The sequence below is a fragment of the Phyllopteryx taeniolatus genome, chromosome 4 (genome assembly GCF_024500385.1).
Source record: "Phyllopteryx taeniolatus isolate TA_2022b chromosome 4, UOR_Ptae_1.2, whole genome shotgun sequence".
Lineage (NCBI taxonomy): Eukaryota > Metazoa > Chordata > Actinopteri > Syngnathiformes > Syngnathidae > Phyllopteryx > Phyllopteryx taeniolatus.
The window spans coordinates 22,216,644-23,324,221 of record NC_084505.1 but is presented as its reverse complement, the minus strand read 5'-3'; the positions used below and the strand labels follow the sequence as shown (position 1 = coordinate 23,324,221).

Sequence of the window (1,107,578 nt, the reverse complement as noted above, 5' to 3'; positions counted from 1 at the left end):
TCCACTGCAGATTCGCTTCACCTCGGTGTTGATTTTGTTAACAGAAATACAGCATTTAAATATATACTACTGTATTTTCTTAATTGTATAAATCATTTTGGCGATGGGTGCCCTTTTATTTGGCTTGAGCACCTGCCCCAGAAATGTCTGCGCACGTGCCTGTGTCTCTATGCATCTAACAATTGATTATTTCTCCCGCCTCTAATAAAAACAATAATAATACATAGTTCTAGGAATAAATAATGGCTGAAACCCAAAAGTCCAAATACAAATAATCATCTGAGTAGCCCAAAAATAGACAAACAGCAGGCAGGAGAAGGTGCGACAGCCACAATTTCCTCTTTTCCGAAAAGGGAGGAAAAAGCTCCGAATTGTGGCTGGTATGTCCGGATTGTTGCATACGTGATAAATAATCGCAAGAGGTCGGCAGACTATTGGCAAACACGACCCGGCACCCCCGGCCCCTGAGCTAATGTGTGTCGTGCATATACACGATGTGTTTGTGTTTACGCCTGTTGAAAGCCATTGTCTTGTGTCTCGTTATCGTTATGCGGCAGTTTCCTCTGGCTGGGCACACAGCAGCAGGACTCCGCTCGGCCATCGGCTTCTCGACCAACAAAAGGCCTGCGCGCTCGACAGGCTCATCATCGCTCCTGCGGGGTTCCACTTGTATGCACTCTTTCATTCCGTTTCATTCTCTCTTTTTTTTTTGCTCGTACGATGCTGGGCAACACCCCAAGAGCGCACGTAACCTCTTTCACCCTGCATGCTTACTGTATCTGCCAGGCGGGCTGGCCCAGACGCAACCGCCGTGCGCAATTAAACACGCGCACACCCTCATACTGTCCCATTTCGGACCTGATGTCATTGAGTGGGAATGTGATCAAAATAGTGCGTCCGTGTGTGTGTGTGTGTGTGTGTGTGTGTTTGCTGCACAATCGTAAAGGAGTTGAGGTTCAAAAGACAGACAGAGACACAATGAAAACGAAAGAGGAAACAATGTTTATTGTTTTTTTTTTTTTATGTTTTAAGCTCCACACTCACACATTCACACACAAGCACGCACAGAGTTATCTCTTATCAGCCCTGCAGGTGTTTATATGTATTTTACAATACAATTACCATACAGGTTATGGCACTTGGTTTTTCAAGTCTGTGCCTATGCAGCATTTCTTTTCAATTAAGGATGGTGTCTATCCAGACTTTAAGGTGTGACATCATAGGAGATGAGTAACAATGAGGAAAATCTCAGATTTTTAGACCGCTCAAGACATTAACACATTCACTGCCATTGACGGCTCCAGAAGTCAAATATCCATGTTAACTGGGAAGGCTGGCAGTGAATGAGTTAAACTCTGGTTTTGCATTGTTGGGATTCTTTCGTCAAAACGTTGCATGCTACATTAACATTGTGGCCATTCTCTGTTGACCAATCAGCGGACTGCAGTGTTTCTAGCGTCACCTCTTAGGTACTTTCCCACTAAGGTTGGTATCCCAGCGGAGGGGTGCCAAAAAGTGTATTTTTCATGACTTTTCACAATGAAGTTCATCAGAAATATAATGCAATTTTAGCAGGATTTCACACAAAATATAATAAAGATTTAATAGCATTTCAGGTTAAATATAGTTCTGTTTTAGTAGCATGTCATACAGAAAAATATGCCGTTTTAGTAGGATTCCACACAAAGTATCATTCTGTTTTTGTAGGATTCTATCTAAAATACAGAGCAGCTTTTGTAGGATTTGGTGCACAATATACTGTACACAGTAACAAAGTTATAGCATGATTTGATGCAAAATATGAGGATTGGTAGGATTTCATGCAAAAGATATTTGATTAGGATTTTACACAGTATCATTCTATTTCAGTAACATTTCATATACAGTATAAAAAATAACTAATTGGAACCACACTGGCATAGGATTTTCATCTTCATGATATCTCTATTTGTATATTGAAGTCACAGTTAGGAAAATAAAGTACTTTAATCCAAATAGAGCATGATACTGATAATATCATGTATTATTAAATTTGCGCTAATCATTTGCTTACAAGGTTGCAATTGTCCTCAAAGTTGACTTTTTTAATTTTGTTTGTTTTTTGAGAATTCCATCAGTTTGAACTTCGCCAAGACGGATTTGTAAGGTTCCAAAATGTATCCAAACGGGACTATTGTTTGTCATTCACGCTACGTTGCAGTGAAGCACTCAAGCTGCAGTGATCCGACATGTTTGCTTTCTTCCACTTGTTCTTCTAGGTCACATTGACTGAATATTTCATGGCGTATGTCCGGTGAGAAGCTTAAATTTAGACGCCGGAACCTTTTATGCCGTCCGCGCACGGACAAGCGTGTGACTGCTCCCACTTTGAACCCTTTTTGTACAGGTGATTTGAACAAGAATAACAGTTTGGGAACTGTAGATGTTCATCATATACCAAATATGTCACATTTTATTGTCGCTGACATCTCACCTTCTCTCACCTCTCAGGGCTTTCCCCATAAAGGATACTCTCAGTCAATTGTTGCTAGGGTTGCTATGGTAGCAGATGCACTCCCCCCCCACCTACACACAAAGAAAGTGCAGTAACTGGAAAAAAAAAAAAGCCACAGGCGTGCATTTCCAGCCTTGAGTTTTTTTTTTTTTCCTCTGTGGAAGATGACTAAGTATGACCTCTATTAAGTTGTGGAATGTGCGTAAACAGGATCCCCGTCACGACGGCTGCCAAAAATCGGAAAAGCAAAACAAAACAAATAAAAAACAAAAACAAAGGTATATATAACATGTACCATGTTGAAATGTGGACTATTTATTATTTGTAATTTCTTCTTAATTTCAAAAATATTATTCATTTAGATTTAATAATACATACATGATATTTCATCAGATAAATGAAAATCAATAATTGAATAATAATTTAATAATAATTTAAATTATTCAATTTTATATAACAGCTTAAAAACAGTTATGTATTCATCATATAGAAATATAGACTGTACATTTTATAACATAAATTAAAATTAAAAGTCATTTTATTAGTTAAATTAAAATAGAACACATGTTTATAGTAGTCTTTATTACTATTATTTTTTATGAATTCTTTTTTATTTTATAGCTTATTTATAAATCATAATTAATATATTTAAAATACATTTGATAATGTATTGTATTATTTAATATACATTTGTCCTTTTTCAATTTTCATCTTAAAAGGGAGATTGTCTTTTCACTCAACTCTATACGCTATCAAACAGATGAGGGAAGTTCTTGGAATTTTCTGAAGTGTAACCCGAGACGTAATGTCCACTATAATAATCATTAATATCCATCCATCCCCCAGAACTGTGGGGCAGATGTGCTAGCCAGTCGACCACCGTGGCATGAATATATTTAATGAATTCTTATATTTTCTCATGGGGTTCTACTGCCCATAGTGAGAAAGGCTGCTATGCCTGATAAACTGCTAATCCATTGTTTTCAATTCCTTTCAATGAATTCATATAAGACCGATAAATCATATGGAGAAATTGCTTTGTCGACTGACTGACGCACACAATCTGGGTCACGAGCAGAGTTCAATTGACTGGCAGCAACAGCATGACCCGCGTCTTAATCTGTTGAGCCCCTCGTGGTCAATCCTAAACTCTCTGCTGACCCATGTGACAGCAGCAGCAGCAGCAGCACATTTAATCCCGTCTCCATCCAGCGAGACTGTGAGCTCACTACGATGATGTCATGGCGGTGAGTCACTGTCGGTCGAAGCAACGGTGGGAGTGTTACGGGACGAGACGTGTGCCGGGTCACAATCGGCACAAAGAGCTCGCCTGAGTGTTATCGTGCTTGCGGCACATCTTAAAAACAACACTCTGTAATCATTTAAGTTGACCAAAACAGCTTCATAATGCTGCTGATGACACGCTGGCTTGTTACAAGCAGCATCTGTCGTTGTCGTGGTGACCCTGAATCTCTAACATCAGCGGTCTGTTATATTAGTGGGCCAGCCGGGACGCCTCTCATGTTATGTTAGAGCTAACATCAGTACTGATGTTTCTTTTCAGAGTTGTGTCCACTTTGTGTACAAATGGACAAAGACTAATGGACTATTTAAATAACTAAAAAAATCTAATTACCAGATAAATGATTGAACAAACAAACAAACTAACTAACTAACTAACTAACTAACTAACTAACTAACTAACTAACTAACTAACTAACTATCAAGAGTCCAACAAATTACCCAAAGTCATTAACCAGCAAAGTAACTAACAAATCAATTAACACATTAATACAATTACCCAACAGACGGACAGATGGACGGACAGACAGCCTAACTAACTAACTAACTAACTAACTAACTGACTAACTAACTAACTAACTAACTAACCAAGCTACTGAATGAGCTTACAAACTAACTAAACAACCAACCAGATAACAGACTAACAAATTAACAAACAAACAAACAAATAACTAAGAATATAACTAACTCATGAATGAACCAAAACAACCTAAGCGACCAACTGACAAACAAACTAATCAAACTAATGGACTAACCTGCTAACAAACTAATGAATGAACAACTGCTTGAACAACTAAATGAACAACCGAAGCAACTGACTAACTGACAAACTCACAAACAGACTGAGTAACCAACAAACTTAATTAACTAACAAAAGTAGCCAACAAATCAACTAATGAACACACTACCGAACAACCATTGAATGCATAAAAAAAAGAAAACGTGCAATTTGATGATGTCAAAGAGATCGATCATTTTTGCTTAATCCAGGAAACGACTAACTCACTCGCTTACCGACTAAAGGTAATCATTCCGTATAAACACGACGTTCCATCCGTGTGACTAAGAGTCACTGAAAGTAAATCCAGACATTGTAAATGACATGATTTCTGCATGAGGACTTGGACTGTGAGTTACAAATTCTCGGTTGCAGTTTGTCAATAATTAACAAAAACTTCCCCGCAGTCCCGCCGAGTGGGGAATTCTTTGTCGGTGACGTCACAGGTGCGAGAAGCACTCAAAGTTTCAGGCAGTCGGCTCGAAAGAGTCCTTAAAAGGAGAGCGCCGTTTTCCTGCGGGTCGGCTTCCTGAGATTGTCTCGGGGATGAGTCGGCCGGTAGGTGAGAGCCGTCACCTCGCCCATACTGTAGACACATTCTTGCAAGTTTATACCATTGCAAATCCACTAATAACTTGAAGGTGATGATGACGTTTGGCCATCAGTTTTCACGTAAGTTCAAAACTGCTGTGCTGTGTAAATTACAGCTACACAATTACATTTAAACCATTTCCAATGCGATGTTTTCCTTTTTCTGTCAAATTACAGTAATTGGAGGGGCTACGCACTGAACCATGCCGCTAATAGCGAAAAAAAGCAAATCATTGACAACATCCCAAAATGTTAAACATGCCTATGTTCATAATAGTAAATATGCCATAAAATATGACACCAAAACTTGGACAAACAGTACTATTTTCCAATTAAGACAGGAATTTGCCGCCGCCTTGTGGCTTCTCAGCGCATTTCCGAAACTAGTTTAGTTTTTCAGTGAATCACGGAGGCTAGGTTCCCCCACAAAAATGCAGATAAGTGAACTTGTGAAAAGTGAACCGCAAATATACGGGAGGAGTCGTGTCTTTTTTTTTTTTTTTCCCACGTTACCATATGTTTGCAGTTGTTTTGCCTCCGTCTGCAGCCACGTGAGTCAGAGCATCATAATGAGACAACTTTCCTGTTGGAGAGTATGGCAGCTGTCCGTGTCGTGATGGACACGCCCACATCCGCAGAGTAAACACAATGAGTTGTTCATATCAGTGGAACACAAACTTGAAAATGAGTTGCTCATGATGTTGTTTGCTTCTGGTGGGAAAAAAAACGGGTGAACTGCACACTACAGTAGACAGACACTCAGGTGCACGTTTCTAAGCGCGTTCATTTAATTCTGCTGGTATTCACACCCTCACCTGACATTTGCAGACACTGCACTTTTTTTGGGGTGTTTTTTAAAAAAAATTTTAAGCCCATCGAACTGATGCCGTTTCCCCGTGAGCTCATGTCTGGAGCACCGACCACACGTCCTGTCTGGAAATACAGCTACAAAATGATTATGGCAATATGGTAGACATGCTAATGACTGATTTGTAATAAATAACATTCAGATTAATAGTTTTTTTTTCAGAATAAGTTAACCACTGTTAATATTAAAATGTAAAAATAACAATACACTGTATCTCAACTTCAATAACTAATTTATTTTAGTGGGGGGGGGCGAACATCAGCTTTAGGCCTAGCGACGCCACTGCTTGCGACCCTAATGAGGACAAGCGCTAGAGAAAATGGATGGACAAATAATTCCGTTCTGTCAAAAAGCATTCTGCTTGTAAGGAAGCAAGTGGCGTGCCACAATTCACATGTACAGTAGGTGTACAGTCTACAGTATATAAGTCACATGTTTCACTTATTGTCTGTGCCTGTTTGTCCATCGTGAAGTCAGTGTGGGTGTGCACAACCAGCTGCCTGTGTTTTGATTTTCACTTGTTACGTCGTATTTGACTGTGAGGCTAACAACAGCCTTTAATACACGTAGACACACACACACGCGCGCACACGATGACACATCAAAACAAGTGAATTAGACTGTTGAGTGATGTGTTGAGAAACATCCGATGCTCACTTCACATTCAACATATAGAGTTGTGATTGGTGTTTAGGGGATAGGGGATTAATAATCCCTAAAATAATGGAAATGGAAATAATCAGTTCATCATAAAACCTTAATTCACTGTACAGGCATTTTCACATTTTTTGAACTTATACAATCCACATATAGTTTTGCATATTTTTGATGATGTCAACATATAAAAAGGTTTTTGTGATATAAAAATGAGACCAAGAAAAAATATAATCATATTTTTCCACCATTAATGTGACCTATAACCTGTACATCTCAATTGAAAAAAGAAACACATGTTGGAACAATTTAGATAATGTGGTTGCAAAAGTGTACACACCCTCTTATAACTGGGGATGTGGCTGTGTTCAGTATTAACCAATCACAATCAAATTAATGTTAAATGAGAGTTAACACATACTGTACCTGCCATCACTTAAATGACCTCTGATTAACCCAAAAATAAAGTTCAGAAGTTTTAGTAGGCTTTTCCCAACACGTTTCCGCTTTTTAGCACAAACCTAAAGGTGTACAGCTAACACCGACTGGTATTTGAAACTGTTCTTAATTCCCTCCACCTTCACTAAGGCCCCAGTTCCAGCTGAAGAAAAACAGCCCCAACACATGATGATTAAGACTCTCAATCGCTTCGTCTTACTTTTAATTATGCGTCCCACGCAATTTTTCCACCTCAAATTTGATGATTCTGACCTTATTGTCACTTTAGCTATCTCTGTACTGAGTAGCCAGGACGGACACACGTCGCAATAAGTTCCATTTCCGGATGTATTGTAATGATCAGATTTTTACGAGATGCCATCATTGCTACCCTTCTGTGGCAGCATCACACACACACACACACACACACAAAAGCAAAAGTAAAAAAAACAAGCTTGTGGAATGAATCCTTTAGTAGCTCACTGAGCTGAATTGTCCGTGGATATGCTGAAGTAACGGGGGCACAGGGGGAGCTCGCCTGACATAGAAGGTTAACATATATTTAGATGTCTCGTCGAGGTTCGATGCCATAAATAGTTGGGTCACGTAGGACACATTTTTATTTTTATTTTTTTACATCAGCTAAGGTATGATGATCCAAATGGGAATTTTCCAAGATGTGTCGGATTCTGATTTTTATTCTGTGCTGAGTGAACATGGGAAAATGTAGAGATGAACGCGTGGATGGAGTAAGTAGAGGTTGAGGGTAAGGTAAGTGAAGGGTTTGCAGACGGGAACGTAATCTAGACGTGTCGATATTTGGGAGAAAAAAGATAAAAAAAAGAAAAACATACACGGCCAAGGAGATTATCTTGATAGGGATTGCGTAATCTCAGTGTGAGTGAGTGAGCGAGTGTTATGGTGAACAGACGGCACAATTAGTCACCCACTCTGATGCCTCGTCACATCAGACGTGTCACACGCACGTACACACGCACACACCAAAGTACTGTAATGCCCTCGCATGTGGTTAGGGACACGCTCACTGATATGCTCACTTTAACAAACACCAAACACATTCATACAGGAGTTACTATTGGTTAAAACTCACTCCCAGTCACACCACACGCAGACTAACCTAAATTGACATCCCCAATTTAGGCTGATGTCGCACACGCCACTCACCAGGGACACAGTCCAAGTCACAGATATTACAGTACAATGATGAAGTCCGAAATCCAGAGGAACCTCGAAAATCGAACATGTTCTAGAATTGCGGCCGACCTCCGATTTGTTTGCATTTTGAAGCAATTTCACTCGTAGAAAATAGTTTTGGAAAAAGAAATAAATCGGTTCTAGTATAAAATAGTAGTAGTAGTAGTAGTAGTCATCAAATAGTACGCAGATTGTTCTTCTCTTAAGCAAGGATTTTCCATTCGGTCTTCATTGACTTTCTTGAAAATGCGAGAGACCCCACACCTGGAAAGTGTGCTGACTGCTCTCGTACTGTGTGATGCACTTGACATGAGCGACTTATCCAGACTGCCGTAAAATATAAAGAAGATATAACAGAAAGATGTTCGGCTTATCTAGTAACTACATTGCGGTTGCAAACGCGTCTGTCATTTTTTGTTTTTTGTGGTACTGCGGCTTCCTCCCATATAACGATAACCTGCATGTTGGGTTAATTGAAGACTGTAAATTGTCCAAAGGTGAAAATGTGTCACGGGCAGGACACTCTCCCACCACTTCCACACATATTATATCACTTGTGTAGACACACATTGTGTGTACAGCTGCTGTGTTGAAGATCACGATTGCCATCATTATCGGATTGAGGAGATTAACACACACCTGTGTGGCGGGATATTAAAAGAGGTGTTAGCGTCTGGTCGGTGTACTTAAAAGCGCGTCGACGAGAGATGAAAGAAAAAGGCGGACATCCGAGTCGGGCATTTTTAAGCTTCCGACTTTCCTTCGTCATTGATCACTTACTTCAGAGGAACCAAAAGAGACGTTCGGTTATTTATCGACTGTATGCTTGTTATTGTCGGCGGGACTCCTCTGGACGGTCTGTCGCTGCGATTTCGAGAGGAAGTGATCTCGCGTAAACAGGAAGCCGTGGGGACAGTTGATGTGACAGCTACGGGAGGAATGGAAGTCCGTTCGACATCAAACACACACACACACACACACACGTAAATGAATGCATGAGTTGGTTTTAGGTGTTTTTTATTGGCCTGCTCGTGACGTATTTCGACATCCTTGTATAGACTTTTCCTAAACCGCAACTGTGCATATATGCACAAAAAAAGAAGCAAAAACTTCCCCAGATGGCCAGATCGGGCAAGTGTATTTCCTCTCAGCCCGTGTGTGATCTCTATTTGCATTGGCTTGAGTGTGTGTGTGTGTGTGTGTGTGTACACGGTGAGTGTACAAGTGTGTTCATCATTGACACCGACGTGAACTGGAGGGCTTTTTCATTTTTAGCCCGTTTGCCATTTTTTCTTGGTCAGGGTAAAACAAGCTTGTCTGGAAAAATCTGGGGTTCTTAAACAATTCGTCTCTTCTCAGTTGCCTGTGATCCTCAATCTTTTGAGCTAACCTTTGAACCCCATAAGAAGTGACTTTAGGGACAGCTCGTTGGGATTTCCTTTATTTATGTCTTGTTCAGGAGAAATCACACATCAGCGAAGGCGTCATAGCTCGGTCAGTGAGCAATTGAGAGACCCCCGTCTTGAATCTCGGGCCGAGACTCCCTTTGTCGATATCGGCGGTTCTACCGACGCAGCCCTCGACTCGCTCATCCGATTACAAATTTAACAGAAGCCATGTTAGATTTGTAATTGCCAGTCACCATGAGAGACTGACAGTGAACTCTACAGTATGACAACAGTTCAGCAGAACATCGCTAAACCTATCTACGACCGCTCGTTGGTGTCGTAACTCCGTGGATGCAGCGGTAACCACTGTAGCGTGAATGTGCAAATCCACCATCAACAAGTAAAATGTCTTCTTTTTTTTTAAAACTGTAACAGGAAAAGTGTGCTCTGTCAAATGGGGGAATCGCTCGGTGTCAGACTATTTGACTGCAGATCAAGCAGTTAGTTCCTAGTTCAAATTTCCCAGATGTTTCTACTGGTCTAGTTCCAAAGCTTTTGCAGGAATATTCAACTTCGCCGACGGATTCAGACTGCAAACCAGTGGGGACTTTCTTTATCCATAACAGCGACAGGAAGAGAGAGAGAAAAAAACGGGATGGCTGTTGTGTGTTGCTGTGGGCACATCCACCACCTCCGCCAACAGCAAACTCCGACGTCACTTGCGTATCAATCTCACAATCTTTGAGCGGGTCACACTTGCGCTGACATCCATGTTCCACAGCTGTCGCATCTTTGCTACCTAATTGTGCCCTTTGTATATTTAGCTACAGCGTTCCACTTCCTCTGCTGTTGATGCTGGGAAAACCCACAACAATACGTCGTGATTCAGACCTTCCTCTCGTTCCCTCTGCCCAGCGCATCGTCTCTGCCCGCTTCCAGCTTCTTCCCGTACGCCTCAGATGAACCCTCACTCACTCTGCTGTCATTATTTGACACAATTCCCACGCGGCGAGAATACTGTACGTTGATTCTAGCCTGTAGTGTCTGAATGACGGCGTGGTAGTACTGTACAGTGTCAAACGTTTAGTCTTTGACAATTCTTTGTTATCATTGCTTTGCTAAATCGACCGGTACCGATCACTTTCCAATTACAACGGGTCATCGGAAGCGGCGGATAGCTGATGACTCTTTACAGCGGTTCAAATCTTGCTTTGGAAATTTGGTTTAATCAGCATTTAGTCAATGTGGAATGTTAAAATGAGGTTAATGTTGAAGTACTGCTGCTGCAAAAAAAAAAAAAAAAAAAATAATCCTATGATAGAAATAAAATGAATTCACTTCACAGTTTGAGTAACAAAGACATCAGATTGTGAAATCTGAAAATCATGACAAGTAGATGCAAACTTTCAAAAGTGTCACTTTTACTTTTTGCAAAATTTCCCAGTTTTGCCTATCTTTTTAAAAAAAAAATTTTATAGATTAAAGTAGTAAATACTTATTAAAAATATTAGAATAAAATTAAAACCTTTTAAAATATATTTTTCTTGATGGAACATCTATTTGAAAATTCTACAAAATTAGTATTTAATATTTTTTTATTAAATATATAGAAATATATTACTGTTGATGGAACATCTACTTCTTGTTTCTTATTTTGATAAACTATCATTTAAAATAGAAATATGAAAATGTACTTAAATTTAATGTTTTAATGTATTTATTATTATTGATCAATATACATATATTAATACACAAATATTATGCATATTATTATATATGTTATTGTATATATATTAAAAATTTCTTTTAAAAAGGATTGTTGATGGAACAACTTTCTTGATACACTAAATAAATATTTTAAATATTTACACACTCCATACAGTATATTAAATACACGATTAGAACATGTACACAACAATACACAACAACATAAAAACATTTATTTATTTTGCGGATGGGAAAAATCGATTCTTATTTCTTAATTTTCGAGACTATTATAATTCAAAATATAAATTACAATCTTCCTCTTTTTTGAGAATGTACATTTTTGTCTTTTTCTTAAATCTATAACACTCTTCCATTTATTTTCGAAATGTATCTGTAATGTTGTGGTTGTAAAGAATACAGTGTAACTTTGCACACACTCAAAAGAAATCCCTGACTTCATCGCTATTTGCCTATACATTTCCCCCCGTTATACCGTTACCGTTACTTCGACAAGAAATATGAATTCAAGTCAATTTCATTGTTTGGAGTGCTTGCCAACTAAGGGGTCAACCATTTTCCATTTGTCGACATCAAAAGCAAACTTTTGCCGTCGAATGTGTACCTGCGCTTGTTCGTGTTGAAGTGCTGAGCGACGTTTCCCGATATAGTGCGGGAGAAGCGGCGGAGGCGTGTTAAGTCTGTGACCCGAGTTTGAACTCGGCCTGGACTTTTCAGCGCCTGACGAGCAGACGAGACGACGACGACGAGGCCGGGAGGAAAGACATGCGCTCTAATTGCTAATTAGATCAGGCTAACGGAAGGGAAGTTAATTAACACTCGCTGGTCGAAAGAAAGAACAGGAAAGATGGTGACGGCGAGATGAGGAGATATGAAAGGGAAGGGAGAGAGAAAGAGAGAGAGGGAACAGGTAAAAGCAGTTCATCAAATAAAGGAAAACGAGTGGCGTGGATGACTGATAAGCAAACCCAATATGAGCCTCTTGAAAGTAAATGGGACTCGTCTGAGACCTTTCATGACTTCACAATTGACTGTCTGGACCTACTTGAACTTCACTCAAGTCACACGCGCAAACACTTTGCCTGCGGTCTCGTGAAAAAAACCGGTTTTAGCCTGCTGGCGTTCGAGACCGATTGGTTTGTCAGGATTTGAATGTGGGCGGAGCGTGGCGTGAGAGTGGGGATCGTTTGCAAGAGTTCGCCGTGAAAACGGCGCATTCACGGACGCTGGCAGCTTGAATTCTTCTTGCGTCTGGAATTCCGTAATTTGCGGAAATGAAAAACTGCATTGCGTCATACTTGAGAGGGTGTGTAGATATGCGTTAAAACCGTCACTCTCGTGCGCGTTTGCATCATCCGGAAATATAGGTCCTAGAATCCACCTGGAACCTTGACCTCAACGGTGACCCGCGCTGCCGTGACCCCGAAGCGAGACAGTCGGCATCCTGGAAAACAGTCTCAAGTCACTTTGGTAAACAGCGTCGCCGCACGACAACGCTTTCGACTCGTCGCTTTCTCGTGGGGAAACGAACGGCCAACGAACAAACAACAAATGAAGAGAAATAAGTCATAAGATTGTGGGAAAGAACGCGTAGAATTACAAGAAAAAAAATGACTTTTTTACCTAAAAGGCAACTTTCTTGGTAAAATTGCGCCTTTTTCTCGTGAAACATGTTTTTATTATGATTTGATATCAAAATATAGTCCTTGAAATGAAGTAGAAAAAGTAGCTAAAAAAAGTAAGACATTTTTCTCATAAAATCACAACTTTTTATCATTAAATTATTACTTTTGTCATAACATTACAACCATAGTCTTGGAAATAATATTTTACTCAAACAAATAAGCCTTTTTCTTATTACATTGCAGGTTTTCTCGTAAATGTAACACTTTTTCTCTTTCTCTCTCTCTCTCTCTCTCTCTCTCACAATTTTACAATTTTTTGGCCCATAAAAATTATGACCATTTCTCGTGGTATTATGACTTCTTTCCATATATTACAAATGAATCCACATAAATTACTTTTTTTAAATACTATTACCAGTTTTTGCCATGAAACTTGAACAATGCTGTCAGAAATGTTTCCTTGTTCTATTGTGACTTTACTGTTGTCCCAAAAAAAAAAGTCATACAATTATCTCTTTTCCCGCCTAATATTATGACACTAGTGTCATAAAATTACTATTTTTTCCCTTGTAGTAGTACTACTTGACTATCATAAAATTATGACTTTACTCCCATTATTGCTCACAATATTGACTGTAAAATTAGGACTTACTCTTATGATAAAATGTTGTCATAATACTACAAATTATGCCTTTTTCAGTAAGGGCCTATTAACTCATTCGTACTATTTATATTCAAACCTACGTAAGCAGCTTATTTTGAAAGGTGTGTGATTTTAATGTTAAATATAAATATGAGCCCTCCTTGGTCCTAACAACAGGCGATAAGCCCTGCCCTCAAAAAGACCCTTGACGAAAATGCAAGTGGTGTGAAGCTAGAAATGTGGGAAAACACGCTTCCGGTACGTAACCTTCAAAATAAAATATACTATTGCCAATGCCGTCACCGAATACATAACCCGGACAGTTGTGTGTTTACTCTGGAAGCAGAACCGCTCTATTTCCTGTGTACGTTTGCCTATCTTGATGCAGTCAACTTGAACAGTTAAAAGACGCTCTGAGCTTTTTAAGACGCAGTCAGCGAGGAGACGCGCGCAGGGGCGAGATCGCGACGTGACCGTGACGTGGGGGCAGAGAAAACACGTCTACGCACTTACTACACACACACGCGCACGCACTCAAGCTCGTGGGGTTATTTTTATTTTTTAATTTTTTTGTGTGTCGATGAGCTGCTTCAAGGAGAGGAGCAGGAGGAAGGAGACCGCTGCCTTTCCGCCGATTTACGCACGACGCGCGCAACTTTTACGCACGGGATATTTGGACACGCTGCACTTGATTCAAGAGGACCCTCGCGCCTTTTGACTGCAGCTTCAAACAGGAAGCTCAGATTTATTTTTATTTTTTTGTGGCATTGAACGTGGAATTGACTCAATTGGACACGTTTGGATTCGCGTTTTGGGGAAACTTCTTGCTGAGCAATCATCATCATCATCATCATCATCATCATCATCAACCTCATCCGTGCACCAGGAACCTCCAGGCACCTGTTCGAGCCACGCGTCTAGTCTGTGTGTGAGTCATCGTTATCGCAGTGAGGTCATCACAGGTTGCAAACTCACATTCGGGATCCCTTCACGTCAACCCGACCGAGGCTCGGCGGTGAGAGTGGACGCCGAGGTGCTCAATGCCCAGCCGGTCGCTGGCGGCTCTTCTGGCTGGGCGGCAACATGAGGTCGTGGCTCCTGCTGCTGCTGCTGCTGCTCCTGAGGCTCGGCGGCGCTGAGGTCAGAGCAGATGAGGTGAGAAAAGTACCAAAAAAAAAAAAAAAAAAAGTGGTAAAAGTACTGATTCTACTGCTTTACTTGAGGTTAAAAAAAAAAAAAAAGTCGCCATAGTCACTCTTGCCAACAACATTTAAAAAAAAAAAAAATCTCTTCAAAAAGGCCATGGATGGGGAATATCTTGCTTCTCTTTTCTTGTTAATGCCCCCTTGTTCAATTTTGCCTTATAAATCCCTGAGATTACAATCAAGATCCCAGTTGTGGTATTTGCGCGCGCGCACACACACACACACACGTGGTATATGTAGTATGTAGTATATATATATATATTATTTTTTTATGTCGTGTCATCCATCTGCGGAAGTTGAGAAAAAAAAAAAAAAAAAAAGGCTGAGATTCAAACCCAAAAGCTCAGGACTGCGAGGCCGACGTGCTAACCACGTGTGACGCCCTGAGGCAATACAGCGGTGCCTTGAGATACGAGTGAGCCAGTTTTTCCAGATACACGATGTCGTTCGGCCAATTTATTATGATGATGAATTTTTTTTTAGGAATGTTTTTGTTCTTCTCAACAAGCGCTGTATGGTGGCAGCAAACTCAACTCACCTCACAATAAGAAACAGCTTGGCAGATAATGAACAATTCTTCAAAAAAGAGCCTTCGTGCTGTTTAATGCCACTCCGTGTTCAATTTTCAAGTCAAACTAAACGTAAAACAAACAGAATGACTTGTTGCATATCTCAAACAACCAAACAAATTTGCCTTAGAAAGGCCTCCGCTAGTTTAATGCTAACACTTAATGCAATACACCATCGGCGTGCTAATGATTAGCATCGATAGTCGCGGCGTTACGACCCTTTAGCCAACAGATATGGTTACACGAACGGGGAAGCAACACAACTCGACAGACAACACCACAATACTCACAGGCTTATATTCTTTATCCTCTGAGAAATGAGATAAGATCGCAGTTTATCGAGTCACTTTTATCGACCCCCAGCAAATTCACAATAAGGATGTGTAAATGAAAATCAGGAATGTGACGTATCTATCTATCTATCTATCTATCTATCTATCTATCTATCTATCTATCTATCTACCTATCTATCTTAGCAGTAATTTAAGCTAATAGCATGCACTACATGAGTTTGATATTTACATCTCACACACACACACACACGCGCACACACACGCACACACTTTTGAACAGGTTGCCCTCTCTGACTATTGTCCCCTGAGGTTGCGCTCGGGTGATTGGCGGCCGCTGATCCATTTTACATAAGAACAACAAGTAATCTGCCTGGGATTTCACAGACTTTTTGTGTGTGTGTGCGCATCTGTGCACTTGCCCGCCCAGCTGCGCGCGTGTCACTGGACATATGCGTTCGCGGATGCGGTGCGTGTCAGAAAAAGCGCAAAGGCTCGTAAGAGTATTTGGTTTGTAAGCCCACTTTGGTGCAAGGACACTGGAGAACAAAACTGTGGCAGGTTGCAGCTGTTGCTTGGTAACCATATGATGCCAGCAAACTTAAAATGTGCATTTTATATTGAACACAGAGCAGCAAATGGAACATCCGGTAATGTGTGTAATAGTGCCGTTTTCTGGAGTCATTTCTATCAGTTGGTCATTCAAACAGTGCGATGGATGTGGCTGCCACATGCTAATTTTGAAGTATTCGTGCCTAATTAAGTGGTTTTATCATATAAAAACACCACATATTGCAGATGCAAACCAAACAAAATGTATGAGGAAAAATAAATACTTGGTCACTCGGTTTTATGGACATTGGAGGCTTAGCCCGCTTGAGATGCACAGTATATGAACGAATGTTGCATGCCAGTCCAAAATGTCACAAAACAGCTAGCAAAGACAGAAAAATTGCATTTCTTTTTTTTTTTTTTTAATGTTTTTTTTTTTGCGGGTGGGGGTTCGGGATGAAATACAGATGCCAGTTAGCCTGAGTAAACCTAACTAACGTCTTAAGAGCAGCGCTTATCATAGGTTGGCAGCCAGGGCCTTTAGCCTACTAGTAGTACGCGAAAATATTAGACATGGTGGTCCGCATGAGTTTATAAAAAGAAAATATCACTTTTTTTTTTGGGGGGGGGTCTTAAAGTTCCTGTAAAGTGAAAATAAATACCATACATTGGCTGGCATATATCCCATCAGGTTCCACGCCACGACGGGAGGCGCTAACCATCAGCTAGCTTGAGAGCTAACAGGCTTCCAGGGCTCCCCTTGGCCGGCGGACGGGTGGCGGGCTTGTCCGCGGCATCATCTCTTCGCTTGGTTCTGTAAATTGTGGTACTCAGGGAAGATGCATTTTTAGTTAACTAACTCACTGCACGCTGTAGTTGTAGAATTTATATGGTGGGGAAAAGACGGCCTCATGCTTGGCGCTCAACTACGTCACTAGGCAGCTCAAGTTCTTATATAATGGGGGAGGGGCTATTCATGCCAGACGGCCAAGTGTGTCACTGGTCGCTGTTTAAGCCACGCCCCCCCCCTAAAAAAATAAAATAAAATCAGGAAAACTGAAATGGTGAAAAACAGTTGAACGCTATAGCTCCATAGTTTAGTACTGCGTAGTTCTCAGTCTTTTCTCGTTTTCAGCAATAATCTTTGAATGTGTATAGAAAGAAACAAATCTCAGAAATCATTTTACACGTCGTGGAAACAGGAGTTCAGAACATTCAGAGTGAGAGGTTCCTCTATCCCCGTTCAAACTAATACTGTACATGGATTCTGCCCGCAATAGTAAATCAATGATATTTAGTCATGATGTCTCCGTTGAGGAAGCGTGCGTGTGCACGTGTGTGTGTGTGTGTGTGTGTGTGTGTGTAAGCGCCGCCAACTGGCCCCATAATTACATTCCATTACACCTCACCTTTCTCCACAAACATTCCATGAGATCTCTCTGTGCCTTCCAGGCTTCCTGTACCGCGAGGCCCACTGCACAGTGTGTGTGAAGTGATTTCAGTAGGCGACACTGTGTAACGCTGAAATAGTCAAAACAACACAGAGGAAAGGCTCCCAGAAAGGATAAACACAATATTTGAGTTGTAGCAAGCAAATAAGTAACTTAGCCCGGCATCCAAACAGGCTCATTAGGCTGGGCCCGAAGTGTATTATTAGCAACGTGTCCACTTAATTGCGGCCTCCCTTCATTTCGGAGGAACTATTTCATGTCTACGTAACGCCTGTTTCGGCATGGTGTGGGTGCATGCGACTTGAATGTTATGTTGGTGAGCGGATTGCTGGACAAATTGAGCAGAAAGCAAAGTAGTTTGCATGTGTGTGCGTGCGTGTTTTTTGTTTGTTGCTTAACTCGGTCAGCCAGTGGCTTGTGAAAGTCATCCAGGTGTCCTAGGCTGCTGCCCACCCTGCAGCAGACAGACACCAGGACGAGAAGGACAAAACTTAGCTGGAGCAGAAAGAAGAAAAAAAAAGAGGCAGAAACATTACTGAAAGCATGCAAAAAGAAATAGAATTTAAATCACAAAATGTTTCCCCGATGGAAATCATTGAAATTGAATTGACTTAATTGTCTCACAATTGTACATTTTTCATGTACCATTCTGGAATAGCTTTACAAAAACAGTTTTACGCAAATCTTGAGACAATTCACCCCCCCCCCCCCCCCCCCCCCCCCCCCCCCCAAAAAAAAGGGGACTTCAAGCTGTTTATTGCCACTTCCGGTTGACGTTTGTCAAATTAAACATAAAACAAAGAAAAGGTAAGTGCATTGTGTAAATCCAAATCCACTAGCTTAATGCTAACGTACAATGCAAAACTCCATAGACAGGCTAACAAATAGCATCAACCTTACAGTGTTATAATCCTATACGCAACGTATATTTCAACACCAAAAGGTGCAGCCACACACACAAAATATAACAGGGCTCACAGGCATAAAGTTTAAAGTACGCCATAAAGAACGCGAGAGTACTGTAATGTAATGTTCTTGTTATGTAGCCGAGGTACTGTAAGTCCGCAGGGCCAGACTCCGGCTTCCCCTCAGCCCTGAACAGGAAGAGCCGCATAGAAAACGGATGGCTGGATGTACGGACAGCGTCAATGTGTAACAATGGAGGCTTGTGTCCGCTAATGCGAAAGAAGTTGGCGACGGGGTGGCCAGTCGGACCGACAAGACAACAACTTCCTTCCACGGCGCGGCGGTACCGAAGGGCTTTGAGACGCACAATGTGGACTTTTGTTTTGTGTGCGTCGCATCTTAAACATGTGAAGAAGCTGCAGGATCAGACCACCGGGTAGGCTCGGTTCTGATTGGCTTACGGCTCTGAGCTGATCATCGCGGCGGAAGCAAAGCAAAGCAAATCCTTTTATATAGCGAATTTCATACACGAGGTAACGCAATGTGCTTTACACGATTAAAAGCGTTTAAAAACAAAGGGAAAAAAACAGCTTATTAACATTTAAAACAAAGAGAAAAATAAAAGTACAATTTAAAACAGCGTACGGTGCAATAAATATAATTTAAATGTGGAAATGCAAAGAAGAGTTTTTAAGCTGGACTTCAAAACATTCACACTTGGGGCTGACGTCACTTCTGTTGGCAACTTCTTCCATTTGTGTGCAGCAGAATAGCGCAATGCTGCTTCACCATGTTTGCTTTGGACTCTGTGCTCCACTATTTGACCTGAGTCTGTCGATCTCAGAGCCCTGCTGGGTTTACATCCCATGAGCATTTCTTTCATGTATTCAGGACCTAAACTGTTTAGTGATTTATAGACCACTAGCAGAACTTTAAAATCTATTCTAAAGCTGACTGGGAGCCAGTGTAAAGACTTTAGAATTGGAGTAATATGCTCTGACCTCTTTGTTCTGGTCAGAACCCGAGCTGCAGCATTCTGAATGAGCTGGAGCTGTTTAATGCTCTTTCTAGGGAGTCCAGTCAGAAGACTATTACAACAGTCAAGTCTACTAGAGATAAAAGCATGGATGAGCTTCTCCTGGTCTGCCTGGCACATGGAAGCCTTCAGTCTGTATATGTTCTTCACAGGAAGAAGACTGGAGAATATTGTTCATGTCGTTAGGATGCGTTTTTACCTGCGTTGCGCGGCACTTTATAGCAAGGGTGGGCAGACGTTTGTGTTCAAGGGCCACGTTTGATTTTGAAAACGGACAGCTGGGCCGGGTCATTCATATATGAGCAAAAAAAAGAAAAGAAAAAGGAAGTTAAAATCTGTGTATAAAATAGTTTAATGTAACAATTAAAAAATGATTCCTTCCCCTTTAATAATGTTATTATTCATTATTCATCTTAGTATAATAAATTAACCAATTATTTAATGAATAAATAAGTAAATCAAATTTTTAAATTGATTTACTTATTTATTTAAATTGTTTATTTGATTAATATTTTTCTTATTATTTATAATTGATTGCAATTAATAAACATATTTAACAAAGTAAATAAATAAAATGTATATGTACAATTGTTTATTTCACACATATCTATTATATCTATTATCTATTATATGTAGATGAGGTAATAATAAAAAAAGTGTAAATGTAAAATAGTTTGTTGTAACAATACAATCCATTATGATTCATTTTCCTTTAGTAATTCTATTATTTAAAATTAATTTAAATATAATTAACAAACCCATTTTTTAATTAAATATTTTAAGTGAGCATGGGAAATTGTTTATTTTATTAGTTATATTTTAATATAATTCATGATGGTTTACTAAAATGTTTATGTACATTTTTTATTTGACTCCTAATTGTATTGTATTATTCATAATAATCAACTAACAAATTATTTAATGAGATAATTGGATAATAATGACAAACTTAAATACTTAATACTTAAATATGTAAAACAGTATGTTGTAACAATAACATCCATAACGATTCATTCACATTTTAAAATTTTATGATTTATCATTAATATAGATATAATTAACTAACCAACTATTTACTAAAATAAATGAAATGTTAAGTGTACGTGTCAAATTGTTTATTTAAAAAATATTTTCATATTTATTGTACAATTATAATTAATTAGCCAATTCTTTAATAAAATAAATACAATGTTAAATGTATGCATCAAATTGTTTTTTTAAGTTGTTTTATTAATGAACAATTATTTAATAAAATAAATGAAATGTTAAATTTATACATACAATTGTTATTTTACTCATATTTGTTTCCATTTTATTATTGACAATAAATCATCGAATCAATTATTTAATGAGATAAAGGGATAACAAATAATGAAACACATACATTTGAATGATCAATTTGACAGCGGCACATAAACAAAGAGTTTAAGTGCGGTTCGTATAAACCTCATTTGGATTTGCCTCCGAAAGTTTCCTTTTATGCATTCAAAATGTCACTTTAGCCGAAGTTGAGTAACAATATAATCAGCCGACTCTGTCCGAGCTTCCGAAAAGGCCGGTAAGCCCCGCTCAATACGGCTCTTATCATGTTTCCACAAAAGCACGACAAACAAGACACTTATCCATTTGGAATTGAAGAATTCCTCCCGGGCAGCTGTGCAAACATTTCTTTACTCGCATGTACGCGGTAGGCGGGTTACGTCACGGCGGGAGGCCTTTCGTCAAGTTCGTAAACGCAGTGTGCCAATTCGTCACAAATTAAAATCTCCCTTTTCCCATCGGTAGTAAAAATGAGTTTCGGACTGTATTCGTCTCAGCTCACACACGCTATTGTTCAGACACGGACATTAGAGAGTTAACTGCTCAACCCCTTTGAACTCTGTTGCTTGCCAAAACAGCAGCACCAACTGTGAATATTATTGTAAAACACTGTAACACTATGCACAGTTTGAGCGATAATGCTGCGCTAACCGCATTGCAGTGATTTTCAGTGTGGTACTAGTACCACTGGCAGGATGTGGGCTCCCTCTAGTGGTATGCAAGAGAATTACTGCTTAAGTACAGTTCAACTGTATTTCACTTTTTTTTCTTCCCCCCCAATCCAACATTTATTGGTGTTTTTTGTTTTCACCCAATCCTCCATTTATTCATGTTTTTTTTTCGGGAGAAAAAACTAATTACATTTTATATTTCATGGCAATTATAATGAGCGTCAATTCTATTCACGGCCAGGCTCGGTTTTTATCCCTATAACACGGGGTCCACTTTAAATACATTTAAATATAAAATTTAAGAACAATTTGTTTTAAAACTTTTAGTTGCGTAAAAATGTTATTTAACTTTAGGTCCAGTACATTTATAATTTTTTTTGGCTATATTTAAGTGCTCTTTTAACGTTGAAAACATTTGTTGAGCACACCACAACTTTATTTCTAGAGCACTTTAACGACAACCGCAGCTGTAACCAAGCGCTGTCCATAAAACAATAAAAGACAATAATTAAAATAATAATAACACAATCATAAATAACAAAATAAAATATTATTTTCTAATTAAAATGTGCAAGAGCCTGCTTTACATTGGCATTTAGCATCCAGAAGGTGCAGACTTTAATTTCCCTGGTGTTGCACATGTTGTGTGAAGCTGTTAGTAGATGAGAGAGAGAGGAGCAAGATTGAAGTCTTCAGTGACCAGTATGAAGGCGCCGGGGATGCTGAAATTTGAATCTGGTGATGGCGGCGCGTGTGACGTCACCGGCGTTTGCTACAAGCTGAGTTTGAATGTAAACAAACAACTGCACTTTTCTAACACACCGATAGTTTGTCCGTCGGCGAGTAGCACACGTACAGAAGGATTGCCGAATGGAAGTTGCTCAATATTATTGCAAAAATATAAGTATACGGTATAAGGGTGTGCTGACACGCCGAGTACGCTGGAAGTAACGAGTGCGCGCGTTTGCGGCCAAACAGACGAGGAGAGAGTGACAGCGGCGTCAGCGCACATCAGTCACCCCCACTGTTTCCTGTGCTGGAGGAAGGGAAAGTAGAGCATGTGTCAACACGGTGACACCAAGAACATATACATGCACAATCAGTATACTTGACTCGTTGCCGCTTTCCCTTCATTTTCGCTCCATTGTGGCAGTCTTGAACCACCACCATTTTTTCAATTTGAACTAACCTTCTTATTGGAACTTCATAACTCCTTTTATGATTCTTAATTGTACACGTACAGTATGTGTGGGATATGTTGTTTGAGGTTATTATTGGGGGTAAGGCCATTTCGTTCATTTACAAGCATTTAGTGGAGGTTAGTTGTGTCACGAAAAAAAAGTTCTGCAATATACTGAATTAGATTCGAAGGGACTACTTCCCAGCAACATGGCAAATATGCTCCATTGTTTATGAGACAGAAATAAAACAAAACGATACAATAAATAAATATATATACAAACATAATATAAATACAAAAATAAAGAAATTAACTGAATCAAATATATGGACATTTTTCAATTTAAAAAAATCTATTAATTAATTACATAGATAAATACAAAATAATCCAATTCAATATATATACATAAATATATTTGATATAAGTGAATAATAAAACAAATACAAAGAGTAGAAAATAAAAATGTGGACATAAAAGAATAACAAATAAAAATACAATAACTGAATAAAATATGGACCGTTTAAGATTTGAAAACAAATATCAAGTAAAAGAATGAATAAAAACAAAACAAAATTAAAAAAAGTGTGTAAAAAATCTAAACAAATAAAAATAATAAAACTAAATTAAAAGAATAAGATATACTAATTTTAAATAAGGATAAGAGCAGTCAAATTCTTTTAACAAGGAAAAATCTTTGTCAGGTAGTTAAAAAATCAATTGAATTACAGCACTAGTACGAGATTCTCACCAGGACAGGCTGTATTTTTCAAAGCTTAATTATGATGTGCTGCACTCCTTCCGGAGGTGAGATGCTCGCTCCAATGGTGCGCCCGAGGGCGGCCAGTTAAGCTCACTTGGACAAATTCAGACAACTTGCACTACTTTTACTAATATCCCCCTTCCTGTCTTTGCAAGCAATCATTATTAAGGCCTGAGCCGCTTGACATAATTGTAAAAAAAAAAAACAGATTCATGAAACTCTTTGTGTCTTTGCAGGGCGATCCGCTCCCTGCGTCGCTGGTCGACCTGGTGAGGAACTCCCCCGTCTCCTCCGTGGACGACCTGAAGCTGCTGCTGCAGCACGAGGCAGACGCAATAGGTAATAATGACAAAGCACGCTTACTGGTAGAAACGAAGTCACACATGCATTTATTTAAAAAGTTGATCCTTCGATGGTGGCGTGATGCATAAATAAAGCGCTGCCGTAACGGCGAGCGCGGAGACGAACGTACGCTCAGAAACGGGGCACGATGAGTCACTTCACGTTGTTCCTATTTGCCTTCAATTCAAAACGTATCTGGAAATGAACCATCTCCAGAATTATTTGTCATTATTCCTTTTTTTCCCTCCCCTCTAACTTGCGTCACTCTTTATTTCGTCATATTTGTTGTCTTCTGCAGCCCATCTAGGCAGCCAAATAGTTGTTCCGTAATCGTTTGGCCCCTCTGTTGCTTACTGCCAAGCGGCGAAACGCATCCCTTTCACTTGAGTTTCTAAGAATATTCTTGACTGTTTCCTTTTTTCCTGCTGCCCGTTGAGGCGGCCAAATGAACGGGCCTGAACAACAACCCGTTTGTTTTCCCCTCCCAAAAAAGCAAAGTCTTTATTTAGGCATGTGTGTTGCGTTTCTTCTGCAAGCCGTTTAGTCTGCCAAATAGCCGCGCATGAATTACTAAGTACGTAAATCCACTTAGACCTCCACCTCTTAATAACGTAGATACAAAATATACATTTGTAAATCTGAAAGTTAGATGGACTGGGTTCAAAGAAAATTCTTCATCTTTTTCTTTTCTCTCTTTTTTTTCTAAAATCTCCTCTGCTGCCTGTTTAGGCCGCCCTTTTTGAATTGCATCACTTTTTTTTTTTTGGTCTTCTTACATACATAAGCAGAAGTTAGCCAGGTGCGTTGTTTCAACTTGCACTCGCCGTTTCATCTCTTGCGCAGCCCGTTCAGGCGGAAGATTAGTTACTTGTGTATGTAATTACATGCAAACCTTTAATTGATCAATACAAATATTGCATCGGTGAAGTTCCGCATGATCAACAACAAAAAAAAACCTCATAAATTCACCTAGTTTTTCTTTCTAGTCTTAAAGAGTCTTTATTGCAGTATTTAGCAGCTATTGTATGACTAAACTCTAAACACCAACTTGAAGGTGCTTTCTTCGAGAATATAATAATAATAATAATAATAATATATCAGCCAGTTTCACATCCGTGTCAAGTCTCCCGAAAAGTCTAGTTTCCCCTCATGCATCATAAAAAAAAAGGGAAAAAAATTCAAAGCTTTTTGTTCCCACTCCGTCACGTCTGATGAGCTACAAAGTAGCCGAACCCGCGCTAGCATGCGAGGATGCCGACAAGCCTCTAACTTTAACGCAATTAAGCAAATGAAATGAAAAGAGGAAGAAAAGAATCAGTCATGTAAAACTTGGATAATGGCGCCGCAGATGAAAACAACTTCTGAGAATAATTGGAAGCCGCTCTCTTTTAGAGCGCATCAGGTTGTTCATTAAGAAGAACCCCCCCCCCCCCCCCCCCCAAAAAAAAATCCCGAAATAACCTCGGTCTTATGCGCACTCAGGGTTATAATTAAAGCCGAGGGGCAAAAATATGAAATGGAGACATATTGTGTGGGCGCGCACACACAGACGTGCGCTATATTTAACTCCTCATATCCCCCCCCTCAACAGTTTCTTGACAGCTCTGAGACGAATTGCAGCAGAAAATACCCTAATTGCCGAAATGGGAAGAGAGAGAACAAAAAAAAAAAAAATGGCTTCCTTTGTGCCGCGAACAATGACTTCTGTGAAAAACATGCTTGTAAAAGTTGTGTGTCCCACTTGTAAGCTGCTTTCACACAGAGAACCTGCAAAATAGCCGCGTCAGAGGTATTTATTCACGTTGGCGTTTTACTCAGAACGCAGCGCATGCGGCACGTTCCACACAACGGTGTCGCCAAATTAGATGGCGTCAGTAGTGCCGTGCGTATAAAATAACTCGGGGAAGAAGCGACTGTCGCATCTTTCCTGCCTCCATTAGGGCTCTGGAACTACTTCTGAAGCTGATCACTGTCCTGTCCTGCCTTTGTTACGGATCTCTACAAGCGGGAAAAAATGTCGGGTATAGCCGCTAAGGTCTTTAGAGCCATAACAGAAGAACCGTCATTTACGCACGACCCGGCGAAAGCGGGATATTGCCGCAATTGTGTGACGCAGAATCCTACAATTTGAGAATTAGGTGCCACGCAATTGCTTTCAACACAACAGGCCAGGAGAAGCATAGTGCTCTTATTTTGAAAGCCTGATTTTTACACCGATGTTTCCCCGAGTGTTGCCGAAGGGAGCGGAGGTTGAATCTTGTAGAATGGCGACGTCGTCCCAAAAAAAAGACTTCTTGCTGTCTGGCGAACCCTCTTATACAAAAATACGACATCGGGTAGAACGTTTGATTTCAATTGGGGTCGTTTCTGTGTTCGTCAGGCAGGTCCCCTTTTTTGATTGGCTACATTCCGTTCCAGGTCACAAATCACGGCGTCGTAACCCGGGAGGAGGCGGCTTTCCCCACGTGCACGAAGCTATTTGGTTGTAAATATCGAACACGTTTAATATTTAAGATCGTCGGCCCCGACCCATTTTGGAACTTCTTATCGGGACAAATTCATTCCTTACGCAGCTACGGATGATGGTATTGGAGAATCTTATAAGACATAAGATAGTCTGGCGTTTGTCTTCTTTGGTCGGGAAGGGGCAAAAAAATTAAATACAAATCCTTACGCGTGTACCGGACCTTTTACACAGGTGCCATACTGCCTCGTCCAACAAAAAGGGGCCACGTTTCAGACAAAGGTTAAAAAATGTTCCCCCCTCTTTCTCTATCTTAGAAGAAGACGATGATCACGGCATTCTCACAAACCAAACACACGGACGACACATCAGAAGCATCGGTAGGCTCCACTTGTCTCATTGTACTGCGGCGAATTCTATGATCACGTCTTGACACAAAAGCGTGTCTCCGTCCTCAGCGGAGGCTGAGATAGCCCAGCAGGCGGCGTGCAGAGTTCGGACCGAGGTGATGGAGGTGACCAGGGCCATGCTGGACCGTCGCAACGCTAACTTCATGCTGTGGCCGCCCTGCGTGGAGGTGCAGCGATGTTCGGGCTGCTGCAACACCCGGCTGCTGCAGTGCGTACCTGCCGTCACCTCCAGCAGATACCTGCAGGTAAACCCCCGTTCACCCGCCGCCGGATGACTGCGACTCGTAGACTAGAAGGCTTGGAAGGTGTTTTTTCTTTGACTTTTTTTTTGTTTTGTGTATGTGGATTGCCTATCTATCACATTGGCTACCAAAACTGTACAGTGTGTCAGGTATCCAAAATAAGGTTGCCTAATGATTCGGGTTTGCTAGTAAACACTTACTTAATTATTATAATAATAATAATAATAATAATAATGTGTGACGTTATAAAGCTGACATGACAATCAACTGGCGACACGGTCCAATGAGAAGCAGGGACTGTACAATAGCTCCAATAGTTGTCACTGAGTTACTCAAACACAAAAAGAAGTCACTTTTGCTGTTTTTCTGACCCCCCTCCCCTTCCCATTTTTTTAATAATTCACAAGCAATCTTTGATACTGAAAAGTTTATTCTCCAAGGTGAAGACATTCTACAACTTACAGTAGTGTGGAGACAGGGGGTCTAGATTCAAGAGTGAAATAATTGCACTTTAACCTCTCGTCAAGGGCGCTGTAAGATGGACAAAAGTGACGAGGCTTTGCAAAAGAAGAAAAAGAAGTAGCGGAACCCAAAGTGAGATTTTTTAAAATTTTTTATGTGAACGACTGCAGAAAAAGACAAACAAATTGGGCATTATGCATTGTTGTGTGAACCTTTGACTTCTTCAGATTTCTTGTTGGCCAAAATGGCTTTTTTGTTGTCAGACTTTAGAACGGGGAATATTTTGTTCAAAAAAAGAAAAATACTGTGGATGTTGGCTCAGCGTGAACGCAAACAGGTGCAATCAACTCACCCACTTGACACTTGACATTTGGACACTCTCATCTTTGCTCAGATTATACAAACAAGATAGGGCAAGAGAACAGATGACGCGGGAACATTTTGTTAGCTACAGGCTGGCAGTTTTTCAGATGCTAAGCTTCATATTAGGCGTGACCGTAGACAACCGGTATCGGGTAGACGTACGCTCAAGACAATTAGTCCGGTCGCGTGTGGCACACCGATAAAAGTGACCGCATCCGCCGGCGTGGATGCATAAAACGTGTCCGCATGCATGCTGTCACTTTCAAAACATGTTGGGAAATGACACCTGAAAAAAAATCAACTCTGGCAGGAAGCCAGCATATTTCCCAAGCGTTATTAGCTTGTCTGGAAACGTCTTCATGGCAATGTGAGCTGACTTGCACAACACATTCTCACCAGTGTGTTTTTGTGTGTGCCTGCAGGTGATAAAGATCCAGTACATCAACAGGAAGGCCCACTACGAGAAAGCCATCATCTCGGTGGAAGACCACTTGGCGTGCAGGTGTCAGCCGTCCTCGCCCAACCCGGCGCCGCTTACCCCGCCGTCCCACCCTCACCCGCCTCTCCCCCGGGCGGCCCACCCGGCTCCGCCGATGCCCCGCGGCTCCAAGGCCGACCTCCACCGCAACGACGACCTGAAGCGCAACCAGCGGTTCTACAACAGCGAGGAGCAGGAGCCGGCGGCGAGGCGGTGGCCGCAGGGGGGATACACGCAGCTGGTGCGCTGGACGCAGCCCAGGCCGCAGCAGTCGGCCGACGGCTGGCCGTCGGACGCGCGGGCCGATCGCGGCGTAACGGGAAACCCGCCGCAGGTCGGCCCGGGGAGCGGACACGAGGGCAGTCGCGAGGAAGGCGGCCAAGTGCGTCGTCGGCAGTTCCCATCCCGTAGCTACGAGCGCGGAGAGTCCGAGGATCGCAATCTCAGGACGCAATATCGACTCAACGCCCCCCAGTCGGACGGCGCCTCCCTTCCCGAGCCGACCCCGTCGCCCCAATCGCAACAAAGCCCCACCCCTGTTTTGCGCATTTCCACCAACCACAAAGACTCGGTGAGCGGCCGGCCCAACATTGAGGCGACGCCGACGCACCCGAGGACGCAAGCGGAACGTCAAACGGGGAGCGGGAGGCGGCACAGTGAGTCGGCCGATCAGGGCGTGGCTAAGGACTTGACGCCGGCCAATAGTGGAGGTCAGCTCACAGAAGAGGAGAGGAGGCAGAAGGTTCTGGAAGTGGTTCAGGGGGAGCTAGACCGACCCACTCATCTTCATCCTCAGCAAAGACCTGAGCTGGGTAATTTTTTTTTTGTCGAGCCGTGTCAAGCCATATCGCTAGCATGCAGTGGAAAAGGGACATAGGTTCCAGGAGCAAGTCCCTCAAATAAGGAACTTTCTTCAGTTGAGTAAACAAATATTCGTGGCCACACATTCATGAAATATTAGATGTACTAGATCACGTGGCCACGGGTCCAGATCTGGACCGCCACGTCATTTTATGTGGCCCGCGAAAGCAAATCATGTACGTCGACTCATAATAAAATAAATATAAATAATATATCAGAATTGCAAATTGTCTTCACTTGTAATAACACCGAGATATTGCAAGCTTTTTGTCTGATACCAATCGCACTTTTAAAAGAAATTTTAGCATAGTTCAAAAACTAGTTTCCGTCAATTTTTTGTGTATATGTAATTATACAAAGGCATTCATTTTTATGGATTCACAGTCATAACAGACCTCCCGGGGACGTCATATCCACAATGAGGCCGGTGACAAAAGTTCGCACAGGATAGGGACCGAGCCCTGCTGCATATAGTGAAAATCTGTAATTATTTTATGCTTACCCTAAAAGGTTTGTGATTGCCTATAGATGCCACAAGATGGTGGAAAATCCCTTTTTAATAGAAAATGGCTATGGCCTGAGCCTTATGACCTCAACAGGATAAGCGATTAAGAAAAATGCATGTATTTTCTGACATGCTGCATTTCCACCGGTGTAAAATGTACGGAACTCGTCCTTCCGCAGGGCTCGCAACGGCGGCGCCGCCACCCTCCAGCCGCCAGACCCCTTTCAGGCCGGCGTCCCCCCGTCGTAGGAGGAAACACCGCAAGCGCATCAGCAAGGAGGCCATGAGAGCCATGATCATGTAGAGCTGAGGAGCAGGTGAGCAGTGCAAGTCTTGTTTTCGCTAAGGAACTTTTCCTTTACTTTCCTATCCGAGTTGACCCGGAATTACTTGAATTCTAAAAAAGGTTGAGGAAAGGTGCCTCAATACAACTTTTAACGCACCTTAAGCATCGGTTCGTCCTGACCGGTTTTGGGGAGCAACGAATTACACACATCAAAAAATTCACATCATTTACGTAATTGTTATCCATTACATTACTGGAGAAAAATGTGATTAAATTATCGTTGTTTTGGGAAATTTCCATGATTTAAATTTGAGCTACATTTGAAAAACAGCAAAAAATGTGGATTTAGCAAATATTGTTTTGTCTTTTGCTTGTGATTGGTTCTCTCCGGTCATGTGCCTGCCGCAGTCTCAAACATCACAAGTTTTTCCACATATGACTGCGAAGTGCCACCTTGTGGTGAACTCTTATTAGTTTGTCTCAGATTTTTGAGAAGGGTTAGACCAGGTTAGAGTCGAAATGTATCGTTAAACTTTTGAACAAACAAAAGAACGTTTACTTTTGAACAGTTTCATCTTTATAATTTTGGATGTTTTTTTTAATGGAACATTCACTCATCTGGGTTGTCATATGAAGTCATATTGTCTAAATTGTGTCGATTTGTCATTAGGTCAACATGGTATCACGTTTACTACATGCTGTACACATATAATGCAACAAACACATTTTTCTCATTTACTTATGTTTCATCATGTTGTCTTATCAATGTATTAAAGAGTAAAGAACAAATATGTGATTAATTCCTAAATAATAATTTGCGATCTTTTTATCCACTTTTTTCGTGGAAACATTCAAAGGCCCCGATGATGATGCGTTCATTTCAAATTGAGAAAAGTAATCAAAATGTGATCAAATGTAATTGGTTATATTACTTTGAGAAAACGATTCCAATAGTGAACACTGCATTACGTAATTCTTTAGGGCAGCAATATTTAAAGCAACAGGACACCAACGAAGTTTACCGAAAAGAAAAAAACACCTATGGAGAAGAAGCGACAAATCTTGACTAAGTTACTGTTATGCTACCAAACAATAACAACTCACGTTGTTAATATTAGACAACATCATAATAGCGCACCACCAAGCAAAGAATAGGAATACCAAAATAATCATGATCTCATTTCAATGTACTCACGCTTTGACTTTAGTCAGGGTGAAATCTGCTCCTGTTGAATTGAATACAAAGCTATTATTCTGTTTTATAAATGGTAACAGGTGGCTACAAAGTTGTCATTTTTCTGCACTATGTCACTATATGTCGTTGACATAGATAGATGAAGAACAAAGATATAGTTGGGATGAATGGAAACTTTTCAGACAAATGAGTTGAAATTGGATAATTTTGTTCTCTCACGGCACCCGGGTCGGAAATCAGGGTTCTGATTGACCCGATCAGTCTGCAGGCAAAGTCATCCCAAAAAAAAAAGCACGCTGTGAAATATGTGAAATTTCAACATTTTGACACCAGAAAATTATTTAAATGTTAAAATGTTTTTAGTGTACTTAACTGATTTATTTTTACAAATTGTTTTACGTTTTCGACATTATGAATCAATCACATTGCATAGACTGTACATTGATGTAAATGTTATATCTTATCTATTAATATAATTCACTTCAAAATTATATTGAACCATCATTTTTCAATTATTATCATTGCCTTTTGTTTTCAAATGATATTGGACAGAAATATGTTTTTTAATTTGATCATTTTTATGTCATCAAAATATAAAGAGCAACATCATTTTAAGAATATGTACCACCATGGACCCAAAAAAGATTTGGATGAAATTTTGAAAAGGACCGGAAAACAAAACAAACAAAAAAAACTTCACTTGAAGGAGGTTTTAAAAGACTCTTTTCTTCTCCTAAAAGGGATCTGTGAAGCAAACCAAAGGCTGCGGGGCCCAGAAAAGCAGCGCCAAAGGGTGCATGGACGCACCGGACGCTACCAGTGCGGGACCAGATACACACTGGATGAACATTGGATTCACACTGGACACACGCTGGACATTGACGACAGATGCGGGTGGATGTCAGCGGACGAAATGTTTAAAAAAAAACAAAAAAAGTGCAATCTTAAAAACTCGGAGCAGAGGAAGTGTGTCGCACTAAACACTGGATGGACTCGGGCTACGTTGTCCTGCACCTCATGGGATGTTCACTGGACACCGAAGGGCGCTTTTCTGCTTCTTTTTGGCCACGTCTAACCCGCTCACGTTGTACTACTGCCACCTAACATGGAGCTCCAAATACTACTGTACAAGGACAAACATACTGTACATGATCATATTAAAAGCAGTCTTAAAAGACGTGGCTTTTTAGAGGGACGCTGTGAGACAGTTAATAGCCCGACACCGTATATGTATAAACGCGTCTAGCAACTTTTTATTTCTTAACTTATTTAAAAAACACAAAACAAAACAAAAAAGGATGTTGAAGTCCTTCGGTTCTCAAGTGTAATTATTATGATGATGGTATTATTATTATACTGATAATAACGATAACAATTATTATTATTGTTGCTGTTTCAAGTCAAAGGAACTGTTGGTTGTACACACTGTAACTGTAATGAATGTTATTTTTCATAGAAAATAAAAAAGCTCAAGAGATACATATGCTATGCTGTGTGTGTGCGTGCGTGTGCGCGCGCTCGCGTGTGTGTGCAACTTATGAATGAGGAAGAGGAGGCCAAAGCTATGTGATGAAGCATCAAATACGAGATAAATGGCCTGAAAATACGCAATGTTTGCGCAAAGCAATTCGAGGAAGACGGGGGGCCCTCAGTCGGAAAACTGCACGGTCAGCAGATTCTCTCGCAGGAATCACGACACAGCACGTACTTTCCCAGACATACACACACACACACACACACAAACACACACTTAAGGTCAACTTAATGCAAGTCACTTCAATCTTAATTACGCCGAACAAGCGGTAATCAACGCTGTAATTACTGTGTCATTACACTGTTATAAACCAAACAATGCACTTTCCACGAGGAGGAAACACAAGTGCTGCTGCTGCTGCTGCAAAAAAAGAAATAACAACAGAGAAATAATATTCTAGATTGTGAATGGGAATCGATTCCACGCCAGCTGCAAGGCAGCTATGTGAACCCCAAGATCACAGGTGTCAAACTCAAAGCCCGAGCGCTAGATCTGGCCAGCCACATCATTTGATGTGGCCCACTAAAGCAAATCATGTGGATCTTCTTCGTGTATATTGCTAAAATCTTTACCAAAATGACAAATTGTCTTCACATTTAATTGTGTTGATGTATTGCACACATTTTTTTTGCTGTTACCAAAACCCTTTCTTAAGTAGATTGAACAATAGTTGAGCAAACAATTTTCTTTTGACTTCTGATTTCAAAACTAGTTATCCATCAATTTCAAGTGTAAAATAAGGCGATATATATATAAGGACTCCAGCTATCGAATATATTACAATGGATGATATCATCGGTGAATCGGATAAAAATTGATTTTGCATTATTAAACACAATAACATTGGCATGCATGGTGCAGCTATTTTTTTTGTCCACTACGGCTCACCACCCTCACGTTCAACTTTAGTATCTGTGACTTTGAGCGTGACTGGCTTTAATAGGCCTGGCCCTGTGAGTGACATGGGTGTCAGCGAATGAGAGCGTATCGATGACTGGCTGTTAACAAGCTAACCGATTTACCAGTCTGCATGTTGAAGTGACTCGGCGTGAGTTGAGGCCATCGGCGGCTCGTGAGTGAATGTGCTCATCACGTGATTCTTTATTTACCGTTTGTTCAATAAAGCGATTAAAGTGCACCATTTTTTTGTGTCATTGAATTATTGGAGGTATGGTTTCGCAGACCACTGGGGTAAACCCGAATTACAATGTGGTCTGCGGCACTACATGAATAAGCCAAGTTTGCTGAAGCAGCATTGACCAACAACAATAAGCAAGAAAGAGGAAGCAGGGGAAGATGATTCAAATGTGACCCTGGATTTTTTTTTTTTTTTTTTTTTTTTAAAGTAAATAATACCCAGCTGGTACATTTTGTTCCTTGGCCACAAACAAGTAAGAAGAAAGACAAGGAGATACATTTTTATCAGCTGCTTGTTTTGAAACCACAGCTGCGATCCTTTTTTTCATAACGTCACCCTTACTTCTTCTTTGTGCTTCAGGTGGAAGACATTACATTTGCGTCTTATCTGTATTTTAAACATTCTATTTAAACATTTTCACGATGTAGAACAGTTTCTACGTGTCTTAAGAGTATTTTTCAATTCCTAAAAGACAAAAACCTAACCCAAATCCTCAGTGCCAATCCACTTATTGAATTGGTCATCCATTTTGGGTAGAGGCTGTTCACACTGGAGGCCATGATGCCCAATTTGGATTTTATTTTTTAAGTTAAATACGATCTTTTTATTTAGTAATTTGCATTAGAAAAACAAATCCTACTTCTACTGTGGACAGAACGCGTCCGTGAAGTCACACGTGTGAGCGTCACATTACGCCTGCGCACAAACTTGAGACGCCGCGTTTATGGAAGTAAATATTACGCCTTGGGTAGGTCTCGTCATGATGCATTTGTGGAAGTTTCAAGGATTTTGTGCAACCGGGGCTGCCATTTTCTTATATTTATCAGTTGTCAAGCATTTTCTTTTTGACACCGACTGTGTCCTGCTCCTTTGTCCGCCATTGCTTTTGTGCCGTGTCTGTTTTGGTGAACTATTGTCGACCTTTGATGACGTACACGTCGGATGTGTAGGATAATGAATATATGCCTGTGAGTATTGCTATATTATCTGTGTGCTTGTCTCACGCCACCATTTGTGTTCAAATATACATTAAACAGCAACCGGCGATGTTAACCGTTAGCATGATTTTTAGCATTAAGCTAAATGGACCTTTTTAAAGGCAAATCTATGTGGTTGGTTGAAAAGAACCCAACGTAATTTTCTTTCTTCTATGTTTAGTTGGTAAACTTCAACTGGGAGTGACATTAAACAGCTTGAAGCCTCTTTTTTGATGAATTGTTCAAAGTTTGCCAAAACGTAATGTGAACTGAGTTGAACTGAGTTTACTGCCACCATACAGCGCTCCTATTTTTAAGTCTTCACTAGAAAGTCAAAGCAAAAAAATAAATAAAACTCAGCCGAATGACGGCTCGTATCTTGAAAAACTAATAATGGGGGTCACTTGTATCTCAAGGCACCACTGTACTGCAATTTCTAACACATTATGAATGATTTGAACACAACCAAATAGTTTTACGACAAATTGTCCCAAATGTTTTATTGCCCTAACAATTCTGCACCCCCCAGCAACTCTGCGCTGTCACAGCAAAAGCACAGTCATCAAAAAAAAAAAAATGCAACCTAGCATGCATTTACTTCTTCTTCTCCCCCCCCCCCCCCCCCACCCCCTAAAGTTCACATTCAGTCGTCCTGTACATCCCCTTCTTCTGCTGAAGGTCACAACCCTGCCACATGCTGCTGCAGCCAAGAGGCATTCAGGTGTGATGTTGTCTGATGGGATGAAGAGCTGAAGGTGAGCCAAAGTTCACACAGGCCAAAGAGGCCAGGCACAGGCTTGGGCTACCAGTGTGTGCGTTTGTGTGTGCGTGCGGTCGGCTGCCAATGACAAGAGTGTGCGACTGTCCGTGTGTTGTGAAACAAATGGGAGTGTGTGTCTGCTGGCACGGCGGCCGCTCAATGTCACCGGCGAGCACCGAGGCTGCACCGCGGCGTCATGTGTAAACGCCGCGGGCGGCCCACCTACGTGTGACACGCAACTGACAAGACACACACACACACACAGGATAAATCATTTTAGCAGCGAAACACTCGAAAGCGTGATGCACGTAGAGTTGACAACTTCCATGAACCTGTGTGAACTTTCACCCCCGTTACCTCGCGTGCACTGGTGGGAAAAATATGGCCGGCTCCGTTCAGAGATGCCACAACATTGCCGTGCCACAGCAGGTAACAGAAGGTCCGGCATTGCATCCCTCAATCAGATAATTACATGCATGACAACCGTCAGCGTCCCGTAGAGCGTCCCAGGGCTGGAGAACTGTCAGGCGGAAAATACCGACTTTTAAGGAAAACACGAGTTTCGGTAAACCCCGCCCACCTGTCCCGTCGGGTCAGACATTTCGGTCTTTTTATTGTGATGACAGACTGTGTCAGTATTATCCATCTATCTCAATAAGGAAGTGGAGCTTGCCTCTTTGCCTTCATTTCACATGCTTGAAGGAAACTGACCACCCCGCCCACAGACACACACACACACACACACACACACACAGTGCCACAATGGTGTTGTCATGCGGCGAGGGTGTGTTTGTATGGGCCTGCCCTGGTAGTTTGGTCTGTATTTGTTTGCAGAGGGGGAGTTGTGTCTCCATACGGAGCCTCATCTAACCCCTGACTTGACGCTTTGTCCTCTGCCCGCCTTCTGTCTCCAGACACACACATGCAAACCCGCCTCAACCCGGTCCCAAACCGTGGGCGAGTCACGGCCTCAAAGTCGATCACCAATGCAAAAAAAAAAACTAAACAAAATAAAACAAAAAAAGCCTATGATTCTGCTGGACTGGCTAGAAATCAAGTGGTATCTTGATGGTAAATCCGAGACCCACCCACCCATATGTCCTTACAACGACTAGCACCCAAAGGTCACACAAAAGACACACCAAAAACAATGCACATTTTTTCATGAGTTCATGCTCCATATTTGTCACAATAGTTTAGTCCTCGGTCTTCCTGCAAATGGTGCTGCACAATATCCTGTTATTATCTTACAAGAGGGCTGAAGTCATAATTACTGAACACTATGTGTGTAAGCTTGTGTCAAAGGAAAGAGAATCTTTTCATCACAAACCGTCACACTTGGGTCCCTCTCACGCCCAGTCCACTTTTCTGCTCTTATTAGAAGTATTTCCTAGGCCCTCTCAATGATTGAGTTTGAAGCTCAATTACCAAACAACCGAAACATGCCATCTGTTGGCTAGAACAATATACAAATCCAAAACTGTCCAACAGGAGAAACTAAATCAGGGTACAACCATATCGATAATCAGCTGTCTAGAAAATGTTATCTTGCAGTGTGGGGTGTGTCCTTTTCCCAGAAGGAGAAGAATTTACAACCACAATGGAGTCACCAGATAAGCTAACAGTTAGCCTAGCTTTGTCCATTGCTCCCCGACTACTACTCTCTCATCTTCTTTGTAGTTTTCCAGCACCTTGGATGCCCTGTGGCACCACGCTGCCTCCCACTGGTCAATATTGGCACTACGGCAGACAGCTGGTTTGAAGGAGGAGGTTCGGGATTGTCGGTGGCGATGAGGTCACGTGCACGGTGTGCTGTGTTGGTCATCTCGCGTACGCCACACACTACAAAACCATTATTTTTCTTCATCACATCTAAATATTATTTGTAGTTGTGCTGTTTGTTTTTGTGCAAGTTGGCAGATACCATGATACCCCGTGTGCATGCTTGTGTGGAATTTGTTTTTTTACTTTGTGAATTATAAATTGCTGTTTTGTATATCTTGTTGTTGGCTCCACCACCCTACGGAGTTCCACAGGGTTCAACTTTGGAGTCACTTCTCTTCTCCTCATTTTTGGCTGCCCCTTGGTTATATCCCAAGAAAGCATGGGGTTTTCCTTTCACTGCTATGCTGATGACATTGTTATCATAAATAATCAATCGATCATTTTAAACTGTAAATAACTGCACCGTGCACGCGGAGTTCTATTTATGTATGCAAGGTGACAAGTTATAACGGATAATTGGCAAGGAAACACGACCGACGATTGTTTGCATCCGCTGTGGTAACCAGGAATGAGCTCATTTCCACATTGACATTTACAGAAGCGAAACAAGAAGTGCATCCTTTTCTATTCCCTCTTCTCTCGTCCTGTTATTCATGAAAAGCTGCAGATACGTTCCTTGCAGCCTTCCCGTATTCCCTCTACAGTCACGCTCTTCTCGTTATGCTGTGCCGCAGAAAAGGGAACTCGCTTTGTTTGTTTTTGTTTCCCTAATAGCTATACTTGTCTATGTCAATGTGGCGTAATGTGGTCGCCGTGTCGCAACACGCCGCGCCTGTGCACACATCCTCAAAACACACTTTTCCCTGTGCCTGCTGGGTCTGAAAGTATTGCGCTTGCTCAACGTCGCGGTTGCAAGTGTTGTGTTTTGTTAATTGGGACACAATCATCGGAATAATGCCTATGTCATGTTTAAGTGTTTGCCATGAGCTCATCACACTGCAATGACCCTGTTCTGTCACTCTAATCCTTATTGCACTCGACTCAAATCACACACTTCTTCCCGTGAGAGTGTGTTATGTCCCGTTTTATCCATGTGTACGTGTGTGAGTGTGTGTGTGTGTGTGTGTTCTTTTGGATTAAAGTGTACACAAGCGCAGTTGATTAAAAGGACTAAAGCGACAAATTAAAACTGCACTGAAGACCATTGAAATATTCAAAAGTATTTGACAGAATTGACCTTACTTACACAAACAGCGGGCGTTAATTTACTCCACTGCAGATGAGAAAGGCAATTTTGTATATTATATTCATATTATCGGTATATTGCAATTTATGTCAAGTGAAATTGGCGTTTCAAATTAAATAAGCAGTGCAACAAGTGAGTAAGTCTGTGACTCCACTGTAACGGTCCGAGCTGAATATAGTGAGCAAACTGCGTGGTCATTTTTGCCATTTGGCCCAAATGAGCTTACGTTTGTTTATAAGTTATGTTGACCAACGAGATAAAGTTGCTGGAAGCGACACGGGGGGGGGGGGGGGGGGGGGGGGGGGGGGGAGGAGGATTAAGCGATGATTGTTGAGACCGTATTCGCTGGAGGACTTATTCCTTTTACTAAATAACATTTGCAAAGAAAAGTATGACCTGTCGAAGTCGTCCGAGTTTGTGAAGTGTTTCATTGCTTCACTATTTAAACATCATATAGTATTACCAGGATAAGTTGCAAAACTTTGTCACCAAAAAGAAAAAAAAGGTTATTTCAGAGGTTGACATCGCATTAGCCTAGCATCATTATGATATCATAACCACAGGGGTGGGCGGAGGTGCGTTAGGGGGAGGGATAGCTCCTAACTTTATCGGAATACATTTTTGAAATAACCCTCCCAACCCTGGTGAACAATAGCGTCTACGAACTCAAATAATAACAGCGATTGTTCGATGATTATTATGCGAAAAGGGAGGAGACTATTGAGGTTGCCGTTTCATAAAATCATAAAATCACACGCTGCATGGAATGTCAGGCATCCATGTGTGTGTGTGTGTGTGTGTGTGTGTGAGGTCACTGCAGCGGAAAGTCTGATAGCGGACGTGTGTCGCAGCCTCGGAGGCGTGAGCTTATGTAAGGAGCCAGGTGTACTTGTTAATTACCACGCACGCACGCACGCACGCACGCACGCACACGCTCTCTCTCTCTCTCACACACACGGTCAGATAACGATGATGCTGCAGCCTGCCAAAAGCATCTCGATTAGATTTAATAACTTTTTCCTTCGTCACCTCTGACAATCAGATGTTTACATCTACACTAGCTCCAATCTATTTGTACTACATTTACTGTATGCGACCCCATATCCACGTGTACTACATCTTTCCTACCTCGCCTCATATCTTTGCACACTACCAATCCACCTATGTGCACTGCAACTATTTTGCCCCCTATCTACCTGTAAGGAAGAAAGGAAGGAAGGTAGGAAGGATGCGAAGACCAACATAGCTAGATAGATAAAACGTCAACACTTTTTTCCCTTCTTCTTTCCCTCCTCCTCAACTCCTCCCATATCGACAAAGGCGTCTGCTGTGACCAAGTGACTAACGTTCCAAGAATGTCACTGTGTGTGTGTGTGTGTGTGTATGTGTGTGCGTGCGTGCGTGTGTCCCTCCGTACTGTCACGGGCCGCACAGATGACAGCTCCACTGTATTTCACTCGGCCCTTTGTGGGGCCACATGGATGTCACGACCTTGGCATGACTGTCAAGAAGAAGAAGAAGAAAAAGGGGAGATCAGAGGAGGAGATGCAAATGGTAGCGCGGGGTGACAGAAAGCAAGACGTGCATTGAAATCATAATTCGCGATGCAGGTTTGTGCGCTAGACGTCATGAAAGTCCAAACGGTTTAGTGTATGTGTGTGTGTATTTTCCAGCCTCTCAGACAGGAAGTGCTACCTTTGCGACGTGACCCAAACACAGGAAGTGCCTCAAATTCCAACTTTTACACAAGTGACGGAGGGAGAGCCCGCGAGTGGGAACAATGGGGGCACGCACACACACAAAAAAAGGCCACACGGGTTCAGATCGATCAATCTATCTATCTATCTATCTATCATCCTATTCCTCCTCCTTCTCCGACTATTTCTTTCACTGAATCTAACCCTCCATCTCTCATCCTCCCCTCCTCCCGCCATCCATCAGTACCCTCCTCCTCGGTGGATTACCTCCTTCTGCAATCTTCCGCCATCATTTACCTCCCTCCTCTACCTCCCCCTATCCTTATTCATCTCTCCTCCTCCTCCTCCTCCTCCATCTATCCTGCATTGTCAATCTTTCTCATCCTGCACCTTGCATTCCTTTGGTCTTCCACAAGCTTCCACCTCTCTCTCTCTCTCTCTCTCTCTCTCTCTCTCTCTCGCTCTCTCTCAGCATTGAGGTCATCACACTAAAGCTGGATTTAAGTCTTTCACTTGTTAACTTCTCTATCCTTTCCTTACAACTTGCACACCGTTGCAGCTAAATCAATTATAATAGCGTTTATGAGCACGTTAACGTATACCCCCCTCGTCAAGAGAACATTATTAATGCGCAGTTAACGCCACAGTCCATTAAAACGCGTCTCCTCGGGGGCCCTGCCGAGCACCTGCGTCCCTCCCTCGGCCTCATCCTCTCCTTCCCCCGCTACGGCTCTGTTCTGTTCTTTTTTTTGCCTGACAGCGTGATCCATGCGGGCATTATCTTCCCATTATCTGTCCATCCCATAATCTTTTTCTCTCACCTCACCCCGCCGCGCGTCTCTGGAGAATATTAATCAGCTCACAGACATGTCTAATCACCGCTGCCCTGCTGAATGCTATAACAGACACTGCAGTCCATTAGGCAGAATTTTTGCACCAAGGAGTTACAAATCGGTTATTACACTTTAATATGGAAAAGGACTTGCATATTGAGGTTCAAAATATAGGAGGGAACTTCAATTTTTGGTATGTTACAGCACACACTTCCCTGTAAGGTCGTTTTCCACACAACACGCAAGCTGTTGACGGTAGAGTCATACGCCTACAGTTGACCAAGTAAACATATAATCCCATAAAAAAGTGTGACCCAAAAGTCACACTTTTCGATTTCTTTTCAGACATCATGCAGAGAAGACGTGAGGCCATCAGCATTTGACAGCTGAGGCTTTGCAGTTTTTTTGTAAGCTATCATTCCTTCGCCCATGACATTACGCTATCCGTGTTCTCGACAAGGCCTCATAGAACCAGCAGCGATAAAAACACCTGAACTCAATACGGGTAACCCCTTCCCCAAATTGTTCCCACAAAGTTGGGAGCATACACAAATGTCTTGATAAGAAGGAATTGAAGATTGAAGGGAAACTGACTAGTATAAGAACATCATTTTGCCCAGTGCATTGAGCTAACGTCAACGTCAGCGTCAACATTAAAAACAAGGCTTGTGATTTAAGCATCCCGAGAGTTCTTCAAGAGGATTTCTGACTGGCTTTCCAGAGGAGGGGTTAACGCAGGTGGCAGTCGCATTGCATCACCCCGCAATGCAGCTGGAAGGAAGGAAGGACAGCGAGATGAAAGAATATGAGCCCCCACCCAAACCCATCCCACCCCGAACAGACCTCTTTTCTTCCCAAAATGATCTTGATTATGAATGGCTGCCCAGAGGACGAGAGAGAGGAAGATCGGAGGCTGAGGAATGTTCCAAACTCGCATACTGTAACTGTGGACAAAAACAGACTGCTGTGTATATACGCTGTATATAACGTAATAACATCTTTTCATTCTCCGTGCGCAAGCTGCAGGCTGGAGGACAGCTTGGGATGATGTAGCAAGATAAGGGATGAGGGTTAGGTGAGTCCATATGTGTGTATGCAAATTCCGAGGGGCACTGCAGCACACGCAGCTGTTTCCCACCCGTCCAGATGTCAAAAAAGTGAAGGAGAAAGAGGGCGCCTGAGAGAGCTGGGGTAGAGACACGCGCGGGCCTACGCTGTGCGACGTCAAAGGCGACACACGCACATGCACGTGTATTCTGGAACGTGCACACGCGGCAGACGGGAGGTATTCCGGAAAAGCTTTGAACGCAGCGGGCAACTTCGCCACGCGCGCTGGGCCGACGATGTCGGACGACTGACTGACCGGCGAAGGTCACTTGCGATACAGTGGAACGTCTAAAGTCAATTTGGAAGGAAAATACACCTCAATAGTAGCACAAAAACCCATGCGAGATTTTGAGCTCGTGAGCATCTAAAGTCAGGGTGCGCAAACTAAAGCCCGTAAACCTAACCCTTCTCCAAAAATAGATCTATTTTTTAAATTCAATTTAGTTTAGTACAGGCTATAGACCACCTCAACGGTGTACAAACGTTTTGAAATGATCTATCTTGAGCTCATTGTTTTCTATAGCAAAAACCTGCCGTTTGAATAGTTTGAACGACTTATTATATCTACTGTATGTCTCCTTTAACCTTGGAGTGGTGCTACCTTGGCTAGCTCATGCTCGTTGGAATCCAAAATGAGTAGGATTCTTGCTTTGGGTCCCTTCATCTTTGAAACGCTCAAAGTCATCCGTCATCTTTCTGCCAATGTGTTGATGGGGGCGGCGTGAACTTTGGCTCGCTTTTCGTTACAGTTACGTCACACACGAGAGGTGAGGGCATAGCTCCGGGCGACAACTGTATCTATTTCCCTCCTCGGGATGTTTTGAAAGTGAAAGCCTTCCTCGTGTTTACACCAACACGCCTGCCGGCATCTCAACGTGCGCCTGTCGCCTCTTTAAAGAGGAAGTCGCAGTGCAGGTGCAGCTGCATGCTGAAGGACGTACGTTAAGAAACACTCACGGCTCCCTCTTTAGAATTTTAGAAGGATACAGGATGTTCACAATCAACCAATCTCGTTCAAACTAACACTACTACAACAACAGAAATTTATTTGGGGTTATTGAGACCAATGGTGACAGGTGTGTAACTCCCATTTCACATGAGTTAGAATGTGACTGGTTAATTCTGAACACAGCCACATCCCCAGTTAATAGGGTGTGCAGACTTGTGCAACCACATTATCTCAGTTTTTTTTTTTTTTACTTCCCCTCTCGAAAAGATTTTTTTTCCCCAATTGAGTTGTACAGGTTCTCGGTCACGTTAATAATTTGAAATGATTTATCTTGGTCTCATTTTTTATATCACAGAACCTGGCATTTGAACACGGGTGTGTAGACTTTTTATACCCTCTGTAGTCTCACTGTAATGTACTATGGACATGCACATTTCTTCATTTCCGCACGAATACACGCCACGCACAAATTAACTGGAGCACAGACATGGCATCTGTAAAGCTGTTGATAGTGGTGTTTAAAGTCAATTAAGGAGTTTAGATTATTATATTTTTATTTCATTTTTTTTATATAAGAATATGCATTATCTACTTTGTATATGCTTTTCATTTTTTTTTATTCAAAATGGAAATATTTTTGTTGACACTTTAGTTCGTTTGACAGTCTCTTTATTTGTAGAAAAATTCATTCATAGAAATTTTATAATAAAGATGTCCACCCTTATAAAGAATACTTACACAGCAGTACCTATTGGTAGATGTTTTATTTTTTTTGGTCATATAAAAACACTGCCGAGTCCACTTCAACACTCATCGTGATTAATCTTATTCAGGTCTTTAATCTCTCGTCACCTTACTGGCTTCTGACATGTTTCTACAGCTGCTGCTCACTTGACCAAATGTTGTTGGACTGAACCCAAACACATCAACGGAATACACACACGCGCGCGCGCACACACACACACACACACACACACACGAACTGTATAGCTGCCTGATGTCAGTATTGCTGGCACGTGAGCCAAATTCACATAACTTGATATTGCTTGTGTGAATTGTTTTGTAGTAACAGTAGCTGTGCAGGTGCTACTAGAGGATCTTCTCGGTGGGATCACTATGCTGAGAGCATGATGGGATGTCAATGAAATGCAGTGTAGAATGTCCATTAGAGCATCATTAGATGACACTGTATGCTGACTGTGACAATGTTTTCATTGCCAAAGCTGACTTGGATTTGACCTCAGCTAGCACCTTTACCTTTAATGCACCTGCCTACTCTATGCTTACAATAAAAAAAACAGTCTAATAATATTCAGTTAAAGAAAAATAATACAGTATACACAGGTGCATCTGAAGATATCAGAATATTGTATGAATGTATTTCAGTGATTCAACTCAAAAAGTGAAACTCATTTGGCAAAATATATTTCCTACTTAATTTGTCTATTAAAAATAATTTGGATTGTTCCTTATGTATTTTTTGTCCTTTCTTTGAGGTTTTTGTTAGCAGTAAGATATAAGGTGTCCATTAATTTTCACTATTCACGGTGGGTCTTGGCTCAAAACCCTATCACTCACACAGACAAATTTACTAGTCCATGTTTACCTCCTGTATGGAACACTCATTGGCAAGACCCCACCCTATCTTCGCTCTCTGCTCACCATGCATGCCACCACCCGCACTCTCTGTTCCAGCAGTTTTGTTAACCTCTTCGTTCCCTAAATCCATACTACTTTTGGTCCATTTTCTTTTCAATTTTATGCCCCAAACAACTGGAACACGCTACAAAAACAATAATAAAATTCATCTCATTCATTCCAATATCATTAGTGAGGGCTATTGGACATGATCGCTGCATCTGTTTTTTGTAGCCTGTTATGAACCTTTTATTCATCATATGCCATGCTGTAATGCAATGTATTATGTAAACATGTAACTATATCACGTTGTACAGTTTGTTGTATCCATCCATCCATCCATTTTCTGAGCCGCTTCTCCTCACTAGGGTCGCGGGCGTGCCGGAGCCTATCCCAGCTGTCATCGGGCAGGAGGCGGGGTACACCCTGAAGTGGTTGCCAGCCAATCGCAGGGCACATACAAAGTTTGTTGTATATGTACCGTAATTTCTCGTGTATAATGCGCACCCATTTATAATACGCACCCCCAAAGTTGACCTCAAAATTCTTGAAAACCCTTCTACCTATGTATAATGCATTTTTACAATGCATGATTTTGCTTCAACCCATATGATCAAAACATGATTATCTGTATTTTGTTGAATTATTCTGAAGTTAAGCACTTTATTTGAACGCATCATATTTTTCTTGAATTTACTTGCTCTTATTTTAAAGTTCACAGCCCTATTTTTAGTTTGTAAATGAGAAAACACACAGTTGTGCTCACATGTTTGATTAGCCAAGGAGAATTTGGAAGATGTATACAATTATTGAAAGAAAACATGAAGGACCAGTCGAAACACATTTACCGGTAATTTTATTTTAATGGGATTCAAATTCAAACTGTCAAGCATTTCAGAAAAGCATTATCATTCAACAAAACATAACCATAAAGAAATTAATGATGGTTGTTGTTCAGTCATCAGTAGTATTAAAAATTCAAATTCTGCCTGGGTATGTAAACGTATGAGCACAACTGTACATATATGCAGTCATATGTACCCCTGTCATATTGAAATGAAAGTGTAGGCTACACCTTTTTCATCAACTCTAGATAGCGGCATACATTTTTAAAATGTGAAAAAAAAATTCATTTCCTCCTATACTTGTGTTATGCGCACTAATGGCTTCCGACAGTTTTTTCAGGGAAAAAAAGGGCATTATACACGAGAACTTATGATATTTATTTGCTTTTATTCATTCATACAACAGAAGATAGGTTCCAAAAAAACTGTACGACTCAACACCAAATGAAGTCAGTACTACAGAACTGCGCACAGTCAAAGCCCTGATTACGCTCCACCAAGAAACAAAGTGTCTGAGGTTCAAAGGCGTTCATTCCTTCCCCATGCCAACGCAGCACAAGGCCTTCGAGGAGGAAGCGGCGACCGAGATAACATTCACTACGGCGCGTTCCGAGCAAAAGAATGCTGTGGCGGGGACCGAGAACGGGTGCCGGGAGACAAAGACAGACAAAGATGGAACAAAAAACGGAAGAGCGATAAGAGAAAATGATGGATGCGGAACGCGAACGGGAGGGGACGCGGCGCACGCTCGCGGATCGGACGGGCGTCAAGGTCGCACGAGGGTGGAGACCGAAGACGCTGGGCAGATGGGAACAATGACGGGGAGATAATTTCAACATCTCATGAGTGCCTTGTCCCACTTTCTACTTTTGGATGTTTTATCAATACCAAGCGTGTGCGTGTGTGTGTGTGTGTGTGTTCTAAGGGACTTTTCCTAACAGTTTTCCTTTCTTCTGTCACCTCTGGATAACAATAGTCTATTCTTTGCTCCAACACACACACACACCACGCCCACGTCCGAACACTAACCACTACTCCAGTCAATCCCAACCTTTATTGCGCAAAGGCACATACGTGTATACAAAAATTATACACAGTACAGCCTCGGTTTACGAGTTTAACTCTTTCCGTGAGCAAGCTCATAATAAATGTACTTCTATATTAAATCAATTAACTGAAATTAATTGTAATTGTCATTGAATGCATTCCAAAAAAACATTGCCTTTTGTTTGTTACGTGCTTTTAATAACACACAATTGTATAAAAACAATAAAACAATAAAAAGAGGTGGAAAGAATTAAACTAGTTTTCTAAAGTGCAATTACAATTACTGTACATGCTGTTGTATTCATGTGTTGGATAGGTGCTTTTAAGGGTTGTGGCCTAGTGAGTGACATCAAGAGTTGGAGTTGTTTAGTCTGCATGTGAGTTTCTGGCGGTGAGCAGTGGATGACAGCAGCTCCTTATAAGTGTTCTCATTTTCTATTTTGTATTTGACGGCATTACAGTACCTTATTTAACTCTGTGAGTACTGGTCATGGTTAAATCAAGCAGTGGTGACTTTCCACACGTGTCAATCATTTGCAGTCTGGACAGTGAAAGCACCATCTCCTGCTCGGGAGGGAGTCTCAAAGTTTCCGGAAGTTTCCAATAAGACCACAGAAAGCTTCTTTTTGCAAACAGTTGCTAGTGGGATTAAAAAAAGTTGTTATCTCAAGCCACAAAGTTGCTAACTTGGCAAATCTAAGTCGCCCTTGCTTTGTCGCAACTCCCTTGCTCCGCCCCCGGTCGTCATGGTACCAAAAGGCATCCTCGATAACCACCCCAAACCGGTTGATTTAAACCAGACTGTAACAAGTGCATAAGTGGATTGTAAGTGTGCGGAAATTCTTTATCCTTTGTGCATTTTGACTAAGAATATTAGAGACCTTGTATTGGGATTTATTTAAATGGCTGTTTTCAAAAAAAAAAAAGGGGGAGGGGGGAAAAAAAAAAGAAAATGCACATTACCTTTAGTAATAGATTTTCTCGATTTGCCAGTGTTCCATATCATTGTTAGTCTCTTTCTCTTCTATCTATTTATGTTAATGAGGTCAAAGCCACATTCGAGTGTGTTCCACAGATTGTTGGCCTATATTGGAGTGAGAACCCGACTGATTTGGACTAGTATGGGACTAAGGATTTCCGCTGAAGAGCAGTAGCAGAATTGTAATTTTTGTACTTTATAACTGACTTTCGAAAAAGAAGACCCTTATATATATATATATATATATATATATATTTTTTTTTAAACTCACAAAGTCCAGGCAGCCTTTCAAGTTGGCACAGCAGATCACATCAATCACTACGTGTCTTTCATCTCTAAGCTCTTCTTTTCATGTAAAGCCTCAATCCATACTACACTCCAACACAATGAAGTCACTCTAATCTCAGCGTACACACACAAAAAACATAAGTATTTGTCCACTTTACAGTAATCCCCACAAACTGATTTTTAGGATTTTGAATCTCCTTTAGTTCAAGGGATCCACTGCTGATTTGGACCCAGAGTCAAAGAACAAGTCGCACACACAGACACAGACTCAGACACACACACACACACACACACTCCTGAGTATCCTCACACGGACATCTCAGGCCAAGATGGAGACGACAGACTGCCGGCTGTCTGTTCCTCCTCCACATCTTCAGAACTGACCATCTTTGTGTATGCATGTGCGTTGTTGACATCTCAGCAAGAACCCTCACGGTTCTGTTGTTTATCCAACCGAAGCGGGTCGTCCATTTTGTTCTTGACTTGCAACCCGACTCAATCCACCTCTCAATGCCACCACTACAACCTTGCAATTATAGAAACCGTCAATGCTACAAAAACGCAATATGATAGCACGCAACTGTGCCGTGTGCATCATCTGAAGCAGGTCACGATCAATATTTAGCGAATAACACAACCCAAAAATAAAACATTTGATTAAAATACATATTTTTTTTAACCAGAGGTGCTGATTAATGCTTCAGACATGGTTACATAGTTGAAGTTAATTTGCTGTAACAAGTTTATATGTATATATATATATATATATGCTTAGTCAATAATTAAACGTAAAAATAATAAGGTTCTTCAATGATCGAAGACTCTAAATTGCCCTTAGGTGTGAATGTGTGCGCGAATGGTTGTTTGTTTCTATGTGACCTGCGATTGGGTGGCGACCAGTTCAGGGTGTACCCCACCGCTCCCCCAAAGATTGCTGGGATAAGATGGGCGCACGCCCGCGACCCTGGTGAGGATAAGCAGACCGGAAGATGAATGAATGAACATGTAAACTGTACAGTCAAACTAATGAGGTCATTTGAAAAGTGGTTCAACAGCTCCCCCCTTTGTTCATTACGAAAAAGTACACAGCAAGCCGGGAATGGGATTTCTTCATAGAAAAATATTCATATTTAAAATGAGTACTTAACTTTTGACGCTATGTATTTTATTCATGTAATTTAATTTAACTTACAAATTTTATTTTTTAATATTTTTTTGATTTCCTATGCAAGCCTAACATACATTTGCAGAAAAATAGGCATATCTAAAATTTTACTTCTTTAAAATAAAAATGGTAGTATTTCTGATGCTGTAACACTATTTTATTTTTACTTTTTTTTTTTTTTAAAGTTAGATTTTATTTCCTAGTTTATAATGCTATTTATTATTTTATCATTATTTTATGCAAGTCTACTACAGGAATATACATTGAAAAAAATGCATATTTAAAATGTGCATTTGATTTCATTACTGACTAGACTGTATGACTATTTAAAAAATGTTTTACTTTTAAATGTTTGCATTCTACTTTACATAAAATTTTGTATTATATGTTTTGTATTTTTAATTTCATTTAAATTCTACTTTGATCATAATTCTCCTATGCAAGCCTAAAATGGGCATTTGTGTTTAAAAAAATATGCAAAGTAAAAATTGGTGTTTGACTTAATTAAAATAATTTCTGACAGTATGAGTCGAGCATTAAAACTATGCTTTCACTTCATATATTTCATGGTTTTCAATGTATTCATTTTCATTTATAATTTGAGCATAACTTACCTAACGTATTTTTGCGGAAACCTGCTGAAGTAAACTAAATTCTTCATGAAAATTATGTAAATAATACACAAGAAATATTTCTCGTAGGCTAATATTGCTTTCGTAGGCTGCAAATGTTTATTGTGCTTCTCCTGAAAAAGGCTGAACGTTATCGTCTTAAACTGCATCATTTGAATTTACGGTTGGCTTGACCTTTCTCACTGTAATCTCTTCTGCATCCAGAAGCCATTTTGAATGAGGCCATAACGCGATTTGAGGAGAGAATGCAATCTGCAGTGGCGCCACTTAAAGGCGTGCTGTTAGCACACGTTTAGGCTGCTTCTCGGCGAGCGAGGGCGGAATTTTATTTGGCGAGCACTGCCAAAAGAGCGAAAGAAAAGTGGGAGGGAGAAGGCGGTGAGGTTAAAGAAGGGTCGGGGTGGAAAAGAGGAGGATGTGAAGACAGGAGAAATCCATCCAGGCATGGGTTGAGTAGAGTTTATCCAGTTTCTGTGTTTAAGAGGGGGGATTTAACTCAACAGCGCCCCCGCCGGTGTCCTGGCAAAACTACACCATACATTACAGTGAACCCGAAATTCATGAGTAATGGACTTTCCTATTTAGACAGACGACATATTGTGGCATCTTAGAAGAGCACAAAAAAACTGTAAACCGTAGATAGGTTTTAATAGCGAGGGGATAGGATATCCTAATTATTGTGCCACTAAACTACTTGTGCATTGGAGACACGTTTTTCTGGTGCATGATGGTAAATAGCTACACTGCAGGTCACAAGCCCCCATGACTTTGGCCCTAATGACATTCATTAGCAGCTTCATTAGACCAACAAGCAGGCAGCGAAGGGCAAAGTCAGTCAGGAGGAGAGATGACGGACACAGGCATGAAAGTGACAATGTGTGACAAAACGCTGATGTGCAGTTGATGCAGTTCCCGCTGAAAATGCCTATCACTACTAATAAAATGGCGAATAGGAAAATGGTAACTGATATTTATCACGGGTTGTGGGTGGCAAGCCGTAGGCCAATTATTTTCAAGTCATGTTGTAAAATGAGTAGTAAATGCTTTTGAAGTGTTTTGGGATTACAGTTTGGGGTATCTTTAGGGTTGAAAACTATTAATATGGGCACGTCTAAACATTTTGCTGGGGTATCCATTACTTGTCAAGTTTCGCTATTCAAGTCAATTTCAATCGAACCCGATCATGTACTTGGTGATGAATTTTCCATAATGCCCTCTGGTCATGGGTATTATGTGCAAGTGCTGAAAACAAACCGCTATGCAAAGTTGTTGTTTTTCCATCCCTTCTGCCATAAGGTTGCTAAACGCACTAAATAGAAAAAGAATTGAAAAGCAATCGTTGATCCTGCGTGCCATTCAGCTGGTGGTGGTTGTCGTGATGTCATGAGCTATTATTTAGGCCACAATTACAAACCGTTTCAACCGCTTCATGGTATCTTTTTCTTACGCCAACTTTTTTAATGATTTTAATGTTTTGATTTCCTGGTCCGATGTTAGGCAGACACATGATAGTTAAATAAACTAATAGCTTACATCGCTAGCTGACCTAGCAGCGCAATTATCCAGCTCTAATTTCGTCAGTGGATATTTTTGTGTTTGTATCAAATCTTTGCTAGTCTACCATTTCTATCAGTTTAATTTTGTGGGTGGAATTCTCACCTCTCCAAAACCGTGACTTTTCAGGGAACCAAAATAAACAGCATGTTTGTTGAGCCATTAACATTGCACCGTCAAAGACAGCAAGCCATTTTCAGCACTTTACATCTGTCAATCACTTGTAATGATAGCAGACCCATGTGGACTGACCAATAGTATATATATTTGTGAAACAAATATGAAATTTGGACATCAAAGTTTTCCGCCTGAAAGTGAGGCTCTGATACATTTATCATTTAATACACAACAGTAGCTACGGTACATTAACCAAAATATTACATCGCTAGCTGACTTAATAATAATACATTTTATTTATACAGCACTTTTTAGTGTTCTCAGTCACTTTACGAGGCATAAGAAAGAACAGCAAACAATACAGTACTGTAAAGATAGATATTTAAAATGTTATAGCAGTTTGAAGCATTTTATCTTATTTCAGTGAGGCACTTTTTTGGTGTGTAGCATTTTTCTGTGGTGATAGATTTGGTGGCTGTGTAAATCTGGATGTCGTCAGATTAACTGTGAAAATTCAGACCGCGTCAGCAGATGTTACCGAGTGGGAGGATGTAGAGGGTGAAAAAGAGAGGCCCGAGCACTGAACCCTGGGGGATACCATGGCAAAGAGGGGAGATGGTGAACAGAGTGCAGTTGTACACCACTGCAAACTACAAGCACAATTAAAAAAAATACAGGTAATAAATTTAAATGCCTCTCTAAAAAATGCATTATTATCTTTGAAGAGGCTGAATTCTGATCTTATAATGACAAACATACATAAGCTACACGCCACCATGGTGTTTATAGCTGCTTTCATCTACGTCCCCCTCCATGGAGTTCAAATTTGTGAACACAAGGCAGAGTCGTGGAAACTACTCCTTCTCGTTGCTGCGTGGCTTGGCAGCGTGTTCACGCTTCTTAAATGTGGATGCAATTTTCGCTCCTTTTCACACTAATCTTAGCGATGGTAAACAAGGGCAAATCCATGTGTACTGCACACACACACACACATCGCATAATCGTGGCTGCAAAGATGAAAACCATTAACACGTGACAAATGATCTATTTACGCCTCCATGCACCTGGGCGCCTTGTTTCGGAATATCAACTGTTTTGGTGCTTGAAATAATTATTTTGGAATCCACTTTTGAATATTAGCAATAAATGTATCAGAGTAAAATTAGCGCTGAATAGGAAAGAATAGGAAGGACATTTTCATAATCAATCATTTGGAGACATAATGATAGGTCATTTTGTTTTGTAAAATGTATATCATGATCATTTTGCCCACTTTTTTCACATTCTACTACCACATTTCCCAACAGATTCAAACAAAAACAAAAAATCATGCTCAAAATTAAAACTATTTTGCCCGTTCTGAATATCTTTATCCGAATTCCCAAATGCCACACTTTTCACAGTACAATTCCCAAATTTAAGAAATATTTTACATATTCAAGTCCTCCTTCCACATTTCTCAACCGATTCAAACCATTCCAGATTCAAAATATTCCCAAGTTCCCAAATTTTCACAATAACATTCCCAAGTCAAGAGATAATACGTATTTACAGCCTCCTTCCACGTTTTTCAAACAATTGAAATATTTTGCAATGAGAAAATATTGAGCTCGTTCAGGACACGTTGGGAACCAACAATCACATTACTAAAATTCCCAAAATTTTATAATACAATTCCTAAATTATTTTATTTCCATATTTACCATCTCCTTCCAAATTTCTTGAACAATTTAAAATATTTCAACTTAAAAAATAGCCAACTTACTGACTTACATTTCAACAATCAAACACATTCCACAGCATTTTGTTCGTTCAGGGTGGCCGTTTTATATAAATATCGCGGAGGCCGAATAAAGAAATATAGCAGATCATTTTGTGCACTATGACTATGACTAAACCCTTTCACACTGTCTCAAAAAGACGGAATTTTTCGGACATTTTTTGCTGTTCCGTATACACTAAACGGACACAAAACAGGGAGCTGTGGGCGGCAGCATTCTGCTTCCCTGACTTCTGTGTGCAAGGCGATGTCCTGACAAATGTGGCGCCTCTGTTATTGCTCAGATGAGGGAATGTTGTGGGATCCCTGCGTGAAAGAGGTTCGTACATTTCTTTCGCGTCAATCGGGAATTTGTGATACAGTTAGACGTTGCTTCAATGACTTTGGTCAACAGGCGGGATACCGTCAAAATAAAGGCACCATCCCCAAAATCTAGAAAATGTACTTTTTTCTCTTACATTTTTTTTCTTAAAGTGACTCTGAGATTAATGATCATAACGACTAATATTTCTGGTAGATGAATCTACTGCCGACAATCAAAATTGAATCTTTATTGTGAGAATGTCATCAAGCTAACAAAAATTAGCACAGCCCGAGGCTCAGAAGTACACCCCGTTACATTCAAATGCACAAATCAACTAATAAAAACTTCAGTCTTTTTTTCCACCCTTTTCTAACATTGGATTGAAGCAATGCAAAATGGATTTCGCCTCGGGCGCCAACTTTGAAATATTAATGCGTGTGTGGGAATATTAAGGTAACACAAAACTGTAATAATGCAATGCAACACCAGCCAAGATTATTCATTCTTTCGTTCATAAAATACAACCTCCCACGTAATTATATATATTTTTTAATTACTCTAAGAATGAAAAAAAAACACAACAACTCGGAAACATGCATCCGTTTTTAAACAAAACAATTAATAAAATAAGATCATGTGAAAACTATAATGTTTTCAATATTTTTAAACAAACGTGTTCATATATTTCAACATTCCAATAACGACATTATAGTAGACAGCTATTCAAAAGCTGCTTTATTCGACATGCAGAAGTCTGGATATTAAAGTTGTGCATCAGTCACCACAGTCAACTATTATTCAAAACCTGTTTTTGTCTGTATTTATTTCCGAACGATTTTAATAGTTTGAAAAACATTCACTAGCTCTTAAATAAAATGTTTGGTCTGCAGATTGGAACTGTCAGCTTCCGCTTTGCAGTAGGACCAAAAAGTACTTTCATTGCGTGTGTCTCGTATGGTTCTGTTCACATATACAGTGGCTGAAAAACGTATTTAACATGTCACCATTTTTCTCACTACATATATTTCCAAAGGTGCTATTGACATGACAATTTCACCAGATGTTGGGAACAACCCAAGTACCCATACATACAAAGAAAGTAGAACAAATAAGATCAGAAATTAAGTTGTGTGTAATAATGTGAAATGATACAGGGGGGAAAGTATTGAACACGCCAACTGGTATTTATTTAATACTTTGTACAAACGCCTTTGTTTGACAGCTTCAAGACGTCTCCTGTATGGAGAAACTAGTCGCATGCATTGCTCTGGTGTGATTTTGGCCCATTCCTCCACCCAAGCAGTCTTCAATCTTGAGGGTTCGGTGGGCTTCTTTTATGGATCTTGACTTTCAGTTCTTTCCATAGATTTTCAATTGGATTCAAGTCAGGTGACTGGCTGGGCCATTCTAGCAGATGAATTTTTTTCTTTGAAACCAATTGAGAGTTTCCTTGGCAGTATGTTTTGGATCATTATCCTGATGAAATGTCCACCCTCGCTTCATTTTCATCATCCTCATAGATGGCAGCAGACTTTTGTCAAGAATGTCTCCTTACATTTGCCCATTAGTCCTTCCTTCAATAATGTGAAGTTTACCAGTACCATTTACTGAAAAGCAGCCCGACACCATCATGTTCCCACCGCCGAACTTCACTGTTGGTATGGTGTTTTTAGGTTGATGTGCACTGCGACTTCTCCTCCAAACTGGGTGTGCACTACGGCATCCAAACAGTTCCATTTTGTGTCTTGACTAACACCTTGGCAATGAGACCTTTTGTAGGCCATCAATTAGGATTGAACCAGCTGATATTCATTTTTACTGATAAGGGGCTGGATTGCTGTTTGATAATTGATAGATTTTAGGTGTTGTCTTGGCTTTCCATGCTTCTTTGCACCTCCCTTTCTTCATGTGTTCAATACTTTTTCCCTGTGTCATTTCACATTATTACACACAACTTAATTTCTGATCTTATTTGTTCTACTTTCTTTGTATGTATGGATTACTTGGGTTGTTCACAACATCTGGTGAAATTTCCATGTCAATAGCACCTTTGGAAATATATTTGGTGAGAAAAATGGTGACTTGTTAAATACTTATTTCAGCCGCTGTATGGGAATAGTCAAAAATATCATTAATCAATAGTTTTATGTAAAACAGCATACAAATTTTCCATGGGGGTGCCCAGTATGATTTGTTTTCATAGGGGTCCAAAATCCCTGGCACCGCCCTTGTTTCTGCATGTAGAAGAAAATAGCCTTAGAACAACTGTCCACTGTTGTGACCACTATGCATGAAAGGGGTGAGCAATCAAAAATATGAGTGAAATGAATCGAAGTGAAATGATCGGACTTTAGGCTTTAGTTTACCGTCCTGACTTAAGAATTGTAATTAAAAAACAACAACGCAAAACCTGCCGTGTCATCCTTCCACATTGTAAACGGAGAGGTCCGAGGCCATGGTCACGAGCAGTTCCCACGGAAACTGATTGACAGGCCTCTGGACCGCCCCCCCTGCCTGACCTCGGCTCTCCTTGATCATCAGCAGCACGTCCTTGTCATCCAGCACACGGATGAGGTCACCCTCGTAATCGCGGTAGTTCAGCGCGATGTCATCCACCTTGAACACATCCCTGATAAGAAAGACACACACACACTTCAATGCAGCGGTTGCCATGGAGATGAAAACAATGAACTGTTCTCACATTGGATTAATGATGCTTGGTAACGCATTACTTTCCTCGTTCTTTTTATTTTTAGTCTGGAGATACATTTTTTATGAGGGGGAAAAAGTTTTTTTTTTTTTTTTTTTTAAATATTCTTTTCCTTAACACAAAATTGCAACTGTATCAGAAATATATTAAACATCTGTCACATTTGAGTGGCGATAATAGTGATCATTTTAGTTTTGGCTGTAGCTCTGATATAGGAATTATATTTCTGAAATTAAAGTAAATAAAAAAACAATTAAAAACAATACATTTACTTCATGGAAGTAGTTTTGATTGAGCAACCACATTTTGTAATTTAAATTCACTAAAAGCATGAGATAAATCCCAGCCAATCAATATAATTAAAAAGTTAAAATTAGTAAATAAAAAAGTTACATACAATATAATTTTAAAATAATGAAGGAATAAAATTAATTGATATAATTAATTTTTAATATATTTTTTTTAAATATTAAAATATTTATTGTAACTCTCAAGGCAAGTGGAGGAAGCAGGAAAACGAGCTTCACCAAGTCAAGAAGACGAAGCTGAGTTTCCGCGGAAAAAAAAAAAAGAAAAACAAAACGCGGAAACAAGGCGAGGTGGCCCGAGTTGGAAGACCAACTCGAGCAATGGATTAATGAGCAAAGAACAGCTGGAAGAAGCGTCTCTACAGTCACCAATTGACTGAGTGCAATAACTCGGGGCTTGCCATCATTCCGGGAAGCTTGACGAACCGCTGGACATCCGTATAAACAGGGCGTTCAAAGTGAAGTGAGCGGCGTGGGAGCCATGGACGACAGATGGCGAACACAGCTTTACTAAGACGAGGAGGCAGCGAGTTACGCCACAATTTGTGAATGGATTGTGGTTGCTGGGGCTAACGTGTCTGCTTGCATGGTTCGAGCTTTCGCACGGCAAAGAGACTGACTCGAACCTGGGGTGTTTGATTGAGAACTTGCCCGGCTGTTCATTTCGGATACGGAAGATAAGGACTTTGATGGATTTGTGGATGAGGATTGATCAAAAAATAACGTGAGTACATTGTTAAATACTTCAATAAAGTACAACCGAACTCAGTTTTGCTCCCGCTGCCTTTTTAAAAACATTGTTTTAGCGTGCTTGCATACTACCGTATGTTTTAAGCTAGCGTATGTTTTACCATGCCTGCGCCCAATAATACGGTGGGCCTTATGTATGTGTTAAATACAGAAATAGACCCCGTAACTGAGACTGCGCCTTTTAATACGGTGCGCCCTATGGTCGTGAAAATGCGGATGTTTAAAAATATGTTATACATTTTTCAAAGTCCATTTTGGACAACACAATACATTCATTTTCTTTATTGTTCTCAACTTAAATAAAAAAGGCAGGACTGCTTCCAGAACACAAACACACACACACACACACACACACACACACACACACACACAATAGAGGAGAGTAGAAATTAAATGATTACAGAACAGCCCAGGCTAATCACTTTAGTGGGGACGAGTGGCTAACGAGGAGATACACTGCTCTAATAAGCATATTGCGTGTGGGCATGTTGGTGCGCTGCGAGATGATGAGGGCACGGAGGGGGTTGAGGGTGTAGAAGGTCCCTCGGGAGCTCATTTGATGAGCGCTGGTGATTGGCAGGCACCAATTTACAAGCTCAAGGTTGTTTTTTGTTTTTTTTGTGGGCACTGTAGAGAATGAAGGCGCTTCTATAATTCCCCCCCCCCCCCCAGCCTCTTGCAACTGTTGTAATGTACATGTTCATTAAAATTATGTACATACCGTATTTTCACGACCATATGGCACACTTAAAAGTCGTACATTTTCCCCAAAATGGACGGGGCGCCTTATAATGCGGTGCGCCTTATGTGTGCACCGATTTCCAACATCTATAAATGTTGTTGTGTGATGAGCACTCCGCTTGACTGACTGGGAGCATTTCCTGCCGACACGCTGCTTATACAGAGGAAAAGCGGACGTGGCTGAGGACATCATGCGTACGTAAAAGGGGGAAGGGTGCGCGTGAAGGAGGACGCTGAAGGCACGCCCCCAGTAGGTATATAGCGCCGGTCAAGCCAGCCTCCAATGTATCTCAAGATTCAAATTAACTTTTCTGGTTGCATTCCTTAACGGTAGAGCACTGACGTCCGTATTATTGGGAAGCTTTTATTTTGAAGGTGGCTTTCGCCGCGAGTTGGCGACCTATTACCGTAATGCCTAGTATGAACAAAATTAGGGGCGGCTGGCTTGACTGCTACTTTACGAGTGGAGGCTGGCTTGACCGCAGTCGAAAACTGCACCTACGAAGAGACACGATTACGAAGCACAGTTTAAACTGCAAGCTATCAAGTTACGCGGAGGAACATGGGAATCGAGCGGCCGCGAGAGAATTCAAGATCAACGAATCCGTGGTTCGCAAGTGGAGGAAGCAGGAAAACGAGCTTTGCCATGTCGAGAAGGCGAAGCTGAGTTTCCGCGGGAAAAAAAGAAAAACAAATAATACGGTGGGCCTTATGTGTGTGTTAAATACAGAAATAGACCCCGTAACTGAGACTGCGCCTTTTAATACGCTCCGCCTTATGGTCGTGAAAATACGTTACTTAAAAATATTTTATTTCATGAAAGTAGCTTTGATATTGGAATCATATTTGGTCATTTGAAATGTATTATTTAAATCAAAATTTTCTGTATGACAGCAGCTTATTTGGTACCATAAGTCATTTAAAAATGTATTTCAATGGTTATTTTGCCTTATGAAAGTAGCTTTGATACTGGAACATATGGAACTCATCAAAAAGTCATGCAAATTATTACTGTATGATCATCGGTTTGATATAGCAACATTTGGGAACTTATTTAAAGATGATTATTTTACCTTCTGAAAGTACAGCAGATTTGATATGGGAAGAATCTTTGGTATCTTAAAGTCATTTAAATGATTATTTGACATTATGAATATAAGTTTTATACATGAACCATATTTGGTAACAAATTTAAAAAGTAAAAAATGATTATTGTATCTTATTAAAGTTCAGGGTCAGACAATTGAAGTAATAAAGGGATTAAAATAATAGTTTTACCGCATGAATGTAGCACGATCTGGGAACCATATTTTGGAACGTATCTCATTTAAAAAAATGTATTAAAATGATTATTTTACCTTATGAAGGTACAGTCGTGTTGATATGGAAACCATATTTAATAGCTTGAAGTCAACAAAAAAAGTGATGCAAAAGATTTGACTTTATGAAAGCAGCCTGTAGTAACCATATTTGGCAACTTAAACTCACTATAATGGGAGTCATGTGATTAATCCCAACCAATCAGTGAACAAAGGTACAATTAAAAAGCTGCAAATAAATACAGTAAAAACGAACGAACACAGTAACTTTATATACCGGGTAAATGTTTTAGTAATTTATTATCATTAAGTATTATTATTATGTATTTACTTACATGCACCTATTTGATATGGAATATGAGGAATAAATGACAAATAATTGAATACAATTTTATTAAATGAAAATACTGTAAATAAAGCAAAGCAAAGAAAAAGTCTTCCAATGTACTAAAATCTTTTTTTATTTTAATGAGTAACCTGTGTAAAGAACAATATATGTTAAAGGCAACAAATAAAATAAAAATTGCACGTCGTGCACGAATTTATGCGCGTGCTGTATTTTGTCGAAACAGGCAAACTATTTAGTCAGATAGTGATTAGCAGTGAAAGGAATAATTACAAATTACAAATAATAACATTTCCAACCTTGAAACCGCAACAGTAAAACACATCCATCCATCCATTGTCTTTTACCGCTTATCCTCACTTGGGTCGCGGGCTGCTGGAGCCTATCCCAGCTATCGCTGAGCGGGAGGCGGGTACACTCTAAACTGGTCGCCAGCCAATCGCAGGGCACATAGAAACAAACAACCATTCGCACACACATTCACACCTACGGACAATTTAGAGTCTTCAATCAACCCACCACGCATGTTTTTGGGATGTGTGAGGAAACCGGAGTGGCCGGAGAAAACCCACCCAGGCACGGGGAGAACATGCAAACTCCACACAGGCGGGGCCGGAATTTGAACCCCGGTCCCCAGAACTGTGAGACAGATGTGCTAACCAGTCGGCCACCGTGCCGGCCAGTAAAGTGAAATATAATATTTCTGTATTAAGTTGCACATAGGCTAATACTCTCCCATTGGTGCGTAAGTCAGTATTTTACGCGCCTGGCTTGGACGTTTTCAAGATCCGCCCATTCTCCCGTAATGACTTCTGACACAACCCTCGCACGTCCCCGTCCAGTTTGTGCGGAAGAGTTTAAAAGGCGTGACTCACTGAATTCTGTAGGCGGGTAGAATTCCCGGAATATGGCGTTTTCCTGAGACATGTGAATGCCATTGAAATCCATTTGGGAAGTATGTCAAACTTGAATTATGAAATTCTAGACTTAAGTGGACGGCAGAATGGGCACAGATGGAAAAACGCGGAGCTGTGCGCCTTTTCTGATTTAAGCATACGGGAGAATATAGCCCGTAGTGTACATGTCAATGTCCTTTAAACCCTCACCACACGTATCGTCCATTTGCCGCCATTTTGCTCTTCACAGCCTGCCCAAAAATTCAATCATCACATTTCTGTTAATTTTCCCTGTGATGGCACAGCTAATGGAACTCATACTTTATTTTTTTAAATGTCCTTCTAAAAGAAAGATGAATGCGGAGAGTGACAACTACCTCATGCGAGACATCAGTTCCTTGTGTGTTGGCTGGATGTTGAGGTCCTCTTGAACGCACACGTCTCTGCAAGCATGCGCGCGCACACACGCGCACGCACACACACACACACACACACACTACATTTACAGTCCATCCTGAGGACATAATAGGTACACCTCCACAGTATAAGAGCCAATGTAGGAGTTCAGCTTTTACACAGATAATACAGTATATACTGAACAAAAATATAAATGCCAAACCTTTGCTTTTACTCTAATTTTTCATGAACCGAACTCAAATATTTAAGACTTGTTCTATCCATCCATTTTCTGAGCCGCTTCTCCTCACGAGGGTCGCGGGCGTGCTGGAGCCTATCCCAGCTGTCATCGGGCAGGAGGCGGGGTACACCCTGAACTGGTTGCCAGCCAATCGCAGGGCACATACAAACAAACAACCAATTGCACTCACATTCACACTTACGGGCAATTTAGAGTTGTCCATTAACCTACAATGCATGTTTTTGGGATGTGGGAGGAAAGCGTAGCCCGCGGAGAAAACCCACGCAGGCACGGGGAGAACATGCAAACTCCAGACAGGTAGGGTCGGGGATTGAACCCCGGTCCTCAGAACTGTGAGGCAGACGCTCTATCCAGTCACCCACCGTGCTGCCAAGACTTTTTCTATGAACACAAAAGGCCTATTTTGTGAGCACTTCTCATCAGATATTCCACTGACAAAGCCTGCTCAGATGAGAGGTGAAAGGTCTTCTAAGCCCTGCCGCACACTGCGCGATGCGGTCGGACCTGACTGGACCAGATCATTGCAAAAAAAAAAGGAGAGTTACCGACTCACCCCAGCACATTGAGGGACCGGATATATGGACGGCCTGGACAGCGAGCCTGTATATGCGTTTAATGCTGTACATACAGTATATTTTATACCAGTAGCAGACTGATGGGCCACTCATGAAAGGTGTTGACAAACCATGCACACTGCGAGACGGTTCAGTTGGGATTAGTCATGTCACTTGCTGTGCGGCAGCTTAATACTAATAAAAATAATAATAATAAGTAAGGGACCAAAGGATTATTTTATAAATGTACCTGGTTTGGATTCCAGAGGGAGTGAGCAGGCAGCATCGCAGGCAGCTGTAGGTGTGGCCTTCTCCTTCGCCCTCCGACTCACTCTCCGGGAGGGGCTTGATGATCTTCACAAAGGATTCTGGAAAAATGCCAGTCTGGTCGTTGACCGTGCCCTGTGGGAAATAATAACAATAATAATAATAAAAGAAAAGTGCGAGGAATTCGCACCCAGAGACGTGTTAGTCTGACTAATTAGCTTGTGCACAATAAGCATGTAAGACTTGTTACTGCACCCAAGTGTTTGTGTATGTGTGACTTGACTGGAAAACAAAGTAGTGGTAAATAATTAAAAAAAAGTAAATGAACTAATTATCACTTTTAAAGATACTGGTTGACCTCCAAATTGAACGGAAATGAAAACAAATTTCCCTTCGGAAATAATGGAAATAGAAGAAAATACTTCCATCATAAAACCTCTCCGAGCTGTATTGGCACTGTTTTAAGTAATATTGAAACATTCTTATAATGTGTCAAAAGGAGTAAACCACTGTTAATAATAAAAGGTAAAAACAACCAAGCGCACAGTTTATATGAAAAAGGCAGGAAGAGCTGAGCCAAGATTCGAACTGAGAGGCAGACATGCTACCCACTAGGCCACACAAATAGTACAGGTAATTCTCGTCTCAGACAGTGTCACATACGTAAAGCCCCTTCTGTTAATTGTTTCCTGTATTAACAGTTCTGTTTTAAAAAGGAAAAGAAAAAGTGAAAGTTAATCCTATGATGCTCGCTCAATCGAGTGATTTGGGGGATACGCAGACATCATGCACAATGTCGTTTAGAATTCTTCTCCCCAAACAGTTAGGTCAAATTCCAAATGCCGTTAAGAATCTACGGGACTAACCCTAACCCAAAGATCAAGAATGATAGAACACTTTTCACCCTCTTTTTTAGACCCTCGCTTGATTTAAAAAAAATTAAATAAAAATACAGTTACTCCGTACTTGAGTAGGGTTTTCACGGAAAACATACTTATTCTTACTCAAGAAATAATTGGCGGACTACTTTTTACTTTTACGCGAGTAATTTTTTTCTAAACTAGCAACACTCTTGAGTACATTGTTTGGCTTTACTACCAACCTCTGCCATTTAATATTTAAGCCCGCCTCACGCTTGTCTGCACACAACAGCTGCATGCGGTTTTTTTTTCTTTTTTTTTTAGGTATTTTTAGATTACATTTTAGCAGCACTGCATGACAAGAAACAGATTATTGCACTTCTCCATTAGCATTATTGGATCTGTGCACAGAGCAACCAGAAGGTAAAAATAAGACGAATATAAAAGCATCCCCCTCACTGCGGTCTCTCCATCGCACCCACCTCCTGTTACTTCATCTTTTTTATCCACTTTTACTGGTATGTACACACTATGCACTACTTATATGATTCACTTGTAACACTGACATAATAACAGATTATAGTTGATCTTGTCAACTAAATATTTTCCATAGGTTACCAGTGACTAATTTGTGACTACATACAAATGATATCGAACATCGCCAACACCAGTATTTGTTACCTGCGCTATGGTTTCATTGAGCGTAAGATTGTCGAATTCTGTACAACTTCCTGTTCACGTAAATCTAAGTTATATTCACATTCACGCCTATGAGCAATTTAGAATCCATTCGACATACCAGCCTGGATATTTTTATTTGCTATTGTTCCTATTGTATTTTCCCCAAAACCATTTACAGTCTTCAATTGATCAAAGGCCTGGTACACACATAAAGATTTTTCAAATCAAAACTCCACACATGAATATAAAAAAAATCCGGCATATTTTAGTTTTAGCTGAAATTTACTTTTGGGAATGGTTGTTTTAAAACATTTATTTAGGGAAAAAAAATAATTTCACTTTTATGCAATTTTTTTTCTTTTCCTATATTCAAGCACAATGTTAATGTTCAAACGGTGCATAATGTTACGGTAACTTACAACCTTAAATGTACTTTTTTTGCCTCGTTTTTGATGAAGCTTACATGCAACTCTAATGCAGTTTAATGTTGGTGGTAAAGGACAGCTAGGTATTTTTTTTTTAGGTGGTACTTGGTACAAAAAGTATGAGAACCGCTGATTTAGGGGCCAGTCACACAAGGAGAAGTTATGGCATATCACCGATGACAAAACTATTTTCAACTCTGCATTTCCTTGTGTCTGGGTCATTTCAGACCATGGTGACAATTGGTGGAGTCCTCTCCCAGGCATGGGCGGATGCATCCAATTGCCACACACATGGGGCAAGTTAAATCAAACAAAACATGGCTTTTATGCAGTTGGTGGAATCCCCAAAATTATGGGAGTCATAGTTTTTTTTTATGTAACTCAGTAATATGTTTTGGTTGTCTTCCACTTCCAATTCCATCACTTACAACCCAAATGTTCCAAGGTGAAAAACCATTCGCGCTACCAAAAGCATAAAACCTTCTTTGAAAAACAGCGTTCTCCACCACTTTTACACCTGTTACCACGAGCGTGTGCAGTTAGAGTGAGTGAACACACAATTTAGTGCCCGCTATTTAGGATCTTGCAGGAGTAAATGAGGCCCTAAGAGCTTTGATTGAAGCTACTGTACAGACAAATGTTTGATCCTTTGTGGAAGTCTGTATTTGTGTTGATTTTGCTGTCATGAAAGCGCACCTTCCTTTAAAGCAGCACTGATGGGTTGGAACGACCCCGCTACCTTCAGTCCACTTAATTCCACCACCTCCTCTGGTCCTCATAAACAGTCTTACCTCCAGCCAGTCGGTATTGACTCGATGCAGCAGGAAGATCAAGTCTCCTCTCTTCAGGTTCAACTCCGCCTTGCTGCTGCTACAAAAGTCAAACATGGCCTGGCGCAACAGAAAAAACAGTTTTAGTTGAATTTTGTCTTGTAATTAGTACATTTTAGTGTTGCTTTATCTCCCAATTTCAAGGATACGAGTGAGTCAAAGAGAAAAAGTGTCACGATAACAACAGCTGGGTCGACGCCGTACCGTGTAAACTAGTACTTTGCGCACCTTTGTAACCTGGAGATTGCGGTACCGTCAAAAACCGTAAACCCCTTTCTACAAAGGAAGTAAACTCACGTTCAAAGCAGTAGGACACTTTGGACTGGTCGTCAGCCAATCCGGGGGCACTAAGGTCGACTGGAAGACATGCAGCGTAGCAGAAGAAGAGCAAGAAGAAGAGGCAGAGAAGGACTCTAATTAAACTCTAGTATCAGAGAAAATATGTGTGTATTGTTGTATGCTCTGTTTGTATGTGTTGCTGCTCCATGTGTTAAAGTAGCAGGTGTTGGAAGGTTTATAATACATTAGTATGAGCTAACATACCGTCATTAGATGCAATTATATGGTTTGGTTGAACATTTTGGTGTTTATATACACAATATTTCATTATATTTTGTTTTACTGTATGTGTCAGTTTTACAGTAAATTTCAACTAGGAGTGACAAATAAACAGCTGGAAGCAAGCACGCTTTACTTCTTGTTTGGAGAACTGCGTGCGCACGGGTCTTCTTTTCGTTTTCTCAAAATAAGTTATATGATAGTCTCGCATTTCTTGAGCATGAGAGCGGGCATAAGCACTAAGGAATACTTTAAAAAGGGTGTTCTAATAGGTTTTAAGTGTGTTTGAATAAGTTTAAATGGGTTTAAAGCGTGTAGGTGGGGTAAAATTATATTTAAAAAATTATGTGAGCTCTCTATATCGCAGATTTTCATTTCATTTTATGTGTTCCCCGTGATTTACAATGAGAAAATTAGTTCCCAGAATCTTGGAACGACAATGTCGCCTACTTTCCAACTTTTTAGCGATTCAACGAGCACGTTGAGTGCACGTGAACACCTTCTCCCACCATCGGGCCACCCATTAAAAGATGAGCGGCGAGCACAGAAGGAGCCGCGACGAGATGAGGCGCGCATCAGGGCGCGTGAGACAATGAGCTGGGCGGCGAGGCAGCGGCATCAGCATCATCATCAACAGCAGCATCAGCATCAGCATCAGCAGCGGCAACAGAACTCGGCTGGCCAAAAAAAGAACGCGGAGTGGCAAGAGCAGTAGGAGGGAGGTGAAGAAGAAGAAGAGGAGGAGGAAGAGGAGGAGGAGGGAATAGTGAAATTTAAACAGAGGTGCGTGGCTGACAGATCACTGCTGCTTTGGTGTCCGCTTGGCTCGCAGCGAGTGAGGAAGATCGGGATCAACTTCACGGGACGATGTGTGGTGAGCAACTTTGTCTTAATTAATCCAAACTATATAATTATTAAGTGTTATTGAGTGTGTGTGTGTGTGTGTGTCAGAATCTGTTACTGGCACACACTTATTATTTGGTTTATGTTCCATCTCTCTCTCTCTCTCTCTCTCTCTCTCTCTCTCTCTCAATGCGCAGTGAAATTCCGATAAAACGCAGCATAATAGTGTCAGAAGTGGTGCATTGTGGGGGAAAATAAATAAATTAAAAAAAAAAAAAAGAGCTAAAAAATGTTTTTTATTCAACAGCTGGTAACTCATACTTCATGTTGATCTGTACCTGCTGAGGGAGAAAGTAGGCAAGATTTTGACGAATATATCAGAGATATCAAGTTGTAAAGTTGACATAATAACAGGGATTTTGTTGCAAACGAGTTGTTGGGGAAAACGCATGTAATCGTTTGCCTTGAGGGGTCAGGCTTTTGATACCTAAACACCTTAATAAATTGTAAATTTTATTCAATGAAAGGACAGCAATATTCTCAGTATTTGAAAAGGTAAAAGATACTGTAGTGTTCATTCTGTAGCCTTTACATTGTCATCTAATATAGTTTTATGTGGCATAAGAAAATGGTCTAGGATGGGTCAATAACATGAGTGGGTGCGTGCGTGCTTCTCTTTAATCCAAGTGTGGACAGAATGACAACTCGAGATTAATTTTCCGTTCACAGATGAACTTGACCATGTTGACACCAACACTCCCAGGGTACACAAAATAAGTAAAAGACATTCCAACTCTTTGAATTGGTGATGTACGACTTTACACAGAACGTTTTGGTGTGGTGTCGATTTGTTTCTGGCTGTAAAAAAACTACCATGGACAACGCAAACGAATTTAATTGCCATTTCTACTCTGAGTCTATAGTTTGATTTGCTTTGTATGGTAGTGTACGACTTCAGTCCAATAAAAAGTATATTTTGGGGGGAAACAATTCAGTCATTTTATTTTTTTTATGTTAATGGTGGTACTTAAGCAAATACAAAATGTATACTGTATGATATTCAAATTGTATTACCATTAGTCTAATTTTACCATGGAAATACTGCTACACAAGCATATAAAAAGAATTTAAAAGACATTATATTAATAAAAATTTTTTTAATATATGTATTTTTGGCGAACATGTTTTTGCATTCATTTTCCGTACCGCTTGTCCTCAACTAGTGTCTCCGGCGTGCTGGTGCCTATCCCAGCGGACTCTGGGTGAGAGGCAGGGTACACACTGAACTGGTCACCAGCCAATCGCATGGCACATATGTCTAGTTTTTGTGTAAAAATATTCATACACAAGGACAAAAGTGCACATTTTTAAAATGTATTTTTGTTTGAACTATATAAAAAAAATAATCATCAAACTGAACGATTTCGATAAAGGTTTTGGTCTGAAAAAGTTCCGAAATGTTGGATTTTCGACAGATTATAGGACCGAGAGAAACCACTACAATAGCCACTAGAGTGCAGCGAGAAGCATGGTATGGCGGGATTGCTATGATCAGCTTGGATTTCATTTATGGATGTGTGAACAAAAACTAGCCAGGGACCGTTAAACAAGATGTTTAAATAGAATGGAGCAGTTGGTGTTTGCTATATGGCTCGTTTGCACAGGGAACAATTCGAAATGACGCCTGGGATGAGATGGCACTGGAGCAATCATCCTGCGCAATTAAGACACGCGCCCACCCGCCTTAACAAGCTTGTAAAAAGCCTTCCCTCCTTGATTAGTGGCAGCTAGGAGCTGGCGTTCCCTGGCTGAAAAGCCATAGGAGGAATACTTTATGAAGCCTGTGCTGTAGGTCTCTACTGGAGGGAGATTTGACTCGCAGGATTGTCGGGCCTAACTACCTGCAGGCCAATTCGGAACTGCCAGCCATGTTTCCATGGTTACAGCTGCACCGTGTCAAGTGAAAAGAATCCTCACCATTTCTGGCATTCTAAAAGAGATGTGAAGAATGAGGACGCTTAAAGTTTTGAGAGAAGCATGGAGATGCTGACAATAAACAGCCAAGAAGATCCAATCAAAGAAGCCAATCACTAATCAGGCAGGACAAAGTACTACTAGTATTGAGCTCTAGACCATATTATCAGAGACCAAAACTTGCCTGACACCAGAAGTCACCGAAACCAAGACGTTTGAGAGTCAATCAATAATAAAAAACATGATATGGGTTGAACAGATTAGCATTCTCTCTTTAATTTTCTAAATACATTTGACAGCCAACTGCAACTCTATGAAAGCGCAACATGCAAAAATCTCAAATCTTGACAATTTGTTTCAACTAAATTATTGCAAAATAAATCCTTATTATTTAAAAATGAAATGAAAGTGTAAAGTATACGAGTGCTGCTAATGGTACAAAGAGTGATTTTTGGTTTTTATTTGGCATAAACTATGGAAATAAATTAATTAATAATTACATACCATTAATAGATTTAAAAAGAATGAAACTTTTTGTCATACTTCGTATCAACTGACTGGCCATTGTGCTGCTGTCCGCCTTGGCCACCACCGTCGTATAAGACAGACAGACTGTACATGGATGTCTGTACAGTATAGACAGCTTTGATCCTCACAGTGGATACAGAATACATGACTTTGAATACGGTTAAAGTGAATGTCTAAATGTGTTTGTGTTCAAACATCATGTGCTTAAAGGGTTATAGATGCATTTCCCATTATGTGTTAGCATTAGCGTTAAGCTAGCGGCCTAAAGGCTTGTTTTAAATACCAGAATTGTATTGTACAGCTTGAAGCATCTTTTTGGTTGCTGGTCCAGCACCTCCGCCCAACCCTAAGACCTGTTCAAGATCCAGGGTCCATAACCGCCCACCCCACAGGCTGCCAAGGGTCAGATTTTTTTTTTTCTTTTTTTTTTTTTAGCGGTGTGGGATTACGATTTAAAAGCAGGTGAATAATGAACTTGGTATATTTTGTTCCTTACACTTTCACCTGAACCTTTGTTGGTTCCTACAGACCAGGGTTACATTTCAAGAGGTGCTTACGCTTTCATTTTGGGGCATTTCTATAGGGTCCCATAAGGTTCATTCGGAGGACCGGTTGCAGTATAGGTATATTGTATTGGAGTAGGGTGGAACTAAACACCCAGTTCTCCGAGGAGAATTGTCACTTAGTGACTGTTTTCCATAATTGAGAGAACACGACGCAGGACGAGCGCGAGCACCGAGAAGCACACCAAGGGGCACTCAGTTCTCCGAGCGAGAACGTGCTAAAATAAAATGTTGAGTAGGCTGGCAGCATTGTGGGTAGATTACACCAGTCTTTCACTGCTGTGTGGGAGAGATAGTGAGGGAGAGAGGGAGAGGCAAGTAAACTAGAGAGGCTGAACTCAGTTTCCTAATAAAACATTGTTGGAGTGTGCAGACAGTGTGTAGTGCTCATGTTTTTTTGTTTTATTTGTATTAAATGCATTCATTTCTGCGTGGCAGCAGTTTCAGAGAAGTGTTTCTGCAAGGGCACAAAGCTGCACAAAGAACAAAAGCTGCAGCAACACGTGAAGTCAGAATTTGCAGTGTGTCACACTTTTGTACAATAAAATAATAAAAACCTCATAGCTCATGGCATTAGGTACACTTTCACAAGCTAATGTGATCAAATTATAGAGGTCCTGAAAATTCTGCCTTTACAAACATAATGCAACATTTTGAGCGACACCAATTCATTAAAAATATGTTGCAGTTTGCAGCGGTTGTCAACTGCCCTGCATCTTACCGAGAGCTGTTTTTAATACCTCAACACTCATGTACAGAGCATGCAGAAAGTACTCATACTCTAAATCAGTGATTCACAACGACTGTGCTTCAGGAGATTATACAATGTTGTACATGTGCAGCGGGAAATTATCCAATTTCATCTAATTGTTACAAATGATTGATGACAAATAACTTATCTTTCTTCAACTATCTATGCCAACCATGTATAGTGCCAGGCAGAACAATGAAATGCTTTTCCGCTAGATTGCAGAAGGTACACTTAACCTGGGCATCCATCAGCTGCCATTTATACAACAGAATAGCTGTGTTTAACTAAACAGACCCAGATTTCACACTAAGGTCAAGTCGTGAGTAAATTGAGACATTGTTATTTCAGTGACATTTTTGTTCAGTGGACTACCATGAGATTTTTGTAATTGAAAATATGTGCCTTGGGTCAATACAATTTTTATAAACATTAGAGCCTCTGCCTCACAGTTCTGAGGACCGGGGTTCAATCCCCGGCCCCGCCTGTGTGGAGTTTGCATGTTCTCCCCGTGCCTGCGTGGGTTTTCTCCGGGCTCTCCGGTTTCCTCCCACATCCCACAAACATGCATGGTAGGTTAATTGAAGACTCTAAATTGCCCGTAGGTGTCAATGTGAGTGCGAATGGTTGTTTGTTTGTATGTGCCCTGCGATTGGCTGGCAACCAGTTCAGGGTGTACCCCGCCTCCTGCCCAATGATAGCTGGGATAGGCTCCAGCACTCCCGCGACCCTAGTGAGGATAAGCGGCTCAGAAAATGGAAGGATGGATCTTCAGTATGATTAGTGGAAATAGGATGCACTTGATTGCAATTGAAATTGTTCTGGGGTTGAATGCATCGGATTCTTATGTCTTTTTTATTTTTAATACATTTGCATAATTTTTTTAACATTTAATTTTCAGTTTGACATAATGGCATATTGTGTGTTGAATTTTCAGGCAAAAAATTAATGTATTCCACTTTGGAATATGGTTGTAATGGAACAAAATGTGGAATAATTGAAGCGGTTTGAATGATTTCCGGAATTCAGTGTAGCTAAATTAGGTAGCTAATAATAAACAGTGTTAAATTAATACCTGTATGTGTTTTGTAAACTTTGTAATTACACCCTGTGCCAATGCAGTACAAAACATTTCACCGCAAATGGCAACCCTTTTCCTTCCAAGTTGACGAGTTAGATGTTGATGCATTCAATCAAATAGTGGAGCCAATTGTGTAGCATGTAAAAAACTCTTCAACTTCACAAACAAACTCAGTATTGATTCTTTACATATGTTTGTACATATTGATTTTCAGTTTGAATGCGTGCGTCTGCGCCCCCGCATGGTCTCGTGTGATGTGGTGGACCTGGCTGTCATGGGTTGTTTTAGCACATTTTTGCTCATATGGATTTAGTGTGGTTGTTACTCTGTGGGTGGCCATTGAGATGGTAACCACAGCAGCAAAAATAAATACAGACAATTAAAATAAGCACACATTTACCTCAGCCCTGGGTGAGGAGAAGAGGTCCGTCTTGGGTTTGACTGTCTTCCTAAAAGATAAAGAAAAAGATGCAAATATTCTTACAATGAACTCAAGAACACATTAAACATTTTGTCTAGTATGGAGTGCGATTTCAAAAGTGGAACAAACACTGTTTCTATTGATATGAACACTAGAATGTCCATGTGGGGGTGGGAGGCATGCATGAGAAGGGGAAGTAATGAGAGTCAAATTTTGCATAATTTCCTCTTGAAAGAGTCCCCCCTTACCACATGTTCTCCTGGCGAAACACGGCATGTGCTAATCATTAGACGGCTGAATGGTCATCGCAAATAAGGAAGTAAGCACAAATCCTGACACCTCTGTGGCTTATAAATGAACGATTGTTGACCTGAGTCATGACTCCCACGTTAGATTCATAACTTTTCAGTAGTGAACTTGGTGATAGGAAACAGGTCATTTGATACCATCACATTGTCTATTAAGTTGCGGTCGACAAATGTACATTGACTGAAACTGCAAAATGTATGTTAATGACAGAAGTCAAATACCTTGAATCTTCTGCCATTTTTAAAACAAATTGTCAAAATTACATATTACAATTTTTTTTGTTTTATTACAATTTCCAAGAGGAAATAAACATTCAAGTTTAAATGCACTTTACCTTTACAGGGTTTATACATAAATGTCATGTTTTTACTTTTGTACTTCATATGCACAAATAATTTATGTGCAAATCTTCAGGTGTTTTATTGCTTTAAAAATGTGACGTGATATACGACATTTTTTTTTTTTTTACATGGCATGAAAATAAATTATTTGTCTATTTCTATTTCTTATTGAATCGATATTAAAGCATTTAAATCAATATCGAATCGAATCGCAACCTGAAGAATCGAAATCGAAATAAAGGTTCTTAACAATGCCCTGCCCGAGAGGGCATACAGATCAATGAGGTCCGTGGACATATTTAAGTCAGCAGTGGTTTTTACCAGTTCATTCATTATTTAATAAGGATATAGGCTCCAGCACACCCGCGACCCTAGTGAGGATAAAGCGGTACAGAAAATGAATGGATGGATACCATTAACATTCAATGCTCCAGTCAAGCACGGATCACTGAGTCCTCTTCCGCATATAGACATCGCTATGGGAAACTGTGCACCGCTTTCAAAGGGGATGAAAGAAGCGGCTTTGATTGGTCAGAATTGAAGTCAGGCGTGGTGACACCCACATCAGTGCAGACGTCCCATTTTAAATGCGCTGGGTGTACACCGGTCCAAAAAATGACCAAAAACCATGTCAAGCCCGCCTCCTCACAGAGTTACGCCAAGCCCACCGCTGGATTTGCGCTAGTCACAAAAGAGCCCATAGTGTTTAATTGTTTTTCAAGGAGATACTGTGAACATGAATTCCTATAGGAACATTTTTTGGGAAATGCAAATAAAAATGGAGGTTGATGAGTTTAGAGGTTCCACTGTGAGCTAGATTCACAAAGGCTTTGGCCAATGTGATGATTTATAATAATAATAATAATAATAATGCATTCAATAAATTTTCTACAATTACTCAGAGGGTTAAATGCCTACTGTTCACATTTTTATGAATGGATTACATCTGACATCCACCACACATGTCCACGAAGCTCAGAATCTGTCTTCCTGTAACCCGATCAAATTCACCAAAATTGTGTTAGACCAGCGGTCTATCGACTGCGTGGACTAGGACGTGGTGCCAGCAGGCAGAAGTTTAGACTGACTTTCTGTTATCAGGTTATCACTGCGCCGGCCGCATGCCAAAGGGCATACCATTGCTGCACCGGTAAGACAAGTTTAGGACAGACAGGTCTGCCAAATTGGCAAACATACGCAGCAAGCTTTGGGCTTGCACAAAAATAAAAAAATATGCCAGTTTTCACGCTCCAATTCTAAAAGTGGTGCTTAACGAGATACATGGACAGAAGGGCTTACACTCTCCGGGTAGGGGGTCGCAGACGTCTGAGAGCTCGAGGCTGGTGGTGGCTGTCCTCCTCAGTCTGGTAGAAGAACATCCTGAGAACCTCGTCTAGCAGCAACCACGTCGGCAGACTCAAAAGCCTCTGCAGAAGAGAGATGAGGAATCTGATGGGAATGGGGGGAAAAGGAGGGTTGGGGGAGTCAAACGAGGTGGAAGGCGTGAAGCAGGAAAAGATGGAGGGCAAGAAAACATGGGTTGCGGCTAAACAAGCAAGGCGAGTAGGAGAAGACGACGTGGTGTGTGTTTTGGTTTTGTTTTTTTCTGGGCTGCACGCAACGTGTCAAAAGTCCCACAACTGCTGTCAGTCAGGCATGATGTGGGCACGGGGCAGGAGGAGAGAGAAGAGAAAGAGAGAGAAAAACAGGCGACGCCTACGTGCGCAGCTTCATCTGCAAACTGATGCTCCAGTAAACGTCCAAAGTCAGTGCGGCAACCACCTACAGCATCACTCAGCCCACTTATAGTGAAGGCGCACAAGTTAGGGCGAGCACAACAAGACTTCGCTTTGACTCAAACGCCATGATTACCTTCATGTACGCATTGAGCTCGGGAATTCGGCTTTCCGCGATCTCCCGCTTGTTGCCGATGAACACTTTACCTGGAGACACATGACCAGCACTTTAGACGAGAAAACTTAATTAATAAACATGCATTGTACATAAAAAACATACAGTAAAAAAAATTATTAAATAGAATGTAAAGGAAGTGAACAGTTTGTGCATCATGATTACATGCTTTTAATAAACTGTGTGGCTCCTTCTGGTATGCAAGGGGCAATATATGTGACATACATAATATAGGTTATATTATATATATATATATATATATATATATATATATATATATATATATATATATACAATATATATATATATATATATACACAATATATATATACACAATATATATATATACACAATATATATATATATATATATATACACAATATATATATACACACAATATATATATATATATATTGTATATATATATATATATTGTGTATATATATATATATATATATATATATTGTATATATATATATATATATATATATATTGTGTATATATATATGCATATATATATATACACAAATATATACATATATATATATATATATACACATATATATATACACATTATGTGTGTCACATATACTGCCCCTTGCATACCAGAAGGAGCCACACAGTTTATTAAAAGCATGTAATCATGAAACATTGCTTTTGTATAATTTTTTAAATCGTAAACATACTTTGTGGACACCCTATAGAGTGGACCCCCGCATACTCACAGTTCAGCACCCAAGAATTCACCCATTCGTGGATTTATTTCCAATTTTTTTTTTTTTTTTCCCCCAAAAATGTTTCTGTTATCATTTTTGTTTTTTCTTTTACGGGCAGGAACCAAACCCCTACACTCCGCTTGTTCGTGATTTATCCCTGCTTAATCAATATTTTTTTTGGGGGGGTGGGTTTAAAGTTTTTTTCAATGCAATTATAATGGCCGTCAATTAGCGATGAATTTTCGGTATTCGCGGTCCTTATCCCCCACGAATAGTGGGGTTGACTATATATTAAGTCCACATAATTGACAGAATTATAAACAACTAACAAGCTAATATGTTACCATGCCAAACAATGTATTTAACAGTTTCTCATATGAGGCCCAGAATAAGTTAAAGACAGTAATTTAAAGACTATACAACCCTTCTAAATTCAGAAAAGATGAGGCGGCACCGACTAAATCACTCCCAAGGCCATCTAATGCTGTTATTAAATCACATTAAGCCCACTCCTAATGACCCTCGGCCTTAATGTTCAGCTCACACTCAATCAATTCCTCCTCCTCCTCTCATTCCCGCCAAAGCAATAAATGACTCAGTCACTCTGTGACACGAGCTCGTTTCAATCGTATCAAATTGTCTTTTCTAACCTTGATCTTTGTAATGGCAGTCACTGGAAAACTTTGGATTCCATCAAAATGACTACACAAAAGAGAGTCTATGACTCGTTTGAAGTCATAGGAGAACATTTGTCTTTTATGCTGCCGCCTGACATCCCATCCACCCATGTCTCTCCCTCGGCTTCCCTTTCCATCTTGATGAGCTACGCAATTAAACCCATCCAGCAGATTCCTCCACGACAGATGCTAAAGTTTGGAGAAAAGTTGAACCCCCTGCTTCCCCCATTCAGTGAGTGAGACTGATTGAAATCATAATGTATTCCGTTTCTGCGAAAGATAAATGGTGATTGGGTAGAATACATTCAAAGAAGCACACTTTTAAAGGTTTTGCTACTTTTGAATTCCCAAAAAAGGTGCAATCATATCCCGAATGTAAAAATCAATAATGGGCTGAAATGATGAATATGAGTCATGTTCGATTCAAACCAACGCTGGTGAATAAACCGGCAAAATTGAAATTAGCGTTTGAATCCATTTCTAAGCACGAAAACTCATCAAAAATCATTTAGGGTGAAAGAAATAAGACTTATAGCTCAGATTAGTTAACAGCACAACTGTTTTTTAACATTAAACTTGCTGTCCAATGAATAGGACATACTGTCAAAATTTTTATCTGAAATCTTTTTTTAGCCATCCATCCATTTTCTGAGCCGCTTATCCTCACAAGGGTTGCGGGAGTGAGTGTTGGAGCCTATCCCAGCTATCTTCGGGCAGGAGGCGGGGGTACACCCTGAACTGGTTGCCAGCCAATCGCAGGGCACACACATACAAACAACCATTCGCACACACATTCATACTTACGGGCAGTTTAGAGTCTTCAATTAACCTACCATGCATGGTTTTTTTTGGGATGTGGGAGGAAACCGGAGTGCCCGGGAAAACCCACCCAGGCACGGGGAGAACATGCAAACTCCACACAGGTGGTGCTGGGGATTGAACCCCGGTCCTCAGAACTGTGAGGCAGACGCTCTCACCAGTAGTCCACTGTGCCACCCCATTTTTAAAAATGTCTTTGTATTTTGGATCAAATTAAAATGCTAAATTTGGAGATTTTTCACTGGACAGCAACGCTATCACAATAGTCATGCTAATGCTAATTAGCGATGTTAAACCCGCCTAAGGCTAAAAATAGTCAGGCACTCTGCAAAGGGAGACATTTTTCTGGATGCATTGTCGACATTTTAGTTTAGAACAAAAAACATCAGTATAATGATGCGAGTTAAACTTTTCTAGACCACAGTAGCTTCCTCAAGCTAGCAGGCTAACCAAAATGTGATGGCTAGTAATTGCAAGCTCAAAGTTATTCAACCTTTTATGCTAAGTAGCAGGCCCAAAATTGACTCATGTCACACGTGGATGGATGGATGGATGCAGCATTTCAGCACCAAGCCACAGAATTACAATTGTCAATTAAATGTACTGGTGTGGGGCATGATAAAAATTCAATTACCCTAAGAACCGTGTTTTAGGGATGTGGGAGGAAGCCGGACTACTCGCCCACATCTACGGTTTGCGAATTACACGTGCTGAACACTAAACCACAGTACTGCCAACCACTTGCTTTTAGTGACCAAAAAAAAAAAAACAAGTATTTCCTTTTAACACCAGCAACAGCTATAAACTAACCTGACTTGTTAATGTACAGACATTGTCTCGTTCTGACTGTGATCACAGTGTCTCCATTGCACTTAATCTAGTTTAACAACAGGCCAATAGCTTGCTCGCGGGATTATTATTTTTGGTGTTTCATATTTAGTTGCAACACGTTGAACCACTGTTCTATACATTGGGGTTTTGTCAATCAGTTCAAGGACAGGAAGTCAGCTATGGGCAGCTGAGCGACTCTGTGGTAGTGCCATGGCGTGGGCGTGTATAGCTGCCAATGAAACTGGTTCCCTTATATTTGTTGTTGCTGTGACTGCTGACAGAAGCAGCAGGATGCATTCTGGAGTGTTTCAGGAAATATTAGCTGCTCATGTTCGGCCATGTTGGACAACGCTTCACAGTGCAGATGGACAATTACCCGAAGAATACTGCAAAAGCAACCAAAGAGTTTTATAAGGCAAAGAAGTGGGATGTTTTGCAATGGCCAAGTCAATTACCTGCCTGGCCTGGTAGAGCATCACTAGGGATGAAATCCAGCGTCTGGTGATGTTTATGCGTTTCAGACTTCAGGCTGTAACTGACCGCAAAGGATTTGCAACCAAGTATTAAAAAGGGAAAGTTTGATTTATGATTGCTAATTTGTCCCATTACTTTTGGTCCTTTAAAAGTAGGAGCCACATACAGTATACGCAAATTGTTGCAATTCCACCATGCACCTGATTTGGATGTACACTAAACACCCTTAAATTAAAGCTTAAAGCCCGCAGTTAGAGCACATCCTGTTCATTGCATTTCAAGTCCACTGTGGTCGTGTTCAGAGCCAAAAAGATGAGAATTGCGTCACCGTCCCAATATTTATGGACCTGACTGTACATTTATGCAAAATCCTTCTGACAGAAAGCCGTATGTATGTCTGAATAAAATAAGTAAACTGCACTTCTGGACTGCAACCAGAGGTGGCAAAACCACTCAAACGCTGTACTTATGTAGAAGTACAGATACTGGTAAAAGTAGAAGTACTGATTCAACTCTTGTACCTAAACTAAAAAAAGTACAGACTGAAATGTACTTAAGTGCAAAAGTAAAAATCAGTCAAATTTATACAACACCAGCTTGGATAACTTGGCACAGCAACAAAAAACTTCTCTGCCCACAAAAAAGTTTCCCTCTTTTATTCACTTACATAGTGCTCTTACTGAGAAGGAAAACACATTAAATATTTGACAGGAAGCTTGCATTGGCTTGACTTTTATGCTATCACAACATGTGTCCATAGTTTTGCTGATAATTAAAAAAAAAAAAAATCACCACACTTATTTTTTAATGCTAGAAGCGAGCAAAGTAAGAGGTAGGAAGTACTGATGGCTGTTTTCAAATGAAGGGAGTAAAAGTAAGAAGTCATCAAAAAAATAATGTATCAAGTAGAGACAATTGATAGATCTCCTTAAGTACAGTAGCTCATGTAGTTCTTGTCGTTGCTTCCCACCACTGACTGTGTCTACTATACAATAAGACTTCACAACACAGTCAGGTTATGAGCTAACGAGTCAGTTATGGCAAAAGCAGAACAGTGATTTACTTTAGTAACCACAATTGCTGATGAAATACAAATGTCTGAAACGCCAACACTCATGTTTGTCTCCATTCCAAGCGCGTTTATTGCTGTCGTTCTACTCTTGGTGCGAACCGTTTAACGGCATCCCGTGGAGCAATCAAGCGCCACATAGATACTCGCAAGCAGGTGAGCTCCATCTCCAGCAGCCCGCAATCAAAGGCCAAATTGTTTCATAAGCTACTTTGTGTACACAGCAGGCACAAAAACAAAAAAAAACTTTCTAACTCCTAGAATGAATAAGTCATTTAGCGCTAGATCTAGCTACAACCGGGACTGAGAGAGACTCTCAAAAGGTACCTGGAAGTGAGGGCAACCTGCAGGTGTTGGGACCAGGTTTGTCTGGGTCCTCCGGAGAATATCTGGACTCCAGGATCTGGTGCAGGCTGAAAAACTCACGGTAGCGCCTGTAGATCAGATACTTGCTCCATCCTTTGGTTTTCACCTCAATGACAAATCTCTGCCAGAGTGGGTGGAAACCAAAAAAAAGTCTTGGTCATAGTGAAATGTTCACAACCTGCTTATTATTGTGTTTTTTTTTTTAAACTTACAAAATAGTCAATGAAGCCTTTCTTTTCCTCAATATCCGCAATGGTGGCACTGATGGGGACATTATTAGGCAGCTGGTCAAAGTCACTAGGTAACAGGAAACACTTCATGTTAGAATCAATGAAAGTACAGTATACCATTCCATGTAACACTATGAAAATATGAAACACGCATAACATGCACATAAAGTATATTTTTCTTTTTTGTATTTATTATATTTTATCATTGTACTAATTTGTATACTTTAGGGGAAATTCAATTAAATGAAATAGAAATGTAACAAGAAATAAAATTCAATAAAAAAAAATTGACATCCAATGCACAATATAACAACGCTCTCAGGCAGAAACATCTTACTATGTCCAAATTTGGTCAATGAAATATTTTTTCACAATTCAATGCGATTAGTCATTCCCAATGTGGGTGTCATAAATTATTAATCAGTCTTAAGTGATCAAATAGCTTTGTCTCTTTAACGATTCAGTGTTTAATAACTCAAAAAACATGCCTTTTTCTTTTTTAAATAACGGTTGAGGAGATGCAAAGATTTTGTCTCACAATAACTCTAATATGAATTCAATAAAATAATCAAAATTGTATAAAATTATTAATTACAATGTATGCATATGCATTTAAGCGTTTTATATGTATTTTGTATGTTCTATTAAGGAAAAAAATAAAAATGTCAACAATTTAACGTAACTTTAAATTCAATTTAACAATTATTTGAGACGTTATAGCTAAAACAAAACCCATAACAGCTAATAAAAACTAAAAATGGATACAAAAGACAAAAACACATCAATACTGTTAATATTTAAATAAATTACCAAAGACATGACGTGTGTTTATGCGTTTTTAGTAACTCAGCTATTTTACTGCCAACTTCTATTTCGTTACATAGAACTATCGTTAGTTACGGTTTGCCTATTCTAATATAAATTAAAGTCAGTTCTTTCATTATTTGAAGTAATATTTGGTTATAATTATGTATATTTTAATTAGGTGTGGTTTCCCCTTTCTATGTAAAAAAAAAAAAAACACCCCAAAAAAATCTAGAACACAAGTGTGCTCCTGTACCCCAACCAGTGAAAGTAACACATTTGTAAACTCACTCACCTCTCCGAACGTAGCTGCTGTGGTAGCGCCATGGCCGAAGGCGTCAGACGGAGTAGAAAGCAAACAAAATAGTTTCAAAAAATAGTGTGAATAACTGTGCAATGGAAAGAACCATCAGGAAGTAGGAGTTCCCGCTAATGATCTTCCGCATGCATGACTAGGGGCAGAAGAGAGAGAGGATGGCAACCAGGAAGTGTTAGGTGGTACTACTCCTTCCATATAAAGAAGAAGGGAAAAAAGGAACTTTTAGTAAACTAATACGACAACTAGGCGGCACGGTGGCCGACTGGTTAGAGCGTCAGCCTCACAGTTCTGAGGTGCGGGGTTCAATCCCCGTCCCCGCCTGTGTGGAGTTTGCATGTTCTCCCCGTGCCTGCGTGGGTTTTCTCCGGGCACTCCGGTTTCCTCCCACATCCCAAAAACATGCATGAATTGGAGACTCTAAATTGCCCGTAGGCATGACTGTGAGTGCGAATGGTTGTTTGTTCCTATGTGCCCTGCGATTGGCTGGCAACCAGTTCAGGGTGTACCCCGCCTCCTGCCCGATGACAGCTGGGATAGGCTCCAGCACCCCCGCGACCCTAGTGAGGAGAACCGGCTTAGAAAATGGATGGATGGATGGAATACGACAACTAATAAAACATGAATGTGCTTTGAGTTAAATGTTTATACGCTGATTAGAAACATACTAAATTCAACTACGCTTATCAGGCTTATACTGTCGAAAGAAAAAAAACTAGGCCTGTATACACACTAAACATTTGCAATAATTTGATGGAGATGTGCATACATGTAGTTTAAGTAGCCTATTTTAAGTAGAGTGGTAATATGTAACATCATTATCCAAACAAAATTCAATCGTTTTTGTATTTAATGTTTACTATAATTTTTACTATTATAAAGGGAAAAGTGAGCAAATCAATCCTCAAAAAGCTCATAAAAATAGTTTATGTACAGAGTACCTTAAGTCAGTGGTTCTCAAACCTTTTACTCATGTACCACTTTAAAAAAAATAAAATTAATTCTCCAAGTACCACCACAATCACAAACATTAAAATGCAGCAGCGTAGTCAGCCCAAGTGTTCATAACGAGGCAGAGGATTATTCCACAAAAACACATTGAATTGAAAACGAATGCTTTCAATAATTCAATGAAAATGTAGACCACATAAGTTAGATAAAAATCCTACCTAAATTAATGTTTTTAAACAAACAGTTATAAAAGATTAAATGCAAATGTATTGTCCTTAAAAGTTAAAAACAACTGAACTGTACTTGAAGATTCTGCTGTACTGGATCAAATTAAAAAGTGTAAGCCAAAGAACAAATAACACTATGCACAGTTTGAACATTTAATTCAGAGATTTTTGCGCACCAATGGAGCACAGGTGTCAAGGCACTAGGGCGAGATCCGGCACACAATATCATTTTATGTGGCCTGCTAAAACATATCATGTGTGTCTACTTCATGTTTCTTTCAGAAATCTGTATGCGAATTGCAAATTCTCTTCACTTTTACTAAATTGTTTAAAAGTTAAACATACTATTTTTCTTGATGCCTCATTTCAAAACTAGTTATTCATAAATTTGCAGCGTACAGTTAACCCCTGCTATTCTTCTTAATATTATTATTCTTATATTATTCTGAGTATAGGGATGGAGCCCTGCTGTGAGTAGTGAAAACCTGCAAATAATTGACGCACCCGCTAAAGGTTTGTAATCGCGTATAGGTGATACAAGATGGCAGCAAAGCACTTAAAACAGAGAGGATCATAAAGCATCAACACCATTCGTGTAGCATGTACACGATCATGAACTTCTTTTACATTAACAACTGTATTCAGTACGTACTGTAAATAATTCAAAACAAACAAGCCAGCTTCGCATGAGGCTCATCAATGGTATTAGCTAGAATACTAGCCTAAATAACCATCTAGCACAAACTGCTATGAAAAACTGAATATCGGTGTGTGTGCACCCCGTTTAAAATGTGAGAGAAATGCTACGTTGTTGTGAATTACAAACACATTTTTGGCATTGAATCAGAAGAAGAGAAGTGAACACGTCCAACAAATTCATTTTCTAAAGGCTGGCAGACGCTGGTAGCTGTGGATAACTAATGAGTTTTCAAGTCTATTCATTGTCAAGGACAGATGGGCCTCTGCAGCTTATTTGTCCAAGTGAAATAAAAATAAGTGAAACACAATGAGCACATTCACGCGGGAGCTGTTGACGACGTCACACACATCACCAGGCCCCGCCTCTTAAAGTTACATGCATGTATCTAACACGTAGACACTACAATACATACTGATGCTTTTTTTGTGAGTCTTCAAATAAGTATATAATCAGAGGTGGTTTCTGGAACGTGCGTTATGTGCTTCCGCACAGGTCGGCAACGTGCTCCACAATGAAAGAAACGTGACTGGATTTCTACTAATCATGTGGCGTATGGCTGGAGAATTTGCGCCCCCTTGTGGAGCCCCACTTTTTTAGAAGAACTGCATGGTAGGGAGCAGAAATAGATTATGCAATAGGGGCACGAAAGGAGGGTTTTCACACAGGGTGCCATTCAAGCGAGGACCGTCACTGTTTACTATGTGTTTAAAATTTTTATTTTAATAAGTTTAAATGTGTTTAAAGTGTGTCAGATGGGCAAAATTATTTCTTAAATGTTATTTATTTATTTATTTTTTTAAATGGTCTTTCAATATCACAGATTTATTTATTTTAATTTATTTATCCAATGCGATGAAGGGGGATTGTGTATCTTTAGTTATTATTTGGAAGTTTGTCACTTATCATTGAATAAAACTTGTATGTCCGATTTGCTGTATCATTACATAATAAAAGGCTGGCTGCGTAACAGGCCAAACAGCGAACAACTTGGTGGATTCCTTTTTAACACGCGCCCACGTCCGCCCTCACATGCAAAAGCCTTAGCGTGCACGCTAAATATACCGACGTTAGCGCTCGTGCATATTTGGCAAACAGTGGGGGCCTTCCGTCTCCCACTCAAGCTGCTTAGTTAGCGTCAGCTGCTAATGAGTCAATTACAGTAAAGGCTTTTGTTTGTTTGCTTCTGCTGCAATAACAGCATTGACATAAAAAAACGATGGAAAATGGATTTGCCTGATGGATTGGTTTTGTGGTATAGTTGTGTTATTTAAAAAAATAAGATAAAATTTAATTTGAATAATTCCTTGTTTTTAATTCCATTTTTAAATACTACAATCTATTATACGGGGTGTCCATAAAGTCTGGAAACATTGGCAAAAATCAAGAAATGACATTTTGAAAAACATTTTATTTATCTGGAAAATTAACAAATAACATCAATATAATTTCCAACATTTGTGATGCAAATCTTGGCGCACTTTGATTCATGTGAGTTGTGAACTTGATGCAATAATTCCAAATTGCTGTTAATGTGTCCAGCTAAGGAATAAAATGTTGATTTAAAGACTTTGTTATTTCTAAAATAAATCTAGAGGATTGCCTTCAGGATCTACCTAATTAAACTTTACATTATTATTATTATTTTTTTTAATGTTATTATCATTTGTTACTTGTTTGCCTAGCTTGTTTTTGGTATTGTTTGGTTCTTTTGTCTACACCAATTTATAATTAGGATGTACAGGTATATGTCTCTTATTATTATAATGTCGCTGTCCATTATTATTATAAGTAGTAGTATCATTAGTATTATTATCATAGATGCAGAAAAGATATATAGCTTAACTGTTTAAAGCTGCCAACCGATCGACGGACAGCGGCGTGTCAAGCGCCACCCTTCGCAGGCAGCTTGACACGCTCAATAAAGGAAAAGTGGGACAGTTCGGACCGGACATTTTGGGACTATTTACAATCAAAACATTCAAATTCATACTGCACCAAACTGAACCGGACCACATGGTGAAAACAAGGTTTACAATGGCACCTTAATCTGGATTTGAAAATTGAATGGCACAGTTGTAAAATTGTAATTATTAGGTACAAACTAATTCACTAAGCAACTAACAAATGGTGATCAAAACATAAGACGGAGTTAACCTTGTACCTTGTATTTGTTGCCATGGAATTCTGTGCCGTTCTCACAACTGACCTTGTACCTTATGTTTTTCCTCTGGGTGTCCATTCCTCCAGCTGACAGGATGGTGATGACGGACCTGTTGAAAGCAGAGGAGATCAAGAAAGCTCTTGATGCCTTTGCAGGTTGGACTGGTGTACAATACTGTACTTCTCAGTAGCAAGATACCTACAGTGCTGTCAAAAAGTATTTGCCCTCTTCCTTATTTCAGATTTGTATTTTGTTTTATTCATCACACTTAATGTTTCAGGTCATGAAGCCAATTTCAACGTCTCCCAAAGACAATCAAAGTAAATGAGGATTTATATTGATTTATTGAGATATTTATTAAGGTGGGGGAATCTGGCCCTCTGTGAAAAAGTAATTGGCCCCTTAACCTAATAACTGGTTGTTCCCCCCTTGGCAGCAATAACTGATATCAAGCATTTGTGATAATTGATCACAAGTTTTTTGCATCCCTTTGGAGGAATTTTGTCCCATTCTTCTTTTCAAATTTGCTTTAACGGTGTCATATTAGAGGGTTTTCAAGATTTAACTCATACAACAGCATCTTAATTAGATTTAAGTCCGGACTGTTCCCCCCTACCTGATAAATCATCATTTAGAAACTGCATTTTGTGTTTACTTGGGTTGTTTTGGTGAAATATTTAAAATTGGTTTGATGATATAAATCAGTGATTCTAAAAGTGTGATACATACACCACTTGTGGTATTCAGGATCCCTCTAGTGGTACATGAAAGAATCACTTCCTATGTACAATTCTGTTGTGTTTTAACAATTCAAGTCAATACGTTTGCATTTAACTTTAAAGAACATTTTAAACATTTCTTTAGGTACAATTTATATTTAACTTAAATGTGCAATATATTTTAATTGAATCATTATTTAAGTACAGTTTTTTTTATTGTCCTATATTTAACCACAGTGTTAATGGTCAAATTGTGCAATAATATAAAATACACTGTTTAGGAATAAAACTGTCTCATTTTTGATGGCCTACAAAGCTACTGTATTTTAATACTGGTCATCATGGCGGTACTTCGAGAAGCAAATATTTTTTTTAGGCGGTACTACTTGGTGTAAAAACTTTTGAGAACCACTGATCTAAAACATTCAAATGTCATATATATGCAAAAAAAAAAAAAGTGAAATTCAGACGGGGGAAAATACTTTTTTACGGCCCTGATTGGTGTTTGTTGGGCTGGAGCTTACAGAAAGTGTTTGGGAAAAGCCGGTATCAAAGCGGGGTAACACACATACTGATTTTATACATCTTGAATTATTAAAATTTTAAGGACCCCACTTATGACGAATGAAGTGTATTCTTCCTGCTCTTGTAATGTATAGCGTAACCGAGATAGTTGTGGATCGCTTGATAACGAATTTGCAAGTCTCCTCCCCCAAACCAGATTTGTGTCATAGTACTAAGATTAACCTGTGAGAGGCAGCATGGTGCCACAGTGCATCCAGATTGCCGGAAAAAAATACAAAGAACAAAGAGTGGTACAGTGGGGAACAAGCCCTGCGAATAGCAACAATCTGAGAGTAAATGATGCATCGCCATAGCTTTATAACAGTTTATTACACGTCTTTTGTCTAAATGAAGCTCCTCAACTCACTTCAACATAGTCTCTTGGCACCAAGATCCCACAAGACGGCAACAAAGCATTACTTTTGTCCTAATAAAGCAAATAAATTGAGTTTTTCAGCAAATAATGACGGCTAGGTTCAAAGAAAAATAGGTCACGAATCGCGAATATGCAAAAGAACTTTGTAGTAGAATAGAAGAAACTACTCCGTGTTGACCAAACACAGGGCTTTGCGATCGTAAATATTGAACAGGTTTAACATTCACGATTGTTAGCCCGACCGTTTTACAAATCAGCTAGGATAATCTTTTAGAGACATCCAGTAATTGGGCCTTTGCTGTTTTTTTTATCAGAAGAGAGGAAAATGTTAAAATCTGGGCCAATTATCAGTATGTGTGTAACCCGCTTAATGCTGAAAGGTCCCTGAATGAATATTGATGGCTTGGGTTCTTTGGCCTACTTCTTTGTTTTGTGGAGTAGCAGAGACGTTCGACCCTAAAAAGTTCTTCGACCTGGTGGGAATGACGGCCATGTCGGCCGAGAGTGTCAAGCAGGTCTTCCGGGTTCTGGATGTGGACGGAAGCGGCTTCATAGAAGAAGATGAACTAAAGTGAGGCGAAAACAAGAACATTTCTGCCAAGTCTTTTTACATAAGCTGCAGAAAAAACATTTAATCTTCCGTAGGTTTGTACTGAAGGGCTTTTCCAAGGACGGCAGAGACTTGACAGATGATGAGACAAGAGTTTTCCTCAAAGCCGCGGACAAAGACGGTGACGGCAAGATCGGCATTGACGGTGAAAGAAGAGCAGAAGCTTTTTCTGACACTTATACTGTCAGAATGAGAATGTAGAGAGGGAGAGGCATCCTAGTTAACTGGCAAAGGCTTTTTTCTTTTTTAATTGTTCGCAGTTTATTTTCAAGATAGCTGTTAGAAGTGTAGGTGCATAGGCCGACCTATTGCGCACATCTGGCCGTTCCTCAATGTTAGGTTAACTGAAGACTCTTAACCAAGCTTTTGTGATTGTTTTTAAACAGACAGATGGGAGAGGTTGTTTGCTGAATGATAATAAATAATAAAATAATAACAACTGGACAGGTTAACATCTAATATACTGTATGTAAAATATTTTAATGATAAAATAATTCATTTTAATGTATCCATTTTATAATATATTAAATAAATATTTTACATAAAAATACATGTAAAATTAGTTGATTATTTTTATTACAATAAACCAATTAACCAATTGTTGAATGAGACAAATGAAAAAAGAAATTTTAATTAAGCAATTTTAAAGAAAACAACAACCAGTTCAGGGTGTACCCCACCTCCTGCCCGATGATAGCTGGGATAGGCTCCAGCACGACCCTAGGTGAGGAGATGCGGCTCAGAAAATGGATGGATGGATGCTTGAAAACATAGCTTGTACAGCTGGTAAAGGTGACCGTTTGAATGGATTCACTTTACATGATCATGATTTTGCGTCATTCATTTTCTTCCTCACCAGAGTTCGAAGCGATGGTGCATGAGTAGGAGACAGCGGGATGTCCTCCTCCTCCTCCTCCCTGCATTCATAGTTTAAACTTGCCACCATCAAACTCCTCTCACCTCCCTGGGGAAACCCACGCATGGAGTCAGACCAGCCTGACCGCTCACCCACGACAACAGGCAGCATCCTACGGGAGGTGTTACCAGATTTGGGTTTAATGTTCTTGTTCGGTATCAAATTTACTTCTGTATCAGGTCACAATCATTCTTGATGAGCTCATAAAGATAGCTTGGTGCTAGTGCTGTTGTATTCCAAATTATTATTTTTCATGTCTGTTAATTTTTTGGTTTGTTCACATGCCAGTGCACCTCCATCCTCCTCTTCACCACGCACCCCCTCTCATCCACCTCTAGATGACACAATAAAGAAGAGAGAAGACAGTAAGAAATGATAATAAAAGAGTATTGAGTAATGGATATTTCTTTTACTTGTTGTTACACTCAAAACAAACCTGTTGAATATTAAAACACATGATCAACATTGAAATAAGTAAGAAGTATAAACACTACCCAAGGTGTAAAGACTCCAAATCAGCATTGAATGAATCAGATTTCATGTCCTACAGAATAGAAAATAAATGTAGACAACATGTTTACAAAATAGAAATACAGTGAGAAAGTATTTAAGACAATTGGAGTCTTAATAATAAAACATGACATCAAAAATGCATTTTTGCGCCTATGCATGTGTTTTTATACTCTTCTGGAATGCTCTAAATTCCAGTAAAGGTCAGAAAAGCAAACAAGGCTACATGTGGGTTTGATGGTGGAGAAAGCAGGGTGGTAAACTTCAAGATAATGCAGAGAAAGGTCAAGACCACTACTGGCAGTGGGTAGAAGTTAACAGCTGATCAGTTGGTAATGGCTAGCTGTTCAGCTTAAGGTACAGAAAGTGCTCAACTAAAGATAAAGAGTCCTTTGCGAGATATTATATATTTTTTTAAATAAGAGCATCTATGTATCACTGAGAAAAAAACTTCATAAAATGACTAATAGTAAAGTAGTAATTGGTACTTTTATGGGTTGCAAAACGCTTTTCCAGGAAAGGTATTGTAAGATGCATTTGAAATTATATATGTGTTTTGGGAATATAGTTTGAAATATATTTAGGGTTAAATATAGATAGCTTTCAATCACGTTATAGGTATTTGTTTGTCGGCCATATTGTAGGTTGAGATCGGGAGGATAAGCTAGGCTTCACAAGGAAAGACTAGAAGACCAGAGTAAGCTATAGGGAAACTTTCAACGCAGTGGCAAGACACAAAAGGTTGACAAAGTGGCCGTCATAAACATCTCTCACCGCCAAACTGTGTGCGCAGATAACCGGAAATAAAACCAAGACTTTTTCACTTAATGACTCGGAACAGTTGAGAGCTTGGCTTACTTTAGCTCAAACAGCTTTGACTTTGCCTAACATTAGCATCAGGGCTAGCTAGCGGTTAGCAATGTGGGAGTCAGCTGCCGGTCATCAATGACTCCTACATTTCTGACGTGTATGTATGTTTAATATAATACCACGGCAACAATCGACTAATATTCAATGTAAGATATATATTGTATAAATCTGTGTTATTTAAGCGCACTGAACTAAAATGTAAACTGAAAATGGAGATCGGTACGTAAAGTAAGTAACTTGCATTTTCTAACAGTGGTAAGCATTACAGCTTACCTTTTAGGAAGTGTTCCGAACAAACAAGGATATATGGAGTCAGTATCTGGCCGGAATGCCACCATCTCCATCTTTTCCCCTCCCATATGTATTGTTGCAGCCAAACATCGCACAGTAATTCACAATTTTTTGACATTGACTATCAAATTTATCTATTCAAACACTCACTGAGCACTGAAACAAAACATCGACTGCCAACATGGTGGCCGCGGGCATGTCCAGAGGTGCGTGATGTCACAGGAAAACTATCTATAGGCAATCATAAAAACCTTTGCCATAATTGATCAAAATGTGCTATTCGCGTCAGGGTCTAACACCTGAGAATAGCGAGGGGTTCATTGTGAAAGTACCCTAAGGTTGTTAGAAATTCAATTATGTTGGTGAGATCTGTAAATATTCAACTAAATGTGCCATAGTCTTGTCTCATCACTGCCACCTCACGTACAAACCCCGAGCCTGTCCTAGTGCAATCAATGGATGTGAGGGGCGGATCGGTCATCGGTCTTGGTGGGGCGAAGCTTCACGGTTGCGAATGGGTTTGTGCCTCTGAAATGAGAGGATGGAAAATGTCACACAATCCCTTGCAGCATTTGGCGTTGTCTATGTACATACATACATACACTAACACCTGGCTATAATATGCGAATATATGGTGTAACTGAGCAAGATTATATGTATTGAGTTGGGTTGCTTGAAATCTAGCGAGGACTTGACTTGCTTGATTTTTGTCACAGTAACTTGGAACTTGCTTAAAACTTGAAGATTAATATTCTATGTGACTTTCTCCCACCTCGGCATCTGCCACATTTTCAGTTGAGATATTCAAAATCGTTGTGTGTCCCGCTTAAAATGATAGAAACCTCGTAGGAGTCAAATGAAGCAATCCATTGTCAGGGAATACCTTGGAAAAAGAGGGTTCTCAGGTGGGCCGTTGGGTGATAAAGCCTAGAAAAATAATGTATTTTTATTGGAAGATGATATTCAGCAATGATGATTTTACTGTCCTCTAGTACCTGTGCGTCAGGGGCGGGAGAAACTGGTCTCAGATCCACAGAGCCCTGCTGAAGATTCAGGCTCTTTGGGGGAGGGGGCGGAGGAGGAGGTACTTCAGACAGGGTCTTTGTTTGAATGGGTTTCGTCTCCATCACCTGGTCCACCGTCTTCTCAGGGAGCGGAGAGATGGGCCGGAGGTCTACTGACGATCTGCGGTTAGGTGTGGCTGGCGGAGGGACATCGCCGCAGCTCCTGCTCTCTGATTGGTCGTTTTGGGTCTCACCGGGGTCTAGCAGGTTGTTCATATTGCTACGTTGGAGAGAATGGCCATGGAGAAGTTATAAAAATATCAGATGTGTGGACTGTAGAAATTGAACGAAAGGTGCACAAATGATGTCACCTGTCGAAATCATCAATGGGGCCCACATAAGCAGCAGGGAACCAACCCTGCCTGGAAAGGGTAAAACAAATGAAACATCAGACAAACCATGACAATTGTTTCAAAACTGTTACATTCCAGCCAGGGAACGTACCTCAAACTGCTGTCGGTGCGACCGTACAACCAGCCGTTGCGCGGTTCCAGGACCAGTACGGTGACCATCTCCCCTCTGTTGAAAGGCAGCAGCTTGGGGTTGGATGAGGCGGGATGAGACACCAGGGCCTTCATGGGACGCTCTCCACCCAGACCCAGAGATTCTCCCACCGAGCTGGAACGAGAGCGGCTGGGGATGGGTGATGGGGCTGAGTTTTAGGGAGAGGACAGAGAGGTTAATTATTATTACACAGGACCAGTAACATTTTCCCATGGCAGTTCCAACGTTTGCAACCAGCAGGAGAAAGCAACACACTTGCTGTGTCTCTATGCCAAATAGTCAAGTTCAGTGGCTCTCAAACTTTGTACACCAAATACCACCTCAACAAATACTTTGCTTTCCAAGTACTACCATAAAGACAAAAATCTAAAACACATTAGCGTAGTAGGCCCGTAGTAAGTAGTGTTCATCAAAAACAAAGCAGAGGTTTTATTCCTAAAATGTACATCTAATGTTATTCTAAGCCACTGTAACATTATGCAGTTTGGACAAATGGTGTGCTTAGATATAGGAAAATAAAAGAATGTACTTGAATAATGATTCAATTAAAATGTATTGCACATGTTGAATGAAAATTATACCTAAATAAATGTTTGAGAACAGTTCTAAAAGATTAAAATGCAAATTTATTGTACTTAAAAGGTAAAGGGAACTGAACTCTACTCTAAGAAATGCACTGTTTTAGATTAAAAAAAAAAAAAAAAAAAGTTTAAGCCACTGTGACATTCACTGCCAGCCTTCCCAGTTAACATGGATATTTTACTTTTAAAGCCGTCAATGGCAGTGAATGTTTGAATGTTTAATTCAGTCATTCTTTTGCATGCCAATAGAGGGAGCCAGTTTACCACACTTTTGAGAATAACTTTGAGAATAATACCAGGAAACCAATACTGCTGAAAATGGTTCAATGCCAGGGTGGTGGGGCTGAGGGTTAGGAGGCTTGGCTATACTGTAATATAGCAGAAGTAATTAAAATGAAATTCAAGGTTTTTGAACCAATCTTTTATGTATTCTGTGGTGTACTCTCTATGCACTGTAAAACAATAATTAATTGATTGATGGTTGTTACTTTTCACCATAGTCAATCAAGGAAATGTCTATTGCAAAGCCAAAAATAATAGAATGGTTGCCCCAGGAAGCTACAATTTCACAGACTAGGGAATCCAAATACTTGGGGCACTAGTAACCCACATTATTAATATATTACAATATGACAATATTGAACACAATCCCAGTGTGTGTCATTGGCTACAATAAGAGCTGGACGCCCACCTCGTGACGGCACCTTGCCCAGCGCCTGTTGCTCTCGCCTGGCCCAGGACATGTCATCATCTCTAGCTACCGTTTGCAGCAGGGAGCTCACAGAGCCTCGCAACTGCAGAAACGTGACAAGTTCACAGCTCAATAGTTAAGTAATGATTTTACCTTCAACATGACCTATATCGGCCACCTTGTGTGTGTTTTTATGATCAGGTAGTGCACCCTTTAGAGAACAATTGAGGACTACATTGGGAAATTATCCAACTTCACTTAAAGCCTGAAAATAATATATTTACTAATGTTCATCTATGCCAGCAACATTATCAGAACAATTAAATGCTCTTCCCATAGAAGGCAAAATATACAATTAGCCTGTACATCCAGCTATTACCATTCATAACACAGAATAATAGCTTTGGGTTCAACTAAGCAGACCCAGATTTCATGTCGAGTCAGTAAATTTGTGAATAAATTGCAATAAGATTATCCTTATTTCTGTTTTCATATATATTTATATATATATCGCTGTTTGGGTGTGCTGTGTAGTTTGTCTAATAATAGGTTTGGAAACACTGGTCTAAGGGAATAAGTAAGAGTAAGGTTTGTAGCTCAGTTTTTCTTACATGCAGTTCTTCCCTAGTTGCTAATTTACAGAACAGTATGTCCAACAAGACCGTTAGCTCAATAATCAACTAAAACAGGCATCTACAATTGTCACTTGACTGGAATGAGAATAACTAGTACCTGTGCTTCTTGGTCCAAATTAGTGGGAGTTCGAGATCGAGAACCTCTGGTCTCATTGACTTTCTCCTTCCATCCCTCTGCTTTATGCTGGAGAGACATGCCTGTCTGAATACAGATGAGAAAGGTGATCACCTCATTAAATCCTGGTCTGATCAAACAGCAATAAGCAGAAGAAAGGCCTGAAGCAGTTTGCTTATTTATGCCATGACCTTGCTTGTTTGTGACTTTGACAAATAGTTCCTTGAGATGCATTAGATTAGCTTTGCATCGGTTCCAAGAACATTCCAACTTGCAGCTTGTGTGTGTATGTGTGATACCTTGTTAACCAGGAAGAGAAGGGACTGGGTCAGACTGCAGTGTTTCTCTGCCAAGAAACGATATCTCCTCTCCTCCTCCTTCAGGATCTCCTGTTGGCTCTGCTTCAAGTACTGCATGTAGTCGGTGCTCTCCTAGTTACACATACACACAACTCGTGTTTCGGCTCATGAATATGGATTTCACCTCGTACACAAACTGGCCCAAAAATATGTGCATAGATGTTACCAGAGAATCCCTGAAGGCTCCCCGTCTTAGCTGTTTCTCCAAAGCCTCCGCCTGGTTCCTCACCTCCAGTTCATACACTCGCCGGCTACCCTGCAGCAACACAAAATACCATGTGGCCCTCAGTGAAACGCATTTTCAATTTTACACAAAGCTATTTTCAAGCCTCACGTCAATGTACTCTTCATCCAACTTGACATTCTTCTCCATAGTTTGCAATACCTCCACCTGGAACCATCGAAACTACAGCAGGGAGAATGATTCCGTCAGTGTAGCCCATTTTTTCCATCATCAGGTTTAATGGGAATACATCAATGTAGTGCCGTGAAAAAGTATTTGCCTACTTCTCATATTCTTATTTTTTTGGATTAGTTTCGCCTCTTGAATGTATGAGATCATCAAATGAAAGCAAATAGCATACTAAGATAAGCCAAGTAAACCTAAAATGCAGTTTTTAAATGGTGACTTTATTAATTAAGGGGGGGGAAAAAATCTATTCAAAGATGCCTGCCCCAGTGTGAAAAAGTAATGAATTGTTCACATCTCTCTGGAGATATTTTGGCGCACTCTTCTTTGCAGAATTGTCTTAATTCAGCAACACGGGAGGGTTTTTGAGCATGAACGGCATTTTTAAGGTCATGCCACAGCATTTAAATCCGATTCAATTCCGAACTTTGACTAGGCCACTCAAAAACATTTTTTCAAGCCATTCAAAAGTTGACTAGCTGTTGTGTTTTCGATCTGCTGCAGAACCTAAGTGCGCTTCAGCTTGAGGTCACGAACTGATGGCCAAACATTCTCCTTTAGGATTTTCGAGTAAAGAGCATAATTCATGATTTCATCAATCACAGAAAGTCGTTCAGGTTCTCAAGTAGCAAGCAGCTCTAGACCATCACCCTACCACCTAGATGTTTTGACTGTTGGTATGATTTTCTTTTTCTGAAAAGTCACATTTACGCCAGATGTAGTTACACAACTTGCAAAAAGTTTCCTAAGTTCATAGAATATTTTCCCAAAAGTCTTGTGAATGTTTCAGATGCTTTTTTTCCCCCTTGGAACTCTGCCATGGATGCCCAGTGTCTTCCTTATTGTTGAGTCGTGGACACTGACCTTAACTGAGGCAAGGGAGAGCCTACAGTTATTCAGATGTTGTCCTGGGTTCCTTTGTGATCTCCTGGATGAGTAATTGCTGTGCTCTTGGAAAAAAAATTGTAGGCTGGACACTCCTAGGAAGGTTCACCACTGTTCCATGTTTCTTCCATTTGTGGATAGTGGCTCTCACCCTGGTTCGCTGGAGTCCTAAACTTTAGAAATGGCTTTGGGTGTGGACAGTGAAAAGAAACTCAGCTTTCCAAAAATGTGACTAGCCACAGATAATTGATGATTTAATAAGGGGCAGTTACTTTTTTATCCAGGGCGAGGTATGTTTGAATAGTTAATATTTTTATTTTTTAAACTTATTCAATAAAATCAGCATTTAAAAGCTGCACTTTATGTTAACTTGGGTTAGCTTTGTCTGATATTTACATTTATTTGATGTTCTTAAAAATTGAACTATGCAAAAAAATATGAATTTGAGAAGGGGGCAGGGAATCTATTTCACGGCACTGTACTCACGTCTTTATGACCAAAGTGTAGATTTAAGAATGTGAACATGTATAATCTTTAACTAACCACTCCCTCCATCTCAGCAGTGAGTCTCCGTTGTGTCTCAGATATCTGGATCAGGACATCACCTGAAACAGGACCACTGTTAATTGCAGTTACTATTAAGACATCAAATTTTCTGTCGCGCTTGCCCTCATTATAGTCACAGGTGAGCTGGAGTCTATCCCAGCTAACTTGGGGCGAGAGGTGGGGTACAGTCTGGACTGCTCGCCAGCCCATCGCAGGACATGACTAGACAAACAACCTTCCACCCTCACGTTCACATCTACGGACAAGTCTCTTCAATGAACCTAACTAACATATGGAGAGAACACTGAACAACAACAAGCCGTGGTTCACTGCTAAACTTAAGCAGCTTCGCCAAGCTAAGGAGGACGCATATCAGAGCGGGGACAGGGCCCTGTATAATCGAGCTAGAAACCAGCTGACTAAAGAAATTAACATTGCAAAAAGAAACTATGCAGCAAAGTTGGAAAAACAGTTTAGCGCAAACGACTCTAAATCAGTCTGGCATGCATTCCAATCGCTGACTAATTACAAGCGGCGATCCCCCCAAGCTGAGAACAATAGCACACTAGCCAACGACTTGAATACCTTCTACTGCAGATTTGAAAAGGACACTTTCACACCACACACCCACCCGGCCGCACCCGCGACCACAATCACACCTCTGACTTCTGCGTTAACCATTCATGAACAGGATGTGAGACGCATCTTCAAACAACAAAAGATTAACAAAGCGGCAGGCCCGGACCGTGTGTCCCCATCCTGCCTCAAAGTCTGCGCGGACCAGCTCGCTCCAATCTTCACTCAGATCTTCAATAGATCTCTGGAACTGTGCGAAGTTCCATCCTGTTTCAAACGCTCCACCATCATTCCAGTCCCCAAGAAACCTGCAATCTCGGGTCTGAATGACTACAGGCCTGTCGCTTTGACATCTGTGGTCATGAAGTCCTTTGAACGTTGTGGTCATGAAGTCCTTTGAACGTCTCGTGCTGGACCACCTCAAGAGTATCACAGGTCCCCTGCTGGACCCCCTGCAGTTTGCCTACCAAGCGAACAGGTCTGCGGATGATGCAGTCAACATGGGACTCTCTCCGCTGCTCTTCTCTCTCTACACGAATGACTGCACCTCAGCGAACCCGAATGTCAAACTCCTGAAGTTTGCAGATGACACCACTGTCATCGGCCTCATCAAGGACGGTGACGAGTCTGCATATCGACAGGAAGCGGAGCGGCTGCAGCTGTGATGCGGCCGACACAACCTGGAGCTGAACACGCTCAAGACTGTAGAGATGATCGTGGACTTCAGGAGGCATCCTTCGCCACAGCTGCCCCTCACGTTGTCCAGCCGCCTTGTGTAAACCGTCGAGACCTTCAAGTTCCTGGGAATTACAATCTCTCAGGACCTGAAGTGGGCGACTAACATCAACTCCGTCCTCAAAAAAGCCCAGCAGAGGATGTACTTCCTGCGGCTTCTGAGAAAGCACGGCCTGCCACCGGAGCTGCTGAGACACTTCTACACAGCGGTAGTCGAATCAGTCCTATGTTCTTCCATCACAGTCTGGTTTGGTGCTGCTACAAAAAAGGACAAACTCCGACTGCAACGGACAATCATAACTGCTGAAAGGATTGTCGGTACCCCCCTACCCACCCTTGAGGACTTCCACGCTGCCAGAACTAAGACAAGGGCGTGCAAAATCCACTCGGACCCTCCGCACCCCGGTCACCAGCTCTTCCAGCTCCTTCCCTCAGGTAGGCGCTACCGATCAATGCAAACTAGAACTAGTAGACATTCCAACAGCTTCTTCCCTCTTGCGATCAACTTCTTAAACAGCTAACCTATAATTCCATTACAACAAGCTGGCAATTTTTTTGACTTGAGTTCGTTGTCACATTTCTGTGGGGCCAATTATGTATTACTCGTGCACTCACTGTAGTTGTCTCGCCATGCTGCACTATTTGCATATACTGGCCACTCATGCCAGAGTAGCATCTGCTCCATTGCACACTGTTTGAGGAGTATCTGTAACATTTGCACAACCAACATTGTCCCAGATTATCGCACTACTCGTCACTTTAAACCGCATACACTCCTTGAAGTCTCAGCGCCCCTTGCACAATGGTCATTGCACCGGTCTATTGCAATATTAGTCATTCGAACTGCTCTAAGTGCTAGAGGACTCTGCATCTTTTTGCACAATTGTTTTTTGTCAATGTCTTTATGTCTTCAAAGTGTTCTGTAAATTGACTGTCTGTTGTACTAGAGCGGCTCCAACTACCGGAGACAAATTCCTTGTGTGTTTTGGACATACTTGGCAAATAAAGATGATTCTGATTCTGAAAAACTATTACTATGGTACTCTCATACAGTAGTAACAATAATAAAAAAAAAAATAAAAATTAAATGATAGTTAAAACCCACACACGCACAGGGTGAAACATGCAACTCACACACAACGCCTTCAGGAAGGCTGAAGATAAGAATTGAACCCTGAACCTCAGAACTGTGAGGCAGACACGCTAAACACTGGTCAACCGTTCATTTTAACGCAAGTATAAAATAAATAAACTCTTCCTTAACTGTTAACAAGTAACCTGGAGAAAGAAGTATGACATGCTTTGCAAAGAAAAAAAAAATATTTTAAAATTCATTCAATCAGAAAAATGCCTGCTAACAAAATGGTAAGATGAACGAAAACAATGTGCTGCTGGTGAGGACACGGGTAGACTGGAACTGACAGAGTGAGCATGTCTGAAATAAGGCTGCCCCCATCAATAATTTAGCATGTGTCACCCCATAGGACCGCTTGTCAAGCTGCGGTGCTCTGACCTTCTCAAGTTATCTAAAGTAGCACAAGCACGTGCGCTCTAATGAACGAAACCAACGACGTGGGACTGACTAAAACGACAGGTCCCAGCAGTCATGATGTAAGTGACACTAGTGGAAAATACTGTAGGCACACATCCACTCAAAAAGTGCATAGTTCAGACAGGATAAAGTGGGTAAACAAACTGTTACCATTCTGACAATGAATTTTTGTTGATAACTACTATCCTAATCACTTACCAAGAGAGTGAGAAGATAGTGTGTGAATCGCCTGGTCTCCCATTTTGGCTACAGCACTGAAGTAGGCCTCACTACAAACAGCTAATGCTGTAAAAACACAGAAAACAAATATAACTCCATGTTGTAAACTCTCAGAACATTACTACAAACTTATAACTTGAGTAGTAAGAATAAAATAGTATTCATTTGCTTTTTTATAGCACTTGTCCTCATTAGGGTCGTGGGTAAGCAATTTCAATGAACCTAACATGCATGTTTTTGAAATGTGGGAGGATGCTGTTGTATCCGGATAACACCAGAAAATACCATCTTGCATACAGGAAGGCCAGAGCTGCAGAATTGTGAGGCAGATGTGCTAACCACTACCACAGCATCATACACATTAAGCAGACACCTGGGAACCGTTTTAAACTGTGGCCTAAATACATATGTATTCAATAGAATATTTTTTTTAAATGTCTTCTGTGTTGCACTCATTCATACACTCGCACACAATTACCTTGAAAAGCTTTGACATAGCTGTTACCCAAAGCAACAAGCTTCTGAAGGCCTGGGTTGAAATGATCCATCAGGTTCTGGAGTAACACACACAAGCATGAACAGATGCGAGTTCTGCTCTCAAGTCGAAGCCAAAATGTGTTACAGAGACAGAATCCAAGGTTGGTACTCACGGAATAGACAGATAAGGTGGATCTGTGCAGCTGGTCACTGCTGGTTCCTGACATGGTGCCCGACGGGAGAGCAAATATGAAAGTCAAATATGTAAGAGCTGCAAGAGAGGACAGCGGGGGACAGAACAAGTATAAGGAGTCTGTATGCCCATTCAAACTTGCGCAGTTCCTCTGGGGTGCCAGCGTCCTCAAGCGCCAAAAGTCACCTTTACCTCAAATCTACTTGCTTCTGAATGGTCCAAAGACTGAACACCTGTCTTATACACTCAAGCTTTAAAAATAAATAAATAAATACAAAATAAGAATTTTTCTGCCCTTGCGATGAAAATTCAGCTAAGCCTTTGGATTAGAGTGGGCAAGCAGTCGAGGGCTAGAGAAGAGGGAGCAGGTGCCATCGATATGAGCTGCCAGGTGAATTATTGATTTGTATTCCTGAAAGAAAAGGAGGCAGAGGACAGCCAGCGGGCCAACGAGCTGCAACGCAGACTCATTAAGTATTGTTATGAAAAGTACTGACTTTAATATACGCTTGTACACATACAAATCGCAGTAACAGTGCTTAAAGAGCAACTATTTCAAATTTGTAGCTTTCAAACCACATTTTAAGCCTTTATAAAGGAACGTAAAATACTTAACCACAGAAAACGCTTGCTGTATTTTAATTTGTTCCATGACCACAATCATAAGTGAAAACACTCATATCTCAAAACATATTACAAGACTGAAAGGAATAGAAAAGGCAATCCATTCCAGCCCCACACTGTGCTCATGTTGGTGTCTGCACCTTGGCTACCAGGTGGCGGTATTCTACAACCATACAGACTTTTAACAAAGAGTCTGCTTAGTAAGCTGCAGTAATATTAAGTTGGGTTTTTTTTGTGTGTGTGTGTGTAGAGGATAAAGAATGAGTATCATTATATTATCTGTCTACATGTGTGGCTGCACCATTTGTGTTCAAATATCTGTTGCTTACAGAATTATAACATCAATGCTAGTTTTGTTAGCCCGTCTATGGTGTTTTGCATTGTGTGTTAGCAGTAAGCTGGTGACGTTCCTAGGGCTAAGTGATATGGTTGTTGTAAATACATATATAATTTTCTTTGTATTATGTTCTGTATGACAGTAAACCTCAACTGAGAGGGTCAATAAACAGCTTGAAATCTCTTTTTTAAAGAGTTGTTCACTTTCTGCCAAACTGCTTCAAGTTGTGAAATGAGTTGAGTTGGCTGTCACGATCTAATGTCCATATCAAAAATGTTTGCTCACAAGTCAAAGCAAAAAAATCGGCAGAGCAACAGCTTCGTTTCTAGAAAACTTGTGAAGAGAAAGCAGTGAAGTGAAAAAGTTGTGTCACTCGTAAGTCAGAACACCACTGTATCAGATCATCAGGGGCAGGACGGCTCGACACGTCTACATGTCCTTCTGTTGGCCGATGTCGTCGTATATGACCTTTTCACCGCCGCCCTCACGCTGCTTCTCCACGCAACGACTCACGGCATTCAGCACGGTTTTCAGGCGCCGATCGAGGGCAGCAAGTTGGGGCTCAGTCAGCAGCGGGGCTACGGCGTGTAGGGGGTCATGGGAAAGCGAGGCCCGCATGACGTCGCTGAGGCGATACTGAGGCAGGGAAAGCAGGCGCAGGCGTAGCCAGGTGGAACGACGGATTCTAGAAAAAGGGCAAGGGAAAGAGAGGAAAGCAGAAACTGGTGTCACACTTTGTTGTGGAACTTCTAAAGCACTGATTCCCAACCCCAAGAGATCATCAAGTGTACTGCGGGAAATTATCTTTCAATTGTAATTTTCACCAAAAACTATCAATTGTTTACTACAAGTAATATATCTTTAATCATCTATCTATGCCAGCATCGTATACTTACAGGCAGAAGAATTAACTTCTCTTCCCACGCAAAACCTGCACGCAAGCATGTAGCAATGGAGATTCAAACCCAGATCATCTGACTTTAAGGCAGACATGAAAATGACTATCCCTTCGCTTGTCCTTGAGGGTCATGGGTGAGCTGGAACCTACCCAAGTTGACTTGTGCAGTCAATCAAACAACCATTGACAATCACATTTACGCCCATGGACGAGTTAAAGACTTCAATAAACCTAACAAGCAAGTTATGTGGGAGGAAGCCGGAGCACTCCGGAAAACCAAGCATGCATGCAAGGGAGAACATGCAAACTCCACACAGGAAGGCCTGAACTAAGATTTGAAGCTAGAACCTCAGAACTGGGAGGCAGAAGTGCTAACTGTAAATCATCTGTGCTGCACCTGGAACAGATTACTTGGAAATCTGAACAAATGAAGGTCTATCCAGCACCCCTCAATGGATTATGATTAACATTCACGGATTCCATTGGAATTTAAAAAGGTCTGTTTCAAAGCAGAGGTAAAAGGGGACAATTACAGCACAAAAGAAATAATAAATTGCATATTTGTACCTGCAACATTGCTCTAATGGCACCAAGATGGACGGCTCGTCTTTGGAGTGACGCCCGAATCTGCATCGACAGGACAGCGACAACATGAAGTCGCTTGGACAAACAGTGCAGGCATGTTTGAAATACTGTACTCACGCCCGGCCGTTGTCAAGGTGCAGCAGGAAAGTGTTGTTGCCGAACTTCTCAAACGTTTCGTAGTGGTGTCTGTCCATGTTGCCTAGAGGATGTGTCAGAAGGGCAGGAAGTCATCATACTGAACAATGTATCATAATTCTGCCACGTGACTAACGAACCGCAGACTTTTGAAAAGACAAATTTATGGTTAGTGAACCCGAGAGAAGTGAAATATGGAAGAGGAATAGGTGGTAGTAGATGGTCCAAACACAGCTAACAGAAGGTTCCAAGTTTATCAGCAACCTGTGAAGTTACAAAGGTCTATTACACCAGACTTAGATGATGAATCAGACAAACGGAGCAAGATTTTATTAATCATTATTTGAATGAGTTATAGGATGACATTTCAGATTTAAATCCGTGACAGTCCAGTTAGAGGTTCGGTGTTGTCTCTACTTGTGATAAATCAAACAAAATGGTCATCAGTTATGACTATGACAAGACAAGCTTTTTAATGAAAACGCAACATGGACACGTTTTCTTAAGAGCTAGTATGCCAACACCACATTCATACATTTGTGTTTGAATACATAATATTGTACAAAAATAATCAGAATACCAATTAAACAATTCAATGAACAATTCTGTAAAAGCCTGTAGGTTTCCACCTTGTTCTGTGTAAATCGCGGCAACAAGGAATGAGAGTTGACTATTCAGTTTTCCTTTGGTGGTACTATGGGAGGCGCTACGTTTACCATGCTCTTTCTACTGTTACTCCTCAGATGCAGCGATTTTGCGGGATCTCTGTGTAAAAAGCTGGTAATAACCCTATGGGTCAAAAAGTCTACTCACTAGCCGAACCTTCCGCAAACTACACAAAGAAGGCTCTAACGCAGTAGGAAGCGGAACCGTTGTGACTACGTTAAAGCCATCTCGCCCCTCCGCTCCAGTGTCCAAGTCCTCCAGATAAATCGGACAATGATAGACTTGATCGAAGTTGTGTGAACGAGGGACGTGTGTGTCTTTCACTTGTGCCCTGATGCAAATGAGAGGCATGGAGCAGGGCTGAGGGGAGAGTGTGTTTTCTAAGGCAGCCCTCTGCACATCCCACGATGCTCCTCTTAGCTCCAGGTCACACAAATACACTATATCCTTTGGAAGTGGGGTGAATAATGGATCGTCACGAACCTGGAAGGATGAAAAGACTTTTGGTTATCCATTCAATTGTGAAAAGTGATAGCGATGCGAAATTTAAGCAAGAATCCTAAATGATTTTGAAGGAAATCAGAGGTAAGATGGTCAGGCTAAACTGAGTTTGTTATCACTTTTTAACTCCTCTTATAACATATTCCTTTTTCTTCTACTGAAAGAAAATAAAGGTGCATCTCAGTAATTCTGAATATCATACAAAAGTACATTTATATTAGTGGATCAATTTAAAAAGTGAAACTTATACATGCCACAGTTTCATGAAACATCAGAAAATACATACTTTTCTACCTAATTTTTGCATTAACAATATTTTTAAAATAAAATTTCAATTTTTTTAGGTGAATTTGGGGTTTTCGTCAGCTGTAAGCTATAGTCATCAAAATTATTAAAAAAATAAAATCATGAAATCTTTTCTCTCTTGGGTGGGCATCCAACCACAACGACCATCTATGCACTGAGGACAGCAAGAAGAGTGAGTGTGTGTTTTGGAGCTTGTGTTTTTTTTTTATTTATTTTTTTCACACTGGCGCCCACAAACGTCCTCGATTAAGTCGATCTCGGCGATCATCACCTTAGCGCCGACTATAAAAAGTCGTTCAACCCCTAATTAGGTGTTGTCTTGGTCTCACGATGTCAAAATGTGAACAGCAAGATAAAGAGGACTAATAAAATATCAATTCTAATTGAATCAAGAAATGACTTGACTGAGTCACGATCAAACACCAGTTGTGAAATTTGCTGTTCAGCGTCTTATTAGAGAACAGCAAGTTGTGCAAAGAGTACTGAAACATTGAATCGTTAGATGTACATTCAAAAGTTTAGAAACTGTCAAATTGAGTTGACCTGTAAAGATCACAGTGCATTTTTGGTTAATCCAGAAATTTCATCCAACAGCCGAATATCTCTAACTTTTTATAAGCACTGCAGTGCATTATTGTTTGTGTGCTATTAGTTTTAAGAAAACTGTGTTTGTCCGTTGTTGTGACTTAGAGGATCAGATCAAATTTTTTTCAGAAATCCAGGAAATTCAATTGGGTTCACATATTTTTTCTTGCAACGTTAAAATCTGCTTCAGTATCATTTCACCGTCAATTAGCATTACCTCAAGGCGCAGATTGATATCACTGATGTACTTGTGATGCGCTTGAGCGGCCTTTCTCATTAGCGCCACCAGAAAGCCCTTGGCATTGGAGAAAGCAGACAGTCGGTAGGCGGCGCGAGGTGCTGAAGTGTTGTCGCGCCACAGGTAAGAGCTGAGCAGCTCTGCCCGTCTCTGCAAACGCGACAATGTGGTGAGCGTGGGGAGGGACAGGAAGGTCGCCGTTACGTAACGAAGTGGCTGTCGGAGCCGAGAGAGCAGCAAGGACACAGAGACGCTCAGCTCATGCCACTCGGCCAGGAGGAAGTCATACAGGGGACTTTGGAAAACAGCTCCGGCATTTCTTAATCGGGTTTCGTTTTGATGTGTGAGGTAATCCTGCAGCGCATGCAGTTTCTCACTAGCCTGGCTAAATTCTGGCAGCGTCGCCAACATACTGCTGCAAGCTGCAGCTAATCCTGGGGGAGTCTGGGAGGCCTGGAGCATATGGTTCAGATTGTGACTGTTGATTTTCACTATTTCAGCTTCCACGTCAGCACTGAAACCCAAGAGAAGTGGCTCGCTGACATCCACAGAGTGCAGCAGCTGTCGATCCAACATTCGTAGGAGTTTGGCAAAATCTAGGGGCATGAAAAAAAACATACTTAATTCAAAATTAAAACTTCTTTTGTCATTTTCTTTTTTCTATGGGCAAATGGGGGGGGGGGGGGGGGGAAGATTGATTCAAATTAGAAAATGGAATATTGTGGGGAAAAAATGTAATATTTTATCTTCAGGCCCTAGTTGACTGACACAGACACGCTGTGGATGCTAGCGCAGTTGCTAATGCTGTCATGCAACATATTCTTCTACTTCACAGAATAATTGCAAACTGGGTTGCATTACCGCAGTGCTCAGTGCTGCTGATGACGTTGGCGAGGATGTGCGGTCCGCTGGCCAGAGGTGGTGCTTTGCTGAAGCAGGTTTCTGCAGTGTTCCGCACCACCTCTGAATCCGCAGACTCCAGAACATGACCGCCATGCACAAGGTTGACTAGAAATTTAAAAAAATAGTAATCTTCTTAAACCATCACAGTGAGTCAACTTGATCAAAGCTTGGAACAAGGGCCGTCAGGGATATAATTCAAGACAACCTCTTACACACTACTGAAATGCTTTCCCACTCACTAAATGTTATTTTCGCCCACACACTTTACTAAAATGCTCTCTCAATCACATACATTATTTTCACTCACATACACTACTGACCTGCTCTCACACAACTCTCATCCAAATTATATTTTCTTCCCCCATACACACAAAACGCTGTCACACACAGACATTTTTTTAACTACTACTATCTACTAAAACACTTGCACACATACCGCTATTTTTTTTCGCTCAATTTCACAACTTATATACTTTAATGTATACATTTGACTGCGAGACAGAAAGGAATTTCAGTAGTGTGTGAGAGAGGTAATACCAAATCCCTCCCATCATACAGTAGCTTGGGCTGCTCATGTCGCATTACCTGCTATGTATTGTAAAGCTTTAGTCTTGTCCTGGCACAGACTAGCAGAAGAAAAGAGTGCATTCACCAAAGCTAGAAGGTCTGACTGGCTCCTTAAAGTAGAAATAAGTGAGGGGAAAAAAATCAAATCCTTGAAGATGCCTATATTTTCAAATTCATATAATCGTCAGCCTACTTAGTCACACCAAGTTTGGAGTTCTCACCAGCTGTAGATTCTGGCCTGGCCCAAGTATTTGTAGGCCTCTCTTTGTAGCAACACGGAGTGAAACGCTGCACAGCGCAGAAGCAGCTCCGTGTTGTCGGCCACGCTCCCCGACTGACGTTGAGCGACGGACGATAAATATTGCAAAGAGCAGCTCAGCTCTTCCTTCACATTCCAGGAGGAGTCACAAACCAGAGGCAGGCCACACATTCGCACTGACGCTGGATTAAATTGATATAGCCTCATCGTTATTACATGCAACATGAGCAAGCATAATTTTAAATGTGCCAATAGAATAAACTGGGGAAAAAATTATACACAAAGGAACAACAATCTACAGAATACACAGCCCTAAAATTTATGTTAAGAGGGGGACGCACATACAGTAAGTAAAACGGCGCAATATTCAGATGTCTCTGCAAGTTTATCCTGAGTGATTATTCTGTGGTGCTGGGTGTGTTAAGAATTATTTTTCCTCCCTGATCTGCTGGAAAAATGGTCGGGCCCGACGATCATAATGTTAAACCACAATGTTAGGCCACGAATCCTGTGATTGTGATGTGAAACGGAATGATCGCCAATTAGGAAGCAACTTGAAGCTTGCGCGATTGCTCCACATAAGTTGAGGAGCAACTAGGACGTGTTTATTTTATTGATTATTTTCAATTATCACACAAACAAAAAATTGAAGAGCTTATAACCGCCAAGTAGTTACCAGATAACAGTTACTGTAGCTTAGCCGCTTGTATTTCTTCTACTATTATTCTAGGCGCCGTGTGGCACCATGGCCTGTCACAGGTCAGTCTTGGTACGATGACAGATATCAGGTTCAGGGGAGGAGAGTGATGATTTTTGGCGCGATACTGGATCATTGTGTGTGGTGTGCTGTGTTGGTCACCTCGAGTACACCGCACGACAAGGGGAGTAAGCCTGATACATCTGTGGATTTTGTCCTTGTCATGTGTGGGGGGGTTTTCTCACATTTAAAAAAAGTTGAATAGGTCACCACAAGGGGGAGAAGCGATAAATTGAAAAACCTACCAGGTAGGAAGGACTGAGCGGATTCTTCAGTTAGAAACCACAGTCGGAAGTCTGGGTGAGGACTTTTCATGTCGGTTGCTGCTGAGGGGCGGTTAAGAGGCACCGTTAATTTGAATATATAGGGTGTCCAAAAAATTCACTATACAGTTCTTTTTTTCTATTTTGTTTTAGGTATAATTCGGACAGATGCTAGGCCGTCAGCATTTAACAGCTTAGTCATTGCAGATTTTGTAAGCATATCATTCCCTTGTCCACGGCTCACATATTGAAATGTGCAGCGTTGCAAAATTGCTGCCTGGCAAGTGGTTTTTCTGTCCCCGACTGCAGTTCAGCTATATGGCCGTCACACTGATCTAATGCGTTTCAATTTACGTTATCCATGACAAGTTTCTCAATCTGTTCTGTTGACAAACCACACAGCAGAAGGTCTGCTACTACCACAATTGATGAAAACCCCAAACTCTTAGAGCAGGTGTTCACGCAAAGCCAGGGAAAGTCTATCTGGAGGGCTGGACTAGAACTCAAGCAACAACAAAAGCTTGATTCAGCGGATGCTTTGGAGAGTGATGTGTTACCTGTACTGACATTCAGTTGTTCATACGCTTCAAGCGGAAGCTTATGATGACAAACAAGCTGAAGCATATTGTACTACATGTCTGGAAATTGTGACTCCGATAAAGCTTCTCAAAATGGCGCTGAACTGCAGTTGGGGACAGAAAAACATCTTGCACTGCGGAATTTTTCAGTGCTGCTCCAATGTCAATTGCCGGGCCATGGGCAAGACAATGAGATGCTTACGAAAACTGCAAAGCCTTAGCTGTCAAATGCTGACCACCCCACATCTGTCGGAATGGTACCTAAAAAAACAATTTTTTTTTAAATAGAAAAAAGGAAGTGTAAAAATGTCCTCTTAAACTTTTTGTTTAAACTTTCCAACTTCTTTGAATGTCTGCCACACAAGACACCCCTTACCTCCGAAAGGGGAAAACAGCTGATTGAAACAGGCCACTAGTTTAGCATTCCAATGCTCCAACAGGTGACAGTTATTAAAAACCAACCAGTGACCGTCTCTGAGTGCTTTTTCCAGAGTGAAGATGATGAAGTTACTATCACAAAGTCCTCCAACGGAAATGACTTTCACCTGCACCATAAATATACATTCTTTAGAAAAAGAAAAAAAAAATCAAATGTATATATTTCATGAAACCAGTTATCCTTACCTCCTTTATATCAGTAGCCTTGGAGGCCAAGAGCTTCACTAAGTGGAGAGGCTGAATACTTGTCCACTTGTCTTTTGATGGACAAGGCCATGTGAGGATGATAGGTCCCTCGTGTGCCACAAGAAATGTGTAAAGACCCCCCGGGTTCCCACAGTGAGGAACTGACGTGTGGCGTGGTAGGCGAAACTGGCAGGCCGCCATGGCCTCAGCTAGCTCCCCTGTGGAGTGCGGGCGCAGGGTCTTCGAGAGGAGAGCCCGCTGCATCAAGGACAGATGGGAGTGAGATCCGCAGGGAACCGGTCCTGCTACGACTGAGGAAGGCACGTCCAGGAACTCTTGCCACTCCTTGTGTGAGGAGGTCAGTGAGTCAGTCAGCCCTTTAAAGGCTGGAATTTTCTCTAAACAGAGGAGGTCAAAGTCAACCTGAGGGTATGTCCAATTATCTTTTGAGGAATGTGGATCTCGAGGAGCAAAAATATCTTTTAATCCCACAAGGAAAGATGTCCTCTCCGGTGGAGAGCAGATTTGGTTGGTCTGCATCTCAGCCAAAGTTACCAACAGCTTGAAAACCATACTGTGGCTTCTAAAGAGACATGGCCTATAGTAGAACATCAATTTTGCCACCATCTTGTTCCTTATCGCTGGTATTACTCCCCCTATCACCTTCCCGGTGGCATATGATACAAGTCTGCTAACCTTCTCTGCGAAGGCCTCCTGCATCACTGCAATGAAGCCAGATAATGAAAAGTAATAGGCAGGGGAAAGGCGGGAGACCTCCTGCAAAGCCTGGTAGAAGAGCCAAGCCAAATATATAAGCTGCTGGGGAGCAGCCAGCAGGGGCTCATGGTACTCCTGCCTCTCATTGACCAGCTGCAACTCAGTCTGCGCAAAAGTCATTGATTCTTGGACCTCAGCCACTTGGGTGAGGAACTCAGGTGCTTGCATTCGTGTGGTGTCGGACTGCAGGATGGAGTCCATCACAGAGTCCTACAAAAAGATTTAGTACAGTCAGTTAAACACGTGGATTTTTTTTTTCTGTTTGGGATAGATGTTTTTGCAATGACGTGTGTGGAGCTGTGTATATATAACTGTCGCGGGAGACAGTTCGAATACAACAAGGCTGGTGGATGCTAGCAAGTACCTAACTATTTCTCTTAAGGGCATTCATATATACAAACATGAACAGGCAGTTATGTTCCGCATTGACACAAATGGTGTTCACCAAACATATCATTATAACACTGACCGTTAGGCAACTCCACGATCACTTTATAACTGAATGGAATATTAATGAGGGTGTTTCAACCCGACGACTCTGGTGGACTGACAAGCTTAAGGGCTCTCTTCTTTTTTGCATTCCAAAAGATATCATTCTTTTGGAATGCGAAAAAAATATGTGGTTTTAGGGCATGCTTCTAAGTTGGAGCATAAATTGTTGAGTTTTCCACACAGACATACACACGCGCACACACACACACACACACACACACACAAACACTGGCTAGTGCACCCTAACTAAGCCTTGTTGCATGAACTGATGAAGCCTGCTAGGACGAGAGGCAAAAATAAAATAAATAGTTCGGGCTATATGAATTTTTAAAAACTGCATATATATTAATTATCCAATTATAGGGGGTGGCACGCTGGCCGACTGGTTAGGACATCTGCCTCCTGGTTCTGAGGACCCGGGTTCAAATCGGGCCTTTCCTGTGTGGAGTTTGCATGTTCTCCCCATGCCTGTGTGGGTTTTCTCTGCGTACGCCGGTTTCCTCCCACATGCCAAAAACATGCATTGTAGGTTAGTTGAAGACTCCAAATTGCCCGTAGGTGTGATTGGCTGGGCGACCAGTTCAGGGTGTGCCCTGCCTCTCGCCCAAAGGTAGCTGGGATAAGCTCCAGCCCGCCCGCGACTCTAGTGAGGATAAGCAGTATGGAAAATGGATGGATGAATTATAGGGGGGGAAAACGGTCCTCTGTCCCTCAAAGTGGAATAATTGATTTGTTTGTTTTTGAGTAGCTGCCAGTCTGAACTAGAAAATTGGGAATACTGCAAATTTCATTGTGCTTTTATCTGAGTCTGAGTGTACATGAATGGATTATATTAGGTCCAATCGAGCAAGAATTGATTCAGCTAAAAGCTGCCAAATGACTGAAAGCTATAAAGGGTACAAACGCGAGTGATGCCAACATCTAACAATTGACAATGATTTCAAATTGTGACAGAATACTGTTGTACGGTAAATGCCTCTGACTCACCTCCTCTGTGATCAGTTTCCTCTGCAGTAGCTGCTTGTCATTCTGCATCTGGAGGTGTTGAATCAGCAGCACTTTGCACTCCGACTGCAGTAGCTGTGTCAGCATGAGCTCCTGGATCTGATCCGAGCTTGGTGACAGGTCAACCACATCCACCTGAGCCAATATGGATGGATGGATGTCTGAGCAGGAGGAAAGCACAATTAGGCATAGTGTAAAAATCCAAGCATTCTTGTCAGGAATTAAATTTGAGCTGTTGTTTCCTACCGGTGCTGAGGAGTCTGATAGGATAGTGGGTGCTAAGCAAGAGGCAGAAATCAGGGTGCGTCTGGTGGGCAGTCTGTTTTGACCCTGGGGGGCAACTCGCAGCGGGACGGGCCAAAGCAGCGAGAAACTTTGGACTGACTGTTACCCGTTCGATATGAGTAACCAGGACTTTCAAGCCTGCAATAAAAACAGGATATATAGGTGCCACACAAGAAATTAAAGAATCGAGCTATTAACCTTTTAAATTAAAACACTGCGAAAAAAATAGGTTTTCTCTGATATTCAAATTAATTGAGATGCACTTGTTGTGTATGTCCACTCCAAATCACTTGAGATAGTCACCTTAAATACAGTGGAACCTCTGAGGTCGAACACATTCCGTTCCAGAATGCTCGTCAACCTCCAATGTTTGTTTTATATATGTTTTATATAAACATTGTTATACACTTGCCCTGCCTATGGTCGATCTAGCCAAATTTTACACAGCAGCCGGGACAGAGATGTGTGTGGCACTTTTATACATCGCAAGTCCCATTTCTGATGTCATGCATGACGGCGGTTCGACTTCTGACGTTGTGACTTTCAGAAATCAGGTCGAATTTCCAATTACGAAAAAAAATACGACTTCATGGGCTTTCAAATTTAGAGGTTGTACTGTATGATGATTCCAGTTATCAGTTGCAGTTACCTTTCTCAGCAGCCAGGTCCAACTGGCAGATTAGCTTTGGATCATCAGCACAAACCACTATGTCACACTCAAACTCTTTCCCAAGACTGACATCGTCTCCTATTTCGCCTGTAGAACAGACATAGATATGCTTTTTCTTCTGTAGTATTTCATATTGTGATCCCATCCCGACCCGCAATGGTGTCGAATGGGCATAAACTAGCAGCGCAAGCACGGTACCACCTTGTTCCCAACACTCACCTGTAATGACCCAATTCTTAGAGTCGATCTCCAGATGATGCTGGGTGTCAGCCAGTAGAGGCCAGTATTTAACCCAACTCCTCCTGCAGCCCCACAGCAGCAGTTTCAGGACTAATCTAGTGAGTGCCGTCTCGTGCGATGGCCACTGTGTCACACCCAACACCCGAGACAGAAGAGGCTGCAGTGTCTCGGACAGAGGGACCAGAAAATCCGAGGTTGGCTGGGGAGGTGCCGTGTCAGTGGAGGTGAACATGGAACTTCTGTGGTCTTTGGGGTTCGTGTCGATATTTCCTGTCTGACACAACACCCTCCACTTGCTCAGCAATTCGGTGCGTATTTCAGCTGGAAAGGGGCCAAAATATGAGATGATGGCAGCCAGGACCATGGCGTCTCCTGGTAAGCATTTTGTCTGCAACTGTGCAACCTGAAGGAAGGAAAGAAAAAAATATTACCACACGCATACAAATACCCAATGCATTGATTATTGAGCAAACGGTTGGGCACTGACATTTCCTTCATCAATTATCAGAAAAATTAACACACTCAACTAATCAATGATGAATAAGAAGTTCTCTATCTATATCTACCGTCCCACAGATTACTGTAATTATTATGCCAAATACACAGCCAATGTGGCGCCCTTGATGAGTTTTTAAATGGAGCACCCCTCATCGGTGATTTACATGCGCTTAAAAAAAAACATTTTTTTAATTTTAATTTTAATTTTTTTGAATGCATGCCCTTAGCATTTGCCTGTATTGCCTAATGGGCGAGCCCGCTCTGCCAACAAAAGATGTTTGTGGATGTTTGTTATTACCTGAGCTTCAGCCCTCCATACTCTTGTGTGTTTCAACAACAGTGCCACAGCATTAGCAGCATTTCTCTCCAGGCACTCAGCTTTGTGTAGTAGTTGCAGTTGCTCATCCAGCAACTTCTGCACAGGTAGTAGCTGAACATCGAGCTCTGCGAGGCAACGGTTTATTTCCTCCATGTAATCTTCGATCTGCTCAAGTTGATCTTGAGCCCTTATAAGCATTAAGTCCAGCTGTTTCCTGACCATCAGCTGGTATCGCCTAGAGCCGCAATTGTTGACAGCCAGGACCCAGCGGCAGAGTGTCTCGCAGGCCTTGCTTACCTCGCGGACACACTCCGGCACAAACATGGGGTTTTGAATTAACTCACCAAGTTGCAGCATTTGTATATCCGTAAGGCTGTAGAAGTCAAATACTTCCAGGCACTGGGATGAACAAAACAAATAAATAAATAATAATAATAAAGGCAGTGGCAAGTGTTGAGCAAAAGAAAGAGCACTTGTAATTGAAATTCAGTGGCACCTCTCAAGTCAAATGTTTGTAAATTTGTAAAATTGAGACTTAAGACCACAAGTTTGGGGCTTCAAAAGTCTTCTTCAGAGTCCCAAATGCTGTGAATGCATGGATGATGTCAACATTTCACACTAGAGCTGCTCAGTTTAACAAGCGTCAAAGGATTGACTTAGCATGTGTTTCGCTTTTTCTTTGTTTTCTTGTAGATGTTTGGTGACACTTATGAAAAGGTACTAAGAATATACTGTATACACCAGAGGTTACATGAAATCACATCCAGAGCAGCAAGCAGTATTATTGGCTATGTCATGTGTCATGCAAGCCAAAGATATTACCTGCTAGCCACTAGCGGACTTTCAACTGGCTAGCTGCTATTGGAGATGTCAGTTGTTATTAAATATTAACAGCTTGCTTAAATGTACAACAATCAAAGCTATTATAATTATTTTGTATTATTGCCATTAAAGTTAAGAGTGAATTTGGTGGTGTATTGTTTAGTACGTCCGCCTCATAGTTTTGAGGTAGGGGTTGGAATCTAGCCTCCGGCCTTCCTGTGTGGAATTCCAAAAACATGCATGGCAGGTTCATTGAAGACTCTAAATTGCCCATAGGTGTGAATATGACTGTGAAAGCTTATTTTCTATGTGTGCCTTGTGATTGACTGGTGATCAGTCCAAGGTGTACCCTGCCTCTTGTACCCTCCTCCAAAGTCAGCTGGGATAGGCTCCAGCTCACCTGCGACCATAATGAGAACAAGCACTATATAGACCAGTTGAGAAAACCTAACTTTATTTATACACTTGCATGTCAAAATAGTAATTAAAATATTGTCACGTTTTATGATGGGATCATTCTGACCCTGAAACTGATTCATTGAATTTACATTATATTCAATGGGAAAATGTCCATATCCATGTGTTCAACTTATGAGGTACCACTGTAGTATCATGTTAAAATGTAATGTATTTGTCATGTGTCAAATCTGGTAAACACATAGAATCTATCAGTTCTGAATGCTTTTAAAAGATACCTTATACATGTTACATTGTCCGAATAGTCTTTTTGCATTGTCCCAGCCAGGAGGCCGGTCAAAGAGCAAAAGAACGGCGTCCATGACAAGCACCACCCCATCAGGTGGATCTCTGTAGTGGCGAACCTCTTCAAGGTCTAATGGGTCCAGACTATGGAGCACATCGAGTGCTGCTTGAAAAAAGGGTCTAAGCTAAGAAGAAAAAGTGAAAATTAACACTATTTCCAAATCAGTTTATGAACTGGCATTGTGTCATCAGCGAGTGCTCATAAACAGATATTTTATGTGTTCACCTCATCCTCAGATTCAGCGATCCGGTCCACCAGGATTTGTATCTTTCTCTTCTGTTTAGCACATTTCTTTTCAGCTTTCTGAAGCAAACTCTTCTGGTCATCTATGGCTCCGAGGAGCTCATCTACACGCTGAAAAAAGGAAGCGGGGGGAGGTGAGCAGAAGGTGAATAGTGAATATCAATTCAGTATTTATAATATGCTATGAAACAAGTATTACAGAGTTAAGGTACCGGTAATATATAAAAATAAATAAATAAAAAAAATAAGATGATGCATTGGTTGAAACAACAGGCAATATATTTAACCTTTGCACTGGAGTTTATAAATTGTAACCAGTTATGGTTAGACTGTGTATACTTCACCTGCTGTATCTCGGCAACTATTCCTTGCATTCTAATTAAATCATGTTTGTACTTCATGGCCGCGCTGTCCAGGGCATCCAATTGAGACAGACAAGTGTTAAGTCTATACAAATAAAATATTTATCATAGATCAGCACTTATTCTAGAGAGCAGAAAAGACACACAAATTCTGGGTAAACCACACTAAGGACACAAAGTTCATTGTTGAGATCTTATAGAATCAATATTAGATTAACACGTCTCAACACAAATGCTGCATACTGTATTTGCAAAGGTAAAATGAGGAAAACAAATACCTGTTGGATCGGCACTCCAGTTCTTTGAGCATAACTTTGCAGAGGTAACTAAAGTGAGAAATGAATGCCATATATGTGTAAGGGCTGAAAGGCTGTGCCATTAGAAGGACAGAAGCGTACTGATATGCAGACTGGTGGATTCCTGCCATTGCTACAGCCAGGCCAACTTGTGAGCCTTGCATTGTCACTGAATTAAAGGGGGAAACCTACAGTTATCTTACCGTCATTGGCAGTTAATAGAAATAAAAGGATTTTTGCAGTGTGACTTACAATTTTGAAAAATGTTTTTCAGGTAGTGAGCAGCAACTTCTGTCAAAGACTGATTGAACCAAGGTTGGTACATCTCCACACAGCAGAGGCCAAGAGCCTTAGTTATTTGTTCCTAGGTGACAAAGTGATGTATATACCATTAGGCATACCCATAACTACTATGTTAGTAGTTCAAGCAAAACACAGCACAGCACAGCGAATTGTACACGTATGTGACTATAATATGCATTTTACATAAAACAGGTTTTTTACATGAAATGATACAATGACAAGTTTAAGCAACCCAAAAACCTTGCAATCATAGTTTCCACTGCTGCTTGACACAACGGCAGGCATCAACATGAATACGTGCACGTCTCTGAGGTTTTGGCACAAGTACCTATGTTAAAAAGAACATTCATTGTCACAGTGCCTACAATACAACCATTTTTAGGTTAGAAGTAAATATCATCTAACAGGGTGATGCAATACTTTGTCCTTACTTGTCAAAAATCCAGCTGTCCAAGAGGAATCTTTTTGTTTTATACACAGCAGTCACCCTAGAAACAAGTTTGGCCAGCTCCTGGTCTGTGTATAGCCCTGGGTAGGACCTGAGGGCCACTAATAGCTCTTCTCTGACAGAGGCGCTTATATTATCATGAACCAGTATGATGGTATTAGCTTCATAAACTCGAGTTTGATTCCCAGCTTCTTTTAAAATTTTATGCAACTCACATTCGTTACCGGAGTGCACCTCAATCAGGTGGGAGCCTGAGACATGGGCTGCTAAACGTACAGTGGTTTTACGTCCTGTGCCACTACCTGAGGCCATTAGCAATCCATGACCTCCGGGTATTAACAGAGCCCTGAAAATATGCAACATCTGGCACATCCTTTGTCTGTGCAAAGTGTATTTGAATGCGAAGTGGCCATCGATATCTTGTTTTTCATTGTCTTTCATATCAATGTGTGCAAACAGGTGCTGTATCAATAAACTGAGATCTTGTGGCTGATAAGAGCTACATTTTAATATGGGAGAATGATTCCCAACGAACTGAGGACCATATGTAAGCTTAGTCATGATTTCTAGCAAGTGCTGAAGAAACGTTTCTTGTACATGTAGTCTTGGGACATTGGATTGCTCTGTGGATGCAGCGGATTCAGGTTCTTGTACTTGACTTCTAGATGGACAGGTGTCTGGTGGGCCTAATTGTGCAATGAGACTGTTGAAGCTCGGAGCGAAGAGGGCCTCAAGGTTGGATTCGTCTCGCAACTGCAATGTAAAGTGTACTGTTGCTGCCTTGGCAATGAGCGACTGCAGTTTAGTAATCTCGTCCTCTGAGCTTATCCGATCAACAAAGGTACGCATGCACTCGTGTATCCAGAGATGCACAATGTTGAGCTCCATGGCTAAAGGCTCTTGCGGGAGCTGGGAACATTTCGATTTTAACTTCGGGTCTCGCGTCTCTGTTTTTGGAAGGACAGGCTGCCATAAGCACATCCCCTGAAACACCTTCTTCAGGTCATGATGAGAGAATAGAAAACGGGGCCTTTGTTTAGTAGGCTGGAAATTATTGCAAACATCTTCATACAAATTCTCTGTTGCGTTGATAATACAATGTACCATGTCCACCACATTAGGGATAAATGGCACATCCCTGAGCCAGAGTTTAAGCTGAGGCGAATGAATAGAAAATATTAATTCTGTGGTTAAGCTTGGGAGTGCAAAAATGGAGAACAGTCGGGATAGCCTGGAAGATATTACGCCAACGTGGGGATTGTCCAGTTCAAAGACACAACAGGTAGCGAGGTAGGTGACGATTCCGGGACTGAGCACCTTGAAGTGATTAGAATCAAATGCAAGAACCCCTCCTTTTGAAATACTTTGTCGTAGAGTCTCTAAGATTTTTGAAGTCTTCCCAGTCACATCTATTAAAATGAAAATTAGAAAATGAGGATTACAATTAGTATTGTCCCGTTATCCAATTTTGTACACCTATTTTGTACTGTACTGTTTCTTACTCACCGCAAGGTGTCTCATGCAAGTCATCCACATAAAGCATTAGGCCTGGCTGTTTCGCCATGACACCCTTGTTTTTTTGACAGCTCTTCTGGTAGCTAATTCCACACAGTAAATGGCGCAGGTCTGTGGGACCCCGTATAGAACTAGCTGGTATTTTAATGTGTGGCTTATCAAAACACAGCAGGGTGTTACATACAGTAGATTTTCCTGAACCTGGCTCTCCTGCAAGCAACACAGGCTGGATCGCCTCCAACATGACGGTGAGCAGACAAGTATACTTCCAATGCTGTGTAAAAACGATGTTATTTTAGTTCAAATGTTTTATTTGATTATTTGTCTTTCCTATAAAAAATGATAACCAACCTTTGGTGTGATGGACTTTGTCAACAATGTGTTCTTAGAGTATATCTTGTTGTCAATATTAAAGAAGAACTCAAACACTGTCCCTTCATGTGGAACCACAATTTTAGATCGACTATCAAACAGTACTTGGCGGGCAACAATGTCAAACTGTGGCCAGAGTCTGTTGAAACAAGAGGAACTTAATATGTACCGTAAAAGAAAATCAGTTACTTGTATTCATTGGCAAATATTCAGATCTATGTCAAGAACCTTCACATAGTTTACAAATGTGAGGCAATAAAGAACATAAAATCGTTATCTACCGAGGATGGAGATGCCCACCAAATCCCCAAACATAAGCCAACAGAAAAATATCTTCTCTTATATTGGAATCTCTGCCTGGAGGCATATCTGCGGGAATAAAGAGTGACAATGGTAGAATACATGTCTAATTAACAATTTTTCATATTTATAAGCTTGCAAGTAATTGTACCTCTTTTGTCTTTTTGTCCTGTGGCGTCGTTGTATTTGACAGTCCTGGCAAAATGCTGCAGGAGGGCACGCAGAATTCGAATGAATGACATGATTTCTGTTAGGCCGTACGTTGAGGGTTGACCTTTATTAGAAATGCCATTCTTCTTCAGCAAACTGAGAGTGCTGGAGAAAAGATCTTCTGACAGCTGAGTCCACATTTCCAGGGTCCCTTTATCCAGAGTGAAACCGCGATGGAGAGAATCCATTTCACTCTTCCACACGGAGTTCCAAACATCAGTACCATTAAAATAAATAAGACTGCAGCGAGTCACTGCAGAGGGGCTTGCTTCACTTAAGTCGGTGGTCTCCACAAGTAACTTGAAGTGTGATTGGTGTGGCATGAGCATTTCACCAGATGGTATGCTTAAAAATGGGTCCTCAAGATCACTCAGTGTGCTTAAGTGATCTAGCCAGCCAGGTTTTCTCAGTGGCTCTCCATCCATTACTAGCCATTTCACTGCATTGGTCTCATGACAAGGCTTCTTTGTTTTGCACATTTCTAATTTTCCAGTCTTGTGTCTTTCTGAATCTCTCAAGGCCTTGGTCACAGCTCCATCTTGCCACCCAATTTCATCACAAAATCCACCAAATAACTCCTCATGGGACATGGCGTTTGGAAATATGACCACAGTGTTGACAGAGCTCCAATTTGAAGCAGAGGTCTGTAGTTTTGCCTGAGGAGTATGCACTTCAAACATTTTTTCATCAGATATATTTTCACCTGTTTTGTTTGCAAGTCTACTGAGGGCTCCTGCCAGAGCATTGTAACAAGTTGTCTTTCCACTCCCGGTGGGTCCAAGAAGTATAACTGCATGAGAGAAACTCAAGGTCTGGTACAGTGTAAGAGCTTGGCAATTAATTTCTGTGTTAGAGTGCAACAGGAGCTGATCTAATTCTTCTGACACTGCTTCTTGAAGTTCGAAGTTTGGCTCATCCTGAGTATATTGTTGAATAAAGGGAAGCTGACAAGCTATAGGAAACATGTCTTTGAAAATGGAGTTGAACAGTGAGACCTTCTGAGGCACATAAATCATTTGTGATAATACTGAATGAGTTGCTTTGACAACAGCTATTTCCTCCAATAATCCAGGGAAAATTGCTTGTTCTTGATCCTCATTAATATCTTCTGCATTTTCATTTTCTGGAGATTTAAGAATAGCTTGTATTACAAAAGATTGTCTAGCCTTACCAATAAATTTCTCATGCCGAACACTTTGTTTTAATAGTTTTTTAGACGCAGATGTGATTTTTTGCAAAATGTCAAGGTAGCTACTCTGGTTTTGTGCAGTGAAGACTGGCAGACAGAGGGAGTCCTTGCTGAGACTGATGAGGGATACAAGACGTTGACTGAAACACTTTGCCTCTTTAAAACCAAAGGAAGTCAGCATTATCTCCACAATGATCATGTAATCTGGATGAGTTAATGCCACAGGTCTGGTTGAAAATCGCAGACTTTGAGAAATCTCGGCGGTGCATCCCTTTGATGATATGAGAACACATCCATAGCTGGGGCTAGCAGAAATGGTTACCCCTGAAAATACCATAAAGTATTCTGGATCAAACATGCTTTTGCAACCTGAGGCAGTTTTTTCCTGGTCTTCCTTCTTTCTTGACAACCCAGAGAAAGATTGGTAAATGTCCTCAAGATGTTGTGCCAGTGATGTCTGGACACCTCGAGGCAGCAAGTCCACAGAGTCCAGCACAAACCATGCTCCTGTCAAAAGAGCCCCAAGTAGCATCTTTTGAAAAATATCAGACGACATGTTTGGACAGCAGTGTAGCATCACAACATGTCTCCCCAATGCTTTCCCCAAACAGACCACAGTATTTGTCTTTCCTGAAGAGCAAGGTCCATTCACAAATCCACATCTAAAACTTGTCACAGCAAGAAGAATTCCCATTATAGTTCGATCTGTGCAGGGAGAATGCACCATTCCCCAATCTTCTGGACCAAAATACTCATAACCGTATGGGAGTCTATGGCCTAATATGTCCACATAACATTTACGACCATCAATTTCTTTTAGACTCTGACCTTCTGAGGCTATACAATACTTGAGAGAACTCAGCCACTCAAAAGATAATGCTGGCTGACATTGGACCTGCATGAGTTTAGTTAGTTGCTCTGCCTGTTTCATTCTAAGGAGCACAAAAGTACGTAAACATGTCATTGTGTATTTTGAGAGTTGTGCATCACCTTTAGACCTTACAAATGCATCCCTTAAGGACTGGCAAAGATTTTCCAGTTGTGCACTGTTTAATGCGTTAATCCTACTCATCCTAACTGTGCTTGCGTCCTGGAAAGCTTGATGAAGGACACTGCACCAGATTGTTTCCTCTGCTACAAGAAGACACTGAAGAGGATACTTAGATGTCATATCTAGCACAGTTAATACTTGTCCATGAGTGTCATAATGTGCAGAGTCTTGATTTGATGGTTCCAGTTGTTTTCTTTCATCAGCACATTGCGTCATGAGATGTATCATGGTTGACTTGAGTTGTTCCTGAAACCTACTCAGCCAAATCAAAGGATTGTGATTCGGTTCCAATGGAGAAAGAAAGGTAATGTGCTCTTGGAGGTTGCCAAAAACCCCAAGTACCCTATTGTGTGTGTCACATGAATTCTGTAGATCCTCTGTTACAGATATGTCTTCCACTTCCAGTAACTGCACCCCTTTAAAGAATTTCCGTACAAAGGGTAACAGAGAGGTAGGCGTTGGTTGTAATGAGAGTAGTTCCACTATTTCCCTGTCACTTAAGAAGTAGAGTCTTGGAAACGATTTGCAGAAAGAATGAAGACGATTTGACATCTGGTTAGCAATAGTGTTCAATGTTGATAGATTGTTAAGGAGAGTTTGGCAAAGGTTTGCCCCAGGAAAATTGTCGTTCCCTGTTTTGGGACGAACAAGATCCAACACACTGGCATGAGTCGAGTTATAATGCATCATGGTCTTGAAACTCTCATCAACTGATTGAAATTGTGGCAGCTATGAGAAAACAGAGAAATGTTAATATTGAACTGAAAATACTTGGGATCAGACAGTAACATGGAGAAAAGTTTATCTCGTAATCATGCTGGCACATACCAAATCCCATCTTTGAACACTCAAGATTGTTTCTTGAAACATGTTGTTTAGGAAGATCCATTTTTGCTGATAGATTTCAAACAAATGCAACAACTTATCTATATGGACAGAATGGAAAGCATTTTTTTTTTATATGTTCATCCGCAAATGTTATTACAATATGTTGTTATAACTAGCGCTACAGAGTGACATGTTTACCAAGCTCCTGTAGTAGGTGCATCCATTCTTCTACTTGCAACCTAAAGTCTACACTGTGCCGTGACCTATGCATGTTTGTCATAGTCATCAAATCATTTTCTATCTCAGAGAAGAGGAATTCTAGGCCTGATTGTGGGAAAGAAAAATAAACAATCCAAACACATGAAGACGTAAGCCTGTTTTGTTGATTATGCTACATGCTGCATTATTACATGTATAGTCTTACCAATGATAATTTTGGCATCACTTGAGGCGTCAGAAGTGGAATCGTTTGTCAATACGTGTGGTTCAGCACGATGACAACAAGGACCTGTATAGGTATGCAGCTGAAAAATATGGTTCGTCCATGCCTGTTGAATTTTTTTGAATGTCTGTTCCATTAAATTCTCTTTTTGCGCATCGCTACATATCTGAAAGACAGAATTGACCGAGGGTAAGTTTGAGAACAGTCGACAATTTAAGGTCAGATCAAATGTCAGATTATTAAATAGCAAGGTTGGTGTTTACTTTTATGTGCTTTCACTTGTAATTTATTTATTTCTGCACTGTATCTTCAACAACATCTCTCCCACCTTGTTGATGAATTCCTGGTGAAGGTCAAACGGCTGAGAAATAAGTTGCGCAAGAGTTGCATTCGTATCAGAGGCATGCCGTAATCCAATACCTGTCACACGGAATATATATATTTTAGCTTTTTACAGTACAGTATATACAACATGCATCACAGAGCAATCAAAAATGCAATTCAGGTACTGGCCTTTGAAAAAAAGGCTTCTGTGTTTCGGTTTGATTGTGGGGCTCCGAAACCTGGCCAAGATTTTAAGCCGATAGCTTAAATCATTAATGGTTTCCGAAGTCTCCTGCAGCACTGCGTCATCAGCAGGGATGATGCTTGATAGGTTTGCAACTTGTAGCTGCCAGTGGGCGATTTGCTCTTGAGCTTGTGAAAATGCAAGCTGCCAGAAGGATAATATTTCAAGTTGTGTTTTACCAGTCAGGCTCAATTACAACTTCTACAAAATGAGTGTTGGTTTCAAAATTTACCTCAATCAACAGGAACTTGTTCCATTCATGTAAACATTGTCTGTAAAACGCTAAGAGCTCCCAAAGCTCCCTACGGGCAGTGAGTTTAGGAATGTCAGTCAGATCGGTCAAGTCCACTGGATTTTCTAATGGAAAGTGATGCAATTTTTAGCATGCAATTAGTTCTATTTTACAGTTACAATTTTAGAATCTTAGGCAAATACATTGAAAATAAAAAATTCCTTTGATCTGACCTCGGAATATTTCACCAGTCCTGGAAAGATGTTCCAGATTGGACGTGGCGGTATCCACACGTAGATGCATATAATTTAGTTTGGAGGCCAACTGTTCAGCATTTTGCCTTGGATCAAGGAATGGCCCAGAGGTAGCATTAGAGACTATATTTCTTAAGTCAGAAGCCATCAAAGGTGACATTGTGTGCAGAGCAGTAGCCACTGTGGGAAGACGGTAACGCAAGGTGCTATCTGCTTGTTTCAAGTGGGAATAATAGCAAGCCCACATGTCCAACATCTAAATGTAAGATAACACACATATTATTAACAAAGCACAAGGTGTGGACAAATTAGATGATAAACATATACAAAGATTATTATTAATTGTGTTTGGTTTTTTGGACCTTTTTCTCCAAACTCAGCTCCTGGATGGTCATCTCTCTATAATAAGTGCAAATGCTGTCCTGGAGTGTGTGAACGTATTCCAAACGTTTCTGCATATCCGCCAACATGTTCACAGACTTCCATACCTGAGGACACATTTGACTATTAAACAACTTTCGTTTTTAAATAAAACATTAAATATTAAACAGAACTACCGTATGTTTACTTTATTTTGGTGAGCCTGACAGGGTGAATTACGGAATTGCTATCACCCCAGGAATGAAAGGTGATGCAGGTATAAGAAAAAAATACGGTGTCCGTACCACATCAACGTATTTTGGCAAGTCATGCAAGTCTTTGGGTTCAGTCCGGAGAGCAGAATGAGCTTCCTCCAAATCATGCAAAAAGCTTTCTGAGAGTGCTTTCATTTGCTTCATTAACTCTTCCTGTACTTCATTTTCAATCAAACTTAACTGCTGCCCTGGAGAACAGACAGTAAAGAATGGAATAAAAGTATAAGTAATCACATTTCCTCAAATAGTGACTTCTGCTTTAATAGCTGCTGTGCCTCAACAAAAGCGCCAGATACGCACGTGGCGATTAACTGAGGCACGGCATCTGTTAAAGTATGTTGACTTGAACAAATACATACTTCAATTAAAATAGATGCCTAGAGTAACGGATTAATTACTGTAGGTTGCTGTAACTTCCTTTGGCATTACTGGTACAACTACTGTAAGTATTACAGTAGATGTCTTAACCACAACACACACACAACCTTCACATCAAATGTAGTAACTTATTCCCCCTTGAAAAACAATCTGTAACGGAGGTGGAGTGGTGAATGGAATTGTACAGGTTATTTCTTGGTGTCTCGTGGCTCTTTCGGAACGAAAAGAAAATTTGTGACAAAAACACACGGGATTGGGGGTTGCCAACAGGGTGGTCGACTTTGAGTCTAGAAAAGCATTTTACCGTTAGCCTAATAGCATAATTCCCCAGGTCATTTTTAACTTACTATTACTAAATAAATAAAAAATACCAATGTACTTGTGAAAAATTTTGTTTTTTCTTGTTTTCCGAAAACATTCAAATATGACCTAGGCACGATACCACTTGGTTCACGACATAATGTAAATCCAAGTGATCATTATGTTTTGGTACATGTACTACATTTGGACCACATGTTTATACCAATGGAACTGAATTTATGTCTGTCATTTTGCATACCTAGATACTCCTTCATGTGGGTGCAGTGGACAATAAATAGCTGGTTGGAGGTAGAGATGAATGACGGGGTGGCGTGGATTTGTTCAATCCACCGGCGCAGCTTCTTAATTAGTTCCTGATATAGTAAAGCAGGTTGACCCTTCATGCTTTCCAAAGAGGCTGGACTCCATTGGCTGATGAACACACGGATGTCCAGCAACCACACGTAACTCTCCAGCAGCTGCTGGATCTCGGACTCTGCTGCCTGTCCGAACAGTAGAGACAAAAAAAATGTAATACATTTTGTGTTCATATTGGAGATAGAGCCGGTATTTTTTCGGAATAGAATGCTTGCCTGCATCAGCTCAGACTGCTCTTTGTTTATGCTTATTGACACATCATTGATGGTAATATACCACACAAGTTGTTCTTTGGATAGAGGATAGTATGAGCCAGGCATTCTGTGGCCCTGCACAGTCATCATCAACTTCCAACCAGGGCGCTGTTCTCTGATCCACTGACAGCAGCTATAATGTGTGAGACCAGGCATTCCATCGTTGTCCTTTATCTCACCTTGGAGGGTGAGATACAAAAGGAAACTGAAGAAACTCAGGTTTTCCAAGCATTCAATACTTAAAACAATACCTTGACACAAGTGCAGACAGAATTTTATTTAATGTCCCTACACCAAGGGCTGAAATTGGACATTGTGCTTTTAAATATAAAGTTGTGTCTGATTGGAACAGTTTGCCTGACTCCATTATGTCTATCACTTCATTTCAATTGTTCATGTGATTGATCCATCCATCCATCCATCCATCCATCCATTTTCTGTACCACTTATCCTCACTAGGGTCACGGGCGTGCTGGAGCCCTTGCCAGCTATCTTCGGGAGAGAGGCAGGGTACACCCTGAACTGGTCGCCAGTTCAGGGTACATTTGAAAAATCTCACGGCACACCAACAAACAAAAATGTCACAAAAAGTGGATACATCAATTACTGTATGTACTTCCTGCCATCTAATAGAAGACCGTTTATTTGTCTGTCGCTATGCCTTACTTGCATAAATAGATGAACAAAGATACATTATTTCTTGTAAATAAATCATTTTTTGAGCAATTAAGCAAAATGTTATCATTTCCCACAGCACACCTGAAGAGCGCTGCACGGCAGACTAATGTCCCCCGGCACACTTGTTGGGAACCACTGCTGTAGTGGTACGTGAAAGAATCATTGAATAAAATAAGAATAAAATGTAAAACATGAAATACAATCAAATATATTAGAATTAAGCTTGTAGCAATGCATACAGCCTGTTTAATTTTTTCTTTTCATCCAAACCAGTAAATCTTTTTTTTTGCTTTTCATATACAGTACATTTTTTGCTTTTCAAGTACAGTAAATTTTTTAAGAATGGTTCAGTTATATTTAACTTTTAAGTACGGTACAATAGGGTAGCCATTTCGCAGGATCTAAATCAACTGAGAAATGTGCTGTTAATCCAAATACTTCTCTTGCATAATGATAGTTGTATGCGCGACTCTTAGCACACAGGCAGCATGTTATGTAGGATAGAAATTGAATTTTAAAAAACTACCATCAGAGTCTGCGACAACAGAAGAACAGCTGACGTCAGATGTTTCGTCCTGACGATCAAGGGCGCTGCTGACCTCCAGGAAAAGTCCAGAAGTTTCACACATCTACCAGAGAGAGTTCACAAAGATGATTTTTATCTTGAGGGTCATAAAGTTTTACATTTTTGGAAACAGAAGTCACCTGGCTTATGGAATCACCGGCAGTCAGAAGTGCCTGAGTGAGTGTTTCTCGTAAGAGATGTAAAGGTGGTTCAAGAGTCAGCTGATCAGCACCAAGACACAGGTCGGTTTGGAAAAGGCAGCTGCTGTGAGAATTCTTTCTCTGACAAAGAAAAAAAACTTATTTAGGACTGTGATTCCAATCCAGTGTGAGAAATCATCAAGTGTGCTGCAAGAAATTATACAATTACACTTGACTGGTTTGAGTTTTTTTCTAATGTAAAATACCTGTTTTGGCTCAATAATAAACGTTGGAAAACACTGGTTTTAGGAGACTTTAATTTAGATTTAAAAAATTCTTGTCACCTTCAAAATGTTGCTGAGGACCAACGTGACATTTTTCTGGACAACGGTGACAAGAGTCTGCATGATGATCTGATTGACGAGGGCAGCGAAGTTGCCCAGCTTCTGCAGGACACTCTTCCCGTGCGCAAAATCTCTCTGCAGATTGTTCAGGTGGGCCTGGTGCAGGTGAATGGGCTTGCAACAATGCTGTGGCATGTCGGCATAGTCGAGGTGCTCCTGAAGCTCCTTGAGGACCTTGTAACTCTCTTCTTTGGCCTGGAGGGAACATTTACATACACTTGATTTTACATTTCCTATACACTTTACACAGGCTTAAAAGTAGCTTTTAAAATAAAGAAAGAAAAAGAATACATACATACATACAAACTACCTTACTAAGGATGCAGATGCGAAATTGTGAGAGCTGGCTTAGACTGTTCAGAACCTTTTGCCTACTGGTCACCAGAACATTCTGAAATTCCAACAACGTGTATGTTTTTGTCTCATCTAGAGGCAGCAAGTGTGTCACTTTCAGGTCTTCTATGAGTCTGTAGAAAAGTACATCATCATCATGAGTAATATTGGTAGTTCATGTGATTTCAAGTGCATTCGAGAACCAGCACCAAAGCCAAAGACGTGCCATTCAGTGATGTTGGTTGACTTGGATTTCCAAACCCACAACCCTAATGAGGAGAAGCGCAATAGAAAATGGATAGGTGGATAGTTATCAGCACATTTTTCCATCACTTGTACTCACTGTGGTGACCTCACAAACACACACAAAATAAGAAAAAACACTTGTGGAGTAACTCAAGTTCAGATGCTCACGTAGCTGAAGTCTCATGGGATTTGCTGACATCTCGCATGACGTTACATGGCAATGATTTCAGCTACATGACATTTGAGACTTATTTTTTCTCCAGAGCATTTTGGTTAATCTTCAAATTGTATGAATTTGAAGTGTTAAGTGTTAAGGCTTTAAGCGACCTGGAAAAAAGACTGAGACTGACCTGGATAAAAGAAGGAGGCCATTTCTGTACTGGGGGATGTTCGTAAGCAGGAGGGCCTGAACTTCTTCAAACCTTCGCTTGTAAACGGTCGCACGTACATTTCTATACCACCTAGTGCAAAAAGGAAAAACAAAGGGGGTTGGCTTTGTATACCTACACCGGCGAAAATATTAAGTACACCTACATAGCACACATCGCAGTTCAAATCTCAGGCTTTTTTTTGCATGTTCTCGTTTCATGTATTTTTTCCCCAGGTACTCGAGATTCCTCCCACATTTCAAAAAATGCATGTTAGTTTAATTGAAGACCGCATTGCCCACCAATGTAAATGTGAGTGTAAATGCTTGTTGTCGGTAAAACATTCCATACTAACTGTGCCCTGTGATTGATTGGGGACCAATCAAGGTTGTATCCCACTTCTCGCCAAAGGTCAACTGGAAGAGAGTCCAGCTCACCCGTGATCCAAATTAGGACAAGGCTATTAAATGGACGGATATACAGTGCACGTGGACCTAATAAAGTGTCTCGTGTTGTTTTAAAGTATATCTGTGCACTTACAGGGTGACAGCGTTTCGCAGAATGAATTCCCTAAAAAAGGGGATCGCCTGCAAAGCTGTCCAGAGCACAGTCTCCCTGTACCACTCTTCCAAAGTGACAAGCCCTCCGTAACCCCTCCGTGTGACGTGCAGCACTGTATTGGCAGTGAAGACGTAGTGCTCGGAACCAGCCTCACTGTCTGGGACCACTCGCAAGTCGTAGGGTCTTGAGTGGAAGAGACAACAAGCACATTTAATGCTGCATGTTTATACACTACCAGTTTGTACGGCAAAGCAAAGCTGTACCTGTACAAGTCACTCTCTTGTTCCTTCAAGTAAAACACCTTTAGTTCTCCCACATCTCTGTTCTTGAGGAACAACTGAACTATCTCCATGCCAGTGACGGGAACCTTTTCAACCAGGTTCGGCCTTTTCATCCTGCATGTGGTTATTGATTCATCTGTCTCTGTAAAACTGAAACAATTATTCTTAGGATCATAAAGTGTGAATAAGAATTGACTGTGAATGTTACATACAGTATACTGTATCTTTATTCAAGGTAACAAAAGGAGACACATAATTGAAAAATGACTTTTTAATTACTTTTATACAAATACAGTGGTGCCTTAAGATAAAAGTTCAAATCTCAAATTATGTTTCCCCATTGAAATGAATGGCAATGCCATTAATCCGTTCCAGCCTCCAACCAAAAACAAAGTTAGTTTTTTTAATAAAGACAAATAGCACTATAATAATGTACTTTATAAAAACATGGATTAATAACAATTAAATAGAATTTGGCCACCGGGAGGCAGTTTAATACAGTCATGCAAACAAATAAAGAAGAATAGTACTTCTTCTAATGCTACTGTAAGTGACTCAGTAAGGTCCTGTAACATTGGTCATTTTTCATAGAGGATAAAGAATATATACCTGTGAGTACAGTTATATTATCTGTCTACATGTGTTGCTCCATGCAATCTGTTATCGAATGCTTGAACGTTTATGCAAGCCACAGCAGGACAGCGATGGGGTGTCTAGACTAATGACTGCCACAAGATAATATCGCAATCAATGCGGCGTCTGTATACTGTATGTCTATTATAGGAACGCTCGGACTGGTCAACCTGGTCAAACTCCTGTTCAACATGGTAACAAAAACAGGATTCGCCACTAGCCCAGCTATATATGGGGAAGGATAAGCCATGGCTCGCTTGCATGAGACGGAGATAATTTCAGCTACACGAAAATCACGGTGTTGTAAAGTTTAATGTAATTATTGATCCTTGGGCGTATTTCGACAAAACATGTTACAGACATGTTAGTAAGACATCTTGGAACTGTTTCAAAGTGTGAGAAAAAATGCAAAATTTGCCTGCAAGAAATTGAAAAGAATATCAAGGAACAAATACAGTAGTAGTCTAATCAAATCACATGTGTAACGTACCTCTCTGCTGCTGCTTCATCATTCTTGGTGGCAGGGATGTCAGTGCATGATACCACGGCCTTCTGTCTTGGTTTTTCTGTCCATTTTATCTCTGCTGTGGCTTTCCGTGATCCTGCAAGATGGGGAGTTCTGGGGGAAACGATCGGACCAATGGCGGGAAGATTGAACAAGTCCCTCCTTGTGACTTTTGATGACTCTTTCTCTGTAAAACTGAAACAATAACAATTAATTATTATGACACTAGAGTGTAAAGCAATGTTTCCCAACATTTATCGAGCCAAAGCACGTGCGTTAGAAAAATCTTACAGCACACCACCTAACAAAAATGTCACAAAATGTATAATAATGATGATCTCATCTTCATTCCTTCACAAAGTTAGTTACCCAGTGTTAAATCTGAGCCTGTTTAGTTTAACACAAAACTATTTTAATGTTGTATGAATGGCAACAGGTGGATACATAGGTTAATTGCACCTTCTCCCATCGAGTGCAAGAGCATTTAATTATACTGCCTTTCATTATATATATTGCTAGCATACATACAGTGCCGTGAAAAAGTATTGGCCTCCTTCTCAAATTATTATATTTTTGCATAGTTTCCCCACTTGGTTTAAGATCATATAAATATCAGACAAATATAACTCAAGTGAACTTAAAATGTTCTTTTTAAATGCTTTTTAATTCAAGATTTAACAAGGGGGTAATTACTTTTTCACACAGGGCCAGGTAACTTTGAATAGGTTGTTTTTTTTTCCTTAACAAATGAAATCACCATTTAAAACAGCATTTTAAGTTCACTTGGGTTTATTTTCCTTTACTTTTTCAGAGCACTGTAGATGAACAAAGAAATTATTTGTAGTAAACAAGTGAAATTGGATAATTTTCCGCAGCTTACCTCATGATCTCTCACGACGTACAAATGCACAGTATTTGGTAATCACTGATATAAAGAATATGAATGCATATTAGTTACTATAACACTAATACCTCTGTGCTGCTTCATCAGCAGTCTTGACAGGGATGTCAGTAAATGATGCAGAGGCCTTCATTGGAGTTTTTTCTGTCCATTTTGGCTCTGGTGATTGGAGTTGAACCACAGAACGAGGACTTTCAGGGGGCACGCTCGGAACGATGGCGGGAAGACTGAATAAGTCCCTAATGGTGACTCTGGATTCATCTTTATCTGTCAAACTGAATAAATGATTAAAATTACTTGTGAATTGATATTATTTAAATTGCCACATGCTATAATACCTCTTTGATGCTTCACCAGAAGTGTCCGTGCATAATACCGATGCCCCTGATAGCAGTCTTTCTGTCCATTTTGACTCTGTGAGGATTTTTACTGATCCGGCTTGAGCCACAGGACTGGGAGTGACAGAGGAGACTGTAACAGCAACAATGGCGGAGGGATCAAAAAGATTCCTACGCAGCGAGGACGCTGAGGGAGAATACGGCACAGGCCATAATGACGGCAAAGTGGCTTGACTGTTGCCGACTTCAGAGGGATCCTTTTTCTTTGGCTTTGAGCTCATGTTTCCGCAGTCTGCAGACCGCATCAGAGGTTCCATGGTGGGACCCTTCCCTATGAGGTAGCAGCTAACATGCTGCGCCAATATCGTCGCCAAAGCTCACAAACTGTCTTTACACATTTTTTCCAGATCTTGTGAAGGAAAGACATAGTGATTAATGAGTAGCACAAGTCCAATTCTGCATCATTGTAAACATAAACAATATACCAAAGATTGTTAGCAATAATTTAGAAAGTGCCAACCACAAAATCAATTTTAATCATGATAATATCTTTACCACTTTAGCAGCCACTTAATACAATTACAACAAAGACATAACAAAAAACAATTATAATATTCAACTACATGATTATTTCCGTTATAATGAACTCCAATATTAAAATGATGGCTATTTATAACATTTAAGTTGTACCATTCTAAGTAGTGAGCTGCCAAATACTGTACTGAAAACACTTTCAAATAAATTGGTAACCGGAATCCTGAAAAAACATTACATTTTGAATGAATGCGGCAAGTAACTCGCGAGATGAACTCTGTTACATTTACTTATTTCGCTTTTTGGATCAATTTTACTTGTCGTAGTTTTAATGCAAAATACTTTTTACTTTTGATTGTATTTCTGTGTTTCAGAAGGTACACTGCGTTTACTTCCTTAAATAGAGCCAAATTTCACTCACTACTTGTATTTTGAGTTCTATATAATGATATAACAATCTCTGTCTGGTGAGCCACTGTACTTTTACACATGTAAACAAAGAAAGTTCAATCATTTAACACCATTTCTTGTGGCTGAAATTGTAATGTTACTCTATATTTATAATTGTTTTAAGTGGCAATAGCTGCACTAGTCTTTTTGGCATTCATGCTCATTTTAAAAAAAATAAAATAAATGAGACGTTGCTCACCAGTGATAAGTACTTGAGTAGTGTTTTCACTAAATACTAAACTCAGGTAATTATTTGGAGGGCTACTTTTTACTTAAAATCACTATTACACTAAAGTAACGGTAGCATACTCTTAGTTGAGTACAATTTTTGGACACTGGTACCTACCTTTGTGGGATTGTAGGACAGAATTCACCGAATAATTGTTGTAAAATGTTCCAAACTGTGTACAATTTTAATCTACAGTCGAAGGCAATAATTCACTCGCAGTGATTTATGAGTTGTATGAGTGACAAACGAAGTGAACGGTGTGAAATTAATTTAATTTAACAACCAAGTGTCGAGAAAACATCACTTTTAAAGACCTAAAGTTAAATAAAGTAAACCTAGCTGAAATTTGTTCGCTAGCTCGGGAAGCTAGCGAACCCTCGTGACGTAATTACCTGGTGAAACTTGTTATTGTCGTGAGTTAAAAGCAGAACTTACACTTTCGGCACCCTTTAATATAATAGCCGTTCTTTTATGCCGGTGACAATCACGTAGGAAAGCGAATGGAACAAATTCGTCCTTTCTGTGTTTTACAACGTCATGAATGTGATCCCCAGCACAGCGCAATGAGACGCTTTCTTTGCACCTGCATAGGGGTTACCGCGGCAACACGCACAACTCCGAATTCCGGAACTTTTCTTGCAACCTTGAACGTCACCGCATCGTGATTCGTGACGACATTAGCTTTGCCAATGAACTTGTTAACTTGAATTTCTTCTTTGTTTTGATGAAAAAGAGGACATAATACACCAGAAAGACCGTCACCGAGACATAAGTAAAAGTAATTATGTGAATTAGGTATATTTCCCTAAAGGAAGTTATTTACTCTGTAAAGGGCTCACTGTGGGTGAAAAGTGGGAAATTTCGACAACAATGCCTTTATCTAAGTTCACTAATGGGAAAATGCTTTAATAAAATGTGCTTTCGTCGGTTGTCTTTTTGTTTTTACGGAAGATAGATAGTTAAGAAGTATTTTCCCTCTATAAAGATAGTCAATTCTTCTCAGTCATTTTTTTCTTCAGCTGGAACTGGGCCTTTAGACAAGATAGACAGATTTATGAACAGTTCCAAATACCAGTCAGTGTTACCACAAAAACTTCAGGCTTCAACTAGAAAGCAAAAAAAAAAAAAAAAAAAGTCAGGAAAAGCCTACTAGAACATAATTTTTATTTGGGTTTAATTAGAGGCATTTTAAATGGTGGCAGTTGTGTGTTGACTACCAATTTAACATAAGTTTGAATGTGGCTGGTTGATTCAGAACACAACCACTTCCCACTTATAAGAGGGCGTGCTTATTTGTGCAACATTATTTCAGTTGTTGATTTTTACGTCCCCTCTCAAGAAGATATATATTTTTAAAAAATGTAAAAATCAATTGAGTTGTACAGGTTTTGTTCACATTAATGCTGGTAAAAGGTTTTGAAATGACTTAATCTGGGTCTCACTTATTTATATCACAAAAACACGGTACCACCATATGTAACGTCATAAACACAAAAATGTGAACCTGTTAAAAATAAAACTAACAGCCGTTCTCCACACAAATATTTTTCTGTCGCCGCAGTAGATGATGAAATCTGACGTACTGTTATCAAAATGTTAAAAATATTTGCCATATTAATTATTGAACAGGTTTAAGAGTTGCAATCGTCAGCCCGGCCATTTTTTTCCAGCATGTCAGGGAGGAAAAATAAATAAATAAACAAAAAATCAACACACCCCAAAGCAGAGGATAATCGCTCCAGATAATTTTTTAGAGACATCTGTCAATCGGGCTTTTGCTGACTTTAATCACATGGGGGTAACGTACAATAATCAAAATTGTCCCCACTGTTGGTATGTGTGTTCCCTGCTTTACATGTCTATGTTTATAAATGTATATATGTGTATGAACCTACTCATCAGGAAGTCCAGTATGACCATGTCAATGAAGTCCACCAGCCTGGTGCCTTTGTCGTAGGGTGCCGTCTTCTTGATGGTCTCGCAGTAGTCTGGTTCTGTCTCCCATCTGAAACACACTTCCACTTGCGGTGACCTGACACCCCTTTTGTCACAAATCACAACCTTGTTTACCAACTATCCGCTCTATCCGCTCACCTTGCCAGCTTGCTGCGGCTGTAGGAGCGTCTCCATGGTGATCGCCAGCTCCGCCGGGTGGCCAGGGATTGGTCGGGCAGCATGAGGGCCAAGGAGGCCTCCAGGTCGGTGGGCCGGCCGCACACTGCGTGCTCTGTGGAGCAGTAGTAGGAGCACCGGCCGTAGAAGCACACATTGCCCACTAGGGGGTGCCGCAAGAGCATGGAGAGTGGAGAGGATTTAGAAGTAATGGCTGGAAGAACATGTAAAACTACCCAATCACATACATGTAGTGTTAAAGTGAAAATTGACTACCGGGGGAGTTAAAAAATGTCCGGGCCAGCTTGTGATCTGTCGTGATATCTTTAATCTCTTTGACCACATCCACTTGCCTCCCAACCACTGGGGGTACCCTCCTGTAGCCCAAAATCCTGCAGAGTGAAGGAATACAAAGGATGAGAAGTGACAGAATGAGCACACCAGAGAAGGGAAGAGACACATGAAGAAATTGCAGTGGGGTATTATGTAAAATGTAAACTTGACTGCTCAATTGTACGCTTGTCATTTTAGATACTGATTTTCGGGCCAAATCTAAGTATTTCTCCCAACCTCCTGTCAAAGTCAGCAAGGGCACGATTGTTTGATGTCTTTAAAAGAGTATCCAGTGGTGTGGGTGTGTTAAGGTTTGATTTTATTTTTTTTTGCTCCCTGATATGATCGAAAAAAAGTCAGGCCAAAAAATGTTAAACCTGTTCAATGTTTACGATCACCAATCCTTGTGTGTGTGTGTGTGTGTGGTCAACACCGAGTTGGGTGATTGTGACGTGAAACGCAATGAGAGCCAATTAGGAATGACCTGAAGTTCGCACTGTTGCCGGACACAAAGAGAGCAGCAACTGCTTGTGTTTTAAAAACTGGTAGCCTATGTTTGTACCCCTCTTTACACGCGAGTTACGTCGTACCTGTCTAGGTGAAAGGCGCCAATTTCTGCATTGTGACGTTCAAAGTCAGAGAAATAGTAGAGGTTGTAGTTGGTTTCATCATCCCTCTCCTGCCTGCAAACACAGAACGGAGACATCCTGTCAATCACGAGTGACTGTGAAGAGCAAGCTAAGTTTAAATTGATTGTGGAAAAGATCATTTCATTAAAGTTATTTCCAGAGTCTCAGAATCGCTTGTGTTCGACCTTACAGGTTCCACTGTAGCAGCACTTAGTTGGAATTGATCTTCTTTAGAGTTAGTAACGACCTGTGCGACTGGCAGGTTTCCTTGAGCAAGGCATCAACCCCTGAGGGATTCACACTATTTGTATGAATTTACGTATGTATTTTTTCGTAAGGTCTCTTCTCTCAAATGCAAGATTTTGCCATTATCAACTCACTTCATGGGTTTGAACATGGCCTGCCCATAGTTTTGAAATGACATCACCAGCTTCAGCTGCGTACCAGCGGTTTTCTGCACTGGAAAAACAAAGATCACAGTGTTATTTAGAGCTGCAACAATTCATCGATTAATCTATAACTAATCGATTATCAAATTAATCATAACTATTTTGATGATCGATTTTTGTTTAACCCGCAACCCAGAACAGGATAACTGGTGGAGAGAAAGGATGGACGAAGTGATCGCTTAGACACCTTGTTTAACTTAAAATTTCAGCCTCTCAACAGTAAATATTCTCAGATGTTTGCAAATGTTTGTTTAATCAAAATAAGTTCATTTGCAAACTTCTGCTTTGCCTATTTTCTGAACTGCTACACACCAAACCAGTAACTGAATCGTAATTCGTTTATGTTAGGTTTAAGTACACTTAATCCATCCGCGATCTTGTGTTGAAAGCATTTGTCACTGTGTCAGCGTTTTATACGTACGTCACACTAGCAGCTACTGCTGATCTGTCATGTTTCTAATTATGTGAATGAGAGGATTACATGTCAGCTATGTGAAAGTGAGAGTTCTGTGTAGAAGGCACAGGCTGGTAAATTCAGGATCTATGTATAGCCAATTTTGCGGGATCCAGATAAGAAAGACGCCACATCACAACTGACTAGACGAAGGGCAGTTTACAACCTGGATCGGTCGCCTGTCAGGCACAGGGCGATTGTGGGTGGCTCATTGAGTGGTACTCTTGGCTCAGTGTCCGACTATACTACCAATGACCAGCCGTTTGCATGCCACTGTAAATTTTACATTTTAAAAGTCCAGTTTTTGTCAGACAAACCGATTAATTAAAATTTCTCTAGCGCCATGTAACTGTGCTAACAAGTGAAAGTGTGAACCTAATGAATGTAAAGGCCTTTACCATCCTTCAAGGTTCTTAAAAGCCTCCTCGAAGCCTCTTGATGCTCACTGCGTCAAACAGCGTGGAATCTGCATTTGAAAGTGTCACTCCTAAACCACTTGTGTCAGCTATTCTACACAACCCTTCCTTTCAATCTGTCCTTGCCTTCCTTGACACCCACCACCCCTTGACCTCCACAATGTTGACCGTGGCACCTGATTTCAATAAAAGCTTTTTGTTAGTAACCCTCCTCAAATGGACTCCTCGTGGAGCCCCTTCACATGAGAGCACCTCGCCTTTAGTGGTCGCAACATCAAGCGGTCACAAGTGGGGCCGTGTATCATACCTACGCTAACGATGCGGTGAGTGGCGAGCTGTTGGATCACAGAGTCCATGTTGGGGTCCGGATGGGGGTAGAGCTGCCAGCGGGAGATGGCCAGGTGAAAGCGCAGCCAGGGGGGGTGGCTGCCGTTGCTGCGATTCCAGTGAACACTGTCGTAACCTTCCTGGCTCTCACTCACCCTGCAGACACAGTCATGGTCATGAGGAGTGCTGCCTGACAGATTCAATGTTTGACCTTTTATATATTCAAAGATCTTGTGGATCTTTGATGGCTAGTAGCAAGCCCATCTAGCCAAATGCTGTCCCATCAGTGGTGGCTTGATCGTGATCTGATTTTTGGGCAGCTCAGGTGGGACAGTTGGGATTCCATTTTAAACAGAATAAAAACACGTGTAATCTGATATCCTCAGATAAGTATAAGGCCTCTTCCAAATATGGATACAAATCAGATAAGTTTCAGGACATAACCGTCATTGCGATCCTGATGTCTTTGGAATACAGCAACTGGTTACGCAAAAATAACCAAGTGTACAGCGGGTGTAAGGTTGTGTTAGCTGGGCCAGCAGATTTGTTTTAGACACGTCTCTCGACAGCCCTTGTGGATCTTGTTGTTTCTGCAAGAGACTACTTACCCGACGTTAGCATAAGACAGACAGAAAGATACAATGTACTGTTCATGCATGTTCAGCTCCTTGCAGAGGATAAAGAATATACGACTGCTTACTGTTATATTGTCTTATGTGTTGCTGCACTTTTTGTGTTCAAATAGCCATTGTTTAAAGGGTTATATACTGTATGTAGATAGAGGCCGTATTGAAAACGGTTGGATGGATATATGGTGTTTCTCATTATGTGTTAGCATTAGCATTAAGCTAGTTAGGTGTGTGTGTTTATTTTAAATACACATGTAATTATCCTAGTTTTAGGTGTAGTTCAAGAGTAGACTTCAACTGAGAGTAAGCATGAACATACGCATTTAACAGCTTGAAGGCTCTTTTTAAAGAATGTTTCACAATTTGCCAAAGTGCTGCTTATTGTGAAGTGAGTCTCGAAACACTCGTAAGTTGAGTCACTCGTGTCTCAAGGCACATTGTGTGTTGTCACTGCCTGTTATGACTGTTTCTGGAGTTATTAAACGGAGTTTGGGTATCCGCGGGTTCTTTCATGTGTTCCATGAGTGTAAACAGTTATATCGGATGTGTGTCACTTGAAGTGTACATGGAAATAGAAAAATTGGATAAAGGCATTCAATCGGAATTGGGCACTTGAACCTGTAGTGTGAACCCAGCTTCTGACTACTGACCACATCTGTGAGCTCCTTTCAGACCCCAGATTTGGTTTGACCGTCAGCAACAAATCGTCGTCGTGAATGGACGACATGGGCGCATTGTAAAGGGGATGGTCAAACAGCGCCTCTAGCTTCGCCAGGCTGGGCGCAAGAGGCTCAACAAGGGCCGCTTTGACCGGTGCAATCCTTCCACCTTGGAATTTGTCTGGAGGCGCTCCAAAATAATCCTTGGCACCGGGAGAATCTCTTTGTGGTCCGTTGGCTGGTGACATGGTTGAACCAGCGATGGCGGTGAAGTCGTAGCTTTTATTTGCCAGGTGTTTTGGGAATGGCGTCCTGGTGGCTGGCGGGGGGGCACAGGATTGGGGGTACAAGGAAAGCGAGACAAACGCCAGAAGGAGTTGCAGGAAAATGGAGATGAGTGCCAAGGACAGACAGATTGTCTTGGAGCGACGGCGCATTCGCCACATCATTCTCCTGGGAGGAGGAAGAAGAGTGAGGAAGGTGAGAAAGGGAGTACATGTCCAGTCAAGTAAATAAAGAGAACCTGTAGCTCCTACATGAGCTACCACTGCATTCACTCTGGTCATAGAATATTTCAAAATGCATTGAGGAAAAAGGCAACTTACTTCTTCATTAGAGCTCTCTGCCACACTGGTGCAGTTGAAAAACAATCTTCAGTATCAGCAGTTAGTGTTTACCCTGTTGTTTGTATTGTGCTAGACCGCACACCGTGACAGGTTAAAGCGATCCGAATACCACTCAGTACACTTGTTTGAATTGGCAGAGACTCACTCAAAGTTAACTCCTATGTTAGATTACAATTTTGTTGTACTTACGTAGCTTAGTTAAGGGTAGGGCCAGGTTTGTCATGAATCACATCACATCACTATATTCCGATAATAGACTGAATAGATTTCCCTTATTGCACTGCAGTAAACGCATGGTTTGGGGCTTCTGTACTGTACATGTCAGCAGATACTGTATGATACCATGAAAAAAGGTCTGAATACGAAACCGATTTCCACCAAACTTTGTCAAGAGGTGGCCCAAGATGAAGGGCACATTGATTCTCACCGTTTCATTCACGATGACACCAATGAAATGTCAATTTTTTTTTTTAGCACTTTTAGCCTTGGCAGGGGACGGCACTGAGTGGCATTCAAGTTGTAGACAGCCATTATAGCATTGCTAAAGTAAGAAATCTAATGGCGGCCAGTGAGTAGCTTTACTTGACTTACTGTTAACACCTTGCTTAGCACAAGTTTGAAGCCAAGTTCTAACAATATTTTCATCTCAGTGCTTAAAACTTTTTGACACATTTAATTACAGTAGTATTTTGGTAAACTGTGTGGTTCTTTGCGTGGTCTCCAATTAAAGTGCACATATTATATGAAGATCCCCATGAGTCACCACCAAGATCCAGTTTGTGCATTCCTGGCTTTCATGCTTTGGATGTCACATTTTACACGAGGAGGAATGAGTTCACATTTCCTGGTCTTCGGAATCATAGCAGGAAGCTGTTGTTTTCATGTGTCTCCCTTGTGTTAATGATTTGTTTTTCTCTTCACATCCTCCTTTTATTGTTGTCCTTTTTTGGGAACATCTTATGTCCCATGCTGATGTATTGTAAACAAGCTGGTTAAAGCCTTGATGCGCACATCATCATCTGCAGAGCAGCTTTCATCCCTTTCCACTCGCATCCCCCAAAATCCGCTGCGCTCTTTAAATTTCACTATGGAAGACGCAGCCTCTAATGGTCAGAATTGAAGCTCCATACAAAACATTTGCCCACATACATACTTGTATGAATATTAAATTGTGTTTTCCATATAAGCCAACGAGCAACGTTCAGATGAAAAATTCATATCTGTTCTGGCCTGATGCTCGTTTCTGGTGCAATTTCTTTCTTATCCTGAGGTGACTTTTGAGATTATCGCTCTTTTTCTTTGTTCTACCTGTGTCTTTTCACCCACACCACACACACTCGTGCAAACACTCAGAAGCTACCGCAACCTTCTTTCTCAGGTGCTGAGGAGGTTGCTAAGATACAGCGCTCAGGTTTCTAACTCGAGAGAAACATGGAATCAGGACACAGTATGTGGCAACACAGAACTGATATAGCCCAAAATCCAGTGGAAAATTGTGGTTCGGGTGTCAGTTGTAGACGAATACGTTTCTAAGGACGTCTTCTTCTACGCCTATTTGTGAGTCTTCCAGTCTCTGTCTCCTTCGCAACCTGCTGATGACACTTCGTGAAACTCTTAAGCTCAGTGGCTGTTGCAATGGTGAGCTATTGTTGTTGATCAATGGTTACGTGTCGTCTGGCCACAAGCCCAATATCGCTAATGCCCAAATGAGACTAGAAGACAAATTTGGTCTGTCACGATGGCACTCCATAAGACTACTGCCATAAAATCCTGCTGTGTTGCGCTCGGAACACTGGAAACACTACATGACATATACAGTATTACAATGTCATTGTATCCCGTTTTTTTACGATCATTGGGCTAGTCTTGTAAAATCAAGCTGTCAGGGGAGAAAACGTGTCAGCGCTACCAGATATGACCGTTACCATAGCGGCAACATAACAATGAAGGAAGAGGCGATCGTTTTGATTGTGACAATCTCTTGTGTTGGTGAAAAAAAGAACAAAAAGAAGAAAAAACACCTGTGGTGTTGTCCCTGGGTCGCCCGGAGAGGAGGGTTTGAGCTGTGTGGTGGAAGAAAATAACCTCACAATTACCTCATAAAAATGTGATTTTCACATACAGATTAAAACTATCTATGATCACCTGCAGATGCAAAATTAACTGAAAACTACTGAGGTTTGCAAAAACTTTCAGACTAACAGACGTTCATCAGGGACTTTCCAGCAACAAAAATTTTAAAATAGCCATTTTCATAATTTCCATGAACCCCCTGTTGACACTGCTAAGTTTGCATGCAGGTAAAGTGTGCTTGGCATGTAACACCATCCACTTATGTGCCAATATGTCCCGAGCTGTAAGCTTTTGTGCAAGATGAAGCCTTTCAGTACGCCTGGAGTGCGACTCCCGAGTATGAATATTTCACAGTGAAGCAAAAAGGCGGTGGGAGGAGATATTTAAAGAGGGGGCTGGTATGAATAATGAATGAGATGCGTCAAATTGGCAGTGGGTTAGGTGGGGTGTGCTATGTTTACAGGACCCACTGGAATCATCAGAGAGTCGATATCGTCCATGTAGTGTGAGCTAGCTCCGGTGTATTTCCAGTGTGTATTTATTCAGACCACTACAATAATCACTTTTTAGGTGTTTTGGGGATGCAAACATTTATGATGTCAAAAGATAGTGGACTTTGACATGAGGATTATATTAGCGTGAATGCTGAAATAGAAGAATCATCATCATTTGGAATATTTGAAATTGTCGTCCACCCTGTCATTATGGGGTAACTGCCCCTTTAAGAAAGCCACTGTGTTTTTACTGACATTATTACCAGCATTTTGTCTTTCTTCAATGGCGGCTGAAACATTGGATAGTTGCAGAAAATGTTTACACTTGTTTCTTTATTTTCATCAAATTATGTACATCATTGAATGTTATCGGGGTTAACATGTCTAATGTCTAGGGGTAATAACATTTGAAATGTGAAATATATTTGTCAAACAGCGCAGTCGGCTTGCTAAATGAACTGTCCACAATGTGCTTGTTAAATGAACCAAGAATGTCAGGATCTACACCGTGTAAGCAAGCTGACAGATTTTACAGTTTGAATGGACATTGTTTGCTTGCAGTTAATTTCTAAGAAAGATGCATTTCTTAGGGCATAACATCTAATCAACATGAAGTTCAATGAAAAATCTCAACTTTTGGGGGTGAAATGGGGATGTGTCAGAGACGGAGAGATTTGTTGCTTTGTGCAAATTTTGCACATTTTCCTCTGTGTGAGTAGAGTGCATAATATGACCTGATTGTGGATGCATCATACTCACTCTTTCAACATCAGTGGGTCACAGTAACCTTGCAACTGGCATGATGCAAGGAAGGGGCAATGATGTCACTTTATACAAGCCTGGGGAAAACATTACCGTTTAGAAAACACCTGCAGACTAAGACTTAATTGATGATGTTCTAAATGCAAGACACAATCAATGCCGAATAGTCATTTTAAACTGTCGGTCTGAAACGGCACTGCTTTTGCACCTTTGACACGTCAACCTACCTACAGTCCTGAATTTCTTTTTTTTTAGTTCGGGAAAAGGTCATTGCACTCCTCACTACACTGCACCGCATAAATAAACAACATTGCTGAGTTTGCTTCCACAGATTTTGTACTTGGGGTGAAGCAGCTTTTGTCTGAGGGTGTTAGTGGGTTTGAAATGTTGTTTGGAGAAATTCCATCGGAGTTTTTCTGACAAACCAACTACGTAGAGGAACCACCACATTCCGCCTTCAGTTTCTACATACTGATGATGTATTAACCCTTACAGAAACAAAACATTTTGGTAATTTCTAGGGCTGTTAAATTTTGGGCAGTTGTGACATAAACTTTAAAATGTGTAGTGCTCTAATAATAATAATAATAATAATAATTTGTTAAGCACTGTAATAACAATGTCTCTGACTTGAAATTTAACTTCTTAACTTAACTTCTTGTTACTGACATAGTTTCCGAGTACTTCGCTTCTCTCAGGGGCTTTCTTTGGTTGCCACAAATCTCAACTGTGGGAACGACAGTAACAGTAACAGTAGCTTTCTATGTTTGTTTTCTCGTTGGCTCCTGATTAAAAGCATACACAGTCGTCTTGTTCCTCTTTGTTGAGTTACTTCGGGAGGGATCTTTTCGAGTTTCTATTTGTTTGAAGATTCGCACAGTTTGTTAGCCGGCAACTCTGTATTCCTTGGTGACTAATTGTTCAAATCCAGCCACAACACAACAGAACGTGAGCTTGATGCGGTCGCTAATGACCGTTGTGTCTCTAGTGTTACCTCCCAGCTGTGCTAGACCAAAACCATTCAAAGGGCTATTGTGTCCTGTCAACAAATTCAAAGAGCATAGACTGCGTTTTCACATTTCGGAGTTTATTATCCATCACTGTGTATTATATCACTATCATCTCTTTCACGCACTTTAGCCTCTTGCACAGAAATTCCTTCAAAATTGCAGCAACAAAAAATCCATAATTTATTCACTTCTGTTACAGACCTCACCTAAAGGCAGGATAGACAATCAATACGCAACCAAACTGGCGATGTCAGTAAGTCAGAAAGTGACTGTTGGGTATTGAATTTCAAACTGCTGTCCAAGTGTTGTGGAATGCTGTTAGACACAGGCGATCCGTCCTCTGTTATGGCTCTGCTGGTACCTTAGAAGTCAAAATTTCACACCTCCGGCCTTACAGATTGCCGTTTCACACAGCCAGTTCCACCTCTGTCTGTTATGGCCGGAATATGATATCAGAAGGTGCAAAACTGTCGGGGTCCACTTCATCCCCCCGTTCTGTGTCATTAGCATTCATACAGACCAAAGGCCGTAAAACATGCCAGGTTATTATAAAAACATCTAGAGCAGGGGGGGGGGGGGGAAGGTAGATCAGGTCGTTTGTAAGAAGATAACACTTGTTAAAAGTCGCATCAAACTATATACACGGTAAAAAAAAAATATAAAAACATTGTATTGAAAGACAAGTGTGTCAAATTGTAAGAAAGGTTGAGAGATGATGTGGACATTGTCGTGCTGCACAAAGGTGGTGATGTTCGGTGTAGGCTTTTAAAAAAAAAAAAAAAAAAGAAAAGTGCGTGTGTGTGTGTCCAGCACACACAAACACCTACACACCAGACGCTCCCTGCAGAGGAAAGAGGACAAAGGTCTTTGGAGACCCTAGCCGGCTGTGTTATATTGTCAAAGTGAGTGTGACACTATGAAAACTGCTTGAAAAGAAAGAGAAATGTGAGATAAGGCAGGAAGCTGTTCAGGCGTCTGCGAGTCAAGACTGAATGTCAGAGTTCTTCTCCACAAGTCCGAGTAGTTGTCAACCTCAGCGACTTTTTGTAGCCAGAGGGGGCTGGTTTTGTTTCACCGAATTGGCGAGCGGAGTGGGACCAGCAAAAAAAAAAAAGCAATTGTGTGTCTGCGTGTGTGTGCTACGAGCACTTCCACACACACACGGCCAGACTCCCGCCAAAGAACATGTACAGCAGGTTCTTCACTTCGTGCGTGACCTCAAAGCCGAAGCCCTCACCGATCACGACGTGCCACGAGCTGCCAAACTTCTTGTCCATGGACTCCTTGATCATCTTGGCGGCGCTCTGGAGACCAGCGGCGAGAAGGCCACACAAAGAAAAATACTTCAGAACAACTCCGAACTCCCACCAAGAACAAATAATCCTTGTTTGGATCAGGACTAAATAGTACACAGTCATATACAGGAGGGTGCTCAATAAATTGACGTAGCAGCATAAGAATAAGTGGTCACACAACTCAAGAAGGGACACTCTGTTATTGACGTAGTGTTTCTCCATTTGACTGTTTTATATTTATGGCCAAGAAGTGCTTTTCATACAAATACTGTAATTATGACTTAGCATAGATTCGTGATCGATGAAGGAGAGTTTCGACTTCTTTACGAATTTGGGTTACCGGCGTAGGAACAGAACTCCCAGAACCCCACTGTACTGTGGCATTTGTGTGAGCTCAGTTCAATCAGCATCTTTGGCTTTTTTACATATTACACATTACATATTACAGCTTTAAGAGTAGAACTGTAGCTTCTGAATGTTTACGGAATCAAGTATTCTACCACTTATCCCACTACTTATTTGAGTAATTTGGATAAAAAAATGCTTTTGCATTATTAAACAATATGTGCGTGTGAGGTGCAGGTATTATTTTTGTCCACTTGTCGTTGTCATTGTGTTTTACTGTAGTCTCTGTAACTTTGGCTGTGTATGGGTTTAAATGGCAGGGCCTGGCCAGCATCAACGAATGTGAGTGTAGAGTTGGCTGGCTTTTAAGTCTGCGTGTTGAGTGACTGAGCGTGAGTTGTGACTATCGGAATCTCATTTATGAATGCGCTTATTACGGCGGCTGTGTCGATCCTTGACCACTTGCAGGGGCATTAAAAAGACATTCTACCTAGTGATGGCAGGCTATAATTAATTTAGCCAACAATGATAAATTACCTTGTGTTGGCGATCGTAGATCACTGTTGTGGTACACATTGCACTTTATCCTCCTTGGTAAGTGTGAAATGATCCCAAAGTTTAGACAGTTTGTCTTTTACTAACTTTTTCCTCCTGGCTCGTCGTCATCCTGCCATCTTATTTCCACACGGAGTGGTGCGTGCGACTGCAGTAACATTAGTCCGTGTGGAAAAACTGTCCCAGCTAAGCCTTGAGGCAGAGATTTTGCTTTGCTTTTCAAGTTATACGCTTAATCGTTTATACACGTTAAATAATTTAAGCGTCACCATTAGTGTGAAAAAGAGTTTGAAAGAGGGTTAACTTATTTTTACACTTGTGTGACAAGTAACATGTTAACATGTTATTACGTGTCAGGAAAAATCAACTTTGCATGATCATTATAATAAGTGAAACTCGTTTATTCGCTATTCATGATATCACCCTTTTGTGCTTTTCTGTGGAACCTATCCTAATGTTTTTTTTTGTGCTCCATCTGCCACACCCTAAAATGCCACAAGAGGGCACCAATGTCCAAAGCTAATAGAATAGTAAGTGGTGTCAAGGAAGTAGTATCTCAGGTGTTTATTTAAAAAAAAAAATTTCCCAATTAATTGAACATTAATGTTGGGGGGAAAAAAAGTTTTGAAATGATTTGTCTTGGTCTCATTTTTATATTACAAAAACCTGGGTGTGTCGACTTTTTACATGAACTGTAAAAATGATATTTAATCTAACTTGTATGAGAAATGAAATGCTATATAAAACTTCCCTGTTCAGTTAATAAAAGTTGTATCATGGTGACAGTTACATCCTGGAAGGGATAATTTCTATTTACATTATTTACTTTGGGATCTTCTTTGTGATATTGGAGATTGACCCACATCATTGAATAGATTGTATTTAACATCAGAGGGGCCGCTATATAATGTCATAGATTGTATTTAACATCAGAGGGGCCGCTGTATAATGTCAAAAACAAACATTTATACACTGGAACCACTGTTTGAGACTCGGGGGGGGGGGGAATAAAAACAAACAAACAAATGCTACTTTGTGCTGCCATTCAATCACTGACAGACCACACGTACCTCATTGTTGGTGGCAAACTTTTCACAGGCGGTCACACACAGCTCCATCGTCTCCACTCTCATTTCCTCGGGCATGTCCGTGTGCTGAGGACAAATTGATATATTATCTTCTGATACCCGAACAATCGGGTTACATTTTTCGGTTTACATGATGGAAAGCAGGACAGCGCTCTCATATGATCCATCTATTTGGTTTGCTGCCTATCCTGTTCAGGTTCACGAGGGTAGCTGAAGCATGTCCCAGCTTACTTTGGGTGATACATTCACACCTATAGATGATTTAGAGCATGGGTGGCCAAACTTTACATTTAAAAAAAACAAAAAAAAATTCAAATCTATATGTAAAATAGATTACCATTCATGTTCATTTTTAAATTGTATTATTTACAATTTAATGCAACAAATATTACACAACTCTGATGGTGGACCAGACTTGATAGATCACATAGGCCTGTTCTAAAAATATCTTGCCAGTGATGGAACATTGTGATTTCCTTGGAATGTTGAAGAAGTGATCATTTGAAAATCTAACTGGAGGAGATTTATTGAAATGAAGTGTTGCATACTGACAACTATCTGTTTTCTACCTTAAAAATCATGGTTGATAATTATTGTGCGAAATCATGGACAAATATCATACAGTGGTGCCTTGAGATATGAGTTCAATTTGAATTTGATGAAGGAAAATCACTCACATCTCAAATCATCTTTTCCAATTTAAATGAATGGCAAACTGTTCCAGCCTACCCCCAAAAAAATGTTGGAATGTTTTTTTTAATGAGAATAGCACTCAACACTATAATATTGTACTTTATCGAAACATACAGGAATTACATAAATAAATACAATTACAAATAATGTAAGTTTTTGTCACACATTACATGAAATGAATGCCCACCTACACAGTAAACTATGTATTATGATTAGCTGCTACTTGTAATCAGAAGAATAAGGATATTCTCTAAATATGTAAATGTATGAATTGTGGCTTAGATTAAAGAGGAAAATAATACATTATAAGTAATATGCAAACCATGCTCAAAAGTTTTCACAAATGGCATTCATTCACTTTTATGTACCTTACATTGTGGTGAAGTGTAGCTTTACTGTCTACCATATGGTTCGTAAGTTTTGTCATTCTCGAAGCAGTGCTTCTCCTGTTGCACGCTCCGAACTAGACTCAAGATGCAGTGCGCAGATCACAATGAAGGATGAGATCACCACACTCCTACCCTGATGAGAGGGAAGCTGTGTAGTCTCTTGTAGTCGGCCTCTTCCTTCTTTCCCTCGCCGGTTCCTGCCATTCCAACTCCTGTTAACAGATAGCACAAGAAAACTGTACCTAAAATAATGTACATTTCATGTGTTTAGTAACGAGCAACACTTATCAACAACACACAAGGAGAAGAAACCTACCAAACTAGCTAGCGAGGGACATAACGAAGCACACATTTGCGAGAACTAAATGTCACTTGCCACACAAAGGTTTAAAAACGGAGGACACCTGTGGCCAGTTTGTAAACACCAAGCTGGCAGATGAGCTGGAACCAAAGACGCAGCGTTTACGAGCTACTCGGCTAGCTTAGCTTGTAGCTCCGTGGCCAACACATTACGTTTGACAAATTCTCTTTGACCAGACGCTCGTTGACGAGTCACGGTTTGTTAATGGCGAGGGGGGGGAAATGTTGGGGTGACTTACTCAGGAGGCGTTTGGACCGCTGCAAAAGTTCCACTGTTTGAGTCCCAGGGTCGGTTGTTAGGGAGACATTTTAAACAAGAACTACACGGACAGAGGAAGCCCCGCCTACTAATGACACACCACGTCTCTATTGGCTCTTTGGCTTGTCAATCAACTCTGAAAGTTCTTAAATTCCAATCACTGTATAGGTTTATTTATACTCTCTCTCTCTTTCTCCCTCTCTCTCTCTCTCTCTCTCTTTCTCTCTCTCTCTCTCTCTCTCTCTCTCTCTCTCTCTATATATTTATATATATGTTCATTTCTATCAAGGCCTTAAAAATAAATGTCATTTTTCTTTGTCAAATCTCACAAAATGTCACAAAAAGCATACAATACTGAAAAGAATAATGAGCTAGTCTCAGTTTCAAATCAAATGGATTTATTCGGAATATTTTTTGTATTTATTTATTGTTACTCCCTAATCTAAAATCGTTTTCACTCCCAACAAAACTGTCAAGTTTTTTTTATGTATATATCTTCATTATATCATTTAACTATTATTGTTTTCACGTGATTTTTTCATTTGTATATCTGATTTTTTAAATTATTATATTATAATTTTATGCTTCAATTAGTACACTGCTCATGGTTGTAAAAAAAAAAAAAAAAAAATTCGATCCTACTTAGAAAGCCCTCATGCTGAATTTGACCGACATAGAGCATGAAACATCTGGATGGAGTCCCCCAGGTGGCTCTTCCTGACCCAAAAGAGCTGTGGAAAATTCCCACTCTTTCTTGTGCTTGAGGATTCATTTTAATATGAAACAAGTACTCCCTTCTCCCTGGATTAGAGTGGATTATGAATCTGTGGACAGGCAAACAGATCGCATATTAATGATATTCCTCATCTCTTGTTTGGGCTCGTCTAGTCTCTCTGTCTGCGGCCGCAATGATGCAACCTGCTGTTGTCAACAGGTCACTTCTAGTATAGAGTATATGAATCTCTTACAGTGTGTGGGGCTATGAGCAAGTAGATCAGTGCAATGTATGAACTAATTGCGTGGTACCAGATTGCGTCATTACACAGTTTAATGGCATAAATCCAAATGACCTAGTTTAATTGTGACAGCAGTCAACAAGAAACGTAGACTATGCATAATCTCAATTATGTATTATAAAACAATTGAAACTCATTAATGGTAATTGCGGTTATAATCATCGTTATATAACATAAACATTGTGCGTAAAGGTGAGAAACCCACCCGGAAAAGTACAGGCAGGTAGGTATCTAAGGACATCCATTACAAGAGATGTATCAAAAATAAGATATACAGTGGTGCCTTGAGATGATTCGACTTGCAAGTTTTTCAAGATGTGAGCTTTCATTTGGATGACTTTTTTGCTTTGACTTGCGAGCGCAAACTTGAGATGCAAGCACTGTTTGGTAGCACTGAGCAAAATTTGCAGCAGGGAGCAGTTTGGCAAATATTGAACATTTCATCAAAAAAAAATAAAACAGGCTTCAAGCTATTTAATGCCACTCCCAGTTGAAGTTTACTGTCACACTAAACATAAAACAAAGATAATTACCTGTTGTATATTTAAAACAACATAGCTTTGCCTTGTGAAAACGTCCGCTTAGCCTAATGCTAAGAAACAATGCAAAAAGCCATTGACATGCTAACGGTTAACATCGATAGTTGTCGTTTATAGAAGCAACGGCTATTTGAACACACTATTTACACTCTCATTCACACGTATGGACAATTTAGAGTCTTTAATTAACTTAAGATGCATATTGTTGGAATGTAGAAGGAAGCAGGAGTACCCGGTGAAAACCCACGCAAGCACGCGGGTAGAACATGCGACCTCCACACAGGGGTTGAGAGTCAACCCCAGAACCTTTAACTGTGAGGCAGACGTGCTAACCACTACTCTGACAATCTTGCAGTATAATGTTGGTTAAAACGATCAGATGTCTTATGTAAAAGCTCACTTTGATCAAACTTGTACATCACAACTCAGGACGAGTGAGTGTAGGCTTGCCGTATGTAATCTCTATGAAGTCCATCCATCCATCCATTTTCTTTACCGCTTATCCTCACTAGGGTCGCGGGCTGCTGGAGCCTATCCCAGCTATCTTCGGGCGGGAGGCGGGGTACAGCCTGAACTGATCGCCAGCCAATCGCAGGACCTCTATGAAGTATTTTTAGATAATGTCATACATAAAATGAATAACTCAAACTGCATGCAAAACGTGTGTTTTGGTATTTTTCTAATGATGCGCAAGCCTGACGCAGACCTCCTGTAAAAATGTAGACTATAGAGACTGCATGAAGGTTTAAGAACTAACTAAGAATGTGGACTGAATAACCAAAAGGGGGATAATGTAGATTTGGGATGAAAACGCCTGAGGGAGAATGTGAGCTTCTCTTCAACATTTTTGCGATGACAGAGGAAAACTAATCTTTCACCGATGACTTATGTAGAATATAGAATAACCCGAGTGCGCCGATGCCAGAGTGAGGCAAAACGAGGATGTAGAAACGCTTCTTTTTCTGTACAAAATGTGTGTTTGTGAAGGCAGTGCAAAGATGGAAAGGTCAAACGAAGGTTTGTGTAAAGTATGCCTGCCTGCGGGAAAACCAATTAGTGAGCATCTATAATTCATCAGTAGCGGATGCAGATTGTTAAGGGAATGAGGGGAGCAGAGGGGGGAGTGACGACCCCATGTGCCAATTACTGACTGGATGACTCAAACATTTGAGACAGACTGACTGATTGCTTGATAATTGTGCTGGGAATCACACAGGAATCCATGATACGATATTGTGCTAATGATAAAAATCACGAGGCAGCATGGTGGAATAATGGTCAGCACGGGTTCCTCAGAGTGGAGTTTCTTCCTGTGCCTGTGTTCACACAGCCGTTGCAGCTTTACGCATTCAAATAGATGCGAGACGACGTCAGCGTCAAAAGTCTGGGACAAGGACAACGGCTTTGGACGCAGGTGTGGCCAGTGAGTCTCGTGTGTTCAACTTCACACTTGGAGCGTCCCTTACACACTAGCAAGTTTTTTGTCTCTGATTCTACGCAGGTTGCATTAAGGGTTTTATAAAGCTGAAGAATCACGGCTACGTAACCTGAATTTGTAAGTCGGAACGCGCCGATGTATTAATAACCTGCGCTAACGCAGTAATAAACTTATAAAAAGACTTTTAGGCCATAAATATTAAGCAGTCAAATGACAAACACGAAATAACTTGAGCGGTCTTTTTGTAATGACATATTCTTATGCTGCCGCGCAAAGAAGTTAATTGTGCGCCGTTCTGAACCTCGAAACATAGTATGTATGTCGGTATCGTTTGATTCCATTTCTGAATAAAGTTCCCTTTAGCTGATGGAAAAAGCAAATGACAATGACATTATTCAAAACAAGTTATGCTTTTGTTTCCCCCCTTTCTGGGATTAGCTTTAAAAACGTAAAACACTCTTCTTTCAAATTAGGTAAATCCAGGGACAGGGTTGGACGAAATTCAACTACCTTAATTACTCGTGCACTCTCGAGTGTAAGATGCAACCCCAAAATTACACTTTCTGAGCTGCATTCTTTTTCTACCTTTGTATTATACGCAGCTCAAAATTGCTGTTATCCATGCCAAAAAAACTCAAGTACTATCTTCATAGTAATTTGTATTTTATTAAATTTTCTCTGAAGTAAACAGGAAATGAGGTACCACTGTGTTGAGCTTCACATCATATTCAAACTTTTAATTAAGCAACACCATTGACATTGAACAGTACTCTTAACTGTTTTTGTATGGTTGATTAAACATTGGACTGATTGAAATTCACGATGGAGTAATAGTTAGCACAGCTGCTTCTCAGTCAGGAGATGAAGGTCCAAATCCCTATTGGAAAATGGAGTTTGCTTGTTCTCTCCATGCTTGCTTCTACTCCGGCTTCTCTCTAAAGCCCCAAAACATGCATTTTAGCTTAATTCAAGATTTTAAATTGTCCATACTTGTCAATGTTTTTTTTTTATTATTACATGTGCCCTGTGATTGACTGATGACTGGTTGTACCCCGCCCTCTTGCTCAAAGGTAGCTAAATAATCTCCATGAGAACAAGCAGCATAGAAAACGAATGAATGGAATGCAGTTGACTCCTAGTACATGCAGTATCTGACGTTGTCATGGCAGTCAGTGTTGCTGCATCTCTGAATTTCTATAATGAGCGAGGCTGCAATTCTTGAGCGAGTATAAGCACAGTGTTGTCACTAAGATATTTCATTACTAGTAAATTACCAGACAGCCTGTCAGAGCCTAATTTTGAAACTGCCATGCGGTGATGTCATTTATTGGACGTTTATCAATGAACTGAGAACAGCCTTGACTTGCCATGTGAACAGAAATTGAATTGACACTCCTTGTGACATTCACGACTAACGTTGTACGCTCCTAAGGTCTTCCGATTCGCAAATCCATTTCAGAGAAAAAACTCAAATCACACAAAACCTGAAACCTGTGAAAAAGCCGGATGATTATTCAAAGGGCTTGTTTTTTTGGTTTGTTTTGGGGGTGTGGTGGCTACCTACTAACACTGATCTAATTTGTTTTTCTGCAAATGCAAATAAAAGTGTTGTTTCAATTAAGTTCCACTCTGTATTTTCCACAAGGCTCTTTAAGCTGTTTTATCCCAGAGACGAATCTAGCTGAATTTGCAATGCAGAATACCTTTTGTACAAATTGAATTCATGAAATAAGGATGGGGTTATTGCTCTCCTCCAACACTAATGACTAAAGAATCTCCATCCTCCCTCGTGCATCTGTATTTATGGGAATCATTATCTGAGGTTGTGTTTATGCTTTGATTGTCCATCTGTCAGAGCCATTCCGTGACAGCTAAACTGGGAGTAAAATGGGGGGGAGTGTGTTTTTGGGGGTAATCATTGGCAGAGTTTGGCATCCATCTGATTATTTGAAATACATCCTAACGAGGCCAAGGCGAGTGTACCAGTACACATCAGCTCAGTCTACGCCAAGAAATGTCATACGTGGGCAGATGAGTGAATCATACCCGTCTATGCATCAGCGAACCTGTTGCAGTGACACACCAACACACAATGTACCTCAGATGACGCCATCAAAATCTGTTTATTAAGTTTCATCCACCGAGTTCACAATATCAAATGCATGAGGTGCCAAGGAGGGCAAACACCGTCATGGACTTCAATGACGTAAAGCAAGAGAGAAGACACAAGAGGAAAATATTTGACTACCATTTTGGGCGTTTCAGGCCCAAACAGGCACTTTTAAAAGAACAGAAATATGGGGGTCATGTTATGAGGCGTGTGAGGGTCACACTGAAAAGAGAAAAAAAAAAAACAATTGTCAGATTATGGGGAAATCGAGTTGTGAAGTCAGAATATTACAAGAACAAAATTCGGATTAGATTTGAATTATACCAGAGTGAATGTCGTAATATGATGACAAAGCATTAAACTGCGCTTATACGTTTATGCTCCTAATGCTACCTTATTATTGAAATTTTTGTTCTTTTGTTAGAGCCACTTCTATTTCTGTGCAATTTAATTATTGTAAAATTCCACATTATTATTGTAAGAGTACAACTGTACTCATAAAATTATGACTTTACTCACATAACAATACAACTTAATTCTCATGATACTTGAATTTTTGTAAAATTCCACATTTTTACTGGTAGTCTCACAGCTTTATCTGTTAAAATTGTTTGCTAATTCTTTTTTAATATTACGACGTTGCTCTCACAATATTATATCTTAATTCTTCTTCTTCTTAATTCTCTAAAATAAAAAATAATTTCTGGTAATATGACTTTATAGCCTTTTAAAATTAGATGTTTTTTCTACTAGTATGTTGAGATGTTTTTGCATATTATGATTGTATTTAGTAAAAAAAAAAAAAAAAGTTCTTATATTATTATGACTATTCACATACATGTACAACTTTATTCTCATATTTTAATTCCCGTAAAATTACAACTTTTTTGTTGTAAAATCATTTTTTCCTCATAACATGACTTTATTTGGTCTTGCGATATTAAAACTTCAATCTTATAAAATGTCAATTTATGCCTTTAGTATTCCCACACTTCACGTAAACGTATTCAAGTAATAGTTCAACTTTATCCTCATGATATTTGAATTCAATTAGTTACTTCTGGTAATGTAGACTTAATTATTTTGAAGTTTTTTTTGACCTGTAATATTACAACTTCATTCAAATAAAATTACACCTTTTTTTCTTGTAACATGATTTTATTTGGTCATTTTTGTCATGTAAAATTCTGACATTTCTTGAATAGAATGAGAACTTTTTTTTGTCTTTTCATTGTGGCCTTAATACTCTTTCATACTCATGCACTGAGGCAAGAAAGAGTTTGAGGAAAAGTACAATGAACTGCACAGTGTTCAATTTTTCTTGTATAGTTGGAAGTCAACCCCCCCCCCCATAATAAAACAGTTGAGTTCCTTGTGTCACTCCTTTGACAGTTGCCATTGACCTAAAGGCAACTGTCAAAAATGTCCATTAGAGCAACAAAATGGTATTGTTAGAATCAATAATGACCGCTTGATGTTTATTGAACAAAATCTGAAATGAATTACACCAGCTATAATCCCTCCAAAAGAAGGGAATCGATACATTAGCTGTTTTTGACAGTTTATTACTGGATAGTAATATAACAGAAATGCATCATGCAACTGAATCATAGAAATGTCAAGCCATTATTACTTGTGGGAAATCGATTAAAAGTGCATCTAGGTATGAAGGTAGAGTGTGAAGTACAAAATCATTTTCATTGAATTACCTTACGTCTTTTGATACTTTTCTTTGAACGCTATTTTGTAGAAGTCAAATTACCCAAACAAGACGACTGTGAGAGGCACAAAAGGGACTGGCACTGAACTGCTGTTGACGCAGTGTTTGCTCAAAATTCCATGCAAATACAAAAACATTCTATGTGGTTTAGCCAAGGTACAATTGAATCTTCTGGAGCTCACAGTTTGACATCAAGTGTTTACTTCAGGATTGGTTGAGAGCGCTGCTTTTCCTAGTTATGACTGTCTGCAGATTGTGTCAAGCTACAGTGGGGCGTTGGGGGCGAGCAACAATAGCAAGGCTACATTTACACACAATAATTACACGCTTACGGTATAAGATCACTGTTGTAGTGAAGGTTAAGAGGAGCGATACCTTATAAAATCTACAAGTATGCAGAACCGTATACAATTGAACATGAAGTCATTGTGTTTCTCATTGAAAATGTTAACACACGTCTCAGTTTCAGCATTAAACACAAGCAACGACATGAGGTGACACAAAGGTTTTTCATCATCAGTGACTACACCTGCATCAAAACCCTAAGACCCGGGTATGGTTTTTCACTTCACAGAGATGATTGACCCAGACTAGCACTGATAGTCCATCTACAAGATTGTGATTTGATTTCCCCACTTAGGTAATCCTGACACTAACCTCACTCTCACTTTAGAACTAAACACCGAAGACACCGACATGAAAAACAGACGAGCTCTAAATGTCCGATTAGCTCTGTCCCATTAGCTCCCTAGCTCCAAACAAACGCTGTACCTTCCAAAGTAATCGCTGTACCTTACAAAGTCATTAATTTTACCCCTCGACTACGTAGACAGTACACGTGAGCTCTCGCACTATCCCGCCCCTCATTGTTTGGGGCTGAAAGGGTTGGATCTTTCAGCAGCGTGGCATGGGTCTAAGGACTCTTTGGTGGCTCCACCATAGACGTCCACGTCCAGATCGGTCCAGGGGGCGATGTTGCCGAGTACTGAGGAGCTGCATTCTGCCAGGGCGGCAACTTCAATGGGCTTCAATACCCGGTCCCACAAGTTGAACTGGGAGAGTTCACCAACCAGTGCCTGGGAGGCGTCGAAACGTCCGCCAAGGGTGTCCTTTGGTTGGGGAACAGAGGTGTGGTTTAGGATCATTAGCAGAAACAGGTTACGCTAACATAAGAATGAGCAGGTTAGGGATGGACGAGTCGAAAGAAGCAATTGGGTGGACGCGATACAGGACGCAAGCAAAAGTCAAGAGGGCTCGCGCATGAAATTGAGAAACTAAGTTTTCCTTTTGAAAACTTCATGAATTCCAGGCCTTGTACTTTGACTAACTTCTAGGTCATTTGCCCAATTGAGCCCCAATCGGAACCAGGTGTCCGAGACAGATGGGCGACGTTAAATTGCAAAGCTTTTTATGTCTATGTGATCTGTGGGCATAAAACAATTGGCTGATCCTATTCAAGGATTTTCCATGAAAAAAAAGGGGTGTATGGGACCATTTATCGATGCTTGCAGCTGTAATTGTTTTTGTTGTGACTTGTACATGCCCAGACTAAACACTTAACACGTGCGGTTTGTCCTTCATTTTCAGCATTTATAATCGTGTCGTATTCTTTTCCAGGCCTGCTGTCAAAGGTTTACATGTTCAGGCTCCAAAAATGATGTAATACCACATTTCTGGTCCATTTCCATTCTGCTACTCACTACGTTGTGCTAGTCAATTTTCCACTTCAAAACACTTCTTCCGTAAACTGCAACATTCGCTAAATCGAATGCATCAGTTGTAACGAAACTCGCAAACACAAGACAACAATGGTGGCGAACGGGGGTCTCCTGTATTTGGTAAGGAGACATTATATCCGTGAGGAGACGGAAGACAGCAAGAAAACGGAATGCTGCTGCAAAATTGAGACTGTGGAATATAATAATGCGATGAGAAAGTAAGATAATGTTAGTGTGTCCTCAAATGTCACAATGACAACTCCCCTTGACCAATGAGCGACCAGCAGCAGTTTAGATCGCACATACGGTATCGGCTCGGCACGCTTGGAAACCTGGGTGACCTGGTATTAGAAATATGAACGATTGACACTGTTGCTATGTTTTTAGGTGTTTGGCCTTACAATCATTAATTCAAGCAAAAATAATAACTCTTTTGAACATCACTAGAACCAAACTGGATCTGGCTTATTTCCCCTTGTTCAACACTCGAAAATGTAGCTGCGAGTTTCCATGAATAACACTAGGATGTCTTTGGCTTGCTTCCATTTCATTCACAGTTCCCCGCCTGCGAGATGTCCTTTATAACAACCACCCAGAAGAATGTGCTAGGTGCGAAACTGGCGGCCTTTTTTCACTCATCTTTGAGGGAACGTATGCAGCTACAGACAGTGCAGATGACTTGAATGTAACAAGGACAGATTAGAAATGTATAAATGCAGCGAAAGACGAGATGTTCAGAGAGGTTTCTTCACTGTGCACGGTGTGCACAGCGTAATAACCACACGTCATTCCAGCTCAGCTGAGATTGATGCTTGAAAACTGATATGCTTTTGAATTAAAAATGGAACACGCAGTTTCAACAGCTACTTAGCCCGAATGCAAACTAAAATACACTAGACTTCAGAAGCAATCTATCGCTATTAAATATTCCAAACAATCTCTCTGCCCGCATTTTATTACCTGCTCCTGGCCCAGGATGAGCACCCCACCAGGTTTTATGGGGTGCCAGGCAGCCAGTCCTTCCCCCCGCCCCTTCATCTTGCCGCCCTGGTAGGCCTTCCACACGCCGTCCCTCAGGGTCCAGCTGACGCAGATGTGCTGCCATTCATCCAGAGGGAGAGACAGCGGCAACTGTGCCACCTGAGAGTAAGGTTGAAGATGCGTTAGCGTTACGAAATTTCCATCCACAGTGGTACATTGAAGCCCTTCGAGGTTTGTCAGAATGGTTCCAGAACTTGTGTCACAAAAGATACATTTGAAACGACACAATACAAATGTTTCCCTTCAATGTGGGCCAGACAATCAACCGCCACATCAATAAAGGGATCCTGTGGCATTTGCTTCTTTGCGCCTGCTCACAATGCCCTGAGGGTCTGACACTCTTGGCCGAGAAGAACATTAACGTGCTGGAGCAACCTCCCTACTGATCTGACTTGACTGTGTTTTTTTTTTTCTTTCTTCCTCTTTCCCAATCTTCAAGAGGACTCATTTTGAAGACGTGGATGACATCAAGATGCTCGTGATGACAGACGAACTAGCAGAATCCTAGCAGTGCGTGAATGTGTGGCAAATAAGTTCTGGGAAATAGCGCTAGACTCCATGATTACTTTGAAATGAGTACAATTTATTGTAGTTTGGATTTGAAAAATATGATTTGTGACTCTAGTAATGTTACTTTTCAGATACATCTCTTACATGAAGCGGGGTTTTCACAAATCTCACAAGACTTGAGCACGATAGCAAACTGGAGCCAGTATCAAGCAATTTTGGGTGAACAAAATAATTTGATTGAAATCTGTGACTGGTGTCATTCATATGAGTCCATCTATTTGTACAGCACTGAGTCCAAATGTAGACTACGAGCTGAGCTTCTCTTGCTGGCGAGCTCTCTTGGTTGACTTGTGTTTGTCATTGGTGATCAAAAGGTAAAGTGTGAATGTGTTTAGTGCTGTTACCGTATTTTAAAAACAAATATTATTTCGGTAGGTTCCTCCCTGTTGTTTTGTTCCTATTCCTGTTGCCTTGATAGGATTATAAAGCATAGACTTTTTTTTGTCAACAAATCACTTATTTTGGATGGGTTATTTTTTGACAGGTGTTGCAGTGCACTGAGTGAAGATGTAGACTGCGATGTTAGCGTCTCACAATAGCCATCTTTCTGGCTGCCATGTGTTTGTCATTTGTCATCAAAAGGTAGAGTGATATATTGGTGTTTTTAGGGCTGTTGATAGATTGGATTTGGGTATGTTCATATGTCGCGTTTGGCTTGATAAAGCTCTCAGCTGGAGACAGTATTCACGACTTTTTGTGAACAAAGTACTTTTCATTTGGATGTTCTGTGACTGGCTTTGGCCATTTGAGTCCATATGTTTGTGTGCTGTTTGCCAAGAGGGAGCAGTTAGTAAATATGAAGACTGCTATATTAGCTTCTCACGTAGTCAACTGACTAGCTGCCATGCGTTTGCCACTTCCATTCAAAAAGGTCGAACTCTCAGCCGAAGCCTGTATTGACGAGATTTTTGTGACCAAAGCTTGCTGCAGGATCTGGCTTAGTACCTTATCATTGATGAGCAGCTCCACAGGGTTGTGCACACCCTGCAGCAACACCAGCTCATTAGGCTGTCCGGGCACAGAGTAGGAGAAGGGCGTGCCGATCCCGCCTTCCTTAGCCTTCAGCCACACACAGGCGGTGAAGGCATACATCTCGGTTATCTCCTTCCGGACCAGGCCATACATGTAGTTGGTACGCATGGGGAAGGACAGGACGAAGCCGTCGGGGAAGGACGGCTCTGTTAGGACTTTCAAAGACAAGAACATGGACAAAAGAGCAGCAGAGTTAAAGAGCGGAAAATGGGGGCACGAATGGGGACACTTGTGAATGGTTACACAGGGATGCTGTTGTTTCTCCAAGCAAGAGCTCCACTCATGATAGTTACAGTAGTGCCTCTGAGAGAACTGAGAGAATATAAATGCAGCATGAGACGGCTCAAGGATGATGTGCTGCTGCTTAACACACACTAAAAATAATCCTTAACAAGCAACCATTCAATAAAACATTCTTTTTGGTCCATCGTGAATAATGCGTACACAGCCAAACTCTGTATTTTTGAGTCTCGTAACCACTAAATAACATAACAAAATTTGCCCTTGACTGCTTTCACTACAGGAAGCTTGCTCAATAAACGGATGATTTAAGACTGAAGGTGAGAATTCAAACTAGTGCCAGGAAGTGAGTCTAGGTTTTGTGTGAATGGTCGTTATTTGTCGATCGGTACCCTGCTGTGACTGCCGATCAGTCCAGGGTGTACCCTGCCTCTCACCCAAATCCACTGCGATACGCTCCATTTCAAGTTACCAAATATGGTCCCTTGTCCTAAATAAAATTTGAGGGGTGCGATGCATAGTTACAACACTATAGGCTACTTGGCTTGTTTGACATTTAATAACCTTTGGGGTCATCAGTGTCCAAACTATGGCCCCCGTGTTCATTTGCGGCCAGCCGTGCAATTTCTTTGCTAAATCAACATTTGACGTGGCCTGGGTTGTTTCCCTGCATTGTACTATTTACTTTCTCCACCAAGTGACAATGCAGACAATAAGAAATTCCTTGTGTCCCACCAATCAAACATCATTCAGTAAGATGCGCCTCAGAATCGTAACTGTTGGCTCCATTTCATGCTCCATGTCAAGGTCAGTTTAGTAAAAAATTATTCTTGTTTTGGTTATGACTGTGGAGATGTGATTCTGCTGCTGCTCAGTACAGTGGCGGACCAATTCCACCCAGTAATCCTGAAAAATCCTTGACTTTTTGCTTCATCACCTAAAATTGGCCCTCGCATCCTTCGATTTTTCTGTATGTGGCCCTTGGAAGAAGACGTTTGGACAACCCTGTTCTAGGCTTTCTAATTAAATTGACTCAATAGCTACCCAATTACAAGCTCTCCTTTCTACACTGAACAAAAATATCAGCAATACAGTAAAACAACTTCGACATGTTTGACAGAAATGAGCCTTTTGTGTACACAGAAAAACGTTTGAGTTCAGCTCATGAAAAATGAAAGCTGAAACAAATGTATTTATATTTTTGTTCAGTGTATATTCAGCCACCACCTTGTACAGCTGACTCACTGTGCTCCAGTTCGCTGACGCGGTGGTTGGCGGTGTCCAAACCCTGGTTGAGCTTCTCGTACTGGCCCTGTGTCTCCTTCCTCATGGCCTGCCGCTCCTTCTCCAGCATCTTTATTTTCCTCTCCAGCTCGCCCTCCAGGTCCTCCACCCTCCAGGGAGCCTTCCCACGACCGGGGGGGCCCTTGGGCGAGGGCTTGGAGACGGGGGAGCCGGGACGACGGGCCCCGGGGCCTCCCGCCACCGGACCCAGGGGCGCGGGGTTGACGTTGCCGGTGGGCGGGGTGGGTGGCTTGGTGGACACCGCCGGGCTGCTGCTGCTGCTTGCTCCTGTAGATGTGTCAGTGAGGTTCAAGGCAGCTGGGCCGATCTCTGCCTGGAGGATGGCAGATAAATGCGTTTCAGTAACAAGCTCCATAAATACACCACAAAGTCAAACCCAGTTCACTTCCAAGTTGTTCTGACTTCAAAACAAAATGCTCCCATAAGAAATAAAGTGCATACATTTGTTGCAGGCTTAAATGCTAAACCAGGGGTGCCAAACTCATTTTTATCGTGGGCCACATCGTAGTTATGGTTTCCCTCAGAGGGCCATTATGACTGTGAAACCATATACAAATGTATACATAATCGCCTCATATTATTACAAATACACAACAAATGGATGGCTAACTAGTTTTGAAATCAGAAGCTAATGTAACTTGTTTGTTGAAGAACTATTCCATTTCTTTTAAAAAGGGGATTTGGTAGCAAAAAATATCTCTTCTCAACATTATCGACAGAGATGATTTGCTTTCGCGGGCCACATAAAATGATGTGCCGGGTCAAATCTGGCCAGCGAGCCAGAACATTTAGGTTGAACTCCAAATCGTGCCACTTCGGAGGTTTCACCCTACGTGGTCAAAAATATTGGGACATTTTCCCGGAATTACTAAAACTAATTTAACTTTATTACATGACATTTTTTTTTTCATTCATCAGAATAGAAAAGACACTTGCCTAGATTGATTGTCATATTGATTCTCCAAGCTTTTTGAAACATAACAGGGACGTCATATCCCTGAATGCTGACTTAGAAAGAAAGAACTACAGTGGAATGTTATACAGAGGGCGACCAATAAATAGCAACAGAGTTGCTGAGGCAAGGACTGTGTGTCCAGGATGTAAATTGACAGTGAGAAGGATAACCTTGGAACTGTTTATTTATTTCTAAGCCTGACTCTGTCTCCATCTCAGCCCACAGGCACACGCATACAGTACACACGCGCACACACACACACGGGCTGTTAAGAAACTGACCTCTTCTCTGCTCAACCTGGCCAGCTTCATGTTTTATTTATGTGTCTATATCCTGCATGCAGAGAGAGGGGAGGGAGGAATGCTGCTATCACAGTGTTGGGGCGTATTGGGGTGAAGGGTGTGGGTGGCGGACACTTCCTCGAAAGGCTATTTGTCACGATTTGGTCAAAACGGAGGGTTTGGGTTTTATGCATTTACTTGAAATAACATTGGGTACATTAGCACAGTCGAATACAAATATCTTACCTTTGCAAATTAATGAATGCTCATTTTTGATTGGTACAATATTGTTGTATTGTTGTAGTTTGCAGTGGTTTTAGAACCACACTACAACACATTATTTGGGTTTTGGTCCCATGTCTAATTTTACAGGGCTTCAAAATATTGAAAAAAATATATATAGTAAGTATATTTTTTAAAAAATGCTTTTTTTTAACCAATGAATGACCATCATCTTCGTAGATTACCCACTTCCTGCGTTCTTTAATTTTGTTACAAGCACTTGTGTATTATTCCTTGAGAGTTTAAGGAAGGCGTATTAATAAAAAATTAAAATCAAAAATCAATAATCACTGGATTGCACTTTTATGTAGGCAAAATTAAATTATTCATGCTTTACCTTTACAAAATGTTCTAAAAACTAGAGGCTTTATACACGCACTGACCATATATAACATTACGTCTACAAAGCTAATTGGATGAGATTTTTTTATGTCTATTAATGAATGTTTTTTTTTATTGACAGTCATTCATCAATATGTAATGTAATAATTGTGGTAGTAGTTTCCAGTGGTGTACGACTACTTAGTGTTCTATATCAGACTACAATAAACTCAATTAAATATCTCTCAAAATTGAACATTAGTATGTGTAAATGCAAGTTTTTTTTTTTTAAAGATAACCTTTTCTTTCAATCTAATGTTTACTTTAATTTATTATACTCATTACTATCTCTCAAGGGAAACAAAGAATTTATTGTATGGTAAAAAAATTTAAAAAAAAAAAAAAATTGGACAATTCAGCAAATTGTTAACCTAACAAATTGCCTAAGTAAGGGTTAAGTAGGTAAGGGTTTGGAGAGTTTTCAGAAAACAAGAAAAAACAAATTGAACAAACAAGAAGACCATGACCTGGATGACTGAGAATCTACACAGACACCATTTTTAGCAAGCACATTGGTATTTGGTTTTTATTAATTTTGTGACAGTATGTTAAAAATGACTGAATTGTGCTATTAGGCGAACAAAATGTTTCTTATTTTAAACATAATGTCGATGTGTTTTTCAAAACTGGATAATAGAACAACAATCTCCACTGACCTCCAGCTTCTCTATTCGATCCTTCAGGTCCATAATGGCCCGGGCCAGCTCCTCCACGGCCCGGGCCGTCTGCAGCTGCGATGCCGCTGAGGAGCTCACGTCGTCCCCGGCCATGACCCGCCGGTTGCCGCTCCAGACACCGATGCTCCGCTCGGGTCCGGGCCTCTCGCCGTCCTCCTCCTCCATGCCGCTCTCGCACTCGCTCAGCTTGCCCGTCAGCTCCCGAATGGTCCTCTGGTCCATGAGGATCTGGTCGTTCTGCTGCATGACCATCTGTCGGAGCTCCTCCGCAGTGGTACGGAGGAACGTCCACTCCTCATCTGCGAGAGGGTCGTCCGCCTGCGGCTGCTGCCCCGCGTCTTTCCCCTTACAGTCTCCAAGCGGAACCGGCGTGCAGATGAGTCGGCTGTAGCCGAACACCTTGGACGAGCCTCGGCCGGTCTCCTCCCCGAGGTCGAGCTCGTTCAGCGTGGGGAGCCCTAAACCGCCGAGTCCGTTCCCTCCGCTGTAGGAGTCGGCGCCGTGCAGAGCACCGAGCGGACCGGCGTGAGCCACCGCGGCGGGCCGCTCCAGAGGCTGGAGGAGCGTCTCTGACGTCAGGGTGCTGTTGTCGCCCAGATTCGCGGCGCGTTTACGGGGGTAAACGCTGGCGAAGATGCAGATGACCGCGCCGAGGAAGGCCAGCGTGCCGGCCCCCACCAGAACCACCATGAACTTCATCGTACTAAAAATTCAAAAGTAAGCCTCTTAATATCACATGGACGAAAAGCAGAAACGTGACGGAGAAGATTCTCTTTGAGGATGTCTCCTGCTCTGTGGTACCGAGCAGTCTGGATGCTCGCTGTGTTGTTGCTAAGCTGCTCTCTCCTCTGTGCATTGCCATGGAAACCACACCGTGCAGGAGGAGGAAGAGGAGGAGCCAAGCCGTGTGTCTCTGCGTCAGTCGCAGCAGCCTGGCCGGGGTGAACTCGCAGCAGGAGTGTGTGAGCAAACAAGGCTGTGATGGATCAATGTGTGTGCGCGCGCACGCGAGAATCAGGATATAATGTGTCACAAAGAAAGAAAAAAACAAAAAACAAAGGTGAAGATGAACTGTCAGAATTGTATATTTGTTGAGTCAATGCGAGGCAGCACAGGATCCTAGTGGTTGGCGCATCTGCCTTACAGTCTGGAGGTCCCAGTTCGGATCTCTGGTACTCTGGCTTCTTCTTACTCCATTCCAAAAACATGCATTTAAGACTAAATCAGGGGTCTCAAAGTCATTTTTGCCACGGGCCACGTGGAAGTTATGATTTCCCTCAGAAGGTCGTGACTGTAAAAAACAAACGTATAATAGACTCATAATATTACACTACCCTTCAAAGGTTTGGATGGTTTCTCATTCAATAGCACTCGAAAGCTGTGTCCAAACTTTTGACTGTGTACACAAAATGGCCCCGTATTTGTTATTTTTGACAACAAATGGGATTTGAAATGACAAGTTATGAAAAACAGTAAATATTTTAGAATACATCTAGTCCAATTTATGTCAAGAAGAGGATTAGTGAAAATAAATGCTTGTAAAACCAGATAAAGAATAAAAAAATAGAGGCTAAGATAAGATGAAGAATATATGTTAAGTCTACATGTGTTGCTGCACCCTTTGTGTTCAGATATCTGCTGCTTGGTGAGTAACAACGCTGCATAGATGCTAATCATTAGCCCATGTTAGAGCTTGACAGTAACCTTCAGCTGAGAATGAGCGCAATAAACGGCTTCAAGGTCCTTTTTTCTAATTCTTATCTGCCAAATCATGCTTGTTGAGTCAGCTGCCACCATACAAGTTGACGCTCGCAAGTCAAAAAATAAATCAAAATAAATAAAAAATTTTTAAAAAGTACGATCGACGGCTCGTCTCTCGAGAAACTTGCAAGTCAGATCACTCGTATCTCAAGGCACCACTGTATTTGTAAAGGCAGAATGTTTGCTTCAGCTCTTGTATTAGATTGTGTACCTAATCAACAACATCGGCATTGTTTCTTTGCCTCCACACAGTCGTGACATTAGAGAAAACTGAGCGCGAGGCAACATTAAACATTAACGGGCCACATTCACGGTTCACAAAAAAAATGAAAGGGAATAAATCAATCGCTTTGCTTTGTTGAACGCCAGTAGGGGGGGGAAAAAAAAACCACTTAGCGTATAGATGAGTAACTATAGGAGAAAAGTTGGACAAAGTGAACTAAAATGAAAGCAAACCTAATCACGCTGCTGAATATGCACGCTAACGTGTTAGCCACATTACACGAACGAACCTCAAGCCAAGCTCGGTTGTGTGATTGGGTGGCAGGAGTCCTTGTGAGGTTGTTAACAGCGGATGAGACGCCGACCCACATTCTGTATTCTATAAGGCTGGTTTAAGTGGTCTCAAGTCTGCTGTAAGTGGTGCGGATAGCGGAGAGCAGGTACCCCAACCAAAGGGTGCTGAAATTGTCAGAACCTATACAAAAGAAATGCGTACTGGACAGAAGCGGGGCTGTTATTATAACTAACTTAAAAAAAAAAAAGGCATATCAGACAAAACAAAGCCACATTTCTAGCAAACAGAACAACAGTTTACTTCTTTCGACCAGCCGCCCTCACTTCAGTATTATGGAGTGCTATTTGTCCATATTAAATAAACACCAATACAACTTTTTTTTGTTTTTTTTCTTCCATTGTCGGGGGAGGAGAGGCTGGGACAGAGTCATGGTATTCCCATTCATCTCAATTGGGAATGCTCACAGAACAAATTCAACTCTTATCTCAATGCACCACTGCAGTGGGCGGAAGCAAGCTTCAAGACATCAACTCATGTTTCGCTCCTGATTTAACTCTTAAACTGCTCGAGACGAGGCTTTATGGTGCTGTACGCCCCCAGAGCGACGCACGAACGTTGATAAGTGCTGCGACCTGCAGCCTCGATTGCAGCTTAATCCCCAGAGGTGGCCGACATTACGCACGCACTTGAACAGAAATGGGCCACTGATGTCACCAACTTTAAATCCGTGTGACCTCTCAATAGAGGGCACACGCTGCAGCCATGGCGACAGAGTGCCTCTGGTGTCATGCGAAATGATTTTAGAGCAGTAGTAACGATAAAGAAAAGAATACCTGGTTTTCCATGGAACCAGCTTTTATGATGCCGCTCCAGTTTCAACCGAGGCCTGCCGCAGCACTCTTGTGGAGCCCAACAGCGCCACACTGTGGAATATTGAAAGATTACTGGAGCTTAATGTGCTTTTTATGCGTTGTCAGCAGAGCAACTCTCATCCCAAATCAGCAGGACTGGTGCTTTTGACAAAGTGCAATTGGAAGAAGCGGTGCGAATGAACTTACCATCGTTTGATGTCCCCAGTTTCTTCGTTCGAAACCTTTAGGATTCTTGCTCAGGATTTCAGGAAGCTTAACGAGCGAACACCGCTGCGAGTGTACTATTTGTAATGTGACTGTAAACTCGCATAGAGTTGCAAACAGGATGTGAACCCTTTGCAATTAGCTGAATTCAGCATAAATTGGTCATAAAATCTGGTCTGATCTTCTAAATCATACCAATTGACACAGTTATTAAACTAATAACCACTTAAAGTAAATCCGCGCCGATTCCTAAATTGTTTTTCTCTGTGGAACCCTCAGCTTGTCACTGAAAAACTCACCTATTTGCGTTCTTTGTGCTCTGATGATATTCTCTGAGATGCCACAAGATGGACACCTGAGATGTTTTTTTTGGTTTTTTTTAGATACGAGCTATATGATATTTTTTTGCGATGACTTGCAAGCGTAAACTTTCTTTAAAAGAGGCTCTGAACTTTTTCTTGCAACTCTACTGAAGGTTACTCATAACAAGAGAATTGTGTCTTAAAACAACTACATAGCCTCCGCTAGCTTAATGCTAACATACAATGGGAAACCCTATAGGCACACGACCCTAACAATGTTACACTTTGCGCAATAGATGTCTGAACACAAACACTGCAGCAGCACATGTAGACAGATCATATAAAATACTCACAAGCATACATTCTTCATCCTCTGCGGACAATTAATATTACTGCCGTACTGAGAAGCCGAATTATTAACATGAAAAGCGTCACAAAACTCTGAAACCCTTAATGTTCATCAGTCCACAATAAGATGGACTGTCTACGAAGGGAATAAGTTGAGCACTGGTACTTCTCTCTCTAGGAGTGGCCGACCTGTAAAGATGACTGCAAGAGCCCAGCGCAGAATGCCCGAAGAGCTGAAGGAGAATCCTAGTTTCAGATAAATTCTTACAAATATGTTGGCAGAGGTAGGAAAATCAGCAACAGGTAAAAACTGCTGTCCAAAAGGATTGCCACACATTTTAAATCTGCAAAAGAGTACCTGGATTTTCTATGTTGGCTATGGTGGGACTTTGATGATTAGATCACATTTTATGACCAATTTGTACATTGTGGTTAACGACATATTAAATAGTACCCGGGCTTTCAGTTGTATAGCGCTTCGACCCTGTCTCCTCATTCACCAACTGATGACGCCGTATCAGGAGCAACTTGGGAGCTCAGTATCTTGCTCAAGGTCACTTGCACATCACAACTGCTATTAGACATGTTTTTTTTTATAAATACATAAATAAAAAGAGGCAGACTGCTTCTTGACAGCTTTTTAATTTAAAGTCTCATAAAAGGAAAAACACAAAGCAACAAGATTTAACAGGTAACATGACAAGCGAATATATCTATCATTTGTACAATTGAAAACATGCGTCAGAAAGATACATTACAATGTCACCCGTATACACAATTCATATACGAGCAAAGAAAGACAGCCTTCTGGTTCAAACCCACATTGAATTGCATCACATTGAACATAATTATGCATATTTCGAGAATGTCGTAATACAGTACAAAGAAAACGAGGCTTAAAAAGCAGTTTTTTTTTTTTTTTTAAATCAATAAACAAGGATCCTTCCTTTAAAAAATATTGCTAAATATAGCACTGGACAATATATAAGAAGCAAACCATTTAAAAAAAAAAAAAATAGGGGATGTGGTGAACACGGCTAAAAAAAAAACAAAAAAAAACATAAAAATCACAAGCCCTATTTGGTAGAAAAATAGGCCACTAAGTCAAGTTGTGCTACCCCTTATGACAACAAAAAAGGACGAGAACACCTAGTAGCCTAACACCTTGGTACACTTCTACTGAACTTCGACCCACAACTTAAACATACTCCTCGGAAGACCCCATACCAAACATCAACTTCAAAAGACGCGTTTGTTTCTTCATGTGGCCCATTTTTGGAATGAGTCCTCCCGAGCGAAACCATGAGTACTGACAACAATGAGAACCATCAAGTATGCAGAAAAACAAGAGGAGAGGTCCTGTTTCTATTTTTTACAGCTTGCGTATTCATATTCATGCTTAAGTTGTGGCAGGCTAACGGTGCAAGTGTTTGTTTTTTCGGAGCCGAGTGCAACTAGGGGTGAACGGAGCAGCTATAAGGCAACGTATTAAGGGAAGTCTGTAATACTGTGTAACAGGAGGGCGCAACAGCGTGTCAAGGTCTGAGGAGGTTTTGACTCAGCATAATAATTAGGCAAATAATTGTTAAGGATTCAAGTAAAACCCGAGGAGTTGTATTCTGTAGACAAACCAACCCATAAGAACTGGGTTGAAAAGAAAACAAACGGCCAAGTGCAAACGTGCACTTTGTACTTCTCAGGCATGAACGTCTACTACAGCCCCATTTACAAAGCTCGTTCAAGTCAGGATTTATCGGAACAAGTCGTCCCGCCGATATTCCGCTTTGGAGGTAGCTTCAGTGCCGTAACATAGGCGGGACAACGCCTGTGTAGATTATGAATGCCGGGACGGCGGATATGGGGTGCGAAGTTTCACTCTTGCCGTTCACTTGGCCCGCTGCTATACTATTTCAGCATAGTCACGTAACCAATTGTCTTGGTTCCAGGTTGCAAAACGGGTGGGTCGCTGTGTAAAAAGCATGCCGGATTTCCCATTACGGCTGTGATGCAGCGATTTTGCTGGATTACCATGTATACAAGAGGCTTGTCGTAGGTCCCGTGATGGAATAGAAGAAGTGAAAAAACATTGTCCCGCTTCTAACTTCACAGCATTATAATGGATAGGATTAAAAAGGACACATGAACAGAATCAATAATTCAAGGGGAACTAAACCCAAGATGTCAAAAGTTTGCTATATGTTAAATGTGCATATCTTATTTATCAGCTGCTGTTTATTTAAATTACAAAGTCGCTATTTTGAAAAAATACATTTAAAAACATTGCATCTACTCGCTTATGGGGGCCACCATTTTTAAGTCTTTCCACCCTTGAGAGAGTTCGAAAGGTACCTTACGTTGAATAATTATCCCGTTTAATACTTATTCAAAAAACACATTGTTAATCAGAGTACCGTGTTTTGACTAGTGCTGCCACGTACAATGTATTGTTGCTTTAAAATTCTTTGTGTTTAGTTCCCCTTTGATAGTTCTGCATCAACCAATCAATGATTACCATTGATTTACGTGCCTATGCTGCTTTTAAAACGGTTGTCATGGACCTTCCAGACCTTGACACATGGCAAAGTTACTAAACAAGAGTCACGGATAGCGTCAAGGCAAGCGGGGGGTTGAGGGGAAGGCGACAAGGACGGCCATAACTTATAAAGTCTACCGATGCGGCTTACCACGAGTGTGCGTGCATACAAATACTCGTACTTTGTGTGTATACTGTATATGCGTTCAAGGTGAAAGGCATTAATGAATTACATAGACTAGAGATGCAGTCAAGCGCATTTCATTCATTATTCACCTCGCTGTGCTGCTGTATGTTCAGTGCACAATCACGTCAAAATCGTAAGGATGTGTGTCGTTGGAGTGGGCAGGGGCTTAAAAAGCTCTTTCGCATGAGACTTCTTTCACACGCTTCACAAATTGGCGGTTGTCCAAGAGCGCATGAACGCATCGCAGCTGTGCAGGTGGACGAAGTGTAGCCAAGTGGCAGGCAGGACCTAGTAGCTGCCAACTAATTCTAAGTATACAATTTAATATAGTTAAATACATTACAGTTCAACACCTGGGCGGAGTTCAGTTGTATTCAGTTAGATAATTCTTCACTTCTTTTAATAGGATAGAAGAAACACTTCCATAGAGGTATTAATTTAGCAATGTGTGTATTATTGCAGATATCATGCTGCATTGTTGACTGCTTCTAATTTCGTATAGAATTTGTGTCAAAATATTCGAATATCAGGTGTACACCACTGCGAGCTTTTGGTGGCGAATCTTCAAATGATCATCAACCTTTGATGGCTACTTTAGATGGCGCATGCAAATCAGCTTTGCAACTTGGGTGTCACGCACCCGTCTCAAATACCTGCTTCTGATTGGGGCTCAACTGGACAAATTCTAAAGTCAGAGTCCAAAACGGCTGCCTCAGACCAAAATGGCTGTCTTTTGCTTCAATTTGACCGCTTCGGTTTCTCCAATCTCCTTACCTTTATGACACCTTTCCTTAAGCTTTGTGGGAATAGGTCACAGGTTCAAGAAGACATGAAAAGGTGCCTCCTTTGGACCAAAGGAAAGGACAGCACTGTTTCAAGTGGATTCGGCTCCACTTTTCCGAACTGAGGTAACAGCGAGCATTGCTGACATAAAATCTCGAGCTTGCAGGTTTACCTGCACACTATGTAAAATGAAAGAGGTGTCTTTTAAAATAATCCACAGATTGTACCCATGTAAAATAGTTCTACAACAATTGAAAACAAATATGTATTTTTGTAATACGATCATCTGCCTTTTCGCCAGTGATTGTATGTCACCCCCTCGCGATTGAGTTTCACCCCTCGTCAATGTTCTGTTTTATATGTTTACAGCATTGTTTTTCATATGGATATAATATTAGTCTTGCATTACTGAGGCAAATTTTATGTTCACTTTATGTTCTATTGTTCGCGAGGACTGTATTCGTGTCTTCGTGTAGTCTGTAAACCTCGTCGGTGGTCTGTTGCTTTAAATATTGCTGCTGTGCTAAAGGATTGTGGGTAAGAAAATTCCTTTCCTCTCGTCCAGGTTGCTCAGGAGAAACCTATGCTTACAGGTGGCTTAAAGCTGGCATCGAGGCACCTTTCCTAAGCATTTTTAGAACTCAAAACAACCTGACCTCCAAGTACTTCCAGTTCAACTCGCTGAGCTAGGATAGGAAAGTTCCTAAGCAAAAACGAGAATCCGAAGAGGGCCCGTGAGTCCTTGAAACTTTTTCCTGCGTCCGGTCATGATAAAAATGTTTGCCCAGTTTTGCTTCAATCTGTGAAATTGGTGACGCGAGTTTAAATCGTTCCAACTTTTTAAAGGGGCACTACTGGGTGTGTATGCTAAACTGTTGTTTACGAGATTGTTGAGGCCCTAAAAAAGGCAAGTCATTTGTCAAAATAAGTATAATTCAAGCGATTTCAAGATCCCCTGCTGATTTGCAATTCGCTCTTCACAAATGTAGCCATAATTTATTTTCCGTTGAACCTACCACCACCTATTCGCAATGTTTGTGTTGAAGTGACATATATTGACTGAGAGACAAACCTTGTATGGCGGGGAGGAGCCCAGATTAACCTCGTTTGTAAAGTTACGGAGAATCTTCACCGCATGAGCAGGTGCACGCACTTTTTTTCCCCCGCAATCCAATCTATGTATAAGCCTTTTTTTTTTTCTTTTAAAGTAAATTAAGGTGAGTTTGAAATGGGAACACAGTTTGTGGTCTGTTTACGGTTGAAACTAGTAATACAGGCAGTTATAAAGTAATTAGTCTCATTACTAATCAATTAACTCACGCATTTTACCAGTTGACGGCAGGGCTTGGTCCCAATCTCCCGTAAATAGCGGGGAATTACTTTATGGTTAAATTAATACCTCGCAAAAGTGAGCCTTTGTAAAAGCTGAATTTTCAACTGGACAGGGGGAAGTAATATTCAGTGGTGGTACCACATGACTTGTTAAGGCTTGGGCGGGGTGGTCTCTGGGGTATCAGGGGTGGCGCACGGCGGTGGGGACAAGCCGCCCTCAGCGGAGACTGGCGAGGCGGGGCCCGAAGCGGGGGAGGGGAACTCCTTGATGGTGACGGTGACCAGATTGGTGGTGACGTCGGTGACCACCACGTCTTTGCAGCTGGGTCCCATTTGCGGGTGCCAGTCGGGGTCACCCTCGGCGGGCACCCTGGCTTGTTCTGGCGGGCCGCCGCCACCTTGGGGCAGGGAGGCGCCCGGGGCGTCGCCAGCGTCCTCGCCGGTCGGCAGGATGGGCGACGCGGCGGGGTTGGCAGGAGCGGATGGGGGGATATTTGGAGATTCTGTGGGACTTTTGCTGGAGTGCGGCGGCTCACTGGATGGTGGAACAGACTGGGAGGGTTTAGGGTTCCCACTGGAGGGGGAAGGAGGTGCGCAAGCCTGGAAGTGGGACGGGACCGGGCGGGTGTTCCTGGCGTTGCAGGACCCCGGTTGAGTGTGAAAGGACAGGGGGCCCCCGCACTGCAACCCGAATGGCTTCCCGTACATGGGGAAGCCGAGCATCTTCAGCGGGGGTTGGAAAGGTCTGTACGGAGCTTCTCCCTTCTTCCCGATGATGCGATTGCGGGAGGGGATGTTCTGGCGCCCACCCGGGAGACTCCGAGAGCCCCCACCTGTCGAACCGCCCCGACCCGGCTTGTCGATTACCTTCAGGTTGAGGATGATGCGGCCGCGCTTGACCTCGCGGGGCTTCACGCGGCGGTTGAGGATGCGCACCGTCTCAGAGAAAGGCGAAGCGTGAGGGCGGGACGGGAAGCTGCCGGGCCCGGAGAAGGAGGACGCCATGGGGTCGCAGCGGGGCAGGGGGCGGCGGGACATGCGATGGCAGCGGTGAATGTCTTTCTTCAGCTTGTGGGTTGCGGCCAGGGAGCTGAGCTTCGGGGATGTGGGGGGTAAAGGGTGAGGCGAGGAGGAGGACGAGGAGGAAGGAGTCGCTCGGCTGGAAGCGGAGCGCGCTGTCGCCTGGCGGGATTTTGTGCATCGATTGCTTGTTTCTCCTTTTTGAGCCTGCGGGAAAAAAAATATATATTTTACTGGCCATTTTCCCAATATTTGAAAGCAAAAAGTGCCAGGATACTTCCGGGTAACAGAAACGTGATTGAATCATGCGGACCTGAATTGAAACGATGACAAAAGCTTTGTTTGGGGTTAATATACCGCAAAGGGTTTAGGGTTTCAATAAAATAAAAATAATCCAGTGAAGTTGTGGGTAAGGAGGATAAATCGAGTAGCTGTCGTAAATAACTTAGTTAAGAAAATCGCAAGACTGTCAAGAGGCAGAGTCGCGACTTCTAAAAGGGACAGACTAGGAACCAAACATACATCATTAGGTTGTGGAAAGCATTTCCAGAGAGTACAAAGTGTTGGGTTGGCTTCTCTTTCAGTAAGTTAGCAAAACAATGGCCAGTTACCACAGCGCGCTCTCCATTTCTGCATATATATAAAAAAAAAAACAGAAACAGAAAAGTCAACTAATTAGCCAGTTCCTTCCTTATTGATCATGTTAACTATGTCTGAATTTCCAACACATCTATTTTTCAATCAACTTACCTGTGGCAATGTAAATGAAAGCTAGCGTTCCGTATCCCGCCCTCGCAATTTACAGCACTTCACGTAACATCTTTTCAACACTTCCCACATTCAAATTACGCCGGGAGAGACAGCTAAAATCATCAGTCAAGTCATTTACCTTGCCCTTGTCAAATGACACGGACAAGTTTTGTTTGCTCATGGTGCCACCAGAACAAGCTCCAGCCTTCACCACCCGGACGTACATATGACATCATGTTGAAATGTCCAATTCGCACTCGAAATGGCTGAATACGTAACCAATTTGGTGGTAATTGGACTTACAGGTGCCCCGACTTCCACGTTTTTCGAGTTACGAGGCATCCATTTGAGGTCTGCTGCTTATTTATTTAAATTGACACAATTAATTCATGCTCCTCTCATTGTGTTGTGCCATGTATGGATTATTTGGCCTTTTAGATTTGTGGTGTGTGTGTGCCTCGTCTTCATTTACCTTTATCACGGGGTTCTTGGGTTTCGGCCCCCGCTTTTTTGGCCCGCTGCGTTCCCTGAAGAAAAAAAAAAAAAAAAAGAAAAAAAGCTTTAGTTTGAAAACCACAAATATAAAACATTGCACATGTACTGTATTTCCTCAAATAGTTGTTCGTCCAGAAGACAAATACTGTGGGAATACAGTGGTACCTCAATTTACCAGCGACCCGACCTTTTGCCTTGAGTTGCGAGCGCTAGCTATGGTGGCAGCGAACTTGACAACAAGCAGCAATTTGGCAGATAGTGAACAATTCTTTAAAATAAAGAGGCCAAGCGCTTGCTTCAAGCCATTTATACCCACTCCCAGTTGAAGTTTACCGTTGCGGACAGGCAGTGGGTTCTTCCAATATGTCACCACCTCTATTGGTGTTGTGCCAGTGTGTGGGTCTACATGAGAGAGACTTCAGGGAAAGTTAACCGTTTCTTTAGCACACGTCATCCAGGCTGTGGCTCACACTACATGACTAACATTTGCGCATATACAGTACTTCCCTGCTAGTTAAAAACCCACAATGCTTTACGTTTCAATATATTACAGTAGCCTGAACGACCCAGACTACATAACACTTTGGAATTTAAATAATGACGCTGAACTGTTCTGTAAATTATGGCATCCATGGAAAATGTTGGGGTGTAGGCTAAGCTAGCTAGCTAACCACACGCTGTAGTGGTAGAAATGTGCCAATTAATTATAACCAAGTAAATCTCAATTGTGCCCGGTAGACACTCATGCGAACCAAGGCACGGGGGTCTTCTGTGTTTCATCATCAAATCTAAGTGCAGTTTTTGTATGTATTATACTGCCCCTTGTGGCCAAGGCAAGTACACTAAAAAGAGCACAATACCCATTGAATTATCATGATGCACACACACATCATCATAAGTCTCTTTAATTATGTTATTACTGTAGGTCACTATAAAGTCCAATACTTTAAAGTGCTATTTTTTCTTATTATAAAAATATATCTATTAAGCGTGTAAAAATTTGTCTTTTTGGTTTTTATTTAGACTACTGAAACGGACTATTGGCATTTCCATTCATTTCAATAATCATTCCCAGCCACTATTGATTACGTAATAAAGGCAATACACAAGGCTTCCTGCTTAATAGATACCTACCCCAGCTGCAGTTGAGTAAATAAACATCCCGGGCCACTGTTTCTTGTAAAAATACAGTAATTGCTCCCACTCCATATGCATTTGAGTAAATAAACGCCCAGGACATTAATATAGTAATTATTCATGCATGAAAAGGGATACAAATAATTATAAGATGATGTCATCCACCCACTTTTGCTCAAAGCCTAGTATCAGCCTGTCATCCAGAATATTCTCCTCTGGCTCCCAGGTGCTGTCCCTGAATGAGCACAAATAACATGAAATGAGGTCACATCTCACAAAATTTATATTTATAGTCTCATATATATATATATATAGACATTTAAAAAATAATAATAACAACAAGGCCTCACGGTGCACGTGACCATTCGAAGCAGCACTTACTTCATTGCCCATCCCTTCCATTTCACCAGGTATTCAAGTCTCCCCTGCAAAGAAAACACACATGTTCTACTGGGGCTGGCTGATTAATCGATATCGATTAATTTAAATGCATTTGTCAATGTGCTGCTTTTTGCAAAACATTCCGTCCTGTGATTTTTTTTTTGTGGTTTTAATTCCAATTCATAGTAGGGATTCACCAATACCACTTTTTTCAGACAAAGTATGAATACAAGTAGTGCCTTGCATTTGAGTACTTACAGATAACAAGTATGATACTTTATAATGCCATTCAATCTTGTGATTTTAATGGAAAAAGTGTTTTATTTGAATCTAATATTGTTCAGAAATACTAACTTTGATTGAAAATGGCCACCCAGTAAGTTTCGCACAACTATAAAACTGCTTAAAGACACAATAAACCTATTCCACTTTCCCAAGTGCTGTTTCTGTTGTACACGCCTTGGTATGTGAGCAGATAAAAACACAGATTTGATGAAAAGACACAAAGAAGAATGTCACGGAAAAGCTCCAGAAATATAACATGTTTTTCGCAGAGTGGAAAGAATAAACACCTACCCATAGCATCTTTCTGTTTATGTTGCTGCACTGTTTGTTTTATACTGCGACATCCATGCTATTATCGATGCTTAGCAATAAGGTAGCAGACTTTTGCAAGATGAAGCTATGTGTTTGCTTGACTATACAATGTGTAAGTAGTAGTAGTTTATTTTATATTAGTTATACTGTAAACTTCAAATGTCAATAAAAATCTTAAAGCGAGCAAATGTTGAATATTGGAAGATCTGCTCACCATCTGCCAAACTGCAAACCATACACGCTCAGGGAGGACAGAAGTATGACACTCTGGTGGTATCAGGTCTAGTAGTATCGGAGCATTTTTACGAGGACAGACGTAAAGTATGAGCCCCGATACTAATATTGGTGATGCTTAGTTTATAGTACTGTACTGCAAAAATATCAATGACATCCTCAGCGACTATGTGAGTTTTATCACATTGTCAACTTTAAAAAATGTGAAGCTGTGCAAACCCGAACGCATGCAGGGACGTCAGATTCATGTGATATGTCGCAGTAATATCAGAGCTTTTAATTGGCCCAAAGCTAAGGTAGGGAGTAGGATAGTGTCGTCATGATAACAAAATTCTGACTTCAATACAATACCAACGATACCATGGCAAAAACCTCAAATGAGTCAAATCAGTCAAATAATAGATGACAAAACAACTTCACATTCTTTGTGTTAACATTAATTCAAAATAATATTAGTATACTAATTAGTATTACAAATTATTGATAAAACATAGTGAAGAAATTATATTTTGACACATTAAACATTTTAACCGTTACTTAAAGAATGTATTGTTTTTGAGGCATGGTAATGCAGTACTTTTTAGTACCGGTGCAGCATGCACATATGTCCCCATGTGCACTTTTTTTTTTTTTTTGCGATACAGCATAACGTATTGCAAATCGTTTCATGGACCACATTGAACCCAATTTGAGAAGCACTGATCTAGGCAACACATGTGGCGAGAGGCTCAGTGAAAGTTTGGAGTGAAGGCCATTCAGGGGTCACCCGATACCTTTTGGGGGGGGGGGGGGGGGCTGCTTACTGGTTCATAGCATCAACCTGACACTTGACCTGAGCCTGCCCCTAGTATTGTTTACAGGCTTTTCACTGATACTACTGACCTTATGGACACTGACCAAGTTGAAGGGACTACTGGAAGTGCTCATAATGGAAAATAGTCAATTGTCACACAAAACAAAGAATAGCCATGGCTAGAGTGGTGGATCTTGCAGGAGAAAAAGTCTAAAGTCAGATTAAACAATGGTATGTACGCTCACTGTGGCCGTGTAGCTTTAGCTACCATTAGCTAACGCATAAATCAGGCTCCATTTTAAACACTCCTCCCGTCGGCCTCACTCTTTCACTGGCAAGGCTCTTTAGTGTCTTTTTTTTAATATATAGAAACTGCTGGGCAAAGGCCTCAAAAGAGCAGCAGTGTCGACTGTCGCGGGCTAGCTTAGCATGTAGCTTATCAAGTCGGAGGCCTCCGACGCCACAGAGAGAGAGAGAGAGAGAGAGAGAGAGAGAGAGAGAGAGAGACACCACAGGGACGGACGACTTTCCCGCGGATAACATCTGTCAAAACACTCGGTGGTGGTGGAGGCGGAGGCTCACCTTTCGGACGCGGCGCTTCAGTATGGCTTCCGCAGCGAAGACGCGGTCGCCCATCGCCGAGAGCTCCATCCTAGCTATGCTCTTCTTTCCCGTCTGGATCGGGGTTCCAGGCGACAGGGAGAATCGGCTCTGCTGCTCGGTTCGACCACGGCCGCCGAACTGTCCGCGACACGCACGAACGCACGCACGCTGGGTTCTGCCTGCCGCTGTGGGTCACGTGGTCGAGGCCAGCCCTCCTGGTTGTCATGGCAACGAGGAAGACACGCACCACAATTTAATGGAGCGCGCTTCTTTTCTTCTTCTTCTTCTAACGTCATCACCGTTTAAAAGGTCCAGAAATGACAACAAAAGTTTGAAACTATAATGTGAATATTTTTAGAAATAAAAGAAAACTACTATTTATACTAGATTATAACGTGCCGATCGTTAAAATGTTTTTATTGCACTTTTTTTTATGACGATACAGCTTTGCTTTGGAATGTGTGTGTGTGGGGGAGGGAGGACACTATTGTCCATCTTGCCCGGGACGGCCGAGGGGGGTGGAGGGTCTTGAAACGCCCCTGCCTAACCCTTACTTGCAATAACTGCTTCAAGCCTGCGGTCCATTGGCTTCACCAGACTGTTGCATTCTTCATTTGAAATGCTTTTGCAGGCCTTTACTGGAGCCTCTTTCAGTTCTTGTTTGTTTCTGGGGGTTTCTCCCTTCAGTCTCCTCTTCAGGAGGTAAAATCCATGCTCTATTGGGTTAAGGTCCGGTGATTGACTTGGCCAGTCGAATACCTTCCACTTTTTCCCCCTGATGAAGTCATTTGTTGTGTTGCCACTGTGTTTTGGGTCATTGCCTTGTTGCATGAGGAAGCTTCTCCTGATAAGTTTGGATGCATTTTTCTGTAATGCATTTTTGGGTGTTTCTTCACAGCTCACCAATGTTTCTGTCATCAATTGCTGTTGATACCCTTGGCCGACCTGTTTGATGTCTGTTGCTCAGTACACCAGTAGTATTTTTTTCTTTTTCAGGACATTCCAAATTGTTGTATTGTCTATGCCCAATGTTTGTGCAATAGCTCTGATTGATTTTCCTTCTTCTCTCAGTTTCAAAATGGTTTGCTTTTCTCCCATAGACAGTTCTCTGGTCTTCATGTTTGCTTACCAGCAAATGCAGTTTTCACAGGTGAAACCCAAAGGCAAAAACAAGCACTATCTAATGTTTAAGGAATTCATCTAAAAGGCAACACCTGAGCAACTAGAAACACCCATCAGTCACATGCTCACTTGAAAAGTAGGTGGCTTCAAACAAAAGGCGCTCTGTCCTGAGTTGTCTAACACATCTAGATGTAAATACCATGAAATAAAAGCTGCAATTCTGAACATTTGTCTCATATTCGTCTTTTGATCTGAAACCTAAATGTCTTCAGTAAACAACAAGAACAAAGAAATTGACGTTGGCGTTCCAATACCTTTGGAGGGGACTGCATTTGTGTAGAGTACATTTAATTGTCTTTTCCAATTATTCACACGGTGCCAAGCATATTAGTGTGTCTCGAGAGATTATCAGGTGTTATTACAGTTACAGAAAATTATAATTTAATTACTAAAAATAATAAATAAATATTATTGATCACTTTGTCACATTTTTGCGTCCTTCAGATTGTGAATGAACTCAAATTCGACTGTGTCGGTTTTCCAGGTTTAGGTCCCGCCTAATTCCTGCCAAGGTGATCTGTGATTGGTTTCCTTGACGTCACTCATCAGGCTTGGTTGTAGCGTCGTGGTTGTTGGCGTTGCTGTCATAAGTCAGACATCAACACAGGAGGGGAGAGAGAGCTCGTCGTAAGTAGACGCTTCTACGATACTTAATGCGATTATCCGCTTGATTGTGTGTGTGTGTGTGGGGGGGGGTTCATTTATGAATTTCATTTATGAATGGTTTTAACAATAGCCGGGTTTTTAAACGCCGTTAAATGACTGTTCGCGCCGCCTCTCGGCTGTGACGTCGTGTTTTCAGGCGAAAATGTCACTGGACGACCAGAAACATGCGAGCACAATGAATGAACTCACTTGTTCAGCAGTCATGCTGGAGTTTCGCTTTCTCATAGGAAACGCACTTCAACTGAGCCAAATGACAGCCAAGCTAGCAGCAGCGTTGATTGTATCGTTACCACACAAGAAATAGTCCTTCCCCCTCCAATAACAGTACTGGTACTGTATACAGCAAAGTAGCCCTTGTTATTATAACTCTTGAAGGTTCTGATTGTAGTATGAATAAATGTATTCTTGTTTACACCAGTCCCATAGGCAAGGTTACACAAACAAGGTTAAATAATTTAGTACAGTGTCCTTTTTATATAATAAAAAAACAAAACAATGGGATAAATTCCATTAAATTAATTAAAGGTTGCTGAAGTTATGCTGTGTTAAACAGGAGTGAGAATTTGGTGCTCCCCTCGCATCTTTGCTATTCACACATTCACCTATTGGTATATTTTTTTGGGGACGCTATCCTTAATTATTTGCTGAAGAACTCACCTATTCACCGTTTTTGTGATCAGGCCAAGCACCATCTAGTGCACTGGTGTCAAACTGGTGGCCCGGGGGCCAGGTCTGGCCCGCCACATCATTTTATGTGGCCCGCAAAAGCAAATCAAAATTGCTAATTGTGTTCTATTGTAATAACGTTGAGATATCGCAATAATTTTTTGTTACCAACCCTCTTTGAAAAGAAATGTACTAGTTGAAAAATGTTTTATAGGATTCTGATTTTAAAAGTAGTTATTCATCAATTTGTCGTGTAATTATATGAGGGGATAATTCCTTTAAATGGGTTCCTCCGAGGGAAGCCATAACTACAATGTGGCCTGTGACAAAAATGAGTTTGACACCCCCGATCTAGTGGCATCTTAGTGCCAAAGAACTGTTGAAGTGCATTGAGGAGCTTCATGGAGACGAAAGTAGGCTTTTGCCGCCATCATGTGGGAACTGCAGTCATTTACAGTACAAAAAAGAAAAAACAAACAGTGCACAATGGCTAAGAAGTGTAATATTATAAAGTGCTATTTTCATCATTGAAAAACACATTACAAAATGTTTTTTTGTTTATTGGGGGTGAGGCTCAAACAGATTAAGAATCAGAATCATCTTTATTTTGCCAAGTATGTCCAAAAACCCCACAAGGAATTTGCCTCCGGTAGTTGGAGCCGCTCTAGTACGACAACAGACAGTCAATTGACAGAGAATACTTTTGAGACATAAAAACATTGAGAAAAACACGGAGCAATAAAAGGTTGCTAGTAATCTGGTAATGCCGGTACATTTTTTGTTTTGACAATTATGCAAAAAGATGCATAGTCCTCTAGCAATTAGTGCGGTTTGAATGACTAATATAGCAATAGTCCGGTGCAATGACCATTGTGCAAAGGGCGCCGAGACTTCAAGGAATGTATGCAGTTTAAAGTAACTAGTAGTGCGATAATCTGGGACAATGTCAATTGTGCAAATGTTGCAGATACTCCTCAGTCAGTGTGCAAGATGCTACTAATTGTAATGCATGCCAGACTGATTTAGAGCCATGAGCGCTAAACTGTTTTTCCAACATTGCCGCATAGTTTCTCTTTGCAATGTTAATTTCTTTAGTCAGCTGGTTTCTAGCTCGATTATACAGGGCCCTGTCCCCGCTTCGATATGCGTCCTCCTTAGCTTGGCGAAGTTGCTTAAGTTTGGCAGTGAACCACGGTTTGTTGTTATTGAATGTGCGAAATTACTTTGTTGGTACACACACATCTTCACAGAAACTAATATAGGATGTGGCAGTGTCCGTATATTCACCCTGACTGCCAGCTGAATTTTCAAAGACACTCCAGTCTGTGCAGTCTAAACAGCATTGAAGTTCCATCTTTGGTTCATTTGTCCACTTTTTTAAAATTAAACTTGTATTTCAAGGCACCACTGTATAGTTTACTTGTAATAAATCTTTTACGAATTACTTAATTAAATGAATAATAGAAAAATAAAATAAAATTTGATTAACCAATTAAAAAGCAAAACAGCTAAAGTAATGCAACAAATATTATAGCACATGTGATAAAATGCTTCAATAACGGGGGCCATATTTTTTTCATGAGCAAAGGAAGTGACTCCAAAAACAGCAATATACTCCATATGATACATTTATTTTTACACATTAATCCAGGAATTGAATCTGTACTGTACTCTGTTTTAAATGTAAAATATCAAATCCCGAGCTGCCACCGTATTCAGCCCACACGCTCGCGTTCAAATTGTGATTTCCTTCCAGGTCACGATGCAGTTCCTGGGGCGTCTTTTGGACACGGTGTCGTCCGTATCCACCCTGTTCACCAACCCTTACCGGGTGAGGGATGTGCAGCTGTCCGACTACGGTGGGGGAGAGAAGATCAAAGTGAGGCAGGAAGGACGTCTGGTTCTCTATAAGAATGCCCAGTGCCAGTCGTGGGATTGTGTGCTAATGTGCCCAGACACACCTGCGGCGGCCCTGAGGTCAGTTGCAATGTTTGTGAAATGTACATTTTGTTAACCTGATTTCAAACGTCACAGATGGATTTCCTCTTTCAACGAACAACACTAACAACAACTTGCCTAAACAGAATCATTAGTGGATGTCTACTGAGTTGACCTATTGATCTCAACAATCTCTTTTATGTGGTTTTTGTTAACTGTACATTATGACTTTTGGAGATTACACAAATTGATGCGCACAGATTCAGATGTTGACGAAGATGTGCTATGAGTTTATTGGGTTTTTAAAAATCAGTTTTGCAGTTTTTGAGGAAAGAACATAAAAGGTGTGATTAGTTTCTAAATATGCATCATTTTCGGAATAAGGCTTTTCCAGGTGGGAGCAGAAGAGGATGCCATGAACTGGTTCCCGCAGTATGCACTTAAGCTTCCGCCCTTTTATGACATACTCCCGCCAATGAAGGCTGAGACCGCCCAGATGATCGTGGACTGCCTGCGTAACCACCCGGATTGGAGCGCCGCTCACATCGCTGTGGACACAGGCCTCAGGGAGTGTCTGAAACACAACTACGTCCAGAGGTGAGAAAGGATTCTCTGGAATTTGTTGTCAATCGGCATTTGGTTCTGTATAAATCAATGCAAACCTTATGATGATCTGAGGCATTGGTGCTACAGTGTTCTCCCACTATTGCGCAGATTTTTCAAATGATTGTTTTTTTATGGGTTAGCCCAAATACTCAACAACAGGCTTGCCAAAGTCAATTGCAATCCCACCAGGCCCTGGCTCTTAAAGGAACAACTCTAACACACAGACTACAATACACATAGTATTTTCTATACATTTTACGCTTTAATTTTTTTGTTTAAATGTGTGTGGAGAAAACATTTATTATTATTTTTTTTTATATGATCTCTCTATGTCATAGATTGCAGGTGGGGCTAGATCACAGGTGTCAAACCGGTGGCCTGGGAGCTAGATCTAGCCCGCCATATCATTTTATGTGGCCCACGATAGCAAATCATGTGCGTCGACCTGTTTTTTGCTAAAATACCAAAATCACAAATTGTCTTCTCTTTCAATAATATTGAGATATTACAAGCATTTTTTGTAGCCCCCTTTTTTTTACAGGCTTTTAATTTCAAAACTAGTTATCCAGGAATTTGTAGTGTATATGAGACGATAATACATTTATATGGGTTTGCAGTCATAACGGCCCTCCGAGGGCAACCATAATTACAATGTGGCCCGAGACAAAAATTAGTTTGACACTCCTGGTCTAGAACGTATTTCCCAACGTAAATGGGGGTTTACTGGAATAGGTTTTATGTTTGCAGTCAGATCAACGCTCGGGACGCGCTCGGTCAGACGCCGCTGCACCTGGCATGCGAGCGAAGCGACGCGGCTTGCGTGAAGGAGCTCCTCGATGAGAGCCAGGCTCGCACGGACTTCAGAGACCAGCAGGGAGAGACGCCCATGCACATTGCCGCCAAGCACGACTCACCCGCCGTCATCCAGGTGAGCGGGTCCCGACCCTCGCGTTACATATTATCTTCTAAGAGCTTACGAAGGAGGACGCTCATGATCAGGGAATTAAACAATGAAACATTAACTGGCCTTGTAATAAATGAAAAGTAGATCAGCGGAAATGAAACGCAGAAGAGAGTTGGCGGCAAACCTATTTACATTCAATTCGAACTACAGCCAGCAAATTATTGTGGGGAAATTAATCCGTGTCACCGCAGCTTGAGAAAAAGAAAAACACTTTTTTAAAAAGCTAATGCTGCATACCAGACTCCTTGGAAGTAGTACCAGTCGAAAGTAAACTCAAAAACATTGCCGACAACCTTAATAAATCTTTCATTCTACCGAAGTAATGTCGATAATTGTTTAGGAAAATTACCAAATTCTCAAATATTGGCTTCTGCTTTTATAGTAATACTATCATTATTCGTTGGACAAACCAAGCCACGAGAACTGGCTTGAAAAGAAACAAATCACTATATTAAACAAAATGCACTTCAGCGTGGTCTTGCACTAATTAGAGAAATGCAGCAAGTGCAAACTTGATTACTCGCAACTTCTAGGAAGGAATGAACTGAGCACTGCATTATCATTGGGAACCTAGAATGAAACTTGCATCTTCCGTCTCAAGAAAAATACCAGAATGGCGGAATGGAAAAGCAGAAATGACAGCCAACAAAGCCTGAATGCGCATGCACAATAAGCCATTTTGAAAACCTCTCCGAGAGCTCTTGACTTCATCTGTAATGGGAACCTCACTGTCTAAATTTCACCCAGATGTTGATAGTCTTTCGATATTACAAAGTTATTGTTTTTCTTCTTGTTTTAGTTTCTGCAGCAGCCTTTTAGTAGTGCCTTAATTAGACAGATGTATAAGTACTTTATTCATCCACAGGGGAAATTCACCATTTATTAACAGAGTTAATTGAGTTTTAAGCAGGTTGCTGCCAAGTAATGAAAGCCATTATGACCCCATTGCTTTTAAGACATATCAGCCGCTACACAATACAACCTCATTGATCGCACTCAATCTAATTCAACATGATCAATATAATACTTCTCCTTAGTTGTAATTTTGCTCCTCATTCGTTGTTCTGTCGCCACACAGGTGTTGTGCTCGCGCTTGTGCTCGGGAGTGAACGAGCTGAACAACAGCGGGGAGACGCCGCTCCACGTTTCCTGCCGCCTAGGGCCGAGTGGAGGCCGTCAAAGCCCTCTTGGGAGGCGGGGCCAAGTGCAACGTCCCCGGCGGCGGCGGCTACCCGATCCACTCTGCCATGAAGTACAGTGAGAAGAGGTAATAAACAACTAAATCGCTAGTAAACTACCTCTTAGGTTTAATCAAATCTGTTCAATCTTTTTGTATTTTTTTTTTTTTTTTTGCCTAATTAATTATTAATAATAGGTTGGGTACAGTAATTGACCTTTCTAGAGCCATTACTAATCGATTATTTCATATATTTTGAATACCGTAAATATTATTTTCTACAAGGTTATTACTGTATAATAGTCTTTCTTACACATTCTTGTAGTACTAGTTAACTTTGTCATAATTATTTAATTTCTTTTCTGTTTCTTTAGTTTTATGTTTTATAAATTCCGTGCATTGTGTATTTTTCTTTTTGCAGGCCTATATTAGACCTTTTGCAATACATTGGTTTTCACTTTGTTTTGATTTTATTTTTTACTATTCGATCGGACCGTTTTTAATCATATACTGGTTTGAATATTCTTAGAAATTCATCATGAGCTTTATTAATCTTTTTATTTACAAAATTACAGTTCTGAGTCAGTAAATTATATTTTAACTCATTCACTGCCAGCCTTCCCAGTTAACATGGCTATTTGACTTCTATAGCCGTCAATGGCAGTGAATGTGTTAATAGATATATCATTTAGATTCCCGAGACAGTTTTCACTATGTTTGATGAGATGCATATCATAAGAATTGTTGTTTGTCAGCTGTACAGAGGAGATCCTGAAAGCAGACCCTGACCAGCTGCATGCAGAAGACTCTTTGTATGGAGGCACGCCCCTCCACTGGGCTAAAACAGCCGAGGTAAGGCATTACAGCGGTTGTAAACTGAGTAACAAAAAAATAGGTATGAGAACTGAACATTTTTGAACGAAGGCTGATTGTTTTTAAGCTGGCACAAGACAACACATTCGCCATGCATCATTCTTGTAGCTGACAACATCAAACAATTCTTTTAAATAAGGCTGTGGATGGGGAATAGCTTGCATCTCTGAATCAGTCGCCGTTGACGTTAATACTCCCTGGTTCACGCTCCTCCATGTTGTTGCCGTCTCTGTTATTTAAGTCAAGTCATTCGTAAGTCGAAGTACCGCTGTGTTCTCAAGCAAAGTATAGATAACTGAAAATCTACTTAAATACAGTAATAAAGTATTTCATCTTCGTTACTTCCCACCACTGACAGCTTGACTTTCAACATGATCTGGATTCTAGATGTGTCGCATGCTGCTGGAGAGGGGCAGCGCCATCAACTACCTCAGTAAGACAGGCGAGAGTGCCCTCCACATTTGCACCAAGAAGGGTCGCTTCGAGGCAGCCATGGTCTTGCTCACGCACGGCGCCAACGCCAACCTGAAGGGGCAGGACGGCAACACGGCGTTGCACCTCGCCATGAAAGTGCGTGGCCTAGGTTTGTGGCCCGTAATCCCGGCCAAATGAAAGAAGGACTGTTTGTGTCCGTAACAGATGGATCGCATGGAGCTAATCAAAGCTCTGATCGTGTTCGGGGCCGACGTGGAGATCCACAACGACTTGGGAGAGACGCCGGGGCTGATCGCTGCTCGTACCAGCAAAGGTACTGCGACTGAGTTAAAAGTCAAATCCATGTATGATTCAAAGGCATACATTTGTAGTACTTGACATACTATGCACTAACAAACTTTTTTTTTTTTTAATCATATGGTCACATTTGGGCAGAGGTGTGTAGAGTAGCCAAAAATCAGACCCAAGTAACAGTACTGTTACTTTAGAATAATATGACTCGACTAAAAGTAAAAAGTAGTCCTCCAAACAGTTGCTAGTTACCTAAGTACTTCTGCTTTATTTATTTATTTTTAATTAGAGCATGAACATCAAATAGGCAACAATATGAAATAGGAATGTGAAACTTTAGATATTGCCCAACAATAACTTAAACTAAAAGAATAATACATTCATTAATGACAATAATTGAGGGCAAATTCAGCCGAAAGAAATTGAAACCCAAATTAACTTTATTTACCCCCACCAGGGAGAGATTACACACACACACACACACACAAAAAACGGCAAATATTTTCTAAAGTTCCAAGTGGAGTTTTTGTAGACTAAAATGCTGACGTTTTGAAGCAGACACAGATTTCTCATTGTCCAGGCATCGATTTTCTCTACTGCTTATCCTCACTCGGGTCGCGGGTGAGCTGGAGCCTATCTGTACGATAAATACAGATTTCTGTCATGGTTCACGTAAATGAGTCACTCGGAAAACTTTGCGTCTTTGTGGGGCTGCGGTGCAGTAGAATGTGTACAGTCCTGCGATTGCCTTGCTCCGTTTGCTCGGTCAAATGGAGTGAAACGTCACTAGTAGTTACGTTGGATTGGTGAAACAGTCATGTGACTCAAGTCTCCCTGACAAACCAAAATAGATCGCGCTAGCAAGCTGGATCTTGGCCCTGAGGCAAATGACTGAATACGACCCATTAAAAATCATCTTTAGTCACTCCCAAATTTCCTCGTTGTGGGCCCAATGAAGTTTATTCTATATAAACTTGTGAAATAGTAAGTCCTTTAAACCCATTTATTAATCCTTTTATAGTGTCATTATTGTCTTACTAATAAACATTTTGTAACCCCTTTCATTGTGTGTGCATGTCTAACTGAGATTGCCTTGCTTGTTGTTTTTAAAAAAAAAATAAAAATAAAAAAACAAGGTCCCAATAGAAAAATACTACTGGACATGCTGTGTAGTGTGGGTGTGCAACGCTGCCTGCCCCCCTCCCCTAGCAGCCATCCGCCCATCACCAACAACGCCGCGGCGCCAGGCATAGGTAACGCCGTCGTCCCCCTCGCCATCTACCAGTCCTTCCTTAAAACGTATTCACTGCCATTGACGGCTGGCATTGAATGTTAAAACTATTTGATGCATTTCCTTAACATTTTATTGTACTTGGGTACATTGGTGCCTTGAGATACGAGTGACCTGACATATGAATTTTTCAGGATATGAGCAACGGTGCAGCAACACATTTAGACATTCAGTCAAACAGTACTTAGTCATATATTCTTTATCCTCTGTGAGGAGCTGAGACATCTATACTGTATGGTCATCCATGTACAGTACTGTCTGTTTTATACTGCCCCAGGTGACCAAAGCAGGCAGCAGCATAGTGGCTATTCAATTGATGCAAAGTGTGACAAAACTTTAATTCTTTTAAATTTACTTTAATTATGTATCTTAATGCACCACTGCACTTGGGTACTTTAGTATAACTTAGTGATAGGATCAGCAACTTAAAGGGGACATATTATGTCAAGTTTTCAATTGCTTGTAGTTATGCGTTAAACACCAAGTAAATATTTTGCCTATTTCTGAAAACATCTGTGACACACACACACACACACACACACACACGGTGTGGTGTATGACGTGCTGCCGCCACGACTGAAAATGCTGTTATTGTCTTTTTGGGCATGCATATTTTTTTCCGCACTTCTAAAAATAAGGAGCGGCTCTTGTTGCAAAGCCCAGGCTCTCCACCCAGTTGTCATGGCATCGAAAGCCGGACTCATCACTGGTCCATGAGTGTATGGGATGGGGTATACAGTAAACTTGCTGACTTGCATTTCAGTAAGAGAAGAGGGTGCGTATATTGCGCTATAATTCTGGGAACTGTATTAAATTGTGGGAGAAAAAATGCATAATATGTCTCATTTAATGTAATGAAATCAGTTAAAGCAAATGCAACTCAAAAAACGATGTTTTAGTATTGTACTCCCTTTCTCATTTCCCTCCTTTGTGCTTGATCATGTTTCGGCACTCCACAAATCGCTGCCCTCCAATTGGCGCTCAGGGTTTGAGGACATTGTGCACCTGGGGGCTGTGATCGCCGCAATGAGCAGAGGCAAGTCGGAAGTGGACGGTTCCAAGATGGACAACAGGAGGTGCGTACGTGTAGCTATTTTAATAACGAAAGCGGAACAATTTATTACGGTGTTCCTTCTGCTGCTTTGAAGGATGGACACTCTGCTGTGTCTGGACGGGGGAGGAATCAGGGGATTGGTCCTGATCCAGATGCTAATCGCTCTGGAGAAAGAGGCCGGCCGTCCCACCAGGGAGCTCTTTGACTGGGTGGCTGGCACCAGCACAGGCGGCATCCTGGCACTCGCTATCGTCCACGGTTTGTACATTGTTTTTTTGTTTTGTTTTTTCATTTCAGACCTATCTTCACCCGTCACATCCCAGCATGAAGATGATGATGATGATGATGATGATGATGATGATGCTTCAATTTGCAGGGAAGTCCATGGAGTACCTCCGCTGTTTGTACTTTCGAATGAAGGAGCAGGTGTTCAGAGGCTCGCGACCTTACGAGTCGGCCCCGCTGGAGGACTTTCTGAAGAAAGAGTTTGGAGAGAACACCAAAATGACAGACGTTCAGTATCCCAGGTAATACTTCACCCCGCCCGATTACAGCACATATAAACCATCTCAGACAGATTCCTTTTTTTTTTTGCCTCGGAAAAAAAAAAAAGGAAGAATTTTGCTTTAAAGTTTAGATGGACACACTGAAATCCTTTTTTAAAAATATATATTTATTTATGTTTACATTATTTTTTACAATTAATTACAATGTGGAAATTATATAGAATAAACTTAATTGGTCCCACAACGAGGAACAACAATACAATAAAAAAAAGTAATAAAAATATAGCAAAATTCTATAAAATGTACACAGTGGATATAAAGTCTACACACCTCTTTTCAAATGCCACCATACGCCATTAATGTGACATAACCAGTACAACTCAATTGGAAAAAAAAAATCTTTTAGATTAACTGGGGATGTGGCAGTGTTCAGAATACCATTAACAATCAATCATATTCAAGCTCATTTTAAATGGGAGTCAGCACATACCTGCAACCATTTAAAGTGCCTCTGATTAACCCCAAATAAAGTTCAGATGTTCTAGTAGGCCTTTCCTGACATTTTGTTTTCTTTTCGCAGATGCCTGACGGTTTTGTACTAACATTGACTGCTATTTGAACTGTTTATAATCATAAATTACATACGCACAAAATGTATGCATAATATACAAAATGGGCTTTCACTTATATAGCGCTTTTTTACCTTCAAGGTGCTCAGAGCGCTTTAACACTGTCCTCACCTACTTATGACGCAGCCTCAAGAGCAACTGAGTGTTCAGTATCTTGCGCAACAAAATAATGAAGTAAAAAATAAATAAATAAAATAAAAACAAAGCATAGACTATAAAATAAAATTCTAATAATTGTGTGCTTGTGAGAACCCCATGAAGCAATTTTTTTGCAGTAGCATATTTATATTTTATCTCAGGAGTCTTATCAATATAACACATAACTTATCAGTAACACAAAACTCTTGTGCACAGCCCCTTTCAAGTCATCTGACAAAGTTGGATTTCAGTCTGCAATCTAACTAGCCCATTCCAGACCTGTATTTGCCTCTCATGTGAAGCCATTCTTTTTAGTAATTCCGTTGTAACCTTAAAGTTGAAATTCTCCTGGGCCAGAAGGTTTTGCGCAAGAACTTACTGAAATGTACCGGAATTTAGACAAAAGCCCTAGTTGTCTTTGAATGTTCACAAAATTTAGTGGTCCTTATTATTATTTTTTTTTAATTTGTATTTATTCTCTCTTCAATCCCGTATCGCACACAGGGTGATGGTGACCAGTGTTCTGGCAGACAGACACCCAGGAGAGCTTCACATTTTCAGGAACTACGACCCCCCCGTCCGCAGAGAGACCCCGTACGCCACCACCGCCACCTTCAAAGCCCTCACCATCCCGCGAGGTAGGAAGTAAGCTAGCATGTGTGAGTCCCTGTGCTGCGTTGTCGCCGTGTGCCAGCCGTGTCGTTGTTGCAGGATGGGAGGATGAGGATGTGTTGCTAGTAGGATACACAGTGGAACCAGCCAATAAGCATAGGAAGGTGACAGACGAAGGTGTGTGTCTGCTTGACTGAAAGACACTTGGTAGCTTTATCAGAACAGAGGAATGTTCGGGCTTGCTCATTTGATGCCCCAGTCACATTTAAAGGGTAATCCAATGTGTTCTGCCTTTTCATAAGAGCAACTTGTGTGGCGAGCTGCCCGCTCCAGTGGCGCTGCCCCCACCTACTTCCGGCCAATGGGACGCTTCCTGGATGGAGGGCTGCTGGCCAACAACCCTACGCTCGACGCCATGTCAGAGGTCCATCAGTACTACAAAGTGCTAAAAGCAGAGGTGACTCAACTTTCTTGAATTTGAGTGTTCAATAAAAACAAGAAGTCTGACGTCCAATAACGTTTTCTTTTGCTTCCTAGGGTCACGGGGTGGAAATCAAGAAGTTGGGTCTAGTTGTTTCTCTTGGGACTGGTAAGCCCCTGTGCGTGCCCATGAATAAGAATGTCAAATACAGTGGTGCCTTGACTTCCGAGTTGAATTCGTTCCGTGACCACGCATTGGAAATGTCGTTGTTCTGTTCCAACCCTACGCTGTGGTCCTTCTGGTTTGTGTGCATGCGGCACCTGGGGCAATATTATGCAGCTATACAGAAAAAAAGTTTCAAAACTGAGTGACTCAGTAAACTCCAGTAATAGTAGTCGTTTTTCAATCACATAGGTGTGGTTGTTTGTCTATATGTGCTCACCATCTAGGGTGAACCCCGCTGGGATAGGCTCCAGCTCACTCATGACGAATAAGGATAAGCGGTATAGAAAATGCATGATAGGTTCATGTTGTGCATGTGGAGTGCTTTTCTCACACTGTACATCGTCACCCTGTGTCTTTAGGAAAGCCTCCCCAGGTGGCGGTGAGTTCTGTGGACGTTTTCCGACCCTCCAATCCTCTGGAGTTGGCCAAGAGCATTGTAGGAGCCAAGGAGCTGGGCAAGATGCTGGTGGACTGCGTGAGTATCAGTTCACTCGCCGAATCGCTGGAAATGAAATTAACGCTGTGTATGACGTCATCGCTGTGCTACCGGACAGTGTACGGACTCTGATGGCTGCGCCGTGGACCGAGCCACTGCCTGGTGTGAAATGATCGGCACCATCTACCATAGGTATGCATCTGAAGATGAGCAGAAACCCCCTTTTTTTGGTGGTAGTCGCAGTCTAGTCACAGTCTTCAACTAATATTCTTCTAACGTTTATACAATGCCTCTGGAAAATATTTACGACGTCAGAATTCTAACCACAAAAATCTCATAAAGAAAATGGGAAAATGCTGTTTATTTTTGTAGATTTTTGTAAATACTTATTGTATGTACATGTGATTGTCCAAAAATATTATTTTATTCCATTATGGAATAAGGCTGTAACCAAGGGGTGACGCGCTTGTGAAGACTCTGTGGATCCATTGGAGCAAGTGTAAAAGTTTATTTTCTCAAGATGACATACAAATCTTGATCACAGTTTCATCCCTGCCGTAATTCTAACTGTTAATAGTTATAATAATAATATGACAGCAGATGTCTTTTATGTCACTGCTGTGATTGGCCTCACCTCTCCTGCAGACTGAGCCCGCAGCTTTCCCAGGAGGTGATGCTGGACGAAGTGAGCGACACCATTCTGGTGGACATGCTGTGGGAAACGCAGATGTACCTGTACGACAAGAGGGTGGTGCTGCAGTCCCTGGCCAAAGCGCTAGTGGACAACTAAAAAGTCTTTCCATTTACACTGTTTAAGTTAGCATCTGCAAATATGTGACTGACATTTGACCCCTCATCACAAACGTCTCAAGCCGAACAACAGGGAGCATGCTCCACTCGTGATAGTTTTGTGTGTGTCTTTTACATTTACCTCTAACATATGTGTGTGTGTGTGTGTGTGTGTATGTGTATATATATATATATATCTTATATCTTATATTCCACATGTTGGTCATCTCACCCTTTGTTGCACTTTGGACTCAACCACCTCTGATAACATATTTTCAACAGTATTTTACACACATGTACTATACATTCACTGGACACAAGCAAGTGACTTCCAAATTCAAGAACTGTGAAAGCTCTGTTGTCAATTCAAAGTGTTATCTTTGTCGAAGCAGAATTTTTGATGCAGCTCTTGTATTAGATGTCATGAGATAGTGCCGTTGTACCTAATAAAGTGGCAGGACGTTGCTTGATACTACTTGAAAGACCAACTGGAATGGGACACTCAACTTGTACTATTCTGTTTTGTATACTTTAAATAGCAATTAATGTTGAATGTCAAATAAAAACGGTTTACATAAACTGCAAATGAAGCTTTTCTTTGCTGTCTGGCATCACATCATACTTGGAGCAGAGGTTGGTCTTCGTGTCTCCACTGCAGGTGGTGGCAGCACTCAATGTAAGCAGCAACCTATCTGTCAAGCATTGCATTGTGGGAAAGGTGGGCTGGAGACGCCTGTGAAGCTCACCAGATGTCAGAAAGCTTGGAGGATAACAGGTGCTGTGTACTGTATGAGTAACTGTGTACTTGCTATATTTATGTTCACATGCAAAAAAAGCCGACAATGCAGTGGCTTCAGTGTTGATGTGCAGCAGCCAGCCAAAATCTGATAGAAAAATAAGCTCACAGTGTCTTCATGGATGTTAAAACTCACTTCCCCTGCTCTTGTTGTTTCTGGTCAGTTTTATTATGGGCAAGATAATTATTAAGGGGGCACCCAGATTTGAACTGGGGACCTCTTGATCTGCAGTCAAATGCTCTACCGCTGAGCTATACCCCCTTCTGACACAACACTACATACACTTTTGTTTGATACATCCCATTACAGATACCCATTCTCATAAACCTATAATTGCATGACACTTAGTCGCACCAACACAACAAACGCACAACATATCAACATAGAGTGCGTTCACTCCGGACGCGCTCTCTGCACCCCGGAACCTTCAAATTCTTTGGGCTGCTCCACCCACCTATTGACTATAGGTCCCCTTTCATTGCCATTCTCATTTTTCAGCAGCATGCTATAATAAATAGGTTTTACCCCTCACGAAAAAGTTTTTTCTGTCCGATAGTATCACGGTATTTAAACTATACTTTTAGAGTCATCCCTCCAAATTATTTAAAAAAAAATACAGCAGTGCTGTAATTATTTCATCCGCCACAAGATGACGGCAGAATGTAAAAAAAAGAGAACTCTACACTTCAGGTATGCATGAAGGCACAAAAGGGAGTAATAATGTTATATTTATAGTATTTAAGATCATTTAAGATCACGGCATCTTTTACAGTCTTCTAGCTTGTAAATTTTACAGGAAAATAAAATGATACTAACACAGTAGTAAAACCTGTACCTGCTCAGAGACCGCCGTATTATTGTTGTTTACTATTTTGCTCACTTTATTTGGCTACACGTGAGGGTTTAAAATATTAGAAACAGCTCTCAGTATGATTTAGTGTACACATAACAAGCATGTTAATAATACTACGAATATAAACATTTGTGAACAAGGGCCACATTTGCTTTTTAAAATTGGACAGATTGGCCAGGTAATTAGTAGATCAAGTTGAAAGAAAAAGGTGTATGCAAAATATGTAAAATTGTTAATTTTAATAATAAACTCCGAATTAATTCTAATTGTTTAATTTTACTATTTATGCAAGTTTAAATTTAACATTATACATTTTAATAGGTGTAATTAGTTTAAGTATAATTAACTGATCACTTAATAAAAAATATGTATGAGTAAAATGTTAATTTGACAAATATATTTTCATTTTATTTTTGTACAATGAATCAATTACTCAATTATTGAATGAGATGAGTAATTACAAAATAAAATATTAATAAATGCATTTTAAATGACTAATTTCAGAGGGAACATGGCTAAATTAATAGAGAAAATATGACAGGATTTTGACAATATAAATGTGCGATAGATAACCAATACAAAAAAATTGCATTTTATATTTCCTTCGGGCAGTTCTAACAAACATTCAATAGTTTTTCAAATATCAGCATGATGGTTGAGATGTAAAAAAGAAAAAGGAGCATAATAATGGAAGAAGAAGAAGGAAAAGCTACTTTAAAAAATAAATATACAGCTAAAAGTTTAGAGATATGGAATTCAGTGTATTTTTTTATTCTTTAGTACTATTTAATTATAGTTTTTTAATTTCCAGCGCATGGAAATATTGCAAAAAACAATTAGAAGTATCACCATTGTGACCATTTCTGTCTTTAACTCATTTCTGTGGGGTGCAACAGCACACCTTTATTTGAGTTCGACAAAAACCAAAAGTGTTATACAGTAAAGGATAAATCATTCCTTGAAACACATTGAGCTGGCTAAGGTAAAGGCATCTGAGGTCCTTGAAAGTGATTATTCGCTGTCTTAATGTGATTGGTGGAGCGGGTAGTAAAAGGGTTAATAAATTGAGCAGGTGCTGTAAAGGCAGAATCTTTGCTCAAGTTCTTGCATTGAATCTCATTTTGTTGTGTACCTAATGATGTGTCCAGTCGCGAATATACACAAAAGTGGTTTGTTAGTTTGGCCTTCTAAACATGACGAGAGTAAACATCCTTTAATTGACTCGGGTTGGGGATAGATAGGAGCGACTATCTCATTATTCCCTCGGACGCGTGGCCAGTATTTATTCAAGAGCATGTCATTACCCTCCTCTACTCGCCCATAGCCCAGACATAATAACCGCAGGCATTCCTTTAATTTGGTGGCGTTGTCCTCTGCTGCCAAACAGCAAATTAAAGAGGCATTGCGTGAATGCAATCGGGGAGCCCAACTATTAGCATCCAAGACCAAGATGAGGTTCTGCAAGCAGGCAATTGTACTTGATTTAGCACCTTAAAGAGTTCAAAAACACAGACGTTAGCTTGGCTGAAGGCTTGAGTGTCTTTGATGTTGACGAAAACGCGCACGTTAGGTTCTTGTTTACATAAACATGCGAGCTAGATGCATTAAAGACCGCAAATTGTCTTTTGTGTTTACAAATCAACAAAGTTGCAGTAGGCGCACTGAAGACCTTCAATTGTTTTTTGTGTTTACAAAAACACATAGGTTAGGTCCAATGAAGATTTTAAAATAACTCGGAAATGTACAAAATTGTGCAATGGATACGCGGAAGACAGAAACATTTTGGTGCTTGCAAAATTTTCAACATTAGGAAAATTTGCATTAGGTTTATTGAGGACAGAATCGTGATGCCTATAAAAAACTGTATGCTAAGTTTATTGAAGCTTCTAAATTGTGTTTGAAAGATATTCAGTTCATTTTATTAAAGACAATAATTGTCTGTTGATATTTACAAAAACACAGATGTAAGACAATAAATTGTATTCGATAGTTACAAAAACATACTGTATGATAGGTTTCTCAAACTTTCAGATTTGTGATGTCTAGAAAAGTCTATATGCTCGGTTCAATGAAGCTTCTAAATCGTCTTTGATGTTTACAAAAACACAGATGTTCGATTTGTTGAAGAAACTGTATTATAATTGATAGTTACAAAAACCTTAAGTTTGTCGAAGATCCAGAATTGTGATTGATGTCTTGAAAAAAAACTGTTTGCCAGGTTCTTTGAAAGTTACAAAATGCCGTGCGTTGGATTCATTGAAGACCCTAAATAGTCTTTGATAATTACAAAAACACGTAAGTCAGGTTCACTGAAAACTCTAATTTGCCTTTGATAGTTCTGAACACATGTAAGTTGGGTTTGCTGAACACGAGTTTGCCTTCTATATTTATGAAAACAGTTTCCCTGTGAGCTTGAACAAAATAAGTGCTATTTAAAAAAATGATGGCTGGATTTACTGTATTTCAAATTCGTACCTTTCACACTGTCAGTATTGATTGTGTATTGATTGCGAACCAATGGCAAACTTTTTTGTGTGTGTGTGCGTGTGTGTTTTGTATCTCTCAAAGCTCGGTTTAAAATGGGTGGAAACGCCTCAGCTAACATTCTCCACAAAGGTGTCATTCAATGTTAACGGGTCCGTTAACTTGGATCTGAGTGCGTGACTGTGTGTGTGTGTGTGTGTGTGTGTGTGTGTGTGTGTGTGTGTGTGTGTGTGTGTGTGTGTGTGTGTGTGTGTGTGTGTGTGTGTGCCATCTTGGCATCTTTGTGGCTCCAAGAGGCTTCAAAGTGTCTCTTGAGATGGTAGGGACAAAAAAAGAAGAGAGAAAATGTAGGATGAGTATTCTGTGGGCAGAGTGTTTACTTCACTGGTCTGAGAAGTCTTCTAAGCATCAATTCCAACGCAATCTTTTTATTTTATTGGTGAAGGGAAGCGTTAGTGCAGTTTGTAAAATGCACTCGCAGCAGTAAACGTCCATCGTTGGTCAACTACTGTGAAATGAAATGGCGAAACAATGCCGTAAAAATATTAAATAGATCCTTAAACATTATAAAAGTGCCATAAAAACAATGACTAGAATGACGAGAATGAAGTGAATGCAATTCATTGGAGATCGGCTTTGCTTCAGGTTGAGTTGTTCATTTGTCCTCCTTGTTATGTCGCATGAGATCCACATGAAAGGATGCGATGCTACCATTTATCATTTTTACATGGGGGGCCAAACAGCAAAAAGAGGGAAAATGAAACCTAATTTGGAATTCTAACTCAGGTTTTAAACCGTACTTTGGAACCATCATTTAAAACCTTAACTCTGATTTAACCCTGGCTTGAAACCTGAACCAAGGCTTGCAACTGTGATTTGAACCCAAACCATTCCTTGAGAACCTAATTTAAAACCATACCCCTAGATTGAAACCTTACTTTGAAACCATGGCTTGAAATCCTAATTTGAAACCCTAACCTTTATTTGAAACTAACCGTGGCTTTGAATACCAATCCTTGTTTGAAAGTGTAACCCTGCCTTTAAAACCCTTGCTTGAAACCCTAACACTGTCTTGAAATCCAAATTTAAAACCCCATATCTTCCTTTAAACCCTTAACCAAGGCTTGAAACCCTAATTTGAATTGCAAACTCTGTCTTAAATTCCTAACCTGTGTTTGAACCCCTAATTTTAAAATCCCAACCCTTGCATAAGATCCTAATTTAAAAGCCTTGACCATATCTTGAAACACTACTTTGAAACCCTAACTCTCATTTGAAACCCTAATCTTCATTTGAAATACTAACGCTGGTTTGAGACCCTAATTTAAAACCCTGTCTTAAAACTCTAAACCAGGCTTGAAACCCTAATTTTAAACCCCAATCCTTACTTGAGACCCTAATTTAAAACCCTAACTGTAGCTTGAAACCCCATTTTGAAACCCAAACCTTGACTTTGAAACCCTATGGAACCCTTGTTTGAAAATGTAACCCAGGTTTGAAACCCTAATTTGAGACCCTAACCCTGGATTGAAATCTACATATGAAAAGTGAACCCTAGTTTGACACTGTTACAAAAACGTCCTCTTTTCCCATAGTAGGATTCCTGAAATGGAATGGAATATCCCACTTTCCTCGCGGCAGGTGTTAAATATCCAACCCCTCTTTCCGTTTATTCCTATGGTCATGTTTCTTTCCATCCGAAGCTCACGTTTGCCTTCAGCCAATGGCGTGTTAGCTGTCATTGCCGTGGAAACCCCCCCCCCCCCCCCCCGCCCCCCCAATTCACCGAGGTCCCTCTGAGTGATTATTCTGAAACCCGCTCAATCTTGGCCTTGACGTGACTCGGTCTAAGCCAATCATTAAGGGGTCATGTGTTTGCACCATACCTCTGACCTGAAGATGGATACGGCGCAGTCCCTCTTTGGACACTCTCCCTCTACTCACTCATCTATCAGAGCATGGCGACCATCCATCATTTATCTCGTCCGTCACGAGGCCCAGCTGAGCCTGAGATCAATGGGAGGCTGAGATTAGAGCAGGGAGTCCATTAAGGAAATGTGGAGCCTCCCGAGTGAGGTTAGCCATTGCCGGAGGTACGTGTGTATGATCTGCCGCTGACTGGCTGTCGGAAGTGGTCACTCAACGAGCAGCGCTCTTGATCACGTATTCTGAGCGGCGATGGAACCACTGTTTTCCGTGATTCACTGCGTTGGGATTATTCACCTAACCAGTATACACCAGTACTGATGACGTAGAACACGTCCTAGTTTTAATCACGACTTTTCTCGAAAGAGCATGTACATGCGTTACTTACTAATACTTGAACAGCTATTTCTTGAATTGACATCCACCCCTCCACCCATTCAAAAAACCTGTAGCTCAGTAAAGTCATTCTTCAAATTCCAAGCACATCTTTAGTATATATTTGTATATACTTCTGCCTAATTTTGCCTTTTATGTTACTCTGACCAGGCATGACGGCTCATATTTTCCATCGTTCTGGCGTTGTCGTCAACTAAAAGTTGAGTTTCCACGACAAAAACCCAGGCTAGCTCTGTCCTAACTAAGCCTTGTTGCATGAATTGATGAAGCCTGCTCAGATGGGTGGCGAAACTACAATACAGTGGATATTCATTATGGATAAAGACCAGGTCAAACTGGGCAAACGATAGAAATAGTGGACACACACACACACACACACACACACACACACCAAGATGGACGGTTGAATAATTCAGCAGGGCAGAGGTGATTTTGAGGCTGTGTACGCGTGTGTGCGTGTGTGCGTGTGTGTGTGTGTAACTCATTTGATACATTAGCTCATGTGTTGATATCATTAGTTAGCTGTCATGGCTAAATATAGGAATGCATACATATTCAGATTGTTAATATGAATTGTCTTGCACGAACGGGGAGAAATTGCATGAATTGGTGCACACAATGCAGTAGACAAGGTCTGCAGATTGATACAATATGACTTTTATTTTTTTTGTATTCATTATACCTATGTATATAATGTACAACTTTAATGAAATCTTTTGGACCAAAATGCATGTTATACACGAGAAATTACAGTAAATAATCATAACGAAGTAAAACCATTATGTTAAAACGGCTAACGGCTAGCAGTTAATGTGAGTTCTGTCATCAAAATTCACATCTCTGCCATCGGCTTCGCTGCTACGGGAGAAGAATTTCCCCAAATTTGGTGGCTGTTTACAGGTTTCAAAACTACCTATGTCTGGGATTCATTCATCCACATAACACGGTATACGTTATTCAGTTCAGGACCACTGAGTATTCGTTTGAATGTGTGTGTTTGTGTTAAAATGAAGCAGGTAATTGTTTCCCCTCCACTGAGTTTTTCTGCGGTTGCGGCACCACTTTAACTGGCAACAGCCCGCGGTTCTGCCAATTTGCTCTGGGTTAGGAAATGAGATGAAGATAAAACATTTTTGCCCAGAACAAAAAAAATTCCCAACCAGCCACTGAACACCATTTGAACTCAAATATGTCCTTCATTAATTACCGTCATTGCAACAACAATGTTGTGGACCATGTCCAACACAGTCCAGGTCATACGGTTGCCTATAGTTGCCAGGGAAACCAGATGGTGGAGCCGTCCCACCCGCCGGCCTCCATCCCCCAACCACCAACCCTGTTTCACCAGGATCTTGTTATTTTAGCCTGAGCTACTGAATGTTAACAATGTCAAAAATGAATCATAACTTACTTACCCACCGACTAGCCTACCTGCAGACCTATCGAAAGTATCTACCTACCCGGCTACCATCTACCGACGTACTTACCTTCCTGTTCTTAACTGACACACTTGGACGCGCAACTACCTGCTTACTACAACCCAATACATTCTGAGCTAAGCACCCACCTTCCCACCTCTTTATCTACCTACCTACCTACCTACCTACCTACTTACCTTTTTTTAAATGAGTACCTCAACAAGTAGGTAACTAGGGTGGGTAACTAGGTAGGATGAAACGTGGTTGGGTAGGGAGGAAGAAAGGAAAGGAAAAGAAATAGGTAGGTAGATTGCTAGGTAGGGAAATATGAGTAGGTAGGTCGGCAGGATGGAAAAACAAGCAGGTAGGTTAGTATGATGGGAAATAGGTAGGTACAATAGTTAATTAAGTAGGTAGGCAGGCATGATTGAAAAACAGGTAGGTTGTAGGTAGGTCTTCACAGCGGTTCCCTGGAGCTCCTAGATGATGAGGCAGTGCCCTCCGTCATGGGTGCCCAGTAGGGAGCCTCTAATCTGGCCTCAACAGCCAAGAAACGAGCCTTGGCGTGAGACCAGCTGCTCCGCGGAGGACAAAGAAGAGCATTACGCATGCATACCTAAACAGCCATCACAGCCATAACAAGGCCCCTTATGCTGTACATGTGGAGCCATGAATAATGTATGTGACCACAGCCATATAATGGCAGTATGACAGATGCACACCTGCACGCACACACAATGCTAAGCTATTGGCCACAAGTCAGTAAAATGCAATGTCACAACACATTTTACAACACTTGGTGTAAAATCTTGGCTGCAAATCTCCATTTAACCTTGTGTGTGTGTGTGTGCCATGTACTGTATGCCTAGTATGTAGGTGTTAATGAGCCAGCACTCGCCAGTAGTTTCATTTTTCCGTGGGTCCTTCGTACATGCACGATTCTACCAACCGATAGTAGCTACCGACTTACTGTATCCACCTATTTGTCAAGCAAATTACATTACTCATTGATCGACCGACCGACCATCCGGCCTACAGTCGAACCGGACCGACCGACCTACGTACTTTGTTTGTTCATCCAACCTACTTACCAACTGTCGAAATAGCTACCTCCCAGTCGACCTGTCTTCAGTCGCTCCTGCCTACCTTACAGTACCTACTGATACGATTGATCACAGCTACCCCTAGCATGCAGAGCAATCCAAGCCACCGGGGCTCTTGCTCTGATGCAGCGTAATCATCCAAGACAGTTTGAAGATCACTTGCTGGTAGAGAGCTGACAGGTAAATCCCGATGGACATGGTGGTAAATCCTCTTCAGTACTGTAGGCTTGTGAATATGTAGGACGCAGAACAACAGGATAGCACCCGTCTGCAGCAAAATGGCAAAGGGTCGCCTTTAAAGGGGCGCCCAGACCAGACAGGTGCGTGGCAGATGGCGAAACGGGGCGAGCGATGGTGACACACGCAGACAAGGAGAGAATGGCACATTTAATTAGCATCACATTGCTCACTGTCGAGGCATTAAGATCACAGGACAGACCTGGATGCCGGACAATAGAGAACCAAACCTGCAAATAGCACTCACTGATTTGCTATGAATGGAGAAATATGAAATGAAATGAGGGTTGAATGCGACAACATCTGATTTAAATTGTGAGAGAAAAGCAAATAATTACACGAGTATGCGTAGCATAGTAGTTTCATTGCTGGGTTAGGCTTTTAATCAAGGGTTTAAAACAGAGTTTAAGCTTTCAAGTCTGGGTTAGGGTTTCAATGTAGGGTTTTAAACCAGGTTTAAGATTTCAAATTAGGGTTTTAAGTCTGGGTGAGGGTTTCAAATAAGGGTTTGGCTTGATATATCTGGTCATTTGGTTCCAGGAAATGAAATGACCAAAAACTAAAAATTCCTGAAACTTTAGTTAGTAGAAAGGCAGCAGATAGTCCTTGAACACGACATTATGATCAGCTCATGTTGTTTTTTCCCTGTAACAGACACTCCTAATCTCAAAAACATTAGGAACAAATAGACTACTGTTCAGCAAGGGCATAATAGAAAATAAGATTGTTATGAAATAAGTGTAAGCACACAGAGAATCAATATGCTAATTTGAATATGATGAGATTACATCAGCAGGGATTAGCCCAATTGACACTGAAACCAATTCTGTATTGCACCTATCCACAACTTTCATTACACACTTTGTACAAGTTGTGTGTGTGTGTGTGTGTGTGTGTGTGTGTGTGTGTGGCGGCACGGTGGTATATATATATATATATATATATATATATATATATATACACATATATATATGTATGTATATATATATTATTATATGCGCGCACTCAAGAACATGCTTCATCTTCAGGTGATTTTATACAGATATGCCTTTCTTCGTTGAAACATCTTGCATACACTTTTTGGAGACTACTGTTGTTTTCAAGTCATAGCCCTTGCCCTTTTTTAGGACTATTTCTTGCTCGCTCGTCGCTCGCATGTCCTCCATGTTGTCTCTGCGCAACAACAGCTGCTGGAGGTCAACGAAATTCTGTGGACTAACAAAAAAGGAAATTCATGAAATTAATTTTATAATCTTAATTTAATTTTAATATCGAGCATTAATAAAATATCGATTGACTCGTGCTTCTTGATATATCACCCAGCACTACTCTCAAGCTGTCACCAGACCAGAAAAAACAGCCTTTGCTCTAATACTTTACAACTGCAAACGACTGTGGTTACATCATTTTCAAAGGTCTTCAAGCCATGAGTAATGCAGTAAATAAAACAATGAGCTGATTAAGCAGCGCCATCGGCGGAATTGAATCTTTACACGCTTTACCTTTTGCACCGAAGCATTCCAAGTGATCCATTTTTAACAATTTTTGAAAAATCAAATATTGTTCAGAAACACAAAACAAAAACTTGTCTTGAACATGGCAACAAGTTTCACGCAAATATAACATTTTGTCAAGTAACTTCTCATTACTGCAATTTTGACTTCCAACTGCGTGTTTTTCTAACAGTCTTACCACACGTTTCACTTAGCCTGTAACACAAGGCATTTCAGTAATGTAGTGTCTCATTCCTAACACTAGGGGCATGATGCAAAAAGAGTACATACAGTGTTTTATTATTGATGTCAAAATCAGGCATCCATAGCTGCCAATTGTTTTAATTTATTCACGGTGTTTTCTGCTGGTCTACAGCATCGTGATAAACTGTTGATTTCTTTATTTTTTTTTAAATCTAACTTGCGTGCGCATACATGCACGTGGATGTTGTGTGTAGGAGGAGGAGGAGGAGGTTCAGTCAGTTCACGCACATCACTTGAGGAATTCCTAGAGTTTGGAAGAGAGAAGGAGGAGGAAGACTGGCGGACGGAGGCATCTGCGGCGGACTCGAACCTGCGGCTCCTCTGATGACGCCGTTGAGCGCACAATCGCGGGAAGAGATAGGGGGTCGAGGAGGAAGAAGAGGAGGAGGTGGAGGAAGAGGAGGAGGAGGAGGAGGAGAAGGAGACACTCCCTGCTCCCGCTCAGGTTGTCCGCGGCCACGGTGACATCGCATCGACTCTCCGCTAATGAAGAAGAACCGCGTGGCGTGTGCGCAAAATTCGCGCACACGCTTGCTCCCCAAAAAGTGTGTGACACGTGCAACAGGATTGCAACCAGCGGGAACGTTTTGAGCAGGGGACACCCGTGCATTTGGAATACCTGACAGGAGAACCGTTTTGGAATTCCACCAGAACTGATCCGGACTTCAACAGTGGATTATTCTTCTTCCTATTGTTGTATTTTTTTACAGCACGATTGTGGCGGTTTCATGTCGGAGGAGAGGGTAAGCAACATAAATGTCATTTTCAACATTTTGTATTTTTGCATATGCAACATTCATGTGTTCTTTTTTGGTTTTTGGTCACGTGGTCTGGATCAAGATCAGTTTGGATGTGTGCCTCTAAATTAAATCACGCCTTGCGCGTAGAAGTGATTGATTTGGTTTTAATGATGTTGTTGCAACAGGGGGCGCGCTCCCAGCTCAAGCTGCGCTCGCTCGTGGCCACTTTATTAGGTACACCTGGACGCGCATCCACCATTATCAAAAAATACCAGCCTGGAGTTTCTAAATGAGAAAGTAGGAAGGTGAGGTAGTTTTTTGGGGTTCAAAGGTTGTCAAATGCCAAAACATTAAGAAATAGTTCAACGTTCAAGGTCACAGCAATGTAAAAAAATTGTCAAATGTAAAAATCCTCAATATTTCTGTAATTTTCCTCTGATTGGCTCCAAACACGTATTTATCAGGTATTTCGTACATGTACGTAGCAATAAAATTGGTTGTTATTGTTGTGGTGATTGGCTTTTATTTTAATGGGTCCTTCTAAGTTCGAGGTTCACCGATCACAAGGTCAGAAATCATGTAGTGGCGAACCACATAAAGTCACATGTCCAATTAAAGAGCTTGGCGGAGGCTTTCCAGATCACTGATTAGTTTGTCAATATGATTTCATATGATCATGTAAAGACTGGAAAATTTGTTTTTTTGCATGGAATTGAGAACCGATATTCACTCAAGGTCACATGATCAGATCCTTTCAGGCTCTGACCAAAGTGGTGGAGGTGGGATGGAGACCACCAATGTTCGGGAGCTGAGATTGTGTGTGTGTGTGTTTGTGTGTTTGTGTGTGTGTGTGTGTGTGCGTATGCGTGAGGAGGAAGGATACTGTATGTTTGAATGTACATTAAAAAGTGACCATTTGATAGGTGGTCCCAACCGTATTCCAGGATGAAACTGTGAAAGAATTTGACTTTTTAATCTAAAAAAAAAAAAAAAAGCTTTATCTCAAAATACAGCTGACCTTTTTTTCATTATGTTCCGATCTCAAATTCTGCGACTTGATTTTGAAAACTCTGACTGTATTCTCGTAGTTTGACTTTTTTAGAGAAGAATTGACTATTTTCTATAACTTATCTTGAAAAAAAATTACTTTATTCTGATAAGATGTGACTTTTACAATTTTTTTTTAAGAAAAATGTAGTTTTTGAGAAAATACAAATTCTCATCTAGTAAAACAATAAGACTGTTGACAGAAAATACATTTTGGCTCTAAAAAAAACTAACTTTTTTTCTCAGAAAATACAAGTGATCTAAACAAAAAACAATACTTTACTTTGGTGAGACTGCATATTTTTGTTTTGTTTTAAAAGTAGGACTAACAGAAAACGAATTTCTTGAAAAATTATGACTCTGGTTAATTAAAAAAAAAAAAAAACAACAGCTTTCTCTCGAACGCTTAAAGGTTTTAAAGTCTGACTTTTTATCCCTTTTTATGTATTCTTGCAAGGTTATGACTATTTCTATTTCTCTTCCTGGAAAAATAAGACTTAAAAAATACAAATTGTTATCATTCATTTTAAATTTGTACCTAAAACCAAAATCCTTTAAAAAATAACTCTTTCTAAATGTCAAACTCGTCCATTTATGTACAAAAATTAGACCCAAAAATTGATTTATAGAAAAATATTTCATAAGATTGTGACACTTTTGAAGGAAAAATCCAGATTTAGTTTAAAAAAAAAAAATGTATATATATATATATATATATATATATATATATATATATATGTGTGTGTGTGTGTGTATACAGACCCTTTCCAAAAAATGTGAATATCATGGAAAGGTTTTTCCATAATTCCATTCCAAAAAATAAATAAATAAATAAATGAATAAACTTTCATAGATTATAGATTCAGGGCCCACAATTTAAACAATGTTAAGTACTTATTTGTTTATTTTTACATAATTTGGGCTTCCAGCTCATAAAACCCACGAAATAAGGAATTCAAATAATTACAGTGCTGTGAAGAAATCAGCCCAAATTTTGCAGGCCATAAATGTTTTCAACTGAGTGTCACACACTAATCATCCACTTAACTCAAAGCATGTGCACAGGTTTCCCCAGGTGTCATTAAATTGCTTCAGTTTGGTTCAATTGCCTCAATTGGGTTCCATATGGGGAAGACTGCAGACTTGACAACTTGCCAGAAGACCATCATTGATGATGGGTAAGCCACAAAAGTTCATAGCTAAGGAGGCTGGCTGTTCACAGAGTGCTTTGTCCAAGCATATCAATGGAAAGTCTAGTGGAAGGACAAAATGTCGCAGGGGAAGATGCACCAGCAAAAGAGATGACCGTGGGCTTCAGCGGATTATCAAACAGAGAAGATTCAAGAATCAAGCAGAGATCCAGAAAGAGTGGAATGAGGCAGGAGTCACAGGTTCAAAAACCACAACATTAAGATTCATCCAGGAGAGATGGGCTACAACTGTCGCGTTCCTCGGGTCAAGCCGCTTCTGAACCTGAGCCAACATAGGAAGCGTCTCAACTGGGCCAAGGAGAAGGACTGGGCTGTTGGCCAGTGGTCCAAAGTCCTCTTTTTCAATGAAGGTAAAGTGTGCCTTTCATTCGGGAATCAAGGTCCAAGGGTTTGGAGGAAGACGGGTGAAGAAAAAAAAAAAAACAAGTTGCTTGAGGTCCGGTGTGCAATATGCACAGGCAGTCATGATTTGGGGTGCAATGTCCAGTGCAGGTGTTGGTCAACTCTGCTTTCTTAAATCCAAGGTCACCCCAATGTTGAATGTTTTAGAGGACTTCATGATTCCTTCTGCTGAGGATCTGTATGGAGATGTACATTTCATCTTCCAGAAAGACCTGGCCCCCGTCCATACCAGCAGAAGCACCAAAACCTGGTTTGATGCCCATGCCAGCACAGTGCCACAACAACTCGCCGGCCAAACAACTCTGATCTAAACGCAACTGAGAATCTATGGGGTATTATCAAAAGGAAAATGAGGGCCACCAGACCCAAAAACAAAGAAGAAATAACAGCAAGCATCAAGGAAATCTGGGCTTCCAGGCAATACCACAGACTGATTGCCGCAATGCCAGGGCGCATCAAGGCAGTGATTAAAGCAAAGGGATTCCCGACCAAGTATTGAAGATTAACATATCGTTTTGAAAGTACCATATTTTGTTTGATTTAATGTGACTCTAATTTCTTTCTTTTTCTCTACAAGTAAACGGTGAATTCTTCACGGTGTTCACATTTTTTGTATTCCCAATTTCATAGGCTTTATGAGCTGGAAGGCCAAATTATGTAAAAATAAACAAATAAATACTTGAAATTGTTTAAATTGAGGGTCCTGAATCTATAGTCTATGAAAGTTGAAGTTTTTTGAATGGAATTATGGAAATAAATACACTTTTCCATGATATTCAAAGTTTTTTGGAAAGGGTTTGTATATATACATGCCAACAGGTGGCACCAGATGAAACTTGTACTGAACATCAATGGCCGACCATAACAAAGTGTCCATGTTCTAGTTGGTCCTCACGGGCCGCTGGAAGATATCGAATATACGTAAAAGAATAAAAGGGCAAGTCGATGGAAAGCGCTCAGCTACGCTCCACATGTTACGCACTACATGCTTTACATACCTTCAGGGAGCATGGTTCCACGCCACAGCAAGAGCACTATTGATCTTCAGAGGATAGATGTTACAGGGCGCTCATGCAGGTCAATGCTTAGATTCACTCTACATTGATACATTTTAGTACTGAAGGTAGGTGCATCCAAACAATAAAGATGAATGGAGTTCTACAGTATAGAGTTCACTATAACCTATGCTGTACATAGTGATGATGTAGTATGTATAGTCTGTATGGTGACGCTGGAGTCTTACTGCATACTGTAATAATAAAGCGAGACGGAGTCGTTGAGAAGTGCGCTAAAGTCTTGTGGTGTGGCTTCATGCATGATGACAGTTTAGCAATCCCGTAACACGAACCCTAACCAATTTATAATCTTAAACCCACATTTTTAACCTCTAATCTCTAAACCCTCACCTAACTACTCAATTTTAATAGTAGTCCATACTCCTTCATCCTAATTCCTAACCGCTAATCCCCAATTGATAATCCCTAAACCCTCATTTTTAGCCCCATACCCTATTCCCTAATTCCTAGCTCCTAACTTCTTTTTCCTAACTACCAAATCATAACAATTGTCCTAATCCCTACACCCTAACTCCAATCCCCAGTTGCTAATCCCTAAACTACAACCCCTATTCCCTAGTCCCTAACGCCTAACTCCTTATTCCATTCCTTAACCTCAACACCTACACTGCAATCTTAGAGTGAATTAATCTTATTTCTAGTGGAAACATTTTACTGTACTTATTTTCAGACAGTTTTGATGTTTTGAAGATAAAACATCCACATTTTCAGCAAGACAAAAAGACTTGTTTTAAAATACTTATTTTAAGAATCTTATCAAATCAATTAATAGTAATTCCATCATCAGATTTTTTTCATTTATATTATGGACAAAATGTCCAATTTAAAATTTAAGTTGTTTTGAGGTCTTTTTTTCTTACCTTAACTCTAACGCTTAACTCCTAATCTTTAACCCATTATGGGATGGCCTTTGGCTGTAGAATGATGAAATTAAATAAAAACAAGCGGCGAGATGTCTAAAGTTGAACGCCTGCATTCCGTCTGCATTCCCTGCCACGTTCCCTCTTTCCTGGCGCGACCGATCGAACCACCCGTCGTCCTCCCGCTGCTGCCAGCAAGCAACCCTCAATCACCGCGCACCTCGCCTCGATCGATACGGACTCATAACTCAGGGCGGCCCCCCTCCCCGACCCTGACCACCGGTCATTACTGCCCCCTGGGGATGACACACACCCACGCGCACATACACAGAGACACACACACGCACACACGCGCGCATGCCATATATTTCTATAAATGTTTATGCAAAGAGCATCCTGGGGGAGTTTATTTACTTAACTGCAGATGGGGGAAGTGTCTCCTAGCAGTGGATGGCATGTTCTAGAGGGGCAGGCCTTAATTTGTTCAGGTGACAGTAGACCTGGTTCAGTAGGTGCTGCTGTTTTGGTTAGCAACAGAGCTCTGTTGTTGAAACCTTTGTGTGAACGATAGTCTGTGTTTTTTTCCTAGAAAAGAGAGGCATTTATTTGCAGCAGGTATTTAATACAGCTGATGATTCAAATGACTAACTTTACAGGCCTCAAAGGACCAAAGGTTTAACATCTTTCTCAACTTCTCAGTTATAACCAGCACTAGAGGCTTTTTTTCTTTTTGACGGAGGCATTTAATTTACCTGGGGCCTCATGTACAAAGACTTGCGTGGATTTCCTACTAAAACATGGCGTACGCTCAAATCCAGAAAACGTCGTACGCACAAAAATATCCAGATGTATGAAAGCACATTTCCTTCGGACATTCGAATCAACGTGGAAATGAGCGCACGTTGGAGTAGCCGACTCTTCCCTGTGCACACGCACGTTCGAATATGCAAATCACATTTAAATGAACCCTCCACCTGAGATGCCGATCTCTGCGTGATCAGAAAAAAAGGTAAAATGTGAAGTTGCTCAATGAAGAAAATCCTGTTTGGCACGCTGTCGTCCGGCGTTAACAACACGCGAAAGAGGAGTGAATGGGACAGCGCGTGAAATAGCGCGCACACGCTGAACTAAAAAAGAAGTGGTCAGACGTTAAGGTGGATGTGAAGCGGAGGAAAGCTGCCCACCGCCAGTGTGGCCAAAAAAAGGCGGAAGAACCGGCGCGGAGGGCCTCACCCCATTCGAGGAGAGAATCGCCGCGATCATGGGTGACGCTGCTCTCTCAGCGGTGTTGGGAGGACGTTTAGAACTCATAACAAATGTGTTCATACAGTAACCTACACTCAGCCCTGTGAGATAGAGGTTCATGCGTAAATATTTGTAATAAATCTATTTGAGTTCAAGTAAAAGCACATCACCATATCAAAGAGGATATCAAAAACTTTGACTCCTTTTTGATTACTCAATTTATTACTTTAATACACAGGAGTGGACACGCACGCTGAAAAAAATTCATTTTTTTTTTTTTTTTAGGAGGGGTAACTTATGACAATTTAAACACATTTTAATCATATGCAACCGATGTACATGTTCAAATGAAGTAAATTCAAAGGACTCTGTTTTTTTTTTTTTTTTGTACTGGAGTCACGAAGCGATTGTGAGGGCAATAGGCGGCATAAATGATCCCCTTGATCAATGAATAGGTGTCCTCAGAAATATCAGTAGTTCATTAAAAACACTGGTTAACAAATGAATTCTGAGTCCTTGCCTCAATTGCATTGTTGAAATCAAATATTGCCGGGCATGAATTGTTCATCAGTGCTAATTGTTCATGTCTCTCTGATGTGCAGATTTATGAGAACAGTTTCCCAGCATCACTTCTAAGTGTCGCCAAAGCACCAAAAGCTGCAGAAACGTGCGTCCGCCAGCCATGCAGTCGGCGTGAGGCACCGCACATTTCCAGGGTCATGTCACTCTTGATACATCTGAACTTTGCCGTGAAAAAGAACAGACGCCACGTTTTTGTGCATGAGGCCACTGGTGTCTTTCCATTATTCAATATTTTCAGCCTGCATAATGGTCACAAATGACATTTTCTCTGTAATTTTAATTTCAGTGAAAAACAGCACCCTATTAACGCCTCCTGTGTAGGTGTTGCTGTTTTGCTAAGCAACACAGATCAAATGGACTTAAAGTGAACTCTTTAATGTCTACAAACTGAGGCACATTAAGCAATCTTAAGTTTTTTTTTTCACCTAGTAAAGGGAGGCGGTTATTGTAGGGAGGCGTTTAATTTGTGGACGATGAACTCAGTGACTCAAATTCCTCTTTTCAAATGTTTTCAGGAACCGCAAATGACATTTCAAAAGTTTTCAATTATTATTCAATTATGCATTTGACAGCTTTTCAATTAAAACAGTGCTATGGAACTGTTAGTTTGAGGGAGGAATTTAATTTGTGGATGATACCCTTAGGTAGATGCTTCTGTTGTTGTTAGCAACAAAGTCCAAAGAGGCTCAGTGATTGATGTATGTCTTTTAATGACCAACTTTGTTTTTTTTTCCCTGTAAAAGAGAGTCGTTCACTTGAGGGAGGCATTTAATTATGGATGACGCACCGTCTGACTCAATCTCATGCTTTTAAACATTTTCAGGTTCAAAAATGGCCACAACGAACTTTTCTGGGGGTAATTTTTCAGATTTTCAGTTAAGAACTGGGGAGGGGTTTATTTGAGGAAGGCATTTAATTTGTGGATGATACATCCTGTGAGTCAATTATTCATTTTCAAACATTTTCAGAGTCCAAACAACATTGTTTCTCCCATATTTTGCAGTGATTGATGTCTGTGTCTGAATGATGTCTGTGTAAAAAAGAGGCTTTTACTGTTTTTGAGAGAGGCTTCAATTTGTGAAAACCACACCCGGTGACTCAATTTGCCATATTCAAATTATATTGTTCTTGACGCCACGCTGAGCGTCATATCAAAATGTGCTGGCGCCGCCTCAGCACACACAATGAAAGGGAAAGTCGAGGCTGTCAGACGCTTTGCCAAGCGCAGTGTGAAAAGCCCTTAAAGCTTCACAGCATTGCGTAACGCGACACTTTGACTTCTGCCTATAGATCAAAGAACCCCCGAGTCTCCTCTCCCATCCCTTAACTCCTAACCCCAAACACCAAATTTGTAACCTCTATATTCCTCGTTTCATTACTTTTTTTGAAATCCCAGTTTTTGCCGTGAAATAATTCCTCGCATCAGAGTGTTAGAGAAGCGAGCGAGGCATCTTGTAATTGTTGACATGCGTGGCATCGCCTTCCGACGTTTTAGCATGCGTGTTTGTCGCACAGCTTGAGCAAACGGCTAAATGAGAATCTGTGCTGATAGATGGCGGCGAGCAGACGGAAGCCAAGACGACACCATGCTTGCTGGCAAACAGACGACGCAATCGACTCCCTCCGAGATGGATCGCTCGCACCTCACGGATTCATTCATCCCATTTTGTTGTCCAATCCCTCAGTTCAATGAACATCAAAGCACTGACTCTGCATTTTTTCCCCCCCTAGTTTTTCTCTTTAAGACTTTTTTGGCTTTGGAAAAGTGCTAAAATGATGTTACTGTACTAAAGAATATTTCAGGAAAAATATGCCCTGCGAATTTGCAAACGCCGTACTGCGAATATGCCAGGCTACGCTGTATAAAATGATGCTAGATTTGTGCTAATCTCATGCACTGGTGGCAGATGCTAATCCTGTTGTAACGCTTCAGGTGGCATTTCATGCTTTGTCAAAACATTAGACTTTGAAATATATTAGAATGGTACAGGGCGTATGAGAGCAGCAGAACTGTGGTGAGGTGTGCTGCAGGTGTGACAGAGGAGTTTAAGTCGGAGGTGGGACTGCATCAGGGCTCAGCTCTGAGCACCTTCCTCTTTGCAATAGTGATGAATAGGCTGACAGATGACAAAAGAAAGGGGCTTCTTTCTTTGTGTTTCACGGTATTTGTTCATTTGCTCTTTCCATGCATACAGTCACGAATTCCTCTGCCGGATTTCATGCCAATCAGGGCGAATATTTAACTTTCCCAATATTTACTTCCTGTTGAGGGTTAGGCAGCAAATAAACCCGTGAATATCAATCACTACCATGCTATAGATTGTCGTAAAGCCCGATGTTTCACCTTTACGATGAGGTACAACTCATAAGGATCGTGCTTGAGCAACGTGGTTAAATGACCAGGTAGCCAAAATCCCCCTAGAATATTCTCCCACATCAAGCACAGGGTTAGTGAATGCGTTTGCATTGCGATGCTGAAACGTCATTAAAGAAGTCGTCACACAAACACACCTGCTCCCTTTTCACCAGCCTCATTCCACTTCCCTTCCAATTTGCCGTCTGATTGGTTCCCGCTCACCTCCGCCGCTCACCTGCTGCTGCAGCGTAATTGCGCCACCATCTGCGACCACGCTGTTATTTTCCATGTTAAATGCTTTATTTTAGCTTTTATGTTTTAAATTACTGAAGAGAATTTATGCTATCTTAGCCTGAGGATCGCTAATGCTTCGTGTACCGCATCATTCTTTTTAAAGAATCAATAAACAATTGTTTGTTTGGTTTTTTTTTTCTTGCTCCGGGGCTCCCCCAAGAGGTGCAGAGTGTTTTTTATTTATTTTTTAATTTTATTTTTTTAATTTAACTTGTCCTGTTCAGCTGCATGGTCATGCAGAATGCTGGAACGGTTTTGCTGTGTCACGGGGGAATTTGAAATATTATTATTTTTATTATTTTTGAATTATTATTATGATGTTTATTTAAAATACAGCTGGACAGAAAAGGGTTTTACGGGACATACAGAAGGACAGAACCGACAAGGGGAATAGAGGTGCGAACCACAGCAGAACAAAAGTTAAACAGTCTAGATATTTGACTACAAGTAACGTAAAATAAAGTAAAGTTTATTTCTCATTTGTGGATGGGGAGACACCTGGTGAGGACATGCAACAACTAACCAGTAGGACAAGATGAGAGCGGACAAAAAAGGACAGGGTAGGACAGGATGTGGGAAATGAGCAAGGCAGTGCTTCTGATTAGTGGTGTGGTGGAATGCTTTTATAGTGTCTTAACACCTGTAAGAATCTGGGAGTTGATATCTTAATACAACCTGTGTCATTGTTAGTCGTCCCAGCACAAGGAATTCTGTCTATGGAACTTATTAGTGAATAAGTAAGTCATGTAAATATTTGCCTTGTGAAGACAAAGATACAATTATTTACAGTTATAGGATAAAGGCACCTCATGATTTAAATGAGAATAACGTGAGGTGATGAGGCATGTGCTGCTTCACCAAGACATTATTGGCTGGTAGGATGCAGCCTGTTGTGCTAAATTCCAATGGCGTTCGGGACCTTTGTGTCTACGTCATCCTTATTTGTCTCAAGCGCAACTTGATTTTATTCGGTGCTCGAGCAGTAGCACTCAAAGACTAATGGCTTCAATATCCACCGCTCTCACTTCAACGGTTTACCCGCCGGTGGACATTTTGCATTGTGCGTTTCAACGACTGCTCGATTGCGGTCGTTCAATCCCCATTCCGAGAATGAGATCAGTCGGGGGGCGTTTGTGGAAATAAGATGACGGCAAACCTTTGACGAATTGCTCCCGAGTGCAATAAGGTGTGCAAGTTCATTGTGCTGACAGGATCCTGTGAGGCTCAAGTACATTCACCACAGCGGGGATGCCCAAACTGTGGTGTGCGCACCGCTGAGGGAAAATTACAGTACCCAAACTATCTAGCTACAATCTAGCTATGCATGCCTGGGTTGTTGTAGTAATTTTATTTGATGTTATTTAGGCTGTATTTGGAGGTTTTTAGGGTTTGTGTGCTGGGGACAGGCGGGCATATTATTGCTTGTCAGCATTCTGCTGGGCCGAAGTATCCACTGATCTCGTTCAAGGTTTCACGGATTGTCGTTCTGTGTCACAGCAAGAATGTTGTGATGTGTGTGTGTTTCTGAATACATTATACGCTTGAACGTGAAAAGACTAAGAATTATGCAGTACTGAATTGTGGAGATATAGCGTTAAAACTGGAAGCTGTCAGCTTGTGAACTAGCTGGTGGCTAGCGCCTCTTGTCAGGCCATGGAAAGCCCTGCAACAACCTGGTGGGATATATTCCAGCCACCAGAGGCTTTAAGCGGCTGTATTTTCACAGTTCAGTCATGTAATGATGTGTATCGGCATAAAAAAAGATGCCAGACAAAGTAGCATCCATTTTCCAGGTCGTAGTAGAGATATTTGACTGACAGTTGATTGTTGAACGAGGCGCGGTTTCAGCGCATTTGGCGGACACGCCCACTATATTTGAGAGCGGAGACAATGGCTAGATTTTTCGTCATTTTGAAGCCATTTCTGTAATCATTCAAATTTGATGACATGTTAACAACACTTCTCTGTGGTGTGTCAACTTTATAAGATACACATCCGGATTTTTAAATTGTACAATGTAATTTTATGCCAGGGATTTTTGACTATGTCGCAGGATTTTGCAATGAGCATTTTACTACATGAACTAATGGTAGGCTACGGCAGTCTTCTGGATCACTAAGTGTGAGCCAGGAAGGAAAGGTTCATAAAAGACAGAGAATATCCAAAGTCTGAGATCATTTCACACTTAAAAAAATGAAGATAAAGTGCAATATAATACTGCAAAGCACAACTGGCTGACACAACTGCACGTCTATGGTAGAGTATACATCATTTGCAAATTTAACATTGACTACGACCACTTTTTAGAATGAATTGTAAACACACCACAGGTGGTTAAGGATAGACACAGCCATTAGTGCACTTTCAATAACTTTATTGAACAAACTGTAAGAAAGAAAACGTAATAAGCACATTCATTCACGAGCTGCCGATAGCTCCAACTTACGCCGAGTCACTCAACACGCAGACTGGCTAATGGTTAGCTAGTTAGCAGACAGCCGCTAACCTGAGCTCATAACAGCCAATTCTACACTCGACTTCCACGTCACTCATGAGGCCAGGTGCCGCCTTTTAAAGCCACACACATTCGAAATCACAGATACTACAGTGTACAACGTGAGGATGGCGACCCCAAGTGGACGAAATAATACATGTACCTTATGAATATTTGGTATTGGTGTTCTGCATAAAGCTTTAAAATGTATATAAATAATGAAAAACAATTAAGGGTTACTACTTTGCAAATTTTCATCTATCGCGGTGGCTCCTGGAAAATAACACCCGCAATAAACGAGGGACAGATCAGGTGTTGTTCCTTTTTGTTACTCTGCTAGGCACCAACAAATCTTCTTCCAACTTTCCCAGATTAATGTCAAAACAAGCACTCTATTGATTTTGTACATTATCAGTCACTAAAGGCAGAGTCAATTGCGCTGAGTTGTTAAAGTAACGCAGTTAAGTAAGACACAAACGCGAGGGAGAAAATAGCCTCCACGCTCTCTTCCAGCAGAGGTGGGCGGATTCGCTTTTGGCTACGGTGGCGGCAAGACTTTTCACCAGCAGGGAAGGGGGGGAAAAAAAAGCGAAAAAATGCAGCGGAATAACAATTTTTTGGAGTCAGGAATAAAAGTGATGCTCAACTTCACGGCTCCTCGCTTCCACCGCCGTCCATCTTTTTTTTACACGCTTCAACTTTAATTATCAGCTGGCGACCACCGTCAGCTCGTAAACACTTCTGACACCAAGGTGCACACGCATAAACACACGTTTATACACGAACACACACAGACACACTGACTGGATCACACATTCATATTTTAACGGTGCGCAATCACACACCTCCACAAATATAAACAATGGGAAACACCAGGCGAAATGAACAATAGGACTCATATACCAAGTATAAACACACACACATATATATGCATACAAACAATGGCGGCATTGCCAGGCGGCTTGGAAATGAGAAGCCAGGCGAGCGAGGATTAATTAAGAAGGAAATGGAAGGAGAGTGAGAGGGAAGCGTGCCAGTGTGGTGGGAAATAAAGATGGGGACAAGTTGATTTGAAGATGACGACAGGACTAGGACTTACGAAATCGCCCATCACGACTCCATCAAAAGAAATGGTAGTGCTATTAGAATGGTTGGAATGCGGCCAGAAGAGCGGGATAAAGCGATGAGAAATTAGCTGTCAAATTACAAGGGGGTAAAAAAAAAGTTGGAATGCTATGAGCATTCCCCAACGCTTTCCAAAGAGGTTCCGATGTTACGAGGAAAGAAATCGAAAATGACTGGGAGACAAAATTTAATGGTACAAGACAAAAAAAAAAGCAGTAAAATTACAAGGAGCATTGTCATCTTTCAAGAAAAGTGAAAAAGTTGTAATGATATGAGAATCAAGATGGCAAAAACCACCAAATTAAGAATTCAATCTTGGATGGGAAAACTGAAACGCTTGGTTGTTGTGATAGTACAAAAATGTAATAATGTTACAAGAGGAAATTACCTCAGTATAACATTGTAATGTTACAAAAACAACAATACCATTATGAAAAGGTTTTACAAAAATTATTAGGTAAAAAGTCAAATTGTAAAAGAAAAAAGTCAGGAGGGAGGAAAAAGTAAAAAATTAAGCGCAAAGTAGTTTTAATTCGTAAAAAGGTTTGTTAAAAGGTTATGAGGAAATTAGGTGTGATGCTCCAAGAAAACCAGTCACAAAATTACGAGAAGTATTCATGATAGTAGTTGTAAAAGTCGTAATGTAACAAGAAAAAAATAATACATTTACAATGCTGCCTTGATTTAGGAGTTTATTTCATTCCGTAACCATGTTCGTAATTTAAATCATCTTACCCCATTGAAATGAATGGAAATGCCATTAATCCGTTTTCAGTCCACCAATAAACACCAACCAAATATTTTTTAACGTGATTTTTTTTTTTTTTTTTTTTAGAAAAAAATAGCAGTTGGGTATTGTACCAAAGATACTGTACCAAATATCCATTGCTTCAAGGGTTGTCAGCAACATTGATTCAAGTTTTGTTTGCCTGTCTATGGTGTATTACATTGTGTGTTAGCATTAAGCTAGCAGACCTTTGTGAGGCAAAGTTATGTGGCATGAATAAATACTCAATGTGTGATTCTCTATGTTATATGTTTAGTTTTATAGTAAACTTCAACTCGTAATGGTAGTGAACAGCTTGAACCAAAAGCACACAATTGTTGACTATCTGTTGTTTCCTGTCTGGTTCGCTGCCACCATCTAGCACCCGTTACTCAAGCTTTTGCTCACAACTCAAGACAAAAAACTGTCAAAGGATAGCTCGTATCTCGAAAATCTCATTAGCCTGGTCAATCCTAAATGAAGGTACCACTATATGAGGAAAAATAGACATATAACGAGAAAAGGGTGAAAGGAAAAACGTTGCAATGTACAAGAATTTAGTCATAATGTTGCGAAATCTTACAAGACAGTCATAAAAGTTACCTAAATTAAAGATAAAATCACAACAGTTGGAAAATAACATTATAATGTTACTAGGTAAGAGTCATACAAATATGAAAAAAAAGAATCTTACGAGAAAAAAAATGCAAAATTATGAGGAAAATATTTTCAATCGTACATGAATAACATCGTTACGAGCAAAAGTCATTATATTTTGAGGAAAATGTGCTAATCTGAGCGAAGAATAAATAAAATGTGTAAAAATATGAGGAGAAAGGTTGTAATGGTACAAGAAAAATTTTATAAAAAAAACTCAAGAAAATCTAAAGAAAAGCAAAAAAATTATGAGGGGAAAAAATACAGTACTAGAAAAGTTGCAATGATTGGATGATTGTCATATTGTAAAGAGAAAAAAGTACTAAAGCTACAAGGAAAGAGAATAATGTCACAATGTTAATGAAAGGCATTAAACTATGATTAAAGTCATAATACTCAATGACGGTAGCTCACATATTTACACCACTCGAACATTGATGTGGAGGCATGCTTGTTGCAGTGTATTACATAGTGTCACTTTGTTCCTCTGCTGTGTTACGTTGTCTTCTCGTGGCGTTGCATCAGAAGGAAGCGCTAAAATGTCAAAGATCATTTTGGGTCAATGTGTCGGGCCACTAACGAGCATTAGATTGTTTGGTTTGGGCGGGGAGTCGCCATAGCCGCTGTGTTCGATGACCAGCTCAAATAAAATACCTGTAATAAATGATGAAGTTGCACCGTGTTTATGCTGGGCCACAGTAATCAAAGCAGCACTTAGTCTCATTTAGAAAGCACAAGGCAATACAAATATTAGTGATGATGACAGATGGTTAAATGTGCGAGGGCGTGACAAATGTACATTTACAAAACACTCTATATTTGTGTGTGTGTGCGTGTGTGTGTGAGAGTTACACGAACGGATTCTCCAGGAAATGGATGCAAGTCAAGGACACGCCCTCTGATTCCATTGGCAAAATGAACAGATGTGGACAGTGTATTCACTATACATGTGTGTATATTTTGATTATTGACACAACACACACAAACACACACACGTAAAGCAGTTCATAGTAGGAAATACACTTAGTATACACTTCCTGAGACTTATGAACATCATTTAAATCCAGGAAAAAGATCAGAAAGATCAAACTTCAAATTTGAAAATAGCTTACAGTTTGTACCGGATGTACAGTCGTGACGTGGGGACCGCTCCAGCTGCCCACACTTTGAAGGTGAGCACTTTTTTATTATTATTCTATAAGGAATAAATTCATCCACCCATCCATCCATTTTCTGTACCGCTTTATCCTCACAAGGGTCGCGGGCGTGCTGGAGCCTATCCTAGCTATCTTCGGGGGAGAGGTGGGGTATATGAGGGGCCGTGAGGGACATTATTCAGGAGTAGTGCCAATGAGAGTTATTGAGTAGTGTAAATAATAGAATTTGAGTAGTGTTAATGAGAGCAAGACTCGAGTGTATGAGAGCATTTGAGTAGTGCCAATGAGAGCATTTGAGCAGTCAATGAGAGCATTTGAGTAGTGTTAATGAGAGCAAGACTCGTGCGTATGAGAGTATTTGAGTAGTCCTTATGAGAGCCTTTCAGTAGTTTGTGTGTGTGTGTGTGTGTGTGTGTGAAAGTGTGTGAGAGCTAATCCTGAATAATGTCCCTAACAACCCCTCACAGGGGTACACCCTGAACTGGTCGCCAGCCAATCGCAGGGCACATATAAACAGACAACCATTTGTGCGCACATTCACACCTACGGGGAATTTAGAGTCTCCAATCAACCTACCATGCATGTTTTTGGGATGTGGGAGGAAACCGGAGTGCCCGGAGAAAACCCACGCAGGCAGGGGGAGAACATGCAAACTCCACACAGGCGGGGCCGGGTTTTGAACCCCGGTCCTCAGAAATGTGAGGCAGATGTGCTAACCATTCGCCCACCGTGCCGGGAATAAATTCAATACATTTTTCTTTAATTTAATCATAATACTGTGCTTATGTATGAACGTTTGGAGTTCCATCAATAAAAGGCCGGGTGGCTTGTGTTCTGTTGATCAGCAGTCCTCAAGCTTTTTAACATAGACATATTTTGACTGACCGGCATTAAAACAAATCAAAACAAATGATTAAATCTACAACTCACTCTTGTCCCATTATGATGACTATAGTGGGAGCCTAGCGCTTTTAAAAACTCCAGAGGCTTGCCTCAATGCCGGCCACCGGCAATGTTTCAGGCCACTACTTGCAGTTCTAGGTGAAAAAGATTCCGTTAGCATGGATAGTCTCTGCCAATAAATATCACTGCTACAATGCGGTAAAAGCCAACTCACAGCCCCTGAGCTCAATGAAATATTTTCAGTCACTTTACATACATTTGCTAGCTTTATGGAAGTGTTGTACAACATGATGCAGCATAAAATTGGAAAACCTTAAGTGCAATATGATAGTTCACCTTCCCGGGGTGCTAGACTTATTACAGCTGTAAGAGGAAATGTGCGTAAGTCGACGAGAGAATGCACGGATGACCAAATTTGACAGGGAACACCCACATTTTAGGGTTGCTCCACCCAGAGTGCGCATCTGGCAAGAAGGTGCCTAAATGACAGACTTCAGTGGACGGGAGCATCCCGCATAGCTACGTGGCTTTTTGGACTTAAGCAAATGGAAGCATATCGTCCGAACTAACTAACTAACTAACTAACTAAGGCTACATTAACACTGCAGGTTTTTTCAAATTCAACCCAGGCCTCTTTCATTTGTGGATACAAAATCAGATAAATATCCGATGGGACTGCAGTTTAGATGCTTAGGATGTGATCGAAAGGCTACAAATGTCACAGTTGTTCGACAAAGCAGACAAGTGCGAAAGAAATGGCGGACAAAGGAGAAGAAAACAGTCAGTGACGAAAGAAGATGCTTTAGAACTGATAGCACAAAATCTTTGAACTTGCCACAAATGTGTTAAGACTGAGACCAACACCAGTGGCCAAATTTACTTCGGTGCAACACTGCGCCACGTGACCTTGTGTTTTGTGCGCATGCGTGTCACTTCACGGATGCATTCCGTTCACATTAGAAGTCGCGTTTGCTTTTTTAATGTGAACAACTACATAAAAAGATCGGATTTAACAAAAAATCTGAATTGGGTAACATACCCTGCAGTGTGAACATTGACTGACTAACTAACTAGCTGAATAAAAGGGTTGGTTAAGTTTACGGTTAGAGTTAGCAGTTGGTGGTCAGTGGTTAGTGTTATGGGGTATGGTAGGTTTAGGGTTTGTGTTCAGGTATATTCAGTGTGTTTCTGTCCAAGAATACAACTAGAAAAAGAATACAACTAGAAAAAGCAACTTTTGTAAGTGTCACGAATTTAGCATGGCAGCCATAGCACACTCTCTTAAAGCTAAATGGAACGGAACCCTAATTAAACGTCCTGTGTCCTTCTAGTTACAGTGTTACTGTGTCAAAATAACTGCCGTGAAAAAAGTCACTGAAACAACAACTCTAACGAATGATAATATTTGCATGCTGGCAGCACATGACCACAAGCTCTGGAAGGGTCGATTGGTCTTGAGCCACCAGCGAGGAGTTTAAATTTAGACGCGTCAATGGAGTGAGGCCAACAATACGGCGTGGAAATAGACGTTGACGCACACTCGTGAACAACACACACTCACACACACACACACACGATACCCTCACTGCAAATAGATACCATCCCTCTATTTGTGTTAAAATAAATAAACGCCTCCATCAAATAGATGTTGTTAAACACCCCTTTTTATAATCACAACTAACACAGCTTATTTGTATTCAGTTTCAGTTTACATAAATTGTAACATACTCATATAATATTGTTTAATGGTATACATACAATAGAAATAAATGTCTCCCTCAATTAGACACCTTCCCTGTTAATGTTCCAGGGAGCGACGTGACTTTTAAGTCTCCATTTTCACTTGATCTCCATTGTAACATACCGGCATAAATAATGATTGATAGTATTTAAAAAATGTGTAGAAATAAACGCCTCACTCAAATTGACACCTCCGTCAAATACAAAGTATAGGCAATCCCTGTTTATGTTCTGGGAAGCTACACAACATATTAATCTGTAATTTCACTCATTCACTACATTTACTTATTCGTCTCCAGTTTCACTTATCATTTTGTAACATATCGGTTTTAATATTGTTCAACATTATTCCCAAAAAATTGTACCAATAAGTGCCTCCCTCAGTAAGATGCCTTCTCTGTTTATGTTCCATGGAGCTACATGGCTTACACAGTAAGACTCCATTTTCACTTGGCATCAGTTGTAACATACTAGAATCAATATTGTTGAATAGTAAAACCAGAAAAAGCATTCCAAAAATATACCAAAAAAAAATGCCTCTCTCAATATTTTTTCTGTTTACATAATTTATTAGTCTACAATTGACATCAAATGCAATATATCCCACTGATGTTGGTTAATATTTCAAAACTGGCTAAGAAATAAATGTCTCACTTAAATATACGCCTCCCTCAAATAATGTAGATGTCCTCTCTGTTTATGGTTAGCAACACAATTTAATAGTCTCCAAATTTGCTTGAGACCATTTCAATATACTGCTCATATTTTTTTATTATTATTCCAAAAATGCAAAATAAATGAACGCCTCACTCAAATAGACATAATCATTGTTTCTTTTCCTGGAAGCTACGTCAGTCATTAGTCTCCAGTTTCACCTGACATCAGTTATGATATACCGGTATTAGTAATGTTTAATAGTACAATATTCAAAAAGTGCATAAAAATAAACGCCCCCCTCAAATAGATGCCTTCCCCGTTTGTGTTTTCGTGAGCTCCCCTAATTATTAATCTCCACTCTTGTCTCTTTGTGTGACTTTACATGGTCAAAGGGAAGATTTGATTAAATAGTTATATATTTATATTGTATAATTTATACTAAAAAAGACATGAGGTGCATTTCATTGTAGCCAGTGTTTATGACTCTGATGATGATGTACAGTACATTCCTCCCTCACTCGTGGACAAGACCCCAAGATACTTGAACTCCTCCACTTGGAGCAGGATCTCATCCCTGACCCGGAGAGGGCACGCCACCCTTTTCCAACTGAGGACCATGGTCTCAGATTTGGAGGTGCTGATTCTCATCCCAACCGCTTCACACTCAGCTACGAACTGCTCCAGTGAGAGTTGGAGGTCACGGCTTGATGAAGCCAACAGAACCACATCATCTGCAAAAAGCAGAGATGCAATACTGAGGCCACCAAACCGGACACCCTCTACGCCTTCCGCTCACCGGAAACGAGTCCGACTTACTGCCGGATATGTGGACCAAGCTCTGACTCTGGTTGTACAGGGACCGAACAGCCCGTATCAGGGGGTTTGGTACCCCATACTCCCGCAGCACCCCCCACAGGACCCCCCGAGGAACACGGTTGAACGCCTTCTCCAAGTCCACAAAACACATGTAGACTGGTTGGGCGAACTCCCATGCACCCTCGAGGACCCTGCCAACAGTGTAGAGCTGGTCCATTGTTCCGCGGCCAGGACGAAAACCACACTGCTCCTCCTGAATCTAAGATTCAACTTCCAGACGGACCCTCCTCTCCAGCACCCCTGAATAGACCTTACCAGGGAGGCTGAGGCTTTGAAACCCTGTATTGAAACCCTTTTAATTAGCTGCCCACTGTACTGATGGATTCGCAACGTTAATGTCAAGACGTCTTTATATACAGAAGAAGAAAACATTTTTTAAATAGCTGTCCGCTGCAGTGACTGATGCTCAAGACTCACGCATGGAGAAGAAAATATCTCTAGAAAAGCTGTCAATTGTAGTGCACGATTCGCAACATTGATGTCAAGACTTCTACATACGGAGGAAAAAAAAGGTTTTGAGTCGCCGTCCCCTGTAGTAACTGATGCACAACTTTGACTGGACATATGGAAGATTTTGGATTTCACTTTAGTGACTGATGCACAACCTTTGACATTAAAGGCTTGCACATATAAAAGAACACACATTTTTAATAGCTGTCCACTGTAGTAGCTGAGGCACAACAGTGACAAATATTCATGTCTAAGGAAAAAAACTGCTTTTGAATAGCTGTCCTCAGTAGTGACTGATGCACAACTTCAACATCAAAACACATGCATATAAAAAAATTCACTTTGCATTCAAGACTTGCACGTATAAAATAGATGTCCACCGTAGTGACTGATGTGCAACCTTGACATTAAGACTAATGCATATACAACAAAACCATTTGTTGTTGTTGTTTTTTTTAAACTTCACAGTAGTGACTGATGCACACCTTGCACTGGGGTTAATATTGTCTGAAGTTCTGTGTTTCTTTAGTGTACAATTGGACTTGCTGTACACATCACACATGAATGATGATGGTGGTGGTGGTGCAAAAGAAGAAGAAGAAGAAGAAGAGCATTGATTGGAGAGGAGGCATCAAGGAAAGCCTTTCCATTGACAAACGACTTGATCTCCACCAGGCCGTCACGTCCGCTGTGCCCTTTCACAATCACAGCAGGGCCGCACTTACTGTCCATTCATGACCACGGGCAACTTCCTGCCAAGCCCCCCCCCCCCAATCATGCGGCTGTATATGCAGTTCTCTGCAGGCTGATTTTTATTTATTTTTTAATTTTAAAATCTGCTCTACTCCAATATCCGGCATGTAGTCCGTTTTGGGATTAATTCAACAACAATTCCAGGCTGCATCGTAGGACTGTTTATCAGACACAAATCATCTCAAAAGGCGGCCTGGTCGCCGTGCGCGGATTCTGCTGTTAATCCGCCAGGCGTTCAAGTTGCAGCTCTATTTTTATCCCATCTACCACGTCCACCCACTGCTGCTGTCCACAGCGGCCAAGAAATACTTCTGCTTCTTAGACCTTTTGTTGGGCTAAATGTCACCCTGCTAACTTCTAAAAAAACAGCACTTTGTCACACACTAAGAGTAAAAATACATCTGAAAAAAAAACAAAAGAAGACAGGACTTACGTCTTTGTCTCTATTTGATATATATATATATACTGTATACATGTTACAGTGTCTGGCCAAAAGTATTGGGACACCTTTAGTAAGTGAAAAATGAAGTAAATGCAGAGTTGAATATGTTTAATGTAATAATTCACTGTAGTGACTGATGCGCAACTTTGACTTGTGCATCTGAAGGAAAACTGCTTTTAGAAAGCCTTCCACTGTCGTGACTGATGGGTAACTTTGACATTATGAATTAATAAAAAATCTTTTGAGTATCAATCCACTGTAGTGCCTGAGGGACAATAGTGGCATCAAATATTAATGCCTATAGAAGAAAATAGCTTTTGCAAAACTGTCCACGAGAGTGCCAGATTTGCAATATTGATGTCAAGGGCAAGATAAGACAGTCGAAGAAAGTTGGAAATCAAAGACTTATGCACGTAGACGAAACAGGTTTTGAATAGCTGTCCACTGTAGTGACAGATGCACAACTTTAACATCAAACATCAAGAAAAAACATCTTTTGAGTAGCAATCAACTGAAGCAACTGATGCTTAACTTCGGCAGCTTTTGAAAAGCTGTTCACTGTTGTGACTGATGTGCAGGCGTTTAATAGTTTCGTAGAAATTTCTGAGTTTGCAGTTTTCTTCCATGCAGCAGCACACTAATAGACGTTAGCGTAGCATACAGTGCGCTAATGCATTAGCACATTAGCTCAAATACATCATATGGTTAGCGTGCCTCTCAGCATGACACTAGCAGAGCACGAGGATCTATGGCTGATAAAAATAGACGGCCAGGGCAGCTGTAGCGTCTGCTGTGAGCAGTATTAGCATTAGCGCCATTTGTCTACGTAGCCTTGCTCCAGCTGTGCACGGCGACAAAATCACTTAATTGCTTTCCTGGGTTAAAACATCCAAAGGCATATATAAATATACCATACTCAGCCAAGATAAGACATGCATATCCAAAATATTTCTTTGTCATATGCTTAAAAAACTGTGTTTTTTTTTAGGCCATTTGAGGACGGTCGAGTCCCCTATTAGTTAGAGTATGTGGAGTTACTACTGTGCGGCACGGCGGCCGACTGGTTAGAGCGTCTGCCTCACTGTTCTGAGGACCGGGGTTCAATCTCCGGCCCCGCCTGTGTGGAGTTTGCATGTTCTCCCCGTGCCTGCGTGGGTTTTCTCCGGGCACTCCGCTTTCCTCCCACATCCCAAAAACATGCATGGTAGGTTGATTGACAACTCTAAATTGCCCGCAGGTCTGAATGTGAGTGCGAATGGTTGTTTGTTTGTATGTGCCCTGCAATTGGCTGGCAACCAGTTCAGGGTGTGCCCCGCCTCCTGCCCGATGATAGCTGGGATAGGTTCCAGTCGTAATTACTCCTGTTGTAATAGAGGGCACCTAAGAGTCGTCTAGACAAGCACTAACTTGATTTTTTTTCCGAGCTAATGTGTTTGGCAAGTCATCAAACTTTGCTGCCTTGTTACAAAAGCTCAAATGTTTTGCCATTCATTGTTACCCAGTTGTCTCGTGTACGCAGTTGCAATTTGGTAGCATTCATTCGTTCCTTCATTTTCCGTACCGCTTATCCTCACGAGGGTCGCGGGTGTGCTGGAGCCTATCCCAGCTGACTTTGGGCGAGAGGCGGGGTACACCCTGAACTGGTGGTCAGCCACTCACAGGGTGCATAGAAAAACAACAACCATTTGCACTCATATTCACACCTATGGGCAATTTAGAGTCTTCAATTAACCTACCGCGCATGTTTTTGGGATGTGGGAGGAAAGCGGAGTACCCGGCAGAAAACCCACCCAGGCACGGGGAGAACATGCAAACTCCACATACGCGAGGCCGGATTTGAACCCGGGTCCTCAGAACTGTAAGGCAGATGTGATAGCAATCGGACAAAATCTCTAAGATGAGTCCACATAAAAAGGACCAACTTGAAGCAAAATGACAGACTTTCCATCACATTTTTTTAGTATAGGTTTTGAGACTTTTTTTGTGGGTCTACTCATGAAGGCATGTCTGCCAAATTTCATTTAAACAAATTCAGAGGTTACATTTTTTTTTAGGGTTGTGACCACTACTGGCTGCTGCAAAAATGGCACACTTCCTGTTTCTTTTTGTACGTTTTTATGAGACTATTTATGGTAGACATGCCTACCAAATTTCACGTTGCCAAATGAAACTGGCTTGGGGGGCTTAATTTTCACATTTAAATTTTCAAACCTTTTTTCTGTGCCTTATGTAGAATCATCAAACTTTGCTGCCATGCTGTCCCCACACACGGTGACATTAAGCCCAACAATGTGAAATTAAGCATCACCGATATATTTAGCTTCCTCGGTTCAAATTTTGGAGCATCCATCCATCCATCCATCCATTTTCTGTACTGCTTATCCTCACAAGGGCAATCAGACAAAATCTTTAGGAAAAGTTTAACTTTGGAGCACCCCTGGAAATTTGGTCAAAACAACCCAAAAATTGCCACTTCAAACTAAAATGGTAGACTTCATGTCTTTTCAGGCATGACCTCTAGATACTTTTTTTGTGGGTCAGCTCATGATAGAAATGCTTCCCAAATTTCATGTTACTCAGTGGAACTAGCTTCAAGAGCTGAATTTTCAAAAAGTGCAACAGACCTGATTTTGTGTGGTTAAAGCCCTCAAAATGGCTCAGATTATATTTTAACTATGTATAATAATCTTTCATACCACGGCTCAAATATTTAGATTTGATTGAGAGTTGTTAGTCAAACACAAATAGACCAGACAGGCAACAATTAGTGGAAAAACAAACACCATAACGCTGGACTAGACTGTGTGTGCTTCTTCACCAATACGAAAACAAAGTCCAATTGGAATTTAAATCGTTTATGCTAATGCGCTCAAATGATATGAAATCAAATATCGTTTGTGTAACCAAACACTTTTAAAGTGGAAACACTATATGAGTGTTTATTCAGCACTGCAATAACACAAATATAAATGGACAAAGAGCAGAATAACAACTATGCATATTTAAACACTACATTACGAGAGTGTTTAAACCAAGTACACAGAGAGAGTCACAAAGCGAATGCAGTGATTCATGTGGAAATAGTATAATGTCCATCCACACTTACGGTGTTTACAATAATCCACATGAAAACACATTTACAGGCTGCTCAGCACTTGCCAGAACAACAGTTGGCGCTGTAACTAACGTATAAATGGTCAATCTGAAGCCTAAAAGAGGCTTTTTTTTTTTTTAAATGGCAAAATAATAACAATGGCGGTTCAAATTAGAGTTCAAGACAGTGATGGCGTTTCAAGTCAAAGGTAGAGTTGAAAATGAACCCTTCAAGGCTGGTTTAGGGTTTGAAAGCCCAGGTTAAGGTTTTAAATTAAAATGTAAACTAAAGTTAGTGTATAAGGCATTGGTTATGGTTTTAAATTCGAGTTGCAAGCCAAGGTTAGGTTTTCAAGTTATGTTTTCAAATTAGGGTTTCAAATCAGGGTTTGGGTTTCAAGTTATGGTTTCAAGCAGAGATTAGAGTTTTAAACATTTATTGGATTCAAATTAGGGTTTCAAGCCATGTTTAGGGTTTCACATTAAAATTTAAAAGCGATGTTAGTGTTTCAAGAGAGGGTTAGGGTTCCAAACAAGGGTTCCGGTTTTAACTTGGGGATTTAATGTGTAAGGTTTCAAAATTTAAATTAAAATTCGAAATCATAGTTAAGGTTCCATGCGAGAATTGGTGTTTCCAGCACGGATTAGCGTTTCAAATTAAGGCCCCCGACACCAGTTTCACCGATGCATCATTAACATCGTTAGCGTCGTTAGCATCATAAGTAAAGTTGTGGCCAAAGTTGCCCACACATAATGATCTCCATCACACCCGCAGCATGCTGACTCATACAACTAGTGCTCATAAATGTCCACTAATGTTTATTCAAAAGTGTGAAATCATCATTTATGTTTTGAATTAAAGGTACAAACTGTATTTACATTTTTAGAGATTTTTTAAAATTAATTAATTAATTAATTTATTTATTTATGTTTTTATCTGGAGTAAAAACTATCTGGTTTCTTTGTTGTTTTTCAGTTTGTGTTTGTTTTTAGTTATTTTCTTTTACAGTTTTTAGACTTAATTGTACATATTCTTTTTTTTCACATTGTAATTAATTAAGTTTTCATTTATTTTTTTATTTCTTATTTTTGTTTCATTTTGTATTGTTTTATGTTTTCATTATTTAAATTGTTTTTATTTTTAATTTTCAATCTTTAGTTTGTTTATTTATGAATTCATTTTTTTTATTTTCTGTTTTTTATCTGCAGTTTGTTTTTACATTTGTATCGATTTGGAATTATTTTTAAACCTTTTGTTTTTACATGTTTAATTATTTAAGTTATAATTTTGTATTTGTAAAATAATGTCTGTGTTTTTATTTTTAGTTTCATCTTTACTATTTAATTTATGTTTATTTCCTTTTTATTTCAAATGTTTTATTTCTTATTTGATATTTTAGTTATTTTTTAAAAACTTGTATCTGTAGTTTAATTTTTATTTTGTATTCAGTTTTTTATTTTTTAAACCTTTTTTAAATGCATTTTTATTTTATTTATAATATGTATTTTTTTATGTTTTATTTTTGCTTGGAGCTTCTTTATATTTTAAATTTGTTTCATTATTTCCTCTCTCCTCTCCCGTCATGTGTAGTCACGTGTAAAATAAGTGAATTTATAAAAAGACCTAAAGCACACTAAGTTAATTAACTTATTAGGCGCAAATGCGTGCACTTGCTTTCCTCCGACTACAATTCATCACTAATGTGTGAAGGGAAGTCCCATACCTGCACATTTCCAGTGACGACGTGAGTGTGAGTGTTGCAGTGCGTTGCCTCGTGTTTATTAGGCCTGGCCAGGTGAGCGACACACTGCCCGCACGCTCGTCATCAGCAAAGGTTAAAGTGCACCTGGTGCGTCGTCAAATGTGTTCTCTTGATGGTTTTATGGGCTCCTGTAGAGACACACACACACACACACACAAGCACAAGCAGAAAAAGAGGCTGCATCCACCGAGTGCTGATACATTGCATTACATTACAGTACTTGCAGCTATCAACTTAATAAAATGGATTCAGTTCAATTCACGGGTGTTGTAATCTTTATTTTCCTTTTCATGACTTTTTCCGAATGAACTGCATGACTCAAGATTACGACTTGTAGTTTAGAGCTGCTCGCCAAAATAAAAGTTAATCAAAACAGAATATTTAATGCTAATGTAAAGCTACTTTGTAGCTTTGTACCTTTTTTTTTGTCGTGTCACTATTTTAAAATTAGCTTTGTGCCTTTTTTTGTCGTCTCACTATTTTAAAATTAATTGATTAAATAATTTTTCTTTTCAGTTTTCCCATTTATTTGTGATGTTTTTATTTCTAATCAGTTTTAATTTAAGGTTTTTACATTGTATTTTTATTATAGTTGTTAAGTTTTTATATGTATTCAATTGTATGTTGTTTATTGTTGTATTATTTCTTATTTTAATTAAAAATTTTATGAATTAATTTAGGTTTTGTTATTCTTTATTAAAATGTTTTTAATATTTTATTTTCAGTTTCCTCTATTTGTTATTATTTTTACTTTCATTTATAGTTATATATTTATTTTTAATAAATTTATTCATCTGTTAGTTTCCTGACTGAAAACAAATATTTTTATTGATTTGTTAGATTTTTACTTTCTTTGAATTATAGTTTTTCATTTTTATTTTTATTTCTACCTTCCATTATGCATAAATTTTTCCAAAATTTTAATAATCAATTTACAATTTGTTAATTTAAAAAAAATATTTTTGTATTTGCATTTATTTTTCAGTTTCCCATGTATTTCTGTTCATCCATCCATCCATCCATCCATTTTCTGAGCCACTTATCCCCACAAGGGTCGCAGGAGTGCTATCTTCGGGCAGGAGGCGGCGTACACCCTGAACTGGTTGCCAGCCAATCGCAGGGCACATATAAACAAACAATCATTCGCACTCACATTCACACCTACGGGCAATTTAGAGTCTTCATTGAACCTACCATGAATGTTTTTGGGATGCGGGAGGAAACCGGAGTGCCCGGAGAAAACCCACGCAGGCACGTGGAGAACATGCACACAGGCGGGGCATTGAACACCGGTCCTCAGTACTGTGAGGCAGACGCTCTAACCAGTTGTCACCGCGCAGCCTATTTCTGTTCATTTTTACTTTAATTTACAGTTTTATCTTTTTATTTAGTAATTTATTTGCCATTGTTGACAATTAATTTTCAGCTTTTTATTTAATATACATGTTTAATTTAGAAGTATTTTTCAATTTGGGGATTTTCAGTTTTTCATTCTTTTTGTAAAATGTTCAGATTCTTACATTTTTAAATTGATTTTATTTAAATTACATTTTAGTGTATGTTTAGAATTGTAGTTGTATTTTCCATTTGTATTTTCACCATCATTTGTTTAATGTTTTTTAAATTACATTTTGGGCTCCAATTTATTCCTTTATAATTTCATTTTCAATTTTACATGTTGCCTTCTAGATGTATTTACTTTTAATTATTTTAATTTTCCTTTTTTTCTACATTTAAAAAATATTTTATTTTTATTACATTTGTATCACCTTTGCCTTCCAAAAAAACGAGTGTGTCCGTTTTAAATAAAATGGTCACATTTGGCATTCCTCCACAAAATGTCATGACATTTGTAAAGTTGTTAGTAGCGTAATGCTGCTGGCTAAGAGCGCAAGCAACCTTGTGCGGCAGTCATGATTATTTCCTAGAGTGCAGGAAGTAATTTGCATTAAGACAAGTGTGAAGTCCCAAACTGTAGGATTTCACCCCCACAAATCACATAGCAGTGATACTAATGAGGAAAAAAAAAGTAAAGCTCAAATGTCATCTGGTGCAATAAGTACATAAAAGTGGACAACTTCTCAGGGAGAAAGTAAGCGCGCGGTGTGGGTGTCGTGTGTGTGTGTGTACACAGGTTGCATTGTCATATTTCTACAGGTCCTTTGGCCACCAGCAGCAGCCAAATTGCAAAGAAAACAACTTTTTTTTGGTGTCCTTTGGCTCTTTACACAGAGTCCAGCTGCAATGAATAATTCAAAGGCGGGCGCATTACTTCTGCATCTTCTGCATCATCTTCTTGCTTCGCACTGCGGCCACACCGAAGACACGAAGGGCCAATTAAATCTTTGCCAAAGTCCCCCCAAAACAAGCCCGAAAGAACGAGGATGTTGTAACGATGATGAGCAGGGACTCAACAAGGCAACTTGCATTCTCAGCAGAAAAGATAGCTTTAAGATTTTGAGTCAAACCTAAATTTGAAACTTTTATTGTGGTAGACACGTTAATGAGCATTGTGGAAATGGTATCATGGTAAAGCTAATTATAATAGTCATTGCTTTTTTTATTTAACTTTTTTTTTAAAAGTGTGGTGTCTACTACTAGGAAAACATTTTATTGTAATTATATTATTTTGTATTTACAATTTTTATTTTACATTTGTACATGTATTGTCTATTAATATTTTTTATATATATTTATTGTCTTTTTTAAATGTTCGTTTTGTTTGTTTAATTTTCAGTTTTCCATTTATTTTCCATTTTTTGTAATTAAATTTATTGTAATTTAATATTTTTTCATTTTCAGTGTTTTTTTTTACCCAGCATTTTTTAAAATTTAAATTCTTATATTTGTACAATTTCTTTAGGAACGTAATACATATTTTAATCTTTATTTTAAATTTCAGTTTTCGTTTAGATTTTTAGACTTATTATTTCTACTCTCCATAAGAAGTAATGCAGTGTTACTACAAGTGCAATATTTTTACATGTACAGTCAATAAATATATCTCTTTTACTGTGTCAATCAAAAATCAGCATTATTTGTTTCTTGTATCGGACTCAATGTTACTCAGTCATTTATGTTAAACACATTTGGAACATCTTTGCTTGTGCGAAGTGCATATGTTGGTGACATCTGTGCACTCACCAGAAGGAATAACAGGATGTTTGTTTTTCATGAACGTTTTATTTGTCAGCAACATATGGTCACATGATATCAGAACACTTTGTTTTCTTTTACTCTTATGTGTTGAGAGCCTATCCCAACTGACCTAAGGCGATTGTGTGAGATTTTTAGTGCGTATAAGAGATGAGTGTGAGTGCCACGCCTGAGTGACGAGTCGTCATCCCACACTCAGTCATCTCGTCACTGAGTCTTGTCACAATCCGTCATCGCACCACTCAGTCACCTGACCAGTCAGTCTTCTCGCACTGTGTCATCTCGACCACTCAGACATCTCATCAGTTGGTCTACCCGCAGTCTGTAATCTTGCAACCCATTAGCTTGACATTCATCACACAATTAGGTCATCTCATCTGACCAATCAGTCATCACGCACTTAGTGGTCTGACCACTCAGTCAACTTTCACTCTGTCATCTCTTCATTCAGACATCTTAACACTCGGCCTATTCGCGCTGTTTTATCTCTCAAGCCATCATCTCGCTACTCAGTTATCTTGTCACTCATTATTCTCACGCTGACTTGAGTGACTACTCAGTCATCTCTTACTTTCACTGCATCGTCTCTACACTCAGACGTCTCGGTCATCGTTTTGACACTTAGTCATTTCGGAACTTAGTCATCTCACCACTGAGTCACCTCGCCAGTCTGTCATCTCACACCATTTCACATTCACCCATCGCGCCACTCAGGCCTCTCTGACTCAGTCGTCCCTGGTAACAAGTCAGCAGATCTTCCTCCTTTCCTTCATTCATCCTCTAATTTATCTCACGTCACTTTAGCACTCGAAAGCACTCTAAAAATCTCACACAAAAGCCTCCGCATGTATTTTTAGCCTTTTGCCCTTTACGTCCTATTAATGCGCTCGTCGGACCCCGCAGCTCGCTGCATCGATTTCCGCGCCAAGGTCAATAGTTGTGCAATTTTGAAAAAAAAAAAAAAAAAAACACAAAACAAAAAGTATTTCTTCTTTTCTTTCTTTTTTGAACAGACCCCGGCGTTGCCATGACGAGCGAGGAGGAGGAGGAGGCCCCCTCGATGGTGGCGACCATCGACGTTGTCATCGACGCCTCCTCCCCCCACCCGTACCAACTGAATGAGGAAGAAGAAGAAGAGGAGGAGAGGGAGGATATCGAGGAAGAGGAAGTGGACCGCGACGATGACGACGACGATGGCAGCAGTGCCACGAGTGTACTGGTGGTTCCCAATCCCGAACTGGTACCTGTGGTGTTCTTCTGTCTCAAGCAGACCACCTGCCCTCGCAGCTGGTGCATTCGCATGGTCTCCAGTCCATATCCTTTTTTTAAGCCACCTGAAGGGGGTCACAGGACACGAGGTACACACACTGCTGGGTGGTGGTCCAGTTTTTTGTTTCCTGTAAGTCAAATGGTCGCCTGTCACAAAACATTTGTCCATGTACTATTTGAGGAAATACTGCACGGTAATAGATATCACATCAGATTAGCTGGGACACACCTCTTAGAGTTTTTCCCTGGTAGCTTTTGGCTCACTTATTGAAACTTAGATCAGCTTGATCTTGATCATCACATTCATAACACAACAGAAGCCATTGTTTTTTTCACACATTTCCCAGACCTTTTTCAAGACCATTAAATCAGCTTTTTTTTTGCCATAACATTGAACACAGCTCTCATTCGAGGATATAAGCTTTAACACAGTTCTCATCCAAAGTTACATTTAGTTTTTGCAAACTTTACACGTGTCAATGAAAGACACATTTTGTTCATACAAAAATGAATACCGTTCACATCCCAAAGAAACGATACTACATTGGCAAACAGAGCCAATTGGACCCTCTTTGCATAACGATGATTCTTCATAGCGACTGAGTGAGACTCAGACTCGGAATGATGCAATCAGTAATCATTCCTCACCCAGCAATAAAAGGTGTTCACCTCTGCAATCATGGAAGAAGGAGCTGAGAGACAACTTTTGAGAGGAAGAGGCCATGGCAGAGAATAATGGCACTGGAATAATGGAAGTAAATCTTTGTGGACAAGGCTAGCTTCAATCAAACAAAGGTCGGGAGATGAGGAAGGAGCCTCACTGGGCGGAGGGCCACCATTACAGTGCTGGGCCAGAGGGGAGCCAATATCACCATGTACTATATGCTGCCATCTCAACTGTACTCAACCTAATATATAGAGCCCTTTAAAAAACAACAGCAGTGGAAACAAATTGCCGTACATAAAATTTGACAATAATATCTCAAACACATTAAGTAAATAATAACAATATCCATCCGTACATTTTCTCCCGCAATCAGAGAAGCAGCAAAGCCCAGAGTTCCCTCTCCCTAGCCACACTCTTCTGGGTGAATCCCGAGGTGTTCCCAGAACAGCCGGAACACAATGTCTCTCGTCTTCTTCCCCGGGGCCTCCATCCAGTGGAACATGGGCATGCCTGGAACACCTCAGCAGCGAGGCATCCAGAAGGCATTCGAACAAGATGCCACCTCATTTGGCTCCTCCCATGCAGCTGTACTCTGTGCCCCTCCTGGATGACTGAGCCTCTCACCCTACCTCTAAAGGACCCTGTGAAGGAAACACGTTTTGAAGGGTTGGATCCGCGATCGTGTTCTTTTGGTCATGACCCGGAGTTCGTGACCATAGGTGACGGCGGGAATGTAGATCGACCGGTAAATCGAGAGCTTTTCCTGCAGGAACACTCCTGCAGCGTCTCCTCCAACGGTGCCACAAACCTACATCATGGAATGCCCCATCAGCTTCCTCAAGTCTGATTCCACTTGGAGAGAGGGAGCTGTTGACGTCTGATGTCATCATTTCATACAGTGTTGCTTTCCACTACTCCTGGCTTGTGAACAAATAGTGTGCAGCACAGCCCTGTATGACAATACAGTTCCTGCCTGCAGAATCCATTCCTCCATCCAATTGAGGAGTTCTCATCAGCATGGAGATGCAAGGTGTTGCATCACCAGACCGGATGCAATAATGGCAGGTTGTCTGGCAATAGATGCGGGTGCCTGCGAGAAGATCCTTCCCAAGGTGCAGAGCAAGAGTGGACATCCAATGCAATGATTTGTATTGGATATTTCCAACTCTAGTTTATGATTTCTATTGACAGTATTCTCCATTTCTGAGTTTGATTTTGTCAAAAGGGTGCAATCAACTTTTTTTCTTTAGGAAATATGCTACAAGCTAATAATGCTCAAACGAATGATGACAAAAACCTTTATGTATCGGTAATTGCATAATTTCTAGACTGCTCAGTGTTACAGTTGCGGATTTTTTGTGTGGAGTTGCAGAGCAAATATGTCCATCTTTCGACTGCTTTTAGGCCGTTATTTCTCTTTCTGCTGACTTTTAGTGCATAGTATGTTGCTTGTTTCTGCCAAGCGTAGCTAATCAATGCCTGGCTGCCAGCGTCTTACTTCTGCTGCTTGATGGACACGTGTCGGGATGAGACCTTGCCTTGCTGTGGCGGAAATGTTTTGTGTAGTTTTGTGTAGTCTTAGCTACACACTATTTGGGATTGGAGAAACTTTCCCCATACCTAATTGGGGTTTTCAGTACATGATAGTCATGGACCAACCACGTACGCATAGTTGCCTTTTTTGTATGTTTCTGCGATTTGTTAATTTATGACACTGATGAGTTGTAATATTCAAGCTATATACATTTGGCGGACACGCCCTTAGGTAGACATCAAATGAGATGCAGATTGTAGCTTGATGAAATATTTCTAATAAACTAAAATAATAAAAAAAAGAAAGAAAGAAAATCATCCGTCCATTTTCTCCACCGCTTATCCTCACTAGGGTTCGCGGGTATGCTGGAGGCGATCCCAGCTGACTGCGGGCCAGAGGCTGGGTACACCCTGAACTGGTTGCCAGCCAATCGGAGGGCACATATAAAAAAACAACCGCTCACACTCACATTCACACCTACGCGCAATTTAGTCTTCAATTAACTTACCATGCATGTTTTTGCGATGTGGGAGGAAACCGGGGTACCTGGAGAAAAACCACGCAGGCACGGGGAGAACATGCAAACTCCACACAGGCGGGGCCGGACTTGAATATATATATATATATATATATATATATATATATTTCTTTTTTTTTTTTTTTCCATATTTATAGCTTTCCAATCTAGTGAAATCATCTTTACCCAATATTTTATGTATATAGTACATCTGAAAATATAAAATACCATTTAAAAAAATGTTTTAAAAGTATTTTTTAAAGAAATTCTGCGTAATCTGAGATCCAAGTTTCACATTTATCAAATATTTTATACTTGAAATGAAAATGTAAAAATATTTGATTTGCATTTGTTTTCGTTTTGTTTTAGCTTAATCGAAATTCCTTTTTGATATATTGATTTGCTGTTTCCTATGTTTTGGGGGCCCTGTTTAGCTGCATTAGAGTTTCCATACAGTAGAGTGTATACAGCCTCTACTGTGTACTGTAAATCTACAGAGCAGGGAAAGACCGAGTAAAATGTGTTCAGGGAGGAGAAGCAGAAACGTTGCGAGAGATGATGATGCAGCTGTTTTCATGCATGCACGAGCGCACCTTTTTCATTGTTTGCCCATAGATGGCGGCTTTGCGTTTGATTGTCAGGCAGAAAAGAACGAAAGAGAGGCAGAAATGTTCTTTGTTGTGGCAAATTGTGCATCTTCCGACCTTCAATCACGCCTCCCGTCATCGCTGTCACACTGTAAATGAATGAATGTGGACACAACAGTGCGAGAGAAGGGGACATTTACTCCATAGCTTACAAATGAAAGCAAGCTAAATTCATCTTTTATTTGTCTGTAAAAAGAGACTTGTAGAATTCATTTCATATCTACTGAATTGACTTTTATTTATTTCAAAACAGGGTCCATCCATCATCTAAATACATCTGAAATCAAACATACAGTACACTGAAATTACATACATGATCACTACATTAAAACAAATGTTACATCATACACACATATTGTACTGTATACTGTGTACACTATACATAGTAGATAGCGTACACAGTAAAAAGTACATTAGTTCATGCATCATATATACATACAGTATGTAAACCTAAATATTGATACATGAAACATACATACGCTGGAATATACCTCAGTATTACCACACATTAAACATTCTTACATTCAAATGTACACAATACATACATTCAAACTTACACATTAAACCATTCATACATGAAACAATTTGAAATTGAATTATTTCCACTAAATGAATAATCTGAGTCTTTGAGTGAAAGCTGGAGCTGCACCAGGGGTGTGTTCCTATTGGCCCGCAGTCCCTCAAATATAAATCTCTTGGACATCTGTAAAGCTCACAGTGCCCCCTGTGCTCCCTCGTCGTCGCAAATGGTCTGTTCCATCTTCATGCGCGTGCTGTCCCTGAGCTCAAATTCACAACATCCATGTCATCACTGCGAGGCGATGACAGCACGCGCCCGTAAAACTCCTCAACCGCCAGCTCTTCATCAAAATTAAGCGTATTCCTCAATGGACTCTCTACGGCTTTTTTGTTTTTGGGGTTTGAACTTGACAAAAGTCAGACCTCCACCAGGTTTGCTTTCTTTGGATTTGTGCTACCACATTGTGCCCCAGGGGCATTTTCTAAGAATGGCAAGATTAACTAAGAAACAAGAGTAACTAACAAACAAGACTCAATATCAGGCTAACTAACAAACGATCAAGACCAATTAACGAGAACAAATGACCAAACAAACAAAAACTAACGAAAGATAAACAAAAGAGGCAATCTAAAAATTGACAAGATTATCTCACGAAGAAATAAGAGTAACTAACAGACAAGACGAACTAAAAAAGGAACCAACAAGGCCAATTCATGAGAATAAATGACCAAACAAAACAAACTAACAGACCGAACAAACGGACAAGACTAATGACAATAAATGACCAGACAAATGAGACAAACTAACAATCGAACACGACTAAGAAACAAGAGTAACTAACAAATGCGACTAACTAATGAGAATAACTAACAGACAAGACTAGTGAGACACACTAAGAAACAAATGAGACAAACAATTGGACAAGATTAATTTACCTAGAAACAAGAGTAACTAACAAACAAGACAAACTAACGAAGGAACCAAAAAGAGCAATTAATGACAATAAATGACCAAACAACTAAAACTACTTAATGGAACAAACAAGCAGACAAAACTAGTGAGACTAACTACAAAATAAACGGGACAGACTAACAATCGAACAAGACTAATGAAGAAGCAAGAGTAACTAACAAAAAAACAAGACTAATTGACGTGAATAAATGACCCAAATAAAGATAATAACAGAACAAACGAATTGACAAGACTACATGTCCAAACAAATAAGACGACCTAACAATCAAACAGGACTAACTGAGAAACAAGAGTAACTAACAAATAAGAGCAACTAATGAGCATAATTTACGAAGAAGACCAATTAACATGAATCAATGACCAAACAAACGAGACTAACTAACAGAATGAACAGACGGACAAGACTAAATTACCAAACAAACAAGATCAACTAACAATTGAACACGACTAAGAAACAAGAGTAAATAACAAACAAAACAGGCTAACTAATGAGAATAATTAACAATCAAGACTAACTAATGAAACACAAACAGACAAGATTAATGAGACTCTCTATGAAACAAATGAGACAAGATGAGACAACAATTAGACAAGATTTACTAAAAAGAAAACAAGCGTAACGAACAACTGATTGCAACTAACTAACGAACACGACTAATTAACAAGAATTAATGAGGCACACACTAGATTACCACGCTCATTTGCCTTCGCCAACTAAAGTGGACAAGCATGCCGCCGAAGTTTGATGATTATTTCGAGGAAGTCAACCACTTCCTTTAAAAAAAAAAAAAAATCTGTGTTTTTGTCCAAAGTCCTTTTTTTTAGATCTTAGTAGAACTTTTGACTCCTGTCTGAGCTCCTCCAGCTATATGCTAATGCTGTTATCAGTCCCTATGCTAATGCTGCGATTAATCAGCAGGCCCGTGTCAGGGTGTAGACCTCTTAGATCCACTTTAAAAGGCCATCTTTAGCTAAATCCATCTTGATTTAGACTGAATCTGACAGCAAGCCAGCTGATCTCTTTTCGATGACTCTTTAGTACGAAATTTCTTTAATGAGGCATTTAGAAAACGGATTTTGTTGTGGCGGAGGATCATGCAACAGGCTGAAATATCATCAAGCTGCTTTAATTGCTGATTTTCTGTCATAAACTTTTCATGTTTTTATTTTTTTATTAATTTTTTTTACAGCGGGGAAAGCGTAAGGCTAATTTGTTCTCTTATATATATATATATATATATATATATATCCCAGCCATCTTCGGGCGAGAGGCGGGGTAGACCCTGAACTGGTCGCCAGCCAATCGTGGGGCACATATAAACAAACAACCATTCACACCTACGGGCAATTTATAGTCTTCACCGTGCCGCCTATATATGTGTGTGTGTGTGTTTAAGAAAATAGTTAAATATTTGTTTGCATAAACTTTTTTTTTCATTTGTAAACTTTAGAACAGGACAATTTTACCTGTAACGTAACAGAGGGGCTCGACAATAAGTCCTCTTGTGTTTGACTGCGACATCTATTGTAGTGCACTTTAATTATCATAAACTTTTAATATTGGATTTATGGTGGGAACGCTTCAGACCTCATACTGAATAAAAGCCGCAAGTCGAGTTTATTCTTCATCCTCGTCAAAGTTCATCTTCATCCTTGCTGCTTTCACTAACACATTGTGGTGACATACAATTGTTTTGTGTTACTTGGAACAAAACAAAGTGTGTAAGCCTCATGCTGCTTCACCCAAGAGCTGATCATTAGAAGATAAAAAGAATGTTTCAGCGGATTCAAATTGTTGTCAAAGTTTCTAAGTGACAACTAAGTAATTAGCTAGTCATTAGCGTGATTGCGGTGGGACTGGCGTGGGGATGTTAACGTGTTTGTTTGCCACCTCCACATGAATCCCAAATTAGCATAATTATTTTAGGAATCCCCTTGTTTCCTCTTGTTAGCAGGATGAATATTTACTATGTGTCACCTCCGGAGCATAACAGACAGATGCACCCTCATTGACCTCAGCAGCCCTGTTAAAACACCAGCTTTTTCTCAAAGTTAGATGATGAATCATTTCTAAGCATTTGTTTTAAAACTAATACATGACTGCATATGTACCAATGCACACCAGTGGTGGGCTTTCCACTCATGTAAACCCATTGAAATTGATACTGTATGAGTAAGACTAATGCATGCTCGTGGGTGGGAGTGCAGGCCAAACGAGCAGTGGACTGGATCTGACGCGTCACATACTGTAGCACAAAAGGTCAGGCAGAGGCAGCAGGAAAAAGATGACACATTTTGGTGGACTCTTGGAACATTTAATAATTTTCTTGAGTGAACTTAAAACTTCCACAGAATTGTTACATTTCCCACCCTCTTGTTAGTCATAGTCACACAAAGCCCATTCAATTATTTGTGATTACATTCCAACCACAGCAGCCGAGTTGGGCGGGGTCCGTGGGGGGGAAAAGCGGGGGGGCGTGTCCATAACTATCCATCAATTTTCTGAACCGCTTCTCCTCACTAGGGTCACGGGCATGCTGGAGCCGATCTCCGCTGCCTTTGGGTGACAACGTACACGACTAATTACTCATCCAGCGATCCCAATACTTCCAGGTTGGGACTCAGGAGACGACCACACCACGACTACATGCGCTCATAAGCCGATGACACGTCAGCTAATCAGTGCGCCATGCACACGTCACGTGATGCATATTGTACTGCCGATGGCTTTTAGGTAGATGTTACTAAACTTTTCTTGGTAACACTTTTGGCTGTGTCAAATAGGTAGTGTAGGTATAATTTACCCAATATTTTCGGGTACCTTTACCTACCTAAAATAATAATCGTTTTTTTTTGCAGTGTTGGAACTCAAATAAGGGTCAAAGACTGACGAGACAATGAGGAAGACTTGGATGTTACACGAGTGGCTGGAGGGATCTTAGAAGAGATTAGAGGGGCTGACAAGACCAAGTGGACACGAAAACCTAAACGAGCAGACAAGATACGAAGGTGACGGGAAAACTTGACGAAGAGACAAACTAAATATAATCAAAACCAGATCAACAAAAACACAGATCATGACACACATTTGCATGGCCACTTGCTGCTAGGCAGAATTGGTGTGACACACAAGCTCACCGAGATGTTTCTTTGGTAGCTGGGGCAAATGTTGCCGCTGTACGGCACAGCAGAAAAAGCTCAGGGAACTCAAAATGTTGAAAGATGAACAAGTCACGTTTTGGCGTAAAATTTCAACCATGTTTGTTTTAAAAAAAGAAATCGTTTAAATTAGATTTTTCGCTATCTAGCAGAGGCAGCTACCTAGAAATTACTGTGACCTATCAGAACTTTGGCAGACAGACAGCTCAAGATTTGGCTTTAAATTATAAGTATTTTTATAATTGTTGCTTGGCAAAATAATAATCACTATACAGTAATAATCACTTACTACACTAAGACAGAATTAAAAAAAAAAAAAAAAACGGGTCGAGGCGAAAAAGGTTAGGGAGAGGAAAAACAATCGCATTTATGGGAAATACAGTGGACATTTGGAATTCGAAAAGAGTTTGTCAGACACACAACCCAGGATTAGACGTTATATATATATATATTTTTTTTTTAAAGTACCTGAAATAAATTATAGAGAGCATATCTAGCAACTTACAAATAATGGTGGACTTCTGAAATTCAAGATTTTGGCAGACACACAACTCAGGACTTCACCAAAATCTTGACTAGTTTTACAAACAACGACAGAAAAGGAAGTTTATAGGAGCTCGCAGATGCAGCGAGTTCCACATTTTCATGTTCCCTTTTTGCCAGGCAGAATTCGTAGAGCACAGAAAGTTGTTACCCCCATATTCCGAATGGAACTAAAACATTTCAATAGAAATAGAATTGCACATTTTTAAAGGTCCCATGCCTTCAAATTTATTCATCATCTTCGATGTCCTTTTATTAGGTTTGCAAGATAATTTGGGTTGGAAATGCCCAAGATGCCCTTTTTCAAGCGATTCTTGGTGTTAAACGGCTGGCAGATGACAGTTGGATTTCTCATTTGACATGTAAATAAGCTTTGATCTGGCTGGATCGCTGTTCTCCTTAATTTAGATATGGAAAACGGCTCTCTCTGATCAGTCATTGCGACCGTCTCGTGGCGGCCACGCATCCATAGTGACGCTTGCGTTTGGATCACTCGATCTTAGCTCTTCTTATCATTGTGAAGCAGAATTCACTTCACGTATGATGTTTCGCCCACTAGTGGGGAAGGCGAACTGAAATGACAGTTGGTGAATCACATCCGCACATTGAGCGATTTGATCTCGGATGCCCTGAATGGCGATCCTTTTAGGCAGCACATAAAGGACATAGTCCTTTATCACTTTTATTAAACTATAAAGATAGAGTAGCCAGGATCACAGGATCACAACCTTTACATGCATGAGAGGAATTAGTTCTGCAGTATTTTCATAGTCAAGGACCTTTTATATACTTCTTTTCTCAGTTTCTTGATGTATCATTGACGCTTTTCTTACATTATGTGATGCAATTGCTATACAGTCATGCGACTGGTATCGTTGAAAAAATATTGCAATGGTTTAAACTCCCTATAGTTCTTTTTTTTTTGGGACTGTTTTTTAGTTTTGAGGTTTTATTAGTTTGTCATGTATCTCAGATGAGAGCAATAGATGTCTTTGATCCTTCCAAATAAACTGATCGATCGGATTTACTTCCAACTGGTTGGAATTTCCCAGGTGGAAAAAAATCCCATCTCCGACCTCCGAGCCTTCCAGCGACGTGAAAACGTTGTTTCTGACGATGACAAAGAGGTCATTTTATGGAGCATGTGCAGGCTATTAAAAAGTCAGTTCTGCAGCCTTGTGGCCTATTTGTCATTTTTAATGTTTTCCTTAAAACATTTGTGCTGAGGAGATAATTGCTTCTCCGCCACGTCTGCTTCTGTGGAACCTGCAGGGATGCCGGGAAAAGGTGGAAGGAACGATACGCTGTAAAGTCGATGTTAACGTGGAATGATAGCAGAGGTACCGATAAGCTCGCTAGCAGATTTTCACGGTCATGTTACTTCCCCTTACAACAAATTTTGATTTGAGTGTCCCAGGTTGGGAAATGAACCAAAAAGGTACTAAAGATTTGAACAAATGCGGTCCAACTGTTTCCTTGGAGGAAGTTGAGGGAATAAAATTCACCCCAACAACAGAGTAATTCTATCAAAATGACAGATTAACAATAGAAGGGGCCCTTAAACCAAATGAAAACTAAATTTGGGAGTGACTATAGAAGAGGGTGAGACAAATTTAGAGAGCCAACTGATGGTGTTGACTCTGAAGACATACAGTACAGCACAGCGACATCAAAAGCTCATCCCATCATCATGATTTGAGACTGCTTTGGTCCCTCAGAGCCTGGACACATTGTTATCACGGTAGGAAATGTAATTTTATCAAGACATATTTCAGGAGAATTTAAGACCATCTGTCCCTCCAGTTGCAGTTTAACAGAGGGATTCAATAGCTCCTGATTAGTTGTGCGAAGCAAGCCAGGGTTTACAATTCTTCAATACCGTAGGATTTCAAAAAATGCTTTGTGTTTCAAATTACGGGTTGGGTTTCAAATTAGGGTTTCGAGCCAGGGTTAGGATTGCAAGTTAGGGTTTAATGACAGGGTTAGGGTTTCTAAGGTTTCAAGACACAGTTAGATCTTCAAATTAGGTTTTCAAAATGGGATTAGGGTAAAAAAAAAAAATTTTTTTAAATGGTCTCACATCAGAGTTGGGATTTCAGGTTTTGGTTACAAACTTGAATTAGGGTTTCAAAAAAGATTTATGGTTTTGGTTTCAAGCACTCAGAGTTCCAAGTTAAGATTTCAAGACAGGGATACAGTTTGAACTTAGGGGTTTCTGCTATAGTTAGGGTTTCAAATTAAGGTTTCAAGTGGAGTCTTGTTCTTGTTGTTGTTCCTGTGTGTTCAAATCTACAATGGCTCAGAGTGATGAAAATAGTTTTAGTTTATTTTTTCTCTGCTGCTGGTGGGCCCAACAAGTAAACCTACACACCGAAAGTTGGCATGATGCTACATCACGCACACAAGAGGGAAACCAGCCCAGCAGATGGTCCAATTAGAAGCATGTGTGCTCATTTCATTATTTTTTTAAAGGTTATTATATTATATAACAATAATAATAATAAAAAAAACAATTCTGATTAAAATAATCGAAATATATTTCCTGGATTTCTTTCCCATCCAAAAATTTTTTGGTTAAAAATATATCTTTTTTTCTAAATTAAAAATCAACAGCCTATTTGTATAATCACTCAACTTTCAAATTAAAAAAAAAGAAAACAAATATAACTTTGTTCTTGTAACATTGCATTTTTTTCTTGAAAAGGATGATAATTAAATATTTCTAATAAGAAAATTCTAAATTTATTTCTCATAAAAAACTTCATTCCCATTAAAAATATAACTTTTTTTTCTTGAAATAAAAAAAAACACGTTTTTTCCCTTATACATTCAACTTTCAAATTTCAAAAAGGAAGAAATACTACTTTATTTATAACATTGATTTTTTTCTTGAAAGATTAATGAAATATTTGTTAAATGTTTTCTCAAAACAAATATAATTCTAAAAAAAGATGATAAAAATAATGAAAAAACATTACTCTTATTTTTTAACTTAATCTTTTATTGAAAAAAAATCCTTAAAAATATATTCATATCCATACTATATTCCTGTAAAATTACAAGCATTTTGCTGAAAAAAAGACGTTAAATTTTTTTTTTAAACGACATCTTTTTTCCCTCAAAACCAAAACTATATTCCTTTGAGATTATGATTTACGCCAACAATATTTCTGCATGTTTACAACCCCCCCCCCAAAAAAGTTTTTGTTTGTAGTTAAACATTCCCTGTAGTCGTAGCAACATGTCACACACAGGGTTTGTCATTTTGTCAGTTTGCTGAGTTTTGACTTTACTTCCCTCAGGCAATTTTTGGAGGTGATGGACTGCTCATTCGGTGCCCATAATCTCACTGACAACAACCTCAGTTTGTTAGTGTGTGTGTGTGTGTGTGTTTTTATATGTAAGTTGAAAGTCATAAAATGTTCTGCTTGTGCTTTAATAGATTTGGAAATGATAACGCGCTGATTTCATCTGCCAACTCGTGATTTGTTAAAACGTACACACGCACACACACACACACACACAAAACAAACACACACACACACACACACACACACACCTCAGTGGGCTTCTAATATATTGAATTTTTTTGTGTGCTGGTTACCATGGCAGCACATGTCTCAAGTAATCCCGTGGCAGCTGTGCAGAGACAAAGAGTGGGAGACACACCACAAAGTCAGATGGAATGCAGAAAATATGGTTTTACTACAATGAGGCAGAAAAAACACGTTGAAAATAGGCCTTCGAGCTCTGGTTCAAATGAAAAGGGATTTTTGTGTTGTTGTTCTGCTTTTAACTCAAAATTAGGATGGTTTTTAATACAGGTATATTTTAGTCATCTGGGAAGGCCAAAAGATGTAATTTTTATATTAATTTGATGTTTTATTGTCTCCGTTTTCAAATTTCGTATTGTATTTTTATCAATCATTTTCAATTTACATTTTTAAAATATATATTTTTTTTACTTTTCTTTTTTATTTTAAAATGCTTTCTTTTTTATTTTAATGTACTGAAGTCATGCAAATTAAGAGGCTGTTCTGACAAAAGGCATCGTTATACTCTTTTGTGGTGGGGGGGTGCCAATAGTTATTTCGTGGCACATTTTATAATTCTTTTTTAGATATATATATAAATAAAGTGTGGCCTTGAGGTGTGAATTTGTTCCCTGACCACGCTCGTGTCTCAAAATATTATTATTTCAAATTAGTTTTCCCTATTGGAATGAATGGAAATTTCATTAATCTGTTCCAGCCTCACCCCTAAGAAACAAAAACATTTTGTGAAATGTTTTTTTTAAATCAGGAAAATAGCACTCTATGGTATTCATACTTCATATATACAGTACACATGAATAGAATATAAAGAATTAACCAATTTGTATATCAGTATTAATCCACTTGGTCATCGGGAGCAGTTCTACACAGTCATGTAGAAACAAACGAAGAGGAGTTTCACAACTACTGTGACTTGGTGAACTGAAGTAGTTTATAGTCATTATTCGCTGAGGATAAAGAATATATGCCTCTATGGCATAGCCGTTGCTTAAAGTGTTGTAACACCATCGCAGATATGCCATTGGTTAGCCTGTCTATGGCGTTTCCCATTATGTGTTAGCATTAAACCAGCGGACTTTAATGCAAAGTTATGGTTGTTTTAAATTCACGTTTATTTTTCGTTTGAGAATAAGGTTCATCTGGAAAGAGCAATAAATAGCTTGACGCCTCTTTTTTGAAGCATTGTTGGAAATCTGCCAAGCTGCTGCTTTCTGTGAAGTGAGTTGGGTTGTGTTCACTGCCATCATACAGTGCTTGTATCTCAAACTTTTGCTTGCGAGTCAAAGCAAAAAAAAAGCCTACTGACTGCTCATATCTTGATAAACTCCAAAGTTGGGTCACTTGTATCACAAGGCATCACTATACTCTTTAACACTAATACTCTGTCATGAAATTCGTATAAAAGTGAAGAAAAAAAATAAAAACCAAGTTTCATTTTATTACATCTTTAAATAATCACTTTCAATCAATAGTATAAAAATGTGTTTGCCAATAGCACTAATGTCATTTGACAATACTAACTATTCTTAAACACTGTGTTCATCATTAAAAATTTAAAGCTTGATAGGACACTGAATGCGCTCCCATTAGGAGTGAGTGCAAAACTCCCACAATGCATCACTCTGATGAAGTCATGCTGACAATTAGCGAGCGAGCGGCTTCTCCATCCGAGTGTGAGGAGCTGACATGAAGCGTCGCTGTGTGATGCCCCGTGACATTCAGAGCTGTCCCATGCGCGGGCGCGCGCGCGCACACACACACACACACACACACCGCCGTCGTCTTGTGTTCGATCGAAGACATTCCAGGAAACAAAGCATGTCAAAATTGTCATTTCAGAATAACAGATGGAGAAAAATATGACTATTTTTGAGATTATGACTTTTCTTCAATCAAAAATATTCTTTTATTCTTGTGGTATGACAGCTCTTTACTTAAAAACATACTACTTTATTCTCGTGAAATTATGATTTTTTAAATGTATTAAAACATTTTCACTTTTTACCCTAGGACTATGAATTTACTCTTGAATTGTTTTTTTTTCCACAAACAGTAAAAGTAAAATAACATCTGCTTTCTCCACAAAGCCCCCCCTTTTTTTTTGTAGGGGAAAAAAAATGACTAAATACAACTTAGCACTTTTTTTCCTTAAAGATAAAACTTAATTCTTGTAATATTACAACTGTTCTAAGTCCAAAAATGCAACTTTTTTTTACTCATTAAAAAAACATTTATTCTTGAAAGAAAAAAAATCCCTGAGATTTTAACTTTTATTTTTTTAAATATGACCAAAAAAAATCACCCTCCAAAAGATTACTTATCTAAAAATATGTTTTCTCCTAAAAATACATTCTTTCTTTAAGAATGTTTTCTTGAAAAAGGTGTTTCCCCTTAAAAACAGGATTATAAAATAAAAATTGTCTATTAAATAATCGTCATCATCATCATGGTATTGGTACTCGCCCATCCCTAAATGTAAATGTAAGCTTTTGAATTTTTACTATTAAAAAATGTACTATTTTAACCCCCCAAATTTTGTTTTTCACTCAAAAAATACTTGATACTACTTACAGAATATTGCCATTACTTTCTTGAATTCTTTTAAAAAATCATGGCTACATTTTTTCAAGATTAAAATATTTTCTTGAAAAGAATTTTAAAAACATGCATTCCACCCCCCCCCCCCCCCCCCCCTCCTAAACAATATGGATTTAATCTCATAAAAGTAATTATTTCCTGAAAAATCTCACTTTTTTCCCCCTCAATAAATTGGACTTTATGCTCTAATAGGATTACAATGTTATTTTTGAAATATAGTTCTTATTATTGTCTTTCCATTGTGGTCCTTGATAACTGTGACCTTGTGAACATTTGTCAGTCCTTAATGAAGTTTGCAGCTGAGTTGATGATTTTTTTTGACTTGCATTTGCACCCGACACACAGTATGTCTTCCTGCAATAAGTGCTCATAAGCACACATTTGACATACATTAAAAAAAAACATCTGTGAGACTGCCATCATCAGTTAAACCTGTGTCGAGATTTAGGAAAAAAAGCGCTGATCTGCCTTTTATATCACATTGTGCTCTTTACATGGATGATGATGAGGGTGAGGACGGAGGAGGACGAGGAGGAGGAGGAGGGGGAGGAGGAGGATGAAGATGCACTGGAGAAGTTTTATATCTTTGGGCTCATTAGGTGCAGCTTGCTGTGTGGGGTGAAAATGCTGACACGGCGAAAAACGTGATAGCTGGTTTAAAGGTCAATTTAAACAGCAGACGACAGTTTATTACTTTACACACCTCGTTATTGAGACAAACACACCTAACGATGACACTTAGCAGTGCCACTTCATTAGGTACACCCACACAATCTAACGAGAGCCAAGGCAACAACGCGCAAATTATTTTAAATAATAATAATAATAATTTTAAAATGGGCACATTATACTGTTTTACCTGAAAAACTAAAAGAACGAGAAAAAAACACTTGAAAAAAAGCAAATCATTTAGGTAAAAATACACAAGCTATTAAGGGAATAAAAATCACAAATGTTAGACAAAAATATTACAAAATAATAGAAAAAAATACTAGACAAAAATGTGAAGCAAAAATATAGAGGAAAGAATACAAAAATTATAAGGAAATAATCTTGCACAAAATATAGAAATATTCAACTAAATACAAGACTATAAAATGAAAAATATAAAATGATTAGGAACTAGAGCGGGCTAACTCATTTTATGTTATTTTGCAGGAGAGTGATTAAAGGTTTTATGGCTGACATTTGAGTTATATGTCAATGATTACTTCTTTGTTCTTACAGAAATTGCCATTTCACCGATTTTGGCATTTTGCAAAATGTAAGGATTTGGGACTTGGATTACTCTGCATTTCCTGTATTATTTGCACGTTGTCCACAACCGTGTTATTGTCATCGTCTTCATTTTGATGGGTTTGATCCCGGTCATTATCATCTAGGTGTTCAGAATTTAGGTTAAAAGTGAGTTTAGTGCAAAAGTGGTCTAAATCCTAACATCAGTCAAATCTATCAATATGTGATTTAAGATGAAAAATAACATTGGCTTATACTAACATGCAGTTCCACCAAAGCTAAAGCGCCACTTATTTTCTGAGTGTCATGGTTGGTTACAGCCACGCCCACATCTGCCATCAGCCAATCACAGCCTGTCATACAGTGAAAGGCTCTGCTGACGACTCACTCACTGCCAGACTTTAATTTTTTTTTTATTTGTGTCCAAGCAAGACTCTCCAACACTTCTGTGTGAATTGATGTTTCGTTGCCGACCCAGTCAGCCTCTGAATTTCTTGCCTCGTCGTTCTAACGGGATTGGTCTCAGCCTTCTGCCAACGACCACGAGTTCTGCATTAGCACCTCTGCATGACCCTGTGGATATTTGTGCTTCTGCTATCATGACAGCAAAGTAGCTTTTTCATGAATTGTCCCCGAAACGAATTATCAATCTTCAAAGCCTCTCTGTCTGGACTGAGAAGATCGTCTTGATCCGGTGATCCTGCCTCTTTGTGTTTTTTCCAGTGGCTGCCCTGGATGGGCGGAGCCTCCTGAGCGCACCTGGTCCATATTAGCATGGCAGCATGGCTTTTCAGCGCAGGGCAAACTGCAGGCAGATGCCGGACTATTGTTTACTATCTGCCAGTTGCTTCGTGCTTGTGTATCCTCGCTGTATAAGATTCAGTATTCCTGTTTTTCCTCTTGTAAGTAATGTCTGTTCTCATGTTTTTATTTGCTAAGCTTGTGTAGCTTAGTTTTTGTTTTCTATTTGTTAGTCTCTTGTCTTAGTCGCTCTATACTTGTGTCGTGTAGCTCGAGTAGTAAGTGTTCTTGGTTGTTTTGCTCAATTTTTGTTTGTTGTTTCTTCGCATCCTGTGCGCTCTTTGAGTTAGTCCCTTGCAGTGTTTATCTCCTTTTTAGCTGAGTACCTAAGTTAGTTTTGTTGTTGCATTTTTGGTCTGTACTATTCCTTGTTCTATTAGCATCTGCCTCCGGATGCGCTCCGCTCATCTAAATCGTCTTGTTTGTTCACGTGTCAACATTTTTGTTGTTTTGGTTTTACACTTGATTATGCTCACGGTTCAGTGCTGTTTTGGCTAAATGGAAGTCTTGTTTTATCACCAGTTCTTGGTTGTATGTTTTGAGGTCCTAATATTGCAAATGTACTGTAACAAGTTAACTACTTCTGTAGTATATGCTACTATATAAATATACTCTACTGTATTGAGACTTGCGAATTAGGAGTTTGAAGTTAAAGGTCCCATATATTTTTTTCCATTCAAACATTTTCTGAGCCGGTTATCCTCACAAGGGTCGTGGGGAGTGCTGGAGCATATCCTAGCTATCATCGGGCAGGAGGCGGGGTACACCCTGAACTGGTTGCCAGCCAATCGCAGGGCACATACAAACAAACAAGCATTCGCACTCACATTCAACCCTACGGGCAATTTAGAGTTGTCAATTAATGCATGTTTTTGGGATGTGGGAGGAAACCGGAGTGCCCGGAGAAACCCACGCAGGCACACGGAGAACATGCAAACTCCACACAAGCGAGGCCGGGGATTGAACCCGGTCCTCAGAACTGTGAGGTAGATGCTCTAACCAGTTTTCCACCACGCTGCCTCATTAAACATATGAACTCAAATCGTCTATGCATTCCTGCGTGCCAGATGTTTTTCTGCCAAAAGGCCTGAAATCGTCATTCAGATTGACACTTTTATACGAAGTCCATGTTGGAGTCACTCTATGGAGGTCTAAATGGCCAAAATACAGGACCTTTAACTGTGTTGCTACTTACCTGTTAGTTTCTTCCCCCCCCCCCCCCCCCCCCCCCCCCCCAAGTCTGGTGGTTCAGTGTACTGTACTTGTTTACCACACCCACCAGCACTGATGAGTGCTGAGTGCAATAAAAGATGGCCCCCTAAAGCCAGGATTTGAATTAAACATTGATTCAGAGCAGCATTTGTCTGAAAACTTCCCCCTGAAAACTACATTATGAAGTAACTTCCTGTTTTTAAATTATCTTAAAAATGCACCTTTTACATCTGTTTGAGATGTTTGTTTGTTTTAAAATTATCCCTGGTAATATAAGTACATATTTTGTTCCTTGCTGTTTTCATTTTTTTGCTGAGTAAAGGACTGACAAACTTTCATGTGTTGTGTAAATAAAGCTGGATTGAGTGAACACAATCTAGTTCTTGGTGGGGGTCACTGGTGTAGTGGTATACACACCTGACTTTGGTGTGTTCAGTTCCCACTCAGTCACTGTGTGAATGGTTGTCTGTGTCTATATGTGCCCTGCGACTGACTGGCAACCAGTTTAGGGTGTAGTCCGGCTTTTGCCCGAAGTCAGCTGGGATAGACTCTAGTGCTCCGTGACCCTAACCAGAACAAATGATGAGAATGGATGGATGATTCTTGGAGGCTCAAATGAAGAATCTTAAAAAAGAAATGAAATCATCCATCTTTTCTCTTTCGACTACCAACTAAATATTGTAACACTAATTGCCTGTTGTAGAAAGGAAGCTTGTTCCTGGGAAAACTGAAAGCTTCAGAGCACTATGTTGAGGATTTTAATATTAAAAAAATAAATAAAAAAGACTAGTCTTTCTTTCTGGCTTGCTGGGGTATGTGTTTTCAAGTCCACTGGGCTTTGGAGATCTCCGGCATCCTTTTCACCGGAAAAGCCTGAGGGATGACTCGGACCTCTTCCCTAAAAGTGTCTAGTTAGCCAAGCGTTGCACCGGCTCCCTCTCCGAACACACAGAATGGTTCGGTCACAGTCGACTGACTCCTTTTTTATTTTGGGAAACTCTTTGCTCCCAAGTATTCAGTATAGTGTTGTGCATTATACCCTGTGGGAAAACTACATTATACACATGGATTTTCAGTTTGGGGGGGAAAAGGGGGTTTACCTGTTTTATGGGCATACGCACTTTTGTACACTGCTTTAAAGATTTACAAGGTCTGAGTACCTCAAGAGGAATAAATCTGTGCTTAAAACCTCTTAAGAACCTGATCTCTTCTTATTAGAGCTCATTTTGAAACATGGTATGTTATTGAAAGAAGTGTCGAACCACAAAAAATGACTGCGTAAGAAAAAATTTTACTTTTTCTTTCCGGTAGGACTGATTTATTTCAATTGCTGCTTTATTTTATTTTTTAATCCTGGGGGGAACTTTTTCCTTAAAATGCATTTTTTTTCTTCTAGGAAAAAATAAAAATTTTATCTTAAATTTAAAAAAATATATTTTTTTCTTTTTAAGACTACATTAGATTTTGAAAATCGTCATTGGTTTTGCACAAATACTACTCCCCCCCCCCCCTCCCAAATGTAACTTCCTACTTTTGGGGGAAAATAATGACTCTCAAGTATCCTTCCTCCCCTGCCCCTCAAAATACAGCCTTTTTATTGGTACTTTTTTCAGCAGTTTTTAGAAAAGTTTTTTAATGGAAAATTCCAATTCCTGAATTCCAATTCCAGATAATTTTTTTTTTTCCCCCAAGAGTCCTGAAATCAGGTCATTGGAATTTCTCAAGATTATCTGTCACTAGCGAAGATCTCTGCCTACCTCTCTGCTCTGAGACAGCACTGTCGAACGCATGTGCTCTCACAAGTGGGTCTTCGACACAAAGGAATCCAAACCAATGGATTTAATACTTTAATACCAAGTCCATGTTAAAAGAATCAAGTCATGAAGGTCTGAATAGCCTAAAGATGGGACCTTTTTAAAAAAACAAAACAAAAACAAAGCCATTTTTACCTTGCTCAAAATATTACTATTGCCAAGACAATTTTTCTAAGGGAATTCAACAGTTCCTCTCGTAATACTGCTTTTTACACACAGAAAATCAAACTATATTTGTCAAAATACATTGTGTTTTTCCAAAATGTATAACATATGCCCGGGGCAAGAGGCCCTTCCTGAGCCGCACCACGGCTGGAACCTTCTTCCTGACTGCAGCAGAGGGAAGCTGAGCCCATTAAGCAGTGTGAATGGAGGTGTTACTGATGAGCATAATTTATTTTATATATTTTTTTCAATTTAAACTACCTTTTAAGTCAGAAAGCATCACTATCTTCCCCAAATTATGGTGCCGTTTTTGTATAAATTAGTTTTCAGGACGGCCAGATTTAAAAAAACAAAACAAAAAAAACAATTATTCTGGCAACTGAATTGCCTTTTACAGGGATTTTAATAACTTGCCAACGTGTATGCTGTCAAAAAAATGTACATGCAGTATATTAGGTGTCCTGTTGGCCATCTGGCACCTAAGGACTTTAAAAGACAAAAACCTAAGTCTCTGGAAGATGAGGGTCCAAAAAGAGGGAGGTTCTGGCAGATGAGGACGCGAAAAGACAAAACAGGACAGAAACCAAAGCCACTGGAAGGTTACGCAGACAAGGACCATAAAATTAAACTCCAAAAGACGATAAAGTCTGGCAAATGAGGACCCTAAAAGACAGAGGATAAAGTCCCTGAAAAGTCTGGCTGATGAGAACCCTAAAACAGAGAAAACAAAGTCACAGTAATGTCTGGCTGACAGAACCCTAAAACACAGAACACAATGTCATAGGGATGGATGTCTGACAGAGAAGGACCTTTTAAAAAGACAGAAAGCAAAGTTTAACCCTAGAAGACAGAAAACAAAGTCTAGCAGACAAGGACCATTATAGACAAAAAAAACTGGGCAACAAGAACATCTGTCAGATGAAGGTCCAAAAAGACAGAAAACAAATTCACCACAAGGTCTGGCAGACAATTTCCCTAAAAGACGGAAAACAAAGTTAAAACATCTGGCAGATAAGGACCCAAAAAGACAGAAAACAAAGTCACCAGATCACCTGAGGGAGTGATGATAATAATAACAACAATAATTAAAGCTGTAGACAGCTGGTCGAGCAGTAACATCCAGTTTGGGGAGCACAGCAGGAGTCTTGGTACATAGCCCTGGGGAACTCCAATTGTGTTTGTTGCAATGTTGTCATTGGTGCATGAGCTGTTTGTAGTTGTCCTTAACCAGCTCTTCGTCTTCACGTGGTTCGAGCGAGTGAGCATGATGATCATCCTGCTGAACTGCGTCACGCTGGGAATGTACCAACCCTGCCAGAACATCGACTGCTCCTCCGACAGATGCCAGATACTGTCTGTAAGCGCAACCTTCTTTATTCAATCATTTTTTACTCATCTCAAAGATCAAGTAGTAGCTTTTTATTTCCACTCACACTTTTTTGCAGATAATGTAACCCCAGGGCCCTGTTTTTTTTATGGTGAACTCTCGAAATGATCAACTTTTGACATCATGAATCCATTTTCTGAACTGCTTATCCTCTCTAGGGTAAATGATTTGTCTTTGATGTTGTTTTTGATGTTTACAGAAACATACAATCTGAAGACACAAAATTGTCTTTGACGTTTCTGATAAAAAGCCTCCAATTTCTTGACTTTTGAGTTCATTGACTCAAAATTTCCTCTTGATGTTTTTGAAAACGTGTTGGCTTAAGACCAGAAATGGAGAGGGGCTTATTTTTAACAAAGATTCCAGGAGGTGCTACTCAGTGAGTCTTCAGGTGCACAAAAAGGGGCCCAAAAGCCAATAGAACATCCATTAAGCCACCAACAAGCAGCTTGGCCTCGTCCGTGTTTCTCTTGTGCAAGTATGGCTCGTATCGACGCCCACTAGAAGTTCCTGGTCGTGACTCACCAGCTTAGCATGAGGTCTTCATGCTGTTGTGAGCATCTCACTTATCAGAATCCCCCCGTACTCCCCACCCTCGCACCCATGTCAAAGGTGGATGAGTGGGTGCTGCGTGCAGGCATAAGTCTCAAGCCTGTTAGCGCACACACACTTGCACGCACATGCAAGCGATTGATTGGTCTCTCTAGGGGAGGGAGGCTGCAGAGTCGGCGCTAATAGAATTCCTCCCGTATCCATAGAGGAGAGGTCCCCCCCGCCCACATTCGATATCAGTGTGGCTTTAGTGGGCAGCGGAGACCGCGATCGATGGGCTACTCTCGAAAAACTCGACGATGAATAGTGCCGGCTCAATGGCCGGTGGAGCCGCGTGTGCGAGTGCAGACGGGCGCCGTTGGAAATTTCACAAAAGTGACGTTCACACAGATGTAAAAACATCTGTGTTCGACAGATATGTAGGGTTTGAATGGTTATTGTGTGCTTTTGTCTTTGATGTTAAAACCACGTTGTTGAGATGAGAAATTGTCTTGGGTGTTTACACAAATGCAAAATTATATTGCTAAATGTTTTAATATTCTAAATTGTGTTTTTTGTTTAGAAATAAACAAAAATATGGCTGGATTATAAGCATGAACACCATTTTGTTTTAAAAAGAGGTTTTCAATACTCCAAAATGTCATTTTGGCTTGACGTGTATGGAAACGTACGTTAAGAACAAAAATTGTCATCTATGTTGACGTAAATGCATTTTTGAACATAAATTGTCTTTGCTGTTTACAAAGCTGTTTGTAAGGTTTATGAAAAACTCATGTCTTTATTTTATAAAAACGGCTCTAATTTTTTTTATCAGTATGAACAAGTTCTTGTAAAACAATAAATTGTCCTTGTTTACCAATGAATGTACTACTTTCATTTTCTAAATTGTCTGTGATGTTTATGAAATCTCAATTTTTAAATCTAAATAGGCTTTTTTCTTTGTTTATGCAAAAGTGACTAATTTTAATCAGTGTGACAAAAAAAAAACGCAGTTGTATTCAAATGATGACTAAATTGTTTTGTTTACGAAAAACTAAAGCTGCTTTGAATTGTACCATAAAGTTTACTCAAGTCCAATTTGTGTTGTTTCAACAAAAATGAGGACATTCTTATCAGTGTGAACAATATTTTTTTTCAAGTTGTCTTTGACATTTATGAAAACATACTTTTTAACATTTCTTGTCTTTAAATTGTCTTTGTTTACACAAATCCAACTCAAAACTGCATCAGTGTTAAGAGAATCAAGTTTTTTTTGCTTGCTTTTTTTTTGGGTATGTTTAGAAAACTCATACTTTTTTCTTTAATACTCTAAATTGTGTTTGTGCCTTTAATTTGTTTTCTAAAAAAGGAGCAGCATTCAGCGCACATTTCACAAAATTTTCATCACTGTTAAAACGTGTACAATGCTCTAAATTGCATTTGTCTGTACAAAAATCAATACCAGGTTCATTCAAGACTGTTCTGGCTGATTATGAAAACAAGACCAAATTCTCTTTGTACTGTTGGTGTTCACAAAAACATTTCGATAACTCTAAATCGCCTTTGTTTACAAAAACACGTTACGACTAGAAATTGTCTTTGAAGTTGACCAAAATGTACGTTAGGTTCTATGATGACCATAAAATATATTTGGTTTAAGAAATTGTGCATGTTAGGTTCTTTAAAGACAATGAAAATGTCTTTGTTTATGGAAACCTGTTATGTTAAGACTGCTAATTGCCTTTGATGCTTACCCAAAACGTACATAAAGTTAACTGAAGACTATTCATCTTTGAGTGTCACAAAAACACCTAAACTGTTATTTGTTAACAAAAACATGTAGGCTACATTCTGTTCATTGATTATCCTAAATTGCCTTTGATGTATATGAAAAGCCGTTGCCACAAATAAGAGAAAATAGCAGCAAAGGTAGTAAAATAAGTCAAGACTTAAACAAAAAAAATGCTTTCACAAACATTACCATAGGAATTATTCGACGTTTGATATGCTCTCTGTATTACATATAAAACGTGAGTAAAAATGGAGCCACAGTAACCACTTGGATCTCACAGGGCCGTGCTTTAATTGTCCTTAATGCAAAACTCACAAACGCTCACACATTACACACGCGAAATGGTCTTTGAGTGTGAGCATGAGCGTCAAGCGCCTGACATCTCCAGAAGGCAAGCGCTGAGTCGAACATTTATTTTTTTTTTTTTCTTTCTCTTCTTCGCCGCGCAAACAAAAGATGGGATAGCTTTGCGAGAATCTGAAAGCTGTAGCGAAGCTGTAATCCAACAACAACAACGGCAACAACAGTAGCAGCTAATCTTCAGTTTTGTGCTGACAGCGGCAATAACACGTATTAGCCGGAGTGTGTCTTTTGATTTATTTGGATTTGTTCTTCTTTTAATTAGATGCTTGATTAAAGCTGTGACTGTAGGGAGTGCCGGCTGGGTGCATGCGGGGGGCTTATCTGATTACCGCGCAAGCAAATGATTTTCTGCTACATTTCGAGGCCGGGTGGGGGGTCTGGGGGAGGGGTACGCAACTGATTTGATTGACACGAGGCAACAGAGATGGAGCTACAAATCAAATCAAAGCTAAAAATAAAGCACAAGTAAAACCGAAACCTGACTACATTCATTAGCCTCGTATGCTACTTGACTGTTGATTATGAAAATGCATGTTTGTTTGCGTTTTTTTCAAGACTCAAATGTTTGTTTACAAAACCACATGCGTTTTCGTAATACTCTGAAGTATACGAAGCAACCCGAAACATTAAAAAGCCTACTGTACTTTGTTCTGACTTTAATGATGAGCTCCAGATGTTTGTTCTCGTGACCCGGCAGGCCTTCGACGCCTTCATCTACATCTTCTTCGCCCTGGAGATGGTGATCAAGATGGTGGCGCTGGGAATCTTCGGCCCACGCTGTTACCTTGGCGACACCTGGAACCGCCTGGACTTCTTTATCGTCATGGCAGGGTGAGGAATACAAAATGTGTTTTAAAAAAAAAAAAATGTAACTCTGCCCCCGAAGCCAATTTCAATTAGCAACGTGAAATTTGGTAAATTTATGTCCATCAAGGTCTCAAGAAACCATGCCATTATGCTTCAAAGTGGCCATGATAGGGTCAATTCGATCATTTTGCAGGGGGCTTTCAAAGACAAACTTTGTTCTGTTGGCGCCAAATTTGAACTACATTTTTGTCATTTTGTGTGGGCAGGAACATGTGAGCGAAGTTTCATTATTTGTTGCTTTATTTGAATTTGTCTTTTCATTTTCAGTTAAATAGATATTAAATATTAGCACAATATTACCGTGATTGGCTGGCACCTGCAGCGTGGCCGGCTATGACACCCTAAAAATAGAGTTCAGATCGGTTTATAGGGATTATATGAGTTTATAATTTACCCAGCATACTTTGCACCGCTGATTTAATTAATCCTTTGCCAGGTGCGGTGGAACGACTTGTACTGGCTGCTCCGTGACAATGAAGCGTAACAATGAAACATCTGTGTAGCTCTCTTTCAAATTAATGTTCATGTTTTATTCAGCAACGCCGTAAAATGAAAAGAATGTGGGTTAAAGAAATGTCAAAATGGTTTTAGGAGTCCCTATATTAAAACCACCCTCCCCCTCTGCAGGCTTGTTTAATGACAAACCACCATGATAAAATATATTAGCACATTAGCATAATTTCTCTTTTGACTTTGACCTTTGAGAGGCTGCAGGAAGTCAGCGACATCACCGTCAAGAGCATCGCGACCTACATGTACACATACACCCACTTTATTAGGTGCACAATCTAATGAGAGCCAGTGCACGAGAATCATGATACCCAGAAATAAAAATATTTTCCCCCGAAGCCAGTTTTACTTGGGAACATGAAATTTGGTGGACATGACTATCACGACTATAGCCACAAAAAAGACTCAAGAAGGTATGTCTAAAAAAGATAGAAGCCTACCATTTTGGCCAAAAGTGACCATTTTAGGTAATTTTGCCCATTTCCAAGTTTCCTTCAAAGAGGAACTTATCCTAGAAATTTGGTCTGATTGCAACCAAATTTGAAGCGTGTATACTTCAAAAATGACTGATGCTAAATTGTGAAAAATCATAGTTTTCATCGTCGCGTGCGAGTCGAACATGTCAGCAAAATTCAATGGGTCGAAACATAAATACAAAATCAGCAACGGAAACCAGTTTCAGTCAGCAACATTGGGTAAACAGAAAAGTATATCATTTTGACACAAAGCTACCATTTTAGGATGATTTTGGCCATTTCCAAGTGTCCTTTACATAGGACACTGTCCAAAAGATTTTATTTCTGCTTGCAGCTGAATGTGAACAGTGTGTAAAAGACAGATAGGCGACACTAAATTGTGAATAATTTGAGTTCTTGTTATTGTCTATGGGCGGAGCATGGCAGTAAAGATAGACTCTCTATGAAACATGCTCTAACAAACTCCAAACTCTTAAGGGGTTCCCACCCAGAATATCTGGAGACCCATCAAAAAAAATTTGAAAGAAGCCATGCCCGAAAAGTCAAAGTCTGTCATTGTATTGAAATGGCCATTTATGGCTTGGTGTAGACTTCTACAGAAATTTCAGCCCACAAAGCTGGTTACACTTAGCAGCATGAAATTTGGAGGACATGTCTAGCATGAGTAGATCCAGACAAAAAAGGCTCAAGAAACCATGCCTGAAAAGACAAAGGAAGTCTGCCATTTCAGCTCGAAAAAAGCAATTCTAGAGTAATTTTTGCTTTTTCGAGGTGTACTTCACAAAGGAACTTTGTTGTAGAGATTTTTTTACGGTTGCTAGCAAATTTGAAACACATTGTTGGTCGTGTGTATATGTAGCATGGCTGCTAAGTGTGCCCCCTTGTCAGCAGCACAATGTTGTAGGCCTCAGGCTAGAAAATGTCCTCCAGCTAAAATCTTTCTTCTTCTTCATCCGGTCTGATCCCACAGTTTCCCCCCTTCCCACTTGACCTCATCTTCCATATCCTCTTCCGAGCAGGCACAGTAGAGGTGGTACCGCCAATTACACGCTAGTCCACTGCATGCAGCCTGTTCATCAGAATGGCGAGGAGGGGTGGCGTAATTAAAAGAACGCCGGAACTTGGCGAGCTTGCGGGAAAGGGATTAGCAGAAGCAGCAAGTGTGTACACGTGAAAATAGAGTGTGCGCTTGTGTGATTTTTTTTTTTTTTTTTTCCCCCCCCTGAAAACACAACAGAATTTTTAATCATGCCAAGCGTGACTCTCCAGCCAAGCACGATTGTGTTCCCTAGACTCAAACAAATACTGTAAGTGTGCGTTTAATTGCGGTGTGTGTGGTTTTGTCACGATCGCAACATTTTTATGTCATGTATTATTCCCTTTATTATGAATCTCTTTCATGCTCCATTAGCCCATTAGGTACACGTCCAAATATATTTAACCAATAGAAAACCGTCTTGGCTTTTGCTTCATGGTTTTGTCTTTTGAACCGCAAGAGTTACAAGGCTGTCATCGCAAAGTACACAGCATCGTTTGTTCAGAAATAAGGTTCAGTTAAATTGAGTTTGAAATACAACTTTAAAACGGTTCAGTGCAATAAATTCAGTCATTCATACTTGACTTGACTTGACTTGCGAATTGCTTAAACTAAGTAATGACTTGACTAGCATGATTTTTTTTTTATTTTATTTTTTTTCTCTTCCCCCCCACAGTGCCTTGACACTTGCTTGGGACTTGAAGGTTATGACTTGAGACTTGCTTGTGACTTGCACATATGTGACTTACTCCCACCTCTGCTACAGTGTAATGCAGTATAATGGAGTGTTGTCCAGTGTGGTTTGGTCTTTGGACGTGAAACTGACCAATGTTCTTGAATGCAATATCAACACCCTGAATGTGTGTGTGTGTGTATGTGTGTGCGTGCGCACGCGTTTGCGCTTTTGAGCGTATGCATACTAAATTAGTTTAATGGTGGGATTGAGGCGTGAGATCACAGAGTTAATTGCGAGTGTCTGGAGAGATGCTGCCAGTGATTAAATGCTGCTTAGCCAGCGTTGCATCTGCGTGCCAGTCGTTTCATGTCAAGCGTCTTGACCCTCATTAGTTCCGCTATTGATGTTTTACCTTGTCAGGTATATGCCTGAGAGCAGAACGAATGGAAATAATCCGCAAAAAAAAACGTCTGTGGCACGGCCACGGTCACATGCAAGCGCATAACTGGATATGTCCTATAATTAATGTGATCGCTCCTATCGCCAATTATTCATGATAACCAGCACCATGCACAATAGAAATAAACAGAACAGCAAATAACCCAGAAAGTTTTGGGGGAAAAAATAAATAAATAAAAAATCACAGCACACTCAGCCAAGCACAGGCACAATGAAGACATATCAGAAAATTAATGTAATATGATCATTCCATGCCATTTAGTCACAATAACCACCACCTTGCACAATAGAAATAAATTCATCTGATAAGAAATAATCCATATAGTACAAGAAAAGCCCATGGCACTGGGTCACACCTGGGTTATGTATTTGTTGAATAATTAATGCAATAGCTTCTCTCGCCAGTTGTTCATGATAATTGCTACCTTGTACAATAGAAATCAATAGAACGACTAGAAATAATGCATAGAGTATAAAGACAATCCATGCATAAATTGGGATGTGTGATGGTCTGCACATGTGCATGCATGCCGTTGACTTTATTTAGAATTATTTCTAGTCATTGTAGTTTATTTCTATTTTGCATAGTGTCTGTTTTCATAACTGGTGAGAGGAGCCATCACGTTATTGATATAACATGTATATGATGCGACAGCACGGTGGGCGACAGGTTGGAGCGTCTGCCTCACAGTTCTGAGGACCGCCTGTGTGGAGTTTGCATGGGCACTCCGGTTTCCTCCCACATCCCAAAAACATGCATGGTAGGTTAATTGACAACTGTACATTGAATATTCGGTGGTTCTTGAAACATCAGTCAAAATGCTGTTTAAAAAAAAAAAAAAAAAAAAGGCTGGCAATATGAGGAACTCTGCTTTGAAAACAACTGGCAGTGAATGCGTTAAATGAGAAAGGTCTCTGCCTGAACCTGTCATGCATGCACACACGGGAGCGTCGCCCAAAACGGGAGCGATGGTCAAAGACAAAATACAACCCCAATTCCAATGAAGTTGGAACGTTGTGTTAAACATAAATTAAAACAGAATAGTACTAGACATGATTTGCAAATCATGTTCAACCTATATTGAATTGAATACACTACAAATGCAAGATATTTAATGTTCAAACTGATAAACTTTGTTTTTAGCAAATAATAATGAACCTAGAATTTTATGGCTGCAACACGTTACAAAAAACCTGAGACTGGTGGCAGAAAAGACTGAGAAAGTTGAGGAATGCTCATCAAACACCTGTTTGGAACATCCCACAGGTGAACAGGCTAATTGGGAACAGGTGGGTGCCATGATTGGGTATAAAAGGAGCTTCCCTGAATTGTTCAGTCATTCACAGGCAAAGATGGGGCGAGGGTCACCTCTTTGTGAACAAGTGCGTGAGAAAATAGTGAAACGCTTAAGGACAATGTTCCTCAACGTACAATTGCAAGGAATTTAGGGATTTCATCATCTACGATCCATAATATCATCAAAAGGTTCAGAGAATCTGGAGAAATCACTGCATGCAAGCGGCAAGCCCGAAAACCAACATTGAATGCCCGTGACCTTCGATCCCTCAGGCGGCACTGCATCAAAAACCGACATCAATGTGTAAAGGATATCACCACGTGGGCTCAGGAACACTTCAGAAAACCAATGTCAGTAAATACAGTTTGGCACTACATCCGTAAGTGGAACTTGAAACTTTACTATGCAAAGCAAAAGCCATTTTATCAACAACACCCAGAAACGCGGCCAGCTTCTCTGGGCCCGAGCTCATCTAAGATGGACTGATGAAAAGTGTTCTGTGGTCCCACGAGTCCACATTTCGAATTGTTTTTGGAAATTTTGGACGTTCTGTCCTCCGGGCCAAAGAGGAAAAGAACCATCCGGACTGTTATGGATGCAAAGTTCAAAAGCCAGCATCTGTGATGGTATGGGACTGTGTTAGTGCCAATGGCATGGGTCATTTACACATCTTTTTTTCACCATTAACGCTGAAAGGTACATGCAGGTTTTGGAGAAACATGCTGCCATCCAAGCAACGTCTTTTTCATGGACGCCCCTGCTTATTTCAGCAAGACAATGCCAAACCACATTCTGCACGTGTTACAACAGTGTGGCTTCGTAGTAAAAGAGTGCGGGTACTAGACTGGCCTGCCTGCAGTCCAGACCTGTCTCCCATTGAAAATGTGTGGCGTAAAATACGACAACGGAGACCCCAGACTGTTGAACAGCTGCAGCTGTACATCAAGCAAGAATGGGAAAGAATTCCACCTACAACGCTTCAACAATTAGTGTCCTCTGTTCCCAAACGTTTATTGAATGTTGTTAAAAGAAAAGGTGATGTAACACAGTGGTAAACATGACCCTGTCCCAGCTTTTTTTGGAACATGTTGCAGCCATAAAATTCAGAGTTAATGATTATTTGCTAAAAACAATAATGTTTATTAGTTTGAACAATAAATGTCTTTGTAATGTATTCAATTAAATATAGGTTGAACATGATTTGCAAATCATTGTATTCTGTTTTTATTTCTGTTTAACAAAACGCCCCAACTTCATTGGAATTGGGGTTGTACATGTAAAGTTAGGCGCTAAAAAAGGTGAAAAGTTACCAAAGACTGAAAGGCAGATAAGAGCTAATTCTGACTTAATGCTCGTGGGACAGCGAAGATGGCATCCATTCGTCTCATTTGAATAATTAATGCAATGGTCTCCATTAGCAGGCTGCGTTGGCACAAAATGAGGCCGTTTGGTAGTAGCTGCTAATTGACGTTTCAGTTTATTTGCCTTAATTAGACTGCCACAATAGCCGAAATGATAAGTACTGTATCTATTTGCATAGCTGGCTGCATGGGCCCCCTGTAGCCTGACTCACCATCTTAACAAATTTTTCTGTAGTCATAAATCATGCTGTCGTTGACAAAAATTGCATCAACATTTGATGCTAATGATAAAATGAATGTTTACGTTTGTCTATGTGCGGAATACATATTATAAAAAGACCAAATGGATGCAAATTTGTCAGGATGCCACCTACTTGTACTTTCTAACCTGGCTGAATAATTCAACAGAAACGGACCAAGCAGTTAAATTTGACTTATACAGCATGCGATGAAACTGCAGTGACGGTTTAACTCGAACCTGCGGTAAAATTGACGTTGCAGATATAGCCTACTACAGTAACACGTAGTGAGTTATAAATCATTCTCTCGGTTTGTTTTTTACTATTAACGTGAAATGAGTCATGCTATAACTGCATGCAGTGAAATGGGGTTTTCTCTCTAGTCTTATAGCACGTATTGGAATTCGTTCGAGTTTAACTCCATTCAACTAGCAGTGTCTATTTGTATTCGCACAGTGCAGTGAAGTTGTACTGTTAGTTTTACTCTAGCCTGCAGTGGAGTTCTCCTCTAACAACTATGTATATTTTTATTTTCACTTCCTGATGTTTCCCCATAACGACTTCCCGTTACGCGAACACAAACCGGCGGCGAGTCCCCCAGGCCCCGGAGTTCCGCTCGAGAAGCCCCCAGGAGAATTTTCCGCGGGGCCAACTTGCGACGAGGAGAAAGTAAACAAGGGGGGTGAGAAACCCCCTCGAGAGGCCAACCCGATGTGTTTTTCTAATTGCTTAAGGGGGGAAAAAAATGTCTCCTTTTCAAAATTCACCAGGCTGTATGTGTGATACTGAACTTTTCATGATGTGAAAAAAGCCATCTGGACTTTATTTCTATTGACTCTCATGTCAGTTTTTTTTTTTTTTTTTTACATTTGGACATGTTGGAAAGAAGGAGGCACGGTGGACGACTGGTTAGAGCGTCAGCCTCACAGTTCTGAGGACCCGGGTTCAATCCCCGGCCCCGCCTGTGTGGAGTTTGCATGTTCTCCCCGTGCCTGCGTGGGTTTTCTCCGGGCACTCCGGTTTCCTCCCACATCCCAAAAACATGCATTAATTGGAGACTCTAAATTGCCCGTAGGCGTCACTGTGAGTGCGAATGGTTGTTTGTTTCTATGTGCCCTGCGATTGGCTGGCAACCAGTTCAGGGTGTACCCCGCCTCCTGCCCGATGACAGCTGGGATAGGCTCCAGCACGCCCGCTACCCTAGTGACGAGAAGCGGCTCAGAAAATGGATGGATGGATGGATGGATGTTGAAAAGAGCTTTTTGATATTTGAACATACATTTTGGCTTGAGGCTCTCACTTGAAAGCAGATTGGCTTTCAATTTTATGGCTGCAACACGTTTTTTTCTTTTCTTTTAACAACATTCAATAAACGTTTGGGAACTGAGGACACTAATTGTTGAAGCTTTGTAGGTGGAATTCTTTCCCATTCTTGTTGTACATTGGCAAGAACACAGCCCCATACCATCACAGATGCTGGCTTTTGAACTTTGCGTCCATAACAGTCCGGATGGTTCTTTTCCTCTTTGGCCCGGAGGACACGACTTCCACAATTTCCAAAAACAATTTGAAATGTGGACTCGTCGGAGCACAGAACTCTTTTCCACTTTGCATCAGTCCATCTTAGATGCGCTCGGGCCCAGAGAAGCCGGCGGCGTTTGATAAAATGGCTTTTGCTTTGCATAGTAAAGTTTCAAGTTGCACTTACGGATGTAGCGCCAAACTGTATTTACTGACATTGGTTTTCTGAAGTGTTCCTGAGCCCATGTGGTGATATCCTTTACACATTGTCGGTTTTTGATGCAGTGCCGCATGAGGGATCGAAGGTCACGGGCATTCAATGTTGGTTTTCGGGCTTGCCGCTTGCATGCAGTGATTTCTCCAGATTCTCTGAACCTTTTGATGATATTATGGACTGTAGATGATGAAATCCCTCAATTCCTTGCAATTGTACGTTGAGGGAACATTGTCCTTCAACTGTTTGACTATTTTCCCACGCACTTGTTCACAAAGAGGTGAACCTCGCCCCATCTTTGCTTGTGAATGACTGAGCAATTCAGGGAAGCTCCTTTTCTACCCAATCATGGCACCCACCTGTTCCCAATTAGCCTGTTCACCTGTGGGATGTTCCAAACAGGTGTTTGATGAGCATTCCTCAACTTTCTCAGTCTTTTTTGCCACCTCTCCCACCTTTTTTGGAACGTGTTGCAGCCATAAAATACTAAGTTAATGATTATTTTCTAATAACATTAAAGTTTATCAGTGTGAACATTAAATATCTTGTCTTTGTAGTGTATTCAATTAAATATCGGTTGAACATGATTTGCAAATCATTGTATTCTGTTTTAATTTATGTTTAACACAACGTCCCAACTTCATTGGAATTGGGGTTGTAGTTCTAGTCTTGGAATTATTGGCTTTAACTTGAGCCCTGCGACATTTAGACTTCCATTTTGGCTCCCGAAATAGAGTTAACAACAAAATGTATTTAAAAGTAGCAAAACACAGCCTGTCAACGCCGTGAACTGCTCATTAGAGGAGAATAGAAGCTGGGCGAGAGCTGAGGTGGCTGTACAACTCTTTCTGTCCTAGCTGTATGTTAACAAAATGTCTTATTAGCTAACGACTTGGAGTAAAATTTAAGTTATGGTCACATGTAAATTGCAGTGGAATTAAAGTTACATCGTCATACAGGATGCAGTGTAATTGTTCTTCGATAGTCAAAACAACTTTCAGTGAAACTGAAGTATTTGCAGTGAAATTATGTTACGTTCTCGACAACTTGCAGTGAAAATTACACATATACAGGTTGAGATGAAATTGTAGCTAAGCTCTTAAGTGAAATTTAAGTTGAACTGTAAGTGAAATGATACATATAATATTACAGGATGCAGTGAAATTGCAGTTGTACTCCAACAATGTGCACTGAAATTATAGTTATACTTTCTAAATACATGCAGTGAAATGATGTCCTGTACAATCCAACAGGATGCAGTGAAATTGCAGTTGTACTCCAACAATGTGCACTGAAATTATAGTTATACTTTCTAAATACATGCAGTGAAATGATGTCCTGTACAATCCAACAGGATGCAGTGAAATTGCAGTTATGCTCCAACAATGCGCAGTGAATTATCCATCCATCCATTTCCCGAGCCGCTGCTCCTTACTCGGGTCGCGGGCGTGCTGGAGCCTATCCCAGCTATCATCGGGAAGGAGGCGGGGTACACCCTGAACCATGCCGCTGCAGTGAATTATATTCACTTATATTCTTAATCTGCAGTGTCGTGAAGTTAAACTCGAAGTACCTGCAGTGAAATGGTATGTCTAATGGTACAGAATGCAGCCAAATTGTCGTTATACCCATTGCAATTTGCAATGCGATTAAAGCTGTCGTAATAATATCAACAATTTGGAGTGGTTGCAGTGAATTTTGTTATAATCTTAACAATTTGCCTCATATTTGTATGTCTAATTGTACAAGATGCAGTGAAATTGTAGTCATATTTTTAACAACTCGCAGTGAAATCATTACACTCTAACAACTTGCAGTGAAATTATAGACCTCATTAAACTGTAAAATTTGCAGTGCATAATTGTACAGCACGGCGTAAAATTGCATGCACAATTGTACAGAATGCAGTGAAACTGATGAAACTCGATTGCAGTGAAATTATAGTCTTATTTTTGCAGTGAAATTGAAGTTAAAGTACTTGCAGTGAAATTATTTTCTTATTATTTTCTATTTTCTTAACAACTTGCGGTGAAATTGTATATTTAATCTTACAGGACTAAACTAAAACGGACAGGCCATCCTAAATTCTGGCAATGAAATTGTTTAATCTTACATGATTCAGTGAACTTGTAGCTGCAGTATACTGTATGCAGTGAAATGAAATCGTGCAGGAGGCAGTCAATTTGCATGTGTAAGGGTACGTGATCTAATCAAATTGTAATTAGTGTGATATTATGGTTGTGGTTATGTTCTATTAGTGGAATTCAAGTTTTACTCTTGAAATTCTACATATAATCATACAGAATACAGTGAAAGTCGCCCTTCCTTGCATAGTGCGCTTTTTGGTGTAAGATGATGATGCTGTGGCTTCTTTTTGCTACTCTCCGGTTCGATTACAGCTAAAGTGTCGCTTCTACATACTCCAACCTCGTGTTTTACGCTCTGGGAATTTTGCTTTGTCGTAATCGGGAGGGCGTCACCTCGGAAGCTGCGATCGCCGAAGCGCATCTGACCGCGAGCTTCAACTCTGGCCCGTCAAAACATTCTTCGTGAATACGAGCACTCCAAAAGTTCAAGCTGAAAGAATGTTTCGACGTTTTTTTCCCCCATTGCTGTTCTTAGAGATGTCTCCTTTCTCTTTCCACCTCATTTGGATTTTCCTCGCTTTTTAATTTCAGTAATGCGATTTTCTGACACCCAACCTCCTCGTGAGCTCAGCATTTTTCATCATCATCATGTCTGCAGCCCCGTAATTATCTCCAAAGCTCGCTCCATCTTGCTTTATTGCCGTGCTTTTATTGAACCCAGTCATCTCACGGGGTTCTTTCCCTCTCATCTGAAATTTCTCGTCTTGAGGGGTCACTTAAAGCAGTAATGCACGTTCACCTCCTCTATTTCCTTACGTGGTCGCAAACTAATAGATACAGCGCGTCAGTCTAATGGAGCATGGGGACGTGAATCAGGAAGATTTAAGGAGGAAAAAAAATATTTCTTCTAAATTTGAAACACAGTGCTCAGCCCGCCCCTCGCTCTTTTGGCTTTCTCTCGAACAACGCCAACGAGGCACTCTCAAGTGGCCACGCCAGCGGACTATTTGAAGGGAAGATGCATTTTCAGTCTGTAGGCATAGCTTGCTAGAAAACTGCATGTCGCAATTGCAACAGATTACCATTGATGCGATTGAAGGTGTTCAGTTCTTATATAGTGAGGGAGGGGTAAATCATGCCAGACTTCAAAGTGCGTCACACGGCGCCGCTTTAGCCTCGCCCCAAAAAGCTGAAAAACTGAAATGGTGACAAAATGTTGAATGCAATATCTCCTCAACTGAGTACTACATAGTTCTTTTATACGTGTATATATATGTGTTTATATAAATACTATGTTTATCTCTGCCTACATATTCTTTGTTCATCTACTACACATTTTCTGCATCAATTTTGCATATTTCTACCTGCCTGATAATTGGTTTGTAACCACGGGCCAAGAAGTGACACTAACAAAGTTGATGGAAATCGTGTGTACGTGTGTGTTTGTGTCTTTCAGCATGGTGGAGTACTCGCTGGACCTGCAGAACCTCAACTTCACGGCCATCAGGACGGTGCGAGTCCTGCGACCGCTCAAAGCCATCAACAGAGTGCCTAGTGAGTTGGAAGTCCATCAACCCATCCATCCATTTTCTGAGCCGCTTCTCCTCACTTGGATCGCGAGCGTGCTAGAGCATATCCCAGCTATCAGCGGGCAGGAGGCGGGGTACACCCTGAACTGGTTGCCAGCCAATCGCAGGGCACATACAAACAAACAACCATTCGCACTCACATTCACACCTACGGGCAATTTAGAGTTGTCAATTCACCTACCACGCAAGGTTTTGGGATGTGGGAGGAAACCGGAGTGCCCGGAGAAAACCCACGCAGGCACGGGGAGAACATGCAAACTCCACACAGGCGGGGCCGGGGATTGAACTCTGGTCCTCAGAACGGTGAGGCAGATGCTATAACCAGTCGTGCCGCCGAGTTGGAAGTCATCATTGCAAATGGTTTTTTCAGGACCAAGGACAGCGTCACAAGCCCGCTTGTTTGCTATCCATGGTTCTGTACCCCATCCCACTCTGTGACAGGGAAATGACCATATTAAAACATTCTCCTTACCATATTTCTCTTAGCAACACTCACACCCTCGGCAAATTGTATATACACAGAAAATGGGAAAAACAATACACTTGAGGAAGATTACTAGATTTTCCTTGACAATGTGACTTAGACCTGAATTTCCATGAAATGTTCACTTTTAGATCTTTTAGCTTGATATTTTCTCTGTCGGACCAGATTTTCCTTGGAATTCCTAATTTTGACATGATTTTCCGTGACATTTTCATATTGCGATCTGATTTTCCTTAATGTTCTGATGGATGTTGGACATCCAAATGGTTCTAAGGTTCCGCTCTACTAACCTGTTGCACATGACGGTGTAACTCAACACACGCCGGTGGACTCTTCTCAGCCGCAGAGCATTTTAGTGTGTCAACAATGATGATTTTGCATCGAGAATTGTTTAACGCCTCATTTGTTCCTTGTTGTTCTTAATTATTCTGCCATCGCGTCAAGCTACAGCAAACCTGTCTTTGACTGAATCGACATCCAGCGACGCCTCGAAGGCAAACGTGCCTCTAGTTGTGCATACAAATTGGAGACGATATTGACAACTTATTGTCTCGGTGCAGCTCACAGTGGAAATGAGTTTAGTGGAACACTAATGTGCATCAATCATTTTGAAGGCTATCATTTGGGAGTCAAGGCGAGGGAATCAAATGTTGCGTTGATGCACTCTGTTGACGTCCACTTCCACGTGTCTCATACAAATGGTGTTTGGAAAATTCAGCTCCCGTTGATAGTTTTGCTTAAAAGCACGACACTTGGTACTCGTATATCATTAGTAGACCCACAAAAAAGTCTCAAGAAGATATGCGTTGAAACACACAGGAAGTCTGCCAAATTTGAACAATGTTTACAAGATAGCTAGCCAGTGTTTTTGTCGTTGTCATGGCAATTTTATCACAGATGTTTGGCCACGCTCTAACCTTGTGGAGCTGACTGAATAGATTGTCACGTTTTAGGGTGAGTCATCAATTTTTTCTGCCATGATGCATCCACACACAATGATGAAAGCTAATTTGTTCCACAACTAATCGGTGTCATTTTGACTAGTTAATGTGGTTCAAATGTGACGGTAATCAGACAAGGCCAAATTATCCCCTCAAATGGCTGCTTCGAAGCAAAATGGACATCTTCCTGTGTCTTTTCAGGCATGGCTTCTGCAGAATATTTTGTGGGTGTAATAATGATAGATATGCTTTCCAAATGTCATACTTCTGAGTGAAACTGGCTTTGGGGGCTGATTTTTTTTTTTTTTTATATATATATATAAAAACAACAAAAACCAAAAATGTAATAAATAATAAAAAAAATTGGGGCCGCTATAGACATTTTTTTTGTCAGTGGAAAGTCATCACAATAGCTGCTATGTGACCCATCCATACGCAATAATACGCAAAAATAAAATGTTTCACAATGGAGGGTTGTCCATCTGTCTTGTTTAGGTAGTTCAAATGTAGTAGCCATCAAACTAAATCTGTAGGAAGAGTTTGTCTTTGAAGGACACCACCAAAATGAGCCAACGTGAATGGCTGCTTCAAGCCAAAATGAGACTTCCCGTGTCTTTTCCAGGATGGGCTCTCGAGACATTTTTGTGGGTGTACTCGTGATAGACATGCCGAAGTGAAACTGGCTTCGAAGGTTGAATTTCCAAATCAAAGCGTGTGTGTGGAGTTTGTCTAATCCACACTAAATCTTCTCATCATTCCAAACTCATCTGAAGGGTTTTCATCGGCCTTACGGTGACACTCAAAGCTCCCAATCAGATTGCTTTTATTCTTTATGCTTCTCATTTACCATCAGACAGTGGTGAGCTTCAGTGGGATGTACTGCCGCTGGGATTTTTAGCGCTGTTTTGATTCTTTTCTGATTAATACAGTTGGCTCAAACTGGTCCAAAATGGCATTCTTTATCTCATGCTCGGAGCAGAAAAAAGACAGGGAGAGTGGGCATGAACACAACAACCTTGGCTTCAATAGCAATAAAGTACTCACTGTGATGTAGAGTTGTCTCAAAAGTATACTGTAGCTTGACCATTATGAAGAAACGTGCGTATTGATTAGTCATCCTTGTTTTAGTGTTGACATGTTATTGACATGTTGACATTTTAGGCAATTCAGACAAATCAAAAATTCAGGTCAAGAAGTAAATGAAAAATTCAAGGAAAATGTTGTCGGAAAATGCAAATTACAAGGAAGATCAGGTCCAAAAGTAAACACGTAAAGGAGAATCAGGTCCAAAAGTAAGAGAAATCACATATGAAAATGAAAACTTTAACAAAAATCAGGTCCTTAAGTGAAGTGCCAAGGAAAGTATGGTCTAAAAAGGAAAATTTCCCCTAAGATTTTCACTTTTAGACCTAATTCAATGAAATGTATCTAGTTTAATTTTGGACATGATGTCATGAGCAATTTTATCACGTTTTTAAAATACAACTATGCACTCAGCTGCCCTATTTGACTGCTCTTTATGTGTCAATTAAATAAAGCCATCGTCGCATTTATTCTGGGCGATTTAGCACAGATCTCTCATTTTGGGGAGGATTCAAGCTCAGTGGTTTTCACTGATACGAGCGCACGGTGGCAGGTGCGGCTGGGCCATCACTGACGGATTAAAAATAATGTCCGCTCGCTCAGCCAGTCGCTTAATGGGGACGCTAATGGAAGCCGGCCAATACCAGTTCCCAGCGGCTGCGGTTTAAACGCACTTGGACCTGTTGACTACATTACCCATAATCCCCCTCGGGAGAAGGGATATTAGCGGCCCTCGGCCCATTGTTGTTTTCCTGCTTCTGAGCGACTTGTTTGGTTTTGTCGAATGAGCTCATTTAAATAACACTGAGGTTTGTAATAGTTTTAATCTCATTTCACATTAGGGTTTAAACAGTTGCTTATTTAATTTGATTCATTCCAAATTTGATTTAATTTGCTTTGGGCATTTACAGTCAAAAAAACAACATGCGTGTTTTATTTTTTTTAGTAGGATTTGATTAATCAGAAATGTATTTTTTTCTAATTCATCAAATTCCAATTTTAATTATATTCCTGTTCATTTTTGTTTTTAAATGAATCTGATTTAGTTTATTGTATCTAGTTTGGCGGGAAGATGATGCTCAACACACAATATCTAGTAGCTTACTTTATGCAATTATTTAATTTGGTTAATTCCAATTTTATATAATTGCATTTAATGGAATTTTATGTAATTTATTTGTTTTTTACTTGGTTGGGGTTATGTTCAAAACAACTTATGGTCGCTTGTTTTTATTATTTTATATTTAGTTAATTGCAATAAAATAACAGCTTTTTAATTTTACATCTACTAATTCAATGAATTATATTAAAATGCATTTTATTTTATTTGGGGTCCTCTGTTTAAAATGCATGTGGCATCTTCATGTTAATTCATTTTACTTTATGTATGAATACGATCGTTGTATGGTGACTCTCATCAGCGAGTGCATTCATGAATCATATCACTCATTGCTTATTGAAAAGAAACTTTCACGAGACGAAGGTCACGTCCCTCACCCATTTTTCAAACATAAATCCCTCAAATATTAAATTCAGGCTCAGGTCCAAAAGATCTTTCGTCACTTGGCCCCTAGTGGCCTGTGTGTGCCCATTAGCGCTGATTAGTCAGTTAAATGCCTAATTTATCCGATTATCATGCATATGGAAGCTGGTTTGGTTTCTCTGGAGGATCTCAGAAGCAAAGTAACGGACCGTCAAATCACAGTTAACGAGGAGATTGGAGATTGATCAGATAATTGTGATAATATAGGACATGTATGGAAATGGCAGACGACTACATTAATTAAAAATCTTCCGTTTTGGGCCGCCCACCTACAATGATGAAAACTGAAATGTTTTGCAATTGAGGCTCTTCCATCTGTCAAGTACAACCCCAATTCCAATGAAACTGGGACGTTGTGTTAAACATAAATTAAAACAGAATACAATGATTTGAAAATCATGTTCAGCCTATATTTAATTGGATACACTACAAAGACAAGATATTTAATGTTCAAACTGATAAATTTTGTTTTTAGCAAATAATCATTAACTTAGAATTTTATGGCTGCAACACGTTCCAAAAAAGCTGGGACAGGTGGTGAAAAAGACTGAAAAAGTTGAGGAATGCGCATCAAACACCTGTTTGGAACAACCTACAGGTGAACAGGCTAATTGGGAACAGGTGGGTGCCATGATTGGGTAGAAAAGGAGCTTCCCTGAATTGCTCAGTCATTCACAAGCAAAGATGGGGCGAGGTTCACCTCTTTGTGAACAAGTGCGTGAGAAAATAGTCGAACAGTTTAAGGACAATGTTCCTCAACGTACAATTGCAAGGAATTGAGGGATTTCATCATCTACGGTCCATAATATCATCAAAAGGTTCAGAGAATCTGGAGAAATCACTGCAAGTAAGCGGCAAGGCCGAAAACCAACATTGAATGCCCGTGACCTTCGATCACTCAGGCGGCACTGCATCAAAAACCGACATCAATGTGTAAAGGATATCATCACATGGGCTCAGGAACACTTCAGAAAACCAATGTCAGTAAAAACAGCTCGGCGCTCCAGCCGTAAGTGCAACTTGAAACTCTACTATGCAAAGCAAAAGCCATTTATCAACAACGCCCAGAAATGCCGCCGGCTTCTCTGGGCCCGAGCTCATCTACGATGGACTGATGCAAAGTGGAAAAGTGTTCTGTGCTCCGACGAGTCCACATTTCAAATTGTTTTTGGAAATTGTGGCCGTCGTGTCCTCCGGGCCGAAGGGGAAAAGAACCATCTGGACTGTTATGGACGCAAAGTTCAAAAGCCAGCATCTGTGATGGTATGGGGCTGTGTTAGTGCCAATGGCATGGGTAACTTACACATCTGTGAAGGCACCATTAATGCTGAAAGGTACATACAGGTTTTGGAGAAACATGTGCTGCCATCCAAGCAACGTCTTTTTCATGGACGCCCCTGCTTATTTCAGCAAGACAATGCCAAACCACATTCTGCACGTGTTACAACAGTGTGGTTTTGTAGTAAAAGAGTGCGGGTATTAGACAGGCCTGCCTGTCTCCCATTGAAAATGTGTGGTGCATTATAAGGCGTAAAATACGACAACGGAGACCCCGGACTGTTGAACAGTTGACGCTGTACATCAAGCAAGAATGGGAAAGAATTCCACCTAGAAAGCTTCAACAATTCGTGTCCTCAGTTCCCAAACGTTTATTGAATTATGTTAAAAGAAAAGGTGATGTAACACAGTGGTAAACATGACCCTGTCCCAGCTTTTTTTGGAACATGTTGCAGCCATAGAATTCTAAGTTAATGATTATTTGCTAGAAACAATCAAGTTTATCAATTTGAAAATTAAATATCTTGTCTTTGTAGTGCATTCAATTAAATATAGGTCGAACAGGATTTGCAAATCATTGTATTCTGTTTTTATTGATGTTTAACACAACATCCCAACTTCATTGGAATTGGGGTTCTATATGTGGTTCAAAGGGGTTCATCTTTAAGTGATATGTAAAAATAACCAAAATGAAATTCGTTTTGGACAAAAAATGGAACAATTTCTGTCTTCTCGGCCATGGCTTTTTGAGAGTTTTTTTGTGGTTCTACTCATGATAGACATGTCTACCAAATTTTATTTTGCTGGGAAAAACTGCCCTCTGGGGCTGAATTTTCTAAACTTTTAGAAAATTCAGCCCCAGAGGGCAGGGTGCTTCCAAGACAATTTTTGACGGTTACGCTGGCAAGAAAGCCAAAATGACCTTAAAATGTTTGCTTTGAACAAAAATGGCAGACTTCTCTTGTTTTTTTCTTGTTGAGAATTTTTTTTCGGTGGTGGCTCTGGTCGAAACACTGACAAAAAAAAAAAGAAAATCCACTTTTTTTTTTTCCAATTTAGTGGTGTCCATCCATCTAGTATAAGAGCACTGGTCACGAATGGATTCCATTTCGAGGAGGCGTTTAATTTTGAAGTTCACTTGGAAATGACCCTAAAATGGTTGCTTCATAGCAAAATGGCAGAATTCCTGTGTCACAGACGAGGCTTATTGACCCTTTTTTTTGTGGGTCGACTCATGAAGATGTGCGAATGTGTTGTGTTACGTAGGCATGCGCATCCTCGTCAACCTGCTGCTGGACACGCTGCCCATGTTGGGTAACGTGCTGTTGCTGTGCTTCTTCGTCTTCTTCATCTTCGGCATCATCGGCGTGCAGTTGTGGGCGGGGCTGCTGAGAAACCGCTGCTACCCGGAGGAGAATTTCACGCTGTGAGTGTGTGTGTGTGTGTGTGTGTTTTTGTGTGTTGCCATGGCAACCAAATTTGGAGATTTTCGAGCAATAATGTGCCACCCTGACCCACATGACTTCATTTAGTGTACACACACACGTGCACCGATGCGCACACTCACACGCACGGTGTCCAGCGTCTTGTCAATGGTTTTATGGAAATGCCAGACCAGTGAAGAAAACACAAATGGTTTGCATTTTACTGTTGTATGTCAGTTTAGTACCTATACATAATTTGAATTTAGTAGAACTCGGACAAATGACCAGACTGATGTTAAAATGGTCGCTCCAATCCAAAATGGCCATCTTCCTGTTACTGTTTAGGCAAGACTTTTGACACTTTTTTGTGAGTGTACTCATGATAGCCATATCTACCAAAATGTATGTTGCTGGGAAAAATTGCCTACTTGGGCTAAATTTTCTACAAGTCTGCAGGGGTGCTACTCTAAGCCAATTTATCTACCAAATTTCATGTTGCCAAGTGAAACAGTCTTGTGTCTTTTTGAAGAACACCCTTGAAAAATGACGAGACTAAGGTTAAAATGGTCGCTTCAATCCAAAAACGTCTCTTTTCAGTCATGGCTTCTTAAGACTTATTCATGTCACCTGACTTAGGCACAAGGAAGGAGCCACCAACAAAAAAAAAAATGTCCTGCCAAATGTCGTTTTTTTTTTTGTATAAAAGTGGGTTCACCAGACAGTAACAAGTCTTCATTGACAACATCGCCATACATTGGCGTAAATCATCCAGTAGTGTTTCTTCTTCTTCGTTTTTAGTTAGCTCACGTGCGGTCACGTGAGATTTGTGCCTTGGAGCACTTGTTTCTAGATTCGTCGTGGAACAGATTATTTCTGTGTGGTGTTTTGTGTTGAGATTATCGGAGCACACCACACACAGTACGACCAAAACTGTTAAATGCCAGATTTTTTTTTAAATCTGCATTTGTGGATAACAGATACAGTAATCTTCAAGATTTGAGAAATCCTTGTGTCTGTACCAGGCATAAATCATGTTTGTGTGGGTGCCCGCTCTCTCTCAGGACGACAGGCATCCGCCTTCCGCGTCCGTACTACATGGCGGACGAGGACGACGAGCGTCCGTTCATCTGTTCCCTGCCGGTGGACAACGGCATTATGTCGTGCCGGGACATGCCGGCGCGGCGCGAGGGTGGTCGCACGTGCTGCCTGGACAAAGACGACGTGCTCTACCGCCGCTCGCTGGGCCTGGACGTGGAGCCGCGGCAAAACGGCAGCGCCGGGGCATCGGGCCTGTGCGTCAACTGGAACCAGTACTACACCAGGTGTCACACCGGATTCAGCAACCCGCACAAAGGAGCCATCAATTTCGACAACATTGCTTACGCCTGGATCGTCATCTTCCAGGTACCAACACGCTTGTCGGTGATTGTTTCGTGAATGGAAGTGTTAATGCGCGCTGATGTATGTGTGCAGGTGATCACGCTGGAGGGCTGGGTCGAGATCATGTACTATGTGATGGATGCGCATTCCTTCTACAACTTCATCTACTTTATCCTACTAATAATTGTGAGTCCAGACAACAACTAACTACCTGCTCTCATGTGTCATCGGCTTTATTATGCTAGCTGTCTGCAATCGAAGCCTTAAAAGTAACTCGTGTTAGGACAATACTATACGTGTGTGAAATATGGTCAAAGGGTTCGGTTCTGTTAAAAGTTTGAAGTCCAGTTTGCTCCTAATCCTCTTCTGTCCGGCACTTCTCACTGCCACTCTGTTAATTTCTTTAAGTTTCTAACTTCAGAAACATCTGGTTCGGCTAACTCTTTTAATGAATGTAAGTTCTTAAAATCATCTAACGCATATCACCTCCAACTGTGCTATCTCTGTCGAGTCCTCTAACCGTTGTAACTCATCTAACTGTTCTCACTCTACTTATACTTTTAACTCTTAAGCCTTATCTCATTTCACTGTTTTAACATTAGTACGTTAACTCCTGCAACCCCTCTAACTCTACTAATTTCTCTCTCATCGAACATCTTTACCTCTTCAAACTCATCTAGCTCTTCCAACTTTACTATTCCATCTATACCTGCTTTTCTGACGCACACAAATCTACTCTTTCAATATTAATAACTCCTATAACTCTGCTAACTCATTTGATTCCACAAACTACCAACTCCTTCAACGCAGCGAACACCATTAACTTCACTAAATATTCTAACTCAAGTAACTCTCCTACTTTCTAACTCCACTAACTCTATTAGCTTCTCTAACATGGCGAACTCATCTATATCCAATAACTATACTAACTCTGCTAACACCACAAACCTCTCTTAGTTCACTAACTCCTCTGTCTCCACTAACTCATGTTCATCTATGAAATATACTTGCCTTTAATGTGGATAAATGCAGTCTTTTGAGATAATTAACTCCGATAACTAATCTAAGTCATCTAACCCTACTATTCTATAGGACTGTGTTCAATCTGCTAAATGCTATGACTCCACCAACACCTCTCTCTCTCTCTCTCTAAATCTACTCTACCGACTCCTCTATTTTGACGAACACCACTAACTCTTCAAATTCCTCTAACTCCTAAATCAGCTCACACTCCTAACACCACTGACCATCTCCAGTAACTCTGCAAACTCGAAGTCTGCTAACTCCTCTAACTCAGTAAATATGACTAACTCTGTTAACTATTCTAGCACAACTATATCACGAACTCTACAAAGTCCTCGAACTCATTTAACACATTCTCTTCAGCTAATAACACTAGCTATTCTAACTCAACTAACTACTGACTTTGCGAACTCTGTTAAATACACTTTCTGCTCTAACTCAGCTAACAAAACTAATGATTCTAACTCCAATCACGCATTCAACTCTAACTCTCCTCATCGGATTAAGACTCTGACCGACCGACTGACTGACTCACTCACTCACATAAATGTATGGCCACATCCACCACAGATCCTCTGCAATCCTCACTATAATGACTTGTAATATATATGCATAGGTTGTACATAATCTATAGGCGTCTTCCTGATGAGTAGGGAGGAGCAGGCCAACGTAGGAAGCATGGAAATTAAACTGGTGGCTTTACGGCTTGTTGGGAATGCTGGGAAAAAAAGATGAAATGGCCTGGAAAATGGAAGGAAGGTGGTGGTGGTGGGAGATGAAAGCACAGAGATGATGAAGACGTGTGATGAAGGAAGCATGGAGCGAAGGAGATGAACCAATGGGATTCATTCACGTGTTTGATCATACAGCGGATGTGTTAATATGAAAGAATGCCACAGGACGACCAGCCGGCTAATCACCTTTAATCGCGAGTTGATCCCTTTGATTAATGTCCCGTATACGCTGCTTTACGCCACTATTAAGTGGAAACAAGGAGGCTCGTATTCACCGTGCAACTGTGGGAATAGTTAGAAAGCCCTTATCCGATTAGGCCGCTAAAAGCAATTAAAGAGTTCGGCAGGCGTTTGGTCTCTGGGCAAATGTAAAGGGTGCTCACTCAACATAATCACACTGGAAAATACGCAAAGTGGATAAAATAATCGAGAGACCCACAGCAGGTGGAAAGTGAAAAAGAACAACACTAAACTACATGTAAGGTCCAGCCAAATTTGTACAATTCCAAGTTGTGAATGTTTGTTTCATTTTTTTGTATTTAACACGTCACCATTTTTCTCACTAAATATATTTCCAAAGGTGCTACTGACATGAAAATTTCACCAAATGTTGGGAACAACTCCAACTAATCCATACATACAAACAAAGTAGAAAAATGAGCTCAGAAATGAAGTTACAATGTGTAATAATAATAAGTACTGAACACAGCAACTGGTATTTATTTAATACTTTGTTCAAAAGCCTCCTGTATGGAGAAACTAGTCACATGCATTGCTCGGGTGTGATTTTGGCCCTTTCCTCCGCGAAAGCAGTCTTCAAATCTTGAAGGTTCCGTGGGCTTCTTTTATGGACCTTGAGTTTCAGTTCTTTCCATAGATTTTCGATTGGATTCAAGTCAGGTAATTGGCTGGGCCCTTGTAGCAGCTTTATTTCCCCCCCCCTTTGAAACCAATTGGGAGTTTCCTGGGCAGTATGTTTTGGATCATTATCCTGCTGAAATGTCCACCCTCGTTTCATTTTCATCATCCTCGTAGATGGCAGTAAGTTTTTGTCAAGAATGTCTCAGTACATTTGTCCATTCATCCTTCCTTCAATAATGTAAAGTTTACCAGTACCATTTGCTGAAAAGCAGCTCCACACCATCGTGTCCCCAGCTCCGAACTTCATTGTTGGTACGGTGTTTTTAGGGTGATGTGCAGGGCCATTTCTCTCAAATGCGGTGTGCGTTATGGCATCCAAAGAGTTCAATTTTGCGCTCATACAACCAGACTATATTCTCCCAGTATTTAACCCACTTGTCCAAATGTTGTTAAGCAAACTTTAAATGAGCTTTGACATGTTTTTTTTTTTTTTCAGCTCACCACGCATACAGGCTATGGCGACAGAGTACATTACTGTTTTCCTTGTGACAACAGTACCTGCTAATTCCAGGTCTTTTTGAAGCTCTCCACAGGTGGTCCTTGGCTCTTGGACAACTCTTGTGATTATTCTTTGCACTCCTCTATAAGAAATCTTGCGAGCAGCACCTGATCGAGGCAAATTTATGGTGGCATGATTGGCTTTCCACTTACGTATTATGGCCCCAGCCGTGCTCACTGGAAGGTTCAGAAGCTTAGATATGTGCCTGTAACCAATGCCACCGTTATGTTTTGCAATAATTACTTTGCGATGGTCTTGAGACAGCTCTTTGCTCTTATCCATCATGAGATGTGTCTCGACTCACACTTTGGCAATGAGACCTTTTTGTAGGCCATCAATTGGGACTGAACAAGCTGATATTCATTTGCACTGATGAGGGGCTGGATTGCTGTTTGATTATTGATAGATTTTAGCTGTTGTCTTGGCTTTACATACCTTTTTGCGCCTTCCTTTCTCCATGTGTTCAATACTTTTTCCCTGTGTCATTTCACATTATTACACACAACTTAATTTCTGATCTTATTTGTTCTACTTTCTTTGTATGTATGGATTACTTTGGTTGTTCCCAGCATGTGATGAAAAGTTCATGTCAATGGCACCTTTGGAAATCGATTTAGTGAGAAAAATGGTGACGTGTTAAATACTTATTTCAGCCGGTGTAATTTCAATCCTTGTAATTGTTTTCAATGTTAGTTTTTTTTGGTATTTTATTTTATCCATCGGTCCACTTTCAACTGGCCACCCTGTTTGGGGTCAGAGGTTATTTAATTTAATGTTATGAAATAATACTTAATTGTATTTAATTTAGTAATAATATTAATTTAATTATGTTGATGTTTTATTTTTTCCATTTATTTTTTGATCAGGGTCATAGGTGAGAATTTTGGTTTAATTTAATTTTGTTCTTAATTTTATTTTAATTGAGTCCCTGATGGTGTAGTGGTACACTCGCCTGACTTTGTTGCGGGCAGTGTGGGTTCAGTTCCCACTCGGTGACGGTGTGAATGTGTTTTCAGAGGCCTTTTATTTTTATCCAGCTATCATTTTTCTGTTTAGGGTAATTAGTGATTTTATTTTGTTCAGCCTCAGGGGCTAATTCATCGATTTAATTTCATTAATTGCATGTTCTCCCCGTGCCTGCGTGGGTTTTCTCCGGGCACTCCGGTTTCCTCCCACATCCCAAAAACATGCATGGTAGGTTAAATGAAGACTCTAAATTGCCCGTAGGTGTGAATGTGAGTGCGAATGGTTGTTTGTTTATATGTGCCCTGCGATTGGCTGGCAACCAGTTCAGGGTGTACCCCGCCTCCTGCTCGATGATAGCTGGGATAGGCTCCAGCGCTCCCACGACCCGTGTGTGGATAAGCGGCTCAGATCATGGATGGATGGATAGATTTTTAAACATTCCACTGTCAGGTTGTAAAGAGAAATATCAATCACGATGTAAAAACACTGCACATTGGTTGTAGTGTGCTGGCATTTAGTCAACAGGCAGCGTGTATAATCAAAAGCTTTGCATGAGAAGCATGTGGAATGAATGTTTAACAAGCAGAAAATGATTCCCTCAACATGTTCTACCACAAGAAATTATGGAATTGCTAAACCCACTTGATTTGACGCACTTGAAACGAACCAACAGACAGCATGCTAATATGACAACCGCTTGGCTACTGTTCATTATTTACTGTCGTCTTTAGGTTTGCCTTTCTGATTGGGGTTAGAGGTTATTTTATTTCATGTGTTTTCATAATTTAATTTAGTTTGTTTTTTGCATATTTTGTATTTTCTCATTCATATTTGTATTTTTTTTATATTTATTAATTGTACAGTATTTTTAATTTTATTTAAGTTGCTCTTTAATATGATCCATCCATGCATTTTCTACCACTTACTGTATTCTAATCAGTCTTGGTTGAGAATTAAATTAAGTTTCAATGAATTAAATTCAGTCATTATATTACAAAAAATGTAATAATTGTATGGCAATAAAGTCATAATTTTAACAAATAATGTTTTCAATTTACAAGATTAAATTGTAATATTAGGGCAAATCACAATGATATGACAAACTTGCAATATCAAAAAAAAAGTTCATAATTTTTCAGGATGTTTGTTCACGTTACATTCAGTCATAATGTTACCAAAAAAAGGCCATAATTGTATGGGAATAAAGTCCTAATTTTAAGGTGAAATAATTAGTTAAAAAAAAAACCTACTTGTAATAGTATGAAAAAAGAATTTTGTGTGATTAAATTTTAATCTTTGAGCAAAATATTGTCATTTTACAAGAATAAATATTTGTAATATCACCAGATAATTTCATTATTTTAGATTACCAGATTAAATGTTTGTAAAATTCAGTAGGATAAAAAGCGCATGTGAGTGTGTTTTGAAAGCAGATTGGCGGCAACACTTTTTTTTTTTTTTTTATTTCATTTGATCTCGCTGTGCTTTTTCTTCCTTTTTCTCACTTTCTCTTGATTGACTCGCTGAAAGCAGTCAGCAGGTCCCAGAAGCCTTCGCTATGACACACCATATTTATCGTAACACTGCTGAGGCCAAGCAAACACCAGTAGATTCCTCCGTGTGTGTTTGTGTGTGTGTGTGTATTCATTAGGTTTTGGGGACACGCACACCACAGTAATTACATTTTTACAGTCACCCTGCTAAGTATCCCCGTTTAATAAACTTTAAAATACAATTTTGGCATTCGGATTGATTTCTCAGTTAAACGTTTGAAGTGTTGCTTTGTTAGTTTAGTTCTTATCATAATTAGCATGTGTTTTATTTATTGCCAAAATCATGGTTGAACTGTTTGGTGACAACTGCAAAAGGTATGTTTAGGGGAAACACAGCACTGCTCATCACCAAAATTGAAGCGTGGTGATGGCAGCATCATGGGGCTGTTTTTCTTCAGCTGAAACTGGGACCTTAGACAAGTTGGAGGGAATTATGAACAGTTCCAAATAGCCGTCGCTGTTAGCACAAAACTTTCAGGCTTCTAAAAGGTGGGGGGGAAGTCAAGAAAAGCATACAGTACTGCTGTTGTTTCTGAGTCCTGTAAGGGAAGGCCTATGTTCACACTTGTTTTGTCTCCGGATCTGTCCAAATCCTTCTTTTGTTGCATCTTTGCTCTGCTTCAGTTTTGCTCATCTTGTGCCCAGTTCTTGGCAAACAAGGAATGGGATTTAAAACTTCTGACATAGTTTCACCAAAGCTCCTGAAGCCCAAGGTAACAGGTCAGCGCGAGGCTGCGGTGGCATGCCCACAAACTGTGAGTGTGTGGAAAATGTCAGTCAAACCTTCTGTCTCTGATTGGCTGTTTTTCCTCGGGCGTGGTGATTTTCTAGGAATCAAATTAGAGATACAAAATGGAACCAGAGAGGTCTGATTTATTTTTTTTTGTATTTTTTTTTAAAAAGCATACATTCCCTTCAGCATAAATTTGAATGTGATTGATTTGTTCTGAACACAGTAATTTCCCAGTTCTAAGTGGGTGAGCACACTTGTGCAAACAAATTATGTCAGTTGTTTACTTTCCCTCTCTAAAATATATTTTTTTAAATCAACTGAGTTGGGTGCGTAATAGGCCACAGTAATGGTGGAAATTATTTATGTTGGCCTCATTTTTTTTGTTTATATAATGCAAACCTGGCATTTGAATAGGGCTTTAAATAATACAAACTTTTTATATCTTCTGTATATTCACAAACGGTGTGGTTGACTCTTCAAGGTGGGCTCATTCTTCATGATCAACCTGTGCCTGGTGGTGATCGCCACGCAGTTCTCGGAGACCAAGCAGCGCGAGCACCAGCTGATGCAGGAGCAGCGAGCCCGATGCTCGTCCTCGTCCACGCTGGCCAGCGAGCCCGGCGACTGCTATGAGGCACTCTTCCAGCTCCTCTGCCACGTCATCCGCAAGGCCCGCAGGCAGGCCCTCGCCCTCTTCAACGCCCTGCGCGGCAAACCCCGAGGGTTCCGCGGCGTCGGTAGGGGCCGGCGGGGGGGCGACGCCAGGGAGCGCAGGGCCAACGGGAGGGGAGGGCGGGCGAGCCGCACCGTTTTACGACCTGGTAAGTACAAGAACATATTGGACTTGATATGTGATCTTTAATGAAGTTGTACATAACAGGTATTTTCGATAAAAAAAAAATGCAGATTTTCGAGAATTTTTAAAATCCATCCATCCATCCATCCATTTTCTTTACCGCTTTTTCTCACAAGGGTCACGGGAGTGCTGGAGCCTTTCCCAGCAATCATCGGGCAGGAGGCAGGGTACACCCTGAACTGGTTGTCAGCCAATCGCAGAGCACATAAAAACAAACAACCATTCGCACACACATTCACACCTACAGGCAATTCAGAGTCCTCAATTAACCTACCTTGCATGTTTTTGGGATGTAGGAGGAAACCGGAGTGCCCGGAGAAAACCCACACAGGCAAATCCTTTTAAAAAATGTTCTAGAAAAAAGAAATTGAGAAAACATTTTATATTTTCAAAAATATGGTTTTCAGTAAGAGCTATATAATTGTATTGTTTTATTGTCATTATTTGTATATCATTGTATATTTTCCAAGATTTTCTTTTGTAAATATTTGAGAATTTCTTTTATGAATAGTTACATATATATATGTTTAAGTATACAGCCTATTTATATACATATATATATATATATATATATATATATTTTTTTTTTCAAAGTAGTATGAATGTGAGTGCGAATGGTTGTCCGTGTCTATATATGCCCTGCGACTGACTGGCGACCAGTTCAGGGTGTAGTTCGCCCGAAGTCAGCTGGGATAGGCTCCAGCGTCCCGAGACCCTAACCAGGATAAGCGGTGTTGAAAATGGATGGATGGATGTCCTAAAAAAATCTTTAAAAAATCTTAAACAAGAAAAATTTACATTTTGAGGGGTAATGAAGGAAAGAGGAAGGAAAAACTGAAAAAATGTGTTTCTTGGAAGAAAAAGGCTTTTTTATGGTGAAGAAAATGTTGTTTTTTGCAATAAAGCCCCCTTTTTTTTTTTTTTTTTTTTATAAACAGCAAGCTAAACTTGATACAATGACAGTGTTTGCAAATAGTCAGCGGCGTTACTTGGTTGTAATAATGAGTCATGTTGCCACCTTTTTTTTGTTGTTTAACATTTTGTCCACCCTCAGGCCCACCTTGCCACCACCATGACAAACCCAACCACGCCCGCTCTGGAGAGCCCCCGCCCATCACTGACGGGGTTACGCCCGTCACGGGTGATGGGGAGGCGGCGGAGGGCGTCGTCATCAAGGACTTCCGCGAGGGCGCCGGCGAGCGCTGCGGGAGGCTGTGGTACGACACCAGGATGAAGCTGTGGGGCATCGTGGAGAGCAAGTACTTCAACAGGGGCATCATGATCGCCATCCTCATCAATACCATCAGTATGGGCATTGAGCATCACCAGCAGGTATGCGCATGTACGCACACACACGCACATTTACTCTTCCTTGGCTTCCTAAGATGCTCACTCACATCCATTTTCGATTCGGTTTCATTTCCAAATGTGAGCCATGACACCAAATTGACACTTTTTTCCATTAAAATAGATGACTTGGTTTGATAGATAACTCTTTTGTCGAAACCTTTTTTCTTGAAATAGACACACCTATTTTCTCAAGAATATACTGTTTTTGTTGAAAATATTTTACTTTTTCTCAATTAGTTTTTTTTGAAAATATACTCTACATCTCTTTTGCCAATATTTTCTTCAAAACATACATTTTTTTATCAAAAGATATAGGTTTGCTACTGAAAAATATTTTCTGTTTCTTCAAAACCTTATTTTTAGAAAATATACTTCTTATTTCTTTGAAAATATGCAACTTATTTTTAAATATAAACATTTTCTCAATCAAACCTTTTTCTTGAAAATGTACGACTTTTTCTTGACAATATACGATGTCTTTTCGTGAAATCATACTACTTTTGTCTTATTAAATTATGATTACAAATAATATAAAAAAATTTATTTACCTATTTAAATATTCACATTTTTTACAAATATTCAGCTATTTTTCTCAAAATATACTTTTTTTGTTTGAAAATGTAACTTTTTTTAAAAATACACTACTTTTTCCCTCAAAAATATACTTTTTCTTTAAAATATATAACTTTTATTGAAAAAAAAAAATAATTCTTGTTACTTTTGTATGTGGCCACAAAATGATGATTACAATGCTGATCAGCACCTTCGGTTTGGGCTGCAAGCGACCGTGTAAGCGCACACACACACACACACACACACACACACTCTCACTCATCCTCGGCTTCCATTTTCCATTCACGAATTCTGTTTCATTTCTAAATGTGTGCCACACTTTCTTATTCACTACCACGCGTCTTACATCGTCCTGTCCTACTAGCACACTTAAAGGTGCTCGCTTGAGTTTGTTTTGGTGCTTGTTGAACTCCCCAGATCCTACTGCTTTTACAGGACACTTCATTAGGGACAATGTTTTGCTGTTACCAAAATAACCATGTTTACTTTTGATTGACACTTTGCAATGGTGACTTAGAGTTAGGGCTACGGTGGGTGTAGGGGAGGGTATCAGACTGCCTCTCACGGCATCGTTCATTCAAGAGAACTGTAGTTCTAGTGCACTCAGCTGTTACCAAGTGTAATACTTGTATACGTTTCAGTGTAATTTCACAGTTACGTGAAAATTTTGGACTTGTCCATTTTCAAGAGTTATTTTCTTGGAGTTGTCGGGTTTTGCGATGAAAGAACATAATAGACCTTTTTATATAAGGTGTGGCAATGAATCGATGAATTGATTATCAAATGAATCGACAGCTATTCTGATAATGGATTGTTTTAGAGACATAATTGAAATAAACTTGTCCCAATTTTCAGAATTTCAGCCTCTCAACAGTAAATATTCTCATATTTCTGTAGTCCTCCACGAAAGAAGACTGATTATCTTTGTGTTTAGCCAAAATAAGACATTTGCAAACATCTGATTTTACCTTGGAAAAGAACGATCAACATTTTTGCTTATTTCCTTATGGATGTTTCCCACCAAACCAGTAACTGAAGTAATCAATTGACCTGTTTTTTAATAAAGGCATGGAAATTTTAAAATTATTATTTTTTTAAATCTGACACATTCATTGATTATTAAAATAATCGTTGGAGCCCTAAAAGACTCTTTCAATAAAGGTTTGTTTCTCTTCTTAATTGCTTAATTTATATGAATTTCAAATACCCAAAATGAAAATTATCATTGACCTGAAAACCAGAAATACTAATTTGATTTTATTTTTATTTTTGACGACATTCACCAAAAATGGAAATGTCTCCTTTTGCGTTGTATCCTGGGGTACATTGCAGTCATCTATAATTATTCATTTCTCGATCTAATTGACGTTTGCTATATTACAAAGGAGCGTGGTTCACAGAAAGTAGAAAGCAAGGATTTTGGGAACTCCAATGTGCTTTTGCACTCTGTGGAGTATTTGCAACTTCTTAACCAATATTGATGAATGAATGAAAGTGTGAATACTGATTCAAATTAACATCAGATGGCAGACACTTCCAACTTGTTTTCCTCACGACCTGAATGTTATCTGTTCCGCTGCTGCTCGGCACATTAGTTTATTTCTGGCCCATTGTAATCATTCCTTGATAGTTACTCAGGATAACTGGCACATTGCACAATAGAAATCAACACAACAACTAGAAATAATCCACAATAAGATGTCTGGGTTTCAATGTCCTAGTGTGCGTTTACCCTTAAATTGCTTCTTTAGGCCGCGGTGATGTGGCTCTTGGCCCATTGTTTTCTTTTTACCTCCAGTTTCCCGTCCCCGCTTTGTCTTTCTATCGACGTTTCCCGCGCTCGATACACGCCGGCGCCCCCTCACTCTCGTCTCACATCTCGGAGGCGGCTAAAAATATTCTGACGATGGCGGAACGCGACTCAGTTTAAAAGGGTAGAGATCTTGTAGGCCTGCTCGCTTGCTCCCAAACTTGTCGTTTGCTTGGTTGCGTTTGAACTGGAGAATCAGAGGCTCATTGTGACTGCACCTGTGTCGCCTTGGAGAGCAACCACAGTCGCAAGCTTGTCTTTCAACCAGACTCATGTGGAAGACAAACACACTTTCTACAATACGATTCATTCCGATAACGATACGGCGCACTCCAATCATGATCAAATACAATATAATACGATATGATTCACTCCAAAAACCAATGCCATTCACTCCAGTTGCAATATGATTCACTCCAATATGATATGATACACTTCATTTACGATATGAGAGGTTTTACTCAAGTTACGTCAAGATTCACTTCAATTTCAATAAAAATCTCAAATCAATAATTCCCTCCATCTAGGATATGATAAAATCCACTTCCCTCCAATTACGATACAATAAGATACACTTCAATTTTGATACTGGAATGAATCATACCAATTTTGGTACGGTTCTGTCCAATTATGATACATTTCACTCTACTTAGGATGTGAGTGATTATGACGATTCATTTGATTTACAATATGATTCACTCTCATTCTGATAAAAGACAATACAATTTCAACAGGATTTGAAAGATTCCAAATACATTATGATTCACGTCTATTATGGTGTGATATAATTCATTCAATTATGCGACAATGTGACTTTAATTACAATACGATACAAATCACATCAATTACGATACCATTCGCTCAAATTCCAATACAATGTGATTCATTCCATTTATGATAGATACGATTACAATGCCATCCATTTCAGTTACAGTAAGATTCACTCCAATTACGGTACGATTCACTCCAATTACTGTATGATTCACATCAATTACGATATGTTTCATGTCAACGACAAAACGATTCACAGCAATTACAATATGATTCATTTCAATTGCAACATGATTCATTCCAATTAGACCAGCAATAAAGCAAGACACACAAGACAAATTCCTCTCTCTTTCAATATACTTGGCCAAGAAAGCTGATTCTGATTCTGAATTACAGTATGATGTGATTCACCTTCAATTATTATACCATACGATACGATTTACACCAATTACGATACGATTAAATATAATTTGGTACTATTTACACTGATTCTGATACAATTGGCTCCAATCATAATATATTGTGATTCCCTTGAAATATGATACAATACAATTCACAGCAATTTCAATGCGTTATGTTTCAGCTCAATTAAAATACGATGTGATTCACACCTAGTAAAATAGAATTTACTTCAGTTACAATACAATTACTTAACTTCGTTTATGATGGAATATGATTCACTTACAATTCACCCCAGTTACACTATGATTCACTCTAATTTCGATACGTTACGATTAACATCAATTCCTATATGATTCACTAAAATTAAAATAGTATTCACTCCAATTATGATGTGCTACTTTTAACATCGTTCATACAACACGCTACTACATGATGCTATGCAAGAATACTATTCCTTTTAATGTTATGTTATCACTGACTTACATCTCCAGCCTGAGCCACTAATTTCCTTTAAAAAAAAAAAAATAATAATAATAATTTTACCCCCAAGTTAAAATATGCAATGTCTTTTTTGGATCGATGTTAAAAGCAGTGGTGACATTCTGGAAGAAGACAGTGTAAATGTCACGCTTCCGAGAGCCTAGCACTCCCGGGATCGCTCCTGCCGTCACAATTATGAGCTAAAAAAAAAATGGGATTGGTCACCTGTCCTAACTGCTGCATCCTATAAGTCACGTTAGTCTTCCTTGTAGAAGCCAAGGAATTATTAATACGGCGTGAAGAGCTCGTTGCACGGATGAAGGCAGGATGGAGAGCCAGCGTGATGACATCAGACGGGATTTGTGGGAATGTTGATCGTAATGGTTTGCGCTTAAACTAATTTTGTCAATAATAGCCAACGGACTACGCTGGTTTTAAATTACAGTGTCTTAGGGTTATTAGTATATGAAGTCATGGTTAGTGTTATAAATTTGGGTTTCAAGCTTGGGTTATGGTTTTAAATTAGGGTTTGAAGCCCAAATTAGGATCTGTAATTATGTTTTGAGGCCAGGGTTAGGGCTACAAATTAGGCTTTCAAGGCTGTCAGTCAAAGCTTAAAATCAAGGGTTAGGGTTTTAAATTAGGGTAACCCAAAATTTGAGTTTTTAATTAGAATTTGAAGCAAAAGGTTGGGTTGAGTTTCTCATTTGGGTTTCAAGCCAAGGTTAAGGATTCAGTTATGGGTTCTGCATTTCATATTAAAAATCCAAAGTCTGGCTTTGGGTTTCAGGCAAGAGTTAGTTTAAATTTGGGTTTCAAGCTAGGATTATGGTTTCAAATAGGATTTCAATTTCTTTTTCAATTTCAACCACTCGCACGTTTTGGTTATTCGTGGCGAGCCTCATTCCTGTACTGCCTTCCTTGCTTTTGCCGTGTACAGCCCCTCCTGTGGTTCGCTTACACCAGTGTGCTTGTTATAGTTCAGTATTAGTCAGGTCTTCAGATTTGATCCCAGGTCTGCCCCTAATGAGAGCGCAACACAGGTCGTTAGCCAAACTGGTGGGCAAGCATCATTAGCCCGCCACTAAGATCTTATTAGTGTTGTCACAACACACACATACATGTAAAGGCAAGAACACAGAGCATCGATTTTGCGGTGGTCATGTTGAAAGGTCAAAAACGTCACTGGTGGCTGTGCGTGTGTGTGTGGGCGTGTGTGTGTGTGGACAAATATAGTGGTTATTGCTGTACAAATGTCAGCAAACACACATTGATGCACATCACTAGAAAGCCAGATACAAAAATGATCTGCAGCAGGACGACTTGTTGTCAGACAGTCAGACTGTTTCCAAGGACGCAGTTTTTTCACCCTCTCTCTTCAAGTTAGGGTTTCAAGCCAGGGTTATTGTTGCAAATTACAGTTTGAAGCTCAAGTTAGTGTTTCAAATTTGGGTTTTCATTTCAAGATTAATTGGGGGTTTTCAACAAGGGTGAGGTTTGAAGACAGGTTTAGAGAATCCATCCCTTTTCTGTACCGCTTTATCCTCACAAGGGTCACGGGCGTGCAGGAGCCTATCCCAGCTAAGTTCGGGCGAGAGGCAGGGTACACCCTGAACCGGTCGCCAGCCAATCGCAGGGCACATACAAACAAACAACCATTCTCGCACACATTCACACCTAAGGGCAAATTTAGAGTCCTCAATCAACCTACCGCGCATGTTTTTGGGATGCGGGAGGAAACCGGAGTGCCCGGAGAAAACCCACGCAGGCACGGGGAGAACATGTAAACTCCGCACAGGAGGGGCCAGGATTTGAACCCCAGTCCTCAGAACTGGGAGGCATATGTGCTAGCCAGTTGTCCACCGTGCCGCCGGTTTAGAGAATCAAATTACGATTTCAAGTCAAGATTACAGTTTCAAGCAAGGTTTATGGTTTTAAATTTGGGTTTCAAGACAAGACTAGGTTTTCAAATTAGGGTTTCAGTCAAGGGCTAGGGTTTCAAGTTTGGGCTTGAAGCAAAGGTTAGGGTTCCAAAAGAAGGTGCGAACCATGGGTTAAGGTTTCAAATTGGGCTCTCAACTGTGTGGGCTAGGGATTTAAACTGTTCGATGAAAAGATTAGGGTTTAATATTGGGGTTTCAAGGCTAGGTTAGGGTTACAAATTCGAAGTTTTGAAGTTTTCTTGAATCAGGGTTTCAAGCGGCAAGCCTGGGTTAAGGTTTCAGATTAGTTTTTCAAGATGGCGTTAGGGTTTCAAATCATGGTTAGTGTTTCAAATTAGGGTTTGAAGCCAGTGTTAGTTTCAAATTAGGGTTTGAAATTTGTTGTTTCAAATAGTGGGTTCAAGATAAAACTCGGGTTTCAAATTACGGTTCCAAGTCACAGTTATTGTTTGAAATTCATAAACTCCATACAGAAACATCAGTGCCGAGATTTGAAAGCAGAACGTTTTACTGCGAGGCAGATGTCCCCAACACTGGCACCAACGTGCTGCCTCATGACAAATCAATTATATTAGGGCTGTTCGATACCACTTTTTTCTCCAGACGAAAACCAGTACGATTATTCACTCACCAATACCGATACCAAGTACTCAAGCCACAAAGCACACAATTTCCAACAACACAATGACAAATACATAGACTGTGTGAGTCCCAGGATGCACATGTCATGGAAACGATGAGTCCAAGCCTTGGAACAATGAGTCCCGGCAATTTATAATCACGGAATATAGGTACAGTAATCCTCCGCTACATCACATTTCTTGCTTCACATTTCCGCTATAGTGCAGATTTGTATTACCGTTGTTACTCTTTAATCTTTAATCTTTCATACTGTTTGTACAATATTTTTTGTTATCCATTGCTCTTCCTCTCTCTCAATATTGTATGTTTAAGCCTGCCACGATAGGACACATTTTTTAAAACAATGCATCTTCCCAAAAACTTTCAAGATAAACGATAGTATCGTTGATGTTGTTTTTATGCCACTGATAAAATGATATTAGAACATCATAAAGACTTGTACAGATCTTACAAAGTCTGCCCTGCTAACTGTGCAATGTTCTTCCATTTACTAAATACAAGTAGGGCTGCATTTCACAACAAGGGCGAGTAAATAAGAAAAAGTTTATACGTGTTCAAATAAAGTGCTCAACTTGAGAAAAATAAAGTTTGAGTTTTCTGTTTCTGTTTGGCATCTTGACACAAGAGTGAAGTGTCAAACAATTTTACATAGTTTAATTAAACCTTAACTGAACCGTTTTAGAGGTTATGTTTGTTCAAATCCTTTGTTTTGATTCATAATGGCATTTCACATATTATATGCAGTTTTAATAAGAGCCCCCAGTGGGAAATATCCACTTAACAGCCTTTGTGCATCTTCACTTAACATTTTGTGACATATCAATACATTAGGTTCATGGCTGTGCATTTATGATCTTACACCAGCTGACTAAGAATAAGACAAATATTCTTTGTACGACTAAAAGTGTTGAAAGTGTTCAATTTCTTCAAGTGAAAATGAAGAAACCTCAAGAGAGAAAAATATTTCCTTCATCTCCCTTCACCAAAACCGTCCTATGTTTGGGTACATGATGATGATCCATTTCCCTCTTATTCCTCATTTTTTACCTGCTTGACTCAACTCATCTGACTCATCAGATTGGCCATATGACACACTGTGACTACGTTGAACAAAAAGCACACTGTATGTACCGTTATGGTTGCATTATACTGTCCTTGTCACAGTAAAAAGAAGAAAAAAAAAAGCCACCTATTCAACGGTGCTCATAATTAAAAGAGACCTAACGCAGCGCTTAAGTTATCGGAGTAAAGTAGACTAACGTTAAGCTTCCCTTCGTCTCTCGGGTCCCGCGACGCGGCGTCGTACTCAGCGAAGAGGAAGGTTCGCGTTACAACAAATGTGTGCTCGCCTTGCATTTCACTATGAAATGCGACCACACTTTCGCCATGTCTTTTTTTCCTCCCTCTTCTCAATTCGGCTTTGCATTTTCCAACCGCTGTCTTGGCACTTCTGAGTCGAACGCTTCATTTCCGCGTCCACGCATCGGTGACGTAAGCGCGTTGTGCAAACGAGATCCCTGCAGATACTGTCGGTGAAACACAGAGTTATGGTTCGGGTTAGTAAATCAGTAAATCCAGTTGAAGCCGGAACTGATACCGTAACACAAAATATACAAGTACATTCAAGCTGGCAACAGGTGAGTAGTGCACTCTGTATAACACCCACAGGTCAGTAGGTCAGCAACTAGCGATATTGCCTGTACTGCACTCAACAAAAAAAGTTATACCTTATTAATGCACTGAATAATAACATTAGCTTATTTTCAGCGCATGAAAGCAGGTACAGTATATATACAATAACGCAGCATTAAAGCATGCTGCGAATGGACGAATTAATCCCTTTGTTTATTCCCCTTCAGCCAGAGGAGCTGACCAACGTTCTGGAGATCTGCAACATTGTCTTCACCAGCATGTTCTCCCTGGAGATGATCCTCAAACTCACCGCCTTCGGCTCCTTCCACTACCTGAGGAACCCCTACAACGTCTTTGACGGCATCATCGTCATCATCAGGTAAGGTCTCTACACCGATGAGTCGTCACTAATGGAATGGGCATTTTCCGGAAAAGTATGAGAAATTGCTGACTTGGTGTAGCAGCATGTAGTTAATTCACCAAGGTTGTGCTTCAAACTAGGGATCGGCTTACACATTATAGCATTAAGCCGATGTTAGGGTTTTAAATGTGGGTTTTAAGACAAGGTTAGGGTTTTATATTTTCAAATGAGGGTTTGAAAGTAGTGTTAGGGTGTCAAATTAGTGTTTCAAGCCAGTGTAGGCGTTGCAATTTCGGGTTTTGAATCCGGTTTAGCGTTTCAAATTAGGGTTTGTACCCAAGGTTGGGATTTCCATTTAGGGTTTCAACTTAGACAGGGTTATGGTTTAACACGAGGGTTAGTCTTTCAAATTAGGGCTTCCAACCTTGGTTACGGCTTCTAATTTGGGGTTATAGCCCAGGCTCAGGTTTCAAACCAGGGTCTGAGTTTCATGTTTGGTTTGAAACTGGGGTAATAATGTCAATTTAGGGTTTCAAGCCAGTATTGGGGTTGCAGTTTACTGTTTCAAGTCAGGGTTCGTGTTTCAGCTTCAGGTTTATATCCAAGGTTAGGATTTCCCTCCAGCTCGGGTGGCAAATGAGGCTTGGAAGCAAAGGTTAAGAATTTCAAACAAGGGATAGGCTTTTAAATTAGGGTTTTGATCCTAAGTTATGACTTCAAATAAAGTTTGGAAGCAAAGGTAAAGGGTTTCAAAACTACAGATAGGGTTACAATTTAGTGTTTCAAAACTAGGTTATGGCTTCAAATGAAGGTTGGAATCCAATGTGAGGGCATCGAACGAGGCTTATGATTTCAAATTAGGGTTTCAAACCAGTGTTATGGTTCCAAAAAAGGCTTGGAAGCAAAGGTTAGGGTTTCAAACAAAGGATGGGGTTTGAAATAGGGTTTCAAGCCTGGGTTATAGCTTTAAATTAGGGTTTGAAGCCAATCATACGGATTCAAATTATGATTGGATTATGAAACCATATCCTTTACTTGAAACTCCTTTTTGAAACCACACCAGGACAAACCCAGTGAAGTGGCGATGCATGAACCGCAGAAAGCACCCTGGTACTTGAACGCTTCTCTATGCTTTGTAACGCTGCCTGCGCTCCACCTGCTTGAATGCCACAGCGTCAAAACACCCTTTCGCTTTTTTTTTTTTTTCGTGCGTTTCCAGTTTGCCGCCATTCATTTGATGGGCGTCCCCATCAAAGACATGAAAGCCGCCCGAAAGCTTTGCAAGATCAAATGAGGCCGTCACGCCACACCGCACCATTCAACATATCTGTATCAGTGTCTTATCTCCAATTTCCCGCTCTTCATCCGCCTCAATGTGCTCGCTAAAGCGTACGGAGCTCCATTGAGGCCACGCTATTCTCTTGTCATCAAGCAGGCGGAGTCTTTGATGCGCACGCGATAAAGCAGGAAGAAGAGGAGCAACCGGGCTTTCATGTTCTTTACCGAACACATTTCGTTTGTACATTTTAAAGGTTCAGGGTAGATGTGCAACAAGGAATCGATCAATCAACAACTAATCGACTATCAAATTAAGTGACAACTATATTGCTAATCGATTAATCGTTTAGAGACATTATTTAACTTAAAATAAACCAAATCCTCAAAGAGTAAATATTCTCAGATCTTTGTCGTCCTTTGTGAAAGCAGAGTGATTATCTTCGTGTTTAAGCAAAATAAGACATTTGCAAACATCATTTGCAAGAATCATTAACATCTGTGCCCATTTTCTAAAGGACGCAACCAGTAACTGAATCATAATCATTTTTTTTGTCCATCTTCTGCACTGTCAATTTGAAATAATGTCCTGTTTTTGATCAAAGGATGGAAATGATTCATTTTTTTAAAAAAAATTATCCAATTCATCAATTAATCAACACAGATGAATCAATTATTAAATGAATCATAAATTTCAGCCCTAGTTCAGGGTATCCCCGAGTTTCCATTGACACAAAAAGAGTGGTACGTGAAGTGTGGTACGAGTACCACTAGTGTAAAAGAATCACTGAATTGACCAGACCACCAACCCCCACGCCCAATTTCTCCGTCCTCTGTTGTTGTTGTGTCCAGCGTGTGTGAGATCGTGGGCCAGTCTGACGGCGGACTGTCGGTGCTGAGGACCTTCCGGCTCCTGCGGGTCCTCAAACTCGTCAGGTTCATGCCGGCTCTGAGGAGGCAGCTGGTGGTTCTCATGAAGACCATGGACAATGTGGCCACTTTCTGCATGCTGCTCATGCTCTTCATTTTCATCTTCAGGTAAGCCTAAGCAATCAATTAATCAATCGATCATCAATCAATGTTACCCATTTTTCAGAGGTTGGACTAGACACCTGGACACGGAGCACTTGTTGCTAGGCACAATTATAGGACTCCACCGTAACTTCGTCATAGACGAGGGAACAAAAATGTCACCCCGACAAGGCTTTTTGCATGACAAACTATGTTAGCTACGTTGGATATTATATCAAACTTGATCAATAGAGATCCGTTTAATTCCACCAATTTTTTTTGCAACTGAATCACAAAATTCGAATTAGTTAGCCGAGGGTGTAGAGCTGGTCCACTGTTTCACAGCCAAGGTCCTAGAGGGTGCATGGGAGTTCGCCAAATCAGTCTACTTGGGGACTTGGAGAAGGCGTTCGACCGTGTCCCTCGCGGAGTCCTGTGGGGGGTGCTTCGGGAGTATGGGGTACCGAAACACCTGATACAGGCTGTTCAGCCCCTGTACGACCGGTGTCAGAGTTTGGTCCGTTGAGGGTTGGAATTTGGAATTTCTCAGCGCAGCAGAGGCGTAGGCGGGGTCCGGTTTGGTGGCCTCAGTATTGCATCTCTGCTTTTTGCAGATGATGTGGTTCTGTTGGCTTCATCAAGCCGTGACCTCCAACTCTCACTGGAGCGGTTCGCAGCTGAGTGTGAAGCGGCTGGGATGCGAATCAGCACCTCCAAATCAGAGACCATGGTCCTCAGTCAGAAAAGGGTGCAGTGCCCTCTCCAGGTCGGGAATTAGATCCTTCCCCAAGTGGAGGAGTTCAAATATCTTGGGGTCTTGTTCACGAGTGAGGGAAGAATGGAACGGGAGATCGACAGGCAGATCGGTGCAGCGTCTGCAGTGATGCGGACTTTGTATCGGTTCGTTGTGGTAAAGAAGGAGCTAAGCCGAAAGGCGAAGCTCTGAATTTACCGGTCGATCTGTGTTCCTACCCCACCTATGGTCACGAGCTGCGGGTCGTGACCAAAAGAACAAGATCCCGGATACAAGCGGCCGAAATTAGTTTCCTCCCCAGATAGGGTGAGAAGCTCGGTCATCCGGGAGGGGCTCAGAGTAGACCCGCTGCTCCTCCACATTGAGAGGAGCCAGATGAGGTGGCTGGGGCATCTGATTCGGATGCCTCCCGGACGCCTCCCCGGTGAGGTGTTCCGGGCACGTCCCACCGGAAGGAGATCCCGGGGACGACCCAGGACACGCTGGAGAGACTACGTCTTTCGGCTGGCCTGGGAAAGCCTCGGGATCCCCCCGGAAGAGCCGGATGAAATGGCTGGGGAGAGGGAAGTCTGGGCGTCCCTGCTAAAGCTACTGCCCCCGCGACCCGACCTCGGATAAGCGGGAGAAAATGGATGGATGGATGGATGGATGAATTAGTTAGCCATTAAGTTTGTTAGGTAGGTAGGTAGGTATTTAGTTACGTATGTAATTACGATCATTACAGGAAAAAAATGGCATGAGTGAGTAAGCGAGTGGATTGGTAAGTTAATTAGTGAGTGAGTGAGTCAGTCAGTCAATCAGTCCATTAGTGAGAAGTTGCCTACCAACCTACTTCCTTCCTTCCTTACTCACTTAGTTGGTTGGATGGTCAGTCAGTCAGTCGGTGGGTCGGTCAGTTAGTTAACCAGCGAGTTATTCATATTGATTATGCAAAAACAGTAAATCAGTTAGCAAATTACCATTTTACCATTTTTTTTTTTTTGTGTATGTTGCCTCAATGGGAAAAGTTTGGACGCTCCTGCTATTGTTGGAATGACCTCTTGTCCCAATAATTTAGTCATTCAAGTGCATGTTAGTCTTTCTTTCTCACACACACACCCACACACACCCACACACACACACGCGCACACACACGTCTTTATTTTCCAATTTCAAGTGTTTTCTGCCAGCCGCTTTTATTCGTGAAGTGTTTTGTGCAACGTGCCGACTTGGCTGCCTTGGAGGATCACAGTGGATGACTATTAGCATCGGATGCAATGAAACAAGCAGATACTTGAGCCTGTGCGCCACGCTTTTACAAGCAGACGCTTGAAGAGCGACAAATGGAGCGCACACGCTCAGACGGCAACAGTGGCCTGAGGGCCAACAAACTGCTCCACTGGGCAATATTCATGGACACAGAGAGCACCACAAGTGGTTGTCTGTAGATGTAAACAACAATAAGATTACGTATACACTGAATGTGTGTATTGTGTGTTCATGAGTGGCGTTCTCTCTGCAATAGTATTTTGGGGATGCACATCTTTGGCTGCAAGTTCAGCCTGAAGACGGAGATGGGAGACACGGTGCCCGACAGGAAGAACTTTGACTCGCTGCTGTGGGCCATCGTCACGGTCTTCCAGGTACTCCGCTGCCTGTGTACGCCCACGGGCCACTTCATTAGGGACACTATCATGTCACATCCAATCCAAAAGATGTGCTAAACAAATCTGCTTTCACTAAAACAATAATGGAGGTTTGGTGAGTGAGTGAGGGACTTAGTCAGCCAGTTAGTCTTCTAGTCAGTCATTGAGTGAGTGAATAAGTGACCCAGTTAGTCACTTGGTGAGTGACTTGATTTGTTGGTGACTGAGTGATTATATTATTGATTGATTGTGTGACTTTGTTAGTGGATGACTGTGTGACTGTTGTTCATTATTGAGTGAGTTTGTTAGCAAGTTAGCTAGTGAACATGATTATGGAAAATGCCCTGAGTGAGTGACTTTGTGTTAATGAGGGAGTGCAAGTTAGCGTGATTACGCAAAATCTTTATGCGTGAGCAAGCAAGCGAGTTGGTAAACACTGACAAAGGGACATTTAATAATATTATAATCAATAAGATGTTTTCCTCACTGTTGTTGTAGATCCTGACTCAGGAGGACTGGAACGTGGTCTTGTACAACGGCATGGCGGCCACGTCACCACTGGCGGCGCTCTACTTTGTGGCCCTCATGACCTTTGGGAACTACGTCCTTTTCAACCTGCTGGTGGCCATCTTGGTCGAGGGTTTTCAGGCAGAGGTAAGGCATCAACACATCAAACTGTGTCTGGCTCCAACCGTGGCATGTTTGTCACCATGAAGCGGATCCATGTTTACTACATCATGTTGGTCAGAAGCCCCTGTGTACAAACTCCTCTCTTCACTTCCTCATGTGACCACCAGGGTGACGCCAATCGTTCCTATTCTGACGACGACCGATCCTCCTCCAACTTTGATGAGAGCGAGAAGCGCGATTCCATAAAACTGTCCGGTGAGATTTTTATTATAAGGTGAATGCTGCAGAGTGTTCATACATAATGCTATGCTGGACCAAAATAATTTATAATCATTATCCTTCGCCGTGCTTTTTTGTCATTGGAAAACCTCAGCATTTCTCAGCCAATCAAAATGTTCAGCTCATTCAGGATATCTGGGGAACTATTTGTCACGTTCCAAAAATTCTCACTGCCTCATTTCCAAATTTTACATGAAAAAAATCGTACTTTCATGAATGGAGACATTTTCCAAATATTAAGTTATCCTTCCATATTCCGCTACTTATTCAACTGATTCAAACCATTATAACTTCAGAAGTTTCAACTCATTTGTGGCATATTGGAAAGTATTTTTCCCACTCCGGAAATTTGCACATTTTTCAGTGTTCCGCATTTCCAAATCAATGTAGACATTTTACATGTTGACCTCCTCCTTCCACATTTCTCAACCAATTCTAACCATGGAAACTATTCTCTCATTTCAGTCCACTATCAGCTTTTCAGCATTCACATGCAATTCCTACAGAAATAGCATTATCTAGTTTTTGTGTATTTTTACTAGAAAGTGGCGATGTTATTTCCCACCAAATTCCTTCCACTTTCTGTGATTGATGGTCATACTGGCAAGGAGTCACCACTAGCTGTCTCGAAATATGACAGTAATATTAAAAGGCGTTCACAAAGTTCTCTCTTTTCGGATTTCATTTTCCAGACCCCAGGATCTACACCTTAATGCCCAACGGCCACCTAGAGCTGGGCGCCCTCGCAGGGTCCCGTGGGGGCTCGCACTCCTCCGAGAGGCAGAGCTTCACTGGCGAGTCACGGAACAGCAGCGTGATTAGTGGGGGAAAGGGGAGCCTGGAGAGACGGTCCCTCTCGCTGGTATGTTCAAAATCCATTCGGTGAAGGTGGTCGAACACAAAATGTAGGCAGCTAGCCGCTAGCGCATTAAGATAACTCAACAGTCTACATCCTCACTCAGAGCTCCTCCTTGTCAGCCCAAATGAGTTCTTTGTGGAGCTCGTTAATTAAGTCCTTTTCAAGCCAAGGATACAAAAACAGGAAGTACTTTGTAGAAACTTGCCAAAAGACGACCGGTAACAGCACTAAACATTTATTCACTAAATATCACTGAGTGTTGAGGTAGAAGTATATTCATCCCTGTATGACCTTTGTTCAAAAGTTATTTATAATGGTAACGATCCGTGGACCACCGAAAGAGCGAAAATCCCATCTCAAATACTGTCAGAAGTCATAGCAAGGATGCTAGTGGTACTGTTGGAAGCTTACCCCACAATAGGGGCGGAAGTAAAATTGATCTCTGTATCACCTTTCCTTCAAAAGTTATTTCCAATGTTAAACAATCTGCTGACCCCAGAAAGAGCGTAAAGTCCGGCTGGGGTACATTCCGATGTCATAGAAGGTGAAGGTGGAACTGTGGAAAGCTCAAACCTGACCACTAAGGTAAATTCATCCCTGCATGACATTCCATTTAACAGTTATTTCCAGCAGTAGCAGTCCTTGGGTGACCAAGACACAGCCAGAATGAATGAAAAGTGCTATATAAATGAATTTGATTTGATTTGAAAAGTTATTTCCATTAGTAAATATCCATGGAGCACTGAAACAGCTCGGAGAGATCTCGACCTAGCAGCAGGACCGATCGACTGAGACCGCTGGAAATGTTATCCTTAAAATGCTGGGGTGGAAATGAAATTAAATTCGGATAAAAATGTTTCCATCTGATTTTAAATGGAATGTCATTGATCTGTGGACTGCAGAAACACCCCCAAATCCCTGCTTGGATACTTCCTAATATCGTAGAAGAATGCTGTTGGTACCATTTGAAAATATATAGCGGTACATGTTACATTTATCTCTGTATTACCTTTTGAGTTATTACCAATGCAAATAATCCACGGACAACCGAAACAACCAAAATCTCGACTGGGAATCTTTCCGAACTTAAACTTACTAGTGAATTATGAATGATTAAATGTGAGTGTCATTTGGGAGAGCAGCTGCTCGTTGTAATTGGACCTCATCTGACACTCGGTGAATTGATTGAAATGAGGCTGCATTGACACGCGAAACATCCTTGGTTTTTAATCACCACGTCGGTTATTTGTCCATGTGTCTGACACGCTGAAGGTCACACACTGATGGATGATGTCTGCATGAAGATGCATCAGAAGACGCACGTCATCCAATGAAGTCGAATAAGAAAATATGCAGCTCTTTTGCCAGATGGCACGTAGCATTGTTGCTCTAATTGGGATTTGGGATTTGGGATTTGTTTTATTTATTTAACCTTTATTTATCCAGGTAAAGCAGTTGAGAACAGATTCTCATTTGTTTGCAATGCCGACCTGGCTGCAGGCAGCCTGAGTAAAACAAAGCAATTGAATGCTACGGTCATTCAAAGTATGTGAATGGAATTTAACACAATTATTATGAAAACTATTCTCTATAAAATACATAGAGTCCATTATTGGACTTTTTCTGCAAGAAGTTCCAAAGTGAGCTTGTGGACCGAGAAACAACAATTTAATGGCATCGCGAGAAGATCAAAGCGCCCAATTAGATTGCTCTTATGTCATCACTATGTTACTCACAGCCACTAGGGGACATATCGGTCATTAATTAAGTACTGTTTCAGGCGTCTCTAACGCACAGTTCTTGTTATTCTACTTAACATTTAACAACGTTGCCATTTCTCAACGGATGTGATTTGCTTTTCAAAAGACAAAATGTGAATCTCATTGAGGAAAAGTGTGCCATTACTTATCTTAGTTCAAATTTAAAAAAAATATTGGACTTTTTCAGCAAAAAGTTGAAAAGCGAAAACATGTCCCGGCATTGAGTTTCTGTTGTCGTATTCGTTGTCGCTTGTGGTTGGAAGAAATTATTCTGACGGCAATTTGCCTGACTTCAACACACACACGGGATTTAACTTCCTGTGTTGCACACTTCATTACTGTTTCCATAGTGACGGTGACACGGAATTATTTTCTGTTTCCGCCGTACGGTAGCGGCTCGGGCTTGCGTCTTGGCGAAGGGTAAAACATATAATTAGGTCCATCCTGCTGAGAGGTTTAGACACGCTGAGAAAAACATGGCTGCCTTCTCTTCCTCAAAAAAAAAAAGGGCTGCCACACGCCGGGGTTTTGTATTTTAAACGGCACAGCGTTGAGGGTGGCCTTATTTACAATGGCAAGTTTGTATTTTCCTTGTTTATTCATAAATGATTGACCCACTACAGCAAACCTAATTTCCTTATGAATTATCCTTCTGAGTATCGGCAGTCTTCTATGATCACCACTGACTGACATACTTAATCCGAAAAAGAAAAAAAAAGAACCAGGGTTTGATGGGGCCTTTGTCAGTGTAAGTGTTCGATCTGAGGTCCCTCTCAGCGGACAACAGTCTAAGCAGTTCTGGGCACTTGGCTCTGGAGCGTCCCCAGGAAAGTGTGGTCATTTTACATAGAGTGAACATAGAATATAGCATGCTTATAGTACATAGCATGATCAATTTATTGTAAGAGCCCTTGAAGAAGAAAAAGCAAAACGTACAAAGTTCCTTATGTTGATGCTCAATGGAAATCAAATTTAATCCAATTTCGATTGCTTGCTACGCGTATGCAGCGTCAGTAGCCATTCACCGATCTGATCCGGATCTGATCCAGATTATGCCTTTGGTGGCAGTGTAAACACACTGGGGGAAAAAAATCCTGTTTAACAAATCCAGATCAGCGTGAAATTTTGTCACCATTTTGTTTCCGTTTTTTTTAGCGGCTCGGTCGCAGTTCCAACTACCACAACTGGGGACGCCCTTTTCATCCTCAATCTGCGTGGAGCCGCAGGTAAGAACGACAATTAGAGAACCATTTTCCTTCATGAATTTTTAAAACCGTCATAACTGCTTCATGATTGGAAAACGTTGGCGCTGCTCATTAGCCTGCAAATGAAAAGCTTAATAAAACAAAACTGTGTCAATGGTTCCCGTGTTGATTCTCACATTATCTCAAGGTCCAGCTCCAATAGCCTGGGCCGCAGGAACTACGGCTTCGGAGGGGCTCCTCTGGTGGGGGGGAGCCTCCGCGTACACAGCACACGCACCCCTTACTCGTACCCCCACCCTGCCGAGCAGGAGTCCCTCCTCTCCAGGCCCCCACACCCCCACCATGCTCCACCCCTTCACGGTCCTCCCCCAGCCGGACTCCTGCTGTCCAGAAGGGACCGCCGGGCTCTGTCCCTGGAACTACCGGAGCTACTCCGGGCCGGGGGACAGGGGGGCTGCCCGCCTCCCGCAAACACCAGCTCCGGGAAGAGAAGCAGGGGGTCTGTCACAGGGGGTTCCGGGACGGGGAGCGGCGTCGGGACGGACCACCGGGACTGTAACGGCAAGACCCCCGGACCCCACAGCCTACTGATGGTTAATGTTTTCCCGCAAGTCAATGCACGCAAGGAGAGAGCAAATCTAGATGAAGAGACTGACTATGTAAGTGGTGAACCTACTTTGAAAACATAAACTAAGCTTGAAACCCTAACTTCAAACCCAAATGCTGGCTTCAGACACTAATTTGAAACCTTAACTCTGGTTTGAAACCCTAACCCAGGCTGGAAATGCTAATTTAAAACCCTAAATTGAACTCTTCAGCCAAGCAGGAATAGTAATTTGAAACCCTAACCAATGCTTGAAACCGTAATTAAAAACCCAAACTTGAAACATTATCTCAGACTTGAAACTCTAAATTCAAAACCTAAGACTTGTTTAAGACTTGAAACCTTAACCCTTGTTTGAAACCCTTACCCAGGCTTAAAACCCTAATTTCAAACCCTAACATAAAACCTCTGTTTTTAAACATTATTAAACGTTATGGGTACATTGTTTGTACCCATAACTTGAAACCCTAATTTGAAACCCTAACCTTTCTTTGAAACCCTAGTCTTTCTTTGACACCTTAAACCTGGGTTGAAACCCGAATTTGAAACCCTAAACCTTAATCAAAACCATAACCAGGTCTAGAAACCTTCATTTGAAACCTAAACTCTGGCTATAAAATCCAGATTTGACACCTTAATTGAACCCACTGCAAAGTCTTTAAACCCTGACCCGGGTTTGAAACCCAACTTGAACCCAGTAAAAAAAAAATATATATATATATATATGTTGTTGTTTTAATCATAATGACCTGACTAAAATGTGGCACTAAAGTACAGCACAACAAAGTCAGTCTTGCCATGGTGAAAGCTGGGAGTTTCCTCAGGCCACTTCCACTTTATTAGATCATTAATCCACCCCAAAACTCTTTTTACACCGTAGTTGTAACTGGAAGCAAAAGAACTTTCTTCTTCTTCCATACAGGGTGTTTGTTTTCGCGTGCAGAAGATGTTTGAGGTGTACAAGCCGGATTGGTGTGAGAGTCGAGAGCACTGGTCCGTCTACTTCTTCTCCCCACAGAACAAGTGAGTGTGCTTTTCGCTGTTACTTTCTATTAACTTGGTTGGTCTGTTTGTTTGTCCCTTACACGTACAAATCCACACCAAAACACTTGATATTTCCCATGTAGGTTCTTTAATCTCAGTGCTTTGGATATGCCAAAGTAACAAGGACTCTGTTAAATGTCAGGGTCACAGCAAGGGCAAACTCAGAAAACACACGCACACAAAATTTGCCATTATTCATCTAATTGTCTTCAAACTGGATGGACCCATAGCAGTTAAATAGCCACTTAAATGATTTGTTTTTGGTGGCAATGGAATTAAAACTCAAGTCCTAATCAGGACTTTAAAGATCACTCATTGGTTGTCAATATGGTATGGATGTCATAATGACTGAAAACCTTATTGACTTAAAAGGTAAAATCAATTTGAAGCCCAAAACTGAAACATTCACCCTTGTTTGAAACCCTACCCCTGGCTTGAAATCTTAATTTTAGACACTAACCCTAGACTGAAACGTAAAACCTGTCTTGAAACTCCATTTTGAAACCCAAACCTTGGCTGCGAATGAGAAAGCCCACCATTATTTGAAACCCTAATGCTTCATTTAATTCCAATTATTATGTGATGCACTTCACTAAAATCTTGATTTGGTTCACTCCAATTATAATATGGTACGATTTACTCTGTTTACGATGCAATACTGTATGATACGTTTCACTTCAATTATGATGCAATAGCATGTGATTCACTTACCCTTGTAGCTTTACCTAACCAAACCCTAATGAAGTTTTGAAAGGCGAATTAGAAAGGGTCATTTGAAACCTTGACTCTTGTTTGAAACTGTAACCTCATCCAAAAGAGCATCAACGATCTGGTGTGCACTGAACAGGACAAGCTCTGTATTGGATGGATGTGAGCATGGCCTCGGAAACAAACATTATCCTGTCAATAAGGAATGATTTGCTTTTCTCCCGCACGCCCAAATGGCTGGATAAAAACCCGCCACTGTGCCGTCTGAATAATTTGTTGCCGCCCACAGACCGCTATTGACTCCCAAGATTGTCTGCACTTTTTCTTTCCCCTGCCGCTGGCAACATCCCCGAAGTCACTGTGCAGTGGCCACTTAAGGAAGCCAGGGGGGAGCTGAGCTATGTTTTGGCTTGCTGGCTGGTGCCATCTGTCAAGCAGTGTGTGTGCGTGTGTGTAATATTTGCACAGTTTTACAGCATGTTTGTCATTTCCTGTTTTATATTGTATGTTTAGCCGTTGAGAAGTGTGCCTAAACGGGACGAAACGATAGCAAGGAAATCCGATGTCAGAGGAAATGTCAGCTCAGGCTCGATACCCAGGGACAAATGAGTGGCAGGTCCATGAGGAAAGCATTGCAGTAAGCTCAGTGATTCACTCTCCATCACTGAGAATGATACAATACGTTCAGGATGTGTATTAAGGCACCACCGTCACGGTACGGTATAATTCACTTCATTTCTGATATGATACGGTATGATACATTCCAATTACAAAGCGTTATGACATGATCCATTTAGCTCCAGTTACGATGCAATATGATGCGATTCACTACGGGGTGATTGAAAAGTAACTCCCTTTTTTTCAGTACTTGAACTGTAATTCTTACAAGAAATGAGCATGAGAAGAAAGTGTTTTATTAAAATGGAGTTTGATTTAAAATTCGATATGGGCGCCAGCATTAGCCTCCAGTTTCTCAAGCCGGGTGGGAACCGCATTAACTGATTTCACAAGGAACTCTTGTGGGATGGAAGACATAACTTCTCGTATTCGCCCTTCAAGTTCTTCCAAAGATGGTTTGGTAGAATAGACTTGCTCCTTTAATCATGGAACATACACAAAAAAATGAGAAAAATATTACAACATATGAATAAATTATAATTATTTTAAAATAGGGGGTTACTTTTCAATCACCCTGCATGGTTACAATGCGATACGGCACAATTCACTAACAATGCGATATGGTACGAGTCACTCCAATTAGGATGCTATAAAATGCTCTCAAGTACATTACAATTAGCGCTGTCAAAATTAAAGTGTTAACTCATGATTAATCACAAAAAATATCGCATTAATCGTGCGTTCACTCAGATTAATCAGACAATTTATTTTGATTTGATTGAATTTATTTTACCTTAACTGCGGATGGATATCTGAAATGTGGCACAGGTCGCGAAAAGGTCCGTGATAAGGTCAATGCTGACGCCAGTTCAAAGGTGAGTGAGGAGTCTCCGACTGGTGTGCTCATCTTAAAATGTTGCTGCAAAAGTCACCCTGATGGACCTTTCAATAAAACAAAGGTAATTTGCATATAGTGCAGTGCTTAACGCTTTTCATCGAAACACAAGTTTAAATTACCATTTGAAAACAAAATATGCTACTGTGTGTGGTGTATTTGGCGCCTGTGATTAATCGTGATTAATCAAAATTCAAAAGGTGGGATTAATCTGATTAGAAAAAAAATGATCGATTGACGGTCCAAATTCCAATATGATACAATTCACTCCAATTATGCTGCAGTTGTGTTAAACAAAGTACCAACATTTTTGGAAAAATTGAAAGATAGACTTAAGATTCTAGGAAATTTTACAAAAAGACAATTAAAGCACCCCATGACGCTCATAAATTGACTCCACATGATGAAATATGCATATGCTCTACTGTAACCAAACACAAATGCATAAGCAATTAGTGTACACTGTTGGAATTGATGTTCATCATAACCCAAAAAAAACTGTCAGTTTTGTACAACTGAATTTTGTGCATAGTACATAACACAATCCAGGAGACTTGGGGGTCGGTGAGGGGAGCTGCTTAACATGCATAGACGCATATAAATTGTCACTGGGGGCAGTGCGAAGGTGGGCTTGGCCTTATTGAAAGTGTTTGAAAGTGTCACCTCGGCCTGGCCTGACAGGCGTAGGCGCTCTCTCGCTCTCTCGCTATCTCGCTACACACCTGCACTGTGTCTGGCTTTCAGGGAGGAATCCAGTACGAGGCTGGAGGTGCTGTTCGTTTTTGTTGACTCTGTCGACGAGGTGATTGTTTGGAATGGGGACTGCATTGTATCATATCAAAAGTGGAGTTCAACCTATCATATCGCATCATAATTGTAGTGAATCGCATCCTATTGCATATTTACTCCAATTACAATGCAGTGTGATGTGATTGACTCGAATTATGGTACGGTTTGATCCATTCTAATTAAAATGCGATGTGATACGTTATGATCCGTCTAACTCCAACTACAGTATATGATAGAGCACGTTTCACTCCCATGACGATATGACATGTTGAACTCCAGTAATGATGCAATATGATATGATTCGTTGCAATTACGACACAATGCAATGTGATTCATTAATACTACAATGCAATACAATACGATATAATAAACTTAATAACAAGACAATATGCTACAACACCAGCGGCCAATTCTAGAACTAACACACTTTGTCAACGGCAGTTTAAGTGACAAATGGAGACCATTTTTTGGGCACATTGTTCAGTAGTGACGGTCCGTTTTATCGATGTTACACTGTAATAGGATTCACTCCAATTAAATAGTGACGCTACATGATACATTCAATTCCAATTATGATGCAATATGATTTGATTCACTCTTAATTGTAATAGAATATGATTCACTCCCATAACGATGTGATACGACGCAGCTCATTTGACACCACTTATGATGGGATGGAGCATGATTCACTCCGATTGGAGTTAAATATCGAATATTGTAAGGCATTGTGATTGTACCGAACGGTATAGGATTGCATCATACTTGGAGTGAATCGTATCACATCGTAATCGTAGTGAATCCTGTCCCATTTTAATACCGCTGACTCGTATCAAATCACCCTTAGATCGTATCGCATCGTAATTGGAGTTAAATGTATAACCATTAAAAAAAATGGTTTTGTGTTTGTTGGCGGTTCGACTCATTCTGAGCCCCAATATGCTAAAATGCAAAACACTATTTGCAAATTTGTCAACTACGATACGATTAAACTCCGACTTCAATGTGGTACAATACAATAGTTCACTACGATACTGCAATAAGATTTGATGCATTTAACTCAAATTATGATACATTGCATTTAACTTCAACTACAATATGATGACTGAAATTTTATGATCTGAAGAAAATTGTGCAATGTTGTTTTTTGGCCGTGGCCCTTTTCAGACGGTTGATTGTTGGATTTAAGGATTGAAATGTCTTTTTTTTTTACTCTTTTGCTTTTAACATTAAATGTAAGACTTCCCGCGGACAGACTTTAAAGCAAATCAAATGAACTTTTGAGACTGCTGGTGAAGCGAGGTGCAGAAATATGCAGAATGTACTGCCCCAGTCTACACATTCCTGTAAATAATAGCATGATTGAGTAATGCTGGAGTTCCCCATGATCCCGTCTTTGAGGTTATTAAAGGAACAAATCTTACATGGTCTCTTGTGGTTTTCCTCTGCCAGGTTCAGGGCAGTCTGCCAGTCAATCATTGCTCACAAGCTCTTTGACTACGTGGTGCTGGTCTTCATCTTTCTCAATTGCATCACGGTGGCTCTTGAGAGGCCCAGGATCCTCCAAGGCAGTCTGGTAACATGATTTACTAATATCACCAATTAGTTTATGACTTTAGATACCTGGAGCATACCAGGAGGGAAGACAGTTTATGTTTGTGCTTACCAGCTGGAGCGCCACCTATTGTTATCTACCTACCTACCTACCAATCTATTTTTTACCTACCTACCTTACAACCAATCGACTGTACCTACCCATTTCCAGACTTACCTATTTTTCCATACTATTTATCCTACTTACCATTCTACTTATTTTTTGTACCTAACTTACCTATTTTTCCATCTTGTGTCCCAGGAAAGGCTTCTCCTCACCATTTCCAACTATGTCTTCACTGCCATCTTTGTGGCCGAGATGACCCTCAAGGTAAGAAACGTCCCTCCTCATCCCCTCCCGACCAACCTTAACTCCCTATCCCACCGGTCGTTGTGTGTGCCTGTGTGTGCTCTTTGAGATGGTGTTTCCTGACTTGGATGCTTTGTGCCCAGCTTCAGGTTTCTTAGGTCATCTCAGTATTATGTTTTAAAGTAGTATGTGTGTGAGCGGGTATGTCTTGGGGCATTACGAGTTCTTTTCTTAACTGTATGTGTGTGCGTGTCTCTGTCCTTGTGGACAAGTGGTGGGTGTGTTGATTTTAATCCATGTAAAGCACGTGGGGTTGCATTGTATGTTTGAAAAGTTCCATACAATTAAAGTTTGATTGATGGATTAATAATCTTTTCTACCAGCCTGTTTTCCCTCTTACCTACTTATTTTTGCTAACTACCTATCTATTTTCACTTCCTTCCTACTATACCTACGAGTTGGTCTAATCTATCCATCTATGTTACTTACCTGCCTACCTTTCTATTTACCTAGCTTAAAACCCTACTTGGAAACCTACCTACCTACCTACCTACCTATTTCCATCCTACCAATCTAGCCTTCCTACCTACCTATTTTTCCATCCTACCTATCAGTTTCTCCTATCTACCTACCTATAAACCTACCTACCTACCTTCCATCTCACCTATCCATTTTCCTACATACCTAGCTACCGACCGGCCAACCGACCGACCTGCCCACCCCACCTACCCAGTACCAATCTATCTTTCCTACCTACCTCTTTTTCCGTTCTGTCTCTCCGATCTACCTACAATCCTATATATCTATTTTCCATCCCACCTATCCATTTCCCCACCTATCCGACCTTCCTACCTAACTACCTACGTTTTCCCATCCTGCCAATTTCATACCTACATATCCATTTATTCCTGCCCATTTAATCGAGCTTATGTCCATTGGCTTCAATATCTGGACATACTAAGCAAAGCTAATATTCCTATAAACACACAGATAGACAGATACACACACACGAAGGCAGGCACGCACACATTGCAAACTGATCTTTCCAACCTTGAACACAGGCCTCTAATTAGAAACAGTGGGACCACATTTAACTCCCTTTGAAGGCAAAACTTCTCCAGAATTTTTCTTTGGTTTTTGCTTTCTTTAAAGTTACAAGAAAAGAAAAAAGCAAAGAAAACTGCTTGAGGAAGTGTTAAAAGTTTTAACACACCCACAAGCCAAAGTAAAATGTGTTAATTGTTGGTGTACTGTGCTCATGTAATAATAAACATTCTGTATTTGAGAGCATGTAGTTGTGGCGCTAGATTTCCAACATGTACGTCACAAAAAAGAAAATTCCACTGTTGTTTCCTGACAAAACTCATGACAGAATTACCCATTCTTTTCCGCAATTCTCTTTCTTTTCCTTCGAGAAAGCAGGAAGCTTTGTGTTGCCTTGTGACAGTTTTTTAGCAAGCGAGTGCCGGCAAGTGACAAAATGACGCCCCTCCAAAACATCTCACACACGCCTTCATCTTCCAACCTTGTCTTTTTTCTCCCAACGTTTTTTTCCTGTCACAGTCTTCATCCTGCCCACCGTGATACCCGCATGCCTCCCCAGGATATTCTTATTCCTCGCCTTTGTCATCTGAGCTAAATGTTGATGTATTTGTAGCATGGCCTGGAAGTCTGCATGAGCTTGGGGAGAAAAATGGAACACAACGAACACTGTGAAACATGAACGTTTTGCCGCATCCACCACAGCGTGTCATGAATCTGTGCTCGCTACAATGAAATTTGGTTAGACAAACATTGGATCAAAATTTTCCTGTAAAAGTTTAATCCTGTCCAAAGAAAAAACAACTGTTTCTACTGTGAAGCATGGCATGTATTGCTTCCAGCACGAGGTTTCTTGAATTGGTGCAGGGTACAATAAAACCTGGTTGACTTTACCCAACCTAACATCCAACCAAAATTTGCCCTGTAAAAGTTAAAGGTATTACAGTACCTACTGTGCTGCATCCGGTGCAGGGCATCTTGAATCTGTGCAGGGAATAATGAAATTTGGTTCACTTGATGAATCTGGCCCACTTAACATCAAACCAAAAGTTGCTCTGTAAAACTAATAGTGTCACTCGACAAAGAAAATAATAATAATTTTTCGTGGCAAAAACCAATGAAGAAGAATGCCCACGAACACGTGGTTGTGCCCAATGGCGGCGAACAAAAGTGTGTCTTCACTTTGTTAAAAATAATGACCAGTCACCTCAATGCAACACTTGGAATAAGATTATATTGTGCGAAGGCGGGCGGCATGGTGGACGACTAGTTAGCACATCTGCCTCACAGTTCTGAGGACTGGGGTTCAAATCCAGGCCCTGCCAGTGTGGAGTTTGCATCTTCTCAAGATAATGTCACTGTCCAAAGAAAAAGCATGGCATTTTTTGCTGCCTCCGGTAAAGGGTGCCTTGAATCTGGGCAGGGAACAATTAAATATGGTTCATTTGCTGCAACTGGTGTCTGTGAAACAGAGCGATATTGCTGCATCTCGCATGTCTTGAAACCTTGCAGTGTACAGTGAAATCTGGCTCACTTGACATGGCCGATGTCTTTAACGTCTCACCAAAAGTTGCCCTGTATAGAGCTCATATACTATGCTGCCTAAGTTATCGAAAATACAAATAATTGACACTCATTAAAACTGTTGACAAAAAAAGATATATATATTTTCACCCAAAAAATGTGAAAGGCCAAGGGACCATTCCAAAAAATGTGAATAAACAGGTACGCTGGAAGAAAATACCACAAATAATTCTGTGAATGCCAGGGATAGGTTCCCCATAAAAAATCTGCAAATAGGTGAATCTGCAAATCCCAAACCAGGAATATGCGGGGGTACATTCTATCTGCAGTGATTGACCATGAAGCACAAAATGAACTTGTTGCCCATTTTGACCAAAAGTGAGTCCAATTAACACGAAATCCGACACACATGACCATCATGACAAGTCAGTCACACGAAAATCCCCAGGAACCTATGCAGTGAAACGCACAGGTATTTGACCATTTTGGCTTGAATGTGCCTTTTTTGCCACTTCCAGTACAGAGCATGTTCGCAGGTTGGCATTTGTAAATTCGACTATTGGCAGATTTCTTTTTGGAACCGATCCCTATTTGGACAAGGAAAGAGTCAAAGGAAAGTATTGCTTTGGTGCCATCTGGTGGCATCTTGGTGTCATCTTGGTGCTAATGCTAGTTAAGGAGTTATTTGGACAAAAGTAGTCATTTGCCGCCATCTTTTGGCATCCATAGCAATTATATTACAGCATAGAGCTTTTTAAGAGGGGCATCAATTCACAGATTTTCCACTGTTTGCTCCAGGGAGCCGTCCCTGAACACTGGAGTTGTACCGGAACATACTTCTGTAGTAGTAAATTCAACTGTTTGCCACTAAATCGAACCAGGGTATACTAGACAGATGGGCAACAATGGATTGCAAAGATTTGGGGGTTTCTTCATAGGTTTGGAGCACAGCCTGACAGCAAAGTTTCGGTGATTTGCCCACATTGTCAAAACTCGTCTCCACAAGCACCCTAACCCAAAAGTTCTGCGAATAAAGAAAGTAAGGTAAGGTAAACTGTGGTTTCATGTGTCTTTTAAAATCCCACAATGTGAGATTATCTGCATCCATTATCAAGGGAGCATTAAACAAAAACAAACAAATCTGAGCGACTACATTGGAAGAAAAATGAACCTAATATTAAAGGATGTCAACACGAGGGGCCCCTGCTGTGTTTTCTGCATGGTCTTCATCGTCTCCTCATCATCTTCGCACCCTTCATCTCCACAGGTGGTGTCCATGGGTCTGTACCTGGGTGAGACGGCCTACCTGCGGAGCAGCTGGAACATTCTGGACGGCTTCCTGGTCTTCGTGTCGCTCATCGACATCGTGGTGTCCATGGCGGGCGGCGCTAAAATCCTCGGTGTCCTCCGCGTCCTCAGGCTACTGCGGACGTTGCGACCCCTCAGGTGGGCTGGGGGGAATTTGATCTGGAGCTGTAGCAAAGGTTATATATTTTTCCCTCTGTCCTCTGGCAGGGTCATCAGCAGAGCTCCGGGTCTGAAGCTGGTGGTGGAGACCCTCATTACCTCTCTCAAGCCCATCGGCAACATCGTCCTCATATGCTGTGCCTTTTTCATCATCTTTGGAATTCTTGGCGTTCAGGTAAAGAAAATGCTACAAAGGGTTGCTTTTAGGATAAGTGTTGGGTTAATGAGTTAGGGGATAGTGTTAGGGTTATGGGTTGGAGTAACTGTCATGGGTGAAGATTCGTGGTAGGGTTAGGGTTAGTGTGAATGGTTGTCCATGTCTATATGTGCCCTGCAACTGACTGGCGACCAGTTCAGGGTGTAGTCCAAAATCAGCTGGGATAGGCTCCAGCACCCCGCGATCCTGAACAGGATAAGCGGTATTGAGAATAGATGGACGGATGGGTTAAGGTTGGGGTTGGTGTCATTGTAAAGGCTTGGTCTGTGAATTAGGCTTTGAGGTTGGAGTAGAGGTGGATGTTCAGTTAGCACCAATGTCAGGGGTTAGGGTTAGTGATGGGGTTGGTGTTGTGGTTAGTGTTATCAGTTCGTTTTAGGATAAGGCAGAGCTCAGACTACACAAATGTAGCCAGATTTTGATCTGACAGACACATCTCGCAAACAATTATTGTCGTGGCCGTTCATTTCGGTTATGATTCCCTGATCAAGCGTCGTCAACCCGTGTAGTGTGACATATTCAACAACGCCTCGCAACGCAGAAAGTCTGCCGTGTCGGAATTCTTTTGTTTTCCCGCATAGTGTGACATGTCCTAGATGCTTCTACAATTGTTCCTAGACATTGATCAATAGTGTGACCCGTGACTTCCTGACCCGCGCGCTCTCTCTCTCACTTTTCTGCTGGGAGCACGCGCTATGTGCTGGTTGTTCCTGCGGAGCCAAGCTCCGGTCAAACCTGCACTTCTCGCACTTGCGTCCTGTGGTCCTGCATCCCCACAAACTGTTTCCCTGCTGCCTGGGCTCTTTCTTCTTGCCCCGCCTGCCCGAAGACCTGTGCTGTTGGCCCCTGCTCTTGGCGAGAGCATGTGATGACCAGGGTCTGGTTAGTGTCATACTTGTAGTGTGGCCACTCGTCTGGTAAACAAATTTGTGACACCATGTCTTGACGTAGTGGCCATTGTGAACGACAAGAAAGGCCTGTAGGCTGAGTTCGGCATAAGTGTAAGGGGTTTGGTTTAGTTCCAAGGTCAAGGCATTGGGTTAGTGTTAGTTTTAGGGGTTGTAGGGGTAATTTTAGGGGTTAGCGTTAGAGAGAGTGTTAGTGCTAGGATTAGAGTTCAGTGTTAGGGTTAACTGTTTTGGTAAGGGTTAGGATATGTGTTAATAATTGGATTAGGGTACGTGTAAAGGGTTATGAGTAGGGGTAGTGGGGTTTGGGTTAGGGTTCCGTGTTAAGAGTAGGGTTGTAGGTACCCTTAGGTAGTTTTATTTATGTTTCGTGCTATATGAACCCCTTAATAAACAGTTGCTTTTCCTCTGCATAATCCTTCTAAACCCTCATATTGTTCTTAGCCTTCCCATCATGCAACACTTCTGAATGAAATTGTTCCTCATGAGGGAAAATCAGGCTGTCAACAACTCACGCTGTCAAGTCTTTCATGTGCGCACTGGAGCTGCATCGGGTGCTAATTATGGAAGCACTTCAGAAATGCATATCACAACAAGGTATTTCTCTGCATGTGTGTGAGGCAGCTGTTCAAAGGCAAATTCTACTACTGCGTGAGTCTCAACGTGAAGAACATCACCAACAAGTCTGACTGCCTGGCCGCCAACTACCGATGGGTGCACCACAAATACAACTTTGACAATCTTGGTCAGGTACAAAGCACCCTTAATTGATTACTTTTTAATAAAGAACTGTGTCCCAAGTTCTTTATTAAAGAACTGTGTCCCAAGTCTTATTGTGTTCCCAGATTAAAAATTGTTCATCAGTTTTATTTTGTTTGTTTTTTTGTTTTTTTTTGTAACTTCCCAAAGGCTCTGATGTCCTTGTTTGTGCTGGCCTCCAAAGATGGCTGGGTGAATATCATGTACCACGGACTGGATGCAGTGGGCATTGACCAGCAGGTAACCCACTTCCTGCAAAGAATAATCTACAAAGACAATAATATTGACCATTTTGGCAAAATATTTGGTGTCAGAAGTAGGATCCGAAGATTCACCAGCCATGTATTAGTGGCAATTGGGAGCAATCAATTTGTTCTTATTTATAGACCTTGTCGACTATGCAACCATTTTGCCATGACATTTGGAGAAAGAAGTGGGATCCAGAGGATTTAAAATGACCTTTGTTACCTTATTTAGAGTTTTAGACAATCTAATGGGATGCTGTCAGAAGAGGGACATGGACGCTGTATTTTGTTTTTGACATTCCTGTTTGTAACAACAGCAACAGCACAACAGGCCGGCACGGTGGGCGACTGTTGAGCACATCTGCCTCACAGTTCTGGGGACCGGAGTTCAAATCCCAGCCCCGCCTGTGTGGCGTTTGCATGTTCTCCCCGTGCCTGGGTGGGTTTTCTCCGGGTACTCCGGTTTCCTCCCACATCCCAAAAACATGCGTGGTAGGTTGATTGAGGACTCTAAATTGCCCGTAGGTGTGAATGTAAGTGCGAATGGTTGTTTGTTTCTATGTGCCCTGCGATTGGCTGGCGACTGGTTCAGGGTGTACTCCGACTCCTGCCCAAAGATAGCTGGGATAGGCTCCAACAGCCCGCGACAGTACTGAGGATAAGCGGTAAAGAAATGTTTGTAGCAGTACTTAGCACCTTAGTCAGAAAACCTGTCTACTCCATTTGAGAAGAAGAAGAAGAAGAAGAAGAAGAAGTGGGCTCCAAGAGCAATGTATAATTTAATACTAACTGGACAAACATAAAAGATGAGATGACATTGGTATATGCCCCAACATTTGGTGCCAGAGGTGGGATCAAGAGGATGCTGATAACAAATGTATATCATCATCACGGGACTGCTCATCTTTATGTAGAACCTAGCATGCTACGAGGACCTTGCATCGTAGGATGCAACCATACTGTCACAACATTTGGTGTCAGAAGTGGTATCCAGAGGAGTGACCAACTGGACATGTTGGTTACCTTACGTAGCTACGCAGCGGTGTCAAACAGTCTGAGAAATTGCACAAGGTTTGGTGCCAGAAGTCGAAACTTGCATTTGAGTCAGAAGTATGTGACCATATTGCCATGTCAGAAGTGAGGTCCAGAGGACTGATCTACCGAATGTTGGGTAACAATGTTGGTTACCTTATGTAGCTACATTTGAGGGTCAGACAGTTTAAGGGGTAAGCCAGAAGTGGAATCTTGAGGACACTGTATAGAGTTTTACTTGATTATCACTAGGCTCCTCATGTCTGTAGCAGCTAGTGTGAAGAACTTGTCTACCTTACATTTTTATTGCCACAATATTTGGTGTCATAGAAGTGGGATCCAATAAATTAACAATCTGAATGTCCTCTTCGTGGGACTTCGATACTAATATTTTTATTACCATATTTAGCTGCACGGGACGGTCAGACAGATTCACCACAACAGTTGGGTCAGAAGTGGGATCCAGTGGACACTGTAAACAGCTGTATGCTATGTTCACAAGGCTCCTCGTGTTTGTAGAAGCTACATGCTATAACATGCAACCATTTTGCCACCCCGTTTGGTGTCAGAGATGGGATCCAAATGAACTCCTTTCCTTCCAATGTGCCAAAGCGTGAACTTCATAGACTTCTAGATATTTGCCAAGAGGTTAAACGCATTTGTTCACCACATCAGCATTTTTGTCCTCAACTCAAGTGTCGACCTTTTTTGCGTGGCACATTGTTGCCCGCAGGCGCACATACGCCACGCGTACGCGACAGCTGATGTGAACAGATTCTCCCTCGCAGCTGCTTTCATTTCAAAGCCATTAAGTAATCTACTACAGGGAGACTTTCTCCTTTTTTTCCGGAAGATTCTGTCAGGCTGCTGCAGGGAGGAGGGCAAAAAAAAAAAGACTAATCCAATTTTAGCTTTCAGCTCTCTTTCTCACACAATTGAACGTCTGCTGCTTTTTGGTGACACTTGAACCATGATTGTTGCTTGGTAATGATGTCGTGTAATAACTTTTACCTGCTCCTTCTCCAATCCTCTGGATGTATTATACTTATAACTTTATATTTATACAGGACCGGAATGTGTTTTTTTTTTTGTAGAGCTGGCTGCTTGGCTTTAGATAATTGGCTGACACTTCTATAGAAACTAGACAGTGATTTGACTTTTAAAAAGATGAAATGTGGGATAAAATATTATACAGTATATTTTTAAAAGTAGTCTTCCAGTACCCTCCACACTGGACACTCTATTAGGAACACCTCGGTAGTCTGATATGGTGGAAACTTTATACTTTAACTATATAAATCAAAGATAAGGGATTATGTTTAGTGATTGGCACACTAACATTGTTCCCCCCCCCCCCTCCCCGTCGTTGCCGTCCCCCCTTACAGCCGGTGATCAACAACAACCCGTGGATGCTGCTTTACTTCATCTCTTTCCTGCTCATCGTCAGCTTCTTTGTGCTCAACATGTTTGTGGGCGTGGTGGTGGAGAACTTCCACAAGTGTCGCCAACACCAGGAGGTGGAGGAGGCCAGGCGGCGCGAGGAGAAGCGCCAGCGACGCATGGAGAAGAAGAGGCGCAGTAAGTAATATTGACCACAAAAAAAAGAAAAGCAAAATGTTTTGCTAACGCTCATAGCGTCCCCATTTTCTAATGGATTTAAAGTTGTCACACAAAAAAATATGAGACTTTTTGTTGGCTGATTCCAAAATATTAGAGCTATTCCCCAAAATGAGCCTAAAGATAACATCATAGACAAAAAAATTAAAATGGCAACCAGTTCAGGGTGTGCCCCGCTTCCTTGCCCGGTGATAGTTGGGATAGGCTCCAGCACTCCCGCGACCCTTGTGAGGATAAGCGGCTCGGAAAATGGAAGGATGGATGGCATTGCTAAACGCTGCTTTGATGACAAGTTGGAAATGCTTTGGCGTCAGACCTTGTTTCAAATTTTCCAGCCGCCTCAAATGCAGCATCACAGTCACTAGGCATCATTTACATATATCTAGAATGCTTTGAAGTTAGCTGTTCCTGATTTCTTAACAGCCTCGAGCACACGCCAATTGTCCAATTAGCTCATCCGTCATCCCTATACTGCTCACTGCCACTTGGTAGCAAATTCTTGCTTACATTTGATTAGAATGTGTTGACGTCACACTTTGTTTCCAATTTTCCAGCCGCCTCAAATGCTCTGACGAATATTGGGCCTCGTTCACTAACAGAGGGTATGCACAAATTTGTGCCTAAATTGTGCATACGCACGTTTGACGAACTGTGATCATCAATATGGCCGTACATGAATGTGTGTCTACTCTGCGAACAAATCTTCTCAGACCATGCGTGCGCACAAATAATAAAGGATCAGCTTCTGAAAGAACGTTAAACACGTTTTACCGAAGATGCACAATGTGTTGAAACGACAGTATTTTATGAAAACTGTAACTACAAGAACTGAAAGCGGGAATTTGCTGAGTTAACTAAATGTTCTAAATAACCGTGAAATGGACACTTCGTCACTTTCACCCCCTTTCCGTTCAAGTGCTTGTACAGTTTGTGCTGTATGTACAGTATGTGTGTATCCTGCTCGCATTTTCTTGTTTATCCGAGGCTTCAAAGTTTTTGTATCGACCAAGTACACATGCTGCAAATCTCAAACAACATTTGACAAAATTTACATCTATAACTTACTCACTTCGGCATCAAATGGATGCCCTTTTATAGGGAAATGAGGGCGTGGTTTATGCAGATTGCACCTCAGCGGGAAAGACCCTGTCTTTTAGAATAAATTCTGATTCACTAACATGTACGATGGTAAGTAGAAAATTGACCGGTACACGTCATGAATCCGACTGTGATTTTGCAGAGTTAGGAACATTTCTACACATCGTGAATGATGCCCAGTGTGAGCGGTATGTTTCTAATTTCCCTGCTGCCTCATACCCAGCATTCTTAACCCAATGTGCTCACGTGCAGAGGCCCAGAAGCTTCCTTACTTCGCCTCCTATGGCCCGGCACGACTGGCCATCCACACACTGTGCACCAGCCACTACCTGGACCTGGTCATCACCTTCATCATCTGCATCAATGTCATCACCATGTCACTTGAGCACTACAGCCAGCCTCAGGTAAGATACAGTATAACATATATATGTAACGTACAGTATTTGGACGTAAACAACATGGCAGACTGCTCATGCGTGTCATGTAAAATGCCAACTTGGTGATGATAATATATAATCACGGAATACAGAGCCAATCGAGCAGATGATTAATGTGTGAAATATATGTTCATTTCCATCCATTCTCCGTACCGCTTATCCTCACTAGGGTCGCGGGCATGCTGGAGACTATCCCAGCTATCTTCGGGCGAGAGGCGGGTTACACCCTGAACTGGTCGCCAGCCAATCGCAGGGCACATATAAACAAACAACCATTCACATTCACACCTATGGGCAATTTTGAGTCTTCAATTAACCTACCAGGCATGTTTTGGGAATGTGGAAGAAAACCGGAGTACCCGGGGAAAACCCACACAGGCACGGGGAGAACATGCAAACGCCACACAGTCGAGGCCAGATTTGAACCCTGGTCCTCAGAGCTGTGAGGCAGATGTGCTAACCAGTCAGTCACCGTGCCTCCAAAAAAATAACTATTTAATAATAATTATACAGATATTGTCAATGATTATTTATTTCATGACTGCTTTTAAATCTAAATAAAAAATAAATAATAAATACATAATACATTTTTAATAAAGTCATCAAATTAATTAAATGTAATTAACTATTAAAAAGCCATAAAATAAATAAAATGCCACAAACCATTAAAATGTTGTTAAATCTATTTTTAAAAGCTATAAGGTGAATTTGGGCTCGAAGGCGAGCGCCTGGTGGCCGAGCCTGCACCCATGGGGCCCGGCCGGGCACAGCCCAAAAGGGTAACGTGCGTCCCCCTTCCCATGGGCTCACCACCTGTGGAAGGGGCCATAGGGGTCGGGTGGATTGTGAGCTGGGCGGTGGCCGAAGGAGGGACCTTGGCGATCCGATCCCCGGCTACAGAAGCTGGCTCTAGGTACGTAGAATGTCACCTCTCTGGCAGGGAAGGAGCCCGAGCTGGTGAGTGAGGTCGAGAAGTTCCGACGAGATATAGTCGAACTCGCCTCCACATACAGCTTGGGCTCTGGTACCAGTCCTCTCGAGAGGGGTTGGACTCTCTTCCACTCTGGAGTTGCCCACGGTGAGAGGTGCCGAGCAGGTTTGGGTATACTTTTTGCCCCTTGACTCGGCGCCTGTACGTTGGGGTTCACCCCAGTGGACGAGAGGGTAGCCTCCCTCCGCCTTCGGGTGGGGGGACGGGTCCTGACTGTTGTCTGTGCCTATGAACCAAACAGCAGTTCAGAGTACCCACCCTTGGAGTCCTTCGAAGGAGAGCTCCCGCTGGGGACTCCATCGTTCTGCTGGGGGACTTCAATGCTCACGTGGGCAAGAACCTGGAAGGGCGTGATTGGGAGGAATGCCCCCCCGATCAGAACCCGAGCGGTGTTCTGTTATTGGACTTCTATGCTCATCACGGATTGTCCATCACGAACACCATGTTCAAGCATAAGGGTGTCCACACGTGCACTAGGTCGCAGTTTGATGATCGACTTTGTGGTCGCGTCATTGGGTGAAGAGCGGGGCGTAGCTGTCAACTGATCACCACCTGGTGGTGAGTTGACTCCGATGGTGGGGTGAAGATGCCGGTCCGCCCTGGCAGGCCCAAACTTATTGTGAGGGTCTGCTGGGAACGTCTGGCAGAATCCCGTCAGAAGGATTTTCAACTCCCACCTCCGGCAGAACTTCACCCGCGTCTCGGGGGAGGCGGGGGACATTGAGTCCGAGTGGACCATGTTCCACGCCTCCATTGCTGAGGCGGCCGACCGGAGCTGTGGCCGGAAGGTTGTCGGTGCCTGTCGTGGCGGCAATCCCCGAACCCATTGGTGGACACCAGCGGTGAGGGATGCCGTCAAGCTGAAGAAGGAGTCCTATCGGGCCCTGAGGCTGCTGATGGATACCGGCTGGCCAAGCGGATTGCAGCTTTGGTGGTCGCTGAGGCAAAAACTCAGGCATGGGAGGAGTTCGGTGAGGCCATGGAAAAAGACTTGCGGACGGCTTCAAGGAAATTCTTGTCCACCATCCGGCATCTCAGGAGGGAAAGCAGTGCGCCACCAACACTGTGTATAGTGGGGATGGGGCACTGCTCACCTCCACTCGGGATGTTGTGAGTCGGTGGGGAGAATACTTCGAAGACCTCCTCAACTCCACCGACACGCCTTCCCATGAAGAAGTAGAATCTGGGTTCTCTGAGGTGGGCTCTCCTATCTATGGGGTTGAGGTCACCGAGGTGGTTAAAAAGCTCCTTGGTGGAAAGGCCCCGGGGGTGGATGAGATTCCCCGGAGTTCCTAAAGGCTCTGGATGTTGTGGGGCTGTCCTTGTTGACACGCCTCTGCAACATCGCGTGGACATCGGGGACAGTGCCTCTGGGTTGGCAGATTGGAGTGGTTTATAAGAAGGGGGACCATAGGGTGTATTCCAACTACAGGGGGATCACATTCCTCAGCCTCCCTGGTAAGTTCTATTCAGGGGTGCTGGAGAGGAGGGTTCATCGGGAAGTCGAATCTCAGATTCAGGAGGAGCAGTGTGGTTTTCGTCCTGGCCGTGGAACAGTGGACCAGCTCTACACCCCCGACAGGGTCCACGAGGGTGCATGGGATTTCGCCCAACCAGTCTACATGTGTTTTGTGGTCTTGGAGAAGGCGTTTGACCGTGTCCCACGTGGAGTCCTATGGGGGGTGCTTCGGGAGTATGGGGTACCGAACCTCCTGATACGGGCTGTTCGGTCCCTGTACGACCGGAGTCAGAGTTTGGTCCGCATATCCGGCAGTAAGTCGTACCCGGTGAGGGTTGGACTCCACCAAGGCTGCCCTTTGTCACCGATTCTGTTCATAACTTTTATGGACAGAATTTCTAGGCGCATCCGAGGCGTAGAGGGGGTCCGGTTTGGTGGCCTCAGAATTGCATCTCTGCTTTTTGCAGATGATGTGGTTCTGTTCGCTTCATCAAGCCGTGATCTCCAATTCTCACTGGAGCGGTTCGCAGCCGAGTGTGAAGTGGCTGGGATGAGAATCAGCACCTCCAAATATGAGACCGTGGTCCCTCAGTTGGAAAAGGGTGGAGTGCCCTCTCCGGGTCGGCGATGAGATCCTGCCTCAAGTGGAAGACTTCAAATATCTTGGGGTCTTGGTCACGAGTGAGGGAAGAATGGAAGATTGACAGGCGGATCAGTGCAGCGTCTGCAGTAATGCGGACATTGTAACGGTCTGTTGTGGTAAAGAAAGAGCTAAACCGAAAGGCGAAGCTCTCGATTTACCGGTCGATCTACAGTCCTACCCTCACCTATGGTCACGAGCTGTGGGTGGTGACTGAAAGAACAAGATCCAGGATACAAGTGGCTGAAATGAGTTTCCTCCGCAGGGTGTCCGGGCTCTCCCTTAGAGATAGGGTGAGAAGCTCGGTCATCCGGGAGGATCTCAGAGTAGAGCCGCTGCTCCTCCACATCGAGAGGAGCCAGATGAGGTGGCTGGGGTATCTGATTCGGATGCCTCCCGGACGCCTCCCTGGTGAGGTGTTCTGGGCACGTCCCACCGGGAGGAGTCCTCGGGGATGACCCAGGACACGCTGGAGAGACTAAGTCTCTCGGCTGGCCTGGGAACGCCTCGGGATCCCCTCGAAAGAGCTGAAGGAAGTGGCTGGGGAAGTCTGGGCGTCCCTGCTAAAGCTACTGCCCCCATGACCCGACCTCGGCTAAGCGGTAGAAAATAGATGGATGGATGGATGAAATCTAATTTTTAAAAATCCATTGATTAAATATATATTTAAATGTATTAAATATGTGTCATTAAATAATTTAAAATGTCATGGAATATATCCATACATCATGAAATAAATGACGATTTGGTATGTTCATCTTAATTGATAATAAATACAATATTTAGCATTTTAATTAATGGGCGCTTTAATGAAATATGTCACATTTTACTTAATAAAGGGGATTATCCTGGCATTTATTTATTTTCTAGCATCTTTATTATTTTCAGGACTTTTGTATTTACTATTTAATGGCCTTTTTAATTTAAATAATGAGTGTTCAATATATTCACAATTGAAATAACAATTATTATTTTAGATTTTGACTGGTTAATTAATTGGATCTATTTATTTAGTTATGGCAAAAATAAGCATTCATTAAAAAAGAAAAAAATAGTATCGCATCAATGACGTTCGTTTTTAAGGCCCACCGAACCGCATGGTGTGACTGTACTGTGATTGGCCAGCATTTCCTGACCTGCTGGAGCTTTCATTGGACGGTCCTGCGTGTCAATCATTATAGCAGCACTCTGATTTCAAAAGGTGTATTGTCTTTTTTGTCTTAGTCTCTGGAGACTGCACTGAAGTACTGCAACTACTTCTTCACGTCCACATTTGTCATTGAAGCAACTCTAAAGCTTGTGGCCTTCGGATTTCGACGTTTTTTCAAGGACAGGTACGAAAAGGATGGTGAATGTTTGGAAAATTCAGCCCCCGAAGCCAGTTTCACCAAGCAACATGAAATTTGGTAGCTATGTCAATCATGAGTAGGCCCTCAAAAACATCTTGAGAAGCCATGCCTGAAAACAGGAAGTCTGCCATTTTGGTTTGAAGCTACCATTTTACAATCATTTTGGCCATTTTCAGGGGTCTTTCAAATACAAATTTGTCCAGAATTGGCAAAATCCAAGCCCTGAAGCCAGTTTCAATTTTAGGAGGATTTTCAATCATGAGTAGGCTCACAAAAATGTCTCAAGAAGCCATGCTTAGAAAGACAAAAGAAGTCTGCCATTTTGGTTTGAATCAGCCATTTAAGGGCCATTTTGCCCATTTTTCCAGGCATCCTTAAAAGAGTGACTCGTCCAAGAGATTTTGTCCAATGGCTTTAAAACTTTAACAACATATACTAGACGGTTTGGTGATGGTAAATTGGGAAGACTTTTAGATTAAGTCATTGTGTGTGGGTGCAGTATGGCAGCAAAGTTTGATGATTTGCCATAAAAGATTCAATTTTGATCTTGGAAAAATCAGACCCCGAACAGCATGAAATTTGGTAGGCATGTCTATCATGAGTAGACTCACAAAAAGTCAAAGTTACAAAAAACACAATGTTATTCCAGTGGGATTTGAACTCAGTTGTACAAGATGATCCACCATTGATGCCAGTGGCCTTCCCACTCATAGCCGCGGTTGTCAACATGCAGCCAAACACCATTCTTAAGCCAGCCGAAAAGCGAGGGCTGCCTTAACAGCACAGGCAACAATTTAATAAAACGTGTCTTCCCTTAAAAAATTACTTTGAAATCAACAAATAGTTAATCTACTCTCTAAATCCAATGTTTCCGACATCTGTCATCTGCAGAATGGCGCAAGAAGGGGACGTCGGCAGAAACGGCTGATGCCACCGGGGGGGTGGGAGGGTAACTCGTAACCGGTAACTTTAACGTTATTGGCTGCAGGTTCTGGAATTCGACCCCCTATCGCAGCAATATCTTCTGCTTTGTACATGACTCCGCCCCCGCCTCCGTGTCACAATTTAACGATACATTAATGGTAAACGACTGAGCACAAAGACTGAATGCCCCAACTGGAAGTGTCGTCATGAAATGGGACACCGACAATAAACAAATTCATTTTACTCATCATTAACAGTATACTATTTATGCTACTCTTCTACTCTTCATCATCACTAGGGTCACGGGTGTGCTGGCGCATATCTCAGCTGATCTCGGGCGAGAGGCGGGGTTACACCCTGAACTGGTTGCCAGCCAATCATAGGGCACATACAGTATAAACAAATAACCATTCACATTCACACCTATTATAAGAAACCCCTTGATCTCCTGCACGCACTTTGTCTCTTCCTCGTTGAGCGAAGCAAAGCTAATTGCTAATAGCGGGCCTTGTGTCGATGACACAGCACTATTAACAGACCTTAATTCCACACAAATAACTCCTTACGTTAGCCAGGTAGATCCATCCACTCTTAAAATCACTGTTAGTTAACTTGGCTGAACTGTAGAATTTAATTCTTGAACAAATAATGTCTTAACTCTCCATTTCTCTCACCTTTCCTTACCTTTTGGCCCCTCAAATTTTTTTTTCTCAGCACTTTTGACCCCACTCCATTAGGAATCTGATCATTGTATATCACTCCACTTGGCTCTGATTGGCTCTTAATACAATATAGACACCTGTCTAAAAAAATGGACAAATAAAATACGTCACTGAGACGTTCAAGGGTCTACTTTAATATGGGAAATTTCTGTACCATTAATATTTATGTTTACTTATCTTTTAATGCAATGAAACAATTTTGTGGTAATTGATTAACATTACAATACACACAAAACAATCCAAATTAGTAACAGGGTGCTACTTTAAGAGCTCTGGTCAACTGTTTGCATGTAACGTGAACTATTATGAACGAGCGTTTACACAGGCCACTACATTTAATCAGAACAGATGTTTGACAGGCATGTGACACGCGCATGAAATGGTGTGACTGAAAATTCAGCTCCCTAGCCAGTTTCACTTAGCAACATGGAATTTGGCATAGATGGTTATCATCAGCAACCAGTTCAGGGTGTACCCCGCCTCCTACCCGATGATAACTGGGATAGGCTCCAGCACGCCCCCGCGACCCTCGTGAGGAGAAGCGGCTCAGAAAATAGATGGATGGATGGTTATCATCAGTAAACCCACAAAAAAAATTCTCTGAAACAAATGCCTGAAAATACAGAAAGGCTGCCATTTTGGGCATTCCATTGAGGGCACATTTGGAGCATTTTTAGGTGTCCTTCAAACCAGACTCATCCTAGAGATTGTCTGATAGCGACCAAATTTTAACCTAGAAAGATGGGCAACCCAAAATGCCGAAGAAATTGAGTGTGTGTCATTGTGTGTGGGCAGAGCATGGCAACAAAATTTGATGACTCGCCATAAAACACGAACCTCTAATAACTCAGATCCCCTGACTTTTGCGGGGGTGCTCGTTGCTTTCATTTTGCATTTGTATATCATATTCATGGATTGATGGTTGAAAGTCATGTTTGTTCATGCGTGACTAATCCATTTGGAGAAAAAAAGCCTTCAGTCGGGAAACAAACTGGTTGTGAAATTTTTTGGGGAGGAATAATATATTTTTATACCCACGCTAAAGCTGTGCAGGTGCAAAAAATAGAATTTTAATGGATATCAATATCAGTGGAGTCCTCTACCGCCAAGCATGGCTACCGCATGGAGCAGCTGTTGCTGCATATTACTTCAGCAGTTCCCACCGTGGAAATATTCATTATTACATCTGCTGCTCCATTTTTAGAAACGTGCTGAAGGAAGCTTTTGACTTCCTGTCTACTCCCCTTTGCATCCATCTATGACAATACCCATTATTTCTATTTCATAATGCATTTGCGTCGAGTCTTCTACTCTTCTGTGTTTTGGATTTCCCTGGCCACCCGGTTTTGAGGGTGTTTACATTATTTACATTATTCCATGTACTATTTCCTCTATCTCCTTACTAGCGATAACATCTGGTCCGAGGAAACATTTATTTCATTCCGCAATTTGGCAGGGAATTGACTTCCCCAAAAGAAAGTTGTATTTGTGATTGTTTTTCACTTATTTACTAGATGCTGCACCTCATATTTGGTTGGTTGTACTATTTTTTTGCTCACTCATTGTAGCCAATTTTGCACTGTTAAAGCTGGCTTTTTCGCCGCTTTGAAAAGTACCGACACATTTGCATATTATTAATTGTCATACAGGTGTAAAAAGAAGTATTTTTCTTTGATTTATTGCATGAAAACCAACAGTGGCTCAAATTGAATCCCCTTTTGGAAGAGGTAGTCAATTATAACGAGGTAGGAGGGCCTAGGGCCTTGGCGGGATTGATGCCGATCTTCTCATACTGAAGTAGATATTCATGAGTCGGCCCTCAGGTGCGATGCTACTGGTGGGAGAATCATGCAAATGATGCGTGAAGTAAGTATTAATATTCATTGGAGAATTAACATAACAGAGCAGTCGGTCCTTTGCCCTGAACATTGATGACACTCTCAATTCACTTGCTCCTACTTCTGCAGACGATGACAGACATGTGTGTGTGTGTGTGTGTGTGTGCGTGTGTGCGTGTGTGTGTGCGTGTGTGCGTGCGTGCGTGCGTGCGTGCGTGCACAGGTGGAACCAGTTGGACCTGGCCATCGTGTTGCTGTCGGTGATGGGCATTACGCTGGAGGAGATTGAGATCAACGCCTCCCTACCCATCAATCCAACCATCATCAGGATTATGAGGGTGCTCAGGATAGCGAGAGGTATACACACACGCACTCACACACACTTTTGCCCTTTTGAGAAGAATGGAAATCCTAACCACTAGCCCTAACACTAAACCTAACCAAAACGTAACCCGCAACGCCCCCTAAACCTCAATCCTAACCACTAACCATAAAACTAACACCATTGCCTAACCCACCCAATAATCTGAAACCTAACCTAACTTTAACCTTACCCTTTCCCTTAAACATAAGAACCGTAACCCACACACCTTAAATCATAAGACTAACACCAACCGTTAACCATAAAAAACAAACTATAATACTAACCCTAACTTCTCAATTTATCCCTAACCCCCCCTAACTGTAATCCAAAAAACTAACCCTTAATCTCTACCATAAAATTTGGCCTAAACCTTAATCAGGACTCAAAAGCACACAAAACACGTCCGCCACCGACGTTGTCAACCTGCAGGGCGCCGTTGGAAACCAGCTACTGTGGGTCGAAGTCGAAGAAGAAGAAGAGGTGTAAACCGGGTTCTTCGGCAGAAAGAGAAGAGGAAAGCACACAGCCTAGAACTGAATGTGGGGACTTTGAATGTTGGGACTATGACAGGAAAATCTCAGGAGTTGGTTGACATGATGATTAGGAGAAATGTTGATATATTGTGTGTCCAGGAGACCAGGTGGAAAGGCAGTAAGGCTAGAAGTTTAGCAGGGTTTAAATTATTTTACCACGGTGTAGCTGGGAAGAGAAATGGAGTCGGGGTTATTTTAAAACAAGAGTTGGCTAAGAATGTCTTGGCGGAATGTCAGATCGAGTGATGAGGCTGAAACTTGAAATTGAGGGTGTTATGTACAATGTGATTAGTGGCTATGCCCCACAGGTAGGATGTGACCTAGAGGTGAAAGAGAAATTCTGGAAGGAGCACGAAGGACGAAGTAGTTCTGAGCATCCCAGACAGAGAGAGTCGTGATTGGTGCAGATTGTAATGGACATGTTGGTGAAGGAAATAGGGGTGGTGAAGAAGTGTTGGGTAAGTAGGACATCCAGGAAAGGAATTTGGAGGGACAGATGGTGGTAGACTTTGCAAAAAGGATGCAAATGGCTGTAGTGAACACTTTTTTCCAGAAGAGGCAGGAACATAGGGTGACGTACAAGAGCGGAGGTAGAAGCACGCAGATGGATTAAATCTTGTGCAGACGATGTAATCTGAAGGAGGTTACCGACTGTAAGGTTGTGGTAGGGGAGAGTGTGCCTAGACAGCATAGGATGGTGGTGTGTAAGATGACTCTGGTGGTGGGGAGGAAGATTAGGATGACAAAGGCAGAGCAGAGAACCATGTGGTGGCAGCTGAGACAGGACGAATCTTATGTATCTTATCGGGATGAGGTGAGACAGGCTCTCGGTGGACAGGAGGAGCTTCCAGAAGACTGGACTACTGCACCCAAGATGATCAGAGAGGCAGGCAGGAGAATACTTGGTGTATCTTCTGACAGGAAAGGAGAGAAGGAGACTTGGTGGTGGAACCTCTCAGTACAGGAAATCATACAAGAAAAAAGGTTAGCCAAGAAGAAGTGGGATACTGAGAGGAGAGGCGAAAGGAATACATTGAGATGCGACACAGGGCAAAGGTAGAGGTGGCAAAGGCCAAACAAGAGGCATATGATGACATGTATGGCAGGTTGGACACTAAAGAAGGAGAAAAGGATCTATACAGGCTGGCCAGACAGAGGGATAGAGATAGGAAGGATGTGCAGCAGGTTAGGGTGATTAAGGATAGAGATGGAAATATGTTGACTGGTGCCAGCAGTGTGCTAGCAAGATGGAAAGAATACTTCGAGGAGTTGATGAATGAGTAAAATGAGAGAGAAGGGAGAGTAGAAGAGGCAAGTGTGGTGGACCAGGAAGTGGCAATGATTAGTAAGGGGGAAGTTAGAAAGGCATTAAAGAGGATGAAAAATGGAAAGGCAGTTGGTCCTGATGACATTCCTGTGGAGGTATAGAAGCATCTAGGAGAGGTGGCTGTGGAGTTTTTTACCAGCTTGTTCAATAGAATTCTAGCAGAACAGTGGTGAGGTGTGCTGTAGGTGTGACAGACAAATTTAAGATGGAGGTGGGACTGCATCAGGGATCAGCCCTGAGCTCTTTCCTGTTTGCAGTGGTGATGGATAGGCTGACAGATGAGGTTAGACTGGAATCCCCGTGGACCATGATGTTTGCAGATGACATTGTGATCTGCAGTGAAAGCAGGGAGCAGGTGGAGGAACAGTTAGAAAGATGGAGGCATGTACTGGAAAGCAGAGGAATGAACATTAGCTGAAGTAAAACAGAATATATGTGCATGAATGAGAGGGGTGGTGGGGGAAGAGTGAGGCTACAGGGAGAAGCGATAGCGAGGCCGAAAGACTTTAAATACTTGGGGTCAACCATCCAGACCAATGGTGAGTGTCGTCAGGGAGTGAAGAAACGGGTCCAAGCAGGTTGGAACGGGTGGAGGAAGGTGTCAGGTGTGTTATGTGACAGAAGAGTTTCTGCTAGGATGAAGGGCAAAGTTTATAAAACAGTGGTGAGGGCAGCCATTATGTACGGATGGGAGACAGTGGCACTGAAGAGACAACAGGAAGCAGAGCTGGAGGTGGCGGAAATGAAGATGTTGAGGTTCGCTCTCAGAGTGACCACGTTGGATAAAATTAGAAATGAGCTCATCAGAGGGACGGCCAAGGTTCGATGTTTTGGAGACAAAGTTAGAGAGAGCATACTTCGATGGTTTGGACACGTCCAGAGGAGAAATAGTGAGTATATTGGTAGAAGGATGATGAGTATGGAGCTGCCAGGCAAGAGAGCTAGAGGAAGACCAAATAGAAGGTTGATGGATGTCATGAGGGCAGTTGGTGTTCGAGACGAGGATGCAGGAGATAGGCTCTCATGGAAAAGGATGACGCGCTGTGGCGACCCCTAAAGGGAGAAGCCGAGAGGAAAAAAGAAGATTGAGGTTTATTAATTACATTTGTTTATTTAAAAAATGGATTTTCCACCATTTCTTATTTTATTCAAAGGGAAGGTATTTATTGTCTTAATAAAACCTCACTGGGAATGGAAAAATTACTGTACCTCAAGTTATATAATGTTGCTCTTGAACAAAAATGGTGATAAACTGTTATTTCTAAATAAGCAATTTCAAAGTCCTCTGTCCGCTTAATTTTCCAAATGTGACAGAAAAAACGTTATACAACCTGCCATACCAGTGATGAGCATTTACACGCAGAGTACGTTCAAAAATAATATATTTTACACTTTATGTTGGGAAATTACTTGGTCAAACATTTTCTTCTACATTGTCATTCACGTGAGCCAAAAAGACACAAGAATGCAACTCATCACAAATGTGGTTAAGATACAGCTGCTTGTGATTATGCACCTGGCGAGCAGGTGGTTTTGCGTGCACATCAAACTTCTAGAAAGGAACCATTACTCGACCCAATGGCGGAAGTCTTACGATGCTTCATGAAGCTTCATCTCGCCATCACTAGGAGCAACCAAGTTAGGACAAAGTAGTCAATCTGGAAGCGATCACTGGAAAGTCCGGCACAATGCGAGGACGATCCGACAAAGCTGAAGTGGAGTGAGGCTGCTTATAAGATGGCTGGATAACAAGCCTCAGCTGGGCGCTGCAGGTATGGGTGGGCTAACAAGCTGAAGTGAGACCAGGAGCAGAGTGGAAAATCCCAACACAGCAGGCTGGAAGGATTGTGACAAACCCAAACCCCTTGTACCTAATCCTAACCCTTTTCCAGAAACTGTACAGATGTTTAAACAATTTTTATAGTTGTTAACTCATTCACCTCTGTGGACGTATATATTGTATTTGTCAACTGGAATCCAGCCCTTTACTGCCACCAACATATAGATTTGTCAAATCTGTTTTTCAATGGGTAGGCATGGAAGTTTATAAACCATTGTAATGACAAACAAACAGATCCCTGAAGAGGTTTGAGCTCAGCACAGCTTTTGAGTAGAGGAAAAAGATTAGGCAGTGAATCTCGGCTTGTCAGGTCGACTATGAGAAGAGAAATGCCATCACGTTGATGTCCTGTAAGTTTACGTACCTCACAATCGAACACAGTATGTTTTTGTATGGTACATACGGAGTATGTGTCGCGGTCGTAGAAATTGTGTCGCGATGATGAGAAAAGATGAAACAGATCTACCCTTTTTCAGTCTTGTTTTTGTTGTTTTACAGTTTGAGGTGTCACAAAAGCAAAAAAAAAAAAAAAAAAAGTCAGTTACTGTTCTTTTGACATTTCTTTTCACAAAAAGCTTGTTTTTGCTGTTTGGTTTTGTTTTCGGGGGGGGGGGTCATAAACTGTTGATTACTAAAGAACGGAAAAAGCTAGAAACAAACTTTTTTCTGGTCAGAAGAGATTCTACTACTATATGCTGTGGGTCGTAAAAGATCTGTCGAAATGCTCTAAGATGGCAGGCAATATGCCATCTGCGCACTCCATTGGAATAGGTGTCACAAAGAAAACTCTATTTGTATGCTGAATGATCCCAAGGATGCTTGCTGAACTGAGGTCTCGTGGGATAAACTGACATTGTGCTTTCCTTTAATTTCCTGCAGTGAAGCGTTACTTTGCCATTTCCAAATTCTCCCCCGCATGAATCCACGTTGACTATCTTAGCTCTCTGGGCTCCACCGCTTCAACTTTGAATGGAGTTGGATAAAAGCTAATTACGGCAATTGCACTTTATCCCATCTCTCCCAAGCGATCCCGCCGCGACCTTTCGCGATGAGCGCTTAGCCCGGCCCGCATCCGTGATGTGCTAATCAAACAGCAGCTGTCAGTAATTAACGAGCGAGCGGAGTGGTGCTTTTATGGCTAGTTGGTGACCGATCTTGTGGTTTTATCACCCAAGCTAATGTTTAGCGTCTGTCTGGGTCCGCGGGAGAATGTGTTACTATGCTCACCTGATAGCTCCTTCTCTGAAGACGTTGTATGTTCGTTGGGAAAAAGTCCAAAGATGAAGGTTCGAATTTAACGAAAATAAAAGTCATGTTATAAAAAGAAAATTTCAAAATTCCCACAAATGTCCTTTTCCACCTTTGTATTTAAAAAAGTATGACTTTCTCAAATATATATATATATATATAGAGAGAGAGAGAGAGAGAGAGAGAGAGAGAGAGAGAGAGAGAGAGAGAGAGAGGCAGTTTTCTTAACAAAAATATGACACAGTTTTTGTGTCTCTAACATGTCTCTGCATGTGACCTCAAAGCATTCCAGTCAAACGGAAACAACAACAATAAAATACATGGCTGATGAGCACACGGATGGATGTGAGGCACACACATCCCATTTATGGAGTTGTACAAAGAACACTGCACAATATCTTCCCACTCACTCTACTGTACTCTTTAACTCTGGCCCGTCTCTCAGAAGTCATTATTGTGTCTCTTCCTGCTTACTGTTGGTAGCATTTGTAAATTAGGCCTGCGGTAATTGGAGCGTCTCCATCTATTGATCACGCGTAATCAATTTTTTCCTAGTTTTTCTTAGCCAGTTTTATCTACCCTGTTTGTCATCGTTCACTTGTTTTCTCAATGTGTGTGTGTGTTCTCTCTTTGTAGTGTTGAAGTTGCTTAAGATGGCAACCGGGATGAGAGCTTTGCTGGATACTGTCGTCCAAGCTCTGCCTCAAGTGAGCAAACACACACGCACACGCATACAAGAACTCCCAGGAGTTGATTAAAATTTGCGGAATGATCAATGCCCACTGTCCGAGGAGGTTCCCCCAATGAGAATTGCGAGCTTGAGGGCGACATCTTTGATGAAAATGTTTTTACTTTTCTCAGTGAACTTCATTTGCTTTGGAAAAGGCACGGCAAAAGCATGATGTTTTACTAAATATTGCTTATTTCGCCTGATTATAATGTGCCTTTTTTCCCCCAAAATAAAATTTTTCGAAAAATATTTTAAGAATATTTTATAGATTTTTTTATTTTAAAATATTACTTTTATTTTTGCTATTATGACACATTTTCTCTCGAAACTCAGACTTTGTTTTCATGATATGACATTTTTCTAAAATCTTTTTTTCTTGAAAAAAATAAACATTTTCTTGAAACAATTATGACTTTATTCTCATAATACAAAGTCAGAAAAGAAAGTAAAATTTCCCTTATTTGTCATAATGTTGTGACTTTTTTTCTGAACAAAATGGCTTTTAAAAAAAACTTTTTTTTCTTGGAAAATTATGACTTTATTCTCATACGAAATCCCGAAAGAACTAAGTTTTTGGTGAAAAAAACGTTTTGTTTTTTTCTCATATGACTTTTTCCCCTGAATGTTTTTTTCCTTGGAAAATATGAAAACCTGTGATTTCTGACTGTCGCTGAGAGCATCGACTGACTTAAAGACCCTGTAAAATTAATTGAGAGATTTGCTTCTAAATACATAACACGTTTAAAGTTACTATGATTGCTGAAAACATGAGCATATACTGAGAACTATGTATTATTGAATTGTGTAGAAAAAGCAGCAAACAGTTTTTACCTTTTAAGTTTTCAGGATTTCTTCCCTTCTCATAGTCTGCAGGCGTGGCCATTTTACAGCGTCTTGTTGTCAGCTGTGAACGCAGAGAGAAAACGACAGCAAAAAGTCTGACCTGCCAGCCAGCATATGGACCGGGGCTTCACCCTGGCATGGCCACTTTAGAGCGCCTCGTTGTTGCAGAGTGGAAAAGCCCTGTAACGACCTGCTGGGCTATATTCCAGCCACTGTAAATCACTATTAAGTTCTGGGGCTGCATTTGCTGCAGCTTGCATTAGGTGACTAGAATTTTTGAAGGGTTCAAAGAACTCTTGAGACTAATATGCATCAAAATGTTATTCTTCGGGATTTTTTTATTTAAAATTTTTTTTTTTTTTTACAAAGCTCTGTGAGATCACAACATTTTCATGAGTTCATTTTCTGCATTTTAAAACTATTTATTATTTGTATCAGATGAAAGAAATGTTTTGATTGCAGTAATTGTGCAAGAAAATATTCAGTGCACCGTCATTTTTGTGTGTCAGGTGGGAAATCTCGGCCTGCTGTTCATGCTGCTCTTCTTCATCTACGCTGCACTCGGTGTGGAGCTCTTTGGAGAGCTGGGTAAGAAGTTACACGCCCCCTACTGGGGGTGTAAATACTTTAATTACTAATCGAGCCACTGAGTACTAGAATGGGCTAACCCAATTTTTGCCATAGAGCATGAGTGAGTGAAACTTTGATGGCTGCAATAAAATCTGGGGGATTTATATCTTGGTGGTTTATATGGCAATGATTACTTCTGCATATGAGTTTTTACAGAAATTCTGGTTGCCTCAAATTTTGATGTTTTGCCAAATATAATGACTTTGATGGGTACCACATTTTTATCCACAACTGAGTTCCTGTCATCATCTTCAGTTTCATAGGTTGGATCATGGTCAGGATCATCTAGGTTGCCTGAAAGAAAAACAAACTGGGATTAGAAAAAAAAATGTCGAATGCAATAGTGTTCTAAGGTATATAAAGTCTATCAATATTTTATGAAAGATGATAAATATCATTCAGTTATACTAACTAACATGCAGATGCACTGGCACCAAAGCTAAAGCGCTACTTGCGTTTGTACTTTTTGTCTTTTACCAATTTCTGAAGCTCAGTTTCTGGGTTGTTGGACTGATCAGGAACAGTGCTGAGTGCAATAATGGACTTCCTCCTATACTGTATGTTAAATTAGGAACTAAACCTTGATTTGGACAGGTATTCATCAGAAAGATATTCCTTTTCTGTTTACATTCATACACCTAACTCAAAAATGACAAAAATTACGTTAACCCACCCTCGTTTTCAGCGGCTCAAATTGCAGCCAAAGAATTACTTTATTTATTTATTTTTTTGTCCAAAATCCGTCAGTGTGCAACATTGACTATCCATGCGAGGGCATGAGCCGTCATGCGACCTTCGAGAACTTCGGAATGGCGTTCCTCACACTCTTCCAGGTCTCCACGGGCGACAACTGGAACGGCATCATGAAGGTTTGTTACTTCTTTTAACGACACGTGTACTAAAGCCTCCATAGTAACAATTAAGAGTTCAAATACATTCTGGTGAAGTAAATTAAAAAATACAGCTTTTTCCTTGAAAGATCACAATGTACTGTAAATATATAATTTTATTCTCATTATATTTTAACTTTTATCTTTAAAATTATAACTTTCTTTCAAAAATATATGTACTTTTTTATATCAGGACATTTTCTCTGAAAAACATTTTTATCTGGTAACTTTTTTCTTCTCCAAAAATTACCTTTTTTATAATACTAGGATATTTTTTTTTTCCTCAAATAAATATTACTTTTTTCCTTGAAATACAACTCTAATCTTGAAACCCAGAAATGTGCATTTTTTTCTGGGAAAACAGATATTTTTGTAGAGAAAATATGATTCTTTTTTGCTTGGAAAAAACTATTCTCAAATAATTAGAATTTTTTTTTCTACCAAGTAAAACATCCATCCATCCATTGTCTGTACCGCTTTATCCTCACAAGGGTCACGGGCGTGCTGGAGCCTATCCCAGCTATCTTCGGGCGAGAGGCAGGGTACACCCCGAACTGGTTGCCAGCCAATCGCAGGGCACATATAAACAAACAACCATTTGCGCACACATTCACACTTACGGGCAGTTTAGAGTCTTCAATCAACCTACCACGCAAGGTTTTGGGATGTGGGAGGAAACCGGAGTGCCCGGAGAAAACCACGCAGGCACGGGGAGAACATGCAAACACCACACAGGCGGGGCCGGGATTTGAACCCCAGTCCGCAGAACTGTGAGGCAGATGTGATAACCAGTCAGTCACCGTGCCGCCCAAAGTAAAACAATAAATGAAAAACTTTATTCTCCTAAAATTATGTTTTTTGAAAAGGAAAATCGACTTTATTTTCATACCAGGTCTTTTTTTCTCCAAAACCACAACTTTAATCATCTTATTACTTTTTTCATGAAAATTAGAAACAATCGTAACGCTAAGAGGATTTTTTTCCTTGAACAATACTACTTTTTCCTCCCAAAAAACATGTTTTCCCCTCAGAAATAATATTTATATATTTAAAGAAAATACAACCTTTTTTTCTTCCTAATACTGTGACTTTTATTTGTAAAAACACAATTTAAATCCTGAAAACAAATCTCTCTTTTAAATATGAAAACACATCTTGAATTTTATACTGTAACATAAGACCATTTTTTTTTTCAAATCCCTTTCTTCAGGTCCTACAGTAAATACATTATGCTCACCTTTGATTGACACTATCACTCGTATTTAATTGTTTGTATTATTATGGTTGTAGCATGCAGTGATGTAGAACGGCATTGCATCACACGGAGAGCCTGAATGCGTTTTGTTATAATTCTACACAATGTGACTGAAAGGGGAAAAGGTCACACATTGGCTCCCCCACAGCAAGCAGGTATCCGTGCCTGATGGAGGGAATAATGAAAGCAAAGACGCAGTCAAAAGGCTAAACAGTCTCTCTAGCACACAACAGAATGAAGATTACTAATCAATGGCAGCCTAGTACTCCTCCTTTGAAAACATTCTGCTCATGTTCTGTTATGTGAGATTGGATGCAGCCAATCATTTTACAGCAGGCCATGTCCTGCCGAGAAGTTAAGAGGGATTCATAATAACGCCTCAATTCGTCTCTCAGCTCCTCAGTTTGGCAGTAATATTAGTCATTCTCCACAGAGGATAAAGGATATAGGAATGTGAGTCCTGTTATATTGTGAGTGTGCATGTTGCTGCACCATTTGTTTTCAGTGAGTTGTTTAAAGGGTTAGAGTACCGCAACATACATGGTAATTAGCATTAGCATCAAGCTAGCGGCCTGAAAGGCTAAGCTATGGTTGTTTTAAATACACATGTAATTCATTATGTTTTATGTTTAATTTGACAGTAAACTTCAAATGGGTGTTAAACAGCTTGAAGCCTCTTTTAAAAAAAAGAATTGTTCACTATTTGCCAAAGGGCTGCTTATTGTGAAGTGAGTTGAGTTGAGTTCACTGCCACCACACAGCGTTCTTATCGCAAGGTTGAACTCCATCCATTATCTGAGCCGCTTATCCTCACAAGGAGCGCTGGTGCCTGTCGCAGCGATCATCGGGCAGGAGGCGGGGTACACCCTAAACTGCTTGCCAGCCAATCGCAGGGCACATATAAACAAACAACCATTCACATTCACACCTACGGGCAATTTAGAGTTATCTACCATGCATGCTTTTGGGATGTGGGAGGAAACCGGAGCGCCCGGAGAAAACCCACACAGGCATGGGGAGAACATGCAAACTCCACACAGGCGGGGCCGGGGATTGAACCCCCGTCCTCAGAACTGTGAAGCAGACGCTCTAAAGGTTGAACTCGCCAAAGAAAAAAAAAAGAAACATTGTCTGAATGATGAGTCTCAAAAAACCTGTACGTCGAGTCACTTGTATCTCAAGGGACCACTGTAACACGCTAATGTTAGCAGAAAAGCAGAATTAGCAGACATGATGATAATGTTGTCTTTGTTAATGTTGGCTTTTTCACCTTCTGCACCACCAGGACACCCTCCGCGAGTGCCCTCCGGGGCGTCCGGGCGGCGACTACGGCTGCCACGCGGGCCTCCAGTTCATCTCTCCTTTGTACTTCGTGTCATTCGTTTTGACGGCTCAGTTCGTCCTCATCAACGTGGTGGTGGCCGTACTCATGAAGCACCTGGACGACTCCAACAAGGAGGCACAGGAGGACGCCGAGATGGACGCAGAGATCGAGCTGGAGCTGGCCCAGGGCGGCCTGTGCTGCATAATGGGTGGCATCGGGGCCATCGCGGGGGCCACGGGTGGGGCTGTCGGCGGAGTGGGCGACGGCGCGGTCGGAGGGCAGAGCGGAGCTTTGATGGCGCTGCCAAAAAACGGAGGAGGTGGTGGAGTAGGGGCTCCTGAGGAAGGACACACGAATCCCAGATGTCGACTTTATTCTCCTGCTCAGGTAAATATATTCTATTTGATGATTGTGATGATTATTTTTATTTGAAGCGGTTTGTGGTTTGTACATATGACGCCCACGTTCGAAATCCAGGGTTTCAGGTTTGGAGATCAGGATAGGGTTTTGAGCCTGGCGTGGGGTTTCAAATTATTGTTTCATGCCAGCATTAGGGTTTCAAACTAGGGTTACGACTTCAAATTAGGGTTTTAAAATAGTGTTTAAAGTCAGGGTTAGTTAGGGTCTCAAGACAAGGTTAGGTTTTCCAGTTAGGGTTTTAAGATTTGGATAGGCTTTAAAATGTATGGTTTCAAATAAGGGTGAAGGTGTCAAGATTGGGTTTCAATTTAGAGTTTCAAGTTTGGATTTCAAGGTGTGGTTAAGATTTCAAGCCATGTTTAGGTTTTTTAAATTTAGGGTTTCAAGACATGATTAGGATATGAAACTGGGTTTAAGGTTTCATGATCCGGAGAGCGTTTTATCTTAGGGTTTGGCTTTCAATTTAGGGTTAGTGTTTCACGCTATAGGGTAAGGGTTTCAAAGTTGAGTTAGGGTTTTGAATTAGGTAAGAGTAAGCATTTTAATTTAGGGTTAGCGTTTCAAATTAGGGTGTCAAGACTGCGAAATTCAAGATTGCGAAAGGGTTTTAAATGTATAGTTTCTCAAGACGTTTTGGGGGTTTTATTTTAGGGTTAAGGTTTGAAAACAGGGTTAGGATTTCAAATTAGGGTTTCAAGTTAGTGTTTCAAACCAGCATTTGTCATGAACGGAAGAAAGGACAAAATGCACGACTCCAATTCAGATGGACAGTTTCAAAAAGAGAGGTTTAATAAACGGGCAGAGATCGGTACACCGGCAGGCAATCCGTAAAGGCAACAATATCCCAAAAAAACGTGAGGCAAAAAGGCAAGGTCAATAATCAGAACAGGGTCTAGGCTTACTATGAGTCGGTGACGTGGAAACAAGGAATGCGGGAATGTGACAATAAGGTACAACGAACTGGCGACCAGAAAGAAGGAGGAGGTAAAATGCATGGGGTAATGAGGGTAAACGAGGCACATGTGGGGAAGATGCTCTCAGGAGCAGCTGTGTACGAGACAGGGGGAAGACAACAACCAGAACACACACCCATGACAGCATTAGTGTTTCAAACTGAGGTTACAATTCAGTTATTAAAGCTAGGGTTAGGGCTTCAAGATCAGAATAGATCAGGTAAAGTTTTTAAATTAGGGTTTGAAGACAGGGTGAAAGTTTCAATTCAGGGTTGTGATTTCAAGATCCGGTTACAGTTTCAAACGAGGGTTTAAAGACAGGGTTAGGATTTCAAAGTAGGATTTCGAGATCAAGTTACAGTTTCAAATTCGGGTTTCAAAACAGGCGTTAGGATTTCAAGTTAGGTTTAGCTACTGGAGCTCCAGAACAATCTGCCCATGCGGGCCGGCTCAGATTTTTCTCCGTCGAGATCGGCCTCAGGTGAGACACACATGCTCACCCTAACACCCCAACCTCCAACGAAAAATCTATTTCTCACTACCTGTCCATTATTTGTATTTGTGTGTGTGTGTGTGTTACAGGAGAGCCAGTGGCTGGACAGTGTGTCTCTGCTCATCAAAGACTCTATGGAAGGCGATATGATTGACAACCTCTCCGGCTCCGTCTTCCATCATTACTCCCACATTTGCAAGGACTGTGACGGACACACACAAGAGGTGCGCACACATATACACGCACACAAACACACGTATTTGGTGGCTGACTATGTTGGGGGTCACAGGTCTGTCTGGCGGAGGTGGAGAGAATGTCACTGATGTCAGAGCAGCTGTCTGACAAATCATCATCACCGGCACTGCCCGATGATCTCAGCCTGGACGAACACGCCAGCTACCAGATGCTGATAGGAGGAAGCCAGGTACAAACACTCACACATGTGCACACACACACACACACACACACGCACAGGCAAACACACAGGAACAAGAACACAGACATACACACTTCCGTCTTCACAGTCTTTCTTCTCCTTCAGGAGGGCAGCAGTGGTGACTCCCACAGTTTGGGTGAGTCGCACACTGAGAGACTCTACAAGGGGCTCCCTTGTACAGCCCCTTCCAGAGGAGAGGAAGAAGATGAAGAGAAGGAAGTTCACCAGCTTATTGAGGCGAGCGTCCATCCTTACTTGTGTCCGCCATGGGTGGAACGACAAAGCCCAACGCATTGCACAGGTACCAGGACACATGACCTTTTTCTAGCTAGAACAGAAGATTGAAAACAGAATAAACAAAATAATTACTACTTTTTTTTAAAGGTGGTTTAAACGAGAAAAACAATCAAATTTGAAACTTGGCATGGCAAGAAATTCTGTTTAGCAAAATGTAAACGACAAAAGCTGAAATGGTATACAGTGATCCCTCGGTTTTCGCAGTTAATGGGGACCAGAACCCCCCTGCGAAAGGTGAAAACCCGCAAAGTAGGATTTGCCCCCCCACCCTAGTAATTTTCGTGTATGTGGGTACCATGTGGGTATGTTTTTTTCTTTTGCTTCAAAATTCCCCTGTACAAGGACGTAACCCCATCTCTTATTACGCGGAGTTACCACATGTTTCGCTTCCTTATTGAAGCAGTTTTGTGGATGTTTGCTTCCTCTTTCTTGATGTACCGCACTGTAGATTCATTCACGCCATAATGGCGTGCCACAGATGCATAACTTCTGCCCTCTTTGATCATATCTAAAAGTTTAACTTTTTCGCTGATTTTCTTCTTCTTCCTCTTAACTAATCAAAAAATGCTATCGCTTAAAAAAAAAAAGTTATCACAAACACAACACTAAGATACAGTATGCAAGACAGTCAACAGCGTGGACGAGACTGGCGAGACACAACAAGAGAAGATGCTGGGTGAGCCTGCGATGATCCGCAGCCAATCAGCTCACGGAATAAATCCAATCGTGCTCTTATCGGTCGATGACGTGCCGGGAACCAATCACGCGCCTTGTATGAGTGCCCGTGGCATGTATAGGCATGTACAAAGCTGAGTCAACTAATTTCTTTGTTTGGCATGCAGGGAAACCTCTTTCGTGCATAAACATGAAACAACGCGTCTTTCCGCAATATGGCTGCTGATATGGCTGTATTTTTTCATTTTTATTTTTTTTATGAATTTTTTTTTTTTGATGAATATTTTGGAAAAACCCGCGAAGCACTGAAGCCGCAAAACGTGAAGCACGAAGTTGCGAGGGAACACTGTAACATGAAGCTGCAAAATTGAAACAGCGAAACATAAAATGGCAAAACGTTGATATGTAAAGTGGCGAAAGGTGAAATGTAGAAAAGTGAAACGGCAAGAAAGCAAAACAGCGAAAAGTTAAACAGCAAAGCGTGAAACAGCAAACCGTTAAAGAGCAAATCCTGAAACAAGTGAAAAATTGACATGAAAAAACTAAGTATAAAGGACTGAAATGGGAAAAATGTGACGCTGCAAAACGTGGAATAGCAAAACTTTGTTTGACAAAATGTGAAGCACCAGAACGTGGAATGGCAAACCACGAAACTGCCAATCGTTAAATAACGAAACGTAAAACAGCGAAACATTAAATATTTAAATGTCACTTAACAAAAGGCTAAAACATGAATTGATAAAACATTAAGCAGCTCGTTGTGAAACAACAAAATGTAAGACAGCGGCGTCTAAAACGGTGAAACCTGAAATGGCAAAATGTATCGGCGGACTATCAACTGGCAAATGGCAAAACGTGAAACCTAAAACTGCAAAATGACAAAATGTAAAACAAGAAAATGTGAAATAGAAAAATGTGACACAACAAAACTGCAAAATGGAACAGCAAATATTGAAACAGCGAAGAATCAAATAGCCACTCATGAATCAGTAAAACCTCTAACAGCAGAATGTGAAACAGCGAATCATGAAACCGTGAAACGTGAAAAAACAAAATGCGGAACGGCAAAACGTGGTGCAGCAGTGAAGTGTAAAATGTCGAAACCTGACATGGCTAATGAAACGTGAAACAACAAAACTTCGTGTTTGCAGATGAGTGCATAAGCTGCATCGATGGAGGCCTCAGGTCTTCGCCGCTCTTCCACCTCCCGGCTGACTTCTTTCACCCCAACCCTCGAGACAGGCCTTCGTCCCGGCTGGCCTCCCCGGCCTCCTGGGCGTCCCTCCGCTCACCCAGAGCCAACAGTGGGACGGTGCGCTCACGGGTATTAAGACCGGATGAATAGATTGAAGAGTGTGTGCATGGATGGATGGGCGAGGAGCTGACATCTATTAGAGACAAGATGGATCCTTTTTAGGGCTCTTCTAGAGTCAAAAATTCACAAAATTGTACAGGCATGTTCATGAGGGTGAGGATTTCTATTTGGTAGGAGTCCTGGACATCCCTCTCAAAATTGGCCCATCAGCACCCCTTGGGATTTTTTTACATTAATTTTTTTAATTTAGCCCATTTCAGTTAGCAAGAAAGAAAAAAGTTGGGCATGTCCATCGTTAGGAGACCCACAAAAAGTCTCAAGAAGCCATGCCTTAAATGACACAGGAAGTCTGCCATTTTGGTTTGAAGCGGGCATTTTAGGTCCATTTTGTCGTCAAAGTGTTTAAAAAAATTCCGCCTCTAAAGCCAGTTTCACTTCGCAATGTAATTTGGTGGGCATGTCTATCAGGAGTAGATGCACAAATAAGTCTCAAAAAGCTGTGTACAAAGAGACACAGGAAGTCTGCCATTTTGGTTTGAAATGGCCATTTTAGGGTACCGGTAATTTTGTCATTATTTTCAAGGGTCCTTCAAAGACGAACTCCTAATAGTTGTTTTGTCCGATTGCTACCAAATTAGAACTATGTATACACTAAATTGTCAGCCATTTGAGTTTTCGTTATTGCATGTGGTTGTGGCATGGTGGCAAAGTTTGATGAGGCGTGATCACCCTGGTGAAAATTCAGCCCCTGAAGCTCGTTTCTCTTCGCAACATGAAATTTGGTAGGCATGTCTATCATCAGTAGACCCACAAAAATGTCTCAAGAAGCCATTCCTGAAAAGATATAGGAAGTCTGCCATCTTGTTTTGAAGCAGCCATTTTAGCCTCACTTTGCACATGTTCAGGTTTCCTTCAATGCTAAATTTGTCCGAGAGATTGTCCCTATACTATTTGCGTTTTTTGTGTACTCACATCGAGCCTCCATCTAGCGCACCTCCCAATTTAGCTTTAATTATTATTATCACACCCTCACTTAATCCAAGCTGAATCCACATTGACTCGCTTCCCTCAATTGGCATGAGCATGAAACAAAAATAAAGAGCTCCCGGTCTTTTTTAGTTCTTGTGTATCCATGGTGACCCATCCCTCTCTCTCTACCTGGAGGCTTTGTAAAGCTCAATGCCTCTGTGATCCGTTGGCGCTCAGTGGCGCTGAGCTAATTAGCATGGCTGCCGCTCAGCTTTGTTGGCTGTCATTGTTCTTGGCTCGCACTTGCGTTCAGGTTCTTCTTTCTGGTTATCATGTTTTTCCTTAATCTCATTAAATCTCTCGCAAGGTTTATTCTTTGTTGTCCTAAAGCTCTTTTCTCCCTTCCCCTGGCCGTTTGCTTTTAATTGTTTTTGCGCCAATCCCCCAATGTCTGCCTTTTTAAGACCCCACTGGCCGTCATGCTACTAGTCAACAAGAGCACAGAGGATGCGGTAGGCTTTTCACAATCCTGCAGTACCAATATTTTCAATTAAAAGTATTTGCGACCAACAAGATCTTTTTTTCAGATTGTAGTCTAAAGCTAAAAGTAAGATACCATACAAAATAAAATCAGATTAAAAAAATACGATGAAAATACATTTCCCTATCAATAATTTTGTCATTCGTCCATGATATTCAGTAGATAGGATGATTTAAAGCTCTAGTCAGTCACTGGTCGCTCAGTCATTTTTTTGTTTGTCTCGTTCGTACATTACGTTGCTTGATTAGTTTTTTTTTTTGCTTGTTAGAGTACTTTTCGTATGTTCACTCGGTCTGCTTTGCACACTACTTTGTTTGTTAGTTCGTTAGCTGGTTGGCTAGCTTGGTCGCTCACTTGTTCGATGCTTGGTTAGTTTGGTTATTTGTTAATTGGTTAGCCTGTAAGTTTGTTTGCTCATTCCTTCCTTCATTTTTATGGTTAGTGATTTAGTTACTTAGCTAGTTTGTTGGCTTGCTTACACGCTCATTTGTTTGCTTTCTATTCTTGTTCTCACTTTTGTTGATTGGTTGTTTGGTTGGCTAGTGTTTCTTTGCTAGTTACTTAGCTTATAGTTAGTTTCCTTGTTCACTCGTTAGCTCATTCGTTGGTTGATTTTGTTTGTTTGTTCGTTGAAGACCAGTTGGTCTCATTCGTTTGCTCTTTTATTAGTTAGGTCATTTGTTTGTTTGCTCCTTTTTTCACTTATTTGTTAGTTAGTTGTTTTTTGTTCTTTTGTTTTCTGACTTACTCGTTTCTTCAATTCATATTTTCCTAGTTGGTTTCTGTGTTCATTTGTTCCTTATTTGGGTTAATTGGTTTGTCTGTCTACTTGTTACTTAGTTCATTTGTCTGTTCACTCACTTGCTCATCCATTTATGTGTTCGTTCATTTGTTTGTTACTTTCTTAATTTGCTCGTTACTTCATTTGCTATAATATGTCAGAACTACAGAACCAATTCCCTCAAAACATGGGTTAAGGAAGAAGATAATCAATGTTGACCTGATGCAGATAAAGGTGTGGCTCGAGCAATTTTCGTTTTTGGTCATTAAGATATGCTTGCATGGACGCCAAGTGGAACAGTGACCCACCATGTGGAAAAAAATCTTGCTGTGTGTGGCTTTGTATTGGCTATTACCGCTATGTACATGACTAGAATAGAGCAGTATAGGCCAGCTGAAGTCATACGGGCAAATTTTGGATTTTTCGTCCTTGGCAGAGTTCTTGACACTAAAGTAAACTCTTGCTTCTCTGTGTGTAGCACCTGTCCCAGAGCGGCTCGTCGTCAGCCGCTGGTAGTCCTGAGGGCAGCCAACAGGTGGCGCTGGAGGAAGGCCTCACCTTCAGTGTCTCACCACCTCGGCATCTTGATCCCCCGTATCACCCATCAGAGCCCACTCCAGTCCAGCATGATCACCCTACAGTGAAGAACCACAGCCCCACTTCCCACCACCAGGCCACCGAGGGGCACCAGAGGAGCCCCAGCCCCCCGCACCAGGACTCTGTGGAGCCCCCTGACGAAGACATGGGGGAGGATCTGTCTAACACCAACAACAGCCTCTCACTGACCCGTCAGCAAACAGACAGAAAGAGCAGCCGGGAACGGGACATAAACTCCCGGAAGAACAGATGAAACTTTTTGTCATCCCACCATGCTCAGAACTCTTCCAACTCGTTCTTGATGACACAACTCTCTCGTCTTTGAACCATCTGTTCTCTGTTGCTCAACTGCTCGGGATTGGTCGTCTGAAGAGCAACCTCGCTTTCCAGACTCTGGGATGACGGGCAAGAGTTTAGAACCCGGGGATTTAGGCTCTGGATGTTAATGGGAAATATTCTTGGAGCTTTGAAATGTGTCTGTGGAATCTGTCAGTGATTCAGGACTTTGGTTTTTCGAACCAGAACCCCCTTGGTCACATTACAGCCGGTGTCCACGTTTATATCGTACCGTCAATAACAATGGCATTGACAGACAGGTGGATTCTGTCGGGTACACAACATTGCCAGGTTATTTTCTGTGATCTTGTGCGTGAATGTCCATGTATCTGTCCTCCAAAGATGCGTTTCCACAAAGCGACCGGGTCCAGTTGGCGGTCTAGAAGGGTTAAATCGACACCGTGACCATGCACTATAGACAAGTATTGACAATAGACGGTATGCTTGAATTTCTTCAGTTAGTTAGAGACAAAAGGACAAAGGGAACTGCTGCTTGGTGGCTTGGTGGAAACAGGTCCTTAGATTTCGCCAGGTCTGAAAGTGAACCCCTTCAGAGCAGTAATATGTCCGTATGTTTGACAATCTTCAAGGTTAGGTAGAGAGTGGACAAAATAAAGACTTTGGAAAATGGAAACCCAATTGAACGCGTACCGTACTGAGCTGTAGTGCTGCTTAGTAAAAACAGTAATTTGGAGCTCGTCTGGTCTGAAAGTGAACCATCAAATGTGATGCGTATCAATTATGTCAGTACAGTTGCCTTCCTTTACGGTTAGGTAGAGACTTGGAGAAAATGGATACCCAAATGAATGTGGACCAAATTTAACCAAAACCATATTGCTGCTTGGTGGAAACAGGTTTTGAGTATCTTTGTTGCGTCTGAAAGTGGACTCCTAAAAGTGGTTCGAATCTTTTTTTTTTTTTTTTTTTTTTTTCCCTAGTACTTTTCACTTTTTTTCATGGTTAGGTTTAGACTTTGAAAAACAGAAGCCCACATAAATGCGAACCGTAATGTACTGCTGCTTGGTAAAAACAGGTCTACAGTGTCTTTGTGGGTCTGAAATGAAACACTAAAAGTGCTTTGGATCAGTTATATCAGTACCTTTCACTTCTTTCACGGTTAAGACTTTGGACAACAAAAACCCAAATGAAAACTTTTCATACCATACTGAACCATACTGCTGCTTGGTGGAAACAGGTCTTCTGAACTCATCAGGTCTGAAAATGAACCAGTGAACATGGTTTGGAATTGATCAGTGATACACTATATTGCCAAAAGTAATCGCTCACCTGGCTTGACTCGCATATAAACTTAAGGGACATCCCATTCCTCATCCATCTTCCGAGCCGCTTCTCCTCACTAGGGTCTCGGGCGTGTTGGAGCCTACCCCAGCTATCATCGTGCAGGAGGCGGAGTACACCCTGAACTGGTTGCCAGCCAATCGCAGGGCACATACAAACAAACAACCATTCGCACTCACATTCACACCTACAGACAATTTAGAGTTGTCATTTAACATACCATGCATGTTTTTGGGATGTGGGAGGAAACCGGAGTGCCCGGAGAAAACCCACGCAGGCACGGGGAGAACATGCAAACTCCACACAGGTGGGGCCGGGGATTGAACCCCGGTCCTCAGAACTGTGAGGCTGACGCTCTAACCAGTCGTCCACCGTGCCGCCCCATTCCTCATCCATAGGGTTCAATATGACGTTGGTCCACCCTTTGCAGCTACTGTATAACAGCTTCAACTCTTCTGGGAAGGCTGTCCACAAGGTTTAGGATTGTGTTTATGGGTATTTTTGACAATTCTTCCAGAAGAGCATTTATGAGGTCACGCACTGATGAAGGATGAGAAGGCCTGGTTCTCCCGCTCTAAGTCATCTCAAAGGTGTTCCATTGGGATGAGGTCAGGACTCTGTGCAGGCTAATCAAGTTCATGCACACCAGACTCTGTCATTCATGTCTTTGGGCACTGGTGCAGAGTCATGTTAGAAGAGGAAGGGGCCAGCTCCAAACTGATCCTACAAAGTTGAGAGCATGGAATTGTCCAAAATCTCTTACTATGCTGAAGCATTCAAAGTTCCTTTCACTGGAACTAAGGGGCCAAGCCCAACTCCTGAAAAACAACCCCACACCATAATCCCATGTCTACCCAACTTTACACTTGGCACAATGCAGTCAGACAAGTACCGATCTCCTGGCAACTGCCAAACCCAGACACGCCCCTCAGATTGGCAGATGGAGAAGCGTGATTTGTCACTCCAGAGAATGCGTCTCCACTGCTCTCGACTCCAGTGGGGGCGTGCTTTACACACCACCGCATCCGACGCTTTGCATTGCATTTGGTTATGTATGGGTCGGACGCAGCTGCTCGGTCATGGAAACCCATTCCATGAAGCTCTTTGCGCACTATTCTTAAGATAATCTGAAGGCCACATGAACTTTGGAGGTCTGTAGCGATTGACTCGGCAGAAACTTAACGACCTCTTCGCACTATGCGCCTCAGCATCCCTTCCACGTTCTTACAATACAGCTGCCAGTCGACTGTGGAATATTTAGGAGCGAGGAAATTTCACGACTGGACTTGTTGCAGAGGTGGCATCGTATCACAGTTCCACGCTGGAATTCACTGTGCTCCTGAGAGCGCCCCATTCTTTCACAAATGTTTGTAAAAACAGTCTGCATGCCGAGATGCTCGATTTTATACACCTGTGGCCATGGAAGTGATTGAAACACCTGATTCCGATTATTCGGGTGGGGGAGCGAATACTTTTGGCAATATAGTGCATCTCAGTATGTTTGACTTCCTTCACGGTTAAGTCGAGACTTTGGACAACGAATTCCTTACCATATCGTATAATATTGCTGCTTGATGGAAACAGGTCTTCGTCACTTGTAGGGTCTGAATGTGGAATATTAAACAATACGTGGGCTCCTTAGTCGTGCCCGCATACCCACGAAAAGGGCTAAAAATGTGTGATTCAAAAGAGTGCAGATGTGGGCCAAATACTGTCAGCATCAGTCTTTGATGCCCAAACATGGTGTGTTTAACCGCAGGTATGGCGTCAAGGGGCTGCATGGGAATTTATCATCCATCCCACCTGGGTTTAAAACAGTCTTATTTATGTATCCTGGCAAGTTTAGTTTTCCTGTGTTGCACCACCTGTTGGCTGTCTTTTCACTCGCTGTTCCTTGCGCCAATGCCTTGTTTTTTAAAGGGGACATATTATGGAAAGTAACATTTAAAATAAATGCATACAAATGTACTTGTACTAGTCAGCACTACAGCAGCAGAATTCTGGACCAAATGGAGAGTCTTTCACAGAACGAGATCTAAGAGAATGTATTTCTGTCCTACATTTAGTTATCACTCAAGCAGCATCCGCAGCAGTCTTCTAAAGACTTACAGAGACATAATACTGTCCACAGTAAATGTATTTCAGTATTTCCCACCAGTTCTAGTTAGCACTTGAGCAGTAGCATTCTGGAACTGATGACTCGTTCAGTGATTTGCTGGTGCTGCCACTTTTATCGAAGTTCGACCAAGCAAATATATTTATAGTCCTCTAAGTTCTAGTCAGCCCGCAGCCCTTGTGAGGATAAAGCGGTACAGAAAATGGATGGATGGATGGATGGATGGATGGAAGTTCTAGTCAGCACTCAAGCATCAGGAGCAGCAGTTTGGTAACTGGCATAATACAGACATACATAATAGACATAATACAGTTTCTCTACCCAAGAATTGGCAGCTACCAAGGCAAAGATTCACCATTTACATTCACCATTTTTTTGTGTGCAAATGACAGACTACATGGAAAAACAATCATGCCATGAAAGCTAAGCAGAGCTGGGATGCTAGTAAATGCACAGTTTAGCATGTCGTGGAGAAAAAAAATGCATAATATGTCTCCTTTAAGGCTATTAAACCAATGCTGAAAACGACCACTCTCAGTTTTTGTTTTCCAAACCCTTATCTGACTCAGGTTTGCCGACGTGTAGCAAGAGAACAAACAAACTACGGCAAGCCGTGTGGAACAAATGACTCATTTATCACTTTGATTTTTTTCCGTCCGCTGGTGGCTAATTGGATCTGGTCCGATGCTTATGGCAGTCTCCTTTTTGCGACATGCCGTTGTGTAGACCTCAGGTGGACACACACACACACACACACACACACACACATGCATGAAGCAGAGATGTCAACACAGTGTTTTTTGTAGCTGAGACTTCATCATCGGACTTCCTTGGAGAAACTGCAGTGTTCAATAAGTATTGAGTCTTCCCCCAAAGCCCCCCCAGCCACCCACACCCACACACACACACACACATTGGAGATATGCAATATGTTATAGTAGATGTACAATTAGATGTGTGAGAATAGAGATTATATTTATGTAATTGAATGCAAATACCAGTGGGATTAAAAGGTCACAGAAAAATTGTTGTTACATGTGATGTGTATCCGAACCGCCATCCGTACCCCTAACCTCAACCCCCCACCCGCCACCACAAGTCTCCCCACACCTCCTTCCCTTACATCCCCCTAATTGCATGTGCGGTTCTGTTTCTGTTTTTCCAAACGTCACTCTGGTGTCATATAAAACAAGCTTTTCAGCAGCTGACCGTCTCTGACCAGTCATTTTGGACACACAGACACAATAAGATCTGGTATACCACCATAGCAATTAAAATTGTCCTCATAGTTCTTGTCAGCACTCGAGCAGCAACAGGACCAAACAAACAAAACATTTTCCTAGCTGTATTCAGTGCTCGAGCGGCAGTATTCTAGACACTGTCAGAGATTTGCTAGCGCAAACTAAGCACATTTATTTGTCTTTTTAAAAAGTAATCCTGCTAGTTCTAGTCAGCACTCTAACTAAAGCATTCTGGAGACCTTCAGATAGTTGCTGGAGAAAAATAAGCAAGTTTATATTAAAAAAAAAAAAAAAAAAAACCTCCTCTTTACTCTCATCTGAACTCGAGCACTAGCAGGGGCATTCTGGAGACTTTCATAGAGTTGCTGGTGCAAACAAAGGAAATAAAAAACAAAAAACAGTTCCCCTAGTTCTAGTCAGCAATTGAGCAGCAGTAGCAGCATTCTGGAGACTTACAAAACAAACTAAGAACGTTAAAAAATAGTCCTCCTTATTCTAGCCATCACTCAAGCAGCAGCAGGGGCATTCTGGTGACTTTCAGAAACTCGATGGTGCCAACTAATTAAAACTAACTACTATTCATTAGTTTCAAAAAAAGTCCTCACAGTTCTAGTGAGCACTCGAGCAGCAGCATTATGTAGAGTTTCAGACTTGCTAATGCAAACTAAGCTACTTTATTAGCAAGAAAAAAAGAAAGTCCTTTTTGTGGCAACAATGTGAAGAGTTTTAGAGACTTGCTGGTGGTGCATGTCAAAACACAAGCTAAAGATAGTAAGCAAATGCCTCCCCAAAATAGTCCTCCTAGTCCTATTCAGCAATCGAGCAGCAGCACTTTAGGAATTTGCAGACTTGCTGGTGCAAACTAAGACCCCTATCTCACTGGCCTGGATACTTAGTTGGCGACCTGATGTCGACTCGAGTCTCCGTGATATCTCCTGGAGACCAGCGAGGTGGTCGCCAAGGAGTCACAGAGAAATCGAATGTTCGATTTCATTGCAGACCGTTTGGCGACTCCTCTATATGCTTCCTATAGAGAAAAACCTTGACGTAGCTTAATGTCACAAAACTGCAAGGAATCATCACCAACATTTAGATGAACAGCTCTACCTGCCCACTTCAACTTCAGAAAATATCAGAACCATCGCCCCAATATTTTGAGTTTTATGGAGGTTAACACATTTTCTTCGTTAGAGGACTCTCCTGCTCCGCCACATGAGCAAGAGAGCGTGATTTTGAACACTATGCGAGTCAAGATCACTGGTGTAACAAAGGGTAAAACATCGTTACAATTTTGTTCTTTCAGCTCCCTGGAACAGTTGGTCGGTGCAGTTTGTATCACAGCACTACTCTTTGAAGATCTCTGCCATTCACAATGTTTAAACAACCTTCAAACTTGCAGATACCATTATTCCTTGTTGGTGCAAGAAACCAATTGATTTTGAATGGTATCTGACCCAAGACAGAAGGACTGTTTTCATTTGGATTCTTATTCAATTAAAAAGGATGCATTTACAGGCCGCAGAGGGTGAGTGGTGTGCCACAGAGATAGCCGCTTAATATGCACGGCACAGTCTGAAGAGGCGGGGCCGTGTAATTGCTGTCCCTGCCTCCCCCGTCGAGTGTGCCGCAACGCTCGAGCGTTGATGTGAAACAAGACACGACAATGAAAGAAGGTGCTACAAGGCTAAACTAAATTCCCACATTTTCCCACGATCATAAAGTTGCAAAGCCATTTTATTGAAGTCCAACTATGCTAATTTAGTGGTCAACGAAGTCCTCCTAGTTCTAGTCAGCACTCGAGCAGCATTCTGGAGACTTTCAAAGACTTGCTGGTGCAAACTATGCAAATGTACATGTGCGTATACATATGTGTATGTATATATATATATATATATATATGTATATGACTTGCAAAAAAAAGCCAAGTTCTAGTTGGCACTCGGGCAGCAGCAGTAGGAGCATTTGGGAGACTGTCTGAGATGTGTTGGTTTTGCCTGTCAATGGAGAATTAGGTTGGTACACAATCTAATTAGGATCCCTAAATCAACACTTGTCAAGCAATAGTACTACTTGTAATCAGCATTCAAGCAGCAGCAGCTGTAACAGGATCCTGGAGACTTGCAGAGACTTGCTTGTGCTACCTGTCCATGGTACACAATGTAATGACATGAGGCCAACATTTGTCAAAAATACTCTCTTCCTTCTTGTTCTAATCAGCCCTTGAGCAGTAGCAATCTGCAGATTTTGAGAGATTTGCCGGTGTTGCCTGTGAGAAGCGAATTACATTAATCCTGAAACTAGTCACCAGTTGCTTGTGTATGATTTCAAAAAAAATAATTCGAGAACATTATGTGAGAGCAGCAGTATTGTGGAGATCCTCATAGACATGACAGTGCTACCTGTCAGAACAGAAAGGTACACAATGCAGTGACACTAAGCCAACACTTGTTCAAAATTCTCCTGGTTCCAGTCAGCACTCGACCAGCAGCAATCTGCAGACTTTGTGAGATTTGCTGAGAAAAAAGAGAACAATAATCATCCTAAAAAAAAATTTCAATTTAAAAAAAAAAACATAACATAACATCACTAGTTGCTTTAAATGAAAAAAATAAATCAAACATTCTAGTATGCACTTAAGCAGCAGCATTCTGGAGCTCTTCAGAGGCTGCTTGTCAAACAAGAATTGCAATAATCGTAAAACACTACGGCCGCATTTGGTTGGAAGTAATAAAAACACAACAAATGCAACATTCTAGTTAGCACTTGAGCAGCAGCATTAGCACTCCGGAGACTATGCATTGCAGCGTTTCTAATAGCCAGTTCATCCACATGAATGATTAAAATGTGTCAAAGTGGACACGTTTCATGAATAAAATGGCACACATTTGGTCTTTACTCAGTCAGCAATGAAGCCGCGTTTGAGTAAACATTCAACAAAATGACACTGTAATCAAGTGCAGTGATTGTAAAAAAAATATATATATATCAGAGACGTGGTGGAGGAATTCTGGGAAAATCGGCCACCACTCCTGACTCGCTAACCGGCTGCAGGCGGCAGATGTTGGTCGTTAATGAAGCAGGTGCTCAAGGTTGAGAGGAAAGGCAATGGGATGTAGGACTCGCGGGGAGAAGCCCGAAGAACCAGATGGGAGGGGGAGAGAGCTCTGCGACCAATTAGCGTTTCTCTGTGAGATTTTGAGTGACTCTGAAGTCCATAATACTTTTCAACATCTTACTGATTTTGACAAAACTTTTTTTGTTGTTGTTGTATGTCAGCAAAAGCAACCCTACTGATTTTCAATAACAAAAAACAGTGGATTGTCAGGATGGAACGGGCGTTTGATGATGCCTGAGCACGCCTGTCCATATATGAGCTGTATGCTTCCATGTCCTTCATTTACATTCAAGTGTATGCTTGTGATTTGGCAACGAGGGAAGAGTAACTTGCAATCGTTTGGAAAAGTGTCTAGCTCTATCTATAGAGCCGCTTGCCTTATAGCTTCAAAAACCATTTGTTTGTGTAAGGAAATGAACAATGTCCCCAAAGACCAGTGCTTTTTCCTTTTGGATTCTGTAGGGCAAGTCACCATGACGGATGTAGCTAGTGTCTGAGGGTTAATTCTGCAATTTGCAGGCAGCCAGTCCATTGAGGCAAGCATAGGAATAAAATACAATCCCTTCACCTAATTCTAGTTAGCACTCAAATGGCAGCAGCCTATGATATTGCAAACAAATTCAATAATGTTGTATAACTAAGAAACAATTGATTTCGTTGTATTTTTTTATGTTATAACATGGGAAATATTGGTATTCCATGTTAAACTGTATTATTATCATTATTGTTGTTTTTTTTTAAATAATTTGCCAGTGCAGTGAAGCAAACACCAGAGAAATATGATCTCTTCTGCTAGTTTTAGTCAGCACTCTAGCAGCAGAATACTAAGTTCCCAAAACCCCCTGAAAGGAAATATATTGCTCTGTAATTGTATGGAATTACAACAATTATTTGCCTTAAAAGATGTTGGAAAAATGTTTTTTTGAATTTAATATTTAATTTTGAGGAGATGGATTTCAGTTTTTATTTGGAAATGTTCCTGCAGTGAAGATAGTACCGAAGAAATCTCTTCTTCCAATTCTAGTAAGGAGTAACAGCATGCTTGTTGCTCGCATGAGATTCACATTTTCAGCAAAACATGACTTGTCCAGTTAAGAGGTCTCCTCATAGTTTTAGTTAGCACTCGAGCAGCAGCAGAATGATTGTTATTGCTGCTTCTCTGACATTTGATGGAGTATAATCGTGTTTAAGATCAAGCCATCTGTTCTTATTGTTCCTAGGTGAGTAAGTAGGGTATCATCCCATGCTCTGTCACCTTCATCCACCAAACAATGATTGTTTTGACAGCCGTGCACAATTCACGTCGTGTTTAGGTTGTCACGGTGATGGAGGCTGGTCACTGTTGCTCGTTGCCAACCACCAATCAAAGTCAATCACGCTGCTTGTTATTCCGTTCCCTTGACGCTTTTGACAAAGTCATTACTGTCATCACTCTACACTACGGTGGTCTTTTCTTAAAAAAAAACAAAAATAACAGGACAACTGCAGATCCAGCCACATAAGCTGGTTTGCTTTATGATGTTGAAAAATGTTACCATGTCAACATCTACAAGGTTTCTTTACAGTTAGCAAGGTTGTCACAAGGTAATTTTGTTGACATCTGTTTGACTTTTGAGCTTTACCTCTTTTTACCTTGTGTCAACACCTCAAAGCTCAATCCAGGGTTGTCACAAGGTAATTTTGTTGTCCGTTTGACTTCTGAGACATATCTTTCCAGAAAGATTTTTTATTTGTATTTTTTTTTTTGCTTGAACTACAAATGGTTCCACTGCACTTTATTCCTCTTTAGACTCTTTTTGCCTCTTTTTACCATGTGTCAACATCTTTAAGCTCAATCCATGATTGTCACTAAGCAATTTTTCTGTCAACTGTTTGACTTTTGAGGCATATCTTTCCACAGAGGTTTTTTTTGGTTGGACTTCAAATGGTTAGATCCATTCCTCTATATACGCTTTTCACCATGTGTCAACATCCCCAAGCTTTCTCTAAAGTGGGACCTGATTCTGGTAAGGTTGTCATACTGTCATTTTGCTGACATCCGTTTGACTTTTGAGGCCCATCAGTCCAGAATTTTTTTGGGGTTGATCTACAAATGGTTACACTGCGATCCATTTCTCTTTACACTCTTCACCATGTGTCAACATCCCGCAGCAAGGTTGTCACACGGTCATTTTGCTGGCGTCTGTTTAACGATTTGACTTAAACAACAAATGTTGCCACTGCATTTCATTCCTAAAGTATTTCGACTCTTTCTGTTCCTCTTTATCATGTGTCAACATCTCCAAGGTTCTCACAAAGTAATTGTGTTGACATCTTTTTGACTTTTGAGGCCTATGTGTTCAGATTTCTCCAAATGGTCCCACACTCCAAAGCATTTCATTCCTCTTTCTACTCTTTTTGCCATGTCAACATCGTCAAACTCACCAACGTTTTCACACGTCTATTGACACAAGTTGATCGTTCCAGAAATGTTTTGTGTTGCAACTACAAATGGTTTCACGACATTTCATTCCTTTTCAGACTCTTTTCATTTCTTTTCACCATGCGTCAACATCCCCAAGTACTCTCAAAAGTGGGCCCTTGTTCCAGCAAAGTTGTCACACGGTCATTTTGCTGACATCCAAATGACAATTGTTATATACTGTAGTTTTCCAGAAAGGTTTTTTGGTTCAATTCCAAATGTTTTCTCGACATTTCATTCCTCTTCAGACTCCTTTCGCTTCTTTTTACCATGTGTCAACATTTCCAAGTTCAACCAAAGGTTGTCCCAAGCTGACGCGGTTCTGACACGTGCCGTTCAACGTGTTTAAAGGCTTTAAAACATAACACCTTGTAATCGCTCAAAGAATCAAGCTTGGCAAGCGACCCTTCACCACGGGTCAAATATAAAGTACATGTATAAAAACACCCACACTGTGTGCTTACTGTATGTTTGCCATACATGCAATTTGCTGTCTATATTTATGAATAAATATAAAAGTATGATATCTGCTTTAAGGCTTAGCCCACTCATCACACCCCAAGATGAGGACCAATCGTTTGCCCTGCGGGTTACATAACAGGCGTAAAATGCGCTTTAAAAAAAAATATATATATATATATATATAAAACGTTACACCTCTCAGGGTGAATGTGGATATTCCAGAGGGAAGGAGACCTAAGCAGCAGCAATTTATTTAAAGTACTTAATCACAGATGACACTAGAACTCTTTAACCAGCATTAGCTGACATTGAAGCAGATTATAACGAGATGGGGAAAATAATCACGTCCTTCCCTTTTTTTTTTTCTCTTTGAACTAATTATGTTTCAAAAAATCTGATATGAAAAATGAAAGACTGTCAGTCTTTCATCTCATTGTCTAATGCTTAAATTTAATAAGCCTCATTAAAGGAAGGTATACTGGAAAATAATAATACATATGTTGAAAATTGAAAAAACATACATATTATAACAACATATAATAATATATAATGTACATTATATAGGTCGACTGGTTAGCACATCTGCCTCACAGTTCTGAGGACCGGGGTTCAATCCCTGGCCCCGCCTGTGTGGAATTTGCATGTTCTCCCCCGTGCCTGCGTGGGTTTTCACCGGGTACTCCGGTTTCCTCCCACATCCCAAAAACATGCACGGTAGGTTGATTGGAGACTCTAAATTGCCCGTAGGTGGCAATGTGAGTGCGAATGGTTGTTTGTTTCTATGTGCCCTGCGATTGGCTGGGAACCAGTTCAGGGTGTACCCCGCCTCCTGCCTCAAGAAAGCTGGGATAGGCTCCAGCACGCCCACGACCCTTGTGAGGAGAAGTGGTACAGAAAATGGATGGATGGATAAATTACATATTTCTTTTTAAAAGGAACATTTCAATTCACAATGAAGTTGTGACTTTTGTGTAAAAGGTAAATCAATCCAAAATGCAATGATTTGCAAATCTTTTTCAACCAAAATTCTAGTCTTACTTTATACACTTGATCAAATGAAAATCAAATGCTTATAAAATGCTTCGATGCCAGTTGGATTCAGAAGTGGCAGCAATGCAAATGCACCCTAGTAAAACACAAGTGAACATGCTCATGCACTTCCAGCTAAAATATCATCAGATCAGCTGGTCTTTTTTTTTTTCTTTTTTTTCCTGGGGATTTCATGACCTTTTGTTCCCTTCGACACAGAGTGAATTCTGCATGTGGATGAAATTTGACCTGTATGAACGCTCCCGATATAAATTTGTCTGCTTCTTCCCCGGGGAAGAAGTCAGAGCCTCATCCCAATTCTGTAGAGATGAGCGAGTCAGGCAAAATTTGATTTTTGGAGAAAGCGTCCAATCTATTCCTGTTCCGACGGGAAGTTGCGCTCGGGCTGGACCTCGTTAAACTGACTTTGCCCTCTGTGCTCGGCTGAGCGCAAACACCTCACCAGCGCAGGTGAGGCCTCGCAAAGGTCACACACAGATGGAATTCTTACTTGAACAAAGCTCCGAACCCTCAACCCCGACGGAGTTAAAGAGGAAAAGCAGGATGACAGGAGATACCTACAATTACATGAGCTTCCTTTTTTCCTTCCTCAATGCTTTATCTCGTATTACTGCCTCTTTGTTTTGTATTTCTAAGAGAAGCAAGTGTGCCTAGACTGTCTTACATTCTAGTCATGCTGCTTTGATGTCTATACTGCTTATCTTGGCAATTCAGTGGTAAGTAATCCGACTCCCGTTTTTTGTTGTTGTTGTTTGTTTTAGATACAAGCCGTCGTTCAGACAATTTTTTGCTTTGACTTGTGAGCAAAAAACTACGACTGCTGTACAGTGACAGTGAACTCGGTTCTCTTCACAACAAACAGTACTTTGGCAATTCTTAAAAAAACGGCTTCAAGTTTTTTAATGCCGATCCCAATTGAAGTTTACTGTCAAACTAAACATAAAACAAAAGAATTAGGCATTGTGTATTCAAAACGAGCACATACTGTAACTTTGCCTGTTAGATTCATGCTAACACATAATGGGAAATGCTATAGACTGGCTAATTAAACGAGCGTTGTTATTGTGGTGGTAATAACATTTTTATGCAGTGCATTGCAATGAGGATTGCAATTACCTCTAGACTGGAGAGACAAAGCAGCCGCTGTACAGGCGCACGGCGCAGCATCGACGGGAGGCTCCATCGGGTTCAGAATCACGGTTCATTTGCCTCTCAAGAAGAAAGGACATTACTTTGAGGACAACAACGTCCACATTCTAGACAAGGAGGACTGCTGGTTTGAAAGGTGTGTGAAAAAAGCCGTCTATGTTAAACTAGAAAAGCCATCTCTAAACAGAGTAAGAGGTTTGAGGCATCACCTATCTATGACAATTCCCTGACATCTCTCCCCACAAAGATCTCCACATTCAACAGGAAGAGTTGCCTCAATGAGTTGTTCTGCCAAAAGACAAGTGAACTACTGATTGCTATGCAGTTCCACTAACCACGCTGGGCACAAACACTTTATTGTTGACCCCCCCTTAGGGAACACACCCACCGAGACATTATTAGAAGGACTCCACACTGGTAATTTAGTCCAGAAGAAGCCTTTTGGATTAAAGTGAAACATCTTCGACGTACAAGAACAGCCCAATTGCCATGATCCAACCTTTGTGGATTACTATGACCTGGATCACTGAAAATCTACGCAGACAGGTAGTTATAAACTTTTAAACAATTTATACATGAACACAAACGCCTGCAGATAGACAATGTCACAATACTAATAGGCATTGATTCTTTATCCTCCACCAAGAACAACTAATATTACGGCGGCTGACTGAGGAGCTAAGATTTCTCTCCATGTATTCGCTGCCATCCAAGCAATGTATTCTACTGCCTCCAGGAATAGCGGCACAATTTCCATTGAATTCAAACAAAACGTGCCAAAGACAGTTTAATCTAAATTGTGTTTGCTGTTTAAAATGTACAGTATGTCATCTTCATTGAACTGTATCTTTCATTCTTGTCACACTCGTTTGTTGTTCTTTTAACTCTGCCTGTGTCTCTACTGGGGTGTGTCTGCAATTTTTGGTCATTTGTGTTGCTATTTTACTACATGTTTTAATTTGTTTCCTGTTGTTATTAATATATGCCATCTTGATTGGGCTGTCTCTTATTCTAGTCATGCCTCTTTCAATTTCATCTTTGTTTGTTTTTGCAGTTTTTTGATTGGGTGTTTTGCTTGTTTTAGTGTAGGGCATCTATACTGGACTGTGTCTTTCATTCTAGTAGCAGTAGTGTGTTGTTCTTTCAACGTCTTGTTTGGTTTCATGTGCACGTGCAATTGAACAAAAGCTCATAATGTTCTCTTATACAGTATTTTAAAACAAATCACAGGATTGGACTCAGTTTGATCTGTCAATCATCTATAACTTTCAGCAAGAGACTAAATGTTTTCCGCTTATTCAAATTTAGATCTTTGTTTATGATGTGATGAAATAATAGCGATGATTAAAGTTATTTATTGATTTAAATGCCCCACACTGCCGCCCCAAAGTCCAAACATGGTGCACTGTTTCCCCCTACTGGTCAAATTCTGTATTACATACTGCTGACTGACTTCATTTAAGCGTGACTTCTCATTTTTTGTGCTTTCTATGCTTTTGTAAATGTTTTCTACAGTCTAATTCAAAATCTTCCAAATGAACATTTTTATTGTTTTATTTATTCAACGGATCTTTTAGAGAGAGAGAGCTGCAGGCAGTACCGTGCAAAGGGGGGGCAGACAGGCGTGGTGGCCCCAGGCATCCATTTGGGGGTAGGGGGGGGGCATCACCAAAGTTCTGCCGGAGGTGGGAGTTGAAACTCCTTCTGACGGGATTCTGCCAGACGTTCCCAGCAGACCCTCACAATACGTTTTGGCCTGCCACATCGGACCGGCATCTTCCCCAACCATCGGAGCCAACTCACCACCAGGTGGTGATCAGTTGACAGCTCCGCCCCTCTCTTCACCAGAGTGTCCAAGACATGTGGCCGCAAGTCCGATGACACGACCACAAAGTCGATCATCGAACTGCGACCGAGGGTGTCCTGGTGCCAAGTGCACGTGTGGACACCCTTATGCTTGAACATGGTGTTCGTTATGGACAATCCGTGATGAGCACAGAAGTCCAATAACAGAACACCGCTCGGGTTCTGATCGGGGTGGCCGTTCCTCCCAATCACGCCCTTCCAGGTCTCACTGTTATTCCCCACGTGAGCATTGAAGTCCCCCAGCAGAACGATGGAGTCCCCAGCGGACGCGCTCTCCAGCACCCCCTCCAAGGACTCCAAAAAGGGTGGGTACTCTGAACTGCTGTTTGGTGCATAGGCACAAACAACATTCAGGACCCATCCCCCAACCCGAAGGTGGAGGGGAGGCTACCCTCTCGTCCACCGGGGTGAACCCCAACATACAGGCGTCGAGCCGGGGGGGCAATAAGTATACCCACACCTGCTTGGCGCCTCTCACCGTGGGCAACTCCAGAGTGGAATAGAGTCCAACCCCTCTTGAGAGGACTGGTACCAGAGCCCAAGCTGTGTGTGGAGGCGAATCCGAGTATATCTAGTCGGAACTTCTCGACCTCACTCACCAGCTCGGGCTCCTTCCCTGCCAGAGAGGTGACATTCCACGTCCCTAGAGCCAGCTTCTGTAGCCCGGGATCGGATCGCCAAGGTCACTGCCTTCGGCCACCGCCCAGCTCACACTGCACCCGACCCCAATGGCCCCTCCCACAGTTGGTGAGCCCATGGGAAGGGGGACCCACGTTACCCTTTCAGGCTGTGCCCGGCCGGGCCCCATGGGTGCAGGCCCGGCCACCGGGCACTCGCCTTCGAGCCCCACCTCCAGGCCTGGCTCCAGGGGGGGGCCCCGGTGACCCGCGTCCGAGCAAGGGAAAACTGAGTTCATCGTTTGTCGCCATCATAAGGGGTCTTTGAGCTGTGCTTTGTCTGGTCCCTCACCTAGGACCTGTTTGTCAGGGGTGACCCTGCCAGGGGCATAAAGCCACAGACAACTTCGCTCCGAGGATCATTGGGACACACAAACCCCTCTACCACGATAAGGTAACGGCTCAAAGAGGGGTATTTATTTATTCTTTTATTCTTTTGAGGTTCAGGTGCAACAGGTGCCATTTATTTGTGCATTTCAAATATTTCATTTTCATTTTATTTGATTTTTAAGTTCTGTATTTTGTAAATTAGAGCTCCAGAGCAGATTGCCAAATCTGGTTTGCAATGATGTCCGTCCAAGGAAGGGAATTCCCTCGGACACTTGTGCTCACCTAATCTGCCCCTCCAACCAACCACTTCTTCTTTTTGTTTTTTGTTTTTGTTTTTTATAAGGTCCTCCGGTGCAACATGCGCAGTGGGTTTTTGCGCAATCACGCAGAAGGAAAAAAAACAAGTCTGCGCAACCCTCTGCAATGCACTTCCTTGTACAGTATCGGGTTACACATGCACACAAAATCGCAAGCTGTGTCACTGGTGGAATTTACGCACTGCTTGTGTCTCTCCAGCATGGGCGCGCTCACCCTATGAGGACTTTGCCATCGTGTTACTTCAGCCTGAGGCGCACTTCCGGCAGGGGAACCAGGAGGAAACACAACTTGGAAGACCCCCCCCCCCCCCCCACCACCACCACCACAGACCACCATTATTATTTCTCCCTCTCTGCTAATACGAAGGAAAATCCATCTGTCCCTCATGTCGATGTCCACTCGTGCCCTCAGGGAGATCCTGCACAGAGCAGGAAATGACACCTGTGCAGACTGTGGGGCACCAGGTGAGAAGGACATTTAATTTATTTTCTCTTTTCTTTTGGGGTAAGAAAAACCTGAGTTTGGTTGTACAATGTGAAGAATCTAAAAGGACTAGAAGTTTAGTGCAAGTCCTGACATGCTGCACACGCCCTCGGCCTGCTCCAGTAGTCTTAGTCTTTGCTGGCACGCAGAGGAAGCTACAATTTTCTCTAAATCAAAATGGGACCCCGATGTGGAGTCTTTCCTACTGTGTATTAAGGCTAGCTTTATTGTGTGGGGCCTATGAATAGATTAGGTTATAAAGGAGACATACAAAAGACAAAAAGGAGATGATAAAGCAATTTTTAATTCATGAATGGAAGGCCAAAACATGTAAAAAGTTTGAAGAAAATCTTCATGAACATTGGGCAATACCTATAAATCGCCACTGGGGGAAATATTAAGCCTAGGAACCAAACCAAGCCGAACTGTGCAAGGGTATATTTAGGTGGGAAAAAAATCTCGTAAAACTGTGTGCTTTTGAACAGTTTCAAGGACAAGAAGCATGCCGTACAACTGTAATCAGTAATCGAGAGAAATTTTGTCACGCTTTACAACATACACAACCAAAAAAACACGTAAGTTGGCAAAACCAAAACAAGCCAAACAGTGTCAGGGTGCATTTACATGACCACAATCTGGTAAAAGCTGTGTAATTTCATAAAGTTTTCATTTAAACAAAGCATGTTGATCAGAATCAGAATCTGAATCATCTTTATTTGCCAAGTATGTCCAAACCGAACCAAACGAACTACACTAGGGTGTGTTTGCACGACAACAATCTCAACAAATACAGCCTGTTTTCGAAAGTTCTCATAAAAGCTAAGCGTGCCCAAAAGATAACGAAAGCGATACTTGGCTAAGCTTTACAATGGAAATGTAAATGTCTTTCAACCAAACCAAGCGAACCGGCCTATAGGGTACATCTACTCGACAACAATGTGGGGGGAAAAAAAATCTGTGTGTTTTTGAAAGGTTTCACATAGGCAGAGCATGCCAAAAAAGATAACTAAAGTGTTATCTGGTAAGGCCTGAGAATGAAAACACCAATATGCACTTAAGCATCAGTGTCGTAAACATATGGCTAAAATATGTGATTTTGAAGTAAACTTCCCGCTAGTTTCTGCCCTCGTTTGTAGTCTGGTCCAGTCTCCTTTAAGGGAATGTTGTGTTCTGCCATCTTCCGAGATAAGAGTAAGATAAGAATGTTTGCTTGCCAGATGAGAAAAAGGCAAAGGAAGCCAATGAAGCTTAAAGTTGAAATATGTATTGTTTCATATTGTGTGTGTGTTTTATTTCTTTTACGTAACAGCCCATGAGTTGGGATGAATATGCAGATTTTATGATGCTGATGTACTGCCAGTTCAATTCCCATCTAAAAACACTGAACGCTCCCACTTTTTTGGCACTATTCTGTTTTCAGACATCGACAATTGCTTTCAACACAACACACGTGAGCGTCACGTGTTCGCCTGCACAACCTTGTCTTGCCTTCCATTATTTCGACTGCTTACCCATCAGATTCCTTAGAGATTCTCTTAACAATTCTCACTGGGTGAGAGAATAAAATAATAGTATCAGGGCCGATACAAGTGTCAGTGTAATTTTGTCTGGGGAATAATGAGTTATCTTCCTGTTACGGTGGCACAGATCCCGACTGGGGCTCGACCTCGTTGGGGGTTTTCATCTGTCTGGCCTGTTCCGGCATCCACCGAAACATTCCGGACGTCAGCAAGGTGAAGTCGCTGAGTCTTTCCCACTGGGAGGACCACGAGGTCCAGGTAACCCCATCGATTGGATTCCCTTTTGTAGATTCTTTTTCAACGATTCCATCGCTCCCTTTTTTCACGTGCTGTCTGTGCTCTTATTTTGGAATTTTGGGCAGTTCATGGCGGAGAACGGAAACGAGCGGATGAAGAGCAAATACGAGGCCGCCGTTCCCGTTTACTACTACAAGCCGTCACATAAGGACTGCCAGTAAGAACAGACTTTTTTTTTTTAAGAATTATTGAGTTAGATGAGGAAGTTAGCATGTTAATTCAACATTGAATGTGTCCCGGTTGGTCTGGCAATATTTGGTTTGTCGTAACAACGATGACAGGGTGGGACTCAAAAACGAGCTAGCGTAGTACCCACATGAATTCCAATGCTGTATTAAGCTTCTACTATTACATGGTGTTGCTTTAATGTGTTGTTTACCAGGGTACTGAAGGAGCAGTGGATACGAGCAAAGTATGAACGCAAGGAATTCACCGAACCCGGCAACAAGTTTACGTACGAGGAAGGTGAGTAAACGCTCACGCATGCTGATGTATGCTAAACCTTAAAAAGGGTATTTTTTAAATAAAACAAGAGTCATATTTTTTAAGTACTGTTTTTAAAAATGTTTACTGTTTTTCATTGTAGCATTTATTTTTGGGAAAAGTCGTATTTGGGGGGATTTTTATAATTTTTTTGAGAAACTGCATTTTTTGAGAAACTTATTTATAAAGGAACATTTATTTTGGCAAGAAGTTGTACTCTTAAAGTAGTGTTTTTTGAGGATTTGAAAAAAATGGAATTATTAAAAATGTAATATTTTTTTTAATTGATTATAAAAAAAAACTTGAAAATATAGAATGTATTTTGAAAAAAGTAGTATTTCTGAGAATTGTTGTTATAATCCTTTTGTCTTTTGAGAAGAAAATAATTGAAGGAAAAAAATTGGGAGAAAAAATGTTTTAATGAGTGTTTTTTTGTGAATTCTTTTATTTAAAAAATGTGATTAAAATGTAGTATAGTATTTATTTTTTAACGAGCATTTATTCCTAAAAGGTAAAACAAATCTTAGGATTTCTGTGTGTATTTTTGAAGAAAAAGTTTTTAATTTAGAAAAAAAATATTTTTGACAAAAGTTATTGACCTTTGAACTGCAGCCACCAGAGACGGAGCCTTGATGAAAAGGGGGCGGGACAATGGGCAGTTCCTCAGCAGGCGATTCGTCCTCTCCGAGCGGGAGGGGACGCTCAAGTACTTCACCAAATACGACGTAAGCAAACACACACGTGCAAAAACAATAATGGAAATAAATTAAATGCAAAAAAGAACAAAATTTAAATTTTATTCTCATAACATTGAGAAATATGTCTTGAGAAAATGTTTTTTTTTTTTTTTTTTTTTTAAATCTTCCATCCATACATCCACTTTCTGTACCGCTTATCCTCACAAGGGTCACGGGCGTGCTGGAGCCTATTCCAACTATCTTTTGGGCGTGAGGTGGGGTACACCTTGAACTGGTCACCAGCCAATCGCAGGGCACATATAAACAAACAACCATTCGTACTCACATTCACACCTACGGGCAATTTAGAGTCTTCAATTAACCTACCATGCATGTTTTTGGGATGTGGGAGGAAACGGGAGTGCCCGGAGAATACCCAGGCTGGCAAAGGGAGAACATGCAAACTCCACACAGGCGAGGCTGGGATTTGAACCCCGGTTCTCAGAACTGTGAGGCAGATGTGCTAACCAATGGACCACTGTGCCGCCTTAATGGACCGCTGTGCCGCCTTTTTAAATCTTTTTTTTTTTTTTTTTAGAATATTTTTCCCCTCAAATAATGTAAAAAAAGTAACTTATTCTTTTTCTTTTTGTGGTTCAAAAAAGGACTTAAAGGTCCCATATTTTGGCTATTTAGACCTCCGTAGTGACTCTCAAACATAACTGTCAATTTCATTTAAAAAAGAAAAGAAAGGTAAAACACCTTGGTTTTGTCATACGAGTGTCCAGAAAAGGTCTCTCTGACAGCTACTTTAGTTTGACCCAGTTTTGTCCATATTTGTCTAAGACCGCCCCCTGTCCTCTGATTGGTTGCCTCCATGTAGAAGACCCCACCCTCACTACTTGTGAGAGCGCACACGTTTGTTATGTTGACAACTCTGGCTCAGAAGTGGAGAGCTAAGTGGAGATCTTCGCTAGTGACCTCTCGGCAGAAAAACATCTGGAACTCGGGAATGTGTGGGCAATTTTAATTCATATTTTACATGTTTACTGAGGCACCATTGAAACAATATTACATCTCAAATACTAGAAAAAGTTGGTTTGGTAAAATATGGCTCCTTTAAAAAATATAGTACTCTGTTGTCATGAGATTAATTAGGTTTTCATGAAAAAGGAATCTTAAATTACTATAAAATGGCTTTTTTTCCTCAAAGAAATTTAATTGTTTCCTAACAAATATTTTTTATATATATAACAATACGTTTCTCTTTCCCAAAAAAAACACACACAACGATCTTCTTGTAAGAACTTGTATTGTCCGCCCCCTGCAGGCCAAGGAGCCCAAAGCGGTGATCAAGGTGGACGGCATCAACGCCACCTTCCAGCCCGAGAAGATCGGTCACCCCAACGGCCTGCAGATCACGTACCTCAAAGACTACAGCACCCGCAACATCTTCCTTTACCACGACAGCGGCAAGGTCCGCCTTGGGCCGGCGCTATAGGGCGGGACTCCCCGTGTTGGTCCCGGCCTGACTCCTCGCTCGCCTTGTCCCTGCAGGAGATCGTCGACTGGTTCAATTCCATCCGAGCCGTCCAGCTTCACTACATGAAGGTGGCCTTTCCTGGCGCAACGGATGCAGAGGTCAGTGCGCACTGGGAAGTTGGAACGCTTCGGCCCCGGACGCCAGATTCCCTGGTTGACACGAATTTGGGAGGACATACCAATCATAATAGGACGCATGAAAAAGTCTCAAGGACCCATGCCCAGAATTGAACAGGCAGTCAGCTATTTAGGCAAAATTCTAGGGCTCAAATGTGAAAGGGTGCATTCATTTACGAGTTTTTGTTGTTGTTGTTGTTGTTTTTTTTTTAAATGTACGTTACTCAGCTGGTTCCCAAACTCACCCGCAACTTCCTGAAGGAGGGCTACATGGAGAAGACGGGTCCTAGGGTAGGTTAACTCTTCTGTATTTTTTTTTTTTTTTTTTCCATCTTCTGTAGCTAGGAACGTCTCGTTTTCCTCGAAGGGCAACTTACAAGAATTAAGTAGGAAATTGAGTAAAAAGTGCACAGCGCTCAAAAGGATTTGGTCTTTGAAAGTGGAGGGCAACACTTCGAGTCAAAAATAAAAAATAAAAAGTCATTGCAACCAGCTCTTATAGAGATGCAACATAAAAGAGTATTCCGAAAGCTACATGAGGTTTTTTGTTTTGTGTGTATAGCAAACAGAAGGCTTCAAGAAGCGCTGGTTCACTTTGGACCAGAGACGACTCATGTACTACAAAGACCCACTGGTAGGACAAGCACACATTACACGTATTGTGACTTTATGCTCTTATTGAATTTTCTGTGTAAAAGTAAAAAAAAAAATATATATATATATATATATATATATATATTGCAAAATTATGGACAATTATATCGCAAAATGTCAAAAGTTTTGTGTGTAAATTTAAAGAAAGAAAATGAATTGTGGGTAATGAAAAAACTATTCTTGCAAAATTCCCCCACAAATTGTACAGTGACAAATTTTATCATGAAAAATATAATATTGCAAAAATATTCTCACTAAATACAATTTTTTTCTTGTAAGGTGACACAAAATTGCAAACTCTTTACATCAAAAATAAAAAAAATATTACCTGCTTTCTCTCCAAATTACCAAAAGTCTCACAAACGTTAACACAATCTTGCAAACTTTTTATCACATTTTTTTTTTTATTCTTATAGTGACACAATTTTTTAAATCATATATCTAGAGAATTTTTCCTCACCAAATACACAACTTCTCTTGCTGACTGACACAATTGTTCCTGTAAAAGTCCACAATTCTTTGCTCACATAATTACAACAATTTCTTGCAAAACATATTTTTTTTTGTTTTTGCAACATTTTGAAAATTCTGAAAAAAATTACATATTTTCTGTGCCTGTCCATTGACAAGAAGTCAGCAATTTTAGTCATTTTTTTCCCGGTTGACTTTGCAGGACGCCTTCGCCAAGGGCGAGGTTTTCCTGGGCAGCAAAGAGCACTACAGCGCGTCGGCCGGCCTGCCCGCCGGCACCTACTGCAACGGCGCGTGGCAGCACGGCATCACCATCGTCACACCCGACCGCTGTTTCCTGTTCACGTGCGAGACCGAGGCCGAGCAGCACGACTGGCTCAAGCTCTTCAACGACATCGTGAACGCTCAGATGTCCCCTCAGGAGCACACCAGTGAGACAGCTGTTTTTTTTTAACCCTTAATCTTCAACGTAACCCTCTATAGTGACATCTATACATAAATAAATAGACACTTTATGTGCAGAGGTGAATGTGAACAGCAGCACAAACACTCTCACAAAATTGTGACAATTTTCTCGAGAAGTAACCAACATTTTCTTGGTAAAATCACTGAATATTTCTTGCAGAATTGCAAAGATTTTGTGAAAATGTGCTAAAATTACTTTACTAAATTTTTGCAACTTTGCTCTTTTTTAGGGGAGAATTTTTTTTTTTTTTGCTAAGTTACGTATTGTTTTCTTGCAAAAGAAATGAAAAAAATCTTGCTAAATCGTGTTTTTTTTTTAATCACATTACGGCTTTGTTTTCGTAAGTTTGTGGTGTTGTAGTTCAACTTTTTCTAATACATTTGAGATTTTCTCACTCATTTACAAAAAACCTCTAAAAATTACTAAAATGTATACAATTTATACTTAAAATTACTCCCATTTACTCGTAATGTCCTTGAAAAATTGCAAAACATTTTTGCCCAAATTATTATTATTTTCTCATGAAATTACAAAATAAATCATGGAATTACTTGTGAAACTGACAAATGTCTTTGCAAATTATGTTTTTTTTTTTTATTGTTAAAGTATTACCATTTTATTGCAAAATTATGATTTTCTTTTCTTGCAAAATTAAAAAAACTTCTATATTTTCTTGAACAAAAATATGCGTCTTTTTTTATTAAATTACAAGAAAAATGATCATGGAACTAAACTTTTATCCTTAAATTACTACATTGAGAGTGCAAAAATTCAGATTTATTGATTTCTTTTTTTTAAATTAGTTTTTTTTTTTTAATTCTAATAATATTTTTTTTTCATTTACAAAAATGTTATCACTTAATCACTGAACATGTCTCTCAAAATAACAAAAATGGAAATGTTTGTTTTTCTAGTAATATTTCAGCTTTTCTCGTACTACATTTGTGACTGCTAAAAAATTATAAAACTTTAGTTAAATTTACTAACTTTAGTTACTTGCAGAAATAATGAAACATTGCTGGCAAAATTACAAAGGTTTTCTCATAAAATTACAAAAGAAATCACAAATTAATGTACACATTTTTTCTTGTGAAATAAAAAAATGTTCTCTGCAAAATGTGTCTTTAAAATTATAGCATTTTTATCATTACGTTATATACATTTGTATTGCAAATGTATGACTTTCTTCTTGCGAATGTATTTTATACATACAAACAGTATATGATGAATGTCTGCTTATGTAACTTATCTGGGCATTTGTTTTTCTTTCCAGTGGAGGCTTGGTTCAAGCACAGACATTGACCCAGCAGCTCACCAAACAGCAGATTTTTCCACTAAGTATTCCAAAAATGAGGACTGAAAGTCACAGGCAACAAGCGGTCCGATATTTCAACCGTTCAAAAGTGTAAAGGCGCCATCGAGTGGCATTCTTTTAACCCGAGCCCACAACAAGTCTCTCCTGTTCTACTTTTTTTAACTCCATCTTTAACATGTTTTTCAATTTTTTTTTTTACTTTTTGGAGGGGTTACTTGTGGTTTTTATTTTAAAACACACAAAATGATTGACACATAATAAATGAGTTTAACATATTTCCAGATTTCTTTCTTGTTGTCCTTCTGTTTTCCTAAACATCACCAGATACATTTAACGCACCGCGCCGCACGGGCTCCGTCTACATCTACGTGGCCAACCTGGCGCTGGCCGACCTGCTCTACCTGTCTACCATCCCCTTAGTGGTGTGCACCTACTTCGCCCACGACTGGCTCTTCGGAGACGCCGGCTGCCGGGTCCTGCTGAGTTTAGACCTGCTCACCACGCACGCCAGCGTTTTCATTTTGGTGGTCATGAGTCTGGAGCGCTACCGAGCCGTAGCCCGCCCCCTGAGCGCCTGCGACTCATCCCCGCGGAGCCGGAAGGCGACGGCCGCCGCCATCTAGGCCACGGCGTTCGTGCTCACGCTGCCAATGACGGTCATGATCCGACTCAGGCGAGAAAACAGTTTCTCACCAAAAACATTTTTTCCACAAAAGCACAAATATTTTCTTGCAATATTACTATTCTCACGTTTTTCCACAAAATTACACAATTATGTTGCAGATTTATGACACTTTTCTCCCAAAAATATATTTCTACAAAGGAATAACATTTTTCTCGCAGTATTCTTACTATTTACATTGTTAGAGTATAAATGTTTTGTCTTGAAATCAAACTCTTGCAAAAAGTGCAAAACTTTTCTAATACAGTGACTCATTTCTTTCTCACATTTTGCTATTTTTTCTTCTAAAACAAAAAACCTTGTTCTCATAAAATTTCACTTGTAAAGTGATGCAAAATCTCTTATAAATTTGCCTTTTTATACAAAAATGTTACAAAAATTTCCCAAGCCAGAATTTTATCACAAATTTCAGAGCTTTTCTCCTAAAATAAATTAAAATTCTTTTTAAAAACGTATTTTCTCAACAAAGACTCAACTAAATCTTAAAAGAATTCTGACGCAAATAAACATTTTGTTGTGGTTGTCAATTGACAACAAGTCAGCCCTTTTTGTCGTTTCGTCTTTGCAGAATGCCTTCCCCAAGGCCCAAGTTTTAAAATGACACCTTGCAGATTTATGACACTTTTCTCAAAAAAATTAGTTTTTCTGCAAAATGACAAAATCGTTTTTGCAATATTCTTTATTATTTACTACTTTCTTTCTGGTAAATTTACAAATTCACAAAATTTTATTCACAAAACGTTTTGTAAATTTGTGGCTTTTCTTTGTTCAAAAATACAAACATTTCCTGATTAAAATTACATTATTGCATTGAACAATTACTGTTTTTATTGCAGTTTTTTTTTTTGTTTTGTTTTTACAAAATTATGTATTTTTTATATTTCAGTTTTCATTTTTACATTTCTTGTTGTAATAGTATTCTAGGTTTTTCTTGTAAATAGTTAAAAAAAACGTTCTGGCACTATAAAAAAAGATTTTCTGTAAAACAAAATTTTGAAAATTACTTGCAAAAGTGCAAAAAATATGAAACATTTCTTCAAAAAAAACTTTTCAAAGTAAATTTACAAAATGTTTATTTAAGAAATATTAAATTTTTATCACAAAAATTCTGATTTTTTTAAATTTATAAATCACGACAACCCAGCACTAAATTTTCTTTGCAATTCCTGATGCGACTCAGGCAGGAAAAGCCATCCCCGGCCGGCCTGGTTAAGAGGATGTGCTTCCCAACGTGGACCCTGGAGGCCTTCAAGGTCTACGTGGGCGTTCTGTTCGTGACCACCATTCTTGTCCCAGGCCTGGTCATGGTCTTGCTGTACGCGGGCCTCGCCAAGCGCTACTGGGCAACCCAGACCCGCCTAGGAGGACGCGGACGCTCGGCCCGGCGGCGAGGGCTCAAACACCGTGTGGTGGTGATGATCTTCAGCATCGTGGTGGCCTACTGGGCCTGTTTCCTGCCCTTCTGGGGATGGCAACTGACCCAGCTTTTCACGCCGGAGTCCCTCAAAGCTCTATCCCCAGCCACTCACAACTATGTCAACTTTTTTGTCACCTGTCTGACCTACGGCAACAGCTGCATCAACCCCTTCCTCTACACACTGCTCACAAGAAACTACAAGGACTACTTTGGCCAGTCCACGGTGGCCAGCAGGATTGAGCTGCTTTTTGCGTTACACATGCCCTTCTGGCTGAATGAGACGTGCCGAATAGTCGTAGCCCCACTGCCTTCTATCTACTAAAAAGTCCCACTGAAAACCATTGGAATAGTCATTTTTTACCACTTCTTATTGTAAATTAATGTAATCTTTTATATTCAGAGTTCAAGTTGGACTACTTAGTTTTTATATTTGTCCACCAGATGGTAGTAGATGGCGTGCGAACCACGCAGCAAAGTTTCACATGGTTTTTTTTCTAGTTTTCTGCAAGAGTTCCTTACAACTAAAATGATAACTGTGTAGCTAGTGATGTTGGTCATCAATGGTGTGTGTGTGTGTGTGTAAAAGAAAAGAAGGTGTAAAAGAAGAGGGTGTGTGTCATCTTATATTTAAACACTCTTATATCGCATTATTAAAATCAATAAAAAGGTTTAAAATCCAAATATCAAATTCATATTTGATAAGCATGAACTTCTTCATTAAGGCATACATTGAAAATGTATGAGTGATAAATTCAAATAAAGAATTAATGGTTGTTCCCATTCAAAGCATGAAGCAGTTTTACGACAAAGGTTTTAAAAAATGTTGCAAAGCAAAATTATGCATTTTTTTCAATACAATATTATCAATCCTTTATTGAAATAAAGACATTTTAAATTTATATTTACTTCCTTTATTTAAAAAGAAAATATTTCATTTTCAGTTGAGTTGTACAAGTTAAAGGTCACATAAATGGTGAAAATGTTTTGAATGATCTATCTTGTGTGTGTATATATATATAGACAAGTTGTATATGTAATATCACAAAAAAATGGCTTTTGAACAGGAGGGTGTTGACTTTTTATCACCACTGTATATTCACGTCTATACAGGTTTTTAAATCTGGAAGTATTTAAATTGAGTGTGTATTTGTTAATAATCTCGAGCGTGGACCTGTTCATTAAGGCATAAATGTTGGCGACGCATGAGTGACAAATTACGGTAAACACATTTAAAAGGTATTTTTCCCATTCAAAGCATGCAGCAAAATTTCCCACATTTTAACAGTTTTCTGCAGGGTGCTTATCCACTGAAATCATAACTATGTTACTATTGATGTTGGATAATGCTGTGTGAGTAAAAAGAAAATGAAGACATTTTCCATTTTTAGCGTATTTATTCGCAAACCCATTGACCATTGAGCTAGGCTGTTCTATGGCTCCCTCTTGAGGCATTTACTTGCCATTACAAGGTCATCCCACGCTTTCCAGGAGTGCCAAGATGGATGATGAGGGGTCAAGTCCAGGTTTGTCAACAGCGAAGCGGCCAACCCTCGAACAAGAAGGAGCTCTACTTTATCTTGAAGCCAATGATCCTAGCGTCCCCGCTGACCTCAAAATATTTGTACTTGACTTCGCCCAGCCGGTTGGGAAAGCTCATCATGAAGCCATCGGGCATCTTGATAAAGAACTCCTCGTAGTTGAAGTTGATGTAGAACTGGAAGAGAGAGAAAAAAGATGTTGCTGGACTTTGGAATGCTAAACAAGACCCGTGTATCTTTTTAAGAGGCTTTTTATGACCCAATAAAGCGGCGTGTGATTATGTAGCGGTTAACCTAGCACAGTCACAGTACAGAAGACCTTGTCCGCTAATAGGCTTCATCTAAAAAATTAAAATAAAATAAAAAAAGACACTTAAGACAAATAAAATGACTATAATTACACCGAAAAGCATGTTAAAAATTAAAAGCTCAGTTTAATGGATCTAGCGCTATAGCTCGAAAGTTGACAAACAAAAAATATTTCCTAGTGACAAAATGCTATTGTGAGTCCCTGGCTTATCGTAAAATTCGTAACTTGGCAATAATAGGAACATGTTGAGAACCACTGGTCTAAGGTGTTGACATGTGTCTTGAGAGCTGAAGTACTTGCGGGGTCTCATACCTTGCTCTCCTCGCCACGGACGAAGCTGAAGTTTCCGTCGCGTTGTTCTTCGCCCCAGCAGCCTCCCGACATGGAGTTGCAGACGATGACGCTGTCGTCAAAGCGCGGGTTGAAGTGCAGCGCGATGTTTTCCGAGTCGTGGCCAATATTGATGGAGAATCTGAGAGATGTTGATGTGTCGTTAATGTAAAAATAATAAAACAATCAAACAAAGCTAGTGTTTTTTTTTCCTTAGGAGAGTACCCATGTGGAGGCCTGACCTGCTGCAGTCGTCTTTGGGCTTGATACGGATCTTGAACTCCTGCCCCTCCTTAAAGGTCATGTCCTTGACTATCTGTGATGGGCAAAGGAATGGATGGATGAATGGATGGACGGATGGACAGATGGATGGAAGATTATATGAATGAGTTAACGTTATGATTGCCTGTTCAGTCAAGCAATTTAACTTTTTGCCAATGATTAAGTGAGGTGTTCTTATCATCAGTGTTGATGATCAACCAGGTCACCACATAATAACTTTTGTTCACCGCATACGCGCTCATCAAATAAAACCATAAAGACACCCCTCACCATAAACCTTCTTTACTCCATGTACCAGTTTAAATATTTTACATTTATAAATACATTATAAACAGCCTATGTCCATGCTTATACAATTTAAAATGCTACATTAATACATTTGATTGATAGTTTGATTGATTCAATCATTCATTGATTCATTGGTGCTCTTTTCACCATCAATAAAAGTCACCTACTATCGCTCACATCCTGAACCACATCCACACGTATATGATACGCTACACTACATGGATACTGTAAGATATATTTCTATGCTGCTGTTTACAGGACACTCGGACACACATACTAGCTTTTGTTTGTTAAAACTGACCACACTATGTTATGAACACACACTTACACACACACGCATACACATGCACCACAGACGTACTGATAACATTCAGGCTGAGAACAGGCATGAGCCAGTTTGATATGGAGCCGCTGAGAGAACTGATTAGCTGAAAAGAGAAGGAAGAGAGTCCAATGTATGCTTTTACCCGATCAAAGCTTTTGTAATTAATAAATACTCAAAAGGCAAGTTTAGTGTATCAGGATTCTTATTTGGAAACAAGAGCATCACCAAAAATTAAACGAACCAGGAAGAAGGAATTCCATCCGGACTTTTTGCTTGCGAGGCCGGGCTGAGTAACACTCGGGCCTCGCTGAGAATTCCTTACAATCGATATATACCTACGAGTTGGTTCATTATTGACTGCACAAGGACGGGTGTATGCGAGAGAGTAATTACTATTATGTTCACTCTATCTCATAATTATTTCAAAGTGTACACATTTACGTTTTCACTGAATCTTAGCAGATAGACCTAATATTGTCCCCCTCACAGTGTTTGAATAAATGAAATAGGTGTATAAAAAAATTATGTATGTGATTAAATTGAGATTAGCATCACTATCAGCAAATTGACATTTATTATTCTGTCAGAAGCCAATGTATTGGGAAAGTCAACATAATTTGATTTATCTCATAAATCAAGACGAGTGGTGACAGAAAATTGAAACAAAAAAGGCTCAGAATGAACATTAGTGCACCACTTACCATCTTGCCTGTCTTGAGTGGGTCTTGAGCAGTTCGTGCCTCCAGTGACAAGAGCCCACAATGGCTGCATTGGTGGTTTATATAACACTGGTGATGTGAGGAAGCCCGGGGGCGGAGAGGGCCTGAAGCGAGAGGGAAGAGGTAGTAAAACATTTCCCTGCTAACGACACCTACCACCTGGAAAAAGTAAAAACAAAAGGTTACAGTATGTACGCTATTGTATTGACTTGAAATCAATTAAATAAAGTGGCATGCTGGTGGAAATTGTCAAATTAATAATCAATTCATTATAAAGCAATGTACTAGCATTAATTATTGCTTAAATATATAAAATATATCCACCTGAAAGTCAGTCACAAGACAGGCTTATGATGTCACGTACTAGCCAGAGACACTTTATTGGCTGAAACTCAAACAGGTGCACCCAAAGATCAAATCCGCGTGTAAAGAAAGTTTTGACACTCTGTGAAGTCTCTCATCGGTTAATTGGCATCATATGGTTTTCGAGCGCCATGTTGTTACCCAATAAGCGTACGGTTAAAGCTATATTCCACAACTTTTTTTTTTTTTTTTTTTTATTATTTTAAGTAATTTTCACCGAAGCCACTACAAGAGTAGATGGCAAAATGCATCGTTTCCAGAGAAACCCCGAAAGACGGCACATATTATTTTTTAAATGAAAATAAAGTGACTCTTTTTCAAACATGAGGCTGACTGTTTCCTTAAGGTAACTATTAGCTGCAGTCGCTGTCAAATATGTCTCACAGTCAGTTGTGTTAGATTGTTTTAGCGTATTAATAATTAACTCATACTGTAACTCATACTCATACTTCCGTGTTAGCTATGATGACCAGTCATATATAGAGAATGTTCCCTCTCCAACAGCAGCTGTCATGCACTGCTAGTTTACAGACAGGTGTTTAACCTACTGCTCCAAGATGGCTTTTCCACTTATTCATCAAGCCGAAAATATGTTTCGAAGCATGGCAAATAATAATAGACACACAGTCAATTTGTTATCGCCTATCATTGACAGCTGTGACATTCCCTATTGCCATCCTATTGAAACTAAACATACAGAAATTCTTTACTTTACATCCATGCGAACAAGATCAATCAATAAAGAACTAGGAAATGTATTTATAATTATTGTTATACATAATATAACATAAATAATCATTCTAGAGTCACTGATGGTGTAGTGGTACACTCGCCTGACTTTGGTGCAGGCAGCGTGGGTTCAGTTCCCACTCAGTGACGGTGTGAATGTGAGTGCGAATGGTTGTCCGTGTCTATATGTGCCCTGCGACTGACTGGCGACCAGTTCAGGGTGTAGTCCGCCTTTCGCCCGAAGTCAGCTGGGATAGGCTCCAGCGTCCCGTGACCCTAACCAGGATAAGCGGTGTTGAAAATGGATGGATGGATGGATAATCATTCTAATCATTATTATTTTTAATTTTATATATTGTTGTTGTTGTTTATTTTCCAGGGTCATGACAATAGTCAATAGTGTTGCCATTTTGAATTATTTACTACTTTTTCTTTTCTTTTTCTTTTTTCTATTTCGTTGTTTAGCATTATAGTACTTAAGAATAGGACTTGATTGTGAATTTGTAATAAATACATAAATAGTGGCACTGGTTTAAATAAATAAAGGTCTTATTAATCACGGCCTATTTATTTTATAATTCGCTAACTGGCCATGATAATAATATCATATTAACATGATATATTGTATATATTTTATACATATATATATATAACGTGAGGTTTCTGCGGAGAATATTCCTTACATATGGTACATTTTGGACATAATCAGTTGTGTTGCGTTGGGTAGTTATGTCATCGTAGGTAAGAATATGGCGCCCTGTCCTGTCAATGTCCAGACTTTTTTTTTATATACCGCGTATTTTGCGATGGACGTTCCTTCAGTCCAATTTTATGGAAAACTAATCCGATCGCAGCTAATGAACAATCAACTAGCACTTTTAGTACCCCTCCATTCATATTTTAAAATTATTATTATTTGTTTCATTTTTACCCTATGTCAAATGCGCAAACGAGCGTTTAAAACAAATCTGCGGATTAAAAAAAACCCATAAATCTTTATTTAAAAATACAAGACTACAATTATATAAAATATATGCAGTGTAACAGTAAAACTTCTGTAAAAGTAAAATAAAATAAAAAAAATAAAAAAGGAAATGCCACGGGTTACAAATTGAGTTTTAAATCAAAATTTTTAAAAAAGTAATGGGAGCATCAATTTTGCGTCTTGCGAGCCTTCTTATTTGTTGAACGTCTGTCATGGGTTTCCTCTTCTCACGTATTAGCGGATACCGTCATTGGATGAACACTAACGTAGTGGGCGTCACCTAGAGAAATGTCAGCCAATCGTGTGTGCGTATTTTGTGATGGGCGTTCCCTTAAGAGTCCAAGCTGTGAGAATTTTTGAAGCTAGTAAACAACCACCGAGTTCAAGCTAAACCAGGTAGCAAGGACTTTTTTTTTTTGGGGTATGCCGCAGTTCAATGAGAAATCAGTTTAAAGTTACTTAAAAGTCGATTCGTCAACTGTTTAACCATCAAGCAGTGTGAACAGACAGCTGGCATGCAAAGACACCAAAAGTCTACCTAAAAAGTGTCTCATACCTTTGAAAGTGTGTGCGTAAACATTAGCTCGCTGGCTAACCTTAACGGAACTTTATTATTTAGGATTTAGCTGACTAGCGGCTAATTGCTAATAGTAGCCGTGGTCTTGTCTCAAGTTTGTCCTTTCTCTATTTTTTTAATGTGACAGACGTATCATGGCGTCGTCCGTGGCGACAGCAGCAGCAGGGATAGCCGCCGCAGAGTGCACGGTGCCCGCTTGTATGTTCGCCCCGGACCGGGGGTTCTGCGCCGCTGCCGACGACGACGACGTATGCGGGGCGGAGAGCTTCGAGGGCAGCGAGGGCACCAACGGGGAGTCTGCGGATGTTTTGGACTTCAGCAACAAGGTCGGCCTCAGTTGATAGTTGATATGATACATGTTTTGAAGTTGTTTGTAACTTGTATAACTTAAAAGTACTTTCCTATACATACACGTCACATGTGTGCTGGCAGTGAAACATGAGACAAGTGACACGTCTGCTTGCTTGCCAAATTTTAAGGGATAGTGGGAAACCCTGTGCTGTACTCAAGAGAGACAGTAGTTTTGTTAAAAAATAAATTAAACTTAGGTGATTATTAAGTAAGAATTATGTATACAGTAATTATTTATTATCGAATGAATCGACACCGCTGCATGTGTGACCACAACACCTAATCCCATAATAATTATTGTAAAAATGTAAAACCTGGTGTATATTCATTTTAAAAGCATCTCTTTAATTGTTGTAAATGCATTTTTATTCATGAATGTGTCATTTATCTTTTTTGTTTTATTACAAGGTCAGTCAAATTTATTTTTCTGTAATATTCCGACTATTTTTAGAGTTGTACATCTTCTCATAAAATGAGAAAATGTAAACCTTTTTCTCCTGTAATATTACAAAGTGATCCTTGTAAGATTATGTTTGTTTTTTTTGTAGCTAATGTAACTGCATCCTTAATCCATGTTTGCATGTTTTGACTGTTCAGCTAGTCCTGGTGAGTCCGACGGGGGAGCAGTACGACGCGCTGCAGAAACATCTACGAGAGCGGCTAGACGAAGGCTGCGGGGAGACCATCTTTGTCGTCGGAATGGGCTCAGGTAAGACGGGAAAACTCAATTAAATGTGACCCGATTGCTGATTTTTACACATCGTGGTCTTAAGACGGCAGCGACTACGGCCTGAGCGACAGGGACATGGAGGCGTCGGTGGCCACGGTGCAATCGCTGTGTGAGCAGGTGGAAGCCGACCTCATCCCACTAAGGGAGCGCACGGAGGTGGGCGGCAAGATCTGCGACTACCTCATCCGCCGCCGTGTGGGCGAGCAGGACTTCCTGGAAGTCAGGTGCGCTTTAGGCTAAGGCTAAACTGCTATTAGTTAGCGTGCCACGTGTAATTTTCATATATTTAATCTGATTGCTCCTTTCGGCAGTTCCTTATGATAGCTGCCACCATGCACAATAGAAATAAATACAATGGCTAACACTAGTCCAAGGGGTAAAGTAAAACTACCCAGAATGCTCAAACACGCAGGGGCACATGGAGGTGCTCAATGTACGTGTCGTAAGTAATGCAGTGGCTCGTCTAGTTATTCCTGACAACTGCCATCTGCAAAATAGAAATCAACATTACAACTAGAAATAAGCCACACAGTCGAAAAAAATAAATAAATTCAAAGAACATTCAAGTGCATGTATACACATAACGTACACTACGCGTCGACTTTAATGTAATCGCTCCTTGAGTTTTTTTTAAATGGTAACCACCACCTTGCACAATAGAAATAAACAGAACAACTACAAATAATCTTCAAATAAAAAAAAAAAGTCCATGGAATGCTTGGTCACATTCGTGCGTGTAATGCATGTATCGTACTTAATGCGATGGATCCCCTAGTTCTTCATGGTACCAGCAGTCTGCACAATAGAAATAAACAGTACAACTACAAATAATTTACAAAGTTAAAAAAAAAAAAAAAAAAGTGTACGGAACACTGCAATCCACCTGAGTACATGCCTGCACATTGTACCTGTTGTAATGAATTCCATCAATCCTTCAGTTGTTCATAATGAATGGCGCGTAGGAATAAACACGACTAGAAACAATTCACTAGAGTCATGAATATTGCAGTACAACTTTGTATAATAAAGTGGGGGTGGACATAAATGCTTACAGATTAGTGTGAGTGTAGACAAATGCTTAACGGATTAGTATGTGTGTAGGCTAGTCTATCACGAGGAGATAGAGGTCTGCCTTTTCGGCTCAAGGCAGCCAATTTAGGGTCATTCTGGAGTCCTTCAGAGACCAGTACAGATTTTGTCTGATTGTGACCAAATTTCAATCACATACTACACATGCTGATTTACCAACTGTGCCTTGGCACATTAGTGCATAGCAAGAGAAGGTCAGGTGTGCCACAGGAAATTAGTTCACCTAATTGGTCCAAAAAGTTTTATTTATTTACAACAATAAATTGTGTTCGTTCACCCATCTATGCCAGCAACGTATACTGATACGCCGAACAATTAAATGCTCTTCCACTAGATGGCAGAATTGACCTGTGTACTCAACTGTTCCCATTCATATAACAGAATAAGAGCTTTGGGTTCAACGTAGACTACCGTGATGCCCAACCCCTCTATCCTGTTTTCTCTATCTCCCGTCTGTCCCTCTTCTCTGTCTATGTAAAATATGTGCCTTGGCTCAATAAAGTTTTAAGAACACTTGACAGATGGGTGACGCTGAATTCTTATTTTTCAAGGTCCCCTGGGTTTAATTCTTAACATGTTTTCTGGGTCCAGGGTGGCAGTGGTGGGCAATGTGGATGCTGGCAAAAGCACCCTGCTGGGCGTGCTGACGCATGGCGAGCTGGACAACGGGCGGGGCTTCGCGCGCCAGAAACTCTTCAGGCACAAGCACGAGATGGAGAGCGGCAGGACCAGCAGCGTGGGCAACGACATCCTGGGTTTCGACCATGAGGGCCAGGTACGTGCGGGACGTGAAGTGTCCGTTTAACTTCCCACTTGCAGCGGGAGGTCACCGTGCGCCGTCACGGTTTTGTTCGTCCAGGTGGTCAACAAGCCAGACAGCCACGGCGGCAGTCTGGACTGGATCAAGATCTGTGAGAAGTCCTCCAAGGTGATCACCTTCATCGACCTGGCGGGCCACGAGAAGTACCTGAAGACCACGGTGTTTGGCATGACCGGACACCTGCCCGACTTCTGCATGCTCATGGTGAGGCCGCGGACGAGCCTGTTGAACAGGGGTGGGCAAAGTACGGCTCGTTCTGTTGTATCATCCACCCCACCGAGCATTTACATTATCAAGAGTCCTGTACTATTCGTTTAGCTGTTTTTTCCCCGTAATATCAGTTAATTAAAATATGTATTCATTTTTTTCATTTTATATTATCTCATTAATTAATAGTTGAATTAATTGTTTGTAAAGAATAACATAAATGTACAATTAGCAATATAAAAAAGACATATATTTATCATTTTAAATGTATTAAATAATTAGTTAGTATATTGTAAAAATGACTAAATATTTGTAATGTAGGCGGCACGGTGAACGACTGGTTAGAGCGTCTGCCTCACAGTTCTGAGGACCGGGGTTCAATCCCCGGCCCCGCCTGTGTGGAGTTTGCATGTTCTCCCGTACTTACGTGGGTTTTCTCCCACATCCCCAAAACATGCATGGTAGGTTAATTGACAACTCTAAATTGCCCGTAGGTGTGAATGTGAGTGCGAATGGTTGTTTATTTGTATGTGCCCTGTGATTGGCTGGCAACCAGTTCTGGGTGTACCCCGCCTCCTGCCCGATGATAGCTGGGATAGGCTGCAGCACGCCCGTGACCCTAGTGAGGAAAAGCGGCTCAGAAAATGGATGGATGGATTTGTAAAGTAAACCCTTTTACAGATACCTGTACATTTAACGTTTTGTTTATTTCATAACATGTATTTATTGTAAATAATACAATAAAAAATTGTACACTAATCCCCCTCCATCTCGAGGTCTATGTTCCAGACCACCCCCACGATAAGTGAAATCTCTGATATAGAAATACCCTTTTTAAATACACTCCAGCCATTTTTTTAAAGCATTTAATTGTTCAAAGTCTTAAAGACACACTTTTAAAACAATACAGACACATTTAAACACATACACTATATTGAAAGAGAGCAAGCACAATGAATAGGACAGAAATATGGTAAAACAGTATTAAAGGGGAAAAAAAAGAGTAACCGCAATTACGCAAGAAAAATGCGGGACCGCAGAGTGTGAACCACAATATTGCGTGGGTTTACTGTTAACAATTTTATACATAAAAACGTGTTATTTTATTAAATAGTTAATTTATGTATTCAATCTAATAAAGTATTAATGACAAGCAATTTTTGGACGTACCTGTTTTATATATAAATTCCATTAACTAATGGGTTAAAACATTTTACATACAATGACGCAATTAAAAATGAGTGAATTATTTCATTTGAATACATTTTAGATAAGCTTTTTAACTAATTACTTTACCTCACATAAAACATGCATGGTAGGTTAATTGAAGACTAAATTGTCTGTGCGTGTGAATGTGTGTGCGAATGGTTGTTTGTCTATACTGTATGTGCCCCCGCGATTGGCTGGCGGCAAGTCCAAGGTTTACCCCGCCTCTCGCACGAAGTCGGCCGTGATAGGCCCCAGCACACTCGCGAACTTAGTGAAGATAAGTGGCACAGAGAATGGATGGATGGGTAGATTTGACCTCATCTATGAATTACTTGGCCAATCTGTCCATTTAAAAAAAAAAAAAAAAAAAAAAAAGCAAATGTGGCTCTTGACACAAGTGTTTGCCCATCCCTGATATATAGCTTAACTATTCAAAGTATTTCTGCATTTTCTTCCAGGTCGGCAGCAACGCCGGTATCGTGGGCATGACCAAAGAGCACCTGGGTCTGGCGCTTGCATTAAACGTGCCCGTGTTTGTGGTGGTCACCAAGATAGATATGTGTCCCGCCAACATACTGCAAGGTACATGCTTATCTCATGCATTAACAGTATATGATTCAGTCTCACCCTTTTCCAATTGTCATTAAGTCACAACCCATTTAATAAGTCAAACACAGCTAATTTTTTATATATAGTAGTGTATGTATTTTGTTAGCTAACATAAAAATGGATGAATTGGAGACTCTAAAATTGCCCATAGGTGTGACTGTGAGTGCGAATGGTTGTTTGTTTGTATCTGCCCTCCGATTGGCTGGCAACCAGTTCAGGGTGTACCCCGCCCCCTGCCCGATGACGGCTGGGATAGGCTCCAGCACGCCCGCGACCCTAGTGAGGAGAAGCGGCTCAGAAAATGGATGGATGGATGGAACATAAAAACATGCATACTTTTAATCTTGAACAAATCGATGTGAACAGTGCATTTATTTCAGAGCACTTTATTGAGAAACTGAGGAGAAATGCAAGAGCAGCATGGATAAAAATGATTTAAAAAGTTAGCCATGGAAATGGTAAGATATAGATTTATAAATAAGAAATAAAAATAAGATAGAAATTGCACAATTTTAAAAAAAAGTTTGACCTCAAAGTCAAACTCTGTTTTTTTCATAACCTTTGTTGTTGTTGTTGTTTTTTTTAAATCTCTAATAAGGACTTTGTGTGTTTCCTCTGTGTGTGCGTATCTCCAGAAACACTAAAATTACTCCAGCGGCTACTAAAGTCTCCGGGCTGCAGAAAGATTCCCGTGTTGGTCCAGAACAAAGACGACGTCATCGTCACGGCGTCCAACTTCAGCTCGGAGAGGTCAGCTTTTGTGTCATTGATGAATCCGTCATCAGTTCAAAGACTTATAGCCGAAATCGTAGTTGTTTTAACCCCCCCGTTGTCTTGAACCGCCCGCTTACAGGATGTGTCCGATCTTTCAAATCTCTAACGTGACGGGCGAGAACATGGACCTCCTGAAGATGTTCCTCAACCTGCTCTCGTCCAGGACCACCTTTAACAACGATGAGCCCGCAGAGTTCCAAATAGACGACACGTATTCTGTACCAGTGCGTCGGAAAAACACAGGAAGATTCCTCCTAGTCGTTTATTTCAATGGTGCATGGTGGCGGTTATCATGAATAACTGCCGAGAGGAGCCACTGCATTAATTATAGGACACTTTTTTTTGTTTTAACTCTGTTGATTATTTGTAGTCGTACTGTTGATTTCTACTGTGCAAGGACTGAACGATTTCTTTTTTGCCAGGGTGTGGGCACGGTGGTGTCAGGCACGACGTTACGCGGCATAATCCGCCTCAACGACACACTCCTCCTGGGTCCCGACCCGCTGGGCACATTCATCCCTATCGCTGTCAAGTCCATCCACCGCAAGAGGATGCCCGTCAAAGAGGTGCGCGGAGGGCAGACGGCGTCGTTTGCGCTCAAAAAGGTGAGCGGTACAGTTTTTATGTCGGAGCGGCATTCCAAGCGGTTTCTAATTCCGGTCGGGTTTTCCTGCCTCTCCGGCGTCATCTCCGTAGATCAAGCGCTCGTCGATACGGAAGGGCATGGTAATGGTCTCCCCCAAGCTGATGCCGCTGGCCACCTGGGAATTTGAGGCGGAGATCCTGGTGCTGCACCACCCCACTACGATATCACCGCGCTACCAGGCCATGGGTGAGCGATGAGTGCTCCGACACTCCTGCCGAAACAAAATATTCTCTGCATCCGGAATCACGCTGAAAGTTTTCTGAGTCTTTGCCGCAGCTTTGTTGCTGCTTCCAGAATCACGCTCAAAATTTTCTCGGTCTTGGTCGCCACCGCTGTGCTGACAATCCTTGAATCACACAAAAATATTTCTCTCTGGCTCGGTATCAGTCCACTGCGGCAGCATCCGGCAGACCGCCACCATCCTGACCATGGACAAGGACTGCCTGCGGACCGGCGACAAGGCGGCCGTCCGGTTCCGCTTCATCAAGACGCCCGAGTACTTGCACTGCGACCACAAGCTGGTGTTCCGGGAGGGCCGCACCAAAGCCGTGGGCACCATCACCAAGGTAGCCGTCCTGGCGCCACCGTGCGGTGGGGATTGCACTGAATAAAGCTGACTGTAGAGATGCGTTTTCAGCTCCTGCAGTCGGTCAACACGCAGGCGGCCAAGGCGCAGCAGGCCAAGATGCTGGCCGGCAAGAAGATGTACAAGGACACCACAGAGGAAGTGCCGCCCAGTTCCAATGCCGCGTCGCTTCCGGTGAGTGCACGCTCGCTCTTGTAACATGGCGTCACATCACGGTGGCAGTAATGATGAGCAACTGCAGAGAGGATTCTATCAAGTTTAGGGCTTACTTTCAGCCTTGCCGATTATTTCTAATGCTCTAGGTGGCGGTTATCATTCATATCTGGCCTAAAACAATACAAAAACATTTAAACACATAATATATTGAGAGAGCAAGAACACTGGATAACACAAAAATATTGTACAAACAGTATAAAAAAGAGTAGCAACTGCAATCAAAGTCTGCAATATAGTGGTACCTCAGAGCATGACCTCCCCCCCCCCCCCCTCACAATTGACAATGTCACAATTTATATATTTTTTAAGAATTATCAGATTTTATTTATTTATTTTTACTGAGAACGCTGTCTTAAAATAATGGAATTTTAGACAGTTCAAATTTGTAGGAAATCCTGTATGGCGTCACGAGTGTGTTTCTCGTACTGTCCACAGCTCAAATCAGGAAGCGGAGGACGGCGGCGAGGCGGCCAGCGGCACCGAGGGAAAGGAGGTGCCAACGTGGTTGCGACGACAACACCGGTGGTCCCCGCAACCACGACAGCGGCGGGCCTCGTTTAAACACGACTATACAGGTCCGTCACGCTTTCGACATGAAACACACAATATTAATTTTTGTCCTCCTTTTGTAGTCACACAAAGTAAGTGAAATACTTCACAAGAAATCACCAGCCAAATGAAAACAAAACACCAGTCAGTATTCTTGTACAGTCATTCAAAACCACATAAGAGTACACAAGTGGAATTGTTCAAGTTGTCTTAGTGAAATGTTTTGAGCGGCCCAATGAGAAGTTAACACTTTTTATTTTGTTAATAAGCTACATAGATCGTGTCTCGTTTGATCTCATTTGTGGTCCCCTCTGGAAGATGGCACAATCTGTTGTGTTCTTTGTTTATTCCTTAAAAAGTGACAAAAAAGGGTTGTTGTTGTTGTTTTTAACCCAGTTTTTAATATACAAATTGTACCATTTAAATTAAATGGCTGTAGTTTGTGTTGTAAATTGTTTTAAATGAAACTGCTGTGATAAACAACTGAACCCGTGACACAAAGTGTTTGTATGAATTCTATTTAAGGTAGGAATGATCTTTAAGGTGTGTAATGTAATAATTTTCAAAGATATGGACAGCTGTGAATGTGCATTTATAAAAAAAAAAAATATATATATATATATATATATATATATATATATATTAGAGTACATTTTGGCACCTCATACTGTGCAGAACTCTGCTTGTTGATATGAGGTCATTCAGACGTGGGCATGACTGATTGGACTCATTGTTGCCCAAAACCATAAAATGTAGACAAATTGACTCCAAAACAAAAAAAAACCCTACTTTTTCACACTTACCTCACGCTTTTATAATTTAATAACGATTCAAGTGGATTTTACTTCAAATAAGTCCATTTTTGAATGAGAGTGGATAATTTTCAAAACTGCAGATGTTTTTTTTTCTTCCTCCAGCTAGATAAGAGGTTCCCAACTAGGGCGTTAGAATTCCTAGCGACCACGTTTCAGGGAGACGTGCACAAAACGGGATGGTCATGAAGCACCGCCGGGGCACGGGATGGGAAAACATGACATGCTGTGAATGGCGTCGGTTCAAAACGAGGTTTCTAAACGGTCAAAACATCTGCCACGATAGTCACGGCGTGGATGAGAAATGTAGTCGGGGCCATAGTAGAACGGGGTTGAGTCAACTACATTTTGTTTGAATTTTTGATCCCACGGCCGATACTGTATGAGCTGTTATTAAGCCTGCGTGTCTGCATCAATAAATTACATGTAGAAAGCGATGTTTAGGTCGCTGTATCAATTTTTAAGCATTCTGTCTTCTTAATAACAGCTGATAAAATATTGCCCCCTTGGGACATAAATTCTGATGAAAACTAGTTTACACCTTTAACATAGGTACAGTGGTGCATTAAGATACAAGTTTCATTATGTGACCATACTTGTGAGTCAAAATACGTTTCTCAAATCATCTTTCCCTCCCAATTGAAATGGAAATGCCATTTATCCGTTCCAGTCCCCCCCTCCCAAAAAAACAAAAACATTTTTGTAATGTTTTTTAATCAGAAAAAGTGCACTTAATATTGTACTTTATTTTTTTTTTTAAATAATTGAACAGTTTGTCCGTCATGATTATTTCATTGCGGCTCCTTTTGGTGTGTGCAATTTGGTCCCGGCGCCGTAGTGTAATACCGTAATGCCAAAAAAAAATAGAAGAGGTTCATCCTACTACTGTCAGTGACTCAGTAATCTGCAGTTATATTACTGTATTTTCATGACCATAAGGCGCACGTAAAAGTCTTACATTTTCTCCAAAATGGACGGGGGGCGCCTTAAAATGCGGCGCGCCTTATGTGTGCACTGAGTTCCAAAATCTATAAATGTTGTTCTGTGATGAGTGCGCCGCTTGACTGACTGGGAGCATTTCCTGCTGACACGCTGCTTATACAGAGGAAAAGCAGACGTGGCTGAGGACAGCATGCGGACGTAAAGGGGGAAGGGTCCTCTTCAGTTAAGGAATGCAACCAGCAAGGTTAATTTGAATCTTGAGATGCATTAAAAAATGTAGTTTTAGTTTTCGGAGACTTTTATTTGGAAATACAATATCAGATCTTCATCAAACCTCTTTTAGTGGAGTCCTTGGTGGTCTGTCACACAGGACTTGTCTTGCGATACCAATGGGATCAGAATCAGAATCATCTTTATTTGCCAAGTATGTCCAAAAAACACACAAGGAATTTGTCTCCGGTAATTGGAGCCGCTCAAGTACGACAACAGACAGTCAATTGACAGAGAACACTTTTGAGACATAAAGACATTGAGAAAAACAGTCACTGTGCAATAAAGGGTTGCTAGTTATATGGTAAGGCCAGTACATTATTATTATTTTTTTCCTTTTTGACAATTGTACAAAAAGATGCAGAGTCCTCTAGCACTTAGAGCAGTTCGAATGACTAATATTGCAATAGTCCGGTGCAATGACCATTGTGCAAAGGGCGCCGAGACTTCAAGCGAGCCTACCTGAGGGAAGGAGCTTGAAGAGCTGGTGACCGGGATGTGGAGGGTCCGAGAGAATTTTGCACGCTCTTCTCTTAGTAATTATGTTGGGGTGGCTTTGGCTCAGTAGGTAGAACAGGTTCGAATCCCTGCTACGACTGTCCGCATGTCGAAGTGTCCTTGGGCAAGACGCTGAACCCTAATTTGCTCCCAGACGGAACTGGCAGCGCCTCGCATGGCAGCAGTCGCCCATTGGTTTATGAATGTGTGTGTGAATGGGAGGCTTTGTAAAGCGCTTTGGGCACTATGATGATGTAGATAAAGTGCTATATAAGTGCAGTCCATTTACCATTTATTTTTCCTAAGATATCAAATAAACTGCATTTTTTAATGTATCTCAAGATTCTAATTTACTTGGCTTGTTGCATTCCTTAACCGAAGAGCACTGACGTCCGTATTATTGGGAAGCTTTTATTTTGAAAGTGGCTTTCGAGTTGGCGACCTATTACCGTATTGCCTAGTATGAAGAAAATTAGGGGCGGCTGGCTTGATAGCTACTTTTTTACGAGTGGTGGCTGGCTTGACCGCAGTCGAAAACGGCACCTACGAAGAGACACGCTTACGAAGCACAGTTTAAACTGCAAGCTATCCGTTACGCGGAGGAACATGGGACTCGAGCAGCCGCGAGAGAATTGAAGATCAACGAATCCGTGGTTCGCAAGTGGAGGAAGCAGGAAAACGAGCTTCGCCAAGTCAAGAAGATGAAGCTGAGTTTCCGCGGAAACAAGGCGAGGTCTCGGGCAATGGATTAATGAACTCCAACCGCTGGACATCGGTGTAAACAGGGCGTTCAAAGTGAAGTTGCGAGCGGCGTGGGAGCGATGGATGACAGATGGCGAACACAGCTTTACTAAGACTAGGAGGCAGCGCCGGGCGAGTTACGCCACAATTTGTCAATGGATTGTGGATGCTTGGGCTCACGTGTCTGCTTGCACTGTTGTTCGAGCTTTCGTAAAAGCCGGCATCATTTCTGAGGAGCCGCACGGCAACGAGACTGACTCCCGACAATGACGAGAGGGAACCTGGCGTGTTTGATGGAGAACTTGCCCGGCTGTTCATTTCGGATACAGAACATGAGGACTTTGATGGATTTGTGGATGAGGATTGATCAAAACGTAACGTGAGTACATTGTTAAATACTTCAATAAAGTACAACCGAACTCAGTTTTGCTCCCGCTGCCTTTTTAAAAACATTGTTTTAGTATTGTTATATTGTCTGTCTACATGTTTTGCCGCAGCGTTTGTGTTCAAACGACCGTTGCTTTCCAGCATTAGAACCTCCTCAGCGCCACCATCAAATTTTTGCTCGCAACTTGATGCAAACAATAATAGGCAGAATGACGGCTTGTATCTCAAAAAACTCAAGACAAGCCCGCCGTATCTCAAGGCGCCATTTTATTGAATGCATTCTTCTCTTTTGCTGCTCTAATGCACAGCATGAGCCACATTGCCAAATCGCAAATTCTGACAGGGCTTTTTTTATTCATGGCCTCTGTTTAAAAAATAAATGAATGGACATAGAAAAGGAGGATTCCTAGCAGATTTCATAAATAAGTTATTGAGCAGAATATGAAATGTTACAAAAGTTTGTTTTATTCCATTGTTGTGAAGTGCCTGCCCGTAGCGCTCCAAATCTGTTTTTGTGTTATGACCGCATTACTTTATCCTTTTTTTTTTTTTTCTTCTCAAGGACCAAACTGGTTTCATATAGAATTGCAGCCATACCAACCAGAAACCAACCAACCTTCTTTAAAGACTCTGAACTGACAGGGACAGACAGACAGACAGACAGACAGAGTGTCGCATCCCTGCCGACTGTGTGGGGGTCCATGAAGGCAACTGTGTAGTAGTGTACAACGAACCTAAATATTGTCCTCTTTAGAGAAACTCGGAAGTCGTGACTGTGTTTCCAGCTGAAGTACGCCAGTCGCTCATCACGTCCATTTGTGTTTGCGCCGCTGGCGGCTTGCGCACACGCGAGTTGACCGACTATGTGCGAAAAACGAGCAACACGTCACCTGAAGTCATTGCCCCAGACGGCCCCGTTTTCTAAATATTTCGCTTTTTTCCAATATTGTAGTTCGTCGTTGTGTGCATTTTAGTTATGGATAGTTACGACTATTGTGTGTTTCGTCTGAATTATATGAGTCATTGCTGAAACAAAGGCTGAAAATTGGTCTTCACTTATGACGTGCACCGTGACTGAATCAAGTGTCTTTGCCTCATGTTCCCAAGCACTGCAGTTTATTCATGATAAATATCTGTTGCCTGAGCATAAATAGCATATTAAGATCTGGTTCTCGAGCAAAAAAAGTAACTATTGGAAGATAAATCAAAGTAACTGTAATCCGACTCATATAAAAAGTAATGTGTTCGATTACTTATGATGTCACCGGAGCACATTTTTGGAATACCTTTCCTAATAACTGACACTGAGTGACTATATACAACATAACTCCGCTTTTCTATGCTGTTTATCAACACTTCAACGGCCTCGCTGTTACTCAGCTCTTAATGAAGTATCCCAGGATGCATTAGGCAGATTTCCCGTTTTTTATCGGTCGCATCCTCAGAGGGAGGAGGAGCTGATTGAAACGCCAGCAAAGCGATCAGTCGTTACTAACGCCCGAGATGTCGGATAATTAGACGTGGATGGCCGAGTCTTTCTGAACACATTGGATGAAAAGTCGTTTGCAGAGTTTTCCCGTCCGCCAATGAATGAGGTGTTTTGGCAGATGGAATTATTATTAGTATCATTACGGTTCCATTTCATCTTAAAAGTTGGGCTTCGGGGCAAAAGTTCCTGCGCAAACTTGACAAAACTTCTTAGACATTTTTTTAACGAGGCGAGACGACATTATGCGACAGTTAATCAGCCGCCTCGGAGGTAAACCAAAAAAAAAAAAAAAAAAAAAAGCAGATGAAACCTGGCGGAGCACAAAATGAACGGCTTAATAAATAAAGATTCGCATGCATAATTGAATTTGGCTGTCAGCAAAAAATAATAATAAAAGACGGTCCTCGGCTCCAATTAGAATACTTGATTTTGTCCTCACTTGTTTGGATTCTTTGAATTATTAACAACTTTTAAAGTACTTTGATTTCCTGATGAGTGTGCGTGTGTGTGTGTGTGTGTGTGTGTACACGGGTGGAGGGGGGGGGGGGGGGGTGGGGGGGGGGTCATGTGTGTTACTTGGCCAGCAGGTGGCATTGCCGCGTAAGTAATCATCGCTCAGTGTTTGAGTACGTTAGACGAGAGCAGGAACTGTCCTATGTGGTTTTATTTCCAAGCTACCGTTTATTCTGCAGGGGAAAAAAATGACAATTCAAATGCAATCAAGGGACAAAATGTGCGACACGGACTTGAACGTGTGCTGCTCTGTTTCTCTGTCTCAATGTTGGCATAAACGCATTTGATTGTTTCACTCAGCCAATTGACTGACAGTTGACGTCACTGAAGGCTCGGCGCGCGTCAGACGCAACACATCGTGAAAGCCTCCTTTGCGCAATATCATCTTATTCGCACTGCGGCGACCGGTCGCTCATTTGAACAAAGTTGAGACACTTTTGTTCGCCGCCGTTGGGCACAAGCACTTCTTCGTGCATGTTCTTCTTCGTTGGGTTTCACCGGTTCTTTGTTGGGTTTCGCCACTTCTTCTTCGGGGGTCGGCGGACTGTAGGCATCGAAACTGGGAACCGAATCTTTTTAAATTGAACGATTCCGGGAGAACCGGAATGTTAGTCCTGGTTCCAATCGATTTCTGATGCCCAACCCTAATCAAGATGTCTTTTAGTGTTCTTTTTGCTCAGCAGTGGTTTTCGTCTTGGAACATTTTTGCCCAGTCTCTTTCTTAGGGTGGCGTCAGGAACACTGACCTTAACTGAGGCCAGTGAGGCCTGCAGTTCTTTTGCTGTAGTTGTGTGGGGTCTTTTGCGACCTCTTGAATGAGTCATCGTTGCGCTCTTGGGGGTAATTTTGGCTGGCCTCTCCTGAGAACGTTCAGCACTGTTCTATGTTTTTACCATTTGTGGATCATGGCTCTCATTGTGGTCGGCTGGAGTCCCAAAGCTTCAGAATTGGTTTTCTAACCTTTTCCACACTGATAATTCTCAATTACTGACTTTCTTTCTCATTTGTTCCTGAGTTTCTTTCGATCTCAGCATGATGTCTATCTCTTGAGGATATTTTGGTCTACTTCACTTTGTCAGGCCGATCCTATTTAAGTGATTTCGTGATTGAGACCATGGGTGACAGTATCAGGCCTGGGTGTGGCTAGAGATATTGAACTCACATATGATAAACCACAGTTAGTGCCATCACTTTTTCACACAGGGCCATGTAGGTTTGGGTTTTTCTTCTCCCTTAATAATGAAAACCATTTCAAAACTACGTTTTGTGTTTACTTGTGTTGTCGTTGACTAATATTTAAATTCGTTTGATGATGGGAAACATTTAAGTGTGACAAACATGCAAAAATGTAAGAAAACAGGAAGTAGGCAAACACTTTTTCACACCACTGTAAATGTTCTCAAGGTAGACTGCGGGCTTAGCGTTAGTATGCCAATTCTCGCCAGTCTTCGCATAGTCCCATTTAAGATCTCATTTGTCTTATTTGTTAGCGCTATTTGTTAATTTATTAGCAAGTAATAGAAGGTGTGTGTGCGTGCGCGTGAAGTCCATTTTAAACTGCAGACACACACACACACCCACACGTATTCTTTAGTGTAGCAGGTAAGAAAGTGCTGACGGGCTGGGTTTGGATTCATCATGCTGGTACCACAGAGAGCGAGAGAGGGAAAAAAAAAAGAAGTTTGCTGACTAAAGTAAATGCCGGCAGCCATTTTGACTGCGGTTGACTCCAGATGAATAAATAAACACACTTTGATGGCATCAGCTTGTTCATCTTCCACGGAATTAGATGTTAAGTAAAAGCTTCTCGCTTCTCTTCATATATTCCAACAGTCAATATTTGAAGGTCACTTTAATATTTTAATGATATTTTGAATAATGAGCCACACACTTACTCACCAAGACAAATGCATGATCTGATCACATGCATGGAGCAGCCTGTTCTGGAAAACTTGCATCACACAAAATATGCTGTGGAAGTCTACTGCCGAGGGGAAAAAAAATTGTAGGCTTACAAAAAAAAGTTAATTTCTTTCAACATAGTTTGGACACGCCTGCTCTAGTGTGTGCAATGTTGAAAAATGTGACTTGTAAAATTATGCCTTCTATTAGAAAAAATAAATTAAAAAAAGCTTTAAAAAAAAAAGTTATTTTATTGAGATTATAACTTGGAAAAAAGACTTTTGACATTTAAAAAAAATATATGACTTTATTCTCATAAGACTGTGATTTAAAAAAATAATTCAATTAAAAAAAGGAGAATCACTTGAATCATTTCAACTTAAATTTATCAAACACGCTAAAACCAATCCACAATGAATATAAAAAGTCCAAACAGCCCTGTTAAAATGCTGGGGTTTTCAGATTTAAAACTTTCCAACATGTAACTTGTATAACTCAATTGAAAGATAATTTAAATATTTAAGAAGAAAACAATAAACACATGCAATAATGTTGTAGGTGTGGTAAACTCTCTTATAACTTGCATACAGGCCATGGCGATGGAGTGCATTACTCACAGTTTTCCTTGTGACAACAGTACCTGCTAGTTCCAGGTCTTTTTGAAGCTCTTGGACAACCCTTCTGATTATTCTTTGCACTCCTCTGTCAGAAATCTTGCAACGAGCACCTGATCGAGGTAAATTTATGGTGCCATAAATGGCTTTTCACTTAGATATTTTGTCCCCAGCCGTGCTCACTGGAACGTTCAGAAGCTTCGATATGCGCCTGTAACCAATGCCATCGTAATGTTTTGCAAGGATTACTTTGCGATGGTCTTGAGACAGCTCTTTGCTCTTATCCATCATGTGATGTGTCTTGACTCACACCTTGGCAAAGAGACCTTTTTGTTGGCCATCAATTAAGACTGAAACAGCTGGTATTCATTTGCACTGACAAGGGACTGGATTGCTGTTTGATTATTGATAGATTTTAGCTGTTGTCTTGGCTTTACATACCTTTTTGCGCCTTCCTTTCTTCATGTGTTCAATACTTTTTCCCTGCTTCATTTCACATTTTTACACACAACTTAATTTCTGACCTTATTTGTTCTACTTTCTTTGTATGTATGGATTACTCTGGTTGTTACCAATATCTGGTGACATTTTCAGGTTAAAAGCACCTTTGGATGTATATTTAGTGAGAAAAATGGCGGACGTGTTAAATACTTATTTCAGCCGCTGTATATTTACTCACTGTTATGAAAAAAATATAGTGTGTTTGCATATCTAGAAAAGCTCTATATAAAACTAACTTATTTGTAATAGTGGTCGTAGTGGTCAGTGGCGTCGCACCCATGGGGGATGTGGGTGTTACAACCCCTCACTTTTTTGACACCCACACTTTTCATGCTCCCTCCATCCATTCATTCATCCATCCATTTTCTTCCGCTTATCTGAGGTCGGGTCGCGGGGGCAATTGCTTTAGCAAGGAAGCCCAGCCCTCTCCCCAGCCACTTCATCCAGCTCTTCCCGGGGGATCCTGAGGCGAGGCCAGCCGATAAACGTAGTCTCTCCAGCGTGTCCTGGTCGTCCCCGGGGTCTGCTCCCGGTGGGACGTTCCCGGAACATCTCACCAGGGAGGCATCCTAATCAGAAGCCTGAGCCACCTCATCAGCTACACTCAATGCAAAGGAGTAGCGGCTCTACTCTGAGCCCCTCCCGGATGACCGAGCTTCTCACCCTATCTCTAAGGGAGAACCTGGACACGTTGCGGAGGAAACTCATTTCGGCCGCTTGTATCCGGGATCTTGTTCTTTCGGTCACGACGCACAGCTCGTGACCATAGGTGAGGGTAGGAACGTAGATCGAGCGGTAAATTGAGAGCTTCGCCTTTCGGCTTAGCTCCTTCTTCACCACAACGGACTGATACAAAATCCGCATCACTGCATGCTACACCGATCTGCCTGTCAATCTCCTGTTCCCTTCTTCCTTCACCCATGAACAAGACCCCAAGATACTTGAACTCCTCCAGTTGGGGCAGGATCTCATCCCCGACCCAGAGAGCGCACTCCACCCTTGCCCGACTGAGGACCATGGTCTCAGATTTGGGGGTGCTGATTCTCATCCCGGCCGCTTCACACTCGGCTGCGAACCGCTCCAGTCAGAGTTGGAGGTCACGGCTTGATGAAGCCAACAGAACCACATCATCTGCAAAAAGCCACACTGCCCCTAAGAGGGCAAGCCACACACAACAGGAACAGAACACTAAGCAACGGTTTAATTTTGTATTTTGTTTTAAATGGTGCGGTTAAAAGGAATTTGCTTTAACACTTTATGAACTGGTTAATTTCAACAGCCCCAGTGCTGAGTGTAATAATGGTGTCAAAATTGGAACTAAACCTTTATTTAGACCATTATTCTGAAAGATAGGCCTTTTCGCCTTTCATTTCTGGACTTGACTTAAAAATGACCAAAACGATGAGACGAACACTGCTGACTAACTCCAATCTTCAAAATAGATTCCAAAGTCACGAGTAGTTTTGAAAATGGAACCCCTAGGTCAGGACAGAACCAGTGTTACTCACAAGCACACACACCGATAATCTACCGATTGATCGATCCGATCGATCAATCTATATCTGTCAGTCGGTCGGTCAATCGATCGGTATATCTATCTTTCTTTTTTCTCTCTTTCTCTTTCTTACATTCAAAGATGTATTATTTGAAGAACATTGATAAAACACTGTACTTTAAAGACTACATTTTTTCCCAAGAAACATATTTTCTTTAGAGAAAAAAATGTGTTAGGAAATATTTTATTTTGAGGGAAAAAAAGTACTTTTTACCCACATTATGTATTTTTTTTATGTAAAAGTTTTTTTAATCTTGTTTTTTTTTTTTAGAATTTTATAAATTTATTTTTAAAAGAACAAGTGCGTGATATTTTTGAAAAAAGGAACTAAAAATCACTTTTCTTTAGCATTATTTTTCTTAAAGAAAAACTTTTTTTCCCCCAGTGTCTTTCTTTTCGTAATTTTTTTTAAACACTTTTTTTTGTTTGTTTTTGATGTGATCTTATCTGAATAAATTAGTATTTTTTCATACATAGTTTTATTTTTGAGAAAAGGGTCATATTTTAATCATTCATATCAGAGCAATCTTATTTTTAAAGTTAAAAAAAGATTGCAATTTTTTTTGTAATGTAAAAGTCATCCATCTATCCATCCATTTTCCATACCGCTTATCCTCACTAGGGTCGCGAGCGTGCTGCAGCCTATCACAGCTGACTCTGGGCGAGAGGCCCGGGGTACAACCTGAACTGGTTGCCAGCCAATCGCAGGAGAAAAGTCATATAGTGAGGAAAAAGTCCAGATTTTTTTAGACAAAAGACAATTTTTCAGTTAATTTTTCCCAACCAAAACACCTCAGAGGAGTTATCCACATCCAAATAAGTCTCGCTCCACTCCACACTGGCACGTTCACTTGGCCTCTTTTTAACAAAGCGACAAACTAATTGTTATGAAAAACAGAGAAAAGTACATTCTGCACCCTAATGCAAATGTGCTTATGCAAACACAAATTTGTGGAGTGCACCATCCGCCTGGCCTTTTGTTGAATTGCTCATAAGAGGCAAAGCAATTAGGCAGCAAAGTAATAAGAGCCAGCAAACAAAACAATGATAGAATAAAGTTGGCTTTCATGTTTTTAAAACAATGCTTTTCGGAAAAAAAGCTAATATATTCACGAGAAAAACAAATCACATTTTAAAATTAATTAATTTATTTTGTATTTTTTTGGTCAAGTTCCCAATTTAAATAACTGTCAGTCAGTCATCGATTTTCTCACAGGTGTTAAGGGAAACCTGGAGAACGGGGAAATATTTCTGGTAACCATATGCTTCTGTTTATACTGACAGACTTAATTTAACAAGCGAGGAATTCAGCGATTCCTCATTTGCATAGCGCTTGTTAACGCTCAGCTAGTTTCCTCCGAGTAGACGTTTTACGCTCCTTATGCAAAACTAAATGTAGAGTTGTCGAGTCGTGCTTTGTTGTTCGACTTGGACGAAAAATGTTGTTGGCATAACAACACGAAGTTAAAAATTTACCATTATTTGGAGGAGAGGGAAGGGATGCTAAAATGCAACAAAAAGTCTTTCGAAGCCATCCCTGAAAACAAAAAACAAAGTATTTTCACAATTTTCAGGGGTTGTAATTTAACAAACTCCTCCTAGAGGGTTCAGCGTATCACTTTAAACTCAAACTTTAAACTCGATATTATAGAAACAGCTTTATGTTATATCTAAAAATAAAATTGGGGAAAAATCACAAACAAATGTTGCAATCTCATGAGAGTACAATTTTATTATTTTCAAGAAAATATCACTTAGCCGAAGATTGTATTTTTTTGTATTGTACTTTTTTTGGACAAAAAAGTCAATTTTATTAGCACGCAAATTTAAATTTTTGACATAACTTTAAAATTTTGGCATATGTTTAATTTTTGAGAATTACATAGAAATGAAAGCCTTTTTTTTTGTTACAGTAGTCTTTTTTTTTACATAAAAAGTATGTTATGTCTTCGCAACATAATAAGTTTTTAGAGAAAAAGGTTTTATGAAAATGAAAACTATATATGAAATTGTATTTTGAATTAAATTTTTTTTATTTCTTCATGAACGAATGCACTAAAAAAATCATCTCAGGTGGATGAAGTCATATATATATTGTTTTTACATTATTTTCTCAAAATTAAGTTGTAATTTTTTTTTAGGAAAAATAAGTCTTATATTGCCCCCAAAAGTCGTACTTTTACCAGCACAAAGTCGTATTTTTAAAATTGGATTAAAAAACATTTGATTTTAATCGAATATATAGTTGTATTTCTTTCGACATCGAAAGTTATATTTTTTTTCTAAGAACAAAACCATTCCGAGGTGGAGTAAAAAAATAATACTTTTCCAACATAAATTGAAATCTAAAAGTGGAAACATGCTAAATGCAGATGATACATTATTATTTTAGCGCCAGAGTGAGCGTTCACTTATTAAATCTTTTGTGCAAACACGCCGCCCTTCGTCTTCCCAGATGAAAGCTGCAAATATTCCCTCTCAGGGATCAATCCTCTCGTTAGTGCGACGCTACGCATCGACTCGTTCCGTACGGCTATACATATTTGATGCTTTACACGTCCTGGGCTCTTTGGATTAAAAAGCATCGATCCTTGGTTCTTGTGGAAGACAGCCTCGGCGGTCCTAATTAAAACCGAGTCACTGAGTGAAAGTGACAGTTGAGAGATCAAGCAAAAAAACAGTTCCAGCGACTTTTACTTAGAATGTTACAGAAGTCCGCTAAGGGCCTTTTCACAGCTACCAACAAGTAACATCATTTTTGATTTTTTATTTTTTTTGCTGTGATGCAGTAATTTAAGGCATTAGTCATACGTCACAATGTAGTTTATTGAAGATGAATGTGAACATGTTTTTGTAAAGCTCAAAGACAAGTTTGAGTCTTAAACATATGTATTTTCAGAAACAATTTTCAGTCCTCAACCAACCTAACGTATGTTTTCAGTAACACTGAAGAATCTATAATGAGCTTGATGTGCATTTTCGCAAACATCAAAGACAATTTAGCATTCATATAACCTAATGTACGTTTTTGTTAACAACAGTGAGTGTTCAGCCAACCAAAACGATGTTTTTGTAAATACTGAAGAATCTTCAATGAACTACATGTACCGTTTCATAAACTTCGGATACAATTTAGCTTTCAAAGAACCTCAGATCTTTTCGCAAACAATTTTAAGTCTGCAACGAACCTAAAATACGTTTTGTAAACACTGAAGACTCTTCATTGAGTTTTATGCACGTTTTTTTAAACCAATTTTGAGTCTTCAATGATTTTTTTTTCATAAACACCGAAGAAACCTTAATGAGCTTGATGTGTCTTCGTAAACATCAAACACACTATAATCTTCAAAGAACCTAACATAAAAATGTTGAGTCCAACCAATCTTAAGTACATTTTTGTAAAACATTGAAGAAACTTCAATGAGCTTGACGTACATTTTTCATCATCAAAGACAAGAGTGAGTCTTTTCAACGAACCAACAATTTTGAGTCTTCAACCAACCTAAAGTATATTTTGGTAAACACTGAAGAATCTTCAATGAGCTTAATGTAGCTTTTTCATAAAAAATCATAGACGATCTAGCCTCTGGGGCTTTGATTAATTCCGACTAGAGAATTTGCCCAAATGATGCCTCATCGTAATTAGGTATCCTAGAGAAATGTGTCACGCTGAATTGCAAATATTTTTTTTAGCTATGTAGTCTAATGAGGTCGGATCATAGGGTCATAATTTGATCCTAGTTTTAAGTTTTTGTACACAAGTAAGTCTATTAAGATCATTTTGGAACTAACTTGGCCAACTCTGTTGTAACATTTGAAGAGAGCCAGTCTTTCTTAAATGATTCAAGCTAACATTATTTCAATGTTAATTATGATGTGGTATGTATGTAATTTTATTTTTTAGCAAAGACTATTTTGAGTCGTCAAACATGCGTTTTCATCATCAAGGACAACTGAGTCTTCAGGAAACCCAACTCACGTGTTTTAATAAATATCAAAGATAATTTTGAGTCGCCTACGACCACAGATACATTTTGTAAACATAAAAAACGATTTTGAGTCTTGGACTGATTAACATCATTTTCATGAGCATCGAAGACCGTTTTGAGTCTTCAATTACTCAAGAATTATTGATTTCGTAAACATTAAAGACAATTTTTAGTCTTCAACGAGCAAAACCAACCATAACCATTTTCAAAGACAAGTTGAATTCTTGTTTTATAAACATCAAGGCAATTTTGAAACCATCCACAAAACCAATGTACGTGTTTCCCAAAACAATTGACCACAATGAAGTCTTTGATTAAATGAACGTTTGTTAACATCAAAGACAAACATTCATTTCAGAACAATCACAGGGCAATTCTCAAATCTCTTCAATATCGATTACGTTCTAATCCTAATAAAATTGTCATGTCAGCATTTTTTAGGGATTCCCACTGAAGTACAGTAGTACCTTGATGCCAACTTATGAGTTTTTCAAGTTATGAGCCTTTCCTATTGTTGCAAAGTTGCAGACTTTTATAGAAGTTAAGAACTATAAAGATTTTTTTGTTTGTTTGTAGCCTCTGAAAACCAGTACAGTATATTATATTTTTAGATGCTGTTTTAAATGAGTTTGCTGTACTGCCAAAAGTATATTGCTCGGCATTACATCTGCCACCCAGAAGGCTGGGCTGCACTGTATTTGTTTACTGAGTAAACTAGTAGCTCGAGCACAAGGAAGTAATATTGCTTGTTGATTTCCTTCTATCTTCCGTGTGGGCCTCTCTGTGCTGTACCGAAAAATATCAGAACAGGAATACATGTAATTTTTTTTGCGAGCTGTCTGTGACCCACCGTCCCGACCCACCAGCTGAGAATCACTACTTTCAAATTGTCGAGAGGCCTAACATGTTTTTGCACATGTCAAAGAACGTGCTTTTTGTACATGTGAAGAAAAAAAAAATTGGAGTCCTCAACGAACCTAATATACGGAGCGAATTGTGATTCAAGGTACCACTGATTTTTTTGGATGGATGATGTTAGAGCGCCCCCTAAATGCCGAAGGTGTCTCATTTGCCATGGCAAGAAAAGAGGTTATGTAACATTTTTCCTCTCTAGCGCCACCGTTCGTTTCCCAGTCTTCCGACCTCAGATTTGGGCGTCCGTAGCAGTGCCTGACGTTTAATGCTCTTCATTAGTTGCCGCTCACACTTTGTTGTTTGTCTCGTACCTGTAGCCCCGCTCTCACCTCTTCTTTCCACCCCCCACCCTCTCGAGACATGCCTCGACTCCACCATGTTCCTTGTTTGTCAGATCCATTAAGGCGAAGGCGGGCGAAGGATGGTGGGGGAGCCACCCCTGCGTTTGACCCCCGCCAACCAGGACCGTCACCGGGCGGGTGCCGTGGGGCTCTCTGAGGAGGCGCCGGCTGTCTGAGGGGGTCTCGGAGAGGGCCGGTCGGCCAGACAGTAATTGGCTGTCTCGGAGCGGCGCGACGCAGCCCCCTTCTGACAGCTGGTGGGTGGACGCTGAAGACCAATTAGAGAGACACTAAGCAACGAATGGAAAAAAAGGACAACAAAATAACAAAAAGAGAGCGAGAAAAGCAGTTTGTGCGATTACACAAGTGTGACAGGTTGAAAAAGTGAGACAAGACGACAACACTGTTTTTGCAGTAGGAGCTTGTTGAAGTTGTTCGTCACGACTCAACTACACACACACAAACGCACTCGCACACAAAAGAATCTCATGCATGTGTTTTCTGAAACATCAAAGACACATTACAGTCGCCAATGAAGCCAATGTAAGTTTTTGTAAACATCAAAGACAATTTTCAGTTTTCAACAATTTGTAAACACAGACACAGTAGAATTGTAAATGAACCAAACATTAGGTTCCACGAAATGTTTTTTTTTTTTTTTTAAATAATTTTGAGTTTTTTAAAGTCTTCCATCAAGCCAATGTAAGTTAACATCAAAGACAAAGTGGACTTTTTTGATTAACCTAATTCACGTTTCGGTAAACATTAAAGACACCCCTAGTCTTTAATCAACCATACACCACATACACACAAGAATCCAATGCACGTTTGAGACGCTTTTGATTTTAAAATAACTTTTTGGTCTTTGACATAGAGTCAATTAAGTCACTGTATGTTTTTTACATTTCAAAGACACATTAGAATCATCACTGAAGAAACACAGTTTTCATGCACATTGAAGACTCATTTGTCTTGAATTAATCTAAAGTATGTTTTTTTGAAAAATCAAAGACAATTTTCAGTGTTTAATAAACTTAGAATGTTCAACAGACCTGACATGTTTTTGCAAACCCTAAAGACACTTCAGAGTCTTCAATGACTCATGTATTAGTATTTTTGTACATGTAGGAGAAAAGCCTTCATCTTCAGCGAAGCTTGCGCACATTTTTGTGACACGAAAGTACGACTTGTGTGGAGTTGTACATGTGCTGTTCTGCTGAGCATGAACGTTACCAAGCCGTAAACATCAAACACGTTTAATAAATGTGGCGCAGTGGGGGGGCTTGATCTCAGCCAATTATTTCAGCGGCGTGTCGCTTGGCTGCTAAATTTGGACTGGTAACGAGTGCCGTTTGACTGCAACTCACTTGCAACATATGCTGAAGACGCCTGTTTTTGTCCACTTAAATGACACGATTAGTTGTTGTCGTCCCCCCCCCCCCCCCCCCCCCCCCCGCCGCCTCCAGGTTGGAAGCGTCCGGGAAGACGACTGGCAAGAAGTTTCTCATTAAAAGGTAAAAGTTATTTCCAGCCTCATTAGTCCACCACTGAATGGCGTGAGAAATAATAAAAATGATAAATCCAGCAGAAGTCAACAATAAAGTCAACACATTTTCTATAAGCTTGTCTTGTTGGACTCACGATGTATACTTAGTGGCTCATTCATCATTTGCTGCTTTGGCTTATTGCTTTCAGTAATATCTTTTATGCCACAGTGTAATGATGATGATGTAAGAGTGTATTATAGTGGAACATTATAACTACCATTATACAGAGTAAGATTGTAACTCTGTTGTAGTAATGTGACTATGGTTTAAGTCTAATATTGAAATACTGTATTACATGTATTACAACAGTGTCACCGTGTTACCTTACCTTACCTAATACCTCACTGTGTATTACTATAATAACATAGTGTTACAATGTCAAATCAAAAAAGTGTCACCATGTAACATTATAACAGCAAATTATAACTAACAAAACTGTGTATTATAACAGTGTAACTTTCTAACATGGTATTATTATACAGAGCCAGAATATGACATTCAAAATATGTGTTATTAGACAGTGTCCTGGGGTAAAATTAAAACATCCATCCATCCATCCATTTACTGAGCCGCTTCTCCTCACTAGGGTCGCGGGGGTGCTGGAGCCTATCCCAGCTGTCATCGGGCAGGAGGCGGGGTACACCCTGAACTGGTTGCCAGCCAATCGCAGGGCACATAGGAACAAACAACCATTCGCACTCACAGTCATGCCTACGGGCAATTTAGAGTCTCCAATTCATGCATGTTTTTGGGATGTGGGAGGAAACCGGAGTGCCCGGAGAAAACCCACGCAGGCACGGGGAGAACATGCAAACTCCACACAGGCGGGGACGGGGATTGAACCCCGCACCTCAGAACTGTGAGGCTGACGCTCTAACCAGTCGGCCACCAAAATTAAAACAGTATAATGATAAAATAATGTTTTTACTCTGGCTAACCATAAAATAAAGCTCGCCAATTTCTTAGCAAAACGCTCAAATAAATCCCGACCTTATTTCCTTGGCATGTTTTGAAGCTACGCCTCCTTAGAGAACGAAGGCGGTTTGTGGTCCTTCAACACAAATACACACACAGTGCTACGCACACTGTGCTGATGCCTGCCTCCGTGCAGCGAGGTCATTAAAGCGGCGCTGACCTCACGCGAGTCGCCAGCGGGGTCGCACGTGTTTACAGACGACGTGCTGAGACGACTCAGGGCACATTTAAATGGAAATCTCGGCAACTCGCAGCAGCCGCTGTCGTCGACGCAGGAACAATACAACAGACAGCTGGCAGAGCCTCACACTTTTGCTTGATGGTGAGACGAGACAAATTGAGCTACCACCCTCTGCCCGCACTCCGTTATTGTCACCAATCTGTCTAGTATACGTGGTTCAAATTGGGTAGCAATTGGACAAAACCTCGAAGAGGCGTTTGTCTTAGAGGGACTCCTCTAAATGGCCAAAATGACCTTAAAATGACGGCTTCAATCCAAAATGGCAGACTTCCTGTGTCTTTTCTGGCATGTTTTCCAGAGACTTTTCCGTGGGTGTACTCATGATAGACATGCCGACCAAACTTCATATTGCTAGGTGAAACTGGCTTCGGGGGCTGAATTTTGGAAACATTCTGGAGAGTTCGACCAAGTGAACATTTTCACCAAAATGGCACCCTGTCTTTTTTGCCTTTGCTTCGTGAGACTTTTTTTTGGTAGGTCTAGTCATGATAGACATGCCTGCCAAATTTCTTGCTGCTAGCTCCCAACTGGCTTCGGGCCTGAATTTTAGAAAAATTGCAGGAAACCAATTCCGAACTGAATGTAAATTTTCAACAGGATGAACAAGGCTTAATATAGTTATTCCTCTATCATCTGCGCAGTTCGGTCTCACCATTGTGAGTTGTACATTTGGATCGGCAGGCTCACTCGCTGTTACACATTTATTTCTAAGGCAATTCTTGTCCTGCTTTCCCACTGTCTGTGTGTTTTTATCAGGCAGAAAAATACCGGACAGTATTTGTTGCGTTCTCATCACCTCTTTATGCTCTCTGAAAACCAGTCAATATCTGGTGTGACCACCATTTGCCTCACGCAGTGCAACACATCTCCTTCGCATTGAGTTGATCAGGTTGTTGATTGTGCCCTGTGGAATGTTGGTCCACTCCTCTTCAATGGCTGTGCGAAGTTGCTGGATATTGGCAGGAACTGGAACACGCCGATCCAGAGCATCCCAAACATGCTCAATGGGTGACATGTCTGGGGAGTATGCTGGCCATGCAAGGACTGGGATGTTTTCAGCTTCCAGGAATTGTGTGCAGATCCTTGCAACATGGGCGCATTCGCCCACTCAAGTCGATTACGATGACGAACTGCAGTCAGGTCCAGACCCTGATGACGACGACGGGCGTGCAGATGAGCAATGGTTTCTGACAGTATGTGCAGAAATTCTTTGGTTATGCAAACTGATTGTTACCGGAACTGTCCGGGTGGCTGGTCTCAGATGATCTTGGAGGTGAACATGCTGGATGTGGAGGTCCTGGGCTGGTGTGGTTACATGTGGTCTGCGGTTGTGAGGCCAGATGTACTGCCAAATTGTCTGAAACGCCTTTGGAGACGGCTTATGGTAGAGAAATTAACATTCAATTCACGGGCAACAGCTCTGGTGGACATTCCTGCAGTCAGCATGCCAACTGCACGCTCCCTTAGAACTTGCGACATCTGTGCCATTGTGCTGTGTGATAAAACTGCATATTTCAGAGTGGCCTTTTATTGTGGCCAGCCTATGGCACACCTGTGCAATAATCATGCTGTCGAATCAGCATCTTGATATGCCACACCTGTGAGGTGGGATGGATTATCTCGACAAAAGAGAAATGCTCACTAACACAGACTTCGACAGATGTGTGAACAATATTGGAGGGAAATGGCCTTTTGTGTATGTAGAAAACGTTTTAGATCTTGGAGGTCAGTTCACGAAAAATGGGAGCAAAAACAAAAGTGTTGCGTTTATATTTTTGTTCACCGTTTGTGTTTTTTTTTTTTTTTTTTTGCTGCTGCCTCTCTTGGCTCGGTCTCTCTTTTGAAAAAGAGGTTTTTAATCTCAATGAGACCAATCGAGTTAAATTTAAGATAAATAAAATTAAAAAAAAGAAAAAAACATAGACAATGACAAAGACACACATACTTCACAATTTAGTCTAACCAATCTGTCTAGTATATACAGTATCGATGGTTCAAATTTGGTAATAATTGGACACAGTCTTTGACATTTGTCTTTCAAGGACTCCTGGAAAAACAGGCCAAAATGATTCCAATAGGGCCACTTCAGTCCATGATGGCAGACTTCTTGTGTCTTTCTGGGCATTGGTTCATGAGACTTTTTTTGTGGGTCTCCTCATGACCAAAAACGTACCAAATTTCATGTAGCTAAGTGGAACCAGTTTCAAGGGCTGAATTTTTTCCAAGGTCGTTTGATTTTTACAACCCCAATTCCAATGAAGTTAGGACGTTGTGTTAAACATAAATAAAAACAGACTACAATGATTTGCAAATCATGTTCAACCTATATTTAATTGAATACACTACAAAGATAAGATATTTAATGTTCAAACTGATAAACGTTATTGTTTTTAGCAAATAATCACGAACTTAGAATTTTATGGCTGCAACACATTCCAAAAAAGCTGGGACAGGTGGCAAAAAAGAAAGTTGAGGAATGTTCATCAAACCCCTGTTTGGAACATCCCGCAGGTGAACAAGCTAATTGGCAACACGTGGGTGCCATGATTGGGTATAGAAGGAGCTTCCCTGAATTGCTCAGTCATTCACAAGCAAAGATGGGGCGAGGGTCACCTCTTTGTGAACAAGTGCGTGAGAAAATAGTCAAACAGTTTAAGGACAATGTTGCTCAACGTACAATTGCAATGAATTTAGGGATTTCATCATCTACGGTCAATAAAATCATCAAAAGGTTCAGAGAATCTGGAGAAATCACTGCATGCAAGCGGCAAGGCCGAAAACCAACATTGAATGCCCGTGACCTTCGATCCCTCAGGCGGCACTGCATCAAAAACCGACATCAATGTGTAAAGGATATCATCACATGGGCTCAGGAACACTTCAGAAAACCAATGTCAGTAAATTCAGTTCGGCGCTACATCCATAAGTACTCTGCAAAGCAAGAGCGATTTATCAACAACATCCAGAAACGCCGCCGGCTTCTCTGGGCCCGAGCTCATCTAAGATGGACTGATGCAAAGTGGAAAAGTGTTCTGTGGTCTGACGAGTCCACATTTCAAATAGTTTTGGGAAATTGTGGATGTCGTGTCCTCCGGGCCAGAGGAAAAGAGCCATCTGGACTGTTATGGATGCAAAGTTCAAATGGTATGGGGCTGTGTTAGTGCCAATGGCATGGGTAACTTACACATCTGTGAAGGCACCATTAATGCTGAAAGGTACATACAGGTTTTGGAGAAACATATGCTGCCATCCAAGCAGCGTCTTTTTCATGGACACCTGTCCTTATTTCAGCAAGACAATGTGAAACCACATTCTGCACGTGTTACAACAGCGTGGCTTCGTAGTAAAAGAGTGCGGGTACTAGACTGGCCTGCCTGCAGTCCAGACCTGTCTCCCATTGAAAATGTGTGGCGCATTATGAAGCGTAAAATACGACAACGGAGACCCCGGACTGTTGAACAGCTGAAGGTGTACATCAAGCAAGAATGGGAAAGAATTCCACCGACAAAGCTTCAACAATTAGTGTCCACAGTTCCCAAACGTTTATTGAAGGTGATTTAACACAGTGGTAAACATGACCCTGTCCCAGCTTTTTTGGAACGTGTTGATGATTATTTGCTAAAAACAATAAAGTTTATCAGTTTGAACATTCAATATCTTGTCTTTCTAGTGTATTCAATTAAATATAGGTGGACCATGATTTGCAAATCATTGTATTCTGTTTTTATTTATGTTTAACACAATGTCCCAACTTCATTGGAATTGGGGTTGTACTTTGTAAAATCGATTAAAAATGGTCATTTATTTTGGGCTGATGTCATTTTTCTCCACAACCTCCTTATCCCTGGCCTTCCTGCTGGAACGGGGGACAAGGAGCGACTCCATGATAACAGCCTCAGCGTCCTTGCGGCAAAACGGCAAAAGACAAAAAGGTGGCGTAATTGGAATGATTGTACCGGTGTAGAGGGGGAGGACGGCTGTTTTGAAGTCATCTTTTGTTTCTCTTGCTGTCGCTCTTGAAAGGAGTTTTGTGGGCTCGCTAATTAACGCCCTCTAACAAACGCGGCTTCAGGGACTCGTTCGAACGTGAAGAACAACAAGGCCAAATGGGCTATGGGACAAAAAGAAGACAAAAGAAGAGCATGTTCATGTTTGTTTTCATTCATCCATTTGTCCTGCCTGCATGGTTGATGGACACCGGGGGGCAACGTACTTCTCATTACATGTTACTGCAATTCCGATAAAGTGACACAACTACAATGGAAGCTCCAAGATTGGACAAATCTATTTCATGACACTTGTCTACCAAGAATTTGTTCAGATTTAAAGACAAAGATGTTCCGCCTTCCAAGGTATTAAAAGAGCCGTAACAAAGATGAGTCAGACACTAACTAGCTCTTCGTGTCGAAAGTAATTGTCATTGTCTAACAAGAATTGTATGACTACATTGTCTGAATGAGTGTTTTTAGTTGTGCGTAAGTATACACACCTTGCCGTAATATCCGCTTTTTTTGCCAGAATCTGCATGAAAGGCAAGGCTAAGTTATTAAAAGAGGCACTAAAAGCTAAAGAAAAAGCAAAACGTACACGCATGTAGCCTCTTAAACCCTGGGTCAAATTTACACGGCAGTCCTGACTTTGTGTTACTTTTACATAGCTGTCATTCTGCCTCTGAAGGTTGACCTGTTGGCCCCTTTCACACAGTCCAGAAAAGTTCAAGAAAAAGCAAAATGTACACACAGGTAGACTCTTAAGCCCTGGACCAAATTTACACATCCAGGTTATTTGCACGTCGCCTTCATCCCCTTTCATCCCGTGTCGGTCCGTTTCATGCTTGTTGGCTCGTTGGCTTCGATGGGCAGTGTGAAAGTGGTTTAATCATTCAACATTTAGAAATGTAATGGCATTTTTCGTCTTAAACTTTGATTGATGAGGTTAAATCCTTTAACTGAGCAGGAGCGAGGGGATTTCACACCGTTCGAGCTTGGACGTTTTGCGTACAATTGCTTGCCCATTGTAATGTTTTTTTTGTGTTTGTTTTTCTTTTTTGCGGGGGGGGGGGGGGGGGGTGTTTGGGGAGTTCAGACACAATGAGACAGCATTAGCATTAGCAGTAGCGCCCGAGCCAACATCCAAAGGCGATGTTCTGTCACCATGTGGACAATTAGGTCTTGATTGCGAGCGGTGTAACACAGCCGCCACATACACACACACACACACACACGTACATACACCCACACACACCCTAGCATCCAATACAAGGAAAACAGGTGGTTCGTTGTTTGTGCACAGAAAAGCGGCAGCTTGCAGTCACAATCGACTCGTGAGCGCTCTTGACGTTTATCTCCTGTCGCTGTGCCACACCTCGTAAAGTTAATGAACTCACAAAGAGCTAATCACTGCATTAGCGTGTTAGCGAGCCAGCCAACGTACGGCGCGGCCCGAGCCAACATGGCAGCCGCGGCGGCTCGTAGCGCCAGTTAGCCAGCAGGCAGGAGATGGCATCCTGGCATTGTCGTTGTAGTCTGTTTGTAAGGCACTTTCAAAACAAACATCAAAGCGCTAAGAGGTAGAAAGACCTCATCCAATGCTTCAACATGGTCACGCGCGAAGTCAACGACCGAGACGGTAGGGAAATGCTAAATTGCGAACCATTAGACTTTTGGTCGTTGCCTGTGGGTCAGAGGACAGAAGAGTAGTCAAAAGTAAGAGTACGGTTACTTTAGAATAAAAGGACTCAAGTAAAGTAAGTCAAAAGTAGTCCTCAAAAAGTGAAAAAAATACTCAAAGTGAGTAAGCACTCGTTGGATCTGGGAGTCAGGTGTCTCTCTCTCTCACACACGCACACACACACCTACACAAGCATACGCACACGCTGCCATGCTTCACCGACCAAAGTGTGAAAGAGAGAGAGAGAGTCATTCGTCAAAAGCATAAAAACGTCCGTCAATCCCATCATGCCGCTGATGACATCACAGTCAGTTGATACCTGCAGTCGAAAACGTATTTTATTTATTTATTTTTAACCAAAAATAAATATTTGAGAACATCCTGGTGATAAATGCGTGTGATTAATTTCTCATTGAGTGCAAATGAAAGCAATCCAACACACAAACAAACAAATAAACAAGCCCAGAGGAAAGCAATGTGCTTAATTAGATTGTGGAGCTTTGAGAAGTTTTAATGCAATTGCGAGCACACAGGTACCACAATTTAACTTCCTCACATACTGTTTAATGACTGCACTTTTTCTTTTCTTGCCCCCTCCGGAATTAAACATATTTGTTTTTACCCCACATTATTTCCCGCTTAAAGCTCCTCGTTACAGGCAACATCCAATGTCTTCACGCCGCCATTTTGTGTCATCAAGGTAGCGTGTGAATGGCTGAAGAGGAAACGGCACTGTTCGCAGCAATAGTTTGTATACTTAACGTGTTGTTACTCTGCGTGGTTATGTCGTGTCATTTTGTTGTGTCGTTACCACTACTACTGTCACTACTTAACATCGTTACATCGCGTTTTTTGTTTGCGCTGTTACTTTTTGTCGTGACTTAGCGTCTTTATTTTGCATCATTTCTTTGTGTCATTACATTGGGTTGTTATATTGCGTTACTTGGTGTCGTTATTTGTTGTCAATACTTAGTCTTTGCTTCATGTTGTTACTTGGTGTGGTTACTTAGTGTTGCTTTGTGTTTTTACTTTGTGTCATTGTATCATGTTGTTATATCGTGTCATTAAATTGTTTTACTATAGTGCGTCACTACTGCACGTCATTACATCATGTTATTACTTTGCGCTGTTAACTCTTTGCAATGACTTAGCGTTGTTACTTTGAATCGTTACAGTGTGTTGTGACCTTGTGTCTTTCTTTTGTATCATCTCTATGCGTCATTACACCGAGTTGTTATATTGCGTTAATTGGTGTCGTTACTCATTGTTGTCACTTGTCGTCGTTACTTAGTATCGTCACTTTGTGTCATGACTTGGTGTTGTGACTTCATGTTGTTACTTTTGTGACATTACATCATGTCGTTACACTGTGTTGTTACGTCACGCAGTTAGATTGCGTCGTTACATCATGTTGTTCCATCAAGGCTGTCATGCCAGCGCGTCATTCCATCGGTGCTTTCAATAATGAAAAGTCACACATTGTTAATGCACTGATCAAAGCTTCTTTGGCCAGCATCGAGAAATCAATAGTGTTCTGGTTTTCACTGAACAGCAAACAACTTGACTGAATGCCAAAGAGATGACAAGGACCTTTTTACCAATTTTGGCCATTTTGGGATTTTTCCAATTTCTGTTTTCTGATTTACATTGAAGGTTTATATGGAAGTCGTGACTGTAAGAGAGTCGTAAAAGATGACGTGGACCTATTTGATCTTTTCCAAGTCTTTTATTTTTTTCCCCTAAAAATCAATAGTGTTGTTTTGAGGACAATCAGAAGGTTTTTATCTGTGTTTATATGGAGTAGGTTAGGGAACATTGAACATTCATGTCAACAACCGTAGTTCCTTATGGACATCTTTCATTCATTCATTCATTTTCCATTCTGCTTGTCCTTTAAAATCAATACTTTTTTTTCACTAAAGCTACCTTGGCCATTATGATAGGTTTAAAAATCAATGGGCTTCTTGGTTTTGAAGTTTCCTTAAGGCAAATGTGACTGGCACACGGTTCCAACAGGGGAAGTACCTCCACCGATTCCACATTTGATGTCATTTCAGCTCATTATTCAAAATCAGTCGGGTTAGTTCCTGTGTGTTGAGCGCGTAAAAATTCAGACTTGACACCATCGTTTGTAGAGCATGAATAAAACGTGTTACAAGACAAACAAGAATAGAAATTTTGCATGCAAACACACGCACACACACTTTATCCCAGAGGGCAAAAGATGCGGTTGAATAGCATCACTGTCACAATGCGGCAGACCGTGCCGCCGCGCTGCTAATTCAAATGCAAGCATGAAAATAACTTCTTCTTCTTCCTCCTCCTTTCGCCACCTTCTGCGCTGAATGAAAGCAATATTCTAGAAAACACGGCACGACCTCGTGCCCTTTCAATGACGCCACGTCACCAATGGCTGAGGAGGTGAAGGCAAGACTAGTAACTATATACAAATAATGTGTGTGTAACCAGTTTCTTAGTGTCATGACTTGGTGTAAGTTTGTGTCAGTAGCATGTGTTGTTAGAATTGTTCGTTTGGTTTGCCGGTTAGTGTCATTACTTTGTAGCGTTACTTTCGGTCGCTTCGTGCGGTTACATCGTGTCCTGACTTAGTGTCTTAATGTCGTCACTTGTTGTCATTTATTCGCTTGGTCGGTTACCGGCATTACTTGTTGTTGTTACCTGCTGCCGTTATTTGGTTTTGTTAATTGGTTTTGTTAATTGATGTTACTTTGTGTCGTTACTTATTGTTGTTACTTGTTGTCGTTACTTATTGTTGTGACTTCGTGTTGTTACTTTTTGTTGTTACTTTGTTGTTACTTAGTGTTACTTACTTGGTGTGCCATTCGTTCGACCTGTTTGCACCGTTACTTTGTTCTGTCACTTTTTTACGTTAATTTGTGCTGTTACTCGTTTTATCGCTCAGTTTCGGTGGGCTTTCTTCTGCAGGTTATCAACACGTTGATGCTCCGATTACGTGTTTAAATGTACGCTAAAGGAGCTGACACATGAAGGGCGCCTGCCTGCAGCACTAGAAGCAATATGCAAATGAGCAGAGGAGTTGCCACGATGGCCTGTCAGCAGTGTGACAAGATAGAGCACAACAACAACAACAACAACAACAACAACTTGGCCTTATTACACTTGCAATGTGGAGAGAGACATGGTGTGTTTTTATTAGAATGTACTTGTATTTATTGTTAATTTTGTTTATTAGTATTTGCATGAGGCATTAGGGTTTGATAGCATTAAGTTTGGTTGGTTTGTATGTTGGTTGATTGGTTGGTTAGTTGGCTAGTTAGTTTGTAGGTAGGTGGGCAGGTAGGAAGAAAGTGGTTGGTTGGTTGGTTGATTGGCTGGATGGATGGAAGGTGGGTACACGGTAAACACAAAGGAAGGAAAGCAGGTCAGACAAATGGGTAGGTCCATATATAGGTTGTTATGTCGGTCGGTAAAATAGATAGGTAGGTATGTTGGTAGGTACAAAGTGGTATATAGGTAAGCAAGTAACGTTTCATTTACAAAGCATTTTTTAAAAACACACAGTTTCAAAGCGCTTCACAAACACATACACATGCAAATTTGAAAAATGTTCAAAAATAAATAGGGCGAGGTCACGAAGGGCATTATAAGTAATCAAAAGGATCCTTTACTTGATTCTGAATTTTCCTGGAAGCCAGTGGAGGGATGCAACGACAGGGGTAATGCGGGACCGACGACTGGCTCCTGTTAAAAGTCTAATTGCTGTACTTTGGTAAGTAGGTAGGTCAAATAGATACTTTAAGGTACTGAAAATAGAATGGAAATATAGGAAGGTAAAATAGGTAGGTAGGTTGGTAATGGGTGGCTCGGTCGGTCGGTAGGTAGGTTGGTCAGTCAGTCGGTCAATCGGTCTGTCAGTCGATCAGTAGCTTTGTTGGTCGGGAGGTAGGTTTGATTTAATCTGGTTGTTGGTTGATTGGTTGATTTGCAGGTTAGTTGGTTGGTAGACAGGTGGGTAGTTTGGTTTGTTTTGATTTTGTTTTGTAGGTTAATTGATTGGTAAATTGGTTGAGCAGTAACCCACCTGATCCAGCAGACGGAGCTGTGATGGGAAAAAGCAGCTAGCCCTGTGTTGCGTTCCAGCCACCGACAGGAAATGCCATTAATAAATCAGCACGTCTTAAAAACACAGCGGCGCCGCCCATGTCGCGTCGGGAGAAAAGCGAGACGGATCGGCCAGCGGTGCCTGGTGACGGCTTTATCCAACACGGTCGGGGAGCGGCGGCGGTGAAAGCGAGAAGACAGTGGCGGAGGAAGGAAGAGACGCCCCGAGAGACGCCGCCACTAGAGAGCCGTGAAATATTTACAAGACACAACTAGATTTGTTCAAGCCTGAAAAATGGATGAGTTCTCCGCAGAGCCGCAAGCATGACAACGAGAACACTCTGAGTGCCTCGTTTTTAAAAGGGTGCGGGATTTTAACTATGCCCTGTTGCCTCCCGCAAGTGTTGCCGCACAGGAGCAGCTCTTAGCATGATGAACTAGAGTAGGTAACTGTAACCTACTTGACTACCACAATAACAAACATACTGTTTAGGGACTTTTTAAGGTTTACATCAAAAAAGGTTGGGTCTCTCGGGTGCCTGGTCATCCACCAAGCGTGAAATTTGACAATCAAGTCAACAACCTTTAGTGATCTGCTGTCTATCTGTCGTTACTTCGTGTCGTTACTTCGTGTCGTTACTTTGTCGTTACTTTGTGGCTTTGCTTTGCAGAGTTAATTTTCATCGTTACGTTGCGTCTTTAGTTTGCATCGCTACTTGGCGCCATTACGTGCTGGCTTTACGTTAGCGACGTTATTTCATGGAGTTACATTGTGTTATTATTTTGCATTGTTAGTTTGCATCGTTACTTCGTGCCAGTACTTAATAGTGTTACTTTGCAGCTTGTACTTGTGTTGTTTTTCCGCAGTGTTACTTGGCCGTGTGACTTGCACTGTTTCCTCACAGTATTATTAGGTGGCATCACTCCGTGACATTACTCTGTGGCGTTACTTTATGGCATTACTTTTAGATCATCATCATCATCATCGTTATTTCATGGCTTAACGTCGTAGCATTATTTTACAGTGATATTTTGCGTCATTATGTCGCGCTGTCACTTTGTGGTGGCACGTCGTGGCATTTACCTGAACTGATGGATTGGTTTACTGTGTTAAGTGAAAGATGCCAAAAGTGGCGCTTGCCTCCAATTCTTCTGTACGTGGACCTCGGAAGAAAATGTATGGACACCACTGGTTTAAAGGAAGACGCTCACCAGTTATTTGTAGATTAAATTGTCTGAACTTGTCTATGAATTCTAATTTTATTAACTGTTTAGAAACTTTGAATCTCTCACAGGGTTAATTTTAATCCGTATCAATATTAAACCTACGAAGTTGAATGTACAATACATTTTCTTTTCACAGGAGTATAGTTTACAGTGTCACAAGAGAGCTTTATTTTTGAAAATAAATGTACTAATGCTGACTTGAAACATGTTACTGAGCTCCCACTGATGGGCTAACCTGGTGTATACTGATATCAGACTTAGCAGCAGGTACAGTATAAACTCAAAAACAGTTGTTTTCATTTGATTATCATATCTGCCTTTTCAGGCAATGTGTGTGAGTGTTGTGGTCGGAATGTCACCTGCGCTTGCTTGGATTAGAAAATACATATTCTAATTGTTTATTTGTATTTGAGTTCACCCGCCATTTTAGTCACAGTTTTACTTGTTAGCAGTCTCAATGTTGGCATTAGACATATTTGATTGTTCAGCGCGCTGTAGGCTGAGGCTCGGCGGGAGGGAGCACAGCAGCAGCACCGTGAAACCTCCTTTGCTCATGTCGCGATTATGTATGAAATAAGAATTGTAATTAATTTAGGATAAAGTAATAAGCCGGGAGCGACGTTTGCGCTACTTCCGCATTTATGGTAAAATTCGATTTGATTGTCAAAGTGAGGATGGGGACACGGACACCGAGGCATACATTTGGAATATTTCTACAGAGTTTGCAAGCTATAAAAACGGACATTTTATCTTCTGTTAACAAACATCAGAGGCCCGTCCACAAGTTCTGGCGTTTGCAGTTCCTCTCAACGCCAGTGGGTAGAGCCTCACGCGCATCGGTGGATATTAACCACATAGTCTTCCCCAATCATTTGGGTCCGGGAAGCGGTCGTTTGAAGACAGGAATCAAGATTTGACGGGAAGCTGCTAATTAGGTTAAGGTCCACTTGGGTTAGGGTTATCTTTGTTGTTTTTTGGCCTGTTCGTCTTCGGGGTCAGAGGACTCGGCATCGAAACCAGGAACCAAAATTTGAAAATTCAGACGATTCTGGGAGAATAGAAACCTTAGTCCCAGTTCCAATCGATTCTCGATACTCGGTGCCAGCCCAAGCTACCGTAATTCCATGTGTATTATAGAAACTCAAGTCAAATGCGCACCCCCCAAAATTGCCTCAAAATATCTGGAAAACACTTTTTCCTATGTATAATGCGCACCCATGACTTTTAGCCATTAATATATTTATATGCAATAAATGTTAGTAAGGACCCTTAAGATATTATCCTTCCATCCATCCATTTTCTGTACCGCTTATCCTCACTAGGTTTGAGGGCGTGCTGAAGCCGATCCCAGCTATCTTCGGGCGAGAGATGGGGTACACCCTGAACTGGTCACCAGCCAATCACTGGGCACACATAAACAAACAACCCGATCGCACTTGCATTCACACCTAGGGACAATTTAGAGACTTCAATAAACCTGAATTTGGTGCGCCAAGACCTGAGGAAGGCTCCTTAGAGCCGAAACGTCTCCCCCCCCTTTCCAACCCTTTCTTGAAACCCTAATCATGTTTTTAAGACCCTAACCCTAGCTTCAAACCCTAATGTGAAACACAGGGGTGTCCGCAGGTGCACATGCACATCTTTTGGGGTAGTAGACGGCGCTCCATGGAATCACTTCATGGACTGATTGGTTCCTTTCTCAGTTTAGCTGCAAGCCTGTGGCGCACAAAAACGTTCCACGGTCACACATGCCGGCAGCGATGGTGGCTGAGATGAGGAGGTGGGCTCCGCGGTGGGCGTGCTGGTCTTGCTGCACAGCGGCTACGACGGCGCCGTCAAAATATGTCTTTGTGTTATACCCCAAAAAAAAAGGATTGGGGAACGCTGCCCTCGAGAAGTGCGCCAAATCAGCTGATCGCGCGGTCCCATGCCGGAGGTCAAGGGTGGCGCTAACTTAAAATCAAATGGTTTTAAGGTCATTAAACAAACAAAAAACATTTTTGTTCCTTTATTTGTACAGAAAAGAAGTAACGAATTGGACGTATGTCTACAAATGGACACAAGTTCATCCAGTAAGGCCATTGGGTCATGAAAAAGAGAACCAGACCAAAACTCTTACGTGCACCCCGATATATACATATACATATATATTGTACATATACATATAATTTGATATGTACATATTTCAGGCGGAACATAATGTTCATCTATAATATTTTTACAGTAGATTTTATGATGTCTTTCCAGTGTGGGGAATTTGCATAAAGCAGCAGGCGGCGGGCATACGGATGGAATTCCTGGGAGAGCGTCAGACACTGCACTGTATGCCTGCACGCTCTTCATCCTCATCATCTTCATCCAGTCTGTCAGCCGAACAGAAAGATGATTTACTAGCAGGGAGGATGAACTTTATGACTTTATGGAAATATGACACGTAGAGCAGAGTCATCAGATCGGTGTTGTTTATTAATACGTTATACGCAAATCGAGCAGGAAGTCACGATGAGCACTGCAGGCTGCTGCATGGACTGCAAAAGAGAAAATAAAACATTCTTGTCATGGACTCAAGTCAATTCACACCTGGCTTGAAACCTTCATTTAAAACCCTCGTCATAATTTGAAACTGAAACCCTGATTAGAAACCCTAGTTCTAGTGTGAACTTCATTTGAAACCCTAAACTTGCTTTAAACACTCATTTGAAACCTTAACTCTGGGTTCAAACCCAGTATTAACTATAGTTTGAAACCCTAACCCAGACTTCAAACCCAATTTGAAAAACACAACCTCTCTTGAAACCTTCATTTGAAACCCTAACCCTAACCCTTTCCTGTTGTTTGATCTCATTGGACCACAGATAAGAGGATGTCACCTAACAATGGCTTGAAGCCTTAATTTAAAACCTTTGAAAAGCTAAATCTTGTGTGAAACCCTATTACTGACTGGAAAGTCCTAGTGACTCAGCCCTAATCCCTAATTAACACCCTAACCCAAGATTAAATCCCTAATTTGAAACCCCAACCCTTGTTTAAAACTCTAACTCTAATCCTAATCCAAAAATTGTAATCCTAATCCTAGTTTAAAACCCAATTTTAAAAACATAACCTGGATTTGAAACCTTAATCCTAATTTGAAGCTAACTGAACCACACAGAACCCTAAATTGAAAACCTTACTCTAGTTTGAAACCTTATTTTGAACCCCTAACCCCAATATGAAGCCCTAACCATGACTTGAAAGTATAATTTGAAACCATAACCCTTGTTTTAAACCCGAACCCAGGCTTGAAACCCTATCTTGAAACCCAAACTCTACTTTGAAACCCCAACCTGTTTTAAGACCTTCATTTCAAACCCTAACACTAGTTTGAAACCACAATTTGAAACACAAATCCTTGTTCAAAAGGTTTAGCGTTTGCCTAACTCCTCAGTTATTTAAGTCATTGGATTGCTTGTATAGTCTTGAATCTGTAATTTGAGACCCTAACCTGGCCTGAAACCCTAATTTGAAACCCTAAACCAGTCTTGAAACCCTAATTTTAACCTAAATCCTAGTTTGAAACCATAACCTTGTGTTAAAACCCTAATAAGTAAACCTTTACCCTTGTTTCAAAATCCAATCTCTATCTTGAAACACTGATTTGATACCCAAAGCCAGGCTTGAAACCCTCATTTTAATCAGAATCTTATTTTGAAACCCTAACCCAGGCTTGAAACTCCACTTTGAAATTGTCTTAAAACTCAGATGAAATACTGAACTACTCCTGCCAGTCTCTACACGCGTTGTTCACTTTTCACTTGCAAGATTTACAGTGTAATTCAAATGTGTCTTAATACTTGCGTGTGTGTGTGTGTGTGTGTGTGTGTGTTGGGGGCTTCGGTGTGCCATGAAATCTTCTGGGGTAGGAATGAGAATTTGGTGCGAATATGTTTTTGGCTTTTTTGACACCTCAAACTATAAAACAACAAAGACTAACAAAGGGTTTTTGATGGCAAAACAATCCTTTATTTACACTTATACAACTATGAACCCTATCCTGAGCAATGCTGACTGGTCGACTTGAACATCATTCACTCCATAAACTGCGTCACCTTCGTGACATGCAACACATACTCTGTTGATACCGTATACAGTACTTGTATATGCATACTGTCATGGGAAAAATGCAAACCTTTAATAGACAACAGACAAGACAAGCACTTGGAAAGAAATGAGAGCTACAATTATGCCAAAAATCTCGAACAAGGTTCCTACAAGTGTTGTTGTTGTTGCTTTTTTCTGTCTTTTGTCTTTGTTTATTCCCGGGTCCGCCAACAAAGTCGCAACGTGTGTTGTTGTTGTTGCTGACTTTGGGTGTTGCTTTTTGCGCTTACCTCTTTCCTCGCTTAACCCCACTTTTGCCACCCAGGTCCCAGCAGGCGTTGCTGTTGCTGCTCTTGTCGCCTTTGGCCATTTTGTTCTCCAGATAGTCTCGATTTTCCAATCAAGCAAAGAGGAGCAATGATGTCATGGCATCGCTGGTTGATCCAATCAGGTCACTCTGATGTCAGCCCTCCACTCACCCGGGGACATATTAACAAGCCGGGGAAGGCCATGATATATTGTTGTGTCTGACCAGCTCATTCTTTCTTCAACTAAGCAGTTTTTTGTGACATCTTCTCTCAGTAGTCGCAATACATTACTGATGGAGTACTTACAGTATTACTTTGTTGCTCTCTCTCTCTTCTCTTGCACACACACACACACACACACACACACACACACACACACACACGCACAGATTCTTGCCTGGAGTCAAAAAGGAGGAAGACTTGTCTATAAAGACAAGAATGGATGTCAGTTATTCATTAAAAGGACACACACAGAGAAACGCACAGACAGCCCTCCAGGTGATGGATAACAAAGGAGGCCATTAATTAATAATGAATACTGACCTTTTGTGCCAATCCAATCATCACTTGAACCACATGCTGCGCTCCCTTCAGTATGTGTGTGTGTGTGTGAGAGAGAGAGAGAGAGAGAGAGAGAGATTAGGGGCAATATTTATATATAATAATTATTGTTTTATAATTTCCTATAGTAAATGATTATATTGCATGTATACATTTATTTATTTCAATCACTTTTCTAATTATGTAATTTAATGGGCATTTTCTTCTTTGTTAATGCACATTTTTGTTATTTGATGGGTTTCATTTACTAAATACATTTTTTTTATTTCATATTGGATTTTGTATTTATTTCATTATTATTTTGTTTATTCAATTGATGTATTTATCAAATGTGATTTTTATTAATTTGACAGTTTTTTTTTAAAAATTAGTAATTACAGAAAAATATATTTTTAAATTCATAACGACGTTTTTATTGATCTTTTTTTAACATTAGTTAATTGTAATTACATTTATTGATTGTGATTTTAATTTCTAGTTTTTTTTTCATGGATTTAAATAATTTGGAATGGAATTTTTTTTGGGCTGTTCGGTCTCTGTTCGTCCAGTCTCAGAGTTTGGTCCGCATATCCGGCAGTAAGTCAGACTTGTTTCCGGTGAGGGTTGGACTCCGCCAAGGCTGCCCTTTGCCACCGATTCTGTTCAGAACTTTTATGGACAGAATTTCAAGGCGCAGCCGAGGCGTAGAGGGGGTCCGCTTTGGTGGCCTCAGTATTGCATCTCTGCTTTTTGCAGATGACGTGGTTCTGTTGGCTTCAGCAAGCCGTGATCTCCAACTCTCACTGGAGCAGTTTGCAGCCGAGTGTGAAGCGGCTGGGATGAGAATCGCCACCTCCAAATCTGAGACCCTGGTCCTTAGTCGGAAAAGGGTGGAGTTCCCTCTCCTGGTCAGGGAGGAGATCCAGTATTCAAGTATCTCGGGATCTCGTTCACAATTGAGGGAAGAATGGAACGGGAGCTCGACAGGCGGATCCCGGACGCCTCCCCGGTGAGGTGTTCCGGGCACGTCCCACCGGGAGGAGACCACGGGGACGACCCGGGACACGCTGGAGAGACTACGTCTCTCGGCTGGCCTGGGAACGCCTCGGGATCCCCTCGGAAGAGCTGGAGGAAGTGGCTGGGGAGAGGGAAGTCTGGGCGTCCCTGCTGAGGCTGCTGCCCCCGAGACCCGACCTCGGATAAGTGGTGGAAAATGAATGGATGGGTGGAATTTTTTTATTGAATGGCCTTTGTATTGATTTGATGATATTTAAATTCATTCAATGACATTTTACGTTTTTTCATGACCATGAAATTTGCATTTTGTTATGTATTGTGTTTTAAATGAATGTGTTTTAATTAAATTGAATGTAATTCAATTGAATTGAATTGAGTAAATGACTTTTTATTAATTAAATTGATCAGACTTTAAATGATTATATTTGTATTTATTCAGTGACATCATTAATGGTTTAATAACATTTGTATTTAACAGATATTTTTTTATCGAAAGGACTCTGTGTTATTTAATAACATTATGTAACGACTTATTTAATTTTTACTTAAATTTAACGTTAGGGGAGTGCCCCACCACATCCAGTTTTTCTTTTGTCTTTTGACTACAGCGTATTGGTGAATTCTAAAATGAGTGCGTAAGAGGGATAATGTTTCATAAATGTTTTCACTTTTTTTTTTTACAATGTTGTTTTCGTTGCAATTGACAGTTGACTTCCTTGTTCCTGCCGTCTGTCCTTTTTGTGATTCACTGCTCCGCACGTATTGTTGACGATTTCTAAATTGGTTTATGAAAAATAACGCTTGTGAGCTTTCAGGGGCTCGTAGCAGTTCTGCACACGGACTATGTTTGGCGCAAAAACAGATATTCCGTAGTCCCCTGGTGGCCCGTCCTCGCAGCAGATGGTCAGGGTCCCCGTCCGGGTCATGGCGTCCCGTGTTTGAGCGGAGGTAAAAGGAGCGCAAGCACACTCATACACACAAAGTCTGCTTATGGGATTTAAAGAGACTTTCAATCACAAATGAACGCAATCTCAAGATGATATTGAGACTAATGTCAATGTAACATATTTACTCAATAATTGGGTTAATTCATGACAAATGTTTCATGTTTTTTTAATCTAAAGATTATCTATTTAATGCATGCAATGTATTTAAAGGCCGTTTTATGTATATTTATGGTTTGATTTTTTTTTTTTTTTTTACGATGTGATGGAATGATATTGATTTTGTATATACTTAACAGATATTTGATTTATTAAATGGAATTTTGTTTAGCTAATTTTTCTACCATTTTTTACAGTATTATTTATGCTGGTTTTATTTCAAGGATTCCAAAAATATATTTAATAGAGTATTTACTAATTTCATGATTTTCCATGGCGTTTTAGTGCATTAAATGACTTCAATTGAACTTTCTAATTATGGAATTGAAAAACTAAATAAAATGGATTTTATTATGTTTAGTTATATTTTCGATCATGAATTTGTTTCTGTATTACTTTAATTTCTACTTATTTTATTATGTTTTTTATTTTGTGGATTCTCTTTTGTTTTATTATTGTTTCATGTATTATTATTTATTTAATTAGTTTTATTTCAAGGAATTAATAAAATATCAAGTGGAATATTTACTTATAATATTTACTTTTTAAAATGTTTTTTATATATATCCATCCATCCATTATCTGTACCGCTTAGCCTCACTATATATATACATCTATAGCTAGATCTATATATATATAATGTATTTATTGAATGGCATTTTAGTGTACTAAGTGACATTTTGTCTTTTTTAAATTAATTTATTGATTTAAAAAAAACATTTTATTGAATGCATTTTACATTTTCTTTTTTTACTTGGCTTTTTCCAAAGGATTTCGTATTTATTAAGGGGCGATTTAATTTTTTAACATTTGATGATGATCTTATTGAGTTTTTAAAAAATATTTTCACTTAATAAAAGGTTAATTTAATGGATTTTTAAAACATTCAATTTGTATTTGCGTTTGTTTGAGAATCTGGTAGTGAAATTAAAGTTCACTATTAATATTTAATAAAGTATCTGTGCGATATATCAAAAAATTGCGCGACTGAATTGGCACGACTTCTTGGCACCGTATTGCCCACTGACCCCAAGCGGCAGCTGCCATTGTTGCCGGATGCGCAACCTGCATACTGATTCTTGGCGCCTCACTAAAACAACTGCCAGAGACAAGCTGCAGTTTGAAAAAAAACATAAAATAAATTATAAAATTAAAAAAATCACGACAACGAAAGTCAGACGGGAGAAGAGGAGGCGAGCGATGTCTTTTTTGTTAACATGACATGACAAATTTTGAGGGGAATGGTTGATGATGATGACGATGATAATAATAATAATAATAATAAAGTGAAACTAAATTTAAAACATTTGGAAAATGAAAGTCATTTTTAAAATTCATAAATCCTCTGAAAATACATGTTCTTTGGAAGAAAAAAGTCCTATTCTTAGAAAACTAAAATCAAAATTGAGTTTTTTAAAGATAAAATGTTGAAGAACAGACATTACATTTTTAGTTGGAAAAATATATTTTTTTTAACTTTTTAAAATGTGGAAGATATATTTGTAAAAAATCTTATTTTTTTTTTAATTCGAAATTTTATGATAATGCAGTCAAATTTTGTCAAGCAAAATTGTCGCAATAAAAATAGTCCTAATTTTGTTTTTGAGATAAAAAGTTGCAATATTACAAGAATAGTCAAATTCTTTGGAGAAAAAACATGTTGAATTTCTCGAGGCAATGTATTTTTTAAGACATATTTTTAGGGAGAAAAAGTAGTAATCGAGTTAATTTTTCTTTCAAGAAAAATCAATGAATTTGTTTCCCCCAAGGTAAATTAATATATAAAATAAATAAAAAAAACAATAACAAATAAATAATGTTTTTTCCTGTTTTTTAAGCGTGGTTCTTCTTTTAGTTTTTACGTTTAATTTGAAATTCTGAGTCCCACCAGCGACTATTACGCGACCAAAATCCAGTCGGTTGCGGCAGATGTCGATTCCCGTCTTGATTGTGCTTTAGCGAGAGAAACACTGCACAGCTCCTCCACTTGTTGAGAAAAAGACTTTAGAAAACTGCATCTTTATATTGAAAGAAGAAAGTCACAGTATGTCATTGATGTGAGGTACATTACCACTCAGAATACACAACCATATACAGTACTGTATATACTGTATGTATAGATTATATATATATATACAATATATATATATATATTGTATATATTTTTATCTGTTTGGTGAAAATACAGGAAATCATGCAAATATAACACTTTATTTCAATTCTCCACCTCTAATTCTCTTCATAATAATCAGAATAACAATAATTACAATTGGCCATTGCACAATCCCCGACCGCGTACGGAAAAATGAACGCCACGTTTCCCGCCTGCTGCCAAACAAACACAGAGAGCTACACAACAGGCTCGGTAGAAAAACACTAATTTCTTCCTATTTTTTCTTTTTGTACAAAATTCACATTTCAAGTCCAGGTGGCTGTCAAACGTCTGTAGAAATCAAACCAGGTGCGGCTGAGCTCGTGGTCGTGGCTCCCCTCTGATCTGAGCGATGGCTGCTGAGAGAGGAATCGGAAATGCCGGCGATACACAACTCACGGGAGCATTTTGGAAAACAAATTGCCGTGACCTTAAGCGCAACAAACGTCAAAGACAGGTGGTCATGAAGCGCATAGCTAATGCTAACTCATTAAGGGGACCTGTACTCAAGTGAATTTAGTACCAAAAAAACGTCCATTGATGAAGCGGGAAAATTGTACTACAAGAATAATGTCAGATTCTGTTGTGGGAAAAGTTATATATTTTTAAGGAAAAAATGCTGCGTGATATAAGAATAAAGTTGTATTTTTCCAACAAGTCTGATTATTTATTTATTTTTGTATTTATTTTTGGGAAAAATCTCCATCTCTTGAGCATAAAGTTGTATTTGTTGGAGGAAAAAGTTGTATTTCTAAAAAAAAAAAAAAAAAAAGTTTTTTCTTGAAGTCAGAATTCTTTGGGAAAAGTAATCTTACACAGTGGTGGACTTAGCATCAGGCAAACACAGGCATTTGCCTGCGGCCTGGAGAGTCCCAAGGGCCCACCAAGTATCTCATAAAAACCAACTAATAAAGTTTGGTTCAAATTAAAGCCACGTTCCCCCGCTCCGTTCTCATGTAATATTCCATCTTCTTCTTCTTCTTGGGTCAGAAAGACAGTAGAAAAGCAAAGTTACAAACTGGTTGGTGTGTGGTGCGGAAAATAAAGCAGCAAATGCTAAATATGACCTGATCTTATGCAAATTAAATTAAACATTAAATCAAACTTGTTATTTAAAAAAAAAACTCTCATAATGTCATTGTTTTCTCCAAAATATACAACAGTGGAACCTCGGTTTTGGTATGCCCTAGTCTTCGTACGATTTAGTTTTCGATTACTTTTTTTCGTCCAATTTTTTGCCCATTTTTGTACATCGGCTCGGTTTTTGTGCAAACAAACGCGGGACTCCATGCCCTGTGCTGGTGATTATGTCTGCCTTTGTTTCTCCTTGAGTGAACAACATCCACCACGTTCCTCCGAAGCACTTCGTTTAAAAAAAATAATAATAAAGGGTTCAGCAGACAGCAAAGTGTATTCCACTATGGAAGTATTTATTAAGAACTCAAGGCAATAACAAGCCTCCCGGTCTGCTCGGCAACACTCAGGCAACATTGGCGTAACACATCCTATCAAAAGGCAGGCCTTGAAAATAAGAGCACTCCAGTGTAAGAGTTTCACCAGACTTTCTTTAGCCAAGTGGTGGCTTATTTAGCAGTCACACTCAATAAAGAACCATCATTTGTGCTTGTATTTGAGTGTGACTGCTAAATAAGCCACCTGCTTATTTAGCAGTCACACTTAATAAAGAAGCAGAAAGAAGTTTGAGTGCCTCTGCTAAATAAGCCACCAAGGTGCCAGAGAAAGTGTGGTGGAAATGCATTATTACACTGTACTATATTATAGTATATAGTATATTATATAATATATATTACTATATTTTGAAGGCCTGACTTTTGACAGAATGTTACGCCTGTGTTGCCCCCAACTTGCCTGAGTGTTGCCGAGCAGACCGGGAGGCTTGTTATTGCCTTGAGTTGTTAAAGGGGAACTAAACCCTAAACACAAAAAAAATATTTGATGTTTAGCACAGGTGCAGACCGGAAGTGACGTTGTAGCCACCGTAGCACTGTCTGCTGTACAGTATTTGAATAAGCCTGGTTTGTTAAAAATGGATCAGAAGGAACTGCAACTGTGTCAGGCTGTCAGCATCAAAGGTACTGTGCAAAGCATAATTAATTATCCATTTTTAGCATCTAAAATTAGCGATTGAACATGATTTCATGATGGTGTTGTGTCATCGTTGGTGGCAACGGTATATGATGGCAATATAAGGTGGCATACCAATTTGTAAATTTAAATAAACAGCCTCTGATAAAGAAAATATGCATATTTAAAATATAATTGCTTTAAGGGACATTTTTGGTTTAGTTCCGCTTTAATAAAATTGCATTGTGGGAGAGGCTGTTGAACCCTTTTTTTACACAATATGACAGAAAGTTCAGAATGCCAGCCATTTGATAAAGAAGGCGAGAAACACGATGGAATTAAAAAAAGAACTTGTAGCAAAGTATGAAAATGGCTCCTCCCTCTCCCCTTCTCGTCATCTTCAATACGTCATCAAGAGTCTTCAATAAAGGTCAAAGTAACGTTCAATGTTTATCTATCCACTGCATTAGTCATTTATAGTTATTTCACACTGTTTCATGTCGGTAAGCTGAAATTTTAAATATCATTTTTGTTAATATTTTTGGATGCCTGGGAGGAAGTAATTGGATTTACATAATTTTTTTGTAATTGGAAATATCGCTTTAGTTTTTAAATGATTTGGCTTTAGTCAGACATCCTGGAACAGATTACAGTAATCCCAAAGACCGAGATTCCACTGTACTCCTTCCTGTGAAACATTCCATTCTTTTTTTTTAAATGACACCCAAATGAGCAATTTCATACAAAACCTAGCATCTATTTTTCTATTTTGTCTCACCAGTTTGGCAAGCAACAGACACAGTCACTGTATGTCATATCATTTTAAAATGATAGCGTGTTTATTTTTTTCGTACGGGTATGTTTACCCGTGCACAGCAAGAAGGATTAAAGTGGGGGGGAAAAAACAGCGTAGCATTGCTGCGTGATGCCTTTCTTTCGTGCCTTGGTGCATCGTTTAATGCGCGCATTAGTAGATTAGTAGTGCATGTGACTAGATAATCCATTAATGGCACATACACACAATGACTACGCATACAATTTATCTCAATGAGAGGAGATTAAAGCAAAGACACATGCCATTAACTTAATGCGACCGCAGGTAATAACCATACATCATCATTAAGGTAAATCAAACAAACAACATCCAAACTCCATCCTGTTGTGTTTGATTATGGGCAAAGGGCCCATATGAAAGCCATAAACTGTTAGCATCTGAGCTAATAGGGCTAAAACTCCCCCAACGTCGCACAATTCGGACATTAACCACATTTTGCCAATACGTGCCTTTAAAAAGCCCCGCAAGGTTCCAGAGATCGGACTTACTCGCACACTTACAATATGATGTGAATAAAGTCCTATTTTCAGAGAAACATAAAAGAAATAAATTGTAATTTTGGGAGCTAAAAAGGAGTTATTATTTGATTAAAAAAGGTTGGATATTGGAGGACAGAAATAATAAAAAACCATTGAGAATCTTTTTTATATTTGCTATTCAGAGAATAAAGTATAATTTTTCAGAGGGGAAAAAAGTCTTAAACATTCAGTAGTGTTATTTTTTTTTAGGAGACAAAAGTAGGGTTTTTTTTTTAGGAAAAAGTTGTAATTTATTTAGAGAGAAAGGTCTATATTTTTCATGAAAAAAAGTATCCTGGAGAAAAACAAGTATCTTATGAGGGGAACAATTTTTTGTATATTTTTGGGAAAAGTGTTGTAATATTACATGGCTAGCCATATGTTTTAGTTATTTCTATCATTTTCGAACATTACCTTTTTTTTTTGTGGTACATTTCGACGAGGGCGATAACTTGAGGCAGCGTGAGAAACTACGCCACCCGGGAGCGTGGCCGTGGCGACAGCTGCGCAATAGCGCACTACTAGACTAACTCATTAGGCTTATACGATTAGCTCCGTGCGGCTGGTAGATGAGCAGATAAGTGGATTAGCAATTCATAGAAAGACTGCAACGGTCATTAGAAATGAGGCTCCCTTATTAAGATGGCGGCGATGTGAAGTGGTCGCCCGAATTGGATGCCGAGAATTAAACCAAGAAGGATTATTTTGGAAGTGAATCATCTTGAAATGAAAGGATAGCTCTTGAAAGGTTTAGCTTTTGTGCTAAGTGAAGTCGTCCTTTGACTATAGTAACAACCGAACACAATTTCCAAAATGAGTTAGTCTTTGAAGGACCCCTGGAAATGCCAAAATGACCATAAAATAGTCGCTTCAAACCAAAATGTCAGACTTCCTGTGTCAGCAATGCTTCTTGAGATATTTTTGTGGATCTAATCATCACAGACATTTTTACTCAATTTCATGCTGTTAAATAAAACTGGCTGCAGGGGTTGAAATTTCCAAAAAGCTCCAAGCTAAGCTATGGCACCAAATGTAAATTTTCACCAGGATAAACACATAAAATAACACATTCAAGTTTACTACTGTGTTCCATCCACACCCAATGATGAATGCTAAAATCCTTTGCAATTTAGTTTTGAGTATATGGCCAAAATGGGTTAGGGTAAACGAGGCACAGGTGGGGAAGATGCTCTCTGGAGCAGGTGTGTACGAGACAGGGGAAAACAACAACCAGAACACACACCCATGACAGTCGGTAGAATTGAGGAGGTCTTCGAAGTATTCTCCCCACCGGCTCACAGCGTCCCGAGTCGAGGTCAGCAGCGCCCCATCCCCACTATACACAGTGTTGATGGTGCACTGCTTCCCCCTCCTGAGACGCCGGATGGTGGACCAGAATTTCCTCGAAGCCGTCCGGAAGTCTTTCTCCATGGCCTCACCGAACTCCTCCCATACTGAGTTTTTGCTTCAGCGACCACCAAAGCTGCATTCCGCTTGGCCCGCCGGTACCCATCAGCTGCCTCAAGAGTCCCACAGGCCAAAAACGCCCGATAGGACTCCTTCTTCAGCTTGACGGCATCTCTCACCGTTGGTGTCAACCAACGGGTTCGGGGATTGCCGCCACGACAGGCACCGACAACCTTACGGCCACAGCTCCGGTCGGCCGCCTCAACAATGGAGGTGCGGAACATGGTCCACTCGGACTCGATGTCCCCCGCCTCCCCCGGAACATGAGCAAAGGTCTGTCGGAGGTGGGAGTTGAAACTCCTTCTGACAGGGGATTCTGCCAGACGTTCCCAGCAGACCCTCACAATACGTTTGGGCCTGCCACGTCGGACCGGCATCTTCCACCACCATCGGAGCCAACTCACCACCAGGTGGTAATCAGTTGACAGCTCCGCCCCTCTCTTCACCCGAGTGTCCAAGACATGCGGCTGCAAGTCCGATGACACGACCACAAAGTCGATCATCGAACTGCGACCTAGAGTGTCCTGGTGTCAAGTGCACGTATGGACACCCTTATGCCTGAACATGTTGTTTGTGATGGACAATCCGTGATGAGCACAGTCCAATACCAGAACACCGCTCGGGTTCAATCACGCCCTTCCAGGTCTCACTGTCATTGCCCACGTGAGCATTGAAGTCCCAGAGCAGAACGATGGAGTGCCCAAAGGGAGCGCTCTCCAGCACCCCCTCCAAGGACTCCAAGAAGGGTGGGTACTCTGAACTGCTGTTTGGTGCATAGGCACAAACAACAGTCAGCACCCGTCCACCCACCCGAAGGCGGAGGGAGGCTACCCTCTCGTCCACCGGGGTGAAGCCCAACGTACAGGCGCCGAGCCGGGGGACAATAAGTATACCCACACCTGCTCGACGCCTCTCACTGTGGGCAACTCCAGAGTGGATGAGAGTCCAACCCATCTCGAGAGGACTAGTACCAGAGCCCAAGCTATGTGTGGAGGCGAGTCCGACTATATCTCGTCGGAACCTCTCGACCTCACACACCAGCTCTGGCTCCTTCCCTGCCAGAGAGGTGACATTCCACGTCCCTATAGCCAGCTTCTGTAGCCGGGGATCGGATCGCCAAGGTCCCTGCCTTCGGCCACCGCCCAGCTCGCACTGCACGCGACCCCTATGGCCCCTCCCACAGGTGGTGAGCCCATGGGAAGGGGAGCCCATGTTACCCTTTCGGGCCCGGCTGGGCCCCATGGGTGCAGGCCCGGCCACCAGGCGCTCGCCTTCGAGCCCCACCTCCAGGCCTGGCTCCAGAGGGGATATATATGTAGCTAAATTAAACTGGCCTTGGGGGTGAATTTTCTCAAATATTACAGTGGATCCTACCAAGCCAATTTTGGGGATGTAACTTTCCACCCAGGATGAACACTCCTGACAAATTTGATTAACTTTGCAGTATGTAAAAACCATTGAAATGTACATTTATTTGACCTAGGATGCGATCCACGCTTTCCCAGTCATCTGCACCCAACTCACTCCGTCTAAACTGACAAAGTGGCTCCGCGTCATAATGGGAGGGAGGGACCAGTGCAGGGGGGAGATGAACCCCATTTAGTTGTAAAATTGAAGACCACAAACTCACACAAATTAAACAAATAATACTGAGCTACAAATGTTTTTAAATAATTGTGCTTCCTATGAGGCACAGCTCCAATATGTCATAGGAGTTAAATGACAACTATGCTTTAATCATGGGAATGATTTGACCCTTGGATAAGGGTAACCGTGGCGAGCCACAGGAGGACGTTTGCTGATGATTACAAGCAGCTGATTATCACTTGAACACTTATGAGTAAATTGAATTGCATACTCTTTGTAACTTTGACGCAAAGCTTTTTTTCTCAAGAGCTTCCTTTAAAAATAACCACAAACTCACTGGTGACTATGGCCCGGCATGTTTATTTATATATTTTTTTTGCTTTTGATTCCTAGTGTGTAATTAACTAGCTTTGTGCATTTAAATCCCTTTAATTCCGAGTCAGCCATTGAAACGATCCGAGCTTGTTGCTATCGTCAAAGGAAACACAGAGCACCTGGTCCCTCGACTGATGGAATCTTAAATGACCCGAAAAACACACACCGAATGGATGACGTGTGTGCGTCCCGCGGCAATATCCGTCATCCTGTACTCTGGCCCGCCACGAGAGGCAATTAATGAGATCTTATGTTCTCATCTGCTAACTAGTGACCTTGACTCTTACCCACCGTCACCCCGGGCAACTGCTGCCACTGCCTGTAATCAACCGATCTACTGGGAGTGTGCATGTGAGATTGCATCACGGCATTCCAGAAGAGTTTTACATCAAGTCTCCGAAATGACAACAAAATAAGGAAACATTGTGGAAGGAAATGAGCTAATTGACAGTGAGAGTAGAAAGTGCAACCTCATACACGCCATTTTACACCCACCGCTGTATTGACTGACTTGATAATACATTTCAGAAGGGAAATGGTAAGAAATGCAATAATCCTATGCATTCATTTATTTTTCACACCACACACCAACCCGGCCGCACCCGCGACCACAATCACACCTCTGACCTCTGCGTTAACCATCCATGAACAGGATGTGAGACGCATCTTCAAACAACAAAAGATTAACAAAGCGGCAGGCCCGGACCACGTGTCTCCATCCTGCCTCAAAGTCTGCGCGGACCAGCTCGCGCCAGTCTTCACTCAGATCTTCAACAGATCACTGGAAATGTGCGAAGTTCCATCCTGCTTCAAACGCTCCACCATCATCCCAGTCCCCAAGAAACCTGCAATCTCGGGTCTGAATGACTACAGGCCTGTCGCTTTGACATCTGTGGTCGTGAAGTCCTTTGAACGTCTTGTGCTGGACCACCTCAAGAGTGTCACAGGTCCCCTGCTGGACCCCCTGCAGTTTGCCTACCAAGCGAACAGATCTGCGGATGATGCAGTCAACATGGGACTGCACTTCATCCTAGAACACCTCGACAGTGCAGGGACCTACGCGAGGATCCTGTTCGTGGACTTCAGCTCAGCGTTCAACACCATCATCCCTGAACTCCTTTCATCCAAGCTTCTCCAGCTCAGCGTCTCACCTGCCATCTGCCAGTGGATTTACAGCTTTCTGACGGGCAGGACACAGCAGGTCAGGCTGGGGGAGGCCACCTCATCCACACGCAGCATCAGCACTGGGGCGCCCCAAGGTTGTGTCCTCTCTCCGCTGCTCTTCTCTCTCTACACGAACGACTGCACCTCAGCGAACCCGACTGTCAAACTCCTGAAGTTTGCAGATGACACCACTGTCATCGGCCTCATCAAGGACGGTGACGAGTCTGCATATCGACAGGAAGCGGAGCGGCTGGAGCTGTGGTGCGGCCGACACAACCTGGAGCTGAACACGCTCAAGACTGTAGAGATGATCGTGGACTTCAGGAGGCATCCTTCGCCACAGCTGCCCCTCACGCTGTCCAGCTGCCTTGTGTCAACCGTCGAGACCTTCAAGTTCCTGGGAATTACAATCTCCCAGGACCTGAAGTGGGCGACCAACATCAACTCCGTCCTCAAAAAGGCCCAGCAGAGGATGTACTTCCTGCGGCTTCTGAGAAAGCATGGCCTGCCACCGGAGCTGCTGAGACAGTTCTACACAGCGGTCATCGAATCAGTCCTGTGTTCTTCCATCACAGTCTGGTTTGGTGCTGCTACAAAAAAGGACAAACTCCGACTGCAACGGACAATCAAAACTGCTGAAAGGATTGTCGGTACCCCCCCTACCCACCCTTGAGGACTTGCACGCTGCCAGAACTAAGACAAGGGCGTGCAAAATCCTCTCGGACCCTCCCCACCCTGGTCACCAGCTCTTCCAGCTCCTTCCCTCAGGTAGGCGCTACCGATCAATGCAAACTAGAACTAGTAGACATTCCAACAGCTTCTTCCCTCTTGCAATCAACTTCTTGAACAGCTAACTTACAATTCCATTACAACAAGCTGGCAATTTTTTGACTTGAGTTCGTTGTCACATTTCTGTATTATGTATTACTCGTGCACTCACTGTAGTTGTCTCGCCGTGCTGCACTATTTGCATATAGTGGCCACTCATGCCAGAGTAGCATCTGCTCCATTTGCACACTGATTGAGGAGTATCTGTAACATTTGCACAACCATTGTCCCAGATTATCGCAGTACTCGTCACTTTAAACCGCATACACTCCTTGAAGTCTCAGTGCCCTTTGCACAATGGTCATTGCACCGGACTATTGCGTTATTAGCCATTCGAACTGAGGACTCTGCATCTTTTTGCACAATTGTTGTTTTTTGTCAATGTCTTTATGTCTCCAAAGTGTTCTGTAAATTGACTGTCTGTTGTACTAGAGCGGCTCCAACTACCGGAGACAAATTCCTTGTGTGTTTTGGACATACTTGGCAAATAAAGATGATTCTGATTCTGATTCTGATTATTATTATTATTTTGTATCACGCCACAAGGAGACTGACTATCTGAGTTGTGTTGTTTTCTATGGGCCATAAAAATAAGACAAGACTAGCAAGAAGCTTGTTTTTAAAGTCTTTAAACCATGGCCCTTGATATAAAAGCAAATTTTTATGGTCATAAACCAAAGACCATCGATCAAAAAATCGTTCTGAAGGTCTTAAAACCAAACACCATTGATATACAGGTAAGCTCGTTTATGCGGTCTTAAATCAACGACAATTGAGATAGAAGCAGCTGTCTGTGGCCTAAACCAATGACCATAGATTATGACCTTAAACCATAAACCACCAATAACAACCTAGTCTCAAAGGTCTTAACACCATGACCATCATGACCACCGTGAGTTATGAAGACCACCAATTAAAGACTAGTTGCTATGGCTTTAAAAAAAAATTACCATCAACATAGAATGTACTTTATATCACCATAACCCAAAGGCCATTGTTCATAAACTCGTTTTTATAGTTATAAACAAGAGACCATTGATCACAAGCTAATTTATGTGGTCTTAAACCAACGACAATTTTGACAGAACCAAGTTTGTATGGCCTAAACCAATGAAAGCTAGTCTTAATGGTTTTATACCGAAGAGCATCAATGAGAAGCTTCTTTCTAAGGTCGTAAATCAATGATGATATGGATAGAAGTTACTTTTTGTGGCCTTAAACCAATGACCGTTGATAAGGAAGCTAGTATTTATAGTCATAAAACAAAACTCCATCACTCAGAGCCTTGTTGCAGCAGTCTTGAACCAATAACCATATAGTCAGAAGTTGTATTAGACTGACCGGTGAGAAGCTTGTTTCTAGCATCGCAGTGAACCAAAGACCATCCAACGAGACACCGGATTATATGAGAAAGTCAATGACAGATTGAACTCCCTTGCACATTCTATACAGTAACGAACCACAAGTAAACCAAGAACCTATGAGCAAGACGATTGTATGGGAAAGTCCATTGAACCACTGACATTCGAAACACTGCAATTTTTCTCATATTTTATACCTCTTTGTATCTAATTTTGTCTTAATGCTATCATTCATAGCGACAGTATGCCTGGATTATCACATGGGTCGAGCATCTCATACTGACGTGAATGTCTTTACAATAAAGTCCAAGTCAAAGCATCCGTAGAACGAGTTGTGAGTAAGTGAACACACACAAGACGCCTTCATGTGTAGAATTAGATTACAAAGGCCACTACAGTATTCTCAATACAGTATGTGTGTCTTATGAAATGTGACACTGGTGTCGCCATCATCTGGCTGATTGTGTTTGCATTCGCAGTGTGGACATATGAACTGGCAGCATGCAATTATATCTTAATGTGTGCATGTATAAGTGTGTAAGTGAGTGTGTGTGTGTAAGTGAGTCTGATTGAAAAGCCCTTCTGACTGGAGGGCAGATTAATAAATAAGATCCCTTTCAGTCGTCAATCACCCCGAACGAAATTGCACAACTTACTTCCGCAATTTTCAACCCCTTAACAACTACAACACGTGCAGTATGAATTACCAGCATATTGTGTGTGTATACAACGTATACTTAAACGGAATTAGTAGTTTGGGCAGATTGGAAGGAGCCATGATGAGTACATGTGTCAACATTCATGTTTTCGACAACAATGCACAGTAAGAGACCGCTGTTGTCTTGGTTTCTGTTGTCCAAAACCAAAGACTATTACTCTAAGCTACTTTACAATATCGTTAAAGAGTGGCAATTGATATAAAAGCTAGTTTTAGTCATGAACCTTAGTCTTTAACCAATGACCATCTACATCAAGGGCGTCAAACTCATTTTTGTCGCGGGCCACACTGTACTTACGGTTTCCCTCAGAGGGCCGTTATGAGTCTGAAACCATAAAAATCTTTAATCGCCTCATCATATTTACACACAAAATGTATGAACTAGTTTTGGAATCAGAAATCAAGGGTAATGGGTTTTTCCACTATTATTAATGTTTGGTAACACAAAAATGCTTACAATATCTCAACGTTATCATTTATGATATATGACAATTTTAAATTTTGCTAAAGATTTTAACAAGAATCATGGAAGTTGATACACATGATTTTGCCTTTGCGGGCCACATAAAATCATGTGGCGGGCCGGATTTGGCCCCCGGGCCGTGAGTTTGACCCTTGTGATCTACATAGAAGTGAGTTGTTACAGACTTAAACCAAAGGCTAGTTTCTAAGCTCTTAAAGCAATGGCCATTGAAAAAGAAGGTAGTGTTTAATAGTCATAAACCAAAGACCATCAATAAAAAGTAAGTTTCTGAGGTCTTTAACCAATGATCATTGATACAAAACCTAGTTTCTATGGTCTTCAAACAATGAGCTAGTTAGTTGTTATAGTCATAAACCAAAGCCCATCAATAGGAAGCTTGTTTCCAACATCTAAAATCAATGACCATTGATATAGAAGCTAGTTTTTTTAGTCATAAACCAAAGAGCATCAATCAGAAGTTAGTTTCTAATTTCTAAAAGCAAAGAAAATTGATATAGACGCATCGTTTCAGTGGTTTTAAACCAAATACCGTATTATATAGACAGAAACTAGTTTCTATGGTCGAAAAAAAGTGACTGTTGATATATAAGCCATTTTTTATACTCCTAAACCAAAGATCATAAATCTAGAAGTCATAAACAAAAGAACATCTGGAAACCAGCTAACTGACAAACCCACCCAACAAACATTCATAAACCAGCTTACATGCGGGTTGGGGTAGATCAGAGAGGAGCCATTAGGAGTCCATACTTCAACCTTTGCAGATCTGAGAGCTACGACAGCACTGAAAAATACAAATAAATAAATAACAAGGGGAAAAAAACCATTTCTACAGACGTTTGTCTCGACGCCGCCTATGCAAAACCCGCCATTTTGGCACTTTTAAGACTATAAGTGTCTGTAAACTTGAATAGAAATATGCAGTCCACATTTGACGTAGGCAGGTGTGAATGTGGTGCACTTGTGTGCGTTGTCACACCTCGTTATCGTTGTGTTTTTACAGTGCAACGCTAATCTAGTCAAGCACAAACAGTTGTTTCTCTACCTGTGTGTGTGTGCGTGTGTGTGTGTTTGTGTGTGTGTGTGTGCACGCGTGTCACAGTTGACCTCCGGTACAAACTCGTCCGGTTTTGTTTGTAGTTTTTGTCGTCATTTCACCAGAAATAAATCCATAGTCAATTGTCCTCAACAGCAGACTAACCAAGTCCCATGACCCAGTTTCAGCAAGACAGGGATACTATCCAGGGCAGACTAGCGGCTCATTTTTTATTAGCGTCTCACTTAAGACCTTTCTGGACAGGCAGAGTCAATCTGGCAGCAACGAAAAAAAATGGAGAATGAGTGTGTGTCAAAGAACTTAGTTCACATTTGTATGGTCAGGTGTGAACGTGCTACTCCAACTTTAGTGGTCTCCAACTAAAAACCCTCAAACAAAAGTTAGTTTCTAAGGTTGTAAACCAATGACCATTGATATAGAAACAAATGTTAATGATCAATATAGAAGCTGCTATTTGTGGTCTTAAACTAATGACCGTTGATATTGAAGCTGTTTCTTATAGTCATAAACCAAATCCAGCAATCAGAAGCACGTTTCCAAGGACTAAAACCATAGACAACTGGTATAGAAGCTGGTTTTTATCGTCATGAACCAAAGTCCATCCATCCATCCCTTTTCTGAGCCGCTTCTCCTCACTAGGGTCGCGGGCGTGCTGGAGCCTATCCCAGCTATCATCGGGCAGGAGGCGGGGTACACCCTGAACTGGTTGCCAGCCAATCGCAGGGCACATACAAACAAACAACCATTTGCACTCACAGTCACACCTACGTCTTTAACTCAAAAGCTGGTTTCTGAGGTCCTAAATGAATGACCATACATACAGAAGCTACTGTACTTTTTAGTCATCAACGAAGGATCATCAATCACATGCTCCATGGTCTGAAACCAATGACCATTGCTATAGAAGCTAGTTTTAGTGGTCTAAAATCAAGGACCATCATTCAGAAGCTAGTTTCTATGGTCTTAAACCAATGACCATCGATATGTCGGCAGGTTTTTACAGTCATAAACCAAATAACATCAATCAATAGCCTGTCTCAAGGGTCTTAAACCAATGACAATTAATAAAGAAGTTCGATTTTATATTAATTAAATAAATAACATCAATCAAAACCTTGTTTCCAAAGTCTTAAACCAATGAAAGCTGCTTTTTAAGTAATGAACCATCATTCAAAAGCTAGTTTCTATGGTCTTAAACCAAGGAGCACATGTGTCAACATTCGCTGTTTTGACCTTTAGCTCATATTTGTTTTATCTGGTGTGAACATGGTCCTTAAACTTGTCCAACCAAATTGAATCGATTACAAACCACCTCGGGCGCATTGTAAGTGTTCAACTAAGGACCCTTTTCCCTTTACAATATTGCAACCCATAGGAGAAGAGCATAAATTCATGTGGTTCCTTGCAGTGGATTTTGCTCTGCTTGGATTTTGAATTTTTTTTGTAGCGTGTGAAACAGGTGGGAAACAGACTGAGTCTACGAACCATCAACCAATCGGTGACCAGAGAGAGCAACCTGGTGTCGGCTGGCACGTTTTTTTGTTGTGCTTCTCGATACTCGATTCTGCCTGTCCAGATCAAAGGCAACCCTGAAAGAAATCTGTGCAGCACATTCTGGGTTAACGCTTAAACAAATCATCAAGTTCATGGCGATGAGTACCACTATAAGTACAAAAGTATTGGAACACCTACAGGGAGTGAAAAGCGAATAGCTTCCCATTCACTGTTAACATTTTTGATACAATTTTGTAGTCTAGGGGAGAATTTCTAACACTTCAAAAAGGTCTTTTGTCCAACATGTGATTTACCCTTTCATTGATTAATAAGGTGTGTCCCAATTCTTATGACCCGATAGCGTCCCTGGATTAATAATCCCCATTCTTGTCGTTTTAAATGATTCAAGAAAACATTCCAAAAAAGATGCAGCAGACTCTTGTAAAGCAAAACCCTGGTTAGTCTTTTCCAAGTCCTTCCTTGGAAAGCAGAACTGTTACCACCCTGTGACACTGCAGCACAAAAATACTTAAAATTGCATTACCTCAGGGGGGGAAAAAAAGAAAAAAAATGAAAAAAAAACAATGTATTTTACATGTTTACAATAGAAACTGACAATGTTGTCTAGTTGATACCAATCAGTCCCATTGTCTCCGTCATATTCACAGCGTTGGGTTCTTGTGGTCCATTAAAACCTGTTGAGGGTGAAGCGGGAAAAAGGAGGGGTAATCTTCTGGGTTTAAGTGGTCCTCAAAGTGGTAGTAAGCCATCTTGTGTCAATGTTTTACAGCTTCAAAACAAAGCAAGTCAGCGTTCACAGTAAATGTTGTGGTTCAATTATAACGGGGGTCGAGGAGGCCTCACTGATGTTTCCAGGGAGCCATCGAGGGTTGGCGACAACAACTCCAAAGGGAGGCATTCAAGGTTCCTGAATCTTGTCGGGAATCGGTGTGATTTGTGTTTTTAATAAGGCAAAAGTTCTGAAACTGTGCAGAAATCACACCTGACTGTGCGTTAGCTTTAACTGGTGTAGCAAACGATGATAGTTTTTCCTCTAATAAAACTGTCCAGAGGTTCCCGGCCCGACGTAACCCACTAATAAAAGTTTACAACTAAAATAATGTCGACACAAATGTATAGCTAATTATACCGTGAGAACAAAAGGGTGGTGAATCATTACAAGAGTGCCTTCAAAGCAGATGGTGACTGGCATTATTGTTGACCAGGAGTGTAAAAGTACCCTGATCCAGATTTTCGGTAAACAATTACAGTGCAGCTCAGCCTCGTCTTGTGGACGGCATGGCTAGTGGCATGCTTTTGGCAGCACGGCAAATTTAGGGCATTGCAAATGGGAATTAAAAAAAAGTAGCACAGTGCAAAAGCAACTTCTTCAGATGGAGCCAAGTCGATTTCATCAGGTGTTTTGGTATCATAATAATTCAGAGATTTTAAACTGTAACACTGCATTGTTAGTTTCCCAAAAAGAAGAAAAACTATCATACTACTATAATGCTCGTTTTTTTTTTAAAGATTTAGGCTGTTCTGTATGATTAAATATAAGAAATGATTCTCTTAAAATTGGGCCACTTGTCCTCGTTAAGTGTTTCCTAAAACAACAACATTTAATTAATGTGGCACTTTACTAAAAATACAATATTTAAGATGTTATTTTTTCCATTAGTACATTTTTAGTCTTTCAGTTATTGGAGACTTTACTATTGGCAGATTTTTTGTTTCACCTCAAATGTCATTAATTCTCTTCATATTTACACACAAAAAAATTTTGCATGTTCTTCCTGAAACGAACCGAATACATATTAAGGTAAGGGACAATTATTTAATAGCATACAAAATAATTCCCTTGCATGCCACTGGCGTCAACTATCCGTCAAGGTACTACCCAACCCTGCTTTTTTTTTTTGTCATACCGTTACACCCCTACTTTGCGCAAAAGCACGACTGTGAACTGAACACAAGCACTACATAAACATTTCCAGTGGTTTTTGTCAGTACGTTGTTAAACGTTATAGAGCGACTCCATTATTACTTTAAATAAAGACGGCTTCCGATAAAAGCACACCGCTGTTACGAGTGCCGTGAATAATTTCGCGACACAGCGGTTTAAGAATAACCAAGTGAATCTTACATCTACAGAAAAATGCCTTTAGGAGGTGTACGCAGGTAACACCCTCCTCCCGCCTCCCACTACCACCTCCTCCCTCATGAAGCCAATATTCTTAGAATGCTCCATCTAAGCACAGCCTGCGGCGCTAATCTACAGGCTAATTGATTGTCAGAGCAAAAGGTAAAAGCGGAGAAGATTCAGCCACATTTTACGCAGTCCAGCCCATCCGGAATCGATCCGATGGCATTGTCGCGATGACTCTGACAGGGCAATGAAAATGCTAGCAGGATTGTTGGATTAGCGTGAAAGGATCAATGGGGGAAAAGGTGTGTTAGGGAGAAAAAGTTAAATAATTGCAACCTGGTTTAAAACATTGTGGCTTTGCTATTCTCTGTCGTGAGGCTTTATAACACAGCTGAATGTCGAAAATCAATCACATTCCATGATGATTGTACTTAAATAGGCAACGTTTTCAGTAACATTTTTTGTTACTCTATCTGTAGTGCTATCTAACAACAAAGCACTTGACTTTAAAAGGGACAAACATTAAAATTACTGTTTATTGTTTTGATATAAATAGTATAGGGATCAAGGGGAGTAAATATTTATTGTTATCTGGCAATTTGCACCCAAAATGTGTCCAAATAGTGCTGGAAAGTGACATAACCGTGGGCTACTTTACATAATCTCGCCCCAACACCGAGTTTCGGCGCCCATGATTTGGCAGCCTAGCTGGTGGAAGATCCAGATCCACTTTCCCAAACCCTATCAGGTCAAAGCCCAAAAGTAAGCAGAGCTGCACTGAGATTCACTCAATGCACAAATTAGCGTTAGCTCACAGCACTACCGTCTAAGAAGCATCACGTACTTGGTGGAGTTGAGGGTTGTTAGTGTTTGGCGATGTGTCGATTGCACGAGCAACATTCACAGATCGACGATCATCTTAACTAATTAAGAGACGTCTATGAGGTTAGTGTTCGAAGTGCTGCCTCTACAAATGAAAAAAGATTTTGTTTTTACGAGTGCTTGCTTCTTATTATCCCATATTGATGGCTCCACTTCGGCAAGTAATAGAAACATTCTAGCTCCATCCCCCTGTTGGCATGGTAACAAAATGCGGGGTTAACAATTGCTAGCTTGCAATAGAAAGGCCCCCCCCTCAAAACTGACTAATTTGAGCGAGTTCAATAATAGATTACATAAACTGTGTGAGAATTTTTTATCTTTCTTGTATTTTGATGAAAGAGTGTCTTAGAAATGTTATTTAGACATCTGGGGACATTTTTTTATTTTGTAAAAATAAATAAATACAGAACATTGGATCCTTAAGGTGACGTTTTGAAAATATATTCTTAATCATTCAGCAAACATATAAACAGTCGTGTTTGGTGTAAACGAAAAGCCAAAGACATTTATGCTTACTGCTGATCATGACTCAACCCTTGAAGTTTTCAGAGGCATAATTTTTACCGTACATTTTGGTTGAATTCCGAATTTTGCGACCTCTGAAGCGTTTGACTTCCACTGTGGGTTCTACTGTATATTCCCTTTACAGAATGGAGACAGGAAGTCAATTTTCCAACATGGATAGCAATAACAGCTGTAGTATAGGTCCAGTCACGCTAATCTATTTTCATTTCACACATGCTGTCTACCAGACTTCAAGGTTAACACATCAAGGTTGCAGCGTTACCTCCCCCAGGGCTCGAAAGTATGTCATAATCAAGTAAAAGAAGGCCTTGGAGGTCTACTCGCTCTCGGCAGTTAGGAGATATAACGAGGTGGGCAGGAAAAACAGGCATCATTAATTTCAATCCCAGATAATCATGTCTGACCCGACGTAATGGAACAACATTGGCCTTGGCAAAATCGCTTGCTAATGACGACGGTGGGCGAAAATGACAAACACACGAAAAAGGATTAAATGGTCATTCCGACAAAACAGAAGGCATACTCGCCATGAACAAGAACACCTTTTATCCATCCATCCATCCATCCATTTTCTGAGCCGCTTCTCCTCACGAGGGTCGCGGGCGTGCTGGAGCCTATCCCAGCTGTCATCGGGCAGGAGGCGGGGTACACCCTGAACTGGTTGCCAGCCAATCGCAGGGCACATACAAGCAGACAACCATTCGCACTCACAGTCACACCTACGGGCAATTTAGAGTCTCCAATTTATGCATGTTTTTGGGATGTGGGAGGAAACCGGAGTGCCCGGAGAAAACCCACGCAGGCACGGGGAGAACATGCAAACTCCACACAGGCGGGGCCAGGGATTGAACCCGGGTCCTCAGAACTGTGAGGCTGACGCTCTAACCAGTCGGCTACCGTGCCGCCACCTTTTATCCTTATTATTATATTCCAATTATGTTGCAGGTCTAATGAACCCAAGTTAAAATGGAAATGAAAATCTAAACAAACAGACGGTATGCAAAAAATAGGTTTAAACTTATTGTTATGGCCCTTATTTTAAATATTTTTTTGGTGTGTAAAATTAAATTAAAAAAATTAATTTGCATGTTATTATTTATTTTAAATATAATTTTGGATGATTAAATCAAATTGACAAAATAATATTGTTGGTGTAGATACTGTAAGAAAAACATAACAGGAGGCTTAAGGAGCCTCCTCCAACCTTCCTGTTATGTTGCGGGTCAAATTGACCCAAGTTTGAAAAGCTAGAAGAAAAAATAAATAAAGCGCATGGTGACGTACATGGTGAAACTTATCCTGCTGGTCCTTATTTTTTTGATGATTCAAACATACAGCGGGTCAGATGGACCTGTGAACATTGTCATTGAATACAAGAAACAAACATACTGTAATAGAAATGGCAATGTCCATAGACAGCTCTTCAGTTCAGGGTCAAACTGACCCAGCTGTAGTAACATCAAGCCAATTCATGGGGATATTGAAATAGGTCAAAAATAATCAGCTGTGGGAAATTCAAAGCAAATCACAAGGATTTAAGAAAAATGAGGCAACCTTAGTCGCAATGGTAAAATTAAGATGAATCGTGAGGATTTTAAAATGGGTCAAATAGACCCACTGGGGAAAAATCGCGAGGGGTCCAACTGACGTGTTGCAGTAAAATCAAGATTAAAAGTGCGGATCTTCAAATGGGTCAATATTACCTGCTGTCGTATAGTGTGAGGATTTTGAAATTGGTCTAAGTGTAAATCTAAGTGTATCGAGAGGATTTTAATTAAAAATTAATGAAATTGACCTGCTGCAGTAAAATCAAGACAAATTGTGCAAATTGAGAAATGGGTCATATTTAACTTCTGTAGTAACAGCAAACAAATCACAAGGCTTTTAAAATGGGACAAATTGACCTGCTTTAGAGAAATCAAGACAAATTAGCCAGATTTCACAATGGGTCAAATTGACCCATTGTCATAGAACCAAGACAAATTGTGAGGATTTTGAAAAAAGTCAAATTGACCCGCTGTAGTAAAATCAAGAAACATCTGGATGTTTATGAACAAGATATCAAGTTAACAGAATAAGAGATTAGCAATATGTGAACATGTGAATTAAAAGGGTCAATTTGACCCGCAACAGGAGGGAGGATTAAGGCGTTAACGTGGCAGACTGATTCTGTTTGCATTAGATCAAGGAGAAGGGGGATTTACCTTTAATACCAGAGATAAGGTATTTTTTTCCCAATATATTCATATATTCTGCAGATATATTTTCCCAGATAATAAAGTTTTAACGTGGAGGGATTTACAATTCTTCTGTGGGCTGTGGGCCGAGCGAGCTGTCGGCCTTGGAGGAGGTCTGCCTCAGATTAGATGGCGACGTTACATATTGTATGTCACGGCGTGACAAACGAGTGGACGCATTTGCTGGAAGGTGAGAATGACTTCGGCCATGGCTATTGGCTGCGGGGGATGTGGGGGGCTTCAGGATGGGGGAGGCTCCCTTGTAGACACCAGTGAGGACCCCCTAGCCATCCTTGAGTACAAAACATTCAATAATTTCCAGCATTTGGACCTCTTGTGTGTCAAAGTGTGCATGCAAAACAAAACAAAAAGAGAACAGAACATTTCCAAAAAGCTATTATAGCACAAACAATGAAGAAAATAAATGAAGGAATTTTGCTACCATTTCTCGAAAGACACATTTTACGCAACTTGGAGGGATGCCACTTTTTCAGGGAAGCCATTTTAAAAGAAAATCAGAGAGAAGAATAAACAAATGAAAGCTGGCAAAAGGTTTAGCTAAAGTTTCCCCCTCAGATCGACCATAGTGTGTTTTATATTCAATACAGAGTCCTGATTTGGGGCAGGGGCTGCAATTTTCGTTTGTGTATTTTATATTGGATACAGAGTTGCAATTAGGCGGTGGTGGCACAATGCCCCACCAAATGCATCAGATTGGGCAGTTTTTCCGCTCACACCTATTTTATATACAATATAGAGTCAAGATTATGGGCAGGGTGCCACAGATAATTTCGGGCAGGGCCTTTCAGTGACCCACAAGAGGCAGCAGATGGGGCATTATTTCCAATGAACATGCATCTTATATTTAATACAGAGTAGTTATTCAGTAGTGACGCTTCTGCACTAATTTTCTTTTTGTATCTGACTTCCTGTTCCAGGGACACAGCGCCATCAGGCCCCGAGTGTGTCATTCCACCAGCCGAGGTGGGCGTGACTGGCATGGATGGAAGGATGGGGCAAACATGATTATGCCCCATGATTTCAGCCTAGCAACAACAACAACAGATCTGAGAAAAAGTGACAAGCCCCAAGAAAGCCAAAGTGAAATGACAGCATCCCCAAGAGCACTTTGGTCCGCAGCAGGCTTCTGGTGTGTTGGAGGTAGAGTGATCACTCGGGTCTTTGCTCCACTTACGCTCCATTTTTATCCCGTTGCGCTTGGACTTGACCTGTTTTTTTTTCCCCGAGTCGATGCATCTCGAGGTGGAAAATGCATCATCTGCTTTTTTTAGGTTGACGCAAGTTTCACCGAGCGACATGAAATGTGGCGGCCATGTCTATCATAACAGGATGCTCAAAAAAGTCTCAAAACCCCATGCCAGAGAACAGGGGAGTCGGCCATTTTGATTTGAAGCAGCCAGTTTGATGATCATGATCATGATGATTCATCATGAAAGTCCTGTCCCCAGAAAAAAAACAACAACAACAAAGAACCTCGACACCAGTTTCAGCGATCTTCATGAAATTTGGCAGACAGGTCTAGCATTACAGGATGCATGAAAGAGTCTCAAGGACCATTTCGGTTTGAAGCAGCCGTTTTGGGCAGATTCCAGTGCTTTGGCCAATTCCTACTAGGGAATTCGTCCAAATGGGCCCCAATCAGAATTGGGCATCCTAGACAGATGGGTGACGATAAACTGCGTGAATCTTGTGTTTTCGTCAATGTGTGTGGGTGGAGCATGGCAGCTACATTTGATGCGTCTCTATAAAATATTAAAGTAACATCACTGGAAAGTTAGAAAAAAAAAAAAAACAGCACCCGGCAACAGTTTGAAAAATAAACACAAAATTGGGTGGACATCTCGAGCATAACAGGACTCATGATAAGTCTAAGGACCGATATGGAACAGTAAGTCAACCATTTGGGTTTGAAGCAGCTTTTTGGACGAATTCCAAGGTTTGCACTTTGATAAATTCTGAACATGGATCTGCCCAAATGAGCCCCAATTGGAACGAGGTGTCCGATACAAATTGATGATGATGAATTAAGAAGCGTTTTTACCTACTCCGTCAAATGCGGAGTGAGAATGATGTTCAGATGTTCAAAAAAAAACCTTCAGTAGCACTTGCGGAAAGTTAGAAAAAAATATAAAAATCAACCCCTCACAGCAGTTTGCACGCTGACGAGGATACCTATCGTAATAGGATGCACAATAAAGTCTCAAAAACCCATGCCCCAAATTGAATGGGAAGTCAGCCATTTCGGTTTGAATCAGCCAATTTGGATGATTTCTTGGGCTTTGTGCTTATTTGGGTGAATTCCCAAGTAGGAGCTTTCTAAAATTAATACTAATCTTAACTACGGAGATCTTTAAAGATTGGTAAGTTGAATTGTGAAGATTTTTTTTGTCTACGCCATCTAATGTGGTGCGCAGCGTGGTGTCATGATCATTTTGAGGATTCACCATGAAAAAAGTCTCTATAACTCTGGTTGCCAAAAAGTAAAAAAATAAATAAAAAAAATCCGCTCCTGACACCAGTTTCACTGATTGGCATGAAAGTTGGCAGACATGTCAGTCATAGCAGGATACACAAAAAGTCTCAAGAACCCATGCACAAAACTGAATAGAATGTTGTCCACATTTGGAGTTTGAAGCAGCCTTTCAAGGCAAATTCCACGGTTTGTACATTCCTCATTTGTGGGAGCTCCAACTAGGGAATTTGCCCAAAATTGGCCCAAATCAGTTGTCCAATATAGATAAGGGACGCTATATTAAGAAGCTACTTTGCCTACATCATTTCTGTGGGTGGGGCATGCTTTCAAAGTTTGATCATTTTTATCATTTATGTTTGCGAAATAAATTGGTAAGCACACACACACACACACACACAATGCCGATATGCCCAACATATGTACTTAGGTATGTTTCCCGAATCGATATGCAGGCTAATTGCCAGCGAGAACAATTAGCCCGATAACTATCGCCTGGCGTCATTTAGCTGGTGCTGCCGCCGTACAAGAGCAAGCGACTATTCTCCAACAAACCCGCCTAATTCCTCATCCTGCTCGCTCATTATCTCGCTAAATGGTGCTTGTGTAGGAGGAGCAGGTGTTGGCGGCGTGGTGGAACGATTGTTGGGTGAACGGTGGTTTGATGTAATTAAAATGAGAGTGAGCGTGCTGGCTTAAGCCAAGAAAAGGGCAGCTGCTGCCAGCGAGATAGCTCGGCTTCACCGTTCCCCTGGTAATGAGATAGTTTGTGGGGAAAAAAAAATCACCTTTGTTTAGCTCACATCTGTGAATCTCAAGGTCCACGGATGAGATCTTGTCCGCTGCATCATTTTATGTGCCCAAATAACATATCATCTATACTTCTTCTCACTGAATAAGTTTGTTCTTGTATCAAAGTTTTTCTCTTCCCTTGTAGCACAAATATATAGCATGTTTTCACCAAATCCCTTATTAACATTATTTGAACAGTCATGGTATTCTTAAATATTTGGATGCCATAATTTTCCATGACTTTAATATAATTAGATTTTAATATAGTAAACCCGCTAAAATCTGATTGACACCCACAAAAAGTATTGTAATTTCCATTAGATGCCACAACATGGTGCCAAATCAATATTTTTATGAGACATGGCACAAAAACAATAAATAGGCAAGTGCTTCAGTGATAACGGAGGATAGGTTCCCCCAAAAAATCTGGAAATAGGCAAATTTGCGAATGCCAAATCGTGACTATGTGGCGGTTCACTGTAATATGATGAGGTGACTATGCATTTATGTGGTTTTCACAGTCATAACGGCCCCCTAACTGTGATGAGGCCCGTGATGATAAAGAGATTGACACCTCTGGTTTAGCTCATCAGTGTTGGGCACCTGCGAGAACCAAAGTGCCCAGTAGGAGGCAGTCAAATTAACATCAAAACATTTTATAAAGAAAATATACATCCTTAACCTTCCCTCCAACGGGCAAACTGAGAGGAAATGTGTCCTGCTACATTATCACCCACATTTTTTAGTCTGCTTTTGGCACCAAACCTTCCTTTGATTCGATTCGACTCGGCTTACAGCTTCTGCTGGGCGGAAACACCCTTCCAGTAGTCTAAAATGTCATGGAGGTCCTCATCCTTGGCGAACTGCACCTTCTTGCGCAGGGCATGGCCCGCTGCGATGTAAGACGCCTCCTCCCGCGGACTCTTCTTGTATGGACGGAATCGCTCCCAGATCCGCAGTGTGCTCTCCGATGAGTACTCGGGACTAGAAGAGTAACCCGAGTTGTAGTGGTGGTGGTGGCGAGCAGGCGACAGCTGTGAATAGGCGGCTGCGGCATCCCTTTTGGAGCGCCCCAGTGGTTTAAGGAAGGACTCTTTCTGGGCCGCAGAGGGTGACTCGCTGCCGCCCTCGTAGTAGAGCGCAGGGAAGGAATGGCGGTGTTCGGAGCTGTGGTAATCGGACTGAACCTCCAGGTGGTGGTGCTGCTGCTTCTGTTGCAGGCCAGGACCAGAACCAGATGCCCCACCTCGACCTCCACTTCCATTACTACACGCTATGCCACTGCCATTCATGCTCACCCCGCCGCCCCCGTTGACACTCCCCATTCCATTGCAGCCCCCTACTGAACTACCCACTGGGCTGCTTTTTTCTGATGGGTACTTGGGCGGGTCGTTACGTTTCTCAGGTACATCCATGCTGAACACCCGGCCACTCTTGACCGGCCCCCCGATGGCAGGGGTTCCGCAACGGTTCCTGGCCACGGCGGTGTCTGCGCTCAACTGCCTCTGAAGGGGCCGCACTGCGTTAGCCGGGGGTGGGTCACGGTATGGAGGAGAAAGGAAACCCCCACCGCTGATACCAGGCCGCTCTGACAGGGGCATCACTAGGGGCACTGGGGCCATGGAGGGAGGAAGAGGCTTCTGGTGCAGTTGAGGGTGAACTTGAGGCTGTGGAGCAGCTTGAGCTTGAGTATGGGACTTGGGGTTCGCCTTTGGTGAAGAGGCCATGATTTGATCTCCTGAAGCAAGGGGCAGCAGGTTCCGCGGATGGGATGCCATGCAAACTGGAGGATGCGGGGAGGACATGACACTTGCATTCTCCACATTAGTGGAAGCATCCAGTTTGAGAGCGTCAATGCAGTTGTTTATGATCTGGTTCACCTTGTCCACCTCCTTGGCGATGGTGGAGATCTCTGATGCCGAACCACGGCCATCCTCATCAGAATCCTCCACCACGTCTCTCCTGTTTTCAGCTCCGCCGCCTCGTATATCTAAAACGACCTCCCCACCTGCACTCACCGCCACCATCTCCCCCTCTCGGCCCTCCACAGAATTCCTTACGTCCATGTAGCTCCCCTTGGTGCCCATGGCCTCGGAAAAGGTGCTGGCCATGTTCTCTACCTGTGGTAAATTGGAGAGGCGGGAAGAAGTGGTGTTGGCGGAGCCGTGGAGCATGCCTGTGCTAGAGGAGGCCGAGGGGGGCAACTTGCTGCCCGCAGCCCCTCCGTGGTGGTGTTGGTGGAGGACCTGATCTTGTAGACGCTGCATGGCAGCCGCGTCGCTGGCCACCGCTGCTGCCGTCTCTGGGCCATACCTGAGGGGTAGCAATATCATATCATTATTTGTGTTTAAAATGTTATTCTGTTTTAAATTTGATACAGTATGTAAAAGTGGCTTAAATTGCGTATAGAAATAGTTGCGTATACAAATAGTTGGGAAGGCTTGCCCATCAATCAAATTAAACCTATTTCTGAAAATTATTTAGATGATAACCAGCCCCACATCAAGTTTCTCCGCTAATGACTTGGCAGACAGGCTTGTCGAAGATCCACCAAGTCTAAAGGGACGTGGAAAGGCTGAAAGGTTTTGCTTTGGCAGCCATTTTTGGGTCCTGACTCTAAATTTGGAATAGGCTAGTGTAGAGGGCTCGTACTTCATCTCCAAAAAGGTTTCCCTCTCATTCAAAGCTTTCTTCTTCTCTTCCTGGATTAAAGGTGTATTTACATTTAGCAACTTGGATGGCATTTTGACACATAATTACTGAGCAGACACATAAGGTTATTTCACTATATCCTATGCAAAGTACATTATAATACATGATGTTGGGTCTTGACCCTTAATTTGTTAAAGCCTGGTGTACAATTTCCCGTAGCTCATGCATCTCCAAAATGTTTTCCTCTACACTCAAAGCATTCTCCTCCCCTTTCTAGATATGATGCAAGATATGTTTATGGTTTTGATGGTTAGATTTCAGAATTTGGAGAACTAATCTTGGTATTTCTTGTTAATACATGAGTCTTGACGATGATACTGATAATCATCATCATTTTGGTCACTACAACAGTGATGTGAAATTTCAAGGCCACATCCACTTTTGGGTCCCGAACCTAAATTTAGAACAGGCTGGTGTACGAGCTGTCATACCTCATCTCCAGGATGGTTTTCTTCACACTCAAGGCTTTATCCTTCTCCTCCTGGATGCGTCGCCGTTTGAGGCAATAGTAGACGCAGCCCAGTACAATGACCATGCCGAAGAGACACCCCAGAATAGTCATTATATAGTGTGTGGTGGTGGATGGGTTGCTGCGGGGGTCCGCTGGTCCCACAGCCCGTGTGGTAAAGGACAGGCAAGTGTGGTTGTAGCGCTGGGTTTTCCCAACAGAGGCAACACAGTAGGTGTAGTTGGTGTGTGGCCGGAGTTTATCCAATGTTACCACCTCCCTCTTGTTATTCAGGGGCATAATGTCCGCCACGAAGGTGTGGTTGTACTGTGACATAACGTACATCTTACTGTATGGTCGTGGTATCTGAACCACCACTAAGGCGCTGAAGAGGGACACAGTCTGGAGCTTCATTGAGATCTGGTGGTTGTAGGTAGGGTGAGGGGTGGAGGAAAAGCTCGGCTGGTGGTACAAGCCGGGGTCCAGATTGTCCAAACCCATGCCGGAGCCATCCAGTTCTGGTCCGGTCGACGAAATGCCTGGAATGATCACGCCATCTTGACATCTGGTGGAAAGGATGACTCGGGCATTCCTCCCGTGTCCCAGTGAGGGGCCCAGAATGGAGTAACCATTGAGTTCGCGTGGGGTCTCACACTGGAGGCGGTCGTAGGTGTGCGTGACGTTGTTGAAGGCTTCCAGCCAGGTGAGGAAGCTATAGAGCTCGCAGCCACAGTGGAAAGGGTTCCCGGCTAGCTCGCACACCATTAGCCGGTTGAGGACTGTGAAGGTGGACGGGTCCAGGCGGGCCAGCTTGTTGGACGACAGGTCTAGGCTACTGAGGCTGGGGCTCTCCCAGAAGGCATTGGTGGCGATGACCTCAATGAGGTTGTGCTGAAGGAAGAGGCATTGCATCCGACCCAGGCCTCGTAACATACCCTCCGTCAGGTTTGTCAGCTTGTTGTAACCCAGCTGGAGAACCTGACAGAAACACAACACTGAAATCTCTCACAATCTTTACTACAACAACACAATAAAGAAGAGCAGTGCAAAACCTGAAGGTTGGCCTGTCCAGCAAAGGCCCCGTCCTCAATGTAGCTGATCTCGTTCTTGGTGAGGTTCAGGTCAGTGAGGTTGGTGAAGCGGTACATTGAGGTGAGGAGCACAGCTTTCAGCTTGTTCTCGTTCAGCCTCAGGTCATGAACCTGTAAGGTGAATCAAATCAAATTGCCTGTTAACCAAATGTGCTCTTCTCGAACATTGTTAGTAACCACCTACAAATGACCTTTAAATTAGGGGCTTGAGTGTGCTTTGAGGGGGGCTTTATAATCAACAGGGTTGGCCAGCTGAGTCCTACCAAGAGACGTACGACTCTAATGAGCTCTAAAACATACTTGGGCCGGAGCCTATCCCAGCTGCTTCAGGGTAAGAGGCTGGATAATCCTGAAACTGTTTGTCAATCGAACACGGGTAAAGATTACAGTATCTGGTAATCCCAGGCAGTCTTTCATCCAAGTACTAAAACCAACCCTTCTTAGCCTCCTAGATCATACGAGATTGCAAATTTTTAGGGTAGTATGGTTGTTATACAGGTAGACTGGAACCGATCCCATCTGATTATGGCTGAGAAGAGAGCTAAACCCTGAACGGGTTGCCAGTCAATAACAGGTAAATTTTACAGTGCCTGGTATCTCCCATCATAACCAGGCCCAACCCTGCTTAGCTTCCTCGATCAGACAAGATTGGGCGTACTCTGGCTAGTATAGCTGTAAAACATATGGGCTGGAGCTTATCCCATCTGACTTTGGCAGAGTGGTGGGGTAAAACCTAAATAGGTCACTAGTAAATAACAGACAAATATCACAGTGCCTGGTATCTCCCCTCACAGCCAGGGTCAACCCTGCATAGCTTTCTCCATCAGACAAGATCTCCGGCTAGTATTGCTATCGGTCCCCAAATTAACAAAAGAACGGGATTTTGCAATGGCCCAACCAGAGTCTAAATGTATATTCTATTACTAATTGTGGGGTTCCTAAAGGAGACCACAGACTCTTACCCAAGGAGACAAAATATTGACAAAAACTCAAACAAAATCAGAGATTAAGGGGTCGTAAAAGCAGGGAATGCTACCTACCGTGCTGTTAATGTGCTGGGGTATGGTCTCATAGGGGGGCTGGTTCTGACTGCAGATCGCCAGCCAAACATAGCCTTTGTCCCCCTCAATCAGCCAGCAGTCCCCGCTGACCACAGAGGGCAGCCGCAGGAACAACAATGCAGGGAGGAGCAGGAAATAAAGAAGTTTATCTTTCATTGTTGAGACAGAAAGTTGGCAAAAAAGATGAATCTTGGAGGATCTTGAAGGGGCTCAAGATGTGAGAAAGGTCAGGTGGTCTTCACAATGATTAGAAACCAGCTTTCATCAACCCCATTTTAGGTGTTCCACGTGCAAAGGTTCTGGAGATGGTCCCGCCAGCTGCTACTCATGGCCCAAGACCAGGCCACCACCGGACCCCCACAGAGAGTTCACAGCCTGTCTACAGCAACAGAGAAAACAAATTACAAAATGAATTAAAAACTGATATGCAATGGAAAATTGACTTTTTAGTGGCTTGTTTACAAATAGTTGAGCGCCCACCCATCAAGTGTGAAATTTAAAAAACAAGTAAATGTTTTGTGAGCTGGTTATTTCTGAAAATGTGTTTGTGACGTCAGGTTGTCTAATTTCTATAACTCCTCCCCCGCACTTCGTTTCTCGGCCCATGACTTATTAACTCGGCCAGGGGAAGGTCAGCCATTTATAGGCGACGTGATGCTTGTCGCTTTTTTGTCGCTCGAGATGTCAGAAAAGTTGAGAAATATGTAATTCGGCAGCTTGGCGATGCATTGCTACATCCACGAGGAAAAACATTCAAAATACGGTTAAATTTGCCAGTGGTAGCTTTGTGCAAGTGCTTTTCATATCAGAGTTTCCACAACTCTGATATGAATAGCACTTTTCAATCATCAACATTGAGTAGCCCATGCTTCGTTGCCTTGCTCTACCCCCAGTTGCCTTGATAACAAAACCTGTACTCAGTTTTCACACGAGAATCAACCACCTCCCGCAGCTCTCCCTAGCCCCATAAAACCAAGCAATTTACTCAAGTAAGCCACTCGTACAGCCTCGTTCTCTTGTGTCTCCTCGTTCCCAGTGTTCCTGACCCATGTCATTCCTGCCAGCCGCCTGTTCTGTCCACGCCGCCGCCTGCCAACACATCCAGGACCACCTCCATAACCTTTGCTCAATAAACTGTTCATCATTTTACATCAGCCTCCGCCTGCTCTTGGGTCCAGCTACTTCTCACACTTGACAAATGCTGAATTCATTAGCAGCTACGATGGCGGCATTAAATCTCAATCAAGCCTGCAGGTAAAACTATTTTTAATGGAAAGTTGGATTTTTACAGCGTGTAATTATTTATCGCCAACGTATCACAGGCGCACACGTTTACATACCGCGCTGCAATAAAAATGCAAATGGCGGCAACATTTTTTAGGTGATTTTAATTTATTTATTTTTTTCTCAAATGGGGAAGACGGGCCATGTAGCAAACAGAGGAGGCTCCTTGTAATTTGCATGTTTTAACAGGACGCTTGTTGACATTTAGCCGTTACCTTCCTCACAAGGATTAACCATGGATTAGCCGCTAATCCGCCATAAAATAAAATAAATGAGACTCATCGCGGTGTTGCAGACTGTTTTAATTTAGATTGCCTCTCGCAGTGAAGGTGAATGACAGGAGGACAAGATGACGATGGAGCTTTCAAGAGCACTCGAGAGAAGAAATGACACACTCAATCTCATATTTATTGATGCCTTGTTGCTCGTTCTTGCTTTCCAACCCCACCACAATGCTCTGACACACCTGGTTAAGGCAAATGGCCACCGCACACTTGTGGTTGTGGCTCAATAAATCAAGGGCTTGGACCATGTCCGTTCTGGCAGGTCCGTTCTTGAATCACCCTGGTTAATAATTTGAATCTTTGTACTGAATCAGGAATCACAAGGGCTCCATTAACCTGGTATCATATGAGTCATTTGGCAGGCTGATGTTGACTATACAGCTTGAGCTCGCAGACTCACGGAAAAACATCACTGACTCAGATGATTTCAGTGTTTCCAGAGGGTTCACTGACTCATCAAAAAGACTGCAAACTCAGATACTTCAGCAGAATCGGATGACTCACGCGAGTCAACAGATGCGCCGGAAACACCACAGCTTCAAATGGGTTGATAGAATCAGGTGACTGACTCAAGAAGTTGGACTCACTGGAAAAACTGTGGACTGTGGATACTTGGTCCCTTAACTCGTGTCAGCAGACTCATTGAAAATACTGCAGACTCAGAGATGATTTGCTTTGCTAACTGGCAGATTCAGATGATTTAGTTGAACGTGGCGACTGGCTCAAATTAACAGACTTACCAGAAACACTGCAGACTCAAATAATGTACCAATGTTTCCAGTGAGACTGCTAACTCAAGTACCCAATTCAACAATTAGCTGAGTGTGTTAACTTGAGTCAGGGAACCAAATCAAGTGACTCATGACTCAGGTGAATTGTGTGACTGACTTGGGGAACTCACCACAAACTCAGACGATTCGGTTGAATCGGATGTCTGACTTAAGTTAGCAAACTCCCCGGAAACACTGTAGACTCAGATGATTCTTATTCTGATTAACTGGGTGACTCACTCGAGTTGGCGGAATCACCGGTAACACTTCAGACTCCCCTGATTCCATTGAATGAACCAAATCATCTCAGTTTGCAGTGTTTCTGGTGAGTCAAACAACTTAAATCAGTTACCCGATCCAACTGAATCATCTTAGTCTGCTAACTCAAGTCATTGAACCAAATCCCCAGACTCATTGTTCGATTTAATCGGATGATTGACTTGTGTATGGTGGACTCACTACAGACTCAGATTATTCAGTTGGAAGGGGTGACTGATTTGAGTTGGGGTACTCACTGGAAATACTGCACACTCAAATGATTTGGTTAAATTACTCAAGTCAGCAAATTCACGAGAAACAGATGTTTCAATTGAATTGGGTGACTGACTCGAGTTAACTGATGCACCGGAAAAAGTGCAGCCTAAAATAATTTGGCTGACTGACTTGTAGTGAACTCAGCAGTTCAGTCAGGGGATTCATGGCAGACTCAGGTAATTTAGTGGAATCAAGTGACTGACTCGACTTAGAGGTCTGAACGGAAATACTGTGGAGTCCGATCATTTGGTTGATTGACTTGAGTGAGCAAATGTTCCAGAAACACTTCAGAGTAGGATAATTTGGTTCAATGACTCAAGTGAGCAGACTCATCGGAAACACCACACTTTTATGAGTCTGTTGAATCAGGTGACTGACATGAGTTAATGAACGGACCGGAAACACAGAAGACACGGATGATTTGGTTACTTGGCTCAAGTCAATGGACTCACCAGAAACACTGCAAACTGCGATGATTCAGTTGAATTGTGTGACTGACTTTGTTCAGCGGACTCACAAGAAACACCGCAAATTCACGGGGTGGACGAATAAGTAGACTGACTCAAGTCACTGAATCGAGTCAGCAGATGAACTGGAAACACCATGGACTCAGATAATACAGTTGAATCCGGTGACTGACTCAATTCATTGGATGCATGAGAACCACCACGTACTCAGATGATTCAAATCATAAAATCATAAAACATCATAAAACATAGACTGTCAGACCCATCTTTCCATTTTCCAAAAAATCAAAACAAATCTCTGAACCCAAAAGATTGCCCACCTCTGGTCATCAGAGAATCAGTTCCATGTTGTGATGACAGGATGTAACAATCCAGTGTCAAGCAGTAAATAGATCAGCGTGAAGCGTGTGAGTGATGTCTGGAGTTGTTGTTCTCTTTTCCCTCGATATGACAACAGTGATATTTATTCCGCCTCACCGCCGTGAACGATGAGTCCATTAAACGCTCAGTTGTTTACTGACTGACGTTCGCTCACCATGACGGTCATTAGTTTACTTTTATATCAGATCCATTCTGCCGTAATGATGCCGACTGTATGGTTCTGGGCGTTTTTATCACGGACTCTCGCCTTCTTGTCACTATGTATTGATTTAATACAACTTATCTGGTGTCTTGTCACCAAATCACAACCTGGCACCTTTTGTGTCACTCCCGCAGTGCTCTTTTATTGTCGTCGCTTTTATTTTGACAGGAAGCCCACAACAGGCTTATTTCGCTGCCTTTTCTTCTCTAAATGAGTTTCTTTTTGTGTTTAATTATTGTTTGTCACAGCAGTGCTTTAATTAAAAGTTTTCAGGCTATTTTTTATTCTTCTCCCGTCTCGACGCAAATGACAAGTTCCCCAAAGTGGCTGATGCGGTCCTCTGACAAAACAAAAATGTGTTTGGACTTGGTTGAGACTTGCTGGTCACTTTATTAGGTACACAGACGTATAGGATCTGATACAACTCTGATACTATGGTGTCTTTTTGTTTGCATTTGGTAAATATGTGCCTATTCCTATATTAAAGATGCCTGTAACCAACTGTCATATGCACTCTTTTAAAGAACTTTTGACTCCAATAAATACAGGTCTGATGTCAGCACTCTGTTCGAAAAAAGTAGCATTTTTGACTAGCCACGCCAGTTAAGACCCCAATGTAAATAGGGAATAAGAAAAATGTGGTGTTGTGCTTCAGTAAAGATCCTCACAGACTGGTTATAATGAAATGAATACAACATGACACCATTAAAAAAACAGACCAATCACAGTAGCTGAAGAAGAAAGAAAACAACCTCACTGTATATCCCCAGCCTACATTGGGCATCTCCATGCTTGTATTAAATATAATAAAAGACGATGGAATGGCCCAGAAAAAAACAGTTCATTATGCAGAATTAACTGGGGCTTTTGACTCTGTAAGGGAATTATGTTCTTTGTACTCATCTTTGCCAGACTCCAATCTTTCTTTGAGATTGCACCAGTATTATATACATATTTTTTAACACTGAAAGACTACAATGGATATAAAAAGTCTACACACCCCTGTTCGAAGATTTTTGTATTATTGAAAAAAATGAGAGGACGATAAATCATTTCACTTTTTTCAACATCAATGTAACTTATAACAAGAACAATTAATTAAAAAGAAGACATTGTCAAGAGGGGAAGTAAAAAAACAAAAACTGAGATTATGTGGGCGGCACAGTCAACGACTGGTTAGCACATCTGCCTCACAGTGCTGAGGACCTGGTTTCAAATCCGGCCTCGCCTGTGTTCTCCCTGTGCCTGCGCAGGTTTTCTCCGGGCACTCCGGTTTCCTCCCACATCCCAAAAACATGCATGGTAGGTTAATTGAAGACTCTAAATTGCCCGTAGGTGTAAACATGAGCGCAGATGTTTGTTTGTTTATATGTGCCCTGCGATTGGCTGGCGACCAGTTCAGGGTGTAGCTGGGATAGGCTCCAGCACGCCCACGACCCTAGTGAGGATAAGCGGTACAGAAAATGAATGAATGAATGAGATTATGTGGTTCCTCGATTGTGGACAACCTCTTATAACTGGGAATGTGGCTTGCGCCTGCCACCATTTAAACTGTTTCTGATTAACCCAAATAAATTCAGCTGTTTTAGTAGCTGTTTTCCAACAATTCAATTCAGTCCAATCCAATCTAACTTTATTTTTTAAGCACTGTGCACTAAACTGCTGTACAGAGCAATCGATAAGTAACACTAGAGACAAAGTTAATATAAAAAACAAAGGTTGTTAAGGAAATAAAATTAAAAGCCACAAAAGGAGCAATCAAATCAATAGGAATTCAAAAATTATAAATAAGTCAACTCTGACCGAGTGTCAAAGACCAAAGAGAAGAGATGCGTTTTAAAAAGGGATTTTAAAAACAGGTCAATAGGTGGTCTGTCTGATGTGGCCTTTTACAATTCTGGGGCTGCAGCAGCTTCAGCCTCTGAGCTTCAGTCTGATTTTTGGCACATTCAGTTTTACCTGACCTGAGACAGCCAGTGGGCTCGAAAAGGTGTAGGGGCTCAGATAGGGTAGGCTTGGGCAAGAGTCACACAGTAAAACCCAGTCTAGCTATGGGCCACAGAGAGCTTCTATAGCATCAGAGTGATCATACTGTTCAAAGGTATCAGTCAGGAGAATGGGTACAAAAGAATTTCCAACACAGTGAAAACAGTCATCATCAAGTGGAGAAAATATGGCACAACAGTGAAATTATCAAGAACTGGACGTTCCGCCAAAATTGATGATGAGAAGAAAACTGATAAGAGATTTCTGCCAAGTACAGGCATTTTAGTACATGTGACAACAATCAGTGTTAGCACAAAAACTTCAAACTTCTGCTAGAAAGCAAAAAATATAAAAAAGATCTCAGGAAAAGACTACAAGAACACCTGAACTTTATTTGGGGTTAATCAGAGGCACTTTAAATGGTAGCAGGCGTGTTCTGACTCACATTTAACGTGTGTTTAAATGTGATTGGATAATTCTCAACACAGCCACATCCCAGTTACAAGAGGGTGTGCACACTTGTGCAACAACACTACCACAGCTGACTATTTTTACCTCCTCTCTCTAAAATGTTTTTTTTTTTTCAGATGAGTTGCATAGATTATAGATCACATTATTGGTGAAAAAGTTTGAAAAGGATTTATCTTGGATTCTTTTATCACAAAAACCTGGCTTTTGAACAGGGGTGTGTCAACTTTTTGTATTCATTCTAGAAGTAAGATGTTTGTCTTTCGGGTAGAGCGAGACTCAGCTTCAAGATGGCATTTCAGATTCAGATCAGATTCAGAAAACTTTATTTTTTTCCCCATGGGGAAATTAAGGCAGAGGGGTTTCGCCTGTCTGATTTTGATCCGCTTCAATACCTTCCCGGTTATTTCAACAACACAAACACAGAATGGCTGTGTCATCCCGCAGCTAAAACAAAAACAGAAAATTCTTTGCAGTGTGCCAAAACCGGCGTTTAACAGCATCGCTATTTTTCAACTGATTCAAATAGACAAAATGTGCTCCACTTAGTTGTAGAATTTACTCAATATCTAATCAGAATATTTGCTTGATCTCTGGAGATATCCGTGATATGCTGCGATGTATTAACCAGTATTGAAGTCCTTAGTTCTTTCCTTTGGTTGGCGTTTAATCACAGAAATATGCAATTTCAAGCATTATTGTGCGACAAACGACTTGGAATAAGATCGCTATTTCTGAAGATTAAGATATAATTGAAAGCAAATTGTGCGCCATGTTCCCGAGGGGTGTGCTATTATTTTCCTCACAGCAAACATTTTTAACTGTCGAAACGTTTTTTTTCTACAAGACCAAAGGCACAAGCACATAGAGTACATCAAAGTATTTCCCAATTTATTTATTTTTTGCTACGTTTTCTTTTGTCTTTATTGAGACTGAGAAGCTCTCCACTTCATAAGGTACAGTTCCAGGAGATGCCATATGAGAATGCTGCTGCGTTCCCAGTTACTTCCCGTCAAACAGCTCTGTTCAAAGCAAAGCATATACAAGCTGTAAGCGATATGTTGAGGACTAGGAATGCTCTGAGGAGGCTTGAAAGCAGAAAAAGAGGCGAGAAAGGAGCATGAAATTGGATTTGAAGGTGCAGCGCGACGGCTTTTTCAAGGAGAGGATCGCGCGCACCTAGCGCAAACTGGCTCGAATTCAAACGGCTTCCTGTTGTTGTCACCAGATGTCATTACGAACTTGTGGATCAGTCAGGTCTGTCCGTATAGTTTGATTTGTGTTCACAATAAAAAAACATTTTAAAAAAACACATCACAACAACCCATATGCAACGTCGCAAGAATGTAAACAGGACGAAGCTCGTGCTGCTATCAAACATCTACAAAACAAGGCCGAAAATATGAATATCACGCATATATGTGTGCTAACTGCTAAAATGCTAAACCAAAGATATTCCATATTCACTGCGTGAACACAAAAGTGGAGATTGTTTACAAACCTATTAAATGTTTTGGACCAAACAACAAATGTGAACGTCAAATATTAAGCATACACGTGTGCTAACTGCTACCTCCTAACATGCTAAACCAAAGACATTACCATGCATTTTTTACAGTGTGAACACAAAAATGGAGATTGTTTACAAACCCTTAAGTGATTCGGACAAAACTAGAGTTACTACTGAACTACTTCAAGGGTACAAATCTACAGATAATAACATTTTCTCATTCTTCCCCATTTCATGTCAAAGTCAGCAAAGGCTGGATGACCAGATGTCTTGAAAATCTTACTGTATCTAAGGGATTATTCTGTGGTGTGGGGTGCATTAAGTGATCTTTTCTGTGGTGTGGGGTGCATTAAGTGATCTTTTCTCCCTAACCTGCTCGGTCCGGACCGCCGTGGATAAATCTTTAGCCTCATGGCATAATTGCCAAAGTCATTTTTGACTGTCTCAATATAAAAAATACCAATGTGTATGTTGAAAATTGCGTGTTTTCTTTATGTCTGTGTAGATTCTCAGTCATTCAGGTCATGGTAATCTGCTGAAGTTAAATCGAGGTAAGTGGACTCTTCTTGTTTGTTGAAGTTTTTTCTTGTTTTCGGACAACATACAAAAATGACTTTAGCCATTAATTATATTCATGAAATGTTAAAGTTGTTCAATATTTGCACATTCCTATGTTCCTATATCTACGGGAGAGAGCTCAAGAGAGGGGGGGTTAGAGCGCGCAAGATCGCTTCCACCGTGAGCACGGCACAGTCAGCATCTCACCCGCCTTCTGCACCTCCGACTGCCCCTTCATCAGCCCCCCCCCCCACCCCCCCACTGCACCAGATGAGCCCATGCAACTAGGTAACACACGACTAGACCCTCAGGAACATCAGCGTCGCGTCACCCAGCGCAGCGACTGTGTATTTATTGTGGTAAACCCGGTCACTTCATCGCTCAATGCCCCTTACGCCCAAAAGACCAGGCTCACCGCGCCCCGAGAGCACCGTGGTGAGCCAAACTACTACTTCCTCAAGCTCTTCTTCCCATATGACTGTTCCCGCTTGCATTCTTGGTGTCACAATACACCCGTAATTGCCCTCATTGATTCTGATGCAGACAACATTTTCATTCATTAAGGACTGGCACTCCAAGTGCCTCTCCAACCACTCCCGTGTCCCAAGAAAGTTACAGCCCTAGATGGGCGAGTCATATCACCTGTCACCTGTATTTATATGGTTTGAGCGTGGCGCGGGAGCCGTTCGCTGTCTCACTCGCTTCAAGCCAGGAAATGTATTTTTCGCCTGGGTGAAAGCTTAAGTGCATTTTGATTGACTGTAAGCTGTGATGTTGCAACAGCAATGAAAAATTTGAATCGCGGCAAAACCTGTGGCAGACTTATCGCCATTCATGAAAACAGTTGCAAAACCACACACACTGCGCAACAGTTCAGTCGGGTTCAGAAGCGTCATTCGGTGAGTGACAACCTTAAGGGAACGTTAGCCGTTTATTAAACACAGCGGCACACATTTTTCAGCCTGTAGCTGACTACAGACACTTACGCACATACTGTATCAACATTTTTTGATTGACAGGCCAAGATTGAGCACAGCATGTTTCCAGCGCCTTCACACACGCCCACACGTCGTAAAGATGGAAGGTGGGCTCTATTTTTCATGATTTTTTTAGCCTTATTTTATATACTTGGTGATTTTTTTTTTTATAAATCATGTGTGATGTGTCAAATTTACAAGACATTTTCTGTCCCTTTACAAGGTCTTCAACAAATCGCATTTCAAATTCATCCTCACAGGGCCAACCAATGACGTCAGCACTTTTCTGTCCCAAGATTGGTTTCGCACCTGTAAAACACACCTGTAGTGATCTACACACGTTAATACATTTAATAATCAGCATCTAGGTGAATATGATGGATTTTTATTTACTTGTAAATGTTTTATGTTTTTGCCAGTTTATTAGATAAATATTGCTAGTGAACTGATCCAACTGATGTATTTGGCACCATGGCGAGCTGTATACACTTTTTGCATACAGTACTATTGACATTTTCTATAATTGTGATGTAATAGTGGTGGGTGGTACTATGAGGCGGATTAAGATGCATCAGTCTCCACTAAAGGCCCAGTTACCCAATCCAGGACCCGCCACTGCCACATATTATAATAAAAGCATTAAGCACATGCTTGAAAAAATCCGTTAAGATGTAAAAAAAAAATCGCTATGTGCACCCTATAGACTACGGAGTACTTTAGGATCTCTGATTGATGGATACTGGTTCAATTAGCGTTCCGGGTCACCCATCGGCATCGGCCTCCCAGAGTATCCATGTTTTGTAAAGGCTCAAGAAGTGGCCCCCCCCCCCCTTCCTCCCGGGATGTGACATTATTCTCCTCCTACCAGTTCTGGACTGTAGACTGTTATTTCCCACGAGGCCGAGCTCTGAAATGAACCGCAAAGGCAGTTCGCTGTTCCTCGCTGTTAATCTCACAACAAGTGTACGAGCAGCCGTTTCTTACAGATGGAGGACGTTGTGACATTTTTTTCTCCCCACCCAATCTCGCCACAGCCTCACACTCTTGCTCACTAATCTACAGTATATAATCACACAAGTAGCTAGCGGAGGCAGAGATGTGAAAGGGGAAAAAAAAGCAAGAGAAAAAGCAAACATGAAGCTTTCACATCTCCCTAGCTCTGTGTTATATGCAAAAAAATAAATAAAAATAACTAGTGAACTGATGATATGCATATTTACCGCAACAGGGACCTTGATTAGCATATTTGAGAGCAGCCGTCACATGTAACTTCAAGCCGCGACAAACGGCATGCAATAACTTCGCCGTTTCTCAGATCAATTCAGTTCAATGCATAGTCGTGGTTCGGCATTTGCAAATTCACCTGTGTGTGGATTTTTGTTCGAACTTAACCTCCGTTATTCCATCCATCCATTTTCTGAGCCACTTCTCCTCACAAGGGTCGCGGGAGTGCTAGAGCCTATCCCAGCTATCATCGGGCAGGACGCGGGGTACACCCTGAACTGGTTGCCAGCTAATCGCAGGGCACATACAAACAAACAACCATCCGCACTCACATTCACACCTGGAGGACAAGTTAGAGTCTTCAATTAATGCATGTTTTTGGGAAGTGGGAGGAAACCGGAGTGCCCGGAGAAAACCCACGCACACGGAGAACATGCAAACTCCACACAAGCGGGGCCAGGATTTAAACCCGGGTCCTCAGAACTGTGAGGCAGACGCTCTAACCAGTCGCCCACCGTGCCGCCAACCTCCGTTATTGACGTAAAAATTGGCCAATTTGTTTTTTTTCTGTAACATGCCAAAAAAGTCTGAAATTGATTTATTTAACCTACACACACTCGCTCCTCCACAGCCGAGATTTACACTACACGAGTGAAGGAGAGAAGCACAACACAATCCTCCATTAACCAGTCCATCCATCCATCCATTTTCTGAGCCGCTTCTCCTCACAAGGGTCGCGGGCGTGCTGGAGCCTATCCCAGCTATCATCGGGCAGGAGGCGGGGTACACCCTGAACTGGTTGCCAGCCAATCGCAGGGCACATACAAACAAACAACATTCACACTCACATTCACACCTACGGGTAATTTAGAGTCCCCAATTAATGCATGTTTTTTGGGATGTGGGAGGAAACCGGAGTGCCCGGAGAAAACCCACGCAGGCACGGGGAGAACATGCAAACTCCACACAGGCGGGGACGGGGATTGAACCCCACTCCTCAGAACTGTGAGGCTGACGCTCTAACCAGTGGGCCACCGTGCCCCCCCAGGCCAGCCAACCCCCCCCCCCACTGCCCCACGCAGGCAGGGGCAGGCAGGGCGGAGGGGCAGGGCACCCGGACCGTGAAACAACGCTGACGTGCTGAAACATGGTCCGACACCCGCAGTCCACCGACCCCATACCAGTCCACCAGGAACCCCTGATATGTATGGGTGCCCAGATGTGACGAGTGAAAAAAATGCATACAGTGAGAGGTGTGAGTGTGTGGTAGGTGAGTGATTAAGAGGCATGGCTCCTGCAGGTCGGGCCCATCGGGCGGGACAACCACAGACGAAGCGGGCCGCCCCACCTAGCCCCGCAGCACCGACCCCGGGACCCCCCTGCCCCCTCCCCCCCAAAAAACAGGGACGAAAACTCCACAGCAGGCCCCACAGCCAGCAGGGGACAAACCGGGCCCCCCACGAGAAGAGGAAGAAGCGACCGCAAGGACGGAAGGAATGGAGAGAAGAGGAGGAAGCAGGCCCGAGGAGCGACAGGGGGCCACCACCAGCAGCCAGAGCGGGGGACCCAGGCGGGCGCCAGCGGGCACCGCCCCAGCACCCACGGAACATGGGCGAGTCACCATCACACCATCAATGCTCTCCGGGAGGTCAAGCCAATGATCCCCCCGCCATAAACCCCGACACCGAGATCGGGAAGGATCGTGATCAAACGCGCACGAAGGAGCGCGAAGGTTGGGGGGTTAATTTATCGGTTTTAATTACTGCTCTCTGTCTCGGCGGCACCACCACCGGGCTTTGAGTTTCTTTTTGAGGTTGACCTTTGCACGGAAATGAGAATGAAGGGGATGATGAAGAGGAGCTGAGGAATGAACTCCACTTTAATCTTTCAACAGGACAGCAGAAGAAGAAGAAGAAGAAGCAGCACCAGGATGGCTCCTTAATGAAAGTGTATTACAGTGAAAACTTCATTCCAAATTTCAACAAATTTGACCAATAATTTTCTAAAGTTGCACAAAACTGTCGTCACACAAGACAACCCGAGACATCGGCGTACCTTAATGGAGTTCAGTTCAGCGAGCCTGAAAGAATGAAATTTGTGCACGATATGGAAATTAAAAAAAAAATAACATGACTAAAAGAAAATGTTACCGAATGCAAAATAAAATGTAAAATACATTTTTAACAATGAAATAAAATACAAAATACAAAGTAAACAAAATGCATTGACATAAAATATAAAAGAGAGAAAATGCACAAAAATAAAATGAAAAATGTCATTTTGTGTGTGTGTGTAAAATAAATAAAATATCTAAAAATAAAAACAAGAAAACACATTTTGATCTGATAAACAAATGTTATACTTACAAAATGATATTATATAGAAACAAAAAATGTAAAATAAAATATAAAATAATAATCCATTGTTACAATGATTGTATTTAACAAAAGTAAATAATAAAATGTTAAATATATTATATATTATTGTTTAACGAAGAGGGTGACAAAAAGGAAGAGAGAAGAAGAAAGCTAAGAAAAGGAAGAAGGGCAATAAGAAAAAGAAAAAGAAGCACCAATTCCTGTCCAGGATGCTGATGGCTCCTTAATGAAATGGAAATAGAGTCCAGCCTTTTAACGCCAAATGTCCAAAATAGACCAATAAAAAGACACTAATTTAATCTTGCACAAAACTTGGGGCTTTGAACCAATTGTATGATTGTATATTGTATGCCAGTTAAATATTTGTATCCATTCATTTTGTATGCTATTTCTTCTGTTACTTCCTATGGGTAAAAATTGTTTCTGCCGTCCTGTACTGTTGATTTAACAAGTGTTCGGGAGGGCCATCAAGACTCTTGAGAAGCACTCCTGCGCCTTTGAAGGGATCTAAGACATGAAAGCCCTGGCCTTTGTTCTTGAGGACACGAGCGCTCCTTTGATGGCATCCAATGGGAGATGACGACATGACGTGGAAACAAAAGATGGACTTCCCGGCCTCTTGCTTCAATCGCCAACGAAGGATAATTCAGGCTTTCATACTGGGAAATAGTGAGCCGAGTCAATACATCGCAGCGTAACATGGGAATCCCCTGATAGCCCCCGCGCACCCTACTCCCTTTAAGATGATGTCCCTGCATTACCATACAAACTCTGGTGATGCTGGGACAGCATATAGACAAAACAAAATGCAAAAGTAAAGCATACTGTAAATTATAAATAAATTATCAATCAAATAAAATGACGTAAAACAATAGCAGTATACAAAATATATACAATTAAAACATATAATGTTTAATTAACTATAAAATAAATAACTGCAACTGGGCTCTCGCGACCCTAGTGAAGATAAGCGGTACAGAAAATGGATGGATGGATAAAGTAAATAAAATAAAAATACACAAATACTATACACACACACACACCGGGTAGTTGTTGTTTTTTTTTACCATGTACGTTCCTTTACGTTAAGCGTGGATGGATAGGTGAAATGTGGTGCAGGTTGCTATGAGGTCAGTGATCAGGTCAACGCTTACACCAGTGCAAAGGTGAGTGAGGAGACTCTGACTGGTGTGCTCGGCAGAACATTTTGCTTCAAAAGTCACCCTAATGGGATTCTCGAAAAAAAAAAAACAGAGGTAATTTGCATATAGAGCAGCGCTAAACTCTCTTTACAAAGAAGCTCAACAAGTTTAAGCACAATGTGGTACTATGTGTAGTAGTAGCACCTGTGATCAATGGCGATGAATCAAAATTCAAATGTGTGATTTATCTGATTTTTTTTAAATAATTGATTGACACCCCTAGTATTAATATCGAATACATTGAAAATAAAAATACATACAAAATGACATATACAATATGAAAGAAAATATACAGTAAATATAAAATAAATAGAATTAGATAGAACAAAAACAAACACTAAATATGTAATATAATTATATATATATAAGCAAAATATTACAATATATATTACAAGATATAAAATAAAATAGGAAATAAATAAAAAAATAATATTTTGATTTGAATATAGATTATAGAAAATAAAATTTTAATTAATACATACAATATAATAAAATATAATTATTACAATACAATATTAAATAAGTTCATTGTGAAATAGTCGCCAGTCAATCACAGGGCACATAAAGACCGACAACCGTTCACACTGAGCGGCTCAGTCTATCAAATAAAGCCCAGCAACATTCAATTCAGTGTTTGGGAATCTCACCACTTGTATAATATCAAATCACAAAATGTAGCATGAGTTTTGCTTTTTGGCTTTGATGTACGGTCCATTCATCCAAGCCTCCCTCCACCGCCCCCCCAAATGTCTCGCAGTACCCGAACAGCCTCAGTGAGCGTCCACTTATCGCAACCTTTTCTGTCTGTATATTCACCCAGAGGCCGCTAACCACCTCAGTGTCTCAAACACTCGATTAAGTCAGGAGGTGACGTCCTGTCCTGAGGGAGGCGCGCATCCAAATAACAAATGCGTCAACTTGAAAACATCCATCCATTTTCTGAGCCGCTTATCCTCACTAGGGTCGCGGGATTGCTGGAGCCTATCCCAGCTATCTTCGGGCAGGAGGCGGGGTACACCCTCAACTGGTTGCCAGCCAATCGCACGGCACAGAAACAAACAACCATTCGCACCCACAGGCAATTTAGAGTCTTCAATGAACCTGCCACGCATGTTTTTGGGATGTGGGAGGAAACCGGAGTGCCCGGAGAAAACCCACGCAGCCACGGGGAGAACATGCAAACTCCGCACAGGCGGGGCTGGGGATCGAACATCAGGCTATTTTATGTCTTATAAGTTTACACTATAAGATTGTCCTTAGCTCTGAGGTGTGTTAAGAGTTGGATTCTTCCCGTTCAAAACGGGCTGGGGCCAGTCTTAAACATTAAACGTGTTCAATACGTACGACCAAAAATCTTCATGTGTGTGCGGGGAAAGCCGACTACTCACGAGTCATGTCTACGTAAATTGTGATGTGAAACGGAATCTAGCTCATCAAGAAGTGAACTGTCACCTGACTGAGATACAAGGAAGCGGTTACAAAAAAATAAAAATAAAAAAGTCCTACCCAACGTCATTGTTTGTGTAAAAGTGGACTTCCCAGATGGCAAGAAGTACTTTCCAAAGCAAGTTGCTTTTGACAACAAACCATTCTGCAACACAGCCTTCGGTAACACTCAGGAAACATCAGTACACCATATCAGGAAACATTTCTTCTTCATTTTTGTTAGCTCTCGTGTGATCAGGTGAGATTTACAGTATGCCTTGGAGGACTTGTTACAAGATTGGAACATAATCTTTGTGTGTGTGGTGTTCTATGTTGAGATTATCGAAGCACACCACACATAGTACGACCAAAATTGTCAAATGACAGAATTTTTTATCTTCACGTGTGAGGTCTGTAAGGGATAGACAATCTTTTAAGATTTGAAAAATCCTTATGCTTGTACCAGGCCTTACAGTACAAGCCATGGTCCGCAGAGAGCTTCATTGTTCCAAGATATCATCCGGAACAAGGATACACGAGAATTTCCAAGGCATTAAATATACCAGGAAACACAGCGAACAGTTGGGTTGGCATTTGAATGATTCCCCTTCCTTGTTTCGATTCCGGTTCCAAACGATTCTCGATTCTGATTCTGTTGGTGGTCGGGGGAGTACAAATTATAGCCTGGGGGCTATTTCAGGCCTACCAGTGGCATGTAATGGGGAGGATGCTTCCAAACGGGCTTCAGTGGGCAATGGGCCTCGCCTCCGTTGACGATTGGTTGACGGTGGCATAAAATACATCTCTTCGCCCCGGGCAGCAGCAGAGCTTTGCACACCACTGCGGCCTGCCATAAAAAAGTTTTTTGCCAAAAATAAACATTTGACACGGCCCGTGTCATTTGCCATCATTGTACTATTGGACTTACTTTCCACACTGGCAGGCAAGGCAGGAAAAGAAAAGTTCGTTCTCATCTCTCACCTCGTTTTCAACCAATCACACATCATTCGGTAAGATGTGAAACCAAGCTCAGCTTACCAAAGAATATATGCTTGTGAATATTAGTATATTGTCTATCTACATGTATTGTTGGACTGTTTTCAACTTCAATTAAAAAAAAAAAAAAAAAAAAACAAGTTTTTTTTTTTTTAATATATAATTTAGTGTGGGAACTATAAAAAAAAAAAAAAAAAAAAGAAAAAACAAACAAAAAAAGGCACCTCCGGGGGACCAATTACACACCAGCAGTGGCGCTAAAATAAGGATCAATTGCACTTCCTGAGTCGATTTGTCAGTCTCTCATTTGTGGACATTTTAATGACCAAACTATGCTATGTGCCTTTTGTGTTAGCAAGAACACCATTGATTTTGAGCAACAGCTCACACAATATGAAAATAACACTATTGATTTTAAAGAATGGTAAATGTTGGACTGTCAGTAACCAATTTATCTCAGCTGTCAGTTGACTTTCAGGCTTTTGGGAGCTATTGTCTTACAGTTGTGCAAGAACCCTATTTATTTTGAACATCACCCACACAAGGTTGCAAGCATAGTACTGATTTTGAAGGAACCAAGATTGCTGAGGTTCTTTAAAGGTGAGATGTGTCCCCTTGTTACAATTTTCAGCTGATTTTCAGGCTTGTAGGGAATATTGTACCACACCCAAACAGGAACCCTATTGATTTTGACCACCATCTCTCACCAAATGGCAAGAATACTATTGATTTTAAAGGATGTTAAATGGTGGATTGTCATTATCTAGCTTTCAGTTGATTTTCAGGCTTTTGGAAACTATTGTCCTTTGGTCGACGAAGAACCTTGTTGACTTTGAACAACATCCCACACAAGATGGCAACCATAGTATTGATTTTTTTAGGATCCAAGATGGCTGATGTAGTAAAAAGGTGACACGTGTTCCCTTGTCACAACTTTCATCTGATTTTCAACCTTGTTGGTTCAGATCATCACCTGCCACCATGGGGACCCAGGCGGAAACTGTGTTGATTTTTTTTAATGAAAACTATTGGGCAAAGAAGATCATGGGTTGTTAAACGTGCCTCGTCAGCACTCAACAATACGTTGGTAAAAACACTATTCATGTTCATTCATCTTTTTAGAATCGATTATAGATATTTCGTCGAATACTCGAATAATCGCCGCCACCCCCTCAAAAACAACCAAAACAAAACAATTATATATATATATATATATATATATATATATATATATATATATACATATAATTAATTTTGTTTTAATTTTTTTTTTTTTTTACTACTAACAATTATTATCATTTCTGATTAATGGACTTCTATCCTTGAACTTCATATGTTGGTACTGTGTGTATGGTATAAACTGTACAGAATTTGAGACAACAAAATCAGCCTTTGCCAAACGGTTAGCATTAGTGATTAGCATTAGCATGCTGGCGATTACCGTTTTAGGTTAAAAAAAACAAAACAATGATTTGCAAATCATGTTCAACCCATATTTAATTGCAAGGAGTTGGTTAAGATCATCACCTCCGTTACACTGAGCCCAACCGACACTTACAAACAACAAAAAACGAAAACCAACAGGTAAGTAAAACACACAGACAACTATTATTATAGGGAAACACAAAAACATCTAACATTACAATTCACACATAATTACCGCATGTACAACATGTCGTTAGGCATGACGGGAAGTTTGCGTCCACTTCTCCCCCTGCTACCGTATGAACTGTAAATATTCAAATTGCCATATTGTACCGACGCAAAAGACGGAAGGAACTACTGTGTGTCGCTCAAGTTCAATATTCTAGTGGGGTCACAAAGTTCCCATGCGCATGGCAAGCGACAATCAGAACCAAGAAACAATTACTATGAACTATAAAGGAAATACTTCTTGTCAAAATTTGTTGTGAGGCAACTTGATGAATTCTCGTTGATGTCAGCTTGAGTTAATTGCATGTGTCCTTGGAAAAAAGGGCTCCACAGTCAGGAGTCCCTGGACCCAAAAAGATTGAGAAAACCTGTCCTAAACATTGAAATACTAATGGCTAAAAATGAAGCGCTGTGAGGTTCCCACAAGGAAAAGCTTTTAGGAATGGTGTTAAGAATACACAGAGCTAGTAAACAAATCGCAAACCTACTCCAATTGAGGCTTGAAAACAGCGCCCAGTAGTTGACATTGTCGCTCGTTCTCCTCTTTTGTGCCACCAAGTTCCCCTCCACGTACTCTGCTGTCGTTCTTTCAAAAGCTACAAATAGTTCTTCGACGGCCGTACTTGGTCGTGGATTCCGCAATGCTCTCAGCACATTTTCACGATAATCACGTTCACGATACTTTATACTTACATTTGATCTCTGCTGAGTGATGTATTGATCACGAACGTGTCTATGTTAGCGGCTAGCAAGCTGTTTTGCTTGGGAATAAAACACATACACACCTCCATATAAAGTCTGCCATGCGTAAATCCTATGCATTATTTCCTAGTATCAGTACAATCGATTGATTACCTTTTAAAACGATTTAAATCAATATATTTTTATCCAGAAGGCTAACTTGCCGAGCACAAATCCATCCAATTGGATCGTAGGAATATAAACACACCCATTGCAACCATTTACCATTTTAAATCAAATAAAAATGTAAAACAAATATTAGTCCAACAAAATAAAATACAAGTACAACTGCATGTAAAAAAAGTTAAATTAAGCGCAATAAAAACAAAAATACTGAATTTAAAGTAATTTAAGTAAGTAATTTAAACGATTTAATTTCAATAAAAACACACAAAATGATCAAGATCAAGAAAATAAAATACCAAACAAAATTAAATACATTTAATTTCAATAAAAAAGATAAATACATAATTTATTATGATTTTCTTTCTTGGCCCTCCCTCATTCCACCACACTGACAAAAAAAGTAAGTATTTATTCCGTATTACCACCACTATACTCATTTTATTTTATTTTTCATGTATTTACATACTTATTTACTAATGGATGTATTTATGCAGGCTAGTATCCATCTCTCATTGAGTAAGCAGCATGACAAGCATGCATATGTCAACAGAAGTAAAGTGGCCTCGTGTAAACGCCGCAAACTTTCTGTCACGAGCAAGCTGCATAATCGGACGCGACGTCTGAACTTCAGACGCACTCGACACACTCGTCACGTCAAGACGAGGAAGAAGAAGAAGAAAAATGCGGATGCAGAGGAAAACGGCCAGTCCTGTCCGGACCGTGCGTGTCGATGAGATGTGAGGGCACGTGGCATCAATACGGAGATCCTTTTGCAAATAGGGCACATGCATGCATTTCAAAACATATTCAAAATTCATTTGTCCGCGAAAAAAAAAAAACCCAGAAAAAATATATTCTATATTCACACTGCAGGACAAAAAAACAAAATATATATATTTTTTTTTTCTGATTCAGTACTTGTTCCATATGTCTCGACTTCATGCCTCATTTCGAGTCTTTTCATTGATTTCTATTGTTGATGTTGGGGTATTGATGAAGTCACTGTCGAGAGGAGCTTCGGGCTCTCGTTGTGTGTGGTTGAGTGAGTGATCGTCAGGATATTACTTTTCCCTCTCTGAAGCTCTCATCCTGTCACCTGCGATGAACTTTTGCCTTTGTCAAATAAGCTTGTCAGCTCACGGGGGTGGGGGGGTGGGCCCGACAAATCATATGAGGTGGTGTGTGTGTGTGTTCGTGTGTCTGTGTGCCTTTATAAATGGTAGTTAAGTCACTCTGCGTTTAATAGCTCTACCATGGTAGGTTATTGCGCATATAGTAAATATGCGTGGTAGGTTGATTGAAGACTCTGAATTGCCCGTAGGTGTGAATGTGAGTGCGAATGGTTGTTTATTTATAAGTGCCCTGCGATTGGCTGGCGACCAGTTCAGGGTGTACCCCGCCTCTCGCCCGACGATAGCTGGGATAGGCTCCAGCACCCCCGCAACCCTAGTGAGGAGAAGCGGGACAGAACATGGATGGATGGATGGACGGATTTTAAATTAGGGTTTCAATCCTGGGTTAGGGTTTCAAACAAGGGTTAAAGGTTCGAGCCAGGGTTATGAATTCAAATAAGGTGAGGGTCTCAAATTACAATTTCAAGTTTGGGTTATGTTTTAAAAATATGGTTATGGTTTCAAGCCAGGGTTATGATATCAAACAAGGGTTAGAGTTTCAAGCCGTGGTTTGGGTTTCAAATTAAGGCTTTAAACCAGGTTTAGGGTTCAAATTAAGGATTGGGTTTAAAAAAAAAAAAAGGTTTCGAGTCATAGTTAGGGTTTCCAGCAAGGATTAGAGGTCCAAGCCTAAGTTTTCGACACAGGGTTAGGGTTTCAAACTATGATTTTCAAGCCAGTGTTCGGGTTTCCAATGAAGGTTTCAAACTAGGGATATTATTAAAACCTAGGTTAGGGTTTCAAATGAATGTGTGCGTGCATGTGATTGTGCAACTTCAAAATAAACAACGATCATCTAACTTATTTGTTCTCCGCTCATCACTGGAATTTCCCGGCTAATGGTCGCACTGTGCTAATCACAGCAAATGCACCATTTTGCCGTAATGAGCCTAAAAGAAACGGATGTCGTGTTTGACTCACATCTCCGTACGGCGCACCCGCCGCTGTCTCCCTAATGAGCTAGCGGGCCGCTAACGAGCTTGAAGCGAGCCGACCGACACTGTGCTGTAGCTACGCCGTTACTGCACTCCGGTGATCAAACGGCATGCTGGTATGAAGAAAGGCTTTAAATCACACCGGGTGAGGGGAGAATGGTTTTGTGTGTGTGTGTGTGTGTGTGTGTGTGTAAGAGTTTTGACATTCGAGACTATTCCTTGCAAGAAAGGACAAATTGTACCGAGGAGCTGCACAGAATTTAGTACACAAAGTCTTCCAAAAGTTAACTCTTTGGTGCAAACCCGGGTGTGCAAGATTCAAAATTCTAATTCAAAAAGGCTTTTCATATAGTTTTCAACAAACTAAATAGTTAAATATGACATCTGTAAAATACATATTTCTAGTCAAAAACAAACCATTTGCTGCACCCCCTAACATTTTCACAAAACAAAATGGTTAATCATGAGAATTTTCCGTGACATCGAATTTTCAACACAAAACTAATTATTTGGTGCATCTCCAGGGTGCGTCCAATGAAATATGTAACATTGTTTCGGTATTTTCACTACATAAAAAGGTTAAATGTGATCATTTCCTCCATGAAAAAGAATTTTCAACTGGAAAAAAAGTTAACTTTGGTGCACCCGTAGGGTGTGTGAGATTAAAAATGGCAAATCCCACGTATCAATTCTCTACAGCGCTTATCCTATTCAGGGTTGTGGGGCGCTGGAGCCTATCCCAGCGTACCCTGAACTGATCGCCAGTCAGTCGCAGGGTATAAATTGACAAATTAATAATGCTATTCTGGTATAATTACACATTCGCATTTTCTCCTGAGGTGTGAGTTATGAGCCTAAAAACATACAATGTAAACCCCGGTGCACAAGATTAAACGTAAAGTTTTATTATCACCAAATTTAACAACGTTAAATATGAACATTTCTTCCATAAAATAAGAATTTCAACTCGAAAACTTTGGTAAGACCAAAAATGTAAGGCTTTCTGTAGTTTTCACAAAGTAAACCGGTTAAATATGGCAACTTTCTCTATAAATTGTAATTTTCTGATTTATGCAAAGGATGACCAGTTTGACACACGCTTCTGAGATAACAAACTTCCTCGAATGACATTTAATAATTATGTTATTGCATTAGGTTATTATTCATAATTAATGATATTCATTTATGTGAAGACACTGATCGTGTAAATGTTCACAATCAATAATTATCAACAGTAATTTAACAATGTAGGATAAAGATAAACATCCATATGCAAGACTTTATTTTAATAAATATTTACTTTTTCAAATGATCACTTCTACAGCATTCCTAGGGAATCACAATTGTCCCATCGCTGGTGAGCTATTTTTAGAACAGACCCACAGGCACCATGTTGGCGACCCTTGCAGCATTTTTACAAAGTAAAAAGGTTTAACATGATAATGTTCTGTGAAATTAAATTTTCAACTCAAAAACAAATATTTTGATATGCAAGGGGGAACCAAGCCAGCGAGCCCATCCCGTGGGGGACCCCGCCAGGAGCTGTCTCCCAGCCCAACCGAAGCGCCCCGAGCAGTCCCAAAGGGAGGGGCCAGGGTACCGGACCACCACCACCCACGCCCAATCACCCCCACCCTCCACCCAGCGCACCCCACTACTGCCACCACCCTCACCACCCCTGGAGAGCATGGGGTCCCCAACCACAAACAGGACCCAACACAGGAGCCGGCTGCCACCGAAAGGTCACAGCCTCCCTGCCTGGAGTCAAGCCAAGGGAAATGTGAATACCCACCACCCACCATATTACTATGGTTACCAGGTCTGCGACTGACAACCATTATCCCTGTACCGTGATCGTATGTGGTGGGGTGTCATGCATTCAAATTTGGGACACTGGTGGGGGTGAGGGGAAAGGGTCACGAGGCAATAATGATCCACAACCGTCACCTTCACCCAGGCCAACCAGCTCCCCAAAGGATGTGCGAATGTATGTGGTGCATGAAAAATCTGCGGGGAAAAGGCCTTTTTTTAATGTCAGGGTGTGCATTGGGGTGATGGGGGTGCGCCCACTCTAGTCTATAGCTAGTCAGGATGTTGAAAGGGGTGCGTGGCTTAAAAAGTTTGAGTAAACGTTACCGTAAAGTAGAGCAGCCTGCAACATCCTGAAATAGTCAGCGCACCCCTTCACCCCCAGGGTGAATCTCTTGTGTTTCACATAAAATTGCCCCATGTTCCAGATGAAGGACTATAAATTGCAGGTATCTCAGCGGGATAAAGTGCTAAGAGGCTAATTGAATGCATCTCAACACGTCGACCTTGAGGGAGGCAACAGGCGACAGGGACGGGAAACGAGGATCCTCAGTTTGCCCAGAGGAACGCGACGTGCATCTCTACCTTTTACTTCGGGAATCACAGCTGTCAGGCATGCTGAGAAGCATCTGTTCATCGCAGAAGAAGAAGAAGAAGACCAGAGGCGTGTTTACAAAGTCAACGGTGGCCCTTATTCCGCCTGGCCCCTTGTCTAAACAATGCTAAGCTAAAATATCGCGGGGGTCCTGGAGCACGGTGATGATCGTTTCCAAAGTAGGTCAATCCGCGGCCGCAGGCGTCGCTCGAGTAGAAGGGTGCGTGCCAAGATGGCAAGAATGGACGGCGCGTGGTCTCTTAGGCTCTTCGCACAAGAGGCGAATGGTTGTCTGCCAGTTTTCATACGAAAACATCCATGAAGGCGGATAGTGTTCCATCCATCCATCCATTTTCTGAGCCGCTTCTCCTCACTAGGGTCGCGGGCGTGCTGGAGCCTATCCCAGCTGTCATCGGGCAGGAGGCGGGGTACACCCTGAACTGGTTGCCAGCCAATCGCAGGGCACATAGGAACAAACAACCATTCGCACTCACAGTCATGCCTACGGGCAATTTAGAGTCTCCAATTCATGCATGTTTTTTGGGATGTGGGAGGAAACCGGAGTGCCCGGAGAAAACCCACGCAGGCACGGGGAGAACATGCAAACTCCACACAGGCGGGGCCGGGGATTGAACCCAGGTCCTCAGAACCGTGAGGCTGACGCTCTAACCAGTCGGCCACCGTGCCGCCTGGATAGTGTTGAAAAGAGAAATTTAGAGCACCCACAGGTGTGAGCCAGAGTAAAAATGTATTTGTATTCTGTATTTTCAAAAACAGGTTAAATGTACGAATTTCCTCTATGAAAGAACATTTTAATTGAAAATGTATTGGTACTTTCACTTTTTTCATGTTAAAGGCAAAACCAAAGAATTTTAAAAATTTAAAGGCGTTGCAAAAAATAACGTTAACTATCACAATTTCCACCTTCAAATAAAATTAAAACATAAAATTTGGTGCACCACCAGGGGTGCACAGCATTTAAAATTTAATGGTGTGAAGGCATTTTCACAAAATAAGGTTAAATATTTCCTCTATATCAGAAACGTTTCATCCCAAATATTAAGACTTCTTTGTACCCCAGAAGTGATTAAAGATTAAGACGTTTACGATATATGGGGTTCTGGTATTTTTACAAAATAAAAACATTAAACGTGAATTTCCTCTACAAAATAGTACTGTGACACCCAATTAACACCAACATGCCACAAGATGGTGGCAAACCACTTCTTTCGTCTAATGAAGCTCGTAAATTTACTTTAACATAGTTCCTTGAGGTCACTGATGTGTGGTGTAGTGGTACACTCACCTGACTTGCAGCGTGGGTTCAGTTCCCACTCAGTGACGGTGTGAATGTGAGTGCGAATGGTTGTCCGTGTCTATATGTGCCCTGCGACTGACTGGCGGCCAGTTCAGGGTGGAGTCCGCCTTTCGGCCGATGTTGGGTGGGATAGGCTCCAGCGCCCCGCGACCCTAACCGGGATAAGTGGTGTTGAAAATGGACGGATGGATGGATAGTTCCTTGACTCAACGATGCCACAAGATGGCAGCAAAGCACTTTTTTGTTCAAATGAATCTCCTCAATTCACTCGAAGATAGTTCCTTGACACCAACTCACGTCAACATAGTTCCATCCATCCATCCATTTTCTTTACCGCTTGTCCTCACTAGTGTTGCGGACTGCTGGAGCCTATCCCAGCTATCTTCGGGCGGGAGGCGGTGTACACCCTGATCCGGTCGCCAGCCAATCGCAGGGCGCACTCACATTCACACCTACGGGCAATTTTAGAGTCCTCAAGCAACCTAAAACGCATGTTTTTGGGATGTGGGAGGAAACCGGAGAAAACCCACCCTGGCACAGGGAGAACATGCAAACTCCACACAGGTGGCGCCAGGATTCGAACCCCGGTCCTCAGAACTGTGAGGCAGATGTGCTAACCAGTCAACATAGTTCCTTGGCACTAAATTCCTTTGGCCTGAACACAACCGAATATGCGCTGGTTCACTGAACTGCCAACCCAGGAAAAATCACTCTAATCTGGGATTTTTGTTTCAGCAGATGATTTATGTTCACTGCATCTGGCACAGAGGAGACAAATGTTTTTTGCCGGCCTAAAAAATGACACGCAGCCTTCGACTGAGTGACCAGCTTGATTGACGGCATCGACATTGAATCGCCGGAAATTTGACACAAAATCTTTTTCCCCACTCAAACCGGAGGAGGAACAAAAGCCCGCGAGACGGCATAGTGACACGTCCAACAATGGTGGTGCGCGCAAGAGCACTCGAGCGCCAGTGACTCACCGATGGGAGAAATAGACTTCACTTCAGCGGCCTGCTGCCTAACAAGTTACTGAAATCATACCGACAACACTATATAATAGAAATCAAATTTCAACATCACAGGAAAGTGTTTGGTCTTTTTGACGGTCCTGACATTTTTTTTTCATCCATTCATTTTCTTAACCACTTAACCTCACAAAGGCCGCGGTTATGCTGGAGCCTCTCCCAGCTATCTTCGGGCGGGAGGCGGGGTACACCCTGAACCGGTCGGCAGTCAATCGCAGGGCACATAGAAACAAACAACCATTCGCACTCACATTCACACCTACGGGCAATTTAGAGTCTTCAATCAACCTACCACGCATGTTTTTGGGATGTGGGAGGAAACCGGAGTGCCCGGAGAAAACCCACGCAGGCACGGGGAGAACATGCAAACTCCACACAGGCGGGGCTGGGATTTGAACCCCAGTCCTCAGAACTGTGAGGCAGATGTGTTAACCAGTCGTACACCGTGCCGCCCGGATTTTTATTTTTTTTAATAATTTAAATTAAAATGTTTTTATAAAATAATATCTTTAACATTTTGTATTCTCTATTATAACAGGTCTGTTAATAAAAATATAAGTGCAAAGTGGCTTTCCTTTCCAAACATGCTTTATTATCTACATAGACTACTGATGAATAGAGTTTACTTTTCTTCATACAATGCTGCTGAATATTATTGCTGTTGTTCACATTTACTTTTGTATGGTATGTAAATGCAGTAGTGGTAGCAGCAGTAGTAGGGGTAGAAGTAGTGGTAGTACCAGTATTGGTAGCAGAAACAGTAATAGTGGCAGCTGTAGCGGTAGAGGTCAAAGAAAGTACTGGTGAAGTGGTGGTTGTAGTAGCATAGTAGTAGTAGTAGTATTTGTAGTAGTAGTAGTGGTAGTACTAGCATTGTGCTATTAGTGTATTGGCATAGTAATACTAGTAGTGGTATTAGCAGTAGTAGTAGCGTAGTAGCGCTGGTCCATTAGTAGTAGTGGTAGTACCATAGCAGTGGCAGCAGTGGTTGTAGTAATAGTAGTAGCATAATAATGGTAGTAGCAGTAGTAGTAGTGATACCGGTAGACGCAGTAGTAGTAGTAGTAGTAGTCGTAGCCGCCTTAGTAGCAGTAGTACTGTTGGGTGTGGTAGGCAATAGCGGTAGGAATAGTAGTATCATAGTAATAGTATTGGTAGCAGAGGAAGCAGAAGCAGTGTAGTAGTAGTAGTAGTAGTAGTTGTAGCAGAAGTGGTTGTAGGCTAATAGGAGTAGCATAGTAGTAGTGGTAGTTGGATTGAGGTGGATTCTTTCGCCTGTGGTTCTGAGTCGGTGGTCCCCCGGGAGAACACCGGCTTCTGTTGGGCAGGAATGAATGAAGACTTTGAGACACTTGCTTTTGGGCGAATTCGATTTATTGAACAAGCCTTAGTGTCACAGCAGCTGCTTACAAAGCCAGGACAACGAAAAAGCCTCCGAAACTCCTGGATGCCAATTTATAAAGGTTTAATTATCTAGGCGTGGAATGAGGCTAATTACCTTATCACGTAAGATGTAAATCAGTCCTCTTTGAAGACTCGAACCTCTGCTGTAAACCAACGACAGGTTATGGTCTGAGAAGAGAAGGAAAACCCTAATAAACATACAAATGGCTGAAGGAATTCCTTTGATAAAGAAATACAAAGAAAAGATGGTTGGCTTGAATACAGATCTCAAAACATTTGGTCCTCTTCAAAGGAACTCTGACTTCGGTACTATTTAAATATACTGCAGGATTACTAGTAGTAGCATAGTAGTAGTGATGGTAGGAGCATAGTAGTAGTAGTGGCAGCAGCAGCGATATTAATAGTAGTAGTAGTAATGAATGAGGAGTTGTCACAGGTGAAGTGATGGTAAAAAATTTGTGGACAGTTTTCTACTAAATTCTGAACTTCAGCAGTCCGACGCAACCTTCCCAAAATGTACAAGCACCAGCGTGATGTGAAAAGTGTGCGTCAATCACCAAGGTAAGCATTTCCCTTTCTGACCAACTTTCCCTCACCTCCTTCCAGCCTTCCGCCCCGCTGCGATGCTTCCGCTGAGCATCTCGTTAGCGCGGCTCACTGGAGACGCTTCAAACGTTGGCCGTGTTACCGTGTCTAAAAATAGCAACCAATCTCCGACCTTACCTAATGAGCCACAGTCACTTCAGACCTGTCAACAACCAGCTGCTCTACGTGTCTGTGCGTGTGTGTGTGTACACATGGCTGACCACACCATTTTGATCTCATATGCATGCGAGCTAAAAATAGCCCGTGTTGTTTTCACCTCCTGCTCACTTGCATATAGAAAAGAAATACTGTGGCAATAATTCTTTATCAACTCTGGGACGGAAAGGCGAGAAATTGCATAGAGTAGAGTATGCAGTGCAGCACCCAAGGGTCTTCTGACTGACACGGCATCTGCTGTTCCACGTGTACTAAATCATGAGATGCCTCCTGATACAATTGTTTAGTCCTGTAGTAGTACTACTAGTAGTACTAGTAGTAAATGGGGTGGTGGTAATATTAGGGTAGTAGAAGTTTTAATAGTAGTCAATTTTTGTGAACATGTACAGTATTAAAGCCTCAAAGTATAATGTTACAGTCCACCCTGGAGAATGTAGATGGAATCTTCCAATCATTTGTCTGCTCCATGAACCAGGAAGTAGCCTGCTAATCCTGTAGATCTTGACCTGGTGAAGCAGCATGTGGCTCATGACTCGAGGTTATTTTTCAACTCTCTGGTTCCAAGACATTATGGCTTTAGCGGTCACAGCGCATTAGCCCTGAGAGGCCGAGGCAGTCTTCAAGGCAATTTCACTGCCTTTAAGTTGTTATCTTTGTCATTCTAAAGGACAAGGCTGAAAGTAAAAAGTGTCATTTTCCACCAATGGCAGGCGGCATTAATCATTCTGGGATGACGAATGACCCATCACTATGCAATAAGGATATTTATCAGAACTCAAAACAAATAAAAAGGCAGTCGGTTCTGGCTTTCTGAAGCTCATAGAGTCTGCTCGGTATGAAAATTTGCACATCCCAAAAGCTTTATGTATACTTCAAGTTAATTCCGTAATCACCATTTGTTAGTTAGATAGTTTGCAGGGTTACTCAAAAATGACAGCTTTGTAGCTATGTTGTCTTTTTTTTTTTTTGTCATCAGTTGTTTATTTTTTCCCCTTACATATTGTATATTCCTACAAAGGTCTAGTCTTTGTAATGTATTGCAGCTCGAAATTTTCAGAAATACTGTTGGAACAAAATTATAGTTTCATATTGAACTATTTTTTTGTACTTTTTGTTGGATTTCCTATCAAATTCTCCAATGTCCTAGTCTTTGTTTGCATTAAGGCCACAGAAGAAAATGGTACCCCAGAATCAAAATGGCACCTCCTAACCATTCACAATGTTCATGAACCAGGAAGTAGCCTGTTACTAACAAACCTTGTGCATAGACGTTTTGTTTCATTTCTTACTAAATCCTCCCAAAAATGATCAAGTCTTGTTCATTGTGACGTATTAAGGCCAGAAATGATAAACAGATGGTCAAACTAACAAACAGGCCAAATCTTTGTTACACATTTTGTATGATTTCCGACTAAATTCTCCAAAGTCCTGTTCATTCTCCAAGGCCAGAAATGAAACTCGTACAGTCCATCCGAGTATCGGGATTTTGTGGCAAAATACATTTGCACGTTGCTGGAAAATTATCTAATTATGAAGATAATACATAGTGTTTGACTTTTTTGTATGAGATTCTACTAAGTTCTCGTTTTGGGAACAAAAATTTCAGTCCACCCCGGAATAAAAACGTCACTTTCTGACCATTCGTATCTTATGTTAACAGCTAAACATTTTGTATAACTTCCTACACAATGCTGATGAGAATTGACCTATGCTAATTTTTCGACGTAAATGGTGGCAGAATATTGTGTTTTTGTGACAAAATATAACACAATGAGCGGAAACACGTGCAAATGTTGGTGGATTATGAACGTAATACATAATGTTTTACTTTTTTGTATGATTTCTTACTAAATTTGAGTGTTAAAACGGCACCGAACCTCTTTCTCCACAAACCAGGACTTAGCCCGTTACCAACAAATACGCCAAAGTCCACTTTTTTTTTGCACTTATAGTAGATATTACAGAAGCGTATTGCATTCACTTGAATTAAAAAAACCTCCTGTTTTTCTGAGTAATTTTTTTGAGGGCTTTGTTTTTTTAAATAATTTTTTTCTGTTTTTCTGAGTATTTCTTTTCTGTTTTTCTGGCAATTTTTTTCCACCTGTTTTTCTGAAACAGAAAAACAGAAAGAAATAGTCAGAAAAGCAGGTGGAAAAAGATTCGGCAGAAAAACAGAAAAAAATATTCAAAAAAACAAAGCCCTCAAAAAAATTACTCAGAAAAACAGGAGTTTTTTTTATCCAAGTGAATGCAATACGCTTCCGTAAGATACAACTTTTACATGATATCCTACTAAGTTCTCCCAAGTCCTAGTTATTGTAAACTATGAAGACTGTAAACAAAAATTTTCCAGTCCACCCCAGAATCAAAACAGCATATTCTGACCATTCATGTCTATGTCAAGGACTTCACCTTTTGTATAATTTCTTACTAAATGCTAGTGTTCTTATGCTAAATTAGCATCGAAGTCATTTCCCTTTAAATAACAAATATTCACACACAACCAATGTAGGAACACATACAGACAGATAACATAAGAAGACTCACAGGCATACAGTATATCATTCCTACTCTGAAAAATGAGTACCATCATTTTGATGCAGTTTTATCGCAACTTTCCTTTGGTCATTTAACTAATGTACTGTCGGTGTGTTATCTGCATGCATGCACCACACTGCCCCTAAGAGGCCAAGGTGCGCGTAGCAGGAGCGGCACACTAAACAAGGCACGCACACACGCAGTACACGGCCACTCAACGGTCGCGCAGTAATCCAGCATTACAAAAGAATTTGGGGCGTTTAAAGGGAATTTGCATGAAGTTGTTATTAATGCGTTAATTTCGACAGCTCTAGGTGTAACAAAAGGGTACTTTTTCATGAGTTTTTCTGCATTTGTCTGTCCATTTTCCATCCTGGCTTGTTTTTCTGGCGTATCGCAGCTCATTATGGGTGTTCATTCCTCATTACGCCGGCCTCCCCGCCGCCTCTCTCCTGGAAACTTGCGACGGATTTCACAGCAGGCAGCCTCAAGTCATAAATCATATTTTTCTTTGAATGTGCTGGAGGTCACGTGATCAAATGTCTTTTTGTTTTTGGGGGGGAGGGGGGGCACAACCCGGAAACGTCTGTCATTTGCGTCATAATTCAAGATTTGGCCTACCGGGTTTAAGACATTTCAATCGGATGTTGGCGTCGGATGGCCGCTCGCAACTCAATTGCTTTCTGTCGCTGACATTTGGACGTCGCTTATGATTTATGAGCCACACTATGACAATCAAGCATTCAAACTACAGCGTGGGGGAAAATGTCAGCATTTGTCATCACATGCGGTCTGGTTGTGATGACACGTCATTTCTGAATGTATTAATGCAAGATAATTACGAGTAATTATAGTGGGATAATTGGTAAATACATTTATAATAAATCATAGTTATACTGTATATTATAGTAAATGTGTCTTTTGTCATAATCACGGTAGAAATAGTACAGTAGTAGTCGTAATCAGGCTCTTATAATCATGCTTATATTCACATACACCGTGGGGGACCTAGGTTCAAAACCCCGACTGGACCATCCGCCAACATCCCCCGGACTCACGGCTGTGGTGTCCTTGAGCAAGACACTGATACCCCGAAATGCTCCCCGGGCGCTTCAGCTGCCCCTTGCTCCGGTGTGTTCCACTAACATGTGTATGTGTTCACTGTGATGGGTTAAATGCAGAGAACAAATTTCGTGTGCATGCATGCATGTTCATGACAATAAAAAGATGATTCTTCTTCTTCTTCTTCTTCGATACACATTATTTTTTCATAGTAATACTATAGTAAGTAGTATTGTATACCCACTTAAGTATACATTCTCATTATCTTTATTAACACGACTACAACAATGACAAATAATAAAATATAGCATCAGTATTTGAAAAAAATGTAGGAATATAAAAATGTTGACAAAAATATGAATACAAAGCCATCTTGATGGCAACAATGTCCACTTCTAGTGTCACGTGACTGTATCATTGCTTCTGCGAGGCCGAGCTTCATTAACCTTGCTGATTAAAAAGAAATGACAGGAAGTCGCTTTGGTCACGGCGGCTAGCGTCTGTTAGCGCACACACACAACCCTGAAACACAAGGTCGGGTCGCTAACCACGAGCCTGCTAACAGCTCGTTTTCTGATTTACGTCACGTACAAGAAGGTGGCAGGTATTAGCCTGTCGTCCTTCGCCCCGCCGTCAAGATACAACCTTGAGTGTCGGGGAAGCCGCCAGACAGTTCGACAGGCGCGGCCGGCCAAACCAGGGAAGGCGGCTGTGTCACGCTTCCGCTGGCAGCTTTCAGCGCGCTGGATAAACAACAACACCTGCCGGGCTATGAATAGCCTTCTCACCTTGTACTTTGCCGTCAACGACTCAATGCTTGATTGCACTTAGAAAGCCCTGTCTGTCAAAGTTCACCATTGATTGGGGGCAATTCACACTACACCATCAGATGGCGCTGCGTTCTCCCCATTCAAAGCATGCAGCCAAATGTCACAAAATATTAAATGACAAAAATATACAAATGTGAGAACAAATTCAAAACATTTCAAAAAATACATATATATATATATATATATATATATATATATGTATCCATCCATCCATTTTCTGAGCCGCTTCTCCTCACTAGGGTTGCGGGCGCTCTGTAGCCTATCCCAGCTGTCATCGGGCAGGAGGCGGGATACACCCTGAACTGGTTGCCAGCCAATCGCAGGGCAATATATATATATATATATATATATATACTGTATCATTGTCATTTAATCACTGCTTTAACACTTCTGGTCAGATGCAGTCTGCATTTTATTGCCTGTACTTGTGACATCCATCCATCCATCCATCCATTTTCTGAGCCGCTTCTCCTCACTAGGGTCGCGGGCGTGCTGGAGCCTATCCCAGCTGTCATCGGGCAGGAGGCGGGGTACACCCTGAACTGGTTGCCAGCCAATCACAGGGCACATAGGAACAAACAACCATTCGCACTCATGCCTACGGGCAATTTAGAGTCTCCAATTAATGCTACTTGTGACATGTGCAATGGTAATAAAAAAAATGACAATAAAATAAATAAAACTATCCCAAATGGAATATTATAAAGTATAAAATATTGGGTAAAATTACATTTTTTTTAAAATCAACTCAGTATTCGAATGCACTTAAAATGCTCAGAATTGAACATGTAGAATCCTCAAGAGAACGTTAGCGTCAGCACCTCTGTCAAAGCTCACGATTGATTGATTGACTGGCTCAAAGCAATTCACACAAGTCCATAAGATGGTGTTACATTTTGCCTCTTCAAAGCTGATGCAAAATGTCAAAAATACAAAAAATAGTACGTAATAAAAAAAATTATATATATATATATATATATATACAAAATACAGTAACGAAAACGGAATGAAACATTTGGGAGGAACAAATTAGACAAAAGTACACAAGCATTAAAGCAAATTGGCTCTAGCATACCCGCAACCCTAGTGAGCAAAAGCGGTGTAGAAAATGGATTGCTGGATAATATTATAGTTTACTATAGTTACAATTTTTATTGTATTTTTATATCACTTTCTCACATTTTTATGACCTCTTTTTTTTGTAATATTTTGTGGTTTGTCATGTTTGTATTATTTTCCCCCAAAAAATGTACCTTGTAGAATTTTGTATTATTGCTGTAGGTTCTTGGTTTTTTTTTGTTTGTTTTTTTTCCTCAGAATGTAATTGAGCGATGACATTTAAAAGGACCCCCGGAGGGTATTAAACATTTAGGGCTCCAGAAATAAACTGAGACGGCTACATAAGCCCTGAAACAGGCATCGGTCCAAACCTCATCAACGCATATCGATAAACGAAATGAAATGCATTGATTGGGTTACGGACTTCAACAGTAAACCTCTGGGTCCATTTGAGCTGTCAGTAATTATCTATATGCCAATGTATTTATTTTTGTAATCAATAACCGTTCCGCGGCACGGTGGACGACTGGTTAGAGCGTCAGCCTCACAGTTCTGAGGACCCGGGTTCAATCCCCGGCCCCGCCTGTGTGGAGTTTGCATGTTCTCCCCGTGCCTGCGTGGGTTTTCTCCGGGCACTCCGGTTTCCTCCCACATCCCAAAAACATGCATGAATTGGAGACTCTAAATTGCCCGTAGGTGTGAATGTGAGTGCGAATGGTTGTTTGTTTGTATGTGCCCTGCGATTGGCTGGCAACCAGTTCAGGGTGTACTCCGCCTCCTGCCCGATGATAGCTGGGATAGGCTCCGGCACGCCCGCGACCCGCGTGAGGAGAAGCGGCTCAGAAAATGGATGGATGGATGGATGGATGGATAACTGTTCCCTCTGATGGCAGCAATCAGTGGCCACAAAGGAGCACCTCAATTTAGCTGTGCTTCCCTGCAAGTTGGTGATGAAGCATGTTGTGCCCGTCATCCAGTAGGCGGGTAAGTCAAGTGGCAAAACCGCTGAGCAACCTGTCACAACAAGTGTAAGCAACTCAAGAGAACAAAGACCTAAAAGGATCTTTAATGTCCAGGAAATTAGCTACCATTTTACACAATTGATTGTGCGGACTTCACTTGAGCATGACAACGGAAGGAAACGGCAAAAGACCATAACAGGGAACTGAAATATGGACAACTGGTCACTGAAAAGGTCAAAGTTGACGTATTTAAAAATATATGTGAACAAATAGAGAAATATACGTGTATATACGTTGCCATGTTTTATTGTTTTCTAGTATTTCGGAATTTGTCATTAGTAAGATTTGTTGTCTGTTTGTTATCGTATTTGACTTTATTTTGTAATTACATTTTATCCATGTTTCCTATTGTTTACATGCTTTTGTCATTTTTTTCTACTATTTTGGTATTTTTTACAATATCAGTGTATTTGTCATCATTTCTGTACTTTTTGTTTGATATTTTGAATTATATTCTACTGTTTGTTTTTTTAAGTGTATCAGTCGTCATGGTTTTGTCTATTTGTTTATAGTATTTTTCTTTTTTTAATTCCTATTTTACACTTACATGCTTCATTCCTTTCCTTTCTCAAATTACTGGTGTATTCTTCATCTGTTTTACATAATATTTCTTTTCACACTGCTGCAGGCCTTCTTTTTATTTCAATGCTTTATTTTACAAATGACATCCAAAATGTGGCACCGGCCAAACAGACTTCTCTTGTGCCACAAGTTTGGTCTCTTCTCCCGGCAAATCAATAGATGGAATAACAGTTTGTTTCAGTCCACAGAGAGACAGCTCAAGATGGCAATTATCCTAGAGCACGATGTTGTTTTTACCTTTGAGCAAATCTCTTAGTTTGTTTTTATCCTCTTCTCAGGCGATAATGGTATAATCAAGCAGTGAAAATATACAAGGTGACTTTCTACTGCAACGGAAATCTCTCTGCAATGACAATAGAAAAACGCATGAAAAGATGAAGCTCGATGATGGTTTTCATGAAGTATATAACAGTCGTTTTGTCAACCTCGGACCTTGTGGAGCTGACTTGGTTTCCTGTTCTATGGCGAGTCATCAAATTTTGCCGTCATTCTTCGCCTACATATAAAGGCAAAAACTAAAGTGTTTCACCTTTGTCTACTGTACATGGTTCAAATTTGGAAGCCAAAGGACAAAATCTCTCTGAGGTGTCTTTGAAGGGCCTCTGAAAAATAGCCAAAACGCCGCTCAAATGCCCACTTCAAGTCAGCATGGTCGACTTCCTGTGTCTTACAGACTGCTTATTGAGATTTTCTTTGTGGGTTTACTCACGATAGACATGTCTACCAAATTTCATGTTGTGAAGTGAAACTGGCTTTAGGGTCTGAATTAAAAAAAAAAAAAAAAAAAAAATTGTCTGTCTCATGAAATCTTGCCAGCATGCTCTGCCGACACGCATGAACAAAAATGCAAAAAAGTTTACAATTTAGTGTCACCAATCTGTCTGGTATGTGTGGTTCAAATTTGGTTGCATTTCTTTGATTTGATCTTGGAATGACACCTGGAAAAATGGCCAAAATGTCAGCTTCAAACCAAAATGGGAGACTTCCTGAATTCTATCAGGCATGGCTTCGAGAGACTTTTTTGTGGGGCTACTCATAATAGAGATGACTACCAAACGTCATATTGCCATGTGAAACTGGCTTCGGGGGCTGAATTTTCAAAGAAAAATTCAGGGCGACCACTACTGAACCAAACATATTTCCACCAGCATGAACATGCTTCATTAAACTTTGCTGCGGCCAACACGCAACATAAAAAAATTCAGCCATGTGTCGTTTATACATGGTTCAAATTTGGTAACAAATGAGACAACACCGCTCAGAGGAGACCGTCTTTGAAAGACTCCTGTAAATGGTCAAAATGGCCCGAAAAGGGCAGCATCTAAGCCAATGGCAGATTTATATGGCAGTGTATTTTCAAGCAGAGACCTTTTTGTGGATCTACACATGATGGAGATTGCCAAGCAAATGTCATGTTGTTAATTAAGTGCAACTGGCTTTGTGGGCTGACCAAGCAATATCACACAAGAGAAAGTGACGTACTCACCAACCTTTTAGAAACTGAGAGCTACTTCTTGAGTACTGACTGATTGATGTTAAGGGCTGCTGGTTTGATAGACACTTCTGAGGCTGCCTCAGGTTCAACTACGTATCCGTCGCAGGTTATTCATACTACGATGCCAAGAACGATTATTTTCATAATACATAGATTAAACAGATTTTTCTTTTTGGAGAAATTAATTAGGATTCCGTTTCTGGTTAGGTCCGTAGCGTCCAAAAATTGGAAACAATGTTGAGAATATTTGCTGTTGAGAGGCTGAAATTGGAGGATTTGGTCAATTTTCAAATTAAACAATGACTCTAAACAAAATAATGCATTATCTATAAATATACATATATTAAATACAGTAGTTGTTGATTAATTTGATGATTGATTAGTTATCGATTGGTAGTGACACCTCTACATGTGACCTATAGAATACTTGTGATACATTACATTACACAATACATTTTTTAGGTAACACGATCCCTCTTAAATCACACAAAACTTTGTGACACTTGTCAAAATGTTACTTAACAAATGGCCTCTACAGTTAATAACGTTTTTACGACGGTGACAGATTATCTCCATTTCCATGATTTCCTACGGGAAGAATTCAAGGTGGAATGACCGTGCTAGCAAAGGCTAAGAAGACGAAGCTGAAGATTAGACGTAATAAAAGGCGAGTGGCACTGAAGGGTCGTTGAACAAAGATGTGTCCCAGTGAAACAGCTTCAATCCATCACACGCTGATGGCCCGACAGCCGCGTGACCTTTCTTTCTCTTGTTACTCGTAACGGACTCATCACCGGTGGCAGTGAGATGTGCCACCGGATCGGAACCTCATACATCATCTGTGCTAAATACCGTCTTTAATGACATACTAATTGGCTTCGAATGCAGAGACTGGCTGTCCGTGAGCCAAAAGGCAAGAAAAAGACGACGATGCTTATAAATGCGTCACAGCACATCAGAATCTATGCAAATACTGAACACACCCACATCAGCTACGTAAACAGCGCAATGTCATACCGAAAAAGTGTAACACAAAAATGCAACTATTCTCATAAGACTTCAACTTATTACTAAAAAAAAAAAAACACACACACACACACAATGACAAACCTATTACTTCAAACTGTTTTCCGTCTGAGGCTTTATGTTGAAAAAAAAGATTAATTGATTCTCCTAGTATGATGAATTGTTTGAGAACCACTAAAAAAATACAACTGTATTCAAGTTGTTGTTGTTGTTTTTTTTAAATAGTTTTTAAAACCGGTGGGGTGACTGTTACATTTTCCTTTAAAATTTAAACTTCAGTTAAAGTTACTTAAAATAATATAGAACTTTTTTTCACATAAAAACAACTGTTAAAAACAAATTCCTGTAAAATTATGACTTCCTTGAATAAAAAAAAGTACTTTTGGATGACAAATATAAACGGCTATGAAAAAAACACATTCTCAAGATTTTGACTTTTTGTGACTGTCAAAGAAATCACACTTTATTCTAGATTTTTTTTTCAGGTAAGACATTTTTTTCCTCACAAATATTATACTTCTTGTAATGCTACTTTTTCTCGAAAAAGAAAATCCCCCAAAATCTTGTATGATTATGACTGTTCTCGTAAGATTACGTTTTTGCTCAGCAAAAAACTTATGTCTAAGAATAGGACAATTCTTGTAAGACTAACATATTTCTTGTGACTTTTCTTGCCAGTATACTTGCCCTCGTTACACCATGAGTTGATTTTATTGTAAATTCCAACTTCAGTCACCTAACACAACTGTAATTTCTTAGAGAAATCTGACATTTCATATTTTTTCTAAATGAAGTTTCTTTTCATACAGTTGATACATTTCTTCATGAATAAAACATATTTGAATGTCGCAAATAATATAATTTTTATTTTTTTAATTAATTTATTTTTTTTAATGTGACTTTATTTTTTTAACGGCAGAAAATTACAACTTTATTCCTTTGTCCTTGTATTGTGTGTCATGGAAATTTACCAGAAGGAGCTGCAACATGGGGCAGGAGAAGACCAGAATTTAAAGACAAGTCACGCATAGTGAGGTTATGTACAGTTCAAGTGGCGGCGCAGAGAGTAAAAAACAGAATGAGTGAAGAAATCAGCCAGTGATGGACAATAGAAAGTCCCAGTGGACAAAGTTGGAAAGAATCAACGCCATAGAACATGTCATGCTGAGTGAATACAAATAGCCTTTTTAAAATGACAACGTTATTGTGTGATACAGCAAAATGTGAAACGCCAAATCAATTACCTTACCACACACTGGCTAAATGTACAATCGTTAAAAGTATTTGACTAAACAAGTAAAAAGTTATTGTGATTTTGTGAAACAGCAAAGTATGGTGAAATGAGAAACACCGTAGGCTACAAGGACAGGAATATACAGTAACGACAAAATGTAAAACATCTAAGCGCAGAGCACCATAATGCAGCCATAAAATAACAGAACAAAGCGATAAAACGGCAAACTCGAGAAAACTGAAACACAGAACACCGTCCAAAACATGGAGCATTGTAACGTAAAATGACAAAAAGTTGAAGCACCGAACTGTGGGATACTAAAATGTAAAACGGTGGTGACATGTGGCACACCAAAAAGTAAGAGGGCAAATCTTCAAACACCGAAATGAAGAAACGTGGAACCGCCAAACGTGTGACATAAAAACCTAGAACGACGGAACAAAACAACAAAGCATGAATCCAGAAAAGAAAAGGTGAAACAAGAGAACGTGGAACACTCAAAGGTAAAACAATATAACAAAACGACAAAATGTAAAACGGTATAACGTGGAACACCAAAACATTGAACACTGAAACATAAAATGACAAAACATCAAGCACCCAAATGGAACTACAAAACGTGGAACACTGAAACACAAATCGATGGAACAAAGACAAAAAGTAAATCGACAAAACAAAACGTGGAACATGATACTCCGAACAAAAGCAGTAGGCTACCTGTCACCCTTGCACTTTTTGAGCATTGTGGGCGACGTGATGTAATGTAAATATGTTTGGAATTCATGGCTTCATTTTCAAAGTACAACTTTTCTTTTTCTCGTGATATCACAAGACAAAGATTACGACTTTTTTTCCTTTGTAATAGCACATCTTTGTTTTCGTAAGAAAATTACTCTTTTCACGTCATATTGCGACTATTCACGTAACCACTTGGTGACTCTGCCAAACGTCTGACATTTTTTGCCAGGCAGATGGACGCATTTGCAAAATGTATGTGCATACTCGGAGCGAGGAAAAATAAAAAAGAAATAAAAAACTATTAGGAATTCCAAGAGAGATCCGGAAGTTGCCCAGCCGGTTTCGCAAGGAAGAAGTCCTTGATGGAATTCCTATTTCCCGGTTCTTTTAATGTTTGGCGGTGATATTGTTTCCAAAAAAGAATCCTGATACACTAAACTTGTCTTTTGAGAATTTAACACAACAAAATCAACTACACAGATTTACAAAGCAGACAGCGCGCGGTGATCTCTCTTCCTTCTCTCGTGGGATCCTAAAGCTAAGTGCCTCTCCTTTTCGGTTAACAGTCCGTTCCTTCAAAAACATGCATGGTAGGTTAATTGACAACTCTAAATTGCCCGTAGGTGTGAATGTGAGTGCGAATGGTTGTTTGTTTGTACGTGCCCTGCGATTGGCTGGCAACCAGTTCCGGGTGTACCCCGCCTCCTGCCTGATGATAGCTGGGATAGGCTCCAGCACTCCCGGGACCCATTATGAGGATAAGCAGCTCAGAAAATGGATAGATGGATGGATGGATGTTTTCGGCTTCCAAGGAGGAATAGAAGGATGACAAGGTGGAGTAAAGAAAGGAGAAGGGAGATAAAATGTAAGAGTTCCCTTTTAGGGCAGTGTCTCCAGCTGTGATGTGGGCGATTCATAAGAGAGTGGGCGAGTTGGCAGCGCTGCTTGCGGCAGCCCATTAGAGTGGATTGGCTGTCCAGGGAGGCTCCGCTCCGATCCCCGGATGCAATAACCCCCGTGAGACCACCCTACAGAGCTACTGCATCCCAAATGATAGCATGTTAGCATTTGATCCACTCATTTGGCTTTTAAAACACATCCATGAAGAATGATATACAGTAACCGTACAGGTTTACCTGTACATATAATGTCCAGCATTAACTTCAGTGTATGGTTTTAGCATATGAGATGTTATATCATACCACATTTTGAAAACATGATAACATTTTGTGTTGGGCTTTCACCACGGCATGTTGGGCTGATCAGGTTTTACAAGAGTTCATAAGATGACCTAATTTTACATACTGTAGGAGATGTTAGTTTGTGACAAACTCATTTGACATAACATGTTAGAATGACAACTTTTACAATGTTAGCATTTGATCTACTCTGTCAGGTTTTCTCAATAGTAGGTTAACATTTGTTTACTTTGTTAGGGTTTTGCAAGGTTATGTGACAACCTCATTTGACATGTGACGATGGAAGCAGACCAAATGTTAGCATGTTAGCATTTTATTCAGTTCCATCTGCTTTTAAAACAGTACACATTGTATACATTATCCGTACTAGTCTGTCGTAGCATTTACTTCAGTGCACGGTTCAAGCATATGGGATTTTAGCAGATCAACTTTTATAATGTTAGCATTTTATCTACTTTGTTAGGGTATGGCAATAATACCTTAGAATTTTACCTGCATAGACTTTTGTGAGAGTTTGTGCCATAACCAGATATTTTGCATGAAAAAAAACAATTCATCCTGAACCAGAAGCAATTTTTTTCTATGATTTTGAGGGTAAGCGACAAATAAAGCATTATAATTGGTATGAATGATCGCCTCTTAAACGATGAAGCATAAAATGACAAAACCCATGACAACAGAAACGCAAAACAACGGATCATAAACCTGTGAAACAATGAAATATGTAAAACCATAAAACTACAAATCCGTGAAATGACAATACCATGAAAATACAAAACTATGAAATGATAAAACAAGAAACACGTAATGACAAACCACATAACGATGGAAGAGACACTAAAACAATGGAACATAAAGCTTAATTGATAAAAAGTGTAAAACCATATAATCTTGAAAAAACGAAAATGTAAAACGAGAAAACGGCAAAACAACAAAATGTGTCATGACAGAAATTGGCTGAAAAAATTTGAAACACAAAGCGACTAATTGCATAACGATGAAACGTGTAACAACAAAACGCATAATGATGGAATGTAAAACAAAGGCGTAAAACAACAAAATAGCAACAACGACACGTGAAGACAACATGCGTTTCGACGGCGTGTTTTGACGGCACGTGTCACAATGACAAGCGTTATAGTCATCAGTCAGTCATCTTCCGTCCCGCTTATCCACACTGGGGTCGCGGGTATGCTGGAGGCTTCCCAGCTAACTGGAGGCAGGAGGCGGGGTATACCCTGAACTGGTTGCCAGCCAATCGCAGGGCACATATAAACAAGCAACCATTCGCACTCACATTCATACCTACGGACAATTTAGAGGGCATGTTTTTGGGATGTGCGAGGAAACCGGAGTACCCGGAGAAAACCCACGCAGCCACGGGGAGAACATGCCAATTCCACACAAGCGAGGCTGGATTTGAACCCGGGTCCTCAGAACTATGAGGCAGATGTGCTAACCATGAAAATCAATTGAACGTGAAATGGTAAAATGGCTGAAAACAAACACTGAAAATAATCAAAAGTTGAAATGTGTAACAATGAAACAGAACACTAGTGCTGGGAAACAAATTATCTGATTATTCCTCAGCCATAAAATCATTTGATCTTCCTTACAGCGGGGGCCGCAGAATATGGTTAACACCTTTGCATCACTTTCCAGCAGCTTTTCACTCTCATTTGACTTTTTTCCCCCCCAAATATATCCCACGCCGCCTCTTGGAATCCCTCATGTTTATTCTACTCTTTCAAGACGTCCTTGGTGTATCGTATCTTTCATGGCTCTGCGATCTCTCGCCTTTCCTCCCACTCTGTCGTCTCCAACTCAACCTCCCTAATCTCCCGCTTTACCGCCATCCATCTCTGCTGTTAGCCCAGCCATCACTCTACGCACTGAAAACCAGCTCCACCGTTTTGCCGCCAATTTGTTGCACACAGCAACCACTTAAGTTAAGAGCACCTCAAACATCTTGAATTTGACCAACATTTAGTGGGGAACAACACTCTTAACCTTAATACGATACGATGAATGACAAATCTACATTTACTGGTGCGAAAAGTATAGCAACTTTGTGGGGTAGCATTTAGCTGAGCTCCAAATCGTTATGGTCAAAGAACAAAAGATTTAGCAGTGCCACTAAACAGCAAAACCATGTAAACTGTGAAAACCAACAAAACAGGAAACCACAGCTAAATAAAAAAACTGCTAAACGTGAAAACAGTAAAGCATAAAAATGTGAACCTGCGAAATGAGAAACGTAAATTGTAAACATTTAAATATTGCAAATGACGAATGGAAAACAGGGAAACGGAAAACAGGGAAACATAACTAAATGTTAAACAGCAAAATGCAAAACACACACAGCAAATAGGGAAATAAAACAGCAAAATGTGAAACAGCAAAAAAAAAAAAAAAAAAAAAAAACAGCTCCTGTAACTGCAAAACGTGAAATGACGACATATGAAACCCTTAGCTCATCTTGCCTTTGTTAACATACATCATGGCCACAGTGTCTCAATGCCAGCCTTTCTCTCTTAGCGCTCAAGAAACTTAAACTTAAAGACTTAAGACTGCTGTCCACATCCTTAACTATAGTCTAGCTCACTATCTAGCACACACGTTTAACATCAGCATGCCAAACAACAGCAGAATGTTGGTGCTATAAAATGACAAACTTTATTGCATTGGGCTGCTGCGAGGGCTCATTTACACGAAGATGATACTGGACAATGTTTGACAGACGGCCTTTTTAAGGTGGCCCCCCCATCAGCTAAGAGGATGATGATGATTGGTAATGTCATCTCTTTTGGCTTTGCCTAATTATACGGCCAAGTGCTTAAGTCTAATATTCACCGGATATTGGCAACACACACAGAATACACGCCGAGTGTTTAGTGAGCCTCTGTGGGAGTTTGATAGCTTTGCGCTTGAATAGCAGCAGTCAGTGTTTACCCGCCTTACCTCGCTGCTGCTTAATTGCAGTAACGAAGGCTTGCTTTGCCATTGAACTGAGGCGGGAAGAAAATTACTTGAGTGGCCTGCTCAAATAGCTTATACTCTTGCAAAAAAAAAATCGTGATGAATTTACCTCACTCAACCTTCTGCTGCAGTCAAACTATCCATCCATCCATCCATCCATCCATCCACCCATCCATTTTCTGTACCGCTTATCATCACGAGGGTCGTGGGCGTGCTGCAGCCTATCCCAGCTATCTTTGGGCGAGAGGCGGTGTACACGCTGAACTGGTCGCCAGCCAATCGCAGGGCACATAGAAACAAACAATCATTCACATTCACACCTACGGGCAGTCTTCAATCAGACTACCACGCATGTTTTTGGTGGGAGGAAACCGGAGTACCCGGAGAAAACCCACACAGGCATGGGGAGAACCTGCAAACTCCACACAGGCAGGGCCGGGATTTGAACCCCCGGTCCTCAGAACCGTGAGGCAGATGGGCTAACCAGTCGTCAACCGTGCCGCCCGCAGTCAAGCTATTTCTACAAAAAAATAGTTTTGCTATGGCCTTTTTTTCGCTCACATGAAATATAATCAAGTACATGTATCAGGGCTGGGACTTTAGACTTTAATTACAACAAAGACAACACAAATAATTGCACTCCAAGCATGGAAAGATGAAACAGCAAAATGTCAAACTGCAAAATGTGAGCCACAAAAGTTGAGATCTGGAAAAACCAGGAAACAAGGACCAAACAGCAAAATGTGGGACAATGAGGAAGTGTGGAACCACAAGGAAATGTGAAACCACAGAAACGTGAAATGTGGAGAAAACAATGCAACATGGGACGACAAGGAAATGTTAATCAACGCGTGAAATAGCAAAACGTGACAACAAGGAAATACGAAGCCACGGAAATTTCATGCAGAAAAACGCAAAACAGAAAAATGTGGTCCAACAAGGAAAGTGAAACCACGAAATGTGAAAGCACAGAAAGGTAAGAGATCAAAACGGGGAACAATAATAAATCGTGGGACAACAAGTAAACACAGGACAGCAAAGAAACATGAAACCACAAAATAATAAAACAGCAAATGGAAGTGTGCTGTAAATGCACGCAACGTGAAACCACAGAAACGTAAAATGTAAAGGAAGCACAAAACCACAAAAAAAGTAAGACTTTGCTCTCTCTGAAACACTTCGAAGCCACACTATCACCTTTATGCAAAGGTTAGGTTTCTTTGCGATAGGAGTCAAACCGCTAAGAGAAAAACATTGCTTTATTATTAGTGTTGTGCTAGTGTTACCATTCCAGTCCACAGACAACAATAGGCTAATGCTTTCTTAATCTTTGATTGTGAACAGTTTTAAAGTAGGCTACTGACACCTACAGGACATAGGTGGAACAGCAAGCCGTGATTGTCGCTTTTAAAAAACGTACCTCACAGACGAAACTTGAAGCTCGCGTCCACGCCAACCAGGAAGTAACAAACACCTACGGCAGAAAAAAGAGAAAAATTAAGAAAATGTCCAATTTTGCCAGCTTCATTTTACAGTGATTTTTCAGCAGCGTCGCCTCCGATGTAAAGACGTCGTTTTATTGGCTTATTTATTCCTGCTCGTTAGTGCCGGGATATTTACGACTGCACTCTGGCCCGCCGCCCGCCCTGCAATTCGGCCTCCAGCCGTCGTCCTCCTTTCCAGAACGCCGTTTAGCTAATGACCGACGGCCCGACCGTGTCGCACATTGTATACATTCCTTTAATTAAGTGTTGCTTTTAAAATCCAAATATGTGGTTCGTCCTCAGCCTACCTTTACTGTTACCAGACTCGCCTAGACTAACCCTGTGTCCCCATTTACAAGTCTTAAGCACAAACTTAGTACAATGTTTTACTTGGGAGTGGACAGTCGAAACAACCTTGGGCAATAAACCACAGGCTGCTTGCAAGCTACTGTCACACCAACAAACACTGAGCTGCAATTGTTTCCAGGGACTTGGAGAGCAGGACATTTGAAAAAAATAACCCTGGGTGATTAGCAACATGCTGCTTCATAAAGGCGTTCTGAGACTATCCCGATTGCCGATCGCTTACGGCCTTACGTCATTGTCACATTTAACTCAACATCAAGCCACCTACTGATCACAAATATGCAGTACAATAATTTGCTTGGAACAAGGACATTCAAAATAATCTTAGGTAATGAGTCGCGCATGCGGCTTGAAAAAGGCCTTCCTCGACAAACAATTGCGGGTCGTCAATGATGTCGTCAATGATGTCCTCACACTTTAACGAAACATCTTGCCACCTCATGATCACAAACATACAATTGTTTAAAGCTACTTGGAACGGGATGTTAACAATAACCTTTGGTAATGAGCCACATGCCGGCTCCTAAAGTAATGCCATGTTCTGATCGATAGCTGCAGTCACTCTTCTACTAAACATCGAGCCACCTCATGATCACTAACATACGATTGTTTCAACCGAAATGACTTCTGGAAACTGAGTAGTTGGAAATGTTTGCCCTTCGATTAGTACAAGTGGTAAAGACAAGGCAGCTGTTGCCACACTTAAACTAAACACAGAGATTCCTCATGATCACAAACATATTGTTTGCACCCAAATCCCAAAGTTCTTTGCAGGCCACTGTTCACAGTGTCTGGTAAAACTGGGAAGTTGGACATGTCCGCCATGAGATTAGGAAAGGTGGTCAAGGTCTTCCGACTAACAACCCAGTCGTTGTCACACTCTAAATTTTGAGCCACCTCGTGGACACAATCATACGTACAATTCTTTGCACGAGATTTTTTTTACTTATTGACTTTTTACTTATTACTCATTTTGCACTTGGTCCCTACCAAATAATCAAAACCTTACATTATGATGTAAGGATGTTTTTTTTCCAAGAAAAACAGGGTTGCCAACTGATGCTAAAACTAAGTTCCCTCTCACATTTGTAGCCACTTTAACACTGTCATACATCAAACCCGTTTAGGAGTTACAAGACAGCAGATCCGATTGGATTTAACTCTGCTTCTCTTTTTAGTGACTGAATGTCAAAGCCGGGCCAGATGACAGGTTAACAAAGGTCCGTCCAATAAAACAGGGTGACTCACGAGTGCAATTTGACCTTTTTTTTTTTTTTTTTGGTTGTTTCCAGCTGGTGCTCAAACGCGGACTGTTAACCCTATTAGCGGGCCGCTTCTTATGCTAGCCGAGGCTAAGCTGAGCTGACAGGCCGAGTCACATTATGATGACACATCGCTGAAATAACCGATGTGGGTCTCATGTTAGCACAGACTGTAGCTTTGTTCTAGTCAACTATCATGGAGGCTCCTTTGATCCGATTGGTCGCTGACAACCAGCCAGCTGCGCCTTGCGATTTCTCTTTAAGGCCTCCCAGGGGCCAATATAATGACTAATCCAATATAGTGACTGATTCCTATCCACTGGAGTGACATTAAAAAATTGTCGGTATAAAAAAAAAAAAAGCATAATTTGAACAGCAGTCCACTGTAGTGCACATCTTTGACATCATACTAGTGCATATAGAAGAACCCGGTTTTGAAGATATTTTCTCTGTAGTGACTGATGCACAACTTTGACATTAAACACGTGTGTATGTTGAAGAAAACTTTTGAAGCTTTTAAAAGCTCACTGTAGTGATTGATACGTAACTTCGACTTCGAAACGCACAAATTTTGAAGAAAACCGCTTTGAACAGTTGCCCACTTTAGTGAAAGATGGCCATATTTGACATTGAAAAGTCACGCATATAAAAAAGATTTTGAATTGGCAAGCACTGTAGTGCCTGATGTGAAACTTTGACTCAAAGACTCATGCATATAAAATGTGAAGTTCGAGTACATTTTTTTCATGCTAAAAAGCAAGAAAAACTTTCCTAAGGGAGGTTGTCATAATTTATGCATGAAAGTGTTATAGGACGTCAACAGCAATACACACACACGCATGCAGGCACGCATGCACACACACACACACACACACACACACACACACACACACACACGCGTAGTGCCACAGTAGTTCATTATGTCCTTATTTGGTTTGATTCTGCACCTTGCATCAAACAGTCACTTCATTAAAAACCAACCTGGGAGGCCTTAAAGAGAAATCGCAAGGCGCAGCTGGCTGGTTGTCAGCGACCAATCGGATCAAAGGAGCCTCCATGCGAAAGGCTAGATTGCGGCGAAGATTTGTTTCAGGAAAGAAAGAAGGAAAAAAGAAAGAATGGCAATGCTCTGATCTTTTCTCCGATCCATATTTCTTCTTCGTTGCTTCCTCTTCTCTCGTTTTGGAGTCCCGGCAGACGTTCTTCGTCTCGCATTCTGAACCAACCGACCGGCTCTGAGAGAGAGAAAGGGCCTGGATACAAAATGAATTCCCATTAGGATGATGAGCTTTGCGATGGTAATCAAAGATTGATCGGGAGGCGATAAAAGCCCAAGCGACGCTATCCCCGGGCACATCTTGATTGTTCACTTTGGAAGGGAGTTTGAAAACAGACAAACTTCTTATCTTTTCTTCTTCACAGTGGAAAAAAAAGCAGAATTGGAAACATCCACCCTTGGTTTGGGATTACAGGGATTGAATCCTAATGAGGCAGATTACAAACACAGTGATAAAAGAGGAGAATAAAATCAACTGAGATTTTGTTTGTTTTGTTCCATTCAATCAGTGGAAACAACATTCACAAGCCGTTTTCTTTTAGTCCTACGACTAAGTTTCTTAAATCTTTGATGTAGAAGTTATGCATTAGTCACTACACCGGACATGCGTTCAAAACATGCTCTCTTCTGAATGCATGAGTCCCATTTTATAAATGTATGCCGCCATCTAGAGGTTATGAAACAGCTGTATACTTTCATTCCAATATGCCACCACCACCTAGAGGTTATGAGAAAGGTGTGCACTTTCATTCTAATTCCCTGCTGAGGCTGCTGCCCCCGCGTCCCGACCTCGGATAAGCAGAGGAAAATGAATGAATGAATGAATGAATGATACCACCGCCACCGAGAGATAATGAAAAAGGTGTAGCCTACACTTTCATTCCAATATAACAGGGGTACCTATGACTGTATATATGTACAGTTGGGCTCATAAATTATATACCCTGGCAGAATTTGTGAAATATTGTTTTTACTAAATATGACTGATGACTAAACAACAACAATCATTAGTTTCTTTATGGTTATGTTTTGTTGAATGATAATGCTTTTCTGAAATGCTTGACAGTTTAGTTTGAATCCAATTGAAATAAAATTAAATGTGTTTCGCCTGGCCCTTCATGTTTTCTTTAAAGAATTGTACCCATCTTACAAATTCTGCCTGGGTAATCAAACATATTACCGCAACTGTGTGTTTTCTAATTTACCAAATAAAAGTAGTGCAGCGAATTTCAAAATAAGAGAGAGTAAATAAAAAGAAAGTATTACGTGTTCAAATAAAGTGCTTAACTTCAGAATAATTCTTTGAAAAAACTAACAAAATGCAGATAATACTTCATGTTATGATCATATAGGTAGAAGTAAAATCATGCATTCTAAAAATGCATTATACATCGAAGGGTTTTCCAGACTTTTGAGGTCAACTTTGGGGGTGTGTATTATACATCGGTGCGCATTATACGGTAAATTGGCTTTGAGGTTCACAAAATGCTGCCTTTATTGCTAAATTTGTCTTTATTTACAGAAACTAATTGAAGATGCCCGCGACCCTAGTGAGGATAAGCGGTAAAGAAAATGGATGATTGGATGGATGGAAATTTTAAATTTGTTAAAGGCTTTAAATGTTGTATTCAGTAATGATTTTTACAAAGTGAAGTTTTTATTGTCTTTGACGTTTACAAAAATCTGTTAAACAGTTTTCTTGTGGAATAAAGACCAACATACAAAAAAGTTTTCCTTGAGTGGAGGCCCAGTGAAGCATGTACTAAGCATTGGTAGCATTCTACTGTAAACAAACAGATGGTTGAGGGTAAGTGAGGTGCTATGAACGCATTGGAGTGTTTGGAGATGACGATTTTCTCCCATCTACAGTACCATCTTCTCACGTGCATCTGGATAACAACGTGATGTGTTACTTTGTTGGAGCAGATGGAAAGAAAATATTTTTAAAAAGCTGCAAGTTGGCTGCCCTTAGATGCGAAGAGACACTTTCACCTGCCGCCATCTGTTTGCATTTGAATCAGCAAAAAAAAAAAAAACTAATAATAATAATAATAATAAAAATAAATCGAGTTTTAAAAAAAAATCCGATGCAGTTCTTTTTAATTAATGCTCGAAGCGCTTTACTGATGGTAACCCTAACCAAATAGCCAGTGACAGTTGATGAACAAGACTTCCAGAATCAGGTCACGTCCAGTCAGCAGAGACGACAGGAGCTTTCATTATATGACAACCAATCAGAAATGGCCATGAAAAATGCAATAGCGTCTAAAAAAAATTCCCCCTTTTTGATAGCGAGCTTACGACGAGCATCCAGAGTGACATCAACAATGATGGACCTTGACAACACAGAGATGCACTTACCATTGAGCGCTTTGATTCCCTCAGTCCAAAACCAATGTTAGGTTCACTCAAGACTACATTGTCTTTGAATTTTTGTTGAAGATTACATTGTCTTTGATGTTAGATGCATTGACATTAAATTGTCCTTGTTGTTTCCAAAATGTGAAATTGTCTTATTTAATTACAAAAACACATATTTTAAGGTTGTTGTGGACTCAAAATTGTCTTTTTTGTTTTTGAAAACACCTATGTTAGGTTTGTGAAAGACTATTGTATGTTTACAAAAACGTGCGTTAGATTTGATGAAGACTAAACTGTCTTTGATACAAAAACACATTTTTTTTTGTAGTTTGCAAAATTGTACGTTGGATTTGTTGAATACTAAACTAGCACTGATGTTTCCAAAAGCACTTCTGTTAAGTTGAACATTCTAAATTGTCTTTTGTGTTTACAAAAAAAGTTTTATTCACGTTAAAGACTATATTGCCGTTAATGCTTACAAAAACACGGAGTTGAAGACTAAATCTTTGACTTATTGCAAAAGCTGTAAGGGAGGTTCTTTGACTCTAATTTGTCTTAGATTGAAAAAGACAGATCTTTGACGATGAAAAACATGCACTTAACGTTTGTGGAGAACAAAGTTGTTTTCAATGAACACATTGGTTTTGCTTAACTCGAACTTGTCTTTGATGTTTAGAAAAACGTGTTCAGTTTGTTGAACACTAAATTGTCTTTGATGTTCATAATAATGCACATGACTTTTGTTGAGGTATAACTTTTTAAAACTTTATTGTGAAGCAACAATAAGTCAGACAGAGACAAATAGAAGAATACATTATACTTTTTTAATGTTTGTTAGGTTTTATAAAGATTAATTTATCATTGATGTTCATATGTACGTTAGATTTGTTCAAGACTAACTCATTTTTAAAGTATACATAAACATTTTGATATTTACAGATTCTTCGTCAGAATACAGTATTTACTGGTTAGAGGTTGAAATCAGGATTTGGACGATTTCAGTTAAGAAAAGGCTCCTATCGATAAATCGATTATCAAAATAGTTGTCAATCGAATAGTTGTCGGTTAATTGTTGCACCTCTGACGATTACAAAAACATGCACGTTAGGCTCGTAGACAAAACTGTTTTTGTTAAACATGTAAGTTACGTTTGTGAAGGCTAAATTGTCTTTCATGGTTTTGAAAGCGTATACAACTGTCACCCTGAAGGCGTAAAAAACAAGAACATGTGTTTTGAACGTTTCAATGGTTGAACCTGAATGGAACAGACCCCCCCCCCCCCCCCCCCCCCCCCCCAACAGGTTATTAAGAGCTCAAGCAAGTAAAACACTTGAAAACCACACAAAGCTTTGGACAGCGTGAATGAGGTTCGGCCAGGGAGCGATTGCGTCCAACGCAACATGACTGAAGCTTGACGAGTCAGATGAGAGCCCCTGACGCGCCATTTAAGTGTGTGCCTGAGTGTCCATGTGCGCGCATGCATGTGCATCCATTCTCCATCATTGATTCTTTTCTTTTCATCTTCCTTCGCATCTCTTTGCTCTTCAACTTGTCCTCCCCTATCACGTTTTTCCCTTTCTTGTACGACATTCTGATCTTTAATCTCATCCCCGTCCGTCTCTTCTCGTCACGTCCTGCTAGCCACACTTCCTCTCCTCTAAGGGGGGGATGAAGGTAAAAGGATGGGCAAGTGGTGAGGCCTTCAAATGAGGCCTCATTTGAAACCCTACTTTAAAACCCAAACCTGGTTTGAAAACCTAATTCTGGATTTGAAAATCTTATTTGGAACCTTAACCCTTATTTGAAACCCTAATTCAGGGTTAAAACCTTACTTTGGAATCCTAACCCGAACTACAAACCCTAAATCTATCTTGGAACCCTAATTTGAAACCCCAACCAGGGCTTGAAACCATCATTTGAAACCTTAAGTTTAGCTTCAACCCTACATTGAACATGAAACCCATTGGGCTGATCAAACTTTTTGCACCTTCAAAGTCAGTCGTCAAGAGGGGCGCTTAGTTTATTGCCCCTTCAAAACCAATCAATAGTACGTTTTCAGTTATTCTATGAAAATGCTTTGCTACGACTTACTTTTTCTCACTTTATTTCTGAAGTGACATTAAACCAGCCGCGCAAAAATCAACGTCCTTATTGTTACATTAAATGTCATTGTCCTTTTTGTGCATGTTAACAGTAGTTCTTGGAATGTACACCTTATTTAGCTTTCACATTTATTGTTGATTTATGTTGTATTTTTTTTGTCGTCCAAGTCATGTGACTCGAGTCCACACCTCTGCTAACCCTGGCTTGAAACCCTCACGTGAAACCCTAATAGAAACCCATACAGACTATTTCAGCCCAAAACATGCAGTACAACTGGCATTTATTCCAACAACGATTGGCTGTTTCCCTGTCAGACTTTGACCAATAGTTCAGGCGGCCAATGGAGATATTTGTTCTACTTGTTAAGAAGACCACCACATAATAAAACGAGATAATCATTGGATGTTTGGATGCAAATGAAGTGAGGCCGGCTTCCTCTTCTCGTCTTCATTTCTAACCTGCTTCAAGATGGCGCCCGGCTTTGTCAGGAGATCATTATTGGCTCTGAATGCAATGAGGTCGATACAATTTTCATTCAAAGCACGTGATGCATCAACAGCACAAGCTCACCCACATGTTGTCTCACCGCTGTTCTCTTCATTGTTTATCAGCTATTATGCATGCAGACAGCCTCATTTGCATTAAACACCTCACCAGCGAACAGCGTAAACCTGAAGCCTTACACGCCCTAACCCTGAACATTGACAAGCAGCTCTGTGAACACCTGACCTGATGTGATCCAGCACATCAGAAAGAACACTTAGTTTTCAACTTGAGTGAAGGGTCAGCCCGGTAGAAATGTACACCCTTGTTTGAAAGGTCAACCAGTGCTTGAAACTTTTATTTCAAACCCTAACACTGTCTCAAAACCCCAGCCCAGGCTTTCAACCCTAACTTGGTCTTCAACGTGAAAGATTAGGCCTGTTTTGAAACCATAATCTTGGCTTCGAACCCGAATTTGAAACACTAAGCCTCGTTTCAAATCTTAACCCTGATTTAAAAACCTAAACCAGGGCTCAAACCCTAATTTGAAATCCCAACACAGTCTTAAAATCCTAACTTTGGCTTCAAATCATAATTTGATCCCTAATTTGAAACCCTTACCCATCTTGAAAGCCTTAATTGAAATCCTAACCCTACCTTGAAATCCTAACCCTGGCTAGAAATCGTAATTTCAAACTCTAGCTCAAGGTTGAAACCCTATCTTAAAACCCTACACTTGGCTGTAAACCTTAATTTGAAGCGCTAACCCAGGCTTGAAACCCTAACTTAAGATTCAAACCTTAACCCTGGCTACGAACACTAAGTTGAAACCCTACCCTTGGCTTCAAACCATAATTTGAAACCGTGACATTAACTTGAAACTCCATCTTAAAAACCTAACTTAAACTCGAAACCACAACCCTGGCTACAAACCCTTAGTTTAAACCCTAACTCTCATTTCAAACCCCAACCCAGGTTTAAAGCCCTAACACTTGATTGGACCTCCAACCCAGCTTTAAAGCATGAACTTGAGACCATAATCTTGGCTTCAAACACTAAAATGGAATCCTAACCCGAACATGAAACACTGACCCAGGAGTTGAAGCTAGGGATATTGAATCGCAGGAGCTCGGCAGGCATCACTCTATCAATGTCCAAGTACATCAATGTTAAATTTATATTCTTATGTTGAGGTTATTTTCACCAAGTGGCAAAAACCGACGAGACGTGTTGCCCGGCAACCAAACGCAACTCGACAACAAAGCGACGAGCCGATAGGACGAAGATACGAGGGGATGCGGAGCAGATAGCATCTCGATGAGCGAAACAGAAATAATAAAGTTCGTTTGAAAAAGTCGCGCCTGCCTGCGAGGCTAATAAGTGGCTGAGGGATGACGATTGTCTTTGTGGATGTGCCGTCGACGGTTCATGAAAGGCAAACAGTAAATCCACGTCCATTTGACGAATGCTCGAAAATACAGCAAAATAATAATGCACACGCAGTGTATTTGGAATATGTTCATAAAAGATACACGCTCTGGTTCTAATAGCTGGTCAGTCGGTCAATCTGGTAAATTGTTGTTGGTTATTCTGAAAGCCTAAAACAGGCTTCAAACCCCAATTTGAAACCGTAACCCAGGCTCAGAAACCCTAATTTGAAATCCTAACCCTTAATCAAAATCTTAACCCAGGCTTTGAACCCTCATTTTTAAAATGGGGTTAGTTCTTCAAAACTTTACTTGAAACCCTAATTGAAAGTCTAAATGCAATCGCTAACCTAGACATAAAACCCTGAATTTAAAACTTAAAGTAGGCTTGAAAGCCTACTTTGGAACCCTAACCCTTGTTTGAAAAGTCTGATTTGAAAACACTCATTTGAAGCCCTAACCCTTCCTTGAAACCTAATTTGAAACACTAATTGTGGCTTCAAATTGAAACCTTAACCCTAACCTTTGAAACCCTTACCCTGTAATTAAACCCAAATTTCAAACCCTTATAATACACACTTGGACTCCCAACAAAGTTTGTGGACTTAAAAGTTGCTGTTGTCTTGTCTATTCTCCAGGTGAAGCTAAATAATTGGCTGCCTCTCTACTGGAATAATAACCCGGTGGCCTTAAGAGAGTAAAATCCCACCTCTTCTTTTCTTCTCTTTTTTTTAAATCATCTTTTTTTTTTCTGGCCCCGAGCCGAGCCAGTGGTGAGAATCGGTTGCGTCCGGACGACTTCCAATTAGCGCTCCGTCCAAATAAATTTCAAGTCATCTGCCATGCCAAGCAGCCAATTAGTCAGCCCGAAAGCGACGACCCCGATCCGAAAGTGCTGGCCTCTAGAGGAACGGGGTCGTGCCAGAGGGTGGGTGGGTGGGGGGGTTTGTGACTGCAGCGGAATGTGTGGGAATGTGTGAATAATGATAATAATAATATCCGCTGTAACAGGCCTCAGGGTGATGAGAGTGGGATCATTTTAAAAATGTTTCTGTGAATTTTCTGATGTTATAGTAATATTACTGTACAATATTTCAAGCCTGGGTTATAGGGCTTCAAATTATTTGTTTTAAACAAGGGTCAGGGTTTCGAGGATGGCTTGGGGTTTCAAAGTAGGGGTTCGAACAAGGGTTGGGGTTTCAAGTAAGGGTTTCAAGCATGGGTTAGAGATTCACGCATTAGTTATTGATTTTTTTTTAAAATTAAGTTAGTGTTTCAAATTGGGGTTTCAAGCCAGGGTTACGGTATTAAATTAGGAGTCCAAGTTAAGGTTTCAAGTAGGACTGGGTGAGTAGTACTGACACCAGGTATTTGTATCAGGATGATAGCGGTCTTTTTTCCAAGGTATCAGATACTCGTGAAGGCTGCCGATACCAGTCACAGCTACTTTAGGAGGAAAAATATCTGTTTTATTTCAAATGTCACAAAGTGACAAAATGATCCAAAGGTACAAAAATGATCCAAAGGTACAAAAAGGTGAAAAGTACTAGCTTCAGTTTATATTACACAATGTAAATTTTTTTTTTTTATATACTACATGTATATACGTCTGTGAAAGAGACACGCTCTGCGTGTGTGTGTGTGTGTGTGTGTGACACAGTCTGCCTTCATTCTATTGGTCCGTTGCACCACACCAACCTCCCACCCTCAGCCCAAGTTGAAAGACACTATTTCTAAATAAATCAGACAGACTAGCAACTGTGTCACATTCAAGCGACTTGAAATAAAAGTTTAACAGGTGTGAATTGTATCATGACAAGCAAGCTTGTGGCCATAGATCTATAGTGTCGTTTGTTGATGAGCGGAGTCACGCACGTGACGTATCCCACCAACTCTGTAGCTGCGTGGACGGTCATAATAGCCTTAAGACACGCAATCCCCCATACTGTGTTCAATTTGATATGCCATCCCACTGAATTAGTGCTATTTGCATCCCAGGAAATAAAATGTAGAAATGCACCTTGGAAATATTATTAAGTATCCTGCACACTGATCTGTCATTCGTTTAGTGTTAACATTCGCTTAGCATAAATGTCATACGCCTATATTTCATGTATTTGCTATATTTTGCTAAAACCACACTTGTTTTTTCGTTATTTATTATAATTTGTATGCGCGCTTTTTTTTTTTTTTTTTTTTTATGTATTGTGGAGGTATGGCAGCGGGACTAGGTATTGGCAGATCATTAAAATCAAAGACTCGATTGCAGAAAAATGTGATCGGGATATCCCTAGAAAGTACTTTTGCTACAAACTGTGAACAAAGACTTTCTTTTCTTTCTTTCTCGCTCTCTCTCTCTCTGTCTTCTTCCTTTCTTTCTCTTTCTGACACATGATTTGCCGACGTGTCAAACTGCCGCAGCATAGCGCCAACTACTGGCGATGAGGACTTACTCCATTTCAGACATTTTTGCATTAAGTATCGGTGACTGGTATGTTTTATATTCTATGCTGGTTCGACTGGTCGCCATGGCTGAAGAAGCATTTCAAAAATGGAAGTTCTGTCTTAGTCGTGATGTTGAGGAACAACACGTAGAAGATGCCAAAATGGATGTAACAAGGAGATGGACGGCTCACAAGGAGACAGGCAAGCGAAACTAAATGTTCACTGGGCTCATGAGACCGAGAGGCTCGGGGTTGCTGTCTTGAAATCTCCACGCTCGCTACGCCACATTAGCGCCACACGTCTGCCGCAAAGGTCCACACCATACCTCACTCAGTACAAACCCACGCTTGAGAACCAAATTCAAAGCCCTAATTCAGGCTTGAAACTGTAATGCACAACCTACACACTTACAAACTTGAAACCTTAACACAGGATTTACAAACTCATTTGAAACCCTACCCCTACCTTGAAACTCTGAATTGAAAGCCTAATTTAAATGCCTTTGAAACCTTTAAATTGAAACCCTATCTTTGGCTTCAAAACCTTAATTTGAAGCATGAATTTGAAATCCTAACCCTGTCTTGAAACCCTGAACTGAAACCCTAACTTTGACCCCCGCCCCAAAGAAAAAAAAAAAAACGAAACCCTGACTTGAAACCCTTGTCTTTAAAATCTAATTTCAAACAATTAATTGAAACCCTAACTTTGGCTTCAAATCATAATTTAAAACCTTACCCTGGCCTAAAATTTCCTCTGACTCACTTGTTGCTAAATGCGTCACTTTTTTTTTTTCACACTCTCAATGGACTTTGTTTCTCATAAACACATTTTGAGAATTGGAGCGCCAGCATCAAAGCACATAGGAAGGAAAGCAGGCTGGGTGCCATGGAAACCAGCATCTTGCGTAGCATCTGTCGCCATGGCAATGCTAAAAAAACTACATGACACGCTTGGACGGCAGTGTGAATCACGAGCCCCGTGTGTGCGCGCATGCGCTCGTGCGTGTGTGCAAGAATGCGTGCATGTGCATGTGTGAGTAAATGAGGTAAAAAGACAACGAAACCTTGGTTTCTTCTTTCTCTCAACTAAAAAAAACATAAATTGAAATACCCAAATCCATCTAAGATTTTCACATATTTGTAAAATTGTCATATTTTTGTACCTCCACCATGGCCAAAAGTTGCTGTTTTGGGGGCCACTTTGCACGGGCAGCCGTGGACACAGAAAACTGATCCCCCGAAATGCTCCCCGGGCGCTTCAGCTGCCCCCTGCTCCAGTCTGTTCCACTAACGTGTGTGTGTTCACTGTGATGGGTTAAATGCAGAGAACAAATTTCGTGTACATGCATGCATGTTCATGACAATAAAAGGTGATTCTTCTTCTTTATCGTCTTCTTCAGAAGTAAATAAATGAGATCTAAGACTAGAAATTATTCTATTTTGAAATTATTTTTTTTTTTAAATGCAGAATTAAGAAGAAAATAACAAAACTAAAACATTTTATTTTACATTAAAATAAATAATAATTTGAGCATTTGAAGCTTGGTCAATTCAACCCGCAACTTAACTAAACCCAATTATGGGCTTTGGCTGTGAATCCTTCTCATCTCTGTGTTTATTTCTGTTGTGGTGGTTGCTTACCTGCTTCATGTTTAGCCATTTAAAAAAAAGACTAGTACAAAAAACATTATTTACCAAAAAAAAAAAAAAATAAATAAAATTAAAAAAAAAAAACAATGAACAAAAAAGGTATGTTGTTTTACATTAGGTATGTTGTTTTACATTTTTAATCACTAGTTTTTCACACTTGAAAATGGCCTAATAACATCTTGGAGTTTTGGACTAGAGATTCTTTAAAGTCATGGTGTTAATTTCAGTTGTGCAACAGTTGCGTTTTGTACCGGCTGCGTGTTTAGGCATCTAAGCAAAAATATCCATCCATCCATCCATTTTCTGAGCCACTTCTCCTCCCGAGGGTCGCGGGCGTGCTGGAGCCTATCCCAGCCACCATCAGGCAGGAGGTGGGGTAGAACCTGAACTGGTTGCCAGCCAATCGCAGGGCACATACAAACAAACAACCATTCGCACTCACATTCACACCTACGGGCAATTTAGAGTCTCCAATTCATGCATGTTTTTGGGATGTGGAAGGAAACTGGAGTACCCGGAGAAAACCCACACAGGTGTACCCCGCCTCCTGCCCGATGATGGCTGGGATAGTCTCCAGCACGCCCCCGACCCTAGTGAGGAGAAGCGGCTCAGAAAATGGATGGATGGATAGATACAACCTATAATAAAAAAAAATGGACGACGTTAAATTTTTCTAAAGATTCAAATGTTTTTGGGGAGATTTTTACACTTGAAAAAGGGTGAATTTGTGCTTCATACCTGCTACATGTTTAAAGTTCTGAAGAATTTGACCCAAGGGTAGCATATACAGGCTGAGCAGGAGGGGTCCAGGAACTGACTCTTGAGGGACCCCATAGGTCATTGCCATTCGATGAGATTGAACACTTCCAATGGTTACAAAATAACTCCTTTCCTCCAGGTAGGACCTTAACCATTTAAGGACTGTTCCATTTGGTTCTACCCATGCTTCCAAACTGTTCAGCAGTATATTATGATCTACCATATCAAAAGCCGCACTGAGATCCAACAAGACCAGAATTGACAGCTTTCCCGAGTCAGTATTCAACCTTATATCATTTAGCACTTTGATAAGAGCAGATTCCGTACTGTGATGAGTTCGGAAATCTGATTGAAATTTGTCAAAAAGTCCATTTAATTTCAAGAAATTGCTGAGTTGATTAAAAATAACTTTCTCAACAATCTTGGCAATGAAAGGGAGATTTGAGATGGGTCTATAGCTCGCTAAAATGGAAGCGCCCAGCGTTCTATTCTTTAGCAGAGGCTTAATGGCAGCTACTTTAAGAGCTTTAGGAAACTCGCCTGACTGAAGTGAGCAATTGATTATTTACTGCAAATCAGCTAGCACAGACTTCTCAATAGCTTTGAAAACGTCAGATGGTATTGAGTCAGGACAGCTCATTGATGGTTTCAACTGCTGAACTGTTTTCGCTACAGTTTTTTGGTCAACAATGTCAAATTCTGACATGGTATCAGAGTTTTTCCTGGGTGGGTTCAGATGTAGTATCATTTTATCATTTTTCTGATTTGTGCTGATATTTAACCTGGCGGATTGTATTTTTTTTCACTAAAATAACAAGCAAATTCATTGCAATTATCTGTTATTAGGAGTTCTGGAGCTATCTGATTCGGGGGGGTTGTGACCTTGTCAACCACAGCAAACATAAATATTGTTGAGGTTCTTACTGATGATTTCAAAAAAGTGTTGCTGCCTAGCCCTGACTAACTCTTGGTTAAAATTACAAAGACTTTGACTGTTGGGGTCATAGTCAATTTTCATTAATACCGGAAAAGAAGAAAATATTCCATCTTTGTCCATCAATTTCTCCCCTTTCAACACGACACGAAGGACGTGGATCACTGGACTTAAACGAGGCACAGACTTTAAATCCGAATAAGAAATAGTCCATTTGGTGACTCATTAAGATGTGAATGTGCGTGTGCGTGTGCGTGTGCTTGCGTGCATGTCTTCAGGGCTTGTTAATGACCAGTATTAATGAAGCTCCCTATCTTCAGTCCACACACACACACACACACACATTTTAATGGAGAAAACATATGTGCCTGTCTGGATTTAATTGTACTTGCTTTGTGACTATATCTCTTTTATGCACACACACACGCAAGCGTGCATGCAGCCTGTAGCTGTTCAGAGGCCATGAAAAGTGCATTGTGTGCTCACACTAGACAATTGATTAGGTACACAATCTGATGAGAACCAATAAAGAAATTCAGCAAGGAGAAAGAAAACAGTTCTCAGTTTTGTCAGATAGATGTAAGCACTCCTAAATTACCGTAACAATATGCCCGCTAGTATCCAAGCAATCAAATAGTATAGAAAAACAACAATGATTTATGCATGAAGGCTTTAATGTTCATGATGTCAACTTTGATGTTCTCGCCAGATAGGTCCAATATAACAGAATCGAAACCAAAACTTAAGACGAGGCTAAGACATGTCAGTTTTCACACACAGTATAAATGGTCTGCATTACCATATTGATAACAATCACTCATGCATGGCGGATCCAATATTTCTGAACTGAAATAGAAGCTTGCATGTTCGCCCCCAAAGATGTGTTCTCGCACTGACATGGAGAAGTTCCCTTCAAAGTTTGCGGCGGAGCGCCTAAATGGGTCTGGTCTTTGGAGGCAGGAAGCTAGGAAAGAAAAGGGTGGTGGCTGGGTTGGGAGGGTGTCTTAGATGATTTCTTTGGATTTGGGGTCCCCAGTGAGGTCGGCAGACAGGCGAGCGTGGCGGATAAACAGACTGAAATGATAGAGGAGGCCGTGGCCTTCGGGGAGTGCGCTGATGAAATTGGACAGAAAGAAAGGGGATGGCTCGTTATAAAAAATTGCCGGGTGCTCTTCTTTTGTTCTCGCTGATGGAGATAAGTGTTTTTCCCGTTAGGTGCATTTAAAAAAAGCACTGCTGCCGAGAGGGGAGAGAATTAGCAGTCCACAGACTTTCGGGAATAGAAAAACATTCAACAGACATAAAAAAGCTCCCAACTTTCACATTGTAATGTGATATTACTGTCAGTGTTGCAAACTATTGCCATATTACATCATGATACTATGTTTCGTTGGACACACTATTGCATTATTATATTGTGATACAATCATTATCATGAGAAATTTTGTATCGGAATATAATCAGTATGGTTCAAAAATGATTGTGCTAATTTTGTATCATGATACTATCGGTATCATTGGAAATTATTATATCGGGCTACTAGATATCGAAAATTTTAATTTTGTTACTATGACTTGGAAAAATATCATGCTGATATTGTATCGTGATATATTAATATTGATGGAAAATGACTGTACTTAATTGTTATATTTTATATCAGGTTTACTATCGGCATCGTTGGAAAAATATAATTTGGGATCGTAATAATATCGGATATATATCAAAACAATATTGTAGCGTAATATATTAGTATCGTAGGAAAAAATACTATTATGATAATATTCTATTATGGTTAAAGTCAAGTTTATTTGTATAGCCCCTAATCATAAAAGAGTCTCAAAGGGCTTCACAGGCCCACATTTGGCAACGATTGACGACATCCCGTAATCTAAGCCCCCCGATCGGGCAAGGAAAAACAAAACGCCCCATTTGGGAAAAAAAAGAAACCTTGAGAAGGGACCCCAGATTGGGGGGGATTCCCCCTTCCAGGATGACCAGGCTGCAAAGGATGTCAAGTGGGCAAACATTTATCACTTAGTTGGTGCTGTACAATGTTCATTAAGATGGTATGAGAGTACATTTAAAGAGAAAAGTGGTTCTGCCTCAGGACCTGGCGCGGTTGGTCGGAGCAGAATCCTCCATGGCAACGACTCTGGGGGATGTGGGTCCCAAGTTGGTCAGTGCAGAACCCAACAACAACAGCCTCAGATTCTTCTAACAGTATAGTTGGAAAATATCACACTAATATTGTATTGTAATACTATCTGTACTTTTGACAAATATTGTTGTACTGTATCAGGATACCATCAGTATCGCTGGAAAAAATATTGTGATACTGTAGATCAGGATACTATCGTTAGAAAAATAATAACTTCTTTACTATTGCTATATTTGAAAAAATATCACAATGATATTGTATCGTTACACTGTTGGTATTATTAGAAAATAATTCCGCTTAAGTTGTGTCATTATGACATCGGTATTGTTGGAAATACATTCCGATATTATATCGGGGTACTATTGTATTAAAATAAAAATTATCATAATCATTTTGCATTGTATTGTGTTTTATTCGAAATACATCAAGATAATACTGTAACATAATATAGTGGCATCTCAGGAAAAATATTCGGACAATAATTAATTGCGATATTAAAGGTATTGAAAAAGTATCACACTAATACTGTCTCGTGATACTATCGGTATCATTGGAAAAACATTATATTTTGTATCATGAAACTATCAGTAATGTTAGAATATGGTGAGAATATTGTATCATGATAGTGTTGTTTTGGAAAAATCTCACACTAATATTGTATATATATATATATATATATATATATATATATTATATATAATTACAAATAAATCATGATATTATTGAATTGTAATACTATCAGTATCATTGGAAAAATCTTGTGCTTATATTGTATCATGATACTATTAGTATTGTTGGAAAAATATTGCGATAATATTGTATCATCATGTTATTGGAATAGTAATATTGTGATGCTATCTCCATTGTTGCAAAAATATCACGCCAATCTGGAACACCATGACAGTATTGGGATCAAAAAATATCCTGATAGTATTATATTTCGATGGTATTGGTTTAGTGCGAGAAATATCACACTGAAATTGTATCATGAGCCGATTGGTATTGTTGGAAAAATATGCTAATATTGTACTGTGATACTACCGCTATTATTGGAAAATGTCACAATGACATTGGATTGTGATACTATTCGTATTGTAGAGAAAATATTGTCATAATGTATTAAGATGCTCTCTCTGTACAGTTATCATAATACTTTTGTATCGTAATGCTATCAGTATTATTTGAGAATTATCTCTAATATGGTATCATAATACTTTTTTTTATCATCGCAAAAGTACTGCTTGAAACTATAATGAGATACTACAGTATTGGTATAATCGGTAAAAGATTGCAATAATATTATATCAGGTTACGACCGGTTTTGAAGAATTATTGTGCTAATAGTATGTCATGACACTATCAGTATCACTGGAAAAATATCATGTATCCACTTAAGACTTTGATTTTGACTTTGATTACTAGGACATATTAGCCACGACACACGAAAGCCTTTTCATAGCATAAATTAGCAACCATTAGCATCATTTCTAATGAAGGTAATAATCAACAACGTGAGAGGCTTTACGCTCATTAATGAAGACGACCCTGGCTGGATTTTTTAACGAGGTCTTGATTAAGCGAGGTGTGTAAATATAGGCACGCCTCTGGCTTGATTAATTATTCAGCGTTCAACACACTATTGGTTTATAGGCCCTTCATTATCCTTTTGTCATTTTACCAGTCTCATCCGGTCAGAGCTTCATCAATTAGATAAGTGGTTAGCTTAGCATTTGTCCAATTGCCCATAAAAGTCAAATGATGATGATTCATTCATCGTGGCTTTAATCTACAGTACATGGTGTCAGATTTCTGAACCAAAACCAATCTACAGGCCAGAAGAAGTCCGTTTTTAAGAACAATAAAAATGAGCTGAAGAATAATAATCCTGATTCATGCATCATGGATTTCCTGTACATGATGTCGACTTCGATTTTCTTTCCATAAAAGTCAAATATACCTGGAAACGGAAACCAAATCTTAGGTCCAACACTTCAGGCTACGAAAAGTAAAAATGAGCCAAAGATTTTATTTTTTTCCCAGAAGTAATGCTATTGGTAGCCATCAACAAGTTCAATAGAATTTTGTGAAGTGTGTGTGTGTGTGTGTGTGTGTGTGTGTGTGTGAACACTAGTGGACTGCGGAGTATCATCCATCCTGATCTCATGTGGACTGTGAGGATCGGTAAGCTTTTCCCTTTCAGCTCCCACATAACCAACACTGCGGTGTGTGTGTGCGAGCCTGGGTCTGTGCGTGTGTTTGTGTGCCGTTATCTCTTGCCGCTACACTAAACTCACAGTCTGTGTGGCCCCTGGAGAAACGTAAAAATGAGATAAAGAGTGACTGGGAAACTGCTACAGTGAATATGATTCAAAAGCAGTGGGGTTCATCCACCATTCAATACCATTGGGGTCCTTGTTCTTGTAATATTGTATTGATACTTTTTGGTATTGTTGGAAAAGTGTTGCGATAATATTGTATGGAGATTCTATCGGTATCATTGGAAATATTGTGGTAACGTATTGTGTATTGTTGGAAAAATAGTAGAATAATGTGTGATGATATTAACGGTATAGTTGGAAGACACTGCGCTAATATTGTATAGTGATTCTATCATTATCAATGGAAAAATATTGCGATAATATTGTATCATCATACAATAATTATCATTGAAAACTATTGCACTAACATTTTATTGTGATTCTATTGGGATTAAAAGAAAAATATTGTACCATGTTCATTCATTCATTCTCTTTCATTCTCCTTTCCGAGGTCGCAGGGGCAGCAGCTTAGGCAGAGAAGCCCAGACTTCCCTCTTCCCAGACACTTCGTCCAGCCCTGCTGGGGGGATCCCGAGGCGTTCCCAAGCCAGCTTGGAGACATAGTCTCTTTAACGTGTCCTGGGTTGTCCCCTGGGCCTCCTCCCAGTGGGCCCTACCCGGAACACCTCACCAGGGAGGCGTCCGGGAGGCATCCTAATCAGATGCCTGAGCCAGCTCATCTGGCTCCTCCCAGATTCAAAATCAGAACCTCCGACCGTGAGGCAGGGTGTGCGAGCCACAGGCTTCTCTGTGGAATGCAAAATTTAGTTAAGATGCAATTTTTTGCAGTGGATTATTGTTTTTTATGTGTCATCATGGTTACATTAAATGTTCCAAACTATTAATTGCACTGATGGGGCAACTCTGATGATTTTTTTCGTCATGTAATTCGAATTGGTATGTTCAACGCTGTGGGTGTGTTATAAGTCGAAACAGTGGCGCAAGAGGCTAATGCAGCAGTCTACATCTTCACTCAATGCGTCTTATAACTAAATGTCTAGGTTCGCTCCCATCTCCAGCAAGCCTCCGAAATGCCATCAGTCACCGGGGGAAAAGTTGACATGAAAGCGCGCAAGGGGGAAAAGGAATTCTTGTCTTTGAAGGTGTCGCTTGAGGAGGGCGAGAAGATAAGGAAAAACACTCGGGACTCACACAGACAGACGGTGTCAAAAAGACAAAGCAGACAAAGGAAGGAGGAGACAGGAAGCGTCAAACACACAAGAGATTTCCACAGGATAACCAGCAAAAAAGTTGAATCAGGACTTTAATGGACATGAGGAACTAAAAGAGCAACTTCAAAGTGGAGAAGAAGCCAGGCTTTTTGTGACTTGTTGGCCTATAATGATTCTTACCCTACTCTTGAGAAAATATTTGAACATTTTGTATGAAATAAATAAAGCATTATTATTAGTAGAATCAAATCATAATTTATTGCATTTGGAGTGAATCAAATAGTATCACATCATAAAGGGAGTTAATGTAGTGTAGTGGGAGTTAATTGCATTGTATTGTAGTTAGATTCAGTCCTATCATATCATAATTGGAGGGAATAGTGTAATAACTGGGGTTAATCATATTGTGGCGAGAGTCAACTGTCATATTGCATCCTATCATAACTGAAGTGAATCATATCACATCGTAAAGGGATCTGTCAAGGCACTTTTTTGTATGAATACAATTTATTATTATTATTATTATTATTACCTGCGATTGGTTGGTGACTAGTTCAGGATGTACCCCGCCTCTCGCCCAGAGTCAACTGGGATAGGCGTCAGCACACCCGTGACCCTAGTGAGGAAAAGCGGTACGGAAAATGGATGGATGGATGGATGATGCATGCTGGAGCCAATCCCAGCTACCTGTGGGCGAGAGGTGGGGTATACCCTGAACTGGTCGCCAGCCAATCGCAGAGCACAAAGAAACAAACACTCAACCTACCATGCATGTTTTTGGGATGTGGGAGGAAGCCGGAGTACCCGGAGAAAATCCACACAGGCACGGGGAGAACATGCAAACTCCACACAGGCGGGACCGGAATTTGCCCTCAGAAATCTGAGGCAGATGTGCTAACTAGTTGTCCACCGTGCCGCCAGATTGCATCATATTTGGAATAAACTGTACTACATCGTAATTGGAGTTCATCATCAATTTGTAATTGGGGCGACCATATCATGTCTTACTGTAATTGTAGAGTCAAATCAAAAAGTGATTTACTGTATATTGCATCGTACATGTGACTTGTATCGTATCTTGATTGAGGTAAATCTTATCGTATCACATCCTATTGTATTTCAGATGAATGATATCATAATTGAAGTGAATCCTGTGGTCTCGCATCGTTTTTTAGGTAAATCGTGTCATACGGTAACGATTCATATTGAATTGTACTTAAGAGTAGATTGTTTTGCATTGCATCGTAATTGGATTAATCCGAAAATATCATATCATAATTATTTTTAACCATATTGCATTGTACTTCGAAGAAATCATATTGTAATTGTATGAATGAATAGTATGCATTGTCATCAAGTGAATCGTGCCATCGTAATTGGAGTAAATCATACTACATAATTAGCATATATCGTATAACATTGTACTTGGAGTGACTCTCATAGAATTGTAACTGGAATTATTCATATTGTATCGTAATTGGACTAGAATGCATTGCATCGCAGATGTGGTAAATCATATCACATCATACTTGGAAAGAATCGGAATGGAGTGAATCACGTCATAGCCCGTCTTGAATGTACTGTATCAAATCGGCCTCAGTGATGACATCACTGGGACCCTGTCTGTCCCTCTTGATATTTCATTCCTCATCCTTTTTCCATCCTTTCTACAGCCACCCGTCTCCCTGCTCTATTGTCTGTCTTCTTCTTCTTCTCTTCAGCCGGACGGTTGCATCCCAGAACCTTTTCAATAATAAAGCGGCTCATCTGTCTCTGGCGCAATCCCGCAGGATTCACTCACGAGTCCTCTTTAATGAGATTAGCATGGCTAATGCCTCTGCTCGCTAGCTCACTCTCTCACCGCGGGACGACGGAGAATGTCCCCCTCTCCCCACAAGCCCCACCCCCTCGCGGTGAGCGTTAGCACGGCCGACTAATGTGAGGTGGCAGAGAGTAGCCAGCGTGACGACATCCACTCCTACAAGGAAGAATTTGATTTTTATTGTTAAATTAGACCATTTGTTGATTCATTAGCGATGCAAAGATGCTCACAAATGCAAACATTTGCTTTTGCACTGCTTACACTAAAAAAGTATAACTAAGCTGTCATTCATTGAATTTGTTTAATTCAAATTGTTGTAAAATATTAGTTTGCCAGTTTCAAGTAATGTAAATGTATTTTCTTTATTGCAATTTGAATTTACAGCAGGGCGCCGAACAGAAATTTTCCATTTTGACCAAAGGATTTTCCTTAATTGAATGTGATTGGTGCATGCAAAAACGTTTTATTTTGATAACGTTAAGGCTAATTTATAGTCATTTTGTATTTTTAAACATATCTGGCCTGGACTGGGCATAGAATTAAGCCCTCAAATACAACAAAATATTTTTGGGAGAGCGCAGGCCAGGTAGACAGTAGCCTACTGGGGACAGGAGGAGCTGCTGCTTAAACGTGTATCTCTCTCTCAGATAAACCAGAAAGACGCCATAAAATATTTTTTTTAATCCAGTTTCTCCAGGACCAACTACTTGCTGCCTAGATGGGCTGCTGTAGCCATTGACACAGCAAGTATGAGAATGAGAGTACAAATTGGCTTCAGATCATTTTAAATTAAAATTTACTACCATCAAATTTTTTTGGTTTGTTTGTTTTTAAAATTGATTTTTCTTCTATTTATACAACAGCGAGTCGAGGCAGTAAAAATAGTCGGGCCTGAATTATCAGCGCCCTCTGTTGTTTTAGTTAGTTAGAAATAGCCCTGAAACAAACCTGATTTACTTCCTGTTTACCTAGTGTTTCGACAGCAGTCCGTCTAGCAATGAACTAGCTCGGCCTTGATTAATGCCTGTGCAATTGATTGGAATATATTACTGCAAGTTAAATATGTAACAATCTTAAACATTATGATAACACATATTTCCAGTTGTTGAATTGCATTACAGCAACTATCATTAACTGCAACCATTTGGGGGAATATGCAAATCAAGCATTCACTGAATATTCATGAATCACTTTACATAATATTAGCATAAACCATCAAACTAAATACTAAATTGTATGACGATGCTCAGATGAAAGGTTTACTCCGAGTAGATAAAGAACAGTGGAAATTAATAGAAATTAATTCAAACACAAATAGAAATATCATTACAATGCAAATTGCTAATCAAGAAAAAAACATCAGTAAAAATGTTTAAAAAGCGCACACATAGACAAGTGGTAATTTATGTATGCGTGTACGTGTACGTGTGTGTGTGTGTGTGTGTGCGTGGTGTTCAAGCTGAACTGACCTCTTTGTCATCAATGACCTCATCGTTGGAGGAACAGCACCCCATCTAGGCAGCAAACTAGATTAAATATGCCTACTCTGGTTGAGTCCGAGAAGACGTTAGATATTAACCTTAAGGTCCAAAAGCAAACGTTTCCGATTTACTTCCTGTTTTGAACTTTTACGTCCTGTTTTTATGTCTACCACAACCCGTCCTAGCCAGTCTAAGCAAATTTATTTATATAGCGCATTTCATATACAAGGTAACTCAATGTGCTTTACATGATTAAAAGCATTTAAAAACAAAGAAAAAAAAACAGCTTCTAAACATTTAAAACAAAGAGAAAAAAATAAAAGTACAATTAAAACAGCATACAGTGCAAGAAATATAATTTAAAAGTGGAAATGCTCTAAAAAGCATGAGAAAAAAGAAGAGTTTTCAACCTGGACTTAAAAACATTCACACTTGCGGCCGATGTCACTTCTGTTGGAAACTTATTCCATTTGTGTGCCGCAAAATAGCTAATGCTGCTTCACCATGCTTGCTTTGGACTCTGTGCTCCACTATTTGATTTGAGTCTGTCAATCTCAGAGCCCTACTGGGTTATGTTCCATTAGCATTTATTTCATGTATTCACGAGCTAAACCATTTAGTGATTTACAGACCAGTAGCAGAACTTTAAAATCAATTCTAAAGCTGACTGGAAGCCAGTGTAAATACTTTAGAATTGGAGTAATATGCTCTGACCTCTTTCTTCTGGTTAGAACCAGAGCTGCAGCATTCTGAATGAGCTGCAGCTGTTTAATGCTCTTTTTGGGGAGTCCAGTCAGAAGACTATTACAATAGTCCAGTCTACTTGAGATAAAAGCATGGATGAGCTTCTCCTGGTCTGCTTGACACATGCAAGCCTTCACTCTGGATATGTTCTCCCCACACTGGTAGAAGGGAGTTTTAGTAATTGATTTGATATGATGCGGCACGGTGGCCGACTGGTTAGAGCGTCAGCCTCACAGTTCTGAGGTGCGGGGTTCAATCCCCGTCACCGCCTGTGTGGAGTTTGCATGTTCTCCCCGTGCCTGCGTGGGTTTTCTCCGGGCACTCCGGTTTCCTCCCACATCCCAAAAACATGCATTAATTGGAGACTCTAAATTGCCCCTAGGCATGACTGTGAGTGCGAATGGTTGTTTGTTTCTATGTGCCCTGCGATTGGCTGGCAACCAGTTCAGGGTGTACCAGTCAGAAGACTATTACAATAGTCCAGTCTACTTGAGATAAAAGCATGGATGAGCTTCTCCTGGTCTACCTCCTGCCCGATGATAGCTGGGATAGGCTCCAGCGCGCCCGCGACCCTAGTGAGAAGAAGCGGCTCAGAAAATGGATGGATGGATTTGATATGACTGTTGAAAGTCAGGTCAGAATCTATCAGAACACCAAGGTGCGGGCCTGCCGCTTTGTTAATCTTTTGTTGTTTGAAGTTGCGTCTCATATCCTGTTCGTGGATGGTCAACGCAGAAGTCAGAGGTGTGATTGTGGTCGGAGGTGCGGCTGGGTGGGTGTGGGGTGTGAAAGTGTCCTTTTCAAATCTGCAGTAGAAGGTATTGAAGTCGTTGGCTAGTGTGCTATTGTTCTAAGCTTGGGGGATCATCGCTACCACCATCATCCCAGTCCCCAAGAAAACTACAATCTCAGGTCTGAATGACTACAGGCCTGTCGCCCTGACATCTGTGGTTATGAAGTCCTTTGAACATCTCGTGCTGGACCACCTCACCTGCATATCGACAGGAAGTGAAGCGGCTGGAGCTGTGGTGTGGCCGACACAACCTGGAGCTGAACACGCGCAAGACTGTAGAGATGATCATGGACTTCAGGAGGCATCCTTCGCCACAGCTGTCCCTCACACTGTCCAGCTGCCTTGTGTCAACCGTCGAGACCTTCAAGTTCCTGGGAATTACAGTCTCTCAGGACCTGAAGTGGGCGATCAACATCAACTCCGTCCTCAAAAAGGCCCAACAGAGGATGTACTTCCTTTGGCTTCTGAGAAAGCACAGCCTGCCACGGGCAGTTCTACACAGCGGTCATCGAATCAAATCAGTCCTGTGTTCTTCCATCACAGTCTGGTTTGGTGCTGCTATGAAAAAGGACAAACTCCGACTGCAACGGACAACCAAAACTGCTGAAAGGATTGTCGGTACCTCCCTCCCCACCCTTGAGGACATGCACGCTGCCAGAACTAAGACAAGAGCGTACAAAATCCTCTGGGACCCTCCACATCACGGTCACCGGCTCTTGGTTGTACAGTTTCTAAGACAATCATCACAGATTAAACACCTATAGCTATCCATCCATCCATCCATTTTCTGAGCCGCTTCTCCTCACTAGGGTCGCGGGCGTGCTGGAGCCTATCCCAGCTGTCATCGGGCAGTTGGCGGGGTACACCCTGAACTGGTTGCCAGCCAATCGCAGGGCACATAGGAACAAACAACCATTCGCACTCACAGTCATGCCTACGGGCAATTTAGCGTCTCCAATTCATGCATGTTTTTGGGATGTGGGAGGAAACCGGAGTGCCCGGAGAAAACCCACGCAGGCACGGGGAGAACATGCAAACTCCACACAGGCGGGGACGGGGATTGAACCCCGCACCTCAGAACTGTGAGGCTGACGCTCTAACCAGTCGGCCACCGTGCCGCGCACCTATAGCTATAGAAATTTAAAACAGGCACCAAACTAGGCCTGAATTAATGGCCTCCTCTGCTATTTGCCACATCACATGGACTCAAAAGCTGTTTACTCCGTATTCTCATAACTACAGCAGCTTCTAGAGGCAGCAAACTAGTTGGGCCTGAATTTACTGCCTTGTCTGCTGGTTGCGTCAGATTCAGAGGAATTGGATTTTAATCGCTCAACCATTTAAAGGTATCACATAGAATCAGCAGGTTTTCATTTCCTGTTTTCGCATCTATAGCAGCCCATCTAGGCAATGAGTTGAATGAAATGAAGTAGTGAACTCCATTGTTCTGCTAATGCCTCAAGACAGAGTTTGATTCAAATATCCATTATCCTGAGATTTTTCTGCTGTAGAAGAATTTGACACCAATAATCCCCAACACATTTTATCTGACAGGTGGTGCTGAGTGACAGAGACATACTTTTTTAAAAAAACATCCACTGCTGCCAGTCTAATAATACAGAATGTGTGTCTTTCTAGTGGCTTGTTTGATCTTAATGAGTTTTTAAACTCCCAAATTAGCTCGGCTTTCATTAGCGACAGTGAAAGAGCGAAGTCAACGCTGACAAAAGTGTGTCACTGATAAGCTGTCTGAGTGTTAACAATGACAATGGGTGGGGGGGTGTCGAGTGGGAAAAAAACGTATTCCTTTCTTATTCAGGGATTGTTTGGATATAAAAAATATTATTGATTTTCTAATTGATTTTCAATAATATCTTTCCTGTATGTTTGTGGTCGCTGAGCTCAAAACTCTAACTAGCACATGCACCTTCACTGTATTGTACTCTACCAGATCCATTTGTGAACCTTCAAGCGCCATTATTTGATCCAAAATCAAGAACCCTATTGATTTTAGGGTAAATCAACAGCAATTAAGATAAGGGAGTAGACATAAAAGGTACAAATTCAGAGCATTCAAAGACGGGCATGATCTGGAAACTTTCGAGAATGACTGTCACAGCACAAGAAGAACCGTGTTCATTTTGAGCCAATATCAAACCTGAGATGTTTCAGGTCAAATCAGTTCAGTGTATTATCAGATCCAGTTTTCAATCTAACATCATAAAAATTTCAGAGATTGATTGCCCATGTCTGAGCAAGAATCATATTGAGTTTAACAATCTCAAACACTAGATGTTGGCACGAGATATTTGTCCACTCCATTTATCAACCAATATTCAGTCTTTTGGGGGTAATTATTGGATCTCAAAACCAAGAACCCTATTGATTTTTGAATCAAATCTTAGATGTTTGAAATCAAATCAGTTACATTACCTGACCAGATAAAATTTTCAAAACTATAAAGGCCCTCTAAAGTGAAAATAAGTATCTCTTGTAAATTTGACACACCACTGAGAAGAGTGTTGTTAACAACTCGGGCTGTCAAATCTTTTTAGAAATGATTCTCCGATTGATTACTGATAAAATAATATAATAATAATTACCCCCAACTATTACTAATCTCATTGATGAAGGATGGACTTCAGTCCTTAAACTGCATATGTTGGTACTGAGTGGATGGTATAAATTTGGTATACAGAATTTGAGACAGCAAAATGCTAAATGCTAAACAGTTACCAAACGCGATTAGCATTAGTGCGCTAGCAATTACAATATGAGGTAAAAAAAAAAAACATTTTTAAAAACGCAAACTACCATGACGCTCCCTCATACTTATCATTTTATATGTACATTACATATCTAACAGTGTCTTAAAAATCCTTTACAGACACTCCTTTGTCGTTTTTGGCAAAGTTTATCAGTGGCCCAACACTGCGTCTGTTTGCAATAAATGTCCGTGTAGTGCAAACATGGTTGCAGGCGGAACCTTTTTTTATGGTCCCGGCGGAGCTTCAAGGCAGAAATTTCGTGTCAAACTATTTTTTTAAGTCGACTTAGCAGACTTATGAATTTTTTTTCCCCCAGCCCTATTAAGAACCCTGCTAAATTTGTACGATTAAACAAATCGGCATGTACTTTAAAATTGTGAAATATCAATCAGTTGCTTCTGCTCTCAAACGCTGTGAGCATGTCTGCTGAAGCACTGAAACCATACCCTGTTCAAACGTCAATCATTTACCACATCAAGCATCTTTCTTACGCCTACACAACCCTAGATGTTCAAGCTGTAAAAATATACCCACTTAGAGCCTCCGGTTGCTGGAATATATCCCAATGGGCTTTCCACACTGCAACAACGAGGCGATCCAAAGCGGCCAGGCCAGCCCAACGCAGCGGTCAACAGCCTGGCTGTCAAGTCGGAATTTGTCTTGAATTATTTTCCCCTGGTTCTTCTGCCTTTCTCTGCGTGACATGCGTGCACTAACGGCCAACAACAATGTACTCTAAAGCGGCCACGCCAAAGTGAAGATGCATTTTTCGGGTGTAAGCATAGCTAGTTAGGTAACTGCTCGTCTCAATCGTGCTGGTTAATAGTAGACTTTAAACCTATTTTATCGGCCTGATCGTTATTGGCCGATAATTTGCATTTTATGCTGATCGGCTTTAATGTCATAATTCCCCGATCCGATCAATGACATCATTGAGCGGCTCCGCAAAAGACATTGACTCCGCGTCGCCATCGTGCACAGTACATTTTAATCTAAAAGCTATTTTATTTTTAGCAAAGCCGTGCATTTTGACGTAGTACTGCAAATATCTGACGGCCAATAAAGTTATAACACAAATGTCGCCGTTGCGGGACAAAACACGCCTGAGACAGGCAACACGTAATGCCCGGATCAGACGACAAGACAAATTTGCTCTATTTACTGCAATGAAATCTTGTATTCCGATATAACCACATCCCGTTTTTTTACGATCATTGGGCTTTATCTTGTCAACTCAAATGCGACCGGATACACTCGTTTCCGTGGCGACGACAACAAGAGTGGATCGCGCCGACTGTATTATAAGGACAAAATGGGGGAAAACGCGTGTTGGTGGTCACCGGTGCTCAGGACAGGAGAGGACGTTCGTTTAAGGCTTGTTTGAGGTATGTTCCCGTACTTTTAATACGATATGGCTCGCAAGCAGGGAACAAAAACGTTATGTAGCCTAGCAAGCTAGTGCTAGCGCTAACTGTTCTACGCAAACATGCCGCCGTTCTGTCGAATCATGCTGTAAACTTTCGGTGTGGGTGAAGTCATTTAATTACAATGAAATAATTTAATTACAGTAAGTTAGCACCCATTATTTCTGTCATGTAATGTTGGTTTGACCAGACTGATTAGAATACACAATCTGACTAGAGCAGTGATTTCTAACCTTTATGGAGCCACGGAGCATATTTTACAATTGAAAAATCTCACGGGACACCAACAAACAAAAATGTCACAAAAGGTGGATACATTAATTACGGTATGTACTTCCTGCCATCTAATAGAAGACCATTCATTTGTTCTGTTTGTCACTATGCCTCACTGGCATAAATAGATGAACAAGATGATACATTATTTATTGGAAATCTAATTTTTTTTAAGCAATTAAGTACACAAGTATATACAGTAAATGAACAGGTCATTTAAATAGACACCTTGCTTCAACCTGTGATTGGATGGGTGATCGGTTATCGTTTTTTTAAACTCGTTGATCGGTAATCGGCCCCAAAAATCCTGTTCGTGTAAAGCCTAGTTAATAGCCGATGGGAGTGAAGCTGCTCAAGTTCTTATAAAGGTGTGACTCATGCCAGACCCCCAAGTGCATCACTGGGCCCACATTAAAACAAATCAAGACAATTGAAATGGTTAAAAAACAATTTAGCGCTACAAGTGAGTAAACAGTTGTTACCAATTATCTGCAAACATGTATAATGTACAGTACTTACAAACAAATGCACTTGACATGGTCTTTAACATCTTCAAACTTTCAAATATTGTTTACCAATGTCTGCGCAAGAACCTTAATGATTCGTAACTATACCCAGATACATCAGGGGTGAATATTTCCTCTAAAAACCAAGAATCCTGTTGATTTGGAGCTACATCAAGTCAGCTGAGATCCAATCCGGTGCATGCTCCTCGAGAGCACTCTTACAGTGAAACCAACCTTTTCTACAACATCTTCACATTTCCAGGGTGGGTGAAGCAAGAACTCTATGTGTTTTGAGGCAACTCAAGTCCAATCAGGTGCATATTTCTCAAGAATCCTCACTCACTCACCTCTTTTTTGATGTTTTTGGTCTGGATAAAGCCAATCTTCACTTTTCAACGATGAGGGACTTTTTCGACCATGAAGAAACTTCGTTAGCAAGCTTTTCCTCCTCTACAACATCCCAAAATGTGTTCGCTTCTCCAAGTGAAAGCAAGAAAGCGAACAGGAAGTCTCAGGAGCTGATGGAGAAACAGAGAGCGAGAGAAGGAGAGACAGGGGAGTAGTTAATAAAAGTTTGATGACAGCCGAGTCGGGGAGGCAGGAGCCTGGCAGCTGAAGATAAAAATCAAATCAATGGTAGAGTGAAATTAAGCAGACAGTGCGGGCGACCCGCGCCTAATTGAAAAGAGGCTGCTGGTCAAATAGGTCTAAATATTTATCCAGGAACTCCAAAAACCAGATTAGCGACGGCAAATTAGTTAACAGATAAAAAATGCTGCGGGTCCGCCTCGCTGAGGAGGAGGAGGAGGAGATAAAAGTTTAGCCTAACGGTAGACCTCATTTGACTTCATCCTGTGTTTAATATCATCGGCCCGTGTAAAACACATGAATATCATTTGATGGAGCGCAATTTCAACTGATTCAGGGCCAGTATGCAGCAGAAACAGAACTGAGTAAATCACTGGCACAGTGCACAGTTGGCATTAAACAGAATGACTAGAAAAAGGCATGTAGGTGCACAATTGTCATGCATACATCATATAATTACAATGGTGCCTTGAGATATGAGTTTGATCTGTTCCGTGACCATGCTCGTTACTCGAAACAGTCATATCTCAAATCATCTTTTCCCATTGAAATGAAGAGAAATACCGTTACTGCATTCCAGCCTGCCCCCAAAAACATTTTTAATAAAAAAAATAGCTCTCTATAATATTAATTATTATTATTATATTATTATTATTAATATTATTACTTTGTTTGAAAACACAAGCAAATATAATGAAAATAATTAAATAGTTTTTGCTACAATTTTTACTTCAGTTCAAAGGACATTGTGCTGCTCCTTCTGATGTACACGCCATGGCCACCTGAGGGCAGTATAATACATCCATCCATCGATCCATTCTCAACACCGCTTATCCTGTTCAGGGTCACGGGGCGCTGGAACCTATCCCAGCTGACTTCGGGCGAAAGGCGGACTTCACCCTGAACTGGTCGCCAGTCAGTCGCAGGGCACATATAGACACGGACAACCATTTGCACTCACATTCACACTGTCACTGAGTGGGAACTGAACCTACGCTGCCTGCACCAAAGTCAGGCGAGTGTACCACTACACCATCAGTGACCCCCAGTATAATACAGACATACGGATATACATGGAGACTGCCACAGCTTGTGAACCACGGGTACGTGTGTAATTAGGCAATCATTCCTTGCCACTTAAACAATAGAAACAAACAGAGTGGCTAGAAACAAAACACAGTAAATAAAGAGTTCCATGTTTATTCAAGTCAGCCAAGCGATCAGGTTTGCCCATAGGGCAAACAGGTCAACAGAGGACGCTGTGTCAATGGCGCTCTAGTCTGCCTTGACACACCTGTACCAGCAAGACAGCTATGTTCAGATGCTGTTTATCGATTATAGCTCTGCCTTCAATACCAATGTCTCATCAAAACCACAGAGAGGATCATCGGCTCCCCGCTCCACAGACTGGACCAGACACACTGCACCCGGAGAGCCACAGCCATCATCGTGGACAGTACGCACCCTTGAAGCCCCTTGTTCACCCTCCTACCTTCTGCCAAGCGCTACAGACCGCTACAAGCATGTACCCCCACACTGCATAATACTTTCTACCATAGAGCTGTCACTGCTCTTCTCGCCCCCCCTACACTCTTGACAGACACTGACATGAGGCATCATCACACCTCAACATTTCCAACTTACATATGTAAAAACCAGTCACATATGTGCAATATATAGCAGCAACAATAATTCTCTAGATCAACAGTGCAATACAACCTAGCACCTTTTCAGGCACCTCATACTCAAGCTGAGTATGTACTGTATATGGATGGTATAAACAAAGTATGTGTTGCGCTTGGTAGCAGAAAGTGTGCTGCGATCGTGAGAAAAGATGATGCAATTCATGGAGTGAATGATGAAGGACATGTAAAAAAGCCACAAACATTCAACTGAGTCAGGGCTCACCAGGGCTCCAGACTGTGACCAAAACGGTTGCCCTTTTTTCAGTGTTAATGCTCCCTCTAACACAGTCTCACAATATAAGACATGGTGGTTGAAAGTCGGCACGTTTTACACTACATTAGTCAATCTCCTCCACCCGTTGTCCTGTTCTGAAGAGAGAGCGCGGTCTCATCATTATGAACGACCGATGGCCATAACGGCCGCGTGCCTCGCCTGGCGGAGCGGTCCCATCCGTCGTCGGGTGAGGAGGTGCCGCCGTCAAGGGTGCAGATGGTACTGGTATCCATTCAGATTCATAATGACATCGATCTGTCCCTTCTACTTTTTAATCACGCAAGCTTTTTTAATTCCAACTCTCATTGGAAATTGTACACAACGTCACAGCACTGCGTCGCACTCCCCACACTGTGAAACATGAGGTGTTTGCTCAACTTGAAACTAAGTAACAATTTGCACTGACATTTGTAACTTTATCTCTACTTAGCTAGATAGGTCTCATGGCATAGACGCAACACTACCTGAAAAATATCAGTGGAAATATTTTTTCATCTTTCTATTTTTTTTTATTTTTTTTTTAAACATTGTGCAGCCAGTGAACAAAAACAAAGTGTTTTTTCAAAAATAAAAATGTTTTTATGCTGTATGTATTTTAGGGAAATCCTAAAAGTACTTTTTGTTATTTCAATGTTTATTTCATGTACAGTTTCATTATTTTTATTTACATTTTGCAATTTGCATGAGGTTTTGGCAGGCGATCGCCATTCCAGACAAATAAGTTACATCATGTATGACTAGTCTGTGTGCGTGTTCTTATATATATATATATATATATATATATATATATATATATATATATATATATATATACACACACACACACACACACATGCCTACTTTTGGCTCACCATGTATAAAAAATTATTGACCAATGTTGTCAGCTACTGCTTGTTGGATACAAAGTTCTTGTTCCCAGGAAAATATTTTGTCAATATCATATCTCGAGTCACTGTCAATTTTTACTTAATAAAACTATGGTATGACAATTAAGACTACCATTCATCAGCATGCATGGTCATGATGTACCTGCCCCAAAAAAAGATGCGGCCAAATCATGCGCTGGTGCGACCAACTTTTTCAGTGCTACCAGTGCAAAGGTTAGTGGTGAGCCCTGGTCGCTCACGGAGCCCTTTGTCAGTCTTTTTTTATTTGTTAGTTAAGAGTTTGAGGTTTCAAAAAAGCAAACAATATATATTTTCACAAAAGCTAATTTTCTCTGCTTTTGGTCAAAAACCAGTTTTTGGGAAAACCCAACCATGTTCTACTGCTGATTACTAAAGAACGGAAAAAGTGAGACAAACTTTTTTTTGGGTAAAAGAATACAGTCTACTCTTTCTTCTGTAAGGTTTGGTGCTTATATTGTCACAGAACACAATATTCTGTGTGTCTTAAAAGATTGGTCGAAACTGGCTGCCAATATGCGGAAGGCTGCTTTAAAAAATGAGTGAATGAGTTCATGGGATTCCTCCTCTGGCCAATTATTCATGATAACCACCACCTTGCACAATAAAAATAAAAAGCCAGAGTCAACTCATCTTTTACCTATGTGATAATACAGCCCATCAGCTAGATTTCTGACAGTATTTTTTCAACTCCCAACCTCTCTGCTCCTTCCTGTCATCCCGTCTGTCATTTCACGCTAACCTCGCGACAGCAGCTGATGCGTGCAAACATTTTCCCACCGGCAAAAAAAAAAAAAAAGCCGGAAATAGTTTCTCTCCCGCTCGGTAGAATGTCAGCGGCGGCATGTACGAAGGTCAGCAACGACACAGGCGGCCTCCGCGTTTTTTCTTTTGCCTTTTTCTTTTCTTTTTTTTTTTTTTTGCGTCATCTGCATTTAGATCCTTAAAGTAAAGGTTAGGGTGGCCGGGAGCATTAGCGTGACAAAGAGCGGGTATAAAGGAAGGCGGGACCACCATCACGGGTAAATGTCAATTTACTGACCACAAAAACACTCCGGGGCGGCGGTCAGAAGGACGCAGCCAGAGAAAAGTGCCCCAAGTTGGAGAAGAATAAGAAATATCACCAGCCTAAACAATAGAAATAAACAAAATGACTAGAAATAAACCACAGAGTAAAAAAAAAAAAAAACATGCAAACCTGCAGTGTACGATAATGAAATTGTCCTCTAACCAGGTTTTCATGATAACTGCCACCATGCACAATTGAAATGACAAAACAAACAAAAAAAGACTAGAAATAATCCACAGTCAAAAACCTCCACGTCACACTCGGCCACATGGCCACGATTGTACGTGTCCTATATTTAATGCCATTGCTCTTCTCGCCAATAAGTGATAACTGCCTCTGTGCACAACAGAATGAATGGAAAGGACTAGAAATAATCCAAAAAAAGGGGTCACGTTCGGTCACATGCGCACTAGTAGGGTACATACCCTACAATTAATCTGATCTCTCCTATCGCCACTTGTTGATGATAACAGACACCTTGCACAAGAGAAATAAACAGAATGACTGGAAATAAGCCACAGAGGAAAAAAATCCACTGCACGCTGTGTCACGTGGACTGTACTTCTCCCATAAATCGTGCATTCGCTTCTCTCGCCAGATAGTCACGATAACCATTATTACCATGTGCAATAGAAATCAACAAAACGACTTGACACAAATCCACAGAGTTAAAAAAGAAGAAGACAATTTTACGCTTGGCTGCACGTGCAATGTACATGAGCTACATTTAATCGTCTCGTCATTGATGATAACCGCACCTTGCATAGAAATAATCAGAAGGCAGAATAACATCAAGTACAACAATGGAGCAGATTTCCCCCACAAAAGCCAAACAAGAGGACATAAAAAGGCAGCTGGCAGGTGCATGATGTGAATAAAATCCCTCCCAAAAACTAAAAAGGCTTGTGTGCTATCAAACAAACAAATGACAGGCAGAGAAACAAAGAAAGCAAGAAAGAGCCGCTTAGATTGGGGCCAAAACAAATGAGCAAATATGATGTTTTGATGCAGCGATGCACTCGCCAGTCATCTGGAGGCCAACATCCATCACCTGGCGGGAGATGGATATTATAGGATGGAGGCAGGGGGGGCGGTAAAGCCCCCCCCCCCCAAAAAAAAAAAAAGAATAAACATCTCAAGACGAATGAAGGAGAGAGAAAAAACATAAAATTTTGTCTGTAAAAAGGTGTGATTAGGACTAAATTGTCTTTGATTTGACAAAAACATGTATAGAACATTTTTCAAAGAATCAAGTTTGTCTTTGATGCTTCCGAAAACAGACAGATTTGGTTGTTAGGTTTAATTGTCTTGATTTTCACAAAAACAGGCACAAAGTTTGTTGAAAATTCTGAGTTGTTTCTTGTGTGCAAAAAAAGCGAACATTAGTTTTGTTGAAGACTAATTTGTCTTTGAGGATTATAAAAATTTACATTAGGTTTCTAAATTGATGTTTACAAAAACATGGACATTAGGTTTGTGGGAGATTCCAATTGTCTTTGATGTTTACAAAGACAAATACGTATAAGTTTACTCAACTGTTTTTTTGGGGGGTTTTTTTTATATACATCTGCTGAGTTTGTCAAAGACAAAGTCTCTTGGATGTCTAAACAAAACAACAATTGATTGTCACTTTAGGAAACCAACAAAGAGGTAAATGTGATCCATGCGCTGTTATTATGCACACATGGAGCATAAATGCAACCATTCAAATCCCTTTTGGTCCAATTAAGCGTCTTTGTGTTGCGGTTTTGTCAAAGGCAGTTCACCTGAGATGACAGCTTAGCCACATGCTGCAGCCAAATAATATACACTTATTGTCGTTTCAACATGAAAAATGTTTTTTTTCCGTCACCCGCTGCTCCTTTAGTGAGGGAAACATCCACACCCAACTTTACCCACGAAACAATTTGTCCACAATAAAGGATTCAAAGCAGTAATTCATTCGTTCATCTTCCGTTCCGCTTATCCTCACTAGGTAGCTTTGTATAACACAGTGGCTTGAAAGTCATTTAAACTTTACAGCTCTTGGGAGATCAAATTCAATTTTAATTAAAAAGAAAAAGGCATCACATTGTAATATAAACTTGAGTCTCTTGTGTCAATGTTATGAGTCCACAGTGTTTTCTGGTGAGTCAACTGACTCGAGTCAGTCAGCTGATTCAACTAAATCACTCTGGTTCTGCGGAGTCAGTGAACCAAATCATCTCATGCTACGTTTAGACCGGAAGCGAAGCAAACCTTTGCCTCGCATGACTTGCAGGAGTTTTATTGAGGGAGTTTCACAAAGATATGCTCCTCCCACCTCTTTCCTCTCCTTCAATTTGTGCATACTCACCCAACTTGCGTCACATCAAGTGCGTCATACGCATACGAGTTGCGTCTATTCACGCGTTTGCATTGACTTTATATGTAATCATGTCACATGAATGGTTCAATTTGTATCCGGTGTGAACGCAGTTTAAGTCATCAGTGTTTCCTGTGAGTCAGCAAACTGGAGTCAGTCACACGATTCGATTGAATCATTTTGCATTTGAGGTGGTTCCGTTAGTCTGCTGACTTGAGTCAGTGAACCAAAGTCCAGTGTGTTTCCGGGGAGTCTGCTGACTCGAGTCAGTCACCCAACGCATCTGAGTCTGCTAAATTTGAGTCAGTGTATTTAACTGAATCATCTGAGTCAGTCCAATGACTTGAGTCAGTAATCTAAATCATATGGGTCCACTAACACAAATCAGTGAGTAATTTAACCAAATCATCAGTCTGCGATTTTTCTAATAAGCTTGAGTCAGTGAACCAAATCATTTGAGTCTGCTGTGTTTCTGAGATTCCACTAACTTGAGTCAATCACTCTTTTCAACTGAATCATTCTGATTCAGCAGTGTTTCCTGTGAGTCCACTAACTCGGGCCAGTCACCCAATTCAACTGATTCCTCTGAGTCTGAGATGTCTCACTGACTCAAGTCAGTGAAAAAAAATCATCTGACTCTGTGGTGTTCACTAAATTGTGTAAAAACCTTTCAATTGAATAATCTGAGTCACAGACAATACTTTTAATGAGTCAGAAAACTTGAGCCAGTCACATTATTCAATCGAATCGTTCTGAGTTTGAGGTTTTTCCATGAGTCCAGTGACTTGAATCAGTGAACCAAATAAATCATCTCTGTTCGCAGTGTTTCAGGGGAGTCCGCTAAAGTCCCTTGAGTCTTTGGTGCTTCCATAAGTCACAGATACAACGGAATCATTTTGATGTTATCTTTTCATTTCCATATTTTGTCAGATTGTTAGTGGGAAAAAAAGACAAAAACTTCTTCATTAGTGTCCATAAAACTTGTGGCTTTGGCAGAGGTCAAGCAGCGCCGCTTTACTTCGTTTCTAGCTTTTATCAGTTCCATTTCTTTTAGTGTGTCATCTTCTGGTGCTTTTCTATAGCACTTTAACAATTTTCTGTCATTTTCACACCTCTCAGGAAGTAACAGAGACTGAAATGAGAAGCTGCGAGTGCTGAGCACATTTGGAAAGTATCTCACTCTTATTCTGGTCATTGTCGTGCTTTGGCCTGGGTCCAGACGTGGTTTGTCTGGGCCGTGACTCAGCACAGTCACATTTAAACCACAGCAGAGCAGCGAGAGCCAAGCACGAGTCTATGCCATGTCGTGACAATGGGAATCTAATAATGCAATGGGGAAAGGGGGAAGGGGAAGGGGAGGAGGAACACTGGAAAAGCTTGAAACTGTCTGATGTTTTAAAAACATGTACAGTATGTTACGTTTGTCAAAGACCGTCAATTCTTTTTACATTTACAAAAATGTGTTAACTTTTTAACGTATATGCAATTCAGTCACTGAGAACTAGAGTGGGCTAACTCATTTTTGTCATTTGCAGGATTTAAAGTTTTGCAACTACCACAAAAAAAATTGTGCAACAGTGGTCTGTCCAAGCATCCGACAAATCTGTCAATATTTCATGAAAGTTGATAAATAACATTCCCTGGCGTTCAAGCTAAAAAAAAAAAAAAAAGTGCAGTCAGACCAGAATTTATCTAAAAGATATGACTTTTCTTTTATTAATTTCTACACTTAACTTGCAGTGACCCAATTAATATTTAATATTTACAAAAAACACATTTATCAGGAACCCAACGACACATATATTAGGTTCATCGTTCTTTACAAACACACCTATGATTAATTTACCAAACACGCAAAGACGACAAAGTGCTTTTGATGTCTAATAACGACGAATACATACGTTAGGGTCCTCAAAGACTCGAAATCTTGTACAAAAACCCACATAAAAAGGTTTATTGAAGACAGGTACAGTATGTTTGTCAAATTATCTTTGATGTGTACAAGAACACATACAGTATGTTAGGTTTGTCAAATGGTCAGTTTTCTCTCATCTTTAGAAAATCACTTATACTTGGTTTGTTTGAAGACTTAAATTACATTTGATGTTTACAGAAACATGTCTATTAGCTTTGTCAAAGATAAAATTGTCTTTTATGGTCAAGAAAAAAATTGACCGAAAAGTCTAAATTGTTGAGAAAGACACATACGCTAGGTTTGTCAAAGATTTAGAACAACATACATTCCTTACGCCATAAATTGTCTTTGATTTAAGTTACGTTAGTCAGAAACTCTGCGATTGGCTGGCAACCAGTTCAGGGTGTACCCCGCCTCCTGCCCGATGATAGCTGGGATCGGCTCCAGCACGCCCGCAACCCTAGTGAGGAGAAGCGGCTCGGAAAATGGATGGATGGATGGATAGTCAGAAACGAAAATGTCTTTATGGTTAAAATAACGTATATGCTAGGTTCATCAAAGATTCATTTTCAGTGTTTACAATAACTGCGATTGGCTGGCGACCAGTCCAAGGTGTAACCCGCCTCTCGCCCAAAGATAGCTGGGATAGGGTCCAGCACGCCAGCGACCCTTGTGAGGATAAAGCAGTACAGAAAATGGATGGCTGGATGTTTACAATAACAAATATCAGTGACTTTTGTTACAAAAGACAAGGTTCACGGAAGACTCAAAATTGTCTTTGATGTTTACAAAAAAAAAAACACGTCCACTACGTTCAATCATCTTTGATGTTTACAAAACGTACTTTAATGACAACAATGTCACAACAGGAAAACTGTCACACGCGCGCACACACACGCACGCAGGTGAGAAGGGAGGCCAGCAGTGACAGTTGGTGAAGGTGAATGAGGATGAAAAACAGCTCAACAAAGAGTGCACGTGCGTGTGCATGGGCATATGCCACGTGGGCGGGCCAGAACATGGTCTCATGACTCCATGGTTGCCTCTTCTAATTAGACCCGACAGTGCACTATGGCTAATCTATGAGCACAATCAATGTGACAGTGACAAACGCGCATTGTTAGCGTTAGCCACCAGTGACTGTAATTAGCACACATGCTAATATTAGAAACAGCTGCTGCAGTGCAATCACCAGGAAACTATTACATGAGTTGCTTTCAAGAAGTGAAATTTTTTGTCTCAATAAAGGCAGAGTTCTTGCTATTTGATCTCATTAGATGCTGTGCCCTGTAAATTCCCCTCTGTTTGTTATCTGTCTATTGCATTATATATCGCACTTCCAACATATGACAGCTAAACTGCACTGTGAATTGTTCTAGTGAAACGGTAACGGAGGTAAGATTTAAACCTGTAGTATGTAACTCCTTTTTTTGTGGAAAAAAAATAATAATAATTTTCACCCAAGCCACTACTCAAGATTATACAATCTTGATTAAGCCTTTCAGCTCCTCCTAAAACATGCTGTATCTTTCAGTATTTGGTTTCTTTATATTTAGTGAATACCGGATTTATTTCCCGTGCTGGGCAACTTGGCGGTGCACCACAAATGACAGCAGAAATGACGGCACGCCCATGATGCATTTTACCTAGCAATGGGCGGAGCGCAGCCCCCTTGTCTTTCGTAAAGAGCTCATTAAACATTTGATTTTCAGTTTCAGGAACTAATCATACAAGAATTGCCGCAAACGAACAAAACCTCTTTCTGAGAAACCCTTGGCTGTCCAACAAGGTGCCTGACGTAAAATACATGCACCTAACAGTGTATGCGCAAACGCAGTAACGCAGTAATCATAGGGAATGACTCACTGTCTGTTGTACTGCCTGGGATACTTCTGTCTGATATCTTCATCACAAATGCAGAAAGGTTACGTTGACCGGCTGCCACGACCAAAATCCATACACCTTCCCGAGGACCCCTTGGCTGCCCGACAAGGTGTCTGATGTAAAATAAGCCAACTTCAGCAGCATCCGAGCAATGCATGCACAAAACGCAGCAATAATAATTAATTTACAACAATTGCCTCCTCTGGAAAATCTATTTTGAGTTAAAAAAAAAATTAAGCCACATTTTTTTAATTTACTAATTTATCCCTCTGCTCATTTTTCTTTCATTCATTAAGTTTTTGTATTAAAGTAATTGTTGTGTTGATATTTTTTCTTCTTCTTGACAGTTTGTTTCTTTTTTTTCTGGTTTGTCTTGACAGAAAACTTATATATGTATGTTTTAAGTAAAAATTTTATTTTTCTAGTATATACTGTAGTTTTTTCTCATGTCCCCATTTTTTTCTCATTCTCAAAATGTTTGTAAATGAAAGTAAGTTTTTTTTCATTTTATTCACTTTTTCTGATGGAAATACACGTGTTTAATTAGTTTTATGTTTACTGTTTGTCTTAATCTATTTTGTTTAATTTTTCCTCTTTTTTTCTTTCAAGTCTTTCCTAATATTTTGTAGAGAAAAAAATATAAAATTAGATATTTCTGTCAAGCAATGCAAGAAAAAATAGAAATGTGGAGAAAAAGTGGATAAAATAAACGTCTAAGAAAGGTCAGAAGAACAAGAACAAAAAGATCATGATTTGGTTTACAACACTTTTGAGAATGATTTAAAAAATAGGGGGGAACAAAATCCATCCATCCATCCATTTTCTGAGCCGCTTCTCAGAAAATGGATGGATGGCGCGGGCGTGCTGGAGCCTATCCCAGCTGTCATCGGGCAGGAAGTGGTTGCCAGCCAATCGCAGGGCACATACAAACAAACAACCATTCGCACTCACAGTCACACCTATGGGCAATTTAGAGTCTTCAATTAATGCATGCTTTTGGGATGTGGGAGGAAACCGGAGTGCCCGGAGAAAACCCACACAGGCACAGGGAGAACACGCGAACTCCACACAGGCGGGGCCGGGGATTGAACTCAGGTCCTCAGAACTGTGAGGCTGACGCTCTAACCAGTCGTCCACCGTGCCGCGGGAACAAAATCATTTTAAAATAAAAAAAAAATAATCATCATTTGTTTGACAATGTTTTAATGTAAAAAATGTAAGTGGTAGTTTAACTGGCAAGCAAAGTGTCAACAAAATGTTTTGAAACCAGCAAAAAAACAAAATGTCGTCGTTGTTGTTGCAAACCGCCTTCCTGCGTCTCTCAAATCTCATTGATATGGTCGCCGGCCAAGCGTGTTGGCACGCTAACCCCGCTCCACCAGCCAAAGCGCTGGCAGGGGGCGTCCGCTTGGGTGGCGGATGTGGTGGGCAATGAGATGGCAAAAACCACACGGTGCCCCAAAAACAACAACAACAACAACAGAGAGCGGTGGTGGCGAGTAGGCGTGAAACCTCGGAGCGCTGACCAACAAATACCATGAGGTCAGCGTGTTGACATTTGAAACCTTTGAAACTCTGCTTCCTGTCTTCCGTCAATCTAACACGAGTGACGACCATGTGCACGCATTTGTCTTTGATGTCAAAGTCCTGCAACAGTCTTTCCAGTGTACAGCTATTCAAAAGCTGTGTTCTGCTATATTCACTAGTCTTTCGTGTTAATGTTGTGCATCAGTCACTACAGTGCAGTTATTTAAAGGTTTGGCTTTTATATGCATGATGTAAAGTTGTTCATCAGTCACCACAGTGCTATTCAAATTTTGTATTCTCCTTTATGCACCAATCTTGATGTCAAAGCTGTGCATCAGTCACTACAGTGGACAGCTAATCAAAAGCTTGGTTTCTATACGAATGATGTAAAGTTGTGCATCAGTCACTTAAATGGATACACTGCTATTTATAAGCTGTTGTCGTCTATGCGCAAGGCTCGATTTATTTTTTGTTTCTTTGAGGAGCAGTTTTTGCTAATCATTTGTGTAAGTTCACTTTAGCAGCTAGCATTTTGTGACATATTAATACATTAGTTTCATGGCTGGCATTTATGAGCTTAGACCAGCTGACTAGGAATAAGAAAAATATTCCTTATACTACTAGAAGTTCTGGTTGTGTTCATTTTGAACAAAATAAAGAAACCTCAAGAAAAAACAAATATTTAATTCATTTGACTTCCCCAAAACCGTCCTCTGTTTGTGTACATGAGCCATTATACTCTTATTCCTATCTGACCACCTTAGCGCTGTTTTTCACCTACATGACTCAAAATGTAGCCACTTGCAGATCAAATGGTAGTATACTGGTCCTACTAAACTGAGCAAAACGTTTAAGCACCCTGTATGTAAGTAACGTTATGGTTGCTATGGTTGTGTTATACTGTACTTGTCACCTTTGTACTAAACAAACCACGAGGGGACTACTAATTACACGACACGGATGCTCGCCTCACACCATTTTCCGTCTTTTGCTCTCGCATTTTTCTTATCAATTTGGTTTCGACCTTCCACCGCCAAGTTTCGCTTCAAACGGGGTTCATCAGTCACTAAAGTGAAAGCTAGGGTATCATCTTTTTTCAACTTACAGTACAAACGGGTGGCCACTGTAGTGATTGATGTCCAGCTTTGACATTAAAGACTTGTGCATACAGAAGAAATTTTGTTCTGCAGATAGAAGAACACTGATTTTAAATCATCTGTAGTGACTGATACGCCTAATACGGATCTGACCTCGAGACTCACACATCCATTAGAAAACTTTACACAAAGGCTCATCCATCCATCCATCCATCCATCCATTACCTGAGCCGCTTATCCCCACAAGGGTTGCGGGAGCGCTGGAGCCTATCCCAGCTATCATCGGGCAGGAGGCGGAGTACACCCTGACCTGGTTGCCAGCCAATCGCAGGGCACATATGAACAAACAACCATTCGCACTCACATTCACACCTACGGGCAATTTAGAGTCTTCAATCAACCTACCACGCATGTTTTTGGGATGTGGAAGGAAAGCGGAGTGCCCGGAGAAAACCCACGCAGGCACGGGGAGAACATGCAAACTCCACACAGGCGGGGCCGGGGATTGAACCCCGGACCCCAGAACTGTGAGGCAGACGCTCCACTACCGTGCCACCACAAAGGCTCATGAAAGGGATAAATCATATTCAAAGTGTGTGTGTGTGTGTGTGTGTGTGTGTGTGTGTGTGTGTGTGTGTGTGTGTGTGTGTGTGTGTGCGTGTTTTGTTTGTCCTGGCACAGCAGGAGTGCGAGTGGGTGTAACGTAACTTCCTCTTGTCGCACTTCAGTCGCCAGTGTGTGACTCACACACACGTACGGTGCAGCAGTATGCTGCAAGGATGCACACACACACTCGCGCACGGATTGTGTGTGTTTACAGTCAGAAGTAAAAAAAAGAATCCAATATGGTTAGGAATGTTGAACATTAGAATATTAGCATGCATAACAAAAAGACACGCACAAACGATACTTGCGACTGGTGCCTGAGCCCCGAAAAGAAAGGACCTCAACCCCTGTAGCCACGTTGTGTTTGACAGCCTTCAAAATTGGAAGGCTTCTTCCTTTGACCAAAAAAGGAAAGAAACCTTGGAAGAATAGTTGCAACTGCTGCCCAAGCACTAAAAAGAAAATACTTGTCTATCACCCAGCTGACTTGTGTTTGACAGCGTGAAAATTGAAAGGATTCTTCCTCTTACACACACGAAACAAAACCAGAAAGGATAGTTGAGACTACTGATTGAGCACTGAAAAGAAAGGAGCTCTCTCTTACCTTCCAGTTCAGCCACCTCATGGTTTAAACTCTTCAATATCAATAGATTTCTTTGACAAAATGGGAAACCGACGCAGAAAGGACATTTGCGAGTCTCGAAAAGAAAACGATCACCGTACCCCCCCCATCCCGACTGGTGTTTGAGAACCTCCAAACTCATTAGGATTCTACGTCTGACCAAAAATAAAATTATATATAGTTGTGCCAAAAAGTGTGTTATCTGATGTGTCGGATCCCCATATACTGTGTACCTAATGAACTGTCCAGTGAGTGTCTTTCAACATGAAGCAGCACTGAGTTGCATTTAATAATGATACAAAGTGACTTTCTCTTTGGCACTTTTGCAGCAGTCATCATCAGTATAGTTTTTAAATAAGCCATTGCTGCAATAAAACAATTGATCCCGAAAGTGTTTCGTGTTTAGTTGTTCAGCAGTCTCTCTCTCTCACACACACCGCACACACACAGACACACAGACACACACACACACACACACACTTGTGCAAGTAGAAAACATAGCTGGCATTCATTGGTTGCCACACTCACAACACAAAAAAAAACATACATACATAAACAATGCCTCGATGCACACAGGCTGTGCTGACACTACACAGTATCATCACATTTGCATTCTGCTGATTCTTGCATCTACAGTGACTTTCACAAGTACACACACTTTTAACACACGAAAACACACGCCCCTGAGGGTTGGTTGGGCCTCCCGTTTCCTTATCGCTCTTGTCTGTTTAGTGACTTGGGTTAGTGCTAATATTTGGTGCTAAGTGTCGCTATCCACGCTAACTAGCCTACGAGCAGCGGGGCTTCGTGTTACTGGTACTTATTATACTAGTTATGACTGGAACATTTTGTGAACAATGCCGCAATGAAATCACAATTTCTAGCCGTGCTAACTAGTCCACTAGCCTTGCAGCTATATGTCACTGGTGCTAGCTATGCTAGTTAGCAATTCATGCTAAATCTCTCAAAGACAAATGGGTTTTCAGCTTTCACTCAATTGCCCATGCTAACCATGCCAACTAGCCCACAACAATCGGGGCTAGCCTAACCATGCTAGTTAGCGCACTAGCATTTGGTGCCAAATGGCACAAAGACAAACCTATTTTCAGGTTTTGATTCAAGCAGTCCTGCGAGCCGTATAATGTTAATAAGCCTACTCACATCTGGGCTTGAAGTCACTGATGCTAACCATCTGGGGATTGCTATGGTCAGAATCAGAATCAGAATCAGAATCAGAATCATCTTTATTTGCCAAGTATGTCCAAAAAACACACAATGAATTTGCCTCCGGTAGTTGGAGCTGCTCTAGTACGACAACAGACAGTCAATTGACAGAGAACACTTTTGAGACATAAACACATTGACAAAAACAGTCACTGAGCAATAAAGGGTTGCTCGTTATCTGGTAATGCCGGTACAAATTTTTTTTTTTTTTTTTTGACAATTGTGCAAAAAGATGCTTAGAGCAGTTTGAATGACTAATATAGCAATAGTCCGGTGCAGTGACCATTGTGCAAAAGTCGCCGAGACTTCAAGGACTTCAATAATCTGGGACAATGTTGATTGTGCAAATGTTGCAGATACTCATCAATCAGTGTGCAAATGGGGCACATGCTACTCTGGCATGAGTGGCCAGTATTGGTCAACAACAGATATGCAAATAGTGCAGCGTGGCGAGACTACTACAGTGAGTGCACGAGTAAAATATAATTGGCCTGACACAAATGTGACAACAAACTCAAGACAAAAAAATTGGCAGCATGTTGCAATGGAATTGTAGGTTAGCTCTTTAAGAAGTTGATTGCAAGAAGCTGTTGGAATGTCTGCTAGTTCTAGTTTGCATTGATCGGTAGCGCCTACCTGAGGGAAGGAGCTGGAAGAGCCAGTGACCGGGATGCTAGCGCTTCTGTTCATGTGGTTTTTTGTGCTTTTTTGGGGGGGACCAACAACATCATTCTTGTGAGTTTTATGCTCTATTTTTGTGCTAGCTGACATTTCTCATTGGATTTATGGCCTGCATTTACTTTCTCCACAGTTTGTGCTGAGTTACTATGTAGCAGTGAAAATGAGCTCCCGGAGCTTCGGTCCACCCAGTGTTTTCTGATAAGAGCCACGCTTCATTCTGCTGCGTTTCTTTTAGCCCTCCCATGAAATAAATAGCAGCTCGGCCAGGGCGATTGTAGATGCCGTTAACGTCAGCTGGTGTAGAACATATTGCTCGCCAGTAACCTTTCACACGGGCGAATAAAATAGCAAGGAATAAAAAAAAGTTTACTCAGCGCTGCACTTTTGCTTCTATGGGAGCCAGACCATTAACCTTTTCACACATATAGCGCAATATACTTCTCTTTGCATCTATGCAATGTCACTACAGTGGGCAGCTATTCAAATGCTTTTCCCCCTCTATATTCATCAGTCACTACAGCGGACAGCTATTCAAAATCAGTTTTCTTCTACATGTAGTCTTTGATGTCAACGTTGCTTTTAAAATATGTGCATCAATTACTACAGTGGGCAGCTATTCAAAAGTTAGCACCATGTTCTAGTATGCACACTGACATTTTTTTGTACCCACTAGCTTCTCTCCAATAGACAACAACAAAACTCAGCACACAGGCCGTCAGAGCAACTTGACGGCCAATAAATTAAAATCAGGTTGCCTGGCAACACATCAAAGACCTCCTTGGTGTCGTGTGTTCGTGCGTGTGTGTGTGTGTGTAAGATTTTATGTTTATGTGTGTGTTTTTGTATCTTTGCGTGTGTGTCTATTCCGACAAACTGAATTATTTTCCTTTTAACTGCATATAACTTTTTAAATGGCTGCACTGGCCTCTCCACCATGTGACCGGTGCCATAAACATTCACACGAGATGGCCAAGCTGCATGAGCGGGTGTCGCGTCTCCACTAGATCATGGATGACAAGTGGCTTCTGGATACGCTGCGGAAACAGGCGGCAAACGTTGCGCAGGCATCTGGAGAGGTTGACGCTACGTCGCTTGACGACACGGTTCCCTAGCGGTTAGGTGAGCAGTGGGCGCGGGAAGGAGCGGAACCAAAGATTCCGCAGTCTACTCTGCCGCTGCCGGAGCTGTGGGAGGTAGAGCAGGGTGGGGTAGCTAAAGAGCGCATCCGGGCTTTCCTTCAAACGATCATGCGGTCTCCAACAGATTCTCTGTTTCCTCCTCTTCCTTGGAAAGAAAGCCCTGGTCGCAGAAGTTCCTCTCCTCTCGCCATCGGCCCAGACCCGGTGGGGCATATAACATCTGCCCCAAAACCCAGTGCCACCTCTTCCCGCACTCCGCCCTCTGGTTGAGGTGAGTCAGCTCCTCGTTCTAACAGCCCCTCTAAACCCTTTCACCAGACCAGCAGCAGCAGGACCCAGTTTGCCCCTTCAAGCACCATCAGCAGGCCTGCTCAGACCCAGCAGAGCAGCAGAGCAGGTCCCATCCAACTCATCATCGGAGACTCAATAATCCGGAATGCCACACTGCACGCCACACGAACCATTCCCTTCCATGGCACCACGGTAAAGGACATCATTACCAACACTTCAGGAAAATCACCCCACCACTCACACCATTATCATCCACATTGGAACCAGCGACACCTCTAAACAACACTTGGAGCTTTTAAAACAAGACGTTATTAAACTTTTTAACATAGTAAAACGAACAAGGATAAGCTAATTTATCTCTGGACCTATCCCAACCTTGGTCATGGATTTGGGAATTTTGCAAACTGCTGACCCCACAACTGGCTCTCCACTGCCTTCAGAACCACAATGTAATTTTTATCGACAATTTTAACCTTTTCTAGAACCAGTAGTACTTTTTTTTAATGGGGATGGACTGCACATAAACATTTGGGAAGCCTGAGAACTTCCAACCAACATCCAACACATCATCATCCACAACAAACATCAACCATTCCATCACCTACACCATAGAGCTTACGTGACTGACTATTGGTGCCATGGGGGGTCCGTACAATGTGTGTCAGAAAAGTTCCGGAACTTGTGTCAGAAAAAGTATTATTAGTAAACTACGAGTTTTCAAGGGATTCAAGGACTTTAATTGTTATACCGACACACACTTAAACATGATATGGCACAAAATTTGATACCAAAGGTCCCTGACGAGCCCAATAAGTCTCAAGACATAAAATATAGATATAGACTACCCTCGTAGTCCTACTGTACATCGGATGCTCCGTGGCCTCCTGCCCGAGGGGAGCAGATGAAAGTGAGGGTGTACGGGATGGGTTTGAGTTTTCCCCTTCAATGTGGGCCAAATGATCAACCAGTATATCTACAGAGATCCTGTAGCGTTTGCTTGGTTGAGTGTGTCAGAAGAAGCGACTGTTGTGGCAGGACATCGTAATCATAGCTGCTTCACCACTACAACGCCCCTGCTCACAATGCCCTTCAAATCATAACCCTCTCTTCAAACCCTAATTTGAAACCCTAATCAATGTTTTGGAGCCTAATTTGAAACCTTAACCCCTGGAAACCCTTACCTGAAACCCTAACCCTTCATTAAAACCCAAACCCAGGCTTCAAACCCTAACACTTGCTGGAAGCCCTAATTTGAAAAACTAATACTGGCTTCAAATCCTTCTTTGAATCCCTAACAAATGCGAATTTAAAACCCTAACCTTAGTTTGAAACTGTAATCTGAAACCCTAAACTTGTTTTCAAAACCTAATTTAAAACCCTAAACTGAAACCCTAACCCCTTTTTAAAACTATAACCCAGATTTGAAATCCCAAATTAAATCCCTAACCCTGGCTAGAAGCCTTAATTTGAAACCTTCATTTAGGTTTTAAACTCTAATTTTAATCCCAAACAAACACTTTAAGACTAATTTAAAACCCTAAACTTGGTTCAAAACCCTAACCCATCTATCATTTTATTCGTTTTGTTGTGTTCTATTAAATCTATGTATTGTGGGGTTAGTTTTTCAGCTGTTTTGTGAGGCATTTTCTGTTGCTTTTTAAGTACGAAATGTGCTTTCTAAATAAAGGTTTGATTGATCGAGTGTGTGTGTGTGAGTACAAGATTGTCCAGTTGTACGTGATAGCTTTAGGGGTCTCTGCGGTGACTTGTGGCATGACGAATATGAGAAGTTTGTACAAAAAAAAAGAAGGCGCCACCCCTGTGGTGACTGGACCAACAGAGGTGGCCAAACATCATGAAATATTGATGGAGGCGTCCGGGAAAAGACGGAATGTTTGAGTGAGTGCCAGGCTGCGGGAAATCAAAGCAATAACAAGACAGACCACTCAGAGTAAGATGAAAAGCCGAAGGCTAGAGGTGGGTAGTAACGCGCTACATTTACTCCATTGCATTTACTTATGTAACATTTTGGATAAATTGTACTTGTCAGAATAGTTTAACGGTACCATACTTTTTACTTTTACTTTTAGTATTTATGTTAAGAAAAATCTATACTTTTATTCCGTTAAAATGATCGACATGCCTCTCGCTGCTTTTATTTATCCATTATTGCATGCGCGATTTATTTTTAGACTTCCTCTCCGTTGCAACAATCCAACGTGATCACTAGTCTGATTTGACTCCAATTCACCAATCAGATGGCACAAGGCAATCACATGACCACACACAAAGCCTTCCCAGGCCAATCCAAATGACTCATTTTGGGGGGAAAACAGCCACATGAATGTTTACTTTCCAGACTCGGAGAAACAACAGCTTCATGATGCAGATGGTGATTATGATGATGTAGTCTTACGTCTGTCTAAACTTGGCAATTTCAGCCCATTTCTAACTTGGAAAAAAAAAACTTGCGATAAGTTTCAAATGTTTCCATTGTTGTTTTGGCTGTGCATCTGGCAACAATATCCCTATTTTATGGTCAGAAGTCGCTGTAAAACAAGCTTCTTGGGGAGAAGTTAAGAGTACATGCACGGAATGCAGTGGACAAGGTCTTCAGGTGAACACAACGGCTGCTGACATGCTTACTGTATAATAAAACATGAGTTGCCTTGTAATCACAAACATGATTGACAATTACAGAGTACAAAAAATTAACCTTTAACAATTACTAAATAGTAATTATCTCTAGGATTGCTAGCAACAAATACTAGTATGCTAAGTAGCATAGTTAGCACAGGTGACATAAATCACTAATGTTAGTAAACTAGTTATCACAGATTGCACACAATCATGGGTTAATATTGAATCCGACTTTTTATTACGACATTTAGCAACAGATGCTAGTATGTTTGGCACCAGAGGTGGAAGACTCTGAATGTTAGTAGGCTAATTATTACAAATAGCACAGGAGTCAAAGTTGAAATTATGATTTCGGATCGCACAGCCACTTGAATAAAAATGTGAAGCGTTGCTTTTCTTTGCAACATTCAGCATCAGAAGCTTTGCTAAGTTGCATGGTTAGCGTCAGAGAGACGTGTTCACTCCACACAAAGCATCACTATGCAGCTCGCTAAGGACAGGCTTAGGACAGGGGAGCGCTAATTGTGCTATTTACATGTGAGGCTATGGAGGCATTAATAGCATACATTACCTGCATGTTACATAGGCCTACATGTTGAGAACACCACATGAAAGGATGATGATGCTGTGATTCTGTGTTAGCATCTGGAGCTCAAACGCAAGCAAAATCGCATAATGTTAACAGAACACGAGAAAACATTTGCAGTAAAAAAAATAAATGATAGAATTTTGAAAACATGCGACATTTAGCACCGATTTTTAGCATGCTAACTAACATGGTTAGCACCAGACATAGATAACTATGTTAGCAGACTAATTATCACAGATAGCACAATCGCTTGAGTTAAAGATGAAATCATGCCCTACTTTGGGATGTGTAGTATCAAATTCTAGCGCGGTATTTTGGTTAGCACCTGTTATTAGGATATTTATCATAAATAGCATTGTTTAGTCAAAACTGGGGGCAGCACGGTGGACGACTGGTTGGCACATACGCCTCACAGTTCAGTGGTCTTGGGTTCAAATTTGGGCTCTGACCTTCCTGCGTGGAGTTTGCATGTTCTCTCTGTGCTTGCATGGGTTTTCTCAAGGTACTCCAGTTTCCTCCCACATTCCAAACACATGCATACTAGGTTAGTTGAAGACTCTAAATCAGGGATGTCAAAACTGGGGCTCATCACCCTTATTTGTTATTTCATTTTATTTATTTATTTATTTTTATTTTTGGGGCCATATACAAAAAAAATTACATTTCACACAACCCACAATGCTATTGGCTGTGTGTGCTGAAAAAGCAGGGGTTTGTGAAACCCACATCCCAAATGGGTGTGACGCAGCTGACAACTACTACGACTAATACTACTAACAATAAATTGGTCTTATGTAGAGCTTTTCTAGACATGCAAAGAAACCATTCGCAACTATAATAGTAACACATGTTTCTCTATACAATCCCTCAGGAATAAAGAGAATTAAATTTCAGAAGCAAAAATGTTTTCCTCCGCTTTCTGCTTTGTGTTGTCTAAATTTGTGAACATATCACAATGATGAATTATGATCATCAAGTATATACTGCTTTCAAGATTGTCATTTTATTACAGATTGCTCCTGTTTGTGTTCTGAAAATGGAATCTGCTCAGGGCAGGGATGAAACTATTCTAATGGAATACAGGGCTGTGAGCCACACCACAAATTATGAAAATGTCACGTTGGGGGTGGTTTTAAGGCAAGGCAAAACATACAGGACCCAAGTGCAGGGAAGCAGGGTGGCAAAGAAGAAGTCTCAAAAATTATATTTAATCCCAAAACAAAGGCAAACAAGGACCATGAAAAAAAAGCTAATTAAACAAAGTCCCAAAACTGATAAGCAAAGTAAAAAAGAAACACTTGAATAAATCTAAAACAAGACATGACTAGTGAAACTATTGGCAACTACAATGTGACACAGACAGTGAACCAACCAGGACTGAAAGAAACCAGGGAACTAAATACACACAAATTGACGAGACAACGAGGAACACCTGGCAAGACAAGAGTGGCTGGAGGGAGCTGATTGGTCGACACAAGGTAGAAGGTTGACGAGAACAAGTGGACACAATAACTAAATGAGCACACAAGACATGGAAAAATAAGGGACATGGGGAAAACATGAAGCAAAACCAAACACAATCCAAACCAAAACAAAACAAAAAATCCTAAAGTAGTTGCCTTACCAGAAGGCTGTGGTGTAGCTGTTTCTCATAAAAACTATAATATATAATTGCTTGATGGATTGTTTTTAGTGTGTTTATTAAAGTCAAAGAATGTCAAAGTGGCCCTTGTTTCTTTCCATTTTCTGTATGCGGCCCTAAAAGGAAAATGATTTGACACCTCTGTTCTAAATTGTCCTTTGGTGTGAATGTAAGTGTGATTGGTTGTTTTGTCTATGTGTGACCTGCGACTGGCTGACGTTCAGTGTAGGGCGTACCCCGCTTCTTACCCGAAGTCAGATGGGATAGGTTCCAGCATACCCACGGCGAGTCCGCTAACTAGCATGGTTAGCTATATGAAGCACCAAATGTTAGTAGGATAGTTATCACAGATAGCATGACAGACTCAAAGCTGAAAATGTGCTTTTCTTCGCGACATTTAGCAGTGTATTAAAGCATGCTAAATAGCATTGTTAGCATTGAGACAGAGAGCAACAAATTCTAGTAGGCTAATTAGCAGATATCTTAGCCACTTGAGGTAAACATGAAATTGTGCTTTTCTTTACAACAATTATCATTAAATGCTAATGTAGGAACGAGCATGGTTATCACCAGAGGTATAAAGCACCATATGCTAGTCGTCTAACTAGCACGGATAACACAGCCTTCTTCAGTTACAAATGAATTCCTGCTTTTCTTTGCGACCTATAGCCCCAAATGCAAAGCTACTAACGAGCACGCTTAGTCCCGCTCATTGGGGTTGATCCTCCCATCCTTCCCCCACGGATGTATAAATTGATAGCTGTTTTTTTGTTTGGTTTTTTTTTCCTTGGAAATTATTCCTCATCGGGTCCGGGGGGCTTCGCGGGGATCCCAGAAATCCCAAATCCCAAAATCTGCTAACGTGCGTGTGTGTGTGTGTGTGTGTGTGTCGAACAAATGAAGATGAATAACAGTAGATTCCTGCACTATGCATCACCACGTAACAATGAACAATAGAGCGGAGGAGGACAAAGCACATGGTGGGTATTATTCACACGTGAAAGAATGAAGTTAAACAATGAACAAACGGAAGCACGACGACCAGTCGAAACACCCCTCTAGCAAACGCCTTGACGGGTAGTCAAGGAGTAGGGTGACAAACTATGCTAATTTGGTCACTCACAACACTAGGTAGGTAGGCAGTTAGGTAGGTCGCCAGGAAAAATAGGTACATAGGTCGGTCGGACAGTTGATCAGTCAGTAGGTTGATAGGTCGGTAGATAGGCAGGCAGGTGCATATGGTCGGTGGGTGGTTAGGTAGGTAGGTAGGTTGGTAGGCAGGTAGATATATTAGGTAGGTAGAGTAATTGGGTGGATTGGTGGGTAGGTTGGTGGGTTTGTTTGGAAGGTAGGGAGGGAGGTAGGTAGGTCAGTTGGTCAGTCACTAGGTAGGTAGATAGGCGGGCAGGCAAGTAGGTACGTATGAAGGTGCATATGGTAGGTAGGTGGTTAGGTAGATAGGTTAGGTTGGTAGGTAAGTAGAGTAGGTAGGTAGAGTAGGTAGAGTAGTTGGTAGGTAGAGTAGTAGGTAGAGTAGTTGGTCGACTGGTTGGTAGGTCAGTAGGGTGTGTGGTTGGATGTACTGGTGAATAGGTAGGTAGGTAGGGTTTTTACTTTCTATATTAACGGTCCCCTGTGCTTGCCTGCTGGTCTTTGCTATTCTCACTTGTTACATATTGTTATTATTATTACAGTATATAGTCATATTATTGTCATTATTATTATTACATATTTACATCCTCAAGAAGTCACACTATAATATCTGAAGCATGCCGCTGTCTCCCTCTTCGCCCTTGAAGCCTGCATTCCCGAACGAGAGTAATCCACGTCCGATTAGCCGCTCTTGCCTGTAGCCTAACGAGCTCCACGTCCACACACACAAACGTAAACACATTAATACTGTACCACCTAAACAGGATTAATTCCTTTTTACCGCCTTTGATCTCCCACTCAACCAATCATAAAGCACTTCAAAACAGTCGCCTTTAATGCAAACGTTGCAACCCGTGTGGACGCTAATGCTAACGTGAGCGTCGAGCGTCCTCGTGCCACTTGTGCTGCGTTGCGTTAGCTCGCTTAGCTTAGCTTATTTTAGCTGCTAATAAACTTTGCCCGGTCTTCTTTGATTTATTAAAGACTATTGAGACGAGTGCAGCAGCCACAATTAGCGTATCGATTGTGAGCTAATGAATTAAAACGTGGACTCGTTCTGCTGTGCTAGTGAGAAAATCGCGGGAAATGTTTCGCTTTCTCGTCGTTAAAAGAGTTTGAGGAGCTGGCGAGGAGCTCAGGGGAAGTTGTCAATCATTTATCACCACAACATGAAAGCCCAAAATGTGTTAATGTGAAACCCTAATTTCAAACCCTAACTGAAGTTTTAAACCCATATTTGAAACATTAATCCTGCCTGAAAGCCTTAACCTGACACTCTAACCTTTGTTTAAAACCCTATCCCAGCCTTGAGACCCTAATATGAAGTACAAATTTGAAAGCCTTTCTCTTATTTGAAGCCCTCATTTGAAACCCTAACCCTGGGTTCAAAGACTAATTTGATTCCCTAACCCTTGATTGAAACTCCAAACTTAAACCCTAACCCAGGTTTGAAACCTTAATTTGCAACCCTAACCCTGGCTTCAAACCCCAAACCTAAATCCCTAATTTCGGCTTCAAACCGTAATTTAAGACCCTAACCCCTAACACTGGCTGGAAGCACTAATTTGAAACGGTAACTTTGGCTTCACAATCTAATTTGAATCCTTAACAAATGCCTCAAAGCCCAATTAGAAACCCAAACCTGGCTCCAGCCCCTAATTTAAAACCCTAACCCTTGCTTGAAAGCGTCTGAGCTGAAGCATCTGATGTGTTGCTTTGTATCCATTCCAAAGCTCGTTAAAGTATGTGCTTCTGATAGTTTACTTTTTTTATTTTTTTTTATTCTTGCGCACTTTAAGTGTGGGGGAGATGCTATCTGAGCCCAGCAAAGCTTGTGGAAGACAAGCTGCACTTCATGCAACGATGGATGCTGCACCCTGGTCTGTCAATTACCAGAATCTCTTCTCAACCAGAACCCTGCTTGGTTGAGTCTGCCAGCCAGTGTGTGTGTGTGTGTTTGTGTGTGTGTGTGTGTGTGTGTGTGTGTGTGTGTGCGCGCGCGCATGTGTGTGTGTGTTTGTGCGCGCGTGTGTGTTCCTTTAGGCCAAGCTCATTTTTGCCCATTTTTCCATCTGTGCTGACATCCATCAGCTTCTCCTCCCGTCAACCTGCTGCCGCCGCCGCTGCTGTGATTTAAAGAAAAGACTGGAAAAAGAAGGCTGGCGAATCAGGCCCACAGCGTCTTGGCCCAGTTTTAATGGGCCAGAAAATTAAATGAAGTCAGTCGGGGAGAGAAAAATGACGCTGATGTGGGATGATGAGGGGCAGAACCTGTTGGAGGAATAAATCATCTCAATGACCCCAAGCTATGGATGTTCAATTGTGTTGTGCAAATAATAATAAATATAGATTTTATATATTTTTAAAAATATAAATGAATAAACTTTAACTAATATATTTATGTATATCCTGTAAGTACATTTTTATATAATATTTAAGGTGGCACTGGGTCCCTGCGGCATCCTCTGTGTGGCCAGTTGTTGGGTCGCCTCGTTGGGGCCGGCGGACCGCACTGGGTCCCTCGGTGTGGGACATGTCCCGTCCATCAGGCTGCTCTCGGGTGGACCCCTGTGCCCGGTCCCGCCCCCCGATTGAATGGGTGGGGTTCTCAGCCTCCGCGGTGCAGGCACAGGAATTACAGGACATTTTGTCCATGCGAAACGGTGTCAATTGACTTGCATGTGTCCGCAGGCACACAACCCTGGGACTCTTTCGCTGGGTGTGGGGCCACTCACTTATTGCGACATATAACTCATGAATATGCTAATCGCTTGGGTATCCCCTCACTCACACTTTCGTCCTATAGACGTTTATAATTTACATAGTCAATCCCACCACACTGCAGGTGTACAGCCGGGTTCACGACCCTTGTCCTGCATCCTTCTTCTCCTGTCCTTGTCCTGTCCTTCCCTCACAAAAAAAAATTATTAAAAAAAAAAAATTAATAAATGAGTACAGACTGAAAGAAGGCAGGGAACTAAATACAAGCAAACTGACAAGCCATTGAGCACACCTGGACACGACACGACTGGCTGGAGAGAGCTGATTGGTAGACACAAGGCACAAGGAATACGCAGAGAAAATCCACACAGGCATGGGGAGAACATGCAAACTCCGCAAAGGTGAGGCTGGATTTGAACCCCAGTCCTCAGAACTGAGTAACCAGCTGCTGCAAGTCACGTATCTACTTTTTTTCAGGTTTTGTGTTGTAGTGAGTGTTTCCTTTTGTTTCTTTGTTACTTTGAATCTTGATTTTTGGAACTTTGTTAATTTTGTATTCACATTTTTTTGCACGTACCATGGTTGCATTTTTGTATTTTTGATTGTTTTTGTTTTTTGTTTTTGTATTTGTCATGCCTTCCCTCCCTGCTTCCCTTCATTTGGGTCCACCTTCTTGCCTCTGACACCTCAATAACATTCAAACTTGACACTTGTGTGCCAGAAAATATTCAGTTTTAAATTTATAGTAACATTTTAAAACGTATATTTAACATCCTTATTTTAGGACATAGACATTTCCGATTTTTATCTCGGGCACGCAATCTGTTCTATGTCGTAGCAAGAACCGGAGTGATTTTAAAGCGCAGGGAAGGAAGGTAAGAAGAGGTTAGTTGTTAGGAGAAAGATGATGATGATGATGATGCTGTGGACAAAACACAAACAAATTCATTTTACTTCCACAAAATCCTGCTGAGAATATAATTTCTGTACACATACACACACACACGCGCACACACACGCGCGCGCACGCACGCACACACATCAGCATGCAGGAGGCGAGAGCTTTATTGATGAGCTGATCTGCAAATGTGATGCACGCTCACATTCAGACCGTCTGCATGCTGCTTTTGGCTAATGTGACTTTGCAAAATCATGTTTCTTTCTTTTTTATGAATATTACTATTTCACACACGCACATTCACAGTACACACACACGTGCCTTCGGGTGAATGTGAGTGGTTAATAGTGAAGACTGGCCACAAGGAGGCGAGAAGAGTTCAGCAAAACTTGTGTTGTGTTCATCCCAAATGCATGAGGAAAAAACACACACATACACGCGCGTCATCTTCCCACGCAGCTGGCTGAATAATTGAAGCGCCATTTAAAGTGAATGTCCGTGGAAAGTGGCCATGAAAGCGTACGTCTGTCTGGATTTTCCTCGCCCATCTGCTGTGGACTGAGCACAATACGAACACACCGCAGACAGCATTGTGAGCATTTAAAGTGGAAATGGAATGGAAGGCATGTAAATATTATTCTGTTATTACAGTAAAATGTTTAGTTGAACTCTAACTTTGTGGAGTTGATTGAATTGAATTTCCTGTTGTGTGGCAAGTTAGACTTCGCTGCCATGCTCTGCCCACACACACGCAATGACTCCAAATTTTTACAATTTCGGGCTCTTTTTTTTTTTTTATTGACTGTTCAACGTGCGCCGGAGTGCAAATGGTGGCTTATCTCTATTTTGACGCAAGCACAAGACTCACTGGCATGTTTGCCAATTTGGCGGACCAGTCTGCGCCAAGATGGGCATACCGACGCAACGAGGATGTGTCATTTGGCATCCGCCCGACAAGTGACAATTTGAAGACTGACAGTCGGTCTAAAGTTACACCTGCCCAGACCACGTCTAACTTTTGGCCCAACATAGACCGCTACTCCGAAGCGTTTGGGGTGAATTTGATCAAGGTGCAGGCAGCCAGACACGCAAGCTCCGCAGACATGTATTTCATTCATAAATATGTGAACAGCGTGCATTGAAGCCTCTGAATCATTGTACCAATGAATTCATTGAACGCATTATCATCATTATTATATATTTTAAATCATCCCACGTACTCAGAGATGCCAAGTGTTCCGGGTAGGGCTGTATTTTGTTATGGACACTTGCAATGTGTCCATAACTTGCAAAATAGTCTGCAATCCGGAGAGAACGAGACGACATGCGCAGTAGGTTTACCAGTGAGCGAGAAGCTATCACACGCTCGGCCTCTAAGTACCGCGGAGAGTGATTGGCTGACATAAGATTTGGACTCTACCAACCAATCGCGATAATGTTTTTTCTCTGTAAAAAAAATAAATAACTTCAAGCCTGCGGCTCCACCGCTGCGGCAGACTAGCTGCTAGCTGCTAGTGTGGCTAACACGCCGCTCCTCTAAAAGTCACTAATCGTCACCACCATGAGGGCGAACAAGCTACAATTGGGACAAGTATCATCACGAAAGGAGTACGAGGAGTCATTAACCGGAGGTGACCGCTAAGCCATGCTAAACCAAAAATAAACTATCGTCACGAAACACCAATTGGTTGATTGGTGCTACAGTAAAACTGTTTGTTACAGCAGAGAAGAACCAACTATGAACAGCAAAATGATAAGTATGTCTCGAGAGGAACTCTAATACACAGCCACACACGGAACAGTCCGAAAACCAGAAATTAATTCATATTTTATTGCATAGGTCAGCCGAGAGGGGCCTCTAAGTTTAGAAGGATATTACTGCATAGTATATTAAATACAGTGATGCCGGTAACGCGTCACAAAGTAACTCCAACATGTCGCCATTTTGAGTAACGAGCAAAGTAACGCGGTGCGTTTCCCAGGTGAGCAGTCAGACTTTTTCGAACTTAGTTACTTTTGAAATCAAGTAATCAGTCAAGTAGCTAAGTTACTTTTTCAAGGTAACTGTGGTAACACTGATTAAATACTGTATTTATATCAGCAATGTTATTTTTAAAAACATTTGAACAATAAAACATATGTCCATTTTTTAAACACATTCCAATACAAATGAATACATAAAAGAGTATACACATTTACATTACTAGAGATACTTTGCATAAATACATGTATTCACCTTAAGAGTACCTTTATGAGCGTTCTATCGTTGGAGGGGCTATAGATCAATGAGGTCAATGGTGGGCGGGAGATTTCGGGGGCAGGTTCAATTATATCATTCCACTTCCAATCGGATCGTCAACGGGTGGTGGGCATGCCGCCCCACTCGCGTCAACCAAACAGCAAAATTGGAAAATTACCCAACAAAAGCTTCTCAACTGCTTTTTCCCATTGTTTTGAATAATGTCACTGCTTTTGGGAAGTCTTTAATCACTCGGTAAAGTACAGTACATCTCGTCTTCCGCGCTAGAACGCCGTCTCCCAGATCAAAACTTCATCAAACGTTCCCGCGTGTTTGCTCCCGGTGGACGGCCACGCCGACTATTTTTGGGATGACGGATGCGACTTTCAAGTACGTGACAGGAGAACATTTTGGTTGCAACAAACAATGCAGAGACAAACAGCTAAAAGATGACAAAATGGATGATTTGTTACCGAATATGTCGACTAACAGTTGGCGTGTAGCAAGAATCCGATTCTTTTTTTAACAATGACATAACCTAAGACTGTTTTGGTTGTGGACCACAAAGGTTAACTTAAAATCCATCGGTCTGCTTTGATCTTATAGGACCTTTTAGCAGAGATTAATGCCGACCAAACTTTTCGGGATTGTTAATGTTTTGTCAGAGCAAGTACCCTACTAATTTTTTGAAAGACAACACACCCAAGATTGCTGAGCTCAAAATTCTAACTCAATAAACCGGCTTTAATCTTATAGGACCCTTCAAGCGTAGCTCAAAGACAAGATTATCCATTTTAAACCAAACTCTTTGCGATTGTTATTGTTATGCCACAATAACCCTCTTCATGTTGAACATTGGCAAAGCCCAAAATTGTCTCAGTAGATCAAGAATTGCAATTAATATGGTGGCTTTGACCTCAATGATTCATTCAACCAGACATCAGAGGTAAACTTTTCGGGATTGTTATTGACCTTATCGGACCGTTCAATTGGAGAGCAAATTTTGATTTCCAGTTCTCCAGATCTACAGATTTCTAGCTATGATATATAAAAAAAATTATTAGCCCAAATACCGTAACTAAAAATTGCCCCAAAAAATAAATAATTTAGATATAAAAAAGATTGATAGCTATTACACCCGCCACTGAACTCAATGTTGAACCAAATGTTTTTTTTTTTTTTTACTTTTTAGGTATTGCTAATGTATGGTCAAAACAAGAACACAACAGTATATTCCAAATTCTGACAATAAAGATTCTACTTCTAACTAGTCAGTTTAACAGTTTAAAATGTTTACTTACAACATGGCCTTAAAGGTTTTATGACAACAAAAGAGACTATTTCTACTGCCATTATTTTTATTCAGCATCAACATGCGGCACATTCAATACGATGCCGCCCATGAATAAAGAGCGAGCGCCCTGTCTGCTTATTTACTATCTGCAGATTGAGCGTGGCACCGAGCGGCGATTTGGAGCCCGTGATTATCAGACCGCGCCGAGGTCATAAACGCTCGCCGTCCGAGAACCCTCCGAGACGCAAATCTCATCTCCAGACCGTCAACGACGTTTCGGTGGTGACAAAAACATGATTGCTCACATGCAATACGCCTCAGCTATCAAAAGCATTTTGGGTTTGTTTTTCACTCACTAGAATCAGTTGGGTTTGCTTCGACACTGGAATACAATCCCTGAAAATTTGAGCAAAATCGGCTGAGAATTACGACTGGTAGAGGTAACACGGTACACAATCTTAAATCAATTAAAAATCAAAAGGGTTCTCGTTCTTGCCGATAACAATTATGCTAGACTTGCTGTTTTTAAGCTGTTTCAGTCATGATTGGTAAAAAAAAACAAGAACACCGACTCATTTTTACCTCAGGTCTCAACTAATTCTTTCATCAAATGTCATTCATGATCAGTAGGTTTCTTGCCTGGATACGGACATTTAATCCCTACGAGTTTGAAGATTGTGACCGGTGGCCTCAGCTAGCTCTTAGCTTATCCGTAGAAAATCAATAGGGTTCTTGCTCATACAATGAACAGTAACTCTCAGATAGAGAGAGGAACACAAAGAAGTCTAGAGGAAAACAAGGAAGTTGAAAGGAACAAAAAGAAGTTGAACGGGGGAAACCAGGAAGTGGGGAGCAACACAAGGCTGAGAGGAACAGAAGCAAGTTTGAATATGATCAGCTTCGAATAGTAACTAAAATGACATTCAAATGTCACTCAAAATCAATAGGGGATCTTGCTTGGACACTGAACAAATAATCCCTATGAAATTGAAAGATGCTTCGCCGTGACTGGTAGAGGGATCACATCAAACGTGTACTCATTTGACATCAGCTAACTCAACACGTTCCGACAGTCAACATCAATAGAGTTCTTGCTCCTCAATAGAACATCAGTTTTGAATTCTAACAAGAGGGCGTGTTACGACAAAACCGACCTCATCAACCTTTGCTCAAATACCACTCAAGAGGTCAAAGGAAGACAAGAGAGAAGTCAAGAGGAACACAAATCATTTGATAGGAGCACAAGGAAGTTAAAAGCCACTCAAAGAAGTTGAAAAGAACACAAGGAACTTGAGAGGAGGACAAGAAACATGAAAAGGAAGTTGAGAGGGAAAACAAGGAAATCCAGAGGTAGTCGAGAGGAACACCAGGAAGTTGAGAGGATACCAAGGAAGGTGAGAGGAACACAAAAAAGTTGAGAGGATACCAAGGAAGGTGAGACGACACCAAGGAAGGTGAGAGGAACACAACAAAAGTTGAGAGGAAACCAAGGAAGGTGCGAGGACCACAAGGAAGGTGAGAGGAACAACAAGGAGGTTTGGAGGAAGACAAAGAAATGACGAGTGAGAACACTTTGTCCCAAACTTGAGTTCAGGAAACCACTGCGAGGCAAAGTCAACGGGAATGTCGGATTATCAACCCCACGCAGGGATTTGAGCCCAAAACGTGGAAGCGAGGACAAGCGCCGCCACACTCGCACTGAACTTGTCGGCGTTCGCTTGCTTTTGTCTACAAGCGGAATTATTCATCATAAAAGCTCCCCTCCAGTCGCCGGAATCATCCGAGATACAAAAAACAACGGGAGAAAAGTGACAAATATCAGCATTTTCCTCTTTCGTGTCCGCCCACACACAAGATGACGACAAGTTGTGTGTTTGTGTGTAGTCCTGAAGCCACAACACACTACACACAAAACGTGTCATGGATTCCCTGCAGACGGTTTTTAAACGAGGCGCCTCGAAACCTTGATTCTTCCCGCTGGCGACAACACACACAGACACACACACATTGTCGGGAAGATGACTTCGGGAATGTAGTTGGTTACAATTACAAGTCACCCTGCTGAAAATGTAATAGTAGTGGAACTATTGCAATGACTTTCTCAAAGTAATATAACTAATTGCATTTGATTGCATTTTGGTTCTTAATTTTGAACGAGTGATGAAATGTAAATAAATAACAAAAATGTGTTTGTTGCATTACATGTACAGCATGCAGAAAACATTATACCATGTTGACCTAATGACAAAGGTGCACAATTTCGGCAACATCGCTTCATATGACAACCCAGATAAGTGAATATTCAATTTTTTAAACATTCCAAATTATAAAGATGAAACTGTTCAAAAGTCAATGTTCTTTTATGTGTTCAAAAGTGTAACTATGAGTCTAACCTTTTCAAAATCTCAGGCAAACAACTAGATTACAACATAAGGTGGCACTTCGAGGTCATGTGTGGAAATACTATAATATATGTCATGTGTGAGACTTCAGCAGAATGGCACATGAGCAGAGAGAGCCAATCACAAGCGTTGGCTTTAGAAGGAGGAAGTGATATGGGGGGGGGGGAAATCCAAGCTTTTGCAGCTATTTTGCAAATGTAACGAACATTTTCATCATGGAAATGTCCAAAAGCAACTGCAATTTAATTGCGCATTTTCTCCCAGTAATGCAATGGATTACAATTACAGACATTTTGCAATGAAATTACCTAATCTAGTTTTACATACTTAGTTACACCCCAACACTGCACACACACACACACACAAACCCATAAAAACAACTCACACAATTTCATGCAAAAAAAATACAAAATTGTGTTTTGTACCTCTATTCAACTAAAATAAAGCCAAATTAAATAAATGAGCAATTCACCAAAATTACAATAAATGTGACAATGTAAAAAATGTTTCATATTCATTCATAATTTAGAGAATTATATATTAATAATAACAATAATACTTCAACCACTACTTCTAATATTATTAATAATAATAATACTATAATAGTCTAGTTAAATTCATTAAAAACTAATTTCAATTAAATGTTCAAATGAAAAAATACAAATATTTAATTTCTCATTTACCAATAAATAAATAAGGAATTTATTGAAATTAAAATTGTGTTTTCTTTTTTTATTCTAGTTTAAAAAAAAAAAAAAAAAAAAAAAACAACAACAAAAAAAAAAACTGAGGAGCCGAGCCCCATTAGGACCCAAATGTGTCAGCGCCATCTTCACCCTCCACCTTACCCCCCACCCCGCCGCCGTGACTCAGGGCCGCTCCTTGAGCGAAACAACTTCAACCGGCCAAACATGAAAAACTAAATCCAACAGTCATCAGTATACTGCACCTCGCCGCTCATGTGACAAGCATTGAGGAAGAGGAAGGTGCACGGTAGCCAATCAATCAAGTCAGTTGAGGGGGATGCACCCCCCCCCCCCCACTCCTTCAGCTGTCAGTCACAAGCCACGCACATGCATGTCACAGGTGCACATGCATTCCCGCATGCGCGCGCGCGCCCCGTCCTGACCAATGCCGCAATATGGAAATGCATGCATGTGTTTCTTCTTCTTTTTCCTTCTTCTTTCTTCGCGCGCATCTTCATCACGCACAAACATCCATGCAGACATCGACCACCTCCCCCGTCCACCGCACCGTTAAAGATCACCCCACACCACCACCAGCAGAAAAGCCCTGCACTGGTTCCGACCACCCAGTGAAGCAACACCACCCTCTCAAAGAAGTGGTCCGATCCACATCTGTGTGCATGCGCCTCATGATTGTGCAGTAAAAAAAAAAAAAAAAAAAAAAAGTGCAAAAATAATAATGATAACAACAATGTGACTTTTACCTCCTCCGGTGGAGGTTCCCGTGGGGTCCGTCGTGCGGTTCGGCTGCAGGCGGGCAGGGTAGGATCCACAACGGAGGATGAGGTTCGGTGCGTTCCAGCAGAGGAGGAAGGCGAGAGTGAAGGGAGAGGCGGCGTGCTGCTGGAGGGAGGATGGAGGGGGGTGGGTGGGGGTTAAGGATGGAGGGTGCTGGTGAATTGGGGCTAACAGCCTCTTGCCGAACTGGCATCAGTGATAGCGATACAGTCAAGAATTTGAGGGGAGGGGGGTTGGAGCTGGATCATTTCCGCTCGAAGCGTTTGGGGGGATGCTTGCATGTTTAAAAATCTTGGGGTAAGTATGCGAAACAAATATGTTATGATGATGATGATGATGAAAGTGAATGGTGTGGTTCAGTTAAAGCTTGTCTGGATTTTGTCTTTTAAAAAATCTAATTCATGCATTGTTCAAGTGAGGAATAAGGTTAAAAATGTGCAAAATGCATATCAAATTAAAAAACTATCCTAAAGTCCTAAAATTGAGGGAAAAAATATTTCCAGCATTATAATAGGTATCTTCATCCATTTTATTTATTTTAATATTTTCTAAAAAATAATAATAATGAATCCATTTTTATGGGTAGTGAAGCTATTCAAAAACTGTATGCGCTATCAAAAATAATAATATGTGAAAAGGGCAGAAATGAGGAAGAGGTGAGACCGGAAGGATAGAAATGAGACTGAAACAGGGAAGAAGTGATGGAACCGGGAAAGCAGGTACGACAGAAGGATGGAAACGACAACGAGGAAGAGTTAACTACAGAAGAAAAAGTGACAACTGACAGACGGAAACAAGAAAGCGGCGACGACAGAAGAATGGCAACAAGGAAAAGGTAGAAAGAAGGAAGAGGTGATGACAGAAAAATGGAAACCAGATGATGACGGAAGGAAGGAAATGAGGAAGACGTACAACAGAAGGATGGAACCAAGAAAGCGGTGACAGTGAAACGGTGGAAACGAGGAAGAGGATTGAAGAAGAAATTACTGAAGGAAGGAAATGAGGAAGAGGTGACAACAGAACAAGAGAAACAAGGACAGAAGGATGGAAATGATGAAAGGGTCATGAAGAAAGGATGAAAATGAGGAAGAGGTGACAATTAAATAGAAAGGAGAAGAAGTGACACCGGAAGGTTAGAAACAAGGAAGATGTGATGGCGAAGGATGGAAACAAGGAGGCGACGACGGAAGGACAGAAACGAGGAAGAGTTGACAACGCTCAACCAGAAATGACGTAGAGGTGAGAGTTTGACCCCGGTGTGACCTGTTGTTCGTGTTCATTTTGTTATGCCTCCCCCTAGTGGTGCTGCAGTCACTTCTGCCGTCTGATTGGCTCCCTAAAACTGGACTGAGGCCAACTTAGGTACTGTACTTGCATCCACCACACAGCTGATTGGCAACCCGAGCACGTACCCGACCGAGCACGTACACTCTCACGCACACACACACACACACACACACACACGCACAACGAGGAGGGCGATCCAACAGGGCATCGACGTCATTCATGACGATTCAGGATAAAGTCCAGCCATTTGCTGCTGTGCAGTTTGTGCATATTGCTAGAATTCCTTGCCCCCGCCCCACACACCCACACCCACACCCACACACACACACACCCACACACACACACACACACACCCCCACGGTGATGAAGAACCTCTGGCAAGCTGTCCGGGCTGCATCTTTTCATCCTCTTGAATTCTGTGCAAGAAGCTTTTAAAGAGCAACTTTGATGCAACACAATCACGCTTGTGGTGGTTGTTATGACGACATGGGCGGCACCTTTTCCTCGTTTGCATTTTGTAACTTCTTCCTCGTTTCTATTTCGTCGTCAACTCTTCCTCGCTTCCGTCCTTCTGTTGTAACCGCTTCACCAATTTTAGGTTTTCATTATCACCTCTTCCCCATTTTTATCCTTTCATCACCACCTCTTCCTCATTTCCATCCTTCTTTTGTAGTCTTCCTCATTTCTATCCTTTTCATCACCTCTTCCTCATTTTTATCTTTTTGCTATATCTCTTCCTTGCTTCCGTCCTTTTGTCATCACTTCTTCCTCGTTTCCATCCCCGTGTTGTAAAGTCTTCCTCATTTTTATTCTTTCATTTTCACCTCTTTCCTATCTTTTCCTCATCACTTCTACCTCATTTTTATCCTTTCGCTCTCATTTTATCCTTTGACCATCATCACCTCGTCCTCATTTTTATTTTTTCCACATGACCTCTTCCTCATTTGTATCCTTTCATCAGCGCCTCTTCTTTGTTTTTATCCTTTCATCACCTCTTCCTCATTTTTATTATTTCATCTTCACCTCTTCCTTGTTTTTATCCTGTCATCTTCAACTCTTCCTCATTTTTATCCTCTCATCATCACCTCTTCATTGTTATCCTTTTAATGTAACCCCTTGCTTGTTTGCATCTTTTTGTCATAACTTTGTTCTCCTTTCCATCCTTCTGTCATAACCACTTCCTCATTTTTATCCTTTCATCATCACCGCTTCCTTGTTTTTATCCTGTCATCATCTCTTCCTCATTTTTATCCTTTCTTCATCACCTCGTCATTTTTATCCTTTGAATGTAACCCCTTGCTTGTTTCTATCCTTTTGTCATCACTTTGTAAACATTTCCATCCTTCTGTCATAACCTCTTCCTCATTTTATTCTTCTTCCTCATCCCTCTCTTGTAACCTCTTCCTTGTTTTCATCCTTCTGTTGTTTCCACCCTCATGCCAACACCTCGTCCTCGTTTTTATCCTTTTATCATAACCTCTTACTTCCATCCATTCGCAATCACTGCTTCTTTATCCATCCATCATCACCTCTTCCTTGTTCCCATTTCGTCATCACTTCTTCCTCGTTTCCATACGTCCATCGTCACCACCTTGTTTCCATTTCGTCGTCAGCTCTTCCTGGTTGTTTCCACCCTTCTGTCATCATCTCTTTCTCATTTCTGTCTTTCAATTGTTCCCTTTTCCTCGTTTCTGATCTTCTGCTGTCCCCTCTTCTTGGTTTCCGCCATTCAGTTGTCGCCACTTCCTCTTTTTCTATCCTTTGTCATCACCTTTTCCTCGTTTCTATCCTTTCGTCATTGACACTTATTTCATTGTTCCCTCCTTTCTGCCGTCACCTCTTCTTCGTTTTAGGCTTTCTGGTACCAATCTTCCTGGTTTCCATCCTTCCGTTCTCACTCTTACTCATTTTTGGTATTCCGTCCCACCTCTTCCTTTTTTCCAATGTGCTGTTGTCACCTTTTCCTTATTTCCACACCAATGCTGCTTGCTAGTGCTTCTCCTGATCATATTTTTGCAATAACTCTCAAAGTCCATGAACCAAGGACAAAAAAAAATGAGAAACTTTGAAAAAAGAGAGAGAAACCAGATCCCTGTCATCTCCCCTGAAAAATCCCCTTTGTGATGTTTATTTCTTTTTTATTTTTTTCCCGCAGAGCTCCAGCTCTTAGACACGCTTCACAAAAAAACGGACTTGCAAGGACGAACTTCCACAGCGGCAAAGTCACGAAGAAGGAAAAACGCACACAGGATGTGAGAAGATAAGGAAAAGGGGCTGTAACACTGATTTTACGAGGAGGAGTAGAAAGAGGAGGAGTGATCATGATGATATCAGAATTACTATTCTATTATATAAACTTAATAATTCTAGTGAGTGAAGCAGTTTATGCCCTAAAACTGGTAAAAGAGCTCCAGCAGGATGACTGACCTTTTGTAGTGTGTTCGCCACTCAAATGACAAAAGGAATTTTTATCTGGGGGGGGGATTAGAAGTCCTATGTGTTGTACTAAGTTTCTAAAATGAGGAAGAGGTCATGACGGAAGGACAGACACAAGGAGGACTTGATGAAGAAAGGATGGAAATGAAGAAGAGGTGACAACGAAAGGACTGAAATGAGGAAGAGGGGATGACAGAGGAACAGAAACAAGGAAGAACTGACAAGTGAGGGATGAAATAAAGAAGAGGTGACGAAGTATAGCAACAAGGATGTCATTTCTTCACCATGTCCATCCTTGTCGTCATGTGACAGCGGAAGGATGGAAAGGAGGAAGCAGTGACGACAGAAGGACTAAAACGAGGAAGAGGTGACCATGGCGGAAAGGAAACACAAGAAGTGACGACAGAGCAAGGATGAAAATAAAGAAGAGGTGACAACGGCAGAGGAAGGATGAGGAAGAGGTGACGTCGAAAGGACAGACATGGGGAACAGGTGATGACAGAAGGATGGAAACGAGGAAGAGGTGACGATGAAAGGACAGAGGAGGAAGAGGTGAGAACCCAAGGACAGAAATGAGGAAGACGTGACGATGGAGGGATGGTGACAAGCAAGATGTGATGCCAGAAAGACAAAAGTGAGGAAAAGGTTACACAAAGGGACAGCAACGAGGAAGCGGTGATGACAGAAGGACAGAAAAGAGGAAGCTGTGACAACATAAGAATGGAAACGGGAATGAGGTGATGACTAAAGGATTTTTATCATCATTGATACAATATCAATGACACAGAGCAGAAAGTGGAGGAAAACCATTTTTGCTTCTGAAACAGAATTATGAAGAAAAATATTATTCGTCTCAATTTAATCCTCAGTGAGCCGAACCCCTTTTGTCAACAGCAAAGACAACGTTATCTTCAACAGCCTAGCCCAGCCGACTTTGGGCGAAAGGCGGACGACATCCTGAACTGGTCGCCAGTCAGTCGCATTATTAAATACAAATCATATATGGGTAGAAGCAAAATCATGCATTGTAAAAATGCATTGTGCATAGAAAGGTTTTCCAGAATTTCGAGGTCAACTTTGGGGGTGCGTAGTATACATGGGTGTGCATTATACATGAGAAATGACGGTATATGGTTCGAAAACATCAGAGACAAATTAGGGGCTCATCTGAAATGGCCTAAACTGGCACAGATTTCGACGCTGAGCAATGGAAGTCCACTCACCCACTGAGCCGCCTCGAAGTTTTTCTCCCCCCTGCAGTGCAATCAGAATTGGGGCGGGAAAGAGGCCATTTCGAGCTGCCGTTGAATAAAACGTTGATAGCATCCTCACACACACTTCAGTTTTGGAAAGAGTTGCTAAATTACAGTCAAAGACAGAAGTCGGCAATCCTACTAAACAAAAAAGACAACATAGTCTTCAACAAACCTAACATATATTGTCTACTTTCACGAACAGCAACGATTTCTTCCAGGTGTTTTTCGTACACCTCAAAGACTATTTACAACCGTCAACGATCGTATCAAGTGTTTTTTGCAAACAACAAAGACAACTTAGTCTTCCACAAATCAAACATACAAGTTTCATGAACAACAAGACCAATTTTGTGTCTTTCACAAACCTAATTCTGTTTCCGTCAACATCAAAGACAATTTTGAGTCGTTCAGTTTTGTTTTGTTTTTGTTTTTTTTGCCAATACCGGGAATCATTTTGTCTTTGAGTTTTCATCAACGTCAGACAGTTTGGCATTGAATGAGACAAACATACACATTTTTGTCAACATCAACCACATTTTTTCATCTTCTGCAAACTTGATGTGTGTTTTTGTAAACAACAAAGACAATTTAGAGGCGCTAATTAGCCGAACATACTTTTTCGTCAACATCAATGAGAACTGAGTCGTCAATGAATTTCGTCGACATCAAAGACAATTTAGTCTTCAATGAACCATGTTTTGCAAACATCAAAGCCAGTTTTGAGTCTTCGGTGAACCTGATGTATTTTTGTAAACAGACAAGTTAACGTTTGTGGCTTTTTTTAAACGTCAAAGACAATTTAGTCATTTTAGTCCATTTAGTCTTTTTAGTCAAATATTCTAATGTGTGTTTTTCACAAACCTCAGTGAAAATCGAGGTTCTTCAGTGAGCCTAACATATGAGTGTTCATCAACATCTAATACAATTTCATCTTCAATGACCCTAACGTGTTTTCGTCAACATCCAAGACACTTTAAGAGGGGAATCATTTCCAGGGATTTTTTTTTTTTTTTTTTTTTTAAAACACTTGACAGAATCTTGGCAGAGGTCTACGCGTGAATATTGCTCGCCTTTTTGCAAATTGGTAGTCGTCGTGTATGGCTTTTTAACAGCAAAACCCCAAACTTGTGCAGGGAAAAAAAGGCCCGATTGAAGTCGTCCCTGCTGGGAATTGTGGGTAAAGCCTTTTTTTTCCTCTTGCTCTCGTTCGCCATAATAATTAATATGCACGTGGAAATGCAGTTTAGTTATTTATAGTCACGGTCAGCTGCTTGCTGCTGGTTGGCAGGAGAATTGTCTTTGATGTTAACATATCATAACGATACGTGTGTACACTTAACGGTCACGTCATTAGGTACACGGTCTAATCGCATTCAATACTAGGTATGTATCAGAAATTACGCCAAAATTCCACTTGAATATTAAGTAGGATTTTCAACAAAAATCCCGTAAGATAACAAAAGCATGTGCTGCTATAAAAATGCATTACTCTGGTGCTGAATATGTCCTCTATAATAATCCGACACGTGTCTAGCTATTGAATTAATAACTCTAGTGCTGAATAGTTTGCATTATTTCCAACTAAGATCCTGTATATAAAACCTATATTTTTGCTTTGAAAATACATCGAACTCAGGAGTACTTTTGTTATAGATTAAGAACAAGTACCTGGATAAAGTAGAAATAATTAAGCGACGCCACATACGCACAGATTGTAATGTTTTGCTTGGTTTTGTATGCCTTACTAATGACAGATAAATACAAACAAATATATAAACAAACATATTTTATTGTTTTCTCTATTTTTAATGTAGCACGCGTTTTAGATTTCATACAGGATATTTGTAGGAAATTATACAAAATATTCAGTACTACATTTAAATTAGAGATTTAATTATGGTTATTACTAATTACACAATAACATTATTTTTATTTGCTGTCTAAAAGGATAAAGAGGGGCGCTACTGCGAGCAGTAAGTCCCCACGCTCTAAATTTGACACCTTAAGTCATGTCAAGGCCGGGAGGGTGGTGGACTGCTTAGCACATCCGCCTCACAGTTCTGGTTCTCACAGTTTATTAGCTCCTCTGCACATTCGACGTCAACGGGTCCTCCGCTAATCGCTACTCTTCCCCGGTCGCCGTCACTACACTTGCTACTGTACACACTCGCACCGGCGCGCACTCCTTCCTCATCCGCAGTCCCGCCGGACGACGCCTGCGCAGTCCCGTCTCACTCACACATCGACGCACACGCCCACACACACTGAGCTTGCTGTCACAATCACATACCCGTAACAGTATTTCGCCGTAAATTTCGACTTTAACGGTGAAATCCGACTTACGCCAGCGTAGTAACGGAACTCGTTCATAAATCGAGGACTTCCTGTACACAACAAATTGATGGATAACTAGTTTTAAAATCAGAAGCCAATAAAAAATGGTCAAATATTATTACATTTATTCCAAAAAGGTGATAGGAACATAAAAATGCTTGCAACATCTCAACATTATACAAGTAAAGACACCAATTTTGGTATTTTCACAAGAAACATTAAGTCGACATACATGATTTGCTGTTGTGGGCCGGATCTGGCCCCCGGGCCACCAGTTTGGTGTAACGTGCCTTGCGAGAATGAATAAAAATATGATATTTTGTGAACAAACACCTGCACGCACACACACACACACACATAATATGAGCACATACTGTACATCTGGGCTACGACAGCAGCAGCAACCATCAATCATCGCTCGCCAACACTTGCACCCCGCTGTCATCGTCCAATTACCAGTTGGCAAAGCCATGAATCAACCAATCAGCACGGGCCAGGGGGATGTCTAAATATTGCCCCGCTCTGGCTGACACGAAATAAGCTAGAAGGTTTTAAAAAAAAAAAAAAAAAAAGGCCCAGGTAGCAGCAATAAAGTTGGAAGTAGATTTATTATACTATTTGCCAAGGCAGCGTGTCACTTATCACCCTTCTGTTTGGCTACGTGAAAGGGCGTAGCTAGATAGAGAGCAGTGTGCTGATTGGTGGACAGAGAATCACTCACCCTATGATATCATTTCCAAAGAAGTCGAGGACTGGTGAAGATGGGGAGTTGTGAGGAGGTGGTGGGTGGGATGGACGAGGCGGGGGCGAGAGGGCGAAGAGGGAGGAATACGCGGAGACTCTCAAGCGCGGCTCTGGTTGTGGTTGTCATGGTAACAGCAGCAGCAAGGAGGCAAGCGCTGTCCTCGGCCTGATGATTGTCTGGATGCCCTGCGCCCGTGAGTGTGTGTGCGTGCGCATGTGTTTTTGTTGTAAAATAAATACATAAATATATGAATGATATTACTGCATTAATGTTGTAATACATAAATATAATACATGGTTATGTGCAAAACAAGCAACATTTGTCCATATCTTTTCTCTATATTAAAGCATTTAAGAAAATGTCGGTTTTCGACCATAGGAGTAGCATTCAATTTTGCACAATGTCTTACTCAATTTGTGAACACTGATTTTTAAAAAATAAAACAACTTTTTTTATTTTTTTAACAAATCGTGTTTGTTAACAGTATCTGTTATCATTTTGATACCAGGGTGGACTTCACTGTACTATGTATTCATGCTAGTGGCTTGAATTTAAAAAAAAATAATAATAATTTAAAGTGAAAAAATGGCTAACAATGGATCCAAACAAAGTGTCACATCAAAGCAACATGTCTGCCGTTGTCCGCTGTTGAATTTAAAGGAGGCCCAAAAAACAAAAGCCTTTAAAGCACTGGTGTCAAACTCAAGGCACGGGGAGCCAGATCCGGCCCGCCACATGATTTTATGTGGCCCGCAAAGGCAAATCATGTGTGTCAACTTCCATGATTCTTGTTCAAATCTGTACCAAAATTTCAAATTATCATCGATCATAAATGATAACGTTGAGATATTGCAAGCATTTTTGTGTTGCCTAACATTTAATAATAGTTGAAAACCCCATTCATGTTGGTTTCTGATTCCAAAACTAGTTTCTAAATTTCGTGTGTAAATATGATGAGACGATTAAAGATTTTTATGTTTTCACAGTCATAACGGCCCTTTGAGGGAAACCGTAACTACAATGTGGCTCGCGACAAAAATGAGTTTGACACCCCTGCTTTAAAGGGTCCCTAAGGAGAGAGAAGACAGTTACGGAGTCTTTTTGTGTTATTGCCAGGCATCCTGCTTCACTTCAATTCTTTTCCGCTCATAAAACATGGCCGCCGTCAATGCCGCCATCTCTTCTACACCTCGCAAACATCAACATCACTGCTCGCCTCTCACATGATCGTCACGTGTTCCGGACTACATCAGTAGGCCCTGACTGACCACAAATAGAACCAGAACTAGCGTCACAAAAGTCCCGAGGCCGCCGTGACACAGCGCCACCTGTAGATTTTGTAATAACTTTGTTTAAGAGGAAATACCCAGCCTTGTGCGTGCGTGTGCATGTTTGTGTGTGTGTGTCATTCAGGTGGTCTTCCTCAGGAAGAAGTATGGATTCATGAGAACACACACACACGCACACACACACACACAAAGAGTTGTAAACAAGCGGGCAGGTGGTGGATCAGTGAGCCAGTGAGCTTTAAACACACAAACACAATCGCAGACAAATCCATCCTCGCACGCACGCACGCACGCGCACAAATATTTACGCACATTGGTAAATGCACCCCACATACAAAAATTCATGACACCACATACACACACACAAACACATACACACTCCAACAGGTATGTTCAATCACACACACATTGTGGTGCCTTGAGATACGAGTGACTCCACAATTTTTCGGGTTACTCGCCGTCTATCAATGGATTGTTTTTTGTGCGAGCGCAAACTTGAGATTCGAGCACTATCGTATTCTTTATTCTCTGTGTAGAATGACTAATAGTGCTGTACTGATAAGGTGACAAAGGAGTTATGACATATCAATGAACAGTATGTCCGTCTGTCTGTCTTATGCTGCTCCCAGGTGACCAAGGTGGGCACAAGCACAATACCCATTCAATGAATGACAAACATTCTTTCATTTTTTTTTCATTCAAAATGATCTAAGGCCCTTACTCTGTTCCTTTTGTCTTTGTTTATAGTTTTAGTTTTTTTGAAGTTATTACCTACTCCATGAATTATGGTCCAAAAGAGCATCAAATTCGTTTTTATTTTTTTCATCGGGTTGCCCAAATTAATACTTTTCAGCTTCAACTTCTCAAAATGTCCTTTTCCTTTCTCTTCCTGTCACGGACGGCGTTCCATGGTATGCTGCTGCCATCTAGTGGCGGTCTGCGGCGCTACATGTAGTTTCCCATTTGTAAATATATAGTGTGTACGGAAAATTTTTCAGACCTCCTTAATTTTTTTTTAATAATGCAGCCCTTTGCTAAAATCATTTAAGTTCATTTTCTCCTCATCCATGTACACACAGCGCCCCATATTGACAGGGGAAAAAAACGGAATTGTTGAAATGTTTGCTGATTTGTTAAAAAAGAAAAAGTGTAATATCAATCGTAAGTATTCAGACCCTTTTCTGTGACACTCCTATATTTACCTCGGGTGCTGTCCATCTCTTCTGATCATCCTTGAGACGGTTCGACACCTTCACCGGAGTCCAGCTGTGTTGGATTACACTGATTGGGCTTGATTAGGAAAGCCACGCCCCTGTCTATATAAACCCTTACAGCTCACAGTGCATGTGCAGACACACACATATATGCAATGCATTTGCATACTGTCAAATATGCACACCACACGTGGCTATATGGCCATATCATGCCCTGAGAAACTTACAGGCAGACTAACACAAGCACAAATGCACACGCGTGCATACTGCCGCCATCTAGTGGCTGCTTGTTGCGCTACATATTATGGCCCCATTTGAAAATAGTATGTAACGCTCCAGAATGTTATCTATTATATAATGTATTTCTTTTTTTAAATGTAAATTTAAAAAGCGTTTATTTTACAACTGTTTATACAATTTAACAGTGTCTTATAGTTGAATAAAACAACTGTCAAGGTGGACATGTCTGACTAGTTCATAGTCAAGACGATCGTCAGAACGTTCTGGAGGTTCTGATCTCATCATCCTGGTTTTTCTTGGAGGTGGTTCAGGGACACCATCTGGTCAGCGGGTACAGCAAGCAGTGCAGGGTCTTGAACCTGATTATTAATTACACTAAATATGAATTATTAATGATTCATCAATGAGTGACTGACTGACTGACTGACTGACCTGGATGGATCTTCTTCTTTGGAGAAACTTCCTTTCAGCTCCACATGGTTCAGCTTGCCCTCTAACAGGCCGTAACTCAGAGTCACCTGACAAACGCCCATGCGCGCTCACACAAACACACGCACACATGCACACACACACAGGTGGCACTACCATATCAAAGTGTGTCTGTGTGTGTGTCTTTTGTGAGTGACAGTTTGTTTCTACATGTAATTGTGTGCGTGCATTAGTGCGTGTGTTTGTGTTTATGTGCAAGTGTTTTATTCGTGAGTGCATGGGTGTGCCTGTTTTGTGTGTGTTAGTGTATGTATGTGTAACTGCGTGTGTGTTTGTCATTTTTTTGCACGTTTTTATTTTTGTGTTTCTTTTGTGTTTGTGTGTCTGCACTATAGACAGTGCTTAACTTCATTGTAGACTCGTACGACAGTTATACTAGCTGCAATTCTGCGTGGCTCCACTAGAGGGTAGCACATACCTGGTGCGGGATGCTGGCGCGGTGAAGCAACATGAGGTTCTCCAAGTGCGAGTGGAACAAGGGGCAGTGGACCAATGAGACCCCCACACGCTCCTCCACGATGAAGCCCACCGTGCAATCGTCGGGCAGGCGGATCTTCGCCGACGTCTCCAGGAAGCGAGGGCCGCTAAATGCGCACACGCACACACACACACACACACACAGATTTTATCGATGGGTGGTTCTGACAGAAGGAAGTCGTCACGGAAGAGTCCACAAGTACCGGGCCCAGGGGGACATCTTGTGAGCCAGACGTCGACTCAAACAAAATCCTGCCCCTCCGGTGGCAAACCAGAACTTCACTTCCCTCTGCAGGATAATGGATATATAATGGGATAATTACATTATCATTTATTATTCATTTTTTTCAAATTTAAGGTTATACATAATAAATATACATCATCTGTGTCATGTTACCGTGGCGTTTCCCTCCACGAGCTCGTGCGCCGTGATTGGCTTGTCCAGGCTCGCCTTGCCCACGTAGATGTCGCCATCTTGCGGAAAGGCGGCGAGTGCGGCGACGAGGGCCTCGCCGTTCACATAGTTGTCGTCGTCGACGTGACAAAACCACCTGAGGAGCGCGCCCGAAAAACAAACGTTTGCAGTGGATATAAGATGTCTACACACCCCTGATGGAAGACGAGAAGAAAAATTGGTAAGGGAGGCTGACAGCAACATTGACGGACGAAGCTGCGAGTACGCGTGGCAACGATCTCCCCTCTTCTTCCTACTGTACGTCTGTTGTTTGGGGTCGGGTGCCAAGACAGAAGCCTTGTCATACAAAGAAAATATACCCAAAGCAAAATCCGGCATATGCGCGTGTCTCACCTGTTGTCGGATGCCAGAAATCGGTCGTACTCGGCGGCCATCTTGCACGCCAGAGCCTGCTGACTGTGATCCGACTGACAGCCCGTCGCCACCATGTTGTAGCCTAAAGTACATCGGCACAGTTCATATTCGCCATGAGCAGTGTTGGCGAGGAACGAATGACAACAAACGACGTTTCTCCTTTTAATGACACCGTTAAACGCGTAATTGTAATCCGTTACTTTACTGGGAGAAAATGTGGAATGAAATTACAGTTGCCTTTTGGAAATGTTCAAGATTACGGTTTTAGTTACACTTCAAAAAAAAATCAAAAATCGCTGCAAAAGCTGTGTAGCGTGCTTTTTTAAAATGTGTTTTATGATGCTTATTAATGATTCTACCATTTCATATCTGACAGTTGTGTTACTTTATTGAGAGAAATGCTTTTATTTCTTGAGGATGTGATTTTTCTTGTTTTGTAATGGCTATTAATCATTTACCCATTGATTTCTGACAGTTTTCATACTTACATGATATTATAAAACCCTAGATGTACATCTCACGTGTGCCTTTTTTAAGAAAAGAAAACAAATATCTAAATATATTATTATAATTCGTTTTTATTTTCTTTTTCTCTCTTTTTTTTTAATTCCCTGTAGCCCCTCTTACTGCTGAAACGATGCAAATTTCCCAACGCCCGCGACCCCAGTGAGGATAAGCGGCACAGAAGATGGATGAATGGATGGTGGGAGTAATAAAGTTTATTTAGTCTAATCTAATCGAATAGTTTTACCCTTTGATCGCTGACCGTTTTATGACTTCTGGATGTTGTGAAACAATCAGGTAAGGATTTGATTCATCGCAGGTGTGCTTTTGTTAGTTGTATTGCTGAAGAGATGTCATAAAACCCCTGATTTACGTTCAGTTTTTTTTTTTATGGTTTTATAATGGTTAATATTGTCCATAATAATTCTACCCTTTGATCCCTGACACTTTTAGGACTTTCGGTAGGTCGTTAACCCCAAATATGTGCATTTTATTGCTAACCGATGTGCTTTTTTTTTTTTATGATTTGAAGACATGTATTGTTTGACCGCTGAGCGTTTTACGACTTTATTGAGGATGTGGTGGTGGGAGGAGAAGCCAAGGAGGCCTCGTGGGTGTCATGAATCGCAAAAGGTTGACACCGCCATCACTTTTTTTGACAGACGCGACCCTTCTACTCCTCCTACCTTCGGCTTTCAGGTGGTCGTCTTCTGTGTCTGTAAAAATGAATGTCTGCGAGAAGAAAAAGACAAAATGTGATGAAATAGAGATTGAACATTGACTATTATGCGGTGATGCTGGTGCGTGTGGAGAGTGCGTTCGCTTCTGTAATCTGCTTCTTAACTTCCTGTTCTGCACTTCCACTTCACGTATGGTCGAGGTTCGGCTTCCTGTCAGCCCAGATACCACTTCCTGTGTGTGCGTGCGTGCGTGCGTGTGCGTGCGTGTGTGTGTGTGTGTGTGTGTGTAGGGTTGACGTCTTGTGATACTGCTCTGCAAAGCAACACATTTCAGAGAGGAGTTTCTATTATATTTGTCATTGAAGGCTGTAAATGTCTGCTTGGAAATTTCCATTAACCCTCAACAATGGGACATGACAAGACTTTAAAAGGAAAATGAATTTAGTCATATTTATCATAAATATTCTTGCGCAACGACATTAAATTTGACTATTTTGATTTAGTTTATTTTGTATTTGAAGCGATTAGTGCTTATTTATTTGAATGAATATTAGAAAATTTACAACATTGGCAATTAGAAACTTATTTTACTTTTAAAACAAAATGGAATTATATGTGTAATGAATATATAGTAGGCTTATAATATATTTTAATTCTTTGTTTCTTTTCATTTATCTGTTTTTACTTAATTAAATTAAATGAATATTTGGAAATGTGCATTTTACAACCTTGACAGATATTTGAGCTCAGCAAGATTTAAACCTTGAAGTCAAAATTTAATTAGATTTATAATATGTGATGCTATATTAAAATGTGTTTTTTTTTTTTTTTTATTTACTTTTTTAAATGTATCATTTCGTTAGTTTTTTTTCTTCACAATTCTAATTGGTAACTTATGCCATATACATTGCATGCATGGTCTTATTGGACTTACAGTATTTAAAATAACATTCGTAGTAAGTTCACAGTAGCATAATAACAACTTTATTTTAAAATGTAGTTGAATCAAAAATCAGACTTGTTTCATTTGTTTACTTCTCTAAAGCAAATGATATTTAGAATAGATACATGTTGGCAAAACAGCATATGCATAAGTCTTTTTGACTTATTCAAAGTTTACTTTGTTGAACTAATGTTTGGAGAGAGTGCAGAAGGCTATTTTGATGACGCATTTCGGTTCCCCTCAAAAATTCTTCATAAATTGTTAATAAATATATAGGCTAATGAACAGACACTCACGTGCGTCTTGGTTGTGGAGATCCAGGTCTCCAAAAGGAGGGCGAGGCGCGTCCCGTGGAACCTCCCGGTGGTCTTAACCGCGATGAAAATATCCTCCAGCCGCAGTCCGGCGGTGGCGACCCCGGCCTCGAGGGTGGCGGCTCGGGGGGGCGGCCGCCGGAGCTCATCGGGCGCCGGAGGGCGACGACGACGGGCCGCCGGCGATAGCTCCGAGAGGCGGCCGGCGTCCCATTGAAAGCCCGCGTAGAGAACCACGAAGAGGACGAGGATGAAGAGCGGCAAACTGCGACTGAGCCATCGTGTCCGCATGACACAGGCGATTAAAAGTGTGGGGGGGGGGGGTGAAAAAATAATGAATATAATAATCATAAAGCTCAAAGTATTAAAACAAAACAAGCGGTTTCCATCGCCTTCCCCTTTCAGCGTGGGTTCCTCATTAGTGACGTCATCGCTATGTCTTTGACCAAGACATAAAACTTCCAGGGTTTATTGATAGAAAGAAAAAAACAACAACATTAACACATTATAATTTCATCCGGCACGTGGCTCAAAAGTCCGACTCCAGAGGCGGAGAGAGGTGCACTCAGCACCCAGAGGGCAAAGCAAGTATTGCAGCCCCCCCCCCAACCCCCACCCACCCCCACGCAAAAAAAAAAAAGAAAAAGAATGAAATAAATATTAGATACTAATAATTTTATAATTTATATTCATTTCCTTCACGTGGCTCAAACGTAAGACTCCATGGGTGTAGAGGGGGACATCCAGCAAATCAATCAATCAAATAGAATAAACTAAATAATATCCTTTTTCCTTATAAATGACAATTGGAGAAGTTCGTCTGCCCGACGACATGATTCGCCGCAGTGCAGACAGGAAGTGACGCCTGATGCTGCCGAGTCAGGAAGAAATGACTCAACCCTTTCGAAAAGTATCGATCGAACAACCTGTTTAATGCTTGTGCTTGTGCTGTAGCGTACTGAGAGCTTTTCCTACTCATTTGCTTCGTTTCAGGTCAAAATATTACAAACCTGCTGCAGCAGTGTTTGCTGTTTCTCATATTTTGACCTTCTTGTGTGACTATATTTATTTTACATTATTTAACCTTTATTTATCCGGGTAAGGCAAATGACAGATTCTCATTTGGAACGCTGACCTGGCGGCAGACAGCAGAGTAACACAAAGCAAAATAAAAGCAAATACAAATACGTAGACAACAAACTGTACAGTAAATATATAGCAGAAACTGCTACAACAGAGAGTGTGGGTGCTGGTATGCACGGTGATCAGGGTGCGAATATATGATAGGGTCTTGCCAATTAAGGCTTTTGAAATAAAGAAATATTTCCAGTTGTATCTCACTCGATGGTGTCACTCGTGAAGTGTCTGGTCGGTGGATGTCGCCAATTAATCAATCGATACAAAGGAAATTGTCGTTGAATCTGATTGTTTACGGTGCTTATGCATACAGTATCATAAACAATTGGAAAATGACCATTGGGATATCTTATGGTGGTCTGAAATCATGTATTTCAAGTTTTTTTTGTTTTTTGTTTTTTTAAATAATAAAGACAGAGAGGCGGCACGGTGGCCGACTGGTTAGAGCGTCAGCCTCACAGTTCTGAGGTGCAGGGTTCAATCCCCGTCCCCGCCTGTGTGGAGTTTGCATGTTCTCCCCGTGCCTGCGTGGGTTTTCTCCGGGCACTCCGGTTTCCTCCCACATCCCAAAAACATGCATTAATTGGAGACTCTAAATTGCCCGTAGGCATGACTGGGAGTGCGAATGGTTGTTTGTTTGTAGGTGCCCTGCGATTGGCTGGCAACCAGTTCAGGGTCTACCCCGCCTCCTGCCCGATGACAGCTGGGATAGGCTCCAGCACGCCCGCGACCCTAGTGAGGAGAAGCGGCTCAGATAATGGATGGATGGAATAAAGACAGAGATAGTATTGGATGTCATTAGATGGTGTGCCTAATGAAGTGACCAATCAGTGTGGGTAGAAAAAAAAAGAAAATAAAATAATTGATATAATTGGCTGTGTGACTTTAGTGTTATGCGTCTCAAGAGATGATGAGAGGATACAATGAATTGACCTGGAAGCTTTGTCGTCACCTTTGTTTGTTTGTCCTTTCTCAGCATTCTCACCTTACACCCTATCTGTCTTTTCTCCACTGACCAGCTGCCGTCTCTCTCCAAACCTCCTCCAGGCCCGACCCGGCACCGCCGCACCCCCGAGCGCTCCCGCAGGTAAACCGCAGAGGGACCAGGGATCACCTTACCGACTGGAAAAAAGAGCTTGTTATAGAACAATAGCATGTAAAAAGTGATGTGATGATGAGAACCGCCTTGCACAATAGAAATAAATCGAATGACTCGAAATAATCCACAAAGTCAAACAAACAGTGAGGCATGCACTGGCATGTTCAACCGTGTAGTGTACATATCGTATGAATAATGCAATGGCTCCGCTTCTCAGTTATTAATTATAAGCGTCACCTTGCACAATAGAAATGAACTGACATAATCTTTAGATTCACAAAATAGGTAAGGGGCGGTCTTGTGGGTGCAATGTACGAGTCATCTGCGATCACTCTGCTGCCTAGTCAAGAAAACCGACACCTAATAAACAGAAATAACCCTTACAATAAAAAAATAAGGTGACAGCACACATCTTGCATAGCTATTGATGATAAGCGCTACCCTGCACAATAGAAATAAACAATGTCTACAAGTAATCCTTTGCAGTTTTTAAAAAAAAAAAGTCCTTACAGTAAAAAAAATATCTGAGTCCGTGGAGGGCACAATGTATGAGTCAAGGTTCATGTGATCACTCCTCTCGCCAGTTATTCATGATAGCAACGTCCTTCTTCTTCTTTTCCTTTGGTTAGGGTTAGGGTCTCCTGCATCCTCCTCTCGAACACCAACCGCCATCATGTCTTCCCTCACGACATCCAGCAACCTTCTCTTTGGTCTTCCTCTAGCTGTCTTGCCTGGCAGCTCCATCCTCATCATCCTTCTACCAATATACTCACTCTCTCTCCTCTGGACGTGTCCAAACCATCGAAGTCTGCTCTCTCTAACTTTGTCTCCAAAACATCGAACCTTGGCTGTCCCTCTGATGAGCTCATTTCTAATTTGATCCAACCTGGTCACTCCGAGAGCGAACCTCAACATCTTCATTTCCGCCACCTCCAGCTCTGCTTCCTGTTGTCTCTTCAGTGCCACTGTCTCCCATCCGTACATCATGGCTGCCCTCACCACTGTTTTAGAAACTTTGCCCTTCATCCTAGCAGAGACTCTTCTGTCACATAACACACCTGCTGACACCTTCCTCCACCCGTTCCAACCTGCTTGGACCCGTTTCTTCGCTTCCTGACCACACTCACCATTGCTCTGGACGGTTGACCCCAAGTATCTAAAGTCCTCCACCCTTGCTATCTCTTCTCCCTGTCGCCTCACTCTTCCCCCACCACCCCTCTCATTCATGCACATATATTCTGTTTTACTTCGGCTAATCTTCATTCCTCTTCTTTGCAGTGCATGCCTCCATCTTTCTAACTGTTCCTCCACCTGCTCCCTGCTTTCACTGCAGATCACGATGTCATCTGCAAACATCATGGTCCACGGGGATTCCAGTCTAACCTCATCTGTCAGCCTATCCATCACCACTGCAAAAAGGAAGGGGGCTCAGGACTGATCCCTGATGCAGTCCCACGTCCACCTTCAATTCTTCTGTCACACCAACAGCACACCTCACCGCTGTTCTGCTGCCCTCGTACATGTCCTGTATTATTCTAACATACTTCTCTGCCACTCCAGACTTCCGCATGCAGTACCACATTTCCTCTCTGGGTACTCTGTCATAGGCTTTCTCAACGTCCTTGCACAATGGAAATAAGCACAATCATAAGAAATAATCCTTGGAGTAAAAAATAAGTTGACGTCACACTTCTCATGTGGAATGTACGCTATGTAAAAAATGTGATTGCTTGTTATTGTTGCTAGTTGCTAGTTATTCATGTTAACCACCTTGCAGAATATAAATGAAATAGAACGACAGGAAGAAATAATCCACAAAGTTAAAAAAAATAAATAAAGAATATCAGGGCACACACGTATGCGCAATGTACGTGTGATAGGCTTAATGCCATGACTCCTCTTGACATTTATTGATGACGACCTCCACCTTGCACAAAAGAAATAAGCACAATGACCGGGGGGGGGGGGGGACCATTCGAAAAAAGCGAGGATACGAGCACTGACTACAATGACGTAATGGTATTCGGCACGACCCACAGTTTAAGGAGCGTCGCCACCAGATGGCGGTATAACCTAATCATTTATGCCCCACCTGTTGAAAAAAAATCAAAGGAAAATATTTGACGTGACATTTGAACCCTAACCCTTATTTGTAAATAATAATAAAAACAACTCACGTGTAAAGAGAACACTGTTTAAAATGTCAAATATGTACAATAGTAATGTGTGATAATCGCGTACCTGCCAGTCCACACCGAGGGCAGACTGAATTGATTTTGCCCAATGGAATGGATGACACAGCGGAAGAGTTATTTTAGTACAATATCTGCTCCCAAAGGTCCAGACCCGCCCCTCCCGATCGGTCACAACAAACCCCGAGAGCGCACCCAAGAGTCGGACTCCAACGTAGAGCCGCTCCGGTGCCCTCCGGTGGCGATGGCCCACCACGCCAACATCTCGGTGACGGAGAGCCAGTTTCGTTGTCCCATCTGCCTGGACGTCCTCCAGGACCCGGTGTCCATCCCGTGCGGGCACACCTACTGCATGGCGTGCATCAACGGCTACTGGGACCAGGCCGAGCCGCCGGCGCACTTCAGCTGCCCGCAGTGCCGCGAGGCGTTCAGCCCTCGGCCGGTGCTCCGCCGGAACACCGTCCTGGCCGAGGTGGTGGCCAAGCTCAAGCCGAGAGAAGCCTTCGCGTCGGAGCTCCACGCGCCGGAGCAATACGTGGGCGCCGCGGGCCAGGTGCCGTGCGACTTCTGCCCGCCGGAGAGCAAGCTGGCGGCGGCCAAGTCGTGCCTGGTGTGCCTGGCCTCCTTCTGCGAGGCTCATGTGCTGCCACACCGGGAGGTGGGAACCTTGCGGCGGCACAAGCTGGTGGCCGCCGTAGAGTGTCCCGCCGAGCGGTTGTGCGCGCAGCACCGCCTCGGACTGCAGCCGCGAACCGGGGGCGACGAGCCGGAGGAGGCCGCGGTGGAGTGGAGCGGAGAATGTCTGCTGTGTGAGGCGGACCGGAAGGAGGTGCACCCCGGCGAGGCTCAGAGGGCCCGGAGACAGGTATGATGTTGACTAGACCGGTGGGCTTCAAACTTTACACACTTAAGTACCAGCCCAAAGTCATTCAAAAGGAATACAAATCATTGCCTCTCTAGTAACACTATAATGACAACAAGAAAAGTAGGCCAAAATATTTAGCCCCTTAAAAAAACTTGATAGTTTCCCCCCCCCCTCCCCAAAAGAGCTACTATTACAAGGAAAAAAAAGATCTAATTTTACAAGATTAAAGTCTAATTTCTACGTGAAAAACTTCTAATTGCACATTCATAAAGTCACAATACAAATGTTTTTTAAAAAATATGACAAAGTTGTGATATTATGGGGAAAGCAACAGCGAATATAAGCTTTACAGAAATAAAGTTGAAACATTAAGAGGGGGAAAAAAAAGTTATCTGAGACTAAAGACGGAAGACTACAAAATATATCAAAAATGTATCTAACAACAGAGGAAAAATATAAATTAAATGACAATAAATGTGTATTACGTAAAACACCTTTGTAATTCATGAGAATAAAGTCCAAATATGACCCCCAAAAAGTATTTTTTACAGGATAAAAAAGTCAAAATGTTGTAAGCAAAAAAATGTTAGGAAACTACTTATGGCAACAAAGGGAAAACATCCCAATTAAAGAGCAATCAAGTTGTTGTATTACATGAAAGAGATTTGTAATTCATGAGATTAAAGTCAAAATATGTGAAAAAAATATGTAATTTTACAGGAAGAAAATGTTGTAAGCAAAAATGTTAGGAAAATACTGCACCTGCTGAATTTGACTAAATTTGTTAATGTACTTTAAAAGAAAATGTAAGCAATATTTAAATTTTTATTGTGATATTTTATGTTTTTGTCTATTTGATGTTGAGTTTAAAAATAAATACATTTGAAATTTATTTTCCAGTCTCTCAGTACTTGAGTTTTTTTTTTTTTTTTTTTTTTTTACTGGATACTTACTGTTACTCAAGTAATTATTTGGAGGACTACTTTTTACTTTTACTCGAGTAATATTATTCTTAAGCAACAGTACTCTTACTTGAGTACAATCTTTGTCTACTCCCCCCACCTCTGCACCTAGATGCAATCCCTCTTCTCTCTAATTATTCAGGATAATCGTCACCTTGCACAATACAAATAAACACGACGACAAGAAATAATTCACAAAGTACGTCCAAATTGTCTGCGTGGCTTCCAGGTTCAGCTTCAGGAGTCCCAGAGGACAGTACAGGGCAAAATCCGAAGCTGTGAGCGAGCGCTGGAGGAGTTCCAGCAGAGTTTGGAGTCCCTCAAGGTGCGTATATTGGTACTTTTCGTTCCTTTAAAAAAGTTCAAATCCGATAGTCTCAGTGCTGCAGACACCGCCCCCCAAAAGTTTCTGAAAGTACTAAGTCACGTGTGTGTGCGTGCACGCGTCCGTGCATGTGTCAGGTGTCGGCTTCGGCCGTTTTGGAAGACAGCGAGGCGCTTTTTGCCGACATGGCGATACGACTGGAGAAGACCAAGGCAGAGGTGAGTGGTCATACATCCATCCATCCATCCATTTTCCGTACTGCTTTATCCTCACGAGGGTCGCGGGAGTGCTGGAGCCTATCCCAGCCATCTTCGGGCGAGAGGCGGGTAACACCTTGAACTGGTCACCAGCCAATCGCAGGGCACATATAAACAAACAACCATTCACACCTACGGGCAATTTAGAGTCTTCAATTAACCTAGCATGCATGTTTTTGGGATGTGGGAGGAAACCGGAGTGCCCGGAGAAAACCCACGCAGGCACGGGGAGAACATGCAAACTCCACACAGGCGGGGCCGGGATTTGAACGGGGTTAGGGTTTCAAGCCAGGGTTAAGGTTTTAAAATAGGCTTTCAACTTGGGTTTTGGAGGCTGAGTTAGGATTTCAAACAAGGGTTAGGGTTTTAAATTATGGTTTCAAGTCAGCGTTAGGGTTTCAAACAAGGGTTAAGGTTTCAAAGTAGGGTTTCAAATTAGCGTTTGAAGCTTGGGTTAGCATTCTAAAACTATTGTCTGGGTTTCAAATGAAGGCTTCAAACCCGGGTTGTGGTTTCAAATTTGGGTTTCAAGCTTTTGGGTTCAGGTTTAAAATGATGGTTTCAAGCTGTGGTTATGCTTTCAAACAAGGTTTAGGGTTTCGCGTTCGGGTTTCAAATTAGGTTTTGAAGCCTGGTTTAGCATTTTAAACAAGGGATAGGGTTTCATAATATGGTTTCAAGCATGGGTTAGGTTTCAAATGATGTTATGTAAGATAAGATTCTGTGTTGTTGAAGGTCCGAGCGTGCGTGGAAGCTCGAGAGCGAGCTTTGGTCAGTCGTGCCGAGCGAGACGCCGAGACTCTACGGAAAGATCTGGATGAACTGAGGAGGCGAGACCAGGAGATTGAACGACTTCTTCGGATGGAAGACAACGAACACTTTCTGCAGGTATTTATTAGCACACGTCATGTCCGTGCGCCCCCTGCAGGACACACACGGAGCAGCAGGGAGAATGCCACTCACTCCTTTTTCGACCATGCGCAAAGACTCGTTACCAGACAGTCCAGCTCTTCGCCAGGCCCTTAAAGCCCTAACCCTATTCCGAGGACAGTCTGTCGTCAATAATACATTTATTGATTCATTCATTCATTCCTTTTAAATGATTTAATTAGTTGATTGATTTACTGTAAACCATAATACAAAATGTAAAATAAGAATAGAATTGAATATATGGTATATGTATACACTTAATTATTTACATTTTATTGATTATGATTACATTCATGATACAGTGGACCCCCACTATTCGCAGGTGACAGGGACGGCGAAAAAGTGAAAATCTGTGGATAATTGATCATTATTTGTTTTCTTTGAGAGTAGGTTGGGTAGCGAGCGGCCTGTTAGTTGGGGACCACTGACTTACAGTATAAACAACATCGAAAATACTTGACGTTAAATATGATTGATCAAAATTAACAATTTAAAATATTTGACATTCACATTTGAACTATGCTAAAGTGTTTTTATTGTATTAAATAAGTGGTTAATTATAACAATAAATTGTTTTAAAAAAGGGGGGAATACATTTCTATATTATTACATTATTACTAATAAACGTTACATATACACATACAAATTGTAACTTTATAATTTTCATTGTATTCAATAATGGATTATTGCTAAATAAATTATACATAATACAATAAAAAAAAAATATGAAGCAATTCTTATTTGATTTCAATAAACTAATTTGCATATTTTGGATACATTTTAACAATTTCGTTTTTACTTTTTTATTGTATTGTATAGCCATTTATGTTTTGAAACACATTATAAAAGAATACGATAAATATTGAGAATAATTCGTATTATTAAAATTAACCCTTTCACTCATTTTACACACACATCTGAACTTTTTTTTTAAAATTGTATTAAATAATTGACAAATGATAACTAAATAAATTATGAATAATACAATAAAAATGAGATTCATAAAATGAACTATTTTACATACACATTTTATTGATTTATTTAATCAATCAATCTGACCTACAAATGATCTGGCCCAATATGCCCGAATGCCTAACCCTAGAGATCCAAAGCATAACCAACAGAAGTCAGTTGTTCTGGTACGTCCTTGTAAGTGTGCTTCTCTCTCTCTCCACCAGGCAGCGCCGATGCTGTGCCTTCCCGTCCCAGCCGCCGCCCGGCCCTCGGTCACGTCCGGCCCAAACGCGGAGGCCTTCAGTGGTGCCAGGAAGGCCCTGGGGAGACTACGCAGCCGCCTGGAGGATGTCTGCCGAGAGGAGGTGGACTCAATCAACAGGGCGGGTAAAACACGGAGGACCATGACTCTCTCTCTCACACACACACACACACACACAGACAATAGGGGTTGAACCAACTTGTCGACTTTCCCATTCTGCAATTACGGATAAAGTTGAAACTCGACTGATCGCCAATGACGTATTTTGGCATTAACAACACGGACTCCTCACAGAAATCAACAGGTGGTCCCTAGGTGCGGCAAACGAGCAGCGGTGCCTCAAGCGTGTGTAAATATTTTAATCAAAAGAGACCGGTATCACGGTCCCGCCTTCACTCTCTCACAGAGATTCGGAAATGTAACTCTAGCGACAATCCACGTAACACAACTGCGGGATCGCTGCCTCCTGCTGTGACTTTTTTTTTTTTTAAATAACAGTACTGCAGTTGTGTTAGGCGAAAGTTCTCACTGTCTGCAAGGCCGTGAAGGTGTCAGAAAGTGATTGGATGAGTGAGTCTGTGTGTGTGGGGGGGGGGGGCGGGGCATGTGCTTTGACTTGACTCGACGATAATCACCTTCGCATCTTCTACAACAAAGTCTGTAGTTGTTCAACCTCTAACACACACTCATAGTAACACGCACTGATTGTGTTTGTCTTCCAGTTGGTGAGTGTGTTCAAGGTGAGCTCACTCATTGGACGGTCATGTGATGGTACTTTAAAAGGATGATTCCAAGCCAGGGTTGATGTTTCAAATAGAGGTGCAACAATGACTCAATTAATCGTCAACAAATGGATTGTTAGACGAATTGGCAACTCAACTGATAATCCATTGGTTTAAAGACATTGTTTAACTTACAATTGTCCAAATCCTTGGAATTTAAGCTTCTCAACAGTAAATATTCTTCGATTTCTGGAGTTCTCCATGAAAGAAGACTGATTGATTATCTTGCACTGTCAATTTGAAAATAGTCATTTTTTTAATGAAGGGATGGAAATTAAATTAGTTATTTATTTTATCCGATTCATCAACTCATTAAAAACCTAATGGACAGATGAATCAATTATTAAAACAATCAATTGTTGCAGCCCCAGTTTCAAACCTTGGGTCGCATTTGAAATGAAGGATAGTGCTTCAAAGTAGCGTTGCAGTTTCAAAGAACTGCTTTAAACCGGGGTTAGCTTTTGAAGTCGTTTCAAATTAGGGTATGGGTTTTAAAGTAAGGTTTCAAGCTGGATTTTAAGCATGTGTTGGGGTTCTAAGCTTGGGTTAGGGTTTGAAACAAGGTTTAAAGTTTCCAATTAGGACTTTAAACCAGGATGAGGGATTCAAATTATGGTTTCAAACAAGGGCTAAGGTTTCAAATTAGGGTTAGGCTGAGTTGAAATGTGTGTTTAATGAGAACGTTGCTTGTGTGTTTGAAGGTGTTGTAAACGTGACTGCGGAGAACTTCAAGCCACCACACTCACCTCGACACTCGCGACAAGACGACGCGCAGGGTGAGCGCTTCGTGCTCTCTCGCGCCGCCTGCTGCTTTTTTCAATTAATGCATCATTTTTCCACGTTGTGCGTGCGTGTAGCGTTTCCGTCGTCGTTCTCGCTCTCCTCGTTGCCTCTACAGCCGGCCGACCAAAGGATGAGGGCGGTCTTCCTCAGGTGTAAGTTCTCCTCTTCTTCATCACACAGCAATGTGTTTTTTCCCCATACAGAACTGCTTTCGAAACAGCTTCTTGTATCATTAATACATAGACTCATTTCTTTAAAAAAAAAAAAAACTACTTTTCTAAAGAAAATTCAGCTTTACTCTCACAAAATGACTTCTTTTTATCAACTTTTTTCTTGAAATAATACCAATTTCAAGCTTGAAAAAAATGTCATTTGAAAAAAATTAATACATTAATAGAAAATACAGCTTGATTTTGAAACAGTCCAATTTTTTTCTCAGAAAATTTAATATTTTTTTCACAAAAAAAAATAAACTTTATCCCAAACAAATGGACAAAAAGACTATAAATATATTAATTTATGTTCGTAAGATTCACTTTTTCGTTAAAAAAATGCAACTTTTTTTCTTGAAAATTACAACTATCATCTCATATTAAGATTCTTAATCTAAAAAAAACGACTTCTCATTAGAGTCTGACTTTTTCAATAATGACTTTATTCTCATTAATTTTTGTTGAAAATATAACTAATTTACAGTCCTCAGAACTGTGAGGCAGACGCTCTAACCAGTCGTCCACCGTGCCACCTCACAATAAAGTTTAAAAAAAAACAAAAAACATTGCTGCCCCGCCGCACACCTAGCGATCAGCTTACATCTAAATAAACAGAAGCTTGAAAATACATTTCCAGGTTTTACTCACGACACCGCGCTCACTCAAGTCATATAAATAGTATGTAAAGCAACAGATATTGTGTTTAACATCAATACTTAACTATATGCATAATCTATAATGTGCCTGTGTTTGGGAAAAAAAAGCAAAGCTTGTCTACCCAGCGCACGTTCAAATGAATATCAGCGAGACTCGCGCTCTTGCTTTTATTTCGTCCTCTCTTTAGAAACCCATGAAGTACTAAGTGTACAGTGTTCCCCACAGTATCCATTCAGACCTGTGCACTTTACTTCACTTTACTTTACTTTACTTTACCTGATGACTCCACAGTCAGCGGTGGAAATGAAAGGAGCTCTTCATACTACAGCATGCTCTCTTTCTCAAGCAGCAGCCTACAAATGACCAACTCGAGTCATCTTTCTTCTCTTCTCATCTCATCTCCATTTTCCATTGCTGTTAATTCCGCTCTCTCCTCTTTGATCACACGCTGGCTTGAAGTGAACAGGATGAACGCCGTTCACCGCTGCCGCGCCTGCTTCTGCTACTAGCTAATGCTAAAAACGCCGGCGAAACTGGGCATATCCCCTTTTGACATCACTACCCAGCGACGCTAACAACAGTGGCTACCAATGTTGAAATAACGTTTTGTAAAAAGATATATATCGGAGTTGCTTTGAAGGTTACTGCTTTTTATTATATTACAACCTTTTATCTCAAATTTTTTTTACTTTATTCTACCCCCAAAAGTAAACATTTTTTTCCTCGTAATAGTATTATAGTATTCCTGCGTTCTATCTTGGACAAATCTAATAGCCAAAATGATGTCTCTGTGTATCAGTAATACATTGCTAATTGATGCTAAACATTACTGATGACAATCCCTGCCACTGGAAAGAGAAACCATACGGTAGTTAACGACACCGAACACAGCGGCGGAAACCCGAGAATGTCACTCAGCATTTGTGCCGATGGGATGACAGCATTCAACACCTTGTTGCTCGTCAATAATTGATCAGGGAGCTGGTGACCTTTGTCTCCTCACTGCCACAACCACAGATTGTCACCTCATCAGGGTCCCCACAAGGTTTGCCAATACAAAGGATTTAGTCTACTTTGGGTTAATGTTATGCTATACGGTTTTGCCGCCAGGCAGAAGAACGACCGATTCGGTCATTTACCGGTCACATCAGGCAGCAACAAAAGAAACATAGAGGGAGACGTAGTCCACGCTGACAAATTTAGAACTGAAGAAGCCGTTTGGATTAAAGGTAAAACAGACTGTAAACTTTAGGGTTTGGTTCAGGGTTGGAGTTAGGAACGTTATTAGGGTTCTTGTTGGTGATCTTATGAGGATTGGTTTAGGGTCAGGGTTGGGGTTCTTGTTGCGGTTAGGGTTGTTTTATGGTTCTTGTTAGGCTTGTACTTTAGGTTAGGCTGAGTGTTAGGGCGCTTATTCGTGTTCTTGTGAGGATTGGGGTCAGGGTACTTCTTTAGGGTTCTGGTTCTTATTGAAGTCCAGCTCGTGGTTATTTTATAGTTGGGTATAGGGTTTTTGTAAGGTTTCTTCTTAGTATTAGAGTAAGGGTTCTTGTTAAGGTTCGTGATTTTGTTGGGATTCTTGTTTGGGTTGGTGTCAGGATCCCGGTTAGGGTTATGGTTCTTGTAAGGGTCGGTCGGGGTTAATGATGGGTTTAGGTTGTTTTGAGGGTTCTTGTTAAATTTACTTCCTGTCTGTTCATTTCTTCTGCTCTTAATTTCAGTCTCCTGTCATCTGTCCTTGGACCCGGACACGGCCCACCCCACCCTGGTCCTGTTCGACGGTGACCAGGGTGCCCACTGCGGTGAAGAGCTTCAGTCGTACCCGACTCACCCTCAGCGCTTCGACTCTGTGGCTCAGGTCCTGTGCCGCGAGGGCCAGTTTGGCGGCCCAAGTTACTGGGAGATAGAATGGCGAGGCGGCGGATGGATCGACATCGGCGCCACGTACAGGTAGGGTTTCAAAGGGGTGGAACATTTCCGGTAGATTTCCATAAAGCAACCGGGGAATTCAATTTCCATTGGAATTTTGGAATCGTTGTACTTTCATTAAATCTGGGTTTAGTCAGGATTATGCTAAAATATATTTTTCACCATTATATTTTAATTCTGTACTCAGAGCCAGTCTTCAATTTTGTAAATTCCTTTTTTATTCATGCCAAGTTTGCAACCCTAACCATAATACAGTAATCCCCGGCATATTCATATATATATATATATTTTATTTTTTAATTTTTTTTTTTTAACCTATTTCTCCACTGTTTGCTGAGAAATTCACCTATATGTGACTTTCAAGCATATTTTTTATAATGCCCTAAAATGCCACAAGATGGTGCTAATGCCCTGGAGCATAATAAAGTAGTAGTTGGTGTCAATGAAGTATGTTAAAGTGATACATCTGGACTCTTTAAGATCTTTATATGTCGGGGGAAAAATGCAACTTCATGCTCGTCAGATTTTAACTTATTTCCTTGAAAAAGATTTTTTACTTAAGAATTGTAATATTACAACTGTTTTACCTGACAAATTCCGACTTTATTCTCAAAAGGTTGCAATTCTTTATACTTTCGCAAAAATACGACTTTTCTTGGAAGATTAGGATTATTTTCATGAGATTGTGACTTCCCCCCCAAAAAACTACTTTATTCTTGTAACATTATGACTTCATCTTGAAAAACAACAACTTTATTCTCGTAAGATTCTGACTTTTCTTGGAAAGATCCTACTTTATTCCTTGATTAAAAAAATAAAAATACACCCTTTGCCCCGATAATACTTTATTCCTGTAATATTACAACTTGTTTTCTCAAGAAAGAAAAAAAAACCACTATATTTGGAATTTATCATCCGCTATTTGCTGGAAAAGGCTTTCAGATATATATTTTTTTACACTTTCTATAATGCCCTCAGGTGCCACAAGATGGCGCCAAAGCCCTCGATAGTACGAAAGTAGTAGTTGATGTCAGTGAAGAATGACAAAGTGACACATCTGGACTCGTTAAGATCTTTGTGTGTCGCAGAGGAGCTAACTTTAGCTCGGGTTGTTAGTTTAAAAGTTACAAAGAGTCAAGAAATGTATTGTTTTGCTCTGCTGAAATGAAATCATCTGTAAGATATTTATTTTGAGGGTAATGTTGTACAATGAAATTGAAATGATGTTAATCATAGGTTAAGTTATATTTAGGGTTTAAACTATGTATTGATATGAGCAACTAGAAACTCTTTTTACAGGCGGATCGGACGCAAGGGAGGCGGAAAACCGTGCCTTCTGGGCCGCAACGAGAACTCTTGGAGACTCCGCTGTACGCACACCGGTTACGCCGTCTGGCACGACAACCGCAAGACTACCGTGGCCGCGCCGCCATGCCCGCGTATTGGCGTCTTCCTGGAGCGCCACAAGGGGGCGCTTTCCTTCTACAGCGTGTCTGACAGCGTGGTGCTGCTGCACACGTTCAGATGTTCCTTCTCGCAGCCCATCTACCCGGCCTTCCGCCTGGACCTGGACTCCACTCTCCTCTTCTGTCCTCATCCTCCGGGACACTAAACAGCAAAGATGTTCTCCTGCTGTAATAATCTAATTCTTATTTTCCAAATTACAGTGACCCCTCAAATATTTGCGGATTGGCATGTCTATTACAAAAATATTGCTTTGGCGCCATCTGGTAGCATCTTGTTACCAAGCAACTATTTTGGACTGAGGGGGAGGAGTTTCATTTAACCTAGTCTAATAGAAAAAAAGTGCTTTGGCACCATCTTGTGGAATCTATAGCCAATATCTTCTTCCGTGCCCCATTAGGGGTTGCCACAGCATGTCCCTGTTTATCTTAAACAAATATAACTTTTTAAAAATAATAGTATGACTTTTTTTTTTTTTTTTTTTTTTTTTCAAAACATTACAAATTATTTTCTCAATTAAATCGTTTTTGTTTTTTTGTTAATACGACTTTACTATTAGTCTTTCCATTGAGAAAAAAATACGAATTTATTCTTGGAATTTCATGACTTTTATCAAGGAAAAAAATACAACATATTTTGGGCAAAAAAATAGAAGTTTATCTGAAAAAAAAAGGATTAAAATTATTTTATTTTATTTTATTTTTTTCCATAAACCTGGACCTGACTTCCACCCTGCTGCTGTGCACCTTGGAGGCGCTGACTCCGCGGTATCCATGATGCCTTTGACTCGAACAAGAGTCCATGTTGAGTCCAACAAGAGCTCCATTCAAGCGTGCTCCAAATGATGAATACCTTCTGCTTTTTTTATTTGTTTGTTTTTTTCCACGACATTTACTCCAAAAGGATGATACTCACATTCAATGCTGGAGCCTAGCGTCCCCATTCACATCATCGATGTGTTATCCGTTTCTTTTTTTCAGTTTATCATTAAAAAAATATATTTGTGGTTAAAAAAAAAAGTATTTTTTTTCTATTTAAAAAAAGTCCGATGTTTTTACGCCTTATTCCCCAAAATAAGATTATTATTATTTTAACACAAAAAAAACCCACATCTAACTTCTAATCTTGTGACATTATTCTTTTTAGACTGACTTTAAACCTCGGCAAAAATGCAACTAAATTCTCATGAGATTTCAACATATTTACTTTAGAAAATACACGATTTTTATTTCTTTGGGGAAAAAAACATGACTTTGTTACATAAAAACAACTTAATTCTCACAACAATTATGGCCTGTTTTCTCAAATAATTTTTTTCCCCCTTGTAAGATTACAAACTTTCTGTGCCTTAATTCTCATAAGAGTGACTGTTCTATTTTCTGGAGACTACTTTCTTGTAATATTACAACTTTATTCTTGGAAGAAAAAAAAATCACTTTTTTTCTCATAAAATCGTGACTTTTTACCCTCTAAAATACAAATTCAATTTATGTTATTTTACAACCCCGCAAACAAAATAAATTAAAAAAACTTCTTTCTTCTGAAAAACAGTACTTCCCCCCCCCCCCCCTCATAAAATTGGGATTTTTCTTATTATTTGGGAATTTTAAATCTTGAAAATTACAACTTTAATCTCATAAAACTATTTTTGGTTCCTTAAAATATCATCTGTATTGCCACAGTTGAAGCCGGAACCAATTATTTCTATTTTCATTACTTCCTACAGGAGATTTAGTTTTAAATGGATTGTGCTGGACATTACAGGTTCCACTGGTTAAAATTTTAAAAAATGTAAAAAATGATCAACAAGCTCAGGGACATCTAACGCTCTGGACACTGAGATCGTGTGATCGCGCACGGAGTGACGCCTTACAACCCCAAAACTGGAACTTAAACTGTTTATCAAGTCTATATATGCATGATGAAATAGAGAAATATGCAATTATTACTCACGCAACATTAGCATTTACATTCACTAGCCACTTCATTAGATACACCATCAAATGAGATCCAGTGCGAGATGTTATTAATAATGGTAACGTTTGAAAGGTATTAATTGAACAATGTGTTGATTATTGTGCTTGTAGTTTGCAGTGGCCCAAGTTAGCAACGCTTGAAACACCGTGAAGTGCATTACTTTAACTATCCTGAACTACCTTATTTTTTCTTCATACTTTGCGTCACATCTCCCATGTGCTGTAAAGTTTGTTGTATGTATCAATGTTGTTGACAGCTTACAATAATAATGATAAAATGATCCAAAGATGCCTGAGATGTCTGTCTTCTTTATTCTAAACGTTAATTCATGGTATGAATGATGACTGGTTTGACGTTGAAGTTACTTTTAGTGCAACAATCAATTCTTCAGTTGTAATCATTCGAATTTATAGAATTGTGGCTATGTTGTTTGCTGCATTGTTACTATTTTTGTAAAATTACAAGTATACAGTTGTTTTTGTAAGTCGTATTTTAGAAAAAAAAAAGTGTTAGTATTACAGGAACAAAGTTGTATTTTTCCAAGATCTGTTGATTTTTGAAGAAAAAAGTGACAATTGTTCATCTTTTAATTCTCGTTTTCTCTAAAAAGCATGACTTACCCATGTAAAATTACATTTTGTTTAAAAATGTGATTTTATTCTCATAATGCTTAACCAAAAAACTAAAAAATGTGGCTTTTTTAATCGAAACAAATTACCATTCTCATAACATTAGGACGATTTTTTTTCTTGTAATCTAACTGAATTTAATATAATGTAACTCAAATCCTTGTAAAATTCAGATTTATTATTTTTTTCTAGAGGGAAAATACATTTTATTCCCCTGTAACATTAAAAAAAAGTTCTAAAATAAGATAACCTTTATTAGTATCACAGTGGGGAAATTTGCTTCATTTCATCTGCAGTAAGGCTAGAGAAAAAAAATGGCAGCTTTATTCTCATAAGAGTCATAAATTACTACTAAAAGTGTTGCTGTGTTTCTTTAAACTTAAAAAACTTCTAAACGACAATGACATCACGTCGACAAAAATTGATCGACAACGAAAACAGTTTGTCTGCTGCCTGTCAGACAAAAATGAGGGCGCTACAGAAAGCCAAAATGGAAACGCTGTCACATGACGCCTGTAAATATAAACACGTGTCACATGACATTCACTTTTATTTCCCAACATGGCGACAAGCTGCTGGCGGCTTTCACTCGTTTTCCTCCTAATTGAAACTTTATTAGGTTTGCCAGTCGATCGCCACGAAAAACAAGAAGAAAAGTGCGGCTATCAGGTTAGACACCTTTGGACGCATTTTGGTGACGTCATGTAGCGTTCAATGTCCACGTTGTTGAAGGGTAATTGGGAATATTTGAACAAAAGTGTACCCCACTTAGACACACAGAGTTAATATTGCCCTTATGTTAGGTCTAACCATTATTAAGCATTATTGATGGTATTTTGTAAGCAATTTTGATCACTGTTTTACTTGTAGGCAAGTCTTTATTTTATTTTTTTTAAACTACTTCAATTAATTTTCAAATTTGATCTAGAAACAGGGGAACCTCTAAGGTTGAACACAATCTGTTCTATTCCCATAAGAAACATTGGTATTTGTGGTGGTTAAAAAAAAATTAAATAAGATGAAGAAATTGGAAAACACACTTCTTTCTGTCTTAAAACAAAATACATTTTTGGTCTTAAAAAATTATTTCAACCTTGTGACTTATCAATATTGATTAATTACACATACATCCAGCTAACTGTGGTATTTTGTAACATATGTTCATCACTATTTCACATCTAATCAAATGAATAATGTTTTTAAATCCGGAATTTCATTTTCTAATGCAATATAAATGCAGCTGAACATCTAAGGTTGAACACAATCCGGTTTTACACCCACAGAAAATCGTGTCAATTGCAGCTCTGTGACTTTGCATCGTTAGCACAATTCTGTTGATCAGCACTGCTGCACACTTTATATTGATTTGATTGATTAAACGTTTATTTTGAACATGTAGTACAAAAAAAGCTAAAGAAATTACAATTCACTATATTAATATCCCATACTGAAACACCGTGTAGTGTGAATTTGAAAAGGAGTAGGAAGAAGTCAAACTTATTTTAAACCCTACTCCTTTACGATTACCTAAGATAAAGTATCCAATCAAATTGCTCAATGAGTCTGTGTACATTGTACATTTGTATATCTGACCAAAGTGTATGTTTTGTTATACTGGAGTGTCTTTATTGCTAGTGTGACTCCAACTTTTTCTCTACTCGTTGGAAGTTGAGTTGTTTGTATGTACAGTATTTCCTTGTAATTAAGATGATGTATGTGTATGATGTAGTCATGTCACGCTACCAAGGCCGCCATGCTGAACGTCCACCTGGTCCCACACACGCACGACGATGTGGGCTGGCTCAAGACCGTGGACCAGTACTTCTACGGAGGTCTGAAGACACACACGCGAGCACATGTTAAATAAAAAAAAAAAAAAGAAGATAAAACCGTTAGAATATTCTGTGAAAGTTAATGTTTCAACATCTTAATGTTTTCACGATTGTTTGTATTTGTATCTTTTCTGCTACATCAGCATTACAGTTGTCCTCAGACGACCAGTTTCAAACCATTTGATTAGGGTTTTGTGTTTATTTCAGGTAAGTCGCCAGTTTTGAAGATAAAAATAAGATTACAATATTTAACTAAAATTACACATGTATTTACATACAAAATACATGCAGTAATAAATATCAAAAGTAATGTAAAAATGTCAAACTAACCAAAAAAAATACCTCTAAAAGTCAACCGGTAGAGGAAAAAAACAAAGTTTAAAAAAAAAAAAAGTCAAATTAATGTAAAAAATCAATGTAAAAATAAATAGAGGAAAAAAAATACATAGTCAAAAGGTAAAGTTTAAAAAAAACAAACAAACAAAAAAAAAAAGGACAAAAATAATGCCCCAAAAAATATATTTACTGGCAACCTTTTGCCATTCATGGACACTTTAATTTGTAAAGTCTAAGAATCACAGTGTTTTTTCAACTTTTTGTCTAAGGGTGTTCCCCAAAAAGTGACATCCTTTAGCAACAGCTGTGCGCACAAGGAGGCGATTAGTTTTTAAGGCGTTCTTGTACGTGTGTAGACCGTAACGACATCCAGCACGCCGGCGTGCAGTACATCCTGGACTCTGTGGTGGACCAGCTCCTGAAGAACCCAGAGCGCAGGTTCATCTATGTAGAGACAGCCTTCTTTTACCGATGGTGGAGCCGCCAGAGCGCCGACACGCAGCGGACGGTCAAGCAGCTGGTCAACCAAGGTGTGTCCCCCGCTTCCACTCCCTCAACCCCAACAGCCCTGTGAACCGGTGTCCCCTTCCTCTTCCCAGGTCGGCTAGAGTTCGTCAACGGCGGTTGGTGCATGAGCGATGAGGCCACCACCCACTACAGCGCCGTTATAGATCAAATGACCCTGGGCCTCAGGTTCCTCAACCAGACCTTCGGGTCTTGCGGTCGGCCCCGTGTGGCCTGGCACATTGACCCGTTTGGACACGCCCGCGAACACGCTTCTATGTTTGCGCAGGTAGATTTATCGAAATACCGACTACAAAAAGTCAGGAAAAGTCTACCAGAACAGCTGAACTTTATTTGGTGTTAATCAGATTCAATCAGGATGGCGATCCCCAAGCAAACATGCACCTCACATGCATATTTTGTATTGGTATTGTTGTTTAACAATGCAAAATCCGTTTTTATCCGATTATTTGAATAATCGATGGGATAATCGCTAGAATTATCTATTCTTAAAATAATCTTTCCAGATTTTCCCAAAAACACAGGGCAAATTCACTGGGCTCATACATACTGAGGAAGGCATGCTTCGTAATATGTACCAGATGCATTGTAGCCCCACACAGCGAATCCGCAAACTCGACGCGAGATACCTTCAAGTGTCTTGAGATGACTGTTATCCATAAGTGAATCGCAATAGAAAAAGAAAAATGCATAAAATAAGGTATCTCATCGAAAGTTCCACCTCTGACTCAATATGAGCCTGGAAAAAACCCTGAAAAAAGTCAAACTTATAAAGTCGCACATTTCCTGCTCCAGATGGGATACGACGGCTTTTTCTTCGGGCGAGTGGACTACCAGGACCGGTACCGGCGGATGTTGGCCAAGGAGCAGGAGCTGCTATGGAGGGCGTCTGACAGCCTCAGCCCCCCGATGGCCGACCTTTTCACTGGTAACAGAACTAACTCGCAGCCTTTGGGCAATATTTGGGCCTCCACGTCATTTTGGGTGGCGCCGAGTCCATAAACAAACTCAGTGGAACTCAGCTTCTGGCTAGCAGACAACATGCCATTGGTGTTTCTATTGCATAATATTTTCTCCATTCAAACTGTTACCATTGCACTTGTCTTCACCGGTCAGTTCCTAAAAACGTAAATTTCCTAAAAATGAAGACAAGCTACAGTAATAGTATAAAAAGTGAGAGAGACTAACTGTGAGTAATTGATGCCCCACTAAAAATGTATATAATTGTTTACATTAATAGTTTAAACTGTAAAAATACCACAAACTATGATCCCAAAACATTTGAATATACCTGTAATTACAAACTAATCTTACAACATTTCCCTTAAAAAGAAATATCTTACAAATGATTTGATTTCAGCAGAGAAAAAAACACATGCAGTGGACTTTCTGGAACTTCCACTAACAACCCGGGCTAAACTTAGCTCCTCCCCGACACAAAGATCTTTAACAGTCATTATGTGCCACTTCAACATACTTCCTTGTAACCAATGAATACTTTCCTCTTACCCAAGTCTTTGGTGGCATCTTAGCGTTACAAAAACAGTGAAAAGAATCTGCCCCAAAACCACAATGGTTACATTTTTTAGTGAAAGGGTGAACTTGTGTATAGTGAACCAAGGGGGATTAGTGGACTGATGTTGGACTTTCCTAAAAAGAAAATAATTAAGTTGTTGCTATTTCATTTGAATGTTAAATATTTTCTTATTTTTTTATACAAAAGATAAGCAGGTTGTTTTTGAGGGCATTTTGTTGCTTACTGTACCCAATGTGAACCGAACCGTGACCTTAAAACCAAAGTACTGTATGTACTGAACCGTGGTTTTAGTAAGTCTACATTTACCGGTATGTGCTTTCACCTTTATAACCGGCCTGAGGGCAACTATAATTACCATGTGGCCTGTGATGAAAAAACATTTGACACGCCTTGTTGCCTTCTGACAGGGATCCTTCCCAATGGGTACAACCCCCCCGAGGGCTTCTGCTGGGACCAGTCCTGTGATGACCCACCCATCAAGGACGATCCCGACCTGGAGGACTACAATGTGGATGACGTAGTGGAACGATTCCTCAACATCACAAATAGTCAGGTGAGACCACAAGCAGGGCTGCACAAACGTTTTGGGTCCAGTGACCCCTCACAGGGGAGACATTTTTCCAAGGACCCACTCATAATCCTAACACCAATCAAACATAAATACCACGGGTGGGATAGGAACTTTTATGAGAATAAAGTCTCATTTTTTCAAGAAAAAAAAAAGTAATCTTTCCAAGAACTGAGATGTATTTTACCGGGATAAAAAGTCTGAATCTTAGCTGAATTAAGTCATATTTTCCAAGATATAGTTGTAATTTTAAGATATTAAAGTCAAAGTTTAACGAAGAAAGAAAGTCATTTTAATACGTTAATTTCAAAATACAACTTTATTCTTGTAATATTACTCTTTTGCAACAAAAAAATAAATAAATAAAAAATAAGAGCAAGGTGAACCCTCGCATGTTCGCCGTTTGGCATTTGCAGATTTTTGGGGGAACCTATCCTCGCTGAAAAGCTCACCTTTGTGCTAAGGCCAAAGCAGTACAAGTATGGTTTTGCTGGCATCATGGAGGAACTACCTGTATGTTGAAGTGAGTTGAGGAGCTTTATTTTGACAAACTTAGTGCTGTGCTGCCGTCTCGTGGCATCTATAGCCAATTTTAAACCGTTTAGTGCTGGTGTTTATTACTCGTGGATTTTCAATATTCGCAGGGTTCACTTTTTAAATTAAGTGAAATTTTAAACAAGTGAATTAAAAAAATACATAACTTTATTCTCTTAATACCACACCTTTTATTCTGGTTGTTATGATCAAGTGAGTCAAGCTTCATTTAGACAAAGGTAGTGCTTTGTCACTATATTGTAGTATCTATAGTCATCAATCACTCATGGATTTTCGGTATTTGTAGCAGGACTCTGCGCCGATCACTGCTTTTCTCAGTATTTAAAAATGATGATAAATAAAGTCATAATACTATGATACTAAAGCAAAAGACAAGTGAATAAAGTCATTTTTAATAAGTGAATTTCAAAAATCCAATTTTGTTCCCGTCATATTATGCCTTTTATTCTGGAAAAGATGCCTTTATTGTCTAAACAACAGGACTATTTGGGAATTTTTTTCCATATGCCTTTTGTTCTCGGAAAACAATAGAAATTTAATAATAACCTGCAATAATACGCCTTTTTGTTCAAAAAAAAAACAAAACAACTATTTATGCAGGGATGTCAGATTTCTGTGATAATACATCACAATCATACCAGAGCTTTTAATTGGCCCAAAGCTAAAGTAGCGAGTAGTAATTGTTTAACTCTTTGGACTGATTTATTCTTCCTCCCGGCTCAGTCTCTAGTGTACAAGTCCAATCACATCATCATGACCATGGGATCAGACTTCCAGTACGAGAATGCCAACCTGTGGTACAAGAACCTGGACAAGCTGATCCATTACGTCAACGCTCGGCAGTCCAATGGAAGCAGAGTCAATGTCCTCTACTCCACGCCCTCTTGTTACCTCCAAGAACTGCACCGGGCCAACCTCTCCTGGTACGATCCAAATGCAAGTCCACAAGTGGGGACATTGTAGAAGCGTTCTGGGTCTCGCACACAGGGTACTGAAGACTGATGACTTCTTCCCATATGCGGACGACGCCCACGACTTCTGGACGGGCTACTTCAGCAGCAGACCGGCGCTAAAACGTTACGAAAGGCTCAGCAACAGCAACCTGCAGGTGAATTGGATCTGGTTCGGAAACTGTAAACTCCAGAAAACAAAACAGCAAAACCTTTTTTAGACGTGTAAGCAGCTGGAGGTTCTCGGCGGCCGGACTTCTACGAGGGGACTCTTCGGCGAGGGCAACAGTCTCACCTTGAGTAAGTTACAAATGATTACCCCAATGATTCCACGGAATCTGACCAGACGTTCTTCCTGGTCCAGAGAGAGCAATGGCGGTAGCTCAGCACCACGATGCCGTGTCAGGCACCGAGAAGCAGCATGTCGCCAACGACTACGCCAGGAGACTTGCCAAAGGCTGGCAACATTGCCAGGTACTTTGGACTTCACACTGAGTGGCAGGAATATATGGCCAATATCTTTCAAACGATGCCTATTGTGTCACATAAGTCGAGATTCTCTATTGGGTTCAGGTCTGGGCGATGTCAAGTGCATCCTGATGCACTACAACTGTGAATTTTCAGACTTTTTCTCATTTCACTGTTCAATCTGAAAGGAAGGGTGGGGTGCAAAGGAATGTCCTGATCGTATCAGAGGTGCGGTGGCGGCTTCGTAAAAGGGAATAGCAGAATACCAGGATGTGAAAATGTCACACGAGTGACTGTATTGTTGAAAGCAAGCAAAAGGGATACTCTAGGTAAAAGCCTGGACCATGGTGTGAAGTTTACCACCACTCATTCCTCCTGCCCTGTTGTGTTGAAAGCAATTGAAAGCAACTATTTTAGTATTGTGCTAATCTAGATTCTAAATTGGGTTCAGGCCTGGATTGACATTTTATGGATCCTGAACCACTAACGGTGTGAATTTTCCGCCATTCCACCGATACCGAAAGTGTCACGTGAATCGAGTCTCGATGGGGTTCTGTTCTGGGTGATGTTTTGTGCATACTAAAGCTGTGAATTTCAGGCTTTTCCCCCAGTTGGCTGTTCTCTGTGCCAGATCTACCATTATGTCTGTAACATAATAATTTTGCAGAAACTCTGTGAATTGATAGTACTCTTCCCATCAGGTTGTGGTTAGCAACAGTCTTGCGGCTCTGAGCGGCTCAACTGCCAAGCGAGTGTACTGCGACAGCCTCAATGTCAGCGTGTGTCCTGTAACCGAGTCCAACAAGGTAAAAAGCACACTTTAAACGTCTTACCGTCAAAGTTCCTAATGAACAACTTCCTCCTCCAGTTCTCCGTCAACATCTTCAACCCCCTCGCTCGGCCCGTCTCATGGCCCATCAGGCTTCCGGTCAACGGTACAGCGTATACAGTGTCTGACGCTGAGGGCAAGTCTGTGGACTGCGAGGTGGTTCCAGTTTCCCAGACCACACGTGACATGAGGAGGAACCGTGGCTTCGCTGTCAACGAGCTCCTCTTCCAGGCCTGGGCCCCGCCACTGGGCTTCAGGACCTACTCAGTGTCCCTGCTCCAGGACGGGCCTCCACCGGCCTTCACACACTACCGCACTCCCAAATCCATCTGGAACAAGGTATGAGGTAACACTAGAGTCCTGCATGGGTCTATTTTTTTCAGACCCAGTCCGTTGATTTTCAATACAGCATCTGCTCCACAATAATGTACCACAATCCAACCATGGAATGTACACGCCAACAACACAAACCAGTGGGACCAGCTCAGTGTGAAAGGGGTAAACTTGTTTTTTGACAGTACTTGACTAGGTTGTTGACATGGTTCTTGACTTGGATCTTGGCGTGTTTTTTTTACTGTGATTTTAATGTGATTTTTTTTTTTATATATGTTTTCTGAAGTGGTCCTTGACTTAATTTTTAATGTTGATCAAAGTGTTTTTGTCTTGGTCGTTGACATGGTTCTTGACTTGTTTCCTTCACTATCGAGCAGCAAAGAAGGTGTGCTATTCTGGCACTACTTTTCTCTTGAAAGACATGAAGAGAACAGGTGCTAATTTTGGCTGGAGCTCCAAACCAACACCAGCACTAGTTGAATATGAAAGGGATATTCCAACCCACAAATTAATTACCTTATTTTGCGGGCCACCTCTCGAGTACTCGATGCAGGACTCCAGTTCACAACACTGCTGCGTGCTGGTAAATCCATCCAAAACAACATTTGTTCTCTGATATCTACAGTACCTACGAGTGACCTTTGACCCAGAGACGGGGCTTCTGAGCAGCCTGGAAAACATGGAGACCAAGCAGAGCATCAGCCTGACACAGAACTTCTACTGGTTAGTCTCAAAACTTATCATCATCAATTTACTTAAGTTTGTTAATATTTGTGTCTTAAATGCTTCTAGGTACAACGCTAGCGATGGCAACAACTCAAAGAGCAACCAGCCCTCAGGGGCGTACATTTTCAGACCTAACTCCTCCACGCCATTTGTCATCAGCAACACGGCCAAGACGGAGAGTATACGAGTACGGATTGTTACACTTTTTGAAAATTGAGCCCCAGAAGCCAGTGTCACTCAGCAACATGACATTTGGTAGACATGTCTATCAAGAGTAGACTCACAAAAAATGTTTCATGAACACATGACTGAAAAAACACAGAACATGTACCAATTTTGGTTTGAGGTGGCCAATTTGGCCATTTTTCCAGGCATCCTTCAAGGGAAAATTCCTCCTTGAAAATTTTCTCCGATTGCTACCAAATTTACACCACATAACTAGAGAGATTGCTGACAGTAATTTGTGAAATACTTTTATTTTTATGATTTTGTATTGGTGGAGCATGGCGGCAAAGTTCAATGACTTCATAAAACAGGAAACATACCTCAGGTCGATAGTCTTGCTAGTGTGTTCTTACCCTCCTCAGACGTCGGTGATGCAGGAGGTGAGGCAGTGGTTCGCACCATGGGCGTCTCAGGTGGTTCGTCTCCACGCCGACAGTCGGGTTCTGGAGCTGGAGTGGACCGTGGGCCCGATTCCCATCGAGTAAGGGGTGCTTGAGATTTGGGTCCGTGGGAAAATCCACTAAATCACATAATATTTCTTTCTTTCAGCGACGACCTAGGCAAAGAGGTGATCACTCGATTGGACACGGACATCAAGTCCTCAGGAATATTCTACACCGACTCCAATGGGAGAGAAGTTCTACAGAGGAAGTATGTTGCCAAATTATAAACACAGAATTCCGTGTCTTTTTAATCAATGTACCAGCTTTTCCAGTGCCTTACAAATGTAGTAAATACATATTCTACAAACACTGAATAATATTTGATGATTATCTGTAAATGATGTAAAGTGCTGGTTGCAGAATTTACTTAATACCGACCCCACAGTTTCTCTGCCCATGACTTGGCAGCTAGGTTGGGGGAAGATCCATCATTTTAAAGCAACAGCCAGACTACATGGAAACTTGTCGAAGCCAAACGCTAAGCAGAGTTGCAGTGTTGCTGGATGCACAAATTAGCTGCACCTACTCGACTATATGGTGAAGTTGGTGAGGGGTACAGTATGTGTTTAGTGACGTGTCTGCTTCACTCGCCACATGCAAAGATCCACTACAGTAATTGAAAAGTGGAATTTTGTGGCTTGGTGACTAAGTACATCCTCCAGCAGTGAAAATATGTCCTGTCTCGACTCCTTAGCTCTGCCCCAATTGTCACTGGAACTAAAGGCATTGGCATACTTGGCATTGGCCCTGCAGTAGAGGTGGTGCAAGTAGCAGCTCATTTGCATGAGACAGGACTGTCTCCTCAAAACAGGCTAATTTCAGCGTACGTCTAAAAGAAAATAGGGTAAAAAGAACAGTTTTAAATTGTGGAGGGGAAAAAAAACCATGATATGCCTCCTTTAAAGATTTAACTGCTCCCACTTTAATTCTGCCAACTGTGACTACTTTTGTTGTGTGCCTACAGGAAAGACTTCCGACCCACTTGGCACCTGAAGCAGTCAGAGCCCATTGCTGGGAACTACTACCCCATCAACTCTCGAGCCTTCATCAAGGTGCTTTGCATACGTTTTGTATGTGGAGGAGACACTGTGTTCCAAATTTATAGGCACATGCATGTTTTTCTTTTGTTTCCCAAATAGCCAATCATGCAATTTGCAATGAATAGGAAGTATCCTGCAATCCACCATCATAGATCCAAGGATGGTCCACTGGTTCTTAATAGGGTTAAGGTCAGGGGATGCTGGTGGCCACACTGAGTTTTTTCCTCCCTTCAGCCACGGCTTAATTGTTTTGTTAAGCTGCTGCCTTCATACAATGAATGCATAGATACATGCATACTATTTTGTTATTGAGCGTTCTGGTCTTGCAGAAACTTTCCTTAATACACCTTTATCGGAATGAACCTGTTTGCACTCAAAGTCACAAACAAATGTTTTGACAGTAAGATGATATTCTTGCCATCTCAGTCCCCACTATTCCGGGCCCAAAACATCCCTCCGCCACTTTGTTGCTGCCTTTTTGGGACATGGTGGCCATCCACCAACCATCCAGAACTCCTCAAATGATTACTACAAAAAATGCATAATAATTTGGAACACAGTGTATAAACGTGACTGTGTGCATTGCCAGGATGACGAAGACCAACTCACGGTGGTGACAGATCGCTCTCAGGGCGGAGGCAGCATCCATAATGGCTCTCTGGAGATTATGGTCAGATGTGAGAGACATGCATGTGCACATACATAAACATACATGTGAATGCATGAACACACACAAACATGTAAACACACACAAACACATTTAAATGCACAAGTACACTGGTAAACAAACACAAACTTGTAAAGAAACAGACAGATGCGCACATGTATAAATGCAAATGTTAATGCACAAACATGTACACAAACACACAAATGAATACACATGTAAACATGCATACCTAAAATAATCATACATATTCACAAATGTAAACAAACACGTAAACAAAGACATACATAAACACACGAGAACAATCACACGCATAAGCTTTTTAATAAACACCTACGAAGACAAAAACAAATACAAAAGCATACACACGTTTAGACATTAACCACACACAAAGACACAAACTGATTAAAACACAGATGAACAAACACACAAATGTAAACAAACACACAAATGTAAAGAACAACACAAGCACAAACAAGTAAACACACATGACCACATGTAAACAAGCACAAACCACACACACACACACACACACACAGGTTAATAGACATCCAAACACACACATAAGCAAACATCCACACATAGGTAACTCAACACACGTAAACAAAAACAAACAAACACACACACACAAAAAAAACGCAAATACACATAGAAAAACAAGTACATATACCCCCAACAGCTCCATCGCCGGCTGCTGTACGACGACGTCCGCGGTGTGGCCGAGCCCCTCAACGAGACCTCCGACGTCTTCCCGGATGGTCTGGTGGTCCGCGGCCGGCTGCTTCTGTCCCTGGACCGCCCAGCCAGTGCCGCCGACGCGCACCGTCCCCTGGCAGAGGAGATGGTTCTGCAGCCCCTGCTGACCTTCACCGAGGGTGACCTGCACCCCAATACTAGACTGGAGGTGAGGAAGCAATCATAATTTGCTGTTTTTTTATTTAAAATTTGCCAGGGCTGAGCAATATGGCCTCTTGAATTTTCCCCCCTTCACTTTGACATAATACAGAACATGTTTTGCTGTTTGTTTTCCCCCTTTTGTGATATTCTTTTTTGTTTTTTATATATAATTATTTCACAGAATAGAAATATAGATTAAATGTCTATTTTGTCACATGTTCTGTAAATGAACAGCGGTGCAACAGTTAATTGATTAATTGATAACTAATCGATTATGAAACTAATCGACAACTATTTTGATATTCGTTAATTGTTTAGAGACCATGTTTAACCTAAAATTGTCCAAACCCTCAGCATTTCAGCCTCTCACCAGTAAATATTTTCAGATTTTTTTAGTCCTCCATGAAAGCAGACTGATTGTCTTTGGGCAGGAGGCGGGGTACACCCTGAACTGCTCGCCAGCCAGTCGCAGGGCACATATAAACAAACAACCATTCCCACTCACATTTACACCTACGGGCAATTTAGAGTGTTCGATTAACCTACCATGCATGTTTTTGGGAGGTGGGAGGAAACCAGAGTACCTGGAGAAAACCCACACAGGCACGGGGAGAGCAAGCAAACTCCAAACCGGGGTGGCCAGATTTGTACCCGGGTCCTCAGAACTGTGAGGCACATGTGCTCACCAGTCGTCTACCGTGCCGCCCGCCTTTGCTAATACAGTACAAAAAGAAAATGACATTATTCAAAACAAGTTTTTCTTTATGTTTTTCCCTTCTGAGATTTACTTTATTTCTCCTGATACCAGACAGTACTTGAAATAGACTGCTATTGCTTAACCTGCAGCAACACATAAATAACAAAAATGCATTTTTCTTTTCTGACTGATAATGTAAAAAAAGTGCTCTCTCTCTTGGGGGTCAAAAGTGAGTTGTACAGGTGAGACAATATTTAAAATTTTGGCAGCTTGGAAGCACATACCTCTGGTCTCTGTTTCTTAGTGTAAATTGAAGTCGCTAGTCACGTTTTTTTGTTTTTTTTTTTAAAGTGGAAATACAGCAACAAAGTTGTTAGCACTGACTTTGCTTTTGCAAACTAGCTCCCCTCAGTTCAGCCATGCTGTTGGGGGGTGGGGTGGCATAAAAAAAACATAAAAAAAAAAAAATAATCTCCTCCTCCAGTTCTCAGGACTACAGACTGCGCTGCCCCCTGCTGTCCACCTCCTGACACTGAGCCAGTGGCACGACGAGGTGGTCCTGCTCAGGCTAGAGCATCAGTTCCAGAGCTCGGAGAGCAAAACCAACTCTGAGCCGGTCACAATCAACCTGCAGGTGATACTGATTTATGTAATATGTCATAAATTATAAATATTTAATCTACATACGCCAGCACGGTGTACGACTGGTTAGCACATGTGCCTCACAGTTCTGGGGACCGGGGTTTAAATCCCGGCCCCGCCTGTGTGGAGTTTGCATGTTCTCCCCATGCCTGGGTGGGATTTCTCCGGGCACTCCGGTTTCCTCCCACGTGCCAGAAACATGCGTGGTAGGTTGATTGAGGACTCTAAATCGCCCGTAGGTGTGAATGTGTGTGCGAATGGTTGATTGTGTATGTGTGCCCTGCGATTGGCTGGCGACCAGTTCAGGGTGGACCCTGCCTCCCGCCCGGAGATAGCTGGGATAGGCTCCAGCAAACCGCGACGCTAGTGAGGATAAGCGGTAAAGAAAATGGATGGATGGTTAACCTACATACACTAGTTATGTTCGGGTAATCTGAATTCTGAAAGTCCAATTTTATAGCGCCATCCCATGTTTTTTGTTCTGCGCAGAAGCTGTTTTCCACCCTGGAGGTTGTGGGCGTGTCCGAACTCAACCTGTCAGCCAATCAGTGGAAAGAAGAGATGGAGCGTTTCCATTGGACACCGCAGACTGGTACGCTGTGTCACAATTTAAGTTGATTTCATCTCCCCTTTCAAAGCCAGTTACGAGAGACAGACTAGCCTCGTTTGTACTAGTTGATGCTAATGTAAGCGCTGGCGTCCGAGCCTGTACTGCAACATGTTTTGCATTAAAGGTGATAGCCTTGATTTTGCAGTTCTGTGGGGACCACGACGACACGTTAATACTTGGATTTTAAAGTGGTCTAAAACTGCACTACATCTTCCCAAGAGCTGTTTTTAATACAGTTGTGCCTTGTTTAACACACTCGTAACTCAAAACACTCATATCTTTAAATAATTTCTCCCTGTTGAAATGAATGGAAATGCCATTTAACCGTTCCAGCCCACCCCTTCACCCCCACCCCCCAAAAAAAAATAGTTTTTGATAAGAAAAATAGTACTCTTTATAGTATTGTACATAAAAACAATGACAAATGAATAGAATGTAAAGAATGAAATTCAAATTAAATCGACATTGTGCCGTTCCTTCTGGTATATGCGCCATGGCCACCAGGGGGCAGTATAAGTTAGACATATACATGAAGAAAATCACAAGTTACTTCTCAGTAAGCCGTAATTAGTCATTCTTTGTAGAAGGTAAAGTATGAAAGAAAAAATGTCTCGGTATTGTTATATTGTGTCTACATGTGTTACTCCACAATTTGTGTTCCAAAATCATTTGCTTAAAGGGTTGTGACAATGCGACACCAATGCTATTCTTTAGCCTATGACATTTTGCATTGCTTTTTAACATTAAGCCAAACAGACTACTAGGGCAAAGCTATGTGGTTGTTTTAAATATAACGTTTAATTGTCTTTGTTTAGTTTGACAGTAAACTTCAGCTGAGAGTGGCAATAAACAGTTTGAAACCTCTTTTTTGAAGAATATTTACCAATTCTAATCTGCCAAACTGATGCTTATTGTGAAGTGAGTTGAGTTCACTGCCATAATACAGCGCTTGTATCTCAAAATGTTCAACTCATATCTCGAAACTCGTATCTCAGTGCACTACTGTATTTTGGTTGTTTAGAACCACGTGTGTCAAAATGAGAAACTGTTTGCAGTCACTGCCAACTAGTGTCAATTAAAACAAATGATTGTTCATGTACTTAATATTATGACCAATGTGTATGTTAGAAACAGTTTTTCCTCCTCTAGTGCCCCAGGGTTTTCACTCAACTGCAAATAGTATTAGCTTCTTATTAAAAGAGAAGGCACACTTTTTACTTATTGTATATTTTTTTAAATACTGTATTTTTTTCAGGTTTTTGTTGAAATGTTGCTGCCTCGTTTGTCTTTCAACTCCATTATAGAATGTCAGCTTTAGAGATACTACGTCTGTTATCACTCAATGAATTTTTTAAAACATTTTTTTTTACCCGTTTCTTGTGTTTTTTCTCCAGGCGAAAAGCCACCAAAGAAAACATTTAAAGACCCCTCCACATGGGAGGTCACCTTGCGGCCGATGGAAATCCGAACGTTCCTGCTCAGAACAAACCTCAGATAGCCAATCGCACGCTCCGGAAAAGTCGCCTCCATTTTGCCTTTGATCAATGTTGAAGATGAAGAGGTGGCAGCCATTTTCTAGCGACTCCTGAGCCTTGAAACTGGGAAAAACTCCACCACCACAAAACCTCCTGAGACATTGGAAGAAAAGTGGGATGAGCTACCTTTTTTTAATCTGATGTGATAATTTTTTTTTATATTGATTTTATAGTGATAAAAAAATGCAGTGGAGAATAAAAGTCAATCATTCTTACTTGTCCAACATATTCAACTTAAGCCTACATGTCAGTGTTGAAAGCAATGGGTTAGTTGCTGGCTATACAGTATACTCACTGGACACCATTAGGAACACCTGCACAATCAAATGAGAACCAAACATGCAACCTTTATTCTTCCAATGAAATTATAATCAAACAAGGTTTAAAAAAAAATCAATAACCACCATTGTTAAATCAGTACCTCTGTATGTGAATGCAAACTGAGCAATATTATTTTAGTAAAGGCAGAATTTTTCCATTTTATTGCAGAATGGTACCTAATGAAGTGTGCCATGAGTGTGTACTGCATTTCCAATAAATTACCACGATATGAAATAATTTCAAATTATAAATCAGGCTTTATTGGGCCATTAAAATAGAGTTGTCCCCCCACCGCCAAAAAATAGCTTTTAAAAAAAAAAAAAAAAAAAGCTTTTCTGATTTTGAAACTCAGCTGACTTTCCCGCCCCTTTACAATAACTTAAAAAAAAAACGTCCAAGTCATTCCATTTTCTCCTCAGTGGTGTACTCGGGTTCGTGCGAGTACGAGCATTTGTCGCCGTGTGTGCAAGTGCCCTGGAACAAAAGAGAAATGTTCAATGGCAACCTTGCTAAAATTGGGTGTCAACCAATAGAATTAAAGGCTTAAAAGGGTCTGTTTAAAGGCACTAAACATAGCCGTTAAAGCTAAAAGTCTTTGATCGAGTCCCAATATTGAAGTAGACGCAGCAGTTATTCACCTGTGCCTTTCACATAGAACTTCGCAATATGACCGCAACTGTGTGAAAGCCTTTTCACAATGGCTGCAGCTTTCGAGCATTTTTAGAATAGTGTATTTGACCAATTAGCCGAGAGACTAATCCAGTAACCAGATGAAAATTGATTTTGCATTATTTAAAAACATGCATGTGAGGTGCAGCTATTAATTTTGTCCACTTCTACATTGTAGTATCTGTGACTTTGAAATTGGTAGTATCATGTGGCTTTAAAAGCGTAGCCTGGCCTGGTGAGTGACGTGTGCGTCAGTGAACGAGTGTGTAGCTGGCCCTCGTTGGCCCAGGTTAGCGGCGAGCTGCTAAATGGCTAAACAATATCCAGTCTGTGTGTTGACTGCCTAGGTGGAAGTTGTGGCTGAGCAGCTAGTATATGAATGTACTGTAATGTGCGTTTCATTTGATAAATTAAAAGTGGCTGAGGCTCTGTCTATATTTATTCATACAATACGTTCTAACTAGCGGTGGTAGGCTCCATTAAATTAGCTAACTATGTTTACCTTGTGTCAGCGATCGTAGCCATGCTGTTGTGTGAGCCAGTTTTGCTTGGCAGTAGACATTTTTTTTTGGGTGTTAAATAATCCCAAACATTCTGAATTCTGTATTTTACATACTCTTTACTCTCGCCAATTTATTTCTACACTACACAGAGTGGTGCTTGCGTTCGCAGTAACATTAATCCATGTCGAAAAATTATCACTGCGAAGATTTGAGGCAGAGCTTTTGCATCAACCTTTTTTGTATTCAAATGATTTGATTAATTTATTCAGCCCTACTCTTCACACATCTAACATGGAATTCCGCAAACACATTTCTGATGCCAAGAAAATGCTGTGTCAGAGGGGCCTTCATAAAAGCACAAGGGTGTCAAACTCATTGTAGCTGAGGGGCCACATACAGCTTAATTTGATGTCAAGCACGCCGGATCAAGTAAAATCACAGCATATGATGTATCATAGGAATAAGGTTTTTCCCTTTGTATTAATGCAAAGCTACAAAAGTGCATTGGGAAAATATTTGTCTTCTTTTTTTGGGATGATTTAACAAAACAACCTCAGATTTACTAAAACAATTTTGCTTCAGTATAACATCTACATGTGTACATAACTGATCACGGTGATTGAATTTAAAGGCACAAAACTACACATTTTTGGAACTGGAAAATATAGTATTGCACTTAAAATTAAATCAACTTACGAAGATCTAGGAATTACTGTCACTCCATTTCCTACATGGGCATGTCATGTCAAGTCATTGTGTAAACATCCCTCTGGTCTGGGTTCTCTTTGAAAGGCACAGGCAAATCAATTTTGTACACAGGAGAACCGACCTGTTTGAACTTTTTGCAGGGGAAGCTCTTGAGCTGAGTCGAGTCTGTGATCTGGTTCTTGCGCTTGTTCTGGTTCTTCATGCGTCTCTGCTGAAGGTTGTCGGCGATACCGCCACTGAGGGGCGCAAAGACGAAGAGGCAGAGGATGAGGAAATGTATTTCAAGGATGAAGAACAAGTCTTAAGACTGTGTCGGCATTCATTCATTAACTCCCTAGTCGCTTATTTTTTGTTGGGGAACCTATCGTCCGTTATTCGATAAAAGATTAATCTATTTCCTGTACTTGTGCTCAGGCTAAAACAATAAAAGTATGGCTTTGGTGCCATCTTGTTGCCAAGCAACTATAGTGGTGCCTTGACTTAAAAGTATAATTTGTTCCATGACCACGCTTGTAACTCTCAAAGCATCTTTTCAAATTGAAATGAATGGAAATGCCAATGATCTGCTCCAGTCCCGTTCCCTTATGCTCCTTCAGTCAAACAGACACAAACGAAGCAGAGTTTCACAACTGAGTGACTCGGTATGCTGCAGGTATATTAGTTTTTTTTATTTTTTCCCCCCAGAGGATAAAGAATATATAACTGTGAGGATTATTATATTGTCTGTCTACATGTGTTGTTGCACTGTTTTTCAAATATGAGTCACTTAAAGCATTTTAACAGCGAGACATAGAGGCTTTTCGTTAGCCCATCTGTGGCTTTTTACAAAATGTGTTAGCATTAAGCTAAGAATTTCCCAAGGCAAAATTATGTGGTTGGTTTAAACACACAAGGTGCAATTCTCCTTGTTTTATTTTTAGTCTGATGGTAAACTTCACCTGGGGGTGGCAATAAACAGCTCGAATGCTCATTTTTTAACATTTCACTGTGTGCCAAACTGCTCCTTGTTGTAAACGGAGTTGCGTTCGTTGCCAGCATCTAGCGCTTGTATCTCAAATGTTTGCTCACAAGTCAAAGCAAAAACACAAAAAAAAAAGAGCGAAGGCTCGTATCTCGAAAAGTTGGAAGTCTGGTCACAAGTTATTTTGTGTTGAAATGAGTTGAGGAGCTTAATTTAGAAAGTAATGCTTTGTGCCATCTTGTGGCAATTACTTGCAGATTTTTGCTATTCACGGTAGGGCTCAGTCCTGACTGTATAGGTATAAAGCTCACTCATCAGTGATATACATTTTTTTTTTATTAGAACACCACTGAAGTGTCAATCACGCCAGTGCTGTCGTATAATTACAAAGTACTGGATCAATGTTAGCTGGTGGACCTGCCGTAATAAATGTTAAACAAAAAAATAAATTACAATAACCAGTGGTGGTTCTAGAACAGTTTTACTATATATATATATATATATATATATATATATATATATATATATATATATATATATATATATATATATTGCTTAAATTGCTTGATAGCATTTATTTATTACTGGTATTTATTAATTGTATTAATTAATTGCATTTTTTTTATTGTATTCAGTACATTCTTTCATTGTATTCTGAAGCCTGACCAAGGACTAAGTATTTCAAGTCAGCATGTGATGCACTCGGTACACTGGCACAATGTAACCAAAATCTTAGTACAGTACTGCATTGTAACTTAATGGAGGGGGTGGACAGGGGGGTACAGGTACAGTGTTACAGGGGCACTGCCCCCACTAATGCCCACCCCTAAAACCACCACTGGCAATAACATTGTTTTGAGCTGAGTGTATTTTACAAAATTCCTACAAACGAAGCACTTTATGACTATCCCTGTTGCGATGTGTTCCTCTATTTACAGTATAATTAAAGGCATTTTTACGTCTCAACTCAAATTTGTCTCATGCCAAAAATCTAAACAATACCCTTGAAACAGAAAATATTTTTTCTGTATGGGTGCAATGCATCATGGGATATATTGATTTTCTAGTGACCATCTGTTGTTCACTACTATTCAAGACGCATTGTGGGATACATTGAGGGCACTATAGGGGATACCTACAGTCACTACACATTCGAACAGCACTACAAAATGGCAAACTCACTATATAGGACACAGAATAGTGGATAGAGACTGATTCCAAACACTGTCTGATTACCCAGTTTTTGCTCGGGCTTTGGGTCCCCAGAAGGCCTGCGGGTTCTCCTGGAAGCGGGTCAGGTGCCGCTGACGGGACTGAGGGTTGGCGTCGTCGCGCACGGTGAAACATGCTTCAAAGCTAGAAATAAAAACACAGTGAACAAAATGACTGACAGAGCAAATAGCATCCAGAGAGTGGCATCTAACCTGGGCTCAGTGGACAGAATTTTGAAGGCAGGCGTCATCTCCGAGAGTTTCTCCCGTTTCACCGGGTTGCTCTTCTCCTGCAGACGGGACGCAAGTTATCACGTATTCCACAATGCAAGCTTTTATTAAAAAGTCTAGGAAATAACCCTCCCAGTCTGCTAGGCAACACTCACGCAAAATAGACACAACAGCCTGACAAAAGTAAGACGTTGAAAATAATAGCGTGTAGTATAATAACAGTTGCAACACACATTTAGCCACATGGTGGCTTATTTAGCAGTCACACTCAATTAACAAGCACAATATACTGTAGTTTGAGTACAACTGCTAAATACCATGACCGTGGTATCAAAGAAAGTGTGGTGAATCTGGTATTATACTGGCATTTATTTTGTAGGCCTGACTTTTGACAGACAGGATACGTTACGCCGATGTTGCCTCAACTTGCCGAGCAAACGGGGAGGCTTGTTATTGCTGGGAGTTGTTAATCAACCCCTATATTGTGGAATACACCTTGCTGTCTATTGAACCCTTTTACACACTACGAGAGAAAGTTCGAAGTGCTGAAGGTAAACCCGATGTTAAATCTTAATTTACTACTTTGTGTATATATATATATATATATATATATATTCATTTCAAACTGTTTTCTGTATGTAAAACTATATTTACTTCCTATAAAATGTATTTTTTGCTAATATTTTTGGGTGTCTGAAACGGGTTAATTGGATTTTCATGATTTCCAATGGGAAATATTGCTTTGGTTTCCCTACGATTTGGTTTGAGTCAAATTTTCTGGAACGGATTAATCACAAAAACAGAGGTTCCACTATATATACTTTTTGGGAGAAATCTTTTGATGGTGTGCTGTGAGATTTTTATATCAAATATGCGCCTTGGCACAATAAATGCAGGTTACCCAGCAACGCATGATGTCCCAGATGGCGGCAGGCGGCGCGTCCGTCTTGATGGCGTTTTTGCAGGCGTGTGAGAGGGAAACTCTGTGACCGGCGTGCAGCAGAGCAGACCTGAACACATGTCAACTTTCTGTTAATGAGGCAGCCCGACACTGTGGGCCCTACCAGATGGCACTTTGCTTCCAGAATATGTCACATAATTAATAGGGAATGCTAATAAATACACTTAATCATGATGATCATGCTGATGTTGATATTTTGATTGGGCATGCTCACCAATGATTGCGCCCCACAAATTTTGCCGAGCAACAGGTGACCACAGAAACATGACACTAACCCTTGTTTGAAACCCTCAACCTGCCTTGAAACCCTACTTTGGAACAAACTTGAAAACCTAACCCTTGTTTGAAACACTGACACAACACTGAAACGCTAACCCTGAATTCAAACCCCAATGCTTGAAACCTCATCTCTGTCTTGAAACCCTAACTTGACACCCTAATCCTATCTTGAAATACAAATACTTGTGTAAAGGCCTAAAGGTGGCTTGAAACCTTAACCCAGGCTTCACACCCTAACCCAAGCTTCAAACTCCTTTCTTGAAAAACCGTAATCCTTATGTCAAACCGTAACCCAGGTTGAAACCCTCATTTGAAATCCCAACATTTGAAACTCTATACTTATTTGAAAACCTAATTTGGCTTCATACCCTAACCTTGGCTTGAAACTCTAACCCTTGTTTTAAACCAGAAACTTGTCTTGAAATTTAACAGCGGTTTAGAATTGTAATCTCAAACCATAACTTGAAAGCCTAATCCATATTCTAATTAAAAACCTTCACCCTGGTTGGAAATGCCATTTTGAAATCCTAAAATTGTGTTTGAAAATTTAGCCCAAGGTTGAAACTTTAAACCAGGCTTTGAATTCTAATTTGAAACCCTAATCCAGGGTTGAAAATCCCATTTGAAAATTCCACCCTTGCTTGAAACCCTCAACCTAATTTGAAACCCTCAACCTGTGTTGAAACTTCATTTACAAACCTTAAACTAAACTTTGACTTTTCTTCCCCTCAAGAAATTTCATAAGGTATTTTTTTCATATTCACATAATGCTACTTTACATAGAAACATCACAGATAGACACACCATCACATATGTAACCCAAGTATTGGTGCACGTGTACCTAAACTGTAGCAGAGGTGGTGTATTGCAGTGGATGGTGCTGCTCAGACTGTCAACTGTATAGTAAAGGGGCGTGTCCTCCAGCTCCTGCACACCATAAATGACAACATGGCGTCACACTAACAGGAAGTTGGGATAACGTGTCAAAATATAAAGGTTACCTCAGTCACCATGCTCAGTATCCCCTCGATACGCTTGGACGTCCCAAAGCGAGATGGGTTGCCAGAAATGGCGGTCAGAACCTTCTGGACAAAACCTTGGTCATGGATGGGTTCTGCCCAGATCGGACCGCCCAGCTGCGAAGACGACACACACAGACACACACACACACACACGATGATCCACTATGAGAGTATGAACATTAAATATTTCAATAAAAATAATTAGAAATAAAACATTATTATTATTGATATTAATAATTACTTTATCAGACTGCAAGATAAGAAAACATGATTAAAATTAATTTCATTAAATTAATTTTATTTTAACTACACAAAACACATTTTAGGCTAAAAAAATAATAATAATAATCTAACAATTTAATCAAATTAACTCGACATTTAGAAAAGTAAAAAGTATGTATATATCAGACATGCAAACACCAAAGGCATGAAAAAGGTGACAAAAAAAAAACAACAACAACATTGATCCCCGGGCCCCACAGAGATTTTTTATTTTAAAATAAATTAAGCAGTGCCCTGCGATTGGCTGCCGACCAGTTCAGGGTGTACCCCGCCTCTTGCCCGCAGATAGCTGGAGCATACCTCCAGCATACCCGCGGCCCTTGTGAGGATGAAGCGGTGCAGAAAATGGATGGATTGATAAATTAAGCAATCTGGAAGACTGAAGAGTACGATAAGGCTAAATTTTTTTTTAAAATTCACCGCTCAAGTATGTGTTGTTTTATATAAAATGTATTTATTTTTGTAATTTTTTTAAACCTCACCTGATGTCTCTGTCCACAGTGCTCACATGCTGGTCCCACCGGTGGTCCAGTGGCTGCAGAGTACTTTGTACTGGAATCGATAAATCACAGTCAGTCATGGGAAAAACAGGAAGCTCAAGTCCAAAGTTGCTTGACGTCTCACTGTTTCCCATTGTTGGTCCTCCTGCCCATCCTCTGCAAGTGGAACGACCCGCAGCCAACGCAGTTGTAGATCAGAGCCTGTTTGCTGCAACAGAACAGTTCAATTTCAGCTTCCTGATTTTCACAATACATTTTCCTTTGTTTCACTTTCAACAGTGGCAGTGTTTGGCCATTGAGGAGAGGAAGGGGCAAGGCCTTGGAAGATGCTTCAAGGTTGTGAAAAGTAGAGCCCCCTCTGCTGTCTACTGCTATTTTTAAAGCCTCATACACAGCGCCACTGGCCATTTAAGATGGCATTTTTTTGCTTTTTCCTGACGGAAGTTAAATAATTGAAATAAACTGCATCAAGTCTCACCTCATTAACGGCACTGATGAGTTCTTTCCATATCTGTAATTATTTTGTCAGTAAACCCTCACGTTGATGTAATATGCCCAAAATTTGCTTGAAAATGTCTATATATTCTATTAAAACTCACCTAAAAAAAAAAAACACTCCATACAGGTTTTTGGGCGCATGCATGTATATGTGTGTGTATCTGTATATGTGTTTATATATGTTTATATATATATATATATATATAGTTTTGGTGACTTCGGCCTTCGGGAAGTTACTTAAGTACAACATTTGCAACATACTATGTCAAGCCACACCTCATATTAATGGCATTGGCTAGGGCTTTCCAGATCTGTAATTATTTTGCAAATATACCTTTATATTATAATGTAATAAAGCAAAAATGTGTTTTATTTTTTGCTTGAGAAGATCTCATTTCCTATTCAAACTGACAAAGCAAAACAAAAACACTTCTCGATACAAGTAATTTAGTATTTTATCAAGGCCAAACGTAAGCCACTTTTTAATTGACCTGAAATTTTGCAGCCATTTTGTAGATCAAAGTTAGGGTAGTTTTTAGTGACTTCGGCGACTTACAGTGGAAGTTATGAAGGTTTACCTTTTCCAACAATCACAGTCATACCTCATTTTAAAAGGTATTCACAATGGCTTTCCAGATCTGTAATTATTGTCTCAGTATACCCGCACATGATGATGTAATAGGCCAAAAACATGCAATTTCTGGCTTGAAAATGCCTAAATGTACCTGTTAAACTGAAAAATCGACATTTCTCTCTTAAAAAAAAAACAATTAAATTAACCCCCATATTTTCTTTTTAACAGACTCCAAATTTGACCGATGTTTTGGTCTGAGTCATTTTCGGTGACTCTGGCCTTCAAGGGACGTTACTGATGTTACAAAAGCTGCAGCAAACCACATCAACTCAAACCTCGTATTAATGGCACTGGCGAGGGCTAAACAGACCTGTAGTTTTTTTTCAGTATACCCTCACGTGATTATGTAACAGGCCAAAAACATACGTGCCTGGCTGAGTTCTTGACAGTGGCCTGTCCTGTGAAGACGCGCACAAATACCCGAATGTAAAAGTCCACGCTCACAGACAGCAGCGGCTGAACGTATCGTTGGTACACGTTGGCCCGCTGGTCCAAACTGTGGAGGATGATGCGCAGAGCCTGCGGAGAAGACAAAGTTTATTTGAGGCTAAAAAATTATGCTGAATCTTTTTAATCACATAGCAAGATATAAAAATATGATGAAAATGATATTTTCAAAAACTACACAAAATGCATTCTAAGCGAAAATATATGTTTGTGGAAAAAAGTTAAAACAATAAATAAAACTGAACTGATGAAAAAATACTATGGATTAAAAAAGATTCAATCAGAAATACTTTAATAATAAATTACACAAACGGGCGGCACGGTGGGCGACTGGTTAGAGCGTCAGCCTCACAGTTCTGAGGACCCGAGTTCAATCCCCGGCCCCGCCTGTGTGGAGTTTGCATGTTCTCCCCGTGCCTGCGTGGGTTTTCTCCTGATCCTGTTAGCATTTTATCCTGATCAGCTTTAATGTCATAATTCGCCAATCCGATCGGTCCACAAAAAGACATTGACTCCGCATCGCCATCATGTCCAGTATATTTGAATCCAGAAGCTTGTTTATTTTGTAGCCTTGTCGTGTCTTTTGACATAGTACTGTAAATATCTGACCGCCAATAAAGTTATTTAAAAAAAAATAAAAAATAATCGGCGGTGTGGGACAGACAACACTGAATGCCTGGATCAGACTACAAGACAAATTTGGTCCTTCACGATTGCACTAGGTCAAACTACTCCAATAAAACCTTGTATTCCGATACCACTGCATCCCGTCTTTTACGATCACTGGACTCAACTGAAAAGCGACCGGATACACTCGTTATCATGGCGACGACAACAACAATGGATCGCGTCGTGTGTATTATAAGAACAAAATGGGGGGAAAACGTGCTGGTGGTCACCGGTGCTCAGGAGAGGACTTTATTTCACGGATTGCTTGATGTGTGTTCACATATTTTTAATATGAACGGCTCGCAAGCAGGCAACAAAACGTTATGTAGCCTAGCAAGCTAGTGCTAGCACTGACTGTTGTATGTAAACATGCCAGCGTTCTGTCGAATCCTGGTCTAAAGTTTCGGTGTGTGTTAGGTAATTTAATTACAATAAAGTTATTTAATTACAGTAAGTTAGCACCCATTATTTCTGTCATGTTGTAATGTTGGTTTGACCTGATTGATTAGAATACATGACTTGAATAGAGAATACTTTTGTTGAAGATCCTCAGTATACAGTACACAAGTATATACAGTAAATGAACAAGTAAATACACATTGGCCCATCTTGTGATTGGATCGGTGATCGTTTATCGTTTTTTTTTAAACTCGCTGATCGGTGATCAGCCCCAAAAATCCTGATCGTGTAAAGCCTAGTTTGCGAAAAGTCTAAAAAAAATGACACTGCAAGATAAAAATGAATAATTACAGAGTTAAACTAATTTAAATCTTTTTTAAAAAAAAAAAAATAAGGACAATACATTTAAGGCTAAAAAAAATTGAAAAAAAAACTTTTTAAAAAATAACACTACAAGATAAAAAAATATAATTGAAAATGCATTTTAGGTAAGAATCACTTGGAAAAAAAGTTCAGTCATGCTGTAAAATAATCACATTTTGATTGTTTTTTTCTTTACGGTGGACGTTCAGTTCAGTGCAGGGCTGGTTTTCATTGTTCTATAATCACAGTTCTTTTTGACAGGTTATATACAGTGTTCTTAAAAGCCTGCCGTTAGAACACAAAACTCACTTTTTGATTGACACTCACCAGCTCGTGACAATATTTGGCTTTGATAGAAACGGAGCCATATTTGCTGTAGCATGTCTCGCCGCTGTTCCCCGCTAACACCGCCATGTCTGTGCACGTGATGCATAACAGGCCTGCGAGACAAAAAGATTTGATTATCGATTGTTTGTTTAGTATTGGTTTTGAGTTCAAATAAAAAAACTATCCCTACCTCCCTCGCTGACAGACTGTACTGCGGCGTCCAGAAATGAAGCTGGGCTGCCGTAGGGATCGAGATCGATGACGTCGTAGCGATCGTTCCTCCCTCGCATCTCATACATAAGCATGCTGCATTCAAATGATAAAATAATAAAAGTAACTCGAAATGCTAGTTCCATCAGAAATTGTGTGTGAAAGGTGAGTGAACACATCATCAAGACGAAATGCCAGAGATAAATTAAGGTAGGGCTGGGCGATATGGCCCTACAATACAATATCATATATTTTTCACAAATTTATCATTTACGATTTTAATCGGGCGGCACGGGGACGACTGGTTAAAGCGTCAGCCTCACAGTTCTGAGGACCAGGGTTCAATCCCCGGCCCCGCCTGTGTGGAGTTTGCATGCTCTCCCCGTGCCTGCGTGGGTTTTCTCCGGGCACTCCGGTTTCCTCCCACATCCCAAAAACATGCATTAATTGGAGACTCTAAATTGCCCGTAGGTGTGAATGTGAGTGCGAATGGTTGTTTGTTTGTATGTGCCCTGCGATTGGCTGGCAACCAGTTCAGGGTGTACCCCGCCACCTGCCCGATGATAGCTGGGATAGGCTCCAGCACGCCCGCGACCCTAGTGGGGAGAAGCGGCTCAGAAAATGGATGGATGGATGGATGGATGGATTTTAATCCATTTTTTTTCAACTTTGTCCAAGGATGACGCATGGCAATGCTGGAAATAGGGACAACATGATGTCCATAAACCATCTGACACGGATTTAAACAATGTGGAGCAGTGTGGTGAGTTCAGTGTCCAGACTTTCCTTTGTACATCTTTGATACAGGCATACCATATATAGATTTTCGCCGAGGATAAAGGCTATATTGCCTGTGAGTATTGTTGTATGCTCCTTCTGCATGTGTTGCTCCCGTTGGTGTTCAACTATAACTTGGTTAAAGGTTGATAACTACCACAACATCGATGCTACATTTGTTTTGCATTGTTTGTTAGCATTAAGGTAGCAGACTTGTGTAAGACAAACTTATTGTGGGTTATATTAAATACATAACGTGTACTTCTCTTTGTTTTAAGTTTAGTTGTCAGTAAACTTCAACTGGCTGTAGCATAAAGCAGCTCAAAGCAAGCACTTCACTTTTTGAAGAATTGTTCAAACTGCTGCTTGTTGGGACTTTCACTGGTACCATCAAGTGCTGGTTAGTCAAATTTTTGCTCACAAAACAAATATATATACATTTTTTCACCTTAAATCTGCCAAGCGATGCGATGACTTGTGTCTCGGAAAAACTCCTAAGTGGGGTAACTCCTACATGGAGGTATCACTCCAGTTCCTTAGTCCAAATGCACAATCATCCTTATAAAGTTCAAGAAACTGACCAATAAAATGGCTGCTGGTGGCGTAACAAAGATGGCCGAGCATGTAACAGGTGATCCTACCTGGCGTCCTTGCAGCTGGCTTGGAGAAGCTCGCCCACCTTGTTGTACTCGGCGTTCCTGGCGATGAGGACAGCGGCTTTGTGGGAGAAGTCGTTGGCGGTGACGCTCCGAAGGCCCGGCACTTCTAGTGCGAAACGCACCGAGCGCAGACCAGATGCCGCCAAACCCTCAAGCACGCGAAGCCCACGCTGGAAACCCAAAATGGCAGAAATCCACATCCAGTCAACATAAGGCGGGACTATATCACATATGTGCACAAGTCATAAGTAAGTCTCAAGTGTTTTTTTGGTTGTTGTTTTTTGGTCCTGTTCGGCTGTTATGTCAAGCAGAAAGGAGGATCTGTATCCCTTTTATGACGGAACAGTTATATTGTGTCACAGTTGACTTTTGAACCTGCAGCTGTGGTTTCTTTGCATTTTGATGGACATTTGAGAATCACAGTCGATGAGTCAAACAGAACACGGTTTTTAGAGGGGAGTGACAAAAAAAAGGGGAGCGATTGAAAAGATAACTAAATATAGGAAAATAAGACAAAAGACAAAGCATGAGCTGTAAACAAGATGACGAAAGTAACTCATTATATGCCTAGAACAATGACACATTAGATATGAGTCTTGTATGGGGCAGTAGTACTACACCCTGTGAGGGAAGGACAGGCCAAGGGCAGGAGGGGAAGCATGCAGGACAAGGGCCGTGAACCCGGCTGTACAACAAGTGTGGTGGGAGGGGCTATGTAAATTATAAACGTCTACAGGACCAGAGTGTGAATGATGGGGTTACGCAAGAAAGGTGTCATAACTTATTTGTCACAATGAGTCAGTGGGCCCACACCCAGCAAAAAAGTCCCAGGGGTATGTCTCTGCGGAGACTTGCAAGTGAATTGACACTGTTTCGCATGCACAATGAGCGTCCTGCAATTGCTGTGCCTGCAGCGCGGGCCTGAGGAACCCACCCACTCAATCGAGAGGCGGGGTCGGGCTCATGAGTCCACCCGAGAGCAGCCTGGTGGACGGGACACGTCCCATACAGAGGGACCCAGGGCGGTCCACCGGCCACACCGAGGCGCGCCAAAAACCGGCCACCTAGAGGAGGCCGCACGGACCCAATGCCACCCCCCAAATTTAAACTTTCAAGCAAGTCCCAACTCCCAAGTTGTTCTGGCAAAAATCAAGTAAGTCAGGTTGAGTCCCAACTACACAAGTGAAGCCATTACTTTGGTTATAAGCAAGTCATACATACAATCATGGAATTTAACAATTAATATCGGAAATTATAATCATTGTTACTGGAGGTGCCCACTTTTTGCGGCAGGTCTTGGTTCCATTAGTGGTGGTTCACTGTAGTTACCTCGCATTTCTGGCCCACCGTTGCCGTGACAATGGCCGTCTCCTCAATGTTGGTCTTCCCGTCCTGCGTGTCAGCCTCGCTGGGGTCATCTGACAGTGACACCACCACTCGCTCCTTTTCACCGGGCACCAGAACCTTCACACCGCGCTGAGCCAGCACTTCTCTGGAAAACTCTGTGATCACCGCACATCTGGAGAAGCAATGAAGATGAAATGTCTTTGATTTTTACAACAAAAAAAAAAACGTACATTAATTTTCATTGAAGACAAAATTGGATATGAATTTTATAAAAACAGTCATTATTAGTTGGTTGACAACTAAATGTATGTTAAATTAAAGACGAAATTACAGTTGATATTTATCTATTTATGTTTTACAAAAACATACATGTTAGCTATGTGCAGAACGTCACATGACCAAACCCGGAAAACAGGTTAGGAGATTTTCTGTTTGCTGTGATAACGCATAACTACAGGCTGAAGACATGATAGTTTGAACTCGAACTTGCTAAAATTTTGTTTTCTTTATGGATGGTGTCTTCGGACAAAAGTTAAATACATGTGTATCATTTATTTATACAAATATGATATGGTATATGGTGGCCGACTGGTTAGAGCATCTGCCTCACAGTTCTGAGGACCGGGGATGTATGGAGTTTGCATGTTCTCCCCGTGCTTGCGTGGGTATTCTCCGGGCACTCCGGTTTCCTTCCACATCCCAAAAACATGCATGGTAGGTTGATTGAAGACTCTAAATTGCCCGTAGGTGTGAATGTGAGTGTGAATGGTTGTTTGTTTCCATGTGCCCTGCGATTGGCTGGCAACCAGTTCAGGGTGTACCCCGCCTCCTGCCCGATGGTAGCTGCATCCAGCACTCCCGTGACCCTTGTGAGGATAAGCGGCTCAGAAAATGGATGGATGGGTTACTAGAGTTATGAGCCACTCTGCATTTTCACAAGCCACAATTTTGTTTTTCCTGATCGCAATACATTCTTCAAGAAGGGGTGCTATGTTAGTCCTGTAATGAGCTGGTAAACGCCACACAAAATGGACATATGCTCTTTAAATACCACTCGTACTTACGTTAAATCGCGATTAAACTCCTGGACAGGGTTGTAAAACACCTCGTTGGCATTGGGGAACAAGATGGCTGCCTTCCCCTCCCTCACCACTGTCTCTCCAGGCAGGAGCCCAACGGGAGGAGACTCCTCCTGCTTCTCAACCACCGCTGGCTTGGCGACGGTAAAGTCAGGATCCTGAATAGCTGTTTTCAGGGGTTCCATGGAGCTGCCAGCACACCACCGAAGTGCTGCAGGGGGCGGGAGCAGGCGAGGGGTGATGATAAGTTGGAAGAGACGAGCAGCCCGCACTATCATAGGGATGCAACACCTGAGGGTATAAAAAAAATACAGTAATACCAATCAAACATTACTAGGTAGGTACAGTAAATGCAGAAAAGCTTGATTTACTGCAGGAATGTCCAAAGTCCAAACCAGGGACCATTTATGGCCTGCTGAACATTTCTGAATGGGCTGCCTTATATTGTAGTAAGAAAATTATTAGGCCTATATCAAAAGGTTGCAAGAAAAAAGTAAAATGTTGAAAGATATATTTTTTTGCTTTGTCAAATGTCAATGAAAACATCACACTGTAACTTTCTTAAAAAACATCCAGCGGAAGGCAAATGGTCCCAAACATTCCGAGCAACATTTCTAACGCTAACAAATTGCAGTACTAGAGAGGTTTTGGTGGTTTACTCTAAATGTCACAATTCTGACCGCATCACCTGTTTCTTGGCACCGGGCTATCCTGTCAACATGTTATCGTAATATCGACAAAATGTCCCCGCCACAACATTAGCTGGTTACCGTCGCCGAATAAATCTCACTCGAATAAGTGTCTCTCCTCCCGGTGACACCTTGGTTGTTACTTAGAACTCCGTCGGTGATTTTTTTGTTTTGTTCCTTTTTAATAAAGCTGTTTTGCCTCGTAGTAGCAGAAACAGTCACGCTCACGTTAGCATACAGGGGCCGCCATGTTGGTAGGCCGGCCTACGGAATCCCGCGTGCCAGCAATAAGAAAAAAAGCGAAGCACATCCTGATTCTGGATCCGAACGTCAGGGTAACGCAGGGGTAACGGTGTAACATGAGGACAACCCCCTTCGCTCTCCTCTTCCTCACACCCGGCCTACTTTCCATGCGAAGAGCCTTGAAAACACATCAACCCGCTCCCTTGAATAATCTTTTTTTCATCTCTGCAAAATCCATGATGGTAAACAACTAAACACAGACAGTGATTAGTTGGAATAAACCTAGACTGAATTGGAGGTGGAAGGGGGGAAACAATAGTAATTCAAAGATGAGCACCTTAGATAATACAATATTTAAGGACAGCTAGAATAACAATCACTTAGTCATGAAAGACAACTTGTCCTTTCAGACTGTACCTGAAGGCAACACCTGACAGACAATAGAGAGGGAGAGAGGTTCAGCGATAGATAGATAGATAGATAGATAGATAGATAGATAGATAGATAGATAGATAGATAGATAGATAGATTTATGAGGCAACACCAAGCTTGATAGATATGTCGATGGATATTTTAATATTAAGGAGACTACGGTGCCCTGGAAGTGCAAAACAATATAAGAAATTGTGAAACACTTTTACATTTCAGAATACAAATTAGCAAAACAGAAACACTTTAACATTTCAGAAAACAAATGGACAAAAAACGAAACACTTTAACATTTCAGGAAACAAATGAACAAAAACTGAATCACTTTTACGTTTCAGAAAACACATTAACAAAAACAGAAACACTTTTACAGAAGACGAAACAAATTAAAATTTCTCGGGAAAACCCGCGCCTCTTCAACGTGATTGGCTCCTGCATCGTGGGAAAGGTAGGCTATGCAGATGTAACGAGATTTCCATCCCATTAGGTTTAGGACTAGGGTTGGGGTTAAGGCAGTTAAGGATGAGTTAAGGTTAGGAGACAACACCTGACTTGCTAGACAGACAACAGAACATTTAAGGGCGTTTGTAAACATTTAAGGACGTTTGTAAACAATCACTAAATTTTGAGGGGAAAAAGTATAAGTTCAGACACTCCATGCAGGCAACATGTGACTTAACCAAATAGATGTAACATTGTAAGACATTTGGAACAATCACTCAACTGTGATTTCAGGCAGCCCCTGAAATAAGGAGGAAAAATAATTTGTTGTAGATAGGATAGGTAATGTAACATTTAAAGACATTAGGAATAATCACTCAGTTGCAAGAAGACAAATGTGATAGGCTATTCGAAGGCAACACCTGCCTTAATTAGATGGACGTAACATTTAGCACATTTGGAAATTGGAACAATCAGATGTATCATGTGATGCGTGAAAATGTCATTTTAGACTGTCTATGAAGGCAACACCTGACACAATACCAGAGATAGATCATCTGTCAATTATCAGGAAAAATTGTAATTTCAAACTATGCCTGAGGGCAACACCTGACTCAATTAGATTGTGGTAACATTTAAGGACATTTTGGAACAATCACTCCGTCAACATGAGAGAGAACCTGTGATTTCAGACTACCCATGAAGGAAAAACCTGACTTACTAATTAGATGGATCTAACATTTAAGGAAATTTGGAAGAATCGCTCAGATGTGAGTGCAATAATGTGATTTCAGACTATCCCTGAAGACAACACCTGACTCACGTGGGAAAAAAAACTTTTTTTTAAAATCAGTACACTATATTTGTTAAGTACATTTCAGCTGTACAGTGGGGCAAAAAACGTATTTAGTCAGCCACCAATTGTGCAAGTTCTCCCACTTAAAAAGATGAGAGAGGCCTGTAATTTTCATCATAGGTATACCTCACTTGTGAGAGACAAAATGAGGGGGGGGGGGAAATCCAGAAAATCACATTGTCTGATTTTTAAAGAATTTATGAGCAAATTATGGTGGAAAATAAGTATTTGGTCAACTACAAACAAGCAAGATTTCTGGCTCTCACAGACCTGTAACTTCTTCTTTAAGAAGCTCCTCTGTCCTCCACTTGTTACCTGTATTAATGGCACCTGTTTGAACTCATCAGTATAAAAAACACATGTCCACAACCTCAAACAGTCACACTCCAAACTCCACTATGGCCAAGACCAAAGAGCTGTCAAGGGACACCAGAAACAAAATTGTAGATCTGCACCAGGCTGGGAAGACTGAATCTGCAATAGGTAAGCAGCTTAGTGTGAAGAAATCAACTGTGGGAGCAATTATTAGAAAATGGAAGACATACAAGACCACTGATAGTCTCCCTCGATCTGGGGCTCCACGCAAGCTCTCACCTCGTGGGGTCAAAATGATGACAAGAACGCTGAGCAAAAATCCCAGAACCACACGGGGGACCTAGTGAATGACCTGCAAAGAGCTGGGACCAAAGTAACAAAGGCTATCATCAGTAACACACTACCCCGCCAGAGACTCAAATCCTGCAGGGCCAGACGTGTCCCCCTGTTTAAGATAGTACATGTCCAGGCCCGTCTGAAGTTTGCTAGAGAGCATTTGGATGATCCAGAAGAGGATTGGGAGAATGTCATATGGTCAAATGAAACCAAAATAGAACTTTTTGGTAAAAACTCAACTTGTCATGTTTGTAGGCAAAAGAATGCTGAGTTGCATCCAAAGAACACCATACCTACTGTGAAGCATGGGGGTAGAAACGTCATGCTTTGGGGCTGTTTTTCTGCAAAGGGACCAGGATGACTGATCCGTGTAAAGGAAAGAAGGAATGGAGCCATGTATTGTGAGATTTTGAGTGAAAACCTCCTTCCATCAGCAAGGGCATTGAAGATTGATCGTGGTTGGGTCTTTCAGCATGACAATGATCCCAAACACACCGCCCAAGTAACGAAAGAGTGGCTTCATAAGAAGCATTTCAAGGTTCTGGAGTGTCCTAGCCAGTCTCCAGATCTCAACCCCATAGAAAATCTTTGGAGGGACTTGAAAGTCTGTGTTGCCCAGCGATAGCCACAAAACATCACTACTCTAGAGGAGATCTACATGGAGGAATGGGCCAAAATACCAGCAACAGTGTGTGAAAACCGTATGAAGATTTACAGAAAACGTTTGACCTCTGTCATTGCAAACAAAGGGTATATAACAAAGTATTGAGATGAACTTTTATTAACCAAATACATATTTTCCACCATAATTTGCCAATAAATTATTTAAAAAAACAAAGTGATTTTCTGGATTTGTTTTCTTTCTCATTTTGTCTCTCATAAGTGATGTATACATATGAAAATTACAGGCCTCTCTCATCTCTTTAAGTGGGAGAGCTTGCACAATTGGTGGCTAACTAAATTTATTTATTTTTTGCCTCACTGGCAGTACTTTACATAGTACTTAAAAGGCAACTGGAATCTTCTTTGTTGAATTGGATGTTTTTCCTTGTTTTCCTAAAATGTTCAAAAGAGGAGACTGGTTAGCAAATCTGCCTCACAGTTCTGAAGACCGAGGTTCAAATCCCAGCCCCACCTGTGTGGAGTTTGCATGGTCTCCCTGTGCCTGTGTGGGTTTTGGACGGGTCCTCCCACATCCCAAAAACATGCATGCTAGGTTGAATGAAGACAGATGAAACAAACAAACAAAAAAAATCCTTTGTGGATACACTGAAACTCTTATGTAGGCGATGCTATACAGTTGTGCTCATAAGTTTACATACCCTTGATCAATTATTCTCAAAGTGTGGTACATGGACTTCCTCCAGTGGTACACGAATGAATCACTTTCTGGTCACTTACACTTACAGGTCAGTTGTATTTGACTTTTTAGTACATTACATTATGATTTTAATAAGGGCTGCAACTAACGATTTAAAACACATATTAATCAGTTGTTTATTTTTTCACCGATTAATCGAGGAATCATATTTTTAAAAACCTTTGAAAATTTCCCCCCTTTATTCAAAAATGCCTTTTTTCTAAAATCGCAATGCAGAAAATGCATTTAACTGGTTTGGTCTGTAACACATAATAAAATATTCAAAATGTGCATGTTACAGTGGCTTAAATATACTTTTTTTTAAAAATAAAACTGTTCTTGTTTTTGATGGAACACTTAGGCCTACTACAATATTATTGTATTTTATTGATGGTGGAACTTGGATAAGTAGGTAATGGTACTTGGTGTAAAAAGCTTGAGAACCACTGCCCGAGATCAATTGATTGATCTGTCAATTGTGAGGGAGAACTGATTTGAGACAGTCTATGAAGGCAACACCTGAACTCGATGGACCATGCTCAACATGTATCTCCAACTCCCAAATCTGTCTGTCTCATCGATGATTCTGCCATCTGTCTGCAATATGGGAAGCAGCAAACTCTGCTTTGCCCATACAGTACAATACCCCCACCCCGTTTTTTTCCCCTCGTCAAGCACGCGTGTGTACGTGCATGCCTTCATGATGATGCTGCTCCGCCGTCGAGTCCCAGTAATGAATGGCTGCCTGCGGTGCGGCAGAGGGACACACCACCACCACCACCACCACCACCATTAGCGAGCTTCCCAGGCCCCGCTGCTGCTCCTCCGCAAACGAGTTCCAGCGGCCGAAGGGGTGAGTGAGTTATTGCACGCCACCCAGCAACAACGCACAAGCGCTGGGAGAGCGTCGGTTGGGCCACGGTGTGATGCCCCGTGGAACTCAATTTTCTTCTTTAACTGGTGGGCTTTCTTTTTGGGGGGGGGGGGGGGGGGGGGCGACGTAGAAGTGGATGGTAGGTGACGCTTGAAAAAGTGTAGTAGGGTTGAAAAAGAAGCCAGTGTTTTTAATAATTTGACACGGCTAAATGAAGTTGAGCTAGCTACCGTGTGTGGGGGATGGGCGAGGGGAAAGTGGGCAAACTTTCTAAGCACCGAGCGACTCATCGCGGCGGGCTCGCCCACTAACAAACCCCCCTTATGTCCCCCGCCTCCATCCTCGCGGTGAGTGGTTCCACGCGAGTCCGTCGCTCTTCTTCCGATGTTCCCGAACTTTCCACTTCAAAAAATAAGAAGCCCCTCGGTTACTGTGGACGTTATAGTTATTTTCATTAAAAACAACACTAACAACCGCTATTCAATTGTCCAATGTGAGGTTTTTAGACTTCACTTAGCCCGGGGGCACCTTGTACTTTTCTTCCCCACCGCTTGACTCGCCATGCCGTTGGACTCGTCCGTCTGTGTCCCGGGTTGACCTGTTGATGTCGCGGTTCAAGACTATCGATCACTGAAACGAAACACGGGAGTTGGCCGAAGCGAGTCGGCGTGAGATCACTATATATATATATATTTTAATCGTTAAAGTACGCGACATTAAAAAAATGGAGGTGGTCCACGATGCTGCTTCATGGTGGCCGCTTTCGGCTGAGGGAAGCCCGCGACAAGGAGAACCGTGAGAAAGCAGCTAAACTCGCCGCTCAATATTTCATCTTCTCGACTATTTTCCCCACTTTAACGTTTGACTCAGGACCAATGCGGACCTAAAGGAGTGGAGCTTTCTCGTCTTTTATCTGTGTGGCCCTCTTCGTTTTTTGTCTCGTCGCCGCCCCCCTCCTCTTCCTTCTTCCCTCCCCTCCTCTCTTGCGTTCCCTCCCGCCGGCCCGGGCCAGCGGAGGACTCCCAAATCCGGCGGCTGGCTGGCTGGCACACGGCGGGGCACCGTGAGCTCTTTTCACCCGCCGCTTGTCCTCCGGCGCTCTGCCGCTACTTGGTGGCTGCCTCCTCTCTGTATCGTCTGCCCCTCTCTTCGGGCGAGACATCGGCTCGGCTCGACTCCCTCAAGTGAGACGATTTCTCTTTTTTAACGGTCTGCATTTTGGGGTTAAGTTTGCTCCGCCGTGGGCGGGGAGGGTGGGGGGAGAGCGTAGCCGCATTTCAGTGCTCTGTCCCCGTCGCTGGGGGGGGGGGGAGGGAGGGGGCTGGTAGTGGTCAGTGAAGACGTCGCCTCGAAACGTTGGTTTAAACTAACAGCCACGAAGGGATTTCCATTGTGTTTAATGCGAGCAATTTCGGCAGTTTTCTGAAATGTGTGCAGCGGTGTGGTGGCAGCGGTGTTAGCCTTAGCTTTAGCTCGCTACTTGCTAACACAGGCCACCTTTCTAAAGCAGGAAACTGAGCTGAGTAATTCATGAGGTTCTCTAAAGTCAGTCTGTAATATATTAAACATTTTGAGGGAGAGGACATGTGCGTTTTTTACCGTTTGACGAGGTTCAGCTGTTTAGTGGGAAACAAGGGGGCCCCGGTTCAAAGGTCAAGTGGTGGCAATTGGTCCTCTTTATCTTTCCTGGATGTTGGGGTGACCCCCACTGAACCTCACCCAGGGGGGAAAAAGCAGCGAGCAGTCAGCTGGGTCAGGTGTCCTTGGATGACATCTAGAGACAGATAATCTAGCATTTAAAGACAGTCTATGGTTTTGAACTGTCACTGAAGACAACGCATGAGATTGATAAATTGATTTGGAACTATAACTCGGTGGGGCTGTGGGTGATTTCACACTGTCACCGAAGGCAGCACTTGACTTGTTGGGATAGAAATAAGATCTAAAGACATTTGCAACAATCACTCGTTGTGAATAGTGGTTGGAGGAATGGATGGATGGATGTTAGATGATATAACATTTATGGATATTTGGAGCAGTCATTAAGATGTGAGAGGAAAACTGGTTTCAGACACTTCTTGACAGGTGTGGACTCTCGAGACACTTGACTTGGAATCGAGTCATGAATTTGATGACTCGACTTGACAATATTTTACAAGACTTGCAACTCGACTTGGACTTGAAGAGCAATGACTCTTGACTTCACTTAGATTTGAACCCATTGACTTGAAAAGAATTGCTACTTTGACCAAAGCACTGAGACACCAAAATTAATAGTTTCTCTTTCTTCTGCTATATTTGTCACTTATTTTTATACTACAAGAACATTTAAAAAGCGACAACATAATGCTGCGGATTTTACCGATTTATATATTCGGTCAAAATGTACTACACGGCTTGATGTCACGTATGCTTGATTCCGTTAGAATTAGCAGCTAGCTTTGTGAACGATCACGCAGACAGTTACACGGCAGGCCGGCCGGCAGTGCGCTGTCTGGGCTTCCTTTTCGTTACAGTCTGGTTTAGTTAGTGTTCTCAAGAATCAGTTTTGTATTTTTTTTTTTTTTGTTCACTTTTTACCGATCGATCAGCACAAAGCTAGCATTTATTTAACATGAAACTACATTATTGATTCTTCTTCGTGTCCTTTTCTTCTTCCCCCCTTTTGATGTAATGTTTTAACGTAGTGCCCCCTAGTGTTTGGAGATACTAAAGTTGGATGAAATTGTTCCTTTATAACAAGATGACAAACTTGTTCTTTTTTAAAAATTGCTTTATGTTTTTGATACTCACAAGAATGCCTATTTATTTTTGTTTGGAATTACCTCACTAGAAATATTTGTTGAAAACAAAATGCAGTTTCCTGCAATATGCACAGTGTGAATTTAAGAAGAATACTCTTATCGAAAAGAGGAAACTGATAGGTCTTTCATAAATGAAATGTCTCATTTTCTCTTGTGTATTCATAATTGCTCATTAACCAAGCAAAAATATATTTTATCCCTATACTTGATTATTCTGCTAGAATTGTGAATAGAACATTCAATTACCCCCCCCCCCCCCCACCCTCTCTCAATGATTGGCTTTGAACGTGCAAACATTTTGATCAGACCCCTAGTTTTCTTAGAACGGTTCAATGCACTTATTTATCAAATTTGTTTTGATAAATAAATAGGGATTTAAAAATGTATTAAATATATAAATTCACTATATTATTTATAAATATTAATTAAATAAATATCCATCCATCCATCCATTTTCTGAGCCGCTTCTCATCACTAGGGTCGCGGGCGTGCTGGAGCCTATCCCAGCTGTCATCGGGCAGGAGGCGGGGTACACCCTGAACTGGTTGCCAGCCAATCGCAGGGCACATGGAAACAAACAACCATTCACACTCACATTCGCGCCTACAGGCAATTTAGAGTCTCCAATTAATGCATGTTTTTTGGGATGTGGGAGGAAACCGGAATGCCCGGAGAAAACCCACGCAGACACGGGGAGAACATGCAAACTCCATACAGGCGGGGCCAGGGATTGAACTCGGGTCCTCAGAACTGTGAGGCTGACGCTCTAACTAGTCGGCCACCGTGCCGCAATTAAATAAATATATCTATTAAAATATATTTTTATTTTGTTGTTAAAATGACTCGAAAGGACTCAAAACTCAAGGTGTAGGACTTGCGACCTGACTCGGGACTTGCATGTCTCGACTTGGGACTTACCTCGGGACTTGAGGGCAAAGACTTGAGACTTACTTGTGACTTGCAAAGCAATGACTTGGTCCCACCGCTGCTTTCTAAAGGCAACACCTGACTTATCTTGAAGTAACATTTAAATACATATGGGACTCTAAATTGCCCGTAGGTGTGCATGTGAGTGCAAATGGTTGTTTGTTTGTATGTGCCCTGGGATTGGCTGGCAACCAGTTCAGGGTGTACCCCGCCTCCTGCCCGATGATGGCTGGGATAGTCTCCAGAACGCCCGCGACCATAGTGAGGAGAAGCGGCTCAGAAAATGGATGGATGGATGGATGGAACAATCACTCCCTTGTGAGGGGAAAACAGATTTTCAGACTGTTCATAAAGGCAACACCTAAGATGGTGGATGATTGGAACATTTGAGAACATTTGGAACAATCACTTACTTATGAGGGGATAGCTGTGATTTCAGACTGTGACTGAAGGCAACACCAGGGTTATTTTGATAGAAATAACTTTTAAATATATTTGGTACTAGTAGTTGTGAGGGGAAAGCTGCGATTTCACAATATCCTTGGAGGCAACATCTGACTTAAGGTGGACTCCTGCATATTCACAGTTCAGCAGCTGTGAATTTGCCCATTCTTGGCAGTTTTTATTTTCCCCCCAACCCATCTTCCTTTATTTGCAGAAAATTCGCAATGTTCTTTGAAGTGGCAAAAAAAGTCACTTATTTTTTCGTGGCCAAATACTATCAAATGTATATTTATTGCATTGTAGTGTCATCTCAAAGGATAAAAAGTGAACAAACTGTGGTCTATCAACAACTTTGAGTAAAGAGAAGTAGGCGATTGGTGTCATCTAAGTTGTCCTGTCAGATTATTTATTTTTTAACTTGTATTCTCAAGAAGCAGTTTTGTACTGTATATTTTTTTCACTATTTTGTAGTTAACACACAGAGTTAACACGGCATCTGTATTCCTACTTTTATTTCCACCAGAATTTGTTCTTTTTCCTCTCTTCTACCATAATGTCCCATAGTGTTCAGACTAAGATGGCACAAAACTGAAATGCCTTGTGTTACATTCTACATTTAAGTGAAATGTGTAGCAAGACTGTTAGAAAAGCATGCAGTTTGATTTTAAAATGACAGTAATGACAAATTGTTACTCTAAAAGTGATTTTAATTTTCATTAAAATCAAACACTTTTACATCACAATTGCAAGACGTAGTGGCATTGTCAAGCATCAATATTCGGTATCTGCGGTTACTCAAATTGAAGTTCTTGTCTGAAAAAATTGGTATCAGTGCATTCCTATTAGTAAACCTTTGAAATGCTATTGAAGTGTTTTGGGATTACAACCCCAATTCCAGTGAAGTTGGGACATTGTGTTAAACATAAATCAAAACAGAATACAATGATTTGCAAATCATGTTCAACCTATATTTAATTGAATACACTACAAAGACAAGATACTTAATGTTCAAACTGATAAACTTTATTGTTTTTAGCAAATAATCATTAACTTTGAATTTTATGGCTACAACACGTTCCAAAAAAGCTGGGACAGGGTCATGTTTACCACTGTGTTACATCTCATTTTCTTTTAACAACATTCAATAAATGTTTGGGAAGTGAGGACACTAATTGTTGAAGCTTTGTAGGTGGAATTCTTTCCCATTCTTGCTTGATGTACAGCTTCAGCTGTCCAACAGTCCGGGGTCTCTGTTGTCGTATTTTACGCTTCATAATGCATCACACATTTTCAATGGGAGACAGGTCTGGACTGCAGGCAGGCCAGTCTAGTCTTTTACTACGAAGCCATGCTGTTGTAACACGTGCAGCATGTGGTTTGGCATTGTCTTGCTGAATTTAGCAGGGGCATCCATGAAAAAGACGTTGCTTGGATGGCAGCATATGTTTCTCCAAAACCTGTATGTGCCTTTCAGCATTAATGGTGCCTTCACAGATGTGTAAGTTACCCATGCCATTGGCACTAACACAGCCCCATACCATCACAGATGCTGGCTTTTGAACTTTGTGTCCATAACAGTCCAGATGGTTCTTTTCCTCTTTGGCCCGGAGGACACGACGTCCACAATTTCCAAAAACAATTTGAAATGTGGACTCGTCCGACCAAAGAACACTTTTCCGCTTTGCTTCAGTCCATCTTAGATGAGCTCGGGCCCAGAGAAGCCGGCGGCGTTTCTGGGTGTTGTTGATAAATGGCTTTTGCTTTGCATAGTAGAGTTTCAAGTTGCACTTACGGATGTAGCGCCGAACTGCATTTACTGACATTGGTTTTCTGAAGTGTTCCTGAGCCCATGTGGTGATATCCTTTACACATTGTCGGTTTTTGATGTAGTGCCGCTTGAGGGATCAAAGGTCACGGGCATTCAGTGTTGGTTTTCGGCCTTGCCGCGTACATGCAGTGGTTTCTCCAGATTCTCTGAACCTTTTGATGATATTATGGACCGTAGATGATGAAATCCCTCAATTCCTTGCAATTGTACGTTGAGGGAACATTGTCCTTAAAGTGTTTGACTGTTTTCTCACACACTTGTTCACAAAGAGGTGAACCTCGCCCCATCTTTGCTTGTGAATGACTGAGCAATTCAGGGAAGCTCCTTTTATACCCATGGCACCCACCTGTTCCCAATTAGCCTGTTCACCTGTGGGATGTTCCAAACAGGTGTTTGATGAGCATTCCTCAACTTTCTCAGTCTTTTGCCACCTGTCCCAGCTTTTTAGGAACGTGTTGCAGCCATAAAATTCTAGCTATAAGTTAATGATTATTTGCTAAAAACAATAAAGTTTCTCAGTTTGAACATTAAATAGCTTGTCTTTGTAGTGTATTCAATTAAATATAGGTGAACATGATCAAATCAAATCATTGTATTCTGTTTTTAATAATGTTTAACACAATGTCCCAACTTCATTGGAATTGGGGTTGTAGTTTGTATTATGTTTATGGTTCAAACTATTAATATAGGCAATTATAATAACTTAGGGGAGCGTCAATTATTCACGGCAATTCCCAATTTGCGGTCGGGCTCGGTTCATGTCCCCTGTGAATAGACATTTGGAACAATCACTCAGTTCTGAGAGGAAAGATGTCATTTCACACTATTCCTGTAGGCAAGACTCGGATAGATTGAGAGATAATCTATGCTTCAACATGTTCAGTTGACTCTCTTCCCTTTTTTTTTTTTACATGGTTAGCCAGTCAGTGTTTAATGGGTCACAAGGAGGCCCCCAGTTCAAAGGTCAAGTGATGCCAATTAACTCCCCTTTTTGTTTCCTGGATGTTGTGGTGACCCCTGCTGACCCGTAGCCGGGCGTCCTTGGATGACATCTCAATAATCCTCACACACGCACGTGTTTGGAAATGGGTCTTTTGTCATGACTCGACTTCTCAATGTGTGTTATCAGCATGCTCGGCTTTAATTTATTAGGCACAATGGCTTGTCGTCTTGGCAACCGTCTGCTTATTATTCATGCCGCTGCACATATTTACACCTGGAAGCTGCGCCGCCGTCTTAATTGTCATTGGAGGCCCCGCAAAGTGCAAAATGTCACTGGCGGTGCAAAATGGTGGATTCTCATGACTCGTTGTGCAATTTCGGATCCATTTCACAGGTCAAATGCAAGACATTTATGCTATGCAAACATGAACGCACTTCATTTATACAAAGAAGTCATTTTTCAGTACTCTGGGATACACATCAATCTCTGTACAACAAATAACTGTGGTAGAAGCTCTCAAGTTTGAAACATGTCCCATATTCTCCTAGGGATAAACTACTAGTCCCTGAAGACAACACCTAATATAAAACCATCGGTAGATCTAGTAGATAGATAATGAGACATTTCAGGACATTTGTAAAAATCACACAATTGGGGGATTGCGAATTCAGGCTGTCCCTGAAGGCAGCACCTGACTTGATTACGTACAATAGATGTGACATTTAAAGACATTTGGAAAAATGACCGTTGTGAGGAGAAAACTGTGATTTTCAGACTGTTGGTAAATGTAACACCGGACTACTTTTGTTCACTTGTGATGTAATAATTTCACTTTAGGCTCCACCTGAATAGATAATGGATGGATGGATGGGTATAGGCCACATTGAAGGACATTTGTAGCAGTCACTAAGTTTTGGGGGGTTTAATAGTTCAGACTCTCTCTGAAGGCAACTCATGACTTAATTACATAAATATCATGTTTAAAGACATTTGTCACAATCACTCAACTGTGATTTCAGATGGTCGCTGAAATAATGAAAGTAGACATGATCTCTTCCATAAACTGTCAGGATTTAAGTAGTAATATTGGAGGGGAAACTTTCTGTGGACAAAAAATATTGGTCGAATTCCAAATTGCACAATTCAACTTCTGAGGTACCACTTTTTCTTTTTCCAAATGTTTCTGTCTACGTGACACAAGTAATAAAACACTATACATAAAATGCGGTAACAGTGACTGTTTTTCTCCAAATTTTGTTGGTTCAGTTAGTTTTTCAAATAAGTCAGTTTCCAGTTACCTAAAATGCTTTTTACTGTGAAGGTGATTTGTATGCAATCACCCACCAAATGCTACCATTAAAAAGCCCAAATGTGCAAAATGTGTGATGCCATAAAAATAGCATTAAGTCTTTTCATTGTAAAATGCAATACTCAAGCTATAAATAGGAGAATGTTTAGTCTTTCTGGTATAGTCTTTATTTCCTCCCGCTGCATCCATAACAAGTTGTTAGCCACAGTAAAGTGCACAAATTAATGATGAGCGAGTGGCAATGGACCTCCAAAGCGCTCCTTTAGCTCACTGCTGCTTTGCACGCACATTTTTAAACAGAGTTCAAAGTGTTTGTTAACGGAGGTGGGCCGTGTGTGTTTAAAATGCGTGCCTGAACATTATTACAGGATTAGTCAATATTAGACATCACTTCCAGTGTATGTATATTCTTTTTCTACAATTAGTGTATTTTCCCCAAGCTTTCACTATTTCCACACTTATACCATGTAATGACGATGGCTTTCTATTCTATTATATATAGAGAAAAATATATTATTGCGAATATAATGACTAAATTATTAGAAAAGAATATTAGATAAAAGATATTGTTCCCATTTTTGTAACTAAAATATAAAATGATGCATTTATTATTGGGATTAATACAAAATAGTAGACAAAAATATCAGATGACAAATGCACAATTATTTAGAAAGATACTAAAAATACAGGGGAAAAAAATTTGAAGAAAAATCTAACAATATATAATAATATCCATTCATCCATTCTGTGTACTGCTTATCCTCACTAGGCTTGCAGGTGTGCTGGAGCCTATCCCAGCTGATAAGTAACATAATAATAATAATAAATCCATCCATCCATTCTCAATACTGCTTATCCTGTTCAGGGTCACGGGGTGCTGGAGCCTATCCCAGCTGACTTCGGGCAAAAGGCGGATTACACCCTGAAGTGGTCGCCAGTAAGTCGCAGGTCACATGTAGACATGGACAACCACTTGCACTCACATTCACATCGTCACTGAGTGGGAACTAAGCCCATGCTGCCTGCACCCAAGTCAGGCGAATGCACCATTACACCATCAGTGACAATAATACGTATATAATTAAAAATAAAGAAAACAGAAATTTGGATGAAAAATACACAAATGTCAGAATAAATCCAAACATCAGAATTAAGTATGTTTTTCCTAAACACTTGGGGGGAAAAATAAAAAAAATGGATGAAAAATATACAGATATTAAAAAAGTGATAAAACTGGAAAACATATTATGCCAAAACATTGGCAAATATTGAAAATAATCTAAGACCAAAAATACATGAATATTAGACAAAAATGTTGGACAATAATACAAAAATATTAGATGACAAATGCAAAAGTAATGGACAAAAATACAATGAAAAAAATGTTGCGATCACTCGGACTGCCTTCCACCATGTTCGGTAGAACTCTCTTATATGCTGTTTCATCCCTACTGCGTTTATTTAAAAACTTTCCACTTTTAATAACCACATCTTTTGTACTTGGAACCAAAACAAAGAATCCATGCAGACGGAAGTGAGTCACTCTTAAACAGAATCTATTATTAAGGAAGGATGATTTAATGTCACGTTGACTGTTGGTCCGCTTTTTGATCACAGCTTGTTATGACGTAGAAAAATAGACGAGTTATACAAGCGACTCTTCTTTGACCGAGCGGTGGGAAAAGAAGAAGTGGGCCAGAAAGCATAAAAAACCGCTCACTATTACACTGTGGATGTGTTGTGAGGAGGTAAAATAAACCAGACACTGTAATTTAACTGCGCTTGGGGTGATTTAAAATAAGGTATCAAGTTTCATTGCGTGTTTTTTATGTTTGTTTTTGACCCTCACAGACCCTGTGGTGCTGGGCACAGCGTTATGGCTCAGACGCTACAGATGGCGATCCCCAACTTTGGCAACAACGTCCTGGAGTGTCTGAATGAGCAGCGTCTGCAGGGCCTCTACTGTGATGTCTCCGTGGTGGTCAAGGGACACGCCTTCAAGGTCTGACTTTTTATTTAAGCCACCAACACCTTTTCGTCACTTAATGTTGTGTAGATCTGGAATCCATGGCAGTTTCTGCAGTTACTGGCCGGTGATGAAATGGTGTGAAAATGTCATTGGAGTCATCATGACCAAGTTTATCCACAATGTTTGTATTATCAGTATTTATCCATCCATCCATCCACCCATTTTCTGAGCCGCTTCTCCTCACTAGGGTCGCGGGCGTGCTGGAGCCTATCCCAGCTATCAGGAGGCAGGATACACCCTGAACTGGTTGCCAGCCAATCGCAGGGCACAAACAAACAAACAAACAAACAAACAACCAACCATTCACATTCACAGTCACACCTATGGGCAAGTTAGAGTCTTCAATTAATGCATGTTTTTGGGATGTGGGAGGAAACCGGAGTGCCCGGAGAAAACCCACGCAGGCACGAGGAGAACATGCAAACTCCACACAGGTGGGGCCGGGGATTGAACCCGGGTCCTCAGAACTGTGAGGCTGACGCTCTAACCAGTCGCCCACCGTGCCGCCATCAGTATTTGTTTATTTATTATTATTAAAAATTCTGATAGATGCACTGAAAGCATTGCAACACTGAACTCAACTGAACTTTTTTTGTAGCAAAAATCAACCTCCGCTTTACAGTGGTGCCTTGCGATACGAGAGACCCGACCGACTTAACGTGTTTTAGAAGATATGAGCCCTCGTTTTGCGGTTGAATTTTTGCTTTGACTTGGGGGCACAAACTTGAGGTGCAAGCGCTGTTTGGTGGTAGTGAGCTCAGTTGACTTCACAATAAGCAGATGTTTGGCAAATAGTGAACAGCTCTTCTAAAATGAGGCTCCAAGCTGTTAATTTCCACTCAGAGTTGAAGTTTACTGTTAAACTAAACATACAACAAAGACAAGTACACAATGTGTCTTTAAAACAAGCGAACTACTTTGCCTAAAGAACGCCCAGACTCGCTTAATTCTAAAATATAATGGATAATCCCATTGATGGGCTAAAGATTAGCATTGATAGTCATGGTATTTGAACACAAACGGTGGAGCAGCACATGTAGACAGACAATATCACATTTCTTAGTCAAAAAATACTTTATCCTCAGTGAGGAAAAAAGCCCCGACTAATTTTGTAGCTTGTGGAGTTACAGAGTAGTGGTGACTTCTTTGTTCGTCTGTAGGACTATACTGCCCCCGGTGGCCAAGGTGGGCACACCAGAAAGAGCAGCACAATCAATTGAATTGAAGCATTATATCATGATGCACAGACTGTATAATCCTTTGTGTTTTATTTGTTATTACTCTGTTTTCAGAGTTGGGTAGAGTAGCCAAATATTGTACTCAAGTAAGAGTACTATTACTTTAGAATAGTATGACTCAAGTAAAAGTAAAAAAATAGTCCTCCAAATAATTACTTAAGAGTCAGAAAGTACTCAGTGAAAAAAATAGTACCTAACGTCGGATTTATTTTTTAAATCAGCATGAACGTCAAATAAAATAAAAACTAAATCAAATATAAATGTTCAATTTCGGACTTTGCTGAACAATATCACTTAATGTCAAACATAAATACATTCTTTGTAAAATAAAGTATTTCTAAAATAACAAATTAAGGCAAATTCAGCTCCAAGAAGTGGTCTTATACTATGTTGTTTCCACTTGTTCAACAGCACAAAACTGTAGGCTCACCAGGCAGATTACAAAGACAGGAACAAGGCTGCAGTGGATATAAAAAGTATGCACACCTGTGTTCAAATCCAAAACTATATCTCCCCTCGAAAATCTAAATTTAAAAAACTGTCAAAATAATTAGACAAACAAAAAAACTATAACTAAATTATGATAAAAAATACTGTCAAACAAAAGGTTAAGAGTAGGACAAAATTATTAGAATATAATAAATACATTATAATCAAATTTTAAAAAATTGAATAAATACAATTAAAATAATGACAAAACTATTAGAACATAATGCAAAGAAATGCGTGTGTATATATGTCTATAAGTTTTTAACAAATTAGGAAATAAAATATTATACTCAAATACAGTGAAAGATCATTAGTAGTCAGAAGGGTGTAATTCTTAAGGAAATGCACAATTCTTCTTCTTTTTCAACACGTTGGAGTTTGTAGTGTGAACTCAGCGAGAAGCGCGCCTGCTGCAGAGAGGCCGCATGCTCATTTTCCGAGAGTTCACTCGACCAAATCGTTTTTTGACGATGTACAGTCAGGCTTAATTAGTCCCTCAGTGATTGCCGCGTCAGTCAATTGTTGAGATAAGAAACTAGAGCGCTGCAGTCGCAGCCATTTTAAATGTTTTCCAGCGGCAGCATATTGTCTGCGCACTCTACCGCCTCCTATCTTCATAGACGTTTATAAATAGTTTGAACGTGTCTTAATTAACCCATTCATCCATCCATTTTCTGAGCTGCTTATCCTCACAAGGGTCGCGGGAGTGCTGGAGCCTATCCCAGCTATCTTCGGGCAAGCGGTCGGGTGCACCCTGAACTGGTTGTCAGCCAATCGCAGGGCACATACAAACAAACAACCATCCGCATTCACATTCACACCTACGGGCAATTTAGAGTCTTCAATTAACCTACCATGCATGTTTTTGGGATGTGGGAGGAAACCGGAGTGCCCGGAGAAAACCCACGCAGGCGCGGGGAGAACATGCAAACTCCACACAGGCAGGGCCGGGTATTGGACCCAGGTCCTCAGAACTGTGAGGCAGATGCTCTAACCAGTCGTCCACCGTGCCGCCTCTTAATTGACCCTCAGGGGCAATTATTAGTCATTCGAACTGCTCTAAGTGCTAGAGGACTCTGCATCTTTTTGCACAATTGTTTTTTGTCAATGTCTCTGTCTCCAAAGTGTTCTGTAAATTGTACTAAATCTGTTGTACTAGAGCGGCTCCAACTACCTGAGACAAATTCCTTGTGTGTTTTGGACATACTTGGCAAATAAAGATGATTCTGATTCTGATTTGATTCCCATCAGACACGACAATAAAACAGAGTTAGTCTGCTCACTGAAATAAATTACTGAAAAGTAACTTGTGAAAATCAAAATTGTCTATTGATTTGATAATCGATAAGTTGTCAATTAATCCATTAATTGTTGCACCTCTACGCTGGAGTTTTTGCTGCATCAGGCACATTGTCTTGAATCTGTGCAAGGTACAATGAAATCTGGTTCATCTGATGCGACTGTTACTTTAAGGTTGGCCCAAAAGTTGCCCTGTAAAAAGTTCCGAAGTTTTGAAAATACAAAAATAAAAATTTTGTGATTGCATCCGACGCAGTGTTTCGGAATTCTTGTTCAATTTCGTGCATGGGTCCTTGAGACTTTTTCATGCGTCCTGTTGTCACAACAGGAACGTGTCCACCCAATTTCGTTTCAATCAGTGAAACTGGTTTCCATGGCACGTTGTTGTTGTTGGTGTTTATTTATTTTTTTTCCCCACAAATGTCCAGGGGGCACTGCTAACTAAATTGCATACGTCTTTCCCCGCTGTCAGGCCCACCGTGCGGTGCTGGCGGCCAGCTCATCATACTTCCGCGACCTGTTCAACGCGGGCGGCAAGAGCTCGGTGGTGGAGCTGCCTGCCGCCGTGCAGCCACAGAGCTTCCAGCAGATCCTGGCCTTCTGCTATACGGGCCGCCTCAGCATGAACGTGGGGGACCAGTTCCTGCTCATGTACACCGCAGGCTTCCTGCAGATCCAGCAGATCATGGAGAAGGGCACAGAGTTTTTCCTCAAGGTACACTGGCCAGAGAGTAGATTGGAGTGACTTAGTTGGGGTGTACGTCTACTTTGTAAACAAATACATTGCAGTTCAGCCTCTGGATAGCAGACGTCTTGGCTTGTGATATGCTTTCGGTAGTGCGTCAAACTTGCAGAAGAGCTACCCAGCCTCCCAGGTTTTCTGGCTGCTTGGGATCAGCCTATAAGAAAAAAAAAAAATATATATATAATATAAATCTTTGAAACAAACAGGTAAGTTAAATTGTATAATGAAGAAGAATGTTACCTGAAAACAAATAAAAATATTGTTTTGATATTTTGAATTATTTTTAAAATTGTAGTTGCAGCATATTAAATTACATTGCATATTTAAAAATACACATTTCATTTAAGATACTTGCAAATATGCTTTAAATTAATTTAAACACTTGTAATATTTTTATTTTTTTAAATTAAAATTAAGTTAAAATATATTGAATTAAATCTAAAAATAAAATTTTTTAATATAGTAACATTTCTATTAAATATTTCAAATTTGAAATATTTAAAGTTTTAGTTGATTCATTTTATTTACCATTTTATATAATATATATATATATATATATATAATAAATACGTAAATGTTTAACTATTTTAATTTACATTAGTTTTTAAATTAACTAAGTTTTTTTAGTTGAAATGTCATTATTTGAAATTATGACATTCCTTTATTTATTGTGTACATTATTTGGTTTATTTGGGAAACTTTAATTTATTGGAATATGTAGATCTTTGCAGTTTAAAAATTTAAATGTCCTTAAATCTTTTTCATAAAAGACTTGTTTTTCAATTTGTCCCTGATGGTAACAAGGGTGGCCGACTGGTTAGCGCATCTGCCTCACAGTTCTGGGCACCGGGGTTCAAATCCCGGCCCCGCCTGTGTGGAGTTTGCATGTTTTCCCCGTGCCTGGTTGGGTTTTCTCCTGGCACTCCGGTTTCCTCCCACATCCCAAAAACATGCATGGTAGGTTAATTGAAGAGTCTAAGTTGCCCGTAGGTGTGAATGTGAGTGCGGATGGTTGTTTGGTTGTATGTGCCCTGCGATTGGCTGGCGACCGGTTCAGGGTGTACCCCGCCTCCCGCCTGAAGATAGCTGGGATTGGCTCCAGCAGCCCGCGACCCTAGTGAGGATAAGCGGTAAAGATGATGGATGGATGGATGGTAACAAGGTACGTAACCATATGTGGTCTTTTTGCATCCGGCAGGTCTCGTCCCCGAGCTGCGACTCGCAGAGCCTCCACGCCGAGGAGACGGAGCCTCAGAGTCCTGTCACTCAGACGGTCGGAGTGGCGGGCGGTACCCCAGTTGCCAGACCCACAGCTTGTTTGACACCGCTACATCTGATGTCCAAAGTGAAGACAGAGCAGACGTCCACCGCGCCTCAGACTCAACAGGTCAACTCTGCCTTTTCTCTAGGCCCTTTTTCTTTCTCTGTGGGTTTAAATTACACATTATTTTGGTGGAGGTCAAAGTATAAGTGCGGTTCGTGGAATGTACTTTTACTTTTGGATGTTACAGTCCACTTGTATTAGGGCCAAGTGTAAGCAGTGACCCACCAGCTCAAGCAGATGGATCTGTGCTGAAAAAGTAATGCACAATAAAAGTAATTGTGCACTCCAAAGTGGGTACACAATTTGTAATGCACAATAAAAGTAATTGTGCACTCCAAAGTGCGTACACACTTTGTGATGGACAATTACCACCAGGACTGGAGTGTAACGTTTCAATCAATGATTGGTGCAGATCCAGATAAAGTTGCCATTTGAGGAATTTACTTTCACTTTGGAGGTAACTGTTCACTTTCATCGGGGCCTGATTGGGGCACTGTGTTCAAAAAGCACACTGTAACTTTGTAATGTGTAATTACCACCACTGCACAACTGGAGTGTCACTTTTCCCCGTAAAACAACCTTTGGGTTGCTGGGCTTTGGCGAAGAAAGATCTATTTCAATGAAAAAATAATTTCTTTCGTCCTCAGCAGGAGGGCTTCCCCTACTCGGTGGTCTGTATCCCAGTGGCCAAGCGACTGTGGGAGGGTGGCAACGGAGGGGGCGCTTCTGCAAGTGGCGGTGGCGCCCAAAGAAAGGCGGCGCGCTACTCTTCCACGTCCTCCTCCTCCTTCACCTCCAATGCCGCTACCCAGGATGCCTCTGGCCGGGGGGGCGCCCCTACATTACTGGCAGGAGGCGCCAACAGCAACAACAACAGCAGCAGTAACAACAATAATAGTAATAACGGTGGGACCCCCGAAGGCACGAGTCCAGGCACGCTCAGTCTGTACACCAGCGACTCGCCAATCAGTTACCACGAAGACGAGGAAGAGGATGAGATGGCGGACGAGAGCGCCGAAGAGCAGTACAGGCAAATCTGCAACATTTACACCATGTACAGCATGCTCAACGCCAACGCCACAGGTCAGAAACACACCACGCTGCTTTGCAAGCATACTTACTGCGCAAGTATGGAAAAGTATGGAATTTGATTTGATACATTTCCAGGTCTCAAAGTATGGAAAATACAGCGGTACCTTGACTTAAAAGCGACGGGAACACACATTTTTTTGGGCAAGATGATGTTGTATGTGGTCCAACTAGCCTAAACATGCTATTCCGATTAATATTGCAGTTGTGGAATAAGAATTAAACATATAAATTCATCAATTTTCACTGATCTCACCTTTCGTGGAGTGCCTGACACAGCTGCAGTTCCTACCAATCCATTTTTAACAACCTTGACTTGCTCAAATGTAAGACAACGAGCTGGTAGCTACATTAACTGTCACGTCACTTCCTGCCTTTTATCGAAAGGAGGGGAGTGTATACACATCACATTCTCTCACTTTTGGTGTTTTCGAAATATTTTTTAATAATAAATACTTGGTAGATTTAAGTAAATAGCATCAGATAAAGAGATGTGTGCATCTACAATATAACAGGAAGTTTTGACATCCAGGTTTTAGTTCCCCTTCAAGAGCGGCCCAAGTATTTCGATTTATGAGCCGTTGCTTGATCGAGTTTATTTTTTAATTAATTATAGTTTTTTTTAAAAACGGTTTATTTTTGTTTTCAAAATTTGACATACTAGTGAGCTTCAGGCACTCCATCACTTGATGTTGGCAGAAAATTTCACAACAAAGTGTGAAAGTACAGGTAACTGTTGTTTTGTTCCCGCATTTTTGTTTTTTGCCTGATTTTTTTTCTCCAACATGAACACTTGTTCAAAAAAGAGCCAAAGTGTGCCTGTTTCAAACTGTTTATTGCCACTCCCATGTTGAGGTATACTGCAAAACAAAAATGAAAGCGAATCACCTGTTATGTATTTAAGTAAACCACATGAACTGAAATTATTTTACAATAAACTCTAATACAAAATGTGATTATTTAATTAGATAATAGATTCTGAACACATTCAACCCTAATTTAAACTCAAAGACGTCATACTCCCCCTTTTTTATAATCCTCTCTTTTTTCAGTGCGTTATCTTGTGGCACCTATAGGCAATTACATATTACTTTTGGGGGATTGTACTGAGAGGAGTACAACTGCTAATAGCAGTTTTTACAGCGAATAATAGAGGATAGGTTGAAAACAATGCAAATAAGTGAATGTGCGACTAGTGTTGTAATAGTAATGGTTAACTTTGTCTTTTTAAACCTAACCAACAATCCACCTATTTCAGTTCTCGGTGTATTTTTGCACTCTCTCTGTAATGCCCTAAGAGGCCACAATATGGTGGCAAAGCTGAGCTAGTAGGAAAGTAGTAATTGGTGTCAAGGATGTATTTTGAAGTGACACATCTCAACTGTGTAAGATCTTTTTATGACAGCGAAGGCAACATACACGCCAGAGTCATTGGACTACTAATTATCTTTAAGCCATTTATTTTTATGGGTATTGTTTTAGGATTAGTTGAAAATGATACGGAAATGTATATGTGGATGAAATTATTAAACTAGGAAATTGTAATTATTTTTGCAGGGTGTCAATTACCTGTGTTTTTTCACTATTGGCGACCCCCCCCCCCCCCCCCCCCCCCCCAAAGGTTTGCTATTTAGGGTCTGGAAAAAGTATGGAAATGTTTTATTTCAAATGTGTAGGAACCCTGCATTTTTCTTATTTTATTTTTTGTCCGACACTGATGTCTCATTTGGCCCTCACAGTGCCCGGTGAGAAGGTGGAGGCACTGCCGGACGCCGCCCCGGACTCGGGGCGCCGAGGTGGTCGCCCCCGGCAGGAGCTGGCGTCGCTGCCGTCTGAGCTGATAAGCCAGATCGGCAACCGCTGCCACCCCAAGCTTTATGAGGAGGGTGACCCGGCCGAGAAGCTGGAGCTGGTGAGCGGAACCTCAGTGTTCATCTCGCGGGCGCAGCTCATGAACTGCCACGTCAGCGCCGGCACGCGACACAAGGTTCTGCTCAGGCGGCTGCTGGCCGCCTTCTTTGACAGGTGAGTGACAGGGGCTTTAACTTCAACTTCTCTCGATGGGATTTCTGGGACACAAATTCAAGAAACCGAAAACTTTTGTTGTCGTCATCAAAAGCCACATTTCCACCAAATGGCACAATTCAGTTCAGTCCGATTCCACACTGTTAACCCTCAACGTGGCTAGTGGGGATGATGATGGCTGTGTCGGTAGCATATCATCAATTGTTTTTTTTGTTTAGAAAGTTAAATAAGTTTTGAACGTAATATTTCAATTTAATTATCTTTTTGTCATCTAATAAAAAATTTTGATTGCCTATTTGATAAAATTTCACTTTCATTTAAAATATTACATTTGTCGTTTAAATATTTTAGCCTAAATTACTTTTTAAGTGAAAAAGCATATTTTGCAAAATTATTAACATAAAATTTTGTATTAAGAATTTAAATGCAATTTACATTAAATAAATACATTTAAAAACTTAAAGTAAACAAAAATTGTAATTATTCAAAAAATGTAACATGTAAAGGAAGTCCTCGATTTATGAACGAGTTCTGTTCCTACGCTGGCGACGTAACCCGAATTTCCGCGTAAGTCTGATTTCACCGTTAAAGTGAAATTTACGTCCAAATATTTCTGTTACGGGTATTGTCCCACGTGATTGTGTGTGTGGGCTTGTGCGTCGATGTGTGAGTGAGACGGGACTGCGCAGGCGTCATCCGGCGGGACTATGAAGGAGGAAGGAGTGCGCGCAGGTGCGAGTGTGTACAGTGGCAAGTGTAGTGACGGCGACCGGGGTAGCGATTAGCCGAGGACCCGTTGACGTCGAATGTGCAGAGGAGCTAATAAAGCCATTAAAGCAGCAAATCGGTGCTTCGTGCCTTTATTGTTGCCGCCACCCATCTCAGCTGTGCAACGAGAGAAGCGAGTTAACCCCGAGGGGGACAACCTCGGCCCTGGAGAAGGAGTCTCCCCTGCGTCTCCCGACCACGGTCAGGTGACCGTAGCAGGAAAGGTTAACACTTCGTATAAAGAAACTAAAATACATTAAAATAAAAAAAGAAGATGCTGTACTTACCATTACTGCTGAGAGTGTGTAAAAAGGAGGGCGTAAAAGGCAAAGATACTCCCGCCGCACAAACACAGACAAGCACTATGCGCTAGCTAAGCAGAGACACTATGGTGCTGGGGACAAAATGGCGGACGAGGCACGGGCGTCGTAAAGTCGAAACGTTGTAGGTCGAGTACGTCGTAACTCGAGGACTTCCTGTATCGGTAAAAAAATAAATAATTACAAAGACAAATGTATATCCTTTGAATATTTTAATTGAAATCACTTTAAATTTTGAGCATGAAAGTGACAGTTCTCTGCACATAGGAGCACCCTGGCTAACAGCTGCGGCACCGGCATCCGCTCGTCCACCAATGACCCAAGTCGCAAGCCGCTGGACAACAGAGTGCTGCACGCCGTCAAATGTGAGCCGTTCAGCACGCGATATCATAACGTATCTCTGAAAGATCCTCTTCATCGTCTTTTTCTTCTTGTTCCTCTTTGCCAGTCTACTGCCAGAACTTTGCGCCCAGCTTCCGGGAGAGTGAGATGAATGCCATCGCTGCCGACATGTGCACCAATGCCCGCCGCGTAGTCCGCAAGAGCTGGATCCCCAAACTCAAACTCCTGATGGCAGACAGCGACGCCTACTCTACCTTCTTGGCTGACAACGTCAAGATGGAGGCCGATGGGCTAGGTGGTGAGCAGGGCTTTGACGCCGCCTCCCTGGAGGTAGCAACCGGGGGTAATGAAGGAGGGGCGACGGCCACCGACGCCCTCCAGGACGGCGGAGGAGGAGGAGATGGTAGCACTTTGTTTTGAGTGAGTGAACGGACAGATGGATGTTTGGACAGACGGCAGCACGGAGTGCGGCCACTTTGTCGCCGCTTCCAATGTTTTTCTTCCTTTTTAGCATCACTTCCTTCTGCTTGTTGCTGCTCTCTTGCCAGCCCACAAAACGGAGCATGTACCATAATACCCAGGACAGGAAGTGGGCTTCTCTTGTCTGCATGTAGCGTCATCGCGGCAAAATCAATCCCGTATTACCCCCTCCTTCATACTGAATGTATGTGCGTTTCGTGAAGGGTTTGCCCCAAAGAACCACTCGTGTTTGTTTACTTTTCCTTTAAATTGAAAAGTAATTTTTTTTTTTTACGTGTTATTGCGACAAAATTACGGTGGGATTTTTGGGCATTGGTGACATGAGAAATCGTCTTGTTATCTGGAGGTCAAAATCCAAAGTAGCTAACGATGGGTTATGAACCCAGGTTTTGGGGGGAATACCCCTTTCATGTGAATAACCGGAGAGCCGACATTTGCCTATGCCATCCACGCAGATCAGCGAAGGAATGGCAACAATCTATGGTTCTTCTCCTGCCGAAATTGATCCCGTGTTCTTCCCCATCGAAGTCATACTGAATGTACGTGTTATTCGTGGAGGGTTTGCCCCAAAGAACAACTTGAGTTTGTTTACCTTTCTTTACATTTTTTTTACTTTTTTTTTTAAACATGGATAGGTGATACCAGTCATTGGTATCGGGCCGATACTGGCTTAATTTCAAAGTGCTCGTGAAGGCTACTGAGACCAGCCACCGATACTAAAGGCAAAAAAAATATATTTTTAATTGAGGAAGCCCTCTTCGCCAGTAGTGGGTACTACGCTGCCACAGTGTGACATATCGGTGAATCATCATGTATGTCATAAAGAAAGAAAGATCTTTGTGCGCAATTATCTAGCTTTATTAATTGAAAGTAATGTTATGTATCAAAAGTACTAGTAGCATTGGTACTCTGTTTCGGTGAATACTGAAGAATGAATACTCCTACTGGTATCAGTCTGAAAAAAAGTGGTATCGAACATGCCTATTTTTTACGTTATTTTGATAATATTGCAGCAGGGTTTTTGTGTAGTGTTGCTTGGAGAAATAGGCTTAATTGTCATTAGTAGGCAAAATTCAAAGTCGATAAAATTATGTGTTCATGCATTTTTTGGGGTGAAATTCCAATTTAGCCTCTTTGACACAAAATTGACATGTCAGTAGGGCCTGGATTTGTTCGCCATTTCACACAGAACACACTGAAGAAACTGCGACTATTTCTTTCGATGCGACATGATGCTAAGCAGCGAGTGTCTAGCGTTAAACTTTGGACCCTGGCAACTGCTTCTCGCGATCATCTTACACGCAGGCGGCATTTCCGCCTCTCCTATGACGTCGGAAGCCGGCGATTTTGCGGGTCGACTTCCAGCACCCCCATTCCATATCTGTACCTTTCGCACAGTAGGGTGACCAGAGAAAAGACTGTCTTTGATGGGTGGTGTGAAAGAGGCGAGTGCCGTAAGATGTAAAGGGATTTTTTTTTCTTTAACTACTGTAATGTTGCTATGGTAACAAAATTACACATGGAACCTCCAAACACGCCCTCTTTCATTTAGGTGGTGTTTTGGTTCTGATCGGACTCCCTTTTCCACTAAACCTTTGAACATTCTAAAATTTTTCCTAAATTTGAGCACCTTATCTCCAATTGAGCGTTGCGTTTGAGAGCGCAGGACTGGTCAGTGTCTCTGTGTTTTGTGGGGGAAAAAAAAAAAAAAAAGTGTCTCGAGTCAAACCAGAATCAGAGTTAACCTTTAAGGTGCCGTCCAATCGACACCAGTGTTTTATAGTTATGATAATAGGCCAGTGTTATTTTAATGCAAAAGTGTTTGATTGTTTTCTGTTCTTTTGTCAGTTTTTAATTTTTTATTTACATTTTTTATTTTTTTTTTAATAAAAGTAGCTTTATGGGATAAGAACCTGACCGGGAAGTTGCCCACCCCCTTCCCTCCCTGGTACGTTTAGGGTTAGGGTCCCACATTTATTCCGGTACGCTGATTTAAATGCACCACCTTATATATTCGCCATTGTCGACAGGCAAGGAAGACGAGGACAGAGTGAGACCGCCTCCCAGACACAATCCACATTATGACTGCCTAATATGTGCGCGCATATTAATGCATCGCCTCAGACACTCCCGCGTCTCCTTTTATGTTGTGTGTGTCAGCCAGAGTGCCATCTACACGCTCCATATATATATGTGTGTGTGTGTGTCTGGCTGCCGATTACACATGCTGCGTGGGTGGCGTCTTTGTTTTTGTCTGCCTTTCACACGCACACACGGACACACACACATCGTATGCGCCAAAGTCATGTTTATGTTCATTCGACTGTAGAAACAAGGCGTCGTATTCTATCCGTTTGAATTGAACTTTCTCGCTTTTACTTTTCTTATTGTGTGTTTACCACACCTTTTCTCTAAGAAAAAGGCAAAAAAAATGATGAGGAACATCTATGTGCCCCCCCCACCCCCCACCCCGTGGCTGGCGACCAATCACAAGCGCGATATTGACCAGACGGTTGAACCGAGCGAATTCTAATCATGCCAGACTTGAAGGAAGGGAGTAGGAAAATAAGGAGCAGGAGGAGGAGGGGTGTGTGTGTGTGTGTGTGTGGGTTAAAGAATCTCCCAGGACAGACGAAGAGGCACTGCGGCAGTCACAATCCAGACAAAAGAGATGCGTAGAAGAAGAGTCTCCAGTGTAAACACCTGTATGTTTGGTTACAAAACCTCTGCAGTCGTTTTTTATTTTTTAAACGGACGCTCTGAGAGGTGGAAAAATGACAAAACTTAAGCATGCGCTAATGTTGGAATTGCACTAAAAAGCTGAGCATAAGGGTGCCTCTTGTCTGTTTTAAGCACTGCAATCATCATGATGATGATGACAATGAAGGCCAAGCTTCCAGAAGAATCTTGCTGCTTCTGGTAGTAAACATCCCAGGATCGGCATCTTTATAATTTTTTGTTGCGTCAAAAATGTGATTACAAATAATATGAGAAGTTGGACGTTTCTGAGCCAAAATGGCGGCTTGAGGCGACATTTACACATCGTTTTTAAGCGTGAAGGTCTAACGGTGAACTTGAATATCTGCAGAAACAGATTTCCACACAGAGATCCTGTAAAATTTCTGCATGTAGTTGTAACGGAACCCATCTTTAAATCCAGATGACTCTGAGCCAAAATGGCAGATGAAGACGGTTTTTAACGTGACCACGACTGAAAATGGAAAAATTTGAAAACTTGAGTTTTGGACATATTTTTACAAAGATCCTGGAAAATTGCCCCATCAGAGCTATAACACACTATGTAGGTTCTGTGTGAAAGGCACATCCACACGCTCTAAATCCAGATGTTACGTTTTTTAACCATGCCTGTTTTATGGAGGCTGAAATTGAAATTCACACAGAACCTAGCAAAGATCTTCAAGTTCAGCTATTTTTGAGCTAAAATAGCAGATTAAGGAGGCAGTTACTTAATGCCATTTTTATCTTTTTTTATCATCGGTCTTGGTTCTGTGTGAAAGGCACAGCCAAGAGGTTCAAATGCAGAGGTTTCTGGGTCAAAATAGTGGCTTATGTTGTTTACCTGATGCCATTTTTAAGCCTGTAGGTGTTACAGAGTCTGAAAGACCAAACATTTGGAAATGGAAAGTTTTTGACAGTTTTTTCCACTTGGAGGGCTTGTAAAATGGGCGCATCATGGCTGTAACAGACCATCTGGGTTCTGTGTGAAAGGTACAGCAAAGAGCTTGAAATCCACATGACTGTGAATCAAAATGGCAGGTTAAGAGGACGGCTATGTGACACAGATGGTGAAAAAAAGTATGCTTTTGACGGTGTATATTTTTTTTGCACACAACCTGTAAAATTGGCACATCAGAGGTTGGTTTAGGAGCCTGTGACTTTCACACAGACCCCAGCAAATACCTTAAAATCTGGATGTTTCTGAGCCAAACTGATGAAGATGCCCTATACGAGACAAAATTTTTAACAAATACAGAAAAAAAAAAAAAACCTGCTATTTTTCATGTCTGTAACATGTTTTTAACCATTTTTCACACGGAGATCCTACAAAATTGGCAAAGGTACCAGTGCGGGGTAGGAGTCAACCCACACAAGTTTCGATGTAGTCCTAGGCGGAAAACCTCCAACAAATGTGATGTTTAACTCTGATGTCACCACTCATCTAATTATCTGAATGCGCAAACCCGCAAAGGCTCTGTGAATTTACACAGACAAATAAATACTGGCTTTTTAAGCCTTTTTGTTTTCACATGCTGTAAAAGGGATTTGAATGACAACGTTGTCATTTTAACATGAAAAATGCCACAAAATGTTAGTTAGTCTCGACTAGCGCAGCATTTGAGATGTTTCATTTATTTGACCATTTTGACCCACAAAGAACCAAAAATTGGACGTAAAATTTGTGGGAGTTGGGCCTAAGCGGGAGTTTGAATTCTGAAGAGCTTTGTTTGTAAACATCTCACTAGAAGTATTTTCCTTAATTTTACATTTATTTTTATTTTTTTTTACATTTGCGCTTGTAGCCGTCGAGAGGTAAGATCCTACTAAAAATTAACACGTGTACGACGTAGTCGCCGAGACGGCCTTTAGTTGTATCGTAGTTTAGAGAAAGAGAAGCACATATTGTTGCATCATTGTATGACTGGGGTGCTGGGAGAGGGTGGGATTTTAAAATTTTTATTTTTAATTTTTTTGCTATTACAGCTATCGCGGTGCTTAGAAAGCGGACGGACGGACGATTGCGAGGCGTTTGAATGTCTTTTAAAATGACACTATTCTCGTACCTTTACACTTTTTACACTCGTGTTATGAGTTTTTTTTCTCTAAGCTACGACTTCCAGTCTCGTAATGGCCTATGACTACCACATCGTACGACTTTTAAACTTATGAAATATTTTTCTTGCAAATTTTACGACTATGTAAAAATGTGATTTTATTTATTTTTTCTTACAAATTCTGACTCGTCAAATTATGATTTACCAAGTCTTGTAAAATGTGACTTGTAATGCTAAGGAAAATGCTAATTTTTTTTCTTCGATTACTTGACTTTACAGCTTTATTGTCAGAAAATTATAATTTTTTCCCTAATGACTTTATTCTTGTAATTGGAGGCTTTCTCACAAAATTAACTTTTGTGTCTCAAAACTAGGACTTCATTTTTGTAAATAAAATGCAGATTGTATGGTATGACTTTTTTCTCATAATGCTTTTTTTTCTTTAAAAATGACTTTTCATTTCAACTATAAAATTTGACTTAAATTATTCAAATTAGAATTGTTTTTCCTCACGACTCCACTAATAATATTTGAACTTTGTCATAAAAGTCCGACTTTATCATAGCTGTATTTTTTTCATTAGTATAACTTTTTTTGGGTTTAAAATCCTGTCATAACTTCTTGCAAATTTACAACTTTGTCATTTCAATTTGGATTTCTGTCATGACTACTCTTTAGTTGTGTCCTAATATTATGACTTCTTGTAATGATACTTTAGTCTTTAGTCTCGACAGATTTTACTCTACTGTAATGTTACGGGACGAGTGAGATTTTATGTTATTCTAATGACTTGCAAATTTGACTACTTCCATAAAATTAGGATTTTTTTTTTCATTTTTTTCCACTTGATCTTTTAAAATGTGCAAGTTTATTCACAAAATTAAGATTCTATTCCTGATGACTATTTTTGCAATATTATGACTTAAAATGCGTCTTTTGTATTGCTACGAGAATAGCCAGAATCTTACAAATGTTTCGTTTTTCTTTGAATACAACTTTTCTCGCAAACCTCCGACTTTATTGTGATAAAATATGACTTTGTTATCCTAGACAAAAAGTCAGAATTTTGGGGAAGCTACGAGATGTCTGACTGTTTTTTTTTTTTTAACAAATGACAAAAACAAACAAAATAATCAATGAATCCAAAGTGAGTTTACTTGAAAGCGGCGCTGCTGCCTGAATGTGGTCTTCGCTGCCACCGGAGTGCGACGCTCCCTGAAGCTATGATTGTAATAATTTTCCAAAAGTCTTGATCACTGTATTTATGCGCGCACCTTAAAAGCAGAGCTCTCATGTAAACGCTAATGCAATCCAATCAACTCCAAAAAGCGCCCCGAGACCAAATAGCGAAATTCTACGCCCGTCCGTCCGTCTGTTTGTTGCCGCCCATCCACATGGAGGCGCTAAAGTGACGAAAGAGCACAGTTTGGAGTATTTTGGATTTGTTGAACTTTTAAGAAAGCACCTTTGGGTGAGCCCTAGATGTCACCCTTTGCACCTTTCTGAGCTAGCTCACTTTGTCACTTCCTGTTGGCGGTTTGGAGGATGTAACAGGACAAGGGTTTGGGGGGTAGTTTTTTGTATGTTTATTTTTTGTTTTCTATCTTTTTATACTTTTATTCTCTCTTTGATACATTGTTTCCTCTTTTATGATATTTGTTTACTGTAAAATGGACACTCAAGACTTGAGGACTGAACATTAAAACAATTTCGTTAGCAAACCCTCCCCCCCCATCCCCCACCCACCCATTTTGTTTTTCCCCAATGTTCAAGAAAGATTACGACTTTTGTTGATTGTAGTATGAGAGAGAAAAAAAATTATGAATTACCTGTTTGCAGCTTTGAGAAATGAATGGCAAAGGAAAAATCCACCCCGCAAACATTGGCAATCCTGACTTGGACCGAAAATGATCTTAACGGATCAGTCAGCTCCCGTTACTTTGACAGGGTGATCTATAAAAAGTAAAATCTTGATTTTTATAAAATGGTCTTCTTTATGCTTAGAAAGCGATGTATCATCTTTAAATTTGCCGTTCTTTGGTCTTAAAATGCCACTGTGTTACATTTTCTTCAGAAATCTTTTCCTGATTTTGTTTTCGCGACGATTTGCCTGAGAGAGGTGATTGATTACCTGTTGATTTTTCTCAGGAGAATTTCTTTTTTTTTTTTTTTTTTATGCCATCTCAAAGAATCAACATTGTCAATTTTAACGTATCAGCCCTCTTCATTTTCACTGGATGAGCGCTGATCTTTTCAAAGTTTGATTAGCTCTTACAAAAGGAAAACGTTCATCCTTTACTAAATCCTACATTCAAAAAATTTCACTGACAATTAATAACTTTGCTGTATTTTCTTTGGTAATCTTTGTAAAGGATTTGATGAAATTTGAACACCAACAAATGTATGAAAATTATTTGAGGAAAATTTCTTACGACAAATGTCGTGACTATATCAAATGTCATGACTTAATTTAATAACATAAAATTTAAGAGGCTGGTTGGAATTTTACAAATTTTCCCCGTGACCTTTTTTTTGGGTTAAAAAATTCGGACTATTCTTACGCCAGACTGAAAATTTGCATAACGCCGCCCTCAGCCCTTTTTATTTTCACTAGCTGATCGCTGATCTTGACAAAGTTTTGTTAGATTTTCCAAAAGAAAGACCTTTATTATCCTTTTATAAGAAATAATACTTTCTCCTTAAATCAACCTGAAAATGTCCTAAAAATTCCACTGATTCAATTAACAACTTGGCTGTATTTTCTTTGGAAATCTTTCTAAAGGATTTGGTGGAATTTCTCTAATATTGCGACTTTCTCATAAAATTAAGGAGGATAATTGGAATTGTACGATTTTTTTTTTCCTGTGACTTTGTTAGTGGGATTAAAATTCCGATTTTTCTCAATCCCGACGTGTACTGAAAATTTGCATAAAAGACCAGTTCTTAATACTTTCCTGTAATACTTTGAAATGATTGTTGATCTTTAAAACATTTTCAATTAGTTTTTTTCCCCCAAAATGAAGACCTTCAAGGATTTAATGAAATTTGACCACCAACAATCGTTCATTTAACTTGGAAGCATATTAGCCCAATTTTCTAAATTTGTAAATATCATGATCATATAAAATATGGCCCAGTCTGAGGGATTTATGTAGTGGCCTTAAAATGTCTTCAATTTGACTTGAAATTCTCATGACATGGGGTGGATTTTTCTTGTGTCGGGACCTCCTGGTGGCGATGTGGTGAATGTTAAAGCAAACTAAGCAAACTGGTCAAACTTGAGAATGGCGGAGGATCCGAACTTTATCCCGCACGCCAGAGACAAATCACAGACACACAAACACACTTAAGGTACATGGGAACCTCTGAAGAAGCGGAAGCGCACACACTCCGTCGCACCCTCAGGATGTGTGTGTGCTCGGCTTTGCGCATCAATGCAGTTTTTCAAACAAAAAATTGTTTTGTTTGTTTTTTAGAAAATGAAAAAAATGTTACCTCGGAAGCTCTCAGCCATTTTGTGATGTTATGGCGGGTAATGTGGACGCTCTGCTAGGTCCTCGATATTCAGGGAAAAAATATTTTAATTGTAAAATTCAGATTTTTTTCTTCTAGTAATAGTATTTTTTTTCCCTTGTGAAATTACATCTTTTTTTGGTAAAACAAATTAAATTGCTTTTCCCCTTGCTATCAAAAATATTGGCATGTAGTTGTTGGCCAAAGAAAAACTTTTTTTTCTTCTTAAAATTCAGATTTTAAACTCTGTTCTTTTCTCATAGTTATTTATTTATTATTATTATTAGTTTTATTTTTATGCTAAATTAGGAATATTTTCATAAAATTATTTTTTTTCATGTAAAAATTTCAATTAATTTGTTTCCCCTTGCAGAATTCTGACTATACTCTAGTAGTATGACTTTTTGATTGACGAGTCCCCCATAATTGTAACGAAAATTACATTTTTTTTCCACTTAATAGTATAATTTATTTCTCAAAGTTGACCGTTTTTTTTTTTTAAATACAGACTTCCTTTTTTACTTTTATTTTAAAATAAGGATTTATTTTTTTATATTACTTTTTCTTCTAAAAGCACCGTACATAAACTTTTTTTGCACGTAATTCCAATTTTATAAAATGTGAATTTTTACCCCCTCTTAATATTAAGACTTTTTTTTTCCCCCAAATCTTTCAGAATTAGTTTTTATTCCCCCAATTTTTTTTTCCTCCAGCATATTTGACTTTAATCTAGTATTTTTTTCCCAATTTTCTCGTTAAAATAGGATTTCCCCCATAACTTTAGTGTAATATTATGACTTTGTCATAAAATTGGGATTTTCTCATTTTCCTCACAAAATTGACTAATATTGTAAAATTAGGACTTTTTTCATTGCAATTTTTGAAAACTTTTATTCTGATTTTCGATTTTATAAAAAAAAAAAATTAAAATAAGGATTTTGTTGTAATACTACAATTTTTATTTTAAAATTATGACGTATCGAAGTCTGAGTTCCAACCAAATTCATGTAAAAAATATTGATTTTTCCCCCATCTCGTAATAATCTGACTTTTTTTCCTTGCAAAGCGATGACTAAGCAATGCGGCCACCCGCGCTGAGAGTCCATGCAAACACACAGTCTTACCTCACACATCGCCATAGCAACCGTGAATGATGCTCGTCTCTGGTGTTCTTTCTGTCTCATTTCCGCTATATCAATACATATAGATAAATACAAATATACAGTTTAAGTATATGTCAATATTAAGTGTTCATGATCACATATGGAAGTTTGTTGGACGTGCACTGATCAGCATGAGCTTTTTATTCTTCATTACTCAGCAGCACGCAGGAAACAAACAAGTAGTCGATTAGGGGCAAGTAAGAATAAATGCAGTGACAAATACTCACCACGCCAACACGAGGCCCGTGTAAATGTCAGTACCCTAACCCCGAAAACCCCCTCATGACCCCTACGTGTTCGAAGTGCCAATGACTTGTGAATTCCTAACTGTGACCCACTAATAATAATAAAAAATAATAATTGCACATTAACTACTGTAAAGAGAAAAGAAAGCAGACTGATTGAACAATGATGATATGATCTTAATAAAAATCAAATGTTTGTTTAAAAAAAACCAAAAAAAAAAACCGAGTTGTTGATGATTCATGGACTGTTGGTGAGGCTTTGCTGCCCCCGTGTGGTCAATAATGTGACATTGACTGCAGACGTTTTGAACTTAATTTTCCTTCATCTATCACAAACGACTAGAAATGACAGCATTTGCTTTCAAGACGGCATTAGAGTGTCAAATTAGGGTTTCAAATGAGAGGTTTTAAGAAAAGTTTTAAATGTCAAATATGGGTTTGAAGACGCGGTTTTCGGGTTGTCCAAATAGGTTTTCTGCACACAGTTTTAAGGGTGTCAATTTAGTCTTTCAGGGCACAGTTTTAGGGGTGTAAAATTAGGGTGTCAAGACACTGTTCTGTTGGTGTCAAATTAGTGCTTCAAGGCACTATTTTAGGGGCATCAAATTAGTGTTTGAAGACACTGTTTTAGAGGTGTCAAATAAGGGTTCGGAGAGTTGGTTTTAAGGGTGTCAAATTAGTGTTTGAAGACAGTTTTAGGGGTGTCAAATTAGGGTTTGAAGACAGTTTTAGGGGTGTCAAATTAGGGTTTGAAGACAGTTTTAGGGGTGTCGAATTAGGGTTTTAAGACATGCTTTTAGGGGTGCCGAATTAGGGTTTGAAGACATGGTTTTAGGGGTGCCGAATTAGGGTTTGAAGACATGGTTTTAGGGGTGCCAAATTAGGGTTTCAAGACAATTTTAGGGGTGTATTAAGTAGGATTTCAAGATAGTTTTATGTTTTAAAGCCTGAGTTACAGTTACAGAGTTGTTTCAAATTAGGATGTCAAGCAATTAGGGCTTGGCCTCGCCCTCTAAATCCAAATTCGCAATTCATATTGACAGTAACAAATGACTTCCGAATCCGAAACTACTCGTTACTCCTTGTACTATTCTGAAATAATAGTCCAACAAATGAAAAATCAAATTTTATTATTTGATCTATTGAACCAGAAAGACAGCATGCTGGCACATTTGGGCTGCCACTTCTCTCTCCGGAAAATGTTTTTCTTTTTAGTTCCAAATGGCTTACTTTAACTAAGATCCCTCGCCGTACATTCGCCAAAGGTAGAACTCTTGTTGTTTTTGTGCCTTTCAGTGTCGTAAATCCTCGCTGCCTTGGACCAGCTGCCTCCTTTCTAGCTACCCTGTGTTTCAGGCCTGTGTTAAGGGTCAGAGTTTCAAAATAAGATATCAAGACAGGGTTAAGGCCCTAAAATAGTGTTTCAAGCCTGAATTAGGGCTTTAGAGTAGGGTTCTCAGGCATGGGTTAATGTTTCAAGTGAGTGTTTTCCAGGAAAAGGTTTGGAAATATCACATCATAAAATATATATATATATATATACACACACACACACACACAAAGGCTGCAGAAAGTCAACCTCATTTAATGGTCAAATGTTACCCTACACACATTAAGTGTGTGTGTGTGTGTGCGTGCATGTGCTGAGTCAGCTTGTCACACGTGGAGACAAAAGTGAGTATGTGGTGTCGCCAGAGGGCACTGAGATGATAAAAGTGCACACGCAACTACTAAAATGTTGCCTCATAAAGGGGGCAGACCTCCACCAAGGCCCAACAGTCCGAAACAGGCTCATTAAAAAAAAAAGAGAGAGGGGGACATTTTTTTACTTTCTGCATACACGACGCATTGCAAATTGAAAAATACATTTTCCACAATATTAGGTTCACCTGCTATTATTGTGAATACTTCTTGGTGGTGGCTAGACTATATTTTAACATGAAGTAATTAAATATTTTGTAGTCTTTTTAGCTATTATATGGAGCATATTTCTAAAATAAAATATATTTTAGTCTTTTGAGTAGTCATGTGAAAAATATTTTGAACAAATATTAATCTGAATAGTGTAAAAATACTACAAAACACTATAAAGAATAAAATCAGTACATATAAAATAATGAAGTTTTTTTTAGTCTGTTAAATCTATTATTAAATATTATTAGTATGTGTGTATATTTATAAGAAAAAAATACAAATTCCTTAATAGAAATCAAATTAATACATATTTTTAAAAATACAATAATGTATAAATTATTATTAGATGTATACAGTGTGTGTGTGTATGTGTAGTCTAAATTATTTAATTAAAACTACAATGTAGTTTTTTTAAACTTTTTATTCTTATCTTTATTTCTAAAAATACAATTGTGATTCATTATTTTTGTTTGTCTTTTAATATATGTATCCTACACATTTAAATATATATATATATATATTTTTTTTTCATTCAAATAAAAAGTGTACTTATTTTTTTTCAATACAATTTTAAGATTTGTTAAAGATAAATCCTCATTAAGAATTTTGTGTGAACAAATATACATATATATTTTATCATAATTTAAAAAGCTACAAACATATATATTTCATTTTTATCACGTGCAGTATATAAATGTCTCTGCAGGATTTGGCTGACTTCACTCTCAGGATGACGAGGCAAAAAGGAAGGACTGCCCATATTTAGTATTGTTAACACTTCATATAGTATGACTGTACAGTCTGTTATGGAATGGATGTTATGGAGTCTATTATGGATTGGCTATCCTTCATAACTACCGTTCTTAGTTTGAAGTAGCCTCTACCAGTCAGATTTGATTCATGAGAGAAGATGAGGAGGAGGGATGAGAGAAGATGGAGTAAAAAAGAGAGAGAGAATCAGAGAGAGAGGGTGTGAGTCAAGCCTCTGGCGAGCAGCCAGTCTTGAACGACCTTTGCAGAGGAAAACACTTTTTTTCCCCCATGCACACAAACGTCACGAGCCTCCTTCCTGACAGGATGTTCCCCACGTGAACACCATGGACTTGTTCTCCTCGTCTGTGCCGCCGCATCTCAGCAGTCCCTGCATCACCACCTGCACGCTGCCGCTGCTGAGGAGGGGGAGTAGAAGTAGAAGAAGGTCCACGACGGTCCTCCTGGAACTTACTAGACGAAAGAGCACCTGACAGACGGGTAAGAATAATCAATTATCAATCTAGATAGTGCCCCCCCCCCCCCCCAAGAGCTTAAAAAAAAATAATAATAAAAAAAAAAATATATACAGCCCCTGAAGCCAGTTTTATTTTATCAGCATGAAATTTGGTAGGCATATCTATCATGAATAGACCTACAAAAAGTCAAGAAGCCATGCCAAAAAGACACAGGAAGTCTGCCATTTTGACTCAGAGGCCATTGTAGGTTAATTCTAGCGCCCCAAGAGAATTTTTTTAAATTCAGCCCCTGAAGCCAGTTTCACCTAGCAGGATGAAATTTGGTAGGCATGTCTATCATAAGTGGGCCCGCAAAAAAAGTCTCAAGAAGCCATGCCTGAAAATACACAGGAAGTCTGCCATTTTGACTCAAATTGGCCATTGTAGGTTCTTTTTGGCAGTAGAGCCACAAATATGTCTCAAGAAGTCATGCCTGAAAACAAAGACACAAAAGTTTGCCATTTTGGCTCCAATCGGCCAAAAGAAAGTTTGGACTCTGTTTTATTGTTTGTTTTGTGTGTGTCGAAAATTCAGCCCCTTAAGCCAGTTTCCCTTGGCAACATATTTGCTAGACATGTCTATCATGAGTATCCATCCGTCCATTTTCCGTTCCGCTTATCCTCACTAGGGTCGCCGGCATGCTGGACCCTATCCCAGCTGACCCACAAGGTAACTCAATGTGCTTTACATGATTAAAAGCATTTAAAAACAAAGACAAAAAAACAGCTTATAAACATTTAAAACAAAGAGAAAAAATAAAAATACAATTAAAACAGCGTACAGTGCAATAAATATTTAAAAGTGGAAATGCTCTAAAAAGCATGGGGAAAAAGAAGAGTTTTTAACCTGGACTTAAAAATATGCACACTTGGGGCTGACGTCACTTCTGTTGGGAACTTATTCCATTTGTGTGCAGCATAATAGCTAAATGCTGCTTCACCATGTTTGCTTTGGACTCGGTACGCCACTATTTGACGTGGGTCTGTCGCTCTCAGAGCTCTACTGGGTTTATATGCCATTAGCATTTCATTCATGTATTCAGGACTTAAACCGTTTAGTGATTTATAGACCAGTAGCAGAACTTGAAAATCTATTCTAAAGCTGACTGGAAGCCAGCGTAAAGACTTTAGAATTGGAGTAATATGCTCTGACCTCTTTGTTCTGGTCAGAACCCGAGCTGCAGCATTCTGAATGAGTTGCAGCTGTTTTTAGGGAGTCCAGTCAGAAGACCATTACAATAGTCAAGTCTACTTGAGATAAAAGCATGGATGAGCTTCTCCTGGTCTGCTTGACACATGGAATCCTTCACTCTGGATATGTTCTTCAGATGGTAGAAGGCAGTTTTAGAAATTGATTTGATATGACTGTTGAAAGTCAGGTTGGAATCTATCAGAACACCAAGGTTTCGGACTTGGTCTTTGGTTTTTAAAGCGAGTGACTCCAGGTATTTACTAACAGCAATGCTCTTTTCTTTATGGCCAAAAACAATTATCTCAGTTTTGTTGTGGTTTAATTAAAGAAAATCTTGGCTCATCCAATTATTTATCTGTTTTAGACAGTAGCACAACATCTCAATTGAACTGTAGTCATCTGGAGAGACTGCTAGATATAACTGTGTGTCATCTGCATAGCTATGATAGTCAAAATTAAAGTTCTGAAGAATTTGACCCAAGGGTAGCTTATACAGGCTAAACAGGAGGGGTCCAAGAACTGACTCTTGAGGGACCCCATAGGTCATTGCCATTCGATGAGATTGAACACTTCCAATGGTTACAAAATAACTCCTTTCCTCCAGGTATAACCTGAACCATTTAAGCACTGTTCCATTTCATCCTACCCACGTTTCCAGCCTCTTCAGCAATATATTATGATATACCGTATCAGAAGCCGCACTGGGGTCCAACAAGACCAGAATTGACACCTTCTCCAAGTCAGTATTCAACCTTATATCATTTAGCACTTTGATTAGAGCAGATTCTGTACTGTGATGACAGAAACCTGATTGAAATTTGTCAAAAAGTCCATCTAAGTTCAAGAAATTGTGAGTTGATTAAAAATAACTTTCTCAACAATCTTGGCTATGGAAGGGAGATTTGGGATGGGTCTATAGCTTGCTAAAATGGAAGCGTCCGGCATTCCGTTTTTTAGCAGAGGCTTAATGGCAGCTACTTTAAGAGCTTTAGGAAACTCACCTGACTGAAGTGAGCAATTGATTATTTGCTACAAATCAGCTAGCACAGACTTCGCAATAGCTTTGAAAAAGTCAGATGGTATTGAGTCAAGATAGCCCATCGATGGTTTCAGCTGCTGAACCGTGTTCTCTCCACATTTTTTTGGTCAACTGTATCAAATTCTGACATGGCAATAGAGTTTTCCCTGTGTGGCTTCTTAATATGTAGTGTAATTTTATCATTTTGCTGATTTGTGCTAATATTTAACCTGATGGATTGTATTTTTTCACTCAAATCAAATTCATTGCATTTATCTGACGTTAGGAGTTCTGGAGCTATCTGATTCAGGGGAGCTGTGAGCTTGTCAACCACAGCAAACAGAGTGCGAGTATTGTTGAAGTTCTTACTGATGATTTCAGAAAAGTGTTGCCGTCTAGCCCTGACTAACTCTTGGTTAAAATTACAAAGACTGTCTGAAGAGGTCATAGTCAATTTGGAGTTTAGTTTTCCTCCATTTACTTTCTGCTTTCCTACACTTTGATTTAGAGGTCTTTACCATCATTGTGCTGCTCAATGGTGTTCTAGGTCGCCTCAAGATTGCCTTAGTTTTAATAGGAGCGACACCATTCATGACATTTGAGATTTCACAGGTGAATTTATCCAAACGTTCATCAACTGTCTCAGCATTCACAGTTTGTGGCACAGCAATGGTCTCCATAAACGTAGTGGCGGTACTGTCATTTATGTACCTTTTCTTTATACACATAGAGGTTGTCTGAACTTTTGGAATAATCTGTAATTCAAAGAATAGGCAAAAATGATTCAAAATAGGCATATCCTTAATGTCAATTGATGGAATTTCAACATCCTTAGAGATGACCAGGTCTAGGTCAGGTAGACTTTAAAAAAAAAAAAAAAAAAAAAAAAAAAAAAAGCCTCAAAAACAGATGCTTGAAAACACAGGACGCGAGCTATTTTGGTTTACACGGCCATTTTAGTGTCATTGTGGCCATTTTTGGTCCTTCAAATACCATCTCCTTCTAGAGATTTAGTTCAATTGCTACGAAATCTCAAGAGAGAGACGACTTTAAATTGGTAAAGTTTCGAGTTTTGGTCATTGCGCATGGGTGGAGCCGGGAAGCAAAATTTGATCAAATGAAAATGTATGTTCGGTTGATTTATTTATTATTATTATTTTTTTTAAACTTAAATTATTATTTTTTTTTATTATTATTATTATTTTTTGCCCCCCTTTTAAAAATTCAGCCACTGAAGCTAGTTTCACTTAGCAACATGACATTTGGTAGACATGTATATCATGAGTAAAGCCACAAAAAAAGTCTCTCGAAGCCATGTCTGAAAACACAGAGGAAGTCTATCACATCTCCTTCCCTGGATGGCGTGTGGATGAGATTGGCTGTGTCTATTATTGTTCATATGGATGAGTGAGTTGTGTAACATGTGCTTCTCTTCCAAGGGCCTCTCGACACAAATAACTTGACTGTTTTGGGTCCAAAAGACCTGATCTGAGGAAAAAGTCTGGATCCTACCAACCTCTCCATCTTCACTGTGCAACCCTTATCCATTCATCCATCTTGTTTTTGTGTGGTTTTGGGACAGTCCAGATTTACTGTTGGCTGTCAAAGAAAGGCAAAAAAGAGCAGATGTTGTCACAAATGAAAATGTCCAGAAGCACAACACACTGAAAAGCACAAACAGTGACAGCAGTGAGACAATAGCAAGCATGTGGAGATCACTCTTAATGTTTCCCCACGGTCTGCGTCCTTCAGAGGCAGCATTTGAAGGCGAAACCCCCAAGTTGAAACCTTAAACCTGCCTTGAAACCCTAACTCGAACCCCTAACCAATTCTTGAAGCCCTCATTTGAAATCCTTATCAATTGTTGAAACCAGAACCTAAACCCCCAACCAATTCTCCAAAACCTAACATGAAGCAATAGCCATGCCTTATACCTTTATTTTTAAACTGCAACTGTAGTTTCAAACCCAAACCCTGTATAGAAACCATAATTTTAACCCCTAACCAATTCTCGAAGCTCTAATTTGAAACCCTTATCAATTCTTGAAATTCTCAGAACCATGCCTTATAACCCTACTTTTAAACCATAATGTACAGTAGTAGTAATTTAAACCAATTTTCGAACACTAACTTAAAACCTTTAACTCTGACTTGAAATCCAAATTTGAAACATTATTCATGGCAGGCCCCCCAACTATTAAATACAACCTTATTTTAAAACCAAAGCGAACGTTTTGAAAACGAAACTCGAAAACCGTATGCCTGGCTTGAAACCAGACGCGCGGCGGGTGCTCGGTATCTCGTTGCCGCTGCTTCCTGCAGACAAGTGCCTCACTCTTGTTCCGCTGCCCGCACAGTACACCCCTAAGGCGCGGCACTGCGCAGTCCTGAGCGTGCACAATGTCTCATCAGTGTCTCTTGTGTGTACTTGGAGTGGCGTTCATTTGTTTTGATTTAACACCAGCAGCCAGGCACCGCAGTTCGCCTTGTCAGCAGCGGGAAAAACACACAATTGTCCTTCTCATGATGGACAATCATCGACACTGACAGCAGCAGGAGATGTTTTAGTCTGTTTTCAAACAAGACTGAACACTTAACCCTTCACGCAAATCCCAACCAATTAACACTGACTTGAAAGCCGTATTCCAATAGGGAATATATAATATAACATATGTCGTATACCGTGTGTACATAGATGTAATGCCCTACCACAATGAATTTCCTAATTTGAAACCCTAACCCTGGTTTGAATCTCTCATTTTAAACCATATTCCTAACTTGAAATCTTAACCTGGACTCATTACACGTCTTGAAACTGTAACTTGGAACCCTAAACATGTCTTGAAATCTTAATTTGCAACCCTAACCCGGCAGTGAAACCCTAACCCTTATTTGGCACATTAATCCAGTCTTGAAATCCTAATTTGAAACCCTAATTTGACAATTGAACCCAAAGTGGATCCTGAAACCCCAATCCCAAATTGTTTTTAATGTTAATCGTGCCTTGAAACTGTACTTTAAAACCGTAACCCTTGTTTGAAACCTTAAATTGAAAACACAACCTAAGTTTGAAATCCTAATTTCAAGCCTGAACACTGTCTTAAAACCCTACCTTCAACCCATAATCAAAACACCTAATTTGAAACTCTACATTGAAAGTCCAACCCTAAACCCCAAACCCAAAGACTAAGTTGACACTTTAACAATATCTTGAAACCCTACTTTTAAACCACAGCCTTAGTTTGAAGCTCTAATTTGCTTTCCTAACTTGAAACGCCAACATTGCCTCGAAACGTTAATTTGAACCATAACTTTAAACCATGGCTGGTACTTTGGATTGCTAAACCTTGTTTGAAACACGAATGCAAGCCTGAAACCCGAACCCTTTTTTTTTTTTTTTTTTTTTTTTTTTTAACCCAAAGCTCTAACATAAAACCCTAATTTGAAACCGTAACCTGGCCTTGAAACCCTACTTATAGATGCTAAAGGTCTCTTTCCTTGCTGTGCAGCTCCATGTGGCCCCGGAGCTCTCAGGACCAAGCAGGTGATGCGGTGGCGTCGAGGCGGTGGTCCCAGCTGGCCCCGCGTTGCCCGCCGCCCCCCATCAGCGGTAGCAGTGTGGGGCCCAACCCCACCTACTTCCATGCCGCGTACAACGTGAGAGCCGACGAGCACTACGGGAGGCCGCCCTTGGTCGGGATCGGTCAGGGCGACGCTTCCGTCCCACCGGTGCGCAGGAGGGGGGCGCTGGTGGTCCACCGTGACGTCATCTTGGCCCACCAGCAGCACAAGAGGCTCAACACGCCGCAGGCCAGGAGAAAGCGATGGGAGTGAGTTATTTATTTCAATTTTTATGAAACCCCAAAAGTTTCAATGCAATGGGCGTCAATCATCCATGTATTTTCGTTATTCGCGGTCTGGCCCAATCCCGATACACCGCAAACAGCCGGGGTCCACTTTACCACCATAATGATCAACATTAGAATACAGTAGCGTAGTAGGCCCGAGTGTTCACTGAATACGGGGCAGAGGTTTTATTCCTAAAAAAGTGTATTTAATATAATTGTAAGCCACGGTAATTCATGTATTCAAAGTTTAGCTTCAACATTAATACTGCGCTTCAATATCGGAAAATAAAACTACTTCATCCATCCATCCATCCATCCATCCATCCATTTTCTGAGCCGCTACTCCTCACTAGGGTCGCGGGCGTGCTGGAGCCTATCCCAGCCGTCATCGGGCAGGAGGCGGGGTACACCCTGAACTGGTTGCCAGCCAATCGCAGGGCACATAGGAACTAACAACCATTCGCACTCACAGTCACACCTACGGGCAATTTTTTAGAGTCTCCAATGAATGCATGTTTTTGGGATGTGGGAGGAAACCGGAGTGCCCGGAGAAAACCCACGCAGGCACGGGGAGAACATGCAAACTCCACACAGGCGGGGCCGGGGATTGAACCCGGGTCCTCAGAACTGTGAGGCTGACGCTCTAACCAGTCGGCCACCGTGCCGCCATAAAACTACTTACATGAGACTTTTATTCAAATGTATGTTGAAATAGTGCACCCATGGGGCCCCTGTACGAACGGTGTCAGAGTTTGGTCCGCATTGCCGGCAGTAAGTTGGATTCGTTTCCAGTGAGGGTTGGACTGCGCCAAGGCTGTCCTTTGTCACTGATTGTGTAATTTGTAATTTGTAGTCGCTGCCAAGGCGCCTCAGTATTGCATCTCTGCTTTTTGCAGATGATGCGGTTCTGTTGGCTTCATCAGGCCATGATCTCCAATTCTCACTGGAGCGGTTCGCAGCCGAGTGTGAAGCGGCCGGGATGAGAATCAGCACCCCCAAATCTGAGACCCTGGTCCTTAGTCGGAAAAGGGTGGCGTGCCCTCTCCAGGTCGGGGATGAGATCCTGCCCCAAGTGGAGGAGTTGAAATATCTTGGGGTCTTGTTCACGACTGAGGGAAGAATGGAACGGGGACAGGCGGATCGGTGCAGCGTCTGCAGTAATGTGGACTTTGTATCGGTCAAAAGCTAAGTCAAAAGGCTATGCTCTCCATTTACCAGTCTTATCGACGTTCCTACCCTCACCTATGGTCACGAGCCGTGGGTCATGACCTCAAGAACAAGATTGCAGATACAAGCGACCGAAAGAGTTTTCTCCCAAGGGTCTCCGGGCTTTTCCTTGGAGATAGGGTGAGAAGCTCGGTCGTCTGGGACGGGCTCAGTATCGAGCCGCTGCTCCTTCGCATTGAGGGGAGCCAGATGAGGTGGCTCGGGTATCCGATTAGGGTTAGGGTTTTGGGGTGTGTGTGTGTGTACCAAAATTACATTTTGATGGATAAAATGAGAATTTAATTCAATAATAATAAAATAGTTATCCCAAATATAAATACATTTATTAAATCTACCCAATGATTAAATTAAATCACTTAAATGCATTATTATAAATATAGTAGGCTATTAGGCTCCAGCACTCCTGCGACCCTCGTGAGGATCAGCAGTACAGAAAATGGATGGATATTTGTCCGTCTGTTGAAGTGATGTAGTTGTTACTAATACCGTTAGATGTCGCCAGATTCCCAGAAAAGAACTGCCTTATAAACTGTAATAATGTCTCAATGGCACTGAGAAGTTAAGTGACAGCGACAAAATGCAAGTTTTTAGTCCATCGTATGAAATTAAATGATGTAAGACGATCACGTGAAGTGAAATGAGATAATTGGCTTCTTCACATGACGGCACTTTAATTTGATTTTCTATTTTGCTTGGAAAGACACCTTTTTGTTGTTGTTGCTGCTGTTGCTCTGCGTTGTGTTGATTGTGTTGCATTGTGTTGTTGCAGTCAGTCTCACAATCAGCTAATAGTCTCAGTGCAGCGACAGCGCCTTTTCTGGAATCAAATAACAATACGAGCAATTAGTTAATTCCTCCGCTGACATCAGCAGTCCTCGTAAATTGTCAATGACACTCTACTTTCCCAGCTGCCTTGAACGCAGCGGTGACCATAAACCACAAGTTGTTGTTTTTTTAAAAGGTGATGAATTAGTGTGTGAGGATGCTGCATATATTTTCCTTTCTTTGATCTGCCACTCAGGGTCACCTGCTTTCTGATTGGCATAATATGATGATGATATCTATTTATCTAATTATTCAATGCATTATAAAAGTCTGGTTTATTGTCAGAAAAGCACAAACCTTTTGTAACATTATGAATACAATATGAGTATTTCATCAGAGAAAAGGAATATTAAAAACATTGTGGCTCATCTCTAGCTCTATTAAAGAAGAAATAAGTTGCTTATAAGGTCACCTTTTGATTTGAGTAACAGACAACACTGTTGGAAATGTAGTATATAAAGTATAACAACTACACAAAAAAGAAACGAAGACAAACTCATTATCATGCAATAATGTATATATATTTTTTACAGTCTCTCACCGGCACCTGGCTGACTTCCTTTCAAAAATTAGCGTATGTCCAGATATTGAAAAGCAGACATTTGCAAACAGTGTTTCATAAGGTGACAGAATGATTTACTTTTTAATTCAAGCATACATCTTGTTTTGTCGAAAATATGATATGGACTGTAGACGATGAAATCCCTCAATTCCTTGCAATTGTACGTTGAGGGAACATTGTCCTTCAACTGTTCCATTATTTTCTCACGCACTTGTTCACAAAGAGGTGAACCTCGCCCCATCTTTGCTTGTGAATGACTGAGCAACTCAGGGAAGCTCCTTTTCTACCCAATCATGGCACCCACCGCTTTTTTAGAACCTGTTGCAGCCATAAAATTCTAGCTATAAGTTCATGATTATTTGCTAAAAACTATCAAGTTGATCAGTTTGAACATTAAGTGGCTTGTCTTTGTAGTGTATTCAATTAAATATAGGTTGAAGATGATTTGCAAATCATTGTATTCTGTTTTGATTTATGTTTAACACAACGTCCCAACTTCGTTGGAGTTGGGGTTGTAACTGGTAGCAGCCATTATGAATTTGCTTTTCAAAGGTGCCAATCTCTGAGAAATAATAATAATAAAACGCAACGTGTGTGTGTGTGTGTGTGTGTATGTGTATATGTATAACTTGAAGGGCGAATACGAGAAGTTATGTCTTCCATCCCGCAAGAGTCGCTTGTGAAATCAGTTAATGCGGTTCCCAAACTGGTGGCTAATGCTGGCGACCATATCACATTTTAAATAAAACGACATGCAATACACTTTCTTCTCATGTTCATTTCTTGTAAGAATTATCGTTCAGAAATAAATTACAAGTAGTTAATAAAAATAGGGAGTTACTTTTGAATCACCCGGTATGTACGCACACACGCGCGCACACACACACACACACACACACACACACGTTACGCACATGTTAAGGAGCCCTTCAGCCAATTTCAATATGGACATGGACACCCTCAAATGAAAGCCAAGAGTCTGAACCTCATGTTTCAGGTTTCATTAAAACAGATAAAAACAAACCTGTCAATGTCCAAATATATATGGACCTAACTATGGCTAGATAAATTCCAATACTTTCTGTTTCGCCAGCTCTTCTTTGCCCCCACGTCCTCCCACCCCATCCACCTCATTCACATTTGCTGAGGCACTCCTCTTCCTCCTTTTCTTCATCCTCCCCTCCACTCCCATCAAGCAACAAATCAATGCATACGGCAGCATGAGAAGAAGTGGCCAAAAAAGAAGAGAGAATGGAAAGAGCAATCGTCCAATTAGCTTGGACGCTACGTCAGCTCGCTTACTTTGCCTGCCCGTCACAAACGCACGCACACGCACTAAAACCAAAGTGCTGTGTCAGCTGTTTTTGGCTACCACGTCAACCATTTCCCAACAAGACTCTCGTTTTCCGCTATTGTTTGTCTCGTTGCTAGATTGGGAGTTCTGTCTATCATCTGCTCACCTTTGTGTTGATCTGCTCACTGTTTTCCTGTCCAGGGAGATAGTAATAGTAATAATAATAATTTCATTTGTGTAGCGCTTTTAAAATGTTCTCAAAGACACTTTACAGGTTAAGAAAAGTGTAAAAAACAAAACAAAACAACTAAATTACAAAATGGGTAAAACAGTAGATGGGTGGAACATCCTGTACGTTGCTTCCTGTCTTAGAACTTTTCAGTCTATTTATCAGTGAACAATTTAGTAAATTTATAAAAAGGAATTCACACAACTCAATCCACGCTTGTATTTCACAAATTTTTTTTTTAGTTTCACTAATTCACTTGCTATTTCAATAAATTACTTAATAGTTACTTTTGATTAAATTTATTGAAACATTTTCACAAATTATTTTATATTTGATAAATGCATTTCAATAAACGATTCACATTTTTTGAGAAATTAATGTACATTTTAATAAATGTACTTCAATTTAAAATAAAAACAGGAAATATATCAAACATACATGTGAAATAATATAACGTCACAAACATGAACAACACATTTAAATACATTATTTCCATTTCTGTTCTTGCCTCCGCCTCGTGGTTTTTTGTTCATTTTCCTCTGAAAGGAATTCTAGAATTACATTTTGTGTCCGTTGTCTTTTTTTTGCACGAGTTGGGCTTGTATTTTAGGAGAAGTAGTAGTGTTGCGGTGTCCCTGTGAAGGAAAATACATCTGGTTATCACGTTAGCCTCAAGTGTGTTCCCATGAAGTAAAACGAAATTTGAACTGAAATTTTGACAATTTTTATATATTTTTTCCCACCACTGACTTTATGTATTTAATGATATTTTGGCACCAAAAATGCTCCATATTTACATAGCTTTTACATGTGTTTGTGTGCGTGCTCTCAGCCTACTGGGTGAGATCAGAGCACGGGGATGGCAGGAGGAAGGTTGTGGGGGGGTTATAGCGGGGGTGGTCTCAAACGGGGCGGTACCAGGAATTCCTGCGGGGGTTGCCTACGTGAACGCTTGTGTGTACGCCTACACACATGCAGCATCCTCTTCATCCTCACCAGCTGCATTGATAGCAGAGGAACATCCTCACCTTCATCATGTGGTTCCATCGTCATCATCAATTGCGTCACGTCCTCCTGCCGAGCAACCGCCTTGTGGTCGGCTGTCATTGTGCGCACCTCCCCTTGCTCTTCCTCCTCTGCCTCCTCCTTTTTCCCGACACTGTGCCGTGCTTCTGGCAGTGGGAGTGGGCATGGGCTTTTATCATGCCTGCAGCCTTTTTACGGGAATCACATGACGCAGCGCGCACAATCACGACTCGAGGAAAACATGGACGATCGCTTTAGTACATTGATATAATGGCTTGTTATGAAGCAGCTTTTTTTTAATGTCAGTTTTAGTCTTGTATCCATCCATCATTTGGTAGACATGTCTATCATCAGTATCCATCCATCCATCCATTTTCTGTACCGCTTATCATCACCAGGGTCGCGGGCATACCGGAGCCTTGGATATTGAGCACAATGCGTTCCTGGAGGGTGTCCCGCCTTCCATCTGGTCCGACTTGTCATTAATTTTCCACGAAAAACTTAATTACCATCCGATTCAACTTATTGTACCTCATAAAACGTAAAGCGAATACAGTAATCTGTTGTCGAGTCAAGCTGTCACCATAGTCAGCAGCACTGTGGGTAGTAAAAAAAATAAAAATAAAAAATAAAACTTGAATGTATAATCCATTCATATGCAGTTGAGAGTGAAATAAATACCAAATCTATGCTATGAATACTATATTTGAAGATGTGAACGTGAACAAAAGCAGTAAGAATAGTCAGCAGAATTGTAGTTACCAAAAATGTACTGTACAATATATAAAAGCAGTTCAGAATAAAAAAAAAAACTATAGTTTACTATGCATACTATACAGTATATGAATGTGAGCAAAAGCAGCAAGACTAGTCAGCAGCATTGTATATTGCAAAAAACAATACTTGTATCAGTAGAGTATATGTAACCAGTTGAGAATTAAATAAACAGCTACAGTCATCGCTAAAAACATTGGTTTTCCTTTTTCTTTTCCCCCCTGGCTAACAGACTAAACCTTCACTGTTTTCAGTCAATTAGGATTCCCAAAATTATTTCTATTTGCTAAATTTCAGAATAATGAGAGAAGGACAAATATATACATCATAAAAAACAGTCATGGCTAAAAACATTGGCACCCCAGGACAAAAACACCAAGACGAGTCAGCAGTGTTTTCCGTGAGCACTTTATTTTACAGGTGCAGGGAATCTCCCTCTTTGCGGGAACTGTTAGTTCAGTTTTAGTTGAGTTAGACTTTTTAAATTCTAAATTGTCTCCTGCGGGACAGGGTGGTGCTTCCAAAAAGACCGACGCCACCCGAGAAGAACACGAGCTTACCTGCCAAGCCAGCCAGCGCTTACACTTCTTAGCGTTGGACAGATGGCGAGAGCTGGCTTGAACGTTTTCAGCACTCTGGACAGCTCCGGGAGGCCTTGGAAAGCTGTCAGTGTGTTTTTAAAATGTGCTGAAAACACTGTCCGCCACCTCTTTTTCCAATTTCTAAACAAGAATAAAGCAAAGCGTCCGAGAGAGAGCTACACTTTTGTGTGGAGAGGCAACAGCTTGCTAGAAAGCGGCTCTTTGGGAAGCTTCAAACAGCAGTCAGATGTGCAGCCAGACTGGCAGTTGGCTCGGCAGAGTTATGAGAGAGAGAGGGAAAAAAAAATCAATAAAAAAAGTGTCCTCAAAATAACAGCACGTCCTCCAATAACAAACAAAACTCCCCCAAACTCGCCTGCTGCTTTCTACTTTTCATTGCCAAACATGCTCATGAAGTACATTATTATATTTTGAAGGCAGGGATGTCCAAGCTTTTTCCACTGAGGACTGCTTGTTGAAAATAATAATAATCAAAAGAAATAAGTAAGCTATTTTGTGACATTCAGTTTTAATTGTTTAAACCAATACATTGTTTTTACTTTTTTATTTAGAAAAAGATAGGGTGATATATTGTAATAGTGAAGATTTGCTTTGATGTTTTTAAGCATTTTATAAACGATAATATATGGTGATATATTGTGACTTTCCCTTTTTTCATTTTCAACTTAGAAAAATATATTTAAAAAAAAATAGAAAAGATAAAAAAATAATAAAAAATAGATCATAAACACAAATCTTTTAAAATTAAAATAAATAATTTTCCCCCCATTAAAAACAAATATAAATCAAACAAATCAAGTGTTTTACCTTTTAAATCATTTTTGTTTCATAAAAACACTCCCTTTGAGTTGTTTCGTTTTTGAACATTCTTTTCAATTTACATTAAAACATACAAAATTAGTGTAACATTTGCTTTTTTTTTTTTTTTTTTAAACATTTTAAATAAAACAATGGGGTAATATCTTTAACTTTCAATTTTCTTCCCCAATTAAAATGTTTATTTTAAATTTTTAAGTATCATTAAAAACAAATACAAAAACATTTTAAAACATCCACATTTTTTCAAAATAAAAAGTAAGCACACCATTTAAGGTCTTCATGCAACTGGGGTTTAGTTTTATTGGCATTCGTTGTTCCTGCTGTGGACATCTTTGCCTCGAAGGGGTTGTGTAATGCACGCAATGCAGTAACAAAGAAAGTAGAAGTCATGTTAAAATATTGTTATTATAATTTGTTTTTCCACAGAGGTTGAAGAATATACAGTCCCCTCCAAAAGAATTGGAACGGCAAGGTCAATTCCTTTGTTTTTGTTGTATACAGAAGCCATTTGGGTTTCAGATCAAACGATGAATATGAGACAAAAGTTCCGAATTCCAGCTTTTATTTCATGGTAATTACATCTAGATGTGTTAAACAACTCAGGAAAGAGCACCTTTGCTTGAAGCCACCCACTTTTCAAGTAAGCAAAATTATTGGAACGGACATTATTAAATTAACAAAGCGAATAACATTTCATATTTGGTGATGTTATATAACCCTTACTTGCAATAAATGTGACCCATTGACTTCACCAGACTGTTGCATTCTTCATTTGAAATGATTTTCCAGGCCTTTACTGCAGCCTCTTTCAGTTCTTGTTTGTTTCTTGGGGGTTCTCCCTTCAGTCTCTTCTTCAACCTCTGTTGGGTTAAGGTCCGGTGATTGACTTGGCCGGTCGAAGAACTTCCACTTCTGAAGTCCTTTGTTGTGTTGGCAGTGTGTTTTAGGTGATTGTCTTGTTGCATGATGAAGCGGTTCCCAATAATTTTTTTCTGTAAATTGCCTGACAAAATGGTTTTGTAGACTTTCATTCTGCTGCTACCATCATCAAAAAAGACAAGTGAGCCCGTTCCAGAAGCATTACATTAGCTCTTCAGTGGTGTTTTTCATTCGCTGACCTAGACCTTACTACTATGTTAGCACCTTAGCAACCTGTTGTTGTGGTCACGTGGGCTCTGCAACCATCCGGGCGAGTAAGAGTGGTAAAATCAGAGGTTTTAGATCCAGTCCGATCCAGTCTGATACTCGTTTTTTTGCTGACATTGGACCGATTTCCGATCTCGACGATCGGCTCGGGACACCCCTGGTTATGAGAGTATGCGGCAGGCCAATTTAAAAACAAAAACATAAACATGGTGCTTGAAGGCTTATACACTACTGTATAATATATTGTCATTGCAGTTGTGTTTCCACTGAGTGCTCTGGTCACGTTTGCGGTTTGGAAGTGTATATCCTGGTGCGTGCCTGCGTGTGTGGGCGGGATCAGCTCCGTAAACAGCCTGATATCATACCGTAACGTCATCTATTGAAGGGAATACCTGTCAGTTTTGAGCTACAGGGGACAACAGTGAGAACATATTTACAGTGAGTCCTCGTATTTAAACAACTTTTAACATTTCGTTATCCATCCTGAAAGACACTGTCACTTCCTGCCTGCTCTTGGGTTGGGGATCGTTTGAATTTGAGCGATTCCGATTCCTTATTTCGATTCCGGTTCCAAATGATTCTCGATTCTGATTGTTTTAGGGGGCTGGGTCAAAAACGTTTGCATGGTTTAAATAAAAGGTGTCCAAATTATGAACATCCATTTTCCTCGCAGCCCGCAGCATAGACTAAAATGAACATTTGACTCGAGGTTCTTTTAGAAACGGTATCGATATCAAATCAATGTGTGTGGAACTAGCCTAATTGACTGAATATTCATTAATGAATGTTTCAGCTAAAAGTTAAATATGGCATTGTTAAAATAGTTATTTGAGACTGTTTCATCATGTCAAATGGTTTAGATGTGCAAGTTTGAACTTGACTTCCTTTTTTAAGCCTTTAGCCTTTTATTTAGAGGGGTACGCACCGGAACTCACGTAACTTCACACGGCACCGGTGATTTTTATTTTATTTATTCATTTTTTTAAATGGATGGAACCAAATGCTATAAAACGCTGATTCCTTTCACTACTCACCCAGTTGACTGAGAGTTGACTTCAGTGAAGCTCCGCACGGTGTAGGCTGAGGCTCGGAATGCGTCAGACGGTACACATCGTGAAAGCCTCCTTTGCACAATGTGATCTTATTCCAAGTGTTGCACTGAGGCGACTGGTCGTTAATTTTAACAAAGTAAAGTCAAACTTTTGTTCGCCGCAGCCACCGTTGGGCACAAGCACGTCGTCGTACGTGTTCTTCTTCGTTTGGTTTACGCCGTTTCGTCGTTATTTTTTTCACCACTTCTTCTTCGCGCCCGGAGGACTAGTTAGCAAAACTGGGAACCGAAATTTTAAAATCTGAACGGTTCCGGGAGAACCGGAAGGTCAGTCCCGGTTCCAATCGGTTCTCGATTCTCGATGCCCAAACCTAGTCTGCTCTGATTGACGGACCAGTTAGACAAAAAAAAAAAAATTTTTTAAATCGATGTAGTCTGACTTCACTGAGACAAAGTAATATGACTTTTTATAAAAATTACATCCGCCACAGAGACATAATAAAATATTACAGTGAATGTAAAAAGTCTACACATTCTATACATTTAAACTGGAGGCTGATCAAATGCCTGGTTTTTCAGATTAAAAAAAAAAAAAAAAAAGACTCAAATAAATCATGTTCAAACCATTTTTACCTATAACCTGTACAACGCAATTAAATAAAAATAATCTTTAGGAGGGAAATAAAGACAAACAACTGAGATAATGTGGTTGCACAAGTATGCACACCCTCTTGTGGGTGTGTTCAGAATCAACCAGTCATGTTCAAACTCATGTTAAATGGGAGTCAGCACACAGCTGCCACCATTTAAACTGCGTCTGATTAACCTCAAATAAAGTTCCGATGTTCTAGTAGGCTTTTCCATACATTTCTTTGCTTCGAGCTTTTCACTCAGACTACTATTTGGAACTGTTCAAAATTCCCTTCACCTTGACTAAGGCTCAGTTCCAGCCCCAAAGCATGATGCTGCCACCACCATGCTTCACTGTAGGTATGGAGTTTTTGGGGTGATGAGCAGTGTTGTGTTTGCATCAAACATACATTTTGTAACTGTGGCCAAACCTTGGCTTCAACATTTTGCAAAAGCACACTTGAAACCTCAAATGCATGTGGAAAAATGTGTGGTAGTCTAACGTTAGCACAAAACCTTAAGGCTCTTCCAAGCCCCCCAAAAACGTCAAGCCGACTAGAACAGCTGACATTTGGGGTTAATCGGACGCACTTCCTTACGAGGCACAATTATCATTAAGCTGCACTCCAGTAGCCTCAAATAACCAACATTTTTGCAACTTTTTGACTCCAAAAACAAACCAATTATTATTTTTTGGCCTGTAGGTAAGGCTAGATGCTCGCTTCATGTCAGGAGAGGGGAGGACGGTGGTGGGGGGTGGATGGAGGATGTGGGGGTGCTCCGGGGAGGTGCCGTGCGTGCATGCGCTGCCAGGTTTGTCCGCCGATCTGCGCGGCGCTCTCTCTGCTTTCGTCAGATCTGATGCTGAGTGCGTGCGCCACCTCCTACACGACGACCCCCGTCAGCGCACCACCACCACCACCAGCAGCCTGAGAAAAAGAAGAAACAAACAGATTGAAAGAGAGGGATACAGAGAAAAAGAGAGTGAGGTTGTGGTTACCCCTCTCTCCGGTCCAAGTAGCGATGCTGCTGGGCGGGGGCTGCCTCCATGTACCTTTTGGCGGCAGATGATGATGAAGATGAGCGCGTGAACGCTCCTTTTCCATTATGAGAACAAGGTTCTCCTCTGGTTCCTCTCCACCCAGGCCTCTACTTGCTCCCTGCATTTTGGATTATAGATGACTCTGGAGAAGGACCTTCTTTTTTCACCCTTTCATCGAGGAGGAGGAAGAGGACGAGGTGAGGAGATTTAAGTATCCGAGCAATCACGCCCAAAAGCAACGACCGACGCCTTGGTGGTGGGGAGGAGGAGGAGGAAAGAGGGGGGGGATGCCGCACCGGCCATCATCAAACATCAACAAATGTCAGCAGGATTTTGGGGAAGCCCCCCAGCTCGCGCGGCGCGTGTAACCCGAGTGGCGCGGCAACATTGCGGATATTTGCCAGGCACGGCGTCAATGAATTATTAACTCTTTTGGCTATTTTTTCCACAGAGGGGAGAGAGAGAAAGAAACGAGCAGGAGGAGAGGGGTGGTGGCGGGTGGGGGTAAATAAATGGGTTTCGATGAAGGGGGAAAAGCCAACTGCGGATGCTGTCAGGATGCGGTAGGCTGCTGAGAGGAGGAGGAGGAGGAAGAGGAGGAGGAAGGGGGGCAACGACGCAGTCTCCAGCACGAGTGGAGATGATTGCAATCTTCATCTGAGCAGCCAGCAAATGGAGTTTATTTTTGATTTCTTTTTTTTTTGAGTAGGTGTTGTTAAGATTACATAAACGCACACACATAGCCCTCCCTCCTTATAATGGAGTTAGCTCTCCACCACTGAAGGAGAGCATCTCTACGACGACGACGACGACGAGGAGGAGGAGGAGGAGGCTGGTGGCATGTGGAGGTGTCCCTCCAAGCTCCCTTCTAACCTCTGGCGTTCGGTGTCTACAGAATGGCGCGCTTTGGAGACGAGCACCCCAACAGGTATGGAGGAGGACAAGGAGGACAAGGAGGGGGCAGCGGACAAGGAGGAGGGGGCGGCGGCCGAGGGGGCAGCCGCCAAGGGGGGCCCCCCGGGGCGCAGCGGATGTACAAGCAGTCCATGGCTCAGAGGGCTCGCACCATGGCCCTGTACAACCCGATCCCCGTGAGGCAGAGCTGTCTGACCGTCAACCGCTCGCTTTTCCTCTTCAGCGAGGACAACCTGGTGAGGAAGTATGCTAAAAAGATCACAGAGTGGCCATATCCTTTTCATCCCAAACCCTGGGATGTCTTGTTTCGTGTGTGTGTGTGGAATTAGAGGATGCTGGTATTGGTTGCCATGACGCCAGCATCTTGTTCAGCTGGCGCAACACGCCGCGATTTTTGCTCGGTATGTTCCGAAAGTTGCTCAAAGTCGAATTTATCAACAGAGGTGGCAAAAGCTCCCCGGTTCACGTTCTTCCATGCCGCTGCTGTTTTTCCTCTGCTTTTTAACTCATTCACTGCCAGCCGTTTTCAAAGCAGCTATTTTGACTGATCTTTTAAAAACCCACAAAATATTGTGTTTGGTGACAATATATAGCAGCAAACCTACCAAAAGACAGTCTCCGCTTTCACCACAAAAAAAAAAAAGAAAGTTTCTAGCCTTTTCCTCTTTGTTGATTGATTCATTCATTTTCCATACCGCTTATCCTCACAAGGGTCGTGGGCGTGCTGGAACCTATCCCTTCTTTAGTTTTTTTTAAAAAAAACAACTTTATAATACAATTTTGTTTTTGGTTTCACCAAAAAGAGGAGAAAACTAGTTTTTTTGTGAAAAGAAACATGTCAAGCAGAAGTCTTGTAGGTTCATATTTTTTGTTTTTGTGACATCTCAAATTATCAAACTGAAAAAGGGCTTTTAACGGCAAAATATTAATTGATTTATGGATATACAATTAAGAAATGTGCCAGGAGTGACACCGACTCACCCCACATGGCCTAAGTTGAACGTCCGTGGCTCTTAACATGGCGTTCGCCATTCATTCCATAAACTGCATCATCTTTTCAAATGAGTTCATGATTGTTGAGACTTTGGCCTTGTCCCATCAAGGATCACCACAGTGAGTTACTCGCATAACCTGTTTGGCATAGTTTTAGACGCCAGATGACCGTGTCAATTAAAATGGTCGTGGTAGGAAGTGACAAAGTGAAAATATTTAGTTACTGTGCTGAAGTAGATTTTTCAGGAATCTGCACTTGCTTTTGTTTCTGTCAATGTTTTACTCCCGACATTTGAAAACAGATATCCGTACTTTCTACTTCTTACCTTGCAAAATAGGCGTGTTCCTTTTTTTTTCAACCTTCGTGGATGACGACACAATGGAAAAAAAAAAAAAAAAAAAAAAAACATCCATGGCCATATTTAAGAGAATTGTTTGTTTTTGGCTTCAAGAATGATTCAAGGCGAATGCATTTTGTCTTATGTCAGCCTAACTCGCGGTTCTGAGGTACACGGTTCGAATCTGGGCTCTGGCCTTCCTGTGTGGAGTTTGCATGTTCTCTTCCTTGAGCCGTCACCTTATCGTGGTGGAGAGTTTTGTGTGTCCCAATGATCCTAGGAGCTAAGTTGTCTGGGGCTTCTCCCCCCCCCCCCCCCCCCCCCGGTAGGGTTACCCATGGCAAACAGGTCCTAGGTGAGGGACCAGACAAAGCATGGCTCCAAAAATACTTATTGCCCCCTGGCTTGGCGCCTGTGCGGTGGGGTTCACCCTGGTGGATGAGAGGGTAGCCTCCCTCCGCCTTCGGGTGAGGGGACGGTTCCTGACTGTTGTTTGTGCCTATGCACCAAGCAGCAGTTCAGATTACCCACCCTTTTTGGAGTCCTTGGAGGGGGTGCGGGAGAGTGCTCCCACTGGGGACTCCATCGTTCTGCTGGGGGACTTCAATGCTCACCTTGGTAATGACAGTGAGACCTGGAAGGGCATGATTGGGAGGAAGGGCCCCCCGAGTCGTGTTCTGTTATTGGACTTCTGTGCTCACCACCGATTGTCTATAACGAACACCATGTTCAAGCCTAAGGGTGTCCACACGTGCACTTGGCACCAGGACACCCGAGGTTGCCGTTCGATGATCAACTTTTATGGACAGAATTTCTAGATGCAGCCCAGGTGTAGAGGGGCTCCGGTTTGGTGGCCTCAGTATTGAATCTCTGCTTTTTGCAGATGATGTGGTTCTGTTGGCTTCATCAGGCCATGATCTCCAATTCTCACTAGAGCGGTTCGCAGCCGAGTGTGAAGTGGCGAGGATGAGAATCAGTGCCTCCAAATCTAAGACCATGGTCCTCAGACAGAAAAGGGTGGAGTGCCCTCTCCAGGTCGAGGATGAGATCCTTCCCCAAGTGGAGGAGTTCAAATATCTTGGGGTCTTGTTCACCAGTGAGGGAAGAATAGAACGGGAGATCTTCAGGCGGATCGGTGCAGCGTCTGCATTAATGCGGACTTTGTATCGGTCTTTTGTGGTGAAGAAGGAGCTAAGCCGAAAGGCGAAGCTCCCGATTTACCGGTCAATCTACGTTCCTACCCTCATGAGCTGTGGGTCATGACCGGAAGAACAAGATCCTGGATACAAGCAGCCGAAATGAGTTTCCTCCACAGGGTGTCCAGTCTCTCCCTTAAAGATAGGGTGAGAAGCTCAGTCTTCCGGGAGGGGCTCAGAGTAGAGCCGCTGCTCCTCCGCATTGAGAGGAGCCAGATGAGGTGGCTCGGGCATCTGTTTAGGATGCCTCCTGTACGCCTCCCTGGTGAGGTGTTCCGGGCATGTCCCCACCGGGAGGAGACCCCAGGGACGCCCCAGGACACGCTGGCTTGCCTGGGATCGCCTCGGGATCACCTCGGAAGAGCTGGAGGGAAGTGGCTGTGGAGAGGGAAGTCTGGGCGTCCCTGATGAGGCTACTGTCCCCGTGACCCAACCTCGGATAAGCGGTAGAAAATGGATGGATGGATGGATGGATCTTCGTACTCCGTCTTCCAAAAACATTCATGTTACCTTCATGAAAGACTGTATATTTTCATTGGTGTGAATGCTTGTTTGTGTATATGTGCCCTGTGATTTGTTGGCGACCAGTCAGAGTGTATCCTACCGCTTATCCGAATGAGGATAAATGATACGGAAACTGGATTGATGAATGGGCTGTACCATATTTTTCCTCAAGTAGTAGTAGTAGTAGTCACTCATGGGTGCATCATCTGCTTAAGGAACTGCTGCATCAATTTCCTTTCATTCATCCATTTCAACCCGGTTGCTAGCCAAAACAGCAGTACATACCCACAAAAAGCATAGTCTTGCCAGGTTGTGGACGAGTTCCCTTTGATGTTTTTTTTTTCCCTCTAATTGTGGCTGATTATTTAATATATGCGGTGCCCCAATTAGCCCCCAGTGCATCATTCGCTGCAAAAAATTAAACACCTCCCTCAAATCGACCCTGTTTTTGTATTTGGAAATTTGTAAGTAGTAGTCAGGTTGTAAAGAAAAAGAAACCTTAATTCGTGGGGAAACTAGCTTGAATTATTTGAGGACATGGACACATTTGTTCACACATTGCATACTAAAATATGCTAACCAAAACAGCAACACCTAATAATGGTGCTGTTTTTCGAATGAATTAAAGTCTGGCGACCTAGCGCTTGTCAAATGAGTTTCCTGCAACTTATTTTCTCAGAAGGTAATAGTTGCTGGTTGAATCAACTGCTTAAGAAGATTAAGCCTCCCTCATATAAACCCATCAAAAGCAGTAAGGCTTTATTAATGCAGAAATTCTCCAACTGTTGCTTTTCATTATGTATTACCCACACACTGGACATTTAAGCATTAACTGCGGCGCCTGTTGATGCTAACCAAACTGGCAGCACGAAGCGAAGGTGCAGTCCCACAGATGAATTAAAGTGTGAAGATTTAGCGTGTCGTAAATGAGTTACCTGTGCAATATTCCCTCAAATAGTTGTCCTGTTGGTTGCATTATGTGCTTTAGCACGCCTCCCTTAAATTGCATTATGTGCTTTTGCACGCCTCCCTTAAATCAGGAGACGATAGTAAAGTGTAGTTAAGTGTGGAGATGTGTACCACATGTTGTAAATGATTTACCTGCGTAGTATTTCCTCAAATAGTGGCTGTCCGTTGAGTGCCATCCATCCGTTTTCCGTTCCGCTTATCCTCACTAGGGTCCCAGCTATCTTCCGGCGAGAGGCAGGCTTCAACCTGAACTGGTCGCCAGACAATCGCAGGGCACATATAAACAAACAACCATTCACATTCACACCTACGGGCAATTTAGAGTCTTCAATCAACCTACCACGAATGTTTTTGGGCTGTGGGAGGAAACCGGAGTGCCCGGAGAAAGCCCACGCAGGCATGGGGAGAACATGCAAACTCCACTCAGGCGGGGCTGGGAGTTGAACCCCAGTCCTCAGAACTGTGAGGCAGATGTGCTAACCTGTCGTCCATCATAAGACAATTAAACACATCCGCAAATAGACTATTGCTAACCAAAACAGCAGCAACGAGCAAAGGTGCAGTCAACTACGAAGGCTTAGGGCACATTGTGAACAAGTTCCTTAGGCAGTATTTCCTCAAATAGTGCCTGTCAGTTTCACGGACACAGGGCCCAGTTGCTGGGAGTGTCATCCACTTAAGGAAACTAAACACCTCCAATATACATCATTGCTCACCCCCCCCCAAAAAAAAGCAGCACCGAGCAAAGGTGCATTCAAGTATGGAGATTTAATCTTGCATGTTGTAAATTACCTCCCTGCACAGTACTAACCCTGTCCGTTTACATCGTGCAGTACTTTTGATGCTCGCTGAACTAAGCTCTCATGTCAACTGTGGAGCGTTTAGCATTCATCAGGTTAGCATTATGTGTGTGTGAGCATTGATGCAACTTTTGTTGCAAAATGTGTTTTGGCGAGGACCTGCTCGCGAATTGTGCGGATGCTTGAGTACGTGTGTGTCGGGGCTGTTCATAGCCAGCGGTAGCGCTTGAGTGCTGATGTCAGCACTGTGCGGGCTTAAGGCTGAGAGGGAGGAAATGAGTGCGTGCGTGTGTGTGTGTGTGTGTGTGCGAGCTCTCTAATTACTTGTGACCATTTAAGGAAGGCTGGCGTGTGCGTGCTGCAGGACGACTGCAGAAAAAAGAAAAAGACTTAATTGTCAGGACAGGACAGGTCAGAACATTCTGTAGTCTCGGAAAAGTACAAAATATAATTAATTGTATGGGAAAGTTCATTTGTGACTTTTAGGAGTTCAACAGGAAGGTTTAGACAATGTAATGTAGCATAGCATTGCTTCGTGTAGCATAGCATAATCGCATAGCATGGCATTAAATGAGCGACATGACAAGATTTCCCAAAAATGACAGTCTGGTTGGAATTGCCACTTCAATGAGAGAGAACGCATCAGGAATTCTGAAAATGGGATGATAGGTTCCAGACAAATCTTGTGTGTGTGTGTCAGTCTTTTTGGGGAACATTTTTGTGTGATATCACCTGCAGAAAATCTGGTCACAAAACGCCTTCAAATTAGATTAAAACAGTGTGACTTGATTTTATTAACATATCTCAACCGTTTTCTTGCGTCTGCTACTTCGGGGGACCCGCTTCTCCAATTGACTGACGGGTTTTCAGTTAAAAATAGCCACCAATAAATTGTACGCGCCAAAATTCTGAGGGGTTCTCTAAGCAAGCATCAAAGTCATCAAAAATGACTGTGATATTTTAAACGGTCACGATTGCCCTACAAATCGCCTTGAATAAAATATTGGTGAGCAGTCTTGTACTTTAGCTATCAATTTTTTTCCTGAATTTAGTTTGTTATGGAGGATTTGGGAGGCGTTAAATGCTCATTCCATGTTTAGAAAATTCCACAAAGTTGGCAGCCACTTACGTTACTAATTGTAGCATAGATGTATCATGACATTGACACCATAGCATAACATACTGTAGTTTAGTGAAGTATAACATAGCATCGTAACGCGACGTACGAGCATTGACATCAACATAAACATAGTGTAGCATGGCATAGATTTGAGTTACTTTTGCATCACATAGCATAGCATAGACATAGACTTGACATGGACAGCTTTTGCTTTGATACATCTAAAAATCTGAAAAATATGTTTTAGGACGTTAGCTTAGCATCATGTGTAGCCCTTGCAGCATAAAAACGGGTGTATGAACAATAAAAAATACTTTGAATTAAAGAAGAAAATTGCATTTTAAGATAAAATGCTCAAATAACTAACACGCAGTAACTGCACAACTGTGCTCAAACACACACAAAATGCTGTGCACGCGTGTGTATGTGTGTGCGTCGGTACACAGTGGGGATAATACTGTAACACCTTTTCAGCATGATCTCTTACCCCTGGAGGCTGTGACACACACGCGCACAAAACCACCCTCACATACCATGTTGGCAGACATAAAAGGTGACATTTGGTGTGTTTACGGTCCAGTGTGCAATGTGTGGCTCCATCATGTGCCTGTCCACACACACACAAAGACAATATGTATGTGTGTGTGTGTGTGTGTTTGTTAGTTACATCATTGCTCGAATCACTTTTTTTTTTCTTTTTTTTTTTGGGATCATGTCAAAGGAATATGATTCTGTGGTGATGATTCTCGTTGCCAATCAATCAGCTCTGTTGCTATGGCAACAACCTCCTGTAGTGTGTGTGTTTGTGTGTACGTGTACAGTGTTTATTCAGATATTTTATGTCGCTCACTATCTTATGAATATCAGCACCCCTTTCTTCCCCTCAGTGGTATGTTCCTCAGTCAGATAACGCAGTTGTGTTTGCATTCTGGGTTGATCCATAATCATTTTGATAGTTTGGTTTATTTTATGACAGCCACGGGGACTTTACTCTCCAACTGCTAACTACTTTGGAGGGCTGTTTTGTGTTTTGACCATGGGGAACTAGTTCCTCAATTTTAGTTCCAGGGTATTTTATCAGTGGCCAAAAGAAGAAGCTATTAATTCCAGGAGCTATGTACATTTAAAATCAAAAGTTCCTGGAACAAGTCCACGTATCAGATTTGTGGGGGGGAATCATGGACGTCGTGTCAAAAGGTACAAAAGGCAGCATCAGTGATGGTATAGGGGTGTGTGTACCATTACTGCTGAAAAGTACATACAGGTTTGGGAGCAACATATACTGCCATCCAAGCAATGTCTTTTTCAGGGACGTCCCTGCTTATTGCAGCAAAACACATTCTGCACGTGTTACAACAATGTGGGGCTTCGTAGTAAAAGAGTGTGCGTACAAGACTGGCCTGCCAGCAGTCCAGACCTGTCTCCTGTTGAAAATGTGTGGCGCAATTTGAAGTGCCAAATACCTTTGGTGTGAGGACTGTAGATCTGAACATAGGCCTTTTAAAGAATATACACTGTATTATGTGTTTAGAACCTTTTTAGTTCACACTGGGTGCACACTTGGAAAAATGTATGACAAATAGCCAATGAGTGCCGCTATCTTACGCCGTCCATCCTCGCTAGGAAAACGGAGGTAGTAATGAGGAGAGATGGCGACGGCCAGTAGTGAGGGAGGGAGGAAGGAAGTCTAACGAGGCGCCAAAAAGCCTCAATCTGCTCTCGTCCTCAGACAACCTCTCCTCTTATGTAATCGGCCAGCGAGTTACGACCATCTTTCCCGCCGTAGCCATGATACCAAGGGGCTCAGGACTAGCTGGTGGTCCTGGTCCTTGACAAGTTGTCAAGTTGAATAGTTAAAAGATATGACCTTTTCTCTTTGTTTGTTATGCAAAAACAACTTCAGAAATTTCCACCAAGTGGGTTGGGGTGCAGATGTGGATCAACGTGCTTTTTGTTTCACTTTGGGCACCCTTGTGATATTTCATTTTGCTTCATACAGTGGTACCTTGACGTATGAGTGACCCGACCAATGGGGTTTTCAATGTTCGAGCTGTCGTCTGGCCGATTGTTTTACTTTGACCTGTGACCAAACAACAAAGATACAATATGATATGGTGACAGTGAACTCAACTCACTTCACAACAAGCAGCAGTTTGGCAGATAGTGAGGAATTCTTCCCCAAAAGGTCACGAAGCTGTTTTAAATACCACATCAAACAAACAAAACATCAAACAAAGAGAATTACACAGTATGTATTTAAAACAACAACACAATTTTGCATTCCACTACCTAAATGCTAACACACAATGCAAAACGCCATAGATGGGCAAATGAATAGCATTGATTGTCCCGGTGCTATAAACCTTTAAGCAACGCAGCAGTTATAACCCCTTAACTTAAATTCTTTACATTCAGTTTAATTGTTACTGTATGTTTTTATAAAGTAGAATACTGTAGAGTGCTATTATCCTTTAAAAGCACATGACACAATTTTCAAAAGAAAGATGATTTGAGATAAGAGTGTTTTGAGTCACGGAGCAAATTAAACTAATTGTATCTCATGGCACAACGGTATCTCAAATTATCTTTCCCCATTGAAATGAATGGAAATACCATTAATATGTTCCATCGGGCATTCAATTGGACAAACAATCCAACAAACAAATGCCAAATTTAAACATTCGCAAGGAGATCCAACTCCCATTCCAGCACCTGACATCACCGACCAGATCCCCCCCACACTGCACTAGACCACACCCATTAAAGGCACACATCAGATACACAAATAATATAGTACATACAGCTATTACACTTTATGCAAACAGTTCTTTACATTCTCTTTCATCGTTTTATTATGTTTACATATAATACAGTGCTGTTATTATTATTATTTAAAAATATTAAAATATGTTGTTTTTTTAGTGAATGCAATTAATGGCATTTCAATTCATTCACACATATTTGTAATGTATTTACTGTGTAATAGATCGCAACAAAAGTTGATGTTTTACGCAAAGAAACCCACGAGAGGGTCCATCCCATCCGTCTGACTACACCGTCAGTGGGTCGCCACTCGAGCAAACGTGTCACTGGGCCCAGACGGCGGATTGGCCTTGTCACTCTCTAGAAAAAAGGAAGGGGAGGGGGTGGCTTCCGAGGTCAGCAAAGCTGTCAATCAAAGTGGCGTCCCGGCGGGCAAAGACGCTGAGGAGGATGAAATGAAGATGAGGGGAGGAAGGAGGAGATGGATAAGTGACACTTTAATTAGGTAAAGCCTCGCCCGGGCTTTCAGGACCGACTTTTATGGCGCAATGGGGTCGGAGCGTCAATACGCTGACACGCTTTGACTAAACACCGGGCAGCTGCCTGCTGCACTGGCTTACGGGCGCTTTTTATGATTCACTCCAGTCTGTGCTCATTTAGCCAGCCTACATTGTCGCTTGTTGTCTTTTGGTACATATTTCCCACTTGGGTCAGGTGTCCCGTCATTGATTTGATTGATTGCAAAGATACTGGTGTAAAACTTGACGTGTAGATTTAGAAACTGTGTAGCATCTGAAATGATGTTGTATTTTTATGTAGAAAAGAGAAGTGCTTTGATGCAGACACTTTCAATTTCAATGACCAGTCCGTGTTTTAGCATCTTGAACAGAAATGAGGTATTTCAATGTCTGAAGTCTGTGGTATTTCCGGTGAGTCCCACAACGCAGGTCAGTGAGATGATATGACCCAATCATCTGAGTCTGCGTTGTTTCTGTTGAGTCCGTTGACTCGTTGTCAGTGAGCCGATACAACTGAATCATCCAATTCCGTGGTATGTCTGATGAATCCGCTAACATAAGTCAGTGAACTGATACACCTGAATCATCCAAGTCTGCGGTGTTTCTTGTCTGTGTGTTTTCCACTAACCCAATTCACTTAACTGATGCAAGCAAATCAGCACTCTGCCCTGTTTCTGGCGACTCGGTGTGCACTGTTCCCTATGAGTCCGCTAATTCAATTCGGTACTCATTAGTCTGTTGTGTTTTCGATGAGTCCCCTAACTCGTCTTTGAACCGATACGACGGAATCAGCCTGGTGTGCTTTGTTTCTCGTCAGTCCTTTTACCTGAGTCAGGGAACTGATACGACCAAATCAACTGAGTTTGAAGTGTTTCCTGTGTATCCGCTAACTCTATTCAGTGAACCGATACACCCGAATAATCCAAGTCTGTGGTGTTTCCTGTGAGTCTGATAACTTGAATTTGTGAACGGATACAACCAAATGATCTGATTGGTCTCTGTGATGTCTCCTGGAGAATGACAAGGAATCACAGTGACATCGAACGAGGCATTTTGGCGACTCCTCTATATGCTCACTAAAGAGCAATACCTTTACGAACCTTAATGTCACAAAATCGTAAGCAATCGTCACTGAAATTTATGTTCTCTACTTATGGCCTCTGAAAATATCCAAATGTTCGCCCCGATATTTTGGATGTATTTTATTTTGGACACGTCACACGTCAAATAACAAAGTAAACACTCCTCTGTCTGGAGTCCTCTCATTTTTCAGTCCATCGGCGGTGTGCGACATCAACCAAAGTCAAAACATCACTAACAGCCAGGTCAGAGGTCAACTGTTTGAGACTGCCAGGGCGAGGAGGCCATGTCACTGAGGATAGGATCCCTTGACTCTTTAGTTTGCGCCAAATTTTCAGCGCGGGGATTTGTTGTTTTTGGATCAAGTGGAACTGACACTGTTACCATGACCATATTGTCATTCCCACTGCGGCTTTCCTTATCGTGTTTGCTCACTAGTTTACTCACTATTTGGCAGGTCCAAGTCTGAGTCTCTGACATGCTTATTAGTTAATTCTGCTTCATTACTAGTTAATTATTTGGAAAGTCCAAGCCTCTGCTACACTAGTCAAAGGATACTGCTGAACTTTTGGTTTGTCATTTGGGAAGTTCAAGCCACGGTAACACTAGTCAATCAATTCTGTTAAACTTTTGACTTACTATTTGCCAGGTTCAAGCCACTGTAACACTAGTCAATCTACTCTGTTGAGCATTGTTAATCAGTCGATTCTGTTCAAATCATAGCCCGCTATTTGGAAATGGTCAATCTACTCTATTAAGCGTTCGCTCACTATTGCGTCGGTCCAAGTCACTACTTCTAGCCGATTCTGTTCAACTTTGGCGTCTCTATTCAGCAAGTTCACGCCACAATGCCACTAGTCAATGTACTCTGTTAAATAATATATGGAAAGTTCAAGTTGCCGCAGCACAAGTCAATCAATTCTATAAGTGCCTGTCTCACAATTTGGCAAGCCACCGCTCCCATCAATTCATTATCTGTTTCACTTTGGATCACTATTCGGCAACTCCAACCCGACTTATCACATTTGCGAACTTTTCCTTTTTTCTTGCCATTAGCATTATGTGTGCAAGAGACTGATGCAGTGATGCAACTTTTTAAACATATTTAGCTCAAAACAGCTTGTGAATTGTCCATGTGTGCGCGTGTGTAGGGCATATGGATTAGAAGGGGGTTGACGTTAATAATTACAGTCTTTAATCCTCTGGACACATGCACACATTCCTTTTAATTAACAATTTGGCGCTGAGGAGCTACACACTTGGCTTAATTATTTGAGGCTCACCTGGGAGGCGTAGAGATGACATCAGTTTTTCAAATCCCCCCCTGATGGCGGAACCAGCGGGGACGGAGTTTTCCTCTCGCATTTTTCCCGCCCCTGGCTGATCTCGTGTAATGCGGATTTAAGGTTGGTGCGCGGGATGACGGAGCCGATGTCAGCGACGCAGCTCGGCATAAAATGGATTACAAATTTAAAAAGGAAGGATGGCAGAGCTCAGAGCATTAAAGGCGTGAGCATCACGCTAAGGGCTTTAATGATTTAAGCTTGTTGGAATATTCAATCTTTTACGTTTGGGTGGAAAACAGGAAGGTTTTTTTGTGAAAGCCATGCGTAGGGACAACCAAATTCAAAACCTCTCCAAATATTGTAGCTGTGTTCATTCTGGTTAAAATGTTTTTTTTCATTCGCTCCTCCAGGAGTTTATATTTGAAAATTCAGCCCCTGAAGACAGTTTCACCTGGCATAAGGAAATTTGGTTGGCATGTTAATCATGAGCAGGCCCACAAAAAAGTCTCGAGAAGCCATGTCCAAAAAGGCACAAGAATTCTCCCATTTTATTTTGAAGTCACCATAAAAAATGTACACATTTCGAAAGTCCAGCTCCTGAAAGCTAGTTTCACTTGGCAACATATTTCGTAGGCATGTCTATCATGAGTAGACCCACAAAAAAGTCTATAGTCTATATGGCTCATTTTGGTGAAAATGTTCATTTGGCTTGGTAGTTAGTGCCCCTGGAATTTTCTGAAAATTCAGCCACCGAAGCCAGTTTCATTAGAAACATTGTTCAGCATGCCTATCATGCATGCGCAGACCCAGAAAAACCATCTCAAGAAGCCAGCCAGATCTGACATTTTGTTTTGGAGCTGGAATTATAGGTTCATTTCATGAATGATTCAATTTACATTTGGGTAGGCAGCACCCACAGTGGTTTCTGAAAATTCAGCCCCCAAAGCCAGTTTTACTTAGCAACATAAAATTTGTTCAGCATGTCTATCATGCGCAGACCCACACAAAAAATTCTCAAGAAGCAATGCTTCACAGAAAGTCTGCCTTTTAACTTTTTTTTTTTTTTTTTTTAAAGCAGCCATTTTAGAATCATTTTGGCCACTTTATGGGTCCTTCAAAGACAAACCAAGTGTAATTGGACAGATAGCATCAAACTGAAGGATTTGAGATTTTGTCATTGCACGTGAGCGGAGAATGGAAGCAAAATGTGATGAGGCGTGTTCATCTTGGTGAAAATTGGGTTTGGTTGTTTTTTTTTTCCTTCCAAAATTCAGCCCTTGAAACCAGTTTTTACTTACCCACATGAAATTTGGTATGCGTGTCTATCATAAGTATATCCACAAGAAAGTCTCAAGAAGCCATACATGAAGAGACACACCAAGTGTCTCATTTTATCTCAAAGTGAAAATTGAAATTGAATCCAATTTTGGGTCCAATGTCGCTCAAACAACAAGCAACATATTGGACACTGGCTTTGCGCCTTCTACATGCCTGCTGATTGTGATTGTGCTGTCTGCGTGTGTGTGTGTGTGCGCGAGTGATAGTCTGTTTCTAAATCAGATCTGCGTGATTCACCAGCTTGATGAGTCACCACAGCAGCATTGTATGCATGCACATGGTGTGTGTGCGTGTGTGTGCTCTTTGTGACTAATGTAGAAGGTGCTGATGTCATGCTTGTCCTCGCTGCTGAAGTCCTCATTTCCTGAACATTCATCATGAGTGCCACAGCACACACGTTTAAAATAAAGTGAATGTGACCAATATGACCATTGCAAGTCAACTTTGTGTGTGTGTTCAGTAAGCGACATGGGCGGACGTTTGGTCTTCAGATTTGTGGCTAAGGTGAACCGTGTGTGTGTGTGTGTGTGTGTGCGTCGTCTTGTCGGCCATCACTTCTGTCGACAGCTTTACGGCTGCTGAGCTAGCAGGAGGCTGCGAGGATGTTTGTTAGCGCGTCTCCTTACATGAGAAGCTTGCAAATGTGCGTACTTTGCGTGTGTGTGTGTGTGTGTGCGTGTGTTCATAACTTCTAAAGCCGAACAAAATTTGTTCAGGGACGCTGTCAACTTCCACAATGTTCCCATGGGAAATAATGATATCACCATCATGATAAATACTGTACAGGACGCATTCTAAGTCCTATTTTGGCATTGTTAACTGTTATGCAAGTGTAAGGGGTTGAACGACTTGAGTTTTTTTTTTTTTTTTTTTTTTGTCATACACTATATTGTACTTTTTTTGCGCCACAAACCGGATTCAAGTAAAGACGTACTGTGGTGCCTTGAGATGAACCAACTGTACCGTATGTGATCAACATAATTCTAAATGACTACAAAACGCAGAATCCAAGAAAGTACATCACACATGCACGAAGAAAGAGTGCAGGGAGGCGCGTGTTACCTCCTGCTTTCAGCAGCTTGTTAGGCCAGCAGAGTGTCTTCTGAATAATAGATGCTAAAGCCGGCTAGCATGTAACACACGCACGCACACGCACGCACGCCAAGGAAGGATTAAAAATCAAAAGACGCACCACATGGAAGACCACCACAGGGTTCTGACCTTGCACGTTTGCTGTGAGTGTACTTGTTAGCATACACACACACACCTGTCTCATCCTCTCACGTCAAGCGTGATCCCAGGCCGTCCTCGGGCCGTGGGGTCAGTGTCAACTTTGCGTCTGGTATGTACACACACACACACACACACAATGCACTGAGCTAACAGGATAATGACTGACCAATTAGGCGCAGGCTTGATCTGTCTGGATGTATCCAGTCATCGTAGCTCCTCCGGCGGCCATTACTCAGGAATGGACACACACACATCACAACAAAACGCAGATGCTGGTTCTGTGTGGCTGTGTTTGTTTGAAACAGTTTTGGGGAAAATTCAGCACCAGAAGCCAGTTTTACTTCGCAACATAAAATGTGGGCAACATATCTGTCATGAGTATATCTGCAAAAAAGTATCAAGAAGCCATTTTGGGGTCATTTTGGTGAAAATTGGTATTTGGTTTTGTTGTGACGTCTGGGGTCTTTTTTTTGAGAATTCAGCCACCCACAGCCAGTTTTACTTGGTTAGATACAGTACAGTCCATGAAGAAAAAAAAAATATTAACCACCTAGTTTCTTCAATTTCTTGTTCATTTTAATGCCTGGTACCACTAAAGGTATATTACTTGAATAATACAATGAACAGCTGAATCCAAAATACTTTGTCCTATTTGACATGCTTAAGCTTAATTGTCTTCTCAGTGATATTGGTTATGATCAAGGAAAGCATAAAAAATGGCTGATAATAACCCGTCAAATTTATGAGCTACTGTAGTTTTGTTGTGTTGTTATTATATTTGTCCCAACAAACGTGCCTTTAGTTGTATCAGGGCATTCAAAATGAAGAAAAAACCAAGGGTGATGTAATAATTTTTGCTATGACTATAAAATTTGGGAGGCATCTGTATCATGGGTAGAAGTCTAGCAGCCATGCTTGAAGAGACACAAGAAGTCTGCCATATTGATTTGAAATGGAAATTTCATGGCCAATGTGGCCATTTGTAGAGGGCTTTCAAATTTGTTGGGTTCAATAGTGCCTCAGCTGTTTGTTAAAAGCCAAAGCCAGTTGTACTTAGCAACATGACATTTTGTGGACATGTCTATCATGATTAGACCCACAAAAAAGTCTCAAGAACCCATGCTGGAAAATGGACAGAAAGTCAATGGTAGTGCCATTTTTGCGTCGGAGCAACAATTATAGTATCATTTTGGCATTGAAGCTTCAATTGTTATTTTCATGACTTTGACGACTGGCCTTTGTCAACGTGTATGAACGATGCTACACACAAGAGCAAGTGTTGTTTGTTTCCTTAACCGAAGCGCCACTCCTTTCGAATGGATGATCCTCACCACAATCATTGCAAACTGCATCGTGCTGGCACTGGAGCAGCACCTGCCCGACGGTGACAAGACGCCTCTATCCGAGCGCCTGGTAATGCACAAATACGGCGAAATGTGGGGTCTTTACGCTCTTTTTCACTTCCCGATTGTCTTCCCGACTTCCTCTTACCGCAGGAGGACACGGAGCCCTACTTCATCGCCATCTTCTGCTTCGAGTCAGGAATCAAGATCCTGGCGCTGGGCTTCGCGCTGCACAAGGGCTCGTACCTGCGCAACGGCTGGAACGTCATGGACTTTGTGGTCGTGCTCACTGGGTGAGTTGTTGCTTTCCTCAGTTCTTGTCTTTCTTGTGCAATTTCAAAGCAAATTGTTTTAATTCGTGGCAATATATGTTTTTCGTCATGTTTTTGCATCTAGAAAGTATCATACTTTGGATTGTTGGACCTCCCTGTTCCCCATTCTGTTTTCAGGGTCTATGTAGACTTAAGCCCAGATTTATTTGAAACCTAGTTAAATATTGTGCTAAAGTGATTGTTTTATTTTAGAATGCATATCTACTGATCTTCTGGATGATGCAAGAATGTGACATTTTAGTTGTGTGGTGGGACACCTTACCAGCGTTACCTTATGTGGTCAATAGAGGCAGTATAAAGCATGTCATATTTAGGGCCACGCTTACGTCAAATACATGTCCTCAGCCAGTGAGGACATGCAATAACTAACCAAGAGAACAACATAAGAGAGGACAGAAAAGGGCAGGACAGGATGTGGGAAAATGAACAAGGCAGTGCTATTGACGAGCGGTGCGGTGGGGTTCTTTTTTTAGTGTCTAAACACCTATAAGAACCTGTGAGTTAATATGTTAGCATAACCTGTGTTGTTGTTAGTGATCCCAGGACAAGTAATTAAAGCCTATAGTGTGTCTATTGAACTTATTGGTGAATGAACACCATATGACATGCGTTAGTGACCGGCGGAGCAGTGAAAGGGGTGGGGGGCGGAGTGTCGACCAGACTGGAAACCAGCACGGATGTTCCAGCACCCGGCCCGGCTCCTAGCCCACTATACCTGGTGCCAGTACCCCAGGGGACCCTGAATGAGATATGAGTCTGCCCAATGTGCGAAATATGTACAGTGTGAGTACTAAAAATGTGCAGTGTACGTGAAGTAAGAGGCTAGAAAAGGGGGAGGTGCTGATATCTACCATGAAATGGTAAATAAATGATAAATGGCCTGCACTTTATCTACACCATCACAGTGCCCAAAGCGCTTTACAAAGCCTCACATTCACCCACTCACACATACCTTCATACACCAGTGGGCGACTGCAGCCATGCAAGGCGCTGCTAGGGCCACTGGGAGCAAATTAGGGTTCGGTGTCTTGCCCAAGGACATGTCGACATGGGGACAGTCGTAGCCGGGATTTGGACTAGCTACCGCTCAGTCACTGGACGACTTGTTCTACCTACTGAGCCACAGCCGCCCACAACACTCACAACACTTTACATTCACACTTTATCTCTGCTGAGCGGGGTGTTGATCACAATTGTGTCTCTATGTTAGCAGCTAGTGAGCTAAGCTAAGCCAGCGAGCTTGAAAGGCTTTAACGTGCTCCAAAGCGAGTCTTACACACTGTCGTCATAGGCTGTTTCGTACTCCTGCAAGACCCATTCCACACATCCACCATCCACACACAGATCTAATTGTGAATATTACTCCACGGCGGACTAATATGGAGCCTGAGGTTCAGCCTGTACGCTCGGGACCTGTAAATCAAAGTCTGCTGTGTGTAAATCGAATGCGTTATTTTCCAGTGTCAATAAAATCGATTGATTACCTTTTAAAACAATGTAAATCAATATATTTTCGACCGGAAGACTAACTTGCCGGGCACAGATCGCTGGAGCCAGATCTAAGGAATATAAATCGATACGTCGATGGAATAAATAAATCGTTACACCTCGAATCATTTGATATGTCTCTATTTGAGAGTGTCAATGAAAATGGAGACATGGAAAATGTCTAAAATCTAAATCTAAATTCCAAAAAGATTGAAAATAAAAAAATATATATTGCAGACTTAAAAATACAGATTTTTATCAGGTATGAAAATTCTAATTCTGGACGTTTTCAACAAAAATCTCATTGTTTGAAACAAGTGCTACCGTATGGTCGTATGATGCGATGTGGCATCAAAGAACCACTGTGAGGCCATCTGGTCAGATTTGAATTTGCCCTTTTATAGTGCACTCATTCAAAGTCATTCAAAATTACAATATGGAACATTAATTGGAATACAATCAAAGTACTTTTCAAATTCAGTTTGAAAAAAAATTCAACTAAAAGTAAGTCATGTATACAGTGTCCCCCCCCAAAAATGTACTCACTGTATAATTATTTTTTCAGAAGGAATAAATGACATTGTTTTCTTAAATTTAATGGTCTGTTCATGTTTAATTTACAGGTGGTATGAAATGTGTCCAGGTTGTAATTACATTCAATTCTAATGTTCTAATGTATCCCTGAATCTATTTTCCAGACCACTAAGTAAGGGGTTGGGCGTGCTGGAGCCGATCCCAGCTATCTTCGGGCGAGGGGGCGTGGTACACCCTGAACTGGTCACCAGCCAATCGCAGGGCACATATAAACAAACAACCATTTGCAATCACATTCACACCTACGGGCAATTTAGAGTCTTCAATAAACCTAGCATGCGTGTTTTTGGGACGTGGGAGGAAACCGGAGTTTCCCCGGAGAAAACCCACGCAGGCACGGGGAGAACATGCAAACTCCACACAGGCGAGGCCGGATTTGAACCCGGGTCCTCAGAACTGTGAGGCAGATGTGCTAACCAGTCGGTCACCATGGCATGTTGTAATGTATTATCAGTATAATTTTATGTATTTTTCATACATTTTTTGCAGATTTTTAAATTGCTGTTTACTGGCATCTTTACTCTGCTGTGTGTGTGTGTGTGTTTTTGTCGCGTGATCTAAATATGGCGGCCCAGGAGAGAAGGGGGAGGGTGATGGTGGATGGCAACAAGATATAGTGTTTGTCAGGGAGAGCAAAACACACACACAGCAGCGGTCCTGCTTTGACACGGAGTAGCACGCACCTCTAATGAGAACCCGGCGTACGTGCACACATGCGCACGTCCCCTCAGCGGCATGATCTGAGCATCGCTGCGGGGAGCATCCGCCGGGCCAAAGTGAAATGTCACCTTAGTGAGTGGACATGGGGGCGGGGGCGCGGCCACTGTCGTTATGGCAACGGCTCAGAAAAGTGCTCATTTGGCGAGTCGTAACGGCAAATAAAATACTATGGTAAAATGCTAAGCTAAACGCATCTTTAAAAGCAACATTTTCTCGGACAACTCTGTCTTTGAAGGATCCCAGAAAATGTAGTGGTTAATGTCAGGTCACCAAACAGCCGCAATGCTCTGCCTCCATGCCATGACAAAAATGTATCGCCATCTGTCAGTGTAGTCCACATCATTAACATTTTGTCACAATTGGCCAAAAATCTTTTTTTCAAAGGACACCTGTAAATGGCCAAAACGACCATGTAATGGCCTCTTCATACCAAAATGGCAGACTCCTCGGACATGGATTCTTTTGTGCTTTAACTCATGTTGTTCAGTCATGCTCGCCATTACTGGCACCCGTGAAGTTTAAGTACTAAATGTGGAATATCTCCTAAAGATTAGGAATCCAGTGAAACATTTTCTTTTAGAGAAATCTCTATAGAGAACAATATTTTATGGACAGATGAAACAAAAATAGAGCTTTGCACACAAACAGTATGTTTACAGACGGCGCAATGAAGCCTTTAAGGAAAAGAACATCCTGCTAACAGTCAAGCATGGTGGAGGATCCGTAATGCTGTGGGGCTGCTTCACTACATCTGGTACTGGAGGCCTTTACAGTATCACAGGTATCATGAAATAAGAAAATTACCTATAGATTTTACAGTGAAATGTCTTATCCGGTGTAAGAAAATTTGGTTTGAGGCGAAGATCGTGGGTCCTCAAGCAAGACAAAGACCACACAGGAATGGTTGAAAATGAAAAAAATGGACTGTTTTAAAACGGCCAGCAATGTGTCCTGATCTCAATCCAATTGAAAATCTGAAATCTGCCATTGGGGAAAAGAACCTCGCCAAATGGTCAAGAGCTTAAACAAATTGCAAAGGAAGAGTTTGAGTAATGTGCCAATACCAAGTGCGAAAAGCTTACGGATAGATACAAAAAAGGTTTGACTGCTAAAGGGTGTGCAACCCGAATGCTAAGGAGGAGTGCCAATATTGCTGCACGTGCTGTTTTCTGGTTTTTGCTTTGAAATTACAATGTCTTAAGTTGAAGGAAAAAAAAAAAAAAAAAACTATTTTCTTAGTTGAATGACTTTGGACTTCCAATTAAAAGATCCTGATGATATAAGTTTGCTACATTTCTATTTACTTCTGAAGTTATACAAATTATACAAAAAATGAAGGGATGCCAATAATGGCGAGCACGACTGTACATGCCTACCAAATTTCATGTCGCTAAGTGAAACTGGCTTGGGGGGGGGATGAATTTTCCAAAAAAACATTCCAGAGGGCACCAGCGCACCAAATGTACATTTTCACTAATGACCCTGAAATCTTTGCTTCAAACCAAAATGTCAGACTTCCTGTGCCTTTTCTGGCATGGCTTCTTGAGACTTTGATGTGGGTCTACTCGAGATAGACATGTCTACCAGATTCCAGCCTTTTGGGTAACACCGACTTTGGGAGCTGAATAACACAAGAAGGAAGCAATTTCAAGATGGCATTCGCAGTGCCGCGAACAGGGCTGGACAAACAGTGTAAATAACACAGAGAGGAAGAGGAGGGTGAGGAAGAGGTGGGAGGTAGAGTGCACGTGACACTGTCTCTGTTTCCTCCTCCCCCCCCCCCCCCCCCCCGAGCTCCACAGAACGGATGGAAGGAGGGAGGAGCAGTAGGAGGTAGTGAGAGTGATGTATGGCGAGCCAGAGAGCATCTGAGGAAGGAGGCAAGGCAAAGATGGAGATGGAATAAAGGGGGAAGGGAGTGTGTGTGAGTGCGTGCACGCGCGCATTTCCAAGCGAGTGCTGCAGTAACCTGTTTTTCCCCGCTCCTCATGATCAATCACCCAGCAGCGAAGCCAGCCTGACACACACTGCTGTTATCTTATGCCCTTCCCTCTGACACACAAACACACACAAACACACGCTTCAAAGGGATGCGCACAATTACTATGCATGGCCTATATGGCCAATTTATGGACATTCAGTCTTCATGTTTATTCATATGCAATGTTTCAGCTCGGGCACGTTTTTATGATTCATCCTTCGGTGTGTGTGTGTGTGTGTGAGTTATGTTTTTTTTTTTTTCAAATCTTTGTGTGCTCCAATTAAAAAAACTTTCACCGACCGGTAGGGTGCTGGTGAACCCAAAAGGGACGTCCCGGGGTAAAAGTTGTCCTTAGGGTTTGATTTCTTTTTCATTGTGACCCATTAATGGAGCTCAACCGTCCCATTTTGAAAATTCAGACCCTGAGGCCAGTTTAACTTCGCAACATGAAAATTGGGAAGGGATGTCCACCGTGAGTAGACTCACGGAAAATTCTGAAGAAGCCATACAAGATAAGAAACGAGAGCTCTGCCATTTTGGTTTGAAGTGGCCATCTTCGAGTCATTTCGTCCAAATATAAAAAAAAAAAATATTTTGAAAAATTCGGCCGTAGAAGCCACTTTCACTTTGCAACATGGAATTTGGTAGGCATGTCAATCATGAGTAGACCTGCAAAAAAAATGTCAAAAAGCCATGGCCCAAAAAACACAGGAAGTCTGCCATTTTGGTTCAAAGGTGCCATCTTTGGGTCATTTTGGCCATTGGAAGTTTTACTTAAAAACATGAAATTTGGTAGGTAGGTTTATCATGAGTGGACTCGCAACGTAGTTTCAAGAGGCCATGTCCATTTCACCTTCTTATGGCACTAAATCATCCCAATATCATTCATATCTAGACTAAATTGTGAGTTAAAGTGATTTTTCTTTTGTTTGGAATCTTCTCTCTGGAAATGACACATCACGACATAAGACTTTTGTGTACAATTGTATTAACAATTTTCATTTACATTGTTTTGATCCTGTCAACCTCAGAGTATAATCTAGAGCAGTGTATTGCAAAAAAGTACAAATAATGTTGGACGTGGAATTGTTTTGAACATTTTCTGCAGTATCAGCTAAAGGATACACAAAACAAATTCAATTCCTAAAACGCTACTGAATTTGGCCGGGCTATGAATCAATTTCCAAGCAGACAGACTATTTGTAACAGGACAAGATGTCCCCCGTTAAATCAAGCCGTATACACGCAGAAGGGGTTACCGCGGCTAAAGTAGCCGGGACATGACATCCAGCAAAAAATGAGGTCAGAGAGGAGGAGGAGAGAGCGTGAGTACCTGGCTGAAAATTGTCCCTTTGCCATCACTTCAATTAGCTTTATTGCTCTGCAGTCATTTACGGGCATGTTTCTCTCTCATAGACCTTCTTCTGTGCCGTCCAACGCCATCAGCTAAAAGGTTGCAGCTCGCGCAAAACTTCCGACATCCCAGCTCATCCATTTTTAGGCGAATATTTTTTTTGAAATTTTGCAGGTGTGTTCATCCTAGTGAACTTTTACATTTGGGCAGGATGGCGGGTGTGACCACCAAGATTGGCTTGGTCTCACACCCAGGTATTTATGGGGGAAATTCAGCCCCCGAAGCCAGTTTTACTTGGCAATATAAACATTTTTATGACTAGCCTCACATAAAAGTCTGAAGAAGCCAAGCCCAAAAAGACAGGAACTCTGCCATTTTGGCCAATCCCTGAAATGATCATCAAATTTTAACGGCATACTCCGCCCCACATAGATGGAACAGACAAAAAAAAGTCTTGCAAATTATCCTTGCCCATCTATCTTAGGTTACAGGCTTATGATTTGAAGCTCCTTTGAGGGAATTCCCTAGTCTGCTTTCGTCAAATTACGAGCCCCGGAATTCACTCCCCAGTGGCTGCCTCGAAACGAAATGGTTGACTTCCTCTTCAATTTTGGGCATGGCCCCTTGAAACTTTTTGTGCGTCATGTTAGAATGGACATGTGCACCCAAGTTTGTGGTTATCGGTTAAACTTTGGGCAAATTCCCTAGTTGGAGTTAATCGAAGTACCAGTCCTGGAATTCGCTTCAAACCAGAATGCCTTATTTCCTGTTGAAATTCAGGCATGGCACACAAGGTGAAGCTTTTTGGACTCAGATGGCACATCACTTTGTATTTACCCTAAAAGTGATGGTATACACTCTTCCCACCACGTCTTGATTGGAGGGTTCAAGAGCAAAGTAGGAGAGGGTTCGACGACAGGATGGGATGGGAGATGGCGGGAGGGCGCTGGGGTCCATCAGCTGCACGTTAGCACTCGGCTGAGCTCAGCAATAATGGCCGAGTGAGAAAATGAAGAGGATGGAGAATGCGGTCGAGAGCGGCAGAGTGCTTCCGCCCCGTGAAAGCTTCATGAAGGAAAGCCTGACACTCCCAAGCCCTCCGTTCAACTTATGACCTTCCCCCCAGTCCCACACAGGCGGTAGGTTCTTCCAATCAGGAGAGAAATCGGGGTGCACAACCTTGTCAGGTGGGACAGTTTGGGTGTTTGGTGTGAGTAAATGTCGTGGAAATTAACCGCCTGCGGATCATGGCCCATGGTCAACTTTGTCCACTTTGTTCTGAGTAACTGTAAACAAATTTGTTTTTGTAAACTCTTGTATGTTTGGCATCATGAGGCACTTACATGTTTAGTATAAATGTGTCCCATACAGTATATACAGCTTTTTTTCTGTTCAGTATATACAAACTTTTTGTATAATGAGTCTTTCACATCTCTGTGAAGATATTTTGGCCCACTCTTCCTTGCAGAATTGTTTGAATTCAGATTGAGGGTTTTCGAGCATGAATGGCCTTTTAAAGGTCATGCCACTGCATTTCAATCAGATTCAAGTCTGGACTTTGACTGGGCCACTCCAAAACTATCTTTTTTCTTTGAAACCATTCAGAAGTTGACTTGCTGGTGTGTTTTGGGTCGTTATCCTGCTGCAGAACCCAAGTACACTTCAGCTTGAGGTGACAAACTGATAGCTGAACATTCTCCTTCAGGATTTTATGTTAAAGAGAAGAATCCATGGTTTCATTAATCACAGCAAGTTGTCCAGCTCCTGAAGGAGCAAAGCAGCCCAAGACCGTCACACTACCACCACCATGTTTGACTGTTGGTATGATGTTATTTTTCTAAAATGCTGTGCTACATTTACGCCAGATGTAACGAGACACACACCTTCCAAAAAGCTCAACTTTTATCTCGTCAATCCATATAATATTCTCCCAGAAGTCTTAGGAATCATTGAGTTTTTTTTTTTTTTTTTGCAAAAGTAAGACGAGCCTTTGTTTGTTTTGGTCAGAAGTGGTTTTCGCCTTGGAACTCTGCCATGGGTGCCATTTTTGCCCAATCTCTTCCTTATTGTTGTGCCATGAACACTGACCTTAACTGAGGCAAGGGAAGCCTGCAGTTATTTAGTAGTTGTCCCTAGTTCCTTTGTGGCCTCCTGAATGAGTCATTGTTGTTCTCTTGAGGTAATATTTACAGGCCGTCCACTCCTGGGAAGGTTCACCACTGTTCCATGTTTTCTCCATGTGAGGATAATGGCTCTCCCCATGGTTTGCTGGAATCCTAAATCTTTAGAAATGTCTTTTGTAACCCTTTCCTGATTGATAGATGTCAATTACTTTATTTGTTGACTGTTCTGGAATTTCTTTGCGTCATGTCTTTTGTCTGACTTGATTTTGTCGGGACAGATTCAGTTTAAGTGATTTCTTGCTTGAACAGGTCTGGAGGTAATCAGGCTTGGGTGTGATCAGTGAAAATTAACCAGAAATTGTGATTAGCCACAATTAATTCATGATTTAACAAGGGGGATAATTACTTTTTCAAACATGGCCAGGTAACTTTGAATAGTTTTTTTTCTTTAATAAATGAAATCATTTAAAAACAGCATTTTAAGTTCACTTTGCTTATATTTGATATTTAGATTTGCTGATCGTCAACATTTAAGTGCGGAAACTATGCAAAAATATAAGAATTTGAGAAGGGGGGGGGGGCAATACAACACTGTTATAAGAACATACAACATAAATTAATGTAAATTAAATGTGAAATAAATAAATTAATAACATATTTTAAATAGATACAATAAATAAAAAAAATAAATTCTGCACTCGCGATAAATAAAATCTTTTTGTAGAATTCGTAAGGCCCGTAATGCTAAAAAACCTACTGTATGTTGTTGACCCTTTGTGTGTTTTTGCTGAAATATGCATGAGGCTAATTCGTGTACCGTGTTAGTGTGCAACGTCGCCATCGTGTGTGTGTGTGTGTGTGTGTGTGTGTGTGTGTGTTTATTATGGGGGTGGTGGTGGGCCTCAGTTGAAGCCACTGAAGGGACAGAAGTTCACACTGCGATCACACATGGCACTGCCACAATGTTTTCATTATACACACACAGTCTCTCTCTCTCACACACACACAAGCTGATGCATCTGACCTGTGTGTGTTCATGGAAGACACACGACACACTGAAAATGTGTGTGTGTGTGTGTGTGTGTATGTGCGCGAGACCAGGGATGGCATGGGGGAGGCAGTGGGGGAGATCTCGGTGGAGGACAGCCACTGAAAAAAAGCAATCGCTCGGGGACCCCACTTCCTGTTGCCGTAGCAATGACGAGATTGTGTCAATGAGCCACGTTGCCGTGGTAACTCTTCTGAATGAGAGCAGGCCGGTAACCGTGGAGACTCGGGGAGCAGAGAGAGGACTCAGTGGTTGCTTTGTCAATGGAGACAGGAAGCGGGCACAAACCCGACCAAAGGAAGCCCGCCGATGTTGACACCTGCATTATTGTCATCTGAGTTGTATGGCATTGATTACGAGACCCTGTAAAGTGTTTAATCTTTGAGGTACAACTCCAAGTTCTGGTTCAAGTCTAATTCTAGGCCGAAAGCACATCTCCCGTCCAAGCCATGTCTCGTTTTTTAAATTTCAGGTCCTAGTCTAGTTTGGACTTGAACATTTAAGGGACATGTCTGAGTCCAGTGTCTTATGGTTCCGAGTCCAATCAAGTTTTTGAGGGCCAAATCCACTCCTTGTCCTCAAGCTTCAGGTCTAAGTCCTGTTCCTGTTTTTGAAAGACAAGACCAAGCTAAAACTTGAATATTTTGGGCACATTTCTGAGTCTCATGTCTTAAGGCTGAAGTCCAAATCCCGTGTCTTACAGCACAGGTCCTGGTCTGGTGTCCTTGAGGTACAGTCCCAAACTCCGATTGAAATGACAAATACATTTAATTTTACAACTACTGACCTCTTCTACTGAGATACAGTGGTATATATTTTTCAATTTTTCCTATAAGTTAAAAAAACAATTTTGTTTAGACCATAATTTGATACACTGTCGCCGCTATGTTTAGCGTGCGCCAAGAATTCTGGGAATGATGACGTAGAATGGCTTTTGTAAAATTGTTACGTTGCTGCTCTCAGCGAAGCTAAGCTAGCCACTTGCGAACAACTTTTATCGTCAGTGAAGAGTTAAAAAAAAAAGCCGTACTGCGCCGCTTTGGGATGCAATTTCCAATCAGGACAGAATGCAAAAAAAGGAAGTAAGCATTCATAGCTTTCCCAAAAAGATCAAATTGAGGAAACGGTGGGAGGATGTGGCCGCAAGGGTTGAGCTGCCGAAAGAGCCGCGGTTGTTTGAAGCCTTTGCTCGCCCCCCCAGCTCATGAGAGAGCTCACCGGTGTGTCTGGGTATAAACAACGACTTAAATCCAATGCAGTGGCGACTATCTTTCCTCACAAAGGAGCATAAATGGCCGCGTGTGACGAGCAAAAACCGTGCGAAAAGACGCGAAAGACAGGAGGCGCTGGCCGCTTAACTTGATCAGGTCGCTTTAGCAGCAGCAGCAGCTGTTGTAAACAAACCATCGCCACCCGACACTGAGTTAGCAGTGAAAAATAGTAAAATAGGTATGCATGTAACTTTACTCTTTACATTTACGGGCAAAACGAACAAGTACCATGAGCAGCGGCAGAAATGAAACGCAGCTCTTTACAACAGATACTCTCTTTCTCCGTCGGCATTGGCAAGCAGTAGCGACAAATACGCCACTGAAAATGACCAACCGGAGTTTCTTCCCACCTGTCGTCTTCATCCTCATTTCTTGTGTCTTCCTCACTCTCCTCATTTCCCTGATCACACTCCGGCTCGAAGTGAAATGGCTGAGCAGCGTCCATCGCTGCCAGGGCCTGCTACTGTGGCTACTGCTAAAAACTCAGGGCGTTGGGCGCATCCCCATTTGACGTGACTACCCAGAATGCACTGCGACGAAAGAACAATGGCGGCCTATGTCGAAATTACGATTTGTAAAAATATATGAATCTGGAAATGATTATCGAAAGTTTTAGCTTATTGTTGTTACTCAAGTTGAAAGAGATGTCATTGCAATCGGAGTTCACTTTAAAGGGAAAAATCTGAACTTTGACATTTGAGGGACATGTCTGAATCATGCCGAGGTCCTACATATTCCTGGCCATTTCTTTGGGAAATGAGACCAAGTCGAGACTACAACATTGTCGGGACATGTCTGAGTCTTGTGACTTGCACCTCAGGTCCAGGTCCAGGTCCAGTGTCTTGGAGGAACAAGCCTAATCCTGTTTCTTTGATGGATGAGTCCAGTCCAAGTCCTGAAGCACTGAGTTCTAGTCCAAGTCAAGTCCTGTGGATTCCTCCTCAGGTCCAAGTCCTTGTAAGCCATAAGGTCTATTGGAGACAAAGACCAAGTCAAGATTTTTGAGGGACATGTCCGAGTCCTTTATCTTTAAGATCAAGTCCAATTCCAATCCAGTTTTTGAGGGACAAATCCAGTCCTTGTCTTCAAGCGCATGTACAGGTCCGGTCCTCTGTTCTAAATCTAAGATCCAAGTTAGATTTTAATACTTTCAGTGAAAAGCCCAAGTCCTGTTTCTAAAAACGAGTCCTGGTTAAGTCTTGAATAGATTGATCATGGCTAGTTTTATGTCTTAAACCTTGAGTCCAAGTCCAGTGTCTGTAAGGAACAAATCAAGTCCTGTCTGTCTCTTAAAGTTCAACTCCTGGTACATTTTTTTGATGGACTTGGGGTAGCTGTGGCTAGTTTATGTCTTGAATCTCATGTCCAAGTCCAGTCCTATGTCTTTAGAGGGCCAAGTCACATGTTTGCCTTTTAGAGAAACCTCCAAGAGGTGGCTCAAAAGCTAAATTGAAGTCCTCACGTTTTGGACTGGTGACGTGTTCATGCAGAAACCCCATTAATGGAAATGTTATGAAGCTAATGGTAGCACAGCGGCCACAGATGAATGGTGGCAATTTGTGTGTGTGCGCGACTGCTAGGTGTTTCCCAGCCGTGGCCGCCTCTGTCATCATTGCGTCTGAACGCCGCAATGGAATGTCACACTTTGGACAGTGGGGAATATCACTTTCTTCCCATCCGCCCACTTTTCTGTCACCCGCCGCCTCAGAGGAGATGTCCACTGTCCTGTCACTGGGGAATTCCCACAAGTGTCTTATCTATTAAGCAGTGAGTTAGACCGAGAGCCACGTTTAAAAGACAAATTTCGAGTTTTGGTCATTGCGTGTGGGCGGTGGATTGTAACAATGTTTGATGACTGATCGTAAAATACAGAATCCTTTCTAATAAATTTGTTACAGGTCCCCCCTGGATTTTGTTGTTGTTGTTGTTGAAAATTCAGCCTCTGAAGCCAGTTTCACTTAGACGTGTCTATCATGACGAGATCCACGAAAAATGTCTCAAGATGCTATGCCTGCAAAGACTCAGAAAGAAGTAGCAATAACTTTAGGGTCATTTTGGCCGATTATCAAGGGTCCTTCAAAGACAAACTTGTCCTAGAGATTTTGTCCAATGTCTCCCAAATCTAAATCATGTATGGATAAACAATAGAGAAAATGCATGAATGGGTGTATAGTAAACAGATGGACAATGCTAAATTTCAAAGAATTTATGTTTTGCGTGGGCAGAGTATAACGATGAAGTTAGATGACTCACCATAGAACACAGAGCTCTAATAAAGGGGTCGTATGTGCCCGCTGCAATTTTGAGAATATTCTGAAAAGACACAGGAAGTCTGCCATTTTGGTTCAAAGTGGCCATTTTGGCTATTTTTCAGGGCTCAAGATGTGGGCGTAAGTGCCCCATGGACATTTTTGAAAATTAAGCCCCAGGAGCCAGTTACACTTGGCAACATGAAATTTGCCTGCAGTCTAGTCTCTTCTTGCCGTGATCCCCCTACGGGTCGCATCGGTGCACTGCGGGCTGGCTGGTCTGTTGCCAGGGGCGACAGCATACTGGAGTGTTTTTTCGTTTTGTTTTTGTTTTTTTTTGTCTCAAAGCTGCTCTGCGGAGATGCCGATGAACAGAGATTAGGAAGGAGACTTAGTTTGAGGCTGGTGAATGCAAATACTTAACTCAGAGCCCTTGCCGGATGTTTCCTGCCATCGGCCTCGGGCTGTTTGCTTATTTATTTATTCCCCCCCCCCGAGCTTTCGTGTTTCTCCGGGCAGCAGCGGCGGTGTCAGCCTTTAAGCGGCGAGGCAGTTAAAAAGCCATCAAGGGAATGAGGGCCTTGGCTGCCGGTTTGGCGTCTGTTAATAAATGACCTCTTACTGGAATTAGCAACGAGACCTGGAGAGACCAAAAATGAGGAGGAGGAGAAGGGCTGGTGCGGAAGCCGGAAGAGGAAGAGGCGGCATGTTATCAATCAGCAATCATATTTAGTGCTGTGACAGAAAATATGTTGTGAAAGTCTACCTGTTATTTGAACTCTTACCTCACGACATGACAACACACGCACAGAAAACTCGTTGACCAGATAATTCAGAGAGGCTTGGAGATGGCCTAAAAAATGTGTCAAAAAAGGTGCAAAATGTCCCAGAGAACTGAAACTCGCTATTCCAATAGGTCCTGCTATATTTATCTGTTATCTCGCCTTTGTATTTTGTGGTGAAAAACAGGACATTAGGACAAACTACATTACTTTAACGTGGAGTCCTTCATTTTTGGTGAGCTTGCACTGTTTTGCCGTTTTGAATAAGAGTAAGACATTTTTAACTGAATTCACATTTTTATTAACTCAAATCAACAACTTTATTTACAGAGCACTTTAAAAAACAACCATTGTTTCTTTCTCTCGCTTGCTCTCTCTCACTCTGTATACAGTATACTGTACGTATAGTACAATATACAGTATATAAAACCATAATTTTAATGATGACTCATTTTCTGTGAACTCTCGACTTTTTGAACGAGAATTGAAACGTGGATAAAAGGTTTACGCACCATTTTTCTAAAAATTAGACCAATATAAATCATTTCAAAAAAAATTTCTACCATTAAAGGGACAGTTAACCTGTACAACATTGAAAAATAAATATTTTAGAGGGGAAGCAAAAATAAATGTCTGGTGCGCTGGTTCTCATTTAGCATGAGTTCTAATATGATTGGTTAATTCTGAACACAGCCACAGTTGAAAGAGGGTGTGCACACTTGTGCAACCACATTATCTGAGTTGATTTTCACTTCCCCTCTGGCGAGACCATGATGAAAAGCATGAAAAGTGCATTTTGAACCATAATAGCCAACACATCCAGAACATGTTATATCGTGACTTCAAATCTTCAAAGGCTGAAAATTGGTCTTCACTTATGAAGTGCACCGTGACTAAATCAAGAGTCTTGGTTATTGACTTGGCTCTTGTTCCCAAGCACTGTAGTTTGTTAATGATAAATATCTGTTGCCCGAACATAAATGGCATATTTTAATATCAAAAGCGTATGAAGCTCTGGTTCTCGTGAACAAAAAAGTAACTATTGGCAGATAAATCAAAGTAACTGTAATCTGACTACTCTAATATAAAAAATAACGCGTTAAATTACTTCTGAATGTCATCGGACTACATTTTTTTGTTTAACGCGTTACTTACTTATTACCGGGATCATTGCTGATGTTATTTAAGGTGACCACAATTCACGTAAATCCTTATCTCTTTTCCCCTCACAGTATATTATCATCGGCGCGCTCTCACATTGACCTGAGGACGCTCAGAGCCGTCCGGGTGCTGCGACCTCTCAAACTGGTGTCGGGGATTCCGAGTAAGTCTGCGAAAACCTCAGTGGACAAGTTTCCTTGAGGAATCTTCCTCAACGCGTTGCCATGTGTCCTCCAGGCCTGCAGGTGGTGCTCAAGTCCATCATGAAGGCCATGATCCCGCTGCTGCAGATCGGCCTTCTGCTCTTCGTGGCCATTCTCATGTTCGCCATCATCGGCCTGGAGTTCTACATGGGAAAGTTCCACACCACCTGCTACGATGACATTACGGGTGAGCCTCTGTCAGCATGTGACTATTTATACAAGAGTGAATATGAACAGCAGCAAGAATAGTCAGCAGTGTTATATGTGTAGATTTTTTACTACATAAAACACTACTGACAATGTTTGCTCCATAAAAATGTTACCTTTTTGATTAACATTGAATGTATTTTTTTTTTTCACATTCTGTGTTGCTGTGAACACCAGCAAGAATAGTCAGCAGCATTTTTGTTGCTTCATACAATGTTGCTGACTTCTTGCTCCTTACAGTGCTGTTCTTGCTGCTTGAAATGCTGCTATCAACTGCAACAAGAATAGTCAACAGCATTGTATATGAGTATTTATTTTGTGCGACATACAATGCTGATGACTCTTCTAACTGCTTACAATGTTGCTGTTAACCGCAAAAATAATAGTTAGCAACATTTGTACGTGTCGTTTTTTTTGTTTGTTTCATGCAACGCTGCTGTGAACTATAGCAAGAGTAGTCAGCAGCATATTATGGATATGTTTTGTTTGGTATCTACAATGCTGCTCTTCCATCAGGTGAGATCGTGGACAAGGTTCCGTGCGGCGCCAAGTTGCCGTCCAGGATGTGCCCCAACGGCACCACATGTCGGGACGGCTGGATCGGGCCCAACTTCGGCATCACGCAGTTTGACAACATCATGTTCGCCGTACTCACAGTCTTCCAGTGTATCACCATGGAGGGCTGGACCGACATGCTCTACTACGTGAGTCCCCTGAGTCTCTTGTTGTGAACAGAAGCAAGAATAGTTAGCAGTGTCGTATGTATATATATATATATATATATATATATATATATATAAACCTACAGTACATACGATGCTGATGCCTATTCATGCTACTTTCATTTTTTTGCAACATAAAAAACATGCGCACGATTCTTGCTGCTTACAATGCTTTTGTGAGCAGCAGTAAGAATTATCAGCAGCGTTGTATGTATAGTATTTTACTGAATGCTACGCTGATGTGACCAGCAGCAAGAATAGTCAGCAGTGTTTTTAGTGCTATTTTGCTCCATCCAAAGCTGCTGTGAGCAGTCACCAGATTAGTCAGCGCCATCATATGTACAAACCCCAATTCCATGCAGTATAAAACATACATTCAAACAGCATACAATGATTTGCAAATCCTTTTCAACCTATATATTGAATTGATTACAATACAAATACAAGATATTTAATGTTCAAACTGTTAAACTTGATTGTTTTTTGCAAATAATGACTCATTTTGAATTTGATGCCTATAACATATTCCAAAAATATATTCCATGTTTACCACTGTTACATCACCTTTCCTTTTAACACTTAATTAGCGTGGGAACTGAGGACACAAATTGTTGTTTTGTAGGTGGCATTCTTTCCCATTCTTGCTTGAAGTACTCCTTCAGTTGCTCAACAGTCTGAGGTCTGTTGTGCTATTTTATGCTTCATAATGGGACACATATTTTCAACAGGAGAGCGGTCCGGACTGTACGCACACTCTTTTACTACAAAGCCACACAGAATGTGACTTGGCATTGTCTTGCTGAAATAAGCAGCGACATCCTTGAGAATGATTTGGATGGCAGCATATGTTGCTCCTGCTCACAACAGCGTTGTATGTCGCAAAATACGACAAATGCAACACTGCTGGCTATTCTTGCTGCTGGTCGCATAATTTTGCACATCATTTTTGTTACATACAATGCTGCTGACAATTTTTCTGCATATGACGCTTTTGTGAAGAGCAGTAACAATAGTCAGCAGTGTGGTATGTATAGTATTTTACTGCATGCAATGCTTATGCGACCAGAATCAAGAACAGTCGGTGATAGTGGACCCCCACTATTCGCGGGTGATAGGGAAAATTTGCTATTTTTATTATGATTTTTTTAAACCCCCAAAATTATTGCATAAGCAGGGATAAACCGCCATCATGCGTTTTCGGGTTTGGTTCCCCTCCAAAAAACAAAAAATAAGAAACATTTGAAAAAAATGGGAAAAAATGTCAAATTGAAATCCGTAGATCGGCGACTCCGTGGGTGCTGAACCACAAGTATGCGGGGGGCCAGTGCATTGTTATCATTGCTAAAACTGGGAAGTAGTTATTTACAACCGGATTTGACCGTCCTCTTATCATCATCATCATCATCATGATCGTCTCTCTTTTTGTTGGCTGGCCCCTCTCCGCCTTCCTCTGCCTCCCTCCTCTCCCTCTATTCTGGTCCGTCTGGTTCTATTTTTAACATCTGCTCTGAGGGATGAAGACTGACCTCCGTCCGATGAAAGTTTAATAGCACTCAGCACTCCGGCAGGCTGCACTTGAGAGCCTCACTCCGGTCAGAACAAGTAAAAAGATGACCCATTTTGGGTGACGACAAGGTCACATTGATTGACAAATTTATTAGACTTTAATGCGGAGTCTTTTGATTTTAAGCGAGCTGGCCACGTTTCAGCATTTTGAAAAGTCTGTGCATGACTTGAAGTCGGAGTTTTTGGGGTGGAATGTTGGTCATTTGTAACTCCTTTGGCTTCCCGGACTCTTGGAAGTCCAAAACAATCCATTCTACGATGCTTGTTAAAATTTCTAAAGCAAACTTTAGCCCTCAAAATCTCTCTAATGGTGTGTATTTGATTTACTATCGTCAGTTATTTTTTCCATCCATCCATCCATCCATCCATCCATCCATTTTCTGAGCCGCTTCTCCTCACTAGGTTCACGGGTGTGCTGGAGCCTATCCCAGCCACCATCAGGCAGGAGGTGGGGTACAACCTGAACTGGTTGCCAGCCAATCGCAGGCCACATAGAAATAAACAACCATTCACCCCTACGGGCAATTTAGAGTTGTCAATGAACCTACCATGCATATTTTTGGGATGTGGGAGGAAACCGGAGTGCCCGGAGAAAACCCACGCAGGCACGGGGAGAACATGCAAACTCCACACAGGCGGGGCCGGGGATTGAACCCCGGTCCTCAGAACTATGAGGCAGTCGTCCACCGTGCCGCCCAGTTATTATTATTATTATTATTTTTTTTTTTATAAATTATTGTAGTTCCAATACGTTGTGCATCTTGGGTAAAAGGAGTGTTTTTTTCCAAAGCTGATCTTGCATTATTTGTGCGTACACATGGTTTGAGGAGGTTCGAAATTTGTTCACAGAGCACAAACAAAAACAAGTATGAACATATTGAAGAATCCCAGATTTGTGCGTCGAATACGCGACTTTAGCACAAATCTGTGTATACGCACGGTTAGTAAATGAGGGCCAATGAAATCTCAAGGCTATCAACTGTGCAACAAAATACTTAGTTTCATTCATTATTATTATTATTTTTTTTTAAAGAACTCAATGCCTGATTTGCATTCATTAATTTGCTCTACTGTGGGTATCCAGTCTGTTCTTCTGTTCCAATCAACATCGATTCTTGATGTTAATTGGATAATTCTTCCAACTGTGCAACTGGCACAGGGTGCAGGATATATTGACATCTCATGATATTTACTTTCATTAATTTTTCTTTAAAAATAATTAAATGTCACATTTTCATTAGTTAAAAATGTTTATTATGCTTTTTTTCAGTTATTTCAGGGACCATTGTGGCTTTTTTCTTTCCTTAACAGAACAATGTAGCCTGCGTGTGCATGTGTAGTGTTTCAACATTTATTTAGTTATTTATTATTATTATTATTTTTTTTTTTTAAAGAGTAACGACGTGGAGGGCAGCGCATGGAACTGGATGTACTACATCCCTCTCATCATCATCGGCTCCTTCTTTATGCTCAACCTTGTGTTGGGCGTCCTCTCAGGGTACGCCTTTCCATTTTATACATGGAATCATGTAGTTGTTGCAAGTTTAACATGTTGTCCTGCTGGTCTGCGTCCAGTGAGTTTGCCAAAGAGCGAGAACGCGTGGAGAACCGGAGCGAGTTCCTCAAGCTCCGGCGACAGCAGCAGATTGAACGTGAGCTCAACGGCTACCTGGAGTGGATCTGCAAAGCAGGTCATTGGCGCACGGTACAAAATCCGACGCGCTATACAACCGAACACTGACGGCTCTTTGGTCTCTTGCAGAGGAGGTGATCCTGGCCGAGGAGGACGGCACAGGGAATTTTGATGGTGACTCCTAACCATTCTATTCCATTGCATGAGACGTGACCGTGCAAACAACTACGTTATGATTGTCATCCCACTAGGTTCCCGGCGACGGCCGACCATTAAGACCAAGAACAACAAGACGGAGCTGCTCAACACAGAGGAAGGCGAGGACAGCATGGGAGATGCTATCGGTAGGAAGCATTACACTTCTTTACGCGACAAGTTAGCACTACACTATAACAACACATCCATACGAGACAGGAGGGCTGGACATTATGAACCTCACAATTCGACTCAATTGGGATTCTTTTGGTTGCAATCCAAGTCGATATTGATTGAAATGCTCTGTAAAAATTTGCAATACAGGGGAACCTCAATTTAATGGACTAATATAGGGCTAGGGGTTGTCCATTCAATCTGATTGTCCATTAAATTTAAAGATTTTAATTTCGTGGCCTAAAAACACCAATGGAATACAAAATTCTGTACTTTTTTCGTGGCCTAAAAACACCCAGTACAATACAAAAGTGTTTTAAATATAATTTATATTTAGAATGTTTGGAAAGTTTTCCAGTTTATCCAAACTTAACTCCCTGGTCCACGGAAGGGCGCATTTAGGTTCCAACTGGACACTATTTTCTGTCTGATAAATTGGGGCTCGTACACAATCAAGAATACATTTTGACAATTTTGACGTATTTATTTTTGATGCCATGTAAACATGTTAGCACGTCACCGTTTTTTAAGCAATAAAACATCTGAAAATAAAAATGAGCACATACCTTATTTGTCCATATGGCGTACAAAAGTAAACGCATGATAATAGCTCTGTGTTGGAAAAGTAAAGTGCATGTATACAATAACAATATTTATTTACTTATTACGGTTAGGGTTAATAATATTATTTGCAGGTTTTTTTTTTTGAGTTAGACAGTACCTAATTAACTAGCATTTTTGCAGCATTTTGACAATTGCCGGTACTTTCTTCGTCAAACCCCATTAATTTATTGCCTCTGTCAGCAAGTTCGCTGTATTGATCCCTGTGTGACTTCCATGCAAGGCTCTAGTCTGCAGAACATTTGACACTAATTCCCACTCATTAGAAAGGAAATGAGAAGTGATAGTTCCACGTACATCAGGGTGAGTCGCTCTTTCTGCTGACTCCGACCGACTCCACCGCTGTCTTCCAGTAACTCTGGGTACAGCTTTGGGACGGCGACTTCGGACGTGTGTTTGTGTTGGTATTGCGTATCGTGGTTTGAATGTCTTTTGTCCATTTCCTGTGTTCCGAGGACTCCAAAATGAGCCCAGACATCAGATTTAAAAGTGGAAGTAGCTCGCTTCACGCTGCTTCTGCTGCCGCCGCGGGTGTTTGCTTTAGTCGCCATTTTGTTGTTGTTTAGTTGAGTGTGGCTTCCCCCCATATAACACGAATCAGATGCAAAGCATTTCTCACTTTGCCAGGAGGTGAATCGATTCAGAGGATTTGCTGAATCGATATTGAATTTTTGGTACTGCAGTTTTTACCCACCACTATTACACGGTATCTTTACATTACATCGTAACAACACGTTCACACAACGCAGTACGTCGTTTACACGTCATCATAACAACACATTCGCACGACATCAAAATAGTAGGTGTGACTAATGCAGCATTTTAAGCGCTGCCGCGTTGTCAAGTAACGCGATGGGTCACCTGTGTGGGTCAGGGTTCGCCCGCTCCAGCATCAAGAGCGGCAAGGACGGCACCAGCTACAGCAAGAAGGAAAGACGGCTGCGCTTCTTCATCCGCAAGATGGTCAAGACGCAAGCCTTTTACTGGACCGTTCTGTGCCTGGTGGGCCTCAACACCATGTGTGTGGCGGCCGTGCACTACAACCAGCCCGAGCTGCTCTCGGACTTCCTGTGTGGGTGTCAGCAACACACCAGCTTCCTCCTTTCGTGTCCTCATGTCCATCTTTTCTCATCACCTCTTCCTTGTTTCTGATCTTTCATTGTCACCTCTTCCTTATTGTCCTTTTCTCAACTCATCCGAGTTTCTGTCCTTCTCTTATTGCCTGTCCGTTTCCATCGTCACCACTTCCTTGCGTTTGTCTTTCCGTTGTCGCCTAGTCCTCCTTTTCATCCTTCCGATGTCCTCTCTCCTTCATTTCCTCTACTTGCATCACATCTTCCTTGTTTCTGTCCTTGACTAGTCACCTCTTCCTTTTTTCCATCCTTCCATCATAACCTCTTCCATATTTTCCATTGTCACCTCTTCCTCGTTGTCATCCATCTGTGGTCCATAATAAAGTCAAACTATAGCTTAAATATAAATAAGATGTTATTTCTTTCATACTACAGTATGTGTTATTCCCCCAAATCTTTTCTGTGCAGTCTATGCAGAGTTTATTTTCCTGGGTTTGTTCATGTCTGAGATGCTGATCAAGATGTACGGTCTTGGCATTCAGCCCTACTTCCACTCCTCCTTCAACTGCTTTGATTGTGTGGTGAGACCCACACGCACGCACGCACACACACACGCACACACACACATTCTAACTGTGTGTATATGTGTGTGTATAAAGGTGATTGTGGGCAGCATCTTTGAGGTAGTTTGGGCCACCATCAAGCCGGGCACGTCTTTTGGGATCAGCGTCTTGCGAGCACTAAGACTTCTGAGAATCTTCAAGGTCACCAAGTGAGTGGTTCTGCTTCTATCAGAAGTTCTGAACAAAACGTTCAGGATCAGGATCTAACAGACATTTCTTTCTTTCTGTCAGAACTTTCTGGTTCTATCAGATCGCTCTGTTTCTATTAAAAGTTGTGGTTTTGGTTTTATTTACCATTTTTATTATTTTGACTGTTTTGGAAGTTCTGGTTTGATCAGAATTTCTGTTTGTGTTTTGTTTTAGGGCCGTCAGAAGTGGTTCCACTTTTGGCTTCATCAAAAGTTCTGCTTCTATCGGATGTTATGGTTGTATTTACAGTTCTTGTTCGTTCAAAGATTTAGGAAGTTCTGGTTAGATCAGAAAGCCTGGTTCCGTCAGATTCTGGTTACGGTATATCAAAATATCTGGTTCGAGTTAAAGTTGTGGTTGTAGTAGAACTTCTGGTTCATTCAGAAATTTTGGTTCTATATGAATTTGGTGTTCTATCAAGAAAACGTGGTTGCATCAAAAGTTTTGATACTATCAAAATATCTGGTTTTCTCTAAAGTTCTAACACTTGTAGAACTTGATCATAATCTCTGATAAATTCTGGAACAAATATGTCTTGTTCAACAGTATTTAAAGTTCTGGTTCTTTCAAAAGTACTGGTTCGAGCAGAGCTTCTGGTTCTATCAAAAGTACTATTTCAATCTAAAGTTATGGAACAAATATTACTACTTCTATCTAAAGTTCTGGTTCTGTCAAAAGTACTGGTTCTTTCAAAAGCGGTAGTTCTGTCAAAGTTCTGTATTTCTGAGTCTATCAGAAGTTCTCGTTCTATTGGAAGTTCTTGTTTAATGAAGTTTGGGTTCTAAAGTCCTGGAGAAAAAAGGTCTGGGTCTGTCAAATGTTCTGGTTGTATCAAATGTTCTGGTTCTATCAGACGTTTTGTTTCTTTCACCAGTACTGATTCTATCTAAAGTTCTGGAACAAAGAACTCTGGTTCTATCAAACTGTCTGTTTCTATCAGAAGTTTTGGCTAAGAAGGTCTGGTTGTGGCAAAGGTTCTGGTTCTATAAAAAGTAGGGATTCTGTCTAAAATTCTGGTTATATCGGAAATTTTGTCTCTGTCCGAATTTGTGGATGTATCAGATGTTCTGTTTCTACAGTTTCTGCAAACATCTGGTTTCATCTAAAGCTTTGGAAGTTCGGGTTCTGTCAAAATATCTGGTTCTGTCTGAAGGTTCTAGTAGAACTTCTGGCTCCATCCGAATTTCTGGTTCGAGTAGAGCTTCTGGTTCTATTAGAAGTTCTTGATCAGTTTTGGTTCTCTAAAAAAACTGGTTCTTGCTGAAGTTCTGGAGCAACATTTTCTGGTTCTATAAAATGTGGTTCTATCAGAACTTTTACGTCTATAAGAAGTAACCATTCTACTCAGGCTTATGTATAATTGAGAATGTGACAAATAAACTTGAACTTCAGCTTGAAGTACTTAGTCTTTCTAAGGTTTGGGTTCTGGCAAACATCTTTCTATTAGAGGTTCTGGTTCTGAATTGCTATTGCATCACTGGTTTGATGTTCCTTGACGGAGATATTTTAATTGGAGTTGGCTGAAGCAGCTTTTTGTTTTCTTTTGTCCAAGTCTTTGTTGGCTTGTGAATGGTCCCATCACACAAGTGGACTGAAAATAACCATTGTGTTTGTTGTTGTTTTGTTATGCAAGCCCACTAATGACAAAAAAAACAACTGATGAACCGTCTGTTTTTTTTAATTGAAGGTCAATAAAAGGATAGAATAATTGTTTTTTCTTTTGTTTTGTTTTGATAATCAATTGGGAGGAAGGAAGGTGAACTTTCATCCCATGCATGTTTTTGGGATGTGGGAGGAACCCAGAGTATCCGGAGAAAACCCACACAGGCAAGGAGAGAACATGCAAACTCCACACAGCCGGGGCCGGATTTGAACATGGGTCCTCAGAACTGTGAGGCAGGTGTGCTAACCAGTGGCACACCGTGCCACACTGTACATCAATAAAAATATTTTAAATATTGACTGAATATCAAAAACAGTTCCATAAATACTACTACTAACAATATAAAAAAAGACTTCGCTTGTCTACAAAATATGTATGTACAGTATAGATGTTTTAATTTTTAGATTGTTTTTCATCAATGATATTTTGGTGTAAATTATCAAATTTTTTTCCCAGTGAAATATTTCATACTATTTTCTTGATGATTCTTCAATGGTTTCTTCATTGCAGTCATTGCTCTTCTTCTTACTCCTTGTTCCTCATCGTTGTGTTCAGGTACTGGGCTCCTCTGCGCAACCTGGTGGTGTCTCTGCTCAACTCCATGAAGTCCATCGTCAGCTTGCTCTTCCTCCTCTTCCTCTTCATCGTGGTCTTCGCTCTGTTGGGCATGCAGCTCTTTGGCGGACAGTCAGTCATCACACAAACACACAAAATGTCACTTTTTAATGCTTTATCGTATTTTCTAATTGCCTTGTAATTGGATTCCTCTGTCGCAGGTTCAACTTTGAGGACGGGACGCCGCCCACCAACTTTGACACTTTTGCAGCAGCCATCATGACAGTGTTTCAGGTCGGCCCCATCCAGTATAATGGTTGATTTAAAAAAAAAAAAAAATATATATATATTTTTTATTTGTTTATTATTTTTTTCAACTTATTCATTGCCGTCGACGTTTACATTTGTCAACAATATAAGTACGTTTTTCCACCGTTAGGCGAGGGAGAGAGTCTCACCCAGCTTGTCTGTGAAATTCAAGGTTCTGCATACAGTACCTGTAACTGTAAGGACAAACAGACACCATTTGTGATCAGCACAGCTTTTGAGTAGAAGATATAGATTTGGGAGTGAAGAAGGGAGAGAAATGCCATAGTCAACTCTTTTTGGAAGGTGTGGTTCTTATATTGCCACAGAACTCAAAATTCTGTGGGTCTTGAAAGATCAGACAAAAACACTATCTGGCTGGAAAATTGAACTGCGCTTTTAAAACGGCGGCCTTTGAATGAGTCCAGTGGTTGCAAATGGTTTGATTGCGTGCTTGATGTAGATCTTGACGGGAGAGGACTGGAACATGGTCATGTACAATGGCATCGAGTCTCAAGGGGGCGTCAATGACAAGGGGATGGTCTTCTCCATTTTCTTCATCGTCCTCACCCTCTTCGGCAACTGTATCCTACCACCTGTGCCGTCACATAGAGTGGACAGTGCCTACCACCCTTTATTTTTTCCACATTCATTTTTGTTAAAGCTATACTACAAAATGTATTACATGTTTTAAAAATCTATAATAAAATAAGGCTGCTTGTCAGCTCGCATTAGCGGATGCCTTAATTATAATAGAAATAATAATAAATATGACAGATTTTGTTGTTACCACCATCCTACAAAATAGATTAAATTATTATTTTCCACTAGAATTGTACACAAAATGCCCCACAATTACATAGTGAAAGAGCAGTTTCAAGAATTTGAGAAAACCTGTGGAGAAAAAAAATAAAAAATCTAATCTTTTGCTTTGTCACGCTGGTGCATTTTGTGTCAAATTTGTAATGGGAAGAAATATTGTAAAAATTATTGTTTCATATCCATAACTTGGTGCACCTCAGACACACTGCTCAACGTCTTCTTGGCCATCGCTGTGGACAACCTTGCCAACGCCCAGGAGCTCACCAAGGTGCAGGAAGTCAACGACCTATACAACATTGTCTTTCTAACTATTAAATGTGGTGACCATGAAGCGCAGATTGTACCTGGAAAGCCGTCTTGAAAGGCAGTTTTAAAAACACATCTTCTTGTGACAGGATGAGGAGGAACAAGAGGAGGCGGCCAATCAGAAGACTGCGCTGCAGAAGGCCAAGGAGGTGGCAGAGGTCAGCCCGCTTTCGGCCGCCAACCTCTCCATTGCTGCGTGAGTAGACCTACTGCAAACCCTGTGCTTATTTATGACACAGTATACACTACTCCTAAAAAGGGATATTGGGCCTTGGGGTAAAATTTCTGGATTAACCTACAGTAAAATGTACTACAGTGCCTTGAGGTATGAGTGAGTATGAGTAACCCGACTTAGGCCCACTACACACATAAAGACAATTGGGCTGCTTTTGTCCCGATTTTGCCCCTTGCCCACCAAGAACGTCAAACACCAGACAAGTTTATGTTTTATAAAATAATCCTATAAGATAATCCTCTGGTCTGAGGTCTGTTAAGAGTGGATTTGTCCCGCTTTTAGGGTCTTAAATTGTGAACACGTTCAATATTTACAGCCAAAACTCTGTGTGTGGGAAAAGCAGACTTCTCCCGAGTCATGACGGCCGTGAATTGTCATATAGTTAGGAAGGTAGCCAATCAAAGAAGCGCCTTCTCTCAGGAACAATGAAGTCTCAATAAATGAAAAGAAAAATGTCTTACCTGATGTCGATTTTTTTTTTTTTGCATAAAAGCGGGCTCCCCAGACGGCAAGAAGTAGTTTCCAAAGCAATCATTTTTGGAGGACATTGCCATTTTACAAGGCTCCCGGCTACGGCAACCTTCGGAAACACTTGTCAAAGATTGGCGCATATCAGAAAGTCTTTCTTCCTCTTCGGTTTTGTGAGATGCCGTGTGATCACGCGACATTACGAGGTCGGCGCAGAGGAGTATCTTTATATGCGTGCTGTTCTCAATTGAGATTATCGGCGCGTACCAGACACAATATGACCAAAACTGTTAAATGCCGGATTTTTATCTTTGTGTGTGGTGTCTGTCACATGTTTAAAAAAAATAAAATAAATAAACAATTTACAAAATCTTTTTCAGATTTGAATAATCCTTAATTGTGTACCAGGCCTTACTTCAGCTGGCAAGCGGCCGTCAGCATCTCGCCATATGTATGGGCCGGCATTTTGGGCGATAGCTTTGAACAAAATGATCTACTCGGAGCATCATCCTTTATTCCCCCGCATGATCTAAGGCATAGGTGTCAAACTCAAGGCCCGGGGGCCAGATGCGGCCCTGCCACATCATTTTATGTGGCCCGCGAAAGCAAATCATGCTTCTCAACTTCCATGGAATCTGTACCCAAATTCCAAATTGTCATAATAATAAACAATAATGTTGAGATATTGCATTTTTCTGTTAGCAAACCCTTCTTCTACAGTAACTTCAACAATACTTGAACAAACTATTATCCTTATCTTCTGATTTCAAAACTAGTTATCCCTCAATTTGTTGTGTAATGGTAATATGTTTTGGTGATGATTAAACATTTATATGGTTTCACTGTTCTAGCGGCCCTCTGAGGGAAATCATAACTACATTGTGGCCCGAGACAAAAAAGAGTTTGACACCCCTGATGTTAGGCGTCATTCCTGTCGGTTGCAGGAATATTTCTCTTGTCTTGGCGCAATAGACTTCGAGGAGCAAAAGCTTTTTTTAGAAAATTTTGTCTTCTCTCTTTTCCGCCTTTATGTTTGCACTATACATTATGTCTTCTCATTGTCTCTTGCACTCCGCCCCCTCCGTCTTCCTCCTCTTCCTCTGAGGGAGGGATGCTCACCTCAAGGCATTGTTGCCCTCTACAGGGTGCCAATCCTCATTGCAGTTATCCAGAGGCTTGACGATCACACACAAACTGCACAAGAGCCTCCCCCACCCATCCCCGCCAGACTGCATTGGCGTCTTTAGACGGCATTGGCAGGGAATAGATGGATTTTGAATGACGTCTTTAGACGGCATTGGCAGGGAATGAGTTGATGGCATTTCCGTTCATTATTAATGGGAAAATATGATTTGAGATACGAGTTTAGGAGCGTGGTCACGGAACAAATTAAACTCATAACACAAGACACCATTGTATATCCTTTACAGGTGGCCTTAATTTGACCTTCTGTGAACTTTTGAATGCATGTCCATCTATTCAATGTTTCAGTACTTTTTGCACAACATGCTTTTCTCAAACAAGGAGCTGAATGGCAAAATGCACAACAGCTGTGTTCCAGGAAAGTTTACAAGGATGTCCACTTCTATTCCTTTCTGTGACTCCTCCAGTCTCTGTCTATCTCTCATACAACATGCTGATGACACTTACAGTGGCCCTCGGTGCAAAATGTCAAAAGGATGAAAAGGACTATTTAAATGGCAATTCTAACTGAACCAGGACATTTAGTGAAATAGACTGGAAGAGTCACAGAAAGGCATAGAAATCAGATTTCATATTCAGTCTATAAAGTCATCTATAAAGGATATATGGGTAGTGCACTTTAGATTCATCCTGAAATGTCCCCCCAAAGCCCAGTATAGCTAACTTTTTGTGAGCAGTGGTACAGTATATATCCGGCCTGTGTGCAGTAAGGAGCAGCAGAGGAATCACGCCAAGGTGGGCAACAAGTCTGTGTGGGAGCAGCGTACCAGTGAGATCCGCCGGCATAACCTGATGACCAGTCGAGAGGTTCTCTACAACGAGCTGGAGCAGGACGACTGGAAGTTGGGAGACGAGGGAGAGGAGGTCAGGACCCTCATAACCCATGTCATGTACTGTATATAGTAGAGGTTAAACTGACTAGTCAACATGTCAATGTTACCGCTTTGCCTGCCGAAAAATAGCAGTGGTGCTTCAAGCGTGTCGCTAAAAATGAGACTGGCAACACGGTCACTTGCAAAATATGCAGGTCTCTCTTCAAATATAACAAAGGACAAATGCTATTCACGCCCATCTGAAAAGGCATCCGCTAATGCTAGCTGACAAGCAGCCTTAAAACCTCACAGCAGTCTTCTGGAAGTTCACCAAATGTCCTCCTGTAACAGTGAAAAGAAAGACAGTGTACTGTCGTCTTACATTATACTGTATGGTGACGGCATCTTTGACAACGATTCCAGTGAACTTTGACATTTAGTCACTCAACAATGTTGTGTGTATCCATGTTTCCATTCCAACTTATTTGTCCTGCCTAGTCTCCAGTATTTATTTATTTTTAACCCGTCCTGTTCAACTGCATGGCCATGCAGAATGGTGGATATGTTTGCCTGTTGTGCTGGAACACTTTGCTGTGCAGCAGGGGATTTTGAAATACTTCCTCTGCTTAATTGGTATTTTTTTACTCATTCTGATGTTTATTGAAAATGTATTCGGACAGAAAAGGGTCTTAGGGAATAGATCGAGTGACAGAACGGACAAGGGCAATAGGGGTGCGAAGCACAGCAGAACAATAGTTAAAACTGTCTAGGTATTTGACCACAAGTAACGTTAAAAAAGTCAAATTGTGTTCTTATTTGTGGATGGGGGGAGGGGGCTGACACCCGGTGAGGACATGACACAACTAACCAATAGATCAAGTTGAGAGAGGACAGAAAAGGGCAGGACAGGATGTGGGACATGAGCAAGGCAGTGCTGAAGAGTGGTGCGGTTGGATACTTTTATAGTTCTATAGGTGTCTAAACACCTGTAAGAACCTGTGAGTTGATGTCTTAATCCAACCTGTGTCCGTGTTAGTTGTCCCAGCATAAGCAATTCAAGCCTATTGCGTGTCTATGGACTTTATTAGTGAAGGAACATCATATCGCATGAATGTTAGTCAACTGGCGTACAGAGTTGCTGTGCCGGCACATCGAGGAAGGGTGGGCTCAGCCCCCTCCTGGTCTTCAGTATTAAAAACGATTCTTAGGTTATGTTGAGACAATGATTATTAGTCCAGTAACTAATGCCACGTGGTCGCTACACAATGTTGTGTTATGGGGAAACACACCACTTATTTGTTCCGCCCAGTCAACAGTATTGAAGATGATCATATGGTATGTGGAGAGGAGAAGGCGTCCTTAACAACAATTCCGGTAGACTCTGACATGTAGCTCCACAATGTTTTAATACGGGTAGCCACGCTATTTATGTGTCCCTCTCGTCTTGAGTATTACAAATAATTGAATTGTAATCCCTCCACGAGTGGTCAAGGATAGACAGAGGCGCCTGTGCTCTTTCAATTGCTTTATTTAACAAACGGTAACAAAATAAACACAAGCACTTTCATACACGAGTTGCCAATGTTTACAACAGACACAGAGTCACACGCACGCACAGAGTCAAACGGGTTAGCAATTTAGCAGCCGGCCAACTCGACATTGTTATTGGCTGACCCCCACGTTACTCAACAGGATCGGCCTCACCTTTTAAAGCCCCAGATATTCAGTCACAGATACTACAGTACTGCAGCTCACGAGAATGGCACGAGAATAATACTGTAATAGTCATCCTTCCATTTTCCATACCGCTTATCCTCACTAGGGTTGCAGGCGTGTTGGAGCCTAGCCCAGCTATCTCTGGGCGAGAGGCAGGGTACACCCTGAACTAGTTGCCAGCCAATCGCAGGGCACATTTAAACAAACAACCATTCGCAATCACATTCACACCTACGGGTAATTTAGAGTCTTCAATCAACCTACCGTGCATGTTTTTGGGATGTGAGAGGAAACCGGAGAGAACCTATGCAGGCACGGGGAGAATATGCGAACTCCCCACAGGCAAGGCCGGATTTCAACCAACCAAAGGCACCCTCACAAAAATGTGTTTACCAAGGGCTAACTGGATAAATATGCTATTACAAAGTATAATCACAAATTGCAACTTAGCAAATACAGTTAATGCATAAATGACAATAACATTCGTCTGTAAGCACCAACTTGAATTTCCCCGTCAATATAGTGAGTTATCAAGGACGGAGTGCAATCGTTCACGGTCACAAACTGCAAAGAACTCGATAGATGTAATTTCCCTCTCTATTTACATCTGCTGTTTTTTCACTGCGTTGAGGCCAGACGAAAAGTTGAAGTCAAGGTAGCCGCCACTACTACATCTTCTTTTCCTTTCGGCTTGTCCAGTTAGGGGTCGCCACACATCCTTTTGAATAGAAGCCAATCTCCTGCAATCTCTCTCTCACACAAACTGCCCTCATGTCTTCCCTCTCTACATCCATCAATCTTCTCTTTGGTCTTCCTCTAGCTCTCTTGCCTGGCAGCTCCATCCTCATCATCCTTCTACTAATATTCTCACTCTTTCCCCTCTGGACGTGTCCAAAGCATCGAAGTCTGCTCTCTCTAACTTTGTCTCCAAAACATCGAACCTTGGCTATCCCGCTGATGAGCTCATTTCTAATTTTATCCAAACTGGTCACTCCTAGAGAGAACCTCAACATCTTCATTTCCGCCACCTCCAGCTCTGCTTCCTGTTGTCTCTTCAGTCCCACTGTCTCTAATCTGTACATCATGGCTGGCCTCACCGTTGTCATAAACTTTGCCCTTCATCCTAGCAGAGACTCTTCTGTAACATAACACACCTGACACCTTCCTCCACCGTTCCAACCTACTTGGACCCGTTTCTTCACTTCCTGACCACACTCACCATTGCTCTGGACTGTTGACCCCAAGTATTTAAAGTCCTCCACCCTCACTATCTCTTCTCCCTGTAGCCTCACTCTTCCCCCTCCACCCCTCTCATTCATGCACATACAGTATATTATGTTTTACTTCAGCTAATCTTCATTCCTCTCCAGCCGCTACAACGATTGGTAATTAAAATAAGTAAATAAAAATTCTTACGTGTGTACCAGGCCTAAGTCTGCCAGATTTCCATTGCACTGTTTTATCCCATCTGGCACACTCTCTTGCAGGTGTCGTACCCGCAGAAAGGCCGTGGCGACATGAAGACCCACTTGGACCGTCCACTTGTGGTCAACCCGCAGGACAACCGCAACAACAACACCAACAAGACGGCTCCTGGCCAACTGCCCCTGGACCAGGAGTACCAGCGGCAGGACCTGGACCACAGCCAATGCGCTTCCCACCACCACCGTCACCATTACCACCACCACCATCACCACCAGAGGGCTGACACAGTGGAACCGCCTGGCCGGGACCAACAGGGGGCAGGGGGCGACGCGGACCAAGAGGCCAGCAACCAAGAGGGGCGGTCGGCGGAAGAAAGGCACAGCCACAGGAGCCACCGGGGGCATCGGCACAGGAACAGGGAGTGCCGAGAGAGTCGGGATGCTTGCAGCTCATCCCCTCGCCACACCAATGCAGCCGAGGGCAACAATGAGCACCGTAGAGCCAGGCATCACTGCAAGGCCGCCAGGGAGGGTGAGCCCGGGAGGAGGCACAGGTCCAAGGGAGCCGAAGATGATGGAGACAAGGGCGAAGACGGGGAGGGTCGGAAGACCAGGCGTCATCGTCACGGGAATCAGGATCGAAGCAGAGGACATCGCTCTAGAAAGTCAGTAGACAAACATTTCATTGTCTATGATTGACTGAATGACAGCAGCAAGGCTTTCGATTGGGTCGATGGTTGTAGTCAAGCCTTTTGCTTTGATGTGAGACACAAAGCCGGTGATTGGATAGATTATAGTAACAACGCAACAACACTGATTGTGTGGTATCAGAGAGTCTCTAGATTGGCCAAGTAGTAGGCGGTAGACCTGTGATTGGCTGGATGATAGCAGCAAGTTTTTCTACTGGATGTAACAAGTAACAAGCCTTGTGATTGGTTGCATAACTGTAGTTAAAGCTGGATGGTAGTAGCAAGGCTTGTGATTGGTTGGATGGCCGTAGTTAAGGCTTGATGGTAGTAACAAGGCTTGTGATTGAAGGAATGCCGGGAGGTATGGCTTTTGAATAGCTAGATAGTGTCAGTGATGCTTGACACTGGTTGAATAATATTAGACTTGTGATCGGCTGGATGATAGCAGCTAAGGCTTTTGATTGGCTAGGTGGTCGTAACAAGACTTTTGATCAGTTAAATGTGGTACAGTGTTTTTTTATTTTCTTGTTAGCTGCGGGTTCTACTTCTGATTCTAAATAAACAAGAGTTTTGATTAACTGTAAGGTTAGTAACAAGGCTTGTGAATGGATGAGTGATTGCAGGTACTGCGGTTGCAGCTAAAGTATGTGATTGGCTAGACAGTTGCGTGCTTGTGATTGGCAGGATGATAGTGACAAGCTTTGTGATTTTTTTTTGGGGTGGGAATAGCAAGGCTGTGATTGGCTCGACGGTAGTAACAAGGCTTTCATTGACTAAATGCTAGTATCAAGGCTTGTGACTGGAAGTTCACAGGTACTGCATGTGATGGCAGGAAGGTAGAAACAAGGCTTATGATTCGCTGGATGGATGTAGGTATTTGTTGTTATAGGCTGCATGGTAGGAACAAGACTTGTGATTCCCTGGGTGGAAGAAAGTCTTTTGATTGGTTGGATGGTAGCAACAAAGCTTGTGATTAAGTGAAGGGTCGCAGGAACTGCTTGTAATGCTAGTTAAAAGGCTTTCAATTGACTGGAAGGTAAGTAACACGGCTTGCGATTGACTGGATAGTAGAAACACATTTTTTGATTGACTGGATGGTAGAAACAAGGCTTTTGATTTGCTCGATGGTCGTAACATGGCTTGTGAATTAATAGGTTTGTAGGTAATGCCTATGATTGGCTGGATAATAGTTAAAGGGCATGGATGCATGGAAGCTATGAGGATTTTGATAGGCTAGGTGGTAAGCAACAAGGCTTCTGATTGACTTAAGGGTCTCAGGTACTGCTCGTGATGTTAGAAGCAAGACTTGTGATTGACTAGATGGTATAATAAAGGCTTTAGATTGGCTGGGTCTGGTATATAGCAGGTAAAGTTCATTCATCATCCTCCTTCCACCAGGGAGCCACACAGTGCCGGTCCCAGCCTGTCCACCACGCGACCCATACAGCAACACAACGAGGACCTGGACAACTTGCGCAACAACAGCAAGTTGGCCAGTCGGCCTTATGACCTGCCGCCGCCAGATGACCCGGACCACGTCAACAACTTGCTGAACTGCTGTAACGCTGACACCCACACCTTCCTGCACAGCATGGACAGTCTGATCCTGAGCAGCATGGCCAAACCTGACTATACCAGCATTGACATGCCGCCCGTCTACCCATATCCCTCAACCAATGCCATCCTGCAAGGTAATCACACTTTTTTTTTTTGCACTCAAACAACAGAATGGGGACCAGTTGAACATCTGTCTCGTCTTCTTCCCAGTGAACAAGAACGCAAACACGGACCAGAAGAAGGAGGAGAAGAAGGAGAACGACGATGACGAGGGAGACGAGGATGGACCCAAGCCCATGCCCCCCTACAGCTCTTGCTTCATCATGTCTACCACCAACCCGTGAGTAACACTCGCCAAGACCTGTTCTCGTCAAAACCTCACAGTTCTTCACAATGCAGACTCATTCTGTGTTGCAGTTTCAGGAAGTGCTGCCACTACATCCTCACCCTCAAATACTTCGAGTTTAGCATCCTGTCCGTCATCGCCATGAGTAGCATCGCGCTCGCAGCGGAAGACCCGGTGTGGCCAGACTCGCCGCAAAATAACGTAAGAAGCTCCGTCAGTGTTCTTATGTTGCATATTCTATTTTTCTTGATCTTGGGTCCTCTGTTTTACTTCTCTGCTAACTACTGTACACCCACTCCGTTCCCAGGTGCTGCGCTACTTTGACTATGTCTTCACTGGTGTCTTCACTTTTGAAATGCTCATCAAGGTACAATGATTTCACTATTTCTGTCTGTACATTTTTTCAATTAGACTTAAGTGCTTAGACTTCATCGAAGGTCCTATAGCCCTTAGCCCTTAGACTTAAAATAAACTTACAGTCCCCTCCAGAAGTATTGGAACGGCAAGGTCAAGTGCTTTGTTTTCATTGTATACTGAAGATATTTGGGTTTTAGATCAAAAGATGAATATGAGACAAAGGTTCAGGATTCCATCTTTTATTTCATGATATTTACATCTAGATGTGTTAAACAACTCTGAACCTTTTGTTTGAAACCACCCAGTTTTCAAGTGAGCAAAAGTATAATAATAATTTAATACTTTTGGAGGGGCTGTAAGTCCAATTGGCTGAATTTCCTCATTCCGTATGTAACAAATGCTTATTATATTCTATTAAAGGTACTGTAAGCTCCTCATTATTATTTTTATAGTATATGATTATTGTAAATGTTTCACATATAAATGAAAAGAATGATTGTAAATGTTTTACATATGTACTATACAATAATACACTATAATTCATCTAAAATATTACTCTAACCATGTCAACCAGATGAGTCACCATATTTTCCAATCCTCGACAGTGTAAACGTCATAATAATTTTAAAAATAAGAATGAGCAATGCATAAGATTGTGTTGTCCTGACGACTAACATGCTCTGTTTGGTCCAGATGGTAGTGCTGGGCCTCTTCCTCCACCAAGGCTCCTACTTCCGCGACCTGTGGAACATTCTAGACTTTATAGTGGTTAGTGGTGCTCTGGTGGCCTTCGCCTTCACGTAAGTAACTTCCTCCTCTGCCGTCATCTTCACCCCCAACACACCAGTCATCCTACTATATATCCGCAGAAAGACCCTTGTTTAGAGCCATCCGAGTGGCTGGACAATGTTGATGTCTTCTTGAAGCAGATCACAGCACTGATCCACTTCCTCTTCTAAACTATCTCTCTATGTTCTCCTCATCACTGACATTGTTTCAGCTGGTCTTTCTCTGTGTTCACCACCACGTCATCAATCATCTCACGTAGACCCCGCGGACCTCTGCCAAGGCTGAATGAAATTGAGAAAATCCGGATTGGAACGTGGTTTGATGTATTGTTAATACACACATTTGATTTAAATTGACATTTGTTTTGTTTTTGGGTTTTCAAGTGACTTAATATAAAAACACATTTAAAGAGTGGGCAAAAAAGGTGAAAAGAAATCTGGGGGGAAAGAGTCTTGCACTTGGCATTCCTGCAGGTTGTGGTGACGGGAATGTGATTAAAACCTGCCAAACACTTCAAAGGAGGAGGAAAAATGTCGGTTTTTGTAATGATAAACAAAAGATATGCTTATTGCAACATAAGCAAGAAATGCAATTTTAAATTGCTGCCATATTAGTATTTGTGATGACGTCATGATTAGAAGTCCACGAATCCAATTCTAATCAAATAATATTTTTTATTTTTCAGGTTTTCACTTGTTATAAACATAATTAAAATGTGGGAAAAGTGTAAAAAGTAGAAGGAAACGTCATAAATTGCTGGTGCTATTCCACTCCAGTCCTAAAGGTGGTGGTAATGGCCATTACACAGGGATTGACAACTGCTAAACACCTCAAACCAAGCGGCGAAAACAGGTTACCCTGTACCTTCCCGATCTGAACCTAATCATTTATCTCCTTTGAAACGTAACATTACCACCAGATTTGCATTTGTGCACTTGATTTTGAGGCCTTCTACATGGAGAAATTGGATAACATTGTAGAAAATCAGGGGCAAGAAAATCTTAAATTGCAGTTGCTATTGCGTTTTAGTCCTATAGGTTGTGGTAAATGACGTTTGTTAGTACGTTGTTTGCGATGGATTGTATGAGATTAATTTTCTCTAAAGAGGGAAAAAATGGTGTCTTTGCTCGTGCTTTAAAGATATAAGATTTATTGTCAGCTCCCTCACTTGATCAAAATTGAGCAAAAATGTTGTCGTTCATTTGTGTGCTTCCATGGTTTTACAAAGAATTCTTTTTCGACGCCACCACCCACCCACCTCACTTGCTCCAAATCAAAAGTCATTTGTTAGTGCTTGGTTTGTGATGGATTGAGTTTTGAGGATTAACATTTTCTGTTGTGTTTAAGATATTACAAGTAGGCAAATTTCCCTCCATCAGAGGTGTGCAGTGTAGAACAGGCTTTAAAGGCATTCAATTTCAACCTTGGGTTTCAAGGTGAAGACCTTCAGGGCTCCTCAAAGGGCGGCCTGAGAAGTCCCAATTCACCACCATCCACATCCATCTTTCCCCAAAAGTCACCCTAATATCACTTTTCCTGTAAGTGTCTAATCTCTGGAACCATGACTCACTCTCCAAACTGTCTCCCTCCCACAACGTCCCAACGATTTTCCCGCCAAGCAGGCCGTGAGTCATCCCGTCCTCTCTTTTCACATTTATTCACATCACATGACATGACTCCACTTCCCCATTGGGACCCTCCCAATTCCTACCCTTAAATTATTTTATCCCAAGATCCATCCATCCATTTTCTACCGCTTATCCGAGGTCGGGTCGCGGGGGCAGCAGCTTTAGCGGGGACGCCCCGACTTCCCTCTCCCCAGCCACTTCATCCATCTCTTCAGGGGGGATCCCGAGGCGTTCCCAGGCCAGCCGAAGGATGTAGCCTGGAACACTTCACCAGGGAGGCGTCCGGGAGGCATCCGAATCAGATGCCCCAGCCACCTCATCTGGCTCCTCTCGATGTGAAGGAGCAGCGGCTCTACTCTGAGATCCTCCCGGATGACCGAGCTTCTCACCCTATCTCTAAGAGAGAGCCCGGACACCCTGCGGAGGAAACTCATTTCGGCCGCTTTTATCCGGGATCTTGTTCTTTCGGTCACGACCCACAGCTCGTGACCGTAGGTGAGGGTAGGAACGGTAAATTGAGAGCTTCGCTTCTTCTTTACCACAATGGACCGATACAAATTCCGCATCACTGGATCACCCCAAGATACTTGAACTCCTCCACTTGGGGCAGGATCTCATCCCCGACCCGGAGAGGGCACACCACCCTTTTCCGACTGAGGACCATGGTCTCAGATTCGGAGGTGCTGATTCTCATCCCAGCCGCTTCACACTCGGCTGCGAACTGAGTGTGTAGACATTACTTCCACATTCAACGCCGCATTTCGGTCATGTGGGCCAGTCACATGGGCAAGTCAGCCAATCAGTGTATTTCTTGTGACGTCGTCACCTCACATTGGTTACGCGGCCAATCAGATGCTTAAATACTGTAACAAGCAAGTGAACTGAGTGCTGTAGCAACCCGGCTCAGTTTATTACATTACATTGTATTACTACTTCGGTATACAGTCTGATTAGCACAAGATAAAAGGTGCTTTAAACATGTTAGTTAAAAACCACTCTCTTCGTCTCCCCTTACCTCCTTTTCCACCTCCTCCTTTCTCTCTCTCTCTCTCACACACACACAAACGCACGCGTGCACACACACACACACACACATTCACACACAAGCATTGCACAGTAAGTTTTCAGCATGGTCAGCATGCAATGGGTTTCACTGGAGAGTGTGGAGCTTGCAAACCCTCTGCATCCTCCCCATAAATGCTAAATGATACACTTTCATGATGGGAGTGCATGCTGGGTGTGCGCGCGTGTGTTGGGGCTCATGACAGATGAGCGCTCCATCTTCTTACACCTCCCCAGTGTTGACGTGCACGTCCAAAGCGCTTTGATAGCATCTCGGAGGACAATTGGCGATCTAATGGGGGCAATTTATGCAGCAGGCTCGCCCGCTTTCTGTAATTGATCATGATGCTGTAATAAGATAAGAATGAGTCAGAACGCATCCGCCCACGCAGCTTCGTCTTCGGCCTGAATTGCTTTTTATTCATGCATGTGTCGTATTCAGGTGGAAAGGCATTGACTAATAGCTGGAGGATTAACACATCTGTGACTTCAGATGTGTTCAAACAAATTTTGTTGGATTAAAAAAAAAAAATCTTTTTTTATTTGTATTTAATTTATATTTCCTTGTATTGGTTTTGTAATGTGATTTTTAAAATTCCTGTATTTATTTTTTAAATTTTCATTCTATTTTTATTTTAATTGCACAGTGGAACCTTGATAGAACGGACTAATGGGGGCAGGGCGTCGTCCGATATAGTCGAATGTCCATTACATTGAAGCAATTATTTATTTATTTATTTATTTATTTTTAGGCCATTTGCACCCTTATTACTGTACAGTACAAAATTATCATTTTGTAGGTTTTTTTTGTGGCCTAAAACACCCAGTGCAGTTCAAAGTTATTGTAAATAAATATTTTTAAAAAAGCTTGAAAATGTTTGAAAGTTTCACGGGTTATCCAAACTTGCCACGCCGGTGTGCGTGGTCATGGTGGCGTTGACGTAGCGTACTCCTCGTAGGTGAGTCGCTTTCATGAGCCGTGAGGAATTACTGTGCTTCCTATTTCCAAATCCGTTGCCAAAGCCGAACGGCTTGAGGAAAAAAAAATTCTGTATAAAAATAGCATGTTCCAGACTCCAGTGACTCGGAAATACGTCAGTCCCATTCTCTGGCTGCATTGCGCCACAGTGCCAGTAAACAACAACTGCCAATTCTGGAAATAAAAGGCTTTGTCAACCGCTGTTTAAGTGACAAATGGAAACTACTTTTGGACACATTGTTCAGTCATGACAGTCCCTTTTATCCAATAACCATTTGATCGGGGACCGTTTTATCGAGCTTCCACTGTATTTTATTTTTACTTTTTATTTTCATATTTAGTTCATTTTTATAGTATTTGATTTGATTTTATGTAATTGTATTTGTTTTATTTTCCATTTATTGAATGTCATTTGTGTTTTGTTTTCTTTCAATATATATATTTTTATATTTGTTTTATTTTCATTACATTGTATTTTATTTACAATGTATGGTATATTTGTTTTTATTTTTTCATTTTTATTTGATTTATATATTTGTAGGGGTATTCAATTTTTAAAAAGTTATTTTCTTTGTATTAGCCTTTTTATTGTAATTTATTTAAAATGTATTATGTCTATATTTTATTTGTATTTCATTTCATTCATATTTTATTTGTAGTTTATTTGATTTCTTTTTCTCCCATTTAATAAACTTCTTAAACTACGATATATGGGCTCACTAGGAATTAGACTGACCCTTTATTTAAAAGTATGTTGCTGTTTGGTTGCTATGTGAAAATATAATAATAAGTCATGTTGTTATTCTGAGCAAGCATGGAGCAAAATCCTCAGCCTGTTCTTGTGTTTGGTCGTCTTCAAAAGCAATTGGATTCTTGATACATAAAGCCAAAACCTCCTGAAAGCATCTCCAACTTGGACTTTGCTTTACGTTTGGCGGTCCCTCTCCGGTTGCTTTCCGTCCTGTTGTCTTTCTTCTAATTATGTGTGTCTCATGTAAATGTATTTTCTCCTCTCTTTCAACCTTTTCCTCTCTCCCGTCTGGTGTGTGCCATTTTTTTGTCCTCTTTTTCTTCCTCTGTCGCTCTCTAACCGCCACCACAGGAGCAGCACCCGGTAAAGTCCTCCTCATTCTCGTCCTGCAGAACCAGATCACTTGGGCTTCTCGCTCTTTCTTTCTTTGTTCTTCTGCTCGTCGTACTGTCGCCTCATCCTCGCCATGACGCTGCATTTATGGACTGTGTAGTAGCGTGTGAAAAACAACATTTTCTCCCTCGAATGTGACACCTAACCATTCGCTGGAAAGCTAAAAAAAAAAGTATACCCTGACATCTGTTTAGATGCAAAATGAAGGTGTTACAGGTCCATCACAGTAGGACGTGGGGGGAGCTTCAAAGACCCATGCCCTAAATTGAACAGAAAATCAACTATTTTGGTCTGAAGCAGCCATTTTAGGAGTTATTTGGTGTTAGAAGTGGGATCCAAAACCACGCATCTAGGGCATACTGCGACCTGAACGTCCTGTGGTCTGGATAGATAAATATGGTACCTTATTATACACCTGAGAGAAACTCCAGAAGTCATTTACGTCCAAAGTGGGATCCAAACCCATGTCTCTTGGGCCGACAACAACGTGAACTGTCTGTCATCTGGATAGATATTCTTTATTTTGTGTCAGAAGTCAGATCCAAATGCATGCCTTCAGGGCAGACAGTGACCTGAACTTCCTGGGATCAGAAGTGGCATCAAAAGCCATCTGATAGGGCAGACTGCGACCAGAACATCCTGTAATGTTGATATTGTTGATACTTTATTAATTCCCAGGGACTAATAAAACCATTTCAAAAATGGTTTGGTGTCAGAAATGGGATCTAAACCAACGCCTCCGGGTCTGACTGTGACCTGAATTCCAGCGATCTGGATAGATACATACTTTATTAACCTTGAAAGAAATTCCAGAAGTAGGTGTCAGAAGGAGATCCAAACCCACATGTCCAGGGAAGAGTGTGACCTCAACTTCCTGTATTCTAAATAGATAATGAATTGAAAATTTGATTTGATGTCAGAAGTGGGATCCAAACTCACGCCTCCCAGGTGTAGACTCAGACCTGAACTTCCTGTGGTCCAGAGAGACTTTATTATTTTATTAATCCCAAGGAAATGATTTGGTGTCAGAAGTGGAATCCAAACCTGTGCATTCAAGGCATTGTACTACAGACTGCCACCTGAACTTCTTTATTCATCCTGAGGGAAATGGAACAAAAAGTCAGCTATTTTGGTTTGAAGCAGCCATTTCAGGAGATATTTGGTGTCAGGAGTGGGATCCAGACCCACGCCTCCTAGGCCGACTGCAACCTGAACTTCCTGTCATCAAGAAATCTAGTTGATTCATTGTGTCAGAAGTGTAAACCAAGCACACAGTTTCAGGGCATATAGTGACCTGAACCTCTTCTCATTTAGATATGGAGTGGTTTATCAAATATTTGGTGTCAGAAATGGGATCCAAACCCTTGAAGTGGGATTCAAACCCTTGCCTCCGGGACAGACTGCCACCCTGACTCTCACGTTTCACTTTGCATCCACGTTGGCGACGTCATGCGATGCTCCACATGCATCACATGACCCCAGAGGTTCCGCTTAGCGTCCGTTTCCCGTCGTCCTCACGACAAATGTGGACGGCAGCGAGCGGACGCTAAGTTTTCCTCTCACTGAAGAACTTCATTTTTATTTTTGAAAAAGAAAGAAAGAGGTTTGGCTGGGCACTCTACCAGGAGATGCCTGTGGGCATGATGATGAATATGACGGTGATGATGATGATGATGATGATGCTTCATAACGTCCATGAAATCTCCCAAGACTTCTGTGGTTTCATGTTTGACTCTTATGTGTAATTCAGAAGAAGAGCCGCCCGTATGTCTTGTTTTTGTTTGAAAATAGCAAGTGATAATGTCGTTGTTGTTTTCCGGCTGGCCTGTAGGGGAAGCAGTAAGGGCAAAGACATCAGCACCATTAAGTCACTGCGAGTGCTGCGGGTTCTGCGTCCTCTCAAGACCATCAAAAGACTCCCCAAGCTCAAGGTAACGCTCGTACATTAGGCGTCCAACACCAAGGTCGATACGATACGTATCTCAACATCCGATTCGATATGATAACATTCTATACCATTCACTCCAATTACGATACTTATACTGTATGATTCACTCCTATTGCAACTGGGAGACGATACAATGCTGACCTTGTTTTTTTTCTTTTCATTTCCCAAAATGCTCTGTGAACACTGGGGCTTCACTAACCTGGGCACAAAAGCAAACAGATGTGGAAACTGATCTAGGATTTTGTCTGCCAAATGCCGCAGAGTTCATAATGGACCTTCTAGGAGGTGTAAATGCAAATGCATTTAGCAAACCTGGGACAAATTGCGGTGGCTGATTTTGCGTCTTGAAATACCACGTCTGAAAGGCATGTGCAAACCCACACCGCTGTGTGTAAACATGACCGTGTCACTATGCCAAGGAGGTTGCGCAGGCATAATTAAAGGCGACGGGGAGAACGGCTCTTTTCCTAATGTTGACAATTTTGAAATGCCAGAAACAAAAATGAGCATGTCATATCGTCTGTTCAGCAATGCAATTTTGGAGCTGTGGAATTGTCTAAGGCAGTGATTCTCAAAAGTGTGGCACGCAAAGCACCAGTCGTACACGGGCTCCCTCATGGTGGAGGAGTTGGTGGAGTGTCATTTTGCATGTCTGTGATGTACTGTGGTCCAAGCCCATGTAAAGCTTTATAAACCAAGAGGAGGATTCTTGTTTTGATAGTTAACCAGTGCACTGATTTGAGAACAGGTTTAATGTGTTGTGATTTCTTATTACCAGTGAGGATATGTGCAGCTGCATTTTTAAATAACTGAAATTGACGAGTCCCTTAGTTTGGCAATTGTTTTCAGATGGTAGATGGTAGGTTTTGTGATGTAGTCGATATGTTTTTTGAAATTAAGGTTGCAGTCAATGATTTCACCCAGATTTCGTACCTCACTTTTACTGTCCAGTGATAGTGATTTAAGATGTTGCAGTTTCATTTTTTTGCGCCTGTGCACCAAAAATTATTATTTATGTTTTGTATTAGATAATATTAGAATGAAACGTTTGGCCATGCATACAGCCCGTTTAAAACTTTTTTAAATCTGTACTGTTCAGTTCTTATTTTTAAAGAACAGTTCAGTGGCATTTAACTTTTACAGTAAGCGCATACATTTGCATTTAATCTCGAACAGTTTGTTTTTAGAATTTTTTTCAAAAGTAAGTTTTTTTTTTTTCACTTTCATGTGCAATATATTTTAAGTGAATCATTATATTTAGTTGTTGTTTTTTTTCCATTTTCCTGTAAGAGCAGTGTACTGTATATGTTCAAAATGTGCATAATGTTACAGTGGCTTAAACACATGCTGCAGCCTGCGGGCTATAATCTATACCAGTACTCCGGTCGGCGGCCAGGACACTCGGCTGGGCGTGTATGGTGGCGCATGCGACTTTGTTGACATAAGGCTACCCTAAAAGTCATCTTGTATTTGTTGAAAAGTAGTCTGTAATTATGACTTGTTAAACGATAGGTGTGTTTATTTGAAATTATATAGGAATTATCCTATATGGACCGGCCGTTCGGGAGTTGTCCCGAAGTTCCCAATTGGCACCCCGCCCCTGGTGGCTTACAATAAGGAATCTGCTTTTTATTAATAAAAGCGCTCTTGTTTTTTATGAACCCTTAGACCCATTACGTTACTGTATTTTAATGTTTGTCATTATGGTGGTATTTGGAGAGCCAAGTATTTTTTTTTAGGTGGTATTTGGTGGAAAATGTTTGAGAGCCACTGATCCAAGGGCTGACTTGGAGCCAGTCACAAGAAGGAGTCATGTCATATCACCTTTGGCAAAACTCCTTACAACTCTGCATCTGCTTGTGTCTGGGTCATTTCAGCACACTGTGACAAACTGGAGATGGCCTCTCCTAAAGCAATTTTCGCACATGCTTCTTGAGCTCTGAGCTCAATGTTTCAGAGAATGGGCAGATACAGCTAATTCCCACACACTCGGGGCGAGTCAAATCAAACGAAACATGGATTTTATGCAGTTGCTGGCTTCCTCAAAATTATCAGAGCAATAGATTTCTTTTCTGTAAGGCTCAGTAATACTGTATGTTTGTTAGCCTCTTCCATGAACACTTCCAATTCCTCCACTTCAAACTTAATTTTGCGGTGCTTTCCCAAATGTTCCACGCTGAAAACCATTCGAGCTACTAAAGCGCAAAACCCTCTTTTAAATATGGGAGTTTCCACCACTTTTTGCACTTGTTGCCAACAGCGAGCACTGTCTGTTAGACTGAGTGAACACGCAATTTAGCTCTCGCTATTTGCGATCTTTGTAAATCAGGCCCTTTAAAGTGATCTGTCTCCTCTCTCTAGGCCGTGTTTGACTGCGTGGTGAACTCTCTGAAGAACGTCCTGAACATCCTTATTGTCTACATGCTCTTCATGTTCATCTTCGCTGTGGTGGCCGTGCAGCTGTTCAAGGGTCGCTTCTTCTACTGCACGGATGTGTCCAAAGAATTTGAGCGCGACTGCAGGTTGGCCCAAACCTCGAGCTCGTGTATCTTGCGGCTAAATGCCGACCTCCGTGATCATGTCGATGCTGTGTCCCGGGCAGGGGCGAGTTTCTGATGTACGAGAAGGATGAGGTTAAAGCTCAGAAGCGGGAGTGGAAGAAGTACAATTTTCACTACGACAACGTGGCTTGGGCCCTGCTTACCCTCTTCACTGTCTCCACTGGAGAAGGGTGGCCGCAGTGAGTGTGCACGGCACACATGCACAAACACACAGAAAATATTCAGATTCATAATACTGCCAAAAGTAAGACGAAATTTTGCTCGAAAAATAAGACTTAATATTCCTAGAGTTAAATAAAATTGTTATTAGAATTAAGTTGAAATTATTGCCCTCAAGTCCTAATTTTGCAAGGAAAAAGCCTGTTTACATAATAATAGTCCTAATTCTAGAAAAGTAGTAAGTTGACCATATTAAAGTCTTAATATTACAGAATAAATATGTCATTTTGTGAGAAAAGAAATAAATACATTACGTAAAAACCACTGTATTTACAAAACAAAAATGCAAAAATTACTTTACTGAGTCTTAATAACAATCTTCATCTTTTCTGAAGGGTCTTAAAGGCCTCTGTGGACTCCACTTATGAGAACCAGGGCCCCAGCCCGGGTTACCGGATGGAGATGTCCATCTTTTACGTGGTGTACTTTGTTGTCTTCCCCTTCTTCTTCGTCAACATCTTTGTGGCTCTCATCATCATCACCTTCCAGGAACAGGGAGATAAGATGATGGAGGACTATAGCTTAGAGAAGAATGAGGTGAGGACGAGGAAGCCGCATGTCCCCATTGATGCATCAGAAACTTCACAAATGTTCTTGTTCCAGAGAGCCTGCATCGATTTCGCCATCAACGCCAAGCCCCTGACGCGCCACATGCCCAAGAACAAGCTGAGCTTCCAATATCGCATGTGGCAGTTTGTGGTGTCGCCCCCCTTCGAGTACAGTATCATGGCTCTCATTGCGCTCAACACCATCGTCCTCATGATGAAGGTCAGTCCCTGCAGGTGTTTGAGTCTGTCAAGAGGGCCGCCGAGCCCACATCATGAGAAAGGATGAACCTTAATCCTATTCGTAAACACACTGACCCTTAATTTACCTAATCCTAATCTTAACATGAGGTGAATAGAGTAGCCGAAAATTGTTCCCAAGTACGTGTACAGATATTTCAGAATATGATTCAACTCAACGTGAAAAGTGATGCCTTGAGATACGAGTGACTGGATTTTCAGAGTTTTTCGAGATACAAGCCATCGATTTTTTTTGCCGTGAACTTAACATACGGGCGCTGTATGGTGGCAGCAAAGTCAACTCACTTCATAATAAGCAACAGTTTGGCAGATAGTCAGAATCAGAATCATCTTTATTTGCCAAGTATGCCCAAAAACACGCAAGGAATTTGTCTCCGGTAGTTGGAGCCGCTCTAGTACGACAACAGACAGTCAATTGACAGAGAACACTTTGGAGACATAAAGACATTGACAAAAAACAGTCACTGAGTAATAAAGGGTTGCTAGTTATATGGTAAAGTTTTGATTGTCCGTTGGAGTCGGAGTTTGTCCTTTTTTGTAGCAGCACCAAACCAGTCTGTGGTGGAAGAACACAGGACTGATTCGATGACAGCTGTGTAGAACTGCTTCAGCAGCTCCTGTGGGAGGCAGTGCTTTCTCAGAAGCCGCAGGAAGTACATCCTCTGCTGGGCCTTTTTGAGGACGGAGTTGATGTTGATCGCCCACTTCAAGTCCTGAGAGACTGTAATTCCCAGGAACTTGAAGGTCTCGACGGTTGACACAAGGCAGCTGGACAACGTGAGGGGCAGCTGTGGCGAAGGATGCCTCTTGAAGTCCACGATCATCTCTACAGTCTTGAGCGTGTTCAGCTCCAGGTTGTGTCGGCCACACCACAGCTCCAGCCGCTTCGCTTCCTGTCGATATGCAGACTCGTCACCATCATTGATGAGGCCGATGACAGTGGTGTCATCTGCAAACTTCAGGAGTTTGACAGCCGGGTGCGCTGAGGTGCAGTCGTTCGTGTAGAGAGAGAAGAGCAGCGGAGAGAGGACACAACCTTGGGGCGCCCCAGTGCTGATGCTGCGTGTGGATGAGGTGGCCTCCCCCAGCCCCACCTGCTGTGTCCTGTCCATCAGGAAGCTGTAAATCCACTGGCAGATGGCAGGTGAGACGCTGAGCTGGAGAAGCCTGGAGGAAAGGAGTTCAGGGATGATGGTGTTGAACGCTGAGCTGAAGTCCACGAACAGGATCCTCGCGTTGGTCCCTGCACTGTTGAGATGTTCGAGTATGAAGTGCAGTCCCATGTTGACTGCATCATCCGCAGACCTGTTCGCTCTGTAGGCAAACTGCAGGGCGTCCAGCAGGTGACCTGTGACGCTCTTGAGGTGGTCCAGCACGAGACGTTCAAAGGACTTCATGACCACAGTTGTCGAGGCGACAGGCCTGTAGTCATTTAGACCCGAGATTGTAGGTTTCTTGGGGACTGGAATTATGGTGGAGCGTTTGAAACAGGATGGTACCTCGCACAGTTCCAGAGATCTATTGAAAATCTGTGTGACGACTGGAGCGAGCTGGTCCGCGCAGACTTTGAGGCAGGATGGGGACACATGGTCTGGGCCTGCTGCTTTGTTAATCTTTTGTTGTTTGAAGATGCGTCTCACATCCTGTTCGTGGATGGTTAACGCAGAAGTCAGAGGTATGATTGTGGTCGGGGGTGCGGCCGGATGGGTGTGGGGTGTGAAAGTGTCCTTTTCAAATCTGCAGTAGAAGGTATTCAAGTCGTTGGCTAGTGTGCTATTGTTCTCAGCTTGGGGGGATCGTCGCTTGTAATTTGTCAGCGATTGTAATGGATGCCAGACTGATTTAGAGTCGTTAGCGCTAAACTGTTTTTCCAAATTTGCTACATAGTTCCTCTTTGCAATGTTAATTTCTTTAGTCGGCTGGTTTCTAGCGTGATTATACAGGGCCTGTACCCTCTCAGATATGCGTCCTCCTTGGCTTGGCGAAGCTGCTTAAGTTTGGCAGTGAACCACGGCTTGTTGTTGAATGTGCGAAATGACTTTGTTGGTACACATACCTCTTCACACAAACTGATATAGGATGTGACCATGTCCGTATATTCACCCAGGCTGCCGGCTGAATTGTCAAAGACTCCCTAGTCTGTGCAGTCTAAAGAGCTTTGAAGTTCCATCTTGGCTTCATTTGTCCACTTTTTCACTGTAGCATTTAAGTTCTTGCCTGTATGTCGGTATTAAGTGAATTGAGCAGTGATCAGACGAGCCCAGGGCTGCACGAGGTTTGGCACGGTATGCGTTATTTAGTGTAGTATAGCAGTAGTCCAAAATGTTACTTTCTCTGGTGGGACAGTCGATGTGCTACAGTGTTATTACAGTGAACAATTATTTTAAAAAGAGGCCTCAAGCTGTATATCTTCACTCCTAGTTAGTTCACTGTCGAACTAAAGATTAAACAAAGACTAACATTTAAAACAACTACATTCTCTTTAACTAACACATAATGGAAAACTGCATAGATTAGCATCGATAGTCGCGGTGTTACAACCGTTTAGGCAACTGATAGAACAAACTGTGGAGCAACACATAGAGACAGACAATATAATATTCACGGGCATGTATTCTTTATCCTCTGTGACAAAGAACAATGAGCTTCTTGAGTCGCTGAGAGTAGTGGTGACTCTTTTTTGTATGTATGACTGTAGTATTATACTGCCGCCCAGGTGGCCAAGGCGGGCAAACCAAAATTTAATTATGGTATTACAATGTTTTTATAAAGTACTATATCATAGAGTACATTTTTCCTGACTAAAAAAAAGCACAATACACAAATTTGTATTTTTTTTTTTTTTCCATTTCAATGCTTAAAGATGATATGATATACAAGTGTTTTGAGTTTGGAGCGTGGTTACGGAACAAATTAAACTCGAATCGCAAGGCACCACTGTACAAAACGTCGCTGGCTGAAGTTTTTTTTTGGGGGGGAGAGAGAAGAGCAAAAATTTGAGACACAAGTATACTTCAGACACCCACCGCAAGATGGCAGCAGCGAACATCCGGCCACCATCAATTCACAATGGAAGGACAATATCAGTTGGTGGCGGTAATGCACCGTTAAGCTGGTGTGCCAACTGCCAATAAAATCCGCGGGAGAAGAACAAGGAACGACAGTACATAAGGGACAATGTTTTACGCTCACGTTTTCCGTGTTTGCATGTTTTTTTTTTTTGGCGAGCAAATGATATTACTGTGTGTTTTTGTACAAAGCAATATCGTTGAGTGCAGTTGTTCACAAACGCAAAACGTCATTTGAACTATGTTGGCTTCATCTTAAAATGACTTTATAATGCTAAACTATGCTCCAACCTGGAACACTGTGCGCAGTTTGATGGCGCCTCGCCGACGTACGATGTGGTCCTGAAGAACCTCAATATTGTCTTTACCACTTTCTTCTTCATGGAGTCCATCCTGAAGATCATCGCTTTCGGCCCTCTGGTGAACACGCACGCACACACACATGCTCAGATCTAGGCTCCCATCATTCATTCATGAGGCAGGTTTATTTTTGTAGACAGATCTGGAGCGTGTTGTCGATGTCCCCGAAAGACCCCAAAGTGTGCACGCCAACTGTCATCCTCCTTCATTCCCTTGTTTCCATGGCAACAAGAGTCTTTGGACGACTACTAACTTGCTCTTTTGTGCAAAACAGAATTACTTCAGAGACGCCTGGAACATTTTTGACTTTGTCTCTGTGCTGGGAAGCATCACCGACATTTTGGTGACGGAAGTAGGGGTAAGTGTTCGTAAATAACGAAACGCCACATCTGCGCCATAATTGTATTGTTTTTTGTGTATATGAATGGTTTCTGTGTATTATACACAGACGGGTCAGTATTTCATATAAATAATGTCCATGTGAGTCTTTCTCTGGTGTTCGCTGTTAGCAGCTGTTAGCTCAGCAGCATCTTTAATTCATGTTAACAACATTAGCAACGAGGATGCAAATGGCTGCCAAACAAGCGTGTCAGCGGTTAATAATGTGGAAATGTTCCCAAAATAAATGTTATTGAACCTTTGTGGGGAAAAAATTGGAATATCTCAAAATTGTGTTAATAAAAGAAAACAGACATCGTTTTGCAAAAACAAGGTATTTATATTATTTCAAAAAAGGTAGAAACAAGAAATAAACTTAGTTATGAGAGAAGAAAGTCTTAGTACAAGAAGTCATAACTTTAGGATTTTCTGATTTAAAACAAAAAAAATCCTATTTAGAAATAATGTTAAATTATAATTATTAATCCGAAACTGTAATTTATGAGAAAAAAAACATAAGATTTCGTCTTCATAATATGAAGAAAAAACTTAATTTAGCAAGAAACCCAATAATAATAAGAATGTATATTTGTTAGAATATTAAGATAAACATAAAAGTCCTAATTTTATTGAGAAAGGAAGTGTAATCTTCATATATCTATCAATCTATCTATCTTCAATAGTCATTGATAGAATAAGTTCGTAGTTTTTGCAAGAAAAAGTGGCAATGTTATTTTTCTAACAAAAAATATTTATATTACAAAAAATCTGAATGTACCAAAAAGATCAGAATTTTAAGATTTTATCTTTGTAATATTAATTAGTCATTTTTTATCAAACATTTCAATTCATGAGAAAAACGCGTTTAGAGAATTAATCCTTTGTTTTGCAAACCAAAAAAATTGCATTAAGAGTTTATTTTCATAAGTGTGAGGAAAAAAGTCTGAATTTTACAGAGAAACATAATATAACAAGAACATAGTTATAACCGTACAAGAATAAAGATAGAATTTTGTATAAAAAAAGTGTTATCAGACTTTAACTTGGTACGTTATGAGGAAAAAAATATACTTATTAATAGAAAAAAGACAATATTGCAAGAATAGTTATCATTTGTCAAGAATAAAATGTAGTGAAAATAAAGGTTTAAGAGAGTCTATTACAAATCTTGTATTCTATATGTAATCATAACAGTCATACTTTATTTTCGTGATTCATGAGCAAAAGTTATAATTTTACCATAAATATAATTATGGAGTATTGCAAAAATCATTCTTATTTTCATAATATTGTGAAATTGAGATTTTTGTTTTTCTCGTAATAGTATGACTTCAAAAGTCATAAGTTTACCCAGAAAGCTATTTATGAGAATATCCATCCATCCATTTCCATTACCGCTTATCCTCACCAGGGTCGCGGGCTGCTGGAGCCTATCCCAGCGAAGTCGTAATATTCACAGAAAAAAAACCATGCCATTTTACAACTCCACCAAAGGAAGTAGTTTGACTCATTTATTGCAGTGATACTAACAAGATCGGCACAGACAATGCGAATTACTGCCGAACGAGTGATTAACGAGCCCTCGGCCATGTTGGAACTGACGTCTGATTCGTCTGCTCAACGAACAAACCAGCCTGTGAACTTCCCATCCGTCACACCAAAGAGGGGCTTGAATCGCTGCTAACTTGTTGACTTGTTGTCATGGTGACATTTGTGAGCCTCATAATGACGCACTCTTCTTCTCTTTCTTCATGTCTTTCCACACTTTCTTTAACTTCTCTGATAAAACAATAATCCATCCAATCCCCCTCCCCCACACAAATGCACTATGAAATCCTTCATCGTCTTGTCCTTCATCCGTGTTGCTGGTGGTGATGATGATTATGATGACGATGATGATGTAATGTTTGTAACGTGCTCATGCCCCAACCACGACACACAATAAATATATATCTATCTATCAATATGTATAAATATATATTCCCCCCCCCACCCCCCACCCCCCAACTTCCTTCCCATTCATCCTTCGACATCATCGCACATGTAGAATCTGGTTGGTTTGTAATTTATCTCTCAAAGCTTCCTCTGCATCCTCATTGGTCGTGCTTCCAAAACCCCGCCCACTCCCTACCCCTGAGCCAGTCTTCCAACCAAACCTCTCCCCTCCCAACCTGGACAACCTTTGAACCCTGTGCATGCCCTCCCTGGATGAAACTGCAAAATATTAAATATGATTATAATAATGAATATAGTTATTTTTATTTATTTTAAATTTTAATATTTGTTATGGCAGTGTTTTTGGTATTGGAAAGTTAAGTTAAAGAAAAAAGGCGTAATACGAGAAAATATAAGAATAAGAACAGCTGGCCCACCTGCTTTTCTATGATGGACCTTCCAATGAATTACTTTTATTGGATTTATTTCATACAGAATAAAAAACAGGCTCCTTCAAAGTAGCGTTTTAGACGAGCATGTCTCACTGGTGACGACATATCTGCTATGGAAGGTAATTTCAGATTTAGAGTGGTGTATTTTCCAAATGGATTTCTGAGACATTCACAAATCTCAGGAAAACTCCATGTTCCATGATTTATAGCCAGCCTCAGACTTCAATGAGTGACTCCCCTTTTCTGTGTGCATGCACATTTGCCACAAATTAACGGGAGAATATGGCCCTATGAGAATAATAAATTCCCTAACTACAAAAAATGTCAGAATACAAGAAAACAACTCTACTACTTCTCAAGAACAAACAAAAAATAGAATAAAAAAAAAAAAAAATCTAGATAGTATGAGAAGTTGCAAATTACAAGAATTTTTAATATGAAACGTTTCCATACAAAAGTACAAATCTGAAAAAACAAGACAGTCCTAGTATGAGGAAAAATTAAAAATATTACTCCAATAAAGCCTTAATATTACGAGAATAAATTCAGAATATTACGCAAAACAGTCGTGATGCTAAATCTCAAAATTTATTTTCATCTCATTTAGAATTGAGCAATTGAGTTGAGGTTTTATTTGGTCACGTTATGATGGGGCTTATGATAATATTATAATTACACATTATTATCATGACGAAGATGAGGGCCTTTTCTTTTGGAAGTGAAAAGTGGTTTTGCAGTTAGCATCTTTTTGGAAAGCTTGAATCCAAAATCATGCATGTGGCTGTGAAGGTTTGCTGCTATGCTGAAACGCCGCTCAGTACTCCTTCCTCTTCCTCTTCCTCTTCCTCTTCCTGGCCTTGCCTGTCAACCACACACACAGCAGGGAGATGATAATTATGATCCAATCATTATTGTTTTTATCTCTTCTAATAATCAGCTTCACCGTGTGAAATCTGACAGTCTGAAAGTGGCGTTGACATCAGAACAATCTGATTGGACGATAGCCAATGGAAATCTAATCTGTCCCGTAGTCAAACAGCTTTATTGCCTTGAAGGCCGGGATGTCATCATAATTCATAAATGTCATAACTATTATTATAAAATATGGCCCAATCCAGCATTTACAGACTCCAAAAAATATTTGATTTGATTATGCTATTTTCCCTTAAAATTGGTTGATTAAGAATTATTATTTTTGTATTCATTTATCTCATGAAACAAATTGGTATATTGAATTGAAGTGATTAATAATAATGAATACATATGAGTAAAACGAACATTTTACAATATTTATTTTTTTGTTAACCTATTGGTTGATTCATTCAAATGAATTCGTCAATAATATAATTAAAATGCGAATGAATTATTTTGTTTTCAAAGTGAACAATGTTATATTCACATCTAATTTAAATAATTTAAAAGCATTTTTATTCATAATCAATCATTATTACTGAATAATATTATCAAAAGTTATTTAACAAATAAATGTCATTTTAATGTTTCATCTAAAAAAATGTCAATGAGAATGAATCATTTTATTATGAGCGTAAGCTTTTTATAAATATTTTAACATTTTATCTTCAATTAAATATAGGTAGGCGTCAGGTGGTCGACTGGTTAGCACCTCAGCTTCACAGTTCTGAGGACCCGGGTTCAAATCCGGCCTCGCTTGTTATATGTGTATGTACACACACAGATTTGTGTTTTTTTTTTGTATTCAAATGTTTAATTTTACATATTATTTACACGCACACACACACATATTTGTTTTGTTTTTTTACCTCTCTTACTAAATCTCCATGTGTGGTTTCCAGGCTGGGCCGGCTTCCTCCCTTCCTATAGGAATGTGTACCTTCTCGCCTCCACCTTGTGTGGCCTGCTTGCACCTCTAAGATCAGTGCATTTGCCCCCCCACACACAAAAAAAATTACAAATAAATCCTGCTATACCAGATTGGATGATGACTTTCAGTTAGTTTTACTTCTATTGTTCCTCCTTCTCTCCTCTCTTTTGTCCTCTTGGTGTTCCCTCCGGTTCCTTTTCACCCTCCCCTGCGTCCTTTCTGGCTGTCTCTGCTCTGTTTTTTTTCTCCCCCTGGCTTTCACTTATAAGATTGTTTAACATCGCATGTTTTTGTGCGCTTACCAGCGTTGTTCTTCTTGTAGGACAATTTCATCAACTTGAGCTTTCTGCGCCTGTTCCGCGCCGCTCGCCTCATCAAGCTCCTGCGTCAAGGCGAAACCATTCGCATCCTTCTGTGGACCTTCGTGCAGTCCTTCAAGGTAAGCACGCAGCCAATTGTGAGGCCTTTCCCAATCCTGACTGACACATCTTGATGTGTGTTCTCTCAGGCTTTGCCGTACGTGTGCCTGCTCATCGCCATGCTCTTCTTCATCTACGCCATCATTGGCATGCAGGTGAGGGGATTCACACCATATTCGCTCAATTATTTGGACTTGATTTGATTTTGGATTAGCTTTATATTATCATTTATGAACAATGTACATGTTTAAAGAGATATATGATAAGCAATTGTTATTAATTCATCATGGTTAATTATAGTATTGTTATATTATTATATTTAGTCATTATCTTATATTATTTTATTTTTCATTTGTATTACTAATTATATTGCTAATTTAATTTATAGTACTACATTCAATAATTTTATTAGTAGTAATAATATTATATATATAACAGCAACCCCGCCCCCCAAATCCACCCCCCCACCCACGACCTGAACCCGAATGGTGTTCTGCTATTGGACTTCTGTGCTCATCATGGATTGTCCATAACGAGCACCATGTTCACACATAAGGTTGTCTATAGCCAATCGCAGGGCACATATAAACAAACAACCGTTCGTACTAACAATCACACCTACGGGCAGTTTAGAGTCTTCAATTAGCCGACTGTGCATGTTTTTGGGATGTGGGAGGAAAGCGGAGTGCCCGGAGAAAACCCACGCAGGCACGGGGGGGACATGCAAACTCCACACAGGCGGGGTCGGGATTTGAACCCCGGTCCTCAGAACTGTGAGGCAGATGTGCTAACTGCCGTTTTGTCATATTATTAATACATTTATTTCATATTCTTATTCTTGAATCAGTTTTATTTAATATTAGTATTATCATGCCTTGTATTCATTTAATATATACACTAATATATTCTATATATTTGTTATTGCATTATTCATAATAATACTTCATAATTACTAATGAATGTTGTATTTATACCCATTCATTGTTCTATATTATTTCTTATTTTCTATTACACTATTAGTTTAAGATCTAAAATATTTACTACTTCATTAGCCTGAATTCAAATGTATAATGCCGAAAGAGTTTTTACTGTGTAGGTGAGTCTAATGAAAACTTCTGTGCGCTCTCATATAGTTGTTTGGCAACCTGTCACTGGAGCAGGAGGGCGACAGTGCCATCGACCATCACAACAACTTCAGAACCTTCGTCATGGCCCTCATGTTGCTCTTCAGGTGACCTTTGCTGCACTAACTGGCCATGCGGCAGATTGCTCCATGGCATTATTATTTCATGAGTATGTATGGACACGCAGGAGCGCCACGGGCGAGGCCTGGCATGACATCATGCTGTCATGTCTGGGAGGCAAAGAGTGTGATCCGGCCTCTGGCAACACCGAGCCCGAATGCGGCAGCACCTTCGCTTACACCTACTTTGTCTCCTTCATCTTCCTGTGTTCCTTCCTGGTGAGCGCAACGCACAAAGTCCAACTTGTGATGCTTCCTGACGTCATAGCTTTACCCGGTGGTACATTCAGAAAGTTAAAGTCAAACACCAAAACACAAACAAATCCCATTTTTACTAATTCCCGCCATCATAAATTGGACCTGGTTGGTATCGTTGGAAGGATCATTGCGAAAAATCTGGGTGTAGAAGTTAAATTCATAATGAATTGATTAGTCCCTCATTTATCGCAGGGGTTAAATTCCAGAAGCTCTCAAGATAGACAAAAATAAAGTAGCGACCATATATTTATTTTATTATTCATATAGGTATTTTTAAATTACTTATTGATGTTGTAGAAGGACACAGGCAGCACGGTTGAGAAGATCACCCCTAAAAATGATAAAAAGGACACAAACGGTGTTGTTTGGGAACAGTATTAATGGTATGTTAAGAGTCAAAATCCCAGTCACCCTTCCAAACCTCTCAACGTACACCAGACCACTTGGTGGAAATGTGACTTCCCCTCGCCGGTTGACATCATTCAAAGTGCTTTTGCTGTGCACAGATGCTCAATCTGTTCGTGGCCGTCATCATGGACAACTTCGAGTACCTGACAAGAGATTCATCCATCCTGGGGCCGCACCACCTGGACGAGTACGTAAGGATTTGGGCAGAGTACGACCCCGCCGCCTGGTGAGTAGGCAGTTGACACCCACCAATCGTGCAAAACAAATCAAGATGCTAAGCTAACATAGGATATACTGGAGATCACAGAGAAAAAGGCTTTAACACTGTTAGCGCTCTGTTGACAAAAAATAGCTAGCTAGTCAAGTTAGCTTAGCTTGCTAGCCCTCAGGATGTAGCATATGTTAGTAGCATAACATTACTTTTTTTATCATTATTATTATTTATTGATATACAATTTGCAGATAATTACTTGTGCCTCTATCCCAGCTTTATCCTGAGCCAGAATCTATCTGGCTTAGTTTGGTTTTTTTTCCCCAACCTTTTTGGATATGTTGCAGATAATACAAGTACATATTATTGCCTGTTGTTTCTTGAGGGATTCACATGACTTTGTAGACAGTCGCATAGCCTTATCCAGAACCTGCAGGTATTATTTTCAGCCTCTTTCAAGTTCCAGTTAAAAAAAAATACGTTTGCTTATTCCTGTTGATTTTTGAGGGTTTTAAATGACTATGCGGATGGGCCTCATAGCCTTATCCGGAGCCAGAATTTGTCTGGGTTAGTTTTAAATTATTTTTTTCAACCTGTATATGTTGCCAATAATACAAGTACATTGCTTGTTACCGTTTATTTTTTTATTTTTTTAAATAGGGCCCGACCGATTAATCGGCGGCCGATTTAATCAGCAAATATTAGCCCTTTTAAAACCGCCCCATCTTTTGCCTTGTTTTTTTTTTTTTTTTTTTACACATTAACACAGTACAACATAAGACAAAAATAATGACATTCAAACAAACATAAAAAAAAAGTCAGCAAAATTTGTCAGATTTTTGCCAATTTTTCTCTCTGTTGTAAAGTTCTACTTGTGTTAAGGGACCAAAAAGAAGACTGATTACTTGGATATCGAAATTTTATTCTGCCAAATATCAGAATCGACATTGGCCTTAAAAAATAAAATAAAATCATAATCAGTCGGGCCCTCATCTTAAATAATTATGCGGATGGGCTGCATAGCCCTATGCAAAACCTGCATCTATCTAGGTTGTTTTCAAGTAGGTTTTTCCATATCCCTCTATGAATACAGTATGTTGCAGATAATGCAAGTACAATACTTGTGCCTGTTAATTCTTGAGGAATTTACATAACGATGCAGATAGCCTTATTCTGAGCCTGCATCTGTCTGGCTTAGTTATGGGTTTTGGTACCATAAGTATTGTAGATCCAAAGCTTGGATAGAGCATATGGATCAATTGTGCCCTCTGCTCGCTGAGAATGAAATCCACAGGTAAGTCGTTCAATGAGCAGTTAGCCAAGTTCTCGCCACATTGCTTCATGAATGTAGATAATTTTTTCCTTCCTCCCGACATTACAGGATCTCTTCTTGTTCTGCCTGAATTTGAAATGAATGTCCACACCCCACCCCGACCCCTACCCCACCCTTCTCCTCTTCCACTTGTGTGTGTGAGGAAGGCATCTTATACCTCTTTCGGGGTGTCAATGAATGCTCTTTCTTCTTCTTCTTGACTCTTTTGTCTTGGCGTGAGCTGTGTGACATGCACCTAACCTCCCTCCCTTGTATCTTTCTTGCAGCGGGCGCATACATTATAAGGATATGTACAGTTTATTGCGAGTTATCTCCCCTCCCCTGGGCCTTGGCAAGAAATGCCCGCATAGGGTGGCCTGCAAGGTTTGGACTGCACCCCCCCAACCCCACCCCACTCGCCCCCCGCCCCATAAAAGCAACTTATTAAGAAACGCAACCTGCTCGCCTTTTTTTGTTTTAAATAGACTGTAATGAATGATGGATTCTTTTCTTTTTCACTCACTTGTTGCTTTCACGTCATCTCACCATCAACTTGTGATTTTTCGAGGGTGGGGGGCTGTGTGTGTGTGTGTGGGGGGGGGGGGGGGTCACTTGTTGACACACACATAAGCATGCGGTGGTGCACTGCACTCGCTGTTGTCGGGTAGGGGGGTGATGTTTAGATACATGTAACTAGCAAAAAAAAAAAGTTTTTTTTTCTTTTTCTTTTTGCTTGCTGTCTGATTTTTGCCTGGGCAGGACCCGTTGCAGGGGGGGCCACGTGCATCTTTCATCCATTTTGGTTCGTTAGCACAGAGATGCACGCAAAGAGGGCTGGGTGCTAGCCGTGTTAGCGATTAGCAGCGTTTTGATGCCTGAACCTGCACTTGAGTCTCTCACTTACTCCATATTGGCAGTGTTCAGTTAACACTGTTTAATAAAAGACAAAACGACGATTCACGTCTGTTCTGTCACTTTCATATTTTTTTTGGTACTCGTTTTATGTTTGTTTTCAACTAAACTGTCTATGCACTACTACACATACCGCTGCACGAACGACTGTACACACTGCACTGACTTACTTACACTGTTATTCACTACGATGTGCACAATACACAGTGCTATACTGTACATACTACTAGATGTATGACTAGACATTCTATAAATAGTACTAGGGCTTGACATTAACATCTGCCAACTCGGCAAATGCCGGTGAATTTCAACAATGGTGGGTAACGGTGCCACTCCGCTAGCCTTTTTAGCGAGTTATTAGGAATCCCACGCATGTTCCTGGCAGGACACGCTCGGCTCCAATATTACTGGCGCCAGGACACGTGCCGCTGCAATATGATTGGCTGCTGCATCCCAGTAGACCCACCGTCTTTGTTTTTATTTCGTACAAATGCAATACATAATTGGGATGCTCATTTTGTTACATCTGCGTAGCCTGCCCTTCCCGCAATACAGCGGCCAATCATGTTGCAGTGAGGCATGTCTTGCCAGTAACACGCGTGGGGTTCCTAATAACACCACTTTGGCGGGTTGTATTTGATCTGCCATATGTGCTATAAATACTTTTGTATGTATTACTACTATACACATTACTACTATTTGTACTACTCTACATGCTATTATCTGTACCATACATAGTTTTATGAACTGCTATACTGTACATAATACTATGTACACTACTATAAGTACATTAATATAAACTGCGCTGCATATCACTATGCATAATACTATATGTAATATGCATATCACTAGAACTACTACTATAAGGACTTCTGTATTAAATAGTCCGTCTACGGATTGGTCCCAGGGAAGACAAACCCCAATGCTAGTGTTAGCATTAGCAGGCTAACAAGGAGCAAGTATCAGACCTAAACATTGAAAACAAAAAATGAAATGGCCACCACACCCGCTCTGTTTGTGTCACTGTAAACTGAGAATGTGTGTGTGTGTGTGGGTGCGTGTGATTCACTTCTATCCAAACATGGGAAAAGAGCCCAAAAGACACGACACTCGATCCCCGCTTTCCCTCCCCAACTCTTCCCTCTCCTCTTCTCATCCTCTTCCTCCTGTCCTCCTCTATCGTCATAGCAACCAACCACACGCTCACCACCACAGTGACAAACAACAACAATAACCTTTGTGTGTCTTTGTTTCCCTCTTTCCTTCCCTTGTGTCCTTTTGTTTTGCGTTCTTCCTCACCTATTTGTCAACCCCTTCATCCTTTTGATTTCCCTCCTTTGGCATCGTTTGTTCTTGTCTGTCGGGGTGATTGTATGGTGTGTGTGTGTGTGTGTGCGTGTGTGTGTGTGTGTGTGTGTGTAGCGGCCGCATCACTTACACAGACATGTATCAGATGCTAAGACACATGTGTCCACCGCTAGGCCTCGGGAAGAGGTGTCCCGCCCGGGTCGCCTATAAGGTAGACTCGCCCCGTCCCCTTTTTCCTTCCCTTATGTCCTTCCACTTCCTGTCCTCCCTCTGTGGTTAGTGGTTGTGGTGGTGGTGCGCGCTGTCCTCTGTTGGCTTGGGATCGGAGGGCGCCGGCCGCAGCTTCTGTGGTTGCAGTGACGTGTGACGGTGGACTCCTTGGATATATTTTTTTGACTTTATTTTACTTTTATACGGCGCCCCAGACATAGAATGGGAGGGGGGATTTTAATTGTGGCCTAAATATAGATAACGTGCGCACAAAAGGCTAGTTTGTGTCCACAAATTAGGTATAATATACACACGAAAGGCGAATTTGCTGCCACAAAATACTAATTTGTGCTCACGGATTAGGTATAATATGCAGACAAAATACAAATTAATATTATTATTATTATTTCTGGACAGTTGGGTAAGAAAATTGAGTGCACATTCTTTAGAAATGCTAAGGTGAAAGTAGAGGACATCACCTATTGCAATTTCTAGCCAAGGTGTGCTCCTTTTGCTTACCCAGATGTCCAAGTTGCCCCAGACATTTCAATGGTGGCCACGAATCAGGTATAACGTGTGCATGAAATACTCATTTGTGGCCACTAAGGAGGCAGAATATGCATACAAAATACAAATTAAAAACTGGAAGGTAGAGACAGAGCAGTGGTTCTCAAATTGGGATCACTGGAACTCCAGGGGTCTGTGAGACATTGGCAAAAATATGTACATTAAATTAGGTTGTATTATTAAAAACAAGTGCATACATTACCTACATATACCTGCACGCCAGTTAAACAAACATAATACAGTAATCCCTCGCTATTACCTTTTCCACAAACAGCGAAAAAAAACAAAAAATGTAATTGACATCCCTCAAAAAATTCTAATTGCGCATATTAGTAGTTTAACCCATAAACATAGCACAAACTAAGATCCCGATCAATATCAATTAAAAAATAAAAAATAAAAAAATCCTAATGTGCTGACTAAAATTGTTTTGCTTTATGTCCTTGTAGATTCTCAGTCATCCAGGTCAGGTTCTTCTTGTTCGTTAATGTGTTTTTTAATGGGTTTCGCAGAATGTTAAAAAATGACTCGGGTAATTATTATGTTGTTACGATAACAAAGTGAATATGGAATAATAATGAATTTTGGACTGTTTGGTAAGCAAATGGAGTACACCTTCTCTAGAAACTACAAGTTAGAGGACACAGCGATTTTGCAAAGTGCAGTTCCTAGGCAAGGTGTTCTAAGTTGATATGTATATAATTACACAATTTTTGTATTGTATACGTTACACCTACTTCGTGGCCACAAATCAGCATTTTGATTGCACATTATATCTATTTGGTACAAAATATTAATTTCTAGCCACGGAATGACCTGCGCACAAAATACTCATTTGTAGGTTTGATATCATTCCTATGAACAACGTGGACATCTGGGTGAGCAAATATTTTACCATTGAAATGCCTGGGGCAACTTGGACATCTGGGTAAGCAAAAGGAGCACACCTTGGCTAGAAATTGCAATAGGTGATGTCCTCTTCTTTCACCTTAGCATTTCTAGAGAATGTGCGCTCCATTTGCCTACCCAACTGTCCAGGAATGATATTGATATTCATTTGTATTTTCTGTGCACATTATCACTATTTCGTGGCCACAAATGAGTATTTCATGCGCACGTTATACCTAATTTGTGGCCACAATTACAATTTTTCTTTCCCCATGTCATTTCTGGGGCTCTGTACTTTTTTTAAGTGTCACCTGCCAACCCTGCCGTCAGGCCGCAGGAGCGAGGGAACAGAGAAGGGGAGCTTTGCCTGTCCATCTGCAACCTGCACGGACGCACACACACACACACACACACACAAGTACACACATACACACACAACGTGTAATTGATTGAGAAGCAATGATTTTAACGACAACAACACCGATGCTGACGATGCGGGTACAGAAGGAGCGGCAAAGTGCGCCTGGCTTCGGCCCTCTGGCTCTCTGGTTCCTGTGGATGGCGCTAAAACGTGTACGCGTGCACACACACACACACACACACACACACACACACATGTACAGCTTATACAAGGAAATAAGATGTTCTGGTTTTGGTTGGTTTCTTGTTTTTAACAAGCTTGAGGAAAGTTGAGCATTTGTGCTTCGGACCACTGTCGTTTGATAAGAATCTTTTCTACATTTGCTGTCTCTGTCTTTTTCTTCACACGCTTTCTTTTTCTTTGTGGCGTCCAGATTCTACTATACAGACTACAATGCAGCGTACTATAAGTATTAGTATGTGTACTATGGCCGCTATACATACTGTACGTAATACTAGTCATACTATATACTATCATACAACTATATCCATTGCTGTATGGGCTACTATTAACCTGTCACCATTTTAAGTGCCTCTGATTAACCGCAAATAAAGTTCAGATGTTCTAGTAGGCTTTTCGTGACATTTTTGTTCCGAAATTCATTTAGGGGTTGAACCACTAAATATTTTTTTCTGGTCGGCTGTGACGCGATTACAGTCGATTTCGAGTAGATTAATGGATGACGTCATTGATATTTTTTCAGCACAATACAGCGGCCCCCAACTTTTTTTTTTTCTCACATACATACTACTATATATTGTACTGCTATACATACTAAACTCCTGTAATACAAACATAGCCTAATACTAAGAATGCAATACCTTATACAGACTATACTATATGTACTGCTAAGCTGACCACTTACATATACACACACACACACAGTGGGGCAAAAAAAGTATTTAGTCAGCCACCAATTGTGCAAATTCTCCCATTTAAAAAGATGAGAGAGGCCTGTAATTTTCATCATAAGTATACCTCACCTACGAGAGACAATCTGAGGGGAAAGAATCCAGAAAATCACATTGCCGGATTTTTAAAGAATTTATTAGCAAATTATGGTGGAAAAGAAGTATTTGGTCACCTACAAACAAGCAAGATTTCTGACTGTCACAGACCTGTAACTACTTCTTTAAGAGACTCCTCTGTACTCCACTCGTTACCTGTATTAATAGCACCTGTTTGAACTCGTTATCAGTATAAAAGACACGTGTCCACAACCTCAAACAGTCACACGCCAAAACTCCACTATGGCCAAGACCAAAGAGCTGTCAAAGGACACCAGAAACAAAATTGTAGATCTGCACCAGGCTGGGAAGACTGAATCTGCAATAGGTACGCAGCTTCGTGTGAAGAAATCAACTGTGGAAGCAATTATTAGAAAATGGAAGCCATACAAGACCACCGATAATCCCTCGATCTGGGGCTCCACGCAAGATCTCACCCTGTGGGGTCAAAATGATCACAAGAATGGTGAGCAAAACTCCCAGAACCACACGGGGGGGACCTAGTGAATGACCTGTTAAGAACTGGGACCAAAGTAACCAAGGCTACCATCAGTAACACACTATGCCGCCAGGGACTCAAATCCTGTAGTGCCAGACATGAACCCTGCTTAAGCCAGTACATGTCCAGGCCTGTCTGAAGTTTGCTAGAGAGCATTTGGATGATCAAGTAGAGGACTGGGAGAATGTCATATGGTCAGATGAAACCAAAATAGAACTTTTTGGTAAAAACTCGGTAAAAACTTGTCGTGTTTGGAGGAGAAAAAATGCTGAGTTGCATCCAAAGAACACCATACCTACTGTGAAGCATGGGGGTGGAAACATGCTTTGGGGCTGCTTTTCAGCAAAGGGACCAGGACGACTGATCCTTGTAAAGGAAAGAATGAATGGGGCCATGTATTGTGAGATTTTGAGTGAAAACCTCCTTCCATCAGCAAGGGCATTGAAGATTGAACGTGGCTGGGTCTTTCAGCATGACAATGATTTCAAACACAGCGCCCGGAGTGGCTTCGTAAGAAGCATTTCAAGGTCCTAGAGTGGCCTAGCCAGTCTCCAGATCTCAGGAGAGCGAGTTGAAAGTCTGTCTTGCCCGGCGACACCCCCAAAACATCATTGCTCGAGAGAAAATGTGCATGGAGGAACGGGCCAAAATAGTGCAACAGTGTGTGAAGACTTACAGAAAACGTTTCTCTGTCATTGCCAACAAAGGGTATATAACGAAGTATTGAGATGAACTTTTATTATTGACCAAATACTTATTTTCCACCATAAATTTGCTCATAAATTCTTTAAAAGTCAGACAATGTGATTTTCTGGATTTTTTTTGTTCTTTTTTTGTCTCACAGTTGAGGTACACCTATGAAGAAAATGACAGGCCTCTCTCATCATTTTAAGTGGGAGAACTTGCACAATTGGTGGCTGACTAAATACTTTTTTGTCCCACTGTGTGTGTGTGTGTGTGTGTGTGTGTGTAGATAGATCGATAGATAGTATTATACACTACTTGATCTACTATTTGTACTACTATACGTACTACGATACACACTTGTATGTCACACTGCTATTCAAACTATTCTTCATATTGCTATTCACAAACTACTATTCATACTATTTTACACACTACTATACAAATGATTAGAGGTACTGCTATATGTACAGTGGATATAAAAAGTCTACTTGTTCAATACCGGGTTTTCGTGATATAAAAATATGAGATAGATAAATATTTTTTTATAAAATCCACCATTAATGTGACCTGCACCCTGCACAATGCAATTGCGGGGAAGTAAAAATAAACAACTGAGATAATGTGGTTGCAAAGATGTGCACACCCTCTTATAATTGTAATGTGGCTATGTTCAGAAGTAACTAATCACATTCAAACTTACACACATGCCCCATCTGAAATGTCGCTAGTTAACCCAAATACATTTCGGATTTTTGAGTTGGGTTCTTTATTTTATATATATATTTTGTATTTATTATTATTATTATTATTATTTTTTTGCTAACACTGACTGCTATTTGGAACTGTTCATAGTTCCTTCCATCTTGACTCAGACCCCACTTCCAGTTGAAGTCAAACAACCCCAAAGCATGATGCTGCCACCACCATGCTTCACGGTAGGAATGGTGTTCTTTTGGTGATGAGCTGTGTTATGTTTGCACCAAACATACCTTTTGGAATTATGTCAACCTAGGGTTAATCGGATGGATTTTATTGCTTGCACGATAAAGCTTCGTCATGTCGCTCTACAACAAAAAATTTTAAAGGATTTTTCTTGATCTCATTTTTTTAAATTTTTTTTTTTTTTTATTTACAAAAACTGTCAGGGTGTGTAAACGTTTTATATCCACTGTACTGTTCATTATACTATAATACTGTACTTCCTTGAAAACTTGTTGAATCTGGGTGCATTCCACTTCTTTCCCATCCGCATCCTTTTTCTGTCTTATTATTGTGTATTTCTCTACCTGTTCACCTTCTGTCCTGTCCTCATTGTGTTATCTCCCTCCCTCTGTCTGAGCACACTCTCTCCATCCTTCCTCCCTTTTCCATTTTTCCTCTTTTCCCGTGACTTCCAGTAAGTTAGCCACAGATGGCGTTCGGGTTTTGTGGAGAGAGTTCTTAAGTGGTCTGAAGGTCATGACTGTGGTTCTGAGAGTACTAGAGTTGTCAGAAGGCCGCCGGTGGTTTCCCAGTTTCAGTGTCGTTAGTCACGTCTTGTTCTGTCCTTTTTCAGTCCTCCTCTCTTTCCACACAAACACACACACTTTCTTCCTCTCCTTTTCGTGTTGACAGTGCTCTTTGTCCTCACACTTTATCCCCCCTTTTCTTTTTTCTTTTTTAACCAGTGAGCACATCTCATGATCCCTCCTTCCTCTTGCCCTACAACGCCACCACTTGACAACAAAATTCCTTATTATTTCCTTAGTGACTTTATTCTCATAATACTTCAACTTTTTTTTGTAATCTAAAAAAACAAATTGTACTGGTAAAAAAATGTCTCTGAAAAAATACATTCTACAAAATAAAAGATTTTCTCAAAAATACTTAGATTATTGCTACTATTTCTAGAAAACAAATATGGCCTAAGTATTGTAATATTTTCAATTTATTTGCTATAAACTTTATTCTAAAAAAACTTAACTATTCTCTTGGGAAATCATTTTTCCAAAATAATTTAAAATCTTATATATAGGATAGAAAAATATATATGATATTAGAAAGAATTAATGTATTTTTTCCTCTCAAAATACTTGATTCTCATAATAGTTAGACTTCTTATCTTGAAAGAAATATGTTATTGTTCTTGTAAGATTACAACTTTTTCCCCAGAAACAAGTTTTTCTTCAGGGAAATATTACAACTTTATTTGTTTTATAAATAAGGCTTTTTCTCTCAGAAATGCATGTTTTAATCAATAAAATACACACATTTATTCTTGTATTGTTGCATCTTTTTCTAAAAAAAACCAACAATTAATGGTAATATTATGCCTTTTTAGCTTGGAAACAACAACAACAATATTGCTTTATTCTTTAGGAAATGCAACTATTTTCTTGGAAAAATACAGATTTTTATTAAACATTTTTAAGTTAATATCTAGACTGGAAAAAATAAATTATCCATTTTGTAATTTTTCATCTGGAAAAATATGAATTTCTGAGGAAATATTACCTATTTCTTATAATGATTTGTTACATAGGAAAAGTATCAAAAACATATTCATTATTTATGTATATTTGTTATAAAAAAAATTCTACAAACCCCAATTCCAATGGGGTTGGGATTTTGTGTAAAACGTAAATAAAAACAAAATACAACAATGTGCAATCTTTTGCAACCTACATTCAATTGAATACACTACAAAGACAAGATATTTAATGTTCAAACTGATGAACATTGTTTTTTTGCAAATATTGTCTCATTTTGAATTTGAGGACTGCAACATGTTCCGGGGAAAGTTTAGGAATGCTCAAAAAGCACCTGTTTAGAACATTCCACAAGTGAGTGTCATGATTGGTTATCGAAGGAGCATCCCCGAATGGCTCAGTTGTTACCAGCAAGGATGGGGCAAGGGTCACCACTTTGTGAGCAAATAGTTCCACAATTTAAGAACAACATTTCTCAATGTGGAATTTAGGGATTTCATCACCTACGGTCCATCATGTCACAAGATTCAGAGAATATGGAGAAATCTCTCAATGTAAGTGGTGGTCTGGGGTTTTGACGAGTGCACATTCCAATTAAATCCATGACAAAAATCATGGATATCGTGTCCTTCGGGCCAAAGAGGAAAAGGACTATCCGGATTGTTATCAGCGCAAAGTTCAAAACCCAGCGTCTGTGATGGTATGAGGGTGCATGGGTACCTTTCATAACTGTGAAGGCACCATTAATGCTGAAAGGTACAAACAGGTTTTGGAGCAACATATGCTGCCATCCAAGCACCGATTTTACATGGACGCCCCTGCTTATTTCAGCAAGACAATGCCAACCCACATTCTACACGTAAAAACAGGTTTTGGAGCAACATATGCTGCCATCCAAGCACCGATTTTTCATGGACGCCCCTGCTTATTTCAGCAAGACAATGCCAACCCACATTCTACACGTAAAAACAGCCTGGCTTTGTAGTACAGGCGTGCGAGCACTAGACTGGCCTGCCAGCAGTCCAGACCTGTCTCCCATTAAAAAATATGTGGTGCATTATGAAGCGCAAAATACGACGACAAAGACCACGAACTGTCGAGCAACTGAAATTGTACATCAAGCAAGAATGGGAAAGAATTACACTTAGAAAGCTCCAACAAGGAGTGCCCTTAGTTCCCAAACATTTGGAGTGTTGTTATAAGGAAGGGTGATGAAACACAGTGGTAAACGTGCCCCTATCTCAGCTTATTTATAATGCAGGCAGTTGCAGGCATCAAATTCAAAATGAGTATTTGTAGTTTAGCCATTTGGTCATTAAATATCTTATCTTTGTAGTGTATTCAGTTGAATATAGGTTTCAAAGGAATTGCAAATCATTGTATTCTTTTTTTTTTTTTTTTTTTTTTATTCACGTTTTACATGTCCCAACTTCATTGGAATTGGGGTTGTTGACTTAAAATATAGCACTTTATTCAAGTTCTATTATCTTTTTAATTCTCGAAAAATGTAGTATTTGTAATTTAAAGTTTATTAACTTTTTTATAGAAAATGCGGCTTTATTCTCTTATTATGACTTGTTATCAAAAATGACTTTTGTATCTATAAAAAAAACGAGTTCTGGAAAAATCATGACTATTGTCGTAAATCACAATTTTTCTGAAAAAAACAGTGTTATTCTGGTAAGGTTGTGAATTTATATCTTGAAGAAACAACTTTAGGACTGTATAGTTAAGACATACTTGTAGCATTTGTTTTCTTTTCAGTGTGGCCTTACTAACACTCCTACGTCCTATGTAACGGTTGACATGACGATTCGATGAAAGGGTCATTGGATGGCAAAAACGAAAAACACAAAGAACATCAAGTCATTTCTATGATTTCCTCGTTTTTGTCCGTCGTCTTTACAGGTTGTAACACAACACTAATGCTTTTTTTTTCTTTTTCTAACTCTGACACCCCCTTTTTTGAAACACTGCACCCGTTTGGCATTGAGAGAGATCTTGACTTCCTCTCCAATCGGATCTGGGGAACTAAAATTGGACACACACAAAGAAAATAATAAATGGAGTAGGATAATATTTGGATTGAGGATACTCTCTTTGCGCGGATGCACGGCTGCTTGTACTGTATGTGGAATGGGGGCGCAGCGGAAGGGACTTTGCATGCTGTGTGTTGGGTGGTCCACCAGGGGGTGTTGCATGCACGCTTGATGTTGGCCGATGCCCGCCTGCCTGGAGCATGCCCACAAAACCAACCGTCATCGTGCTTGCCGACGTGCGTGCCCAACGCTCATGTTCGTAGGTAAAGCCGATGGATGTCCACCGGTCCCGATAGCAACCGGTCGCAAGCTGCCCACCCTTGCTGGCTGACAAGGTTCTATCCAATGGTTCCTCCATCGGATTTACCTGATATATGCAGGGAACCTCCTGACTGGTAGGGGGAGCTCTATACAACATGCCAGAGTTACCGTATTTATTAAAAAAAAAAAAAAAAGCTGTCGCTTGAAGAAAAGCACCAGTGATAATGTTTTGTTGTTGTACTGCAATTAAGCTTCAACTTAATTGAGGTTTGTGCAGAATTTTGTGTGTAAGTGTACTTTTGTTACATATATTTTATACATACTCTCTTGGTGTGGCACAGCATAGATGTGTGAATGTGCCAGCCCATTCACACATTTAGGGAACATGGGCACAGGTTGGGTCAGAGGCCGTTTTGGTCCCCCGATTGCTCCTCCTGGTGGTTCTGGGTTCTAGCGGTCGCTTAGCAAAAAAAGAAGCCCCTCCCCCCTCCGCCTTGGAAAAGTACGACATTATTCCCGTAATATTATGGGTTTTTATCTCGACAATAAATTCTAGCCAAAAGAAGGCCTTTTTTCTTGAAGAAATATGACTAGTACTGAAAAGAAAAATGTACTTTTTTCGAGAAAAATTACTTGTCATCTGGAAATATCATTTTAGTTTTGGGGGGGAAAAAAGTATGTATAAAAAAAAAAAAAAAGCTTTACTTTTGTAATTTGACTTCCTATCTAGAAAAAAAAATATTCTCAGAGAAGAATGTAACTTTATTGTGGAAATGTTGACTTTTTATTCTAGAGGTGACTTCTAATCTGAATTTTTTTTTGCAGACACCATTATTCATGTAATATTGTGACTTCATAATTAGCAAGGAACAGAACTTTATTTTCGTAATATCACTTCATATCTAGAAAAATAATCCTAATAAATCTAGAATCTATTGAACATTTTCTAGAAATACTTATGGTATTATGATTATCTACAAAAACAACTTCATAATATCTGTTTTATGACTTCCTTTCTAAAAAATATCACTTTATTCTCCCAAAATATTTTGTTGAAAATACAACTTTTTTTCTTGAAAAAGAACTATGTTCTTCTTGAATTATAACTTTTATCTAGCAAATATTACTTGATTCTCAAAAATAGAAAGAAATATGACAGCCCTTATTTCTGAAGAAAAAAAAATACAATTTAATTCGGTATCGCTATCTAAAATCTGATTTTATTCTAGAAAAATAGAACTTTTTCTTTCAATTTTAATCTTGAGCAAATGTAGCTTTGTTCTTGTAATGTGATTTTTTTTCTTTTAATCCAGAAATATATGGCTTTATCCTCATACTTTAATACGACGTTTTTCCAGAAGAAACGGTAACTAAATTCATGTAATATGATTAGTTCTTATCTAGAAAAAAATAGTTTTCCTCAAAATATTAACTTCATTCTCAAATTGACTTTTTTTTTAAGAACAACACATTTTATGACTTAGAAAATATGACCTGATTCTCGAAACATAAAGAAAAATGTTAAGATAAAATATGCCGTTATGTTTAAAGTTTTCATGAAAAAAATACTTCAATGAGGATAAGCGGTAAAGAAGATGGATGGATGGAAATACGTCAGTCAGTATTTTAAGATTAATACAACTTTTTAGTTGTAAGTATTTTCATTTTGGACAAAATACAGCTCCATACTCGTAATATTAGGAATTCTTATCTTGAAATGTACGGCTTTATTCTCGTAATATGATGTTTGTGTCGAAAAAAAGATGACTTCATTCTTGTAATATTATGATTTCTCCTCTACTACATCTAAAGTAACTTTGAACTTAACTTCATTCTTGTAATATGAATTCTTACCTCGAAACAAAGTTTTATTCTCGTGATATGCTACGTTTTCATTTACGGCTTCATTCTTGTAAAATGGTGACCTCGTATCTAGAAACAAATACTTTATTCTGTAAAAAAAAAATGCACTTTTTGTGCGCTCTTGTCGAGTATCACTGGCGGATATGTAGACACAAGTGCCACGCTGAGTCAGCGTTCTACCACCTGCTAAATGCTGTCGTATTTGCCAGCGCATCCACCAAACAGACTGAAAATCAAATTGGCAGTAACGTCACAATCTGTCACCTTCATTGGCTGTTTTCTATGGAGCTCTCTCAACCTCACCCCCCTCGATCCCCTTATTGCTCCCGTCCCTCCGCGGAGGTTCGGGCGCAGCTGTGGAGCAGCGAAGACGCGTTTGCATTCTTACCCTCTCCGTGCCGACTGGCTCTCCCCAGAGGCTGCTACGTATGGACCTGCCCGTGGCCGACGACAACACGGTCCACTTCAACTCCACCCTCATGGCGCTCATCAGGACGGCGCTGGATATCAAGATTGCCAAAGGTACGGTTCCCAAGTCTCGGTCTTGGTGACCAATGTCAGTTGGTCATAGCAGATGACAAAACTCCGACAGGCTAGATTTACACAGCAGGTCTACCTGCTCAAATTACGATTTAGTACCGATATAGATTTTATAGTTTACTTACTGAATGACCCTTTCCCCCATTGTCAAACCTCGATGTTTCTCCACTGGCCGCAGTTATTCTCAGTTTTCAGTTTTATTTCTATTTATTATGACTCTTTTCTAGAAAAGAAAATCTTAAATTAAATATCTTATTACTTTAATAATTAAAAAAAATTCCAGAAGAAAAAAAAACCTTTATTCTCATGTCTTTTTTTTCTTTTTTTTCCCCCTTTTGAAAAAAATGCTTATAGGAATTTTTCTCCTAATACAACTTTTTTTCTTAAAATATTGACTTTATTCCTGTAATATGACTGCTAAAAAAAAATCTGACTGCATTCTCGTAAAATGCTAAGTTTTTTATCTTAAAAAATATTATTTTTCTAAAAATATATTTTTTTAAATTCTCAACATTTAAAAAAAAAAAAAAAAAGATTTCTCTCGTAATATTGCAACTTTTATTTGGAAAATAATTTAACTTCATTTTTGTACTAATGGCACTTGTTTAAAAAAAACATTTTCTCTGCTGGAAATATTACTTTTTAATCTAAAAAAAAATAAATTATTTTATTTCCCCCCAAAATATTCTCAGCGTATCACAAACCATTTTTTTTACCTTGAAAAAAAAGCAGCTATACTTATAATATAGCTATTTCTTAAAAAAGGTCGTTCTCATTGTATCTAGACAAGAACTCGTTCTATTTATATTTAGAAAAATAATACTTTTTTATCTAGAAAATATTTAGATTTTTTTTTTTTTTTTTTTTTTTTTTTACATTTACAACTTTATTCTCATAAGATTACAACAGTGTTTGTCCAATCTGTCGAGGCCTGATTCAGATGCAAGGAAATCAAAATCCTTTTTTTCCCCTTCAGTTTATACTGCATTGCCATGACGTATGTCCACACTGGGCAACTTGGGAGAAAAAACCAAAAACAAACATGTTGTTTAAATTCAGCCCATAAGAGATAATATTGTTACTGTTGTTTTGGGTGAATGGTCGGCCATGAGTTGCTATTGTGTCCTCTTCTGCTCTTTAAACTTGTCCTAAAAAAGAAAATCTGTTCTTGAATACACAAATACATGAACGGCACTCACTCAGGCGGTGCAGACAAGCAGCAAATGGACGCTGAGCTACGTAAGGAGATGATGGCCATTTGGCCCAACCTGTCGCAGAAGACACTGGACCTGTTGGTCACACCTCACAAGGGTAAGTTGCAGGAGAAACCACCGCATTGGTTTTTGGTGGTAGCGGTGGTAGTATCTGTGTGTAGGATCACCCAACTCACCAAGAGGACAGCTTCTACCAGTCAGTCACTGCTTTGCATCCCCTGATCAGGTCTTACACAGTATCTACAAAAAATAGAAATTCAAGAACAATAAATGTTTACATTCACACTCATTCAAGGATTTGCCATGAAAAATCTCCCATTGTAGTGCCCCCAAATGTTTGAAAAAATAAATAAATAAAATCAGTTCCTGACACTAATTGCACCAATTGACACGAAATTGGTGGAACACGTCAGTCATGACAGGACAAATGAAAAAATGTCAATGGCCAAAATTGAACGAGAAGTCAGCCATTTTGGTTTGAAGAAGACAAATTCCAGGGCTTGTACTTTGACCAAATCAGAAGCAGGTATACTTAGATGGCATGTAAAACATTAGAATACAATTTATTCACCCGTGTACACATGCTCACGTAATAGAGCACACATTTGTATTCCATCCTGCCATCAGGGGGTGCCAACTATAGAAGATCCTCTATAGGAGTCTTTTCACTACAGGAAGAACTAAGCATCAGAAAAATAGAAATTAGATCTAGAGTGGTTGGATAGGAAAGGCTAAGCATGAATGATCAGTAAATGTAGAACCCCAATGCATGTTTCTAGTTGATCGTCTTAATGAATTAATGCATGGAAGGTATAATGGAATAAAATATGTGATAGCATCGCATATTGCTTTGGTGCTGCGGGTTTCGTAGCCACGCCGCTGTGAAAATGAGACCGCCTTACCAAGCTCAATGTTTTTCTGATTGTAAATGTGTGTCATCATATAAACTCTGGCTTGGATCCGTGTCTGGAGTTTTTCGAAAAAAATTGAGCTACTGACCCAAAGGTGTTCGGCAGTGAGGTGGCTACGTCGTCCTCGCTGCTAATATTAAATGCACTTGAAGCATGATTCAGTTAGGTATCGAGATTACTGCAGTATTGTTAGCAAAAGCTGCAAAAGAACAACCGCATCTGCCTGTGAAAAGACCAATGGCTTTATTGACAAGTGGTGTCCTGTGTTGTTTAAATGTATCTGGATGTTGCATACCAGACTGTGAGGTCACTTCTGTTTCTCTTGACGAGCCACTGAGAAATCACTAACCCCTGACCCCCTAACGCTAATTTCTCAGAGCATTGAATTGATGGCAACTGGACTGTTCTGGGTGTTTTAGAAGACGTTTCGCCTTTCATCCGAGCAGGCTTCATTAGTTCATGCACAAGAGAAGGTCGGACAGCACGAGCCTTGGTGTTGGTGTGGCAACCCAACTACAGTCCCCTCCAAAAGTATTGGAACGGCAGGTCAATTCCTTTGTTTTTGTTGTATACTGAATACATTTGGGTTACAGATCAAAAGATGACTATGAGACAAATGTTCAGAATTCTAGCTTTAATTTCATGGTATTTACAGTACACGTATATGTGTTAAACAACTCAGGACAGAGCACCTTTTGTGGGTGGCTTCAAACAAATGGTGTTTAACACATGTAAATACCATGAAATGAAAAGCTGGAATTCTGGACTTTTGATCCGAAACCCAAATGTCTTCAATAAACAACAAAAACAAAGGACTTGACCGTGCTGTTTCAATACTTTTGGAGGGGACTGTATTTATACTTCAAGTTAGACGGACGCCCCAAACTATAAATGGTGTGACTCTTCTGGGTTGCAAAACGACATTAAGAAGTAGGCCTGTGGGGAAAAAATCGGCTAACTCCACCACAAAAATTGGTCGACGCAAAAATGTCTGCCTCGAGGCAATGAAAGTATTACTAAAAGCATATTTGAGCTGCCTGGAACCATTTGGCCACTGTCCATGTTAACCACACGGACATTTGTTCCAGACTGATGCACTGTCGGGCCAGGGTCACGACACACGAGCATCTGTAAGTGATTTTTTAAGACACTATTAGATGTGTAATGTACATATAACATGATGTATGAGTGAGCTGAGTGATGGTTAGTGTTTTCTTTTAGCTAAAATGCACGCTAATGCTAATCGCGAATGCTAACCATTTAGCAAGGGCTGATTTTGTTGACCATACAATCAGTACCGACATATGCAGTTTAAACGGAGAGCGGTCCATAAAGTGAGGTCACTTTATGTGGCCTACAAAAACCTGGATATACATAATGCATATCATGCGCTACAAAAGGAAAGTCACATTCTTTAGGTCTCTTTGTCTGAAACTGGAAATATTTGGTATGAAAGCCCAAAGGTGACTATGAAACAGAACTGTCCTCGCTGTCTGGCGCAACTTTCTTGTGAACTTGTGTTCCGATGTGTCTCATCCCCCAGTCCCATCCCCCCCCCACGGCTCAGGGTCCCATCTCGCTCGGGTCTAATCTTCCAGGGTAACTTGTCATTTTCTCAGCAGCCACAGACTTGACGGTGGGCAAAATCTACGCTGCCATGATGATCATGGAATACTACCGGCAGAGCAAGACCAAAAAACTGCAGGCCATGCGGGAGGAACAGGTAAAGCGGATCCCAACGTTACTCGTCTGGCGGTGCGTTTTCCAGGGCGGGCCCGTGGACCAAGTTCTTTTTCCTCCAAAGTATCGATGATATGTAGATATGCTTTTAGGAGTCCTCGCTACATCGTCTAGCGTCGTGTTAATAAAACTTGACCGGCATGCTAACTGTACAAGCTTTAGGCTATTAGCTGATAGGTGTTAGCAATAGGGGTGTGACTCACAAATAAAGGCATGATACCATATCATTGCCATGTTTTGCAAATAATATCAGGAAACATCTTCCATTTCTGTTGACGATCCACTGGGAATACTCTAACTAAACAATACACGGGAAACTCTGCTTTCGTATGTCCCAGTTTTCATAAGATTCAGTTTTCGAAGAATTTTTTTCACCAAACTTTTGTCCCAGTTTTCGTCGGTTTGAAAGTGGTTCGTACCAAACTCATCCACCTTCCCACGGGACTCTTCCATCATGGACGTATCGGCCATTTTCCTGTCCATTTACTACACGCACGTGCCTGTCACTGTGTTTCCTTTGTCTGTATTTCTGGTAATTTCATATTTTGTCAGCTGAATTTAATTATGGTGGTATGGGAAGCAACACTTCTAGTGGCAGCTGTAGGAGGGGCCTGAGGGCCCCCAAACACTTTGGTTGCTTTTCTACTTGTATACTTTTTTCATTTCCTAGAAAGAAGCGTTTTAAGATGTTTATTTTCTTAGGCCATTGATGTTTTTATAACACAATTCAGACTGTTCCAACTGTGACTTTTGAGAAGACAAAATATTAAAGTTGCACTTTCCTAAAAAGAAAAGATTCAAGCTGGGATTTGATATTATTTCAATGAATTAATTACTGGAGATTTTACTGCTATTAGGGTGCAGTTTTTAAATGTCATAACATCAGCTTTTGTTTACACAAAATTTAAGCCAACACCGTCAAACTGTAAGAGCCCTATCCCACCGGGGGAGACGTCGCCGAGACTGGCGAGGCTCATCAGAATCAGAATCAGTCGCGGTAACTCCAGGACCAAAATATTGCTTGCGCTCTCACGAGGAAGATGTCTCGGAGCCGTCTCCGGACAAGGTGAAACCAATTCTTCCGAAAGTCATTGATCAATAGGCATATATATTTTTGAAAATATATAACGTCTATTCCGTATGTGTGTTTGTGTTTAAATACGGAGATGGAAAGCTCATATCGATTGATTGCCTACAGAGAGAAGCCATCGGTTTCCACGTGTAATTTATTAATGCAAACGTAAAGGCTTAAGAGCTTGCAATTCAGATGAAATCGTTTACACTTAACATATGGGCTGGGTAATTAATTGAATTGTAATAGTGATTTCAATTTTGGCTTCTCACTATTCTAAAAACTCCAGTACACACCGTTACACCCCTCGCATTTCTCAGCCAATGCGGTTGTAATATGAACCCTTGTGAGTAGGCTATACAATCAATTGTATGCTCCTGAATGCGATCATTCCATCGGCCTGAATGGACACCAGTACTCGTTTGTCCCGCTGTGTCTGTGCTCGCCCATCCTGGCTTTTTGTCTTTGATTTTCTGCTCCGTCCTTCTCTTCTTCTTCTGTCTCGTCGATGTTGTCGCTCTGACGTCTCCCTTTATTCCCCCCCAGGATGAGGTGGGATCTTCTTATTTGGTCAGTCCAGCTCAATGGTCGCTCGGTTGTGTGCGTCTGTGAATGCGTTCAAGTGCTCTCTGGTGCCTTACTGTCGGTCTGTCAGTTTGTCTATCTGGTGGGATGTTGAGTGGTTCCCCCCCCCCCCCCCCCCCCCCCCCAACGTGGTCATTTAGTGGCGGGATACATGGGGTCCCGCCGCTGCGTGACATGCAAAAACAACCGTTTTGTTCAGCCATTTCCTTTCCTGACTTAAATGGTCTGTGGCAATCATTTGGATACCTATCATACTGTTTTTTATGTTTTTATATGTGAGTTGAGTGGTTACACAGCTCCTGTCCCTCTGGCCCAGCGTTAAGGCTCATTTGTCGTCCCACTACGTACGTACAAGTAGGCCGCACTCTGAATGTAAATTGTCCCCAAATCTAAAGATTTTAGTGATCTTGTTTTTTAATTAATGATTTCTGGTGGTACTGCAACATTTAGGCAGTAGCCGTAGAACCTCAGGGATTTAAAACAAGGGTGATAGTTTCAAATTACGGTGACGCCAGTTTTAGAGTTCCAAGTTAAGGTTTAAAGCCTGACTTTGTGTTTTGGGTTTCAGGTAAGGGTTTCATGACTGGGCTAGGGCTTGAAGCCTAAATTAGGGTTTCAAGCCTAGCTCTGTGTTTGAAAAGAGGGTTGGGGTTCAAAATTTGGGTTTTATAGGGTTTAAAACAAAGATTTGGCTTATAAACCTAGGTTAGCATTTCATATTCGGGTTTCAAGCTTAGTTAATGTTTCAAACAAGGTTAAGGGTTTGAAGCCATGGTTAGGATTTCAAATTGGGGTTTCAACCCTGGGTTAGGGTGTCAATCTTAGGGTTAGGGTTCTAAATTAGGGTTTCTACCCTGTGTTAGAGTTTAAAACAAGGGTTCGCATTTAAAATTAGGGTTTCAAACAAGGGTAAGTGTTGCAAATTAGGGTTTGAAGCCTGGGTACGAACGCAGCATGACGAACATAAATGAGCCTTGTCAAGTCTGAGGGGGCGTGGCCATGTCTGTTGTTTGTCACCATGATCCAGTCAGCTGATGGAGGCCATGGCAGGCCAACTTTAAGTCACGCTGGAAATGTAGTTTCATGTCATTCAATACATCAATCTTTATTATGTCTGAATGCATCCTGACACACATCAGTCATTATGTGTACAGTATATCTCCTTACACATCTCCCACATCTTGATTGTGTACTGGATATCGATGATAGCTCACTCACCCAACGGTAGAAGTTCCCCTTTTTTAAGACCCTTTTCCACTGCATTGTACCTGCTCAGCGTGGGTTGGTGGCATTTCCACTATACAATACTACCTACTATGCACTATATATGCATAATATAGAAGTCATGGTATTGCTATGAAGTCACTTGTTTGGAGCGCATCCACTGTATTAATTCTATGTTAGGATTTCTAACAAGGTCAAGGGTTTCAAATTTGTATTTGAAGCCGGGGTTAGGATTTTGAATGAGTGTTTTCAATGAGGGTGCCATGTACCCCAAGTTACCAATTGGTACAATGTAAGTATCTGGAGTGCAGTGAAAACGTGTCTTAAAGACCCAAGAGACTTCAGCTCCCAGATCCGCCGTCTGGTGGGGGGGAAACTTCACCTGGCCACAGCCCCGTGCTGTTGATGGCGCCCCTGTGTGGGTTGATGCCACAAATGCATTCTCTGTGTTGGTGTCCACCCCCCAGACCCCCCCCCCCCCCCCCCCCCCCCACCACCACCACCACCACCACCCGCCACCCACACTCTTTTCCCTATTGAACCTGCCTGTGGTGTATCTCACACAGAACCGACCACCATTAATGTTTCAGCGCATGGAGGCTCCACCAGAGGGCGACGGCACGGACGGGCTAGGGGGGCCCGGACTTAGCAGCCTTCCTGGTACCCAGCCCGACAATGTCAACAGCATGTAAGTACTCATTCAACTCATCAAGTGGTCATGTAATTTGATGATTGGCTGATTAAATGATCATGTGACTTGAATTTCATCTGATTCAACTTAACGGGTGGTCATATGAACTGATGATTTGCTGACCACACTCATTAAGTGGTCACATGACTTGTTTTTGGGCTGATTCTGCTCATTGAGTGGCCATGTCATTTGATAATTGGCTAATTCAACTCATCGAGTGGTTATATGACTTGATGATTGGTTAAGTCAATGATCATGTGACTTGGTTTTAGTCTTATTCAGCTGACTAAGTGCTCATGTGACTTGATTGGCTGATTCATTGATCGTGTGACTTGATTATCGGCTGATTCAATTCATTGTGTGGTTATTCCAATTGATGATTGGTTGATTCAGTGATCATATGACTTGATTATTGACTGATTTAACTCATGAAGTGGTTATGTGACTGGATGATTCAACTCATTGTGTAGTCATACCAATCGATGATTGGCTAATTGAGCTTATCGAGTAATCATGTGAATTGATGATTGGCTGCTTCAACTCATCGTGTGGTCGTATGCTGTCACAGACCTTCTGAAAGTGGCGGGATGACCGAAAGCCAATCGTGGATGACCACCAAAGCCCAGGAGATGTTCCAAAAGACGGGTAATTGGAGCACCGACAGGCCGTACCCCGACGACCTCCATGACAACCCGCAGGTATGATGAGCATGACGTTTCATTGTGGCCATGACAACGCGCTGGTGACTATTATGGTATGGCCGAAGAGCGATTGTCGAGGAGGTGTAAGGTGTTGCATAGTGCTCAAATTGCACATCTCACTATCTACTGATTTGAATTGTCTAATCTTTTGTTCTGCATCCAAGCAAGAAATGTATTTGGTTTTGGAGGATAGGAGCTACCTGAGGTCTCGTGACTGCTGAGAGAAAAATATTCCAAACTTTATTTCATGTTAAAAAGTTGTATATTTTGTAGAAAGGAAAAAAAATCTGTTTTACGAGAATAAAAAAATATATATTTTTAGGGTTAAAATATTTCGTGTGAGTAAAGTCATATTTTGTTTAATAAGTCTACATTTAAGTTGGATTTATTGAAAAAAAATTCAGTCATTTTTTGAGAAAAAGTAATACAAAATACATTACAAAAATAAAGTTGTATTTTTTAAACAGGAATCATGTTTTTGTAGAAACAAATCTAAAATAATATTTTTTCCAAGGTAAAAAAGTCATTACATGTTAATAGTGGTGTTTTTCAGTGGAAGAAAACACTATTTTTTCAAAGTAGTATTTTTCAAGGAAACAAAACAGAATCTTACAAGAATGAAGTAGGATTTTTTTTCATTTAAAAAAAAAAAGTGGTAATATTCGATTCGATTAATAAATACAATTCTATTCATAAATAAAATATTTTGGGGGGGAAAGTGGTAACATTATGAGAATAACATTTTACTTTTTGAGGAACAAAAGTTGTATTAATACATGTTCAAAGTCTAAATTTAGTATTTAACTGTTATTTTTCTCAGTCCAAACATTTCTCTCAGCATTTACATGCAATGTTTGAGGAAATCTACTTTTTTATTATTATTGTGTTGTTGTACAGCAGTTAAATGGCAGCAAAGACTTGACCTTGTTCAGAGAGTGATATTTTTGTGTTGAATGTTGTCTCCAGTCCGGTGAGCAATGTATTTGTATTTGTCTTGCACTGTGTGTGCATTGAAGATTAAACTGTTTCAGTGGAAGCTCGACGCTAGCAACAGTAGTATGGACCATGGACCACAGGGCTGGCTTGTTGGTGTGGCAATGGATCAGACACAAATGCAATTTGACACAATTCTCACCATCCTGCAGATGTCTCATTTGGCAGTCAAAGATTTGTTGGATTCTTAAGTAGCTAGTGTGCTCGTTTAGTTTTATTTTGGTTGTACTTTCCTTGTTTATTTCTGTGCTATTTGTTGGGGTGTAATACCTCTCTGCACCTTAAGAGGCAATAGTGAGTGACTCTAGTGTAAAGTGTTTTTATCTGAATTATTTGTATCTTTTTTTTTCAATATTATTTAATTTTTTTATCATTCTAGTGTGATTATATTTTATTTAATTATTTATTTTGGTTTTTCTTTCAATTTTATATAGTATTGTTATTTTAATTGTCTTTATTTAATTTGTATTTAGTAGTAATTACTACTTTTCATTATTTACTTGTACAATATTGTTATTTAGTTCTATATATTTATTTATTTTTAAAAGTATTTTATATATCTTTTATAAGTTTTATATTTTCATTTTGTTATTTAGTTTTTTGTGTTTTATTTGTATATGATATTGTATTTTAAGTATGTTTTTTATTTTGTAATTGTATTATTTTATCTTATTATATTTATTTTTATTTTTTCTATTTGTAGTTGTATTATTATATTTAATTTTATTGTATATATTTGTATTTTCTGATTTGCAATTTTTATGTTGTTGTACAGTGGTCCATCGTTAGGTTCCGGACCACCCCCACAATAGGAGAATTTTGCGATGTGGCAGCCATGTGTGTGTGTTTGTTTGTTTTTTAAATCTTATTTTTAAGATGTATGAATGTCCCCAGTCCCACACTTATTCATCTATTCCACACTCATATTAACATCGACCATGCTCTTAAACCTACATAATATTAACAACATATACTGTAAAATAAAGCTACTCACCAATGATGCTGATGCTGATTGTACTGCACAGAGCATTACAGAGCGTTACAGCTGTCACCCTGATATTATTTCTGTCCTTCTTTATGTGCTGGACCAAAGATTAATGTATGCCATAATGGCTGCAGACGGGCACAAATATTCTCCCTTCCTTCAACAGGTGGAGAAGTTGAATCTTTTCTGCCAGATAGCTGCTACTGCTACCATCTTCCTCTGCTGCTAACTGCCAGCTGGCAGGTACCTTGTTTGGGCGGCATCATTTATTGATAAAGTAATGAAACGCGGTTACTGTGAGACGTACGCTGCCTCTGGGCTCACCTGGCCCTATGTGCCCCGCATGCATGGTGAAGCGATGCATTCAAAGACTCTTGGAAATCTTAGCGCTCAACGCAACTGAGCTTTTGTACTGTATTGCGGAGGTATTCTGTTCTTTGTAATATGTGTTTTCATGATTTTTTTTCATGTATTTTTTATGTTTTAGGCTAGAAAATGCTTATTTTACCACGACAGTTAAAAAATAATTACTTTATCAAGAAATCCCGTGATATGGCTCGTTATCAGCAATATAAATATGATTTTGAAAAATCTACGATGCACTGAATCCGCCATAGGGGAAGCACGATATAGCAAGGGATTACTATATTTAATAGTATGCGTTTTGTTCCTAATTATTCTATTTTAAATGTTCATTTAATTGGATTTATTTATTTTTCATTAAGAAGCAGGCAAAGGATGCCTCGAGCTTGTTCACCTTCTTTCAAATTGTACCTGAGGTGATGCAGTTGATTTGTGCTCATTTGGTCAAATTGAGACGAGCCGCTGTGATTTCTGCACCTCACACTTTGGCTGTAGCGCCCCCACCCGCAGGATGGGTGGCTAGCGGTCACCCCTCCTCTCGTTGTCTCCTTGCAGACGGTAGAGATGCGCGAGATGGGGCGGGACGGGTACTCTGACACCGAGCCCTGTCACCCAGTGGATGGGCACGGGCGCACCCTCTCCATGCCCCGCCTCTCAGCAGACAACCAAGTGAGCACCTCCATGCCCCCCACGCTCTACACCGCCATCCTCACGTGCTTTAGCCCCACGCATTTCTTTATTTGATGGCGGTGAGAACGACCGCTGTGAATTTGAACAAGTCCTTGCAAATTGATGATTATATTGTAACAAGGAGAATCAGGAACACACTGAAAAGAAACAAATACAGTATTTACAGTGGTGCCTTGAAATATGAGTTTAATTTGTTCCCTGACCATGCTCATAACTCAAAACACTCGTATCTCAAATCATCTTTCCCCAAAGAAATGAATGGAAATGCCATTAATCCATCTCAGCTTCCCCTGCCCCCAAAAAACAAAAAATTGTCATTTCTTTTTAATAAGGAAAATAGCACACTATGTATAATATTGCACTTAAAAAACACATATAGTAGTAACATCATTAAATTGAATATAAATAATTAATCAGTTTGTACATCATGATTAATTCAGTGCGCCTCCTTCTGGTGTGCACATCTTGGCCACCTGGGACACACGGACAGTATAATGCAATCATACGGATATTCAAACCCCCATTCCAATGAAGTTGGGATGTTATGTAAAACATAAATAAAAATAGAATACAATGATTTGCAAATCCTTTTCAACCTATATTCAATTCAATACACTATAAAGACAAGATATTTAATGTTCAAACTGATGAACGTTATTTTATTTATTTATTTATTTGCAAATATTCTCTAATTTTGAATTTAATGCCTGCAACACGTTACAGAGAGGCTGGGACAGGGGCAACAAAAGACTGGGAAAGTTGAAGAATGCTCAAAAAACAGCTGTTTGGAACATTCTGCAGGTGAACAGGTTAATTGGAAACATGTGAGTGTCATGATTGGGTATAAAAGGAGCATCCCTGAAAGACTCAGTTGTTCACAAGCAAGGATGGGGCGAGGTTCACAGCTTTATGTACAATTGCGTGAGGAAATAGTCCAACAGTTTGAGGACGTTTCTCAACGTACAGTTGCAAGGAATTGAGAGATTTCATTACCTACTTCCATAATATCATTAAAAGATTCAGAGAATCTGGAGGAATCTCTGCACGTAAGCAGCAATGCCAAAACCCAACATTGAATCCCTGTCACTTTCAATCCCTCAGGCGGCACTGCTTTAAAAACCGACATAATTGTGTAGTCTGAGGCTCAGGAAGACTTTAAAAAAAACCATTGTCAGATAACACAGTTTGTGGCTACATCTACAAATGCAAGTTAAAACTCTACCATGCAAAGCGAAAGCCATACATCAACAACACCCAGAAACCCCACATTCTTCTCTGGGCCCGAGCTCATCTGAGATGGACTGTCGCAAAGTGGAAAAGTGTGTTGTGGTCTGACGAGTCCACATTTCAAATTGTTTTTGGAAATCATGGGCGTGGTGTCAGCCAATGAGGAAAAGGACCATCCGGGTTCTTATCTGCGCAAAGTTCAAAAGTCGGCATCTTTGATGCTATGGGGGTGGTTAGTGCCCATGGCATAGCTAGCTTCCACACCTGTGAAGGCACCATTAATGCTGAAAGGTACATAACAGGTTTTGGATCAACATATACTGCCATCCAAGCAATGTCTTTTTCCGGGACGTCCCTGCTTATTTCAGCAAGACAATGCCAAGCCACGTTCTGCATGTGTTTCAAGAACGTGGCTTCGTAGTAAAATAGTGCAAGTACTAAACTGGCCTGCCAGCTGTCAAGACCTGTCTCCCATAGAAAATGTGTGACGCATTATGCAGCGCAAAATACGGCAACGGAGACCCTAAACTGTTGCGCGACTGAAGTTGTACGTCAAGCAAGAACGGGAAAGTATTTTACCGACAAAGTTTCATTAATTAGTGTTCTCAGTTCCTAAACGCTTATTGAGTGTTGTTAAAAGCAATGGTGACGTAACACAGTGGGAAACATGCCCCTGTCCCAGTATTTTGGGAATTATGTTGCAGGCATCAAACTCAAAATGACTGAATATTTTCATACAGAAAAACAATATCGTTTTTTCAATTTGAACATTAGATATCTTGTCTTTGTAGTGTATTCAATTGACTATAGGTTGAAAAGGATTTGCAAATCATTGTATTCTGTTTTTATTTTTATTTTACACAACATCCCAACTTCATTGGAATTGAGGTTTGTACATCAAGAAGGTCACAATACTGCCACATTGATGTTAATATGTTAGCCAGTCTATGGTGTTTTGCACTAGTTGTTAGCGTTAAGCTGAGCGAGACAAAGCTATGTGTATATGTAATTCTCTTTGTTTTTTGGTCAGTTTGACCATAAACTGCAACTCGGCATGGCATTAAAGATCCTCTTTTTGAAGAATTGTTCACGATCTGCCAAACTGCCGTTTGTTGTGAGGTGAGTTGAGTTCATTTCATTGCACAGTGCTCGTATCTCAAATTTTTGTCCCCAAGTCAAAGCAATAAGATCCTCCAAGGACAGCTCACATCTAGAAAAAGTCATAAGTCGGGTCATTCGTATCTCAAGGCACTACTACAGTATGTTTTGAACACAGTATATACTGAATGTCTAGTTTTTTTTGGGTGAGGGAGTTGTAATCTTATCAGAAATAAATAGTATTTCATAAAGAAAAAAGAAGTGCTCATAGACAGACAGGATAAAAAGTTATATTTCCAAGAGAAAATGTTGTGTTTTTTTTTTTGGGGGGGGGGGGGGGAAATTAATTTTTTTTAATCTTATGAGAATAAAATCATATTTTCTAGATAATTGTTGTTGATACCACAGGTATAAAGTCATTTTTTTAAAAAGTGTATATATAGCCATATTTTTCAACAAAGTTATTTTAAGGGCTGAAAGTTTTTCTAATTCAAAGTCATAATCTTGAGAATAGTATTTTTTTCTGTTTTAATAAAATTATGTAATCCATGAGAATGGATTTGCATTTTTTTTTCTTTGTTTTACAAAATTAATGTCCTATTTCCGGAGATGTAAAAGTAGTAATATTACGAGAATAAAGTCTGCTTTTCTCAGGAAAAATGTTGAGTACTTTTATGAAAAAAGTTGAAATTTGATACAAATAAATGATTTGATATTACAAGAATAAAGGAAAAGTTGAATGAAGTCACATATTTTTCTACATAACATTTGTAATATTATATGAATAAAATAATAGTTTTTAAAGATAGAAAATTGTAATATAACAATAATGAAGTGTGATCTCGAGAGAGTCTTATTTTTTAACTCTCAAAATATTCTTTTCAATGTGGCCCTAATACTCCTTCATAACCAAAGTTTTTGAGGCACTTGAAATTCACGGGTGTCTTTCTGCTCTCTTCATTCTCCTGCCTCCTCCTTTCACCAACCAGCACCCGCTTCAAACCTTTCTTCATTGAACCACAGAGGACTACAGTGGGCTTATGCCATTTATGTCATTTTGCAGGACAGAGGATTCCAATTTTTATCCAAAAAATAAAAATAAATACCCGGGGGATTTATACGGCAATAATGACTTCTTCAGGATAATTATTTTTACAGACATTGTGGTTTTCTTTAGATTTGCCAAATATAATGATTTTGATTAGGAAAAACTAACTTATCCACATGGAGAGGAGCCAGATGAGGTGGCTGGGGCATCTGATTCGGATGCCTTCCGGACGCCTCCCTGGTGAGGTGTTCTGGGCACGTCCCACCGGGAGGAGACCCTGGGGACGACCCAGGACACGCTGGAGAGACTACGTCTCTCGGTTGGCCTGGGAACGCCTCGGGATCCCCCCGGAACAGTTGGATGAAGTAGCTGGGGAGAGGGAAGTCTGGGCGTCCCTGCTAAAGCTACTGCCCCCACAACCTGACCTCGGATAAGCGGTAGAAAATGGATGGATGGAACCTATCCACAACTGAGGTACTATCAGCCACTTCACTTTCATAGGTTGGCTCCCAGTCTGTATCGTCAAGGTTCCCTGAAAGAAAAGAAAAACAAAATGGGACTAGAATCTGAAGTGTTGTGCAATAGTGTTCTAAAGTTAAAACATACGTCAAATATTTTAATATTTCATGAAAGATGCTAAATAACGTTCACTTGACATGCACTGGCACCCAAGGCAAAGCACTACATACTTTCTGAGTCTTGTATCTCACGTTCTGGGATGTTGGCCGAAGTGTTGCAATGATGGACCAAAAACGCGCTGAGTGTAATAATGGTCTTCCTCCGATATGTCAAAATTTGAACAAAATCTTGTTTGCGACCAGTAGTCATCTGAAGGATAAGCATATTCATTTGTGCACTTAAAGAAGACGAAAATGGACTTAGCCCATACGAGTTCTCAGTGGCTCATTTCAAACCCGCCCCCCCAACCCACCCCGCACCAAGCACACACATCTTTCCCAACCACCACATCCAAACTGTAGCCCCTTTCACATGGCTTTTCCCCTTATCGCCGTAATGGTAGAGTGCCTTGTCTTTAGACTGAGTGAAGCAGCATGTGGCTCAATATTATTATTATTGTGGTACGCTCCATTAAAAGCAGGCAACTGTATGTTTGTGATCACAAGGCGGCTCGATAACTGTAAACAATCGTACGTTTGTTAGTACGCTTCTGATCACGAGGCGTCTTGAAAAGTAAGCAATTATATGTTTTTAATCACGAGGCAGCTCGATAACTTAACAATTGTATGCTTGTGGGGGGAAAAAAGGTATGAAAGGGACACAAACTGATCTCGAAGATATTATATCATACTACCATTTTTGGAATGATCTCCATCGAATGCTTTTGTTAGCGCCTCCTCTTTCCGCTTCACTTCCATCTAATCCTTGGTGTGTCTGGACTGTGCGCAGTGTGGCCACTTACTGGCTGCCGGTAGAAATGACCACAACGAAACACGACGTACAACTGTGTGTCTGTGTGTGTTTGGGTGTGTGCGTACGCGCGCATTAGACTTCAATACTTCTTTATCTGTTGCTTTCTTTTGGTGTTTTTCTTCCTCTTACCACCAATCTGGTTTGTGTGTCTCGCTCTTTGTATCGTTTGTGTTTATGTTTGCAGCGGAGAAGACACAGGCCTCGCGGCAATAACCTGAGTGTATGTACTCTCGCTCTCTCTCTGTCTCTCTCGCTCACTCGCTGTCTCTCTGTTAACGTTTGTTGACCGTGAGGTCTCAGCTGCCACGTACACAGCGCAGGTGTTGTTGGGGTTGTTACTGCAGCAGGACATTATGAGCAGGCGCTCGCTCATTCATCTTTTCTGGTCTATCTTTAATAGTTAGAACGGCGCATCGAGGCAGTGATTCAAGCAAAGGGATTCCCAACCAAGTATTAAAGATTAACATATCGTTTTGAAAGTACCATATTTTGATTGATTTGATGTGACCCTAAATTTCTTTCTTTTTTTCTACAAAAACTTAGTGGGGATTTCTTCACAGTATTCACATTTTTTCAATTCCTAATTTTGTGGGTTTTATGAGCTGGAAGCCCGAAATTATGTAAAAATAAACTAATAAATACTTGAAATTGTTTAAATTGTGGGCCCTGAATCTATAATATATGAAAGTTTAACTTTTTGAGTGTAATTATGTAAATAAATAACCTTTTCCGTGATATTCAAATTTTTGGGAAAGGATCTGTATATTTATTCCTTACTATGTTATTTGAACGTATGCAGTGTTTGTTAATTCTCAGCTCCTAAATTGTTCTATGTAGCATGTTTTGTAGCACATTCTCGAAGTTAACTTCAGAATTCATTAAAAATGATTGACATGATTATTATATGTTGTCGGGTTGTGTGTTTAGCAAGCTTTCCGATGATACCAACTTTTAGAAAATATGTTAAAGATTAAGAAATACAAGTTTCGGAGACAACCTTTTTTTTTTTTTTTTCGTGACTTTAAAGCTCCGCACATTGGCTGAGATACGTCAGACGGATGTGCTTGTATTGGCAAGCAGGGGCATGTCGTTTCAAATTAATTCTGATTCACTAACATACACAGTGAGAAGAAAATTGACCAGTACACGTGTCATCCGTCTGACAGTGACTGTGCGTAGTAGTAGTAGTATACTGTATATGGACAAGTAAAACAGAATAATAGTCCAAAATGGACAATCACAGCAATCATAGGAAAGAAAACCATCTACATTTGACTTGGGCGCAGAGTAAGAACATTTCAACGCATTTGTGAATGAGGCCCAACGTTATAAAAGAGTCATCAGAGGAGTGACACTGCAGTGAGCCCCACCGATCTGTTGTTCCCCGCTTCTATTCTTCCATCTTATCCTGGCTCCATCTTTTTTTTTTCTCTCTTTGGTGTGCTGTCCGTTGTCGCTTGTCGTGAGAGTGTGTGTGTGTGTGTGTGTGTGCGTGCGCGTGCGTGTGTGTGTGCGCGTGAGAATGTGTATTTCGCTCTTGACTGTGTTGCCTGTTGCACTGTGACGGAAGTGTATTGAAAAGAACAAATGCATGGACATCATGGAAAGGGGTGGGGTCAAGGTGGCGGGCATGTCCCACCCGGGTGGTGCATGACGTGGGTGACCAGTGAAGAGGTGGTCTCATGGTCCCTTTCCAAATGCTTTGATGTGCTTGTTTTACAAATGGCTAAAACAAGAGTACTCAGTAGAGCATTAGTCCGCCTTAAAGGCTACATGTTTTCTTCGGTTGAGTTTTTTTTTTTTTTTGTTACTGGATGTCCTTTTTACTGCCGCCTGTCCACCTCAAGTTCCAGGTACTTTTTTTTCCTGGTAGTTCCTGGAACTAAATTCCTGCAGCCTGCATCTGCTAAGAGTAGCCAGGGGCATTTACTTACTCCAATGCAGAGATTATCATGCGTCTTTTATCTGTAAAACAGTTATTTATTTATTTATGTATTTATTTGTCTTTTTTTTTAATATTTATTGTTCACTTATTTTTTATTTAATTCTATTTTGCTGTACTTTATTTTTTCATGCTATTTTATTAATGGAATTTTGTTTGACCATTTTAAATTGTATTTTTTTATTTTCTTGTATTTTATGGTTGTTTTTGTTATAACGCTGTTTTGTTTAGCACTTTTTTATATTTTTATATGTATTATTATTATATTTATTCTTATTAGTTCTTTTAAATGTTTTCATATTTTGTATTTTATGGTTGGTTTTTTTATTATGATACTCTTGTTTGAACCTATTTTTCAAGATTTTACTTGAATTATTATTATTATTATTAAGCTACTGTATTTCATTTAAATTTAATTTGGTCCTTTCTATTTTTTACTTGTATTTTTTATTTTTTGATTGTATTTTCATGTTTCCTTATCATGATGCTATTTTTTTATTCTATTTTTGTATTTTTAATTTCATTATTATTATTATTATTGGCGGCACGGTGGACGACTGGTTAGAGCATCTGCCTCACAGTTCTGATGACTGGGGTTCAATCCCCGGCCCCGCCTGTGTGGAGTTTGCATGTTCCCCCCGTGCCTGCGTGGGTTTTCTCGGGGCACTCCGGTTTCCTCCCACATCCCAAAAACATGCATTAATTGGAGACTTTAAATTGCCCGTAGGTGTGACTGTGAGTGCGAATGGTTGTTTGTTTGTAGGTGCCCTGCGATTGGCTGGCAACCAGTTCAGGGTGTACCCCGCCTCCTGCCCGATGACAGCTGGGATAGGCTCCAGCACGCCCGCGACCCTAGTGAGGAGAAGCGGCTCAGAAAATGGATGGATGGATGGATTATTATTATTTCATCTTTCATTTTATTCAGCTTTTCAGTTCAATTTAATTTCCTTTTATCCATTTTATTTTTTACTTGTATTATTAATATATTCTTAATTGTTTTTTGCATTATATTGTGTTTTAATTTTTTCATTAGATTTTATTAGATTACATTTAATTTGATCACTTATATTTTATTTTAAGGTTGTTTTTTTATTATGATGTTATATTTTATCCTATTTTTTTTATTTTTGTCCTTATGCTGTAGCATTTAATTAAATTTAATTAGGTTATACTTCTAATTTTTTTGGTGTGTTTGACTTCTCTTTTTGTCGCTGATTTGCAATGGCGTACAAAATACTGGACACTACTGAGTGGCTTCATGGTTTTAGCGCATTGTTGCCTGATGATGTCGTTTTGAGCCCAAATCCAAGATGTGCGCCTTGTCCAACAGTGCCAAAGTCTCTCTTGTGCCTTGTGCATGTGGAGGCATGGTCAGCAACGTCACGCTTGCACTCACTCGGGTTCTCCTCCTACCCATCCCGCTTGCCGGGGAAGCATGGTCGTGTTCCATTCAGCCACCGTGCGAATGCGAATGCTGGCGGATGTTTCCGATTTGTAAATAATTACAGTGAAGTCGTTTGTCTGAGCCAGATGGGTGCCCGAGCCAATACTAGAATGTTCCGGTCGGCTTGGCAGACACCCATCTGGTTCACCGAGAAGGTCACGTACCCCTTTCATGCTAACCTGGTGCCAGTTCTGGTTCAGAGCTTGATGGTGCTTCAAAGAAGGTTTCAAATTCATCTTTGAAGCCTGGGTTAGGATTTCAAAAAAGGGGTTAGGGTTTCAAATTTGTGCTTGTCACCGAGGTTAAGGTTTTAAGTTAATGTTCCAAGCCTGGGCTACTGGGTTAGGGTTTCAAATAAGGGTTTAAAGTTTGGGTTTGAGTTTCTACCAAAGGTTAGGGTTTAAAATTTGGTTTTGAAGCGAAGGTTGTGGTGTTAAGTTAGGATTCCTAGCCAGGGCTGGGGTTTCAGAAAAGGGTTTTAGTTTAACATTAGGGTTTGAATTGTGGGTTAAGGTTTCAAAGAAACCGGGTTTGAAACCAAGGTCAGGGTTTCATAAAATTGTTTCAAGGCCAGTTTAGGGTTTCAAATTTCAAGCCAGGTTTTGGTCTCAAAATCAGGGTTTCAAGCCAATTCAAGTTAAGTGTTTCAAACAAGGATTTGGGTTTCAAATTAAGGTTTGAAGCCAAGGTTTGGGTTTCAAGCCTGGGTTTGGGATTTCAATCCCTTTCATTCCGAGCTGGAGCCAAAATTACCAGCGTTTCATTGATGTTTTTACCATTTGCCGCTAACAAAACTGGCCCAGGTAGGAGCCAACCCTTGACTGAATTACATCAGTGGTTTGGTGGGTGGTGACCACTGGTCTCTGGCCGCAACCATTTTACCGTTTTACACCTAGAAACCAGACCCATACGCTGACGTTTTGACCTTATGTGGGTGCCATCAAGATATACTATAGGTCTGGGTTTACCAAACAGCCCTGGTATCCAACCGATACTGGCACAAGCTCAGTATGAAAGGGGAGTACAAAACAATCAATGATCCACACTCACAGCAGTATCTCATCTACTGTTTGTCTGTCCTCCTCTTCCTCATCCTCGGTCCCGGGTCCCTCAGACCATCACGGACACCAGTCCCATGCGGCGCTCCACCTCCAGCCTGGTCCACGGGCGTTCGGGTCGGGGCGTCAGGCTGGACGACTACCCCCTGGAGAGGGTGGTGTCTGAGGAGGGTCGGCACGGCAGTGGCGGGGGGCGCCGACACAGGGACCGAAGCCACCGCACCTCACAGCGATCCCTCACCAGATACACTGACGCAGACACAGGTGAGTTTCCACCAAGAGGTATGGTACACTTTGTTGTTTGTTAAGGTAAACCCTGGCTCCTAGAGGAGGGATGTTTATGTCCGCATCAGGATGGAAGGTTGTGAGGTCCACAAGGGTGCAGGGTTTGGTTTGATCTAACACCCCATACAACAGTCTTCAACAGGGTTTGGGTTTCAAATTAGGGTTCCAATTAAGGGTTTCAAGCCTGGGTTAGGGTTTGATACCAAGTTTAGTGTTTCCAAATTAGTGTTTGAAGCCAAGGTTAAGGTTTCAAATTGTTTTAGGACAGGGTTAGGGTTGTAAGTTGGGCTCTCAGAATTAAGGTTTCAAGTCTTGGTTAGGGTTTCAAACAAGGGTATGGGTCTCAAATTAGGGTTTCAAGCCAAGGATAAGCTTTCAAGTTAGCGTTCCAAACGTGGGCTACAGTTTCAAACAAGGGTTCGAATTTAAAATTAGGCTTTCAAGACCGGACAGGGGTATGAAACAAGGGTTACAGTTTCAAGCTGGGGTTAGTTTTTCAAATAAGGGCTTCAAGCCACAGTTCGAGATGGAAACAAGGTTAAGGTTTCAAATTAGGGTTTCAGGGCACGGTTTTGATTTGAAACAAGCTTTCGGGTTTCAATTTAGGATTAGGGTTTCAACTTAGGTATTGCAGTTGAGCCTGGGTTAGGGTTTCAAGACAGGGTTAAGGTTCCAATTAAGGGTTTTATGGCAAGTTTTAGGTTTGAAACAAGTTCTCAGGTTTCAAGGAAAGCTTTAGGTTTCAACCAAGTGTTAGGGTTTCAAATTAGGGTTAGGGTCTCAAATTAGGTGTTTCAAGCATGGGTTAGGGTTTCAAGGCAGGGTAATGATTCCATGTCATGGTTTTAAGGCAGGGTTTAGGTTTCAAATTGGACTTTGAATCTTTAAGAATCATAAAGATCTGAGAAATAGAAATAGAAGGCAAATAAAAATGTTAGTCTGAGAGCTTTGTGCAATGGCCTCAGGAATGAACCTTGTGGGTCTCCGGTGGTTTTGATGTCTGTACTAACCATTTGTTTCCTCTTCCAAACCAGGCCTGGGCACAGACCTGAGCACCACCACGCAGTCGGGTGACCTGCACCCCAAGGAGCGCGAGCGCGACCGGGGCAGGACCAAGGACCGGCGCCCCCACCACCACCACCACCATCACCACGGCTCCACCGACAAAGAGCGCTACGATCGACATGACCTAACCCACAGACACTCACACGACAGACACTGGTCACGTTCACCCAGTGAGGGTCCAGACGGACGGGGCCACAGACAGGTGGGCCATGGTGACACCCAGATTAAGCTCCTTTCAAGGGTTGTGCTATTAATTTTCATAGATAAGGAATAACTTACACGAATGCATTGGTATGGTTAGGAGGTCTGCTACACAATTCATAGGTTTGGCATTTGAATTTCAGCAACGGAGTTTCCTCTGTGGAGTTTGCATGCTCTCCCCATACTTAAGTGGGGTTTCTCCGGGTACTCTGGCTTCCTTCCACATTCCAAAAACATGCTTGTTAGCTTGATGAAGACTCTGAATTGTTCTTAAGTGTGAATGTGAATGTGGTAGTTGTTTGTCTATAACAGTGCTTCTCAAACCGGGGCCTGGAGACCCCCCAGGGGTCGGCGAGCCGTTCCTTGGGGGTCTGCAATAAATTATTGGTGTATCATTTAAAAGAGTGCATATATATATATATATATACCTCCCTACTTTATGCCGAGCTCAGAATACACGACTTGTCATTAACGATAGTCGGTGTGTCAGATGACCAGACAAGGTGTCACAAATTCGTACTGTGTCTTGGACAGGACAAGTGGTCACGCGACAAATATGATACCGACGAAACCCCGCCCGATCCTCGCGTACTGTCGCCAAGAGCACGGTCCCATGGCACTGGTCTTCGGGGTGTCGGGACAAGAAGAGAGCCCAGACAGCAGGGTTTCTGGGCATTAGGGCTGTCACTATCGAATCTTCTTAAGAGTCCATTATCCTATCGACTATTCCATCGAGTAATCGCTCCCCCCAAAAAAAGAGAGATTTTTTTTTTAACTGCTAACATGCATTTTATTCTATTCATGAGGGATGGACTTCTTTCCTTTAACAGCATATGTTATTTGGTGTAAATTCTGTGTACAGAATTTGAGCCAACAAAATTAGCCGATGCTAAATGGTTAGCAAGCGCGATTAGCATTAGCGCACGACTGATTACCGTTTTTGGTCAAGAAAAGGCGAACTAGCCTCCAGCTGACTCATGAATCATGTTATTTGTACATTACACATCTGACAGTGTCTTGATTGGGGACTTGTAACTCAATCGGCCACGACAGTGAACGTTTGTGTGTGACGTGTCTGTCGGGTATAAATCGGGCTACATATGTGAAGTCTGAGCTCGGCATTAGTTGCTTTATATTTGATTGGAACAAAACAGTGTCCGTCGGGTCCAAATCGGGCTGCATACCGTAGGTGTATTCTGAGCTCGGCATTAGTTATATTTGATTGGAAGGAAACAGTTTGAGAACCCCTTGTCTGTATATGCCTTGCGATTGACTGACAACCAGTCCGGTGTGTTACCCGCCTCTCGCCCAAAGTCAGCTGGGCTAGGCTCCACCTGCAACTATAATAAGGATAAGCGCTGTACAAAATGGATATATGGCTGGAATAGCTTACATTCAGCTCTTAGTTGGGGCAGTGATCCATATCCTGCCTTGAGCTCCCGCAGCTTTAGTCCGGTCAGGAGTTTAACGTTATTTCACCCACTTATGAATGTCAATTTCTCCTTTTTCTTTTTTTATTTGTCACTTTCTCTCTGTCCATTTGCCTTCAATGTGACATGTTGCTTCTTGGTGTGACTTCTTCTTTGCCTCATCACTGTTTTTGACCAATCTACCTACCTATCTACCTTACCTATCGCCCCCTCCTACCTACCCATTCTGCTCCACTTTTGTCTCTGTTCTTGTTGTGGTGCGTTTTGATTTTCCTTGTTTACATTTTGCTGTAGGGCAGTAGTTCGGTGAGCGGCAGCCCCGTTCCCTCGACCTCGGGGACCAGCACGCCGCGGAGAGGCCGTCGCCAGCTGCCCCAGACCCCCGCCGTACCCCGTCCTCATGTCACCTACTCCCCTGCCGTCCGCAAGCCCAGCTACGGTCCCCCGGGGCCAGGCCGCCTGCACTCGCCTTCCCCACGACACTTCTCCCCCCCAGACCTCGACAGGGGCTACCACCACCGGCCACCATCCCGTCAAGCCTCTCCCCACCACGGGGGCTCTTCGTCCAGGCACGTGTCGCCCCGCTCCCCAAGGCACGGTTCACCCCGCTCCCCAAGGCACGGGTCTCCCCGCTCCCCAAGGCACGGGTCTCCCCGCTCCCCAAGGCACCAGTCCCCCCGCTCGCCCATTCACGGTTCACCGCGGTCCCCGCACAGAGGCCGCTGGAACGGACCTCCGCTGGAGGACAGTCTGGAGGGGGACGGGCCCTTCTATGAGCGTGATTTCGAGTATGAGCGGCACCACGAGCCCCCTGCGTATGAGCAAAGCCTTTCCCATGGCAACCCCCACACTCATGCAGGAAACCCCCACCCGCACCCCCGCTCGCCTAGGACTGCCCGCCACGGGCCCCCTCCTCCGAACCCTCATCCGCATCCCCGCCGGGTGCCCAACGGCTACCGTTCGTCCTCGCCTTCTCCACATCAAAGGGGGCCACCTGGGGCACCTCACCCGCACCACCGGCCCCCTCATGCCCGCGGACCCCGCAAAGGCTTGCATGAACCTTACAGCGAGACAGACGAGGATGACTGGTGCTAGCGACTGGATTACGGCAGAAATGATAGGAGAAGAACAGCAACCTCCAGGGTTCTGGCCTTGCATCTGCAGACTTGATGGGGAACTGGGTGGGGGGTCTGGACATCCTCCCGAGGACCCTGCCTTCAGCGCCTGAACTCTGTGAGTGAGACTGCAGGCAGAGACCAGGCGGGCGATGGTGCTCTAAATAGACTGACAAACAGAAGCTGGCCAAGGCTACCTGGGCTATGCTTCCCAGAATCTGCTGCTGGGAAGCCGAGCTGCCCGCGGTAACGTGGAGCATGTGGTTTTAACAAAGAGTCCTGACAAATGGTTGGGGTTTCTGAGGCCAAAACCGCTCCTTGTGATTGGCTGAATCCTTCTTCTTCTTCAGGTTACTCGCTGGCCAGTCTGCTTCTTGGAACTCTCCAAGCGGCTTCTGCTGCTTCCACTCACATTTTTAAGGGACATGAGTTCGTAAAAAGTCAGACCCTCTTCCCTCTCCCCAATCAGACCCTTACATGCCAAGCTTTGCCTGCAGGAAAAATCACACTCAAGAACAAAACTTTTGCCTGAGGAGAGAAAAAGGGAGGAAAACCACTTGATCTTGAACTTTTTTTCCAAGGATAGAACAAGGAAGCTCTGCCTGTTCTGCAAAAAACAGCCAATCCCAGTGCTGGCTGATATTTGATGAGTTTTATCATCTCTGTTTACTGTTACAGACTCTCCGTGCTGGTATGACATCAATTCCTGTACGGTGGGGTGCATGCTCAGCTCTGTGTAAGCCCCACCCAAGCGTAGCCTGACAGGAAGTGAAATCACGCAGTGGAACGGGTGTAGAAGAGGAAAGAAATGATAGACTAATTTCTTCAGTATATTTCTTCTCGTTTACTTCTTGTTGTTCTTCTCGGACATTGGAAGCTCTTCTGTTTTCGTTCACTCCTTTGAGCCTTTTTGGATGGAAACCTGCATGTTTGAATCAACACATAGTAGAGAGGAAACTGAACCCCATGTTTTGGGACTTTGGGGTTGTGGAGCTTTACATTTACGTTTACAAAACGAAGTTCTCTTCTCTCTTAGACTCTTTCTCTCTTTGACGGTTGCTTACCTCCTGGAAGAGAAGCAGCTTTTGTGGTCAGGTTTTTAATGGGGGTTGACCAGGGTGGGTTCTGGGATTTTGGGGGGCACGCCAAGAGAGAGACAGAGCAGAGGGAAGTGAACTTCTGCCACCTGGTATTTAGTATTGTTCATGATGATAGTCTTGATAAAAATGTCCATGCAGAATGACAATGATGTTGATGATTGTTAGCGCTGTTGCTGTAGAGTTGTTGTCACGTTCTTTGTTATCCCTTCAATTATGCCAAGTCCATCTTGTTTACATCTCTGGCTTACGTCGATGATCCCTGGTCCCGAGAAGGCGATGTTTCAGGCTGGCTCAAGGGGGAAGTCAGGGAGTTCTTTTGGTTCTCGTCTTACCAAAACCCAAAGAAGAAAATGGTTATAAAATACGTTAATCATCCCTCTTTTTTTGTAGCGTTGTCGGAGAACTGAGCAGCACAACCGCCCGATTTAGACCTCCCCTTTGGTCCCTTCCCCCTGTAAAGTCACGTTACACCACTTCCGTGCCATCGGTGACCTCCTCTGCCCAAGCCCTCCATTCAGGTCTGGACTGGGTACCAGGTACTGTAGCACAGCCGAGTCCTCTTCTGCCAAAATCCGGCATCAGTATTCAACAGCCTGGTTTCGTCTCCACTCGGCTTTCATTCAGACTAACCTTAGATAAGGTGTTACGGGACGCCTTTCTTTTGGTCCTCGTTTTTATGAAATATTCTAGACTTAGATAATCGACTCCTATAGATGAGCTCCTGAATATAGATATAACTGTAGCCGTAGTTCTCGATAGCTTTTTGATTCGGTTGCCACTCTTGAACTTGCACTCTTGAAGATCCTAGATCTCCCCCAAAACCATAGTCCACATCTTTTGACTCTATGCAGACCTCATGAGCGTCCTTATGGTTTCCGCAGGAGCTGTAAGGCCCAGATCCCTGATGGAAGCCGACAAACGGGTGACGGTCGGAACCACTTGCACACTTGCGCAATGCGAGACCCCCTGCATGTGTTTCCCCCTCCCTCTCCGCACCACGTGTCACCTCCAGCGCCTATGAGTAGAGCACAGACTTGTTCGTTTTTTTGCGGTTGTTGTTTGGCAGGAAGTGAAAGGGCACAAACTGGAAGCCCGTCTGCAGTTACTTAACCCAGAATCCCGGACCCCGACAGAGCCGCAGTGCCTTCTGTATCGAGTCACATTAGTCCAACGCCTGCCAGCCCGCTACCGCCGGCTGTATTCGAAAAGGTCAAAAACATTGCGCCTTAAAAGTCCCTCTGGGTCCTTTGCGGTGGTCTCGACACAGGGCCCACGAGGGGGTGACACTGACATCGCTCAAAATGGAACCCAAAAGTACCATCCTGTAGGTATCCGGGGCAGGGGAATCACCCAGTGACTTTCGGCCCCTTCAGGCCAACGCTGCAAATTGAAAATACGAGGATTTCCCCATCCCCTGCGAAAATCTGCAAATAATTGACCCCCTCGCCCAAAAAAAAAAAGGTTTATAATTTCCTATGGATGCCACAAGATGGCAACACTTTTCTATTACAAAGGGCTTTGGCCTGTCTAATAGAAGCTCCTCCCCTCACGTCAACATAGTTCCTTGACACCAATACACCATGGCGCCGAAGCACTGCTTTTATATTAAACAAGGCTTTGCCCTGAGCACAGAAACAGCAAATGGGCGAGTTTCTCCGTAAAGAACCGAGAATAGGTTCCCCCAAAAATGTGCAAATAGGTGAATTTGCGAGAAACGAATCGCGACTATACTGGGGAGCACTGTTTTCTCAACAAAATCTGTCTTTGTTCTTGTAACAATAGCATTTTTTTCTTGAAAAAAAATACGACTTTATTGTAAAAACGTTACAACTTTTTTTCTCCCAAAAATATTCATTTAGCGTAACGTGATGATTTTTTTTCTGGAAAATAGGCAACTTTTTTCATTCCTATAGGGGTACACATTGTACAGTGGTACCTTGATTTGCAAATGTAATCAATTAACTATAACAATCTCAAATTGTGAGTGATACACGGTATCCCGCAAGGATTTTGTGGCGGTAAATCTAAATCCTGCTCGTACCTCCAATTTTGGCTTGTAACACAGCAGTCAATATAACCTGACAATAGTACACGTGTAAACTGATCATGAAATAAAGAAAACTAATCTCTCTCTCTGGCCCAACCGCGCCTGAAGAAAAACAACCAATCAGAGACAGAAGGGGTGACTGACGAGGTGCCAATCATTTATCGTGGCACTTTCAGCCACACCAATAGCGGGCACACCCTCGGTGCTTCAGTAAAAGTAAAGCGTTGGCCCCCCAAAAAACAATCAAGTAAGTCAAGGTACCACTGTACAGAAGTTATATTCAGTTGGCGTTCGGATTACGTGGGGGTCGTTGAAAAAAGTTGTCCCCCTTAAGGGCTCTCTGTGCCCAACAAGGTTGAGAAGCCCTGCTTGAAGCGTCTCCTTCGTTTGCGTTACGATCATTGGATTGGCACGGCATTGCGGGTCAGCGGCGTGTGGACAAACATGCAACTCAAGGGCTCTCTTTGCAAAACATCACGTGGGTTTTCTTGTACAGTTTCAAGTGCTGCCAAAAGTCATGCTTACGTATGTAGCTCAAGCCGCACATGGCGCTGGTTCCCCCCCCCCCGCCATGTACAGCCCTAGGAGAGCGGTTATTGGGGTGTGTGTCTTGGGGGCGGTGGGTGTTTAAAGGGCGTTAGTGGCGGTATCAGCAGTAATTTCACATAAAAAGGCACTGGGCCATCATGTCACATCATGCTATGAAGTCATAACCACATGATGTCATCACGCAGTGTCATCATCACCATGACGTCCCAGCCACAGGGAGGCATTCACTTTGTGTGTGCGTGAGAGAGAGATATTTGAACAGCTGTTTGTCATGATTGTTGTTTTATTTAACAATAATAATAAAAATAATTTGGAGCCTCCTGATGGTGCAGTAAGGACAGTAGTAAAAAGCATACAATTTATTAGCATACATCAGTACTAGAGCATATTTTAACATTGCAGTATTATCGAAAGGCCATATATTTTTTATTTTTTTTAATTGTCTAGTAGTTTTCTTAGCAATATATTTTTTGATATATTTGTGAATGTATTTTTGTTACTTATCTTAAATTTATTTTTAAGTATATTTGTGAATTCATGTGAGAATTTAGTTTTGGTTTATTTTTACAATGATTTATTTTTAACTATATTTCATTGTGAATTTGTTGGAACATTTCATCAATTCGTTTTAAATATAAATGGATTTTCATTATTCATCAATTACTTTTACATAGATTTGTGAATTTTTTTTCCATTTTATTTTTTCTCATCATTCATTTGGGATTTTTTCTTTTCCAAATGGCCTAAAAAATTAAAGCAGTAACTGTTTGGCCTTTATTTTTAATTAGGCACATGATGTCATTTGTGGCACTCCAAAACAACAAACAAATGACATTGGTGATGTTAAAAAACTAACCGTGTGTGTGTGTGTCTGTCCTATCAACCCACTCAACCTTCCATTGTCCACGTCGACTCTGTAAATTATGTACACTTTGAAGCATAAAAGTTTGTCAATGGAAATGTCTGTCTGTCCTCGTCTTGCCTCTCATCCAACTTTTAAAAATCCCGCTTCGCGCAGATGCAGTACCCTCAATGGTCGCACGGTGGTGGTATTTAGCTGCAGTTTTGATGTAAGGTTGTGGACGTCAGAACAATTGAATTCTTCCATCCATTCATTTTCCCATACCGCTTATACCCACGAGGGTCGCGGGCGTGCTGGAGCCTCTCCCAGCTAACTCTGGACGAGAGGCGGGGTACACCCTGAACTGGTCAAACAATTGGATAAATTACAGGTTTGAAAGGGGAGTTTGCAGTGTTAAAGCACCAGTTTCTGACCCAAAAAAAAAAAAAAAAAAAGTCAAAACAAAACAGTGACTTTGAAGCTAATATGTTTTGCTTTTGTGACACCTCAAACTGTAAAACAACAAAAACAAGACCAAGAATGGACTTTTGATGGTAAAATAATTTATTTACAGACATACAACTAAGAAGCGTGTTGACTCATCGCATGACTGAAGCGGAACGTCAGTGGATTTTTTATTTTTTTTTACATGGCGTTCGCAGCTCCAATGTTTGCCCTTGTTTTGTCTGGGGAGTGTGTCACATCCTTTCTTTTTAAGGTGTCCTGCCATCAAAAAAAAATATTTTTGGAAATCCACAGTGTTAGGCATAACATAGGTCATCACAATGAGTCTGTGTCCTCGTTTATCCAAACCTACCTCCTCCGGCTGGAGTTTCAACTCAGGCCTGCTGTGTTCAAGAGCACCACGCTAGCACATGGCTAATTTTAAATTTTTTAAATATATTTTAAATACATTTGAAAAATAAAATTAGCCGTATGCTACCGGGTCTCACGGCACCAGCCCGTTGCATCCAATATCCGTTAAATCAAGCTTCCACTGTATATAAAAGCATACATGTGTTGTGGTTTACGACAATGCTTAACTATATTTCTAATGTTGAATGTAAGTGAGGATTAAATAGCGAAGCTTTTGGTCATTGTTGCCAAAATGTGCGCAAGATGAACAACGCAAGCCAGTTCGTTAAAGTAACTGAATGGGACTCGCTTTTAAAATATCCTCTCTTTTACTTCACCCACGTGACACGTCCCCTCTGTGGGGCTGTGAGTAGTGGGCGAATAATTCAACGCTTGGTGAATTCTGCTTCACGACGATAGTAAGACCCCACGTGAGCCAAATGCGAGGTCGCTATGAACACTTCCACACGGAGATATGGCCAATCGGACAATCAGAGCGAAGCTGTTTTCCATGTCACATATTAATAAGAAATACGGCCATCTGTGCTGCCAGGCAAAAAAGACCGAGATTAGGTTGGAAAAGGACATCCTGGGCATTTTCAACCCAATTTATCTTGCAGACCTGATGAGAGGCCGTCAAAGAATATATGAATAAAAATATGGTGGAACTTTTGTTGCTTACCGGATGTGTATATTCCACCATAGTTTTAGCAAAGCACCTGAAGCCCAAGGAAACTGGTCAGTGCAAGACTGTGACTGCTGTGAGTGCCCGAGAATGATTGACACTTCGCCTTCTGTTTATGATTGGTTGTTTGTCCTCCGGTGGGGTAGTTTCTTAAAAATCAAATTAGAGGTACAAGATAGGCCAAGAGAGGCTTGATTTATTTATGTATTTATTATTATTTATTTATTTATTTTCTTCTTTCTCTTTCTCTCTGTACTACTGCTAGGTCAAACTAAGACTTTTAACAAAAATGACAAAAAGTATTTTTTGTGGGGGAAAATTGCAAACTCACCCTTTAACCTATCTATGCCCAAAGTGCACAGGTCACTTAACCATAAAAATAAACCAAAATATGATTTATATATACATACATATATAATATTAGGTTTTCAATTTTTTTTAATCTTCAATTCTATACAATGACCAAATAAAGGATTTATTTTAACCTTCCAGTTTTTTTGGGGGGGGGGGTTCATGTAAAAATGACCCACTGCATGTTTAACCATAAAATATAAAAACAAGTGTATTTACTACATAACAATTTAATATTTGGGGGTGAATACTAGAAAACCACAGAAATAATATCAATGCAATACTAATATAAATTATAATTATAAAACATACCATATAAATTCTAACGCATTTGTTAAAATATAATTCAAACAAAAAAGAGGAAAAATTATCCCAAAAAATTGGTTTACATAAAACATGTTCTTGAAAATGTCAAATTGACCTGCAACATGCTGTAACAGGAGGATTGATTTTTTTTATTTTTTTTTCCCCCCCCCCCTTGAGTATGAAATATTTGTGTTGCGTATTGCGCTTGCTCAAGGGTTAATGTAACCCACAAGATAAGAGGAGTGTTGTATTTTTTAATCTTCTCCAAAATATTTACTCTCGTTTTAAACTTGAAATTGGTCCAAGAACATAAGAGGGTTGTATTACTTTTATTCAGTTTTTTAAATATTATACCTTGGGTTACTGTTATATATATGTATATATATGTATGTGTATATATATGTTTTGTTTTTACATTTGACAATGGGTCAATTTGACCCACCACGTGACAGGGGTGCAGCATTTTATTGAACTTTTTTTTTTTTTTTTTTTTTTCCTTTTCAATCTTGAGAATGGGTCAATGTGACCTACAATATAAGAGGAGGGTTGTATTTTTTTTTTTTTTTTTTACTGTTCCCTAAAATATTTTCTCTTGAGTCCTAAACTTAAAATGGGTCAATTTGACCCACAACATAAAAGTGTTCTTTTTTTTTTTTTTTTTTTTATTATTATTTTACTTAAAATGATGAATTTGCATCTATCCACCCACATATCCATCTATCCATCCCATCACCATGGCAACCATTGGACCCAGTAGAACCTGAGCCAGTGCCACAGTAGAAAATCACTCAGCAAGTTGGGGATTCAAAAAAGAGAACTAAAATAAAGCATACATGGCAATTTGAAGCGAAAAAGAGATTGTATTTAATTACAGATTTTGCATGTGCAACGTGCATGCCACTATGTGGGGTAAACTTCAGGAATTACAAAAAAATTAATTATATATATATATATATATATATATATATATGGATATATATAGATATATATATTATGTGAAAAAATATATATGTAAAAAATATATATTGATGTTTTTAAGAGCAATGTGTTTCTTTTTTCCTTCTATTTTTAAAAACAAAAAAATGTAAACAAAAAAAATAAAAAATATATAAATTTGACCATAAAAAAATCTAATAAAAAAAAGAAAAGAAAATGACCAAAAAAAGAGATTGGTGATGAACTCAAAGAATGTTTATTTCATGCGGGGACACAACCAGAACACTTGAACAATAACAAAAATATGAAAAAAAAGAAATCCCAATTGGAGAGATGACCAGCTGCCTGAGCTTGAATCTGGTGATGTTTTGTTCACGGTTAATGAAATCCTTTTTCTTCTTCTCTCTTACTTTTCTCCCATGCTCTGTCTCTCTCTCTTTTTTTTTGACTTTTTTTGTGGGGGGGGGGTTCTGGATCTTTCTCTGCTGTTTCTACCTGGAATACATTTTGTAATTTCCAAACACGACTCTTCCTAATGACGCTGAATAAAACCAGAGAGAATGCATTGTACACGGCTCTCATGCTCCTTAATGCACAACACATGGCATCTGATTACTGTACTCAATTCAAAGAAACACATTCATGTTTAATGTTTATGTGCAACAAAGGATAGGAGACGTCTGCCAAGGCCTAATATGGATCAACACCTTCATAGCGACACACCTCGTGTGTCTGAATTGAACAAAAACAAAAAACAAAAATCACCAAAATCCAATACTGTAGTTATATTTATGTATGTGTTTGTGTGTTTATCTGTAGCTTTCATTTTTTAAAATGATTTTAGATTCATTTTTAGCTATATTTTCAAATTTTCGTTATTAGTAGTTAGTATTATGTTATGTCTGAATTTAAAATACATTTGTGAATTGAAAAGTAAAAAATTAATTTTCAAAATCATTTTGAATTTACTTTAAAAATGCATTCATTTGTGAATTGATTTTATTATAGCTATTTGTAAATTCCTTTTATAATTCATTGTAATTTTTGTTTTAAAATACATTTTTGGTGAATATATTTTAAAAATAGGTTTTATTTGTAAATTTATTTTAAAATACATTCCTTTGTGAATGAATTTTTAAGTGATTTATTGAGATGGGTGGAATTTTCTTTCTTTCTTTATTTTTGATGCATGCATCCGTCTGTTCTCTATACCGCTTGTTTGGGGTCGCGGGATGCTGGAGCCTATCCCAGCTGAGTTCGGGCGAAAGGCGGACTACGCCTTGAACTGGTCGCCAGCCACCGTCACTGAGTGGGAACTGAACCCACGCTGCCCGCAAGTCAGTCGAATGTACCACTATACCGTCAATGACATTTAAAATAAATTAACTTGTAAATTAAAATGTTTAAATTATTTATCCATTTAGTGTTAGATATATTTATTGATTGATTATTGGTTTTTATTTCCTTACATAAGTTATGTGAATTTGTTTGAAATGATATTTGTTGTTCATTTATTTTTAAAATAAATTGTATGCAACTATGGGTTTGCTTTATCGCGGTCATCACAAAATGTGCAAAACATTGAAACCGTGGGGAAGGTGGAATTCTGGATTGGCACTTCGATCTAGATCCTCACCAAAATACCTTTTGTGAAATCCTGCAAAGTTTATAAAAATATAAAATAAAATAAAAAGTTCCTGGGCGAGGGTCATAATTAGAAAGTAAAGAGCTCCTCAGGGTTTGTAAATGAGGTACTGTATATTTTGATTTGGTACAAAATAAGGTAAGTTGTAGTTTGCATTTTGATGATGTCATCATTATAAGTGTCGGGTAGACTGTCTTGCCTTCAAGACTTCATCCGGGGATTTGAACCAAAAATCACGTCAATTAAACTTTTGACTGACTGGCTGGCCCGGCCTGTCTATAGTCCGCTCAAGCAATAACAACTGTGTGGCCATGAAGAACTGACTAAAAATCAGCACCCAGTTTTACGTGGCAACGTGAAATTCGGTGAAGGTCGATCCTGAGTTGACCCACAAAAAGGTCTCAAGAGGCATAATCTGTGAAAACACAGAACGTCTGCCATTTTCGATTAATTTTGGTCCCCCAGAGTTTTTTAAAATTCAGCCCGGGGACCCAGTTTTACTTAGCAACATGAAATTTGGTATGTTGCTCATGAGTAGACAACTCTCAAGAAGACAAACGCACAGGACAGCTTCCATTTTGGCTTAAAGTGTTTTTTCGGGTTTTTACTTCGCCTCCCCGGTAAGGTCTCGTCAGGGGTTTTGGAGAGGAGGGTCTGTCGGGAAGTCGAATTTCAGATTCAGGAGGAGCAGTGTGGTTTTTGTCCTGGCTGTGGCGCAGTGGACCAACTCTACACCCTCAGCAGGGTCTTCAAGGGTGCATGGGACATCATCCAACCCTTCTCCATGTGCTTCATGGACTTGGAGGTGTTCTTCCATGTCCCACGGGGGTCCTGTAGAGGGTGCTCCAGGAGTATGGGGTACAAGATCCCTTATTAAGGGCTGTTCGGTCCCTTTACGAGTTTGGTACGCATTGCCGGCAATGAGTTAAATACGTTTCCAGTGAGTGTTGGACTCTGCCAAAGCTGTCTTTTGTCACTGATTCTGTTTAGTGCCTTTATGGACAGAATCTCTAGGCACAGCCGAGTCATTGAGCGGGTCCGGTTTGGTGACCTCAGCATTGCTTTTCTACTTTTTGCAGATGATGTGGTTCTGATGGCTTCATCTAGCCGTGATCTCCGACTCTTGCTGGAACGGTTTGCGGCCAAGTGTGAAGCGGCTGGGATGAGAATCAGCACCTCCAAATCTGAGGCCACTCCTCAGGAAAAGCGGGGAGTGCCCTCTCCGGGTAAGGGAGGAGATCCACAGTCACGTCAACTGTGTGCATTGCGTTGTGTGTTTTCAGTTGTCCTGCTTTCAAAACCCGAAACGTCCTCACACGTCCACCTTCATCTTCCTCCTCCGAATCTGCGTCCGCCACTACGTCACCGAGACACACGCCTTCGCACGCGCACACACAGTCTCGCCCCCTCCCGCCTCTGTCACATTTTATTGACGTTTCTTCCTCCCTCTGGAGCCACAATTCTCCTCCCCCCTCCTCACATCTGTCTGTACGTCGCCCACCTCCCCTCTCTCACACACACACAGCTCAAAATAGACCCCTCCTACACATTTTGTTGCAGCAACGCATCACTTCCTGTCTCAGCCTGGCACGCACACGCACACAGTGATACTTCCTTCCCCCTCCAGGCAAACGCACTCACTTCCTGTGCATCAAATGTCCTCACGCCAGCCTCTTTATTAGGTAAAGGTCCATTTCATTTGTATATTATCTGTGTATCGCAGATTGATTGCTATTCCTTACAGTCCCCGGATGTCCCCCCCAAAAAAAAAAAATCAGACATCAGTGACAAAAGACGAGCTCATTTCCTTATTCTAGTACATGTTCTTGGCTGCTTCGCAAATCGATACTATTTGTCTGACCCCACTTCATCTGTTGTTTTTATGCGATATTAACCAATTTAAAGTAGTGAAAATTGTTTAAGAACAAATCTATAAACGCTCATGAATGCTGTAAATGTCTGAGAAGTGTTGTAAAACTCCACCTATTTCTTCGATCTGTGGAAGACGTGCGGCGTAATTGTTTCCTATATTGAAAGTCTGGATTTTTTTTATTCTTTAGACAAGTGAAAATGGTAAGATTAGATACATTTGAGCAGGCTTTTTTTTTATTATAATCAATTGATGCAATAATCGTTGCAAAAAGGAAGTCATGAGGTAAGTGTATGCAGAATCATTTCCACCTATATACACGGGTTTAGTCCGCTCGTTGTACTGATTGCATCGCTCACCTTTGAAATGAGTTTGGGAAGAAGACGTAACACAGGCGTTTGCTTTTGTGAAGTTTCTGTATGTTCTGTGGAGTTGTGTGACCACAGACTGATGTGATTGCCGTGTTTGTACCATTTTAATCAGTGACAGTGTAATAAATTAGCTTATTTTTTTAAGCATATGAATATTGTGATTGAACATCATTTTGGGGTGCTGTTGTGTTGATGTGAGTGTGCAACGATATACAGCATGATAGCAACTTAAGGTATAATACCAACTTGAACAAAGTGGTGTTTGCGGATTTCTTCCACCAAAAAGTGTCAAAAATTAATGGTGCGCATCATACATGGGTATAGGGGGGAAACTTTCCCATTTTATAAATGTATGCCGCCATCTAGAGGTTATGAAAAAGCAGCACACGTTCATCTCAATATGCCACCGCCACCTAGAGGTTATGAGGAAGCTGTACACTTTCATTCTAATATGCCAGTGCCACTTCGAGGCTATGAAAAAGGTGTAGCCTACACTTTCATTCCAATATGACAGGGGTACGTATGACTGCATATATGTACAGTTGTGCTCATAATTTTACATACCCTGGCAGAATTTGTGAACTGTTTCTTTTTTTTTTATATATATAACTGAACAACAACCATCATTAATTTCTTTGTGGTTATGGTTTGTTTGATGATAATGCTTTTCTGAAATTCTTGACAGTTTAATTTCAATACCATTAAAATGAAACTAAATGTGTTTCTCCTGGCCCTTCATGTTTTCTTTAAAGAATTGTATCCATCTTACAAATTATTCCCGGGTAATCAAACATATGAGCACAATGGTGTGTTTTCTCATTTACTAAATAAAAGTAGGGCTGTGAATTTCAAAATAAGAGCAAGTAAATAAAAAGAGAGTATTACGTGTTCAAATAAAGTTCTTAACTAATAATTATTTGAAAAAAGTAACAAAATCCAGATAATACATCATGTTTTGATCATATGGGTAGAAGCAAAATCATGCATTGTAAAAATGCATTATACATAGGTAGAAGGGTTTTCCAGAATTTTGAGGTCAACTTTGGGGGTGCGTATTATACACGAGAAATTACGGCAATTGAACAACTTTTATTATAAGCACATATCTAAATGAAACAAAAAATAATGCATAAAATTGCCTTTTTTATAGTACAGCTTGTTCTGTGTCATTACATCTTACAGGTGTCCCTAAAGAAGTAAGCTTTGTGTATTTTAGCTATGAAAAGTAACTTATCTTTGTTATCTGGAATATAAACAACATCCAAGATTTGTTATCAGCACCAACAGGATGTCAGATGTTTTCCCACTTGTCAAAATGTTCCAGCTGGATTTTTTTCCTTTTCTGATGGAAACCGCAGAGAGACCTTGTCGTCCATCTTGCATCACAGCTGCCTCAGTTCCAGCTTCCTTCCCGCTCTCTTCTATTTTTAGCATCTATTGGACATCACAAGCGGCGGCTGGTGTCGGTGTGTGTGTCTGCGTATGCGCACTCCACATCTGCATCACAGAACACTTAGCATCCTTAGCACGCTGCGCTGCATCTGGGCAAACAACAAATCGAATGCTTGACCAGGTGCAGTTTCGACTCTGTCCTCATCCAGATTTCAGTGATAAAGCCTGATTTTGAATGATCAAATCCAAGATTACATTCAATAACCCTGCTGATTTTGAGTGAAATTCAAGATAGGTAACATCAAAGGTCATATTAGTCCATGTTATGTCATTTTTGAGGTCATACATCAAGGCCCATGTTCTTCATCAGCAGTCAACCGGATCCTATTTTCAGTCCTTCGGTTTCAGGAGTGTTTTCTGTCAAAGTAAGAAGAATCCTACTGATTTTGAATGACTGAATCGAAGATGGCTTTCAGGGATTTTTGTTCAGAGCAAGATTCTACCAAACCGACTTTGGAAGAACTTGAAAGGCGAATACGAGAAGTTAGGTCTTCCATCCCACAAGAGTTCCTTGTGAAATTAGTTAATGCGGTTCCCAGGCAGCTTGAGAAACTGGTGGCTAATTCTGGCACCCATATCGAATTTTAAATAAAACTCATGCAATACACTTTCTTCTCATGTTCATTTCTTGTAAAAATTATAGTTCAGTAAGTACTTAATAAAAATAGGGAGTTACTTTTCAATCACCCGCTACAGTACTATCCAAGATAGCTGAGACCAAAACTAAATCTGTACATACTATTTCAGCCCATGTTTTTGGTGTCAAACTTGCAGGGCAAGAACGTTATTGATTTTAAGTTGCGCTACATAGATTGAATCATTAATACTATAAGCTTTGCTGTTACAAAGGTCAGGGTTAGTCATTTGTATTATCTTGACAAACATGTCATCTACTTAGAGCTTAGGAACATCTTTTTTTGTATTGCATCCAATTATAAGGTGTACCTAATTCAGTGTCTGGCACCATGTGGGTGTCAGATCACACCGGGAGGATGTGATTCATAATTCTGTTGTAATCCACAGGAAGTGGCGTGATTAGAGAAAGCCGTCTGGTGGCGGACACGCTTGAGGATTGACCCACATTACAGAGTTCTTGTCTGGGTAACAATCACCACAACGGAGGCGCTTATTTGTTCACTTTCAACTCATTTATTATCAACAACCACAGGGGGGATTAAAATTTTTTTTTTTTTAAAAAGCAGCTTTACATTGTGAGGTATATGACGTCATTTTCACATTCTTGAAATATAGAAAAAGTCCAAAAAGATGTAAAACAGCATGTGTTTAGTGTAGCACCATGTCGTTGTCCACAGCAACAGTGTGCATGTGTGTGAGAGTGTTATGTCAGCGCCTCGGTTCCTCTGTAATGAGTCCCTGGGTGTCCTGGCGGGTCCGCCTTGTGTGTGTGCGCGCGCGCGCGCGCGACTCAGCTGGAGAGCCAGCCAGCCCACCGGGTCGCTCGTTCGACCCGGACCGAAGCTGCTCCACGCTGGCCAGGCGAGCTCGCTCTACTCGGGCCCGTCCCGGGACCGTCGATGTGGCCTCCAGGCCGCTTGCAAGTGTGGGCAAAACAGCGCTCCAAGTCCAGTGGAGCCTCCGTGTCTCGCCCTCTCAGCAGGCCGGTATGACCCGGTTCAGAGATAGCGAGGTGAGGGACTCGGCGGGGCCCATTCGGCAACTGGCCGGCGGCGGCGGCGGCGACGGCGCGGCGTGCCGCTCCTCGCCGGGCTCCAGCCTCGCCCGCTTACTGGGGAGGAAGTGAGGCGCCGCCGACTCCTTCCCCCGCCGCTTCCTGGAGCGCCGCGTCGGGCTCTGGTTCTCTTTGTCCTCGGCGGGCTCCCCCTCTTCCTCCTCGGCCTCCTGTTGCGCACCTCCCCCCGCCGTCGGGCTCAACTCGTCGGGGCTGTGGTCCACCTGGGCCCCCGACTCCAGGTCGAGCTCGGTCGGCTCTTCCGGGCCGGTCTCCATGGGTTCGGGCGGTGGCGCCGACGAGTGGTAGATGTCCCGAGCGGAGCGCATGACCAGGGAGAGAAGGAGGCTCCGGTGGAGTCTTAAGCCGCCTCGCTGGCTCCGGGACGCGTACAGCTTGCTTATGGACACGGCCAAAATCCGCCTGGCCTCCGCGTTCACCTCCATTGTTGTCTCCGTTGTTGTGTCACTCATTGTTTGTTTGAGCTTGCTTAACTTCCTTGTTGTTTTCCCACAAAACAACGAGTTCGACTTTACAAAAACAACATCAAAATAAGCGCACTTTAAAAAGTTCCCGTGTCAGTTGGGGACAATTTATTATTATTATTTGTTTTAGTTTTTTTTTTTTTATTGTCCACCTCCTCGCTCTCGACCCTGAAGAGAATTGCGAGCGTGAGAGGCAGGGTGGTAATTTATCTACTCTGTGACGTCACGTCGAATTCCTCAGGCAGTGACCAATCAGACACCGCCCACACCTGCCCCACGCAGGCACGCGCACACGCGCGCGCACCCCATCTGTTCCGTCTAGTCTGTTTTCTCACCCTTGTCAACATTTAGTTTCTCTTCATTGCACTAAACAAACGCATTTCGCCTCGAAAGCTATTTAAATTATTTTACAACAAGATAACCGTCTTATTTTCGGTTTAGTGATGATTAAATGATTTAAAACAAGTAAAATAGAGTCCTATATTTGTATTTTACACGCTTTAAACAACTACTGAATCATTTCATCAAAGTCGTTTTCGAACCATAACGACTTGGGGCTGACATCGTATTATTTTGGAGATCACGGGACGTTTTGTGAGGGTTCAAAAGTGTAAACACGGAGGAGAAATAGTTTCGCCGAATGATGTCACGTTTTTCTTCTGGTAACTCGGCAGCTCTGAGAATTTACGTGGGTGGGGAAGTGAAAGAAGAAGAAGAAAAAAAAAGCGTCTCAAATTTCACGGCGCACATATGACTCACCTACGTCACTCCCCTGCCATATATGGCCTATCCGGTTGTAAATTCCCGTGGTGGTTGTGGGGGGGAAGGGGTGGTACACGCAGTGGAAAGGCCGTGACGTCAGCACCCCGCCCATTTTTACTCCTCTCGCTTCCTCCTCCCTCCCCAGCTGTGCTGACGTAACCAGATTACCATATATGGCGCGGTGGCCGGCGTAAACAAGGTTATCTAGGTTACCAAGGTTACCAGGCGGTGGGTCAAAAGGCAGTTGCGTCACGACGCCTTCATGGTCCATCGGAAATAATGTTTTTTATTATGCACAATGATTTGTTACAACTGCGGTTGTTTTTTTTAAAGTGCTGTGTAAAGAAAGTCGCTTTTAATCTGAAGTGGCAAAACTACTCATTCTGTACGTACACGTACAGATACTCGTGTAAAAAAAAAAAAAAACTCCGGTAAAAGGAGTTTATTTTTATTTTTCTTTAAATAAAAGCAAAAAGTGCAAACTGAAATGTACTTAACCCTTTATTGTTCATTTCCATGCACACACAGTATATTTCGGGTCAATAATATCCTCATAATAATTGTTGATATCAAATTATGAACTATATATATTTTCAAAATGTATTCATAGCCTGTCTGACATTAATAAATGATTCATTTTTTTATCTGTTTCAGAGAAAAGCAAAAGGTTATTTTTTACGTTTTACACTACTCGTACTGATTAGTCGACTTCAAGGGTTAAATGTCAATGCGGAGTAATAAAGTCGACAACTCGACTTTATTTGTTCTTATGCTGTTTGACTCCTTCTGAAGTCCCCCATGATCATTCAAAGACCAACAGATACACGTTTCTTGGGAATCTGTGTAAACACAGACAGTTCAGGCTCCCTCTTAAACACTCTTACAATTGTCCCATAAAAAATATACAGTACATATTTATGGCATGTACATTTTCAAGATTCCTGTCATTCCCACCATTTGCCTTTATTTAACACAGGCTGGTAAATCTAAAATCCATTTTAGTAGACACAGGTCAAAAACGCAGCATACGTTTGGCTTCTATTCCAGGCAGAGCTGCTGCTGTCACTTGCATCATTGCATTTTGGTATGCTTGCTATCTAGCCACGCAGCTGTAAAAATAAACACAACTACACGCGACCGCAACACATGTATAAACTTCCCCACAGTATTCCTACTGTAACCCGATGCGTCTCTATTTTGTACTTTTATGGAATGATTGCAGGGCAAATTACCTCTGGCGTTACGGCGAAACGCATTTTGAATTTGGATCTCATTGACTAGTTTATTAATGTTTATTTGAAGATTATATCAAATATTGCACTTTGAATGCATACTGAAATTGCATAATAATAATTTGTCAAGCATATTTTTATATTGGATTATTTTTATGCTTGATGCATGTTTAAATTATCTTTTTAAATTATATATTCCATAGCATTATTACTTTTTTAAAATACAATTTTAGTTATATTTTTTGGTGGCATTAAAATTATTATTTTTACATTTTTGCTGATTATATATTTTCATGGCATTATTTGTTTTGTAAAAATTCCTTATATTTTTTTTTACACACCATTATCATGTTGCAAATACCTATATTAGTTTTATTTTTCAATGACAATTTAGATTGTCGGTGCTCATTTTTTTACTGCATTATGATAATTTATTCAATTCTTGTTGCCATTGGAGTATTTTTCTTATCCATCCATTTTCCATACCTCATATCCTCACTTGGGTCGCGGGTGTGCTGGAGCCTATCCCAGCTATCTTCGGGTGAGAGGCGTAGTAGACCCTGAACTGGTCGCCAGCCAATCGCAGGGCACATTCACACCTATGGGCAACTTAGTCTTTAATTAACCTACCACGCATGTTTTTGGAATGTGGGAGGAGAGCGGAGTACCAGGGGAAATCATATTATTGCCATGACACAACAAATTTAAGGATAACTAGTTTTGAAATCGGAAGACAGGGATAATAGTTTGCTCAAGTATTGTTTAGGTTACTGTAGAAGAAGGGTTTGGTAACAGAAAAATGCAATATCTCAACATTATTGTTTATTATTATGACAATTTGGAAACCGATTTTAGCAAAAATCACGGAGGTTGACGAGCACGATTTGCTTTCGCGGGCCACATAAAACGTAAAACTGTTCCGGCATAAAATGGATACAGAGCCTCCGTTATGCTTGACCTCGCAGCTGAACAGGACAGGTTAAAAATATATATATACATAATTAGATTTTTGAAGCCATTATTTCATTAAATGTGTCTATGGCACTAGTATTTATTTTTCTCAATTATTATGGCATTTTTAAACAATCTTTGTTTTCACATGGCATAATTACATAATGTATTCGATTTTTAAATGGCATGGTTTTTTTTTGCCACGGAATTTGATTTTATCCTTGTTATATTTTCCATGGCATATTTTGAATGTATTTGTTTTGTTTTTTTTTAATTGAGGGATTTTTCTATCAATATTTTAATGGATTTTTTTGTTTTTGTGGATTCTTTAGTTTTTAAAAATGCTCATTATTTCTTGTCACTAACCCATGTTTTAAGTATCTTTGTTAGTTGTAATTTTCCATGCCATTATTACTTTTCCAACTTGTGATAATTCTATCAGCCACTTTTTGGTAACTGGTAACACATTTCATATTTTTTAACGCCGATGAGTGCTCGTTAAGTAAGCCTTAGTAAGGCCTTCAGCTTCCCAGAACACGAGTCGCCGTGACCTCGCTTTGTGTCGGCACCCAACTGGTCACTATGGCGACGCTGTGTGTGTTTGATTGTGTGAGTGTGTGTGTGTGTTGTTGTGCTGCCTCCGCCTCAGGCCAAATGGTTGGTGAGGAATGTATGTGTGCGTGTGTGTCCTTGGCTATATAATACCATAAGTTCACTAAGTGCGTCGGTTTACTGCTAGAATATTATACTATTACTGTATGAATTACTTAATTAATTGCTCTTTATTTATGTCAAGTTTATTTATATGTAAAGTGCGTACAGCGGCTTTAGCTTGTGCTCGTCACATCTTTCTTTGTTTTGCTTGTGTGTTTCATTTGTTTTCGTGTTGTGGTTTGTATATAAAGCAGCTTATAGCACACCAAGGGTAAGCTGCATGATGCTGCTGTCTTTCACACCAGAAAGTAGGTCATCCATACAAGGAGCACTTGAAGGCACCACGAGAGAAAGGGTCACTGGGTCTATTTATATAGTGGCCCATGTTACGTTGTCGCTTCTGGCTCCTTTTTTCACACTTGTTTTTGTTCCTCGGCGGTGTTGTCGTGTTTGTATTTGCTTCGGTGGCACACAAGCGCAAAAGTAGTGAGGCAAACAAAGCAGCCCAAATGTTGTCCGGCTTGTACCGACAAGAACATTTGCGGTGTGAGGAATGATTCAGCGATCACGCCTTTGGTTGTCATGGATAAAAACATACTCTTTGCAAAGTTTGCTTCAATATTTGTAGGTTTCTTTTCATCTAAATGAATTTTACCACATGCTTGCTGCTCGTTAGACTTGGGACTTTTTGTGCAAATTTCCCCCTGAAAATAAGCGAAACACTCCCTACTGGCGATTTGGGAGTGTAAATAAACAACTGAACACAGAGAGAAGAAATTAGTCTTCATATTAATAAGTGTCTCTTTGCATATCATATGTTTGCAATAAATCTAAATATATTCCACTTATAAATCATCATCAAAATTCTTAATTATCTATGGCATTAGTATTTTTTTATATTGGTGGCTATGGCATTATTATTATTGTTATTATTATTGAATATATTTTCCATGGCATTGTTATTTTTTTTATTTTTGTTAGCGTTCATAGCATTATTTTATTTTTCTTTATATTTTTGTCAGTCATATATATTCACATATTTGTTTTGCTATGGCATTATTGTTCTTATCTTTGTTAATAATTTTTCCAAAGCCTTTTTTTTCCTTTTACCTTTGTTGTTATGGCATTATTATTTATTATATTTCCATGGCATTCTTATTACTTTGTTATAGTTTGCCATGGAATTATTTTATTTATATTTTTATAGCACTGTTCTTTACACATTTTTCCTCATGGCATTATTACTCTTGTCTTTATTATACTTTTCCATGGCATTATTATTATTATATTTTAACCATGGCATTTCTTATCTTTGTTAAGCAAGTTTTTTCCATAGCATGGCGTTATTAATTGAAGAATTTGGTTAATTATATGTTCCTTGTCATCACTTATCTAAACATTGTCTATCGTTCCATCGATCAATCCATCTATCTATCTGTACATCTGTCTGTCTACCCCTTTGAAAAATGTAGACTCAACTAAACAGCGCCAGCAGCGAGGTGACGAAAGGGCCTGTGAATTCTCACAGGACGGGATGGGACGGGGCGGGGGAGGAAACAGGATGAGGACAGGAAGGAAGGAAGGAAGGGAGAGACGGACAGGACGAGGGTGGGAGGGAGTGGGAGGGAAGGGAAGGGGCACATGGACGAGGTCACAAATAGGTGGGCACTGGGCCCGATATGCGTTAGGGCCAGGGCTATATCTGCGCCTGTCTGTCTGTCTTCTCAGGTGTTGCCTTCAGGGACAAAAGTGGAGGAATGCGGTGTGATCCCCAAGCTGCTGCCATGGCGACTCTTTATGTATACAACTTACAGACCAGAAAAGTTTAAAGTCACCGTCAGATTTGGAGTGTTATTTCAGTCTGTTTTTTTAATACAGTACTCCAACACAGGAAATATGTTTAAGCATTAATCACACAAAAAAGAAAAAATATGTTCACATTGTTATAGTGCATACAAAACTGTATGCAAAAGAAAAAGAGAAAAAAAAGCTAACTTTACTGTCACAAAGTCAGCCAAGCCCAACATTTTCAATTAACAACAAATTTCGGAGAATAAGTTCCCTTCGAGGAGTTAAAAATGTAATCAAAATCAAATTTCCAGGCAATAGAGTGCCCCCCACCCCTGCATACTTGCAGTTCGGCCCACGTGGATTCAACTGTCTGCGATTTTCTTTTTATTTCCATTTTATTCAACATAATTTCCAATTCTTTTTTTCGTTTTTCTTTTAGTTTTTTTCTTTTTAGGGGGAAAAAACTAAATCCAAAAGCGCTTATTGTTGGTTAATCCCCCCCTCATTCAAGGATTTTTGAGGTTAAAACAAATATTTAAAATATATATTTTATATAAAATAGGCTTAACGACAGCTGCAGACTAGTCCTTGTCAGGCTACAATACAAACAATAAGTAAAATACGTGAATATAAACAAAATACTAAATAGTGAAGACATTTATGGATGCGTAAAAAAAATATGGAGTGGAAAGTTCACGCCGACGTTTAAACGCCTCATCATGTCTAACGCGCCTGCGCGGCGGCGTGACGCACCCGGAAGTAGCATCATGTCGCTGGAGGATCCGTTTTTCGTCGTTAAAGGGTGAGCAAACTCAAGCAAAGAACGATTACAACTCAGCGGAGACACTCGGCGAGCACACGTTCGACATGTCTCACTCGGCGAGCCGCCGTTGGAGCGGATTTATTCTTTTTTTTTTTCTTTTTTTTACCCGAGCGGTGACAGCTGAACGCCTAGCGGTAGCTGCCTAGCCTCGAACGCTATCATCCATTGCATGCAGTGATTGTGGGGTGCGAGGCTTTTTTTGATTTGTTTTGTTTGCGCTGGACAAACAAAAGTCACTTCCGCGCGTCGTATTTGCTTCTGTTTCATCTGCTGTGTTATTTGTGGACCTCCAGGACTTGTTTTTTTTTTTCTTTCTCTTTGTAGGACTCTTAACGAGAAGCTGCGAAGTTACGAAAGGAAGTTAGCTTCTGTGTTTGTTTGGCTTCCAAACAAAGATGTGTCGGTGCTATAAAATAAATAAATAAATAAATAACGTTATCTTTAGCTCACAAAGTGTGTTTGTGTGTGCGCGTGCAGGGAGGTGCAGAAGGCCACGGCGCGTGCACGTAGCCTGTTTGACAGGTGGGAGGAGCTACTGCAGGAGGGAACCCAGGTGAAGACCAACTATCGCTGACAAGCAGCCAATGGAAAGGCTCTGACGTCATTACCTACACTGTTTCCACATCAGCGTGGTGTTAGCATTCACACCAAATGTTAAATGAAAAGCAGTGACCCTCTGTTATCACCCGAAGACAATATAGACATCTACACGAGTGGTTGTCTAATTTATTACACAAAGTGCCACCTCAGAAAAAAACGTAGCTCGCCAAGTAGCAGCATAATGACCAAGTAGGGCTGTCACTATCGAATATTTTTTAGAATCGATTGTTTTAGCGATCATTCAATCGATTAATCACCGAGTTGGATAAAAATGTAGTTTGCATCGAAGTTTATTGCAAAACCATTTTATACTGTTAATTAACTGGTTTATTTGGTTACTGTTTATTAACTGATGGTAGTTTATTTGGTATTGTTTTATAATTACGATACAACAAGCAATATCACACGAGAAAGTGATGTTGTACTCACCAACCTGTTTGAAACAGAGCTACTTCTTGGTTACCGATTAATGCAAAGGGCCAATGGTTTGATATATACACTTTTGAGGCTGCTTCAGGTTCAGCTGCATGTCAATTACAGGTTAGTCATACTACAGCTGCAAATAACCATTATTTTTGGAACTATTATTATTTCTGTAACGTCATAAAATTGGAAGATAATAAAAGCAGATGTTTGCAAATGTCTTATTTTGATTAAACACAAAAGATAATCAGTCTGCTTTCATGATGGACTACAGAAATCTGAGAATATTTACCGTTGAGGGGCTGAAATCAGAGGATTTGGATCATTTTAAATTAAACAATGGCTCGACGCTTAATCAGTTAGCAAAATAGTTGATTAATGTGATCGATTAGTTGTCGACATCAATTTAATTGCAACACCTCTATGACCAGTATTGAAAGACAGTGGTGTAGTAGGCCGAAGTGTTCATCAAAAAACCAAGACAGGTTTTATATCTAAAATGTAAGTATGCCACAGCAACATTATGCAGTTTGAACTGCACACTGCGTTTACATATAGGAAAAAAAAAACCTTAATGATTGAAATGAAATGTATTGCACGCAAGTGAAATAAAACTCAACTGTGCTTGGACAGTGATTCTTTCGCGTACCACTAGTGGGACTTGTACCACACTTTTAAGAATCACTAATCTACACTGTTCACGTTAGTGTGGTATTAGACTTCACGCGAAATGTAAACCAATGATATCACTGAATAGCACTTACAGAATGTCCAATCACACTGCTGACGTCGTCACATGTTAGCATGACATAAGCATTCATGCTAATTGAGAAAATGAGCATTTAAATATTTGTTCAGGTGAGTCGTGATGAGCTGGACTGGAGTACCAACGAGCTGCGCAACTGTCTGCGGGCCATCGACTGGGACCTGGAGGACCTGAGCGAGACCATCAGTATCTTTCATAGCTTGAGTCACACGTCTCGTTTGGGAAACAAACACGAGCTTTGTACTCTTCAGCTAGTCAGCCCCTGAAGCCTTTGTCAATAATAGGAGTCATTTCCAGCAGAGCAAAAGAGGAGATGTAATTTGGCGGAAACAACTCATATCACGAGGAAAAATGGGGTTAAAGAGTTTTGTGAGAGAAAGTTGTAATTTTGCAATAATTTAAAAAAAAAAAAAAAAAGAGTGAATAGTCGTAATTTTGAAGGAAAAGGTTATGAAAAAATAAAACATTTCCAATAAACTCACCACAAGAAAACAAAATCAAAATTTTATGAGAACAATTGCAACGTTGCGAAAAACAGTCGTTTAATGTCATACTTTTATAAAAAAAAAAAAAAAAGTAAACATGAATAAAGTCAGAATTTCTTGAAGAAAAAACATCCTCGTTTGTGGTTGTAATATTAAGAGACAAAAACTAATTTTGCCAGTAAAGTTGTAACATTGAGAGAATCTTCATTTTATGTGAGTAAGCTTGCAACATTAAGGAAAAGGTGCCTTTTATGAGAATAAAGTCCAAATTTTGCAAGAAAAAGTCATAGTTCTATTTGGATTTTGTTTTTAAAATTAGATTCAATCAGCATTTAGCTATAAAATTGAAAGTTTAAAAGTTAGAAAAATAATATTTCAAGAGAATAAATGTTTTGTTACAGGGGAAAATACATCAAGACTTAACTCGTATATATTAGTTATAATTAGTGGCAAAAACAAATCAAAAATGTATGCAATTTTGTAAATTCTGTCAAATTAGTAAAACTATTTTATAAGAATGACAATTTTACAAGAAACGCATATGAGATGGGGGGGGGGAAACATTTTATGAGAATTAACTAATAACTAATTTTTCAAGAAAAAAAAATCTGAGGAAATATTCTAGTTCTTGTTAATAAAGTTTCAATTTTGTAAGGAGAAAGACATGAAGAAAAACAAACATTTTATCAGAATAACATTGGATTTTTGCAAGAGTCTTACTAAGGGGAGTAAGTCAGAATGTGTGAAAAAGAAATCCTACATTTAGAAAAAGTTCACAATATTGTAAGTCATACTTTTACAAGATCCCTCCCCCAATAAATCAAAATTTTACAAGAATACAGAATTTTATGAAAAAATTGTTAATACGACGAGAGAAGAATTTACATTTAGGAGAATAAATTCATTTTTGGCACACGTCTAAATGAGCAGTATTATAAAATTGTAATTTTGTAAAAAAAAAAAAAAAAAAAGCTAGTAAATGTAATGACTTCATGTGTGTTAATAGCAGCTTGATGGCTTGTAGCGTGGAGACGGTTGCCGGGGCGACAGCAGCCACTTCGTTGCTTGTTGATTTCCTAAGCGTGTGGCGCAGGTATCGTGGAGTCAAACCCGGGAAAGTTTCGCCTGGGAGACGAGGAGCTTCAGGAGAGGAAGGACTTTGTGGAAAGAACCAGGAAGTCCGTGCAGGTAGAGTCAACACACACACACATATATGATTCATCATGAATTAAAATAATTTCCCTGTTTGTGCGCAGGAGATGAAGGATCAGTTGTCAAGTCCATCAGCTGTGGCTCAGGCGGAGAAAAAAAACAAGCAGGTTGGACATGCTGCAACTGACCCCAGATGACCTAGAGACACGCTACAATATTATTATTGATACATTTTATTGTCTGTCTGTTTCAGGCGCTGCTAGCATCTTCTGTGTCGGATCGCTCGACGCGACTGGATGCCCACCTGGTGTCCACCAATTCCAGATACATTCAAGAGCAGCAGGAACAACAGCAGGTAACACGTGCGCACACAAATAATCCAAATATGGCAAGAATTTTTTTATGTACTATGACTAAGATACTTCTTGCATAAAAACAAGGAACAAAAAAAGTTTTCCCCCCCCCCCCCCCATGTTGCAAGAACAAGTCTCTGTCTGGTTGATGCTGCCTACTGCCTACCATGCATCTTTGAGATTCCTTACAAATTGTAAAGCGAGGTCTCGCCATTGTGAGTTGTACTTTCGGGTTGGATGGCCTGCAGGCTCACTCCGTGGTGCACTTTGTATTTATAAAGCAATTCTTGGTCTGCTTCCCTCCTATCTATGCGTTTTTATCAGGTAGCGAAGTACCAGACAGTGTTCGTTGCGTTCTCAGGACCTCTGTTCCAAACACTTGGACAGAAATTGGGAAAAGGGCTTTTGGGTACTCTGCACCCACAGTCTGGAATTCGTTGCAGAATGACTTAAAAGCTCAAAGAACTAAAATCAAAGAAATAGAAGGAATTTGTATAGAATGTGAAATGTTTAGCTCAGCTGCTTTAACAGTTGTTTCCATGATATGACTCATAGACACTGCCAAACGTTACGGAACGTCTGTATTTTGTTACAGAAATCGCTGAATGTTGACTTCTTACGGCCGTAACACTAATTGTTCCGGATATTGGGGGGGGGGGGGGGGAATACACCGTCTGACATTACCAGCGCGTCCACATTGAACAGCTGCTTGGTGCACGCTATTTTATTAAGTGCACCGGCTGCCAAGCCGCGGAGGCGAAAGTTTGCGTCCGGTGTCAACGCATTGCGAGTCGCCTCCATGGTAGTGCACAAGCTCCACTTTTTACCGTGCTTCTTACAAAAATGTCTTGAAGGGAGGATGAGGAGTGGATAGTCGAAGACACGTGCTAATTGCTAAGCTATCATTACAAGCAGTCGCACATCATCGAAATAATTTATTTGGTGAAACAATACACTTAGGTCACATAGGTCTGGCTGGACCCGCATTTTGCTAGCGAGTAACCAACTTTGAACAACAAAATAACAGGCCAGTTAATACGTGTTTAGAGATATAAATATAAAATAATACACATCCAGCCAGGATGCCGCATCACTGCACACGTCACTTCCGAACGTGGGCGGCTTAAAAATATATTATTATTAATAATAAATGTGTAATATGAGATCAACTTTATTAGTCCCACAAGGGGGAAATTTGCATCGTTCCAGCAGCAAAGAAGACGTAATTACATTTCTTCTTCTTACATGTACTTCATGTAAATCTGAATATTAACAAAACCCTACCTTATGAGAACTAAGATGTAAATTGAGAGAAAAAATAAGTTGTAATTCAGCGCAAAAAAGTCAAAATTTTGGAAGGAAAAAAATCTTATTACGGTGACAAAAATCCTACTTTTAAGAATAAAGTCCATTTTTAGAGGAAAAGTCATATCACATGAAGCAAATAATTGAAATAGTCGCAATTTGGGGGAAAACAATTCATGAAAATAAAACATTAAAATAGCTGTAATTTTGTAAAACCCAAAAAAATAAATTCAGTGCAAAACAAATCCTTATATTAGAAGTCAAAATTTTGCAAGAAAAAGTCATCATATTACAGGGAAAATATAAGTGTTGTAAGTCACTTAGCAAAAAAATAAAATAAAAATCTGTAATATCATGAGTAGTAAAGTTCTCCTTTTACGAGATAAAAGTAATGTTACGTGAATAGTGAAACATTTGTAGAGAATATAGAATTTCTAAAATAACGTATAAACATCTTTATGGGAATTTATGGGAATAAAATGGTAATTCTGTTAGATAATGTTAAAATATCACGAGGAACACAAGTCCTATTTTTACATTTGTCATTTTGCAAGAAATACAGGTAAGGCAACATGCTTATGTAACACTGTAAAAATTGTCAGTCACTGCTGCCTTCCTTTTTTTCTGTTTTTAATTATGACATCATGCCTCAAGTATCTGCGGTTTTAGTGGGGAAAGACCCCTCTTCCCGTTTCGTCCTACTCCGCTGTCAGGCACCAACCACTTTGCTTGACTCACTTAACCTTCCATTACATAACCATACGTTCTCTTAAAAAAAAAAAAAAAAAGTCATTTAGTGGAACCTTTGAGCAACAAAAAGGCTCAGTTGTGTGTGTGTGTGTGTGTGTGTGTAGCTGATCATGCAGGAGCAGGATGATCATCTGGAGCTTGTGTCCGGAAGCATCCGAGTGCTCAAAGACATGTCGGGTCGTATCGGAGACGAACTGGATGAGCAGGCCGTGTGAGTCAACTTCACACCTCCGCTGAAAACACACTCCTACTCCTCCATCCTCCCCATCTTCTTTTTCCTCTTCTCCTTCTCCCAGTTAACCGCTTGACTGCAGGCCATTTTCAAACCAGAGTTCCCCATATTGCCATCTGCATTTTGACTGCTCTTTCAAGATTCACCCCCCGCTTTGATGTTTAAGATCATCAAACAAATGTAAATATCAGACAAATATAACCCAAGTTCGTTTTCTTCGCGAACTAGTTCAAAGTTCAGTTTATCGTTCCAAAAATGACCTATTTCAGTTCATTGTTCATAATTCAAAATACGAACTGACTATTACCCTCCAAACACTGGCATTTAATTTTCCCATTGTTGCCACCCATTCAGTCCACACTGGGAGCCAGCTGCAGCTTACACCCTACAATCTCAAAAACATGTTGCGTGAATGGTGTGGTGTGGAAAATGCACCAATTTATGATCAGCCTCTTATCCTATCAAATTGTGTGTACGCACACAGGCACACTTGTAGACAATTTGCCTTGATAAGTACAAAATATACAATTCGGCCCATCGACCGTGTTACTGCTACTACAAAAAGTCCCAAGAATTTCCTTAATATAATTGTATTATTTTCGTGGCGAAGAGGGGAAAGTACCCCAGTTTATCACATTTTAATCATGTACAATTGATGAAAAAATTAAGAGCTCCCCGTCCCCCCACTGTGGGGGCGTAATGTGCAAATCGAGACAGCGACATGGCGGAGAGACAGAAAAGCACTATTCAGCCTTTTATTGCAAATAAAATACATGTGAACAAAGCAAATAAAACAGAAGTTTGTGTCCTTCGTTTATTCCCATTAGGAGCGGTTGCTGAGCGCTGGTAGGACGCAGATGGCCACCCCTCTCCGCTATACGCGCACGCCACGCGGCAAATGCAAATTTGGGATCCATACACATATTACGCACACCTGTTGGGAATTATTGCGGTACGCACACCTGTAGGGAATTTTCCTTGACAAGTCACACACTTACGAAAGTAGGCAGGTTGATCCCGCAACAAAATGAAACAAACAAAATCAGCTCATGATTATAAAAGGAGATTGCTATTTTGCAATTCGGGAGAAAAACAAAACTTCTTGGAGACAGAAGTCGACATGCTTATCGCCAAGAACGGTGGCTTTGGAAGCGCTGACGAAAGGAAACTCGGCAAGTGGCACGACGTCACCACTGCTGCAGTGAATGCAATGAGTTCAACAGGGAGGACTGTTGGGGGGGGGAAAAAAGTAAAAAAATAGTCCCACTTATATTGCCACCAAAAAGTATTCACACCTCTTCGCGTTTTACAGATTTTGCTGTTACAGACTTATTCTGAAGCTGATTTGAGTATAGTTTTCTTTTAAAAAAAAAACTCTACATGCAATATCCCGTAATGACAAATTTAAAACATATTTTCAGAGAGTTGTGGAGCTATTGAAATTGTAAACGTAATAGGTACATTAGTATTCACACCCTCGGCTTAATATTTTGTTGAAGCACCTTTGGCAGCAATCACAGCCTCAAGTAGTCTGAGTTCCAGACCACTCTGGAGCAAGTTCTCTTGAAGAATTTTAGTGAGAAGTGGCTTCCGTCTGGCCGCTCTACCATAAAGGCCTGATTGGTGGAGTGCGTTAGCAATGGTTGACCAATGCAATCCAATCTCGGATGTCTGCAGACAATTGCTTAGACTTCATTGCTTGGTTTATGCTCTGATATGCACTGTCAACTATGAGACCTCCCTTCCGAACGATGTTCAGTCAACTAAATTTACCACAGGCGGACTCCATTCAAGTTGTGGAAGAATCTCAAGGATGATCAGTGGAAATCAGATGCACCTGAGCTCAAGTTTGTGTCATAGCAAAGGGTGTGAATACCGATGTACCCATTATGTTTGAATGTTTAAATGTTTTATACATTTGGACAAATGTCTGAAAATATGTCTTTAATTTGTCATTTTGGGATATTTTATGTATATTTCTTTTTAAAGAAAACTATTCTCAAATCAGCTTTAGAATAAGTCTGTAACATAGCAAAATCTGGAAACCGTGAAGGGGTGTGAATACTTTCTGGTGGCACTGTAGTTAATGACTAGGAAAAAAAAAAGCAATTTTCCGAGAAGTCAGCAGGGGGAAAAAAAATTGTAAGATTACAAAAAAAACCAACAACACATTTTCTAAATTCTGAAAGAATAAAATTAGAATTTTGTGAGAATAAAGTCGGAATTGTATAGTATTATTTTTAAAAATCTTCACGCTTCCTTCCAGCATGTTGGGGGACTTTGCGGATGAGATGGACCAGACGTCGACCCGTATGGACTCTGTGCTCAAGAAGCTGGAGAAGGTCTCTCACATGACCAGCAGTACGTAACGAACACACATAGGCATACAAACGAACGCAAACACACACACACACACGCACGCACCCGTTGTGACCACTTCCTGTGTTGTGGGGCAGGTCGGCGTCAGTGGTGTGCCATCGCTGTGCTGGTTGCCATCTTGATCGTCGTCCTCATCCTCTTCTTCGCCCTCTGACCACTCAATTCCTCACGATGACCTGCACTCCCAGAGGACCGGCCATTTTTTACCACTGGACCTGAAGAAGGAAAAACTCCGCTGGCTCGCGATGTCTGGCAGGGATCGAACACATGGGCTGAAGTCAGCAGGGGGAGCTGTGGTGAGCGAGTGCCACACGCTACCACAGGAAGTCCAAGTTTGAGACTAAAGTTATCACTTTTGTGGGGAAAAAAGATTTACTATCATGGAACACAAACATACATTTACGGATAATAGTCGGAACGATGCCAGAAAAGTAAAAGAATAAGTCGGACTAAAACAGAGACTTTTTCGAGAATAAAGTCTGAATTTTTCACAAACGAGTCATAGTATTATGAGAAGAATAAAAATTTGAAGTGTTAATTTTGCAAGAATATCTCTGAATATTATGAGAAGTCCAATTTTTCAAGAAACAAGTCATATTAGATTTTGTTTTTAGAATAGAGTTGTAAATCTTGAAAAAAAAGGTGTACAAATGCAAGATAAGAACACATTTTCAATAGTTGTAATTTTGCAAGAAAAAGTTCTAATATTACAAGAAAAAACTCCCAAATTATAGAGATGAGTCCTCATTTTGGTAGAAAAAAAAAATCTAGATTCTGAGAAAAGAAATCATATTTTGGTGCTTTTGGTTAAGATGGTCATAATTTTGTGAGAATAATCTGTAACATTACGACAAAAAATCTCAAACTTTAGAGAATAAAGTTGGATTTGTTTTCAATGAAAAAATGATATTACGAGACAAATTGGTTTTAGAATAAAGTGGTACAAATTTTTTTAAAATGGTTTTTAGTTGTGAGAAAATCAAGTTCTGTTATTACTACTACGATATTTTCAAGAACAAGTCGGAATATTATATTATTGTATTATATATATATTATTACCATGAAAAATGTTGCAAGAATGTTTAAACAAATATGTAATATTACAAGAATCGTCATAGTATGAAAATAATTGTTTTTATTTTGCAACAAAAGTTATTAATAGGGAAAAAAAATTAAGGAGAGGGCAAATTTACAACAAAGTCACAATATTAATAAAAATGTTTTTACAGTAAAAAAAAAAATATTCAGAGAAAAAGATCTACATTTTTTTAGAATAAAGTTTTTTTCTATTATGAAAAGACCTGTACTGGTTTAAGGAAAATTCAGATTTTATGAAAATGGGGCGACACATCAGGTCGCCTTCAAGTTACGGCGTCTCGTTTAAATTCAGTGTATCAAAAATCTTTATGAACTTGTTAAATGTGATGGTTATTATTGACAATATTACAAAACACAAAAGGAGTGTTAAATTGTCCTTGGGAGATATTTTTATTTTCCGTCCTGGATGCCTTAAATCTATTTTTCTACATTTGTTACGCTCCCGCGCCAGTTGCAGTCGTCAAGTGACGTCACAATAGTGGGCGTGTCCTCGTGGTTCTTGTGCTTGTTGCCGGGCAGAATGTCCAAATTGGAAGCTTTGAGCTTCCCCTGCTGGAGGCCGGCGGTACCGCCATTTCTTTCAGCACGACTAAGAAGAAGAAGCCAGTTTGATATTGTGATAAAACATTTCAGTCCTTTTTGTTGAAGGTTGGCAGTCAACCTTCTGCATCAATCAGCAAAATGTATTTTATCTTTTTGCATTATTATAGTTTACTTGGTGCTGTTTTGACCATTTTGAATGTTTGAAATGGAAAAACGTGAGCATCGTCATGACTCTGGTGCTTGTTTTTATTATTTTAAAATTTTCAAAGCCCAACTTGGGTTGAAACTTTACTTTCATATCCTTCTTTCTTGAAACCCTAAATTGAAATCTAAACACTGCCCTGAATCTCTAATTTTAAACCCTAACCCTTCATTTGAAATCATGATTATTATTATATATATTATTATTATATACTATTTTGATTCCATAAACCTGACCTGAAGCCCTAATTGTAACCCTAAACCTTGTTGAATCCCTAATTGAAGCCCGAAACTCTAATTTATAACCCTAAATCTGGTTTGAAGCTTTATACCTGGCTTGTTTAAAAAATCCTGTTTTCAACCCTTGAAACCCTTCTTTGAAGTCCTAACCAAGCATTGAACCTCTAGTTTGATACCCTAACCTTTGTTTTTGTTGCCCTAACTGAAGCTTCTATACAAGAACACTAGCTTGAAACCTTAAACGTGACTTGAAGCCCAAACCAAGGCTTGAAACCCTACTTTAAAGCGCTAAACGTAGCTTTGGTTGAACCCTAACCAAGACTAAAACCTATTTTGAAACCTTGATGCTTGCTTGAAACCATAACCGCCTGGGAATCCATCCATTTTCTGCACCGCTTATCCTCACTAGGGTCGCGGGCGTGCAGGAGCCTATCCCAGCTATCTTCGGGTGAGAGCCTGGGTACACCCTGAACTGGTCGCCAGCCAATTGCAGGGCACATATAAAATCCTAATTTAAAACCCGAACCCTGGCTTTAACCCATTTTGAAACCCTAAACCTTACTTGAGACTCACACTGAGGCTTGAAACTAACTTTTTTTTTGAAAGAATACTTCAAACCTTAACCTTGCTTGAAACCCTAATTTGAAGCCCCAATTTCAAACCCTTGTTTGAGACCCCAAACCTTGCATAAAATCTTATACCTGGCTTGAAGTTATTCATTTGAAAGCCTACTTTGAAGTCCTAACCAGGTCTTGAAACCTTAATGATTGTTTTAAACCCTACTTTGAGGCACTAAACTTGAAACCTTAGTTTGTAACCACAACCCTAACATAAAACCTTAACAGTTGTTTGAAACGCTGAAGCTTGAAACCTTAACACAGGCAAGGGACTGCACTGTAAAGCCCCAATCGTATTTTGAAACTCTTAATTTAAAACCTTAATCGAGGCTTAAAACCCTACTTTGAAACCACTCAGCAAACCCACCCAGTATCTTCCAAGCACACATGGATTAAAAAGAATCAAGCGTGCCGTGGTTGCTCTATCTAGTGGAGAAGTTAGTAAATGCTACTTCTCATCAAGCCTATTATTGACACACAAATGTTTTTTGTATCTCAACTTTTTATTCATTTGCATCATCCTGCAAAACATCAAAGAACACAAAACAGGTTTAAAAAACAAAGTTATCCTGGCGTCACGCTCTGCTCCGTTTCATTGACTTTCCGGTTTGCGTCCCTTCGGTCGCCCGGCGGGACAATATGCCGTCACGGCTTTGTGACCACGCTTCCTCTCGGTTACCACGGCGGCGACATGGGCTGAGGGTTCTGAAGGTAAGACATGACCACGGCCGAGATGGACAACCTGCACACCAAAACCGGGACATTTAACCAAGAATATGGAAGATCCTGTGTGGAATATAATTGTGGGGTCATTTTAGCCAAGTCGAAGCCAGAAGGAAGTCATTTCTAATTATTGCTGCGTCCATTCATCTGCCCTCCATGCTTTGTCTGCAACCAACAGGACAATGCATTTGGACTATTTTTGGGGGGGTGGAGGAGCTATGATTTTATTATGACATCATCATCTAAAAAAATATGACTTGTCAAATTATAACATTTTTTATTTTTGTAACGAAAATACACAACTTGGCGGCATGGTGGACGACTGATTAGCACATCCGCCTCACAGTTCTGAGGACCCGGGTTCAAATCTGGCCTTGCCTGCGTGGAGTTTGTGTTTTCTCCAGGTACTCTGGTTTCCTCCCACATCCCAAAAGCATGCATGGTAGGTTCATTGAAGACTCCAAATTGCCCGTAGGTGAGAATGTGAATGGTTGTTTGTTTATGTGTGCCGTGGAATGATTGGCTGGCGACCAGTTCAGGGTGTACCCCGCCTCTCGCCCAAAGATAGCTGGGATAGGATCCAGCACGCCAGCGGCCCTATTGAGGACAAGCAGTACGGAAAATGGATGGAATATACTACTTTATTCTTGAATACTTAGAACTTTTATAAATATAGACTACTTTAAAAAACAAAAAACTAAATCTGTAATAATAATACTTTTTTCTTTGAAAAAATTAGGACCCTTTTCTTCCCCAAAATACAACTTATCTACAATGATGACTTTTTCTACTTTATTCTTGAACATTCATAACTTTTAGTTGTTTCACTACCTATAAAAAAAACAAAAACCTCTACCTTATTGCCCCAAATTTTTGACTTTTAGTTTTAATTTGAACATTTTCCTTCTAGTATGATTTCAGATTTTGACTTTATTCTTGCAACTTTTTCTCTTCAATTCTTCCCATAAAAATGTGCTTTTTATGAAAATATCCTACTTTTTTCAATAAATTACTTAATGCTCCCTAAACTTTTTTCTCCAGAAAATAAGATTTTATTCCCATAAAATGATCTTTTCCCTCAACAAATTCTTATTAATTCCAAAAGAACATATTGTGTAACTATTCTAAAAAAAATAAAAAAGACTATTCTTGTCAAATTTACTTTTTAGAAGAAATATTTATTCTAAAAAACAAGATTTAGTTCTCAATAATATGACTTTGTATTTTTTTTTCTCGTGGAATTATGACTCTTGTAATATTACAACTTTTGTTCCTCCAAAAGAAAAAAAACAAATGTTCTCCAAAAAGAACAACTTTTCTTGTGATGTGATGTGTGGGCCCCACTCACATGAAGCTGCTCATCATCTGTTTGGTGTCCTCAGAGCTCCTGGAGTTGGCGAAGCTGATGAAGGAGCAGTAGACGGCGATCCAGGCGCACCACTTCAACTACAGCACAAAAGCAACATTTCATTGGCTCTTGGCACGCCATGGAGGCATTGGCACTATCTGTTGTCTTGCATTCACCAACATCCTGTGTGTCTTAACGTTTCGGTGTCGATGTGGACGTTTGTGTTTGTCTCTCTCTGTGTGCTTGTGTGTATGTGTTTCCTGTGATTGTGTGTGTGTTTATGTGCATGAATGCGTCATGTGTGTGTGTCTGTCACTGTATGTGCATGCCTGCAAGTGTGTCTTGTTTGTGTGCATATAGCTGTGTTATGTGTATGGGTCTGTCTGAGTGTACCTGCATTGTGTGTGCGTATTCATGTGACTGTGAGTGTCAATGTGGGTATTTACGCATAGCTGAGTGTGTGCGTGTGTGTCTGTGTGGGTGCACAGTGTTGTGTGTTTGTGTACGTGTAGCTGTGTGTATCTGAGTGTGTGTGGTTGTCTGTGACTGTGTCTAAGTTTATGTGTGTATTCATGTATGTATTTGTGATTGTGTGCGTGTATCTGACTATGTCTTGTGTGACCGTGGGTGTGCGTCTGTGTGTGTATCCGAATTTGTGTCTTGTTTGTGTCCACATCCTTTGTGCGTGTGTCACCTTGAGCATCAGCCCACACATGCTGAAGATCATGCCCAGCAGGTTCATGTAGTCCGGCGTGGGGTCCTCCAGTGTGGGGTTGGTCTCCGTGGTGGGGGGCTTGTACCTGCCACGGGAATTCAACTGTGTCATGTGTTCATGCGGCCATTTTCTGATACATTCGTTCCCCACATGATGTCAGCTGACAGCTTTAATCGCTTTACGACGAGCTCAGTTTGCCACCGTTAGCATTTAAGCTATCAGGCAAGCGGTGAGAGCCTACAAAACAACCAAGAAACTCACCGTAGTATCTTGTTTTGTCTCCTGGGATCCGACATGTTGTTGGAGGACATATTAGTTACAATAAATGTGCTATTTCGGTGAAAATATCGATTGTTTCAGGTTGCTTGATAGTGATTGAAATTCAGTTGCTCGTACATGACGAGTTAGTGGACTTCAAGTGGGAGGGATTTCCTTTGTTCTTCAAAATGAAAGCATACACCGCTAACAGAATCAACACTCAAATGGGAAGAAATATTGTGACCTCTTATTTTGAAAAGTACTCAAACATCTCACGAAGCAGAAGTGACGTAACTTGATTTCCTCTCCACCCGCGGAAGTAGTACTAATGGCCGCACAAACATGGCTTTATGCAGAAAATTGAACGGACTAATGGATACATCGCTTAAATTAAGGTGCATTGATTCAAAGTAGCAGTATATGACCACGTAGTTTTTACGTTAAAAACCATAGCCAGCAGGCAGTAAATTCTAGGAGATAAGAAAGTGTAAATCTTCAAGAGCAGCGAGATTCAATTTGTCACCTCTCCAGTTCCGACTTTTGAGTAAGTACGACTGAACAATGTATATTATCTGGTTTCTTTACAGTAATAAACAAAGTAATTGTTTGTGTGGGCGAACATATGTATTATAATAAAGAAAAATCCAATTTCATTTAAAAAAGAAATATAACTACAACAACTTGGCAACGATTAAGGTTTGACATGCAAGTGCTGGGGAATTAAAACTGCATAGACAAGGGTTAAATGTTACAGAATTCTTGCTTTTCATAAATTTCGGAGATGAAAATTACTAAAAGGAAAAGAAAAACCTTGTTTTTTCTTACAGGAATTTTGTCTTATGTGTAAAATGTTTTCCAAGTATTATATGGCATTTACTCCCAGTTTGTGTACAGTCCAGTGGCGAGGCCAGCCCTAATTTGGGTGGGGTCAAACCCACCAGATTTTATTTGGGGCTTAAAAAAATGGGCATGCCCTGCAAAAACTCAAAATATTACCAAGAATTCCTGCCCGATGACACCTGGGATAGGCTCCAGCACGCCCGCGACCCTAGTGAGGAGAAGCAGCTCAGAAAATGGATGGATGGATGGATTTTATTTCTAGTCAAAAAAATTTAAATTAGACTCATCATCTAAAAAATACAAAATGCAAGTGGAGTATAAAAAAAAAAAAATTACTCCCCCAGCAAACTTTTTGTCTACTTAATTTAAGTAAAAATTAGCTTGGAACAAGTAAAATTTGTCGAAAAACAAGGTAATGAGTCGTATTTTTAGAGATTTTGAGTTTTTGCAGTGTGGGTGTTTATTTTCAGTAAAAAAAAAACGCTGGCACTATCAAGTCAGTTTCAGTTTATTTTTGAAAGGGGACAATGCAATTTCATAAAACACATGAAGTACACATGGTTAAAAAAGCCAGAATTAGCCAGAAGTCGGTTTCATAAAAATGCTTTGTAGATTTTCTTTTATTAATATTGAAAAAGGTTGTAAATTACAAAAATAACCAATAGTGTACATTACCTCAAATACACATTTTTACAACAATTACAAATGCCTTTTTTCATAAAGTGCTGACTGTCGCTAAACTACTTTTTTTTTCTGGGTAAAATATGACTTCTCGTTTACATTTTACTCTAAACTAGTAAAACACTTCATGTAAAAGGGTGACGTCTTCTCAAAATATAATTCTTCCTGGAAATTACAACTTTTTTTCTCCACAAATACAACTGTGTTGTTGTAAGAAAACAATTGTGGACTTTTTGTACCCTAACGCTAACAAAGGGACCTCTATCACTTTTTTACTGCAATTTGACCTTTTCTGGCTTTTTGTTTCTCCTCCCAGCAGGTTGAATGCACCATGTCGTTTCCTCTCCCCAAACCTCAGACTCCTCAGCTTCCTCAACATCTTCTCCGCACCATCGACTGTCAACAAGGAGCCGTCAGAGCAGTGCGCTTCAATGGTGATAATTGAATCTATAATATAGTTTGGTCCTCTTGTTCACTACACCAGTATCATATTGTTATATTTGTCCTATTTGTGGTTATTTTTGTGTCAGTGGATGGTCAGTACCTGCTCTCCTGCGGTGGTGACAAGTCTCTGAAGCTCTGGAGCGGCAGCCGAGGGACGCTGCTCAAGACGTACAGCGGCCACGGATATGAGGTTCTGGATGCTGACGGGTGAGGATCTAAACATCAAAGGAAAAATGTCATGTCACCACACAAAATTATGCCACATAATTTCTTAAAAAGTGTTATAAGGTAATCACAATGTTAGAGAGTGAACATGCTACAACACATTAATTGTCAGCCAGTGGACATGCCCAAAAATGTATTTTACCCAGTGAGCATGAAAAAAACAAAACAAAAAAACACAATTGCGAGTGAATACTTTAATAATCATATGATGACAAGTGGAACGGGATAATGAACAATTAACATTCGCCATCGAACGTAGAACATATACAATGTTGCTAAGGCGTGGTTGGTATGTCTGGCACTATTTTTGACTGGTTTCGGTCGTATCTTAGCGACAGAGATTTTTTTTTATTAATGAAGCCACCAATAACCATTCATCTAGGAGCTATAAACTCAACTTTGGTGTCCCTCAAGGCTCAGTTTTAGGCCCAGTTCTTTTTAATCTCTACATGCTACCGCGGGATGATGCCATCAGGAAAGATGCCATAAATTTCCAGTTATGCTGATGATACACAACTGTACATCACCATGTCTCCTGATGGCCAATCAGTGTCCTTTTAAATTGCATTTTAGAGTTATCGGTTCAGAGGGACAGAGAGAAAAACTACACTTTAGACTCAAAGCTTTGGCTCTTAAACCGTCAGAAAAAGGGAATAATCTTTGTGTTTGTTAGGCAAAAAAACAGCGCATCTTATGCCAATGAACCCACACTAATAAAATGATTAGCCAGTGAACATGCTAATACACTTGTTAGTCAGTGAACAACTCAGTAAAGTTGTTAATTTTTAACTTATTGTCTTAATGTTTGTGTGTGCAGGTCATTTGACAACAGTAATATCTGCTCGTGCAGTTCTGACAAGACTGTGATCCTGTGGGACGTGGCCACGGGTCAGGTGGCTCGAAAACTCCGTGGACACGCCGGGGTCTGTGCCTCATCCCGCCTCTCTTTGTTTGCTCTGACATTTAAAAAAAATTCTGAAATTCTTTAACTTTAAAACTTTATGCAGAAAGTCAACTGTGTGCAGTTCAACGAAGAGGCCACCGTCATTCTGTCTGGTAGGCAAGACAAAACACAACAAAACTGCTTCCGTTGCGTTCGAGGACCGCTGGTTAATGAGGCCATCTGGTCTGGTCCAGGCTCCTTAGACGGGACGGTGCGCTGCTGGGACACCAGGTCCCGTAAGAACGAACCCATCCAAGTTTTGGACGAGGCCCGGGACAGCGTCAGTAGCCTGAAGGTGTCCAAACACGAGATCCTCACCGGGTCAGTAACCTTGCACCGCTCACTTTATTAAGGACAAAGTCCAACGACAGTCCATACAAAAAACTTATAATAATGCTTAGTTTTCCTGTAGGAAACAATAATAATCTGTTGCAGGGTCTAACTGTGACATTATTATATTAACTGTAAAAGCAATATTTTTTTTAAGTCACGTTGTAACATTTCCTAATGTCAAGTGTAAAAAGACGTTATTCATTGTCAAATAAAAGTACAGTTACAAAAAAACAGTACATTAGCCAGTGGAAATCATTAACTAGTAAACACATTAATATACTTTAATCGTTGGCCAGTGCACACATTAAATACAAGCCTTGGTGTACGTAATTGACATTTAATCAATTGTATGGCTCATCTAGTTGTAAGCACAACCCGGTTAAAGTTCAATTTTCTTGTATTGCATTTACAGAAACTTTATTGGTTGCTTTTTGTTGTTGTTGTTGTCGTTCTTGACATTGTTGATGATTGCATTCAGGTCTGTGGACGGCCAAGTGAGACGTTACGACCTGAGGATGGGACAACTTCACGTGGACTTCCTCAACAGTCAGACATCTTTGTTGTCTTCTTGTTGTATGTCGTTGGTTGTGTCATTGTTTGTGTGTTTTGGTCAGGTCCCATCACATGTGTATGCTTCAGTCAGGATGGCCAGTGCACGCTCAGCTCCAGTCTGGACTCCACAGTCAGATTGCTGGATAAGAGCACGGGAGAAATGCTGGGAGAGTGAGTAGCGTCCATCTTAAAGACAGACTCATTGGGGATGGCCGTCTTGAATTGTGTGTTTGTGCGCCAGGTACACTGGACACACGATGAAGGGATACAAGCTTGAGTGCTGTCTGTCCAGCAAAGACACTCACGTGCTGAGCTGCTCTGAGGATGGACATGTCTACTTCTGGGACTTGGTGGAGGTTAATAATAAGCCAATAGCTAATAGAAAAATGAGTTCAGCAAATGTGACACTATTGTTGCTTTATTTTTAGCATTTTAGTGTGTAGTGAAGGCATCCACATTGCACATGCTAATAAACACACATTGGCCAGTTAACATATTCATAAACATACCATTCTATCCTTGCTATAACTTGTGGACTTTGATACTAACGTCTTTGTTTATGTTGTGGCCTGTGTGTGTGTCAGGGTTGTTTGTCGCTGAAGCTTCCTGTGGGCAAAGCTGTGGTCCAGTCTTTGTCCTTCCACCCTACGCAGACGCGCCTCCTCACCGCCAGCGAGGGCCGCGTACAAGTGTGGGCGGCCGAGCTGGAAGATCCCGATGAAAATGACAATGACAATGTCACCATGGCAACGTGATTTACCGCTTTAAAGCATCTGGACATTTGCAATTATTTTTGTGAAACAGGATCACTGCTAAGTGAACCATGATGAGCCACAATGGCAGCTTAGCACAGATGCTAGCATAGTAGAAGCTTTATCTGAAAGATCAAAGAAGACTTGGTGGAAACTTGAACGTTCTTCTACTCGATCTGATTGGACGCTCATGGATCACATTGTACACACTTCGTCCAATGACAATTTTTTAAATTTTTTTTAAATTTTTTTTTTTTAAGTACCTCCTTCCAAAACATTTTCTGTCGACTAATGTGATGTCTAAGTAACCTTCCATTAAATCAGCTCCCTGTGCCCTCAATTCAAAAGTTTCATACAGGGCTAATAAACACACACTATTGGGACACACTACTTCATGTAGATTAGCCAGTGAACCTGGTAATAAACATACCCACCAACATGCAGCTAGATTTTAGATTTTTATGAACATGGTTTAGTTGGGAGTCCTGGGGTGGTCTGGTGTCCCCAACTGGTTTGGTTCTGGAATAACTCAGGGATTTATTTTTTAAAAATATGAAATTGGAGTCAATAAGAGAACTATATAGAGGTTTAAAATTAGCTTTATTATGTAATGCAACTTCAGAAGCTTCCTGGCACGGTGCTTTTTTTTCTCTTAGCGGTGGACTCGTTGCCATATAACGGAGAGTATAAGTATTTTATTTCATTATTTTAAATCCAAAGCATTGATGTCTATTTTACGTCAGTCTTTTATTTTGAAGTCGGCCCGAGCAGCTCGTTGGCGGCGTGTTATGTAATGATAACACGCCATTTATGATAATAAGTCATGATAAATGCACACACAGCATTAAAAAAAATGTAAATAACGGATATATTTGTTGATCTGAAAAACGTGTAAATCAGTGACATATTTGTTGATCTAGAAAACAAGTAAATCACGGATATATTTGTGTAAATATGAGAAAATTCTCTCCCCATAGTTTAATGCACTACTAAACACACTAGCCACTTAACATGCTAATAAACAATTGTTAGCCAGTGAACATGCTAATCAATAATGAACCAGTAGCCAGCTAAGATGCTAGCATTAGCCAGTGCCCAAGCTATAAAACAGAGTACTCGCCGATGAACATGGTGAATGCACTTCTTTACACCTAGTAACAAGTGAACATGCTTGTAAACATTTTCCACAGTAAGCAAGCTAAAGTTAATCATTAACTGGTGCTAATAAACAAGAGTTAGCCATTGGTCTTGCTATTAAACATTTGGAGGACCTACGTACAAAAATATAATATAAATGAAGGCATCACTCATTAACAGTTTGTCCACATTAATTTATTTCTGAAAGTATATTTGAGACAAAACCCAACCCATTTTGCTCAGTTTAACTCCAATATGATTGAACATAATGCGTGCTGTACAAAACAGCCGCACTCAGTGTATGAAAATGTGCCTGTTCAGAGAATTTTATTTTTTTTAGCAACAGTTCTTCTACAGCATGAGTGGGGACAGCTCCTGAGGGGGTCCACCTAGCAGAGCCGTGTCCTGCAGGAGGTGGACCAGCTCCACCGGCCCGGGGGACTTCCGGGACTCGCTCAGCCGCCCTTTTGCCATCTTGTCGCTGAATCCGCTCAACCGGGACGCCAGCGACTTCTTGGGCCGTGTCATCTTCTTCCGCTGCGGGTCATGCACAACGCGGTGCCGCTGTAGACTCTGCTTCATGGCGAAGGTCCGGTCGCAATCCGGGTGGTCGCAGGCGAAGGGTCGCAGCTCGTCGTGGAAGGCCCGCAGGTGGCTCTGCAGGTTGAAGGTGGTGGTGAAGGAGCGGTCACACGCGTCGCGCGGGCACCGGTACACCAGTCGTGTGTCGGCATGCACGCGCCGGTGCTGCTCCAGGAACCAAGCATCCTTGAAAGCCTTGCCACACTCCTGACATGACACTTTGGGTCGGTGCTGCTCCTTGCGGTGCCTCACGTACTCGGTCCACGTGGACCCTGTGAAGGTGCAGCCTGCGTGGTTGCAGGGGTAGCCTTGGTGCACCTTGGGCAGAGGTGGAAAAAGTGGTTACATTTTGTACTTAAAGGGGAATTAAATCCTGGAATTTTTTCAATATCTTCTATGTTCCCCCACTAGTCTAAACATAGTATTCTGATTAAGCATTTACAATTTTCAACCATCTCGGTGGACCCACGTGGCTTGCACATCAGCTAATTAGGCACCATTGCTTTCCACATTTTCAGTGGACAGCAGAGAGAGAAATAAACCCAAAAATGGCTGCCCACTGAGATGGTTGAAAAGATTATTAAAATTGTAAATAATTATTATTCCACAAACACAATATTAATCAGAATAACGTGTTTAGACTAGTGGGGGCACATAGAATAGATTAATGAAAAGAACATCCTAGGGTTTAATTCCCCTTTAAGTTGAAGTACAGATACTAAACTATGAACTAGTTGAATTACAGTGAACCGCCATTTGGGGGTGTACATTCCACAACCACCTGCAGTGGGTGAAAATCCACAATACACAGTATACCAATTAAAATACTAAAAAAAACAAGTTAGCCTATCTATGCCATTTGCATTATGTTAGCATTAAGCTAGCACTTTTGTAAAATAAAAATACATGGTTTGGTTGAACATTTTGTTGTTTAATGGTGGACGACTGGTGAGCACATCTGCCTCACAGTTCTGAGGACCCGGGTTCAAATCCGGCATCGCTAGTGTGGAGTTTGCATGTTCTCCCCGTGTCTGCGTGGGTTTTGTCTGGGTATTCCGCTTTCCTCCCACAACCGAAAAACATGCATGCTAAGTTCATTGAAGACTCTAAATTGCCTTTAGGTGTGAATGGTTGTTTTATATGAGCCCTGCGATTGGCTGGCGACCCGTTCAGGATGTACCCCGCCTCTCTCCCAAAAGATAGCTGGGATAGGCTCCAGCACACCCATGACCCTAGTGAGGATAAGCGGTACAGAAAATGAATGAATTTCAAATTAATGCAATGAAATAATTGGGAACAGGCCTTTCTTTCTGACACATGATGATTTGCCACTGTGTCAAACCGTTGCAGTTTAGCGCCAACTACTGACGAGGAGGACTTAATGTAATTTCTATTTATTTATTTTCGTATAAGTAGCCGGTACCTTGAAATAAGGCCGGTATCGGTACTCGCCAAGCCCAACTTTCAACCACTGACCTTGAGGTGTCGCTTGAGGCGGCTCGGAAAGCTGAAGCGCATGTCGCAGCCGTCGTGCGCGCAAGCGTACGCGGGAGCGTGTGTGTGGCGCTCGCTCATGTGGGCCTTGAGCTGCCGGTGCTTCTTGAACGCGGCGCCGCACTCGGCCGCCGTGCACACGTAGGGCATCGTCTCCGCCGCGCCTGAGTGGACGCGGTCGCAGTGCCGCGCGCGGTTGGAGTTGGTGGTGAAGGCTTCCGCGCAGCCTGCCACCGCGCACGGAAAGGGGCGCAGGCCGCTGTGGGTGAGCTGGTGGCGGCTCAGGTGGTAGGGGCTGGAGAAGGACTTCTCGCAGCCGTCTTGCGGACACGCGTGCGGCCTGACGCCCGTGTGCGAGCACAGATGGGCGTCCAGCTTCCACTGCTTGTTGTAGGCCGCCGCGCACGCCGGAAATGAGCAGATGTAGCGCTTGTGCGGCCGAGTGTCACCCTCCATCGTTAACCGGCTTCGGTATACTGGAACCCGGCACTGTTTGGAGACAATTACCTCTTCTGTGGTTATCAACACGTCGTCCCGCTCGACGCCATGTCTTCCCACAATCCTCTCTTATGGGGTGTTACGTCACTCACCAGAGATGTTTGGCGAAGAAGTGAGGCCATAGACGTATTATTACTACAATTACACGTTATTTTAAGTGCGCGATCATCTTGGTAATGTTATCCATACACTATTTACTATTACAACGCCACTTGACGGCTTAAAAACGCAACGCATTTATGCCTTTTATGAGACGTTCGCTGTTGCGACAATATATAGCAATTTACGGCGGCAACAAGTCAAATTCCTCATCCATATTGCTACAATTGTACGTAAATGCGTGTCCATGATCATCTTGGTCGTTGTAGTCACATTACATCATAATGTCACACCGTGGTTTAAAAAAACGCAAGACTTGTACTATTTTGGAGATGCTCGTAGTTACGACAGTTCACACAGTACTGCCTGTAGTTATTACTATTAAAATATCAGTTTGACATGTGTCATGTATATATATATATATATAAGGGGAAGAATAAAACTGTTTTGAGATGCTCATATTTGCGACAATGCACAATTTACGGCGGCTGCAAATCACAAAACCTTCCCGTTTCTAAACGTTCAGCATTTACTTTAGTTGAATTGAACACACTAGTAATATGGAAAAGTCTCTCGGTCTCCATCTCTAAATCTGCCTCGGGTTTTTTTTCGGGGACTTTTCGTGTCGTTTGAAGGACTTCGTAGCTAAAGCTAAGTTAGCCGCGACAATCTTCGTTCAGCAAAACATCTCTGGTGACCGCCGATCGTCGTCCGTGTTTACAGCAGCATTTGTAAGTATTTCATCTTAACATTTGAAGTTAAACTTTTAACCTACACATTAACGAGTCATACAAGTGGTTGTGCGGCTCGAAAATAAGATTGGATTTGGGTTTCAATCGCGTCACGACGTCAGTTAGCATGTTGGTTCACTTTGCTAGCTAGTTGATGTTAAATGCCACCCAGACTCTATGTTTAAACGTTTCATTTGTGTTACATTCTCTTTGAATAACACTCTTGTTATCACCATATAATACACATTTTGTCAAAGTAAGTAAGTCCCTTCATTTATGTCATTTCGTGTTAACCTTTGAGTTAGCGTGCTGCCAAAGGCAGAAATGCACACATTAGTTAAATATGTAGCAGCATATCATAGCAATCCCCATATATAGTGGAAAGTAGGCAGTAGTCACCAAGTAATTGTATCAAACGTGTTACACAGTCTACATAATTTGTACTAAGTTATATTTTGAGTTTGTCGTCCTAAACGGTGCACCGCAGAGCACCTTTCTAGGCACCTTGCGGTTCACTGTTAGTCACATCTTTGCTTATTTTATTTCCAAACATAGATTGACTCTGCGAGCCGTGCAGCGGTCTCATCGTCAAAATGGTGAGATGGTTGTCATGCTACATTCAAACGATGTTGTTTTCCAACACAACAAACTCTCTTGTGTTGTCTTGCAGGGAGAACGAAAAGGAACAAACAAGTACTATCCACCGGACTTCGATCCGGCTAAGGTGTGTCTGCTGATAACGATGATGATGATGATGATGATGGTGTTTTTTCTCCCATGTTTTTGGTGCAAGTTGGTAATTTTTTTCCCCCTTTCCCATGCTCAGCACGGCTCTCTCAATGGATACCACAAAACACACGCCCTGCGGGAGCGTGCAAGGAAGCTGTCCCAGGGCATCCTCATCATCAGGTTTGTACTTAACCAGATCCTTTTTTTTATATATATATATATCATTATCATATGGTCACCCCAGATCATTACTACCAACTTTCCCTAAAAAAAACTTTATTCTTGTCATATTCTTCCCCATTTTTCTCATAAAAATGGTATTAAGTTATGATGAAATAATTCATTGAAAGACTATGTTTAAATTTTTTTAAATTACAACTTTACTCTGTAAGATCCATCCGCAGGATCTGTTTACTCACTGGTGCTCCCTGACTCCAATGTTGACTGTCATGGGAAAAAGTGATGAATTGCTGCATCTGTGATTTGAAATCTTGTTAATGTTGTTTTTGGGTGCACAGGTTTGAAATGCCGTACAACATCTGGTGTGACGGCTGCAAGAACCACATCGGCATGGGTGCGTACAATATTGATGTCCATCCTGCTTTATCTGAACTCACTCTGTCCTCACCGTTGCTTGTTTTTGTTGCTCAGGAGTCCGATACAATGCAGAGAAGAAGAAAGTGGGCAACTACTTCACCACTCCAATCTACAGGTGAGTGTAAACCAAGTGTGGTATGGGGCTTAACTGTAATCAAGATTTAAAGCCCTCACTGTTGGCAGGTTCCGGATGAAGTGCCACCTGTGCGTCAACCACATCGAGATGCAGACGGACCCGGCCGCCTGCGACTATGTCATCGTCAGCGGCGCCAGCAGGAAGGAGGAGCGATGGGACATGGCCGACAACGAGCAGATACTCACCACCGGTATTTGAGTAGCACTTCCAATAATAGTTTGACGCATGTGTTGAAAGCATGAGAAAGGAGTACAGGGGCGAGGAGAAAAGGAAGGAAGGACAAGACAGCAGAAAGATGGGATGGAAGGAATGAGCGAGGCAAGAGAGAAAACTCTTCATCCCTCCCTCCCTTTCCTCCTGCGTGTAAGGAAGAAAAAACAGAACGGTCAGAGCCAAGAAAAGAAGGTAGGAAAAAAGACATGGGAAGAAAAGACTGAAAGAAGTTAAGAGTGACGAAAGGACAGCATACACATGAGAGAATGAGGATGGCATGGAGTTACGGACAGGAGAAGGGGTACGTAAAGGGATGGTACGGAGGATAGGAGGATTAACAAAAGTAAGATGGCAGGAAAGGAAAAGGACAGAAGAGAGATGACAAGGAAAGAGAAAAAGACTGAAGAGAAGAAAAGCGGACATTAAGGAAGGATGGCACAAAGATGAGTAGGAAAAAGGAAAGATGAAGGACAGACTAAAGAAAGGAAGGAAGACAAGACTGATATGGAGGAGGGAGGCAGATGAGCAGGAAAGAAAGAAGACAGCAAGGAAGGAAGGGATGGGAGGAATGACAAAATTAGATTTGAGGGGAAGACAGAAGGAGAATTAGGATGAGGAGGAGGAAGGAAGGAAATGGACATGGAAGGAAAAATGGACAAATAAGAAGAAAAAAGGAATGACAGGAGAGGAGGAAAGGAAGGAAAGACAAATAGGATGAGAAGGAAGAAAGTAATATAAGAGGACAGAACAGTTGTAAGGAAGTTCAGGGAAGGAAAGATGAGGAGGATGGAAAGAGGACACAAAACCGAAGAAGTTGGAACATCAGAACGATGCAAATGGAGGAGGCAAGGAAGGAAAGATGAAAATAATGAACGTGAATGTCGTTGCCGTGTGTCCCGCACCAGAGCGTGAAGAGAAGGAGAAGCTGGAGACGGACGCCATGTTCAAGCTGGACCACGGCGGGAAGGACAAGGAGAAGCTGAACAAGGCTTTGCCCTCACTACTGGAGCTCCAGGACCACCAGGCCGCATGGAAGGATGACTTCCAGATCAACAGTGCCCTGCGCAGGAAGTTCAGGGTAACACCGCCTGTGCCGCCTTTCTCTGGCCTTTGAAACACGGCTACCGAACTCTGACTCCAGATGTCTTGACTTATGCGTGCTGGAGCCTATCCCAGCTGAGAGGTGGGGTACACCCTGAACCGGTCGCCAGCCAATTGCACGGCACATATAAACAAATGAACAAGATCGTCTCGAATCGCTCAAATTAATGTTTCCCTTTGAAATGAATAGAAATTCTATTCATACGTTCAAAAAAATCCGCCACCTTTTTTGAAAGAAAAATAGAACTGTCTTGTAAAATGTAAATATAAAACATAAGCAAATAGAATGTACATAATGAAACTGGTTTCAAGAAGTGTAATTAAAGGGGTACTTTTCAAAAGCAGCTAAATGGGCAAAAATGAATCTGCACATTTACCTTTGAGCAGTTCTCACTTCCTAGTGATGCATTTTTGACAAGTCAGGCTTAACACTGCAAAGTTTGAATGGTGATGGATGCAGCTGACACGGTTCAAGTGAGTGCTGTGGGAGCACTGCAGGGAACCCTCTGCTGGTGCTTCGTCATCGCTACAGGGCGACAATTTCTCCAAGCATGGCCGCCTCCTGGAGTTGATTAATTAGCCTGTTTGTTTCTTATTCCACAAATACAATATTAATGAAAGTGACATGTTTTGACTATTGCCGGCGCATGGAACCTATTCTTGCCAAAATAATTTGGGAGTTTAGTTCCCTTTTAATCACTGCCAACCTTCCCAGTTCACATGGATATTTGAATTCTGAGTCTGTCAATGGCAGTGAATGAGTTAAGCTGAAAGTTACAGACGGACACACACACACACACACGCGCGCACTGTTGTACATTGGTGTGTTGTACTTTTGAATGACATGTCCTCCTGAGAAGAGTGCCTTGTAGCTGTCTTTCTGCGAGTGTTAGTCACACAATCAATTGCACTTTAGCTTTCGTGGGAGCCATATGGAGGACTAATTCAAGCAAAAAAAAACAAACAAACAAATATACCTTAAAAAACGTGACCTATGCAGCAAATGATGTTTATTGTTAGAGAAAGCACAAGTGAGCATGCCGCATGTATTTCAGGAAACAGTTCATGAACCCAAGCAATTATTTCCCAGACAAAATTGTAAACTGATTTGTTGGTGAACTAAGGTTTTTTTTTTTTTCCCCCCACTTAACTGGAGCGGTGGTGTGAAGCTCACAAAAGTCATTGTCAAGGCAAAAAAACAGCTGAGCAACGGCTCCCATCTTGAAAAAGTCGTACGTTGGGGTACCAATGTTATTGAAATGTCATTAGTCTGTGTCAGCAAAAGAATTAACCGAGTGATGGCTCATAACTGGAAAAAGCCGTAATTTGGTGTACCGCTGTATTTTCCGCTGCAGACGGAGAAGAAGGTGATGGTGGAGAAGGAGGAGAAGGACGATGCGGTGCGGACGAGGACCAACCTGAGCATCCCGCTGCTGCCCGAGCGCGCCGAGGACATGAGGCTGGCGGCGTTGCTCAGCTTCCAGACGCCAGACTGTGAGTTTCAAAACACACAGGAGGGTTGACATTTTGGATCCAGAGCCTCCATTTTAAACTCATTTTGTCAATTTTACCAGCGGTCCCTTAAAGCCTACAGCTAGACCGATTTAGTTTTTTTTTTATGTTATGTTATGGTAATGATAAACCTTCCAACAGCTGCTACTTTAACACACACGGAGGAGCGGCGCAGCAACACAAACACAGCATGAAACAATACTCACAGGCATTTATTCTCTCTTCTCTGTGGGGAAAAGAAATTACTATTTCATTTCCAAACAAATTGTTAAGGCTTTTGGGGAGGCTGTAATAGATGAATTACATTTCCATTCATTTTAATGGGGAAAGATGATTTGGGAGACAAGTGTTTTGAGCGTGGTCATAGAACGAATTAAACTCATATCTTGAGGTACTTTAAAAACCCATAAAAAACAATCGAGTGAAAATCCGCGATAACGCAGGATGTCACTGGATGTCTACGTTGATTCATTGTTTTTTGCACTTACAAAGCACTCAAATGACTCGAACCCTGTGACCCAACAGCGTACGACGACAAGCAGCGCAGCAAACGCCAGGAGATCTCCTCACGCTCGTGGTTCAACTCCACTCCAGGGGGTACCACCACCACCACCACCACCTCCGGGGGTCTGCTCCACAAGTTGGGACTGCAGGGCAAAGAGGCGGCCGTGGCCAAAGCTCTGGGACCCTCACGGACCCCCCTAATCCGCAGGAAGTCGGACCCCCAGGAAGCGCCGTTGTCATCGTCGTCACGGGAAGTCGTTACTACTGAGCAGGACGCAAGTGCGGCAAGTTTGGGCTCCCTGGTGCCCAACTACAGCGACTCGGACTCGGACCACGGGCACTGACAGCAAGTAAACCACGCTGACTTATTGATGCCTTTCCGCCACTGTAGGAATGCAGAGTGTTCCGTCCGGACATTGGTGACGCCTCAGCGCAAACAGGACGTCCTGATAACTTTGACTCCCATTGATTTTTTTATTTTGTATTTATTTTCTCTTTTCTTTTTTCTTTTAAACTCCCAGGAAACTGAACTAAACAGCTGTTTGCTCTTTTCAAAACCAACCTACAGGAAATGACACTGAACAAATTGACTGATGTTGTGGATTTAGTGTACTTAACAGTGTCCACCAGGCCACCATGTAAAATAAATGCCAGAAAATTATTTGAAACATGGCAGTTCTCAGTCTTTAGTCCAAAATGAGTTAAATAAAATGTATTTGTTTTTGTTTGACTCATTAAATTTGTAGATTTTTAATTAAATTGATCCATTAGAATATATGAGTAAACAGCAATTTTACTTATACACTTAACATTTATTATTTTATTAATTGGTTGATCATAATTCAATTCTAATTCTATATGAAAACATAAAAATTAGAATGAAGTATTTCAAAATAAACTATTTGATGCGCTGGTTTAGCTCATTTCCTCCCCCAAAATTGGTTAGTTTAAATATTCCCCGCCTGTGTGGAGTTTGCATGTTCTCCCCGTGCCTGCGTGGGTTTTCTCCAGGCACTCCGGTTTCCTCCCACATCCCAAAAATATGCATGGTAGGTTAATTGACAACTCTAAATTGCCCGTAGGGGTGAATGGTTGTTTGTTTCTATGTGCCCTGCGATTGGCTGGCAACCAGTTCGGGGTGTACCCCGCCTCCTGCCCGATGACAGCTGGGATAGGCTCCAGCACGCCCGCGACCCCAGTGAGGAGAAGCGGCTCAGATAATGGATGGATGGATAGTTTAAATATTTATATTGTTCAATAATCTCATTTTGTAATTAGTTTTATTAGACTTATTTTAAGTAATAAGATTTAAATATATTTGATATATTGTATTAGTAAATTACATAACAGGTTGTTAAATGTATCGAAAGATAAATTGAACAAAAAGCCAGCAGAATAAGTTTTGGCCAATTTTTTAAAACTCCAAAAACTTGTTCTTTTTCTTTAAGTTTGTATGATTACATATGTAGGAGACACAAAGCATAACAGGGGGACTAATATACATACACATACAAAAGTAAAATAGAAACTATGCAATATAAAATACAGTAAATACCATAGTTTCACTTTGGAAAAAAACTAAATTGTAATTTAAATGAAAAGGTTTCAACTTCTTAACTTATTGCCAAGTTACATGCATGGACAAATATATTTATTACTTTTGGTTCCGTCCAATCATGATGTACTTTTAGATTATTTAAAAAGGAATACCTGCAATCATGAATGCGTCATATCCAGTTTGCGCAAACATCTAAAGTCACAGTTGTGTCGTTCTGGACATTCTGCGGTTGAGTCACATTGTGTGTTCCACCGCCGATTTGTTTGCATTTCCAAACAGAAATTTGTGAAAACCTTTACTGACTCAAATGACTTTTCAGAGTAAAAATACACTGAAAACATACAAACCTGACCCCAAAATAGATAGCTTCTTGTCCCCCTCAGAGCTTCAACCTTACACAGTTTTACAAATAAAATCCTCTTCTCAAATTTCTGACCCTTATAATACCCCACCTTCAATAAATTTCCCCCAAAAATTCCTCAGGTAAAAGCTCCACCCTTTTCACAAACATACATTAAAGTACTCCTGTCAAATTGCTGGCTCTTCAAATAAATAAACATCTCATCCCAAATAAATGTCGCCATCTTTACCCCCAGGGAAAAAAAAGCTCCAATAGATGTCTCCTTAAAATAAATGCCTCACCCCTAAATATTCACTTTGTTTCTTATCTGTCGGGCAACAATCTTACACTAAAATCCCTCCAATGAATTCCTCGATCCAAATAGATGCCTCCATTTTCCCCGTAGGAAAACAATAAAAAATAACTTCTGAATTAATAATAGTAAACGACAGCCTAGCTTCTGTTTTTGGAATGAGTGTTAGCAAAATCATCCTCTGATACTCACTGAACTGAGGTCTCATGCAAAAAAACAAAAAAACAAGAGTACTAGCTCCCTGCTGGGATCAAAGTCCACCATTTTGTTGACCAAACTTGCCCCAGTTCCCACCTCTTGTGCGGTCATTGTCCTGGTTCCCTTTAGTACCCGGGAGCTCGACCTGGGGGGCCACAGTCCACTCAAGTCGCCATGGCTGGACGGACGCTGCAGCGTTGGACGATACTCTTGTGTCTCCTGTGTGCCGTCGATGCGCGGATCCGCTTCAGCAGGTGAGCTAACACACTAACGCTAATGCCAGTGGTAAGCGGTCAAGGCCTCCTCAGAAACACTGACCAACATTTACAACCCAAACTGCATTCATTTATTCCCAACCATCTATTCTATCATTGCACAGTATTTCTCTTGGCTGCATCGCTTCAAGTACGCAGACGTGGTTATCAGATTTCAACCTCTTATCTATCTTTGCCATGCCAAACTAATCCTTCCAAGTTCTTCAGAATCAGTAGTGCTGGCCCATGTAACGTCACCTTTCATGTAAAAGTAGCTATGGGAATGTTTCTGTAAAACAGGGTTGGGCAAACGTCTGTGCTCAAGGTATTATTGGTAATGTATTATTTAAAATAAATTAACCATTTTAAAAATTTTATTCTAGCACAAAACCAAGCTTCTGCTCGAAAGCAAAAAGAACGCCATGAAAAGCCTTCTAGAGCATTTGAAATTTATTTGGGGTTAATCAGAGGCACTTTGTGGTAGGTGTGTGCTGACTTCCATTTAACATGAGGTTGAATGTGATTGGTTAATTCAGATATCAGAGGGTGTGCACACTAGTGCAACCACATTTTCTCAGTTATTTTGACTTCTTGAATTTCTTTTTAAGTTATTTGTTTTGGGCTTATTTTTTATATCACAAAAACCTGGCATTTGAACAGGGGTGTGTAGACTTTTTCTATAGACTGGATATGTAAAATGGATTATTTTACTTATTTTATTTCAATGACTCAATTAACCAACTATGCAATAAATTGAACATTTTAAACTTGTATGTGTGAAGTTGTTTTGCATTTCTTTATTTTTTTATTTACAAGAACAAAAGTAACCCTTTTGATAAACAAAACATTTATGTAAAATTTATTTTACTAACATTTTTATTTTATTATTTACAAAGAATAAACCATTTTTTTGAGATTCATGAATAAACCAAATTTTCATAAATCAATTTTAAGGAAAAATAAAAACCGCAAACTGAATGCAAATATGTAACAGTATTCTTCATAATGTAAACGCTTGGCGTGCCGGTTTATTAAAAAAAAAAAAAAAATCTGATTTCAAATTCATCCACACAGAGCCAGAGCGCTAGCCCTTGATGACATCAGCATTTTTCTTTCCTCTGGTTGGTCAGAGCCAAACTGTCCGACGAGCAAAATGAGTCTAGCCGATCTGCAAATATGAATGCGTTTAATAGTAATGTATTTATTTATGTATGTTTTTAAAATGTAGGTTTTTGTCATGTTATCAGATTAATATTGATTATGAAATCATTGCCAAATGATGCATGTGGCACAGTTGCGTGCTGTGATACACATTTTTATATCGTATTTTATGTTTCTGTAATTGATGTGATAGTGGAGGCCTAGGTACCAAATGCACCAACTACCACTGGCGAAATTTCTAGTAAAGATTCACCTACTAATCTGCCCATGCGCTCTTTGCAGAAAAAAAATCTTCAGGTAAGTTTTGATGGCGGAAGTAGGCGGCAGCGATGTTGGGATTTTAAATTGTAAGCTTTCTATCCAGAGACATGGACCTGGGAGATTTCTTCAAACGTCTCGGGTAAGTGACCACAGTCCTTCATTCACTTAAATATTTGGCCCTCAACAGCAACCTGAGAAAATACAAATATTTTATTGACCTGCTCTCTCGAATGAAAGGTTCCTTCAAATGCAGCCTTAAGACGCCCCATTCGAAGGTCCATGATGTCGTAACAGAGTGCGTAACTCCAAATTGAAGGTTCCTTTCATGCATCCTGCAAAGAGCAAAGGCTGTGCCAAATCAGATGCTCCTTCAGAGAATGCATTTGAAGGTCAATGATATCGTGACGCCGAACAAAGACTGTTGCACTAAATCGAGACTTTTAAAATGCGTCCTGTAGAGACCACATCTGATGGTCGGTAAAGCCATAACTCAGCCGTCCTAATTTGCTGTGCTGTCCTAATTTGACGGCTCCTTCAAATGCAGCCTTCTGAGGACAGATTTCAGGCTTGATGATGTCATAACGCCGCATGACGGCTGTCCCAAATCACAGACTCCATCAAATGTTGCCTCTGAAGGAGTTTGATTTCGGCCAGCCCTCAGCGGCCGCATTTGAAGGTCGATGATGTAATAATGCCACGCGTAGGCCGACCTGGATCAGTCTTTTTGTACTGCCTCTGAAGGACACATTTGAACGTTGACTGACTTTTGAAAGATATGTCAAATGTTGCCTCTCAAGGCTGCATTTGAAGGCTGACTAGTCACAACGCCGCATGAAGGCCATGTCGAATGCCCACCAAATGATCTCATCAAAACTTCCTTCAAATGCAGCTTTCAGTCGCCACATTTGAAGGGGATGACATCATAACATCAGTACATACATTTTTATTGAGAAGTGTGGATTGTTTTGGTGTTTTTTTGTTTTGTTTTTTTTTTGGTAACGCTAACAATGTAGCTTTGTCATTACAGGTTTCACAAGCAGTCACCACAAATTGATGTTCCAAGGTATTTTATTCTTCGCTACTCTCAAAATCCTTCAAAACAGAACCAAATGCGAATGTGGTGGCGAGCCAGCAGCTGTAGCTACGAGTCGTTAGCATACACAGCAGGGGTGGCTACATCATTCATTCATAGATGAAGTTGAAAGAAAAAAAGAGAAATGTCCATGTAAAATATAATGTCATATTTTAGGAATAAAAAAAGTAGTCATTTTTAAATATTATTTATTGTTAATTTAATTAATCAACGATTTAATCAAATTCATTAAAGGCTGTAATGTATGTCTAGTATATGTATTTTTAAAATTTCACTGTTTTTCATTATATGTACAATAAATACATTCATACGTTGTTTATCAAAATAAATAAAAAATGTTAATTGTATAAAAAATGTATATTGTGTAAAATTATTTTGTTCCTATTTTTATTTTATTTACAATAAACAAATGAAAACATTTAGTCAAACGTATGTAAAATTGTTTATTTTGCTAGTATTTTCTATTTTATGATTTAGAATAACTCAGTTAACCAATTATTAAATAATATATATAATTTTACTTAATAATTTGTACTAAATCAACTAAACGATTATTTCATGAGATTTTATTATTTTATTTGATCATTTTAATTAACCAATTTCAAGGAAAAAAACAACAACAACAAAAACAATACAGGACTCTTGATAACATAAATGCTTGGTGGGCCATATTTTGCCCCACACCAGCACTCCCCCCATTTCACAACTTAGGGCAACAACGGACTTCAGGTTCACCCTGGTGGCCCCAGACCTGCTGCGGGCCGACAGCCCGGAGAACATCTACCTGCAGGCGGAAGGCATCATCAGCCCCATTGACGTGGCCATCACCGTGGCCGACTTCACCAAGACCACCACGCTCTTCACAGACGGGGTCACGCTGGACCAGAGCAACAGCTTCCACACCCTTAAGTCTGTCCAGGTGAAGGCACGCTTGCGCCTTGGGGGGTCCTGAAATGAGATCCAAGTCTGAATGTGAATGCAGCCTATGAAGGATGCATTTGAAGAAAGATGACGTAATAATGCAGCTCTCAGGTCTCAAATCGAAGGCTTTTTTAAAATGCATCCTTTAGCGATGGCATTTGAAAGTAGATAATGTCAAAAAGCAGCATGAAATTCGTCCCAAATTGAAGCCTCCTTCAAATGCAGTCGCTTAAAGGTGCATATCAAGGTTGAAGATGTCATAATGCTGAGCGAAGGCTGTCCCAAATCGAAGACGCCTTGAAATGCATCCTTCAAAACAAGGCCAATGCTTGCCAAAAAGATGTCATGGAGCCCTTTGAGACTTTTATAATTAAGCTTGACTTAATTTGTCCCAAATCAAAGGCTCCTTCAAATGTGTCCTGAAGAGACAGCATGACATCATAACCCTGCCAGAAGGCTATCCTAAATCTCAAGACTTCTTCAAGGATGCATTTGAAGGTTGATGATGTCATAATGCTAAGGTAAATCGAAGGTTCCTTCAGCTGGGACCTCAGAAGTACACACTTGAAGGACAATGACACAAAGCATAGTGGTGGCCCCAAATCTAAGTGTCCTTCCAATATTTCCTTTTATGAATGCATTTGAAGGACCATGACATCATAATGCCTCAAAAAAGCAGTCCTAAATCGAAGACTCCATCAAATGCGGCCTTGAGATTTCATAATACAGTTTGAATACTATCTATCTCAAATTGAAGTCTCCTTCAAATGCATTTCTGGGACATCACCAAATCCAGAGTTACCTCCCTGGAGATGCTTTGCCAGGCCTTCACTTGCTGCTTGTTCGTGGGTCTTGCTGCCTGAATAATTTTTCATCACTAAGTGAAAAGCATGCTCTGGTGACCTGACTTGGCCTTTAAAGAATATTCACTTTATTTGCCTTTAGAAATGTCTTGAATGGCTTTCACTGTGATACTTATGGTTTTCCTTCAGATTCCCTCCGGTCCGTTGAATCGTGATGAGACAAAGAACAAGTATGTGATATTGAAGGTGAAATTTGGTGATTACCATGTGGAGGAGAGGACCATCATGGTGTCCTTCCACTCCGGATACATCTTCATCCAGACGGACAAGCCCATCTACAACCCCGGAGCTGAGGGTAAGGCCTTTCATAAAATACATCAAAATATTGGACACCGTCAAAGTTGGAAACTTCATTTTTCTTCCTCCTCAGTGCGGTTACGAGCGTTTGTGTCATCCCTGGCCTTCAAGGCTTTAGACAGCTCACTGACCATAGACATACAGGTCAGGAAAAAATTACTATCGTTGGTTAACTTATTTTTTTCATGTAATTTGTTGAATATGTATGCTTGTGTGTGACAGAATCCAGAAGGGGTGGTGGTCAAGCAGGTCTTGAGGTCCAAGGCTTCTTCCGGCGTCTTTTCAGACTCTTTTTACCTCACAGAAATGGCTAAGTAAGTAGTTTGATGTGATTTGAAATTGCTTGAAGACCAAGTCAAAAACAAGACTTTGAGGAGTTGATACCAGGATAAGACAGATTTTGATAGTCAAGTCAAAAATATGAGAAATTGAGACCAATACTTTGAAGAGTCAAGATCAATACGTTGAGATCAGGTCAAGACTAAGAATTTGAAGAGAAAACCTTGAGGAGATTAGATCAAAAACAGGATTTTAAGGAGTTCAGACCAAGAGGTTTTGGGCTTGAGACAAGACCAACATTTTGAAAGGTTGAGATCAGGTCAAGAGCAAAACTTGAGGAGTTGAGCCCAAGACTTTAAAGAGTCGAGACCAAGTCAAGATAAGACTTTGAGTGTAACGTGAAGCAACTGAAATGCAAATAATGACTTTAAATGTGTTTGTACGATTTTTACCAGTGAAGGCATGTGGAAGGTGATTGCCAAGTTTGACCACTGGAAGCAGAACACCTTCACCTCACACTTTGAGGTTAAGAAATACGGTACGCACGCATCCGTAACCACCTTTTCTCCCATGTTTTCATGTGCGCGTGACTTTATAGAACGGCAATAATTTTGAGGTGTGTTTTATCTTTCAGTGCTGCCCGCCTTCAACGTGACCTTGACACCAAAGAAGTCCTTTCTGAGCTTCGATGATAATGAACTGGAAGTAGAGATCTGGGCCAGGTAGACACACAAATGCGCCTTTGTCCTATTACAGCAAGAAATATGGAATTACAGTGTTTTCCCGCCATATTGTTCATCATCCTAAATAAATTGGAATGGCAATTTCCTTGAAGGACATTAAAAAAAAAAACTGGGGGCATATCAGCCAGTGCAAGCCCAAACAGAAGAACTTTTTGTCATCATTTTTAGTTCAGGTCAGTGGTAGTCACTCGCATTCCGCCACCCAGAACTACCCTGGCCCCATCCATCCATCCATTTACTGAGCTGCTTATCCTCACAAGGGTCGCGGGAGTGCTGGAGCCTATCCCAGCTATCGTCGGCAGGAGGCGGGGTACACCCTGAACCGGTTGCCAGCCAATCGCAGGGCACACATAAACAAACAACCATACGCACTCACATTCACACCTATGGGCAATGTAGAGTCTTCAATTAACCTACCATGCATGTTTTTGGGATGTGGGAGGAAACCGGAGTGCCCGGAGAAAATCCATGCAGGCATGGGGAGAGCATGCAAACTCCACACAGGCGGGGCCGGTGATTGAACCCCAGTCATCAGAACTGTGAGGCAGATGCTTTAACTAGTCGTCCACCCTGGCCCCAATTGTTTACAAATATGATTTATTTTTATTTTTAAATTTTTTTATTTTTATAGAAAACATTTTTGGTGTTTCTATACTGTGGATTTTCACCTATTGCGATGAGTCTGGAATGTATCCCATAAAATAAACAGGGGCTCACTGTAAAGCAAATTTCAAATATGATGGTTTTGTGTTCAGGTACCTGTACGGGGAGCCGGTTCAGGGGACGGCCTACGTGTCATTTGGGGTAAACATCAACAAAGAGATGAGAAGGTTGCCTTCAGTGAAACAGGTCTCAAATGTGAGTCACTCCAAAAGAAAAGTCCATTAAGAGGAGGCAAAAGAAAACTTCAGCTTCTCATTTTGGATTGTGTTGATTTTAGCTTGAGGGTGGAGTTGTCAAGTTGAGTGTGGACGAACTGAAAGCAGCATACCCCAATGTCAGGACTTTGGTGGGAAACTCGGTCTACGTCAAAGCTTCTGTCCTTACCAAGACAGGTAAGGGCGTCACTGTAGCGATGGTTCCTGAAAGTTGTCATGAAATCAAGACCGTATAAACCAAGATGAAGTCAAAGCCAAGATTTTCAGTGTTGAGACCAAGTCAAGACTTAGATGTTATAGAGTTCAGATCAAGTCAAGTCCATGAATTTGAAGAGTTGAGACCAAATCAAGACCAAGGTTTTGAGGCGTTAAAACCAGTTTAAGACCACAACTTTGAGGAGTTGTGCTTAGGTTGAGACCAAGACATTGAGGAGCTGAGACCAAGACAAGACCAAGAGTTTGAGGATTGAGACCAAGTCAAGATTTAGCCTTTGATGAGTTGAGACCAGGTCAAGATCAAGACTTTGAGGAAGGTGTTGAAACCAATTCAATAATAGTTGAGATTAGGTCAAGGCCAAGAATTTTAGGAGATGAGACCATGTATAGACAAACAATTAAAGGAGTTCAGATCAAGACTTTGAGGAATGCAGCCCTATGGGGGGAACAAGCCAGTGCAAACTGTAGGCCGGTCCCAAGCCCGGATAAATTCAGAGGTGTTGCGTCAGGAAGGGCATCCGGCTTAAAACTTTCCCAAACAAATATGAGCGTTCATCCAAATAATTCCATACGGAATCGGTCGTGGCCCGGGTTAACAACGCGCCGGTGGAAATTCCGCTACTGTGGGTCGAAGAAGAAGAAGAAGAGGTGGAAAGCAGGTTCTTCGGTAGAAAGAGAAGAGGAAAGCACAGAGCCTAGAACTGAATGTGGGGACTTTGAATGTTGGGACCATGACAGGAAAATCTCGGGAGTTGGTTGACACGATGATTAGGAGAAAGGTTGATATATTGTGTGTCCAGGAGACCAGGTGGAAAGGCAGTAAGGCTAGAAGTTTAGGCGCAGGGTTTAAATTATTTTACCACTGTGTAGATGGGAAGAGATCTGAAGGAGGTTACTGACTGTAAGGTAGTGGTAGGGGTGAGTGCGGCTAGACAGCATCGGATGGTGGTGTGTAAGATGACTCTGGAGGTGGGGAGGAAGATTAGGAAGACAAAGGCAGAGCAGAGAACCATGTGGTGGAAGCGGAGACAGGACGAGTGTTGTGCAACTTTTCGGGAAGAGGTGAGACAGGCTCTCGGAGGAGCTTCCAGAAGACTGGACCACTGCAGCCAAGGTGATCAGAGAGGCAGGCAGGAGAGTACTTGGTGTATCTTCTGGTAGAAAGGAGAGAAGGAGACTTGGTGGTGGAACCTCACAGTACAGGAAATCATACAAGGAAAAAGGTTAGCTAAGAAGAAGTGGGACACTGAGAGGACCGAGGAGAGGCGAAAGGAATAGATTGAGAAGCGACACAGGGCAAAGGTAGAGGTGGCAAAGGCCAAACAAGAGGCATATGATGACATGTATGCAAGGTTGGACACTAAAGAAGGAGAAAATGATCTATACAGGTTGGCCAGACAGAGGGATAGAGATGGGAAGGATGTGCAGCAGGTTAGGGTGATGGAAATATGTTGACTGGTGCCAGTACTGTGCTAGATAGATGGAAAGAATACTTCGAGGAGTTGATGAATGAGGAAAATGAGAGAGAAGGGAGAGTAGAAGAGGCAAGTATGGTGGACCAGGCAGTGGCAATGATTAGTAAGGGGGAAGTTAGAAAGGCATTAAAGAGGATGAAAAATGGAAAGCCAGTTGGTCCTGATGACATTCCTGTGGAGGTATGGAAGCATGTAGGAGAGGTGGCTGTGGAGTTTTTGACCAGCTTGTTCAATAGAATTCTAGCGTGTAGACAGAGTACCCAGAGCGGAACTGTGGTACTGCATGTGGAAGTCTGGAGTGGCAGAGAAGTATGTTAGAATAATACAGGACATGTACGAGTGCAGCAGAACAGTGGTGAGGTGCGCTGTAGGTGTGACAGACGAATTTAAGGTGGAGGTGGGACTGCATCAGGGATCAGCCCTGAGCCCCTTCCTGTTTGCAGTGGTGATGGATAGGCTGACAGATGAGGTTAGACTGGAATCCCCGTGGACCATGATGTTTGCAGATGACATTGTGATCTGCAGTGAAAGCAGGGAGCAGGTGGAGGAACAGTTAGAAAGATGGAAGCATGCACTGGAAAGCAGAGGAATGAAAATTATCTGAAGTAAAACAGAATATATGTGCATGAATGAGAGGGGTGGTGGGGGAAGAGTGAGACTACAGGGAGAAGAGATAGCAAGGGTGGAGGACTTTAGATACTTGGGGTCAACCGTCCAGAGCAATGGTGAGTGTGGTCAGGAAGTGAAGAAATGGGTCCAAGCAGGTTGGAACGGGTGGAGGAAGGTGTCAGGTGTGTTATGTGACAGAAGAGTCTCTGCTAGGATGAAGGGCAAAGTTCATAAAACTGTGGTGAGGGCAGCCATGATGTACAGATTAGAGACAGTGGCACTGAAGAGACAACAGGAAGCAGAGCTGGAGGTGGCGGAAATGAAGATGTTGAGGTTTGCTTTTGGAATGACCAGGTTGGATAAAATTAGAAATGAGCTCATCAGAGGGACAGCCAAGGTTCGATGTTTTGGAGACAAAGTTAGAGAGAGCAGACTTCAATGGTTTGGACACGTCCAGTGGATAAATAGTGAGTATATTGGTAGAAGGATGATGAGGATGGAGCTGCCAGGCAAGAGAGCTAGAGAAAGACCAAAGAGAAGGTTGATGGATGTCGTGAGGGAAGACATGAGGGCAGTTGGTGTTCGAGAGGAGGATGCAGGAGATAGGCTTACATGGAAAAGGATGACGCGCTGTGGTGACCCCTAAAGGGACAAGCCGAAAGGAAAAGAAGAAGATCAAGACTTTGAGGAGTTGGAAAAAAAAAAGACAAACACTTTGAGAAATTGAGACTAGGTCAAGACTTAAGCCTTTGAAGGGTAGAGACCCACTAAAGACCAGGACTTTGCCAAGTTGAGACTAAGTCAAGCCCAGGACTTTGAGGAAGGATATGATACAAAGTTAAGATCAAGACTTTGTGAAGTTAAGACCAGTTCAAGACCAAGTCTTTGAGGAGTATGGACATCTTCAAGACCAAAATTTTGATGGGAGATCAAGTCAAGACTTTTTCTGTGGTTGTGAAGTCATTTTAATTCATTAACTTTATTTTTGAAGGAGGTGACCTGGTGGAAGCAGAGAAGACAGGCATCAAGATTGTGGACTCGCCCTATGTCCTGTCATTTAAAGACACAGTCAAGTACTTCAAACCCGGTCTACCCTTTGACTTTACTGTAAGTTTGTCATCATGTTCATCTGTTGAGTACCTTCAGATTCACAAGAAAATGTTCTTTGTGTTGTCCTCAGATTCAAGTGAGCCACCACGATGGTTCCCCAGCTCGTAACGTCCCGGTGAAGGTGAACCTCTTGCAGGATCCTGTGATGGTCGGCTTGGGCACAGCCAGGCTCACAGCGAACATGCCCAAAAGTTATATGCAAGCCCTTGTCGTAAGAAAAACACAAATACCAGGACGTTGGGGAGTTGAAACCAGACCAACACCAAGTTAAGACCAAGACTTTAATTAGTTGAGACAAAGACCAAGTCATGACCAAGACTTCAAGGAGCTGAGACCAAGCAAGACCAAGAGTTGGAGGAGTTCACATGAAGAATTTGAGGATTTCAAAACAAGTCAAGGCGGCACGGTGGCCCGACTGGTTGGAGCGTCGGCCTCACAGTTCTGAGGACCTGGGTTCAATCCCCGGCCCCGCCTGTGTGGAGTTTGCATGTTCTCCCCGTGCCTGGGTGGGTTTTCTCCGGGCACTCCGGTTTCCTCCCACATCCCAAAAACATGCATTAATTGGAGACTCTAAATTGCCCGTAGGCGTGACTGTGAGTGCGAATGGTTGTTTGTTTCGATGTGCCCTGCGATTGGCTGGCAACCAGTTCAGGGTGTACCCCGCCTCCTGCCCGATGACAGCTGGGATAGGCTCCAGCACGCCCGTGACCCTAGTGAGGAGAAGCGGCTCAGAAAATGGATGGATGGAAAACAAGTCAAGAACAAGACTTTGAAGGAGTTGAGAGTTGAAACCAATACATAGTCTAGACCAAGACGAGTTTAAAAGCAAGTTTTTGAGAAAGTTGAGAACAAGTCATTACCAAGACTTTGAGGGGTCAAGACCAAGACTTCTAGGAAGTTGAGACCAACACTTTGATGTGTTGAGAATCAGTCCCAACACCTGAGTAAGTTGAGGTCAAGTCCAAAATCTTGTCAAGACCAAGGCATTATGAAGTTGAGATTGAGTCAAGACTAAAACAAAGGAAGTTGAGACCAAGACTTTGACCATTTGAGATCAGGTCGGAGACTTCCACAAATTGAGACTATGCCACAGTCAGGATTAAGATTTTGAGGTGTCAAGACCAAGGTCAGGATTTTGACAAGATGAGACATGACTCTGAATAGTATATATAAAGTCAAGACCAAGACTCTAAGGATTTAATCCCAAGACCTAGACTTTGATGAGCCAAGACCAAGACTTTGAGGAAGCTGAAACAAGGCCTATCGTTGAGACCTAGTCAAGACCAAGTCTTCAAAGACTTAAGGCCAAGTGATGATCAAGTTTTTTAGGAGTTGAGACCATGTCAGGACCAAGACTTTAAGGAATTTGAGACCAAGACATTGACATGTTGAGACCAAGACTTAATCAGGACCAAGCCTTTGAGGATGTTTGGACCATGAACAATCCATGACCAAGAATTTAAAGAGTTGAGTCCAAGACCGAAAACAAGGCTTTGAGAAGTTGTTGTGTTTGTGTTTCCAGGCCGAGACACAACAGGCGGGCCTCAGACCGGACCAGCAGGCCAAAAACCAAATGTTCCTGTTTCCGTACCTCAGCTTCTCCAGACAAAGTCCCAACTACCTCTACATCTCCACCAGCACCAACACAGCGTCTCCAGGAGACACGCTGGCCCTTAAACTCAACATAGCCACCGCAGACCAGAACATCAGACAACACATCACACACGTCACCTACCTGGTCTGGACCAGTCCAAATCAAATCACATCAAAAATTCTCAGAATATTGCAACTTTATTTTTTGTAATAATACTATTATGATACGATATATATATATATATATTATATAATATATAATATATCTATATATATATATATATATATATATATATATATAAAATCTTTTTAATATTGTAACTTTATTCCTGTCATATAATGACTTTTTCTTATAATATTATAGCTTATGAGTATTATGACTTTATTTTTGTTTGTAATATTGTGTCTTTTTCCTCCCTCATAATATTCTAAGTTTATTCTTTAGTGTGATGAATTTGTTCTCGTAATATTATTTTTATATTATTATAATATTTGTTTTTCCTATTCCGACTATATTTTTGTAATATTTGACTTTTCACATAATATTTCAACTTTATTTTCACCATGTTACAACTTTATTCTAGCAATATTCAGACTTTTTTTTTCTCCCCACCTAGTTTTTGTTTTGACGTGGTTTCTATCTTGTTCCTGGCCAGGTGGTCAACAAAGGCCAGATCGTAGAAGCTCGGCGATTGGACGTGAGCGGTCAGGTGGTGACCAGCGTGGGTCTGACGGTCACTCCCGACTTGATGCCGTCCTTCCGTTTCGTAGCCTTCTACAGTCTCCCCGCAGAGGAGGTGGTGGCCGATTCCATTTGGGTGGATGTGGCGCCTTCCTGCGTTGGAGATGTGAGTCACCTCAAGCTCCATATTAACACTTACTTGAGTAAAATTATCACTTGTTTTCTCCTAATATTTCAACTTAAGTTTTGTAACAAAATATGGCTTTGAAATGTATACTTCTTTTCGTAGTGTTGTAATTTACTGGGTAATTCTCATAATATTGTCACTTTTTTTCTCTTAATATTGTAACTTTTTTTTTTTTTTATAAAAAGACTTTTTCCCATATTTCAACTTTATCCTCGTAAAATTTTAGCATTTTTTTTTATCTTAATATTTTAAAATCAATTCTTTTAAATACTATGACTTTTTAATATGAAAACATTATTGTTTGATACGCTTACTTAGACTTACCTATTTTTAAACACTCTTTAATCTTCAAAACTGTTACTTTTCACTCGTAAAATCCTACCCTTTCTTATAATATTGTACTTTATTCTCGTAATATTATTATTATTATATATATATATATATATATATACACACACACATCTCATCATACCACAACTTTCTTCTTGTAATTTTGTGAAATTATTCTGGTGATTTTTCAGACTTTTTGCACTTTATATCGACAGAATGTGCCTAACGTATGTGTGTGTGCGTGCGTGCGTGCGTGTGTGTGCCAGCTGAGCGTGGGCCCAGTAGACGGCGTGCAGCGAGACCACACGCCGGGCAAGAGCTTCCAGTTCCGAGTCCGAGGCGACCCGGGGGCCAGTGTCAGCCTGGTGGCCGTGGACAACTCCGTCTATCTGCTCAAGAAGGACAGACTCACGCAGAGGAAGGTCAGACGCACATTTGTGGATTTCTGGATTCATGCGCGTACAAGAATGTACAAAAAAGAAATCATCGTTTCCTGAGAATTAAAGTTGGAATATTATGACAGTGAAAGTGCAATATTATGAGAGAAAAAGTAATAATATTACAAGAATAAAGTTACAATACAATGTGAGAAAAGTCATGATATTAGGAGATAAAAGTTGTGATTTACGATAAAAGTCAAATGTTACAAGAATAAAGCCGTATTACAAGATTAAAGTTGCAAATTAAGAGGAAAAAATAGAATTTCATGTGTATAAAGTCAATATTATCAGAAAAAATGTAATATGAGAATAAAGTTCTAATACGTGAATGTTTTTATGAGAATAGTGATGAAAAAAGTTTAAATATTCTGAACATTTATTTTATATTACTTGAATGAAGTTGTAATATTATGAAAATAAAGTTGCAATGTTATGACAATAATTTTCCATCGATTTCAATTTCTGTACCGCTCACTGGGGTCGCGGTCGAGCTGGAGCCTATCCCAGCAAAAAAATATTTTGTCTTATTCTGATAGTTTTCTTTTTTTCTTGTAAATATGGCCACTTTAGTCTTGTAATAAATAGTTCAACTATTTTGTTGTAATAAAAAATAAATAAAACAAAGAACTATTTTCCCTCATAAAATTACAAATTTATTCTCGTAGTGCTCTCATTTTTGTCTTGTAATATCAAAACTTTATTCACATATTACTATTTTATTGTCAAAATATTGCAACTTTAATGTCATAAAATATAAATGATTTCTCTCAATAGTTTGTTGTCATAAAATTTCTGGTAAATTGCATTTTTTTTCTCTTGTACTATTTCAACTTGTAACTTGAAATATGACAGCTTCTTTTCTCACAATATTACCATTTTGTTCTAGGAATATTGGAAATTTACTACCATGCAATGAAAGTTTTTCTTCTCTTACTTTTTCTTAATATTATGACTTCTTGTGAATATTACAATACTATTTTGTAATATTAAGCAACTTCATTTCCGTAAAATTCCCTTTTTCATGTACGTTTATAATAATGTTGTCTCATAAAATTACAACTTTAGTCTGATAATATTTTGTCTCCATGTTTGTAGATTATGACTTTTTCCACGTGTTCCAAATTTTTTTTTGTTGTCATAAATTGCGATTTCGCCCCCCCCCCCCCCCCTTTACATATGACAATTTTTGTTTTCTGATAAAATTACGATTTGCAGTCGCCTTCATTAAACTTTTGCGGCTTGATACAGACAAGAGTATTTCTTTTCCACATTGGTGTTGTTCCCCTCAGATGTGGGAGACGGTGGAGCAAGGGGATCTGGGCTGCACCCACGGGGGAGGCATCAATGCCAAGAGGCTCTTTCGGGACGCCGGCCTGCTCTACGCTTCCAGCGCCGGATTCAGAACCGACACCAGGAAAGGTAAAGGGTCGTAATAATAATAATAATAATAATAACAACAATAATGATAATGATAATAATGGCCACGCCTCACTTCAGCCCTGCAGTGTCCAGTCAGCAACAGAAGGAGGCGCTCTGCTGAACTCTTACAACGAAAAGCTCAGCTGGGTGAGTTTTTTCTTTTTTTTTCTCTCAGAATATCAGAACTTCTCAGACTGTATGATTTTTTTCATTTTATTTTATTTTTTGTTTTATTCTCTGGATATTGTAACTTTATTCTCATAATTTACAATTTATTTTATAATAGATTTTTTTTCATTCTATTCCAAATTTATTCTATTTATTTAATCATAATTTTACTACTTTATTTCATAATTTATGTCAATCATGTAACGATTTCTTTCTCGTGATATTGCAGCTTTATTATGGTGAGATTACAAAGTTTTTCTTATAGAATTCTGACTTTTTCTTTGTAATGTTATGACTTTTTATCCTCACACATTGTCAATAATAGGACTGCACAATATTGGCAAAAAAATGACTGCCATTTTTTTAAACCTGTGAAATAATACAGGATCAGTGTTGGGACAGTTCATTTTTTGACGCGAACTAGTTTAAAGTTCATTTCTTCGTTCCAAAAATGAACTATTTCAGTTTATAGTTCATACTTCCAAATTTTGAAATAAGTTCACCGATCCAAAAATTAACTATTTCATAGTTCTTTTTTTTTTCCCTTTTCCTTAGGATTTTGTTTCTCATAATATCTCAATGTAACTCTGGTGATATGACAAAGTTATTGTAGTTATTCTTTTTTTGTTATTAAATTACTATTTTATTCTCATAATACAACTTTATTCCCCTAAAATTATATATTTTTTTCTAATTTATGACTTTGTTCTCATTATTCTTTTTTCTTGTTACATTACATTATTCTAATAAAACGAAGATTGTATCCTTGTAATAGTACAACATTATTCTCTTAATATTGGGACTTGTTTCTTGTCAATATTAGCACTTACATTTTCCAAATATTACAAATTTACTCTTAAAACATTGCAACCTTTTTTCCCCTCACAATAGTCCGACTGTAATATTGCACAACACTGCTATGTAGTTTGTGTATGATTAATATGTTGTGTGTTGTGTCTCAGAGAGTCACTACAAGGAGAAGCTGGAGCACCGCTGTTGCAAAGACGGTCTTCGGGCCGTGCGCATGCCGTACTCGTGCACTCGGCGCTCGCTCTACATCACCGAGGGCTGGGAGTGCATCCGGGCATTCCGCTACTGTTGCGCCACCTACAGAGATGAACTTCTGGACACAGAGATGCCCACCACCACTCCGCTGCCCACCACCACCTCCCAACCCTTACACGTCGCCACACGGTTTCACCTTGGCAGAGAAATGTTTAGTAAGCGTGATTCTACAAGTGCAAATTGTCTCGTGATGATGTCATCGGTCACCACAGTGTACAGCCATTAGTTTAGTAGGCTTTTTAGTATAATTAGAATTTGAGGAGTCTCTATCTCTGAAAAGTGCTATAAATCCATCCACTTTGTATTCCGCTTGTCCTCATTAGGGTCAAGGGTGTGCTGCTGGAGCCTATCCCAGCCCACTTCGAGCGAGTGGCGGGTTATGCCCTGGACCAATCGCGGGCCACATACAGACAACATAGACAAACAAGCGTTTAGTCTCCCCCCCCCCCCCCCAACTCAAACATCTTTATTCAGAATATTGCCAAACCACAAATGTCCAATATTCCACGCAACCACAAAAACATGGGGCACAAATTCACCAGATTAGACAGTTGATTTAGTACAGAATGACGGTCGAGGCCCATTCAATATTAGGATTGTGGCAGCAGGCTTTCAAAAAGCATTTAGCTCTTGCCCCCCAAGAGAGTGCTTGTCAAACAGCTACTCTGCCATCTTGTTGTTTTGGGCATCCATGCGGCTCAGGTTGCTGATGTAGTCGCCCAACTTCTTAATGGCCTCCACTTGCTCGTTCAGGTAATGGCTTTCCAGCAAGTCGCACAGATGAAGGGTCCACGTGGTCAGAGGCCAGTTTGTGCAGTTCCAGCAGAGCCTGGTTGTCATTTTTCTCCAACTGCAAGGCACACTGCATCGTTCGAGCCCACTCCCCCACTCATCACGCTCTGGTTTCTTGACATCCTGGAGGAAGATGCGTCCACCTACATTGAAGTGTAGGAGGCGAACAGCTCCATGTTGACCATTAATGGTTAATGGCGGCCTCGCATTCGCGGTCGTAGTTCTGACGCACTTGAGACTCCATCTTAGCTGGCGAGTTTTGTCTTTTCTTACAAAAGAAAGAACGAAAAAAAAAAGGTACTTGGTCGTCTAACTAGTATGGAACAGCTATAAAGTAAAACAAAAACAAAAAGGACAAAAGACGTTCCGTTCAATCACTGTTGAAGCAAGAACATCCAGACGTCTTCCACTGTCTATTCACTCTCACTCTCTTTACACCTAAGGACAATTTAGAGTCTTCAATTAACCTAACATGCATGTTTCTGGAATGTGGGAGGAAACCGGAGTACCCGGGAAAAATAAAACACGCAAGCACGAGGAAAAAAGGCAAACTTCACACAGAAAGCTGCAGCCTGGATACGAACGACCTTTGAACTGTGAGACGGTCGTGCTCACCAGTCGGTCACCGTGCTGCCTGAAAAGTGCTATGTGTGTATATATATATATATATAAACTTTACTAACTTACTTCATTACCTATTTACAGTACTTCTGTCTTGCTTACTTCCTTTCTTAGCTCATTGTTTCCATACTTAAAGTACTTGTTTACTTCTTACTTGCCTACTTCTTATTGACTTACTTCCTACCTACTTCTCAGTTGCAGTCAGGTTCATAAATATTGGGACACGGACACAATTGTCACCTTTTCTGCTCTGAACAGCACTTGAATGGATTTGAAATGAAAAAAAGAAGCTGTGCCTTAACTGCAGACTTTCAACTTTAATTTGAGGGTACTTACTGTACTTAATTACTTACGACTAATCTTTGTGGTCACAGATGCCCATCAGTCATTACAGTGGCCATCTCCAGCTTGTAACGATGTAATGCGACTTGTTTCTTCCAGATTGGGGAGCACGTACGAGAGACTTTGTTGCCTACAGCGACGCCCACAAGACCTTGGAGACCAAGGTTTACGCCAGGGGATCCGGCGTGAGCATGGCGAGAGAGGAAGTGCGGCCGGAACCCGAGGCAGACGCCGAACACAAACATGTGGATGACTATGAGGAGGAGGAAGAAGACGAGTACCTGGACGAGAGTGACGTGTATCTGCGCTTTAGGTTCTTCGAGTCGTGGCTGTGGACTGACATCAGGCTGCCCGATGAGGCTGACAGAGACGGGTGAGGGAAGGCAACAACAACAACAACAAAAATACAAGTATATGTAATCTAAAGTATCAGGACAAGTGAAAGCAAAAACAAAAAAAGACATTTAACCCACATTGCCCGATAGTGAATTTGGTTGGATGTTTGGTGGTGGCCACAGGGGCCGTAGGCGCAGAATGGCAGCCACGCGTCCGTCAAACTGCCCCGGGGCAAATGTGATTACACACCTAGCTTAATCACCAGGTGTGACTGTGGCGTAAATGAATAATGTGTGCAATTGTAAAACCTCTTCAAGTGCCTAGAAAAGCGCTCTATAGGTGCAATGCATTATTATTATTATTATTATTAAGGCAAAATTGAAAGCAAATGGAGATAAAAGTAGCAGGACAAGCGAAGGCAAAAATATAAGCAACTGGAGGTAAAAGTATTAGGGCAAGTGGAAACAAAAAACAAATCATAAATTAAAAATACAATAAAACACAGGAGAGTATCTGGACTAGGAAGTGAAAAAAAATATATATATAGACAAACGTATCAGGACAAGTGAAGGCACATATTCAAGCAAATGTATTAGGACAAGTGGAGGCAAAAAAGAACAACGAAAACTACAAGACAACATAGGTAAAAATAATTGGACAAGGGAAGGCAAACCAAACAAACAAACAAAACAAAGAAAATATAAATAGAAGTATAAGGACAAGTGAAAACGTAGACGCGAGTATCTGGACAAGTGAAGGGAAAACAGACAAGCAAATATAGACAAAAGTATCAAAACAAGTGAAGGCAAAAAACGAAATACAAACAAATGTGTAGAAAAGTATCTAAAATGATGCGCAACTGTGACGTCAACGGTGAATTGCTATCCACGGTAGTAACTGATGCACAATGTAAAATCAAAGAACAAGAAGCTTTTGAAGGGTTGTCCACTGTAGTGTCTGATGAACTGTGACATCATTTTTTCAAAGGTCACTTGTGTTTCCCAATTTGTGTGGTGCATCATCCACGTTAACTCAGTGATGATCAATAACCCCCGTGTGCACTTTGTCTATGCATGTCGCGAGTCCCGCTTGAAAACTCATGAGTTGTTCATATTTTGTCTTCTTTGTTTGGAACTATGTCGTTGTGTGTTTGTTGGTCTCAGGCTGGCGTCCAGCGAGGTGAGCCAGCCTCTGCCCGACAGCATCACGGAGTGGGGCGTCCTCGCCGTCAGCTCCTCTCCAAACACCGGTAAACTACAATCACGTACACTTACACATAGCTATCAGTGAAATTATTTCATGGCATTTGTAGTTATTTTATGGATTTTGATATTTGTATTATTTTTACAAAGGCATTTGCATGGTTTAATTGCTTTTTATATTGGGAAATTTGTATTTAATGAATAGTATTTTGATCATTTAATGACATTGTTCAATATTAAATGGCATTCCTATTTAGCTCATGGAATCAAGATTTTTTTTTTTACTGTGATTTAAAATTATTTAATATAATTATTTAATATCTTTTTGCATACTTTTTTCATTAGCAATAAAATATTTGTATTTTATAATATAGTTATTTCAAATCAGTGTCAATGTTTGGTGCCTTTTTAATGATTTAATGAAATCCATCCATCCATTTTCTGTACCGCTTTATCCTCACGCCGGTCGCGGGCGTGCTGAAGCCTATCCCAGCTGACTCTGGGCGAGAGGCGGGGTACACCCTGAACTGGTCGCCAGCCAATCGCAGGGCACATATAAACAAACAACCATTCGCGCACACATTCAGACCTACGGGCAATTTAAAGTCTTCCATCAACCTACCACGCATGTTTTGGGGATGTGGGAGGAAACCGGAGTACCGGAGAAAGCCCATGCAGGCACGTGAGTGTGAATGGTTGTTTGTTAATATGTTCCCTGCGATTGGCTGGTGACCAGTTCAGGGTGTCCCCAGCCTCTTGACCAAAGATAGCTGGAATAGGCTCCAGCACGCCCGCGACCCTAGTGAGGAGAAGCGGTACAGAAAATGGATGGATGGATGGATGGATGTCATGCATTATTATCAACACTCATGTCATGAATTATTAATTAATTTAATGATATTTATATTTTTTTTAACGGTATTGATATTTACTTAAATGAATTTTATAAAATTTGTAATTTTTTATTATTTAATGACATATTAATTGATTTAACTTTTGTTTATGGCATGTATTCTTAATTATTTATACTGACATTTGTAATTATTTTATGGCGGTGATATTTATTTTATGCTATTTTTTGTTGAAGTATTTGAGTCATTTAAAAGCAATTTAAATGATTTTTTGGGGCATTTTTTAAAAATCATTTGATGACTTAATGACATTTTTATTAATTTCATGTTCATTTTGGTTCTGGTTAATGGCAGTCTTTTGTTTGCTGCAACGGGTTGTTGACATTCCTTCAGGTTTCTGTGTGGCCGAGCCGTACAACATCAGGGCGTGGAAGCGCTTCTTCGTGGACTTGAAGCTTCCGTACTCGGTGGCCAGGAACGAGCAGGTGGAGATTAAAGCCGTCATCCACAACTACGGTCAAGACGACCTGCACGTAAGTCACGCTTCTGATGCGTAACTGGCATCAAGACTCGTATGCATAGAGAAGAAAGCAGCTGTTTGGGGGGGCTGTCCACTGTAGTGACTAATCCTCCCCCCTTTCAGGTCCGTGTGGTGCTGATGAAGACAGAGGACATGTGCAGCGTGGCCTTCCGTGACCGCCACACCCAGGAAGTCACCCTCCCGGCGGGCACGTCCAAGGCGGTGCCCTACACCATCATGCCCCTGGCGGTGGGGCGGCTCCCCATCGAGGTGATGGTGGTGGCCCGAGACATGATGGGTGGAGACCGCATACAGAAGCTCCTGTGGGTGGTGGTGAGTGAGCAACACTGGCGGTGGCCATAAATTATTTTGCACATTACCAAAATTCCCGCATTTCTTCAGTATTGCCACAGAAAACAATCCGATTAAAATGAATTTAATTCATCCTTCCTTATTTCACAATTAATTCCACCAATTCAAACCTTTCCAATGTCAAACTGTTCAGCTCATTCAGGACTAATTGGAAAGTATTATTCACATTCCCTACATTTCCAAAGTTTTTAGTATTTCACATTATCCATGACAAATTTCCCACATTAATAGAGACAATTGACAAATTGATCTCATCTTCTACATTTCGCGACTGATGAAAATATTACAAATTCAAAATGTTCAGCTCATTCAGGACATCTTGTCAATCTCAGTCCAAAATTCCCAGTTTCCCCGGAATTCCAAATTTTCCATTTCAAAATGTACCTAAATTAATGGAGCCATTTTATGAGTTAACCTCATCCTTCCACATTTCGCAACCGATTCAAACCATTACAAATTCAAAATGTTCAGCTCAATTTATGAACTGTTTTTCACATTTCCCCCAGAATTCAAAATGTTCCATTTAAAAATTCCCCAATTAATGGAGACATTTTTAAAATTTTCTCATCTTTCTAAATTTGTCAATCCACTTAAGCCATTCACAAACATTTACATGAAAATGTTCATTCAAGACATTCAGGCTACTGTTTGTGATATTCCAAGAATTCCCATTTAAAAAAATAAAAAAATAAATAAATAAAAAAGAAAAAATAAAATGCCATATTTTTCACGAGTAAATTTCCAATTAGATGGAGATTTTTGACCAATTCACATACATTTGATGATTCTTCAATGATTCAACAAGTCAATGAATTTCACAGCACTTCAGTTCAGCATCAGCGCTTCCACATTCACACATCATTTCTCCAGAAATTGCGTTCTCGAGTTGTTGTTGTTGTTGTTGCCTTACAATTAAAGTAATCGTTCTCAATTTGCACCCAAACAGATGGATGGCGTGCAAAAGACCAAAGTTTGGAGCGCCATCTTGGACCCAGCAGCCGAAGGAGGTGTGGACGTTTGTTTCAGTCACAAGTTCTGTTTTTGAAAACATTCATCCCCCGAATCCAGTTTCACTTAACAATGTGAAATTTGGTAGACATGTCTGTCATGAGCAGACCCACCAAAAAGTCTCAAGAATCCATGCCTTCAAAAAACATTGCCATTTTAGGGTTCTAAATGGCCATTTTAGAGTCATTTTGGCCCTTTTTTGTATTCATCCCCCTGAGTCAGTTTCACTTAGCAGCATGGAATTTAGCAGGCATGTCTGTCCTGACTCCTGAGTAGACCCACAAAAAAGGTGTCAAGAATCCCTGTCCAAATAGACACACAAAGTCTGCCATTTGGGTTCCAAACGGCCACTTGAGAGTCATTGTGGGCATTTTTCATACACCTGTGAGTTTTTCTGGAAATGAGTCATCTGAAGCAAGTTTTGCTTTGCAACATGAAATTTGGCAGACATGTCTGTCATGAATTGACCCACCAAAAAATCTCTAGAAGCCATGCCTCAAAAGATACGAGACGTCTGCCATTTTTCATTCATATTGGCATTTTTTTAAGGGTCCGTCAAAGACGGGCTCCACCTAGAAATTCCGTCCCATTGCTACCAAATTTATGCCACCTATAATAGACAGATGGAAAATGGTAAGGGGTCATGTCTATCACAAGCGGACCCACAAAAAAAGTCTCAAGAACCCATGCCTGAAAAGACTCACAAAGTCTGCAATTTGAGGTTTTGGCCATTGAGTCCATTGAAATATTTTAAAGCGATAGCGTGATGGTATTTTATGTGATATGAACTTTGCCTTTTGCTTCCATGCAGGTAAGCAGAGCGTCCCGGTGGACAAGATGGAACTGCAGGGAGTGGTGCCAAACTCAACACCAGAAACATTTATCAACGTCCGAGGTCAGTCACCAGACGGAATGAAAGGTACCAACGTGACGGTTCATGACACCTAGCTCCTCCCGCCGACCTCCCCCAGGGAACGTGTTGGCCGACAGCATCGATAACTCCATCAGCGACGACTCGCTGGCTTCTCTGATCCGCATGCCGGGCGGCTGCGTGGAGCAGAACCTTGCCACCATCACCTTGCCGCTCATCGCCACCATCTACCTCGAGAGGACTGATGACTGGGAGGCTGTGGGAGTGGAGCGCAAGGCTGACGCGCTGAAATACATCAGGAGAGGTACGGATGGATGGATGCATGGTTGGATAGTACCTGGATGGATAAGACATGGATGGATGGATGGATGGATGGATAGTACATTGATAGAAGATAGTCATGGATGCATGTAAATGCATGCATGGATGGTTAGATATTACATTAATGGATGAATGTTCATGGATTGATGGATGGATAGATTGTTGGATGGATGATATGTGCACGTATGGATGAATGATGGACAGGATATGGTTGGACAATACATAGATGGACAGAAGTGTAGCTGGTTGGGTGGCTAGTGTATAGACTGATGATGATTAATGGAGATATGGATGGGCTGGATAGTACCTTGATGAGTTGTACACAGACGAATGGCTGGATGGATGTATAATACATGGATGAACGATGGGATGGATAATCTATTGTTGGATGCATGGTACACAAGTGGATGGATGTGTACACTATCATGATAGCTAAAAGATGTGCATTATGGATTTCTTCTTCTGTTGTTTTCAGGCTATGAGAACCAGCTGGCCTACAAGAAAAGTGACGGCTCTTACCCCCCCTACAGGAGGGAGGGCGCAAGCACCTGGTACGTCACAGCTACGCATCCATTCATATTCCTAATCATCACACTCATAATAATAAGCGCATGTTTGTCTGGTGCTCAGGATCACGGCGTACGTGGTGAAGGTGTTCTCCATGGCTCACTCGGTCATCGGGGTGGACACGCAGCAGGTGTGCGACCCGCTCGGTTTCCTGGTGCGCAACAAGCTCAAACTCCCCAGCGGACGCTTTGTGGAAGACAACCCGGTCTACAGTACCACCATGACTGTAAGATACACATTTTCAATCAATATATGTGGGAACAAAGCATGTACTGGAGTGTATACAGTATGACTGATCAAAAGTTGATCACTTTATGCGCCTTACAATCTCACAGAGGGGACTTCAACAAGGATTACAGTTTCAAAGTGGGATTGGAGCCAGAGTGAATATTTGATGTTGGTTTGGTTTTAAGCCTGAATTAGGGTTTCATGGTAGGGTTTCATTTAAGGATTTGCAAGCCACGTTTTGGGTTTCAAAGTACACAGGACTTCAAGTTGGGGTTTCAGATTATGGTTTCAAGCAAGCGCGAGGGTTTTGAACAAGAGTTAGGGTTTCAAGCCCAGGTTAGGGTTTCAATTTAGGTTTCCAGCTGGGGTTAGGGTTTAAAACAAGGGTTAAGGTTACAAAAAAAGGTTAGGTTTTCAAAGTCGGGTTTCAAATGGGGGTTAGGGTTTCAAAATAAGGTTAAAGTTTCAAAAGAACGGTTTACAACCTGGGTTAGGGTCTCAAACAAGGCTTATGGTTCCAAATCCTGGATTCAAAGTAGGATTTCAAGCCAGGGTTAGGGTAAACAATGTTGTTTGTCCATCTAGGATGGCATATATTACTCCAGTCTGGCTGACTTTAGTTTCTCTCATGTATTTGTCCACGTAGGGCGGCATGCGCGGAGACGACCCTGAGATCACGCTGACGGCGTTCGTCCTCATCGCCCTGGCGGAGGCCAAGCAGGCGGGAATACAGTGCAGCCAGCAAAACCTGGAGGTGAAACATGACCGCACTAATTTAACTCGCTGATTGGGAAACGCTGATGTAGCTCTAAGACCCTCCTGAGCTGGTTTGTGGGCCCTACAGGAGCCAATCGGTAGCGCGACAGAGTTCCTGAAGAAGGCGCTGGCGACGTCGGGCAGGAGGCCGTACACTGTGGCCATCGCCTCCTACGCGTTAGCCTTGACGGGAAAAGGCCCCACCGCCTACGACCCCACCAGACCGCTCCTCGCAGCATCCCCAGATGGTAATTGCTTCATTCAGAAGTAGCTGAATGCATGGGTTAGATTTTACAATTAAGGTTTCTAGCCAGAGTTAGGGTTTCAAGTTACCATGGTTTCAAACAAGGGATAGAGATTCAAATTATGGTTTCAAGATAGGGTTAGGGTTTTAAATTTGGGTTTCAAACTTGGGTTAGGGTTTCAAAGTAGGCTGCCAAATTAGGGTTTTAAATCAGGGCTGAGATTTCAAATGAGTGTTTCAAGGCTGGTATAGGGTTTTTATAACAATGGTTCAAGTTTTAAATTAGGGGTTCAAGCCTGGTTTAGGGTTTCAAACAATGGTTAGTGTTTCAAATTAGGGTTTAAAGCCAGGGTTAATGCTTAAAATTTGGGTTCAAGTTTCAAAACAGGGTTTCAAGCCAGGATTCATGTTTCACGTTATGATTTCAAACAAGGGTTGGAGTTTCAAAGTAGGGTGTCAAGACAGGAGACATTTCACAAACCAGGATTAGTTTCAAATTAGGGTGTGAAGAAAGTGTTAAATATTTCAAGTTAGGGTTTGTAACCAGGGTACGGCTTTCAAAATAGGGTTTGTAGCTAGCATTAATGGTTCGAGTTAGGGTTTCAAGCTGGGTTAGGCTTCCAAACGAGTGTTTCAATGTCCTAACTGCGCCCCCTGCAGGCAGCCACTGGCCAGACACTCACAACCATTTGTTCTCGCTGGAGGCAACCGGTTACGCCATGCTGGCTCTCGTCAGGAAGGGTCACATGCAGGAGGCCGGGAAAGCCTTCCAGTGGATCAACGGCCAGCGCAGGATGGGCGGAGGTTACGGCTCTACTCAGGTGTGGTTTGCTTCTTAATAATAAGCCATATTAATCGGAATTGTCTGAATGCTGAAGAGCACCAAAAAAACTTTTTATCACCACTTCCACATACTGGTATCTTAACCCATTCAAACCATTCCAACGTCAAAGTATTCATAAAATTCAAGTCAACTGTTTTCCAGATTTAACAAATCTTGCTTCTACATTTCTCAACTGAGTAAAACCATTCCAACTTCAGACTATTCAAATCATTCGGAACATGTTGGGAGCCATTTTTTCCACATTCCTCAAATTTCCACTTTTCTCTAAATTCCACATTTTCCCCAATGCACAATTTTTGCTTGATTCTATAATTTCCATGAGAAAAATCCCAAATGAATGGAAACATTTGAACAATTTACATTCATTTCAAAAATGAATTCAGCGTTTCAGTTCGTCTGCTCTTCAGCCTTCACACGGAATTTAAAAAAAAAAAAAATTGGATTCTACTGTTTCATCCATTTACTGACATTGTTGTTGTTCTTGTTGGTGGTGGTGTCAGTCCACCATGGTGGTACTGCAGGCACTGTCCGAGTACCTGATGAAGTCTCAGGCCGCCAACGAGCTCTCCCTGGATGTTGACGTCAAGATCACGGGCCGACGTGACATCCGATACCACTTTAATGCCAAGACCGCATACACTGCACAATCTTCCCGGGTGAGACACACACAGAACAGATACAGGAAGTCACATGGATGTCCAAAACGTAAGAACTTTCCTTCTAACGTTACCCGTTTGCTTCCAATGTTTGCTCCAACATTAGCTTCCAAAGTTTGATTAAAAAAATTCGATTCTAAAGTCAGCTTCCAACGTTACCTCATTAACTTCAACATTAGATTCCAATGTTAATTTAAAAACTAGCTTCCAGCGTGAGCTTCCAACATTAGCTTTCAATGTTAGCTTCCAATATTGCCTCCTATGCTAAATTTTAAAGTTAGATTCCAAAGTTAGTGTCCATCATTAGCTCCAATGTTAACTTGTAATGTTAGCTTCTGAAGTTAGCTTCCAAAGTTACCTCTAAAGTTAGCGCTAAGGAGAAATTAGCTTCCAACATTAGCTTCCAGTGTTGCCGCCAATGTTAGCTTCAAACATTACGTGTAACTTTAGCTTCCAATGTAAGCTTCTAAACTTAGCTTCCAATGTTAGCTTCAACATTAGCTTCTAGTGTTGCCCCCAGTGCTACTTTCCAAGATTGGATTCTGTTCTTAGCTTCCAAAATTACCTCCAATGATATCTTCCAATGTTAGCTTCCAACCGTGCCTTCAATGGTACCGTCCAATATTAGATTCCGACTTTAGCTTCTAATGTTATCTCCATCATTAGAATTAAGGAGAATGAATGTTAGCTTCGACGTTAGCTTCCATCGTTGCCTCCTAAGTTACCTTTCAACGTTAGATTCTCAACTTAGTTTCCACACTTAGCTTCCAACATTAACGCTAATGTTAGTGTCTGAAGTTAGCTTTCGACTTTTGCCTCAATGTTAGTTTCTGAAGTCTGCGTCCAACGTCGACATTACCTCTAACGATCTAAAAAGGACCAACGTTAGCCTCCAACTTTAGCGCAAACGTTACCTTCAAACGTCAACTTCATATTAGATTCCATTTTTATTTTACCACCCTGGTTTCCCTGGTTTTCATCTTCTTCTGCACAGCTTCCAGCTAATCTGGACCTGACTGTGGAGGCCACAGGCAGCGGGCAGGGAATACTTGAGGTAGGACGGGTACAAGATGGCCTCCGCAAAAGCGTCAATTGACGTATGTGTCATGACTCCAGGTGGTGACGTATTACAACCAACTGCACGAGGTTGACGAAAAGACACCCTGCCAGCACTTTGAGCTCAGCGTAGATGTCGAGGATTCCAGCGGTGAGTCGTCTGGCTTAGCCACTCATCCCAAGGAAGACTGACAAATAACAGCGGAGCACAGGGTCTTAATTGTTTTACATCTGTTTTTACTTTTTGAAAAGGTAATTATGCATGATTAAACAATGTTTTTATTACATTTCCAAAACCCAAAAGTAACCAAGATCAGAAATGCAGGCGGTGGATAAAGCTATGCGACCGTCTGCATAGTCATTTAAGGACCACAAAAATCAACAGGCAACCCTTTAGTCTGCTACAAGGTAAACAATGTAGGCTACTTGTATTATTTGTAAAATGCTGTTGTTAGTCCAAAATCCTAGCATTATGCCACGTTTGGTTGAAAGTAACCCAAATAAAGGTAGGCTCTGGATGAAGCTATGCGGCCATCCACATAGTCCCTAAAAAATAAACAGTTCAAGAACAAATAATGCACATGTATTATCAATGGGAAAAAAAATGGTATTCTGTTGTTAGCTCAAAACGTTTGGATTATTTGACTAACACTTGGCCTACTGATCATCCGTAGTGTTTAGCCAACTAAGTTAACGAGTCTAGGAAGATCATCTGGATTGGTTTTTTGTTGGTGTTTTTTTTCTCAAACTATGCAGCCATCCACATGGTCAAATGTACACAATTCCATGGTAAACAATGTACGTGTTATTGGCTAAGACAGCTAAATTAACAAAGCTAGGAAAATCGTGAGGATTATTCTTTTTTTTAAGAAAAAGCTTTGCAACCATTCGCATAGTCCGTTAAACCCCTAAAAAAGCAACAAATAAAAAATAATATAAAAATAACAGCTTTATGCTACTCAAGTGATGTCTCGTGACCGTCCCTGGCGTTAGCTAATAATTCTGGGAAAATCAGAAGTTTGGCTCATTAGCTAATGTACTAATGTACTTGTATTTTCTGTAAAATAATGTTAAATTGTAATTAGCTCAAGATGCTAGCATTATGCTACAAACGTGAGGCTGAGTGCATGATCATCCCCAGCGCTAGCACATTAAGACAGCTAAGCTAATGATGCTAAGAAAATCGTGACTATTAGCTTTTGCGTCTGTCCACATAGTCAGTTGAATACCTCAACAATCAACAAATGAAAACAATGCTATGCTAGTTAGCTAGTCAAAATGTGGGTGATGCAGAACTTGTACAAATGGACAACAACAGAATCACTTTCTTTTTACCACTTGTGTCACACGTTGCTGGGCAGAATTTACGGTCCGGCCTCACAACAATAATTGTTATTTTAAATTGTTCTTGAACCACAACAGAAAAGCCTCCCGCAGATGTGGAAAAATCCTACCTGATGACCATCAAAGTCAGGTGAGAGCCCCACCTACCCAAGCCTCACAGTCTCTCCTGGTTGATCAGATGGCATCAGCCATTTCAAATTCCAGCCAACGTGCTTACGGTGACAAACTAAACAGCTAGCATTATATATGGTGTTTTTGCATGCCAGTACTCAGTAAATTCCTCACCTCAAATAATGCCTGTGTGCTAAATAAACATCTAACTCAAGAAATACCACTATTATGATCGAATGTATTTGACGGGCACAGGGCATTAGGATCCAGCGACGTCAGGATGGTGGTGTTGGATGTCAGCCTGCCCACGGGCTTTACCCCCGAAAACTCGGACCTGGAGATGGTACACATTTTATTTCATGTTATATTATTATAGTTTCATTAACCCTCTGGGTTCTGCACTGGCAATTTGTCTCTCTGAGGGCAAGGATAAATATATTTGTGTGTGTGTGTTCAGTTGTCCAATTCGGTGGACCGCTACATCAACAACTTCAAGATGGTGGACAACCTCAGCGACAGGGGCTCCCTCATCATCCACTTGTTCAAGGTAGTTGCTAGAACCGGAACCGGGCACTCAGACTGCTGGGTCACTTGAGCTACAGTCTCAGCTGTGCTGTGCTCTTCCTTTCCACTCAGGTGTCCCACAAGGAACCTGAAATCTTGATCTTCAGACTCCAGCAGAACTTCAAAGTCGGTCTGCTGCAGCCCTCCTCAGTCACCGTGTACGAGTACTACAATCCCGGTACTGCTCTTATACTTAAGAAATATATGTACTGTAGATACTCTGTATTTATGATAAAATTGCATGTCACTGTTATTAAAATAGTTCGTTTCATGCTAAAACACTTTGATTGAGGAAAAAAACAACTAGATTGCGCCTCTAATATTTTTAGCATGTCAATGGTAATTTCCATCTGATGTTAGCATAATGCTAATTGCAAATGTTTGACTTTGTTGTGCAGTGGATAGTTTGATTCAATGTCAGTCCAAATTAATAACGGAATGCTTATTTTAAAAAGATCGCGGCGGTAATTTCGTTAACGTCGTAGGCAATTTCCATTTTATGTTAGCATAATGCTAACCCCACATTTTTAGCCATGTTGATTTGAGGATAATAATGACAATAATAGCAATAATAATCATATTTTTTGTCGCTAGACCACCGCTGCAGTAAGACGTACACACCCCGTCAAGAGCAGGAGGATCTGACGCACATCTGCAAGGAAAACATCTGCCGCTGCACACAGGGTAAAAACACACAAACAAACATACATGTGCTTTCTAACCCTAACCCTTTTGTCCTCTCACCTCCACAGGCGACTGCTGCGTGGCCAAAGCAGACAGCGAGAGCTTTGGTGCCAAGGAGAGAGAGACCTTTGCCTGCACGTCTCTGCACCACGGTACTTTTTATACCCCGAAAACATGAAGGACACTTTCACGCTCCTAACCCCTAACAAGCTTGTTACATGCTGTTTTCCCTCTTTTTTTGTTTTCAGTGTTCCAGGTGAAAGTTGTGAGCATCCAGCAAAGTTACTACGACAAGTACGAGATGGCGATCACACGAGTCATCAAACTGGGTGAGTGCTTCCTCTTTGGGCTTGGGAGGGGGTATTTAGGAGGAACCTCATCGAGCAGGTTTAAAATGGTCGTTACAGGTGTGGAGGCAGGAGTGGAAGCGGGTCAGACCAGGATGTTTTTGTCCCACGGGGGCTGCAGAGAAGGGCTGAACTTGAAGGTTGGCTCCCTTTACCTCATCATCGGACCCAAGGAGGACCAATGGGATGTGGACGCGGACAACAACAGGTATGCAAAGGGGGTTAAAATGTGGATAAATACAGCATTTATTGTTGAGAAGTAAAAAAATAGTCAAAATGTAGTTGTTCCACTTGTTATTAATAGCTAACTTAGCATTTTTTGTATATAATTCACAATGTTCACAAAGCTTAGGAAACATGTTATTTTGATAGCATAGAAGTCATGGCAATGTTTGCTAGCTCTTAAACGGCATCATGCGACACATAACATGATTTTTTTTTTTAGGGCAACTATTTTTTATAGTTTTTTTTCATTGTGCCAATTTGTCAAAACAGTTAAGCCTCCCATATTTGTGGTTCGCCATTCGCAAATTCGCCTGTTCACAGATATTTTCGTGGGGGGGGGGATTTGCTGAAAATCTCACTGATTGGCTGTTTTCCTGCTCAGCCCAAAGCAGTAACAGTATTGCTTTGGTGACATCTTGGAGCCAAGTAAACAATTTGATGTGAGTTGAGGAGCTTCATTTAGCCCAAAGTTGTCCTCTGCCACCATCTATAGGAATCTATAGGTAATTACAACCGCTTTTAGGAGGGGTGTCAATTACTTGCAGAGTTTTATAATTTACGACAGCGATCTGTCCCGGGAATTCACTGTATTGTACAATATATAATTGACAGTAAAACAACATCAACAACATGCATACATACCTGTATGTGTGTGGACTTAAGTACCTAAGTACTTCTACTTTTACCAGTCCCCCCCCCCAATTAGCATCTCTACCTCAGTGTGAGTACTTAAGCCATTTCTGGTGTATTTGTGGTGTGTCAGGTTCGTGTACACATTGGGGGCGGGCACATGGGTGGAGCACTGGCCGTCGCCCGACGACTGCGCCGCCGATATCCTGCGGGACAAATGCGCTAACCTGAACGCCGCCGCCACAGAACTGTCACTCAAGGCCTGCCGCTTGTGAAACGTTTTCTGTTCTGTATGAGCACACGTCAGTTGGACTTGTGGTTATTTCCTATGTTTGGAAATGTGTGTGTTTTCAAAACAGAAAGTGGAAAATGATTTATGATCCTCTTTCTTTACAATAAAAGCCCCCAAATTCCTAACATGGTTGTCATATGTTAAGGTCATCAAAACAAGAAACAATATTATATATACAATGTACACATAAACACTGAACATAAAGTTTAAGTGTTCAAATGTCCAAACCTGTTCAAATACAAGGTTTTTGTGATATAAAACATGAAACCAACCTTAACCATTTCCAAACTTTTCCACCATTAATGCGACGTACACTCTGTACAACTCAATTTGAAAAAAAGAAAAGAAAAGAAGAGCGCGGTAGTACAAATAAACAACTGAGATAACGAGGTTGCACAAGTATTTATACCCTCTTATAACAGGGATGTGGCTGTGTTCAAAATTAACCAATTACATTCAAACAGAACGCACATTTAAAGTGCCTCTGGTAAACCAAAACAAAGCTCAGCTGTTCTACTATGCTTTTGCTGACATTGATTTGCTTAGTAGTTACTTAGTTACAGTTACTTGGTTACTTTTACATAGCAGTTACTTACTTAGTTGCAAACTGGGGATGTGGCCATGTTCAGAATTAACCCAATAACATTTAAACATGTCAAATGGGAGTCAGCTCACAAAGTTAAAATGTTCTAGCAGGCTTTTCTTGCCATTTTGGAACATTTTTACATTTTTGAAATAATTGCAATGGACATAGTCTGTTCAAACTGACGCCATGCCAAGACCTTTATTCATTTTATAGGATATGTTTTTAACATTAACTTTCATACCTGATCACGGTTCACATTAAAACATAAAAAAAAAAAAAAATACATTTTTAAACAAAAAAGTCACTAAAATGCACTGCAAATATGATATATAATATTTCCCCCGACTTTAAACTAGACAGTCGTTTGAAATTAAAATCTGCATTTAAATTATCATAAACATATGGGGAATTTCAAAAAATAGTTTTTATTCCATAATTCTTTTTTTCAGCATTTCTATATGGAAGACTGTATAAACTGTATAAAGAGTTTAATATAACAATTTATGAACGAATTAACAAGAAAAAAACAATTAGCCCAATGTTTTGGCTGTCCCACGGTGAGTTCAGATGCGTTTTTTCTGCACCGTGCTGTACAGTGTGGACACGTCGGGTTCCTCTTGAAGCTTTGGCCTGTAGATGGAAACACCGTAGAGCTCATCAGGTAGTACAATAGGACCGTAGCCATACTGTACTTCCATACAGTGAAGATGATTAAAGCGATAAAATTCAACTCAGGGATTTGACTTGAGACTATTTGGAGCCTCCTGATATGACAGACATGGCCACCCAATTTTGTCTATCAGTGAAACTGTTGGCAGGGGCTATTTTTTTCTGACTTTTCCAGGGGGCACTGCTGAGGGAATTTGCCCAAAAAGGCTGCTTCAAACCAACCCTGAGACTTTTGCGTGTCTCCTGCCAAGATAGACATGTTCGCTAAATTTCGTGTTGATGGTAGAAACCTGTGTCAGGGGCACGACTGAGGGAATTCGCCCAAAATGGCTGCTTCAAACCAAATTAGCAGACCTCCTGTTCAATTTCAGGGATGGGTCCCTAAGACTTTTTCGTGGCTCTTGACATGAAAGACATGTCCACCCAATTTCATGTCGATGGGTGAAACTTGTTTCCAGAACAAATCTTTTCTAACTTTCCAGTGGGCACGACTGAGGAAATGCGCCCAAAATGGCTGCTTAAGACCAAAATAGCCGACTTCCTGTTCAATTTACAGTATGGGCCCTTGAGACTTTTTGTGTGTGTCCTGTTATGAGAGACATGTCCACCCAATTTCTATGTTGATAAGTGAATCTGGTGTTGAAGGGATATATATATTTTTTTAACTTTCCATGGTGCAGTACTCAGTGAGATATGGGCGGTCGTCTTGGAGACCTATTAAGGACATCTGTATCGATTTTAAGAGGCTCATAAGAGTCATTAAAATGGGCAAAAAAAGGAGAAAAGAAGGATGCTGAGCTCACCTCGAGACTCGGCTGTCGCTGCAACCGACTGCGGTGTACTCCACACCGTCGTCCTGATCCCGTTTCGCATTGGCAACGTTGGAGTAGGTGGGAGCGTGTTTGGAAAAAGCCACAACGGAGTAGACCAGCTCCTCCTGATGATCCCTGTGACTGTCTGCAGTCGCCTTAGGCTGACCACACTTTGAATTATTTTTCACAATCTTCTTTTTATATACTGTATTTTATTCTTTTAAAATTATTTTTTTTACTTTTTTCAACAAGTTTGCACATATGTATTTTTAATAGTTTAAAGTTTGGTCTAACCTTTGATATTTGGACTTAACATTTGTTCACACATTAGTAATACTTTTGACATTTTTTTTAATTTGTAATTTTTGGGGGGAAATAATAATAATTGTCATTGCCTCACATTTTCAATTTTTAAAAAAACATTTTAAACCCTCCAAATATTTTATATTTGATATTTTTAACAATTTTATAATTGTAATAAAAACATTTCAATACATTTTCAACATGCTAAGCATTGTTTTACATGTTAATGCAACTCCTTCAGAAAAAAAATATTTGTAATGTTTGTACCATTTTAATATTAATACATTTTATATTTGAAACATTTGTCATTTCTTTCAAATATTTAAAAAAACATTTTAAGAATGTTATTATATTTTCTATTTTTAACCTTTATTTTGATTTTTTTTTGAAAATATTTGTAAACATTGTGTATATGTTTAATAGAGTAAAAAAATCCATTTTTAATATTTTACAACTATCAACATTTACAACATTTTGTAAATTGTTTAACGTGTCACCATTTATTTAAACATTATCTTCATTTTTATATAAATATTTCTAATTTAGACTTTTTCCACATATTCAACATTTTGCATATTTCTAACCATTTAATGATTGTTTTAACATTTTTCTAACCATTTTTGAAATTCTTGACACGTGCATTTGTAAATCTGACATTTGTTTTTAGTTTTAAATTAAAACATTTTTTTTAGTTTTAAATTAAAACATTTTTTTTTCATTTTTGTCATAGGATTTTCAACATTACATACATTCCATACATTAGGCAAACATAAAACATTAAGCACTTAAAACAGAAATGTTTTCCTCACCTGAGCTTTGCACTGTGTTGTGTGTTTTGACGCCATCTTTTTCCTAAATGAACAAACAACAGCAACCATTTTAACATGAGAAATAAATTTTAAAATGTTTTATTTTGTATCGTTTTTGTTTACATTATTTTAAAAAAATGTAGAAAACATTATGCAACAATTTCTTTATTTAAATTTATGCAAAAATGTAATAACTTTAAACATTGTCAACATTTATAAACAACTTTTACATTTTTATCATATTTAAAATCTTAACATTTCAAAACACATTGTAACATTTGCAACATTTTTTACCATTTAAAAATACATTAGATCATGTAATAGTTTTCAATTTAAAGAAAAGTAAAAAAAAAAAATGTTTTAAGTCATATTTACTGTTTCGTAACACTCAACATTTTTAACATTTTTCCTTAATGAATATTTTCAAATTTGTATCATTTTTAACATTTTATCAGCAACAAATTAAAAGACCTAAGTATTTGTAACGTTTTGAGATTTTTATGTTAACATATATATTTTAAACATTTTGGAATTCATATATTTGTTTACATTTTAACAACAATGAGTATAGGGAAAAAAATCACATTTGTGAAATGTCCTGACATTTTTCATCATTTTTTATTTTCTAACATTTTAATCAGACTGAATAATTTCCTTAACATTTTCAGTTTTAAACAATTTCAAAAATGTTAAAATGTTCAACATCAGCTTTTTAACATTTTACTCTTTATTAACGTTTCAACAACAACAAAAATGTATATGATTTTTTTTGTGATTTGGAAAATCTTGACATTTTAATCATATTTCATGACATTTTTATTATATATATATATAATTTTTTAAATTATTATGATTTATTTTTGTTAATATTTTGACAATATGGAATATTCTACATTTTTATTTTTAAAATCATTTTTAAATCCTTTTTAAAAAAAATCAGATTTCCTATTTAACATTTGATATTTTCTGACATTTTTTTGTCTGTTGATCAAATAATCTTTATATTACAGTATGGGCCCTTGAGACTTTTTGTGTGTGTCCTGTTATGAGAGACATGTCCACCCAATTTCTATGTTGATAAGTGAATCTGGTGTTGAAGGGATATTTTTTTTTTTTAACTTTCCATGGTGCAGTACTCAGTGAGATATGGGCGGTCGTGTTGGAGACCTATTAAGGACATCTGTATCGATTTTAAGATCAAAGATAATTTTTTCTTACAGCAAAAAAACAATTTCTATGAATTTAAATTAAAATTTCAATTTTTATTACTAAAAATGTGCTAACATTTTCAAACAGTTTTAAACCGACCTGAGCATGAGGACGGCAACGAGAAGCAGGATGAGAAGCAGGGCTGCCGTGACGCAACCTATAGTTGCCGCCTCCAGTGGACCTGAGGAAGGGGGAACATTAACGCGGGCCACACGAACACGCGAGACATGCGTCGGAGCCGTGACCCTGACTTACTGGCCTTGACTTGAAGCCAGAGCGTGGCGTTGAGGCTCCCAAAGGCGTTCCGGGCCTCACAGCGATACTCGCCGCCGTGGTGCTGTCGGTAGTCGCTGATGTTGAAGACGGCCCCTGTGAATTTGGGAGACTCCTCGTTGTCCTTGTACCAAATGTAGCTAGCGTCGGGGTTAGCGTCACTGCTACACGTCAAACTGACCGAGGAACCCACGCTGATGGAACTGGAGGGTATCGCAGAGACATTCGCATGCAGAGGACCGTCTGGGGGAGAAATAATTTTCATATAGTTAAAATTTTATTTTTTAAAAAACTTTTTAAATAAAACAAAAAAAAAAATGTAACGAATTTTTTTAAACATTTTTTTTAACGTTTTTATCCAGTTGATTATAAATCTTAATAATTGTTAACATTTTATCGAGTACAAAAAAATGAATGGAGTAGTTTGTTAAATGTTATTTAAATATTTTTCATTTCTATCATAGTCAACATTTAAACAACAACATAAACTGATTAATTGATTGGTTTGTAGTTTTTAAACATGATCATATTCAACATTTTAACATTGTTATAATGTGTTAACATTGTAATGAAGCACAGGAACAAGTTAAAATTTTAAAATTATTTTTAAAGATTTTAAAAAAATATTTTCTTTTACTTTTTTTATCTTGTTTAAATGTTTAGAAATATTTTCTATTTTAAAAACAACAATGAAAATGATTGATTGAGTTGCTGTTTTTTTAATTTACATTTTCAATGTTTAAAAATATTTTTGACAGTTTCATCTTATAAAAAAATGAAATGACTTTCATCATATTTAATTTTCAACATTTAAATTTGTTTTACATTTTTAATATTAAAATGTGATATTTTCAAAAAATATTTTCAAATAAAATAATGAATCAACCTGAGCAGCTGGAAGGTAACGAGAACCAGGAGAAAATCGTTCATTTTTTTCCCCCTTCTTTTTTTAAACAGATTTTAAAAACACTTTAAATATATATATTTTTTAACAATTTTTAAAAAATGTTTTATTTTTAAACATTTTTGAGATTTGTTCTTGTTTTCAGATTTTAAAAAATGTTAACATTTTTTACATGTTTAAACATTCCAAAAATACATTTATGGAACACGTGAAAAAATATGTTCACCACTACTGATATTAAAGCCCTGCAATATTCCTAAGAATTCTTTTTTGGTTAACAGTAGTGCATGATAAATACGAACTGTGAAAAAAACTGTGCCTCTAATTTCATTTGCAAGAGACTACCGCACCTGAGTAAAAACAGCCAACTAGAGACAAGACTTACGAGGTATCTGTAATTTGTGGTACACTCGCGGTCACACAGAAACGGCTGTTTTTTTTCCACAGATCATATTCGTCATGTACTACTGTCAAGTTGTGATGACTGTTTTAACAAATATGACAAAAATGATTTCTTTGTTGTTGAAAACTCCCATTTTGAGTGAGGGGGGAAAAAACAACCTTAAATGCATGTTCTATAGGGTTTAACTCTGAAGATTGACATTCAGACCTTCAAATTGATTTTGGTCTCTCTTCTGGACATCCACATTGACTTTGGGACTTACACTGAACATTTATGAACACCTGTGAAGAGTTGACATTTCCATATTTATTATGGGCCTTGCAGTAGAAGCTTCCCGCATCTTTTGATTGGATGGAGATGAAACGGTAATTTCTTTCTGCTCCCTGGGGCACAATTTGGTTGTCTTTGTACCAGGTGTAGCTAGCAGCTGGGTTAGCGTCACAGCTGCAGGTCAGACTCACTGACTGGCCCACCTGGATGTCTTGTGATGGACTCACCCCCAAAAAGGAAGACTTTGGAGCATCTGAGGAACACAACATAGGCCTCATTGGTGGAGTTTTCTTCAGTTCTCTCGCTTCTTCTTATTGCGCTTAATTATTTTGCATATCTTCCAATGGACCTCGATGCTGCCCGCCATGCTGTGGCACAACGTGGTACTACACCGAAGGCGCAGAACTCTAAATTCGGACTTACCTGTACACTGTAAAAACCCGTAAAAAAATAAAAAATAAAGATTGTTTATAAATCCATAATATCGCAAGGAAATACTGGACTGTACTCACATTTCACATCAATCATGACAGATTGCGATGTCTTATTCCCCAGCTCGTTCCCCACAGTACAAAAATATTCTGCTGAGTCGGAAGACCGGATGGAGGTGAAAACCAGCTCTGGTCCGTCTCCCACAGCTTGATGGCCTGAAGGCTTTAGCTTCTTGTACCAATGTTGTCCATATGATGTTTGGGTGTCCGTTCTGCAGGTCAGAGTCAGTGGACGACCCTCCAGGATCTCCTCTGGATCACTCGGCCATATCAAGGGGGCTTTCAGAGCATCTGGAGGAGACGGGAAGATGGAGGAGAAAGTCAGTCAGCAGAGAGTAGACCTCCACCAAGGCCCAACAATCCTAAACATGTCTGGCTCGCTTGACTGAATCCGGACATACAGCATATGGTGATAAAATTCTACTCGAGTCCTGCAGGTGCCATTAATGACTCTCAACACGGTTCGTTCTGGTGGGTCACTGCCCCCACTGGGCCCCGATGCAAGCAGACTGTAACGTCCAAAGTGACCACGTTAAATAAATACGAAAATAGTTTAGTTTACTATTGTTTGTTGTGTTATTTCCAAGAAAGCAACCAATTATTTAAAAAATAAATGAAAATGTTAATTTTAGATGTAAAACTTTATTTTGCTCTTTCAATTTATTATTTAGAATAAATAAATTATGCAAACATTCATTGAGAAAAATGAATAAAGCATTACAATCACATTTTAATTAAACAATTTCAGGTGTAAAACGATTGACTGAATGAAACAAATATTACAGGACTCTTGATCATATATTTTATTTAAAAAAAAAATCTCACACAGGGGAGTAGAGACGGTGAGTGGATATCCGTGCACACCACATGTGACGTAGTCTCCAGGATATAAATCGATTTTGTGGTGTTTGGTCATCTGGGCAGTTGAGCAGTCAACTGCAGACCTTCCATTGCGCATCCAGCAGAAAGACAAAGGAGCCGTCGGACTGCAGCTCATGTGACACGACAGCTGAGCTGACACATAAGAATCTTCCACTTCGACGTCCATCACCTGCACCTGCACAGCTGGATGCAAGAGGAGCAAAAAGGTGGGTCCAGGAAATGCATGCTCTCTAGAGTTTAAGTCTGGAGATTGATTTGGCCAGTGTAAAACCTTCCACATGTTGCCGCATCAAAGTATCACAAAGGAAGAATGCTAACATTTGGTGTTGTCAATGGCTTAGAAGCTTCCATCCATCCCTTTTCTGAGCCGCCTCTCCTCACAAGGGTCGCGGGAGTGCTGGAGCCTATCCCAGCTATCAACGGGCAGGAGGCGGGGTACACCCTGAACTGGTTGCCAGCCAATCGCAGGGCACATAGAAACAATCAACCATTCACACTCACATTCACACCTACGGGTAAGTTAGAGTCTTCAATTTACCTACCAAGCATGTTTTTAAATTTTTTTTTTGGGATGTGTGAGGAAACCGGAGTGCCCGGAGAAAACCCACACAGGCATGGGGAGAACATGCAAACTCCACACGGGGGGGGCCGGGGATTGAAACCCGCTCCTCAGAACTGTGAGGCAGACGCTCTAACCAGTCGTTCACCGTGCTTGAATATTCAAAATTATTTTGGGGGTGTTACAAAAAATGTGATCTTCTCAGCTAAGTTGTATCCCTTTGGCATATACAGTAAATACCTGAAATTAAAAGCGAAACTGTGGATTTCTTGTCTTCTATTAATATTTCAATGTTAAACCCAAATGTTTTCCGTGACAAGTACTGTGTTTCACTCTAACCTGCGACTGTCAAAGACGTTCCAGGTAAACTACTTCTCCATTCAAAATCGTATGTGGTGAATTTGAAGCGATACTCAGCAGAATCACTCTCCATCACGTTTTTGATTCTCAGAGTCGATCGTCTGTACGATTCTCGAGGGTACTCAACACGATCGCGGTCATCCAACTGGAGGTTCCGAGGTGGAGAGGGATTTATCCGCATGTAACTAGGATCTGCTCTGAACCAGAATTTTGTGCGGATGGCATAGGGGTGGCTGTAAGTGCAAGTAATGTCCACTGACGAGCCTTTGAGGGCGCAGATGTTTCTGTTGTCGTAAACCACCTTGTTACATTTCTCGACCACACCTGAAAGATTGAACAAGCACTTCAGCATTAGCGAGGAAATAAGTACTCTAAAACGAGTGCGGCAGGAGTCAACAACTCACACGCTGGAGGAGACAAAAGGTGCTGGTCTCTTACAGCACAGGAGTAGCTGTGCTTGGAGTTATGTGCTGGTGTGTAATCCTGGGAGTTCTCATTTTGGATTTCCTCTCCATTCTCATACCAGTTGTATGAAGGAGAAGACCCAAGGTGGCACTTGGTGACACATCTCAGAGTCTTCTGCCGATAGTTTCTCACTTGTACTCTGAGATCTAGAATGGTGTGGAACAAATTGAGATCTCACGTCAAAACACATTTCTTTCAAAGCAAATGTGTGAAAGCCCGTTAACACCAAGCAGAATCCGCTTTGCTTCACTGTGGTAGCATTTTGTTTGTGTGTGTGTGTGTGTGTTTTCAAAATTTGTGAACTGTTCCAAAATAAAGTGTATCCTGTAGTTGTTCTGGAGCCTATCCCATTTTACGGCTACACCCGGGATTGGTTGCCAGTTTCACACTTCCCATCAGAAGCCGCATTTTTCCTTTATTCTAGTTTAGTTTTTTTTTATTTTTTATTTTATATATTTTTTTTGTCCTTTTTGGCTTTTACCTCAAGGAGAATGGGTAATCTATATCCCTTTTTTTGCCACAACAGTTTCACTGTTCCAAAGTGGAGTTTTTATCGGGCCGCTGTGGTTCTTTGTATTCTGATGGATATTTATTGAAAACTTCAGTCGGACAGAACGAAGTTTTAAAGGAGAGTGACAGAAACGCATATGATGATCAGATTGCAAAAAAAAAAAAAAAAAAAACCTGGGCTGGTCGCTGGCCAATCGCAGGGCACATATAGACAAACAAGCATTCACACTCACATTCACACACGGACAATTTAGCGGTCAATGAACTCAACATGCGTGTTTTTGGAATGCAGGTCGAAGCCGGAGTACCCTTAGAAAACCCACGCAGGAACGGGGAGAACATGCAAACTCCACACAGGAAAGCCTGAGCCCAGATTCGAACCCCGAACCCCAGAACTGCGAGGCAGAGGTGCTACCCACTAGTCACAATTTTGTGAGGTTAAATTGATTTCTCTTAAAAAAAATCGAATTTTCTATTTTGTTATTTAGTTCTAAATAAAATACCACCTTAATGTGCAAGATGACCAATATTTTTCTTGCAAAAAAATACTCTATAAGGATGTATTTTTTTTATATAAAAGAGAAACATTTGGAACTATTTGTAGTTGTAAGATTATATATTATTTAGTTTTAAAAATGACTTGTGCAAGACTCATTTTTCTCGTAAAATACGATTTTAGAACAATATTTATTAAGATTAATTTAAATGGGAAAATGTAACTTTTGTGTAAGAATTTTTTTTTGTAAAAATGTATTTGATAGATCTTTAAAATATTAGTTTTTGTGTGTGTGTGTGCACGTGGGGGGAATACCAAGGATTCAAAAATATGCTTTTTCTTCTCAAAATTTGATTGTGTTCGTTAAGTATTTTTAAATAACATTTTATTATTGTAAGACTACTTTTTGTGTCAATTTGTCATAATGTTTCTGACTCCACCCACACCACGAGACTGAACAAAAAAAGATGAACAGATGAAGATTTTCCTGCTTGGTGTAAAGGTGGAAAGTGAGTATCGATACCATTGACAGTCAGATTGACTCCAGGCATGACAGAGTAGCTTCCTTCCCTCCCGTGGTTTGTTACGAATCTGAATTTGTACACGGCCGCGTCGCTTTCTCTCAGCTCTCTGATTGACAAACGGCACAGGTCACCTTGACAGTCAAAGTGCAGACGACCAGAGTACTCAGGATCCAAGCTCAGATCTTCAGTGTTGTAACTGGAACCTTTGGTGAACCAGAACCTCTTGACAACGTTCGTGTTTTGGCCGTCTATTGTTTGCGGGTACCAGAAGGAGCACTGGAACTCCACTGTGGTTCCTGTCAGGCCACAGATGGTGGTCTGAGCATAAGTGCCTCCCCAGTCAATCGTCTCCATTCCTTGGACCACTGAAACACAGTTTAAAAATAATATGCAAATGTACTCATGGAATATTATGTTTTTTTTTTTTTTTTTTTTTACATGCATGGGTTTATCTGGAAAGCAAATAAAATAATAATCGACTGTACTTTATTTTTGTATCGTTGTATTATAATCATTGACATTTTTCTAGAATTATGACTTTAAAAATAAAAAAAAATTAATAAAGAAACTACAACATTTCTTTTTCAAATTTGACTTAATTTTCATAAGAATTTTCTCAGTTTTTTTTTTCTCGTAAAAATTCAAATCCTTCTTGGAAGATTAGATGTTTTGGGGTGAAAAAACTTTTTGTGTCAATTGTATTGTAAAATGCAATCTCTTTTGCCTTGCATCATCAGGCAAACTCGGTGACAGAGCCTTCAGCCTCGCAGCATTTACCCCGTGGAACTAACCTCCCATGGAAACTTGGCATGCACCGACATTGGACAGTTTCAAATCGGCACTGAAACGGCACTTGTTCACCCAGGCCTTTGGCACCTACCTTGATTGTTCTGTTGTTGTCATTGTCTTTTTTTTTCTGTAAAGCATCCTTGTTATTGTTATTATGTTCATCTTTGGTCCAGATTACATTTTTGGAAGCAATGTGACTAACATGTTAACATCAATTGTTCAGACACTACATTTATACACCATTTACATATTTGTTGTGTTTATGTAGCATTTTATTAATGCAGCCCTATGGGGGGCACAAGTCAGTGCAAACTGTAGGCCGGTCCCAAGCCCGGATAAATGCAGAGCTGTTGCGTCAGGAAGGGCATCCGGCTTAAAACCTTGCCAAACAAATATGAGCGTTCATCCAAAGAATTCCATACCGGATCGGTCGTGGCCCGGGTTAACAACGTCCGCCACCGGCGCCGTCAACCTGCAGGGCGCTGTTGGAAATTCAGCTACTGTGGGTCGAAGTCGAAGTCAAAGAAGAAGAAGAAGAAGAGGTGGAAAGCGGGTTCTTCGGCAGAAAGAGAAGAGGAAAGCACAGAGCCTACAACTGAATGTGGGGACTTTGAATATTGGGGCTATGACAGGAAAATCTCGGGAGTTGGTTGACATGATGATTAGGAGAAAGGTTGATATATTGTGTGTCCAGGAGACCAGGTGGAAAGGCAGTAAGGCTAGAAGTTTAGGGGGAGGGTTTAAATTATTTTACCATGGTGTAGATGGGAAGAGAAATGGAGTCGGGGTTATTTTAAAAGAAGAGTTGGCTAAGAATGTCTTGGAGGTGAAAAGAGTATCAGATCGAGTGATGAGGCTGAAACTTGAAATTGAGGGTGTTGTGTATAATGTGATTAGTGGCTATGCCCCACAGGTAGGATGTGACCTAGAGGGGAAAGAGATATTCTGGAATGAGCTAGACAAAGTAGTTCTGAGCATCTCAGACAGAGAGACAGAGTCGTGATTGGTGCAGATTGTAATGGACATGTTGGTGAAGGTAATAAGGGTGATGAAGAAGTGATGGGTAAGTACGGCATCCAGGAAAGAAGCTTGGAGGGACAGATGGTGGTAGACTTTGCAACAAGGATGCAAATGGCTGTAGTGAACACTTTTTGCCAGAAGAGCCAGGAACATAGGGTGACCTACAAGAGCGGAGGTAGAAGCACACAGGTGGATTACATCTTGTGCAGACGATGTAATCTGAAGGAGGTTACCAACTGTAAGGTAGTGGTAGGGGAGAGTGTGGCTAGACAGCATAGGATGGTGGTGTGTAAGATGACTCTGGTGGTGGGGAGGAAAATTAGGAAGACAAAGGCAGAGAAGAGAACCATGTGGTGGAAGCTGAGACAGGACGAGTGTTGTGCAACTTTTCGGGAAGAGGTGATACAGGCTCTCGGTGGACGGGAAGAGCTTCCAGAAGACTGGACCACTGCAGCCAAGGTGATCAGAGAAGCAGGCAGGAGAGTACTTGGTGTATCTTCTGGCAGGAAAGGAGAGAAGGAGACTTGGTGGTGGAACCTCACAGTACAGGAAATCATACAAGGAAAACGGTTAGCTAAGAAGAAGTGGGACACTGAGAGGACCGAGGAGAGGTGAAAGGAATACATTGAGATGCGACACAGCGCAAAGGTAGAGGTGGCAAAGGCAAAACAAGAGGCATATGATGACATGTATGGCAGGTTGGACACTAAAGAAGGAGAAAAGGATCTATACAGGCTGGCCAGACAGAGGGATAGAGATGGGAAGGATGTGCAGCAGGTTAGGGTGATTAAGGATAGAGATGGAAATATGTTGACTGGTGCCAGCAGTGTGCTAGGTAGATGGAAAGAATACTTCGAGGAGTTGATGAATGAGGAAAATGATAGAGAAGGGAGAGTAGAAGAGGCAAGTGTGGTGGACCAGGAAGTGGCAATGATTAGTAAGGGGGAAGTTAGAAAGGCATTAAAGAGAATGAAAAATGGAAAGGCAGTTGGTCCGGATGACATTCCTGTGGAGGTATGGAAGCATCTAGGAGAGGTGGCTGTGGAGTTTTTGACCAGCTTGTTCAATAGAATTCTAGTGCGTGAGAAGATGCCTGAGGAATGGAGGAAAAGTGTACTGGTGCCCATTTTTAAGAACAAAGGTGCTGTGCAGAGCTGTGGCAACTATAGAGGAATAAAGTTGATGAGCCACACAATGAAGTTATGGGAAAGAGTAGTGGAGGCTCGACTCAGGACAGAAGTGAGTATTTGCGAGCAACAGTATGGTTTCATGCCTAGAAAGAGTACCACAGATGCATTATTTGCCTTGAGGATGTTGATGGAAAAGTACAGAGAAGGTCAGAAGGAGCTACATTGTGTCTTTGTAGATCTAGAGAAAGCCTATGACAGAGTACCCAGAGAGGAACTGTGGTACTGCATGCGGAAGTCTGGAGTGGCAGAGATGTTAGAATAATACAGGACATGTACGAGGGCAGCAGAACAGCGGTGAGGTGTGCTGTCGGTGTGACAGAAGAATTTAAGGTGGACGTGGGACTGCATCAGGGATCAGCCCTGAGCCCCTTCCTTTTTGCAGTGGTGATGGATAGGCTGACAGATGAGGTTAGACTGGAATCCCCGTGGACCATGATGTTTGCAGATGACATCGTGATCTGCAGTGAAAGCAGGGAGCAGCTGGAGGAACAGTTAGAAAGATGGAGGCATGCACTGGAAAGAAGAGGAATGAAGATTAGCCGAAGTAAAACAGAATATATGTGCATGAATGAGAGGGGTGGTGGGGGAAGAGTGAGGCGACAGGGAGAAGAGATGGCAAGGGTAGAGGACTTTAAATACTTGGGCTCAACCGTCCAGAGCAATGGTGAGTGTGGTCAGGAAGCGAAGAAACGGGTCCAAGCAGGTTGGAACGGGTGGAGGAAGGTGTCAGCAAGTGTGTTATGTGACAGAAGAGTCTCTGCTAGGATGAAGGGCAAAGTTTATAAAACTGTGGTGAGGCCAGCCATGATGTACGGATTAGAGACGGTGGCACTGAAGAGACAACAGGAAGCAGAGCTGGAGGTGGCGGAAATGAAGATGTTGAGGTTCGCTCTCGGAGTGACCAGGTTGGATCAAATTAGAAATGAGCTCATCAGCGGGACGGCCAAGGTTCGATGTTTTGGAGACAAAGTTAGAGAGAGCAGACTTCGATGGCTTGGACACGTCCAGAGGAGAGAGAGTGAGTATATTGGTAGAAGGATGATGAGGATGGAGCTGCCAGGCAAGACAGCTAGAGGAAGACCAAAGAGAAGGTTGCTGGATGTCGTGAGGGAAGACATGATGGCGGTTGGTGTTCGAGAGGAGGATGCAGGAGATAGGCTCTCATGGAAAAGGATGACGCGCTGTGGCGACCCCTAACGGGACAAGCCCAAAGGAAAAGAAGAAAGAAGATGTAGCATTTTATTATATTTGAAAGACATTCTTCCTCTTTTGCTCATTGACATGCATGAACACACTTTGCACTGTTAAAAAAAAAAGATAAGATGGCCGAATGCTTCTTCCTTTTACTTTCTTTGCAAACTGTTTTCACAGAGCGTCTATATTTCCTACTCGTTTTTATTAACCCGAAGTGCACTTTTTTACGTGACGGCAGTTTTTTAAAGTCAATTGAACACATTATATCTCTGTCAAATGTCAGATTTGTTGCGTTTACTGTATGTCAAACTATGTTTTAAACCTAATCTAGATTCCATATTTGGAAGTGATCTCAAATTAATATGTAAAAGCTCTATGAACTCCTGATATGGACAATAAAATGGAGAAAATCTGCATTTGAATTCTTTCAGACTCAGTCACTGTAACCAACGTCAAAATTTAGGCGAGGTCGTACCTTGTACGCCGAAGAGCAAGATGACAAATACGACACGTCCCTTTTGCGCACTCCAGCTCATATTTGCTGCTTCTGTGAATTGGATGCTCGCCGCTCGTCGCAGTCTCTGCGTGGAAGAATTAAGTGTGGGAGCGCTGGCCTTCTTCCTCTTTCCCTCGTTGACATGCATGATCACACATTGCACGGTAAAAGAGAAAAAAAAAAATGCTTCTTGCTTTCACTTTCACACACTTTGTTTCCCAGTCTGTCTACATTTCTACAAAAGTGCACATGTTGGCAGTTTGCTATGACTATTTGAAAGCAACAAATAATATGGCCACTGTGTGAAAGAATGACTAAATATCGACTGCGATATTTCTAATAGAAACTTTTAAATTGTCATTGAGAAATAAGGACTGGGTTCATGTTCAACTTTAAGCTATTCATATGACATGCATAAAACCTAGCAGAGAATGCAGAAGCCTCTTCCCAACCAACTGAACCTCCTGCCACCCAACGTAAAACTTCCTAGAACCGCCACTGATGCCATGGGTGTCCCTAATTAGGTGTCTGATGAGCGTACAGTCACTTCCCTTTGGATATTTTTAATACAGCGATTACAATGAGTTTGACAACATACTCCTATAACAGGATGCATTCGCCCCCCCCCCAAACGAGTTTTTCATTTTACTTAGTTTGTGGTTTTGAATGATGAAAAAGTAGAACAGATGATTAGTCGAGGTTAGCCTAAAACAGAAAGTAACCACACACCACTCAGCCTTGTCCCTATATTACTTCCTTCTGCTTTAAGGTACGTTTGCGCCCAAATTTCCAGAAACTATATTTTGGGAAGAGATCCCCTGTTGCAAACATGCCAGGTTCCTCTAAAAGTTCCTCGTTCCGGGGAAAAGCTCCTGCTGTGCAAAAGCCCCTTACTGGTCTCCTAGTAGGGTCTTGTTTTGGCCTAGAATTATTATTTTGTTTTTATCATTTGAGATGAGTTTGACATTATGTACTAAAGTGTGCTGTGATGATAGTGTTTAGGGTCTAACTACTGTAGCGATTATGTATGAAATAAGAATTGCAATTCATTTAGGATACAGTAATAAGCCGGGAGCGACGTTTGCGTTACTTCCGGTTTATTGTAAAATTCGATTTGATTGTTAAAAATCAAACTAATGTCTCAAAGGGCACCGCAACAAATTTTTGAAGTTTAACTTTAGGCGAAATGACGACAAACCTTTTTCAAATCAGTCTCATGATCTGTAGGTTGCTACACTCGACGACATTTTGAGTCCCAAGTTACACAGGTTTATTTAAATTCAGAACACACAGAAAATACCACCACGAGTGGAATTTTATGATATTTTTAATGAAACAGACAAATACAAACTACAACAAGAAAATAACACTAAGGGTAAACGAAAGAAAGAAAATAAGGTGTACGAAAATGGAAATTAGGACATCGTGTGTGGTCGCTGGGCTAAACTAAATGAGCGTGTGAGCGTTTAATCCGTTGAGTCTGAGCGAGAGAAGGCAAAATTGGGATTTCGTATGAAGCTAGTCATTTCCCCACAATTATTATGCACTGATGTTGTACGTCATAGTAAGGATTGCGGTGTCGACTCGCGAACGCTGATCAGCTGGTGTTTGGGCCTCCACTCGTAAAGTAGCAGTCAAGCCAGCCGCCCCTAATTTTACGGTAATAAATCGCCAACTCGCGGCGAAAGCCACCTTCAAAATAAAAGCTTCCCAATAATACGGACGTCAATGCTCTTCGCTCAAGGAATGCAACCTGCATTCAAACATTTAGTTTATTTGATGTCTTTGGAAAAATAAAAGATAAATGGACTGCACTTATCTACACCAAAGCGCTTTACAAAGCCACACATTCACACACACATTCGTGAACCGATGGGCGACTGCTGCCATGCGAGGTGCTGCCAGGCCCACTGGGAGCAAAGTAGGGTTCAGTGTCTTGCCCAAGGACACTTCGACATGCGGACAGTCGTAGCAAGGGATTTGAACCTGTTCTACCTACTGAGCCAAAGCCACCCTCAAATAATCCCATTGGTATCGCAAGACAAGTCCAGATCTGTGTGACAGACCGCCAAGGACTCCACGAAAAGAGGTTTGATGAAGAGCTGATATTGTATTTCAAAATAAAAGTCTCTGAAAACTGCATATTTTGCTGTCATTACCGCGGACTGCAAATAATCTGTTAAACATTTTTTTTCATGATATATCGCAAACACTGGTCCAGTTCTGTGGGACACTACACCGCCCCTGGTCTCCAACAAAAAGTCTCGTAGTTCTGAGGACCGGGGTTCAATCCCCCGCCCCTTTGCATGTTCTCCCTGTGCTTGCGTGTTTTTTTATTTACTTATTTATTGGTTTACATTTTTTTAACATTCAAATCGTTTTTAACCTTTTGTAAAGTTTGTCATGTAAAACGTAAGAGTCTATCGAAGACATTACTGCATACCTCTGTGAAATCATCAGATTTGTTCTGTCTTTGTCAAACCATGTTTTAATCCAGCTATGATCCTGTTCAAGCATTTTAAAGTAATCTGATTGGAACACACAAAAGTCTATCTAACAAGTTAAACCTCTGTCAAGTGTTATCAGATTTGTTGTGTCTTTGTCAAAATGCGTTTTAATCCAGATCTGAACCAGACTACACATTTAGAAGCAATCTACTCTAAATGTAACACCAAAAATCTAATTTGAACATGTTACATCTCTGTCAAATGTAGTCAGAATTGCTGCGTGTTTGTTAAACCGTGTCTACATCATCATCAGGCCTACATCACGCTTCATTGGAAGCAATCTAAATGTAACATGTGAAAGAGCATTGAATTTTCTGTCTGCATCTGAAAACTGATTTCCCAAAAGGTTCATTTTCTTTCCATTTTTTTTCCAAAAAAAAAATCTAATCCAGTTGAAACTGTGGGCGAGGAGGATCAATTGAGTGAATCCCATAAATTATTGTACAGAGAAGATCGCAAGACTGCTTCTGTATTGATTAAAGTTTGTTGTTTTAGCAAATTTAAACTGACCAATCACACAGCGGTGCGCGCCAACCATTACCCACTCTCGCCACGCCCTTAATCGGCAACTGACCAATGGCTGAAGATTTGGGCGGAGTCTGCGGAATAACAGCGGCGGATTCGAAGCGAGTGAACATGGCTGCGGGTCAGGACGCCGACGAAATTACGCCAAATACAAGGTAAACAAGGTTCCGTGCCCACATACCTAAGTACCGTTGCTGTTCCCGTCGACGGAGGATCCCACGCTATCGTGTCCTAAAGCTGAACGTGTAACACTCGAGCCGTGAGCGCGAATACCCGAACGACTGCCACTACGAGTGCCTGACCGCTGCTGTCCTGTCACTCGCGTGCGTTAGCTGCGAGGCTAACAGTAGGTATGTGTGTAAAATGTACAAGTTGAATTGATTTACACGAGACCAGCATGAGCAGATATATCTCGTGAGTAGGATTCCAGTGATATAAGTATCATTTTCCTGTGATCAATATTCAGACCGTTATGAATTTTTAAAACCGGTGGAACAGCACCAATTTCTGGCCAACGTCTTAACGCGAGACTTTAAGTGTAACCTTTTTTGTTGTTGTTGTTGTTGTTGTTGAATCCGAGATTTCAACGTTCATAATTTATTCACTCTTTACCATATTGACAAAAGGGTGGCATCATTACAAAGCTGGCAAAACACAGAAATAGACATATAAATATGATGTTAATCATTTCTAATCAATTTATTAATTCCAGTCGGTGCGTGACGCATAAATGGGTAAATCTCGGGATTATAAAAATAATTGGAAGCAACAATGAATATTCAATTGAAATTTTCAACACAAAATAATCTGAAGACCTCCTTTTAATCAAGTAATATATTGTTCAAATGTAATGTAATATAAATGTAGTAAAATACAGTCAATAAGGCTATGTAATGAGTTGCTGTACATCATTTTTATATGGGTGCCATGTATACAAAATTTAAATTAAGAGCTGAGAATGAACAAACACTTCATAAATTGTAACTATACATGGCAGGGAATAAATATCCAGACAGTTTCCGTACCGCTTATCCTCACTAGGGTCACGGGCATGCTGGAGCCTATCCCAGCTATCTTCAGGCGAGAGGCGGCGTACACCCTGAACTGGTCGCCAGCCGATCGCAGGGCACATACAGTATAAACAAACAACTGTTCGCACTCACACGGGCAATTTAGTCTTCAATCAACCTACCGTGCATGTTTTTGGGATGTGGGAGGAAACCGGAGTACCCGGAGAAAACCCACGCAGGCACGCGGAGAACATCCAAACTCCACACAGGCGAGGCCGGATCTGAACCCAGGTTCTCATGGCACAGTTAAAAGGCATTTGCAGTTAATACAATTCATAAAATGAGCCTTGTTAGTGACAGATAAAAAAAAAGAGCCATCATGGCAGGTCGGATAACATCATAAGCGACCTGGCCAGTTGTGAGTCGAAAACGTGTGTCTCTTTGTCGACCAATTTACATCAAATTTGGCAGAAACATAGAAAAATATTTAGGAAATCCTGTTACATGGATTTTAAAAAACAGCCTTACTCGTCTAAAGGCTTTGAGGGCGGTTTGTCAAATTGAAATTCAGTCTTATAAAGCGTGTCCTTGCTCTTGTGAGAAATGTCAAAGTCGTGATTAAAACTAGGACGTGTTGTATGTCATCAGTAGGTGTATAGTGCTAAGGTAAAAAACGCAGTGGAGCATCGAAAACAGCGGTTCCACAACCATTCAAAATGTGCGATCTAGAGTGTGGCTTGTTGAGTGACCACTTTCGAGGTCCATTCAGCCGCCAATACACACATGCCTACTATACGCAGGTAGCATCATGAGCTTGCAGTATATCTCTTGATCGAATACACTGACAGTATACTTTGTTTATTCTTATTATGCTACATTGCTGGTTTACATCTCGCGCATCTCAAGGCACGCTATGACTTCTGTTCCTCATGTTTAGTTTGTATGATCATTCTTGTGCTGTTTTATTGTTCCTCTGCTTCAAGATTCCCCCATGACCTAATCAAATACCAACAGGTGAATGTTTTTTTTCGTGGGAACACAGACAGTTCCCTGTTTCAAGCAGCCCTGTGAACACCGTCCCCGCAGTTCTTTAAAAATGCACATAATGTACAATACAGTAACTGTTTCGAGCCCCATGACCCTTCAAAGACTAACAAGTGCATGTTTCTCCAGGAACCTGTAAAAATGTGGTAGGAATACACGCAGTTCTCAGGACTGTTTCAAAAGCTCCTGTGAACACCTATAAAGATACACATACATGACTTGGTCTTGGTCTTGATCTTGATCTTTAACTGTTTCCAGATTCCCCCCATGCCCCCTCAAAGACCAACAGGTGCATGTTGCTGCGAGAACCTGTGCAAATATGGTGGGAACACAGCAAGCTCTGAAGACTTTAAACTTCCCCGTGAACGCTGTTCCATAAACAAAAATATATATTTATATCATTTGTAGTTTAAACTTTCCACCATTTACCTTCATTTAAAACTCACTGGTAAATCTATAATCTGTTTCAGTAGACATGGGTCAAATTTGAAGCAGAACAGCCTCAGTGCTTACAAACTTTGTAGTGCCCGTACAAAAGAATGGCACTTTAAAAATATTTTCATTCTTGTGTATTTTGGGTCACTTCGGGCAAAGTCATCAAATTTCAGGATGCAATTTTGTATTTTTTTTGCTGTCAAATGTCAGTATGCAAGTGCTAACAATCCTGTGTGTGATGTCCCTCCTTCAAAAGCAGGCACTCCAATGTGGTGGTCCATCAGGATGATTTGTCAGGAGGGTCCCGCGCCGTCATCTTCAACCCGGACTACTTTGTGGAAAAGCTCCGCCACGCGAATGCCGACATGTTCCTGGAGCTCGTGTTGAGCAACATCACTCGCCTCATTGACCTTCCTGGCGCCGAGTTCTCCCAGCTCCTCGGCGAGGAGGGCCCCAAGACCCCCGGATTCTTCCGCTCGCTCAACTTCCTCAAGCGCAAAGGTTGGAGACAAACCTTTTGTTTTTGGTTAGAATTTGTAAATTTGCGTATTCACTGAATATTTTTTTTTTTTTCTTTGTGTGTGTATCCTCTGAAAAACTCCCCCATTAGTTGTTTTTCTGCTTAGGCCAAAGTAATGAAAGTAATAATTTGGAGCTATCTTGTGAGCACAAAAATTCTCAAAATCATCCGTATTCCCCACAACCACATTGTCTTGTGTATTTTTTCACTTTCTAATTCATCCTGTGGGCCAGATTGTACTTCCTAGCGGGCCGGTTTTGTCCCCCGGGCCGTGTGTTTGACACCCCTGATCTAGAATAACATTTGGTGGGATGTCAAATTAATAAGTGACGGAGGATGAACTTTGTAGAGTAACCGGAGAGTACATTAGGATGTACAGTGGACCCCCGCTATTCATGGGGTGATTGGGACGGGGGCAGACCACGAATTGCGAAAATCCGCAGATAACTGACGCCCATTATAATTGCAATAATAGAGCATTTTGTGAGTGACTGTGTTTTTGTGTCCCAGATAAAGGCGCCATGTTTGGGACTGCGCTGTCAGAGAGTGGCGTGTCTCACATGTACCGGCTCATTGAATACCTCAGTAAAAGTAAGTTCACATATATATACATATATACATACACATACATATATACATATATGTATATTATTCACAGCCTTCCTCCTTCCTTCCTTAAGTCCTACTTAAGTCACAATGCGTCACTGCACTCAGTGTAAGCCCTGGTTTACCCTCTTTTATTCCTGCCCAGATCTGCATGTGGAGGGTTTGTTCCGGGTTCCGGGCAACAGTGTGCGGCAGCAGGCCCTGAAGGAGCTCCTGACCAGTGGGGCCGACGTGGACCTGCAGTCTGGAGGATTCCATCCCAACGACGCAGCCACACTGCTCAAGGCATTCCTGGGGGAACTGCCCGAGCCCCTGCTCACGCACAGACACTTCCACGCCCACCTCAAGATCGCTGGTAGGGCTTAACACGGCTACACCAATGCGCACATCTTCATAATAATCAATGTTGACTGAATGATTTGTAAGGAATTCGATCCCCATGTGTTGTGGAATAGTGAATTTATTGCAGTGGATACGTTCCAGGCCCACCCGCCATAAGTGAAAATCTATTATGTACTTGTAGATACCCCATTACAAAAAAACATTTTTTAAACTAGTTTTACTCCTCCCAAATACTTTAAACATTAAACTTATTAAAACACCGCTTAGCGCCTCTCAAAATATCACTCCCATAGTTCTCCAAATAAGAGGTCAAACGTGCTTGCTTCAAGCTGTTTATTTGTTACTTCCAGTTTAAGTTTACAAGGAAAATAAACACTCTGGTACAGAAAATGGATGGATGGATGTATTAAGTCAAGTTTATTTGTATAGCCCTTAACCACAAAACCGAACCATATCATTTTTGTCTAATGAAAGTCCAATAGCTTAATGCTAACATGGTATGAAACAACATAGACAGGCTAGCAGAAATTTACATGAATGTTATGTAATTATAAACCTTCTCGTAGACGTCAACGCTGCCTGACGTGTTGCGGAACAACATGGTACTACAAACCCCAATTCCAATGAAGTTGGGAAGTTATGTAAACCGTAAATAAAAACAAAATACAATAATTTACATATAATTTTTAACCTGTATTCAATTGAATACACTGCAAAGACAAGATATTTGATGTTCAAACTGATACTTTTTTTTTTTTCCAAATATTTTTAATTTCACTGATAAGTTCCGTATCTAGTCCTAGATATAAAAGTCCCTGGATAGTAATTAGGACACAGGGAATGATTCCAAAGGAGGGGTGTCACTATCGAATATTTTTAGGATCAATTCTCCTATTGATTATTGATATAATAATAATGGCCAGTGCAGAGCTGTAGGAGAAATAAAATTGATGAGACACATAATGAAGTTATGGGAAAGAGTAGTGGAGGCTTGACGCAGGACAAGTATTTGCGAGCAATAGTATGGTTTTGTGCCAAGAAAGAGTACCACAGATGCATTATTTACTTTGAGGGTGTTGATGAAGTACAGAGAAAGTCAAAGGAGCGTATGTAGATCTAGAGAACGCCTATGACAGAGTACCCAGTGACAAACTGTGGTACTGCGCGCGGAGGTCTCGAGTGGCAGAGAAGTATGTTAGAATAGGACAGGACATGTAAGAGGGCAGCAGAAGAGTGGTGATGTGTGCTCGAGCCAAGTTATTAGATTTGTCTCCCCTTTTCCCCCAGCACTATTCCAAACACAGACTTGATGCCCTTTGTTATTCCAGAGATGACGCTGCTGGACGAGCATGGCAACAAGACATCGGCGCCCAACAAGGAGCGTCAGACTGAGGCCCTGCAGCTCCTCTTCCTCCTCCTGCCGCCGGCCAACCGCTCCCTGCTCAAGCTGCTGCTGGACCTCCTGTACCACACCGCCAAGCAACAGGATGCCAACAAGATGTCCGCCTTTAACCTGGCTCTCATGTTTGCCCCACACGTGCTCTGGCCACGACATGTAAGACGTACACTCAGAAGTAGGTTTGCAAAATTCCAGAAATGTTCAAAGTTGGAAAGTTTCCATGGGAATGAACCAGAAAGCTACAAAATTAAAGGTTGGCTCTTAATTTCGAAATGATCTTGACTAATACAACCAAATTTCATGCAGGTACATTGGTACCTTGACTAATGACTGCCCCAAAGTGCGAGACAAACTTTGAGTTACAAGTGTGCTTCAGTTACACTGTCGCTGGAGTGGGGGGTGGAGAAATTAAGGTACTGCAATTCGGCAATTCGGGTCATTGGCAAATGGGACCGAGACAAAATACCATAAGAACTTTAAATGTCAACATTGTCTCTTTTTTCACAAAATGTCACTACAGAGCCGCCAAAGATGACAATATTTGATGTTTAGGCTTCGTTTGTGTTTATATATATTTGTATAACTAAATAATATATATTTCATTTTTGTCCAGGATAAGCAGTATAGAAAATGGAGGGATGGATCATTTTTGTCCGAAGACACCAGGCATAAAGAAAACCAAATTTTAGCAAGTTCGACTTTAAAAAAACCAAAAAACTTTTCATCAGATAATAGTCATACTCGCATTAGCGTAGCATACATAGGAAGTCGGCTAAGCTGCTTCCTGGGATTGGTCAGGTTAGGTTCCACATATATTGAATTCCCAGTTTTTTCCCCCATTCTTCCCATAGAGAGTTTCCAACCTGGAATCTTTCCAAAATTGCCCATCTTAAATTCTCATGGCAATTTACCGAAAAGCACACCCTTGCAACCCTACTCAGAAGACACTTCATTAGATTCACACATTTTTCAATATTCTTTTTGTATGTTAGTCAAAGTGTGTGTGTATTTGTGTGTCTCCTGCTGCAGATGACAGCCAACGACCTGAAAGACCATCTGAAGCCCCTCAACAACAGTATGGCCTTCCTCATCAGACACTCACAGAAACTCTTTAGGGTGATTATCATATGCGCGCGGACACACACACAGATGAACAAGAAATGCACACAAACAAAGCATACAAACACGTAAACAGAAGTCAACCTTCTGTGCTCTATGCTGCCCATTTGCATCCGCCCTGCTTTTTTTTTTACTGTATTAATGCAAATATAATGGAACTTCCCAAAGGTGGGAATATCTGTCTGATTTTGTAATTTCCACATCACTAATATAGTATCTACATCAATTTGTACCTTTGACGATCGTCACCGTTTTTTGGCCAATTGAACTACATTTATACATTCTGTGTTATTTACTGGACTAAATCATGCAAATTGGGGACAATGGGTTTCATTCTGGACTCAACACTTGAAAGTTTGAGGTTTTTTTGTGTTTTCTTCCAGATTACTGATTATTCATTTATCCATTTTTGGACAAGGAAGCAATTTCATGTCATAGTTTTATTTTCTGAAAGAGGCTTTTAATGGCTTACTGCACTCCAATAGAGCAAATGACTGATGCAATTTTGATTTGAAGAAGTGAAATGTCTCTCTGTTGACTGTAGGAAGACTACTATTTACAATATCAGGGAAAAAAAGGTGGTACTGATATAATAATATATAAACAATTATTTTTTAGGTTGCTTTCCAATCTATGCATTGGGCAAAGAAACTGGCATTGGAAATATTAAAAAGTCTCACACAAACTCACAAAATACAAAGAAAACACAAACTTAAATGACAAACACATACAGTATAAACACAAACAAAACAAAAAGTAAACGCAAATAAAAACAAAACAATACACACAAAGGAAATAACCACAAAACACACATACGAAGAATCAAAAACACTAACAGAGAAACAAAATGAAACACTTCATCATATTTTCACATCGTTCACTAGTGTGATCTTTTTGTGTTTCAGGCCCCAGTGTACCTGAGGGAACATGCCAGAGCCCACTTCATGAAGACCACCGCCATGCGGAGCAAGGTCGGTCAAAGCCGGATCAATTTGTATTGATTGTCCATCAAAGTCCTCCACCCAATAATTCGTATTGATTAGTAGGGCCAGACCAATATGGATTTTTTTTTTAGGCCAATGCCAATTCAATATTTGGCAGAATGAAATTCTGATAACCGATTAATTAAACAAATATATATATAATCTTTATACTGGATAAGCAGAAACTCACCGAAAACTTGGTATTGTTTGTTTGAGTGTCATTATCTTTGTCTTGCGTTGTAATGTGTTAACTTATGCAGAGCTCAGATTACACAACTTTTCTTGTTGTTCACGATGGTCGCTATGCCAAATTACAAGACACGGTGTCATAAATTGGTTGTCTTGTATGACACTAAGCAGACCCCACCCGATCATCACGTGCTGTCGCCAAGAGCACGGTCTGACAGCACAGGTCCTCGGGAGGTGGGACAAGTAGAAAGAGCCCAGGCAGTAGGGAAAAAGCTGGGTGGCATGCAGGACTTGTGGAACACAAGTGCGGGAAACGCAGGGTTAACCGGAGCTTGGCTGCACAGGAACAGCTTTAGTACTTGGCAGAAAAAAGAGAGAGAGCGCACGGGTCAGGGAGTCACAGGCGTTTGGGTGCTATGTCACACTATTGATCAATGTTTTGTAACAATCATTCAAGCTGTCATTTTGTTGATTTAAAAAAAAACGAAAACTGTATGGTGGGAGTGAACTCAACTCATTGATGGTATTTTTTCATGTGTGTTTGCGATGGCCTGTTTTTTTGGCAGTCCTTGAAGGCATCTCGCTTGAAGGAACTGAGATTTGATTGATTTTTTTTTAGCTTCTCTTTTGCTGCAGCTACCAAAAGCCTGTGTAATCTACTTTGGCATTACAATGTGCTTCTATTGCCTAACATTTGTTATTGTGTGTAAATGCCTTTATATTGTCTGTGTAGTATGTATGCTAGTGTGCATATTTGTTTGCCCATGTGTGAGGTCATGTCGGTTTGTGCTAGTGTGTTATTTAGGATGGTAGTAATACTGTTGATGAGCCTCATGTGAAGGGGGTTTTTGTGCAAAATAATTTAAATACTGAATACACTTGTTTATGTAACATGTTATCTATAGGCAATTACAAACCCATCTGGGGGAGCGTTGTCAGTTAGCCACTATTTTTGTTATTTGTGGCACGGATCTCTATCCCACAGCTGTCAATCTGCTATACATGGAACTTCACGTGACCAAACCCAGAAAACAGGTTAGCTGTTTAACTTTCCTGGATATGCTACATTAATGAGCATGACTGGTTTGATTACATGATTTTTGTTTTTTGTTAAGCCAAACTTGTTTTCTTTTACTGGTGTCGTTGAACAAAAAGTTAAATACATGTTGTATATCATTTACTCAAAATATGCCAAGTCGTCACAAACAAAGCCTAAACATTGAATATGGTCATCTTTGGTGGCTCTGTGGTCACATCTTGTGTGAAACGAAACACATTGTAGATATTGTAGTGATTGTAGTCACTACTACTACTACTATAATAATAATAATAATTATTGTTATTATATAATTCTTGTAATTATATAATTATGATGATTATAATAAATATTTTTTTTATTGTATCCCCATTAGCTTTATTCATTAGTAAAAGCTTATCTTCCTGGGGTACATCAGAAAACAAAATGGGTTATAAAAAAAAAACAAAAAACGAATTCTAGCCCATAATTGCTCTATAGGTTATGTAAGATTTTAAGGTTTGTTCTGGGTTTATGAGCAGCTAGATAGTTCAAACTGGATTGTCTAGTTGTGACTCGTGTTGTGATTTTTATGTACACTGCTTCCCCCCCAGCCCTATTGAAAACGTTCCTGAAGAAAATGAGGAGAGAGAGAGGAAAATGTTTTTGGTTGCTAACATCTCTCTCTTATAGGATGACCTGGAGCTGTTGTCACTGAGCAGTCGCCCCGGCCGGCGGGTGGCGTCGCCTCTGAAGCGGCGGGCGGGTGGTCTCGGGGGCACTCCGGATCAGTGCCCGTCGCCCGCTCAGCAGTATACAGAGGAGGCGCTCAAGGAGCTCTTCAGACACGTGCACCACAACATGCCCGACTCGGCTAAGAAGAAAAAGCTGGTCCGACAGGTAGCCTTCCTATTTGAAACTAAACTGTTACTATTATCATTATTACTGTTATTATTACTACAGGGTGACTCACAAGTAGGATTAGTCATACCAGTTGAGAATTATGATTTGGATAATTACTTTAAAAATCAAACTAACAAACACGCTTAACTCATTCACTGCCAACCTTGTCAGTTACAATGCATACTTTGCATCTCGAGCATAAACAAAACACACTGATCTAAAATGTGAAACAACTGTAAGCCTTCCTTTGGCCCACCCTGTATTATCGTGGGAATGCTGAAGAGGACTTTTCCTTCCACAAATCTCAACAACTTTAAACTTTTATAAAACATCAAAATATTCAGGAAATTTGGGGAAATATTTTTCCTCATTTTCAAAATTCCAAATATTTAATCTAAAAATCATTTTACAATTTTATCTACTACTTCCCCATTTCTCGACTGATTCAAACTATTCCAACTTGAAACTTTTCAGCTTATTCTAGATATGTGCAAAACTATTTATGGTATCAAATTCCCAAATTTCCCTTAAATTCCCAAATTAGGTGATATTTTACATATTTACCTCCTCCCACATTTCTTGACCAATTTAAGCCACTTTATTTAAGTCTCACTTTCTGTTGAGCAGAAAGCAGAACAGTTGAGCTCATTCCACAACATTCCAGTTCGTCGGCACTCACACGTGCAATTTCTACAGAAATTTCATTCTCTAGTTATTCGTACTCAAAGGATACTTATTACTATAATTACTTTGTGTATTTTCTGTGTGTGCAGTTGGTCAAACAAACCACCTCAACCACCAGCCAGCACGATGGGCCCAGCAAGAAGCGCCCGCGCTCTCGCTCATTTGGAGGACTCATCAAGGTAGCGTCTTTGGTTTCTGTTTTTGTTTTGTATTTTTAATTATTGTCTGTATGTCGAGAGACGTGCACGGTACTGCTTATGTGCATGCGTCCAGTTTTCCCTGGTATGTGGGGATTACAAAGATAGGTTCTACTGTATCAACAACATTCAATTGGAAAAAAACAAACTGAAAACACAAAATGAAAACTGACATATAGCACGGCATGCACAAACTAAAAACTCATACAGACACAAGAAACACACAAACAAAATGCACACATACTAAAAACAAATCACAAAATTACACAAGCACACAAACTAAAAATAAACGCATGCAAAATATACAAACAAAACACTAAAAACAGACACAAAAAAGCATCACAATATGCACACACAAAAAACCACCATTACACAAACATGCAAACGAGATACATAAACAAACCGCCTACTAAAACATATAAACAAAAGGCACACAAACATGGACACAAATATGCACAAGGTACTAATACACAAACTGCATAAACAAAGCCTACGAATACACAAACAAATATGACCAAAAAAATACAAACAAAAAGCACAATGAAACAGACAAAAACTAAATCCTACAAATAGAAAAGAAAATGCACACAAACTAAAACAGACACAATCAAATCAGACATACAAAACAAAAATAGACAATAAAAAAAGCAACACGAATGAACAAAAACATACAACCAAAACAGCTATACACATTAAATGCACACACACACACACAAAACACTCATCATCCCAAAAAAGAGACGAACAAAAATTAGTAGAGTGTCTAATATATATATATATATATATATATATATATTATTTTTTTTACACTTGTATTTCATTGAAGAATGTTGTGAGGGGAAAAAAAAAAATCTGCGACAAATATTTTTCGGTGTTTTGGTTGTACTACATCTGTCTGTGCTAAGATATGCTGTAATGCACTAACCATTATCTCTCACACACACACACACACTCACTCTTCCTTTTGCTGCTTGTTATGTCGACATGGCACTCTCCTCTCGTTTTCCAGCGTAAAGCTCGAACCGATCAGCTGATGCCGGACGTCGTCGCCAGGGCAACGCACAAACGCGAGAGAGAAAATGTCAACATGCAGCAGGTAAGCCATGCGTACCACCATCATGACCAACATTAAATGCAGTCGCGTACTTGGCCTACGTGTTCATCAGAAACGAGGAAGAGGTTTTATTCCGAAAAAGTATATTGACTATTATTGTAAGCCACTGTAAAATTATGCAGTTTCACGTTTGTGCATAAGTATACAAATTATAGAATATACACCATGTGCAGAATTATTAGGCAAGGCTCATTTTTGAAAATAATTTTCATTAATCACCAACCAGAGTGCTCTAGGTTAATCCAGGTTAGGTTAATGTTATTAAACTTCAAACAAGAATATTTAAGAAAGTAAAAGTGAGGTTTAGGCTTTCTTAGAAGATCAATATGTGGACAATTAGGCAACTATTGGTGTGCAGAATTATGAACAAACTAAATGAAAATCACATTTCCCCATCTCACTTTTTTATTTTCATTTGTTTTAAGTGAAAATTATAAACAAAGAACTAAAAACTTTCCAATAGAAGTTGAGAGGAACTGATATACGTATAATGGAGAGAAAAAAAAAAGTGACCAATATAGCCAACCATCTTTTCAACAACATCGATAAGCCTTCCTTCCATGCATTCGGTCTGTTTCTTGATTTGTAGTCGATTAGGTTTTTGTGCAGCAGAAACCACAACCTTCCAGACAATGTTCTGAGACTGTTTTCCTTCACCGTATAGTTCCCGTTTAAGAAGTGCCCACAAATTCACAATTGGGTTCAGGTCAGGGGATGAAGGGGGGGCATGTTATCAGTTTTTTGTCTTTCAAGGCTTTCCTGGCCAGCGACGCAGAGGAGTACTTGGATGCATGTGATAGAGCATTGTCCAGCGTGCAGGGTTCCTACACAAGTATGGAAAGAATGGAATTTGATTCCATAAATTTCCAGGTCTGGTCTGGCAAAGTATGGAAAATGGAAACTATTGTATGGAAAAATACAAAAGCTCTAGTTCCTGAAACAAAAAATTATGAATATCTACAAAAAATATTTCGATTGATCAGTGTTTTTAAGGCACTTGGAAGCACCGCTGCAATGTTTGTGTGAGAGTACACAGTAATAAACCATGGTCTTGGTGAAGATTCTGACTGAATCAGAAAATTCCATTGTACACCCTTCAAATGTCTCAAGTAGTTTCTCTCTCAAAATCTTTACACTGTTCCAAATTAATGCACAGCGCCTATAGCCATTAGATTATACGAGTAAACTTGGAAACCTGACAGTCAGATTTTCTGATCAGTAAGTGTGACGTTCTCTGAGGACAGAAATGATCAAATTTAAAACAATAATGAGTGACTTAATCTTTACTTTATTTGGTGATTACATGACCATTGACTGCAAAAATTTGGAACAGATTTTCGTAAGAATCATGGAAGTTGACACACGATTTGCTATCGCGGGCCACATAAAATGATGTGGCGGGCCGGATCTGGCCCCTGGGCCTTGAGTTTGACACCAGTGCTGGAGAGGATGTTGGTCTCCTTATGCCACAGCAAGACTGATTACACAAATAAACAGCACCCAGCTTTGCTTAGATCCATTCAGCATTCAGGTTTATCCAGCTGGGAGCTAGGAAATAGGCCTAAAAGTGATTATGGTCAAAATACTATACCAAATAATTCTGTACACTGTGTATACTTTAATTAAATGATTCAGTTAAAATGTATTGCACATAAAAGTAAAATAAAACTTGTACCTAAAATGTTTCAAAACAAACAGTTCTGAAGACTAGATCAAAATTGATTGTACCCAAAAGTAATGTGAAAGTAAAACTGAACTGCCGTTAAATGTACTGTACATGAAAAGTAACATTTATTTAAAGTGGAACTGTAACATGCACAGTTTTAACATTAAGACTAAGAGCTCTATTGTCCTGACTAACGCAAATCCCCCGCGGTGCATGGCGTAACTCTGCTTGGGGGCGGATTAGACCGGGTTGACGTAATCTCGCAGACGCTCTCAGTGAGTGTATTTAACGAAAGGGTCTGTCTGCGCCAGTGGGTGTAAACAGTGAAATGCATTTGCTGCTAATCAAAGCGGCTTATTTCATTTATTCCCTTGAAGTGAGGCGTAATGACGGTCTCTGTGGGTGACTGGAGCATTGTCACTTGGCGGTGTGGCAAAAGACAATGTGATTAAATACAGTATAAGCTCTCATGAATCTCTGCCCCACCCCATAGCTGCGTCCTGGCCAGTGGGATGATTTTAAGAAATAGAACTGGGCTAAAAATGACGACAACAGCAATACCGATATGCTACAAGAGGGCGCCAAAGTATTCCTTTTTGCTCAAAATGCTCTGTGTGTGTTTGTGTGTGTGTGTGTGTGCGCGCGCACGCAGGTGAAAAGTCCTCTGAATGGTGGCAGGCACTGCAGGGTGGGGCTAGTGTTGAAAAATCCTGACTTTGACTTTCACAGGGACAAAGCTGTGAAAATGTACAAGGTAGCGCACACGCACACAAGAACAAAGCAAACATGCATGCACATACAGGAAGAGACGCGCACAAAAAGAAACACACGAATGCAAACAAGCACGCTAATACATGCAAATGGGCGCACACACAATAACACGAATGCACGCACACACAGGCACAAACTCGAACACGCACACTAAAACTCACGCACACACTAGCACGCACAAGCCCTCCATCCATGTGGAGGAGCAGCGGCTCTACTCTGAGATCCTCCCGGGTGACCGAGCTTCTCACCCTATCTCTCAGGGAGAGCCCGGACACCCTGCTGAGGAAACTCATTTCGGCCGCTTGTATCCGGGATCTCGTTCTTTCGGTCACGACCCACAGCTCGTGACCATAGGTGAGGGTAGGAATGGTAAATCGAGAGCTTCGATTGAACAAGACACCAAGATACTTGAACTCCTCCCCTTGGGGCAGGATCTCATCCCCGACCCGGAGAGGGCACGCCACCCTTTTCTGACTGAGGACCATGGTCTCAGATTTGGAGGTGCTGATTCTCATCCCAGCCGCTTCACACTCCGCTGCGAACTGCTCCAGTGAGAGTTGGAGATCATGGCTTGCTGAAGCCAACAGAACCACATCATCTGCAAAAAGCAGAGATGCAATACTGAGCCCACCAAACCGGACCCCCTCTATGCCTCGGCTGCGCCTTGAAATTCTGTCCATAAAAGTTATGAACAGAATCGGTGACAAAGGGCAGCCTTGGCGGAGTCCAACCCTCACTGGAAACGAGTCCGACTTACTGCCGGATATGCGGACCAAACTCTGACTGCGGTCGTACAGGGACCGAACAGCCCGTATCATGGGGTTCGGTACCCCATACTCCCGAAGCACCCCCCGAGGGACACGGTCGAACGCCTTCTCCAAGTCCACAAAACGCATGTAGACTGGTTGGGCGGACTCCCATGCTCCCTCGAGGACCCTGCCGAGGGTGTAGAGCTGGTCCACTGTTCCACGGCCAGGACAAAAACCACACTGCTCCTCCTGAATCTGAGATGTGACTTCCCGACGGACCCTCCTCTCCAGCACCCCTGAATAGACCTTACCAGGGAGGCTTAGGAGTGTGATTCCCCCTGTACTTGGACCACACCCTCCGATCCCCCTTCTTAAAAGGTGGGACCACCACCCCAGTCTGCCAATCCAGAGACACGGTCCCCAATGTCGATGCAATGTTGCAGAGGCATGTCAACCAGGATAGCCCCACAACATCCAGAGCCTTTAGGAACTCCAGGCGAATCTCATCACTCCTGGGGCCTTGCCACCGAGGAGCTTTTAACCACCAGAGATAGGAGAACCCGCCTCAGAGACCCCAGACTCTGCTTCCTCATGGGAAGGCGTGTCGGTGGAATTGAGGAGGTCTTCAAAGTATTCTCCCCACCGACTCACAATGTCCCGAGTCGAGGTCAGCAGCGCCCCATCCCCACTATACGCGCACAAAATTTACCCAAACGCGCGCAGACACACACACACATACAATGACACAAAAAATGAACACAAACACAAACTAAGACCAGCACAAACGTACAAACATGAACATGCACATCATCTCAAACACACACATGCGCAAACGAAAACACAAAGACACACACATTCACAGACACACACACACACACACGTTACAGAGACTTGCCACTTCCAGCCTGATGTGTCCATGTTTCATCAGGACACACCCTCATCTGTGGCCAGATTGTTCTCGCCATCTCAGGAGGTTTCGCTGTAGACGCCGCTGCAGCCGCCAATTCCTTCATCCTGCAGCTCCAGCACTATGACATTTTCAAACTATTAATCTGTCTTAATATTGTACTATTGTTTACTCGTACTGGACACTTCAGTAGGTACACCAGCTCATGCTAGTCAGGTGTCACTCGTGAAATGGCCGCTGAGTCTTTCTGACTGACATCAGCTACCATGGTAATTTGAGAGTTTAAAAATATTTTTAACACTTTGTGGTACTTTCGGATTTAAACAGGCCCATTTCAAGTCAAACCATGATTTTTATTTTTGTATTTTTATTTAAATTATTATTATTTTTTAAGTATATTTTGGGTTTTTCGTTTCAAAAAATGTGAATTGTTGCGAGTGTACAAGCGATGACCGCTAGCTAGCTTAGCCCACAATGACTGTCCTGTTCATAAGTTACTATCGTACAGGAAGTGACGACCGCTATATACCTTGGGATTTCTTAGCTTTACCTTGTTTAATTGACCACTACCATACAGAAAGGCATGACTGCTAGTTAGCTAAGCCTTGACGGGCTCCACCATTTAAGACTACTATCATAGTGGAAGTGCTAACTGCTAGAAAGCATAGTCTCTGTAAACTGTGCCATTTATAAGTGACCACGACCATACATAATAGCCACTTTTGTAAAATACTATCCTTATTGTTGTTGTTATAATTACTATATATAAAAAAACCTTACTATTCAGGATGTGATGACCATCAGCTGTCACAGACGGTAGTGTTTATATAAACAACTGTTACCATACAGGAAGCGATGGCCACGAGCTCGCTCAGACTTCGTAGACTACACTGTTTATAAATGGCTGCCACTGTACAGGAAGCTTTCACCACCATCTAGCGTAGCGTTCTCAGACTATGCGGTTTATATATGACCACCTCAGTACAGCAAGTGGTGACATGCTGGCAGCTTACTATTCGTCAACTCTACTGTTTATATATGACTGCCACCATACAGGAAGCTATGACCACCACCTAGCTTAGCCTTCACCGACGGTACTGTTGATAAACAATGACTACCATACAGTAAGGTAGTTAGCATAGAATTTGTGGACAGTACTGTTTGTAAATGGCCGCTAACATACATGACGCTATGACCGCTAGCTAGCTGAGCCTTGACAGACTGATTGGGTGACTTGACTAGATACAGTCACCTCTAGTCAATATGACATATAATGATTATTGACATGTTGTCGCCATGTCAAACTACCTGCATTTCCCTGTTGGCAACAGGCAGCTCCAACCAATCAAACACAGTTTATGAAGAAAATGTAAGTACTGTAGTCTGTATGCCGTTTGTTTACAGGTAGAATTGCTGTTACTGGTTTTATTTTGTTACACTTTTTTTGGGTCCGTTTTTCCACATTTGGTCAGCTAAATGTTTGAGTGAGCAGAGAAGTGGACCTTTTTTGCGTCTAAACTGGAAAGGAGGGATGTTGTTTGGGTGGAATGGGGGCAGTCATATGAGGCTGTGAATCTAAAGTCATCAGCGTAAGTGAGAGCCAGTGATTGGGTGGCTTTGTGGAAGAATCCCAGCAGGCTTTGCGCTTCCTGGCCCCTGACTGAGTGGAATTATGGCGGCGGCGGGCATTTTCCCAAATTTTGCGCCTGGTTGAGGCTTGTATGGAAAACCTGATATTTTATCCGATATCCTACTAGTGCACTGAATTGTCCATGTACCATCTTTATGCGCTTTGTCCTCATTAGTAAGACAATTCAGCATACTAGTAGAACGACTGTCTTACTAGTAATGTTTTTTTCCCTCAATACTGACTTCCACTACTGTATTCTATTTCTGCACACTGGTTTACATTTGAATACTTCTAATACTACTAGTGAAGAGGTAGATCTTTGCTAGTAAGATTTTATATCACTAGTACTACTAGTATCACGCAGTTGTGAACTAATGCACAGTTTTGCCTCACAGGTAACATAGTTCTACTATTGCACAGAATTGTCTTACTAGTTAGGACAAAGAATGTACTAGTACATGGACAATTCTGCACACCACAAGAAGTTCTTGCAGCACGTGGATGTGAACTGGTGCATAGTTTTGCCTGACTAGTAAAGTAGTTTTTCTAGTATGCACTATTCGTTCTATTTGTGTACAGAAATGTCCTACAGTAGTGGGGGTGGAAAAACACCACGAGTAAGTCAAATGCTCAACTACTCCGGCATGGTCAATCTTCAAGTGCGCTGAATTGGCTTTCTTGTGATGACAAAACGTCTGCTAGTACATGGACAATTCAGCGCACTAGTAGGTTATCGATGAATGGCCGAGAAGATATACTACTTTCAGTTTAGGGAAAGTTTTATGCAGGTTGTGTTAATGTGTTTGTGGAACGTGCAAAATGAACTTCCTCGTCAGAATTGATTAAGTCGGCAGCATTAACATACAAACTTAATGTTTACCTGGGAACTTTTTTTTTTTTTTTTTTTTTTTTTTTTTTGTGTGAGAATCTTAACTTGTTGTCGTGTGAATGTGAAATGTTTGTGTTATGTTTACTAGAGTCAACCTAACGAGCCTTTGGGAGAAACTTCCTCTTTCGGCGTTGTGATCTTTTCTTGTCAAATTTTAGAATTAAATAACATGTTCACTGGCCCAAGTCCACTTTTGGATTAAAACTTTTCTTAAAAACTCTTATTTTCTCTCTGTCCGCGTTCATTGTGAATCAATTCGAGCTCATCAGCAGCCTATCAGCCAGTCCCTTACGAAGCGCATCTGTAATGCTCCTATTTGTCCACCAGAGGGAAACCTGTCGCAACAGTGGCAGTACTTGCCCTCGCTGCTGGCGATGACGTCACCTGAACCGTTGGTCACGTCATTAGATTCAAAATGACCATGAAAAACGGTGTCATTATTTTGAGTGATCGAAAAGTATTTGTATTGTTGTAGTTTTCATCAGGTGTACACCTTTTTCTAATATTTTGACTCTCCTAGATACATTAACAGAGTGCGCACGGAGCCTTTAAAAGTTAGAGAATTCGATTTTTGGAAATCTAATCCTGAATTGTAAATAAATGACAGATGGGTTTTCATGTCTATTTCAAATGGAATATTGAAAATGTCTTAAATAGCTATATGGCAATGTATGTGGGAAAGCACTGACGACCGCTGGTTAGCTTAGCCTTCGTAAACTGTACTTGGGTATGTTACTGAAAATGTCAAACCACCTGTCGATCAAAATAGAGGATACCATTGGATAGACATTTGAAATAAAATAAAATGAGGCCTAGTTTGTAAGAATAAACGTTTTTATGCCACTTTTTATGTCGCAAACAGCCCAAAATGGACTTCAGGCAGAAATTAGTGTAAATCAATAGCAAATTTGTGACTGAAACTGTGACTCTTTGGTAGAAAAATGCCCGTATGTTTCTTATTAGTTGAGATGGAAAATTTGATGCCTAAACAGGCCATTCTTTAGATCTTTTTCAGTGGCGACGTCCGCTTGAGCCATCTCATTCCGGACTATGCCGAGAGCCAGCTAATCATAAGATTTGCTGCAAATTTACAGAAAACAAGAATAATAACGGTTACCGGCGTCCATATACCTTTCAATTGTGTCGAAATCCTATGAACGTGATTTTGAATGCTGAAATCGAGGAACATTTTCATATTTGTGAGAACCACAGAAACCTACTGTACGGTTTATAAATGACTCTTAACATACAGTAAGGGATGACCGCCAACTCTTTTAAGATTCGTAGTCTACTCGTGCACGGTAGGTGGATTGAAGACTCGAAATTGGCCGTAGGTGTGAATGTGAGTGCGAATGGTTGTTTGTTTATATGGGCCCTGCGATTGGCTGGCGACCAGTTCAGGGTGTACCCCGCCTCTTGCCTGACGATAGCTGGGATAGGCTCCAGCAGGCCTGCGACCCCAGTGAGGATAAGCAGTTTGGAAAATGAATGGAAACAAATGAAAAACATTAATTAATAAAAAAGAACATGTGGTCCACTCATACAGGTAAAAAAAACATGAGAGTTACTGTTTAGAAAAATGCAGTTTCTCATAGAAATTCATTTTGATTTTAAAAATACACGTTTCCTATAGATCAGTTTTAATTAGTCATCATTTCAATAAATTGTTTAAAAAAAAAAAAAAGACCAAATCCACTTGTTGACAGCTACTGTTTAAAGAAAAAAAAAAAAAAGACGTACTGTAGTTCCTCTAATAAAAAAAGGCAATTTATAATTAGATACATATTTTAAATCAATAAACAGCAGGTGGCCATCACAAAAAACATGACTATTTAAATAAATAAATAAATAAATAAATACTGTATTTCAATAAATCATACATTGGTACGGAGCCTGCACCGCATCCTGCCGCAAGACTCTCCATGGCAGAGTGAGGGCAGCTGAGAAGATGATCGGAACCTCTCTTGCCTTCCTGCAGGACATTTGCAGCACCCGCCTCACCCGCAGAGCTGAGGATGTCACCCATCCATCACACAGGCTCTTCAGTCTCCTGCCATCAGGGAGGAGACTGCGGAGTCTGCGGCCCAGTACAAGCCGACTTAAGGGCAGTTTTATCCATCAGGCTGTCAGGAAGCTGAACTCTCTTCACGCTCTGCCCCCTCTTCCTCCCTTGTCCTCTGCCCATGCGCATGCGCACACACCGCACACCTCTCCACACTGCCTTCTCATTTGAAAATGTCTTACGTGCCTTGATACTCAGACTTTGGCTATGTTTCACGTCTCCTAATCTTTGATATTTGCACATTTAATTTTTATTTTTTATACTGGAACAGTTTTATTTAGCTTCTTTATACTGATGTGTATTATTTATACTTTTAAAAATATTTATTTGTAGCACCATGGGCCCTTGAGTACCATAATTTCAATACTATATGGGCTACGCATATTTTACAATTGACAAAAGTGCCTTGCATGTTGTATATGTATATGTGTATATACAAATTTTGCAGGCCATAAATGTTTTAAACTAAGTGTCACACACTAATCATCTACTAAACTCAAAGCACCTGTACATGTTTCCCCAGGTGTCATTAAATTACTTCAATTTGGTTCAATTGTCTCAGTTGGGTTCCGTATGGGGAAGACTGCAGACTTGCCAACTGGCCAGAAGACCATCATTGATAGCCTCCATAGGATAGGTAAGCCACAAAAGTTCAACGCTAAGGAGGCTGGCTGTTCACAGAGTGCTGCGTGCAAGCATATCAATGGAAGGACAAAATGTGTCAGGAGAAGATGCACCCGGAAAAGAGACGATTATCAAACAGAGAAGATTCAAGAATCTAGCAGAGATCCAGAAAGAGCGGAATGAGGCGGGAGTCACAGCTTCAAAAACCACCACATTCAGACGCATCCGGGAGATGGGCTACAACTGTCGGTTCCTCGGGTCAAGCCGCTTCTGAGCCGGAGCCAACGTAGGAAGCGTCTCAACTGGGCCAAGGAGAAGAAGGACTGGATTGTTGGCCACTGGTCCGAGGTCCTCTTTTCCGATGAAAGTAAAGTGTGCCTTTCATTCGGGAATCAAGGTCCGAGGGTTTGGAGGACGACGGGTGAAGAAGAGAACCCAAGCTGCTTGAGGTCCAGTGGGAAAAATCCACAGTCAGTCATGATTTGGGGTGCAATGTCCAGTGCAGGTGTTGGTAAACTCTGCTTTCTTAAATCCAAGGTCACTGCAATAGTGCCCATAACCGCCAGAAGCACCAAAACCTGGTTTGATGCCCACGCCATCACAGTGCTTGACTGGCCAGCCAACTTGCTGGATCTTCATAATACCCCATCTATGGCATTTTCAAGAGGAAAATGAGTGGCAGCAGACCCAAAAACAAACAAGAAAGCTGGGCTTCCATAACGTCCAGGCAATGGCACAGGCTGATTGCCTTGTTGCCACGGCGCATCGAGGCAGTGATTAAAGCAGAGGGATTCCCAACCAAGTATTGAAGATTAACATAGTGTTTTGAAAGTACCATATTTGGATTGATTTAATGTGACCCTAATTTCCATTCGTGGTGAGGTGCTTATTTTTTCAAATGCGGTCCCGTCCCATGTAGAATGTTATAGTTCATAATATTTCCTTTAATAAAGACGTCACTTTGCGTCTGCTGGAATGTTTTTCTTTTGTTTTATTGACTCAAAGTGTCACAGTCTCGAAGTTTCACATACGTTTGCTCTAAGTGATGGGTGATACCGTAACTGACCTTGCTTAGGCTCTACAACGTATTCTGCAAATAAAAGCCCCAGAAACAAAGTTGTTTTGAAGCAACAATTTTGCACTCCGCCGCTTAGAAAAAAATGTTGTCCCTGACACTAGGCTCACCAGTCTACACGCAATTTGGTGGGCATGTCTACAATAACAGGAGGCACCACCACGTCTCAAAGACCCCGAAATGGAACAGGTAGCTGGCCATTTTGTTTTGAAGCAGGTATTTCGGACTCGGTCGTTCTCCCTGGAAAGCAGCCCCTGACACCACTTTTGCCAATCAATACCAAATTTGTTGGGTGTACGTATCTCACCAGTGAAACCAATCAACACAAAATTTGGTGGAGATGTCTAGCAGAAGAAAAAGACTCAAGGACCCATAGCAAAAAAAAAGGAACAGGAAGGTTTCATTAATCACTATGATATTAGGCAAACGTGTGTGTTACAACACAAGACACACAAAAAGTCTCAATGACCCTTGGCTAAAATTGAACAGGAAGTCAGCCATTTTGGTTTGAAGCAAGTATTTCAAACTCATTTACGTCCCTTGGAGAGTTAGAAAAAATTAGCCCCTCACACCAGTTTCACCGATTGATGTGTAATCGGGTGGTCGTGTGTACCCTAACAAGATGTGCAAAAAAAAAAAAAAAAGTCTTAAGGACCCATGCCCCAAAATGAACAGGAAGTCAGCCATTTTAGTTTGAAGTAGGAAATTCCAGCACTCGTACTTTTACAAAGTCAGACTAGGGAACTCTCCAAAATGAGCCCCAATTGGGAGCAGGTCTACTCTTTTTTGGTTGGCCAATCTCATGTCATGTGAGCAGAGTACGGTGTCAAAATTTGATGACCATTTTGAGGAGTTGACACGAAAGAGAAGGTTCAAAAGTGATCATTATTGTTATCGCAAATTAGGTAAACTGTCCTTGTTTTCCCCTGAGCTGTTGACTCGAATGCTTTTGCGTAATTACTATTCGTCCCCCCCATCATGTCCCCCCCCCCCCCCCACCCTCCTCATCCCCCGTCGCCCACCCCCTTCCCTCTGGGAGGACGAGAGCCATACAGTAGAGCAGAAAGAGAGCGAGAAAGGCTGAATAGAAGGGAGTTCACCCCGGGTGCTTTGGGGAGCTGCTGGGGCGGAGTCTCATTGCTGTTATTTGGAAAAGCTTTTGATGGATGATTGCTCTGTGCAGTTGTGTGTGTCGAGGGAGGGAGTCCCTCACCACTCCCTCCCCCTCCTCGCTCCCCCCTAGTGGCTGGCGTCTGTGTGCACAATGACTCAATGAGAGGAAGCCGAACAAGGAGAAGGAGGAAGAACGTCGGCACGGAGCAGTCAAACCCAAGCAGAGCACGTCCTCCATCCTCGGTGTCTGGTTCTAGTTCTGGTTGTCCCACCTCACCTGGGCGGTCTGAGCTCAACTCCTTCCTTGTGCGTCCACTTCCTGGAGGAGGCAGCGCTCCTGCATCTCTGAGCAGGATGCCTGCTCGGACAAGCAGGAATGCAAGGAGGTCAATGGGATGTGGGTGGGCGTCCCCCTCGCTGGTGGCGGTGGTGATGGTGACGGTGACGGTGTTGGGGCGCCCGGGTGGCGCGCAAGCCTGCCCGCCTCCCTGCAGCTGCCTGGGGAACACGGTGGACTGCCACGGCCTCGGGATCCACGCTGTGCCCAGAAACATTCCCCGGGGAGCTGAAAGACTGTAAGTAACACACCAATGTGTTTGTGTGTGTGTGTGTGTGTGTGTGTGTGTGTGTGAGAGCAAGAGAGAGATGGAAAAAACAGGTTTCGTACAGTGGTTGAGCGGTTGGTGTCGCAAACGGTGGAAAAAGTGGAAGCTTATGATGCTCAACAACCTGAAATCGGTACAGGTAAAGCATCACTCTCCGAAACATCCGTTGAATGGAGCTTTTTGTTGATGCTGAGTTCGAGTGCAGACTTTCCCCGGCTTTGCGCAAACGCCTGCTCTAGCAGTTTGGTGTTTTCATCAGTGGTGGTTGTAGTAAGCCTTCCGCTGTGTGGTTTGACAAGAACAGATCCGGTTTCCAAAAACTTGCCATGGGTAGCGTAAATTGGACTACATACGTTGGACCATAAAACACCACAAACTGAACAGCCGTCAAGGAGAGAAAAACGTTTTGCCAAACGACAATTTTGCAACACTGCTCCAATGTAATTTTGCGAGGCACGGGCAACACGCTTCCAAAAACCGCAAAGCCGAAGGTGTCAAATGCTGATGACCTCACGTTTGTCCAAATGACACCTGAAACGAAATGGAAAAAAAGTCTATGATGACTTTTGGGACACTTGGTATATAATCGTCTCATATTTGTTTTTACTACATACACACAACCATTGATGAAGAAATCGTTGTGAAATCAGAAGTCATGGGAAATATTTTTTTCAACTATTGTTCAATTTATTTTGAAGAGGGATTTTGAAAAAAACAAAAAAAAATGCCTGCCCTATCTCAACGTTATTAAAAGTAAAGACAATTTGCGCTGGTGGTTGAGTGGCACATGTGCAGCTCGGGTTCGATTCCCAGCCAGTGCCGCTCCAAGCCTGGATAAAAAAAATGGGTTGCGTCCGAAAGGGTATCTCGCGTAAAATCCGTGACTCACTTTGGTGAGCGCAAAGTCGCAATATTAAACGTGAAGACAATTTGCAATTTTTGGTACATATAGAAACACATTTGCAGAAAGTAGACAAACATGATTTGCGCATTCCAAAAAAAAACCATGCATGTTGGGTTAATGAACATTCTAAATTGACCATAGGTTTGGCTTCATCATAGTGTCCAAACTGTAACCAGCCCCGGTTCACAGTATATCTGCCCTGCGACCAGTCCAGGGTCACTCAGGTTTCCAAGTAGGGTTTCAAACAAGGGTTAGGTTTTCAAATGAATGTTTCCGGCTAGTGTTAAAGTGTCAAATCGGGGGTTTCAAACCCGTGTTGCCAAGTTTAGGGTTTGCATGGTGATATAGTGGTTAGCACATCTGCCTCACATTCAGGAGATCCAAGTTCGAACCGCCGTTGTAGCATCTCTGTGTGGAGTTAGCATGTTGTGCCCGCACTCACGTTGGTTTTCTCTGGCTACAACGGCTTCTTCCCTTATTCCCAAAACATACAGTATAGTATGCTGGGTTAATGAACCAATTTGTCCATAGGTGTGAATTTCAGTGTGAATCTTTGTCTATACGTGTTCTGTGATGAAATGGCGACAAGTCCAGGGTGTACCCCGCCTTTCGGTCAATGTCAGCCGGGACAGGCTTCAGCTAACCGAAGAACCTCGTGAGGATAAGAACTATAGAAAATTGATGAATTTAATCAGTAATCCTATTAACACATGGTGGTGTAATGTGGTGGTTCACATGGTGTGGAGTGTGGGTCAGTTCAAAACCGCATGAGCCTTTACTGACAGTCAACCAGTCTGTTAATCTGTTCCAAGCCCCTTGCCCCCCCCCAAAAAAATCATGAAAAAAAAAAATATATATATATTTTTATATAAGAAAAATAGCACTCTGTAATATTGTACTTTATGATAACATACAATAATTACATAAAGAGAACGTAAAGAAATTCAACAGTTCAGTGGACATGCTGCGTACCTTGGCCAGTGGGTGGCACTATAATACAGATGTACAAACATTCGGAGACGTCTCAACTCCTCAGTAAGACGTCGTTCTTCGCAGAGGATAAAAAATACATGCATGTATTTCAAGGCACAACTCTACAGTGGACTATTATATATAGTTCACTATATGAAAATCTCTATAAAGTGATGGGGGAGCGGGGAATTAGTGAATGATTCCGAACTCAGCGACTACATTTGGAATCATTCACTCATTGCCTAATCCCTCATCGCGATGCAGAATATGGATTTTGATATACATTGTATGGATTTTTATATAGGGAACTATATAGTCCACTGTACAAAAATCCCTATATAGTGATTAGGTAGTAGGGAATTATTCCCAACACAGTCCCGCATCAGCTATTTGCAGCAGGAATGATGACATCAGGGTGTATAAATAAGGAAACACTCCAAGTGCGTGCGTGTGCGTGTGTGTGTGTGAATAATTGATGCTAGCACACACACATTATCCTGTCCCTCCTCCATCGTCTCCTTTGCGGGTCACTGCAGGTGGATGTTTTCATCGGGAAAATGGTGTGAGAAAAAAGTGCTGCAGAAGTGTTGGCCCGATCGAGAGGCTGAACACGCCAGAGTGGAGAACGGGTTTGTCATGTACGCGATTTCCTGGAATGGAAATTTGACCTGTTTTGACATTTAACAGCAACAAAAATACCATAAGTGGCATTTTTTACAACCTGAAATTGGATGAATTTTCCTAAAGTGACCGAAAATACAGGAAAATTCAAATACAGTCGTTTCCTTGCGATACGAATGACCCAACTTATGAGTTGTTCAAGATTCGAGCATCATTTAGCTGATTTTTGCTTTGACCTGCGAGCGCAAACTTGAGATACGAGCGCTGTATGGTGACATCGAAGTCAATTCAATTCACTTCACATTAAGCTGCACTACCTAAAGAAAGGCCCTGTTAACTTCATGCTAATAAAAAATGGGAAAATACCATTGAAATGCTAATGATTAGCCTGTGAGCAACGGATATTTGAACACAAACACTGGTGCAACACATGTAGACAGACAATATCCCAGTTCTTACAGGCATATATTCTTTGAACCTGCATATGTCATAAAAGTGTGGATATTTTATATGAGACGGTCATGAGAACTGTCTGCGTTCCCACCACATTTGCACAGGTGCCGGCAAACACATGCAACTGTTTATCTTTGAAGGCTTATGAAGAAATCTTGAAAGAGTATCAAAGTCACAATGGCTGATATTTTTTTCTTGTCCTGAGTAAAATAGGACATCGCATTGTTAAAATAGGATATCGCATCGTTTGATCGTAGACGTTTTTGTCCGAAAACGAGTGGTGTAAAAAATTCACTTTCCCTTTTCTCGGAAACATTGATTAAGGATTAATTATCCATTCATTAATCTCAGACAGACTATTACTACATTTTTACAAAAGATTTGTAGTTACTAATTATCATGAGGATATTCTTGGCCTGATCATAAATGATCCAGAATATACCACATGTCCATGGAATATGAAGCGTGTGTAATGGTTAAGATGGAGCCCGGGATGAAAGGGTGAGGATGGAGTTTTGAAATGATGACGACTGAGTAGACTGGGGTGAAAGGATGATGGAGGTCAAAGGATGAGAATGAAAGGGTGAAGCTTGTTCAGATTAGGGTGTGAAAGATTGAGGACTGTTAAAATGGAGGTGAAAGAATGAGAATGTTGCTGAAAGGATTAATGAAGACTGTTGAGATGGAAGTGAGAGGATCAGGATGACATTGTGAAAGGATGAAGATGAAGTGGTCAAAGGATGCATTTTATTACTATATTGATGAAAGCAAGGAGATTGTAAAGATGGGGGGAAAGGATGAATTTGGAGGGAAAGCAAGCCATGCGGTTGGAGGTGAATGGATGAAGGCGGAATGATGAAAGGATGCATATTTTATGAGGTGAAAGGATGATAACAGGTGGAAAAAATGAAGATGGTTTGGATGGAGGTGACACAATGAGGATGACTTTGTGAAAGGTTGGAGTTTAAGTGGTGAAAGGATGAGTATGAAAGCATAAATATTGTTCAGGTTGAGGTGAAAAGATGAGTTTAAAAGGATTCATGTTAAGATCATATTCATCTTAAGGGTGAATAAAGATTGTCAAGGTGGAGGTGAAATGCTGAAAAAAGAAGGATGAAGATTATTAAGATGGCAGTGAAAGGATGAGGGTGTAGTGGTGAAAAGATGAAGATTGTTAAAATGGAGATGCAAAAATGAGGATGAAGGTGAAAGGATGAATATTGTTCAGATTGAGGTGAAAAGATGAGTTTAAAAGGATTCATGTTACGATGGAGCCCAATTAGCATGCAAAGTGTGTGTGTGCGTGTGTGTGTGTGGGTGGGTGCGTGTAGTTAACAAAATGAACCAGATAACAAATACTAGAATTTTTAAAAATACTTCTTGTTTCCACGAAATAAAAATGAGATTTAAAAAACAATAAATAACTGTCGTAAATAACAGCATTGTCTGTTATTAAAACTAATTAAAATGAATTCTAGTTATAGCAAAAATAGTCTTCCTTTTTGTCTTTTCCATTTATTTTGCAAATGATCTTTTTTTGGATTGATTTGAAGTTTATTTATTTCGGCTATTTGATTTGCGGTTGGTTGTTCATCTGTTGGTTAGTAAATAATACATGTGTAAAAAAATGTATCATTTATTGAATTTTTGAGATTGTTTAAAATCTCAGACCTGCTAAATATCCTGTATTACAAAACAGAACTGAAAATAAAGGTAAAACTAAACTAAAAACTAAGCATTTTAAAAAATATAAGAAAACCTAATCAAAGAAACTGCATTTGAAAAAGAAAAATTCCAAGTGAAATCAAATCTAAACATAAAGTAGTACTGGAAGTAATACTTATTAAAGGTCAAGGAACCTTTGGGCTGAGGTCTGACCTGAACCTTTTAGTTCCAAGGGATACAAGTAGTAAGAACTACTGTAATAGTTCTCGGGTAAATGTGGCTGCTATCATCATTAGCGGTATCATCATCATCATCATCATCTTCAGTACAGGCAGGACAAGGTCACACGCTCATGGAACATGACACCACATATGCGCACGCACATACACGTGCACACTCACGGGTACGCACCCAGCTTACCTCTCCCACAAAGCTTTGAGGCAAGAATGACATCATCACTCGTGTGCCGTCAATCAAAGCACACAAAGAGGTTTGTGGCGTGTACTGTGTGCGCGTGTGTCACACACCACACACACTAGCTAAGTGTTTCTGTCTTTTTAAAAGCAAAATGTTTAACACAGCACGCGTACAGGATGCTATGAAATGGCGTACCTAAAGAAGTGACCACTGAGAGTGTGTGTGATTTATTTGTTTTCATACTTGTGTGTGTGTGTGTGTGTTTCATCTATTTGCATTTTCCATCTAATATGTGTATATTTTTCTAATATCTGGCTATGTTTTTCTAATAGTCTTGTTTTTATTTATAATACTTGGAATAATATTTGTGTATTTTTCCATCTAATATTACTTTAATTGTGTAGTTTTTGTAGTTTTTTTCATTATTTTCTGATCTTTTAATCACTTTGTTGAGTCGTAATATTTTTTGTATAGATTATTATTATTATTATTATTAAGATTATAACATTTAACATAAAATGTTTTTGTATTTTTGTATTGTAGTATTTCCCACTGTTATTGTTTTCTAATATTTTATTTTTAATATTTTTTCCAAAATGTATCCAAATTGTTTTTCTGTAAACTGTGTAGGTTTAATCTATTATTTTGTCTACTTTTCAAGTGTTTTTTTAAATTACTATTACATATTTTGTTCTCTTTTGTATTTTTACCAATATGTTTCCATTTTGTCTAATTATTTTATAAATATTCTTAAATATTTTCATATTTTTGTCAAATATTTGTCAGCTAACATTTTTGTTGTAATTATGTATTTTCTGTAATTTTCTATTTTCTTGTCTAATAATTTTCTAAATTTCTGCTTAAAATGTTTTTTATAATGAATTATTTCTTTAGCTAATATTTTTGTCATGTTATTTTATATTTTCCTATAAAGGTTTGTCTGTTTTTCTTTTTTTACCATCAATTTGGATTCTTTTGGCATATAGTCCCAAAATTCTCATTTTTTGGGGGTCAAATATTGTGCTATTTTTCATAATATTTTGTATTTTCCACCAACATAAAATCTAATACAGTACTTATTTTTACGTCCAATAATTTTATCTTAAAATATTTGTTGTATTTTCATCAAATATTTTGGCATTTTGTCATCTAACCATTTTGTATTTTCCACTAATAATTTCACATGTTGTCTAATAATTTCATATAAGTTTAAAACTATTTTTTAAATACAGTATTTGTTTATTTTTCATTGACTATTTTGGTATTTTTAATTCTGTAATTCTTGGTCTTAATATTTTGTATTTCTCTGTAATATTTTGTCCAATATTTGTGTATTTGTCCTATTTTCAAAATCGTTTTTCTTTTTTTTATGTATCTGTACTTTCTATTTGTTTTGTGATATTTTATGATATTTCTTCCTAATATTTGTGTATTTTTTAAGTGCAGTATTTTCGACCTAAAATGTTTTATTTTTTATTTTTGAGCTTTTGATTGTTTATGCTTACTTTCTGCATGTTTGCTGATTTCACAGCTATTATTGTCATTTATGAATTTTTTTTGTTTTGTTTACAAATATTAATGAGAACGTGTTTGTGTTGCAGGGATCTGAACGGGAACAATCTGACCGTCATCACCAAGTCTGACTTTTCCGGTCTCAAGCATCTGCGAGTACTGTGAGTGTCCCCCAGAATTGCATCTCTCTTCGTTACCACGTGTCTTCGGTAGCGTCATCTCCCACCCCAGGAATGTGGGAATGTCGCCCCGGCAAAACACACGAAAGGCCCAAAAGTGCTGACGCGGTGTCTGTATCACGGGGCTGGCGAGACAATGACATTTTCCCAAATATCTGTCACGACATCATTTGCTGATCATTCTGAATTTTTCTACTACCTCCAAGGCGGAACACGATCCGTTGCCAAATGCTGGTGGTGAACTAGCCGTTTTCCCCATCCCAATAATAATAATAATAATAATAATTAATGTTGTATGTTAGTATATTTATTTATCATTTGTATATTTTTCATCTATTTCATCATTTTAAAATATATATTTTTTTAATAACATTTGTTGACTCATATTTTGTAACAATCTCCAGTATTTTTGTTTAAGTATCTTTTTCACAATATTTTCACTTTATTCGAATATTCAGACATTGTCTATCTAATATCTTATGATTGTTTTGTACTATCTTTATCTCAGTTTCTCTTTTTTGTGTCTATTTTGTGATTTTGTCTCACATTTAAAAAATCCATCTTTATATTTTAACAACATATTCATGTATTTTTCATGTCATATTTTGGGGGGGAAATGTTTTTGTGCTTTGCAATATTTTTGCATTTTTGTTGGTTGGGAAACAATTTTCCCAATCCTTCTGGACTTTGTGAAATTGTGTGTGTGTGTGTGTGTGCGTGTATGTATGTATGTGTGTTTGTGCGTGTGTGCGTGCTTATGTTCGTGCGTGCCTGTTTGTGTGTGCCAGTCACCTGATGGAGAACCAAATCCGAGAGGTGGAGCGAGGAGCTTTGGATGAGCTGAAGGATCTGGAACGACTGTGAGTGTGCACGACATAAACAACTAGACACAAATACACGATACACTGGTACCTTAACTTACTAGTGCACCCAATCTTTGAGTTTTTACAATATTGAGCTGTCATTTTGTGTTGCGAACCAAAATTTGCATCACAAGTGAGCTTGTAACTCAGATTTTTGTTTAAGAGGGGGAAAAAAAAGCAATTTAGGCACTGTGATGTTCTGGCACGTGAGCAAGGAGAGTCAAGGTGGCCGATGCCGGTCCGCCATTTATTGAACAGGACAAACAGTAAATTGAAATCACTCGCAAATAGCTGTTGTAGGCCACAACTCACACTCAGACGCTCACACGCAGGCGACCTGGCCATGTGTGTGTTCGTGTGTGTGTGCGCGCGCGCGCGCAAGCCTATGTATGTGCATGTCTTATGCGTGTGTGTGTGTGTGTTCAGTCGCCTCAACAGGAATCGTCTGATGCAAATTCCGGAGCTTCTGTTCCAGAAGAATGAAGCTTTGTCACGACTGTGAGTACACAAACCTTTTTGCTTTTTTCTCAATTGGGCTCCCTATCCTGGATACTTCATTGGAATCTTTCTCCCTCTCAACATTACCCACAATATATCAGGAGAGTTTATATGGAAGCGACGTGTGTGTATGTGCGTGTGTGTGCTTGTATATTAAGCAGCCTCAGTGTGTGTGTGTTTGCGTGCGATGGATTTACGGAACACGCAAAGTCCATCTCTCTATTCCCAGATGGGAGTCAGCGTGTGAAATTGCCAAAGTGCCACACACACGCCAACAGGTTTTCACACATCCACTCGTCTCCCTCAGTGCTTTCAGACAATTTGTAGGTTTTCCTCACTCAAAAGATGGAACAAATTAGTTTCCATCTGTGTGAGGTGGATTTTTACATAAGTGTACTAGACTTACTGTATGTGCGTTTGCGTGTCCTTCCTAGCCGAGCAGTGAGGTCCTGAAGGAGCGCCAAGCCAGTGGGAAAGTTTGCCTTTCTCACCCGCTGACATGCAAACAAAAGACGGGATGAGGAAGAGCGGCGGTGAGGAGACAAACCCGAGAAAAATGTCAGGAGAGCAAATATTAACACACACACACACACACACACACACGTCCAGCTGTGACCAGCTCCAGTCAACATAATCTTCTGACCTCTTGAATCCTGGCAACGGAACTCTTGACGACCTGCTGGGAAAGCATCTTTAATATCTGTGTGCGTGTGACAGTGTTGTTTGCAAATACTGGTGATGCGTTCAAGTGTCATTTTTCCACACTGGTGATGCGTTGAAATGCAGCAGTTTCTCCATATTGGTGATGCGCTCAAGAGTTGCTGTCGTTTCCAAATACTGGTGAGACATTCATGGGTTGTTTCCTTACACTGGTGATGCGTTTGAGTGTGTTGTTACTTCCTAAGACTGGTAAGGCTTTCAAATGTCATTGTTGTTCATTGTGTTCAAGTGTCATCGTTTCTTCAGATAGATAGATAGATAGATAGATAGATAGATAGTGCTGCTGTTATTTCGTCACACTCATGATGCCTTCAAGTGCTGTTGTTTACTCACACTGGTGACACGTTTAAGTGTCACTGTTGTTTCTTCACCGTCATGATAGTGTCTGAAGCATAATGTCGGCCTCCAGCGGAGTGTTCAAAGTTGAAAGGTTGTAGAAGTTGGAGGCCTTCACGGTGCTGTTATACGACTACACATTTTTGTGTGTGTAAAGAAAACAGCACATTTTACACTCGAGTGAGCTTGACTTCTTATTGTTTCTTTCATCCTGTGTCTCGGAGTCGGGCTTTTAAGCCCAAAAGAAACAACACTGACTTCATCAGAAGGTGGAGTGTTGTTTCTTTTTCACTACACTGCAGTCATTTTCCTTTGCAGGTTGTTTTAAGTCCAAATGGTGCTTGTGAAAACGTTTTGATGGTCTTCTTCTGTAGACTAAACAGTCTTCAGCGTTTGCTTCCCACATGCTGTGAACTGAAACAATATCGCGCTCACACTATTGATGTCAATGCTGAGAGTCGAGTGTTTGCGCTAACGTCGGGCGTAAAAACAAATATTTCGCCTTCCCTCCTTTTTATTTGTAACATGTTTCAATTGCATTCAAATGTTTCTCAGCATATTGAAAAAAAAAATAGCGTCTGATCAAATTTGATTGAAATGACCTAATGGAAGGAATTGTAATAATGAACAAATTAGTTTTTGTAGCAGCCCATGGGATATTCCCCAAAATTGACTATTGGAGGCAAAATGGCCGACTTCCTGTGTGTTTTAGAGTGTGGCTTCTTGACTCTTTTTTCATGTTCATCATGTTCACGATGAACGCATGATTTTTTTCTTCACATTGGTGATGCATTTAGGTGTCATTGTTTTACCACAATGATAATGCGTTCAAGTGTTGCCATTTCTTCATATTGGTGAGGCGTTCAGTGTTGTGTTTTTAAACAAGGAATGCGTTGTTGTTCAAGTGTCATTGTTTTTTCCTAGTTGTGATGCATTCAGGTGTAGTGGTTTCTTCACATTGGTGTTACGTTCAAGTGTTGTTTCTTCACACAAATAATGCATTGGTTAAGTGTTCAAGTGCAGTCGTTTCTCCAAATTGGTGATGCGTTTAAATTATGTTTCTTCATATTGGTAATTCATTTAGATATTGTTGCTGTTTCTTTGTACTGATGACGCCTTCACATGCACTGAAAACTGCTGATGCTTTCAAGTGTTGTTGTTTCCTTGCATTGGCGATGGCGTCATTTCTTCACACTGATGACGCATTCATGTTTTGTAGTTTCTTCACACAGTTTCATATTTTCTTCACGTGGATGATGCGCTCAACTATTTAGCAAATATATTTGTTGTGCCTTCACAATGCAGCCCTATGGAGGGCTCAAGTCTTGGAGGTGCAAAGAGTATCAGATCGAGTGATGAGGCTGAAACTTGAAATTGAGGGTGTTGTGTATAATGTGATTAGCGGCTATGCCCCACAGGTAGGATGTGACCTAGAGGGGAAGGAGAAATTCTGGAAGGAGCTAGACGAAGTAGTTCTGAGCCATCTCAGACAGAGAGACAGAGTCGTGATTGGTGCAGATTGTAATGGACATGTTGGTGAAGGAAATAGGGGTGATGAAGAAGTGATGGGTAAGTACGGCATCCAGGAAAGAAGCTTGGAGGGACAGATGGTGGTAGACTTTGCAAAAGGGATGCAAATGGCTGTAGTGAACACTTTTTTCCAGAAGAGCCAGGAACATAGGGTGACCTACAAGAGCGGAGGTAGAAGCACGCAGGTGGATTACAGCTTCTGCAGATGATGTCATCTGAGGGAGCTTGCCGACTGTAAGGTTGTGGTGGGGGAGAGTGTGGCTGGACAGCATAGGATGGTGGTGTGTAAGATGGCTCTGGTGGTGGGGAGGAAAATTAGGAAGACAAAGGCAGAGCAGAGAACCATGTGGTGGAAGCTGAGAAAGGACGAACGTTGTGCAACCTTTCGGGAGTAAGTGAGACAGGCTCTCGGTGGACAGGAGGAGCTTCCAGAAGACTGGACCACCACAGCCAAGGTGATCAGAGAAACAGCGAGTACTTGGTGTATTTTCTGGCAGGGAAGGAGAGAAGGAGACTTGGTGGTGGAACCTCACAGTACAGGAAATCATACAAGGAAAAGGGTTAGCTAGGAAGAAGTGGGGCACTGAGAGAACCAAAGAGAGAAGAAAGTAATACATTGAGATGCGACGGAGGCAAAAGGTAGAGGTGGCAAAGGCCAAACAAGAGGCATATGATGACATGTATGGCAGGTTGGACACTAAAGAAGGAGAAAAGGATCTATACAGGCTGGCCAGACAGAGGGCTAGATATGTATATAAGTTATTTAAGTGTGTTATTCTTCTCCTCGCATTCCTATTAAATTCCACAAATGTAATTGATCGATTTTCTGGTCTTCTTGTGTTTTCAGTGACCTCAGCGAAAACTCCATCCAGGCCATTCCCAGGAGAGCCTTCAGAGGAGCTGCAGACCTCAAAAATCTGTAAGCCAATTAACTAATAAAACCGACAAAATAAAACAATATCCTGGTTTAATGCAAGGTGCTGCCCCTAGTGGCCTGGAGTGTGACGTGTTCAATTGAAGAGCTTTTGCTGACACATTTTAGAAAACAAATTCATTGTTTCTTGAGTAGTTTAATTGACCTTATGTTGTGTTGATTGACAGCCAGCTGGACAAGAATCACATCAGTTGCATCGAGGAGGGAGCATTCAGAGCACTGCGATCTCTGGAAGTACTGTGAGTAGGTTCCTCTGTGATGCGTTCAAGTGTTATGGTTTCTTCCCACTGGTGATGTGTCCAAGCGTCATTGTCATTTCCTGTCTGTGTGTTCCTCTAGGACACTGAATAACAACAACATCAGCAGCATTCCCGTCTCCAGTTTCAACAACATGCCCAAACTTCGCACTTTGTAAGTCCTTCCACACCAACAATTTATAGAATCATAATTTAGAAATTATGGTTCTATAAATGATTCACATCTGAAGGAAACCCCTTTCAGCTGTTAAGATCTTGATGGATCCATCCATCCATTTTCTTTACCGCTTCTCCTCACTAGGGTCGCGGGCACGCCGGAGCCCATCCCAGCTGTCATCGGGCAGGAGGCGGGGTACACCCTGAACTGGTTGCCAGCCAATCGCAGGGCACATAGAAACAAACAACCATTCGCACTCACAGTCACGCCTACGGGCAATTTAGAGTCTCCAATTAATGCATGTTTTTTGGGATGTGGGAGGAAACCGGAGTGCCCGGAGAAAACCCCACGCAGGCACGGGGAGAACATGCAAACTCCACACAGGCGGGGACAGGGATTGAACCCGGGTCCTCAGAACTGTGAGGCTGACGCTCTAACCAGTCGGCCACCGTGCCGCCTTTTTTGCAATCAATGTAGTTTAATTTAATAAATATCGCAGGACTCTATAATTAACATTTTCGGGGGGCCTGTTTAAAGAACAGAGAGTAGCTCCTGGTTACCAGGCCATTTGATAGTAGTACAATGATTTAAAGCAACCTGAGGTGACGTTTCTTGCTGCGCATACTTGTCTTCCTCCACAGTCGCCTTCACTCCAACTCTCTGCGCTGCGACTGTCACCTGGCCTGGTTATCTCCGTGGCTGCGCCAGCGCCCCGCGTTAGGCCTTTACACCCAGTGCAGCGCCCCGCCCGCCCTCCGGGGCCTCAACCTGGCCGAGCTGCGCAAGAGCGACTTGGCCTGCTCAGGTACTCGAGCGTTTCCTGGACACCACCCCCTTCCGATCATGAACATCAAACACGCACTAAACGATATCGGTCTGATACGATATCAGCAGTAATCATCCATACTTATTTTGCAGTATGGAATGTTAGAAAAGTCTTAATCAAGTGATATTACTCAAACAGAGAACAATAATCAGCAACAGTAGGTATGAGGAAAAATACTTTTAAAGTGCACAATAACAATTCAAGTTCAATTCTGTTTTTTTTTTTTTTTTTTGTGCTGTATTTTTGTAATATATGATGAGAACAGTATTTAGTTTCTCCACATGAGGCAATGCATTGGGTATAGGGTATAGTTTTATCGACAATGTCGTGGTGGATAGGAATAATGCAGTGGGGCTTTAGGTGCTTGTTCTGCCCCTTTTTGTGTCCGCCACACTGCACGTGCACCCGTTTCGTAGCATCATTCCTGCTGTGCACCTCTCAGACGTCTGAGGGGCAGTGTGGCGCACGCAATGAGATGCACACTTTCAGTAACAAAGAAAGTAGAAGAAGTTACGATTGAATATTGTTAATAGAACTTGTTTTTCACAGTTTAAAGAATATATGCCTTACAGTATTGTTATATTGTCCGTTTGTATGTGTTTATACAGCATTTGTGTACCAACAGTCGTTATTTTGAGAGATATAAGTAACGCTAGTTGAATGCTAACCTTTGTTAGCTCATCAATGATGTTTTTCACTCATGGTATGTTAGCTTTGAGCTATCGATTTTTGTGAAGAAAAACAAAGAAAGAAACGAAGTCTGTGATGTAGTTGAACATTCAAAAGGTGTAATTCTTTCCTTATGTGAGTTGAACTTCAACTGGCGTGTCGAGAAACGACTTTGAGCGAGCAACATTCACTCTGACTCCTTGCTGCTATGGTAGTGCCTTAGCAACCTGTTGTCGTGATCGGCATGCTGTCCGGGCGCCGCTGGATAGAAGTGCTGGAGCTGAGCATGAAATGGACTGCTTGTATAAAAGTGCTAAATCAGAGATTCTAGATCCAGTCCTATCCGATACCGTTTTGTTTAGTTTAGTTTTTTTGGGGTGGGGGGTTTCCGATTTCCGATCTCAGAGATCAGGTCAGGACACCCCTAATTAAAACACACTTTTTAAAGTTGCTTAGTGGCTGTTCTCATGCCCTTGTCAAGAAACAAGGGACTATCTTATCACATCACTTTGAAGAAAGTAAAAAAAAAAAAAGAAAACTCACTTGAAGTTTACAGCAAAACTGACACATAAAACAAAACGTACATTTCAACACTGAAATGTTCCACCAAACAATGTCAATTCTATCTAACAAAAGTATGCCATCTTAATTCTAACACACATATAATGTGTAACACCATAGGAAGTTAGCATAGATGTTACCGTAATTATAAACCTTTACACAAGGGTGTAGTTTTTATGGAAACTCCAGGGGTAGCAAAAATAGCCTAAAATAGATGCTTTAAAAAAAAAAAAAGCTATCTTTTTAGGTATGGTTCTTGGAGGGTGTAATCGTGATAAACATGTCCACTAAATTGCATCTTGCGAAATGGAACTGGCTTCAGGGGCTGAATTATTTTTGAAACATCTAAAATAGATGCTTTTAACCAAAATCGAAGACTTGCTGTGTCTTTTCAGGCACGGCTCCTTGAGACTTTTTTTGTGGGTCTATTCATTATAGACATGTCCACCAAATGTCATGTCGCTATGTTAAATTGGCTTTGCGAAAGTCTGCTCGCGCTACGCTAACATATAATGCAAAATACCATAGCTAAAAGCAATTAGCATCGATATTACCATAATTATAACACTTCACACATCTGCTACTTTAACATAAATGGAGCAGCAACACATACAAAAAGAGCATAAAACAATACTCCCAGGCATATACAGTATTCTCTGCTTTATGAGAGCAACAAATATTAAAACAGCAAAACATAGGCGGGATTCCTCTTCTTCTTGCTATTAATTGCACTGCTACCCTTCCAGTAAAGCGAAGTCCTGTGCGGCCCACTGAAGGCGCACAAGTCTAAATTCAGACTTGCCTGTGTACTGTAAAAACCCATAAAACTCCATCCACTATCATCTTCTTCACGGCTTGGTCTGTGTTTCCAGGCCACGGCGGCAGCGCCTTCGTGCAGCCGTGCAGCCTGGCGTCGGGCTCGTGTCCGCCCATGTGCTCGTGCAGCAACAACATCGTGGACTGCCGGGGACGAGGCCTCACCGCTATCCCCGCACACCTCCTCGAGGCCATGACAGAGATGTGAGTAACAAACCTCAGTCCATCAAGTGTCTGTCGAGCACAGGTGCCACCAACCTTTTTGAAACTGAGAGCTACTTTTTGGTCTAGTATCCCGGATGTAGTTCAAATTTGGTAGGAATGGAACAAAATCTCTGACAGTTCGTCTTTAAACGATCCCTGGAACAATGGCCCAAATAAGCCTAAAATAGCCACTTCAAACCGAAATGGAGGTATTTTTATGTCTTTTCGGACATGAGTACTTGAGACTTTTTTGTGCCTGTATTTCTAATAGTTATGGTCACCAAATTTAATTTTGATGAATAAAACTGTGTTTGAGGGCTGAATTTTGAAAAAACAAAAACAAAACAAAAACAGGGGGTCACACAAATTGTCCAGAATCAGTCTAGAACGGCTGATTTAAACCAAATTTTATGGGAGACTGACTCCAGGAGCTGAATTAAAAAACAAAAAACAAAACACGAACAAAAAATGTTCAAATGTGTGTGTGTTTGTGTGTGTGTGTGTGTCTGTGTCTTCCTAACATGGTTTATTGAAACTTTTTTTGTGGGTCTACTCATTATAGACATGAATACCAAATTTAATTTTTCTAAGTGGAACTGGCTTTAGGGGCTGAATAAAAAAAAAAAAAAAAAGATAATAAAGAATTTTTTTTAAATTCAAGGGGGGGGTTCAAAAAATGTCCAAGATGAGCCTAAAAGACTTCCTGTGTCTTTCCAGACATGGCTTCTTGAGACTTTTTTGTGGGTCTATTCATGATATAATCTATCCATTTTGTCCACCAAATTTCATGTTGCTAAGTCGAACTGATTTCAGGGGCTGAGAACATTCTTTTTGTTTTTTTTTTAGTCGTCTGGAGCAGAATGGCATCAAGTCGGTTCCTCCTGGTGCCTTCACCTCCTACAAGAAGCTTCGAAGAATGTGAGTCAATACGCCGACAGGTGGAATGAACTTGTATTAAAAGTAAAAAAATATTAAGAGGAAGTTTTAGAATATTATATATTGTACACAAAGGCACATTTAGTTTTCTTGCAGTCACATTTCTGAATTTTGAACCAAAAAAAAACCTATTTAATTTACATTTTGTAACCCTTTCTGTTCATATGTTTAATGTATTTATTGAATTTAATTTCTGTGTAAATGTTTTGCATTGCAGAGACCTGAGTAACAACCAAATATCAGAGATTGCTCCGGATGCTTTTCACGGCCTCAAAGGCCTCAACTCCTTGTCAGTAATATTCCGTTTGTGGTCATGTGTTTTATTGTGTGGTCATATGTCATAATGTATTTTCATGTCTGGTAATAATGCGCTCATGTGTTTGAGCCCTTTTGTTCAGAGTTTTGTACGGCAACAAGATAACGGAACTTCCCGCCGGCGTGTTTGACGGCCTCGTCTCACTGGAGCTGCTGTAAGTGGACATACGTCCTTCTTCCAACGAGCTCAAATTTCTTTAGATTTTGCTGGCTAAATATGGTGATAATTTTGTATTGTCAGCAGTGGCGGGATGGAACAAAGTACAAATACTATCTAGAGTTGATCAATTTAATCAAAGTGAGTTAGATTGATCAATTTAGCTTGCAAAAGGGTTTTTCGTTAAAAAATTTGCAATTTTGGAACACGTTTTGAGCAAGAAACATGAAGTAGACGCGCATAATTTGCTTTAGTGTGTCACATAAGATGAATCCGACTGAATTCCGCACCCTTGGGGAATTTCATGACATTTGCATCAACCCAGCTAAATGGGTTAAAAGAAAAAGGAAGCCAGGTGGACACAAATGGCCAACATAGAGCCCCAAATTAATTAAGTACAGCGTGTGAGTACTCTTTCCTACCTTAGATTGTAAGTTCCTCTGTGACATATGCCGCCCTACCGCAGGTTGCTGAACGCCAACAAGATCCACTGCGTGCGAGTGTCGGCCTTCAAGGATCTGGAGAACTTGGCGCTGCTGTCGTTGTACGACAACAAGATCCAAAGTTTGGCCAAAGGAACCTTCAGCTCGCTGCACGGCATCCAAACACTGTGAGGCCACGCGTGCATGCCTCATTACTACAGTGTTGACGATTTAGGAGGTTTTCGAGATACTAGCCGTCGCCTGACTGATTATATTGTCCTAAGTTGTGAGAGAACATTTGAGTTAGGAGCACTTGATGGTTGCAGGGAACTTCACAACAAGCAGAAGTTTGACAGATAGTGAAACGTTCTTCAAAAAAAGAGGCTTCAACTTGTTTCTTGCAAACCCCGTTGAAGTTTACTGTCAAACCTAATATAAAACAGAGAATTACACGTCGAGAGAATGACACGTCGTGTATTTAACCAAACTACAGGAGCTTTGTCTTACAAGAGTCCACTTAGCTTAATGCAAACAAACAAGACAAAATGCCATAGATGGGCTAACAGACAGAATCTGTATTACAGTGTTATAACCCTTAAAGCACCCGATAGTTGAACACGCTCAGTGCAGCAACACATGTAGGAAGGCAATATAACAATACTCACAGGCATGTAATTCATCTTCTGTGAAAAATGACTAATATTCCTGCGGCTTACTGAGTTTAGAAGAGATTTCTTCTTCGTGTAAGTGTTAAGCTGCCCGATGTGGCCAATGTGCTCAGACCAGAAGGAGCAGCACCATGTCAATGGCATAATAATAAAGTTATGATGTAAATTTCTTTACATTCTATTTAATAATGTAATTAGCCCAGGCTTTTATAAAGTACAATGTTGTTGAGTGCCTTTTGGTATGTAAAAAAAATCATAATAATCTTGGTGTTGTTTGAGATCAATGGCATTTTTTTTGTGTCAATGGGGAAAGACGATTGGAGATATGAGTGTTTTGCATTACTAGCGTGGTCAGGGAACAAATTCAACTCATAAGTCAAGGCACCACTGCATCATTATTTTGAACATTCACGTCACACGTTCGTGGTTTCCCATCAGCCACCTGGCCCAGAACCCTTTCGTGTGCGACTGCCACGTCAAGTGGCTCGCCGACTTCCTCCGCGCCAATCCCATCGAGACCAGCGGGGCGCGCTGTGCCAGCCCGCGACGACTCGCCAACAAACGCATCGCGCAGATTAAAAGCAGCAAGTTCCGATGCTCCGGTTAGTCTTTGTATGCGTGTGGTTGTTTGTGCGTGTGTGTGTAGCTATTCGACAACATTTACTTCCCAATTAGTGTAATTAGATTATTATTATTTTTTACATTTTTATATATATATATATATATATATATATATATATATATATATATGGAATGTGGGAGGAAACGAGAGTACCCAGAGAAAACCCACGCAGGCATGGGGAGAACATGCAAACTCCACACAGGTGAGGCCAGATTTGAACCCAGGTCCTCAGAACTGTGAGGCAGATGTGCTAACCGGCCGTCCACTGTGCCGCCTTAGAATAATATGTTAGCAGTAATACAAAAAAAAATCTATATTGTGTACTTTATACTGCTCAGAGGCGTTGTGTCACAGTGTAAATGTCACTCAGTTTCCTCATAGCTGCTGGCCCGTCGTGTTGGGAATTCTTTAGTGACCCAACGGCGCCTCTGCTGGTCGGCACTTCAATCGCACACAAAGGATCAACGCTTTCGAATCGATTGCTTGGTTATTACGCCCATGGTGTTTGTTCATTGACTGACTTTTCTTTCTGTTTATCTTTTAGCCAAGGAACAATACCACATCCCAGGTGAGTGACAACGCCCCCAAACCATTTGAGCGCATACAGTATATGCGCTGCAGTGAACCCCCTTTTGCTTACGGGGGATATGTTTCAGACCCACCTAGTTTGGTTAAAAAAAAAATACGATATAGATAGACCATATTAAAAACATGCTTTTATTTGTCACTAACCGTTGACGTTTACTGTACAACTGACACATAAAACAAAAAGCTAATTCAACGTTGTATACACATTTATTTATACACCAAAATGTTCACCCAAACCATCTAATTTAATTTAACCAAAGTCCGTTTGCTTAATGCTAACACATGATGCAAAACGCTATCGACGGGCTAATGGAAATTAGTAGGGGTGTAACGATTCATTTTGGTGGCAATTCGATTCGTATCACAATTCCTGATTGCTGATTCCATTGAAGCACAATATGATTCAGAAATTGAAATTGATTAGCCAAAATTTCAACCAGTGTGACTCTGAAATAAATACCTGGATACTGGACATGGCAGGTGACATGTCCAAAATTCCTTTTATTTCTTGTATGTTCTAATTCTATTTTCACTCGTCGCGATGGCGGTTACGTCGCTCTGAGAAGCTCGTGATGTCCAAGTTACCGTGTGCCATGAGTCAAACACTCGACTGGTTCTCAAAGTGCGGTACAAGTACCAGTAGTGGTACGTGGGCTCACTGGGCTCAAACTGTGCCTCACGTTACGTCACATGTCTTAAACCTTTTAAGAACATTTTTAAAGTACTGTTGTATTTAATTTTAAAGCACAATACACTCGCATCCATTTTTTGTCTGTTTTAAAGACATTTCTCTTGCTATAATTTTCAACCTTTATGTGCAAAGGACAAGCCAAGGACTACTCGATCCATGCTAGAAATTAGCATCGACATGATGTAATTTGAAACCTTTCATCAACTGCGACTTAACACACGGAGCAGCAGCACATACAAACAGAGCACACAACAATACTCACAGGCATTTTATATATGATCAGTGAGAATGACTACTACTGCAGCTTTGTAGGGGACCTTCTCTACCTCTCCTTTATCTTGTTGTTAATTACGCCACATCTCTTCAACTAAACGTCAGTGCTGCCCGGCATGTTGTGGTGCAATGTAGTACTCCAATGAAGGCGACAACTAAATTGGTACTTGCCTGTATACTGTAAAAACCCATAAAAACCATCGCATCAGAATCTGAAATATAGAGAGGACGCGAACGAGGAACCATGACATAGCAGGTAGACACTCTATACGGTATGTACAGTGACGGAAAAAATGATCAGACCACCCAGCCAGTTTTTTTTTTGTGTTAGTTTTATTTCATTTTTAATGCCTGGTACAACTGAAGGTACATTTGTTTTGACAAATATGATGGCAACAAGTTCCTAATAGTTGAATTAATGAGCTGATAGCTAGCCATTTTCTTCTTTTTTTTTTGTTTGGAGGTACAATAAGCATCGGCATGTCAAATTGGACATAAAGTATTATGGAATCAGCTGCATTTTATCATGTTCATTGTATTCTTCAGGTAATCGGAGCTTCCAAATGTTACGGAACGTGCGTATTTTGTTGCGGGAATTACTGAACGCTGATTCGTTACGGCCGTCACACCGATTGTTCCGGATATTGTGGGGGCTACAGCGTCCGACATTATCAGCCAGTACGCCGCTGTGTCTGGCCAGCGTGACGAAAATTTAAAAAATGAATTCGAGGAAATCAAGACTATATTGGTAAAAAAAAAAAAGAGCGAGAGAGAGGGGCAAAAAAAGCTGCTTGGCAGCCCACTATTTTATTACGCCCCCTGTCTGCCAAGTTCTCTTTGTGTCCGGTGTCAACGCATTGTAAGTCACTAATCATTGCCTCCATGGTAGCGAATAAAGTACACTTGTGACCATGCTTCTTGCACGTATCGTTTACGTTATCACAAAGGGATGGTGAGGAGTGGTTAGAAAAAGACAGGAAAGTATGATGCTAATTGCTAAGCTATCGTGTCATGAAGTCGCAAAACACAGAAATAAGTGATTGGGTGATAGAGTACACTTGTCACATAGTTCTGGCTGGAACCGTGTTGTGTTTGTGTGTGTGTGTGTGTGTGTGTTGCCAGGTGCCGAGGACCGCCGCCTGAGCTCCGGGTGCAACAGCAAGCCGGCGTGTCCTAGCAAGTGTCGCTGCGAGGCCAACGTGGTGGACTGCTCGAACCTGAGACTCACCAAATTCCCCCAACACTTGCCGCCCGCCACCGAGGAACTGTACGGCAAACACACGCGCGGCATGTCTAAGAAAGAGGGTCTCGCTTGTGCCTCTGGAGGAAAGAAGCGGTTTTACAAGCTCCGCCCGCACGACGCCCACTCGCTTTACGATCACCTAAAAAGAAAATACTACACTTAAATTCCGTTTAAAAGCACCTTTCATGACATATGTAACATATACATATGTAATGTATACTATCTGAGAGATCTATTAGTAAAGTTGATAAATATGGAATATGTTAACCAAGCGCCATATGAATTCAAATTTGATATTATATGTAAATATTATAAAAACAAGTCATATTTTCACTTTGCATGTGTGAACTATACTATATTTATAATTTATTGGGGATTTTCGTAAAATATTAAAATGTAATTTCATGGATTAACCCACCAACATTAAACTTGAGTAATTCAATGCCAAAAATAAGCATTTAAGCTCAACACCAACACATGGATGGAGTTGCATTTTATACACTATATATACTTAATGTCTGCATTTATATACTGCATATTAATTACGCTACGTATAATTTAACCAAACCACCGTTAAGAGTTAAATGTGTACTGGTTCTATAACAACAATAAGAATTAAATCACTATAGCTACTCTTCGGACACAAGTATACACATTAAGCATTTGCACATCGTCACATGAAATATAATTGAATGACTTACTCATTGAAACAATTTTTCAACTCAACTTACATGCCACTGTACAGAGTAAGTACAGTATGTGCGTATTGTCATGTTAAGGATAATGCACCAACCATTGAAAGTGTTTCGTGGTTCAATAGCAACAATGAGAATTAAACCTCGACACCAAGTATATTTCTCTCCTGCACGTAGTTGCACTTATCATTATTATATTGGTTCTCTTGGTTTTCATTGACTATCGTTGATCGGTCCTTTTTGTTGTTGTTGTTATTTTCATGTTCAAACCAAATATTCAAAGACATTTTTAACATTTTAGAAGTTCTAAATCTGGGTAATCTATTACCATTAGCATATGAAAGATTTGATTCTTCTGATTTCTATGGAGCGAGCATGGGTGGTTTGTACATGAAAGACACGACACACACACACACAAGCGTAACATGTATTCATGTTGACGTGTGTGTCATAGTGCATGAATGCACAGCCGCTGGACGTTCCAACCGCCTCTTCTACTAACCATCTTGTTTTTTGGCTTTTGGGCTCCCCTGGTGATGACCGTGGTGATGATGATGATGGCGATGATGATGATGATGGTGGTGGTGGTGGTCTCCATTGCAGGCGTCTCAACAACAACGACCTCTCCCTGCTGGAGGCCACAGGCGCCTTCAAGGGCCTGTCGCAGCTCAAGAAAATGTAGGTCAAGCCATGGTGACCACACACACACACACACACACACACGGACAAGGACGCACATACGCAGTCAGAACGCTTGAGTGCTCTAAACGCTGAAGGCCAACTGAAACATCAACAACATTGGAAAAAAACCAAAAATAAAACAGATGACAACAAATCTCCTCATGTTTGGGGACACACATTATCATTACGATAATATAATACTAATAATACATAAAACGTGCAAACGTTTCTATTCCTTTTTGGCAGCCTTCTTCATTTGTATTGTCTGAATTAATAAGAAAAATAAGAACTCAACATTTGGAAAAAGTGTACATAATAATGATGATGATAATTGTAATACTACTACTAGTAGTACTATATTAATAATGATCAGCATCATCATCATGCTAAATAAGTAAGAGAACTCAAATTAATAGTCTTGTTAATACAATAAGAAATAGTAGTAATAATAATAGGCATTGTTATATTCTAGTATATGATTTTGTAATCATTATTAATTATTAAAGAATTGTTTTTTTATTGATACTACCGTAATAATAATTACTATTTTTGTTGGAAGTCTTGATATTTTTGGGGGTAATTGGATTGACTCAATAAAATAGATAATAAAATTAATAAGAACATAATACTAGGATGAATGAAGTATACTAATAATTATGGTTCTAAATTAAAGGATGGAATTTTCCCATTGTGGGACTATTAAAGGCTTATATCATTATATTGTGTACCCCGCTTCTCATCAACCTAGTGAGGATAAGTGGATGGATGGATTATACATTATATTATTGGTTTAGTATTTATTATTACATCATTATTATTGGTTTTGTATTTAGTTTGTATTAATTGAACTGACTGAATAAAAAATAACATAAATCATTTTGACTTCATTGAAATTCAATATTTAAAAATAAAATGACCCCTTTTTGTGAATATAAAATGCATATTTGTATTCTTCTATTTTGGCAGCCTGGGTGTCTTTGTATTTGTGGGATTTGCTGAATCAATAATAATAACAAAAAACAAATAAATCAAATGTATAATAAGATTATTATTATAAAAAATGTAATTTCACCGTTGTGGGACTAATAAAGTCTTATTTTGTTCTATTTTTGAAGAGGATTGATATAATTTAAAAAATGTTAACATACTAATACCTGTATTGCATTTCCCCATTTCATTCCATTTTTAGCAATGTTGATATTTTTTTACCTAATTGCATAAAAAAAAATATATATATATTTTTGTATTTTTTATTGACTAATACAACGTAGTCGCAATTCACCGGCACTTATGAGTGAATATGAGTAAAAAAAAGATGATTCTCCTCAATGAATGAATAATAAGTGGTGTTTTTTCCCCCCTCCACCTGGTGAGTAGAAACCTGAGCAACAACAAGATCACCGATATCGAGGACGGCGCGTTCGAGGGCGCCGCTGCGGTGACCGAGCTCCACCTGACCGCCAACCACCTGGAGGCGGTGCGAGGGGGCATGTTCAGAGGGATGGATGCCCTACGCATGCTGTGAGATGTGCACACAAACACACACACACAAACATGCACAACAAAAACGTCACTATTGTCATTATCTATGAGACAATATCAGAATTGAGCCGCTGAGAACTAGACTAGGCCAACTCCTTTTTTGTTGGACTTGCTTTCCTCGGATTTCGACATTTTGCCAAATCCAGTTGTCCCTAGAAATGAGTTAAATTTGTTCCAATAATCATAATAATAATGATATTTTAAATCAATATAAATATAAATAATAGGATGGCTAATGGGAGATATTTCCATTTTTCATTTTTTGCTTTATTCTGACGGGACAGTGCAAATGAATGGACTTGATCGGGAGATACAGATAACTTGATATAGAAAAAAAAAAAACATAAATATGCCGGAGTGAGTTTAATGCTCGTTTTCATCCATAGTCCCCAATAAATAACATTCAGTCGTCACATACAACACAGGTGTCAAAGGCAAGGCCGGGGGCCAGATGTGGCCCGCCACATCATTTTATGTGGCCCGCGAAAGCAACTCATGTGTGTCGCTAAAATGTTCTCCAAAATAGGGTATTGTTTTCACTTTTTATAACATTGAGATTCCAAGCATTCTTGTTACCAAACAACTTTTTAAAATAAATTGAAAAATAGTTGAACAAATTGTTTTCCTAGACTTTGTATTTCAAAACTAGTTATCCCTATTCTTTTGGTATACACTGTAAGTAATAACATGATGAGGCCATTTATACATTTGTGATGAATACAATACAATAAATTAGAAGATAGCTATAAAGCTAGCGTTTATAAGTTTGTTTGCTTTTGAGCCGGGTTTGGAGCTGGCTTTTAAACGTGGCAAACATTGAGCTTTCCCTAATAGTCAATGGCAGTTTGTTCCAGCTGGCACCGATGAATTCCGTGATTCCTATGGAAAATACGGTTAACAAGCCTAAATTGTGTGTGTGCAGGATGTTGAGGAACAACAAGATCAGTTGCCTGCACAACGGCAGCTTCACGGGCCTAAGCAACGTTCGTCTGCTGTCGCTCTACGACAATCAGCTGAGTGCCATCCTGCCCGGAACCTTCGACGCGCTACCCAACCTCTCTACCTTGTTAGTGACGCGCGCACACACACACACACACACACACACACACACACACACACGGGGTGCATCTCATTTCTTTACTTGAAACTTCCTAGATCCTAGCTCCTAGCCCCCCTTTTTACATGCTAGCTCCTCCCACCAGAAATTCCATCGAGGTGCCAGGATATTCACAGAGAATGTTTGGGTGAAATAAGACAATCGTTCTTGGATGACGTCATTTCATGGAGACGTCTACTCAAGATGATGTCGCCTCACTGACGTGTCACAAATCAACCGTCTGCGTGGTTAAATCGTTACTATCACTACAAATGTCCACTTTATGCTTTATATATGAAGTGGGATTACACTAAAGTCAAATATAATCAACACAGTTACTCTTTACAACTTTGCAGCTGTAAAGACGATCGTGATTGGTCAATCCCAAACCCATTTGAAACGTCACCATCGAGGAACTATGGAACTTCCATGGAGGATACATCAGACGTTCCTTGATTCAAGCTAGCCTGTGGAGGCTGCTCGATGCTCGCTCCTCGCTCCTCCGTGCACGCTAAAGGCACTTGGGACGCTCCTTAATATGGGCGCGTGACAACAGCTTCCGGGTCGCGTTCAACGTTTTGAGGAGCTAGGAACATTGCATTTCAGGGGCTTGAGATGCACCCACAGTCTGATCCACTGATGCCAAATTAGCACTTTTGTCGCTAGATTTAGCACCTTCCCAGGCAATGCTAGCAACTGTTTTTTTTTTTTTTCTGAAAAGCACCGAGCAACAAATTTAGCTACTTTTAAAGATTTAGTGGGACATTTTAGCATCTTTTGAAATGTGACTCATATGATAAAAAGCATACATTTACCCGCGAAACAACTTATCCTTGAGCAACATCCCCTGAAACAGTGGTGTGACCAAGCCTGTTCCCCGGTCCAAGGAACCTGCTGGCCAACCCTTTCAACTGCGACTGCCGTCTGGGCTGGTTGGGCTCCTGGCTAAGGAGTAGGCGCATCGTGACGGGAAACCCGCGCTGCCAAGGTCCCGCTTTCCTACGCGAGATCCCGCTGCAGGACGTGGCGGCGCCCGACTTCCGCTGCGAGGACGGTACGCCACAAAAAGTGTAACATTAAATTTCCTAGCAGCCTTGAATCCGGCATCAGTGTTGTGATGGTTTCACTTCCAGTGTCGTGAAATGTTCACTGCCTGACTCTTCCATACAAATGTCCTCTTACAAATAAAATAATGGAAATGTCTTTTAAAATGATCATGTACATAGGTACAGTACAATCCTGACAAACATTATCTTCTTAAATTCAAGAAAGACATTTCTGTTGATTGTTGGTTTTGTGAAATGTCCCCTGAAAAACTGTTACGTCTATTCAGGCAATGTCCCTATACTGTATTAACAAATTCTGGAAAGATGTATCCCGGTTTATTATTGATAATAGTGACTCTGGCTTCACTCCTCAATGGAAAAATTGTTTGCTTGGTTTCTTCAATAATGATAGCAAAAAAAAGTATTTGTTATAAAGTTAAGAATTATTCTTGTGAAGTTTCATATCAACAAATCCAAATAGTCATTCAAATGACAACACATGAGTACCATATTCAACTCTTGAAAAGTGCTTCAAACTGTTGTTTTACGCTCTTCGTGTAATATATTTAAAATCCCACTGGCTTCTCTTTTGTATTAGCTTGTGTAATAATAACTCTATTCTTTGTCTGTTTTGGTTTTTTTTGTAAATATTTTTTTCCCAATGAATCTTGTTTAAAAAAAGAATGTTCACTTCCTGTGAAAAGTAATGTTTACTTCCTGACTTCCTGTGTGTTTTTTCAGGTTCTCTTGCAGACTCCACCAGCTGCTCTTTGGGCCCGCAGTGTCCCAGTGGTTGCACGTGCATGGACACAGTGGTGCGCTGCAGCAACAAGCATTTGCAGGCTCTGCCCAGAGGACTTCCTCCAAACCTCACCGAACTGTGAGCGCCTGACTTGACCTATGCCCCTTCAAAGTAAAGTTCATTGACAATTCATGAGCAACTTTCCCGGGCAGATATCTGGATGGGAACCAGTTCACACGAGTACCCAGCCAGCTCAGCAACCTCAGGAACCTGCAGCTCATGTGAGGGACACGTTTCTACTTCCTGTTTACACCCTCAACTTCCTCTTCTACTCACTATTCACCTCTTCTACTTCCTATTCACACCATTTTACTTCCTTGTTCACCTCTTTCACTTCCTCTTCTACTTCCTCATCTCCACTTCTACTTCCTGTCCACCTCTCCTACTTTCTGTTGACCTCCTTAACTTCCTGTTCACATCCTCTATTCCTCCCTACCTCCGCTTCTTCCTGTTCCCATCTTCTACTATTTCCTCTACATGCTCTTTTCCTTCGCGTCCACCTCCTCTACATGCTTCATGTTCTGGTTCCTGTTCACCTCTTCTACTTCCTGTTCCCTTCCTCTACTTCCTATCCGTCGCTCTTCTTTCTTGTGCACTTCCACTTTTATTTCTTCCACTTCCTAGGCGCGAGAGCAAACTACGGCCCGCCGGCCGCATCCGGCCCGTTGATCATTTCAATGCGGCCCGCCAAAAATTGGTGCAGAATCGCCCAAATCATATCAAAATCATGACTACATTCATTTGACCTTGTCCTGTAATGCCCAGTGGTTCCACCAGGTAGCGCAGTAGGTAGACTTGACTTGAGTTTGGCTGTTCTGTTTTTACTCTGCTACTGCTCTGAACCCTTCTGCAACCATGAGTGGGCCAAAGAAAAGAAAAGTCAACAGTGAGTGGCGAGTGTTTAATATAGAATGGACTACTGAATACTTTATTTACTGAAGTCCGGTCAAAGGCTGTATGTCTAATTTGTTCAGAAACCAGTGCGGTTTTAGAGGAATACAACATCAGCCGTCACTTTTCCAGCAAGCATGCTGATTACGCTAACAATCAATCAACGCAGGAACTGATGGCTACGGCTCAGCGGTTAAAATCAAGCTTGCAGGCTCAGCAAAAGACCTTATCTGACAAACTGTCAGTCACACAAGACCCTGAAACAGCACCACGGGAGCTGCAGATGGAACTGATTGATCTCCAATGTGATACTGTCTTAAAAGAGAAGTTCAACTCTCAATGGATGACTTTTATCCTTCATTAAGCGCAGACAAATTTCCCAAAATCCAGAAGATGGCACAGAGGATGCTGGTGTTGTTTGGCTCTACATCTGCGTGTGAACAGAGTTTTAGTGTGATGAACACCAACAAAACATCCTACCCATCCCAGCTGAGTGATGTGTTCTGAGAATTTCAACAATAAAACAAACACCAGACTTTGATGCACTGGCAAAAAAATCAATAAATTGTTCAACAAAACAAAGATCCAAGTATGAACACTACAATGTCTTTTTTTTTGGGGGGGGGGGGTGTTTTATTTTTGATATGTAAGCATCTGGTCCTGGCTTGGCCCGCCTGTCAAATTGTAAAAGTCAACGTGGCCCCTGAGCCAAAAACTTTGTTCACCCCTGCACTAGAGCCTGCAGAGTAACTGCATTCATTGGAATGTCCAGCAGAGGGAGCAATAGACTAATATATGGCTCTGTGTGCGTGTTAACTGTGCAGAGATTTGAGCAACAACAAAATCAGCTCGCTGTCCGACGACTCCTTCGCCAACATGAGCCAACTCACCACCCTGTGAGTACACACACACACACACACACACACACACACACCTATACAGACACACACAGGCGAATGGAATGAATTATTGAAATAATGTTATACCTATGTATGAATTATTCAAATAAATCATTTGATGTGTTGTTATTATTGTGTGCAGGATCCTGAGTTACAATTCTTTACGTTGTATTCCATCTCTGGCGCTGGGAGGCCTGAGATCACTGAGGCTTCTGTCAGTTCACACACACACACACACACACACAATTGTATACACTATATGCATTCACATGCACATATACTGGTAGTCTATGCATACGGTATACGCACACACATACAGTACAAACATGCAAACGCTCGTGCAACCACACGCACAAACTGTATATCTACACACACGCTGACTGTACATGATATACATACACACGTACACACACGCTGCGGCGTGTACTGTTGTGATTGTTTGTGTTTGTTTCAGATCTCTGCACGGTAACGACATCTCTGAGCTGCAACGTGGAATCTTCAACGACGTCACATCGCTCTCGCACCTGTATGTACCTTACGTGTGTCAGTGCATGTGTATAATCCATACAGACAGGTATACACACACTTGTAGAACTATTTGCACCTTATTTGCTTTCCCTTGATTTGATTTTTCATGTCCCATATGTACCCATATATGCCCAACATACTATGTGTGTACACGTGTATGTACCTTTATGTACGTATGTATGTGTAGGTACCTCCATGCATGTTAAGTGTGTACCTCTATACCCCTTAGCTGTATGTGTGTGTATACCTGTATTTACCATCTGTGTGTGCCTCTCCAGGTATATGCCTTTTCATGTGTGTATGAAACCTGTATGTGTCATGCATACCATATGCGCTTGTGTGTGCACCATACATTTAATGTTTTTAAGTGTACCTCTATGCATTTTACGTGTATGTACCTCTTGTGTACATGTTTGCCCTCTAATGTGTGTGTATATACCATTGTACACGTCACGCGTACACATTACGTATGTACTTTGTGTACGTGTTCATACCTGAATGTACCGATGTGCGTGCATGTGTGTACACTTAATGTGTGTGTGGGTGTGTATGTCATATACTTCACAGGTGTATGTACCTTACAGTATGTGCACCACTGTTTCTACCCGAATGTTCTTTGTGTGTGTATCCCTCTATTTACATAAATGTGTGTACCTGTATGGGCTTTACTTATGCGTATAGGATTGTAGCATCGTGAGGTGTTTTCCCGCCATATGAAATAATCCGCAAAGGCAGAGGAGCTCCATAGTGATGACGATATTGATCATCAGCGTGCACGTGAGTCGAACGTGCACCGTGATGACGATCAATATCAGATTCAACCATGGGAGACCTTGGCGTCACCTCAGAGAGGGCACATGAAGGGAAAGAGAACGGGGAGAGACGGGGGAGGAGGAAATGATGGGAGGAATGGAGGAAGAAAAGAACCAAGGTGGATAGAAAGACGGAAGGGACAGGGAGGGAAGGAACGTGAGACAAAAGGAAAAGACAAAGGAGGAAAGAAGAGAAAGTAGCAAAGAGGGGGAAGTCAGAAGGGTTGAACTAAGAAATGAGGGCAAAAGAAATGTGGAAGGAATGAAGGAAGGTTGAGGAGGTAAAGGAAGTTGGTAGAAAGGATGGCAAAAAAGACAAACGCAGGAAGAAAGACCAGTCAAATGGGAGATTGACAGTCAGAAATAAGGAATAAATGAAACAAAATAGAAGACAAATGAGTGAAGGAAGTAGAGAAGGGAAGGAAAGTGAGGGATGAAAGCAAATTATAAGAATGGAAAGGAGGATGGAAGGAAGGAAAGAAGAGTAATTCAGAAAGGAAAGACAAAGGCAGAAAGGAAAGATGGAAGGAAAGACAGATGGAAGGAAGGAATGCAAGAAGGAAATAAGAAAGGAAGGAAGGACAGAGGAAAGGGAAGAAATACAGGAGGGGAGGAAGTAGGGAAGGAAGAAGAACGAAAGGAAAAGGGGAAAAGAAGATAAAAGGAGAGAAGACATCGAGAAAGGAAGGAAGGAAAGAAGCAAAGCATGCTGGAAGGAAGGCAAGAAAAAAGGCAGTTGATTGTGTGTCTTGTTGTTGTGTCTCCTTTTGATGACATCATCACGCTCAGCGCCATCGGCTCCAACCCGTTGTACTGCGACTGCCGCCTGCTGTGGTTGTCCGAGTGGCTGAAGAGCGGCTACAAGGAGCCGGGCATCGCGCGCTGCGGCGGACCGCCCGCCATGGAGGGCAAACTCCTGCTCACCACGCCCCCCGAACACTTCCTGTGCCAGGGTGAGACGTGGCGCCACCTGCTGCACACGCCATCAGTTACGCATTACAATCTCGCAAGCCCCCCCCCCCCAAAAGTCAATATCTTAATGGTATAGTCTTAGTTTTATGAGGGGAAAAAAATGTCATTTTACAAGTAGATTTTTTTTTATTTCAAGAAAGAAAGAAAAGTCAAAATATTCTGAGAAAAAAAGTTGACATTTTACATTAAACACTTTTCAAAGAACAAAATGCTGTATGAGAGAAATCCTAATATAACAATAATTAAGTTAGAATATTCTGTGTAAAGAGAAATAAATACAACAAAGTATGTAAATATAAATAAAAAGCTGTACTATTATGTGGGGAAAAAGTCATTTTACAAGAGTAAAATTTGTGGTGTTGGAGGCAAGAAGGTGGCGGACCCACGTGCAGGGAAGCAGGGAGTCTCGAGTTACTTGACAGTGAACATATTCTGAGAAAATAAGTCATTTGTAAGTCAAAAGTCATAATATTCCTTGAAAGATTTGTCATTTTGCAAGGGAAAAAAAATCCTAAAAGTACAAAAAATAAGCAGGAATATTATTAATATTCCAAAAATATATATTAGTTTTTTAATTAGTATTATTATAAACTATTAGAATAATACATTTCAATCATTTTGCGTTTCCAAATCCCCCACATTATGACCATGAAGTTGAAATATTAGGTGGGAAAAGTCTGAACTGTACTCTACTAATAGATTTGATCTACTGTATGTGTGTGTGTGTGTGTGTGTGTTCAGGTACGGTTGAGGCCAGCGTGGTGGTCAAGTGCAACCCATGCGCTTCGTCGCCTTGCCACAACCGAGGCCTCTGCCAACACTCGCCCTCGCCCTCGCAGCCGTACACCTGCACCTGCAACCGCGGATTCATGGTATACTGTATAGGCTACACTTTTTGTATGTATGCGTGTTTACGTCTGTGTTTTTCAATTTTGGGCCTGGATCAAAAGGACAGATAGATTCATTCATTGCTTTTTAAAAAAAAAAATGTTGGCTTTTTGAGTCACAATGGACAGCCGCCCTACAGAATCACAAATGGTACCGTCCCATCGTCTTCTTCCCTGAACCAGGAAGTCGCCTGCTAGTTAACAAACGTAAGAGGCATTTTCATATAATTTGATCAATAACGGTAAAGACACTTTGAGTGACAAAGAAGGACCGTTTGTAAAAGAACCAAAAAAAAAAAAAAAAAAAGGAACTGAAGAAACTAAGATGCACTTGTGTTAGTTCTCATGGAAAAGGCATATTAAGAAAGAGGAGAAAATTATTTTTAAGTATATCCAAAAATGTCATTAGCAACTCTGGAAAACATGTTGCAAATCATCAAACTTCATTTCGGACACCTAACTGTCAATATATTTTGCCATTAATAGTTTGAAAATTGTTACTTCAGATTTCTTTTTTTTTTTTTTTCATTTTCTTTTCCCCCCCCAAAACAATTATGACCTTTTGTTGCCTAACAACTGCCAATAATTCAAATACTCATATCAGTCAAATTCATTGATTTTCAAAAGCTAATTAAGTGGAGTATGTCTTCAAAATATATGAAAATCACTCATGAATGTATTCAGCCACGTTTTTTCACTTTTTTTGACCAATATATATATATATATATATATATATATATATATATATATATATTATATTTATATATATATATATATTTTTTAATTATTTTTCTTTTTTACTGTTTACGTCCCAATGAAAATTCCCCCTGGCACCAGAATAAAAAAAAAAATGGTACAGTCCCATCTTCCTCCCTGAACAAGGAAGTAGCCACAAACAAAAGAAGAAGAAGAATCACCTTTATTGTCATGTGTACGCATGCATGCACATGAAATTTGCTCTCTGCATTTTACCCATCACAGTGAACACACACACTTGTTAGTGGAACACACTGGAGCAGGGGGCGAGCAGTTGGGGGTTTCAGTGTCTTGCTCGAGCACACCACAGCCGTGAATCCGTGATGTTGGCGGATGGGCCGGTCGGGGTCTTGAACCTACGACCCCGCTGTGGCCATTGGGTCACATCTGCAAGGAGATTATTGATTTTCACTTTTGTGACCAGAATGACTTTTTATTCTTCTCTGTCTAGGTCACATTGGACCAGCCCCCCCCCCCCCCCCCCCCCCCCCCCCAGAATTTTTAAATTGTACAGTCCTGTCTTTTTCCTGCCTGAACCAGGAAGTAGCCTGCTGGCTAACAAACAACAAATGCATCACTCCACAATTCGTCGTTTATTTTTCATTGTCCTTAAAAAATATATCTGTGCGTGTGAGAGACAGTTATAAATCTGATGGGTATTTGTGTGTGTGTGTGTGTGTGTGTGTGTGTGCGTGCGTCTTGTCCAGGGCCAACATTGTGAATCTCCAGTGGACGCATGTGTCAGTAATCCCTGCATCAATGGAGGAACTTGTCTCAGTGACGAGCAGACCGGCGGCTTCAGGTACCAGAAAAATAGAGGGGGGGAAAAATAGCATTTGAAGGGAAAAAGGAGACATTTTTGATAAGTGGAAATATGTAATTCTATGCTAATACCAATACTATGAGAATGAAGTTGTAGTTTTCAGAGAATACTCGAGAACAAAAAAAAAAATCATGTCTTAATATTTTGGGTATAAAGTACATGTATTACCAGATTGAAGTACAATTATTGCGACAATACATTTCAAAATTGAATAAGAAGAAAGTTGCAATTCGGCTGTCGGTGGCCGACTGGTTAGCATATCTGCCTCACAGTTCTGAGGACAGAAATCCGTCCTGGCCTGTGTGGAGTTTGCATGTTCGCCCCGTCTGTGCCGGCGTGGGTTTTTTTCCTCCCACATCCCAAAAACATGCGTGGTAGGTTGATTAGAGACTTTAAGATTTTAAAAACGAATTACGTCAGCGCATGCATGCTACTTTTGCGGATTTGACCTCTTGCGGGGGTGGTCCGGAAGCTAACCCTCACGAAAAACGAGGGACTACTGTACGTATGTAATAAACTCACGGTTGTGTTAAACGACTTAAGTTGTGTGTGTTGAGTTGTTTCACACGTTGTAATGTGCTAAACGTGTGATGGCACAGTTTCGACAGGCCCGCCGACTAATGAGTTTCACCCGTCTGGCAGCCAATGAGTTAGCACGCGCGCGCGCGCACACACACCTCATTAGCATTTGTCATTTTCTTCTTGTCGTTTCTTTGTGCGTGTAGTTGTGCGTGTGCGTTGGGCTTCCACGGCGTCTACTGCGAGGTCAACGCCGATGACTGCCAGGACCACGGCTGTGAGAGCGGCGCCACCTGCGTGGACGGCGTGGGCAACTACACTTGCCTGTGCCCCCCCGGACGAGACGGTACGCGGAAGTCGCTCGTGGCCCCGCCTCCGCCGTGACGCCCGGCCAATAAGGTTGTGTGATGTGTGTGCTTTGTGCTGTGATTGGGGGGTCAGGTCTCTTTTGCCAGGAAGAGCAGGACATTTGCGTGCCGGCCAGGAACCCCTGCAAGCATCAGGCCACCTGTGTCAGCACACCCACTGGACACAGGTGACACACACATGTACACACACGCACTCACACACACATTCTATATCTTCATTGTATTTTATTTGATTGATGATCATTTTCATTGATGTACTGTCCATAATTTGTGTGAGGTGCGTGTGCATCCCGGGTTGGGTCGGTCCGGACTGCAGCCTGGACTACGACGAGTGTGCGGACCACCGCTGTCAGAATGCGGCGCAGTGCGTCGACCGCCTGGACGGATACACTTGTGTGTGCCCGCACGGATACACGTAGGTCACCTAAACGTATATATATGTATGTGTGTATATATGTATATATATATATATATATATATATATATATATATATATATATGTATAATTAAGGTTACACTCCAAATTATAAGAAAAAATAAAAATAGTATTTATTTATTTATTTAATATTATTAGAATTGTAATTTTATGAGAATAAAGGCTAAATATATTTTCAAAATTAGAGTGACTATTATGAGAGAGGTGTGGTCTTGTGAGACTGAAACAAAAATATTGAGTGAATAAGAAAAAAGACAATATATCAGAAGACTTAAGTTGTAATACTACAAGAAAAAAAAAAATAATTTTAAGAAAATGAAGTAAAAAAAAAACAAAAACAAAAAACAAAGTAAAGTCATACATTTTTGAGGAAAAACAGTTGTGAGATTATGAAAGTAAAGTTAAAACATTATAATGAAAAATGTGAGAAAAAGTTGTAATGATAGTTGACAAGAAAAAAACTGATTATATGAGAATTAAGTAAAAATAATACTTGTGACAGTGAGAAGAATGTTGTATTACTACTCAAATAAAGTAAAAAAATTATACGTCAGAGGAGCAATTTTAATTTGTAATTTTGTGAGCAAAATGTGTAATATTATGACAATAAAGTTGTAATATTATGAGAAAAAGTCGTTTTTAAAAAGTATCTATATATATATATATATATATATATATATATATATATATATATATATATATATATATATATATATATATATATATATATATATAAAATTATTGGGCAGAAAAAGTTTAGAATAAAACCATCCATCCATCCATTTCCTGAGCCGCTTATCCTCACAAGGGTCGCGGGAAGAATAAAATGAGAATGATAAAAAATATAGATTTGTAAAATATATTTTTTTTTTTTTTTTTACAATTTAAAAAATAAATAACTTCAATAGCGTGAATTAAAAATGTGAGAAAAAGGGTGGAAAATTAAATGGAAAAAAGTAGTAATTTTATGACCAAAAAAAACATCATTTTGAAAATACATTTGTAATTTCTTGCCAGAAAAAAAGTTTTTATAATCCAAGAATAAAATCATATTAAATTTCAAATAATTACAGTTTTATGACAATAAAGTAGAAATGTCCAGAGAATATATGTGTAAATATGTGGTGAGAAGAAAAATGTTGCGGGAAGAAAGTTGTAATATAAAAAAAACCATATAATTTCAAAAGCATAAAGTAAATATATTCAGAGAATATTTTTGAAATATTTTGTAGGAGAAAATTATGTTATGCCGAGAATAAATACCAGTATTACAAGAGGATGACTTTGATCTTGGTTTTGCTGGTTTTCTGTGGCCAGGGGCGATTTTTGCGAGGTGTCGCCGCCTCCCGAGTTGCCCTGCCAGCCGGGGCGCTGCCAGAATGGCGCCCTCTGTGTGGAAAAGGCGGGCGTGGCGCTGTGCCAGTGTCTGGTGGGCTTCGAGGGTCCCAGCTGCGAGAAGTTGGTCGCCGTCAATTTTGTCAACAGAGACTCTTACGTTCAACTGCATGACGTCAAGAACCTCCCCCAAGCCAACATCACCATGCAGGTCAGCGAACAGTTCTTTTCGACAACATTTTGAGATTTGAAGAGAATTGTTTTCAAATTTAGAATGCATTCATGATTTTGTGAGAATTCGAAGAGACAAAAGTCAAAATACTATAATAATCAAGTTGTAATATAAGTAAGGTGCAGTACAAATACTGTTTGAATAATGTGGTCGTTTTAATAAGAAAAATGTCATCATCTTATGAGAATAAACTTGAAATATTGCCTGAATCACATCATAATATTGAAAAACTGGTTAGCACATCTGCCTCACAGTTCTGAGGACCCGGGTTCAAATCCGGCCTCGCTTGTGTGGAGTTTGCACGTTCTCCCTTTTCCTCCGGGTACTCCGGTTTCCTCCCACATACCAAAAACAAGCATGTTAGGTTAATTGAACTCTAAATTGCCCGTAGGTGTGAATATGAGTGCGAACGGTTCTTTGTTTCTATTTGCCCTGCGATTGGCTGCTAGGGTAGGCTTCAGCACACCCACGATCCAAGTGAGGATAAGTGGCACAGAAAATGGATGGGGGGCTATTCCAAGAAAACATTTGGAATTTTCGAAGGGGAAAAATTCACCATTTTGAAGAGAATAAAGTTGTCATATACTGTACAAGTTTTGATGGAATAATTTGGTCATTTTTGCCTGGAAAAAAAGTCATCAATTTACCAGAATAAATATTTCCACAATTACATCATAGCAAGCATTAAGAGAGAGAGAAAAAAAAAGAAACTATTCGAGAAATAAGTAGGCATGTTTCAAGGATACCTTTGTAACTTTGTGAAGAAAAAAGTCCGAATTTTAAGAGAACAGACTAATTATGACTAGGAGTAAAAAGTCATAATACTTCAAGAATGAACTTGTCATTTTCGGAGAAGAGTAATACAATTAGCAAACAATTTGTTAATATTAGCAGAATAAAGTTGTTACATTAATAGTATAAATATGTAATAATGTTCCAGGTGTCTACGGGGGATGAAAACGGCATTTTGCTTTTTAACGGAGATAAGGAACCAATCGCTGTGGAGCTTCATCAAGGTCACGTCAGGGTCACCTACGACCCCGGGAACCAGCCCGCCACCGCCATCTACAGGTGGAAACACACGCACATTTTGGATGTCGAACACACCAACTTTAGGAAAACACATTTAAGAAAAGCCATACGTTAGGTTTGGTTTTGGATTAGGTCCGTTGAAGACGAAATTATCTTTGATTATTTGTTCAGTGAATTGTCTTTGGCATTCATAAAAATATGTACATTAGCTTCACTGAAGACGATAAATTGTCTTGGCTGTTTTATGAATCTGCATACTGTATGTAGGTTCATTGAACGCTCTAAATTGGCCGTTTAAAAAAAACATGGAAGTTACATAATATTAAAAGACTACATTTTCTTTGATGTTCATAAAAACATGTATGACAAGTTTGTTAAAAACTACATTTTGGGTACATTAATGACTATAAATTGTGTTTGATATTCGCCAAAGCTTACATTTTAAGTTATTTGAACACAGAATTGTACAAGAACACGTTAGGGTCTTTGAAAACTCAATTCTTTGATGTTTACAAAAATGCACATTTGTTACATTAAAGGCTATAAATTGTCTTTAAAGTTAACAAAAACACCTATTTGTACTTGTTACTTGAACCCACTGCAGTTTAGTAGGTTCAATCTTGGATGTCGATCATCTGTTAGGTAACACGGACTTTTCACGCTGTCAACAGTAAAAGCATTTGCGTTCAAGTATTTTTATTGTTTTCTATTTACAAAAACGCTTGACGCTAAACGCCGCACTTGACGAACGTGCCCTCGACGTCATTGTCGTCGGCCGGGGACCGCTCAAGCGTTCATGGAGCCGAGCGACCGGTCGGACCCCCAGCTCGGCGGGGGCGGCAAATGGTCGCTAATGAGCTCTGAGTGGCCAACGCTATGTTGGCGGCGCGGGTTTTCCCCATTAAGAGGACCCTCCAATCCATGTCAATGATTCCATTTTTGGGTGCTACACACACACACACACACACACACGCTCTCGAGTAATGTAGTGTGCGTGCGTGTGCGCATGCGGGCATGCGAAATTCTTTTCAGATAGTGGACTATATACAGGTAGTTTACTCAACAGGTTTTTCATCAAACAACCTCACGTTTGTAAACATCAAAGACAATTTTAGTCTTCAACATAGTATGTTTTCATAAACATCAAAGACAGTTTAGTTGGGTGTGTTTCCATTCAAGACAATTTAATATATGATATCTACAAACGTGGGCTTAATTGAACACTTAGTGTCTTTGATGTTTGCACATACGTTAGTTTTGTTGAATGGTCTAACTTGTATTTGATGTTTGTGAAGCACTTACATTAGGATAATTGTCGATTAAATTGTCTTTGTTTTCTAAAAAAGGACATCCATTAGGTTTACTGAAGACAAAGTTTTCTTTGATGTTTACAAAACCATGAGGTGAATTGGAGATCAAAACAGGCCAGACTAAATTGTTCTTGATGTTTACAAAAATAATTGATGTTCGGTTCACATAGTTAGGTTCACTGTAGGAAAAAAAACTGTCTTCGGCCTTCATGAAGAAGACGACGAGATAATTGAGGTCATTTGAAGACTGGCTTTAGTCATTTGTCTTTGATGTTTTTGTCGCAAACGCGTCACGCCGTTGCGTGCAGCTCGGAGACGGTGAACGACGGTCTGTTCCACACGGTGGAGCTGCTGACCTTTGAGCGGACGCTCAACTTGTCGGTGGACGGAGGTCAGCCGGCCACGCTGGACGGACGTGGACGCCGCCAGGCCGCCACGACGGACGCGCCGCTCTATGTGGGAGGTCGGAACACAAACATAAACATCTTTTCCTTTCGGCTTGAACCTACTGAGGAATGAATGGGTGAAAATGTTTTTTTTGGGTGAATGTTCGGGTTGTCAGGCCTTCCTGAGGAGGTCGTACCAGCCTCCTTGTCTCTGTCCTCTCACGCCATCAACACGTCGGGTTTCCACGGCTGCATCCGGAACCTTTACATCAACCACGAACTTCAGGACTTCACGCGCGGGCACATGCAGGCGGGCGTGCTGCCAGGCTGCCGCGCCTGCCGCAAGCTCCTGTGCGCGCATGGCCTCTGCCAGCCCGGAGGAGGCACCCGGGTCAGATGCCCTCACAGGATAACAAATAGCGCTTTGACGTTAGCACAGCTTTGATTTTGAGTTATTTTTTTCTTTTTGCTGGCTCTCAGGGAGTAGAGTGTGTGTGCCACTCGGGATGGGCGGGGCCACACTGTGACCAGCCAATCGCAGAAGGGCTTGACGGCGGAGGGGACGCGGTCGACGCCGCAGGAGTCGTGGCAGCGTTAGGTTGGTACAACGCGCTAAATTGTCTTTGATGTTTAGCAAACGCTTACGTTAGCTTCATTAAAAGACTCCAAATTGTCTTTGATGTTTAAAAAAAAAAGTGTGGTTCCTTCAAGAAAAAACTGTAAATTAGTTTAATTGGAAGACTAAATCGTCTTTGGTATTTATGAAAATGTTTTCATTAGGTGGAGTGTCTTTGATATTTGTAGATTTGTAAATAAGGTCCATGGAATCGTCTAAATTGCAAAAAATTACATTACATCTGTAAATTGCCTTGTTTATGAAAATATTTATGTTCATTCAAAGCTTTAAATTGTAATTGATGTTAATAAAAATGTATACTGGATTTTGTTCATACTGTATAGTTATCGTTGTTTAGGAAAACACATACAGTACATAAGGTTTATGACTAAAATCTCTTTGATGTTTACAAAAATGCACACATTAGGTTAATTGAACATTAAATCGTCTTTGGTGTATAAAAAAAACCCCACATTCACTGAACAGTCTTACTGTCTTTGATGTTTCCGAAAACATGGTCTGAATGGTCTTAATGTTAACAAAAATGTGTACGTTAGGTTCTTCAAGACTAAATCGTTTTTTAGTGTTTCCAAAAACACGTATGTTCAGTTGATTGAACACTCTAAATTGTCTGATGTTTACAGAAATGTGTAAGTTCGATTCATTAAAGACTGAAATGTCTTTGATCGCTCATGGGGAAAAAAATGCACGTCTGTCCGTTAAACACTCTAAATTCTCTTTGATGTTAAAAAATACGTTCGACTGCAAGTTTGAGCAGTCTGACTTTGATGTTAACTAAAATCTCTACCTTAGGTTCATTAAAGACTAAATTATCTTTAATGTTCAAGAACAAGACTGTTAGGGTTCTTGAAGACTACCTAAACGGTCTTTAACATTTTCCCAAAATGTTTACCTTAGGTTTGTTGAATACACTAAGTTGTTTTTAATGTCTTCAAAAATACACACGTTTGGTTAATGTATGACGCTAAATTGTCATGTCTCTAAAATCTCTATGTTAGGCCCATTGAAGACCACAGTAAGTTATCTTCGATCTTAACCAAAATATGTGTTAGGTTAGTTGAAAGCTCTAGATTGCAGATTCATATGGTCGGCTGAAGACAAAAGTTTTTGTTGATGTTTAAAAAAAAAAATGCACATGTTCGATGTGTTAACGACTCTAAATTGTGTTTGATGTTTTCTGGAAAAATGAGTGCGGTAGGGTCTATGAAGACTCAAAATGGTGGATCGTTACAAAAACACACGTTTGGTTCATTGAAGGCTCTACTGTAAACGATGTGTTACTTGACAAATGATGGTCACCCTCGTTAATGTGAGTTTCGCTGTCGTAAGCTCCCCCAGGGTCAGCGTGTTCCGGCGTTCCCGTCCGCGATTACCACCGCCTACAGCGGGGGGCGGTCTTCTGCCGGACCCCCAAGACCTTCGCCTGGGTGGAGTGCCAGGGCCGCTGCCAGCCAGAGGGAGGGGTCTCGCCGGGGGCCTCCGCCACCCCTTCCTGCTGCGCCCCCCTGAGGCTGCGCCGACGCCGAATCAACTTCCTGTGCGACGATGGAACCTCTTTGACGCAAGATGTGGAGAAGCCAATAGAGTGTGGATGCAAGGTGTGTGTATAATACACACACACACACACACATTGATGAACAAACCGATTTGGATTTTTTTTCGACTTGAAAACAAGTCAACCTCGCGCCTCAAACTGTCTTTGATGTTCACAGAAACAGGTATGATAGGTTTATTGAAAACTTCATTGTCTTTGATGTTTACAAAAACATGTCAGATTCATTGACGTCATGAAATTGTCATTGATGTTTGTATTTTTGTTGAAAAACCAAAATCAGCGTGTCACTCAAAGACACACAATAACATCTGTGTGTGTCTTTGCTGTTTTTTAAAGACAAACGCCTCCTCTGCGATGTGATTAGAGGAGTCAGCGTCACATGATCAATAAATGTAGCTTTAAAAATATTATTTATACCAATGGGATCTATTAACTTTTTTGGATTGTTTTGATTTTGACTTTTGTGTACTCTAACATAGCTTTTGTCAACTATGAACACACGCAAACAATAACAAGCTAACAGATTGTAAAATAATATATAAGATGTGCTCATGGTATTTTTATATACGTTGACTGTATTTTAGTTTTCTTCTCTGGATTAATTTATTGGAATAAAGAGCAGCTGCTTCTTCACGCCGTGTCTTCGATTTTGTCCCCCCATTTTTACCTTTGACCTCATTTTGTTGAATGTCTAATTGTCTTTGATGTTGACAAAAGTACAACCATTCGATACACTGAAGACTGTAAATTAACAAATGATACATAATCATTGATTATTCGTTTCTCCGAAGATTCTAAATTGTCTTTGATGTTTTCAAAAACATGCATTTAGGTTCGTTATGTTGGTTGTAAATTAGTGTTCGATGTTCCCAAAAACGTGTATTTAACATTGTTTCAGACTTTTTTTTGTTGTTTACTAAAACATACATGAGTTTTTTTTTAAAGACTAAATTGTCTTTGTTGTTTTCAAAAACATTGATTTAGGTTTGTTAAGGACTACAACTTGTCTGACGTTTAAGAAATGACTTCATGTCCATTTGTTTTTGTTAAAGATCACATACATGTTCTCTCATGTTAAAGAAAACACGTGTCAGGATCATGTCCGATGTTTTCGCCCAAAATGCATCTTCACCGAAGGCTTTTCCGACACACTTTTATTTGAGTTTGTTTCAAACTAAATTGCATTTGAAGTGTACTTAAAAAGTCTACGTTAGGTTCGTTGAAGATCAACTTGATCGACCAAGTTCGCTGTTTCCTAAAAGACGTACATTGGGCTGCCTGAATTGTCTGCATACTAAAAGGTACATTAGCGAAGATTCTGTTTGGCTGAAGACTCAAGTGTCTTTGATGTTCACGAAAAGGCGGATGTATTTCTCTGCTTTTCTTTCTTTCACCCTTGACCTGCCACCGGGACGTGCTCGGAGGAGAAGAAAGTGGGCGGAGCTTAGCAGCGAGCGAAAGCATTTTAATGAGTGATTGACGCACCACCCCCCCCCCCACCCCCCCACCTGCGATCATAAAAGATTACATACATCCCCCACCCCAAGCCCTTCGACACGTTTCATCGCAGACAAAGGAGGAGTGCAGCGAAAGCATCCATCCATCCCACACCTCCGCTGAACAGACACTACCATCCCCCCATCATGCCAAAATGTACATTCACATTTTGTGACAACAGAAACGATAAAAAATAGCAAAAATATTTAAAAAATAAAAAAAATTTTTACCTCATTTGACCCCAAAAAATAAATCAATCAATCAACCATTGACTTGATGGACATTCGTCTTTGAAGTGATGAGGTCACATACAAAATGTTAAAAAAAAAAAAAGTTAATATTATTATGTAAAATATTCGTTATGTAATGTTTTAAATATTTAATCAGCAATTTGTGTTTAAAGTCATTATGATATGTAATATTTGACATTTTTAAATGATTTAATATAACAAAACGTATCGTTTTTAACATTTAAAAAAAAACGTCTGCAGTGAAAGTAGTCACATTTAAAAAAAAAAATTATTTGAACTTAAAAGTGCAACCAGACAGGAGAAAAAAAATATTTGGTAAATTTGACACATCATAGAGAACAGTTGTTGTTAAGAAGCCTGACAATGAATGAATGAATGAATACAAAAAAACTGCAAAGTATGTGAAATCAGGCTTGAAAATGGTCAAGAATTGAGACATTCTTTCCGCTTGCAGATACTGTGGCCGTGTCGCTGAAAGCTCCCCTGTCAATCAAATATTTCTCTCATGGGAAAAATCTCACGCTTTCACGGGCTGCAGAGAAGCGGCCTCTGACAATAAACCGCGCCACCAGGGCAATTTCTCCTGCTTTGAAATTTGCCGGGTTTGGCTTAACCGCATTACACTTCAGGGATGTATTTTCAAGGGGTGGGCATCGTTTCACGACCAGTTGCACACTCTACTGGTAGAACTGGCTGTTATCGTTCCAAGTTATTTATGAACAAGTTAGTGCAATTCTGCCGAATGGCCACTGCACGGAATAAGGGCGCTATGTGTGGATATAGTGGGGTATATGCCCCAGCCCAGTAAACGCTCACAAAATCAACACATTTTAGAAGGTGAAAAAGACTTTTAAGCCTTATGCCAACACTTCAGTACTATAGTGTTCTCAGTCTTTTACACATGTTTTCAGCGCTTAATGCATTTAGAAGCAAAATACAAGTTTGGTTGCTCTTCAAATCAAAATGATGGTTCTATATTATTATAGAATGACCAGAGAAAGCGCGAGGCCGCACGCACGTCATTTGTTGTACTTGTCCAAACCAACGTCTTTATCATTCCTCTTCAAACTTTACCATGCTTGGTTTTAGTTGACTGCAAATTCAACATACTTCCTTCCTTCCTTCCTTCTTTCCCTTTCCCAAAAATTGCTGGGATCTCCATATCCGCCAGCTTGCTCCTCTTCCTCAGTCCCAGCTTTATTTTCTTCCTCTCTCAAATTCTTGCATTTTTCTCCTTCCATCCATTTATTGGCTCCTAAACGCACCTCTTGGTTCCCCTTCCTCCTGTCAGTGGTTGTTCTTCTTCTTGTTCACGTTTTCGGTCATCATCTTCCTCCAACAACATCTCCCTTCACAGCAAGTGCTTTTTTTAATTTGTATTATTGATATGATGAAGATTATGCTTAGTGCTCTCTAGGTGCCCATCACACACACACACACACACACATACACACACACACACACATGGTCCAAGTGAGGGCATTGTGAAAGAGGAGGAGGAAGGATGTGAGGTGTGTGAGGAGGATATGAAATGAAAAAGATGGGGGATGGTTTTTTTTTTTTTTATGGGAGTGCCGCAGGCAACACGAAGAATTTTGACGGCAAAAGAGCCTTTGGGGGGGGGGGGGGGGGGGGAGAGGAAAAAGAGGAGAAGGAGGAGGGGAAAGCGTCTTCAGAGGAATCTCTCGATGAAAACGGACAATCAGTTCAAAGATTGCGTGTGGACGCATGAATGCAGAAGAAAAACAGGACGAAATTACAAATTTGGAGTTTTCCAGCAGAATTTTTTTATTCTCATGATTTCTACTTTTCATGAAAAAAAACAACCAGGAAGAAAAAAAAATCCCATGAAAATGGCAGCTCTTCTTGAAAAAAGAAAGCTTCATTGTCGTGGGATTTGTGAATGTTTTTTCTAAAAAAATAATTTTTCAAGAAAATATTACTTTTACAAAAAAAAAACACCTTTTTATTGAAAAAAATACTTTCTTGAAAATGTCCTCAACCTTTCAACATTATTTCTCCTTAAACTATTCTTTTGTATGTAGAATTACCATACTATGAAAACGACCTTCAAAAATATTTGTTTCTTGATTTTGTTTGAAGATGACTACATTGTATCTTGAAAAAACTTTATTTAATTTTAATGAGATTATTACAATTTTTTTCTCTCAAACATGAACATACTCTAAAAAGAGTAACGGAATGTTCTACATACATTTTTAATTTGTCATCTATTGACATTTTTTCTTGACAATATGTTTTTTTCATGAAAAAAATGCAACTTCATTCTTAGAAGAATCAATCTTTCTATTTATATTTTTGAAAACAACTTTCTTGCACCGAAAATGTTCTAAAAAACACCTGAAAATAACTTTCCATAAGTTTACATAACATTTTCCTCAAATTTTTTTTTCTAAAATAAAAACTTTCTTGAAGAAATGTAATTACTTATTTAATTACTTACTAATTACTAATTTAATTACTTATGTAATTCCATATTTTTTCAAGGAACAGTCGATTTGTTTGAGTCATATTTTGTATGGATTTTTTTATTATCAATATTTGAGAAAAACGCTGTATTTAAAAAAAAGAATACTTTTTTGTTTTAAAGTAATGTTTTGTAAGCTTAAGATAAAAGTCAGTTTAAAAAAGGGGAAAGTAGTTATGTGGTATTTTCTTGAAATTCTAAAAATATGATTTTTGTAGATGACCTTTTGCTTGGGAAAAAAAAAAGTTTTGGTAAAGACTAAAAAAAGAATTGATTCTCATAAGATTTCAACTTTTATTGTCAATAAGAAGTACAAAAACAGTGTGTGTGCGCGTGTGCGTATTTCACAGGGAATGAGTGTTAATTGAGAGGAGGCGCAGTGTGTGTCCATTAATCAGTAAGGAGGGTTAGGGTTCCTGCTGTGGGCCACTGTGGGGGGGCCGAGCTCGCATGGGCCTGCTGACATTCTCACAGTGTGTGCGTGCGTGCGTGCATGTATGGGTGCGTATGCGTGTGTGTGTGCCTGTGAGTGAGAGAGCGCGAGAGAAAGGTCATGAAATGTGTGCATACGTTGTCCCACGACCACCTTTCAACAACAAGGTGCACTTGGATATGTTTTTCCTTCAAAACTGTTCTCGTTAAGATTACAACTAAAACGATCCATCCATCCATTTTCTGCAGCGCTTATCCTCAGGTGGGTCGCGGGCATGCTGGAGCCAATCGCAGCCATCTTCCGGCGAGAGGCGGGGTACATCCCGAGCTGGTCACCGGCCAATCGCAGCAACTAAAACTATATCATACATATTTTAGTTGTAATTGAACAGATGTATAGCAATAAAACTTTTTACAAAGATCCTTTTTTTTCTTGAAAAAGATTACAATTTATTTTTCAAAGAAATCAAATTTTTTTTTGTTAATATATTTTTTTCTTCTAATATATCTGAAACATCCTTTTCTTAAAGAAATCCCAAAATTTTCCGTGAAAAAAATAATACTTTCCAATTTGCCATTTTTTCCTCAGATTCCAGTTTTTAAATGTTCTTATACCGTAATAAACTACACATGATTTTGAAAATTATACTACATATATTTTCTTTTTCTTTTTTTTACAAAAGATCCGATTTTTTTTCCTCAACTAAATAAATCAAAAAAATATATGTCAAATTGAAAACATTTTTTTTCCACTTTTTAAATGATAAAATATAATGTGTTATCTTACAAGTTTACAAAATATATTTACTTAAAGAAATACATCAAAAATACATAAAACCAATGTTTTAAAAGTAATTGTAAATATTCCAATTTGTAAATATTTGTATATGTAATATTCACATATAAAATACTAATGTATTATTTTATGAATGTATTAAATTTATTACATTTTTATAATTTTACAAAAATATTGGATTTTTTGACATTATATTACGTATATTTTTATATTTTTTCTTCCAAAATACCTGACTTTGTTTCCTGAAGATATCCATATTTTTCCATGAAAAACACGACTTGACTCTAATCTCATTATGACAACCTTTTTCCTCAAAAGTATCCCACTTTTGAAATGCTATTTTACCAATATGTAATATTTAGATATTTTCTTTTTTTTAACCTAATGGAGAGATTGATATGGAGTATTTAAACACTTGTATATAATATTTGACGATCCAGTTGCCCATTCACATTGAGTATATGTGCAAATGAACAACCCCCTATCTCTACAGTATACGTCTGTAGTATGTATACAGTGGTATATGTAGTATGTGCCATATGTAGTATGATGTATGTGGTGTGGTTGCATATATGTGGCGAGCGCTGCGTCCTTTTGGCGCCCGAGGCGCTGAGAGAAAATACATATTTGAAGGGAGGATGACCTACTTCCTCCTATACTTTCTCTGCCCTCTAAACTGATTTGTCTTTTTGCGGCGAGCATCTTTCCTCCTCGGGAGACGTTCAAGTGCAGTCAAGAGATCGAAAATACACTGAGGTCAAGCTCCCCCACTTTTCAAAAAATAGATATAAATGAACTCCAAGCATACAATGTGAGGTTGGTGACAGGGTGGACATTTTTGGCTAATATTCACCGAGCTGCCTGCATACTGTTTAACAAATTCATTTGAAATTTCTATAAGGTTTTTATACGAACTGATATTTCACTATGGCCATGTTAGGCTTGTCAACATTCACTCAAAATTCAATTAAATAAAATTTTAAAAAAGAGCCGAGAATGAACAAACACTGTAGGAGTTGTTAAATCGACCTCGATTTAACCGATTAATGGGGCAGGGGTCATCCGTTACAGCTGATTGTCCGTTAAATTGATGCACTTTTTTTCATGGCCGAAATGCCACCATACAGCACAAAATTATTGTTTGAACTTGAACCCGTTCTCAAGAGCGCAGCAAGACAGCGTGCGAGCACTTGGCTAATTTACATGCGATTATCACGTGTCCTGGCGTACGTATGTAAAACAGCCACGTGGCACACCGTTACTTCCGATTGCCATTAAATCAGGGACTGTTAAAACGAGCTTCCACCGCAGTAGGCGATAACTATAGCAGAGCAAAAAGGCATTTGTCGTTTATAAAATTAGCATTGTGAACTACAGAGAACGTAGCCGCGCCGGTGGCCACGTGTGTGTGCGTGCCTTCTGGTCTTTTCGACGGTTGTTTGTTGTTCGAGAACTGTAGCGTGCAAGTGCACTCGATGGATGCGACAAGCGAAGCCTTGGATTCACGTGAGCTGTTGCACGGCTTTCCCAATTGCGCGATCAAAGCATGACATCGCGCAATCTGCTTCTTGTGTGATTTACGACATTAGTCCACTCGTTAGCAAATTCCCGATTTCAGTTAGCATTAAAGTTCTTTTTTTTTTTTTAGGAGTTACTTGTGCATCTTGGCTAAGATGTGTTTGATGTTGTTTTTCAAAAGCTGATCATCAGTTGAGCTTGCACAGGGTCGGAGGTCATAAATCTGTTTGCAGAGTACGAATAAAAACAAGTACGAACACATTTGTGGGGAGCACGGTTAGTAAATGAGGCCCACTGACCCATTTAGGCTTGGCTTACGTTTTCTTTCAAAATGTATTTGACATATGTTCATTCAATAATTCAATATTTGGAAATATCTATTTTTAAATTGAAATGTATATTATTTATTGTACATTTAATGTAACCATTTTATAAAACTTTCTAAATATATCACAGGTGTCAAACTCAAGGCACGGGTCTCGAGCCGGCCAGCCTCATCATTGTATGTGGCCAGTACCTGTACTTTAAATTACGACTTTATTTCTTACATTTCAGAACAAATATCTGTACTTTCTACTCCTAGCAACGTAAAAATGTTTGAGAAGAATAGTAATTTTTTTAAAATGTACTCACTCATTTTTTATGTAATAATTACATCAATGCCAGACGAGTGTACTGAACTTAATATTACATCAACTTCATTCGTTTGAGTTGAAGTAACAAAGTACAGTAATAGGAAATAACGGAAAAAAAGAAGAAAAAAAGAATGAGGAACGAGCTTGTTGGGGGCTTTCCTAAAGAACAAAGAAGATTATTTTATATACAGTAACATATATTATAACGGTTGTCAGTAATAACTTTTCCCGTCACAAGCTCAAAAATAAGAATGAATTTGTGACGTGATAAAAGCAATAAAGACACGTGTACAAGTGTTTTATTTTGACAACCAAATTTATTAGAAGAATAGTGGTTTTGAAAAGAAGGTTCTAGCATCCAGTGAATACTACCTTTTACACGACACCAAAACTGAAATGTGAAATGTTGCTTTTTTTTTTTCTTCTGCTTCATCTTTTTCTTAGCAAATTGAAGAGAGATATAACATAATAATAATAATAATATTTTTTTTTACACATGCACAAAGACAGATCTAATCAGCGGCGCAAAAAAAGAATCCAAAAAGATCAAATCAGCATCCTGCTTTTTTTCTTTGTCTCCAAAATAAACACAATTTAAAAAAAAATACAAAATCACAGACATGAAGAGACATTTCATTGTCATCCAATCAGATTTCCGCATCCAAATAAACAGGAAAAGAAACAGTGCAGTCAGTCAATCAATCAATCAGAAATCAATCAATCAATCAATTAGAAATCAGCGTTAATGAACGGTGACGTTAAGTGCTCATGTACACTCGGAATAGAAGCCGACAAGTCACAAAAAAAGGTACAAAACAAAGTCAAAACTTTATTGTACATAAATAAAATGACGTGACAAAAACATTTTGCTTAAATGAAGACTTTTTTCCCCATCAAACTGTAAACAGTATCGAAAGAAAGGAAGAAAGAAGAGGTCCTTTTTTGGGTGGTGGTTGTTTTTTTGGGGGAGAACCTGCGCGCGTTTGCGTGTTTGTGTGTGCACTTGTATGAGGTACAGTATGGAAGGGGTGCTTGGGTGTCCTGAGCATCAGCACAGCGCCCCCTGGGGCTGTCTGGGCGGAAGGAATGAGGTATTTCGAGATATATAAAAAGAAACAGGATTTATCTTTACGGAGAACGTGAAGCCACGCCACCAGAACCAGAACCAAAACCAAAAATGCAGAGGTCGCCCGCCGCTTCCGATACGTCATATCGGTCATCAAGAGCACAGCAGGAACGTTGGAAGTCGTAGCTTCAAACATTTGCCAAATATTCCTTTTGACCGCTAGGTACATTCAAAAAAACAAAACCAAAAAATCTGTTATTCTTACTTTCCGAAACTCAATCGCAGTTACAAGAACATCTCGCGAGGTCTGACTTGGTTTTTCCCTGAACCGAAAAAGAACCTTATTGGCTTGTGTGAAATATTTCTGATCGAGGTTTTCCTCGCGGTCGGAAAATCGGACGATTCCGAGAAAAACAAGATAAACTGTGAGTAGAATGCAAATAAAGCGACATAAAAAACAAATCGTTCGGAGACTTGTGACATATTTTGTTGGACTATTAAGGTAAAAAAAAAATAAATAATCTGTGCTAGCGTGACTGCACTGATCCGATGTCATTCTGATTAAAAATGAATTTCCAAAACCGTTGTTATCACGTTTCCAACAACGGGCAGAGAAAGAAAACAATTTGTAAAATTCATAGAAAGCCGAAGAGAAGCGACGCGGCTGTTGCCTTTTTTTCTTGTCGTCGTACCTCAACGAAGTGTCTGAGGGTCCCTGAGGGCTTCTGGGCAATGTGTTTTTCCAATCCCGACACTTTTAATGATTCACGCAAAAATAAGATGGATGTTGATTCAAAATGGGGAAAATCAATCGAAGAAATCTTGCACACATAAACATCACGTACACAACAAGGAAGAAAAATGATTGCAAAAGAGCTTGGGGAAAAAAGTCAGCGGCAAGGGGATTGTTTCCGACGACATTCTGACGTTCTCTTTCCGACAAAAAAAGGGACAACGGGGGCGTTTTTTTATTTACACTGGCATGCAAAAATACTGCAGAACCTTCGCTTGGCGTGGTCCAACAGTCATTAAAAACACACAAATAAACCAAAAACAACATACGCTCGGCCTGAGGGGAAAAAAGGCTCCTAGGGTAAAGCATTTGTATGTACAAGCGTCCTCAAGCCCCCTTGTGTGACGTCATCAAAACAGAAAGCCCCGATTACCCGAGAGTTTTTCAAAAGGAGGAAAACGCGACCGGACACCGAGATCTGCGCACAACTGTCTGAATGTTTTCCCTGAATCATCACCGGAAAAGGCGCCGCCCTCTCCCGCTTCAAGATAAAACTTTATTCTTCGGACATTATACGTTTTATCATGTACATTGGGTGTCGTGTCGTGTGTGTGTGTGTGTGTGTGTTTGTGCGTGTATGTTCGAGGTTAGTTGTGTTTACATTCACTTGACGCAGATCAAGAGGTATACAGTATGGCAGAAGGAATGTGCACTTTCAATCCCAAACACCGTGAGCGGGAATCATCTCTGTCACAGGAAAAATGGCGACAATGACGACGGCGACGAGGAGACGAGCAGAACGGATTGCGTGAGTGGTGGTGACACGGTGGGAAAAAAAGATCATCATCTTGTTGTTTCATCTTTTCTGGTCTCTCTAAAGTCACACAAAAATCATGCGACAACGTTCGAGAATTTCTTTCTCTATGTCAGGATGATGCTTTTTGAGATCTTTGTTCAGTTGCTATACCAGACACCCTCAAATACCCTAGCGTCCTAAACCTAAAACCTTTACCCTAACTCGAAGCCGAAACCTAAGCCCTATCCTTACAAAACCCATCAGTCCTCTCTAATTCGAACTCTTACGGTAAACTTAATTCCCAAACTTCCTCTTTTTGAAATCTCCTGCTAAAGGTTTCAATTCTCCGAAGTTGAGCAAAACCTCGGAAAATCTTTTTTTTCTTTCACTTGTTGACTCGTGATTGTACAAACATGGCCGAATGCTCAGCTCTTAAAACGTAGAAATACTTGGCAGGTGTGTGCCCCAAAAAAATGGGAATACCGAGAGAAAGTCCATTCAATTCAATAATTTGTTTCCAAATGTGAAACTTGTATGTTATATGAGATGCCCACACACAAAGTGAAATATTGCAAGCCATTGTTTCAATTTTGATGATTATGGCAGAAAGACAAAACAAGCAAAAAAATCCCGGCATTTCACAAACTTCGAATATTTCATGTGACCAACAAAAAAGGATCTTCAACACAGAAACGTTGGCCTTCTGAAAAGTGCATGACAGTAAAATGCCCTCAGCAATTTGTTGGGCCTCCTTTTGCATTGATGACAGCATCAAGGCTGCGTGACGTGCAGGTGATCGGCCTTTTGGCACACTTCGGGCGCTATTGGAGCCCAAGTTGCCTTCGTTCTCTCATCTTCCTTTTGGCAATAGCCCACAATTTTCAATGGGGTTCAAGTCAGGCCAGTTTGCTGTTATCGCATGGCTATGAAACCAGGTATTGGTAGTTTTGGGTTTGTGCGAAGGTGCCAAATCCTGCTGGCAAATAAAATCAGTGTCTCCAAAAAGTTGGTGAAGTGCTCGAAAATGTCCTGGTCGACCGCTGCGTTGACTGTGCACTTCATAAAAGACAACGGACCCCACGCCAGCGAATGACGTTGGCTCCCCAAACCATTACCGACCATGCAAACTTCATACTGGACTTTAGAAACACCTTGACTTTTGTTCTTCTTCAGTCAGTTTTCCTCCAATCTCTGGGACCCTGATTTCTAAATGAAATGCAAAATGTACTTTTATCTGGAAAACAAGGACTTGGGACCACCGGGCAGCAGACCGGTACTTTTGCTCCTTAGCCCAGCACAGATGCTCCTGAGGTTGTTTTTGGTTTTCTGCAGCTGTAGCCCACGTCATGCAACGTCTGTATGCGGTGGTTCTTGATGCGCTGACACCAGCCTCGGTCCACTCCTTATGACGCTCCCCCAGATTTCTCAATCCCATTTGCTTGACAATCCTCCCAAGGCTGCGGTCGTCCCTGTCACTTGTGCACCTTACCCGGTCACATTTTCCCCTTCCTCTTAACACTCTGTCCATGTACTTTGACACAGCGCTCTGTGAGCGTCCAGCTTTTTTTTGCAATTTCTTTGAGACCTTTTCTCCTTACGGAGGGCGTCATTGTTAGTTTTCTGCACAACCGTCACGTCAGCAGTCTTCCGCGTAATTCTGAAGCCTACTAAGCCAGACTGAGACTATTTAAAGGCTGAGGAAAACCTCTGCAGGTGTTTCACGTTAATTCGCTGACAAGATTGGGACACAGGAAGTTACGATGTGGAACTCTGAATACTGGATTTGTTTATTTTTTGTCTTTCTGCCATAATCATCTCAATTGAAACCTTTGTATGTGGTGAACGATTTCTGATTGGGTTTGAATTTGGGCTGTTTTATTATTGTCTCTTCTTAACCCTCCCTATCTTCCCCTCTCACAGTATCAACGTTCCCTTTGACCAAACCCTAATATCTATTCTCACGCTAACTCTTTAACTAACCCAAACCCTATCGCCAACCCTCACAACCCTAACCCTAACTCAATCCTCCTCTATAATGTTGAAGCTAGCTCAGGTCTTTGCTCAGTACGGCAGAAATGTGTTGTGCTGGGAACGTGGATTCAACTCGAAGATGAGAAAGGTCGTCCCGATTTTGCCCCTTCCCAACAAAGCACCTCAAACACCAAACAATCGTATGTCTTATAAGATTATCCTATAAGACTATCCTTAGGTCTCAGGTGTATTAAGTGTGGATTTGTCCCGATTTTAGGGTCCGAAACAAGTTGGGGCCGACAATCTTGACAAATGGACGTTTTCACTATTTATGACCAAAACCCTTCATGCGTGTGGGGAAAGCCACCTTCACCCGAGTCATAACTCTGTGAACTGTGACGCCAAACGGAATGTAGCCAACAACGGAGCAACCTTCCTAACTAAGGAACGACGGAGCGCCCATAAACAAAAAACAAGCATGTCTTCCCCGAAGTTTGAGGTATGTGTGTACCGGGCCTTAGCTTAAGCACAGAAAAGAATAGCTCAAGGACCAGTCGTACAACAAGATGAGTTGAGATTCTCCCACCTCAATTCTTTCTCTGAGGTATTCAGAGTTTTTTTTCTTCTTCTTATACTTTTTTTTGTTTGCAGACAAAAAAAAAAAAAACCCTCGTTAAGATGTTCCCAAATGTCACTTCATACGTTTTTGGCCTTCGGGAGCACGAACGTAAGACGTTTGGGAATTTTGTACGAGGTAAGGTGTGTAGTTTGATGTATGGAAGTTTACAATCGCAGCTGTTCATAAAGCACTCAAAGAGTTTTTGGCTGGAAAACAACAAAAAAAGGAAAAAAATCCACGATGCTAGAAGCTAGACGACTTTTCAAAGATTCCCCAACAGAGTAAGGCGGAAACCTCTGGATAAGATCGGCAGCGACAGAAAACATCAAACTTTGATGGAATATTGGAGGTTTCGTTCCGCGTGTTCATCAGAGCTGTCAATCAACAAAGCCTCTGTGAAAATACCAAGGAAGTAAAATGATGGAAAGGGATGGACGCCATTTACCGTTTTCCAAACTGTCAATCAAGGGGAAAAAAAAGGGGCGGAGGAGGTGGACCTTTCCTGAGTGACATGACTATTCCAACCAAAACACAATCTTTGCGGCTGAGCTAGTGAGAACACCGACAGGCATCTTGGGGCGGAAGGGTTTCCATGGCGATGGATTGAGAGACCATTTTTCTTCCCAGGTGGGCTATTTCCATGGCTCCCTAAGTGTACTTTTCCACCTTTTGGATTGCTGTCGACTAAGTGACTCTGGACATCGTAGCATTGGCCTAATTAACTCCCCTAAGCACACTATTTATTCCCACATTCCCTCTGGAGAAGGGGGAAAACGAACCCTAACCCAACCCTAGGTCTCATCCAACAATGTAAAACCCTAACCTATCCAAACCCAACCCTAACCCTAGTCCTAAAATAATCCTTGCCCTAACCGGAACCCAACCCTAAACTAGGAGTAAAACGTAAACCAAGTATTAACCCATGCCATGTTTTTGTGATATTAAAAAAATGAGTCTCACTTTTTCCCCCACTATTAATGTGACTTATAACGCACATCTCAAATGAAAAAATAAAAAATACATTTTGAGCGAGGAAGTAAAAATAATCAACTGAGATAATGTGGTTGCCCAAATAATTCAACCTTGGTTTCACTGGAACATAAAAAAAAATGTGGTCTATCTGATTAAACCAAGGGTAAACTTTTTGTCTCAAATTCCAAAAGGTACGTTTGGAGCAAACCTAACACTGCCCACCACCAAAAGAACATCGTACCGACACTGAATCACGGTGGTGGCAGCACCAAGATTTTTTTCAGCTGGAACTGGGGCCTTCGTCAAGGTGGAGGGAATTATGAACAGTTCCATATAGCAGTCAGTGGGTTAATCAGAGACACTTAAATGGTGGCAGGTTTGTGTTGACGCCCATTGAGCAAGAGTTTGAATGTGATTGGTTCATTCTGAACACAGCCGCATAATAGTTATAAGAAGGCGTGCACACTCGTGCGACCACATTGTTTCAATTGTATATTTTTACTTCCCCTCTTGAAATGATCAAAATATTTCTTTCAATTGAGTTGTGCAGGTTATAGGTCACATAAATGGTAGACAAACTTTGGAAATGATCTAGCTTGCGCTGAATTTTTTGATATACCAAAAATTTGAACAAGGTTGTGTCGACTTTTTATATCTACTGTCAAAAGCCAGCGTTCTTCTGAGAAAAGTTGGCCAAAGCTGTCGTTCCCTGGAGGCGTTTGGCCTTTTAAGCTGTGTGTTTAGCTTCCTCAAATGCTCACTCAATCGCTTTGACATTTTCCCGAGCGCTCTATTCACTCTAAATAAACCCTGCTGATTATTAGCTATTAAGACGACGTAAAAGGTGGGATGGATTTATGTAGCAAAAAGACCAAAACATTTTCCATGTCAGCCCACTGAGTCCGTGATTTTTTTCTGGAAAACACCTTTTTTTTTTTTTAATCTCTATTTCTATAATGTCCCTAAAATCCCACAAGATGGCACCAAAAAAAAGTAGTGCTTTGGTGCCATCATGTGGCATAGGAGCTACTGTATGTTGAAGTGAGGGGAGGAGCTAAGTCTATAGGCTAGGAGGGGGGAAAAGTTGTTGCCGAATGTACACACACACTTAGAATGTATTTTGAAAAAATGTTTTTTTTTTTTAAACATCAAATCGCCTGTAAGCCGTTTATTTGTGAGGGTAAAGTTGTAAGACGAGTTTGAAATGATATGAAAGTATCTTGGGCTCCTGGTTTGAGGTATATTTACCGTTTAAAGTATTAATACAGTGTTGCTCGCTATATCGCGTGTCATTGCACTTCTGCTATATCCCCCATTTTCTAAGTGAGCATTTCTTTGTTTCGGTATGCAGGCAAGTCCGAATTTAGAGTTTTGTGCCTTGAGTGTAGTACCACGTTGTGCCACAACATGCCAGGCAGCAATGAGGTCCACCGGAAGTTTCTTGTTTGAAGGTTTATAATTGCCGTCATATCTACGCTCACTTCCATTAGCACATCTATAGTATTTATCATTATATGTTAGCATTAAGCTAGTGGACTTTCATTAAATGGTTTGGTTAAAATATTTTGGTGTTTGATTCGCTCATGTTAGATGCGTCGGTTTTACAGTAAACTTCCACTGGGAGTGACAAATAAACAGCTTGAAGCAAGCACACTTTGACTCTTATTTGGAGAACTGCGAGTCTTCTTTTCATTTCCTCAAAGCGATGTTATACAATAGCCTCCCATTTCTTGACAGTGAAATAGTGAGAACAGGCGCTCTGGAATACTTTATAAAAGTGTGTTTAAATAAGTTGAATTGTTTCTTAATAAATTTAAATGCCTTTCATGCATGTGGAAGGGGTAAACCCTCTATAAAAAAGGAGACCCCTATTTTCACCTATTGCAGTCTGGAAACTACTACAATTGTCCATTTAAAAAAATGCTTTTTGACAATGGATGGTCAATGTTCACTTTTGGCAATTGTGGGAATGAGGAGCAGGAAAAAAAAGAGATGTTCACAGAGGCAATGTCGACGCACCCGCCACCTTTTTTCGAATCTAGACGAGCAATTCAACGTCTGAATCCGCCCACTCAACATATGGCGACCTGACAACGAGCGTGCGCATGTTGTTGTGTGTTCGTGTGTGTGTGAGAGATCGAGGGAACACGGCAGTGCGTATTCACAGCAAACCTGACTTTTAAAACTTTTTTTCTCAACAGGTAGGAGGAAAATAACACCTACAAGAAGGGTCTTTTAATAAGGGCTAAAAATCTGTAAAGTGGCGGCACTAAAAGTCCTGATTCTTCACGGTTTGTGTGTGTTGCTATTGTACAATCAGCTGCTTTGATAAAAGTGGTCAGACCTGAGGTATCCACGACAATCACAAGAGGAAACAAACCACCAAAGGCGTGGACAAGATGGCAGTGGCCAACGTGGCATCTGTGAGGTTTGCAGTTTTGTTTTTTTTCTGGCAGTCTTGGAGCACAAAAACATCAAAACAACAAAATGATGAAGCCAAGCACGTACAACATAAAAGCATCACATTTTCCCGCCTAGCGTCTTGTCTCCAATTCCTTAGGTGAGAAAGTCCGGCAAACAAAAAGCGGAATCAGTTTTCGTCACCCTGGAAGGTGAAACCTGACCACTGAAAGCCAACTTTTTTTTTTAGGCGTCCCGCTCGGATTTACTGTGACTTCTCTAAGGTTGTCTTGTGAGTGTGTTTGTGTGTGAAGAATAAAGAAAGACGAGGTAGGGTGGCAAATATTGGTCCGTCAGACACTTGACGCCTCACCCCCAGCAGGAGGGAGGAGACTTGAAAAAAAGAAAAGTGCTAGCGTCGGGAAAAAGATGTTTCCCGTCACTTGGATACAGCTAAATACGAGGCACGGCAAAGTCCTTCTAGTGAGATTTGAGGTATAACGTGTGATCCATATATCATCTTTCATACTCTATTCATATCATCTTTAAATACGTCCATCTGCTTCAGGTAGTTACATATGTGCGCCGCTTTTTTCCCCAACTAATATTGCTGCCCTCATCCGGACGGCTGCATCCTGAGACGTTTACAGTACTGAAGGCTACCGTTCTCTTCTACATTCAACATGAGAGCCAGCGTGTTGTGTACAAATACATTAATCCCGCTATCATATAGTGTGTCACGTAGCCTGAGGAGGACAATGTTGTTACGACCTTGGACAGTCAAAAAACAAGGCGGGGCGACAGCAAAAGAAATGGCATGCACCGCCCCAGTCCAGCGGGCTCTTGGAACACGTGAGCCGGCCCACAGCAGCATAAACCCACTAAGCACCTGCACAAGAGGGCCCCCAAGAGCAATTAACAGTCAACACAGCCTGGAGGGGGGGAGGGGGGGGAGGGGGGGGGGGGGGCGGTAGTAGTAGTAGTATTGACGAAAAACATACATTTTTAAAATTTATACATTCATAATTTTTTTTTGATTAAGGTAGTTTTTTTTTTTTTTTTTTATTAACGCGTTTGCAAATTTTGACATAGTGCTAATTATTATTCATATGTACAGCTCTGGACAAAATTAAGAGACCACTGCAAAATGATCAGTTTTTATTTGCATAAAATGAAAAATGGTCAAAATACCAAAAAACGTCCACACAATGTTTTTATTCCAGAGCTGTATTAAGACGTAATTATTCAACTTAAGACATTTTTGTTACCTTTGTTGAGTTACACAATTATTTAAGTATTTGCTTGACATTTTATTGTTTATTTTTTCAATTCTCTGTTTTTGTACATTTGGACAATTTATACACCTAAGTGGTTTGATTTCTGGTTGCACTACAAATGATTTTTGCACATTGCTGTTGCAGTAATGTCTTTTAAACCAAAAATAAGTGATAAGTGCTACTAGTTTTTTCGTGCAAAAAATCTGCGCAATAAGTGCCAATTATGTTGTTTTTTAAACACAAATTCATGCGCTACATGCTAAAAACAAAATGGATGCCTATTTGTTTTGTAGCTGTTATTGGTCGCGAGTCAGAACCTTTTTTTTTCTTTTTAGACACTTCAAATGCTCGGCATTGTTCAAAGTGTGGCTGCATTTCATGCAGGACGTCTTTCCCCGTTGGCCACGCATGCCTGCCAATCAAGCCACGAGGGATCGCATGAAACAGCTACCAAGTGGTGCTAATTAAATAAGCATCAATTGTCTAGACAGGATCAGTAGCCAATGGGCCCCAGACCGCATCCTCCCATGAAAAATCAGAGCGGTGCATGCCATTTTCAAGGAAAAACAATCAAATAAATACATGTACAGTACATTTAGAGGAGATTTCGAGAATTGTCAGGGTCAAAAGAACTCTCTCACCAGGCAAGCATCCAGAGCAAACAACACCATTTACCAAACAACAACAACAACAAAACAACAGCAAAAAAACTGAAGTACGGCGCTTCAGACATTACATGAGGAAAAAAACCCACAACATTAGATATGACATGCGCACAAAATACTCATTTGTGTGCTTAATATCATTCCCCATGAACAAGTTGGACCTCTGGGGAAGCAATGGAACTCATCTTTGGTAGCCAGAAACTGCAACATTTCCTCCAACTCCACCTTACTGTTTCAAGAAAAGATATGCTCCATTTGCTTACCCAACTGTCGAGGAATGATATTAATATTCATTTGCACAGTATATTTGACCTACTTTGTGGCCAAAATGTGAAATTTTATTTCGTGCGCACGTTATACCTACTTTGTTTGACATCATTCCCATACAACTTGGACGTCTGGATAAGCAAACGGAGTGCACATTGGTAATAGAAACAAAATGTCCTTGTGGCCACAAATTAGTATTTTGTGCGCACAAATTAGCATTTTTTTTTTTTGCACATGTTACATTTTTTTCCCTTATATCATGTCTGGGGCTCCGTACAAAAGAAACCAAACAAAAGCATTCTTTTTTCTTTCCATCCGTCCTCTGAGGGATGTTTTCCCCACCTCTTTTGTCAGCGTGGAGCTGGGAAAAAAACACTTCACCCCTCAACCCCCCCCAGCGGGAGGCAAACGTAAGCGATGTCTCGGTGCGCTAAAGCTAGCACCGCCCCCCCCCACCACCACCAGAGAAAATCTAGGCTACATGCGCAACCTGGCATCTTAAATGTCCCAACGTGCTATGATGTGTATTAGTCGTAGGACAGTTGGGATTGTTGTGGTGTTTTTTTTTGTTTTTTTTTTGGGTGGGGGAGTTGCGGCGCAATGCACGGCGGGTCACCTTAGCCGCTGCACCGCTAGCCATTTTTGCTAAATAGTCTCATTTGAAAGCCACGTCTCAGTTACACCCTGAGTTCACAACCAGCAGAAAAGAAACAATTGGCTTTTGTCGGTCGTAATCATTTATAATATATTAAATCTGACTATCAGCTAATCCCCCCCCAACCCCACTGCATATGAATCCCTCTGCCCCGCCCCATTATAAATTCAAATTGTCATAGTAAATTGCCTTTAAAACTTGAAATTGGATGGAGAGCAACTTGATTAGCTGAGCTTGATTAGAAGAGAAAAAGGAAAAGAGCAAAGAAAAACATCAGCAAAGTGTCCTGGCTTAGCCGAGGCTAGTTAGCTAGCTCAAGTTGTTAGCCGAGGCCCCGCTAAAACATTAGCATAGGAGCGGGGGCTCATCGAGTGGATAGCAGCCAAGCTTCATGCCCATCCTAAAAGGCCGAAACTGCGACAGGCTTCCACGGTCAGACACCGATGAAGGTCCATGAGGTAGCGCCACCGCCGCTGCAGCTGATCCGCATTCAGATCCGGAGGCAGCGGCGTTGGCGGGCCCTCCCGACCCGGCTTGTGAGACGGACCGTAATAAGTGCATGATGCGAGTGGCAACAATGCCGAGGTAACCTGGTCCGCCAGAGTGCCGGACCCAATGTGTAGTGCAAAAGAAAGCAAAACCCCAAAAATAAAAATAAAATAAAGAAGGAAAAAAATGATCTCACCAGTCAGTAGTTTGTCACAAAACTCACAAACATGCATCCCTGAATGACTTTTTGTTGTGTCTTCTCATTCCGCGCAAATCTCAGCGGGACATCGTGGGCAGGAAAGAAAGGTCTTGCCGTTAAAGCATCATGGCTACCTGGCAGGCGGGTTCCGATTCACAACCCTGACGAGGAATCTTGACAGCGTTGATTCAAACGTACACTAAGTAGTCATTCACCAATCGTTTTTTGTTTTTGTTTTTTTTACCGTAAACCCCCCGCCCCTTTTGTCCTTTTGCCCAAATTGGAGTGTTCCCAAGTGACTGCATTCATAAGCAGATAGGTTCCAGGTCCAGAGAAGCGGTAGGGGCAACGGGTGTTGGATTTCAAGGTTTTTCGGGGCGAGGAAGAGGATTGCAAAATTCTGGGAATTTTCAAAATTGGAAACACTCCATGGGAATTAAGGGGAATTTATGGGATCAAATCAGGAATTTACAAAGTTGAAGGCTGGCTCTCAATAGTGAACTCAAATATATTTGAGTATAATCCTGACTAAAACAACCAGGTAATATGCAAGTACAGTACAAGTGCCCTGACTCACAAGTTTTTCCAGTTTCCATATTTGAGGTACGAGCTAGCTTCGGGCATACCGCCACTCGATGTGAACCTTCTATCCATTTTCCTCCACATAGGCGAGGCTGGATTTGAACCCGGGTCCACAGAACTGTGAGGCAGACGTGCTAACCAGTCGCTCATCATGCCGCCTCGAGTGAAGTGGGTGGTTGGGGGGGGTGGAGCAATAACGATACTGTAATGCCCTTGTATGTGGGCAGAGAGAGCTATCAATTTTGCATGGATCTCTGCTTATAACAAACAAAATGTTTGTATTTATGCTCGAATATGATGTCTTTCCACTGAATTCCCCTAAATTCCCAGTTAATTCCCAGAAAGAATATTTCCAAACTTCCCCAGTTTAACTTCCCATACAAATATTCCAGAAACTTTCCAAAAATTAACTAGAAATTTTCCACCCCTTTTCGACCCTACTGGGGATTATCCGCATGCTTGAGAAAATTTCATAAAATTGTCGTTGGTTCTGAGATTTGGGTACAAAAGTCTCAACAACAATGATTCCGATTAGTGGTTGGTCTCCGGAAAACTGTCTTGGTTTACATCCCTGCCTTTGTGCTCGGCCAGGATACTGCAAAGGAAATTGGCACAAATAAAGCCCGGTGGTTCTGGAGGAGCCTTGTGAGGTTGCTTTTAATCGACATGTTCCATCTCTTCCTTGACGTCCACCTTTAGCTCAGCAGGCCCGAGGGAGGGGGGTGTGGTGGCAGCATCGTTGCGCGGGATGATGGCAGGCGTGTTCGCCGCGTCACCGGGGAACTCCGGGCCGCCTACCTCCATCTTCATCATCAGCTTGAGCTTCTTCTTTGGAGGGTTCTTCAGGGTACCCATACGCTCCTTGACTTTGTACTCCAGAGTGCTGTGCGGGATGCCATACATGTTCTGCGCCTTGGAGACGCTCATCTTGCCACTCATCACCACGGCGATGGCCTCTTCCAGGATCTCGGTGTTATACTGCCGATAGCGCCCCCTCTTCTTCCGTGGCTGCTTGGAGTTGGGGTCCCCCTCCACGTCCGAGGTGGAATATGCTGGCCCGGAGGCAGAGTGTTCCAAGTCAGCAGTCCAGTATTCCGCCGCGCCGTCCAGCAGGCTTCCCAAGCTAGCGCCCCGCCGGTTCTGCTTGGGCAGGATGGCTCTCAGCTTCCGGCTCAAGGCGTTCTCGCTGAGTCCACCGCCGCCTCCGGGTCCAATTCCACCGAAACCGTACAGCTCGGAGGCGGAGGAGTCCCAAGAGAGATCCATGCCCCGAACCTGCGGGATCTTCAGGTCGACGGGGGGTGATTGGTCCCGCTTGGCGTCATGGTGGTTATGCTGGGTCTTCGAGACCTGATTGTGGTGGTGAAGCAGGGAATTCTTGAAGGAGAAGGCTCCGTGGTGGTTGTGGTGTTTCTCTAGGAACGTAGGCAGGTCTTTGAGGCCTCCGAGGGCTCCACTCAGGGCCCCACTGGCCTGTTTCAGCTTCATCAGGCTCTCCAGGTGGGCCTTGCTGCCCCAGAAGGACGAGGAGCCCTTTTGGCCCAGCAGGGAGTGTGACTGGTCGCGATTGAAGAGGCCGACTGACTCTAGGCTGGCCAATGACAATGCGGCAGGCTGACTCAGGAGGCGGTGCTTCTGGCTCAGCAGCTCTTCCTTGATGCGCAGCGAGCGGGCTAGTGGCGGCTTAAAGGAGTTGATCAAGTTGTCCCGCAGGCCGTCCTGAAAGCTTTGCGGCAGCACGCCGTCGTCTTCGTCCGCATCCGGCACGGAATGGTCCACCTTTACGGAATGCTCCACCTTCACAGAATGGTCGACCTCCACGGGGTGCCTGTGTGGAGAGAAACAACCAGTGAGAAGTCTGAGATTTGGAAACACTTAGCAACTAGTCTTCTGGCTTAGGAACATTGTTACTTCCGATTTGACCTCAGAACTCAAGTCTTGGACCATGTCAAGAACAAGTGAAGAACCCAGTCAAAGGACGGACGGACGGGCGGATGGACAGACAGACAGAAAGATAGCTCCAGCCCTGCAACAACCCCATTGGCTCCCTGTGTCCAATACCGCATCCAATATAATATACTGATCTGCACCTTCAAGGCCATCAATGACCTTGCCCCTCTCATATCTTGTTGACCTCCTTCACATTACCATACCATCCCCCTCTCCCAGTTCTTCATCCTCCATCCACCTCACCATCCCTTCTGCCCATCTGTCCAGCGTGGGGGACAAAGCCTTCAGCCACTCTGCCCCCCATCTTTGGAACTCACTGCCACCGGACCTCCGAAACACAGTCATTAACCCTTTTCAAATCCAAACTCAAGACACACCTATTCTGGACTGCCTACTCACTTTAACATTTCCCATATCATATGCCATTTTCATTGATATTTTATGTTCTATTATCTGCGATTGGCTGGCAACCAGTTCAGGGTGTACCCCGCCTCCTGCCCGATAGGCTCCAGCACGCCCGCGACCCGTGTGAGGAGAAGCGGCTCAAAAAATGGATGTTCTGTTATTTTGATTGTATTGCTTGATTCCTTTTAACGGGCTTGAAAGTCACCTATAGATAAAATGAATCATTATTACGGACGGACGGACGGACTGACAGACAGACAGAGACAGATAAGACAGACAGACAGACAGACAGACAGATAGATCGATAGATAGATAGATAGATCGATAGAAGCCTTTTTTAGTCAAAAACACAGAAACCTTTTGGGAAGCATTTCCTTAATGGTGATGATAACTTACTTCCACCAGGAAAAATAACCATAGAAGTGGGTCAGCAGCAATGCAGTTCCTGTCCCAATACTTTTGTACATTCAGTATTTCTCTTTTTTTTTTTTTTTAAATTGGATGTCAAATGAACAGATAGCATTGCAGCAGCATGTTAATGTGTCTGCGCAAGATGAAAGATGCAAAGTGCTTCCACTTCAGTGCTGGCTGGTCGCCATGGCAACAGCAGAAGACAAAAAACACGAGGAGGAAGAGGTAGAAGAAGAAGAGGAGGAAAATAAAGAGGAAGAAGGAGAAAGGAAGAAGAAAAGGAAGAGGAGCAGGAAGAGGAAGGCCACTCTCATATCTTAAAGTGAGGGCTGTAAGACCCATTATTTGATGAGATGGGGACAGTGGAGAAAAGTATCCTATTTTTTAGGTGGTCTACAGTGGATCTAAAAAGTCCGCACAGCTCTTTTTAAATGCGAGTTTTTGTGACAAAATTGAGACCAAATAAAACCTTTTCACCATTAATGTGACCGAATAAGCTGTACAACTCAATTTTATTCTTTAAAAACTCTTCCCGAGTGGAAGAAAAAATTAAGTGAAATAATGTGGTGGCAAAAGTGTGCACACCCTCTTATAACTGGGATGTGGCTGTGTTCAGAATTAAATAGGAGTCAGCTAACACCTGCCAACATTTAAAGTGTCTCTGATAAACCCCACATTGATTTCAGATGTTCTTGTAGGCTTTTTCTGACACTTTTTTCGATTGCTGCTGCTGATTGCTATTTGGAACTGTTCATTATTCCTTCCACATTATCAAAGTCGAACCTTTAGGCTTTTAGGGAGCAAAGAAAAAGGCAGGAAAAGCCTGAGAGGGTGTGCAAACTTATACAACCACATTATTTTAGTCATTTATTTTCACTTCCAATGTTGAAAATATTTAAAATTAGTTGTACAGGTTGTATGCCATATTAACGGTTGAAAAAGTTTTGAAAGTCACATTGTTCTATATCACAAAAATCTGGCATTTGAACAGCGCTGTGTCGACTTTTTATATCCCCTGCACATTCTTTATGCTTGCAGATTTTGAAATTCTCCAAAGCAGCACAGCAATAGCTTCCGACAAACATATGATTTGATTCCCAAAGCGTGGCGATTGTGGACAAATTGCGCCCGGGCGTCAAGGTCACGTATTTGACGACCGACAATAATCAAATTAAAATAGACTCTTTGAAGAGATTCAGCATTTTAAAAGAGCCATCGAAGAAGCCAATGAACTAATCAAAACTACAAATCATTATCATTTACTGTGGTCCTGGAATTATTTGTTTGTTATAGGGCATATCAATTATATGATTTATGATTGAATTTCCCGTCGATCTCGGTGATCAGCGCTGTGCGCGTTTCCTCGATCTAACATGGTGGAAATGTGCGACAAAGCCAATCAGCGTCGTCTCCGTTAAAACTGACACTTTAAAAAGGTTCATAAATAATGTAAAAAAAATAAAAATAAATCGTGATAATAACTGAGATCAGACCACGAGAAAAATGTTGTGGGGAGACAACGGACGCAGGTTAGTGGATTGCTGGGTTTGTGCAGTCATGTCTTGGCGGTGCCTACAGTATATAAAGGGGAGTATATAGAAGGGGGTCGGGCGGTGCTCTTCAGCAGGAGCCTGCAAACAGATTATCACAGCGTGGAAGCTCTCAGGCTCCAGGAAAAAAAATACGAGGTTAGCGACAAAAGTCATAGTTGACCTTACGAGAGTCATCAGGAAGGCTGACATTAATAATGGTCAACAACACCTCTAATTTACATATTGACATCATTTGTAACGTCTATTCCTCACTAATGATCAATATTTATATGCTGTACTTCTGAAGTGCCATATTTATGATCATATTTAATAGGCATCGCTAATGTAGCATATTTACATTCTCCTTAATACATATCACCTCTCATGAAACATATTTATATCATATTTAATGTCTATCCCCCTAATTTTGTCTAATGTACAAAAATAAAATCATCTTATATACGGAAAATGGATGGATGTCTAATGAGGGATATTTACATCATATTTGATGATCTTGAGTGTGTAACCCTTGAACTGTTTTCCCCCACTAATGCACTTGGGTGCAGCATGAGTTCTCCCACTTCACAAGAACCGAGCGCCTTTGTTCGCAACAGTGTTCATGCGGCGTAATTGCGAGTTACTTAGTGATAATTACTTGGCCCATTTTTACCACGACGGCGTGCAGTTAGCTAGCTCGCCATGTCTACACCCCGAAAATAAATCTTGCCTGAATGCCACAATTTGTACAACAGGCTTGGCCTTCTTATTCTAATTCTCAAACGACCGGGTGACGACGCAGATGAGCCTGTCCGCCAGCCGAGAGAAGCTACGGAAGCCTGTAAACTGGCGCCTCCCGTTGCAGCAACGACCTGGCGGGATATATTCCAGCAGCCGTAGGCTTTAAACCAGGGGTGTAAAGACTGGTGTCCTAGTTTTTATCAAAACCTTCGCGATCGAGCAAGTACGTGTTCAAAACTTTTCCTACTATTTGTCACAGGAAAATTATACTTGAATATCAAGATCCGTCTAATGCTAATGCTGGCCTCACATAAATCAATTAAAATTTGACAAACACACTTGGATTTCGTTGTTGTAAAGTTGTGGGATTGTAGCATTTTCTCACAGGTGATTCGTACTGTTTGTCAAACGTTTGCTGCATTTCTTGAAATGCTGTTTTTGTATTCTATAATATCGTGTGGCACTCCTTCAGTGATGTAGCAAACTAAACTTTCCGTGGGGACAGTATTTACTTATTTACTTTGTCAACCAAAACGCCTCACTCTTGCACAGTCAGCACATACACAATGAATGGGCTCTTCGACGACACGGTGCTGCGCTTTGTAGAGTGAATCCTCTTGTCACTCAGTCTCTTTAGAGACGTGGAAAACCAGCAGCATGCCGCACACGGCGATGTATGGAAGACAGGAAAATTAGGGTAGTGGGTCATGCTCAGTGTTATTTTTAGTACATGCCGTGAGCAACAAAATAATGGACGATGGGCCACAAATGGCCCGCAGGCCGTAGTTTGGACACCCCTACTTTAAGCAGATATATTTTTGCTGCTCGAACATGTAGGCATAAAAAAGTTGCTCGACAAAGTCGTATTCATTTTTCAGCGGGCGTGGTTTCACACATTCAAGGGACATGCCCACGGCATTTGAGAGAAGAGACAAGGGCTTGCTTGATGTGTCATGATTTTGAAGCCTCATTTTCTAGAGTTGCCTTTTTTTTTTTTTTTTTTTTTTTTTAATCACTCAAATTTGGCACGGTTGTTAACAACACTTCAGTCTAGTGTGTACAATTTACAAGATATTTGTCATTTGCTTCGATGCCAGCCCATCGAAATTCATGGCGCAAGAAAAGGTTGGGGACCACTTCATACTGTGCTGAAAAAAATATCAACAATGTCATCGATAAATCGACTTCGACGCTTTGATTACATTATAGTCAGCTACAAAAACAAAAATGTGGTCATTGAACCCTTTTTATGTACTAACGAGGACCCCGCTAGGCCAGGCCGACCGTGAATAGCGAAAATCTGCCAATTATTGATGCTCATTGCCATGAAAAAAAAGTCCACTAATTTAGCATGTTTATATTTATTTACTGTACATATTAACATCGTATTTACTCTACTTTAGCCTATTTCCATGAATATACAGTATCTCAAATTGATCAAACGTACATGGTAGTTAACTGTAAATATTTACACTCTATTTAATGTGTAATAGAGCATGATTCAATGTATTTCTAATGTTTCATGCAGTATGTTGTCAGTTCAGAAAAAAGCAATCAACCTGCTGAGTGAGGGTGTGCGCATGGGGGAGTAGTAATCCATCCAGCACTGAATATTTCATGAGCAAATCATTAGAGAATCCCACTGGGGCTCCGCGCCTTAGGGGGGCCTTCAGGGGACCCCTGAAGATCCCCGGGCTGGGATTCTGACTCCTGTCCTGAGGGCCTGTGCTGCATTTGGAAGCAGGAAATTTGAGAAGCACCTCCCCCATCAAAGTGGCCGGAAATATCAGGGAATGTTGCAGTGTACAGTGTTACCCGGAATGGACCACCACTTGTTTGGTTTTCATTGGGTTAGAAATGATAACAATCGTGATGCACAATACATATAGATAGGCTACGATGTGCCTCCCTAACTCTGCCTTGAACCCTGATTTTAACTTTGAAACCATAACCAAGGCTTCAAGCCCCACTTTACAACCCTAACATTGCTTGAAACCCTAATTTAAAAACCCCAATTAGAATACTTGAACCTCTAACTCTTGTTTAAAACCTGACACCTTAATTTGAAACCCTAATAGGCTTGAAATCCTATCTCATTTAGAACCTTAATGCAGAATTGACACACTAATTTGAAACCCAAACCTTAGATTGAAAGCCCAATTTGAAAGCTTAAGTTTTGCTTAAAACCCTAACGCGTGTTTGACACCCTAATTTGAAAACCCTATAACAGGCTCGAAACCCAAATTTGAGACACTAACCCTGGCTTGAAACCCGAAGCCTTGATTGATTGAAGACTCTAAATTGCCCGTAGGTGTGAATGTGAGTGCAAATGGTTGTTTGTCTCTGTGTGCCCTGCGATTGGCTGGCGACCGGTTCAGGGTGTACCCAGACTCCCGCCCAAAGATAGCTGCGATGGGCTCCAGCAGCCCGCGACCCTAGTGAGGAGAAGCGGTAAAGAAAATGGATGGATGGATGGATGGATGGATGGATGGGTCAGTTCCACACACATTGCCTTTTAGTTCATAGGTTTGCTATTGATACTGGTTATAAACAACCTCCAGTCAAATGTTCATTTTAGTCTATGCTACGGGCTGCGAAGAGAATGGATGTTCATAATTTTAACACCCTTTATTTAAACCACGCAAACTTTTTTTACCCAAACCCCTAAAAGAATCGGAACCGAGAATCGTTTGGAACCGGAATCGAACTAAGGAACCGGAATCGGAACCGCTCAAATTCAAACGATGCCCCACCCGAACCTCAACGCACCCGGCTGTCAAACTCCTGAAGTTTGCAGACGACGCCACAGTCATCGGCCTCATCAAAGACGGTGATGAGTCTGCGTATCGACAGGAAGTGGAGCGGCTGGAGCTGTGGTGCGGCCGACACAACCTGGAGCTGAACACGCTCAAGACTGTAGAGATGATCGTGGACTTCAGCAGGCATCCTTCGCCACAGCTGCCCCTCGCGCTGTCCAACTGCCCTGTGTCAACTGTCGAGACCTTCAAGTTCCTGGGAATTACAGTCTCTCAGGACCTGAAGTGGGAGATCAACATCAACTCCATAGTCAAAAAGGCCCAGCAGAGGATGTACTTCCTGCGGCTTCTGAGGAAGCACGGCCTGCCACAGTAGCTGTTGAGACAGTTCTACACATCAGTCATCAAATCAGTCCTGTGTTCTTCCATCACAGTCTGGTTTGGTGCTGCTACAAAAAGGACAAACTCCGACTGCAACAGAGAATCAAAACTGCTCAAAAGATTGTCGGTACCCCCCTACCCGCCCTTGAAGATTTGCACGCTGACAGAACAAAGAGCATGCAAAATCCTCTTGGACCCTCCACATCCTGGTCACCACCTCTTCCAGCTCCTTCCCTCAGGTAGGCGCTACCGAACAATGCAAACTGAAACAATCAGACATTCCAACAGCTTCTTCCCTCTTGCCATTAACTTCTTAAAACAGTTAACTTACAATTCCATTGGATCATGCTGCCAATTTTTGTCTTTTGAGTTTGTTGTCACATCTCTGTTGGGCCAATTATACATTACTCGTGCACTCACTGTAGGAGTCTCACCACGCTGCACTATTTGCATATCTGTTGTTGACCAATACTGGCCACTCATGTGCCTGAGTAGCATGCGCAACATTTGCACAATCGACAGTGTTCCAGATTATCGCACTACTACTTTAAACTGCATACATTTCTTGAAGTCTCTGCGCCCTTTGCACAATGGTTCTATTAGTCATTTCAAACTGCTCTAATTGCTAGAGGACCCGGCATCTTTTTGCACAATTGTCAAAAAAAAAATAATTGTTCACCACATTACTGGTAACGTTTTATTGCTCAGTTAGTGATTTTTTTTTTTTTTTATGTCCTTATGTCTCAAAAGTATTCTCTGTCAATTGACTGTCTGTTGTCGTACTAGAGCGGCTCCAACTACTGGAGACAAATTCCTTGTGTTTTTTTCACATACTTGGCAAATAAAGATGATTCTGATTCTGATCTCAAATTGAAATCCATCCATCCATTTTCTGAGCCGCTTCTCCTCACGAGGGTAGCGGGCACGCTGGAGCCTATCCCAGCTATCATCGGGCAGGAGGCGGGGTACACCCTGAACTGGTTGCCAGCCAATCGCAGGGCACGTACAAACAAACAACCATTCGCACTCACAGTCACACCTACGGGCAATTTAGAGTCGTCAATTAACCTACCATGCATGTTTTTGGGATGTGGGAGGAAACCAGAGTGTCCGGAGAAAACCCACACAGGCATGGGGAGAACATGCAAACTCCACACAGGCGGGGCCGGGGATTGAACCCAGGTCCCCAGAACTGTGAGGCAGACGCTCTAACCAGCCGTCCACCGTGTCGCCCAAATTGAAATCCCAATTTGAAACCCAAACCCTCGTTTAAAACTTTAACATGGGCTTAAAAACCCAACCTTGAAACTCGAACCCTGGCTGGTGTTTAATTGAGAGAACGGCAAGCACTTCCTGTGTGCAGCCAAAAGTCAAGTGATTGAGTGACAGGCATACGCGACACACAGTGTTTTGTTTTCTTTTGATTGACAGGTACGACGTGTGCGTTACCCTTTGAGTCCATGTGGTGAGGAGAAGCCCTGCTTATCACACTGGTTCTTCTTGGTGGAAAGATCCAGAACGCCATCTGAACAAAACACAAAAACAAATCCAATTACAGATTATAATCAATATTTTTTGTTCCCTTCGATAAAAAGAACAAGGACAAGTCATATTCAAATGAAGTTGTTTTCTCCTTCTGGTATCCGATTATTTCTCCTCATACCAAACACAGGCCTCCAAGTTGTTTTCATTTTTCATTAACTTGTACCAACTTTCAATGATCGAATAGAAATAAGATGTTTTTTTCTTTATATACAGGAAGTCCTCGATTTACGAACGAGTTCCGTTCCTACGCTGGCGACGTAACACTAATTTCCGCGTAAGTCGGATTTCACCGTTAAAGTCGAAATTTACAGCGAAATACTTCTGTTACGGTTATTGTCCCACGTGATTGTGACAGCAAGCTCAGTGTGTGTGGGCGTGTGCGTCGATGTGTGAGTGAGACGGGACTGCGCAGGCGTCGTCCGGCGGGACTGCGGATGAGGAAGGAGTGCGCGCCGGTGCGAGTGTGTACAGTAGCAAGTGTAGCGACGGCGACCGGGGAAGAGTAGCGATTAGCGGAGGACCCGTTGACGTTGAATTTGCAGAGGAGCCAATGAAGCCATTAAAGCAGCAAATCGGTGCTTCATGCCTTTATTGTTGCCGCCACCCAGCTCAGCTGTGCAACGAGAGAAGCGAGTTAACCCCTGCATCTCCCAACCACGGTCAGGTGACCGTAGCAGGAAAGGTTAACATTTCGTATAAAGAAACTAAAATACATTACAATAAAAAAATAAGATGCTGTATTTACCATTACTGCTGAGTGTGTGAAAAAAGGAGGGCGAAAGATAAAGATACTCCCGCCGCACAAAAACAGACAAGCACTATGCACTAGCTAAGCAGAAACACTATGGTGCTGGGACAAAATGGCGGACGAGGCACGGGCGTCGTAGAGTCGAAACGTCGTAGGTCGAGTGTGTCGTAACTCGAGGACTTCCTGTATAAGGTGAAAATAAAAGTGCTTCTTGTTGGGGAGAAAATATCTCTTTAAACACAATCCTTAATATATTTTAATAAATCATTTTTTGAAACATCAATAAATGAACACAAATGGTCCATTGCAATTAGAGTGAATCTATCATAATTGGAATAAATTGTATCGTATCATGACTAAAGTGAATCTTATCATAATTGGAGTGAATCGCTTGGTCGTGTAATTGGAGTGACTCATATTACAATTGAAGTTAATAGTATGGCATCATTTTGTATTGCCATTGGAGTGAATCATAATATACAGAAATCACAGTGAATCATATCAGATCGAATCGCATCGTAACTGGAGCGAATCGTATCGGAATTGGAGTGACTCAATGGCCGTGATTCGTACCGTATTGTAATTGGGGAGTGACTCATATAGCATTGCAATTGGAGTGACCCTGTGACCCCCTGCAGTGTAGCCTTTTCGTACCAAACTTACGTATAATTTTATCAAATTGTACATCAATTTATTTCAACCACTAACAGTGAGATAAAGATAAAAGTGAATCAAAAACCCAAAATTAAAATGATGTTGATCATTTGCATTTACATTATTTCATAATGTTTGTGATGTCATGATCCATGTCCTGCAGTTCCTCTTTTGCAGCTTGGGTGGCGCCGTGTGGCTTGTCTCCCCCCCCGTCTCCCTAGCAATCAGCAGCACCTGTGCAGCGCACCTATCTTCAAGCAGCACTGATTACTACCTGCATTTAAAGCCTGTCTAGTTCTACAGCCTTTGCCTGGGTATTGACCCTTATCGTGACTCACCGGCCGACTCTCATACTCCCAGGTTTTTGGTGATACAATTGTAAGATCCTACAACCCGCATCTATACTCAACCGATCGTGTTCTTCCCCGTGTCTAATGTTCCTTCCATGCCTTCCCCCGCCTCGCTGACCGCTCCAGCCACGCCGGCGAGCCACACAACCTGCTCACGTTCCTGCTTTCTGCTCGCTCGTTGTTCCCGACAGCCCGCCACCTCGCCTTGGATATCCTTACTTGTGCCAACCTACAAAAAACATTCTAAAATCTACTCCCTCTGCCTCAGTCTGCTCTTGGGTCCAATTCACATCCTACTACGCTCCGTGACAGAATACTCAGGCCATGACGGAACCAGCGACTACTGAAGCGTTGAGGGAAGCGCTCGCCCATCAGGGTGCGCATATCGCCAGACAAGACCAAGCCTCTCCGCGAGATAATGGATTCATTCAATGCCCTTACACAAGTACCCCTCCTGTCCTCTCAGAGCCGCTTCAGCAATCCTCCCGTGAGTATTCCTCCCGAGCCCTTCAGCCTCCGACCAACCCCGCCTCCCGTACAAAGAGCCGCACGTTCCTCCTCCCAAACTTTACTCCGGGGATCTAGGTTCATGTAGCCAATTTTTATTAAATTGTACTTTAGTATTCGACCTCCAGCCGCAGAGATTAGATTTTGTCGGTTGGATAGACAAATCTAAGATAGCTTTTGTCATTAACCTCCTGCGCGGAAGAGCTGCCAAGTGGGCCACTGGCATAATTCCTCCCCGGTACTCACCTCACTAGACTCCTTCATGGCAGAACTCAAAACAGTTTTCGATCACCCCGTTAAGCGTAGGGAAGCGACTCGGTGTCTCCTAGCTCTCACCTAAGGTTCGAGTTCCGTAGCATCCTACTCCATCGATTTCCAGATACTCGCGAGTGAATGTGTGTGGGGTGATGCAGCGCTAAGGGGATTTTTTTTTAAAAGGGCTATCAGAACAACTGAAAGACGAGCTCGCGACCAGGCACGAACCCACCTCCCTCAAGAACCTTATTGCGTTAGCTATTAAACTCGACAACCGCCTCCGAGAGAGAGCTCATGAGCGGGGAGTTAAGACACATAGTTTCGCTCCACCCACCGTGGCTGCGCCCCCAACGATACCGCCGCAGACTGAACTGAACCCCCTTTTCACCCCCCACTGGACCAGAAGAACCTATGGAACTAGGCAGGACCCGGTTAGACCCCCAGGAATGACAGCGCCGCTTCACTCTGCGACTATGCATCTATTGTGGACACCCTGGTCACTTTATTGCCACCTGCACTCTCAAGCCAAAAGAGCCCCTCCCATCTCCTAAGAAGGTTACGGCCCTGGACGGGCGACTCATCTCCCCTGTCACCCACCAAACTGTACCATTTAACCTGCTCATTTATGGAAATCACCGTGAAACACTCCAATTATTTGTCATCCCTTCCCCGGAGACGCCACTTGTCCTCGGCATCCCGTGGCTCAAACAACACAACCCTGCCATAGAATGGACCCACCTGTCTATCACTGCTTGGAGTCACTTCTGTCATTCCCACTGTCTCCTTTCGGCCTTCCCGTCCTCCACCACACCTCAGCCACCAGTAGCACCTACCGATCTCTCCCGAGTCCCAGAAAATTACCACGATCCATCCCCCGTGTTCAGCAAGGACCTAGCCATCTCTCTTCCCCCCCACTCCCCCTATGATTGCGCCATTGACCTCTTGCCGGGAGCCCCTCTTCCCTCCAGCCACCTCTTTAATCTCTCCCGTCCCAAAAAAGAGGCGATGGAAAGTTATACCCGTGACTCCCTTGCTACTGGACTCATCCGAGCCTCTTCTTCCCCTGTGGGGGCGTGCTTCTTTTTTGTAGAAAAAAAAGATACCACTCTTCGCCCCTGCATTTATTTCCGAGGCCTCAATGACATCACGGTTAAAAACAAAGCATCGACAGCCCCTTATTGACCCCTCTTTTGAACCCCTCTGCGACGGATTTACGCAATGCACACCATCTCATCCACATCAGAGAAGGGGATGAATGGAAACCGGCTTTCTATACCCCCCTTGGACACTTCGAGTACCTGGTCAAGCCGTTTGGATTAACAAACGATCCTGCCGTTTTTCAAACCTTCATCAATGACGTCGTCTGTGACATGCTGAACCGGTTCGTTTTCGTCTATCTTGACAACATACTCATCTTCTCCCGCTCCCCCGAAGAACATGGTCATCATGTCCGTCAAGTCCTCTAACGCCTTCTTGAGAACCGTCTTTTCGTGAAACCTGACAAATGCAAATTCCACCTCTCCTCCATTCACTTCTTGTGATACATCATCGCAAAAGGACAATTGCAACCCGACCCAGCAAAGATCCAAGCAGTCATCAACTGGCCCATTCCCTCCACCCGCAAGGAGCTTCAACGCGTTCTTGGATTCGACAATTTCTATCGACGTTTCATCCGTGACTACAGCAAGGTTGCCGTACCTCTCACTAGTCTCACCTCTACCAGCTCACCTTTCCACTGGAAAGCAAGCCTCAAAGAACTGTTAACCAGTGCTCGCATCCTGTAACACCCTGACCCCTCCCTCCAGTTTGTGGTGCAGGTTGACGCCTCTGACACGGGGGCGGGAGCTGTCCTCTCCCAGGAGGACCCAGTTTGCCAAAAACGGCATCCCTGTGCCTTTTTCTCCCGACGCCTGTCTTCATCCGAGCGTAACTATGACATCGGGAACCGTGAGTTGCTAGCCATCGTTTGGGCCCTGGAGGAGTGGAGGCACTGGTTGGAGGGGACCATTACACCCTTTATAATATGGACTGACCATAAAAAACAAAGCCAACCTCCGTTCCGCCAAGCGGCTTAATCCCCGGCAAGCTCACTGGGCTTTATTTCTCAGCCGGTTCAATTTCTGCCTTTCCTTCTGCCCGGGTTCGCGCAATGGCAAGCCTGATGCCCTTCCAGTCCAACTGAACCAGAACCCATCCTCCCTTCCTCGTGCTTCATGGGAGGAGCCACTTGGGAAATCGAACAAGTGGTTAAAGAGGCTCAGGAGACTCACCCGGATAACAAGACCGGACCTCCCAACCGACTGTTCGTACCCTATTCCGCACACTCTGACATCCTTCAGTGGGCCCACAACTCCAAGCTCACCTGTCATCCCAGCATCACCCGCACCATCCATTTTATCCAGCAGCACTTCTGGTGGCCCAGTCTAGCCAAGGACACCCGTGAGTTTGTCCTAGCCTGCTCCGTCTGTGCCCGAGGTAAGGCCTCACATCAACCCCCAGCTGGTCTGCTGCGCCCCTTACCCATTCCGCGCCGCCCTTGGTCCCACATCTCCCTGGACTTTGTCACCGGCCTACCTCCATCTGAAGGTAACACCGTCATCCTTACCATTATTGACCAGTTCTACAAGTATGTTCACTATGTACCTCTACCCAAATTGCCCTCTGCTTTTGAGACTGCTAACCTTCTTGTCCTACACGTGTTCAGACTTCATGGTATCCCTGTTGACATTGTATCGGACCGGGGTCCTCAGTTCTCATCCCAGGTCTGGGAAGAGTTCTGTAAGGAGGTGGGTGCAGCAGCCAGTTTGTCTTCCTGCTACCACCCCTCAGTGAGGGAGCATCTCCAACTGGTCCATTCGGTGTGGAAGGACGTCAGGGCTGCTTTAACTCGGTCGGCGGAGAAGAATATCGCTCCCCATATCTGTATATACGGTGGCTCAGATGGTGTGGCTTTCCTCCCGGGACCTCCCTCTCCAAACCGAGTCACGTAAACTCACGCCGCGCTTCATTGGACCTTTTCCAGGCACCAAAGTCATCAATCCCACCTCTGTACAGTTGAGGCTGCCCCAGTCTCTTAAGATTCATCCCATGTTTCATGTGTCTCTGCTCAAGCCTGTCTCCACCAGTGTCATCGACAAGCATCCTACCTTCTTGGTATCACGCATCCTGGATGTATGGCCCCGGGGAAGGGGGTTTCAGTTCCCCGAGGACTGGGAGGGTTATGGTCTGGAGGAGCGTTCCTGGATTTCACGTAAGCTGATTTTGGATGACTTTCTTATTAGGGACTTCTATGCCGCTCAACCTGGGAAGCCTGGTAGGACGCCTGGACGCGTCTTTTGAGGAGGGGTACTGTCATGATCCATGCCCTGCAGTTCCTCTTTTGGAGCTTGGATGGCACCGTGTGCCTTGTCTCTCCCCCTCCCCCTCCTTCTCCCTAGCAATCAGCAGCACCTGTGCAGCGCACCTGTGTTCAAGCAGCACTGATTACTACCTGCATTTAAAGCCTGTCTAGTTCTACAGCCTTCACCTGAGTATTGATGCTTATCGTGACTCATCGGCAGACTCTCGTACTCCCAGGTTTTTGGTGATACGATTGTTATGATCCTACAACCCGCATCTGTACTCACCCGATTGTGTTCTTCCCCGTGTCCAGTATTCCTTCCGTGCCTTCCCCGTCTCGCTGACCGCTCCAGCCACGCCGCCAAGCCACACCACCTGCTCACGTTCCCGCTTTCTGCTCGCTGCTTGTTCCCGACGGCCCGCCACCTCGACTTGGATATCCTTGCCTGTGCCAATCTACAATAAACCATTCTAGAATCTACTCCCTCCGCCTCAGTCTGCTCTTGCATCCAATTCATATCCTACTTTGCTCCGTGACATGTGATGTAAATTATTTGCATATAATAACAGTGTAACGTTCTCATTTTATTCTTCCAATTCAGACTAAGGCTAGTTGAATTGGGGGACATCTGGTTTTATCATTGAGGTCAAAGGCCTCTCTGTTTATGAATTGGTGATAAAGACCCGGATGTTAACTAAACAATTTTAAGGGGAACAGGCCCGGTTGGGGGAGAGGAGTCCGACACCGTGGCATCACTTTGAGCCAGAATGAGCTTGATTGATTGGCAGGAACTAATAACATTTTTGGAAGTGAGAAAGAGCAACACCCGGTTGGCCGAAGCTCGAGGCACACCCCTATATTGGGAGCCTTTAAAAACGCATGGCAGGGCAGAAAGCGCACGGGCAATTCAAACTGAGTTGCCCGGGACAACGCCAGCCTGGATTTCCAGCACAGAAAACGCTTCATGTTTTATGTATTTATTGTGAGTCTGTGTGCGCGCGTGTGTGAGCACACACGGGAACGTGTGGCTACCATGGCATACCTGTTTTATAATAGATAGTGTTGCGTGTGACTGCATGAGCGCACCAGTCGTGTCGTACCTGTTTTATAAGGCTCCATGTGTGTGCGTGGGATGCACACAAATTTGGAGTGGCACAACGTGCCCTTCCAATCGGATGTGCTCTGGCGCATATCTTAATAACTAAATTGCAGTGACTTGTACCATATCATAATTGAAGTGAATCGAACCGAATCCCAACTGAAGTGAATCGTATGGTAGTGTAGCTGGAGTAAATCAATTGGAGAGAATGGTTTCATATGGGGCGGCATGCTTGGCGACTAGGTAGCACATCTGCCTCATAGTTCTGAGGGCCCGGGTTCAAATCCGGCCTCGCCTGTGTGGAGTTTGCATGTTCTCTCCGTGCCTGCATGGGTTTTCTCTGGGTACTCCGGTTTCCTCCCGCATTCCAAAAACATGCATGGTAGGCTAATTGAAGACCCGAAATTGTCAGACGCTGCGAATGTAAGTGTGACTAGTTGTTTGTCTATTTGTTGCCTGCGATTGGCTGGCGACCAGTGCAGGCTGTACCCCGCCTCTCGCCCGTAGTCAACTGAGATAGGCGCCAGCACACCCTCGAACATAGTGAGCATAAGTGTTTCAGCAAATGGATGGATCGTTTTGTACGGTAATTGGAATAACACAGAAATAACTGTTAACTGTCGAAAGTGGAGTAAATCTTATGGTGATATATTTTTTTGCGTGAAAGATTCAATATTTGCATTATTTAGACTCTCTTAACATGCACTTAGTACAAAAGTGTCAATTTCATTTTAAAAAACACCTTGGTTTTGTCATACCAGTGTCCAGAAAAGGCCCCTGTGACAGCTACTTCTGTTTGCCCCAGTGTTGTATCTGCTTTGTGCAGATTTGGCTAAGACCGCCCCCTTCCCTCTGATTGGTTGCCTCCGTGTAGAAGACCCACTTGTGAGAGCACATGTTATGCTGTTGTGTTGACAGCGCTGGTTCAGGAGCGGAAAGTAGGCGGAGATCTTTGCTAGTGACGTCGATAAGCTTGAGAAATTCGAATGACCTTATTTCAGGCCTCTCGACAGAAAAAACTTATGTCATGCAGAAATGCGTGGACGATTGTAATTTAGATTTCACATGTTTACCGAGGCACCATAGAGCCAATACAAAATACCAAATACGAGAAAAAGTTGGTTTGGTAAATCAAATTAGGGACCTTAAATGAAGACAGGCTTGCGGGCTGGCACAAATGTGTTAATTGAGACTCTTTCATTGACATTTAATTGGGAGCGACGTTTCCCACTGGGCTGATAGGAATGCACATTCCATTAACCAACATTTTTACTTTTTTTTTTTTAAAGATGGGAGCGTGTCATTTATAAATGTTTTAAAGTTTATACAATTTTGCAATCCTGCTGCGAGGGGCGCAGCGTTTCCACGGCTACGTGGTAACGTCTGCCTGTCGGCTGGCTGGCTTTTAGCTCGCTGACTTTCACGTCTGCGCTAATCGCTTGGCAGCTCATTAGGAGAGACAAGTCCATAATAGGCAGCATTAGCCACCGGCCCTCAATCAGTCAATCAATCAATCAATCAATCCGCACGCTGTGAACCCTCATTGAGTGGCAGCGGGGAGAAAACTGAGACGTGAGCGGTGGAATGTGGCAGCACCAAATCTAACTTTGGCTGGAAACATGCAAAAATCCTCGATTCCTGCTGCTTACTTCTTGTAGACTGTTGTTTTAAGCTTTTACCATTAACAGTGCTTTTCTTTTTATGCTTTTACTCTGATGTCAATCATTAAAGTTAAGGCTTCTTTATACTCGCGCAGACGGTGACCGCGCTGACGTCACTGCGGCTATCCCACACGCAGTTTGCCTTTATACTCTAGCGCAACCCGCACGTGCTGTTTTGAAATTGTGCTGCAGTTCTCCTCCAAGTCGGGGGTGTCGCTACGGTAGCTATTGGCTAAGACACCACGGGTTGGAGTTTCCTCTGCATTTTTTGGCCATTTCCGGTAGCCGTTTTTCCTTTCCTTTCCTTTCCATAACAAGGAGCAAAGCAAAAACAATGGTGACTGTGGAACAGAGTCTGCTAGAACAAATGGACCTAGATGACCAGAACCATCCATCCATCCATTTTCTGAGCCGCTTCTCCTCACAAGGGTCGCGGGCGTGATGGAGCCTATCCCAGCTATCATTGGGCAGGAGGCGGGGTACACCCTGAACTGGTTGCCAGCCAATCGCAGGGCACATACAAACAAACAACCATTCGCACTCACAGTCACACCTACGGGCAATTTAGAGTCTCCAATTCATTTTTTGGGGATGTGGGAGGAAGCCGCAGTGCCCGGAGAAAACCCACACAGGCACGGGGAGAACCGTGCCGCTAGATGACCAGATGATACGTTTAATTATGCCGCAAAATGTGTTTTATAGTTTTTATGTTTTATAGAAAAACATGTCTTATACATCACTATAATAATGAAATTAAAAGTGGTGAAAAAATACAAAAGGCAAATTAATTTAAAAAAATAGAAACAATGAAATTATATATAAAAATGACAAATGCTGAATGAAAAATACAATACTAAATAAATTAAAAAATAATGGTGATTGAATATTTTAATGAAATAAAATACAAAACAATGACGTTGAATTAAATGAACAAATGTTTATTAAAAATGAAACGTTACCGAATTAAAAAAATTGAATACAAAAATGCACGATTTAAAAATAAATACAAAATAAATGACTGAATTTAAATAATTTAAAATGATGAAAATAAAAAACTATGATTTATTAGAAGTTAATTAAAGAATTACATTAAATAGAAGGAAACAAATGTTAATAAAATATATATTTTGTAATAATAAAATTTGTAATAAAATACAAAACTATAAAAATGTAGAAAAGAAAAATATTTAAATACAAAACAATTCAACAAAAACAAATTAACATTGACATTAAGAACAAATTCAAAAGAATAAAGAAAAGGGTGAGGAAAACAAAACTTTCCTGGCAGAGGCAATACATTAAAATATTGCTCTCTGTTTTTGAATGTACTGTAAGTGCTGTGATGCATTTATTGAGCATGCTGTTTTTCTTTCTGTGTTAGGCATCTGTAATAATCCCTAAAGTGCAGCTGACCCTGCTGACCCACGCAGGCAGGCAGCCCTTATATGGGCCACGGAGCAGCTATGCTCGGCTATGCTACCCTAGGGAATGCTTATTTTCATGTTCAGCGTTTAGAATTTAATCGCAACAACAAAAAACAAAAGACGAAGTGATACAGGAATGAAAAAAAAGACCAAAAGGATGAATGTTCTTGTGTAAACCAAAAAATAATTAAAAACAAAGCAAGCATAATAATAATAATTATAATAATTATAATTATAATGGTGACGTACACACAGTAATACATTGACTTACTGGTTACCCGACTTACAAGTTCGTCGCGATACGAGCTGTCACTTGGATGATTTTTTTGTTTTGAGTTGAGAGCAACATTTTGAGTTACAAGCACTAGATGAAGTGGCAACAAACTTTAAAACAAGTGGAAATTTGGCAGATAGCGAACGATTCTTCAAAAAATATGCGGTGCTTGCTTCAAGCTGTTTATTACGGCTCCCAGCTTAAGTAAACAGTAAAACTAAACATAAAAAAAGACAATTATACGTTTTGTATTTAACCAACCACATCAATTAAAGTCTCCTTACTTAATGTTAACGCACAATGCAAAATGCCATAGATGGGCTATCGAGGCTAGCATTGATGTTGTGGTAGTTCTAATCCTTTAAACCAAGGATATCTGAAAACAAACGGTGCAGAAACAAATGGAGACAGAAAATATCACAATCCTCACAGGCATCTAGGCATTCTTTAGGCTCTGCGGAAAACGACTAATATTACTGCAGCTTAGTTCCGACAGTCTTCTTCGTGTTACACCAAAGTGAATATCTATGTCTGTATTGTACTGTCTGTCCCCTGGTTGAAAAGGTGTGCACGCCAGAGGGAGGGCCACTCAATTTCTGCATAAAATCATGATGCACCGACTGTTTAATTCTTTACATTAAATTTAATTGTTATCACTGTATGTTTTTAATACAGTAGAACAATGCTGTTTAATTTTTCTGATTAAATATCACCTGATAAAAGTTTTGCTGGTGTTTCTTGGGGAGGCTGGACCATATTTCCATTTATTTCAATGGCGAAAGATGATTTTTGATACAAGTGTTCTGAGTTACACGTTTACAGTTTTATGATTACAGTCATGAGATCAGCTCATTCTCGTCTCACATTACACCTAATAACTTTATTGGCATTAAAATCAGACAATGACGCATTAAAATGTTTTATATGATGCTTAATTCAACCATTCCTGCCAGCATGATGGCGGACGTTGAAAGCCCAAATTGTTTTTTTTGTTTTTTTTTAAAGGGAAGAAGCTTACTGAGCGCTAAGCTAAGCCACTTCCCAAAAGCTGCTCTTAAAACCAGGAATCTCAACGAGGGCGGGTGGCGTTCACACTGTGGGGGCGGGGATGGGGGTGAGGGGGACTGTGGTCCGACGGTCATGGGGAAGCGGGCAGCCCCCCCCAACTGTGTCAGTTTGATTAATGGGATATTTTAATTTCTTGAGTTTATTTAGGAGTGAGCGTGTGAGCTTCGTAAATACCCGAGCCACTTTTAAAGAAGTAAACCAAGCATCAGTTACACACAGATAAGCTTGCACAATTGAGACATCCAAATGCACACTTAAAAAGGATGGATGGTTTCAGCCCTTTCACCTAGCTTTTCCGCAAAATTGGCTATGTAACAGAAGAGCCAGCATTTATTGGCCTTACACACAGAACTGTGCACGCTTTCGATTTAAGTAGAAATTCTTAAGGCCTTTTCGCACTGCACTTAGCACAGCCGTCGACCAATGCATTCATTGTACTGTATACATTCGGGCGCGGTGCAATGGCGCGGCGCCGTGCCTCAGAGGGAGGCGGCGCTTGTGGTGGGCGGTTGCCTCCTCGGCAGCCACTCTGATGGCATCTTGGTGCATCCAATTGGAGAGATGGTGGCCAAGTGATTTCACAGCAAAAATAGCAAAGAAAAGAAAGGAGAAAATGAAAAAAATCAATAATAAATGCGGTGTCCCAGTGTTCTGAGCTCTTGGGACAGATGACGTAGCGTGATGTGGTAACATTAAAAAAAAGAAAAAAGCCCAGAGATGGAGGGAGTTCTCTCCTACTTTGGATGTACCAGGTCGGTTCAAATTAGGCATGGGCTGGTTACCGGTTTGAAGGTATACCGCGGTTTTACAAAAGTTGCGGTTAAACATAAACGTTTTCCAGCAGCGGTATCGGCTGTTTGCTTTTTCGTCAGTTGTCAGTGCAGGCAAGGTGAAAATTCCAACTCAAGTCACAAATTTGTGTAACGCTTTGTTGCGACAACCAATCAAGGTCGAGACTATATACTGCGTCACACACAATGTCCTGGATGTCTTGAGCAGAAAATAGAGGATAAAGTTATCGTCGCTGTTTGTGGGCACCCGGAACTTTTGGATAACTCCTGCTACCACGAACTTTCGAAAAAAGAGCAGGCCTGGAGAATGATGAGCGAGGACTTTGCTGTATCTGGTAAGGATATATACACTATGTTACCTGTTTGCAGGTGTTGGCTGTACTTTACTGTCTACCATGCTAGCAATAGAATTAGCCAAAGTTTTAGCAAAACCACGACCCACCGTTGATACCAACACACTGATTGTCTGACTTGATTGTTTGATTGACTAGCGATGTTCAAAAGAAATTGTGCTGTTATTAACCAGGGGAAGCCCCTCCTCTTCTCCAGTTACGTGTGGCGCAAATGAAGCAAATTAACATTCAGTGTGTACACAAACATGAGGCAGAAGTTCCAACGCAGCATAACTAGCATGGCTAATATCAGCTTGTTTCCGCTGACATTGAAGAGCAGTGAAGTCGCTACTCATTTTCTGGGAAAAAAACAACTTTTACTCTTGTACTACATTTTGATTTGATTTTAAGACATTCAATTGTTCATTTTATTTTTACGTGTACTAATGTACAAAATATTCTATGTTGTTTGAAATTAAAATGGATTGTGTTCAATGTAAAAAGTTTGTTGTTCTTACCCTTATTTACCCAAACATTTCAAAATAAAACATTTTAGAAACTGCAATATGGTGGTATACTGTTAGAATCTGAAACTGTCCCATGCCTTGTTGAAAACTGGTAGCTGTGTGTGATTCTAGCATTTTTAATAATAACAATGTTAGCTTAAAATAAAACATAACCTAGCCACACGTTCACTTGTATCACGTCTCCTACTCGTCATTATTCGAAGCAAAGCCAGGGGATTCCATTGTAACCGTGATTATTACCTCATATTGCCTATGTCCTACTTTACATCCAAACTCGTGGCAAAAGGCACCAGGCTACTTTCTGTTCGGTCGCTAAAGGTAACAAATATTATTGAGGTTTCCATGCACTTTACATTTTCAGTGTTCCTACAGAATTGTCATGTTTTTCAATTTTGTACATCATATGCACAAATGAGTTATTATTGTACACATTTCTACTTTTAGATGTTTTATTGCTCCAAAATGTGAGGCGATTCATAAAATATGTTCTTATGAACATGAAAATAAATGTTTAAAGATTTTTTAAAAGGTACCCTACCTATTTGTGCATTTCTACTTCACACTGAATTGACAGCAAAGTATTTAAATCAGTACTGAATCAAATTCTAAACGAATGGCAATCCAAAGAATCCAAATCGAATTGAGTCATGAGGTATAACAGTGTTATAACCCTTAAAGCAACGGATATTTGAACACAAACAGTGAAGCAACACATGTAGACAGACAATAATAATAATACCTACAGGGGTAGTCTTTATCCTCTGTGAAAAACAACTAATATTACTGCAGCTTACTGTATCAGTTAAGAAAGTCTTCTTCGTGTGGCCAAGGCACGCACACCAAAAGGAGCCCAAAGTTGGGCTAGAACAGATCAATGCCATATCCATTCATTTCAGTGAGGAAAGATGATTTGAGATATGAGTGTTGTTAGACACAAGCATGGTCATGGAACGAATTCAACTCATAAATCAGCTGATACACGAGATGTAAGGCTTAAGTCTGACTCGGGTCGAGACGTCAAGTGAAAGGGGCCTTAGTGAAAGCTGTGTGGTGTGAGTGTGTGCGAGCATCTCACCCTGCTGGGCAGGGGTCTCGGTCTCAGCCAGGTTCTTCTTGACAGTGAGGTCCAGCGGGCCGTCCTGGTCGGCCATGAGCAGCTTGCTGAGGACGGGGTTCTGTGCAGAGGCAGCAGCGGCGGTTGCACCCCCTTCAGTGCCAGGGGGGCTGAGGCAGGGCGACGGCAAGGAGCAGGAAGCGGACGAGGGCGGCGAGCCGGGTGTCGGCCCGGGTGGCGGGGGCGAGCAGGGCGGCAGGCTTTGGTCCTTCATGGCCCCATTGGGCGGCAGCGGTGGCAGTGGGGCATCCTGAGTGGTTTTTGAGGTATATTCGGCAGCAAACTGGCGGATCATTCGCTGCATGATCTCTCGAGCCACTAGCGGAATGTGGGGGTCCGACAAATTTGGGAGATCTGTGGGGGTGAAAAGAGCAAGAGAAAGAACTAAAAAAAATGGTCTTCAAAAAAACTAATAAAAGTAACGAAATGAGGAATATATTGCTCAATTTAAGCAAAATAGAAAAGGAAAATTTGACTTGGCAACATATCTTAAAACAAGTTAAATAGATGGCCTAAAAAAAACACTTGATGTCTCTGGTGGGAAGAAATCTCTTGGCTGACAAAGAACAAACATACGTGTACTTTGCCTTGGTTTGATATATTTGATCTCGGTTAGATTTTAGTTATTTGTAGTGAAGAACAAAAAAGTCAGAATCACCAGCGCTGGGAATGTGAGCCGCATCCCGCCTGAATAATCCTGGTGTGATGCTGAATTCATCCTGTGAGATCCTCCAATCCACCAGATCATCGAGCACCATTTCATTTACAAATACTCAAATGTCTTCTTTAACCACAATTCCTGATTTCCAACATTTCTTTTAAAATCTCTTTCAAAATCAGTAACCTGTTTTGGCATAAAGATGCTGCAACAATGCTGCATCTGAGTGAGAAAACAGGAGATCAGTGATCTTTTCCACAGAACACAGCAAAGGCAGACTAATGCAGCATCTGTGCACTTTCACACAGAAACACAGCATCCAGTGTGAAAGGGGACACTGTCTTTCTTACAGAGATTGGCGCATCAGATCTTTTACACAAAACTCAGCAAAGGCAAGCTAATGGCTTTGCGGTTTCACACGGACACACCTCCCCTGTGTGAAAGGGGCCACGCTAAGGGACATTGCTTGTGTCAAAGGTCTTTCACACAGAGATTAGGTGCAAAATGAGTGCAGTCATAACTGAAAATATAGCATTTATCTGCCTGTGCCTTTCACACACAACCCAGTATGTATCACAAGTTAATGTCTGGTGTTACATTTTAGGCCACTATCCCTGACAACGCAGAATACCCTTAACACACACACAGGCAGTGTGTATTCTGATTGGTTGGTATTAAAAGGTATTAAAAATAATAATTGCAGTGGTTTGTTTAATCAAATACATTTTAATCTGATTACTTATTTGGAGGTGCTGTGCAAGCAGCACAGCAGGCGGCCATCCAGGGGGCTGCCAAATAAATAAATCCTTTTTGCGCATTAAAAGCAGAAGGAAGAATGAATTATCATCCACAGCCAGTTTTTAATAAAAGATCATTTGTATTTCAAAAATCCATCCATTTTCTGAGCCGCTTCTCCTCACAAGGGTCGCGGGAGTGCTGGAGCCTATCCCAGCTATCAACGGGCAGGAGGCGGGGTACAGCCTCAACTGGTTGCCAGCCAATCGCAGGGCACACATAAACTAACAACCATTTGCACACACATTCACACCTACGGGCAATTTAGAGAACTGTGAGGCAGACGGTCTAACCAGTCAAGCACCGTCCCGCCTATTTAAAAAATGTCCATTAATATTATTATTTAGGAGGTCAAAGGGAATTTTTATATACATCTAAACTCATTACTAGAATTGTCATAAACTAATTGTGTAATTATCTTTTGTCAATTAAATCCCATAACATCTCCTCGTCACAGTGGATGTTAATTGTCAACAAAAGCTTTCTGCTTTCGACACGCACCTCGTTGACCCTTTAAGCCACTTTATATTCATTTCAATATCAACGTCTCTTTTACTCTCTCGCTCGTTAACAAAACCAAAGTTCATACCATAGTAATGTCATCTAGATCAATAACGTCATGAAGTATTAAAATCCTTTGTGCAAGTAATCATTATTGTTCCTGTGTGAAAGTGTAAAAAGTGAACAACATTGGATCTCATTGGATGGTGTACTTAATCAAGTGTCAGGCCCGAAAGTATTTGTTTAAGTCGGTTTTATTTGGTGAAAATGACACGAAAATGTGTCAAAAGAGTGTGTAGGTCAGCTCAGGAAAGTGGGTCAGTCCCTGTGGCCCACTTTCAAACGCTTTTACTTAGTTTTACTTCAGATTAATTACGTCTTACCTGCAGGCATCGCGTTCAATCTTTAATACCAAAAAAAAAAGGACATGCTGTCATGGGTGGGTGTTCCGGTTGTTGTTTTCCCCCTGTCTCGTACACACCTGCTCCTAAGCGCAACTTCCCCACCTGTGCCTCGTTCACCCTAATTACCCCTTGCATTTAACCTCGTGTCTCATTCTTTCTAGTCGCCAGTTCGTTGTACCTTGTTGTCGCGTTGCAGCATTCCTTGCTCCCACGTCACGCAAAGACGTACAAAGGTTCTTAGGGTTCGCTAATTTCTACAGAAAGCTCATTCGAAATTCCACTTCTATAGCCTCGCCTTTGCATGATCTTACCTCGCCACACAGACCTTTCGTATGGAACCCGCTTTGTCAGGCAGCTTTTCAGAAACTTAAATCGAGCTTTACCGCCGCTCCCATCCTCACTTTGCCAGATCTCAAACAGCAGTTTGTGGTCGATGCGTCCGATGCCGTATAGGCGCAGTGCTCTCCCAGAATGTCTCGAGGATGCTAAATTACATCCTTGTGCTTACCTCTCTAAAAAAATGACTCCAGCCGAGAGAAATTATGACATAGGTGACCGTGAACTGCTGGCAGTCAAGGTGGCTTTGGTGGAGTGGAGGCACTGGCATACTTCGTTTTTAGTATGGACAGATCACAAGAACCTGGAATATCTTAATTCTACTAAGAGATTAAATGCAAAGCAGGCTCGATGGGCTCTGTTTTTCACTAGATTCAATTTCACGTTATCCTACCGACCTGGTTCTAAAAATGGTAAGCCAGATGCTTTATCGTGCATTTTCTGTGCAGAGAATTCTTTGTCCCACCCTAAAACCATTTTGCCCAAGTCATGTTTCGTTTCTAATTTTGTTTGGGACATTGAGACTGCGGTAAAGGAGGCTCTGAAGAACACTCTTAGCCCTGAATATTGCCCTGAAAACAGGCTTTATGTGGTTCCGACCTTAAGGGGAAGAGTCATCCACTGGGCTCACACTAACCGGACTGTATGTCACCCATGCATTGCCAAGATTCAATCTGTGGTCGAACAGCGCTTTTGGTGGCCCAATGTTAGAAGGGATGTTACCAATTATGTCAATGCTTGCCAGGTATGTGCTGCTAACAAGTCTTCTCGTAAACATCCTTCTGGGGAGTTGCGACCCCTGCCAATACCACAACGTCCTTGGTCAGACGTCTCTGTAGACTTTGTGACGGGATTACCGGCCTCGAAAGGAAATACCACCATTCTCACAGTCGTGGACAGGTTCTCTAAAATGGCACACTTCCTTGCACTCCCGAAACTCCCCTCAGCTAAAGACACTGCCGAGTTAATGATACACCAGGTATTCAAGTTCCATGGTTTCCCCAAGAATGTGGTATCCGATAGGGGTCCCCAATTCGTTTTGCAATCTCATAGGTGCTACTGTCAGTCTGTCATCTGGGTTTCACCCTGAAACCAACGGACAAACCGAGAGTCTGAACCAGGACCTGGAGACTGGGGTCCGATGTCTCGCTTCATAGGAGCCACGATCCTGGTCTCAGAAACCGGTCTGGGTCGAATTCTCTCACAATTCCCTCCCCACTGCATCCACTGGTCTATCGCCTTTTCACGTTGTGCATGGTTACCAACTATCTCTATTTCCTGCCATAGGCCCAGAGTCCACAGTTCCAGCAGCATTGACCTTGGTGAGACGCTGCAGGAGGACCTGGGAGCGAGCCCGCCAGATGCTGCTGCGCCAGGGACGGTCCTACAAAACCGCTGCTGACCGTCGGAGGACACCGGCCCCGAACTACAAAGTGGGTCAGCGTGTTTGGCTCTCTACCAAACATATTCCACTCCAGGTGGAGTCCAGGAAGCTCGCTCCCAGGTTCGTTGGGCCCTTCCCCATCACAAAGATCATCAACCCTGTCACCGTGATGCGGCATCCCTCAGGGTTTTATCCTTTTCCCCTTTTTTATTTGACTAATAAAACTAAAAACGTAATTGTTGAAATCTTTGCTGGTTTATTAAAAAAGAAAAACTGAAATATCACACAGCCATTAGTATTCAGACCCTTTGCTGTGACACTTATATATTTAACACGGGTGCTGTCCATTTCTTCTGATCATCCTTAAAATGGTTCTACACCTTCATTGGAGCTCAGCTGTGTTTGATTATACCGATTGGACTTGATTAGGAAAGCCACACACCTGTCTATATAAGACCTTACAGCTCACAGTGCATGTCAGAGCAAATGAGAATCATGAGGTTAAAGGAACTGCCTGAAGAGCTCAGAGACAGAATTGTGGCAAGGCACAGATCTGGCCAAGGTTACAAAAAAATGTCTGCTGCACTTAAGGTTCCTAAGAGCACAGTGGCCTCCATAATCCTGAATTTGAAGACATTTGGGACGATCAGAACCCTTCCTAAGAGCTGGCCGTCCGGCCAAACTGAGCAATCGGGGGAGAAGAGTCTTGGTGAGAGAGGTAAAGAAGAACCCAAAGATCACTGTGGCTGAGCTCCAGAGATGCAGTCGGGAGATGGGAGAAAGTTCTAGAAAGTCAACCATCACTGCAGCCCTCCACCAGTCGGGGTTTTATGGCAGAATGGCCCGACAGAAGCCTCTCCTCAGTGCAAGACACATGAAAGCTCGCATGGAGTTTGCTAAAAAAAACTCCTGAAGGACTCCAAGATGGTAAGAAATAAGGTTCTCTGGTCTGATGAGACCAAGATAGAAATTGTTGGCCTTAATTCTAAGTGGCATGTGTGGAGAAAAGCAGGCACTGCTGCTCATAGCCTGTCCAATACAGTCCCAACAGTGAAGCATGGTGGTGGCAGCATCATGCTGTGGGGGTGTTTTTCAGCTGCAGGCACAGGGGGACTGGTTGCAATCGAAGCAAAGATGAATGCGGCCAAGTACAGGGATATCCTGGACGAAAACCTTCTCCAGAGTGCGCAGAAACTCAGACTAGGCCGAAGGTTCACCTTCAAAAAAGACAATGACCCTAAGCACACGGCTAAAATACCGAAGGAGTGGCTTCAGAACAACTCAGTGACTGTTTTTGAATGGCCCAACCAGAGCCCTGACTTAAACCCAATTAATTGAGCATCTCTAGAAAGACCTGAAAATGGCTGCCCACCAATGTTCACCATCCAACCTGACAGAACTGGAGAGGATCTGCAAGGAGGAATGACAGATGATCCCCAAATCCCAGTGTGAAAAACTTGTTGCATCTTCCCAAAAAGAAAAAAAAAAAAAAAAAAAGAAATTAGGCTCACATTAAATCAATCAAAATATGGTACTTCAAAACGATATATTAATCTCCAATACTTGGTTGGGAATCCCAGTTCTTCTTAGTTTTTGGGTCTGGTGTCCCTCATTTTCCTCTTGATAATTCCCCATATATTCTCAATGGGGTTTAGATCCGGCGAGTTGGCTGGCCAGTTAAGCACTGTGATGGGCATCAAACCAGGTTTTGGTGCTTCTGGTGGTTATGGGCACCAAACATTCAACATTGCGGTGACCTTGGATTTAAGTAAGTAGAGTTTACCAATACCAATACCTGCCCTGGACATTGCACCCCAAATCATGACTGACTGTGGATATTTCACACTGGACCTCAAGCAGCTTGGGTTCTGTTCTTCACCGTCTTCCTCCAAACCCTTGGACCTTGATTCCCAAATGAAAGGCACACTTTACTTTCATCGGAAAAGAGGACCTCGGACCACTGGCCAACAGTCCAATCCTTGGCCCAGTTGATACGCTTCCTACGTTGGCTCAGGCTCAAAAGCGGCTTGACCCGGGGAACCTGACAGTTGTAGCCCATTTCTCGGATGCGCCTGGATGTGGTGGTTTTTGAAGCTGTGACTCTCGCCTCATTCCACAATTTCTGGATCTCTGCTCGAATTTTGAATCTTCTCTATCTTCTCTCTAAAATCCGCTGAAGCCCACGGTCATCTCTTTTGCTGGTGCATCTTCTCCTGCCACATTTTGTCCTTCCGTTGATATGCTTGGACACAGCACTCTGTGAACAGCCAGCCTACTTATCTATGAACTTTTGTGGCTTACCCATCCTATGGAGGGCATCAATGATGGTCTTCTGGCCAGTTGTCAAGTTGGCAGTTGTTAAATATATTGTATTTATTTGCTTAGCTTGCATTAGTATTATGGAAGATTTTGAGAAAGGAGGATGTCTGGCCTTCAAGAAGATGACTCAGCAGGAATCATCCGATGGTAGGGCGCCTTGACCAAGGACGTGGTCGGGGACTGGCAGGTGTTGGTCCCATGTCTTCACCTTGAAACCTTCCCCTTAGTGTGTTGTGTCTTGTTGCTTCGAACGTTATGTCTTGTAAAACCTTCCTATTTCAAATAAATGCAGGAGCGACGGGAGAGATTGTTTAGAGCGTGATGCGAGGCTGTAATCGGAACAATCTCCCATACGCCCTCCTCATGAGATAAAGAAACCAGTGTCTTCATTCCATTTGTGTCTATTTATAAGTGTTGGGTGAGATAGATCCAACAGCAGTCTTCCCCATATTGAACCAAACTGAAGCAATTGAATGACACCTGGGGAAACCTGTGCAGGTGCTTTGAGTTTAAAAGATTAGCGGTGTGTGACACTCATTTTAAAACATTTATGGCCTGCAAAATTTGGGCTGATTTCTTCACAGTATTAAAAATTTTTGAATTCGTGATTTTGTGGGTTTTATGAGCTGGAAGCCCAAATGATGTAAAAATAAACAAATAAATACTTGAAATTGTGGGCCCTGAATCTATAAACTATGAAAGTTTAACATTTTGAATGGAATTATGGAAAGAAATAAACGTTTTCATGATATTAAAATTTGTTGGAAAGGGTCTGTATATAATCCTACCTATTTAGTAGCTTCAAAGATCTGCCGTTTTCAAGCCACGACCGGGCTACATTATCATGTCAAAGCCGAAAGGTAAGTAAGCAAAGATGTATTTATTCTTTCTCGTGTTTTTTTTTTTTTTTTGGGGGGGTGGGGGAGGGGGGCTGGGGCCTGGGGGTGCAATGCACAGATTAGCATTAGCTAACAATATTGTGAAGTTGTTGACGTGGTGGGTGTAGAGGGATTGGGGGGTTTGGGCTGATTGGAGATGTGTCTACTGCGTGTGCCAAATGAAGTGCAGTTATGAAGTCCAGCCAGCACCAGTGAAAATACTTTGTCTTCACTTGCGCTCGCTTTTTCCCAATACTCTGGGCTCTGGTTACGTGAGTAAAAGATGCTCACCGAGTCACAACTTCCAACTCCCTGCCTGTAACCCTGTTGTCATGGGTAACAGAAGTGAGACTACCTACCTACCTATCTATCTATCAATCAGGCTATCTGTCTCCTTTAAAGTCAGTTCAATTTCTCCATTATATATACTGCTTATCCTCACAGACATCTAAAAAATATGACATTCTAATTTAAAAAAAGGCTTTTTTCTTTTACATTTGACAAACGGGGCAGCACGGTGAACGACTGGTTAGCCCATCTGCCTCACAGTTCTGAGGAGCCGGGTTCAAATCCGGCGTCCCCTGCGTGGGTTTTTTTTCGGGTTCTCCGGTTTCCTCCCGCATCCCTCAAAAAAACATGCACGGTAGGTTAATTGAAGACTTTAACTTGCCCGTAGGTGTGAATGTGAGTGCGAATGGTTGTTTGTTTGTCAAATGGGATAGGGTCCAGCACGCCCGCGACCCTAGTGAGGATAAGCAGTACAGAAGATGCATGGATTGATGCATGTTGACGAAAGGGTTATACATAGAGTTTTAATGTGACTTGGGATATTCATTCAAACATATTCAGATTATTAGGTCATTTCCAAAAGTGAAAATCTAAATTTGGAGCAACTGAAAGGTATTAAAAAGTCAAATATTAATCATCTCCATGCGGGAGCAGAAATGATTACATTCTGCGTGTTTGAGTATGTAATCATTTTAGGGGGCGTACTCTTCTCAAAATGGTTAATTTCCCAGTGGAAGGCAGCAAATTCCCTAACTTAACCTGCCTGAATGCACATCTGGAAAGACACTTATCCACATATTCATGACTGCGGGGGGAAGTGTGTGGATGTGGTGTGTGCGTTATTTCATACCTTTCCTGTGAAACACAGCATTGAGGAAGTCTTGCGCTTGTCTCTCCAGTCGGCTGAGGCGAGTCTGTTCCCGTTTTGCGTCCTCGCCCTCCAACAGCAACTGGCCGCTGGCAACCGTGTCGTCGGAACTGTGATCCTGCGAGAAGACGGGTTGGAATATTAGAAACATGAGTTTAGCATGTGTGAATGATGGTTCAATTTCAGCCATGGGTCCCTGAGACTTTATTGTATGTCCTGTTATGACAGACCTATCCACCCAATTTCGTGTTGGTCAGTGAATCTGTTGTCCGGAGTTGATTTTTTTCCCAACTTTACAGGTCGCTCGACAATGTGAAATAGTTCTGACAAGTTAAACGGTGGGTTGTACTCTTGCACTCATGTCTTTTTGCGTTTATTTTAGTCTTCAAACCATGTAAGAGCCAATGGAAAAAAAAAAAAAAAAAGCTTAAAGTTAAAACTTCACCAAAGTTCAAACTAGCAACTTTACATCACAATGAATTCGGACAAACAAAATTCACATAAATTTTGTTTCACAGTATGAGAAACACTAACCTTGTGCCTCATCGGTGGATAGGTAAAGGAATCAACGTTTTATAACATTTGGTTCCATTCATGACTCTTTTTCTCTCCAACTAGGATTTACTTTCATTTTCAAAATTCACCGGTGTCATGTGAAGTTCCTTTTCGTGCCAAAATGCTGAGTTCCCTTCGAAATAAAAGGCTTCATGCTTAAAAAAAGAAGTCAAGTTAAAACTTGCACATATTAACCATTTGACATGATAAAACAGTCACAAATAACTATTTTAACAATGTTATATTTAACTTTTAGCTGAAACAATTAATAAATATGAAGTCAGTTGGGTTAGTTCCACACACATTGCCTTTTAGTTCATAGGTTAGAATTGATACTGGTCATAAAGAACCCAGAGTCAAATGTTCATTTTAGTCTATGCTACGGGCTGCTAAGAAAATGGATGTTCATAATTTGGACACCCATTATGCAAACCATGCAAACCTTTATGATCCAGCCCCCAAAAAGAATCGGAATCGAGAATTGTTTGGAACCGGAATCGGGCCCGGAATCACTCAAAGTCAAACGACGACCAACCCTAATAATGATACAACCCCAATTCCAATGAAGTTGGGACATTGTGTTCAACATAAATAAAAACAGAATACATCCATCCATCCATTTTCTGAGCCGCTTCTCCTCACTAGGGTCGCGGGCGTGCTGGAGACGATCCCAGCTATCATCGGGCAGGAGGCGGGGTACACCCTGAACTGGTTGCCAGCCAATCCCAGGGCACATACAAACAAACAACGATTTGCAAATCATATTCAACATATATTTAATTGAATACACTACAAAGACAACATACTTAATGTTCAAACTGATAAACTTTATTGTTTTCAGCAAATAACCATTAACTTAGAATTTGATGGCTGCAACGCGTTCCAAAAAAGCTGGGACCGGGTTATGTTTACCACTGTGTTACATCACCTTTTCTTTTAACAACACTCAATAAACGTTTGGGAACTGAGGAGACTAATTGTTGAAGCTTTGCAGATGGAATTCTTTCCCATTCTTGCTTGATGTACAGCTTCAGCTGTTCAACGGTCCGGGCTCTCCGTTGTCGTATTTTATAATGCGCCACACATTTTCAATGGGAGACAGGTCTGGACTGCAGGCAGGCCAGTCTAGTCTTTTACTACGAAGCCATTGTAACACGCGCAGCATGTGGTTTGGCATTGTCTTGCTGAATTTAGCAGGGGCATCCATGAAAAAGACGTTGCTTGGATGGCAGCATATGTTTCTCCAAAACCTGGATGTACCTTTCAGCATTAATGGTGCCTTCACAGATGTGTAAGTTACCCATGCCATTGGCACTAACACAGCCCCATACCACCAGATGTTGGCTTTTGAACTTTGCGTCCATAACAGTCCGGATGGTTCTTTTCCTCTTTGGCCCGGAGGACACGACGTCCACAATTTCCAAAAACAATTTGAAATGTGGACTCGTCGTACCACAGAACACTTTTCCGCTTTGCATCAGTCCATCTTAGATGAGCTCGGGCCCAGAGAAGCCGGCGGCATTTCTGGGTGTTGTTGATAAATGGCTTTTGCTTTGCATAGTAGAGTTTTAAGTTGCACTTACGGATGTGGCGCCGAACTGTATTTACTGACATTGGTTTTCTGAAGTGTTCCTGAGCCCATGTGGTGATAACCTTTACACATTGATGTTGGTTTTTGATGCCGTGCCGCCTGAGGGATTGAAGGTCACGGGCATTCAATGTTGGTTTTCGGCCTTGCCGCTTACATGCAGCGATTTCTCCAGATTCTCTGAACCTTTTGATTATATTATGAACCGTAAATGATGAAATCCCTAAATTCCTTGCAATTGTACGTTGAGGAACATTGTCCTTAAACTGTTCGACTATTTTCTACCATACTTGTTCACAAAGAGGGGAACCTCGTCCCATCTTTGCTTGTGAATGACTGAGCAATTCAGGGAAGCTCCTTTTATACCCAATCATGGCACCTACCGCTTCCCAATTAGTTCACCTGTGGGATGTTCCAAGCAGGTGTTTGATGAGCATTCCTCAACTTTCTCAGTCTTTTTTGCCACCTGTCCCAGCTTTTTTGGAACGTGTTGCAGCCATAAAATTCCAAGTTAATGATTAATGATTATTTGCTAAAAACAATCAAGTTTATCAGTTTGAACATTAAATATCTTGTCTTCGTAGTGTATTCAATGAAATATAGGTTGAACATTCTTTGCAAATCATTGTATTCTGTTTTTATTTATGTTTAACACAACATCCCAACATCATTGGAATTGGGTTTGGAGATAGATAGATTTTTTTCAACTTTCCAGGGCACTCAGTAGTGCCACTTAGCTCCTTCAAACCAATATAGCTTCCTGTTCAAATTCAGGCATGGGTCCTTGAGACTTTTTCATGCGTCTCATTATAGACATTGACACTCAATTTCACGTCGTTGAAACTGGTGTCAGAGGCTGATTTTTTTCGAACTTTCCATGGAGTTCAACTAAGTGCAAAATAACTGCTTTTGACCAAAATGGGCAACTTCCTGGGACAGTTCCTTTTTTGTGTGTCCTGTTATGATAGAAATGTCCACCTAATTTCATGTTTATTGGTGAAACTGGTATCGAGGGCTAAATTGCTAGAGGCTAACTGACTCCGTACTGTGTTTTTATGTCTCAAAATGATTTATTGTCAAAATGGCTGTCTATTATTGTACTAGAGTGGCTCCAACTACTCGAGACAAATTCCTTGTGTGTTTTTGACATACCTGGCAAATAAAGAGGATTATGATTCTGATATGTATCCAGTGCAAGTGCAGTATGGACGCTCAGGTCAGGCGCATCCAACCTATACATCATCCATCATCCATCCATTTTCTAAACCGATTCAGGAAGCGAAAACCGTCACAGTTGCTCAACAACAGACAACAGACGCGCAACAAGCCATGGCGGATGAAGGAACATTAAATAGTAAGTGGCGAAAAGAAGATGCCTTAGAACTGATAAATACTGTATATGGGGGGGACCGCTCAGTTCAAGCACAAAATCCTTGATATTGCCACAAATGGGTCATGAGACGTAAACGCAGGACCATATTTACAGTACCTCAGTAAACAGAAGGCGCCACGTTTGTACACATGCGCAACGGACATCGGGTTTTGTGCACATGCGAGTGACGTCACAGACTCTTTCCATCCACATGATAAGTGGCATTTGTTTTTGTAATGTGAATGACTAAATAAAATAGGATTTAACAAAAAATCTGTATTGGAGATCATGTCCTGCAGTGTGAACGTCGCCTTTGAAAAGATCCTTCAATGACCAAATATGGTAATTTCACCAAAGAATGCTTTAAATGGGAGAAGAGGAAGCAGTGTAAGCATGTATGCGTGGGCCCTAACCCTGTGTGTATGTGTGTGTGTGTCTGTGTGTGCGCGCGCGCACATGTGTGTGCTCATGGTGCAAGACAAAGAGCAGCATTGATTTAACTGCCTCGCTCTCGATGTCGACGTTCGGCGTTCAATCGATGAATCAATGAATCTCGGCGCAAAACAAAATACAAAAAGATGATACTGAACATGGTAATACGATAGTGATGTCTTATTTGACCATCTCGCTGAATCGCCGCTCTGGCTGTGTTTTTTTTTACATCGATTTCCATCTTAATTTTTATGCGTGCGAATGCTGCTTGATAAAAAAAAAAAAAAAAAAAACTGTCAGGGAAGAGCTAACGCTTCTTAACGGGACAGATGGGCAGGACAAAAGGGAGGGTGGGGGGTTTTGTTTTGAGGATATTTTTAGGAGGCAGATGGCTAACCTGGGAGTTCATAGCAGGGTCAAGTCTAAGAATAAGAGACGCTCGACGAGGACAGAATTTTCTTACTTCCTTGTACTTGTCTTAAGCACCTCCTCCTCCTTGAAAGGAAAACAATACTGCAAGTGATGCAGCGCAATTAAGAAGCAAGAAGAAGAGGGAGAGAAGGTCCCCAACTAAACTCCAGTAATTCGTCGTCGTTCAAAAATAGCTAAGGGAAAATAGGCGACTTAGTATTGTTGTATGCTCTTTTTGTGTGTGTTGCTGCTTCGAGTATGTAGCAGTTGGCTAAAGATTTATAATTATCATCACATCTATGCTAATTTCCGTTAGCCCGTCTATTGCGTTTCACAGTATATATAAGCATTAAGCTAGCTGACTGTTTGGTTGAACATTTTTGGTGTTTGAATACACAATGTTTAATTCTCTTTTTTTTGCATGTCAGTTTTACAGTAATCAAACAGCTTGAAGCAAGCATGCTTTGACTCTTGTTTAGAGAACTGTGTGAGGGAGAGACAGAAAAGACGTTAAGGAATATTTGTCTTTTAATAAGTTTAAAAGTGTTTTAATAAGTTTAAAACTGTTTGAAGAGTGTGGCAGGGGTAAAACAAAGATATATATATTTTTTAGATGGTCTCTCTATATCAACAAACTATGTGTGGCCAGAGCACTGATGATCCCCAGGGATCCAACACACCCACACCATGGATTGTTCAGACTGCTGGCCTCCGGCAAGAGGTTCTGCAGTATCCATAACAGAAACACCAGGTTTTTCAATATCTTCATCCCACATCCATCAAATCAACTGATTGATTGATCAAGCTATCTATTTATCTATCCATGGAACATTTACCTTATAACATCTTTACAATATAAAAGTGCAAAAGGAGTAGCTAGCAGGATTCACTTTGAACGTTAGCCATCGATGGTTTGCCAAACAAAATGGCATCAAAAACAAACAAACAAACCAAAAAAAAAAAGCAAGCAAAAAAGGTCCAGCCGATGTTGACAACCTTACCTTGATATTCTCACGTCGCAGGCAGCAGAAGAGACAGTTGTCATCAAACGACCAGTCGGACACTTCCTCGGGCTCACAATCTGCAAAACACAGACGCTTTATTGTAAAGGGCTAACAGGAAGTGGACACAAGATGGCAAGATGGTGTTCGGAAACGAGTTGACGGTCCAGATGTAAAACAAGTTATGTGTGAAAAGCAGCTATGGGACAATTTTACAGAATAGCATTTAAAAGAGGCTAACGTGCATACTAAGGATATGCTAGCTGTGACGCTGATGTAGTGCAGGTGATATGGCCTTTATTGTAAACTAATAGGTTTACATCCAGGTCACAGCTAGCATATCATTAGCATGCAAATGAGCCTTTTCAACATGGATATCCTGCAAAAACTGGCACTTCACTGCATTTCACACAGAACCCAGCCAAGCGGTATTTTCAGAAATCAATGTCATACTTTTTGTGTTGACGGCGACGTGCTCCAAGTAAAAATGTGATGTGGGCGCAAATGTCTCACACAATCAGATGAGTTGACAGCCCCACCAGACCACCTACCCTTGCACCCCCTCCCCCGTATGAGGAATGTGGTCAACGTGGCATCCGGGAGTCATGTGATCCCTCCCCCACCAATTTACGGCATTTAATAAATATATATTTCTGGCCCATTCGCGTCATTTTCACTCACAATACGTTTGGGCCTGCCACGTCGGACCGGCATCTTCCCCCACCATCGGAGCCAACTCACCACCAGGTGGTGATCAGTTGACAGCTCCGCCCCTCTCTTCACCCGAGTGTCCAAGACATGCGGCCGCAAGTCCGATGACACGACCACAAAGGCGATCATCGAACTGCGACCTAGGGTGTCCTGGTGCCAAGTGCACGTGTGGACACCCTTATGCTTGAACATGGTGTTCGTTATGAACAATCCGTGACGAGCACAGAAGTCCAATAACAGAACACCACTCGGGTTCTGATCGGGGGGGGGGGGGGCGTTCCTCCCAATCACGCTCTTCCAGGTCTCACTGTCATTGCCCACGTGAGCATTGAAGTCCCCCAGCAGAACGATGGAGTCCCCAGCAGGCTGATTGTTGTGGAATCCGTTCAGAAACGACGCATAAAATGCGCTGTTAAAACATTTAGCCTTGAGGTTATTTGTACAGAAAACTGTTGTTTATTTAGTAGTTAGCCAAGCGCTTGTGCTACTCTCTTATTTCACGTTCATGCAAAGAGAAGCAATAGCACCCTTGTCCGGAATAAGACGCACATTTTGTCCTAGAAAACATTGTGGAATCCGTTCAGAAATAAAGCTACTACTAGTTGCTGTTTTAACGGTTATCCATGAGTTTTCTTTGTACAGACTGCCATTACGGTAGGTAGCCAAACTCCTTGTTTGTGTTCCATGTCCTTCTCCCTTATTAATGTGTTCACGCTAAGGAATGTAATAGCACGCTCGTCCGTAACAAGAAGCATGTTTTGCCCTTTGATTCTCTCTCTAATAGTGTGTGCAGTGTGCAGTTCATAACTCAATAACGCACCGCTAAAAATGTTTAGCCATGAGCTTTCTTCCACTAGTGCTTTGTTTAGTAGTTTCTTTTGAGGACATTTTGATTGGTCCATATAAGACAAATGCTAAAGTGAGCTCTGTGGGTGTGTGTGTATGTGTGTGTGTGTGTGTGTGTGTCTGTGTGCATTTGTTTGCGTGTGTGTTACCTTGGAAAGTAGTGCTATCTTTGACTACTCCCGGCCCAAACAAGCCTTCCAGGATGCTTTCAAAGCCTGCAAAGAAGAGAAGTCGCATTAGCATCCACACCGCCATTGTGTGACCAAAACTAAAAACAGAAACTATACAAACACACATTTGACTAGTGTAAATGAGAGCATTTGAGTAGTGTAAATGAGAGGATTTGACTAGTGTAAATGAGAGCATTTGAGTAGTGTAAATAAGAGCATTTTACTAGTGTAAATGAGAGCATTTGAGTAGTGTAAATAAGAGCATTTGACTAGTGTAAATGAGAGCATTTAAGTAGTGTCAATGAAAAAAACAAAATCTTGGGAGATTTATTTTTAGATATATAGATACATTTTGACAAATAGTTATAGACTTATAACTATAGATCAACACATAGATAAGATAGATAGATAGATAGATAAATAGAATTGATCTATCTATAATCTAATAGATATAGAATGTATATAGTTATGTCTTTAACCATGTCAACATTTATCAATCTATAATCTATCTATCCATCCATCCATCTATCCATCCATCCATCCATCTATCTAGCACTCTTAAAATAAATCTCCCACAAGTATGTATGCGAGCATTTGAGATGGAAATGTGAAAGGATTTGAGTATATTTTATGAATGGATTTGAGGACGGTATGTGAATAGATCTGACATGTTCATGTGAGTGTGTTTGACCTGTATGTGTGGAAACATTTGAGGCGTGTATGTGAGCGTGTATTTATATGAGTTGAAAGGTAAGCGGTTTCAAAATCAAATATGGCATTGACCAACAGCCATAAAGTGCAATAGTAAGCCTAACTTAAGCAGTAGCGTTACATAGGATTATACATACATATATATTTTTAATGTATATATGTCGTGTACTTGTTGATTATTGTTTTACAATAACGCTTTTCCTCATTGATCTAAAATGACTGCTTTTAATGTGTAAGTGCTGTAGGATATGACGTAATGGTCGGCCAATCAGAAGCCGTGTCGCGTATGACGTAGGGCGAGGCTGGCTCGTCGATCAAGAGCGAGATGCCATTCTTCTGTCGCGGATGCTGCCGAATAAATGTGTCTTTCGGGCTAAAGCGCAGTGGACGTGTTTACTCCTGGACTCAAGACAGAGTTTCAACACCGCTGCGTTACAGTCTGAAACGTATACGGTTCGTTGCAGGCAAGATGGCCGGAAAGTCGCGTTTAAGCTCCCCTGTGTCGGTGTACCTAATGGGGTGCCCAAAGGGAATGAAGGAATTTAATTGTCGTAGTGAAACTCATGTCATAGATATGCACTCCAGACTACACAGAGTCAGAGTCAAATATGTCATGACTTTTTTAAATATAGGTACCTCACAATAAATTAGAATATAGTTGAAAAGTTTTGCTGCAATGTGCTGCAATCAGCCGGCACGGTGTAAGACTGGTTAGAGTGTAAGCCTCACAGTTCTGAGGAACTGGGTTCAATCCCCGGCCCCGCCTGTGTGGAGTTTGCATGTTCTCCCCATGCCTGCGGAGGTTTTCTCCGGGCACTCCGGTTTCCTCCCACATCCCAAAAACATTCATGGTAGGTTAATTGACAACTCTAAATTGCCCGTAGGCGTGACTGTGAGTGCGAATGGTTGTTTGTTTGTATGTGCCCTGCAATTGGCTGGCAACCAGTTCAGGGTGTACCTCGCCTCCTGCCCGATGACAGCTGGGATAGAGCATTTGAGTAGTGTAAATGAGAGCATTTGACTAGTGAAAATGAGAGCATTTGAGCAGTGTAAATGAGAGCAAGACTCGTACGCATGAGAGTGTTTGAGTAGTACTTATGAGAGCCTTTTAGTAGTTTGTGTGTGTGTGAAAGGATTTGAATAGTAAGTGAGAGAGCTAATCATGAATAATGTCCCTAACGGCCCCTCATACTGTTTCGCTTCCTCTCACTTCAATCCAACAGCACTCTCACACACACACACACACACACACACACACACACACACGCGTAGGGAAGCATGTTCATATACACATGCATGGAGGGACTCACAAGGCATGTAGACACAGCATGCACATCCAACAAAACATTCTGTACATGCATAATAGGGAAGAATGTATACACACACGCACACACGCGCACACTCACACAGAGGTATGTTAAGTATGTTTACAGAGCACTTCCTTGTTTGCAGAGGAAGATGATGTGACAATTCTTTTATTCTGGGGCAAGGCGGACCTAACAATGTGCCTAAGTAACTATTCGCTATATGCGCAGCATCATATGACCTACGCGGCAAAAAGGGATGGATGACTTCCTGTGTCTGCGACGCTAACGAGCAAAAAAAGGATTGATGAAATGACTGTTCGAAGCAGAACTTGCTAAAATTTTGTTTTCTTTATGGCTAGTATCTTCGGACAAATGTAAAATACATGTATATTATTTATTTATACAAATATGATATATGTAAACACAAACAAAGCCTAAACATCGGATAATGTCATCTTTGATGGCTCTGTGGTGACATCTTGTGTTAAAAAAAATGACATTGTAGACGTTTAAAGTTCACACAGGTGTTATGTCACGGTCCCCTGCACCATTCACCCAAGCGAGGAGGAGGTGCTTTTACCCATTGTGCCAAATGCGGAAGTAGGTTGTGCATATACCGCATTGTAACGAAATAATAAGGAATGATATAATTCATTATTGTACCTACGATTCAGCTTCACCCTAAAACGTTTTGGTTAGCTTAATTCTTTGTTTCTGAAAATTAGAATTTTTTTCTATGAATTTTATGTGACTGAAATGACCAATTGAAAAGCTAACTGAATAAACACTTCTAATAACAACTAACACATTTTAAAAAAATCGTAACTGAAAAACAAACAACAACCCATTGTAAAAAATAATGAATGAATGAATTATTTTTTTTTTTAAACAATTTCCAGTGAGACAGCTTGTATGTAATCGGGAAGCGTGTGTAGAAAGTGTATGGAATGTTGCAATTTCTTGCGACTAGCGCACGGCGGCTAAATATAGCGCAGCATGAGCATTCATAATTCAGCATGACCAAAGCCTCGTTCTCAGCCAATCAATAGCTCATTAGGGCCAGAGAGCGGGGTGTGTGTGGGGGGGTGGACTTTGGTCGCAACGGCACTTGACATCCATTCAGCTTCATTCATTATTTACGTGCCTAATTTAGCTGTTAGCGGTAGCATCGGTTCCAAGATTCTTTTTGACTGTAATGGGGAAAAACAAACAAGCCGCAGCGTTGCTGGCCCGGAGACAGTTTCAAACAAATTCTGTTCATGGGAAGTTTTCAATCGATGAGGGTGTGTGTGTGTGTGGGGTGGGGTGGGGGTGGGGGTGGGGGGTTGTTAAGTGTCAATGTGTCCGGCAATTCACACTAGCTGCCTTCTTCATCAATGTTAATCCCACTTTGGTTGTCATGCTGGGCGGCAGCGGCACTGACTCGAACCAGGGCATACTATCTAGCTAGTCATTTGGGGGCCTACAGCAAACATAGTCTACCCTAACCCCCACACATCCCACACATCAGTCTCGTTGCCGTGCGGCTCCTCAGAAATGATGCCGGCTTTTACGAAAGCTCGAACAACAGTGCAAGCAGACACGTGAGCCCAAGCATCCACAATCCATTCACAAATTGTGGCGTAACTCGCCCGGCGCTTCCTCATAGTCTTAGTAAAGCTGTGTTCGCCATCTGTCATCCATCGCTCCCACGCCACTCGCAACTTCACTTTGAACGCCCTGTTTACACCGATGTCTAGCGGTTGGAGTTCCTTCGTCAAGCCTCCCGGAATGATGGAAAGCTCCGAGTTATTGCACTCAGTCGAATGGTGACTGTAGAGACGCTTCTCCCGGCTGTTCTTTGCTCATAAATCCATTGCTCGAGTTGGTCTTCCAACTCGGGCCACCTCGCCTTGTTTCCGCGGAAACTCAGCTTCGTCTTCTTGACTTGGCGAAGCTCGTTTTCCTGGTTCCTCCACTTGCTTCATCAGAACTGTGAGGCAGACGCTCTAACCAGTCGGCCACTGTGCCGCCGGCGCCCAGTCCATTTTGGAGAAAATTTAAGACTTTTAAGTGCGCCTTATGGTGGTGAAAATACGGCAATATAGTTTATCATTTCAACCGCTGTTATACTCACATCTCGCATCATGTCGCTCATGTGACTCTCTGCTTTAGCTCTATATTCTACTGACACTGACAGCAGTGCTATTGCTACTCTTCTTTTCCTTTCGGCTTGTCCCTTTAGGGGTCGCCACTGCGCGTCCTTTTCCATGTAAGCCTATCTCCTCCATCCTCCTCTCGAACACCAACTGCCATCATGTCTTCCCTCACGACATCCATCAACCTTCTCTTTGGTCTTCCTCTAGCTCTCTTGCCTGGCAGCTCCATCCTCATCATCCTTCTACCAATATACTCACTATTTCTCCTCTGGACGTGTCCAAAACATCGAAGTCTGCTCTCTCTAACTTTGTCTCCAAAACATCGAACCTTGGCTGACCCTCTGAAGAGCTCATTTCTAATTTGATCCAACCTGGTCACTCCGAGAGCGAACCTCAACATCTTCATTTCCGCCACCTCCAGCTCTGCTTCCTGTTGTCTCTTCAGTGCCACTGTCTCTAATCCGTACATCATGGCTGGCCTCACCACTGTTTTATAAACTTTGCCCTTCATTCTAGCAGAGACTCTTCTGTCACATAACACACCTGCTGACACCTTCCTCCACCCGTTCCAACCTGCTTGGACCCGTTTCTTCGCTTCCTGACCACACTCACCATTGCTCTGGACGGTTGACCCCAAGTATCTAAAGTCCTCTACCCTTGCTATCTCTTCTCCCTGTAGCCTCACTCTTCCCCCACCACCCCTCTCATTCATGCACATATATTCTGTTTTACTTCGGCTAATCTTCATTCCTCTTCTCTCCAGTGCATGCCTCCACCTTTCTAACTGGTCCTCCACCTGCTCCCTCCTTTCACTGCAGATCACAATGTCATCTGCAAACATCATGGTCCACGGGGATTCCAGTCTAACCCCATCTGTCAGCCTATCCATCACCACTGCAAACAGGAAGGGGCTCAGGGCTGATCCCTGATGCAGTCCCACCTCCACCTTAAATTTGTCTGTCACAACTACCACACACCTCACCGCTGTTCTGCTGCCCTCGTACATGTCCTGTATTATTCTAACATCTCTGCCACTCCAGACTTCCGCATGCAGTACCACAGTTCCTCTCTGGGTACTCTGTCATAGGCTTTCTCTAGATCTACAAAGACACAATGTAGCTCCTTCTGACCTTCTCTGTACTTTTCCATCAACATCCTCAAGGCAAATAATGCATCTGTGGTATTCTTTCTAGGCATGAAACCCTACTGTTGCTCACAAATACTCACTTCTGTCTGAGTCTAGCCTCCACTACTCTTTCCCATAACTTCATGGTGTGGCTCATGAACTTTATTCCTCTATAGTTGCCACAGCTCTGCACATCACCGTTGTTCGTAAAAATGGGCACCAGCACACTTTTCCTCCATTCCTCGGGCGTCTTCTCACCCGCTAGAATTCTATTGAACAAGCTGGTCAAAAACTCCACAGCCACCTCTCCTAGATGCTTCCATACCTCCACAGGAATGTCATCCGGACCAACTGCCTTTCCATTTTTCATCCTCTTTAATGACTTTCTAACTTCCCCCTTACTAATCATTGCCACTTCCTGGTCCACCACACTTGCCTCTTCTACTCTCCCTTCTCTATCATTTTCCTCATTCATCAACTCCTCGAAGTATTCTTTCCATCTACCTAGCACACTGCTGGCACCAGTCAACATATTTCCATCTCTATCCTTAATCACCCTAACCTGCTGCACATCCTTCCCATCTCTATCCCTCTGTCTGGCCAGCCTGTATAGATCCCTTTTCTCCTTCTTTAGTGTCCAACCTGGCATACATGTCATCATATGCCATATCCTAATATTCCTCCCCACCACCAGAGTCATCTTACACACCACCATCCTATGCTGTCCAGCCACACTCTCCCCTACCACTACCTTACAGTCGGTAACCTCCTTCAGATTACATCGTCTGCACAAGATGTAATCCACCTGCGTGCTTCTACCTCCGCTCTTGTAGGTCACCCTATGTTCCTGGCTCTTCTGGAAAAAAGTGTTCACTACAGGCATTTGCATCCCTTTTGCAAAGTCTACCACCATCTGTCCCTCCAAGTTTCTTTCCTGGATGCCGTACTTACCCATCACTTCTTCATCACCCTTATTTCTTTCACCAACATGTCCATTACAATCTGCACCAATCACAACTCTGTCTCTCTGTCTCAGATGCTCAGAACTACATCATCTAGCTCCTTCCAGAATTTCTCTTTCACCTCTAGGTCACATCCTACCTGTGGGGCATAGCCGCTAATCACATTATACACAACACCCTCAATTTCAAGTTTCAGCCTCATCACTCGATCTGATACTCTTTTCACCTCCAAGACATTCTTAGCCAACTCTTCTTTTAAAATAACCCCGACTCCATTTCTCTTCCCATCTACACCATGGTCAAATAATTTAAAGCCTGCCCCTAAACTTCTAGCCTTACTGCCTTTCCACCTGGTCTCCTGGACACACAATATATCAACCTTTCTCCTAATCATCATGTCAACCAACTCCCGAGATTTTCCTGTCATAGCCCCAATATTCAAAGTCCCCACATTCAGTTGTAGGCTCTGTGCTTTCCTCTTCTCTTTCTGCCGAAGAACCGGATTTCCACCTCTTCTTCTTCTTCTTCGACTTCGACCCACAGTAGCTGAATTTCCAACGGTGCCCTGCAGGTTGACGGCGCCGGTGGCGGCCGTTGTTAACCCGGGCCACGATCGATCCGGAATTCTTTGGACGAACGCTCATATTTGTTTGGCAAAGTTTTAAGCCGATGCCCTTCCTGACGCAACCCTCTGCATTTATCCGGGATTGGGACCGGCCTACAGTTTGCACTGGCTTGTGCCCCCCATAGGGCTGCATTAGCAGTGCTACTGCTACTGATAAGCGCTTAATTACACAGTATTAAATTTTTACAAGGCATGAAGTTAAATCAATAAGTCAATATGCTACTGTGATTGAAGGTTTTTCTTTTTACAATTCAATAGTAAAATAAAGATTTGTTCTTCATATCAATTCATCATCATATTTAGGTCTGGCCTACAGGAAAGAGTTGTTTATTTGTCGGCTATATCCATTGCTGTGTTCGTCATACTATAGAATAATTTCTTTCTTACTGAATGTAAACCGATGCTGCACTCACGATTTAGCCCCACAAACTCTGCCAAGCAACACGTCTTAACAAAAGCAAATGGCAACGCTATTTATGCCCATTGCAATGCCCTAAAATCTTTGCTTTGCTGACTTCTGTGGAGAAAGAGTGCAATATTTTGGCAGTGGTAAGTGTTTGTAGGAAGAAAATAATAGCACACGTCCAGTGAGACATTTTGTCCTTTGATCGACTGAATCAGTTCAGAAATGGTGACGCTATTATGCGCCATTGCCTGGAAATGCCCAATAATCTTCAGCTGCTTTTTTCAGGCGACGACAGGGCAATCTTTGTGCCCGATTAAAAACCGCAACATGGAAAAACAGGTTGTGCGACAATGACGGATACCGCGACAAAATTCGTAATGACACGGCGATGTCACATGATGCCTCAGATGACATGCTATTCCTTTACACACATGCACTTCCATTGCAGCTTTGAGGGTAAATAACTAACAGAATAATTTGTACAAGTCTTATTATAGTTTTAAAGTCTGTTCCCGGGTATGGTCGTCTATATTAGGGCAGTAATTTCGATACGGCAGCCAGTGATGTGCACATGACACCAAGAAATGCAACGTTTGCTATTTACTGAAATATTCTGTGGTCGAGTCGATCGTTTTGTGCCACTTTAGAGCTTAGCGACAAATAGCAGTATGCTAATAAAATATTACCCAAAAAAATCAGTGACAACTGTGCTGAAAAAAAAATGTGGAATGCTTAATGTCATGCTACTGTTATTGAGGCACAAAAAAGTGATACATGCTAACCTCAAAGCTGCTGTTAATTGTTGATTGGTGCCAGAGACGTATTAATATGTATTAATATTATCTAATCGTATTATTGTATTAATATATCTATTTAGTGGCAAAGACATATTAATACGTTGTCCGTGTTTTGTTTTGTTTTAATTTTTATTATTTTTTTTTTTTTTATAAATTGGAATAGAGGTTTTGGCGCAGCTCCACAATATGTATCCTAGGCTTGGAACGGATTTCACTATGATAACTCAACATCAGATGGCAGCAGTGGCTTTGATCAGAGGTTTGTCAGCACGATCAGAGGAAGACGATATCTGATCCGGATTCATCCTTATCTGGGAGCAGCAGGGCGTCCTCCCTTGAGCCCCCAAAAAGTCACGGACGGAAAAGCTACGAACTTGCTAACTTCAAAGCTAACGTCCATAGCCTGAGCGAGTACTCCCTTTTTCCATTTTTATCATCCAACGTGTACAAAAAAAGCACGACAGTTTGTCCAACAATACTACACGTTTACAAATCATCCTGTCGACAACAACGTGGAGCATTGATAGCTAGATGAATTGGATAGATTTTTTTATTGTCGTTCATTTATTTACAGACAGTAGTGCACAAATATATAATTTTCAGACAATTTGATATGTGTAATGTATAATGTATATTTTGCACCTTTCCTTATTGCACTGTAGCAACAACAAATATTTTGTGGTAATTGTACATACAATATTTATAGAAATATCAGTTGTTGCAACGAGCAGCAGATGCACCACACCTGTTGGCAAGAAAGGTGAAAAAAAGTATTTTTCTCCACCTCACACTGCAGCAATAACATGTTTCATTTTTATGCTAATTGTTTGTCTTTTTATCATTTACAGGAGGTGCATCAATCAGGGGCTGTTCATAGCTGCTGACTGGGAACACACAGAAGTCCCCCCCCCCCACACACACACACACACAACTGTACATATTTCAAAGTTCATGCATAATCAGTTTGAAAATGCATGCGTTATGATTGTAAATAAACTGTCATTTTGCCATCAAAATACCCTTTTTTGTGTTGTTTAGGAAAGCATTGTTTACATATAAAATAATTAGCATCAAAGTCAAAGTTCTGCTTGAAATCCATCGTTTCACAAAAAGCTCTTCCTTTTTTCTTGGAAACAGGTATTTTCAAGAAACTTTCCTATGTTCAACTGCTGCTTACTAAACATACTTTTTTTCCTGATGAAAAAAAGTGTGTTAATCTTTCTTTTGGAAGGTTCCTTGTTTCTATTGCTATTAAATACAACTTTCTGTAAGCCTTCAAAAATCAGTCAAAATGATCCAAAATGGCTGGCACCGAGCTCTCCCAATTTCGGAAAAAGAGCTGGCATCCATGACTTAAAACGTTAATTTTGCAAACAAAATGCCTTATAATTGTTAAAATAAAACAAAGCATAGCCACCAAATGTATTGTTTGCTGACTTTTTTTTATTCTCAAGATAAAAAAAAAGAGCTATTGTTATTTAAGGTAAATATTTTTTTCATAGCAAGCCATGACATGCAAACTACTCAACAAAATAATATTGGTAGTCTGTCTAGAAAAAAAAAAAAAGCCCTCATTGCTAATCGTTTTAACACCATGCAATAGCTAGCGTAGCCATTTCAAAGGACAAAATGTGCATCTCGTTTCGGACGAGCGTGCTATTACTTTTCTATGCGCAAAAACCTATTCAGAAATTTCAGACTTTTCCAACAGTAACCTCAACGCCGTGATGACATCATTGCGACACGTGACCTTGCCCAATGAACCCTGCCTAGCAACGAGCGTCACATAGATGATTTATCGTCTGTGTGGTTTAAAACGTCGAACACACGATTTCGCCCCACGAACGCTGCCTGTGTGTAGTTAGGGTTAAGTGGATGTTGGTGCTTGACTGTGTGTCTGTTTGAATGTAAGTGTGTTTATAGTGTTTTTGTTCGTGTGGTTGTGAGCGTGTGCCCGCTTTTGACTCTTGTCTGTTTGCCTCTGTGTGTGCGTCTCCGCGGTTGTGTTTGTCCGTATGTCTCTTTGAGTGTGTGTGTGTTAATGTGTGTGAGACTGTGTTTGTTTGTGTGCGTTTGTCTGTGTGTGTGTGTATCAGTATGTGTATTTTTAGCTTGTGCGGTTTTTATGTTATATGTGTTGTGTGTGTATCTTTGTATGTGTGCGTTTTTGTGTATGTTTGTGTGTGTGCACACAAATAGCTAAATGAGAAATGATGAGAAAAAGGAATAAAGTAAAATAAATAATGACAAGGGGTGGCAACACAAACACGGACACACATGCATGTGACGTGCAAACGCACACCCCCTAAACGCGGCATGTCGATTCAATCTGACGCTTCTCGGCGTACCAAATCCTTATCTCGTCTCATCTTTTTCTCTCAAGAAAAAAATCAGGATGAGCTCAAGGGAGGCTGACATGCGCGGACGCACGCACACACACAAAATTCCAATCAAACACTCACTGGAGTTTGCCATCGATTGTGCAAATCAACACAGTAATTCACGACCATACCGCTCTCATGCACACAAACAAACGCAGTTGAATTTTAACATGGTGTTACCAGGGCAACACAGCAGTAACCACAAGGAAGAATTAAAGGAAGAATCAGCAACAATATAGTGCTAAATATATGTAAAATAAATCATACTTCTATTTAGCATCAAAACAATGCTACGTCAAGCTACTGTTGTTTTCAGCCACAAAATAGTACTGAATGATAACACAGTACTGTTGTTACTGTTCACAAAAATAGGGCTAAATACTGCTTTTCCAGTAACAAAATAATGCTAAATGCTAATTTCAAACTACTATTGGTCAGCAACAAAATAGTTCTAAATGCTAACTTCACACTGTTGTTGTAAAAGCTAATGTTACACTACTGCTGCTGTTCAGCAACAAAATAGTGCTAAATGCTAACATAACGTTTGTCTTTCTGTAACTAAAAAGTGCTGAAAGCTAACATCACACTAACGTCACTCGACTATTTATCAGCTACATTGCTGTGTGACAGCACAATAATATGAGATGTTGACATCGCACTACTGAAATCAAAATAGTGTTAACGTCACACACTCGATGAGCTACAAAATAGTGTTCAAGACTCTTGTTTAACAACAAAGTAACGTTAAACGGCAATGTCGTTAGTGTCATTCAGCAACGAAATTATGCTGAACTGTAAATGTTGATGACATAATACTGTCGTTCATCAACAAAATAGGGTTGTGCCTCACACAAACACTCACAAAACCACACGCACACAAATATACACACAGACACAGAATCACACACACAGCTGTTGGTCATTTGAGTGAAATTATCGTGCTAATGAGCTAATTAAGCACTGATGACCAGGAAGGAGGCTGCTCAGTGCTAACCGCCGCTAAACCTCCCAAAGTGATGGTGGCAGTCAAGAAAGCGCCTGCCACATGCGTGCACGTGCTAACAAGAAGCTAATTGATAGTAATTAGTGGTAAGGTGGGTGTAGCAGCGGGGGGCTGAAGTGGGTGTTTTTAACATTTTTTTTTCATCTAACGCCAATTAATTTAGGAAGAAGATCAGAATCAGAATCATCTTTATTTGCCAAGTATGTCCAAAACACACAAGGAATTTGTCTCCGGTAGTTGGAGCCGCTCTAGTACAACAGACAGTCAATTTACAGAACACTTTGGAGACAGAAAGACATTAACAAAAAAACAATTGTGCAAAAAGATGCAGAGTCCTCTAGCACTTAGAGCAGTTCGAATGACTAATATTGCAATAGACCGGTGCAATGACCATTGTGCAAGGGGCGCTGAGACTTCAAGGAGTGGATGCGGTTTAAAGTGACGAGTAGTGCGATAATCTGGGACAATGTTGGTTGTGCAAATGTTACAGATACTCCTCAAACAGTGTGCAATGGAGCAGATGCTACTCTGGCATGAGTGGCCAGTATATGCAAATAGTGCAGCATGGCGAGACAACTACAGTGAGTGCACGAGTAATACATAATTGGCCCCACAGAAATGTGACAACGAACTCAAGTCAAAAAAATTGCCATCTTGTTGAATGGAATTATAGGTTAGGTGTTTAAGAAGTTGATCGCAAGAGGGAAGAAGCTGTTGGAGTGTCTACTAGTTCTAGTTTGCATTGATCGGTAGCGCCTACCTGAGGGAAGGAGCTGGAAGAGCTGGTGACCGGGGTGCGGAGGGTCCGAGAGGATTTTGAAGTGATCGCTAATTATTTTAAGTCTTACATAGCAGTGATTTCTCTAATGCTAACTTAGAAGCTTTCCAGCCAAATTTTACTGTTGCATACATATTAACAAGGCGACGGCTAGCGCTAACGTCAGGCTACTCTGCACAAAATAGTGCTAAATGCTAATGGAACGCAACTGTTGTTCAATAAAAAAATACTGATAAGAGGCTAATGACATGCTGCTGTTATCTCGCAACACCCCCGATTATTTGCGGTTCAGCATCCGCCAATTCATCTGTTTGCAGATTTTATTTTCTTAAATATCTTTAGCATTGTTTGGGCAGATCTCCTCCCGTTTTGGCGGTATTTTCCACTTATTCACGCTGTTTTGAGATCCCCCCCCCCAATAAAAAACCTCTGATATTCACACTATATTCGATATTCACAGTCGGGCGCGCTCCCTATCCCCCACGAATAGCGGGGTTCCACTGCAGTGCAAAATGCTGACGTCATGCTACTGTCATTCAGTGTCAAAATACTGCAAAATGCTTACATAAAACTATTACGACTGCCGTTCAGCATCAATGGAGAGATAAATGCAAAATAGTGCTAAATGCTGCATCATACCACCATTCTCCAACAACAAAATACTGCAAACTGCTAAATAATGCTAAATGATAAATAGCGGTAAATAATAACGTGACACTAAATACTAACGTCACACTGCTGTTGTTCAGCTACAACATACCACTAGTTTAGTTTATTTGGCCATATAGTATTCCACCAATCAGTACAATAAAAATCTTACATGTATATCATTGTCCAGCACTAAATGCTAAATAGTGCAAAATGCTAATGTTACGCTACTGTTGTACAAACACTAAATAGTGGTAATTCCTAATGTCTCATGTCAATGCCGTCTTTCAGCAACAAAGTAGTGCAAAATCCTAAGCTCATATTCAATGCTACCGTCACACTGCTGAGCTAAATGTACAATAGTGCTAAATGCTAACATCACACTAAATGGTAACGTCACACTGTTTTTCAGCATCAAAATAGTACTAAATGCTAACGTCGCAGTAGATACTAACATCACACAACTGTTGTTTAGCTATAAAATAGGGTTAAATTGTAAAATCACACTTAATCCTAATGTAACACTACTGTTGTCCAGCATCAAATAGAGTTAAGTGCTAAATTGTGGTAAATGGTAACATCACATTAAAGGTTAATGTCACATTAATTTTGTTCAGCAACAAAGTACGGCTAATTGCTAAATAGTGTTAAAAGCTAACGTCACGTAAATACTAACCTCACCATACCGTTGTTCAGCAACAAAATACCGCTAAATAATGCTAAATGCTAATGTTAACCTAATAGCTAACATCACGCTACTCTTGTTCAGCAACAAAATAGACCTTAATGCTAAATATTGTTAAATGCTGGCTGAGAACTTCCTTCAAGTTTGGACGACAAAGAAGACTACAAGACTTGTGTGTCAAATGGCGTCGGCGTGGTTTTCCATGGGGCATTAAGGTCACACAAAAAAACAAAGAAAAGGAAGCACAGCGTGGTGTAGGTGGCGATGGTGGTTGTGAGCCTCATTGAGAGTCTCAAACAAAAGGAGAACGAGCTCGCGAGGCGCCCGGAGAGCAAGGTAATATTTTTGTATTCTTTTTCTTTAAACGACCTTCTTTAAATTCCTTTCAGGCGGCGGAACAAATTATTCCAGTGAAAAGACGCTAAATGAAAAACACAAAAACATTTCTATACAGGAAGCTAAGGCAGCGACCTTGCCTTTTCACTTTCGCCGACGAGTACTTTTACCGAGGTGAGCAATAGATTGACGCAATTCTCGCATTCAAACTTTCTCGGATAAGAACGCAATTTTGTGGTTTTACAGATAAAAGTAAAGCACGTAAAAAAAAATTATTTTTGCATCTTTCCTCTTTTAAAATGTATCATGCTTTTTTTGTTAACTATGTTTACAGGAAGGCAGCACGGTTGCCGACTGGTTAGAGCGTCAGCCTCACAGTTCTGAGGACCCGGGTTCAATCCCCGGCCCCGCCTGTGTGGAGTTTGCATGTTCTCCCCGTGCCTGCGTGGGTTTTCTCCGGGCACTCCGGTTTCCTCCCACATCCCAAAAACATGCATTAATTGGAGACTCTAAATTGCCCGTAGGCATGACTGTGAGTGCGAATGGTTGTTTGTTTCTATGTGCCCTGCAATTGGCTGGCAACCGTTTCAGGGTGTACCCCGCCTCCTGCCCGATGACAGCTGGGATAGGCTCCAGCACGCCCGCGACCCTGGTGACGAGAAGCGGCTCAGAAAATGGATGGATGTTTACAGGATTCTAACGAAATTCTGTTCAAAACGTAACATTTCAATATTAAGATTATTTTTAGCCCAAACACAAAGAAAACATTTATTTTTGGTTTTGCGGAAAAAAATCAATGTAAAATTGTATTTTAAATTGTTATATAGGTATTTTTTTCAAATTTCCCCTCACACCCCAAAATAAATTTTTGTTTAGGGCTGCAACTAACAATTCATTTAATATTCAATTACATTTTTTTTTTAAATCAATGAATCGGTTAAAAAAAAAATTATTTCCATCCCTTTATTTAAAAACAGGACATTATTTAAAATTGACAGTGCAGAAAATGCGCAACCATAAATTTATTATGATTCAGTTACAGGTTTAGTTCTTAACGTAATGTCAGGAAATGGGCAAAAATATTAATTAGTCTTTTCGCAAGAGGCTGAAATTCTGAGAATTTGGACAATTTTAAGTTAAATAAAGTCTTTAAACAATTATCAATTATCAAAATAAAAATAAAAAAATCGATTAGTTGTCGATTAATTGATTAAATGTTATACCTCTAGTTTTTTTGTTTTTTTTTGTTTCCTTTTTTAAAGACATTACATTAACAATTCATATTCAAAAAAATACAATATTTACATTAGACTATTTTTTAACAAGACAACATTTTTTTTAAATTTCAAATTTGTATCCACATTTAAAACATCTAATTTACCATTTATTTTAGTCATACGTATATTATACTTTTTTGTTTTATCAAAAACAAAGAAAACTTTTTGGGGGTTTCTCAAATGTTTCTTTGCATGAAACATCTACTGATTTCCTAAGAGTTACATGACCGAAAATGTCAGTTTGGGATGTTAGGCCAAAGCTTCCAAAGCTGTCTGCTGAGCCGCTGGTGCACGTGGGTAAATTCCTCCTGGGATTTAAAATCTCGGGATGAGACAAAGGAGAGCTCTTGTGAGAATAAAAGGAAGTGGGCGGCATTGCTGAGCGTCATTTTTTACAGGCTTTTCTTAAAATCAGCGCCACACAGAATTATTAGAAAATTCAGCCCCCAAAGGCGGTTTCACTTAGTACCATGAAATTTGGTAGACGTCTATCATAAGTAGACCCACAAGAAGCAATGCCTGAAAAGATAAAGGGCGTCATTTTGTCACGTGTTGGCATGTTCATTCTGGTGAAAATTTACCTTGGATTCTGTGGCGTTTTTTTTGAAAATTCAGCCTCCAAAGCCAGCATCACTTAGCAAAACTAAAATTGGTAGATAATTCTATCGTCAGTAGACCCATAAAAAGTATCAAGATGCCATGCACGAAAAGACACAGGAAGCCAGCCATTTTGGTTTGAAGAGGCCATTTTAGGCTCAATATGGCTACTTTTTAAATCCCCTGGAGTTTTGGAAACACCTGAACCCACTTTTACTTGTCAACAGGAAATTTGAGAGTTGTCTACCCACAAAAAAGTCTCAAAAAGCCATGCCCAAAATGACACAGGAAGTGTGCCATTTTATTTTGAAACCCACATTTTAGGCTCAATTCGGTCACTTTTTATTTTGTTATATTTACATAGTTTTTCATACCTTTTGACTCTTTTGTCTGTTCTCTGCAACTCTGTCAAGTATCCTGCACCTCTTCGTGGTTTTGACACCTTGAGTCGTCCCTTGCTTGCTTTCATCGTCTCATCTTGAGCTTGCTTTCTTCACTTTTCTACACCTTACTGCCGTCACGGAAACCAGGCTTTTTCCCACTGACAATACACATGTTAAGATAGGTGACACAAAGGCCACACATACAGACGGGCACACACAGCAACAACAAAGCGGCACAAAGGAATAAAGAGACAGTGAGGGGTGACCACCGACACACTAAAGGCTTCTTTATACTCGCGCGGACGGCGGCCGCGCTGACGTCACTGCGGCTATCCGGCGCGTAGTTTGCCTTTATACTCGAGCGCAACCCACACGCGCAGTTTTGAAAATGTACTGCAGTTCACCCCCAAGTCGAGGGTGTCGCTGCTGCTGGTATTGGCTAGGACAGCACAGGGTGAAATTTCGTCTGCATTTTTTGGGCCACTTCCGCTAGCCGTTTTTCCTTTCCTTTCAGTAACAAGGAACAACGCAACAACAATGGCAACCGTGGAACAGTGTCTGCTAGAACAAATGGACCTCGATGACTAGATTATACGTTTAATTATGCTGCAAAATCGATCGAGAAGGCGGCGGCGTAGATGGAATGTAGAACCAAGGGGCACGCTGAGTGCGTCATCACAGCATGTGACTAAAACGGACGAATCACGAGAGATGATCTCCGCGGCGTTCGACGCGCAGCAACAATTTTTGCCGTGTGCGCGGCAAGCTACACAGAGGGGCCGCGCGGGGCAATTCGAGTATAAAGAGGCCTTTAGAGAGCAAGAAGATGAAAGGAACCAGTAACACCAGCACACACACACACACACACACACACACAGTCGATAACAATAGTGTCTATATGCAAAAGTTCTCAAAAATATTAAATAATTGTGTTTTTGTCTCTTTCTTTCATGTGTTTTGTGAGATACCGATTAAGGTGTTTATATATATACTTTTGGGCGGTGTTGTACATTTTTGGGGACAGATTTTGGTGGTTTTTTTTGTTTTTTTTGGTGTTTTGGACATTTATTTTTTTTTTTTTACTTTTGTTGTGTGCATCTTGGCCTTGTTCTTATACTATGTTTTTCAACATGCTTGTGGATGCTTTTTTCCTAGGTTTTGTTTTGTTTTTTACGTTTTAGACATGCTGTATGATTTTTTGTTGTTGCCATTTTTGTAAAGGTTTTAATGTTTTTGTATTTTTGGATATTTTAAAAAATTATTGTTTTTCACCATGTTGTTCGGTTTTGTGTGCATTTTTTTACTTTTGAGAATGTTTTTTGTGCGTTTTGAACATTTTGTTTCTGGATCTTGTGGATTTGTTTCACATATTGTCAACGTGTTATTTAGCATTTTGTCTGTATGCGTTTTTATTATGCTCTTTTCAATTGTTGCTGTACCTGTTTTGGGATGTTTTTTTCTGGGTTTGGTGTGTGTTTAACATGTTTTAGCACATATTTTTGTGGTGTTTTTCTTGTTTTTTTAGGGTTAGTTTTTTGCATTTTAATATGATTTAGTATGTGTTTTGGGTATTTTTGTGTGTGTGTTTCATGCATGTTTTTGTGTACTTGTATTTGTTATTAATTGTTTGTTTTTTTTAGGTTTTTCTACATGTATTAGGAATTTTTTTTGTGCTGTGAACATGTTTTACTATGTTCACGTTTTAATATGCATCACGTATATTTTACCTTTATTTGCATTTTTGTATGTATTTTATTTTTGTGTGCTGTACGCCTCAGCTGAGTGTTTCAAAGAGTTGTGCATTTTTAAGGTTTTCTTTTTTTAAAGTTGCTTTTGTAAATCTTTTTGGGCATGTGTTATACATGTCTTAATATGTATTTGTGTATGTGTTTTTGTATGTCTTAATTTCAGTTGTTTTTGTGTGTGCTTTTTTGTCCGTGTTTTAATTGAAGGTGTTTTTGTACTGGCCGCTGTCAGCCAGCTGTGAGGATTGTCTGAAATAAGGGTGAGCTCACGAGGTCAAATATGTCTTTGATTTGTTAAATCAAAGACATATTTTGGGCTGCCGTGTGTGTGTGTGTGTGTGCGCGCGCACGCACACACACGCGCTCTGGTTATCATATGATTTTCACATGAAGCAGAGCTGCAGGCGGACGACAAAGAAGCTCACAATGTTCTTTTTTGTTTTTGTGACGGATGTCTTGGTCTCATTTGGACATTAGGCAAGTCAACTCTGACCTTTTTGCAAAAACACCACTGCACCCCCCATATTCTACTGCTACTACACCAACCCAACCCAAACATGGTGGTGGTAGTGTGATAGTCTTGGGCTGCTTTTCACATTCAGGAACTGGACAACTTGGTGTGATTGATGAAATCATGAATTCTGCTCTTTAACAGAAAATCCTGAAGGAGAATGTTCAGCCATCAGTTTGTGACCTCAAGTAGAGGCGCACGTGGGTTCTGCAGCAGGATAAGGATTCAAAACACACCAACAAGTCAACTTCTGAATGGCTTAAAAAAACAAAATGAAGGTTTTGAAGTGTCCTAGTTAAAGTCAACACTTGAACCCGATTGAAAGTTCATCCTTGAAAACCCTCCATTTTTGCTGAATTCTTTAAATTCTTTGAAAGAATGGGCCAAAATATCTTCACAGAGATGTGAAAGACTCATTGCCAGTTATAGAAAACGCTTGATTTCAGTTGTTGCTGCTGAGGATGGAGCAACCAGTTATTAGGTTGAGGGGGCTACACAGGGCCAGGTAACACTGAATACTTTTTTCCCCTTAATAAATGATTTAAAAGCACCATTTTAAGTTCACTTGGGTTATATTTTGTCTGATATTTACATTTGTTTGATGATCTTAAACATTAAAGTGGGGCAACTCTGCAAAAATATAAGAACTTGAGAAGGGGGCCAATACTTTTTCATGGCACTGTATCTTCATTTTAATATTGAATTGGAAAAAGAAAAAGCTTCTATCACAGTAGATTATTAACTGTCTTGCCAGTAGCAGTAGCGCTGCTGTCATTGTCGGCAGTAGAGGACGCAGTGAGTGAGTATTAAAGCAGTCCAAATAGTAAACTGTATTGAAATGTTGATTGACAGCTATCTTGCTAGCTAGCAAGTTAGCTCAATTCAGCGCTATACATATGCAGCGTGGGCTTCTCTCTCCCCATCGATTGCGAGGGATTCATGGCTGCGAAAGCCGGTGAACCTGTCTGCTCAGCCCGCAGCGAGCAGAGGCTCCTCCCCACTCGGAGCAAAAAGTCAACGAAACTACCCCTCAGTTGTAGCGAGAGGGATCTCTAAGATAACCATAAAATTACAAACTGTACTCAGGTAGACATTTTTACAGTGCGGGCAAAAATGCCGCGCTCGCTCACGTCTCACCTGAGCATTCGTATTTTTTTAATTGCGGCCTTTGCGAATTGAAAATTGAATTCAATTACATTAATCCTTCAGACCTAATTGAAACGGCATTAATCTGTTCCATCACCCAAAAGAACCACCACCATTTTTTTGCTACTTGTTTTGATAGACAAGTGGCACTGCACTGTGAAATAACATAATCAAACACAATGTAAAGACATACATTTGTTTCATTAAGTGCGCAGTTTTGCCTGGAGGTACCTAACTTTGACGTTTTTCGAGATAGGAGCCGCCGTTTGGCTGATTAATTTGCTTTGACTTTCAACCAAAAATATTGAGCTAGTATGACCGCTGTGTGGTGGCAGCAAACTCAACTCACTTAACAAAAAGCTGCAGTTTGGCAGATAGTGAATAATTCTTCAAAAAAGAGGCTTCAAGCTGTCGACTTTGAGTTTACTTGAAAACATAAAACAAAGAGAATACATAATGAAGAACACCATTGATGGGCTAAAACTTAGCATTGATGGCGTTCTTGCTTACCCTTTCAGCAACAGATATGGGAACACAAACAGTGGAGCAACACATGTAGACAGCTAAAGACAGAGCTAAAGTTGGGTTGGCCGGTTAGTCTGCGTGTGAGTGTGAATTGTGGCTTACAGCAGCTCTTTGCGAGTGTTTTCATTTTCTATTTCTGTGTTTGACTGTTTGCCCCGTTAAATAAGCGAGGGCGTTACAGTACCTCAATAGTGCCATTTCTTTATTTTCTTTTATTTTTTTTTTAGATTAGATCGTAACTCACAACACCAAGCAAAAACGTTTGAGTTGGGGCACTTGTAAGTGAAGGTACCAATGTATTAGTACAGTTAAGCTCAATAAAAAAACATCCTGTTAAATTAATACTTCTCAATGGTGTCAATCCAACGTGAGTATTAGTTTTAATCACGAATGCATCTCATTACATTTTTACAATTTAATGATTGGGTAAGCATAAGAAAATAATCATTAATTTATTTTTTAAAATGTAAATATTAGAATTTTTTTTTTTTTTAAAGTTGGGATTTGGGGAGAATTATATATAATTTATATTTTTATAAATGTATATGCAGCTTGTCGGTAAGGGGCAATGCGGAAGCCATTTTGGAGGCTCAAGCGCTCGCTGAGTGTAATGGGGCACGTGATATATAAACGCGCGCAGACACACACGCACACACACGCACACTTTCAGGGAGCATGCCCAGAACAATATCTGACATATCACTGACCCAGACCTATATACACACACACACACACACACGCACGCACATAAAGGGGGGAGGTTTAACAACTGGTCATAAATTTCCTTTTGAAAATCAAAGGTCTACTCTCTATTCTTAATTTGCTGCTGCTGCTGCTAATGTGTGTGTGCGTGATAAAGCGCACAAGCTTGTAGGAGTGGGGGTGGGTCCCTCCAGTCTAATAATATTGACACACAGGAGGAGCAGAGGAGGCCGCGAGCATGTATATTACATATTAGCCATAATTCGGAGGAATGTGCCCTTCATTGGCAGCGCCACACACACACACGCACATGTAAGCGTTTTGTGCAGGCGGTCCAAAGGTGTCCGGGTCCAAAGAGTGTGTGTGATAGGGGGAGACACACCTCAGCGCTTAAAAAATACACAAAAGTTGTGAAGGTTAATATGGAAGTGAACAGTGCAGGATTCTTATTTGCGCTTCAATGCACAACAACGTCACCTACTTTATTGTATCGTATAAATTATTACATCATATATTATATATTTATCGTATTTGCATTTTTGCTCGTGTTGTTTTTGATACTTTTGAAGATATAGTTGAAAGATAGGGTAGCGTCAAGGTAAGGGGTTGCAGTTGGGTTTGAAGTTAGGTTTTAAGCCTTATGATTTGATTCATGAGGTCGTTCTTGTGGCGGCGGCGTGTAACATGAGGGTGGCACGTCGCACAGGGCGGCCATTGTTGTGGCCGGGCGTGTTAATGCAACTACGAGAACTCGTTACACACAGCGTCTGGCAAAAAATGCTGATGTTCACGCTTGAAAAAAAACAAAAGGACCTCTCGGCATGAAGGAAGAAGACACGCTGGACCACAAACTTGACAGACATTTTGTGACTCTTGTATTAGCACAACACAAGCCCTATAAGCACATGATTTTCACTCTCTCAAATCAGCACCAAAACATTTGATAGTCACCATTCAGGTTGTTTGGCTTCACAGCTTCCAACATGCCAAAGCACAAACGGCAGAGTCAAAAGTCAAGGTCACAGCAATGTCAAACCAGTCGAATGCAAAATACCTTAGGTTTAACAGTTTTCAGCCGATCCTGGTTAAGCTTAGTGGATAGTATATCAGGTAGATAGTGGCTCAGCTGAGTGTTTTTTGGTGGTGATTGGCTTTGATCTTAAGTAAATCGTTTGAGGGCCAAGTTTACTATTAACAATGGCAAAATTAACTTAACTTAAAATTAACAGCAAACCACACTGAGTCATACCTCAAATTAAAGGAGTCAATGAGAGCTTTGCAGATATGTAATTGCCGTGTTCACATAATAACCAGAAACCACGCTTTTCTACACTATACAACTTAAAAATGATCACAAACTGAATTTGTAACAAATCACATTGAGTCGCACGGAAAATTAAAGGCCTTGATGCTGGCTTTACAAATCTGAAATTACTTTTTCCACATGCTCTTGTGTGACGTTGTCATAACCTTAATAGCATGCTTTTCAATGCTTGAAATAATACACTACTTATTAACACACAAATTAGTGAAAAAAAATCAAGCTAACAAAATAAGATTAAGTCAGACATGAAATTAAAGGCCTTGATAAGAGCTTTTCAGATGTGTAAATTGTGGATATATCGTAATTGATGACATCATCATCAAACATCATGCTTTTATTTGCTCAATTAGGTCACCACTCTCCACCGCTCATTCAACTCACAAATTAGCTAAACTAAATTTGCAACAAACTACATCGAGTCATATGTCTACTTAAAAGCTTTGACGAAAGCTTTTCAGATGTCTAACTAGTTTGTCAGTGTGCCCTAATTTGATGAAGTTATAGCAAAAACATGCATTTTTTTTTGCTTGATAAGGTCACCACTCTCCACTGCCTATTCAACTCACTAAAGAGCACCAAGTGAATTTGCGAAAAACAAATACATTTATATGTCTAATTAAAGGCTTTGATGAGAGCTATCAAGATATGGAATTAGTTTGTCAATATGCCCTCATGTGATGATGTCAAACCCAAACACAAGCTTTACTATACTTCATTATCACCAGTACTTATTAAACTCACAGATTAGCCCGAACTAAATAGACAAATTGAGTTATAATTAAAGGCCTTGGTAAAGGCTTTCCAGACCTGTAATTAATGAGGGGATATACCCTAATTTAGTGAAATCATGACCAAATCATGCTTTTTTAATGCTTAAAACTCTCCACCTCTTATTAAACCTTCCAATTTGACAGACTCAACCCACTCTCCCTTTGATGTTTCCAAGGAATTTGGAACCCGCCGTTCACGTCGCACACTGACTCCATTGTTGTGACGGTGGGGTAAAAGACCACTGAGGAGATGAAAAACAACTTTAGAAAAAAAAAAGATCATTCTCCCGCTAGAAGCTTGAGTCCACTTAGTCATCGCCACTTTGTCGTCTCTACTCTGTCATATCCATTCTGAGCTTGAACGCACACTAATAAATACACAGTGAGACTGTGAAGCCGTGACATTAGACATCGGAGGAGGCGTTCATGTTAAAAATAAAAAGTGTGATATTTGATGCCAACGAGAAAATATGTCGACTGTGCCCACGCGTCAATTAAGTACTGAGAGCGTCTGCAACTGCACACACACACACACACACACACACTAAATAATATAGGGACAACAAAAGACAGAACACTAGCTGTAAGGAAGATGAGGAAAGTAAATCATTATATGCCTAGTTACAATGACACATTAGATTTGAGTGTTGTTTGGGGCCGTAGTGCTGCACCCTCCGAAGGTAGGACAGGACAATATAGGACAGGACTGGACAGGACAAGGCTATCTTACAGCAATACTACCTTGAAAACACCCCATGTTGTCTGACCTCCGAAACTAACTCTTAATCATTAGTTTAAAGTTAGCTAGCAATCCAGTAAATTACTACTACACTTTTCCTGTTCCCTGTCCGTCGCTGTCCTCTCCTGTCCTACATTGTCCTGTTCTTCCCTCACAGACTAAGGCTATCTTACAGCATTACTACCTTGAAAACACCCCATGTTGTCTGACCTCCGAAACTAACTCTTAATCATTAGTTTAAAGTTAGCTAGCAATCCAGTAAATTACTACTACACTTTTCCTGTTCCCTGTCCGTCGCTGTCCTCTCCTGTCCTACATTGTCCTGTTCTTCCCTCACAGACTAACACCACTGTCCCGTATAAAACTCAATCCCAATTTTATATGTAATATGCGTATAATTCTTTGTTTTCTTTGTTTTTCCTACTGCTAGTGTCCTGTCTTTTCTAGTGTTTTTCAGCTGCAGGGACAGGGAGACTGGTTGCAATGGAAGAAAAGATGAATACGGCCAAGTACAAGGATATCCTGGACAAAAACCTTCTCCAGAGTGCTCAGAACCTCAGACTGGGCCGAAGGTTCACCTTAAAAAAAGACAATGACCCTAAGCTAATACCAAAGCAGTGGCTTCAGAACAACTCCGTGACTGTTTTTGAATGGCCCAGCCAGAGCCCTGACTTGAACCCAATTGAGCATCCCTGGAAAGACCTGAAAATGGCTGCCCACCAACGTTCACCATCCAACCTGACAGAACTGGAGAGGATCTCCAAGGAGGAATGGCAGATGAGTCCCAAAAACTTCACTTCAACTTGCATCATTCCCAAAAAGACTCGTGGCTGTATTAGCTCAAAAGGGTGCTTTACTAAATACTGAGCAAAGGGTCTAAATACTTATGGCTGTGTGATATTTCTGTTTTTCTTTTTTAATAAATCTGCAAAAATTTCAACAATTCAGTTTTTTTCTGTCAATATGGGGTGCTGTGTGTACATTAATGTGGAAAAAAATGAACTTAAATGAGTTTAGCAAATGGCTGCAATATAAAAAGAAGTGAAAATTTTAAGGCGGTCTGAATACTTTCTGTACCCACTGTATATACGGACAGGATATACAGTGGGTGCCTTCCACTCGGTAACAAGAAGCTACATGCTATCGACAAGCTACATGCTATCGAAAATTGATAGGCTTCATGCTAACTACTCCACTGTTACTGTCAGTCAACTACTGTGTATACGAACAAGCCTCAGCATGCTAGCTGCCACTCGGTAACAAGCAGCTACATGCTAATAAGCAGAGGTTGGTAGTAACACGCTACATTTACTCCGTTACATTTCCTCAAGTAACATTTTCGATAAACTGTACTTGTCAGAGTACTTTAAATGCAGTGTACTTTTTACTTTTACTTGAGTATTTATGTGAAGAAGTATCAATACGTTTACTCCGTTACAATGATCGACATGCTGTTCGGTACTTTTATTTACCCATTCTTGCGTGTGCGCGTTAATTTTTAGACGCCATCTTCAGCTTCCGCATAGGGCACCCGTTGCGCCGATCAAATGGGATCACTAATGTCATTTGACTCCAATTCACCAATCAGACGACACAAGGCAGTCACATGACCGCGCACGTAGCCTTCATGAGCCAATCAAAATGACTCATTTTCGGGGTGGGGGAAAACTGCCCCCCGACTGTGTTTACAGAATATGAAAAACAACAGCTTTGTCGTGCAGATCTTAAATTGTGACTGCACAAACTTGGATATTTCAGGCCAGCAGAGCAATGGATATGGAAAAATTAGCTATGGTGTCGCACACGTAAACAGCAAACAGCTTCTTCATGAAGTAATTTAAGTGAATAAAGCAAATTATGTTTCTGTAGGGCCCAATGCATGTGGTTTTTGGGCAGTTAAAAATTGAAATGGTGGCAGGTGTGAGTCGATGCCCATACATTATTTTTTTATTTTATTTTATTTGATCTTCATGCTTGGATTTAAAAAAAATATATCAGAAGTTGCTCACAAATTTGCTACTCAAGTAAATATTTGGTACACAATGTACTACCTCTGCATGCAAATCTATGTAAGCTTTACATCGTGTGTGCGCGCGCGTGTGTGTGTTTGTGTGTGTGCGTGCGTGCACGCGCGCGCGCACTCTCCTTTTGTTTCGCGAGTTACGTGACCCCTGGTTGGGTTTGGTTGGCTTCTTCTTTGGACATTCACACCATGTGAGCTCATGCGAGGTTGGGAATATTTTGACTAAACACACATGCACGCATGCATGCATGCGTGCACACACACACACACACACACAATATTGACTTGGACCCGCCCGCCTTTTAGTGAATTCCTTTTTCAATAAAGGCCTCCTTTGTATGGAACGTCATATTTGAGCTGCTTTTTGTCCCACACAGCTTTTGATCATTGTCATGAAGTGTGTGTGTGTGTGTGTGTGTGTTTAAAAACCAGTTTGGGACATGGCGTATGATGCAAGGTGTGTGTGTGTGTGTGTGTGTGTGTGTGTGCTTGTGTTGGGTTGAGTTTTGTTTCTTGGAGGCTGAAGGTCAACTGGTGGATTGTGTTTACGCTGGGAAGGATTTGTCCAAGAATGTGCGCTATGTGGATGTTCTTGCCCCCCTCCAAAATGTGCAGTAATTTCTGATCTATAGTTCGGATTGCCTGGAAAATTGAAAAAAAAAAACACGGCAACAATGTATTTTTCTACAAATGTGTTTCCTGTTTCAAAGATTTGTTAAAAATTAAGAAAATGTTATAAATGCAATAATTGAAAATGTGTTGATGAGATACAACAGCACATAAAGTTTGTGGGACATGCAAATCAGAAGCTTCATGCTAGATGCTCCACACGTACAATCAACTACATCACAACAGTTCTCCTTAGCTACATGCTAACTAGCAGTTAGACAACCGTAAAGCCATCAAAAGTTATGCATGTTGTAAAAAGACAATCCTAAAAAGCCATAACTTCCCCAAAAGTTACTGCTTTGTCCTTCCTAAGGGTCCTTCTCATCCTGCCTCCTGCATTCACATCCTCCTCCTCGTACTCCTCCTCTTTCTGCATTCTTCTCCTCCACCCTTGTTCCCTGTTCTCGTCCCCCTCCTTCCTCGTACTTCTTGTTCATAGCCAAGCGTAGCGAAAATTTATCGCTAATGAAATTACAGGCGGCGTCACCCGGACGTCCGTGAGCAATTAATGAATATTAAGAGGCAGTGCGTTCTGCGCTAACGAGACAATAATGACAATAATGGAGCTGAGCAGGCAGCTGAGTTGGCAGCAGTCATAGGGACATGCCTCAGCCTCGGTTATGACTTCCACAAAGGAGGGTTTGTTCATTTATGTCAATATAAAGTAAAAGAGATGAAATCCTGACTGATTTGAACGAACGTGTATTGTTTATGCAGGATCAACCGCTGTAATGGAAAAGCAAATTTAATCCAGATCTGTTCAAGATTACATATTTTGTCGCATTGTAAATGCTTGTTCGTACAAACAAATATCAGATTTGATTCAAGTTTAATTCAAATCTAATCTTGATTGAATATTCTCAATCTAAATGTGTCATTTTCAAACAGATATATGTCGAATGTTACCAGATTTGTTGTGGTTAATTGAAAGTTTAATCCACATCTGATCCAGGCTTCTTATTTATTCCAATGTAAACAAAACATGTTGAGACACTTATATTGCAGTCAAATGCTGTCAGATTTATTGTGGTTTTATTTATGTTTGATCCAGATCATATCCAAATTGCATATTTTATCACATGTAAAGTGTAACATGTTCGGACACATCTGTGAAAGGTTATCAGATTTGTAATTTGATTTCATTTAGCGGTATTATAAATTGCATATTCGCAATTCAAACGTAACATCTTCATATGCTTATATCTGCGTCCAATGTCATCAGATTTGTGGCATTCTATTTTAATTAAGATCTGTCGCATTTTGCATATTTGGGCGCAATGGAAACATTATGTTCAGGCGCAGATGTATGATGTCACTTTTTTACTTTCCATTGTTTCCTTTAGTTAATGAATGAGACTCAAGTAGCAAGCACTAAAGAAGTAAACAAAGAAATCGTGATTAAAAGTGTCACTTCACTTTTGCATTTAATGAGTTTAAAAGAAAAGCTTTTCCCACCAGCTGCTAACGGGTCATTTTTGGGTTTTCTGCTCATCACACAAGAAGAAGAGGACAGGCGAAAGGATGCAGCGGCACTGCCGGCCAAAAGCGTCATGGTCATATCCAGGTCAGAGTCCAGGTTTCTAGTGAAGAAACCATATCCATCCATCCATTCTCTGTACCTAGGGATAAGGATACTAGGGTCGCAGGTGCGCTTGACACTGGAGCCTATGCCAGCTGACTTTTGGGCGAGATGCAGGGTACACTCTGAACTGATTGCCAGCCAAATGTAGGGCGTATATAGACAAACAATCATCCACACTCACATTCGCACCTATGGACAATTTATAGTTTTCAATTAACCTAACATGCATGTTTTTGGAATGAGGGAGGACACTGGCATACCCGGAGAAAACCCACGCAGGCACGGGGAGAACATGCAAATGCCAGAGCCCGCTAGAGCCCAGATTGGAACCCATGACTTCTGAACTGTGAGGCGGATGTGCTCACCAGTCGCTGGGAAGCGTCCCAAAAAAGATGCTTAAAAATGGTTTTGCGCCTCCTCCCCCAATTATTGTTCTGACTTGCAGCTAATTAAACACTGTGGCAACCACAGACTAAACCACACTGAGGTGCTAATGGAAATGTATGGAGGCTGTCAATCAAACAATGAGGCATCACCGTTAAGGTGTTAACTTTTTTTTTTTCATTATATTGTCAGTCTTGATTTTTTTTGGTTAAATAAGAACTACAAAGATGAACAAAAAAGTTGAGTGCATACCTCCACTAAAGCTTGAAAGTCAATTAGTCACCATTAGGATCTTAAAGGGGAACTAAACCTTAAAAATTTCTCAAGCAAGAATACGTTGTATTTGACAGCGCTCGTAAAAACACAGCATTGATTGGAAACCGTATAGCGCCCATCAGAGGACGTGTAGCACAGACTAAGAGTTGTAAATCAACTTCTTGATGTGAAAGAGAACAGGGAAAATAAATCCAGATTAGCTCACAACTTGGTAACTATATGTAGAATGATGATGTTTATGATCATGGTTCATTATCTAACTTTTGTAATGTAATGAAATCAAATATGTAGCTAGTTGTTGTTGAATATTTACTAACTGTATTGTATTCTTAGTAAATAAAGCAGGCAGAAATTGATGAACATACAGTACGTCACATTCTCGCGAATTAGCACTCTCACAAGAGCGAAAAGACCTAAGAATGGCAGCCCACATCAACAAGTAGATGCGATGTTTTGAACATATTTTTTAGAATAAGTACTTCTTAGATTTACGGAAACAGCTGCTGATATAGAAGAGATGCACATTTAGAATATAACAAAAAGTTTTGACATTGTAAGTTTAGTTCCCCTTTAAAAGCTAAAAGGAAATCCAACCAAATCCAAACTGTAATAAGATGTGACATAAATTTACCAAATGTAATCACAATTGATAGCAATAAAATCTACTGCTCCAGTAGATTCGTAGTATGTCGCTAAATACTAAAACTACGCAAAAGGAGCTACCTCAGTTTGAATTAATGATGGACGCGTCGGAATACGTTGACTCCGGGAATCTATCCGACAAACTCCTGAACTTCTGAAATGTTTCCGTGAATCCACGATCACAACTAAAGTGTTGATTATGTGGCATTTCTTAAAAATGTGCTTAAGTGCAGCAGACATTTTTTTGTAACCTTGGCCAGATCTGTGCCTTGCCACAATTCTGTCTCTGAGCTCTTCAGGCAGTTCCTTTGACCTCATGATTCTCATTTGCTCTGACATGCACTGTGAGCTGTCAGGTCTTATATAGACAGGGGTGTGGCTTTCCTAATCAAGTCCAATCAGTATAATCAAACAGAGTTGGACTCCAATGAAGGTGTAGAACCATCTCAAGGATGAACAGAAGAAATGGAAAGCACCCGAGTTAAATATATGAGTGTCACAGCAAAGGGTCTGAATACTTATGGCTGTGTGATATTTCAGTTTTTCTTTTTTAATAAATCAGCAAAAATTTCAATTACGTTTTTTTTCTGTCAATATGGGGTGCTGTGTATACATTAATGAGGAAAAAAATGAAAAATGATTTTAACAAATGGCTGCAATATAACAAAGAGTGAAAGATTTAAGGGGGTCTGAAAACCTTCCGTACCCACTGTAGATGGCCGTGAGCATAACCTGTCACTTCTCGATAGCACGTAGCTTCTCAACAGCATGACATGGAGCAACCTGATTTGGACCCCCCAAATTCCCAGAGAGATGCCAATCTGTTTTTGAGTCTGAGTGTGTGTGTGTGTGTGTGTGTGTGTGTGTGTGTGTGTGTGTGTGTGTGTGTGCGCGCGCACATACGTAATGAGCAGTCAGTGCAAAGATATATAGTGTATAGACCTCCCATTGTAATGCATTCACCACGGAAGTTTGGTTTTTTTTTTAAAGGAAGCAGATGAGAGGGTTGCAGTAGATCTCTGGATGTGGGGGTTGGATGTGGGGAAGTGGGGTGGTCCATCTGTGCATTACGATGGAAAGCATGGGGGGGGTGTTACTGAGGGGCGGGCGACATTTTGTCCTGCTTATGACCCGAGGGACGCAAGCTTACGTGATACAAAAACCAAGCTGGCGTTTGTTCCTTTGGTGATCATGGAAATTTTTTTCTCATCGAAGCCGAGTTAGCATGCTACTCAGCGTATTAGCTTAAAAGTCATCATACTAGCTTGTGAACTGGTTGAACACAAAACCCAACAGGGCACAAAAAAAACAACTGAAGCTTAATTAGCACTAGCTAGTGTGTTAGCTTGCAAGACCTCAAGCTAGCATGTTTGCTGGTAAAGGACACATAACAACAAAAGCACAAAAAACAACAGCAGATTCATTATTTGCTATAAAATAAGAAGCTGGCTTATCAAAGATAAATTAGCACACTACCTACCAAATTATCTCAGACTAGCTCCTTGGTACATGCAGATGGTAGAACAGACAACAACAAAACCAAAAGAGCACAAACAAACAACATATTAATTCATGTACTGTAAAAAGAGGTCAGTAAGCAGCTGGGTAACCGAAAGCTGAGTCAGCGTGCTAGCTAGCATGTTAGAATACAAGACCTCAAACTAGCTGGTTAGCTGGTGGAACACACACACGAAAACACTAAAAGCCACAAGAGCACAAACAAACAACAGATTCATTCATGTACGGTGCATGAAGTTGGCTAGTCAAAGATGAGCTAGCCTGCTATGTAGCATGTTATCTATCTCTCTACCATGTCAGCTGAGGCAACACACAACCCGATAATACCTCAAAAGCACAAACATTCAACAACTTAATTCATGTAGTCTACTGTAAAAAAAGATGCTGGCTAATTGAAGCTGAGTTAGCATTCTACCTAGTTTGCTAGCTTAAGCGACCTGAAACAAGCTGGTTAGGCTGGTATAACACACAAAGAAAAAACAGAACCACAAAAACACAAACAAATAAAAGATTAATTTACATATTGTTCATGAAATTACCAGATAACTAGCAACTCTTTACTGCTCAGTGACTGTTTTTTTTTTTGTCAATGTCTTTCTGTCTCCAAAGTGTTCTGTAAATTGACTGTCTGTTGTCGTACTAGAACGGCTCCAACTACCGGAGACAAATTCCTTGTGTGTTTTTTGGACATACTTGGCAAATAAAGATGATTCTGCTTCTGATTCTGAAAGTAACTTATCAAAGCCGAACTGGCATGCGACCTAACATGTTATCATAAAAGACCTCAAACTAGCTGGTTAGCTCATCAAACACACAAATAAAGCCACCAGCCATAAGCTAAAACAGTAGAATTTGCCTCATCCTGCCACTTGGCTTAATGATTAACATAGTGTGTTTTGGATGACATTTAGCTTCCATCTTATCTGCTAACACGTCACGCACACAAGGCGTGAAACGGCTGTGTGTTTAATTCAGCGTGAGGAGACGGGGAGCTGTTCATATATATAAAAAAAAAATTATAAATAAAAACTACACAATCTGCCAATCACACACACACACACGCGCACACACACACAAACTGCATTAATTGCGTTTACAGTAAAGTACTCGTGTGTGTGTGTGTATAGGCAGTAAAGCCAAAGACTGAGCAAAAGCCTGTGTTGGTGTTTTAAGAGCTAGCATTAATGCTAACATGAAGTCATGGCACAAGGAAAAGAAGATACTGAAATCGTCTTTTTCATCAATTTTTCTTTCATTTAAAACGTATGCAAGCCATGTAAACTGTCTTTCATTTTTCCCTGTCACTGTTAGTAAATGTATACTTTGATGGAAAAATTAGCGTAGCATCGTTTTTAGAATTTTACACATAAATAGCAACGTTGCATTTAGAAACAGACACTATCAAAATGTTAGCATTTCCGGGCTGTCATCCTGTAAACTAAAACAACTATGTGGATAATGTCGAAGTTAACTTCTCTTAAGTAAGCAGGGACCGAAATTAACAGTGGCCCGGGGCCACTACATCACTGTCTCGGGCCACATAGAATCTGCCCTGCGCGGGCCAGTACAAATTTCTAAAGTACACACATTTTTAGCCCACCGAAAATGGCCCAAAACTGCATTTTCAGTGTCGGTCTGAAATTCTTTTATCACCGAAACATCCCATCCAAGACAGGAAGTTATGATAACACAAGGATTGCCTGAAGACGATAGACGAAGCTAACAAAGCTAATGCCGCTAGCCTTAGTAGAGTCATATGAACGGCAGCAGGACCACGGAATGGCACCGAGGAATAAGACCAGCAACACAAAACTAAGCTTCATCGCCCAATTATTATGTCCGATAATGTGCGGACAACAACTGTGTGCTAACGAGGACTTTATTCATCAAAACAAAACAAAAAAAGGCAACGTGCACCAACTAACAACACCATGACACTTTACGGCAGTGTCGTAACACTTGTCAGACACAATAGGGCATATGGCCGGCATGTGGTCGTGTGTAAATCATAGATATCGTAAAAATGATTATGAATTATTTGTTTATGTCCCGGTATTTATTTATTTCAATGATAGCCCCTTGGGATGCATCATCTTATTTTCAAGCGGTTCCTTTCAACACATACAGATCAGAATCAGAATCAGAATCAGAATCATCTTTATTTGCCAAGTATGTCCAAAACACACAAGGAATTTGTCTCCGGTAGTTGGAGCGGCTCTAGTACAACAGACAGTCAATTTACAGAACACTTTGGAGACATAAAGACATTGACAAAAAACAATTGTGCAAAAAGATGCAGAGTCCTCTAGCACTTGGAGCAGTTCGAATGACTAATATCGCAAAAGTCCGGTGCAATGACCATTGTGCAAAGGGCGCTGAGACTTCAAGGAGTGTATGCGGTTTAAAGTGACGAGTAGTGCGATAATCACCAATATATAAAATAATAATTAAAGGTAAATCAAAATCATAACACACACACCTACAGACACAATGCTTCCCTAAGCTTAGCCTCCCACCAAACAACCAATATTTTACAATATTATCAATATATAATATCCATAGTCTGCACAACATCAGGACACATAAAGCATTGTTGGAATGTCAGTGCTCAGTAAATATTCGAATAGTTTTGTAATTGAAATTATTCTTTGAAGAATTATTCTTAATTTGGCCAATTGTAATGCCTTGATTTTAGTCAGTTTACCACCGCCATGAATGCAATTGTACAACCCAAATTCCAATGAAGTTGGGACGTTGTGTTAAACATAAATAAAAACACAATACAATGATTTGCAAATAATGTTCAACCTATATTTAATTGAATACATTTAAGATATTTAAATATAAAACTGATATACTTTATTGTTTTTAGCAAATAATCATTAACTTAGAATTTTATGGCTGCAACACGTTCCAAAAAAAGCTGGGATAGGTGGCAAAAAAAAATTGAGGAATGCTCATCAAACACTTGTTTGGAAAATCCCACAGGTGAACAAGATAATTGGGAACAGGTTGGTCCCATGATTGGGTATAAAAGGAGCTTCCCTGAATTGCTCAGTCATTCACAAGCAAAGATGGGGCGAGGTTCACCTCTTTGTGAACAAGTGCGTGAGAAAATAGTCAAACAGTTTATGGACAATGTTCCTCAACGTACAATTGCAAGGAATTTAGGGATTTCATCATCTACGGTGCATATCATCATCAAAAGGTTCAGAGAATCTGGAGAAATCACTGCATGTAAGCGGCAAGGACGAAAACCAACATTGAATGCCCGTGACCTTCGATCCCTCAGGCGGTACTGCATCAAAAACCGACATCAATGTATAAACGATATCACCAAATGGGCTCAGGAACACTTCAGAAAACCAATGTCAGTAAATACAGTTCGGCGCTACATCCGTAAGTGCAACTTAAAACTCTACTATGCAAAGCAAAAGCCATTTATCAACAACACCCAGAAACGCCGCCGGCTTCTCTGGGCCCGAGCTCATCTAAGATGGACTGATGCAAAGTGGAAAAGTGTTCTGTGCTCCGACGAGTCCACATTTCAAATTGTTTTTGTAAATTGTGGACGTCGTGTCCTCCGGGCCAAAGAGGAAAAGAACCATCCTGACTGTTATGGACGCAAAGTTCAAAAGCCAGCATCTGTGATGGTATGGGGCTGTGTTAGTGCCAATGGCAGGGGTAGCTTACCCGTCTGTGAAGGCACCATTAATGCTGAAAGGTACATACAGGTTTTGGAGCAACATATGCTGCCATCCAAGCAACATCTTTTTCATGGACGCCCCTGCTTATTTCAGCAAGACAATGCCAAACCACATTCTGCACGTGTTACAACAGCGTGGCTTCGTAGTAAAAGAGTGCGGGTACTAGACTGGCCTGCCTGCAGTCCAGACCTGTCTCCCATTGAAAATGTGTGGTGCATTATGAAGCGTAAAATATGGTATTATTATATATATATATATTAATATTATGTTGAACAGCTGAAGCTGCACATCAAGCAAGAATGGGAAAGAATTCCACCTACAAAGCTTCAACAATTAGTGTCCTCTGTTCCCAAACATTTATTGAATGTTGTTAAAAGAAAAGGTGATGTAACACAGTGGTTAACATGATCCTGTCCCAGCTTTTTTGGAATGTGTTGCAACCATAAAATTCTAAGTTAATGATTATTTGCTAAAAGCAATAAAGTTTATCAGTTTGAACATTAAATATCTTATCTTTGTAGTGTATTCAATTAAATATAGGTTGAACATGATTTGCAAATCATTGTATTCTGTTTTTATTTATGTTTAACACAACGTCCCAACTTCATTGGAATTGGGGTTGTAGATATATATCACTTATTTTGACATACTGTTTATGATATGATACATGTAAACACAAATTAAGCGTAAACATCGGCTCTGGTCATTTATGGTAGCTCTCTTATGGTAGATATCGTGTCAAACAAAAGGCAAATGTAGAGTGCAGACATTTAATATTTCTTTTACTTTGTCCCCTTCTCCTGCCCTGGGGCTCCTGTTTTGCCGAATGCGGAAGTTGGTTACACATTACCCTTATGTGAAGTAGCATAGCATAACATAATTTTTAGCATTTAAATGTAAACAAGGGATGTTATTTTAATAATGTTTTTAGCCTTTTGTACTAAATTATAATAGTATGACTATGTGCACAACAGTCAAAATCTCTTCACTTTAATTTACAAAAAAAAACAGGCCATCAGTCAAGAGACCCGTTTGTTGATGAAGTTCGACCCGAGCTCACATGCTAACACATAGCGCTCATCACTTGAGTACACGTGAGGCTGCGCCTGGCCGCTAATTAGCCCTCAAACCCACAAATATGTCAGCCTTGAATCCCTGTTGATAAATGTTCTCTTAAAAGCCTTAAAATCGCCACTACCACAGAGACTGGAAGGAAAAAAGGAAGGAAGGAAGAAAGGAAGCAAGGAAGCAAGGAAGGAAGGAAGGAAGGAAGGAAGGAAGGAAGGAAGGAAGGAAGGAAGGAAGGAAGGAAGGAAGGAAGGACGGACGGACGGACGGACGGACGGACGGAAGGAAGGAAGGAAGGAAGGAAGGAAGGAAGGAAGGAAGGAAGGAAGGAAGGAAGAACCTGCCGTGAGCTGGGAATCCCAAAAGAAAGCACTTCCACAACCATGACACATATCCCAAAGTGGGACACAAAATGGGAAGAGGGTCACTTATTAAATGGACAACTACAGCAATAGAAATAACGTAACATCTCACAGCTTCGTTAGATAACGAGCAAAGATATATATAGCATAGCACAACATACATGCAATACGATATGCTGTAGCTTGATGGACAGAGTACAGCATATCATAGCTTTACAGCTACTATAGCTATCTAGGTACAGTAAACACAGCACATAATATAGCATTGAATAGCATGAATAGCATATAGATAGAAATACAGTTTAGCTGGGCTTGACAGTAGGTATGTTACTGAAAATTTCAAACCACCTGTACATCAAAATAGAGGATATCAGTGGATATAGATTTGAAACGAACAAAATGAGCCCGAGTTTGTAAGAATGGGATCCGGATTAAGAATTTTTTGCCACTTTTTATGTTGCAAATTGGCCCAAATTTACTTGTCCAGAAATCAATGTAAGTCAATCGGAAATGAGTGACCAAAACGTTGACACTTTGGTAGAAAAATGCCCCTATGTTTCTTATTAGTTGAGATAGAAATGTGATGTTTTCAGATTTGTCAATGCCGGCGTCCACTCGAGCTATCTCATTCCGGGCCACACCAAGAGCAAGCCCGTCGTCAGATTTACTTCAAACTTCACAGAAAACAAGAATAAGAATCACGTCCATATAGTTTTCAATCATGTCCGAATCATATGAACGTGTGATTTTGGACGCCGAAATCGAGGAATATTTTCATCATTGTCAGAAACACAGAAAATCTCATCTAAATTGAAAATTTCAAAAACGAGGTGGTAAAGGGATTTCCCAACAACGTCAACGGAAAAGAACAAGGATGACCTTGCACGAAACAATGAGTAAATGCGTTTTGGTGGACCTCTGCTAAATCCAAGTGCCGAAAATCCGTCACAGTGAAATGGAAAGAAAATGGCGGACAGTTTTCTGGATTTAGTAACATACCTATAGACAGATAGCTTTTACACAATTATCAATCTAAATTTATCAATAAATGAAAATAATCTGATAAAATGCTGGAGTATAAAATAGCATAGCATCTAAATTAGGTAGCTAACCACTACAATACAGTGTAGCAGATGGATGGATGGATGGTCGGCGTGGGAAATATATATCACCGATATAATCATGAACATTGCTTTAACGGTGCAATTTTACATTATCAAGTATTCATACTGTCTCGAAAAGAAAGCAACCGAACAGGTGCAAGGATAGCATAAGAGGAAGAGCGGAAGGAGGAAGTGCATAAAGTCTTCATTTGCCGAATCAGCGGACATGATTCAGTCATGTGACTCAATGCCAAGCAAAACAAACTCTCACTCTCAAATTAGTGGAACGACTCCAAGCAACCTTTTCAGTCAGGAGTTCAGCATTTTAACAAGTGGGTGTATGGTTGCTATGGACCTCAATGGAACGCATGTATAGTTTTCTTTGTTGGCCAACAGGAAAATGACACAGGCCACTTGATGTATATGCTGGCTTCCAAAACGCGGCCAGTTTTAAAGTGAAATGAAGAGAATGGAGACTGGTCGTCCTGTTTCGATCGTATATTCATACAATTATACAATTTGAATAACGTTTACAAAGAAAACTGCGATGTCAAAGACAGCTAACCTGACTGCTGGTGAGGCTAATGGAGGAGCTAGCTAGCATAGCCCTATGACCGGACTGGAAGTAAATATCTCACTATCCCGTCATTGATCACCCCCTGCTTTACTTATAACTATTACCAATACCAGCTGCTAAACTTGTCGCCAAGAATAAAAAAAGATTCTGTGGTCATGACCTCACATATCATTGTCATAGGTAACTAGTAACTGTATCGGAATACTGTATATTTCTAAAGTAACCCTCCTAACCCTGAGTATGAGGAATATGTAAAACTTTGCAATTCCACAAGCACGACTACCACTAAAGAAAAGATAAGTAAATGTGCACAACACACTCAGAAAAACCTCACCTAGTCATTTAGCAAACACGTCCAATATGGCAAAGCAAGCAAAGGTTGGCAAGACATAAAGAATGCCATCAACTACATTTCTTTCTGCAGTGTTCTAGCCAAATTTGTATGCCAGTGTGTGTTGTAGTGACAAACCCAAACGCAGCAAAAAAATAAAATAAAGTGTATCAGTTTGGACATTAAATGTCGTCTCTTTTATAGTGTATTCAATTAAATATAGGTTGAACATGATTTGCAAATCATTGTATTCTGTTTTTATTTATGTCTAACACAACGTCCCAACTTCATTGGAATTGGGGTTGTAGATTACATGGAATAAATTAGCTTGATGAGGAATTAAAGTGACATTCTTAATAGAGATCACTCCTTCCTCATCATCCTCATCCTCTCATGAAGCGCTTTGTTGGCAAAAAAAATCTGATGGGAAGAGAGTGGTTTGTAAGTAGGTGACGGTTCAATGCGCAACATCTGGACATTGCTGCTCCCCAAAAAAACCAAAACAAAATCGAAACCACCACCATCCCCACCAATGCCGCCTGTATTGCACTCCCGCTTTCCCGCACGGGGACACTGTAAAAGGCGGATTAGGCCGGCGAGGTCGCGGGATCAGAGACGGAGTGGACGAGAATCTTGACATAACATCGGGACGGCTGGATGTAACCAGATTAAATCGCCAGCTAATGAAATACACCAGAAATGGATGCTGAGGGCGGGGGAAGAGGACCAGGAGTGAGAGGAGAGGGGTTCCAAAATTAAAACACATGCACAAAGAATACAACAACAACAACAACAATAAAGAAACACTTCAAACTGGGCATAATCATTTCTTTTTACATTCCCAGTGGAGCAATGCGCGCTCCCAAAAAGCCATTAAGAAGGGAGGGAGAGAGGTGGGGGGCGGGGGGACTCATGTTTGGAGATCGGGAGCGCGCACGTCCTCCTCCCGAATACCAAAAAACCCGGCCGGTGCGCGGGCACGCGGGTCCAGTGGCCACGCTGATTGGCCGAGGCGCGGCTCCGAGGAAGCACGTGACGCTTAGGATAAATAAACAATCTCGAGAACGAAACGCGTTAGAATCCAAAATGAAAAATAGTGGGGAAAAAAGACGGGAAACGAATCGACCGCTTTACGACAACACGAACGCGCGCGAAAGTTCCAGAGCGTCCACTACACGCGCACGTAAATGCAATGACAGCTCCACTGAGTCGTTTTCCCAGACACACGCACACACGCAATTCCAAGCGAGCTTACCTACACAGTGAATGAGTTTATGCCTCCACGAGTCAAGCTCCTGCCGAAAGCCGCGCCTCTCTAGTGTGCATTGCTGCCGCTTGCACAGACTCGCCATTTTCTGTCGGCCCCTCCCGTGGGCGCGCACATACTGCTGGGCGCACGCGTCACCCTCGCTCGCTCTTCTGACGTTGGGTGGAGTGAGATTTGAGTGGACCGGACTGCAGCATCACCCCTTTCTATAGCTCCCTCCCTCCCTCTCTTTCGTCCCACCCACCAGAAAAGACCCCCCTCCCTTCCTTTCCCCCCTCTTCCTCCTCCATCCCTCCCAGCATCTCTGCAGCCATTGGTCGTCCTCAGGGATGTTTGTCTCTCTTTTTTTTAATGTTGTGTACGCGCACCAAATGTGGCCTGGCTTACGGGGGCCGATGTGTGTCAAAGGGCGCTGGTGCCGGCGGATATAAAGCGTAGAGACAAGGCGCATTGTTTGCGCCCCTGCACCACATGTAAATAAGCATCGGTTTGCACACAAAGGGGTTTGTTTTACGTCGTTGTTGTCGTCATCGCTGTGGCTGAATGTCATAATACTGCTTTTTAAAGGTATGTTTATGAATAACAACAGAGAATATGTTTGTTTTTATTTGCATTTTTCAAGCTGTACAAAAAGATGGCAAAAATGCTGTTGGAACAGACCATAAAAAAAATGCTGTAATGCGCATGCCAGACCACTAGTGGGTGATGTCACATTCCCATAGTGTAGTAAAGGCTGGGTTTATAATACAAAAAAAACAGGGTAAGACAATGGTCTCCCACGGTTCGGCATTCACAGTCACACATTCTCAGATTTTTGGAGGGAACATATCCTCTGTTATTTGCAGAAAAATGTTAAAAAAAAAAAAAAAAAAAAGTCTGAAAATTATTATTAATTTTATGACAAAATCTGTCTACAGCATGTAAATTTATTGTATTGTAGCATCTCTTTAATTGAGACCGGATGGTTACAGTTGGCCGTAACCACGCCCAAACATCAAACTAGCTATACATTCAACCAAACTTCTGCAACAGAAGGCTGTTTGGTGTGGAGGAAGAAGTTTCGCCTACACACACTCGGTCATCCATTCACAAATCTAACAGCAGTTGTCAAACTAGGTGTAAACGATTAAACAAAACCAGTGGAATCTGTCACAACAGCAAAGCGGAACTTCGTAAACTACAAAATCTACTTTGTGTTGTCAATGCATGGATCCAGCGGTTTCACGTCTGTGAACTTCGAAGCCTAGCCATTCTAGCTAGTTAGCCCTGCAGCCTATGGTGTAGCTGCGTGCTTTGCAGTAAGCTGTTTACTGTGGTATATTTTTAAGGGTACAGCAATGTTTGAATATTTTTGTAAGCATTTGAAAGGGTTTTAGTTTTCTGGGATCATGTTTTGTGGTATATTTATGGTTTAAACGATAGGCAAGGCGGCCGACTGGTTAGAGCGTCAGCCTCACAGTTCTGAGGACCGGAGTTCAATCCCCGGCCCCGCCTGTGTGGAGTTTGCATGTTCTAGCCGTGCCTGCGTGGGTTTTCTCCAGGCACTCCGGTTTCCTCCCACATCCCAAAAACATGCGTGGTAGGTTAATTGACAACTCTAAATTGCCCGTAGGTGTGAATGTGAGTGCGAATGGTTGTTTGTTTGTATGTGCCCTGCAATTGGCTGGCAACCAGTTCAGGCTGTACCCCGCCTCCTGCCCGATGATAGCTGGGATAGGTTCCAGCACGCCCACGACCCTAGTGAGGAGAAGCGGCTCAGAAAATGAATGGATGGATGGATGGATGATAGGCAATTATAATCACTTTTAAGGGTGCATCAATTGTTCATAGGAATTGGCTATTTGCAGTTGGGCTAAACCCCTATCCCACGCGAATAGCAGAATTCCACTGTCGTATTGCTTTTATTTGCCTTTTTCAAGTTTTGAGACATTTTTAACATTATCCCTATATAAATCAGAAAATACGGTAATGTTAATGCCTGGCCAATAGTTGATGCCACGTTTGCCACAGCAAAGTAAAGGGTATGTTTACAACAAACTAACATGGTAATAATGTTGTTTACATTTGTATTTTTCACGTTTTATACAGAGAAGTTCCCCGTTCAAATGGAGATAACAATCAACATGCTGTAATATGCATGCCAAGCCATCACATACACATTTCCTCAGTGTGGTATAGGAAGCGTTTACAACACAACAATATAATAATAATAATAATAATATGTTTTTTTATTTGTTTTTCAAGTTTTACTTAGCAACACTATTAAAATGATCATAGCTTAGCTTACCTTGCCACTGGGCCTTTTGCGTCGCATCTCCGCTTGGCTGCAGTGCTCTGTTTTCTCCCTGTCCGCAGTCCCCTCACAAGTAAGATCTGTCGCCTTCACATACTGAGAACATGCTTTTTTTCCTGCCATTTTCAGCAAAATGGCACCTCAGTCTCTGTCTGGGAAGAATTCATACATCGGTGACATCCACACTAATACGGTCATTTAGCCAATTAAAGTATTACTAACTTCTCCTTTAAAGGATTAGACGCTTTGTTAATGTCTTAATGTGATTATTTAAGCACATTAAACGCCAATGCTTGTTTCTTCTATGGTTTTGCCACATCTGGAGGATTTCCTATTAGGGCCGTAGAGAGAAAACCCTGAGTTATGACCCTTGACCCATTTTAATTTGTCAAATCACGGACTGAATATGAACATTTTATGTGGATTTATTAATAACCGTGCTAATGATTTCTGCAGAGGTGGAAAAAGTACTCACACTCTGTATTTTAGTAGAAGTAACAACACTTGCAAACAAAAAGAAAACTGGTAAAAGCAGAACTACATAACTGAAGTAAAAGTAAAAAAGTGCAGACTCTTGACTATACTTATTTCTACTCTCACATTTCTTTAAACCGCATCTAGTACGCAATTAGTGTTGTGCCCTGCATTACCCCCTAACATCTGGATTTTGGCCTGTTTTACTGCCTAACTATTTTTCCTTGCCCGGATGGGGATTCTAGCGCAGCGGATGTTGTACATTTTTGTGAACTGTGGCCCTGTGAAGCCCTTTGAAACGCTTCTGTAAAGGCAATATAAATAAACCTGACTCTGAAATGTGCTTAGGTACAAAATTCAAAAATTATATTTTACTGTCACTTACTATACAATACCGGTTTTGATAACTTGATACAAAAACACAATTGCACACAAAATAGTTTCCCTCCTTTTAACTTGCATAGTAATCGTACTAAGAAATAAAAATCACTGGGGATGCTATAAACGTGTTCCCATAGCTTTGCTAACATTGGGAACTAACGTAACAAAACAAAACAAAGTAAAATTAGCGAACGCTGAATTTTTTTAATGCCAGAAGCTGGTGGGTTTTAGGCTGGTACAAGACACAACACATTTGCCACAAATCATTCCTGGCGCTGACATTTATTTTAAATAACGCTATGGATGGGGAATATCTTGCTTTTCCGAATCTTTTGCTGTCATCGTTAATGCTCCTTGGTTCACGTTACGCCACGTCGCTGGTGTTCCTGGGATTTTCCAAATTCCACCATCTCAGACTCTAAATCTCTATCAGTTAAGATGTCAACCGAGGTTGACTACCTCTCTCTAGTTGGGTCTTTTTAAAGTCGTGTTGTCATAAACATAAAAATAATCAGCCTATTTTGACAAAGAGTAGAATAAATCAAATATAGGGAGTTGAGGTAAAAGATAATCAGAAAAATAAACACAAATACAGTAGCAAAGTATTTGTACTTCCCACTACGAAACTTCTGGTACTGCTTTGCGGTTTGTGTGTGTTTGTTGTGGGCAGATGACTCCACACTGGGGCAAATGATGATCACTAGCATGCCTCAAACAATCCCCAGGAAGTCAGCGTGTGTGTTTTGTTTTTTCGGTCACCTTGCTGGGTTTTTTTTTCTTTTTTTTAATCCTAGTCAGCTTTTTAGTCAATTGAAGAAGACCATCAGGCTGTAATAATTTCGAACGTCCGCGCCATCTTGTCACAGGCTCGGTGCAGCTGCACTACTCCAACTAACGCGTGTAAATCAAGTTCCATAAAAATCACCAAAAAACGCGGGCCTAATCACCAAATTGAAAAGCGAAATGGCACGCTGTCATTAAAAGGGGGGAAAGCTCGCCGCCCTTTTGTAATCCTGCCGCACATAAAAAGCGGCAAGGGCAAACGTTTTAAAGAGGAGAGCACTCCGGCTAATTAAGTCGTTGAACCCCTTGCCCTCGACAAAGATGTCGGTTCGTAGAGCAGTAAGATTCAAGCCAATAGGAGGGGAGTTTGAATGGAAGCGGAGACAAGCGGACCAATCGGAAAGCGGCACCTTGGCGCTGCGTTTGCCAGGATTTCCGCGGACAAGCGTTAGCTCAGGAAAAGGCTAATTTGTCGCCGCTCGCAGCCTGATTTCCGCCATCTGTCGGCGCTGTTTTCAGCGATGTAGAAGGGAGACAACCGAGTTCGCTGTTTTAATAAACAGGTAAAACCTTCATTCTTGTTCTCCGTGCGTGTGTTTGATTGTGATTTGATTGGAGGCTGGCGGCGTCCTGATGCCGGCAGGATGAAAGGGATCCGGGCAGCGTTACTGTGGCAACATTGGAAGGAGGGAAACACACCTCCTCCACTCTTCAGCTCGTCTCACAACAGCAACAAACAATGGCACATCACAAATAGTAACGTCTAATAAAGATACACACGCAAGCTTTTTTGTTAGTCTGAACGTTTAATGTGCCTTTTAGGTTCGGTGTCATTTTATGGAACCAAAAAAATGCAACGAATTAATTACATTTCCATTTCTTTCAATGGGAAAGATGATTTGAGGTACAAGTGTTTTGAGTTACAGAACGAATTAAACTCGTATTTCAAGGCATGACTGTGTTGTGTGTTAAAATATCAAATCCTGATGGTTATAATAGCCCCACGAGAGGTCTTAAATTGGATCAAAGTGGTCTCAAAAAGTCTTAAATTTCTTTTATTTTAAATGTGTAGAAACTATCCACCCATCCCTCCATTTCTGAGCCGCTTCTCCTCACTAGGGTCGCGGGCGTGCTGGAGCCTATCCCAGCCATCATCGGGCAGGAGGCGGGGTACACCCTGAACTGGTTGCCAGCCAATCGCAGGGCACATACAAACAAACAACCATCCGCACTCACATTCACACCTACTATGCTGATGCTAATATATCGCGTATGCGTTTGTGTGTGTGCACAGGACCCATGACCCTGACACGAGGTTCCTTCACGTACTCGAGCGGCGAGGAATACCACGGGGAATGGCGAGAAGGCAAGGAAGGCGCACAATTAAATGTGCGATGCACACGTGTCTGTTGCATGATGACCCAGCTCAACTTTATCATCATCTTCATCATCATGGTCACGCTACACGCATGACGATGAAGACGCTTCACGCGTGTGTAGGTCGTGTTGGTTTTTTCAAGTGCTGAAGCAAGCGCATTGTGACAAGGAGGCCTGAAGGTTGAGCTGAGAGAGAGTTGCGTCATATCATATATGGTTAAAAGAACACACCAGATCACTCAGTCAGCATACACTACTTCTCCCCCTATGACTAGGGTTTCTGTTTCAATCCCGCCTGGTCTGACCATATGCCATTGGTAGCTCCTTTTGCAGAAAGATTCAGAAAAATTGCTGCATCAGACACGTAAAAAGCATTTATTCACCTACACCTTTTTCACGGAACCCATAAAGTGCTAAACTTCAGCATGTATGAAAGTAGGGAAGGAACGGGCTACATTTACTCTGTTACATTTACTCGTGTAACATTTTGGATAAATTGTTCTTGAATGCAACATACTTCTTACTTGAGTATTTGTTAAGAAGAAGCGGTACTTTTACTCCGTTACAATGATCGACACGCTGCTCGCTACTTTTATTAATCAATGATTGCGTGCGCGATCTGTTTTTCGACTGAATTCCACTTCCGCGTCGGGCGCTGTTTGCGGCAATCCCACGTTAACACTGGTGTCGTTTGACTCCAGTTCATCAATCAAACGGTCACAAGAAAGACACATGACCGCACACCAAGCCTTGTCATGTTTGGGGGAGAATCAGCCGCTCGACATGTGTTTACATTATAGACTCTGACACAAAAAAAAAAAAATAGCTTTGTCATGCAGTGGAGTCTTGTGTTTGCCAAACAAAAATTTCAGCCCACTGCTAACTTGAGAAAACACTTTGCGGTAAGTTTTTGTTTTTGTTTTGGCTGAAACATGCATCTTTTGGGGTACGTTCTGTAATCTCTCGCTCGCACACGCATCAATGCATGCGTGCACACACTTTCTCAATAAGTCTGGTCATCAAAAAGCTTCTTCTTTCATTCATTTCACTCAATAAAGCAAATTCTGTATGGCCCTATGCATGTGCTGTTGGTTTTTGGGCACTTAAACATTTGTGGCAGGTGTGTGTGGACTCCCACTGAACATGAATTTGAATGTGATTGGTTATTCCTGAACACAGCCGCATCCCTTTTGTAAGAGGGAGTGCAACCAGATAGATTTTTTTCAAAATTTTATTTAACCTTTATTTAACACGGTAAAAGACCAGTTGGGACAGAACTTCTCTTTTGCAATGGTGACCGGGCCAAGAAGGCAGCAAGTTTAAGAAGTCCAAGTTAATCACATGCAAGATTATTTCAGTTATTTTTCACCTCCACTCTCAAAAAGATATAATAAAATCATGCTGAGTCATGCTCTGATTTAAGTTACTCAACAGCTACTCAGTACTTGAGTACTTGTTTTTTTTCGTAGTACTTTCTTACTCCCACTGAAGTAATTATTTGGAGGGCTAATTTTTACTTTCAGTCATATTATTCTGAAGTAACAGTAGTCTTACTTGAGTACAATATTTGGCTACTGTACCCAAGTCTGGTAGCACTCCTCTCTCTGTGTGTCGTGGGTTTATAAGTGCCACCTTCCCGCCTGGTCTGACTGTACCGTCATTGGCTGGCTTTTCAGTAGCCACTTTCACATAGTTTCTGAAAAATGTGTACAGCAGGGACATATTTCTTTCCCTGTGCGTTTTCACCGAACCTGTCGGATGTCATACTTCACCATGTATTACTCCTCCCTCTTTGATGCGGTTTCTGACCTGTACCGTCTGACCATACGTCATTGGCTGGTTTTTCAGTGGCACCTTTCCCAAAAATTGGGAGTGGTAACAGCAAATATTCACCTGGATCTTTCACACAAAACCCGACAGGTGTAAAACTTCAGCATTTGTTACTCCTCCTCTCACACAGTTTCCGAAAAATTGGCATATCAGAGATGTAACATTTAGTCGCCTTAGCCTTTCACACAGAACTGCCGACATGCCACTGTATTCTCATTCACATAGCTGTATCACAGTGGATCCTCGCATATTTGTGGTTCGCCATTCGCAAATTCACAACTTTGCTTTTTTTTTTTTTTTTTTTTTAGGGGGGGCTTCCTATCCCACGTTATTCACGTCAACGCTTATTCTCGTTTTTTTTTAAATTAAAGGGTAGCTCCAATTATTCATTGTTTTCGCAATCCACAGTCATGCTTGGTTCCTATCCACTCTACTCTTTCTTTAACTTGGATTCGTTTCACTCTCTGACTATAGTTGTTGGGTGGCTTTTCATAGCCCCTTTAACACAATCTCTGAATAAATTTGCTGTATCATGGACATAACATTTAATTGCCCGTGCCTTTCAAACAGAACTGCCATCACGGCCTCTAGCAGATAATCAGATGCATGGTGTCGTTGACGATTGCTTTGGACACAACAGGACAGGAGAAGCAATTGTCAGACATTCAAATTTACACACACCCAAATTCACTGCTTTCCGCTATTCCCTTTCACACAGAACTACCGATTTGGGATCCAGCAAACAGGTAATTGGATGCATGAAGGCGTCGGCAACAATTACTCTCGACAACATGGCGGGAGCAAAGGGTGTCAGACATTAAATTTCACATGCCCCCACACTAGTCCCTTTTCCCACAGCTGTTATGTATGCATAACTCCTTTTTCAGTGGTGTGGGTCTCTGCCTTCCCTGTCTGACTGTGCTGTCATTGGCTGGCTTTCCGCTATTCTCTTTCACATAACCGCCAAAAGACGGAAATTTCCAGGGTTGACTTCAACACCTTTATTCCGTTTCGGTATCTTTGACACAGAAAGGCGACACCGTTGACACCTTATTAGACGATAGGCATCAGTCAGCCTACAGCAGCACCACCAATTGGTCGTTATGTGACTCACTTTGCGTAAACGTGTTAAGTTTCCTTCAAAAAGACGACGTGAAGGTGTAAGCGACGCATATGCACCATATGCCGCATGCCGGGACTTACGATCACACCACCTCAGCCCGTTATTTCTCCTTTCGAGTTTTTGTTGTTGTTTAAACACTTTGGGGCAAGGTTCAACACGCCCGCCAAGGTGCGACGCCGCGAGGGGTGATCATATGCTCACCGCCACGTCAACAAGCAAAATGTGGCAACTGCTTTGGCTGCCGTGTCCTCTTTGTTTTCACTACACAACATTTATGAGACAATAACAACAAAAGCACAGCTGCACGGCAACTTTTGAGCTGTTAAATAGGGCAGGACTTCCGGCAAAATATTTCTGCCACTGCAAGTACTTCCGGGGCCCACAGTCAACATGGCCTCACTCAGTGTTAGATTTTTGTAAACACTATCTGCCAGTCAATGCAACGGCATGCTCCCAAAGTAAAATAAAAGGGGTCAAGTTTCAGCGAACAAAAAGCACTACTCTCGATCATTGTTGTGTACTTTTGTCGTTTTTACATTTTTTTTTTTTTAAATATGCCTTTGTGTGAGGCTTCTATAGTATGAGTCCGTGTGAATGGCAGCCGCCCAGCGCACAGCACAGCTGAGCGAAGCATAGGCCAGGACAAATGAAGAGAGAGAGATCTTTTCCGATCGCGATCGTGTAACCATCCATTTACATCCATTTTCAGTACTGCTTATCCTCACTAGGATCGCAGTCATGCTGGAGCCTATCCCAGCTTACGCTGCGCAAGAGGTGACCTGCACTGGTTGCCAGCCAATCACAGGGCACATATAAACAAACAACCATTTGCACTCACATTCACACCTAGAGGCAATTTAGAGTCTTCAATTACCCTACCATGCATGTTTTTGGGATGTGCGGGGAAACCGGAGTACCCGGAGAAAACCCATGCAGGCACAGGGGAGAACATACAAACTCCACACAGGGGAGGCCGGATTTGAACCCGGGTCCTCAGAACTGTGAGGCAGATGTGCTAACCAGTCGTCCAGCGTGCTAACGGAAAATATTGAGACACATGCTGATTCTGTTTTGGAGCTTGTGGATGATCAAAGGCTGACTTGGAGCCAGTCAGTCCCAAAGAGTCAAGCCACTCTTTGAAGTCACGTAAGTATGACGTAACTCTGTTCCACAATGCATCTCCATGCTTTTCCGGGTGTGCGTACTGTCCCAAGTTTTAACGCAATGTAACACAGGATGGGCAGATAAGATTGCTATGCTCTCAGGGTGAGTTAAATAAAACAATAACCGTTGTGTGGTTGCGGGCTTCCCCCAAATGATCAGTTTTTGTTTTATTTTACGTTCCTCTATTATATTTGTTAGCCTTCCACAAACAAAGCAAAAAAAAAAAAAAACTCTTTTAAATACGGGATACAAGTTCCGATTCTATAGTGTACAAAAGTACGGCAACTTCAAGTCCGGCCAGCTACCGTCTTGCTCGCTGTCCCTAATCAAGTGGCTGGTTTCATAGATTTAAAAAAAAAATGGCTTGCTACTTGAAATCACCACAGAATGAGGGGGGGGGGGGGGGGAAACAAGATAATGTTGTGTTGATGTACTTCGCGTTGCTTAAAGACATTAGTAAAATGTCAATACAGTCATTTGGCGTAGAGATCAATGAACCAGAAGAGGTGGGGCGAGATAGTCCTAAAAACCGGAAGTGCGTGGCAAAACCACCGTTGACTACACTGAACGTTAACATATATTTGATTGACAGGTGAACGGCATAAAAAAAACAACGATATCGTTTAGCGTGATTGTTTTAGGGAAAATATATCGTCTTTAAAAAATTGTTATCGTGAAAGGCCTATATTTCTGGCACAGCTTACAAAAGACCTTACTTTTGTCTTTTTCCTTTGTTGCGGATTCACAGGGGAATCCAAAATGACCCCAAACGTCAAATTAAAAGTTGAAGGTGCTGGCTTCACACCGCTGCTGCTTGTTTTGGTCGAGTGTGGCGGTCGTCCATACAATGCAAATCACACGCAAAGTGCCCCCCACGAGCTGGGACAAAAAATGTATTTGGAGGATTTGTTGACTCAATATTAAATTGGGTCGGGGAATATTCCGATGCATCAATTAATCGATATTTCTGCCCACCTGTATATTACGAGAAAAGATATAACAAGATTAAAGTCATAATATTTTGAATATATTTTTTTCAAGAAAAAAGTCCTAATATTATATAATAGTACATGCTTAAAGTCAAAATTTATAATCGTACACTTTTCCAAGAAAAAAAAGTATGGAAATAAATGAATACTTTTGGATTTAAAAAAAAAAAAAAAAGTAAAAAAATATTTTCAGGTAAAATCCTTTTAACAATAAAGTCCTAATATTACGAGAAAAATACTGAATATAACGAGAGAGAGAAAGTCCTAATGTTATGAGAGAAAAAAGGTTGTAATATTAAAAAAATGGCCTAATATTATTCAAAGTTGTATTTGGGAAAGAAAAAAATGTGTGTGTGTGTGTGTTTGTTGAATAATTCAGCTGGCGATCAGGTTACAGGAAGTAGGTCACCAATCTTCCACGACAGCTGGTAGCCTTTTTAACGCCCACTCGCAAATTTAGCATCAGCAATTAGCCAGAGACGTTGACCAAAAGAAGGTGAACCACAGATTACATTCAAACTGGACGTATCAAATCCGACCACAGGACATTATCCGAGGATAATCTATCACTCAAACCCATGTTCTAGCAAGCAAAATACAACAACATTTTTATTACTATCGCAAATTGTCAAGGATACCAAAATCACTAGGTGCTATAAATGAAAAAACAAAGAAATGTCAAACCTCAATGAACTCTGAGGTCTTGTGTAAACATTTCAAATTGTACTACCTCAGTGATGTCCGACTTAAGAGGTTCCACTGCATTTGTCAATGAAGTGGTCATCTTACGAGGATAAAGTCCTCAAATTGTCCTCAAACTGTCTACATCAAGCAATTTCCACTGGAAAAGATCAGAGTGCCACAAACCGTACAATACGGACATGTCCGCTAGAATATACTCGTCTGCAAAAATGTGTTTAGGAACAACTGCTGTCTGGTGAAAATGTACCTTACACTCACACAAAGGTTAGTTAGTCAGTCTGCTATTTAGACCGTACGTAAGTTGATCACTTATATTTGTTGTTGAGTGAGTCAGTTAAGGCCTCTTTATACTCCGGCGCTCGCGCGGCCGACAACGCCCGCATTGCATCACGTGACCGACGAATTGGCCCGCGCGGCCCCTCTGCGTCACTTGAAACGCACACGGCAAAAATTGTAGCCGCGCGTAGAATGCCGCGGAGATGCTCGTGATTGGTCCGATTTAGTCACATGCTGTGATGACGTACTCAGAGTGCCCCTTGATCGATTTTGCAGGATAATTAAACGTATCATCTGGTCATATAGGTCCATTTGTTCTAGCAGACACTGATCCACGGTCGCCATTGTTGTTACTTTGTTCTTGTTACGGAAAGGAAAGTAAAAACGGCTAGCGGAAATGGCCCAAAAATGCAGAGGAAACTCCATCCTGTGGTGTCCTAGCCAATACCAACCGTAGCGACACCCCCGACTTGGAGGTGAACTGCAGTACATTTTCAAAACTACGCGCGTGGGTTGCGCTCGAGTCAAGGCAAACTGCGTGCGGGATAGCCGCAGTGACGTCAGCGCGGTCACCGCCCGCGCGAGTATAAAGAAGCCTTTAGTTTCTTAACTAGTCAGTCGGAGAGTCAGTTCATCAGTTCGCTCATTAGTCAGCTAGTGGTTCAGCTAGTCGGTTACTCAGTTTAAAGATAGGTCAGTCAGGCAGTTAGTTAGCTAGTAGATCCTTAGTCAGCTAGTGGGTTAGCTCGTCTGTTGGCCTGTTAGTCAGTTTAATCAGTCAGTTAGGCAGTTAGTTAGCTAGTAGGTCAGTTGGTCAGTCATTTAGTCAACTAGTACATTGGTTGGTTATTTAGTCAGTGAGTTAGTTGGTTAGTTAGTAAGTTTGTTACTCAGTCTGTTAGTTTATTATTGAGTAGGTTGGTTAGTCATTTAGTTCGACAAACTCCTACTAGGGAATTCACCAAAAAGAGCCCCAATCGAAAGCAGGTATTCTAGGCAGATAGGCCACACTTCAGGGTGAAAATCTTGATTTTTCGCCATTGCTTGTAAGCAGAGCATGGTGTTGAAATTTCACCATAAAACACTACAGTGTCGGTAGCAACCCCTGGAAAATACCTCCTGGTTTCTCTAAAAGCTTCCATTAGCCTTTACATACTTAGTGGTGTTCGGTTTGGATACACACACACTTAAATATAGAGTATATATATCTGTGCTGTGGATATTCACATGTTTCAGAAGAGCAAAGAGATCTGGAGTTAGTTTGTCCAAATCTCTGGTCCAAATCACCCGCTGAGATTAGAGAGTGAGCTGCACCCTTCTGACAGATGGAGCGTTAATTTACATCGCCATTAGCAAACTGGCTGGCCGCTATAAATCTGCCTCCAACCCCTACAACCTCCCCCTTCCGTAACACCCCTCCCACCCCCCATTAGCCACCTTCCCTATACGTTCCCTAAATGCCACTAAATCACGTTCCTCACTTAGAACTCCTGCGAGGAACCTGCAGCCACTCACCAGCCTCGTTTGCTAACGAGAAGTCCTCGTTGCTCTCATACCCCCGCTGGGAATATTCAAATGTGAAATGAGACTGTGGATGTTGGAATATTCAGATGACGTGGGGGGGGGGGGGGGGGAACTCACGAGCTAGCTTTCTTCTCATGCACAAAGGCCTTCATCACATGCCATCCAGTCCAGCATTGATCTGAACACCCAAAAAAAAGAAACATATTAAAACCAGCATAGCGCCTTCTTTCACACAAAGCCTCAAAATGATGGTCTTTGACGCCATACACTGCCCAAATGCAATGACCAAATCATGAGATTCTCACAATTTCGCATCGTACACTTGCTTCCTTTTGGGACTTAATTTGATGAATGCCCTAGTAAAATATCATCTAACTGACATGCCGACCTACTACCTAACTGACTGATTAATATCTCTCACTAACTGGCTAACATACTGAGTAACTACATGACCGACCTACTTATTGACTGACTTAGTAATTAACTAATTATTAAACTAACTAACAGACTGACTGACTAACGAACCAACAAATTGGCTGACTAACTAACTGACTGATCAAGTAACTGACTGACCGAGTAAACGACTGACTAGCTGACTAACAGACTGACCAATCTACTAACTTACAAACTGTGTGACTCACTAACAGACTGACTGAGGAACTAACAAGCTGACCTACTGACTAACTAAATGACTAACCAACTGACTAACAAACTAAATGACTGACGGGCTAAATAACTAACCTACTAACTAACTATCTCATAGCTTAGCGTTGCCCATCTGTCGAGTTTACCTGCTTCGTCGAAGTACAAACCCAAAATTGCCCAAAATGGTTGACATCCTCTTCAACGTTGGGCATGGGTCCTTACGACATTTTCGTGTGTCCAGTTAAGATAGACATATACACCCGATTTCGTATTAAACAAAACCGGGGTCGAGGGCAGATTTGTTTTTCTAACCTTCCCAGTGGTGTTATTGAGTGAAGTTTGGGATGTTGTGTAAAATACTAACATTTTCAAAAGGATGCCTTGGCTTGCAAAAATCTGTCTAGGATTGCCTGCTATCTAGTGGAAATATATGTATTTTAGCATTTCCCAACACAGCTTTCCAAAACTCCCTTAGTAGCACAAAAAAACAAAACATTTGGCCATTATCACCACTTTCACCAATCAACATGAAATTGGGCCAAACAAGATGCATGAAACAGTCTGAAGGAACCATGCCTGAAACTGAACATAATTTTGTATTATTATTATGATTATTATTATCATTGAGTGTGGGCAGAACATGGTGGCGAAATTTGATGACTTGTCATAAAACACAAAAGTACCAGTAGCACACCCTGGCAATATTTAAAAAAAGAAATGCTGCAGACGCTAGTTTTAGTTTCATCATAACAGGACGCACACAAAAAAAGTGAACAGGAAGTCTTCCGTTTTGGTTTGAAGGAAGAAATTGCAGGAAAACTCCAGGGCTCGTATTTTGACAAACTCCTGCTAGGGAATTTACTGAAACGAGCCACATCCAAAACAGATGTGCGACACAAGACGGCGAAAATATTGACTATTCGTCATTGCCCTTGGACGTAGCATGGTGTTGAAATCTGATGACTAGTCATAAAACATAAACGCATCAGTGGTGCCCCTTGGAAAGTTAGAAAAGAAAAAAATACCCCCTGCTACCAATTTCACCGCTCAACACAACATTGGGTAGACTCCTATCATAATAAATTGCTTGAAAAAGTCTAAAGAACCCAAGAAGTTGACCATTTTGCTTTGAAGCAGACATTTTGTAGTGAATTTCAGGGCTCGTCCGTTGAGGAACTCCTAGGGAATTCACCCAAATGAGCTCCAATCAGAAACAGGCATTCTAGATTGACGGATGACGTTGAATGGCAACGCTTTCTTGCTTATGCCATCTACTGTAGGTGTCAAAGTTTGAGGATCATAATTTAGGAGGATTGTCCAAGAAAAAGTGGGGTTTGAGGGCCTGTTTTAACTTGGCACTGGAAGTTTCTCGAAAGCTACATTGACGTGAATGTAGGCTTTTTAGTTTTGCCTGTGGTGTCACTCAGCCGTGACGTCTTACGACAAAGGCTCGACTTAGGTTAGCTGGAGTGCACACACGCGAGATGTGACAAAGTGGTTTTGTCAATGGCGCACCGCGGGGACGTCAACCGGGACAGCTCGGAGACCGCCATGACAGGTAGTGTCATTCTGACGGGATTTCACAGCTCAAATCTGACAGACAAATAAAACCCCCCAAAAATACAATTCATCTTCGCTCAAGAAGAAGAGTGTTGCCGTGTTTATTAGCGTTTATGAAACACGCTTCTAAAAATAATCACCAGTGATGTCAGAAAGAAAAGACTGTCTTGATCATCCACATCACGACCACTTTCATTTCCATTTGTGCTATTATTTCTTCTATTTTCATTTTTCCTGTCTCAACACTTTTCTTGCACTTGCTTTAATCTCTGTGGAGCTTTCGCACACTGCATGTGCCATTCATTCAAGTGGAGTCTGAAGGAATTGTTTTAAGAATTCACCCAGTGAAGCCAGTTTCACTTAGCAACATCAACTATGGTAGACATGTCTATCATGAGTAGACCCACTCATATCATATCATATCTCAGGAAGCCATAGCTGAAAAGATATAGGAAGGCAGCCATATGTTTAAAGATGAAATTTTAGGAAAACCTGGCCTCTTTTCCCAGGGTCCTTTAAAGACCACCCCCTAGAGATTTTGCGTGATTGCTACCAAATTTAACAGTAAGCTGTGAAACGTTTGACTTCTGGACGTTGTGTGTGGGAAGAGCATGGCAGATAAATTTGATGAAGTGATGTCATCCCGGTGAAAGAATTTTATATTATTATTAATATTATTATTGAAAAAAATATTAAATGAAGCCCCCGCAGCCAATTTCATTTCACATCTGGTAGGCATGTCTATCATGAGTAGACCCACAAAGGTATGTATTCAATAATTCTCACTAACACAGTACGTCCTGTTGTAGGTCTGCGTCACGGTCGCGGCCAGCTGACTTTCAGCGACGGAACGTGCTACACGGGCCAGTTTGAGAATGGACTCTTCAACGGCTGCGGCTTGCTGGTTTTCGCCGACGGCTCCAGGTCGGGTTCTGATGCCTCCTGCTGGTCATGAGAAGAACTATTTTGGACATCCTGTCATTAAATGCCGAATGTTTTCTGGTGTTGTTAAGGTATGAAGGGGAGTTTGTGCAAGGGAAGTTCCAAGGCGCCGGCATCTTCACGCGTTTCGATGGGATGACATTCGAAGGCGACTTTAGGAGCGGATGTGTGGAAGGTTCTGGTACGACAAGTCCGTTTCTCACTGCTTTTTTTCCCCTGTGTCATTGTTCTGTGTGATAGATATTGGAATAGTGGTTAATGTTGATCAACAAACCTTTTCCCTAACAGAGGTAGTATCACAGGTGTAACAGGAGCCCCTTCAACACTGGTCATCCTAGCCTGCTTTTTCCTGGCTCGCTGTCATGTGTGTAAGGTAGCAGTTTGGGGGGTTGAAGTCGACTCGACAACTGTCGTGTCAGGGGTGTAATCGTAGTGGGTGGGCGATATATATCGCCTTCGATCGTGAATGTTGCATTTTACATCATCGAATATTCATACTGTCTCTAAAAGAAAATAACTAAACGGCTGTACGGACAGCATAGGAGGAAAAGAGAAAGGAAGAAGTGCATAAAGTCTTCATCCAACGATTCAGTGGACATGATTCAATCATGTGACTCAGGGGCAAAGAAAATAAACTCTCGCTTTCAAACCAGTGGGCAGAGCAACCTTTTCAGGAGTTTAGCTGCTTAACAAGTAGGTGAACTGAAACAATGGACCTCAATGGAACGCATGTAGTCTATAGTTTGTTGTTGGCCAACTGCAAAATGACACAGGCCACTAATGTACATGCTGGCTTCCCAAGCGCGGCCAGTTTAAAAGTGAAACGAAGAGAATGGACCTTGCTGTTTCGATCGTATAGTCACTGGATCATTCATTCCTAATGGATAACATTTACGAAGAAGAATGTACGCTGTCAAAGTCATCCCGACTGCTGGTGAGGCTAATGGAGGAGCTAGCTAGCTTAGCCCTATTGCCGCAGCTGTTTGTAAGTAAATACTTTATTTCGCTAACCTGTCATCGATCACCCACTGCTTTACTTATTTGAACCGTGTACTGCATTACCAATATCAGCTGCTAAACTTATTACCGGGAATGGAAAACAAGATTCTGCGGTCATGACGTCACATATCATCCATCATTTCAAAATTAGTGTGTGTGTTCACGTGCCAATGAGTGTAAAGCTTGATATTTTTTTCATTTCATGCTTCATAAGAAACAACTAGTCATGTGGAAGGCGGCACAGTGGCCATACAATATTCTTGTGCAATGTTTTGTAGATGATGTATGAAGCACTTTAAAAGATAAACAATAGCTGTTGGTCTGAAACGCTGCATCTATCAATAAATGTCCTGGGAAGCAAGTAGAATTTATTTAAAAGTTATATATTTTTTTTAAAGTTATAAGATATTTTAAATTTGGCGGCATTTGGTTAGAGCGTCTGCCTCACAGTTCTGAGGACCGGGGTTCAATCCCCGGCCCCGCCTGTGTGGAGTTTGCATGTTCTCCCCGTGCCTGCGTGGGTTTTCTTCGGGCACTCCGGTTTCCTCCCACATCCCAAAAACATGCATGGTATGTTAATTGACAACTCTAAATTGCCCGTAGGTGTGAATGTGAGTGCGAATGGTTGTTTGTTTGTATGCTCCCTGCGATTGACTGGCAACCAGTTCAGGGTGTACCCCGCCTCCTGCCCGATGATAGCTGGGATAGGCTCCAGGACGCCCGGGACCCTAGTGAGGAGAAGCGGCTCAGAAAAATGGATGGATGGATCAGATGTGTTAGTATGAGCCCCTTTTACACCCTTCATTGAAGACATTTTTTCCCTGGCTTGCTGTTGTCTGTATAGAGGTACAGGAATGGGGTTTAAAGTTGACCTGCGAACTTTCCGGTTTTTAAGGTAATATCAGAGGTGTAGCAGGAGCCCCTTTCACACTGGCCATACAAGCTGTATTTTACCCAGCTCGGAGTCCTGTGTGTAAGGTACCATAATGAGTTCGACTGGTGCTGAAAGCCAAAACGGATCAAGCATATTTTGTCAAACGGTCATCAGGTGTGTGTTTTTTTTTAGCAGTGGCCAAATGAGGAGTCCTAAATGTTGTCATGAGGTTAAACATTAACGCAGTGTTTGGCTAACATTTAACAGAAACGCTACGCCACTGACTCAAGTCCAAGCCAGGTCTCGGTGTGATCCAGCACTGATCACACAGGCCCTACAGGTGTCAATCATCAGCTTGAAATACAAAACAAAAATATAAAAAAGACTATTTTTACATTTTTATCCACATCTGACCCAGATTGCAATGTAACCGTAATGTGAAATTTGACTTAATATGTCCAGACAATGGTCACTTTTTGGTATTTATTATACTAATTCTAATCATTGCATGGAAAAGATACGTTTTGTTGTGTTGATGTACAAACCCAATTCCAATGAAGTTGGGACGTTGTGTTAAACTTACGTTGTGTTATCTTATCTTGTCTTTGTAGTGTATTCAGTTAAATATAGGTTGAACATGATTAGCAAATCATTGTATTCAATTTTTATTTATGTTTAACACAACGTCCCAACTTCATTGGAATTGGGTTTGTACAATATTTGTGTGTTTTATTTTCTTGGATCAGAAGACATTTTGAATCTGTATTCAATTGGACCTCGTTCAGTCCCCATAATAGTGTTACATTTATACATTTTACACGTGACAAATGACTAAGCCTCGTCAGCCGTCTCTTGAGTCCTTGATGGGTGAAAGTGTTTTAAAATGTTTTGGGGTTTTTTTAAATACAGTGAACCTGTTTATTGCTGCGGATACGTTCCAGACCGTATAAAAAAAACATTTAAACTTATTAAAACATACTTTTAAAACATCTACATGTATTTGAGCACACAACTGTAATCATAAAAATGTAGCAGAAATACTGTACGTACTATAGTGTCATTATCTTAAATATTGTATGAAGGTACGCTTCTTTAAGATGCGGGGCCTGGTGGGGTTGCCTGTGATGTGGGTGAATCTGCGTGTGAGTGACTGGGCGTGAGCTGTGGCAGACAGCAGCTCCTCCATGAGTGTGCTTAATGTGTTTGTTTTTTTGCTGTTCCCCTGGCATTCAATAAACATCTGAAAAGTGCATCAGCGACTCCTTTCCCACTTCCGAAGACATTACAATACTTAAGTAGAGTATTTTCTAACAACCCGTAAAATTGCTTTGCTAAAACGCAACATAGCGGACGTTTCAACGATGAACAGAAATATAGCGAAAGGAATACTGTACAGCTTGATGACTGAAAGTGGTTTTCAAATGTGTGTGTACGTCACAGGACTGTTAACGTTCGTGGACGGCGGTCGTGGCAGCCATGAGGGGGTCTTTGAGAGCAGCCAGCTGACACGGCGGGAGAGCAGCAAGGTGGCGGTCCAGAGGGCTCAGGCGGCCGCCGCCAAAGCCCGCGCCCTGGCCATGTGACACGGACCACAACAACTTTGCATCCCCCTCGTCTGTTTCCACAACAACCACCTCGTAACGTAACCTTATATGTTGATTTTCTTTCTTCACTTGGTTTTTGTTGGTGTCACTGATTCTGGATCAGCCAGCCGCCTACACAGTGGTGCTACACGATTCACGCTCAGCTGACCTGAAACCAGTCAACAACTCAAAAGTGCATTCAGAGGTCGTTTTTCTGCAGCGTCTCCGACTCCAAAACAAAACGTGTTTACATCTGTCCGAAACGCTGCGGCTACATTGACCACTTTAGCAGCGAAGCACTGTGACTTGGTCGTCCTGGTTACAACACTGCATGGGTTTATATTTGCAATGACAAACAACTGTGTGTCATCCGGATTTGTATTAAAGCCAGTAATGTTTAAAACTGGAATAGATGAAGGCAATTAATTGAATTTTGCTTGAATGCTCTACACGAACATGTTGTGCATTAAACTCTAGTAAAGGGGTTATGGGCAGCCCAATGATTTTTTTTTTATTTATTTATTATTCAGCCCCTGAACCATGTTTCAATTCGGAACATGCAATTTGGTAGACATGTCTCTCATGAGTACACTCGGAGAACAATTCTATTCTAAAGAGACGCAGGATTCTGCCATTTTGGCTCGAAGTGGCCATTTTAGGGTCAATGTGCAGTTGCGCTCACAACCCTCAAAAATTAGCTTGCAATGTTTTGAAAATTCAGCCCCCGAAATCAGTTTCACTTAGCAACATAACCTGGAAACAGCCACACATTTTGGCCATTTTTCGGGGTCCTTCGAAGACTAACTCCTACTTTAGATTTTATTTGCTGACAAATTTGAACCACATCAACTAGACAGATGGAAGACCATTTTCATCAGTGCGTGTGGACAGAGCATGACCGTGAAGTTTAAGAACTCGCAATAAAACACGTAACTCAAATGAAGAGGTTGTGGGTGCCCCTTGCATTTTGTTTATGTAGTACTTGATGCCAGTTTTGACATATGATAGATAAAAGTGTGACGTAACCATGACCAAAAAGACGCAGGAAGACTGAGGTTTTGTTTTGAAGGCGTCCATTTTAGGCTCATTTTGGACTTTAAAAAAAAAAAAATAAATAAATTATACTTTTTGTAGGCATGTCTATCATGAGTCGACCCAAAAAAAAAGTCTCAGAAAGCGATGCCTGAAAACAGCAGTAAGTCAGCCATTTCCTTTTAAGGAAGCCATTTAAGGCTCATTAGGCCATTTTTTTGGGGTTCCTTGAAGTTTGTCCGACTCGTACCAAATTTGAAACACTAGACGAATGTGGGCATGTAAATTTTCAACCATTTCAGTTTTTATCATAACTAATCAAAATTACCTCAAAGTCCTGACCTTAGTTTAAAGTCACAAAAATGTCATGGTGAAGTGTTTATTTCCACTTCATAACCATAACAACCATGCATATGGACCCACACCTAGCCAAGAAATGCTAATACTAACACACTTCCGTCGACCGCAAAAACACCAAAGCAGACCTCTCATCGGTGCTCTTGAAGCACGAAGTCCAGGCAGACTTCTCGCCTCGCCCGATCACTCGGTGCCCTTTCACCGCCTGGTCTGATCCCAGACCAGCCGCCATCAGTTACCTCTGTCTCCCTCAGTGCCAACCACCCAGTGCCAGCCAGCGGCTGCTGACCCAGGATCAGTGTCTCGCAAATTAGTTCGAAGTGTCTTCTCAAAATATGACCGTACCGAGTCAACACTTATGACTGAATAAGAATATTTTTAGGTGCAGCGGTACCATGACTTACGAGCATCTCAATTTAAGAATTTTTCAAGTTACGAGCCATCGCTTGGTCAATTTTTTTTTTTTGCTCTGCGTTACAAGCGAGTTTTGGATACACCGCTTGCTCAAGTAAAGTGGAAGAAAATGAAGGTTGTTTGGGAAAGGAGAGGCACAGTTGCTGATGTGCTTTCAGATCATTTTTGAATGCTACAAACAGTCAAACACAGACGCAAGCAGCAAACATTCACACTGAACTATAACCGGCCAACCAGACTCAAGCTGCGTACATCACTCACTATGCCACACCCCTTAAAGGTACACATCCAACACAAATACTACAGCGCATACAGTTATTACACTTTGTAAAACCAGTGTTTTCTCATTTTTTCATGCAATACAGTGATATTTTCCTTTTTTAAAACACAAATCAGATTGGTTTTTCAGTGTATTCCAGTGGGGAAAATGTATTTGATATAGTAGATTAAGTTGTGAGCTGAAGAAACAAATTAAATTTGTATGTCAAGGTACCACTATATTTATTTTTAATTCATGTTATACTTAAGCACATTTTGATCTTGAGTATCCACAAGTGTTCACTTCTTTCATTGTTTGTGTTGTGACGCTAACGAGGCGTGTGATGAGTTCCAATGAAGTCGACGTGCCTGCTGGGAATTGTGTACAGTATGTGTCTTTGTCTGTGGGTGTAGGGTGCGTGCGTGCGTGCGTGCGTGTGGTGTTAAACAGCAAATGAAGTCAATTGTCAGTTATGTGATTATCAGAGAGCGCGTTTAATTTGGGATGCAGTTTGCGTGTGTGGGGGGGGGGGGGGGGGGGGGGGCGATCACACTCTTTTAATTGGCTCTGGGATCAGAGACTTGACGACTGTTACTCTTAAACGGCACGTGTGTCAGTCCACTTGTATGTATTGTCGTACGTGTGCTTGTGTGTTACACAACTGGCACTCATAGAGGATCACAAAAGCCCTTTAAAAGCACCTAAAAGCCACTTCACAGCGTCCAAACAACATTCCGGATGCTTCTGTTGCGGTCTGTACAAGCTTTGAGGAACTGTCGCTCATTTTGGGGGGGAAACACTTCTGTTTTTTTGTTTTGTTTGTTATATCATTATACATTTTAGTATCAAGATTTATTTTTTTCCTTTTTTTGATTTCTTCATCAAAAGTACAGATAGAGTAAATCCACACTTGACAATCCCGATTTGCTCAAACTCTGTAAACTGGCATTGAGTCTTCCATCTGATCACCATCACAGCCCCCAGATTTTGGGGGTCTGACGATGGGTTGTGAGAGCCTGTTCATTATTGCTCTCAGCTGTTAGTGGTTAGTGATTTCTGTTGTTGTTGGGATAGGCGGCGTTGTAAAATGCATTCATTGTCAGGAGCATCATTTGACCTTGTTTAGCTTGTTAGCATCCGTCACAGATTTGTGTTATTTTGCTAGGCTAATCTGGAAAAACAACTGGCGATTTCTTGTATTCTGCTTTGAAAATAACAATTAGCATTTATGCTAACTGCTCACCATTAAAAAGCAGACAGTGTTGGTTTAAATATTACAAAAAGCGCTTGTGCTAAAAACAATTACATTTACCAAATGTGAATATTTGTTAAAACAGTGTGTTTCCCAAATGCTCGACTGTTCCTTTTAGCTTAAAATAAGTCACTGCATTTATACTTTATGTACTTTAGATGTCTTTTTATGTGTGTGTTTTGATTTTTTTTAAAATGTTGACAAAATTAAAAATCAATCGATGTGTTTGCCAAAAGTGAAAATATGTTGGAAAGTCTTGAGTGTCCACTGTGTGCCTGAAAAAAAGTGACTGTGCTTTGAATCCTTGAACGCCGCCCTCTTTACATAACTGTAACATTATTTCATTAAACAAGACTTCAACGAAACGGTCGCTACCAAGACTTGCGAATGATCAAATGTGAAGACACAGAAGGAGAGATTACGATCATTGTAAAATAGAAATATGCTGAAATGACAAATGTAAAATGGAAAAGGATGAGTGAGTCATCTTAAAATAAAAAATGAAAAGACTTACTTGGGTCAAAAGTCTTTGGGATCAAATATTAACTTTTGTCAAGGTTTCACTCTGAAGAGGTCATCTTGTCCTTATGGCTTTACAGTAGTGTTAATACTGTATCTATGATACGGTGTTAAAATTAATTTTAAAGGTTGTTTTATGTCAAAAGTTATTATGTTCCACATCACTATGGAATATTTGGACTAAATGTACTTAACACTTTTAATCACCTGTTACTTGCATTCTAATGAATGGAATTCATATCAGAATGTCACTTTGTTGTGTGTGATTAAAATGTGAAAGAAACTACTGAAAAACATTTATTTTGTGGGCTTTTTGTTTTTTTAACTCTTTTCTGGTCAAAAATGTTTTTTTGTTTTAAAAGTTCAAATCCAGGCGGCACGGTGACCGACTGGTTGGAGCGTCTGCCTCACAATTCTGAGGACCGGGGTTCGATCCCCGGCCCCGCCTGTGGGGAGTTTGCATGTTCTCCCCCGTGCCTGCGTGGGTTTTCTGCGGGCAATGCGGTTTCCTCTCACATCCCAAAAAACATGCGTGGTAGGTTGATTGAAGACTCTAAATTGCCCGTAAGTGTGACTGTGCGAATGGTTGTTTGTTTATGTGTGCCCTGCGATTGGCTGGCAACCAGTTCAGGGTGTACCCCGCCTCCTGCCCGAAGATAGCTGGGATAGGCTTCAGCACTCCCGCGAAAATGTATATTACCAGTATTGTAATGATGCAGTTAAAAACACAATTTGAGATGTCACAAAACTCTTACGTCAAAACTGGACAGTGTTACAACAATTTCACTTTAGAATGTTTTGTACTACATTTCCATTTTTGCATCTTACTCATAGATTCACTGGATTGATCATTGGTCATAACACGCTAAGAAATATATATCACCAAGTTAGGCTTTTTGGTCCAAAATAATTTAATATCAATGTTTTCTGAATAAAAAGACAAGTGGAAAAAATCTGAATCTTGCACCATTAATCGCACATTGCACACATTCAGATCAATTACATTTGAAAGAAGACGGTGTGAAAGCATCCCAAAATTTGCTGTATGTATAAACAACATGCATCTACACATTTTGTAAGCCTATTTTAAAACAAAGTAACTTTAGTTCAGCTTTTTTCAGTTACAGAAACAAATGGAGAAGTCCTACAAACAGTCCAAAAATAGCCAATGTGTGATGTTTTTTAAGAAAAATCGATGCATTCCACCTTTAATCTCATATTGCACAACTGAATTTGACTCCTTGAAGTGACAAAAGCAAAGCAAATTTATTTATACAGCACATTTTACACACAAGGTAACTCAATGTGCTTTTACATGATTAGAAGCATTTAAAGACAAATGAAAAAAAACACCTTAGAAACATTTAAAACAAAGAGAAACATAAAAGTACAATTAAAATAGCATACAGTGCAAGAAATATCATTTAAAAATAGAAAAAGCATGAGAAAAAAGAAGGGTTTTTAACCTGGACTTAAAAAATTCACACTTGGGGCTAATGTCACTTCTATTGGCAACTGAGTCCATTTGTGTGCAGCATAATAGCTAAATTCTGCTTCACCATGTTTGCTTTGGACTGTGCTCCACTATTTGACCTGAGTCTGTAGCGCTCAAAGCCCTCGTGGGTTTATATTCATTAGCATTTCTTTCATGTATTCAGAACCTAAACCATTTAGTGATTTATCGACCAGTAGCAGAACTTTAAAACAATTTCTAAAGCTGACTGGGAGCCAGTGGAAAGACTTTAGAATTGGAGTAATATGCTCTGACCTCTTTGTTCTGGTCAGAACCCGAGCTGCAGCATTCTGAGTAAGCTGCAGCTGTTTAATGCTCTTTTGGGGGAGTCCAGTCAGAAGACCATTACAATAGTCAAGTGTACTGGAGATAAAAGCATGGAGGAGCTTCTCCTGGTCTGCTTGGCACATGCAAGCCTACACTCCGGATACGTTCTTCAAATGGCAGAAGGCAGTTTTAGTAATTGATTTGCTATCACTGTTGAAAGTCAGGTCGGAATCTATCAGTACACCAAGGTTTCGGATTTGGTCTTTGGTTTTTAAAGAGAGTGACTCCAAGTATTTACTAACAGCAAACCTCTTTTCTTTATTGCCAAAAACAATTATCTCAGTTTTGTTGTGGTTTAATGGAAGAAAGTTTTGGCTCATCCAGTTATCTGTTTTAGAAAGTGACACAACAATTGACTCAATTGAACTGTAGTCATCTGGAGACACTGCGATATCTAACTGTCTGTCTGCATAGCTATGATAGTCAAAATTAAAGTTCTGAAGAATTTGACCCTAGGGTAGCATATACAGGCTGAACAGGAGGGGTCCAAGAACTGACCCTTGAGGGACCCCATAGGTCATTGCCATTCGATGAGATTGAACACTTCCAATGGTTACAAAATAACTCCTTTCCTCCAGGTAGGACCTGAACCATTTAAGGACCGTTCCATTTAGTCCTACCCACGTTTGCAACCTGTTTAGCAGTATATTATGAACTACCGTATCAAAAGCCGCACTGAGGTCCAACAAGGCCAGAATTGACACCTTTCCTGAGTCAGTATTCAACCTTATATCATTTAGCACTTCGATAAGAGCAAATTCTGTACTGTGATGAGTTCAGAAACCTGATTGAAATTTGTCAAAATTCCATTTAAGTTCCAGAAATTGCTGAGTTGATTAAACATAACATACCCTAACCATAAACACTTAACAATCTATGAAATGAAAGAGAGATTTGAGATGGGTCGATAGCTTGCTGACATGGAAACGTCCAGCGTTCTATTTCTTAGCAGAGGCTTAATGGCAGCTACTTGAAGAGCTTTAGGAAAGTCGCCTGACTGAAGTGAGCAATTGATTGTTTGCTACAAATCAGCTAGCACAGAGTTCGCAATAGCTTTGAAAAAGTCCGCCCGTTGATGGTTTCAGCTGCTCAACCGTGTTCTCTCCACTTTTTTGGTCAACTGTATCAAATTGTGACATGGTAAGAAGAGTTTTTCCTGGGTGGCTTCAGATGTAGTATCATTTTATCGTTTTGCGCTGATATTTAACCTAATGGATTGTATTTTTTTCATTTCATTTTGTAGCAAAAAAGTCCTGATCGTAGGTTGTAATGATGTCGTGAATCGACATTGATTTATTACCCACTGACCCGATATTGAAGAGAGCGAGTCTCGCAGAGATACCTGTAGACAATGTAAATGGTTTGATAGACTCACATTTTATCCTCACTAAGCGTGTTGTTCTCCTTTTTTTGTGCCATATTTCTTTCTGTCCCTTGTAATTACAGGGATGAAAAATGCCTGATCTCCATAGGGGTCTGTCTTGAAAAAAAAAGACATTTTTGAAGGAAAAAAAACACTTGGCAATGGTGGCAAGAAAGTATGTAATAAGCTGTGGGGAAAGAAGCATAAAGGTCAAGTGTATTATTCTCTTCTGTTGCTGTGAGACATCACACACACACACACACACACACACACCTGAAGAACATATGAAGGATTCTGAAGTGGGATCCCACTACCTGGCAGGTCGAGCGTTTTTTTTTTTGGGCTGTCAGGGAACGCTTTCCCTCCCCCAAGCTCTCTGTCCTCCCCCACCCTCAGCCGGCAGTGTCACTTAAATCGCTTTAAGGTGTGTTTGGGTTGGACTTTCACCTCCTCCTCGCACGTTTCCCCGGCAACTGTCCAGAGTTGGCTTTAATTTGTATCATCTCCATCCCGAGTGCGGCGCTTTAGCTTCATCATCGCACTAGCGCCTGTTGCCATGGCGAGCTGTCTAAATATCAACTGCACACCAGCTTCTTATTCTTATTATTTAGCCAATGGATGTACGTATACGTATACGTCTGTGTGTGTGTGTGTGTGTTTGTGTGTGAGAGTGTTGTGTGTGTGTAAGTGTGCTAATGTGTTTGTGTGTGCATGTTTTCGTGCGTGTATGAGTGTTAATGTGTATCTGTTAATATGTTGTGGGGGAGAGTGTGTGTGAGTGTATATGTCTGTGTTGTGGGTGAGTGTTTGTGTGTGTGTGTGTGCGTGCGCACATTTGTGTGAGCATACGTGGGTTTGTCTGTGTGTCTATGCGTATCTGTGTTTCACTTAGCATGTCTCTGTGTGCGTGTGAGTGTGTATATCTGTATACGTGTATATGAGCGTGTTTGTGTGAGCGCATGTGATAGTGTAAGTGTGTATCTGTGTACAAGTGCCTATGCATGTTTTCCTGTGTATGAATTTGCGTGTGTTTGTGCATGTGTTTGAATGCGTGTGCCTGTTAGTGTGTTTTGTGTGTCTTTTCTGTGCATGGGTGTTTTTGTATGTGTGTTTGAGTGTGCCGACAAAAGAGACGCTCCCTTACTCCTGAATCTTTTTTTTTTCTTTTTTAACGTCCGTTTTGTTAATCCATCTCCACGGGGAGGACGCGCCTATTTTTATGCTTCTTCCATAAAAACGAGTGAGGGAGTAAAGAGGGAGGCGTGGAGGAAGCCTTTTGTGTGTCATGTTATCAGGAAAGCTTTCCAAAAGACTTTATTTCCCCCTTTGCTCACGTGCATACTGATCAGACGCAATTTTTAAAAATTGTAATTTAGGTATATTTTCATTTCTCAAAGCCGTATTTAAGAAAAAAAAAATGTTTAAGAAGCAGTGAAAATGTCCTCACGATGACAAAAAATTTTAATTTCTGTAAAAGTTATATTTCAATCCAAATCTTTTTTGTTGTTTTTTCTAGAAAAGCTGTATTTGTTTGAGACACATGTATACACACACACACACAGAAACTCACACACTTACGTGTATAAAAGGGACTGCATGTGGTTTTGTTTGTGTCTAATTGCTTAGCTTCCCACCATGCACAACGGGACATTGGAGAGTTTGTTCTTATCAACGTGAGCCTACATATATATATATATATATATATATATATATATATATATATATATTTAGCAATTTGTTGCTAGTGTATTCTGGTGTGTTTAATGATTTCATCTATCCATCTACTTTTAGGTCTTCGCCGCGGTCGCTTAGTGTCCAATCGATAGTTTCTGCGGTCCACCTTTTTGTCAGGTCTTGGGGCAACGTGGCCAGCCCATTCCCATTTAAGGCTTTTTATTTTTTGGAATGACGTCGGTAACTCGCGTCTGCCGTCTGCCGCAACTGCATCTTTTCTTGTCGCGAATGCTTATTGTCCAACATTTGGCGTTCCTTTGTATAACTTTGGCATTCGAAGTGGTGGTGACCGAGTCAAACGCTTTTTCATAGTCGATGAAGGCTCCACGCAGGGGCATTTCGTACTGGTTGTGTCGTTCGATTATTTGTTGAACTGTCTGTATGTGGACTGTAGTATTCAAACCGCCACAGAAACCCGCTTGTTCTGTCAGCTGTGCGTCACTGACTTTGATTCCAATTCGTTTGTCCAATATCTTTGCAAAGACTTTATTAAGGTTTGAGAGCAGGCTTACTGGGCAATCATTTCTTAGGTCCATTTTATCGCCTGATTTATGGAGCAAAAGGATTTCTGCGTCTTTCCACGTTCCTGCTTTAAGCGTTTCAACAGAAATGTCATCCAGACCACAAGCTTTTCAGGCCTTAAGTGAACTCATGGTATTTTCAACCTCTTCATTCAGGATTCTTGGAACTGGGTCTGCTTGTAGCTTTCCAGTAATCATTCGGTGAGGTTTGTCTAAAATTCGTTAACCCCTTGTACGATTTCTTGCAGGCTGTGACATTTCGTTCCATCTTCCATTTTTATTCCATGTCCTGCTTCAAGCGTTTTCTGAACAAGCTGAACGTTGTAAGCTCTCAATTCTTCTCGTATCTTTTATCGAATCGTCGAATTCAACATGCTGCCCCTTTTCTTCATTTCTCGTCGGTTTTTCATTAAGTCGAGAGTAGCTTTCGATATTCTGGATGTTGTCGTCTTTCTCGTTGACGGTGCTACTTTGTGTGCATTTTGAACAATCCCGTTTACAATTTGGTCGTTGTGTGTTGAATGATTTGTGTCTTCCAGCGTTAGAAGAGCGTATTTGAAACTTGTCGCTTCTTTCTTCAATTAAGTTTAATTTGGTAAGCTTGCTCTTTCGAAGTTTCTGTCGTTCAAGTTGGCACTTGATTTGCACTTTGACCAATGTCAAATTTGTTGAGGTGGTGCAATCCGTAAACACCCCATTGTCGTTGGACAGGAAGTAGTCTACGATGCGCGTGTTACGTTTGGGGCTTATCCATGTCCACTTTCTGTTCCATTTCTTGTTAAAGAACAAATTGATAAAGTATAAGCCTTCTTGTTCAGCAAATTCTATTAAGCATTCTCCTCTTTCGTCTCTTGATCCCGTTCTGTAGGATGGAAAATGAATGAATGAATGACTTTTAACACACAAACTACCATTATATATAAATATATGAATATATATTAACACAGTCAGATGTTAAATTTTCACTTGAAAATACATCGCCTCTCCCGCAGGACTCCTTTAATTTGATGCTTTTATTTGAATCTACATCTCTCTCGCGCCCGTGCCCGCGCGCACACACAGACACACACACACACACACACACACACACATGCTGTAGGCGTGATGATGGAGGTGTACGTGTAAATACTGTAGAGGGTGGGGGTCGGGGGGGGGGGGGCACAAGGAGCATTTGCATATCCAAGATTTGGAAGAGGAAGCCTTACTTTGATGCTCTCATCTTCAAGCTTCTAGATGCCTCCAGCCTAAGATAACACCATCATGAATATATATATATATATATACATACACACACACACACACACACACAGTGGGTACGGAAAGTATTCAGACCCCCTTAAATTGTTCACTCTTTGTTATAATGCAGCCATTTGCTAAAATCATTGAAGTTCATTTTTTTCCCCTCATTATGTACACATATTGAGGGGACAGAAAAATATTGACAGAAAAAAACGGAATTGTTGAAATTCTTGCAGATTTATTAAAAAAGAAAAAGTGAAATAAGTATACAGACCCTTTGCTCAGTCTTTAGTAAAAGCACCCGTTTGAGCTCTTACAGCCATGAGTCTCTTTGGGAATGATGCAACACGTTTGGGGATCCTCTGCCAGTCCTCCTTGCAGATCCTCTCCAGTTCTGTCAGGTTGGATGGTGAACGTTGGTGGACAGCCATTTTCAGGTCTCTCCAGAGATGCTCAATTGGGTTTAAGTCAGGGCTCTGGCTGGGCCATTCAAGAACAGTCACGGAGTTGTTCCGAAGCCACTCCTTCGTTATTTTAGCTGTGTGCTTAGGGTCATTGTCTTGTCGGAAGGTGAACCTTCGGGCCAGTCTGAGATCCTGAGCACTGTTTTTTTCTGTTAATATGGGGGTGCTGCGTGTACATTAATGAGGAAATGAACTTAAATGATTTTTGCAAATGGCTGCAATATAACAAAGAGTGTCAAATTTAAGGGGTTCTGAATACTTTCCGTACCCACTGTATATAATTGATCGTAGCAATCATAAGTATCTTATTGTTGAGATAGTAAATCAAAATATCTTTCAAGATTTTTTATGTAACGCTCATGAAATTCCTTCCACACATCATATTTTTACAAAATATATTTTAAAAAGTAATCATAGTAATCATGTGCATATATTTTAACATCACAATAAAGTAAAAAAAATAAAATTAGGCTAAGTAACGCTGATTTAAAAAAAAAAAAAAACTCTTCCTTGGGGGAGGTCATGCATTTTCAAACACACCCGCAGTAACAAAATCACAATTAAAATATATAGTTTAAAAATAGTCATCGTAATCATAAGAAGTATATATTTTTTTTTTAATATCGTAAATTGTTAAACTCTTTAAGCTACTAATGCTGATGAAACACTGATGGTGTTAATACATTTATTTTTAGAAACAGGAGATAACGCCATCTTAAATAAAAAATAGTAATCATGATCAGTATACAGTACTGAATTTAAACAAAATATAAGTTAAATGTCGGAAAAGTGTGTGTATATATATATATATATGTACACATTTATATTAGTCCTGCTCAATAACACTGATGAAACGCCCTTTCCTTGGTGGAGGTAATCGTTTGAAAGTGTTGGTGTGAGACAGCTAGCAATGGAAACTGTCTCCCCCGTGAGGCGGTAACTGACAACTACAACACTCCAAATTTATAAACGATTCGTTTTTATATCATTAATGCTAAGTGAGAAAAATGAACATAGCTTTATTTTTAAAATAAGTCATCTTTAAAACATAATTCTAAAAATTAAAATAACATTCCTCCATGGTTTGTTGGCATTCTTCAATGATTGGCTGGGAGTGGTCACATTGTACAGAGTATGTCTCGTTTGAAAGCCCAAATAAAGTTAGATAAAGACAACTAATTTCAAGTTTTATCAACTTCTCAACAAATGTATAAGAAAATGCAACTTTTTATTTACCAATTTCAATTTGTAGATGACATTTTTTGTCATTGGGAAACAGTCACAGAGTATTTATGTGCTTAATGGAAATGAAACATTTAAAAGGCAATATTTTTTTGTCAAATCACATCGACTTAAACACTTTTGATAAATTTTTTTTAAGTGTGTGACTGACAAACCAAAATATAAACATTTTAACTACATTTAAAACTACAAACTCCAATTCCAATGAAGTTGCGACGTTGTGTCAAATGTAAATGAAAACAATACAATGATTTGCAAATCCTTTTCAACATATAATCAAATGAACACACTATAAAGATAAGATATTTATTGTTGAAACTGATGAACATTATTGGTTTGTTTTGCAAATATTCTCTTATTTTGAATTTGTTGGGAAAGTTCAGGAATGCTCAAAAAACTGTTTGGAATATTCCACAAGTGAACAGGCTAAACTTTTTAAACTTTTTAACATTTTATTACATTATTGAATGTAATCGTAAAAAAAAAAATGCATGATTTAAATATCATTGCATTACCCTTGTTGGTCACTGATTGGCTGGGAGGAGTCACCTGATTGATGGGCACCCATTATGAAAGCCCACATAAAATAAGTTCCCAGTCGGATAAAGACGAATGAATTTGACATTTTTTTTATTGACTTTTCATTACATTTACGATAAAAATAAATGCTTAAATAATACTTTTGATTCCCAATTCATTTAAATACAGTTTAGTTTAATATCAATTATCACTGGATTCAACATTAAATACTTAAAATTCAAAATTCAAAAAATTCCAGTTGTGTATAATTGCATTTTGTTGAAAAACAAGGAAGATATTATATCTTTGTGTAAGAAAATACATGAATTTCATGAGGAAGATAAATGCACTGTAACCTTTACATCTTCTCTGAACCTTTGAATGCACATGCCCAACTCTTCAGCGTTTCAGTACTTTTTGCACAGCGTCCTCTTCTCTACCTTAGCTGAACGGAAAAATTCATGTTTGTTTGTTTTTTTTAATTCCAAGGATTTACACAAATATACCTTTCTGTGACTCCTCCAGTCTCGAACATCCTGTTAAAATTGTGCCGTTGACAAACATTTTTGAGTAGTGTAGGTTTATTGATGTGCTTTTTGTATTTAATGAACACATTCAGAGCCATCCATTAGAGGCGAAGTCTCGTCGGAGTTGTTGCATCTGTTCGGGTTCGAGTGGCCGAAGAGGCGAACGACAGACGCCACCGTGGAAGCCAAACCAATCCATGGCCTGCTTGAGGGCGGGCACACCCAGCCTCCTGGTTACCTAGCAACACACAAGGGAGCAAGTCAGAAGTAAGTAGCAAGTCTTAAACTTCAAGTTTCAAACAACAACTGAGTTCGTGTGGCAAAAATCAAGCCAAGCCAAGTCAAGTCATACAATTGAAGTCAGTCACAACACATGTTTGCACATTAGCCACTTTGACTTTGCACTCAGTATCTGTACTTGCATTAGTTCGGCCCACCGAACACCGGGCGACGCCGACGGAACCGACTGAACTGTCTCACGGTATGTGGGGTTCGGCGACTAGTTTTCGTCAGCGGCCGGCGATCGAGCACCGGTTTAGCTGCGATTCTGTGAGCGGTGTTGCAACTTAGCCTAGAAATACCAAAAATACATTTCTTATTGTCTGATCGTAGCTTACCTTTCTTTGTGTGTTATAGATAAAGTTAAGATGTCATAGTTGTGTCTCTTATCTCTGAGTTGTAATCCTTGCATGTTGCCATTCTTTTTTTCCCCCTGATTTTTTTAAATGCTTGAATTCAAATATAATAATCTTGGGAACTCCCTCCATGATCCTTTCCTCACAAGGTGCCCGCTGCACTCCGCATTCATAGCATAGTGGTGCGTAATTTTTCAAACAATCAAACAAAACAAAACAATCTTGACAAATTTTGCCAATTTACAGATGATGTCATTGAAGTCAAAGTCAAGTCTTTCATAAGATTTAGCCGAACAAGTTCCAAGTCCTAAAATTGCAAACTCGAGTCATGTGACTTGAGTCCCCCACCTGTGCCTAGCAACACACGTGTCAATCAATAAAGCATTTTTGTGACATGATGGTGTGTAATCGTGCGTCCTCACCGCGGCGTTGGGTTCGATGAGTCGCCGCTGCAGCTCTCGGGCTTGGTCCCAGTGACCCGACATGCACAAATGCGCCAAGTCGCACAGCGGCACACCCAGAACGTTAGCCAGTGCGCAGACTCCGCCCACTGCACCTGAAACACGACCAGTCACAACACTTTAAACTTAAAGCATTCTTAAAGAAAGGCTAACATGCTAAATCGTAACATAAGGCCCAGCTACTATCCACAGCGGCAGGCATTACACAGCTTCGCCAGCAAAGCTAATGGGGCTAGCTAGGTGTTCACGGTTGCCCATGTTAAATGCCACCATGAGGCCCAGATACTAACCGTGGCGGCACTACCAAGTCAGCTGAGCTAACAAAGCTAGCTAGGTGCTCCCAGCTGCTACGTTAGCATTTAGCAACTTACCAACGCAGTAGGCGGCCATGAGGAAGCCGGCCGAGCCTGCCAGAACCTGGAAGTCCTGACCTTTGGTTTTGTGGATCATCAGGCCCATCCTGGTGATCTGCCCAGGAAACAAGTACAGGCAACAAACTGACTGCTTCCTATCTTTTGTTATTATTTTATACATTTTTCATTTGGATTATCTTTTTAAATCTCTCACACACACACACACACACACACACACATAAATATACATCCATCCATCCATCCATTTTCTGAGCCGCTTCTCCTCACTAGGGTCGCGGGCGTGCCGGAGCCTATCCCAGCCATCATCGGGCAGGAGGCGGGGTACACCCTGAACTGGTCGCCAGCCAATCGCAGGGCACATACAAACAAACAACCATTCGCACTCACATTCACACCTATGGGCAATTTAGAGTCTTCAATCAACCTACCGTGCATGTTTTTGGGATGCGGGAGGAAACCGGAGTGCCCGGAGAAAACCCACGCAGGCACGGGGAGAACATGCAAACTCCACACAGGCGGGGCCGGGGATTGAACCCGGGTCCTCAGAACTGTGAGGCTGACGCTCTAACCAGTCGTCCACCGTGCCGCCTATGTTTTACATATGAATGTACAATTTGTAGCTGACACTCCAAGTGCGGGAGGGGCGAGTCATCCTCGCGTGGTTCCATCTTACCCTTGCCCTTATCTGGGTCCTCTGATGGCGCCAGCCTGTCATAAACAAATCATACAAGCGCAGAGCTCCCCGTAGCCAAGGCTCCTTTCAGGCCACATCTAGTTTTAACCAAGCAGTACTAAATGAAAACTATATGGACAATACAACAGATGCGAGAGGGCTGTAACGCCCAAACATGAAGGGCAAAATTCTCAAAATGCACTTTTATCCGGCTGTGTGCCACGAGATGATTGATTATGGTCATGACTTGGTCATCAGAGGGCACCGCAAGACAACCGTCTTCCATCGGACGTCCGGGATCACACCGCATCATTCCCAAGAGGTGGGAATCGACGTCAAAGGTTGCTCGTGACTATTTCATGAGTTGCCTGTGTTTCTTCTAATTGTCTTTGGCCCAGCAGAAGAGAGGCCTTCAAAGGACAAGTGTGTATTTTTAGGCATCCTATCGGCCGCTCTGTCAGCTCTTGAAAGACGAGGGCGACATTTTTAACATTTCCTACAAGTTGCACCCTCTCTCCTCACATGCGGGGAAAAAGCGCAGAGGAAACTGCTTTTTACCAAAGGACGTTTGGATGACTAACTGATTGACTGAATGACTGACTAGCTGATTAACTCCACAATTAACCGACTGACTGACTGACTGATAGATTCATTCATTAACTCACTGACTAAATGACTAACTGAGTGACTAACTAACTCACTCAATAATACTGACTGATGACAGACTAAATGACTTATTGACCAATCGCCTGCCTGACTCACTGACTAACTAACACACTGACTAGCAGAATTTCTAACTAAATATCTGACTGGTTAACTAAATGATGGTGGTTGGAGGAGTAGCTAACTAATTGACAAATGATCAATTAGGTAAGCTGACTGACTGATTAACAAACAAGCCAACTGACTGATTCCCCCCCCCCCCCCCCAACTGGCTAACTGACTAACCAACTGGCCAACTAACGAACTGACAAAGTGAGAAATGTGAAAAGCTAGCTTGTCGCCAGCACTTCGGTAAAATGTTATTTGAGTTGCAGGATTTGTCATTGGACTTTTTGAGAGAAGGAAATATTCTTCCCGCAACCTTTCACCTTTTGCTGCGCCTGTTCCCGCCTACGAATGAGACGACGATGGCTACGGCGTAGGCGAAGGGGCGCGGGGTCGAGCGCCGTTGTCTTCCTCCCAAATCGCAAATCCAGTCAGACACTTCCCACACTGCAAGAGAGTGTTTTTTTCCCCCCGCAGCCTCAAATGCAACACACCGCGTTGGCTGACCTGCTTCCTGCCGAGGGCGAGCTGCCCGTTCGCTCAATCTTTTGACTTTCTTCTTTTTTGCTATTTTTAACTTTTTACTTCTGATTTGTTAAACTTCTTCCCTTGACAACATGACACAGATGATTCTATATAATATAAGACCTAAACGTGTGTGCACCGCATGCTAAGAGATGGCAGTTAGGGCTGCCAACATTAGTCGACTATTCACGACAACGTCGACAATCAAAATTGTCGACAATTCGTTTCATAGTTAACGGCGTTTATTTTTTTTCAAGCTTTGTTTTTCTCTCAAAAGTGCTTCAATCCTGCCGCTGCTCAACTTCCTTGCTTGTTGTCCGCTTTCTGGCTGTGACGCTGTGATATCACATCGTCACCACATATGCGACCGTCCAGCACGAAACCGACCGGATGTCGCACGGCCGTGTTTGGAGCTCAAGCCCATAAAGCGTCGACTACGAAAAAGAACGAGTTTCAGATGTGATTCGAAGACCAGAAAAATATGTAAAGATCACCTCACAGTTGGAATTAATGTGATTTTTTTTTTTACCTCAATGCCTCTAAAAACAATTTTTTTATTGAAAAATCTCCATGAGAAAAGTCAAGACAACGACAAAAAGTCAACAATACTAATCGGCTGCTGCTGTGCGCAAAACAAGGAAAACCACATCATGTCTGATATCACCACAACGCTTGGGGTTCTCTGCAGTCACAGATTTAATTCCAATGTACGTGATACGGTGGCCGACTGGTTAGAGCGTCAGCCTCACAGTTCTGAGGTGCGGGGTTCAATCCCCGGCCCCGCCTGTGTGGAGTTTGCATGTTCTCCCCGTGCCTGCGTGGCGTTTTCTCCGGGCACTCCGGTTTCCTCCCACATCCCAAAAACATGCATTAATTGGAGTTGTTTGTTTGTATGTGCCCTGCGATTGGCTGGCAACCAGTTCAGGGTGTACCCCGCCTCCTGCCCGATGACAGCTGGGATAGGCTCCGGCACGCCCGCGACCCTACTGAGGAGAAGCGGCTCAGAAAATGGATGGATGGACGTGATTAGACTTGTATAAACCAACAAGAGGCCCGTAATACAGTCCCTCGTGATGTCAACAAAACATCCTCGTTGCTAGGCTAACGCTAAAACGCCTCTACCAATCTTTAAATGGACATACAGTTACGCTCAACATTACTGGCACCCCTTCATTTTTTTGCATAACCTGTATAATATCTTCAGAAAAAAATGGAAATGTATCAAACTTATATCATCAGGATCTTTTAATTGCCGGTCCAAAGTAATTTAGCAATTCCATTTTTTTTTTTTTCAATTTAGTAATTTCAAAGAAAAAAACTGAAAAGAACATTTGCAGCTATGTTGGCATCCCTCCTTAATATTTGGTTGCACACCCTTTGGCAGCGTTGGCAGCCTCCAGACGTTTTGTTGGATCCATCTATAAGCTTTTTGCATTTCTCCGGTGGTATTTTCTCCAACTCTTCCTTTGCAATTTGTAAAACCACTTGAACATTTGCCATTCTTTTCCCCAATGGCAGATTTCAGCTTCCCCCAAAGCTTTACAATTGGTTTGAGATCAGGATTGATTGCTGGCCATTTTCAACCAGTCCATTTGTTTCATTTTCAACCATTCCTGTGTGCTTTGGGTCTTTGTGTGCATTGCTAAAATGCTCTATTTTTCCCCAAAATATTGTTTATCATTTACTCTTTTGTATCAAACACAAGTTCTCCATAGAAAAAATGTTGTTTCACCTGATTCATTCTCTTCAGGAGATATTCTACATTCAGTACTGAAAACTTCATGGGTGCCAATAATAATTACCACAATCTAGAGCATTTTTGTCTTTTCAGAAAATGTACACATCTCAAAACGGAGGGTCACATATCCGAAGACTCCCTCATTCACTCACTCCCCCACTCTCTTCCACTCAGACTCACCCACTCTCTTATCTCCCACACTCAGCCACTGTTACTTACTCTCATACTCTCCAACTTACACTCTCTCTCACACACTTGCTCTCTCATTCCCACGCACTCGTCTACTGTACATTGTGTGTTAGTGAGTTTCAAAAACAAAACAAAAAAGCGCTCCTTACGTCTCCGCCGCTGTCCTTGAGTCCTGCGATGTTCGGATGTTCGGACAGACGCACGACTGCGTCCGGCGGCAGCTCCAGGCCTGTGTTGGCCGGGACGCTGTAAAGGATCACCGGAACCGCGCTGTCGTCCGCCACCTGCATGGAGAAACATCGGGACAAACTCATTCAGGGGTGAGCAAAGTACGGCCCACCGAGCATTTACATTGTCAATATTTGTTGCGGTAATTTTTCTCTTTTTGCTCTTATTGTTAAATTAAAATGTATTTATTATTTTTATGTATTGAACTATCTCAATAAATAAAAAATGAGTAAAACAAATAATCTTACATATGCATTTATCATTTTAAAATCTATATTATTGACTAATTGGTTAATCTATTGTAAAGGATAAAATAATATTTGTAAAATAATTCATTTGACATGTCGTCAGTCAGTTAGTTGCTGAGTTAGACAGTCATTTAATTAGTCAGTCAATTCATCACCACTGTACATAAAATAATTGCTTAACTGACTGCAAATAATACAATTGAAAATATTGGTAATTACATAAATTCAACATTTTTGTGTTGATTTCATTTGAAAAAACATACAGTACATACATACTTATATACAGTATACATATCGAATTTGTATCTACTTAAATAATTGGGCTGATTCAAATCTGATAAACTAGAAATAATAATATAAGAATTTTGATGCACCCGTTTCTCCTTATGTCTTGATCATCCGATTCGTCATTCAACACAACAACACCAAGATAGCGTTGTGCCTCGTCTAGTCGAATCTGTTACATGACCACACTCAGAATTTAAATGACTCGCATCACAAGTCATCTTTCCCAATTGGAAATGACGTTGAACCATTCCAACCCCCATATTTTTGAAGATGAAAAATACCATTCTAAAATATTGTACTTCATAAAAACATACAGTAATAAGAGAATGAAATAGAATGTAAAGAATTCAACAGTTTGTGCATCATGATTTCATGCTTTAATTCAATGGACATTTTGCTGCTCTTTCTGGAGTCCGCACCTTGTGCCACCAGGGGTTGGTATAATACACATAATACACATAGAGTTGACGTTGAAACACGAAGAACACATCGCAACTAAGCTACGCTTATATTAGCCATTTTGTGCAGAGCATTAATATCTGCGCGAGTATTGTTAAAAAAAATTGTCAACATGTATTGCTGCACGTTTAAATGTTTATAACTAATGCCATATCGATGCTCGTTTTGTTAGCTTGTCTATGGCGTTTCCCGTTATGTATTAGCATTAAGCCAGTGGACCTTTGTAAGTTAAGTGGTTTGGTGAAATACACAACATGTGATTCTTTGCTTTTATGTTTAGTTTGACAGTAAACCTTAACAACAGTTAGCTGTACTTTCAAACGTTATTGTTTGCTGATGCCATCTCGCAGCGGCACACCAGAAGCTCGCTCGTATGGCAAATCTCCGCCCGCAACACAAAGCAAAAAATAAATGAAAAAAATTGTCCGAAAAACTGGGGTAAGTTGACTAAAGGTAGCACTGATTTTAGTGTTGAACCTTAGTGAAGTGCTGCAACAGGGCTTGAGAGTCCATCTTGCCTTTGTAGAAGCACGGCGTCACGACCAGGACGGCGTCGGCGCCGGCTGCTGACATCTTGGCCGTCAGCTCCAGTGTGGCTCTAGTGGCTAAAAAAACAACATAACACAAATAAAGTACTGACACACTGCTCCTTATGTACTTAAGTACAAGTACTGATACTAAAAAAAAAAAAAAAAAAAAAAAAAGGTCCTATCAAAGTAGAAGTACACATTTACTGTACTGATTAATGCAAAGGGCTACTAGTTTGATATACACTTGGGAGGCTGCTTGAGGGTCAACTACAGGTTAGTCAGATTACCGCTACAAATACAAATAACAATTATTTTCGTAATACATTAAAATGACTACTATTTTTTCCATACATTGATTATGATTCAGTTACTGGTCTTGGTCGGTAACATGCCAGAAAACTAAAACTAGATGTTTGCAAATGTATTCATGTGATTAAACACAAAAGACATTCAGTTCTTTCATGAAGGACGACATAAATATGAGAATAATTACTGTTGAGAGGCTGAGATTTTGAGGAGCTGGACAATTTTAAAAACCGTGTTTTGCCGCATTTTTGTGGCATGTACGTGCAATTAAAACCTTTTTGGGTGGGCATCAAGTAAACTCGACGATTTTCGTGGCATGGCTCAGTCACAAACAACCATAACCATTTGAAAACTTGCCAGAACAGCCATAAACTTGCACACAAAATAGTTTACCCATTTTATCAAATTAAATATTGCTTGTACAGAGATGCAAAAAAAAAAAAAAAGCTAGCTAGCGTTGGCGCGACTTTTACGCTATCAAAACAACTTGTCCCGCCATCTTGTGGCATATATAGGCCACCATAAATTTGCGCTATTTGCGGCAAATAACACCATACTTGTATTTTTTTCAGATTAGATGGAGAATATTTGAATTCCAGAATTGTTCACTGTATGCCAAACTGTAGCTTTTTGTGGAGTGAGTTGAATTAGGGTAACTGCCGCCATAAAGAGGTTGTCTATCAAATTTTTGCTTGCAAGTCAAGGCAAAATGAAAACCGGCCGAGCGATGGCACGTATCTCGAAAAACTTGCATGTCAAGGTATCACTGTACCTGAAAAATCTACTTAAGTACAATACACATTGTTGTACTTGGTTACTTTCCACGACTGACAAACACACACACACAGTGACGCACACTCGCAGCCGGACCCGGCAATGAGCAGCTTGTTTGCGGGCATCGAGCGTCGGACCCTCTTCACCACCTCCACGCGCTCCTCCTCCGTCAGGTAAGGGTACTCGCCATTGGAGCCCTGCACCACCAGACCTGCACAAACGTAACGCGCACAACAAAATCCACACAGCATGACAGAATGCCCTAAAAGTCACTCACATGTCATACAAAGTCCAGAAATGCCAACACACGCACGGGGGGAACATGCAAACTCCACATAGGCGAGGCCGGATTTGAACACCGGTCCTCAGAACTGTGAGGCAGATGTGCTAACCAGTCGTCCACCAGTTCAGGGTGTAGTTGAACATGAAAGTGGTTTAAAAAGAAAGAAAAATAACATTGAAAAGCTTATAAAAAGGGGGAAAAATAGGAAAATGTTTAAGAATAAGAAAGATAAAAACTTGAAAATGATAAAGAAAATAAACAAATGGGAAGGTTAAAAAAGCGGAAAATGAAAAGAAACAAGAAAATAATTTAAAAAGGAAAGATGCATAATGTCAAATGTGTCAAAATAAATAAAAAACAAATTGTATAAAAAAAATAGAAAAGAAAACGTGAAAGTGGTTTAAAAAAAGAAAAGTAACAATAAAATGATTACATTTTTGCTGTTTTTTAGCATCTAAAAACAGGAGATGTACACTTTTTACCCAAGGTGGAGTTTGCATGTTCTCCCCGTGCCTGCGTAGGTTTTCTTCTTTCTTTTTCTAAATTGCCCGTAGGCGTGAATGTGAGTGTGAATGGTTGTTTGTTTGTATGTGCCCTGCGATTGGCCGGCAACCAGTTCAGGGTGTACCCCGCCTCCTGCCCGATGATAGCTGGGATAGGCTCCAGCACGCCCGCGACCCGTGTGAGGAGAAGCGGCTCAGATAATGGATGGATGGATATATTTCAATAGATACAGTTCAATAAAAGACAACATAATAATATGAAAAATGTGGTAATGTCACCCAAATTTTTTTTATTTTGCCTCTTTAATTTCACCTTTTGAATGGCACTTTTATTGGATATGGTCATTTATGAAATCTAATTTCTCTTTTCAAAGTGACCTTTTAACTTCCGCTTGTACCGGAAGTGACCCGGCGCTTGCGTTTCTTGCCTAATTTGCGGAATGTGTTTTATCATTACGATTGGTGGACGCAGCGCGAGTGACGGGCGTCGTCTGACCTTTAAAGGGAATCTTTGCGTACTTGTGCAGGTTGTGCTCCAGCTTGTCGTAGTCGACATCCTCCCGCTCGGTGAAGGGGGTCACGATGGGAGGGTACACGCCGCTCAGGTCAAGCCGCACGCCGGCCGAGCTCAGGCCGCGGGCCCCGCTCGGCCCGGATCCTCCGCGACCGAGGCATGCTGTTAGCCAGCGGGACGAGATTCTCCGGGCCCCGTAACTCAACATGACGACAGCTGCTTCTGTACTGCTAGTTAACTACGACGAAGACGACTACTACTGCTGCTACGGTACTACAGGAGTACTGTACTGGTTCTTGTTCTTATCGGTGTATTTGGACTGTGGTTCTCGTTAATGTCTGAACCGCCTGGTTAAACATTGACGACGGTTTGTCCTTTTGGGGTTGTTCGCTGCCTCAAATGTTTACTTTTTTCTTCTTTTGACAAGTAGTCGGACAAGACGTGACACACTTGAGTAGTACATTAGCGCCCCCAAGTGGCACCTTGGACTCTTGCACCACAGCCACTCGTGTGTTTAGTTCAGTGAACATTAAAAAAAACCATGAAATTAGTATAAAATAATAATAATAAAGAAAAACACAAAACTAAATTAAGTAAACCTTTACAATGAAAAAAACAATACAAATACATGAAAACATGTTTTGAACAATTTAGAAAAGCAACAAAATGGTTTAAAAATAAAAATACAAAATGGTAAAAATTATGAAAAGTAATGTCAAATGGTATTAAAAAATAGAATGAATGAGATCACAAATAAAACGAGAATATGTATACACCAATATATATTTTTGTGGAAGTTGATCTACATTAATGTTGGGGTTTTAAAAAAAAAAAATTGGGTTTATCATGAGAAATGAAGCAAATCTAGTAATGGCACCTGTTTGAACTTATCAGTATAAA

The 1,107,578-nt window shown here is 41.0% G+C and overlaps 34 protein-coding genes, 3 long non-coding RNA genes, 1 other non-coding gene and 1 pseudogene across 87 annotated transcripts; 20 read left to right on the top strand and 19 right to left on the bottom strand.

The window, feature by feature from the left end:
* Positions 1-14,738: 14,738 nt before the first annotated feature.
* pdgfba (platelet-derived growth factor beta polypeptide a) lies at positions 14,739-32,748 on the top strand. Of its 2 annotated transcripts, none has more exons than XM_061770734.1 (7): positions 14,739-14,876; positions 23,898-24,000; positions 26,785-26,847; positions 26,926-27,122; positions 28,367-29,234; positions 29,968-30,105; positions 32,010-32,748. In XM_061770734.1, the coding sequence occupies exons 1-6, from the start codon at positions 14,805-14,807 to the stop codon at positions 30,090-30,092; spliced, it is 1,428 nt and encodes a 475-aa protein (XP_061626718.1). In that variant the 5' UTR covers positions 14,739-14,804; the 3' UTR covers positions 30,093-30,105; positions 32,010-32,748. The 2 variants fall into 2 exon arrangements, with proteins under 2 accessions (XP_061626718.1, XP_061626717.1); XM_061770733.1 differs by lacking the exon at positions 14,739-14,876 and adding an exon at positions 21,073-22,512.
* A 21,068-nt stretch (positions 32,749-53,816) lies between these two features.
* On the bottom strand, positions 53,817-80,745 carry ncf4 (neutrophil cytosolic factor 4). Of its 2 annotated transcripts, XM_061770728.1 has the most exons (11): positions 80,488-80,745; positions 79,371-79,455; positions 79,120-79,279; positions 74,168-74,238; positions 73,595-73,722; positions 71,625-71,673; positions 65,227-65,286; positions 64,891-64,989; positions 62,117-62,268; positions 61,032-61,097; positions 53,817-56,213 (listed from the first exon to the last, which is right to left on the bottom strand). In XM_061770728.1, the coding sequence occupies exons 1-11, from the start codon at positions 80,517-80,519 to the stop codon at positions 56,003-56,005; spliced, it is 1,113 nt and encodes a 370-aa protein (XP_061626712.1). In that variant the 5' UTR covers positions 80,520-80,745; the 3' UTR covers positions 53,817-56,002. The 2 variants fall into 2 exon arrangements, with proteins under 2 accessions (XP_061626712.1, XP_061626713.1); XM_061770729.1 differs by lacking the exon at positions 65,227-65,286.
* pvalb7 (parvalbumin 7) lies at positions 66,071-88,386 on the top strand. The gene is made up of 5 exons (XM_061770730.1): positions 66,071-66,361; positions 84,634-84,702; positions 86,648-86,777; positions 86,852-86,961; positions 87,676-88,386. Exons 1-5 carry the CDS (start codon positions 66,355-66,357, stop codon positions 87,699-87,701), a joined length of 342 nt encoding a protein of 113 aa, XP_061626714.1. The 5' UTR covers positions 66,071-66,354; the 3' UTR covers positions 87,702-88,386.
* baiap2l2b (BAR/IMD domain containing adaptor protein 2 like 2b) lies at positions 88,385-101,694 on the bottom strand. Of its 2 annotated transcripts, XM_061770726.1 has the most exons (16): positions 101,506-101,694; positions 101,371-101,430; positions 98,925-100,590; positions 98,753-98,828; positions 98,254-98,340; positions 95,190-95,251; positions 93,687-93,758; positions 93,519-93,608; positions 93,293-93,424; positions 92,976-93,080; positions 92,244-92,346; positions 90,912-91,119; positions 90,779-90,829; positions 90,399-90,687; positions 90,287-90,330; positions 88,385-89,931 (listed from the first exon to the last, which is right to left on the bottom strand). In XM_061770726.1, the coding sequence occupies exons 3-16, from the start codon at positions 98,976-98,978 to the stop codon at positions 89,856-89,858; spliced, it is 1,449 nt and encodes a 482-aa protein (XP_061626710.1). In that variant the 5' UTR covers positions 98,979-100,590; positions 101,371-101,430; positions 101,506-101,694; the 3' UTR covers positions 88,385-89,855. The 2 variants fall into 2 exon arrangements, with proteins under 2 accessions (XP_061626710.1, XP_061626709.1); XM_061770725.1 differs by having other exon boundaries at positions 98,753-100,590.
* Positions 101,695-101,838: 144 nt separating this feature from the next.
* Positions 101,839-131,937, bottom strand: LOC133476817 (dynein heavy chain domain-containing protein 1). Of its 7 annotated transcripts, none has more exons than XM_061770718.1 (45): positions 131,801-131,937; positions 130,153-130,561; positions 129,886-130,089; positions 128,899-129,108; positions 127,758-127,925; positions 127,474-127,677; positions 126,916-127,026; positions 126,297-126,453; positions 125,927-126,181; positions 125,583-125,723; positions 125,404-125,506; positions 123,827-124,378; positions 122,920-123,077; positions 122,617-122,742; positions 122,234-122,510; positions 122,001-122,125; positions 121,714-121,912; positions 121,529-121,620; positions 121,183-121,366; positions 120,957-121,082; positions 120,759-120,856; positions 117,632-120,659; positions 117,462-117,549; positions 117,160-117,319; positions 116,800-117,082; positions 115,277-116,702; positions 115,086-115,173; positions 114,795-114,906; positions 114,525-114,711; positions 114,229-114,331; positions 113,867-113,995; positions 113,574-113,765; positions 112,036-112,455; positions 111,219-111,642; positions 110,979-111,086; positions 110,291-110,467; positions 110,027-110,205; positions 107,771-108,757; positions 107,523-107,691; positions 106,551-106,631; positions 105,511-105,730; positions 105,308-105,399; positions 104,681-104,827; positions 103,799-104,415; positions 101,839-102,672 (listed from the first exon to the last, which is right to left on the bottom strand). In XM_061770718.1, the coding sequence occupies exons 2-45, from the start codon at positions 130,467-130,469 to the stop codon at positions 102,313-102,315; spliced, it is 13,584 nt and encodes a 4,527-aa protein (XP_061626702.1). In that variant the 5' UTR covers positions 130,470-130,561; positions 131,801-131,937; the 3' UTR covers positions 101,839-102,312. The 7 variants fall into 7 exon arrangements, with proteins under 7 accessions (XP_061626702.1, XP_061626704.1, XP_061626705.1 ...); XM_061770720.1 differs by having other exon boundaries at positions 106,551-106,628; XM_061770721.1 differs by having other exon boundaries at positions 114,229-114,292.
* A 10,457-nt stretch (positions 131,938-142,394) lies between these two features.
* Positions 142,395-147,453, bottom strand: LOC133476821 (dynein axonemal light chain 4). Of its 2 annotated transcripts, none has more exons than XM_061770731.1 (4): positions 147,303-147,453; positions 146,836-146,915; positions 145,604-145,687; positions 142,395-143,642 (listed from the first exon to the last, which is right to left on the bottom strand). In XM_061770731.1, exons 2-4 carry the CDS (start codon positions 146,905-146,907, stop codon positions 143,478-143,480), a joined length of 321 nt encoding a protein of 106 aa, XP_061626715.1. In that variant the 5' UTR covers positions 146,908-146,915; positions 147,303-147,453; the 3' UTR covers positions 142,395-143,477. The 2 variants fall into 2 exon arrangements, with proteins under 2 accessions (XP_061626715.1, XP_061626716.1); XM_061770732.1 differs by lacking the exon at positions 147,303-147,453 and adding an exon at positions 147,020-147,243.
* A 4,966-nt stretch (positions 147,454-152,419) lies between these two features.
* On the bottom strand, positions 152,420-163,945 carry LOC133476816 (neuronal pentraxin receptor-like). The gene is made up of 5 exons (XM_061770716.1): positions 162,607-163,945; positions 159,992-160,364; positions 158,420-158,661; positions 156,824-157,003; positions 152,420-155,254 (listed from the first exon to the last, which is right to left on the bottom strand). Exons 1-5 carry the CDS (start codon positions 163,324-163,326, stop codon positions 155,009-155,011), a joined length of 1,761 nt encoding a protein of 586 aa, XP_061626700.1. The 5' UTR covers positions 163,327-163,945; the 3' UTR covers positions 152,420-155,008.
* Positions 163,946-167,254: 3,309 nt separating this feature from the next.
* cbx6a (chromobox homolog 6a) lies at positions 167,255-177,718 on the bottom strand. The gene is made up of 5 exons (XM_061770715.1): positions 177,456-177,718; positions 175,250-175,293; positions 175,038-175,103; positions 173,709-173,763; positions 167,255-172,693 (listed from the first exon to the last, which is right to left on the bottom strand). Exons 1-5 carry the CDS (start codon positions 177,522-177,524, stop codon positions 171,617-171,619), a joined length of 1,311 nt encoding a protein of 436 aa, XP_061626699.1. The 5' UTR covers positions 177,525-177,718; the 3' UTR covers positions 167,255-171,616.
* Positions 177,719-179,142: 1,424 nt separating this feature from the next.
* On the top strand, positions 179,143-192,961 carry pla2g6 (phospholipase A2, group VI (cytosolic, calcium-independent)). Its single transcript, XM_061770714.1, is given in 19 exon segments — positions 179,143-179,285; positions 181,747-181,967; positions 182,313-182,525; positions 183,282-183,462; positions 184,577-184,657; positions 184,659-184,765; positions 185,431-185,527; positions 185,936-186,118; positions 186,188-186,296; positions 187,411-187,527; positions 188,551-188,641; positions 188,714-188,877; positions 188,996-189,146; positions 190,397-190,530; positions 190,807-190,961; positions 191,042-191,093; positions 191,510-191,625; positions 191,705-191,778; positions 192,232-192,961. Coding segments are annotated over 18 exon segments (2,385 nt in total). The 5' UTR covers positions 179,143-179,285; positions 181,747-181,752; the 3' UTR covers positions 192,377-192,961.
* Positions 192,962-193,361: 400 nt separating this feature from the next.
* Positions 193,362-193,433, bottom strand: trnac-gca (transfer RNA cysteine (anticodon GCA)). The gene has a single exon. It is a non-coding gene; the product is annotated as a tRNA-Cys (tRNA).
* A 57,390-nt stretch (positions 193,434-250,823) lies between these two features.
* LOC133476813 (voltage-dependent T-type calcium channel subunit alpha-1I-like) lies at positions 250,824-353,148 on the top strand. Of its 4 annotated transcripts, none has more exons than XM_061770712.1 (37): positions 250,824-251,309; positions 255,655-255,756; positions 259,170-259,303; positions 270,673-270,770; positions 277,401-277,560; positions 278,620-278,962; positions 279,032-279,124; positions 285,849-286,188; positions 287,278-287,555; positions 296,054-296,205; positions 298,315-298,500; positions 300,732-300,849; positions 301,351-301,506; positions 301,650-301,737; positions 302,454-302,623; positions 305,536-305,606; positions 305,773-306,244; positions 307,112-307,212; positions 311,693-311,816; positions 312,096-312,164; positions 315,976-316,154; positions 316,224-316,350; positions 317,925-318,050; positions 318,210-318,299; positions 320,722-320,914; positions 322,304-322,455; positions 326,803-326,912; positions 330,635-330,768; positions 336,360-336,430; positions 337,806-337,884; positions 338,674-338,795; positions 341,357-341,782; positions 343,351-343,485; positions 343,551-343,685; positions 343,803-343,998; positions 345,821-345,993; positions 348,754-353,148. In XM_061770712.1, the coding sequence occupies exons 1-37, from the start codon at positions 251,190-251,192 to the stop codon at positions 349,123-349,125; spliced, it is 6,195 nt and encodes a 2,064-aa protein (XP_061626696.1). In that variant the 5' UTR covers positions 250,824-251,189; the 3' UTR covers positions 349,126-353,148. The 4 variants fall into 4 exon arrangements, with proteins under 4 accessions (XP_061626696.1, XP_061626695.1, XP_061626694.1 ...); XM_061770711.1 differs by having other exon boundaries at positions 255,631-255,756; positions 345,821-345,981; XM_061770710.1 differs by having other exon boundaries at positions 255,631-255,756.
* Positions 353,149-365,423: 12,275 nt separating this feature from the next.
* zgc:92360 (uncharacterized protein LOC436988 homolog) lies at positions 365,424-373,592 on the top strand. Its single transcript, XM_061770706.1, has 11 exons — positions 365,424-365,756; positions 367,423-367,553; positions 367,658-367,749; positions 367,975-368,057; positions 368,688-368,800; positions 370,083-370,229; positions 370,310-370,393; positions 370,640-370,702; positions 370,974-371,045; positions 371,739-371,967; positions 373,276-373,592. The coding sequence occupies exons 1-11, from the start codon at positions 365,678-365,680 to the stop codon at positions 373,302-373,304; spliced, it is 1,122 nt and encodes a 373-aa protein (XP_061626690.1). The 5' UTR covers positions 365,424-365,677; the 3' UTR covers positions 373,305-373,592.
* Positions 373,593-373,667: 75 nt separating this feature from the next.
* LOC133476811 (urotensin-2 receptor-like) lies at positions 373,668-376,654 on the top strand. Its single transcript, XM_061770707.1, has 2 exons — positions 373,668-373,990; positions 375,180-376,654. The coding sequence occupies exons 1-2, from the start codon at positions 373,968-373,970 to the stop codon at positions 375,736-375,738; spliced, it is 582 nt and encodes a 193-aa protein (XP_061626691.1). The 5' UTR covers positions 373,668-373,967; the 3' UTR covers positions 375,739-376,654.
* A 136-nt stretch (positions 376,655-376,790) lies between these two features.
* lgals2b (lectin, galactoside-binding, soluble, 2b) lies at positions 376,791-379,301 on the bottom strand. Its single transcript, XM_061770708.1, has 4 exons — positions 379,191-379,301; positions 377,837-377,910; positions 377,577-377,736; positions 376,791-377,130 (listed from the first exon to the last, which is right to left on the bottom strand). The coding sequence occupies exons 1-4, from the start codon at positions 379,191-379,193 to the stop codon at positions 376,984-376,986; spliced, it is 384 nt and encodes a 127-aa protein (XP_061626692.1). The 5' UTR covers positions 379,194-379,301; the 3' UTR covers positions 376,791-376,983.
* Positions 379,302-381,570: 2,269 nt separating this feature from the next.
* On the top strand, positions 381,571-390,149 carry gtpbp1l (GTP binding protein 1, like). 5 transcript variants are annotated; one of them, XM_061770702.1, is made up of 14 exons: positions 381,571-381,681; positions 381,990-382,188; positions 382,811-382,922; positions 382,987-383,167; positions 384,624-384,807; positions 384,892-385,056; positions 386,727-386,850; positions 387,513-387,627; positions 387,731-387,875; positions 388,074-388,256; positions 388,348-388,483; positions 388,685-388,863; positions 388,935-389,057; positions 389,535-390,149. In XM_061770702.1, exons 2-14 carry the CDS (start codon positions 381,997-381,999, stop codon positions 389,658-389,660), a joined length of 1,965 nt encoding a protein of 654 aa, XP_061626686.1. In that variant the 5' UTR covers positions 381,571-381,681; positions 381,990-381,996; the 3' UTR covers positions 389,661-390,149. The 5 variants fall into 5 exon arrangements, with proteins under 5 accessions (XP_061626686.1, XP_061626689.1, XP_061626687.1 ...); XM_061770703.1 differs by lacking the exon at positions 381,571-381,681 and adding an exon at positions 381,699-381,849; XM_061770701.1 differs by lacking the exon at positions 381,571-381,681 and adding an exon at positions 381,699-381,853.
* Positions 390,150-450,655: 60,506 nt separating this feature from the next.
* On the bottom strand, positions 450,656-572,162 carry LOC133476808 (protein phosphatase 1 regulatory subunit 29-like). 2 transcript variants are annotated; one of them, XM_061770699.1, is made up of 8 exons: positions 572,022-572,162; positions 567,042-567,180; positions 532,511-532,681; positions 501,795-501,848; positions 456,401-456,800; positions 455,322-455,471; positions 454,253-455,247; positions 450,656-453,422 (listed from the first exon to the last, which is right to left on the bottom strand). In XM_061770699.1, exons 5-8 carry the CDS (start codon positions 456,575-456,577, stop codon positions 451,901-451,903), a joined length of 2,844 nt encoding a protein of 947 aa, XP_061626683.1. In that variant the 5' UTR covers positions 456,578-456,800; positions 501,795-501,848; positions 532,511-532,681; positions 567,042-567,180; positions 572,022-572,162; the 3' UTR covers positions 450,656-451,900. The 2 variants fall into 2 exon arrangements, with proteins under 2 accessions (XP_061626683.1, XP_061626682.1); XM_061770698.1 differs by lacking the exons at positions 567,042-567,180; positions 572,022-572,162 and adding an exon at positions 542,810-542,908.
* Positions 463,799-465,050, top strand: LOC133477301 (uncharacterized). The gene is made up of 3 exons (XR_009788286.1): positions 463,799-464,054; positions 464,813-464,858; positions 465,000-465,050. It is a non-coding gene; the product is annotated as an uncharacterized LOC133477301 (long non-coding RNA).
* LOC133477302 (uncharacterized) lies at positions 465,046-466,251 on the top strand. Its single transcript, XR_009788287.1, has 3 exons — positions 465,046-465,153; positions 465,885-465,949; positions 466,103-466,251. It is a non-coding gene; the product is annotated as an uncharacterized LOC133477302 (long non-coding RNA).
* A 5,852-nt stretch (positions 572,163-578,014) lies between the features above and the next one.
* On the bottom strand, positions 578,015-582,687 carry mfng (MFNG O-fucosylpeptide 3-beta-N-acetylglucosaminyltransferase). 2 transcript variants are annotated; one of them, XM_061770695.1, is made up of 8 exons: positions 582,095-582,687; positions 580,862-580,907; positions 579,651-579,753; positions 579,240-579,393; positions 579,046-579,131; positions 578,784-578,949; positions 578,309-578,394; positions 578,015-578,251 (listed from the first exon to the last, which is right to left on the bottom strand). In XM_061770695.1, exons 1-8 carry the CDS (start codon positions 582,461-582,463, stop codon positions 578,158-578,160), a joined length of 1,104 nt encoding a protein of 367 aa, XP_061626679.1. In that variant the 5' UTR covers positions 582,464-582,687; the 3' UTR covers positions 578,015-578,157. The 2 variants fall into 2 exon arrangements, with proteins under 2 accessions (XP_061626679.1, XP_061626680.1); XM_061770696.1 differs by having other exon boundaries at positions 578,015-578,235; positions 582,095-582,685.
* Positions 582,688-586,619: 3,932 nt separating this feature from the next.
* Positions 586,620-599,189, top strand: LOC133476803 (E3 ubiquitin/ISG15 ligase TRIM25-like). 2 transcript variants are annotated; one of them, XM_061770688.1, is made up of 9 exons: positions 586,620-587,405; positions 588,597-588,692; positions 588,830-588,910; positions 589,685-589,837; positions 591,058-591,220; positions 592,579-592,653; positions 592,735-592,812; positions 595,251-595,479; positions 596,758-599,189. In XM_061770688.1, the coding sequence occupies exons 1-9, from the start codon at positions 586,632-586,634 to the stop codon at positions 597,068-597,070; spliced, it is 1,962 nt and encodes a 653-aa protein (XP_061626672.1). In that variant the 5' UTR covers positions 586,620-586,631; the 3' UTR covers positions 597,071-599,189. The 2 variants fall into 2 exon arrangements, with proteins under 2 accessions (XP_061626672.1, XP_061626673.1); XM_061770689.1 differs by lacking the exon at positions 592,735-592,812.
* An 892-nt stretch (positions 599,190-600,081) lies between these two features.
* Positions 600,082-615,155, top strand: man2b1 (mannosidase, alpha, class 2B, member 1). 2 transcript variants are annotated; one of them, XM_061770685.1, is made up of 22 exons: positions 600,082-600,197; positions 601,258-601,360; positions 602,053-602,226; positions 602,296-602,489; positions 603,017-603,149; positions 604,166-604,311; positions 605,605-605,804; positions 605,869-605,989; positions 606,053-606,131; positions 606,196-606,305; positions 607,001-607,105; positions 607,168-607,467; positions 608,087-608,184; positions 608,254-608,374; positions 608,775-608,893; positions 608,962-609,063; positions 609,820-609,907; positions 610,485-610,565; positions 611,239-611,463; positions 612,638-612,787; positions 613,285-613,387; positions 614,800-615,155. In XM_061770685.1, the coding sequence occupies exons 1-22, from the start codon at positions 600,090-600,092 to the stop codon at positions 614,901-614,903; spliced, it is 2,964 nt and encodes a 987-aa protein (XP_061626669.1). In that variant the 5' UTR covers positions 600,082-600,089; the 3' UTR covers positions 614,904-615,155. The 2 variants fall into 2 exon arrangements, with proteins under 2 accessions (XP_061626669.1, XP_061626670.1); XM_061770686.1 differs by lacking the exons at positions 613,285-613,387; positions 614,800-615,155 and having other exon boundaries at positions 610,485-610,572; positions 612,638-612,778.
* Positions 615,156-615,267: 112 nt separating this feature from the next.
* On the bottom strand, positions 615,268-631,081 carry trmt1 (tRNA methyltransferase 1). Of its 5 annotated transcripts, none has more exons than XM_061770690.1 (16): positions 630,915-631,081; positions 629,983-630,288; positions 628,901-629,090; positions 627,554-627,741; positions 626,116-626,231; positions 625,926-626,038; positions 624,091-624,239; positions 622,713-622,796; positions 622,571-622,640; positions 621,786-621,920; positions 621,626-621,711; positions 620,446-620,554; positions 619,527-619,603; positions 619,339-619,458; positions 617,263-617,377; positions 615,268-615,735 (listed from the first exon to the last, which is right to left on the bottom strand). In XM_061770690.1, the coding sequence occupies exons 1-16, from the start codon at positions 630,920-630,922 to the stop codon at positions 615,661-615,663; spliced, it is 1,941 nt and encodes a 646-aa protein (XP_061626674.1). In that variant the 5' UTR covers positions 630,923-631,081; the 3' UTR covers positions 615,268-615,660. The 5 variants fall into 5 exon arrangements, with proteins under 5 accessions (XP_061626674.1, XP_061626675.1, XP_061626677.1 ...); XM_061770691.1 differs by having other exon boundaries at positions 630,686-630,963; XM_061770693.1 differs by having other exon boundaries at positions 630,768-630,963.
* Positions 631,082-635,170: 4,089 nt separating this feature from the next.
* Positions 635,171-668,786, top strand: nacc1b (nucleus accumbens associated 1, BEN and BTB (POZ) domain containing b). Of its 5 annotated transcripts, none has more exons than XM_061770680.1 (9): positions 635,171-635,519; positions 645,647-645,797; positions 649,323-649,565; positions 650,794-650,982; positions 651,567-652,002; positions 653,748-654,033; positions 655,389-655,486; positions 655,570-655,883; positions 668,648-668,786. In XM_061770680.1, exons 1-8 carry the CDS (start codon positions 635,404-635,406, stop codon positions 655,881-655,883), a joined length of 1,833 nt encoding a protein of 610 aa, XP_061626664.1. In that variant the 5' UTR covers positions 635,171-635,403; the 3' UTR covers positions 668,648-668,786. The 5 variants fall into 5 exon arrangements, with proteins under 5 accessions (XP_061626664.1, XP_061626665.1, XP_061626663.1 ...); XM_061770682.1 differs by lacking the exons at positions 635,171-635,519; positions 668,648-668,786 and adding exons at positions 636,588-636,724; positions 644,661-644,732 and having other exon boundaries at positions 655,570-665,783; XM_061770681.1 differs by lacking the exon at positions 668,648-668,786 and having other exon boundaries at positions 635,172-635,519; positions 651,570-652,002; positions 655,570-665,783.
* Positions 668,687-810,198, top strand: cacna1ab (calcium channel, voltage-dependent, P/Q type, alpha 1A subunit, b). Of its 13 annotated transcripts, XM_061770677.1 has the most exons (50): positions 668,687-668,822; positions 674,558-674,878; positions 687,019-687,309; positions 702,484-702,589; positions 702,673-702,812; positions 717,694-717,785; positions 717,860-718,012; positions 718,549-718,736; positions 721,715-721,818; positions 721,896-722,011; positions 722,083-722,127; positions 722,205-722,297; positions 723,818-724,015; positions 724,485-724,597; positions 724,676-724,788; positions 727,047-727,178; positions 727,268-727,340; positions 727,816-727,936; positions 728,375-728,442; positions 728,570-728,676; positions 731,094-731,250; positions 734,402-735,003; positions 736,426-736,718; positions 736,795-736,924; positions 737,002-737,131; positions 737,238-737,297; positions 737,981-738,087; positions 744,721-744,820; positions 747,199-747,359; positions 747,440-747,577; positions 747,953-748,154; positions 748,221-748,385; positions 751,801-751,911; positions 752,126-752,209; positions 756,782-756,898; positions 756,968-757,033; positions 758,012-758,109; positions 758,190-758,340; positions 758,886-759,013; positions 760,598-760,694; positions 773,857-773,962; positions 775,184-775,291; positions 777,728-777,828; positions 781,293-781,414; positions 781,986-782,115; positions 785,015-785,128; positions 790,138-790,173; positions 794,454-794,661; positions 795,717-795,949; positions 797,673-807,703. In XM_061770677.1, the coding sequence occupies exons 2-50, from the start codon at positions 674,562-674,564 to the stop codon at positions 798,471-798,473; spliced, it is 7,626 nt and encodes a 2,541-aa protein (XP_061626661.1). In that variant the 5' UTR covers positions 668,687-668,822; positions 674,558-674,561; the 3' UTR covers positions 798,474-807,703. The 13 variants fall into 13 exon arrangements, with proteins under 13 accessions (XP_061626661.1, XP_061626659.1, XP_061626660.1 ...); XM_061770675.1 differs by lacking the exons at positions 668,687-668,822; positions 674,558-674,878; positions 687,019-687,309; positions 797,673-807,703 and adding exons at positions 779,464-779,487; positions 808,888-810,198 and having other exon boundaries at positions 702,358-702,589; positions 777,725-777,828; XM_061770676.1 differs by lacking the exons at positions 668,687-668,822; positions 674,558-674,878; positions 687,019-687,309 and adding an exon at positions 779,464-779,487 and having other exon boundaries at positions 702,358-702,589; positions 777,725-777,828; positions 797,678-797,812.
* A 2,638-nt stretch (positions 810,199-812,836) lies between these two features.
* ier2b (immediate early response 2b) lies at positions 812,837-813,865 on the bottom strand. Its single transcript, XM_061770684.1, has one exon. It carries the CDS (start codon positions 813,662-813,664, stop codon positions 813,113-813,115), a length of 552 nt encoding a protein of 183 aa, XP_061626668.1. The 5' UTR covers positions 813,665-813,865; the 3' UTR covers positions 812,837-813,112.
* Positions 813,866-819,776: 5,911 nt separating this feature from the next.
* Positions 819,777-830,206, top strand: LOC133476793 (syntaxin-10). Its single transcript, XM_061770659.1, has 9 exons — positions 819,777-819,868; positions 820,367-820,442; positions 821,771-821,864; positions 823,257-823,351; positions 823,420-823,482; positions 823,569-823,670; positions 825,828-825,934; positions 828,222-828,316; positions 828,412-830,206. Exons 1-9 carry the CDS (start codon positions 819,786-819,788, stop codon positions 828,486-828,488), a joined length of 792 nt encoding a protein of 263 aa, XP_061626643.1. The 5' UTR covers positions 819,777-819,785; the 3' UTR covers positions 828,489-830,206.
* On the bottom strand, positions 828,443-834,283 carry wdr83os (WD repeat domain 83 opposite strand). Of its 4 annotated transcripts, none has more exons than XM_061770663.1 (4): positions 834,081-834,283; positions 833,799-833,904; positions 833,105-833,202; positions 828,443-828,583 (listed from the first exon to the last, which is right to left on the bottom strand). In XM_061770663.1, the coding sequence occupies exons 1-4, from the start codon at positions 834,128-834,130 to the stop codon at positions 828,538-828,540; spliced, it is 300 nt and encodes a 99-aa protein (XP_061626647.1). In that variant the 5' UTR covers positions 834,131-834,283; the 3' UTR covers positions 828,443-828,537. The 4 variants fall into 4 exon arrangements, with proteins under 4 accessions (XP_061626647.1, XP_061626645.1, XP_061626646.1 ...); XM_061770661.1 differs by lacking the exon at positions 828,443-828,583 and adding an exon at positions 829,850-830,021; XM_061770662.1 differs by lacking the exon at positions 828,443-828,583 and adding an exon at positions 831,511-831,775.
* A 78-nt stretch (positions 834,284-834,361) lies between these two features.
* On the top strand, positions 834,362-839,084 carry wdr83 (WD repeat domain containing 83). 2 transcript variants are annotated; one of them, XM_061770658.1, is made up of 10 exons: positions 834,362-834,621; positions 835,918-836,032; positions 836,129-836,249; positions 837,085-837,190; positions 837,275-837,323; positions 837,405-837,531; positions 838,022-838,089; positions 838,158-838,266; positions 838,337-838,451; positions 838,680-839,084. In XM_061770658.1, exons 2-10 carry the CDS (start codon positions 835,930-835,932, stop codon positions 838,848-838,850), a joined length of 969 nt encoding a protein of 322 aa, XP_061626642.1. In that variant the 5' UTR covers positions 834,362-834,621; positions 835,918-835,929; the 3' UTR covers positions 838,851-839,084. The 2 variants fall into 2 exon arrangements, with proteins under 2 accessions (XP_061626642.1, XP_061626641.1); XM_061770657.1 differs by having other exon boundaries at positions 835,915-836,032.
* A 1,073-nt stretch (positions 839,085-840,157) lies between these two features.
* Positions 840,158-842,822, bottom strand: LOC133476790 (transcription factor IIIA-like). The gene is made up of 3 exons (XM_061770655.1): positions 842,651-842,822; positions 842,043-842,549; positions 840,158-840,884 (listed from the first exon to the last, which is right to left on the bottom strand). Exons 1-3 carry the CDS (start codon positions 842,678-842,680, stop codon positions 840,336-840,338), a joined length of 1,086 nt encoding a protein of 361 aa, XP_061626639.1. The 5' UTR covers positions 842,681-842,822; the 3' UTR covers positions 840,158-840,335.
* Positions 842,823-842,884: 62 nt separating this feature from the next.
* Positions 842,885-848,910, top strand: yju2b (YJU2 splicing factor homolog B). The gene is made up of 10 exons (XM_061770656.1): positions 842,885-843,388; positions 843,944-843,984; positions 844,059-844,112; positions 844,215-844,297; positions 844,636-844,691; positions 844,769-844,829; positions 844,898-845,040; positions 845,969-846,141; positions 847,520-847,658; positions 848,202-848,910. Exons 2-10 carry the CDS (start codon positions 843,982-843,984, stop codon positions 848,522-848,524), a joined length of 1,035 nt encoding a protein of 344 aa, XP_061626640.1. The 5' UTR covers positions 842,885-843,388; positions 843,944-843,981; the 3' UTR covers positions 848,525-848,910.
* On the bottom strand, positions 847,160-848,303 carry LOC133476797 (uncharacterized). Its single transcript, XR_009788152.1, has 2 exons — positions 848,165-848,303; positions 847,160-847,656 (listed from the first exon to the last, which is right to left on the bottom strand). It is a non-coding gene; the product is annotated as an uncharacterized LOC133476797 (long non-coding RNA).
* A 1,777-nt stretch (positions 848,911-850,687) lies between the features above and the next one.
* On the top strand, positions 850,688-882,542 carry LOC133476788 (complement C3-like). The gene is made up of 44 exons (XM_061770650.1): positions 850,688-850,843; positions 852,287-852,301; positions 852,369-852,404; positions 853,293-853,328; positions 854,046-854,277; positions 855,272-855,437; positions 855,513-855,583; positions 855,662-855,753; positions 856,174-856,256; positions 856,353-856,440; positions 857,217-857,319; positions 857,402-857,516; positions 860,631-860,746; positions 860,820-860,960; positions 862,272-862,487; positions 862,999-863,190; positions 863,808-863,963; positions 865,271-865,400; positions 865,479-865,547; positions 866,531-866,788; positions 868,488-868,761; positions 869,888-869,973; positions 871,171-871,310; positions 871,421-871,630; positions 872,616-872,676; positions 873,489-873,572; positions 873,649-873,852; positions 874,345-874,420; positions 874,500-874,662; positions 875,311-875,418; positions 875,509-875,668; positions 876,325-876,485; positions 877,009-877,164; positions 878,159-878,218; positions 878,281-878,371; positions 879,643-879,694; positions 879,931-880,018; positions 880,133-880,222; positions 880,312-880,417; positions 880,834-880,923; positions 880,992-881,075; positions 881,172-881,252; positions 881,331-881,478; positions 882,259-882,542. The coding sequence occupies exons 1-44, from the start codon at positions 850,764-850,766 to the stop codon at positions 882,398-882,400; spliced, it is 5,310 nt and encodes a 1,769-aa protein (XP_061626634.1). The 5' UTR covers positions 850,688-850,763; the 3' UTR covers positions 882,401-882,542.
* Positions 867,277-867,669, bottom strand: LOC133476796 (ferritin, middle subunit-like; annotated as a pseudogene).
* Positions 882,543-883,311: 769 nt separating the features above from the next.
* LOC133476789 (sialoadhesin-like) lies at positions 883,312-897,744 on the bottom strand. Of its 3 annotated transcripts, none has more exons than XM_061770651.1 (12): positions 897,611-897,744; positions 892,942-893,307; positions 891,352-891,558; positions 890,927-891,271; positions 889,972-890,211; positions 889,168-889,437; positions 888,648-888,908; positions 887,061-887,321; positions 886,905-886,986; positions 885,597-885,639; positions 884,476-884,645; positions 883,312-883,633 (listed from the first exon to the last, which is right to left on the bottom strand). In XM_061770651.1, exons 1-12 carry the CDS (start codon positions 897,669-897,671, stop codon positions 883,567-883,569), a joined length of 2,373 nt encoding a protein of 790 aa, XP_061626635.1. In that variant the 5' UTR covers positions 897,672-897,744; the 3' UTR covers positions 883,312-883,566. The 3 variants fall into 3 exon arrangements, with proteins under 3 accessions (XP_061626635.1, XP_061626636.1, XP_061626638.1); XM_061770652.1 differs by lacking the exon at positions 897,611-897,744 and adding an exon at positions 894,154-895,201; XM_061770654.1 differs by lacking the exon at positions 888,648-888,908.
* A 2,992-nt stretch (positions 897,745-900,736) lies between these two features.
* Positions 900,737-919,683, top strand: LOC133476787 (rho GTPase-activating protein 19-like). 3 transcript variants are annotated; one of them, XM_061770647.1, is made up of 12 exons: positions 900,737-900,818; positions 903,409-903,653; positions 904,183-904,263; positions 904,424-904,633; positions 905,949-906,175; positions 907,049-907,135; positions 908,044-908,109; positions 910,019-910,225; positions 911,002-911,091; positions 912,119-912,205; positions 914,542-914,643; positions 916,338-919,683. In XM_061770647.1, the coding sequence occupies exons 1-12, from the start codon at positions 900,775-900,777 to the stop codon at positions 916,392-916,394; spliced, it is 1,503 nt and encodes a 500-aa protein (XP_061626631.1). In that variant the 5' UTR covers positions 900,737-900,774; the 3' UTR covers positions 916,395-919,683. The 3 variants fall into 3 exon arrangements, with proteins under 3 accessions (XP_061626631.1, XP_061626632.1, XP_061626633.1); XM_061770648.1 differs by having other exon boundaries at positions 900,748-900,818; positions 903,412-903,653; XM_061770649.1 differs by lacking the exon at positions 900,737-900,818 and adding an exon at positions 900,827-901,013.
* Positions 919,684-923,716: 4,033 nt separating this feature from the next.
* On the top strand, positions 923,717-966,196 carry LOC133476786 (slit homolog 1 protein-like). The gene is made up of 37 exons (XM_061770646.1): positions 923,717-924,284; positions 930,948-931,019; positions 931,826-931,897; positions 932,327-932,398; positions 935,832-935,903; positions 936,086-936,157; positions 936,258-936,329; positions 936,974-937,137; positions 939,261-939,408; positions 940,255-940,326; positions 940,562-940,633; positions 940,743-940,814; positions 941,283-941,426; positions 942,345-942,508; positions 943,073-943,096; positions 945,203-945,347; positions 946,622-946,696; positions 948,077-948,220; positions 949,164-949,307; positions 950,225-950,391; positions 951,125-951,263; positions 951,338-951,406; positions 952,901-952,972; positions 953,118-953,189; positions 953,430-953,501; positions 955,105-955,268; positions 956,029-956,159; positions 957,638-957,732; positions 958,479-958,618; positions 958,714-958,807; positions 958,918-959,055; positions 960,394-960,622; positions 961,584-961,714; positions 963,294-963,448; positions 963,548-963,762; positions 963,852-963,969; positions 965,338-966,196. Exons 1-37 carry the CDS (start codon positions 923,869-923,871, stop codon positions 965,616-965,618), a joined length of 4,698 nt encoding a protein of 1,565 aa, XP_061626630.1. The 5' UTR covers positions 923,717-923,868; the 3' UTR covers positions 965,619-966,196.
* Positions 966,197-984,750: 18,554 nt separating this feature from the next.
* lcor (ligand dependent nuclear receptor corepressor) lies at positions 984,751-1,064,569 on the bottom strand. The gene is made up of 7 exons (XM_061770644.1): positions 1,064,370-1,064,569; positions 1,025,230-1,025,295; positions 1,023,524-1,023,603; positions 1,018,147-1,018,282; positions 1,009,695-1,010,087; positions 995,494-995,569; positions 984,751-987,699 (listed from the first exon to the last, which is right to left on the bottom strand). Exons 1-7 carry the CDS (start codon positions 1,064,464-1,064,466, stop codon positions 986,529-986,531), a joined length of 2,019 nt encoding a protein of 672 aa, XP_061626628.1. The 5' UTR covers positions 1,064,467-1,064,569; the 3' UTR covers positions 984,751-986,528.
* A 3,864-nt stretch (positions 1,064,570-1,068,433) lies between these two features.
* On the top strand, positions 1,068,434-1,087,724 carry LOC133476784 (MORN repeat-containing protein 4-like). The gene is made up of 5 exons (XM_061770643.1): positions 1,068,434-1,068,875; positions 1,069,607-1,069,678; positions 1,080,312-1,080,426; positions 1,080,516-1,080,625; positions 1,083,758-1,087,724. The coding sequence occupies exons 2-5, from the start codon at positions 1,069,612-1,069,614 to the stop codon at positions 1,083,898-1,083,900; spliced, it is 435 nt and encodes a 144-aa protein (XP_061626627.1). The 5' UTR covers positions 1,068,434-1,068,875; positions 1,069,607-1,069,611; the 3' UTR covers positions 1,083,901-1,087,724.
* An 8,173-nt stretch (positions 1,087,725-1,095,897) lies between these two features.
* On the bottom strand, positions 1,095,898-1,107,084 carry hoga1 (4-hydroxy-2-oxoglutarate aldolase 1). Its single transcript, XM_061770642.1, has 7 exons — positions 1,106,661-1,107,084; positions 1,105,461-1,105,589; positions 1,104,246-1,104,373; positions 1,102,695-1,102,829; positions 1,098,650-1,098,746; positions 1,098,240-1,098,373; positions 1,095,898-1,097,420 (listed from the first exon to the last, which is right to left on the bottom strand). Exons 1-7 carry the CDS (start codon positions 1,106,884-1,106,886, stop codon positions 1,097,271-1,097,273), a joined length of 999 nt encoding a protein of 332 aa, XP_061626626.1. The 5' UTR covers positions 1,106,887-1,107,084; the 3' UTR covers positions 1,095,898-1,097,270.
* Positions 1,107,085-1,107,578: the final 494 nt, after the last annotated feature.

What these genes read in the sequence shown, in the direction of transcription:
- pdgfba (XM_061770733.1), top strand. Translation starts at nt 22,384, where the DNA reads ATGAGAGAGAGAGGAGCAAGATTGAAGTCTTCAGTGACCAGTATGAAG. An exon ending in GCTACAAGCTGAGTTTGAAT is followed by an intron (nt 22,513 to 23,897) that starts GTAAACAAACAA and finishes GTGTCTTTGCAG; the next exon opens with GGCGATCCGCTCCCTGCGTC. An exon ending in GCACGAGGCAGACGCAATAG is followed by an intron (nt 24,001 to 26,784) that starts GTAATAATGACA and finishes TCTCTATCTTAG; the next exon opens with AAGAAGACGATGATCACGGC.
- pvalb7 (XM_061770730.1), top strand. An exon ending in ATAGAAGAAGATGAACTAAA is followed by an intron (nt 86,778 to 86,851) that starts GTGAGGCGAAAA and finishes AATCTTCCGTAG; the next exon opens with GTTTGTACTGAAGGGCTTTT. An exon ending in CGGCAAGATCGGCATTGACG is followed by an intron (nt 86,962 to 87,675) that starts GTGAAAGAAGAG and finishes CTTCCTCACCAG; the next exon opens with AGTTCGAAGCGATGGTGCAT.
- ncf4 (XM_061770728.1), bottom strand. Translation starts at nt 80,519, where the DNA reads ATGGCGCTACCACAGCAGCTACGTTCGGAGAG. An exon ending in CAGCAGCTACGTTCGGAGAG is followed by an intron (nt 79,456 to 80,487) that starts GTGAGTGAGTTT and finishes CCTGTTACCTAG; the next exon opens with TGACTTTGACCAGCTGCCTA. An exon ending in GAACTGATGTCTCGCATGAG is followed by an intron (nt 56,214 to 61,031) that starts GTAGTTGTCACT and finishes CTTTCTTATCAG; the next exon opens with GGATGTGTTCAAGGTGGATG.
- baiap2l2b (XM_061770725.1), bottom strand. Translation starts at nt 98,978, where the DNA reads ATGTCAGGAACCAGCAGTGACCAGCTGCACAGATCCACCTTATCTGTC. An exon ending in TGGATGAAGAGTACATTGAC is followed by an intron (nt 93,609 to 93,686) that starts GTGAGGCTTGAA and finishes GTGTTGCTGCAG; the next exon opens with GGTAGCCGGCGAGTGTATGA. An exon ending in TTCTCTTCCTGGTTAACAAG is followed by an intron (nt 93,081 to 93,292) that starts GTATCACACATA and finishes ATCTGTATTCAG; the next exon opens with ACAGGCATGTCTCTCCAGCA.
- LOC133476817 (XM_061770718.1), bottom strand. Translation starts at nt 130,469, where the DNA reads ATGGAACCTCTGATGCGGTCTGCAGACTGCGGAAACATGAGCTCAAAG. An exon ending in TCCTCAGCAACATTTTGAAG is followed by an intron (nt 125,724 to 125,926) that starts GTGACAAGAATT and finishes TTTCTTTGTCAG; the next exon opens with AGAAAGAATTCTCACAGCAG. An exon ending in CAGGCCAGAATCTACAGCTG is followed by an intron (nt 105,400 to 105,510) that starts GTGAGAACTCCA and finishes TTCTACTTTAAG; the next exon opens with GAGCCAGTCAGACCTTCTAG.
- LOC133476821 (XM_061770731.1), bottom strand. Translation starts at nt 146,907, where the DNA reads ATGGCAGGAACCGGCGAGGGAAAGAAGGAAGAGGCCGACTACAAGAGA. An exon ending in ACAGCTTCCCTCTCATCAGG is followed by an intron (nt 145,688 to 146,835) that starts GTAGGAGTGTGG and finishes ATTTGTCCTCAG; the next exon opens with CACACGGACATGCCCGAGGA. An exon ending in AGTTTGCCACCAACAATGAG is followed by an intron (nt 143,643 to 145,603) that starts GTACGTGTGGTC and finishes GCTGGTCTCCAG; the next exon opens with AGCGCCGCCAAGATGATCAA.
- LOC133476816 (XM_061770716.1), bottom strand. Translation starts at nt 163,326, where the DNA reads ATGAAGTTCATGGTGGTTCTGGTGGGGGCCGGCACGCTGGCCTTCCTC. An exon ending in CGTCAGCGAACTGGAGCACA is followed by an intron (nt 158,662 to 159,991) that starts GTGAGTCAGCTG and finishes TGTCTTTGAAAG; the next exon opens with TCCTAACAGAGCCGTCCTTC. An exon ending in AGCTGCTCATCAATGATAAG is followed by an intron (nt 157,004 to 158,419) that starts GTACTAAGCCAG and finishes CCTTACTCTCAG; the next exon opens with GTGGCACAGTTGCCGCTGTC.
- cbx6a (XM_061770715.1), bottom strand. Translation starts at nt 177,524, where the DNA reads ATGGAGCTCTCGGCGATGGGCGACCGCGTCTTCGCTGCGGAAGCCATA. An exon ending in TGGAAGGGATGGGCAATGAA is followed by an intron (nt 175,104 to 175,249) that starts GTAAGTGCTGCT and finishes GTGCTCATTCAG; the next exon opens with GGACAGCACCTGGGAGCCAG. An exon ending in ATACTAGGCTTTGAGCAAAA is followed by an intron (nt 173,764 to 175,037) that starts GTGGGTGGATGA and finishes TTTTTTCTTCAG; the next exon opens with GGAACGCAGCGGGCCAAAAA.
- LOC133476813 (XM_061770710.1), top strand. Translation starts at nt 251,190, where the DNA reads ATGGCTTTTCAGCGCAGGGCAAACTGCAGGCAGATGCCGGACTATTGT. An exon ending in TGGCCGAGATGACCCTCAAG is followed by an intron (nt 312,165 to 315,975) that starts GTAAGAAACGTC and finishes TCATCTCCACAG; the next exon opens with GTGGTGTCCATGGGTCTGTA. An exon ending in GTGGGACGGTGCGCTCACGG is followed by an intron (nt 345,994 to 348,753) that starts GTATTAAGACCG and finishes CTCTGTGTGTAG; the next exon opens with CACCTGTCCCAGAGCGGCTC.
- zgc:92360 (XM_061770706.1), top strand. Translation starts at nt 365,678, where the DNA reads ATGTCGATGTCCACTCGTGCCCTCAGGGAGATCCTGCACAGAGCAGGA. An exon ending in CTGGCGCAACGGATGCAGAG is followed by an intron (nt 370,394 to 370,639) that starts GTCAGTGCGCAC and finishes TACGTTACTCAG; the next exon opens with CTGGTTCCCAAACTCACCCG. An exon ending in TGGAGAAGACGGGTCCTAGG is followed by an intron (nt 370,703 to 370,973) that starts GTAGGTTAACTC and finishes TTGTGTGTATAG; the next exon opens with CAAACAGAAGGCTTCAAGAA.
- LOC133476811 (XM_061770707.1), top strand. Translation starts at nt 373,968, where the DNA reads ATGACGGTCATGATCCGACTCAG. An exon ending in ACGGTCATGATCCGACTCAG is followed by an intron (nt 373,991 to 375,179) that starts GCGAGAAAACAG and finishes GATGCGACTCAG; the next exon opens with GCAGGAAAAGCCATCCCCGG.
- lgals2b (XM_061770708.1), bottom strand. An exon ending in CCCAAAGACGACTGCAGCAG is followed by an intron (nt 377,737 to 377,836) that starts GTCAGGCCTCCA and finishes AACATCTCTCAG; the next exon opens with ATTCTCCATCAATATTGGCC. An exon ending in TCCGTGGCGAGGAGAGCAAG is followed by an intron (nt 377,131 to 377,576) that starts GTATGAGACCCC and finishes TCTCTCTTCCAG; the next exon opens with TTCTACATCAACTTCAACTA.
- gtpbp1l (XM_061770702.1), top strand. Translation starts at nt 381,997, where the DNA reads ATGGCGTCGTCCGTGGCGACAGCAGCAGCAGGGATAGCCGCCGCAGAG. An exon ending in ACGACACGTATTCTGTACCA is followed by an intron (nt 387,876 to 388,073) that starts GTGCGTCGGAAA and finishes CTTTTTTGCCAG; the next exon opens with GGTGTGGGCACGGTGGTGTC. An exon ending in CCGTGGGCACCATCACCAAG is followed by an intron (nt 388,864 to 388,934) that starts GTAGCCGTCCTG and finishes ATGCGTTTTCAG; the next exon opens with CTCCTGCAGTCGGTCAACAC.
- LOC133476808 (XM_061770699.1), bottom strand. Translation starts at nt 456,577, where the DNA reads ATGAAAGATAAACTTCTTTATTTCCTGCTCCTCCCTGCATTGTTGTTC. An exon ending in CCCAGCACATTAACAGCACG is followed by an intron (nt 455,472 to 456,400) that starts GTAGGTAGCATT and finishes TTCACCTTACAG; the next exon opens with GTTCATGACCTGAGGCTGAA. An exon ending in CTGGACAGGCCAACCTTCAG is followed by an intron (nt 455,248 to 455,321) that starts GTTTTGCACTGC and finishes TGTTTCTGTCAG; the next exon opens with GTTCTCCAGCTGGGTTACAA.
- mfng (XM_061770695.1), bottom strand. Translation starts at nt 582,463, where the DNA reads ATGATTATTATATTCATTATTTTTTCACCCCCCCCCCCCACACTTTTA. An exon ending in CGACCACCTGAAAGCCGAAG is followed by an intron (nt 579,754 to 580,861) that starts GTAGGAGGAGTA and finishes GATGTACTTTAG; the next exon opens with GCTACAACATGGTGGCGACG. An exon ending in TTTCTGGCATCCGACAACAG is followed by an intron (nt 579,394 to 579,650) that starts GTGAGACACGCG and finishes CGCGCTCCTCAG; the next exon opens with GTGGTTTTGTCACGTCGACG.
- LOC133476803 (XM_061770688.1), top strand. Translation starts at nt 586,632, where the DNA reads ATGGAATGGATGACACAGCGGAAGAGTTATTTTAGTACAATATCTGCT. An exon ending in CTCAGAGGGCCCGGAGACAG is followed by an intron (nt 587,406 to 588,596) that starts GTATGATGTTGA and finishes CGTGGCTTCCAG; the next exon opens with GTTCAGCTTCAGGAGTCCCA. An exon ending in ACAACGAACACTTTCTGCAG is followed by an intron (nt 589,838 to 591,057) that starts GTATTTATTAGC and finishes TCTCTCCACCAG; the next exon opens with GCAGCGCCGATGCTGTGCCT.
- man2b1 (XM_061770685.1), top strand. Translation starts at nt 600,090, where the DNA reads ATGGCGACAAGCTGCTGGCGGCTTTCACTCGTTTTCCTCCTAATTGAA. An exon ending in TCAACATCACAAATAGTCAG is followed by an intron (nt 604,312 to 605,604) that starts GTGAGACCACAA and finishes CTCCCGGCTCAG; the next exon opens with TCTCTAGTGTACAAGTCCAA. An exon ending in TCAGCAACAGCAACCTGCAG is followed by an intron (nt 605,990 to 606,052) that starts GTGAATTGGATC and finishes AACCTTTTTTAG; the next exon opens with ACGTGTAAGCAGCTGGAGGT.
- trmt1 (XM_061770690.1), bottom strand. An exon ending in AGGACCAACAATGGGAAACA is followed by an intron (nt 622,641 to 622,712) that starts GTGAGACGTCAA and finishes TATCGATTCCAG; the next exon opens with TACAAAGTACTCTGCAGCCA. An exon ending in GGGACATCATGCGTTGCTGG is followed by an intron (nt 619,604 to 620,445) that starts GTAACCTGCATT and finishes TCCCGTCTGCAG; the next exon opens with GAGAAGAGCAACCCGGTGAA.
- nacc1b (XM_061770680.1), top strand. Translation starts at nt 635,404, where the DNA reads ATGGCTGCCTGCGGTGCGGCAGAGGGACACACCACCACCACCACCACC. An exon ending in GAGTTCCAGCGGCCGAAGGG is followed by an intron (nt 635,520 to 645,646) that starts GTGAGTGAGTTA and finishes TGACCCTCACAG; the next exon opens with ACCCTGTGGTGCTGGGCACA. An exon ending in CTGGCCGCCTTCTTTGACAG is followed by an intron (nt 654,034 to 655,388) that starts GTGAGTGACAGG and finishes CTCTGCACATAG; the next exon opens with GAGCACCCTGGCTAACAGCT.
- cacna1ab (XM_061770677.1), top strand. Translation starts at nt 674,562, where the DNA reads ATGTGGCCCCGGAGCTCTCAGGACCAAGCAGGTGATGCGGTGGCGTCG. An exon ending in GCCCTCATGTTGCTCTTCAG is followed by an intron (nt 758,110 to 758,189) that starts GTGACCTTTGCT and finishes ATGGACACGCAG; the next exon opens with GAGCGCCACGGGCGAGGCCT. An exon ending in CCCGACAATGTCAACAGCAT is followed by an intron (nt 781,415 to 781,985) that starts GTAAGTACTCAT and finishes ATGCTGTCACAG; the next exon opens with ACCTTCTGAAAGTGGCGGGA.
- ier2b (XM_061770684.1), bottom strand. Translation starts at nt 813,664, where the DNA reads ATGAGTGACACAACAACGGAGACAACAATGGAGGTGAACGCGGAGGCC.
- LOC133476793 (XM_061770659.1), top strand. Translation starts at nt 819,786, where the DNA reads ATGTCTAACGCGCCTGCGCGGCGGCGTGACGCACCCGGAAGTAGCATC. An exon ending in CCGTTTTTCGTCGTTAAAGG is followed by an intron (nt 819,869 to 820,366) that starts GTGAGCAAACTC and finishes GTGCGCGTGCAG; the next exon opens with GGAGGTGCAGAAGGCCACGG. An exon ending in TACTGCAGGAGGGAACCCAG is followed by an intron (nt 820,443 to 821,770) that starts GTGAAGACCAAC and finishes ATATTTGTTCAG; the next exon opens with GTGAGTCGTGATGAGCTGGA.
- wdr83os (XM_061770660.1), bottom strand. Translation starts at nt 834,130, where the DNA reads ATGTCCTCCAACAACATGTCGGATCCCAGGAGACAAAACAAGATACTA. An exon ending in AGACAAAACAAGATACTACG is followed by an intron (nt 833,905 to 834,080) that starts GTGAGTTTCTTG and finishes TTCCCGTGGCAG; the next exon opens with GTACAAGCCCCCCACCACGG. An exon ending in CAGATGATGAGCAGCTTCAT is followed by an intron (nt 832,354 to 833,104) that starts GTGAGTGGGGCC and finishes TGTCCTCAATAG; the next exon opens with GGCCGCTGGCGTGCTGGATC.
- wdr83 (XM_061770658.1), top strand. Translation starts at nt 835,930, where the DNA reads ATGTCGTTTCCTCTCCCCAAACCTCAGACTCCTCAGCTTCCTCAACAT. An exon ending in ACGGGAGAAATGCTGGGAGA is followed by an intron (nt 838,267 to 838,336) that starts GTGAGTAGCGTC and finishes TTTGTGCGCCAG; the next exon opens with GTACACTGGACACACGATGA. An exon ending in ACTTCTGGGACTTGGTGGAG is followed by an intron (nt 838,452 to 838,679) that starts GTTAATAATAAG and finishes TGTGTGTGTCAG; the next exon opens with GGTTGTTTGTCGCTGAAGCT.
- LOC133476790 (XM_061770655.1), bottom strand. Translation starts at nt 842,680, where the DNA reads ATGGCCTCACTTCTTCGCCAAACATCTCTG. An exon ending in TTCTTCGCCAAACATCTCTG is followed by an intron (nt 842,550 to 842,650) that starts GTGAGTGACGTA and finishes GTCTCCAAACAG; the next exon opens with TGCCGGGTTCCAGTATACCG. An exon ending in GCCTCAAGCGACACCTCAAG is followed by an intron (nt 840,885 to 842,042) that starts GTCAGTGGTTGA and finishes CCTCTGCCCAAG; the next exon opens with GTGCACCAAGGCTACCCCTG.
- yju2b (XM_061770656.1), top strand. An exon ending in CAGGGCATCCTCATCATCAG is followed by an intron (nt 844,298 to 844,635) that starts GTTTGTACTTAA and finishes TTGGGTGCACAG; the next exon opens with GTTTGAAATGCCGTACAACA. An exon ending in CAGCTTCCAGACGCCAGACT is followed by an intron (nt 847,659 to 848,201) that starts GTGAGTTTCAAA and finishes GTGACCCAACAG; the next exon opens with CGTACGACGACAAGCAGCGC.
- LOC133476788 (XM_061770650.1), top strand. Translation starts at nt 850,764, where the DNA reads ATGGCTGGACGGACGCTGCAGCGTTGGACGATACTCTTGTGTCTCCTG. An exon ending in CTACAACCCCGGAGCTGAGG is followed by an intron (nt 855,438 to 855,512) that starts GTAAGGCCTTTC and finishes CTTCCTCCTCAG; the next exon opens with TGCGGTTACGAGCGTTTGTG. An exon ending in TTCTGTCCTTACCAAGACAG is followed by an intron (nt 857,517 to 860,630) that starts GTAAGGGCGTCA and finishes TTATTTTTGAAG; the next exon opens with GAGGTGACCTGGTGGAAGCA.
- LOC133476789 (XM_061770651.1), bottom strand. Translation starts at nt 897,671, where the DNA reads ATGAGCTGGAGTGCGCAAAAGGGACGTGTCGTATTTGTCATCTTGCTC. An exon ending in AACGTCTTTGACAGTCGCAG is followed by an intron (nt 890,212 to 890,926) that starts GTTAGAGTGAAA and finishes TCTTGCATCCAG; the next exon opens with CTGTGCAGGTGCAGGTGATG. An exon ending in CACCGTCTCTACTCCCCTGT is followed by an intron (nt 889,438 to 889,971) that starts GTGAGATTTTTT and finishes CGTCTCCTCCAG; the next exon opens with ATGCTCTGAAAGCCCCCTTG.
- LOC133476787 (XM_061770647.1), top strand. Translation starts at nt 900,775, where the DNA reads ATGGCTGCGGGTCAGGACGCCGACGAAATTACGCCAAATACAAG. An exon ending in ACGTGCTCTGGCCACGACAT is followed by an intron (nt 906,176 to 907,048) that starts GTAAGACGTACA and finishes CTCCTGCTGCAG; the next exon opens with ATGACAGCCAACGACCTGAA. An exon ending in CATTTGGAGGACTCATCAAG is followed by an intron (nt 911,092 to 912,118) that starts GTAGCGTCTTTG and finishes CTCGTTTTCCAG; the next exon opens with CGTAAAGCTCGAACCGATCA.
- LOC133476786 (XM_061770646.1), top strand. Translation starts at nt 923,869, where the DNA reads ATGAGAGGAAGCCGAACAAGGAGAAGGAGGAAGAACGTCGGCACGGAG. An exon ending in AATGAAGCTTTGTCACGACT is followed by an intron (nt 932,399 to 935,831) that starts GTGAGTACACAA and finishes TTGTGTTTTCAG; the next exon opens with TGACCTCAGCGAAAACTCCA. An exon ending in GTGTGCCCGCACGGATACAC is followed by an intron (nt 959,056 to 960,393) that starts GTAGGTCACCTA and finishes TTCTGTGGCCAG; the next exon opens with GGGCGATTTTTGCGAGGTGT.
- lcor (XM_061770644.1), bottom strand. Translation starts at nt 1,064,466, where the DNA reads ATGGCGAGTCTGTGCAAGCGGCAGCAATGCACACTAGAGAGGCGCGGC. An exon ending in TGCTGTGTTTCACAGGAAAG is followed by an intron (nt 1,010,088 to 1,018,146) that starts GTATGAAATAAC and finishes TCACCCCCACAG; the next exon opens with ATCTCCCAAATTTGTCGGAC. An exon ending in TCACCACATGGACTCAAAGG is followed by an intron (nt 987,700 to 995,493) that starts GTAACGCACACG and finishes CTCTCCACACAG; the next exon opens with GCACCCCGTGGAGGTCGACC.
- LOC133476784 (XM_061770643.1), top strand. Translation starts at nt 1,069,612, where the DNA reads ATGACCCTGACACGAGGTTCCTTCACGTACTCGAGCGGCGAGGAATAC. An exon ending in CCACGGGGAATGGCGAGAAG is followed by an intron (nt 1,069,679 to 1,080,311) that starts GCAAGGAAGGCG and finishes GTCCTGTTGTAG; the next exon opens with GTCTGCGTCACGGTCGCGGC. An exon ending in CGGATGTGTGGAAGGTTCTG is followed by an intron (nt 1,080,626 to 1,083,757) that starts GTACGACAAGTC and finishes TGTACGTCACAG; the next exon opens with GACTGTTAACGTTCGTGGAC.
- hoga1 (XM_061770642.1), bottom strand. Translation starts at nt 1,106,886, where the DNA reads ATGTTGAGTTACGGGGCCCGGAGAATCTCGTCCCGCTGGCTAACAGCA. An exon ending in TCAAGGACAGCGGCGGAGAC is followed by an intron (nt 1,098,747 to 1,102,694) that starts GTAAGGAGCGCT and finishes TTTCCTGGGCAG; the next exon opens with ATCACCAGGATGGGCCTGAT. An exon ending in CATGGCCGCCTACTGCGTTG is followed by an intron (nt 1,098,374 to 1,098,649) that starts GTAAGTTGCTAA and finishes GTCGTGTTTCAG; the next exon opens with GTGCAGTGGGCGGAGTCTGC.